This window comes from Eretmochelys imbricata, chromosome 7 (assembly GCF_965152235.1).
Source record: "Eretmochelys imbricata isolate rEreImb1 chromosome 7, rEreImb1.hap1, whole genome shotgun sequence".
NCBI classification, from domain to species: Eukaryota; Metazoa; Chordata; order Testudines; family Cheloniidae; genus Eretmochelys; species Eretmochelys imbricata.
The window spans coordinates 88,870,919-89,947,530 of NC_135578.1; the positions used below are offsets into that span (position 1 = coordinate 88,870,919).

At 39.8% G+C, this 1,076,612-nt stretch overlaps 3 protein-coding genes and 1 pseudogene across 5 annotated transcripts; 2 read left to right on the forward strand and 2 right to left on the reverse strand.

The window, feature by feature from the left end:
- Nucleotides 1-69,301: 69,301 nt before the first annotated feature.
- DKK1 (dickkopf Wnt signaling pathway inhibitor 1) lies at nucleotides 69,302-70,805 on the reverse strand. The gene is made up of 4 exons (XM_077822435.1): nucleotides 70,557-70,805; nucleotides 70,304-70,466; nucleotides 69,914-70,057; nucleotides 69,302-69,552 (listed from the first exon to the last, which is right to left on the reverse strand). Exons 1-4 carry the CDS (start codon nucleotides 70,803-70,805, stop codon nucleotides 69,302-69,304), a joined length of 807 nt encoding a protein of 268 aa, XP_077678561.1.
- Nucleotides 70,806-83,809: 13,004 nt separating this feature from the next.
- On the reverse strand, nucleotides 83,810-944,479 carry PRKG1 (protein kinase cGMP-dependent 1). Of its 2 annotated transcripts, none has more exons than XM_077821744.1 (18): nucleotides 944,214-944,479; nucleotides 818,384-818,550; nucleotides 607,264-607,377; nucleotides 403,926-404,031; nucleotides 349,043-349,106; nucleotides 278,521-278,598; nucleotides 273,814-273,908; nucleotides 205,825-205,890; nucleotides 197,171-197,245; nucleotides 132,362-132,458; nucleotides 109,705-109,844; nucleotides 101,563-101,652; nucleotides 97,978-98,119; nucleotides 93,965-94,128; nucleotides 88,578-88,700; nucleotides 88,419-88,481; nucleotides 87,116-87,182; nucleotides 83,810-83,908 (listed from the first exon to the last, which is right to left on the reverse strand). In XM_077821744.1, the coding sequence occupies exons 1-18, from the start codon at nucleotides 944,477-944,479 to the stop codon at nucleotides 83,810-83,812; spliced, it is 2,016 nt and encodes a 671-aa protein (XP_077677870.1). The 2 variants fall into 2 exon arrangements, with proteins under 2 accessions (XP_077677870.1, XP_077677869.1); XM_077821743.1 differs by lacking the exon at nucleotides 944,214-944,479 and adding an exon at nucleotides 863,801-864,111.
- Nucleotides 944,480-996,894: 52,415 nt separating this feature from the next.
- Nucleotides 996,895-997,143, forward strand: LOC144268266 (small nuclear ribonucleoprotein F pseudogene; annotated as a pseudogene).
- A 27,632-nt stretch (nucleotides 997,144-1,024,775) lies between these two features.
- Nucleotides 1,024,776-1,058,611, forward strand: A1CF (APOBEC1 complementation factor). 2 transcript variants are annotated; one of them, XM_077821793.1, is made up of 11 exons: nucleotides 1,024,776-1,024,874; nucleotides 1,028,474-1,028,608; nucleotides 1,030,255-1,030,385; nucleotides 1,031,601-1,031,839; nucleotides 1,035,661-1,035,825; nucleotides 1,042,267-1,042,364; nucleotides 1,044,309-1,044,582; nucleotides 1,047,424-1,047,632; nucleotides 1,052,306-1,052,442; nucleotides 1,055,459-1,055,592; nucleotides 1,058,460-1,058,611. In XM_077821793.1, the coding sequence occupies exons 1-11, from the start codon at nucleotides 1,024,776-1,024,778 to the stop codon at nucleotides 1,058,609-1,058,611; spliced, it is 1,773 nt and encodes a 590-aa protein (XP_077677919.1). The 2 variants fall into 2 exon arrangements, with proteins under 2 accessions (XP_077677919.1, XP_077677920.1); XM_077821794.1 differs by having other exon boundaries at nucleotides 1,047,448-1,047,632.
- The last annotated feature ends 18,001 nt before the right edge of the window (nucleotides 1,058,612-1,076,612 follow it).

The following is a 1,076,612-nucleotide window of genomic DNA, read 5'->3' on the forward strand; positions in this document are numbered from 1 at the left end:
CCCAGACTCTGCATAACAAAACAATTATATTTGTCAAGTGCCCAATATATTATTTTCAAAAGCTGACTCTTGCTTAGAGTCCTACCAGGATATTCAAATTCTCAATGAATGTTGTAAATTCCATTACGTCCTGATTCTCTAACATTTTTGTGGTGGCAGAGAATAGCTTCTGTGAAGGGGGCTGCTCCCTGCAGGCCCACAACTAGTGGTTAGTGAATGGCCATAAATTAAAGGCAGCAAAAGCTCAAGAACCACAAGTACTTCACTTTTTATTTATTTATTTATTTGGGTCTCTTACATCACTGTTTTTTTTTCTGCCAGGAGTGGAAGAGAACTAGGCATTTGATTTATGACTTCCAAATTACAATGGGCCAGCTCCTTGAATTTATTGTCAGGGAAGTCCCCTGTTCGGGGGGAGGGGGGGGGAGGAGGGGGGAATCCCAGCAGGCATTGACCCTGGGATGCTCCTGAAGGTGAGGTTCTACTGCAGTTTCTTCTCAGGAGTTGCAACAGACTGCATAAAACCAGTACCAAGGGCAGGAAGTGAGTGCTGCTCACCCCTTTCCAAGGGAAAGAAGAAAACTCAGTACCGTTTTCTTTCTGGAGTTTTCTTTGACATATATTTTGAGGGGTGGTGATTGCCCGCTGAAGAAGTGGGGTCTGACATCCTAGCTGCATGAATTTGCCTCTGCGCTACCTCTGTGGCTCCCAACTTTCCCTGAGTCCTGTCAGGCTCTGGTAGAGCAGCACTGACAGGGCTTCCCTGCAGGCATTGACCTCTGCCCCTGCCACGCTGCCGAAACGTGAGGTTCCATTGCAAAGGGAAGTTCTTCTCAGGAGTTACACGCTCAGGCCATATGAGCTTCTGAGAACATTCCACATGGGTTGGAATGAAAACAATGTATAACTCCTGAACCGTATACCCACCCCTCCCTCTGTGCTTATCCCAAACCACACGTTACTTACCATTAGGAAATCAAATGCTGGGCCAGAATTTTAAAAGGCTTGCTTTTATTTGCAAATGTTTCCAGTGACTTTACAAGAGTATTAATTATTCATACCTACTAGCACTTTATTTCTCACATTGGAAAGATTGTCAGGTCACCTCTTTCTCTAATGACGAAGCTCTTTATAGTTATGTAATAAGGAGAACACTCAGGCTCCAAGAAGTATTATTTAGAGGTAGAAATTAGAGACATTGGCATCATCAGTGCCTATTGAAATCATTTGACACTATGATAGTGGGGTTGGGGGGGAAATAAAGGCACTCCGTGGATGGCACTCTCTGTGCTTACCTCTTAAATCGGGATAAGGTACTATAACAAATAGAAGTGGGTAAAGTATGAATTTTAATTTATTTTTTTAAACAGCTCAATTTAAAAGTTTGAAGAAAAGGAGTACTTGTGGCACCTTAGAGACTAACCAATTTATTTGAGCATCAGCTTTCGTGAGCTACAGCTCACTTCATCGGATGCATCCGATGAAGTGAGCTGTAGCTCACGAAAGCTCATGCTCAAATAAATTGGTTAGTCTCTAAGGTGCCACAAGTACTCCTTTTCTTTTTGCGAATACAGACTAACACGGCTGTTACTCTGAAACCTTAAAAGTTTGAGAAACCATTAATTGCTCTTCTATAGACTAAGTAAATATCAAGGATTAACTGGAAATGCAAGGTATTGTACAAAAAAATCCTAATTCAGGGACTGGGGGGGTCTCTTAAAAGTACAATTATCATTTCTGTGTTTTAAAATTCACAATATTGAAAGCTAATGAGAAGTTTTCAGATATTCTGGATTTAATCAGTGAGAAACCAGTTCAAATCCCTTCGATGTCCAATGTGTATTCTGATCTAGTCTTTGTATTTGTTCCCTTCTTTGAAAACTAAAAGCCTTTCCAAAATGTCTCTGTCATACGTTCGAGTAATAAATTAGCCAGGCCATGCATCAGCCTTACTTTGTCTACAACCTATATTAATCTACATCAAAATATTGTACTCGGCAAGCCTCAATGCATGTTAGTTAAAGAATAAAGTGCTCAGTTGGGGATAGATTGGACCACTTTTACTTACGCAGAGTACCTTAGCTCCTGGACTAGAGCCTTACTCATATTGACTAATACCTCCACAAGAGTGAGGATGGCAGAACCTATCCCTTCATTAGCACTCCACTGCCTAATCTAGCCTAGACATTTTACTATGTAAGATTTTAGACTTCAGCAAATGTGCACTGTTTTAAGTACTCCTTTTCTGTTTTCAAAGTGAATTTAATATACGTTACCTCTACACGACAATATAAAGTTTATATGAGGGAGGGGGAGACAGATTAGAGGGAAAGTTTGCCTGTGGAAGCCCAAACTATAACAGTAGATATTTTTTTTCCCTGTAAAACAATCCTCGATCCTTTATCTCCTACCCAATGCTGTGTTTGTATAAACAGCAGGTAACAAAGCGTCAAACTTTTTGTAGTTTTAAATCCACACATTTCTTTCTATTGCCTTCTAAAATATTGTTCCTTTTAAAATGTCCAAGATGAAAGTTACAAATCATTAAAAAAAACCAACAACCCCACACAACTGAATTAAATCCAGTTAAAAAATAGTGGATGTGAAAGCTTTGTGTTTGCTAAGTGGACTAGCCTTTCATCTTCCAGCTGCAGTCTTGCTACTCATTGTTTGTTGCTACCAGAGCAGTAAATGTTGTTTGTCCTCAGTGGAAAACCTAGGGCTGTGAATCTTTGAAGTGTTTTCTGTTACTTATTGTCACCTACTGTTCCTGTCAGCAAACTGAGATAAACCTGATTGACTCAAGGTGTCTGGTCTAATTCCTTTATTGACACATAGTCTTGTCTTCAAACACTTGTGTAAATGAATAAGTGTCGAGATAGTAATGTGTCAGTAATAGCCTGCCAGATAAGTGCCATTGTTTATGTACTGATCTTTGCTTCCTAAGTTCCTAACAACCCCAAAATCTTACAAATTAGCACCTCACTGAGATCAAAGATTTTTTCTTTCTGCAATTACTTACTTGTACGGCTGAGCAAATGAGACTCCTTTAAACTGTGTCTTCCCAGCTCAAATCTTACTGTTGCATAGAACAAATGGTGAAATTATGTCTACTATTTAGGAAGAAGTGATACCAAAGGATAACTTTTTTTTTCTGTAATTAGCTATGCAAGTTGGGTTCAAAACAAAAGGGACCTCTCAAATGTCAGTTTTCCTCCCCTCCTTCTATTTTAAGCAAGGCGGAAAGAAAAGTTCTGTAATTGCTCTTAATAATGAACCTCTGTGATCCTTGAAAATAACAGTGGTATTGCTATATATGGAGACAGACTTCCAAACCCTTCAATTTCCTATAGTATTCCTAGCTCAACAGATTTAGTCGATAAACACTCTTATCTAAGGTTTCAGAGTAGCAGCCATGTTAGTCTGTATTCACAAAAAGAAAAGGAGTACTTGTGGCACCTTAGAGACTAAGGTCTCTAAGGTGCCACAAGTACTCCTTTTCTTTTTACTATTATCTAACTTCAGCTTGTCCTGCCCAAAATTCTTTATTCTTGCACACATCCCCTCTTTTTTTTTTCCTGTGTGTTCCAAAAGCCCTATGAGACCATAAACTATCAGAATTCCTAAATATTTGGTGGGGGGGGGGGAAGTTTTGTCCTAAGGATGGATCTAACATACTATCATGCAATACTGTTCAATTTGCTCCTTGCCCACATAAGCTTATGATGAAAGAGGTAAATAACTGCTCGAGCCTTAAGACTACAAATATATTAGTCAATTACAATTTTAAAAGCTCATAGTCACTAAAGTGCATTATTAGCACGAATGAGGGAATTTGCTTAGCATTCCCATAGGTTTCAGAGTAACAGCCGTGTTAGTCTGTATTCGCAAAAAGAAATGGAGTACTTGTGGCACCTTAGAGACTAACCAATTTATTTGAGCATGAGCTTTCGTGAGCTACAGCTCACTTCATCAGATGCATACTGTGGAAACTGCAGCAGACTTTATATATACACAGAGAATATGAAACAATACCTCCTCCCACCCCACATTATCATGCACATTGTGTAAAGAGTTGTCACTTTGGATGGGCTATCACCAGCAGGAGAGTGAATTTGTGTGGGGGGGTGGAGGGTGAGAAAACCTGGATTTGTGCTGGAAATGGCCTAACCTGACGATTACTTTAGATAAGCTATTACCAGCAGGACAGTGGGGTGGGAGGAGGTATTGTTTTATATTCTCTGTGTATATATAAAGTCTGCTGCAGTTTCCACAGTATGCATCTGATGAAGTGAGCTGTAGCTCACGAAAGCTCATGCTCAAATAAATTGGTTAGTCTCTAAGGTGCCACAAGTACTCCATTCCCATAGGGACATTCTGAAATGCTAATGACTGATTGTGTGCAAGACAACGTGCCAAAACCGAAATAGGAACAGTTAAAGTAACTATTACCATTCCCCCGTAAAACGTGACTTGTCTGGAATGGTATACACATACGTAAAAGCATCTTTCAACTTGTCAGTATCTCTTTGCTTGATCCATATATTTTACACATTAGAGGATATTTATGATCTTTCTTCTATCTTTTGGGTTCAGTTGTGTGCAAAACAAATTTAGTCAACCCAATAAAATTGAAGGAAAAATCAATTCACTACATTGGAAGTGTGTGTGATATGCAAAGGATATGTGCTAGAACTGAAATATCCAATTCACTCACTGAATTCACTACCTGAATACCATTGGGCCCTGTGGTGCAATCCAAACTACTAGTACTTGAAAAAAATCTCAAATTTGGTATTTTATTGCCTGAAGAAAAGAGCTGAAAAATACATCATCTTGAGCTGCAACATTCACACCTCTGTCATAGTAGCACATACACATACACACCCACACCCACACACCAGGGCAATGAGAAGAATGTCTTTATTTTGTGGAGCAGAAGGAATTAAAAACAGTGATGATAACCTATTCCTTTATTATTCAAAATTTCTTTATATCTGTTTTCGGTAATACTGTAATAGTGCTAATAATTTTTCAGTATATTAGTTTGTAGGAGTTACAATGGAGCATGGATAAGCCAGCAAGTTAAAGAAGTATGGGCTGGATGAATGGATTATAAGGTGGATAGAAAGCTGGCTAGATTGTCGGGCTCAACGGGTAGTGATCCATGGCTCCATGTCTAGTTGGCAGCTGGTATCAAGCGGAGTGCCCCAAGGGTCAGTCCTGGGGCCAGTTTTGTTCAATGTCTTCATTAATGATCTGGAGGATGGCATGGATTGCACCCTCAGCAAGTTTGCAGATGACACTAAACTGGGAAGAGAGGTAGATACGCTGGAGGGTAGGGATAGGATCAGAGAGACCTAGACAAATTCGAGGTTTGGGCCAAAAGAAATCTGATGAGGTTCAACAAGGACAAGTGCAGAGTCCAGCACTTAGGACAGAAGAATCCCATGCACCGCTACAGACTAGGGACCGACTGGCTAGGCAGCAGTTCTGCAGAAAAGGATCTAGGGGTTACAGTGGACGAGACGCTGGATATGAGTCAACAGTGTGCCCTTGTTGCCAAGAAGGCCAATGGCATTTTGGGATGTATAAGCAGGGACATTGACAGCAGATCAAGGGAACGTGATCCTTCCCCTCTATTCGACATTGGTGAGGCCTCACCTGGAGTACTGTGTCCAGTTTTGGGCCCCACACTAAAAGAAGGATGTGAAAAAATTGGAAAGCGTCCAGTGGAGGGCAACAAAAACGATTAGGTGACTGGAACATATGACTTATGAGGAGAGGCTGAGGGAACTGGGATTGTTTAGTCTGCAGAAGAGAAGAATGAGGGGGGATTTGATAGCTGTTTTCGACTACCTGAAAGGGGGTTCCAAAGAGGATGGATCTGGACTGTTCTCAGTGGCAACAGATGACAGAATGAGGAGTAATGGTCTCAAGTTGCAGTGGGGGAGGTTTAGGTTGGATATTAGGAAAAACCTTTTCACTAAGAGGGTGGTGAAGCACTGGAATGCGTTACCTAGGGAGGTGGTGGAATCTCCTTCCTTTGACGTTTTTAAGATCAGGCTTGACAAAGCCCTGGCTGGGATGATTTAGTTGGGGATTGGTCCTGCTTTGAGCAGGGGGTTGGACTAGATGACCTCGTGAGGTCCCTTCCAACCCTGATATTCTATGATTCTATAAGTATGCAGAATGTGTTATGTGACTATATACTGTTGTAGCTATGTTGGTCCCAGGATGTTAGAAAACAAGGTGGGTGAGTTAATATCTTTGATTGGACCAACTTCTGTTGGTGAGAGAGACAGGCTTTCATGCTTACACAGAGTTCTTCTTCAGGTCACTTATGTGACTATAAGCATTGCTAATATACAAAGCATTATGGCCAAACTGAAGTTAGCATAATTTCCTTGGGAGCTGTTCTTGAAAGTGCTGTGAACATTTGCATTCTAAATAATTCCTTTCATATCCTACTATAGCTAAGGAAACTGGCATACAGCATAGCTGTAGTGTATAAATAGCACATGTACAGTTCTATTGGCACAAGTGTTTCAATGTCAGTACCTTCTTATTAGTTGGTCAGCTAGAAACCCACATCCACGTTTCTTTAGAAAAATCACTCCGCTATTTCACGGACAAAGAGAGAAAGTGACAGAGGCTTTATCCACGAGCACTAATGATAATCTCTTCCACCATAGGTATTCCCATTTTTTCACTCCTTCCCCACTCTGGCTTTTAATCACGTCTTGCCTTCAAAGTATGCAATATAAGCTATAGCACAAGCTCTGACGTATCTTTCTGTCTATGTACCTACCTGGTTCCATTACCTAGAAAACTGTCCTGATAGCTAAAGATGAAATTGGAAAGATTTGTCATCACCAAATACACATGGCTTTCCATAAGCACTGGATTATTTTTGTGTGATTTTTTTCCCCCAATGTATTTACTTTCCCCTTTCAGAAGATCATACAATATATTTTTTCTCAGCCTATTTTCCTGTTCAGATTTTAGGATTCATCAGCAGGAAGTAACAGGGTCAGTAGAGTAAGATCTTGCAAATCCCAAGTAAGAGAAAGATCTTGCAAATCTCATCACTTTAGTAGAAAATCCCATAAGACTCACAAGATCTTGTTCTGGCATCTACGGCATCTTGCTGGATTTTGAGTGGCCAGCATAAGCTATACTAGTAGTGTGGCTCTGTAGGACTCTGTTAACAGGTATAGCAAACACAGCAACACTTTTTCTGAGACTAAACATAATTTTTTTTCTAAAACCTGCTTTTATTTATTGTGTGCTTAAGATGTCTCTATGATAACTTTGCTCTCATTGCAAATTGTGCAGTAGCCATGAAACAGAATTATTGCCAAATGTGGCTACAATATCTCAAATATATCCTGCATTCTTCTTTCACTATGAATATGTAAACTGCAGTCAATGTGGTTTGTGTTGTTGTAAAATGATTAAAATGAAATCTGTGTCCAATGTGCCTAACTTCCAAAGCAACACCACCAAATATTTCTTCTTTTTTTCATTTTAAGGTTATGAAATTACTTCAGGGAATCACTGTAGCAAATTGTGAATGATGATGCATGAAATGAAAACCTCCTGCCCAGTGGAAATAGACTATTGTAAAGATTGTGTTGTACTCCTTTCTGCATGTTATATAAACAAACATACTTAAAAGATTAAGCTCAGGTCTAGTAGACAGCTATACATCTCAGGACCAAAATGCAAAGAAAATATTTTTGGGGATTTGCACTATTTTCCCTCATGTTCCTTTTTAGGTGCAAATAAATAGGTGGCCTATGGGGAAAAGAGTAATTTACCTCATCTCTCTCTCCCCCCCCCCTTCTATTATTGTTAAAAATAACACTTAGATCTTGATAAATGTCTTAAACGATGTTTTCATTTCTTTTAAATAAGAAGATCTTTTCCCCTTGATCCATAGAAGCAGTATTGTCTGCCTCACTTTCTCATACCCATTGAAATGGCTGCTTACCATATAAGGAAATCAGATTTAGCTGGAGAGGATCTGAAAAAAGGGGATGCCTTTAACTAAGGGCTTGTCTACATGGTAATGCACACTACCAGGCTGGGATGTCTGTAGCACACTAACGGATTATGCATTGATTGAGTCAAGTAGGTCAGACTATTGTGCACTAAAGGTTAAAGCACACTACTAGGGAATCTTTAGTGTGCACCATCAGGGCCTACATAAATTAACTATTCTACAGCATGTTAGTGAGCTTTAGACATCACACCCCACATAGCATGAATGCATTACCCCACCAAGCACTAAGTTAATTGCCATCAAGATTAATACAGATAACTGCAGGCAAGTCATGGTTATTTTTTTTGAACATGCACCTGATGCTTATGCCAATCTCTATTAGTGATTAGCATGAGACATTCAGTGGGAGGAGATTATCCCATGTCTACCTTTTCTGGCCTTTTGCAACTTCCTCTAAAGCATTTGGTACTGGTTGCGGTAGGACACAGAATATTGGACTAGATGAACCCTGGGTCTGATCCCATATGGCAATTCCTGTGTTGTATGTACCCTATTTTTCTACCTGGAATATAAGAACAGAGGCCCTGATCTCCAAAAATATTTAGGTGCCTAATTCCCACTGATTTCAATGGGAGTTAGGCATTTAAATACCTTTGAAGATCTAGGCTATAGTCTCCCACCATGATTTCCTCTGAGAACTTTTCTCAACGTGATACGCTCCTAAAATTAATTATGGACATCTTTTTACTCAGATACATATCCTTTCACCCCAACAGTGAAAACCTTAGCACTGATGAACTAGCTAGTATATCATCTGTCCATTTCTGATATACAAATCACCATGCTATCTAGAAATTATATAGCTAGTTAAGGAAAACAACATTTACCATTAATTGATATTTATACAGTACCATGAGTGTGGATGGTACTAAAAAAAAAAAAAAAGTAAAGACAGTTTCTGTGAGAGCATCATATTGCTCCACCCATCCTTTGTTTGCCCCACTTTCTTAAATGGGAATATTTGTCTGTCTCATAAATATATTTCTGGGTAACATTCTGCAGCCACCTTTATTAAGAGAAGGCTCTTGCAAAGAGACAGGTCACATATTAAACTCTACATGACAAGGTTCAGGCACACTAATCTTTGTTGTCAGGCAGTTTCACAATGGAGTGTCTTCCATTGAATACACACTGTCCCCAGCTGCTGAGAGCTCATCACTGAGCCATAGATTTCTCAGTAAATGCAATTTTTATGGTGGCCTCTGGAAGAGCTGGGATCTAATTAAAGATTAGAACCAGGACTATGGCGTTCTAGGGCACTGTGCTTTTGTCAATTTGTCTTATCGAAGTGGAGGGCTGCTGCATGTTGAACGCACTGGAGCTTCCATGTGGCATTAACCTCAGAGACCCAGTGTAAATGGGCTGAAAATTTTTATATAGTACCAAACAGTAAGACTGCATTTGTGGAGCTTCACCGGTTAATGTTTCATAAATAGACAAAAGTTAGCAAACTTTTCTATACTACATACATTAGCCCCACTTTTAAAGTGAAATCCATGAGAATGCACTTTTGTATGAAAAACTGAAAATCAGTTCAGGGCAAATTCTGCTTCATTGGATGCAAGACAAAAGAGTGATTTCTCCTTTGAACTTAGTCCCTAAGAAACAATTGATTGAAAATGGTTTAAATGATTAAGTAAAATGATTAAGTATTCATATTTTGTCACTGTTGCATTCTGCAGTGTCTAGCATGTATAGATGATCTCAGAACAATCCATTATCTGATTTCAGGCCACAGTAATCAGCAAGTAGAACACCAGATGTGAGATTTTTCTATTTAATGTCCTGCTTCTTTTGAAGTGTGAGATTAATGACCATCTCAGATTGTTGACTTTACAGAGGCTTTCGTCAGAGCTAATGTCATTGTGAGATACTTTGATACCAGGAGGACGATACTCATGTCTGATAAAATCTACCAATACACAAAGATAGATTGAACATACTTCTGTGTTATTAATCTGTACAAACAATAAGAAAATGTTTACTCAGCAGGTTATAGTTTTACTTTAGCTTACAGCTTGTTGGAGTAACTGAATTAACCTACTTAACACAGTTACAGATATCTCAGAAGAACACTGCAAGGGCAAATAAGAAATGTTTGGTGTATTGAACTGTTAGCAAAAAAATCAGCTATGAAATTTGTTTTCTCTCATATATGCAAACAATGGTACAAAGGTAGAATAGGCTCTTTTTCTAAAGTGAATTTAATGCCCCTGAAAGTTGCTCCATTAGAAAATAAAGTGTTCTGTTTATCCATCGAACAGGCACGACATGTATTAGTACTTCTGTAGTGTTTTTCATCTTCAAAGCACTTTACAAACAGTAACTCATTAATACTCAAGTGAGAAAGGTAAGCAACTGGCACATGAATACTGACAGGTGAGCTTATCCACACTGCCCTGACAGTGAGCTGTAGCTCACAAAAGCTTATGCTTTAATAAATTTGTTAGTCTCTAAGGTGACACAAGTACTCCTTTTCTTTTTACGGATACAGACTAACACGGCTGCTACTCTGAAACCTGCCCTGACAATGTTTCTTAACCATGATCTGGAGAGGGGTAAAGGTGGTATTTTTATGTTTTATTCCAAATGGGTTAATAAGCAGGTGTGGGGAAAAGGAACAGAAAACAAAAACCAAAGTTTGAGAGTTGTTGAAACTGCCAGTCTTAGTGATTGGACTTTTCTGTTATCCTAATATAACTTTAATTGCATGTATTGCATTTCTCCTTATGAGACTGGTAACCTGGATTTTAAATGGGGAGGAAAACAAACTTTTAACTGATCAAGTAATAGTTCGACACCTTGCATATGAACTACTAGTAAGAGAGAGCTCTGGCCACTGTGGAGTCCTTACCCCCCAGCCTCTATGCCAAGATTGCTCACAAAGGGCCTTAATCTAGCAAAACACTTGACAACATGCTTAACTTTATGGTCATGATTATTCCCTGTGACTTTGATGGGACTATTTACCTGCTGAAAACTAAGAACACTCTTAAGCACTTTGTTGGATGGGCCCCTTCATCTGCTACCAGAGTCCCTAAGCACCACTGAATATGTCAAGGATATTCCCAGGGGTGTGGAGAATAAAGTCACCACTCTGTCCCCAGTGTGCCTGGTGCCGCTGCCAAATCTCTGACATCCGTGGGATGACTTAAAACTTTTCCCTCATATTTATATTTTCTTCATAGTGAAGGCCTTCGCTCATATGGGCTTATTAAGTCCTTTGTGGAGCTATAATTGTATGCGCTGGACTTTCATCAACATAAGGGTTTTATTTTGTTTGTTTGGTACAGAGTATTTACATTTGTTCAGTTAACTGCTTCATGCTTTTATATCAAAACTGATGTCTGTATAAATGTGCATGGGGCATATACACAGACACATCGGTAATGATATAAGTGTGTGTGTGTCACACACACACAGACACACAGATAACTTAATAGTTTTGTAAATTAGATTCCAGTGGTTTAGCAGGCCACCTTGTGGTTCATAATGTGGGTGGATTTGGGGGAGGGGGGGTTGGTCTTGAAAATATATTCGACGTTATTTTCTTACTGGCTTAAGGAGATACTTTCCTCATTTTTAGAAATCTCTATTATGCTTTCAAAGCACAGGCAAAAATGACAATTTTAAGAATACTTTTTTGCTGGAAATTCCCATGGAAAAATGGTACAAGAAGAGCAACCTCTGTACTTCAGTCTTACCATTATACTCTGTCTACTATGGCTCTACAAGTAGTTTGAATAACAGATGAGATTCCAGTGACTATGGAGCCAGTCTTATCAGAAATTATGGCCAGATCCTGGACTGTGCTTGCTGCAGCTTGGGGCACGAAGGTGAAATGAGGGGCAAAACCACCTTTGCACACCCAGATATAGGGGTGACCAGCACTGATCTAGTCCCTAAGAATGACTCAGCTTTACATTGGTAGCCAAGTAATCATTGTTCCTGTAAGAGCTAAAGTATGGAATCCATAGCACTATGGACTTCATCCTACTCCTTCTGACCTAGTAGCAAAACTCCCAGGTGAAATCCTGGACACACTGAAGTCAGTGCCAAAATTACCATTGATTTTCAATCTGTCCAGGATTTCACCCCCAGGAGCTGAACCCACATACTGAATTTTACCTGAATACTGTGGTTTACAGCAGAATGTACAGACTGTCTTTCCCTCTTCAATATTGCTTTTAGAAGATATCAGAACATTTTCTGGTCTAATACAATTCCAGTGGAATAAAGCCAAAGCATAATATGAAAAAATTAGGAGTTCTGTGACAACCTGAGGTTAGACTAGCCAATTTTTCTAAGACTCCCTCATAACATAATTTAAAAAAATATTAGTATCAGTATTTGGTACATGATATTAAAAAAAAATATCTAACCCCCACCCCCCTCCAGTGAGGTTGCATAGAGGTAAATGAGAACAATTTGGCCAATTATTTAATTTTATTTCATAAATAAGAAAGTTTTTTACAAATGTATCTGTGGCTCAAAAAAATACTTTCATTCCTCATTCCAAGGGGATTAGTATTATCCCCAAAATTCTTAAAAGGAACTTACAATAAGAAGATGGGAAAGGGGAACAGATAAAAGATAAGAGGGCACAGAGAGTTGTTGGGAAGGCAGGTTTCTAAATGGATAAAAGTAATACACCATGTAAAAGGCATATGATTACTTATCTCTGTACCACAGTCTTCAGCTTTATAAAAACTGGAGGTCATAGGTGCCGACGCTGTGGGTACTCCGGAGCTGGAGCACCCACGGGGCAAAAAATAGGGTGTGCTCAGCACCCAATGGTAGCCCTGCAGATCAGTGCCTCTCCTTCCAGCCCCATCACCTCCCGTCAGTGGCCCTGCTGATCAGCTCCTCCCCTTCCCTCCCAGCGCCTCCCACCCACCGTGATCAGCTGTTCAGCAGCCTGCAGAAGGCACTGGGAAGAGGAGGAGGAGCGGGGGTGGGAAGAGGTGGGGCAAAGCTGGGGGAGAAGAGGCAAGGCTGGGGTGGGGGTTTGGGGGAAAGGTGAAGTGGGAGCAGGGATCAAGCTGAGGAAGTTGGTGCCTATGGAGCTGATCCTCATTTACACTAAGGCCATTCTATCACTCTAACAGGTGAAGTGGCCTTCAAGTGGGTGTAAATTGCATTTCAAATACCATGTCAAAAAAGCATCATATTGACAATGTACAGCATTAAAACCATTCCAATTTTGCCTTTGTAATTGGATAACATTACTTCAATATTACCCACACTTTTCTTTTTACATTTATATCCACTTCAAGGTCCCATTACATTGCCAGATCAGCCTAAAGGGAACTTAATGTGGTGTATCCAGCCCTGTATGTGCACCATTGTGGTGTACTAAGAAGAAAGAAGTGTATATAATATAAGTGCTACATTTTGACATGTCATTTTCACTTCTTTAAATTATAGCTTCATAGTAATCAATCACCTGCTAAGGGGCACTCTCTTTCACACTCCTGCATCTTCCTGTCTGTTGGTCATGTCAGAAGGTCACAACGCAGGAGCATGGAGATTTCTGAGGTTTTATGTAGCACACGAAAACTCTGAATAAGTTTGAACAGTCCAGCTGGGACATTTCATTCCATGGACAGTATGAGGGAGAGGATGCAAGCATGTGATTCAGTTGCCTTTATAGCAATTGCTGAACTGAAAAACACTGTAGGCTACATAATTGTGATCTCTGTGATGGATGATAAATTAAAGTTCTGTGTGGGGCAGTAACTTAGGGATATTTGTTTAAAGAAACCCTAGGAAAAAATCAGCCTATTCATATGCTAGGTAAATTTCATGTGCCAGATAACTAACTGCCTTTCATTTAAAGGGAGAGTGTGTGAGCTAATGCCTTTATAGAAAAATGTGCCTAATGGATATACTTCTGAGATGACAGCCTGAGAAACTATATACTTCATAACATGCCATTAGGCTTTCACTTTGAGTATTGCCTTTGCAGTTACTTGTGTCCTTATCCTATTCCACCTGTAATCATTGGGAGTTTAGCCACTAGTTCAGTGGAAATGGTGTTGGGCTCACAGCCCTATAGATTCAACTCTGCTATCTTTACTCATATGGATAGCCCTCACTCAAATGAGATATCCCATTTAAATCAATTAATGTGACTTACAAGTGTGCGAAAGGGTTATTGGAGTAGGCCTTATGATTTTAGACCTCATCTTCCCAGTTTACTGGGGCTGCATGAGGTCTCATTGAAATAATGCAGTGACTTGCAAAATCAGGGCCTCTAAGACAAGTCAAATAAAGGTAAATAAAAACACTGCAGCTTTTATTTTCATACAGTTTGAATGTAAATTCACTCTTTAAAGGCAGGCTTAGATTCAATTAGAAAATATACTGTAATATTTCCTATTAAAAATTTGGATGGAATGCCAAGTTAAAAAGTGCCAAATACTTCACTTTGCTACTGCTCTGTATTTATATATCTGTTGATCTTCTATGGTTTACAGAGACTAAACTATCTAAACTACTACATGCCACAAGGGGCCACAACAGTGGTTCCCTTAACCCACCCACCAATATTGTTAATCTATCCAGCTATACTCTTAGGACAGATTCTTCTGCTGGGCTATCTCGGGGCCTCTCCTTCTGCCCCTCCGCTCCCACGAACATGATACAGGTCTGTGGTGACCTAGAATCCTATTTTCGACGTCTCCAACTCAAGGAATATTTCCAACACACCTCTGAACAACATACTAATCCACAGAGACCTTGCTACCAAGACGACAAACAGAGGATGCTGGGTGGACTCCTCCTGAAGGTCGAAACAACAGACTGGTGCTTCCACCGACGTGCACGGGCTGAAATTGTGAAAAAGCAGCACCACTTGCCCCATAACCTCAGCCGTGCAGAACACAATGCCATCCACAGCCTCAGAAACAACTCTGACATCATAATCAAAAAGGCTGACAAAGGAGGTGCTGTCGTCATCATGAATAGGTCAGAATATGAACAAGAGGCTGCTAGGCAGCTCTTCAACACCTCTTTCTACAAGCCATTACCCTCTGATCCCACTGAGGGTTACCAAAAGAAACTACAGCATTTGCTCAAGAAACTCCCTGAAAAAGAACAAGAACAAATCCGCACACACACACACCCCTGGAACCCCGACCAGGGGTATTCTATCTGCTACCCAAGATCCATAAACCTGGAACTCCTGGACACCCCATCATCTCAGGCATTGGCACCCTGACAGCAGGATTGTCTGGCTATGTAGACTCCCTCCTCAGGCCCTACACTCCCAGCACTCCCAGCTACCTTCGAGACACCACTGACTTCCTGAGGAAACTACAGTCCATTGGTGATCTTCCTGAAAACACCATCCTAGCCACTATGGATGTAGAAGCCCTCTACACCAACATTCCACACAAAGATGGACTACAAGCCGTCAAGAACACTATCCCTGATAATGTCACGGCTAACCTGGTGGCTGAACTTTGTGACTTTGTCCTTACCCATAACTATTTTACATTTGGGGACAATGTATACCTTCAGATCAGCGGCACTGCTATGGGTACCCGCATGGCCCCACAGTATGCCAACATTTTTATGGCTGATTTAGAACAACGCTTCCTCAGCTCTCATCCCCTAATGCCCCTACTCTACTTGCGCTACACTGATGACATCTTCATCATCTGGACCCATGGAAAAGAAGCCCTTGAGGAATTCCACCATGTTTTCAACAATTTCCATCCCATCATCAACCTCAGCCTGGTCCAGTCCACACAAGAGATCCACTTCCTGGACACTACAGTGCTAATAAACGATGGTCACATAAACACCACCCTATACCGGAAACCTACTGACCGCTATTCCTACCTACATGCCTCCAGCTTTCACCCTGACCACACCACACGATCCATTGTCTACAGCCAAGCTCTACGATATAACCACTTTTGCTCCAACCCCTCAGACAGAGATAAACACCTACAAAATCTCTATCAAGCATTCTTACAACTACAATACCCACCTGCAGAAATGAAGAAACAGATTGACGGAGCCAGAAGAGTACCCAGAAGTCACCTACTACAGGATAGGCCCAACAAAGAAAATAACAGAACGCCACTAGCTGTCACCTTCAGCCCCCAACTAAAACCTCTCCAACGCATCGTCAAGGATCTACAACCTATCCTGAAGGACGACCCATCACTCTCACAGATCTTGGGAGACAGGCCAGTCCTTGCTTACAGACAGCCCCACAACCTGAAGCAAATACTCACCAGCAACCACACACCATACAACAGAACCACTAACCCAGGAAGTTATCCTTGCAACAAAGCCCGTTCCCAACTGTGTCCACATATCTATTCAGGGGACACCATCCTAGGGCCTAATCACATCAGCCATACTATCAGAGGCTCGTTCACCGCTACATCTACCAATGTGATATATGCCATCATGTGCCAGCAATGCCCCTCTGCCATGTACATTGGTCAAACTGGACAGTCTCTATGTAAAGGAATCAATGGACACAAATTAGACGTCAAGGAATTATAACATTCAAAAACCAGTCGGAGAACACTTCAATCTCTTTGGTCACTCGATTACAGACCTAAAAGTTGCAATTCTTCAATAAAAAAACTTCAAAAACAGACTCCAACAAGAGACTGCTGAATTGGAATTAATTTGCAAACTGGATACAATTAACCTAGGCTTCAATGAAGACTGGGAGTGGATGGGTCATTTACACAAAGTAAAACTATTTCCCCATGTTTGTTCCTCGCCTCCCCCACCCCCCACTGTTCCTCAGACATTCTTGTCAACTGCTGGAAATGGCCCACCTTGATTTATCACTACAAAAGGTCCCCCGCCTCCCTGCTGGTAATAGCTCACCTTACCTGATCGCTCTCGTTACAGTGTATATGGTAACACCCATTGTTTCATGTTCTCTTGTGTATATGAATCTCCCTACTGTATTTTCCACTGAATGCATCTGATGAAGAGAGCTGTAGCTCACAAAAGCTTATGCTCAAATAAATTTGTTAGTCTGTAAGGTGCCACAAGTCCTCCTGTTCTTTTTGCAGAGACTGCCTTAGTATCACACTACGCAGGCATGTTCATGCTAAGTGTCTGATAACCAGGCTGGGCTATTTAAAGAAGAGCATGCCTATACTTTTCTAACTGTCACTTTTTCTTAAGTAGTAAAGAGCGAAGAATTTTGGAGAAAGGCTTTCTCCCTGGAATGTGGTCTGTTGAAGGGGATTAAATGTTACTTTCTCCAGGTTTCAATTAAAAGATTTTAGGCTTTTTTATTTTGTTTGTATTTGCATATTCTTATGATGTATAGTTTGTAAAGTTCCATTCTTAGATAATGATTTTTCTCAAGATTGTTTGAAGCACAAAATCTTCTACTGCAGGAAGTGTCAAAAAGACTTTTTTGGTGCACAGTTAAAATTATTTGTATTATACAAAGCATAAGTGTGCAGTAAATTCCATAAACCTACATTCAAATGATACATTGTTCAGCATCCAATACAGTGGAACCCTGACCGTGTCAGCTTCCAGACACTACCACAATGCAAATGTTAAATAATAATAATAATTAATAATTTGGTACTGTGAACAAGGAAATAGCTGGAGCCAGGCTGTCCCCTGATGAAGCAAAGTCAATTCAGAAGAATATGAACTTTTATATTAGTACCTTATATGAAGTCCTTAGTAATGGATGAATGACTGACTATCATTTTAAGAGGTCGACTTTTCCTAACAATCGGATAGTGCCTCAGTTGTTAAAGTGGCTGATGTGTAAGGTGTCCGTGGCTACTCACCTCATTTCCCTTCTTCCTCTCCTGGGCCCTAGAAGATGACTTTGGAGAAACAGTGCTCAAACCTATTTTCTCCCCGAGGTGGGGCAATTTTCACCTAGCTCACTAACAAGCAACCAGGGGCAATATTAAAGGGCTAATGCAACATATAAAACAAAATCCTGGTGAAAACCCTGAAATAGAATTGTCAGCCAGGAGAGGAGCTATTAAACTGAAAACTCTCCCTGCAGGGCAGTTGCACTGGTATCTTTTCAATGTTTCATGGAATGAAACATTCCCATTGACTTCAGTGGCATTGGATCAAGTCCTTATTGAACAGTGACCACATGAAGGGGGAGTGTGGAATTGGGAGTTTCTTTCACAGTCAGAAACATCACATGCAGAACCAGATAGCAGACAGAAAAGGAATTGGCTGCCCATCTACGTAAGAGATTCACAGACAATTACAAAAGCTGGCCACAAATCTACTTGACAGGAGGATTTTATTCTTTTTAGCATGGACCCATGGGATTTTCAGGGCTTCAGACAGCTTGCAGAATGCAGAAACAGACATTCTTTTTTCTGAATTGAGTAACCTAGTAAATTAGAACATCTGAGCTGTTATGGGACTGAGAGTTCAATAAAGGCTTTAAAAAAACACCATTCCTTGGGGAATGAGGGAAAAACAAGCCCTATGGTCTTGAAATTCAAAGTGTCGTCCTATATTAAAACAGGAAGTATGATAACAGTAGCCATTCTTGCACTAGTTCATAGCAGTGTTTGGATACAGTTAAAGGAAAAGTTTGCGAGAGCCTTCCACGGCAAATCAAAATGTTCCAAAGAAATGAAAAGCTTTGAAGGGACCACCTACCATAAACACTATTCCCAAAGACTGCACCATCCAAAGAGTAAATGATAAACAGATGAATTTGCAAACTGATATTTTTACAGCACAGTGCTGTAACTTTAACTTTCTTCATGTGTTGAAGAAATATGCTTTCTAAAATATCTTTGGAGCTGTTTAGGACTAACAATCAGTACATTTGTTTATATAAAACCCAATGCAATTTTGATCCTATGATCAGATACTTAGTGGTCATTAATTTGCTGCTAACCCAATCTTCTGTTTACCACATTATAACTGGTTTTATGTTTACTGACCACTGGTTTTTGCTTATATTAACATTGCCAGAGTACACACACGATTTTTCACAACTTTTGAAGATCTGTACAACATAGACTGAAAAATGAGCTTTCGAGTCATATTAAAAAAATTAGTAGAGAAATAAAAACATCAATAATATAAGTTTCAGTATAACTGAAATTCAGGCTCAAAGTTCATACTATGCTTTAAGGAAAGGAAGCATATTGAGAAACATTTCATCAGTCTTGTATAAACCATTTCTACCTCCTTTCCCTGCATCTTTCTTCCCCCAGGAGCCCCACTCACCATTGCTGGCTTCTGGTATGAAGGTCTCATAGGTAGCAAGCACACTGTGGTTTCTGGGATTTGTAGTTCTGTTGAGCATGAGATATCACAGGTCAGGGAGCTTCATCTTAAAGAGCAGTGACTGGACGTAGTCATAGGAAAAGCAATAGTATTTAAGAGAGAGAGAGTTGTTGTGATGTTGCACTCTCTATGATTTTCTGAAAATATGCTAATGAGTGAATATAATGTAACTGGAATATGCTTCATTCAAAAGGTCTCTTGTAAAGTATCATTACAAAGCTTATAATCTACTGAATGTGGTCATCCTATTTGTATAAATATATAACTCTTGTAGCTGAAACTAGAAATACAAAATATAACTCTGAGGTCCTATTGTAGTTATGCAAAGTATGGGCCATTAATAGTGGTTTGGAATCTTGATGGCTCCAATTAACTGGGACAACTGTCTGTAGATGGCTCTGTTTTACTTGTAAGTCTTCCTGTTTACATGTATGCTGGCAAGTGGGTAATGAAGTCTTATAGTGACATGTCATCATGTCACCTGAACTGGAATCCATCTTTATTTAACCTGGTGCTTCCCCATTTTTAGAAGGAGGGTTGGGAACCCAGAGAGGGACAAAGGATTCTCCCGCCTTATGCAAAAGCTATATAAGTGAGTGGAGCAGAAGAGGGGGCAATCATGAGAAATCCCCTTGCTACCACCTGAGCTGGAAAAAGGGCTGTACCAGAGGAAAGGATTGTGCCCAGACTAGGAAGGCGTCCAGTCTGTGAAAGAAATTTATTGAAACATCTCTGAGGGTGAGGTTTTATCTGTATTCAGTTTTCTTACTGTATTAGGCATAGACTTGCATGTTCTATTTTATTTTGTGTGGTAAGTCACTTTCTTCTGTCTGTTACTATTTGGAACTACTTAAATCCTACTTTCTGTATTTAATATAATCACTTTTTACTTATTAATTAACCTAGAGTATGTATTAATACCTGGGGAGGGGGGCAAACAGCCGTGCATATCTCTCATCAGTGTTACAGAGGGCGAACAATTTATGAGTTTACCCTGCATAAGCTTTATACAGGGTAAAACAGATTTATTTGGGGTTTGGACCCCATTGGGAGTTGAGCATCTGAGTGTTAAAGAAAGGAACACTTCTTAAGCTGTTATCAATTAAGCCTATAGCTGTTAGGGGACGTGGTTCAGACCTCGGTCTGGGTTTGCAGCAGGCTAGTGGGTCTGGCTCAAACCAGGCAGGGCACTGAAGTCCCAAGCTGCCAGGGCAGGAAAGCAGGGGCAGTAGTAGTCTTGGCATATCAGTTGGCAGCCCCAAGCGGGTTTCTGTGATCCAACCCGTCACAGTTGTAATTTAGGCTTACCAGAAACAAACATGGGCAAAACACCCAGTTACAGATTTAAATAAGAAACACAAGGAAGCTGTGCAAGCTGGAGCTTGTCTGCTCTTAGGCCAAACTCCGGCTTTACATGCACATGAAGTACACATTTATTATGGAACTCGCATACTAAAGTGATATGTAGTATCTGAGTTTGTGTTCCATATACACAATACTTAGGGATTTTATTACATTAGGTGTGTGCACAGAGGGACCCACTATTCACCGTTTAATGCGATAACTATAAAAATAATGACAGGTTTCAGAGTAGCAGCCATGTTAGTCTGTATCCGCAAAAAGAAAAGGAGTACTTGTGACACCTTAGAGACTAACAAATTTATTTGAGCATAAGCTTTTGTGAGCTACAGCTCACTTCACTGGATGCATCGGAAGGTTGAGGACGTGGATCACTGCATAAGGTGATCCTGGTTTGGGATCCAATTAGATCTAAATCCTGGAAAACAGCCTTCTAGGTTTTGGAGGTGCAAGTGCAGCCTACTTTGCATGCATCCGATGAAGTGAGCTGTAGCTCACGAAAGCTTATGCTCAAATAAATTTGTTAGTCTCTAAGGTGCCACAAGTACTCCTTTTCTTTTTATAAAAATAATGTTTATTAGAGGGTTGATTAAACAAACCCAGTTAACTTAGTCCTCATTTGTAAATTTAGAGCTGCCTACCACATATTATGTTCAGCACTAGTGGGGGAAGGCAAAACTAGTGGCTCCCCCTTCTCTCTGTGTGAGCATGACGTGGGGAGAAGGTCAGTGTTCCTGAAAAGGCCCCTGTTGAGGATGAAGCCTGAGGTGGCAGCCCACTGAAAAAGCAGTGGGGAGAGGAGTCAGCAGTTGTGCTCCCCCTCCTTAACAAAAAAGGGGCCGGGGAGGAAGGTGAGACCTGTATTCGCAGAATACAGAAACTGTTTGTGGGGGACCTGGGGAATAAGGAGAAGGGTACGTGTATTGAACTCTTGGCAAAGTAGGCTGCATTTGCACCTCCAAAACCTAGAAGGCTGTTTTCCAGGATTTAGATCTAATTGGATCCCAAACCATGACCACCTTATACAGTGATCCACATCCTCAACCTTCTCTCCTCTGCTGCTCCCTCTTCTTCTCCCCCCTACACCACATAAAAAGGTTAGTTGGTAGCTGCAATTCAAGAGCAGGCCTAATTCTAACTCCCATCTATCGCATCTATCTATACAAGGTCAAATTTAATGAGGAATCTGGAGAGCTGCTTTGAAAATGCCAGCAATAAAACTTTGCACACTAATCATTTCAATATCCCATTAAAATATCAAAGTAATATACAGAGAAATGTTATAGCTAAACTGGAAAACAAATACAATTTGAATGAATTTTACAAGCTCTCAGATCTTTGCATGAATGCTAGAGCCAGCTAAAAAAACAAGATATGGATCATGTCACAGCCCAAAAAAAGACACCCCAAGACCATTTTGAGAAATAACAAGCTTAGCAAGAAAACTACTTGTAATGCACAAGAGACTGATGTGCCGAAGGGCTGAAATGAAGGAAAGTTGGGGCTGAGTTCCCTGCCTTTGCTGGAGTTCACGCCCTTTCTGGATACTGCTAAATCATCCCTTGGGATCATAAATATGCTTCTGAAGAGTAAACATTTGCCTTTGATTGCACAGAGTGCCACATTATTTGGAAAAAAAAAAAAGGCTCAGAGAAGCGTCCCCCAAGACACACCCAACCAGGATCAAATTACACAAGGTCAGTATCGTCACTGGCAAAAAGCATTTTTTGTTTAAATGGGAATATAAATTAGTAGAAACTGCAGTCTCTCACTTCTTCAACCTGCAGAACACATAGTTCTGGAACTGGACTTATTCTATGTAGCCTTGGTTTAGCACAAGCTAAGGCAAAAAATTTGGTGTGAACCTTTATTAAAACAATGGCAGCACATCACTAGAAATTTAAATAAAATCATCCCATCAAGCTAGAATCATGCTGTACTATAGCTAGAAGATGTTTGCCTGTCACTTTGCCATAGGGTGTTATTGATCCTTCCTGCATGTAGGTGGGCTTTGTTCAGGGCACTAAGAACCAGAATCTTCAAAGGTATTTAGGTGGCCAATTTCAGTGGAAGTTAGGAACCTTAATATCTTTGATGATCTGGACTTAAAACCCAGTGTATGGGCAGGCTACAGGACTATAATGCAGATCCTCTGCAGCTCTTACTTAGCCCATTTGCTGAGACAGGGCCACTGTCATTCCAGACTCCATAGCATGAGTGAGTGTGAGTGTATGTGTGTGTGTGGGGGGGGGGGGGGGAGGGGTTGGGCCACAAGATTCCAGTGTCTCTCTTTTGGGCCACCTGCAACCTCAGTGAGCCTCTTCTGGGCTTCCATAGATTTCCAGAGCAAAGCTTCCTCTGATCTGACATACAGTCCCACAATTGCTCTTAAATGCTGCAGAGGGCTTTGTACTGGATCTCTCTACTTTGGTTGAAGCTCAGATACTGAATCAATAATATCTGCGTACATACCTATCTTATAACAACTCTTCATCCAAATACACCTGTACCTACTTGTATATCAAAATGCCACAGCTACTTGTGGAGTAACCCTGAATAACAATACTGTCCCCCAAAATCTCTATATTTGTCTCTATTAGTCTTGCGTCAACATTCATACAAAAAGTGCCCATAGGTCTTACTTATGAATATCCAAACCACACCTAAAACCTGCATGCCTACCTGTGTATTTTACATGTGTATATACTTATACTTGCCTATAAAAATCCCTGTACAAACCAAAGATGATAAAAGCTTTTCAAAATATATATTAATTCTTTTCCAGCAATACATTTATAACGCGATTAGTTTTACCAGTTTTCTAAAGCTGGCATCTGAGAACACATTTCACATAGCCAAGTTAGGAAAAAGAACAAGTTCAGCCATATCATGTGGGATTGCATCTATACCATTAACTATATTTGGAATTGGTTACTTGTTTAAATAATCAAATTAAGTTATGACACAATTAGTGCTAACTTGATCTGTTCTTCACCAATCAACTAGAGTTCATAAAACCATTCATGGCAGCTCTAAATTGACTGATGAGGACCAGATTAACTGGGTTTGTATAACTTGACCATTTAAACAAGCTACCCTTTAGTAAACATTATTATAGTTATCACATTAAACAGTGAACCTCTATGCACACACCTATTGTAATAAAAACCATAAATAAAAAAGTATTATGTGTATGGAATACACTGCTAAACTGTTCTTTAATTTATGAAAGGTCTTAGATCCAGCTACAGATTAAAAAATAAACCTGTAAACCTTATAACATGGCAAGGAAATAACATTTTTTTTTTCTGCTGTGAGACCACACCTGTGCAGTTACCTAATCCCAAAGGCCTATATCAGAGGTTCCCAACTTTTCTTACTGTGTACCCCCTTCCAGATCTACCAGCTGCTTGCATACCCTACCTTTCTCATCACTGATATTCTGTGTGGTGTACTTAACACTACCTGTCATTAGCCATCTATCCAAATTTCACCATTATGTACAGATATAGTTATGATGTGATGTATACAACTGGAAAGCAAACCTGACTAAGGTCTGAGCTCAGCTAGACTGGACATTTGCTGGGCAGTGTTACATTGAACTTGTGTTATACAGTGATTGGAGGCGAGGGCTCTGTACATCAGTGTATCTGGATTCTCACTGATACATCTTGAAGTAAATTAACTACTGTATTTTATATAACAAATTCCCACAGAGTTTTAAAGGTCTGAGTCACCTATTATGAAAATTCAATACCAATAAAATAAAATAAAATAAAATAAAAAAACCCACAATTTCTCCCACATACCCACCCCAAAGATGTCTCGTGCGTCCCCCAGGTATGCATGCTACAGTTTGGGAACCCCTGGCCTATACCATGGTGAATTCTGAGGATTTGAGCAAATGATAGTATTGCTTTAACTGATATCTGACATACAATCTAATATTGTATATCTATATACTTTGTGAGGCTACAAATACAAGACAGGTGCACTTCATTATACTAAGAAAATGGGTTGTACACAATGTGTCTCTGTCTTGTAAGTTTACAGGTCATCATAACCCTTTCTATCATGTTAGCGTTTAAAATAAATACAGTATGATGCTTTTATTATTTTTAGTAACCTAGAAGCCTCTAGAGAACCCACTCAGGAATGAGGGCCCCTTTGTGCTAGGCACTGTAAACACATATCATGAAAAGACAGCTCTTTGGGGGCAGGGACTAACAATCTCAGGTTTGATCCTACAACACAGAGCACCCAGGCAGCCTGCTGAAGTCAGCAGGGCTCCATGTGGGAGTAGCATGCTGCCTAAACACTGCAGGATCAGCACCTCTGAATGCTGACTGTTCTGAGATGGTTTTCAGGTCTTGCTGCTGACTTGCAGAACTCACTTTTTCTAGACTAAGTCCATTACTGTTCCTACTATAAATCATACAGAAAGTTCTGAAAGTCATTGTAGGCTGTAACTCTGGTATTGAAGCATCAATCTTATGTGTAGCCCTTGACCTGCTTTTATACAGAACCAGTTGGTATTCTGCAAAGAAATCCCCAACTTTAATAGTTAGGGTTGTCTGAGTCCTTTTGAAAAAAAAGGCATGTAGTGCATGAACCTGCCCAGTGAAGTAGTCTTCATGACGGTTTTCTTTCTTTCCCAGCAGATGTTACGTGGCGTGGTACCAATTTTGTGCTGTATCACATCATAGGCATAATATATATATTTTAAGGGTGTTGCATAGTATATTTTCCCCCTTTGATCCCTGCAGATTAGCCACTTTGATCTCAGAACAGGATATGCAAGGTTAACTAATCAATGCTTTCTCTTTTGTTGTTTTTTTAGAGTGTTATTCTTCAGATACACCCATAGTTCTACTCCTCTTTTGTGTTTATATTAAATGCATCCATTTTAAGAATTTTTTGTTTTTCTATTAATTAAGAATATCTGTGGGTGTCACTTTTACATAGTGTATACACTTGGTTATGGAGGGTGGGGGGAATGGACTTTAATTCAAGCCCTGTCCACACAAGGGCTTTTACAATGTTGGCTACCACTGTGTTCACATACAAATGTCAAGAACTGTTTTGCCAGAACCTTATTTGTTTTGAAGGTGAGAAAAGAAAGCAATACTGTCACTTTTCTGTTTTTACACCATATCACTGAATCCCTTCCTACTGCTAGACAACTGAACCGTCTCATGAATTAACTATACTTCAGAGAGCTTGAGAAAAGTGCCAGTTTTTGAAATTGAAGTCCACTATTGCAGAATAGGAACAAGCAAATAATAAGCAAAAGCAATGGCAATACACCTTTATCTTGCTCAGTGTGATATTCAGTCAACATAGACAGTCACATCTCAGTCCTATACAGGAACATGGTACCTCCCATGCTGGGTCAGAACAATGGGCCAGCTCCTAACAGTGATCACTGACTGTGGCCTATGCCTGATACTTTAAAAAGAAGGCATTAAAACTTTCATAAGCAATGATTATCAACAAGATGCCCATTTGTAAACCTTTCTTCCAGGCCCTACACAGCTATAATTGCTGTTTATCTGACCTTAGAAATAAGAGGTAAAAAAGCACAGTCATCTACACTGCTCTCACTGACCCAAAGCAAGTTTTTATGGTTCACATACTGTTATATTGCATACATACAATATAGTTTCTTCCCGTTATGAAGCTTTTTTTTGGAGATTCCAAAACAACATCACCGCTGGAGGATAAAAGTGCAACCTGTATATTCAGGAAATTATTCTGTGCTATCTTCCTTCATTAGCTTCTAGTTTTCTGTGCCAAATGTAAATAGTCAGTTTCTTTTATTATGGGAATTTATGCTGCTTTAAATGGTCAGATAAATATATATTTTGCCTATTCCATTCCTTTTTTTCCTTTCTCTTTGAAAACCAGCTGCTTTTTGAGAAGTTTAAATATCCCTTCAAGCCAGCAGGATGCAGAAGAGGCTAAGAGGAAAGAATGACATGGTTAAGTACTTATTTTTGTAACTAAAAGAAAATGATCTTTTTTCTAATCATCTTAATTTTAGAACTGTCAGCTATAGGTGACAGCCTGACTTGTTTAGTTCAGCGTTTTCTTTTTTTACCAGAAGAGACTGATAATCCTCATGAAGGGGTTCATTAAACACAAGACAGATTTTTTATTTTTTTTTAATTTTACAAACCGAGCTTCATGTTCAAACAGCAGATGTAACATCCCAGGCTTTCATCCTTGGAGACAGTCTAGGAGACAGATGGAAAAGTTGTAAGTAGGCTTGTAAAATGCTTAGAAGGAGGCAAAATTGCTTTGAAGATTTCAATGCTTCATAATGGCTAGCGTAGCAGGTATAGCAAGTTAGTGGCATACAATCATTTACTTCAGAGAAAAATGACTTTACCAAAGAAACCTCAGTCGTGACCCATGAATCTGAAGAAGATGAAGCATTTGGTTTTGATAAAACCTCCAAAAATTCAGATTTCCCCCCCCAAACTTACTCAAATGCATAGAATTCTTCTGCCTCTACCCACATCCCATTGTCTCTCTTCCTTGCTTTCCATGCTCAGTCTGATCCTTTTCAGTTCACACAACTGCATTTCTAAATTCTTCTAGCTTCCATAAATCTTACCTTACACTGCATCTGCCTCTCGAGCTGATCTTCCCACTCACCCGACCCTTCAGCCACTCCCTTTCTCTTCTTCTCATCCTTTGACCTCCCAGCTCCTACTGCACTTGTGGCAGGACCTCAGCAAGCCTGGCAGTTTATGCTAGGCTGGCTATTTTGTCAAGAATTCTTGCTTCCCTGGTCCAGAAGTATACACAGGCATATGTAGAATATAAAATAATGACCCCCCCCAATTATGCCATGAAATAAAAAAGCTACTTAACTGTACTTCTATAGGTCAGTTCCGTAATTCAGCAAATTTCCTGGTATCTGTGACATCACAGAATAATGCATTCTGGGCAACACAGCACTAGCTATTGAGCTAGCTATTGTGACATTCAGGAACTTAAATAAAAAATAATGCTAACTGTAGAGTACACGCTCCCTGTTGGAACTGAATTAAGCCAAGATCTTCACAGGTATTGAGGCATCAAACTACCATGGATTTCAATGGGAGTAAGGTGCCTAAATACCTTTGAGGTTTGGGTTCTATTAGAATCTTTCAATTAGTCTTTGTTGATGTCCATTGGAGGCCCAGTTGACCAGGAAGCTAATAGATGTGCTGAGCCAAAAACTATTTGCCAAGTGGAACAGTTAACCGGTGGGAATCAGTTAGAATTTCCAGTTGGGGAATTTGGCAAATATCAACTTCTAAGGCTTTGTCTACAGTAGCACTTTTATCAGTAAAACTTTTGCAGGTCAGGGGTGTGAAAAAGCACACCCCGACCGTGAAAAGTCCCAGTATGGACAGTGCTGTGGTGGTGGGAGACACTCTCCCGTCAACTTAGCTACCACCACTTGTTAGGGGTGGTTTAATTACCCCAGCCGGAGAGCTCTTTCCCGCCAGCATAGTGCGGCTACGAGGGAGACCTGACAGCGGCACAGCTGCCATGATACAGCTGTGCCACTGTAAGGTGTGTCATGTAGACTCTGTGTGTGTGTGTGTGGGTGTGTGTGTGCACGCGCAGAGGACAGAAGCTTTGGTGGTCAGTTCTGATTATTTTCATCTTGTTTTGTGCTGGTGATCCTCAACGTTCAGTGGTCAGTTGAGCTAAGTCCCTCAACATTTGTGTGTGTCTCTAAATCATCTCATTTCCTCCCTCCCTTCGTCACTTCCCAACCTTCTTCCGAGCTAACCAGATCCGTCTCTCTGTCCCTATCCTTCACTTCCCCTGTTCCCAACATCACATGAGACACAACTTTTTCTTTTTGATTTTCATAAAGTTATCTGCCTTTAGCAATATTGCAGTATTTAACCAGGAGCTCTCATGAGTGTTGCCCTCTGCTTTGATCTGTCTACTCCAGGGATGGGCAAACTTTTTGGCCTAAGGGCCAAATCGGGGAACAGAAATTGTATGGCAGGCCATGAATGCTCACAAAATTGGGGTTGGGGTGTAGGAGGGGATGCAGGCTCTGGAGGCACAGCCAGGCAGTTCTGGACATTGCCTGTTCACAGGCACCGTCCCTGCAGCTCCCACTGGAGCATGTAGGAGCAGAAGCGGGGCCATGCTGCGGCTTCCAGGAGCCGCGTGGTGCGGCCCACGACCCAGCGCCCTGGCCAGAGTGGGGCTGAGCCGCATGGTGCGGCTCACGGGCCGGCTTAAAATGGCTCACAGACTGGTTGCGGCCCGCTAGCCGTAGTTTCCCCTCCCCGGTCTACTCTGTTCAAATTTCATGGTTTAGGGCTATCCTGGGTCAGATTGACCTGATATTTCTCCTTGAAAGAACAGGGATTTAGAAACAGCAGCCAGTTCAGATTATCATACCTTCAGAGGGGGAATTCAACAAAAGTAGGATGCCTGTGAAGGATTGGGGAGATGAATAATGTGGATTCAATATAGCTTAACCCAAGACACAAGAATGGCCATACTGGGTCAGACCAAAGGCCCATCTAACCCAGTATCCTGGCTTCCGACAGTAGCCAATGCTAGGGGCCTGTAATCATCAAGTGATCCATCCCCTGTCGCCCATTCCCAGTTCCTGGCAAAAAGAGGCTAGGGACACCATCCCTGCCCATCCTGGCTACTAGCCATTGATGGGCCTATTGTCCATTAATTTATCTAGTTCTTTTTTGAACCCTGTTATAGTCTTGGCCTTTAGAGTTCCACAGGTTGACTGTGTGTTGTGTGAAGAAATATTTCCTTTTGTTTGTTTTAAACCTGCTTCCTTTAATTTCATTTGGTGACGCCTAGTTCTTGTGTTATAAGAAGTAAATAACACTTCCTTATTTACTTTCTCCACACCAGTCATGATTTTATAGACCTCAATCATATCCCCCCTTAGTCGACTCTTTTCCAAGCTGAAAAGTCCCAGTCTTTTTAATCTCTCCTCATACAGAAGCTATTCCATACCCATAATCATTTTTGTAGCCCTTTTCTGAACCTTTTCCAATTCCAATGTAAATTTTTTTGAGATGGGGCGACCACATCTGCATGCAGTATTCAAGATGTGGGCGTATCATGTATTTATATAGCAGCAATATGATATTTTCTGTCTTATTAGTTATCGTTTTCTTAATGATTCCCAACATTCTGCTCGCTTTTTTGACTGCCGCTGCAGTTGAGTGGATGTTTTCAGAGACCTATCCATAATGACTCCAAGATCTTGCTCTTGAATGAAACGAATAGGCAGCAGGTTTAAAACAAAAGGAAGTACTTCTTCACACGACACACAGTCAACCTGTGGAACTCTTTGCCAGAGGATGTTGTGAAGACCAAGACTATAACAGAGTTCAAAAAAGAACTAGATAAATTCATGGAGGATAGGTCCATCAATGGCTATTAGCCAGGATAGTCAGGGATGGTATCCCTAGCTTCTGTTTGCCAGAAGCTGGGAATGAGCAACAGGGAATGAATCACTTGATGATTACCTGTTCTGTTCATTCCCTCTGGGGCACCTGGCATTGGCCACTGTCGGAAGACAGGATACTGGGCTAGATGAACTTTTGGTCTGACTCAGTATGGTCGTTCTTATGTTGCGTGGTAACAGCTAATTTAGACACCATGATTTTATATGTATAGTTGGGATTATGTTTTCCAATGTGCATCACTTTGCATTTAGCAACATTGAATTTCATCTGCCATTTTGTTGCCCAGTTTTGTGTGATCCCTTTGTAGCTCTTTACAGTTTGCTTTAGCCTTAACTATCTTGAGTAGTTAAGTATTGGACAGTGTATTGTTTCTTGCCCAAGTTCATATTTCTCTGACTTTTGCTGAGCAAAAGTGACGCAAACAATTCTTGAGGCTTTTTGTTTCTAATGTGGAAAAAACGAGGGTCCCTTTGTTGAGAATTTAGCCTAAAAATGATCTCCTATCATAACTGCTCAGCTGTGTGAGAGTTAATGAACTCTCTAGCTGGATTTCTAAAGACAATGAGACTGTTAATACCTCAACTAACATTATTATCTGTGACCAAAATACAAAGATAGTGACTACTAAGAACAGAGAAAATAAAAGTTAAGTTTCTGCATTGCATTTGAAGGGTCCAAGAGACCATACTGGATACTCTGACACACTGTCACAGTAGTAGCCCGAAGGTCACCTTACATTTTGGGAGCCCTGCTGAAGTAGTTTGGGAACCATTTACTTGATGTCCCCAAGGAGCTGTTGATGGAGCCTAGTTCAAATGTGTTCATCTCTAGAGTTTATGAAAGGATACCAAGTACTTAATTGGCTTGCTCACATGTATTAATCTCTACTGTCTCATTTAAATGTATTCTCAAATATTCTGTGTGTGCTTTGGGGAACCAGTAATCTCCTATCAAGGGACTGATACTGCAAGTCTTATGAGGTGCTGAACATCTTTAATTTGTACAGAGTCATGGGTGCTTATAAACTCACAGGAGATGCTCAGCACAATGCTTTATCAGGGAGAGTTATGTTGTTATTCCAAGTTCCATAAACTTCCCAAACCAACTTTTACCCTATGTTGTTTTCATTATGCTATGTTTAACTCCAGATCAGTTTTTAGTAAACTGGACCAGAAAATTATTCAAGTAGGTTAGAATTTTGCTGACAGCTGGCAAACCTTGGGTAGCTATTTCCTGTTCCTGTTGTTTAGTTACTTTTCCATTTGTCATAGCTAATCTGGTAGGTTTCCAGCAGCTGGCATCTCATGTTCTATTTAAGTTAGGAGATCCATAAGAGAGAATAATGCTACCCTTCTCTGAATTGTGGCCATCAGACCTTTTGCTAATTGAAACCATGAAAGGAGGGATGGTTTTGTGATTAAGGATTCAGCTGGGACTTAGGAGCTCTGGGTTTAATTCCTGTCTCTGCCACGGTCCTCTTATGTGACCTTGGGCAAGTCACTTAAACTTTGTATCAGTTCCCCATGTATAAAATGCAGATAATTAGCACCTTTTCTTGGTCCTGTCTATTTAGATTATAAACTTCTTGAGGCAGGAATGGCATCATACTATGAATTTGTGCAAAACTAGCACAATGGGGCTCTGACACTGGGTGACACCTCTCAATTGTACTGTAATATAATAATATCACTGAGACATTATTTAAGAAGATTAGAACGGCCATACTAGGTAAGACCAAAGGTCCATCTAGCCCAGTATCCTGTCTTCCAACAATATATTGTAATATAATACCCATATTTATAAACTAGCTCAAAGATAGTGACAACTAAGAACAGAGAAAATGAAAGTTAGGTTTCTGTAACGTTTCGAGTCCCTCGTACTCATTAGAGAAAACAGGTAAAAATTGTTTGTTCTTGCTGTTTTTGAAAAGCTAGCCTAATTTCTATGCCAGTGAGTTGAACGGTATGGTCTACATGCCCTTGCCCTGTCAGTTGAACAACACAGATAAATCATACTGTACGAAGACAGAACTTTCACTGGAGATTAAATTCATAGTAACAGCTTGAATTACTTAAATGTCTACTTTTGTCATGCAGAGCTATCACCTGGTGTTATCTGTACTATGTACAAATATCCAAGGACCATTGTCTCACAATTGTGACTTGTACCTTACAATAGCTTAGTCATTACTTAATGTGTGAATTATTAGCAATTGAGACACTTGCCTTCACCTTTTGTTAACCACTATGACTCATTGCATACTTTTTACTTTCAGTATAAGAATATGGGCCCAAGAAACAAAGATCACATCATTATTTTTCTACTGTGTATGACATGATTGGTTGTCCATACAGCTTTAGAAATGAGTCAGATAATTATAGGATTAATATATATTGAATAATGAAACATTCAGAATACAATGGCTTTTGTGGGACTTCTTATTTGAGTAAGCACTCCTTACATAAGTAAGGCTTGGCTCTAAGATCTTGCCCTTACGTGGTTTCAAGCAGAGGGCTTGAACTGAATTTCATCCAACCTAGACCAAGTCTTGTTCTATTGTGTTTTTTCCCTTAACATGAGGGAATAAACATTTTCATGTCATTGCACCCAGTGCCACCTTTATCTTTGTGAAAGTGCTCAGATTTTCAGGACCACACTTTTTGAAGTATGTTGGACACTTAAGCAGTGCAGTTTACAAGCAAGTGATTTAATTGTATGCAGAGGCTGGTTGAAAATAAAGCCAGAACTCTGTGTGGGTAAAGTCTGGGTGTGTACACTGATTTCAGTCTCACACACAAGGGGCTTCTTTGTGCTATCCAGCTTTAAAGTCCACTGCTTCCCTACACCTCAGAAATGCCACAGATCAGAATGGTACTTTATCATTTTTGCTTCCACTGCAAGGATTACTGGAATGGGATTCAGGCAATATAACCTAGACACTGGTGGAAGAAAACCATATTCTGTTAAAGGCAATTTAGGTTATATGATGGGGTGTCCACCCCACAAGATTTGAAGGGGTTAAGAATGCCGGGAGGAGGGGAGGGATAATAACTACCTGGGCTGCACCTGGAGAAGGAGCCAGGGATTATTTAGATGAGGCTCAGCTGGATGGGAACAGGAGGGGCCTGTAGAAAGCCCAGAAGCTGAGAGCAGCTAGGGGCTGCAGAGAAGTGGTCTGCAGTCATTCCTTTGGATAAGGGAGGTTGTCTGGGACTATAGAGGGAAGTAGCCTACAGTCACTCCTTGGGAGGAAGAAGTTGGGATGTCAAACCAGGGTTGGGGGAGAGCTGGAAAGGTAGGAAAGGCTCAGGGGAAAAGCAGAAAGGTATGGGATAGACCTGGGCTGCTGATGAGAGGGCCCCTGAGCTGGAATCCAAAGTAGAGGGTGAGTCCAGGTTCCCACACCAGCCACAGAGGAAGTGGCACAGCAGTGAAGAGTGGACTGCCTGGGACAGATTACTCCGGAAGCGGAAAACATGCATAGTGACCTGGCTGGAGGGCCAAGTTGTGAGGAAGAAGCACCTGAAGTTGCAGAGATACTTTGGGAGACTGCCAGAGGATGGCGCAGCATCTGGAAGTTGCTAATCCCCCGAGCAGCCAGAAGGAAGCACCCGAGTGGTGAGTGGACCCTGTGACAACTGGGTAATGAGAAGGAGTTATATCGGCTAGCTGGGCCATTCTCCTCCCTCAATTTTTCCTGAATTCTTAAAATTTCCTCTGGATAAGACTCCTCATTGGTAAACAATGTGGCAAAGTCACAGCACAAGGGAGCCTGTCAAAATACAGCAAATAGGATTTTTGGTTATTTTAATAGGATTGTTGTGGGCATGGGGAGGCTGGTATGGAGATCAGTCCCAGGAAAGGTCTTACATGGACTATTCCTCATTCCACGCAAATGATGAAACCATTCTGGAGGCCAGCTGCCAAATGTTGTAGGGCTGAATGTTCTGTGCTTGGCACATGAGCTGCCCTGCAATACCTCCAGGTGTCCAGAAAATTCAGACTGGCATGCTTTTCTTTTTTAAACAAATAGTACCTGTGATTACAGATATAGAACAGATGCTTCAGTTACAATGGCCACGGCACAGTTCCGTTACTTTCTACTCCTAGCACAGCGTGAGAGTCCACTGGGGAGTGCTCTGCCATCCTGACAAAATCCAATCACAGCAAAATGAAAGCTAAAATAAACCTTTGCATGTGCTAGAAGCACCACTGTCATAAATATAAAGGGAAGGGTAAACTCTTTTGAAATCTCTCCTGGCCAGGGGAAAGCTCCTCTCACCTGTAAAGGGTTAAGAAGCTAAAGGTAACCTCGCTGGCACCTGACCAAAATGACCAATGAGGAGACAAGATACTTTCAAAAGCTGGGAGGAGGGAGAGAAACAAAGGGTCTGTGGGTCTGTCTATATTCTGTCTTTGTCGGGGATAGACCAGGAATGGAGTCTTAGAACTTTTAGTAAGTAATCTAGCTAGGTACGTGTTAGATTATGATTTCTTTAAATGGCTGAGAAAAGAACTGTGCTGAATAGAATAACTATTTCTGTCTGTGCATCTTTTTTGTAACTTAAGGTTTTGCCTAGAGGGGTTCTCTATGTTTTTGAATCTAATTACCCTGTAAGATATCTACCATCCTGATTTTACAGGGGGGATTTCTTTTTTTCTATTTACTTCTATTTTTATTAAAAGTCTTCTTGTAAGAAAACTGAATGCTTTTTCATTGTTCTCAGATCCAAGGGTTTGGGTCTGTGGTCACCTATGCAAATTGGTGAGGCTTTTTATCCAACATTTCCCAGGAAAGGGGGGTGCAAGTGTTGGGAGGATTGTTCATTGTTCTTAAGATCCAAGGGTCTGGGTCTGTAGTCACCTAGGCAAATTGGTGAGGCTTTTTACCAAACCTTGTCCAGGAAGTGGGGTGCAAGGTTTTGGGAAGTATTTTGGGGGGAAAGACGCGTCCAAACAGCTCTTCCCCAGTAACCAGTATTAGTTTGGTGGTGGTAGCGGCCAATCCAAGGACAACGGGTGGAATATTTTGTACCTTGGGGAAGTTTTGACCTAAGCTGGTAAAGATAAGCTTAGGAGGTTTTTCATGCAGGTCCCCACATCTGTACCCGAGAGTTCAGAGTGGGGGAGGAACCTTGACATAAGCCTTTTTAAATATTGTGTCAGTTGACCTCTAAGCTAGTTGCAGATAAGAAAAATCCACTGGATGGTTTGTTATAAGGAATCCTAATTGAGTATGGCCAATTGAAAGAAAGCTGAAACAAGGTAGGGACATGCCAGTAGTTCCTAGAATGCCATTCTAGAACTATATCTCTGCAGAATTATATCTGAGGAACCACATTACTGCATTTTAGTTATACCTTGGCTTTCTATTTTGCAGAGACATCCGGATGTGACCATTTCAATATGGAAAATTTTAAAAAAGAATTTATAAACATCTCTTCCAAACACTCAGTTACATCCTTTATGACAAGAGGGAGACACTTGAAAATAATTGGAAATAAGAGCTAAACAACCACTGGAACAATTTACGAAGAGTCATGGTAGATTCTCCAAAACTCACAATTTTTAAATCAAGATTGGATGTTTTCCTAAAATACATGCTCTATCAGTTATTTTGGGAATGCTCTGTGGCTTGTGTTATACAAGAAGTGAGACTAGATGATCACCATGGTCCCTTTTAGTCTTAGTATCTATGAAAAATGTCCTAAACAGTATTCCAAATAAGGTTATCTTTCTCCAAATGAGACTTCATACACTTGTACAGTATGTGATGAACACATTTAAAATCATCTGAGATAAACAGGAAGGAGCAGGTTTGATTTTGCTAAGATGTGTGGAACATCATGTTGAATTTTGCTGATTTTCAGGTTCTTAGGTTTTTTTAAGGATGTCAAGGTTCCTCCCCCACTCTGAACTCTAGGGTACAGATGTGGGGACCTGCATGAAAAACCTCCTAAGCTTATCTTTACCAGCTTAGGTCAAAACTTCCCCAAGGTACAAAGTATTCCACCCGTGGTCCTTGGAATGGCCGCTACCACCACCAAATACTGGTTACTGGGGAAGAGCTGTTTGGACGCGTCTTTCCCCCCAAAATACTTCCCAAAACCCTGCACCCCACTTCCTGGACAAGGTTTGGTAAAAAGCCTCACCAATTTGCCTAGGTGACTACAGACCCAGACCCTTGGATCTTAAGAACAATGAACAATCCTCCCAACACTTGCACCCCCCCCCTTTCCTGGGAAATGTTGGATAAAAAGCCTCACCAATTTGCATAGGTGACCACAGACCCAAACCCTTGGATCTGAGAACAATGAAAAAACATTCAGTTTTTTACAAGAAGACTTTTAATAGAAAATAGAAGTAAATAGAAATGAAGAAATCCCCCCTGTAAAATCAGGATGGTAGATATCTTACAGGGTAATTAGATTCAAAAACATAGAGAACCCCTCTAGGCAAAACCTTAAGTTACAAAAAAGATACACAGACAGAAATAGTTATTCTATTCAGCACAATTCTTTTCTCAGCCATTTAAAGAAATCATAGTCTAACACATACCTAGCTAGATTACTTACTAAAAGTTCTAAGACTCCATTCCTGGTCTATCCCTGGCCAAGCACAGCATACAGACAGACACAGACCCTTTGTTTCTCTCCCTCCTCCCAGCTTTTGAAAGTATCTTGTCCCCTCATTGGTCATTTTGGTCAGGTGCCAGCGAGGTTACCTTTAGCTTCTTAACCCTTTACAGGTGAGAGGAGCTTTCCCCTGGCCAGGAGGGATTTCAAAGGGGTTTACCCTTCCCTTTATATTTATGACATGTGTGGAACATCATGTTGAATTTTGCTGATTTTCAGGTTCTTAGGTTTTTTTAAGGAAACAGATGCTCACTCAGAACGTGACCATAACAAACCTTCTAAAGAAGTGACTCTCTCATTCCATCTTGAAGATTTTTTAATATACAAACATTATCCTTTACCATCTTCATCCTTATCATTCCTCGAATGAAGACGATTGATGTGGTATTTGAGTAGATCTGCAGCTATGACTGTAACCTCTGTCTAGAAAGCTTCTTAAATCTCTTAAACTATCTCCTTCGTCATTAGGTCTGCTTTTTATCTCGAGGAATGTACTAAAAATCATACAAAGTCATCAGGCAATTTGTCTTTGGGTTTTTTTGTTTTTATTATTATTACAATACAAAACTAAAATTGTTGTTGAACCATATCAAAATGAGCTTGCGACAGCATGATCTCTTTCTAAAGTGGAAATTTTTTCTTGGTGTATGGACAACAAGCCTAATAGTGGATGGCGTGACTGCACTAGAGTCACAAACAGCAAGGGAGAGAGATGCATATTTCAGTGACATTCAGAGGGCAGATATTGGATTGGAGAGGGTCTGGTAAAAAAGTGAAGGAGAGGAACTCCAGATAGTTGTTCTCAGCAAAGTCACTAATGACAGTTCCAAAGCTCAGAATTGGTATTCCATCTTCCTTGACCGGTCGCTGCCTTCAACATGGTAAGCCATGCTCTTAGTCTCAAAATCGTGTCCTCCCTCAGCTTTCGTGACTTTCCTTTCCTGGTTGTCTTTCTATCACATTGTCACCATTTCCTCATCCCTACACCAACTTTCTGTGAGGGTCCCTCATGGCTTTGTCCATGTCCCCCTGCTCTTCTCCCTATACGGCCTGTTTCTGAGTGATCTCATTCATAAAAAACTTCAACTATCACCTGCATGCTGATGATTCTCAGATCTCTCTCCACTCTTGACATGTTTCCTTCTGTCCAAACTAAAATCTCAGCCTGTCTGATGTCTTCTTGTGGATGTCCAGTTATCAGATTAATCGTGATGTGGCTAAAACAGAGTTCTTAATCTCATCCCCTAGACCTCCTTATCGTTGTGAACATCACCAGCCTTCCTGTCACTCAGGACCTGTGACTTGCATATTGTTTTTTAACTAGCCCTCTCTTGACTCATTCCTTTGTTCAGGCTATATCTAAATCTTCCTGCTTTTTTGCACATCATGTCTTAAGATCTGGCTTTTCCTCTCTGTCCACATAGTTAATCCTTTCATAAACACATTTCTTGACTACTGCAACCTTCTCTCTGGCCTTGACATATCCCACTTACATCTATTCAAAATGCTGCTGCAAATATCATTTTTCTGACTTGTCCTTTTGTCAACATCGCCCTCCTCTTTGCATTCCTTCACTAACTCCCCTTTTTCCACCATATCAAACACAAACAATTCATCTTCACTTGAAGAGCCATCATGGCCTACCCATATTCTCTCTCTGCCACCTGAGATGATCTCCACCTCTACTCCTCTAATGATGCCACTCAACTGCCTAGTTTTCAAGTTTTCAAAGATGCATCTTGGTGCTTTCTCCCATACAGCATTTTATACATAGAAGGAACTTCCCATTAAAATCCACTTCATTGTCTTCCTTTATATTTTTCCTTAAAACACTCCTCTAACATGAATGCATTACAAAACAAACAGACAAACAAAAATACCTTGACAATGGTTAGGCAACTGGTGTGCTGTGACTGCTGCTTAGTATGCTGACCAGTATCTTCTCATCTATTGTTCTGTGCTCCCCTTACCCCATCTGTTTGGTGCAGCCACCTGTTGTCTCTCTTACCCTTAAATGGTAAGCTCTTCAGGGCAGGAACCATCTATTTGTTATACGTTTGTACATTGCTTAATGCAGTCGGGCTGGGCTCTCTAGTTACCAACACAATGGAAATAAATAATGATGCAAATGTTTTGTGTTTCTAAAAAGTTTCAGAGAAAGGGGGAAGTCCAAAAGCAACTTGTTAAAGCATGCACTTAAATGATTAAGATGGGAAGGACGCATGCTTATTACAACTTAAATCATTTGCATAAACCAGAGATAACCAGACTTCTAGAGCTGAACCAAAACACTCAGTGTTCCAGCCATCTATGTATATTTGTTAAAAGCAACCTTGCCCGTTAGCTTTTGTTTCACTGAAGCACATGTTGCTCCTTAATAAACAATACCCTATGTGGAACTGCAGTTTGGTTCAAACACTAAAAATAAAAACAGTTAACATGTAGATATTTAATCAGATGCATGCTGCTCAAAAATTTAACTTCTAATTGGCTTGCAGCTATTCTATAACAAAGAACTGACCCTGTTGAGTTTAAAAGAGATTGACCATCTATGAAAACGGGCATCTGAAACTATTTTTTTGTGACAACATTCTGATCTTTAGTCAAATGACAAAAAAATGTGTATTTTACATAAAAATCTCACACGGACTCTATGTTTGCCTGCTATTTACCTTTCTCTTGGTGCTGTTTCATGGCTATTTTGAGCACGTTGATATTTGTGGGTAAGATTCAGCTCTGTAACTCTTATTCATCAAGGCCAGTTTCTATGGTCTCTCTTTGCTTTCCTCATTTAATTTGGGGTCTGGATGAACTGAACTGGTTGAGGCTCAGTCCATGCAACACTAAAGTGGTGCTAACTGGCTGGCAAAAGCATCTAGCTCTCTGTTGAAGAAGAGTGTCCATCCTGCTATGGTTTGAAGTCTCAGGCTCTCTTCTCAGCGATCAGCAGTGGATTCCTTTCCCAGCTATCATTTATTTAGTTTGACTTTATTTTAATACACTGCTTCTTCCTTGCTGGATGCACAATATAAACACTTTAAAATGTTCCAAATAAACTAGTAACAAATTAGTAGTTTACGCTGTGTCCTCCAGCTGCAGATAAGGGCGGGGCTAAAAGGGTACAGGGTTGGACTTGGGTGGAGCATGAGGGCTGGGATTCCTGGTTGCTGCAATAACTGTCACTGTGTAAGGGGAACTGTAGGCCATAGAAGCCTTCTCTTATTTGCTACAGCATCAGACTTAGTGTTGCCAACAAAATGGGGCTTATGGCCATACAAGTTAGGTCATGTATCATAAGAGAGAAAAGGACATTTAAGTCAAAACCAAATTTGTTTATTGTGTAGCAGTAGCTGTCTTTCAAGCCCCACTGACCATTGCCACATTGCTTCTTGGCAGAATTAGCTAGATACAACCATTGGAGGGGACGAATAAGAAGGGGCAGTGGACAGTGGTTGTCAAGGTTCCTCCCCCACTCTGAACTCTAGGGTACAGATGTGGGGACCTGCATGAAAAACCTCCTAAGCTTATCTTTACCAGCTTAGGTCAAAATTTCCCCAAGGTACAAAATATTCCATCCGTTGTCCTTGGATTGGCCGCTACCACCACCAAACTAATACTGGTTACTGGGAAAGAGCTGTTTGGACGCGTCTTTCCCCCCAAAATACTTCCCAAAACCTTGCACCCCACTTCCTGGACAAGGTTTGGTAAAAAGCCTCACCAATTTGCCTAGGTGACTACAGACCCAGACCCTTGGATCTTAAGAACAATGAACAATCCTCCCAACACTTGCACCCCCCCTTTCCTGGGAAATGTTGGATAAAAAGCCTCACCAATTTGCATAGGTGACCACAGACCCAAACCCTTGGATCTGAGAACAATGAAAAAGCATTCAGTTTTCTTACAAGAAGACTTTTAATAAAAATAGAAGTAAATAGAAATGAAGAAATCCCCCCTGTAAAATCAGGATGGTAGATATCTTACAGGGTAATTAGATTCAAAAACATAGAGAACCCCTCTAGGCAAAACCTTAAGTTACAAAAAAGATGCACAGACAGAAATAGTTATTCTATTCAGCACAATTCTTTTCTCAGCCATTTAAAGAAATCATAATCTAACACATACCTAGCTAGATTACTTACTAAAAGTTCTAAGACTCCATTCCTGGTCTATCCCCGACAAAGACAGACTATAGACAGACCCACAGACCCTTTGTTTCTCTCCCTCCTCCCAGCTTTTGAAAGTATCTTGTCTCCTCATTGGTCATTTTGGTCAGGTGCCAGCGAGGTTACCTTTAGCTTCTTAACCCTTTACAGGTGAGAGGAGCTTTCCCCTGTCCAGGAGGGATTTCAAAGGGGTTTACCCTTCCCTTTATATTTATGACAGCTTAACAAACCCAAATAAGTACACTAGTATTTAAGATAAAAAATATTACATGGAATAAAAATGACACATACTGGAGAACAACAATATTGAAAAAATATATTCTCCTTCACTCCCCTGCTGAGACACTAGTTTAGAGATGTATTGGTTCTCTTTTAGCCAATGACCTGACAACCCTATTCCAGCTGCCAAATTCTCCTCCATCATGACATTTTTTACTCCCACAACCCGGAGTGACAAGCATCCAACTGACTCTACCAGCCATTTAACGATCCCACAAAACCCCTTACGAGAAGCACTCACCCAATCCCCTTTGTAATTGCCAAATGTACTCAGCCTTCTTCCACAAATCCCTATACCCTCCCTGCCCCAGTGACATATAACACACTAGTAGGCTGTGTGATCCCATCCTCTAGTTGCAAACGCCAGCAAAGATAAGAGTTAACAGCTAATGGGGCTGGCTCCAACAATTTAGAAACCTGGGATGAAGGCTTGCTAACAATTTGTGATGAAGGTCATGACACTTGTGGTGCTTTCATTCCTGGGAGTTCTGTGGATTCCATCAGCACCTATGTCTTTTAGTGAATTGGAACAGAGTAGAGAATATCTTTAATAGTAAAATGGTGTATGACTCAGTGGGGCCCACTGCAAAGTGACGCAAAAGAAACACAATGGCTGAGTAGAAAAAATGAATGAGAAAAAAACAGCAGCTTAAGAAAGTCATTTGGCCAATATGAAATTAGGTTTCAAAAGATGCTAAAAATAGAATGGACTAAGTTAGCAAAATGTTTGCCAGATGTTTTAGCTTCTTTTCACTCTATGGCTCCTGCAAGTATCCCAGCTGTCCCTACTATTCATCAGTGTTTTTTCTGCCTCCCACCACTAGTCCCCTTATCCCTGGCAATGTGCCATCTACGCCATTAGCTTCCTACCCCTGCCATTCCTGCCAATGCACTGTCTGTCCCTGCCAACTCTTCCTCCAGTACTTCTGTCTTGTACCATCTGCCTCTGACTTTCTCTGCCTTTAAACAATGTTTTAGAAGGGGAGTGGGAGCTGCCACTGATAGAAGGTTTATTCCTCCCAGCCCTGGTTCCTCTCCCTCTTTGGCATTTTTAATTTTGTGAGCTCCTCACAGCCTCCTTTTCTAACTCATTTCCAAAATGTAAAAGTTAAAATGGAAAAATTAAAAAAAAAAATCAATCCTTTCAATATACAAATCTAGGGGAAACAATTAAACTGGGCAGAATTAGTTTTGATGGTGACTACTAAAATAAGCAGAAGTGTGCAAAGACCCTGTTCCTGCACAGCAATTGGGATTAACACTTCTATACTATAGACATGGGTATGGTGTAAAGAGAAACGTATCTCACTGTGTAAAGTGAATTGTGCTCAGTTTGGGCACAGCGACACAAGAAGAGTGAAGAGGGCACCAAGAGTTTTCTCCATTCACTTTGTGCAGGAGTCAGACACAATCCCCCTCCTTGTGTTTGTGGAGCTAAGGGGTCTGGGCACTTCAGTAAAACGGACAGCACCAGAAAACCCGAATGGGAGGGGTGAGCCATGACCCCACTAACATCTGCACTCTTGCATCAAAAAGCAGAATTAAACTGGCCCCTAATGGAAGGGGAACTCTAAAATGAAGGGAGCAGTGTAGAGGGCATGCTGGATGTAGGGAGGGGAAGGAGGCCTGGCCACAGCATCGTTGTGCTTAAAGCATTGCAATGGGCACCTGAGATAGGGGAGAGGTAGCTGAATGGCTTTTTTTTCCCACCTGAGGGCCTGTGCTAAGCACAGTGTGCAGAACCTGAGGGTTGGGCCCTGTGTCCTTTACAGTCACCTACAAAAATTTACAAGCACACAAATGTGCCTTTCCCTAGATTTAGTACCACTATTTAATTAAACAGATGGAGTTTTAAAAGGTAGAGAACAAGGTTCAAGACAATAACAGTTATACCACAGAAGTGAAATATGTACAGTTGCTCTTTTGCAGAATATTCAGGAACTAGCAAGCAACTTTAAAATGTTTGAAGCATTTTATACCAATTTTAGAAACATTTAGTTTCTGAATTTTAATAAAGAAATTCAAATACCTATCAAGACTGCGGCATACAATCAAAAGTTCAAAGTTATCACTAAATACATTTAAACCATTGGGATGTAGAACATTTGCAACACAGAAAGTCAGTGTTTTTCTGATAGACTTGCTGATGCATTTACAAAACAGTTGTCTTGTAAACAGTTGTACAGTACTAACACCTGTTTGGTAACAGGCAATCATAATACAACTGAGAGCAATAAACTTGCCTTGCTGAAAGACAAGATTTGATTAGATAATAAAGACCACAGTTGACTGGCAGTTTCTTTTACAAGCATTTTATGCCACAACACTCCTTTATCTCACGTTGTCTAGAAAAATCTGCCAGCCTAAAAACAAGATCCAAACAAGGTTTAGCAGGTTAGACAATATCTAAGCTTCTTTTTTAAATTTCATATAGCACTTCAGGAATTACTAATGATGGAATCATATTTTAGGAACCTACCATATAGCTAAGAACAACTGATTCAAGTGGTATCAGCTATTTGCACTCTGGAAAGAGAATCTCATATCAAAGCAAATTCACTAGATACAGAGAGACTTTTTAAACTGACAACTCATTGGGTACTTAAATACTGTAAAGGAACGCTTACTAGCTAGCATCGGAACTAGCGCAGCTTGGTACTGTACAGGGTTCTCCACACATCTCTGCTAATGCACCTGTTCTGGACTTCTGGAAATTCATACTTCATTATTTGGGGATGTATGTGTGTGTGTGAGGCAGAAGGAAGGCTGGCAAAATTAAATTACTGCTATTGCTTTCTCAAGAAGCCTACTCTTGACCCCAACATGTTTAACAACTTCTGTCCTACAACCAACTCTTGCACAATGATCTTCAATAATTAACCTCCTAGACTTCAGTGAAAGAGTTGATATTACTGAAAACAAAAACCTTGAAAACGATGCTGGTGTGTATATTATAGCTCTCTCCTCACCTATTATTACTCTTGTAATATAAATAAATTTATTCTAAAAGAGTAATTAAAATCTCTTTAACTGCTCTTTCTTGGTCTCTAAGGATGGAGTAAAGCTAGCTGAGGCCTTAATCCGTTCTGATGCTGCAACACTTGCAAACCGCCCTTGCAGACTTTTCCTTCCCAGCCCAGCAGCTTCCCTGACCACATTCCTCCTGCCTCCCTAACTTGGCTTCCCACCTTCAGAAAGTGTACCCCCCTGAATAGCTCAGCAGGTTAACCCTCAACACCAATCACAGCAGGTTCTTAATCCATTTTTCCTGAAAACTGTCTTTTTGAATTGAGTATCCAACTCCTCCTGAGTGCCCCTACTCCTCTCCAGCATTGGGGCCTGTCCAATGATGGAATAATATTCAACTAATAAAAATTATGTTTTATAGCAGCCCTCCTATACAGCTAGCGAACACACTCCCTTTCTTTCCTCCCCCGTCCCAAGTATCAGGCTTCTCCATGACCATGTCTTGGATTGACTACTCATCAGCCTTACCCTCATTAGAGCATTTCCCTGCAGCCCCATCCTTCCCTTCCGTCAGGTCACTCTTAGTTAGGACAGCGTCATGATGTGACCTGGGAAAATATCTCTGGGTCTCCTCTGGCAACCCTTCATGCTTCTGCTTGCCAACTGTCCCTACCTTAGTGCAATATTTTCATCGTAACTTGTAACTGCTGTGCATTCTGAGATACTTGCATGTAGAAAACATTATCACGTGAAACTGTACTCTGTTTTCATTTAGACAGGTTTCAGAGTAACAGACGTGTTAGTCTGTATTCGCAAAAAGAAAAGGAGTACTTGTGGCACCTTAGAGACTAACCAATTTATTTGAGCATTAGCTTTCGTGAGCTACAGCTCACTTCATCGGATGCATACTGTGGAAAGCGTAGATGATCTTTTTATACACACAAAGCATGAAAAAATACCTCCCCGCACCACACTCTCCTGCTGGTAATAGCTTATCTAAAGTGATCACTCTCCTTACAGTGTGTATGATAATCAAGGTGGGCCATTTCCAGCACAAATCCAGGGTTTAACAAGAACGTCTGGGGCGGGAAGGGGGAGAAAACAAGGGGAAATAGGTTACCTTGCATAATGACTTAGGCTTGAATAGAGACTGGGAGTGGCTAAGTTAATTGTATCCAATTTGTAAATGAATTCCAATTCAACAGTCTCTCGCTGGAGTCTGGATTTGAAGTTTTTTTGTTGTAATATCGCAACTTTCATGTCTGTAATCGTGTGACCAGAGAGATTGAAGTGTTCTTCGACTGGTTTATGAATGTTCTAATTCTTGACATCTGATTTGTGTCCATTTATTCTTTTACGTAGAGACTGTCCAGTATGACCAATGTACATGGCAGAGGGGCATTGCTGGCACATGATGGCATATATCACATCGGTGGATGTGCAGGTGAACGAGCCTCTGATAGTGTGGCTGATGTGATTAGGCCCTGTGATGGTGTCCCCTGAATAGATATGTGGGCACAGTTGGCAACGGGCTTTGTTGCAAGGATAGGTTCCTGGGTTAGTGGTTCTGTTGTGTGGTATGTGGTTGCTGGTGAGTATTTGCTTCAGGTTGGGGGGCTGTCTGTAGGCAAGGACTGGCCTGTCTCTCAAGATTTGTGAGAGTGTTGGGTCATCCTTCAGGATAGGTTGTAGATCCTTAATAATGCGTTGGAGGGGTTTTAGTTGGGGGCTGAAGGTGACGGCTAGTGGCGTTCTGTTATTTTCTTTGTTAGGCCTGTCCTGTAGTAGGTGACTTCTGGGAACTCTTCTGGCTTTGTCAATCTGTTTCTTCACTTCAGCAGGTGGGTACTGTAGTTGTAAGAATGCTTGATAGAGATCTTGTAGGTGTTTGTCTCTGTCTGAGGGGTTGGAGCAAATGCGGTTGTATCTCAGAGCTTGGCTGTAGACAATGGATCGTGTGGTGTGGTCAGGGTGAAAGCTGGAGGCATGTAGGTAGGAATAGCGGTCAGTAGGTTTCCGGTATAGGGTGGTGTTTATGTGACCATTGTTTATTAGCACTGTAGTGTCCAGGAAGTGGATCTCTTGTGTGGACTGGACCAGGCTGAGGTTGATGATGGGTTGGAAATTGTTGAAAACATGGTGGAATTCCTCAAGGGCTTCTTTTCCATGGGTCCAGATGATGAAGATGTCATCAATGTAGCGCAAGTAGAGTAGGGGCGTTAGGGGACGAGAGCTGAGGAAGCGTTGTTCTAAGTCAGCCATAAAAATGTTGGCATACTGTGGGGCCATGCGGGTAACCATAGGAGTGCCGCTGATTTGAAGGTATACGTTGTCCCCAAATGTAAAATAGTTATGGGTAAGGACAAAGTCACAAAGTTCAGCCACCAGGTTAGCCTTGACATTATCGGGGATAGTGTTTTTGACGGCTTGTAGTCCATCTTTGTGTGGAATGTTGGTGTAGAGGGCTTCTACATCCACAGTGGCCAGGATGGTGTTATCAGGAAGATCACCGATGGATTGTAGTTTCCTCAGGAAGTCAGTGGTGTCTCGAAGGTAGCTGGGAGTGCTGGTAGCGTAGGGCCTGAGGAGGGAATCTACATAGCCAGACAATCCTGCTGTCAGGGTGCCAATGCCTGAGATGATGGGGCATCCAGGATTTCCAGGTTTATGGATCTTGGGTAGTAGATAGAATATCCCAGGTCGGGGTTCCAGGGGTGTGTCTGTGCGGATTTGATCTTGTGCTTTTTCAGGGAGTTTCTTGAGCAAATGTTGTAGTTTCTTTTGGTAACTCTCAGTGGGATCAGAGGGTAATGGCTTGTAGAAAGTGGTGTTGGAGAGTTGCCGAGCAGCCTCTTGTTCATATTCCGACCTATTCATGATGACAACAGCACCTCCTTTGTCAGCCTTTTCAATTATGATGTCAGAGTTGTTTCTGAGGCTGTGGATGGCATTGTGTTCTGCATGGCTGAGGTTATGGGGCAAGTGATGCTGCTTTTCCACAATTTCAGCCCGTGCACGTCGGCGGAAGCACTCTATGTAGAAGTCCAGTCTGCTGTCTCGACCTTCAGGAGGAGCCACCTAGAATCCTTCTTTTTGTAGTGTTGGTAGGGAGGTCTCTGTGGATTAGTATGTTGTTCAGAGGTATGTTGGAAATAGAATTATAACATTCATAAACCAGTCGGAGAACACTTCAATCTCTCTGGTCACGCGATTACAGACATGAAAGTTGAGCTATTACAACAAAAAAACTTCAAATCCAGACTCCAGTGAGAGACTGTTGAATTGGAATTCATTTACAAATTGGATACAATTAACTTAAGTTACCTTGCATAATGACTTAGCCACTCCCAGTCTCTATTCAAGCCTATTTCCCCTTGTTTTTTCCTCCTCCCCCAGACGTTCTTGTTAAACCCTGGATCTGTGCTGCAAATGGCCCACCTTGATTATCATACACATTGTAAGGAGAGTGATCACTTTAGATAAGCTATTACCAGCAGGAGAGTGGGGTAGGGGGAGGTATTTTTTCATTCTTTGTGTGTATAAAAAGATCTTCTACAGTTTCCACAGATGAAGTGAACTGTAGTTCACGAAAGCTTATGCTCAAATAAATTGGTTAGTCTCTAAGGTGCCACAAGTACTCCTTTTCTGTTTTCATTTATGCGCTACATAAAGCCATAGCCCAAACCCATGTTTCCAGAGATGAAAGACCAACTAACCCACTATGCCACCACAGTCCCACTGGAGCTATGAGAAAATCCATATTTTTACTACTCACAGATACTGTGTTTTATTTCCATGGAAGCTTGTAGAAACAAAAATATTTTCTTTTGCTGTTGCCGTCACCGAGGATTTTTTTCACAGTACCTTACTAGTGCCACAACAGTGTTAACCTGTGTTTATTATAGAATATGTACAATACAAAATTCATGACACTCCCCTTCCACTTGGCAATCAACCACAGAATGTTCTCCAGGCCCATCATCCTCATTATTGTATTTTTTACTAATAATGTTGATTTAATTTTCCTTCTATTTATCCAATAACATTAAAGCAAAAGGCAAAGAGACAGATGTGTTTCACTGAGAAAAAGAATGGCTTTACCATTTATTGTGTTGGATTGTTATCAGTTTAAAATGCAGTCCAGGCACCAGCAGAGTGATTGTAAAGTTACATAACAGAAAGATTGCCATATCTGTACTAATAGTGTATTAATATCAGTGAAATATAAAATACTTAAAAAACCTACACAGCACACGCTTCTTATTGATAGTGAAACACTTGCTTTTTTCTGATGCGTTGTTGTTCCTGTTGCTTGTTCACTAATTCTTACCATTTCTAACCTCTTCTCCTCCAATGTAACTCCTTAGATGATAGCACATACTTGAGTTACATAACATATAAAGACTCTTACATTCCATAATTAATTTTCCATGGAGTTGGCATCTTTTAACTAATTGTCGGTCTGGAGTATTAAACACTGCACACTGAACAATGAAAAATGTAAAAATGCAGCTGCCATGAAGGTAAACTGGGTCAAATAAACTGCCCTGCCATAAGAATTCCTGCAGGGGTGTGATGTTGTAGGATAGATTAACATTTCAGATTTCATAATTCAATTACTAATAAAACAAACAACAATGAAACACATATTTAATATGGACTGAGGATTCCAATCCAGATCAGATATAAGTTTCAGGTTTTCATTTCAAATTTGAATCAGGGTGAAGGTTTGAAATAGGATTCAAAAGCACCATTATATTTCAAGAGTTCTGCTGTAGTGAATGGTGGAAATCTTGCACAATCCATTTTTCTTGTGAGATTTCCACCATCTTGAGGTCTTGTGATTTTTTTTTTAAAAAACAAGATCCAACTCAAAACTGAAAAATAGGTCTTTTCCCCTTTTGGATCTGACTTGAGTTGTTCAGATCCTGGACTTGAAACTGGTACACTTATCACCCCCAAAATTTACAGAGTTTTAAATTTTCAGATTCTGGTTTTGTTCATATTTCACTGATGGCTCTTTCATAGTTTATGCCAGACTGTGCGGCATGCTGATGGATGTATTATTTACTTGAACTGCCTGCTAATGGATTCACAACACACAAGGATTTACTAACCTCAGTGATGGACTGGTACATCTTAATATTTTTTCATACCAGTGTCCTTAGCATTCAAACATTAACATGTGTACACCTTCTTTCCCTGCTTTTGACATTCATTTTCTTCCACTTTTATGTCTAGTCAGGAGGCCACATGATAATTAGGCATGCTGCAATTCTCCAGAAAGGGCCATATTTTTGGAGTTTGATGTATCCACTCAACTCAAACATGGTGGGTATCGTTTGAAGGATTATTTTATGTATATTTATATGAGGTATGATATGAAGCTGTCGAGTGGTGCCATATAGATGTAGGCAAGGTCAAACAATGGAACTCAAAATAAGTGCGTATCAGTTTTTGCACAGTTCCAGAAACACTGTAAATATGAAACAGAACTATGACTACAGCTTTTACTGTTTTAAATGAATTTCAACACCTTAATGTGGTCTTTATTGGTCAAAACTACTAAATGACAATGTATTATAAGATTTTCGTTGGTTTTACATGGTCAAGTATCTTTTTTTCCCCAGAAAAAAATGAAGCTGTTTAGCATGTGGCAAAAATTATGAATATCAACATTTTGCAATATACTAACATGAAATATTCCCCATCGCATATTCTTAATTATCAGAGTATCTCACAGGTGATTATAGTAGTCTTCTATATTTTCAGATGAAGTTTGCTGACCAGATCAGTCTCACACTGAAGGCTGTGCACTAGTAGCAGTAGACTGCATGCCCACAGTTTGTACTACATAGTGGGTAGATATAAATATATGTGAATTCCCAAATAATGCTTTTCCATTTGTAGGCTTTTGTACCTACAACGTAGCATCTAGTTTGCCTGGTAGAAGGTTTTTATTTGTAATTGTCTGTGCATGTATTATTAGCCTTTAACATATTCTAGAAACTAGCTTTTTATTTCAGACACACTTATCCACAGAAGCGGCAAAGAGTCCTGCGGCACCTTATAGACTAACAGACGTATAGGAGCATAACCTTTCGTGGGTGAATACCCACTTCGTCAGATGCATGTAGTGGAAATTTCCAGAGGTAGGGATAAATATGCAAGCACGAATCCGGCTAGGGATAATGAGGTTAGTTCAATCAGGGAGGATGAGGCCCTCTTCTAGCAGTTGAGGTGTGAACACCAAGGGAGGAGAAACTGCTTTTGTAGTTGGCTAGCCATTCACAGTCTTTGTTTAATCCTGAGCTGATGGTGTCAAATTTGCAAATGAACTGAAGCTTAGCAGTTTCTCTTTGAAGTCCGCTCCTGAAGTTTTTTTGCTGCAGGATGGTTACCTTTAAATCTGCTAAAGTCTGTGACTTTATCCTCACGCACAATTATTTCAAATTTGGTGACAATATATACCTCCAGACCAGTGGCACCGCTATGGGCACCCACATGGCCCCACAATATGCCAACATTGTCTGTGGGCGAGGACTGGCCTGCCTCCCAAGGCCTGTGAAAGTGAGGGATCATTGTCCAAGATGGGTTGTAGATCACTGATGATGCATTGGAGAGGTTTTAGCTGAGGACTGTATGTGATGGCCACTGGAGTTCTGTTGGTTTCTTTCTTGGGTTTGTCTCACAGCAGGAGGCTTCTGGGTACACATCTGGCTCTGTTGATCTGTTTCCTTATTTCCTCATGCGGGTATCGTAGTTTTGAGAATGCTTGGTGAAGATCTTGTAGGGGTTGGTCTCTATCTGAGGGGTTGGAGCAAATGAAGTTGTACCTCAGCGCTTGGCTGTAGACAATGGATCGTGTGGTGTGTCTGGAATGGAAGCTGGAGGCATGAAGGTAGGCATAGCAGTCGGTGGGTTTTCGGTATAGGGTGGTGTTAACGTGACCGTCACTTATTTGCACCGTGGTGTCTAGGAAGTGGACTTCCCATGTAGACTGGTCCAGGCTGAGGTTGATGGAGGGGTGGAAGCTGTTGAAATCATGGTGGAATTCTTCCAGGATGTCCTTCCCATGGGTCCAGAAGAAGAAGATGTCATCAATATAGGTTGCGTAGGTAGAGAAAGGGCGTAAGTGGACGAGAGCTGAGGAAGCGTTGTTCCAGGTCAGCCATAAAAATGTTGGCATATTGTGGGGCCATGCAGGTGCCCATAGTGGTGCCACTGGTCTGGAGGTATATATTGTCACCAAATTTGAAATAATTGTGCATGAGGATAAAGTCACAGACTTTAGCAGATTTAAAGGTAACCATCCTGCAGCAAAAAAAACTTCAGGACCAGACTTCAAAGAGAGACTGCTGAGCTTCAGTTCATTTGCAAATTTGACACCATCAGCTCAGGATTAAACAAAGACTGTGAATGGCTAGCCAACTACAAAAGCAGTTTCTCCTCCCTTGGTGTTCACACCTCAACTGCTAGAAGAGGGCCTCATCCTCCCTGATACTTGCTTGAATATTTATACCTGCCTCTGGAAATTTCCACTACATGCATCTGACGAAATGGGTATTCACCCACGAAAGCTTAGGCTCCTATACGTCTGTTAGTCTATAAGGTGCCACAGGACTCTTGGCCGCTTTTACAGATCCAGACTAACACGGCTACCCCTCTGATACTTGACTTATCCACAGGTCACTATTAATGTTAGAGATGAGACTACACTGGCTCATATTGGGCTTCAATCAAAGTGCTCATTAAACAAATATGGCTCTCTTAACACTCAAATATATATCTAATTTAGCACATCTGTATACTTGTACAGATGAAAAGTGGTGGTATGCTAACAATATACTTTGGAAATTTTATCTCTACAGGAAAGTTACAGTATATGAAGACATGGACAATACACACCCCTTAAAACTTACATCAGAGAGAAAAAGACTCTTCACAAACTTTGAAAAATGTGTTTTGTCAAGAAAATAAAAAAATACAAAACTGTCAAGTCACCAGTGCGGTACAGAATTCCGTGATGCTAGCAGGAGAATCCAGGAGAGATGAATTATACTGGCAGCTACTGGATCAGTTTTCTAGTTTAGGTGTTGTGCCACCAGTACTCTCAGAAATAAACAACAAAGTCAAATTTGACATATGTCTGAGCTGTATTGAGCCCAGAACAGAAAAAAAACTGAGTCTGATCAGATAACATAATGTTCACCTGCTTCCATAGCCACCAGAGCAATTGGTCCTGTAGCATTAGTTGCTTGAGAAAATACACAAAGACAAAAAACTTCATAAAATAGAAATATTTGAGGGAGGAACCAACCTAAGGAGGCAGCTCCAAGGATGAGATGATGACATGTTGTGCAGAATATCTGTATAAAGCGTGACAGGGTCGGGCCAGATGGCAATAGGAGAGTAATTTTTCTGAAGCAGAAAAAAATTTTATTTGTGTAACACTTACAAAAAATCACCAAAGAGGATAAAGCAAAACTATGCAACAAAACAAGAGCAAACAGAAGGTATAACACAGCAGCCTTCAGGAGGGAGAAGTGTTCAGGCTAGCCTGGGCCCAGAGCCGGGGGGCTTCCTCGATACTCGTGGTCTTCCACCCTCCTGAGTTACCTGGTGGCCTAGAGCAGGGGGGCTTCCTCGACACTCGTGGTCTTCCACCCCCTCGAGTTACCTAGTGCCACGCCCCGTGTCACCGATTATTCCTCTCCTGAGAGTGCCCAACAAGATGGGTACGGCTGCGGGGTGGGCGGTTTGGGGGTGGGGGTGGGTTGTACACCTGCATGTTATAGGACCCGTCCTAGGTGACAGTGATGATGGTATCTACAGCGGCAACGGCTGGGGCTGGGGTCTCTCGCTCTTCCCCTCAATCAAAGGGTCAGACGGAGGGAACCGGACGGGGTCACCGAGCAGAGAACCTCGGACCGCACCCACCGCTCCTCGAAGGCGTCAAGGGAGTCAGTGGACGCTGCCCAGAGGAACTCCATCCAGATACGTGAATGTACTGAGGATCGGAAAACGGCCCTACAATCGCAGGACGCTTCATTAGCCACCTCCCCTCTCTGGTTTTTATAAATGTCTGTTTTAGCTAGGGCTAGGAGGAGGTTAACCAGGATATCTCGCAATTTTGTGGGGCCATGGATGGGGAGTGTGTAAATAAAAAGGTGAGAGGAAAAGTGGAGCCAAAAGCGTAATAAAGTATTCGTGAGGAGCCGAAAAAGGGGCTGCAGCCTGGCACACTCTAAATATACATGTGCCAGGGTTTCCCTCACGTTGCAAAAAGGGCAAGTATCCGGGATGGGGGTGAACTGTGTCAAAAACACGCCCGTGCTCACAGCTCCGTGAAGGAGCCGCCAACTAATGTCCCCGACGGGCCTCGGGACCAAGGTGGAATACAGGCTGGCCCACCAGGGTTGCTCACCCTCCAAAGGTGGCAGGAGGTCCCGCCACTTTGTATCGGGGTGGGACACCAGGGTGTGGGCGTGAAGGGTGTGAAGCGTGAGTGTGTATAAATATTTCCGTGGCGCGATTTGGAAGCTGACCGGCTGCAGTTCATGCAGCCGGCTCGCAGTGAAAGGGTGAGGGGTTTGTTGGGATCTACAGGGTAGGGGCCCAATTGAAAGGTCCGGCGGGCCTACGGTAGAGGGTGGGCGAGGCGCGCCCTCGAGCAGGACCCGGTTGAGATAAGCCCGAGCAGCGGGCGTCAAGGTGGCCTGCACCTCCTGAAGTACGCGCCGGGGGGTACGAGGGCTGGAGAGCCCCATGCGCCGAGCGAGCGTCAGGGGATCCAGCCAGTCTCCCCGGTCGTAGTCCAGGAGGTCTCCAACTCTCGTGACTTCCGCCAGGACCAACTCTGGCGCACTAAGCGGGACTCCGCCACCTGCACATGGAGCTGGGGGTTGTGTAGCAGCGGCTCCGCGAGGAGATCTGCTCCCACGGTGACCACCACGGACCTGGTTGTTGAAAACAGTTTCCAGGTCCGGAGGAGGTCTTGCGGAAAACCTCTTGGACAGAGATAAAAGAGCTGCCGGTCGTATCGGAGCCCTTGGAGGCGGCGCAGGAAGGCGTGCACCAGTATGCTCCAGGGGGCACCCCTGCCGCACTCCTCGCCCGAAGCTGACCGGTTCGGTCAGGATCCAGTTGAGCTTGACCAGACACTCCACGGAGGCGTACAGCACCTGGAGAAAACTCACAAACTGAGGTCCGAATCCAAACGCCTGCAGAGTGCTCAGGAGGTACCCATGGTCCACTCTATCGAATGCCTTCTCCTGATCAAGTGACAGGAGGGCGAACGACAGGCCGTCTCTAAGCCCGAGTTCCAAAAGGTATTGGACTAGAAATAAGTTGTCAAAAATGCTGCGACCCGGGACAGTATAGGTCTGGTCTGGGTGGATCATGTCTGCCATCTCGGACCCTAGCCGCAGCGAGATTGCTTTTGCTACGATTTTGTAGTCTGTGCTAAGGAGCGAGACGGGACGCCAATTTTGTAAATCGCGGAGGTCCCCCTTCTTCGGCAACAAAGTGAGCACCGCTCGCCTGCACGAAAGAGGGAGGACCCCGCCCTGCAAAGACTCGGCCCAGACAGTGGCTAGGTCTGAGTCAAGGATGTCCCAGAACGCGCGGTAAAACTCCACGGTCAGCCCGTCCATGCCTGGAGATTTATTGGTGGGCGTGCAACGGAGGGCTTCCGAGAACTCGGCCAGGGTGAGAGGCAGCTCTAGTCGGTCTTGGTCGCCCACGTTGACCGTGGGGAGTTCCACCCAGAGCACCCTGCAAGCGCCAGGATCGGTCGGATCCGGGGAGAAAAGGCTTGTGTAGAAGTCACGGGCCCTCCCACACATCTCCACCGGATCCGTGAGGGGGGTGCCGTCTTCTGCTAGAAGGCAGGTGACGTGTTTCTTGGCCCCCCTCGTTTTCTCCAGGGCATAGAAGAAACGGGAGCCGCGGTCCATCTCCCGAAGGAGGCGGATGCGGGATCGAACAAAGGCACCTTGGGCCCGATGGTCCTCGAGGGCCTGGAGCCCCTCCCGCTTCTCCCGGCACGCTCCGCAGAGGAGCGGGTCCTCGGGGCTAGCGGCCAGACGCCTCTCCATCTCTATGACCTCCCGTTCCAAATGCTCTATTGCCACATTTCTCCGTCGGCTGGTGCCCCGAGTGTAGTCACGGCAGAAGAGCTTGGCGCGCACCTTCCCTAGATCCCACCATCGTCGTGCCGAGGGAAAGGCACGCCACTGCTCTCGCCAGGCCAGCCAAAACTCCCGGAAGGACGTCACGAAGCCCTCATCCTCCAACAGGCTGTTGTTAATATGCCAGTAGGCCGGCCCCGGCCTCGCTGCACGGAAGGAGGCTGTTATGGTGGCTAGATGATGGTCAGAGAATGGGGCCGGCCGAATGTTGGAGGAGTAGGCTTGTGAAAGATGGAAACGGGATAAGTAAATACGGTCCAACCAAGAGTGGTGTGACCAATGGGCCTCCACCCGGACAAAAGTGAACGTGGAAATGTCATCTGGATGATGGTCATGCCAGACGTCCACTAGGGAGTGATGTTTGACTATTCCTCAGAGAATGTTTGCGGCGGCCGGGTTCAGCTCGGCCCCTGAGCGGTCCTGTTCCTCGAGGGTGGTGTTAAAGTCCCCACCCAGGACTAGGCACTCGTGAGAATCTAGGGTGCTGAGGAAGTCGGACACCCGCTGATAGAATTGTGGCCGCTTCGGGTTCGTTGTCGGGGCATAGATATTAACAAAGTTGACCATGAGCCCCTCCACACAGACTCGGAGATGCAGCAGGTGGCCCGGCATGGCCTCAGTGACCCCTAGCACCTCGGGCCATAGGTTGGGGGAGAACAGGGTCGCCACTCCAGCTTGCCGAATCGTGAAGTGGCTAAAGTAGACCCCGTCCCACACTCCAGCCGCCAGCTGTCCTCGGCGGTCGGATCCGTATGGGTCTCCTGCAGGAAAACTACAGAGTACCCCCCCTTCCCGAAGGTAAGAGAGCACCTGGGACCTGCGAAGAGCCATCCTACAGCCCCTGGTGTTCAAAGTTGCGATAATGAGAGGCGTCATGCGGAGGGCTGGGGGGGTGGGGGTTCCTTATTGGCGGGGGTGTTCGCGGCCCCCGGCGGGTCGTGCAGCAATCCGTGACCCATCCCGTAAGTGAGTAAATCATTACAGAAGCCGCGGGCCTGCCCGTAGGCCGCAGCACGGTGCCTTCCTTGCCCTCTACCCGCCTTTATAAGGGCCCTTATGGCCTGGAGGATTTGATCAAAGTCCCCCCATAGCTGGAGAGCCAGCTGTACCCTGTTGCGGGAGCCACAGATGTTTTCTAAAAACTTCTACAATGCATTTCGCAGCTCATGGGGGGGTGGGGTTGCGATTTCTGGGTTATTCCCTGGTGGGGCTCTTGGTGCAGCCTTGTGGTCCGCTGAGGTGGGCAGGCAGGGTGCGGACCACCGACGGGGCGTCTGACAGGCTAAAGTTATTAGGTCCATCTTACACCTTGGGGTAGAAGGGGATGGCAGAGGGACAATTGTAGCTCCTAATGGGTCGTGGCAGGAAAATGCAAAGGCTGCTCCCTGGGGGGAATCCGCAAAAAACGGGAAAGAAATAACCCCAGGGGTGGCAATAGCATTGCAGGAGGAGGTGAATTGGGCAGGGACAGGGGTGGGGGCGGGGGCAGAGGCAAGGCTCTGGGCTTCGGGAGGCAAGCAGCTAAGATGTGGTGCCTCCTGAGCACCAGGAGGGTTCGAGGGTTGAGGGGTGAGGGAGCGGGCTCCCACTGATGCTAGGCACAGGCTCTGTGGTGGATTTGGCGGCCATGGCATCAGGTGGTGGACCACCTTCTGTAGGGTGCCCACCCGGGAAGGCGGTTAGGGGGAGGGAGCATGGGGAAAGGGGGACTGGGGTGAGGTTGCCCAGATCAAGGCCAGCCGGCAGTAGATCATCCTCTCCCTGGGTGACCGGGGTCAAACCTAGGGCCTCAATCTCCTCATACATGGAGGAGAGGTCGTCTTCTGCTACCCCGGGGGCCTCTCCTCTGGGGCCCGCCTCGATGGTCGCTTCGGGGTTCGCGGGGTGGGGTTCGGGTGGTATCCGGGTAGAAGGGGCTTCCTCAGGGGTCTCGGAGGGGAGGGTCTCCCGTGGAGGGGAGATTCTACCTTCCAATGCCATTCTGTCTTCCCCTCCCGACACCGGCGGATGGATCTCACTTGTGGGCATAGTGGAAGGCTCAGTATCAGTGCCTCCCTTCCTGGTCTTCTGGGTGGCCTCCGCATCGGATGGGTGCAGCAGAGCTCAAGCCTTCCGCTTGCCTCGCTTCCCCTGGACTAGGGTCCAACCCTCCATAGCGTCGTCTGGGGGTTGGTTAGCAGGGGTCGTGTCGGGGGGCGGAGGCGATGGTTCAGTGGTTCGGGGGGGGGGTAACGGTGAGGCAGCATGAGAGGCGGGGGGTTCTCCTTGGGGCGGGCCCCTCCTATACCCGGTAATATCTTTGCTGCACCCTCCTCCATAGGCTCTGCTGGATTGTTAATAGCAAGGGTGGGACTCCCTTGCTCATCTGGGCGTTGCGGGGGAGGTGTCTCTTGGGCCTGGACGGGAGCAGCAGTGGATCGAGCAGGAGGGGAGGTGGTTTCAGGTGCCGGGTAGCCAGGGGCGTCGGCAACGACGGAGCCGATGTCCTGCCAGGTCTTGGGGGTCTCGGGTGCCCCTCCCCGCTGGGTCAAAGGGCAGTCTCTTCGGACATGCCCCGCTGAGCGGCAGAGGTAGCACCGGGCCTCTCCCGTGGAGTAAAAGACCCGATAGTGGGCTCCCTGGTAGGGGACTAGGAAGGACCCCTCGAGCGCCTCTCCGTCACGCAGCGGCGGTAGAAGCTGCACTTGCTGGCGGAACGAGAGGACGTGACGGAAGGTGGGGTCCTTGCAGCCCAATGGGAGAGGGCTGATGACAGAAACAAGTTTCCCCAGGGTGGAGAGAGCGGGTAACAGGGCGGCATTGGGTAGAAAGGGAGGGACGGAGGTGAGGACTAGGCGAATGCGCAGGTCCTCTAGCGGCTCCAGGGGGACAAACACCCCCCCACCGTCAGGCCCTTCTCCACTGCTTCCTGGGTGGCAGCCTCCGATGCTAAGAAAAAGACGACCTTCCTGTACATTTTGGAGGCCACCACAATAGCCATGGGTCCTACCACCCTCGCCAACGCCTGCACGTATGTCTCCACGTGGGACGAGGCGGACACCAGGAGGCAACGGACGCCATGCTTCCTGGTCATGGTGGGAAAGGGGCCCCGGCCACTATTGATTGTAGCGGAGGCGGTGGGTGGGCGAGATGACAAGGCAGCAGGCGTGCGGGGGGCTGCCACCGCCCGGGCATACGTCCTGGGGGCCGGGGAAAGGACACTCGCAGAGCAGGTGGAGGGAACAGCGGGGAGGGACGCCATGGTCGATGACGAGGCCACAGCGGCGGGGGCAACCCCTGCCATGGAGGGCCTGCGGGTTTTAGCGGGGCCCTTTCCTTTCTTCACACCCTGGCCTTTCCGGCCAACTGGGGGGGGGGTTTCCTAGAATCTGGGGGGGGGCGGTGGGCGTAGCAGCGACAGTAATCGCCCCGGTGCCTCCTGCTGCCGATGCCCCAGCGGGGGCGGTGGCAGGTGTTTAGGCAGCAGTGGGTGGGGGCTTGGGCAGGGGGGTAGGTGGGGGAGGGGCAACTGAGGTTGTTAGAGGGGTCTCACCCCTCTCATTCCCCACCATTGTGAGCAGAGAGAGACGGGGAGATACCAGAAGGAGGAGGGCGAAGCAGATTAACCACTCCTCCCTGCTGGGCTGCAGGCGGGGAAAGAGGGGGGTGCCAAATGGGTCAGACTGGACGGGGGAGGAAAACAGGAATTGGGGTCCGGTAATAGGGGCAAACTGTGGGGTAAACAGTCCGGGGGGGGCGGGGACGTGGACCCACGCGCTTTTGTCCAAAGAGTCTTGTTTGGTCGGCTGTTGTGTCTGGTCCGAAATGGCAAAATTCAAAGCAAACAGCTGAATCCAAAGGCAGATGGCAAGTTGCCAGCAGGGATGGACGGCGGGGGGGGCCGTGATGGTTGTAATTGTGTTGGGGGGGGGCACCGATGGATCGGGGAGGGCAGCTCCGTGCTACACCCCCTGTGCCCCTACAAATGCAATTAGGACACAGTCAAACGCCCCCCACACGAGAGTATAGTTCAAAAATTACTCAGTCTTACGGCCCCCTCCACGATGGTTAGTAGCTTCCCTTGGTGATTTTTCCTGTCGGCTGTGTCATAAATATAAAGGGAAGGGTAAACCCCTTTGAAATCCCTCCTGGACAGGGTTAAGAAGCTAAAGGTAACCTCACTGGCACCTGACCAAAATGACCAATGAGGAGACAAGATACTTTCAAAAGCTGGGAGGAGGGAGAGAAACAAAGGGTCTGTGGGTCTGTCTTATACTGGTTTCTGCCGGGGATAGACCAGAAATGGAGTCTTAGAACTTTTAGTAAGTAATCTAGCTAGGCATGTGTTAGATTATGATTTCTTTAAATGGCTGAGAAAAGAATTGTGCTGAATAGAATAACTATTTCTGTCTGTGTATCTCTTTTGTAACTTAAGGTTTTGCCTAGAGGGGTTCTCTATGTTTTTGAATCTAATTACCCTGTAAGATATCTACCATCCTGATTTTACAGGGGGGACTTCTTTATTTCTATTTACTTCTATTTTTATTAAAAGTCTTCTTGTAAGAAAACTGAATGCTTTTTCATTGTTCTTAAGATCCAAGGGTCTGGGTCTGTAGTCACCTAGGCAAATTGGTGAGGCTTTTTACCAAACCTTGTCCAGGAAGTGGGGTGCAAGGTTCTGGGAAGTATTTTGGGGGGAAAGACGCGTCCAAACAGCTCTTCCCCAGTAACCAGTATTAGTTTGGTGGTGGTAGCGGCCAATCCAAGGACAAGGGGTGGAATATTTTGTACCTTGGGGAAGTTTTGACCTAAGCTGGTAAAGATAAGCTTAGGAGGTTTTTCATGCAGGTCCCCACATCTGTACCCTAGAGTTCAGAGTGGGGGAGGAACCTTGACAGGCTGTCTTCTCTTCCAGCTTTATAATAAGGCTTTCAGCAGGCCAAAAATGTTGCAGAGATAAGAAGATTCCTCTCGCCCATAAACATACAGCAGAACGGCTGGGTCTGGGGGCTTCCACTCCCCTCCTCTGGGTAGCGGGTTGGCAGTCCTCCCCCCCCCACGGGGGGTTTCAGCTGGAGCAAATAGCAGTGTCCGAGAGCAGGCGTTGGGGGGGGGGCTGGCAGCAAGCTGGCAACCGACCAGCACTCGAACGGCAGCAAAAAAAAACAGCAAAACAAAAACAAAAACAAAAACAAAAAAAGCGTCTGGCCCGGTTGGCGGGGGAACTAAAGCAGGGTCAAAAAGTAAGAAAAATCCAGGCCTGGGGGCTTTAGGAGAGTAATAGAAGGCAGATATATTAGCCCCAGGCTAAGTAGGTCCCTTTTCCCTGGGTAAGGTAACAGGGAAGGTTCCAGAACAATCAGGAACCTTCTGGAGACAATTAAGACAGGCTGATTAGAACACCTGCAGTCAATCAAAAAGCTGCTAGAATCAATTAAGGCAGGCTAATCAGGGCACCTGGGTTTTAAAAAGGAGCTCACTTCAGTTTGTGGTGTGTGTGATGAGGAGCTGGGAGCAAGAGGCACTAGGAGCTGAGAGTGAGCATGCGGACTGTTGGAGGACTGAGGTGTACAAGCATTATCAGACACCAGGAGGAAGGTCCTATGGTGAGGATAAAGAAGGTGTTGGGAGGAGGCCATGGGAAAGTAGCCCAGGGAGTTGTAGCTGTCGCACAGCTGTTCCAGGAGGCACTCTAGACAGCTGCATTCCACAGGGCCCTGGGCTGGAACCCGGAGTAGAGGGCAGGCCCGGGTTCCCCCCAAATCCTCCCAACTCCTGGTCAGACACAGGAGGAGTCGACCAGGACTGTGAGTTCAGAAAAACGGCCAAGCTGAGGGCTGCCATGAAGCTCCAAGGCGAGCAAATCTGCCAATAAGCGCCAGACCCACCAAGGTAGAGCAGGAGCTTTGTCACAAAAGCTTGATTGCAAAGGATGCGGTTTCACTCAATATGCCTTTATTCCTACTTGAGTAAAACTAATATTAAAGCAAAACCATCTAGTTACACTGCAACAATTAGTCACCTTATGACACTACATATTATCAACTGATTGAAGAGACAGATCTTATGTAGAACAAGAATGCTGCTGCAGAGATCTAAAGCTCTATTTCCTCCTGATGTAGAAATGACAAGCAATTCCAGTAGACAACCAAAGGCAAATACTATAGTTGTGCAATTTCATTCCATGCATGGCATGGACAAGGCAATTCTACCATTTTTCCATGCAGTGCAATAATGTTAGGTGATGTTGCACAAGCTGCTAGTAATCTGAAGCAAGAACTTACCGGTAAGTCATCCAAATGTTTTGTGGATGTTTTTCCGGCAAGTGAGCCTGATGAACAGCTTTCAAATAAACAAGTGATTTTATATGAAGGAGCTTAAATCTTTTGGTCTGAAATTGCCAAAATAAAAGCCTCAGAACATTATTCAAACCCAGGTGATTGTAGTTTAGAGAGGTCAGCTACTTTTGTGCCTGTTGGTGCAGCAGTTTGATAGATAAAGAAGCCTATAACTCAGCCAACAAGAAGTTTCAAAAAGAAGACATTTAAAGAAGGCGTTTTTCAATTATGGAGTGTATGGTATTTAATAGTTCCGAAATTATCACACCACTACACATTAGCCTTGGTGCACATTTACATCATGAGTTTGGGTCAACAATGATGCTGACATACTACAGCTTCATGGATTCTGTATCAATTATGAGCTGAGGTGGTTCATCACTAATGCTGCAAACACTGAAGTGGAAAGACTCCAGGAAGGTTTGTTCAATCCAAATGGAATTGTTCCACTTCCTGCAGGTGGAAATCACATCCGTGAAGGAGATGATAATATAGACATCAGTGTAGAGCCCACTGATGGAAAGAATACCTTCCATTCAATGACTAGAGTCATATTTCAAGAACAGTCTGCATATACTCCAGCTTCACATGAAATAAGTTTGGGAAAGAAAAGTCTCTTATTTTCCCTGGGCAATCAGTCTCTCATGCTGTGTACAGCATTTGAAAAACCTAGAACACATCCAGAATCAAGTTGCCATGAAAAATACTTGAGAAAATAAATTCTTGTCACCTACAAATGAATGCTCTTTGGGTCTCTCCTGGTATCGGAAGACTACTACACCATGCTGTCCTACCATTGCCAAATGACATTGATATTGTTCACACAAAGGAAGCTTCTGATATCTTGACAAATTGGGAGAGTATGACAGACAAGCCACAATTTCTGCAGCAAGGAAGTTGGCACAGAGACTGGAATTACTTGTGCCTCCATCTACTCATCAAAAAAAGACAAGTTACTAGCCAACTACCACCATTTACATAGGTAAACCAGATATTAGATCATTATTGCAACATGAATGGAAAAATGTGGATGATGAACTACTTCCTGTATTCAAGGGATTTTTTGCTGCATTTCTCAGGACACTAACACCTAGTGTTACATCTTTACCATTTTGGAGACGCTCTTTTTGGTGATAAAAACATAAAGGTCATTGTTCTGACTACAGACAATTGATTGCACAATCTTCCCTGTACAAAACTGTGTGTGTGCCAAGGCAATGAAGACAGAAATCATAAATGAACAAGACAATGATAATGTTGACTAGAAATATCACCAGCACTATTATATTTAAATAATACCTGCACAAATCTATTAGGTTTTGTTTAACCCTTTCAATTGTTTTTGTGATGCTTGGAGGTCATAAAGAAACAAGTCATTAAACGAACAGAAAAAAATGCAAATACTTCAAAATGGTCATTTGTAATCTGTTGACTGACAGTGACATATCAGTTTCTATGGTAAAAGCACCGCTTAAAAGCTCCACATCAGACATCTTAAAGTAGTCATAAGCTTTCAAATGATGTATGTGTAGAGAGGTCAAATTCAGGTGACAAATTGGTAGTGTCCACCACTTGCCTAAATGTAGTGGAGTCCTGTCAGCATAGGTCCCCATGTAAGGCATTTTTTTGAGACTCAAGGCCACTGCCAGCCTAAAACCCGGACCCAAACTTATCCTCAAATGCAGGTATAGCCCACACAGTAAGCCACACAGCTCAACTAACAGAAGTATGAATAGATGAACTAGCTGAGGAAAGAGAAACCGATAAAGGATTGATGTAAACTTTTATAAAAACAATAGGCCTGATACTCCTTTCTGGTTCACGAATTGTGCGCTATTAAAGTGGCAGGTGTGTACTTAGTGGAGCACAACCTATACTGTCACAACTCTGTTGTATTCCCTAATTTTGTATAACTTTTAATACTTAAGGAAACAACTTGTACTCTCAACAATTGCTTATCTTTAATAAAATGTTAGTAACTAAAAGAGAAACAAATCACAAAGTCTGTGAAACAGAAGATCAAAGATCAGAAGAGCTGCTGCCTAGAACTGCCTTCCATTTCAGTTTCTCAGTTACCCTCAAGCACAATTAAAAGCTTTAATTAGGGACACAAATCAGACACAGATAAAGAACAAGTACAAGAAACAGTACAAGGTAAAAGGAACCATAAACATCACTTTGGATTACCAGAGATGTAGCTATTTTGTTTAAAGAAGAAATGTGACTTACTGCAAAACATAAAGAAAACAACATTTATACTTTTACACCTGTGCCTTTCATTATGAATGAAATAATTAGATGTTAAGCCACCTGTATGGATTTTTCCCAACTCAAATGACATCAGGGCTCAATTATAGAGAGACCTGAATCCAACAAATTAGAAGAGAGTAAAAACAGCTTAAGCAGGTGGTTTAGGGTAAATGTTTTTGTAGTTAACAGCTTTTCTATATAGCCTTACTTCCATTAAGCTTTTCACCTGCTCTCTGAGTGCAGTGCTTTCATGTTTTTGAAATACTTGCATGCTGCGATCTCTGTTGGATCAACAAATGATTTCTATAAAAATAAAAAACTTTTCTCAATATTGTTTTCTGAAATCTCTGAGGGTGGGTCTGCATCAGAAGCAAAAGTATACAACACGTATTACTGTTTCTTGCACCACAGAAGTATAGTGGAAGTTTTATTCATTATGTTGGACAATTGTGTTTTTTTAATTGCATGCCACACTGCTTGTGATACTAATAGACATTACTATTGATGCTAGTGCTCCTGATACACTGCCCTCAAGCAAAATAAATTTATCTATTAAAGGAGTCACTGGTGTCTAGTGACTAGACTTGTAGATTGGGAGCCTGAACTTGAGGAGGCCTGGCCTAATTAATCACTTTATGTTCGATGCAGTCCCAAATCAGGATACACCTAAGCACCTTCTTAAACTCACACTTAAAGTTAAGTCCCACTGAAGTCAATGGAAATTAAGCACATACTTAAATGTTTTCTTGAGCAAGGATGCATCTCTATATTGGGCCTACGATAAATCAGAAATAATGTTTAGAAGTATAAAAATGGGAGTTGAATCTAAAGAATAAGATGTTTACCCTGAGGATGAACCAATCAATAATCAGACATAGGGAAAACTGCAGTAGTACAGTCCTCTTCATTTCACCATATGCCAGTAAGATTGGCATAACTTTGTGTAAATAATGATATCATCATCTCAAATGTAAGAACATGTTACTGAACAAAGAATGTCTCTTTTATGAAGGGATTTTATTACTGACCTATTTGAAACATTTGCTTATACAAGCAGAGATTTGTCTGGAAAGTAAACGATTATAACATTTCAAAAATACATTCCAGCAGGAAACAAAAGGGTAAAAAAAAGCATCAGAAAAATGTTTAGGAGAATGTTATTAAAATTATAACAACTTTTCATTTTATAACTTCTACTTTGTCATGAATAGTGGAGGCAGTCTGTGTAGCTGTTAAACCACAAGACTGGGAATCAGGAATCTTGGGGTTTGAGTGTTGGCCCCTGCAAATGATGCAGTAGCAGTGAAATTCTCTTCTGTGCTAAGAATTGCGATTTGAAGTGGGCCTTAAATGGCTCATGGAGCTTCTGATAGCCCTCTGGACAGGGGAGAATTTCACCCTGTGTGACTTCAGGACAATTGTGTGTATCTGTTTACATAAGTAATTAATGTCTGGAAAGTGCTTTTCATTTATATAGCATATTTTTTCAGATCTCAAAGTTATTATTATAGCTTTCTTTAATGTTTCTTCATTATTTTGTCAGAGTACTCTTTGAAAGATAAAAGGTAAACAAAAGTAAACTAGGGTTGAAAACACAGACACGCACAATATCCCTTCCCCTTCCCCGAAAGCACTGTGTTTTTAGCACCCCCCTCAAAAATCTCCAACATGGAAAAGAAAAAACACTAGGTGTTAGTATCCTGAGAAATGGAGCAAACAAAAACCCTGAATGAAAAAAATGGCCCAAATTCATCACTGGCATAAGTCAGCAATGACCCTGCTTTGGAATTAGGCATCTAAGGAGTTTTTTTGTAAGAAGCCAGGGTTGTGGAGAGGGAGGAGGAGGAGGACCTCCCTCATAACTTTTTGTCAGGGATCTGCCACTCCCACATAAAGAGTCACTGGGTGCAGAGAGAGAGAGGGAAAACATGTTAGCATCAGAATGACTCTATAGCCTAGTGGTAAGAGTATTGTCTCAGGATATTGGAGATGCAAGAGTCCAGCCCCTCTGCTCCAATGTGGAACAGCTTCCACAGGAGCAACTGAGGGTGCCCTACGTCAGACTATCCAATAACCCAGAGGTTAGGGTTTCACCTGAGAGTTGACAGATCCCTTCCCCTCTTGTGGACAGGTAATGTGACACACTGAATAACCTAATCACTGGGATAAAAGTTGTGGGAGGGTCTCCTCTTCCTCATTCCCCAGCTGTTCTGTGTGAACCTCTGAGCATGCTGATTAGATAGGATCCCAAACACATATTAGGCAGCCAAAGCCTATCTTCCTGAGTTTGTGAATTGCTCTGGGGCTCAGGCAGGAGACAGGCATCTGGATACCTAGCGTAAGGCACCACTGTGCATACCCTGAGGCAGAAACATAGGCACCCAGGAAACTTTTTACTACAAAAACGTAGGTGCTGAGTGAGTTCAGGTGCCTTCAGGCTTCAGCAGGATTTTCATGAATTGGAGCCTAAAACTGGGATTTAAATGCCTAACCCCAGAGTTTGGTACCTAAGTACCTTTGTGAATCTAGACCTCTGATACTATAATGATCGGTGCCCCTATAAAACAATAGCATCAAACAGATGCCAAAACCAGGGGATACCTTGGAAGGAGGACTATAGAAGAAAGGTACAAGAGTATGCATGGTAAAGTATGCGGTCCCACTGCAAATCCACACCCAATTAGTTTACACTTGTGCTTTCCTCAAAGTTATTCATTTTTTAACACCAACCAAATGCCAAAAACCACTGAGTTACTTTACCACTTTCTGAACATACTGTCTGAACATGCAATTTACACTACAATTACCATCACTGCTCAACTGAGCCCAATATGCATTGACTTTTGTACTCTCACCAAGTTATCTTGAGGGCTCAGATGCCACTTATGTGCATTAAAAAAAACTAGCAACATAGTCCAATTATGTTAAGTTCTTGACCAGAAAAGCTGAGTTGCTTATTGAGGCGTTTCAGATACTTGGCTCACTGCAACAAAAGTAAAAACTTATTTTGCACTGGTATCTTGCATGCTTTTGGTGCTAATAAAAATAAGATATAAAATGAAATGCTGCCAGCATGATGCTGCAGAAATGTGTTTCCCTGGGTTATGATTTAATCCATAACTGTAGTAACGTAGATCACAATTGGCTCATTTCTCATCATAAAGAACCCTGGATTATTCAGAGGCTGCTATGAATGGCCTTAATGGGGGGAGGGATAGCTCAGTGGTTTGAGCATTGGCCTGCTACACCCAGGGTTGTGACTTCAATCCTTGAGGGGGCCATTTAGGGATCTGGGGCAAAAATTGGGGATTGGCCCTGCTTTGAGCAGGGGGTTGGACTAGATGACCTCCTGAGGTCCCTTCCAACCCTGATATTCTATTCTATGATTCTATAAAACCAAGTGGGTGGAAACAGTTCCATTTATTACTTGGTAAAACATCAAGATCCTTGCCCTCCTATGTGAAAACCCCCTTACCATTTTCCAGGTGAAACTGAAATCCAGTCCTAAGGGTGAAGTGGTTTGAAGAAGGATAACTTAAGTGCACTTCCCCCTTCAAGACTTGGCTGCTGCTTCCTCTGAGTCAGAAGGATCCTCTTTCTTCACTTTGCAGCAAGTGGTTTCCTGTTTCCTCCCCTCTAGTGTGTCTTCCTGAGACCTGACCTTAGATCAGTGGGAACTGTATCTTCCTGATGCTTAAATCTCTGCAAGGGGAAAGAGCGTTTCAATCTCAGAGGTGAAATTTACCACTAAAAGGCAGTGTCACAACATGCCAATTTCCTGTGCTTTGATATGGCCCCATTGGTCACTGAATTAAGCAAGCCCCAATGCTACAGACATTATTGGCTGAAGCCCCTTGAGATGAAATTGAACTCACTTCAGTAACATTAAAGCAATGTAGGGAAAAGGCTGCATTTCTATGTGAGTGCATTTCACAGGACGTTAAAGCTGCCTTCACATTTAATAAAGTGCTGCTTCCACACATCCTAGGAGAGGCAATCACAGTGATTTGGGTTCAGCAGGCAAACAAAGTAAAACAGTGATTTGGAGGGGAAAAAGATTTCTCCTGCAACACTTGCAGGCAGCCCAGACTCCAACTCTAGGCCAGCCTGTGAGAGGGGCTCAGAAGTTCACAAAGACAAGACACTGGAAGAAAAGTGACTTGTCACAACAATTGTGTGCATGTTTGGAGGGATTAAAAAGTACCAGTGGAGCCAATGGCAACTCACACCAGCTGAAGCTCTACCACTTGGATACATGAGTCTAGGAGATGCATCCAGTTTCTTTGGTTTAATGGCTGAGATGCAAGCTCCTGAAAAAGACACTGGGAGCTAAAGCTAGCCAGCAGAAACAACTTTCACACATTAAACCTCTAATGAATGGAGAGAGTGATAGCAACCACCTTCGTCTCTCAGGAAGGAGTAGGGGTTAGCCTTCTCCTACTCAGGCCGTCCTGAATGCTCTCTTCAAGTAGTGTGATGATATCTGATCCCCACATATGCTTCCCCTCTATCAAATGCATTTTGTCTGTGGCAAGAGGACTCGTTTATGGTTATTTATACATAGAACACACACACAGGTAGTGAAAGCAAATGCACACATTTGGGGATAAGATGATTCTTTCCTCCCCATTAAGAGCATCCACAATTTAGGATTTATGGTTTCCAGGGCAATTGACCTATTCTGAGGGAAAGGAAACAGACCACCTCCATTTACCAAGCCTCCCCCCTCATATTTAACCAACTATGCACCTCTTCCTATGCAGATCCTTAAGAAAAGGAGACATATCAGTTTATATGCATATAATTTTTTTATGACAAGTGTACATCCGTTTGGGACATCACATTGTAGAGTTAACAAGTTGTGTTATTTAAGCTCAACTTCAGATGGTTCTTCATTTAGAGCAGAGGTAGGGAGAAATTTATCAGTAAATGCCAGGTGTATTTTTTTTTTTAAGTTATTTATTTCACTTCCAGATGGACAATTCATAGACTTAGGAAGATATAAAACCAGTGTGTACAAAATGTGTCACAATAGCAGACTAGAGATCATGCAGCACCTTTAGAAAAATTAAAATTCTGGAATATGTACAGTTAAGTGCCACACTGAATATTTACAACACAGTAATTTACTGCAATTAGTCACTGAAAGTTTCTTAAAAGAAACAAACTTCATATTCCAGCTGTAGGAAGGGGAAATAGCAGAGTACTTAGTGTAACTTCCAAATCTGTACATCCTTAGAGATGAACTGCCAAAAAAACAAACAAAACAATGCACTGCCCAGAAGCCTCCTCCAAAGTCCATCATATGTAGTGAGGAGTGGTGTTCAATGTCTTTGACAAGTATGCAGTCTGGAAGAGTTGGTGGTTGCATAATCTCTTTGTAGCCGACAGGACAGACCTTCTCCACAGTAGCATCGCTGGAAAATCTCCAGGCCATGAGAGCCTTTCCTTCGGTGTTTGGTGCATACTTGGCCTTCCTTAAGGACAGGTTTACAGATCTTGGACCAGAAGTGACGTGCACAGCACAATCCAGTAGCACAGTCGGAAGAGCGGAGGCAGGTGGTACTTTCCTGACCTTTGAAAGGAGAAAGTGATTAAAAGCCTGTGGTAAATTGGCTGGATTGCAGGAGAGTCTAACAGCAAAGCCTTGAACAAGCAATTGCAGTATAGGAGGCAGACTTTGTCTAGGGCTTGTCAGAAAGCAGTTGAGGGGGAGGGAGCCAGGGAGAAGCAGCTGGATGGCTGCATTTAGCCTCACTGCTTCCTCAGGTGGTATTTCTGGCAGAAACCCCAGTTGCGCTGTGCCTCAGTTAAAATGCCTTTTACACAAGGCTTTAGTATACTGCAGGAATAAGGGGAAGCCTAAGCAAGGTTTGCAGCTAACCCACCCCCACCTAGTTACACTTGCTAGTGGAAGAGCCACCAGGCCCCCTTACCTTTCAGGTGGTGCAGCTGGGATGGGGATGTGGTCCTTTTGGGATGCAAGTCTGGGATTCCATGGTCAGGACTGAAGCTCTCGATGATAGTCTCCTCCATCTCCCCGGGGAGAAAGTGACCTTGCTCAGATGGCACACACATCCCTGAGCGGGGAAACAGGGCAGGAGTCAGCACAGCCTGGGTAACACACCGAGGCTGCCACGCCAGCAGGGTACCCCGCAGGTGCGCAGCTATCGGGTAGGCGGGCGCTCCCCGCAGTAGCGCAGACACACGGCCCTTGGGACCCATCCGAGTCTAGCTATTGCACCTGCAGCCGGGCCAGGGCCAGGGCCAGCCTCCCCGCCCCTTCAACAGCGCGGCAGCGCCGCGCACCCCACCCCGCCGCTCACCGTTATTGCAGTAGTTGCCAGGGCAGCACATGGCATGGCGCAGGCAGCGCTTCCGGCGTTTCCTGCAGGCGAGGCAGAGCGGGACTGCGGAGCCGGCCCCACGCGGGGCGCCGGAGCAGAACTCGTCCGGGGCGCAGTCCTCGTCCTCTGAGCACGTGAAAGGCTGCAAGGGAGACACAGCGCCAGTGAGCGGGCTCACCGCGCGGGGGGGCAGAGGAGCCCCTGGCGCCCCGCTCACCGGCCGCTCACGTACCTGGTGGGTCTCGACGGCCTGGTGCTTGTTGCCCGCCTCGAGCAGGACCGAGTCTGCGGGCGCGGCGCTGGCGAAGGAGCCCCCCTGCCCGGCGGCGCCGCCTGGGAGCAGGTTCTTGATGGCGTTGGAGTTGAGGAGGCTGGAGCCGAACCCGGCACTCGACGCCGACGCTGCCCAGGGGTAGCGGCAGCACAAAGCGGCCGCCAGCGCCACACATAGGCGGGCCGCGCCCTCCGCGCACAGCAGCATCTTCCAAGCGGCAGCGAGCTGAAGCCTGGGGGGCGGGGGGTCAGATCCGGCCCGCACGAGGTAAGGGACCCGCGCGGTAGCTGTACGCTGGGTGGGCTGGGGCGCCGCTGCCGAGCGCAAGCCCGCGGTGGCGCAGAGAGATGTTCCGCACAGCTGCCCGCCACTGGCAGTTACCTGCCTGCCGGTTGCTGCCTTTATACTCCCGGGGGCTGGCTCGTGGTCCCGCCCCTACGGGGTGAAGGGGGAGGGCGCCACAGGCAAAGATGAGATTTCAAAGCGAGCCTGGGGGTTGCGCTGCTGCCACCCCCCAAAGGCTTCCTCATTGGCCGAGTCCCAAGAGGGGAATTTCGCAATCGCCGCCGTGAAAATTATCAGCGACTTCCCAGGCAGCTGGTGCTGCCACAAGGCTCTTCGCGGCCGGGAGCCCCGACCTGAGCTGCGGGCACCGGGGGCTGCCTGTTTTGTGGGAATCGCGTACACTTTGTGACCTAAATCCCTCCTTTTAAAACATGTTGTCACACGGCGCCGAACCCCCACCCTCCGTCGGGGCCGCTGGGTGTCGCCTGTGCTCAGGATCAGCTGCCCAACCACGTTACCAGTCCCCCCAGTGTGGACTTTTGTGTATTCAGGGGGGAAGCCGAACATTACTCGCCTCTGTTACGTGTGAGGGGAGCATTTAACGAGGCGCAATCGTTTTCCCGGAGGGTGCTGTTTGAGCTGGCGTTTTTCACTGTATATAATCTTCTTTGAACAAAACAAAACACACCTAATTTCCACATCAAACGCTGCGTAAGAATGGAGGCCACGCTTTCTAATTATCCTTTGATGGGATATTTAGAGGGAGCCTGGCATCTGTTAGTTGCAAATTAGTTCAAGGATGGTTTGTCCTGTACAAATGTAGGAAGGCGAGGTAGAGTCCGAAGCTGTCAAGTCAAGTCCCCATTTCAAGAGGTGTGTTTTAACTTTATTCAAATGCTTTCCTCAACTGGCAGCATTTGCCCCCTCAGTGTAATGGGAGACGCTGGTTAAACATACAACGGAGATCAAAGGCTGGTGCAGCGCCAAGCTGCCGAAAACAGTGTGCCAAATTAATTATCTGGTCGAAGCCTCCTAAAACAAACCTAGGTTGATTAGCACGTAGGGATAAGGCGCCGCTGCCGGTCCTTTTAACTGTCTTTTAGGCACTGGGAAGCACTAATAGTTCATAACTTTGTGACACATAAGTTAAAGGGGTATTCTGACTCGGGAGTGCAAAGGGACCAAGTTACAAAATAAGCCTTTGCTGTAAAGAGGCGACTTAGCATCCCGGCCTGGGGACGGGGCGACTTGACTATTCGCGCTCCCCACGCTCTAGCCGGATGTCAAACAGCCGCAGCAGCAAGTGGTTGTATATTGTTCCTACGGTTTGGCCAGGATTTCATAACAATGGCTCTTGAGCGAGCCTGCCTCGCCCCCTCTGGTTTTGGGGGGGCGTTGCGCATTTTAGAGGCCTGGATTGTGAGGTTTTCACCTGCCAGACAGGTTTTGAGCTACCAAAGCAGCCCCTTTCTGCTCTTAATGGATAGTAGCGCTGTTTGGTGCTTTAAAAACACATTGCATCATCCCACTGCGGCATATGCAAGCGGTGGTCTGGATTTGTAGCCTTTACTCGCACATTGACTTCAAAGGGACTGTTCAGTGATCTAGGGTTACTACTGTAATTAGAGGCAGGATCGGGCCTTTTAGTGTGAGGTTAAACTTTCCAGGCAAGCTTATCTCGGCTAATAGGAAATAAACAAAGGCTTGGCATAGCTCATTAGGGCTTTGCCATGAGGAATAAAATCTGTTTGAACAGGAGGGCCATGTCTGACGACCACTTTTTTGCAAATGTTGTTGTAGCTGTGTGGGTCCCTGGCTATGAGCGAGACAAGGTGGGTGAGGGAGTATCTTCTATTGGACCAAGAAGGTAGGTGCAAGAGACAAGTTTTGGCGTATACACACATATTACACAGAGCCCGTCTTCAGCTCTGGGTTTTGGTGTCTAACTGCCTGTGCTGCAGGTTATGTATTGTTTTAGAATGGCGCACCTAGGGAAACCATGGTGCTGAGGTCTGGAAAGATGTGACTCACCTCTGTACGGGTTAGGTGGGCTCCCACTGCAGGACGCAGTTAATGTGGACTATTAGCTGCTGTATTAGTCAACATAGTTAGCTGAGCCCTTTAGGAACCTTTAAGGCCTCAAACAGTAAAATCAGTTCCCAAGAAAACACAGAGTTATCACTTTATTCCCAGCATCATTTATGCCCGGCCCTGGCTGCGCGCTCTCACCCATTAAAAGGCGGGTATTCCCGCCTCTCTGCTCTCATTTAGCGCAGTATTTCCCTGGGGCAGCCTGCCGCACTTCCCATAAGACTCCCAGCCCTGTGCCTCCGCAGGGCTGTAACAGCTGGCTCCAAATCAAGCCAGTCAGCCCCTCGGTTACCTAAAAGCAGAGCGAGCCGCTCGGGCTGCCCAGCACGTGCTCCAGAAGAGGCGCGCTGGGTACCTCGGAGCGCTGGAAGCGAGCGGGCTGCGCTGCACAGGCTCCGGCCATGGGCTTGAACGTCAGTAACGTGCCCGGCTAATCCTCCCCCACTCGCGCGTCCTTAATACGGAACTGTGCCAGCCTCCACGTTGCGCAGCGCTGCAGGGTCGGCGCCGTGCCAGCCTGCACGTTACACACAGCCTAGAGCAGCCCCCCCACCCTCCGCATGGCGCCGTGTCCGCTGCGATTGGGCACGGGCCAGTGCCCCTCCGCCCCCAGGCCCCGTGTGTCTCCTCCCGCCCTGAGGGTGGGGCTGGTTCGCAGCCCTCTGGGCCCCGCGGGCTGGGGCTGCGGGGGGACCCGGCTTGCCGGGCTCCCCGCACCACGCCGCGTCCGGCTCACTGGCTCGGCAGCTGACAGGGCTCAGCGCCGTCCCTGGGGCCGGGGCTGTGTTTGCTCAGCGTGTCAAGCGAAGCTTGCTGAGCGCTCGCTTTGATAAGCGGAGATCAAAGGCGCCGGGGATCCCAGGTCTTAATCAGCCGTGAGCCTCGATGGCGAGGCCCCAAACAGTCCGTTCGCTGGGGTTTTGCGCAGCCACTGTGCTCAGCAGCACAGCCTGGGGCAGCGTCTGCCTGGCCGCAAATCCATTCCCACGACAGTGCGCGCTGGTGGCTTGCAGTGCGAGTCTCCGGCCGGCCGGCCGGCCAAAGAGCCCCACGGCCCTCTGCCTGCATGAGACGGGAAGAGGAGGATTGGCTTGAAGCGTTTCCTGGGGACTTGCGGGGCCTTGTCTGGCAGGGGACAGTGAAAAGTAACGCGCTCAGCGCCCTCCTGTGGTCGCTCAGGGTCAGTTTGCAAAGCACCTACAAAAGGCTGGGCCGGGCCGGATTAACCTTTTGGGGGCCCGGCGCCAAACATCCTTGTGGGCTCCCATATAGTGAGCCCGACGGCACCACTGGTGTCATAGGACTGCTGGGGTGGGGATGAAAACATTTATTCGAAAACAAAGTAAGATATTTGAAGCTATGGTTGATTGAAACCTCCACCCAGCCCACAGAGAACAAAGTGGGCAATTATCAGTGTACCCAGAATATTCTTGATTTTGGTTTACTTGTGTCAGCGGGCTTTTGTCTTTTTAGTTTAACTGCTCAGGGCCTGCTTGGGGACCTGAACACAAGTCTTCACTTAGCACAGTTATGAGCCATATAAAGCCTGGATGTAGCAGTCAGTGGAGTTGCACCTGCATCTCCCCACCACTTCCTCTACCTACAGTTATGTTTCGCAAATACATTTTTTGAAAGCTGGATTTTCTACTTTGATGCAGTAATGTTTAAATATTAAAAAAAATAGTTTCTTTAGTCTATTTCTCCCTTTGCCTCACCATCCCTCATGACTTTAAACAGAAAAGTTACTGTGCTGGAGTGTGAGGAGGAAAATTGTTGGTGCCTGTCTTTTGCAGGGAGAAAGGGTCAGACAGACAGACAGGTACACACACACTTACAATTTACCAACACAATCCAGCCTTAAGCCCCTACCCCAACTTTCACACCTGGGCTCTCCCCATGCCTCCTACTGTCCTCCCACACACAATTAACCCCCACCTTCAAACAAGGGCTCTCCTTAATCACCCTGCTATTGTCAACCCCCCACTTTCACCCCAGGGCTGTCTCCCTCTCTTCTACTGCCTCCCATGCCCTGAGCCAACCCCACCTTCAACCCAGACTCCCCTCCCTCCCTCTGCTCCCACATACAGCCCCAACCCCCACCTTCATCTCAGACTCCTCTCCCTCTGCCCCTCCACACCCAACCCTGATCTTCACACCCTGCTTCTCCTACCCCCTTCCCAAGGAGTCACCGCTGGCTCTCCCGTCGCACTTGGACTTGCCCCACAACTGCCCCTTGCCCCCAAACTGCGCTCTATCCCTCCCCGGAGTGCAGGGGAGAAGTTTCTGGGCCTTCTCAGTGGCAGGGGGTGGTGGCAGCCAGCCCCACTGTCACCATCCCTTGGCTCTGAGGGACACAGAGAACCAGCCTCCCCCACACTGCCCCCCAATGGCAGCTGAGGAGACACACACACCTGGGCTGAAGCTGCAGGGTCAAGACGGTGCCCAGGAGCCCACAGCTGGGCATCAGGGTTGCTGGGGGCCACATGCTGGGAGTCACAGCACTGCTGCTGCTACCCCGGAGAGCAGGGGAGACTCGGAGGTGGGGGGGGGGTGAGGCGCTCGTGCCCCATGGGGAGGGCGGTGTGGTAGGATCAGCACCCCAGCACCGGGAACCCTCTCCCTGCACTATTTCTTTTTTTGGTCCATTCCTGCCACTCACTTCAACTGGGGCAGCTCACAGGATGGTGCTGGGCTTTATGGGACTACTAGTGTTGCTGGCAGAGCAGGTCCAAGGGCCCCGGTGGAAGGCAGCTTCACGCGAACTACAGCTCCGAGCACACCTTGCAGCACATTGCTTGGCTTGGCCAGGGCTGGATTAACCCTTTGTGGGCCTCCAAATAGTCATTATGGGCCCCTTCCAAATGTGGGCCTGGTGCCATTGTAAACCCGGTACAGACACTGGGGGCATCTCCACTCTAAAATTTGAGTATTACCTCACTAAACAACAATACACCTTGAAAGCATTTGAAACAATAGGAGGAATGATTTTAAATTGTTAATCAGGCATTTCCACCCAATAGAGGGAGGAATGAGGAAAAAATAATGTAGCTAAATCTGATAATTTTGTAGGGGAAGCCTGGCAGACAGTTATAACAAACTAGTCAGCTGAAACTATCATCAGCATGACAATGGTTTTGAAAGTAAAATGAGGCCAAAAAATACTGCAGCTGGTTACCTGGGACCCTCTTTGTGTGGCTCTTGTCCAGTTGCTGGAGGTTAGGCATTCTCTAATGAGTTGGGATTGAGAGTTCCTAAGTAACAAGGAGACTTTATTACCATAATTCATTCCATTGGCAGAGAAGGAGAAAGAATCCAATATAGAACTTGAGAACCACAAGGGCTGGGGAAATTAGGGATTTAAATACTTACTGTTTTATGCTATAATCCATAAACTCTGTCTTGAAGATAGCAGCAATAATGTTATGGATCTAGTAATTGTGGGTTCCATTCCTCAGAACAGTACTGCACATGGTTTCTCCTGACACTAATGTACAGTGATTTGGGGATAGTACCTAACTTTCCAGAGTATCTCCAGAGATGTGAAGGCTCTGAACCTTTGGTGCACAGGAGGTTTTTCATAAGCTTCATATAATGACAACTTTCCTAAGGGGGAAAAAAGAGGAGCTAGGTAGTGAAAAACCACTTTCTATAACTATTCCTCATGGGATAGTTGTCTCCTCTATCCAGAGTGAATTTCGATCTGAGATCCCTTTTCCCCCCTATCAGTGGGCAGATTGTAGAAGAGTAGAAAAGTGCTTGCATTTGGGTGATTAACTGATGGCATTTAATTTGTGTGAATATAAGAGAATAGATTTTTTTACTGAGAATTTATTTTGCTTCTGAAACTTGAACTTGGAAAACCATGCAATAACATTGCTCAAGAGTGGCATTGTTGCTATAATGTAAGTCTCTTAGGGCCTGACTCCACTCCTATTCAAGTCAACTGCAAAATTCCTCTTGATTTCATCTGAAGCTGGATGGGGCTTTATTATGGGAATTACTCCAAGCTATAAAGAGGAGCGACATCTTTAATGTGATGCAGGCAGATGTTTGTTAAAACAGAATGATATATCACAATGGTGGTGGCATAAAATGCATTAGTGGCTGTGGGTGGGAGGCTCCAGCAGGTATTTATTTTCCTTCCACCTGGCCAATTTACTTAATTCATTCTCATTCCTTTGAACAGACTTTCTCTATTTACAGGGAGTGCAGTTTTATTCATTTTATTCATTTCCTTTACTAAGGTTAGATAAAAATATCATTAAACTATCATCAGCATGAAAATGGTATTAAAAGATTGTTTTGAAAGTAAAATGAGGTTAAAAAATACTGCAACTATACCATCTTCATCAAAGCTTTGCAGATCATAAATGCTAATTCCCTTAAGGCTTGGGTGTTTACTTCAGAAGATACAACCCTTTAATTAGAACTACAGTATTGACCACCCACATACAGTGTTATTGATACTCTTGTTACCTTGTGCTAGGGTATTGTCAGATCTTGTAAGCAAAGTAGGATCAGGCCAGGTCAGTAATTGGATGGGCATCCTTCAAAGAACACATCAGGTGTTGCAGGAAGTGGTGTAGGCAAGACACTTCTCTTTGAATCAGTGATGAAACATTGTTGGAGCATGGTGTTTTAGGTATTGTGCCGCTGTTTCTCAGATGAGATGTGAAACCATGATCTTTACATTTGTATAGTCATTAGAGAACCCATGACTTCATGTTATTTTTAGCATAGAATAGCTAACATCACCTCTGGCCAAAATCTGATTCTGGTAATTATGTGATGACACTAAATTATCTTTGTAATTTTCAACTGAATTCATCTTTACATTTCCTAAACTGTTGCTGTAAAGCAGCTGTTGCATTCTATGTCAGATGTGGCTGCATGTCAGTAGTGCATGAAGTGATCCCTGTGTACAGTATCTCTTTTCTAGCCTATAGGACTGTTGGGGTACTTCATTAATTTTGTAAATTACTTGAGCTATTTAGATCCATTCAAATAGGGCCATTTTTATCTGTCTACAAACTGCAACATTTGCAATAACCAGATCCTGAAAACAGTTATGATATTTTCTCAGTATCTCCCCATATATCAAGTTTCAAGGGGGGCTTTCCTTACTGGGGGGCTGAAGGATAGTTTCTCTTACTTGGATCTTTATTTCACTTCCTTCAGTATTTGCTGCAAAGCATTTAAGCATCTGCTTGACTTCCATTTCAGTGGGATTTACACAGATGCTTAAATGAGTTGCTCAATAGGGAAGGGCAGCTATTGTACACATTGAGCTTTTAGCACACAAACTCAGGCCCTAATCTTGCTATTTTGCAAGATCCACATTTACTACTGAGATGATGAGATCAGGCAGTAACTCCTCATATCCTGAGCACGGTGGCATTGGAACAGTTTATATAGTGAGGGTGCTGAAAGCCATTGAACAAAACTGTAAATCCTGTATAAGATGGAAACAACTTCAAGACAGGGGGTGCTGCTGTTCAAGCACCCCTGACTCAGCATTGCAGAACTCATGTGGCTTTCTAATTACAAAGCTGAGACCTACATTACAGCGTTGTCTGTGGGTAGGCTTGAAGTAATCCACATTTTCCTGGCATATTGTCCACGGTTGGTCAGTCACTATCTCTAGACATGACAGGGATAAGGGACAGCCATGACAGACTACTTTTTGTTTTATCGCCATCCATCTGTTTTCATTTTCGTAGCACATGTACTATTTATGGTCAAACAGTATTCTTCGGGATTCAGTTTACTTTTTTTGGAAGTATATTTGTTTTCAGTACGCATGTTACATATATATTTATGTAAACAGAGAAACACAGATATAACAGTAGAGGTACATAATTCTTTTACAACCTCTAATAATTGTACACACACATAAATAGATGGTACCATAAATACATTCAAGTATGCCATCTAACATATCTGTGATATTCAAATGAAACATCACACTTCAGTCACCATGGAAATCTCGCCTCTTCAGTATGGTCACCTTGTGTCTGTTTTAGATAAGGACATGACTGCATTAATGCTTTAAGAGTACTCAGTCTAGAAGTACTTTCTAACAATTGTTAGATCATGTGTCAGCATGTATCATCATAAAATATAATAAAATATGATTAGATTCTGATTTGAAGTACAACTTGTACAAAACTAGAAATCTGACATCGCAGAGCACATCAAAACAATGTTCAAAAGTAATTATTTTTATTTCAACTCTATAAAGTATACAACAGGCACTCAGCAATTACAGCTGCAGGGAAAATACAGAGCAAAACAAAAGCAGTTAAGTTTACAAAAAAAAAGTTCTTAAATCTACATCAAAAGAGTGCAACTGGTCAATGACCATTTGATGACAGACATTGTATTTTGACAAACAAAAAACTCTTTCATGTAGAATCCATTGTAAGAAGAAAACCAAAGAATTATAGCCATAAGAATACAAAAGAAACAACCAGTGTAAAAACAGCATACATTGGAATAAGTATGGTAGGCAACTCTGAATGAAATTTCCCTTTGCTAGTAAAGCCTGAAACATTTGAGAAATTGTCAAAGTCTCAGTACTATGTCTGTTTATGTAGTAGACAGTTATGGAAGAAGAGAACTAATAACATACTTTCAATATTTAGCTTTCTAGGTGTGTTGAGAGCTTGCCTCAGAAATGATTTGCATATACAAGAGCTCATATAAAGCACTGATCCTGTTTTGTTGAGTGGTGCAACAAGATATTTCTTTTGTAGTCATTGGTTTCACGTTGAGATGTGATTTTGTTTGGTGTAAATTACAGTTAATTGCTAATCATTTGTCTGTGTGGAACATTTGTAATGGAGTGTATAAAATACGATATGTTAGAACTTTACTGCACTATAGTTTTTTAAATCTGCACAGCTTAGCAAAACAGGAATACCTGTATACAGACTGATAGTATGTCATATATTAATTTGACCTGCACGTACATTTATACATTTCACAGAAATGACGCTGTATCTCATTAACAGATTCACAGCTCTGGTACATTTAACAGAAATAAGAGAACAACTTCATCATTTCTGTAATTCTTCAATATTATATAATAAAGGCTTATAAATTGTTAGCAGAAAGAACTGTAAAACGCAGCAAGCTAAGAAAGGACAACATTTTGAGGTGTGTTTGTCTTTGTCATGCAGCATAACACCAAATTTGTATTTTTATAGGATGCCATGAATTTAAGGCACTTGCAACAATGCCAAATAGCTAGGTCATGTTCTAAACTATGGAACAGATGAATAAGAGTACAGTTGACAAAGTTCAATAATACTGACAATTATGACATTAATTCAAGTTTACTTTGATCTAAAACATTACATTACAAATAAGAAAAATGAAGTAATAATGCCATGGAACTCCAAATAAAAAGTTATATGAGTACCACAAAATATCAACACGAAGAATATCTATTTACATAAATATTTGCTTATGGTCCTATTGTTAAATAAGAGGGGTTTTTTTATGAATAATGCAGCAGTGTAATGAGCTACAGATCATCTGTATCTTATGAACCCAGTGCTAACACACTTGTTTTAAATATGGTAGCTGATTTCTCCTTATGTAAATACATCATCTTTCCATACATGATAAAGGAGGCAAAAAGAAAAAAGGCAAGTGGAAATACTGAGGCCATCAATTTATGTGAATGTATATATGTAAATCAAATATATTAATTATAAATGAAGGGGTTATTCATATACATATGATAATTTAAGTTATTTAAAATATACTTGGTAAAGAAGATGAAAGTTGAGTGAAGATTTATATCAAAATAAATTTGTATTAATACACAGCATGCCATAGGATTTGGATATTATTGTATGTGGCACAAGGACAAAACTGATAGGAACAAACAAAAGTAATTGATAACAAGCTCATTTTGAAACATTCTTCCTGTATTGTTTTCAGTTCACCCAAAAAATATTGTGACACTCTTTTCTCTTGGCAATTCTTCAGTTCATTGTAACTGATAGTTGAATCCCAAGTACTCATACCATAATGACTATTTAGAATTGAGAGAGATGATAAACTCTTGTTCTTCATGTCCTTATGTATAACAAGAAAGTCAATTAACAAATTAAACAAGTTTCACTGTCCAATATGGCCACATCACTCCATGTCAGACAATGGGGGTGAAGGGATCCAGTTTTAATGCAGAAATAAGGTGAATACACTTTTTTTTTTTTTACTAAGATGACTATGAGACTGTTTTAGCCCTAGTATCTGCTTTCGGACAGTATTTTAAATCCCTAAGTTAAATGTTTAAAATTAAGTATATGGTATACTTGTTGTATACAAGTAGTTCCTCGTAGATGTAATTATTATTATTTTTATGATTGCTTCAGAGTGTACAAACCTTAATGCAATGCCACACATGATTAATGAATAGCAGAAGTAATTTGCAGTTATGTTGTGCTGCTGATATTGCCTCATCCTACTATATGTAACTGTAAAAATAAATTAAATAGGTTAGTTAAAGGAAACTGCGGTAAGTGAGGCTTTCTAGTCTGCTGGCAAATTGTAGACATGATGTTGGTATATTCATTATTCTACTTTGACAATGTTATCCTTAAAATGCTTTATTAAGCCAATGTATGTCCTTATGAATATGAAAACCTGCTAAAATGTATTCATGGTAGGCATTCTATTATTGATAAATCCCCTACTATTTGCTTCTCCTGTATTTAAAGGTAAAGACAAAAATGCCACAAAATCTTCACAGGGGCCTGCTCCTGTTGAAGTCAGTAGTGAAACTTCTATTGATTTCAGTGGGATAAGATCAGATCCTAAATTTCCATGCTTTGAAAAATCATGTATGCTATTAATATGCTGATGTATTAAGACACGTACAGTGGTCACCACAAAAAACTAACATCTGCTAACTGTTACCGCACAGTGTTATTTGGGATTACCATAGTCTTCCCATAAATTTAGAACAGGAGATATCCATAATAACTGTGTGGTACCAAATGTGGGAAATGTTGATCTTTTAACGGCTTCAATACATATATAATGTGTTGGAGCACAATAAATTAAGTCACATATTTTGACTCTATAACATGGTATAATCAGATGTGGCATCATATGCTGCTCCAATGAATATAATGGGGCCCTGGTAAAATCTATTGCAAATTCTGAAAACTAATGCCTCTTATAAATGTGAGGGGGTAAACTTACATTCAATCTAACACATCTCTGATTAGTTGGCAAATAAGGTTTGATTTTTTTCTCATATCATTGTAGATCAGGATTGACTCCACTGATGTCCTGGAGTTACAGTGATGTAAAAGCAGTTGAAGTGAGAAAAGAATTCAGGCCTGTAGTATCCTTTTCCCTTGTCTTTTTTATAGCAGTTTGTGGTGGCTTAATTCTATAGCCATTGCAGCATCTCAGTATAATCAATGAAGTGTCTGTGTACTGCAGATATACATGCCAGCAGATCTCTCACAAATACAGTAGACCTGTGTTGCTCTCACATTAGTTTTCCACTTATGTGGTCTGCCATCAGAATGCCATCCATTACTCCAGGCAGAGTATTAGGATTCATTGTTATAATACTATGTTGTAACTGAAAACGTTGGTTTAGTTACATTTTGAAATATAGTGCTAAAAATATAGCGCTAAAAATATAGCCAGGTCATCTGCAAACTGCCCTCGGTATTGATATATTGTTAAAGAAGCAGGAAAAGTAAGAATACTATGATGGCTCCCAAATACTGCAGAGTAAAAGCAGAGAAGATGCAAATGTGGAGACTTAAAGGATTCTCTGTTTTTAGAGCATCACTAAAGATGATGTCTCTTGCTACATATCTCTGAAATGCTTATTGACTGTTGAACATTTATATTCACAGATGAAAGACGTACATAGCACCTATACAGTATGTTACGGGTCTTAGATTTTCTTCCTTGGGCTCTAAAAGCTAAGGGTTATTTTAAGATCAGTCTTTATTTCTAATAATTAATAAGACCAGTCGGTTGTTGTCATTCTATTTCTAGGACCGTTATTTAAGCACAGTTTTTTAATATGTAGAATGAATAATAATGATTTTTTCATGCAAATATTTATTGTACCAAAAGGAAAAAAAAAGTTTGTTACATCATGTTCTCAGTTGTATGCGAAAACCGACCCATACCTGCCTTAACAGTTCTCAACAGAATCTGTAGCAGTTGTGCTTTTGTTGTATCAGTTTAAAAAATCTGTCAGAAAGAGAAAGGAAAGGTAACATTCAGTCTTGTCATGAACACTGCTTGAAAAAAGGACAACTTTTAGCACTGCTTTGACATGAACTCATTGACCAATTGTTTTGTGGTCCTCCTTTGTATTCACAGTGGCCTGCAGTAAAAGACCCTACAAACTCACTCTGAAGTGTGGGAGTACCCCACATTCTGTACCATAGATAACTATAGTACATAATAAGTTACTATTTGATCCTACTGATAATTCTAGCTGTAAAATACTGGCTTTAAGTGTATCTTACACTATTATCTTTCAAATTATAATTAGAGCATAGCAAGATAATTGCAGTGATAGAAAACATATTTCTTTACTGGTGAAAAGGCTTGCTTCAGGACCACCATGTCAACTGCTATTTTAAGTTCAAACATAAAACATGTGAAGAGCACTATTGTCATCTAAGCAATAAGTCCTAATGCCACTGTAGTTACTGTAGCAGCATCAATCAAGGCATCATGGTGACCCCGAGCACTAATCCTCCCCAATTCCTTCAGTTTTGCTGGCAGCCGTGTCTCAGGAAGCTGTCTTCAGCAAGGCAGAAGCAGGTAAGAGAAATACATTAAAAGTCTATATCCCATCCTGAGTTGTCATCAGGTGGCGGTTCATCATTGTCCTCAGGGAAACTGTCGAAATTGCTTGTGTCCGTCGGAGATGCAACCTATCAAATGAACAGTTAATGTGTTTACATCAGTTGCTTTTGATTTTAACAAAATCTTTGTTTAGGGACCTTTAGGAAGACCATTTTCCTATCTCAAAACAATGCTCTTTCAACATCATTCACTAAACTAACACATTTTATCTGTGGAAAAGCTCACTAGTTAAATATGACTAGTAAAAGCTCTCAAAGAAAAGGGAGAGCAAATACATTTGTACCTTGGCAATATTGTCATCTAAAAGCTACCACTGCTAGGGTATTTATTTAGGTTTTTTTAGAAATGTATAACAAAAATTAAAAAGTGACTATGCTGGTATCTGGTTTCAGAGTAACAGCCGTGTTAGTCTGTGTTCGCAAAAAGAAAAGGAGGACTTGTGGCACCTTAGAGACTAACCAATTTATTTGAGCATAAGCTTTCGTGAGCTACAACTCACTTCATCGGATGCTTATGCTCAAATAAATTGGTTAGTCTCTAAGGTGCCACAAGTACTCCTTTTCTTTATGCTGATGTCTATGTGCATTTGATGTAATTAAAAAACTATGGTGGTGCAAAAAAATCCAGTGGTTTCCTCAGATGAAGAAAATAACCAAAGATGTAAGATCAAATAAGACCCCCAGAGTACTCCACACCCATAAAAACAAAGCATATCAACAGTGTCCAACCACTCCCACAAATACCAGTTATTATCATTCTCCTCCCATACAAAAAATCTAGTGTAAAAAGATGGACCTTGCAGCATGCTCTGTATGCCAACAGACAGGCCAATTTTAAACCACAGAGGGGGTGAATTATAAAGGTCAGGGCCCACCAAAGAAGTTCACAATGACAGCTCCCCTTCTTTTATAGGAAAGGAGAGCCATTTTAACTAGCTCAACTGATGCAGTTGAGGTGGTATGGCATAGGGAGAGGGGTTGTCTCTCAATAGGGCAGGTTCCAAGCTATTTCTAAAGCAAAGCCAATACTTGTACGCTGCTTGGAAAATAAGAGGTAGCCAATACAGATCCCAAGGCACTGTGCTCCCAAAAGATTGCGTGCTAAGCAGACTACCACATTTTGCACCAACATCAATTTCCAGGTTGATTTAAAGTTAGGGTTGCCAGCCCTCCAGGATTGGCCTGGAGTTTCCAGGAATTAAAGATTAATTTTTAATTAAAGATTATCTCATGCGAAGAAATCTCCAGGAATACGTAGCATCTGGAGGGTGCATTGCCACAATCTAACGGCTACAACATAAGGGATATAATTGAGTTCTGGATGGCATAATGTCCTCTTGAAGGAGGCTGTTATTGGATGGCACACAGACATCTTAACTGGATGAAAGGGTTCAACCCAAAATTAATAAGTGCCCCTCATTTGCATCAATACTTATTAGCTCCTTAATATATTTTGGAAGGAATTATGATCCTTAAAAAATATATGTCTGACTCTTCTGAAAAATATGTGAACAGTTTAATTGAAGACTGTGGAATGCATTGTTTTACAGTACGGTAAAATTTTTTGTTAGCAACAATCTTTCATAGGGGACTGCCTGCAATAAGTGATGAACGCAACAAGCCCCGTCATCGAGCATCATATCGACAGTGAGCTCCCTTGCAGTGCAACTAGTAACTGTTAAAGACACATTGTCAAGTCAGATTTAGCACAAATATATATGTACATTTTATATAAGCAAATATTTACAAAACTGTAGAAATGTTTCTATTAAATTAAAAATCCAATAGAAACATTTTTAAACACAAACACTTCCTGGTGTTTCCACCTAAACTTTGCAGCATTCTGCTAGTAGTGCACATAAGCCCAAATATGAAATAAATAGATATTGACAAACAAGTGAAATTGACCAGTTTGTTTTCATTGGCCATACTGAGAGAAAGTTAACAAACAGAATGAACAGCAGATTTTTTAAAAAAGAAGAATCAGTTTTAATATCTGTTACTGTCTTTAAGAAGTAAATAAATAGAATACAGGCTTTAACAGAGCTCAAAAAAGAACTAGATAAATTCATGGAGGATAGGTCCATCAGTGGCTGTTAGCCAGGATGGGCAGGGATGGTGTCCCTAGCCTCTGTTTGCCAGAAGCTGGGAATGGGCAACAGGACATGGATCTCTTGATGATTACCTGTTCTGTTCATTCCCTCTGGGCACCTGGCATTGGCCATGTCGGAAGACAGGATACTGGGCGAGATGGACCTTTGGTCTGACCCAGTATGGCCGTTCTTATGTTCACAAATATTATTTTAAACATTACTGGCAGTGCCCCTTACTCTGAACCTTTTTTGGGGGGTACAGACTCCTTTCAGTCACTGAGTGACTGCATCTTCCCCATCTCATGCAGAGAGGGGAGGGCACAGGATTCTTCTGCTCTGTCACAGTTAAGAGAAGGAACAACTTGGCACTGAAGTAGGGTCATACAGCCTTGTACAATGATCATGACATCTGCTGATGTATCTGTGCTGCCCATCTCTGTGGGTGAAGTGAGTAGCAAAGTGCAATTAAATAAGATTGTTAAATTTCACTCTGATGCTGATGTTGCTGAAGATGGAGAATGGGAAAAGGATTAAATTGACTATTCAGTTTCCCTTCAGGCTCTGTGGATAAAGAGCTCCCAGAAAGACATCAGCCTAAGAGCTCTGCTGTAAAACAAAACTAACTTGTATTGTAGCCTGTTTTCTCTCGAGTCCTTTCCCAGTTAACTGTAACTGACTTGTCTACAAGTTCTTTACATAGTATATGATGGCTGAAAAAAGGAGAAGAGGCACAAAGAGGGATGGAAGGGGAAATAGTGCATAGAGGAAAGCCCAAAAGAAGAGAAGAGCAAAAAGAAAGAAAAAAAGACAGAACAGAGAGAAAAAAGATAGGAAATACTGAGAGATCAAAAACCCTGTGGTGCAGAAGGAGAAGAGGCAAAGAGAAAGAAGAACTCATTTAGTGACAGGCTCACCCCACTTCAGCTGCTGGAAAGAACATTTAATCACAGGGCCTCCCGATGAAGACTCAGCCACAAGACAAAATGTATTTGACATTAATAAAAGAAAACCTGTCATAAGTGATCTATTTTTTACTGGTCTTTGGTAAGTATCTTCAGACAAGTTTCGCTGCGTGCTACTATTACCTTTACTAAGGTATAGGTATACTGGAACTTTACACAAATGACACAGAGGAAACCACTCCTGATTGACTGGCAAGGACAAAAGTAAGAAGTGTACTTACACTTGGTACTATAGGAGGTGTCAATGTACCTTTTCTTAACCCTTCCCAGTTAAAGCCCTCAAACCATCTAGAAAGGGGATAATGTTAGGACAAATCAAGATGTTAGATATACAGCTCAAATATCACTGTAACACACATAACATGATTCAAATAGCTTAAAACAGATTTTTAATTCCGACATGCAGTTTCTTCAGATCATCTGATTTATAGTCATCATAATTTTTCTGTTGATTTTATGAAATACATTTTTGAAGTTTTTCTTTATGCAAACCAAAATATGCACAGAAATCTCATGGTGATGTAAAGGGTGGCGTAAGTTACACATGATTTGAAAAGTGCACTAGGTGACATCCTCCTGACTGCTAAGGGTGTGACCTAGCCATTCTTCACTACAGGTGTCCTGACAGCTTCTTCTTACCTCCTGCAGGGTCTTTGTGGGTCCCACACTCCCAAAGTTCTTTATTCAGATCCTCTGAGCCAGACTGTAGCTCAGGCTGCAGGCCTGCACAGATTATAAGGGAAAGTAGCACAGCACTGTCCCCATGCCTTTGTGTTCCCTCCACAGACCTTAGATCAGGTTGCATAGGAGTAAGGGGTTGCTCAAACAGTTAAGCAGAGAGTGGGTAGAGTCATGGCTCCACCACCCAAAATAGTGGCCAGCACAGCTAAACTGATTGGGGATGAGGTGGGGGAGAACTGTCTACGGGGCTACCCTCTTGGAGCAAGGAGGAAGCAGTGAAGGACTCATACCACTTTCACAGGGCAGAGTGGAAAGGCAAATTTTTTCCTTCCAATAGATGCTGGCACTCCATGCTCTGTTTTACCTGCTATTGATATGTCAAGCAGAGTGGAGACTGCGCCCATGACTGAACTACTGAGACCAAGAAGAGCAAGTGAAATATCAGTCAGAGGCTCTATACTATCAGTGCCAATGGAATAGGATCAACAGGAACTATAGGCTTAACCACAGGGGCATAGGCACAGTTTAAAAGCAAAAGATGACTTTGGAAACTGGTGGCATATACAAGGGGGTTAAAAATAAATTGATGGTGACTTAATTTTCCATATTGCAAAATGCCATTTGGATGCAAATTTAAGGAAAAAAGCTCATTCACTTAACATACTACCCTATTTGCCATGTAAGGAAGGCTAGAATAGACTCCAAAATATGAAAAGACTGCTGACATAATGTAAAATAACCTAACATCCAAAGAACCAGTTAGAAGAGAAATGTTTTCAGAAGTGTTTTGTGTCAATTTTTCCATATGAAAGCAATTAATTGATAGTTGTGAAACACACTTACTTGTGCTTTTGGATATCTTTTACTCCATTTTTCAAGTTCCCTAACCTTTCTGATGGATTGTCCCTATAAAGAGAGTGACAAAGTTGTTTAATAATGTTTTTTCAGAAAGACATATTTCTTTACTCATAAGATAAAGGTTATTGTATTTAAAATATTTACCTGCATAGTTTTTTAATTAAATTAGCAGCATTTTTGGCAATCTTCTTTGGAAATTCAATCATGTCAATCCCCCTTAATATGATGTTATAGGTCTTCATGGGATCTGGGCCTGAGAAAGGTGGACTTTAGGAAGTGGGAGGAGGGTGGAAAGTGAAAGTTAAAGGTCTGTCTTTAAATCTCATACCATCCTATTATACAACAAATCAGAGGAGATAAATTACAAAAGTAATAATATTTCTTATCCTGTGCTCTCAGGAATATTGAAAGGCTGGACCATTAACATTTTATTTTATATCCTTTAGGAAGTTCTCCAGGATGTTCCCTTTCATCTCCAAAGTCCATGCCATGGTAATCCCTTCTACGGCCAAAGAGTTCTGGGTGTGGTTTTGTCTGGACTTCATCAACGTTGCTCCAAGGGTTGGCGGGAGAGGGAATTAAAGAGCAATTAAAGGCAGTCCTTCTTCCATATGGGCTAAACATCCTGTTTCAGCCGTGATCCCATGTCCTGCCAGCCTAAGAAGCAAGGGGCTGGACTCAGTCCTGATCTCAGGTCCCCTGTTTCCTGACTTACTTTTGTACTACACTTATTATATAATCGCTTTTCAAATGGCACTGGATAGAGGATGGAATAAATACTCTCATTTAAAAGCACAAAGACATGTCAGAGTACAGTGATAGGTGAACAAAATGCCCTTAAATATGGATGGTATAGGTTGTTCACTTTGGGCTAGATTGTGACTTGGACTACAAACCCATAAAAGAGAGTAAGAAATCCCCTCTTACACCTTAAGGCAGGTTACCCAGGTCTTGGGGTCAGATGCATAGGAGTAAGTGGGATTAACTCACTTGCTTTCTCCCTACCAGAAGCAAGTGGAGAAGGGGTGAGAAAAAGTTAGACGCCTTGCTCAATGGCCAGAATAGCTGAGCCAGAACAGAGTGAGGAGTAATTTACTGCTGGCTTATTACCCCCAAGAACAAGAAAGAGGCAAGGAAAGAGCTGTGACTCCATGCTGTGTTTCTCTGAGTGACAATATTTTCCAAGGTTAGTGTAGTTTACGTACCACGTAGGGCTATGCCTAAAGTCACAATCTAGCCCTGTCTCATGGGGGAAATTCATCCAACACCAGTGGCAGATTCAGACCCATCTTGACAGTTAAATTTTCACTATCCTACAGAAAAAAAGCATTTTGTAGAGCTAGCAAACTGAAGTGTTGTACAATCTAAATTCTCAAAGAGTCTTTTCTAACTTATTTGCACATCTTTAGACCATGAGGTCCTCTATGCACGATAAATTTGGACAAGTAGCAATATAACAAACAATATCCATCCTCTTTGGGAACGTTATGAAGAAAAGGGCATAATGAAGCTGTTGTGTATTTTTGATAAATGTAACAAAGCTATGCTGGGGACAGTCCAGGGCCCTATGATCCTTGGTGTCTTTCTCTGTAGCTGGGGAGGCTGGGTGTACGGCCAGTGTGTTTGTCACTGTGTGGATCCACTGGATAAAATCATTGCATAGGAGGTGCACCTGGGCAGCAGATAGTACTACAGCTCCTGAGGATGAGAAGATGCTGCTCCTTCCAGTTAATTTTGAAGTTACATTAAACAGCCTTCAAAGAAATATATGGGACTAGTATTTTCAGTAGCAAGACCTTGAATAATGAGACATTGTACAGAAGTTTCTGTACCTTCAGCAAGAGTATTTTATAAGACTAAATGCATGTATTCCTCTGATGCACAGTCATCTAGGGATATTTAAAATACTTAAAATATTTAAAAATTGTTTGTAAACATGTAATACTGTGAAATACTATGTTGTTCTGCATAGATTTTTAAGTTATTGTATATTTAAGATGTAAGTATTTTTTATAAGATATGTGTAATGTAAGAAAATATCAATTTAAAAATGCATATGTTCTGTACAGAAGTTCAATGGCCAAAAGTAAGATTCAAATTTGTTATATTTCTTTGAATTTAAAGTTTTACAAGAGTATTGAAAAAAGAAACGTGGATAGTCTCAATTTGGAGTGAGGAGGAATAAGGGTAGACCTGATAGATATATTCCCAATAACGGATGGTCTAGTTAAGATGAAACAGTCACTAGCTGCTTCTTGTCTGTAATGCTACATCTAGAGCATTGAAAAATGACAGGTAACAAAATTTAGAACTGACACAGAAATATATGTTTACATAAAGTATATGTGAAATTCAGTTTCAAAATTGGTTCAAATTTTAAAGGGATCTACACTGGTGGACAAATAACGGGAACATTGTTATCCTTTAGCATAGTTATCTGTGTTAAAGGGTACCCTTAATGTGTGTGTAAGAACACTATATAGGCTAGTGGGGATTTAACACACAGGCTGAGGGTGGTATGTCTTTCTAAGATACTATATTAGTTCAAAACTGGTGCCATGGGAAAGTGATCTTCATGCTTCCTGCGTATCAGGAGTATTTTCCAACCCCATTGGCCATGTATAAGGCTAAAATTTTGTCACGGAAGTCACAGAATCTGTGACTTCCAAAGATCTCCATAACTTCAGCCTGCGGCAGCTGGGAACTGCAGGGTCCTGGTGCCCTCTCTGACTTCAGCCAGAGGCAGCGGAGGCTCCCCGAGCTGCCGCGGGCAATGGGAGAACCCCACAGCTCCCAGCCACCACAGGCGACGGGGACCCCATAATTTCCAGCTGTCGTGGGCAGCAGGAGGACCCCCCGCAGCTCCCGGCTGCCACGGGCGGTAAAGGGTACCCTGCAGCTCCCAGCTGTCTTGGGTGGCGGGGGCGCTCCGAGCCGCTGCGGGGGGATTCTGCAGCTCCTGGCTTGGCCCCCTTGCAGGTCCCAGCCACTGCAAGTGGTGCTCTGAGCCCCCATGGGTGGGGGCCCGAGAAGAGCTCCCAGCCAGCCCCACAGCTACCCAGCAGCTCCCCATTTTGTCATGGATATTTTTAGTAAAAGTCAGGAACAGGTCAAGGGCAATCAAGAAAAATTTACGGAAGCCCATGACCTGTCCCTGACTTTTACTAAAAATATCCATGACAAAATCTTAGCCTTAGCCATGTACAACTTTGTTTTTACCTCCTGCTGAAGCCAAATGATATAAGCCACTACCAGGAAATCAGAGTTAATGGATCATTATGACAAATGCTATGTGCCTGCAGTATGTGCATTAAATGAATTTAAACATACAGATGATGCCGTTTTTATACTATGATAATAAAATCCACATGATATTTGTGGGTTTTTGACAAAATCTATGTATAATTATTAACAGCATATACAACATTTAACAGAGAATTTGATTAAATTATAAATAGGCTTGGAAGGATTCAAATTTTATTGATAAATACAGGTAAACTTCGATTTCACTATGCACACATAAGACAATGAAAAATATTTCCATTGATAATCTAAATGTGTAGATAGGCAAAGCAAGAAAAATGCTGCTTGAGAACTTAGTTTGAGTTAAGAAATTTACTGTTGTCTATTTTGACATTTGATGTTGACCATTTGTATTTTAACTGTTATAAAGCTTTAACTTTTTGAATCTCAAAATCAATTGTCATTTAATAATTACTGCTGATTCTCCTATTATCTGACCCCCATTACTTCCCGCAACTGTGAAAATTTAAATGGATAAAAATAGAAAACATTCTTAAAATAAATATTGATATTATCAATGGAAATTTTTAAAAAAGAACTGAATTATAGGTAACTGGACTATGTTTTATGGTAACATTGAAAAATAAATTATTCAATAGGATGTTTGCTCTGCAGAGTTTGTTCTGATTGTATAATTTATTTCCGACATCCATTCACAGATCTCTGAAAAGATGCAGGGTTTTTTTTTAGCAACAAGTGCTGATGGGGTGTATTTTCACTTCTGAGTGCCCATAGGGATTAGAAATTGAACTGTTTAAAGTGGAGTCTGGGTATGCCTTTTTAATTATTTATAGCTTTTAATGAAAACTTAAATTTGACCTTTTGTCATAGTTCAGGGACTTTACTATGCAGAATCTGTGATAGTAATACTGACTTTGTACCTAGCTTGTTGAGTCTGTTCTGCATCTTCTATCCCAAATGTGATTCATTGCTGGTGTTTTTAATAAGTTCCTTTAGGGAACTCTATGTAAATGGAAACATTCTAATAAATTTCTGAATCATGGAAATAGTAGTAAACTTTTATGTATAAAACAGATACTAAAGTAAACATTTTAAAAATTGTTCAAACGATTCTGTAGAATACACTAGATAACTATAACTGGGCTACTTACCTGCTTGAGACTCTCATTTGAAAAAGCTGCATTATTTCAATGTTAATGGCTCAACTCTCCCCTTATTCAATATGTGTAACTCCTATTGACAGTGGTAGGCAAAGGAGGAGGAGTTTATGACCCCACACAATATGAAATATTATAGCTTGTGTATTATAACTTTTCTGGACGTTGCTGTCCTTCATGCCACCAATGAGCTGTTCTCAGCGAGGAATGGAAGTAACATTAGCTGTTGACTTAGAATAGCTAAGAAACACAAATTGATGGGCATGCCTGTGTCCTGGCCCACAGGAGGAAGTTAACTTTAAGGGATGGGATGAGACAGGGTCATGTTCCTGTTCCCCTTCTGCAGAGCTGGCAGGATGCCTATTGGAGAGCTTGGTGTATTCTCCCTTGTCTGCCACTGGCATATATCTCGAACCTCATCCTGAACAACTAAGGAGCATCGCTGAACCATAGATTGCTCTTGATGATTTGATGCCTCAGTGCGAACACACTCAGTTCCCTTGACATTGCTGCCTTGTGTGCTGGAGAGCTGAGAGCTGAGGCAGCAGTGCCAGGGAAGCCCTTCAAGCACTGATGCCTTGAGAAATGCTTAATGAGTACAGGCAAGAGCAGCGTCTAAGGGTCATGAGGTGATAGCATTCATGTGTCATTTTGTTGTAAATTTTTGGCTATAATAGGAAAAAACTGAAGATGCTGTACCACATTATGTTTGCCTACTCTTTCAGATGCTGCTAGCTTCCACTGCCCTAATGTCTCACTGGCTGAATTGCAAACCTCTCTCCTCAGTCCCCCACCCACCAGCAAATTCAGCTCCACCTTTTTCATTAGGAATTCTCAGGGAAAATGAGGGTAGAGTATAGCCATGATTTTGGTATCATTTTACATGTGTTTCATAATAAAGTTGTAAACTGCCTAGTGACAAAATTCCTTGTAATTTGAGAGCTCTTAATAATGATTAGGTTTAACAGTATAGTTTTCAGATTGTTGTAGGTCATCATCACAGATGCCAGCTCTGAGTCTTCCACTGTCCTAATCAAAGTGACAAAGGCAGAAATATTCTGTAATTTGCTGATCTATTTTTATCAGCAGTTCCAGTTCCAATGCCCATACCTGCCAGTCAAGAGTTCATACATTAAAATTCCCAGTGACCAGTAGTCTGCTGAAATGTCATGACCTTTGTTCAGGATGATCTCTGGGGCTACATACTCTGGAGTTCCACAAAAAGTCCATGTTTTTTTTCCAAATCCTATTTTCTTTGCAAAGCCAAAATCAACCTGTGAAAGGAAAGGAATTCCATCAATGCAGAAAAATAAAGGACGTTTCAGTGATGTGTTCTGTTCTTCTTAGAGTGAAGCAAAGCAGAAATAAAGGTTTCCTCATGGGAATATTATCATAAACCAGAGCTTGCTAGGTTGTTAAAAAATAAAATACAACCACCGTGTGACATTTTTCCTGAGTTAGCATTCATAGTGTAAACTCAAGTGCTTTTTTTGAGGTAAGAAGAGAGAGTGACAATGAACCAAACATCTCTTGGTAGTTAGTGGTTACTAGATCTGTTCTAATAAATTCATGCATCAATGTCTGCCCTGTTCAAGTGATGTTGGACATTTGCACATGGCTCACATTTTTTTCCTCTTTTAATACCAAACTCCTGTCTGAGTAATGAACTATTCATGTCAGTTTATTAGGGCCAGATCAAAGGATAGACACCAGTTCAGAGCAGCATGAACAGGCCTGGACCTGCAGGCTGTGCTTGCTCTCCTCTTCCTATGGTAACTCATGCCATCTGAACAGTTCCCAAGAACTACAATTTAGGCAGAGCAAACAATGACAAAAAATAATCTCAGTTGGCCACATTTTTTCCCCTTGATTAGCACATGGAACCACATCAATTGGGATTTGATCAGGGGCTGCCAGTGGAACAAAGTTCTATGCTTTGAAAATGACAGTATCCGGGGAGACCCTCAGGTTTCACTTTCACTTAATAGAAAGAGTGGTACAGTAAAACAATTTGTCACCCAGCTAAGGAGATGGCACTGTACTTCAGTTATTCTGGGTTTTTAATAACAACCCACAGAGTGTCACTGCAGCAGAGCATAAATGCTAGAGAGCAGCCCCAGCAACTGTTATAATTTAGACCAGGGACCAAAATGGCATACAGCCACCTGTTGCATCCCAAATTCTGCCAAGCTAAACTCAGAATTGGGCCTTTGTGCTTTTAACTGCTTCTCAGCACCTAGAGAATTTTGATAGGTACAGCTGGAGATAAATCTAAATAAATTAACAAATAGAAGCAGACTAGAATCCATCCTTTCGTATTACTGGGTTGAATGATGGGTGCTAAGCAACAACTGCCTATGGAGAGCTCCATTTATAGCTATGAGGTTTTCTCTGTAAATCTGTCTTTTGTGAGCATCTTTCTGTACACATCTATTCCACCCCCTGACACAACCCATTTAACTCTTAGCTACACCTCTGGCACGCTATCTGTGGCATGGAGATACAGCATTGGGAGAATGGCTCTGCACCACTGGGGAATATCCCTAATTTATGCTGGAATCCTCAGAAGGGAATTTTCCAGCTTAATGCCAGAGCTGGTTTATGGAGGCCATGGTGAAACTCAGAATCAGGGCCACAACATTTAACCGAAAACACACCAAAAGACAGTAAAAACAATCCCATAACACCATAGCTCTTAAATTTTCTGGTACACTCAGAACAAGCTCCACTTAATAAATCCCCTTCCCTGGAAAAAGCCCAGGAAAATAGGTGAGACTTGCAGTGTATTAAGAAGATCACCAAGTCCAGACACAGTTGGATGAAGGACATTAATTTCTAATTTAAGGACCCCATCTGAGGGTCTGCCATCTGTCCCTTCCTATTTACACGAGGGTGTTCAAGCAACTCCAGTGATTGCTACTGCCACGGTATCAGATTGGGAGTCAGATGCTCTCTCAGGTTGTCAGGACAAAATTATTTATGGTTCTAGCTGAAAACTAACATGTTAAATTTCACCAGAAAAATCATTCTGTAGCCCATGTGGATGGTGAAGTGTAAGTACAATGTACTCTTACAAAGTAGGTTGCTGCTTTCTGCCCTGACTGCAATGTCTGAATATTTTGAAGCTATAGCTCCATGTTGAGAGCTCTGGATAATCCAGTAATGTAGTGACAAAGGCATGGATGGTAAAGAAATAAAAGAATGCCACCTTCTTATTGACCATATATAGAAATATAGACATATTTTCTGGAGATTTCTAGTGGAAAGTGTTTGCTTCACAATTTGAAAAAGTGGCTGACAATATGATATAAAGCTTGAAACCACAAACGGAGGGCATGACTGCAAGCTAGAGATCACTTTTCAATAAACTAAAAGCTCCATTTATACTGCATTTTAAAATCGTTGTCAAAAGATGTGGAACTTTAGCTGCCAACTACTGAAACTTCTCTGTTTGAACTCATGAGGTCCTATGACTCGCTGAGCCAACAGGAGAGCTCTAGCAGTAATTCAACAAATATCTTGGATAAACAAGTGAAAAATCTCCTCCTCCCCAGTTGCCTTCCCTCAAAGTCACTTTAAAATTTAGCGTTCACAAAATGTTTCTGGACAAGAGTGTGGGGATGGAAAGCCCAAGGTTAAGTGAATTGCCTATGTCTAGTTTTGCAAACATTTTGTGTTCCTGGATGATGTTTGCTTGGTTGGCCTACAACCTGAACCTACCCTTATTTTAATAGATTCAGGGTGAATATTTTAGTCATGCTACTATGCAGGTGTTTGCATATTGTGTTTTTGCTTCAAATCAATAATTTCTGACTACAAGAAAAGACTTTTAAAGTACCGTACATATAAATACTCTCTGCAGCATTTTATTCTTACACTTTGCCTGGGTAGGGATTAAGGTGTGTGTGTGTGTGTGGTGGGGTGGAGAAGCATAAATGAGGAAGGAAAGGTTTTCTGGACCCTCATTCTTCTAGCAAGTTGTCCATGAAGGGACATAATTCAGTCCTTAATATTTAGTAGTCATGTGCACATGTCTAATGGCAGATACTTTTCAGAGAGCCAGTCAGACCTTTACAGCCCCAGCTTCCGCTTTTGCAGGGGCAAATAATGATATTTGACTATTTAATTTCCTGGTTTGCAGGTGAAATCAGGTAATTAAAATGTCTAAATGGCTATTATTTATGCCCACTAACTAAAAAGTGAGCACAAATCTGGGTTACCTTTCCCCTGCCTGTTAGTTGCCCAACATTGTTAAGAAAATCTAAATGAAACCTAATATACATTGCTACATTTTGACTACCTAGAATTTCTCTAATGTCCAATATAAAGATTTCAAAAAGGGAGTAACAAGATCAGGTAACACAGATATGTAAAAACTCTGGCAGCAGTGATCTTGTTTTACCTGTCTCTCAGATTACTTAGGGCCTGATCCTGCAATCACTTTTAAACATGCTTAACATTAGGCATGTGAGTGGCTATACGAAATTCAAAACAACAGTCGAAGGGTATTACTTGAAATCAAGTGAATACTCCTGTGCCTCAAGCTAAGCGCATGCATAAGTGCTTGTAGGATTGAGGCCTTCATCTAGAAGTTTAGGCTTAAAAAATAACTAAATAGAAAAAGCCTCTTAATACAGCAACATTCTGTATTAGCTACACTTTAGCAGGACAAGCCTGAGGATTTAAAACAATTAATGAGAGTAATCATTTCTTGAAATAACAAAATGTGATTAATATGTCCATAAAACAAATAATTATTTTTTTTAAACAAGCAAAGCAACTGGTTCACATCAGGATTTGGCACCAGTAGGCTGTAAAGCGATTCATGAGTGTCAGCCAAATAAAATATTGAAACATCTATTGTAAACTTCTATTTTTGCCCCTGTATGCATCAAAATGGTTAGAAGGATTTTTCCTAGTTCTCTTCTCTAAATAATTTGCTCTGGGACTGCAACTCTGAATGCTAAGTTTCAGCCAGAAGTACTATTTTGTGGGTGAGTTATAAACTCCTTAGAGTAGGAGTTTCTGATGGAAAAGGCGATGGAGACTTAACTCTAGTGTAGTAAACATGGCACTGTAGTATTTTTTTGCTGCACAGAAAAAAAGACATTGTAAGCACTCACCAGTTTGGCATAACCTCGGTGATCTAGAATAAGGTTTTCTGGCTTGAGGTCCCTATAAATTATTCCTTTGGAATGCAGATAGGCAAAAGCTTCCACCACACATGCTGTATAAAATCTGGTCGTAGAATCTTCAAATGAACCTCTATATAAAAGACAATGGGAAAAGATCTGGTGGCCATTCAAAATATTTGCATTTAATGTTGCATATTTGGTTGTACCATTACTGCATGTCACTATGATTACAGCAATGAAATAAAGTTTAACAAGAATTAATCTCTGCTATGCATGTAGGGAAGCAAGACCACGTAGATTTACTACTCTAGATTTTAAGGCCTCGACCTTGCAAGATGCTAAGTGTTCTGGCCCATTCCAACAAAGTTCTTAAACAGATGCATAGTCCCACTTACTTCACCTTGAAGGATCAAGCCCTAAAACATAATTATAGTTCAAAACAATTTCGCTATGAAACCATATTTTTCAAAAAGTTTTGTCTGTAACTACGTCAAGGATTTGTGGCATCAAGACAGTACGTTTCACATATTTTATGATCTTAGTCTAGCCACTCCTTAGCTGCCAGAAGGAAACATACTGTGAAATAGCTGTATAGATATGATACAATCATGTTTCTCTGTTTGTCTATCTAATTTGTTGAAAGGCAAGTTTATAGCTTTGAGATTAATAAGGAAAGCTTCTTAGTTCAAGTTGCGCTTATGTTTTATTCAGGTGGGAAAGAGAAGATACTGGTATCTCAAATTGATCAGAGGAATAGCTACTATCCAGTTATAGGTTAGCTATTTACTATTTAGCTGCCAAACTAGTCTTCTATATTTATAATTAGGGAGACTAGGGTTGCCAACCCTCCAGGATTGGCCTGCAGTCTCCCGGAAGTGGCATTGATCTCCCGGTGACTATTGAAAGCAACCCAGGAGATTTTAATAGGATATTTTAAGAAAATGACATTATGTCACCTTGGGGAAAAAAAATCTCCCAGAATAACTTAAGTCAGAGTTAGCAACCCTAAGGGAGACCCACTTACTTCCTCCTACTAATGGACTCTTCAATAGCCAGTCCGATCTACTCACTTTCCTTGATGTAATCAATACAATATATACACAGTTTGGAAGCCCTCTGTTAATTGGAAAATAGCCATTAGCAAACTCATTTCTGTTTGGTTTCCACTCATGAGGTTAGCATTTTACTCACTAGTTGAATTCACATGAAGCATTGTTTTAAACCAAAGTTCCAAACTTAACAAAATATTAAGTTACATTAGACACAATTATGAAATAAATATGAAGTCATAACAAAAAAGAAGAATATGTAATTCAAAGAAAAATTTGTATCATACATCTTTCATATGTACATAATATATAAGTTTTGAACTAGAACTATTAAAATGGATCAAAGAGTAATGTTAGATACTGTTCATGACTGAGACAAAAATAAAAAGCTATTACTTGGAATTTGAAGTGTTAATTTCAAATTTAGCATAAAATGCATTAGCAGTCTTATTTTATTACCAGTTTGGAAACTATTTAAAGAAGTGAATCACTTCCCAATCTTTCGGAATTAATTTATAGTTACTTGAAATCATAATTAGTTTTTGACAGCAGAATTGTTTGAGTTCTACTAACTGAAACTAAAATAAATGTGCTTCTAAGCTAGATGGCAGTAGAAACCACAATTCAAAGAGCAAAAGAATGAAAGAATGTATCAGACTTTTGAAAAAAATTAAAAAAGAATAAATCCAGACACCTTTTAGCTTTGGAGTTGTAATGCTTTTTAAATATATTGAAGGCAAGCAGATTTTTAAAAGAAGAAGAATATATAAAAAAATAAAAGTAACGTCTTAGAGATAATTAAAATATCACTTTTATATTTGTTTTCAGCTCCATTTTCCTTTAATGTTTGAATTGCCTGTTTACTCTGAGAACAACATTCAATTTACAAATGTAATCATATCTATTACATTTCTAATTGTGTACATATATTTATAGAGTGTTTGTGTTCAGTTTATCACATGGTTATCTCCCCTCATATGAACGTAATATATATATTACACCCAAAAAGCTAAGATAAAAGAATGTTATTAAGGTTACAAAGTCAAGCAACCAAAAGTTGGGAAATGCCAGAATTAAAGTTGCCTGAGCACCTTGTGTTCTCCTCATTGTTCATTGGCCCATGTCTTACTGGCTACACAGTATTCAAATTCTGATCTGATGACAGAATTATTAATTCCCCCATGGGCTTTTCAATGGCACTCATCACTATGTGTCTGAGGTGCTTCAAAAATATTTAGGAATTTATCTTTTTAAAACCCCTGTGGAGTAAGGGGCTATTATCCCCATTCTATTTAATATCCCCATATTATCCCCAGATGAGGAACTGAGACACAGACGGAGGGAGCCACAAAGGCTATATCTACACGTCAGTTAAACTCCTGCAGCTGGCCCTTGTAAGCTGACTTGGGCTCGCGGGGCTTTGACCACGGAGCTGTAAAATTGTGGTGTAGATGTTCGCTTGAGCTGGAGTCTGGGCTCTGGGACCCTCTGACAGGGTCCCAGAGCTCAGGCTCCAGCCCAATCCCAAACACCTACACTTCAGTTAAATAGCCCTTTAGCCCAAACCCCATGAGCCCGAGTCAGCTGGCACAGGCCAGCCACAAGTTTTTAATTGCAGTGTACACATATCCCTAAAGGGAGGCAGCAACACACGTCATCAGAGGCTGAAATACAGGCGGCACATAGGGAACTTTTACTCTGAAAACTTAGGTGCTGAGTGAGTTTAGGTGACTATGGGGTTCAGCAGGAGTTTTGTGAATCACGGTGGAGCCAAAACTGGGACTTAGGTACCTCAACCCGACTAAGTCTCAGGTTTAGGTGCCTAAGTAGCTTTGTGAATTTGGGCCAGACACACTAATGTTAAAAGTATCCAATAACTTTGATTAGGGAAGTCATCTGTAAGGTGAGAGATCCAATTTCAAATTCCAGCTTCACATCAGGGAAGGGAAATTGAACCCAGGTCTCCCCTAGGTAAGTGCGCTCACTGTTGGGCTAGTCTAAAGTTTATAAGGGAGGCTACTGCCTCCTCTTGCTTGCTTCTTCCCTCTGTCTCCCTTACTCACTCCCCCTCCCAAAATATTTTGGGTGAAAGTTCTGCATACACTCTTTGCAATTTAGGACACTATAAATCAGATCCTCTCCCCTGGCTCTGTTTCCTTTTTATGGTTCCTAAGAGACTCAGGCTAAGTGGAAGGGTCTGGAGGGGGGCATGGTAAGGTGGTAGAGGACAATCCTCAGCTGGTGGAGTGATCACTGTCCTAGTTAGTGTAATTTAGAGCAACCCTTAGGTTACTCCAAGTTATGACAGGCCACTTTAGTCACTGGTCATATCAAGGATGGGGTGGAGAGGGAAACAAGACTTTCTCCACGTTTTGTGTCCTGTGCCAAGCACAGCTTGGTGAGATTTAGCGATCTTGCCTTTAATGTATGTTAGAGATTGTCTGCTAGGAATAAAGATATACAATATTACAGTTCATACTGACATATAATTTTCCTTTCCAGATAGGTTTCTAAAATTTCTTACCTGTCCCTGAGAATTGTCCAAAGCTCTCCACCTAGACAGGCTTCCATCAACATATATAAATACTTGCTGTCCTTGAATGTCCTGTATAGCCTATTATTTGCAAACAAGAAAATGCGATAAAAGTTAAAAGTCTTTTTGTTAAAATATATTCCTGTGATACTTCACACTCCTTATTAACCATGATTATCATTTACTGTCTTAATTCTGTTGTATCATACTTGAAATGTTTCAGCAGAACAGATACAGTATTTTAGTGTTGAAGTGTATTATAAGAGGATGATGTTGCTACCCTGGGAACTAAATTTAGGGCATGATATTTCTAACTACTTAGCCTGATGTTGCTGCTTTCCAAGATCACTTGAAAGAGAAGCAAGACAATATGTACACCATTTCTTATAACGAGTATATCATTTATCCTTCAAAGTAAGGAGTCAATCTATAGATCTGAAGCCTTCCTTTCATTTAATAATTTCAAAAGAATGTCTCTTAATTTTGGTTCATGTAAGAATTTAACACAATTTGCTAATACATTTCATAGACCTTATAAAAATATCAAAAGATGCTTGTTTCATCATCCAGGATGATTGAATATGTGGGAAAATCTGCCTAATGAGATAGTTGGGGCAAGTAACATGTATTCAGCATGTACTGTATGTCAGGCTTGACCAAAATTCTATGGGAAAACATTCCCTACTACACATTTCTGCAACGTTCTTGTGAAGCAGACTGGAAGTTGTGTACCAGCTTCAGATAAATTAAATACATTGAGTTTGTTTATTTAATTAAAGATGAAAATAATACAAAGAATTCTACATTGTTACATTATCTCATTTGATATTAAACTCAATTAATTTTACTCTGCCCATATATTTTTCATTTTAAAGGTGCTGAAGATCTTCGTACTGACAACATGAAGCTGCATTGCAGAAACTTTCTGGGAGGAAGCTGTACATTTTGGCAGATGGGTAGAGGACCGTTGGAGTTTTTGGCTCCTTGGAAGTTAAGGTCTGGGAGACAGTTTGGGTTTGTTGTATAAGTACGTTAGCTCCCAGTGTTGACATTTAAATCACTATCATTAGATTTCAGAGTTACCACAGCACTGAGGCGAACTATTCTCAGAGCTATTGTTATGTCTGTGAGAGTTATCATTTCAGGCTCTCTGAAAAAAGACGCATACTATGCTATGTCTGTTTAGACTCAGATCTCACATTTGGAAGGTTTTCTTTGCAACCACATCATATAGAACATTATTTTAAAAAATCTCAAAAGGTTAGATTCTGGAGCAAAATTCTTCAGCAATGAGTGGATTCTGTAGTATATTCTGTAATTGTGCAATTACACCTGTCAGGGTTCCCTCTCCACTGTCAGGGTTCCCTCCCCATTCTGAATTCTAGGGTATAGACGTGGGGACCCACATGAGAGACCCCCTAAGCTTATTTCTACCAGCTTAGGTTAAAAACCCCCCAAGGCACAAATTCTCCCTTGTACCTTGGATTAGGTAATGCTGCCACCACCAAGTGATGTAGACAAACTCAGGGAAAGGACCACTTGGAGTTCCTACTCCCCCCTAATATCCCCCCAAGCCCCCCCACCCCCTTTCCTGGGGAGGCTTGAGAATAAACAAGATGAGCACAGACCAACCTTGGCGTTTTTTAGGACACTAAAAAAACCCAATCAGATTCTAAAAGAAACAGAACTTTATTATAAAGAAAAAAGGTAAAAGAAGCACCTCTAAAATTAGAATGGAAGATAATCTTACAGGGCAATCAGATTCAAAAACAGAGGATTTCCCTCTGGGCCAAACTTTAACGTTACAAAAAGAAAACCAGGAATACACCTTCCTCTCAGCACAGAGAAAATCACAAGCCAAAACAAAAATAAGCTAATGCATTCCCTTGCTAGTACTTACTAATTCTAATGGAGCTGGATTGCTTGCTTCCTTGATCTGTGTCTGGCAAGCACACAGAACAGACAGACCAACCCCTCCCTCCCCCCGATTTGAAAGTATCTTGTCCCCTTATTGGTCCTTTTGGTCAGGTGCCAGCCAGGTTACCTGAACTTCTTAACCCTTTACAGGTAAAAGGATTTTGTGCTCTGGCCAGGAGGGATTTTATAGTATTGTATACAGGAAGGTTGTTACCCTTCCCTTTATATTTATGACAACACCCATGCACAGGGCTCTGTTTGTGTTAAGCATTATGGGCCTGATAATCTCAAGTGACTATGGGGCCAAAGCAATGGTTCCCTCAACCCACCTAGCAATATTGTTAACCTATCCAACTATACTCTCTGCCCAGCAGAAGCAGCTGTTCTATCTCGGGGCCTCTCCTTCTGCCCCTCCACCCCCACGAACATGATACAGTTCTGTGGTGACCTAGAATCCTATTTTCGATGTCTCCGACTCAAGGAATATTTCCAAAATTCCTCTGAACAACATACTAATCCACAGAGGTCTCCCTACCAACACTACAGAAAGAGGGATTCTAGGTGGACTTCTCCTGAAGGTCGAAACAGCAGACTGGACTTCTACATAGAGTGCTTCCGCCGACGTGCACGGGCTGAAATTGTGGAAAAGCAGCATCACTTGCCCCATAACCTCAGCCATGCGGAACGCAATGCCATCCACAGCCTCAGAAACAACTCTGACATCATAATCAAAAAGGCTGACAAAGGAGGTGCTGTTGTCATCATGAATAGGTCGGAATATGAACAAGAGGCTGCTCGGCAGCTCTCCAACATGAGTTTCTACAAGCCATTACCCTATGATCCCACTGAGAGTTACCAAAAGCAACTACAGCATTTGCTCAAGAAACTTCCTGAAAAAGCACAAGATCAAATCCGCACAGACACACCCCTGGAACCCCGACCTGGGATATTCTATCTACTACCCAAGATCCATAAACCTGGAAATCCTGGGCGCCCCATCATCTCAGGCATTGGCACCCTGACAGCAGGATTGTCTGGCTATGTAGACTCCCTCCTCAGGCCCTACGCTACCAGCACTCCCAGCTACCTTCGAGACACCACTGACTTCCTGAGGAAACTTCAATCCATCGGTGATCTTCCTGATAACACCATCCTGGCCACTATGGATGTAGAAGCCCTCTACACCAACATTCCACACAAAGATGGACTACAAGCCGTCAAGAACACTATCCCCGATAATGTCACGGCTAACCTGGTGGCTGAACTTTGTGACTTTGTCCTTACCCATAACTATTTTACATTTGGGGACAATGTATACCTTCAGATCAGCGGCACTGCTATGGGTACCCGCATGGCCCCACAGTATGCCAACATTTTTATGGCTGATTTAGAACAACGCTTCCTCAGCTCTCGTCCCCTAAAGCCCCTACTCTACTTGCGCTATATTGATGACATCTTCATCATCTGGACCCATGGAAAAGAAGCCCTTGAGGAATTCCACCATGATTTCAACAATTTCCATCCCACCATCAACCTCAGCCTGGTCCAGTCCACACAAGAGATCCACTTCCTGGACACTACAGTGCTAATAAGCGATGGTCACATAAACACCACCCTATACCGGAAACCTACTGACCGCTATTCCTACCTGCATGCCTCCAGCTTTCACCCTGACCGCACCACACGATCCATCGTCTACAGCCAAGCTCTGCGATACAACCGCATTTACTCCAACCCCTCAGACAGAGACAAACACCTACAAGATCTCTGTCAAGCTTTCTTATAACTACAATACCCACCTGCGGAAGTAAAGAAACAGATTGATACAGCCAGAAGAGTTCCCAGAAGTTACCTACTACAGGACAGGCCTAACAAAGAAAATAACAGAACGCCACTAGCCATCACCTTCAGCCCCCAACTAAAACCCCTCCAACGCATTATTAAGGATCTACAACCTATCCTAAAGGATGACCCAACACTCTCACAAATCTTGGGAGATAGGCCAGTCCTTGCCTACAGACAGCCCCGCAACCTGAAGCAAATACTCACCAACAACCACATACCACACAACAGAACCACTAACCCAGGAACTTATCCTTGCAACAAAGCCCGTTGCCAACTGTGTCCACATATCTATTCAGGGGACACCATCACAGGGCCTAATAACATCAGCCACACTATCAGAGGCTCGTTCACCTGCACATCCACCAATGTGATATATGCCATCATGTGCCAGCAATGCCCCTCTGCCATTTACATTGGTCAAACTGGACAGTCTCTACGTAAAAGAATAAATGGACACAAATCAGATGTCAAGAATTAGAACATTCATAAACCAGTCGGAGAACACTTCAATCTCTCTGGTCACGCAATCACAGACATGAAGGTCGCTATCTTAAAACAAAAAAACTTCAAATCCAGACTCCAGCGAGAAACTGCTGAATTGGAATTCATTTGCAAATTGGATACTATTAATTTAGGCTTAAATAGAGACTGGGAGTGGCTAAGTCATTATGCAAGGTAACCTATTTCCCCTTGTTTTTTCCTACCCCCCCCCTCCCAGATGTTCTGGTTTAACTTGGATTTAAACTTGGAGTGTGGTCAGTTTGCATGAGCTATTACCAGCAGGAGAGTGAGTTTGTGTGTGTATGGGGGTGTGGGGGGGGGTGAGAAAACCTGGATTTGTGCTGGAAATGGCCCACCTTGATTATCATGCACATTGTAGGGAGAGTGGTCACTTTGGATGAGCTATTACCAGCAGGATAGTGAGTTTGTGTGTGTGGTTTTTGGGAGGGGGGTGAGGGGGGTGAGGGGGGTGAGGGGGTGAGAGAACCTGGATTTGTGCAGGAAATGGCCCAACTTGATTATCATGCACATTGTGTAGAGAGTTGTCACTTTGGATGGGCTATCACCAGCAGGAGAGTGAATTTGTGTGGGGGGGTGGAGGGTGAGAAAACCTGGATTTGTGCTGGAAATGGCCCAACTTGATGATCACTTTAGATAAGCTATTACCAGCAGGACAGTGGGGTGGGAGGAGGTATTGTTTCATATTCTCTGTGTGTATATAAAGTCTGTTGCAGTTTCCACGGTATGCATCCGATGAAGTGAGCTGTAGCTCACGAAAGCTCATGCTCAAATAAATTGGTTAGTCTCTAAGGTGCCACAAGTACTCCTTTTCTTTTTATAATGAAAACAGAAGGTGTTGCAAAATCGAGCTGTTCAAAGTAAAAAGCATACTTTGTTATACCTCTCAAGGAGCTGTTGTTTGACATATGCCATGAGGCAAGGACAGACTAGCGGGATGCTTGATTGATCAAGATGCAGTTGTTTAATGCATTAATCTTTTATTTTTGGAGGTATTTGGTTAAATACTAGCTGAGGTAACATGAAACACATAGTCCCTATTGGACATTACATTACAAAATTGGGCAGAGTTTGTCTTTGGTCTCTGTTTGTAGAGCACACCGCACATGGTCACTTAGGGTAATAATGATAACAACAATAGTAATAAAAAAACTATCACACATTTTGGCATAACTATTCATCTTTTCACCTCTACTGGAAAAGTCTAAGGCTTAGGATCCAGGTCAGGACTGAGGAGCACTTGCTGACCTGTGTTAGGAAGCTGGCAAAGTTTGAGTCAATGTTACTTGTCTCTTGCTTTCAAGAGTGTCAATAGCCACAGAAAAAAACAGTTAAAAACAGTAAATGCTCCTCTACTTGTGAAACATTAGTCTTGATTCACCGTAGCTAAAAAGTACCATATGTGGTCACAAAAGATTAAAGGAAAGAAAAATGAACCCATCTTTTAGATCCTCACTTAAATACTGGTAAATTTTGCACCTTATTTTGACACTTATTAGGCTTCAGTACAAACTTGTATAGTTAGTCAAAATTAGAGTAATTTAATTAACTACTTATTATGGTTAAGATCTTGGAAAGGATCCAGCAACAGGACAATATATTGCTAAAAATAGCAATGTAGATGGGAGGCATGACTTGGGGAAGTAGAAAGCCATGGAGGGCATGTACTTGGGCATCTCTTTACTCTTCTCACCAGCTACTCTGATATTTATACCCATGCTGGGGAAGTGGGGCTACTGAGTATATACTCTACATGCCACCATAAGTATGTAGCATAAACCTATCTAAACAGTTTCTGATCAATTTTAACATCTTTAGGTTTATCCATCCTTATAGCAGTCTTGCAAATGGTTCATTACATGAGCAACCTTATTTTAGTGCTTTCTTTTCCAGTATTCTTCATAGACCTTAAGATAAGATACTGGAAAGTATTTCTGTTTATCTTACATAAGCATTACTTACACACAAAAAGAAGGGAAAAAGTTGATTAGTATATATTTCATCAGCTATTGAGGTCAATGGTACTAGTCATGTAAAAGTTTGCAGGATCAGGCTCCTCATCTTAAGAATATGTTCTCTTTCAATTATGTTAAAATATCCTTTATGTTTTTAGTGGACATATTCTGTAGCTCTGTTATATAATGGCACCTTTCATTACATTAGTATATTGATTCAGACAGTGGCACATTAAAAACTTTAGAAAATAATTTGTATGCTGTAATAGTCTATAAGGAGTACTTGCAATTTCAGTGCTATCTCAAATCTAGATAACTATGGCATTTTTATGGATCAGATATAAAAGAAAAGCAAAGTGTAAGATAATTGAAGCATTACATAGTGCCACTCTGTTTACTTAATACAGCAATTGTTGTGGCAAATGAATCAGGCATGAGGTTGAAATAAACATATTACAAAGGCTATAACAGATGGTGCTTTAATCCCTAATAAAATATATATATATACAATTTTCATTTCAAGCCTGTGTAATTTAATGCTCATGTAAGATAAGACACTAGAAAACATTTCTCTTTGTCTGATGTCTAATGTAGAGTACAGGAAAATAAACCACTACTCATCAGAAATATACAGGTAACTCCCTGGCAAAGTTATTGTTCCATTTCATCTCAATACTAGGAGACAGTATTTGTTACTTTTATAGGTCTAGATCCAGGCACAGAGAAATCTTTTGTGTGGAGCTCTCCTTCCTCCAGAGTGAAAGTAAGACTTAGCAGCCTCCTGTTCCCTCTTCTTTTAAACCTCACAGAGGCCCCTCTGCCATCCAAGGTCTGCACAGAGGTAGAAAATGAGATTAGACAACCAGGGGAGAAGTGAGTATGTTAGGGACACATCATCTCTGCTCCAGCTCTGTGGAGTTTACCTGGGTAAACAATAAAGCCCCATGCTATATTATCTTTTCTGCTGAGCCCCCATCTCCAGTGGAATTCAGCTGCAAAGGAGTGAGGGTTCTGCCAAAGGCCAGAGCTGGTGCAAAGGCACATGAATCAGGGTATCTGCCAGGTTTCGGTAGGGTGTTGTGGCATGTGTGTGTGTGTGGGGGGGGGATCTCTGTAAGGGTGTCCTCCTGGAGAGTTCATCCCCCACAGACCTGTGTATGGATTTTACCACAGAGAGAATGATTTGGGTGATAGTTTTATTAATTTACCTAATTTGTTAAAGAATATTGCCAATACTTTGGCAATATTTATTGAATGTCAGATTTTTCAACTGTCCAAGGCTCTTACAATAATCTTGAATACATAAGGGAGCATCTCACCATCCTGTTTTCCCCCCAAATATTCACAATTTTAAGGGATACTCCGTGTCAGATAACATAAGTGTGATTATGGTCAGAAAAGTGACTATGGCCTCTTATTACATATTCAGAGTCACATCTGCTTATCTTTCTGATCAACATTTGGTGTTACTGCTTTTTGCTCTTGGAGAGCCAATAAGGCTAAGGGATAATTTTCTGTTACAGCTAGATTCTGTTTTGGCACGTGCATAATCAAAAGACTTGCTGAATATTGTTGACTCTCTACTACTGCTGTTGCTGCATGATCCAGAAAGAGTACAGCTTGACTTCCAGAATCTAGGTTGAGTTTGCAGGGCTGAGAGTTAAAAATACCGAGCAGACTTGTCAACTCATTGAGAGACAATAAACATGGAACACTATGGTGCCATATTTGCAGAGTTCCTTGACAGAGACAAACTACAATCAAAAGGTGTTTTACCTATAGTGCTGGTGGGACAATTCAAGACCAATTCCATAACACACTACAATTTTATAAGAAACAATAGCAAGATTGGAACATTCTCAACGTGAAATGAGTTTATAAGGTATAGTGACAGTACCTCACAATGAAGTCTGAGTGAGCCCCCTGCATTATCTGCTTCTCTGAGCGTATGTGCTCCTGCTGTCTTGTGTCCACTATGTGACGTTTCTTCAGTATCTTCATTGCAAATGTTTTGGATTCTTCACTTTTCAACTGGACCTTAAATAAAAGTGGCAAATATATTAGTTAGAAGCAGTGCCCGTAACTCCCTAATGATCTGGACTCCCTAACAATCTGGAATTTTAGATGGGCTCCTTCCAAAAATATTAGATCTTCTGGAGAATAGAAAGTTTGTTTCATAGGGGGATATAAACATAATTAAACAAACTGAAATAAAAATGAACCTAATTCTTAGAGCACTAAAGATGTACTAAAGATTTTTTTTCTTGTCTTCAGTATTCTGCAATCTCAGAGGGACTGACAAATTGACTTTCCTTCAGTTCCTCCACCCACCACAAATATGCTGTCTCCTTCTCCTACCTTTTTAACAATTTCCAACCTCATGACTGCACACTAGAACACCCCTTCTTCAATGGAACAGCAGTCTCATACTCCTGGAATGCTTACTCTCCTCAACTGACCCATCCTCCCCGCACAGAGCAACTCTGAATTTCATGATCGATTTTTCCTGTTCCTAGCATGACACCCCAGTGCAACCTATCTCCCACTCCTGATTTCTAGGCCAAGAGAAGGATTTGGCAGAATGGGTAGATGGGTCACATTAAGAGGCCAGGCCAGGCCAGAGGAAGGACAGGAGGAGACTTTGTAGCAGCAATAATTTATTCCGGCATAAGTTATGATCCATTTCAGCTCCCAAGAGCTAGGAACCCTCCCTTCTTTCTAGCACAGTGTTCCTAGCTTCTCTCTTCGGAAATTAACTGCCCCTCCAGGGAATAACCATTTGGAAATTACCCAGTTTCTTATGCCTTAATAAAACACAAGTTTCAACTCACTGGATTTGTTCACTGGAAACCAGATTTCTAAACATGTGGCATATTGCTACACCCTGTCCACTGATACATTTGCTAGTACTGTATGCCATTGAATTGAAAAGCCACTTACAACAACTTTCTGTGTTGTGGGGAAAAACAGCCACACCAGCATTATATATTTCTTTCAGTTATACTCACAGCATAAAGGTGCTGGTTCTAATAAGTGTACAACTTTAATAAAAATCTTTTCTATAACTATCACATTTCCACTGACTCTGACAAGGAACTGTAGTCCTTGAAAGATTTAAATGGATTAGCAAAGCTAGCTTTCCAATGGTGCTGCTCTGGCATGTCTTTACTTTTAACCTTGACCGTCAACTAATCTATTTTTCTTGTTAAGAAAACAGATTTCTGTAAAGTTTAAGCTTTTTTTTTCTTTTTTTTTTTTTGCTTAGCCTAAGCACAGGAATCACTTAAGATCCCTCACAAGTCAGAATATCTCCCTATGTGCAGTGGGCCAAATTCTGCATTGACTTACATCCTGTGAATTGACATCAGTATCCATTTGCAGATAATGGAGTTGAACAGTGTTTAAGTCAACAGAGAATTTGGCCTGATATATTAATCTGCTTTCACAGACAAGAATTTACTGGTATGGCATCTGAGGGGCTTTCAAGAATGCAGAACTAACAGAAGAGATCTGTCCTGTCTCCTCCCTTCTCCACAAATTAGTAAAATTTCTTAGAGTTGGCTAAGTGATATCTTATAGTCTAGCCACCCAAGACCACAAACAAACAAAAACCTCCCATGCTGAACAAATGGAATATAATTGCAAATTGGTAGACAAGCGGACATGCACTTAATAATCTTAGGATTATTGGGAGTGATTCACATGATCTTTTATGCAGTAGAAAAGGAAAATTGACCTCCAACCAGTCTCCTTGTAGCTATCACCAAATGACAGAATAAATTGATAATTCGCCCAACTGACCTACTACTTTGCTAAATTCCTCCTCTTGTTACAGTAAACCAGTCATATCACATCATGTTGTCACATTGTGAAGAGTGCACATAGCTAATTCAATTTTTTCCATATAGCGCAGTGTATTATACAAATGCTATTTGGCAATTTTTAAAAAAACGCAGAGACGAAGTCAGCTTTCCTTTTCAGGTTACATTTTACAACCTCTCTATTAATGTACCCAGGATTTTGAAATGCAGGCCAGATCAGAACTCTAGTTTGTTTCTGAGGAAGGGACAATGTGGATGCAACATAGCCTAATTTAAAAAAAAATCATTTTTATTAAAAAAATGACAACCATATTTTCTTAAGAGAAAAGAAAAAAAAATCTAGGTTGGTCGAAGAAAAGTCACCTTCACAAATTTTCCTAGCCTGTCTTTGAAAACTATAATCTTTAAATCCTTCCACTTTCCCATCAATCCTTGCTGAGTGGCTATGAAGACACTTCAAATGATTCAGTTCATGCCAACTGTGTAACAACAGAGTGGAAAGATCTGTAGATTGATTTGCTCAGAATCAGAGCTTTTACTGGAAATTAAACTGACATAACAGCTGTCCTCTCTAAACCCAGGGTAACACATATGGATATACTAAATTTAAACCAAGGGGTAGATCCTCAGCTGGTATAAATGTACACCAGATAGCACTACATAAAGAGCAACACTTGCCCATGTGATTCAGCAACAATGTTTAATAAATGTCAATCCATTTTTACACATATAACATTTTTATCATAAACTCTTTGATTTTTTAATTCTACTTCAGAAGTTTTATCTATAATGTCCATTTTTCTGGCATGGTTGACTGCTTTAGGTAAATTGTGAAGACCAAGGGCATGCTCGGACTCTGGTTTGGACTCACAGCCAATCTGTTCAAGATTGTCCCATACTATAGTGTTATGTTTAGCACCTGTGATTTCTGCAAGCGGGTCTGTCTCTACAGAAATGGTTATATTATAGTTCTTCACATTTGTCATAGACATATCACATTTGCTTGCTGCCTCATGGAAAAAGGCTACAGAATCTCATGACAAGTAGTTTGTCTGACACAGTGTGAGACTGATGAATTCTAATAAGATTAAGTTTCAGAGTAACAGCCGTGTTAGTCTGTATTCACAAAAAGAAAAGGAGGACTTGTGGCACCTTAGAGACTAACCAATTTATTTGAGCATAAGCTTTCGTGAGCTACAGCTCACTTCATCGGATGCATACTGTGGAAAATACAGAAGATGTTTGTAGGTTTATCACTACAAAAAAGGTTTTGTAGTGATAAACACCCATTTTTTCATGATTTGTGTGTATAAAAACAAACGTCTTCTGTATTTTCCACAGTATGCATCTGATGAAGTGAGCTGTAGCTCACGAAAGCTTATGCTCAAATAAATTGGTTAGTCTCTAAGGTGCCACAAGTACTCCTTTTCTTTTTGCGAATACAGACTAACACGGCTGTTACTCTAAAACAATTGAGCCTGTTGGGTTAACACAGTTGGGAAACTGGGGGTCTGTAGCACAGAGATTCAATCTAAGAGAGGTAGGATTGCAGGGTTGTACCCAGAAAGGGGTAAAGGTAGTAAAACCTGTCCCCCCAAGAGTGCACTGAAGAGAGACTAAACATAGTTTTCTTTGTAACAGTGACATTGCAAAATCTAGTTTGCTCTGTCAGGTACCCAAATTTCTCAGTCTTCTATCAGAATTATGCATTCAATAAAGAGAAAACAGCTGCCAACATTAATAATTTCAAACAAAAGCCTGTACACCATCCATGGTAGTACTGCGGGCATTACAAACAGGACTTGTTTTCTTTTGTCATTTATTTTTTATAGATAAATAGTTCAGAGAAAAACAACGAATATATAAACAATGGAATCAACAGAAAATCATTAGAAGATTGAACATAAAAGCTAAAGTACTAGCAACCAGTCTCAGCCTAATCTGTATCACAGAATTTTTTAAATTATATTTAGTGTTCCATTTTTTATATGTGAATTTTATTTATAGGGCATTACTACTGCCTACCTTTATTTTTAACGTTGACATATAATAAACATTTGTAATGATCTGAGTGATTTTCAGATCAATAACTTTTAAAATTTTATGATGACTGGTAATAACAATAAATCATACTTCCTCTTCCCTTTCTAGTAGGTCATTCTAAGAGCATGGATTTTTGCTAAGGGTTATGTCATTTATATCAAAGACCTTTTTTTTTTTAATGACTGGCTTTAGTGATGCAAGTAACTTACTGAAGGTTCCAAGGAAGCTTCAAATAAATAAATAGTGCAAAAGTAGTTACTTTTTGGACAGAAAAAAACTCAGCAGTTTTCTTATTATCTAATAACAGTTCTACCCTCAGCTCCATACAGAACAGACAAAAAGCAACAACTAACCAATGCAAGGCATTGACCTACAGCCACAAGAAAATTCAGTCAAATTTTCCACTCACATTCCTAACTTACTTTACATCACATAGGTATTACAAGAGTTGGAGATCAGTGTGGGATTAATTTGTATTGTATCTTCTTGAGACACCAAACAAACCCAGGGAGTTTCAGACCCAGAGGCTTAAATTTGGATCTCCTTCCTTCCTATGGGTTTTGCCAGACCTTTTGGAAGTGAACTTAATGCTGATTTTACAGCCTGGAAATGGAAATCCTGCATTTGATTACAGGTAAAGTACAGGTGTTGCCACTGTAAACTTCCCCACCCTCTTCAGGGAGCCTCAAATCTCGTAAGTCTCCATGCCCAATCCATCTTTGGTGTTTCTGCTGAGATTGCCAAATAGTGCTAATTGTGCTGGTTGAGGTTATGATGTAAACTCCTGGATTCAGCCCACCAACTCATTTCTGTTAATCCACTGAACAGTCACCATCTCGTTATGATTTTCAGTAACTATTGACCTTTCTTAAGCCCAATGATTTAGATGGGAAAAGATTCATCTTTCGTTAACAACCCTCTGAATGATGTGGTCTCCTAATTAAGTCATACACTTAATAGGACTTTCATTTTTTTTAATTACAATTTTTAAAATGAAAAAAAAAAAAAGCTTAAACTTTCCATATAATGATCATTATTGACCAAATGAGACAAGGGCAGCCAAGAACATTTGGCCACAGTTTTGACAAGAAAATGCCACACAAGGACACAGAAGCCAAAAATGTTTGTGTATCCCAACTCATCAAAAGGCTGACATGTTCAGTAGAAAGTTAGTTCAGCCTTCTGGGAAATCCACCACAAAAATTTGCCAAATATTCTTGCCGGGAATGTATGAAGCAAAATTATTGGGGAATTTTGCAAATGAGCCATCCTTTTGGAATTTTAAAAACCTGCCTTTACCAACACAGCAAATTTCAAAGGCCCTAGAATAATTGCAGGTTCAGAGGGAGTCCTGCTGGACAGAACCACATCAATCACACCAATCACCTGCTCCTGAGGCCAGAATAGTAGCTGCGAGGGTCTACATAGTAGCTACTGGCTGACCTTTTTCCCTATCAGTTCTTTACAGGCTGGAAAACATACTGGTCATTTATCCTTCCTTCCACCCCTCTACAGTCTTCTTTTCAGTCTTCTCAGCTTTCAGAGCAGCATAGATCTGAACAAAGGACTTGTCTCCAGAAGTGGATGCCAACTCTCACTACCCATGTGAAGAGCCTTTTAAATATTATGGTTTTTTAAATCGGTGAAGGGGTAGAGACTGTGTAAGGAAAAAGTGTAGAGAAGTTGGAACCAGCTAAGCAATGACAATATTCAGAACTTATATTCATGGAAGGGCGCAGGATTCCAGCGACAGTGTGTGTGTGTATCCAATCCAAGCAGCACTTCACGCCTCCCACTGTGTTCAAAGATCTTCATGTTGCTCTGATATCTGGTCCACTACTTCAGTGCTCCCTCTAATCTGCACAGACTGAGTAGTGGAATGCAAAACAGACTGAACACTGAACCTGGTATTAGAGCAGTCTAGAGAGCTCTCAGTATACTGAGGAGTGTATGTCCCTATTTTTATGTCTTGGGCAAGGTCCCTTTTGCATTGAGCTTGTTAAAAACACAAAGCCTAAAAGTTATTGCTGAGCATGGCTCCTCTTTCTTTGATCTGTTTGTTGCAAATGAAATTATGAAGCAGAATTTCTGTTTCTCTTTCCACACTCTTTTCAGTAAACACAGTTGCAAACTGAAGTAACACTGGTGCATTCTAACTGAAATGCAAAGGAAAAGGAATAAGGCAGAGAGTGGAGACAGAACTTATGCTCAGATTCCATGCTGAAGGGTGATGTATAAAAATCTAGGTTGAAAGATAAAATTAGATTAGATGAATTAGATTAGACAGCTCTGAAGGACTCTTTTGTTTGCAAATGAACTGCATCCCAATGACAGAGAGCGAGGCGAAACCTTGTTTAAACGTAAATCAGTCTGCAATGGTAACAACAGAAATGCTATGGGAAAAATTGTTTCCATTTATTGGCCCAGAGAGAATAGGACACACAGTATAGAGATTTGGTAAAGTTGTGTCTGCAACTTTAATTAGCATAAATTAAAGTAACAGTACTAGGGGAAAACAGACAGCTGTCTCCTCCCCACACAAGCTACCCATTAGATTAAGTTCAGAACAATTCCCAAACAAACAAAAGTAAATTCTTAACATGAGACTATCCCTCGCCTGTTCATGCAAAATCTAACTCATGATCAGTACCAAGCAAGCGCCATATCCTCATGTGTGGAATGTGGGTTTAAGGGAGGGGAGTCTCTTTCTGCACCAGGCAGTGTAGCCCTCACCTTTCCAGGCAATGTGCAGCAAGAATCCAGCTCGATATCACCCTGATATTGCCTTGGACTGCAGCAGCAAATCTGGCCCTCCTGCTACCTCAATGAACTTGCACTGGGCACCTGCTACAGTTGCAATAAATAACTATCAATCTCCCTAGCCAAACCTCCTGTGTACTTCCAGGAAGGTAATTCCTCTCCCCCTCCCTCATTGCAATGAGGGAAGAGCTTTAAAAGGGAGGTGGCTGAAATTCAGAGCATAATGGGAAATCTAGCAGTAAAAACCAGGAAAGGGAAACACAGAACAATACCAGGGAAGGGGAGGTGGGGCAAAGCAAACAGATGCAAATGGTTGTGTATGCCTGGGATGCACAATATAAGTGGGCCAGGGAGGTGTCCTCAAAATCCATGAATGGGTCAGTGGTATGGAAACTACGAGCCCCTGCCCATACACAAAGCTGACACCACTACCACTCCACATGACAGTCCAGTCATGCCATGTTTCATTGTGATGAACCAACTCACATTATCATTTGTTTATTACAGTATTTTGAGTCATTAATATTAAAGTTCAACAGGTTTCTTTTAAGCAAACCTGAACAGATTCTGAAAATCCATTAATATGACAAGCTTCTTCAAAGAAAACATGAGGACATTTAATTGAAATGGGCATCACTTTGCTGCCAACAGTTATGAATTCACATGACAGCTTCTACCCTCTTTGCTTTGAGAAAATATTACTGTTCAAAATGTCTTTAACAGCTCAAGGGTTTTCTGCTCTCTGGCTGTTGGGATGTTTAAAAATAACTGTTCAGATTAGAGGATTAGAGCCAGATCCTTGTAAAGAAATGTTTTAAAAATCCATTCAGAAAGAGGTGAAGAGCTTTCAATAATTAGAGTAATATCCATACAAAATTAGTTAGGCCAAGTTGCTAACATCTGGGAGAACAGAAGAAAACAGATTGACCTCTCTCACTCTTCTGAATTCTTATTTCAATAGACCTCAGTTGGCTTTTGCGTGGCTCGCTCAGTTTAACGAGAAATGTTTCTCTGCTGGAACTACTCCAAAGTTGCTGCTCTGCTTATGATGTGTAAAATGCTTTAGCTTCCAACACACACAATGCATGCAAAGACTGTTTTTTTTAATGAAGTTATATTTCACAGACAAATAGGCATTTTAACCCTGAAAACATTTTCCAGACTTCCAGCCAAATGAATGGTTAGCATGGGGGAAAAGAAAAGGCCTTCATGGGAAAATAGTCAAAGACACTCCATGAAGTATTAGCAATGTGTATGTAGTTTCAATTAGAGTTGTATTGATAAATTGTTAGTCATCCTTCTGATTAATTAACCCTTAACAAATATTTACTAGAATGTGAAATAATTTTCCAAAGGAAGGATTTTTTAGTGAATATTACTGAGGAGGTTGTGATTAGTTAAAGCAGGCCCTGGAGTCCTCATGATGATCTTGACCCCTGTCATAATCTGGGTTTACAGTATGGTACAGAGACTGCACTGGTCCTCTTGTGATGAATGGAAGTCAGATAACCGTGCAATTTGTTTTGACTATTATACCTTTGATATTATTGAAATGCCTGTGGACCATGGCAGGGATGCACAAAGTTGTTCTTGAATAGCTCTGTTCTTTCTTTCCGAGGGTTACTATAGATTATATTCTGTTACTCCTGTTTCCTGTCCAGAGTATCAGTTGAGGTGATATGGACTATGGTGCCTTTAGTACACTGATAAGGCTCAGCTATATTTCTATTTCATTACCCTGATGGTGAAGTTGCTCATCTCTTCCAGCATCAAGCTGAGATTCAGGCATGGCTGAGACCTGGCAGCCCAAGCCCCAGAAGACAAGACAAAGGGTAATGTTGCTTAGCTAGGTGAAATAAAGAGAAACAATAGTGGAAGTTATATCCAAAGTCCTTGAAAAAGGGAATTTGCTTGTCTTTTTATATTTCTGGTTCACAGCTTGAGGTTCTAGCTAGCTAGAGAATCAGTTGAGGATATCTAGATAGCACCAGTGCTTTTTGCTTTTTCCAATCTGCATTGGTTAAATGGCTCTGACATTTCCTGTTGAATGTGGAGTTGGATCTCACTAAAATGATCTATGCCTCTGACACCTCCAGATTGGTGCAGGAGCATGTGCTGATGGCTGAACTGCCACTCCTAGTAATTTGACAGCTTTATTAATAATGATACTTTTAGTATTCATAGTCTTGTCTGCTGATATGGGATTTGCAATTTCAGTGGTTTTAAAAATTTAAATTTAAAAAGCTCCAAGCTGTTTTTGATGTATGTAAAAGTATTTGCAAATTAAATTTCTAACTGTTTTTGCTCATCTGCAACTTTTTAGAAGCTACTCTCAGTAAGAAACCACCCAAGCTTACTATCTGCACATCTCCTCCTAGTTTACTAGCTACAAATCCTGGAAGAAAGAAATTATGTATAATAGCTGTCCTGGCTTCGAGGTAAGTGAAGATACACAGTAAATTGAATTTGTTTAAGTAAAAAGTACAGATTTCTCTAGGCCCTTTTTTTAAACATTAGATCAAAGTGATTTTTTGTGGATGTATAGAAACCTCAGTTATAGTGTTGCATACATTAACTCTAAATGAGCTAGTTGCTACTACTTTAATGTATAGTTTCAGCGTGGTAGCTGTGTTAGTCTGTATCAGCAAAAACAATGAGGAGTATCTGTGGCACCTTAGAGACTAACAGGTTTATTTGGGCATAAGCTTTCGTGGGCTAAAACCCACTTCATCAGATGCATGGAGTAGAAAAAAACAGTAGGCCGGTATATATACTCAGTACATGAACAGATGGGAGTTGCCTTACCAAGTGGGGGGTCAGTGCTAAAGAGACAATTCAATTAAAGTGGAAGTGGGTTATTCTCAACAGTAGAATACCAAGGGAGGAAAAAATACTTTTGTAGTGGTAATGCGGCCAATGTAAACGGGGTGGCCCATTTCAAACAACTGACAAAAAGGCATGAGTACAGTAGGGGAAAATTAGTATGGGGAAATTAGTTTTCGTAGTGACCCATCCACTCCCAGTCTTTATTCAGGCCTAATTTGATGGTGTCCAGTTTGCAAATTAATACCAGTTCTGCAGTTTCTCATTGGAGTAAGTTTTAGAAGTTTTTTTGTTGAAGAATTGCCACTTTTAAGTCTGTTATTGAGTGTCCAGGGAGATTGAAGTTTCTCCGACCGGTTTTTGAATGTTATAATTCTTGATGTCTGATTTGTGTCCATTTATTCTTTTGCGTAGAGATTGCCGGATTGGCCATTGTACATGGCAGAGGGGCATTGCTGGCACATATCACATTGTTGGATGTGCAGGTGAACGAGCCCCTGATTGTGTGTCTGATGTGATTAGGTCCTATGATGGTGTCCCTTGAATAGATATGCAGACAGAGTTGGCAACGGAGTTTGTTGCAGGGATAGGTTCCTGGGTTAGTGTTTTTGTTGTGTGGTGTGTAGTTACTGGTGAGTATTTGCTTCAGGTTGTGGGGCTGTCTGGAAGCAAGGACTGGCCTGTCTCCCAAGGTCTGTGAGAGTGAGGGATCATCCTTCCGGATAGGTTGTAGATCCTTAATAATGCGTTGGAGGGGTTTTAGTTGGGGGCTGAAGGTGACGGCTAGTGGCATTCTGTTACTTTCTTTGTTGGGCCTGTCCGGTAGTAGGTGACTTCTGGGTACCTTTCTGGCTCTGTCAATCTGTTTCTTCACTTCAGCAGGTGGGTATTGTAGTTTTAAGAATGCTTGATAGAGATCCTGAAGGTGTTTGTCTCTGTCTGAGGAATTGGAGCAAATGCAGTTGTATCGTAGAGCTTGGCTGTAGACAATGGATTGTGTGATGTGGTCTGCATGAAAGATGGAGGCATGTAGGTAAGTATAGCGGTCAGTAGGTTTCTGGTATAGGGTGGTGTTTATACGACCATTGCTTATTTGCACTGTAGTGTCCAGGAAGTGGATCTTTTGTATGGACTGGTCCAGGCTGAGGTTGACGGTGGGATGGAAATTGTTTAAATCCTGGTGGAATTCCTCAAGGGCCTCTTTCCCATGGGTCCAGATGATGAAGATGTCATCAATGTAGTGCAAGTAGAGTAAGGGCGTTAGGGGATTAGAGCTGAGGAAGCATTGTTCTAAGTCAGACATAAAAATGTTGGCAGACTGTGGGGCCATGCAGGTACCCATAGCAGTGCAGCTGACTTAAAGGTATAAATTGTCCCCAAATCTGAAATAGTTGTGGGTGAGGACAAAGTCACAAAGTTCAGCCACCAGGTTTGCCGTGACATTATCGTGGATACTGTTTCTGACAACTTGTAGTCCATCTTTATGTGGAATGTTGGTGTAGAGAGCCTCTACATCCATAGTGGCCAGGATGGTGTTATCAGGAAGATCACCGATGGATTGTAGTTTCCTCAGGAAGTCAGTGGTGTCTCGAAGATAGCTGGGAGTGCTGGAAGCGTAGGGCCTGAGGAGAGAGTCTACATAGCCAGACAATCCTGCTGTCAGGGTGCCAATGCCTGAGATGATGGGGCATCCAGGATTTCCAGGTTTATGGATCTTGGGTAGCAGATAGAATACCCCTGGTCGGGGTCTAAGGGTGTGTCTGTGTAGATTTGTTCCTGTGTGTCTTCAGAGAGTTTCTTGAGTAGATGGTGTAGTTTCTTTTGGTAACCCTCAGTGGGATCAGAGAGTAATGGCCTGTAGAATGTGGTGTCAGAGAGTTGCCTAGCAGCTTCTCGTTCATATTCTGACCTATTCATGACAACGGCACCTCCTTTGTCAGCCTTTTTGATTATGATGTCAGAGTTGTTTCTGAGGCTGTGGATGGCGTTGTGTTCTGCATGAGGTTATGGGGCAAGTGATGCTGCTTTTCCACAATTTCAGTCTGTCCACGTCAGCAGAAGCACTCTATGTAGAAGTCCAGTCTGTTGTTTCGACCTTCAGGAGGAGTCCACACAGAATCCTTCTTTTTTTTTTTTCGGTAGCGTTGGTAGGAAAGTTTCTGTGGGTTAGTACGCTGTTCAGTGGTGTGTTGGAAATATTCCCTGAGTCAGAGACGTCAAAAGTAGGATTCTAGGTCACTGCAAACTGTATCGTGATTGTGTGGGCGGTGGGGCAGAAAGTCAGGCCCCGAGATAGGACAGACTCTTCTGCCAGGCTAAGAGTATAGCTTGATAGATTAACAATATTGTTGGGTGAGTTAAGGGAACCACTGTTGTGGCCCCTTGGGGCATGTAGGAGTTTAGATAGTTTAGTGTCCTTTTTCCTCTGTAGAGAAGCAAAGTGTGGGTTGTAAATGGCTAGCACAGGTGATACCTCTTAACAAAAGAGGATCATCTGGATCATCTGACACTTTTGAAATTGTCTGCAAATACCCTGTAATACAGTTAATAGAGATATCTTGACATAACAAAACTCAGAAAACTATGATTGCTATGGACAGGAACAGATTAAATCTACATGCTCATCCTACTATCTCTTTATCGTGATAGTAATAACTCACTCAAAAACTCTATCCACCAATTAAAATACAAGTGCCTTTTTTCTCCTGCCATCTACAAGGTTTCCTGCTTTCTCTGGTCTCCAAAATATGTATGTTTGACCAACTAAAATAGCAGCAGCTGTCACTGAGCATAGCATTTAGAGTACAGATAGGCTAAAGAGAATGCAAGCTGAGTTATCTTAATCCTAACAGCTGAACTCCTGCATGAACAGGAGTAGCAAATATTTTTTTCCAAGTAAAAGAGTACATATTTTTAATTCCAAAAGTATTCATGTTGTCCCAACATGAAATTGTTTTCTCTATTAATAGTACTCTTTTGCTTTACAAATTGTGCTCGCAAAAAATTTGTTGGAAGATATCTGCCTCCAAGTATTTTTCTGCATTCAATATTTCCGATTTGTTGGTACAGTGAATGTTTTGAATGCACTGTACCCATTTATTCAAGGCCTGATTCTGCATCCTTACTAAAATTGGCCCTGATATAGGATGCACTTAAGTATATTCTTAACTATAAATACATAAGTAATCCCACTGGAGTCAATGGGACTACTTATGTGATTAAAGTTAAAAATGCGGCTTAAATCTGCTCGATCAGGGTCATTGTGCAGCACATTATCTCATGAGTAGCCCACTTAAAGTTATTAAGATATTACTTAGTGTGAGTAAGGGGTGGCAGATTCTGGAACTTAGAGTTTCTGGCTTTGTTTTAATTGTGATGCTTGAAATTAAAAAACAAAGTTAGAATTGAGTTTGTGGTGGATAGCAGCGTAAATCCAGGACTTGCAAATGGCTTTATTTCCTTGTTATTGAAAAAGATTAGATTTAATTAAATGACAAACCTCTGTTGTGGAGAGCACTAAATGTCGTATTGTTATGCAAGACAATTTAATTTTGAATGCTATGGAACATGGGAGGAAATCACCTGTAAAATTATACATTGTACAGAGATGTGTTCATAAACATGCACGCTAATGATCCTATTAAAATTAATTTGCCTATTTAATTAATCATACCCACTTAATCAAATATTGCACTTTGCTAACAATCTTTAACAATGTATTTTGGTTCCACTACTAAGAATTTATATTCAGGCTTTTGACAACATATGTGCAAATATGCTTTTACCAGAGAGTACTTATTTAACTTTTTGTCCCAGTATAAACCTTAAAGGCAAGTCTTATAGTCAAAGACGTTGGAGAGAACAGAAGAAAACATGTGAGTAATGCATACCATTCTATGCATAAAATCATCCCAATAAAAGTTAAGTACTAGAATAAGTGTTATTTAGGTAATATATATTAAATGAAATATAAATCACATTACTGTGTTTCTTGAAAATAATATTCAGTTCTACAATCATTCACATGCTCACTTTTATTTCCCATTTTAATTAAGAAATCTAGATTTAAAACAAATCCTCTTTCTATACATTGTTGTCAGAGCAAGCTGTATAACACATTGGCTTCTTTGAGGTCAATTAGAGTTTTGTAACTGATGCCAATGGAGCCAGGATTTCACTCATTATTTACATTTATTGGATTTATTACTCTCAAATAGATTGTAAGTTGCAAAGTTTTCAAATCATTTCATTCACTAATCTTAAAAAAAAAAAATTCAACCTACCAAGGCCAATTGGCAAAAACAAAAAACAAATACAACAGCAATCAAACTCTTTCTTCCTTATTCATTTTTCCCTTTTCATATCCACCTAGCCACTACAGTCAAGAAAATTAAGCATAAATGATAGATTTGATTGATGTGCCACAGACAATATCTCATCATTTTTGGAACTCCATGTCAGTCGTTCTGGGTAAGTTTCCATATACAAAGTAACACTCAAAAAGTATTTTAATACAACGCTTTCAATAAATATTAAAAATCAGAGAAAGACAAATAAAGAAAATTCACTCTTTCTGTAGTATTCAAGCCAAGTATAACATTGTCACTCAAAGCCTTCAAAAATAATTATCCAGTCTTGTGTGTGTGTGTGCTTTCTAAACAACATTTTTTTCAGCCTCAGCTAAGGTGGTGGGCTTTCCGTGTCACTTTTATGTGGAGTTCTTAGTCAGATCTCTAATCTTCAAGTTCCTTCACAGAACGTAATTTTCCTTGCCAATTACAGCATTCAGAATTCCCATTCTTTTTAAGGAAGGGATTCAGAACCTTCCAGGATAAGGCCCCTAGTTGTTTCCTTGTGTGCATATGTGCGCACGTGCACACACACACACACACACAAAACTTGCTTTCTTTAAACCTTGTATTATTCTTTGCAAACTAAAAAAGAGGGAGGAAGAAAAGCCTGCTTATATAAAAACAGAGAATTTCTATGCACGTGGAAATATACCCAAATAAGTGCCAGAATCTCACTTCTGTCATCCTGTTGGAATAAAATTAGATTTTCCCAAGTCAGCTAATTAATCAAGCAGGGCTTCTGGAAGCCATAAAAAGGATTATTTACAAGAATGCCTAGAGGCTGCAGCAAATTTAATAGTGCTCTAGGAATAATTCCATGGCCAGCTATCTCTTAAAATGTAAATTAGCATGAAAAATGCCCATACTGTCTGTTTAAAACCTGTTTTGTACAGGCCCAATGAAGCAAAATTCTTAAACATATGCATAACTTTAACCATATGCCTAAGTCCATCCCATCTCAGCAGAGAAGTTAAGCACGTTCTTGACAGTAATGGAACATTAGTACATGCACAGTGTTAAACACATCATTATGTGCTTTGCTGAACTGAGATCTAAAAGACCAGACTAATTTACCCAGTTCTTTATCATTTAGTTTTCACAATCTCTTTGTCCACATGTCACCAATAACAGGATCCTGCCCTTTGGCAGTGCTTTATATTTGAATATTAGGTATATCAACTGCTCACTATCAACTTATATATCCATGAAGACAGTGGGAAAGATGAGCTTTTCATAGTCAATAGTTTTGATTGACATACAGGACCTAAAGAGTTGACTATAGTTTCAGATATGATATCAAATTGGACAATGGTTTCACTCATGTCTATGATTAGGTGTGGAGTAGTGGTACTAATTTTGCAATTTTATAAACACAGCTTTAGAAATTTAAAACCTTCTCTTTGCCATTCATCTGGCAAGGTCTCTGAGTGATAGTCATGCATCTCTGAGATGATAACTGCATAAGTCAATTTACTAAAGAAATGTGCTCAACAAAGGAACTGATTTTTACTCTACTTGTGCTCAGAGCCCCTTCACTTGACTCAGTTTTCTTGCAGCTTTGAATTTAGATTTATGTCTCTAGATCAGCTGATATACTTCTTCCAATGCTGGCAAGAATAACCTGCATTTAAGTCTAAAATATATGGAGTTTGGGGCAGATAGTTCTAAAAAAGGATTGAAAGTAGGAGGAAAGCAGAGAGCAATAATAACAGTAATAAATAAATTAGAAGATATGACCTGCTGTTGGGGGGCAGGTGAACATGTGGTAAACCTTAATGGAAAATGACATTCTGTGGGTAATAACATTCATTTAAATTTTAGGTCACCCAAAAAGAATGAAAATGTGCAGGATATTTTTCAGAAATTAAGACAATTGGATTATTTTTCAGGAAAAAAAACACTAAAAGACATTTTTATTTTACATAATGTTTCTTTACATTCCATATCAATTTAATGTTCAGTAACTTGACTTCATACACCATATGAGCAGACTGTCACCTCAATGGAAGATGCTTAGATATAACAATGATGAATGCCATGTGTCATAAATATAAAGGGAAGGGTAAACCCCTTTGAAATCCCTCCTGGCCAGGGGTAAGCTCCTCTCACCTGTAAAGGGTTAAGAAGCTAAAGGTAACCTCGCTGGCACCTGACCAAAATGACCAATGAGGAGACAAGATACTTTCAAAAGCTGGGAGGAGGGAGAGAAACAAAGGGTCTCTGTCTGTCTATATGCTTTTTCTGCCAGGGATAGACCAGGAATGAGTCTTAGACTGTTAGTAAGTAATCTAGCTAGGTATGTGTTAGATTATGATTTCTTTAAATGGCTGAGAAAAGAATTGTGCTGAATAGAATAACTATTTCTGTCTGTGTATCTTTTTTGTAACTTAAGGTTTTGCCTAGAGGGGTTCTCTATGTTTTGAATCTAATTACCCTGTAAGGTATCTACCATCCTGATTTTACAGAGGTGATTTCTATTGACTTCTATTTCTATTAAAAGTCTTCTTGTAAGAAAACTGAATGCTTTTTCATTGTTCTCAGATCCAAGGGTTTGGGTCTGTGGTCACCTATGCAAATTGGTGAGGCTTTTTATCCAACATTTCCCAGGAAAGGGGGGCTGCAAGTGTTGGGAGGATTGTTCATTGTTCTTAAGATCCAAGGGTCTGGGTCTGTAGTCACCTAGGCAAATAGGTGAGGCTTTTTACCAAACCTTGTCCAGGAAGTGGGGTGCAAGGTTTTGAGAAGTATTTTGGGGGGAAAGACGTTTCCAAACAGCTCTTCCCCAGTAACCAGTATTTGTTTGGTGGTGGTAGCGGCCAATCCAAGGACAAAGGGTGGAATATTTTGTACCTTGGGAAAGTTTTGACCTAAGCTGGTAAAGATAAGCTTAGGAGGTTTTTCATGCAGGTCCCCACATCTGTACCCTAGAGTTCAGAGTGGGGGAGGAACCTTGACACCATGTAAGTAAATGAGTCAACAGTGAGATAGAGAGACAGATAGCATTGAGGGATTTGCCTTTGTAGACTACAGCTGGGCTTGGTCAAAAAGCTCCTTCTTTTCCCCCACAATGATGTCCTAGGAGAATCAGCATCATTGTGTGAATGTTTTGGGCTTTTTTTCTGTTAGGTTATGTAATTAAAAACAGAATACCTAGATAGCTTGTTTTACTTCCTTTTCTCACATCCTTGGACAACTGTCCAAGGGCCTGGATACCAAGCTTCGGAAGATATTTCCTGGAGTAGTTTCTACCTACTTGGCAGACATTAGCAATGTATGAGGGTAGCTCTGGGAATGCTACAAGGTCTAATACATGTGTAGATTGTGGGCTGTCTGAACAGTTCTGTTTATCTTTGACATATTTTGGACTAGGAATACTAGACACAATTTCAACTCTTTGTAAATAAGAACCCTTAGCTTACTTTGTCTATATTATGGTGAGATTTTATGGTTGTTCTATAAACTTGCCTCCAGGGCTATACAGTCTGTACATTCCACCAGGTATCACATTTTTGTTGTGAATTCGTGTTAGCATGTAGTTATGTGCGTCTTATGTCTCTATTTGCCATATGAAAAACCCTGCTATTATTTGCATGTTTATATGTTAGTATTGTTCTTCGCCATGCTTACTCCAGCCAAGTGCACTACAATGTAAACACTGAATGGAATTTAATGACAATTAGCTTTGTAAGCAGTGCATGCTGATACAAAGTAAGTTTGAATGAATGTATCTATTAAGTATTTTTCAGGGATGAATGCTCTGGTTATAGTTTCCATCGGTCATGACAACCAGAAACATTGGATTCTGTTGTCCCAGCTACATAGAATTAAACGCTTCCATGTTCACTTGCAGCTCAAAGTGAAGCTCCAGCTTTTTTTCTACCTCAGTGACGTCCTCGTGGTATCAACATCAGACATCTATTAATTCAATAGCTGTTTTTTGTCTTAGGTAAAATGAGTACTAGTTTGATCATAAGTGTATTGCACCATATTTTGGATGTACATATCAGGCAGGGTGATGGGGAAGGGAGGACGGAGTTGCTAAGTGAATGGCTAAGTGAGTCAAAGAACATAGAAGCCAACACACTGCCAGCAGAAGGAGAGTGAGAAAATTGGAATTCATGGACAGTCCCTTTTACCAGGAGCCAAGAGTTCTTTTATGGTTCTATGTGGAAGGAAAGAATTGGCATATGGTGTGTGCTTGATAGAAAAGCATAAGCTAGTTTGGTTTTTGCTTAATTGAAATGTGCCATTATTTTTATAACTAACAAGACTGTTAACAGCTGGAATAGCAGTAACAACTTTGGAGCCTCTTCTGGTCTCTCCTTCCAGTAAAAGACTTTGATAGATGCTTACTACAGAGGAAGTCTGTTGGGGGCAAAGGACAAAAACGGCACCCATGATGATAAGAGTAATATGGAACAGAGGTCAGATATCTAACAAAAACTGTGCAAACTCCATGTATAGCAATACAAGCCTACTGGAAATCTCTATTAACTTATACAGACAACAAAATTACACAGGAAAGACCACATCACCACATTTGACAGCTAAGATTTTTCATTACAGATGATTTTATATGATTGCTACATTTCAACTTTTTGCTACAAAAATACCAACCAATTCCATTCTAATCTCCATAGAATTGACAATTAAACAACTGACTGTCTCGCCAAGAGACATGTACCTGCATCTAAATTGAGTCAAGGGATGAACTCTCAAAACAGTCTAGCATTCACAGAAGTGTCTGGAGTATCATCCTTATATTATACAAACCATATCTGAAAGTTAAACTACAGTCCAATAGTAACATTCTTGCTATTTAGCCAGGATTTGAATCCCAGACATTCCAATTTCTAACCTCATCACTGGGTACACTATTGAAGGGCTTAAAGTCATACCTTGGGGATGGGAAAGCTATCACTGCAAAAGTTGAGATTAAACTATAAACATTGTTCTTTCCAATATAGTGCATTTTACTTGATCACAGTTTTTCTGGAGAAGCACAATAATTATAACATTTTTGAGCAACAAATTTCACCCCTGCTACATGATGACAAGCTTGTATAACATTTTTATTATGCTTATGTAATAAAAGCTGGAAATAGATTTCCTTGGTACATATAGCATCAACACTTTATAGGTTCATATTGTAAAATGTCATATCACACTTTTTTTTAGGCAAGATAGATTTCTCTCTGAAACAGGTGGCAATGCAAGATAATGTGATATGCTTGGTCTTTATGTGAAGGTGAATTAGTCATCCTTTTATAGCCAGCTCTCCTACCAGTATATGGAACAGTGATGACAACTTTTGAAAAGTGTTTAAAAGTTCAAAAAACTAAATTAAGTCAAGAAAAAATGTTTTACATATCTTCTAGTGTGATGAAGAATGATTAAATCATAAGCTACCCTGGTACTTATTTTAAAAGTACTAATGTCTGTGACAATTATATAGTAATTTGATATGCAAAGTGCTAATCATCTATCATAAACAATCATGGTCATTTGAGTGGTAATATATCATAACTATTCAATTATATGCAACACTTTTTTAGGCCAGCTTTTTCAGAATTGGATACCTAAAGTTAGGCATCTAGATCTCTATTTAGAAGCTTATATGATCACAACCCTGCACTTAAGCAGGGAGGAGTTTGTCTGGCTGGCCGGGAGAAGAAGGCAATATTTTCTGGCTTGGGGGAGAAGGGAAGACATAGATCTGCTGGAAAAAGCAGTCCGTGTGGTAAAAGACTCACCACATAGGAATGTGCGGTTTAAAAGGTCAGTTGGGCTTGGCCCCTCCCTCTTGACTCAGCACAGGCCGGGCAGCACCCATCCTCCCTCCCTAATTAGATCACAAATAGGCCGGGCGTTTAGCTATATCTGATGTGGGCATTAAGCTAGCCGCCCCACTAAGGGGGGCTGGGAAGGAATTTTTCCCTTACCAGCATATTGGCCAGGTGCAGTGGGGGTTTTTTCGCCTTCCTCACAGCAGATTCAGGTAGGCTCGGTTCATGCATAGCATGACAGGCGGTAGGCCATATGTCACAACTTTTTATTTAAGTGTATAGCGGATGTTTCAGTGCAGGTACTCCATAAATTAAGGCACAAAAGAATGAAAAAATGGCTTGGAAAAGGAATTAAGGAGAGGTGCTTGGTAATTGAGCAAGCCGTGGGCAGTTGGGGATTCCTATGACTGGTACAGCAGGGATCCAACCCCACATCATTATAGTCCACCTTAACCCCCTCCTGCGCAGGGGCATGGTCAGTAAGTTCCCAGCAAGGGAATTGCTGGAGGGACCTGGACGAAAAGGGCAAGGGCGGGGAGCTAGTGAGAGCCGCCCCCCGGAGCTGACTGGAAGTGATAAGGTCCTGGCAAGGGAATTGCTGGAAGAACACAGATAAATAGATAAATTCCACCCCTGGAATTAGTACGGTCCCGGCAGTAAATCTGCTGGAGGAACATAAATTTTGCACCTGGATTGTACACATTTTTATCAGCCGGGTTAGTCCCAGACATCTGTCAATAATAAAGTTGTGGCCTGATTAAACCCATATCTAATGTCTCCTGTCATTCTTTCGGCATAGCCAGACAAATGTGTCCTGACTGCAGTTTTGAACCACTGTGTGTGCATTTTTGTTAGGACCAGGTCTGTGGCTGTGACTAAAGTCCCTTAGTATATGAAGGCTGAAAGCTTTTAAATTTTCACATACGTTTTCTGTATTTCCTGTCTAATTATTGTTGATTATCAAGATACTTTTGGGAGAGAAAAACATCTCTTTTCCAATCAACCTCCTTCTACTGGTTGGTTCATTAATGACTAGTACAACAATGAATGTAACTGTAATTATAGTGTCAATAATTCTGATGTCACAAACACAAAAATTTGTCATCAGTGACTGAATCAAGAACAAGGGGCAGGTTGACTAGAAAATATAAACCTTGTTGTATAATTAAGCAACACACTTGGAATTTATTCAGAAACAACATTATCTTAAATGTTTTGTTGGTTAAGGTTAAATTCCCCTCTGAAGAGGATCCCAATAAGGCCATTTGAACACTGAGCTTTCATTCAAGCCTTTAGCTAGAGGGGTTTTGCCCTTTGTACTGGATAGTATTTCATCATCAGTGTATGAAGTCCTAATATCAAATTTGTGGATCTTTTTTCGGTGTTAAATTTAATAGGTTTCCTATATTACATAGACACTGAGGTTATAGAACCAATGTTGCTGTGTCTGTTCTTGTTTCTCAACCAAGTCCTGTTTTGCATACTATAATCGGTATTGACTTAGGTCCTGCCCACATGATATGACTTCTGACTAATGTTATAACCAGTTGGAGGCACAGACATCATAACTGGCTATGAATAACACAGTTCAAGTTATGTCCTAAGTCCAGAAATCTTTTACAGGATTAGGATCCTAGAAACAACAATGCTAAAAGATACACCTATTACAAACTCCCATGAAGGATCATCTTTGGTTAAATTTTAATAAAAACAAAAGTCCAAAAACAAAATAAAAACAAACCAAATAAAACCCTCTCAAAAATAAAATCAAACAAATGAAACGTATGTCATTCAATATTACAAAATGTTGAGACAAAGTTAAGATTCCTAACCTAACAGAGGTCAGGAGAGTCAAAGTTCTGTACTCCGACTTGACATAACATATGTGCTATAATCACAAGGCACAGCTAAATGATGTAAATCAGAGGGTCACAGTTTTAACATAGAATTTACTGGCTTTTAGCAACTTTCACAAACATCCAGTGTTATTTTTACAATATTTCAGAAGTAATAATACAAATGCTGATTGATGGCTATATGTTTCACTGCTTTTTGGTGATTGTCAAGATCTCAGCACTAAGGCGTAAATGTAAAAATAGTGTGTTATCCTTATACTTTTATGGAACGGGGGTTCCCCTTCATTTTTGAGATGGCATCAGTAACTCTGTTTACTGCACTGTACATAACTTATAGGAGTTCCTAACATACTGAACTGGTGTCATATATCAAGGACTCTTTGGTCAGCACAGTAATATAAACTAACCTTCAGTTATTAACATAAGTTTCTTATTCACTTGATATTTCAAATGGGTCATTCAACTGATAGCATCTCATGTTTTTCCCTGCTTAATCTTTGCTTTTGATAAACAAACTATCCATACATACCAAAATGCCCAGGTAGATTTTGCATCATTTATATTTCTTCCTTGCAAATTTTGCAAGCAAAGAACATTCTTCTGTGAATTTCTGTTATTACAATTAAACCACATATTACAAAATAGCTACAGAATCCAGTTTTCTTGTTAATCAATGGCATTATTTGTCTCTGCTTCTGAATTGTTTTTTAAATTATCACTAAATAAGATTTTAGATTTCTGCTTACATTTTATCTTTAACATTTCTGTGTTCATCCATATCATATTTTTTTTTATAAAATGTAAGCTATGTTCATAGGTAGTACTGTTTAAACATAAGACTACACTGGAGGATGAAGACATAATGAATGAAGCCCTTAGTGACGGGATTTCCTTAAAGTTAACTGCTTGAGTTCATTCATTTCTATTCACTGTAAAACGTAATGCAGCTTTCCTCAGCTACTGGAAACTTTAGAATCCTGGATGTAGTTAATTTACAGTAAATCAAGTCCTATAATGAGGAACGACTAAAAGAGGGGAAAGCCGCATTTGTTCCAGAACAATACAATTATATAGAGGTCAAAGTTATTTAAAAAACAAAGAAAGGTTACCTACCAGTTCAACTCGTCCAAAACCTCCAACTCCAAGAGTGTCAATGATGTTGAAATCAGACAGTTTCAGGTTGGCGAAGAAGGCAGCTTCGGCTTCATATCTGGATTTTTTTATGTGAAAAAATGGAAATTTCTTAGAGGTGCAAACCTGGGTATTGCGTAAGATTGTACCTGAATGGCATGAGTGTGGAACAGGATTTACCTGTTTAACTTCCATCTTGTCTCAAAGTCTGTGTTTGTTCACACTCATAGTTTTGTTGGTCCCAATTGTAAAGTATAACATGTATTTGCACTTTCCCCCCAAAGTAGGAAAATCAAAGTTCCTACTGCATGTCTATAAAACAATTTTTTTGTACTGTAATTCAATTCCAGTTATCAGTTGAATGCTACATTTTGACACTTCCTATTAATCTTCTGCTGTGGACTGTTTTGCTTTTTAGTATTTTTGGAAGATAAAGTCTCTCATATGAGTTTCCCTTATCCACAGGCTGGCAGTAGTTTCTATAAATGTTTATTGAAAGTAGCAAGATCATTAAGGTCCCTGGAGAACAATCACAGCCAAGTTACATGAAATTAGATCCAATAAGCTGAGGGCTGGTGTGCAAATGTCTGAAATGAATGACTTCAGACACATATTAACATTCCTAAAAATGCATCTTCACTTCTTTTACATTTATAAGCCTACTTGGAGCAGAAATTCCCAACTAGTATCCCTCAGACCTGAAGCTCTCTCTTTAGCCTGTGTACAAGTGGCTTGCAATAAAAGTTCACAAAGCACTAACTATGCAAGCATGCAAATCTGACACATGCAAGCCTGCCAAAATAAGCTTCCCACAAATATACTTGTGAATATGAATCCCTTAAAATATCTCCTTGCTGAGGATTATGGTATTTTTAGAAGGCTCAGAAGGCAGATGGATGAACAGGATCCACCCACTTAATAAACTTTGGACAAGGAGGCATTCAGCTGCCAAAAAAAGTCTCCAGTGCATGTGCATAGTCAAATACTACCTTTGACCTTCAGGAACACAGAATTGTATGTGAAAGTAATGTTGACAGGATTATGAACACAAGCATGCAGGGTAGGAATTGTTTAGTGAGTTTTCCAATATATAATATTTAATTTTATGCCCATATTTTGCATTTAGAGGATCCAAATAGCCTACAAACTGCTATTTCATGATAACATAACAAGCAAGCATGGCTCACTACAGATAAGGTTTTAATATTTTCTCATAATAATACAATCATGATAAAATATTATAGATGATCATATACACCTATCCATCCACCTATCTTTTTAATGTAGCGTATCTATCTATCTAAACTGTTAGGGCTGTCACTGAATAATCTAATCTAATTCAATAATGGAATGTAACTAATTTACTCCCACTTTATTCCCCTCAAACCAACATTCTTTATTCTTTTTAAAAGTGAAAGGACATTGTGAGGGCAGGGAAAGCAGCAGTTGACCTGTTCCAAGGTAACAAAGGAGCAGAACAAAAAGGGATAGGGGATGGGCGCAGGGAAGGAGCTTGGAGTGGCCAAATATAACAAAGACCAAATTAAAATGTAATCTAAGGCAATCCTATCTTGTAGTTTCTGATGACAAAATAGTTGAGTTCTGCTTTATTATTTATAATGTCGTCAGATTCTCTCAATAACCTTGAGCCTATGGCCAGAGCAGTCTGACTGCATCTGATATTGAAAGCTAATCAGTGCTGAGTCTATTTAGTACTTGGAATAACCTTGCATGACATGGCTGCTTACAGATCATTTTATACTAGCCATGATGTGCATATTAAACTGGCAACATAAAAACTAAGTGTTGTCGGTAAATAAAAGGTCTACTTATAAATCTCCTTATTTCTAAATAACAAAGAACAAATTATATTAGCAGTTGCAATCCAGTCAGGAAAGATGTTACTTCAGTCTGGCTGCCTGGACCGATTTAAAGTATAAATATATACAGTTTGTGACTTCTGATATTTTAGCCCTTTTGGCTGATTTGCTACATTTAATAGTTTCTAGGGTTTAGATGTAATGGTAGAGCTGAGATCCTGTCAAGGATTTGCACCCCAGTGTTGAACCAACTGATGGAATGCTTCTCATTTCCAAGTCACAAAGCACCACATTAGCCATCCTGATTCTGGCCTGTACCTGTGGAAACTCATTTTGTAATGGTGTGGCGGGAAGGAGCAAGACAATGTGGTGACTGGGTTTATCAGATGAGGAGTTTTATATGCACTAAACCAAGTCATTTATTCCACAACATAGCACATGTGATATGCACTTGGGGAGTGCCATCCTGGCCAACCCATGATGTCAGGGAGGCATAGGATCCGGCAGTCCAGTCCTGGGAAACTTGATTGGATTTCCCCAATGCTGAGGAAGCAGGGGATCTGACATGCTAAGTGCATGTTTTCAAATGTTGTTAAGGCCTCCGTGATCAGTTTTTACATAGGAAAGACATGGAATAAATTGTTTTCATTTCTATAATGCCTTTTATGCTGAAAGACTGCAGAGTGCTGCATAAATTATGTACAGTTCATACAATTCCACTTGAGAGGAGAAAGCCTGCCCCAACATCCCAAAATAGAGTACAGAAGAACAGGTGCTCTTTCTGATTCATGGGTATTCCACGAACCCTCTTTGAAACCCCAGTACAAGAGCATTTTGCAGCGAGCATATATTCTTCATCTTTCTGTGTAGAGTCACAAAAATTGATGCTCTACTGACAGCTTTTAAATTGGGTTTTCTGTCTTAATAAAAAAAGTTAATTAAAAGAAAACATTTTTAAGCTTCTACAATGCACTATTTATTTTTTCTTCTGTTTGGCTAATTTTTTTTGGTAGATAGGCTGGTCTTCGGTCAGTTCAATGAAGACTGCAGAGCAAATTTTGTACAGTGTCCCAGATACTTTGTCATGGGCATTATAGAAAAGAAAGAAATGAATTATATATATTCTGAAACAAAAATATATGTAAAAGAAAGCGTACAGACCAGACAACAATCCTATTTTGTCTAAAAATGATAATTACACCCTAATTCTGTTTCATTCCTAAAAGTAAAGGTCAAACTCTAATCCCATTCAACCTCCTATAAAAGTAGGAGACTCACATCCTATCCTCATCTTACGGAAAATTATTTAGGGCCAAATTCTGCCCTTATATATGTGCATGTAAATCCTTGAAAAAATTGAAGTCAGTCTGGAGTAACTTCACTGAAGTCAGTTACTTCCGATTTCCTGGGTGTCAATTAAAAGATTGGCCCACAGGCCATGGAAAGCTTTCTGTACATATCTAAGGAGAAAATTTAGCCCCTACCTCTAAGAGTCAAAGGTTTGGATTGGGTTTTAGCTGTAGAGCTAACTTTAACAGGTGTCATATAACTCAACACTGGGAAAACCTAGCAGTAAATCTATAATATAATTTAAAGAAAATATCAGAGTGAGAACATGCCTGTTCATGCCATAAATTAGGAATCAACCCTTTATCCTAGTTGCCCTTAAAAGGATATGACTTCAAGCTACTTTCTTCTTATCCATTAATTTGATTGTGTGCTGCTTTCTAAACCAAAAACTGAGAGATACTGGAGTGTGCAGTCTCTCAGAATCAGTTTCAGTCACACTACTAATGACAGACAATGGGCAAATACAGTACATTCAAATCATTCTGTCTACAACATTGAAATAAGAATTCTCAATTTCATGTAAAAGAGAAGCTGTATCTTATAATTTTACCAACTACACGTTACATGAGTTATTCTATAGTGAATTTGCTTAATTCCAAAAATATTCTCCAAAGTGCATTTAGTCATAAAGGAATAGGAGGGCAGTTCAATGAAATACAGATACACATGAAAGTTAAATAATGTATATACACAGGCATGTCTTGTTTTGGGCAGTTCAAAGAAGCAGCTGCTGCCAGAGACATTCAGGTCCTTGGGAACCCACCCCAGCAGGGACAGGATGAAATGCTAGTGGGATGTTTATTACTCATGCTCTAGTGATAACTGGGGTGTTGTACAATCTGAAATAACTTGAATCCCCTTGGAAAAATATACACACAAGTTCTGGTCATATTTCTTAATGATTTCCATGACAGAGATTCTAAAACCTTTCTCCAGCTGGCATGGCAGAAGTGTTTGAGGTAGGTTAGAGGAGAAGGTTATATACTAGATATCTGGCCTCATAAATCGGGTCTCCAGGTTTGTTTGAACTAGCCATGATCCTTTTTGACCTCTGGAAGGGTTGGTGACAGCCATAAAAATAATATTTAGTTATATAATTTAATAAAGTAATTAATGTATAGAGGTACAATGAGCAGCCACAGAGAGGTTCTGAAGTGTGGTTCAGTATGCAAAGGTCCAAATACTTCTCTGGACCATATTCAAATGCTCAGAAATTCTTGGATCTGGATAGCAGCTCAGTGAATTTGAAAGAAATTGGCTATACTGAGATTTCTGGTACTTCTTTCCTTACTTGGGTGAAGAAATATTTCAAGAACAACCTTTCTCAAGATATTTATACATTTCCACTTGTGGTCCTAGAACCACCAGGCTGAGGGCCAGGAAAATGACAAGTGAGAATACAAAGGAAAAAAGGTGGATTGAACTTTTTCAAACAAAAAAAAGTTGATGTGTCAAAGGTGTAAGGGGGAGTTAGTTTATTCTTAGCGAACATGGATTCTCACCGAAGTATTCAGCTGATAGGAGGAAAAAAACCAAACATGCCTTATAACCCAAGTTATCCATGCAAAGCAACCAAACTTCTTTAAGCTGCTTTCAAGAATTTAGGCAGCGATTTTCAGAGGAGATGAAGGGAGTTAGGCAATCAACACCTACTGAATTCCAATGGGAACTGTCTGCCTAACTCCTTCAAGATCTTTTTTTCCTTAGATAAAGAAATACCTCACTCTTTTAATGGGAGAGATTCCCCTTGTTTTAGCAAACATTTAGGTGTCTAATCTCCTTGCCTTGGATGTTTAATGTCTATTTATGTTAGAAATGGACAGAAAAGGAGGTATTCAGATCCAAATAAAACATAAGCTATAGTTCAGTTTTGACGGTGACAAAATCTCATGAGCTGTTCTACTAAAATTTTTGGCAAATCTGCATAGAAGCAATTTTGCCACCTTATTTTTCTGAAATCTCATGAAAATGGTTATCCTTTTGATATCTCAGAAAACAAAACAAATACTAGAAATCAGGCTTCTTTTGGTTCTTGTTTTGGCAGGTTTTGGTCTGGGGGCTTGTTAGGGTGACCAGATGACAAGAACAAAATATTGGGACATATGAAGGGGGGGGGGAGCCACAGGCTCACCCCCCACACCAGGGCTGGCTCTAGGTTTTTTGCCGCCCTAAGCCAAAAAAAAAAAAAAAAAAAAAAGCCAGAGTGCCGCTAAAGCAAAATATCAGGACAAATGGCGTCCCGACCATACACCAGTCGGGACGCGGGACAAACAACTAAATATCGGGACGTCTGATCACCCTAGGGCTTGTATCCAAACCACCTCCTTCCCAAAATTCAAAGAGTTCCAGTCAGTGTCCTGATTTTATACCATATTTAGTATTAACTGAAGTTATATATTAAAAAAAAAATTTTAAGAGGCCCCAACCTGTTGCTGGTCACTGTGCAGAAATCCCATTGCACAGAATTTCCCATTAGTTTCAAACAGCAGTCACTGAATCAAGCTTTAGTATTTGTATAACACATGTTATGCTGGGAGGTTGTGGTGAGGAAAGCTTTTGGCCATTTGCATAGTATATTGGAATGTCCACTTTCCAACTATTTAACGAACAGATTGCTGCATAAAACTACAAAGAATTACTTTGAAATAAATTTTAAATAGGGCTTGAAATGTATCAAGAATCACCACAATCTTAATCACTCAGGCACTCAAAAAAGAATGAGAAAATGACACAAGAACAGAAATTTGTAATTACCCTATTATTTAGTTTTACTGAGCTAGCTAATAAATGAACTTAATGTGTTGGGAAACATTAGACATCTGTTACTAAGCAGTCATCTCCAATACAAAACTTGGCTTAATTCTATGTACACTGCCAACTAGATGTAAATTGTAACCAATTGGGAGCCAACAATAAACTCACTGAAACTAATAAAATGACTTTAAAGAAAAAAGAATTTCTGTGTCTTTTTCAATGATATCTGTTTATTCAATGGCTAATTTCTTGGGTTTTACATTCCATTTTATTGGCCAGCTGAATTGTTTCCATATTCTAGCTATTTTGCCATACTCAGCGCAATTTTGCAGAAGAGATTTTTGGACTCTTTGTAGAATGTTAGATAAACTAGCTTTCTAGCATCTGGACGACTCTGTTCAAGTCTCGCCTACAGTAGGCCACATATGTTGTGTAATATGTAATAAGCTTTATAATCTCAACCTATTTAATTGGCACAGGACAATGCAGCAAAAGCAAATCTTATTTCCAAACAATGAATATTGCTTGCTCAGTAAGAGTCTGCAATAAATTGGATCCGGAGTGGGCACATTTGTAGGACTAGTGCAGAAGGCTGCACAGTGCTAACTAGTACTTGTTCTAGCTCCAGGAATCAACCTGTATTTTAATCAGAAAAACATTCAATAACACAATCTAAATTAAAAAAATATTCGTCGTCTAGCTCCCTTCTTCCTAATAGTCAAAAAGAATATTTTAGCTCTCTGTGAGCACTCTGCTTAAAGAATGTAATTTAAATAATCTATGAAGAAGTAAAACAAAAGTGTCTTTATTCTATGCATTGTGACCTTAACTATCTCAATTTCAATATCATTGAACTGACCTTTATTTTGTTGTGGTTTATCATTGCCTACTGATTTTCTTGTGCTTCAAACAAAAGCTTTGTAAAGTGGCATACCTGCCATCTTTGATATTCGTTTTCTGCCACTGGAATACTTATATATGTGTTGTGCAGAATTAGACGTACACTAGTGGGATGTGTTTGGTCTAAACGGGAACTGATGCAAAATCATTATGATTTGTTTCAGAAAGCAAGTTACACCTAATCTCCTCCCTGGGTGAAATCTTGGCCTCACTGAAATTAATAGCAAAACTTTTATTGACTTAATTGAGGTCAGGATTTCATCCCTATAGAATCTTGTGTTTGTGTTACACAGAGAGCAGAAGGAAAGCCATTGCAACTTAGGGTCATCTCTAAGGCCTCAAGATACTTTAACATATGTAGCTGTAAATATGTGAATGGATTCCATTGAATACATTAGGATTTATGTGCTTAAACTTACACAGGTGCTTATGTAGCTGGGGATATTTTGTAATATGACAAGAACTTCTAAAATTGTTGGGTTTGATTATATTAAATAACACAGGCAATCAACTGCTGCACCAGAACAGTTTTAGGAGGAACTGTTACCCTGAACTGTGTATTGAAAATTTGTGAGCAAGCAACAGATTCTTCAGTGATGGTAATGAATCTGCTTTTTAGGATAAGCAAATTGAAGGTGATAAGCTGGTTTAAATTACTGAAAGAATGAATTTCACCTAATGAAACTGCAACTTTGAACACTTAAGAACAAAGTTTATGAAAAAGAATTGATCATTTCGATAATAAAGTATTTTTCTCACTTCTTTTCTCTATAATCTAGTATACTCACACTGTACCTTGTAAAATATACAAACTGCTGCCCTCCCATGGCTTCTGATGGCTATACAGATAACTTCCTACCCCAGTTCTAGGTACATTTTCTGGATTAGATTTGTGTACACCAGTTGGTAAATAGAAGTGCAATTCTAGGCACTGGTGGATTAAATTCAAGCAAAGAGTATTCATATTTGTTAGTAATGTAAACAAGAGGTAAATGGTATTATTGTTTCCATTCCCACTGTATTATTGACTGTCCAATTTTTTGTAATGTAGATTAGGATATTTATTTAAAGGTCAAATTTGAAATATTTTATTTCTACTATATGTGATTTACCCTTGGAGAATATGGAATTTATGAACGAACACATGGGCAAAAGCAAAAAATAAACTTCTCATGTCAGTTTTGCATGAGATCCTTACCTTCAACTATGCCCTGTTTGTGTGGGGCACAGACGATAAATCAACTTGCCACATTCAGGCAACAGAGAGAAGTACGGAAGATGGACAGAATATATTACAAGCAGCATGATCCAGAGCCTGGAAATGCCTGTAAGCAGATTCTTGAGAGGCATTTTGTGTTTCTTTATAAGGCTGAACAGCTGCAGAGGTGTTGTCAGTCATCCTCTCAGAGCTCCCACCCTATGTGTGGGCACCAGTGATCTTCTATCGTATGCTCAGTGTGTTGGTCATCTTCAATATTACACACAGCTGGTGGAGATGTCCCTTAATGGACCATTGTAGTACAAAGAATTATGAAGATGATATTGCTCTTTCAGGATTCAATCCTGCAAGGTGCTGAGCATCCCCAGCTCCCACTGGCTTCAATGGAAGCTGAAGGACCTCAGCACCTCCAAGGATTGACCCCCAAGTTATCATTAGGTGCAGTGATGGCTGAGATGTCCAAGTCTGAGTACAAGAGGCAACAGCAGTAGACTGAATTTTCCTGAGTGGAAAAAAACACTTGTATAGGTAATGCCTATGTTTTGTATCTCCTACCTCCAGGTACCCGTTAACTGATTTTTAGATGCTCTTTCATGGCACAAAAATGCCCTTTCATACAGACCCTTTTTGAATGAACACTGCCATTGGTAAGATAAAAATGTCAAGAAAGAGGCCTTTTTTTCAATTATTTTACTGACAAATATATAGTAGTTATATAGTAGTACAGAAAACTGTATTCATTTTTATGGCCCATCAAATCATACTAGTAATGTCCCATTACATCAGATTAGTTTATTAGTTCATTTATTAATACAGTATCACAAAATCATATTGGGACTTCTCCATTTATAGGAAAAGACAAAATGATTCGAAAAAGACACTGCACTGTTAGATAAAAATAATGACACAACAAGACTTTGACATCCTCTTATTGCAGGATTGTCATTTTTGTCCACTACAGCTCACCAGAAGGGGCTGGCCTGTTATTGCTATGATTCTGAACAGGACCTTTTGCCCTTTCCACATGTATATGGAACAGGAGGCATTCTAGTATGTCCATACAGTCCATTTTCTGCACTTATTTGCTGTCCTCATGGTAGACCATATCTACAGGGGACAGACATAATCAACACTTGGAATAAAAACAGATCTTTACTCATTTAAACAGTAACAGACAGGTATTTGCTGCACTCCCCCTAAGAGCACCAAAGAGTAACAAGGACGAAACCATCACATTAATCTTTCACCCTAATCTTACTTTTTCATAAATATTAAAAGAAAGGGAGAAAGAAATATATATTAGCAGGAAAAATATTCTAAAAGAAGAGTGTAATAAAACCTTTCTTTAGTTCAGGTCTCCTTCTTCCAGACCAAGATCCTTCTGAGGTCAGCAGTGCAGTGGCTTTAATTCCTGGTTTAGCTGCTACCACTTCATTTTACCCTTTTTACTTTCTACTGAAAATCCAAATCAGAGAGATTATATTTGGATTTTTAAAAGCAATGAATAGTGAGCTCGTTGTGCTCGTGGCAACTATGCAATTGAAAGTTACAGCTTCACAGACAATTGCATTAAAAAGAAAGGTTTTCTTTCTTTTCAAGCTAATGTTGCTAAAGCTATGCATTTTGGATTAACCTACCACCACTTTAATTTACAGTGTACTTGCCTTTAATGAATTCCAAATCAGGAGAAATAGCATACCTCCTAGTTTAGATTTTCTAACAGAAAGTGAATTGAGTTGCAGCTAAAAGAGACATTAAAGCTATGGCATCACTAACTTCCTCTGGAAGGGGAAGGAGATCTGAAATTAAAAACATAAAGTTAAAACTAACAGAGAAGTGATTTTTCACTAGAAAAATATTTTTATTTATTTTCAAACTACATTACTTAAGAAATAGAATTATTAAGTAATATGCATGTAGTATCTAAGTTCACAACTGGTTCATAATAATTTTAATGTTTTTGAACTATTTTAATACTCAGACAAATAAGTCCGAATTCAAGGACACTGCAGAGTAGGTATTGTAATGGGTCCAGTATTACACAGAACTGCCATTGAATGCACTCAGATTTATCTTAGATACAATAAATGAGAATGCTCTTCTCCTATTATACATGTGCAAAGTCATATCTTATTTCCAAGCTGATACAGTTGTATTTCTAAATGAAAAAAATAAATAAAATAATAGCAGCTACTTAGTAAAAGGCTTATGCCTAAAGGTACTTTACACATGTTATGACTAGAAGTTAGTAGGATTATATCAAGAGCACCTTCCTTCTCTGGATAAATAATGTGTGGAGAGTACTTGATCAGCCTTAATTGAAAAATAAACCTGATAACCCTGCAAATAAAGTGAGAAAGATTGCCAGAAATGGCTCATCTCACGGTATGGTTTGCTAAGTCGATAACCTGCTCTCTTCTGAAGTGAAAAAATACATTATTCTTTTCAAAAAGTGTCACTGTTTTTGCTTTTGTCTGAGTCCAAATTCAACCTGTTGGCAGGAAAAAATGTGTATTATGACTCCGAAACTTCTCATTGCAACAAGATGTGTTTAGGTGGCTCACACATTGTTTACTGCCATCTTACAAAATTCTATCTGCCCATTTGTCAGGAATAAATAATTTTTTTGATGGGAGAGTAAAATGTTTTTTCATTATCATCCTAACTGTAAAGTTTGGGAAGTAGATTTTGTGTCTGACCAATTTGCATGACAATTTTGCAATTAGATTAAAAAACTACTGAGCAATTCACTGGGTCAGTCTTATTGTAAGGACAGACAAAGAAAATCCAAAGCAAATCTTTGGTCACAGTATTAATGAGTTTACTTGCAGTCCTCAAATAAAATTGGTAACTTCCTTAAAATGTTAAATTGTACATTTGATATGTCTGAGAACAACAGAAATTTTAATGTAATCAATTCAGACACCAAATATATTTGACGTAAGAAAATTCTTAACATGAAACACAATTAAAGCTCTACTCTAGGCTCAGATTTATTGTGCCAACTGAACAAGAGTTCACAAAAGATATTTCACACCAATTCCTCCTGCTTTTATAAATTCTATAGCTATTCGTATGGAATGCTATTGACAGAGGATGGGATTTTCAAAATGCCTTAAGGGAGTTAGGCATCCAATTTCTATTGAAAACCAATGGGAACTTGATGCCTAACTCCCTTAGGTGCTTTTGAAAATGCCACCCAGAAATAGTTATATCATGTACTTACAGTATTCAATGCCGAATTCTGCCCTGCTACTCACATAGGCTGAAAAGCCCACCTTCTTTCTTGGGCATTTGGTGGAGATGGATTGCTGGGATGGGAGGTAGTGGGACTGCTGATAGGTGTTGATGTTAAGGAGGGTAGGTTTTATTTCCCCTTGTGCAGTTCATTGAACCTACTGAGATGACTTAACATGGGGAATCATCTCTGCACTGATGCTGAGTCCAGTGAAGAGCTGAAGGGGAGGGTATCAGTCCCTGATCTAAGGACTGCCAGGGCCAATTTAGTCCAAGACAAAGTCCTGACTAATCTAATTGCCTTCTATGACGAGATAACTGGTTCTGTGGATGAAGAGAAAGCAGTGGACGTGTTGTTCCTTGACTTTATCAAAGCTTTTGACACAGTCTCCCACAGTATTCTTGCCAGCAAGTTAAAGAAGTATGGGCTGGATGAATGGACTATAAGGTGGATAGAAAGCTGGCTAGATTGTCGGGCTCAACAGGTAGTGATCAATGGCTCCATGTCTAGTTGGCAGCCGGTATCAAGTGGAGTGCCCCAAGGGTCGGTCCTGGGCCCGTTTTGTTCAATATATTCATAAATGATCTGGAGGATGGTGTGGATTGCACCCTCAGCAAGTTTGCAGATGACACTAAACTGGGAGGAGAGGTAGATACGCTGGAGGGTAGGGACAGGATACAGAGGGACCTAGACAAATTGGAGGATTGGGCCAAAAGAAATCTGATGAGGTTTAACAAGGACAAGTGCAGGGTCCTGCACTTAGGACGGAAGAATCCAATGCACCGCTACACACTAGGGACCGAATGGCTAGGCAGCAGTTCTGCAGAAAAGGACCTAGGGGTTACAGTGGACGAGAAGCTGGATATGAGTCAACAGTGTGCCCTTGTTGCCAAGAAGGCCAATGGCATTTTGGGATGTATAAGTAGGGGCATTGCCAGCAGATCGAGGGACGTGATCATTCCCCTCTATTCGACACTGGTGAGGCCTCATCTGGAGTACTGTGTCCAGTTTTGGGCCTCACACTACAAGAAGGATGTGGAAAAATTGGAAAAAGTCCAGCGGAGGGCAACAAAAATGATTAGGGGACTGGAACACATGAGTTATGAGGAGAGGCTGAGGGAACTGGGGATGTTTAGTCTACAGAAGAGAAGAATGACGCGGGATTTGATAACGGCTTTCAACTACCTGAAAAGGGGTTCCAAAGAGGATGGCTTTAGACTGTTCTCAGTGGTAGCAGATGACAGAACAAGGAGTAATGGTCTCAAGTTGCAGTGGGGGAGATTTAGGTTGGATATTAGGAAAAACTTTTTCACTAGGAGGGTGGTGAAACACTGGAATGTGTTATCTAGGGAGGTGATGGAATCTCCTTCCTTAGAAGTTTTTAAGGTCAGGCTTGACAAAGCCCTGTCTGGGATGATTTAATTGGGGATCGGTCCTGCTTTGAGCAGGGTTTTGGACTAGATGACCTCCTGAGGTCCTTTTCAACCCTGATATTCTATGATTCTATGAAATGTTAGGGCAGACTCAGGGGCTGTGTCCTGGCTATAACCAAACCTATGGGTACCACTGGAAATAGCCTGTGCTTAGAATAAACTCAAGGGTCCTGTATGGTGTGGTGTAGAGCTGACTATGCTGATCATTTGGGGAAACCCTTACACCAGGGATATTTTCCAAGGGGCAGTGAGCATACAGTGGCATTGTTGAGCTTTCACAGTGGTGAAGTCTGCATACAAGGGCTGCAAGTGCCTACATGAATTCCCCATAGTGTGTCATGAAATATTATTTGTGGTTTAATAAAGTGGTTAGTGTTTAGAATGGGTACTCAAATAATTCAAGTAAATGAAATATGAAATTCCATTGGGTTCAATGGAACTTTATCTATCTAACTGAAAGAATACTCAATAATGTTCCATATATATGTGACTGATTAAATAGGCATCATCTTTCCTTTTATTTTGTACTTTTATTTTCTTTAGAACAATTAAACAGAACACTGTTGTTGACACTGCAACCAATTCATCCATCCAACAGTTGCTTTATCACTTTCAGTATAACCCCTACTTCCAGCAATTTAAAACTCAGCCATAAACATGTGATGCCAGCTGGAGTTTGTCAGGCAGGGTTCGGCCCTGGAGCCAATTATTTATTGCATGTGCAAAATTTTTTGAAAACATCATATTGATTTTTAAGAGTGCCGAGGCCTGGTCTGAGACTTTTGCCACTGACTTCATTAAAAACTAGACTAGACCCAGATAATTTAAAACAAAACAAAACAAGAAGCTTATAACGGTTTCCAACATACTTTTGCACTTCTCATACAGCACAATTTTAGCCCTTACTAGGAACAAGGGATTTTAATTATTTTAATTAAAATAGATGAGTTAAAATTTGAACATCACTGGTAACAAGACTTTTTTTATTACTTAATTTTAATAAAGACATTTTTCTTAACACTGTATCTTTCCATAATATGAAACAAGGCCCATAATGGCTACAGAGCATCTGATACACTTTACTGTGTCAAGTTTATATACATACCTGAATATATGAACATATAAAAACTCAGTTTTTGGATTGTAAGGGAGTAAGGATGCCTCTGAGAGTTCCTCCCTCTGGTAGAGTTCATTTCCCTTACTTGTACTGCTAAAGCATCCCTGCAAAAAATATTTTTGACTCTGTCTCTGGCTAGCTCAAAGGGCCTGGTTCAAAGCCCACTGAAGTCAATGGGAAGATTCCCACTGATTTTGGATCAGAGTCCATTCTGGTGGAGTGCAGGTGTGGGTTGATAGAACAGCCTTTCACAAGGCTGCTGAGATTGGTGCTTTGAGTCGCAGGGTGAGGGCTGGCTGGGAGCCAGATTTTTTGTTTCTCAGGATTTTGAAAAAAATTCTGTTCAGAAATGGAACTAAACTAAACATTTTTGAAACTTCCTGTGAAATAAAATTCTGAAAAAATTCTGTTTGGGATCAACTGAAATTTTTGTTTAAATAAGATCAATAAGTTTCATTATGATTTTGACTTTCTTCATTTTATATTGTAAAATTAAAAAAAAACAAACTGAAAGAAACACCATTTTTTAATGGAAAACCGTAACACATATTTTCAGTTTTGTCAAAATGAACACATTTCCATGAAACATTTTGCGTTCAAGGAATCATCAACATTTCTTTCCTGCTTTACTCATGATACAGGAAATACGTTGAGAGGAGCAGGGCCTGCAAACTGGCAAGGACACTGTGCCCAGCAGGCATCACCAGCAGCTGGCTGGGAGAGATGCTGTTTTATTAGAAACCTCAAACACTGTGCCAACGGCTGGTCCTCAAAGCTGCCCCTGCTATCACTTTCTTCTCAATGCTGGTGTTAAGCACTCTCAAGCGAGCCATTAGTCCTGTTTGGCAGAAGTTAAAAAATGGCCACTATACACATAATTTATTTTCACTGGATTATATTTAAGCCTCTATGCCCTGGCCATACCTAGTCTCTACTCCCTGTAGAGATGTTTTCCTTTTCCTCAGCCATCCTTGTTTCAACAGGGGTATAGTGTTAGACTAATACTGCAGAGAAATGTGTGCAGGGCTCAGTGATATGCTAAGCCTGTCTGCACAGAAGATGAGCATAAACTGTGAGTGCAGTGCTACTGCTTTGGCTTTATGAACTTTTTAACACTGCACAGTGACCTGCAGTGTCCATATTGATTGCAACAGAGCTGACACAGCTGGCAGTGGCAGTATCACCGTAGGTGCTAGCTCTCCTAGTACGTGGTGCAGAACGTTGTTTGCAATTACTGAATCCATTTCCATCCCACAGGTTAAATTCCTTTTTTTTTTTAATCTCGTCCCTTCTTCATGCTGAAGCAATTTCCTTTGGGAAGAGGAATCCAGGCCGTTTAGGCAGGCAGATATGGAGGAGGGAAAGATAGCAAGAGATTGACGTAAACTGCATTGGCTAAGGCTTGGCCACTGGGCATCTTCGTTAGTATTCAGTGAGAGGCATGATTTTAGAGTCCAGGTATTACTGCAGAATCTAGCACGAAAACTCTAATTTTCAAATGATCAGAATGAAGTAGTACATTAAGTCTCACATTCTAAGTATTGGGCTCACTAGTTTTACCTGCTCCCACCTGTCCTCAAAATCTCAGGACTGGGAGGTAATTCACTAAATTCCTTTTACTACTCACCACCCATTCATCAATTTTGTCTTTTCTATAATTGAGCGTGCATATGAAAAACATGTTTGGAAGATAAGGCTTCAAGTTTTCCTCCCACCCTCCCATTTGATTTCTATAGAAAAAATCCTTAGGGAACAGGACTGAAAGAATTTAACATCATTTAGATGAATAAAGAAATATCTGAAGACCACTCTTTTTTGCCATAGGAATGCACCAAATGGCATCTCTATTTAAAAGAAAATACCAGGGAAAAGTACGAGAATCCTCTACATAGACAAATGCAAATTAAACATATTTAACATTGTTACAAACATTGAGACACCTCCACCCATCCTGAACTGTTGAGGAAAAACTAATCTCTTTCTATCTCATCAGTCCTTGTCTTGTGGTTAAATATATTCTACCAACCAGCAGGGATTGGGGAAAGGGGAAGAGGACCGACCAAAAAAGTGATCTATGAAGACACTGCTGTGTAGAACGCCTATCCCCACATCTGACTCCTTTGGATGGCCATGCCACCTAAGCCAATAAAATTCTAACCAGTGTTTGTGCAGATGAGTTTCTCTCTCTCCCTCTGTCAGTTCTGGACCCACTGCAACAGAATTTCTGCCTACTCTGAGATCCTCCTTGCTGCACAACAGAAGGGACAATATAGCCTCTAATCTATAAAAATTGGTTATCTGCTATTTCCTCCCATAGCAAGTTTATCTCCCGAGGACATCTTATTCAAAATTGCTTGAACATTTTGTTAAACATTTAATCTAATTCACCTGGTATAAATTTCTGTTTCTTTCTGAATGTGCTGAGAACCTGTTTGATTCTTGAAATTAATCCCTGAATACTATATGCCATGTATAATTCTGTCCTTACCCCATATATTATTCTCAGAAGGAGATGGTTGTATACACAGGTGACAGAATTGTGTACTTTGACTTTAGACATGAGGTACTTACTTTGATTATGACAAGTACTGTGCTCTTTAATGGCGAATCTATCACCTCAAGAATAACTAAGATCAATAAATAGACTTAATGCGAGTGCCTGACACCATACTTGTAAGAAGAGCAGAATACTTATTCAAACGCAATTTGCAGCATTTGGCAAGGAAGAGGTGCACTGGTGTTAGAACATTAGCTAACACCTCCTCCATAAGTAGCATGTAGTCTCAAGGAAAAAGCAGTACAATTACAGCTTCCAATTGGTCAAATCACAGTCATTTTGTTCAGTTAATTCTGTTCTTTTTTGTACCGCTTTACAAAATCTCAGGAGTTTATAAATGTATTGCATACTGCTAATTAGAGCCTGTGAATTTACAATCTGCTCATCTAAGCACGTAAACACTTGATGACCCCCTTGTTTCTAGGCTGAACGTAAAAAGACTGCACTGCTTGCATAAGTAAATGTTCACCATGGCAACAGCAATGCTCTGATGAAGAACTTGATTGCTTTTTAAAGAAAAAATAAAAAAAGGAAAGAGAAGAAAAGATCAGGAGCCCTCAGCCTTGTTTTCATGACCTCTTGATATTATACATAGATATATGTGCAACTTACCATGTTCTTTATTAATTACTTATTGATTGAAGTCACACAGGTATCAAGTAATACTGCATGATTGGATTTCTGCTCTGGGAGTGTTGTGTGAAACAGCCATATTAACCTGTTCATCATTTAAAGGTTTTCCTTTACAGGCAAAGACTTACTTGCTAAAGATTGATTCAATACTTAGTAATCAACTGCCAACCCATGGTCTCACCTATCAAGGGGTGCTCAGAGACATTTTCATGTACTATGGGCTGCGTAATCTACTGTAAATTCCTAAGGAGACCTGGATTTATCGTAAGAGTGTTACAATTTTGCTTTAGCAGGTATGAAAATATGGATGGGAGTCTGTGGTTCCTGACAAGCTTCAGCAGCTCATAAGAATTTCCAGAAGGCACCAATGACAATTATTTGTTGTATTAGGGTTTCAGAAGTTTCCAAAATTTTATTTAATATGTTTAAGTCTTTCATTCAGTCCACAGATTAAGCAGTATTTCAGTCACTCTAGCCTTGCTGCTGAAGGCTCCAATGGCTGAAACATCAGTAAATACCTGGAAAAAATTATATGTGTTTTAAATTTTGGAAACATTTTAAAACCCTCAGGGACAGAGTAAATCTCTCTCTAGTGAACTTCTGCGACATCTTCTGAGATGATTAGGAAAACATTGGTTTTCTAAAAGAGCTACTAGTAGTGTTCTTCCACTGCAACCTATATCAAACAGTGAAGCAGTTTTAAAAGTTATTTGCTGAAGAACTGCAACTATTCAAAATATGACAAAAAGTTTGTATTATATAAATATTTTGGACAGACTTGAAATATCCTTTCTGAAAGGTGAGGTAGGATATTTGCTGAAGGCATAATCAGAGTCAAACTCTTACTGATCAGTAGTAAGTTCACATGAATATTCTTTTAACTCAACAATAGCCTACTGTATCACAGTATAACATAATGAAATTCATATGATGGCACACAGAAATCACATACCATCACTAAAACATTTTGCAAACAAAACACAACAAATCCAAAATGTATTGTGATCCTCGTCTGTATCATTTCAATAGTTTCCATTTTTGTGTTCCTTTTGGCAGCAACAAAATAACTGAGTAGTAAAGGGTAGATTGTGCCTATGGGATACAGCTCTGAATCTGAGGTCATGTGGCACTTCACTCCCTCCAGGGATGCTCATGGTGGGATTGTGCTTAAAAAAGAAAAATTCATCTTTGAACGTCCTTGGAAGGGGAATGTGCTCATGGCACCCTCCAGCTTGCTTCCCATGATGGGCCCAGTCTGTTAGTAGGCAGCATGCCCAGGGGGGCATGACATCTATTCCTCTACATGCTCTTCTCTTGGGAGAGGGGAGGTGGAAATTATTTCTGAAGTGCGGAGGACATGCCTGACCTCTCTTCCAGAGACATCAAAAAACAAAAAAATTGCTCATAGGGTGGTGTGTGAGTTCTCCTAAATGTGCTTTGTCATAAATATAAAGGGAAGGGTAAACCCCTTTAAAATCCCTCCTGGCCAGAGGAAAAATCCTCTCACCTGTAAAGGGTTAAGAATCATAGAATCATAGAATAACAGAGTTGGAAGGGACCTCTGGAGGCCATCTAGTCCAACCCCCTGCCCAGAGCAGGATCAATCCCAACTAAATCATACAAGCCAGGGCTTTGTCAAGCCTGACCTTAAAAACTTCTAAGGAAGGGGATTCCACCACCTCCCTAGGTAACGCATTCCAGTGTTTCACCACCCTCCTAGTGAAAAAGTTTTTCCTAATATCCAACCTAAATCTCCCCCACTGCAACTTGAGACCATTGCTCCTTGTCCTGTCATCTGCTATCACTGAGAATAGTCTAGATCCATCCTCTTTGGATCCACCTTTCAGGTAGTTAAAAGCAGCTATCAAATCCCCCCTCATTGTTCTCTTCCGTAGACTAAACAATCCCAGTTCCCTCAGCCTCTCCTCATAACTCATGTGTTCCAGTCCCCTAATCATTTTTGTTGCCCTTCGCTGGACTCTCTCCAATTTCTCCACATCCTTCTTGTAGTGTGGGGCCAAACTGGACACAGTACTCCAGATGAGGCCTCACCAATGTCGAATAGAGGGGAACGATCACGTCCCTCAATCTGCTGACAATGCCCCTACTTATACACCCCAAAATACCATTGGCCTTCTTGGCAACAAGGGCACACTGTTGACTCAGGAGAAGCTAAAGGTAGCCTCGCTGGCACCTGACCAAAATGACCAATGAGGAGACAAGATACTTTCAAAAGCTGGGAGGAGGGAGAAAAAACAAAGGGTCTGTGTCTGTCTGTATGCTGCTTTTGCCAGGGATAGAACAGGAATGGAGTCTTAGAACTTTTAGTAAGTAATCTAGCTAGGTATGTGTTAGATTATGATTTCTTTAAATGGCTGAGAAAAGAACAGTGCTGAATAGAATGACTATTCCTGTCTGTGTGTCTTTTTTGTAACTTAAGGTTTTGCCTAGAGGGATTCTCTGTGTTTTGAATCTAATTACCCTGTAAGGTATCTACCATCCTGATTTTACAGAGGTGATTCCTTTACTTCTATTAAAAGTCTTCTTGTAAGAAAACTGAATGCTTTTTCATTGTTCTAAGATCCAAGGGTTTGGGTCTGTGGTCAACTATGCAAGTTGGTGAGGATTTTTACCAAACCTTCCCCAGGAAGTGGGGTGCAAGGGTTGGGAGGATTTTTTGGGGAAAGACGTGTCCAAACTACGTTTCCCAGTAAACCCAGTTAAAGTTTGGTGGTGGCAGTGGAAATTCCAAGGGCAAAGGGTAAAATTAATTTGTACCTTGGGGAAGTTTTAACCTAAGCTGGTAAAAGTAAGCTTAGGAGGTTTTCATGCAGGTCCCCACATCTGTACCCTAGAGTTCAGAGTGGGGAAGGAACCTTGACATGCTTGGAAAAATATTTTTTTTCCAGATCTTTCAGAAGTACATTCTGGAAGGGTGGGAACTGGGAAGAAGTAGATTTATGTATATGGATGTACTAAAATATAAAATAGGTATAGGAGGGAAGGGGGTTTTGTTGATTTTGATGGGGAGATAAAGTTGTGGGATGCATTAAGCATTATTAGGTTCATATATAAAAGGAGTACTTGTGGCACCCTAGAGACTAACCAATTTATTTGAGCATAAGCTTTCGTGAGCTACAGCTCACTTCATCAGATGCATACTGTGGAAAGTGTAGAAGATCTTTTTATATACACACAAAGCATGAAAAAATACCTCCTCCCACCCCACTCTCCTGCTGGTAATAGCTTATCTAAAGTGATCACTCTCCTTACAATGTGTATGATAATCAAGTTGGGCCATTTCCAGCACAAATCCAGGTTTTCTCACCACCACCCCCACCACACACACACACACAAACCCACTCTCCTGCTGGTAACAGCATATTCATATATTTAGCCCTATTATTGCTGCTATTGTGCTAAATCCTCTCAAGTTTATAAAATGCTATAAAGATTTGAATACTTACTGTGTCACTATGTTTGTCAACCAACAACATTTAGTTTAGAAAACTAGTATGATTCATTGTGTCTATGGAGTAGAAAATCAGCATCTCTGTTTTAGTTTTCCTTAGGAGTTACTCACCACTAAATGAGATCACTAAGAGAGTTTTATTTCTGTGTATCAGAGGCCTAGCCTGGCTGTCTCATGTTTTACTCACATCTGAGGATTAAAATCGAAGACTCAAACTCAGGCCTTCACTCTAGACCATGTCTTCACTAGGAAAAAAATAGTATTTTGTTTTTTTTTAACCACATATTATCTGACATATGGTAACTAATATGTAGTAAAATGTTAGTGGGACAAGACAACTGTAGTTTTTGCAAATGTTAGCTGGTTAAGGTAAGCCTAGGGATCCCCCCACCGCTGCCCATTCTCCCCTGTGTACTTACTAAATCTGCTAACATGGGAAAACTGCATACTTCCCTGGTAGCTATGATGAGATTACATTCTAGTGTAGACAAGACAGTCTGTAGTTTTCACGTTCGCAGGTCTAGGAAAGCACTAGGGAGGAGCCCAGGGTTTACTTCAACTAGATAACATATGTGAAAACTACAACTGCCTTGTCAACACTAGAATGTTACAAATGTTAGTTAACATGTAAAACTCCTCACGTTTTCCTCTAGCACTGACACATCCTTAGGCTGAGAAGGCATGCGAGTGTAACAGAAACAAGTGTGTTCATCCTGGAAAGCAACAAGAGTGGATAACACAATGCCTTGTGTTATTTTAGAGACAACTGGCTGGTTTGGGAACTGCTTTGATAATTTCCAAAGTTCAATCTTCCTCAGATGATGGTTGAGTAAAGGAAGGCTGTGAGGGTATGTTTTTGAGAGTAGATGGGGTGAACTAAAAAAAAGGTAAGGGGATCTTCTGAGAAGCACTAAGATTTACAGTAATCAGTTTAATAATAGCTCATTATTGTTTTGTGATGCCTCTTTGCTGGTTCCCATTCATCAGTTTTCCAGCACTCAATAAAAGCTTCTGTCACTTTCTCATACCTCCAGTAGAGGGCATAAGTGTATTAGGTTTTCCCAAGCAAAATATAAGCTCACCTCTACATATTTGTTTGTTTTAAATACTTTAGTCTACTTCTTGCCTCTGGCAGATGTTCTTATATATGATGCGAGCTTTATTTTTGTGTTCTACATTTGCTAACAATTCAATTTTTGTAAACTATAGTAGCATTGGCCTTCTAAAGGCATTTTTGTTCCCAACTCACTACTTTGACATTTTCAAGATTAACACAACATACTAAAACATTATTTTATCACAAAAAGAGATTATTCTTTTGAAAATACCTGCATTCATAGACATTGTTTAGGAACATAATGAATTTCTTCTTCTTTAAAGAAATATTTTCCAAATTTAAGTACATATGAATATAGATGATGATACACATAGTGTATTTTCAGAATTTATGTACAATTTATTGAGAAAAATAAATTCCACTCCTTTTGTAGTTACAAGTTTTAAATCTTGAGTTTTTAAGACTATTTCTTTCACAGTCAAGCAGGTTTGGGAGGTTTTTTTAACACCAAATTTTCAAAAATTCTACATTTGCCAGAATGTATCAGTTTACCAATACTTTTTGCGGGTAAAATTGATTTTTCACTCCTTTGACAAAAATTATCTCCCTCAACTACAGCGAGCAGCAACAAGGAGATCTGTGGTGTTAAATTGCTTAGAGTTCTAAACTGAGAGGCAGCAGATAAGGTTCTATTTCTAATTGTGCCACAGACTTCCTCTGTGACCTTGGACACAACCTCTCTGTATTTCAGTTTTTTCATTTGTAAAATAAAGAAACCACTTACCATATAGGGGTATTATAAAGCTTAATTCATTAATATCTGCAAACCATTTTGAGACAGTGCTATAGAAGGGAAAATTATTATTAAATTATACACTATATTTAGGGGAACCTTATATCCTGCTGGGGTTCTGCCACCTTTCTGCACCTGCCTGACTTCCCTGAAGATCACAGAGGGCTGATGATGGTGAATGTGAAGCTGTTTGCTCGACTGAACCTCAAATTTTACAAGGTCAAGCTGTTCCACAGACCATGATGATCCTGGGAAGTGTAGTGCAGGAGAAGATGCCTGTTGTAACTGACCAGGATGGCACAAAGGGCATAACTAGGCTTGGAAGGATTAGATTTTTATCAGTCAATGTTGGTAAATGTTGATTTCACCTGTGAGAAATATTTCCATCGATACTAACTGAATTTACAGATAGGCAAACTAAGAAAAATGTTGCTTGAGAATTATAGCTTGTTTTAATGAGTATATTTTGTACATTTTGACATGTGATGTTGACAGTTTGTGTTCTAATGGTTGGAAACTTTAACTTTTTGAATCGCAACATCTACTGTCATTAAATAATTGTTGTCTGAGTCTCTCGCCCCGTCCTAATTTCCTACAACTGTGAAAATGTAAATCAATAAAAATCAAAAGATTAAAAATAAACATCAATATTATTTGTCAAACTTATACAAAACTAAAAATTGAATTCTGCTAACCCTAATCATAACAGACAAGCTCAGCCAGTTACTGAGGTAGAACATGAGAAGTTAAAGGGGCCAGCCAAGAGAGATAAAACTGGATGCTTTTTGATACATTTTTAATGTAGACAGGCTGTCCTGTAAATCCTGAAATTCTAGTGTAGAAGAAGCAGGATACTTTTCAAAGAAATCAGTTTTGCTTGTGATACTCTTCCTCCTGGTTGGGCAATATTGTCAATTGGCCAAACTATACATAGCAGATGAAGTAGAGGGGCTGGACTGTCAGCTGCCAATTACTGCACTCTAATTTGCTGCCTCACAGGTTTGCACATCCCAGGGGATGCTCTAAACTATGCTAGCTGACTATGGTCCTCTGCCATATGGGGATTGCCAGAATGCTTGATGTTCTGGCCATTGTGCCTGCCCTCACAACACATATTTCTTGTCCCATAAATCCTATGCACTGGTGGTTGTGGATAGGAAGTGTAGAAGATGGATCCATTCTTGCTAGGGACTTCTCCCTACAAGAGGTATCCCCAGCAAGAGACTTGTGGTAAGTTACCCTCTGCTTGTAGCTCTTCAGTGCTGCAAAGAGACCAGGGTCGAGAATCTACCCACCACATTTAGATATTCTGGTGGTTATTATTTCTTTGATCATTTTCTCTAAAGTCCTTCTAATATGTCTATATTTTTCTGGTAATGAAGTACCCAGGACTGGTTTTGCAAGAGTAGCCTGACCAGTCATAGATAAAGAGAGTGTCTTCCCTCCTTATTCATGATGTGATATTTCAGTATATGAAGACCCAAATCACAAGTCTTTTTTTGCTCCAATATTTCATTGTAAACTCCTGCCTAACATACTGTCCAATACCATCTTTAAGTCATTTTCAGCATTATTGTAAAAATACATTAAAAATATTTTAAAGTTGGCTCCACTGCTGCTTAAAAAGAAGAACACACACACGCACACATGCGTATGCATGCACACACACACACCATCACAGAGAAAATAACATATAATAACTAATCACATCAGCCACACTATCAGAGGCTCGTTCACCTGCACATCCACCAATGTGATATATGCCATCATGTGCCAGCAATGCCCCTCTGCATGTACATTGGTCATACTGGACAGTCTCTACGTAAAAGAATAAATGGACACAAATCAGATGTCAAGAATTATAACATTCATAAACCAGTCAGAGAACACTTCAATCTCTCTGGTCACGCAATCACAGACATGAAGGTCGCTATCTTACAACAAAAAAACTTCAAATCCAGACTCCAGCGAGAAACTGCTGAATTGGAATTCATTTGCAAATTGGATACTATTAATTTAGGCTTAAATAGAGACTGGGAGTGGCTAAGTCATTATGCAAGGTAGCCTATTTCCCCTTGTTTTTTTCTACCCCCCCCCCCCCGATGTTCTGGTTAAACTTGGATTTATGCTGGAAATGGCCCACCTTGATTATCATGCACATTGTAAGGAGAGTGGTCAGTTTGGATGAGCTATTGCCAGCAGGAGAGTGAGTTTGTGTGTGGGGGGGGGGTGAGAAAACCTGGATTTGTGCTGGAAATGGCCCACCTTGATTATCATGCACATTGTAGGGAGAGTGGTCGCTTTGGATAAGCTATTACCAGCAGGAGAGTGAGTTTTTGTGTGTGTGTTTTTTTGAAAAAAGGGGGTGGGAGGGGTGAGAAAACCTGTATTTGTGCTGGAAATGGCCCACCTTGATTTTCATACACATTGTGAGGAGAGTGGTCACTTTGGATAAGCTATTACCAGCAGGAGAGTGAGTTTGTGTGTGTGGTTTTTGGAGGGGCGTGGGGGGGTGAGAAAACCTGGATTTGTGCTGGAAATGGCCCATCTTGATTATCATACACATTTTAAAGAGAGTGGTCACTTTGGATGGGCTATTACCAGCAGGAGAGTGAGTTTGTGTGGGCGGGGGGCGGAGGGTGAGAAAACCTGGATTTGTGCTGGAAATGGCCCAACTTGATGATCACTTTAGATAAGCTATTACCAGCAGGAGAGTGGGGTGGGAGGAGGTATTGTTTCATGGTCTCTGTGTATATAATGTCTTCTGCAGTTTCCACAGTACGCATCCGATGAAGTGAGCTGTAGCTCACGAAAGCTCATGCTCAAATAAATTGGTTAGTCTCTAAGGTGCCACAAGAACTCCTTTTCTTTTTGCGAATACAGACTAACACGGCTGTTACTCTGAAACCAGAGAAAATAATGTGCATCCATTGATAAGTAAGGAACTTTTTTCTTAATATTGTCTTCAGTAAAACTACAAAAATATACTAGGTCATTTTTCTACAATTTCTTCCAAGGGCATGAAGAGACCTGATATACAGCAACATTTATTCTATAGTGGAACAAAAACACTCATCAGCCAAATGGAAAAAACAAATGACTTTTGGGAAAGAACTATTTAGCCTTACACCTGCTTTTCTTCTGAAGATCATCTTTCTACATTTCCTCTCCATTAATGGGCACATCGTCACTTGAAACTCCCAGAAGAACTTTAATGGCTTCTACATTTCCTGGTATTAGCAACAGTGGTTTCAAATTAGCTCCTATTGCTGCAAGGCAGAATTGAAAATGAATACAAGAAGGGCTGAACTCAGCTACATGTTGAACAAGTATAATTGTAGAATTTTACTGTAAAACATTTTACGGTAAAACACAGCTGACTCCTGATTAATAATAACGAATTCAATCATGTTGTAAAAGGAGCTACAGGCAAGTTCAGATATAATTTTTAAGTTACGCAAGGGAATTATAATGATACGGAATGTCTGCACTTACCAAAGCTAAAAAGCACTTACTTTCTAAATAGATATTAATGTATTAGCCAACATTAGTATAAAATATATATTTTTCCTCATAGCACAGAATATATCCCTTTGAAGAGGACCCACATAAAACTCTGGTCCCAGGGTTCCTATAATAGCCCTGTGTAGGAAGGGTTTGCTGGCATAGTGACCAGGAAAGGGACCTCAACAATCTTTGAATTGAGCCACCAGATCCAGTGGCCAGGAATCTCTGCATAAGGGTACACAGAGGGACCAGAGAATGCTATTGCACTCCAATCCAAAGGCTGGGATGCATCCCCAGGCCTGCCCAAGACCTTTTTCTCCCATACCTTTGGCTTAGTTTGCAGCACAAATTGCATTTACTTATGCTTTGTGTAGGTAGGAATGGAGGTGAATTTCACCCATAATGAATAACTAGAGTTAAGTGCTATTAAGCAGGCAGGGGTTCTCATTCATTTCTGCTGCACTACTCCTACTAAACACACTTTTTTCTCTTTCCTTTTATTATGTTTCTCTTCTCTCGTATGCTGTTTGTCTCTGCTCAGCTGATATATTGTTCTGCATTATTTCTATTGCTTTCTCAATGTGTCTGGCTAGTATACAATTATTATTTGTTTTTCTTTAGAATTGGAGTGTAATGTTGTCACAAAGCATTTTTTCTTTGTTTTTTCTTGATACTGGCTGTCTAGAAGATGAAGTTCTTAGACAGTGTAAATACACGTTCCTCCAAATAACAGACTATTAAGTATTGTCATTATACATCCCCACTGATATAAGCACCGAATTTGGAACCACCTAGAAAGCAGTGAATGTTGGGATCACAGATGCTCCTTTATGGTACTGAACATTTGGACCCGAGGTGATGTACTGTAGTTGTTCCAGAGTAGCAGCCATGTTAGTCTGTATCCGTAAAAAAGAACAGGAGTACTTGTGGCACCTTAGAGACTAACAAATTTATTAGAGCATAAGCTTTCAAGGGCTACAGCTCACTTTATCAGATGCATACAGTGGAAAATATAGTGGGGAGATTTTATATACACAGAGAACATGAAACAATGGGTGTTACCATACAGACTGTAACAAAAATGATCAGGAAAGATGAGCTATTACCAGCAGGAGAGCAGGGGCGGGGGCTGGGGGGGGGAGGGGGAAGAACTTTTTGTAGTGATAATCAAGGTGGGCCATTTCCAGCACTTTACAAAGAACAGTAGGCGGGGAAATAAACAAGGGGAAATAGTTTTACTTTGTGTAATGACACATCCAATCCCAGTCTTTATTCAAGCCTAAGTTAATTGTATCCAGTTTGCAAATTAATTCCAATTCAGCAGTCTCGTTGGAGTCTGTTTTTGAAGTGTTTTTGTTGAAGAATTGCCACCTTTAGGTCTGTAATCGAGTGACCAAAGAGATTGAAGTGTTCTCCAACTGGTTTTTCAATGTTATAATTCTTGATGTCTGATTTGTGTCCATTTATTCTTTTATGTAGAGACTGTCCAGTTTGCCCAGTGTACATGGCAGAGGGGCATTGCTGTCACATGCTGGCATATATCACATTGGTAGATGCGCAGGTGAATGAGCCCCTGATGGTGTGGCTGATGTTATTAGGCCCTATGATGGTGTCTCCTGAATAGATATGTGGACACAGTTGGCAATGGACTTTGTTGCAAGGATAGGTTCCTGGGTTAGTGTTTTTGTTGTGTGGTTGCTGGTGAGTATTTGCTTCAGGTTGGCGGGCTGTCTGTAAGCAAGGACTGGCCTGTCTCCCAAGATCTGTGAGGGTGATGGGTAATCCTTCAGGATAGGTTGTAGATCCTTGATGATGTGCTGGAGAGGTTTTAGTTGGGGGATGAAGGTGATGGCTAGTGGCGTTCTGTTATTTTCTGTACTACAGGACACACCCAACAAAGAAATTAACAGAACGCCACTAGCCATCACCTTCAACCCCCAACTAAAACCTCTCCAACGCATCATCTGGTCAATCTGAATCCAAGTGCCAATAGGTTTCCAGATTATGGGTTTTTAAGACTGTCCAGTCTCCTTCTTCCAACTGTTCCTTTTTATGCCTGAACAGAGATCCCTCACCTATTATTTTATTTGAGGTTACAGGTAGGGGTCTGCAAGCTCGATGGCATCTGAATCCAAGGTACATTTCAGGAGTTCTTAGATCCATGTAGCTACCACAGCTTGGGTTGGTTCCTATGCTTTGTGACTCCAGATTTACAGAAAGCCCCTTCTTGGGACAGTGATATATATAGTTGGTGCTTTAAAAGGGGCCAATTTCACAAAGCTGAAAATAATGATGAGCCAAATCAGCTGGGAGGAAGAATTTAATCAGAAAAAGGTGAATGATAATTGGGAATTGTGTAAGAACACTTTACTAGATGTCCCCAAAGCCACAATCCCAGAATCTAGAAAAAGGCCATATCAGTTGTTAAAATGACCTGATTGAGAGGGAAATGAATGACACTAAGCTGTGGGGAGAAGTAGATAGGAATAGGGTCCAGAGTGACCTAGACAAATTGGAGGATTGGGCCAAAAGAAATCTGATGAGGTTCAATAAGGACAAGTGCAGAGTCCTGCACTTAGGAAGGAAGAATCCCATGCACCGCTACAGGCTGGGGACCACTGGCTAAGCAGCAGTTCTGCAGAAAAGGACGTAGGGATTACAGTGGACAAGAAGCTGGATATAAGTCAACAGTGTGCTCTTGTTGACAAGGAGGTCAACGGCATACTGGGCTGTATTAGTAGGAGCACTGCCAGCAGATAGAGGAAAGTGATTATTCCCCTCTATTCAGCACTGGTGAGGCCACACCTGGAGTATTTCGTCCAGTTTTGGTCCCCCCCACTACAGAAGGGATGTGGACAAATCAGAGAAAAGCGGAGGGCAGTGAAAATGATTAGGGGGCTGAGGCACATGACTTACGAGGAGAGGCTGAGGGAACTGGGGTTATTTAGTCTGCAGAAGAGAAGAGTGAGGGGGGATTTGATAGCAGCCTTCAACTACCTGAAGGGGTTTCCAAAGAGGATGGAGTTAGGGTGTTCTCAGTGGTGGCAGATGACAGAACAAGAAGCAACGGTCTCAAGTTGCAGTGGGGGATGTCTAGGTTGGATATTCGGAAACACTATTTCACTAGGAGGGTGGAATGGGTTACCTAGGGAGGTGGTGGAATCTCCATCCTTAGAGGTTTTTAAGGCCTGGCTTGACAAAGCCCTGGCTGGGATGATTTAGTTGGTGTTGGTCCTGCATTGAGCAGTGGATTGGACTAGTGGATTGACCTCCTGAGGTCTCATCCAACCCTAATATTCTATGATTCTATGAAGGAAGCTAAAAAAAGATATATAACAAATGGAAGAAGGGAGAAGTTGGTTGCAATTAATATAAATCAGATGCTAGGAATTACATAAAATTAATAAGGGAAACAAAGGGACATAAGGAAAAATCTAAAGCCAGCAGAATTAAGGAGAATAAGAAGGAGTTTCTTAAGTATGTTAGGAACAATGGTATTGGTCCATTACTAGATGCGAATGATGGGGAATTGTCAAAAATAATGCAGAAATGGCACAAATGATCAATACATTTTTCTGTTCTGAATTTGGGGAAAAACAAACAGATGATGTAGTCATGTCATATGATAACACTCTTTCCATTCCACCAGTATCTCAGGAGGATTTTAAACAGAAGCTACTTAAGTTAGACATTTTTAAATCAGCAGGTCCAGATAACTTACATACAAGAATTTTTAAAAAGCTGGCTGAGGAGCTGGATCACTAATAATGATTTTCAGTGAATTTTGGAACACTGGGGACATTCCAGAAGCCTGGAAGAAAGCTAAGATTGTTCCAATATTTAAAAAGGGTAAACAGAATGACCCACCTAATATTAGGCCTCTCAGTCTGATATTGATCCTGGGCAAGATAATAGAGCAGCTGATATGGTATTCAATTAATAAGAATTTTAAAAAGGTAATTAATTAATGACAATGGATTTCTGGAAAATAGATCCTGTCAAACTAACTAGGTATCTTTTTTTATGACATTACATGTTTGTTTGATAAAGGTAACACTGTTTATGTAATATACTTAGACTTTTGTAAAGCGTTTGAATTGTTACTGCACAACATTTTAATTAAAAAACTAGAACAATATAAAATTAGCATAGCACACATTACATTGAATAAAAACTGGCTAACTGATAGGTCTCAGAATGTAATTATAAAGAAGAATCGTCATCAAGCAGGTGTGTTTCTAGGAGGGTCCTGCAGGGATCAGTTCTTGGCCCTATGCTATTTAGCGTCTTTATTAATGACCGATCCTAGAATAAAAGATATAATCCTCACTGAAAGTTTGCAGATGACACAAAAATTGTGGGAATGATAAATAATGAAGAGGACAGGTCACTAATAGTGAGTGATCTGGATTGCTCGGTAAACTGGGCACAAGCAAACAATATAAGTTTTAATATGGCTAAACATAAATGTATATATCGAGGAACAAAGTACGCAGCCCATATTATAGGAGTGGAACTCTATCCTGGGAAGCAAGTGACACTGAAAAAGATTTTGGGGTGGGCGTAGATAATCAGCTGAACATGATACTCCTGGGGGAATTCTGCACCACTGCACACATGCATAATTAATGAGCCATGCATATTTTTAATTTTTTGCACAGAAAAAAGCTTCTGCTGAAAAATTGCTGCAGTTTTTGTCCACCAGAGGGCAAGGTCACACCCAGGTTCACACTCAGGCTCTTTCCAGCAATTATTTCCCTCTCCCTCAGCTCCTCCGTTACTCCTGACTCCCCCCAGCCTTTGCACTTCTGCTGGGGGGGTGCAGTAAATACTGTTCTGTATTGTAGTTTAAATAAATTATTTCCCAAAGTTCTGTATTAATATGCCTAGTAAGGAATCTATTTGTCGAAAAAACATTTTCTGAATCTTTTTTGTTATCTGTATTACAGACATACTTGCTGACAGATATTTTGAAACAAATGACCAAAAATAATTGAAACTGGTGTGATTATATTTGTTATTTTCACAAATAAAATATGCAGAATTTTGCAAAATTTGCAAATACTGTGTGCAGAATTTTTAATTTTTTGTTGCAGAATTCCGCCAAGGAGTAACATGAGCTCCGAATATGATGCTGTGGCCAAAAGGGCTATTGCGACTTTTGGATGTATAAATTGGGGAATCTCCAGTAGGAGTAGAGAAGTTATTTGACCTCTGTATTTGGCACTGGTGCGACTGTACTGCTGAAATATTGAGTCAAGTTCTGGCGTCCATACTTCAAGAAGGTTGTTGACAAATTGGAGAGGGTTCAGAGAAGAGCTATGAGAATGATGAAAGGATAGGAAAACATGCCTTGTGAGCTCAATCTATGTATCTTAACAAAAAAAGAAGATTAAGGGGTGAATTGATCACAATCTATAAGTGGGGAACAAGCTTCTTTCCATTCCTAATACCCTCAGACTGGCTTTGACTTCTTCCTCAAATATCGCTAACTAAATTCCCTAGTAGCACCTACAGCTCAGTGAGAAGGCTGGTTCAGACATAACCCACAAATCTGCTCAAGCAAAGTAAAACAGGAGATTAGATACTGGGAGGGAAGTCATACTCCTCTGAAACCTTGCAGACCGAAAATTATGAAACTTTCTTAGCTCCATATGACTTTTTCTTGTGGCACAAGACATATGAATTTCTTCTAAACCCCCTAAATTCCTAAGTCATCAGGAAGACAGAACAGACCTGAAGTTTTACTGATAGCCTCAAACTGATCTCATCTGGTATTCAGACCTCCTAAACCCGACAGAGAAGTTTCTTTCCTGCTCCTAGTTCTTCGAGATCTCTTCTCTAAAAGATGGTCAAATTCTCCTTTTAAATTTCAAATCCCTAGAACTGGCTGCCTAGAACATAAAACCCTGGCAGAGTGGAACTGTGAGTATTCTTTCAAGGTGCAGAAAATCATATTAGAAAGTCACAAATAATATCTATCTACTATGCTGAAAAATGGAAATGATTTTCTATCTGGGCACTTCAGAGACATCTTACTACAGCCTTTCCTTCAATATCTGTTATTTTGGACTATTTGTTATCATTAAATAAATCTTTTTAAATACTGTATATAGTCAAAGTTCATCTAGCAATCACATCAGCCTAATTTATTTCATGGATCTTCTGCATTCAGACATCCAGAAGTTACAAAATTTCTAAAATGACTGATTCACACTTAACATTTATGACTATCATATCTGAGCACGAACCATCTTCTTGGGATCTACATCTACTGCTCAACAAGTTGATAGAATCTCCACTGGAAATTTTGTGATAGTATTTACTGCATGATATGTCCCTGAAGACTACATTCTTCATAACAATAACATCAGAAAGAAAAGTCAGTGTGGTGCAGGCCCTTATTAAAGAACCTCCATATAAAGCATTCTAGAAGAATGAGATGTTTCTACACCCAGCCCTGAATTCTTATCTAAAGTAGTCAAAGTAGCACCAAATCAGTTTAACTGTTTTCCCCCCTAAATACGATACTCAATAAAATCTAAAAAAACCATACAGCATTTCTGTCTTCTCCTGCATTCCACATGTGATATCCAGTTCAGGAGAGTAGTACTGCAATGTTTATCTAACTAGTTCTCCTTAGACTTGGAAGTTAGGGCATTACTGCACACGAATGACAATACTTGAAGAGAACACATTGCTTACTGGTAATCTTTTCCCTCTTCTTCCCCAAAACAAAATATACATAAAGCTTTTAGCCATACTATATATATATAGTATATACAGTTTTCACACACACACACATTTATACTGACTCATAATAATCTGAACGTATTCTTGTTCTTGGATCATGAAATGTACCAAATTGAGATCACTGGAAACGATAATCCTTTGTTTAACCACAAGCAGGTCCATACAGAAAATGACAGAGACAGTCCGTGTCATTAGGATACCTCAACCAGAACAAGAATTTTTTACAAAAGTATTTTCTTCATCTGGCCAGTCGCCATGCAACCCACTAAACTTTGCAATAGAAACTTAGCACACCAGCTCATTTAATAAAGATCACTAACTGGCTGTAACATAACTTTCAATTACTATTGATCCAGGCTAGAACAATGATGTAAATGTGAAACACTTTGTATCTTTATGCAAGACCCCTGAGTTATCCAGTCCCAAGTCAGCTCAATTTAATACAATTGCATTTACTGTAAAATGTGAAATATTTTCTTTTATCCAAGAGAACAAAGATTTTCTTATCTAGATAATATGTACTCATATATATTTATGAAACAAATTCAGCTTTGATACAAACTAGCATGACTTTCACTGATTTCAGTAAGAGCTGTGCTTGTATATGCTATATGTGAATTTGTTCCTTAAATATTAACTCCCCCTCTGATTTGATTTTGCCTATCTAATCATTCTAATATGACTTCATTGCATTATTTTTGAACTAATTTATATACCCAGCACTGGAACAAAAGATGCCTTTTAACAGTATATAGTACACAGATACATATTTATATATTATATTAAAAACAATCAAGTCAGGAAATGAAAACGTTATAGTTAAATATGCCATCTTAACTTAGTTTTCCTGCATGAATGAATCATGACACAATCTTCTATTTTGTGATCACATACTACAATAATAATGCTTAGCTCTTATCATCAATATATCTCAAAGTGCTTTATAAAGGAGGTCAGTAGAATAACCCCATTTTACAGATGGGGGAACTGAGGCACAGGGAAGTGAAATGACTTACCCAAGATCACCCAGCAGGTTAGTGGCAGAACCCAGTTCTCCTGAATCCCAAGCCAGTGTTCTATCTACTAGGTAACACTGCCTCACTTCAAACAATACGGTATGATATAGTAAACATTCTACAAAGATCTCTCTCTCTAACATAATTTATGACTATAGATGAAATTCATAGACAATTCAGATTCAGAGGTATAACAGAGAACAGTTAAGGTTACACAGTCAAACCTAAATATAACATTTTCTGATTTTTGAGGGCTTTTTTGTAAAACATTAGTTGTTTTTTTTTTTTTTTCAGGGAGAATTTTTAAAGGGGAATAAAAGAGTTCTTTTTTAAACGGAAAAAGAAAAGGAAAAAGCCAGAGTGAAAGATGGCCATCTATCCAGGCTACCATTTGTAAACTGCGCTCTAGTAGATATAGAACCAAATGTTGTTGCTCACCTTACTTCTTGCTCTTCTTAACTCACTGAAGTTAATGGGAATTTTACATAAGTAAGGTGAGGAGGATTTGCTCTTTAACATGCACCATTCAGCAAAAGGCTGACTATCTTGTTTTATAATTGCACACAACAGAGGGGCAGAGGGTGGGAAGCACCTGTGGTTTTCTTAAACTTTACAGTTATCTGAGCATATATGAGGACAAGTACGAAAATGCATATTCAGGGTTTGTCCACGTGGCATGGCAATGTACACTACAGGGTTCTGAATTGTAAAGCACACCAATGTGTTGTTCACTAACTGGTCTGTTATGCAGACCCTGCTGCTGTGCATTAAAAGTTTCCTAGTGTGTGTTCATGTAGTGCTGTTTGAAACAGGAAATCCCACCCCACAAACCCTGCTACAAGGGTCCCACTCCAGTCAGCAGAGCTCTGTCTTCTTATTAGGCCCACTTGCTGCCTCCGCAGAATTTAGCTTTGAGAAATGTAAATCTAGCCATATTAAGCAAATTGATTCTTTTGTTTTAATTTCATTTTCTGTTTTAGTGGATGTTTTTATTGCTGTTAAGATTACTAGTGGATGGGTAATTCCATGCAGATGTTCCTGAGAAGAAAGAGAATCCACAGCCTAAAGTGTTTTTGGAACGGACCCACCCTCTTAGTCTTGGTCAAGGGGGCATGGGCAACTATATCCTTTATCATCAGAATGTGAAGAATGGAAGAAGCAGAAAGACCTCGGAGGAGATGAGAGTTGGGAATGGTGTTGGCCACAATCACAAATATGATTAAAAACCTATAAAAAATAGCCATCTTAAAAATCTGTTATTTTCTGTTTAAGATAATAGGAAAAAGACAGAGCTGATGAGTTGTTAAAGTAGAAGCAGCTAACAGAGCTGTGCAGAGCAAGAAATCTCTATTTTAACATCTTAACAAAGAGCAGCTCTGCTATATGCTGTATCAGTGGGACCATGACTAGAGTGGTCACCCAGGGCCAAATAAAGGCTCAGAAGTTGAAGAGATTGGAGATACCTCAAGTCAGGGTAAACAGGAACAAACGGTGCCAAGAACCAGTCCAGACAGCAGAGGCTCAGGGAGGGTGAACTGGAGCAGGCTAACCCTGAGAATTCAAGTCAGAGGAAGAATCATGAACTAAAAGATTTTAAGTCAGAAGGGACCATCATGATCATCTAGTCTGACCTCCTGTACATTGCAAATGCGAGTGCAGAGGAAGACTGCATCATCTGTGAAGATGAAAGGTGTGTCTACCCCAACAGGAGAAACACTAGATCATCATCCAGGCTGAGTGCCCTGGATAAGTTCAGGTTATATTGGGAGAGACTGCAGCTGGGGGAAAGAAGTTCAGACAGTGGGGAAGGGGATGCCAGCATGAACTAGAATGATTGCAAATGGAGACAAAAACCACACATCTAATTGCACAGACCACAGGGATAATACATGAATATAAAGAGGGGGATAGTATAGATGTTCATTTAAAGGGGGTGCACATTTAACCAGTGTGACTGGCATTAATGAGATGTGGTTTCTAGCTCCTTTGTTGAATGGTAAGGCACTCTCCACTCATTCACCTACGAGTATTGTTTGGAATATAATAAGTTTAAAATCACTTTGCTACAAACATTTGAACTAACCCTTGAAGAATATGGAAAGAAATTTCAGTGAGCTCAGAAAAAGAGTTTTGAGATTTATTCTGAATTTGCAACTTATTTGGGAGAGTATATAAGGGAATAGATGTATGGGAAAGGGGTTTCCATGCCAGAAGAGGCTGTTGAGGTGATGGGAATAAAGCAGTTCTGTAAACTGTATTCTCATGAGTTAAGAGCAGGCCTTATTGAATGTAACTCCAAAACACTATCCATGGCAGGCAAACAAGCAGATATATATATATATATATATATATATATATATATATATGAAGTGCTGGCCTGGGGTAGATAAAGAGTTAACAAAGGATTGGCACAAAACAGGTTCAAAAGGTGGGGTTATGGAGGATCCTTCACCCAGTGGGAAATCTGCTCTCTCTAAGCCAGCTAGGGCATGACCACTCCAAATCAACTCTCTTAAGGATATCTGCCAAAAAATGGTCATCTCACATATAATTGCCCCATGAATGCACAGAAGTTAGGAGAAGTCCGAGCAAGAAATAAGCTGTGCTATGCCTTCTCTGGGGAGGAGGAGCAAAGAAATCAGATGCCCGCCAAAGAGAACAGACAGTCCTGTAACACTGGCATATATATATATCGTGTTGCACGTTGACAAGCACAGAGGCACAACATCCCCGGCCGGCGCGAGAGGTACAGATTAATATGAAACTGTTGGAGGGCTGTTGTGATACTCAGAAACATATTTTTTAAAAAGTATTAATGGAAGTTAATACAGACAAGAGAAGTCTTGTATGTCACATTGTAATCTAGAAGAACTTTGTATGATTTGAGTCATTACACCGTGCAAAATACGCTTTATAAATGGAAGTGCTGAAACAGACTTGAATTTGTCTATAAAATAATGATAATAAGACCTAACATTCTGTAGGCTGTTTTATTTTCAAAGTGTTGTACACACCACAATTAATTCTCAAAGAAATACCTAAAGAATTTCTAACTATTTAGGGACACAGATGAGAAACAGTGACCTTGATGCATGTGGACATTAAAAGCAAAACTAAATAGTACACTGAAATGTTTCAGGGGCAGCTTTATGAAACTTGCCAGTAATTGCGTCATCAGAGAATAGTCATCAGCATCATTAAATCCTTCTGCATACATCCTTTTGAGAAGCACTCCAGAAGACATGCTATTGTAAATCCAGACCTGCTGAGTGGTGTCATACTCCTCTTGTACATCATAAGCTCCTAAGAGTACCACTTTATTTGAAATATGGTAGAGCTGATATACTCAAATTGTTAAATTCACACTTATCCCAAAGTCCCTTTCAAATTTAAGTGACCCAGAGATTTATTTATATAGCACAGAATGTAAAAAGTGCTTTTAGGAGGTCTTTCTAGTTATTTCATACACATGGCAGATACGGTAGCAACAGACACTAAATAATATAATTGGATTTTTTCCTTACAAATTTAATGTGTCCTTAACTGGATATAATGTATTTTCAAGTCATAAGATATTAATAGCTATATAAAATAGGCAGAGACATGATTATTTAAGCCTGTTTGGTGCACTGGAATTCCTTCTAATTAAATAGCAATAAAATCTGAAATTGATGATTGGTTTCTATGTTCCTCATATATTTCCTCATCACACAACTATTCTAACATTTAGGTAAACATTATCAAAAGCTGGCCAATCACAAATTAAGCTTTACACTTTATACTTATTGCACTTTCAGTTAATTTGCATGTATTTTTCTTTTCACAACATATACAGCTCACGTGCTCATACTTAGATTGTTTCTGGCTGCTATATAATCCTGGGAACTCTGCACTGAGATCATTTATATTTTTGAAGAACTGTCTTCATTTCTTATTCTCTATTGTCATACCAATTTGGGTTTCCATAGAAACTGGGACTAAAGAGTGAAATCGTAAAATACAAATGAACAGGTCTAAACTGACAATGTTATGTTTCATTAGACATATAAATGCAAACAGTAGGTACTATGTATGCACTGCATTCTAATAAGTAAGCCAAATAACGCTATATCTTATAAAATAAATTAGATACACATTTTCAAGTCTGAAATCAGTTCATGATTACTATTAGCAAAGTGAAAAGGAGTACTTGTGGCACCTTAGAGATTAACACATTTATTTGAGCATAAGATTTTGTGAGCTATAGCTCACTTCATCGGATGCATTCAGTGGAAAATACAGTGGGGAGATTTATATACATAGAGAACATGAAACAATGGGTGTTACCATACACACTGTAACGAGACTGATCACTTAAGGTGACCTATTATCAGCAGGAGAGCGGGGTGGGGTGCGGGGACCTTTTGCAGTGATAATCAAGGTGGGCCATTTCCAGCAGTTGACAAGAACCTGTGAGGAACAGTGCGGGGTGGAAGGGGGGGGAAATAAACATGGGGAAATAATTTTACTTTGTGTAATGACCCATCCACTCCCAGGCTCTATTCAAGTCTAAGTTAATTGTATCCAGTTTGCAAATTAATTCCAATTCAGCACTCTCTCGTTGGAGTCTGTTTTTGAAGTTTTTTTGTTGAAGAATTGCAACTTTTAGGTTTGTAATCGAGTGACCAAAGAGATTAAAGTGTTCTCCGACTGGTTTTTGAATGTTCTGTTGTGTGGTGTGTGGTTGCTGGTGAGTATTTGCTTCAGGCTGGGAGGCTGTCTGTAAGCAAGGACTGGCCTGTCTCCCAAGATCTGTGAGAGTGATGGGTCATCCTTCAGGATAGGTTGTAGATCCTTGATGATGCGTTGGAGAGGTTTTAGTTGGGGGCTGAAGGTGATGGCTAGTGGCGTTCTGTTATTTTCTTTGTTGGGCCTGTCCTGTAGTAGATTGACAGAGCCAGAAGAGTATCTAGAAGTCACCCACTGTTCCTCAGACGTTTTTGTCAACTGCTGGAAATGGCCCACCTCGATTATCACTACAAAAGGTCCCCCCTTACCCCACTGCTCTCCTGCTGGTAATAGCTCACCTTATGTTATCACTCTGGTTACAGTGTATGGTAACACCCATTGTTTCATGTTCTCTATGTATATAAATCTCCCCACTGTATTTTCCACTGAATGCATCCGATGAAGTGAGCTGTAGCTCACGAAAGCTTATGCTCAAATAAATGTGTTAGTCTCTAAGGTGCTACAAGTACTCCTTTTCTTTTTGCGAATACAGCTTAATACGGCTGCTACTCTGAAACCTGTTATTAGCAAAGTGATACTGTTTTTTATAGAATAAAAATTAGACATTTTTATTACTAAAACTTGCTTTCACAAGTGAGGGACAGATCCTGCATTCCTTGTGCACCCCAAATTCCCACTGACTACAGTTTATTACAATTGGAGTTTTGGGTGTGCAGGATTGTAGCAATATATTATATTTTAAGATTTAATCTAGTCTTAGAGCCAGATTGTGATCTTGTGCTAGTGTAAAGGGTAACACTATTAAAGCCACTAGAGTTGACTTCAGCAGAGTTGCTCTGGTTTACCCCAGTCTAAATGAAATCAGAATCCTGGCCCTTAAAGAGAGATTCTACTCTGGAAAAAATGTGTATACATATATCATTGTTTGTTCCCTTTTTACTGTCTCTCAATGTCTTCTATATCAAATAGGCTCAGTTCACAATTAACTCAAGTCCTGCAAAATTATTCTAGGATCTGAAAGTCAAGCCATGCTCTTTCTGGCTTGTTTATAATCATCGATAATGAAGATTCTGAACATGTTCAACCTCATTGTCCGTAAACTCAGCCTTTGGAATACCTGTGTAATCCCATTATCTACAACTGGCTTGTACCAGCGTAACTGAGGGCCAAATTTGACATGAAACTAGAACCTAAGCTTTGACGATGTATATTTTCACTAAAAATCTGTAGAATTGGCCCTTAGTTCTGCTCATGATGCACAATCCAGAAAATAATCCATTTCACTCTTTCATAGCTGTCTTGGTTTGGCCATCCTAATAGAAGTGGAAAAATAAATCAGTCGATCCTCAACTGCCTCGCGTTTAGGCTGGATTCAGGAGGGGACTATGCACCCAAGATCAGGTTCTCTGTCTGACTCAAGGTATAGGAAATGCATTTGAGTCAGGAAAGAAAGTTGGTGCAGTTCTTATTGATCTCATGGCAGCCTATGGCATGTTTGTGGCATGTTAGACTGACTGCCAAGCTGCTGCACGTTGTTCCTTGTAAATTGATGGTGTGGTTCATTCAAGAAATGATTAGCAATCAAAGCTTTATTCTGCATGTTGAGGAGAAAATCAGTCACCTTAAACATCTCCCCAATGGCCTTCCTCAAGGGTCAGTTTTGGTGTCCCTTTTGTTCAATATATACATGTGAGCTTCCTGAAACATAGGTCAAAAAGTATGTGTATGCTGATGACATCTGTATTACTGACACCAGAAATGACTTCCATAGGATTGAAGGGAATCTGAACCAAGATATGGAGTACTTGTGGCACGTTAGAGACTAACAAATTTATTTGAGTATAAGCTTTCATGAGCTACAGCTCACTTCATCAGATGCACGTAGTGGAAAATACAGTGGGGAGATTTTATATACACAGAGAACATGAAACAATGGGTGTTACCATACACACCGTAATTAGAGTGATCAGGTAAAGTGAGCTATTACAAACAAACAAACAAACAAACAAACAAAAAACCTTTTGTAGTGATAATCAAGGTGGGCCATTTCCAGCAGTTGACAAGAACGTGTGAGGAACAGTGGGGGGGGGGGAAATAAACATGGGGAAATAGTTTTACTTTGTGTAATGACACTTCCACTCCCAGTCTTTATTCAAGCCTAATTTAATGGTGTCCAGTTTGCAAATTAATTCCAATTCAGCGGCTGTCTGTAAGCAAGGACTGGCCTGTCTCCCAAGATCTGTGAGCGTGATGGGTCATCCTTCAGATTAGGTTGTAGATCCTTGCTGATGCGTTGGAGAGGTTTTAGTTGGGGGCTGAAGGTGATGGCTAGTGCCGTTCTATTATTTTCTGTGTTGGGCCTGTCCTGTAGTAGGTGACTTCTGGGTACTCTTCTGGCTCTGTCAATCTGTTTCTTCACTTCAGCAGGTGGGTACTGTAGTTGTAAGAATGCTTGATAGAGATCTTGTAGGGGTTTGTCTCTGTCTGAGGGGTTGGAGCAAATGCGGTTGTATCGTAGAGCTTGGCTGTAGACAATGGATCATGTGGTGTGGTCTGGATGAAAGCTGGAGGCATGTAGGTAAGCATAGCGGTCAGTAGGTTTCCGGTATAAGGTGGTGTTTATGTGACCATCGCTTATTAGCACTGTAGTGTCCAGGAAGTGGATCTCTTGTGTGGACTGGACCAGGCTGAGGTTGATGGTAGGATGGAAATTGTTGAAATCATGGTGGAATTCCTCAAGGGAATTCAAGATATGAATACTTTGACAACTTACTTCCAGCACTGTAGACTAATTCTCAATGAAAGCAAGACAGTGATACTACTTTCTGTCTAACTAAACATTTTGTCAACCACCCTGTCTCACTCCATGTCCGAGAACAGCTACTGCCATTACATCCAGATGTCATACGTTTGTGAGTAAAACTCAACTGTAGCCTAACAAAGTGGCCTCACCTGGAACACATGAAAATGAAGATCTCTTCCTATACTGCCTTGATATTAAAACTATCGGGGAGCAGACCTTTGGTCCTTCATGCCTCTGTATGGATCCTGGAGTTTGGTCCAGCTGAATATTGCACTGCAGTCTGTGGTGCCGCCAGCACGCTCAGCTTGTAGTGATGGACGTGAATTCATCCACTCTTATTATGGCTGCTTGAATTATAAACCAATCTCTACTCTGTATGTGCTAGTGGATATAGTTCCGCCAGACCTTTGACGAGATGTCATTTCTGTTAAGTTTGCCTGGGGATTTGCAACAGATGAAATTAACTTATTATATCTCCAGGTGACTGATGCCCTATTCTTAGACAGGAAACAATATGTAGTGCCAACTTAAAGGTCTGCTTATATTCCAGGGAGGAATTCCACTCTTGTGAACCAGGGTGTGACACCATGGCTGATCTCGCAAAATGCCTTTGCTATAGCAGCTTGTGCACTCTTGGACTAGAATGCTACCTTCCCCTTACCACGTATGGATGACCAGCACTGCCAGGGAGCTGAAAACTACATCCTTACAGACTGAAATCTTCGGTGGGAAAGAGTGTCTAACACACTAAGTAAATTCACGAGCCCATTGCTACATCTGCATCCTTGTCCACTTGATCACAGATCCTAGGCAAGGTTTCACAGGCTATTCTCTGGCTCATCCTGGAGTTGCTGCAAGTATGCACCAGCATGCTGTGACTGTGGGGTAGCGTTGCAGACAATATGTCATGTGGTGGAAGAGTGCCTGCCTTTACATCTGGGGGATGGTTTACAATGACTAGCCTTCCTTGATATAGATGCCATCATTATGGAACCTGGACATAGAGCTCTGCTGTCTGCATATGAGGGAAGAAGAATAGAAGCAATCATAGGTTGGCTGGCTTTAAAGGTGGCTGTGCTCAGCCACACCTGTGCTAGATTAGCCACCCTCACACACATCTGGCCTTATCAGTTGGGTGATTCTTTAAAAGGATTGAACTTTCTGTTTGAGAGTGGAACCACACAGAGTAGACAAGCTCCTGTGAAGAGTCATGAGTGACGGTCTTCAGAAGACAGTGAGGAGGCTCCAGGGAAGGAGTGAGGGAGGCAGAGAGACTGAGAGGTAACCCAGAAGGGAGTGGGAACTGAACCCAAAGAGTGTGCTGAAGAGGAACCCAAGTAGGACAAAACCTATTGGGAAAGCATCCAGACGCCAGTTGAAAGAATAACCACTTCATAAAGATTTTAAGAGTAAGCAGAGAGCCTAAAGGGAATCAAAAAGAGATTGATTAGTAAAGGTATATCTTGGAGGTTAGAAAATGTAGCAGTAAAGTGAGAAACGCTAGAGGTCAAGCTGAATTAGATCTTGCCAAGGAAATAAAATAAATAAGAAGTTTTTTAGCTATATAAATACAAAAAGAATAAGGAAGGATGAGGTCAGACCAAAATGCAGTATGGAAGGAGAGGAGATTAAAGATAATCTAGGTACAGACTGGAAACTAAATGAATATTTTGCCTCAGTTTTCAGTCAGAATGAAAATATGGAATTTCAACATGAAGGCAGGATGACTGATGGAAATGAGTGTATAGAAATGGGAATTACTACATCTGAAGTGGAAGCAAAACTCAAATAGCTTAATGTTCTCAACTCTGGGGGACTGGATAATTTCCATCCCTGTATACGGAAAGAACTGGCACATGAGATTGCTAGTCTGATAGCACAGGTTTTTAATACATCTATCTCTTTGTGCGTAGCACTGTATGACTGGGGAATAGCTAACATAGGATCTATATTTTAAAAAAGGGGGAAACAGTTATCTAGGCAATTACAGACTTGTTAGGGTAACTTCAGTAGTTTGCAAGACTTTGGACATATTGTGATGGAAAGAATAATTACATTCTTAGCAGTAAATGGAAAAGGGGATATAATGCAAAATGGGTTTAACAAAAATAGATTATGCCAGATTAACCTGATTCCTTCTTTGAGAAAATAACTGTTTTTTTAGATAAAAGAAATGCAGTAAATCTAATATATTTGGACTTCAACTAAAGCATTTGATATAGTAACACATGGGAAATTATTAAATTAGAGAAGATGGGGATTGGTAAAAGAATTATAAAGTGGATAAGGAACTGGCTAAATGAGAGAAGACAAGAGGTTATTCTGAAAGGTGAATTATCTGACTGGAGGAAGGTTACTAGGGGGAGTTCTTGAAGGACCATTCTTAGTCAATATCTTTATTAATGATGTTGGAACAAAAAGTAGGAGTGTTGCAACAAAATTTGCTGATGAGAGGCATTGTCAATACAGAGGAGGATCAGAATAGTATTCAGGAAGATCTGGATGGCACTGGAGTGACAGAAATGGGATGAAATAGGATCTGTGGGGGCAAACAACTTAATTAGTTTTGAGAGAAAGATGGACAAATTTATGAGTGGAATTTTAGAATAGGGTTACTTGTGATGGTAGGAGGCAGAGTTCAGCAGCCCTGGGGAGGTCCCTTCCAATTTATGTTTTATGTTCCTAAAGCTCCTGTTTTGTTACCCTGAATGGAGGCTGATATCAGAGTGACTCAGCCAGAGAGCTGACACACCTAAATCCCGGGGGGAGACAGAAAATATTGGGGAGGAGGATACTGAGGCAAGGAGTGCCTACAGAGCCACACTCTGCCAACAGGGAGCACTACATGGCAGGCACGTCCTTTGTTAGAAGCAATAAAGAAGTAAAAGGGGAAATTAGCAAACTTACCTGTGATATTTATTTCTTATAATGGAGGGAATTCACTGGTCAGGAGACTACTCATAGATTAGAGTAGTAACATGGGATAAGGTTTCTATTCCCTTCCCCATTCTTCTTTGAACTAATGTATCCCTCAGCTAAATTGCAGCTGCACCACCCTCTGACTCTATGCAAGGACTTACAAAACTGAAAAAAACAGTAGAATTACAACTATAGGCCATGATTATTTGGTGGATTAGAGCACATTTGTGCTTTTTCCCTGGCACAAAGCAGCACTAATCCCAGTGGATCTGCTATTAGAGATTCTCCTCTGCGTATGGGGATCCTTGGGTGGTGCAAGGACACCAGAGGCACTGCCCTCCTTGTGACCAGGGCAGGGTGGTAGTCACAGCAGCCAGAACCTGGGCAACACTGGAAGCTAGTGCAGATTGTATGAGGATTGAAGGAGACCAAAGATGGCATAAAGCTCTCCTTGGGAGCCATGCAAATCTCTTTTTTCATAGCACAGGGCACAATCATACTCTGAGGTAACTGAGGCATAATCCCATATGGAAGCCCCTCGTGAGAAACTGAAGGCTGTCTTAGAAGAAATTTGGAGCAGATTTAGGCTGAGGTCTTATGAACCATGTGAGCAAGTCAATCACTTTATATATGCTGGTCCTGGAAAGAGTCTTAGATTTTCATAGGAAGTTATTCAGCTGCTAGGAGCATCCTTTCTAGAAGGGAGGACATTCCTGTGGCTAAGGTGCTGGAGTGGAACTCAGGAGAACTAGGCATAATTCCTGCCTCTGCTCCAACTTTCTGTGTGAAACCAATAATTAAGTTTCATGTTGATGAAGTGCACTGAAGCTATTGGCGTCAAAATTGACAACCCCAACTAGAGTGTGGAGCACGGTTGATGCACAATTTCCTTTTACAGCCACTACTTCAGCTTATATACTAGAATAGCATTGCTTATCCATCCAACCTGGATGCATGGGGTGTTAGGGCCATTGAATATATGTAATTGCAGATTCCATGCACAATTCTCTAGCCTCCAACCAACACACCGCTAATGCCACTCTTCATGCCAGCCTATGTGGTGACACTGCCATAGCACACAGAGGATGCAGAAATTCCATGTGTGGCCACTTAGCCTCCTTGTATTGCCTTAGCACTGGGGTTATGTGGAATGGAGGAGTCTAGTTCAGGGCCTTCACCCTTCATTATTAGCACTCAGAGTGTTTGATGTTCTTCTGTTAAAAACTAGTAGGAAATAAAATAGATATTTATGCAGGTCAAGTGAGTTTAGAATCAGTCTTTTTGTTAAAGTCAAAACTTGACATCCAATGGCATCAAGGAAAGAATTAATTATTGGTAGTTTCTATTGCCTTCTGGACTGTTATGGCCCCTGGCATGACCAAAACTATGCCTTTTAATGTTAGGTTTTCTGTTAAATGGCTCAGCCATTGCTGCAGGTCAAACAAACATTTGAATACGTTTTTTCAAGTTCACAATACTGCAAAATGCTGGAAGACATTCAAAAGGAGACAGTAACTTCTCCAGCTAACAGCTTGAAGACATATTTTATGTTTTCTTAGAGAGAAAGTTCCCTTAACATTGCTTCTTTATCTAATAAATTGGAAGTCAGTTGTGCAGTTATGGTTAATTTTGGACCAGACTCTGTAAGATGCTGAGCATGGTCAACTCCCATGGAATGTGAATCAAGTTCATGGAGTTCAGCACCTCACAAATAGTCCTTACCTTGCAGAATCTGGCCCTTCATGGTCTAATCGGAGGCTTAGTCAAGGATGGACCGATAAAACGATTTAAACTTTTTTTTTCAAATGTCAAACTTAATTTCTAACAAGGGAGCATTTGAAACAGCATGAATTTACATGCAAGTCTTTCTTTTTCCTGAGACATGAACTTCAGAGCTTTATTTTCTTGCTGACAACACATGATGGAAAATAATGAAGAGTGAGCCTACCGAACATTGTTTCAGTGACTAAATGGTCACTGAAAACTAAACCCAAATATACTGCATTTCAATTTGTACATAAATATTAAAAATAATGTGTAGGCATCATAGGCTATTAGAATATCATAAAACATCTTTCAGTTTTCAAATCCTGAAATGATGGACTTGAGCCATTCATCTCCCATAGGTGCATGCAATTAGAATACAAGCTATGAAGATACTGAATTTTAAGCAGCTGACAAAGAGTCCCAGAAGTCAGGTGTTTCCCCACCCCACAGCAATAGCATCCATGGGGGCCGAGTCAAGACATTAAAACATGGACTACTCCTCACTTTCTTAAATGTAAAAGTAGACACAGTCAGCTTACCTGGAATATTGCCAACATATTTCTACTTATTGGTTCCTAAATGAATTCAAAATACTTGATGAAGCACACAAGCAACCATCAAAGCTGAATGATATTCCCTACATGCACACAAATTTTCTAAATGAAATAAAGAAGAGTTATCCATTAAGATAATGTGTGCAAGAAATGCACCTTTATTATAAGGAGTACTTGTGGCACCTTAGAAACTAACACATTTATTTAAGCATAAGCTTTCGTGAGCTACAGCTCACTTCACTGGATGCATGTAGTGGAAAATACAGTGGGGAGATTTATACACACCGAGAATATGAAACAATGGGTGTTACCATACAAACTGACCATACCATACTATAACAAGACTGATCAGGTAAGGTGAGCTATTACTGGCAGGAAAGTGGGGGGAAGGGAAGGGAGAGGGAACCTTTTGTAGTGATAATCAAGGTGGGCCATTTCCAGCAGTTGACAAGAACGTGTGAGGAACAGTGTGGGGGGGTGGATAAAGATGGGGAAATAGTTTTTGGGGACAATGTACACCTTCAAATCAGCAGCACTGCTATGGGTACCCGCATGGCCTCACAGTATGCCAACATTTTTATGGCTGACTTAGAACAACACTGTCTCAGCTCTTGTCACCTAATGCCCCTACTCTACTTGCGCTACATCGATGACATCTTCATCATCTGGACCCATGGAAAAGAAGCCCTTGAGGAATTCCACCATGATTTTAACAATTTCATCCCACCATCAACCTCAGCCTGGACCAGTCCATAGAAGAGATCCACTTCCTGGACACTACAGTGCTAATAAGCGATGGTCACATAAACACCACCCTATACCGGAAACCTACTGACCGTTATGCTTACCTACATGCCTTCAGCTTTCATCCAGACCACACCACATGATCCATTGTCTACAGCCAAGCTCTATGATATAACCGCATTTGCTCCAACCCCTCAGACAGAGACAAACACCTACAAGATCTCTATCAAGCGTTCTTACAACTACAATACCCACCTGCTGAAGTGAAGAAACAGATTGACAGAGCCAGAAGAGTACCCAGAAGTTACCTACTACAGGACAGGCCCAACAAAGAAAATAACAGAAAGCCACTAGCCATCACTTTTAGCCCCCAACTAAAACCCCTCCAACGCATCATCAAGGATCTACAACCTAATCTGAAGGACAACCCATCACTCTCACAGATTGTGGGAGATAGGCCAGTCCTTGCTTACAGACAGCCTCCCAACCTGAAGCAAATACCAGCAACCACACACCACACAACAAAAACACTAACCCAGTAACCTATCCCTGCAACAAAGCCCGTTGCCAACTGTGTCCACATATCTATTCAGGGGACACCATCATAGGACCTAATCACATCAGCCACACTATCAGAGGCTCGTTCACCTGTGCATCTACCAATGTGATGTATGCCATCATGTGCCAGCAATGTACGTAAAAGAATAAATGGACACAAATCAGAAGTCAAGAATTATATCATTCAAAAACCAGTTGGAGAACACTTCAATCTCTTTGGTCACTCGCTTACAGACCTAAAAGTGGCAATTCTTCAACAAAAAAACTTCAAAAACAGACTCCAACGAGCGACTGCTGAATTGGAATTAATTTGCAAAGTGGACACCATTAAATTAGGCTTGAATAAAGACTGGGAGTGGATGTGTCATTACACAAAGTAAAACTATTTCCCCAGGTTTATTTCCCCCACCCACACTGTTGCTCCGACGTTCCTGTTAACTGCTGGAAATGGCCCACCTTGATTATCACTACAAAAGGTTCCACCCCCGCACCCCCGCTCTCCTGCTGGTAATAGCTCACCTTACCTTATCACTCTCGTTACGGTGTGTATGGTAACACCCATTGTTTCATGTTCTCTGTGTATATAAAATCTCTCCACTGTATTTTCCACTACATGCATCCGATGAAGTGAGCTGTAGCTCACAAAAGCTTATGCTCAAATAAATTTGTTAGTCTCTAAGGTGCCACAAGTCCTCCTTTTCTTTTTGCAGATACAGAGTAACATGGCTGCTACTCTGTAACCTTTATTATAAATCATCTTCTTAAAACAGAAAGGATTAGGAAATCTACAAAATCTTGTGATTTAATTTAAACTGAGATAGTTAAACATTTTAAAATGCATCTGCGGTTTTGATTAATTTGGTTGAAGGTGTTACTTCACAACACAGTGATTAGTAGTAGGGAATCAAAATTCAGTGAATCAATTTCTTCCCTGGGGTACACAAGTGAAATTGGTGTTGCACTTATAGATACAGTATGTGGTTTAACATTATTTTAATAGGCTAAATAGATAATTATTTTTGGTAGCAATAAAATACATTACCTTTATATATTTATGAAAGCAAAGATTTTTGGTATTGTGTGTTGACCCCAGGAAATGTAATTTGAAAAAGGATTCATGGAGTGGAAACACAAGTTAAAAACCGAAAGGTTAGAGTGTATATGTGTGTGGGTATGAGAGAGAGAGAACTGATTAACTCCCATTACTAAAGCAAAAATGTATTTGAAATACAATTGTGGACAAATTCTCTTGTCTTTTAATTTAGCTATGATTAATAAATCTATTAAAATTCCAGAGAATTTTATGTTAACAGCCAAGCAGATAGGGCAGATTTTATGTTGACAGATTTACTATAAATTCTCATAAGTTTGTTAGTCTCTAAGGTGCCACAAATGCTCCTGTTCTTTTTACATAAGTTTGGTTTTCCTACAAGCTCAAATTTCATTTTATCACATTTTTTTAAAGTTCTAATCTCAGTCTAAATACAAAAATTAAAAGTGTGATTAATTAAATTGTGAGCTCACTTTATTATCCTTTCAACAGCAGATGATGAGGAATTGCCAGAAGGAAAGTGAGAAACGGATGAATAATGAATATATTTTCACAACACCCCTGTGAAATGAGCATGTATTATCTCCACTTTACAGAAAGGGAACTGAGACATGGAGAGATTAAGGTAAAAAAGTATCCACTAAGATAACTAGAACCTGATTTTTCAGAGTATTGAGCATTCTATAATACTTCATATTGTCTTCAGATGCAGCTGAGAGTGCTCAACATTTGATTAGGCCCCACAGTCTGAAGTTAGGTACCCAGAAAATGAGGGACACACTATTAGTGACCACCTGTGACTAGTGTGCAATCTTGATAATTTTCTTTTAGTATAGTTGTTTTGTTGTAAATTGCTAGGTTTTTAAAAAAGCAAATTGAAAAAAGGCATTATATTGACATGCATATAGGTCAGCAGCAGAGTTGGAAACTTTAGATCCACTGCACAAACCTTTGCCACTTGAGCTAAGTAATGAGGACCAGCAGTAGAGGGGCACGGGGTATTTGCCAGTGGGTTTCGCAGAAAATTTGCTGACAGACGAGGACTTGTGCAACCAGGAACATGGGTTCCATTCTAGACTCTGGAGATGAGTGTGCTCTTCGAGGCACACTCTTCTGCCAATCCTTCCCAAGCTTCACAACTTCTGCCCTGTCCCCTCCAACCTGTCCATGTCCCAGCCCTGCCTCTTTCCCACATTTGGCTCCTTCTCCCAGTCCATGCTGCTCTACTAGCCAGTCTCAGTCTTTGCTCCCCAGGCTTCTCATCCCAGTCCCAATCTCCTCACCCACAAGTGCTAGTCTCACCTCCTGGACTCCCTGTCCTAGGTCCATCCTCATATTCATTCACCTTTGAAATTTGGTCCTAACACACTCCTTTCCCCTTTTCCTCCAGCTAAACAGCCACAGACATCACAAACTTAAACACACACACAAATATAACTAACACACCAGAGCCACAGACCTTTCTGAAAATTTTCCAGTTAAACAAAGTTATTTCTTTATGTGCTCTAACCTTTTTCACATGCATTAGGAAAAGCCAATGGATGTGTCAATATCTACCATGTACTTCGCCCTCTGATGCTGCCCAATCTGCCTCTCCAGCTTTGCTCCTCACACACAGCCCCAGCACCCCTGAATGAAAGGAGGATGTCTGGGTAACAATGAATCCTGTTCTATGCCTATCTGAATTTTGCCTTCTTGGCCCTGCTCACTAATTCTCCCCAGCTGAGAGTTCCATTTCTTTGGCTGACTATTCTGATTTCAGACTATTAACATAGAAAGACTGACAAGTATCCCTAACTACAGTGTTCTTTCTCACCTCTCTCAGCATTCTCCTAAATGTCGCCTTACACAGTTTTTGGTTCCAAATTTGGGGCCTGATCTATCTCCCACTGGTTTTAATAACAGCTGCATTCTTTATAAGGGAAATAGCAAATGATCCTAGGAATATTTCTAGCACCCTAACTCCTAAAATGTAACTTGGAAGCATCAGTGAAGAGTTTTAATGATAATGTATTGACAGTTATCAGTATTTGACATTTGCAGCACTATAGGTGTGCATAGGGTTTCCAACCCTCCAGGATTGTCCCGGAGTCTCTAGGAATTAAAGATTAATCTTTAATTAAAAATTATGTCATGTGATAAAATCTCCCGGAAAATGTCCAAACAAAATTGGCAACCTTAGGTGTGCATGGCATTCTATAGAGAAAATAAGTGGAACAGGCCATATCCTGGCCTCTAGAGAGAGGCTGCTTTATGTCCCCTGTACTGCAAATTAAGTCCTAGTAATGAGAGGGAGTAAAGTTAGAGTACCCAGCACCTGGTGATCCCTGATAGTGTAAAACCACCATAGGGTTGATTACAAACTGGTGCAATTTAGAAGAGCGTTGAGACTGCTCTAAATTGTTCTGGGGGACAAATATACAGCCCCAGAGTTTGAGTGAATGAAAAGGTGGCTTAAAGCCTTCCCCAGAATTGCTGAGCTGAGTTCTGGTACAGAAGAGATCTGTGCTGAAGGTCCCCTACTTTGAGCTACTGTTTCCTCCCATGACTGTTATGCAAAACTGTAAGGACCTTAACAGGATCAGTAAAATATTCTTGGCATTAACCCATGGAAAAATTGTTCCAGAAAAAAATAAGGTAATTTAGACAAATGTTCAAAGTAATGGTCATATGTTTCTGACTACTTTATATAAACAAATATACATAACAGTGGACCTGTTGTAGGATACATATGCATCAGTAACACTCTTCAAGTCTCCATTTTATAGAAATATTTTCTATTTTCTCCAGAATGTTATTCATGATCTTCACAAGCCCTTGTGCTGAAGATTCATTTCTTCATCTCTAAACTAGTATGGGCCTTGTGATGCATCAATATTGATGCAAAAATGATATTTTACAAGCTTCTCTGGGCCTTTACTGAATATTAGCTACAAGTATGAATGGCAAGAAAAATACCTCCATACATTTAAATTAGTTATGCTATAAAATATTCAGAAGAAATCACAAAAGGCTTCTGCTTTCTGGCATCCCAAAGGCAAGCGAATGTCAGGAAGATAACACCTCCTTGGTTGTAATACTGTTTATGAACACCAGAGTGTGTTTATATAAACTTTAAAAGGCAGCTTTTCTAACTTTACTTTGCTTCAACTTCTATCCTATTTTATTTTGTGCTATGTTTAAAAGATGGATAGGTTACTAAATTTTTGCTTTGCACAAAATATTTAATAGAAGTTTAATTGCTATAAAAACAAATTGTAACTCTAAAGACCTTGGGTAAAGAGATAAACAAAGAGATTGTCACCTAGATCAGGACACCTCCCTCTTGAACAAGATACCAGTCTGGTATAGCTATAATCCTTCATCTGAAGAAAACAAACTTTGTAAAGGAAAATGTTTTAGGAAAGACCTGGTCCTGCATGATAGGGCAGATAGGCTCCACACTGGCAATGAGGAGGTTAATAAGAGCTCATGGACCCAACTGGCTCTGTCCTGCAACACCCTGCAAATATCAGACGTGGAGATGGGAGTTAAAAGAAAGACACCTAGACTAGTTCAGGGCTGACCAGGAAGGAGAGCAGAGTTCTGCTTCTCTTGAATGGAGAGAAGCCTTGTTGATGCCCAGAGATTAGGTTAGACTGCTGGATGAATGAGCCTCAGCTAGATGGGACAATCAGACCCTGTGGGATAGGTGGAAGCATGGACTGTTTAGAAGCAAGCCTGGAATAGAAGTGGGGTTCCCAATGAAGGTTTGTCAGATGACCCTGTTTTGAGTTGTGCTTATTTTGTGTTCCAGATTTCCTTTGGACCTTAACATCCCTGAAGGGGCAGGAGTGAAATGTACCTTGGCTGGAGGGCTAAAGCACTATCTTGGACCTCACAGAGACAGTGTCCTACTGACAGAGTGAGTTCTACCTTGATGAGCCACAAGGGGTCGTAGCAAAGGCAACCTGGTTACATCCTGTAAAAGAATGTGAGAATTTTCTTTATGTACTAAATTGCAAAATGGCTATTGAGATGTATTATCAGAGCAACGAAACCTCAGGGTAAAGTGGGCCTCTACCAACCCCACTTTCAAGCAAAAGCTCTGATTGTGTCCTTAAAACTTTAGGAAATATATGTGTAGCTGGAAATATTTTAAAACTTTTGTTTATTTCTTAAATATTGAAATGGCAAATACCTTTGTGAAATGCGTACTTGCAAATATGTTAGTTCCTAATATAATTTCCTAACAACATTGCTATGTAAATGATAAAATGCTTTATGTATTCACCTGGAATCTAATGACCTTACTAATCTGATTACTAATACAAGAAGGCATGTAAGTATAGAACATGTATACTAATACAGAATTAAATGATCACTGACAGTGTTCAAGTGACTACCTCACCCAGCTCAGGAAAACAAGAATTATCATCTCTCCAAAAGTTGTTATAGCGAATCAACAACGTCTTTACCAACAATTTAAACTAAAGACTCAAAGAAATATTTAATTTTAAATGAGTATTGGTGAATTTAAACCCTTTATATGAAGAACAGGAGTGTTTGGACTTGTTAAAAATAATTTCAATACCTGTTAAACACTAATGAAACTGAAGAAATGTGTCAGAAAATTGACTGAATAAAAAGAGTTAAAACTCTAATTTTAAAGATTTATCTGAGAATCTCCCACCACAAGATATATTATGTCTTCTTCCCTCCTATTCATTGTCTGGCTATACCGAAAAAGGACAGGAGACATTTGACATGGGTTTCATTAGGAGGCAACTTTATTATTAGATGTCTGTGTCTACACGGCAGATAAAAGTGTACAGTGCAGGTAATCCCATGTTTATTCTGTAATTGCCTAGAGGTGAGGGGGCTTTTACAAGTTCCCCCTCTTTTTCCATCCAAGTCCCTTCAGCAAATTTATTGCTGGGACCTTATCACACTTGGCTCACACCAGCTCCCCCTCTTTTTCCATCCAGGTTCCCCCCGGCAAATCCACTGCTGGGGTATCACCATCCACCCCCCTTGTAGGAGGGTTAAGGTGGGCTGTAAAAATGGGGGGTTGGCTGCCTGCCGTACCAATCATAGGAATCCCCAACAGCCCCCTGTTCGTTCCTTTCATGAACACCTCTTTTAAAGTCCTTTTCCAAGCCATTTATCCAGTCATTGTATAGCTTTCCTATGGAGTACCTGCACTGGACATCTGCCCTACACTTAAATAATGAGTTGCGACATATAGCCTACCGCCCTTCAGGCCATGCATGAATAGAGCCCTTCTTGAACCTACTCTAGGGAAGGCAAAAAACCCCAACTGCATCCAAGCCAATATGGTGGTAAGGGAAAAATTCCTTCCCAGCCTTCTCCCCCACCCCCCGGCAAAAAAGGGTAGCTAGCGTAATGCTCACAGCAGGTGTTGACCAAACCTGGTATTTTACCACATAAAGGGGAGGCAGGGTGAGTCCTGCTTCAGACTGCTCCATGTAAAAGGGAGCTTCAGGCACAGGGCTTCCCCTTTTAAACCCTGCATTCCTAGGGGATGAGTCAGCACCCATGCTGTCCGCTTTTGCAACAGTTTTCATCTCCCTGCCACCGCTAGCCATAAAGCACTTGTGACAAGATGGCTGATGTTAGTCTGGTGGCTCCTGTGCTTTTCTTGGCGGGGAGCTAAGATGACATTCTTTGCCCTTGCTCTTGGGTGCCCAGGGCCCCGCTACAAGCCCGGGAAGGTGCTAGAGGAGGGAAGTGGGGGAGGGGTCTGGGTTTGCTCCTCGCTCTGAGTCCCAGCCGCTCTCAACCCCTGAGGGTTTCTTACCCTCGTCCCCCTTAGGTGGGGTTACCCTCGGTCCTTAGGTGCTGGGGGGGAATGGAGTCTTCCTGTCCTGCTGGGGCAGGGTCTCCCTTACTTCACTACTCAGGTCTTCCAAATCTTTCAACACATTTCCAAGTCCAGTCCTCTCTCCTTCCTCCTCCTCCCCTGTCTGCCTGAAACAGGGGGTTTTATTAGGTTCCTAATAGGGCCTTGATTGACTGCAGGTGCTCCAATTAACCTGCAGCCACCTTCCCTAGTCTACAGGGGACCTCGCCTTAATTAGCCTTGAGTTTATATATTTCCCCTCTAGCACTCTCCCACTGCTCCCTGGCCCTCCTGAATCACACACTGTTCCCTTCATTCGGCCAGCCGCCCAACTCCCCCTTCCCCCCCACTTAAAGGTGCAGGGCAGTCATTACGTCAGTAGCCCCATCAAAAAAGAAATGAGGTTGGTTTGTCATTTCTTCTTGACAAATCCATGTTGGCTACTACTTATTAGCCTATTATCACTTAATAATTTGTTCCAGTGTCTTTCCAGGTATGTAAGATATAACAACTGGTCTACAGTTCCCCAGGTCTGCTTTGTTCCCCATTTTAAAGGTACTATGTTTGCTTTTCCTCCAGTCCTCTGGGACCTCACCTGTTCTCCCTGAGTTCTGAAAAATAATTGCTAATGGTTCAAAGGTTGCTTCTGCTAGTTCCTTAAGTACTCTAGGATGAATTTCATCAGGACGTGCCGACTTGAATACATCTAACCTATCTTTAACCCGTTCTTTCCCTCTTTTGGTTTTCATTCTTTCTCCTTTGTTGTTAACATTAATTGCCTTAAGTATGTGGTCATGAATTGCCTTTTTAATGAAACTGAAGAAAAATCAACATTAAAATACCTCAGCTCACTTGTTATTGGCTCTCCTTCTCCACTAATAGTGGGCCTACACTTACCTTCATCTTTGTCTTTCTCCTAATTATTTATAGAACTTATCACCTTTTATATCCCTTGCAAGGTGTAATTCATTTTGTGCTTTAGCCTCTCTGATTTTGTCCCTACATGCTTGTGCTATTCTTTTATACTTATCCTTCACAAGTTTTCCATGTTTCCACTTTTTGTTAGGGTCCTTTTGATTTTCAGGTCATTAAAGAGCTCCTGATGGAGCCATACTGGATTCTTACTATTCTTCCTAACTTTTCTTTGCATCGGAATAGTTTGCTGTTGCGCCTTTATATGACGCACAATATAATTGGTGTAAGTCTTTTCAGGAATAACAATATGCAATGTCTTCTGATTTAAAAAGGAAACACTTTATTTTGCAACCCTCATTACATACAGTCAAGAATGACTATACTGCAATATATTGTGATGTGGTCTTAGAATCATAGAATCATAGAATATCAGGGTTGGAAGGGACCCCTGAAGGTCATCTAGTCCAACCCCCTGCTCGAAGCAGGACCAATTCCCAGTTAAATCATCCCAGCCAGGGCTTTGTCAAGCCTGACCTTAAAAACCTCTAAGGAAGGAGATTCTACCACCTCCCTAGGTAACGCATTCCAGTGTTTCACCACCCTCTTAGTGAAAAAGTTTTTCCTAATATCCAATCTAAACCTCCCCCACTGCAACTTGTCTTATCTTTTAAAATAATTTGACAATTCCATTCCTTGTTTCTCTGTCTCCACATATGTGCCTATTGATTACATCAATTTTAACAAGAAATCCTACTGATATACTAGGATAAAAACTACAATTAACAGTGGGCTGCAACATAAAAGCCACAAATAATTGAGATCCAGATCATCCTGTTACACTCTAAGCTCTCTAATTAAAAGAAAAAATCCCTCAATTTGTCAAATACTTTAAAATCTATCATTTACAACACTGTGTTCGATATGCATTTCACAGTGTTAATATATTTAAAACTGTTGTACAATTTTAGTTAATAAAATGTCTGTAGTGCACTTTTTTTTAACTGCTGAGGCCAAACAAGCTTTCTTCTCCACTACACTAACTGATTAGGAGAGTCACTTTCATTATTTGCATGACCTGAAAGAGGAAACTGGAAATCCTGCTTTGATAGCATTAGCACTCTTTTTGAATTTGTAGGCTACACTTGTGTGTGTGTATATCCTGGCACTGCCTTCAGCCAAGTTGAAAAAATGGTTTCCACATGCTCAAACTGTCTAAATATTTGCACTGCCATGAGCCAGAAAATAATTTTTATAATAGAGAAACCCCTGATCCCATGAGTAAGTCTATTATTTGAGAAAATATTTGAGGCTCAGCAAAAACATAAGACCCTAATTAAATTATTCTCTTTAATTGGCACATAGTTCCTATTTTTGAACTTGATTCTAAAATGTTGATTTTCAGCATGGCTAAAAATGTTCCCAGGCTTATGTTTCTAAGAAACATAAACAAAAACAAAGCCCTTTCTAATACATATACATACGGATAACGTTGATAATGTTCCGTTAACATACCGTAGTTGATAACATTCTGCTAATATTCACTACAAAATCCATGGACTGCTATCACTTTATATTAAAGGGCCATCTTTTCATATGGTTTGCAAAAATGCACTTGGAAATACAGTTTGCATATGCAGACCCTTCCCATTTGCACAAACAAACGAGGCACTTGAACTGACAATTGCCCATTTGGGGTTAGATTTTGCCCTACGTGACCTCATATGAATTGATGGTGAGCTGATGGGCCACACAGCAGCTGGAGTCCCCAGAAAGAATCCTGGCTCACTTAACTGGAATTATTCTTAGGGGCTACCAGTCACTCACTCTGGCAGGCCCATTGCACCCCACTACCTTCATCTGAGCAAGAAGGTGGAGGCAGATTCCAACCTTTACCCATGTGTATAGGGAGTCACCAGAATGTGCACCTTTGAATTCACAAATTCATTTGTGTACACAAATAGATACGCCAGATCATTTATGAAGGCCCTTTGAAAATTTGTCCCTAAATGTCCCCAAGTACAATGCATTAAAGCTTAAATTTTTAAAGACAGTTCCAAATTTTAAGTTTCCTGAGGATCCCCAGACTGTAAGCCTTAACCTTGAAATACAGCCATTAGTTTCTGTTAATGGCTTGCCATTATTTAGGTTTAGTTAAATAGTAATTGCCTTTTTTGGTTATGTGTTTCACTGAATGCAGCCATTGCTCTCCCTTCCCCTGTGACTCCAGCAAGTCACTATAATGCAAACCTAATAAAATACCTTCTTTTTATCCTTCAAACATACATTAACAAATGAGGGAGGTCGAATAAAAAACAAAAGGAAAGAAAAGATTGCAAAGGAAGGTAATAAATATAGATAATAAATAAATAATAAAAACAAAAAAGCAACACTGAAGAAAAAAGCAACACTTCTATTTTTTAAAAACAAGAAAAATGAGACGGATTTCAGGAGACAGTGAGTTCCATATTAGAAAACTCACACAACAAGAGTGACTTCAGACAATGGGTGTGTGGGGAGGTGGGGGAGAATCCTTAAAAAGCGGATGGCATCCAAAGACAAGATACCTGTCAGGACTAGGAATAAGTTTCAATTCAGCTAAGCACACACTTAACTTTAAGCACATGAATGGATTAAGTAATTACATGCTTTGCTGAAGTGGGGCCTCAAAAACCCATAGTGCTAACTTAATGACAACCTGCTACTCTATAGGCAGCCAATGAAAAGAATGCAGGACAGGCAAAGTAAACTCATGTTTGCTCAAGTCATAGAACTATATTTTAAATAGCAATGCCAGTATAAATATTATTATTAAAGCCTAAGGGAAAGAGAAAATATAGAACACCAGGGAGAGAATTTAATTCTGACTAGTAAAATGTAAATATATCAGCAAAAATAATAATAAAAAAACCTCACTGAAACAAGTCAATAAGCTGCATGAAAAATGAGATTTTGCTAGGAGTGATGAAAGAGAAGTGGTGAACTGACAGTTACTCCTTTGATCAGTTAAAGAAAAACATTGATAGGTTTGGATGCAGCTCATCTAAGCCCCCTTAGAAAAAAAAGGACAGTGACTGTAAATACAGGTCTTAAAGCACAGCTAAGATAACGATGAGGAAAGCTATTAGTCAGGGCCAGATTAAGACATAGGCCCCTGACTTGGGCCACAGCTCCTAGTATCAGGTAACGAGGGCAGAATCTTAGTTTTAATTTTAAAAAAGTAAGCCCTCAGGGTTATAAAAATCAAAAACTTTTTAAAATGGAATCTGAGCATAACCAAAACAACATCTGCTTGATTCTGCGGATGGTCTGGAACAATCGCTCTGAGAGATAGGTGAACTGCTGCATGTATCTCAACAGGGTGTTAATTTCATGACACACTGCCTGGGGATTCTATGTGGCAGGAGGAGAAGCTTGCAGGGGATTTAGCCCACTAAGCATGTATGCCCTGGTTACTGGGGAAAATACTGGGTGGCGTACACTTCTGCCAGCCTGCCTATATATGGGGAGAGGGGACTGCTCCTGTTGCTGCTTCTAGGTGACCCCGTGCTGCTGACCCATCGCTCTAGCTTGGGATGTGTCCCCCCTTGCCATTGCCACCCCAGGGAGGGACAAGGCCAAATTGCAGAGGGTCTCATATTGTGGTGTGCAAAGGGACCCAGATTGCCTTGATCTGGCCCTGGTAGTGGTTAAAGTGGTGTAGAATGTGAAGAACTTCAGGAATCTATGGAACATGGAAAAATCCCAGTAGAAGTGATGGGGAGAAAAGCATCAGACTCTCTCTAAGAGTATGTGAAATTCATAGAGTTCTAAGAACTCTGTCACCCCATGTGATTTCAATAACTGCATTAGAAGCCACCTGTTTCTTATTGGATTTGTTAGAGCTTCAGCAGTGGCTCCACCTGGAATTAATTTAAGAAAACAGGTGCTCTCTTTTTAGGAATTTTCTTTATATATAATGAATAATAATTCAACTTATTATGTAATGTTTGCTGAACGGGATCCTGCCACTGGTATGCATTGTGGTTCTTCTGCGATTACTGTTATTCTTGGGAACAAGAATCATGTTAAATTTATGCTTCTCTTTGTGACCCAGCAACCTCTTTGTGCCAACTGGCAGAGTGCACAGTGGGTTCATAGGATTTTACAGGACTCCTCGGGGTCAGATATATATGTAATAGTTCACCAAAGGGTGACATGTGAGATCTCTACTGAGAGCCAGTAGCTCATTGGTCATCATAATCATTCCTAAATGTAAGGATGGATAATATTTAAGAAGTTATTTGTCTATACTGAAAATTAGGTTCTTAAGGTCCTGGAGTCAAGAAAGGTCACCAGGAAGTGATGTCACTTGGACATGTTCCTTCCAGGCAGGAGGTAACAGACACCCACCTCCCTATTTCATCATATGTGTATTGTCTGCCACACAATGAAGATCTATTTGTATACCAAGCCAGGTGCCAGTCAAGAAATTGTGAAATCTACAAGAAACAGAAAATTTGCAAGAAGAAACAAAAACAAGAGGGGGGAGGGTATCCTGTTTATAAATGAAAACAAAGGATAGAACTTGTATATCTTGGAAGGCAAAGGAACACACTGGATCCTTCACCAGGGAAGCAAGCTGACAGCATACTTGTCTCATGAAAGGAGGATCACAGCCAAGTCTGGTTAAAAAGTACTGCAAGGAATTTGAATGAGCCAAACTCAACAAGACATAGAGTATGTTGGTAATTAAGTCTAGGCTCTAGAATGTGTGTTATAATTTTGTTTTCGAAGTAACCATTTGTTCCCAATATTTTCATTACTTGAATCTCCATGCTTTGCTAAATAAACTTATGAACTTTGAATTCACTATACACATATCTAAGTGCTGTGTGTTAAGTGGAACAGTGATTGGAGGTAGAACTGGTAAACTGTACTGTTTCTTTGGAAGTAGTGAATCTGAATACCGTGAGTGTCCAGTGAACCAGGAGCTGGACACTCCAAGGAGACACTCAGAGGGCTTGAGGATTGGAGTGTGCTTATGGTAAGTAAAATGTGTTACTGTGTTACCAGCCTATTTATAACACATCAGAAACAATATTTATACTTTTCACATTTTCTATTCCTCTTGGCTTAATAAATATGTGTTAATTACATGAGGACATAGTATGCATTGAAATAATAAAACACCATGGTTAAAATATTAAAAACTGTTGGCTTTCTGAGCTGCTAAAATCCATCATACTTTTATAGCAAGTAATGGCAGACATCAATATGATATAATGTTCAGTTGAACTGACGTTGAGGGTGGTCAACACCTCTTAGAATGAGGTCCTTACTATTTATAGTTTCCAATGATGCTTGCTAAATTTCTGATCTTTTTAGTGAACCTGATGTAAGGTTATGTAGTAATCCTTATTCATTCAAAGAACGGTTTATGATATACCATAAACAGTGGAAAATGTGATGCTTGCTACTACTAAGTGACAAAATACTATTATGCAATTTTCAGTTATTGCAAATCACAGCACTTTGCTAAAGCACAATTGTGTCTCATGCTTTCTATGCCAAACTCTTTCACTTCATAGTCTTAAATTTTGAAAAGATAAACCCTTAAAGAGCAATTAGCTGAAGTTAATTAAGAGCCGTTTGAAAAATAATCCAGGTTAAAGTTTCTGCCAAGTAGATTTTCTCCAAGAGGAATTTTATCTTGTCAGACATAGATATAACAACTGTTGAGTGATGAAGCAGGTTCCAAATTTTCTCCTTTTACTCACAGCTTTTCAGTCATTTCTACTGTTCTATTCATGCCTTTTCCAGGCAATTGCTTTCAAGAAGTCAAGCAAACCCAAATGTGGTATTTAACTAATAAAGGCCATATCTTTTGAAAGAACATTTCCTTTATAACCTTTGTAAAGGTAGACAGCACTGATGACTTCTGCTTTTTTAAAGTCAAAATGTCACTATGTGGGGGGCAATGGCATGATTGCTGACTCTGGCACCTTGGGATTGTATGCAAGGGCTAACCCTTGACTTGTAAAACTGCAGGTAAGGACCTAGAAGGTGCCATAACAGCTTGTCTGTTCTTCTTACTGTGAAACTGTCCACCTAATTAAGGTCTCTCTAACATTAGGAATCTTCTGCCTCATCTTTCTCGTTGTGTGAAATATTGAGCACTAGAAAACAAACAAGGAAAAGCACAAGATAAAAGTACAGCAGAATGTTAAGCTATCTACTGACATTCTAGCTTCTAAAAAAATGGATTGCTCCACAAGAGATCCAATTCTGCAGGCTTTCTCAAGCAAAATATCTACTAAAGTCAATGGGAGTTTTACTAGGATTTGGGCTAAATGAGCCAAGTGATCATAAGGCCTTAAAAGTGGTCAATGGACATTGAAAATACTTTCTTGCATGATATTTATGTTGACGTGCATATCAATGTAATTTAATCTGTTTAGGTTTTTAGACCACAACCACCCACCTACCTCACCTCGGTATCTGAGGAGCACATACTGCATATCAAAAACATGGCTTAAAATGACATAAACCTGAGAGGATTTTCTATGAAATGATGAAGAGAGTGCATTACTTTTTTTCATCTTATATTAGCTGCTAATGAATTAGAAAGTGAAGGTCTAACAAAGGCTGTGTATGCAATAATTGAGTTATATTACTCGGCAAATCCCCACACCTACTACCAAATTTTCTCCCCACATTATCCCCCTGGAAATCTAAATAGTAGCACTGACATGGCATATTTGTAACTCTCTCTCTCTGCAAAGCAATGTTTAGTTGACTGTGGTTAGTTTACTGGACTACAGTAACTTCATAAAATTGGTCTTTGTATAAGCTGCTACTGACCATTAAAATAAAATTAGGAGGTCTGCCTAGTTATCTGCTGCAAGATCATCACTTCAAGTCTGATTCAGCATTCCTTCTGTACCCCAAATTCCCACTGAAATCAATGAGAGTTTTATTTATTTAAGGAATCAAGGATGAAGTCCTATATATTTTGTTACGGGGCCATAATTCTGCACAATGAGGAGAAAAGTAACTTAGTAGAGAGGTGCAATAGGTTAAAAAAGGTGTTCGGAGTGATAAACAGAAAATGTCTCTTTATTCTGTTGGCACACTCCAGCATTACCAAAATTAATGCAAGACACTGAAAATGGGACACAGACTTATTATATGACAGAAGAATTTTGAGTTTAAATTCTTATAAAACTAATAATATTTAGTTCCTTTCCATTTCTCTCTACAATAAAACCGTACATTCTTCACACAGACTTCCTTAAGCCCACAAAGACTAATGTGAAACTACTATGTATATTTTAGTAGTAAGCTTTAATTTAGGCCAACAGAACTGAAAGACTATGATAGTCACACTTTTCAACTGTTTGATTCTGAGAAGAACCCTAATATCTAATCTTTTGCCTTCCTTAAAGTGGTAATGGTAAAGAGATCTGCAAAAGAGAAAACATCAGATTTTTATACAATAGCTTCAGTTTCTCTTTAAATTATTCTTGACTTAGAGCCACTTGTGTTTAAAGTCACTATTAACCTTTATCTGAGCAAATCTTGATTTTATTCATTTATTCTGAAGTGTTAAGAAGGATATTCCAGGCCTACCTGGAAAAGCTAAAGGTTTAGGGTGAAATTCACAAAGCTCATTAGGTGCCTAAATCCCCTACTGCAAGCCACAGAACTCCTGCTGAACCCTGTAATTCACAAAGCTCATTTGGTGCCTAAGTTTTTTCCTCTGGGCATATGCATTGCTGCCTAATTTTAGGCACCTGGACACCTATCTCCTGCTAAACCCCAAAACGATTCATGAGCCAGGGAAGACAGTCGTTCATTCACCTAACTTGCTCCAGGGGCTGGATCTCGTTAGCGCCCTTTGGGCACACCAGCTGAATTGGGCCCCATTCAAAGGCTGTCCAGAAGAGGAGTAGGAGATGATTGTGGTGCTGCCACCCACCTTATGACCTTTAGACTAGTGGTTAGAGTGCTCACCTGGGATGTGTGAAACTTGGTGGGTGTCCTAACAACTGGACTACAGAGTCATTCCCACTCTCTCCCCGCAATCACGCTTTCATGATTTAACCAGAGTGCTTCAACAGGAGAGACTGAGGGAGCCCCAGATCAGAACATCCCATAGTTCAGTAGTCAAAGCATTCTCCTGAGAGGTTGGACTTCCCTGTTCAAATCTTTTCTCCCCTTCTGCCAGGAAGGGGGGGAATTGAATATGGGTATCACACATCCCAAGTGAGTGTTCTAACCAGAGGGCCAAAAGTTATAAAGTTGGACATAACCACCACCTCCTCCTCTATGCTGACACCTAAATTATTCTTGCAAGAAACTATGTAGGCACCTAAGCCAGGAAAGAAATTCCTTTTCGTGGGTCTGTAGCAGAGCTAAGTGCCTCACTGTAGCCTGGACTTAGGAGCTTTTCTCTGAGAAAGGGCCACTCTTTAGCACATTGTCATCTTCCATTGGCTAGCATAGGCAGGGAGCCACCTAGCATGCTGGCTTTTGTGGATCACATTCAAAGATGCCTTTCTCTCCCCATTAGGGAGAGGTTCACTAGGCTTTGTGAATCAGACTTGTTCCTGTGAATTTCTAGGCACCCAAGGTGCTCAGCATTGCAACACCTAAGTCCCTTCATGGATTCCATCCCTAGAGTCTAAACATATAGAAGTCTTTCTGTTAAGCAGAAGATATTGACCAAGTGGGAATTGTTGCAGCTCTTGTTTCTGTTTGTTAGCACTTTTATTATTTAAAACATTTTGAAGTGATTAAACACTAGTATTAACTTCTAGAAGGAATACTTTAAGCCAGTATTTTGGATGAAAATATTATTCCATAGCAAAGTAACTGTATCATTCAAAAACTACTCGGCTTTCCCCTCTTCAACCTTCTTTTACAGAACATATTTTATTTGCTAAGGTTTGAAAAACTCAGGACTGTTTGAAAATAGCCCAAAATATGTCAATAATTTCTACTGAGGCAATGTCTTTGTCATCTTGAGGTTTTTTTATCAGTTTAGAATTGACATACATTAATTCCTACCTTAAAATATTTCATGACAACTATTTGCCAACCACTTTTAAAATTAAACTCTTTAGATTAACAAAGCATTATACTATATTTCTTTTATTTCCTATCAGACATTTCACTTCCTATGTTATAGCATCATGTAATAAAAAGTGTATGTTTTTAAAAATTTCTTGATTTGATTTCAATTAAAACACAGGGTATAGACAGTACATTGAGATTAATTCGTTAAAGCCAAAATCATTAGTTGCCACTTACTTTGCTTTTGCTTCTGCATCTTCATAGGCCTTATTGGAAACATCATCCAGACCTCCAATCAAATGTTTGAAAGAGCTGTAAGAATAAAGTGAAATTTCTAAGATATATGACTTTTCTAATATGGAATTAAAACAAGAAAAATATGTTTATTCAACAGCATGTCATCATCTTGACCTTGATCTATCAATAAGGACAGATATGATCAACAGAAGCTGGGAATGGACACAAAGAGAAAGAAGTAGAGAACTAATATGCTCACCTCACATTTCATTTTCAAAACACTTTCATAAATGTTTAATAAGAAATAATAACACATACATAAATTAAAAGTAAGGCCCAATCTTATTCCTCAAGCTAATTTAGGGACTGATCAAATTGAACTTGGTGGCAAAACTCCGACTGACTGCAATGGCCATATTTTGCTTATAATTTTTATAAAATGTTAGGCAAAAAAGTCGTAATAATGAGGGTCATTTATAACTGTGTATATAGTGCAATAACCATCAGCTTACCTTTAGACATGGCCTTTTACGTAATAATAATCATGGTTATGACTGAAATATCACATAAACATACACACAACACAACTCTTTAGTTTTGCCACTTTGTTGAAGTCAGAATTTTTGAAATTATATGACATACACTACCATTTACACACAACTTAGTAAAAGCAACAGGAAACACATTAACTAAAAACTGAAATGAAAGACTATCTTTGAGCTTCCATGAAAATTATGTCCTTTTAAGAATTTTACCATGGTTAAGGGCTATAATTTTAACTCTTAAGATGTGTTCGTGATTAAGCTAAGACCTCTTTTCACAAAGGAGCTGATTACTCAGTAGTGTTTCAAAAATATGTATAAATTTGTACCATGGTTTCAGGGTTGTCTTTGGCAAAGAAACCTGGCCATGTGCGTGGCTGCAAACTCTTATCTGGATAACAGTGAAATCAAAACATACATACGCAAAATATGTTCATTGACAAACATCTTATTAAATCTTTGGGCTCTGAATCTAGATTTCATGGGCGATTTGTACAGTATTTTCACTTCTATAAAGATTTGAATGTAAGGTAGTCAAAGGACAAAAAGCTAAAGCTACAGCAGACAAAACTTATCCATAATATAACCCTGTTGCATACACATAGGCAACTCCTGACCCATCAGCATTACTGCTAGTGAAGCCTGCCAATCAGCCAGATGTCTCTGCAAGAATACCTTTCACAGCTTGGCATCTGTGTCTTGTGAGTGCCAACTATATGCCATTTGGGGTTATGAGTACTGGCCAAATCCGTGAAAGATGACAAGGTGAAAGAAGAGATGATTTTATGTATATTATTGTTTGCTTGCACCACCTACAAATATGTGAGCAAGAAGGAGGTGCTGTTGTAATGCCCCTGGTATTTTGTAATGCCCCATATATTTTGTAATGCCCCTGGTATTTTGCCAACTGCCAGAGGAGTAAAATGATAGCTTAGATATGCTTGAATGTAGTTATGAAAATTATTTTTTGCAATGTTCATGAATAAGTGTTTCCACAGTGAAACAGCATGTAATAGAATAATAAGAAAATTTAGAAGTACTACAAAAATTAGTCTATTATTATTAATATTCTATTTAAATATTCAAACAATGCATGCTTAGGATACAGCTGGATCCTAAGGTCCATAGGAATAATCTCTTTTTCTTCCATTCCAACCTTCCACCACCGCATCAAGCTGACTTTCCCCAGGATTTCAGCAGTGTACCAGGATACTTATAGCATTTTACATCTTCTTCTTCTATCCAACTGTCTCCATGAACAAATCTTACCCCAGCCTTAGGTCTCCTGAAAGCTGTGAGAGGAATGGGCTTGAAAGGACCTTGTGGAATATCATTACTTATTAATAAAACAAACCTCAAAAGAATGTTTAATCCTAAACCACAGCCTGTATAAGATCAGTGGTGCTAGGATAGAATGAAATCTGTTTTACTTTCCATCAAGCTTCAGCTGTGTGTCAAACAACTCATCATATAGAGAGATGACACAGCCACCCTTGCTGAAATCCCCAAATTCACAGCCATTTCATCAGAAGTTAAAACAAGGGCTTTAGAGTAAGGAGATATCTGTAACAACAACAACAACAACAAAAAAACAACACAGCACCACCTCCCCATTCCTCTAAGCATTTCCATGCAGAAAGTAGCACATTTGGGCTCAGTTGTTGCATTGCTAAAAGAGCTGGGGAGAGGACAGCATCATCATCATGTGCTCCTGAATGCACTGTGTCTTAGTTGGGAAGTGTGAATGAGGCACTTAGTGGGGCTGGCAGGCTGCAGGCTGGCAGGAAGGGAAGGTCATAAGCTCACCCCTTTGTAGGATATGTAGCACCAGCCGCTCATTCCCAAAACAGGGGCACAAGGGTAGCAGGATGCTTTCTGTACGCTCTCCTTCCTCACAGACAATGGTGTTTACTTTTTTTTTTTTTGCAACAATATTCTGTAATCCCACTGCTGATGATATTTGTGTTTTAATATGAACTTTCAATCCAGGACACAGCAGGAGAAACAGAAGAGACATATAAACGTGTTTATGATATCAAAGTTTCAACAAAAATGGTTGAGATCATGCAAATGACTTTATAGCAGAATCTACTAAAGAAAAAGATGGTCAGTGGAGGAGACACCTCCTGTTTAAATACAAATATGTCATGACACTGTATCTACGTGTGTTAGGAAATCAAGTAAAATAGATTTATGCTTAAATTTGATACCATATGTTTGAGAGTTTTCTCATTGTCACAATCTTCTTCTTTTTGAAGAAAACAGTTCACAACTCAAAATTTCAGTAACAGTGGCTCTCTTTGCCTAGAAGTTCAGCTTTGTTCTTAACAGATTTTGTTGTTTGATTTTCACAGGTATGTGTATGCATTTGATTGTGATGGGAGTTCCAATATTTGAGCTGCTGAATTATTAAAATCCCAAAAGAAAGGGAATACTATTAGCTCAAAACAGGGTCATGCGACAAGTCTTTGACAGGACTCCTACTTTCTACACAGAGTTTGTCTTCATGCAGTCAATCCTTTTGGTAAGTCTCCTTGGTTCTGGTCATCCCATTCACCAGGAGGCACATCCAGGCAGCAAGCTATCTCAAGCTCTTGGCTGAGAACTCTGCTGTCCTTCCTGGTCAGCCTTAAATTGAGCGGGGCTTCCTTTATATAATTCTCCTCTGCACATCTGATATCTTCTACAGGTGTAGCAGAGTGAATCCAATTGGGCTCATTGGTCTTCATTAATCCCTTCCTTGCCAGAGTGGTGGCCTGTTTGCCCCCCAGGGTCTCACTGGTAACAGCCTTTGAACTATTTAAGGTCTGTTTTGTTAAGACATTTTGCTGCAACTAACGTGTAATTGAAGAAGATAGTGAAGAGAAACTAAAAAATTTAACTATTCTCTTTGCTTCTTTCTTCTTCAGACTCAGAAGAGTAAAATCAATAGTTTAACATATATGTCAGCACACAAAGTATGTGAGCTAATACCTTTTATTGAACCAACTTCTGTTGGTGAGAGAGACAGCAGAAGTTGATTCAATAAGAGATATTACCTCACCCACCTTGTCTCTCTAATATCCTGGGACCGACATGGCTACAACTACACTGCATATATGTCACAACTGCTCTGTTATACTAGTCACTTGGTACCAGATTTGTAAAGGTATTTAGGCACATAAAGATCAGGTAGGAGACTAATGGGATTTCCAAAAGTGCCTTGGAGCCTAACGCCCATTTCTTTTTAAAATCCCACTACGCACCTATCTGTATCTTTAGGCACCCAAATACCTTTAAAAATCTGGCCCTCAGTCAGTCAAATGATTAAGCCTGTCAGTCATTTGGTTAAAGGGCTGACAACAAGGATGAAGCATTTGACAAAATGCCTAACATTGCTCAATGAATTAACCAACAAAAGGAATAACGATATTATATTTTATTGCATGCTGTCAAATGCAAGGGAGCACCTATCATTCTGTAACGGCAAATGCCATGTAGCATTGTATCATGAACAGGCTACTTTAGCAGTAGCTGTAGCTCAAGTTTTATTGGCTGTCATATTACAGCTTTGAAACATTTACACCTATTGATTTTGTACTTCTTTTACCCTGAACATTTATATTTAGTTCATCTTGGGATACCAGAAAAAGATCAATACAAATGTAAATGCAAATGTTACAAAAATGGCAAATATAAATAAAAGATGGGCCTCATCAGAACTTTCAAACACCCCTACATGCGGAAGAAACCTATGATTCATCCCCATCTCTATAAATATTTTTCGCTCAGCTTGTGGGGCAAATGCCAAAATTCCCTCTCAGTATACCCGCTTGCTGAAGATTTCCAAGCTCAGCATATAACTATGCCAGCTGAGCCTGTATTTCATTGATGACGGAAAGAACATTTCTCCTCCAGCAGACATTTTTGTCAGTTTTGTTAGATTAGCATGGATCTTTATGTTACCATTAGGTGGAAGCACTATGAACACTTCAGCACCCCAAGGAGTGGTTTTCCTTTATGCAGGCTGTTATCCTCATTTGCTCTGTCATCTCAAATTCTTATTCTACTTTCCCCATCAGGATAATGGAAAGGTTGCCATGGCCTAGTGAGAGATGAGCTCTCAGTCCTATTAAGAATACTCCAAATGGCCAGCCTAACACACACAGCCTCTGACAATTGAAGTCCTACCACTTCTCTTCTCATGGAGGTGGTCTTACAAATAAAAAAGAGGGGGTATGAAAAGTGAGTGTCTTATGCCTGCTCAGGCTGCTCAGGGGAGGTGGGGCCCTTTAGCTGCAGGCAGACAACTCACCCAGGAGAAGGAAAACTGAATTAAGTCCTCTGAAGACAGAACACATATTTTTAGGGTAGTGGGCAGCAGGAGTACTCTTATAGAGAGACAAATAGAAACAGCATACACACTCCTGAGAACCAACTGACTGGTGTAGTACCCTTGAAGGGAGAAGCAGCAGCCAACCTGTGGGTATTGTCAGGCCTCACCAGCCAGAGACCTAAACTGTGGCAGTAGGTGACATGCTGGATCTTTGTTCATTTTCACCTCGCACTTAAAGGATGGAAATAGTTATTGCCTTTAAGGGGTGGCTCATCCAGCCTACATATAACTCCACCAGGGACTCCCAAATGTTGGGAGGGCTGTTTTGGCCTACACTGGCAGTTTGCTTGCCTCAAACCTGGCAGCCCTGGACCAATAAGATCGCAAAACAAATGATTAACAAAAGTTTGTGAGTTGTTCATGGTGTCGTCCTTAACAGGCCGGTTAAAGTGCGAAGCTGGCCAAGATGATGGTCTGAAGAAACATTAATATACTGTGCATTCAGGAGATCAGGTGGTCAGGAAATGCAACCCGAGAAATGGGTCTGGGTATAAGTTGTACTATGTAGGTGGTAGTGACAGGAGAAATGGTGTAGGAGTGGTGACTCACAATGAATTTTGTAAAATCTCCATCTTCCCTATTTGCCTTTGACAGAAATAAAAAATGGAGACCTCCCTTAACATCAGGGGTACATTTTCAGAATTACATGTGTTTTCAGCTGCATGAACTCAAATGACTTTAATGGGATCTGAATAGCTAACACTTTGCACACTGTTCCCTTTCTCTGTGTTTCAGAATGTTAGTTTTCTAGTCTCTCGACTTGTAGATCAATAGATGTTGCTGGAGATATATTGTTCAAAAGCAAAGTTTACATAAACATGCAAGCTAATAATCACATCATGCTGACCAGGTTAGTTGTTTTGTTGCAGAGCATATGTTGCCACTTTTGACGCTGTGAGTACTTTATTACTTTACTAAAACAAAAGCTTCTTGAGATATGAAAGCAGGGAATGTATGGTAATTCAAGCACAGTACATGATACCATTTCGCCTACTTCATTCTATGTTCAATCCCTAACTGCCTAGCACATAGAGCTGTGTTTCACTTGGTGATCTCAGTTCACAGTGATTTCATGCAAACCTTCTTTCATACTTTGATTTCTTTAGGTTTGAAATAATGTTGAAATGAGCTTATCCAAAACATATTTGCTTTGGCCTGGGTTTGGACTTAAACCTTGCAAAACAAGACTTCTGAGTGATTTCCACCCAAACCCAAAAGTCTCACCAGCAGCTGAAACTTAACCCAGTTTCACTGTGAACTTGCGCCACATTCACAAACCTCACCAAAACGTTATTTGGAACATGGCCAGTGTGTAGGATTGGTAATGGAAACTGACACACTGCAAGTCTTCTCTAGTTTGGGGTCCATGAATCCAGCAGGGTTGGAAACTTCAAATTAACAGTAGACTTCAAATGTTTTAGCTAATGGAGTAACTGGTAGCAAGCCTAGGTTGTTATCCTCAATCTTACCACTAGAGGGGGATAAGATACATATTTTGTCAAATAGTGTCACAGTTATTTGCTAGACAATAGAGAACTAGTGACACTCAGGAATCTTGGGTTCTGTTACAGGGTTTGGAAGGGAATGTGTTCTACTGGTTTTGGACCCTTCTACTGCTACTGTCGCCCCACAGCTCTGTGTCCCCGTGCACTCTCCGCTGCTCTCTATTTCGCTCTAGTTGCTTCCTCCTCCTACTCAGGTTCCAGGAAGGGAGCATTCAGAGTACAGGAGAAACGATATCCTTGCTCTTAATTCTGGTAGCACAGCAGATCCTGGCAGTTGGGAGGAGCAGCTGCAGGGAAAGTTCTATTCAGCCCCTACAACCCAGGGCTGGAGCATGCTCAGTACAAGCAGAAACTTGAGAGGCCTATAATTTGGCCAAATTTGTGTGAATTTTTACAAGGCTACCAAAAGACATTTTTCATTTTTCTGAGTACAGAACCCTCCCTGCCAAATTTCTAGTCCCTGCTTCAAAGCAAGGAAGTGCTAGAGCTTCTAAATAAATCTGATATAAGAATTCAACATTGGCAAAACAATATATTTTTCCATTTCTTGTTTCTGGAGATGGCTAATCATTGTTGCTGGAACTTTCCATTACAATTCAGTTTGAGGCAGACGCATGCATCAAAAATATCAGCCCAAATGGTTAAAGTTTAGCAAAGTAATAAGCTACTGAAAACAGGGTCTTCTAATGGAAATTGTCAGACAAACTTATTTCTAGGCATCACTCCCAGCTCTGTCCATAATAGAGGGCACAGTATCAGCCACTGTAGGTGAAGTAGAGTCCTAATTTCCATTGACACCTCCCTTCCTGTTGCTCACATTTTCAAATTCCTTTCAGGCTTAATGTTTTAATGTTTAGTTCAGCCCAAAGGCAAATATTCTTGGAAAGTGGGAACAAAACTGGTGCCTAAGTTCAGAGTTACTTGAATGTGAACTCAGTAATTGCACAGTATTTCTCAACAATTATCAGACTGCAGCATGTGAAATATCCAAATAATTTCCTGTTCTACAGGTATAGATAAACGCAGGGTTACCATATATGCCACAGTATAGTAGTTGTTAGTAAATATTGACTTTTTAAATGGCTTTTTAAATTTTCTAATCAGAAATTCTGCAGGCAGATAACTCAAAAATGACTGAAATTAGAAAAATGCAAACTTAGAACAACACTGGTGACTTTGCAAGCAGAGGTAATAATATAGATAGTATAACAATATAATATAGACAACTATAATCCAGTGAAAAATGAAATATATGATGTGTCTTCTAAAATTAAAGTGCAGTTTGAATAATATATAAGATAAGACAAAATCCTCTAGGTATTAATGTAAACAGTTTTTTTTTACCAAGGCTTTAAATATGTACTTTGTATACTTCAAAATAGATTTTTCACTGTACTAAGATAAGCTTCTCCACTTACTATTGCATATATAAAATAATCAATTAAAAGCTGTAAAACAGACTCTCTAGGGCCACAGAACTGTTATGCTTGCCTTGAGCTATAAATAGTAGTTATGCAACTACTCTTCCCCTTAATTGCAGAACATTGCTAGGAATTGCCAGTATATACTGTGGATTAACTACTGTCTTAGAAGTTTAAATTTAAATGTGTGATTTCTTACTAGTACGGGAACATTTTTAATGGTGAAATGAAAACGTATGAGACTGGAAAATGACCAACTGGTAATATAACCCAATTAGGATTAATTTTTGAATGACTATATTTATTAATTGTACTTGTGATTAAGCTGCAAGACAAACAAAATGTCTGTACAGAATTGTTCAGATAAAATGTGATAGTTGGTCCATAGTTTTCTTATTGAATATTTGCTAAAATGAGTGGGCTAAGTAATTTCCCTTTATCGCCAGGGAATGATGACGCATACTGTCTATTTTATGTAACATATACCTGGCTTGTGAATGTGTTATGAAAGCTGCTTAGCTGACAGTCCTAACGTCCACTGTTTGTGTATATTGGCTAGAACCCCGGTGTTTTCTGAATTGTTCATAAATTAAATTGTATACAGGAAGGGTTTTTTTAAAAGCATTATTCAGTTGCAGTTTAATAATAGATAAAATCTTATAAATGTATCACCCAAAGTCATTAATCAAGTTTTTAAAATGAAAGTTAAACAACATCTCCCTGCAAAATGATCAGAGTCACTAGTTAAGAACTATAATGAGTATCAACTGAAGATATTCAGTATCGTATGATAAGAAAACAATATACTTACTCTCGGTCTATGACAAGACAAGTTACTGCTTCAGCAGCAATGACATTGGCTGTTCTGACATCTTCCCTAAAAGAAAAAAACATCTCTTAAGTAAGATATAACTTTCTGCTAACAATCTTAATAGTTTAGAGTCATTAAAGTATCTCATGGAAGAAATTTGTATGTTACACAGTTTTACATTTAATCGATCACTGAAAAGTGTCCATAATTCACACAAATTTTAAGCATGTTCAAGTTTTAAAAAAAATTTCATACAAATGAAATAACAGAAATATAACTGCCCTTTGTAGATAACATCAGATATTCAGTTAGGTAATGTGCCATGTTTTTCACTTTCCTAATGAGTGGTTTGTTCTTTGCTATATACTGTTTATATAAGCCAATACCAATCATAGTTGTCAGAAAATTAGACAGTCACATATTTTTTTAAAAATACATATATTCAGGGCTATAAGTCATGTCTTCCCCCAATAAACTACATTTCATCTGCTCCTTACTTCACCTTACAGTATCTCATTACAGAAATATAACTGAATCATTCTCAACAACTAATGACTTTTAGAGCTAAATAGTCACTGTTTTGTGCATAGTGTGGAAGGTAGGGATAGAAGGATTCCCAAAGCTTCCAGTCTCTTGGGTGTCCTGTACAAGGACTAGGAACAATCACAGGCCAGGCACTTAAGTGAGTCCAGGGATTATTTCTTTAGTGCACCTTGGATGCACTCACTCCCATCCACACAATGTTGCTCCTTGGGATGGGTGCAAAATACAGCAGGCTTCATCACATCCAAGGCATTGTTCAGTATGAACTCTCCACTCTGCACATTAGGGAGCTTGGGAAGGGATGGTGCCTTGTGGGAGGCTCAATTAGTGTGGGATTTTCAAAAGCCCTCAGCATTGGCCTAACTCTGGTCCCATTGGTATTAATCATAGAATCATAGAATATCAGGGTTGGAAGGGACCTCAGGAGGTCATCTAGTCCAACCCCCTGCTCAAAAGCAGGACCCATCCCCAATTAAATCATCCCAGCCAGGGCTTTGTCAAGCCTGACCTTAAAAACTTCTAAGGAAGGAGATTCCACCACCTTCCTAGGCAACGCATTCCAGTGTTTCACCACCCTCCTAGTGAAAAAGTATTTTCTAATATCCAACCTAAACCTCCCCCACTGCAACTTGAGACCATTACTCCTTGTCCTGTCCTCTTCCACCACTGAGAACAGTCTAGAACCATCCTCTCTGGAACCACCGCTCAGGTAGTTGAAAGCAGCTATCAAATCCCCCCTCATTCTTCTCTTCCACAGACTAAACAATCCCAGTTCCCTCAGCCTCTCCTCATAAGTCATGTGTTCCAGTCCCCTAATCATTTTTGTTGCCCTTCGCTGGACTCTTTCCAGTTTATCCACATCCTTCTTGTAGTGTGGGGCCCAAAACTGGACACAGTACTCCAGATGAGGCCTCACCAATGTCGAATAGAGGGGGACGATCACATCCCTCGATCTGCTGGCTATGCCCCTACTTATACATCCCAAAATGCCATTGGCCTTCTTGGCAACAAGGGCACACTGCTGACTCATATCCAGCTTCTCGTCCACTGTCACCCCTAGGTCCTTTTCCGCAGAACTGCTGCCTAGCCATTCGGTCCCTAGTCTGTAGCTGTGCATTGGGTTCTTCCGTCCTAAGTGCAGGACCCTGCACTTATCCTTATTGAACCTCATCAGATTTCTTTTGGCCCAATCCTCCAATTTGTCTAGGTCCCTCTGTATCCTATCCCTGCCCTCCAGCATATCTACCACTCCTCCCAGTTTAGTATCATCTGCAAATTTGCTGAGAGTGCAATCCACACCATCCTCCAGATCATTTATGAAGATATTGAACAAAACCGGCCCCAGGACCGACCCCTGGGGCACTTCACTTGACACCGGCTGCCAACTAGACATGGAGCCATTGATCACTACCCATTGAGCCCGACAATCTAGCCAACTTTCTACCCACCTTATAGTGCATTCATCCAGCCCGTACTTCTTTAACTTGCTGACAAGAACACTGTGGGAGACCGTGTCAAAAGCTTTGCTAAAGTCAAGATACAATACATCCACTGCTTTCCCTTCATCCACAGAACCAGTAATCTCATCATAGAAGGCAATTAGATTAGTCAGGCATGACCTTCCCTTGGTGAATCCATGCTGACTGTTCCTGATCACTTTCCTCTCATGTAAGTGCTTCAGGATTGATTCTTTGAGGACCTGCTCCATGATTTTTCTGGGGACTGAAGTGAGGCTTACTGGCCTGTAGTTCCCAGGATCCTCCTTCTTCCCTTTTTTAAAGATTGGCACTACATTAGCCTTTTTCCAGTCATCCGGGACTTCCCTGGTTCGCCACGAGTTTTCAAAGATAATGGCCAATGGCTCTGCAATCACAGCCGCCAGTTCCTTTAGCACTCTCGGATACAACTCGTCCGGCCCCATGGACTTGTGCACGTCCAGCTTTTCTAAATAGTCCCTAACCACCTCTTTCTCCACAGAGGGCTGGCCATCTATTCCCCATGTTGTGATGCCCAGCGCAGCAGTCTGGGAGCTGACCTTGTTCGTGAAGACAGAGGCAAAAAAAGCATTGAGTACATTAGCTTTTTCCACATCTTCTGTCACTAGGTTGCCTCCTTCATTCATTAAGGGGCCCACACTTTCCTTGGCTTTCTTCTTGTTGCCAACATACCTGAAGAAACCCTTCTTGTTACTCTTAACATCTCTCGCTAGCTGCAGCTCCAGGTGCGATTTGGCCCTCCTAATTTCATTCCTACATGCCAGAGCAATATTTTTATACTCTTCCCTGGTCATATGTCCAAACTTCCACTTCTTGTAAGCTTCTTTTTTATGCTTAAGATCCGCTAGGATTTCACCGTTAAGCCAAGCTGGTCGCCTGCCATATTTACTATTCTTTCGACACATTGGGATGGTTTGTCCCTGTAACCTCAACAGGGATTCCTTGAAATACAGCCAGCTCTCCTGGACTCCTTTCCCCTTCATGTTAGCCCCGCAGGGGATCCTACCCATCCGTTCCCTGAGGGAGTTGAAGTCTGCTTTCCTGAAGTCCAGGGTCCGTATCCTGCTGCTTACCTTTCTTCCCTGTGTCAGGATCCTGAACTCAACCAACTCATGGTCACTGCCTCCCAGATTCCCATCCGCTTTTGCTTCCCCTACTAATTCTTCCCGGTTTGTGAGCAGCAGGTCAAGAAAAGCTCCCCCCCTAGTTGGCTCCTCTAGCACTTGCACCAGGAAATTGTCCCCTATGCTTTCCAAAAACTTCCTGGATTGTCTATGCACCGCTGTATTGCTCTCCCAGCAGATATCAGGAAAATTAAAGTCACCCATGAGAACCAGGGCGTGCGATCTAGTAGCTTCCGCGAGCTGCCGGAAGAAAGCCTCATCCACCTCATCCCCCTGGTCCAGTGGTCTATAGCAGACTCCCACCACTACATCACTCCTGTTGCTCACACTTCTAAACTTAATCCAGAGACACTCAGGTTTTTCTGCAGTTTCGTACCGGAGTTCTGAGCAGTCATACTGCTCCCTTACATACAGTGCTACTCCCCCACCTTTTCTGCCCTGCCTGTCCTTCCTGAACAGTTTATAACCATCCATGACATCATGTGAGTTATCCCACCAAGTCTCTGTTATTCCAATCACGTCATAATTCCTTGACGTCACCAGGACCTCCAGTATTAATGGGAATTTTACTATAGATGTTAGTGGAAGCAGTTAGGCCATTTCTGAGCATGTTTGAAAATCCCACTCTCATTTTTAAGGAGTACTTGTGGCGCCTTAGAGACTAACCAATTTATTTGAGCATAAGCTTTCATGCGCTACAGCTCACTTCATCGGATGCATACTGTGGAAAATACAGAAGATGTTCTTATACATACAAACCATGAAAAAATGGGTGTTTACCACTACAAAAGGTTTTCTCTCCCCCCACCCCACTCTCCTGCTGGTAATAGCTTATCTAAAGTGATCACTCTCCTTACAATGTGTATGATAATCAAGTTGGGACATTTCCAGCACAAATCCAGGTTTTCTCCCCTTGTTAAACCCTGGATTTGTGCTGGAAATGGCCCACCTTGATTATCATACACATTGTAAGGAGAGTGATCACTTTAGATAAGCCATTACCAGCAGGAGAGTGGGGTGGGGGGAGAGAAAACCTTTTGTAGTGGTAAACACCCATTTTTTCATGGTTTGTATGTATAAGAACATCTTCTGTATTTTCCACAGTATGCATCCGATGAAGTGAGCTGTAGCTCACGAAAGCTTATGCTCAAATAAATTGGTTAGTCTCTAAGGTACCACAAGTACTCCTTTTCTTTTTGCAAATACAGACTAACACGGCTGTTACTCTGAAACTCTCATTTTTAAATCCTTCTTCAGGAACTAAAATGTGTCATTTCAAACCACACATTCACCTAGAAATACATTTAGTTTACTTTCTGAATCTTCATTAATGAATCCTTCAATCTCCTGTTCTAGATCATACTGCAATACATGGCTACAGATCATAACATTTGATTTCAGTCAAACAGGTCCGTGACTTGAGTTAAGCCCTTAGCTGTTCATTAGTCCTAACTGAAGCTTAGAATAAATGTCACCCTAGATGCCATTTTTTTCTTCATAAAAAGAGACTTTAACTGTATTGAAATTTAGAAATTATAAAGTGGTAAAAACAGAGATGGTTATGGTTTCAGTTTACATTGATTAACTAAGTCATTATTTTTACAGATGAAAATTCATTGGCAATTGAGCTGGATGCTCCTCATTCCTGTGCACCCTGGTTAGTCTTTCTAACCTGTGCAAAGTGGGTGTAAAAGTCTACAACTGGTACTCATCAGAGTCTTCTTTTTTAAGCACACTCTTCACATATGCATAAATGATGACAAAATAGTGGTGAATCAGGCCAAAACATGATATTCATAAGTTTGGAAAAACTCCGTGTATTGAACAAGGAGATTCATTTCTTGCCAATTTAAAAAAAAAAAACAAAAAAACACACATGAAATGCATTTACATGGTGCGTTCATATTGTAGCAGGAGCAGTGAAATTTATGCTGGTCTCTTTGTAATATTGTTTTGATATACAATTAGGAAAGCAAAACAATATTAACATTAGTTTATGAGGACCTAATTATGAAGCTGATTTTATGTTAAATTTAAAAGCCAAACAATTAAAATTCATGTAATTGGAGACTCTTGTATCATTGCCATACTATGAAGCTACAACATTAAATAACACCAGGGAAGTCCCCAGGCCATTGAACGATGCCATAACATTTTCATTATATGGGACTTCATGATGGAATAACTATTACTCTGAATCTATGGAGACACTGTTCAGCCAAAGGGGATGCTGCAGAAGAAAAGCAGGTACTCCCTTCCTGCAGAAACTGAGAAAACTGCCTCCACAACACTCAGCTTCTGCTGAAGAAGAGTCATTATTAGGTAAAAATGAAACAATATCCATTCAGTTGTCTATATGCTACTGTGGCACGACTATTTTTCAAAAAGGAAATCATGCCATTACTATTATGTTAAAAATCTTGAGGTTCGGACCACCCCACAACAGGAAGGAAATTATTGTTGCTGTCGTACCACTACCTGCATAATGTTCTGTTTCCTTACTGTAGCACATACGCCCTTTTATCGCGGATTCTCTTCGCTTGTATGCCATACAGTATGCACTGCCTTGAGCGAACAGATTTATTGAAACTGAACAGAGAGACAGGATAGCTCAGAATTTCCTTGCTTTTTTCAGCATTTCGTAAGAACCTTTGCATTACTATACTGTAAGTTTTGTGCTTAATCATTTTTAAAAGGATATCATACACTTGGCCAACTGCCACATTATGGAGTTTATTTAACTGGTGTTCGGCAATCCTGTTCTAGTTAAGATTAAATGCCTATTCAAACTTTCAAAAGCAGAAGAAAAAGACTATTTGTATTCTTAGCAGTACAGAAACATTAGTACAAGTACAGTATAATATGCATATCAACTTTAAAATACAGTACATATATTGTTCCACAACATATGTACACATTAATACCAATTCTCTTACTATTATACTAGTTAATGTTAAGGTTATAAAAATTGCATTCACAGCTACAAACATGCAACTGATTAATAAAACTTTAGACTTATGCTAAAATAAGTTTTTAGTCAAAAGTTTTTAAAAGTGTGCCACTTAAAGGTAGCCATTAGCTACAATGCAGAACAAGCAAACAATCCAACATGAAATATTTTTTAAGTATTGTTTTGTGAACACTGACTCTGATATTTTCTCAACTTCATCATTGGACTCTTCCTCACTACTTCCCGAGAAACAGCAGTCTTCATCGGAAGAGTCACTTTTACTGTCTGAATAATCCATAGGCGATGTTCGCATCCACCATTTGCCTTTATGAAAACTGCTGTTTCTTTCTGCCCAGCTCCTGCATCTTGTCCTCTGGACTAGCTCTGGAACTTAAAACTTCTAGGCTTGGAAAAGGTCACAGCTGCTGTGGGGATATCTACTGTGTATCACTGGGAACTGTAAGCAGAGTATATTGCTCAGCCACAAAGAAGCATATAGTTAATGCAAGAAGGCAGTATTCTCATCACTGGTACTCTCTCTTACAGCTCTGGTGCAATGTGCCTGCTGTCAACAGACGCAGTAGCAAATCCTTTCTGCCAGGACATACTTAAGCGGACACCTGTTAACCTGCACATAGGGACAAACTAATCTGAATGCCAAAACCTTTTATTATTTGTTTGAATCAAGCTCAGCAGTTTCATACAATGTGACAAACATTATGTCTCAAGTTACAGGGTCAGCAGGATTCTTCTTCAAATTAAGATACTTGATAAAATGAACAGAAAATTCTAAAAGGAAAAATATGATTCAAGTTTACTAGAACTTTTAAAAGTGTATTATATCACTTTAAATCAGGGTACTTCTACTGAAATACACGTTAAGGGTCATTTTAGAGGAGAATAGGTGTGCATACAGGTAGATTTCACCTTTTAGAGCTGGGTGATTAATTCGTTATGTATACTTCAGTGAATTTAATCATTTTTCTGCTGACAAATTGCCTACAAACAACCATTTTTAAACATAGTTGTGAATAGTTTCTGTGACTAATTCTTGGTCTTCCAATGAACGGCTCATGAATATAGTGAAATATTTCATATGTGAAATTTGCAGTTTTGATTGGAGACACAGATTACATGGTACATTTCTGTTGTCTGATTATATTCACTTAGGGCTTCTCTACACTGCCCTGCAGCTTGGACTATAGGGGTGTGAATAGGAGGATGCACCAAACCGCGGTGTGTAACTCCCCAGTGTAGCTGTTGAAGGTATGAATGAAAAGGTGTTTAGTCCTCATTAATGTAATCCGGTTTGAATAAGATTACATTAGTGTGAATTAGGAACCTTTTACCTTGTGCCAGCAGTATCCACACTGGTGAGTTACAGTGCAGTACTTTGGTGCACACTGTTATTCCCACCCCTGTACGCTGAACTGCAGGACAGTGCAGACACAGGCTTACAGCCGTGCCACTGTACCGCTCTTTGTTGGCGGGAGAGAACTCTCCTATTGGCATAATTAAAACACCCACAATGTGTGGGGTTTGCTATGTTGGCAGGAGAGTCTCTCCTGCTGACATAGGGCCGTCCACACCAGCACTTTGTCTGTGAAACTTACGTTGGTGAGGGGTGTGTTTTTTCACACCCCGACTGACAAAAGTGCTAGTGTAGACAAAGCCTTAATTTGTAAATTTTTGGGGGCAGAAACTGTCTTTTTGTTCTGTGTTTGTATAGCACCTAGCACAAAGGGGTCTTGGTCCATGACTTGGCTCTTAGGTGTTACCATAATACAAAATAATCAAATTAATGTAATCCTAAAAACAAATTGTACTGAAATAGACTATTTATTCAGTGAATAGTTTGCTTAAAATTTGCTGTTGTGTTAACAGTAAACTCAGTTCTAGAATATTTGTGGAAAGTGAACACAAAAAAATGGTGCAAACACAATTAAGCAATTCATTTAAAAATGTGAATAGCTCTTAAAATGTTTTACAGTATTCACCAGCACCAATAATGATCAGAGGATTCAAAATTCACTCTCCTTTCATAGAAAGTGAAAAGTGGTACATGGACCATAAAAAGACTGAGTCTTCAATAGATTGTTACACTAAGGGTATGTCTTCACTGCAGAGTTAACTCGTGTTATCCATGCTCCTCTTGAGTTAGCCTAACTTGAGTGGAACAACACTACAGCTAGGCAAAGTGATTAAAGCAAAGTGATTAGCAGCACAAAGTGACTGGATTAGCAACTGATGAATTGAGCTAACTCGAGGTATAGCCCGCAGCTCTATCCTCACTGCATTACTATCTCAAATGTCAGAAACACTCAGGCTGCAACCCATGCTCCGTAACAGGCCAACTATCTTGAGTTTAAAGCACTGCTTAACTGGAGATAGAGATTTTGGTATGTGGATGAGAAGTGGGTTAAGGGCAACACCTGAGTTATACTGCCAGATAAAACTGCAGTGAAGACAAGTCCTGTAAAAAGTTACCTACTAATTAGAGCTGGGCAGGAAATGTTTTTTCCCCCATCTTACAAGAGCTTGAGATTTTTTTTCTTGTCCTAAATTGGGACACAGTAGAAATATTGAACATTTTTGTGCATCAATATTTTTTTTCTAACTTCTACTTGCTTTAACTTATCTCAAATGACTCATTCTACAAACTTCAAATCAGGTATATTAAGAAAATATTGACAAGAACTAGTGCACAGGATCAGTGATGAAATAAAGAAAGGTATATTTGGGAAGTTATACATTAGCATCTTAGGTACATCAGAATGTTGTTCTTCCTGAAAAAGACTAAGAAGTTTCCCTATGACTGGTGAATACTGAAGCTTTATTTCCTTCTTTTTTTATTTAAAAATCAAGGGTAAAATTTTCAAAATCATCTAAATGACTTGGAGCCTAAGATCCATTTTCAAAAGTAACGTAGGTGCTTGAAAATTTTGACCTGGACCTTTTCTATGTAGCAAGAGCTTTCAAAATGTAAACCAATCATGTGAAGTAGTACCTTCCTCCAGGAACAGTCCTGCTATGGAAAGGGTATCAGATTCGGACCCTAAGATGGCCTGTCATTGTAATTTTTCTGAAAATAAAAGTGGAAAAATCACAGCTCACAAGCTGGGCACCTGCCATTAGCTACCAGAAATCAATTTACTGCTCCTGGCACCTTCTCTTTTTGCCATCCCAAACAAAGGAAGCATGGATCAGTGGAATTTTCATTCTTCATATGAGCTCCAGTTTCCTTCGGTTTTTGCTCTTAGCTTCAGCGTCTGTGCTAGCAGTGCCATCAGAAGAAAGTGTCATTGGCCCTTCCCCAGTACAAAAACCAATGTAGGTTGCCACCACATCTCTTTGGGGAAATGAAGTCGAATTACGAACGATATCTCCTGAAGGCATTGCTGCCTGAAGGTTGTTGAAGATCCTAAAAAGTGAGCCTTTGCTCCCAGGCCCATTCACCATGCCACATTTGGGAAGTAGGGGGAAGAAAGAGAGGAAACAGATCTAATTTACATAAAACCCCGTGAATATAATTTATGCCACATTTCCTAAAAACTTTTTTATTATTTGTTACTGAAATATGGTTAAGCATAGATCTTAACCAACTGAACTGTAATGAAGGGAATGTAACTATTCTTTTGGAAACCATCTGTGCATAACAAGCTACCATGCAATATTAGCAAAATTCAATTTGTATCCAACAAAGCAGAGCCACATTAAATCTCGTACAGCAGGCAATTACTGGTCACTAGTGTGTAATTCATAGTCCCCAAGGGACCTGTAGTTTAGGTGCTTCTGAAATGCCTCTACTACTATTTAGAGATATCCTCTCTTCTAACGCCAAAGAGATCTTTTAAGCTGATGCCCGCTGCAAGACTACTTCCCATATTATCCTGCAAATCAGGAGTACTTCAGTAGCTCCAAGTCAAATTCTTCTCTTGTTTTATGAGTTGCAAGAACTATGCTTTTTGTGACTGTTTACACTTTTAAAAAGATTTCCCCCTATAAACTGGGGATATGTTTCTAAATATTATAGTTTCCTATAGACATAAAATGTATTTTTATTCTTGCCTGAATTTATAAAATTAAACCATGGAAGACCATGTTCTTTCACAATGTTGAAAAGAAAAAACAATGTAACAATGTCTGCTGTAAAGTTATATCATCTGTCATGTATTCTCATAAAGTATATAGCAGTGCAGATGCTGGTAAGAAAACCTTGGGGATACATTCTCACCTTGATGGCAATGTCTGAGCATAACTCTGTTAGCCTAAATAATAGTTATAGACCTAAATCAGTGTGTAATCAAATATGGAAATAAATGTTCATCGAAAAGCTGTGAAATGTGCAACCTGAAAAAGCTTCCATTGTAATGAAGTATGATTCTTTTTTTATCTAAGATACAGAATTATTAAAATTGCTGCAGAAGTAATGCATTCAATGAAATTACAACTTTTTGGAAGAAATGCAATCCCAGAGAAACTTGGTTATGAAACAGTGCCAGACTGAAATAACATTAGAAGAAGCACTATGTACATTGCTATATAATTAGCTCATACAACAATTCACACCTGCTTTGGAAAAGAAAAACATTTCCTTCAGCCCACCATTTCACTTCAATCCAACAACAAAGTTTTACAGGCATTATTTATAGCTTCCTTTCCTCTACTCATTAAAATTAAGTTTTATGATTCACTGTATAGGCTGGAAAAAAATGTACCAACCGCTTACAGTAATTCATAGCTCTATTCCATCTGGTAGAATATAAATAGTACTTACTCTGGACTCCCGTATCAAATATTTAGCTGCATTCACAGTGGATTCCAACTGAAAAGATTTAGCCTCTGGGAGGATTTTATAGGAAAGAGAGATAGCTGTGTGTGCTCCTTCTGACTGTTGTTATTTTAACGCTTTTAAAGTTAAAGATTTGGGGGTCATATTGAAACAGTTTTTCCAGGAACCCAGCAAGATAACAGGTATTTCTATCCAAAAATTCTGCTCTTTCCCTTACTCTGCTGGAAGCTTCTAAAATCATGCTGAGATTCCAGACACTTACTGCTAATATCACAGTAAATTTTAATTAAAAAATCCTACTACAAAGGATGCTCTGAAATCCTGCCAAGATTGTATGTAAGACCTGTGAATTACCTTTTGTTTCATGACAATTATGGATATTATTTTATAAAGAATGGATCATAGGAAAATGCTAGGGTGCTTTTGATTCTTTTTTGTTTGGTGAATGATGCAAATTAATTCCAGTCTATTAGAAATGTCTTATTTTAAATATTTTATCCAAAAGCTCTAAAAGAAAAATATTATGACTTTGTAATGATTGTATTTATTTTTAACTATTCATATTTATTTGGAAGGCAGGGTGGCCTTCTTGACAGAGCCCTGGACTGGGATGCAGGAGGCCTGGGTCTATTCCCAGCACTGCCACTGGCGTGATGAGTGACCTTGGGCAAGTCACTTCACTGATTTTGCCTCCATTTCCCTGTCTATATAACAGGGATAATGTTACTTACCTCCTTGGGAAAGCCACTTGACATCTATGGATGAAAAGCCTTATAGAAGAGCTAGGTATTGTTATTATCCAACAGTAGATCTGAAATTATAGAGGACTGAATTATGTAACCAAAGCAATGATATTTTTTGAAATAGAGGGGTTTCATTTATTCTTATTGTCCCCATCATTACATATAAAGGGAGTTAATACAAACAAGCGTTGGCAGTAATTGGTACAAATTAAACTGACCGTAACTTCTACTACCTGGAATCAGTAATGGGATGTATACTCTTCCAAAACTCAGGCTTAAATTAAAAAAAAAAAAATGTCAACATGAACAATATGTGTTGCACTGATTCCCTAAAATTGTTAATCTTGGGCTGCGGTAAAGAGTAAGAGGGAGCAAATTTCAGTGCCAAGATTTTTCCACTAAAAATGGCCTGAAGCCATGCCCCAGGAGTTCAGCCATGGGGGACAGACAGCAAGACTTGTACAACATAATGTAACAGCCATAGCAGGGGAGAGTGGAAAAGGCAGTCTTTCAGATGCCTAGGATTCAGACTATTCAAGACTTTACAGATGATAACCAACAGCTTAATTTGTATCTAGTTGTAGGCCAAGTGCTAATGCAGAGTGCTATGCACTGACTCAGAACTTAGATGCTATGTATTAGAAACACCCAGCAGGCAGGAACATAGAAAGCTTCCCTGTCACCAAGACCTCATCCTTACTAGGAGAAAAGGTGTATTCTTAACATAAGTTAACTAAACACAGGGAAAAATTCTAGTGAAGACAAAGCAGTTTTGTAGTTTTCACATGACTTATCAGGTCAAGATAAACCCTGGGCTCCCCCACAGTTTTCAACTTAAGCTGCTAATATGGATGAAAACAAAAAACTGCCTGGTTTTCACTATGATTTTACTTTGTGTTAGTTAACTCAAGTTGGGAGCTTATCTTTTTCCAACTGAAGACAAAGCCTAAGAACTAGTTCAGCAGCTGTAATTCATGGGTCTGCTCCAGAAGGCATCACAATTATCACTAATACCTCTGAACAAAGGTAAGGTAAATGCAGCCTACACCCAAATAACATCTGTGAATTAAAAATAAAAATGCTTCTCATTTGCAATGCTACTTTCCACTTCTCTGGAGTGAAGCTTCACTACCTCTCCTCCTTCCCACAGCACATCAACAGCACAGTGCCCAGATGTGTCAACACCACTTGGTGTACTGTGGGAACTTTGCACAACTCCAAACCTTCACCAACAGCTCATCTTAACTCAGTCCCCTTGGAACTTGAGCACTCTTGCCTCTATATACATACCTATCTCACCACTCCCAATTGAGCCAACATCAATCTTGCATCCTTCCCCAACATAATTTGCAATAGGAAGAAATAAATAGAGGAAAATGCCAGCAAAAGCCTGAAAAGATTATCAGTAAAAGCTATATCCAAACTCAGTTCAATCAGTAATCATCACAGCCCCATGGGCCTGAGACAATCATGACCTGAGCCTCATGCTAATCATTGTAAGATCTGGAGTCAATAAGCTTGTCCAGCCTGCTAATTTTGTATCTTCTCTCTCCCCATATCTTCATTTTTTATGACAGGTAGGTGGGGTTCACACTGAAGATGCTTAGACACAGGCTTTTTTCTAATCTATTCCAGAAATGTATTCCACAGTTTAAGATCAGCCACCAAGAATATCTTGCCTCCAACTCCAGAAGATTTTCTTCCTAGGCTGTAACGATGCGGCCTCTGGTGGGACACAACTGAGAGTATCAATTCAGGACAAATTGCTTCGAGCAGGGCATTCACAGCTCAAGGCTCGGTGTCCTTTATTATTAAGGCACACCAAACCAACCAAACAGAGAGGACTTCGGTTTTACCCCAATGGCTAACTAGAAGTCATATAAGCAATTCCCTCAGATACTCCAGTTCCAGCACCACTCCTTATGGGGATGAATGGTTATGAAAACCAATACCCCAGTAAAAGAAAAAAGGTTTTCCCAATCCCAGAGGACCAAGCCCCAGACCCAGGTCAATATACAAGTCCGATCTTACCCACAAATCACGCTGTTGCCAATCCTTTAGAATCTAAAATCTAAAGGATTATTCATAAAAAGAAAGAAATATAGATGAGAGCTTCATTGTAGCAAAGTTCCTCCAGAGGTAAGAAGCAGGATTGAAGACAAAACGGAGAAGATGTAGCTGCCTTTTACATCCTCTGCCATGTGGAAGGATACCCTTTTGTTCTTACTGTGGAAAATCACGGCAGCAAGATGGACTTTGGAGTCCATCTTGGAGTCACATGGGCAAGTCACATGTCCATGCATAACTCAGTTCTTTACAGGTAGAGCAGCCATTGCTCCCATGCTATCTTGAACATTCCCAGGAAAGCTCCTCATATGTGGATTGGAGTCTCCCAAGGTCCATTGTCAGTTAAGTGTATCTTGATTGGGCACTTAATCTGAAGAACTCTTTCTCAAGAAGCTGACCAAATTCTTCACTAATGCTACTTAGAATCAAACACATTGAGATACAAATACATAGCCAATATTCATAACTTCAAATACAAAAATGATACACACATACAGCAGCATAATTATAACCAGCAAATTACAACATTTTCATAGACACCTTACTTTACCTCCTTTCTACAAGATTTGGTGCAATTATAGCACGTTGGTTGCAACAGTGATCTATACGGTCACAGTTCACGTCAATAACGTCACAGGCATTGATAGATACAGTTGTCTTGGCAAGTTACAAATGAAAAAAAAAAACAGCTGCAGATGTAACCTGGTGCCAAACTGTTAAGGATCCTGAAGATTGGGCTTGGAAGCCAATGGGAAACGGTGAATAAGAGGGAAGGTCTTCTTATGGATTGGTAACTGGTTAAAAGATAGGAAACAAAGGGTAGGAATAAATGGTCAGTTTTCAGAATGGAGAGAGGTAAATAGTGGTGTCCCATGGGGTCTGTACTGGGACCAGTCCTATTCAACATATTCATAAATGATCTGGAAAAAGTAAACAGTGGGGTGGCAAAATTTCCAGATGATACAAAACTACTCAAGATAGTTAAGTGCCAGGCAGACTGCAAAGAGCTACAAAAGGATCCTTCAAAACTGGATGACTGGGCAACAAAATGGCAGATGAGATTCAATGTTGATAAATGCATAGTCATGCACACTGGAAAACATAATTCCAACTATACATATAAAATGATGGGGTCTAAATTAGCTGTTACCACTGAAGAAAGAGATCTTGGAGTCAGCGTGGATAGTTCTCTGAAAACAACCACTCAATGTGCAGCAGCAGTCAAAAAAGCAAACAGAATGTTGGGAATCATTAAGAAAGGGATAGATAATAAGACAGAAAGTATCATATTGCTTCTATATAAATCCATGGTACACCCACATCTTCAATACTGTGTGCAGATGTGGTCGCCCCATCTCAAAAAAGATATATTAGATTTAGAAAAGGTTCAGAAACAGGCAACAAAAATGATTAGGGGATATGGAACAGCTTCCGTATGAGGAAATATTAATAAGACTGGGACTTTTCAGCTTGGAAAAGAGATATGATAGAGGTTTATAAAATCTGGTGTGGAGAAAGTAAATAAGTAAGTGTTATATACTCCTTCTTATAACACAAGAACTAGGAGTCACCAAATGAAATTAATAGGCAGCAGGTTTAAAACAAACAAAAGGAATATTTTTTTCACACAACACATATTCAGTCTGTGCAATTCTTTGCCAGAGGATGTTGTGAAGGCCAAGACTATAACAGGGTTCAAAAAAGAACTAGACAAGCTCATAGAGGATAGGTCCATCAATGGCTATTAGCCAGGATGGGCAGGGATGGTGTCCATAGCCTCTGTTTGGCAGGAGCTGAGAATGGGCAGCAGGATTTGGATAACTTGATGATTACCTGTTCTGTTCATTCCCTCTGGGGTACTTGGCACTCGGAAGACAGGATACTGGGCTAGATGGATCTTTGGTCAGACCCAGTATGGCTGTTCTTATGCTCTTAACAGTGGAGGGAAAGGGGCACAGGCATGATGTATTTAAAAGGCTTTTTTCTAAATTTGTACAAGCTAAAGTTTGCAACTGACTGTGAATGAAAGCCCTAGCTATCATACAGGGTATTACAGGCTTCAGACAACAAATGTGGGACCATGGATGCTAGATGCTATTAGAGTAATGGGCATAGACCCTTGGTGACGTGAAGGTAGACGATGATTGCCAGAAGCTGGGAATGGGTGGCAGGGCATGGATCACTTGATGATTACTTGTTCTGTTCATTCCCTCTGTGGCACTTGGCATTAGCCACTGTTGGAAGACAGGATACTGGGCTAGATGGACCTTTGGTCTGACCCAGTATGACTGTTCTTATGTTTATGTTCTTATGTGTCCAAGATGATACAGCCAGTAATTAGCTGAGCCAGAAATAGAACGGAGGGCTGCCAGCCCCTCTCTTTAACTATTATGTCATGCTACCTCAGCTGGGCCTAACTTACTCCTTACATAAAGCCACACGTAGAGGGGGGAACAAGTTATTCCTAATTGTGTCTTATTTATATTATTGTAACCATTTAAACACCAATGCTACAGGTGGTAACCCTTACACCAATACAGAAGATTCTTTAATAAAACTCCACCTAGTAAGTGCCTGTACTTGTGTGTCTACTATCTGCAAGAGCAGAGCAACACTTAACTCTTTTTTCTCAAAATATTTATATGGCTGATCTGTTATAATTTGGCTTTTTTACATGTCAGATGTTTTGGATCACATATTCTTTACTATGTCTAAGTGTCAAGCAGTGGTTCTGTCTATTAAAATAAACACCTTCATATACCAAAGCTAGCTGTATTCTTTGGAAATAATAAAATATTTTCCAATAAAGAACATTTTTGTAATTTTTTTTCTGAAATTAATTGATAGTTTTAAACTGAGATTATATTTTTAAAACAATATTTCTGCTCAAGTGCTAGTTAAGGTGCAAGGGTTGCAATGGGATATTGAAGTGTTATTTACAACTTCTCCTTTATGGATGTCAATTACAGGACAAGTTGTGCAACTATTTTTTTCTGCTGGTGACATCTGTCTCCTTGGCTCACACCAATAACAGCTCTAATGGAAGGTGTTTTTTGGGGAGGGGGAGGTGGGGCTTTGAGTCTCTTACTGAGATAGGCTGCTGATTACATTCTATACTTCAAGATTTTTCTTCTGATAACTTTAAACAATCATTTATTTGATTATCCTTGGAGGTTTTTTAATCATTAAGTAAATGAAGCCACTAGATCCTTGAGCGATAATAACTAGGCTGAGCTTCTTGCACATACTCTGGGCTCCTTGCATTCCTCCCTCCCCTCCTGCTCCTACAAAGGACTCTTGCACCAGCCAGAGTGACCATGGGTGATGGCATTGCACCAGGCATCATGTAGCACAGTTCCATTTCCTCCTCCTCTGCCCCACAACCTTCCTGTATGCCACCCCTCATTTCAGGGGCTGCCTGCAAATCCCCTCTTTTATGCCAGAGGTTCTGAGTGTCCCTCATGTCTCTTCCCTCATCCCATTGCTCCCCATTCTCTCTCCCTATACTAGGAGGAAGAGAGTGGATGACCTTGGCATTGGGAGAAAGAGAGGTATGAGGGAGCTTCTGGTATAGGAGATGCAGACATGAGAAGAATGGGGAAACACACAGAGCCCCTGCCAGGGTGGAGGAGAATGAGTAGGGACCTTGGTAAGGGGGAGACAGAAGGGAGGCACACAGCACTTCTGTGAGGGGGGAGATTGGGGAGAGATGCAGAGAGCTTCTGAAATAAAGGCGGATGGGAGAGTGGCACACAGGAAGTTTGTGGGGTGGAATGGAGAGGTGCAAGGAGCCCTGATGTGTGCAATAAGCTCAGCTGACAGAAGTTACAAAGTGTGCATGCCCTTAGTAGTTAAAGACCATTTAAAACCTGGAGCCTGCTGATGCAGTTGCACAGCAAATAGTGCAGGAATATAGATAGGAAAGGACTTGCTGCTGCCTTTCCTTCAGCGGTATTTTCCTTTCTCAGACTGCAGTTTTACTCAGACACATCTCAAACCAACTATGTAAGACCTGTGACTCACCCCACACACATCCCACATCCAATAAAGCACAAAATTCAATGGAGCCTTGAAACCTTCCCTCTGATAGGACCAGCACTAACAGAGTTTGTACTCTCTTAGCCTCCCGTGCAACTCAGGTTTTAATTTGGCAGCTCTTAAACCTTATAAGCATGGTCTAATCTAGATTTATTTTCCTAAAATGTCACATGCACACTGGAAAAAATAACCCCAAGTATACATACAATATGATGGGGGCTAATTTAGCTACAACTAATCAGGAAATGGAGGAAATCAGGAAAACAGGAAACATCTTGGAGTCATCGTGGATAGTTCTCTGAAAACAGTCATGCAGTGTGCAGCGGCAGTCAAAAAAGTGAATGGGATGTTAGGAATCATTTAAAAAGGGATAGAGAATAAGAAGGAGAATATCTTATTGCTTATATAAATCCATGGTACGCCCACATCTTGAATACTGCATACAGACGTGGTCTCCTCATCTCAAAAAAGATATACTGGCATTAGAAAAGGTTCAGAGAAGGACAACTAAAATGATTAGGGGGTTAACACGGGTCCCATATGAGGAGAGATTAAAGAGGCTAGGACTTTTCAGCTTGGAAAAGAGGAGACTAAGGGGGGATATGATAGAGGTATATAAAATCATGAGTGGTGTGAAGAAAGTGAATAAGGAAAAGTTATTTACTTGTTCCCATAATATAAGAACTAGGGGCCACCAAATGAAATTAATGGGCCGCAGGTTTAAAACAAATAAAAGGAAGTTCTTCACACAGCACACAGTCAACCTGTGAAATTCCTTGCCTGAAGAGGTTATGAAGGCTAGGACTATAACAGGGTTTAAAAAAGAACTGGATAAATTCATGGAGGTTAAGTCCATTAATGGTTATTAGCCAGGATGGGTAGGGAATGGTGTCCCTAGCCTCTGTTTGTCAGAGGGTAGAGATGGATGGCAGGAGAGAGATCACTTGATCATTACTTGTTAGGTTCACTCCCTCTGGGGCACCTGGCATTGGCCACTGTTGGCAGACAGGATACTGGGCTGGATGGACCTTTGGTCTGACCCAGTATGACCATTCTTATGTTTTTTTGTTCTTATGCTAATTTATTTATTTTAATGCTTACTTTCTATTTTTTCTATATGTAATCTATATTTTACTTTAAAGTGTGAATACCATGGCAGGTAAGCTCACAGACAACAAGACGTGTATGGAGTTCCTTACCTTTTCGTTTATTAGTTAAATCATACTTGGGGGGAGGTTATATTTTTATGAAATATTCAAGAAAACCACTGGACTGCCATCGTGATTCAAAGTCTAGATGTAACAATTACAAATCTATATATTTGAAAAATAATGTGAACAATCCCTTTAATGACTGAGAATACTATTTTCAGGACTTCTTTGAACTACTAATGCTTCAATTTCTTTGAGATACAATTGCACTTCAAAACACACCGGCTGTCAATGCAACAGTATTCTGGGATTGACCCAATTTCTATCTAATCATTAATGGTACAACTTTTACTTTCATTTAACAAACAAAGTGGATTCTCCTACAAAGCCTTGGCAACATCTTAACAGATTTGTGAAATGTAAGGAATACATTTAAAAAGAGTCAATCAGTTAATGAGTGCTGTTAAGTACTTAGTCTTCAGTTCTTCATCAATTGATAGCAGGATTTCATTAAACATTACTAGATGCCTAGTTTATATCTTTTCTTCTAATTCAATACAGAACATGATGGGGCAGATTTTATGGTCTGGCTAAGGAGGCTCTGCTGGTTTAATTGATGCTCAGCTGTGGCCAAGCCCTTCACCCCGACATGCCCGCTACCCCAGAGGTCTTACAGAAGGGGAATCCTCTATTAGATATTTAAGATGGTTTGAAGACTTCTTTGCAGTCTTCCCTGGCTTTGTTGGATGACCTCAGGGAGGTCTTAGGAATTTCTATTGTGAGTTCTGACTCTAACTTGAAGAGGTGAAGGTGCTGACTCTTTAACAGAGGCTTCCTTTATCCAAAAGACTCAAGCTAAATAGGCATTAGCAACAAATTAAAAATCAAAGCATTTGTGACTAAAAATCCCTCCCCCTTTCAATTGCTCAACTTTCACTCTCCTGGCTCTTACGATTCACCTTTTAACTAGTTCTCTCGTCATCCCAGAGTCTTCAAAACCAAGATTTGATAAGCAGGAGAGTGAGTCTGTGTGTGTGGTTTTTGGAGGGGGGGGGTGAGAAAACCTGGATTTGTGCTGGAAATGGCCCACCTTGATTATCATACACATTGTAAAGAGAGTGGTCACTTTGGATGGGCTATTACCAGCAGGAGAGTGAGTTGGGGGGGGGGGGGGGCGGGAGGGTGAGAAAACCTAGATTTGTGCTGGAAATGGCCCAACTTGATTATCATACACATTGTAAGGAGAGTGATCACTTTAGATTTTACCAGCTACTACCAGCAGGAGAGTGGGGTGGGAGGAGGTATTGTTTCATGGTCTCTGTGTATATAATGTCTTCTGCAGTTTCCACAGTATGCATCCGATGAAGTGAGCTGTAGCTCACGAAAGCTTATGCTCAAATAAATTGGTTAGTCTCTAAGGTGCCACAAGTACTCCTTTTCTTTTTGTGAATACAGACTAACACGGCTGTTACTCTAAAAGATGGGACCTGAATTTCTAACATAAACTACAAGCAGAAAAAGGCTTTTTAAAATAACAAAAAGCAATCTTTCCAGCTATTATATATCATAAAGAAGCAAAAGGGGGCAAAAGTTGTTTTTTTCCTTTGAGGGTCACCTCGAGAAGAAACATATTTTTGATTCACATTTTTTTGTAAAAGTATTTGTATCCTTATATGCACAATTTTACTAGTTAGAAAAGTAATGACATGGGTCCATTTTACACTAGGTGTTGCTATAAAAGACATGATTACTATACATATGCTCTGATGTTTACTGGGAAGAATGGTTATGTGCTATTTGGAGCACACTCTTAGGAAGTACAGAAAAACCTGGAAAAAAATCCATTTGCTGAAGACTGAAAAAAATACAAAATAAATTAGAAAAAAATGAAAGAACGAAAAGAGGTTTCTTATTTTATTTACATCAAAGCTAGAAAAGTAGAAGGAAGCGGTTTCTTGGCAGTACTTCCAGCCTTTAAGAACCACCAGCAAAATACATTAGAACACAAAATAAACCAGAAACTGCTGACTTCCGAGTCATTCTCTTATAGATCATCACCATGGTCTCAAACCAGACTAAACATTCCAGAGCTCAATTTATGGAGAAATGTAAAGCCAACCTGTACAGCAATTATTACACTCCTTCACATTCTCTTAATGAAAAAGCATATATACAGTAGATTGTAAAATCTCATGCAAATGAAAGATATATGTAGATAATACCACAGAGCTATATTTTAATAATCCACACATTAACATTTGTACAGTATATAGCATTATAGGTGTACATGGCACTTTATATAACAAGTGAATGAATTTACAATCTAAACTGATCATCATAGGGACTGGGGGCCGGGTGGGGGGTAGTGGGTTTTGAGGAGGGATCTGGGGGAGTTGAAAAGCTGCAAAGGATTGGGGGAGGTTAATTCAGGACAAAGAGAAGGCAGTGGGGCACTTGCACAAGGGGACATGGAGTGAAGCAGAATTGTCAGTGTGCAGGGTCTTAAGCAGAGTGGTGCATATCAAATGATGTGATGTAGGCAGAAGCAGAGCTGGAAAGAGCCTTGGAAGCAAGGACAAGGAATTTTAAAGTGAGGAGAAAGGGGTTTATGAAAGGGAGTAATGTAACACATGAAAATGACTCTGTTAGTATCATTTTAGATAAACTGGAAGAGAATAAAAGTGTCAGAAATGCGAAGAAGAATGAAGTTACAGTAGTCCAAATCCAGAGGTAGACAGGATTTTAGAAGTGTGGCTGGAAAGATACTTTGGGTTTTGAATATGTTGAGAAGGAAAAGGGTAATAAGACTATCATGGGTTGTGTCTGCTGAGCATGGCACTGAAGGTGCTCCCTGCCTCAATTTCCTTCACAGGGGTTTTCTGTCTTTCCTGGAGATTCACATGGCTGAGGCCTCCAATAGGTTCCATCCCCTTTTGAGGTAACAAAAGTCCAAACAAAACCAAAAGTTCCTTTGCTCCACTTGGGTTCCTCATCAGTCCGCCCTTTGGGTTTATTTCCCAGTCTTTTCTGGGCTAACTTTCAGTCTCTCTCTGGCTCTGAAATAGAGCCCTGATTCCCAGGTTCCTTCCCTGGAGTCTCCTCCCAGGGTCCTGAAGACCCTCACTCACAGTCTTCCACAGAAGCCTAACAGCTCTCTGTGGCCCCACTCCCAAACTGAGCTTTCTCAGCCCTTTTATATGGCTTAGGTATTTCAGGATGTCACCTGACTCCAATTAGTCTAGTCCCCTCAAACTGGGAAGGAGCTAATTAATTATGCCACAGATAGTGCTGATTGAACAGGGTTGGCTAGCCTCAGGATTCCTGGATCTTAAAGGCCAAATCACACTGTTACACAGACTGAGACCTGTCAGATTTATGCTTGGACAAGAGCACGTCAAGGAAGAATCTCAATGTTGCATGAAGTAGTTATGTTGATTCAACAAGAGGCACTCTTCTCTTTGAGTCACTCAGAATAAAATAGACTCCCTAGCAAGGTGTAAGGAATGCAGAATTAGGCCAGTGGTTACAGTCTGTAAGGAACTGAGTTTTGGTACAGACAATGTAGTTTCTTCTCTAAGAGTGAGATAGAGATGATCATATATCAGAAGAGGTTGCAAGATCATTCCCAGAATGAGAGTATTAAGTCTTAAAAGAAAGAATTTCAGGATATTGTAGAAACCTCTTCATTTTGGTTAGTAAAAAAGGCAGAGCTTCTAACAAGAGAATGAATGAAAGCTCCATTTCTCGAAGAGATTAGAGGCCCAGAAAACTAGTTTAACTCTGGTGGCTTGAGCTGGAATATCCTCAGGCATAAATTTTGCTGGTAGTTCTTAATTTACCTGTGACACCAAGAATATGGAGATGTGCGCCAGAGGCTATGACTTTACTGACAAAAAAGGTGTGTTTTTACCACAGGATAATGTTAGTGGAGACAAGGCACTAGAGTGAGGTCAACCATGGGCATGGGGTATAAACTGACCTCGCCTATCTAATTTACAGTAAAATCTATAGGTAGCTTGTCTCCATTTAGGATTTTTTAGAGAGAGAATTACTCTGCACTAGTTATCTAGCTATCCTGTTGTAAAAGCATAGTATCAACATGGCACTGTAGTGTTACCATAAGGTAAACTAAGCTAGGTCAACCATGAGCCTGGGGTGTATTGCTAATCTCACCTAGCTACCTCACAGTAAAAACTATAGGTGCACTTTCTCCATTTAGGATTTTACAGAAAAGTAATTATTATACTGTTTAAAAAAAAAGCCTTTTTCTTCCCTTTTAGAGGCAGTTGAAGTGCAAACCCTTTTATCTCTCTTTTCTTCATTACTTTGAAGTGAATGTGATTGTGAACCGCATGGGTTGAATGCTATCTTACTGGCTATTTACCATAATAGTGAAGGAAGTTACAAAAGCCCACAACAATCAGAGGTTTGCTTCCAAACTGACTTCAACAGACCTTCCTTTGAACTAAGGGACACTGCAGAATGAGCAGTAGCATACTAGGAATGGTGCTGTCTGAAGCAGAAACTGAGGTGAGATGTGGTTATGGAAGATTTGGAGTGATGGTGAAATATTCAAACAGGGAAAACATATGGGTGACAGAGCTGCCAGATACCTGAATGGCAAGTATCAAAGGTAGTTTACCACAATTTAAAGTGCCTTTCAGGGGTAAATCCTAAACTAGCTTCATATTGGTTTTGTTCATAGGTATGGATAATTATATTTTTCTTTATTATCACACGCCTATAAAATAAGCCACTCCTACACGTAGATTTCATAAACACATGCTTGGGATTACAGAGTGGCGCAGGGTCAAGACTTTTCTTGCGTGGCTATTTAGGTCAATTCTTTTTATGGCTGATCTGGTCTCTCTCTAATGTTTTTTTTTCACATTAGATGTTTTGGCTTAGATATTACCATTCTCTGCACGTTGTAGTCTTATAATGGAAAACTGCATTGCTGTCCAATAAAAGATCTTTCCAAAAATACACTCTTTGCATTTAATTTTGGAATCACTATGTATCTGTTTATTAGAATAATGGATGGTGATGTGAAAAGTCTCTTTTCATTATAGTCAAGAATAGTGCATGTATCCATTTTCCAATTGGCTCAATTAGTAAACAGTGTAGCCAAGCCTAGACCAGAACCTCAAACTCAGAACCCAAACCTATTTACATTTCAGGCTATGTGGATTTAACCCTCTGATTCCAGAATTTCCCCAACAGTTTTGGTTTAACATCTAATTTGAAGGTGGATGTGGACTATTTTCTGGTTCTGATTTGGATGCATCTGAAATCCCACAAGAACTAATTATAATATTTTTTCACCACTGGCTACAACCACTAGGACTAATTTGGTCTTAAACTTGAATCCTGAGCCCTAGCTTTAATCTAAACCAGATCTAAGCACAATGTTTAGTAAAAAATGCTTACTGGGCCTGATCCAAAGCCCGCTGAAGTAAATGAAAAAATTCCATTGATTAAAATGGGATTTGGATAAGGCTTATAATGGTTAAAAAACCTGCGCCTTTCAAAAAGCATTGCTAAATCCAGACGGATGTGGAATCCTTACATTAAAACCCACAAGTTTTCAGTCAAAAACATAAAAAGTATATTATTTATTATTTTAATTACCATAGTGCCTAGAAGTTCTAACTATGGACCAGGACCTCATTATGCTAGGCGCTGTACAAACAAAAAATAAAAATTTCTTGACTTTGCTATTCTTATTTGGGTAGAGTTATCTATCTATTAAAATACTAGAAAGAAAGCACAATATAGGTAACTAAAAAAGATGGAGGCTATTCCACTCTGTTGTCTCCAAATACTGTTGTCATTGCAGATACAAGAAAAGCCCAGTTTTTGATTAACAACATCCTTTAAAGATGAACAAAATACTTTATCTACATGATATTTACAACATGAGCCAAATGACAGAACATTTGAAACCTTGTGAGAAAGTACAACCCCACCCCCACCCCCCCGGCCCTATTCTCTGGTATTCAGATAAGCAGCATCTGTACTTTTGTAACCTTATCCAAACTGAATGGAAACTGTGAACATTTAGTGGCTCTGGTTCACCCATATTGACTTTGCTTTATTATAATGTGCACAATACTAGCTCAGAAGGACTGACTAGCCAACACTTAGTTATCCCAAAGTAATGAAAAGTACAAACTTGGAGGAAGAGGGTGCACATATAAGCAATTCTGGATGTTACAGCAGCAATCAGCCCTGGCCTCACAAACAGTGGGAGAGCAGGTAGCTGAATGTTTAGTTTCTAAATAAATGCTGCTCTGAATACCAGTGCTGTGCTTTTTAAAGAGTAAATGCAAGAAACGAGAGTGACAAGTAAAGAATCAAATCCAATAACATTACCAATATGTGCAGAACACACCCAACAGCCAAGCAAATAAAGGCATTTGATACACTACCAAAAATGTACTTTATTTTTCTTTTTTCAGCCATTGCAACATCCAGCCAGCAATGAATGGCTCCTGCTCTGAGGGGGTACCTCAGCACACACTGTTCTGTCATGTCACATACCACTCAGAAGTCTAGCTTAATGAAGGATTATAGAGACCTCATTTTTTAAATGTATTGCAATTTTTATTATACTCATAACAAAATTAATAATAATGAAGTATCATGGAATTAATATGCAATATGCAAAATATTTGACTCCCTATTTGCCTCTTACATACTCCAGCTGTACTCTGTAGTAGCTGCAGAAGAAAAAATGACAATGTACTGAATTAAACACACACTGTTGAATGGAATTGCCCCTTATGAATCTAAAAAATCTCAGTTGCAAGAATTATTTTTTGTTATTTTTTGATATATGAGTTTTTTAAATATCCTTAATATTTAATTAAATTTTACAACCAGTCCTTCTACAAGTATCATAAATACTGTATGTGAACAGCTTTGGTCTGTCATCTTAAAAATCCTATCCAGGTCACAGAACTGACTTAAAAAGAAATGAACTAATTTCTGGCTCCAATGGGGATGCCATTCATTTGACCTACAAGAAATTATGTTGCTGGGAGTATGATACAAGTGTTAAGAGGGCAATTAGGGTTGTCACCTGTCACCAAGAGGAATATGATGGATTTTCATTCTCGGCCCCATGTCTTACACATAATGTCTTGTTGATGAATATTATATTACTTTAACACTAATTTAAAGCAGGAACTTAAAGGATCTCTTCTCCATTCTTTCAATTCCAAGTTATAGGATTCCTTCAGTACCCCAATGTATGCAGATTTCCAACCACAGCTGACTTTTCTTCACCCCTTTACCTAATTTGTCCCATTTCCCAACTTCTTATGTGTGGAAACCTTTCCCAAGCAATTGTTTTGTAAAATTCTATTAAACTAGTCAAACAGTGTACCATTATATTGTATCTTTTTAATATATCGATTTGGGCATGCTGATAAACAGTTATTTCCCCTCTGAATTCATAGGCACTAGACTGAATTCTACCCCTGATAAGCGAGATTTTGTCGCTTCAGTCACTGGTTTTACAAGGCATGCACTGCTGAACACCCACATACCAGGATGCAGAATTCAGTGACTAGCATCACAGAACACACAGTAAAAACCCCATTGTAAGTAGCTATCGTATGTGCTACAGCTACGTTTTAAACCACAATATCACTTCAGAAACGTAGTCTCTCTTTTTCACATCTGTATCTTAAATGAGCCAAATAGGTCTTTTTCAAAATGCATTTTAAAACACTGTCTGATATATTTCAGCGTGATGTGAATTTAAAGTGTTGAGTACTGAAACTTTGGAAATAGGGAATTTATACTCAAAACACTCACATATCAATTACTATAAGAATGCTAAATGTTGGTGCAGTGATAAGGAGGTCATCCTTTTTGTGTAAAAAAACAGAGGAGTCCTTGTGGCACCTTAGAGACTAACAAATTTATTTGGGCATAAGCTTCCGTGGGCTAGAACCCACTTCATCAGATGTATGAAGTAAAAGATACAGGAGCAGGTATAAATACATGAAAGGATATGGGTTGCTTTACCAAGTGTGAGGTCAGTCTAACGAGATAAATCAATGTACAGCAAGATACCAAAGGAGGAGAAATAACTTTTGAAATGGTAAGAGAGTGGCCCATTACAGACAGTTAAAAAGAAGGTGTGAGTAACAGTAAGGAGAAATTAGTATTGGGGAAATTAAATTTAGGTTTTGTAATGACCCAACCACGCCCAGTCTTTATTCAGCCCTAATCTGATGGTATCTAGTTTGCAAATTAATTCCAGTTCTGCAGCTTCACTTCAGATGAGAAGATCTCACTCACTCCTCTCTCTGACTGTTCACCCATGGTTTCTCTTTCTGCCCCCTAACACCCCCTGTAGGTTTCAGTCATGTTTGTAAACCAATTTGAACTCTGGTTAAACCACAAATGAACCTGAAAAGAAATCATGAATCCAAATACCTGTGTACTTTGAGGAGCAAGAGACTCACACTCAGATCCAAATGCTCTGATTACAATCACTCTCTTTGATGGGCTGAATCAGAACTTCAAATAGGAATTAAACTTTAATTAAAAAATTAAGTTTTGAGAGATCTTGAAAATCCAGATTTTAGTTTGAAACTGGATCTGAAATGTGTGGATCAAGCCCATCTTTAGTTTAAAAGAGATTCCAGCTAACAGGTTTCAAAAATAGCTAGTTGATGGGTGTAGTTAGGGACAAGCCAGGGGTCTAGGCTTGAACAGTATTTCTGAAAATAATTTTAAAACAGGTTGGCCTCATTTACACTGGCCAGACCAAACATTTCTGAAAATGTTTTGTTGAAGTTATGTTTCACCTCCATGCTGAGGATGTGGCATCCAGAAGCAGCATTATATTTTGGCTAAGGTTTAGAGTTTGGGTCTAAATCCCATTAAAAACATTATTTGCCTAAAATACAAAATTCAGGGGGTTTTGTCTGAGGATATCTCTTTAAGAGAGCCATCCTTGGGAGCTGGCTCCATCTAGTCTGACTGAGCACAAGGAGGTGGGGAGACACAGAGACTCTTAGAGAATGGTCAGACTTTGCAAATGGTCCAGGTCTTACTTGTAATGAAGAACGATCTCTCTTAGCTCTATCTAAGTGAAATCTCCTTCATAAGATCCACATGAATATTTCATGGTAACAGGAATAGGGTGAAGAGGACAAAGACAGCAAATGGAGCAGCTCGGAGTTCAAACTCTTCACCAATGCAGCAGACAAACCGAGGAGTTTCAAGCAGCAGTTCATTCTCTACATGTTGGAAAGCAGAGCAACTGAGAAAGCAGATAAACAAAAAGTAGCTGTTTTCCTTAATATAGCTGAGCCTGATGCACTAGGTGTATATAAATATTTTATAGTTAAGCCAGGAAGAGCAGGCTAGTTATGAGACAGTGCTGCAAAAATTAAAGAAAAAATACCTCCCCCGCCCCCAAAAGAATGAGTCTTTTGAAAGATACAATTTTCACATAAGGGGGAGAAACTTTTGAAGAATTTATGACTGTTCTCAGACTGCTGAGTCAATCATGTAATTATGGAGACTCACATATTTCCTAATTAGAGACCAGATTGTTATTGGGATCGGAGACATAAAGCTCAGAAAGAGACTGATGGAAGATCCCAATTTGAATTTAAAAAAGGCAATCAGAATTTGTCAGGCATCTGAGGTTACAGAGGCCAGATGGAAGCAATTGGAGACAAACGGATACACTGAACCATTAGACAGGATTACCACTCCTCTAAGCTATAGAAAACTAGCTACAGAGACCAAATAGATTTTAGAAATCTAAGGAGAAATCTGAATAATAACCCAAAACAGTCAGAATGAATTTCCAAAAGGAAATACAAAGAGCTATACCCCTTGTGATGGCAGACATATACCTCAGCAATGTGGAAAATGCTGCAGCTGCAAAAAACGTAACCACTTTGCAAGAGTTTGCAGGTAGGAACAACATGTGCTCGAACAGAAAGGAAGTGTACACACCCTGTACCACAAAGAGAACAGCACAAGAACCAGTGAAGAAGAATTCTTCAAAGGAACTGTACATGAAACAGCAGCACCAAGTGACTGGACTATTACTTTAGAAACAAATGGAACTTTTGTGACTTTTTAAGTTGGACACTGGTGCACAAGTAAATGTGGTGCCAGAATCTATTACACAGGCTTAAAGAAGGGAGGTGAGGGTGGGGAGGAGGGGAAGGTGGAAATAAAGATATTGGAAAAAAACAAGCAAAGCTCAGGATTTAGCGTGGGGAGCTGATTCCATCTGTTGGCATATATAAGCTTGAAATAAAGGTAAAAGACAATGCAGAAAGGATAATGTTTGTAATTGTGCAAGGTAAAAGTATACCAACACTAGGGTTGAAACCATGTCAGACCCTGGGCCCTATACCAAATGTATTCTTTGGAGGAGTGTCGCATACATTAAGGACCAGTTCCAAAATGTCTTCAAGGGGATTGGAAAGCTGTCAACAGAATATGAGTTAGAGTTGAGTGAGGCCAAGAGTCCCACATCTCTCTCCCCATCTTTCTTTACAAATACCAGTCTTATCAAACTTGACTAAGATATCGATTAAAAAAATTATTCTTACTTTCCATGTGAAGAGAATTTTTAGCAGGTTAATATTACTGTACCTGTGACATCTTATTAAAAATACTTGACTTGAATCAGTCAGTGCAATTTTATCATGTTAATTAGGAACATAAATCTTTACTAAATTCATTAAAAAAGCTAAAGACTAACAATGCCTTGTTAACAGTACAGGACAAATATATTGAAAAGTAACTTGTTTTTATTTACTTTATGAAAAATACCTTGTTTTTATTGTGAACATTCATTTGATCAAATTTCATCTCAGTCTTTATAATCCCCCATATTTCCCTCAATGATTTATATTTCAACGACTGATGTAGAATTAAAGTCCAATATTCAAAAGTAGATTTCACAGTTTTCAAGCACCAGTACCTGTGTGCGCACATTTGGAGCACTTACATATGTGTGTGTGTGTGTGTGTGTAAATTCCATCACCTGTGCACACGACTGACAGAATCTATCATTCATTCATTCATTCACATAAGTGTTAATGCTCAGTAGTGCATGTTCAGATCTTAGCCTTGGTCTACACTAGGAGTTGAGGTCGAATTTAGCAGCATTAAATCGATTTAATCCTGCACTCCTCCACACGACAAAGCCCTTTTTTTCGACTTAAAGGGCTCTTAAAATCGATTTCCTTACTCCACCCCTGACAAGGGAATTAGCACTGAAATCGGCCTTGCCGGGTTGAATCTGGGATACCGTGGATACAATTAGATGGTATTGGCCTCCGGAAGCTATCCCAGCTCCATTGTGACCGCTCTGGACAGCGCTCTCAACTCTGATGCACTGGCCAGGTAGACAGGAAAAGGCCTGCAAACTTTTGAATTTCAATTTCCTGTTTGGCCAGCGTGGCAAGCTGCAGGTGACCATGCAGAGCTCATCAGCAGAGGTGACCATGATGGAGTCCCAGAATCGCAAAAGAGCTCCAGCATGGACCGAACTGGAGGTACGGGATCCGATTGCTGTATGGGGAGAGGAATCCGTGCTATCAGAACTACATTGCAGTTTTCGAAATGCCAAAACATTTGTCAAAATTTCCCAGGGCATGAAGGACAGAGGCCATAACAGGGACAGAGGCCATAACAGGGAAGTGAAACTTAAGGAGCTGAGGCAAGCCTATCAGAAAACCAGAGAGGCGAACTGCCGCTCTGGGTCAGAGCCCCAAACATGCCGCTTCTATGATGAGCTGCATGCCATTTTAGGGGGTTCAGCCACCACTACCGCAGCCATGTTGTTTGACTCCTTCAATGGAGATGGAGGCAACAAGGAAGCAGGTTTTCGGGATGAGGAAGATGATGATGATGAGGCTGTAGATAGCTCACAGCAAACAAGCGGAGAAACCGGTTTTCCCGACAGCCAGGAACAGTTTCTCACCCTGGACCTGGAGCCAGTACCCCCCGAACCCACCCAAGGCTGCCTCCCAGACCTGCCAGGTGGAGAAGGGACCTCTGGTGAGCGTACCTTTTAAAATACTACACATGGTTTAAAAGCAAGCATGTTTAACAACTAATTTACTCTGGCATTCATGGCTCTCCTGGATGTACTCCCAAAGCCTTTGCAAAAGGTTTCTGGGGAGGTCAGCCTTATTCCATCCACCATGGTAGGACACTTTACCACTCCACGCCAATAGCACGTACTCGGGAATCATTGTAGAACAAAGCATTGCAGTGTATGTTTGCTGGTGTTCAAACAACATCCGTTCTTTATCTCTCTGTGTTATCCCCAGGAGAGTGATATCATTCATGGTCACCTGGTTGAAATAGGGTGCTTTTCTTAAGGGTGGAGGAGCTAGCCACGTGCTGGGGGGAGGCAAAATGTGACCTTGGAATGAAAGCACATGTGCTATGTGTGTAATGTTAACAACAAGGTTTACCGTGAACGAATGTACCCATTGTTCTATAAAATGTGTCTTTTTAAATACCACTGTCCCTTTTTTTTCCTCCACCAGCTGCATGTGTTTCAAGGATCACAGGATCTTCTCCTTCCCAGAGGCTAGTGAAGATTAGAAGGCGAAAAAAACGCACTCGCGATGAAATGTTCTCTGAGCTCATGCTGTCCTCCTACACTGACAGAGCACAGATGAATGCGTGGAGGCAGACAATGTCAGAGTGCAGGAAAGCACAAAATGATCGGGAGGAGAGGTGGCGGGCTGAAGAGAGGGCTGAAGCTGAAAGGTGGCGGCAGCATGATGAGAGGAGGCAGGATTCAATGCTGAGGCTGCTGGAGGATCAAACTAATATGCTCCAGTGTATGGTTGAGCTGCAGGAAAGGCAGCAGGAGCACAGACCGCCGCTACAGCCCCTGTGTAACCACCCGCCCTCCTCCCCCAGTTCCATAGCCTCCTCACCCAGACGGCCAAGAACGCGGTGGGGGGGCCTCTGGCCACCCAGCCACTCCACCCCAGAGGATTGCCCAAGCAACAGAAGGCTGGCATTCCCGACTCCACCACCTCTCCTGGTGCTTCTCTCCTCCACCACCCCACCTGGGCTACCTTGGTAGTTATCCCCCTATTTGTGTGATGAATTAATTATTATTAATTATTAATAATTAATATTAATATTATAAAAATAATTATAACAATATAATAAAAATAAAATATTAATAATTATTAATTATTGCCTCTGCAAGCGGTGATCGAAGGGAGGAGGGGAGGGTGGTTAGTTTACAGGGAAGTAGAGTGAACCAAGGGGCGGGGGGGTTTCATCAAGGAGAAACAAACAGAACTTTCACACGGTAGCCTGGCCAGTCATGAAACTGGTTTTCAAAGCTTCTCTGATGCGCACTGCGCCCTCCTGTGCTCTTCTAACCGCCCTGGTGTCTGGCTGTGCGTAACCAGCAGCCAGGCGATTTGCCTCAACCTCCCACCCCACCATAAACCTCTCCCCCTTACTCTCATAGATATTTTGGAGCGCACAGCAAGCAGTAATAACAGTGGGAATATTGGTTTTACTGAGGTTTAACCGAGTCAGTAAACTGCGCCAGTGTGCTTTTAAACGTCCAAATGCACATTCTACCACAATTCTGCACTTGCTCAGCCTGTAGTTGAACAGCTCCTGACTACTGTCCAGGCTGCCTGTGTATGGTTTCATGAGCCATGGCATTAAGGGGTAGGCTGGGTCCCCAAGGATAACTATAGGTATTTCAACATCCCCAACGGTTATTTTCTGGTCTGGAAATAAAGTCCCTTCCTGCAGCTTTTGAAACAGACCAGAGTTCCTGAAGATGCGAGCATCATGTACCTTTCCCGGCCATCCCACGTTGATGTCGGTGAAACGTCCCTTGTGATCCACCAGTGCTTGTAGCACTATTGAAAAGTACCCCTTGCGGTTTATGTACTTGCCAGCTTGGTGCTCTGGTGCCAAGATAGGGATATGGGTTCCGTCTATGGTCCCACCACAGTTAGGGAATCCCATTGCAGCAAAGCCATCCACTATGACCTGCACATTGACCATCCACTATGACCTGCACATTGATATCAGCATATCTTTGATTGTGTTGGCTACTTGCATCACAGCAGCCCCCACAGTAGATTTGCCCACTCCAAATTGATTCCCAACTGACCGGTAGCTGTCTGGCGTTGCAAGCTTCCACAGGGCTATTGCCACTCACTTCTCAACTGAGAGGGCTGCTCTCATCTTGGTATTATTGTGCCTCAGGGCAGGGGAAAGCAAGTCACAAAGTTCCATGAAAGTGCCCTTACGAATGTGAAAGTTTCACAGCCACTGGGAATCGTCCCAGACCTGCAACACTATGAGGTCCCACCAGTCTGTGCTTGTTTCCCGAGCCCAGAATCGGCGTTCCACCGCATGAACCTGCTCTATTAGCACCATGAAGCCCACATTGCCAGGGCCTGTGCTTTGAAAGAAGTCTGTGTCTATGTCCTCATCACTCTCATCACCGTGTTGACATCGCCTACTCGCCTGGTTTCGTTTTGTCAGGTTCTGGTGTTGCATATACTGCTGGATAACGCGTGTGGTGTTTAATGTGCTCCTAATCGCCAAAGTGATCTAAGCGGGCTCCATGCTTGCCATGGTATGGTGTCTGCACAGAAAAAAGGCGAGGAACGATTGTCTGCCGTTGCCGTGATGGAGGGAGGGGCGACTGACAACATGGCTTACAGGGTTGGCTTACAGGGAATTAAAATCAACAAAGGGGGTGGCTTTGCAAGAAACAGAATGTCCCCCTCAAGGATAGAACTCAAAACCTCAAGGATAGAACTCAATACTGGGTTTAGCAGGCTGTTGATTTCACGGAGGGAGGGATGAGAAAATGAATACAAAACAAATCTGGTCTATTTCTTGTTTTGAGCCACTTCATCTATCTTTATACCTCTTGCTGGCAGCAGACTGTGCAGTACGACCGCTAGCCATCGTCATCTCCTGGGTGCTCGGCAGAAGACGGTGCAGTATGACTACTGGCCATCATCTTCTGCTGGCTGCTGATTAAAAGACAGTGCACTGCCGGTAGGACTGAACTGCCATGAGACGAAACTTAAAAGGGAAATGACCTGGATGAGTCACTCCCATGTTTGCCCAGGCGCCTCTGACCTCATCAAGGTCAGTTAAAAGAGCACCCAGGACTACGTCGACAACGGCTACCAGTCATACTGCACTGTCTGCTGCCAAAAGGCAATAAACTGCTGCTGTGTATCAATGCAGTACCGTGTCTGCCAGCACCCAGGAGACATACGGTGGCAGTTAGCTGAGTGGGCTCCATGTTTGCTGTGGTATGGCGTCTGCACACGTAACTCAAGAAAAAAGGCGCAAAACGATTGTCTGCCCTTGCTTTCACGGAAGGAGGGAGGGAAGGGGGCCTGACGATATGTACCCAGAACCACCCACAACAATGTTTTAGCCCCATCAGGAACTGGGATTTCTACCCAAAATTCAGATGGGCGGTGGAGACTGCAGGAACTGTGGGATAGCTACCCACAGTGCAACGCTCCAGAAGTCGACGGTTGCCTCAGTACTGTGGACACACTCCGTTGACTACATGCACTTAGAGCATTTGTGTGGGGACACACACAATCAACTATATAAAAACGCTTTCTACAAAACCGACTTCTATAAATTCGACCTAATTTCGTCGTGTAGACATAGTAGGTGCAAAGCTGCATTTGAAAAACACAAACACACACACCAAATTGAGGCCTCTCTGAAAATTATCCCTTTTCTTAATGCTTATAATATACCCTCTTTGGATAAACATATTAACTGTTTTCTGATGTGTGTATGGAATCAGATGTGTTGAGAGTTGAGTGCTGGGCTTCGGGGAATTTTCTAAAGATTAAATCACTCAAGACTCTTGTCTGAAGTGGTTCTTCTCTGCCCTGTTATAAGCAATATTCTTCAACCCAACAAGTGCTCCTCACATGACCTCTGTCTACCTTCTTTCATTCTTAGAAGATTTATAAGGTCAGGAAGGAATGGCCCCCAGAGGTAGATCAGTGAGGAGCACATATCTAAGGATCAGAGAATGAGTACTGTGGTCCTCAGTGCAAGTCACTGCTACCACACAGTCTTTCAAGGGTGAAAAAGCTTGCAGATAAATATCTTCTTTATTCTTTGCTATTAACTCATGCATAGCAAGAAGTTATCTGTTGTAAAATGCTGTAATTGCAAAGATCTCGCCATGGTTCTAGTCTCTTGCATCACCCTGAAGATTCTTCAGTAGATGCCTGTGACAACCACTTTATTAATTCAGCATCAGGCGTAAATCACATATAATTCACAATCAGGTAGTACTGGGAGAGGGTCTATTGTCTGTGTTATGCAAGAGATCATTATGATAATCTTGGAAGAGGTGGATGTCAAAACTTAATTTCATTTCTTTGTAGTGAATTTAGTTTCACTCAACAGCAGTTTTAGAATCCAATTAATTTACTCCTATTTTTAACAGAGATTTCCCAGAAGAAAAGAGTTCTTTAATAATAGCAGTTCCATGATGATTCTGTACATTCCCTCGTGCTCTCATGTGTTAGCCTTACGACTCCCTCCTCTTTCTGCCCCATTACATTCCTTGGAATGAAGAGAGAGCTCCAGTGTTTGTTTTTTAAGACCTTATAATGTTCAACATTATTTTTCACTATCTCAAACCTATTTACTATCCTGAAATTCAATTCAATTGTTGGAAAATATGTACTCATTAGGAAAGAATTTATTTTTGGTTTAGGTGCATTTGCCACAAGTCATGTGTCAGAAACATTACCCATATTAAGACAAAGATTCTAGTATTTGCTACATCTTAAACTTTTAAAATCTTTTCATCTTGTTTGTTTTCTGTGTGCCTGAATATTTGAATTCAAGTTTGTGTATCAAACCCCATTTCATATATTAATAGCTGGCATGTAGATTTCTTCCCCTTTCTCTTTCCCAGGACAATTAAAAACAAAATACTGAGTCTCAAGAAGATTTCACTATCTGCATCATCATTCTACATCAGGTTTGGCAATGGAGGGATGGTAATTGCTTAAAATCATGGAATAAAAACTGTGTGAAGGACCATAAATTAGAGTAATGGTAAATGTATTGAGCTCTGGAGAGATGCCTCATGTCAGGGTCACATGGGTTGGTATTAGGTCCAGCACCGCTTAACATCTTTATTAATCAGCTGTACAAGGAAGATTCAGAATAAGTGAATAAAGGGCCAGATTGTCATCTCCATCCTTGTGGAAGGAGAGGATGAAGCTGCCCATTGATCCAGTTGGGGGGCTTGGAAAAGTATGTGTGTGCATGTGTGTGGGAGGGTGGAATGTAAGCTCAATGAAATTGTTTTCCCTTGTCCAGGACCCCTTGATGGGTTCTTTGGTAGACTTTCCACAGGGCTAGGGCACTGCAGGATGTTGGGTGTGAGAAAAAGTGCAGCAGAGGACCATCTGCACTTTGCAACATCATCTCTTGTTGACACCATGAAGTTATAACTAGAAATCTGAAGAATGGATGGCGTAAAGATTGGACCATAAGCAAGAAGTCCCCAATGGTTCTGCAGGGTATTATAGCTTTGCAATAGCTCTTTTGTGCAGGCCTTTGCACAAATTGCACAATTTAGACTTTTATGTAGTTTAAGTACATTTTCATAGGCATCAGCAACTACAAGAGAGGTCATAGAAACCAAACTCATCAACACAAAGTTCAGTCTTTGAGACAGCTGTCTTGGCTCAAACCTCAGTGTAGCAAAACAGGATTTTTTTAAAATTATTAAACTTTACAATTTATAACTGGGGGCAGGTTTTACTTCTTTGGGTGTGACAAACCAGAGGGGAAAAGTCTAGTGTGAATTCTTGACTAGAAATAAGGTGCCTTTATCAGTAAAATGTCAAATCTCCCACAAAGAAACACATTGGGATTAGTATAAAACCTAAACATTTTGCAATTGCTTTGTAGCAGGAGGGCAATAAACCAACTGTACAAAAGAGTCAGATTGTCTCAGTGCTCAAAGTGTTTTTAAGTCTCTTAGGTAGAATTTTCTCTTGCAAAATGCCAAATGATTAATGTCTTTCTCAGAGACTCTTAGAACCTCAAGCTGTCCAAAAGAGGGCACTTGGTGTATCTTTTAGGCCACAATTCTTTATTGTGATTCAGGTGAATTAACCCCTTTGCCCTCAGTGAAGTCAATGGGACTCCGTATATGTGCAGGGGTACACTGCTGCACATCACAGTGAAAGATTGTTTTAAACCTGCTGCCCATTAATTTCATTTGGTGGCCCCTAGTTCTTATATTATGGGAACAAGTAAATAACTTTTCCTTATTCACTTTCTCTACACCACTCAGGATTTTATATACCTCTATCATATCCCCCCTTAGTCGCCTCTTTTCTAAGATGAAAAGTCCTAGCCTCTTTAATCTCTCCTCATATGAGACCCGTGCCAACCCCCTAATCATTTTAGTTGCTCTTCTCTGAACCTTTTCTAATGCCAGTATATCTTTTCTGAGATGAGGAGATCACATCTGTATGCAGTATTCAAGATATGGGCATGGATTTATATAAAGGCAATAAGATATTCTCTATCCCTTTTTTAATGATTCCTAACATCCCATTCACTTTTTTCACTGCCGCTGCACACTGCGTGGATGTCTTCAGAGAACTATCCACGATGACTCCAAGATGTCTTTCCTGATTTGTTGTAGCCGAATTAGCCCCCATCATATTGTATGTATAGCTGGAGTTATTTTTTCCAATGTGCATTACTTTACATTTATCCACATTAAATTTCATTTGCCATTTTGTTGCCCAATCACTTAGTTTTGTGAGATCTTTTTGAAGTTCTTCACAGTTGGCACAAGGGAGATCAGGGGATGGGATGAGAATCACTGAAGGGGTTACAGGAGGAAAGCAGATGAGAAACTTCCATGCTTGTGACAGGAGAGAAGGAGAGAGCTGAAGGAGTAAGAGAAAGTCTATTGTAATAATTGGGCTTAGAAATTTACCCTAATTGTAAACTCAATTTTGAAAAGTGAATAAAAGTTAATAAAGTGTCACAATAACCAATAATAATAAATGTTGATGGGAAAAGATGCAAAAGAGAGACAGAATTAGTCCATACTAAAAGGCCAACTGATATAACTCAGGGATCACACCTGGTAAACAGGAAAAGTGTAATACCAGAAATTAATGGACCAAAATTGGCTTGTTGAAAATCAAGCCTAATTGGTGGACAAAATAATGAAGGGATAGGCTATTCCACCCACCACTCTGCTTTCTAAGTCCTCAAAAAGAGAGTTTTTGAGGGGGCAGGGGTGGAAAATGAGGGAAAGGGAACGAACAAGTGTCTCCATGATGGCTGCCACCCTCACCATCTCCTTTGCCCTAATCCTGAGAGATGTTCTTACCGAATAGGGCCAGAGAGAGGAATACAGATGACACTGCCACCTTCACCAGCTCTAGCTAAATCCTGAACTCTATCTGGGATGTGAAACTTTGTCTCTTCTTCCCCCATGTGTCCTTTTCCTGCTCTACCTATTTATTTTCCTCCCTTCCTTCCTTCTGTCTAATAAGAGTCTGGGCTTAGCCAATCAAGATGGTCTTTTTTGCAACACTGCTGTAAACCTGTGACCAGAAGACAACTAAAAGCAATGCCCCAAACAGCCTCAGGCTAGTACAACTGGCTAATAAGACCATGTCCTATCCTTATGTTTTTCCAGCAGCAAGGTTGCAAGTAAGACTGTCAACACCAGAAACAGAATCTTCATTTTCAATCTTTGCTATTGTTATCTCTTCCTTTTTATGTGTGTTTGTCCAGTTTTGTCTTCTAGAAAATGGGATTGGACTTCAGCAACGACAGCTCCAGCCCTTCTCAACTAACTTCTTCACTTTCTCCCACAAGAATAGTTATATACCATCTTTAATGCCGTTTAAGAGACTGTCAGAGAAGGGTTTTTATTTTTCTTCTAAAAACTTTTTCCAGCTAAAGAGAAGGGAACAAGGGATGCTGTTAAAATAAAAGTCTCTCTTAATACTTTACATTTCAAATACTTTAACACTTTCCCCTTCTTTTCTGTATCTTTAATAAAAGACAAAAGGAATTTTAATAGTGTGTATGCCATGGTTCTAAGCAGCTTGAGATCTCTGTGTACCAAACCCTGAACCTTGTTTAAAACTGTTTAATTTTGGACAGTGGCAAGGTCATGTTAATACCTTTTACTTTTGGGGCCCATAACTTCCTTCTACATTAATATAAAAGGTCACATCATATTTTGGCAAATTTCTCTTGGAATAAATCAGTGAGATTGTGTGCAAATGGAGGAGGCAGGAAGAGAGGAGGGTCTGAGGAGTGAGTCAGAGGTGGTGAAAAGGCAGGTCGGTTTTCAGGTGTGGGATTCAATGCAATTGGAGCAGTATTGTTGTTTAGCTAAGAAGATGGCAGAATTGAAGGAGAAGAGAACAAATCTGTAGTGGAAGAAGTTATGGGATTTTCACTAGAGATACTCAGCAGCTCAGTTGAAGCAGATGTTGCGATTGAGCCAGGGCTTGGGTTTGGCAAGGCAGGTCTTGAGATGGGAGAGAGGAGCAAACAAGCTAAGGGTGGAATAGAGTGAAGAATGGAGAAAATTAACCACCATGCAATGCAAAAAGGGAAGAAAGCAGAGTGAGGAGAGAGAGCTGATAGCAGATGAGGAGTCATCAACACTGATGGACTGGAAATCATAGAAAAGCTGAATGAAAGATTGGAAAGGAGCGGGGCTGATGAGTGATACTGAAAGAGACCAGGAGACAGTTGGAGGCGGGGGAACTCAGCAACAGAGATCAGAGAGAGAAGTGCTTGATGAAGACTAAGTCAAGTCTTTTGGACAGTGGGAACCAGGGCTGCAGGTTGAATGATGTGAGAACAAGGAAAAGTGCAGCTAATGAGTCGGATGGGTCATCACTAGGATGAATGTGGGAGATTGTAAGAAGAGGAAGAGAGAACCAGGAGTTGAAATCAGAGAGAAAGATTGATGGGGAGGATTTGACTGGATGGTAGATTACAGCAACACTGAGGAGAGGAGAGGAGAGGAGAGGAGAGGAGAGTCAGATGCAGTGGTGTTCAAATGAATGGGAAGGGAGAAAAGGGAGGGTTTGGAACAGCAGGAATGAAAGAGAAGAAGCCTAACTCCCATAGATGCTAAAATGAGATGCCTGAAGTAGTAACAACCCCAAATACATGGCTTCCACCTTCAGCACCCCCATTATAAAAATTGTTCCAGCACCACTGCCAACACCCCCATCACAGTTTGATCATGGGTGGGGAGTGTGAGAGGCCTCCATAAGAGAGGGTATCTGCAGAAGCAGTGTCAGAGAAAGGAATCCAGGTCTCTGTGAGAGCCAGGAACTGGGGGGAGCAAGATATGAAGAGGTCATGGATGGTTATGATGTCTTGAGATCATAATGAATAGGAAAAATATGATTAAATGGTTCAGAGTTGTACGAAGAATGTAAAAATGTCAGCAGAGGTGAGGAGAATGTGGAATCTAGATTTCTGTTGGCACAGAAAGGGGAGACTGGGGTGGAGAAAGGAATAGATGTACGTAGAAGGGTGGGAACTGTAGAAGAGTGAGTATATCCAGGAAGGAGAGATGGAGCCGGTGATGGGGAAGGGAGAGGAATACAAATGATATGGTGCAGATGAGGGGTGTGGTGACAGCCATGGGTGAGTGGCACTGTTTTTTAGCTGGCAGAATATGGATTTAGGTGTCTTCTTTTTTATACACTCATTTGAAAATGTTGATTAACGTCTCTCAGATTCCACATTTTCAGCCACAGGTGGGTTGTGACAATTAAACAGTTAGTGTTTATAAAATTCTCTATACGTTCTACAACTCACCAAATGCACACAACCCTCCCACCTAGGACATTTCCTTGCTTTTAAAAAATAAATTATTCCTAAATCTTTATTTCAACAAAAGCAACACATTTAGCATGCATATTGGACTAATTACTCTTCCTGTGACTTTTAGATATCTTCTTTTTTGTTCTGTGGGAATCCTAGAACTGAATAACCCAGAATAAATAACAAATTATTTCTTTTTACATTCTTCTATAACTCAAAACCATTGCATGATATTTTTCCTATGAATTAAAATACTTATTAGACACGTTTCAGCTCAGAAAGTATTTTCCCAACAAGTTACAAATTTCTCATAATAAAGAACTACAAAAGAAAGCCTGAAAGTCCCTGGTCTGCAGTGGCGCTACTGAACAACACTATAATAAATATCTTTTTAGTTCATGTTACCAAGTTCTCCCACAATTTAAGCTATGAAGGTTACAGCTGAACTTGGCAGTACAGCTTCCATTCCACAGACTGACTGATTTACAAAGTGTTCCAGATGATCTACGTAAATCCCACTCTAGTAAACAACAATAGATCTTAAAAGAGCAAAGGTAAATTGGACTTTAAAATGGAAACAAAAAGAATGATTTGTGTGAGTATTTCGAGTAATCATTGCCTTCCCATCATATGTTAATGGATTGTCAAGCATATACAATCATGGAATATTCCTAAATATTTGCAGGGTTTACCTATTTAGGTCTTTTGTGTTAATAAACATTTGTGGGAGGATTTAAATGATTATACCCAGGATATTTTTGTCAGAAAATCACTAGAAAAAATCAGTTGGAAAACATTATTAATTACATTAATCAGAATAAAGGTGACATGGCCTATGCACACTGAGTTCTGTCGCTGTAATAAGGCCACTAGAGCACATTTGGAAGGGCATGCTCAGATTTATTGATTGCTTAAAATAAAGGCAGGGTTTGTATATTGATAATGCAGTCTATTTATTTTTTAAATAGCAAAACACTAAAGAAGACATTTCCAACCAGTCTCAAATTGATTTCTAAGGTCTGAAGTGGTTCCAAAGAAGGCAGCCTGCCCCCATCCTTGTAGAGTCCCACTGAAGTTAATGGGGTGTCAGCTGTAGGAGTGCACACACATCTATTTATGTTCACTTATTGGACAGAAGGAGGCTTATATACCTCTGTATATAAATATTTGATGTGACTTTTTCACATTTAAAGGTTGTAACTGAAAATGTAGCCCTTTACTTTTTTATGGACAAATGCCTCCGACTATCACTGACACAAACAAGCATTATGCAAAGTGAAGGAGAGACAAATAGATCAGTTTTAGAGTCCTAAAAAGGTTATGGTAATGACAAGAATTCTTGGAAAATTACATTTTAATATGCTATTGATTGTCAAGATATAGGGTGATCCATATTTGATACAGGAAATGTGTGAGGGGGTATGAAGGTAGCCTTAAAACCTACCTTAAAAAAAAAAGTGTAGTACTCATGAAAGTTGCTTGTGTGACAGTCCTTCAGCTCTTGCTCCACATCCCCCAATTAATATGCCTCAATCCTGAGGAGGAAAGGCCACTTTTAGGGATCAGAGGCTCTAAACCTGTTCAGTTCTTGGCTTCTCTATTGACACAGCAACAAAAAAGTACCACAACAGGTGATGGTTTTTGTGACATGAACACACTTGCCCACTAGAAATTAGTCTGACATCACTAGCTTATTTCAGACAGATCACCAAGCACTCTTTAAATAGTTTGTGCCAGTCATTTGCAATCTGGGCTGGATCAAACCACTGATTTAGCGGTGAAAAGCTCCCTATACTATTACCAATCATTTGCACAATCACCTGCAAAATGGATATGAACCCATGAAAATCTGAAAGTCATTTATACTAAAAAGAAGACTAAACATAGGTGTGAGAAAACATTTATTTATTCCATGTTAATTGCCTTAATTATACTTACTGTTTCAAAATGCTTTAGTAATGATATTTCCTATGTATTTGTTGTACTCTCTCAGTCACAGACATACTCCAGTCTTCTAAGATAATTCTTTCTAAGACTAAAGGAAAATGACTTTGTTTCTTCAGTTTATAAGTCTCCTTTCTGGCATATGGATTCTGATGGCACAAACAATGAATTACATGTTGGGTAATCAGTGTAGCCTCTCTATCATACAAACATCATCTGGAGACATGAAGCACATCCATCCACCGCCAAGATGATAAAGAAGGCAGTGCAAAACCAGATGACACACTGTTCTTGAGCTCCACAGGGGACAGGACAGGGAGCTCAAGAAGCCCCAATGATAAAGATGCAAGTTAAACTGCCCATGATCACAACGTATCCTGTAACGTAGAAGGATCTTTTGAGTCAAATAGTTGTTCTGAAGAGAGTGCGAGAACTAATCCAGAGAGACTAGGGGATGGAGAGTTGAATAGTCTATCACCCAAGCAATGTGCCATGATCAATCCAAAATGTAGTCCTGTATCACTTTTTGATGCTGTTCCTTAGAAAGTTTGTGCCTGATGTGCAGTTGAAGAGGCTCAACTGTTTCAGAAAAGGGGCTCTTGATTTTAACCAGTGTTTTTGATGTGGCTTTAAGATGAAATTGTGATGTAAGCTATCTTGGCAGTTGACTGGACACAATAATGTGGCCAGGGCCCTTCCATCACACCTAATTGCCAGAAGAGCAATGCCAGCCCAGGGATGGGAGGTTGGAGACTGAAGTTGTCTGGGTTGCACCAGTGATGATACGAAGGACAGAGTTGATCACTGAGTTCAGCTTGACACAGTGATGACTGGAGCTCCTTACTGCCACACAGCATTCGTCAAGTGCAATCATTAGGGCATTGTTTATAGATAAGATTGATTCATATGGACCAAATCCTTCTCTTTCTCTAGGACCCATAACTAACATAATCACAAACTGTGTTTTCCACAGGGCCATTTCAACTGTTTACATACCATTACTCTGCATAATTAATTATGGTAAGTGTGCCCAACCCTAGAAAAAATGTCGTTAGAACATCAGATGAACAAACAGCTGATGTCAAACATATTCTATGTAAAACACCCACCTCTTTAATTAAATAAAAATGAGGATTTGTTGTCTTATTTTTTGATAAACATTTTTATCCTTTAGCACAATGTAACATGTAGCCTTTACATCCCACGTCAATAGATTTGTTTCCCCGGTTTCCTTAGAAAGTAATCTTATGTTTGTTTTCTCGGAGCTATAAAGCTTCCCTACTTGCTTGCAGTGGCCCAATACACCCCAGGCAGCTTTGACTTCCTTTCATATTGCCAGTTGCAAAACCTTTTGGGGTGCAGGCACTGGATGAAAAATAAACAGGTTCAAGAGCTCTATGGATATTAGTGATGCCATTGACAGGAATGGAACAGAATATAAATACAGCTGAACAGCAGGAAACAAATATTTTATTTTGCTCCATTAAGTTTTGCTCTAAAAGTACAGGGGCAAATTCAAGTCAAGAGAGTAATTAGCATCCCCTGTTCTGAGTGAAACCATGAAGACATTTCTGATGAAGGTCATATTGCCCAAAATGTGGCTGTGTTTTCTTGGCAGATTAAGGAAGGGAACTGGCAAAACAGATTCTAGGGGACAGATTCAGATTAGTGACATCAAGTGGTACCTCACTCTACAAGTAGTTCTATTAGCTTCAGTGGCATTACTTGTTGTATACGGTACAATTCACTGTAAGGATATCGGAATCTGACCCAAAATGTTTTGGGTACAGAATATACTGTTTATATAGCATATAGGACAAACCGTGACCCCATTGTATTATGGGACCCGTATGGAGTACCACTAACTTCAAGAGTAAGGCAAAACAACTTGCAGGACCAGAAGCTAAAGAAGGAATTGCTATTTATGCAACTAAGTTTTACATGCTTGCATTAAGGTTTATTTAGGCATCTATATTCCTATTTCACTGGATGTGATCCTGCGAGAGATTGCTGAATCTTAAGCTCAACATCAAGAATGTCCTGAAAACTTTACCAACCCAATGCCAACCAAATCCTTTAAAAAAGGACTATTTGGGAGAAGTTCTATGGCCTGTGTTATAAAGGAGGTCAGAGGAGATGACCACAATCATACTTTGAATCTATGAATCTGTTTATTAAGTATTTAAGGCAGAAGCAAATTCTTAAATTAAGTGTTGTCAAAGGGGATTGTTATGTGTAGGAGGTTTCATTACCATTTAAAATAAGTATTTCTTGAAAGCGGTGATCTTAAATTATCTTTTTATTTAGAGAGATCCTGGAATGAGCATTCAAATAGGGATCAGTTCTGTTTATATTAATGTTCCAATCCTACAAACACTTTCATGTTTAACATTAAACATGTGATTTTAGGCATGTCTCATTGAAGTCAACCATTGACCCTGCTATTTAGACAGAAGCCATTTTTTCTGAGAGAGAGAGAGAAAGCGCACGAGAGAGAGAGAGAGCGCGCAAGAGAGAGAATGAGCATGTCTGTGCCTGGACCTGATAAAATTCTAGAAAAAAATGATATTTGTCATTAGGCCCCATGACTTACTTAATAATTTTATTATCCAATAGAAAATAAAGCCAATGCCCCCAACATAATGAGATCTGATCTCATCCTTTTCCATTAAAAGGCATGTAATATTCTTAGTATTACAGAATTATAAAAAATGAATACCAATTTTCTTTAGCATTAGTTTATTTGGTTTTATCCTTTCTGAAATTATTTCTTTATATACTAATAATCTGGTACTCAAAATAAAGACATTTGGATTGCAGAATATTGTATTTAGAATGTAATCTGAAGCTAATGTCTGATGCTGCACATTCCAGGGCTGTGATCTTGACCTAGATGATAGCAGTTTAAAAAGGGAACTAGGTTGTTCAGGGACAACATGTACTCACAGTGGTGTTACAGAAACTTATACTTAAAAATATCAAGTCTACAATAGTATTAACTCCTCTTCTCTGCAGAGTGACCTGGGCAAAATCTAAACTTTATTAAAATTACAAATGTTTCTTTAAAAGTTGGATTTTTCTAAAAACCTGTAAAGTTTGTTTTCATGTTCAGTATCTTTTAGTAATAGTAATGAGCCTCATAGAAATATGGAGAAAGAGAAAAAAATCGATAACAAAGGAAGAAAATGCTCCAAGTCTAAATTGCTTTGCTTTCTTCCCACAGGAGACCAACTACACACAAGCCCAGAGAATCCAGAAGTCCATAATGGCAGCAGTACAATATGTTGCTGTCCTATCTCATAAACAGACACTCTTAAATTGTCCTAAAGATATTCTATTTATTTACTTTTGTAAACTACAAAGTTTTAGAAAGACAGCCCTCCAGTGCTGATTATTTCAATGATATTGATAGGAATGGAGGGTGAAATTCTGGCCTCATTAAAGTCAGTGGGAGATCTGTGAATTCAATGGGACCAGGATTTCAGCTGCAGGAGTTGCAGAACATTCAGAATAGGTTTGGTCTCCCAGCTCCCTGTTGTGCTTCCACTTTGATGTTGCTGTGGGATTGTAGAACAGACTAGAACAGAATATTGGGGATAATATTTTTCTTTTTGTAGCCAACCAGCACTATTTCTCCTTCCACATATTATACGTGCACTGGTGTCCTCGTCTAAACATAATGGCTCAGATGATCAGGTGCTGTAAAGGATGTAGCTTCACTGAAATCAAGGAACATAGCTGATTTGCACCAGCTAAGGATCTTACTCTGAATTGTTAAGTAATCTTACAGAATTACTATATATTCATCCGCAAAAGTCAGTTCACCCACTTAACATCCAAGAACGATCAGGCATTCAAGACCAATGGCTTGATTATAATGGGACTTTTTAAAAAGAGCTGCTATAGAACAATAAGTATATCACATGTTGCGTTAGGTTTCACATGCTCTGGGGTTTTGTGAAGTATCATTCAGAAAGAAAGAGCTGGCTGACATTTTAAACCCCAACATTTTCCCAGGGAAACATGAGGTTTCGACAACACAGACATTTTTCATGGGAAATTTTTTATTGCAACTACAATTTCAGAAATTTTTCAGTTGGAAAATTCTAAATGAAACATTTGATTTCAAATTGGCATTTCAGCATTCTGAAATGTCTAAAATCTCAAAACTGCATATGTTCTTCATATATTTTGACTTTGTCCCATTTCAGGTTCAAAACAAATACCAAAATAGTGGATTTTTCTGCAGGATATAAAATCCATTTTCCAAACATCTCTACTTCAGAATGCAAGAGATTTAAAATAGACATCCCCAAAAACCCAGCAGAAAGGCCTCAGCTGGGCCCCTTCTGACGCCATTTGAAAGGCAAAAGGGAGCAGTTATGAGGACGCACACAGCACTGGCAAAAGACCAGCATGTCTGGTGAAATCTCCTCAGCTATGCACTGCCGGGTTGTCAGTTTCATATTCTGTATACTGTGAAAGGCAAACTGCAATCTGGGATGTACGTTCTCAGAGCACATGAAATTTAAAATTGACTATGTGATCTAATGATTGCGCATTTAAATAACCACACTATTTTGTTTATTTATACACACGAAAGCAGCCAGATATGGTCCCCCTAACAACAGACTGTCCTCACCTTATAGAGTTTCACATCCCAGGAAAGAACCTATGACTCACTCCCAGCTGCCATACATTGCAATATTACATCCAGTACAACAGCAGTCACCATTTAAAACTTATCAGATGCCTCAGATAACTAAACAACAGTACCTCAGAATCTGCAATATTACCTGGGTATTGATTAGATTAGGGATGGGGTATATTGCAAATTCTGAAATAACATTAACAAAGGCAAAATAAAGACCTCCCACACAACAGTAAAGTTGGTAAGCGCAATCACCATACAGTATATATGCAAATATAACAGCATATTCATAATAATAAAATAATAGTAATATCTGATGACCCAATTCTGCAGTCTTTACTTTGGCAAAATCTCAGTGCCCAGTATTACGTGTTGCTACTCCAACTAAAGTCAGTATCAGTTTTCCTTGAGTAAAGACTGTATGATTGTGCCTTTTGGGTATAACAATATATAATACCTTCTTAAGTATCGTAAATTTTTAGTTCATGGGGTTTGATTCTGTTCAATCATACATTCAATTAATATCCCGCCTTCTTATATTCTTGTAAGATTCAAAATGACATGATTATTTGTTAGTTTCACTTGATTTATACTGTTTTTGAACATTACTTTATTGTAGAAATTAAATGTGTTTTTGTATCAAGCCGAGAGGCAACTTTACTACTCTCCTTTTAACAAACGTATATAAACCAACTATCCAGGCATTTTAGATAGACTGGTAACTGTCTTCTAATGGACTCCTGTCAAAAGGAAATTTTATATTTGATGGAATAAATTAAAAATCTGTGATTTTTGTTTCAGCACACAGAAAATACTTTATTTGCAGATGTTTTATTAACAATGTTTTAGAGTAGCAGCTGTGTTAGTCTGTATCCGCAAAAAGAAAAGGAGGACTTGTGGCACCTTAGAGACTAACCAATTTATTTGAGCATAAGCTTTCGTAGCTCACGAAAGCTTATGCTCAAATAAATTTGTTAGTCTCTAAGGTGCCACAAGTCCTCCTTTTCTTTTTATTAACATGATTCTCTATTTTCCATCAGTATCAAATTATTTTCATTATTATGTATTTTATGTAAACATGTTTTTGAAATGCAAAATGGTTATTTGAAATTCAGCACAGAAGGCAGACGACTGATAAGACACAAAAGACTCCAGTTTTAGTGCTCACTGATCTTCTAGCTCCAGTTTATATTCATTTGTTCCTAACTCTTAGTGCAGTATTTATTAACGTTGTTGGATTGGAACACTTTGTTTTTATTCAGCTTTATTATAAAATATATCTACATCTAATTTCCTAGGCAATTTCACATCAATCCCAGAGTCTTGAGGCAAGACATCTGGGGAAGGTATATGAGGCAGCTGAAAAACAATCTCCTGCTTTATACCCACATTCGATAAATCTAATAGCTACTTGAGTCATTTTAGGTGCCCATCAAAACAAAGCCATTGAATGGAGCTCATTCAAATGATCATTTTCAACTTATATTTACAATTTTTCCACTTGAAAGCATGGAGAAAGAAGGAAGCATGAAAAAAATCCATTGCAGCATCGTTAACTAGAGAAGTCATCCTCAAGAAAATTTCAATCAGTGAGATGTGCCAAATGGTGGTCTGACTGAAATCTAGGTGACTAAAAGCTCTCACCCTAAACAACTTATCCAACACACTAAAAGAAACATGAAAAGGCAAGAGCATTTTGTAACTGCTTTAAAGCTATCTCTGCCTGGGCAAACTAATCAGCTTAATATCATGTAGTGAGTCACTTTTACAAAGCAGGCTACATTTAAAAAGTGGTTCCTAAAGCCAAAAGGAAGAAACCAAAAAGATTATAAGAGAAGATGTGAACTAGGATAACGGATTGTATGTGTTATTCTGATACTTGTAACTCATCTACATCTCATTGTTTTTCAAGTGCTGTACTTGCCATATGCTTTTGTCCTGAGGAAACCTTTGGCATGTTTAGACCTGGAAGAGAAACTACTCTGTTCTTTGCCAGCTGGCTCAAATCTAAAAACTTGTACAGCTTTCAGACAGAAATATGAAAGTCAACATCATCAGCAAACACAGCTGCATATTATCTTCATATATCACCAACATATGGATTAGCAAAACACAGATCATTGGTCAAACAATTATCTGTCAACAACAGTGATACTGAAATCGATTGTTGCTATTTCCAGAACACCTTTATAGAAAGGGTACTCCATGACAATCAGAAGTTCATGGAAAAATGAGATCCCAGTTTGGCAAATTTCACTAAATCATTTAAGATGAGCACCAAATGAGGGGAAAATATTACTTTATATCTCTTACAAAAACAAACATTAAATAAGTTTGAATTGAAATAGATATTATCACATTTGTAGTATCACATGACATGACTTCAGCTGCCTGACTACTTAAGAGTAAATAATGTATTTGAGAGAGAATGTGTTCTTGAATTTCCATTATCCTTTAAATGTGAACTACATCCCCATAATAATAAGTTGATCACTAGAAGGATAATCTTAAAAATCAAGCAATACATCCTGTGACCCCTTTCTTTTCATACTCCGTTCACTGTTTAAGTAACCATTATTAATTTTCAATAATGAAAAAATACAAAATTCAAAGGTTACAAGGTTACAAGAAGATTCCCTGATTGGAACAAGAATGAATCATTGGACAACACAAGCAAAACTTTCTGATATACAGTACAACTACCCATCATCTTGGTATTGGTGGACGATTTATATATATGCTTCTTAGGTCATTCAGCTTGGAGTCCAGGAGTGGGACACACAAATGGTAGAACACAGTTACTCTGCAAAGACCAGTACTTGTAGAAACCGTTGATCATCGATTACATATAAACATTCTGAAAATTGGATCTTTGTAATTTTATACTGTACATGCATTAGTTTATCTTAAGTGGAGAATGTAATAAGAAAAAAAGTCCATGTAAAGTCCAGTAAAAGATATGGTAGATGGTGTAATGTTTAGTATAAAAGTAAAGAGTAGTTGATAGGCCAAATTCCTTTTTATCAGTGTTTACAGGTCATGTGCCAGAGAGATGTATCTATTGAGTTATCCTCACTACATAATAAGTGCTGCACATAGGAAAGAAAGCTAAATCATTATGAATTGCAATTATGTGAAAAAAATCATTATTCAGTTTCTTTGGCGCGAAGAAGATAAAAAAATATTTCCCCAAGTTTTACACCCTGTAAAACAAAAGCTGAAAGTCCTTACATGTTTATACCTCATTTTGTTTAGTATTGCTTGTCCAGTTTTGCAGGCCTTATTTCACTGAGGGTTTTCTAAACAAGCATTGTAGCCTCAAACCCTGTGTTTCATCTCTGTTAGATATTTTTGTACTATATTTTCCGCCTTTTAGAAGCCTGAGGTGAGAATTCAAGGAGCCCTGTATTGATGGAAATGAGTCCCTTGGACCAAGCTCTGCAACACAACCAGTTTCCCTGACAGCATGAATCCATTTCTGATGGATCAGGTGGGAGAGAGAAGTACAGGAAAGGTTCTGAAGATTTATTTGGAGTAGGGGATGCAGTTATAGTGCCTGTTTATTGAGGTATGTTGGCTGATCTAGCTAAAAATGTTGCAAGGTTAATAAAAAGATGAATATATTTTAAAATGTTTGCATAGCTCAGACGTGCTGTTTTGCCAAAACCCAACCACCATCCAAAAACCTGCTGCTGCTGTAGATTTTGTTTTTGTTAAAACTGTAGTTTTAACATTCCTCCTTCAGAGATTAAAGCACCTAGGTAAATGTTCCAGCTCCTATTGGGCATGAAGAAGGCAATGGGATGATGGCTTGTTACGAACACAATCCATTTGTTGTAGGGGTGGTGTCCTCCAATATTTTCATAATTTGGATCCGCTCTTTATAGATTAATTGTGCCATGGATACCTTCTTTCCTCTACAGGATTGCTCAGATCACCTTCCTTCCCATTTTTAATCGAGAGGACTCCTTACAGTCTCACAGCGTGGCCCACTCCCTTTCCCATTCATGATAATGACACCCTTGTGGCAACTGCAGCAATTGCTCACATAGAAAAGCAAAATTATGAAAGTTTAATGTATTTTTAGCTGTCTTTTAATACAATTTAGCAGCTGGGAAGAAAGAGAGCCAGTACAAAGTAACCGGCCAGCTCTTCACAGGCCAGAGTCTGAGAACTACTGCCATAGATGGTAGGACTCTTGTGATTGCCAAACGTGGCTCAGGAAGAAAGGGAACCAGTCCCATAAATGAACTCAACAATATGAGAGCACCCCAATACAGTGAGTTCTTAGTGTTACAGCTACATAATACAAATTAATCCTGCCAGTGATACAGTCAGTAATGCAGGAAAGAGATGTATTCCAGCATATAATCTGTTCTGTTCAGGGGCTAGGATTCACAGTATCCCTCCCCCTCCCCCCCGACCCCCAGTAATATCTCCATGGGACAATAGGTAATTTTAAATCTCCACTGTGATCAAATTCCTCACTGTTGGTCAGTCGAAAGCGTCCCACACCTTTCCAATAGTCTAAATTCATAACAGACACTGACGGAAGAAAATGTTTTCATTAAAAATGACAGCAGGTAAGGACAATACTAGCACCAGTCAAAGCATAGCACTGAATGAGCCAGTGGAGAGAACCAGCATGCTGTACAGCACACCTTGTTGAAAAAACAGGGAGGCTAGTTCTTTGCTTTCCAGAACCAGAACCCAACTATACTGTCAAATAACCCGGTCTGAGCTCAGACTAGTGCTGGCCACATACACACCTGATTGATCACTACTTCCTAGCTACTAGTACATGTCAGATTAGAATAAAACATTCCAGCAGCAACATCAAAAATATACAAAACCTAAATTAATCAGGTTAACAAGTCAACTGTTGCTAAGATTTTAATGGAAGGCACAGTGCTGTGCAATCAAAATGTCCAACTAACATGATACACCATACTGATATTCAATGATAAGTTTAGTCAAGGACATTCAAAAGACTTTACAACATACAACTGTTCAGGCAAAACAGGGGCTGAGAGAAATGGCAATAAATTTAGTAAATTAAAACTTGTATTCTCTGTCCCTACAGGAGATTTGTAATAAGCTCCCAACTTCTGTGTGTTAAATGAAGGGGAAAATAAGAAATATTTGATAAGTAACTGAGAGAGATAACAGTTGTTTCCTATTGTTAGATAGGAGATAGATCTCAATAGGATATTGAATTTTATTATTATTTTTTAAAAAGAGACCCATTACCCTTCTGCATTTTGTCTTTCTAGGACATGTTCAGGTCACAGGGGAGGTGTTAAATTCACTAAGTGGGGAGTTTTGTAAATTAGAAGAGGGAAATGAACAATATAACATGCAACTCAGTTTCACTGTGCAAATTACCTCTTTTCTAAACATTAAGAAATCAAAAATAGTCAATCCCAGATTAGACAGTTAATTAAACCAAATCAAATAACCCTTGAAGGGCTACATAGGATATTAGCTCAGGCAGATATGTAAGGGCTTTGGGAAAGGAAAGACTTAGGGGAAAGGGATTCCAGGATAAGAGGAGTCTCGCTGAAGAGTGGTACAGGAAGGAGGTGAGATGATGAAGATCAGGTAGCTAGGGTGGAAAAGGTTATCTTAGGAGAAGGATCTGGTTGGCTTTGAAGATGGAAAGCAGGTTTCAAAACGTTCAAATACATTTAAGTTTTGGATGGACATCCAAATATTTTGGGTCTTATCTGAACCAAACTGTCTTACTTTTTGAGGATTTCCTGTCTGTGTAAGGAATATGAAAAAGGCAGAAAATAAACAATATTAGAATTATAGTAGGACTAAGCTCAGTTGGTTCTAGAAATATCCCCAGCAACATACATGAGGTGTGGGGCAGACAAAATGAAAGTAACCGCTATTCTGGAAACTGACTCGTAATATTGTCTACAGCAGGAGCAAACAAAAACATTACATTAAAAAGGAGGATACAAAAAATCAATAGTGCTGTCAATGTTCTAATATCTTATTGATGTTTCACATATTGATTTTGGTCATAGGCCTTTCAGCTATTAGATGTTCAGAAAACTTTTTAGGGAATATATGTGGTTCGTTCATGAATCCAGAAAAACACCTTAAAGTTTTGATACTCTATAGACTGCCTTCGAGATCTAAAGAAGCATTAACATTTCAACATACATTATTTCTAACTTCCCAAAGCAAATTCTTACTCCAACATGGCTACATGTTTTATTTCCTCCTCTTTTTATACACAGGTTCCTATATCTATAAAGATGAATAGAACTAAATTCTGATCACCATGATTTAAGAAAATTAAATTGAGGGTAGAAATTTGGCCTAAAAAGTTTCTGGGCAGTCACAGAGGAGATTTACCACTCCTACATACATAAAAATACTCTTAACATTAATGTGAATTGCTTATGTGTACTGATGCATAATACACTACAGAGATGTTTGAGGTTACAGAAGGTAGAAGTTACAGCACAAATAATAACAAATGTAAGAACATAAGAATGGCCATACTGGGTCAGACCAAAGGTCCATCTAGCCCAGTATCCTGTCTTCTGACAGTGGCCAATGCCAGGTGCCCCAGAGGGAATGAACAGAACAGGTAATCATCAAGTGATCCATGCCCTGTCACTCATTCCCAGCTTCTGGCAAACAGAGGCTAGGGACACCATTCCTGCCCATCCTGGCTAATAGCCATTGATGGACCTATCCTCCATGAATTTATCTAGTTCTTTTTTGAACCCTGTTATAGTCTTGGCCTTCACAACATCTTCTGGAAAAGAGTCGCACAGGTTGATTGTGTGTTGTGTGAAGAAATACTTCCTTTTTTTTGTTTTAAACCTGCTGCCTATTAATTTCATTTGGTGACCCCTAGTTCTTGTGTTATGAGAAGAAGTAAATAGCACTTCCTTATTTACTTTGTCCACACCAGTCATTATTTTATAGACATCTATCATATCTCCCCTTAGTCATCTCTTTTCCAAGCTGAAAAGGTCCAGTCATATTCATCTCTCCTCATATGGAAGCCATTCCATACCCCTAATAATTTTTGTTGCCCTTTTCTGAATCTTTTCCAATTCCAATATATATTTTTCAAGATGGGGTGACCACATCTGCAAGCAGTATTCAAGATGTGGGCGTATCATGGAATTAGATAGAGGCAATATGATATTTTCTGTCTTATCTGTACCTTATGTTTTCCATTGTGCATTACTTTGCATTTATCAACATTGAATTTCATCTGCCATTTTGTTGCCCAGTCACCTAGTTTTGAGAGATACTTTTGTAGCTCTTCTCAGTCTGCCTGGGACTTAACTATGTTGAGTAGTTTTGTATCAGCTGCAAATTTTGCCACCTCACTGTTTACCCCTTTTTCCAGATCATTTATGAATATGTTGAATAGGACTGGCCCCAGTACAGACCCGTGGGGGACACCACTATTTACCTCTCTCTATTCTGAAAACTGACCATTTATTCTTACCCTTTGTTTCTTATCTTTTAACCAGTTACCAATCCATGAGAAGACCTTCCCTCTTATCCCATGACTGTTTACTTTGCTTAAGACCCTTTAGTGAGGGACCTTGTTGAAGGCTTTCTGAAAATCGAAGTACACTATATCTACTGGATCCCCCTTGTCCACATGCTTGTTGACCCCCTCAAAGAATTCGAGTAGATTGGTGAGGCATGATTTCTCTTTACAAAAACCATGTTGACTGTTCCCCAACAAATTATGTTCATATATGTGACTGACAATTTTGTTCTTTACTACAGTTTCAAACAGTTTGCCCGGTACTGAAGTCAGGCTTGCTGGCCTATAATTGCCGGGATCAGCTCTGGAGCCCTTTTTAAAATTGGCATCACATTAGTTATCCTCCTGTCATTTGGTACAGAAGCTGATTTAAATGATAGGTTACAGACCACGGTTAGTAGTTCTGCAATTTCACATTTGAGTTCCTTCAGAACTCTTGGGTGAATACCATCTGGTCCTGGTGACTTCTTATTGTTTATCAATTTGTTTCAAAACCTCCTCTAATGACACCTCTATCGGGGACATTTTCTCAGATTTGTCTCCTAAAAAGAATGGCTCAGATTTGGGAATCTCCCTCACATCCTCAGCCATGAAGACCGATGCAAAGAATTAATTTAGTTTCTGCACAATGGCCTTATCATCCCTGAGTGCTCCTTTAGCATCTCGATTGTCCAGTGGCCCCACTGGTTGTTTAGCAGGCTTCTTGCTTCTGATGTACTTAAATTTTTTTTTTTGCTATTACTTTTTGAGTCTTTGGCTAGCTGTTCTTCAAATTCTTTTTTGGCTTTCCTAATTATATTTTTCCACTTCATATGCCAGAGTTTATGCTCCTTTCTATTTTCCTCACTAGGATTTAATTTTTACTTTTTAAAGGATGTTTTTTGTCTCTCACTGCTTCTTTTGCATCGTTGTTTAGCCATGGTGGCATTTTTTTGGCTCTCTTACTACGTTTTTTAATTTGGGGTATACATTTAAGTTGAACCTCTATTATAGTGTCTTAAAAAAGTTTCCATGCAGCTTGCAGTGATTTCACTTTTTGGTGTTGTACCTTTTAATTTCTGTTTCACTAACTTCCTCATTTTTCTGTAGTCCCCCTTTCTGAAATTAAGTGCTACAGTGTTGGGCTGCTATGGTGTTTTCCCTGCCACAAGGATGTTAAATTTAATTATATTATGGTCACTATTATCAAGCGGTCCAGCTATATTCACCTCTTGGACCAGATCCTGTGCTCTACTTAGGACTAAATCAAGAATTGTCTCTCCTCTTGTGGGTTCCAAGAAGCAGTCATTTAAGGTGTCAAGAAACTTTCTCTCTGCATTCCATCCTGAGGTGACATGAACCAGTCAATATGGGGATAGTTGAAATACCCCATAATTACTTTGTTTATTTTAATAGCCCCTCTAATCTCCCTGAGTATTTCACAGTCACTGTCACCATCCTGGTTAGGTGGTTGGTAATATACCCCTACTGCTATAGTGTTATCATTAGAGCATGGAATTACTATCCATAAAGATTCTGTGGTACAGTTTGGTTCATTTAAGATTTTTACTTCATTTGATTCTATTCTTTTTTTCACATATAGTGCTACTCCCCCACCAGCACAATGTGTTCTGTCCTTCTGATATATTTTATACCCTGGTATTACTGTGTCCCATTGATTATCCTCATTCCACCAAGAACCTTAATACTCTTAATCTTAAAATTCGTAGCAGAATAACTAAGCAGGAGGTTAGGAGATAGACATGGAAATCAGTAAGAGTTCTCTTGAAAATGGAAGATACCCCTATAAGATACATCTTACAAAAGACAGAACCAACACATTCACTATTCAAATGGTCTGTGGGATGGTAGAGTAAGTCAACTTATTCAATTAACAAAATAAAATATTCTTTCACAAAATGACCTTTTCCACCACACACATCAAAATGTCATACAACTAAAGAAAGTTCCCTGGCCCAGCCCCTTCCTTCAAAAAGACAAAAGCAAATCCAGGATACAAAAAAATATACATCAAAACCCAGTTTAACTGATCTAGAATGGTAAAGAAGTGTTAATTATCATTATTATTATTTATATTATGGTAATATCTACAAACATCAACCAAGATAGAGACTTCATTGTGCTAGGCTCCATAAAAACACTTAGTAAGAGATAGTCATTGCTCTATTTGGACTGTAAACTCTTCAGACAAGCCAGACAAGATTTAGGAGAAAGACAGAGAACGGAGGGAAAGATTAAGTACAAGACCACACATGACGCTTGTGGAGAGCCAGGAACTGAACCCAGATCCGCTGCGTCCCAGTTCATTGTATTAACTACAAATCTAGCATGCATGAGTTTGTGCGTCTCTCTGCATGCATGCATGTTTTGTTTTCCTAAATCTGGATTTAGAAAATACATATTTTGCTCTTTGTGGAAGGGAAAACACATCAGAGAGGATACTATTTTCACAGAGTTCCCTGCCTTAACCTTGAGCTTCCAGCTGGTGCAGAGATGAGCAGATATGGTTTATCACCCAACCCTTTACATATGTACAAGACTTGTGCAGGGAGCCTTCCACGTGGTTTTTCAATATGGACTGTCTTAAAGTAATTCACAAGATTTGCAAACTAGTCTCCTCAAATGGGACATCATTGTACTATATTATGTTTGCAAAAAGAAAAGGAGTACTTGTGGCACCTTAGAGACTAACCAATTTATTTGAGCATGAGCTTTCGTGAGCTACAGCTCACTTCATCGGATGCATACCGTGGAAACTGCAGCAGACTTTATATATACACAGAGAATATGAAACAATACCTCCTCCCACCCCACTGTCCTGCTGGTATTAGCTTATCTAAAGTGATCATCAGGTTAGGCCATTTCCAGCACAAATCCAGGTTTTCTCACCCTCCACCCCCCCACACAAATTCACTCTCACATTTGGGGACAATGTATACCTTCAGATCAGCGGCACTGCTATGGGTACCCGCATGGCCCCACAGTATGCCAACATTTTTATGGCTGATTTAGAACGCTTCCTCAGCTCTCGTCCCCTAAAGCCCCTACTCTACTTGCGCTATATTGATGACATCTTCATCATCTGGACCCATGGAAAAGAAGCCCTTGAGGAATTCCACCATGATTTCAACAATTTCCATCCCACCACCAACCTCAGCCTGGTCCAGTCCACACAAGAGATCCACTTCCTGGACACTACAGTGCTAATAAACAATGGTCACATAAACACCACCCTATACCGGAAACCTACTGACCGCTATTCCTACCTGCATGCCTCCAGCTTTCACCCTGACCACACCACACGATCCATCGTCTACAGCCAAGCTCTGCGATACAACCGCATTTGCTCCAACCCCTCAGACAGAGACAAACACCTACAAGATCTCTGTCAAGGTTTCTTACAACTACAATACCCACCTGCAGAAGTAAAGAAACAGATTGATAGAGCCAGAAGAGTTCCCAGAAGTTACCTACTACAGGACAGGCCTAACAAAGAAAATAACAGAACGCCACTAGCCGTCACCTTCAGCCCCCAACTAAAACCCCTCCAACGCATTATTAAGGATCTACAACCTATCCTAAAGGATGACCCAACACTCTCACAAATCTTGGGAGACAGGCCAGTCCTTGCCTACAGACAGCCCCGCAACCTGAAGCAAATACTCACCAACAACCACATACCACACAACAGAACCACTAACCCAGGAACTTATCCTTGCAACAAAGCCCGTTGCCAATTGTGCCCACATATCTATTCAGGGGACACCATCACAGGGCCTAATAACATCAGCCACACTATCAGAGGCTCGTTCACCTGCACATCCACCAATGTGATATATGCCATCATGTGCCAGCAATGCCCCTCTGCCATGTACATTGGTCAAACTGGACAGTCTCTACGTAAAAGAATAAATGGACACAAATCAGATGTCAAGAATTATAACATTCATAAACCAGTCGGAGAACACTTCAATCTCTCTAGTCACGCAATCACAGACATGAAGGTCGCTATCTTAAAACAAAAAAACTTCAAATCCAGACTCCAGCGAGAAACTGCTGAATTGGAATTCATTTGCAAATTGGATACTATTAATTTAGGCTTAAATAGAGACTGGGAGTGGCTAAGTCATTATGCAAGGTAGCCTATTTCCTCTTGTTTTTTCCTACCCCCCCCCGCCCCAGATGTTCTGGTTTAACTTGGATTTAAACTTGGAGAGTGGTCAGTTTGGATGAGCTATTACCAGCAGGAGAGTGAGTTTGTGTGTGTATGGGGGTGGGTTTTTGGAGGGGGTGAGGGAGTGAGAGAACCTGGATTTGTGCAGGAAATGGCCTAACTTGATTATCATGCACATTGTGTAAAGAGTTGTCACTTTGGATGGGCTATCACCAGCAGGAGAGTGAATTTGTGTGGGGGTGTGGAGGGTGAGAAAACCTGGATTTGTGCTGGAAATGGCCTAACCTGATGATCACTTTAGATAAGCTATTACCAGCAGGACAGTGGGGTGGGAGGAGGTATTGTTTCATATTCTCTGTGTATATATAAAGTCTGCTGCAGTTTCCACGGTATGCATCCAATGAAGTGAGCTGTAGCTCACGAAAGCTCATGCTCAAATAAATTGGTTAGTCTCTAAGGTGCCACAAGTACTCCTTTTCTTTTTGCGAATACAGACTAACACGGCTGTTACTCTGAAACCTATATTATGTTTGTAATCCACTAAATTTAAAAAATGCATTTCATTGTAATTTAACTAAACCACAAAAATTATTTGCAGAAAAATATATATTTGAATGGATTGAACACCAACATAATTGAAGAAGATAAAGCTGTAATGGAAACACAGAAGTGAAAACCAGATACATTAATTTCAAAGAAATATTAGATGGACAAATGAACAAACTATGTTTCTTCATGAGTAACATTTTGTTTCAGTAAACTTGTTTGTTTTTTCCCCACATCAGCAATATATACCTCAGTCACACAGAACTAGCTACCTCTTGGGGTAACAGCATAAAATATACTCTATTCAAAGACAATCCACTGAACATATATTGATGGAAACATCAGAACAAGCTACAATTTTCATCTTACTATCTCAAAGATATAGTTGAAAACATTGCGCCTGTTTTTAAAAGCTACATCCATATACACTATTTATAGTGTGAAGGGGTTATTCAAGTAATTGGGAGTACTTAACTAACAGTGGACTTTGGGAGACACCAATCCACATCTGAGCTTCCTGGGAATGTTCAAACTAACATGTGAACAAAAAGCTGAAACATTCATAGACATATGACTTGCTCAGGGACTAGAGACCCCATCTTGTGGCTGTAATGTTGCACAAGAGAAAGACTATATAAGGCCCTGGAAACCCCTCCATTTTGTCTTGAAAGAAACTGGAACAAAGGACAGTAACTACGGGGGTATGAGTGATTGCTGGACCCAGATTAGGAAGGAGTCTAGTCTGTCAAAGAAGCTTATTGGAACATCTCTGAGGGTGAGATTTTACCTGCATTTAGTTTCCTACTGTATTAGGCTTAGACTTGCATATTTTATTTTATTTTGCTTGGTAACTTACTTTATTCTGTCTGTTATTACTTGGAACCACTTAAATTATATTTAATAAAAACACTTTTTACTTATTAATTAACCCAGAGTAAGTAATTAATTCCTGGGGGAGCAAACAGCTGTGCATATCTCTCTATCAGTGTTATAGAGGACGAACAATTTATGAATTTACCCTGTATAAGATTTATACAGAGTAAAACGGATTTATTTGGGGTTTGGATCCCATTGGGAACTGGGTATCTGGGTGCTGGAGACAGGAGCACTTCTTAAGCTGTTTTCAGTTAATCCTGCAGCTTTTGGGGGAAGTGTTTCAGACCTGGGTCTGTGTTTGTAGCAGGCTAGCGTATCTGGCACAAGAAGGCAGGGTACTGAAGTCCCAAACTGCCAGAGAAAACAGACTCAGAGGTAGTCCCAGCACATCAGGTGGCAGTCCCAAGGGGGTTTCTGTGATGCAACCCGTCACAGTTAAGAGTCCTGTTTTTGGTTTAGAGCACCAGTATTATTTTCCTATTCCTAGAAACATTTGCTTATTGTTGTGAATTTGAGAATAAATGCAACTACTTTGGATTGGGGATAACAGTTAATACTGAAATAGCAACTGTAGTGAAAAATGCCATAATCTTTTTATTTATTTTTTTAAATAAGAAATAGCATCACAACCAGAAATATCAACACCAGCAAAGAGGATGGATCTAGACTGTTCTTGTGGTACCAGATGACAGAATGAGGAGTAATGGTCTCAAGTTGCTGTGGGGGAGGTTTAGGTTGGATATTAGGAAAAACTTTTTCACTAGGAGGGTGGTGAAGCACTGGAATGGGTTACCTAGGGAGGTGGTGGAATCTCATTGGTTAGAGGTTTTTAAGGTCAGGCTTGACAAAGCCCTGGCTGGGATGATTTAGTTGGGGATTGGTCCTGCTTTAAGCAAGGAGTTGGACTAGATGATCTCCTGAGGTCCCTTCCAACCCTGATATTCTATGAAATAAACAAAACACACAACCACACTAATGACTACCATAACATACGTATTCAGTGTTTCTAGTATGAAGAAACACAAAGGACACTCTGTAATATAATGCTCAGTGTATTGGATAGCAAAAATTGAAGCTGTGTATGTATGGCCTGCTTTTGAGAAATATTGAGTGCCCCAAACTCCTCATGAATCAACGGGATATGCAGATGCTCAGCACCTCTGAGTATCAGGTTTCTAATTCTTTATTTAATGGTGTTCCAATGTATTCTAGAACATCTTCAGAAAGGTTCAGAAAGTGAGTTTTCCCCATCAGTGATAAACTGTATTTGGTAGAAAGCAGTAGTTTGAGATAATGTGTCTGCTTTTAAACCTCAGTAGGATTTTGCCATTGACTTTAGGATTTGGCCTGTTACATTTAACACAAATACACAAAGAACATACTTAAAAAAATTAGATCCAAAAAGATATGGTTTCAACATGAGCACATGTATTACAGTAAGAACCTGCTCTGAGAGGCCTAAATGCAAGCCCTACATAACACAAACTTCAGCAGTTTGCTGGAGCAGCCTCACTTTCACCTGTAAAGGTTTAAATGGATATGGCATCCATCCTTCCAAGGGTAAACTGTGGCTTCAGTTCCATTGCAGAAATGGGAATTGGTGGCCATTTTGGAGAAGGGCAAAGCTTTATGAGATTAAAGGTAGAAATCAGAAATTAATGAGAATTAAAAACTTTGCCTTTCACTAGGACCTCTCGCTAGGTCCTGACATCCAGGCTAAATCTTGCCAATTCTTTCTGCATAAGATCTCTGAGATATGGCCTTTCTTATCCATCTACACAGCTAAAACTCTCATTTAAGCACTCATTAGCCTGTGTCTCAATTACTGCAACCTCCTGCTCTCTGGCCTTGACAAATGCAATTTCCTCCCACTCATATCCACTTAGAATGTTGCTGCAAAGATCATTTTCCTATCCTGTTACTTTGACGATATCACACCCATGGACGGCAGGTATAATATGCCAGTGAAGGCTAAGCCTTCCCTGGTGCAGCTGCCACCGACATGCTGCCGGACATCAGATCCGCAGTGGCCATGCCCCTGTCCCTTCCCCAAGGCCCCCATCGTCTGCTGCTGCTGCTTCTGCCTGCCTGCCACTGCTTGCCGGGTCCCTCCTCTGCGGGGGCAGGGGAGTGAGGGGGGAACATGGTGAGCCAGCGGTGGGCGGGAGGGACTGGCGAGGGAGTGAGGTGGCTCCGTGTGCTGGGGCTGGCTAGGAGCAGCCCGGCCCAGTGCTTGGTGGGACTGGGGGCTCAGCCTGGTCAGCAGCTCAGGGAGGGGGGCGGCATGGCCAGGGCTGGCCTGGCAGCTCAGCCTGATGTGGCTGGGGTGGGGGGCAGCAGCTCAGCCCAGCATGGCCAGCGGCTTAGCCCAGTGTGGCCGGAGGCCAGGCGGCGATGGCTCAGCCTGGCGCTCAGCATGGCCGACGGCTCAGGGGCCTGGCGTGGCCCCGGCTGGCCCAGTGGCTCAGCCTAGCATTGCCGGCCTGGCAGGGTTGTGGTGGCTCAGCCCAGTGTGGCTAAGACCAGACCGGTGCTTTGGGAGGGGGGACGGCCCAGTCTGGCTGGGGTAGGCAGGCCGGGACTCTTACAGTTGCAGGGGGGGGCCCTCAGGGCTCCTTCTGTTATGGGGGGTTTGGGGCTCCAGCATGCAGGGGATGGGGCCTCAGGGGGATGGGGCATGTCCAGTGGGCTTGCCTCCCCAAAGCGGGGGTTCACCCACTGTCTGTGATTACACTCTTGTTTCAATCCCTCCACTGGCTCACCCTTCTCGATCACATCAAACTTTAGATGCTTGTTTGACTTTCAAGGCTTTTCAAAGTCAATCCCTACCCTATCTATCATCTCTCATTCCCTATCAAGATTTTTATGTCCACCTCCATTTAACCCATGATGCCAGTCTCCACTGCCTACTTGTTAAATTTTCAAACAACCAACTTTGTGCTTTCTCCCAGGCTGCCCAACACAGTTGGGAGGCACTCCCCATATGCAAAGTTACCTCATCGTCTATCTTGAAATCCCTCTTTAACACGCTCCTTTACTGTGATGCGTACAAAAGCTTAACAACGTTTAGTCTGGTTGGTGTGCAGAGATCACTGCCTATCACGTTGACCAATAGTATTACGGTGTTTACTTGTACACCTCCATCTGTTGTCTCTGGTCTTATACTTGTTAGCAACTTGAGGCAGAGGCTGTCTTTTTGTTCTGCCTTTTTTTCCTGTCTTTGTACAACACCTAGCATGATCCAACACCTGGTCCATGACTAGGCCTCCTTGGCACTACAGTAATACAAATAAATAGATAAATAATAGAAACATTCAGATGTTGTGAGACTTACATTAAAAATAATGCAAGTTGGCAATACTGAAACTTTAACTAAAATTCACAACATAGGAAATTTCAGGAATGGGGAAAGTCTGTCAGGCTCAAAATGCCTGGCTAAACAAATCAAGTACCACGTCCTTCCTCATCTACCCAGAAGAAGGGCAGCTCCTCACAATTCTCCCTCCATCCACATGAAAGATTTAAATGGAAAAAATACTTCTTTTTACATGATTTCACTGGAGTGTTAAAATTAAGGAAAGTTTTCTTTCCTTCACTGTTACTCTATCCTTCCATTGACTGCCAACCCCTTTAAAAAAAAAATACGTGGAAAATTAAAGGATGAAGCTGTATATTTTAAGGGGCATTATTTGGCAAGTTCCAAAGAAAAGCAGCATAAAAATATGCTAATAATGTCAAAAGTGGTTGAAAATCCCTAATTTAGGAGCCACAGTTAATTTACAGAAACAACAGAGCAGCAAAAAGAAAGAGTACATTTGATTCACAGGTGTTAATTGTAATAGGCTGTTACACTGTACTCATATAGCTTCTGGAATAATGATATTTGTTCAATCTGTTGAGAATTATAAAAATGTACTGCCAAGGTTCTGTAGCAGTTATCAATGGTTATTAATGACCTGGCAGGCTTTACATTGCCATATGGCATATGAGAGTCTGGAAGTGACTGTTGGGATCCTTAGTCAATAAGAGCTGAGAGCTTCAGTGAGATAACATTTTGAAGCTTTCAGGAGGAAAGGAAAGAGGGGGAACAAGGAAGATGGGTTTAATGAACACCATATTCTAGAAACACTGACACTGGATTTCTGAAAGGGGTACAATAGTGCAGAGGTTCTCAACCAGAGGGTTGGGTCCCAAAATTGGGTCACCAGAATGTTTCAAAGGGTCACAGGTGGCTCCTGTCCCAAAGGCCTGGCTGGGCTTGCCTCCCTGCAACCTCCAGGGTCCCAGCACCACTCAGGTTTGGAGTCTGGTTAGGCCAAATTTGAGTGAGTGGCACTGCAACCTCATGAGTCAGGTCACAACTCCACTTACACAAATTTGGTTCAGCAAGGAAGGCAGGGGTGAATGGCGCTGCAACCCTGGAGTTTGCAATGCCCGGAGTGGAGAGCCAAGCCCAGCCAGCCTCACAGCACAAGAGCTTGGGTGGCTCAGGCAGGTGATGCTAGGAGGTGGGGCTTGGTAGGGGAGCACCACCTCCACCCTCTGATGAACCTCAGCAGGCCACCCAGGCTGTCTTGGTTGGAGGGGTGGGACAACTAAAAAATTGGGGGCCCCTCCCCCCATGTCACCTCTGGTGGCGGGCACAAAATATGATTGCTCACCCCCGGAGCTAAAATGCCTAGTTACAGTTCTGCCCCATGGCCTCCACCCCAAGACTATTTACTGAGTTGTGACGGGCCATAAACATTTACAAATGGGTCCTGAGCCCCAGAAGGTTGAGAACCACTGCATTAGTGTATCTACACTACAGATTAGAATCCCTTGTATCTCACATTTTTGGAAAATGCTAGAATTCAGCAGCTGATGTTATTCTCCATTGGTATGGTACAGAAAGAGCACAACAGAATGGATAAGCTACTATAGGGCTGTTTAGGTGCAATAGATGTTTACATTACATTATTTTCATGCTCCCTGCTGGACTATGTAGATGAGTCCTGCCACCTGCCTGTTGCTAGAAATAATCAATATTAAAAAATTGTCAAAAATTAATTTAACTATGAAATACAGCAAAAAATAATGTACAGTGACTATTTCTAGTCCTACAGTATATATTGTCATCTCAGACTGAATTAGACAGGAAACTGAAAGGCAAATGTGTTGGGAAGTTTAACTATTACTGTAAAAAATATGGCTGTGATAATTTTGTGACTTGTTTTGTTTCTGTTATTGTGACTGGGATAGTGTAAAATGAAATGTGTGGTGTACTGGCTAGAAAAATAGGATAATGCATGTTATCACAGGACTTGTACGTCAGCGTAAGTATTTCCAACGTATCATGCAAAATACTTGTTATCCAAATTCCTTCTGTGCAGCAGTATGCATAATGAAGACTGCAACTATTCAGCATTGCTGAAACAGTAAAATACTCCCTATTGCTATTAATTGTAACTGGATAAAATGCATATGAAATTACACATGAAGCTCAGTTTTTATTTTTAACACATTATCACTGTGGGGTAAATTTTCACAGCATTGGATGAAGTTATTGTTGAACAATTCCAATTGAAGTCAATGGGTGTCACATGACTAAAAATTCCAAAGAAAGCTTTGAAAAATTATCTTTAGCTGTTAACTAGGTACAAAGAAAATATCAAAAGAAAACATGTACCGCTTGTCTATATATATCTATATTAAACTCATATTCACAAACATTTAATAGAAGCATATAGACACATCCTGCATTGTAAACAACAGTGACGTCTAAACATTTATCATATATATATATATACATACATTTGTCAGTTATTTATCTAGCTGCAGATATACTTCCAAACTATCAAATTTAAGTCTACCTACAGCATTACTGAGTTTACTAGTAAACTGAGCCTGCAGTATCTCAGATATGTACACTTTCATTCAAAAAGCATCTGGGTATTATCCTACCTCTATACATTGAAAATACAATACCAATTATAGCAAGATTTCAGGTTAATTTCAGAAGATAAAAGCCATTTTATATTGAATATTTTAAAATATACAAATTGTTTAAATACCTATTGTGAATTAATTCATTTTAGTCTAAGGCAGCTAACAAACACAACTGTATTTGAATTTTTTTTTAAAAATTCGTTATTAAAAAATAAGAACCTAAACTCTGGAGTAGTTGTATTATTAAAAGTTGTTTGAGAAGGTGCGTTATGAGCCTTCTTCTATTTCTCAGACCTGTTTATTTCCAGACTTATTTGGCCGGGAGTTGCCAACTCTCAAAACTTTCTTGCAAGTTTTATGATATTTGGTGTTTTTCTTGAAACCCAAGCTCCTGGAGTCATGTGGTTTTCTGAGAATTTCAGTTTTCATTAAAAAAAAAAAAAGTTTCTAGCTCTCATGGCTACAGAGAAAAGCTTGGATATATTGCTCAAGTATACCGTAAAGGTTAGAAAATCAGAAGGCAAATTAAAATAACCTCAAATTTATTATTTAAAAAAGCTCATGGTTTTTAAGTTTATCTTGTGGTTTTGGTGGGCCTGCCTCTGACTCATGAGTTTTGGACACTTGAGATGGGTAATAATGTTGGCCAGTTCTCTCTAGATGTCAGAAGTGCCACAAAATTTGGCTGAAAGGGTTCTTGGGCTCTTTTGACGAAGACTGGTTTGTAAATGACTGAATGTGGAGGTTACACTATGAGAAAGAAAAGGAAAGGTTGCCATAGAGCTTATAGGCAGAGGTAAATTTTAAGAATGGGAGATTTAACTGTATGGTGCCCACTAACATTAATAGGAGTCATGCAACTATATCCCTGAATGTTCTACTATACATCTAAACCTATAAAAAGTCTCTACATTGCCTTCCCTATGTACCTTTAGTACACCATTGAAGAAATGGAGTATTACACTTCTATACTCCTATTTAATATTAACATAGAATCATAGGACTGGAAAGGACCTCAAGAGGTCATCTAGTCCAGTCCCCTATACTCATGACAGGACTAAGTATTATATGGTGGACATATAACATGTATGGTGGACTGTTATTTACATCTTTAAGTTCCCTCCAAGCATAGTTATAACTCCCAAACAAAACACTTCATTAAAAACAGTCTAAGTTGCTCAAGTGTGCACACCACCACTTTACATGCAATCATGCTCACCCAACACATGAAACATACCACAAGGTGGAAAAATTTAAAAATAAGAAAAGCTTATCAGACCCAAATTGAGGTCTACATTCAGACATTTAAGTACAAAACAGGGATTTTAATACCAAGTTAAGGCCAAATTCCAATGCAACAAACCTTCACTACAGACTGGTTATCAGTGCCTCCAGGACGATGACTCAGCAAGATTGCTTAGAATTCTGTTCTATCTTCTAGCTGCAAGACCCCAATAAGCTATTCCAGAATCCCTATCTGCAGTGAATCACAGCTGAACAGCTATATAATTTGTAGTACTTACCCCTGAAGTGCTTTTTCTCCAAACCAATCTCCTTTCCCTAAAGTGCGGAGAAAGATTGGCTCTTCACTGGGTGAATCTTCACGAGTAACATTTACCTGTGGAAAAGAAAAAAACCAAAATGTTTTATTAATAAAACCTACTCATTTGGGAATGTATGAGTCATCTGATGGCATTTTCAATTAATAACCGATTCAGGTTCCTATCTGGTTAACTTGATAATTCCTGTATCCTGAACTTCCTTAGAGCCTTGCCAATCACCATTTTAGATCTATGTAATCAAGCGTACTACTATGGCCAGTTCCCCAAACAAGCCTCTTAGGCCATTCATGGAAATGTATAATTACTTTTTATTGGGGTATGTATTATTCTTGAAAATACTAATATGAATCGTGCCCTCTCATTTATTTTTGCGTTTGAGGCCCCAATCTGGCAATTGACTGTGTGAGCACAGGGGTCTGTTTGTATGGAGTCAGCTCTAGAACTGGAGGTCCAAATCTTTTATATTACAAGATGGACTTATTATATGGGCTTCTTTTTACAGAGTTCTAGGTTATTCTGTTCTGCACCATTCACTAATCAGGAAACCAGTCTACAAGCTGAAATGAAGAGAGAACATTACAGAATGAAAACCCTTCCTCTTTGAATCATTGAATGCAATGAAAGGACACAGTCATGGACCCCAAATGCTAGCTGGAGCAGAAATAAAGAACTTCCATGTATTTTTGATTTAAAAAATGAAGATAAAAAGCAATATAATAAAATTAAAAATTGCAAATGTGGCTTAACAGCCTTTAACCACCTTTGCCAATTTAATGAATGAAAAGTGGCAGTCTGCAGCTGTGCCTTGACATTTTTTTGCTGTGAAAAAGAAAAGCAGGTTTTGCAGATGAAAAGTTGATTTCCAGCCCAACTGAAAAATGATGCATAGTGTGAGCCTGATGTAGGCACAGATTAAAAATATATATATGGGCAATACACAATGGTTGGAGGTCTTCACAGCCATAGGAGATGGAGTTCCAGCACTGGAGGTGCTAATTCTTTTTAATTTTTCTTCTAATATCTTCTAATTGCTCTTCTGAAGACCATTCTACTTTGCATTAAGATAGTAAGAAACCCTGATTTCCTTGTAGCTTGTTGTGTCTCCATGACAAATTGGTAAACTCCTAGCAACCACTGCAAGGCAAATCCTTTCTGGATATACCACTAGTATTAAGGATGATACAGCACACTCCATTAGTCCACCAAAGATTCAGAAACCCCTTGAAAAAGTGATAGGTAGATCTGGGATGTATATGACCCTCATATGAGAGGCAATTCTTTTCTTTGAACCTAGACTTAACTAGGGTGAACTCTGAATGTTTTAAAATGGTCAGATTGAGAGAGGATGCTGGGCCAGGTGCAACATCCAGTGCAATATATTTAGTGGGCAGAGGACAATGGCAACATTTCACCCTTAGATCAAATTTGCAAATCCCACTTGCATTTTGTGAAAATCTCAGGTTCTGCATATGCAAATTCACAAAGCATTTTGGGATTTCAAGCAGTTTAATTTAGCTCTGATATGGGGGATATGGAAAGCTTTCTAGTTTAATTTTGTTGTGAAAACCTAAAAAAAACCCATTTCCTCCACCGTCTACTGTCTCTTGTTATGGGTGCTCAACATAGTGGTTTTGAGTCATTAATGAGCACTCAGCCTACAATAAAGTTTTGCAGAGAGTTATCAAAGATCAGATGAGGGTAGGGAAAGCGTAACAGATTGGATAAAACTGTTTGTAGCAGATGGAAAAAAACTAAGTAAAGAAAGACTTAATACATTTTAATCTGTTTCTCTGTGATCCTCTGTGTGTCCTAGAAAAGAAATGCCAAGGGATCACAGTTTAAAGTGATGATACACATTAATCACCAGATAATATGGCACCAATAATGCACCTATTACATTTGTGACATTGATTTTTACAGGAAAAATGGCATGCTACAGCACAGCATGGCACATGATTTCACTCTACTGACTGAGCACTGAACGGTGCCAGACTATCAGCATGTGGTGAGCAGAAGAGTGCAAACTATTGATAGTAAACAATTTATTCACCTTGCAGGATCCCAGCAGCAGGGCTTCAGCCTGAGCCTAGACATCTACATTGCAATTAAGCAGCCCCTTATCCCAAGCCCAGCAAACCAGAGTCCGCTAGCATGGGCCGGTCGCAGGTTTCTAATTGCAGTGTAGATATACCTTGGGAGACCAAAGGAGTAATTTGTGAGAGGAGCTACGCTGCCAGGATTAAGGAATTTTTAGGACCTTTCTTGTTCAGTTCTGTCAGGTTTTGCCCAAGATATCACTGCTGGACACACTGAGCTATATGAATATCAGAAATTGGAAACAGCTTTATAACTAATGGTCTTCTAAATATTCAAACCAATTAATTGCATGCAGCATGTACATGCCCAGGCACGTGGGCTGCAGTCAGATCCTTGTTTGATTTATTTAACTGTCTGACCCAGGGTTCAGTTTGGGATGTTGGGTGGCCATGTCTGTGCAAGGTATGGTCATATACTATAATCCATCTTATTTAACTGTTTGAGTGCCAGGGCTCTGGCGGTGAGTCCTGGGAACTCAGGCCTGTGCTGTGTTGTTGTCATGGCACCATTCCCATATAAAGCAGAGATTTCATATACTTGCCAAAGGCATTTATTAAATTTACTGATCTCCAGTTTCGCCATCCATCACCTTTCACCACAGTCCTCTCTGGAAATCTGTAGTAGTGAGGTGGATGTGCACACTAATAGTTAAATAGGGCACAGTGGGAATCCCTGTAACAGCCTCCATCTCAAGTCTCTGGTCAAGGGCCTGAGGCAAATTTCAGCAAGCACTGTTTTATTTCAACTGCCTTGGCTGCCCATCAGCTCTCACAGTCAACATGGGAATAAGCAATAAAGGGAAAAGGGAGTCTGCCAAAAAAACATTTAGACCCCATGTAGATATCCACCATAACATTGTGGCATTGCTGTTAGTGGCAGACCATGACAATTGGGTGCACAGAAATATTAGTCTATTTTGCACACTGACTGGTAAATCTGCCAATCAGGGATCTGGGGACTCTTCTGAGTACAGAGGATAGGGTGCAACCTGTTTCGAGTAGAGGAGGATACAGATTAGGCCAGTGTTTCTGGAAAGGAATGTTCATGTGGGGATCATTTGTGTCATGGTTTTCCTTCTTCAGAGAGGTAAGGAAAAGATTATGATGGGATCAGTTACTCCTGATCAGAAGAAGCTGGAAAAGCTTGAGAGTATTATGAAAGATACAGGGATGGGGTGGGAAGGGGGAGGAGTACAGGAGAAGGAGGGGGAGGATAACATAAAGGAACTTTCTGAGGCTTCATAATAAATGCACACCCCATAATGTACTCCATTTAGAAAACCTGCCAATGATTGACTTATTCACATGGAAAATACACACAGCTTTTTTTCCCTCTAGTGAACATTTGACTTCAGCTGTTTGATAAATATGGGTTATAGAGACAGAGAGAATGTGAGCAAGACAGAGTATTAGCTTCAGTACTTGTGAGCTGGCAATGTCACACGCTCTCTCAGAAGACATCCCTGTACGTGTGGCAGTCATGTCAGAACTAACTAAACTACTCTCTCTTTTCTTCCCCAATATCTGGGCTTTTTTGTTGCCTTTCATAATAAATTGCCTGTATTAACCTGTGACTTTGTGCAAATATAAGAACGGTAAAAAGAAGGTTGGGATTGACCCCACCAATTTATCTGTCCCCTTTTGTTTAGTTTTATCTGTGTTTCAGTATGTATTCTCTGCAGCGGGAAATTGCAGTGCCTTCCCTTGAACATCTGCATCCTGCTGTGGTAAGGAGCAATGTGTTTGCCAAGCTTAACACCAAATAAAATGGAATTTGCAACTGTCAAAAAAGGATTGTCTAAAGCTACCAAGATTGTGAAAGAAAACTAAGAGGTTTAAAGCATTTCCCCCCTTGTAACTTGCTGAGTAGAGGCTAAGGCATCAAAGAAGGCACCAAATTTTAGAAATTTCAATAGAAATATGGTACAATATATTTTATTTTAGTTCAGAAAGACAGCTTAGCAGTTCTGTGGGTCCCCATGATTTAAATCTTAACAAAAAAATAAGTGTTCAGTCAGTGTTTACTTGTTCTATCCATCTATGGTATATACATATAGGTGCTACAGCAATACAAATAATAAATTATTATTATTATATTTAGAGCAAGGGATTAAAATATGTATTTATGGATCACATCTAGCCCAACTTTGCACTGACTAAATGAAACTCAATAGTAGTTGTTATGTCTCATTCCTAGAAGGCATATATCCATGTTACAAGACCTACCAACATAACTGGCACCCATGTTGGCAGTCTTAGATGATGTCTATACTAGAAATGCTGTAAATAAAGTCTTGATATTGCTAGTCATGCAACCAAGGTGGCTTAACAACTTTTTTCATGAACCAAAAAGTGTTCATTGTGAGTACGTGTAAAACAGTGTGTGAGATCTGCCTCTGGGGTGTGTGTGGATTTTTTCTCCCCAACTGACACTGTGCCAAGAAGTTTAATTAAATGTGAAATGTTCTAACATTTGTGGCCCTGCAAGAAAAGGATTGATTGACACTGCATTCCCAGAGTTACACCATCATTGTACGTGACATTTGCTTTGAAAGGGGTGACAACAACTTACCTTTCCTTTGCTGATTATAAAGAAAGTGTCCCCTCGAGCCCCTTGCCTGATAATGTACTCTCCATTTTCATAATGCGTCTGTGGAAAAATTAACAAGAACAAAAGGAATCAGGCTGTCACTCAGTTTGTAGTCCAGCAGTTTCACAAGATAACTCTTAGGGAGGCAGTAAGCCTGAATGAGTTTTATCCAAGCCTGTCATCTGTCACGAGTTAAGAATTACCCTATGTCAAGAAATATAACAGTGAAAAATAAATCATTTTGTCTTGTCCATTTTTCTTATTATTTTGTTAGTGCCAGCTTTTGTCTGGATGCCTTATCCTCAGTCCTCAATCCATGTATCCTAATGGAACAAGACATAGGAATTTTTCTGAAGAGCATCCAGTACAAACCAAAACTATGGTAATAAACTGCTTGTAACAGTGGTCCTTTTCCAAATATTTTCATTTATGTTTGTGGTGTTCATCTTATTTTATACTCTTGTTATCAGTGGCTTTATTTAGGAGTTATTTTTACTTAAAATAAGTTTTATTATTAATCTTGATTTGTTCCCCTGGTTTATATTAAAATTAACTGATAATATTCTGTCCTATCCAGTCAGAGTGAGTGTCGAAAAATGGGCTAGATGAAATTCCTTGTATTACACCAATCAATGTAATTTTGGTGAATTTAGACAAAAAAAATAAAATGTTCCAAGCTAAGTCCTTAAATCCATATTTAGGCTTCTAAATAACTGGTATGATTTTCAAAGGTGTTGGGTGTCAGCAGATCAATAACAGGCAAATGCAGAGGTAAGTCAACTTAAAGCATCCCACCTAAAATTTTGACCTAGATTTCCCACAGGTTAAATAAATGGTGGTGGCCTTATCAGGCTTTTGTGGTGAATGAGCCTAGGACTTTTCAGCTTGGAAAAGAGGAGACTAAGGGGGGATATGATAGAGGTATATAAAATCATGAAAAGAAAAGGAGTACTTGTGGCACCTTAGAGACTAACCAATTTATTTGAGCATAAGCTTTCGTGAGCTACAGCTCCGATGAAGTGAGCTGTAGCTCACAAAAGCTTATGTTCAAATAAATTGGTTGGTCTCTAAGGTGCCACAAGTACTCCTTTTCTTTTTGCGAATACAGACTAACACGGCTGCTACTCTGAAACCTGTCATAAAATCATGACAGGTGTGAAGAAAGTGAATAAGGAAAAGTTATTTACTTGTTCCCATAACATAAGAACTAGGGGCCACCAAATGAAAGTAATGGGCAGCAGGTTTAAAACAAATAAAAGGAAGTTCTTCTTCACACAGCGCCCGTCAACCTGTGGAATTCCTTGCCTGAGGAGGTTGTGAAGTCTAGGACTATAACAGGATTTAAAAGAGAACTAGATAAATTCATGGAGGTTAAGTCCATTAATGGTTATTAGCCAGGATGGGTAAGGAATGGTGTCCCTAGCCTCTGTTTGTCAGAGGGTGGAGATGGATGGCAGGGGAGAGATCACTTGATCATTACCTGTTAGGTTCATGCCCTTTGGGGCATCTGGCATTGGCCACTGTCGGCAGACTGGATACTGGGCTGGATGGACCTTTGGTCTGACCCAGTGTGGCCATTCTTATGTTCTTAATGCAGTACTGATTACTGTATTCAGACCTCTTGTGCTCCCCCAGATAGCAATATGAACCTTTGAAACACTAAGTTCTAGTGAACGTGTTATTTGAAGACTGCAGCAAGGCCCAGCAAAGACTGACAAATCTGCTGTGTTCTCAAAGTAGTATATCAGCAGAAGGATAGGTGGAAAAGACCTTGACTCAAAATGAAGGAATTTATTTGAACTAATCTGAACCTTCAAAATGAGCTGAGGTTTGGAACTATGCTTATTTTTTCCAAATCAGTTTGTTGATCTATCATTTTCACTCTCAGTCTTTTTGGTCTCCCTTGAACTCAGGTAACAACACTCTACAATGAAAAGATATTTTAGGATTCATGTAAAATACTGAATATAGCTAAAAAAAATCTTTGTTGTGGAAGCACTTGATTTAGGAGCAAATAAATATAAAGTAAAATAGCTCTGTGGTAGGAGAGGCAAGTATTCATGTCTAATTAAACAATAATTCAATTGACAAAGATATTTTATTCCTAAAAAGCAATTAGTTTGAGTCTACAGAGGTTTGTACAATGTTTGCATTGATTGATCATGACAAAAATGTTAGAGAAAACTGAAAATGTTAGCATCAGAAGGTAACTCTAGTTTCTGAATATCCGTTACAATCTAAAGAAAAAATATAATCAAAGAGACATTAATTTATGGTGAGTCACCAATGCTGAATAATTCTCATGACTCTTCAGGAAGGGAAACTCCATGGAAATATTACTCTGGCTGCTGTGCAGAAGGCCCTGACTTCTGGTGAGTCTCTCATGAGCCTCTGGATTTGGGAGCAGAACTCCCTTCTTGCCCCCCATGTGGCAAAGTTGGAAGAGCCACAATGTTCAAGTGGAATCCCTGAAACTCTGCAAGAACAAACTTAGGAGCTTCCGGTCCCTGACACAGCTTGATGATAGGGATTTTGAGTTCATAAAGTTTTGCGTGAACAACCTGAAACCCTTGAAGGGGCCAATTTTATAAAGTGCTGAGCATTATTCTCTGAAAATCTAACCCTTTCATGGTGCCTCAAGAGAGGCACCCAAAAATTGAGGAATATCACTAGTCACTGAAAATGCTCGGCAGAAAGTTTCCAGAACTTCTGGATGGGAAGTTAATCTTCACAATGCAACTGGTGCACTGGATCCCTGTTAAAATCTGTGGACAGAAAGACAAACAAAAGTACCAAGAGAGATGTGATATTTCCTCAGCCTTTGAAAGGTGGTGGTGAAAGGTGACTGAGATAAATAATCACAGGACATCTAAACATGTAAGCAAATTGATTTTTTCTAAAAGAGACTTTTACCTGCCTCAAAGAAATATCTCTCTGCTAAGCAATGCTTAGGTGACATTCTCGTACCACAGAGGGTACTAAACAATTGCATTTAATCCTAATGTTTCCTATTTATTGTGATCTTCCTATCTGCCTCCAATCCTTCAGCTGTCTATTGATCATATACCTTCAAACTCCTATCCCCCCTTGCTCCCTCTCTTATCCCCTCATTGTCAACAAATCTCACTGTTTCTATGCTCTCTGTCATTTGTCCAATATTTTCTTGCCATTCTGAGTGCATCATATTCATTTTAGAAGTCTGACAAACATCTTAAACTCAATATGACAAAAGCTAAACTTAAACTTTCCTCCCAAGCTCTTTTGTTTCACTCCTTTTTAATAAACAAAATAAATAACATAACAACAACAACCACCTCTGAAAAATGTTTTCATCCATAGATTTCAAAATGCTCTAGAAAAGAGGTCAATATCATTATCCCCATTTTACAGATGGGGAAACTGAAGCACAAGGCAGTGACGTGAATTGTCCAGGGTCACCCAGCAGGCCAGTGGCAGAGCTGGACATAGATCCCAGAACTTTTGAGTCCTAATCCTGTGCTCTATTCACCAGGACACACTGCCTCTGCATCAACCTCCCCATTATCAAGACTCACAAGCTAGTTGTCATATTTGACTCCTCCCTATTAATTACCCCCCACATTCAGGCTTTCTCCAAATCCTGTCTCTTCAGGCTCTCTAAAATCTCCCTTACTCTCCCTCTCATCTGCTGAAACATAACTGTCTCTTGCCTTCTTTACTATATCATCTTTTTTTTGCAACCTTCGAAGCACTTCAGTCTCTAGGGCATCCAAAACACTGTAGCTCTCTTTGCATCCTGATCATTGACTCCTCACTGAATTCCATCATTCACTGGCCTCCTATATCTTTCCAAATCAGTTTCAGTCTTGTTGTTTACAACCTTAGGCTTCTACATAGCATTCATGCTGCTTAATCTCATCCTTTTTTTCTCTCTCTCCAGACATATGCTCTCCCTATAATTTCTTTAGTCTTCTCCTCTCACGCTTGACTCCATGTCTTTTTCACACTACACTACCCAAGAATCCGCTAACTCTTTCTCAGAATTTCCCACTTCCTATCATTAATCAACTCTGCTCATTCTCATGCTTCATCTTTTTAATTTTACTGTTTCCATTTATTTCGACTATATGCTCCTTGGTGCAAGAATCTGTGCAAAGTGCCATGCTCCCCATAATGCTATATAAAAGAATAGAACTAATAACAATCTTCCTCGCCTTTCTTGTTTGTCAGGCAAGTTAAAGATGGTAATATTTGCTCAACACGTATATGGGAGTATTATTCAACATGACTTGAATTAACCAACAAAACACTTTTTATAGCTGGTTCATATGTGAAAAACCAACCCACAGACAGTATAGAAACAATATTCTGAATGAAAGAGTACGAAAATAAAGTTCTGAAAGTTTTAATGGTAACAGATGTAGAAGCAATGAAGTCTGAATTAAAAAAACTGAAATAAAAAAGAGGAAGGCGAACAAGCAGGTTTAATGAGGTTGTTATGTCCTAGTCACGAGCTAAGCAGATAAGAGACATAGCCAACTTACATTTCTGCTGGGATTGTTATTTGTCTACACTTGCACTAAAGGACCTAATTTTTAACGGGTCTTCTCTAGTAAAAATTTTAGAGAGTCTATTTGGAAAGGGGGCCTTTAAAAATAAACAAACATTCAGCATTTATAGAATTCTTTCTTATCTTCAAAGCCCATTACACACATTAAGTAAAAATCCCAAAACACCAGTATGAGGTATGTAAATAAGTATTAATATCCACATTTTATGGTTGGAAAATTGAAGCATAATGGTTATCTGACTTGTCCAAGACCACAAATAGAGTCATCACCAGTCAGGATTAGAATTCCGAAGTGTTCGACTTCCAGACCCTGCCTGACTCCAGAAAAGAGTACTCTGCACTTTCACAAGAAAATTGGATCACACAGTAGCAGTATATCCATGATTGTATTTTTCAGAGGGCGCCACCCAGGGTGAAGAGAGCTAATTCACCCTCTTGTGTATATTTTTATGAAACCTGAGTGTTACTTAGGTGATTAAGGTATATCTCCTAGGAGGGAGAAGACTCCAAGACACACATTGATCAGAAAATGAATTTTAAAATGTTATTCAAGCAGGACTTAGAAAGTAAATACATAAAAACTGTTTTTTAACAACATGGGCCAATTTCTGCAAATAACCTTTATTCCTGAAGTAGTCCCAGTGACAAATGGAACTACCTGTGAGATCAAGCATTATTTGTTTGACTAAAGGTTTGGAGGATCAAGTTCAGGATTTAGGTATTTTCCCACATTATCTCTGTGAGGCCAAACTAGAGAGAGCATATGCATTCACGCAACACTTCTCCCACGCAATGTGTGAACACTCAGTCTCTACCTCCAGCCTACTATGTGCCTGTCGCTTCCTAACTCTAGGGAATCCAGTGCCACGGAGTGCTCTACAGAGAGTCTAGGAGAAAGAGGCCATAGTGCTCTGGAGGCAGATGATGTCCCTTCTTTCCACACAGAGAAAGTTAATTGGATTACACTGTATACTTGACGCACTACTTCCGGGAGCTAGATAGGAGGGAGTCAGCGCTGGAGTCCAGTTTAGCCAAGGAGCAGGAGAAAATAGAAATGTAGTCTGTTAAGGTTGGTTCTCTGGAGAACAGTACAGCAGCCAAGGCCCAAATAGCTGGGGAGATGAGCCACCGAAGTTAGCTACAAGCTTCCCCTTCCCTAGCTGGGCAGCCTAGACAACCATGTGGTGGCTGAGGCCCATGGAGGCAAGTCATCTGAAGAAAACAGCAAAAAGTTGAAATTAGTCATTGCTGAAATAATAATTGACTAATTTTACATACCAAGAACCACGAATGTGTGTTTTTGTAAGCATGGGACAATAGGGATGAAGGTTATCTCATGGAAATAGAATAAATTAGCACTGCTACATAACTTAGTGTGTTTTGCCACAGAAATTGGTCTGACAGTTCAGTGTAATACCAGGGGCTGGCAGTACACGGATGGCAGAATTTAGCCCAACACAGAAGAAGTTAAAGCAGAAGTGTGATTATCCCAGAGGACACTAGAAGGGTTCTAGTAAAGTAACTGTGGCTCTTAAAGATGTTGTGCACATGTAGACCCTGCTTTTTGAGCTCCTGCATCCCATGCACAGGAAATCAGAGTCTTTTAATCAACGGTGTCCACTGAGGCCATTACATACCCCCATACTAGCAGTCCCGAGGGTATAAAAGGTAGAGCGACCTCAACTGCCAGTAAGTTCCTTCAACAACCAGAATCCTTGTCTGAAGCCTCTGAAATAAGTGAAGTTTTGAAGAAGGAACAGGAGCTTCTTCCCTTAAGACAGGGGTTCTCAAACTGGGGTTTGGGACCCCTCAGGGGGTCACGAGGTTATTACATGGGGGGGGGTCGCGAGCTGTCAGCCTCCACCGCAAACAACGCTTTGCCTCCAGCATTTGTAATGGTGTTAAATATATAAAAACGTGTTTTTAATTTATAAGGGGGGGGAGGCGCACTCAGAGGCTTGCTATGTGAAAGGGGTCACCAGTACAAAAGTTTGAGAATCACTGCCTTAGGAGAACTTCCGAGTCAGATGCTCCTCTCGCAGGCTTTTCCATCAGGAACAGTTTTAAACATGTCTTGCTGGCTTTCTGTGTGTGTTTTGAAAAATATTTACAAACTGTACACATGGGGTGGGGTGGGGGATATGACCCTCCCCTAGGCAAAAAAATACACCCCACGTGTCCATCATTCAAGGGGATAGCCATGTCACACAATGCACACGTTTTAAAACCTGGACATTTTGATTCACTCCCTCGGGTTGATTGCCCCAGTACTGGGGCAGCTAGCTAACAGAAGCCTAACACTACCTTTATTTATTTGTGTGTGGGTGTTTGGGTGCGTTCGCGTGGCATGCATGTGCAGCAAAAGGCTAGAACAAAAATATAAGAAATAAAAGAAAGTAAGTACAGTAACTACACTAACAACTATATAATGAGAGTCTACAGTAGCTTAGAGGACACTGACACTGTCCCATCTCACTGTCCCGGGTGGTAAAAAGGAACTGAATGGTGACAGTTAGGGTTACTCTGCCCTTTATGCCATTGGAAGGGGTAGCATGAGTCATGCAAAATGCAAACTTAATCCTAATGGACACTGCTAGTTAAAAGGTTCTGATCTCCTGAGCATGGGATGCATGCATACCAAGAATAAGATGCATGTGTACAAATATGTAAAGAAGAAGACACAGAAACATTAGACAATATGTTTCTTCCTAATAAAGTGACCAATAAGTTTTTTCATTGTTTGATTTTTTTTTAGTTTCCCTTTACGTTCAATGAAAAAGGTTATGCAAAAAACCCAGTTTTTGAAGCTATGCCCTGAAGAGACGGCCTTTAACTGGTGAATAGCTGTTCCTGAAGACTGGAGCTCAAGGGTCCAAGTTATATAAAGAAACAGCTGAACTGGACAGTCGAGGTTCTTGTTCCTGTTCTGAAAACTGACACGGACTTGTAACCAAGTGGGCAAGCCCAGTTGTGGGATTTGAAAGACTCAAATCTACTAGAGCCCTAGGTTGGAGTTGCGGTGAATTCTGGCAAGCTTTTAGCATGTGTATAAGTTATTTCATTTTTTAATAAATGTTTTCTCTGTAATGCTTTTATCTTAAGGATGAATGCAATTTACTTTGTGAAGGCTGGCGGGTAAATGGTGTATATTGTTACAGTCCCTGGAGAGAGGTTAATCACAGGTGCTGGACCCCTGTCAGACCGGCTGAGGAAACCAAAGTGAGGTGCAGAGGGACTGAAAGCCTAAACTCTTGTTCTGGAGGGTGAGAGACATGGATCTCTGCCCAAGAGAATTGACAGGTGGCAGCCAGGAATCTTAAAAGGGTGTCCCAGAGGAAAACTGGGGGGCGGGGGAGCAGGGCTTGAGGGAGAGGGTCAAAGGTGCAGTTGACCCTGAAGCTGTGATACTTGTAAGCACATAACTAATATTTTTCATAGTCACAAGAGGGAGAGAGAGAGAGAGAGAGAAGCTATGAACACTCAGCTTTGACTTTCAAGGTCCCCAAGTCTCAAACCTAAAAGTGATTGAGTAAATTAGAGAATGACATTTACAAAAAGAAACAGGTCAGAAAGAAAAAAATACATTAATAACGTTTCTCAATGATTGAACATTTTTTAGAAAAGTTCCACATTCAAAGCATATTTTTATGGGACAAATGAACAAAAATATTCATCTGAATATAATAAATATTATGAATATATTAGAAAAACCTCAGATTCCCATTCATCAGGGACCCTTTCCAAAGCCCACTGAAGTCAATGGAAAGATTTCAGTTGACTTTAGCAGGCTTTGAATCAAGCCTCTTAGGAGGAACTGTAAAATGAGAATGTTAATCCAATCCAATTATTAGCTGTTTTAAAGTCTCTTGACCAGTTTCTCAACTGTAGTAAGTCAGCATAGCTCCATCAATTTACACCATCTGAGAATCGGATGCTCTATCTTCGTTTCTCTCTTCCTTTCAAATTCCATATCAGATAAATTAGTTAGTACTTTAATTCTTACTATTTGTCTCAGTTAACTATTATCCACATAAACCTCATGGCCCTGATCCTGCAAACACTAATAGATAACTATAGCTACTGCTTTATATAAGTATTTTCAAGATCAGTGTCCAACAGTTCACTTTCATCATTTTTTATCAATATATGGAAACTCTTGGAAACATTTTACATTGGAATGAGCACAAGACATTTCTGCTTAAATCTTAATGGGTGATGACACAATAGCTTCATTTTAAGTAAATGAACATTTCTGCAAATGGCTTGTTAGAAATAATTGGCTTGTTAAAAATAACTACACAGCATGCTAGAAAACATTCCCAAAGACCAGTGAGGTCTATCTAATGTCACATGTATTTTCATAGATTCATAGATACTAAGGTCAGAAGGGACCATTATGATCATCTAGTCCGACCTGCACAACACAGGCCACAGAATCTCACCCACCACTCCTGCGAAAAACCTCTCACCTATGTCTGAGCTATTGAAGTCTCAAATCGTGATTTAAAGACTTCAAGGAGCAGAGAATCCTCCAGCAAGTGACCCATGCCCCATGCTACAGAGGAAGGCGAAAAACCTCCAGGGCCTCTTCCAATCTGCCCTGGAGGAAAATTCCTTCCCGACCCCAAATATGGCAATCAGCTAAACCCTGAGCATATGGGCAAGATTCATCAGCCAGATACTACAGAAAATTCTTTCCTGGGTGACTCAGATCCCACCCCATCTAACATCCCATCACAAGCCATTAGGCCTATTTACCATGAATATTTAATGATCAATTAATTGCCAAAATCATGTTATCCCATCATACCATCTCCTCCATAAACTTATCGAGTTCAAGCCAGATAGATCTTTTGCCCCCACTGCTTCCCTTGGAAGGCTATTCCAAAACTTCACTCCTCTGATGGTTAGAAACCTTTGTCTAATTTCAAGTCTAAACTTCCCAATGACCAGTTTATATCCATTTGTTCTTGTGTCCACATTGGTACTGAGCTTAAATAATTCCTCTTGCTCTCTGGTATTTATCCCTCTGATATATTTATAGAGAGCAATCATATCTCCCCTCAACCTTCTTTTAGTTAGGCTAAACAAGCCAAGCTCCTTGAGTCTCCTTTCATAAGACAAGTTTTCCATTCCTCAGATCATCCTAGTAGCCCTTCTCTGTACCTGTTCCAGTTTGAATACATCCTTCTTAAACATGGGAGACCAGAACTGCACACAGTATTCCAGACGAGGTCTCACCAGTGCCTTGTATAATGGTACTAAAACCTCCTTATCTCTACTGGAAATACATTGCCTGATGCATCCCAAGACCGCATTAGCATTTTTCATGGCCATATCACATTGGTGGCTCATAGTCATCCTATGATGAACCAATACTCCTAGGTCCTTCTCCTCCTCCGTTACTTCTAATTGATGCATCCCCAGCTTATAACTAAAATTCTTGTTATTAATCCCTAAATGCATAACCTTACACTTCTCACTATTAAATTTCATCCTATTACTATTACTCCAGTTTACAAGGTCATCCAGATCCTCCTGTATGATATCCCGGTCCTTCTTTACATTGGCAATACCTCCCAGCTTTGTATCATCTGCAAACTTTATTAGCACACTCCCACTTTTTATGCCGAGGTCAGTAATAAAAAGATTAAATAAGATTGGTCCCAAAACTGATCCCTGAGAAATTCCACTGGTAACCTCCCTCCAGCCTGACAGTTCATCTTTCAGTAGGACCCGCTGTAGTCTCCCTGTTAACCAATTCCTTATCCACCTTTCAATTTTCATATTGATCCCCATCTTTTCCAATTTAACTAATAATTTCCCATGTGGCACGGTATCAAATGCCTTACTGAAATCTAGGTAAATTAGATCCACTGCGTTTCCTTTATCTAAAAAATCTGTTACTTTCTCAAAGGAGGAGATCAGGTTGGTTTGGCACAATCTATCTTTTGTAAAACCATGTTGTATTTTGTCCCATTTACCATTGACTTCATTGACTTCAATGTCCTTAACTACTTTCTCCTTCAAAAAAGATGTTAATCTAATGATATTTAGCAGTAACACTTTACTTGCACAATTTTAAAAGCGTCTTTTACTTTTTAAGAAAAAGACAATGGATAAGAAAATACTTAAAGAAAATGACAGTTCTATATCTCATAAAGTTGGTTTGTGCAGCTGCATTACATTTCTTAATGCTTTTAACAATGTATCTGCCCCTGCAAAACTGAGGGCTAGGTTGTATCATGCAGCCATATGTTGGTGGTTGTGATGAGTCATATTGTACCAAAGGGAACACTGGGAGGCAATCTACAAAATGTCTCCCAAAGCTCCTGGATGGAAAGAGCTTGCCCCAGTTTGTCTGTGCAGCCAACCACCTCTCCTGGCTGAAACATACGGTGTGTGAATCAGGAGAGGGGTGTCTTGAATCCCTAGAGACCATTCCACTGACCCACAATGACCAGAATTATGGTGCTGTCCAGCTATGCCTGCTTCCACCTCCAACATGTTTCCTATATTGGTATGACAGGCAAGAACAGGTGTCATAGAGCTAGAGGAACCCCCAGCCAGCTAATTAATCCAGTTTTCTAACATCTTTTGCACTGCTGGAGTAGCACAAACAGGATGAAGTGGTGTTCAGGATCTGGCCCTAAAACTGAAAAACACTGCCGCACATAAATGCTATTTTGAGTGTTGCTATAAAGAAGTTACTCGTACTAATAAAAAGAAAAGGAGTACTTGTGGCACCTTAGAGATTAACAAATTTATTTGAGCATAAGCTTTCGTGAGCTACAGCTCACTTCATCGGATGCATCCGATGAAGTGAGCTGTAGCTCACGAAAGCTTATGCTCAAATAAATTGGTTAGTCTCTAAGGTGCCACAAGACTCCTTTTCTTTTTGCGAATACAGGCTAACACGGCTGCTACTCTGAAACTCTTACTAATGGGGCTAACCAAATCACTGCTTTAAAATTAATCCTCTCAGAAATTAAAACTACTTTTCTTTTTATATAAACTAACACATATATATGACCGGATTTTTAACAAGGCTCCATCCTGGATTCCAATCTCATAGACACAATTTGGCATCTGTAATAAAATGCAGACATATAATTATGTATCCGCACAATCTTTTGAACCTGCAGCTGCACCCATTAAGAAGGCTAATTATTTGTCTGTCTGAATAAATGGGTATAGTCATTTAGTGGTTTGAACATTGGCCTGCTAAACCCAGGGTTGTGAGTTCAATCCTTGAGGGGGCCATTTAGGGATCTGGGGCAAAAATTGGGGATTGGTCCTGCTTTGAGCAGGGGGTTGGACTAGATGACCTCTTGAGGTCCCTTCCAACCCTGATATTCTATGATAATGGTCAGCGTCAGCAGCTGGTACAATTAACTGAATCTGTAATTCTATACCTACAACTAATTCTGGGGATAAAATTATGGAGTAGTAAATTAGTAAAATAACTAATAATTAGTAAATTAGTAAAATAACTATGGAGGCTCATCACAAAATGTAGCCCATTAGTCAGGAGTACATAATTCAGAAGATGTATCAAACTACTGATTTGAACACCCTGATTTTAGGAGAGAAGGATGGTTTCAAAATCTGAACTAGGATCCAGATCTGAATTTTGTGGTATTGATTCATTCTTTACTTCTCAAATTTTTCATTAATATAATCGCTCTAAGTGTTCAGCATTCAGGGTGAAATCCTAGATGCATTGAAGACAGTGGAAAATGTGCCACTGATTTCAACAGACCCAGGATTTCAATCTTAGTTTTGTGCAGCTCACATGCACATATCTACTTCTCTAAACTTTACCACCAAGTTCTGAGAAATAGCTTAGAGCTAGTCTGCACCAGAATCGCTACAGCAACGCAGCTGTACTGACGTGCTATGGAAACGGGAAAGAACTCTCCTGTCAGCATAATTACTCCACCTCCCTGAGTGGCAGTAGCTTTGTTGGCGGGAGAAGCTTCTCACCGACATACCACTTCCACACTGGCACTTAAGTCGGTGTAACTTATGTCACTCGGGGGATGGCTTTTCCACATCCCAGTGACTTAAGTTGTATCGAAATAAGTGCTAGTGTAGACTTGCCCTTAGTCTTTTCTCTTTTTCCTGAGCCAGCATATCTATTATAAGCTGTTCTATTTACAATAAATAGTTGTGAAAGTTACAGTATTTTCAAATATCTGTTTGCCTATAGTGATATAAAATACAATAAATGGACTTGCACACCAAAATGCTTCCTTATTAAACTGAGTTCTGAGCTAGAAGATATCAGAGGCCAAGAGTTACAGCATAGTGCCAGGTACTTATGAGCACTGTCAAAGAAAACTGTTTTGAAGGGTCCTGGATACTCATCCCAATGATTATGTTTGTGTTCTGAGGGAGGTTAGGTTTGATTAACTATTCAAGCCATTGGATGGCTTGTCCTTAGAAAACCTCAATAATTGGTAACCCTGATTTAGATTAACCATATCTAAAATAATTTTCATTTTTTCCAAAGAACAGCATAAGGACATGAGAGGTCAGAACACTTGTAAACTCAAAACAATACAAGCAAAACCAGTCCAATGTTAATGCAGTGTTAACATTGCAGAATTAAAGTAACAATATTAGAAAATGCAAAAGGTAAGTTCACAATAGCAACTCTACTGCAACTCCATTGCATATCCTACCCTATCCTATACACTACAGATTTTCTTACATAAAAATCAATATATTAAGCTAAATATTTTACAGGAATAAACAGGAAAAGAAAATACTGTGTCTGAGGAATATAATCAAAGGCTTGTCTATATGGTGGGGTAATGTGCTCCACCAGCGTATGACTACTAAAGCGCACTAACGTCTTGTCTATTAATTGGTCGATCTAGATCCTGCTAGTACATTTTAACATAGTACTGTTTCAAACAGCACTATATTAAAGTGCACCAGCAAGGTCTACAGGGATGAATTAATCAGTAACATATTAATACCACTGTAGAATGCATTACCAAACCCATGTAGATAAAACCCAAGTTAATCTTGCTATTGGAAACAATGTTTTTCTTGTCTTTTTGTGGTTTTTAACTGTACAGCCTTAATATTGCATAAGAACTATTTTTATCCTTTTTGTATTTAATTTTACAGGGAAAAAAAGAAAATTGCTTATACTTAATGTCATTTAAATGGATGCTTTCAATTTCAGACTTTACAGTGGCTGCTTGACTGGAAATATCCTTCTGCAATCATTTTGCTAACAGGACCATTGCAGACTGTTTACTGTGATGGCTCTGTCTGCACAACAGAAAAATATAGCAAGTTAAGCTGAGAGTTTGCAAAATAATGCAGAATACAGCAGAAGTCCAGAGACACCTTAAACGTACAAGATGAATACTTTTTTTCTCTTCATCTGCAACTAGCTATCTCCTACGGATATTTTTTGGATTTTCCTGTGTTTATTTTAATGACACAATTACAATAATCCTCATGCAAATTGTCCCAGAAAAAGCCCCTGTACCTCCTACTTTAGACAAAGTGAATGTGCAGTGACTTCACAAAGGGAAAGGTGGAAGGAGATTGGGCTTTTTCAAACTCTGCTAAAATCTTGATATGTTCAAGGAGTAGGCTCAGAAGTGATTTTTCAGTTGCTTTTAATTGTTTTCTCCATATCTCAAATAAATGCATTTCTTATATATAAAATTATGTGTACCCAGTTTCAAACATCAGCCATTTTTAATGCTAAAAAAGTTCACACTTGGGGGGGAGGGGTTAAGTGTATATTTTACTCTTCCGAACACTCCAAAATCTGAAAGGATACATTAAAATAAAATGAAATAAAATAAAATAGTAAATGAATGCATCTTTGTTCAAAGACAAAGCATAGTACTATCAACACAAAAGGTTCACAACTTGGCAGGCATAAGTATATGAAAAGGGGAATTATAGTTGTGACTTCAAAACATTTTCCATTATAAGTGGCCAGATCAATATTAAGCCTTTGCAACCTAGAAGAAACATCAGCATAATTTACACGTAGGTCATTACAAAATGATCCTTGGACCCAGCCTGTCTGTCCTAAGGTTTTCTATAGTGCCCATCACTGTAATGTTTAAGTACGTCTCTCCACAAAAGACCCAGTTTACTTTAGGATGTTGCACACATTTACAAAAGAAATATTTTATACTCATTGGTCTGGATCTTGTGAGATACAGACTAGCTCCTCTGAGATGCTCAACCCACTCCACAGGGGTGTATGGTGCTGCATTCCTCATAGGAACAGCTTCACATTTCACAGAATGGAGTCCATTTTTTGTGCTAAAAATTTACTGTAGTATATTTTGAAAAAGTAATGAAATTTTAGTATGAGACTCCACTAAAGCACTCTGGGTGAAATGCATCCGTGTGCAGAGTGCCAGCATATAGCCTATGATGCAAGGGTGAATTCCATCCTCGGTGATTAAATCTTTTCTAAGAAGTAGTTGGATTTTTGCAAGAATTATCAATTTGCAGACTGACACAGTCAGAAATGGTAAGGTTCTCCTGTGTCATCTAGAGTATTAGTAGCAAACTGCACCAAAGTTTGACAATAACTATTTTATTGAACCCTATATTAGCTTTTTGTTATCTCTGAACCAAAGCTGCAAGTCCTTAGACAGGGAAAACTCCAAACAAAACCTAATGAGGTGAAATAAAATGGGTTATAAAAAGTTGTATACAATACTTTGGCTTATGATGTCTAAGCACATCCAAGATTCTCAGTGAGTATGCATTACAGCACCCATGAGGGAAGGTAAAAGTTGGCACAATTTATTTCCTACATTAAAAGAGAAATAAAATGTGACCTCACACTGAACTTCCTTTAACCTTACTCTTTTTTTTTCTTGCAGGGGGAGGAGGGGGCTGCAAAAGTAAGGTGGTGGCTGGGACTGGGCACAGAGATCAACACACTTTTATTAAGATCAGAGTATGAGGTCCAGATTTCTACTCTTGATAAATATTATAGCAGCTACTCACTGTGACTCCATGTTTCCAAAAGGGTTTTCATTATAATCCCCCTTTGCACACATTCATACCTTACACTTAATGGGATTTTTTCTGAGTAAGGACAGCAGTATGAGGCCAGGTGAAGGACAATCCCATTTCCCTCTCATTAGGAAGACTTTAAGCCTGCTTTTTTTCTAGCTCTGAACACCCACTCTAGAGTGTATGGGAGGTGCAGGGAGCAGCTTTTTGTCCATTATGATTATCTGAGCCTATTTTGTCATTCAGCAGCCTCAATCAAAGTTTCTGTTGCAGTGCACTGTATCAAAAACTGAGAAGCTTTTAGTACTATGTCAATGCTCAGTCAAGCCTAAAACAGAAGCCTTCACTCCTTAGACCGTCTGCATGGTTAAACTTAAAAAATACCTTGTTTTTCTCCAGCTGGATTCTTCTTACTTTTGCATTTATATTCAGAACATTTTAAAAAGATGAAAAATAGGCTTTATGTTTAAAATTCAGTGTAGGACACGTCAGCTGCATAGTGGTTGGGCCAAAACATGTTGAAAGGTCAAATAAGGGGAACAAAACTACAAGGCTAGTTTTGAAGTTATTGGCTTCACATACTGCAGCTAACTGCTCTGCTAATAAGCCACAGGTTTGCACCACATGCACAGGTGATGGTAATGTGGTTGTGATGACAGTTCTGAATATATAATCCATTTATACCAAGATATGTTGTTGTTTTTTTTGTATGTTTAAATGTGTTATGTTACTGGCGGGTTAAGAAATATTTAAAAGCACACTGACAGGGCTCCAAATGTAAGCAATTTTCAAAATATTTGGTTTCTGTTATGTATATCTCATCTTAAATAATTTATTAACTCTTCAAAATGACAACTGCAGTACTGATAAAGCATTGAACTTTCTTTTCTTGAAGACTCCTCAAAAACAAGCTCAGATTACTGAGTGTCCTCACAGTTATATTCTTGAGGGATCACATTGCAAACATTCACTGTCAGCTTTGACTGTGTTTCACTTTTGTGAGCCAAAGGGGTAGCAAAATATACCGCAATCTTGCACTCAAGCATTGGAAGGGCAAAATTATTATAATATTTCATTGCTCTGCTAGCTCACCCTACAAACCAAATTGCAGTTGGGGGAGGAGGGTATTTTTGGCCTTACAGACTCGAGTGTCCCTTCGAACATCAACTAAGTTTACCCCTCCCCTCCACACAAAAAAAGAGAAGAATAGAAAAGTTAAATATAGGCAGGGGATAGATGGTATTTGGACAAATGTGGGCTCAAACATAGTCTTTAAAATACCGCATAAGGGGGCAATACAAAGCCTATGGCTGCAGAGAGAACTGTGAGTGAGAAAACTCTCCTTAACACACAGGAGGAGCATGCCGGCTATTATATTTCTTGAGGGGTTGGGAGGGGTAGTGCAGCATACAACCTCCTCATACCTGAGCAGCTTAATTGGCCATTCTGCAGGGGTTACGGCTCCTCAGCCTACTCCCTCAGTTGTGCCCCAAGAGATTTAGGTAGATGGCAATCCCTGCATTCTCAGGAGTACAGTGACTGCCTTAAAACTATACAGGAGACAAAGTGGGTGGCTTCTTGAACCCCCTGCCCCATGCACCCAAGTAGCAGGCTGGCACAGTCTGGCCCATGATAAGACTGGTCACTATGATTTGTATGAGGCATAAATATTAGACTCAATCCTGCCACTTCAAGCTCTCATTAACTTCAGTGGGAATTCCAGTGCATGGAACAGCAGCAATTTAGGGCCACAATCTCTCTCCCTCTCACAGTTGGCACTTATTATTCTCCAATAACTTTACTGTTCTCTTAAAGGATTATAAATCCACTGATCTGCCTTAAAAATAAGATTGGTAGCTCCACTAAGGAGAGCCTATGTGCACATTAAGATCAAAAATTATTTTATATTAAATTTTAGAGTACTCATTTTTGTGAAGCTTCTGAAGTAAACATTTTATTTTCATAGTGCTTATTTACTGTGGCTTTCTCATGCCCTAGAGTAAAACAATGGAGCTAAAAATAATACACATATTCAACATTCCCACATCAAATCACATTAAAATCTCAGCATTCACCACCTCTAGTACCTTTAGTAACTGGGTGTCTTCCTTGATTCAGGCCCCAATTCTGCACACATTTACGTTAGTACGATATCTCTTGAATATCAGTAGTTCCACTGTATTTAATAGGACTATCATAAGATAGCATAAGAGCTTTAGAAGATATTGTAGTAATGCAAATCACTGCAGGGTGGGAAATATTGAGTTTTTACTCATCGACGCTGCAGTTGTTTTAGCATCTTTCCAAAGTGTGAGTCTGTAGTTTAGGAAAAGCTTATGTGATTCACTGAATAAAATAGTAAATGAGCACTGCAAAAATCACTAACTGTAGTTCAAACAGTAAGTGGTAAAACGTTACTCTAGCAAATAACTATTTTATCGGAACAAAAGGTGTTGAATGCTCACATCCTTCCACTTGAGAAATAGCATGCTTCTCAAAATTTGATTATATCAGTTTCTCCAATTAGACTAACAAATAGAATGGCATAACTTCTTAATCTTTTTCTTTTCTATAGGTTTTAATGTGCAGCCCAAGAAACATCGGATCTGAAAGGTATGTCCAAATATTACTAATTTAAAATGAATTCTGTGCAAAATAAGTCCACTAGATTCCAAACAAATAAAGCCACAAAAATCCCATCACCTCTAATATTTAAAATCTAAGAAATGTTCCCAATTTTATGTTCTCAGATTAAACACTCCTTTAATTGCATATTTACATCTTTTGGGGGTTGGCATGGTAGTTCTATAATTCAAGATTCTAACATGGCAAGAAGACCCCGTTGGGTGCTTGGCAGCGAGGAGAGTATGCTACGCAGTGCTTGTTGGTGCCCTTTATGAGTGGTGGAGCTGAGGTTGGTGTGACCCTAAGAGCACCCGAATGTCAGATGGCACACTGCAGTCATGATATTACCCAAAAGGTGGCATGCAATAATATCATTGGAACACTAAAAAATTCACTGATCATTAATATTCTTCTGTGGCATATGTATGGTTCACTCACAAAGAACTTTACAGATGTGCTGGAAATATGTGACTAAAATGTGTTTAAACCAGGCATGTCAGGGGGGTTGATAAACAGGTTTTCACCACACAAAGGAAAGAGGCCAACACGTCAAATAAGGTGTGGCCAAATTCAGTGGGATATTCATTTGTATCAGAGATTGCAAGAAGACATCATTTAACTGTAAAAATCACCAGCTGGGGAAGAACCAGCATGGAGTCTACACCAGACAGCATGGCCACTATACCAAGCAGAGCAAAGGATCTTTATCTGGGGAAACGCTTCAGAAGAATACATGTCAAAGGTTTTCTGGACTATAAAGAGAGGAGACCAAACCCCAAGTTATCCATCTCTTGAGGAAACAAAGAACCCAGCACTTTGATTCTGTAAGGATGGCTCCTGGCTAGGACAGCCAGACATGCTTTAGAAGTTGCTGTAAGTAGGGAAACCATCTTGAACAACAACTATAGCTGATTAAGTGTTAGTCTCAGAAGCAAGTTTTACTTTTGTTTCTTTGTAACCATGTTTATCTTTATTCTTTCTACTTGGTACCACTTAAACCTAAACCCTTTTGTTAATAAACTTGTTTTACTTTTACCATAAATCATCTCAGTGCTTTGTCTGAAGTGGAGGGTTTGTCAATCCCAGTTAAGTTAATAAACTGCTGTATGCGGTCTCTTTAAAGGAGCAGTGAATTTGATAAGTTTTGAGAGTGCTACAGATAGAGGAGCTGAGGAACTCAGGCAGAAAGACATCTCTGAGGAACTCAGGAATTGGGGTTAACTGATTGTTACCTGCTAGGCAAAGTTTGGACAGGCAAAGTCCTGAAGTGTTTGCTGGTAAGGCAGACAGGCTGGTGTGTCAAGGAGCTAATACATAGCTTAGCAACAGCAAAGCTCTCATTTGCTGAGGCTGAGAGAGGTAATAGCATGGCCCACGGTTCTAGGAGCTCCAGCTGGTTGTCACAGTGGCAATTTGATATTTCCCTTTGTCCTCTCCCTTCTTGACTATTATTTCTGATGTCTGTCCTCTTCCTCTCCCCACAACAGTTGTTTCTGATCTCTCAAATAAAAAACAACCAATTCTTCCCCCTTCCCCGATCAATAAAAACTGTTCCTGAACAGCTCCTCTGCAGCAATTCCTACCACTGCTCCCCAGCTCCTGAAAAAGAACAAGTAGCCCTCCTCTGTTCCACTTCCTGTCTCCTCCCTACCCCCTTTGATGCCCCCATGCTTCACTTTGCCCTTGCCAGATCACAGGCTCCCCTGTTTCTTCTTTCACACTCCATCCTCTTGGGTCACAGGGACCTGTTCCCTGTCCACTGGTCACAAGTCCCTACTGAGTGCCTCCTTGAAATATGAGCAGGCTGGGTGATTCCTCACTCCCTCTGATCCAGCTTGGCATGGCACGGGCCTAGGATCCTGGCATGGGTCCTTGGTACTGCTCTAGAGGTGGGGATAGAGTTCCGCACTGAATCTGCTCAGACTTCTGGGGAAAACCTTACTTGGTTCCAAATAGGACTAAGAAGGGAGTCTCGGAGCATGTCCTGATCTCAGCCAGGCTTTCAGTGGAGGGAAGAGCATTCTTAGCAGCTTGCAGACCCCCATGCTTATCACTCCCTGACTGCAATCAATGGGGTTGCTGAACTGAAGAGATTGCAGTGTCAGCATTTCACTCCCTGGATTGTATTCTATGGTGCTGAATTGAAGGAGACTAGAATCTGCCAGACCCTTCCACTTCCCACCCATCCCCTGATGCTCCCTCTATTGTGATGAAGGAGAGAAGGGAGTAAAGAAAGGCATGAAGTTCACGCTCAAATGAATCTGGCTTTCGCACATTCAATTCTTGTTGCAAACTACAGGCAAGTTTTGCATCTGATAGATTGCATGCATTTTCCTGGGTTCCTGGTTCACTGGAAACAGAACTGAGGCTAGCAGTGATATTAGAAAATGTGACTGGCCTCATCTGATCTATTCCAATTAATCTGAGCTGAACTCAAAATACAGCATGAATAACAACTTTGAAAAGACTGTAGATGTTTAAGAAGGGTAAAAAAAACCCCTTAAAACTAAAAGAGCTGTTGGACAGTAATGGATACACGCAATGTTCCAATGTCCTGCTGCCTCACAAATATAGGTCAGATTTTCACCAAGGCTGATTTCAAGTCTAAAGCTTTGCACAGTTCTAGTGTAATTATTATAATACATTTGCGGTAATCTAGGTGCTTCTTAATTGTCACTGATAAGACCATTTGGAATGTCATGGTGCCAGTAGGAACAGAACTCAAGTCTTCCCCTTCAAACACAGATGCCCCACCACTTGAGCAAAAAGAGAACATGTGTAAGTCTGTTAGTATCAGGGCCTATTAAGCACATCTGCGCAGTCCTGAGTCCATCTATCTAGAAGTCATTGGTATACAAACAAAAACAATGAGGAGTCCAGTCTCACCTTAAAGACTAACAGACTTATTTGGGCATAAGCTTTTGTGGGTAAAAACCCCACTTCTTCAGATGCATGGAGTGGGTTTTTTACCCACGAAAGCTTATGCCCAAATAAATCTGTTAGGCTTTAAGGTGCCACCGGACTCCTCGTTGGTTTTGTGGATACAGACTAACATGGCTACCCCTCTGATATTTGGTATACAAACAGAGCAGTAAAAACATTACACTATCTTTGTGTCTATATACCGTGGAGATATAGGAGTATTTTTCACAGTATGTTGTGTAAAACCTAATAGCAATAGGTTCTGGGGAGAAATAGGCATATATTATTGAACAAGTACACTAAGCCAAATAATATTGAGCAAAAGAATGATTGCATTAAGTGTGTGTACACTTCAATCACACGGTCTTCTCACTATCCTTAAAAACACCAAAGCTGTCTTTTGTTGCTTTTTCCTCATATTTCTTTCTAGATTCAATTGGGGTCTATTCATCACTCATAAAATGCAATTTTATGAGGTATGTAAACCCCAGGAGACCATGTAAGATAACCTATTTGGTGAAGGTTGGTTCAGGATCCATGGGGAAAAAGGTCAGAGGTGTGTCATGGGAAAAATATGTAAAAGGACTTTCCACTCCTGATTCTAAACTCACCTTCTCATCCCCCATCCCATCCCATCCCATCGCCACTCAGGAAGTGGAAGTTATTACAACCCTGGTGAGGGAAAAGAGGGGTCTCTTGCCCCTCATGCCTCTTTCAAATAAATTACATGTAGATGGGATTTTTTCCCCTATCCTCTGACCTGCATGAGATCATTGGTGGGTCTCCTTCAATTAAGAGAGACCTCCCTTCCCCCCACCCCCAGACTATTTTGTCTCCTTTTTCTGTTATCTCTTTGGTTGACATTTCTGATCCCACAGTCAATTTTTCAGGCAGGAGACATGTCTTCAGATTACATGGCCTCTAAGATTGTCTCCCAGAAGACTTTCAGACAGGCAGTGAAAAGTCTGGCCCGTATCAAGGCACTGAGGCTCAGAGCAATAATGAGCATGTTTAGGGACATCCCAAAGCCATAGGGTTGGTTGAACTATAGACTGTCTTGGGCAAATGAGGATTTGTGCATAAATGCTACCTCCAAGAGGAAAGACCCTCAGAATACCAAATAAACTGTGGAACATCAGCAGACTTTGCAGATATAGTGTTTTGGGCTGGATGGGCCCATTAAGACTTATCTTTATCTATGCAGTTGAATTTACAGATACTTTCATATCTTAATGCAGCTTGTATCCTTGCAGGAGGAGAAGGAGGAAAGAAAATATTTATTTAAAAAATAGTGTATCTCCAATAAAGAGGTTCCATACCCAAATAAACACAAAGCATTGCAAACAATGCTTTTAACTTTAGTTACAGCCATACTATAGCTATAAGTAGAATGAAAGACTATTTTAGAATGCAGTTTCTCTAAACTGTGAATAGCCTTAGTGACAGCTACTGCTACTCACTGGTGCTGAGGTATATATATATTCTTTACTTCCAACTGGGATTTTGATCAACTCTTCAACATTTATTACAACTACCACAGGAGCTGGTCTTTATCATACTCCATCCCTGGTGTCCAGATTGCTACCATGGTTTTATGATTAGTGCTGAGAGTTGAAACCAGTGGGTCACAGGCTACAGAGAAATGACAGAGGAGCCGGAACATCTTTTGTACAGAAAATGTATACACATCTACAGAAGGGTAATGATTGAGGCTAAGAAATATTACTTATCAGCCATAAGCATAGGAAGCAGATGTCTAACTGAGCAAATAAGTAGTGAGCACGAAGTTTAGAGAAGGGGAGGAGAAGAGGAGGAAGAACCAAAGACACAATAGTAGATGGTGGAAGATTAGAGGTAGGGTAGAAGACAGCAACATGGGTGCAGAGAGAAGAAAATAATTGGATGGAAAGATGTTCAAATCAGTACGAGTGAGAAGTGGAAGCAAGAAAAGGTGGGAAGCAGCAGGAACAGGAGAGAAGCTCAACACCTCCACCACACATTCATTTGAGGATGGCTAAAGAGAGACCACAATAAGAATCAGCTGCAGTACAGTCACGGAGAGATCCAAGTTTCTGTGAATGCAAGGAAACAGAGGGAAACAGATATAGAGAGGTCATGGATGGAATGATGTTTTCTGAGATGCAACAGCCATTCCAGAGGGAGCAGAGAGTAGGAAAGAGAACGATGATGGTCTGAGGTTTGAAGGGAAGTATCTAAAGACAGAGATGATGATGAAGATGGAGATAGGTGTAGGAAGAGAAAGACTGGAGATAAAGGGAGGGCATGGGTCAGGACAGATGGCCATAAAGACAAGGGATGAGCCACAGGGAGAGAGTATAGAGATTGTAAAGCCTATGGGAGCTGTAGATGGAATGGGCAAAAGGAAAAGGGAGGTGGAGATAGGGTAGGAGAAAGTGGAGGGTTATGAGGGAGAAGGAGACGATGACACCGCAGAAGGGTATGATATAAAGAAAGGGTGAGGTAATGGCTAGCATGGCTAGTGACAGCAATTTAATTGGGGAATACGGTGATAGTGGAATTAGGAAATCAAGTAATCAATTAATTGGGATGGAATAATTAAATTATTGACGTTAGCAGACAGTAAGTGTTTGGGGTACAGATAGGTGGAGAGTCATCTGAGTGATTAAACTAATTAAGTGTAGAATACACAAGCAGCATACTATAATTAATCAGTTAACCTGATTTTAAAAATAGCTGAGGATTAAACCAATAAGCAATCAATTAAGCAGGTGAAAATTTATTAAATGAGACAGTTGGCACTGAGTGAATAAATTGCTTTGGTTGATACTTGTGATCACTGTTGGAACAATGACAAGTCAAGAAAGGCAATGAAGCTTCCACTTGGGATTCAGAACAGTTACCAAAAGAAGAAAGTGGTTAACTTTATGCATGTGAGTAGTCACAATGGTTTATATTCTTATAATTAAGTATGTGCATAAACCTTTGTAGGATTGAGACCTATTCCTGTACATCCACTGTCCCATATCCTCATCTTAACCAATCAGTTTACCCATTTTAGTCTATTTCCAAATATTCATACACATGACTCAGGACTACGATTGATTAAATTGCTTCTTTTTTATACTTATTTTTCCTATCTGAGCTCCTTGCTTTGTTAAAGTGCTCTACAGTTATACTTAACTGTTGAGAAAGGAAATTTTGTATTACATTGTTTATACTGTCCAAAAATATTCCTAGTCTACATTACAGTATATGGAGTCTAGTTTCCATTTTGATTTGTGATAGAACATCTTTGTTTTGAAGACCTACAATCTGAACCCAGACGGCTCATATTTTGCTAGTACCACAGCACTGTAAAATATCCATAGTAGATTTTACACACCTTTTAAGAAATGTTTATCTTGCTTTATTTTTAACTGAAATACAGTAAAAATGCAAGGCTTTTTTTTCTGTAAAAAAACAGGACTTTTCTTCAAGTGGTGCTTTCCTTCCCTGTTTCCTTAATTTCTCTCATTTGTGTTTCCTTTTATAATGGAAGAATGAGAATGGTGAAGCACTAATTTTCCATCCAGAAATCCATAGATCAGTTCCACAAGAATTAAATTGGCAGTTTCTTGCAAAGATGAAATTTGTAGTAAACCATGTAAATCAACATATTTTATTGCACATATTTTCCTTAATTTGTAACAAATTTCTTATGCTTATTCAGACAAACTAGCTGCATTGCCATGAGGAACAAACCTAATTTTCCAGTTTATTACAGTGAATAAAAAAACATCTTAATTGGAGATATTCAGAAACTTTTTCAATGACCTGCCAAGAAACATTTTCTTCTAAAGGTAGGAATCAAGGAATGTACTCCCCTCTCCATATGCAAATAAAACTCCCTAAAATGTCAATGGGAGTTGACCCTACAAATTGGCAGCTGCAGAGATACTGGAAGGTTTATCTATTCTGAATCAGGTTTTACCTCAACCACTTAATCCTCCCTAACTAAACAATAAGCAAATCAGTTTGTTTTAGTTTTGCAATCCCTTTAGTTTTTCTAGATGTAAAAACTGTTAGGACTTAATACCTGAAGAATAGGAAATCAGTAAACTTAACACTAGTTATTACAACATATAGGTCTCTCTATGCATCTATGGATTCTATCAACTGATATAAAATAACATTTTAATTACAAATATGTTCTCTCAAAAAGTGTACAGTGAATAAACTGTGATGTTTATCAGCCTGCACACATTCTGTACTGAGGTTCAAATTTTGCTTAAGTTAAACCAGTGTAAATGTAGAGTAGCTATTAATATCAATGGAGTTACATTGGTGTATCCAAGAGCAGACTTTGGCCCAGAGTGTATAAATTTAATCTATTACCACTGAGTTGTTTTGGCACCTGATTTGGAAAAAACAAAATGATTTTCATTACATTTCTGATAGAAATTAAAATCAGATCGGGTATCTAAGAAACAGCAACTTTTCTAAATGGAATAAGATACCTAAGGTTGTGTTACAACAGTCTTACCAATGACAAAACTTGGAAAATTAATCTAAAAATTACATTACCAGAGATGTGTGAAAATGAAAAACATTCTTGATTCTGCTCTCAAAAAAATTACTAAAGAAATGATAATTTTCAATAGTATCAAATTGTCATTGTGCCGTGAGAATAATTTGCTTTGAAAGTCTGCCTGGGATAAATGTATGATTGTGCCTCCTCGGGAGAATTTCAGTTTTACTGTACAAAAAATAAAATACAAAAAACACCACCACATCCGAAAAGAGCCCAACCTATATTCACTGACAAATGAATGTCAGTCTTGGATTAAGTTAATGAATACTGACAAGTTTCCAGTTTTCAAATACAAAATACCACATGAATCAATTTATACAGTTTTAGACATGTCTTTCAGGAAGTGGCCAACATCTTACTTCAGAGAAAATTAAACTAAACCAGTCCTCTGAAAAAACCTATTTCAGCTTTGTAGCCAACTGGCAATGAAGCATGAAACTAAAATAAAACAGTATTATGAATTAAGAACCCTATTCAGATTACTAAAATAGATTTATAAGTAGAAAACTCCAGCTATGCTGTCATCATTAATTGCCCCAATTGTCTCTTTTCTGATCTGTTAAAACAGTTACATGACTACATAATTAATTAGCCCAACTATATTGTTTAAAATTACTTTTTAAGTACATATCCATATCATACTTGAACAGAAAACAGAATAATAGCATGATATATATTCTGGACCCAATCTTGGGCCAAAGTACAACTTCAGTGACACAAAGGGGCCATAAAGCTACTTTTAACAGGCCACTAAAGATTTTTGTGGCATGAAGAACTCCAAGACTGATATAGAATTCATTTAGCTGCCTCCTGGCTTTCTAGCCATAGAAAGTAATATTCTTTGTCATGCCGTACATAAATATCTTTCAGAGTAGCAGCCGTGTTAGTCTGTATTCGCAAAAAGAAAAGGAGTACTTGTGGCACCTTAGAGACTAACCAATTTATTTGAGTATAAGCTTTTGTGAGCAACAGCTCACTTCATCGGATGCATTCAGTGGAAAATACAGTGGGGAGATTTATATACATAGAGAACATGAAACAATGGGTGTTACCATACACACTGTAACCTATTCCGCATCTAGGCATGCATGCAGCCTTAACCCTCCTTGCCCCAAGAGCCCGCACCGAATAACTTCCTTCCCAAAATAAACTGGACACAATTAACTTAGGCTTCAATAGAGACTGGGAGTGGATGAGTCATTACAGAAAGTAAAACTATTTCCCCATATTTATCCTCCCCCACCCCCCACTGTTCCTCAGACGTTCTTGTCAACCGCTGGAAATGGCCCACCTCGATTATCACTACAAAAGGTTCCCCCCACCACTCTCCTGCTGGTAATAGCTCACCTTACGTGATCACTCTGGTTACAGTGTGTATGGTAACACCCATTGTTTCATGTTCTCTGTGTATATAAAATCTCCCCACTGTATTTTCCACTACATGCAAACACCAGAGGAGGTTCCCGATAAGCGGCTTTTATTTTGGGAAGGAAGTTATTCGGTGCAGGCTCTTGCAGTGAGGAGGGTTAGGGCTGTATGCATGCCTAGATGTGGAATAGGGCGTTGATGTGCTCTCTAACATCATGGTGATCGGCCTCAGTGATCTCTTCAAAGGTCTCATCCAGAACTTGGGCAATGCGCTTCCGCAGGTTTCTTGGGAGAGCCACTGTGGTCCTTTTCCCAGTAAGGCTAACTTGTTCGCGCCACTGTCCTGTGAGGGGCGGGGGGACCATTGCTGCATACGGGCAAGCTGCATATGGGCCAGGGAGGAAGCTGCATTGCAGTAGAAGACCCTCCCTTGCTTCCCAGGTCACCCTCAGCAGCAAGATATCTTCCAGGATTAACTTCCGTGGAAAATGTGGGGACAGTGTTCAGTATAGGGGCCCCCTGCCACTGTTGGTTCTCCCCAAGGCACAGAAACCCAGAGGACATTACAGCTGTGAAACAATCAGTCACGCTTGAGCCTGTGCTTACTCACCATTTTGAGCCTGTGCTTATTCCCGTGGGTTATATGCGCTCGCTTTGGGACTGGCAAATTATGCTATTGTGTAGACTGTGCTTGCCCTCAAGTATGGGGGAATCATTACTCTGTCTGGTGTGAACAATGCTGCCTTTGTTAAGAAGGTTGCATCTGTAAAAGCAAAATGCAACAGAGATCTCAGCCATCCATGTTATCACCGGCTGAAAGACTCCAAAGAATCAGAAAGAGGCCACGTAGAGGCAAGGAAGACATGTTGCATGAAGTAATGCAGCATTCAAGTAATGAAAATCAAAAAGTGCAGGAGTGGCAGGACAGTGAAAGGAGGGTCTGGCAGCAGAATGAGGAGTGCTGGCACAAAAGCAGTGCTCTGGCAGCAAAGCACGGATTGGCTGATAAGCATAACGGAGCACCAAGCAGACTTGATCCATGGGGCTTGTAGCCATGCAGGCGGAACATTACCATGCCCGACCCCCACTGCAGCCCTTGTCCTAAAACTTTTTCCCTTGTGCCCCCATGTCTCCTCCAACCCACTTTCCCCAACATCCAGGTTCTTACCGCCACCAGCTGCCTCCAACACCTGTAGCTTCACCACCCAGCCCTGAAAACTATGACCCTTACCCTCTGCATTCAGCCTCCATCGCCATGCAGTATAGCCATCCTGAACTGCAGCACTCATTGAACAGCACTCCAAACAGGAAGGCTGAGTATGATAACAGAACATATGCAAATCTGTGATTGTACCATTCCCCACCCCACCCCCTTGTCCTTTCTGTTTCCCAAGCAGTTGTGTTTCTTTTCAATAAATGAATTTTCTTTTCAATAAATGGATTTTTTGGCTTTGAAAACATTCTTTTTTATTGCATAAAGTAAAAGATACCTTAGCCTAGGAAAGAAACAGGCACTGCAAGTCAGCGTAGCAAACACAAATTCCTAAGAACATTGGAACTACTGCACTTCACTCCCATGCAGGGCACTACCCATTACTGGTGGCTTTCAGCCTCAAATTTCTCCCTCAAGGCATCCCTAATCCTTGCAGCCCCACGTTGGGCTCATCTAATAGCCCTGCTCGCTGGCTGTTCAAATTCAATTTCCAGGTGTTGAACCTCCGAGTTCTGTGCCTGAGTGAATCGTTCACCCTTCCCTTCACAAATGGTATGGAGGATACAGCACATGGATATAACTGTGGGGATGCTGTCATCGGCCAGGTCCAGCTTCCCATACCGAGAGCACCAGTGGCCCTTTAAACGGCCAAAAGCACACTCCACAGTCATTCTGCACCGGCTCAGCCTGTTGTTGAACCGCTCCTTGCTGCTGTCAAGGCTTTCTGTGTAGGGTTTCATAAGCCACGGCATTAAAGGGTAAGTGGGGTCTCCAAGGATCACAATGAGCATTTTGACTTCCCCTACGGTGATCTTTTGGTCTGGGAAAAAAGTCCTGGCTTGCAGCTTCCTGAATAGGCCAGTGTTCTGAAAGATGCGTGCATCATGCACCTTTCCGGGCTAGCCTGAGTTAATGTCAATGAAATGCCCATGATGATCCACAAGTGCCTGGAGAACCATAGAAAAATACCCTTTCCAATTAACGTACTCGGAGGCTAGGTGGGCTGGTGCCAGAATTGGAATTTATGTGCCATCTATTGCTCCTCCGCAGTTAGGGAAACCCATTCGTGCAAAGCCATCCACAATGTCATGCACATTATCCAGAGTCACGGTTCTACTGAGCAGGATGCGATTAATGGCCCTGCAAACTTGCATCAACACGATTCCAACGGTCGACTTTCCCACTCCAAACTGGTTAGCGACTGATCGGTAGCTGTCTGGAGTTGCCAGTTTCCAGACTGCAATAGCCACTCGCTTCTCCACCGTCAGGGCAGCTCTCAATCTCGTGTCCTTGCGCCGCAGGGTGGGGGCGAGCTCCTCACACAGTTCCATGAAAGTGGCTTTTCTCATCCGAAAGTTCTGCAGCCGCTGCTCGTCATCCCAGCCTTTCACGACGATGTGATCCTACCACTCAGTGCTTGTTTCCTGAGCCCAAAAGCAGCGTTCCACGGTGGTGAGCATGTCCGTGAATGCCACAAGCAAACTCATGTTACATGCATTACTTGAGTCAATATCATCGTCGGAACCCTCACTGTCACTTTGGATCATAAGGAATAACTCGACTGCCAAACGTGATGTGCTGGCGAGATTCGTCAGCATACTTCTCAGCAGTTCGGGCTCCATTCCTGCAGACTGAAAGGGAAGACAGAGCGCGCAGTACAAAAATCATTGAAAGATGGCGCCAAATGTGGACGGAAGCACAGGGATGCAAACCGATGTATCACGGGGCGTTGGGACAGGACCCAGAATGCTCCGCCCCCCCCCGCCTCCTTCCCACAAGCCACAGCTCCAGAATGGGAAGAGGTGCTCTGTGGGATAGCTGCCCATAATGCATCGCTCCCAATGTCGCTGCAAGTGCTGCAAATGTGGCCACGCCAGTGCACTTGTTCCTGCCAGTGTAGACAGACTTCAGCGCTTTCCCTACTGCACTCTCCAAAGGCGGGTTTAACTCAAAGCACTCTACACCTGCAAATGTAGCCATGCGCAAAGATTACCTTTGATTTGTTCCTGCAGCGTTTCTCCCACAAATACTTCCTTTGTTATTGGTAGCCCTGGCAGTGGGTTGATTCAATTACATATTGAAAAATAATATCAAGCATTATTATGGGATTTTAAAGCATAAACGGGCAGATATGTACCTCCTAGGATATATTTCTGAATACTAGATAAAATGAACCTTGAGTTCTCCTCAAACTCACATCACATCTAAATTGTTTTTGAGCTTCAATATCATTTGTGTATTTTTTCTAGATGATTCTGCAATCAGGACCAAAGGCTGAAATACCAAATCATGGTCCTATTTCCCGACCCATGAAGTTAGATAAACATCCAGACAGCTATAGTTTTCAGTTGTTAATACAGAAGTCTCTTAGTACAAATTGATGGTTACTATCTGAACCAAATCACAAGTTCTACCTATCTTAAGTACTTATATGTTCCTCATTACTGCAGTAATGGGGGCTTTTAAAAGGTATTTAGGCATTGGTGACCTCAGTACTGTAATGTCTAATTGTTTTAGGAGACTAAGTCTAATTTTTAAAAATGATTTAAGCACTTACTTAGGAGCCAAAATCCCATTGACAGGCAGTAGTCTGTAGCAGAGCATGGATTATAACCCCAGTGTCCTAAATCTGATGTGAGTCCCTAGCCACTGAACAATCCTTCCTCTCTAGTTATTACAACAATCTTGAGTCACTTAACTGGCTAACAATATTTTAATTAGGTCAGATTTTACTTGCTAAACTATTTATTTGCAAAATTAAAACTCAATCAGAGGTGACAGCTTTTATTTAACTTTACTGGAAAATGTTCTTTAATTTTTTCACCTTCTTTTTAAAGAAATGGTCAGTAATACATCCTACAGTACCTTTACAGACTTCCCAAGTAGATCACTCTACAAGTGACCAAAACCATGTCAGCCAACTGTGCCTATTCAAGATAGAAGAATTTTCTAACTTTCCCCTTCCTAGAGGTACAGATGCACTGTTAGCGGCATTGAGATCAAGAGCCTTCCTGATACTACAACTGTCAATTCTGACCTAACTGTGGGAAATGTGAATATGAAAAATGAAGCAGACCGTAGATGTTATAGCCCCCAAGCATATGGAGTCAACATGCCAGCTAATATTTCATTTCTAATGCTAGACATCTGTTATCAAAGCTTCATGCTGATGATGAAGAATCTAATAACTGAAGTCAGGGGATCAAAGTTCTCTTTACTGTGTACAATAAGAGGCCACAGAAAGAGGCTGAACATGATTCATTCTGTTCTGACCTTTGCCCTTCCATCTGGTGTATAACATGTAAAAATGACTAAGGTTTTTACACTGCACAGCTAGATTTTCTTGTTGTTGTCAAATACTAACCTTTTAAGTATGACTGAAATAAGGTACTAAGAACATTATCTGTAGAAAAAAAATCCCTTCTCATTTTCCGTTTTGCTTTCAAAATGCTCTCCATTTTTATGAGAGCACTTTATATTAGTATTTCCTTCTGCCACCAACAATTTTGTGCCTAGAATTTTCATCCCAGCTTCCATTTGGTAGAGATTATTACAGGAATGACCTCAAGTCAGCTCATAGTTACAAAAGTCATGGAGCATCCTGGGATAATTTCAGATTGCAATTGGGTATCAGCATTTCTCATTTGAGGTCTGACCCTCATTCTTTCTATACCAAAAATTTTCATTGGACTCTGTCGGTGGTTTAGGTGAGCAAGGCTGCAGAGCTGGCTATTTAGTTAGCTTCTCCCTCTCCAGATCCTCTGCCATCTAGCAACACAAAGCAGTTGGAAACAAAATGACAGCTGGGACTATTCTACATCACGCCCAACCCTCAGTGCCCCATCGTTCTTGATCATGGCAGGGATGTGGCTGGAGCACTGCTGTGATTTTGCTGAGGCAGTACTAAATTGTATTGGGGTCACCAACCAAAAATCAGTTCCAGGACTGGGGGCGGGGAAGATAAAAATATTTGGCTCTTTAAAATGTCATGGCTTTTCAGTATTTAACTGAATATAAAACATCCCACCTTAATTATCACATGTATTTATTTAGCAAGGGTAATGTTTCAGCAGGAAAGGTAAATTCCATTTATGCACCACTGGGAAAAAGTAGGAAAGGAATTTTATAATCTCCTTATTCAAAAGCATATTGCCATTTCCTCAGGGTGATTGCTTCATAAAGCAAACTAACCTTGCTCACTTAGGGCAAATACTAGTTTGCTTTATTTTTTTTAAATTTTGGTTCACATTTTGTAGTGCCCAGGAACTGTTTATGCCTACAGCAGTCATAAAGGATACAAAGTGGAATAAGAAATGCTTTATTACTGGGAACACCCCTTATGGAAACCTCCTGTACAATTTAATGAGAATTACAACTTTTGAATAGAGGTTTTAAACCAATCATAGGCTGATAGGCCAAGGAAGGTGTCATAAATATAAAGGGAAGGGTAAACCCCTTTGAAATCCCTCCTGGCCAGGGGAAAGCTCCTCTCACCTGTGAAGGGTTAAGAAGCTAAAGGTAACCTCGCTGGCACCTGACCAAAATGACCAATGAGGAGACAAGATACTTTCAAAAGCTGGGAGGAGGGAGAGAAACAAAGGTCTGTGTGTCTGTCTATAGTCTGTCTATATGCTGGTTTCTGCCGGGGATAGACCAGGAATGGAGTCTTAGAACTTTTAGTAAGTAATCTAGCTAGGTATGTGTTAGATTATGATTTCTTTAAATGGCTGAGAAAAGAATTGTGCTGAATAGAATAACTATTTCTGTCTGTGTATCTTTTTTGTAACTTAAGGTTTTGCCTAGAGGGGTTCTCTATGTTTTTGAATCTAATTACCCTGTAAGATATCTACCATCCTGATTTTACAGGGGGGATTTCTATTTTTATTAAAAGTCTTCTTGTAAGAAACTGAATGCTTTTTCATTGTTCTCAGATCCAAGGGTTTGGGTCTGTGGTCACCTATGCAAATTGGTGAGGCTTTTTATCCAACATTTCCCAGGAAAGGGGGGGGTGCAAGTGTTGGGAGGATTGTTCATTGTTCTTAAGATCCAAGGGTCTGGGTCTTTAGTCACCTAGGCAAATTGGTGAGGCTTTTTACCAAACCTTGTCCAGGAAGTGGGGTGCAAGGTTTTGGGAAGTATTTTGGGGGGAAGGACGCGTCCAAACAGCTCTTCCCCAGTAACCAGTATCAGTTTGGTGGTGGTAGCGGCCAGTCCAAGGACAACGGGTGGAATATTTTGTACCTTGGGGAAGTTTTGACCTAAGCTGGTAAAGATAAGCTTAGGAGGTTTTTCATGCAGGTCCCCACATTTGTACCCTAGAGTTCAGAGTGGGGGAGGAACCTTGACAGAAGGGATAGAAAGCTTGACACATGAGTTTTTTTAAGGCTCTCTCCTTTATTGTCCACAAAACAAAAAAAGCCAAATCAACTGGAAAACACTGGGCAACAATTTCCATAGGTTTTCCCTGCTTTAACCAACCAGGAGGGGAGAGGGGACATCCTACTCCTTAGTTCCCCTTTGACCCAGCTTCCTCTTCCTTTTATATCCTTTCCTAAGCATCCACCTGACAGACAGGGACCTGTTAATCTTTTACAGACCATAATGCCCTTATCTTGCCACATGAATCAACAACACAGAAGCATATAGCAAAGCTATAAATCTCTATTCAATGTATAGGTTGGTTTAAAAGTTCTATAGAAAAGGTATAATTTTCTATTACATTTTGCATGTTTAAAGAGTAATTTTATACAATCATATTCTAATTGTATATGATGTTTTCATATGAGACAGATCAGATTCACCTGAGGCCAAAAATGGAGGCAAGCAATTGTTTCCAGCTTTGATACACCAAGTGATGAAAGAAGATGTCTGACTAAAGCAAGCACATTAGGATTTGTATTTCATTCTGCATGCCTGTGAACGTTATTAATGCAAAGCATCCACATAATGACTGGAATTTAAATAATAAAAATACAATTTGCTAAAGTTGCTAATGCCAAGTGCAACAGAATAAGTGGAACACCAGCAGGCAAAGACTTCTAGCTTTTTTTTGGATGTATATATTGTCAGTATTTATTACAGTTTGTGAAAAACAATAGTTTTAGCTCCTGTTAATTAAAACTACAATCAACTGCTATATACACACAAGTTGGGCAAAATAATTCTGCCTTTAAAAAAAAAACCAATAGTAAATGCAGTCAAATTACAGTAGAATGAAGAATGGTATGTATATCAGCCATGGTGTAGAAAATAAGAGAAATTAGGAAAAACCTGTGAAGAATTCCCACAAAAATCATATCTGAATCTATTAGCATGTCAATGCAACTTCTTGGAGATTTCTCTTGTTTTTAATAAGACAATTTATATCAGGTGACAGTTTGGTTTTATGTCCAATAAAGTAACATGAAGGTTTCATTCAAGCAATTGAACAAGTCAGATTCTCAATATTACTTTATAATTATGTACTTTAAATACATACAATAAAGCATCACAGGAAGCTTAGTTGAGGAATGCAAACAAGGCTGCAGTATGTGGGTATTTCTACATATGCCACTCCCTTTTTAACAATGATTGCTATTCAGCAATGTATGAATAATCCAGTACATATGAACTGGAAATAAACATCCGCTGAGACAGCAACAGGCTTTATCCCAGCACATCCTGAATAGCTGTTGTTCTAGAAGCTAGAATAAATAGTGTACTTTGCAATATGTCTTTCTAATTCAGTTTTAACACAATCTAGGTAGAATTAAAATAAACAGTTATCTACAACACAAAGTACATGAACAGGAAACTGATCTGACAATCAGACATACAAACAGAACATATTGTGTGGACCCTGCAAAGGTATTTTGCAATTTTTTTATTTTCCATTAGTCCGACTCTTTTTTTCCCTTAAAAAAGTTTTTAATTTGTAAAGTGGAAATAAAGATAAAAACTATTATATTTAATATTATATAAGATAATGTAAAGCCAACAATATACAGTTGCAAATATAAATGTATTGTAAAATTCATCCAATCCTAACACACACATGTAATGAACATGCAAACTTTTAGTTGCAGTAACTGATGCTGTAACATATGGTCAAATTTTGATTTTCTGTCAGTATATATACTTTGTTCATGTTTTTGGTATATGAGTGCTTTACAAAAATGCATGTGTATTCCAATCAGTGTGGATCTTTTGTTCTTTTCCCTGATCTTCCTTTTGATGAGAAGGATGTGTAATATATATAAATATTTTAAGGAAGTTACACCCAAAAGATGAATCTTATATTTTGTCCCATAGGTGATAAATTTCATGGTCACTCTAATTTACTGTAGATTAAAGTCATGCACCAAAACATATCTGTCTACTACATTCACAAGCCTAAATTCATGAAGCTAAAACTTCCATTATCCCCCAAGATCATAACTCTCATAGAAGTTCATGATCTGGATGTGAACGGCACAACCTGATGCAGCCTGGGCTCAACCCTCTGAAGATTTTGTAGATTAGTATCATATTCCTTCATTTCGTAGATTTTTAAAGGCCAGAAGGAACCACCATCATCATCTAGTCTGATCTCCTTGGTAACACAAGCCACAGATTTCATACACTGATTTCCGCATCTAACCCAGTGGTTGAGCTAGAGCTTATTGTTTTTAGAAAGATATCCATTCTTGTTCCAGGGGTTGAGTAGCCTCACTGTTAAACATTTGTGTGCCTTATTTACAGTTTGAACCTTGCTTAATTTAACTTCTAGCTGTGGTATCTTATTATGCATTTATCTGCTTGATTAAAGAGCTAACTGGTATTAGATAACTTCTTCCTAAGATTCTAAACCTTCCCTCTTTAAACTAAATAGATTGAGCTCCTTTAGTCTCTGCCAGAAAGGAATGTTTTCCAGCTCATTCATATAACTCCTGTCTGAACCTTCTCTGACTTGACACATCTCAGGGCTGTTCTAAATTGCACCTGGCTGCAAAAGAACCCCCAGAACCATTCTGGTAAATGGAGATTGCCAGAGAACTTCTGTGCTCCAGACGCACTTCTCTTTTCCTCTCAATTGTGGCTCCATACACTCCTTCCCTATCTTGAAGGTTGCAAGAAAGGATGGCATCCCAGGTATTTGATGAGAAAAGACAAGTAAACAGGCTTGCACATAGGAAATACATAGGGATTAGGGAAAAAAATCTTCCCCCCATCTGGGACCATGACATGAAGAACTGATACAGTCAGGTGGCAGCCACTACTACATATGCATTTTGGCCAGTGGACTGACATCATTGCAGACCCACCCCAACACTTTTGCATGCTATCCCACTTTTGCATGCGTTGTCATAGAGAGCTGATCCACAATACACAAAGAATGTGAAGCCCTCCTTTATGGCTTCTTCCCATCCTGGGCAATGGAACTATACTGAATCTGATGTTTTCTGTATTTGTGTCCCGGTCACAAATTGGGGCTACGGGTCAGGATTTGGCCCATAGAGAAGTGGGAAAGTCATTTCAGATAGAGTTTCACTAAAGTCCTATAGTAGCAAAAAAAAAACAACAACCCCACCTGAACAAATGAAATCTATCTCAAATACCCTTATGTTGCATGCTGTGAAATATGGAAATAGGAAGATTTCAATTTTTGCAACATCACTGACTCCATTTCTAATGCCTTTTCTCCTTCAGCTGCTTAGTCAGGTGGCTATCTATTAAGATGTCCAGTGCCAGTATTTCAAGGATTAAGGGTGAAAGTTATTTCTGCTATCATAAAAGCATTTTTAAGTCACCACCGTTATTAAAACTGACATATCAAAAACACTGGATAAGTGCTAGAAAATAAGATTCTATAACTTATACATTCTTAAGAATTTAACTGAATGTTTAATATATATGCAGGCATTGGTGGTGAACAAATGGAAAGTTACTCAAATGAGAGCAAGTAAAGGTACTCATTTCCCAAGGCAAAAATAAACTCTAAGCAGTAACACCCACCTGCCAGCTGCTATATTTTACCTGCACCACCTAATTCTCCACAGCTGAATATCTAGCCATTTTAAAAACTCAAGCTTTTGCTTGGCACAGAGCTGAGGCTTGGACACATTGCTCTTAAGATCTTGTTTAATTGCCCCAGTAAGTGTTACAGATGGGCATCCTAGCACACAGTGTATAACATCTTTCTCACTTTTGGTGTGGCAGTTGACAGCCATTCCTTGGATGGCTGCTTTTGTCTCCATGAAGAAAGGAAAATCAAGGGGACAGTAACTAATTGTCTCACTGCACAAATGGTATATTATGGTAAAGTCTGGTTTTCTTAAAGGTACCAGTAGGTGTCACTGTGGGCAATGGTATTGGATGAACTCTCTAAGAGAAATAGAAGACTGGGATAGAACAAAAAACATACATTACAAATTAATTATTCCTTGTTTCTAATATAGTCACTAATTGTATTTTTCATATTAATGCTGTATTATACTCATAGAGCATCAGGATGGTAACTTGCAGTAGGACAAATTTTCCACATAAATATTACATTTTGTTTCTAACAGCTTTGCAAAAGAAGGAATCAGGCAAGCTGATTACAAAAAATAGCCTCGTTTTATATTCCAGGACATGTGAACAATAGATATTTACAAACTGCTATTCAAACGAAGCAGGTGGAAGAGCATTCTCTGAACAGAACAGGAACAGAGAAGGTGCATTTCACATTTGTTTTCATCTTTGGCATTCACAGATTGAAAATATGCATCAGAGCTCAAAGTAACAATCTATTCTCACAGGGACAAGATGAAAAGACCTATAGGATGGAAACTACTTAGTAAACTTTACTCTCAAAATAAACCAGAAAAAGTCTCTATGAAGAAATAAGGGTCAGATAATAAATCAGAATAAGTCCAAATGCCATTGCCTAGTACTATATAAATGTTTCTAACATAAGATACAAACTGGAGACGGAGTGTCATGTAGAGTTTACTGCAGAGAACTGGACACCAACATTCTTGGATTTGATCCTGACTGTCTCTGGCATACTGTTATGCAAATTACATATTGAGGGAACCTGTAAGGTGCTGAGCAACACTCTGTGAGGTCCCAAATACCCTCAAACTCTCACTGACTGCATCAAGATTTGAGGGCAGTCAGCACCTTATAGGGTCAAGTTCTTAATCTCATTACATTTCATTTTACCTAATGTAAAATGAGTATAAATAATTACCTGGGGTAAAATTAATGTATGTTAAGCACTTTGAGCTCATTGGATATAACTATGTATATCACAGAGTGTATATTACAAAAGATCTTGTATTTTTGAAAAAAATCTGAAATCTGAAAAAAATCATATTGGCATAATTTAACCAGGGACATTTACTTGCATTATTAGGCTAAAGTTATCTTCCTCAAAAGCTCTCAGACACCTCACTGAATCAAGTTTTAACTTTTCAAGTGCACCTTTGAGGCCTCGTACCCTAGCTCACCTCAGTCTACATCTCAGATCTCATTTCTTACTGTGGCCCATAGACCCCTTTACTCGTCCCACATGAACAAAGAAAATTCATTAAAAAAGAGTAAGAGTACCTGGGTCTGAGGTACACGTCTGCTAGTCACGTAGAAGAAAGTCTGCAAAATTCTTCTTGAGTTTACTGCTGACATTACCAGAAAAACTTATTTTAGGAGACTTTTTGCTATCTTATTTTGGATATCAGATGTTCTTTGGTGCAAGTAAAAGTGTATAAAGCCTTAGGGCCAAAACCTTGGCTCTAGTACAAAAGCAGCTAGAATTCTGCCCTAACAAGGCAGCTGGGGACTCTCCTTGTGTAGGTGACTTACTACGTAAAGGCATTTATGTCAGCTGCTTCTGTTTCAGCGTAGTGGGAATTCTGGGGCCATGCCAGGACTGGGAAGGGGCAGGGAGGCTAAATGGCTAGCTTGTGCTGTCCTCTTATGATCCTGGGTGAACATAATGGCCCATCATGAGTTGTTTATCTTGTGCTGGAAGCTCAAGTTGAGTCCAGGCTGCTCCTAGACTTAGAGTTGGGGAGAAAGATGGCAGAAAGCCAGCTGACCCTGATGACTTTCCCTTTAAGTTGTGCTTATCTGGTAGCTGTGACTTCATCCTTTCCCAGTCAGAGACAGATACCATCCCACCAGCAAATGCTTCTTTTTCTCTCTAATGACACTTTTGTCAGGTCCTTTGAAGGGTCAGTGAAAGGAAAATTAGCAATTGGAGTAGGATGACAAAGTGAGTGTATCCATCAAACACTGATGAAAGACTATATGGTAGCAATTAGGGCTGTACAAAACTTTTAGGACAAAATCTGAAACCAAGTTAATTTCTTGAACTAGAATTGGTTTTCCTTTAATATGGAGCACTTTGGGATGTCTTGGCTTGAGAATAAATTAAAAGGCCAGTTAAGAGGTAGCTGTGGGACTGCAGTGCCTTTCATGGTATTCCACACTGATGCAGAAAGGGGAAGTAGCCCCCCCCCGGCTTGAGGAGGCAATAGTACTATACCTGGGATTTAGAGGTCAGTGGGCCACCTGCCCATTCACTGAAGACACCTGAAGTCAGAGTGGGATGGAGTTTAATGTAAAGGGAGGGCAAACTTGATTTTCCAAATAAAGCTTAGGAGTTATGTATCCCTGCACTCCCAGTTTTTCTCTGCCAAAATGAAATGATCCAGTACCTGACATTTTTGCAAAGATTAAGAATAACAGCCCCAGATGACCGGTGTCTGGAAGCAACAAGAAAACTAAACTCCTTTGGCAAGCAATTAAGAAACAATTCATTCAGCCTGCATGTTAGATGTTTGGTATTTTTATGATACTTTAGGAAGTATCTGAAAACATTTTTTATTAAACTTAATTTGCTCCTGTTGCTATGTTTACCTACAGCATCTAAAGCTTAAACCTTCATTTGTGACATTATACAGTCAACTGTCCCAGTCAACTACAATATCACAATAGAGGATTATAATTTTAGTTTTGGAAAAAGCTTTCAGAGAAAAACTCAAACAACAACAATCCTGGGCCCAGTTCTTGGGCTCTTAAATCTGCTTTGTGCATGTAAAGTGGCCCCAGTGTGGAGGAATCCTACAGCGGTATATACATGCCATAGTAGCTCCTGTGCTAGCCACACTCTCCTCAATAGGTGCAAGGACAGCCCGAGAGAAAGCGTGTGATGGTGCAACCCTGCATCCAGCTGATGCCTGGATGGCTGAATGGTGTTAGGGACTGTTGGCAATTCAAGTAAAACAAGGCACTTTCTGCTGTATTTTACATCAGGGACCAAAAGGTACCTGTTAGCCCTTACTATCACTTAGGCCCACCCCCATTTGGTCTTGCACCAAACTCAGTCAAGCTGCACCATAAAACCTGCACTCTTTTTTCATACCAATGTACAGTCTGTAAACAGCAACAAAGCTACAGAAATTTCAAAAATGCTATAAGCAGAATTGATTCTAGGCAGAATGTATTTCACATTTCCCTGTGAGCCATTCTTGAGGGCCATCTTCCAGGACCTATTTTTCCTCTGTTTGGAAGTCATCAGCTGTATGTTACAGCCTGATGGTTTAAGGCTGTAAAGGATTTTTGAAATTACAGGGCTATCAGATGGGCTCTGCCACTCTCAGTTCCCCACCTGAGGGAGCTGCAAGTGCTCAGCACTTCTCAGGATTAGGCCAAGCAGGAGTTGAGGGTTCTTTGCATATTGCAGAATCAGGCCCCTGTGGCAGGTAAATCTGAAACCAAATTCTGATTAAATATGACTGGACTGCCTTTGAATAGTTTTGGGTTTGTTTTTTTATTTTATTTCCCACTGTTTTCCCCTTCCTCACACCATTTGCTTTCTTGTCGCTTCTCTTCACTTGAAAAACAGATTTGCTTAATGCTTCATACCAGCTAATGGGGTGCCTGCTTGGTCATTAATGTTCATTAGCTGTTGGATTTTGTTTCAGCCTGCAAAGAGCTGATACTATCAAAAGTAGCACTTCTTTTCAGTGCCTGGGAGGAAAGTCTGCCTACGATGGGATTGTCAGAAAACAGGAACAAACAGGCAGGTCAACAGTAGAAATAAAGGACAGTTCTAGCCAGACAAATTTTGAACTGTCTGCAGAAAAATGAGGCAAATGTATTTACAACAAGGTATAATTCTTTATATATTTTGCCTAAATAGAACAAAGAGCTGCAAAATTAACCACATTTAAAGAAATTTTAAATCAAAATTAAAATTCCATTTCCACCCAAAGCACAGTTTTTGAGTAGCATGCCCCAGTTCGGTCAAAACGTGTGGTCATGCTCTAAATGTATGTTGTTTGTCATAGAGCTGCCAACTTTTGAATTAGCAGAAAGGTCTTAACCTATATAAAATAATTATTATGAATAGCTAATAAAAATCCTTTAATGTTCACTTCAAGGAGATAATTGGCTGATACACAGTGTACAATGTTCTGTTCCCCGCCCCCCCCCGCCACACACACCAGGGATTCTTGAATGCCAGACCTGTGGGAGATTAGAGAAATTTCAGATGATAAAACTGCAAATAATTAGCTAACCCAAGTACGGGGAAATAAAGTGCAAAGCCTGCTCACTGGGGACATATTTACTTAGAGCATATGATCTACCACATGATTATCTGTGACCTTCCTGTTCTGTATTCACTGAAAAGTTCACATTCATCTTGCAAATTTGTGAAGAAATACCAGTCTGCAAGTGTAAACACTAAGTTACAGATTTACATAACTCCTTCCTTCATATTTGCGAATCCTTAGGAACACATCTGAGAATGGTCATAAAAAATAGCAACTTTGAAGATTTTTTTTAATAGCTGGGATAGATGACCTGGGAAAGATGTTTAAGTGAAACAACCAGACCACATTATATAGTAATATATTCCATGGATAGCCACAGCTTGCTGAAATCCATCCCATCAAATGACAAACACGTATGCTTATAAAGTTGCTTAAACTGGACCCTGTGATCTTAATGTGGGAATTTTACAAATTAGTATCTTATCACTGAAAGATAACAGAAGGGATTTAAAATACGTTGATTTAATTTTTAATTAGTGCGTGTACACAATCCTATTGTAAATATATTAATGAAAACTGGAATACTGTAACTCCAACCACCATTGCATTCATCTTTTTTTGTGCCATGGAAACTACAGCTGTGTCACTGCTGTAGCCTACTCCCTGATGGTCAGCACAAAAAAAGTCTAATGAGTGCCTCCTTTTACCAGCTGAGCTGGGTGTAAGGAGATTATTAATGGGGGAAGGGTTATCTGTATACATCTAATGTAGCAGGGTGCTAAAATAAATTGGTCAAGAGAGTGTACACAGAATGGAGCATTTGAGGAATAGGATATGCTAATATACTTACAGATGATGCAAGAAATATTAAATAATAAAATTAAATACCGTATCTGTGGATTCAGAAAGGAATTTGGTATATTACTAAGGCTGCAGTTTCACTAGCAGAGTGGGGAGAAGGAGCAAAAGGATACTCTTGAGATGTCATGTCTCTGGAAGCCAGAAGCAGGCATAATGACTCCAGGGTTGCTGAATGAATTTACCTGTGAATTTATTGTTACATGTGCTTCTCCAGTGCTGTTCTATATGCTTGGCCCCACAACTTAGCAATGCTGCCCAGCCTCCTATCTTGAGCTCCCTCACACTTTGCAATGAAACTATGGCTACCTGTTGCACAGGTATGCTGTGGATAAGGGGCTCCTTGAGCCCTCATCTCCTCTACTACAGCCAAACCAAAGCAGCTAATATTTAACACGATTGGATTTTACTGGTAAACATAATATTGTTGTACACATACCTTAAGTTAGTTGGCTATTCTAGCTCCATTTTATATATTGCAACTTCCTGCAAGAATGGTCAGACTTTTAGTGTGTATTCTGAAGCAACACAGTGAGATATTGTATTGCACCAACTGTGTTTGAGTAATCTCAGTTCAAAAATCCACAGTGTGCCAGCCTTCTGAAAGAGCATCTGTATTTGGGCAGGGGAGAAGGGAGAGGGCTTGGATTTAAGATATTTCTTGATAAACTTCAAATGGCAATGGCATGTGGAATTCTCTTTCTGAGTTCCCCTGGAACTTTATGATCCTACTTCAATGGAGTTTACAGTTTGTGTTCAATACTGGGGGAATTCTACACCACTGTGCATGCACAGAATTCATGTCCCTGCACAGACGTTTTTTTTTCTCTGCAGAATATAGATTCTGCTGGAGAGGCACTGAAGTTACACCTTTTGCCCACCAGGGCTGCTGTGGCACCAGAAGAGAGGGCAGCCAGTGGGCAGAGAGGGATAGGGAGAGACTGCATTCTTCATAGCAGGGCCTGGTGAAGAGGCACAGGATGGACAGAGTGGGGAACATGGGGCTACTATGCGGGGGTCAAAGACAGGGGTCTGAAGAGCTAGTGGGAGGACAGACTGGGGCATGGGCTCAGGAGCTAGTGGGGTGACAGCATTGAGGCCGGGGCTGAATGGGAGGAGGGCTGCAGGGCCACAGGGGGTAAGAGGTGCAGGTACACAGGGGGCAGGGGCAGATGTGCCTGACTGAATAGGAGAGGCTATGGGTCAGCCAGGGTCTGCATGGGAAAGCCCCCAACTCCCTAAAATTCCCCCCTTAAAAAAAAAAAAACCGCTATTCCATACTTTCCCCACCCACACCCAATAATCCTTCAGGTTCACTCCCTGGCTCTTTCCCTATCCCTCAGCTCCCCTGTGACCACTGACTCCCCCAAGCCTTTGCACTGCTTCTGAGGGGTGCAGGAAATACATTTCTGTATTGTAGTTTAAATGAATTACTCAAAGTTCTGCATTACCATGCCTAGTAAGGAATCTATTTGCCAGAAAAACATTTCCCGAATCACTTTTTGTCTGTACTGTTACAGACATGCTTGCTGCCAGGTATTTTGAAATAAATCACCAAAATAAATGAAACTGGCATGATTATATTATGTTATTTTGACAAATAAAATATGCAGAATTTTAAAATATTGTGAGTAGAATTTTTTATTTTTCGGTGCAGAATTCCCCCAGGACAAATGAAACAAGCTTTTTATCAACTGAAATAAGAAAAAAACTCATTTGCTATGTAGCGGAATCTATCTGCCCCCTAGAAAGCCTCCTGAAGAGTCCTATCTGGAGCTTTCAATCTAAGACAATCTGATTCTTGAGAAATTTTAAAATTCACTCCCTAAAAGTAAAGGATGTTATCTCTTCATGGTAGCATTTTTTAAAATCAGCAGAGCCCTCTGATTTTAATGTATATTTGGAAGAAGTCTTTCATGATCACAGGTTTGTAGCTCGCTTAACATTCACATCCAGTGCAGACACTTAGCTGAGGTTGACTTCATACAAAAAAGCATTTAATATTACAAGGAGTAATGAAGCTGTTGAAAAAATATACAGGGGAAAGAAAAGTCAAGTTTATATGTGATCAAGGTTATTTAGCTTAGACATTTTAAATTGAGAAGTTACTTTCAGTAAGTGGAGTGGTCACATTTATGATCATTACAATAGCTGTAACATAGAAAAAGAAGAGTCATTAATATTTAACTACCTAAAAACAGAGAAGGGGAGAAGCAAATATACTGGAAACTTTACAGAGAAGGAGCAAAATAAAAGCCCAACTAACATAGTCAGCAGATGAAGATGTACTAGCATTACCTAAAGAAGACAAACCCAGTCTCACTAAAATGGCAAAGGATAACTGTCAAGGTGATAAAAAACTGTCAATGTACTGCATATATTGTGATGAAATTAAAATAATAGCTGTTATAAATGGAAAACAAATTGAGATAGGAACAGATACAGCAACATTTGTGACACTTGTCTTAGCATGTCTTAAATGCAAGAGGTATCTTGAGCTGCAATACGGCTCAAAATGTACACTGGGGAGATTCAAAATTTGGTCACACTGTGGCTCAAGCCCAGTTTGGGGATTTTAAAAGCTGACTTGTCTCTTTTTATTGCTGAAGAAAGGGAGCTTCCAGCATTATTCCCAAGAGATATGAACAGATTGTAAAGAATTTAACATAAAATTAACTCTAACTATAGATTACTTGAAAAAACTGACAACATTAAGAGACTTCTAAAGAAGGCACTGGTGTAATAAATTAATTTCAAGCTAAACCAGAGTCTGTCCTTGACCTACTGTTCCAAGGTTTTATAAGTCATGTATTGATGCACATGATCTGTGTGAAAAATGTACTGATGGAATGTCTGGAACAATCAGAGATCATTAAAAAGCAAACAATCGAGTGGTTAGCAGTAACAGTACCAATAATGGAGAATGATAAATGTTCGGACTAGAAAGATCACAATAAACTCAGATATTCTTAGATATATACACATACCTCCCTCTGATCAAGACTAAAAACTCCTAACAACTTTAAATGTGGGAGTATGTTTGTAAAATATCAATCACAAGCATTTTTGCAAATGCTTTGAATATGGACTCAAGGAAATATACGACTGTTAATGCCCATAGAGCATTATGGGTCAAATTCAGTCACCTCGCTCAAATAAATAGTCGTAATGAATTAGAAAAATATGAAAATTAACAGAAATAGCAACAAAATAAACTGCTAGGGCAGTGTCCTAATACAAGGCAAAGTAAATCCATAAAGTATTCGATTCAGTATAGTCTGGAGATGAAAATTTAGGGCAACATAATACCACTTGTGATGTATTAAGTTCAGTGGAACTGGATCAGAGGGCTCATGTGCCCTGAAGGGACTGTTATTGAAGGGACACCAGGGGAACAGGGAATGTGGGGAGTTAGGCTGGATACTACACAGGCACATGGACAGAACTGTGCACAGGGTTTAATGAAATTCCACTTGTTAATCTTAACCGGCATTCCGCTTTGCTCTTTGTTAATGAAACATGGTGGCAGTATCAGAGCTGTGCATTTTCTTACATGCAGCAGTTGGCAGTGAGAGTCATGGAACTCTGTCTGAAGCCCCCCAGAGTTCTGGATTTTGCAAACACAAACTTAGCTCCATGTTGGACCTGGTGGAAGGAGGAGTTCGAGCTGTACACTTAGCTGGCCATTCAGGAGGATGACAACAGTTGGGAAGCAATACTGTTATTTTACTTTATTGGGGAACAAGATAGAGAGGTTTGCACCACTTTGAATCTCACCACTGCTGGAAGCCTCATAGCAGTCCTAGGAGCCCTGGAGAACTATTGCTCCCGAAAGCACAGAAAAACTGTGGAGCAACACAGGTTTTTCATTAGAGACCAATCTGAAGGGGAGGGGATAGTTACTGCCTTAGATGCACTGGCGTCTTTCGGCAATTTTTGACAGACTCCCTGAATCAGGACAGGGTAGTCTGTGACACTGGGGATCACTATCTGTGAGAGCAGTCACTCCAGGAAGGGGAAGGTGATCTTACAGTAGACAGATGCTTAGACATGGGTTGTGCAGAGGAAGCCTCTAGTCAAAGGATAAAAAGTCTAGGAAGCATAACACCCGAGAAATACATGCAGTGTGAGACAATAGAAAAGAGAGTAGGTGATTAGGGGTCCATACATAAGAACAACCATACTGGGTCAGACCAAAGGTCCATCTAGCCCAGTATCCTGTCTAGCCCAGTATCCAGTGGCTAATGCCACCTGGCCCAGAGGGAATGAACAGAAAAGGTAATCATCAAGTTATCCATCCCTGGTTACCCATTCCCAGCTTCTGGCAAACAGAGGCTAGGGAAACCATCCCTGCACATCCTGACTAATAGCCATTGATGGACCTATCCTCCATGAACTCATCTAGTTCTTTTTTGAACCCTGTTACAGTCTTGGCCTTCACAACATCCTCTGGCAAAGAGTTTAACAGACTGTGCATTATGTGAAAAAATACTTCCTTTTGTTTGTTTTAAACGTGCTGTCTATTAATTTCATTTGGTGACCCCTAGTTCTTGTGTTATGAGAAGGAGTAAATAACACTTTCTTATTTACTTTCTCCACACCAGTCATGATTTTATAGATCTCAATCATATTGCCCCTTAGTTGTCTCCTTTCCAAGCTGAAAAGTCCCAGTTTTATTAATCTCTCCTCATTCAGAAGCCGTTCCATACCCCTAATCATTTTTGTTGCCCTTTTCTGGACCTTTTCCAATTCCAGTATATTCTGTTTTGAGATGGGGTGACCACATCTGCACACAGTATTCAAGATGTGAGCATACCATTTATATAGAGGCAATATGATATTTTCTGTCTTATGATCTATCCCTTTCTTAATGATTCCCAACATTGTGTTTGCTTTTTTGACTGCCGCTGCATATTGAGTGGATGTTTTCAGAAAACTATCCACAATGACTCCAAGATCTCTTTCTTGAGTGGTAACAGCCAATAGACCCCATCATTTTATATGTGTAGTTGGTATTATATTTTCCAATGTGCATTACTATGCATTTATCAACAATGAATTTGATAAATTGAATGCGTTTGGTAAATTGAATTTGATTAATTGAATACACATAATCACAGAAATTTATGGCGCGAGACAGCATGAGTGGGTGAAGGAGAAGTGCCCTGCACTGGGACAGCATTGTAAAGCATGGCAAATTGAACCATTTTAGCAGTGTGTGCAAGAGCAGAAGAAGGTCTAGGAAGATTCAGTTAGACCTGTGTAAGAGGAAGATGGCACATCAGACAGCGGGGATGACCTCATGAGTCTCTCCTTGAGTCTGAGAGTATATCAGGTTCAGGATGTCAGGAGATGAAAACAACAAGAGACAATACCAACCTCCTAGCATGCAACAATGTTAATAGGGAAACACTCTGTGAGATTGCAGCTTGATAGCGAAGCCTCTTGTAATGTGATTCCTCAGGATGAATGGGAAATGAACACACCCATTACAGAAAGCAGCCATGATCAAACATTGTAAAAGGAGAGTGTAATGCAGCCTGTAGGGAAATTTAAACTCATAGTAACTACCCTGAAAAATAACAGATGGTACCAACTGAAGTTTGTGGTGGTGGATGGTAAGCACCACAGACCCCTCTTGAGGAATATAGCCATACAAGTGATGGATCTGATTTGGGTGCAGCATCAGAATTTATAGCTTCAGTACACGAAGGAAAATTAGGCATCCCACACACAACAGAGAATTTTAAAAGTACAAGGGGATGTTTTCAAAGGAGACAGGTGCCTTGAAGGCAAGCTGTGACTGGAAGTAGACTCCACAATGAAACCTTCATGCTTATCATAAATTAAAATTGTAGTGGCACTATGTAGTCCACTAAGCAAGGACATCAGAAGTCTGAGAGCAGGGGTATTATAGTACCTGTAGACCAGTACAGTCTGGATAGGCAGCATGGTGGTGGTGGTAAAGAAGCCATCAGGTAAATTATGAATCGGTATAGACCCAAAGCCACTGAATTAGGCATTGATAAGATGCCACTATCCACTGCCCACAATTGTTTACATTCTGCCAGAACTCTCCAAAGCCTGAATCTCTACTGTCTGTGATGTGAAGAATGGGTTTTGGCACATAAGCCTGGATAAAGAGTCCAGCTTGCTGACAACTTTGCAACAACATTTGGTCACTACAGAGGTTGCACATGATGATGGATGCAAGCCCAACACCTGAGGTGTTCCAGAAAAGATTTCCAGGTGCTGGAAGGACTTTCTGGGGTGAAAATAAGTGCAGATTATATCCACATTGTGCTGAAGTGAACAATGATACAAAAGAAGCTGAATGAGACCATGATATACAACTACAAGCTTGTCTATAGTGATGCAGGGACAAGAACATAAAGCACACCCCAGAAAAAATGTAACTCAAACAGGGTGAGGTGACATTGGACATCTGCTCACAGCAGAGGGGCTGAAAGCAGATGCCAACAAGATCAAGGCAGTCAGAGACATGCCAGCTCCAGTGGATGTGAAAGGGATATAGCGTTTCATAGGAAAGATAATTGTTCTGTCCACATTCTGTTTACACCTGGCTGCAGTAGCACAAACCATACATCAGCTCACAAGGTAGGATGTCGAGTGAGACCAGGCAGGTCCCCAACAGCAAACATTTGACCCACTGAAACAAAGGATAATGGATGTCCCTGTCCTGAAGTACTACCAGCCAGGACATTCACTGATACTGGAGAAAAGACTGTGTGTGGCTCTATTTGCAGAAGCAGCTGGTTGCTTACACTATGGAGCCCTGTCAGAGACTGAACAGGGCTATGCCCAAATAGAAAAAGAGCTTCTGGCTATGGTATTTGGAATGGAACAACTCCATAAGTACCTATGGCCACACAGTAATAGTGCAATCAGAACCCAAACACCTATAGACAATTATGGGAAAACTCTTTAGTGATTCAAAGGAATTGCAGCGCATGTTGATATGCATCCAGCGCTACCAGGCAGAGATCAGATATTGTCCAGGATGATTACTGGGGTGAGCCGACATCCTGAGAAGGACAGGTACACCCAATATCAAAGAGTTGGGGGAAGGGGGATCAGGGCACTCAATCCACTAACATGCTGCACTATCTCCCAATTTCATCAGTGAAGCTGGTGGAAATAAAAGAGGCTACAGAAAATGACATCCAACTGCAGACAGTCAAGAAAGTGATACTAGCAGTGTAGCCAGAAGACAAAAGCCAAGTACCAGTAGGAGCAGAATCATATTTTGTCCTGGAATGATATTTCCAGGACAAAGAGCTGTTGTCCCTGCTTCACTACATAAGGATGTCATGCAAAAAATACATGCTTCACGCCTGGGCATTGACAGGTGCCTTAGGCTTAAGAGCATGTTTACTGGTGGGGAATGAGTACACAGCTCTGCTCCTTGATAAAAAAAGCTGTGTTTACTGCCAGTTGTACAGTAAACACCAGGAAAAAGAGACACTGTTACTACATGAGCTGTCCACCCAACGATGGGAAAAGGTGGGCGTGGACTTATTTACCTTTAAGGGACAGCAGTAATTGATTACAGTGGTCTAATATTCAAATTTTTGGGAGGTAGATGACCTGCCTGATAGAATAAACAACAGCTAGGGTGTTTCTTCTGGTTCAGAACTCTTGTTAGCATTTTTAAAAGGGTGCCAGAACAGTACAGTGCAGGCACTGATGGGACAAAGGACCAAAATCCTGCTATCAGTGAGGTGAGACCTGCTGCAGCCAGAAGAATGAAGATACCAAGAGGATATTGCCAACTATCAGAGAAAGCAGACACTAGAATATGACAGGCCAGCCAAAGACCTACTGGCCTGGAGACAGGCTCTCCTCTGAGGATCCAGCCATTAGAGATGTTTCAGAGTAACAGCCGTGTTAGTCTGTATTCGCAAAAAGAAAAGGAGTACTTGTGGCACCTTAGAGACTAACCAATTTATTTGAGCATGAGCTTTCGTGAGCTACAGCTCACTTCATCAGATGCATACCGTGGAAACTGCAGCAGACTTTATATATACACAGAGAATATGAAACAATACCTCCTCCCACCCCACTGTCCTGCTGGTAATAGCTTATCTAAAGTAATCATCAGGTTAGGCCATTTCCAGCACAAATCCAGGTTTTCTCACCCTCCACCCCCCCCACACAAATTCACTCTCCTGCTGGTGATAGCCCATCCAAAGTGACAACTCTTTACACAATGTGCATGATAATCAAGTTAGGCCATTTCCTGCACAAATCCAGGTTCTCTCACTCCCTCACTCCCCTCCAAAAACCCACCCCCATACACACACAAACTCACTCTCCTGCTGGTAATAGCTCATCCAAACTGACCACTCTCCAAGTTTAAATCCAAGTTAAACCAGAACATCTGGGGGGGGGGGTAGGAAAAAAAAAGAGGAAATAGGCTACCTTGCATAATGACTTAGCCACTCCCAGTCTCTATTTAAGCCTAAATTAATAGTATCCAATTTGCAAATGAATTCCAATTCAGCAGTTTCTCGCTGGAGTCTGGATTTGAAGTTTTTTTGTTTTAAGATAGCGACCTTCATGTCTGTGATTGCGTGACCAGAGAGATTGAAGTGTTCTCCGACTGGTTTATGAATGTTCTAATTCTTGACATCTGATTTGTGTCCATTTATTCTTTTACGTAGAGACTGTCCAGTTTGACCAATGTACATGGCAGAGGGGCATTGCTGGCACATGATGGCATAAATCACATTGGTGGATGTGCAGGTGAACGAGCCTCTGATAGTGTGGCTGATGTTATTAGGCCCTGTGATGGTGTCCCCTGAATAGATATGTGGGCACAATTGGCAACGGGCTTTGTTGCAAGGATAAGTTCCTGGGTTAGTGGTTCTGTTGTGTGGTATGTGGTTGTTGGTGAGTATTTGCTTCAGGTTGCGGGGCTGTCTGTAGGCAAGGACTGGCCTGTCTCCCAAGATTTGTGAGAGACGTACAAGGAGTGGACTAAAAGAGTTAGAAGGGATGCAGTGGTACCCAGGTCATATGAGGTGACTATGCAAGAGGAAAAAGTGATCCGAAGAACAAGAGGCACTTACGAGCCAGCAAACACAACAGCCAGAGAGGATCCTACAGAAATCATCATGGAATTGAGAAACAGAATCATCCAGAGGCCAACCTACAGGGAGAGAGGAGACTCCACAGAGAGATAATTTGCTAGACAAAGAGACAGGTGACAGAAAGACAGAGCTAGGTCACTTGTTGTATGGTCACCTGTTGACAAGACCAAACTATTTAAAAGATGATGTAACCAGCTGAATCTATAGTAAAGATGAGACTCCAACTCAGCTGTGTGCTAACAACCTCTGGCAAAGGGACATGGGCTGGGGGCCTGTGTGTCAATTATTAATATTATTTTTATTGTTAATATTAAAATCTTTGAAAAACAGGAAAGATTTATCATGATCGGTGGAACCGGAGTAAATGGGCCCACATTTCCTGGGAGGGAATGTTATTGTTATTGACAGGGCACCAGCCGAACAGGGAATATGGGTAGCTAGGTGGAAGCAATTGAGCCATGTGGACAGAGTGGTGCACAGGGTTTAATAAAGTTGCACTTGTTCAACTTGGCCCGCATTCAGCTTCAGTGTTTGTGAACAAAACAGATGAGTGGCATTACAATAAATGATAACAAGGACATTATGCTTTCAATCAATCTCATCATGTGTCCCTTAGAATTACCAGATGACAAGAAATAGTATATTTAAATGAGGTGACAGAATATCAAGATGGAAAGAACTGTGGCAGGGTTGTTATTTCACATGTTCAGTATTTGTATTCAAGTCTCAAAGCTTTGCCCATTTAATCTTACAAAATCTCAGCTGCAATGCTACAGTGCCCCACAGAAAACAAGTAGGCTTTATAAAGAGAAGACAGTTTTACAGGGTACAAAACAGCTATTTTTTTTCTCACTAAATTCATGACAATGTATTATGACCTGGCCCCATACACCACTTTCAAGCCAACTGGGTCTGGATAGAGTCTAATCACCATTTTTAGCTCTGGGACTGTAGGGCTCCCAGATTTTTTGTCTGATATCCTTTTTTAGCACATGGAGTGCCACTGACCAGCTGCCCAAAGTCAGCATCAGGCTTCCCGAGACCCCCAGTCACTTACTCTCCCAGAGTGCCACAGAAACAATGGGCATTCCAAGTGTTTAACCCGTTCAGAACAACATGGAAGGCAATCAAGGAATAAAGGGTTAACCAAGGCACTTCCTCACCACAGAAACTTTACTCTGAGAACATTTGAGAATTACAGATCTTTAAAAATAATAGAGAACACCCTCTCCTGGTCTGGTCTCACCCCTTCTTGTGAGTCTGAGGTTTGTCAGCATTTCAAGCTAGAATGAATCCTGCCTCCACTCTCCTGGAAGTCCACCTTACATGTGATGATGGTGGACTCCCCGCTATCAAGTAGAGTCTCTGTCTCTTCCATGTCCTCCACTGGGATACTCCAGCCCCTCTCCTCCAGTCATGCATGCCCCATGTGAGGGCCCTTGTGTAGAATAAATACCAGCCATCGAGAGTCATTCAAAATTGATGGCACTAGTCTGAAGTCTTGATAGCAAGGCTTAGTCCTTCAAAAGGTGCCTAGCCCCTTTCCTGGGCAGGGCACTATCTCAAAAGCAATGCAGTAAGATGACCTCAGGTAAGTTAAGACATGTGCTCAACATATAACAAAAACTGGAGTTCATAATTCAGTACAGACTTATCCCACCTATCACATCCTGAAGCTAAAGCTTCTTTTTTAAGTCTGAATGTTTGAGTTTAAATCTGTGAAAAAAGGACTATGACATTTCCTCTACTGGGATTATACTCCTCTGAAAATCCTACCCTTATTTCGTAGATCAAAGATTTTGCAGCTATTGGTTCACCCATTTATAGTTCCCTCACTGCTGTTTCCCTACAGAAATCTATATGCTTTGCTGAGACAGATCATCCTCAATTTGTAGCTGCAGAATGTGATATTCACTCTTTCAAAAAAAAGCAATAAGGTTGTCCCCCTTTTCTCCATCAGTAGTCCAGAAATAAGACATAACTTGACTTTCCAGCACCTCTATTGTAAATGGCAGTACTCTACCTTATTGTTCTTCACCATGCTATTGAATAAGTTAAAATAAGCATTCACCCTTATTTGTCTTGGGTTTTCAGATCAGTTTCTGTGTGTGAGACATGCTGCTCCATTATCTCAAACTCTCCATCCAAATTATTCACGCAAGACATTACCTGGTTGAATTCTGTTTCTGTTTCTAGAGCAGTTAGTAATGCTTGGGGCAAATCAGACTTTTCACTCAGTTCTCACAGAACAAAACAAGTATATCTGGGTACAGTTTAGGTGACCAATCCCTGAATCAATAACTCAATTACGCACTCAGATTCTCTGTTTTTCATTTCCTCCGTGCTACGGCGGGCATAGTAATCCCAAAAATAATAAGTTACTTTTTAAAAAGGAGCTAACAAGTCAAATCCCACAGTAAGCTTCCCATAGTATTCTTGTCAGCAAGTTAAAGAAGTATGGGCTGGATGGATGCACTACAAGGTGGGTAGAAAGTTGGCTAGATTGTCAGGCTCAACAGGTAGTGATCAATGGCTCCATGTCTAGTTGGCAGCCGATATCTAGCGGAGGGCCCCACGGGACGGTCCTGGGGCCGGTTTTGTTCAATATCTTCATTAATGATCTGGAGGATGGTGTGGATTGCACCCTCAGCAAGTTTGCGGATGACACTAAACTGGGAGGAGTGGTAGATACACTGGAGGGTAGGGATAGGATACAGAGGGACCTAGACAAATTGGAGGATTGGGCCAAAAGAAATCTGATGAGGTTCAACAAGGACAAGTGCAGAGTCCTGCACTTAGGACAGAAGAATCCAATGCATCGCTACAGACTAGGGACCGAATGGCTAGGCAGCAGTTCTGCAGAGAAGGACCTAGGGGTGACAGTGGACGAGAAGCTAGATATGAGTCAACAGTGTGCCCTTGTTGCCAAGAAGGCCAATGGCATTTTGGGGTATATTAGTAGGGGCATTGCCAGCAGATTGAGTGATGTGATAGTTCCCCTCTATTCGACATTGGTGAGGCCTCATCTGGAGTACTGTGTCCAGTTTTGGGCCCCACACTATAAGAAGGATGTGGAGAAATTGGAGAGAGTCCAGCGAAGGGCAACAAAAATGATTAGGGGACTGGAACACATGACTTATGAGGAGAGGCTGAGGGAACTGGGATTGTTTAGTCTACGGAAGAGAAGAATGAGGGGGGATTTGATAGCTGCTTTTAACTACCTGAAAGGTGGATCCAAAGAGGATGGCTCTAGACTATTCTCAGTGATAGCAGATGACAGGACAAGGAGTAATGGTCTCAAGTTGCAGTGGGGGAGATTTAGGTTGGATATTAGGAAAAACTTTTTCACTAGGAGAGTGGTGAAACACTGGAATGTGTTACCTAGGGAGGTGGTGGAATGCCCTTCCTTAGAAGTTTTTAAGGTCAGGCTTGACAAAGCCCTGGCTGGGATGATTTAGTTGGGATTGGTCCTGCTCTGGGCAGGGGGTTGGACTAGATGGCCTCCAGAGGTCCCTTCCAACTCTGTTATTCTATGAAATCCCATAATCAACTTGTTAATGAATTTTCACTGTAGCAGTGTGCCTTCAATGTTGGTTTTAATTAACAAAGTTTGCTAAATTAAAATAAAAGGGGATTATGCTATAATTATAGCTGAAACTGAATAGTTGAACCATTTTTCTGATGAAATTCTGTTTTACTTTGCAAATTGTTTGTGAACAAACTTGGATTTTTCACCTTACAAGTATATTATTGGATTGTTGATCTCCAAATTTCTGTTACCACTCACCATGGTAACAAAATAAAACAAAACATTAGTTGTGGGGTAGACATTCATGAGCAGATCCCCACAAGTGTCTGCATATCAGTGCTGTAGCTGTGGCCCAGGGGAAATTTAAAGAAATCTGTCCCTCTGCTGTGCTAAGTAAGAATGGTTCTATTTCTTTAATAGTCATCATTACTCACAGTGGGAGAAGAGAACTGAGGGGAGGAAAGGGTGTGCCAAATTATCCTTTTTAGTCCAATACAGGCACCAGGGTAAGTTCTAAAATGGGCATCACCAGCACAGTTAAATCACCACACCATGGCACTTCTGCTAGCAGCAGACCACAGTGATCTGCTGCAGAGAAAATATCTGTTTTTCCTTTCTCCCCCAAATGTCTTTGTTTTTTTGTATTCAATGTAGTTGTAGCTTTGTTGGTGTCTCTCTCTGTTTTTTGTGACATATAAGTACATGAGAGTTGAATTCACCTGCACGTTCATATATATGTAAGAACGGAAAATGCCTGAGAGAAGTGGCCCTATTAAGTTATCCCCTTTTTTCTTATATATTTGGCATGGGGAAATTGCAGTGAATTTCATTAACATTTGCATTCTGCTGTGGAAAAGGAAGCATAATATGCCTAACTTCAAATCAGGTCAGATCAGAACACACTGGGACTGATGCTAATGAGGAGTAAGCTCCCGAAGAAACAGGATGTTGTGAGATCTTCTACAGAGTCAATTATTCTCAAGTTTTAAGACCAGAAGGGACCGATATCATCATATAGTCTGACCTCCTGCATAATACAGACTGCAGAAATTCATCCAGTAATTTCTTGTATACAGCCCAGTAACCGGTGGTGAACTAGAATATCTCTCTTTATATACTTCCATGCAGGGGCGGCCCATCCATATAGGTGAACTAGGTGGTCGCGTAGGGTGCCAAGTTAAATTGGGAACCAAATTAGAGGAAAAAAATCAAATTGAAAAAAATGAAATGAAAAAAAGAGAAAGATGAAAAAATACAAATAAAATAATGAAGATGTCACTATTCAATTTCCCTGTGTGTACGGAGGGAATATGAATTATAATTCATATCTCTACATTTCTGAGTATTTATTAATATGTCAAATCTTTTATTTATTGCAAAAATAAATAATATTTTAGCGAAATTGTTTTTTAATTTGTGGCGTAGGGTCAAGATGACCCACTCTGTAATTTTGATAAGCAATAACTCAGTCACAATTAAACACATCTGCCAGCAGCAAGAGCTGCAATGCTAGTGACACCTAACTCGAATATACGTCAAGGTTGCATAGCCAGAAATTCATGTAGAGCGGAGATATTGCGAGTTGATATATGTCAAACTGTCATTTTAACACGTCTCAGGTAGATGGTTAAGAATCGAGTGAATACTTTGGAAAATTGTGTTTCTTGGTGCCAAAGAATAAAGAATAATGTCCTTCAGCATTATAAATCCAAAATGTGAGTATCTTTAACCATTATTAAACCTTAGCGTTATTATTGGGCTGTATAATTATGAACTTTTCTTTGTTATAACTGGTTCACATGTAATAAATAAGGTCCATTAAAGAAAAGTGACAGTGTTAACGCTTAATAAACTATGAAAGTGATGACGTCACACTCCAAGCAGGTAACCATGAGGAAGGGGATTACTTTCCAAACAACTGGTGTAAGGTTATTACGTCAAAAAAGGTCATTTTGTTTCCATGTAAATGCTGTAACTAACTGTTTTAATAGGTAAGTGAGTGTATGTTACTACTCACTGAACCTTTAAGCAGTGAAAAGACATGTTGGGATGGCTGCAATGTGGTTTAAATCGTCAACCCTGAGGTGGGTGCGTCAGCCATCCTTAACGCTATAATGCTTGCAGTCAGGAGCATAATACATAACAATATTCAAATGTCCCATGGCAGAAAGAGGAAAAAGAAAACCCTCAGGAGCTGAGTATCGTAAATGAAAGGCTGAAAAGGAAAAGGACCAAGCAAAACAGCAGGGATCCTTCCTGAAATATCTTCTCTTTAATCCAAATAAAGATAGAAGCAGTTCACAGCATCCAGATGGAAGAATTTTACTTGGAGAGGAGGTTAGCTCACATCCGCATGGAAGCAGTTTGGAATATCAAGATGAAGGTACATTACTTTGAGATGAGGGTAGCTCACATCCACAAAAACTCAATTTGGAAACTCAAGATGATGGAAACTTACTTCTAGATGAAGGCAGCTCACAGCATCAGACTGATATGGAAGTGGAGAAAATTTATTCATCTTCAGAGACACATGCGGTAATTGAAGTAAATGAAGTAGAAGGAAGAAAGGCTGAGGAAGTTACAAACAAGTTACAGTATGAGGACCCAGCTTCATGGCCCAGATGTGATGACAGTGTGCAGCAAATTCTCATGTAACATGGACCTGAACAAGTTCATGAATTTCCCTTCCCTAAGGATGGAAATAAAAGAAAATTCTCTGCTCAGCATACAAGAGGAAACTTATTAATGTGGAAGAAATTCATTGAAACTGGTTACAATATTCAGTGTTGAAGGATTCTGTGTTTTGCTTTTGCTGCAAGTTGTTTAGAAATCAAGCAGTTGGTACATCACTTACTGAAAATGGTTCGAAGGACTGGAAAAACATATCTTCAATTCTCTCTTTACATGAAAGTAGTACAGAACATTTGGAATGTTTTCAAAATTGGAAAGAACTTGAATTACAATTGAAAAAAGGAAAAACTATTGATGAAGAAAATTTACGTGTGATCAAGGAAAAAGAAGAATATTGGCAGCAAATATTAGAGCATCTGATTGCTTTAGTGAGAGTTTGGTGGGCAAAATTTAGCATTCCGCGGCCACGGTAGAAATGAAAAATTATACACTCCAGGTAACGGAAACTTTTTAAAATTTGTTGAATACCTAGCTATGTTGATCCAGTCATGAAGGAGCATCTACATAAAATAACTGATCATGAAACACAGGTTCATTACTTAGGAAAAAATATGCAGAATGAACTGATTCAAATCTAGCAAATGCCATTAAAAAGAAAATTGTAGAAACTGCCCATTCTGCAAAATACTTTTCAATAATACTGGACTGTACACCAGATGTGAGTCATATTGAACAAATGACTACGATCATTCGTTTTGTGCATATGGAAAGGTCTGCAGATGAAGATAATGTTGAAGTGCTCATAAAGGAACATTTTTGGGGTTTTGTTCCACTGAAGGAGACGACTGGAGCATTTATGACTGAAACTATTCTACAAGAGCTTGAAATAATGTCATTATCTGTTGAAAACTTACGTGGCCAGGGCTATGATAATTGGGAGTAATATGAAGGGTACAGACAATGGTGTGCAAAGGAGAATGATGGAAATCAATCCTAGGGCCTTTTTAGCTCCTTGCAGTGTGCATTCTCTGAATTTGGTTGTCAATGATGCTGCTAGATGCTGTTTGGAGGCAAGCAGTCTCTTTGACCTGGTGCAACATGTTTATGTGTTTTTCTCAGGCTCAACACAACGTTGGGAGATTCTGACTCATAGAATCATAGAATATCAGGGTTGGAAGGGACCTCAGGAGGTCATCTAGTCCAACCCCCTGCTTAAAAGCAGGACCCATACCCAATTAAATCATCCCAGCCAGGGCTTTGTCAAGCCTGACCTTAAAAACTTCTAAGGAAGGAGATTCCACCACCTCCCTAGGCAACGCATTCCAGTGTTTCACCACCCTCCTAGTGAAAAAGTTTTTCCTAATATCCAACCTGAACCTCCCCCACTGCAACTTGAGACCATTACTCCTTTTCCTGTCCTCTTCCACCACTGAGAATAGTCTAGAACCATCCTCTCTGGAACTACCTCTCAGGTAGTTGAAAGCAGCTATCAAATCCCCCCTCATTCTTCTCTTCCGCAGACTAAACAATCCCAGTTCCCTCAGCCTCTCCTCATAACTCATGTGTTCCAGACCCCTAATCATTTTTGTTGCCCTTCGCTAGACTCTCTCCAATTTATCCACATCCTTCTTGTAGTGTGGGGCCCAAAACTGGACACAGTACTCCAGATGAGGCCTCACCAATGTCGAATAGAGGGGGACGATCACGTCCCTCGATCTGCTCACTATGCCCCTACTTATACATCCCAAAATGCCATTGGCCTTCTTGGCAACAAGGGCACACTGCTGGCTCATATCCAGCTTCTCGTCCACTGTCACCCCTAGGTCCTTTTCCGCAGAACTGCTGCCTAGCCATTCGGTCCCTAGTCTGTAGCTGTGCATTGGGTTCTTCCGTCCTAAGTGCAGGACCCTGCACTTATCCTTATTGAACCTCATCAGATTTCTTTTGGCCCAATCCTCCAATTTGTCTAGGTCCCTCTGTATCCTATCCCTCCCCTCCAGCGTATCTACCACTCCTCCCAGTTTAGTATCATCCGCAAATTTGCTGAGAGTGCAATCCACACCATCCTCCAGATCATTTATGAAGATATTGAACAAAACCGGCCCCAGGACCGACCCCTGGGGCACTCCACTTGACACCGGCTGCCAACTAGACATGGAGCCATTGATCACTACCCATTGAGCCCGACAATCTAGCCAACTTTCTACCCACCTTATAGTGCATTCATCCAGCCCATACTTCCTTAACTTGTTGACAAGAATACTGTGGGAGACCGTGTCAAAAGCTTTGCTAAAGTCAAGATACAATACATCCACTGCTTTCCCTTCATCCACAGAACCAGTAATCTCATCATAGAAGGCGATTAGATTAGTCAGGCATGACCTTCCCTTGGTGAATCCATGCTGACTGTTCCTGATCACTTTCCTCTCATGTAAGTGCTTCAGGATTGATTCTTTGAGGACCTGCTCCATGATTTTTCCGGGGACTGAGGTGAGGCTTACTGGCCTGTAGTTCCCAGGATCCTCCTTCTTCCCTTTTTTAAAGATTGGCACTACATTAGCCTTTTTCCAGTCATCCCCCGTTCGCCACGAGTTTTCAAAGATAATGGCCAATGGCTCTGCAATCACAGCCGCCAGTTCCTTTAGCACTCTCGGATGCAACTCATCCGGCCCCATGGACTTGTGCACGTCCAGTTTTTCTAAATAGTCCCTAACCACCTCTTTCTCCACAGAGGGCTGGCCATCTATTCCCCATGTTGTGATGCCCAGCACAGCAGTCTGGGAGCTGACCTTGTTCGTGAAGACAGAGGCAAAAAAAGCATTGAGTACATTAGCTTTTTCCACATCCTCCGTCACTAGGTTGCCTCCCTCATTCATTAAGGGGCCCACACTTTCCTTGGCTTTCTTCTTGTTGCCAACACACCTGAAGAAACCCTTCTTGTTACTCTTAACATCTCTTGCTAGCTGCAGCTCCAGGTGCGATTTGGCCCTCCTAATTTCATTCCTACATGCCCGAGCAATATTCAGACTCACCATCTGAATTCTCTAACTGTGAAACCACTTAGTCAGACAAGATGGGGGAGCTGCATTGATGCTCTGAAGCTTCTTCACGATGAACTTGGAAACGTTTATGATGCCCTAATTGGAATTTCTGATGATACTACTTTTACTGGATCATCTGGCAATACGGCATGTTCAGATGCAGAAGCTCTTGCAAATGGCCTTTCTAAGTTAAAATTTGTGACTTCACTCATTTTAATATCCTTTTCGAGATTAACATCACTAGTAAGCAGCTTCAGAAAAAGAACTTGAACATACATTCTGCTATTCAAAAACTGCAGCAAACTAAAAATATTCTGGAGGAATTCAGAAGTGATGAACGGTTCAAAAGAACACTGGTAGATTCTCTCGAGCTTGCTGAAGAAATAGACTTTCCAACAGAATTTGAACCAGAGTCAGTTCGCATTCGGCAAAAGAAACAGCATTTTCATATGAAGGACGAGACACACCCATTCATAACCCAAAACAAAGGTTGAAAGTGAATTTCTACTTCACAGTCCTTGATACTGCTATTCACTCTGTTGACGAAAGTTTTCAACAGATGCAACAGCTAGAGTTAGTATTTCGATTTCTATATGATATCCAAAGCTTGCAAAAGAAAACAGCAAAACGGATAAGAGAATTTTGTGTAAAACTGGAGTCGGCATTGACTCATAAAAATTCAAAAGACATTGATGCTACAGATTTGTGTAGTAAGGTTCAGACTTTTTTTCAAGACAACTTAAGAAACATTCCACTCTTGAAGAAGTACTGAAGTTTGTTTGTGAAAATAAATTCACAGACAGTTTTCCAAACATTTTTATAGGTCTACGTATTCTTTTAACTTTGCAGTTTCCATAGCTAATGGGGAACGTAGCGTCTCAAAGTTAGACTTGATAAAAATATATCTGCATTCAACAATGGTGCAAGAAAGACTTCTTGGACTTGCCACAATGTCAATAGAGCATGAAATAGCTGGAAAACTGGATCTAAAAGAACTAGTGACTGAATTTTCAAAACTTAAAGCAAGAAAAGTCATGTTTTAAGAGCACAGAGTGTATTTTATTCGGAGCGTTTCGTAAAAACATGTTAAAGTTCATTGAAGAGTTTTCTTATTTCTTTCTATATTGGATGTGCTGGTAATGGCAGTTAAAGCAGGATAGCATAATGGATGATTGTGGATTTGTAATAATAAAAATTATAATTAACATTTTTAATGCATTTTATTTGAAATTGGATTGAAATATCATCTAGCTGTCGTGTACAAATCTATTCTGAAAATTTTGTGTCTCTCTTTTATCAGAGCTCAGAAACACTGGTTGGATAGACGGACGGACAAACCGAATAATTAAGCCTCTGTTTAAAAAAAAAAGAGCTTAAAAAACATTAAAAGGAAAAAAAGGGGCAAAATGTTTCCCACTTTACCAAAAACCTCAGCCTAGATCTTTGGGGGTGGAGGTGCCGATTGCATGGTTTGCCTAGGGCACCAGTTGCTGGCAGCGAGCCTAGGGCTGCCCCTGCTTCCATGTGCAATGAGGTGGGTGGCTGCTGCTCTGCTACATGGTGCTAATATTTAATTTAGAAGTTTTACCTTAGATGGCTAATAAACTATTTGCACTACCACTTACTACGATATTTTGATTAGTCATAAAAAATTTGGATTGGGACCAAAATGTGTTTTTCCTTGCCCATTTGTACAAACAAAACTTAATTTGGAGCCACGTTCATGAAAAGCTATTAACAAAGGAATGCAAACATGGAGAATTGAAATATATTTCCATAATCTGACAAAACGTTTAGAAATAATCTTTCCCACGAATAGCCCAGCTCTAACTATAATCCACAGCCTTCTTTGGCAACAACAATGCCCATAAACTACAGTAACTTCGTTTGAGCAAATGCCATATTTTATCTTTTAGAATTAAAATGGAAAAAGCAGCTTTGCTGCTGCTGCTTCCAGAAAGACACTCTCCCCTTATTTATTTGAAATTTCTCTCACATCCATTTTCCCCCTAAGGTTATTATTTAAATATGCTTAAGGCATCATCTTCTGTGCCATGCAGCAATATCAATGGGTTCTAAACTTAGAAGGTAATTGTGACATGATGCATTGAAGAGCAGAGAATTACAGATACCTGATTGCCTGATACCTGAGATTTGACCCTTAGCATTTACCACGAAAGAGATCGCAGGGAGAGAGAGCACTAAATATTTGCAAAACCAGGAAATGCTAAGCACAAGCACTATGTATCTTTCTTGTTCTAATCTGTGTTTGTCATAAGTATAAAGGGAAGGGTAAACCCCTTTGAAATCCCTCCTGGCCAGAGGAAAACTCCTCTCACCTGTAAAGGGTTAAGAAGCTAAAGGTAACCTCGCTGGCACCTGACCAAAATGACCAATGAGGAGACAAGATACTTTCAAAAGCTGGGAGGAGGGAGAGAAACAAAGGGTCTGTGTCTGTCTATATGCTGCTTTTGCTGGGGATAGACCAGGAATGGAGTCTTAGAACTTTTAGTAAGTAATCTAGCTAGGTATGTGTTAGATTATGATTTCTTTAAATGGCTGAGAAAGGAACTGTGCTGAATAGAATGACTATTTCTGTCTGTGTGTCTTTTTTGTAACTTAAGGTTTTGCCTAGAGGGATTCTCTATGTTTTGAATCTAATTACCCTGTAAGGTATCTACCATCCTGATTTTACAGACGTGATTCCTTTACTTCTATTTACTTCTATTTTTATTAAAAGTCTTCTTGTAAGAAAACTGAATGCTGTTTCATTATTCTCAGATCCAAGGGTTTGGGTCTGTGGTCACCTGTGCAAATTGGTGAGGATTTTTACCAAACCTTTCCCAGGAAGTGGGGTGCAAGGGTTGGGAGGAAAGACGTGTCCAAACTACGTTTCCCAGTAAACCCAGTTAAAGTTTGGTGGTGGCAGTGGATATTCCAAGGACAAAGGATAAAATTAATTTATACCTTGGGGAAGTTTTAACCTAAGCTGGTAAAAGTAAGCTTAGGAAGTTTTCATGCAGGTCCCCACATCTGTACCCTAGAGTTCAGAGTGGGGGAGGAACCTTGACAGTGTTCATGTATAACTTTGCCCAGGAAGCGGGGGGGAACTATATTCAGAATTTTATGTTTCAGTTAAACACTGTAATCATGAGAATTTGTGCTATGTATTAATGTTACATTGTAGAAGTGGGGGGAGACGGGGAGGAAGAAAGGCTTGATACAAAGTGTGTTGAAGTCAATGGAAAGTCTCATGTTTCCTTGGATCAGGCTTCTAATCCGGAAAAGCTAGGTGAGAACGTTGAGCAATTGACAGAAATATCATTAAACTGAATGATGTAGTTTTTTTTTTTAACATTACAGCAAACTATGTCAGTAATTCAGAAGCACGGTCCATCTTTAATAAACACAGCTCACTGTGTTTGTTTGATCATTTTCAGATCTTGTCCTGTGTTACTCAGTTCTATCAGCTTTTTGTTTAAAAAGAAGTATTAACCAAAAAACAATCACCAAAAAGATGAAGATTTTAAATGAAGCAACTAAAGATAACTATTGTGATCCATGCCTTCAGCACCTTGAGATTAGACTAGTGTGATGTTGTGTACATCGTAAGAACATAAGAATGGCTATATTGGGTCAAACCAATGGTTTATCTAACCAAGGATCCTATCTTCCAACAGTCGCCAGAACAGGGCAATTCATCAAGTGATAATTCCCAACATTCTGTTCACTTTTTTGACTGCCGCTGCTCATTGAGTGGACATTTTCAGGGAACTATCCACAATGATTCCAAGATCTCATTCTTGTGTGGCACAAGCTAATTTGGACCCCATCATTTTGTATATATAGTTGGGATTATGTATTATGTTGCACTTATCAACACTGAATTTCATTGCCATTTTCTTGGCCAGTCACACAGTTTAATGAGATCCCTTTGTAATTCTTAGTAGTCGGTTTTGAACTTAACTATCTTGAGTAATTTTGTATCATCTGCAAATCTTGCCACATCACTGTTTACCCCTTTTTCCAGATCATTTATGAATATGTGGAACAGCACAAGTCTAGTACAACTCTTTGGGGGAACTACTAAGGATTATGTTTCTCTGGGTTGCGCCACAGCTCAGCCAGGAAGTAAAGTAGTATTTGCTGAGTCAAAGTTTCCCCCTGCTCTTCCCACCAAAACACGAGTATATAAGGCTAAAATTTTCACTGTCTTCAAGATTGAAGCCCTCCAGAAAATAGGCCTCTACTGAGAGGCTATACAGACTGTTATGGTACTAGGACTTCCGGTAACTTGGGTAGGCTTCAGCATGAGGTATATGGGTGTATGTGGGAGCAAGGGGGTGGAAAGAAGGGAAACAGAGATAAGATACTGAGTGGTGGTACGAAGTTGGCCTGCTCCACAAACCAAGAGACCAGAGATAACTTCTGGTAGATTGTTTTACAGGTATAACTAACGAAGAAAGTGAGATCAGTTTTCAAAAACATTTTCCCAGTTTACCATAATATGAGGGATGTTTTAATACCTTAAATATTTTGTGAATAGAATTCAAAATGTTGATAGTAGGCAACTCATTTGCAGTTCATCACAGAGTCATTTTTTGTTTGCAGATCACACCAATTGCAGTAAATTGCTATGCATATTACACGGCTCTTCAAAGTACTTTCTAACATTTTCAATAGAGCTGATTTAGAGCTCATCACAGATTCCTTTTCTGTTTCCAAATCACATACATGGTAAAGAATTGCTAGAAGACAAGCACTGGTTATGCATATTTTTAAAAAGGAACTGTTTATTACATTTTCTTTTAAAGTTTCCTAAATAGGAAAAATCATCTGTCTTCTTCATAAATTAATTTAAGTGAGTTACTAACTGGATGATGAGGGAAAACTAAGTGATGCAAATTTGTAATATGCTAAGGGAAATAGAAACTGTTAAAACAGAGACTTCCTATAAAAACATGTAAATATACTGGAACTCCCGCAACAAAAGGGTGGGTGGGTGGGTGGGGTGGGGTGGTTCCAGTATATTTACATGAGGTGTTTCAGCTTTATATATTGAAGGACTTTTAAATGTCTGTCCGATCTATAGAACTATTGTGAACCACTTCATTTTTCACTGAATTTCCCTCTTTTTGTACATAATTTTTATAGTCAATGAATATTTATAGCAATTGAATATTTATAGCAATTGAATATTTATAGTTTCCTTCGGTGAAACACAGTTTATTTGGACAGTAGATTTTACATTGGTAGCAGGCAAACACAAGACTATATAGCTGATGTAGATATGTAGGCAGACAACCATGGAGAATCTTTATCTATTCTCCTTCCCGCTCCTGTCCAGGCTCTTGACAATCCTGTCACCACTTTTTTTTTTTTTTTACATCTCTTTAATCTGCCCATTCAGGTCTATTCCTACTGCTAAAATCTTGGTCAATTTGGAGTGGAGACGGGTAGGAAGAAGTCATGGGCTGGCATGCCCATTGAAGCAGAGTTTATATTGTGGTGTATTGTTTGTACAGTAGTTCTGGTAGAGTTCATAAGCCAGTCTTTGGGTGCCAGTTTGTCGTCATAGATCTTGCTGGACATACGTGAAATTTGAGTGAAAGATTAAACTGTAAACAAAGGTGGACAGGCCATACGATTTTGAGTGAATCTGTAAACAAGGGTGTGACAGACCATTTGCTGGAGACAATATCTCCAGGGCAAGTTGAGATAAGTGGGATAACTGATAAACTTAAAATGCAGATAAGGGAAGGACATAAAGAACTGGTTCCTACATAATCCATACAATGTCCAAACCAATTAGATTCAAGAAATTCAGATTTTAGTAGTTAGGAAAAATGTATATAAACTGTGTGATGTGTAACATGAATTGGAATTGTGATATCACTATGTACCTAAACCCCTTACATCTGATCCTTGCCTAAAGTAACCTGAGTGATGAGCTGGAATTGAACTAAGTTTTTTGGACTCCCAGAGAACTAGATGAAATGTACTCCCAGAACTGGATGAGATGTTCTGGATAAGCCAAATGGAAAATCCCAACATGATTCAGACTCACAATACACTTATGCATCCTATTTGACATTTACTGGTCATGTTAAAAAGTCAGCCATATGTCTTTTTGATAATATGTACAGCATTTTTCATATAGAAAATATCTATATATTTTATTATTATAGATAAACAACCACCAACTAGAAGATGATATGCACAGCCACAATGCACAAAAGAAAAAATCAGTCTCATATAAGCCACAGAAACATCTTACTTATTGACAGAGTTAGCATGTTTGGCAAGCCCAAGGATAAATAACCCAATAAAGTCAGAGACCAGAAAGATCTGCTTCAACACAGACAACTGTGACTTAGTTTAAAACAACATAAATCAAACCCTGAAAACATAAAGGTTCTCAGGTTTTGAAATAAATGAAAAAAAAATTCAGCTGTGACCAAACACTTTGAAAAATGGTAATAAAAATTTCAGTCTCATACATTTTCAAAAAATATATGAATATAATCATTTTAATAAAAAAAAAAAACCAGAACAGTTCCTTTGCTCTGTTCTAGCCACTTTTCATCACCCTAGCATCAGAAAAGGGCAGAAAGTTGGTATGAATCAGCTAGCTAAAATTCTGGTTCTCTGCCTCTTTAAGGAGATGCCAAAGGTGTGTCTAGAATGCAGTGTTCTCTGGTGATCCCCAGTTGTTATAATTGCCCTTGGGGGCCACTACCAGTTGGTGCAGTTTGAAGCTTTGAGACTGCTCTAAACTATGTTGGGTTAGTAACAGAGCAGAATTGATTTCAAGTACACGGGTTACACCCAACATTTGTAGTCAAATTCTATCTGTACAGGTAAAGATAAAATTTACCTAGTTAATATGAATAAATTAGATGACAAAACTACAACACAATTATTAATTGGGGCTCAAATCTGCTCACATTCAAGTCAATGGGCCTGGTTCTGCTTTCACTCTGGTATAAATCATGAGCGACTGCAGTGATGTTACATTAGTGTGAAACCACTAGAAGACAGAGGAGAATTGCACTCATGTTTTGTTAATTCACATTCAATTTATCTCTGCTAAATAAGTAATTTTAATTTTTCTATCAACTTTAAAGGTGTGGTCATGTTATCATACATGGTCATTTTCTCACTGTCTTCCTAACATTTCCACAATTGCTTTGGATAACAAATACAGGTCTTTAGTTTCTGGGTTTTAGCTAACAGCTCTTTTAGAAGGTATTGGAAAAATATAGTGCACCTGTGCTGCGTTATTCACAGAGTTTCTTAAGAAGAAACAGTGTATTAAATTGTGACATTAAGAGTGAGATTATTCCCTGCCTCACACTGTACCAAGTCAGTCACTTTCATTAAATTTTTGTTAGAGTAAAAGCTAAGATAAAAATACAATTACTTTGTTAAATCATTTACATATGTTTGATTTTGTAAAACATTAAATATACAGCCTTGCAGTAAGTACTACAGGTAATTCTATAGTTTATGAAGAATTTGTTACATGAAAACAAAGAATAACACAGTGAAAAGCAAACTTAGGCCACTTAGGAAATATAAAAATGGCTGTTGGAAAGTCCTCTAATGGATCATCTAGTACAGACTAGATGCAATTAACCAGTTATCTTGACAGAGGAGTGTACAGTCTAGCATTAAATAATTGGCTCCATACAGGTATTGGTTACACAGGGCAAACCACTTTAAAAAGAAAAAGATATATTCTCCTACCAAAGCACTAACATCATTTCCATTAATGTTATGCAATGTGTGTCTCTTATTTTTTCCAGTTAGGATTTAGCTTGTTTCTATACTTCACCCTTTTTCTTGATAGCTATTTTCTTATAACTCAAGAGATCAACATAAAACGAAAGAGTCAAATCTTGCTAGTTTTACTCATATATGTAAAATTAACAGAAGTAATGCTACATAAGTGTTCCCAGGAATACTTACTTTTATATTTTTGTGTCTCATTTGTTCATCATGTTTTTTTTTTTCCCTGACAGCTAATGTGTAGCTAGAAAAGTATTTTATTGACTTTACATATTTTCATTTAAAACTGATGTATAGAGTTTAATATTGTTAACATGATCCAAATAAATTAAACTATTTCCAGTTAAGCATGTATTTTTGATATACACAGATTTAATTTGGCACAGGTTTATTTACAGCATTCTGAATTATTATGGCTATTTTTCAAAATACCACAAACATTTCTCTGGCAGCAACACTGGAAATAAAAATGCCCCATGATTACTTTATTGTGCCTGACAAATGTATGTTTTGCTTAGATTTCTAATAAAAACAGAGGTTGCAAAATTTTCTCACATATTAAACAAAAGAAAGCAAAGGAAAAGTAACAGCATATTAATAGAGGTTGCAGAACTAAAAGGAAGTTAAAAAATCAGCTTTTTTCTTGACTATTTAAGTATTATGCCTTCATTCTTTTGCTACATGGCTATACTATTGGTTTTGTTGGTCAAGTTGTGAAAAAAAAATCAAACATTTAAAGCATACAAGTTAAATTTGTAATGGTCTCATTAATTGTGCCTGTAATATACAGAAGTGTGTAATTCTGATGTGCAAAATGGGCAGTTAAGTAGGCAAATACAAACTATGCTATATGCAATGTAACTATTTTAAATTAATTTTATGAGAGCAAACAGGAACCCCAAAATGCTGCAAGTCCTGTTAAGGACTCATTAAAAGCATGTCACTAAATATATAAAATGTCTTATTGCTAGATTTTATACAAAGACTAAATCAAAATATATTTTGTGTGGCACATGTACAAAGCAGAAGGAAAGTGAAAACAAATTCATAAGCCAAGAGAGTATTGAAATGGCCAGATTCCTAGAATGTACTAACCGCTTTGGGAGTTGAAAACACTCAACAACTTGCAGGCTAAAGCCCTAAATTAGCAAAGAAACTTCCAAGATAAGTTTCCTAAATGATCACTGATCTCCCTTTCAGACTAAATGAGCCAAATCTGTATGCTGAGCCTGATTTAGGCTACTGACCCCATGGTGGAAAGTCTGCCAGAGGATGGGAGCAGTGGAGCAGGCTGGCCACAATCCCCACTCCACTTGGGAGGGCCAGAGTCAGCGAGCATAGACCAGAAAGATGTGAAGGGGGCAGCAGTAAAATCCTGGCTTCACTGAAGTTAGTAGCAAAAATCCTATTGACTTCAGCAGAGTCAGGATTTCATCTAGGAAAAAAATTAATTTGGTATAGCTCTTGGGCAGACCCTTCCAGCAGGGCATCTGTTATATCTGGACACGTCTGCCCTACCCTGCTGTAATCTCAACGGGAGGGCAATAGACGTACGGTTACCACCCTCCTCCAAGACTGATATTGTCCTCCAGTGAATGTAGAAAGATGCAAGTTTCACTATCTGCACCTTCAGGGTTTAACCAAACTCATTATGTCTAAATAATGGAACAGATAACCATGATCTGGAACAAAACTGTGAACATGTGAATTCTGAAGAGAGCCTAGAAGATTTTCCTACAAGAGGGCCTACAGGCCATGGACCTCATACTATCCTCAAGAATTAAAATCACTTACCTCTTCTAGGACATCTGCAAGCTTACTGAGTATCTCTTCAGGAAGACTCTGGAATGTTGGAACACTGTAATATAAAATGGAAAAGAACTATTGTTTAATTAATAAAGTTAGTTTATTTCATAAAGTCAGTTAATCAACAAGGTTCCACGAGAGCCAATCAACTTTATTATTTATAATCAATATGGACTCAATCTTGTACTGTAGTTCTTAACTACCAATTTTAGCTTAATAAGCATAACTCTTCAGGATTGATCATCATAAAAGTAGCATACACAGTGAATTCTTATTTCTCTATGTCTCCTTGGGTATAATTGAGACATTCAATGGTTACAGAACAGGAAGCTACACGGAATAAACATTTTGAAGCTACACCTTTCCTGTATAAGGTGAAATGTGAATATCTTCTCAAAAATTCATATTGGGAATCAGCTAAATGAAACTATGCTACAAACTCTTCCGAGTGGCTTGTCTTCTTGGCTGCCCCTGCTCTCACTTTCTTCTAAGTGCAGCTTCTATGCACACTTGAGTGGGCCACAATCCCTGGGCCAAAGTTTTCAAGCACAAAAATTAAATGTAGGCTCCTAAATCTAAATTTTGGATTCTAAATAATTAGGTTGATTTTCAAAATTGCTTATTGCCCAGCAGCTCCCAATTCACCTCAATGAGAGCTACTAGATGCTCCAAACTCTTGAAAATTAGCCCATTTATTTAGGAGCCAAAGTCAGGATATAGGAGACTAATCTTAGGGTCTTATTTATGAAAATCTTGGTTCTGATTGCCAAGCAGCAGTAAACAAAAACATTAAAAAGGTAGCTTATACCCACTACCATTTGTAATCCCTGGGTCCCTGGTCATGACCCAGGTCCCTCGTCTCTGCTCCCATCAGGCTATTTTTCCTTCATGTGAATCATGTTCATTTCAGAGTGAATCATCAGAGTGATTCATGTGAATCATGTTCATTTCAGCACAGAGATGTGTTCACATTGGATTATGTTTTAAATTATCTTTTAAACCACTCGAAATAAATTTCATCTGATTTTTTTAAAGTGTTACAGTTTAAACCCTCCCCCACCCCACTCTTCATTAACTTTGATTAACATTTCCAATCCTATTTTAGATTTAAATGTTAACACCATTGTAAAACTTCTCTGATAAATACATTATTCTTCTAATTAAATGCCAATTTAAAATATTTTTATAACCATACTAAGTGACATATTAGGCTTCTATGTTCTCTTCATTTTAACAATACTTGTATGAGAGAGGGCTAGTAGATGTAGCAAATTATGGATGAAATTCATCCTGTGCAAAGGGCCAGCCCAAGGCCAATCATTTACATTCCACTTTAGCTGTCAGAACAGAATGTATGTGGGAGATGAGTGGTGTATAGGCTTTGGGTGGGCCCTCTATACAGGATAAAGTGTACCCTAAATGAATCAGTCATTTTTGCCTGGGTAGATGTGGGTTCAGGCTTTTTTTAGATCACTGAAATAGAATCCTCCCATAGCGTAGAGAGCCAACAGAAGGCTCTCTGCATCGCAGAAACCTTCCACAAGGACTGTGCTGGGGGTTTGCTGGCAGGACAGCCACACATGGGTGTGCACACACTCACATGAGGCACAGATCGTTCTTGGCAGCCCCATATAGTCCAGTGTGGAAAGCCAAGGGGTAACCCAGAAACGGTCCAGGGAGGGACCAAAGATCCCAAAGTCCCAGACCCCAATTATACTTGTTTTGAGTACCATGGCCACAGATTGTGGCCCATATTAGCAACCTAATGCTAGGGTAGGGGTGAAAGAGGCAGTGCTGCAGTCCTGGACTCTGCACCTGAGCTGGATTTCACCTCGCTAAGTGGTCAATATTCCAGCCATATAAAGTCTGGTTCTATGCAGGTGGAGTAAATCCAGTCTTGAGAGGTACTGACTGTTCTTGTTGCACATCAAAGTAGTTAAACGTACTCAGCACCTCACAGAATTGGGCTCCTGTGAGTCCTCAGTCCTGCAAGGGAGTGAAGCATCTGTAATTCCCATTGCTGTTTATGGCAGTTGTGGCTGCTAAATACTCCTAGGATAAATCCCCAAATTAACAGAACATTAACACTATTTATGGTAGTTTATAATATGCTCCATACCAAATAGCAACAGTATCGTATTTGGGGCCAAATCTCCTTCTCATGTGAAACTCCCAGTGAACATTTTTGAGCATGTGTTTACCAGAATTTGTCCCTATATGAGCTTAAAATTACTGTGTTCTGTGACATGGTTTATAGTAAGTTCTTAAAGTAGACAGAATCAGTCATCATTTATTAAATATTAATGAAATATGTATAAATAAACTGTGTATTATTAATTACTAATTGAGGCACAACTGGCCACTTATTAAATCATGAGATAAATAACATATACAATTAGTACTTGTTACAAAGCCTACTGAAATCAATGAGACCCTTTCCATTGAATTCAATGGGCTTTGGATCACTTAGATACTGACAGTAATTTTCAAAGGCTTTAGCAAACATCTAAATATATGAATCCCATCCAATCTATAAAAATAATGATGCAGAAGCGTTCAGAGTAATTAAGTGCTTGCTGTTCCAGTAATAAATACATTTTGGCAAATGTAAGGGTTTTTAAAATGTAAGCGCAAGCTTCTGTCATTCACAGTATTTTTTCTGCAAAACACTGTTTCTAATGGAGGTACACTGCTGCTACTATACTGTGGACCAAAGTAAAAAGATGGGACAGAAATTATTGCTTTGATATCCATGTATTACAGACATTCATTATTCCAGCTTTACCATTCTTACAAGAAGAATCAGAAAGAATGAACTGATAGAGTATTATTTCCTACAAAAGATAGCTGTCCAAAATTTTGCACTGTGAAATTTCACCGAAATCAGAATTAGGACAGAATTTAGCACACCACATTTTTAATGAAAGTATTTTCTCTTTTAGAACACAGAATCTTCTGCAAAAACTTTGCTACAATGAAGGTAATAGATCCATTACAGTCTAAGTTGTAGAAAAAAAACCTTTATGAAGCCTGTTTCTTAAGCAGATAAGAGAAATGGCTTTGTGTATGTTGTATCAGACAAACAATCTCAATGAACTAAATAGTCCTACTGTCAAAAGCTTAGGGTATTTAAACAAAATGAAGTTCACAACATAAAAGGGTGAAGGAAGGAAGAAATGTCTAAAGCTTTTTCACTGCAATGGAGCAGAAAATTAGACAATGAGAAATGTTGATAAAGCACAAGTCCCAAACAAATTATATCCCAGAATTACAAAATTAAATATCTTAGTAAACAGAAAGCCTTTAGAAAGGATTTATGATAGCTCAGAAAGGACCAGGGTGCTTCTAAATGACTGGAGGGTGGTAATACAGTTAGCTTGTATTTACATTGTGGAAGATGCTCAGATACCACAGTGATGGACAAGTTTATAAAAATGTAGAAAGAATATATTTATGAAACGGGATAGAAAAAACAATTATTGATCTGTGAGCCTCATTTTATGAGGATTTTGAGATGTGAGATGATGATGATACACTGATAAGGAACAAGATTATGAAGATGGATAAGATTATGAAATGTGCAACATTATAAATGTATAACTCAAATGTATTGGATAATTAACTTGATATATAAAAAATCATGAATAACTCTTCTATTGATATTATCAAATTGATAGATGAGGAAAAAACAATAGACTTAGTTGGATTTCAGGAAAATTTTTGATATTATATTATACAACACATTTACTTACAAAGACCAATATTTTCAAGTATGAGCATCCTCAATTAGGCACCTGAACCCATATTCAGTCAACCATGTTTGAAAATTTTGGCTAAATTCAAAAAGAATAACATAGGCAAGGACTACAGCATTAGCAAAGAGATAAGAAAAAAGTGGTCATGAAGAAAAAGATATGTAGTAGAAAGATAATAACTGGGGTGATACAAGGCTTAATATTTTTCTAACTTTTTACATACAATGTTTTCAGAAGGCTGCAAGTAGAAAAAAACCTTATTTTTGTTGATTGCTTAAAAGTGGAGAAGGCAAAGTCTGAAAATATGTAAAACAGAATAAACGTTATTCTGGATGTAATGTTAATTTATAAAGAAAAATCTGTTATCTTCAGAAAAAGAAAGATTAGAATGCAAGCTCATAAAGTAAGATCTTAAATGGAAAGGCATCAGTTCATGCTAACTACGGGAGTGACACCGTCAAGGTCACAAAATTCAACCCACTTGCTGGAGAACCTAATCCCAACCTCTTTCACTTCCCTGTTTTCTGTAGATATTCTCCCCAAAGAGCAGGAGAAATTGGATATCCCTCTCTTTCCCCCCTTCCCTCCAGTGTCTGAGGAGCTTTTGAAGGCCAGGGATCTTCTGGAACTGCTATCTAGAAACAAATGGTACCGATTCTCCTTGGACTTTAGAGATGGGTTTCTGAACCACAAGGTTCTTCTTGGCCAGACATGTAAAAGCAAATGGACTCTCGCCTCCCACCTCATGGACTCCTCTAGCAGGCTGTCTCATCATTATAGCAGACTGGCAATGCCCATTCAGGCACATTCATGTTTTCTCCTGAACTATTTACAGTGAACACTATTTTTTCCAGTTGCCTTAGATAATATCACATTTTGTCAACATCTATGTTATTGCCTAGGTATTTCTCATAGGAAACACTGCAGGTATTGAGATGGTGCTACATAAGGCAAAGCTGGAATGCTCTTAGATGTACTCACTCTATCTGTCCCTAATGAATGCTAATACTTAATTACTTGCATACCCCAAAATTCAACTGAAATTATTGTTCAGAGAACGGAGATGGGACCCCTGCATAGTAACTAATTTTCAGACTAGTGGTTAAGAACTGAAGGAGTGAAGTTGTACATAACCAGTTCAGATGGGATTTCAAAAGGTATGCAGCAAACTAATAAAGACAGCAAGAGAAGTCCCTAGTGTTTATCAATTCAAACATATCTATAGCAAAGTTTGTAAGAGGCTATGGATCAGAGCTACTAATTCCATTTTTATGTTAAGATCATCAGTTTTCATTTTCTGGATTTTAAATTAAAACTGAGCTGGCTTGCATTGTTTTTACTTATTCCTCAATTATTATATGCCAAGTCCTGTAGTCAAAGATATTTATAGAAAGTATTTTATACATCTTGTAGAGGGTTTTTGGATAAGAGACTTTGTTCAATCCCAGATCCAGATTCTCAGATGCTGAGCACCCAACAGCTTCCTTTGGCATCAGTTGTAGAAGTGAGAGCACAGCACTGTTGAAAATCCATCCCCTAGTGTCTGCTCTTCATGACATCAGGTTACAACGTACATGACCATTTTAGGCAGCAATAATTGGGTATGGATATTGTTGCAGAGCTCACACTAGCTGACCTGGTCGACTGCTGACACTTGAATATAAAATTCTGCTTGGGTACTTCAGTTCTGAACCATGGTAGGAAACCATAGCATGCAACATAAATGACCTTCCTGAAAAACTTCACACCAATTCCAATTAATAGATGCCTTTAAGCTAAACATTTAAAGGTAATGGTAGTGAGTGATTAAGAGTTACATTTACAGAATGACAGCTGAGGCTGGGAAGCTTGAGCAGGAGGAGCTGCAGCTTTTTACTCAGAAATGTCAGCATATGAAATGTTGGGACTGACAAGATGTTACACCTCTTCTGTATGGATTTCTATCTGGTTAGTTTTTTCATCATTCAAGACAGTGTAAGGAAATTGAATTTTAACAAAATGGGCCAATAAACCTTGGTCTTTTACCAATTGGCATGCTAAGCTTTGTCAAAATGATGACTGAAGTAATAGAATAGATAGCAAATTGTTGCCATTATTGAAGCCACGATGAACACCATATTTGAATTCCTTTAGTCTCCTTGACCAAGTGATTTTAGGTTTTAAGTCTGGGTATGGCACAGAGAACAGAATTAGTTGTGTTGGCTGATAATTTCCTCCTAGTGGTGAATGAAGTTCAAATGTCTATGAAGACTTTTTGGTCCATCTGCTGTCTTCAGAACCATTAACCACAACATGTTCTTTGATTGTCAATACACACTGCAGGATAGATGGTTTCTCCATTAGCTGATCCTTTCTTTTTGAAAGATATCAGGAGTAATACTGTGTTACTACTCATCAGCTCTGAGGGTTCTTTTATATGGCATTCAAAGGGTTTCTATTCCTTGGCCCACCTGTTCAACACATCTGTACAACGAAGTCTTGGATTAGTGCTGAGACACAACACAGGGAGGCATGAGGACATGCTTGTAGGTTGAGGAACAAAGAAGAAGAAACAGAGAAGGCTGTTTTGGATCCCTTGTTTGTGACCTGGGTTCATGTGGCTATCAAACTCCTTCTGGATGTTCTGGTATCAGATACCTAAGATTACTATTTTTTCCTTTTGGGTTAGTGCTATGTGCTCTGCATGGAAATGAAGAATATAGAAAGCTGCTTGCTTTGCAGAGCCTATTACAGAAATCATACCACACCTTGCTCAGAGGCTGGCAATGGATTCCAATTCATTCTGGGTGTAATTCAAAGTGCTGTTTTTGATCTATAAAGCATTTAAATTGTTTAGATTCCAAGAGGTCACCTATCTCCTTGTGTGGTGAGATCAGCTAATGCAGTCACTGTATGGTTTAAACTGGAGTAGGCTCTGCATGGTTTAAACTGGAGTAGGCTGGAAATAGGGTGTTCTTAGTAAGATGCCCTTGACTAACTTCCCTTCTCAATTCAAGAAAGAAAACATCTGTTGACTTTCAAGAACATGCTGCAAAACCTGCAAAAACTTTTTTTTGCTAAGCTTTTGAAAGGAGGGTATGTATAGCATTAGTGTGTATTACAGATAGTCCTAGTCGGTTACTTACAAGAGGAACACTTCACAATTTCCCATTGATTTATATTGTAATACATGCAATTGTTACAATAGTTTCACCTAAGCCATAGTTACATGCATTTTAAAACTCAAAATAAATCAATACAAGGAAATAAAATTGCAGTCTGTGCCCATTTCCTGAAACTAATTTTTGTATCAACATAGTGGAATGAGGATCAAAGTATCTTACGATGCTTATCCTTTCTTCACAGCAAGTGCCTTCCCCACTATTGCCAAAAGGACATTGCCTTTCTGAGCTCAAAGACTTCAAGATAAATACTGCCGAGTAGAATCTAACACTTGATTTAGGTTACTGGCAAAAAACTACATTCTGAAGAACTTGAGCTAGAAATGCCATCCAACGGGCAGCTGTCCAGTTGTCTGCAAGTAGTGTCAAGGAATTAATTGCTGGCGCAGTCATCCTCATGATAAATCATGACCTTAAAATGAGAAGGAAATAACTTGAGCTGAACCTTATCCACTGAAGTCTGAAAACATACATTTACTGCGATATCCTTGGTCTTGTGTTTGCGTTCTGGAACTAGTGTATCAAAGCAGCACACCACACACAGTCCAGCTGGTGTCTGCACAGATCTAAAACTACCTTCTCCATTATTATCTCTATTCTTTTTAGATTTACTTTTGCTTACCTGATCTGCTTGTACAAAATACTTCTGAAAAATAATCAAGGAAGTTATCTGTAGAATATTGGCACCGCTTTCCATGGAAAATAGCCTCGTAGAGACTTAGCTTCTACTTTTACCTTGAGGGCCAGATTTTGTCACCTTTACATATATTGTCTGGTATGTGTAACACAATCCAGCAGAAATAAGTGGGACTGCTTGTGGAGTAAAGTACAACCCAATGCAAGAAAGGCCCTTATTTCCAGAGCTGCCAAATTCTGTGCTCTTCCACGTGGGACATTTCGTGTAAACATTTAAAGAGCAATGTACATATTTGTAAGAAATTTGCATATAACTATACACTTCAGATTATGATCAATATACCCCAGTTTGGGGTAGGATATGGAAATGTACAAATCATTGCAGCTATGGTGGATAGGACGCTGGGTGGGTGCATCTGTGCTGGAGGATGTTTGGAACTTCTAAGTAGTTGGTTGCATGCTGAGAAGTGTCTGGGGGATGCTAGAATGTCTGGAGGTTGTACCTAGCTGCTGGGGATGAGCAGGAAGCCTTTTGGGGAGGAAGCCAGCTGGGGATGGCTAGAGGGAGCCTGGTGGGAATATCTAGGGAGGGGAAGCTGGGGTTTGACCAGGGACTGTGTGGAGGTGCCTGGGAGGAGAATTTGGAAGGGTGGGGGAAATGAGGGCTCTTAGATCCAGGCCTAGTCACCTTACCTTCTGTCACCACTCATGCTTGCTTTTGATGCTCCTGCTGCCTCCACTTCTGGCTGCTCCTTCCCTGCTCTAATCTAGTAGGTGGAGCAGCAGCCTCTGGTAGCTGGCAGTAGCAATTACAGGCCATCCCTACTGCCCTGCTTATAGGTCAATATCTCAGCCTAGTTGTGGGAATGTGTGAAAGGGCTGTCAAGTGTGTGATATCACATGAGATATTTGACTCATGGCAGCCCTGTGTTGTCAAATGTCACACTGAAATACACCGTGAAAACAATGACAGGTTTCAGAGTAACAGCCGTGTTAGTCTGTATTCGCAAAAAGAAAAGGAGTACTTGTGGCACCTTAGAGACTAACCAATTTATTTGAGCATGAGCTTTCGTGAGCTACAGCTCACTTCATCGGATGCATACCGTGGAAACTGCAGCAGACTTTATATACACAGAGAATATGAAACAATACCTCCTCCCACCCCACTGTCCTGCTGGTAATAGCTTATCTAAAGTAATCATCAGGTTAGGCCATTTCCAGCACAAATCCAGGTTTTCTCACCCTCCACCCCCACACACAAATTCACTCTCCTGCTGGTGATAGCCCATCCAAAGTGACAACTCTTTACACAATGTGCATGATAATCAAGTTAGGCCATTTCCTGCACAAATCCAGGTTCTCTCACTCCCTCACCCCCCTCCAAAAACCCACCCCCATACACACACAAACTCACTCTCCTGCTCGTAATAGCTCATCCAAACTGACCACTCTCCAAGAACCTGGATTTGTGCAGGAAATGGCCTAACTTGATTATCATGCACATTGTGTAAAGAGTTGTCACTTTGGATGGGCTATCACCAGCAGGAGAGTGAATTTGTGTCGGGGGCTGGAGGGTGAGAAAACCTGGATTTGTGCTGGAAATGGCCTAAGCTGATGATTACTTTAGATAAGCTATTACCAGCAGGACAGTGGGGTGGGAGGAGGTATTGTTTCATATTCTCTGTGTATATAAAGTCTGCTGCAGTTTCCACGGTATGCATCCGATGAAGTGAGCTGTAGCTCACGAAAGCTCATGCTCAAATAAATTGGTTAGTCTCTAAGGTGCCACAAGTACTCCTTTTCTTTTTTCGTGAAAACAATGAAACACCACTCCTCCTTTCTGTCAGTGTCACAGATATTCTTGGAGGGGTGGAAGAGGGGAGGTAGTAAATGGGCACGGAATGGCAAAAACAACCCCACAAAAAGATGAATTAAGATTTGATCTGAGCTCTCCAAAGACTCCATATATACTCTATCACAATTATGACCGATAAGACAAATCTAGTCTTCCTGCAGCAATTCACAGTATATTTTACTTTGCTTACAAAAAAGCATAGAAAAAAGACAAAGAAATGTGGGGCTCCTAAACTCACACTTTAATTACAGTTGCATCTGGTTTGGGGGAAATCAGCTCAATACCACCACTTTTAGGAAAGGAGAATTTATTTGCTCTGTGATTGTCACAGATGACCTGCCTGCTGTGCTAAAGCTAAAATGGCTCTAAAATCATTCACACTCATTCATCTTGAAGAGAATGAAAATGAAAAGGCTACAAAGCCTTTTCAGCTCTGCCAACCATAACATAGTCATTACTCTGGTAAATAAACTACTTCCATTACTGAAAATGGCTCATACTAAGATTTCTCTCCAAAAACAATTACCTATGTATCTACTAAAGACTGTAACATGTAGAAAAGTGTGAAGGATGCAATAATTAGATGACCTGCTGCACTGATTTTTATTTCAGTAAGAGACTGATGAAAGGAAATGAGAGTGAAAGACTATGTTCTTCTTCTTAGAACTCTTAACAACTTCTACACCCTGTGGTGAAAAGATAATACCTAGATTGACAGATGGATTACACTGGCCAATAGACAATGTGTGGAACAAATCTTGATCATTTACAGCACACATATTTTATTATGAAACCAGTGTGCATTGACTATGAAACAAACATTGTTCCCCTTTCCACAGGGGAAAAGGACCCTGACAGCAGTAGAACCAATGTGGTTTAATCGTATGCATGTCTGTATGGACCAGATATGAGGAGCTCATACAGAGTCATTGAAGCATTTAATTATTGTGGAAGAGAGTTCCACAGTATTAGAATACACCATATTATTTTGACTGCATTGAGAGTGAGGCAGGCGAGTGGAAAGGTCAGTGGATTCACAGCTATGTCAATCTGATGGTCATTTCACTACAGAGAAGGGACATGCGGTAATCACAGGGCAGACATTGTAATTCTAGACTCTACTTTTCAAAGCACTAGTTAATGTGATTGTCAAGGTTCTGTAGCATTCATGCAAGGTTCATGCACTTGGCAACATTCAGGGCACACCTGGAGTGTTGTGTAGGAGCAGTGCACACACGGCTCCTCTCAAGGGCATGAACCTTGGAATCTCACCCAGAACCGTGGGAAGCCTCCCAGGACTGGGCTCAAGGCCCAAGAGCAAGGAATGCGGTAGATAGATATTGGTAAATAAGAATATTAAACAAAGCCAGTGTATTCCTTTTATCTGTTGGAGTATGTAATGCGTGGGGGGAGAGAAAGAATAAAAGAGAGGGTGGAAAGCTGACAAGAGACCAGCCCGTCGGCAGACCAGCCTGCTTGCTTGCTTAAAGCCTTGTTCTGTCTTGTATTTGAACCGCAACAAGGTTCCTTTCCCACTCTGAACTCTAGGATACAGATGTGGGGACATGCATGAAAGGCCCCCTAAGCTTATTCTTACCAGCTTAGGTTAAAAACTTCCCCAAGGTACAAACTTTGCCTTGTCCTTGAACCGTATGCTGCCATCACCAAGCATTTTAAACAAAGCACAGGGAAAGAGCCCACTTGGAGATGTCTTCCCCCAAAATATCCCCCCAAGCCCTATACCCCCTTTCCTGGGGAAGGCTTGATAAGAATCCTCACCAAATCTTAAGAACAATGAAAAATCAATCAGGTTCTTAAAAGAAGAGTTTTAATTAAAGAAAAGGTAAAAGAATCACCTCTGTAAAATCAGGATGGCAAATACCTTACAGGGTAATCAGATTCAAAACATAGAGAATCCCTCTAGGCAAAACCTTAAGTTACAAAAAGACACAAAAACAGGAATATACATTCCATCCAGCACAGCTTATTTTACCAGCTATTAAACAAAAGGAAATTAACACATTTCTAGCTAGATTACTTAGTAATTTAACAGGAGTTGTAAGTCTGCATTCCTGATCTGTTCGTGGCAAAAGCATCACACAGACAGACCAATCCTTTGTTCCCCCACCTCCAGATTTGAAAGTATCTTGTCCTCTCATTGGTCATTTTGGGTCAGGTGCCAGCTAGGTTACCTTAGCTTCTTAACCCTTTACAGGTGAAAGAGTTTGCCTCTGGCCAGGAGGGATTTTATAGCACTGTATACAGAAAGGTGATTACCCTTCCCTTTATATTTATGACAGTGATTAATCACCCTATTTTGGTCAATAGAGTTCTAATTTTTAATAGGCTTCTCAGGTATTCTCTTTTGTCGGAAGTTAATTTAGTTTTTCTTCCTAAGTCTGTTTTTCTCTCACCCTGTCTCCATCTGACAATGGCTCATTATGAAAGACAGCCCTCTCTCTACATCTCATTTTGAAATCCTGAGGAAGTATTGCAATTTTTTTAAAAACAGCCGCTGTCATGTCCAAAGGGGGGAATAATAGGCAGATATATATATAAACCCATTAATCCATTTTTCATGTGTTTCATCTCTAATAATCAAGAAAGACTATTTCTGAGTAACAGTTAGAAATTCCCAGGAGTGGTCTCATTAGTGAAAGGACAGCATTTTTCAAAAGTATCCCACAATTTTCAGTACATCAATTTTTGGATGCCCAATTTAAGACACCTTGGGGGTCTCATTATATTGCATGCCTTTCATTTCCATGATCCCCAAATTTCGGAAGTCAGTCATAAACCATTTTTTTCTGTGGCCCAGTACAATTAGCTGCTACTGTATCAAGCTGAGTTTATCTTTTAAATGCTCCATAAATAATCAAGGATAAGTAAAATATGGACCATAGGTAAAATGGTTTTAAAAGATCATAAAGGAATTAGGTGCTGAAATCTCACTGAGATCTAATGTGACTTGGACACCTAACTCTCTTCGGCACCTTTGAAAATCCTGGCACAAAAAATGTTAAAATGAGGATGCAAAATTGTATTAGATTAACCAGAATTCCTTCTTATGACACTGCAGTGAACTAAAACAAAACCACTTCTTTGTAGCAATAGATTAGCTAATGTCTTGATGTGCTTTGATTTATCTCCTTAGTGTCAGTGGATGCTAAAACTAGGATTTTCCCTGGATCATTTCTACATTTTTTACTTAAAAAGTCATTAAAGACTGGTTAGTATTTTGGAGGCACAGTGCATGTAAGTAAGTTATATGTACTTGTGGACCATTTGTTATGTTTCCCAAAACTAGATGCTCAGTTTAAATTGGTTTAAGATATTGTCAACATCTAATCTCAGTGTAATGGATTTATCTACTACACTTGACAGTAAATTGCCATAATAACGTTGGTTTTGTGAAGACAGTGACAATATTATTTCCACAGTGCACAGAGAAGCTATTTGTCATGCTATTTTCACTGCTCTAATACGATCCCCATGTTATATTTTGCTTTTCCAATGTCGCTGAAGGGATATTTTCTACCAGTTCACCATGCATTTTTTTCCCAGAATTATATAAAGGAGCAATGTGTTGAAAAATGTAAAAAAAAAAAAAAAATTACAAATTCACAGTTGTGGAGTCAGAGTCAAAAGTACTGCAAAGCCGTTGAAACCAAGTTGAGTCCCAAAGGGATCTGCAGTTTGGTTCAACACTTCATAGGATCAGACTCTTCATTTGAAAAAACAGTTATTTCTCTGGGAAGCTCTGGAATATCGACTGATTATATTATTGGTAAAGCAAATGTGAGAAAAAATGTGTGTCTATATTTTCAAAATGACTCCAAGAACGGTCAGAACAGCATGTTGTAACAATGAATAATGAGAAAATGATACTCGTAAAATGCTTTGCACAGTTGTAACTATTCCGGTTAGGGAACAACACAGAGCTTGTATGGGTTACCCTCAGTTTACCAATTGTATCACATGCTGAATTGCCGGAGAACTAGTTTCACGAATGACCTTGAGTTTCTCACGCACTGAAACAGAGCATCTTATGCTAATTAAATGCCATGGGTAGGGTGACAATAAAAACTCTCATACAAATACAAGCACTTTTGATCTATGTAACATCATTGGTAATGGCCTTAGAGGAAGCTATTTAGTACACTCCTCACCAATAGTTGGTTTTATATAGTTATGAAGAAAAGAGGGGTAAAGAACCAAGACATTCCTTGTTCCTTTCCATTGCACTATGATAAAGCAACCAGATTTCTGTAGACTCATCCAAAAAAGAGCAGATGTTAATATACACGTTTGTTCTGTATCTCTAGAAAGCCTAACAGATGTGTTCAGAGACCCTTCTGTCCACACACTGTCTTTGTGAAAGCAATGAATATTTCAACAAGTGTTGCAAGATATCCAAAAAGTCATTGCTAGAAATAATTACTATGACACTTACCTATCAGCAGAAATCAAAAACATCCTCTTAAATTTCTAACCTGCACCATCACAAGGACATCTTAAACAGTGTGCTTTAATAATTGATCCTTGCTTTGAGATACGGAAGGGATGCTGACTTCAAGATTTGCCAGAGGCAATAATATACTAACAGCAAGTCCCTGACTATTTGAAGAATAGTGTCAATGTCTTTGCTGTGTGCTCATTTGCTGGTTTAGAGGTAGTTATGGAAAAGACATTACTGACCTTTAGGTTGTAATTCAGGACATTTACCTTGTGTGAATTTTTTAAAACTAACAAATGGTGTGTCTTCTTAATTCACTGCTTATAGATGCTTTTATTAGTATTATTATTGGGACAGATCTACAGACCCTAATCTTTACACAGACAAAACTCCACTTGAAGGTAAGCAGATTTTTGCCTGGATGAAGATCGAGTAAAGACTGTTGATGTAGTCCAATTTAAAAATTAATTTATGGTATATAGCACCTTTTATAAGATTTGCAGCACTTTACAGAATTATAAGCTCTCACACAAATCATTGTCTCCTATAGAAGGAGGAAAATTATTGGGGAAACCAATTTATTCTGCCTGCAGAGAGAGGTTTGTAAGATGGGCCTATAGTGTGTGGCCCTTCAATTACATCCTTTCTATGTTATTCCCCAGGAACTGCTGCAAAATAGATAACCAAAGAGCAGTACTGTCACTGGCATGCTACCCATGGGAGAGTTCTGACATGTTGCCAAACGGTTCAGGAGTTAATGATGAAATTGTAGACATTAAATCACACTGAGCTATCAAATAGAAATTCTGTAGCTGATGCTGTTTAGGGAGGTTGATCCTCAGCTGGATGGACACCACCTCCCAAATGCCATGGAGCCCCAGTAATGCAGTGTTTTGGGGCACTTGAGGGATGGGAGGGAATTAGAGATAGGTGGGAAATTATTTTCCCATGTGGTGAAAATGGCTTGTGATTTTGAAAATTTTCCAGTTCTGCATCAGGGCAAAACTGAGATCTTTTGAAGTTTTTCATCAAAAATGAGAGAGACAAAGACCAGCCCCCGCAATCCAAAATAGCCAGTGCTATGGCAATTAGGACACTCAGCTGGGATGTAGGAGACCCAGGGTCAAATCACCGCTTTGTGAAGTCAGACCAAGGACTTGAACCTGGATCGCCCTCATTCCAGCTGAGTACTCTAATACCAGGCTACTCAGTGGCAGGTGGTCAGCCTGGACCTGAGAACCATTCAATGAAAGTTTTGTCAAATCTGGCACATTCCTGCAAAAAGTTTCAGTTTGAACAGAACAGCATTTTCTGACAAAAAACCTGTTTTGCTGAAAACACCTGACCAGATCTAGTGTGAATGCTGCTGCTTCAGCTGCACTCCCCCAATCCTCTTGTGTACAAGGTCAACTTGGCCAGTATCTGTTCTACCGTAATCTCTTTTATGCCTTAAAGTTGTGGGTATATTATGGTCCTGTCAACACATCAAAGTCACCTCATTTCATAGAATCAGCACTGATCGAGGCACTCAGGAAGTCCACTGAAATGTGGTGCCAAGGACACTGGCCAGAAAAGGAGCAGCTTAGATGTATCAGGGTTCTGCTGCTAAGAGAACCATGGACGGCTTGGGAACGTGAGACAGTTCAGAGACACACTTCCTCCGCGTACATCTATTCCAGAGGATACCCTCAGTTTGGGGAAAACAGTAGGAAGTCTCTCCAACTCTCTTCTCCCTTTTTTTCTTTTGTATATAATTGGCATGATCCCATATTGCAGTGATTCTCAAACTTTTGTAGTGGTGACCCCTTTCACACAGCAAGCCTCTGAGTGCAACCCCATCTTATAAATTAAAAATACTTTTTTATATTTAACACCATTATAAATGCTGGAGGCGAAGCAGGGTTTGGGGTGGAGGCTGACACTCACAACCCCCCAGGTAATAACCTCACGACCCTTTGAGGGGTCACAACCCCCAGTTTGAGAACCCCTGCCATATGGTTTATATTCCTGTAGAATACATTTCATCTCTTCCACTGAGTTAAAGAAAATAGAAGAACAATTTGCTTCTCTGCTGCCTGTAATTACAATTTTTTTTATCCTGCCAGTATAATCCTTACTCCTCAGGTGTCTAACATTATCAGTGGACAGTATGCCTCCATTGTGTTACATTATATTTCCAGTATAAGAAGTTTAAAAAACAACAACAACACAGAAATAACATCCAGCTTTTTTTAGATTAGATCATAGTTTCTATTAAAGAAATAATTGGATAAGCTTAGGGTATTCAAAATAAAGTTTGTAAATTCAATTGCTTTGAAAACACAATTTAAACACAGCTACAATATATTATAAATAAATTCAAAGCAAAGAAATTGTTAACTGGAAAAATATATGTAAGAATGCCTGAAATGCAATTTAAGTTATGAAATTAAACTCTCCATTCATCTAGCATCAATTACTTTCCCAAATATTTACTTATTCATTGCTTTCAAAATGGATAATTTATTTAAAGGACACAAAGAACATCAGATCTCACTTCGGTGCACTGCATCCATTTTGCCTAGACCAAGTCTGCCATCCCGCCTTTGAAAGGAAAACATGTATAGTTTGAAATTCTACCCAGTGCGTGTTATTTTTTCCTATACCTCCCCGACCTCAGCAACACAGATCTTACATTGTTTTTATTACACAGTTCTGATATTAACACATCAAAACCAAGCAATTGCATACTAGATATAACTGACTATGACAATTATTAGAGAAGCTTTTAAATCAAGCAATTCTATTTAGAGTTAATGGATTATTAGCCTACAGGTTACAAAACACAAGTGTATTTCATAAATACCTCTCAGCATATGCAACTACTATTTCAATCAATTTCTTTCTGGCTGAGCAGACTAAGAGAAGACTCTTTGATGTCCATTTATATTGCTTTTTCTTGGTTGAACCTGTAAAGTTTTCCCCTTTTTTGTTTGTTTTTGTTTCCAAAGAGTGGTACAACCTAATTTGAGTTCTGGAATTTTTAATAGGTATTTCTTCAGTATGAATCAAGAAGGCGGATATTTACATAGGGAGACAATACACATAGTAGGTAGCAGTTTTAAAAAAAAGCCTTGTGTTGCAGATAGGATGTAAGCAAATGCAAATCTGATTCTGAAATTAGCCTCCAAGTGCTTTCAACACTGAATTTCTGACTTTGCATGGGTGCATGGGTGCTTAGTGGTCTAATTTCTAAATATCCCTCCAGGGCTATTCACCAGGCTTTTTTATATACTGGTATTTAATTTGGAAAAAAATGTATCATGTTATATACTATATACATAACATAGCAAGAAAAATGTTATGGTGCCTAAAAGTCAGACAGCCATTCTGTTAGACATGAATATTACTACAATTTCTTTACATGGCATGGGAAAATGTGCTAAGACCCTTTTCAGAATTAAACAAACAAACCAAAACCCCACAGTCCCTGCCCCAAAGAGAGTATTACCTAATTGTGAAGATACAAGGCTTTTTTCTTATTCAGATTTACACATTAAAGGAGTGCATTTTTTTTTCATCCCACTCTTCATCTTCCTGGACCCTGGGCTGAATTCTGAAATCCCTCTTTGGACAGCAGTTTAAGAACATATAATGATTTTGAGCTACTCTCAGCTTGTACCATGGAATATTGTTAACTGTTGCATCTGCTTGTACCTGTTTATAGCGTAAGCTTTTGGGGGCAGGGATTCTATTAGTTGTTTGACACATTGTACTTACTTTAAAGGAGTGTGTACATATATATATATGCGACTAATGTTAATGTCATGATAAATGGCATGTAATCAAAATATTAACTTCTTTCATAACAAATTCTCATTATGGTAATAATATCTGAAAATGGCCACACAGTTGACACATTTCCTAATTATAGTTCTAAATAAATTGGGCTCACCTGTGCCTTTAAGCCACTGGCTTTTGGTATGGGTAGATTTCCAGGGGACATTGCCTCAGGGAATCAAAATGTCTCCTGAAATTGCCAGACATACAGGGAAAGCCCAAGTGAGGTTATATGCCTCTGGAGCCTTCTCTCTTCCCAATTCCCTTTGAGATGCTAGTGTAAGGGGACTGTTGCCCCCTTACTAACATTCAGTGAGGGTGTTTAGTTGCTAGCTCCCAGTACTAAAAGGGGGAAGGGTCGATGAGGAATCAAGACCCTGAGACTGACAGCCTCCAGGAACAATGGGGAGAGGCCAATGCTCCAGGTCAGCCTGAATGACAGGGCAGGCAGGCTAATCAGGGAGTCAGGAGGCCAGGGAGGTCCCGTCCTCCGTGTGTGAGCTGGAATTGCCTGGGTCAGACAGAGTGGGGCTGAGCTAAGGAGAAAGCAGGGGCCCAAGCTGAGCTGGGGAGCAGAGCTGTGCCAGATCCAGAGAGAGCAGACCCTGTCCTGGGAACAGAGCTGCAGCCCCAAAGCCAGAGGCACAGCCCAGAGAGAGCAGACTTGCCCTGGGAGCAGAGCTGCAGCAACCAGAGCCAGAGGGGCCCGAAAAGCAGCCCAGGAAGCAGGTCAGTGCTGGGAGCAGAGTCACAGAAGCAGCCTGCAGAGCAGACCTGTCCTGGGTGCAGAGCTGTAGCAACCAGAGGCAGAGAGGCCAAAGAAGCAGCCCAGGGAGCTAGAGGCAGAGCAGCAGCAGTGCAGAGACAGAGTGGTGGAGCTGGGGCTGGAACTGTCCGGAGCTGGGTGCAGTTAGCAGCTGGAGAGAGCGAGGGGGACCCTGGGCAGTGGGCCCAGGACAGGGAGACGCCTCACCCAAGAGGCTCTGCAGGCCAGGCTTGGATTGTAACCCCGCCAGGTCGGGGCGACACTGGGAAGAAGGGTTCTACCACTTACAGCCTGAGAGCGTGTGGCCAGCACCAGAGCAAGTGTCCAACCCACAGCATCCCTGCAGCACAGCCAGGGTCTGAGAAGGAGGCCTGGGACTTACAAGGAACAGACTGTGAACTACCCTTATATTCCAGAGACACTGTTTATGAATGTTCCCTGCCACAGAGCGGGTTGATGGGTTTCCTTTAACCTTTCCCATTTTTCCTTATTCTTTTTAATTGTTGATTAAATAACGTGCATTTGCTTTCACTTGTATGTAATGGTCAGTGGGTCAGAGAAGTGCCCAGTGTAGAGAGAGTACCCTGGAGTGGGGACACCCTAGCCCCTGTCCTAGGTGACCACAGCAGGGTTGGGGGTCGAGCCCCCCATGAATCCTGGGCCCAGCCTTGTTGGGGTTACGAGGACTCTGCCAGACAGGAGAGCGGAAGGGGAGTCCTCAAGGGCAGGGAGGCCCTGGGTAAAGGAAGTGAGAGCGAGGACTCAGATCCTTTCGCTAGCCCACTTCACCGGGGTAGTGCAGAAGCCAGGAAAATTCCCCACAATAGCGGGACTATTCCCCCGCTTACACTAGCAATACTAGACAGTAGCAATTCTTACACACGGGGAGCAAAAAGACTTCAGTTATGGCTCTTACGATCTTTCATCCTTGCACATACTGCGTGGGTGAGAACAGCTGGGCTGTAGGTGGTGGAGGGTATGTCTGTTCCTTCCAAACCTCTGTGTGCACTTGTCTTATGTCCTGAGAAAGGACTCTGATTTTTCAAGGGGTTTATTTAACTCTAGTTTACAGAGCTGCAAATGTTATGCTCCTAAAAATTATGCTGGCAAATGCTCAGACCTTTCAAAAACCCTGCTTAATTATTTCTCTCAATAACCTTTTCTGTCATTCCATTCCTGTGCCAGTGTTACAAAAAGTATGCATTTCCATTTGTTAATTTTAAATATTCTATATAAATGTTCAGTATCTCAGTTTTTGTATTAAGAAAGGAAGTATCTTATTGATTTGTTCTATACCTCAGCCAATAAGTTGTTAGCCATCTCTTTACTAGGCAAAATAATTTCATTCTTTGCAGTCACTTGTAATATGCAAAACCACTTAACCTTTAGCCACTTTCATTTCCTTTCTCTGGGTATTTTAATCTCACCTAGATTTTTCTTGATACAACCTAATTCAACAGCACTCCAGATAAGGCTGTGTTGTAGCATTGTTTTTAATACAAAAAAAGATAGAAAATTATATAATTTTCTATACCTTCTTAAATGCAAACAACCATCCTGATTACTTTTTGAACTGCTGAGGCACATTATGTAAGCTATGAGGCACATTCATGGAGCTATGAGAATTTCTTGTTCTTTTTACGGAGAGAATTCTGCTGGCTAGGAGCTCATCATCATCAGTCTATATAAGGAGTTCAAATTATTTTCCCAATATGCACTACCTTGTATTTTTCTATTCTAATACCTTGTATCACATGCTACCTGATCTGCCAGTTTCATTAAGTCCTTCTGAAGTTTTTTACCATCCTTTGTAGTTTTCAGTTATTTATGGGATTTCCAGTTGTTAGTAATATCAAGAAACTGATTTTCCAAATACAGTATTGTACTCAGTATGTAAGGCATGCACAAAAGGCGTGCACAGTAACGCAAAAGGGAGTGCACAGTGGTTGAACTTTTTGGACAACACTCCATGCTCCATGCTAGTGTTCCCCAGAGGAGGTAATTTTTGGACATCCTGCTTTGCTGGCTGAGGTTAAGAATATAAGAATGGCCATATTGGGTCAAACCAATGGTCCATCTATCCCAGTATCCTCTCTTCCAATGGTGGCCAGACCAGATGCTTCAGAGGGAGTGAACAAAATAGGGCAACTTATTGAGTGAGTGAACAACGGAGCTAACAACGGCTAACAGAGGGAGTTTGCCTGGAAGTTCGCCTGGGGAGAGCCCACTGAGGCTTTCATCTTGCAGGCTTCTCTGAGTAGTTACTACAACACCTGAGGAAGCTCTTAGATGGGAGGTAATATGGATGGTGAGCGTTTAGCTGTTGTTACCTGCACAGGATGTGCCATGTTTGTCTTTCTTCCACAGGACAGAAGTGACTTTGTCTGTACAAAGTGCAAGCTGGTCTCCATATTGGAAGAGAAAGTTCAAGGTCTGGAGAAACAAGTATCAACCCTGTGTTGCATAAGAGAAACTGAAGATTTCCTGGACAGATGTCAGGATATGCTTCTACGGGCACAACATTCTGAAGATTCAGAGCAGGCTGCGCAGCGGGGACAGAAGGACGGTGAAGAAATTTGTCAGCATGTGACCTCCAGAAGAAGAAAGGGGAGCGCCCATGTACCAGCAATGCAGATACAGGTAAGCAACTGTTTTCATGTTCTCTCCACAGGTACGAATGCGGAGAGTGGACTAGATGATACATCTGAGGGAAGGGAGCAGAAGGAGACTCCGCTGATTAGAAGGCATGAGATGCACTGTCAAAGGGAAGGGAGTTCCACGACCACTGCTCCCAAGAGAAGGAGGCAGGTGGTGGTGGTGATTGCGGACTCCCTCCTCAGGGGGACTGAGTCATCTATCTGCCACCCCGACCAGGAAAACCGAGAAGTCTGCTGCTTGTCTGGAGCTAGTATTCACGATGTGACGGAGATGTATTAGTTGAAATCTTTAAAAATAGCTAAATACTTTTAATGACACATTCTGGTGTCAGACAGGTTCTATGGGGAGATAATTTGCATGACACCACTTTGCTGCTTCATAATTTAAGTCTTAGGCAACTATTTTCTAAAGGTTCCAACACCAGTAAGGACTTTACCTTACTAATGCCATGGCATGCCAGTATAATGCCATCTCCCAGTGTTTCTCTACAAATTACCCTAGTTCTCTGCATGAACGCAGCATCTTCCTCATAGCTGTGAATGGCAATATCCGTTTTTTCCGTACAGCAGTACCTCAGAGCCAACTACCAGATCACAAGAGATGGTGCTGGCTGCATTCCTTCACCTAAGTTATATTACTACTAGCTGTCCCCTGTCCTGCTGGAAAGAGTCCAAAGGGAACTCCCAGGGTCTTCTATACTGAAGCACATTCCATTACTGTTTTATCTCTGTGACTTTTGAACTCTTTGATACTCCTTCTTCAGTGGTCTTTGTATGAGTACATTAATGGATTCAGTACATCCAAGGATGTTTTATACTTTGTACAAAAAATGGAAGATCAACATGTTATTGCTGTGCTAAAAATCAAACACATAGAACATTCTTTGGACTCAAAGAAACAATGCCAGAGGCAAGCGCATTAACTCAAATTCATTTTGGGGTCAGCTTCTCCCTCAAATGCTACAGTTTCATGGAAAAAAACATGCACTTCTTCCATAACATTGAAGATAAATGTATGCACTTTCTAAATATGTATTTGAGATGGGGAAATGGAATTCATCCTATTCCTGATTTGAGGGAGGATAAAAGGGCACAGATAATGATCACACATATTTAAGATATGAGTTCATGATTTCATATTAGAAAATGTTCCAAAAAGCTATATGTACAGTAGGGCAAGTTATATCAACCACCCAGCAGATTTACATTATACAGGTATTTATCCTAAAAGTTTACTAACAGCTACTGGTCACCTCAACATTTTGGGTAAAGCCCAGAAAATTTACTTCCAGGAAAATACAGGACAAAAATTAGATCTGCCATTCACAACCATACTGACATCTCCAAAGATAATATTATTTATGAGAACTGTAAGAGCAATGCAGACATCAGATCAGAGGACTCTGAAGCTAAATGTTTTGATTTACGAGATGGAAAGAAACATTTAAGCCAAAATATTTAGATGCTAAATCAACCACATTCATGGTCGACCATCTTACGTACTTCGTGTTGGTTGGCAACCTTCTCTGAAATCTCACTGATAATCACCATATCTGAGTGACATTCCCTGATAACATTACGGTGAATTTTAACCTTATTTACAAAACAACTAGCAGTATCAAGCAAAAACTCACATAGGAGAAATCTGGACTATATCTTTCCTTTCTGGATACATCAGTATTTCTCAGTAATTCAGAGGTTTTTTTGTAGAAAAAGCCCAGAACAAGGCTGCCGCTTGCCATCTTTATGCCTTAACTTCTCTGCAGATAGGCTAAAGTGTACATTCAATTATATTAGATTCTGTTCTTTTGCTTACTGTTACAGATCTAGTCAAGTGCCCACGCTTGGCCTCTCAGATTGCTGTAAGGGGATCCAACCTCGGGATCCCATGTGCTGTAAGCCTCCAGAGTCCGAACAGAGTCCATGCACTCTCCTTAGCTTGGAATGACTAGGAAAACTCCTGGTGCACATTGTCCATCTAGCACTCCTTCCTGAGACATGAAATCTCACAGCCCAAATGTCCAGCCTCTGGGATAAGTACTCTTCCTGTAGCTTAAACACACCATCACCCAGAACTCAAGCTGTACGCTTTTTCTGGGGTGTAACACAAAACACAGAGACTTTGCATAGGATTCTAAACCATGAGAAACACAGTGATCTATACAGAAATAAACCCTGAACACATTTCCCCTCCTCACTTTCCTTACCACCCTAGAACATTCCTTGCTGGGATCCGAGTCCTGTGGGGCCATCCAGCTTGTATTGTCAATCATGGAACCTCTATCTCTCCTAATCAGCTTGCTTTGAGCTTGGTTGGTCCTGCAGCTAAAGTAGGTCTCCCCTCCTATGAAAGTCTGCCTGTGTTTTCCCCTCACTCATGCTCAAAGCTTCCTGCATGACTCTGAATCCCTCAACTTTATATGTCCTGCCACCATTATCTGGTTCCCTTGTCCTGGTAATTTTCCACTCTCCAAACTACAGCTGTCATGGTTGGGCTGTGGATGGCTGGTGTGCCCTGGTCAGCTGCTAAGTTGTGATCAGGAGATGAGTAGCAGGGTCACGAGTGAGCTGGGTCAGAAGTCAGGGTTGGGCACCAAGTTGCAGGCAGATAGCACGGTCAGAGTCAAGCCAGATGTCAGGGACAATGGGTCTTTAACCCTAGTCTATAGGGCTCTTCAGAGCTAGTAAGTTCCAGTATGCCACCCAGTGATCTGCAAACTGTTACCAGAATAGAAGCTAAACTCTGCCATAAGACCCCAGTCCTGGGTTCTCCCTGCTTAAGACTGCTTCACCTGCAATCCCTGTTCTGGCTGCTACACTCTTTATAACCTGTCTCTGCCTGCCTCCTGACACCTGACTCTCAGTTTTGCCCTCTTGCCTGCCTCAGACTCTGACCACCTGATATTTGACCCAGCCTGACTCCCAACCCCTGCTCCGACTAGTAGGTCATACCAACCACGTTTCAGTTGTGACACTGGATCAGAATACCAGGAATCTGGGGACAGGCACCAAGGTAGCAGATGAATAGCAGAGTTGTGGTAGAGCTGGGTCAGAATATTAGGAAGCTGGGGCTGGGCACCAGGTTATAGACAGCAATCGAATAGCAATGTCGAGACCTACGCAAGGTCAGATGCCAGAACCTAGAGTCTACTGCAAGCAGGGTCTGGAGCAGAAGCAGGAAGCCAGTCTGTGTTGTTGCTCAGACAGCTCTTCAGGCTCGCTTCCTGATTTAAATACTAGTATCAGCCAATCAGTAGGCTCTGAGAGGGTGCCACTCAGGCCCTTTTGAGCAGTGCTTCCTGTCAAGCCTAGCTTCGTGAGTCTTCCAGTAAATGCCCAGTCTAAGCCTCCAGTGGCTATGTAAAAGCATCAGTGGCCCAGAATCCCCAGGGTTGCACGTTCTTACATAGCCCCCTACAGACCAGTTAGAGGAAGTGGCTTCTCCCAGGTCCAGCCAACCTCCTTAGTGCACAGTTGTTAAAGTTAATGACTCTCCATTGGCTTTCATCTTGGAGATGAGCATTTACAGTCTTGTCAGCAGTGGAGGCTATATAGAGAGAGATTCCATGCCACAGCAATTTTCATAAGAACAGCTTCACAATCTCAAGCAGAATTTTACAAGTTGTACAGACAGATCCTCCGAATTGTCACACCTACCAAATCACCCATCACATAAGGCCTACCAAACCGTAGGCAGAACCATTTTCCATCCACATCAGCAAGAACGAACAAACAAACAAGACAAACAGTGACAACAATGCTTAGAGGACTTAATACTGGAACTTTATTTTACAACTACAGTACATTAAAATAGTCTTTGTTCTCAACCTATATGCCTAAAAATGTGAAAAGTTTTTATTATTATTATTATACAACATAGTATTTGTATGATCATGGCAATGAAACATTGTCGCAGTATTTCACTAAACCCAGGTAAATACACCAAAAACTAACTGCTCTTTCTCCAAAGACTAAATCTCTAATGCAAAGTGCATTAAATCTGACTGTAGCTACAGCATCTTTATGTAATGTGGAAAAGAGAATTACACACAATATTCCTTGCTGAAATGTTTCAAAGAATTGTCTAATTGCCTACTTACTAACAGATAACCAAATTTAAAGCTTAACTTGTAATGAAAGCAACAGTTCTGCATTCGGCCCTTAAACTTTAATACAGTTCAGCATGCAATACATATACAAGAAATCTGGTGGCTTTTGCTTTACTCCCAGGTGCCTTTCAAAGAGCTTATCTTCAGTCTCAATATGTTTTTATTTTTTAACATTATTTCTTTGCAATCAACAATTATCTCCTTCAGATCTTCTATACAGATTAAAAAAAATCCTCTCAGAATAAAACTATCTAAATTGAATATGTTTGATTTCAATTTCCAGATGAAGTCACAATTAGTTACACTGTAGTCATAGCTTCTTAGTGCTTTTACTATTTTACTTTTGTTTGAAAGAAAGTAAATTGAGACATGAACTCATCCTTATAGGGTCTCCATTACGGAAGCCACATTTTTTTGTGTCATAACATCATCTTAAGTGTTTTCTGCTTATTAACAATTGTTAATAGTTGAAGTAATCTGATCTTTTAATACCTTACTTATTATTTCATGTTTAACTGAATTTTAGCAGAGGTTTATTAAATGGCCTGGGAACAAGAATGGCCCTTGAGAGACAAAGAATTCATCAATTATCATTTTTGCATTAGAATGTTTCCTCTCTATGTGGGCTATTAGGAATTAATTTCTTCAAGTTTATTAATGAGAATACTGAGCTGTAAAATGATTAATCTATGATGAGTGATGTGATGTGATGTGAATAATCTATGATGAGTGATGAAAAAAGGACAAACACTTCCGTATGCAAGCTCACAAAGAATAGCAATAGTTCACTCCTCATCACCACAGTTCCTCTCCCAAAAATGTTATACAGTCTCTCAGCAGAAAAGAGAGAGTGATCAAGTGGCTTCCATACAAACAATTTGAACACACTTAAATTATAGTTGTTAGTATTCTTTCATTTGTGAATCCAGATATCCCTTTACACACTGTAATTCATCATGCTCATACATAACTATATAGAAGAAAATATATTACATCAGTTGGGAAGTTATTCATTAATCCTCAGAAATGTAATTTAGATCACTATTTCCTTTGGTTTTCCTTTCTTTTCAAAGTAAACGACTTTCATCTTGATTGTATTAACAACCTTTCATATTCACAGCTGGTGGCTAGTAGAGATTACAGATATCATTAGTATCTCAATTATTTAGATCTCAAATCACAAACTAACTCAAAACCTGCAAATTGTACTGCGTTACTCTAAGGAACCACTAAAAAGTCAGCTGTGACCAAGTACTTAACACTATTAATATTAAAAAGGGGGAAGGAATGCAAGCCAAAATAGGGAAAGATGGGTTACAGGATATTTAGATAAAGTAGATGTATTCAAGTTAGCAGGACCTGATGAAATTCACCTAGAGTAGTTAAGGAACCAGCTGAAGGAATTTCTGAACTGTTAGTGGTTATCTCTGAGAACTCCTGGAGGACAGGTGAGGTCCAGATGACTGGGGAAAGGGCAAACATAGTATCTATCTTTTAAAAGGGGAACAAAGAGGATCCAGGGAATTTAGAGACCAGTCAGTCTAACTTTGATACCAGGAATGAGACTGGAACAAGTTATTATACAATCAGTGTGTAAAGCACCTGGGGGATAATAGCGTTATCAGAAATACCCAGCATGGATTTGTCAAGAACATTCATGAACCTAATTTCATTCTTTGCCAAGGGTTACTGGCTTAGTGGGTAAGAGGGAAACTGTAGATGTGATATATCTGGACTTTGCTAAGGCTTTGACACAATCCCACATGACAGTCTCATAAGGAAACTAGGGAAATGAGATCACAATGAAATGACCATAAAGTGGGTGCAAAACTGGTTGAAAGACTGTACTCAGAGAGCAGTTATCAGTGGTTTGCTGTCAAATTGGGAGGATGTATCAAGGGCAGACATTCGAAACCCATGAAAAAACCCCAGAAATTGGGCTTGTTTTTGGCTTAATTGGCTTGTGAGTTGCTTGTTGGCTAATTTTTGGCTTGTAGTTCGTTGCTTCTTCTGTTTTTTTTCATCAGTTCCTGGCAAGGAGGGGCAAGGAGGGGAAACGGGGCGGGGAGAGTGTTAGGGGTGCACATCGGGCCCACCACAATCCCAGACTGCACGCCAGGATGATCTAGTTACACAGAGTGTTGGGGTTCTTAGGGATTGGCTTGTTTGGGCCTTGTTTGAAATGGGATTAGCTTGATTTTTGGCTTATTTTGAAAGTCAGGGTGCGTATTTATCACGTGAAAGTTGGTAACTGTGATCTAGGGTCTGTCCTGGGTTTGGTACTATTCAATATTTTCATTAATGACTTGGATAATGGAGTGGAAATTATGCTTACAAAATTTGTGGATGATGGCAAGATGGGAGGGGTTGCTGGCACTTTGGAGGACAGGATTAGAATTCAAATGATCTTGAGAAACTGGAAAATTATCTGAAATCAACAAGCTGAAATTCAATAAAGGCAAGTGAAAATACTACATTTAGGAAGGAAAAAATAAATGCATAATTACAAAATGGGGACTAATTGTCTAGGTGGCAGTACTGCTGAAAAGGATGTGGGGTTAGAGTGGATTACAAATTGAATATGAAACACAGTAATGCACTTATGAAAAGGCTAATATAATTCTGGGGTGTATTAACAGGAGTGTTGTATGTAAGACATGGAAGTTGTTGTCCTGCTCTACGTGGCACTGGTAAGGGCTCAACTGGAGTACTATGTCCAGTTCTGGGGACCACACTTTAAGGAAGATGTAGACAAATTGGAGAAAAATTTTGAAAATCTTTGAGAAAAGGTTGAAAAAACTGGACATATTTAATCTTGAGAATAGACAACTGAAAAGGGACCTGATAACGGCTTTCAAATATGTTAAGGCAGGGGTTCTCAAACTTCATTGCACCACGACCCCCTTTTGACAACAAAAATTACTATATGACCCCAGGAGGAGGGACCAAAGCCTGAGCCCACTGAAGCCCCGCTGCCCTGGGAGGCTGAACAAAGCCTAAGCCCGAACCCTGCCACACCAGGCGGGAGGGTGGAGCCTAAATTCAAACCCACCATCCCAGGGGCGAGAGGGAGGCAAAGTCAAAGCCAGAGGGGCTTCAGCCCCGGGCGGGGGGCCCGTAGCGTGAGCCCCACTATCAGGGGTGAAGGGCTTGGGCTCTGGGCCCTGGCAGTGGGACTCAGACTTTGGCTTCAGCCCTCAGCAGTGGGGCTCGGGCTATGGCTTTGGCCCTAGACCCTAGCAAGTCTAACACCAGCCCTGGCAACCCCATTAAAACAGGGTCACGACCCACAGTTTGATAACAGCTGTGTTAAGAGCTGTTATAATGAGGATGGGTGGTCCTGCTTCAGCACAGTGGAGTGGACTAGATGATCTCTCAAGGTTACTTCCAACCCTACATTTCTATGATTCTATGCTCCTATCACTGTTACCCCATCCTCCCTCCTCTACTCATTAGTGTGTCACACCCACCTGTTCTGGCTTGTTTTAAATTTTAAACTCTTCAGGTAGGGAATGTCACTTATGATCTGTTTATGCAGCTTCCAACACAATAGGACCCCAATCCTGATGTGTTTTCTGGGTTGTACTACACCACAACTACTAACAACAACACTGCTAAAACAAACAGGTTGATACAGACTTTATTTAGAGCAACCAACTTAAATAGCAACAAACTAGGCCTTCCACGCTGCAAAAGTGTTCACTAAAAAATTCTTAGCTTTTGTAGCAAGTTGAAACAAACATTTGTTGTACAAATGTAACTCTCAAAATAAAGAGATGTTAATATTTTATTGCCCTTATGAGCTCTGTATTACATATTGCAAAAGGCTGACATCTCAGTCAATCATCCCAGAGTCCAAAGTCTTCGTTCAGACTTTCTGCAGGTGTTTTTTGGCCAGTACAATGCAATCTTCAGACATAAAAGAGACAGTGGCCATGTCTCATGGCCTATTAAATCTTTACATTTACTACTTACCCTTTACCTTATAATACCTTTTAATCAAACTTCAATATTATTGCATCCCCTCCTAATTCTCAACTCTCAATTCTTTTTTTCCCCCAGACCTTTCTTGATGCTGAGGACTAGCTGCTGTATCAGATTCTATTAGAAGAGCAAACACCATACCATACCTCCTTAAAAAATCTTGCATCGATCAGCTCAATGTGTAACAGATCAATTAAGAACATTACTACAGATTTCTCTCTCTTATAATGTATATGGAAGTTCCACATAAAGGCTCTCTCTGCAGTTTTCTCAAAAACACTTGGCTAATTTTGAAAAATAAGAGATTTCCTGTGGTAACTGTAAACAGCTCAAAATCTCTGACAGAGCTCTCCCACAAAGATATACTACAGTTTAAGAATCTTATTTCAGAGTGGTAGCCATGTTAGTCTGTATCATCAAAAACAATGAGGAGTACTTGTGGCACCTTAGAGACAAACAAATTTATTTGGGCATAAGCTTTCGTGGGCCAAAACCCACTTAATCAGATGCATGGAGTGGAAAATACAGTAGGCAGGTATAAATACACAGTACATGAAAAGATGGGAGTTGTCTTACCAAGTGAGGGGGTCAGTGCTAACGAGACAATTCAATTAAGGTGGAAGTGGGCTATTCTCAACAGTAGAATACTTTGTAGTGGTAATGAGACCAATGTAATGAGGGTGACCCATTTCAAAAGCTGACAAGAAGGTGTGAGTAATAGTAGGGGGAAATTAGTTTTTGTAGTGACCCATCCACTCCCAGTCTTTAGTCAGGCCTAATTTGATGGTGTCCAGTTTGCAAATTAATTCCAGTTCTGCAGTTTCTCACTGGAGTCTGTTTTTGAAGTTTTTTTGTTGAAGAACTGCCACTTTTAAATCTGTTATCGAGCGTCCAGGGAGATTGAAGTGTTCTCTGACTGGTTTTTGAATGTTATAATTCTTGACGTCTGATTTGTATCCATTTATTCTTTTGCGTAGAGACTGTCCGGTTTGGCCAATGTACATGGCAGAGGGGCATTGCTGGCACATGATGGCATATATCACATTGGTAGATGTGCAGGTGAACGAGCCTCTGATAGTGTGGCTGATGTGATTAGGTCCTATGATGGTGTCCCTTGAATAGATATGTGGACAGAGTTGGCAACGGGGTTTGTTGCAGGGTTAGGCTCCTGGGTTAGTGTTTTTGTTGTGTGATGTGTAGTTGCTGGTGAGTATTTGCTTCAGGTTGGGGGCTGTCTGTAAGTGAGGACTGGCCTGTCTTCCAAGGTCTGTGAGAGTGAGCGATCACCCTTCAGGATAGGTTGTAGATCCCTGATGATGCGCTGGAGAGGTTTTAGTTGGGGGCTGAAGGTGACGGCTAGTGGTGTTTATCAGTGGGTATAGACTGGGAGTGGATGAGTCACTACAAAAACTAATTTCCCCAAACTAATTTCCCCCTACTGTTACTCACACCTTCTTGGCAACTGTTTGATATGGGCCATCCTGATTACATTGGCCTCATTACCACTACAAGGTATTCTACTGTTGGGAATAGCCCATTTCCACCTTAATTGAATTGTCTCATTAACACTGAGTGATTCCCCGCTTTGTAAGGGAACACCCATCTTTTCACATACTGTGTATTTATACCTGCCTACTGCATTTTCCACTCCAAGAACCTTATGTGTCCTTTCAGTTGTAGGTTCTGCAAATAGAAGGATAAAAAGTCAACAAATGCGTTCTGTTCCTACTATGACTATTCCAGGGAGTTCTGCTTCTTTGTTCACCCTTCTAGGGTGTACTTTTTAAATGTGAGATGGTTTTATGAGTCTGAAGTTAGCACAGTATTATAAAAAATAAGTCAGATTCACAAATTAGTGAAGATACAGACATAGTTCACGATTTCCCTAAGGCTATGACAATTTCACCACTGCTGACAGGAGAAAATCCCCCAGCCCCCAGACACAAAAAGATCATTCAAACTCAATCATATCCTTTGGTGTAGGAAACTCTAAAAAGAGAATGAGAATGATATCAAACTACAAAAGGAGGATTAGAGAAGTGGGCTACTATTAATTACAATATTGATTCCTACCAGGTCTTCACAAAAATAAACTGTTTGATTTAAAACCCAATGTTGGATTGTACATCTAATGTAAAAAACCCTAGCACTTATGCAGTAAGTCATCCACATCCCTCTTTCAACTGGATACTAAATAGTCACCATGGCAACAAAGCTGCTGTGGCTTGACCTATTTTTGTTACTTGTGGTGGGCATCAAATGCAGTATTACTTCCCACTGTGGCATTTTGCATGAATGGCTATGTGATCTTGAAAGGTAAGATCATGTTTTTAATTGCTCCAGTGTAAAGAAATGCACTGTTTCAAATCAAAGCATCAGACTGAAAAATTGTGGCTACATTTAATAAAACAATTTTAAAAATTTTGTTTACATTTTAAAAAGTCATTTAAATTTAGAATCACAATAACCAAAACATAATATTTTGGCATCAGTGGGAGTTGTGAGTGCTCAAGACCCTGGAAAATCAAGCTTGCAAGTGTTAGCACAGACACTGTGTGTGACATTAAAATATAAAACAGACGATAAGCCTCGTCTAAGTTAAATGAGTTTATGATTTTTATTACATAGGGCTATGTAAGGAACCTTAACTAACTTTAATTCTTTAACTCCCAATCTATTTTTTTAGGAATGAAGGAGAAGTCGATTAGTTGCTGCTATTGGTGGTGTGGAGAACCTGAGAAGTTCCTCTCCTACCGTAGGATTTTGATATTCCACAAAATTTTTATTAAGATCTTTAGTTTGTTTGGTTTCAGAGGCAAAGTATTTGGTTTGTAAATACTGGGACAAGGAAATCCCAGCACATGGGAAACTTTTCCAGATGTTCTCAAAAGATAGACATTTACTATTGACAAGGAGGTGGCTCACTAGCAAGCGCTCCCTCTAGTTCCAGTTGTTATAACCACGAGATTCACATACTAGCAGAAAGGACCTAAAGATCTGATGATATCATCAGAGAGTGGATAGTTTTGAATCAAAACATTTAAGTTATTTTTATCCCATTTATCTAGAGTATGTTTAGCAAGGGGAGTGCAGTAAAACTGTTTGATTCTTTCTGCTTTGGCCATTCAGGTGGCATTGCCATTTGGAAAATGACAGATATAGCTTTGCTCAGAATCCACCTGGCATGGAGTACACAAACCCCACAGTGGAAAAGAAGGGAGCCGCTCTGGGCCCAGATGGTTCGACCCTGCAGCATGTGCAAAGCCCGCACAAGCTGCAGGCAGAGCTTAAAAAGGGAAGCAGAGCAGCTCAGGAGGGAGGCAGGCAGTGGAAGGGGGCAGACGTGTGACCTTGGGAAGGAGTGTCCCAGGAACTCTTGCTGCCTGATGCTTGGAGATACTGATCCAACCAAGCCTGAAAAGGAGAGATTGGTGACACTTGAAGGTGAGAAACTTAAATTTTGTGTTCAGAACTTTACTTTACCCTGGGAGAAGAGGAGACATTGGTGGGAGTGCCTTCGGGGAGGCCGCTGCACAGCTCCTCAAAATACAGGGCTTAGCTACCTGCCATTGGGCCACTGGCTCAGAGCCTGGTGAAGAGTGTGGGCCCAGGCTCCCCTACCAACTTCTAAAGAGGGAACAATGACAGAAGTCTGAAGCCCTTGCTGATTTCTAAAGACTTACGCATTTATGGAAAGGGTGGACTTGAATGTGTGGAGGGCTGAGCTGGAGGGCTGAGTTGCTAAAAGGACAGTACCCCATACAGTGGCACTATTGTGAAAAAAGATACACCTGAGACAACCTGGCATACCTCACCCTGACCAGTAGGAATCACTGCCACTGTGTACCTCCCACTGCCCTTCACAACACCCAAAGTTTATGCACTGGGCTCCAAATATTATACCCTCTGTTCCTGAGCTGAGTGGTGCACAGCTGGAAGTGATTAACTGACTTTGCACATTTTATTTTGTTGGGTTATTTTAAGATTTTACAATTAAAAATTATGTTATTTTGCTCAGAAATAACAGAGCAATCCTATAAAACTGAGAACGTAGAAGAGATATTACAACATAACCATAGGAAAATAACATTCACACAGGTATATGGCAAAAAGAACAAGAAGAGAAGACATCACAGATTAAAAGAGGTCCACATGTGTGATAGGAGAAGACCACACCTATGTTACAATAACCCAGCTGCTCCAGTGCTTATTTTACTATCGCTGCAAGACCAAAACAGAAGCAAATTATGCATTGATAATTGATATAGAATTTCTTGATTCAAAATTCATGACAAATAATTAATTTTAAAAAATCCAGAGTTAAAATAAAGCAGTTTTCCACATCTGTTGTTTCAATGGGTGAAGGTTGGTTCACTATTCTATTTGGTACCGTTTAAGCATCTATTTAGTTGTCTGACATATGTAGCTTTTTGACATCAGCAAATGTGAATAAAATCTGTCATCTGTTGCACTGGAATATTATTTTTATGAGGTGTTTATCATAATTAATCAGAATAATGTTAAATAAAGTTTGTACCAGAAAAACCAATAAAACTACAAATCTCTAGAATAGTCTCCTGACATGTGAAAAATATTTCTAGGCACAATTCTTCTAATAAACTAAGGGCTTGAGTGTCATCAGAGTGGTTTGTACACATTCTGGCAAAGTTTAGTTATTTACTTCTTAAAATGGGGGAGGAAAAGAAAAATAGAGGAAAAATAAGCTAAATTCACCAGGATACACACTATACCCTTAAGCATCCCCCAGGCTCCCATTTTACTTGGAAAAAAGACATTCTGTGACATAGAATCTCTGTCAATAATTGATAATTAACATAGAAAATAATGCTGTGAAAACTGGCTTTTGAAAGTCCATGAGCAACATTTCTAAGAATAGACAAAGGAATGTGGAATGGATATCACTTAGCAGGCCAAGAGCTATCTGTCCAGAAAATAAAGCTTTTAAAAGCAGACAATCCAGCATCTCTCCTCTGGATGATCTCCTCGATGAGGGAATGCAAATATTTTCAGACATTTATTATGAATATCTACTTTCAAAGGATGACTTAGGCATAACAAGAGATATAATGGTGGGGCCTGTTGGGTGTGGTAATACACCACTGGGTAAATAGCTGTTGCAAGAGATTGTCAGTGCTTTTGTTGCCACCATGCTGGTCACAGCATATGAGAGAGACAAGGTAGGTGAGGAAATATCTTTTATTGGACCAACTTCTGGTCAGACTACCCCACTGAAATTTGAAGAACATTCTGATGTGAAACTGCTTCTTTGTTTTAATATGATTTTCTCCCTGTTTTTCATTCGGTTTTAACAAGACTATATGATTCACGGATTAAAGCACGGATCATTTTATGCAGGCCACCCCTGAAGAGATCAAAGTCTTTGAACTCCACAGAGTAGCAGAAAAGGGAGTGTCCGCAGAGTTAACACCATGCAGATGTCTTTGTAAAAGGCATGGTCTCAAAAGGTGCGCCATGGGTGAATCTGTGGAATCACCTATGGGCCAAGAAAGAGATACAAGTTGGAGGTGGTGCCAGTGACACAATCCCTGTAAAATTTCAGTTCCCACTACTTTTCCATTGTTGTCCCTTCTCCCCCATGGCTCACTTCTGTATACCTCTTTCCCATGGCTCTGACTTCAGCCCACTCTTTCAGTCCATGCTCCTTCTGCTGTTCCTCTTCTGCCTGTTTGTAGATAGCACAGGCTCCTCATCCATTTTCAGCTCTCTGTTTCAGGTGAGAGGTGGCTGCAGCAAATGGGGCTGGATGCTTGCAAGCTATCGGTGGGAAAGGCATTTGGCAGAGGAGCCACTTGTCTGCCAGCATAGAAACTGCCAGGCTCAGAGCACAGCTGCACTACAACCACTTCCTTGCTACTGGTGTTGTGGGTCATTATTTTGGACTCACGCCAGTGTAACTGAGTACAGAATTTGGCCTTGAGTGATTTCAAACAAGGATCAAAAAGAATTTGATAGAAAAAAAATCAGTCCTTACCATACTCTTCTGCGGAAAGTTAGCAAATAGTATCAGCTGCATTTTACACATTGAGAAGATGGCATTGTCAATGAGCGCAGTCAATGCCAGAGTGAAGTCTCCTCTATGCCAGTTTCTCTAACATTAATATTAAATTGCCTATCTTAGGGGTGTGATGAGAGGATAAGAGAACTGATATTAGTTTACTGAAGTCATTGAGACTTTTCTGACTAAAGGCTTTACACTGAGGCCCAGCGAACATAATTAAATTTGCTGTGTGGCCTTGGCTAATGATAGGCAGAGCCAGGACTAAAACTCAGGAATTCCTAGCTATCTGTCCCAGAACCTGTTCACTAGCTCATGCTACCTCTGCAGTCTATCATTTTTTTGGTCATAATATACTCATCAGTTAACACTGCCTCATTGTAATAGATTTACAGAATATTAAAATTCTCTTCAAACATAATAAGTTTGTATGTGAATTCATGCTTTCATCTTTCTAGTTAAAAAAGCAAACTCCAAAACCTCTACTAAATGTTAGTTAACAATTGAAAAGACAATCTCCCTGCTATATGCAACAGATGTCCACATAACATTGTCAAAATGTCACTACAGTATCAGCTTCTTTAGTACAATTACTAGAAATACAGTCTAACTCTTTATCACATTTGCACGTATGTCTGATGTTTTGTGGCTAGCTATGATTAGGTTTAATTTTTTATTTACTAGCATTGTCAGCAGTGTATGTCTGTAAGTACTCCATAAGCCTGGGTTCTTTTGCAGCTCAGACAGTGGTCTGTTCACTGAAACAGTAGCTAGTACTGAGAAAATCAAGACAGTATCTTTTTTTGACAAAAATTCTTGACAGCAGTTTTCCTTCTCTAGACAGCGGAGATGTCAGTCATGTAACCATTAGCGATGGGCTTGAAGAGCCATTGAAATACAGCCATGGGGCCGGACTCTGTTCTCATTTACATGAGCATGAGTCTAGAGTAATACCAGGATGCCAAAGGATGCTTATGCTACTGGAAAAGTGAAAATGTTGATATTCAGCAAGGGAAAAAGCCATAACTAATGAGAAATATAAAGATGGCATTGGGTTGGAAAAATGTGAATGTGAGGTGGGGACAAAAATAAAAAAAATAACTTCTTATAAAGGCTCATGGCCCCACATCTAAAAGAAGCCAAAAGCCTTAGTTAATCCCCAGATCTACTGCAGTCAAAGCCCCAGTCTCATCTTTCTTGGATACAGAATGAATCAGGTTATGTGACTGCTCACAGCAATTGTTGTGTTTTTACAGATACTCCAGAAGTACCAATATTCAAAGTTTTAGCTTTAGTCTATGGCCTTAAAATCCTCTGTGCAAAACAACCATCACCAGTGCTAACACCACAAGAAAGAATATACGGATATTTTACCACATGGAACTACTTTGATTTGGTGAAAGTTCTGTCTTAATTTTGAGCCTACTTTAGCTGGTTGCTAGCCAGACATGTTCCATTGTGCACCTCCATTGAACAGTCTGGCATGTTTTTTTCCTTATTTCCTCAAAGGCTGCTCGCTTCCGTTTATCTTCATATAATTCTACAAAAGTGTAGTTTTCCTTACATTTATTTCTATAAACACTTTATGGTATATGTTAACATTTATTGTGGGACACTGTCTTGCCTTTAGTCGTTGATAACTAATGAATGGAAAGATGGACCAAAGCAAACACAAATCAAGACAAAGAAGGGAACAGTCTTACAGAAGAAAGGGACATCAATAGGCGAACAAACTACTGCTCTGATCTGAACTGCACCGGACAAATGGAGATCCTAGTGTCTTAGACAGCCTAGATTCAGCACAGGTGGATGATTTTCCAATACTACATGAAGAAGTGGAGACAGCTGTGAAATCACTCAAGAACAGAAAGGCTACAGGTATTGACAACATCCCAGCTGAACTGATGAAATTCGGAGAAGAAATAGTAATAGGTGTACTCACCAAGATCTGCAACAAGATCTGGCAGACCGATGATTGGCCCTCCACGTGGACACAGTCATTAATCATCACTCTGCCAAAGAAAGGCATTCTGCAATTGTGTCAAAATTACTGGACCATAAGCTTTATTAGCCAACCCAGCAAAGTGATATTGAAAGTCATATTGAACATTTTGAAGCCACAAGCAGATATCATCATTGCTGAAGAACAAGCTGTCTTTCATGCTGGAAGAAGTACCACAGAAGCAATTTTCAACCTTCGTGTTCTATGTGAGAAGTACTTACAACACCAGCAGGACATCTACCATGTCTTTGTTGACTTCAAGAAGGCATTTGACAGAGTATGGCATGAAGTTCTCTAGGCAACCATAAAGAAGTACAACGTTGGTCGTAAGCTTATTCTTATCATTAAACAACTGTATGCCAAGGCCAGCAGTGCCGTTCTCGTTGATGGAACAATAGGAGAATGGTTTCGCACCACTACCGGAGTCTGGTAGTTTTTTTCACCCATGCTGTTCAACATCTACTTGGAGTGCAAAATGACCAATGGCCTAGCAGATCACACATGCACAGTAAGCACTGGGGGGCGAACAATCTCAAATCTTCTGTTTGCTGATGACATTGATGGCCTGGCAGGCAGCGAAGATGAACTTGCCAACCTTGTGAAATGATTGGATGAAACTTCCTCAAAATGTGGCATGGAAATCAGTGCAGAGAAAACCAAGCTGATGACGAACAAATATGATACCACTGTCAGTGGACAAGAGCTGGAGACAGTGAAACAGTTCAAGTATTTGGGGGCAATCATCACTGATGAAGGATCCAAGGCAGAAATTCGGGCAAGAACTGCACAAACAAAAGCCAATTTGGAGGAATAAGAACATCTCCCTGGAATCCAAACTGAAACTGCTGCACACATTGGTCATCTCCATTTTTCTGTATGCATGTGAGACATGGACCCTTATGGCAGAACTTGAATGGAAAATACAGGTAGTAGAGATGAGATGCTTCCATAAAATCCTGGGCATCTCCTACTTGGACTACGTCATAATGAAGAGGTCTGCAACATCACCACCTAATGCATTGGGTCATATGAAGACCTCCTGATGACCATGAAGAAGTGCAAGCTGAAGTGGTACGGCCATGTGACAAGATCATCTGGCCTATCCAAGATCATCCTCCAAGGGACAGTACAGGGGAAGAGAAGAAGAGGTAGACAGAAGAACAGATGGATTGACAACATAAAAGAGTGGACAGGAATGGACTTCACGGACACTCAAGCACTGACACACAATCATCAGGGGTGGAGACAATTGGTTGATTGCTCATCAGTGATGGTGCCCCAACAACCAATGTGGTTATGGGAGTGATGATGATGATGATGAATGGTTAGCACCAATGTGCAACATCTGTATTATTTATTGCAATGCGCTCATTTGAGGATTTGTTGATGCTTCCAATACATCCTGATTACACTGAATAATGAAATCCATTTAATTCTCATAACATTCTTTTTAGAATATATTTTGAATTTATCATACAGGATCAATATTCCAGAACACAGTTTCTATTTTCCACCGTTATATGACGACATCTTTTACAATACAGTCCATCTTGCCTTCTTATGTATGAAATGTTACAAAGCTATATTCTGATTATATTTGATCTTATGCAGTAATGTCAGTCTGACTAAAGATCAAACTTAGTATTTTCACGTTCCATACAAATTGGCCCATAAAATCTTCATAGTCATACACACACGTACCATTTTAAAATCCATTTTATGACACACCTGTCTGCATTGACTTGTAACCTGTAAAATAAGACAATCTAAAATAGGATATAAGTGAGTTCATACAAAACAGAATATTGTGTCTAGCTGGACCACGTTCTTTGAGCTTTTTCATATCAGCTGCTACAGTAACTTTGGTGGGGAAAAAGTACTTGCATGGTAAAAAGAAAAGGTTCTTGGTTTGTTTTCCTTTGAAATGTGAAGATGTTGTGTCTTGTAATAGAACAATCCCCCTAGCAAATTAGATCTTATCTCAGTGAGAAAACTCATGGCTGAAGAGAAAGAACAGTAAAAAAAAAAAAAAAAAAGTCAAATACTTCAAAATCCTTAAGATCCACAGATGCCTTATTACCAGCTACCACCTGTGGCCTTTGTTGTACAGGCTGTAGCTTCCATTTATATACTCTGCAGTTCTATAACAAGGTGTTTCCTACCAGACATATCTATTCATCATTTTAGCAAATCCCAAATTGCCCCACAGATGGACACTAGGGAGAAAATTAACCATCTACCACCTTCTTTTTGTAAATTATGAACTACTTAATTATTTACTGCTTAATTGCAGATCAGAATTTTAAATGACATTGTCCGAGGTGTGTGTAATGCAGCAGGGTCCCGGTGCTTTACTGTACACTTGCTAAGAGGCAATGAGTACATATGGAAATATAAAAAAAACCCTAAATGTTGAATCCTTTTACTGACAGCAGACTAAATGTATGCAGAGCAATATGAAAATAAGAAAGTCAATCCATGTTAATGGTATTCTTAACAACAGATGTAGAATCTATAATCAGGCAACAGCAGTAAACACTCAATTACATTGGTGTACAAGCAATTTGATTTTGTCAACCAACAGCAGTGATAAAAAGTGGAATCACAGGACACCTCATCTAGATTCTGAGATCTAAATATTCAGGGATTCATGCATGTAACTGCCAGTAACATTTAAGGTTAGTGATTCACAGAAGTCTCTCCACATTAGGATGAGAATATAGATCCACCCAAGTCTGTATTAATCAGTCTGTTAAATACAATGCATACCTAATTCAAAATCAGACTCCCACCTCTAGGTAGGCCTGTGATGTGTTACATAAATCCCTGCAGATTTAACAGATTTTTTAAACTTTATTTTTATATAAAGTATAAACACATAATGAAACAAAACATACATCGATACATGCACAAGATGGATATACCATACAAAAACTAAATTCAGTGTTCATTACTTGTAAAACCCAGAAGAAAAAAACCAAACCAAACCAACCCAACCCCTGAAGCCATAGAGGTCATCAATTATTAAAGTGACTAAATAGATAAATAAGTGAGTGAGACCATAACCTAGGTGTACTGGGGACTAATATATACTAATCTGAAAAAGTATGCAATAGTTTCATGAGTGACCAGATAGACTCATATTTTTCCAAGCATCTATATTAGAGTCATTTTTTTCCATTAATGCGGTAGTAGAGAGCTCACTAAGCCAGCCTCTATATGGGGAAGGAATTGCAGATTTCCATTTGCTCAGTTGTTTTGGCAACTAAAATAGTTACTACAATCAATTTCTTTATGTTAACTGGTAATATAAACTCCTCAAGCACCCTGAAAAAACACAGGCTTGGAGAAGGAAAGATAGCAATGCTTAAAGTTTTTGAGAGAGCACTGAATGTGGTGTTCCAGCACACATGCATTTTTGATAGGTACACAGATGTGCGTAAAAGGTTGGCATGTGGCTGTTTGCATCTCCAACCACTGTGTATTGCCAGTCTAGCCTTAAACAAATGTTCTGGAGCCCAGTCGTACTGTTTAATATCTTGTTCTGGAAGAATCACAAGGTTATAGAATGAGAATCTTTCACTTTAAGCCAGAAACTGTCTCTGTTTCTGTTGTGATAGTAAAACTAGGTTGTTTTTCACATTTTTCTTTGAGGCTGAGATTGAGAGCATATGCAAAGTATTAAGCCACCTATAAGTAATTCCTTCAAAGTTACTTTTGTGTCCATATTTCTTAACATGTTCTTCTAGAGGTAAGAGAGTTGAAACAGACCAATTGTCCCCTATTCTTCCATTGATCCTGGAACATAGCCACTGAAAGGAAGAAGTGTGAGACAGCAGTAGCTGATATTTGTTACACATCTAATTGAAGGAGTTACAGTTACATGCCTGAATCTAGATGAGGTGTCTTGTGATTCCACTTTTATCACTGCTGTTGGTTGACAAAATCAAATTGTTTGTTCATCAATATAACTGTGTGTTTACTGCTGTTGCCTGATTACAGAGTCTACATCTGTTACTATCATCATGTATTATATGTCTAATTTTTGTTAATCCTTTTTCCATCCGAATTGCCTTAAGCATGGAGTTGGCCTTGATCCTGAGGCACAGGTTATCCCAAAGTGGTATGAGAAGAGAATTAGTCAGACTGGATGCTGTAGTCATCTTAACGCATTTCAGGATGCCCCATGCAGATCCAGTAAAGACTGGATTTTTCCTTAAGCACATGGGTAGCCTTTCAAGGTATATAAAAGAAGAGAGGGAACCAAAGGCACAGCTAAGCTTTTTCTTATTTCAACCCAGGCTGGTGTGTATTCTGACCTATTGGAGGGGAACCACCTTACAACAGGATGTGTTTGGAATGCAGGTTAATATAGATTCAAATCTGGCTACCTCCAGTTGCCCAGGATTTTTTAAGGGTCCTGTGTGACAAGCAAGGTTGTTTTTTATCCTATTATAGATTGTATGATAAGCCTTTTTATTTAAGCAAAGAGCAAGGGAGCAACCTTGAAAGGCAACAGGCTAACGACATAAGTCATTCTTGGGCAGATATTCATTTTGGCTATTTCTGTTCTTCCCAGTAGGGAAAGAAGGAAGACAGATTAAGACTTGTTAGGAAAATCTGTTACCACCTTTTATTCAAATTTCCATGTATGAGAAATTAGGTATCCAATTTTTTTTATGCAATGGGAACATAGAATCTTTTCCCTTCTCCTCACCTCCTCCCACTTTTGCTGGTGAGATATGGGCACCACTGGAATCTTCCATTCGATTAAATGTCAGAAACATGCTCAGTTAGTGTTAACCTTCCACACTTAAAAAAAAAGACACCAACTACTCTACATCCTCTTTAAATACTAACTTATGATTCATATAATTGGATTATGGCTAGAAGAGTTGCTCACTATAAGCACAATTAAGAAATTCTTTACCTGACCCACAAGGGAAAAAGGAAACAGAAAAAATATTCTTTAAAAGGGCAGTATGAAATTGACAGTTTGATACTTCAGCACATCATTTCAGTTCTGCTCCACTGGCTGCGTGTGCTCTCTGGTTTAGTGAAAACCACCTTATTACATTCAGCTGCTTGCAAACATAAACTTCCTTCAAAATATCCTCATGTGTTCTGACTGCAAACTAAATATAAAGGAACACAGTAAAAAAAAGTACAGAACAGTCAGGCAGGATTTTGTGTGTTCTCTATTTCAGAAATACTTCCCTTTCCACACTTAGGCTATGTATACACTACTGCGGTAGTCGACCTATGCTATGCGACTCCAGCTACATGAATAACGTAGCTGGAGTCGACATATCTTCGGTCAAGTTACCGCCAGGTCTACACCGCCGGGGGTCAACGGGAGATTTTCTCCCGTCGACTTACCTTACTCTTCTCGTCGGGGTAGAGTACAGGGGTCGACTGGAGAGCAATCTACAGTCGATTTGGCAGATCTTTATGAGACCCACTAAACTGACCGCCGGTGGAGCGATCTCTGAGCGTCAATCCCTGCTGTAGTGTAGGCCTGTCCTTAGGCCCCTAGCTTACATACCAAAAAACTCACATCACAATCTCTTTTCAAGCTATTCTATAAGGACCTGAACAGGCAAGATGCTCAGCACTTCCTGAGAGGTTTTGTGGGCTCGTGGGGAGTGGAGGACGCTCAGCACCTCACAGAATCAGGCCTTTAAACTAAACATAGGTATAGTCACAAACATCCCCTACAGAGGTCTCCTTCACACAAATCCTACTCCCAGATTCCCATTTTCCAGCACAGCCTTCTCCCTCCCTCCAACCATTATCCCAACTCTTGTACTCTTTTCTAACAGATATCCAAATAATTCTCAGTCCCTACTCCTTCCACCGCCCCCCCCCCAAATTATAACTCATTAACATCATTCCCTTTGAACATACACCTCAGTCAGTTTCCTACTTCACTCTCACTGCTGCTCCCTTCTCTTACCTTTAAAGACTGGGACTCAGCAGATGAACCTCTTAGCTGAACCTCCTCAGCACACTCATTGCTTATTTGCTGTTTGAATTTCAGGCCCAGAGGCCATCTGGCATGTATACCTTGTACAAAATAGTTTGTAGGGCTGCTACTAGCAGGTCAGGTGTCTGTACCAGATATGGAATGGCTACAGAGATTCCTTCCCAGCCAGATACACAGGATATATTCACTATGAGAGCCTTTAAGGCACTGCCAGGAATGACTGTTGTGAGCTTAAACTATGCTACACTTGGCACCAGCTAATGGCTGAACAGTATAATACAGTTTAGCATTCCATTACTTCCTCCACTTCCAATGGTAGTTTTAAATACCTACCATTTCCAAAATTTACTCTATCACGCTATCTTTAAAATTCAGTATAGATCAGTCTGTTAAATGTCTCTGAATCATACTGGTTTTCTAATTACACAACCCGAATATGTAACAACTGATCTGGCTGTCCATTAGTTGCAACAACTGGCTGTGGTTAGTTTGGAAATTTTGAGTCCTTTTCCTGTTCTGCATCTGCCATCATAGAGTTTCTTCACTTGATTGTTCTGAGAAGCAAACTGTAGAGATTGACAGTTTCTGCTGAAAACTCTACTGTCAGCCTCAGTCACGTATGATCTGGGCATAATCTATAATAATTCTTTTTCTTTATGATAGCTTGAGTTCTTCATCTAGTTTGACACAAACACTGTCACCAGGTTCTAGACCTGGCAGCTCTCTGAGTGACATCTGTTATAAAAGTGTTTGTAAGGTCTTTTTGCCTTTTTATCTGATTTTGCCACTCTGGAGATTGGAAAAGAACTTATGTCAGAAGAGTAATTCTGAGTTGTCTTCCCTTAGGAGTTGTGCTGGACTATATCTAGTAGGTGTTACAGGTATTGATCTGTAACTCAGAAGAGCAAGGGATGGATCGTCTTGCTCTAAGATTTTTTTGACTGTTTGTACAGCTTGTGGGTAATGTGGGCTGCTAGTAATATCATCAAAATATTATTTCATTTGGAATAACAAATTCTGATGCAGTAAACTGTGGTTCATTGTCCATCACTAATTGTTCTGGAATAGCATAGTAAGCAAAAGTGCACTTCAATTTCTCAATAACACTGCAACATGTTAAGTGAAAAACAGTCCATTACAATCAAATAATAATATGCTCTGAATTTGCATAAATCTGCAGCTAATCTCTTCCAAGATATGTCTGGTAGAGGTGTTTGTATCCTGTATGGTTCACCATTGTCTCTTAATTTTATTTGTCGTGGATCTCCTTTCAGAAATCCCATATCATCAAATACTCTGTTAAATTCTTCCAGCTTTCTCACTCACACCTTCATGGCTACCACACCGTAGCTGAGAAAGTCATTGGTCTTTGATCACATTCACGCTGAATGGAGAGCTTTTGTCTTTGTAAGCTGTTTCTATGAAGAACCGGCCTATGCAGTTCAGAATACCTCCAAGACTAACTAATCAAGGCTGTGTCTGTTGATTTTAGCTCTGGTAGGGTGGAAGGTGATTGTAAATCCCTTCTGAGATGACAATCAGGTCTGCTCCTAAGTCAGTTTTAAAGTTAGTAGTCTTATCATGAATATTAAGTTTCGCTCTCCAGGCAGGCTCTGTGTCACCACATGATAGACCCCAGAAACAATGGCTCTTGATTGTCTATGATATTAGTCCATTTTCTGACAGCTTTCGTATGGCAAACACCTGTAAAATGACCATATTTTGTACATTTATTACATCTTGTGCTTTTGGCTAACCATACACCTGTTGGGCTATATATTTTTCCATGTCTGGTACATTTATTTTGAAAGGCTTTGTAACTTGTCTGGAATTTCTTTATAGCCTCACGGCTTTGATGGTAACTTTTAGCACTCATGCAATGTCAGTTTATAGATTCTAAACTAATTTCACGTTTTTCAAGTTGCTCCTGCCTTTTGTTCTGCTGTTTCACAAGTTCAGACTGCTTTGCTATTTGGATTGCTATGGGTAGGGTTAGATCACTCTTCAACTGGAGTTGTTGCAAAAAGGTTCTTGTCTGTTAACCCAATAGCCAGCCTGTCTCTGACATTTTCAAGTTTTGCTGTCCCAAAATCACACTGTTCTGACAATGCATGCAAAGCTCTTACAAAAGGTTTAGCATTTTCCTTTGTTTCTTGAATTTTCTGGTGAAAACAAGCTCTTTAATAACCCACATTTATCTGAGGTATGCAGTATACATCAAACATAGTCAGAAACCTTTCATAATCATCTTTGTAACTGTCTTCTTTAAAGTCAAAGGATTTAAAGTTATACTCTGCCTGCTTCTCCATAGCATACATTAAAGATACCTGAATATTTCCAATTTCCTGGCGGTGTTCTGTAGCAATGCAAAATCTTGCAAAATACTGCTTTCATGCTGTCCATGCTAAAGCTCTGTGGTACACTGAGGAATAGCATATTGATAAGATCCTGCAACCTTTGTTGCTTCCCCCCACCCTTCTGTCTGCAACTTTTGTTGCTGTTTTTCTCATGTTTCTGTTCAACTCTGGCATTCGTTTACTTCTGCCATCATATCATGTTCAGCTTGTCATACAGATTGCAGGACCACTACTAGCACATCAGACTTCTGTACCAGAGCTTCCTTCACAGTGAGATAAACCAGACACATTCACTATAAGATCCTTTCATGCACTGCCAGGAATGCTTATTTGTTATGAGTTTAAGATATGTTACACACATAGTGGCTGAACAGTATAATACAGTTAAGCATTCCATTACACAATCCCACGCAGACTTGTAGTACCAGTAAAAAGCTAATTTGAGAACTACAAAACCAAAATGGGTGCTTCTTCCCCTGTAACATGCCTATTTTCAGTAACAGTAGCTGAAATATATGAATTATCTAAAAGAAAAATTAAGGACTAAGGTCTGCAAAGATGTATGTATATGTTTACCTTTACACCCTATGAGGAACCCCAGTGAAGTTCCTGGGATTCCTCTCTGTGTGAAAAGTTTAGCACATGCTTAAGTCTTTGCAGCATCAGTGCTTACATCATATTTTTACTTTACCTAAGTAAAATAACCTTTAGGTATAATTGATATAGAAGAAACCATTGATATGTTGAAATATTTGGTCACACACTTGAAACTGATACCTAGGTTTGCTGTATATGAATCACTAACTTTTTCTTCTGAGGTTTGTTGAAGGATTTTATTGTGGGGCTACAAATTCAAGCTATGAAAAATTCTAGTGGATTTCTCCCTTTATTTAATAGTCCCTCTGACCCAAATCTTCTCTCATTTCGGGTCACCATTTCCTTTTTATAATTTACAGGCACTTTAGTCAATATTTTATGTTTATTTTACATGATTAGGCATTGTGTGTGTGTGTGTGTGTGTGTACACAGTTTTAATTAAAATAATTAGACACAGAACACACCTCATAGTTTCACTGGCAATACTTGTTTTTCATTTATGGTGAAAATAAGCAACAGCACCAGCAGACATTTGCTTTATTTTACTTTCCCAAAAGTCTGGAGAAAAGGCAATTCTTCTTCCAATTTATATGCAGAATTTTTCCTACTGTAGCCATTATTAATTTGGCTAAGATACTTCTGATTTAAATTGGCTTAGTTAGGTTGGTATGTATAGTAAGTGAACATACTTTAATTGCCAGTACCTCAATGACTATGTAGATTTCTATGCAGTGTTGTTGTAGCCATGTTGGTCCCAGGATTAGAGACACAAGGTGAGTGAGGTAATAACTTGTATTGGACCAACATCTGTCGATGAAACAGATAAACTTTTGAGCTACACAGAGCTCTTCTGCAGGTCTGGGAAAGATACTCAGAGTGTCTCAGCTAAATACAAGGTGGAACAGATTGTTTAGCATAAATAATTAACAAATAATATAAGAGACCATTCAAGGTGAAGTGGCTCTCTAACACCTCTGCAGTCAAAGGACAAAAAAGGGAGGTTAATGGGTATCAGATTGTTGTAATAAGCCATAAATCCAATGTCTTTATTAAGACCATGATTTTTAGCATCTAGCAAAATTATGAATTTAAGCTCCCAGTCTGACCTTTTGAACGTGTTGTGTAGATTTCCTTTGAGGATGAGGACAGAGGTCAGATACAGAGTGATCATTTTGTGAAAAAAGTATTCACCCACCCAGAAGTGATTAGATGTTTTTGCCTTTCATTATTTTTCTGTGTGAGTTCATTTGAAAGTGTAATGATTATATGGTTTCACCCATGTAGTTGTTATTGGGGCATTTAGTGTACAGGATGAGGTACACCACATGTTGTGACAGTATGTGTAGGCCCCATGGATCAGCATCTTTCATTGACTAGCTTAGATGGATCCCTGCCTAGCATGCTGGTTGTTGTGGATCACATTCTTACGCACCTATCTTTCCCCATTCATTGTATAGGGAGCGTAGGTGCCTAACTCAGATCAGGTTTCAGAGTAACAGCCGTGTTAGTCTGTATTCACAAAAAGAAAAGGAGTACTTATGGCACCGTAGAGACTAACCAATTTATTTGAGCATAAGCTTTCGTTTGCTCCAACCCCTCAGACAGAGACAAACACCTACAAGATCTCTATCAAGCATTCTTACAACTACAATACCCACCTGCGGAAGTGAAGAAACAGATTGATAGAGCCAGAAGAGTTCCCAGAAGTCACCTACTACAAGACAGGCCTAACAAAGAAAATAACAGAACGCCACTAGCCGTCACCTTCAGCCCCCAACTAAAACCCCTCCAACGCATTATTAAGGATCTACAACCTATCCTGAAGGATGACCCAACACTCTCACAAATCTTGGGAGACAGGCCAGTCCTTGCCTACAGACAGCCCCCCAACCTGAAGCAAATACTCACCAGCAACCACATACCACACAACAGAACCACTAACCCAGGGACCTATCGTTGCAACAAAGCCCGTTGCCAACTGTGCCCACATATCTATTCAGGGGACACCATCACAGCGCCTAATCACATCAGCCACACTATCAGAGGCTCGTTCACCTGCACATCCCCCAATGTGATATATGCCATCATGTGCCAGCAATGCCCCTCTGCCACGTACATTGGTCAAACTGGACAGTCTCTACGTAAAAGAATAAATGGACACAATCAGATGTCAAGAATTATAACATTCATAAACCAGTCGGAGAACACTTCAATCTCTCTGGTCATGCGATTACAGACATGAAAGTTGCAATTCTTCAACAAAAAAACTTCAAATCCAGACTCCAGCGAGAAACTGTTGAATTGGAATTCATTTGCAAATTGGATACAATAAACTTAGGCTTGAATAGAGACTGGGAGTGGCTAAGTCATTAAGCAAGGTAACCAATTTCCCCTTGTTTTTTCCTAACCCCCTCCCCACCTCCTCAGAAGTTCTTGTTAAACCCTGGATTTGTGCTGGAAATGGCCCAGCTTGATTATCATACACATTGTAAGGAGAGTGATCACTTTAGATAAGCTATTGCCAGCAGGAGAGTAGGGTGGGAGGAGGTATTTTTTCATGCTTTGTGTGTATAAAAGATCTTCTACACTTTCCACAGTATGCATCCGATGACGTGAGCTGTAGCTCACGAAAGCTTATGCTCAAATAAATTGGTTAGTCTCTATGGTGCCACAAGTATTCCTCAACTCAGATCAGATTTTGTGGATTGTGTTATTACTGTCCCTGTGATTTTTCTAAAAGTTACGTATTGCAATATTCAGTGTTGCAATGCCCGAATCCCTTTGTAGATCTGGGCTTAAATAAATATTTCCTTGTTTCTTGCATAAAATCAGCTCAATCCTGCAGTTATTTCTCAGATCAAGCTTCCAGTTGAAGCCAATTTGGCCTGAGAAAGGACTTCAGGATTGGGATAATATCAAGAAAGAGTGCTAGAACAGAGTACTAAATATCAAAAACACATTGCTTTAGTAACATTACAATGGTGACATTAATGTTGCAAAGCCAGAACATGAAAACTTCTGAATGACACGACACTACTGATTTTCATTTTCTTTTTTATTCTCTGTTAGCATTATACCCTGGGGCTTATTTATAAGAAATCAAGGGTTTTGAGTATAACTTCCTTTAACTTTCCTATCCTAAAGTCAGATTCCTTCCTCTAAAGGTTACAAAGAACATGTTCAGTTTATTCTTAGGATCTGTTCCAGACTCTTGGATGACTCAGTGTTTACACAATGGATCGGAACATTTAGGCATCTTTCATGGAACATTTAGACAGTTTTTATAGAAGTACAATATTTACACTTCTGAGACATTCTAGTCTATTGGGAAGTAGATATTTGTGCTACTCCTTAAAACTTTTATAATTTGACTTCTAGCTACTGTATATTTTTATAAAAGAAGTTGTGTATTCCTGCTATAGTTTAAATTTCCATTGTAATCTTCTGTTTTCACCCCCCAAAAAAATAATTCAGATATATTTACCTTTTGAACGGATGTGTCCTATTCTTGTTTCCTGCCTAAAAATGAGTTTTTCTTACAAGCTTGAAAAAAATCCATACAGCTGTTTGTAAGATTTGAGATAGTGGAGAAATACATTTTTACCTGTTAAACAGATCCATAAAAAGATTAAGTTTTAAACTTGATTTTGGTATAGATGTAGTCCTCATTGAGGATCATTATGTTAACCTAGTTGGTGTGGAATGACATAACTAGAAATAAAATACACTGCAAATAATTTACTAAACTATGCAAATTAATTATGAAAAAATAAAATCCTTAGCAGAAGAACTTTGACATAAGTAATTGCTGCATATGCAGAACTGATAAAGTCAAAATGAACCATTTTTGCTTTATAAATTTTAAACATTATTTAGATTTTTGTTATGAACTTTGGCCCTGACCCTATTATGAGTTCAGGCGGGTTAAGCCTAGAGTCTGCACAGAACTCTGACATCGCACAGAACAAGCTGCAAAATCAGGGCCAATGGGGAAGACCTTTAGTTGGTATATAGTTATAGCTCTATTGAAGTCAAGCTGAGAACCTGCCCCTTAGTTTTGAAAATCCCTTCCTTGAGCATGTATTTATAGACATACCATGAACTGCTGGAAACCTATGTTTATAAATGAATAACTGGTGTAACTTTTACTCTTGCATACATACAGATATGTAATTATAGGCCTGAAAAGGCCTCAAAGAGCAAGGCCTGCAGGATCAAGCCATCTTACTTACACTGAAATGAACTCCAAACCTCCCCCATTGACTTCAGAGGGATCAAAATGATTCACATAAATAGCCATCATACTATGCGCTACATACCTGGTTTCACTCAGTAACTCAAAAAGGTACTATCACTAAAATTTCTGAGTCATTAGTGTTTTTGTGTCTCATCTTTGTGAAAACCAGTAACAAACCACCGAAAAAAGAAAAAGAAAAATCTTCCCACCAACATCACCTCAAAAAGATAAGTAACATTTATGTGCATGCTGATTTTTCCCATTTTATTTGGCAATCATTTACTTTCCACTTCCTTTCTGGTGATATAGAAACCGGCATGGGTTCATTTTATCTCCTTCTATGATGCACACAATTTAGGGAAACAGCATGTGTTAATTACCACAGATTAGAAGGATAAAAGTCACAAATGGGCACAAAAATCTTTCTGTATGTCCTATAAAATATTTGCTATTTTAATAAGTTATCAGCTGAATAGCATATTATTGTTATACTTGGAGATGTTAATGGTTGCCATCAATCAAAAAGCTGGTTAAAGCTGATGGGTGGTACTACGCACCTTTCATTCAGGCTAAATGGAAGAAGAAATAAAATGCCCTATTGTGTGGTGACAGTTGAAACTATAAAAGCCACCACCCAAGGCCTCAGCAGCATGACAAGGCCTGAGTAGAAGCTAAACCACACGGTCTGAGGTGTTTTCCTGGGGACTGATTGCAAATCCAATACAAGGGCTGGTGGATTGATTGGTTGCAGCTATGTGCACGAGGGGCAGAAAGCAACTAGAAAGCCAAGGGGAAGTGAGAAGAAAGCAAGAAAAGCAGTAAGTGTGGCCTTGGGAGAAAGTCAAGAGAAAGGGATTCCTTTGGGCATAATACTTTCTGGAAAGGCAGGCTTGGATTTCTGAACAAGGAAACTGCCCCCTTTTGTTTGTTCTTATGGAATTCAGGAAAACAGGACTTTGTGTTCATTCGTTGTAAATAAACAGAACTGCACCAGAAAAATACCTGGCTTATATCATCAACTTCTCCTAATGGAAACAACCCAGCCAGACTCCAAATATTGACCAACCACTTGAGGCAATTGTGGTATAAAAGGGGAAACATTATTTAAAGAAAAAGTCTGGAACACAGTGGATTTCAGGTAGGTCAAATTGTGAGTATAATACTTTAATTTATTCACCAAAAGCATAATTTCTATTACATTTTTCTGCTAAGTAAAACTATGTTAATTAAGATGAACACTGTCATATTTCATGACTGTAATGTCACAGCAATGAACTGTAACTTTTTGATAACACGAAACCATAAAATAATACTTTATTATTACTGAATTCATGTGAACAAGATTCCACTTGAAAATTTGTGTCAGAAGAATTGCCATTGTGTTTTTTAACAAGAGTTTTTTACAATTAACTTAGTAACAAAAGCTATACAAATGAAATCTTCATACCTTCATCTTGGGGATTTAAAGTAAAGTTTCCTTCATTAAAAAAATGAGGATTGATATAGCTTAAAACACAATGTTCTGTATGTTTCATTAAAAATAAAAAAACTGAAAAACTTTAATTTTACTTGTGTTGAGCTTGAGATAAAAGTGGGAAATGAATTTGATAACATTTGCGCCAATATCTTGTCTCATGCTATAAATGATGAACAGACAGAAACAGCTGTAAGAATGCTAAATATCAGCTTTTAAGGAAAAATATATTTGCCTGCTTTTAAATATCATCCCCAATAAGAATGAATACACAGTGCACCACACTGTAATGGGCTGCAAGAAAAAAACCCTCAGAAATAGTATGAGAAAGCTCTTCTCAATTTCTGTCTCATACTGCTTGCCTTCGAATTAAAGCTGGGCAGGCTCTATAAAACATGCATCCAAATTAATCTTGACAATCTTCTTGAAAAGCTCTATTAAAGCTTAAAGCTTAAGAGCTTAACAAGTATATAGCTTATGCTTTGAAAAAGAATCAAAAAGCCTTAACTTCAAAACTGATCTTACATTCATCTACTTTTGTAATCCACTGGAATACATAAGGGCAACATTTAACATCTGGGTTCATGGTTTTAGAAAAATCTTCAATATGGTGACAAAAAGTTAGAGATTTTGTTCTCTCTCTCAAGAAAACTTTTGTAAAGATGGTAACATTCCTTATGAAGGAGATAAAGCCTCATGGGGCATGATGAAACAAAGAAATGAATGATACAATGTTCGTAGAAAGAAAAGACAGAAATATAAGAAGTGAAAACATTGAGAGACATTGTAAATGTTTATACAATAGAAAGACTTAAAAAGCAGAGAGTTAATTCCCAAAACTAGTGAATTATTGAGAAATTAGAGGATTGGTAGGTAGAGCTACCCACCCACTAAATCAGAAAGAGAACCAAGAATGGGGGAATGAAACAACCTACTGGCTAGGCTTGCAAGTAGTTCTTAGGAAGCTGGCAATTCCCAGTGTACTCTCAATTCCCTCTTGCTACATATTTTGTCCTACTTGGAAGTTGTTCAGGCCAGTTAATTGTTTTTTGATTCCCAGTTGAAGATATCTATGGGGGAGATTTTCAAAGGCACATACAGCAGCTAGGTACCTAGCTGCCATTTATGTCTCTGAAAATCTTTCCCCCCACCACTCCTGCCATGAGTTTAATTACAATATTAATCTCTCAGCTATGTCACTCCCTGTCCTTTGTGGAACTATTCCACCTCACATTTATTGTGAAACTGAGGCATTCTGAACAGACTGTCAAATTCCTACACCTTCCCACTGTGACAACTTTCCCTGTTTGTCTAAAGTCATGCTGAACTATTTCTGCTCCAGTTATGGATCTTTGTCATTGTCTGTGCCACCTTAATTTGCCTGCCTCTCCCCCCTCCCCCATTATAATACAGTCTTTAACTATAATTACATACTATTTTTCCCCCACAGGATCCCTTCTTCTTCCAGAGTCCTCATTTGAATTTTCCAGAGTCAGTTCAGCTTACCTCTACATACATTATATTTTTGAAAGAAAGGGTAAATGTATTTTATATGGTTTTATAATCGTACACTTTAAAAAAAAGAAAATGTGTGAAAAGTAAGTCAGAAACAAAGTAAATTAACCACATGAAACTGTATAATATAAAATATTTGTGATCTCAATGTTAGCAGCCCCACTATGTTACAGTATCAAGAAGTACATATCTTGGTAAATATATGTTTCATCTTAGAACAAAAGAAAACAAAAGTAGAGCAGAAAGGATAATTTGTCAATAAAATGTCTATTCATCAGAGACATTGTTCAGTATTTATTGCACTAATTTTTACTGTTTGCAATACTTCTGTATCATATAGTGCATTTAATTAAAAGGGTCTGGTTTGGAAATACCTTGTAAATAAATTTAATCATAAAATTACTGAAATAGTCATGATTATTTCTGAAAGCAAACTGAAAAACAATCAAAAACAGCAATTAAATAAAATTCATTTCTTTTTGGAAGAGGCCAAATCTGAGAATCCCTGCTCACCCAAAACTTTATGAGGAGGAGAGAAGTGGTGATTCCACCATGTATTTATTCAGCAACTCAGTCATAGCATCCAGTCTCTCACCAATTCCTTGTATGTGACACACAGTGACAAGGACGAGCACTGGAATGGAAATGATTCAGTAGCACTAAAGTCTATGGGAAAGGTTGTTGTCTAGGAAAAAACATGTGATGAAGTATTTAGTGATTAAGTTGCTACCTGTAATCTCACCCTGACCTCAAGTGGTAAATTTCCAGAAAAAGAACTGCAGGGTTTGGCCTTTTAAAACTTATTTCATCAACATAAAACTGACTTCATTCTTTATTGCCATAATATACTTAGTTATTAAAGTAAGGCAGATTTATGATGCTTTGAGATGGCTGCAGAAACTGAATCAAATTTGTAAGATTAAATTCAGGTTTGAAGAAGAAGACATCACTTTATGACTTCTTTATATTAGTCCACTGACCCATTCCCCATAGAAGCCTACACAACAAAACTTGGTTTCACTTGCCTTTGTATCTGTTTGACAGAGGAACAAAAATGCACTTTAAAATGAATGATTTCCTAAACAGCATATAAACTAGATTTTTTTTCTACTGGGAATTCATGTATATATTATAATTATAATTCATTTCTTTGATATGTGTTTTCTTTAATGAAGTAGTTTTGAATGACTCTCATAAGTGTTCAGTTTTAAAATGCAAACTGTGTTTTGGTGCAATCTGATGTGGTCCTCTTTGCAAATGATGATGCAAACCAATAACTTACAATTAGAAGATGAACAGTGATGAGACTACTATCTCCAGTGTTCCTCCTTTTTTCTGTATGATATGGCATATAGGTGGTTTAACAACACATTAGAAGAGGAGACAATCAATACACTGCACTCACCAAAAGCCATAAGTGAGGACAGGAGTTTTAATGTATTTTTCAAAAAGTAAACATGTGCCATACCTTTTTAAAAATTCCATATACTCAGTATGCTTGATGAGGCCTGTCCTCATCATTATTGTTTGAAAACATTGCCGATCAATAGCCCAAAGTTTCACATTTACGAGAGCTGGAAAAAACAAGACAAGGGGAAAATTTAATTAGCAAATCTGAAATGTGAAAAACCTTTTGTGAACTGCAGAGGAAATTAATTATTCATGAGAACACGGAAATTACTAGCTTTTACAAACTTAAACTATTAACATAAAATTAATCTACTGGGCAATGGACTGAACATGCACAATCCAAAAACAGATCTAATTTTACTCAAAGATCTCATCATGGTATGTGGGTTTTTCGGAAAATGCCTTAGGAAGAACTGTGTCATCTGAAAGTGTTGGAGTAAATACACATAGGAAGTTTTTACAGTGTATGGTGAAGGAAAGGAAAAAAGGGGCTCTATTAATCACTACAATAAGTTATGTCATATACACTATTACTGATACCACATGATTTGAGAATTGATTTAGACTTATCCATGATTTAGAGGGAGCAAAGTTAAGTAGGATTTGATCCTACTGCCATCAAAGTAAATGGTAAAATTTCCACCGGCGTCAAAGGGTTTTTCAAGAACCCTGTCCTACTATATCTTGATGTTAGAATACTTTTAAAGGGGATGGGGAAACCTGCTTTAATGAGGATTTATCCCCCAAACTTTGGTTTCAGTGTCTATGACAAATTCCAGTGTTTCTCAATCATGGATTATTAAAACACATCATATGCTTTATAGCAGAAGTCCCCAACTAGAGAATGAGGAACACTTGTGGTCCACAAAGCACTTTCATTCATCCACACAGAGCTGGCTGATCTCATGGTGCTGACTCTCTTTCCTATTTTCATCTGTCAAATTGCATTATGAGACAGCTAAAAGTGAATTAAATATTTTTCTTCAGAGGCAAATGCTGTAGTTGCCACAGGGATGTCTCACAATCATAAATGAGAGGGGAGAAGGTCTACACAACAGGAGCTGAGGTGGCTGTACAGTGGCCATGAGACCAACCTCTGTATTAAGAAGCACCTGTACTATGATATTTCTAAAATTCCTGCTGTAGACAGATTAAATAATCATTTGTAGAAATTATTTGTGAAAGTTTAACAGTGACTTCAGAAAATGTACACTACAATTAAAAGTATTACTGTTGTTGCATGTTCAGACAACTGTACTGTCTTATGGAATAGGAGTGCTCAATGTGAGAGAGGAAAATAATTCATATTAAAGTTGTATTCTCACTTGAAGTGAAAGCACAGATGCAGGCTCCAAAATGGTCCTCTGAGAGTATCACCTCTGACTTGGTTTAGATAATAAATTCAAATTTCATTTTACATACATTAACTTAGAAATTTGGTTATACAAAAATTTCTAATGGGGCTGCGCTTAAATAAGAATACGTAGAGAATCAGAATTCCTCTTTAAAGAGCACCACACTTCTACTTTTGCTTTTGGGAAGTAAATCAAGCAAACTTCATATCCAGTAGAGGGAAACTATGGGAAATGGAATTAGGCATAAAGAATTCACAAATATTCTTGTGAATAAAAGCCATAAAATCACTTAGCTGATATTCACATCTCCTCTAATTCACAAATATTCATATTTGTGAGTTTTATCAACTATAACATTTGCAGAAAGCAAAAGCATCACAAATCCCGGCTCAAATATTTATGAGAAAATACACACCTGCAGTGCTGTAGTGGCCATGTTGAAAATTTTTATTATTTTCACATTAGACTAGTATATAGGGACTAAATTAGAAAAGCCAACGCACAAAATGAGATTAAACTAGCTAGAGACATAAAAGGGTAATAAAAAAACATTCTACAAATACATTAGAAACAAGAGGAAGACCAAGGGTAGGCCTGTTACTCAGTGAAGGGGTGGGGGGAGAGACACAATACCAGAAAATGTGGAAATGGTAGAAGTGCTAACAGGCTTTTTTGTTTCAGTTTTCACCAAAAAGGTTAGGAGTGACTGGACATCTAACATAGTGAATGCCAGTGAAAATGAGGCTAAAATATGGAAAGAATAAGTTAAAAATTACTTTGACAAGTTAGATGTCTTCAAGTCACCAATGCCTGATGAAATGCATCCTAGAATACTCAAGGAGCTGACTGAGGAGATATCTGAACCATTAGTGATTATCTTCGAGAAGTCACGGAAGACAGGAGAGATTTCAGAGGACTGGAAAAGGGCAAATGTAGTGCCAATCTATAAAAAGGGAAATAAGGACAACCTGGGGAATTACAGGACAGTGAGCTTAACTTCAGTACCCGGAAAGATAACAGAGGAAATAATTAAGCAATCAATTTGCAAACACTTAGAAGATAATAAGGTAATAAGTAAGAGTCAGCATGGATTTGTTAAGAAAAAATCATGTCAAATCAACCTAATAGCTTTCTTTGACAGGGTAACAAGACTTGTGAATGGGAGGAAGTGGTGGATATGGTATATATTGACTTTAGTAAGGCTTTTGATGCTGTCTCACATGACCTTCTCATAAACAAACTAGAGAAGTACAATCTAGATGGTGCTACTATAAAATGGGTGCATAACTGGTTAGAAAATCATTCACAGAGAGTAGTTATCAGTGGTTTCCCAGTCAAGCTGGAAGGGCATATCGAGTGGGGTCCTGCATGGATCAGTTCTGGCTCCGGTTCTGTTCAATATATTCATCAATGATTTAGATAATGGCATAGAGAGTACACTTATAAAGTTTTCAGAAATACCAAGATGGGAGGGGATGAAAGTGCTTTGGAGGCTAGGATTAAAATTCAAAATGATCTGGACAAACTGGAGAAATAGTCTGAAATAAATAGGATGGAATTCAATAAGGACAAATGCAAAGTACTCCACTTAGGAAGGAACAATCGGTCGCACATATACAAAATGGGAAAGGACTACCTGGAAAAGAGTATTGCAGAAAAGGATATGGGGGTCATAGTGGATCATAAGCTAAATATGAGTGAACAGTGTAACACCGTTCACAAAAAAAACCAAGCGTCATTCTGGGATGTATTAGCAGAAGTGTTGTGAGCAAGACACAAGAAGTAATTCTTCCACTCTACTCTGCGGTGATTAGGACTCAAATGGAGTATTGTGTCCAGTTCTGGGTGCTAAATTTCAGGAAAGATGTGAACAAAATAGAGGAAGTCCAGAGAGGAGCAAAACAATGATTAAAGGTTTAGAAAGCATGAGCTATGAGGGAAGATTGAAAAAATTGTGTTTGTTTAGTCTGGAGAAGAGAAGACTAAGGAGGGACATGATAATGGTTTTCAAGTACATTAGAGGCTGTTACAAGGAGGAGGGAGGTAAACTGTTCTTGTTAACCTCTGAGGATAGGACAAGAAGCAATGGGCTTAAATTGCAGCAAGGGCGGTTTAGGTTGGACATTAGGAAAAACTTCCTAATTGTCAGAGTGGTTAAGCACTGGAATAAATTGCCTAGGGCAGTTGTGGAATGTCCGTCTTTGTCTAACCTGCTTTTAAAAATCTCCAAACACCTGTTAGGGATGGTCTAGATAATGCTTAGTCCTGCCATGAGTGCAGGGGACTGGACTAGATGAGGTCCCTTCCAGTCCTACAATTCTATGATTCTAGATTAATTCAACAAGTATGGAGGTGTGCAGGTAATCTGTGATCAGAAAAAGGGGCTCAAGATTTCTTATAAAGGATAGGTCATCTAAACATCATGAGGCAGAAAACATTGAATGTGTCTTCAAAAATCAATTGCATCTAATCTGGCACCACAAACTATATGCCTTCATCATAATTATATGGTTATTGCATGATGTCACTACAGAGCAAAGTTAAGGTTGTTTGGGTGCCTTAATTGTGCACTTCCATATTTTAATATTTTGGATTTCTTTTAAGTTTAAGCTTAACTCTGAATTTCCTTGGTTAATAATGCTTGGATTTTGAGATAATTATAATATCTCTAATATATTTTATGTACTCTCAACCATAATTCCACTTTTATTTATTTTTTGTCTGGGAGTTCTCAAAATAAGTTCCTATGTACTCCAAATTCCCAATTCTAGTCAAATGTAATTGAAAATGTGATTTGCCTTTCTGCTAGGCATTGTTTCTCTTCCTAAACAAAACACATTGCTCTCATTCAAATGCAGAATTGTCAGCCATCAATAAGAATATAAAGAGACAGTAAAGAATTATAGTGAACTGCAAATAGAGAAATTCTGAAGGCCATAGATATTGCCAAAGCCATATGAGTCAGCGTCCAAGAATGAAAATAAAATATTAATGTGAACAAGAAGAGAGTATGCTCACTCATGATTTTGTAGTGCATAGTTCTGTGGATCTCATCTTCAGAGGTGCAGAGCATCCACAATTCCTATGACTTGAAAATAAGACCCTGTATGTTTATGTGACCAAATGTCCCTGAACGCCAGTAATGCTCCAAGATTACACATTAAAATGCTTTAGATATGTGCAAAATAAAACAATTAAAGTTTCATGTAGACAAGGAAGCAATTGCTTTATCTGATAATAGTTATTAACAAATACAATAAAATTCCTGGGTAATTGCCATTTGCATTCACACAGTCTGAATTAATCCAACCCAGATATAGGTCTTTATACCAGCCTATATTTTATATATGTGTACCCTACATCATGTCAACAGTAGTGGCTGACTCATCACATTGTGTGTCCAAAAGGAAGAGAAAATGGAAACTGCTGGTAACAAATGAAATTGCTGGGACTTCGGGTTTGTCTGTCTGTCAGAGCATATAGATTGCGGACAGTTGGGGGTTGAATCAAAGCACACTAATGAACTGTCAGTGTGCATCAGCAAGTTCCACAGGGACAGTCACATCTCAGCTTCATGTGATCAAAATGTTCACATAGACTAGCCCTTAATTCTTGGCAGATATGAGCTAGTGTTACAATTTCTGGAAGAGAGCTGATTTTCAACAACATACAGTTTTTTTAAAATATCATCACTCTTTTTGAATGAGAAGTACATTTGTGCATCATTTTATTATTTAGACCCTGAAATTCCCTTATATATTAATAAGCAATGCATATTTAAATCTTCAATTAATCTATAGTGATGAGAGCTCTTCGACATACAGATACAACCAATAGTTTAAAAATACAATTGAATATACTGCTTTTAGGGAACTTCCATTTTTATTTTGTTAAAATGAAATGTCTGTTATGTTAGTAGTGTGTCCATTAGCAGTAACTCTGTTATTTATTTTTTATGATGTCCTAATCAATAGGAATGACATTCACTTGCTACAATGGTTAATTAAGAATTCTGTTATCCCTATAATGAAACCACCAAAAGCAGCGTTTACAAGTTTTAGACTCTCCAAATTATGTTGTGGAAGTACGTTCTTGGACTAGATCTGAAGTCTTTTTACTTCAAAGACAGACATTCAAGAGCTACATTTTAATATTTAGCTTTTTGTTGTCAAATGTATATGAACAGTCTGCTGGGTGATGTTGGACAAGTAATTTCCCCTCTCTGTGCCTTAGTTTCTCCATCTGTAAAATGGGATACTGATATTGATCTCTTGTGTAAAGAGCTTTCATATCTACTGATGACAAGTGCAATATAAAACATTGGTATTACTTATTTTTTATAGTTACCAAGATAGTTCAGTAAAAATAGTGCCGTACAGGCCAAGTAAAAAAAGAAAACTAATATGAAATTGGCATCTATTTGCTGGGTGTTCGATTCTCTCTGATAAAAGATACAAGTAATATAACTCATTTTTATAGAGGTTACTTGCCTCCAAAGGGGAGGGAATAATTCACAGGTTGTTTAGCAAATCAACAGGAAAAGTCTGAAGAATGCCTCCCTATTCTCCATTCTTTGCTGATTATTTTAGTCACTTTGTTTCATCCTCCATGTTCAGCAAAATCCTGCTGGGTAAACTCATTAGAAGCAGGAAAAGATGTCCTTCTAAAACAGTCACTTTCTTTTGGAAATGAAAAAGCAGAAAGTCAAAAATTTAAGTTATCTCCTCTGTCTGCCAATTTCAAAATTGTTTGTATTTGGCACATTGTATGGCTGTCATTTATCTTTCATGCTTAGATTTTCAATGCATCATTGAATGTATGGAGACTGGTATGATGCTGAATAGCAAAAATAGTGATGGAGTGAATATGGAATTAGAGGATAGACTGTGCTTGAATATGTTTTACATTGGATTAAGAAGTGACTTCAAATTTTGCATTGAGCTTTCCATATTTTGTATTGTAGAGTTAAAAACATTCACCCAATTACCTGTTTCTTAGAAACAATAAGAATTCTTATAAGTATGTGAAGCTATTTTAAGGTGTAAATCTAATGCTATTTAAATAAAATCAAAATTTTCTGCTATGATAAAGTCATTTGCTGTCAAACTCTTCAAAAAAAACCCTATTTCATTTTCTTAGCAGCTTGCTATTCACTTTAAAAGTCAATATAGGTTTGCCCTTACAGCATTGAACTATACAAGTGAAGCTTTCTTTTCACAACGGAGATACTGTAACCTCTCCATGGTTATAGTTTAATCATGTGTTCCATTATAAACCTGACTTTAGCTCAGGAGGAACACAGTAAAACAATCCAGTATAAATTTTGTATTTATGTTTGTATATCAGGGTGAACTTTTTCTGGAAAGTATAGGCAAATTGGACTAGGCTTTTCATAAGATATGAATGTACAAACATTTTAGTTCCTTCACCTTTGGAAATTTTACTAATGTTTTTGTGGCTTGTAGTACCTTAAGAACAACTTAACTAGAAACTCAAAACATGTTTCAATTTTTTGGCTTTAGTAAGAATTTATAGCCTTTGGATAATTTGAGGAGATTGGAAGTTATTTTTAAATGTTCCATGGAGTTCCTAAAAGGTGCATAACAGCCACAACTATTTATATCATCAAAAGTAATTTTTAAATGGATATTTAATGTTTTTAACCTTGTACATGCATCATGTTTAGCAAAGAATCCGTAAAAAAAGATTAGCATAACATACCATCTTTCATCAGTTTTCTTGATGTCCAAACAACAGCACACTTTCAGAGAGCAATGTAACCATCTGTGACATCTATACATATGTTCAGGGACATTAGTTTTGTGAATCAAAGAGTTAAAATGTAAGCCAAAGATCCTGTGCCAATAAGCATGCAGGTGGACCTCTGCACCTGTGTAAATAGGTCCATCCTCATGGTTCTCAGTGCAAGATCAGGGCCTTATGCCATATCGCATTATTGTGAGACATGCAGGATGAAATCCCTGTCCAATTGCAATCAATGGGAATTTTGCCATTGACAGCAATGGAGCCAGGATTTCACCCACAGCCTTAAGTTAAAAGAAGGTAATACTATTTTACAGGCTTTTGGGTCTTAGTCAGTTTAGTTCTGATTTTTCTAGGTCTCTTCATCCTCCAGTGTAATCGACTCAGGAAGCCTTTGCATCTAAATGGAGCCTCTACAGATCCTCTCTCACACATCACAATGTCGGGGAAAACAATGACAGCCTGATGTAGGACAAAAAGACGTGTGGGAAGAGGGATACGAGGTTGACAGTAATAGTCCATAAGGTTGATTTTCCCCTTCTTATTCTTGTATGAAAGACTAGAGTTAGAACTCAACTTTCTTTTATGTATCTTTGTCTTCCAAATGAATACACAGCATTTAAAAGATATAGTTGTGGGACAACTATTATTTGATAGTTACTGTGCTACTGTTAATTAAACAATACTATTCTGATATCAGTATGTATATAAAATGTATTTCTGCAGAGATTACATAAACATTTCAGAGAAATTCGGTGTTAAAATATGAATGAATTAATTTAATATTGACATTTAACTAATGAGGTGAGCCACCTTTTTGGCCAGATGTGGCACTGCAGGTGAGCTCTACCTTACCTTCCCCCAACTGGGTGTCAACCAATCTAGTTGCACAGATCAGGAAAATGAAAAGCCAAAACAAACTAGTCAAAAGAAATATGTCTCCTTTAATGCAGCCCCAGGCAAGGAGCACACGTAATAACAAATCAAAGGCCCTTACCTCAGGACCCAGGTTCAGGTCTCCCAAAGTAAAAGTCTAAAACAAAGTCTCTGTGCCTGGTCAGGTTAACCTTCCAGAGCTGGAAAGAAATCACCACCCAGCTCTAGCAGACATATTTCGTCTAGCTATGATTGAATTGGTGCACTAAGAATAGAACGTGGCTGTAGGATGTGGGATTGACTGACCACCCCAGAATGTGCCTGTCAAAGACCCTAGGCACATATTCAAGGTGGCTAGCCCATCCTGCTGCTTGAACTGTTGCAGCTATAGTCTATTTTAAGCATGCTAGTTTGATCAAAGGTCGCTTCTATCTCCTTGAAGTAGGAATCACACCCCCAGCTCAAAATGTAGACATACCCTAAGTGTCACAAAAGTAAATGCAAAGAAAGAAGATAAAATGGTGGAATTAACTGAAAAGATTAAGTGATAACGTGCTATGTTAATGTCCATCTAAATTAATTTATAACCTGATAAACTTCCTTTATTCAAACACCTCATATGAAGAGAAATGTGATTTTTATATTTTCTGATGAAATTTTCTTTAACAGTGTATTTTTCTGCCAATCGAAGTCAAATCTCAGAGGGCTCAGTGGATAGAGAATCACAAGATTTAGGACTTGGCTACATGGGGAAACAGCCCAGAATAGCTCTTGGTATGCTCTAAACCACAAAAAAAAAATGGTTAGAAGATGTCTGTGCTGTAGCTGGAAGTGTGCTTCCCAGCTTGGGTAGATAGATGTGAGCTAGCTCTGCTTGAGCTAGTACACTAAAAATAGCAGTGTGGCCGGGGTAGCACAGGCAGCTGCTCGGGCTAGCTGCTAAGTACATAGCCAAGGATGGGTGGGGAATCAGGTTTGTACTCAGATGGCTAGCCCAAGTCACCACCAGTGCTACCCTTGGCTACACTGTTATTTTTAGTGTGCTAGCTTGAGCAGAGTGAATGCATATCTGTCCATCTGAACTGGGAAGCACACTTTAAAGTACTTTAAATTCACACCCTAGTTTATTTTGCAATAGCTTCACCATACAGACAAACCCCTACGGATAAAACACTAAACAGCTGTAGTATTTTAAAAGAAGCTAAATTCTTGAGGCTGCTCATACAATTTCTTATCTATTCCAGTTTTCATTTGCTTAGTGAAACCTTTTAATTTTTTCCAAGGATCACTGAGTGACTCAATCACAAATAAATTACAACACTAGCTGAATATTTTATTGGAATTGAAAAGTTCTCATTGCCTGGGATAGTATATTGAGTTCATGTTCTCAGTGTAGTTTTTAGCCTACTGTAACACACAGGCCCATTTGTGGATCACCATTCTGTCAGCAGCTCTGGTCACGCCTGACACACTCACTGCTCCTAACACAATGTTGTCATAATCTGCACTAAAAGGTGGCATGTCATTGGAACACTAATAACTCACTGATCATTAATATTCTTCTGTGATGTATGCACAGGATATGTGCAAAAAGTTATGAATATGTGCTAGAATTTAGTTTTTAAAATGTGTTTGGCAAGCAACGCATAAGCCAGTCTACCCTTGCAAAGGAACATGTATTTGTTTGTTTGTCCAGCCTGCTCATCGGGAAGACACAATGAAGGTTGATTTATGTATAAGATAAACAAAATTATTCCACGGGGGATTAGACAGCATGGCATCTATACCCCAGCAGCAGGGAGAAATTTTACCTGGACTATAGAAACCGGGGGACTGAACATCAAATGGTAAGTCATTTAATCAACTGCTTGTGTACAATATTACTGTATTATAAAAGGGTACCAAGCAAGGTCTTTTCTGAAAACTACTGACACACTGGTGATGAATATGATTGTGAAAGATATGCATGTATTAACACTATATGAGGAAATATGGATACTTAATGATATTATGCTTTAAAGTTGGTGACCAAAAACAATGGAAGCCCTATTTACATACAAATCAGCTGGAGGATGGGAAGTCCACAGGAAGGGAAGAACAGCGTGATGATATCCCGAGTCTGGGAATAAAACAGTAAGTTTGGGAAGATATAAAATGGGAGAGGAGAAGCCATCTTGGTATCCATCACTGGACATACACAAGGGGCTAGAGCTCTTGCAAGCTGAGAAAGATGGGTCCTTCAACCATGGGGGTTGAAGTCTCTGGGCACAGAAGATTTGTAAGGACCTTGAACAAAGACTGTAGCTTCTTAAGTTAGGTCTTAACCATTAGAAATCATAGTTTTACTTTTGTTAGTTTGTAACCCTTTCTAACTTTATTCCTTCTACTTGGTATCACTTAAGCTATGTCCTTTTGTTAATAAACTTGTTTACAACAAAGGGTATATTTACTCTAGTTAAGTTAATAAGCTGTGATATGCTTTTGTCTCTCTAAAAGTAGCGAACAAACCATATTATTATTCCTCTGAGTATTCCAGGAAAAGGCTGGACACTTCAGGGCAGACAGCACAGGGAATACTCGGGACTGGGAGCATGTCGGTGTCTCCCCTGCATGTAGTAACTGGGTTATAGAGACTAAAGTGGGGACATTGTGATGTAGGCAGGCTGCTGGGGTCAGAGCACTGAACTAGGGCCAAAAAGGACACAGACACTCAAAGTACTGCATGCTTGTATGCTGGGCTGGAAGCATCCTGACAAAAGAACCACAGCAACAGAGCATTTTGAGGTGCTGACACCACCCCTCACTGGTCTGGACTATGCCCATGAACGTAACACCTTCTATATCCAAAGAGTTGTTCAAATGATCTGTGAGTACCGTAATGAAGCGTATATATGTAAACAACAGGTACAATAAATATTAGCATCTTCAGGTCTTTGGGGTTGTTTTGGAAGGAGCAAGTTGTAAAACTTTCCAACAGAAATTTAAGCAATTTCCTTTTTTTTATCATAAGTTTCTGAGGAATTATTGTAAAATTACTTTGATCTAGGAGACCTTGGTTTTCAGCTACTCATGTTATATAGTTTATATCGTATAAAATAATGATGAAAAGCATATGCCCATCTAACTAAATAGAAGCACCACATTAAATTATTTTACCCTTCCAGATACCTCATGAATGAACTACCAGCAGACTCCAAGTATGGATATTACAGAAAGTGCTATGGAGAGAACGTACTTAGTTGGAGCAGAATAAAAAGATAAGTGACGGCACTCTAAAACACTTTTGTTCCAATTTCTAATACTGGTGAGTAAGAATATGAGTTTATTCTAATACTAATGTCTTCTCACTGCTTCCCCTAACTGAAATCTATAGTAGTAAATTGTCATCCAATATTCTGCAAAAGGTATAATAATTTTATATTTGAATGACTAAAGATAAAGCTATGCTGCAGAGACCCAGGAAAACATTAATGCATTTTTTTTTCAGTCAGACAGAGACTACAGTTGTTCTTCAACAAAATAAACCAAGAATCTGCTTTTTTTCATTTTCTGGTATTAGGAAAAATTGTCAGTAACCAAAACTGATAAAATGCACAGAAAGCTATGAAAACAGTTCACTTATCGCATTCCAGGGACTGAACTTCACCTCCTAGAGCACATCTACACTTCAGCTGGGAATGTGCTTTTCAGTATGAATAGATAGACATGCTAGCTCTATTCGACCTCGAGTGCTAAAAACAGATGTATAGTTGTCCAAGTACAGACCCAGAGTGTCCGGGGGGGGTTGTACTTAGGTAACTAACCCAAGCTGTCACCTGTCCTGATCCCAGATATGCTCCCAGTTGTAGTGTAGATGTACCCTTACATGTCCAAACCTCTCTAAGCAAAGAAGGGATAAGAGGAAAGGAAAAGGGGAGAGAATCAGAACACCACCGAAGTTACAGTGTGTACGAAAGCCATTCTGCCAAGGAGCATCTCACTGAATGATGCACCTCCATAGCTCCTAAAAGGAGCTATTGTTCATGTCAGGCTAGTGTGTGTTGTAATACTTAATACAGAATCATAGAATAGTAGGACTGGAAGGGACCTCAAGAGGTCATCTAGCCCAGTACCCTGCACTCATGGCAGGACTAAGTATTATGTAGACCGGGGTGGGCAAACTACTGCACGCGGGCTGGATCTGGCCCTTCAGAGCTTTGGATCTGGCCCACGGGATTGCCACCCCATGGTGCTGTGGGCCCCACACTGCTCCGGGAAGCGGCCAGCACCATGTCCCTGCGGCCCCTGGAGGGGTGGGGGAGGCAGACTGCTCCATGCGCTTCACTTGCCTGTGAGTACCCCACACCCATCCACAAAACTCCCATTGGCCTGCACCTCCTAGAGCACATCTACACTTCAGTGGAGAGCCATGACCAATGGGAGCTTCGGGGGAGGTACCGTCAGGCAAGTGCAACATGGGGAGCTCTCTGCTCCCCATCCCCCAGGGGCCACAGGGATGTGTGCCAGCCGCTTCCTGGAGCGGCGTGGGGCTGGGGCCACCCTGAAGGTGCTCCAGGTAAGTGGCGACGGGCAAGAGACCAAACCTCTCCTGCACCCCGCAGCCCAAGTTCCTGCCCTGAGCCCCCTTCATGCACCCCAACCCCCTCCTACATTCTGCACCCCTCCTACACCCCAACCCTCTGCCCTGAGCCCCCTCCTGCAGTCTGCACCCCTCCCTGCACCCCAACCTGCTCCCTCACTTTGCACCCCCTCCTGCACCCCAACCCCCTTCCCTGAGCCTCCTTGTATATCCCACACCCTCCTCTGCCCCAGGCCCTTGCCCTGAGCCCCTTCCTGCACACTGCAACCCCTCCCACACCCCGCACTCCCTCCCGCATGCCACCCATTGCCCCAGCCCTACATTCATGGCCCTGGAAGCAATTTTCCTACCCAGATGTGGCTCTCGGGCCAAAAGGTTTGCCCACCCCTGATCTAGACCATCCCTGACAGGTGTTTGTCTAACCTCTTAAAAATTTCCAGTGATGGATGTATGTGTGCTGGGTATATGACTATGGTTCCTAACCAGCAGATACCCTGTCTAATTGTGGCAATTGAATCCCACTGGGATTTTTAGCTCTAACTACAGCTGTGTTGGAATTCTATCCCACTTTTGCATGTGTGCACTGAGGGCAGGTGTCAACACCCATTACTATTGTGCAGCAAAGGACAGGATTTACCTTGTAATTATAAACACTTCACAATAATCGTCCTCAAGTGAAGTAAGATGTAAACTTTTACAAGCCTTCTGAAATGATTTAAGCTTAAGCAGATAATAAAGGCCTATGTTAGGTTGATCTGTGTTAGCTTATGCCATTTACCCTAGCTTTCCATTTCCTACCTTGACATTTTAATCCTTTTTGTTTAGTTCTATGAGATAAATGTTATCTCCAGGGAGCTGAGTTCAAATATGTCAGAAATGTACACATATGTGCATTACAAAACCATGATACACTCTGAATGGGAATATCAAAACACCAACATAGCTCACTTGGAGCAGCGATGGCAATTGCTGTTCAAAAGTAAGCCAAATGTTTGAATATCTGGAGTGTTTACAGGCCATATATGAGATATTGTCTAATTTGATTTGTATACTTTTTCAATAAAAAATGAAAGCCTCTCTTTTCCTGTAGGCACTGCACTGATAGATGCACTCAGAGCTGTGCAGTGAGGCCTGCACTCTGTCTGCCTCTGTTATGGCTTTGCTCTTGGTAGTGCTCATGGGCTAATTTTCTTAAGGTCTAACTATATCACCCAGTCCACTTACAAAGGGGAAAATAACATCCATTTTTTAAAAAGCAATTGTGTTTGTCTAATATCTTACTCGTACAAGAAGCTGCCCCCTCCAAAACATTAAGAATAAAAGGGGGAAAAATGAGAAGGGGAAAAGATCCTAAGGCCTCAGCAGTAGCTTGGAAAACCCCACAAAGGGGCAAAAAAGTGAGTCCCAACATTGGACTCTAATCCCCCTTTCACTTGTGGCAGCATATTATGCTACATTCAAGCACATATTTTTACACATCTATGTTACAAACTGCTTTAGAGTTTTTTAAGTGATGACAGGAGCATTAGCATGTGCTATATATTAACGCATCATATTACCTTCTAAGACTCAGTTTTGCCCCTTTTTTTAACCAAAAAACCCATATAGGTAAACCAGGTGCTATTCTGCACTCTGTAGGAGGCTCAAATTACTGTCCTTTGTGTCTTGGCAAATTAGTTTGTGTTAATGTGACTGTGGGCAGGGTTTCCATATGATTATTTTGTGTTACTGAGATCAGTATTTAACTCATATATTCACTCATCTAGGAGTAGTTATTTTCAGGGTCAGTTTGGTTGTATTTACTAAGTACATGGGGGCAGATCCTCAGCTGGTATAAGTTGTCATAGCTCCACTGATGTGAGAATTTATATGTTGAGAGCCTGCCCTTTGTCTGCTGGCAATGTTGAGAAGGAGCAGAAATCAGCCACACTGGGATACAGAGAGGTAAGCAATGGGGTGGGTTTGGGGAGGATATGGGGGAAAGCTGGGTGGAAGGAACTAAAGGATGGGGAAGGACACGGACAGGAGCAGGGAGGGATAGAAATAGAGGGGGAGAGGGACATAGTAGTGGTTGGAGATGTTGGAGAGAAGGCCGTTGGAGGACAGAAGCCAGTGGAAAGTGGGGGGAATAGGAATTAGGAGACAGCGTGTAATTCCATGAGCACAAACTACTTTTTCCACTTCAGTAGAAAATATTATGACAGCCTGATTTGGCCTATCTCCAGTTAATGTCAGTGGACATTTCTCCTGCATAGGAACAGCAGAATCAGGACCTGTAACAACATGGTTAATATTATCTTAGAAACAATGGGTGGAATACTAACTCCATTGATGTCGAAGGCAAAACTGCCATTGACTTCAGTGGAGCCGGAACATCACTCAATAAATTTGGAATGTCTTGACTTTTCTATGCTTGATCTCACAAACTTAATATTGTGATGATACATTTTTTCCCATAAAATGTCCCAGTTTTAAAACATAAGTAAATAAAAGCTAAGATAAAAATAAAATAAAAATAACACCGAAGAAAATCAAGGGTTTTTTTAACTCAGAATGTCTCAACTGAAGGAGTCTTTTATAAATGTTTACTTAATTGAAGTATTATTGTATTTAAGTCTCCTTAATAAGTGTTTCATTTAAAGTATTTTTATCATACCTGTCTTTAACACAGGTAGCTTTATGTGACTGGGTAGTCTGCCCCGTAAGGGTAGTAGTGGCTAGTGGACAGTTACATTAATTTCTTAAGAAAGTTTTCCTTATCACTATTTATGCTAGAATCACCATGCTTGCTAACAGTGCTGACACCACATTTAATTTAGATGGGATGGGAACAGATCAGACAGGACATGTGGTAACAAACACTGTTTTAGATATCGTGTTTTCTCTGAGATAAAATGCAGAGGTCCCAAGGTCTTGGATGCACAACTATATGAGCAAACTAAGAATGGATTAATCCAATCTGACTGCCAAAATGATAAATTGATAAAAATAAATATTAATAACAGACTAAAATACAACATTTTATATAAGCAGGTTTAACCCAAAACAGCTTTCTACTGGAACTTCTTTGGTCAAATGGAAAGGATATGACTGAAGGAAGTGTACTAAATAAAAGATTTGTGACATAACAGGAAGAATGCACAGAAGGCACAAAATCCTCTTCGCAAGGTTTTAACAAATCCAGTGGAAATATTTTTTTTTTGGTACAGTGTCAAATGTACAATTCTGTATAAGCACTTTTTGTCTGATTACCTAACATTAACTCTAGCCCACATCTGCCTATATACTTTTTTCACCACCAATTTCCTAGGATAAAATTATTTATAGTTTTTTTTAAAAAATCCATTTCAGTTCTGTGGTCTTATCATTAGCTACAGAGACATCGTAAAGCTCGGGAAAGACAGAGAGGTCTGTAATGAAGTATTGGAGGTGTCTGCAGAAATGACTCAGGGTCCAAATTAAGATCAGAATTTCAAAAAAAGAACAGGAGTACTTGTGGCACCTTAGAGACTAACAAATTTATTTGAGCATAAGCTTTCGTGAGCTAGAGCTCATTTCATCGGATGCATCTCTAAGGTGCCACAAGTACTCCTGTTCTTTTTGCGAATACAGACTAACACGGCTGCTATTCTGAAACCTGTCAATGTTGTATTGTGCACTCTTATTTTTGACTCAGAGGGAAGAGGTCCAGCTAGTGAATCACAACTTTCTGCAGCACCAAGATGTTCAGTGAATGTCACCCAACTATGAGCTGACCAGACTTGATTCCCCTTTGCTTCTGAGAATTCTTGATATCACAAGAAAAGGTGGAATACCTGCAGAGAGGATGTAAGTCAAGTGCAACTGACTGATGGAAACACTGTAGCTGCCCCAGTGAAGTCAAGGCAAAATTCCCGTTGACTTCAGCAAGGCTGGATTTCATCTGCAGTGTGCAGATCAGTATTTAAAAGATAATTTATGAGAACAATTTTGGATCAGTTAACTTCTATACTGTCAGTATTCCGTATAGTTTTTTGCTACATATTACAGAGGATCATAGAATTTGCATTGCCAGATCAAATCACTGATCCATGTAACTAGCATCCTAACACCAACAATAGCCAGTACCAAATGCTTCAAAGAATGGTTCAAGAAATTTCATAATGGGTGGTTATGGAATAATCTGGCCACAGGAAAATTTCTATTTTTTAATTTATTCTTATTTTATATACCATCAGCATGTCACCTCATGCATCTCCTCTGCAAAATATATAGCGTTAATCTTTTTTATTTACCTCACATGGAAGTCTTTCCATGTTTTTAATTAAACTTTCTTTAAACTGAAAAATATTTAAGAAATTGTATTTAGTATAGTACTGTATGTGTTTGTAAACGATAAACTGAAATAATAACAGTGTAATTAACTAATTAGTAAAGGATCTGCAAAACCTCTATATTCTACTTTTTGACTAGTCAAAGTAGTTTAAAACCACAATGAGTATCATAAATATGGGTATGATATGAGTATCATAAATAAATGATGCAATTTTAAGCTGATGGGAAACTGGTATGGATGGTACCAGAGATACATTAGTAAATGAGAACTCTGCCTCCAGCTTTCTCTAACAACAAACATTGTGTAATGCTACCGTGGATATATGCTGTGTGCATAGTTGTTTTTTCAAACTTCAGGCTGCACAAATCATCTGTGCTAGTGCTGCTGAAAGAGTAGATTTTATACTTTAATACTTCATATTTGAAAATTATGCAAAACTTGTACTTCAGGAAATGATCTCTGGAGACAGTACAGTAGGTTAGCTAGTAAAACAGTAAAAAAACCCAAGCCTAGTACAGTGGATGAACATGATCTTTAGTCTCTTTGTTTCATAACCTAATGAGTCACTGCTGCCAAGGACTGAGAAAAATAGAAGTGGGTTGAATATATATTTGATACCATTAAAATTTTGACATACTTTAGTTAAATTTTCCACAGTATTTGAGGTATTACTCATTTAAAGTATAGGAAATACCCCAATTCTGAGGTATTTTTCAGCATGGTAAAAAGCAAGGCTGAATTCCTGGCCCCATTGATGTAAACCACTGACTTCAATGGGCCAAGATTTCACCCAAAAACTTTAAAAGCACTCAGTGTAGCTGAATAATTTTGAAAATTCTTTAAGTGGTGATGCTTTTGAGTGGGGATGGATATAATGTTAAACTGTTGACTGTTTCTTTGTTTCCTCTCCTCCCTGCTTCCCAGAAACTCAAAAACATAGCTGCTGGAATTGGGAGTGCTGGGGATGCTGCCAGACCCCTTGGCTTGAAGTGTTTTCCATCATATACACGGTTTACAGTTTGGTTCAATGGCTCTCAGTACCCCCACTGTACACATAGTTCCAGCACCCCTGCTCAAAAAAGTCTGGATCAACCAAGACAGTGTAAGTCATTTTACAAAAAAGAAAAATTCTTTCAAAATGCAAACAAAAGATGACTCAGTATCAGATGTGACTTTTTAAATAAGTAGCAAGACAGTAAAGGATGGCATAGAACTTGGAATGAATTTTCAAGAGATCATTGCACAGACTCAGAACTAGTTTATTTCATAGTAGAGCGAAATTAATTTTTTAAAACACTGCAGAAAAGTATAGCTCTTTCTCTAAAAGTAACTGTTACCCTTGAAACACATAATAGTGTTGAAAATTAAAAAGAATGATTAGAAAGTCTGGGAAGCACACTTTTGGAAGAAAGACCATTTTACTCTGTATTGGATCTAAGATAGGAGGAATCAGTCTACTAACCAGATCATGGCTACTATTCTACTAATACATTTCACACAGAAGCCTTTCCTCTAAGGCTGTTTAAGTAATTTATAAACATTAATTATGCCTCACAATAAAAGTATCATACCCATTCACAGAAGGGGAAATAAGCACAGAAATCTTCAGTGTCGTGCTTATCATCATATGGGACGCTATGAACAGAACTCAAGTTTCCCTCCTCTTCGTTCCCTGTTCCATCAACTAGACATGCTCCCTTTCTCATATCAACAAGATGTTCCACCTCATTTAATGTATGCTGTTTTGTAACTCCCATATCATATAAAATAACACTGCTACTTAGAAATGTGTTTGGTGGCAATTATCCCTTCCCTTTCTTCCTCAGAATAATCACCAGAATTGAATATAGTTTCTGCAGAATGGGCATGAAATAGCTTTTATAGTTAGTAATCAGGGGTTATATCTGGCTGTCATTATGTTGGTCCTATTTCAGCATACTTAAGCATATGTGTAGACTCTCTAACTTCAGTGGGACTTCTTGTGTGCTTAAAGGTAAGCATATGCTGAAGAACTGTTATGAACTGGGATCTTTGTGAAGTTCTGAATATCCTCAATACTAAGTCGAGAGTGCTGGGCAGACCTCAGTCCTTACTCAGACAAATCTCTCATTGACAGCTTTATGTCTCAGGCAGGACTAAATATAGAATTCACCTCTGAATAAGTACCGAGATGACTTTGCTTTGGGATTTGGTTAGTGAAGGGGAACCAAGAACACACATGACTAGGAAATTCATTTTCCATTTATAATCACCAAAAATGGCTATAAAAAGATCTGGAGCATAAAAATAATTATTCACAGTTTAACAAAATAGGAAAAAGGAAAATTAATTATATTAACATTCATCAAAACATCATTTTACTGCCCTTTTCTGTTCCAAAGGCACTATTTCTGGGATATTTCACCATTGGTTGAGCACTTATTACAATGAATGGCTAATATGGCTAAATGGCTTCCTAAAAAGCTTATTGAAGCAACTAGACCAGCATGAAGCCATGTGGAAATCCATTTACACAGTTAGACACTTTCTCTTACAATTCTACACTGCTGGATACTTTAATTCATGAATAATAATAACAACAAAAAAGCCCAAAACAAAGGTCTGGTGTGACTTCAATATGTATGAGAAACTGACAACTGGCACATTCTGACAAAACAATCTCTATTGTTACAACAGCTCTTAAAAAACCTCCATTCTAATTAGAGCTGCAAAGGTGTATGAAATCAGGAAAAGAAAGAAAAACTCATTTATTATACACGCTGACAAGCAGCAAAACGTCATTTCAGTACCTCTCTCAGTTATGGTATTCATGAAAACACTTGACATTACCAGTATATAGAATTTCCTACAGGAACTAAAGGGTTCCCCAGATTCCCCTTCATATTTCAAGTACTTTCCCCTCTAAAATTGTTGATCTTGATGTTACAACATAGTTAAGATCTGCAAGTGTAATAGATGTGTTGAGCTTCATAGCCTTCTAGAAATTTGATACTGGCACCAGTCTGAGAAATCACTAACTGCAAAATTTAAGAAAGGCCTCTGTCCTATAGACTTGTTTTCCTAAGTTGTGGAATACTGCAGATTTAAAAAAATATTTTTCTGAGTAAATACTGTCTACTATTAAGATGGAGTATACACTAGGACATGTTTACATACAATGATAATCTTTATATACAAATACAAAAATATCAGAGAAAACATTAACTTGATTGTCCACTTCATGGAGGAAGATTTTCTAGCACTTCAACAAAGTTTAATCAATTTGATGTTAAAGGTAAAGAAATCTTTTTCTGCAAAGCAAAATGACAAGCATAAAAATTAGGGATGAAGTCTTGGCCTGGATCTTAAATGTTGAAGGATTCTATGATATTAGGCAATTTGATGGGATAACTCTCTCAAGATTATTCATAACTTCTGTGTAATTTAAAAACAACCATGATATTAAAAATACAGGCAATGTTTGACATTCTAACGAGATCATTTTTGATCATGCTACACCCTTAAGGTGTTTCCCAAACCACGGAACAGCTGGAGTGGGACTTTGAGAAAAAACAATGAAGGTTATTACAGACCTCTTTTAGGACAAAACAACTAGGATGGAAAGGATCCCTGCTTACACTGAGGTAGGGAAAGGAGAACTGATCAGAGGTGATGGAGGTGGGAAAACAAACGTGGCTTCATGATTCTGGGGCCAGCGGTAGACTGGTTTAGTCGCGAGAATAAGTTACAGCATACTCAGGGTCATTCTGGTAACCAGGAATAGCTGGGGCATGGATATCTCATATGCCAGTGACTGAAAAGAAGAAGAAGGTGTTGAGCTACTATGCCACTTAGACACCACTCCTACATAGGAAATTGGCACCTGTCCATATGCATAAAGTTTCTGGCCCTTTTGCACCAGTGGAGTAGTGTGAAGAGTGCTCAACACAGTGAACAATCATACACAAGATGTTGTGGTTGGCCAGAGAGTGGATTTAGTAAAGCAGGTTTTAAAAATAGATGAAAGAAGAGTGACACTTCTGAGTCTGCTGGATTAAAGCTGACAGTTTGGGAAGAACAGAGTTTTAAGGAGGCATTTTGTGGTGGTGTTTACATGTTGCTTGTAATTACTAGAATTGGGAGCACTGGCTGTTGGGAGTGTGAAAGGACAGGAAACAGGAAGGAGGGGGAGGAGTTGAAAGGCTGGGAGAAAGCTACAGAGGGTGCAGCCGCAGCTTGGTAAAGAGGTTTCCACTTTGAAAATGAAGTCCTGTTGAAGCTTGTTAGTACCTTGCCTGGCTGATACAACACATTTGAAAGGAGTGAGGGAGGAAGTCTGGTGCTAAAAGCATCTGCTTTTATTTTGTACAGGGTGGCTATTTTAAATCCCACTTCCAACAGCTCAAATAGTTCCAACTGTGTGTCCAAGCAAGTCCTGGAGGAGTTCCATGTCTATTTGTTCCAGAATAAATTTATTTGAGATTGAACTCTTTGTTCAAGATGAATAGGTATCATATGAAAGGTATCATACTTTTATTAACTGCCCCAGAAGCCAATCAATCTAAGACTGCTCAGGCTTCTGGAAACACATACGTCTCTCTGCCCATGCTCAGAGATTTATTAATACAGACACTTCTATGCTAACATTAAATGATACCTATCCATATACTAACTGCAGATTTTGGAATCCCATTTAACTGGCTATGTTTGCATTGTCTCAGGGCCTTTCACAGTGGGTGACTTTTTGATACAGAGAGGGAGGTGCAATGTATTTGTTCCCTAAAGGATTAATCCTGTAAAGTGCTGACACTGCAGAGCACTCTAGACCTGATCCAATGAAGCACTTCAGCATATGTTAACTTTAAGAGTGGAAATAGTTCCATTCATTTCAATAGTACTATGTACATGCTTAAAGTAAAGCATGCGCTCACATGCTTCACTGGATTGAGAACTACCACTAAAGTCCCTGGTAGTTTTGCCAAAAGGATCAGGTCTTGCACAGGGAGGAAAGGGAACGTTTTTAATCTGTGTGTTTTAAAATGCAGCCAGAGACTACGGTGAAGAGACATTAATAATTAACAACGTTTATGAGCTACCCCAAAGTTGTTCCTTAACATCTCATTTACTTATTACAATAAAAGGGCTAAATCCTAGCCTGTATTTCACTGCTGAGTCTTCATTATGTTGGTCAGAGAGAATTTAATCCCTAATATCTATTTGTATTGTTTTCTGATAAAGTAATTTTGGTTGCTGCTTGGTAGCACAATTTGCAAGTGTATTTAGGATGATTTACTATATATATTAAAATGGGGAGTTGGAGTACGTATGATGGGGTGCACTTACCCCACATTGGTATTGCGAGGATTAACTCTATTCTCTGGGCCGAGGGACCATGCCCCCGCGGTCCTGCTGACACGCTCTGGCTGGAGACTAGATATAAAAGGGAGCAGATCGGCTCATTCAGGGCTGACTACCAAAGAGGGAAGACACACGCTGCGAGCTCCAGCCTGGGAACCATGGAAGCCCCAGATAGCGGACACCCAAGCAGTGTCAGAGCTGCTGGGAACCAACTGACAGAGGAGTCTGGGGATGCCGGAAACACTGCATCAGGAAGAGGGTAGGAAGTAACTCAGGGGGACTAGTTATTGTGCCACATGGGGTCATCATGTTTTGGGCAGATTCACCGTTGACCCAGTGGCAGGCATACTTGCCACTGACAGGGCCCTGAGCTGGGACCCAGTGGAGCAGAGAATGCCTGGATCCCCCTATCCAGCCACCACAACACCCCCCACCCCAAGTGATGGCCCACTCTCCCAACTGGCTGCCAGAATAAACAGCCCTACTGAAGAGGGCCATTATACTGACTCTGGACATTGGGCCACACAGCCCCGCTGAACTGCGCTGCCCTTTTTGCTCTGGCCACTAGGCCACACAGCCCTGAGATAGGGCAGCCATGTTGACTTTTGCCCCTAGGCGAAGCTATCCCTAGACAAGGGATGGTTGTATATACTCAGCCATGAGACTATCAATACCTCCACCCCATCCCAAGAAGGGACAGGGTGCACTTGATCCGCAACAGTATCTGTGCATTTATCATGATAACACATTACATTTAAATGGTAGAAAGATCTACAGTTTATCCAAAGGCTAAGTGTCTTGAGTAGCTTCATTCAATTTATATCATACTTTTTTTCAATTTCTCTTCTATTTTCCAGGTAAAAAAATCCTTTAAGCGCATTCTCTGATTGACAGCAAACAACGTAGGTTACTGAAATCCAATGCAAATATTTTATGAATAAGCAAGAGCCCTGAGTAGTTCCTACTGGGGAAAAAGATACAGCAAATGTCTACACATTTCATTACTCTAGGCTCTCAATTTACTTGTTTTCTGCAATTACGCTATTGCAAAAAGCTAAAAACAAACTGTTCTGGACACAACTTGCTTGTCTTGTTATTCCAGAGAGCTGTTCTTATTTATCTATAAACTGTAGAGCATATTAAACATCAGTGACAGTGGCCTTAGCAGTTTAATTTTTACCTTTTCACTTTATAGTTGTCCAGATTCCACAATATTTATATTTCCTTGAAAAAGCAAATATAATTGAGATGTAGACTCCTGATATGTTTTACTAGATTTCACATCTATGTATCACATGGAATTAAGAGATGATGCATTTTTATTTCTGCCTTCAAACAATACATTACGATAGTCATCTCACTGTCCAAAGCAACAGTCATTTTACAATAGGTCATGTACAGCCTTCAGCCTACCAAACTCTGGGCCCAATCTTGCAGGCATTCCACACACAGAACATGTGCAGAATTGGGCCATGTCTCACTGATTAATGTCAAACTAGTTAATTGAAAGAGGCATACTATCTATACATGTGTATATTTTCACAGGAAACATCCACAAACGTTAGTAATAAAAAACTGTGGTGACATGGAGAGATGCTTGCTTTTTGTTCAGAAAGGGCAATCAATTTGACAGAAGAGAGAAGAATCTATAAGACATTGAATGGAACAAAAATATTTCACTGAGCTACTCTCAAGAATAAATCACATGCAAATCAATAGGTATGACCACAGTTTTATATTTTAAAGCCCAAACATTATTTGAACCGTGAAAAGATGGAGACTAACAGAAAGCATATCCTTCCTATTACGTAAGTACAGTACAGCTAATACCCCTCCATATATTTCAGTGGGGAAGATTCAGCGGGTTTTCAAAATCACTTTAACATGGCATGAGCATTTTTTCTCTGCTGCAAATAAAGTCCACACAATACTGTAAAATGTCAAACTTACACCGTCCTCCCTGAGGTCTGACTTTACTGGTAACTTGAATCAGGTTCCCCACTCACCCCAACCTGGCTTTTTCTAGGGGCCTCTCCCTATCTCTGTTCCTAGCTCGTGGGACAAAGGGAAGCCACACCACACTTTTTATCCTGGAGAAATTAACAACTGTACCTGCAACAATGTGCCACACAGAAGTATGCAACAGCTTTACACAAGGGTGTCTCTGCTGCTGACAGGGTAGGTCAACAGAAGAGCCTGGCAATCCCTTTGTGGGAAATCTTAAATCCTGTCACACCGTTACAAAATGTTTAAAGCTAAGACAATGCAGGAAAAATCCTGCATTAGCTAAATGATGCACTAGATGACATCTCTCTACCTTCTGATTCTGGTATATGCCTAATCATGATCAGTGTGTCATATAGATCATTTAAGACCAGCATGGAAAGAACATTTTCAGCAGTCTGTTTTCACTTCTGCTTCCTAAAAATTGACTACCTTCTCACCTCCTGGGCTGTTGGCATCACCAAACACATTTTAGGCAATGAGGTAAGAGGGATATATTCTGAATCTTTCCCTGGCAAAAAGAGAAAATCTATTTCCTGCCAACAAAGACAGAATCAACTGTAAAAATATCAACAATTTCCCATTTGTAAAGCCTAAAAAGACTTTCCAAAACAAGACACGTTTGGAACAAAGTCTTTTATTGCAGGATTCTCAGGACGTTGCATGTGGCCTGGGGGACTCAAAGAAATACAGATTTAAGTTGAAAGAATAATTTTCTTTACATTACTCAGTGTTCTTATTTAATATTTATTCTATGGCAACAGAGGGTCTGAGCAGCGTAGGGACAACATTGCATGAGCCACAACTGCAATGAAGTCAGTGAAGCTCTCAGTGGGCGCAGAGGTCCTTCCGTGTGAAGTCTGTTAGAGATTTAGTGTCATACAAGCAGGGACTATGCTTGCCTTTGAAGAGCTTACAGTCTAAGAATAAATGTAATAAATGTTTGATTATGAGCAAAACTAGTAGCAAATAAATATACAAGACCAAATTCTACTCTTACTGTAAACCAGTGGAAATCCAGAGTACCGCAATTGTTCTCAGTGGAGCTACTCCAGATTTGTTCTAGTGTAACCAAGGGCAGAATTTGGTCCACTGTATGATGTGAAATGATATACATGTTCTAGATATTCAGTGTTGATTAACTATTTCTTAAAACCTTGTTAGTGAGTTCAGGCCTTATTGAGGTAAATGGCAAAACTCCCACTGGCTTAAATGGGACAAGATTACAGTCTGTAGCTCTAATTGAAGTATTTATTTATTTTCTTCTCAGTTATTTTCCCGTAACAATTTATTTACACAGAAGGGACTCTTGAACTTCAGACTAACCATTGTAGTGCCACACAAAATATGACTTTAGAACTGTCTCTAATGGCAGCACTATTATTTTCATTGGCATAATAGATGCTGTAGGATGTACAGCGGTGAGGTGTGTTATTTTGTTTGGCTTATGCTGTACACAATGTTCAAAATACATTTTGGCTAATTTACTGCAAATCAAAGATATTCGTGAAAGCCACTTTATTTTAAATGTCCCCATGCAGTCCAGCTTCTTATTTCTTATAAAACATGTATGGGTCCCTGCTGTCAGGTAGCAGATAATGCTTTCTTCAAATGAAGTTAATATTGTACTCCTCCCAGGCAGAGTGTAAAACTGGTGTTAAATTGTGTATGCCAGAATTTCTTTTAATAGAGGATGCTGTCATTTCCATGCTGCTTTCCTTATTTCACTTCATGTTAGACTTGACCCATACAGCTACTCCCTTATCTTCAGAATTGTTCATTCTTACAGTGCCCGTCTGGAAAGTATGGGGCACTGTGCAGCAAGGGAACCAGCATCCTCATTACTTTCAATGTCAGACACTCACTCTAGAAACCTGTTATTTAAACTTGAATTGTGCCTATCAAATTACAACCAATTCAACTATATTTTAAAGTCAATTGCAATTCATAGATTCTTAGCATTGAATGCCAGTAGGGACCATTAGATCATCTAGTTTGACCTCGAACTAGTATATCACAGGCCATGAAATTTCACTCAGTTACCCCTGTATTGAGCCTATAATTTGTGTTTGACTGAACAATAACTTGTGTTTCGCTAAAGGATATTTTCCCAAAGGGCATCCAGTCGTGATCTGAAGACATCAAGAGTGGGACACTACTATTTTCCTTGGTAGTTTGTTCCAATTGTTAATCATCCTCACAGTTAAAAAACGGTGCCCATAATTTTTAATTTGAATTAGCTGGTTTCCAGCCATTGGTTCTTGTAATGCCTTTCTCTGTTAGATTAAAGAACTCTTTAGTACACAGTATTTTCTCCCTGTGAAGTTACCTACACACTGTAATCAAGTCATATCTCAGTGGTGTTGTTGTTTTAAATAAACTAAATAGATTGAGCTCCTTAAATCTTTTATTGTAAGGCATTTTCTCCAGCCCCAGAGTCATTTTTGTGGCTCTCTTCTTCGTTCTCTCCTATTTTTCAACATCCTTTTCAAAATGTGGATACCAGAACTAGAAACAGAAGTCTCACCACTGCCATATACAGAGGTAAAATCACCTCCCTACTGCTACTCACTACATTCCAGGATCACATTAGCCCTTTTTGCCACAGAGTTGCACTGGGAGCCTATATTCAGTTGCTTGTCTACTATGACCCCTAAATACCTTTATGGGTTAATACATAGCTGATTCTGCCTTCCTATTGCCTTGTGCACACCCAAGCGAAGAGGTCTTGTGCTCAAAATCCCACTTGGCATAGAATCACTTGAATTCTGCTGCAATATACTGTGGCCCATTGTCTGAGCAGTGTGTCAGGTATGCTATACCTTGCAAGATGCTCCTTTGGTTACTAATCCACCCTCCTGAAATTGGAATAGTAATCTACTGTGACCATATAGTTCCTTGTAGTGTTGTTGTAGCCATGTTGGTCCCAGGATGAGAGAAAGAAAGAGAAAGAATGTATTTATTGGACCAACTTCTGTTGGTGGAAGGGACAAGCTTTCAAACTTCACAGAGCTCTTCAGGTCCGGGGAAGGTAACCAATGTGTCTGAGCTAAATACAAATTGGGACAAATTATTCAGCAACAGAAGTTCACACATGCTGTAGGAGACCATTTAAACTGAAGTGGGCAATTAAGGGTTAGCAGACAATGGGGTATGTTGCAAATTGTTGTAATGAACCATAAAACCAGAGTCTCTATTTAATCTATGGTTTTTAGTGGCCAGCAGAGTTATGAATTTAAGTTTCCAGGCTCGTCTTTTGAAAGTGTTGTGCAGGTTTCCTTTGAGGACAAGGACTGAGAGGTCAGATATGGAGTGTCACTTAAAGAAAACTGTTCACCCATGGGTGACAGGGTGTTTTTCTGTTTTATTATTTTTCTGTGAGAATTCATTTAAGAACATAGTGATTTTCTGGTTTCACTCACATAGTTGCTGTGGCATTTGATGCACTGAATGAGGTAAACCACATGTTGTGATAGGCATGTGTAGGACCCAGGGATCTTGAAAGGTGTGTTGTACGGGGGTCGGGGGGGGGGGAGTGCTAATCATTGTAGCAATGGAGATATGTCTGCAGGTTTTGCATCTGTTGTTCTGTCATGGTCCGATGCTGCTTTCAGTTGGTGTGTCCTGGACTGTTGTGAGCTTGCTTCAGATGATCAGGGGGGTTGTTCTAAGGCCAGAAGAGAGGATTCAGGAAAGATTTCTTTCAGTACAGTTGTCCCCATCAAGTATCATTTGTAATTATTTGATGAGACCCATGTGGGTTTCAGTGTAGGGTGGTAGGGACAACTACATGTCAGTGTTGTGTTTTTTGTATTGAAGCAGGTTGTCTTGGGGTATTTTTATGGCCCATTCCATGATGCAAACAAGTACTCTGGTGGAGTGTCCTTTTTTAGTGTGTTTAGGTGTCTATCTAAGACTTTTTCTTTGGAGCAAATACTGTGGTATCTGAGTGCCTTGCTGTAGATAACAGATTTCTTGGTGTGTCTGGGGTGATTACTGGATCTGTGGTGGTAAGTGTAGTGATCCCTGGGTTTCTTATATATAGTCATTTGTAGGGTTCAATTATTGAATCAGATCCTGGTATCCAAGAAGTTGATGCTAGTATGGGAGCATTCTAGAGAGAATTTGATGGATGCATGGTGGTTGATGAAGTTGTGATGGAAATCTGAGGGAATTTATATCATCTGTCCAGAGGATGAAAATATTACCTCTGTATCTCAGAATTTACAGAAATTCTTCCTCAAGGAAGCCCATGAAGAGGTTGGCATATTGGTCAGCCATTATAGTACCCATGGCTGTTCCCATGATTTGGACAAAGTGTTTGTTGTGGGTGAGGATGAAATGGATGAATTTGGCAAAATGTTTGTATTTGAGGCAGGCAGCGATGCCATTATGGTGAGGTATGTTGGTGTATAGGGAGATGACATCCCTGGAGAGGTTCGGGGCTGGGGAGCTGTTGATGTTGAGTTTCTGGTGGATATGTAAGGGCCCCTGGGTCCCAGGCAGCCCTCACACCCTGTTCACTACTGGGCTGCTCATTCAGACCTGCTGGAAGTGAGGGGCTAACAGAATTTTGACTACTTCCAGAGGCACCGCCCATGAGGATCTTGTTTGGGGAACAACAATCAGCCTCACCCACTGGCTGACCCACACTATTTAAGCCAGAAAGAGGCATAGGAAATTGTCTGACAACTGAGAGACTTCCTGACTGGCTGATGCACTGAACCTGGTGCTTGTTTCTGGTTTCTGATTCCAGCTCTGACCCCATGGCTTGGACTCTGGCTCTGATTGCTAGGCTTTACCACCCTGATCTAACCACTAGATTAGATGGCCCATGTCGTGGTCCTGACAGCAAATCAGTAGTGTCTTGGAATGTCTAACTGCCTGATAACCCTTAATTGCCATTTCATTTTAAATGATCCCTGTAACATGTGTGAACCCCTCATGCTTAGCAATCTGTCCCAACTTATATATACTCAGACACTCGTTACCTTCCCCGGATCTGAAGAGGAGCTCTGAGAAGCTTGAATGCTTGTCCATGCCACCAACAGAACTTGGTCCAATAAAAGAGATTACCTCACCTACCTCATGTAGTCCCTCTCTTTAGAAGTGAACATGCTTGTTCCCACTTTTTCTGAGGTTAGGGCTGGGATTTCATGAGCCTGTAGAGCTCTTTCTGTTGTTAATCACTAAAAACTCTTTGCACTCTTCACACTGTTTCATGTACACTCTCAATTGGACATTCATGACTGTCCAATAGCTACATGGCCTGGCTTGTCTTAGGCAAGCATCTATACACAGGAGTGAGGCACGTATCCCTCCTCTTGATAACAACTCTTAAATCTGCTGGGGATTAGTGCTTAATATTATTTAAGCAAAATCCCATTTTGCACACACAGCTCATCCCTCAACTGTTAGTAAAGGGCACTTGCTCCTTGCAATCTGGCCAACCTTGGAGAGTGAATCATTTCCCTGCCTGTAGCATCCCATCCTGTTTGGTTGCCAGGAGCCTCACATCAGTTGAAAGGGTATTGTACTCTAGACGGTATGCTCTGCTCAGTGTGTCTGCCACCAGAAGTGATTTTCCTGGGCAATACTTTATCCTCAAGTCATCACACTGGGGTCTCAATGTCGTGTGGCAGTTGCTTGGGTGCAGTCAGCAGAGGCTTCAGGAACGGCTTGTGATCAGACGGCACAACCAGCTTGTGCCCAAAGCGAACCAATTAACTGTTCCATTCCAAAAAGCACAGGCAATAGTCCCTTTTCTAACAGGGGCATATCCCCTTTCTGTCCGCGCCATGGTTCTACCAGCAAATGCTATGGGCTTCTGGCTTTGTATCAGTGCTACTTCTTCAAAGGACCGATGCTTTGCGTATGATTTTATTTACTCTTTTAAATCCCTGTTCTTGGGGCTCTGACCATTACTCGGCTGCATCATTGTGCTTTAACTGTTTCAAGGGTTCACAAGCTTGTGATAGGTGTGTACAGGATTTGGAAAGACAGTTGGCCATCCCTATAAATCACTGGACTCCCTTCACATCCTTTGGTTTGGACATTTCCTTAATAGTTCAGTTTCTTTGGGTCCAGTTAGAATCTCACAGAAGTCAACACATGTCCAATGTGGGGAACCTCAGTTCTCCTCAGCTTCAGCTTGTTTGCATTAAGCCTAATATTTTATTCCCAGCACCTGTTTAAGAGTTGTTGCAGCTTGGTACTCTGTTCTTGGATTGCCTCTTCCTTTACATTTCCTTCTACTACATTAAGAATCTCATTCACTACAATCTTGATGCCTGGGAGTCTCTGGTTCAGTTTACATTGGAACACCTCTGCCTCTGGGTTAGTGTCCATAGGCCTTTGTACCCAGCAATACCTGCCAAAGAGTATGACAAAAGTTGTTAGGTTGATGGATGGCTTATCTAGACCAATATTCCAGAATCTATTCTTGATATCACAAATAGTGAACACTTTTGACCTGGATAGATGAGGTAGTATGTCCTCAGTCACAAGTAATGAAGTAGTTACTTCTTTTCAGTTCTCTGTTCAGTGATTTTGAATCAGTACTGATCTTCAGTTTACTTGACAGTTTTCTCCATTCTAACATTGCTGCTTTTCAGTATTGCTAGGATTGTGGAGCCAGGTGCAATGTAATCCTAGTAACGCTGATAAGCAACAATATTAGAATGGAGAAATGTGACCAAATGCTGGTGACAGTCAATAAAATATGCTGTGGCCAAGTGCTGACTGAGGACATAGAGACTTTGAATGAAGAGGAAGATGTTTGCAGAGTGATTTGAATAGATTCAAATACAGAAAGCTGCTAGCCAATTGCTCATTGATCTAATAGTAAAGATACAAATATGGCAGCTGAATGGCTGGCAGCTTTCTTCTGCAGCTTATTTTGAGAGTCTTTGGCTCTATTAAAGTTACACTGCAAGACATCTTTCTCTTGATCTGAAGTCTCTACATCCTCAGTTATTTCATGTACTGCTACATTTTTCTTCGAAGGGTAGCTGCAACATAAAGGGTTCTGTTTCCCATTCCCCTTGCACCATCAGTCTCAGGCTGGATTTTCCTTCTGCCTTTCATGGTGCTTCATTCTCAGTTGTTTTGTCTCTGTCCTGTCTTCTGGATTCCTTCAGTATGACCCAGTGTACGTGTTCTGCACTAGTGGTGGCATTGTTTTGATCCTTTCCCTGGACAGTTCAGTTGACCATGCTATTTGGAGGCATTTTTCTAGGGTTAGCTCTATTTCTCTCAACAATCTGTCCTGTAAACTGGAATCAAATGTCTCACAAATGATCCTGTCTCTAATTAGTGAGTCTTTTATGTCTCCAAAGTTGCACGTTAATACCAGAGTTCACAGCTCCGTAACATATCTATCCCTTCTTCTGTTTCTTGATTTCAGGTTAAAAATGCTTCCTCTGTACAGCCTCTTTCTTTCTGGGATCACAGTACTTACCAGACACCTTTATCATTTGTTCAAGTGTTTCTGCCATTATTCATGGCAACAGTGTCTCATTCATTTTTTGTCCTTTTTCATCAATGATATAATTAAAAAAGTTTTATCTTCATTTTTTCATGTTTGCCTCCCATGGTCCGTGCTGTATACAAAATCATTTTTTGTTTCCCTGCTTCTGCAAAATTCTTTGTCTTGAAATACAGCTTTCCCGGCAGTCTGAATGCCTCCATGCTGCCTGTTTGCTCTGTTTATAGGTGCTGCTTTGTTTGCCTGTAAATCACACTCTCTTCCTTGCTGCGGATCTCACTAGATTGACATCTGACTCCATGTTTCCTAAAATCAAAGGACTTCATACTTGTAAAGAGCTAAACTGGCTCTTTATTAAGAGAACTATTTATAGAGGTGTTGCAACTGCAGCTAGCATTCAAGCTATGTGCATACAGACTAATTTCCTTGTGCCTCCTCCAAACACTTCCCTCCTGCAACCTGTCTTTCTCCCTCGAAGTTTCATGCAGGGTGCTACACAGATCATTCTAAATGACTGCCATGTCCTCATCATTATTTACTACTCTGTGAATCTTTGTATCCACAAATTTTATCATTATATATTTATGATTATATACTTACTACCAGATCATTGGTGAAAATATTGACCAGTGGTGGGACTAGTGCCCTTTCCTGTGAAACCCCTCGAGAAACCCCCTCATTTGATCATGATCCCCATTTACAGTTGCAATTTTGAGATCAGTTAGCCTGTTCTTAATGCATTATATAGTGCTAATTTTATCAGAATGTAATGCGGTAGTCAGATACCTTACAGTATATAACATCTGCACAGTTACCTTTATCATACAAACTTGTAATTTTATCAAAGAATAAAATCACGTTAGTTTGAGAAGGTCTATTTGCCATAAAACCATAATGACTGGCATTAATTATACTCCTATCCTTGAATTCTCTATCAACTGAATCCTGAATTAGCTTATCCATTATTTTGTCAGTGATTGTCAGGCTAACTAGCCTACACTTATCCAGGTAATACTATTTGCTCTTTTTGAATATAGACAAAACATCATCTGTCTTCCAGTCTTCTGGAATTTCACTGGTATTTCAAGATTTATTAAAAATTAACACCAGCAGGCCAGAGACGGCCTTAGTCAACTCTCTTAGGACTCTTTGGTATAAGTTATCTGGGCCCATTAATTTAAAAATGTTTATCCTTGTAGATGTTGTTTAACATTATCCTTAATTCCCAGTAATTTTTCAGCTCCAAGTAGGTTAATCTCTGTGAAGAGATGTCTAAAATGAATCAATTGCTTGCTTTTACTGCAAGTAGAAAATATTGAGCTCAGTGGCTGTGAAAATCAGCATGGCAGTTATCTTCCACTACCAAGTTTTTCTCATTATATTTTCAATGTTTGTTGAAGGTAAAAATGTCAATATGCAGCACCAATCAAACAAGTCAGCTGAACATCAATGCAGAAATTTCAAACCAAAATTAAAATAGTGGAATTTGAACTATTTTGAAAAGAGCACTATTTAATTAGAGGTGCCACGGTTCACACAATCACATCTGCAGTGACGACAGATTCAAAAATATCAGCACTGACTGTTGGCAGCTCCACAATTTCTCAAGCAATCATATCTGCTTTTGGATGAGTTTAGTATTGATTTGTTTGCAGCAACTTACTCCAGTAATGTAAATATCTTTATTTAAGAAGACTTTTGTTGCAAATTCTTTATAAATCACTGCAGATGTTATCCTTTGGATTCTCAGACTCTTTTCAAGCCCAATTACTTTATCCTTCTTCAGTGTAACTTATTCTATGATTATAATCATCATTAATGATTAGAGAAGTTCTATTTGTCCCTAAATGCAGTATAATCAAAATATTTTGTGTCAATACTATATATAAACTCATGCAAAATATGTAACAGGAAGAAACAGATCATAACACTTCAATTCATACTGTTCACAAGTATGAGAAAGGTTCCTAAACGTATAGTGGGAAAAGCCTCAAACGCGTTGTGCACACACACAAGGTTCCTTTTCAGTGTGATAGAAATTATAATTATTGTATTAATAATCATACCTTCCATATCAGGTTCTACCATTGCCCTCTTTCTCTATTTATTTAATACCGATTGCTTTTTAGTTGCACTGATCAGGTTCTCTCAACACATTACACCCATTCGAAATACAAATTTTAAACACCATGAGCATAGCAAGGCGCATGTTACAAATCTTAGTCCCAAAGTAGACCTTTGGCTCCTACTGGAAAAGCTTAGGAAAACAGGTGAATCTTGCAGGTTGCCAAATTTGGTTTCTGATCAACCAAAGCAAACCAAAGAGAGATAAATTTGAGAGAGAATATCCTGTCACAAGCCTTTCTAATTAAATCAGAGGGTTGTTAACTCAAGCACTTTTGACAATTGCAGCTGCTGCCATGTCACACAATTAAGGTTCAAACCATAAAAACTTTATAGGTCAAAACCAACACCACTGAATTTCACCCTGGATTCATTTGGTATCCAGTTTAGCTCAAGGAGCTAAAGGAGGATAGAGGTTTGACAGATAGAACCATACAAAGCTCTTTGTCCCAGACGTGAGGGAAGAAAGAGAGGATGCAAGTCATGTAGTTTAATTAGACTGCAACTCTATTAATTTAAGTCATCTGGCAATAAGTGGCACAATGCCATCATTCCTTCCTTAATCCTTCATTCATTTTCACCTGGTGTAAGGTTGCCATCAGTCCCTCAACCCCTCCACAATTGATCTCAGACCACTTCTGGGACTCCACCACTCTTCCCTCAAATGAGAGTTAAGGTACTGGGGAGAAGGGGTTGTCTCTTCACTATACCAAACATTAGGAGCCCCAGCCTTATTCCCCAGCTTTTTAGAGCATACCTTCCCCTTAAACTGATATTAGAAGTGGACTTATCAGGGAACAGGTCCCCCCGTGGAATGAGTATCTGCACTGGATACCTGCCACCTCCTAACCCCCCAACCCTGCCCAACCGCCCAGGTCCCTGAGCTCAAGACATGGGAAGGGGGCTCAGACTGGAGTGATAGGGTGTGTATACCCTCTCCCAGGTGTGCTGGGGCCAATGACTTTCCTGAACCCCATTGGCTCACTCACCCACTCAGGTGATTCCTCCCCAACTCCTGCCTGCCAGCCACCCACCCTCCCAAACTCCAAGGGAACCTTAAAGGAGCCGCTATGCTTCCTCTCCCCCCACCCCCAACACGTTTGAGGCTGTATGCACATGACATCCGATGGAGTGAGCTGTAGCTCACGAAAGCTTATGCTCAAATAAATTTGTTAGTCTCTAAGGTGCCACAAGTACTCCTTTTCTTTTTGCGGATACAGACTAACATGGCTGCTACTCTGAAACCTGTCATTCTGATAATATAATCTGGAGAAGACTGATTGGCAGCTGTGATTGCAGAGCCATTGGCCATTATCTTTGAAAACTCGTGGCGAACCAGGGAAGTCCCGGATGACTGGAAAAAGGCTAATGCAGTGCCAATCTTTAAAAAAGGGAAGAAAGAGGATCCTGGGAACTACAGGCCAGTCAGCCTCACCTCAGTCCCTGGAAAAATCATGGAGCAGGTCCTCAAAGAATCAATCCTGAAGCACTTGCATGAGAGGAAAGTGATCAGGAACAGCCAGCATGGATTCACCAAGGGAAGGTCATGCCTGACTAATCTAATCGCCTTTTATGATGAGATTACTGGTTCTGTGGATGAAGGGAAAGCAGTGGATGTATTGTTTCTTGACTTTAGCAAAGCTTTTGACATGGTCTCCCACAGTATTCTTGTCAGCAAGTTAAGGAAGTATGGGCTGGATGAATGCACTATAAGGTGGGTAGAAAGCTGGCTAGATTGTCGGGCTCAACGGGTAGTGATCAATGGCTCCATGTCTAGTTGGCAGCCGGTATCAAGTGGAGTGCCCCAAGGGTCGGTCCTGGGGCCGGTTTTGTTCAATATCTTCATAAATGATCTGGAGGATGGTGTGGATTGCACTCTCAGCAAATTTGCGGATGATACTAAACTGGGAGGAGTGGTAGATATGCTGGAGGGGAGGGATAGGATACAGAAGGACCTAGACAAATTGGAGGATTGGGCCAAAAGAAATCTGATGAGGTTCAATAAGGATAAGTGCAACGTCCTGCACTTAGGATGGAAGAATCCAATGCACCACTACAGACTAGGGACTGAATGGCTAGGCAGCAGTTCTGCGAAAAAGGACCTAGGGGTGACAATGGACAAGAAGCTGGATATGAGTCAGCAGTGTGCCCTTGTTGCCAAGAAGGCCAATGGCATTTTGGGATGTATAAGTAGGGGCATAGCGAGCAGATCGAGGGATGTGATCGTTCCCCTCTATTCGACATTGGTGAGGCCTCATCTGGAGTACTGTGTCCAGTTTTGGGCCCCACACTACAAGAAGGATGTGGATAAATTGGAGAGAGTCCAGCAAAGGGCAACAAAAATGATTAGGGGTCTAGAACACATGACTTATGAGGAGAGGCTGAGGGAGCTGGGATTGTTTAGCCTGCAGAAGAGGAGAATGAGGGGGGGGATTTGATAGCTGCTTTCAACTACCTGAAAGGGGGTTCCAAAGAGGATGGCTCTAGACTGTTCTCAATGGTAGCAGATGACAGAACGAGGAGTAATGGTCTCAAGTTGCAGTGGGGGAGGTTTAGACTGGATATTAGGAAAAACTTTTTCACTAAGAGGGTGGTGAAACACTGGAATGCGTTACCTAGTTGAGGTGGTAGAATCTCCTTCCTTAGAGGTTTTTAAGGTCAGGCTTGACAACGCCCTGGCTGGGATGATTTAACTGGGAATTGGTCCTGCTTCGAGCAGGGGGTTGGACTAGATGACCTTCTGGGGTCCCTTCCAACCCTGATATTCTATGATTCTATGATTCTATGATACCAGGATAACCAGGTGGAGGTCCACACCTGCAAGAAAAAGGATGCAGCCTCTTGCAAATTGCAGATGGTAAGAAATGCTCTTCACAACTAGCCAACAAGACCCTTGATTTTAAATTTTAAAACAAGCAGTAGACAAAGTCCATTAATCAAAGGTAGTGTTACATTTATTTATATGTTTCGATATAATACCTGCCATTTTTAAAAAATATAACATCTTCCACCTGTGGGAATAGGGAAGTTATTGATAAAATGTTTGCCAATATAGTGTAGCCGTGACAGTCCCAGGATATTAGAGAGACAAGGTGGGTGAGGTAATATCTTTAATTGGACCAGCTTCTGTTGGTGAAAGAGAGAGGCTTTCGAGCCACACAGAACTCCCCTTCAGGTCTGGGAAAGTTACTCCGAGCATCGCAGCCAAGTGCAAGATGGAAGAGATTGTTTAGCATCTTGCATTTATCTGTGGTGCTAAGAGAACCTTTCCCAAACCTGAAGAGCAGCTTCTCTCTTACCAACAGAGGTTGGTCGAATAAAAGATATTACCTCACCCACCTGGTCTCTGGATTAATGAAGTAATTAACAGGTCTGCCTGTTAGGATTTTGCAGGTGATATGACAGAGAAACTTATATCCACCTCCTGCATCCACCTCCTGAAACTATAAGTTTCAAAACCTTTTTCTGCCAAAATTGATCCAATTCAGAGCAAGAATTCCACCACTGCTGTTCTAGCTGTCCCTTCCCCCCAATTCAATTAGTAACAGATCCGCTGAATATTATAGTCACATTTTAGGACAAAGCTGTTTGTGATACAATGTGACAATGATAAAGGAGAACAAATGATTATATTGTCTAACCAAAGATTGGGCAGTCTATTTCGATGATTGTATTTCCATTGTAAGCCACCAGTTTTGTAGGAAGATCATTTCTGTTAAATGCACTATTTTCAATGGACCAGCAGGGGGTTTTGGATGTGTATTTTTGTCAAAATGACCACTGGATATAATGAGCTGTTAGAGCTCTTCTGAGATAATGCTCTGCAGCAAATCTTGCAACGGGTTGGGCTGCATTGCTCCCCCTCCCCCTTTCAGATTTCTCCTCCTATACTATTTTCTCTAACAGACCATGATGCAACCTGCTGTGTGCAATATTATTTTGGCTGTACATAAGTTGCCTAAAGAAAGGGCTACAGAATGTAATTGTATCGACGATATTATAAGATGTATTTTCAGAACTGTGGGCAGAGTTTTTAGTTTTGGTCAGTGATTAATTTAGATCAACAATTTTTAAAAAAATGTTTTAATTGCCTTTTTCTTACTGCTGTTAGTTTTAAATGTTTATCTTTGTTTTAACATTTTTAGTGTCTTAATGTATAGTACAATAAATTGTGCATGTAAATTGTTAGGAAGCGTTCTAACCAGAGAACAAAATTTGACCATAAAGATTCATCGCATAGAAATCCATTCTATGAATAATTTAATTTCATTATTTGCACTGAAATTGTGCCATTGTAATATACAATGATACCATGGAAAAAACAATACACAGAAAACACCACACGTACATTTTGTCTGCATACTATAAAAAGGATATGCACCCTAGAGAAATTTCCCCTTGTCAAAACACAAATGTCTACAAAGCTAAACATGTATGGGTGATCATTTGAAGCTTTGTATCTGAGTAGATTAAAATGCAGAGGAGATCAAATTGTTGTCTTTTACATTTACAACTTCCACCAACACATGAGTACAAAGTTGAAACTTTTGGTCTAAGAATACTTTCTTCTTTCAAGAAGCAAAAAAAATAGTGCATACAGAAACAGAAATAAAACTTCTCATTAGCCTCTAATGCAGTGTTTCTTAACCTTTACTGCAGCCTGCACCCCTCTGGTTCTCAAAATATGTTCTCACACCCCTTATCAAAAATCGATGCAGTAGGTCAGTTTTTTAAACCTAGATATATTTTTGTTGGTATATTACAGATTACAGTAATCATTAAAAAAATTATAATGTTAATACATACATAGGTTTGATGAAACAAAGTAGTTGTACTTACATGCCTATGCTTAATTTGTGTTTTCAATGATTTACCTTCTAAAAAAATCTGGCATGTCTCGCATTGTACCCCCTGGGGGTGCACACACCCCAGGTTAAGAACCACTGCTCTAACGGTACGTCTACAACACAATAAAACACCTGTGGCTGGCCCATGTCAGCTGTCTTGAGTTCACAGGTCTCAGGCAGCAGGGCTATAAAATTGGAGTGTAGACATTCAGACTTGGGCTAGAGCCTGGGCTGTGGGACCAGCCGTAGGTATTTTATTACCGTGTCCTGTACCTATACCTGAGGTGTCCTGTACAGTAATAGATCATCCTACAGAGAGGTCTCATTGTCTTTAAGTGAAATATGAGAAGGTTTTGATAAAAGGCGTAATAATGCAGATTTGAACCTAAGCTCTTACTGGGAAAGAGAATGGTAGTGTTGCTCTTCTTGTTTTTAAAACCTTTTAGTAGAAAGTTATGCATGTGCATAAGTACTAAAAAGATTTGAATTTTTCTATGCTTTTAATTAAGGAGACCTGATATGTTCATGTGCACAGTGTAGTGTACAGTATGAGGTGCACTATTCCATAGAATCATAGAATCATAGAATATCAGGGTTGGAAGGGACCCCAGAAGGTCATCTAGTCCAACCCCCTGCTCGAAGCAGGACCAATTCCCAGTTAAATCATCCCAGCCAGGGCTTTGTCAAGCCTGACCTTAAAAACTTCCAAGGAAGGAGATTCCACCACCTCCCTAGGCAACGCATTCCAGTGTTTCACCACCCTCTTAGTGAAAAAGTTTTTCCTAATATCCAATCTAAACCTCCCCCACTGCAACTTGAGACCATTACTCCTCGTTCTGTCATCTGCTACCATTGAGAACAGTCTAGAGCCATCCTCTTTGGAACCCCCTTTCAGGTAGTTGAAAGCAGCTATCAAATCCCCCCTCATTCTTCTCTTCTGCAGACTAAACAATCCCAGCTCCCTCAGCCTCTCCTCATAAGTCATGTGTTCTAGACCCCTAATCATTTTTGTTGCCCTTTGCTGGACTCTCTCCAATTTATCCACATCCTTCTTGTAGTGTGGGGCCCAAAACTGGACACAGTACTCCAGATGAGGCCTCACCAATGTTGAATAGAGGGGGACGATCACGTCCCTCGATCTGCTCGCTATGCCCCTACTTATACATAGCACTTATACAATAGCACCAACTCAGTAACTACATAGTCATTTAACTGTAAATTCTGGCTATTTCATGGGATATCATGTTACTGCCACCTCACAAATCTCCTTTTGAAAACTGTGATACAGTTAAGTCGTATCACTAATGCATGTAAAGATCAGTACATTTGGGGTGAAGAAACTATCAGCAAAAAGGAGTAGTCCGCAAGTCAAAATGGCAGAGCATGATTTTTAGTACATCTTAGAATTGTTATACCCACCTCCAATGTTCAGTGAGGAAAAAAAAACATAAATGTATATTCAATATTCTTATTCTAAAACTATAGTATTATTTACTAATGGATTTCCTACTGGAATATACAACTTACCTGCAAACGTTTTACTTTTTTCTATATTAACATACCTTCCACAGAATCAAGTTTTCCTAACAACCTACTAGCTGAAATCCTGGCCCCATTGATGTTAATGGCAAAAACCCTATTGATTCCAGTGGGCCCAGGATTTCACACATTAAAAGCAACTTTCATTTTGTTTGCTACCTTTCTTCCCTCTCTGTAAAAGCAGCTATGGTGCAATCTATTTTCACATTTCACCTGCTTAGAAATATTTGGCATAAGCATGTGCCACAATAGGGTTTCCACACTAACCACACTAAATTACTTCATATATTATTGCATTTCTAATTTTAAAATGTATTTGTGGCTTGCATTTTTTGGCAAAGCTCCCCAAATTGCTGGCAGCATTTTTTAGCAATTCTGTTTGGTAACAAATTAAGCCTTTGTAGGAATATGTCAGCAATTATTCATGTGGCCACCGATGCTGGAGTTTCTTGCTGTCAGTTACGTGCTGCTTCTCTTCAGAGAATTGTCAAGGAACCAGGCAGAAATGACAAGGAAAGGCAGAAAAATACACCTGCCAATTAAATCATTCAACAGTCTTGAAATGAAACATTTTCATGGCTGCAGCTGGAAGAGACATGATTCAGGGGGGTTTTCTAATGTTTTCAAGGTCTAACGAATAATGAGAGTCATTCTGGGTGCAGTTTTGTATTGTCAAATGAAGAAAGAAGCTAAGCAGCTGCACATTGTTCCAGATATACATTAAAGCAAAAGTTAAATCAGGGAAATTCCATTCTCCAAAACATGATCAGATACAACTGTAGAATGCTAGTATGGGTGTTAGCAGGCTTAGGTGCACGAGAGGAAGAAGCTGACTCCTTGAGCATGTGATACAGGGATAACTTGTCGACAGTAAGGTAGGCACTGATGGCCACTCCCCAAACCCAGAATATTTCAGGGTGAAACATTAATGTAGCATATAGTGGAGCACAAGATGTATGCTCAGAAAACACTAATAATGCATTGAAAATATCAAGGTACTGGTTGGCTGATTTGCATATATCGAACCAATATTTTTGCAGACTTTCTCCTCTATTGCTGGACATACAAGGGCAGCTAGTAGAAAGTTACAATGGCTGTCATTAAAATGTCAGAACTGCCCACAGTACTGGTAAGTAAGAAATCAGTTTTCCTCTATAAAACTCAGAAGTAATTGTGGTCTCTTAGATACTATAATATAGTATCCATTGTTTAATGTTTAACTTGTAAATACCTTTATTCTATTAAAGACAAACTGAATTGCTAAAGGGTACTGTGACAGGCTGTGCATACCACGCACTGGACAAGAGAAGTTAACCCCACACTATGGGCAGCGGAAGTCCCGCCCCCTCAGACCATGTTGGGCATGCTCCAACTGCTACCTCAGTATAAAAAGAAGCGGCCCAGCTCATTCTTGGCTGACCGCTGGAGGGGAAGACCCTTTGGGGGAGGCTCCTGCTGAGGAGCCATCCCAGCCCTTGCATGTGGGAGCCAGAGATTCCGAGAGTCGGACAGGAGGTATGTGGCCAACGGAGCCCCAGGATATCACCCGCACTGAGGAGCCCAGAGACTCCAATGCCATATGGACTATAGCTTCAGGAAGTACCCCAGGGAAGGAGAACAAGTGACCTCACTCGGGTTGGAGGTACCAGTGTGTTTCAGTGGAATTCCCTGCTGACACAGTGGCAGAACGCTCCACCGCTGTTAGGACCCTGGGTCGGGGCCCGGTGCGTGGAGTCAGGTGGGCCTGGGCCCCCCTACATGGGCTGCCATGCCCCCACCCAGGCAGTGCACCCCCCCCCCAAGTACTGGCTGCACTGCCCTGTGTTTGAGGGCTGTTGTATTGACTCTAGCTGCTAGGCCTCACAGCCCTGAATGCAAAGGCCACTGTATTGACACTGGCCATTGGGCTGCACTGTCCTGATCCCTTAATGCATTGGGTCTCTGGACCGTGCCACTTTCAGCCTAAAGACTGTCTGGTAGACTGTAACCATGGTGGTATCACAACCCTGCCATGCCCCAAAGGAAGACAGGGTGTGCATACCACGCTATAGGTACAAATTATTTTCTTGCATAAAGTATAAAAGAGAGGGCGTCAGGTGTACAATATAAGAATATACAACATTGCCAAAGAAGTCCATGTCCTGGGTTACAGAGATAACACATATTGGTGTTGCAGAAGTTATAATAATGTTTATTTTTAGTTTGTCCTATTTGGTCCATCCTTAACCCAAAGCTGGCAGTACATCTTTCAATTTCTCTCAATTGTCCTATAAGTGAGGTCATCCAGGAGCACCTGTTGCTTTCCTCTGCGCAGTTCAGTCTGAGGTCGTGTCTGGGATAAAGTCGTCACGCATAAACAAGTAACTACCATATGATGTCTGAGATCCCAGAGTTCTTTGCTTTTCTAAGCACATAAAATAACTACAGTATACTGGATGCTGTGAAATGGTAATTGTGGATGTTAACACTTCAGTAGGCTGTTCTATAAGCTATTTGTGATGGAAAGCATTTCCCTGTACCTTGCTCTTTTGCTCTTCAGCTGTTGGGGACAGCACGTTAGTGTGCATAAAATTGTCTTTGAAGTAGTCATGACCATCCAACAAGCAGGACTGATGACAAAGTGTCCTACACACAGTGCCTATTGCTCCAGTACTTTAGTAAAAAGAGTCACTATTTACTTTACATATATTGCCCAGTGCATATCACACACAGACAACAAAGTATGGGGAGTAATGGAGAGGGAGCCAGACTTGCTCAGCCCACACTCTCATCTCCGCTGTGTAGCTGAAACTACTTCCTCCAGCCTGTGTACTCTATAAGGGTATGAGTAGCAAGGAAATGACCGTGAAATGTTTTTTTTCTTCGGCACAGAATTGCATGTTTCAAGCAGAAGAACTGCATAGTAGCCCTGCTCTGGGACACCTTCACTGTCGTTGCTGAACATCTCACTGTCAAATTGGATTCTACATCATCATCATAGTGCTTAACACCCATATGTTTAAGTCGCAAGTTTTATTACTTTTAATGACTGTAGTCGAGTCAAACAAAATGATTTAACCTTCAATAGTTTGTATTTTCACATGAAAAAGCTGAAAAGTCCTTAAAAAAATACATTTGCAGCTCAGGGGCCTTCATGGCCCCGAGGCAACCCTGTGTTTCCTGGTTATAGTAAACAGAGTGAACCTACTTCAGTCAGTTGCCTGTCAAGTTGCTAAACAAAGTAACTGATAAAGGTGCTAAACATTCCCTTGGGGTTATGCCTCAGAGCATATTTTTGTCTTCAGTCCAAACAAAAAACACTGTCTAAACCTAAAAACTTTTCTGAACTCTACTCTTTTCTGACATCTTATTCCTTCTCCTGTAAGAGCCATTGGGAAAGGCATGAAAAAATGTATTGAAGAAATTATTCTCTTTAATGAGCAACAAGGTGACCCTGTCTTACAGCCATTTTATTATTCAACCACAAAACCCATGATTATTATATGGAAACTGTAACCTTTCGTTAGACATGCAATGTGCCTCTGGATTATAGTTTCCTTGAAACCTGTAATGAATGAATCCATTTTGTGTTTCTCTGTAGCGTGGCTAAGTTCATTCTTAGAAAGAAACAGTATCTTGTAATCATGCATGCATTCTAACAGTATTGTGAGGTCTGGGAAGGCTTATACTTTTTCCAAACTGATATAGTTCACCAATCATCTTAACCTATTCAACGATTACTAAGGATCTAAATCCAGAAGTGAAATGGAGCAAATGAGATCTCAAGTGCTATCCTGGAGTACTGTGTGTATACATATATTTACAATCTAATGTGTTGTACATATTTAATAATTAGGCAAACCTTAGCTATTCTACTATGCAAGCCAAACTATGACTGCCAGTCTGGCTACTCATCTGAAATGAAATGGCAAAATGACATGGTATAGCATCTACCAACTGTTGAAAAGAAATTAACTCCTTACTTTATTAAGTGATGGAAAAATAGTTTACAAATATTTCATGAATTTTCACATTAAGACAACTTTTAAAAATATATAAATGATCTGGTATGGAAACTACGGAAAAGTAGAGTCCAATAAAAGTTGTTGGAAGTAATTTCTCACTTTAAAAAAGTCTGCTAATTTTAAACTAAAGTTTAAAAGTTTAGTGTTTGTGAAAAGTGGCAGGTGGTAGTGCTGGGCACTGAAGTTCTGTGTTTCTCCAATTTCTGCACATGTAGCAGGATTGCCCTGCTTCTCTTAGATTCAGACTTCAGGTATGTCTACAATGCAATAAAGCTGGGTGAGCAGATAGCAACTGAAAAAATGGGACAGGGGATGGGGGATAATAGGCACCTATATAAGAAAAAGTCCCCAAAAACAGGACTGTCCCTTTAAAAAGGGGACATCTGGTCACTCTAAATAAAGCACCTGTGTCTAGCCTGTGTCAGCTGACTCAGGCTCATGAGGCTATGAACTGCAGTATAGACATTGCGTCTCGGGCTGGAGCCTGGGCTCTGGGACCTGCAAGGGGGAAGTGCCCCCGAGCCTGGGCTCCAGCCCAAACCTGAACAGTCTACACTGGAATTTTATAGCCCTGCAGTCTGAGCCCTGTGAGCCTGAGTCTGTTGATGTGGCCAGCTGAAGGTGTTTTACTGTGGTGTACACAAGTCCATAAAGGCCAGAAGGGTCATCTAGTCTGACAACTTGCACATTGTAGGTGATAGAACCTTACCCATATGCTCCTGCAGTAGGCCCATAACCTCTGGCTGTATTACTGAAGTCTTCTCTTTTCTCCAGAAGGTTATTACCACCTTTAATACCACTCAAAAGACTGTCAAACAAGGTGTTTTCTCCTTTTAAAAACTTTCTCCAGCTAAAGGGAGCAAGGGATCTTGTTAAAATGAAATCCTTACTTCTAATCTGGAGGAACCAGCTATGTGGTTGAAAATATAGTTCTCTTTCAAAACACATTCACTCTTTTTTACTTCTCTGCTGAGAACTAACAAGGGTACAAATTAATGCTAAAGTGTGGTGGTATGCTGTGTGAAATAGAGATTTATCCAAAAGGAACGTAGCAGAGATATAACAATATCATTTAATTTCTTTGGATCTTTAAAGCAGCAACATAATGGGGTCCACAGAGCTGCTTTGGTATAAATGGTGTAGCATCTATTAGTCTTCAACAACTGATGCTTCCTGCTGAGAGAGTTTTAGGGATCTCAATATTTTTTGACAAAGTAAGCTAAAAGTGTAAGCACAGCTTTGTTAGATAGTAATAACTGAAGATGGGTCAAGATGGGGTCTAAATTAGCTGTTACCATTCAAGAAAGAAATCTTGGAGTCATTGTGGCTAGTTCTCTGAAAACATCCACTCAATGTGCAGTAGGAGTCAAAAAAGCGAACAGAATGCTGGGAATAATTAAGAAAGGGATAGATAATAGGACAGAAAATATCATGTTGCCTCTATATAAATCCCTGGTACGCCCACATCCTGAATACTGTGTGCAGATGTGGTTGCCCTATCCCAAAAAAGATATATTGGAATTGAAAAAGGTTCAGAAAAAATTATTAGGGGTATGGAACGGCTTCCATATGAAGAGAGATGAATAAAACTGGGACTTTTCAGCTTGGAAAAGAGATAGCTAAGGGGAGATATGATTGAGGTCTATAAAATCATGATTGGTGTAGAGAAAGTAGATAAGGAAGTGTTGTTTACTACTTCTCATAGCACATGAACTAGGGGTCACCAAATGAAATTAATAGGCAGCAGGTTTAAAACAAAAGGAATATTTCTTCACACAATGCACAGTCAACCTGTGGAACTCCTTGCCAGAGGATGTTGTGAAGGACAAGACCATAACAGGGATCAAAAAAGAACTAGATAAATTCATGGAGGATAGGTCCATCAATGGCTATTTGCCAAGATGGGCAGGAATGGTGTCCCTAGCCTCTGTTTGCCAAAAGCTGGGAATGAGTGACATGGGATGGATCACCTGATTAACTGTTCTGTTCATTTCCTCTGAGGCACCTGGCACTGGCCACAGTTGGAAGACAGGATACTGGGCTAGATGGACCTTTGGTCCGACCCAGTAAGGCCATTCTTACGTTCTTATGTCAAGAAGCCTGTGCTCAGATCTGGATTAGGTTTAGATTAAACTTCAGTTTTAAAGCTGAACCAGGGCTACAGTTTGGGTTAAAGTTTGAATTCAGTGATGCTAAAATCTAATGAGGTTTTCTTATGAGAAGAAGGCCCTAGGTGACAGAATCCTTGCTTACACATATATTATGTGAGATTTCTGCCAACTTGTGGTGAAATCTCATGAGAACAGCTGCATCTGAATCAGAACTGGAAACTAATCTATTACACATCCCTAAAACCAGATTTGAATCCCAACTCCTCTGAAATTCAAAGTGATTTTGATTAGAGGTTTTGTAACTCAACCATAAATTATGGTCTTGACACAGGAATCACTTGATAAAGTTATATGGCCTTGGTCATACAGGAAATCAGATTAGATCATTTTAATCGTCATTCTGCCCCTAAAAATCTGACTATGTGGTCTTTCAAACACTACAGCTAGGGTTGTCAACTCTGACTGAAGCTATTCCAGGAGATTTTTTTCCCCAACACGACACAAAGTCATTTTCTTAAAATATCCTATTAAAATCTCCCGGATTCCTTTCAATAGTCACTGAGAGATAGATGCCAATTCTGGGAGACTCCAGGCCAATCCTGGAGGGTTGGCAGCCCTAACTACAATTTAACATGGAACTTCACATTGTTCTTGATTTATAGGCTGTCACAGTTTTCTGATTTGTAAACTTGTATTTCTCCTAATGGAAAATATCAGACATTTTACAACAGGGATGCACAGATTAGACTTGAAAGGTCAGATCCTGAGATATATATCCTACAGGACTACACTGAAGCCAAAGGGGCTCTGACGATTTGTAGAATGTCTATGTACAATATATGAATTCTGAGATAATGAATTTTCTCTCTCAAGCCAGAGACAGTGCCTGGACTGTGCTCGTTTCAAGAAGCTTAAAAGCCCATTGTGTGGGGCCCAATCACAGAGACACCTGTGAGTGTCCAGCACGGGGGAGCTTTACCAGGGCTGTGATAGTGACTTTGGCGATTTACAGCAGCTCAGGATCTGGGCCTCAGTCTCAGAAGTTGTAAGTGAGTTTTCAGCCTTCTACTGAAAACTAGTATCTTTCATTATAAAGTAGAGAGTTAGCTGTTATGTTGCCCCCAAGGTAATCAGTGTATTACCTTACACGTGGAAAAAAGAAAAGAAAATCCAAAAGCTAGTCATTGGATAATTTAATGAATACAATTGTGAGATCAAAACTACAAGAAGTTGAATCATTCAATGTATATTTGTTTTGCAAAAGCATTTTACCTTTGAGTCGCAGTTTTATCATCTTTCATCAGAGTTGTACAACCTGTTTTCTTCCATGCATTAGTGTTACTTACTGATTACATAAGACACTCCTTATCTTTTTGGATATAGCTATTGCAATGGTAATTCTTTTTGTTTATATGCATGATAGCTGTAATTAATATTTATACCAAAACTTAGCTTGATTACTTTGAAGTTAGTGTAGCAATATCAAATTTTCACTACAGAATTCCAAGTTTAAAGAGTTAGATCCTGAGAAATTTAGCCATAACTACCTATGTACATTGGCACAAATTTAACAAACAGCTTGCTTAGCATGCCAACTGTCTATCTCATAACTATTTTTTATTTAATACACTGAATAGAACTGCTACTTGAGCTTTGCTTTTGTATATCTGATTGAATGCTTAATAAGCCATTATGCTTATTAATTATATAATTAGTGTGGTGAAACAAGGAGATTTTCCTGATAAGGGGGAAAAATGAGAAGATTCACCTGAATTTTAGGTGTTTCAGTTTAGCACTCTCTCTACCATTGGTCTGAATACAGTAAGCACAACTTACAGCTTCATAAGTAGAAGTGAAATTGGCTGAAACTTCAGTTCACACTGTAGCTAGGGGGACCTGGGAGACGCATTGCCAGGGCCCACCTTTCTGCAGCTATACTCTCATATTTAATATTTGCATCTTCTTTCCTGCTTTATCATTATTTAGCATAATTCTGCATTAATTTATAATATATTTAATTCTACGTCCTGACTGACCATTTGAACGTGTCCTCATAATCACAGCACTTTTTACCTTAATCTGTAGTGCTATAAGATAAACAGAATGCCATTAATGTCAGTATTTTTATATTACAAATTAACTGTGGTACACTGGAGATATATATTTTTGTGAACAAACACTGGTAATAATAAAATACTGCATAAAACTTTGGATATTTTGGCAAGTATTAGGTTACAATGTTTTGATATCATGAACTGTTTTATTTGATTGGGTGGGTATAACATATAAGCAACAGCAATGCCTAAGAAGTAAATCAGTCACAGAAAAGAAAAATTACTGGATAATTAATTCAGCATCTAAAACAAATTTCATCATGAAGGACAGCTAACTGCTATATGTTGAAATGCTGTTAGTTAGCAAGAATTCCATTCATCATTGTGATTTCTAATAATTTCACAAAGTTTGGTTCATGCACACTGTAGCTACTTAATTCTTTGTCTCTTCCATGCTCAACTGATATTTTCCATATTCAGTTGCTGTGTACCTACAATAATTTCTGTTCAGTTATGTTGTCATATTAACAACATGCCCTGATTGAGATTAATGGGAGCAAGATACGCCTAATGGTTAAACTCCTATTGACTTCTGAGAGAGTCCCTTGAGGAGTTAAATGTATTTTAGTCAATTTAAGTCACAGAACAGAATTCAAGGGCTGAAAAACTCCAGGGAAACTACTAAATACCTCTTTTGAATTTTTCTTTGTTTTTAATACGTTAGTTTAGCTAGAAACCATTGACAAAACATTAAGTATTCAGTATACGTGTGAATATACAATAATAATAATAAATCAGCCTCACGGTTTGAATGATAATCATTTTGGCCTGTTAGAATGCATCAGCGCAGCCCTTACATCAAATTCCAGCCTCTCAGAAATACCTCTTGTGGAAAAGTCGTATAGAATTTAATTGTGAACAACAACACTGATATAATTGTAAATCAGCCTGTAGAATGCTATTGAAAGGATGTAATTCTCTATGCAATTCTAAGAGTAATTTCTATTTGTTTTCTATCATTTCTGGATTCTCATCCATTAGATATCGAATACAGAGCTAGATAGTGGAGCTACAGACTGGGTGGAGACAATTGCAATTGTGAGGAAATGCAACTGAGAGGATGGCGAGAGGGTGCATCTAGAGGGAGGAGCTTCTAGCATACTATCACTGGGTCAGGTTAGGCAAATGTGCTGTTTGACATAGCCAGCAGCTGCCATTTTAAAGTATCCAATACCGGTGAGTCACTGCTTAGTTTTGTTCCTGTGTTCACCATCACTACTCCATTGTTTAGTTGCCTCTTGTTTGCACTATACATGCCTTCACTGCTCTGTTAATAGTTTAATACAAGGCCCAAAGAAGTCAAGACAAAAAGAATTCAAGCACATGTTTAACTTTAAACATGAGTAAATTCCACTGAAGTCAATAGGACTGCTTGTGCTTAACTGCTTTGCTGGATTAGAGCCAGAAAGCTCAGCACCTAGCAATAGTGAATCCTAAATGTCAGAATAAGACTTGCATAAAGATGAATTGGGTATAATTGCTTGATTCACAGACAACTCAAATACAGTTATTTGTATTAGCAAGACAACTCACAGCACTTGAGTATACATGCTATATATCCAACATATATATCCAGGTAAAGCCATTGTTCTAACCCTGACACAGAAGGCAGAGAAATGCATCCTGCTAAAAATATTTACAAAATTTCAGGCATCCCCTTGCACTAAATACACTGATGAAAAAAAAGAAATCTTTTACCATACAATCTTCAGCTGCACTGTCTACCCTGCCTGTTCCCATTAGACAGTAGATGAATAACATAGCAATAATTCCACCCCAAGATCACTAATGACGAGTGGAGATACAGTACAAGAGACCAGCGTGAAACAAAAATATTAATTATAATGTCCCTCCTGAGTCCCAAACTCCCTTACCCAAGAAGGAACACATCCACAGCACACCAATGATCAGGCAACTTTAATTACTACAGCTGGTATTAATAAATCCCCTCCTCCAGCTCTTAACCTAGTGACCAGGAGTAGAGAGCCTTCCGCACTTTGGGGGTGATATTTGTGCTATCAAGGTTATAGATGCCTTACAAATACCACAGATCTGAGGAAGGATAGATTAAATAACTAGCTAGGTAAAGACAGCTCACACAAGCTAAATTTGATTTAGTCAACAGTGGGGGCCCAATCCTGAAAACCTTATTTACTTATATGAATACCTGAGTCTGCTCACATAAGGACAACTCATGTGAGCAAGGGATTGCAGAATTAGGGCCTGAATATGATTAATGGGAGCATCAATCATAGGATAACCCAACTTGTACGGTGAATAAAGACCTCCGATATTCTACCCTTTCTTTAGAAAGTGAATGAAAATGTGTACCTTTTTGTTCATTGTGACTGGAACTCCAAGAGCCTGATCCAAAGCCCACCATAATCAGTAGGAGACTTTTCATTGACTTAATGGATCACGGATCAGAAATCCAACGCTGTTTGAATTGTCAAACAGGAATTTAGCCAGGACACATGGAGTTGCACAACACTCTTGTGTAAAGTGTTATGAAAAAAAAAGTATATTAGGCTTTACACATATGAAAGTGTGTAAACTCTTTGGTTATGGTCTTGATTTTTGAATACAAATATGAATCTTAAGAATGGAAAATGAAAAAAGTCATTTTCCCCAAACAAAAATTAATAGGTGGTGATTATTTCCATTTGATATTTTAAGCAGTCAAGACGTGTAGTACTCAAATAACTTTGCTGATGAGATAGTTACTTAAGTACTGATCTTGATTACTTAAACAGCACAGAAAAGACTTTCTTCATGTAGCCAAAACGCAATTACTGTTGACAGATTATTAAAGTCTAAAAACAAACCTGTGAAACGCATAGAATTTTCTTCGATGGATTCTATGTAAGACAGTTTAAAGATTTTTATTCAGTGAAATCTCTCTAACCAGGAATGAGTATTTAGATTAATTCTAATAAAGGAGACAAGCACACAAAAATTGGCTTCTTAGAATTACAATTTCACACAGGCAGATCACAGAAATCTTCCCTGATTGCCTGCCATGTGTGAAAACAGTGGATAACTGTGCATTCCACATGCCAGATGCTATGTTCTCTCACTGCTTGGCAACAATTGTTTTCACTTAACAGTAAGGCGAAGAACAATGCTTAAAGAACGGGAAGATGAGACAAGAAAAAAAAGATAAGGCAATGGGCGAGAAAGGTAGGAGAGACTTGTTCCAAAACTCAAATCTTCTGAGTTACAACCCCCAACACTATTTATAAGTTACTGGGTCAGCTTGCAAATCAGATCTTAATTGAAAAGATTTAACAGTAAAGCTGTGATATTGTCCCCCCACACTTCACAGAACATCAAAGGCCCTTAAGGAACTCTTAACAGTTATCCTATTTAAACACAAAATAGACAAAAATGTAATATCTCAAACATGATGAACCAAACTGTATGGAAAAGGACCTGCTTTGTGCTAGCTCTTAAAGCCCCTTTTCAGTAGAGTTATTGAAAACTATATCTAGATAACACAGCTATTTGTTTCTTTGTATGCCATCTTTGGCCTTTCTTATAAACAATATTGCAAATTAGTCAAATCAACATATTACTTTCCTAATTAGACAAATATTAAAGTACTTTTCTTACAAAATGTTGTGGCAATTTAATAGAAAAATAAAGAGACTTTCAATTGGTTTCATCAAGGTAGGACTGTATTTACAACAGTAAATAATGTATTGAAATACACACACTTGCCATTTGAGCATATAGTCTCTGCATCAGTCTTTTATGGTCCTAATTAGGCTTTGGTATTTTTGTTTCGTTAGAAAAGAGAGTAAATTTGCATAATTGGAATCTTTTATGGTTGGCTGTGGGATGATTTGAGATCCACTGAATTTTCATCATAAACAAAGATGTGTATTTTTTCCCCTTCTCTGTGGTTTTACATCAAAATAAGCTCAGTCACATTTACCAAAGTCTCACATTATCAAGAGTCCAACACCACACCTCTGAAGAAAACAGGAGTTTTACCACTGGCTTAAAGAGCAGGAGTAGGCCCAAGGGTGAAAGTAACATAAAAGACTTACCAGTACGGAGTCCTGGCTCTGGGCCCCCAGAAGGAGTGGTGCCTCAGGTGGAAGGGGCAGGACTGGGGTGAGCCTCCCCCAGTCAGCCCTTCCATGCTGTCCGGCCCACACTGCCTGGGGTCCCACTGGTGATTTAAAGGGCCCAGGGCTCCAGCTGCGGCTGTGGTAGTGGCCGGGAGCCCTGGGCCCTTTCAAATTGCCGGACCCTGAGGCAGCTGCCCCTTTTGCCCCCGCCACCCCCCCCCACCATCGGTGGCCTGGGGGGGGAAGGGGCAGTGACATTAAAGTGCTGCCACAGCAGCGCTTTAACATCGGCTGTGTACGCGCTGGTACTGGCAGCCACTTCTTAGTGGTACGCCGTACCGGCCCACTTTCACCTTTGAGTAGGCCCCAAATAATGTAGGAGTCTGGACCCACTTTTGCAACCCCTATTCAGGCAAAACTAACTTTGAAATCAATAGAATTTCCTGTACAGTAGCTGCTGAATCAAGTCCTTAGAGGAAGACATATCTGGGCTTTAGGGATTCAAAGACAATTAATTACCATACAGATTTCTTTAACCACTTTATAAACCAACATACCTTGGATGAAGTTAAAAAAAAAATCTTGGCATGTTAAACCTGTTTTCTATATAGCCATCCAAAACCAAAAAGGCACATTATTCTGAGAAAACCAACAGGCAGTTGAGAATGTCTATTTCCTCTACTGTTTAAAGGATGGTTCAAAAGAATTATGCTTTGGGGTGAGAGGGAGTGAGCTACTACATGGCACCATAACTAGGCCTTAATCTGGAAATGGACTCCACAAAGGCAAAAACCTGCACCCACACAGAGCCTAGGGGCACAAGGTGTCTGTTGTGAGATGACAATCTTATGTAGGACACCATTGAAAATAAGCTCAATAGCGTAGGGCCGGATTTCCAATTAGGCACAGTAGGCACGTGCCTAGGGGCACCAGCATTCTAGGAACACCTTACTTCTCTAAAACTGTGTGCAACACAGAGGTCAGCTGTAGGTGGCGGGGGGGCACGCTGAAGATACTGTGCCTAGGGGCACATAAGGTGTCGCTCTGGACTGCAAGATAAGGGGTACTGTAAAGTCAAGACTAAGATGGGTAGCACTAGTTCAGTCTGAAGAAACTGTCTCAGCACCTGCCCCCACTAATTTTTTATTCTAGCCGGTGTTACTTGTCCCTCCCTTTGATGAGCACCAAAATTCAAAAGCACTAAATAAATAAAAAGAGGTTTTGATTTGAGAAACAAGCAGTTTAACAGTTTCTGAAAAAAGCAGAATGAAATCTGAAAGAGATCTGCATCCGATGAAGTGAGCTGTAGCTCACGAAAGCTTATGCTCAAATAAATTGGTTAGTCTCTAAGGTGCCACAAGTACTCCTTTTCTTTTTGGGGTATATTTATTGTGTGTTAAATTATCAAACATGGTGAAAGCCAGATAAATACATTTATAGAAAACAACTTTTGCTTTGGGGGCGGGGGTTTGCCAAATTTCATTTAATTATTAACAGAGTAAATAAAATAACCTAATTATTATATATGTTTAATTACATTCAGCTACTGGCGAAGCTGGCAATGACATTGGCAAGTTTAGAAATAAATCAATGCCAGCTAACTGCACTGAGATTTTTAACCTTCAATTCTTATACGGCAGGAAATGCGTCCTTCCTTGAAATTGAATCATCCAAGATACTGTGACATTAACATCACTATTAAAGAACTGAACTCATTAGACTTTATGCACCACAGAATAGAGTAATGTCATATTTTCCTCTCTTTAAATAAAAGAAGTTGCTGTTTTCTTCTCAGAGACAATAGTTGCATTCAGATATTTACGTAAGTGCTATATTGACTACACTGAAGCAGCATGCCGATGTAGTAATAAAGTAATTCCCCAGTTTACTAGACTGAAAGTATCCATTTTCACAAGAGGGCATTTGGCCAGTGTGCCAGAAAAGAAGAAAATCTAAGGCATTATGTCCTACTGAAGAAAGAAAGGTTAAATTTTTCATAGCAGAAAGAAAAAATATTGAATACACAAATTGAAAAGCTATTTTTTTAAGACCTAAATACTCACTGATTCTATATGGGAACCACTGAGTGCACAAAACATGTATAATGAGTCTGTTCATTTGAAGAAGTGTACAAATTCAGAAATATAATGGAAGGCTTAGAATGCCTATTTGCAGGTCAATTCTCAGAATGTACTTTAGGTTTATATAATTTTATGCATATCTGCAGTCTGGGAATCAACTATAAGATTAAAGTGCTCCTTGTTGAAACACTACATATTATTCTGTGTACTCTGCAAATCAGAATTATAGAAAGATTTTTCTACCTTTGCCTTCTGGACAGTATTGTGTTTCAGCAGCAACTCTAGGTTAAAACTTAGCTGTGGCATCACATACCACATCACGGACTCCCATACACTCATTATTTAAGATCACTTTCAAAAGTGTCTTCATTCCTCAGTGTGGGCTGCCTTCCAAAGAGAAGTACAAGAAACACTCTGAAGTCCTACTATTCGTACTTTTTAGTTTTTGTTGTACAGTCTGGGATATTGGAACAGATGCCCTTGAATGAAGTTTCCATAACAACATTTTGAAATGCAGTATTGTTAAAGTAATAACTGTACTCTGGTCTCTTGGTTGAACAATGGTCTTATCAGGTAATGAATATTCTGTGTAATATCTATAGACAAAAAGCTAATTAATAGCAGTACTATATTAAGTAAGCATTACAGACGAAATCTATGTATTTGGTACAGAGGAGAGTTTTAAAAGTGAGGGGTGGTGGTGGAACGGTTATGACTTCTAGCTTTGCGAAACTAAGGAATTCAGTGAGGCAAGGAGGTCTTGTGTTCTGGAGAGTGGGCTTTGACAATTTAATCTGAAAAGTGAATTTTTATTTTTATTTTTTTTTAGTTTAGAAAGTTTACTCATTTTTGATAGCACATAAAGAGGGTCTGAAATGCTCCTTTGTGGCCATGTGTGGTACTGACACCCCACCTGGGTGTCAGTAAATCTGTTTTAATAGATCAGGACAAAGAGAAGCTCCCCTCCATTCTCCCTCCCTCCCCCACCAAAAAAAAAACAAACCACACTTAAATCAAAATAAAGTATGTTTTCATTATTGAAGCCCATGGAGGAGAACTTTGAACAACAATTTAAAGGCCCTTATCTCAGGACCTTGGTTCAGAGTTCCCCAATTTAGTCTCTGTGCCTAGTGAGGCTAGCCATCCAGAGCTGGAGAGAGATCACCTCTCCTTACAAGCTAGACAGCTTCTAGTCTCTTCTCCCCTGCTCAGCTTCCTGCTTAAATAGGTCAGATCTAGGGCAGAGCAGAGAATTACTTGGATTATACCTAGGCTGTTCTGATCATGAACACTTGGCTGCCTCTTAAAGGGGTACTACATTCATTCACATTCCTTCCTCCCTTGAGTGGACCAGTTGGTGCACTTATCAAATATCTCAGTGTTTTTATTTGTTCATGAGAAGAAGTCCACATGCTAATGGTCCTTTCCAAGATAGTGTTCCACTTGGAACTAAAAGAGTTGTAAGGCTAAGTTTCATCGGGTGATACAGGCATTTGAGTCCTTCATTGTCTGTAGCTACCACAGAGCAGCATTGCTGGTGACCAGGACAAATTGTGCATCAGGTAGTACTTCATCACCTTCACTGCCAAGTGTATAGCTAAATATTCTTTTTCAAGGACCAAATGCCATCTCTCTCAGTCCAGGAACTTTCTACTCATATAGAGGATGAAGTGCTCATGGCCTTGGAATGTTGACACAGGACTGCATCTACAGCTTAATGTGAGGTGTTTATCTTCAGAATAAATTATCACAAGAAATCAGGGATGTGGAAAATGGGATTACTATGTAGGTGCTTAATTTCTTGAAATGCCTGATCATACTCGGGTGACCATGTGACCTGTTGGGGCTGACTTCTTGACAAGGTACATGAGGGGCAGTCAGTGAGGCACAATCTAGCACAAACTATCTGTAGTATCCACCTAGGCCCAGGAAAGATCATACTTGTTCATAGTTCTTGGGTCTGAGTGTTAGATAGTGCTTCAACCTTATTCACCCAAGAAGTCAGTCTCCTGTTTTCTTGGGTTTGCTATGAGACTGGCCTCTCTCAGCCTGCAGGGCCACAGCCAGATTCCAGAGATGGGTGAACTAGTCCCAACTGTAGACCACATTATCATCAAAATAGGCTGATGTGTAGTAATGAGGAGGGTGTGACAATCAATCTCTGCAAGGTAGCTGGGGCACTTTGTAACCCAAAGGGCATCGTGACAATGTGGAATAGGAACACTAGGGTAGCAACCAGGAGTAAGGGGAAAGGGGAATTTGCCTATAGCCCTTGGACAAATTCAAGGTTGTAATATATTGAGCTTGGCCAAGATGGTCCAGCAGGTCCTCAGCCCAGGGCACTGGGTACACATTAAAGCTGGAGATGGTGTTTACCTGTTTGAAATCAATGCAGAATCGGACAGTCCCATCAGGTTTTGGCACAAGGACCACCAGACTACACCAGGGATTATGGAAGTCCTCCATATCCTCCACCTTTAACATCGCTTTGATTTCCATAGAGCTGGGGCCAAATATCAGAAATCCTAGCTGGGTCTGGTATTGGGGAGAACACATCCTCATAGGCTCTCAGAAGATTATTCATTTGCCCTCTGTTTGCTAGTTAACCACTCCCCAGTGGCACTTCCTCCACACCTGAAGTCTTCTTTCTTCTCCTTCTTCTGGGTGAAAGAAGAGGTCTTCCTGTATCCTCCAATGTTTTAACAGATTTACATGTCTTTGTTTCCATTTGCCTAGGCAACGAATCTCGTAATGTATGGGTCCCACCTGACAGAACACTTTGTACAGATCTTGTCTCTTAGTCAGGAGCTTGCTCTTTGAGCTGGGAAGTAGTAGGAGCACCAGATCTCGTGAGTGAAATTTTGTAGCTTTAGACCCTTTATTGTAGTGCTGCACCTATTTGGCCTGAGAGAGGTTATTTGTGGCCAAGTTGACTAAGGGCAGTGGCTCTGGAACACTTTTTATAGTGGGGGTGCTGAAAGCCAGCTAAGGAAACTAAAACGGGTGTTCAAAAGCCATGTGTAAAAGCGCAATTACCACTCACACCACATGGGTACAGCACAGCTCCAGGAATCTCAAGAATCATGAAATAATGCTAGTTCTATTCTGATAGCGTGTGCAAACTTTTCACAGTGAAACATGGGATCTTCCTGTATCAGGTACTGCCACACCCCTAGTTCCCATGCCTATGCCTAGGTGCTCTAACCTCTCCCTTATCTGGATGACATATTGCAGGATATTGGTTGTGCGCACAGGTTGGGCTTCCCAGGATTCTTTAACCAAATCTATGGTACATTGGGCCTGCCTCCCATAAAGGTGCTTGAAGGGAAAAACCGGTGGAGGCCTGCGGCACCATGCACATCACAAATGAAACATAGGGGAGCAGCTCGTCCAAGTCTGGAGCCTCCATCCCCACAAACTTCTTTAACATAGATTTAAGGCTTTCCTCTGGTCTGAGTGTGGTGGATGGTGGTATGAAGAAGTTTTATTTTCAACAGTGTCCCCGACCTGCTGGAGCACATTGGACACAAAATTCTTCTGTGATGACTTCTGAAGGAAGGCCAAGCCAGGAAAATACTTGTTATAGTTCCTGCACAATCATGGAAACTATGTTATTTCATAAGGGAAACACCACAAGACGCTGTGTGGCAAGTCCATGAGTATCAGAATGAACTTGTGTTTTTGGGCGCTCTTTTCTAGGGGGCCTGTTATATCAATTCCAACCGTCTTTGAGGTGTTGAAATGAGGTGTATGGAGATTAAAGGGGCTTGACACAGCCTTTTGGGGCTACCCTCTGATAGTCAGGACAAGAGAGGCAGAAATCTGCTGCCTCTTTATATATGCCTGGAGAAAGAAGAACCCAAAGAACTGATTCAACAATGTTTCCTGGTTTTAAGCCTACCTAGGTGCCCAGCTGTGGTTGTAGAAACTCCCACTGTGCAGGTTTAGGAACTAGAAGCTGGTATCAGAGTTCCTTGGTATGAGGGTGTCTCTTCACCCAGTACAGTATGTTCCTCCATAACTCAAAGTGGGGAAACTGGTGGTAAATCAATCATCATGAACACTCCACTGAGAGCTGCCACTTGGGTAAGACATTCCTGGAGTATCTGGTCATTATGTTGGGCTGCTACAGTGTCAAAATTTTCACTCAAGGCACTGTAGTGTCCCTTCCCTGAGTATTAGAAATCTGATCTGTTGAGAAGTCCCCTTTTCAGGATCTACCCTCTGGGGAGGGTCATCCTCAGGTTCCTGGGAGTCACCTTCAGCACAGGTCCAGACTTGCCCAACCTTCCCAGCCTTCTGCTGCTTTCGCAAGCTCCAAGACTTTAGGAAAATTTCAAAATGGTCCCATTAGGTGATGGGGAACAGATTCTAGCCATCCTCTGAGTGGGAACCTTCCTGCTTCTGCAGGGGGTTTGGGAAAAGGGGACAGATTCTCCTTCCAAGAGTGCTGGGAGATGTTTCTAGTCACATCCCAGGATTACTGGCCAATGTAGGCAATCTGCCTCTCCTACTTGGAGACAGCCTAGCTGGTTCATCAATTGCAAGATTATGTAGTTCAACTCTCCCAGTAGATGCACAAAATTTGGATCAGGTTGTTCTGGATTTAAGGACTTGGGTGAAACCAGGTCTCGTTGAAGCAAGGTTAGCTCACAGCCCGAGTCATCAGCCCTTCCACCATTTTTTACTTGGATTACATACAAGTCCCATGGTTGACTGTAGAAGTTGGCCATGTGCTTCTCCAGACTGACAAAAGTAGGACCCTAGAGAGTCAAATTCCATTGGTCACATTCATGTTGGATGTGCCCTGGTTGCCTGAAATAATAGCATACCACCAGTCCTTCAAAGGCAGGAACTAGCAGTTCCCTGAAGGTTCGGGTCTTTAGGGTGCTAGTACCTCAAGCTGGGGCTGTTGTCATGGACAGGCCCTGGTCTAGAATTTTCTCTGCTTGGAGAGGACCAACTATGCAACATTTTATGGGGTCTTGTGGGGGTGTCTCCCACCATCATTTCTGGTTGGGCTGTCCCATTGTGGGGCTTGGCTTTCCAGCTGTAAGAGCTTCAGCCTCCAGGAAACTCTGTCATTCTACAGCCTCTCCTGTAGATGCCAGCCAAAAACACTGAACTCAGGCTTGTACCAAGACTGGGAAGATGTGCAAATACTGCTCCAGGATGATATTGTCCATTAGTTTCTCCACAGTCTTGGTCTCTAGACTCAGCCATCAGGTAATTGGTTCTCAGGGTCATTTGCCATTGGCATGTGCACCTGCCCCAATGGAGAGGAGTTCAGCCTGAAACAACTTCTGATATAGCTCTAGGAAAAGGCCGATCCGATCCATTATGGCCCTCTTCATAGCTTTGCCCACACTCAGCACACAATAGACTGCTTGTGCCTTCCTGATAAGCTAGGAAACCAGTTGCACTGCCCAAGAACTTCTTTCCTACCTGACCATGGTAGCGACCCACTCCAAAGTTGTTGGGTCATCAATGCTTGGCTCAGTAAAAGCAAGGCTCAGGTTAACCCCAGGGCAGGTCTCTCCCTTAGGTTCCCTTTTCTTCCAGTCTGCTGCTGGTTACACTCATGCTGTGCCAGGTGTGTTTCCTGCAGACATTGCTAGGTGGCCAGCAGTGCCTCCTGGAGCTAGCACTTCCTGTCACACTTTGCCTGTTGCTTTTTCACAAGTAACCAGAGGACCTCCTCCATGAGCCTTCTTGAAGGAAGGGAGCTCCCAAAAGGCCATGTTCAGGAGCCATGTGTGAACGGCTAGGCCACCTTACATGCCCCCTTGTGGAAAGATGTGGCACTGCGGGTGAACCCCGTTTTACTTTCCCCCAACGAGGCATCAATAAATCTGCTTGCACAAAGCAGGACAAAGAGAAGCCAAAACAAACTGGTCAATAGAAGTGTGCCTCCTTTGAAGTCCTATGGAAGGAGGATGTGAAATGACACTTCAAAGGCCCTTACCTCAGGATCCTGGTTCAGAGCTACCAAACTTAAAATCCAAAACAATGTCTCTCTGATTGGCCAGGCTAGCCTTCCAGAATTCTTGTCTCTTTCCCCCTGCTCAGTTTCCTATTTCTGTTTAAATAGATCCATCCTAGAGCAAAGCAGGGAGTCTCCTTGATTATCCCCAGGCTATTCTGATTGTGAACTCTATGCTCCGTTGACTCCTTCACATAGAGTACCCTTCTACTTCAGCCTAGTTAATTCATCTTGTCCTCTTTGCCAGTCTGGAAACTGTAGACCCTGTCAAGTTGCTAATCCAGATGCTAGTGCTAGTTTTCTGCAGTTCACAAAGCTCTGTGTATGATACTACTTGAGAACTACCAGTATCAGTTTCCTTTTAATTTCCCAGTGGATTGCTGTGTACTGAAGCTAAGCCTCAGGATCACTGATAACAATAAAAACAAAGAAAACAGGCAAAAAAACAAATAATCATAGCTGTGATTTTTAGTGGCACTACAGAACATTCTGAACCTGACATATTTTCCTCCAGCAGTACCTGTTGTATGTGAAACGGAGGATAAAACCTTTAGGGTAAAAAGTCCTTAAGAATTTTCTTGTCAAATGTATGTATCAGCAATCCTGCAGGTAATTTAATGTAGAAACCCAGCATTAAAAAACACTTTGAAACATCACATTTATTTGCTTTAAGAGCACTTGGATTCAATAACCTCTTATTGTCTGGCTACTCGCTCATAGCAATCAAAGCTCCTTGGTAATGTAATACTGTTGAAGTAAATAGTGTTTAAACAATGACATAAAGCACTTATAAAAATGTATGTTCTTATGTTCCTGGTTCTTCCATTATTTTGATGTTTGTGGCTCAAATTAATGAGTAAATTAATATAATGTAGTAATAAAAAAATGAGGGATGTGAAATAAATATTGTTATAGCAAAGGTGGAAGTGAATGTGTATTACAGAATTTTTGGAAAATGGACACTGGATATGAACTCCATAATTAGATAGTAACTCCATAAAAAGGGCTAAACCTAAGTGAGACTTGTCAAAATACCTGAAAGCATTTGACTGGGCAAAGCCAGGCTGGCTACTGCTGATAAAAGGTGACCTGCACTGGAAAAAGCTCTCTGAAACTTTGCTATTGTTTTGCCTTCTTTACTCAATGTAAATAGGTCTTTTGAATAAAATAAATTAAAGGAAAATATCCTGAGTCTGTGTCATCAGTTTCTCTACCAGCAAGGAGATGATGCATTCTAAACACCCAACACTGCTTATCTCTTGGCAGAAGGGACAAAATACAGTAACAGGACACACACAATGGAGATCACTGTAACCAGCCAGAAACAAAGTGGAGAGTTTGCAGACAAAACAATATTCTCTCAGAAATGAGAAGGTTCCACATAAAATATCTGCTAATTTGTAATAGAAAGACATTTTGAACTGATACATTCTCTGTCCTATGCCTGAATATTGAGACATAGAAGGGAAGTATGGAATTTTTCACTTCAGGTAGTGCCTACTTACAGGTGTTGGAAATGTCATAAGCATTGGTCAAGTATAGTGAAGGAATTTCAATGGTCCACATAATATTTATACTAGGCTAGCCGGCTTCAGCCTAATCTTTGCTTGACATGATGTTGCTTTACTAAATTCTCCTTACATGAACTTGCTTAATAATGCTTATAGTTGTTGAACAGGACAATGTTGATGTTTTGTTTATGGAACATACTGCGTTGAAGGACACAGATCAGAGGAAAGTAATTAGTACAACAAATACATAAAGTGTTCTGCCAAAAAGCCCCTTATTAGGGGAAAAAACAAAAACAAAAACAAGAAAGTCCCTAAACTGAGCAAGTTGATATTATCAGTGTGTGGTCAATGGAAATAAGGAATTGGAAAACGGACATGACATGAAAATAGCAAAGTTTATGTAAACTGAAGCCTGCACATGTGCATTGTACAGATTATGTGAGACACAATGCTTAATGTTGATTGGATGGTCATATAATATGGAATGATATATAAATGCTAGAGTGTAAGCGGATAGGTGGAACCTCATAGGAGAAGTTCATTGTGACTTGTCTATGCTCCAGGAAAAAATAATTGATGTATACATTTTTCTGAGTCTGCCATTAATTGCTTTTATGGTAATTATAAGTGTAAGACCATGCTTTTGGATCAAATAAAGTTTGAATTAATAAACCTGAATTTCTCGGCTCTGACTGTATGGTATTCCTCACCCAATAGGGAAAACTCAACTGCAGAGAGTGACGGAAGTGACAATAAAATTACTGTGACAAAAATCATTTCCAAGAAAAAACTTGGCCAAATGTGTAAATGGGTATGGCTCCATTGAAGTTAATGGAACTATCCTATTTTACACCAGCAAACAAAAAACGTCATAATAGTTCAATTAATCTTCCATTTGTTGACATAAGTTAAAATCTACAAAGAGTCGACACAGCTTGAGCTAAGGGATTTAGCTAATCAAAGTTCTTGTTAAAGACATGCTTGCACAAATAGCACTTCACAGGTTATTAAACATATACCCACATGACCCAGATCTTCTTGGTGTTCTCTACTCTTTATCCCTAAGTATATGGGCCTGATTCTCCACTGCTTTGTATCTTGTGCAGTCATTTCCATCTGGGGAGAAGAGCGCAAAATGCTACCACTATGATTTGGTTTATGATTACACACTTACTTTGCACTCACTTTATACAGGAAAAAATGACCATATAAGGTGTAAGACAGAAGACAATCAGGTCCAATGACTTTAAGGTCACAATTCAATGGCTCCTGTATTTTTCATTTCTAGAATTCAAGATATTGGCCTCAATTTAGCAAAACATTTAAGCATCTACTTAAGTCCAACCCTATTTAGCAAAATATTTAGGACTTGGTCTTCCATCAGTGAACCAATGACTTTTGACTCCAACTGGAGCTGGATCAGACCCTTAAGCACATATTTTGTCCTAATGCTTTTCTGAATAGTTATGGATTTAAGCAGGTACTTACTTTTAAGTATGTGCTTAAGAGCTTTACAGAATTTGGAGGTTATTGCCTTTATTTAAACACAACCATTGGGAATATGGCAAAAATGTGTTATTTAAAGCACACATACACTTATAAAAATTATCATTCTTATAGCATTACTAGTTTTGAACCAGACAGAACATTCCCAATTGTTAACTCCAGTCATTTGTAAAAAATTAGAACCTAGAGACAGCAACTTCATTTCTTTTAGGAGTTACCATAAATCAGAAGTAGGTTTGGTTTGGAATACCAGACATAGCTAAGTTTTAGTAGCTCTAATGTAAATTCGATATAGTATATAGAATTTTTAATAAACATCAATGACATAAGTGCAGTTATAAAGTGGGAAATTAAATGGATATTGATGGGTATTGAAAAGTATAGGTGTATGTGGGAGGAAAATTTTATTTAAGAATACATGACTTAGTCCCTAAAAACTTCTTAATTAATATCCCCACACAAATATATTTGATGATAGCTGATTCATTTAACAGCAAATCTTTTAAACTAGGGATTCTGGATTTTTAAAAAAAACATTGTTTTAATATATTTGTGTGAAAACACAAATGTCATTCCAGCTGAGTAAACTGCTGTGACCAATATGGCAGTTTCCTGCAATATCCTTGAAAAAAAATAGTGAATTATGTTTCTTTGGCGTCCATTGTATTAAATACAAAAGTTATGTATTATTGTGGGCCTGGATGATCAAAGGACTATCTTGAACAATATGGCAGACAAGAATGGTCTTTTGAGACAACACATGTGAAATGGATTTCCTGGGAAATATCTAGGGGGAGCTGAATGCAAATTTCCCACCCACGGTTATGCAAAAAAAGCTACACCCTGCAGGAAGGGCCTTCGTCTGATGATCACCTATTACAGATCACCTACACCAAGATCAAAGGCCCAAGCTGTATAAAGGAAAGAATGAACTTTTCATGGTTGTTCTCATTCTGAGCTAAGGCCATTATAAACTTGTAACCACAGAAAGACCATTTTGTGGGATTGGAAGGACTGACTCCTACTAGAGCCCTTGTGGAAGTTGTGGGGGTGATCTCTGGAAAGCTTATTAGTATGTGTGAAAATTCTTTTATTGCTTTTAATATATTTTCTCTGTCATGCTTTCACCTGAAGAATAAAGGTGCTGGCTTAGAAAGCAGCGTATGGTAAATTAACTGTGGGAAATGATGTCGTTAACCTCTGCAGAGAAGTGCAAAGTGCAGAGGCTGGCCTGTTTAGGCCACTTGGCTTGCTGGGAATATCGCAGTGTAGGCAGGAAACTGTGCAGCCTGGGGAAAATCATGGTCAGAGGGAAGAGAGATTCAGATCTCCACCCTAGAAAACTGATTACTGAGGAGCTGGGAGCCTAGAATGGGTGCCCTTGAGGGACCATGGAAGAGGAATAAGGCAGTTTCCCAGAGATGTGACAGCTGTCCCTGAGATACCGTTTATTCAAATCCACCAAAGCAAGTTTATTCTTCAGTCAGCAAGCAAAAAGTAATTGGTTAGACCAAATGAGGGGGAAAGTCTGTTCCAGTTATAGTTATTATCACTGGGATGACACTGTTCAGACTTTAGTTTTGTTTACTGAAAATTTTTTGTTTTTGCATGTTCATTTATACATACAAATTAAAAATGAGGACCACTTGGAGAATTCCACACACTGTGTTTTGCTCCTCCATACCAACTTCAGGTTGCAGTGCCTGTCTCTTTTCTCCAAGAAATATCCTTACAGGGATGTAAGTACCATATTTACTGCTGCTGCTGCGATAGAGGTAATAGTGAAGGAGTTGTTGGTCATAGGTATTACAGAATGGGGTTAAGAATGAAAGTGTGAACAAGACTCTGTGTACCCTCAACTGAACACAATAGCTGGACACAATTGCTCCATTGAAGTCATAACAAACCTTCAATTGATTTCAGTGGTGTCAGGACTTCATCCAATGGCCTCATCTCCCTGGCACAGCTCTGTTGACAAAGGTTGATGGATAAAAGGAAGTACATCTTGAATCCCAGGGGCCCTATTGCCTCAAATAAACAAACTCCTAAATCTTACATTTTTAAAATTTACCTCGAGGAATGCATTGACTATAATCCAACAAGGAAGTGTTTACAAAAATTGGAGGCTTGGGTTTCCTGAGTTATTATTCTTGCAGCCAAGCAACATTAACGTTTCGGTTACTAAATCATAGCAAAACCATATGCTGACAGATGTATAAGGAAAAAAATTTTTTTTAGACAAGATTGTCATAAAGTCACACAAGCATAAATGTTAGCTTAAAACTCAAGGATTCTGAAACACAAGCAATGTGGTTTCCTTTTATTTTACACTCTGAGGAAGCAAGATGCAACAACTGGAAATCAGTTGTACAGACTTTTCTGTTTCAGAGTAGTAGCCATGTTAGTCTGTATCCGCAAAACAAAAAGGAGGACTTGTGGCACCTTAGAGACTAATAAATTTATTTGATGAAGTGAGCTGTAGCTCACGAAAGCTTATGCTTAAATAAATTTGTTAGTCTCTAAGGTGCCAAGTCCTCCTTTTCTTTTTGCAGACTTCTTTGTGACAGTATTGCTATATTACAATTTTCTTTCCACTAGAACTGGATCAGTATCTATAAAGATATTTTCATCAAAGTATCACCTGCAAGGACTCACTTGTCAGCTGTGATATCTAAATTCCAATGGAATATATACTAGCCTTAACAAGATATACTGTTTATATAAAGCTAGACTCAGTGCCACTGGATATGCAAAGCCTACTGAAAATAGATAGGATTTTGACTCTAGACCACCAAGTTTGGATTTTAAAGAATCTAATTCAGGACCAATTCCAGGGAATCCACCAAAATCACTCAATAGCTGCAAGGTTTCTAATTTCTTATTCCTCACCAAAATTAAGCCCCTTTTGTGGATTTAAATCAGTTGAACCCTGCCAATTTTAATTTAGTCTGAAATTTGAAAAGCCTACAGTATTTAACCTCAACACATGAAAAAATATATTTTGTGACAGTTTTAGTAAAATGTATACCTCATTTGCATAGTTTCTATTGAAACCCTGAAGCTTATAATATTCTGAATGGTCTTGAATACTAGCTATGAATATGAATCTGAGAACAAGACAAAGATTAGAAACATTTCAGAGTAGAAATATTTTGCTATGTATAAAATTCCACTTTATTATTCATTGATCAAAGTTAAGAATATTAATTCTGCTTTCATCAAAGCATGCAATACATATGACATGTTAATCCTTGCAACCGTCCCATTAAAATATAACATTAGCTCATGACAGAGGGAGCACTATCTGTGCATAAATGGAAATGGTTTTGGTTCTAAATTATATAATTAAAGTTTTCATACATTCTTGATTTTCTTATTAGACCATAAACACAGTTCAAAAACCACCTAATAGTAGATAAAGTCTTTAACCTACATGTCCCTGCAATATCACAGTAAAAATGTAATGTGAAGTTTGAAAAACCTGCTTATTCTGGCCTTACCATGAGGTGAACTGAGGCGGGTGCCTCAGGTGCCAGATTGTGTCGGGGCGCCACTAGGACCCAGAGTGTAGAAAATTATGTCTGCTGCTGGTGCATATGTGTTCTCTCTGCTCTAAATGCACAGAGAGGGTGGAGTGCTGTGCTGGAGGAAGGAGGGCACAAGAGACATAACAGGTAGGCAGGAGAAAAGGTGAGAGGGAATAACAGAAAGTAGCAGGAGCTGCAGGGAGAGAGAGGAGGAGGAGTCTCTTATGTACCTCTCTAGCACCCCCAGGATCCTGGAGTGATTAACACCAGCTTCTCAGGGAGCTTCCTGTTTTCTGCGGCTTCCTGAACCCACTTGAGGAGAACAAGCAGTCAACTGAAGGAGTAGGAGCCAGTTAGGCCCTTAAGATGCTGATATCTTCCCTCACTCAGGCCTTGCTACCAGCCTGCTTATTTGTCCCCTTCAACTGAGTGTTGAGAGCCACTATAGCTGGCACAGAACAGCAGTCATAAGTGAAAGAAGAAAACACCCCTTTGGGGAAGCATTCAGAAAAAGAAAGAAAGCAAAGGAAGCTTTTCTATCTAAGCAGGAAGGCGCTCTCCTGAGACACAGACACAAATGTTCACGGTGAGCCTTCCGGTCCCACTGAGGATGCGAGTGGTCAGGAGATGCCTGATCTTCCAGTTAGTCAGCATGCAGGTGACCTGGCAGCTACTGCAGCATCCATATCTCCATCTCAAATGTATGTAAGCATGCACATTCCTGAAGAAAAGTGTAGATCAGAGAAGAGTGTGGTGGAGGTGCAAGAAACAGCTGCTGCTGAGTTTAGTTCCTTAAGTCTAGATGATCCAGGATTGTGGACCCACTTGAGCAGTAGCCTGAGGGACTTCCTTGTACTGCATGGGCCACAGCAAGTGAAAAACTTCATGTTCCCCAAAGACAATGAAAATAGAAGTTTCCATCCAACACATTACTGGCATGAAATCCCCAATGGTGACAAAGTGGAGGGGCCATGACTTATGTACTCAAAAACCCAGAATGCTGCATACTGGTTTTGTTGCAAACTCTTCCAATCTAATGTTCCAGCCACATTGGGTTCTACAGGAACAAAGGACTGGAAAATCTGGCATGAAATCTGGCATGCCATGAGAAGGCAGAAAATCACCAGAGAGCATTCCAAAGGTGGAAAGAGCTTGAGACTAAGGTTAAAGGCCACCATAGAGGATCAGCATCAAGAGAAGATTGCATCAGAGTCTCTTTACTGGCAAAATGTTCTGAAAAGGCTCATTGCCATTGTGAGAATACTTGCTAACTAAAACCTAGCACTGCGTGGCACTTCAGATCAGCTGTATGTGCCAAACAATGGAAACTTCCATAAAATTGTGGAGCTGATGGCTGAGTTTGATGCTGTACTCCAGGAGCATCTCAGAAGAGTCACCATCCAAGAAATGTACACATACCACTACCTTGGAAATACAATTCAAAATGAAATCATACAGTTAGAATAATAGAATCATAGAATATCAGGGTTGGAAGGGACTTCAGGAGGTCATCTAGTTCAACCCCCTGCTCAAAGCATGACCAATCCCCAACTAAATCAGTTACCAGTTACAGGCAACAAAAGTCAAACAGAAGATTGTGGCAGATCAGAAGTCAGCAAGATATTACTCTGTTATTCTGGACTGCACACCTGACATCAGCCATATGGAACAAATGACTTTAATGGTGCATTTTGTAACAACAGAACCTAGTGAAAATGTCCCTGCAATCATGACTGTTGAGCATTTTCTAGAATTTATTGACATTGATGATACTACAGGAGCTGGTATGACAAATGTGCTTCTTAAAAAGCTGAAAGATACGGGAATTGCGATAGCTGACATGAGAGGTCAAGCCTAAGATAATGGTGCCAACATGAGAGGAAAGAACAGAGGAGTGCAGACACGGATCCAAGAGTTAAACTCTTGAACTTTTTTTGTCCCATACAGTTCTCATTCATTGAGTTTGGTGGTCAGTGATGCAACATCAGCTTCTAGTGAGGCAGCTGAACTTTTTAATGTAATTCAAAACATCTATGTATTTTTCTCTGCATCAACTCATTGATGGCAAATTTTGAACCAACATCTGGGAACATCCTCTCTGACACGGAAACCACTGAGTGCTACATGATGGGGAAGTCGAGTGGAGGCCATAAACCCTATCAAACACCAAATTGGGAAGATATGTGATGCCATAGTTGCCATTATGGAGGATAATGCTATGACAGGAACAGTTCATGGGAGAACAGTGACAGAGGGAAATGGAATCACCAGAAACATACGCAACTTCAAATTTCTATGTGGCTTAGTGTTGTGGCATGACATACTGTTTGAAATAACTGTTGTAAGCAAGAGACTCCAAGGTGTTGACCTTGATATATCTGGAGCAATGGAACAACTGGTCAGAGCAAAGTCATACCTACAGTCTCACCGGTCAGATGAGGGATTTCAAAACGTTCTGAAGAGTGCACAGAAGTTGGCAGAGGAACTTCACGCTCAAGATATTTTCCCACCCACTCAAGAATACAAGAGTCACCGAAGAAAACATTTTGATTACGAGGCATGGGATAATCCCATAAGAGACCCCAAACAACAATTCAAAGTTGAATTCTTTAACCAGGTGCTAAAATGTGCAATACAGTCAGTTGAAAATTTCATGCAGCTCAAGGAACACAGCAGTATATTTGGAATGCTGTATGATATTCCAAAACTCCTCATTGTACCTGAAGAAGACTGACACCAGCAATGCAGGGCACTAGAGACAGTATTGACACATGATAACATGCGCGATATTGATGCGAGTGATTTAGGTGATAAACTGAAAGCCCTTTCAAGATACATTTCAGCAGAATCAAATCCAAAGGCTGTTCTGAATATATGTGCACAAATAAGATGACCACCCTCTTTCCAAATGCTTTTGTTGCTCTGCGCATACTTCTAACACTTCCTGTAACAGTTGCCAGTGGAGAACGCAGCTTCTCCAAGCTAAAGTTAATAAAAACCCATCTACGCTCCACAATGACACAGGAGAAGCTGGTTGGCCTTGCAACCATCTCAATAGAGCATGAGCTAGCCCAGACTGTGGACCTTCAGGAAGCAGTTCAAATCTTTGCAACCAAGAAGGCACGGAAAGCACCACTTTGATTATTCAAACAGATAAAAATGCCAGGGTTTACTATGCAGACAAGAAAAGTTACATTTGCTGTTCACGCATTTGAAAGTTAAGTGTTACTTAAAATTTTTGAACAAGGCATTTTAAGTTGTTAGTTCTCCTTTATTGGGGTAGCAGAGCAGCACCATGAGAACAGGAAGAAGTCAGAATTGAGACCTTTCAAAGTTTTGGCCCAAGCGAGGGGACATGGGGGAGTCATTTGAGCTCCCCGCCACAGGTGCCAAAATGTTGTGGGCCGGCCCTGCTTATTTATTGTGAAAACCCTCCATCATCCCCTTCAAGAGGTTTATTGATAACTACCTACTTTGTTTTCAATTTCAAACCTACATTGTTTAACAATTATACATCACAATGTCTCAAATGCTAAATTTTCTTAAGTTCTGTGGTTTTCCTTTTCTTTCTGAATATTTCATGGTAACCTATGGGTTTTATACATTGCCGTAAGATATGCTAAGAACTTCCAGCTAAGAACAACAATATTCATATAATAGCACCTTTCAGGCATTTACATACTATGAATTGTATTCCATACAAAAAACATATTAAGTTTACAAACAGCTATATCGTCACTTGGACTACATGCCTATGCAGGTAAAGGAAAATGAGAGCACCCACACCCTTTCATGTTGGTATGGTCTACTATTCCTTGGGAAAAGGCACGCAAGGGCATAAGGTGCTGCATGCCTGCTCACTCCCCATCAGAGATGAAAGGCAATGAAGAGCAGGGAGGGTGGGACATACATCCCAGCATGGCAGTACGTCATGGGAAATGTCATAATCTGCTGTTGGTACAGACCAGAAGAAAATCAACTCCTTCCTCTTCAGAACAACTGAGGAAAAATAAGCTCCATAATCATCTTGCCATTCAGGACTGCTCGTGGGATAGCACAGTTAACACATTGGGCATGGCCTTGAGCAAGGGCCAAAGGCACAATGTAACTCAAAGAGAAGCCTTCAAAAGTGTGGAAATAAAATAGTCAAAGTTATCTGTGCAACTTGCAGTGTAAAGTTTATGATAGACTTTATATATATAATCACATAGCATTTTAACTACACAAGAATAGTCTTTCATTCACTGCTTAGGATGAATAATGCTCAGTGAATACAACAGCTACTCAATAATTTTATCCATATCTTTCAAACACACCTTATACTTTAATTCACAGCACACTATACAGCCCTGCTACAAAGCCCATTGAAGGCAACAGTGGGCAGACCCTGAATGAGGCATTGGTCTCAGTAAAACAAGCCCATTCACTGCACTAGTGTGATTCATTCACTGGCAAACAACTTCTCTGGTACTTTCAGTCTGTAATATATTTTTTTTTAATTTCCCCTGAAATAGACCTAGATTGAAAAGGAAATACCCTTTCAAGTAAGTCTCCACAAAGGTAAAACTAATGGAAAATTATTATTATTAAACTATGCACATTTAACTATTCAATAAAAGTCATCTTTCAGCAGTCTGATGAAAACAGGATTAACATATTTCTATCTGTTCAACACTGGAATATAATTACATACTGTCACTTTGTCCACAGATGAAGAAACTACAATGGCATAAGGGAAAAAAAAAACCCTATTTCTCAAAAGTTCCACTAAATTGTATTTGAAAAGCGATAAAACATTTTTTTAAAAATATTTTGTATAGACATCATAAGATGCCTGGCTGAGAAAACAACTAAGCCAATTTCCCTTTGAAGACACATCTGCTTCCGGGGTTTAATCCTGTGATATGCTTAGCCTTCCTCAATGCATATTGAAGTCAACAGGAGTTCACGATGCTCATCACTACTCAGAAGGGGCTCAGTGGGTCACACATCCTGGGATCTTTAATGTGTGGGTGAATTAGTATACAAACTATTGTCCTTAAAAGCATTGACTTAAGAACTATTTGACTTCTAGTCTAGATATGCATTACAAGTAAATTATTGCAATGTAGTTCACTTCACAAAAAAATCAAGATGAACTATCCTTAAAGAATCTGCTGAGCAAGTTAATCGTAGTGGAAAGAAAAAGGCCACATTTGTACATCAAATTCAATCAAACTAGAGTATTCGCTCTCTGCAGGATCCTCAAATCAAAAAAGAATAGAATTATAATTCATAGACAAATGTGACACCTTCTTCCCTCCTCCCCATCTGTCTCTATAAATAAAGAAGTCTGCAACTTGGTCCCACTAATGATTTATGCTATCTAGTGTTCAAAAGTATTTGAGTTTCTTGCTATCAATTTTATCTTAGTTTCTGAATTTCTCTTTTAAATTTCCCCATTCCTAAACCAGTTAAACAGTTTCTTGGAGATCCTGGCCTTAATCAACATAGCCGATAACAGCTATCCCTGGACTAGCCAGATCCATAACCCGTTCACTTTGTTGGCTCCCAGTTTTGTATGAAAGGAATATTATTAGGGGCATAAGCCAAAACTCTCCTAAGCCTTTCAAAAAGCCTGCCACATACTATATCAAAGGACAGGAGTAGTCAATATAAATCATGTTCTCTATTGGTAAACTGCCAGCGCATAAAATTCAGTTACGATTAATAGTATTAATAGTTTGATAATTAAAAAGTTATATAAACCCAGAGACACTCCTAAAATTCTCAGTTACATACAAATATATGACTTTGTACTGTTTATAGTTTTTATGATAGAAGCCCAAAAGATTTTGAAACTCACAAAGTAAACTGTTTTAGGTTTATCTTTAAAAGATTAGAACTCAAACGAACTAACATTACTTGAAAATCTTCATCAAATTTAAGGTGTACTCAGATTATAAGCTGAAAATTTAGAGTAGATACACTCTGATCTTCATATAAAAAACAGAAGCTGGATTCCCATGTTCAGTGCAAAACAGAACCCAGCGTTAAGTATGGTACTGCCAGAATAGAGTGGTCACCATTACAACATTTGTGTGTCGAATTACCACACAATAGTATCTGTGATATTACTTTTTTTAAAAAAAACTATATTTAGAAGTTCACTGTAAGCTAATATTTCACAAGTGAATAAATGCTCACTTCTTAATAGCGAGGTTTGTTGGGGAGATAGAGAGAGAGAGAGAAAGAGAAAGAGAGAGAGAGAGAGTGTGTGTGTGTGTGTGTGTATGTGTATCTGGCTATACACACGCACTCTGTTTCAATTGTCCTGTTCGAAGTCACACAGCACATTAGCGGCCCAGCTGGGGGAAAAAAAACCCAAAACATCTCGTGACTTCCTGTCCAACATCCCATTCACTGGGCCACTCTTTATATGCCTCCCTAGTCAATTTTAATGGTTTCTAAGTGATAGCTACAACATGCTGTGATTAAAATTATATCTGCATTGATTAAATTAGCTTTTGTTGAAGATCATTTGGTAAAATCCTTGCATTTCCCCCTCCATGATACTGTACTAAACTGGTAACTTTAAACCAATAGAAAAAAAAATAAACCTCTCACTTATATGGATGTAATTCTCTATTCTAGTATAGATTTTTTAAGTTAGATGATTACTTAAACTAAGACTCAATGACTACAAGAGTTTCATCATGCATACAGTTACCTGATGTTAACCTCTCTAGAAGGTTTTGCACATCACATAAATGTTGAATTCTAGTGCCACTGAAGCTGATTTTACAAATTATTTTAATTTATTCAATTAGTTTCATGCTTTGGACCTTAAAAGGGAAACAAGTCAAACGTACAACAATACAGGCTTCTATTTTCCTATGATTTTCCTTATAATAAATTTAAAACATTATTATTGAAATCAATCATGTCTATGAATACCACATATTCAAGCCAATTTGAGTCTAAGCAAAACCCCCTAATTTACGCAAAACGTTTCCCAGAAGTATTGGCTCATGTAAGCTTGAGGAGCTTATTCATATATGGTACTAGAGAGCCCCTGTTGGGGTGATGCTGGTTCCATCTGGGCTGCTTACTATCAGCTCAGTAACAAGGGTCCCACCATTGACATAACAGTTGTCCTCCTGATGGCTTGTCTTTACCTACCTGATCATTGAATACCTCAGCAGGAAACAGGATCTTGCTGGTATTTTTTTCATTTAAGGGTTGGGCACTACAATTGGGATGGACTCATATAAAATGTGATCCTCCTTCCACCAGAAAAAATCAGTCCACTAGTGTCTATTTATAAAGGCATAAACAGTAGCTGAAGCTTATTCTGGAATTACTACAGACTAGCATATCAGTACTATCAATTTTTATGGATCTCAAATTAATGTTTCTAAATCCATATCTTGAAATATTTGAAATTAAAGCAGGGCTCTGTTTGAGCTGATAAGAATTACAGAAACATAGAAAGCAACATCAGGAAGTACCAAACTTCCACAACGTCTGTGTTTCTTCTAACACAGGACACGGTTCATTGGCCTGATCCTGCACTCCTTGAACATCATGAGCTCCACAGTGATGTGGATGCACAAAGAATACAGAAATTGGGCCCCATCTGAGTGAAGCTAACCTGGTCCTATCAAATGGTATCCATTCATTACTCCCAGTGAAAAGGCAAAGTCTCCCTAAGGGCCTCATTGAATATGTCCAGCAGGAAAATTCAGAGTGTATACAGAGGATTAGATTGCTAAATTTGGGGCCAGACTAAAATCACTGAATCCTAACTATAGCTAAATATCCTCTGGCATCCAAATAACTGTCCATTTTTCTTTTGAATGCCATTAAGGGGGAAGCTGATATCAAAAACACTTTAGGATATCATCACTTGTGACATTACATTATTTGAATAAAATGGGCTCCATTCTCTCCCAACTCAATGTTAGGCAAATTCTTCTTTAATGCATATGTAAGGCATACTCAAAAGGGAGCACCCAGTGGCTGAAATTCTGGACAAACCCCACTGTGTTCTACCGAGGTGGTAATTCCTAAGCACTCCTTATTCTTGCTTACTGGAGGGCAGAAATTTTAATTTGAGCCCCGTTTCATACACACTTCTGAGTCTCTCGTCACTCTGTGCTACAGGTATGTTTGTACTAAGTGAAATAAAGAATCCGGTGCTGTCAAATACCAGAACCTGTGTTCAGAAGTGTGTTACATATACAGTAAATAGAAACAGCTAATTTACCCAAATCCAAAGGCCTGATTCTCTTCTTACTGTCACCAGTTTTACACCTGTGTAACAAAGTTTCAATGGAGTTGATCCTGATTTATGCCATTGTAAGTGAAAGAAACTGGTAGGAATTTTAGAAATAGCTTTCTCCAGTTGTAGTGTGTACATAGCATATCATGTTGTGATACCCACAAATGCTAGCAACTAAGTGTCTTACATTCATAGATCCATAGATATTTAGGTCAGAAAGGACCATTATGATCATTTAGTCTGACCTCCTGCACAACGCAGGCCACAGAATTTCACCCACCACTCCTGCAAAAAACCTCTCACCTATGTCTGAGCTATTGAAGTCCTCAAATCATGGTTTAAAGACTTCAAGGAGCAGAGAATCCTCCAGCAAGTGACCCGTGCCCCATGCTACAGAAGAAGGTGAAAAACCTCTAGGGCCTCTTCCAATCTGCCCTGGAGGAAAATTCCTTCCCAACCCCAAATATAGCGATCAGCTAAACCCTGAGCATATGGGCAAGATTCACTAGCCAGATACTACAAAAAATTCTTTCCTGGGAAACTCAGATCCCCCCGCCCCCATCTAATATCCTATCACAGGCCATTGGGCCTATTTACCATGAATATTTAATTACCAAAACCATGTTATTGCATCATACCATCTCCTCCATAAACTTATCGAGTTTAATCTTAAAGCCAGATAGATCTTTTGCCCCCACTGCTTCCCTTGGAAGGCTATTCCAAAACTTCACTCCTCTGATGGTTAGAAACCTTCGTCTAATTTCAAGTCTAAACTTCCTGGTGGTCAGTTTATATCCATTTGTTCTTGTGTCCACATTGGTACTGAGCTTAAATAATTCCTCTTGCTCTCTGGTATTTATCCCTCTGATATATTTACAGAGAGCAATCATATCTCCCCTCAACCTTCTTTTAGTTAGGCTAAACAAGCCAAGCTCCTTGAGTCTCCTTTCATAAGACAAGTTTTCCATTCCTCGGATCATCCTAGTAGCCCTTCTCTGTACCTGTTCCAGTCTGAATTCATCCTTCTTAAACATGGGAGACCAGAACTGCACACAGTATTCCACGTGAGGTCTCACCAGTGCCTTGTATAACGGTACTAAACCTTAGTATGGATTATTTTTCATATCTCTTTCCTTTCCCATATTTACTGTAGTGTTTGTAATATTCAATTCTCTTGCTTTGGAATACACTCCAAAGTTTCCACATTCCCTACCAATTCTCTGAGTTAAAAAAACTTATGTAAACAGGAAAGCTTTAGTGGACAGCACCAGATCAGTAGAAGCAGCAAAGAGGATTGTGAGTTTCATCCTGCTATGCCTGGCATGTGGACCAATCATCACTATTCAAATACTACTAGAAATAAGTAGAGCCCTGCGTGGATACAAAAGTGTGGATCTGCATCCCCCAGGAAAAACCTGTGATCTGACCTGTGATCTGCTAGACATCTTTTCCTGTATCCGCAGCAGCAAGCCAACTCACAAAGGCTAGCAATGGTGGGGGGGCCGAGCAAGTGAGTGGGGATGGGGTCTTGTAGGGAAGAGGCAGTGCGAGGGTGGGGTCTCGAGGAGAAGGGGTAGCATAGAAGGGAGGGGTGGGGGGAAAGGGCGTCACATTGCATATTGCTCCCGGGGGCTCGCTAGCGATGGCAAGCAGCAGCAGTGTGAATGGCATCACGGGGGGGCACCAGGGCCCTGCCTGTTCCAATCCCCATGGCCGGGGGCAGGCCCTGGTGCCCAGGATCCAGCGGGCTGGGCCCAGTACTGGGAGCACAACTAGTGCTGCCAGGCCGGGACATGGTGGGTACACTGGCGCTCCCTGAGGGCCCTGAGTTGCTGGACAGGAAGCGGCACAGTGAGCGGGTGCTGGACAGGCCCAACTCTGATGTACCACCCAGCCCCAGGCACTGGCCGCCAGCCCTGAGCAAGCTGGGCCCCCCGGGCTGCCTGAGCCAGATGCCGCGGGCCAGGTGCTACCAGTGAGTAGAGCCCAGAGTGGTTGTATTTGCATCCAATCCATTATCCGCAAAAACAGTCTGCGGTTATCCATGGATATGAAGCAGATATCCGTGGATTTTCAGAGCTCCAGAAATAAGGCTTCAAAAGTAGCTTGCCCTATATTTCCATATGTACAATATGAGGCTTCAGGGTCATACAATCTTTGGCCCTTGGCAGCCTTTGGTCCCTGTACTGGCACATTTTAAAAACAAAATAAAAGGAAAACATAGAAATTGAAACAAACAAATGATCCTAAAAAGCCATGCCCACTAAAGTATATCCTCCCGCATATTTCAAGAAATGACAGGACTTTTAATAAATTCATGTCAGTAACAGAAAGCCCTGCCTAGAGCTTTGCTTCTGAAAGGCAAGAACACCCTGAAATGCTTTTCAGGTAGTTCAATATGACTTTTTAACCACACCTTTCTCCAAAACACCTAGCAGATTACTTTGTCCTCTCAGACTGAACCTCTCTGGTGACTGAATCAGTTGAAATACCAAGAACAAATAAAGACTGCGACAAGTCACTCCGTCTCCCTCCCTTCCCTTTTGTCTAGTCAGTCATCTGTTGCATACTGTCTAAATCCTAGACTGAGAGCGCTCTGGAGCAGGGACTGTCTTTTTGTGATTTGTACAATACCTAGTACAATGCCTTTATCCTGATGTTGCTGTCACTGTAGAAATAGTTCATAATGAATATAAAGAAATAGGATTTTCACCTGTTTTCCGCAAAAGGAGACTTCACCTACAAAATCATCTTAATGCCACGATGACTGTTTTTGACCTGTGTACCTTGTTTTAGATGCAGAAGAATAAAAGAAATAGTCCTGCAGCAGGGTTGCCCTCTCATAATCGGGGTCATTCTGTGGCATCCTGCTAACAATTCCTCCACTCTTCATATCACTCTCCTATTCTATTCACATCAAAAAAATAAAGGCTCACAGGCCCTTCTGGCCAGGCTTTTATTCCATTTTCATTTTCCCAACACAGCAAACCAAAATTGAAAACAGCATAACAATTACCCTGCTGGTCCTGAGTTCTGTCCTCAGAGGTAACTCTTCCCTCATGTACTGCCTCTGGCATTCTTAGCAACTCGCACAACACCACAGCAAGGCAAGACACCGCACCTCTCTCTCTAGCTTCTTCCTCATTGCAGCATCCCACTGTTCTTGCAGTTGAACCACCTGATTCAACCCAGGTGTATTCAGGGTTGGCTGGGCCAAGGCCCTTCAGAGCAAGCCACCCTGTTACAAGCCCCACGGTAATTTTTAAAACTTTTAAACATATCTAATGTAGCTTTTGTTGTATCATATAATGGTATGGTTTTGTGAAAAAGTTTAATTGGCACTTAGGACATATGTATGAGAATAAATAGAGAGTACATGAAGAGATAATGTGATGTGGTATAAAGGCTTTATCTACATGGATTTTTGATTGATGGATTATTCTAATGCTGGGTGCTTTATTTACCTTTAGTGCAAATATACAGGTCACAATATAAGCAGTAGAGTCCTCTAAAATGACCCAAATTAGCTTTTCTATGCATATAAATATCATGATTTCACATTTCTATATCTCAAGATCTTCTAGGGTTAGAAGGCAGATGATGACTTGGTCATGTTGATCCACTTCTTTGTGATCTCCAGAGTGGATTACCACTTCTCACTATAAAAATATATAGAACACACATACAGACAGACTATATGAAAAATTAAAAATATTTATCCTACATTCAAAAAAAGTTTTGTCTCATATAAACAATATATGTTTCACAAACAACGTTTGGGATGTAATAGTGATATGACTGAAAGCACACTGCAGAAGAAGGCCAAAATTATCTGTCTCCAGTTATGCTCTGCTAAAACCAGATATCTCAATTTTGCTGTCCCTATGTCTGTAGGACATCATACCAACTTGACATTTCTTAATCTGAGCCTGTTTTCCAGGTCAACAATTCAATTTCTTAAATCTTTAGTTTAGCAGTCTCAGTTAGATTAGTGTCTTGTTCATTGATTATTACCAGCATGTCTTCAATTTTCAGTCAAAGCCTTCAAACTTACTGTATTATCTTCTGTAAAGATTGTACCCTAAATCACATCGAAACTTTCACAGTGTTCTTAAGTAACACAATTTAACAAGTCAAATCTCAACAAAGAGCCATCAGAATTGTCTTCTGGCTAGTTGAAGAGGCAGAATAAAGCAACAAAATGTAGCAGACAGTGGTCTAGACAATAAGTTCACTCTATATTCCTAATAGCAAATATCATAAAAAATTGTCAAAGTCTACCTTTTCCCAACTGTAAGAGCATGCAGGGAATCCTGTTCCCTGAATTCTCCAGTTTCTTGTGTGTACCAGCTCTGCGCTGCCTCCATTTCACCTCACCATCCTCCAAAGTTGTAAATCTGCCTGCTGCAGATCCCCAGGGATCTGAGACATTTGAAGACCTATCCATTGATCATTCTTCCCCTCCAGCAGAACAATCTGGTGAAAACTTCATGAAAGAATTGTCATGGAGTCTTCCTACCCTAAACTGTCTCATTCTGAGAGTTTTCCTGCAAGAAGGGACAATTCAACTGTAAGCACTTCAAAGCCTACCAGGTAGCGCAAAGAATCTCATGCAAAGTTCATTTGAAGTCTACAGGAGTCCTTCCTTTGACTTCCATGGCCTTTGGATAAGGCCCTATGCTACTTTGAGGAGTTTACGATGTTTCTCACCATTATCTTTTTCCACAACACTCTTTGCAAATAATGTTTCTGCTTTTTTTCATGAGTAACTTTCTCTTTTCCTTTAAATGGGGTTTTTTGGTCCTCTTAGATGTGTGACTGGAAAATGCCCTCCCAAACCCCACCGCCTCTCCACAAAACATCAAATATTTCAATTCAGAAATGCCTCCGAAGTGGGAGTTTTCACTTGCGGGCCTTATGCTCCCATTCTCTTTACATGCTGAGCTCTTTTCTTGGTGAGGCAAGTAGTGCATTATGGGAGTCCCAGGGCCACAGTGCATTTTAACAGACAATAAGGAGCTCATAGAAGAAAACAGGGACAAAAAGCATTTAAAACTGTAACCCTAATGAGGCACCATGACAGCATTTCCAAATTCAAATCTTCCATTTTTTAACAAAAAGTCAACATTTTCTATAGAAAGCAGACAGCCTTTTTTATGAAAAAATGTGGCTTAGTCATACTCCATTTTCTGTCAAAAACAGTTTTGATGGAGAATTTTTGACCAGCCCTAATTATAAATCGTCTTAACAGAACTGAACAAAAATCAGAAAACACCAAAGTATTTGGGAACATTATTTTCAATTTCTATGGGCTTACTCACAATGAACGCCACATTACTCCACCTGGTCAGTGGGACTACTTGTGGAGTAAGGTACTATACAACATGAGTAATGTTATCTGAATCTGGCTCTATGCATTTACAGTCTACCTGCCTAACTCAGGATTCATGATCATTTTCTTTTACTACACACTTACCTAAATATTTAGTAATTAATTTAGTCCCTAAGTTTATTTAGTTTCTTACAAAAATCAGATTAAAGCTAATTACTATTGGAGAAACATATCATGTAAGCATAACCTCCTTTATATTTTTTTATTTCTATTCCTCAAGATGCTTTCTTTTTTTCTGAGAATTCTTCTTTTAAGACAAAGATTATTTTAGTGTATGAACATTTTTGTTTTATATCATTTAATGAAATGTCTTATTACTCTGAAGTGATAAATATGTTTTTAAAAAATCGAGCATCTTTATAAGAACTGTACAAACAATGCACAACTAATACAAATACCATGGTTTTCCCCATTTTGCTGTGAGTTCAAAAATAGGCCACTTTTTTAAAGCATTAATGACACAATTTTTGAGAGAAATCAGTTTTACATCAAAATCATGCAGATATTTTAACTTCATATATTCTGATGCAAAACACATATTTAGCTGTCATTTCACATTAAGCAAAATTTGTGGAGAAACTACATAACATAAAAAGCCAAAATACTTCATGTGAAATTAGGATGTTCCAGTTGTTATAGCCCTAGCTTTGTATGTGGTAGGCCCAGGTTTAATTCCTGCTCTGCCACAAACATCCTGTGTGATGCTAGTCAAATCGCTTAATCTTTTTATGCCTCAGTTCCCCATCTATAATAAGTGGGATTAATAGTACCTTCTCATCTCAGAAGGATATTGGGAGGATAAATACATTAAAGACTTTGAGTTGCTCAGATACTACCAAGATGGGAGCCATATAAGTACATAAGAGTGATAGAAATTCTACAAAACAAAAACTTTGAATTATGCATGGTTCTAATATATATGAAGTTGAAGGATATTTATATCCCAGCTAAGTAACAGAACCCCAAAACATGGAATATTTTAAAAGAATTTTATTTTGTGCAGTCTGTTTCAAACTCTTAAAGAGAATGGTGATTGGCTTATGCTCAAATTCTGACAGTAGAATTTGTTGTCTTATGATTTGTGGTCATCTAAATTATGAGATTCCCAGTCCCAGAAGTTAAATGTAATGTAGTTTTGCGGACATATGCTGCTACTTGTTTATAAATTTAAAAAAAAAACAAAAAAACCAAAACAAAACCAGATTGCATTATAACATGCTCACTTTGTGGTACAAAGTAATTAGACTGGTTTAGAATGACCATTCCCAGGCATAGTGAACAACTGGCCCATAACACTGCAAGCAATATTGGCTAAAGGGAAATTAATGGGGCCATACATTGGCAGCTTATTTTCTTCAACAAATAAAGCTGAGTAAAACGGTAAAATCTATCTAGCCAGGGGTTTTTATTAGCTGCATTTTATAGGTAATTGCTTAGACACAGCTTTGTACAGTGTGTTACTTCACTGTGACATAGTTAGTATAATTTATTATTTGTCTAAATACACCTTGATTAGAATAATTTTTTTAATTTACTGGGATGACGACATTCCTGGGAACAGGGAAAACATAGATCTTTTCCTGTGAGGAACTAAAGAATATGGTTATAAGCAAATATATACTCATCACATTATGTATGTATGTGAGAATACGGCCTAAAAGGGGGTTGTATGTTCTTGCTGATAAAAATCTCAGACGGGTTTTTTTAAATAGGGATTTAGATGAACTATCACAGGGAAATACTTACGTAATCTGCTGAGGGTTTCCCAACTCTTGGATGTCCAGTCTAAGACTCTAAGGCCCTCCCTAAAGGTCTACAATTAAGATGGTGACCAAAGTCCTATGATCCCATTCCCAACATGCTTGGAGTCAGGGTGGGGACAGAATAAATTAGAAACCCCTGATGGAGCCAATTAGAGAGGTTTCTGCATGGACTGCTCTGGATGAACTTTCCACTGGCCCAGTGACAAGACAGGGCTGAACAGCCCCCAGCAAGCTCACAAGGGAAGTGTCCGCTTGACAGAAAAAAAAGGGGCTGGGGGTAAGTTTGGAAGCGGGAAGAGCAACAAGGCTCAGGCTAAACTGCCACTCCTCCTGAAGAGTTGCATTGCTCAGGGTCCAGCTGCAGGGATCAGGTGACTCCAGAACTGCCATGACCAGCATCCAGAGAGAGGGAGATGTGAGACCTGGTACCGGCTACCAAGAGCCATTTGAGATCACAGAAGGTTTCCAGACTAGGGAAAGCAGTGGGCCCAACTAGAGTTGGGAGAGGCCTCTGCCCCACCCAGAGGTAAACAAAAAGGTAACTTTTATTTAAGCTGGTCAACACTGCAGTGCTACAATATGTCACTCAGGCCATGCAACTTCAGCTATGCCATCTGTCTCTGGAAAGTGCCAGGAAGAGACATGGGGTTCGAGGCATTTGGGAGTGTTAGGAGATGAAGAGTCAGCTTATTTATAACTGTTGGTTAATTATTAATTAACTTTAACCCCTTCTTTCCCCAGATCCTATTTTCCCATTCTATTAAAGATCACAACTCTTTTATACTATTATTTTTAATAGGTCATTTTTTTGCTGGCACTTATTTTATTTACTTTATTGTCCCCTGTGTACTGGGCTTTACATTCTTTGCCAGCTACGAGTATTATCACTGATTTGTCAAGGGATGACTCTTCTAGATATATGGCACAATGAGGAGTCACTCTGAATGGAGGCACCAAAAAAAAAAAAAAGGCCTGAACTTTCACAAGGAGAGGGGAGAAGCTGCTCCAAATACTGGTGATACCATCCCCTGGAAGAGAAGAAGAGGCTTAAGCTACAGCTCTGGGGAATATTTACACCTAGGTGTCATATTGTTCAGTATAACAGATGAACTTTTAACCCAAAAATAAGAGTGGTTTCAATCTTTGGAGGCCTTAGGGTAAATTATTATTATTCCAGTCACCCAATAAATGTTTTATAGAATATAAAAAATCTCTCATTGCAATTGCAACTTGTGATGCCTCCAATAAATACAAAGTCACACAAAACTGGATTGAAAGGCCACTGAATACAACTTTAACTTGTAATTAAATATACAGTAAACTGGTATCTCTGGTCTCCACAGTATTCCTCATCTCCATAGAGGACACACTATGTGTCCAAAGCCTCAGTCCTATCAAAGGAGTTGTTGTAATTCATAATTCAATCCTGAAAACAAACATAACTGCCAAAAGATTACATTTGCCCTGATGTCTGAGCCAGAACCTAAGATCCAGTCCCCCACGTCTGTCCTCTCTTTTCCTATATCTTAAGCCACTGCCCAACATCTAGGGAAAAGGGGTAAATCAAAGCAACCTCATTCCAAAGAGTCCTGCTGAGTCGCACCAAAGAAATAACACTAAAACACGAGCTGATTCCCCAACTGAAATAATCCAGACCTTAACATGAGTTAACAAGTCAGATATTTACCTAAACAACTCCATAAGGGAATTCTAAAAGTCAAACTTGCTGTTTAACTTCTAAATCAACACTCTTATGGTGTGTACAGATAGGTGTTTTGTTATTAGCATTGGATTGGCTATGGAAGGTGGATTATATGATTTTAAAAAGGCAGCGATTATGCTAATGCAAATGTTAATCTTCCAAGTATGCTCAGTATTGACTAGAAGTTTCCAGAAGTCTGGGCAGAGTAGTGCAGTAAACAAAAGTATGGTGTCTTCTCTCCAATTTGCTTGTGTCCTTATGTAAATCTCAGAGGTATAAGGCTTAGAGGATTTAAACTCTCTACTTTACCCTGTGAGAAAGGAGTAGCTCTGGAAAGCTCAATTTACATATTATCCATTTCATATCCCCAAGTGTATTTTTGCTGAGTGTTTCGTGTTGTTGTGGCAGAGTCGGGTATGTCTGTATCAAATTGTGAATTCCAATTTGTATTTCAAACCTCCATTTTGGATTCTAATCTTCATTTCATAGCGTAACTTCTAATGGGGTTTAGAGCACCTATTTTGTAGTAGCAGCTTGGTACCTAGCTGAATGACTATGGCTGAAAAGCCATCTTAGAGCAATCTAGAACCATCAACTTTGATTGGCTCTCAGTTGCAGGCCCATCACCTTAAGACAGTGGAAGAAGCCTGACTGGCAAAGGATATGGCATATTCTAGATGGCATATATGGGCAAAAATGTGTAGGAGAGGGCTTCTTCTCTGAGCAAGGCTGGCTATCTACTACCACTACCTACTATCTACTACTACCAGAAGACTGGGCTTAACAGAGACAAGGCAGAAAGGACTTTGCCTTTCATGAAGGACAGACCAGATCTCAGATTCACAGAATGAGTGAAATCAGACAGTCTCTCCCTGGACTATTATTTTGCACAGATCTGTAAACTCTCTAGTGCTTCATAGTAAAAGTGACTATGTTTAAAAACTTCATGGCTTGCCTGCCATGTTGTCCCTAAAAGGGTTGATTGAGAAACTCAGATCGCTCATAGCAAGGTGCAACACTGAGGAAGCACGGAGTGTGCCTTACAGACACAGTGACCTGGTTCTACCCAGAGCCGAGGGCTTAGAGGCAATGAGATCCAATGACTCTCCAGAGACAGGGACTGTGCCAGGTTGTGAGTGTTGTGTTGCTTGAAACTTAATTGTGTTCTGTTTGTGGAAATTATATGAAATTTTTGTCCTTTATCTAATGTCCCTTTTTTCATTCTTTAAGCCAGTTTTCAGTCAGTCAGTCTTCCTGTCCAGGCTAATTTGAACCAAGCGATTAATTAAGACTACGTGCGAAACAGGATCAACTTCTTTACTAAACACCAAATATACTGCATCTGCTTTCTTTCTTTCATCCATTAAATTAATAATTCTATTAAATAAGCCTCTGTCTTCTTATTCTTATTATAGCAATACAGTTTATTGCTAACAGATCCATTAACCTCTAGATGTTTAGAGCTAAATTGAGGCTGGAACTTCATGGATGCAGTACAGTTAGCAGAAGGCACAAAGCCTTCTAGCACACTTATACAAGGAAAAACATACAATTTGACTGTCAATATTGGGAAACCGAAGGGTGGAGGACTAGCTGCCAGCGTTAGCCCAGATAGAAAGTGCCTAGGCAATGTGAGTGGTCTCGCAATCCTCACAAGCAGGTGTGAGAAGGGGATAATAGGATGCCAACAGTGTACTCCTCTACTTCAGGTGTAACAAGTCTGTTGCTCAACACGCTACCCTGGTCCTCCTGGAAAAAATATGGCCCTGATTCTAGGGCAGGCTCAAAATTTTCCATTGAAATTTTTGTGTGTGTGGAAATTGTCTAAATTTTCCATGGAAAGCAGATTTTCTTCTTTCTTTCTTTCATGAAAAACTCCCTGAACCAAAAACTTTGATGACTGAAAAATGAAAACCTTTTGGTTTTTTACTCAAAAATTTTCAAAAAGGCTTAAGCACCTTGCTGAGCTGGGGCTTATGACTTCCACAGTAATAATGCTGCCTTCTGTTACTGCTAGGGTACATAACGCCACTCCTACAGAATTCAAAGCAATAGTCTAGGCGCTAGTAATTTTCCTTCCAAAAATGCTGTTCCTTCTTTTAGTTGAGGGAGAAGTTAGCTTATGAAGCAATCATTCCTATGGTCACTCTTCTTTGCTTTTATGAAAATTATTCCATAATTTTTCAAAGAAAATTGAAGGTGATACAGTAAACCCATTAGCTAATTCCCTTCATATCATAGCATGTGAATAATTTTGACTGGCTGATTTGTATAAATTCATAATTTCTAAAGATTCCCTTACCTGACGGTTATCAAAAGTGATTTTTTAACATCATTTTTTGTAGTTATCCAAACTTCTCTTCTTTGTATTTCATGTTAAATACAGATTTTAATCTTTTTCATCTTCCTTATACTTTAATAATGACCTACTCTATTCTCACTCTAGTGTCTCTGTTTTCCCTCATAACATTATAAAATCCCTTATTTTCTTTAACTCCTTTGGATAACATTAATTCATTCTGAATTTTTTTTTGTTTTAAGCATTTCCCTTATCTTTCCCCTGCAAGCCTTTTGTGCCTCTGTATTATTGTTTAGTAGCTTCTGCCACTGATAAATATTCTCCCTTCATACCCTGAGCTGTAGGATTCTGAGCAGTTTAATAGTTACATAAACAAAACTGCTAGAAATGTAATTCTTTTTGTGGATCTCACTTTGCCAGAAGAATGAGTTTTCAGTGGGCTGGGAGAGATCAATGCTTGTGATTCCAAAGGGGATTTACTACTTTGCTGTGATGTTGGCTGTTGCTACACAGGTTCATGCACGTTGCAGGCATTGATTTTTTAATTGAAAAGTTTAAAGGACAGCATTTAATACAATCAATTTCAAAGCAGAAACACTTTTGCTAAGGGAATTAGAATAAATTATCAAACTATTTATGCTTTTCTGTAGTGGTCAATTTCATAATAATTTGTATTAATATTTTATTGGACTATAAATCACAAAATACTATATTAGCTACAAATATGCTCAGGGCTTCTAAGAATTTTCTCATGGGATTTGGGGAAATGCTGCTATTTGGAGAGAAGCAACAGGGCTTTAAAAAACTTGTTTAATGCACCGATGCACAATATATTTCCCAATGTGCAGGATCCTTTTACCGGCTGGGCTTCATTTCAGATGTGCACAAAGATATCCTCTTGGTCTTGCTCTTACACCACACTGCACCAATTTTATTCCAAAATCTTTGAAACCTGCTGTAACTTGGCCTTGCACTTACCATTTGAAATATGCAAGGCTTGTCTTGCTTTTACTCAAAGCAATGCAACTGAATTATTTAAACAAACATATAAAAAACCAAAAACATTGTGCCTTGATGCATATTGTCTACTTAATCTTAACTTCTTGGTTCCAAAGTGTCACTTCACTGACATAATGAAATCTCTTCTTGGTTCCAAAGTGTCACTTCACTGACATAATGAAACCTCTCTTGGAGTAAAAGATTTGCCGTGCTTTTGGAGTGTTGAAACATTTAGATGATGATGTGGCAGGTGGGGGAGAAAAATCTGAGAACCAGATCGTGATTAGTAACTCCCTGGCCTGGCAGGATCATCATCATCTAAATGTTTCAACACTCTCTTCTTCTACTCCTGGCTTGCTCTGTTTCACCCCACACTGGCTGCACACTTCTACCACATTGTGTCTTTTCCTTATGCTGCTCTTTTTCCTGCATTGCTCAGGAACACAACCTGTCTCACCGCCCACCGAATCTCCAAGCAATTGCCATCACAGACTATGATTTCATGTCCCCATTCTCTCTCTCTCTCTCTCTCACCACTCCCCCCCCCATGATTCCATATCCCCATTTTCTCTCTCTTTCTCTTTCCCGTGTTCCTGAATTTTCTGGGGGGGAGAGGAGAAATATGTGGAAGGAGGGAGTCAACATCTGAAATTAACAAATGAAAAGGCACTGAAGAGATGAGAAAAATTGCAGTTAGAGACACAAGATGGGTGAGACCAACTTCTGCTGATGAGAAAGACAAGCTTTTGCGCTTACACAGAGCTCTTCTTCGGGTCTCGGAAATGTACTCAGAGTGTCACAGCTAAATACGAGGTGGAACAAATTGGTTAGTTAACACATATTTCAAGGGACTAATCAAGGAGAAGTGGCCAGTTAATACTTCTCCAGTCACAGGGGAGAAAGGAGGGGAAAATAAGCTTGGGTCGGGGGGTCAGTGTTAGTGGTTTATAGATTATTTCAATTGATTATCACCAACTGCTATTCTTATGAAATATGAATTCAGCTGATTTTAAGGCCTTCATAGAAAAGAAGGACAATTTTTTGCACCAATACAAAGGTGTCATCCTGTTGAATATTTTATTGTATGTTTATGGCAACTTTAATAAGCTAAGAAATCTTTATATTGCCTTTTATGTTCCATGAACTTTCTTGTGGGCTGAATGTCAAGGCTCTAAGAAATGCACTGAATATAATAAAACTTGTGAAAAAAATTCAAAGAATTGGAATACAGGAAGTATAATATGAAAAAATGCATAATATCAGTCACCTATGTTCGAAACCACTGTAACAACACACACTATTACACACCATGGTCCAGACGCTGAGTTCATTCTTTTACTCCAGTTATGCCAGCATAAATGAGAACAGAAACTGTCTCCTATATCTTTCAGGTCCATTAAAAACACTGAATGTTACTAATTGTAAAGAGAAAATTTAAAGATGTCATGACATTTTAAAAAAAATTAAATGAAAGCACCTCTTTTAATCATTTATACTTCTCCCTGCAGTATTTGTAGCCTAAACTGCCATTGCTAATGCATCAGAACCGGAAAATGAAACTGATTAGGAACAGTGAAAATGACCAGCTGAGAGCAAAGTACACAAAGAGCATAAATGATTAATGTAAAGTAGATGTATTAAATCATTTCATTTTGCCTAATCTAAGGTATTAGTAACAAAGGGATATAGGTTAATTTTAATACACAATTTTAAACTTGAAAACAAACTATTAATGTACCCTATCAGCCCTCCAAAGATGTTGTGATATTATGATTGTAAAGCTAATGAACATAAATCCATATCTTAATGTTTTGTCAACTACATAGGAATTATAATTATTGTAAATAACTCTCTCTCTAGAGATAAGGTATTTTTATGATGCTCCCCATCCCATATTTTCTGCGCACATCTCCATCTTTAATATATTTACCTTCACAATACCTCAAAAGGCAGAACAGTACTATTATCCCCATTTTACAGATGGGGAACTGAGGCACAGAGAAGCTAAGTGATTGCCCATGGTCACAAAGGAAATCCATTGTGGGTTAGTTAAGAATTAAACACATGTCTCTCAAGTCCTAGATTAGTGTCATTCCCTTACTTTGTGTTTGAGGTTTCTCTCCCTGGTCTTGTTAAGAACATGTTGTTCTTTTGTGCCCATAAGAAATATAATGCTCTCCCAGACCCAGCTTCAAAGGTTGGTATACTTTGTCCCTTGGGAGTGGGGGAACAAAAAGCCTTGGTCCCTTTAAGGATTGCAACTCTCCTCCCATCCTTGTGGGCACTCAACCTCTTTATGGCCTCTGAAGCTGATTGATTGGTTTGAAGGGTGCAGAGTAAACTTATTGGCTCCCGCACACCCATGGGGAGGGCTTAGATAGCTCTTCCTCTTGTCTGGGACACCATTGTGCTTTGGGATTTAAACCTCTCTTCGCACCTGCTCACTTCGGGATTAGATTAGGATTCAGTTTTGGGGCTTTGCTGTAGGCATCATGCTTGTTGCCTTTTTAGATCCGGGAAGAAATTTTTCACCACATTACCAGAAAGGCCTGGGAAGTGTTGGTTTTATTTTGCCTTCCACTCAGCAGCTCACGGTCCCAGTGGGTAGGTGTAAAATTCATTTAGTCACAACTCGGCAGATGCCCAGAGCTGGTACTCAGTCAACATGAGTGAACCAGAACCAGAAACAGATTAAGAGAAGGCATTTAAAGAAGGTGAGGAATTGGGGTGGGTTTCCTAATGTCTGGTACAGTAAGGAGACAATCCCTCTTCTTCACCCACTTAACAATTGTATGAGGAAAGATTTTTGGATCAGAAGCAGTCCTTTTAACAGCACTTGTAGCTCTAAACAGATCCTCCAAATAATCAGTATTTAGATTATGATGAATTGTCATTTTTTCAACAGAAAAATATTCTAGCCAAAATTTTTGACTAGCTCTAATCAGTATCAAGCATCATTCCAACATTCTTATATAAAAACCACCAAAGTAGATGCTTATCTCCCATTGAACTAACTTATTAAAACATTGTATAACAGACTATTTTTCAAACAGTATAACCAACAGTCACTGTGGTGGTAAGGAATTATAGAATACTGTTATGGCAATTTTACTTTCAGAATTTATTTTAGATAGTTTAATATTAAAAAGCAAATTTAAAGCTCCAATTTTGTATTGTTTGCATTTATATATACACCACTGTGAAAAAAAAACTAAGCTTCTGCCACACAACAGCTAGTGGAAATTTTGGATATGTGACACACATGCAAAATAATAAATCAAGTGGCTATACAACACAGTTGAATAACGTGCTGTAATATTCCCCAGTCTATCTCATTTCCTCTCTTTGCAGCACATTCACCCTGGGGAGACAGTTCAACACAGACTAAAGGGGAAGACTTTTGTGGAAGCTCAGTGTTAAAATATTTGCAACATATCCCAGTTTAACACCATTAACAAGTTACTCCTCCTGATACACTTGCTCAGATGTGCTGACGAGCGTGTTGGGGGAGAGCTGTTTAGCCACAATTCTGCCAACTCCTTGCCCTTGCTCATGCTGACCCACTAATGGGAGAGAGGAAGCATCAGCCCTGTGGCAGTTGATCTCCCTGCTATGCTGCTACCCACAATGCACCTAGCTCAAGCAGGGGCACAAAGCGGCTCCTTTACCCATCTGCCTCAGAAGAGAGTCAAGGTCACAAAGTGGCCCTAAATCATAAGTTAACCTTAAAACAACATTATGCATAACTTTCTTAAAACTAGAAGTAACTTTAATCCCTTTTATAACTGATTTTTTAAAAATAAAATGATGCAAAAGTCAATACTAGCAACATTTGAGAGAACAAATCTTAGCTCTGGGAATCTGGGAGAATCAGATTAATCAGTTTGTTTATTTTGGGTCACTTTTGCAAGTGGTTGGTTCTTTTCATATCAAAATATGGAAAAAAAGATTTCCATCCCCCTGGGGAAAGCTGCAAAGTGGTACTTTTTAGAATGGCTCCCAGGCTGCTGTAATCTGTGCTGGGTCCGGGCATCATAGAATTTGAAACACTATATCTACATAAAACTTTAATCTACTGGATTTACTGGTATTGCTGTTTCTTATGTTTTGTATTAAACTGAGTGTAAAAAAATATCAGATATTTTAACATCTATTGCTTCCAGTTGAGCTATAAGTATACATTAAAAACAAAACAAAACAAAAAAAAAAAGCCCCAAAAATTCTACTAAAGGCAGTGGCCTCCATTTCTGAAAACATTTGCATAAGAAAGGATGATTTAATGATAATGAAAGCACAACTGTGAAATATTCTCTTTTCCCACATTTTGGATGTCAACAATAGGGCCATGTTATATACATACTATTATAACTATAATGTGTTGTGGAAGCATTAAGCATTTTATGCTTATTTTCACTTCCCAGTCTGGATATATTACTTGTTGCTAAGAATGGTATTGTTTGGATTTTTCCACTATGATGAAACACTGTAATGCAGTACCATGCCAATTGTTTTCAGCTATGATTTCTGTGGTTTAAAGCAGAAAAGACTTCCATGCCTTCAGAGACAAAAAGAAGTGGGTTTTTGCTTGTCTTTGTATATTAATTTTAAAATAGTGGTACAGAATGAAACCTTAAACCCTATACAACTGGAACTTTTAGGCAGTCATAAAAATAACATTACCAGACCATCAGTAAGATAATTCAGTCACATTGTATCTTCACTTTAGATGACTGTAATGTAAAGTGGAAAGCTGTTCTAGGAACACTTATTGAAAAAAATATAAAACAGTGATTGACATCTCAGAACATTAGCGGAGTTATGATCCAGTGCCTCAGTCTAAATGTTTTATACATCCACAAAATGTTTCTCAACCTGTCATCCTACTGGGCTATAGTTTCTCCTGATATCAAAATACAAGCAAAGGAAAAAGCATTTTCCATTTCCAGCTATCAATGAAGGAAATATCAGGCCAAGTTAGCAAAACATCAATATAGTTTAGAGACTGTATTTCATTCGAAATGATCTTTACTCACTTGTGTTGTTACTTATGAAATTCTCTCTTATGTTGTTTAACTATTTATGTGTTTTTATGTCAATAAATGTCATTTGTGCACAATATGAATCTCATGTTAAATTTCTGTTAATGTTTCATGGTCAACCACAGCAATCAGTGCTCTATTAGTATCAGGTTTATAAATCCTGACACATGGAAAAGGGGGAGATTTTTTCCTATAGTGTTTGATCTTTGAAGAAATGAACCAAACTAGAAAAATAGTTTCCCCGGCCGGGCACTGACAGGGAATGCAACGTGAACACTGATCCATACCCCCTGACATTATATTGAACTACTTTTACTGAAGACTGATTCTGTATTTCACTTGACAATGAGAAGTAATGTAAATATCAAAATGAAACGACGGACAGCGAATGCCCTTCTTCGCTTATGCATTGTTGATCATCTGGCTCATTGGGACATTCCTAAATTAACTAAACCCATTAAGTGCTCAGATATTCTGATGAGGTAGTCAGATGCCATAGGAATGGGTGTGGCACAAAAGCCTAGATGAAAATAGGACAGCATTACTCTAATGTTTTCTACAACTTGATTAGAGGGAATATGCAAAGTGATTTTCCTCCTCCATGCTCAGAAGTGACACATCTTGTCACATCTAGGATGTTAATGTAATCATTTTAAAAAAACAACAACACAAATTGCCTTAATAACTTCTTTGCATAAGGTCTCCCAGGATGTTAGAGAGGCCAAATACATTAGCTAATGCTCTCCACACCATCCATCCTTGGGGATCACAAGAATGGAGGTGACAGGGAGCCAAGCAAGGAACAGTGTGACACACATACTCTTTTACAATTGCAATCCTGTGTCTTGTGTCAGCTGCTGGGTCACTCAGCTTATGAGTAAGGATATTAATGCTATTATTGGCTTCATTCTGGAAGTCCATATTTTCCACTCTCAAGGGAACATTTTTAAAAAATTCTGTGTTTTCAGGACTGGTCTATTTGGGGGCCCATGATTCATTAACATATTCCTTTCACATAAAAGTTAGATTGACATATATATATATATGTCAAGGAATATGATTGCAAAGGAACTAATATTTCCATTTAGGGTTAAACTTGTCAGATACATATTAAGCTAATATGTCTACAAAGGCCAAAGTAGATCAGCGGAACATTTAGAAGACCATCAAGAAAATGACAGAGACAAATACAGGTTCATGATCATTATGCAGAGCACAAGCACTGCCTTGCACCATCAGAAGAATCAAAATACACTGAACTCGTAAGGGGAAAGGGCAACAATAAGAGTCAACAGAATTGATAGTGAGGAACAAACTTTTCTAGACAACAGATATATTTGTGATCCAGCTGAGGTACATGCAACTAGAAATTGATATTTGTATCCCTCCCATTGTACTGACTGCGTTAAAAGAAATATGTGCTGCCTAATAGTGAGCAAAAGTGTTCAGAATACATGGTAAAAACATTATTTTCATAAGTGAAAAAAATAGAGCAATTGAATAGCATAAGTTCAAATAGTGTGAAATCCAGTCTATAAATTATAAGGGAAAGGAAAGGTTAAAAAACTAGGCATGCTTATTCCTGAGAAAATAAGAAGGGATGTTATAAAAGGTACTGTGTACTATGAAACGTGAAGGAGATACAGAGGGTTGAAGGCCTCTGTGGATTCTATAGGAGATTTGTAAAAAAATTCACAGAGCAGACAGCAGCACCATTTTACCAGCTAACTGAGAACAACTTGGTCTGGACTGATGAACACCAAAAACATTTGAGTCACTGAAGGAAGGACTTTTAAATCATCCTGTGCTTGAATTCCCAGATCCATCCCATCCGTTCATGGTAACCTGTGATACCTCAAAAGATCAGTGTTGGATTTGCACTGGAAAAATTGATGAGCTCAGTAGGCAGAGACTGGTGGCTTTTGGAGGTTGCGAGTTAAAAGAGGAAAACCAAGTATTCAGTTACAGCACTTGCATGTCTGACTCTTCCGGAGGCCCTCATATGTACAGAATTCACAGTGTACACAGACCACAGTCCAGTGGCTCCTTACCAAGCATAGCCCAGAAGGACACCTGTGGAGACTGATTCACAAACCATCTGAATATATGTTCACAGTTCATCATAAATCTGGAAAGCAAAATGTGGTGGCTGATGTACTAACCTAGGTCAGGGCAATGAAAATGGACCCAGATTGGTTTTGTGAAGATATCTGGCAAGAATAGTCTATGGACCCCAATGCACCAACAGATCTACTGAAGGAGACCCAGAGCAGGGAGTTTCAGTGCAGTTCATGAGCTATTATTCACTGATCTTGCTATCAACTTGCTGATGTCTGAAGGTAACAGGATTGTTTTGGCAATATGCTTACACTGAATGGTATTGGAGCTTCTTAATGATTATGAAGCAGTAGGCTGTCTGGAGTATGAAAATACAATAAGCCAAGTATTGGACACATTTTTTTGGCTGGGCAAGTTGCAGATGTTAAGGATTGAGTACTTTCCTGTCTTAATTGTTAAGATAGGAAAGCACCAACAAGATGAAGCAGAACTCCTTTAGGGGAAATGCTGCACCCTAGTAAGGACTAGAAGGCCATACGGATTTACATGAAAGGTCCATAATAGGAACACCAGCTGGAAATCATTATTTGCTGGTAGTTTGTGACACCTTTTAAAAATATGTGATGGTACAACCCTCGAAGGATAAGAGGACTGAGACAGTTACTGATGCATTGATGAAATATGTAGTGTTGCAGTTCGGCCCACTGAGGTGCATCTGCAATGATCAGGGAAGGAATTTGAATCACAGTTGTGACATGATGTTTTCTGATAACTCCAGATAACCAAGGTGAGGACCAGTGTTGCCCACTCTGTGAGTAATAGGGGAGTGGAGAGAGTAAACTGCACCATTGGTTCTATATTTAAAGTCTTAGCCAGTGAAGACCAATGAGACTGGGATATGAAGTCATCTTTTGTCATCTTTGCATGTAACAACAGCTGGCACTTAACGATCCATTACCCTCTTCATGAAGTTATTTTTGGACACTGCAAATCCATGCTTCCCTGTGACTTGATATTCAGGAAGCAAGAATTAGCAAGGCAACCTGCACCTACACAGGTGAATAACAGGGAAGAATGTTACATCAATGACTAGAGGATAGCATTCCAGAAGGTGGAGGAACAGATCAGCCAGACGTGAGTATGCCAGGCACAAGATTCCATGAAAATGAAAAGTTATGTACCCATCCAGGAAGGAGAGGAGGAGTGGCTGTACAACTGGAAAAAATCGCCAGGAAAAAAAAAAAACCCAAATTTACTCATTGTTGGTGGGGACCTTACACAGTGATTACAAAACTAGGCAACTTTTTCCTTTCTGATACAAAAAGAAAGAGCTTGTTCCGTTTGTAGTGCACAGAGAACTGACGCACAACTTCACTGAAAGTAAGGGGAGGGCTCAACAACCATACCAGAGGAATGCAGGAAAGTATATGGAGGTATCCCAGTAGGTAATGGAAGACTGGCTGTGGAGCAGGAATTGCTGGGGTAGTCTCAAGACCTCAGGACACTGTCTTCAACAATCAGCCTGTTCAGAACAGATAGGTGTGACTTAGAGGATAAATCCTGCATTTCTGATCATTTAGATTCAACTATGAGTGACTCTGGCCTTGACAAATGCAATCTTGTTCTGCTCATTATCCATTCAGAATGTTACTGAAAAAAACATTTTTTTGGTTCACCATTTTGATCATATCACCCCTTTCTTTCAATCCCTTCACTGGCTTCCCCTTCTCTCTCATATCAAACAACCTACTTGTCTTCTCTTTCAAGACCCTACACATTATATCCTCTGTCATTCACGACTGAAATGTTGACTCCCACCAGCTAGTTATAGCAGTCTTCCTCACCCACTTGTTACATTTTCCCTCATGTTGCTCCTCATACTTGGGAAGAACTCTTTGTAAACATATCTCATTATCCTCTTATGAGCCTTGTGGTCTCAAGTGCTAGAAAGTTGGGAGCTCACTATTGCATCTGTTGGTGAATAGAGAATAACGGGCCGGAGCTGCTTGAGAACTTCAGATGGGCTGGGTCTCTATTAAGGAGGAAGTTCTCTGCTATCATCTGTTGCATGAATGGTCCAGGCCTCAGGTACATTATAGTTATGTTGAAATTTGGGGCATTTTGTTAAAATACAGTTAAGTTTTAAGTTTAAGTTAAGTTTAGTATGCATCCGATGAAGTGAGCTGTAGCTCACGAAAGCTTATGCTCAAATAAATTGGTTAGTCTCTAAGGTGCCACAAGTACTCCTTTTCTTTTTAGCTAAGTTTTGAGTTTACTATTCACCATATTGAGAAGTGAAGGGACAAGAGAGCGACACCAAGTCTGACAGGGGTCACCTTGCCCAAGACCATAGTCAAGACACAGTTGGGTGAGGGAACCTAGACAGGGTTAAAAAAGAAGGAGTGCCTTTCTTGTGGTCAGGACTCTGTTAAGAGTCCTAGTACCACTGCTTCTTCTTTAAGGAGCTTAACTGAGATAGCACAAAACAGTGGACAATGCAGAGCTGAGGCAAGTTCTGACAATGGCAGGTGCGGAGCTGAGGCAAATTTGAGGTGACAGATGGTGCAGAGCTGAGGCACCTTGGGCTGAGGCTGCAAAGAGTGCAACAGCTTACCTAAGGGACTCTGATACAGCTCTCCATATCCAGTATCTGAAATCACTTCAGCTGGGTCAGGTGGTAGAGACCCTTGAGTAGCCCAAGCAGCACTGACTTCTCAGAATCCTTGGATTCCCAATCCAAGAAATCAAACTGAGTGGGCAAGCTGGGGAGGTCAGAAGTGATGAGTATGCATTAGCCACTCATAACTCTCAGAGGAGGACTGAGGTTGGGACTATTGTTGGGGAGGAGGGAAGTATTACTTCATATAAGTTATTAATTTATTAATTGCTGAGATTTCCCAAGTTTATTTTGTTTTTCCCCTCGTCCCAATAATAAAACTCTCTTTGTTTTAAACCCCTGGACTCAGTGTTTGTGATTGGGGAACGTATCGTCCATTCTGGGGTGCCCAGGGCTGTGTATATAGTTTCTCAGGTTCCTGGGTGGGGGAATAAAGCCAGTGTTACATAAGTCTTTAGAAGTGTAATAGAGCAGGATCATCAATTGCCCTGGGATTCCTCAGGGGTCGATTGTCAACACCTCTGAGTTTTTTAAATTTATGTTACCTCCACCAAGATACCATCATAATCCCCCTGCAGCAATTCCACCAACAGGGTCCTTCGATCATCAGCCCTTTCTTCAGGAAGAGGAACCGATCTCACTAGTTTCAGAAAGATGATTTCAAGCTGAAACAGGTTCAGAGAAGGGCTACTACTGGGATGATCGGAGGAATGGAGAACTCACCTTACGAGAGAAGATTTAATGAGCTTAGCTTGCAGGTTTAAACTAGTGTAAATTGTGGCGTCTCTGTAACATGAAGTCTTTAAATCAGGAGGGGGCTCTTTAAATCATGATTTCGGGACTTCTGTAACTCAGCCAGAGGTGAGGGGTCGAGGTGAGTGGCTGGGTGAGGTTCTGTGGCCTGCGGTGTGCAGGAGGTCAGACTAGATGATCATGATGGTCCCTTCTGTCCTTAAAGTCTATGAGACTCTATGAGCTGGAGACCTGGCTTTCCCTGGGCTCTGCTAGCCTTCTCTCCTCCCTTATGCATTTTTCCTGTGCTTTTTAACTATCTTTTCAGATGATGGGACAATTAGCCCTTTAGCTCATCAACCCATAGTCTGATTACATAACTAAGTCTTACAGCCCTCAATCAGGGCGTCTCTGGGGAAACTAGTTAAAGCCTAAGTGACCAGAGTGCTGGGTCAGCTAATAGCTCTCAGCACTCTGTCACAAGAAGGAATCCCCTAGAAAATTGAATCACATAACAAATCCTGCATCTTGGCAGGGGTTTACATTAGATGACCCTCACGGTTCCTTCTAAACCTATGATTCTGCGATTGTAAGAACCAAGGCCTTTTTTCTGCCACCACTGGTAGAAAGGGTTACACACCTTGAATTCCCTCCTTAACATTCTTCTTTGCCATAATGCCTACAAAAATACCCACCTTTAACAACGGTTTCCCAGTTAAGCTGTGTTAACCTTCAATTTACATTATTTCCCCAACTGATACTTAGAGGAGGCAAAATAAGCCTCCCTGATGAATTCTTCAAGCAGGCTTTCCTATGAAATATGTCTCTTCAAATTCTATTGCAAGCCTCTTGCACTAGGCCATTGGGACCCATGGAACATGCTTTCTTCCCACCACCTTATACTTGTGATGAAAGCCTGCTCCTCATTAACTAAAATGACCAGGTAATGAAAATTTTCCTCTTTCTGTCACACAGTAGTGATCTAAACAGTCACTTGAGGTCTTGAATCAAAAATATCTGACCAGATCTAATAATCTGATTACATGCAGCCCCCAGCTCTGGACCAAGAAAGTATAGTATATTTTAAATGCACATCATTCTCTAGATTAAAGTTTATCTGAATAGTATTTTTAGTTAGTGTGTTTTGAATTATGGGATGAGGTAGAAATTAACCCTTGGATTTTGGAAATATTTGTTATGGATCTTATCTAGACCTGAACTGCATTTATACAACAATACTCTGTGGGCAAGACTGGGCTTGACCCTTTTTCAGACATGGAATGGCAGGAAGGAACTTAAATGGCTTAATACGTGGGAGGTTAAAGTGCAAGGCAAAACTATAATCCTTCTTTACAGCAAGTGAGAAACACAGTATCCCAATAAAGTAGGCAGGAATGACAAGGGAGGAGCTCAGCTATTTTCTGCCCTCTTACTATACTGCCTCAGCAGAACAGTGCAGTGGAGGGAATAAACTGCATCTTCTGAAGGAGGTAGAAATAAGCAAGCTGGTAAATTCCAAGAAGAATTCCTGTTCTCTGAAGCAGAATTTCTCCCCATGGTACCATAAGGATGATGTAATATTCACCACTCTCTATGAATGGCTATGCCAAAATGGCACAATTGTGTCCTACATTAATACAGTTACAGCAGAAATAAAATATTATTTTCATTTACTCTACCTTTAAAAGAAGATCCCTTTTTATCATGAAAACTGTAAAAAAGTTCCCAACTTCCAGTAAGTTAAGTCAGTCATCTAGCCAGTGATTACTTTCAAGTATCCGTTGTTTAAGTTCACGAATTAGAATGACTCTGAAATTAGCTGAAATTCCAAAACAAGACAGAACACCGATACTATCCACAACTCAGAAAAAGATATTCAGTCTGAATGATCGTTCTATGCCTCTTTCTACTTCTAAAATAGTAATAATGGAAAATAACAGTCAGTAAAAAAAAAAGCACAAACTTCCTTCTTCGTACATGTGACAACAATCACACTGCATACTTTGATTTAGCATCTTGAAAATGAGACATGGCAGAGAGGGGAAGGAGTGACTGATGTGATAAGAAAATCTAGACAAGTCAATGATGTGGTAGGAACATCACATTGCACAGTTAAACCAAAACAACTTAAATGAATGATTTACCTTGTTTTATTTATTTACTGTGTTTCTTTGGATAATGTTGAAACGGCTGTAAAAGCAATGTTACAGAGTAATACTACATGTATCAGAGTAACAGCCGTGTTAGTCTGTATTCGCAAAAAGAAAAGGAGTACTTGTGGCACCTTAGAGACTAACCAATTTATTTGAGCATAAGCTTTCGTGAGCTACAGCTTATGCTCAAATAAATTGGTTAGTCTCTAAGGTGCCATAAGTACTACAGTTCTTTTCGCGGATACTACATGTAGTTAGTCTGCAATGTTATGAAATGATGTTTTCCATATTTACAGTGTGCTGTTACTTTTTTCTGGTTTTCAAATAATATGTCTTTGTCTCTAATTTTAAAAATAGAGAAAAATATATAGGAAAATATAACTTTTAAAAAATGTAATATTTACTAATTTGAGATCCTACTATTGAAAAAATGTTGTACTGGCTATTCCAGCTATGATTGATTGCAATAATTCTTTAGAAAGTTATATAACTTAGATTTAGATCACTTCAAAATTGGAGTTCACAGAAAATATGAACCCTGACATCCATAGAACCAACAGATAACAGCAATATAAAAATGATTTTGTCAATACAGAAACAGCTCTTGTGGTGTAATAAAATGTATAGTAATAAAAATTAGTTATGTAAAATAGTATTACTTTTTCATATTATTGGTGTGAGACCAAATTGTGTATGTTGAAAAAAACTGAAGAAGGCATAAAGAAAATCTAATAAAAAAAGATGAAGAACGTGTCATTGTACAGTTATTTCTCTTTGAACTCAAAGTGGCCCAAACTGAACATTTACCACTTCTCATAGTTAATGCAATATTGTTAGTATTTCCCATTCCAACTAAAGAAATGCACTGTGATAATAGTAAATACTGCAGTGTGTTACATTCTCCAATTTTATGTAATCCACTCTATTGTTCTCCAGCCTTTAAAATTCACTTCACTGCAAAGTATTTCTGGTCCTACAGATTGAAAACCATTGAGTATCTCTAAAAATTACTCATTATCTGAAAGAGAAGTGGTTTTAAGATTCTAGAAAGATATATTTACTGTAACACTGTTCATTACTGTAAATAGCCATGTTAAAAATTTAAAGAAAAGCATATAGCTAAGTGTATTAATTGCTATTTATTCCACTGGAGCATCTGAACATTAACCACATTGTACTGTGTGCCTCTAGGCATGTGGGGTTTTGTGCTTTTTTAAAGAAACCCAGCTTGCTTCTGAAAGCCAACAATATTGGTTACCAAAAATTTAAAAAAAAACATTCTGTTGTTATGGCAACTTAACTTTTTAAAAACATTATGGGAAACTCATCAAGATCTGCATCTTGTTGTTATAGCAACTACAATTTTTAAAGTAATTGCATTTAAAGATTTTTCTCTCTTCTCCTCAAGTTTTGCAAAACACTAATACAATAATGGGCTCTAACTAAAATGACTGAATATTTTTTGCTTCGGACTATTAAAAGTATACAAAATTAGGTCCCCACTGCATGACTGTTGGAGAACATTTATAATCCATATGTACAGTATGTTAATGAAGCAATTATTTCTGATATTTAAGTCTTGCACTATACAGTTAATTATTCACTGATGGAGGAGTAAAGGCTTGATATACCAGTAACCAGTTCTTAACTGGTGCTATAACAATCAGCAATGAGTAGCTAAGCAAATTACTGGAATCCTGAGGTCGGGGCATTGGAATACAAAGGATTAGATACATGGAAGAAATGTTTAGTGTACACTAGGGATGCAACAAGGGGATGGCCCAGATCTCCCCTTTGACCAGAGATGCTACCACAAATTCACTGTCTTGCTTGGTCTCTCTGGTAGGAGGGTCAGGGAGGAGAAAAGAGGTCCTGCCAGTCTCTCTCCAGGGCTGGTTGCAGGAGATGGAAAGAAGCTATGATTTGAAGTTGTCAGAGACTAGCTAGCTTGAAGCTGCAGCTCCTCCTACCCTCAGGATCTCCCAGACCCAGTTCTCTGCTTCCCAGAACCCTGGGCTCCCATCTCTTCATGCTGCTTTCTTCACTTCTGCTTCCAGACCTACTCCAGAAGGAGAGATAGGAGCCTGGTGAGGACCTGGCAGGTAACATTGGCTCATTGCTTAGGAAAATGCTGGTTGTGCCTCTGGTATAGACTCAATTTGCTATAATAATTACCTTGTTTTAATTATATAGAGTTTCTCCTGAAGGATCCTACAGTGAAGTTTATAAAATATAACTTCACTAAATTGCACTAAATGCTGAGACACAGATCAGGATTTGCTGGATTTTTCAAATTAGCAAATAAGTGAACAAATAAAAAAACCAAGAATATGGACCACATAATGTACTTTGTCCTTTTATGTTGTTTAATTTTAATTATTAACATTAACAAACTACTTTAAGGACAGTGCTACCAAGGTTTATTGTATTATACTTTGTAAAAATAACCACAGATTTTTAGAAATGTAGAGCAGGAAGGGACCTAGAGAGGTAATCTAGACCATCCCCCCACATTGAGACAGGATTAAGTATATTTAGATCATCCTTGACATGTGTTTGTCTAACCTGTTCTTAAAAACCTCTAATGGTGGGGATACCACAACCTCCCTAGGTAACCTGTTTCCGTGCTTAACATTTTCCTAACATCTAACCTGGATCTCCCCTGCTACAAACTAAACAGGTTACTTTTTCTCCTTGCCTCAGTATCACTATCCTCTTTATATCAACCTTTTATATCGTTAAAGACTTACGTCCCCTCTCAGTCTTCTCTTCTCCAGTATAAACACGCTTAATACTTCCTCACAGGTCATGTTTTCTAAACCTTTTATCATTTTTGTTACTCACCCTCTGGACTCGTTCCATTTTAGTCACATCTTTCTTAAAGCATGGTGACCAAAACTGGACACAGTACTCCAGCTGAGGCCTCACCAGTGCCAAGCAGAGCAGAACAATTGTTTCCCATGTCTTACATACAACAATCCTGTTACTACACCCCAGAATGACATTTGCCTTTTTGCCACAACATCACACTGTTTACTCATATTCCATTTGTGATCCACGATAGCCCCCACATCCTTTTCTGCAGTACTGCTGCCTGGCCAGTTTTTCCCCATTTTGGATTTGTGCATTTGATTTTTCCTTCCTAAACACAGTACTCCGCCCTTGTCTTCATTACTTTCATCATGTTGATTTCAGACCAATTCTTCAATTTATCAAGATCACTCTGAATTCTGGTCCTGTCCTCCAAAGTGCTTGCAACCCTTCCCAACTTGTTATCCACAAGTTTTATAAGATACTCTCCACTTCTCCACTCCATTATCCAAGTAATTAATAAAAAACATATTGACTAGTACCAATCCAAAAAGAGACCCCTGATAAACTACGCTGATTACTGTCTGCCAACCAGTTGTGCATCCTCCTTAGAGTAATTTCATCTAGACCATATTTCCCTTGTTTGTCTATGAGAATGTCATGTGGGACAGTGTCAAAAGCCTTACTAAAGTCCAGATATACCATGTCTACTATTTCTCCCGCTATTCACTAGGACAGTCACTCTGCCAAAGAAGGAAGTCCTAGCAACAGAAAACTTTTCAACAAAGAAATAATAGCAAAATGTTATAGCTAAGTGGGAAGACAGCACCATTATTTGGTAATTATAAAAAAAATGTGCAGATTAGTGTGGTTCTATGGAGTTATATCTCTATAGGCTATTGCACAAGAATAGTTATATTGTCCTTTGACCAGGAAAAGAAACCAACTCAAAACAAAACAATCTCTCCAAAAAGTAGTATACAAATCATTGGCACTAAAACAAATTATAATGCCTGGAGAATGCCACAAGTTCCAGTTAAAAACCAAACCAAACCTTACAGTGTGGAAAAACAACAGTATGCAAATACACTCACAAATGCTTATATGTAGCTGTACAATACCTTATATACTAACATCTGTATTAGTTGTCAAATAACGCTTAATACAAGACAAAGTAGAAATGTCAGAGACACAAACAGGTATATCTATAGCTGATATTAAGAGGTAATAAAGCACAACATGAGAGTTTTATCACTGGAACTGCATATTTCTTCTACCTAGAGATTTGATGCAGTACTATCAAAGAGACTCCTAATGATTCTTGGCCATAAACCAACATCAAAACTTCTTGAGTATCTTTAAGAAAATACTTTTCTACTTCCCTCAACTTGAACTGTTGATGGTGCACATTCACTTCAACAATTAAAGCAGGGTATTTTCAGCAACTAAATTATCACAATTTCAGATCCCATCATGTTGCAAATGGGGGAAGAACTCCCAATTTTCCATATTATCAAGTTAGTTTTTAACTTTTCTCTTAGAGCAAATGTAACTTTTCTTTGTGGATGGATCACAGCAGTCACAGATTTGTTTGTCATAAGGCAATATTCTCCTTCCAGACATGTTAGGCCTTGGAAGACATCTGAAAATTCTCCAACTGTACTGTCTGTTCTCCCTGTTTGTGATTGTCTGGCTATGCCAAAAGAATGACAGGAGACATTAGATATGGGATTAATCAGGCCGCAACTTTATTATTAGATGTCTGGGACTCACCCAGCGGATAAAATGTGCAGTGCAGGTGAAAACCCCCACAATTCACTGGGGGGGGGAGGGAGTGCTTTTTTCAGCACCCCCCCCACCACCTTTCTGTTCATGTCCCTCCAGCAGATCCACTGCCGGGAACCTCCAATTCCAGCCAATTTGGGGGGGGGGGGCTGGGGCTTCCACCAGCTCCCCCCCTTTTCATCCAGGTCCTGCCAGCAATTCCCTTGCCGGGACCTTACCAACCACCCCCGCTCATAGGAGGAGTTAAGGCGGACTATAATGATGGGGGGTTGGCTCCCTGCTGTACCAATCAGAGGAGTCCCCAACTGTCCCCAGCTCGCTCAATTACCAAGCACCTCTCCTTAATTCCTTTTCCAAGCCATTTATCCATTCTTTTGTGTCTTAATTTATGGAGTACCTGCACTGAACATCCGCTATACACTTAAATAAAGAGTTGCAACATATGGCCTACCGCATACTGAAAAGTTGAAAAAAATATCCTTACTAGTTACCTTTTCAACATGAGAGAAGTTAACTATATTTTTAGATTTTTCATTACTAGTTCTCTTTAAGTAACTGATGAAGGGATGCCAAGTGCAAGTTGTAATACTTAATGATCATTGTATTAGTATCTTTTTTTCCTCACTATGAAACAGAGTTTGATTTAGATTTCTGTACAGTTCCTCTCGCTACTATATTATGTGTTTTCCTTGGAATAACATAGGTTGTGCTCCAGTTTAAAGGACATGACTCTGCCACTAATAAGGGGCCAAATTTGCCTGATGTAGTTTGCTATGGAGTTACTTTAACTACAAATGAATCTATGTCAATATCTGGCTGCTCTACAGGCACATACACCGCTTGGACTTTAACTGGTTGACCTATCTTTGAATAAAAATAATTTTTCATTTCATTTATGGCATATTTGGTCACATACTGGACAGTGGGAAAGAGGGTGGTGCAAAGAGCCTGCCCCTTCTGGGGCTGCTTGGGTAGAACTCAGGTGCAATTGCAGTATGTGTGCTTCCTGCTAGCACCCCGTGGAGGAAGGAAGAGGAAATAGGCCAGGCCATTGTCCACTCACTCAGTGCTGGCTGGATTGCTGGCTGGCCATGGAATAGAGCATATGCTGCATGGCCCTACTTGTGGAACAATGTCATTCCTTGAACAGAAGGTATATTCTCTACAGCCCAATGGTGAAGAGAAATATTTCAAACACTTGCTTACACTGGCTTTTCTCTTGGAAGATTTTCTAGGCAAATCTAGTGGACTTGGAGGAAGTGCTTTCTCAGTCTTTGGTTTGATATAATTTCTGACATCATGGAGCATTTAGTAAATACTGAGGAGTCACATTTTTCAATGAAGAAGGCACAACATTTTTTAAAAACTGCATAAACATTCAATTCAGTTTGCTTAGGCTTCTTGAAACATCAAGTTCATGCTGTGTATGTTCAGATGCTTACATAGGTATTAGCCTACTTACTCCAATATTAACATTACATCATCTCATTTGCATCACTCCCATCCTAGTAACTTGTGATCTACCTTTTCAGCCACTATCCTTACTTTCCTGCAGTCCTCTGATGGCTGATAGCAATTTTGAACAATAAATGTATTTAAAAAACCCTCTTCTTTCTTCTCTATCAAACTCCATTAAAAAACTACTCCCTAACTTGTACATTTAACCTTCTCAAGTTCTTATACATTAATTTCATATGCTATAAACACTGGCAGAATGCACTGACATTTAACTTTATAGTCCTGAAAGAAATGGACTTCACTGACTAGAAAAGTAGCAAAGCCCTTCTGATGATTTACTAATATTTTTAGTCTTTAAATTGATTTTCTATCTACTCAAAATTATCTTGGAAACAATTTATTTCATTCTTTTTCTTAATGTTAATCTCTTGGGAAGTTTAAGGACATTCAGCTTTAGTAGCCAAAAATTCTCTGCTTGCTTACTTAAAGATTCAGGCATTCATCTTTTTTTCTTTATAAAGGTTGAGAACAGTATCTTCTTGGTTTCCCATGTTATTAGAAAAGGAAACTGCTTCTGTTGTTTGTTTAAAAATATCAGTTTTGTAAAGTAATTAAGCAAATATGCCACAGATATGCAAAGCTGTGTTATGTAGGGAAATAATGCTATTAACTATAGCGTTCTTTTTCTGTCACACAGTATCATTCAATACAAGCACTCAGTAGCATTTTGGGCCAAATCCAGGGCAGTTCTGAGTGCCTGCAATTCCTAGTGAAGTCAACGGGAATGCAGGGCCCTCAAGCATTCTGCCTTAGGTGCTTCTTGAACCCCTATGCTTTCTACTTGTATCTTGGGTAGAGGAACAACTGCTGGACTGCTACTCCACCTCCTGCATGGGAGACTAGGGAGTGGACAAGCAAGGGCAAGAAGTGGATGGAGCCTTGACTTTGCTTTCCCATCCCCAACTAATGTGCTAGCCAGTGCAGGTAAGATAGCATATTGCGGGAAGTAAACTGAGTCAGAAAAATGCTGAAATAGGGTTCACACGCCATGGAGCAAGGGAGTGATAAGGACCAAATTGTGACTGAATCACAGTTCCTGTGGCAGTACAGCTATAGGATGCCTCAGACTAAGGTAATATTACAGTTTAGCCTGACATATTTGTGATGCTATTCAAGTACCCGACTATTTGAAGATAAGAGTATTTCATATTGGGTGAGCTTAGCGGACAACATTGTAGAAATATTGTTCTAAAATACTAAAGAGAATATATTAAATGTCACTATTTCACCAATTAGGAAATTAAGGATAATTTCTAAATACCGTGGTGGCCTAGATAGATACAGCACATGGCTTTTCTTCTCTTTTTTACATTGTGTGACATGTGGCCAGAAAGGGTTAAGCCTCCTGCAGGATAAATGACCCAAATTCAAACTGTAGGGACATCGATAGATAATATTTATGTTTTTGCGTGTTTACATACATATTGTTCAAGGGTAGCAATGTAAACTGACAGTTCCTATCTATGCTGTATTCTGTTAATTCAGAGATCCAAAGGAGATCTTAATATTTAAATGAACTGTAAATATATTGATATCACTGTATTGAAATATACAGCACATCACCTGTGAATGGTGGAAAACAGGCAATTGCGTTATATAAATCTGTGTAGCTAATCACCAGTGATGATTAGGAAATAGGTTTACTTCAAAGTCTCAATGATTGCCTATTGTTCCCCTAAGGACTCCGAGCTGTCAAGAGACAGCCTGGAAATATATAAAAACCCTCAGATCTGCTTGATGCTTTATGCAGGGGAAGCTTGAGTTGTAAGACTGAGATCTCCAGTCCCACCTGGATCACCCTGGATATGACCATTGGACTATATCCTATGAACTAATTCTGAAAGAACTCTTTGCAACTACAAAGCTCACCATCTCTACTATGACAGGTTTCAGAGTAGCAGCCGCGTTAGTCTGTATCCGCAAAAAGAAAAGAAGTACTTGTGGCACATTAGAGACTAACAAATTTATTTAAGCATAAGCTTTCGTGAGCTGTAGCTCACGAAAGCTTATGTTCAAATAAATTCGTCAGTCTCTAAGGTGCCACAAGTACTCCATCTCTACTATGAAACTGATTTCTATAAACTATACTTGTATCTTTTAACCAATACACACACACTTTTCTTTTTTATAAATTTCAGTTAACTTAATAAGAATTGGGTATAAACATGTATTTGGGTAAGATCTGAAATATTCATTAACCTGGGAGGTAATGTGTCCAATCCTTTGGGATTGGTAGAACTTTCTTATATGATGAATAAGATTTTTAGTAACCCTCATCATATTTGACTTGGGTGTCTGGGTGGAAGCCCAAGGCTGGGTTGCTATAAGGGAACTGTGTTTCGGCTTCTGTGCAACCAGTAAGGTATTGTAGAAGCTGTTTTGTGCTGGTTTGGTAAATTTAAGTATTGGAATATCCATCAATTTGGGGATTAGCTGCCCCTTTCTTTGCAGTTTGCCCTAATCGAGTAATTTCAGTGTGCCCCCTCCGCCCCGGGACCCCGGTTACATTGTTGTATTTCTTATTCACCCATATTCTAAAGGTCTGCTTGAGTCTTAAGCAAAGATCAAAATATATACCAGACAGGGTAAACAATACATATATTGTTTTTTTCTTTTACCAGACCACAATAAACCCAATAAAAATGTTTGGTTTAAGGAGGAGTGTGTAAAACAAGAAAAGAAACCATAGATACACAATCTCCCTGAGATCATATAAGTCAGCAACACGTTAGCCAGCCTATATAAGACATTATTTTCTTTTCTTAAAGGCTTTATGAAGCCCAAGCTACATAGTGTGTTGGAGAATCATGGGGGATAAGGTGTGCTTGCAGACAAACACTTCATTCATCTCCACACATTGTTATTCCTTCTTTAACAGATTTTAAATTATCCCCTTATGTACTGGAAGCATTGCATAAAGGAGGTATTTTTAAAAGATATGCTCTAACTCAACAAAAATGTATGGGCTTGATGCAGGAATTACTGGATGAAATTCTATGGCCTGTGCTGTACAGGAGGTCCAAGTAGTTAATCATAATGATCCCTTCAAGCCTTAAAATCTATGAATCCATAACTGGTTATGAACATTACTGAGGGAAGGGGCTCTCCTTCCTATGAAATCTCAAATAGCAGCCATTGCCCAGGGCAGGGTAGAAAAAAATCATGTACAAATACATCTAGATATTATAAGAAGAATTCATTATTATGGCCTATTGAAGCATGGAATATTCTATTTGTCCACTGGCCATATAGTTTTCAGGGATGCAGGCAAAATAATAGCATTAAAATGTATGGTGAAAATGTCCTCATTTTAGGAGGATGGTAGCTCTCCATTCTACTTTTGTTGCTGTTCTTCATTTTATATATATACACAGTATACTGTTTCTTTAAGTGTCATCCTGGCTAATCCCTAAAAGCAGTCATGGACCTGATTACAAAGTCATGGACAGACTAGACACACAAAGAAATAGAGACTAGAAATTATTTTTAAAAACCTATCTTAAGTGTAGATTACTGGAGTCTTTTTTCTTATACTCCTCCTCCTTTTACAAGACATCCCTTATTATCATTATGGCATTTAGGAGAGAAGGAATCACATATCCCAGCGGCTTGAGCCAAGTCTGATTTAACTGGGGTTGTGTGGGCTGCAAGTAAGATCAGAATTTGCCTCCTTGAGTCCCGACTCACCCTTTGGAGTTTTATACAGGCTCTTCTTGAATCCACAGTTCTAACCACATAGGAAGTTAAGTGCTGATGATCACAAGAACACTTCCCACACTCCGTTATACATGCAAAACTGAATGGAGAGCACTACAGAAATTGACTGAATTTGTCAGGCTTTCCTCTGTCTTTGCCAGCAAACAGAAAGGGTGTGGTAAAAAGAGAAAATATGTCCATTGGAATAGCAGAGAGACACAAAATAATAGCAGTCCTGACACTGTTCTGAAATGTTTTAATTCTTTCTTTGAGTAATGATGACAATTTAATCAATTCAATGTCAGAATGTTGGTCATGATTATTTTATGGTTTTCTGAAGCTCCATTCAGTGACTAATTGGAAGTTCAACTGTTCAAGGTTGAATAACACTGGTCTAAATGCCCAAACAATTGCATATATTATAGGCAATATAATATGAGGGTTTTTTAAGTACATGCAAATAGCACATGCTGATCATTAACATTATGACATTTACACCACAAACTCTGTCTTGCAAGGAGTTCTTCCTACTCTGTTTCATCCAAACAATATATTCTAAAAAGAAAATTTTAAAAATCAGTAGCAAGCAAAAGTCAGATTTTACTCATGACCAGCCTAAACTGTTTAACTAACAGAGATTGGAAAAAAAAAAGAAAGATGTCCTTTTCTATGAATTCCCTTTTAACTGTTCAAAAAAGCTGGGTAAGATTTTCAGCCAGATTTGAATATTTTTTCTAAATGTTCATACTCAAATTTTGCATGTATGCTTAAGCAACTGCACATCAAATAAACTGATTTGTGCACACAAATGGATGCTGCCACAATAACACAGAACAGCAAGAGGACACTTAAAGCCAAATTGTGTCTGCCCTTGCATTGAGGTGATGGGAGAAGGGCAAAAGAGCCATGTCCCCTCCCCCCCTCCCCGGCACACATCCATACAGATAGAGCTGGTCAGGAACGATCTGTCCAAATGATTTTTCAATGCAGTATCTAATAAACAAAATGACTTGATTTGGTTCAACACAACAAAATGAAAAGATTCAATTTGGGAATGTCAAGATGTTTTGTTTTAATAGAAACATTTTGACATTTCTGAATCAAAATTTTTCTCAACTATTTTTCACCAAAAATTTCAATATCTGACTTTTTCCTACTTTGAGATGAAAACAAATGGCAATATATCAGAATTTCCAAATGGGACAGAAATTCTGATTTTCAGTCAGGTCTGCATATAGGACATAGCCTAAACACTGCAGCTTGTGCTCTCCGAACAAGACAGAAGGGCTGAAGCACATGTCCAGAAATACTTTACATGCCAAAGATGATGTTAATAGCTGAGTTGGTGCCGTGGCTATGTCCACATCCCCCAGTCCACATGGACCAGCTACCACCTAGAGGTTATGCTAGTTGTGACAGATTGTCCACCCTCTGGAGTGCTATTTGATGTACTGGGGTACCACTGAGCCAGCCTGTTCCATCAGGCTGGGCTCCCTTACACTGTCTTGCTGAGCCAGGCCCTCAAGCCTCCTCCAGCACACACACAGCTGCAGAAAGACACAGACACTGAAATCAGTACTGCGTGGGAAGACTTCAGCTAGAGAGTTTCCCTCCGGAGTGTAAACCCAAAATTGTATCGTCTTGTGCTGCACAGAGAACTATACAGCGTAAGCTCATGAAATCCACCCCTTCCCTCAATGTGGAAGAAGATATGCACAGCTTTTTGCCCCCCAGTTATGAATTCCACAAACTGATTTTAGATAAAACAAAAAGAAGTTTATTAACTCCAATAGATAGATTTTAAGTGACTATAAGTGATAGCAAACAGATCAAAGCAGATTACTTTAGTAAATAAAAAAAACTGCAAACTGAGCTTAACACACTAGATAGGTAGGATATAATTAGCAAATTCTCACCCCTGAGTGATACTTAGGCTGGCAGATTCTTAAGGCACAAGTTGTCTTGGCTTTCCCAGGTTTTCATACATAGGCTAAAGATCCTTTTAGCCCGGGACCATCACTTCCCTCAGTTCACTCTTTGCCCCTCGGGTGTTTCCAGATATGTTGTTGCAGGGCGAGTGAGGTCCCCTCATGATGTCATTGTCCCCCTTGTATATCTTCTTCCTACTTGCTGGAAAGCTCTTTTCCTGTGACCTGGGTTAAAACAGTTCCTATTGTGTAGTGCAATCTCTGAGAGGTTTCTATTGTACACAGTTCCTGGGGTAATCCTTGTGATTGTGTGCATTTCCTCAATAAGCTACTAACATTGCTTGGCCTTTTTATTGCTGTACCTGAAAGGCTGCTTTCAACCTCACGTTTCATGTAACACATACACAGCCAAACTTCATAACTTCACGTACAAGGATAACACATGCAATCCAATGAGATATTAATGTCTAGCAGATCAAGACTTTTAGAATGATACCTCACAGGACATACTTTATACAAAACATATGCTAATTACATGGCAGTGGGGAATATCGGGGTGTCACACTAGTGACAGTTCATACTGCACATTTAGAACATGCACAAAATTCTACTTCTAAACACATTCCACTGAGGTCTCACTGAAGCACTCTTGCTCTGCAATTTTCAGACCAAATGCCTCCACCAATCACTGATAAATCACAACACTTATGTACCCATTACATGCACATACACCGTGTACCTTGGACTGAAAAGACTAAAAAACTTAGCCATAAGTTTGATACAGTCAGAACCTATTGAAAAAGCTAATGGTTTTGCTCCCTATTTTAATCTGCTCAGCTACTTTTAAAAATGTTTATAACTGGCTAAACTAATTTTCCTGAAATTTGGTGAAACAAAATGTCTCTTGTAGGAGATTTTATATGACAAAATTTAGTCCTCGGTTAATTTTGATGATCAAGTTTTAAGCCTCTAAAATATGAATACTCCAATTACATACCCAGCAAAATAGACACAGGAAAATAAATATTTAGATATTTGGTTGCCATTTATTCAATACTCAGGCAAAGTACATTGAACTGCAAAAATAACCCAGCACACCTGTTGAGTGGTGGTGTTGTTGATATTTTTATATATTTTAACATTTAATAGACCTGTCATATTTGATAAATAGATGTAATAAGAAGGTTCACTTAACTTAACAAAATGACCAGAAACATCATGGCTTGCATAGTGGAGAAAGGTTTACTGTGTAAAATGGTAACATCCTGCTAAATAGAGAGATCTGATGATTTTATTACAAAACATTGTTTCTCTAAACAAAAGCTTACTGTTGTAATGATTATCATTTTGTCTCTGATATTTATATGGCAATGATTTTCACATCTGTTTAACCTTCCTAAATAAATAAATAGATTTAAAAAAAGGGTGATGCTGAGATGCACATCAATAATAAGAAGCCTGAATATCACCACAGTGATATGAACTTTGTTCAGACTTCCTGCATGAGAAACAACACAGAGTTCTTATAATGAGCAACGAGTACACCTCAGGTTTAGCTCTGGAAAGTAAAAGAGCTCACTTTCCTTGGTGCCAAAACAATTTTCTCCCCAAAAGAGGAAATGTTGTTTTTAGAAATCTATGTTCACAGGGAAGATATAATGCATAGAAGTTACCTTTTATGTAGTATCTTAACATAAGAACTTATCTGCTTTTTTCCCCCCATGCAGCATCCCTTTTGTTATTTCTACACCAACGTTTTCAGAATTTTATTTTTAACAAATGGCTGGCAAGTGATTAGGAAAGAATTCCAGCTTTTGCTGGCTAGATATTTAAAAAAGAGAGAAAAAACCCCGCGCTATCATTCTAAGTAATCCCAGTTATACTCCTGGCATATCTCAGGCACCACACCTCTACCATTTCTGTATCGCAGAACTCTCAGCCTTTTATGTGACCTTTAAAGCTTCTCTGCTAAATGGAGACTACTCAGCTAGCTCCTTTCCCTCAACACAAACATCCTTTCTGCATTATGCCTGGTTTACAGTCACCCAGGAAGCTAAAGTTTCATGGCAGCCCCCAAGCCCCGGTTTCTCACACAACAGCTCAAAATGGTATCCTTTGTGCCAGTGACCAAGCCAGGATTAATATTTTTGCATAACAAGGCCACTTCACTGGGTAGTGATCTTATTTCTCTATAAACATACCAACAGACTGATAATATAAATATCTTTTTATTGGAGAATGTTGCATTAGATTCTTAACATGTAAGGAAGGTGTAGAAAAAAATATGTATGAGTTATAAAGCAAAAAGGACTACATCCACTCCAGGGGGCAAGCTTTAGATAAAACATTTTATGCAGGAATAAGAAAGTATTTTCCAGCATTTATTATATTAGCACAATTTCTTCAGAGAAACTGCATGGTGAGGTTTTGGGTTTTTTTTATAATACATCAAAGGAACTGCTCCTTAACCATTCCACTGCACTGAGTATCAAACACTATTCTGACATACTGTTATTTCTTTTCATGATGCATCTGAGGTGAGGAAGATACTTATTCAAATAGTTTTCTGAAAACAATTTTGGCATGATGGCTAACTAATGAAACATGAACTTGCACCTCTAGCTCACTGCTTTAAAACGAACTCACATGAGTATGACAGAAGCAGCGCTGTCAAACGGTCTGAGCATGAAGCTGAGATCATGGAGCTCTTGAATTCTAATCATGGCTCTGCCACTGAGTTGGCAAGTCACTTAGCTTCTCTGTCTCTCGTCTTCCTCATGTGAAACAGGAATATCAACGTTTACCAACCTCACCTGTGAGCATTAATTAGGTACTGTTTGTACTGGACTGCACCAAAAATGAAAGCATCAAACAAATGACAGATATGATTAAATCAGAAGTAGGGAAGGGCAAAACTGATAGAATAAAAGAACCACCAACTCAAAGTTTAACTAAACCTTTGGAGTTTGAAAAAAATGTATTAAAATTATTACATTTTGATTATGATTATGACTATTGCATGTTGCTTATTGCTACTCTCCCTATTCCATGTAAGCCCAGAACTCTATATGTGGCAATTCATTTAAATTGTTCTCAAAGCATTTCTAGCCAGACAAGAACATAAGTGAAATCTTAGAAGAAACCCTGTCCTCATCAGATTTCCAGCCTAATTTTTCAGTTTGAGGAATTTCAGATAAAGAATCTAGACTGAGTGTTTACTAAAATTGAATCTATAAAGTTGTTGTGGTTTACCACTTGTAATTATTGAGACCATCTGATTGCAGTTTGGTAACTCATGTGAAATAGATTAATTCTTTAATTCCAGTTCTTAGAGGACAGGTACATATATTATAAACAATTCCATCACAACTGAAACTTAGTTTTATCATTGTTGGTGGTCTCAGAAGACAGACCAGTATGTGCGTGGAGAGTTGTCTTCATGCAGAAAACAGATCTCTGGTACTTTGGCATAACAATGTGAAGAATTTTGCATTTCCACTACTCATCAGAGTGGGTTTATAGATAAATAGAGAACACTCACATTAGGAGTTGAGGAAAATGGAAAATAGCTGCTGTAGGAGGTTCCTAACAGTCACTGCTAACCAGTCACTTAAGTGGTGATCGATCAATCACAGGTCTGTCCAAAGCTACTTTTTATACTTCAACTGAACTGAAAACTTGAAGAGCATTGACATTCTGTATAATTTTGAATGTAAATGATGTTCTAATGCAACAAAAACACACAGTTATGATGCTCTTTCAGAAGCATAATTTATTTCTAAATGTGTTGTCATTTAGATCAGGTTGATTGCATTCACACATTAAGTCAACTCACTTGACAGATAGTCTAATCTTTGTTATTCCACAATGACAAACACTTCCTCTTGGTAATTTGTTTACACTGCAAAAGTTCATACAGAGAAAGGAAACAATGATGCAATAATTCAAACAACACTTGAATGTGATATACAACCAATGATTTTATGTAAAGTGTGAAAAACGATCAAAACCCAGAGAAGAGTTTTAACATAAATGAGACAAGTGGATCATCTATTTCCCCAACATTTTGTAAGTATTCCATGGTAAGTACCAAGAATATATTCCGGGTGCAGCTTTCTTATGTTATATTTATGGGATTCAAAGAAATAACTTAATATAAAAGTAAATAGGAGAATTTCTCCTAGATGTGTTACAGATTTCTTGATATAAATAGTGGTTGTCTACATAAGGGATGCTTCTGAACTACTGTAGCGATTTCTGGAAAAAATTCTGTGCTATTAGAAACAGTATTCAAACAATGGAAATACTACAGTTTAATGCTAAAACAAGAAATATGCCTTATCAAGTATCTGAAAATAGTTTACAGAATTCCTCACATGGTTGTCTAGCTTATGAATAAGTGCTTGATCTTTCTCCAGCGCATCATCTATTCAAGGGACACCATCATAGTACCTAACCATATCACCCACTCTATCAGGGGCTCGTTCACCTGCACATCTACAAATGTGATATATGCCATAATGTGCCAGCAATGCCCCTCTGCCATGTACATTGGCCAAATGGGACAGTCTCTATGCAAAAGAATAAATGGACACAAATCAGATGTCAAGAATTATAACATGCAAAAACCAGTCAGAGAACACTTCAATCTCCCTGTACACTCGATAACAGACTTAGAAGTGGCGATTCTTCAACAAAAAAACTTCCAAAAAAGACTCCAATGAGAAACTGCAGAACTGGAATTAATTTGCAAACTGAACACCATCAAATTAGGCCTGAATAAAAACTGGGAGTGGATGGGTCACTACAAAAACTAATTTCCCCCTACTGTTACTTGCACCTTATTGTCAACTGTTTGAAATGGGCCACCTGATTACATTGGCCTCATTACCACTACAAAAGTGATTTTTCCTCCCTTGGTATTTTACTGTTGATAATAGCCCACTTTAATTGAATTGTCTCATTTGCACTGACCTCACACTTGGTAAGGCAACTCCCATCTTTTCATGTACTGTGTATATATACCTGCCTACTGTATTTTCCACTCCATGCATCTGATGAAGTGGATTTTAGCTCATGAAAGCTTATGCCCAGATAAATGTGTTAGTCTCTAAGGTGCCACAAGTACTCCTCATTCTGAGAGCAGGAGTTCAGACCAAAGGAGAGGAGTAAACTTAGCGACATCAGAAGTGTATTCCTCACTGTAAACACAGAAACAAAAAGTGAACAAAAACAACTATTGCAGTAATTGGGAGAGAAAGAGCTGCTGCCACACATTCTCAGAGGATAAGAGTTGAAGAAGAGAAGAGTACTGTGAGAAAAGATACAGTATAGGGTCCCTATCCCACCTATGGGACTATAGTGAAACCTGTGCTAGCCTTCTCAGATACCCTTCGATGGGCAAGGATTAGAGGTGAGTTAATAACTAGGTTTTTTTCCCCCAATGGCCACTGTGAATAAATAAAATAATAATAGTAATAAAATGTTCTGGTCAACCCAAAACTGAAATTTTTCAAAATTTTTGGTGAACCAAAACGTCAAAAATATTTTGCGTAAAACAAAATCTTTTGTTCAACCCAAAAGTGTTTAATTTAGTTTTTAATTTTTTTAATGTTTTTAATTTTTTAAATGAAATTGACATATATTTTGAAATGAAAAGTCACTTAAAAAAATCAAAATGTTTAATTTAGAAAGTGTAAAAATGGAGTTTTTCAACCTTTTTGATTTTTGCCCCTATCCAAAACAATTTGGCGAATTCAACATGAATTCACAAAATTTTTCAGTCAACTTTAATCTACTTTTTTTTCTGGAGGAGAAAAATTTAGGGCAAAAAATTTCACTGAGTTCTTGCATGGATCTCCTCAGAAAATAATCTCATTGCTGTATATGGTAGGGGTGAGAGGACAGAGAAGCCACGTGAGTGGTCTGGTTGCTAGAATCAGAGAAGATGGGGAAGAGGGCTCAGCAGTAAGGAGATAGTTGTGACATGTGAAGAAAGTGGGGCATGAGGATATGTTAGGGATGACGATTTAACTTTAAGCCACCACCACAACCCTCCTCCCCCACCCACCAACCAGGTCAGTTCCCCACTGTAACTACTGCTCAGACCTCAGTATAGCATTTTACTATACCATAATTTCAAGATGGCTGATATCAGCCTCTGTCTGGGAACCGGGATTAGAGAAGGGAGGAAATGATTTGTAGATGGAAAACAGTTTGATGGCTTCAGTTAATAAACTACACTGAGCACTTAGAAATAGTAAGTTTTGCTAAATCCCATGAAGATACTAAAACAGCGAATAAACCAGCTTATTTTTGTAATGCTACATGAAAAGGTAAAGTTTTCACTGGAGCATGCAAGCTGCTTCCTCCACTTTGATATAAACGCAAGGTAATCTTTTGTATTTAAGAGCCAATATTGATTTTGTCTTCTGTAATCCAAAACAATAATTTAATTTTCAGTTCATACTGCTTGTATTCAGACAGCATTAATAATTTATCAAGTAATCTTCTGAAATTAAAAACCTTTCAAGACCTGCTAATTAGTTGTCTAGCTACAGCCTCTCAGAAAAAGCTAATGGTAAAATATAAATATGTAGTTTCTGCTCTTCTAATCTGTACACAAACAAACATTAATGACTGACAACATCATAGCAGTATGATGCCGGTGGATTAGTGCTTTTAAAAATGTTCATCTTTGAATGAATTTATAGGCTTTTGTATTAATGTTATCAATTAGATAGGACACGAGGAACCTCAGCTGATCTTCATTCATTTCCTCATCGGAAAAAAAAGATTAAACTTTAGTCCTGTAAACTGCTCTGTTTGGGGTTGGTAGGAGTTAATTCTCTCATCAACATGCATATATTTTCCATTGATATGCCCAGATATCAAGGGGAGAATAGAATCCCTCCCAATTTATTAGTTAGCAAGATTTTGCCTTTGAGAGAAAGGTTTAACAAGGCAAACTTCCAACCCAATACTTTTGGGAACTTAAGCATGACCCAGAAGCTTTGAGGGGTAAGCTCCCACAAGTCTGAAGACAGAGATTCTATTTCCTTATGCAAAAAAAGCTGTGCTGATGTATTCATTATGCAAATCACAATTATAGCATTTCTTTACAAAAAAGTTTGTTAAAATAATGTTATCAATCTGGTATAAATTGACAAAAGTCATACATATATCCAACACTTAGAACTCTTGCCTTACTGTATAACCTCATACTTTGAAGCCATAAGATCTCACGAGTTAAATAGGATCAGGCAAAATTAATTCTTGGATGGCAGCTCCCTAAAGAATGCTGAGATAATGCAGGAAGAATTTTCGGTGATTTAACAGGTAGCATTCTTTCTTCTGAGTAACTAGTCAAACAATTCCCCAATAGGAATTAGGGGGAAGAGTGTTATTCTATTTCTAATGAGACAGACAGGTGAAGTCCTGGCAACATATGGTCATTACAGTTTCAATGGTACTCTTTGCAAGAGTACAAATTTAGCTGTGGTATTCTCACAAAATTCCAATGGAGGTAGCTAAATTCTGCCTACATAAAATTCCCTAGTATTCCCAGCTGGATGCAATATTCGCTTCCTATCTTAAAATTCTTTTGTAGGATTGCTGTGCACTGTTAAACATATGTTACATTTCACCTTAGATTTGACTGAATGGCAGTGGTGATGAAGCAATGCCTGTGTATAATTTGAAGATGCTCTTTTAAAATATTTTGAGTTCTTTTGGTATTAAAGTTTGTATGTATTCAGTAAATGCAATATCAATATTACAAAATTCCAGATTTCACTGAATTAATGTGAAAGCTGAATGAAACATCTGCAGTCTCCACAAGGGTTAGCTATCCATTTGTGCCCAAGTTTCTCTTCTGAAATGTAAATGGGATTTTTTTGTCTTCACTGCAACAAAAAGGTGCCCCAACCAATAGCATGCTTTTGTTTGTCCCAAAGTCAAATGAATTTAAATTAGCTACATTTCAGTTTGAAACAGAACTTTACAAACCAGCTACAAAACTCTGAAAATAGTAATTAATAATCAAAATGCTGACAGACGTTTAATTATAGACCAGACTCCATCAGCACTAGCTAGCATCCCCTCATTTTGATTATGCATTCAAAGAATTAACTTTTGTCACTGTTGTGTGTACCTCTTTTCTCCAGATGAATACTAATAGAGACATCAAAACTACGTAAAATTTTACAATCAGCAGTGCAATTAAGGAATACTTAATGTCCAGTGAGCACACAAGGTTTCCCTGAAACAAAGAAGACTCCTGTTTAATTGACTTGCAAGAGAATTCAAAATTCTGAAATGTAGCATTATACATTAATTTTCTATAAATAGCAAAATATTTGGTTCAGATAAACATTTAAAATTTCAGATGACTATCAAAAGCTTATCTTGACCTCTTCATCTTAGAAATTAGCTTAGAAGTCTCATGAGAATAGACTTTTTGAAGAGATTACAGATAGTTTCTGGCCAGCTCAATTTTACTGTGAGAATATCCTTCAGGCCCTGACTAAATGGAAAAAGTGAACAGGCATATGAAAATGACAATAAAAATAAATTAAAAAGAACAAGAAAGTTAAAATCTTCTGCCTCATCTTAAGTTTTTGGGGAGGGCTTGAGTCAGTTGTTTTACCAGAACCAGTTCCCCCACCACTAGAAGGAATAGAGTTTGGTTAAATTTTTCAGCAAAAAAACAGATAAAAATGCTTTTTCACTTTTTTTTTTATGGAACATTTTTTGACTTTTTGGTTCACAATCTCCTTTAATTTTATTTTAAAAATCAAAACTTAATTTTGCTTCATCACCACTGCCATTCAGACAAATCTAAGGTGAAATGTAACATATGACCCACCACCCCACTGCAGGGCGGCAGGAGCCCTGAACTCTCCTCCCCTCCCCACCCCCAGTCTTGTAGGCCAAGAATTGGGAGAGGTGTGGGGGGCTCCAGGAGCAGCATTTTAACTGTAAAAGAGCCACATGCAACTCGTGAGCCGTGGTTTGGCCACCCAGGCCTATATTTTTGAATAGAGATTCTTTCACCTACTTGATGTGTTTTTGCAGGGAACTTTATGTCTGAATGAGGGCCCTATATACGCAAACATTCTTTCCCCCTCTGTTGCCAAATAAAGGAATGCAGGATTTTATTTATTTATGAGAAATGGAAGGATGTGAGGAATTAGGAGGACTCTGTCAAATACTTCACATCATTGTAAAGTCAAACTTCTAAGCTCACTAACTCAGTCACTGACCTTTTTAACTACAATAACTAGATGGCCTTTAAAAAAAAAAATCCCAAACAAAAAATTTTTTGGACTATATTGTAGAGTAATTGCTTGCCAATTTTTAATTTCATTCAATACTTTTTGGCAGGTCTGACTTTAAACAGAATAAATATTTTTCAAAACTAGTAAACAAATCTGCTCTATGCTGAGATTTGACATGCTATAATTTCAGCCCAGAGATATTGTCTGGGGGAGGAATGGATTCTTAAAGCTTGATCTTTCACTGCAATAGGCAGATGCACATCATAACTTATCTAGAAAATAAGATAAAGTAAGCAAGCATAATAGATGATTTTTTAAAAAAAATATTAAGTGATGCATCCCCTATATATCTGGTGGTTGGATGAAGCTTACAAAATATATTTCTGATGGAAATTCTAATGGAATTAACTACATCATCATGAAAGTGACATTAATATAAAGGACAAGTAATCATCTATTCCACTGAGATACTTTTTGGCATTGTGAAATAAGGGAGACTTATTATAAAAGATTCTTTTTTAAAAAAAATTAACACCTACATTGTTTGCCACAGGCCTTTGAAATTCAACAAGGATAAAACCCTTAGCTTAAAGAAATGCCTTAATCTTGTCTCCGATGTCTCTGAATTATAAACTCTTAAAATTGCCATTACATTTCTCTTGCTTGCATTTGTTGGCAAAATGTTGGCATCCAGCCAAAATAATTGAATCCAGCTAAGGTACATATATGTTCCTGATCACTGTAATACGTGAGTGCCTCACTACATGTAACATGTTCTCCCATGAGGTAATACAGGGCTACTATCCCCATTTTATAAATGTGCAGCTGAAATGCAGATATACTAAGTGACTTGTCCAGCATCACTCAGGAACCTTGTGAATTGAACCCACATATTTCAAGTACTAAGCTAGTGCCCCAACCACTAGATCATTGTGTCTCTTAAAAAAAACAAACAAACAAACAAAAACCAGGCTCATGCTCCTGCCAAAGCAGCAGTGCCGCATTGGGGCACCACATGGGACAGGAGCTCCCCCAACTACCAGAGTGGGGGAAAGAGAGAAGCTGGGTTCAGCCAACCCTGGACCCAGCACGTAGAGCCACCTGCCTATACTTGGAGGTGGTAACAGCCTTCCCCTGGTGCCAACTAATGTAGTTAGTCCTGGAGCTTAAGTGGCAGCAGTCTGTGCTGCACTGCTGAAGGTTCAGGGCCCAAATCTTGCTGACAATACATGAGGAGTGCTGGGGAGGATTTATTATAGCTCTAGAGAATATAATTTTTCCTTTTTTATTTCAAAAGTACAAAATTTCACACATAAAAAGTTAGTTATTTAGGCACAAAGACAAACACTCAAAAGTAAATCACGCAATCACAGACATGAAGGTCGCTATCTTAAAACAAAAAAACTTCAAATCCAGACTCCAGCGAGAAACTGCTGAATTGGAATTCATTTGCAAATTGGATACTATTAATTTAGGCTTAAATAGAGACTGGGAGTGGCTAAGTCATTATGCAAGGTAGCCTATTTCCTCTTGTTTTTTCCTACCCCCCCCACCAGATGTTCTGGTTTAACTTGGATTTAAACTTGGAGAGTGGTCAGTTTGGATGAGCTATTACCAGCAGGAGAGTGAGTTTGTGTGTGTATGGGGGTGGGTTTTTGGAGGGGGTGAGGGAGTGAGAGAACCTGGATTTGTGCAGGAAATGGCCTAACTTGATTATCATGCACACTGTGTAAAGAGTTGTCACTTTGGATGGGCTATCACCAGCAGGAGAGTGAGTTTGTGTGGGGGGGTGGAGGGTGAGAAAACCTGGATTTGTGCTGGAAATGGCCTAACCTGATGATCACTTTAGATAAGCTATTACCAGCAGGACAGTGGGGTGGGAGGAGGTATTGTTTCATATTCTCTGTGTATATATAAAGTCTGCTGCAGTTTCCACGGTATGCATCCGATGAAGTGAGCTGTAGCTCACGAAAGCTCATGCTCAAATAAATTGGTTAGTCTCTAAGGTGCCACAAGTACTCCTTTTCTTTTTGCGAATACAGACTAACACGGCTGTTACTCTGAAACCACTCAAAAGTAAGGAAATGTCAGGTTCCATAGTTTACCCATACAACATTAATTTTCCCCCCCTTGCACCCTTTGTCTGTATGCATTATGATAACAGTCTTTAATTACATCAGCGCATACTACATTTTCCACAGATACCTGCTTCATTTATTGCACAAACTGGATGCAGAAAAAGGTAGAATTAAGATAGCACAGCCAACCACAAGTCTGGCACTGTTTGCGTGCATGATTTGACAATCTAAATTATTTTCTTTTAATATAGTTTTTTGGGTGAATATTATTTTTAAAACTGGTAACATGAATTGCTCAGTGCAAGTTTACAATGACCTATAAATAAGTGATGATAATCTAGAAATTTAAAGCTACAAAGCAATTGTAATTTGATTCTTTTTTAAAAAAAATCACTTGGCACTTCCAGACATCTTAATACTTAATAATTCCGGATTATTCCCACTGTATTTCTATTTTGAGAATTAAAAAAGAATCACCAGAAATGACTAAAAATGGATACTAACATTAAATCCAAAACCACTGAACGCTGTCAAAGGGTTATGTAAACAACTTCTACTGATTTAAAGAATGCTAAAAGTATTCATCATGGATCATGGTTCATTTAACAAGTGGTTCATTTTCAGTAAGCAAAATGATTTTGCCTTATGATTGACCAATGATTCTCAAAACTAGCTTTAGAAAAAGGTTCCTTAAGTCCACTGAACAAGTATTTGTGAAACACCAATACCTGATCAATTTGCAGAAGGAAGTGCTATTTATATCTATTTTATGAGAAAATTTTAATGAATATAACTAAGTGCTATTTATATCTATTTTATGAGAAAATTTTAATGAATATAACTAAGTCAATCATCAAGATAATTTACATGCACCGCAAAGTTCAAAAGCAGCAATCCTCTTCCAGTTATTAAATACCGTACACAATGTATTAATTCTTAGTTTTTCTATAGTCAGAATCCTAAGACATCATTTAATTTTCAGTGCAATCTTTGTGGATGACTCTATGGGTATGTGAGCTCTTAATAGGTGAGAGTATTTTTTGTGGAGGGGTGAGGGCGTAAGGCTGTGAAACAAGTTGGAAGCTTTCTGAAAAAAATCTCTCCAATAAAGGTTTTACTTTAAAGAAAGAATTTCATATAATAAAAATCAAATAATAATACTAAATGATACTTACAATTTATATACGGCGTGACCCAAAACCAAACAAGCTCAATGGGAGTCTTTCCATAGTGCCTTCTATACATGGATTTCAAAGCAGTTACTGAAAGAAGCTCTGATCTTGCAAAGAGACACACTTTATGCCCTTATAAATTCTAATTGATTTACTGGGATTCTGAACAGCTGTAAGTGTCCCTATGTGCATCTCTTCACAGGATTAAGATTAGAGCAGACTTTTCTATTACTATTACCCTCATTTTAAAATTAATTGATTGTGTTCAGACCTTTTCTCTTCACAGTCCATGAATACTTTAGTGAACAAGTTTACTGACAGGAATGTTTGCAAAAACAGTGAATTTTAAATGAAAATTGTGAATGTTTCCTAAAATCAAGTTTCAAATTCATAATCATGAGTATTTGCAACTTATATCAGAGTCTAAGAGTTACTCTCACCCAAGCAAGGAACAAAAAAACACAATGTAAGCCACTTGGTATCCCCAGTAAAGAACTCAAATTTTGAATAGTGAAGAGTTGCAGCAAACTTCTTGTGAACAGGTTACAGCCCAGGAATCAGATTCTCGGCTGGTGAACATCAGTTTAGCTCCACTAAAGTCTAAGGAGCTATGTCAAGTTACACCAGCTGAGGATCGGCCTCAGAAATCATTCAGAGAAATTATTCTGAGTATAAATTGAAATAAATAAATTTGTAATCTGCAAACAGGCATCTTGTGAACAGAAAATGAAGCAAAAATTTGTCATTTATTTGTTACAAATTACTCACTAAGCTCCACTCAACATCCTTTTGAAGAAAGTAAACAATGACAAGTGAAATAATTCAGGGGAAAAATCCTGTTTGTTACTCATGTCTCTTTTTTCATAGGGAATCCTTATCAGCAATGAACAGCAGTTAACACATTACAATAAAGTTTCCCATTCAGGGCTACTAATGCAGCCTTGGAACCGTGGGTCCAGGCTTCTCTGAAGATTGTCTACCTTTGTAAACTGATATATATCATATTTATGATTGAATTACCCATACCACATATATTTTGCATGCATTAAGCATAAATAGAAGTTACATAGCCTAAATTAGCGTATTATTTTTATATAACCCTGCTCACGTATGCTAAATATTCCATGATCCCTTGCATTCATGCAAATAAGTTTGGGCTTGAGCAAATAGGGACGTTGTCAAGATCAGGAGAGATGAGTGCTTTACCATAGCAACAGAAAGGGAGTTACTCTCACAGGTCTGTACTGGAATATCCCAAAGGAAGAGGGCAAGACATATGATTGATCTACCCTAGTACAAATCTAGGAGGTGACTTCACATCTTTTAGTGTCTGAAATGCACATTGTCAGAGCAAAAAGATAAGGGGTACACCATGGTACCAGAAAAAAAAAGGTAGAAAGATTAAACCTAGTTTTAGATCACTTACCTTTTTACTTGTGAGCAGGTAGGGTATAAAAAGATGGTTTTAGGGGTATAACTTTGGGAGCACATCTTCTACATAAAGTAGATGTAACATCATGGCATGAGATGGCTTCTCAGAGACTGATACCATATAGAACCCTTTTCCTATACTATATTGGGTTAGAGCAATAAATCTGATATTAGTTATTTAGCCTCTTAAGTAGACTTCATAATGAACCCAAGTGTTGTCAGGCAATTGACTATACAATTTATCAATACCCTCCTGTTCCTGGAGAAGGTGCTTTTACAGACCCTGCTTGGAGCAGCTATATATGTATAAATTGTTGTTAGCCTCGGGTTTACAAGGACAGGGCAAAGCATGTGCACTGTAAGTAAGAATGGTAATGGTCTTCATTTTACGGAGGGGTAACCAAGTAATAGAGCTGTCATAAATATAAAGGGAAGGGTTTAAAACCCCTTTAAAATCCCTCCTGGCCAGAGGAAAAATCCTCTCACCTGTAAAGGGTTAAGAAGCTAAAGGTAACCTCGCTGGCACCTGACCAAAATGACCAATGAGGAGACAAGATACTTTCAAAAGCTGGGAGGAGGGAGAAAAACAAAGGGTTGTGTCTGTCTGTGTGATGCTTTTGCCGGAGACAGAACAGGAATGGAGTCTTAGAATTTAGTAAGTAATCTAGCTAGGTATGTGTTAGATTATGATTTCTTTAAATGGCTGAGAAAATATCTGTGCTAAATAGAATGTATATTCCTGTCTGAGTGTCTTTTTTGTAACTTAAGGTTTTGCCTAGAGGGATTCTCTATGTTTTGAATCTAATTACCCTGTAAGATATCTACCATTCTGATTTTACAGAGGTGATTCTTTTCTACTTATATTAAAAGTCTTCTTGTAAGAAAACTGAATGCTTTTTCATTGTTCTAAGATCCAAGAGTTTGGGTCTGTGGTCATCTATGCAAATTGGTGAGGATTTTTACCAAACCTTCCCGAGGAAGTGGGGTGCAAGGGTTGGGAGAATTTTGGGGAGAAAGACGTGTCCAAACTACGTTTTTTCAGGAACCCAGATAAAGTTTGGTGGTGGCAGTGGAAGTCCAAGGGTAAAATAGTTTGTACCTTGGGGAAGTTTTAACCTAAGCTGGTAAAAGTAAGCTTAGGAGGTTTTCATGCAGGTCCCCACATCTGTACCCTAGAGTTCAGAGTGGGGAAGGAACCTTGACAAGAACCAAATGCTCTGTTTGTCTAGAACAAAGATTATTGTGATGTGGATACAGGAAAACTGATCTTAGCAAATTCTGTAGCTTTCTGTGGAAAAAAGAATGTGTAATTAAAGACTGCCTCATAATTAGAGATAGATGGGCAATTTTTTTTTTCAGACAAAACCCTTTTTTCCTATCAACACACACAGATTCGGATTCACAGGAACAGTTAACGAATTCACGTCAAATTTGACGAATTGTTTCAATAAATACATATTTCTCAAAAAGTCAAAAATTTCATTTGGACACTTTCTAAATAAAAAAGCTTCAACTTATTGCTTCAAAACAACTTAATTTAGAATTTGACTTCATTTTTATTTTCTAAAACGTAAAACTCAAAACCAAACCAAAATATTTTATTTTGGGCAAACAAAGCATTTTGTTCAACATGACTCCCTCAAGTTTTTTTATATTTTTCAGTTTACCAAAAAATATTTGTTTTGGGTTGGCATGAAATGATTCTATTTTTCAAACTGCTCTAATCATAATGCATGCACACAAGGAACTCAAATGAAGGTTGCACAGACTACCTTAATTCTGGCATTTCCTAATTTTTGTGTGCTTGATTTTGCATCCTTAATAATGGTCTTTTACCAAAGATTTGTGTGTGTAATATATATTATCTTTAAAGCTTGCTATTCCCAGTTGTTACATATTTGTCTTAATACTGCAGTTAGACGTTCATGCTTCTATTTCTCACCCTGCAAAAGGGAGAGGGGGGAGATTCAGAGAAAGGACCAGGCTGGCTACAACATCACCCTATTGCCTGAAGAGGAAGCAAAGTGTTTTTAGGAATACAAAATATATATTTCTCAAGGAAACCCTAAAAGGAAGACAACAACAACAAAAAAAAGGCCAGACTATAGGAAAGAAAACACAGTGAAAATGTAAGTGTTGTACTAATTGAAAGAACTGTGCATTTCTTTTTAGGGATTTAGATTATCAGTGGTTATTTTGCAGAATATCTTTTGCCCTTGAGGAATGTCATGTACTTTACATTTATCAAAGAGTTGAAATTAGATATTATACTTTTTGTTGTTAATACAATGTTTTTGTGACCAGGTGAAAGTTGTTTCAAATCAGAAAGAACAAAGAAGGGAGGGTGGGAGGTGGAGTGGATGAAAGAGGGAAAGTTTCTCTCCAAGTACTACAAAGAGAATGATATTAAAGGGAAAAAAGTAATTTCACATCTTGAAGTAACTGTTCACTATCAATTATCAAAACAAGCTGAAGTTACTCATAGCATTCTTATGGGGAAAAAAACCAGTACTTGCAATTAAGTAATTCTTAATGTAAACTCATAGTTCTACAGAATTTAGGAAGTATGACAAAATCTTGTACAAATATTAAATAACGAACTAATCTTTACTACACCCATGGAGTGTAGGCAAATGTTTACTCTGTTTTGCGAAAGCCAATACATATAGAAATTAAATAGTTTGCCCTAGCCACACTGTGATCATCTGGCAGACACCCATGATTAGAACTTAGGAGTTCCTGAATTTAAACTTCTTTATTCAGTGTATTAGATTATACTGTGCTTCTAGTATTAAGTAACCCACACCTGCACTTCGTATACTGTTAACAACTAGACTGAAAATCATAAAACTTGCTTATCTGGTTTCAGCTGTTGTTTTAAACTTGGAACTCACACCATATAAACGGAGAGACATTCTAAAGATTGTTGGCTTTTCGGACACAATCTGGACTGAATGTGACCTGATATGCGGTTTTGCACCAAAATCATAAAACGGTCAAAACTATCACATTTCTCTTGCATTTCAGTATGAGATTTAGGATTTTTCAAACAAAACTTGTGGGGTATGAAACCTAATGAACTAAACCCAAAGAAAGGATTCACGCAACCAGTCTGAAAAGGAACACTTGAGTTTTAGACAGCTCTGTAACTTACAAGCAAGGTAACTGCTTGGATATGAAGTCTGTATTACATTATTTTGTTTCTGATTTGAGTTACAGTAATATAAATTTCAAATGTGGCTTTTGTGGACACATCAAACCTCCAGCAGGAGCCCCAATAATGTATCTACAATTGTATTTCAGCAATGAATTGCTGGCACAGGACTAAGTCAAAGTCTTTTCTTCTTGATGGTTTCTGATATATACATGTCAGCCAGAGGTCACAGAACTACAACATATTAGGGTAATACAATTGTCTATATTAGAAGAAAGGGTGGTCATAATGCTGAACACCACTAATCTGAGGGATACCACTTCCAGATTAGTGTACCTGGTCCACCAGAGTTTTCTCTTTCTGAAATCTATATCTCAGAAAAAAGTGGCACAGGGTACCAAGGGAGAGATGGGGAAGATGCACGTTGAAAAGCAAAATATTCCACCATCAAAATCTGGATTTTGACTTTTTAATGCCCTTCAAAGTTGACTTGAAGCAGACATTGAGCAGGCAAAAGGATTCACAATAGAAGAAAGCAGACAAAAGAGGATAATCAGCAAGAGCTAAAAGGTAAACTTTCAAAAAACAATGATAGAACAAGTAACACGGAGGAAAAGCCAGAACACACCAGGATCTTCCTAGACATGGTAACAGTTGGTCAGGTAAGAAGCTAATACACCTGATTGAGTAAGGTTTGGTGTTTCTCTTTTGGACAATGGTATACATGTGGCTTAATTTAATCTCAATCTACAAATTAAATTTGTGTTAGAGACGCAGAGTATGGAAGGGTTAATGGTTCTGCTGGTGGCACTGGGGCCTCGCCAGCAGCAAAAGGTTGTGAAAAGTCCTATCTTTAAATTTTGGAGAACTCAGTTTAGTGCCAAGGAAACTGTCATTTCAGAGTATGGTTTGCAATCAAAGACAACGAATAACAATGTTGTGAAATGCTGCAGATCCTAAACACCACAAACTGGCATTAGATTCCAGACATGACAATCAAGCTGAGAAAAAAATTACAGTAATCAGAACTGAGTTTTGGGATTATAACATTCTAAAGAAGATAAACACTTTCCCTGGTACTTATCCTCTTGTTTATCTCCTCCCCGACTCCAACCAAAGGACAGAAAAGTAGAGAGGAAGAAAAAAGTAAAAATAATATTATCAGGTCAGCATACACCTATATGTACCATCTGTAAACTTCACTGGAGAATCACATTAAGGAGGTCAGTGGAACTGAAGTTCTGAAACTACGCTACTGAAAGAATAAAATTCAGGATTTTGCTCTCTAATAGCACATAAATTTGGATACCATTTCTACATCTCAGGTACATTATAAATAACCTTGCAGAATAGCTCCTCTTGAGAAGAATGAAAAATCCTGACATAATCAAAGCTTATTAGGATTTTTGACTTTTATAAACCTATAGCACCGAGCCACGACCACATTATTCCTTTGATAAAACTGCCAACTACTGAATATAACACTGCTTTAACAATGAACAAAATTTATTGAAGTGACGACTCTTAACTATGAATCTCACTTGGCAAGCTAATGCAAAGATGACAAAATTTTCAATCCCAGTAATTAGGATTATATATCAAATACTGAAATCAAGTAGATTTCAAGTGTGAAGAGATATGTTAAATTTTATACCTGAATCAGTACTTCAGTTGCTACTAATGGGCAACCCTTGATTCCTGCAAAAGTGGGCTTGTTTGCATCCTCCACTCTACCTGCTGCTTGAAAATAAGCAATTGTCTTATTTATATCCTACAGAGGATCAAAAGCCTTAGCAGTTGCAAAGCTATGGTTCAGGAAATATGATATAGAAGCCAAACCGTGAAAAATTTGACATGAAAATTGCTACAGCAATTTCTCAACCTCTTTAATATATTTTTTTCTTTTTAAACTTTCATTATGTTACTTTGTTAATAATGCAGAACATATAGCTCCTCAGACTGATTTCTATTTCAATGGAATTTGATACATGAGATATAATTGGCCCAGTGTCATAATTTTCCAGGTTAGCTACTGTTATGGACTAAAAGTAAATATTTCAAAAGCACAGTGTCCTTTATAATGATTCAATATTCAATTTAAATAAAGAAGTCTTTTCCCTAGTTTTGCTGAAAAAATATTATATTGCTAGGTATTGGAACTGGTCAGAACATTATCAATAAATTATGCTATTTGGTTGAAGCTGAAACATTTTGCAAAAATATACTGGCTTCCCCAACATTTTCATCGGAAAGGTTTTTGGGTCCCTTGTTTCTCTGGTCAATCATGAATGGTTAGGGGAAGAAAGGTGAGAATGAATCTCATACTCTACAGCCCAGCCCAGCGGATTAGGGCACTAGTCTTGGATATGGGAGACTCAGATTCAAGACCCTACTATGCCTCATGTAGGTGGGCCTGGCATGACATGGGTAATTAAACACATGGAGAGAAGGGGTCATTCTTTAGAAGACAGGATTAGGGAGGTAAATTAATCATCACGCTTAAAAGAGAATGTTTGTGCTAAATACAATAAGTAAATGGGTCAATAAGCTAAAACACAGAATGTCTGAGCCAGTTCAGATAATTTTGGAACTTATATGAAGTCTGTAATGCACTCATAATGCCTTGTAGACATTGACCTATGTAGGTGACATCAATATACTAAAACCAAAATCAGTTTCAGTGCAACCTGCTGAATGCATTTTTAACACCCTCTTGTGCATTAGCCATGAACACGGGGAGTTGGAGGGGATGGAAATCAAGGAAGCTTACTTGCCCCTGTTCTATGACATGACTTTATAACAATTATGAAATAATGAACAAATATAAGTTCACCCTTTACAATTTGAGACCTGAATTTGGTTAAACATTATTTATATCTTCATTAAGTCTCAAATATGAAGTTTAGGATGACAGGAGTTAAACTCAGCCATTTTTTCTGTCATAGACATTAGTTAACCTTTGGAATTTAAAACTTCAGTAAAATTATTTTCACTGTTATTCCACATGAACAACTCTCAAGCTTTCACTGTTGTTATTGTGGGTTCTACACACAGAATGAATGTGAAATGTGCAACAAAAAGCCATATTGTATGTAAAGATCCATGGTGCACTGGAATTTTGCCCATGTTTTTGACTTACATAGATCATCAAAACAGTTATAAAATCAAGAAAATACATGCTAAAATAGAACGCTAGAATAGTAGAATAAATAGAATGCTAAAGTATGCTCTATGCAGCTTTCTTCCCTTTGCCGGGCACTGGAAACTCAATTTGGACTTGAAGCTTTGGGCCCTCCATTCATTGTAATGAGGCACATGCAGTGGCTCGATACCGGAGTACAATTCTTCCCAACCCCTGCATTCCACAACACTATTTTTTGTGTGCTAGGTCGAGCTACACTGGAACATCTGTCTACTTGCGATGGCAAAACACTTGCCAATTTGCTGTTTGGACACATACCTTAAAAAGGTATAATGCACAAAAACAACTACAAAGTTACATTCACCATGCAGGAAGTAAAAAAAAAAACTTACCAGATCAATTCCTAAACTATTTCCGATCACAGTATTGCCAACTCCCATAATCTGATCAGGAGTCTCATAATATTTAGTGTTTTTCTTAAAGCCCCAATTCCTGGAGTTTTGTGATTATACGAGCATCTCACCTTTCATTTTTCAAAAAAATGAAGTTTCTAGCCGTTGTGATTGGGAAGAAAATCTTGAAAACATTAATCCTAAATGCATAAAAAATAGAAGGCAAATAAAAGGAAGCAATTTTTTTTTAATCCCATGATTTTGGGTGCCTTACTCATTTTTTAAAATGCTTAGGATTGGCAATACTGCAGTCAAAAGCCCAATATTGTACTTTTTACTCAGGCAAAACCATCTTTAAAGTCAATGAGAGTTTTGCCTGTGAAAGAAATCCTGAATAGGGCTCTAAAAATAAAATGACTGTAGTTATTTCTGCTACTATTTAAAGAAAGAAAATATTATGTGAAAAGTATCAGATTTCAGAGTAGCAGCCACGTTAGTCTGTATCTGCAAAAAGAAAAGGAGGACTTGTGGCACCTTAGAGACTAACAAATTTATTTGAGTAAAAGCTAATTATTTACCGGTGACATATTACAGCGTCTAAATGTATTTTCTACCTGGAAAATGTTCTTGTCACTGTCTTGGTATGGGAATATTCCGTGATATACCCTCCACATTTGAAATCTTGGAAATCACAAAGCATAAAATGAAACATGACAAAAACTCACCTATTTCTATCGCAACTTAACAATCATGGGAGCACCCCCAAAAAACTAAGAACAATTTACTTCAGGGAGTATTCCTACCACCATTCACACTTTGAAAAAAACTTCACAGCATTACTATCATATGCATTGCACATATGTAAATGGCTATTATGAGTAGAGATTGTTTTTCCAGAAATGTTGCCCTTAAATTTATAAAATTCCAATTAACAGTCTGAATTGAGGTGTTCTGCAATAAAATGGATCCAGAGCATATGGATATTTAAACTAGATTATTTTCATATACATGTACATAAATGGAGCAATTAAGTTTACCTTAAAGGTTATGCTGCTGCATACTGTCACTTCAGTCAAAGGAATTAACATAGAAATTAAGTTACTCTTTATCTTCATTAAGTGTCACACAGTTTATATAATCCATTATTTCTTTTGCTCCTTATAAAGTCAAACAAATAATGAATTAAACTCACAATACATAATAAATGAGGTTCTTGCCAAAAGATTTTAGATGTCAAAACTTGGTGCCATTAAATGACCAACTTCAAACAAAGAGCAGACAGCTGAATGCTAAATAATCTTTCCTGCATTACATGAAGAAAATGTGCCTTTAATGAAAATGATAAGATTAAATAATAAAATTTAGACATCAGTGACATAATTTTTACTTTTACTGCTGTATTATTCATTGTGGTTTTAATATGCACTCTTATTCCATGACTGCTTACTTTGCTTCAGAGCCTTCAGTGAAGGATTTTGTCAAAGGCTTTCTGAACATCGAAGTACACTATATCCACTGAAGAACTCTTGTCCACATGCTTGTTGACTCCCCTCAAAGAATTCTAATAGATTGGTGAGGCATGGCATATTACAAAATATTACAAAATCTGTGTTGACTGTTTCCCAACAAACTGTGTCCATCTATGTGTCTGATAATTAAGGCTCCGTGTCTGTCGTGGAAATCATGGATTCCGTGACTTTCCATGACTGCTGTGACTTCTGTAGCAGCCCGTGCAGTTGGCCCAGGAGCTGCCTGAGCAGTCACATCATCCCCGCCCTCCAGCAGCAGGAGTTTGGGTGTGGGGGCCTCAGGGCTGGGGATTGGGGTGCGGGGTGGTGCTTATCTGAGGGGGAGGGGCTCCCCGGAAGGGCAACAGGAACTCCCCTCCCTCTGCTCCAAGCTCCACATGCTGCCTCCACCTGCAGGCACCACCCCTGCAGTTCCCATTGGCCATGGTTCCCAGCCAATGGAAGCTGCAGAACCAGGGGTTGGGGGGGAGCGGAGGTAGTATGCGGAGCTAGGAGCTGGAGGTCACCACTTCCCAGGAGCCAGGTAAGGAACCTGCCCCAGCCCCACCAGCCCCCACCTAAGACCCACCATGCCCCCCAGGCACCCATGGCACCCCCCTGCCCGAGTACCCATGGCTCTTGCCAGGCTACGCCCTCCTGAGCATCCACAGTGACCCCCCCCAGCACCTGTGGCACCCCCCCAACACCCGCAGCACCCCCTGGGCCACTCCCCCAAGATTTAATCAGGGCTATATAGTAAAAGTCATGGACAGGTCACGGGCCGTGAATTTTTGTTTACAGCCCATGACTTGTCCATGACTTTTACTAAAAGTACCTGTGACTAAAACGTAGCCTTACTGATAATTCTATTGTTTACAAATGGTTCCACTAATTTAACTAGTATTGAAGTTAGGCTTACCAGCCTGTTATTGCCAGGATTTCCTCTGGATCAGTTTTAACAACCGGTGTTACATTACCTACCTTCCAGTCCCCTGGTACAGAGTTACGTACTACAGTTAAAAGAAAAGGAGTACTTGTGGCCACCTTAGAGATTAACAAATTTATTTGAGCATAAGCTTTCGTGAGCTACAGCTCACTTCATCGGATGCATCCACTGCAATTTCATATTTGAGTACTTTCAGAATTCTTGAGTGAATGCCATGTGGTCCTGGTGACTTATTACTATTTAATTTATCAATTTGTTACAAAACCTCCTCTACTGACACCTCAGTCTAGGACATCTCCTCAGATTTATCACCTAAAAAGAATGGCTCAGGAGTGTGAGTCTCACTCACACCCTCTGTAGCAAAGACCAATGCAAATAATTCATTTAGCTTCCTTCAGTGACCAGTTACTGAGTGGTTCAGCCATATTTACACATCTTGTACCAGTTCCTGGGGCTCCATTTAGTACTAAATCAAGAATTGCCTCTTTCCTTGTGGGTTCCAGGACTAGCTACTCCAAGAAGCTACTCCAAGTTTATGGTCTCTAGAAATTTTATCTCTGAATCACATCCTGAGGTGACATATACCCAGTCAATATGAAATCATCCATTATTATTGCACCTTCTGTGTTTGTAGCCTCTCTTACCTCCCTTAACATTTCACAAGCACTATCATCATTCTGGTCAGGTGGTTGGTAGTATCATCTGATTGCTATATTCCTTTTATTGAAACATAGAATTTCTATCCATAGAGATTCTATTGTACATTTTTTCCATTTAATACTTTTACCTTATTTGACTATGCTTTGTTTTATATATAATGATGTTCCCTCCCCGGCCTGACCTACTCTGTCATTCCTATATATTTTATACCTTGTTATTACCGTTTACCATTGATTATCCTTATTCCACCTAGTTTCCATGTTGCCTATTATATCAATATCCTCACTGAATTATATGCACTCTAGTTCACCCATCTTAGTATTTAGATTTCTATCATTTGTATATAGCCACTTGTACATTTTATCACTACTCAGTTGCTTGCGTTCAGGTGTAATTAGTGAGGTACAACTGAAATATGGAGAATGAGGCCCAAGGAAAAATAAATCAGAGCCAAAATTAACTCCACTAGTGTTATAGTGTAAAAATAAGTGATTGTTACAATAAACTACTACACCAAGAATTTGCTACTGTTTACCTGATTATGTTTAATTTTGAATTTCAAAAACACTGAAGAGCATTATTTTAAATTAACACATTTCAGGTAAATGTCCTACTTAGATAATCTGTGTTTAATTTTTCAGGTAAATTGACTATTTTGTTTTAAAACACTGAAAAATACCGTTTTATTCAGCTACACTGCTTATTTAAAAAGCTTTTCACAGTGACTGCAGAGCTTTTGAAACATGATATTTACTGGATGTTGGCTTTTTCTTGCATCTTGTCTTTTTTGTGGTTACTTCTAAAAATATTATTTCAAACCATTATATTGATTTGCTGTGGTTATGATTAAGGATAAAATATGCTTACCTATATTTCTTAATTGTATTTCTTAATCTTTATCTTTTCAGATATTGTGTCCACTAGTTCTACATCTGTCACAGTCTAATGGAAAAATAGTCAGTGAAAGCAAACAACCACCCATGTGTAATAGCAATGGAATACAATGAACAGCTAAAAAATATAACCCAATGTAATGAAAATAAAAGATATAAACAATCCAACACTGTAATACAATTGTATGAGAGAACACCTATGGAACAAGTATTTTTTTAAAAAATACTTATTTCTCCTCTGTAATTCATTGTGTAATCTTTCTCAATTAAATTTCACAGCCACACACCTCCACTGACAAACTACACTCGCTAGGATTTGTGAATACATTTGGCCTAATGCTACCCCTACACCCATCTCATCTTCCTTTTCCTTAGGCAGATTGTGTCCACTTACAATATAATGGAAATCATGTTACCAGTCTTAAAATTATTCCAAGTGGACAAGAGTCTCTCTCTTCATTGATATTTCCAGTTCTTGCTGGTTTCCCATCTTCCTCACATTTGTGCATAGACTATATTACGGGTTCTCAACACTGTGCTCGCGGGCGCAATGGCACCCGCCGGAGCAGTTGTGTGCACCTGCAGGACACACTGAAAGAGCTCATCAGAATGCATGGAGGCAAACAATGTCAGAGTCCAGGAAAGCAGAAAATGAAAGCGAGGACAGGGGGGACGAGTGAGATGAGAGGTGGCGGCAGCAAGATGAGAGGAGACAGGACGCAATGCTGAGGCTACTGGAGGATCAAATTGACATGCTCTGGTGTCTGGTGGAGCTGCAGGAAAGGGAGCAGGAACACAGACACCGCTGCAGCCCCTGTGTAACCGCCCACCCTCCTCCCCAAGTTCCATAGCCTCCTCACCCAGATGCCCAAGAACCCGGGGTGGGGGGTGCGCGCCTCTGGGCACCCAACCACTCCACCCCAGAGGACTGCCCAAGTAACAGAAGGCTGGCATTCAATAAGTTTTGAAGTGCAGTGTGGCCTTGTCCTTCCCTCCTCCCCTCATCCACCACCCCACCTGGTGCTTCCCTCTTCCCCCACCCGTTCCGGGCTACCTTGGCAGTTATCCCCCTATTTGTGTGATGAATTAATAAGGAATGCATGATTTTGAAGCAACAATGACTTTATTGCCTCTGCAAGCAGTGATCCAAGGGGGGAGGGTGGTTGGCTTACAGGGAAGTAGAGTGAACCAAGGGGGTGGGTTTTCATCAAGGAGAAACAAACAGAACTGTCACACCGTAGCGTGGCCAGTCATGAAACTGGTTTTCAAAGCTTCTCTGATGCACAGCGTGCCCTGCTGTGCTCTTCTAATCGACTTGGTGTCTGGCTGCATGTAATCAGTGGCCAGGCGATTTGCCTCAACCTCCCACCCCACCATAAACATCTCCCCCTTACTCAGATATTGTGGAGCACACAGCAAGCAGCAATAATAATGAGAACATTGTTTTTACTGAGGTCTAACCGAGTCAGTAAACTGCACCAGCATGCTTTTAAACGTCCAAATGCACATTCTACCACCATTCTGCACTTGCTCAGCCTGTAGTTGAACAGCTCCTGACTACTGTCCAGGCTGCCTGCGTACGGCTTCATGAGTCATGGCATTAAAGGGTAGGCTGGGTCCCCAGGGATAACTATAGCATTTCAACATCCCCAAAAGTTATTTTCTGGTCTGGGAAGTAAGTCCCTTCCTGCAGCTGTTCAAACAGACCAGAGTTCCTGAAGATGCGAGCGTCATGTAGCTTTCCCGGCCATCCCACGTTGATGTCAGTGAAATGTCCCTTGTGATCCACCAGTGCTTGCAGCACCTTTGAAAAGTATCCCTTGCGGTTTATGTACTGGCTGCCAAGGTGGTCCGGTCCCACTCCCGCCACAGTTAGGGAATCCCATTGCAGCAAAGCCATTCACTGTGACCTGCACATTTCCCAGTCACTACCCTTGATAGCAGCAGGTCAGTGATTGCATTGGCTACTTGGACCACAGCAGCCCCCAGAGTAGATTTGCCCACTCCAAATTGATTCCCAAGTGACTGGTAGCTGTTTGGTGTTGCAAGCTTCCAGAAGGCTATCGCCACTCGCTTCTGAACTGTGACGGCTGCTCTCATCTTGGTATTCTTGTGCTTCAGGGCAGGGGAAAACACGTCACAAAGTTCCATGAAAGTGCTCTTACACATGCGAAAGTTTTGCAGCCACTGGGAATCATCCCAGACCTGCAACACTATGTGGTCCCACCAGTCTGTGCTTGTTTCCCAGGCCCAGAATCAATGTTCCATGGCATGTGCCTGCCCCATTGCCACCAGGATGTCCAAATTGCCAAATAACCCCCTTCCCCTCCTCCCCAATTAGCACTGACTAGTTTTATGTTCTATTGTGTGTTTTTGTAGAGTGAGAGGGCTGGGGATGTCATGGAGATAGAATATGTTAACATTGCTACAGGGATGCTTGCCACAGAATTGAAGGGTTCATTTCAAGGAATTTACATTATGCTGTAGACAACCAGGGGGCCTGATTATAGCATCTCTTTCATTGATGTTATTGTGGATGTGTGGACAATAATCAGTGAGAATTTCACTGCATTCTTCATGATATCTGAAATTCTTATTGTGGTGGTTTTTTCTAGCATCCAGAAAATAAGACAGCATGCTGTTTATTAGGGTCAAGATGTCCTTAGCTGCATTTCTTTACTATCAAGCATATTGTCTCATCTTCGTGCTAGCATTTCTTTCTTGGGTCTTGTATCTTGGTCACTGTTCAAGCTAGTGATCTCTTCTCACTCTGTCTTAACAAGAGCTGAATACCTACTGCAGGTATCAACGTTAAAATGATCCATACAGCTTCCCCCTCTGCTTTGTTACAGTTTATTACTCTGCCTTGATTACATATTCCTCCATCTGTCTTCACTTTCCATTCCAGTGTCATAACTAGGTATTGGAGGCCTAATCCTGGTAATAGCAAAAATCCCACTGACTTTGATAAAACCAGGTTCTGGCCCTACGATTTCAGACATAAAACTGCATTGAGAGTTAATACAATAATAATACTTGGCATTTACATAGTGCCTTGCATTTCTTTCTTCTTTTCCTGTGAGATATTAATGCCTCACTGCAGTTTGACTGGGAGTATATCCAACAGTATAACACAAACCTCCCCAATTTTCTGATGCGGGTGAAAAAAGGAGCCAAATATAATTAACTGACCTCCCACTTCTAGCAATTATATACAATTCTAAGGTATTCCATATTATTGTTTTGACTGCTGAACAGAATCAGACTGAGCTTGAGGAAACACGCAGACACACCACAACTCTCAGCTACCGTCCACACATTCCTTGACCAAAAAAGCCTTTGTTTTAAAAAAATCCCACAGCCTAGGAGCATTCTTGATTTGAACTTTCAGCGCCTTCCATAAGGAGCTATGATAGTAAACCACTGTAGTGTACTTTTGCTGTGAAAGTGGAGAGTGAATCCATAGGAGCAGCATACTCATGAGCCAATCATTCTTGATTTAGAAATGTTTTGTGTGCTAAAAAAATGACATGTCAGACAGTTTAGAATTTTGACTCACTAGCAGGAATAGGCCAGTAATAGTGAAAGCTGATCTTAAGATACAGTTTGTCATTGTAAAAGTTGCTAAATGACAATTTAAGTTAGAAAAGTGTAACGATATCAGACAGGTAGAGCTGATTTCCCTGACATCCACCATCTATCTTATGCTCTCAGAATCCGTTTGCCAGTTTAAAGCAAAATGACTTTTGCATTCACTTCACATTTGTGTTCACACTTGTCAAACATATGATGTATTAACACTGTCTTTTTTCATACACCCTACCAATTAATTTAATTATATGGGTTTAAACATTTGGAAATGGACCCAGAATGCATTTAATGTTCATAGAAGATAGTAAATAGTCAAAAAGATGGCTTCGCCCCTGTCATAAATATAAAGGGAAGGGTAAACCCCTTTAAAATCCCTCCTGGCCAGAGGAAAAATCCTCTCACCTGTAAAGGGTTAAGAAGCTAAAGGTAACCTCGCTGGCACCTGACCAAAATGACCAATGAGGAGACAAGATACTTTCAAAAGCTGGGAGGAGGGAGAAAAACAAAGGGTCTGTGTCCGTCTGTATGCTGCTTTTGCCAGGGATAGAACAGGAATGGAGTCTTAGAACTTTTAGTAAGTAATCTAGCTAGGTATGTGTTAGATTATGATTTCTTTAAATGGCTGAGAAAATAGCTGTGCTGAATAGAATGTATATTCCTGTCTGTGTGTCTTTTTTGTAACTGAAGGTTTTGCCTAGAGGGATTCTCTATGTTTTGAATCTAATTACCCTGTAAGGTATTTACCATCCTGATTTTACAGAGATGATTCTTTTTACTTCTATTAAAAGTCTTCTTGCAAGGAAAATGAATGCTTTTTCATTGTTCTAAGATCCAAGGGTTTGGGTCTATGGTCACCTATGCAAATTGGTGAGGATTTTTACCAAACCTTCCCCAGGAAGTGGGGTGCAAGGGTTGGGAGGATTTGGGGGGGGAAAGACGTGTCCAAACTACGTTTTTTCAGGAACCCAGATAAAGTTTGGTGGTGGCAGTGGAAGTCCAAGGGTAAAATTAGTTTGTACCTTGGGGAAGTTTTAACCTAAGCTGGTAAAAGTAAGCTTAGGAGGTTTTCATGCAGGTCCCCACATCTGTACCCTAGAGTTCAGAGTGGGGAAGGAACCTTGACAGCCCCCCAAAATATTAACCTGTTCATGTGAATTTTAATAAACAAAAGCCAACTTGTGAAGTATTACCACCATTAAGGTGTAATGAAACTATCACTTAATGTGATACATTAATTAAGGCTAAGACAAAAACCGAGACTCAAGAAATAAAACAAATTCAGTATTGAGAGTTATTTATGACTCAGTAGTTTTGGGAAATGCCCAGTTAACTCGTTCCCTCTAATTACCTCTTTCTGGTGGCCCACTACTATTGCTTCCACACTTTGGGTATTATTAAACAGTCCCTACACTCCAGAAAGCATAATACTCCTCTGAAGCATCAGATTCTACACCCAGGAGGGCTTCTGCAGGAAGCACACAAAGCTCTATCCCCCTCCTCACAAAAGCCAACATAATTCTCATAGGAAGAAAGATGGTATGAGGGAGCAGAAAGAAAGAGCCCAGAAGCTCAGGGTGGCTTGCATCTTCCCCTCCAGCCCAACCTGAGTGTAACAGGATGGCTCGTCTGCTCCTCCTGTCTCTCTCCCTGCAACACCCATCTTGGGATAGGTGAAAAAGGTCAAAGGAAATGCAGTAGGTCTAATTTATAAGGATTTCAGTAAGGCATTTGATACTTTCACATGGGAAATTATCAGTTAAATTGGAGAAGATGGGGATTAATATAAGAATTAAAAGGTGGATAAGGAACTGTTAAAGGGGAGACTACATTTAGTCATACTGAAAGGTGAATGGTCAAGCTGGAGGGAGGTTACTAATGGAGTTCCTCAGAGATTGGTCTTGGGCCCAATCTTATTTAACATTTTTATTAATGACCTTGGCATAAAAAGTGTGAGTGTGTTCATAAAATTTGCAGAAAAGACAAAGTTGGGAGGTATTGCCAATACAGAGGAGGACCAGAATATCATATAAGAAGATCTGAATGACCTTGAAAACTGGAGTAAGAGAAACGGCATGAAATTTAATAGTGCAAAGGGCAAGGTCATGCACTTAGAAACTAACAACAAGAATTTTAGCTATAAGCTGGAGACTTACCAGTTGAACGTGATAGAGGAGGAGAAAGATGTGGGTGTACTGGTTGATCACAGGATGATTCTGAGTTGCCAAGGTGATGTGGCTGTGAAAAGGCTAATGCAGTCCTACGATGCATCAGGCAAGGTATTCCAGTAGCAATAGGGAAGTGTTAGTACTGTTATAGAAGGCACTGATGAGACCTCATCTGGAATGCAGTGTGCAGTTCTGGTCATGTTTAAGAACGGTGAATTCAAACTGGAACAGGTGCAGAGAAGGGTGACTAGGATGATCTGAGAAATGGAAAACCTATCTTGAGAGGAGACTCAAAGAGCTTGGCTTGTTTACCCTAACCAAAAGAAGGCTGAGGAGAGAGGGATAAATATCAGGGAGAAGAGGAGTTATTGAAATTAAGTGCCAAGGTAGGCACAAGAACAGATGGCTATAAACTGGCTATCAACTAGTTTAGGCTTGAAATTAGATGAAGGTTTCTAACCATCAGAAGAGTGAAATTCTGGAACAGCCTTCCAAGGGGAGCAGTGCGGGGCAAAAAACCTAACTGGCCTCACAACTGAGCTTGAAAAGTTTATGGAGGGAATGGTATGATAAGACTGCCTACAATGGCATGTAGCCAATCCACAACTGCTAGCAGCAAATATCTTCAGTGGCTGGTGATGGGACTCTAGATGCGGAATGCTTGGAGTTAAATAAAGAATTCTTTAGCAGGTGTCTGGCTGTTGGGTCTTGTCCACCACATTTGGGGTAGAGAAGGAATTTTCCCCTTGGTCAGATTGGCAGAGAACCTGGGAGTTTTTCACCTTCCTTTGCAACATGGGGCACGGGTCACTTGCAGGTTTAAACAAATGTAAATGGTAGATTCTCTGTAACTTGAAGTCTTTTACATGATTTGAGAACTTCAGTAACTCAGCCAGAGGTTATGGGTCTATTACAGGAGTGGTTGGGTGAGGTTATGTGACCTGTGATATGCAGGAGGTCAGACTAAATTATCATGATGGTCCCTGCTGACCTTAAATCTATGAAAAAGGGACCCTGCAGCAGTCCTGGGAGGCAAGTAAAGACTCCCTGGAGCTGCAGAGATGCGATCTTTGGGGACAGAACGAACGAACGAACGAAGAGGCAGAATTGATGTGGGTGGGAAGAACTGATGTGGAGGCTGAGGGGCAGAATAAATTGCTGGACAGTGGGTGGGCACATGTAGGAGTGAGAGTTCCTGTTTTGGAGGCCAAAATCACCTGACCCCAAAAACATTAGTTGTCACATGCACACACGGGGATAGGCAGAGGGAGTTCAACAAAATCAAGCAACAGTCCAAAAAACAAAATATAATCTTAAAAAATAATTCCATGATTTGGGGGCAATTTCATGTTTTTATAGTGACTGTCTCATGGTTTTTGAACCTTTGGGTTTGGCTATATTGCACACACAATATGGATGGTTCTAGGAGGAGAGCTGGAGGGGGGTGAGGGAGAGACTGCAGAGTCTTCTCCCCTAAAAAGATTGTTGAGTAAGGTCATAAATCTGCAAGAGGAATCCTGCAGGTGTGTAGAGCTCAGCTATAAATCAACATGAAATTCAACATACCTCATTCATTCCCTTAGTAATATGTTCCTTTTCATTTGGAAAAGTACACATAACAAATTAGGATATTAATTGTTATCATCATAAGTAGTCATTGAAGTAGATTGAAAAATGAAAGGGGGCTTTTACTATACCAGCCAAAGTGGAAGTGTTGGTCCCTCACACCAGGGAGAGGAGGAAGAGTCTCTCATAGATTCTTTCTGCTTTTTAATAGAAGAGGGGAGGCCATACTTCTCCTCCCCTGCTGAACTTTACTTATTTTATCCCCAATAACAAACAAGACACATTGATTTTTCTTTCATGTTGGATCACATTCCAAGTAAGTTTGTCCTTTTAACACTTTAACCATCAAAAAAGGGAATCCATATACCCTCAGAGGACATGGGAGACCTGGAGTCATGTTCCTGCTCTGCCACAGACTTCCTCTGTTACTTTGGGCAAGTCACTTAGCCTCTCTGTGCCTCATTTGCTCATCTGTAAAATGGTCCTAGACTTGAGATGGATGGCATGTTAGGTACTTACTTAGGTCAAAAAAACCCAACAGAAGTCAATTCTACCCAACCTTGGCATTGGAAATAGGAGATAGTGATGATCATATATACTGTTAGTTATATTGTTCTTAAACATTCAGCTTATTCATTTCAGCTCAAATCACCCTTGCCACTGTTACAGACAGAAATCCCAGTGCATTTCCGCACGTGAAGAGTGTCTTCCAAGAGACGTTGCTGCTCACTTACATATTGATCTCCTTTCTCTGCCCCGTATTGGTTTACAAGTACAATGTCCTCTGGGATGGATCAGGACATTTGTATTTGTAATCTTTTTAAAATGATCTTGTATCTCCTATCAGTATGTGGTCACACTAGGGCATGACTACATTACATGAATTAGTGTTCCAAAAGATTTAACTCTCACTAATGTTTGTCAGAGAAAAAAATAGAGAGTTTAGCTGTCTTAAGTGGAATCAAGTGTGCTCCCAGAAAAGACTTCAGCCAACCTTTACTGAACTGAAATAATTGAAGCAGCAGATCAAAATTTTACAGACTACGTTACACCATACTCTTTGCTCCAGTTTACTAACAAGCCTTCCCTTCCAGGCTGTCATAAAAGGTACTTATTCAAATATAGTAGGAAATATTACTGTTTTGTAAATTGATCCTAATAAACCACTCATTAAAATGCAATCCAGAACTAACTGCTCCGCAAAGTAGTTTGTTAGGTCAATCCTTGCCAAGTTAGAACATGGAAAATAAGGAGTGCAATTACAGAATCGACACCTGGGGAAAGGCAGTGTAAACAAGTTGTTAATAAACTGGAGAAAGAGAGAGAGAGAAACAGAAACGTGTCAAACTGTTTCATTACAACACAAACAAGAGACACTTAAATCTAGAAAAGAAAAGAAAAATGTTTTAAAAAGTACTAAATAGCAGTTGCCTTAATAATTTTTAAGAATAAAATAAAATAGAATATTTCAACTATTGTCATTACGATATCAGTAGTAATACTAACAAGAAAATGTAAATGTATATAAAAATAATATTTGAAACAATTTCAGAATTTCCTGATATAACATTTTTCCCAATTTTTGTATTTCAAAATATTTTTTCCTGTGGGAATATTTGTCAAAATATAAACTTTTCCCCAAACATTTCCATTTTGACAAAAAGCATTTTCCACTGAAAGAACATTTTGATGAAAAAATTACAAACAGTTCTACTAGTAATACCTAATATTAGCAAAACTGCTTATAAGACAATAAAGTTTTCCCACAACTTTTCCTCTTTATTTACTTTCCACATTTGACACTCTCTCATGTATAGTCAGCTTCATTGTTTGTTCAAGCTATTTTTGTTGTTGTCCATGCCACTTTCTATATTTGTACATTTTCTATCTAGACTGTAAGGTCTTTGGATAGGGATCTTAGCTGAAATCCTGTCTCTCCTAAACACAATGAGAGTTTTGCCATTGAATATAATGAAACCAGGATTTATTCCCTTATCTTTATACTGGTCTGTAACATGCTTAGCACACAGTTTGTGCTATACAGATAAATCATCTCAGCTTCTAAACTGATTAGTTGGGAAAGTTTAATGCCAAAATTCAAGTTACTTCATAAAATATGGTATTTTGGTTAAAATTTTGCATGAATGACTAGAAAATGTATTTTAAATTTGTTCTTTCACTTTGAGGCACATCTATCTTGATTCATTAGTCCTTCAGTTCAAAACAAATATTAGATCAATAGAACAGCAGCAAAACAAATGTATATTTAAGTAATTTGTGAGGCATATTTATATGTAGCAATTATTTGTTTCTTTAAAACAAAGTCCAGCCATTTTGCCATTGAGAAAAATGACATTTCTTTTGAAGATGGCAAAGGTAGTGTCCTAATGGCAATATTTTTTCCTCCTTTATTTTAAAGTAAGTCTTGGACAAAATGGGCTGACAACTGCTATAATACAGGGCATTTTAAATGAATGACAGTAGCTATTTGAGTAGCACTGAAACAACGTAAATGTATATTTTCCCATTGTGTTTCTTTTACAGGTGGTTAATAGAGAAAACAGACTAGTGTATTATGGGATAAGGGTTTTATTGGCATGGGTTTGGGTTTGTTATATTGCCTGATGTTGGTGAAGCCAGGAATGATACGCAGGTCACACCAAATAAATGTCAGTAAAACCTTTATACAACACCGCACCATTGTATGTGCTTTACAGGCCATATTTCAAACATCAAAAGCATTTATTTAAAAAGTTTTAAAATTTTAGGCCACTTTTTGTATCCCTCCATCAGTAAAGCCAAAGTCTTAGTGTCATGTATTAAATTGTTAAGGGAACAGAAAACCGTAATTAATTTTAAAAACCTCTACAAACTTTCTGAGGTAGTTTTATTCATAAATAAGTGGCATAAGAAAACGTTGGGTTCCATGGGAAGCTGAGAATCTCCCTGTTCCAAAAACATAAATGTGACAAGATATTAGATGTTGAATCGGTCAATGAGGCAGCGGTGAATATTATCAGTAACAGGCCTCAGTCCAGTATTATTTTAAATTTGGGGAAAAGTGAGAAATATTTTTGTAGTAGGCTTTTTGTGTGTTTGCATTTGCTTCAAGATCTGAGATGTTAGAAATAGTCCGGAGGGAAATGGATCATTGGACAGGGTGGAGTCGTACTCATCAAGAGTATGTGAATAAATGCATCACATGGCTGTCATCACCATATATGTAGTTTGTTTGTTCGTTCCATTAAAAAAAAAAAAAAAAGCTAAGAACAGTAAAATTGAAAAGCAAAGACCTCAAAAGTTTGGAAATCCCAGAATTAAGGTTGCTTTTACACCCATAATTCTTCCCCTTGTGCATATACATTATGGTATAATCTTCACATGACCACATGCTCTTTTTTCCACAGGACCTCATTCAGGTGCACACCATTAGGTCTAGTCTAGATTGGGGAAAAAGTGGTGTGTTTGAAAAGTTGTGTTAGCTAGGGCCTTAGTAGTGACATCTGATTGATCTCCCTTTCCCTCTCCCCTGCCTGCTTTTAGTTTTGGTATGAGGCAGAAAATACATTTGTTGCATTTCTGTTGTCTTCAACTACATAAATACTTTAATATATTAACTACATTACCCTGTCTTGCAAATTATTATTTGTTGTTCGCCAGAACAGGATAGAATATGTATCACTTCACTTTCTATTGTCGGAAACATTGGCATGATTATAAACTTTACAAGTGAGATTTTCAAAGCCACATAAGGGATTTGGATGTCCAATTCCCACTAAAATTTAATTCATTTGCAAATCTTTAGCTTAGGAGTGAGTTTAACTTTCCAAGAACAAATATTAAAGAAGTCTGTATGGTTCAACCAATCACAGTCTATTTTTTCCAAAGCATGAAAAAGTAGGAAGTTCTCTTTTAGCTTGCCCCTCATAACAGGGAGACTGTCCATTTCAATGAGCAACAAATTGAACTGATGGCTGGCATGGATATTGATTTACAAGAATCTTCCATTTATGGTACAGCTATAAAACATTAAGAAGTCAGTTGTATCATGATTATCAACTGTCTGTATTGGAAATAGCACAATTTGTAATTTATTTCCCCTATATTTTCCAGATCAAAGGTGAACTGCACCACTGATTTGTAAAATGGCAGGCAACAAGTTATTTGCTTGGTTCTGCTCCTAATGGAAATATTTTTCTTTAGTTTCTATCTTGTATGGGTGAATATATGATATGATATTGTAGTGGCATTCAGCAGTGCTACTAACAGTGACAATTTTGTCTGGATTTCATTTTCATTATGCATCCTACTTGCAGTGGTTTATAATTTTGGCATCAAGACTCCCCCTGGACTTAGGTTTTCCATATGAATGTTCAGCCCAAGAAAGATTAGTTCTGTAATTGCAAAACCCCCATGTTTACTGATTAACATAAATGTTATAATTTCAGAAACATTTTTGTACTTGTAGCATTTTTAGTAATAATAACAATCAAATGTGTTGAGGGGATTAGTGACTTTTGTGCATTAAAATCAGAAGAGGTTTTAAAACAACCTAAGAAAAGAATATACACCATTCAGTTTGGATAAGTTGTTTCTATTTCTGTTAGGTGATATATATATACGCACATCAAACCCATGGCCATGCTTAACACATTTATGCAAGTAAAAACTACTAAGAATGTATGGTTTTCTTTAGTTCACTTATAGACTCTGTTTTTCAGGAAATACTATATGCTTATGTGACTTTTACCACCATAATATCTTGTAGCTTCACAATTAATAATGAGAGGGATCCTCAAGTGGTAAAGAGCAAAGTTAATGGGGCTACACTGCTTTACATTAACTGAGGATCTGCCCTCACAAACCCCTTTAAATATAGGGAAGTATCATTATCCCCATTTTACAGATGGGGAACTGAGGTGCAGAGATTAAGTGACCTGAAATGCTCATATAGGAATTTAGTGGCATAGTTGGACCATTTTCAGATCTCTCTTACATTTACATTATGAATAACTCTCTCTATGGAGCAGGGATACATTGTGGAAGGACTATCAGTATAGTGTTCTGAACTGATCTAATCTATTGAAGTGTTTTTACTAAATGTCCTCTTATGCTTCCCCCCCGCCCCAAACTGCCACAAAAAAAACCCCAAACAATTTTAAAAGGTAAGCACTTAATTGTAAGCATGCACATCCTTGGACTTTCTATTGGGAAATCTTATTCTGTAGAGCAATATTTTTAATCACTGGACTAATAATGGGATTTTCTAGTCTAACTATGAATCCTAGAAATACAATATAACCCTATTAGGCTCACCTTGATTATCATACACATTGTAAGGAGAGTGATCACTTTAGATAAGCTATTACCAACAGGAGAGTGGGTTTGGTTTGGTTTGGGGGGGGGGAGGAAGAAAACCTGGATTTGTGCTGGAAATGGCCCACCTTGATTATCGTACACATTGTAAGGAGAGTGATCACTTTAGATAAGCTATTATCAGCAGGAGAGTGGGTGGGGGGAGAGAAAACCTTTTGTAGTGATAAACACCCATTTTTTCATGGTCTGTGTGTATAAAAACATCTTCTGTATTTTCCACAGTATGCATCCGATGAAGTGAGCTGTAGCTCACGAAAGTTTCTGCTCAAATAAATTGGTTAGTCTCTAAGGTGCCACAAGTACTCCTTTTCTTTTTGCGAATACAGACTAACACAGCTGTTACTCTGAAACCTATTAGGATGCTAACAGAATTTATCCATCAACAGGTGGTTTGCGAACAGCAATTAAGAGAAATTGAGTCATCTTTCTTTTGTAGTATGGATTATGTGAAGGAATCAATAAACTTGATAAATTATTTGATAAACTGTATTAGGGACATGGAAAGGTTAAAAATGCAGCATCTGTCAAAAATTCAGGCAAAATAAGGAGATACCAGGGATCTACTATATGGGAACATGAATACTCTATACACAGGCCGTTTTTATAGGCTGAAATGAGGACGTGTGCGCTGGTAAAGCAAGCCATTGCTTTTTTGATAGGTGATAAGCCAGACCTATGGGTGGATTAACCAGATCAGGAAAAAAAAAAAAGTATGACTCTCTGACACACTGTGAACTTTGGGGGAGGAGTGTCTTGATTTACAAGATCCACAATCAATTAACGTTGCTACTTTGACTTAAATGGATTTTGTCAGCGTATGATTAGAATCGTGCCTAATGGCTCAGTCAAACTTCCAGAAACTCTCAAAGCTGGTTTCCAGGGAAGCACCAATTATTATTATTAATAATAATTTGTTAAGCACTGACTAAGTGCTTAACAGCATTTAAGAAAAACAAAAACAGTAATTTCTCTGGAGACCTTATAATGTAAGGGCTACATCTTCCCAATTCATCACCCAGATGCACTTCAGTAGGGTTCCATACAGGGATCCATGCAGATGTATCCATCTGTAGGCTATAAATCTAAAAGGCAAAGATTAGGCAACAATACACCGGGTGGCCCAGAGGACAGTAGCAGCAGAATGTTGTCAACATTTTAAAAACATTTATATTAGGGAGGGGACATCTGTGTTGGCATTTATAATGGTAATGCTGATGTGGGTTAGCCTTTTTGAGCCTCTCAGAAAACATGTTTTCCAGAGGGATTTAAATATAAAGAGGAGGAAGCCCAGAACATTGGGAGCAAGCGGTTATTCCAGGTATATGGAGCAAAGGAGAAGGAAATGATGGGAATGATGAAGCTGAAATCCCTGGCACAGTGGATTAAGGGAACTTGATTTAGTAAATGAATGGATAAATTTGTAGATAGGAGCTACATGGTCCAAGCAGAACATGAAGAGGATAATATCAGTTCAACACAAGCAGAAAATTCCGGTCTGAGATTTACCTCTGACGGTCACAAATGAAGTGCACTAATAGAGTCTGCAGTGGTCACACAGGAAAAAGGACTTATTGCAGCCAGCCATTTCCTTGCAAGAATTCATTAGGGTGTGTGTCCCCCACTGGAAATGTAACAGTCACAATAATATTAACAATGTGAGTTTGTCTACTATGGCCTGGTCTACCCTACAAAGTTAGGTTGACATAAAGATGAATTATTTACCTTGTGCCAACCTAGTTGTGCATGTGTCTACAATCAAATGTGTCTTTCACCGATGTAATCTCCCCATTACAGTGGGGCAAAAACACCACCTCGCCAAAGAGCTTTGAGCCATGTCCGACCTATTGTGGTCAACACAATATGAGTGTAGACCAACCATGACTGTATGTCAACCCTAACACTCTTCCAATAGCTGTCCCGCAATGCCAGACACTGTCCACTCTGGTCACAAATGTTAGGATATAGATATTCAGGCCTGTCTGCAAAGGCCTGTACTTTAAAAATTTAGGTGTATTCTTATCACTTGGCTAGTTAGAGGTATAAAAGAAAGAATCAAAATCACTGTCTGCCAGTGTAAGGTCCTTCTCTTACTGTGACAGTCTGAGGCCCTGTTCTTAGGCTAAGGCCTTTGGCTAAGCGACAGAGGCAGCCATAAGCTGGGAAGCGACCGGTCACATTCTCACATTCCAAACTAGTCACATTGAAAGAAGGTGCTATTGGGCTGTTAGGAATACAATCCTGTCCTGATAGTGCCTCTAGCCTCCAGAGAAAGGGAAGTGCCTAGAAGATGTAAAAGGAAATTTAGGTTGATAGTTTTCTGTCTGGTAAGAACTCACTTATCAACAGACACAGCTGGGAAACTCTTATGTCTTTATAGATGTAGTTGTGAAATCCTCACATCTGTATTGTTTTGTCATTATAGTTCCCACTTTGCTATTGTTTATTGCCATGGTCTCTGTCTGGTTCTGTGATTGTTTCTGTCTGCTGTATAATTAATTTTGCTGGGTGTAAACTAATTAAGGTGGTGGGATATAATTGGTTAGCTAATCATGTTACAATATGTTAGGATTGGTTAGTTAAATTTCAGTAGAATGATTGGTTAAGGTATAGCTAAGAATATTACTATATAAATTAGGGGCAAACAGGAAGTAAGTTGGGATTCGAAAATAAGGAAAAGGAACTTGTATTTAAGCTTGCTGGAAGTTCACCCCAATAAACATCGAATTGTTTGCACCTTCGGACTTCGGGTATTGTTGCTCTCTGTTCATGCGAGAAGGACCAGGGAAGTGGGAGAGTGAAGGAATAAGCTCTCTAACAACAAATATGAACATTGCCCAGGAATCATTGAGACTGGAAGCCACGCCACCTTTAAAAACTCTGCATATTTGTGAAATGTCTTTTCCTGATTGCACATCCTGCAAGCACACCCTTGTTGTGTGCAACCCAACCAACCATGGCAACTGCACACTCCAGATGGGCTCTTGCTTGGAACAGACAGGAGATATTGGATCTCTTGGACCTGTGGGAAGAAGAGGTTCTGCAGACACAGCTATGAAGCAGTCATGGCAATGCAGACCGCACAAAGGATCCAGGTGAAGAGGTATGTTAGGGATCAGAAGTAGCACTTCTTGAAAGCACAGGAACTGTGGCAGGCATACCAGAAGGCCAGGTAAGCTAACAGTCAATCTGGGGCCGAGCCACAGAACTGCCGCTCTTACAACAAGCTACACATCATACTTGGCAAAGACCCTACCCTGCACAGCACCACGGATACCCAAGGAGCATGACATGAACAGCAAAGAGGAAGAAGATAGGAGCCAGGCGACCAAGAGCTCCAGCTGTGCCGCAAGCCAGGATCTGTTTGAGACTCCACCACAGTCTAGCCAGCTGAGCATGGGCAACCCCAATGCAGCAGAAGGAACCTCGGGTAAGTTTATGAAAGCATTTCCCATTTCATTGTTTAAATGTTCAGATGGTTCCTGACCCCAACATAGCAGGACACAGATATTAACTTTTCATTAATTTACTTGTACTAGAAGAGGTAGTAGTACAACAGAGATAGAATTGTCATTTGCTTTTCATTCCCCTGTAGAATTATGGGGGGAGGAGGCATGCAAAGTAATTTATCTACACAGGGAAGTCCCTTGAATCCTGAGAGATCTCTATGAAACTGTCATGGAGGTACTCTGCAATCCTCTCTGAAGGTTTCTAGGGATGGCTGCATTACTTCTTCCTCTATGGCAGGACACGTTTCCTATGCCAGTCTGCGATGACTTTGACAGGCATCATTGCAGTGAACAGGCTAGCAGCATATAGGCTCAGCCAGCTTCGGAACACCAGCAGCTGCTGCGCTCTGTGCCATTTTTACCTTCAGGAGCAAGATATCAGCTAAAATCACCACTGCCTATGGAAAACAGCGCCAGTGCCCAGAGCCATTGCCCTGCATGGAAATAGGGACTGAAATTGCATTGTTTCACACAACTGAACAATTCCCTCCTTGTCCTCTCCCCCCATCCCTGGGTGCCTCTGCTGTGCCATACTCACCATGCTTGGGGGTGGAGACCAGTGCTGCACACAAGCGCTCCAAGGGTTGAAGTGTCAATCAACATGCCTTGCTTAAAACTTTAGGAGAGCAAGAGAATGGAGGTCTGAAACTTACATTTTGCTTTCTGTTGTGACTATACATACAATACCTTTGTGTTTTACTTACTGCCACAGTGGCCTTGAACGGTCCCCCTCCACACCCATCAAATGCCTGACCCCAGTGAAGAGAAAGAAGAGGATATGGGAGCATTCAGAGACATCCTGCAAGCCAGTGCAGCATTGGACTGGGAACAGAGGGCCTGGAGGGTTAATACTGTAGACAGTATGGAGAGGGAAATAGCAGACAGGAGAAAGACCCAGGAGTCAGAGAGGAAGATGCACCAGGACATAATGTGGCTTTTCCGGCAGCAAACACAAATGACTGCAGATTCTTGTTGAAGTGCAGATTCAACAATCATCTGTTTGCAGTCAGTGGAGAATTCCATTTTAGCACTTCCCAAACCCCCAATATTCCACATGGCATTGGGGCTGCATTCCTACCCCTACCACTGAAAGAGACAGTAGAAGTCTTTTCCCTTTTTAAGTTCTGTTCCGTTAATTTGTTTTAGAAATTTTTATTGTATTTATTTTAATTGCAGATTGGATTTTGCACTGATTTTAGTATGCAATAAACATTTACTTTTTTTTTCATCTTTATTCCTACGCAACATATGCAGCAGAATGCCTAGCACTACTGAAAGCACACACTATTTGTTATTGTTCAGGATGGTGGAACGCATAGGATCAGTGACAAACACAGCATAAGTTTAAATGTACAGAAAGCATCACAGAAATAACTGGGGCATTAACAGACCGGGTTATATTCATAAATGTACTCCAAGCTCTTAATAGCCCCGCAAACTTCAGGACCAGGTAGAGTACATTATGCCATACCACATTACTGTGGCTGACTATTAAAGTGCTCTTTCAAGGCCTCCTTCAGCCACATAGCTTCATGTAGAGCTCCTCGAATACTCCTTATGACTGGCTGTTGGAACCCAGCAGACAGCCATTCCACCTACCCCCTGGCAGCAACTTTTCTGCCTTTGCCTCACAGACATTATGCGGAACACAACAGGCAGCTATAACTAGGGGGATCTTTTTCTCACCCAGATCTAGTCTTGTGAGTAAACAATGCCGGTGTCCCTTTAATCTATCAAAAGGGCATTCAACAGTCATTCTGCATCCGCTGAGCTAAAAAATGAGTCTTTCCTTGGTGCTGTTGAGGTGGCCAGTGTACTGCTTCATGAGCTGGGGCAGCAGTAGTTGGCTGGGTCCCGCAGGATCACTATTGGTATTTTGACATTGCCAGTGGTAATCTGCTGGTTGGGAAAGAAATGTCCCTGATTGCAGCTTCCTGAACAGTCCTGCGTTCTTAAAGATGTGAGCATCATGGAGCTTCCCTGACCAGCCAACACTGAATCAGCAAAGAATCCCTGGTGATCCACCAATGGTTTCATACCCATAGAAAAATAGCCCTGTCTTTTGAAGTTCTCTGTGGCAAGGCAGGCTGGTGACAAAATAGGGATATGTATACTGTCTATCACCCCATTGTTGCAAATCCATCCAATATGTCCTGCACATTACCATGAGTCACAGTCCTGTGTGGCAAGAGTCAAATAATGGCCCTGAACACTGGCATGACAATGACCCCGACAGTGGATTTTCCAATGCCAAAATGATTTCCCTCTGACTGGTAGCAATCCTGTGCTGTAAGCTTCCATAGAGTGATCACCATTTGTTTCTCCACTGTCAGTGAAGTTTTCATTCTAGTGTCCCTGTGCTGGAAGACTAGGGCAAACTTGGCACACAGATCTTAGGACTGTGGCCTTCTGCATCTAAAAGTTTTGCAGCCACTGTTCATGGTCCCAAAGCTGCAGTACAATGTGATCCCACCAGTCAGTGCTGATATCTCAGGCCCAGAAGTGACTCTCCACTGTCTGCAGCTGCTCCATGAATGCCACCACCCTTGACTTGGTTTTTACTAAGACCCACAGCAATGTGTCCATCGCAACATCATCATGTCCCCTACTGCTGCAGTTCTTTCTGTGACTCTGCTTGTTCATCCTGCATTTGCAATGTTCATAATACTGCAGAGGTATACAGGCTCCATGCTTCTGTCAGAAATGGCCAGCAGCAAGAAGTTTTGCGGTATTTTTTAAAAAGGCACAAAAATTAATGGATACGGATGGCATTAGGGGATGGAGAAAATTACACAATGAGAACTTGGCCCATTGCTCCTAATCACACCTGTGCCACTCATTTCTGCTCCACACATATTGCTAAAATTTCCCAAGTGCATTGGATGATGGAAAATTGCACACTGGGATATCTATCCATGGTGCACCACACTGTGCATTGACAAGCACTCCTGGTGAGTACACGCAGCACTGACACAAGGAGTATATGCATGAGCGATATACTAACTGCAATGGCTTTATGCCAACAACTTATGTCAACCAAAGTTTGAAATACAAATATAGCATATGCAATGAAAAGGGTCTAATTATTCTCCATCTCTTTTGCATGATAACTTCAGCTAAAAGCAAGACATTTAAAAGTAATGATGGAGCTCAGGAAGATTTCAGTTTCCACAGATTGTCCACACTGCACCTGAAGTGTGTGTAGGGGAGGGGAGAACATTGTCTGGGCTTGCCAGAGGAAGTGCTTTATGGGTGGAGGGGAAGAGGTCAGAAACTGCGGCAAAACGAGCGGGTGGGGGATCAGCTTGGTGATGATGGCTCATCCCCTGGGAACGTATGGTGGAAGGTTTAAAAGGCACAAGCCTGGGCATTAGAAGTCCTTTATCCGGGCAGCAGGCAAGGCAGCACTTGCCCTCCCTTCTGTCGAGTTGGTGAATATCATGTTTGGTTAGGATCTGCTGCAGGCATTGTGCTAGTCACTACTTTTAGGGGTTCTGGGATGAAATTTTTCCCTCACACCCATTTGGCCTAGGTGGAGTGGGAGGTTTTCACCTTCTCCACCGCAGGTGTCAGTGAAGACCTATTACGGTGAAGAGGAAAGGAGTTTAGGCCATATGTCGCAACTCATTTTGTAAGCGTGGGGCAGATGTCCAAAGCAGGTACTCTATAAGGAATGCATTCAGTGACCAAATAAATAGTCTGGTAAAGAACTTAAAAAGGAGGTACTGGATAAAGAAATGGAACCGAGGCGGGGTTGGGGCTCCTATGATTGGTATGGCAGGGAGCCAACCTCCCTTTCTTATAACCCAGCTTAACCCTCCTATGAGGGGCGATGGATGGTAAGGTCCAACCCATGGGTTGCTGGGAGACCTGGATGGAAAGTGGGCTGGTGGAAGCCCTGGGTAATTATTTGAATGAACATGGAGTTGCCTGCACTGCCAGCTAGCCTCAGACATCTAATAATAAAGTTGCAGCCTTATTAAATCCATACGAAGTGTCTCCTGTCCTTTCAGTATAGGTGGATAAGCAATTTTGTTTGGTTTTTAAAGAAGCTGTTTTCACAGTTTTGAAATCTTAAAATCCTGGTTCATGGTTTGATCAAGCTATATCTTTTTTAATGAAAAGGTACTCATTTCATTAAAACTGTATTTCCCCTAGAGTCAAGTCACTTTCAAAAACACATACAGTCAAAGCTGCTGATGCTGCTAATATACAAATAGCAGCTGCACATTAGGACTAACCATAAGATTGTTTGCAACAAAAGAAACGCTTCCCACCTTGTTTTAGTCTATCATATTGGTGACAGCCTGTCTCCTGAGCACCCCAGCCACATGAGCTAGAAACACATTTCTATCTAACTTAATTGAACATTCCAGTATGGAAAAAGCAACAACCCGACCTTCAGATCCTGGAGGCTGTTAAATGATATGCTAAAATAGATGGAAAATTAAAAAAGAAAAAGGAGAGAACGAGAAAAGAGAAGAATATCTTGAACTGTGGTTACATTATGAAAAATGTCAGTTAAAATGACACCATCACCTCTCATTGATTCAATATAATGTTTTATCTATTTACAAGTAAAATCACAGACTATAGTAAAAACTGATCAAGCCTTCATTTGACCCTTACTACACATATATGAACTAAGAGACAGCTGATGAATTTAAAGGGCAAGAAAAGCAGATATGGAAAAATTCTCAGCTTTTAGAGCGATCACCTGCAGGAGACGGAAGCTTCCCCACACCTCCTATATAGCACTGGGCAACTGGTTAGGTCAAGAGTTTCTAATTTTTTTCACAGCAAGAACCACATCTTAATAAACAAAGCCAGTTGGATGGACCTTTTCCCTTCTCCATTTGTGGATGTAGAGATCACTTTCCTTCTCACAGGTAAATTATTTTATTGCCAATGTCAACTACAGTGACTTATTGACTCACTACATGGAATGTTAGGTTTCAGAGTAACAGCCGTATTAGTCTGTATTCACAAAAAGAAAAGGAGTACTTGTGGCACCTTAGAGACTAACCAATTTATTTGAGCATAAGCTTTCGTGAGCTACAGCTCACTTCATGAAGTGCAAGTGAGCTGTACCTCACGAAAGCTTTTGCTCAAATAAATTGGTTAGTCTCTAAGGTGCCACAAGTACTCCTTTTTCTTTTTACATGGAATGTGTGGAGACTAAGGGAAACATCTGTCTTTTTTTTTTCCAATTTCATGTGCATCACAGTTTATCTGTGTGACTGACTGCATAGCACTAAATCAAAGGAGGACACTATGACAAAGATATGGTACTATGATAGAGAATGCCAAGGCTCCTTGCAGAAACAATGGGGAAAGATATTAATTGGGGAATACCTGCAGCCTGGCTCCAACTAGCCTGGTGACGTTTACTCTTCCCAGGCCAAACCTGGATCTAAAGAGATACTAAAACCTTAAAGAAGGCAGGCAGAAAGGTAGGGTTAGGTAGTTTGGCAGCAGCTGCTGCATGTGGCTTTCTAACAGAGAGATGAAGAAAATGCTGCTGCAATACAGTCTGCTTCTCCCACCCCAGAGGTGGAGGAACTTCTCAAAACTTGCAAAGAAAGATTATGGTTTAGACAAGAGGAAATAGGAGTATAGGGTTTTATTGTTTTAACAGTTTTCTCTGCATGCTATATGCCTTTGAGTGTATTAATGATGTTTTATTTTGAGGAAGCTGTTTTTGAGTCACTTTAATCAGCTACTGGTCACAGGTTCCCAAAGGTAAGGGTTTACAGGTCCCAAACATTTTGAGCTTGTCGTGCCAACACAGTTAGGAAACAGGGTGGCTGCAACTCAGAGATCCAGTCTAAGAGTTGTTGGACCGCACAGGTTTACCTTTGAGAAAAGTGCAGGAAGCCAGGACTGTCACCTGAGTGGGTCTGAAAGGGGTCTAAAATGCAGCTCACCCTGTAACCATGACAGAAAGTAAATATTTTAGCTGTCTTTTACAGAAATTAAGCAGGTAGGAAAAAAGGGATGACAAGTCAGTACCATGCGATCAGCCACCTCACCACAGACCACCAGCAAGCACTCCATATAGACACCAGTTTGCGAGCTACTGAATTAGGCGCATTATGGAAGTTTTTCACCATCCTCTAGAAGGAAGACACTAAGTTAAATGGAAAAATGGTATGGTAAAAGTGTGGGATTTCTAATAAAACCTAGCATGGTGACAGGTTTCAGCGTAGTAGCTGTGTTAGTCTGTATCAGTAAAAACAACAAGGAGCCCTTGTGGCACTTTAGAGATTAACAAATTTATTTGGGTATAAGCTTTCATGGGCTAAAACCCACTTCATCAGACGCATCGAGTGAAAAATACAGTAAGCAGTATATATATGAAAAGATGGGAGTTGCCTTACCTGCTTACTGTATTTTTCACTCCATGCATCTGATGAAGTGGGTTTTAGCCCACGAAAGCTTATATCCAAATAAATTTGTTAGTCTCTAAGGTGCCTCATTGTTTTTAATAAAACCTAGTTAAGTTAAATATATGTATGCTAATTAGTAAGATCAGCTTTTTCTTTTTTAAGCAATGAAAAATAAAATACAACACATTTTAAAATATTTTTATTGCTGTAGAATGGAAATATGAGCAAAAGAATAATATAATTAATATGCATGGTATTTGTTATGAAGTAGTTAGTTATTATCCCTCTTTTGCCCTTCTGCACACAAACTTTTACCAGGATATATTTTTCCCCAACAGCAGTAGCTGTGAATGTTTGGTATATTAGTTGGTTGTGCTAAGAAAGGGTGGTTTGGTAAAGGTTTTTGTGCAGAAGGGTGGTTAAATAGAGTGGATAGAAAATTAGAATCCCTCAAGTTAAGGCTGGAGTGAGCAGTCTGTGCTGTATGCTAATGGCTGTGGTGATGGTAAGACTTGTGTCTGTGTGTGGAGAGGAAGAGTGTATGTAACCTTAGGTGGCTGAACTTTCAATTTCCTTACTTGTATGTTTTTCTGTCAGATATATATTGTGTGTAGCAACCCTTATGGCTTCCAACCAAGGCTTTTCATTTACTAATTTCCTTTGTTTTTTTAATGCTTGGTAATAGCTGTTAAAGAAGAAGATGGACTGAGAGAGGGGTGTAAAAAAGTGGCTGATGGAAAATAATTTACCCAAGAGTAGCTGCACATCACCCTCATATGCGAGAAACTGTGTAAAGGCTTCTGTTATCAAATAAAATTTGACAGAACAGTGTAGCACCTGATAGAAATGGTTGCGTGCACTCTGAGACCCATCAATCTGGCTTGCGTGCATTCAGCCTCCATAAACATCAATCAGACTTACGTGCACCTGATCCCTGTCCATCAGACTAATGCGCTCCTGGCTTCCATGGGGAATGGGGGAGGTGTGCACTGTTATAACACTAAGGACAACTGAAAATGACCCTAAATCCAACAAAAACCTATCCATTGCATGAGTTCTACTGAGGATCCACCTCTACCAATTTTTGTGTTGACGATGTTTGTCAAGAGGTATCAGTTGATAACAGAAAGTACGACTGCCAAAGAAAAACTTCAGCCAGAGTCCAAATTCAAAGATTCTCTATTAAAAATTTTGAAAAGAAACAGAACAAAAAAGGTAAAGGGTATAAACATTCACTCTGTATGAAACTTCACACCAATTGGACACCTACCTGTAGAGGAAAAACAGGATTTTTAGAACTTAACTATATCTCTGGAGTTTCCATCAGGCATCTCCATAATTTCATTGCAAATATAAAAAGTTGGCTTCATGAATAAATCTGGTATAAAAACAGAAAAAAAGTATGTTGTCCTTCTTAAAACAGATACATTCAGTATATATTCACCGGCATGAAAATGCACAGGGTAAAACAAAAAAGTATTTGCTTAAATCCCCAAACTGTATATTGGAAAAAATGTCACAAAAGTTGTTCGTTTGCTAAAAAAAAAAAATCCATTATTAGTGAATTCAGATATGCTGTAGCTAAACTCTGTCTAAAGTAGAATAAAAGTCCTGGATGTTTCTATACATTACAAGGCGCAAACTGCAATTCCACTTACAGTGGAATCTCTGCTTTTACAGTGAAGTGCTTCTCTGACAAAAATGACTTCACTATAAAAACGTTTCCTTTAAAATGCTGTTTAAGAGATCATGTTGACTAAAATGATAGGTGTGCTATTTTGTAAGTGATAGAAAATTAGAGTATTAATATATTACCTTCTCTCATCAAGTGCTTTCAGAACAATTCTTACTTAAGTAATGTTCTTCCTCATGCTTATCACAATCAGTATTCTTTGTTGTCTATATCAGTTTCTCTCATTTTTTATCTCTGATCTTTCATGTTAAGACTTAGATTAGTTTTCACATGTAGCACATTAATCTTTCTACCTTTATATGTTGGCAGTACAACTAAAAACTCCTTAAATTAAGCTTAAACCTAATAAAATTATGATAATTGGGACCTAAGTATGTTCTCTTAATATGTTAGAATGTAATTACTGTAGCCAGACATGCTGCCCCCTGCCCCCCTCCATTTGCTCTTTCAAACGCAATCTGTATAGTTTCCAGGAGAGCTCTCTGTCAGCATAAAGTGTCTTCACCAGACGCACTGAGGTAGCGCTTCTAGTGTACACCAGCCCTTGGTAATTAAAGCACTCACCTGGAAGATAGGAGATGTGGATTCACAGGTGAGTGCCTTTTAATACCAGACTATAGAGACATTCTCATGCTCTCTTTTTGCCCAATGAATATTTAAGTAGTTATACAAAGTGGAACAGCATCAATGGGAGAGATTGAGAGAGATCCTCCCTAGAGGATAGCCTGGTGGTTAGGATACTCACCTAGGATAGGGTGAGATCAAAGTTTAAGTCCCCACTCCAGAGTGGGGATTCAAACCTGGGTCTCTCACATTCCAGGCAAGTGCCCTAAACATTGGGCTTATGGTTACAGAAGAGAACACACATGCACACACAGTTTGCTGGTCTGAAATGGACTTTTCAAATTTGCTTACACACACACACGCGGTTTGCTGGTCTGAAATTGACTTTTCAAATTAGCTTACAAGTTCTGAACATTTTTGGAGCTGAACTGAAAATTTTCCCTGATTTTTGGTGTACTAGGTAAACCAAAAAAAATCAATTATTCATCCATCTCTAATGCTGATACTAAGCCATTAATAGACTGATGACTCAGTGTAACAGATCCTTGGATTTAGCATGATGAAGAAAAACTGTCAAAGTAACGTAGTTTAAGAACAAATAAAGAAGGAATCATCCTCCTCTTCTGAGGGAACACGTAAACATGAATGACATTTTATAACCCCAATTTCAGTTTTATTTATATATTCTATGGGACGATAAAACCTGTGGCAACTACAAAAGAGTAATCAACTGTCATAACCAAAATTGGAGCCAAGGAGACTTGTGGGACTCTAGAGGGGCTCCCAGAACAAGGAAAGTGGATAGAATGTCAGTACTTGAAGATGCTTTCAAAGAGAAAAAAGTTGGCTAAATGATTGATCTAATCCCTAGTTTCAGGAAGTTTGCAAATCCAGTTAGTATAGTCTTTGTGTGTTCCAAGGTAGTTACTAGATTCAAGAGTCCTTTACCTGCCTAACAAACATGCAGACCTCCAACTGTCACCTTTTAACAACTATTGCGCTACTATAAATTAACAACTCAATTTTTATACCAAACTACAAGGAACTTTGTTTCTCTCCCTCAGCACTCCTCTGATTACACAGGCACTTGTCAATTTACACTAATGTTACTATTCAAGAAACATTCTGTGGTGTTTCCTTAGGGAGTTGTTCTTTACTAAACAAAATTGTTAATTTTATAGTACAAAACTTTCCTGTGGGGTTTCTACTCAACCCTCTGTTACTGGCACTTCACTCCTCTTTGCCAACTTGCCAGATTTAAAAAACTGATTACAGAAAACAGATTCTGGTTTTCTCAAGGGGATAAAGACAACCTTTCATTTGCTTGTGTTTACCTAATCCTTTAAATCCATGTCAGCTAGGGAGAACTCACTTCCATTTATACTTTCTTAAGTCAATGGAAAACCCTGGCTAAGATTGATGCATGTGATTCAGTGATAGTTGTGGATTTCCAGAGCCATATTCTGAAATTATACATAAGCGGTATAAGTTAGACCACTTTACATTCAATAAGAATCCCTTTCACATACTTAGCCCCATGCTACCCACATATAAGGAAACAGAAGGGCATGTCTATACAGGGACATTCAGGAAAGTTAAGACAAGTTAACTAAAACTCTCGATTAAGCAACAGTGAACTAAGGCCCCTAACTAGCAAATGAGTGCTTCCACATAAGGGTTTAATAGGCTTTCACCAATGTGCTTTTATTTCACACTTAAATTAACTCATCTTAACTTTCCACAAGGTCCCCATGTAGACATGTTTGAACTGATGTAAGCGGGTATAAATAAAAGCTGCCTTCAAAACTACTTTAACCTCCGCTTTCTTCCATTTCCTTGGCACATAAATTAGATCCAATTAGACTCCCATACATATGGTACAGCAAGTAGATCTAGTGGTGTCTGAGTGAGCAGAAAGTATACTTAGTGTGAGAAGCATCAATCCTGAACGTGTATCACTATCTACTACTTTTTTTGGGGGGGGGGGCACATGGGAAAAGCAATACATGATTAAAGGCTTAATTCCTGACAGGGAACTTTTATTCCTTGGCTCTGATTTGACCTAGAGAACACTTGTGCTAGGCACAAGAGTCGTTAGGTCTTCCAAACTGAAAACACCAAAATGACAGTGTCCAAGGGTTGGAACTTTTTAGATTCCGTTATCACTTTCAGTTCCAGATAAGGATTTCTAACACACCACAATTTGGAGTACCCAGATGTGGGTTTTTGAACTGGGACAACCTCTGCTAAAAAACTGTTAGTGACATACTGAATTCTTCCATATATAGTACACACACACACTCCCCATATAGAATATAAAATGATTGCTAAAAATTGCCAGTTTCAAATTGTGCTAATATTTAAGAAGAACCTTCATTATTTGCAGAACCTGTTTCACAAAAAGCATAAAGATGAACTGTGGTAATGACATGAAGAAATATAAGTGTGGTCACGGTTTCTAATTATAATTAATTTTTCATAGAAAATATATTTCTTAAATTCAAATCAGACTATAATATATTAATACTCTAATTGCAAACATTTGAATGTGAAGTAAAACTGAACAAAAGCATTTAGCAGTGATGGAGCAGATCCGCAGCTGCTGTAAACGATCCAACAGTGGAGCTAAGCTGTTTTACAACAGCTGAGGCTCTGGCCCCGCATCGATTAAAGTACTAATGGTTATATTGTCAGGGTGTTAAGAGACATGATATACTAGAGTATTAATCGCTGTTGGATTTTATTACTGTAGAAGGTAAGGGACAAGGACTTTTAGTCCAAAAAACTCCAACCTTGGAACAAAACAAACTTCATTCTTCCCACAGTGTCTCACAGCAATAAGACTATTCTAGGATTCTTACAATGATAGGGAAGTGGAGGGGCGGGGAATAATAATAATAAATCACACAGATCAGGTGGAAAGGATTAAAAAAACCATTAAAATGCCTAGGCTAAAAAAACCTCAGACACCAGATTTAAAATAAAAGAAAATCTTCAAAAGCAACTGAAGAGATTTACATGAAGAATAAATTTAAGTATTGGCTGATTTAACTGGAAGTTGTTGACACCTTTCCAAGGGCAAAATGTGTTTTACTGGACAGGGCATAATCCAGGAAGTTGGGAGATCAACATTCTCTTGCTATCTCTGCCACTGATTGACTGAGTAACCTTTGGCCAGGAGCCTCAGCCCCTCTAATATAGGGATGATAATGCCTACTCATCTTTGTAAGACACTGATATCTGTGGATGACATGTTTGATTAATCTCTGTGTTACACTAGTGGCCACACCCACACGCCCCCATGCTGTCTAATTTTTTGGAGACAGTGGCAGGTTCTAGGCCTGCACCACCACAGCAGGGTTAGTGGGAGGTCTTTTCATTGGGGGTAGGAAGGAGAACTGTACTCTGTGCGTGTAGTTGTGAGTAAGGTATGCTGATTTACCAAGTACCCCAGGCAGCCTTTACTAGTAGAATTCCAGCCACAAGTTAATTCTTTCTTTCCATAGTACTTTGTAAAGGTGAGTTAAATATGAACCATTCAGAGCAGGCTGCACAGAGGGGACATAAAGACTGAAGAAAATTGGTAGCATGTGACCTCCAGAAGAAGAAAGAGGAGCATCCATGTACCAGCAACGCAGATACAGGTGAGCAACCGTTTTCATGTTCTCTCCACAGGTACTAATGCAGAGAGTGGACTAGATGATACATCTGAGGGAAGGGAGAAGAAGGAGACTCCACCAACTGGAAGGCATGAGATGCACTGTTCTAGGGATGGGGGTTCCATGACCGCCAGTCCCAAGAGAAGGAGGCGGGTGGTGGTGGTCGGGGATTCCCTCCTAAGGGGGACTGAGTCATCTATCTGCTGTCCTGACCAGGAAAGCCGAGAAGCGTGCTGCTTGCCAGGAGCTAGTATTCACAGTGTGACAGGGAGACTGCCGAGACTCATCAAGCCCGCGGATCGCTACCCCTTCCTGCTTCTCTATGTGGGCACCAGTGGTACTGCCAAGAATGACCTTGAGCGGATCACTGCAGACTACAGGACTCTGGGAAGAAGGATAAAGGAGTTTGAGGTGCAAGAGGTGTTCTTGTCCATCCTCCCTGTGGAAGGAAAAGGCCTGGGTAGAGACCGTCGAATCGTGGAAGTCAACAAATGTCTAAGCAAGTGGCGTCAGAGAGAAGGCTTTGGATTCTTTGACCATGGGATGGTGTTCCAAGAAGGAGGAGTGCTAGGCAGAGATGGGCTCCACCTAACGAAGAGAGGGAAGAGCATCTTCGCAAGCAGGCTCGCTAACCTAATGAGGAGGGCTTTAAACTAGGTTCACTGGGGGAAGGAGTCCAAAGCCCTGAGATAAGTGGGGAAGTGGGATACCAGGAGGAAGCACGAGCAGGAAAGCGCAAGAGGGGAGGACTTCTGCCTCATACTGAGAAAGCAGGACGATCAGCGAGTTATCTTAAGTGCCTATACACAAATGCAAGAAGCCTGGGAAACAAGCAGGGAGAACTGGAAGTCCTGGCACAGTCAAGAAATTATGATGTGGTTGGAACAACAGAGACTTGGTGGGATAACTCACATGACTGGAATACTGTCATGGATGCATATAAACTATTCAGGAAGGACAGGCAGGGCAGAAAAGGTGTGGGAGTTGCATTGTACGTAAGAAAGCAGTATGGCTGCTCAGAGCTCCGGTATGAAACTGCAGAAAAACCTGAGAGTCTCTGGATTAAGTTTAGAAGCGTGAGCAACAAGGGTGATGTTGTGGTGGGAGTCTGCTATAGACCACCAGACCAGGGGGATGAGGTGGACGAAGCTTTCTTCCAGTAACTAACAGAAGTTACTAGATCGCAGGCCCTGGTTCTCACTGGGGACTTAAATCATCCCGATGTCTGCTGGGAGAGCAGTACAGCAGTGCACAGACAATCCAGGAAGTTTCTGGAAAGTGTAGGGGACAATTTCCTGGTGCAAGTGCTGGAGGAACCAACTAGGGGTAGAGCTCTTCTTGACCTGCTGCTCACAAACAGGGAAGAATTAGTAGGGGAAGCAAAAGTGGATGGGAACCTGGGAGGCAGTGACCATGAGATGATCGAGTTCAGGATCCTGACACAAGGAAGAAAGGAGAGCAGCAGCAAACAGACCCTGGACTTCAGAAGAGCAGACTTTGACTCCCTCCGGGAACTGATGGGCAGGATACCCTGGGAGAACAACATGAAGGGGAAAGGAATCCAGGAGAGCTGGCTGTATTTTAAAGAATCCTTACTGAGGTTGCAGGAACAAACCATCCCGATGTGTAGAAAGAATAGTAAATATGGCAGGCGACCAGCTTGGCTTAACAGTGAAATGCTTGCTGATCTTAAACACACACAAAAAGAAGCTTACAAGAAGTGGAAGATTGGACAAATGACCAGGGAGGAGTATAAAAATATTGCTCAGGCATACAGGAGTGAAATCTGGAAGGCCAAATCACACTTGGAATTGCAACTAGCAAGGGATGGTAAGAGTAACAAGAAGGGTTTCTTTAGATATGTTAGCAACAAGAAGGTCAAGGAAAGTGTGGGCCCCCTACTGAATGAGGGAGGCAACCTAGTGACAGAGGATGTGGAAAAAGCTAATGTACTCAATGCTTTTTTTGCCTCTGTCTTCACGAACAAGGTCAGCTCCCAGACTACTGCGCTGGGCATCACAACATGGGGAGGTGGTGACCAGCCCTCTGTGGAGAAAGAAGTGGTTCAGGACTATTTAGAAAAGCTGGACGAGCACAAGTCCATGGGGCCGGATGAGCTGCATCCGACGGTGCTAAAGGAGTTGGCTGATGTGATTGCAGAGCCATTGGCCATTATCTTTGAAAACTCATGGCGATTGGGGGAGGTCTCGGATGACTGGAAAAAGATTAACGTAGTGCCCATCTTTAAAAAAGGGAAGGAGGAGGATCCTGGGAACGACAGGCCAGTCAGCCTCACCTCACTCCCTGGAAAAATCATGGAGCAGGTCCTCAAGGAATCAATTCTGAAGCACTTAGAGGAGAGGAAAGTAATCAGGAACAGTCAGTATGGATTCACCAAGGGCAAGTCATGCCTGACTAACCTAAATGCCTTCTATGATGAGATAACTGGCTCTGTGGATGAAGGGAAAGCAGTGGACATGTTATTCCTTGACTTTAGCAAAGCTTTTGACACTGTCTCCCACAGTATTCTTGCCAGCAAGTTAAAGAAGTATGGGCTGGATGAATGCACTATAAGGTGGATAGAAAGCTGGCTAGATCATCGGGCTCAATGGGTAGTGACCAATGGTTCCATGTCTAGTTGGCAGCTGGTATCAAGCAGTGTGCCCCGAGGGTCGGTCCTGGGGTCAGTTTTGTTCAATACCTTCATTAATGATCTGGAGGATGGCGTGGAGTGCACCCTCAGCAAGTTTGCAGATGATACTAAACTGGGAGGAGAGGTAGATACGCTGGAAGGTAGGGATAAGATACAGAGGGACCTAGAGGGACCTAGACAAATTAGAGGATTGGGCGAAAAGAAATCTGATGAGCTTCAACAAGGACAAGTGCAGAGTCCTGCACTTAGGATGGAAGAATCCCATGCACTGCTACAGACTAGGGACCGAGCGGCTTGGCAGCAGTTCTGCAGAAAAGGACCTAGGGGTTACAGTGGGCGAGAAGCTGGATATGAGTCAACAGTGTGCCCTTGTTGCCAAGAACACTAACGGCATTTTGGGCTGTATAAGTAGGAGCATTGCCAGCAGATCGAGGGATGTGATCGTTCCCTCTATTCGGCATTGGTGAGGCCTCATCTGGAGTACTGTGTCCAGTTTAGGGCCCCACACTATAAGAAGGATGTGGAAAAATTGGAAAAAGAGTCCAGCGAAGGGCAACAAAAATGATTAGGAGGCTGGAGCGCATGACTTATGAGGGGAGGCTGAGGGAACTGGGATAAGAGAAGAACTGGGAACTGCAGAAGAGAAGAATGAGGGGTGATTTGATAGCTGCTTTCAACTACCTGAAAGGGGGTTCCAAAGAGGATGGATCTAAACTGTTCTCAGTGGTACCAGATGACAGAATGAGAAGTAATGGTCTCAAGTTGCAGTGGGGGAGGTTTAGGTTGGATATTAGGAAAATCTTTTTCACTAGGAGGGTGGAGAAGCACTGGAATGGGTTACCTAGGGAGGTGGTGAAATCGCCTTCCTTAGAGGTTTTTAAGGTCAGGTTTGACAAAGCCCTGGCTGGGATGATTTAGTTGGGGATTGGTCCTGCTTTGAGCATGGGGTTGGATTAGATGACCTCCTGAGGTCCCTTCCAACCCTGATATTCTATGCTTCTATGATAATATTATTAGGCTCATAGTGTTGGTCACTTATGTTGCATTATCATTTGATTTTGGTTAACAGGATTTACTTTTTTGTTGGGGGGAGTATGCAAGATAACCATGTACCACTTAAGCTCAAATAGGATTTGATAGAATAGAAACTATTACAAGTGGTAGATACACCAAGCTGGTAGCAACATTTCAATAGAGAGAATGCTGTTCTCCTGAAAAATTTCCAAGGAATACTGATACAAATCACTGCATTATTGGAGTAACTCACTGGTACTCAAATGATTTAAATAGGAGCACTTGTAGTACTTTTAATGATTTGGTTTCATAAATGTAATTTTCATTCCACACATCAGGGAAATAATTTCTAGACAGCTTCAACCAAAAGATCTCTCTTTAAGGAAATAAAAACCATCATTGAGTTTCTCAATGCACACTCTACTGCACTCTAAGTACTCCAGCTTGATTCTCTGCCATGCCAGGAATCACTCAGCATCAATTTCTATAAATCCCCACATGCCAACTTGTTTAACACAGATATCAAGCCATGAAGTGGTTACTTCCCCCTCCCTCTTCCATTTAAGAGAAATTAAATTTAAAAAAAATAGAGGATCTGAATGGGTCTGTTATGGATTTTTCTTTGAACATGAACATAGATAAGCTAGATATAAGAACAGAACACTGGGAAACACAATATAGAAAAAATGGTATTACTCTCTCAATAGGTAATTTCTATGAGAAGTATGAACTACTAATTGAATTACTGAATTGACTTCAGACATTTGAGTTTAATCCAAATTTCCATGAAAAACAACAGCAATTTGAAATACTTATTATGGGTCATATAAAAGGTAGGAGACACATGTTTACATTTCTAGTGCACTCCCCACCACTGTGCCAATTGCACTTTATGTTGTTGTCAGATACACAGATTGCAAACAATATTGAGAAAACGAGATAATTATCAAAGCATGTGTTTGACGCTCCCTCTTGACTCTATCTGCCTTCTCTTTTCATGATTATAATGACAATGTTTTATTATCTCATTCTACTTGAAATTGTGGAGCGGCTACAGAGATTAAAACTGTTAAACACATTTCAAACCATGATTACATTTCAACTCAAAAGCAAAGGTCTCTGCAAATACCACCATGAAGTAAATATAGTTGTCAAAGTCTGTTGTCTTGGTGGTTTCTAGTGCTGTCTTAGAACAAATAAAATGTTCCCACTCTAATTATATTCAGAGAGAAATGTAAGTTTCACTCTTTTAATACTCTGAGCTCATATTTTATTAAAAATTCTGTGATTAATTTATCCTTGTCACAGCCCTGACACCATGCCATGCCTCAGTCTCCCCTTTTTGTCATATAAATCAGTCTCAACTCAGGCTTTGCCTCTATCACTCCTGTATCCGGGGCAGATTTTATCTAGCAACATCCACTAAACCAACAAAGAAACTTTCCAAGGCTTCTGTTTCTTCCTTACCACAGTCTTATTCTTCTCCTTACCCCTTCTTATCAGTAAATTGCCAGCAATCCCTCTTACCTCTCACACTGGGATTCAGTCTCTGGATCATGTACTACTTGTTGGAGAACTAACTTCTCAGTTACTTGCCCCACTCTAGGGGGTCTCTCTCACTTTACAGAATGTGCTTCAGCTTTCCATCTCTCTACTCTGGAGGCAGACTCAGACCGTAGGCCTCTCTGCTGTACCGTCAGACATCAGCCCCTGCTTCCTGGAGCTTACTGACAGGATCGCCCTTCCCCCAGGGACTCTGATGATTCTCTAGGAGCTCTTATTGTTGACCCTAACCTTCCTTCATGACATGTTTCCCGCAATTCCTGTGGGTTCCTGCAGCAACCGCAGAGTTTGCCTGCAAAGCATTCCCTTTTCCCTAGGGCACCTTCCTCTTTATACTATTCTAGCAGCCTCCTAATTCAGCTGCTCCAGTTCTAATGAGCTAGAGGGGCACCACCTGGAACACCTGATTTCCCCCAGGTGTAGTCCACACCGTCCTCATGGGCCAATTAAGACCTAATTCTCCTGGAGGGCCATTGGCCCCATGACAACGCTGTATCCAAGAGATTTCAAAGATTGGTGGTTAAAGAATTTTAAATCCAATCTTGCCAGGAATGTTTTTAGAATCTAAGTGAAAAGAAATTACAGATATTAGCCTATTTACAGAGCGACATTATTCAAATACTAATAGCTAAATACCACATCTGTGGCATCCAACTATATTAGAAACCTATACATTTTTTCCTTTACTACAAATCAATTGTTGATTATTGGTTTATAGTTAGAATATTATTCTAATGAAGATTTTAGCTCCTTCTCATGCAATGTCTGGGTTCATGCATGTGTGTGTATATACATATATATACACATATGCACACAAAGTGAAATAAGCATAACAAATAATTTTTAATGCAAATGCTGCCTACTACTACCAGAAAATCTCTCTTTAGCGACTGCAACTGGGATAAATCACTAGTTATTCTTTCTAAACTGATATATCACTGCAGCAACACAATGGCATCTCAAAAGAAGGTTTGCTAACATACACTCACTACTTTTTCCCAACCACTTCTCTCTAACTTAAAAAACACTTCTCTGAAATACTTTGTATATAAAAGAATCATCCAAAATGGACTTTGTGAAACAAAAATCAAATGAACAGTTCATTCCTGGTGGAAATGTAATCAGTATAAATGGAATTATATTAAGGATGAAGCTGGCCCAATGAGTATTAAATAAAGCACAGACACATTTCTGTTTGAATTAAGAGCAAAATTTTCAAAAGCATCTAAATAACTTAGGAGTCAAAGTTCAATTTTCAAAGGTGACTTAGGGCTTGATCCTGCTTCATTGAAATCAATGGGAGTTTCACAATGACTTCTTTGGGATCAAGTCCTGAGACTCTTAAATCACTTAGGTGCTTTTGGAAAAGTTACCCAGAATTTATAGATCTTCAGGAAATACAGCTATGTGAGTCTGAGATTAACCATAGCTTTTATTTGTGGAAATGTAGATTGAATTCTGCAAAATCTGAAAAATTAGCTTTCGAACAGGAGAAGAAAAAGCCTCCTTTTCCTATTCAGATTTTTTCACAACTTCATACACTATTGAGAACATTAATTCCTAGCAGTTAGAGAGATTGGTCCATATTCATGAAGGTCTGTTTTAAAAATTAACTTCTCCTGTCTTCGCAGACTGATTCTCTGGACAGGTTAGTATAGTTACGTACGCTGCTGCCACTGCTATCATTCCATTTAATTGAAGAAACAAACGGTTACCAATCTCTTCAAGACAGTATGAAATGCAGAGAGCCCACATAATCTCTCCATAAAGCATATACCATCTAAGCACTGTGGAAGGTGTAACAACATATTAAGAGCTTTTAGGGGCAGTTGTTTCAGTTCCGTGTCTATAGTCCAGACCTCTGAATAGGTTGTTCTCATCTACATTCAGTGATGGCTTGGTATTTTATTATTGGAGGAAAACTTGACAGTGTGTTCATTCTGGCTCTGTGTGGGAAAGGTTAATATTATGTTACAACTTGTCCATAATAAACCCATTCTACCTTTTGGCCATTTGCACAGAAGAATTAAGCTTTTCTTATTGTGCTCCTGCTCTGGTGGACTGCTGTCTCGCTTTGCTCAAGGTGATTTAGTATTTTATCAAAATCTTAAAAGGAAAATGAAAAACTAGCAACTGTTTTCATCTGCTCAAAAGTGCTAGATGAGGAATTTGATTGTATGTGATATACATTTCCTGTATTGCAGCAGATTGCAAATGATTTGTATGCTACAGGTCAGTCGTGTTCTTTGGGAGAAGGAGGAAAGTAATACTGTTTTAGTTTAACACTAGGTCCCCAGATGTGCAAGTCAATATACAAGCGTATAGGAAGACAAAGTGTGCAGGTTTGGGGTTCAACCCACACCAGTAAGGGGTGTGTCACCGGCTGGCCTGCAGCTCAGGTGCCTTAAATGCTATAATGCTGTGACTCTCAGTCCTGACACCAACAGCCAGAATACAAGCATGCAGTCACTCCCAGATACCTCCGCCCAGTTACTTTTCGCAACCTCAGGGCCTCCCAGTCCTGAATTTCCCCAAAATTTCCTGCCCATATGACAATTTGCTGAGGTTCCCAGAATTTTAAGTTACCATGTTACCACCCCCACCCCAGCCTCGGGAAGTGAAAGTTTTGCTACTACTAAACTGTGACACAGCTCTCTGATACACCAGCTTGTCTGCCCAGACAGCAAACTCTTCAGGACTCTGCCAATCCAAACCTTGCTTTGAAGGTAACAAACAATGGTCCCCAGACAAGTCTCCTTGCAGTGTCCAGCCCTCTCCGAGAATACTCACAGAAATTATTAAATTCATTGCTCCTTTAAAGAAACAATACACTCCAGCTCATTAATTTAACCAGGGTTAGACAAACACTTTGATTTCAATCACAGCACTGAATTTGTTCACTGTAAAAGTAAAACAAGATTATTTATCAAAAGGACATAGGATTAAGTGATACCAAATATAAGGTATAAAGAAAAGTCATAATATGCTTCGATGATTAAAACAATGTCAGCAAGTTACAAGCTTTGCCTAAGCAAGTTTCTCATCTATATTCAGTTTCCAATGCCCTTGTGAGGTTTGGATGCAGTTCACTGTGATCCATATTTTATATGTCATGGTGAAGGCAGGTGGTTGGTCTGTAATCAGGTCTTGATTCTTGAGTCTGCTATTTTCTCATAGCCTCCATATTTGTCTTTTGGTGTCAATCATGAGGTTTTAATAGTTTTGGTTTTAATAGTTTTGGTCACTAATCAGAAGAGATTAGTGACCACTAACCCAGGAACCTATCCTTGCAACAAAGCCAGTTGCCAACTGTGCCCACATATCTATTCAGGGGACATCATCACAGGGCCTAATAACATCAGCCACACTATCAGAGGCTCGTTCACCTGCACATCCACCAATGTGATATATGCCATCATGTGCCAGCAATGCCCCTCTGCCATGTACATTGGTCAAACTGGACAGTCTCTACATAAAAGAATAAATGGACACAAATCAGATGTCAAGAATTATAACATTCATAAACCAGTCGGAGAACACTTCAATCTCTCTGGTCATGCGATTACAGACATGAAAGTTGCGATATTACAACAAAAAAACTTCAAATCCGGACTCCAGCAAGAGACTGTTGAATTGGAATTCATTTGCAGATTGGATACAATTAACTTAGGCTTGAATAGAGACTGGGAGTGACTAAGTCATTATGCAAGGTAACCTATTTCTCCTTGTTTTTTCCTACCCTCCCTCCCCAGACGTTCTTGTTAAACCCTGGATTTGTGCTGGAAATGGCCCACCTTGATTATCATACACATTGTAAGGAGAGTGATCACTTTAGATAAGCTATTACCAGCAGGAGAGTGGGGTGGGGGGAGGTATTTTTTCATGCTTTGTGTGTATAAAAAGATCTTCTACACTTTCCACAGTATGCATCCAATGAAGTGAGGTGTAGCTCACGAAAGCTAATGCTCAAATAAATTGGTTAGTCTCTAAGGTGCCACAAGTACTCCTTTTCTTTTTGCAAATACAGACTAACATGGCTGTTACTCTGAAACCTGTAAAAAGACTGTGTGAATGAGGAATGTATGCATCAGGAAAAGATAAGGTGTGAAGGCCATTGTTATAGCCAGATGGTCAAGGAAAAAGGAGTAAAGAGACTTGACACCACCAGAAAATCATCAACCCACATCCATAATGAAGGAAGGGCAAATTGACAACCCTGAGGTGAAGGCTGGCACCCCTAAAGACAGGACAATTGATTAAATCGGAACCAGGACAGGATAACCCCCTCAGAGGTGTTTTGGAATGTTTACATCAAAAGATACACCAATTAAGGAGTAACCTGTCACAGACACAGCAAAATCCATAGACTTCAACAGAGAAAAGGAACTATAAGAATAGGGTGCTTTGCCATGGGATTTAGGGTTTGTCTTGCCACTACTCCAGGAGCATCGGATTGCGACCGACAAAGCCCAGCTCCCCTCTGCGACCATTCTGGCTGGCCACTAGATTGATCCAGCCTCCAGACTGGTAAGTATAAAAACATCAACTGGCAGGACTTTGTGCATGATGTGTATGTGTGTGTGACTGAAAAGCATATGCTAACTGTTGTATTTTCAATAAATATGGTGTATTTGCCTTCTCTCTTATAAACGATCCCATGTGCTTTGTATAGCATAACAATTTGAATTAAGGAAACATTAACCTGAGTGATGCAAGGGGATGTTTAAGAAGAGAATACTTCCTGCCATAATTTACAGCATGAATATTTTCTCCCTTTCATCCCACAGCCGTTTTGCAAACACAGAGAGCAGTACAGCATTGAAATTAACTCTTGTCCCTGGCTTGTTCCTCCATTAAGCCCAACTTGGTCATGTTCCTACATTCAACGTCCTACCATTTGGTTGGTGATCAGCTTCTAGATTGGACTGACCTTGGTTGTGTTTGTATTGTTTTCTTTTGCCTTCATCATCTGTTTGCGTTTTGCAGTGTCCCCACTATCATAATTTTTTGACTGCAGCCAATTCCATACCCAGATTTCACATCCTACCCTCCTAACTTCATTTGCCTGAATTTTTTCCCACTTTTACACTTCATATCTTCCAAACAACTCATCTCTACTTCCTCCAGAGTTCTTATATCTATTCAATTAAAGCAGCTGCTTTGAGGCCACAAAGAGTAATACTGTTAGTACACTGCTTTCATAAATGTTCACTTTGGCACCAAAGGTAATGTTTAATCAGTCCATAACTTTGTCAATTTCTGTGCAGCACTTGTGGCTAAGGCACATCTCCTTTTAATCTCAGCCTTGATGGAACCATCAGCACTGATCAAGCTTTCTAGTTACACATAAGATTCTACTTGTTATACAACTTCAGAGTTGCTGCATTTCAACATTTTATCTATTGTCCCCGATCCAAGATTCAACCAGTTTGTCTTCTTGGCATTTATTTTAAATCCAAGCCGACTACACTAATTTTCCAAGGTTGCGAAGAGTATCATCATTCATTCAAACATCTTCCAGCTGTACATCATCTGCAAAAGCTAAGGAGTTTAACCCTAGATCATCTAATGTCACACACTCCAACTCATCTAAATTCTTAATGTCCAGGTTAAGAACATGATGAAAAGTGACAGTGATTTCATAACCCCTTTCTTTCCACCAAACTTTGTGGGAAATTAAATAACTGGTTTGAGTCAAATTCTTATGTGCACTGCAGGAGTCTTCGTACATAGCTTTTATAATTGCATTTATCTTATCTGGAACTCCATATGATTTTGCAGTTTTCTATAATGCCTCTCTCAAAACCTCATCAAATGCCTTTATGAAGTCAATGAAAATAGCAAACATTTTTAGTCCCAGTTATCACTTTTTTCCATCAATTATTAGAGCATGAATATCTGATCAATGTAGCTGTAGCCTGGTCTGAAGCTGCACTATTCCTTGCCTACTGCTTCCTCTAAATTGGCCTTAATCTATAGATAATTATTTCCTCATGATTTTTCCTGGTACTGACAATAAGCTTATACATCTATAGTTATGCAGATTGTCAGGAACTCCTTTCTTCAGAAATGTCTAAAGGCAACAGTGGTACCAATCATCTGGTATTTCCTTCCAGGTGTCACCCTGTATGTCACCCTCACAGAGCTAACCTTTAACTTATCAAGATCAGATTTGGCTCCAGTTGCACTTGCGCCCATCTTTTGCTTGGACTGGAACTTAACCTTTCCCATTAGTAGTTTTTTATCACTGACATACCCAGCACTTCTATAGACTAAGGCCTGCTGTACACTAGAGAGTTAGGTAAACATAAACTGCTTTATGTGAACATAACTATGTAAGTGTCTACACTACAATGGTGCTCCCGCCAATGTAAGTCACCCACTACATCGACCTAATAATTCCAACTCTGCAAGAGGCATAGTGCTTACGTCAATGTAATTAAGGTGATGCAGTGTCTGTGTACACACTGTTACTTACATTGCCTGTTGGCTGACAGCCTGGAGCCTGGCCACCGCCTCCCACTGATGGATGCGGAGAAAGAGAGCCTGCCCGGCTGCCACCCAGGCTCCGGGTCTCCTCCCTCACACTCAATCCCTTACTAGGAGGAGGCAGCAGGACTCCAGGTTGTTACCTCTGGCAGTGGGACTCACAGCAGCAACACTCCCACCCCAGCCCAGGGTGCACAGCCTGAGCGGTCTGGTGTGGAGCTCACAGTGGGAGCCCTCCTCTCCTCACCTCAGGGCTGACAGCCCAAGCTGTGAGCCCTGCACTGGGCTCAGTTTTACAGCAGGGAGTCTACCAGAAGTGAAATTGATATTCTTGTCAGTTTTGTGTCTGCTGTTGTTTTACATTTGGTCTCTGGCTCCAGCTGTGAGCCCCGCATTGTGCTAATAGTTCAGGCTGTCAGCCCAGGGGTGGGGTCGAGAGACTCCAGCTGTGAGCCCCATTAGGGCTGACAGCCAGAGCTGGAGAAGAAATGTGAAATAGCAGCCATGAAACTGGAAAAAAAAAGTCAATTTCACCACTGGTAGGCTCCTTGCTGTGACATTGAGACCCACTCCTGGCTCACATCTCGGGCTGTAGGCCTTGGGGTGAGGGGAGGGGGAGGTCCAGCTGTGAGCCCACATAGTGGTCAGTGCCCCACACTCTGGCTTCTTGATGCCCCACAATGCCTCACTTCAGTCAGTGCAAGCGCTCCTGGTGCGGACCACTGGCAGAATGAGGGTAGCATGGACCCAACAGCTGATTTACTTACTACAGTGACTGTAGGTTGGCTTAATTTAAGTCAACCTAATTTTCTAGTGTAGACGAGCCCTAACATCTAACAGTGACCATCTAATGTCTTTTACTGATAACAACATGGTCAAACTGGTTTTTGTTTTGACCATCTGGCGAGTTCCATATAACCTTGTGCACATTTTTGTGAGGAAAACCAGTACCTGTCAATAATCAGATTGTGCTTCTTACAGCAAACTCTTAATCTTTCCTCATTATTGTTTGCTGTCTTGATGCAATGTTGTCCAACACTATTCATTTGCTTACCATGTCTGCTATCAACCTGTGCATTCATATCTCCCACTATCAGAATCATAACAGGAAACTCATCTGCAACGTGAGCCAGCTGTTCATAAAATCAGCTTCCTGTTCCACTGCTTCTGTTGGTGCATAATCACAGGCTACTGTTATGCAACATTTATTCTAGGCAGTAGTAAACCTTGCTATGACAATCCAGTCAGACACTGGTTTCCCAGCTGTTGACTGAAGCAACCCCATCTGTAAGCTTTGCTTGTGCATTTGAATGTCCATAGTAAAGGAAAGTGTAGTTTTTGACTGTCAACTTTACTATACCCAGCCTACGTGTCTTCAGTATGGACAGCAAGGGAAACTTGTAACTTCCTTAACATCATGAATATCTTGATTTTTTGTTATTGCACTACATAATTTGGATTTTGCACAATCAGTGCTTCTCTCATAGGTAAACTGGAGTATCTGTTTAGATTGCACTGAATTACACTTCCTGTCTCTTCTTCCCCCTTATAAAGCATGATATAATGCAACAAACTATGGCAATCTGTCAATGAAAACGCTTTTGACATCTTGTATGTGCTCTTTAAATGGTTTTATAGATCTAGTGATGCCCTTTAACCAGTGCTGAGAAAAGAATACAAGTGTTCATGTGTTGCATACTAATTTTGCTTTAAGGAGAGATTACCACTTGAAGGAGAACATTCTACAAAAGGGGAAGAACCACCTCACCTCAAGATTTAAAATAATTACAGAATGAGTGAGTAAAAAGAGCAAGGGGATTGAGGAAGAAAGACTTGCTGAAGAGATTTTTTTAAATGAGCATGAAAGTAGGTTTCAAGCTAATTTCAAGCTAATTGTTTATGGTTTCAAAGTGGTTCACTGAACCAAAGGACGAAAGAATGGTTCATTTGCAGAACATAAGTTTACTATTATCTAAACAGCAACTTCTGTAAATTAGACAAGGCTTCTCCTTGCATTGGTCCTAGAGCTGCTGATGCACTGGACCATGTTGTTTAAAATTTCTAAACACGATGAATTTTAAAAGTCAGCTCTACTTACACTTTTCTTGATTTAAGACTCGTGTGTGTTTTAGCAAGCTCCATTTCAACCATGTTCCACACTGTCACTTCAAATACTGCAGTAATTCCTTAAACTTTAAATATTAAATGTGTACTAAACGTTGAGACTGACATTGCTACAATTACTCTGCATGTGCTAAATGTTAGTAAGGTTGACTTTTTAATGGATATCATAGTTATAGGGTCTCAGAGACCTTGTTTTTACATTTGCTCAATTAATGTTCTATGTGGTCATGATCTTGTTCCTTCAAAGAAATTTGGAACTTTGCCATTGACATCGGTGGGAGCAGGATGAGGACATAAGTGAAGTAGAAGGAATAGTTTTAATAAAAAAATTAACAAGTCAATGTATGTAACTGCAAATTATTGATTTTCTATTTGTTAAGTGATGACTGTTCTTTCAGGTCAGAAGGAATGAAAAATCTTGCCAATTTGCCTTGTGTAATATTTTATAATTCAGAATTGTGATAGCACAATCATGACATTTCTTAAAAATGAATTGTTGCTAAAACACAGTTAAACACTAGTGAACTGATGGCAATATAAATTTTAAAAAGAAGGAAACGTTACATTGTAACATCGTGTGAAATTCTGAGCCCAGTAAGGTTCAGAATACATTGAGAGTACTTATAATTTTTTGAGGTCAGTTTTGAGACTGCTATGTGGGCAAGCAAAGAGTTTGTTAAGTACAATTAACCCAGTCAAGTCATTGGTATGAGCTACTTCCCCAGATGTCCTTTACATTTAATAGAACTGGTTAAAGTTTTCAACAAGTAATTATATAAGAATATTAAATTTATGAAATCAGAGCAGATAAGCTAAGAGCTCAAGACTTCTTTTGGACACATGGCTGCATTGACCTGTATATTACAAAAATCAATTATTTAGCATGTATGTGCAAGCACAGTTGCTAATGTTACTGGATACATTCTCTTCAGCACCAGCATATTTGAGAGGAGGCTCAAGCCTTAAAAAGTGAAAACACTGCCAAACTTCCCCAAACCTCTAATATCTAACAATTTACTACAGGGTCCACTGGTGCAGTCCTCAGTCAAGCACTACTCTAATTTACTTCAACAGCAAAAGAATTGTGGGATTGGACTCATGCTCTTAAATAATTAAAAAGTGACTCTCTTTAAACATGTTTATACTTTTTGAAATTGACACATTATATACCTGGGCATAAAACTGCTCAAGTTGGAGGTACAGGTGTCGTCGGGATGCCCGATAGACATTCAGTAATACAAGAGCCTCACAAAAGTATACTTATTGTAATACAAGAGCCTGGGCCTTCAACTATTACTATGCTCAGACATTTGTTATTATTTGGTTGTCCAGGTGAGCAATGATCCTTTCTTATGAGCAGCATAACAACACGGAGATATACAGTACTGTGCTCTGGTATTGAAGGTGATATTTACTGCATACATATTTCTTTTGACTAATTAAGTGTCCAATCTTATTCCAGTAAAGGCCATTGTTAGGTGCGTTTTCTTTGTTTGTTTACTCGCTTTAATGGGAGTTGGACTGGTAGGTCGGTATTTCACGGAGAAAAGTGTAGTTCCCATAATGAAGAAATGTAGATTTAAAAATACGTCTGCTATCAGCCAAATGAAACCTGATTTCAGATAATTTAGGATAAAAATACCGATAAAAATAATCTATTTTTCTGTGGGTGTTTGGTAATACAGTGTGTGCTAATTTCATTTGATCAGACTCTTCTCAAGTGGCTCTGGATGGAGAAATAGACTTGGAAAGGTTTCTCTTGTTCCAAAAATAGGTTGATCATTTCTATTGGTCTTTTTCTGCTATCTTAACATTGATTAGTCCCTTAATCCACAGTTAGCATCAATGATTTCAACAGGCACACTAGCAGTTTAAGACACTACTTCATGTTAGTGTGGCAGAATTGAGCCCATATAATCATAAAAGCTCATTTGTCTATATTTTAGTCTGAAAGGAAAACAATGTGTTGATGAGAATGTAAGTGAATGTGCAGTGAAAATCATATTATTGCGTTTTCTTGTGTGTCAAATCCTGCTCAAAGCAAAGGTTTTATATCATTAGCAAAGTTCAATCATCTCATTTATCAAAACTATTCTAGCCTTATCATTTCATGCATCAATAATGTTTTAGAGGCATGACTAAAAGGATGAAAATGAAGCTCTTGAGGAGTAATTATTTTACAGCTGCTCTTAATATTCACCACTTCTTCATGGGTTGAATGAGAAAGGTCATAATCTATTTCTAAATACGTTTAACTGTATAAATTTCCCAGATTATCTAAGACCACAATTCAAAAAATTACATTTTCAGAAGTATTTAAATATCTATTGAAATGCTTAAATTCCCTTAAATGGCAATGATACCTTCCCGATATCAGACGTGATGAATTTTGCTCTAATTTGGAGATAGCTAAAGAGAGGAGTCAGTATTGTTCTTTAACCTGGATTTACATTGAAAGTTTCCAGTATTCTTTCTTTATTTAGGGGAAAGATAACAATTTCATACCTTTCAAATAAGAGGGAGTAAAATTATTTTAAATAATATAATTGAAGAGAAAAAGGTTTCTCTTCTGCCATAGGACATCGGACTATAGGTTACATGTTTACTACACAGGAGAGAATTTATAAAAACATACATTAATTCCAAATCTTCAGATACACATTCCACAGTAACTACCTTTACAGGAAAAGTTTGGTTTATGCTCTTCAAGAAATTTAATGGTCTGAATTTTTTTGCAGTGCTATATTTTCCTAGGTGCTTTAAAATCATTACAAGATAAAATTAGTAAGGAAGCATGTCCAGTTCCTCAATGATCCATCTTAAAATGCTAACCATAACAAACATAGGTAGTATTAATTATAACTGTTGCTCTTTATTTAAACTATCAGAGAGTTTTAAAGGTACTTTCATTATAATACCTCTTTAAGGCCTAAAGGTAGATACTGAAGGAAAGCTGCAGACAATTAATAATACAGGACCAAAAAAACCCAACCAACCCCTCTTCAAGAAATAACAACTAACGAGAAAACAATTAACATATATTGAAAAGTAACATAGGCACTAAATCAAATAGGATCCCCAACCTATTGCTGGGCTATTGCTCCATTATTAAATAATTTTGTAACTAGTAGGAGTACTACATGAAGTAAATGAAGTTATTCCTCATTATCATGAGCATAAGGGAAGGGAGAATCAGGCCTGATATATTCATGGATGCAAAGTAACTATAACATGAAGAGCTATTTAAGCAGACACAAAGCTATAATAAATACCATGCTGCAATAAAGCAGAGAAAGGAGGTCACAGAAACCACGACCAGTGAAGACTTGGAGGTCACAGAAACCCACTGAAACCTCTCACAGAAATTTTTACAGAGGGTTGCTTCTGCTGTTCTGTTTCACCTTTTCAGATTCTTTTCCCATGGAGGATAAGTTATAAAGACAGACATTTTTATTAGGGTCCTCTTCATGGTAAAAACAATTTTTTCAGCAAAGAATAGATGCCCTCTTCAAATAACAGGAAATATTCCCATAAGACTGCAGCCCTAAGCTAGACTGCATCACAATCCATTTAAACCATTACTGCAGTGTACAGAGGACATTCAGCTGCCAGATCCCCCATCTCATAAGGATCTCCCTTGGCACAGTGGTGTTCCCAAGGCACCAGAGGACCAGCATAACAGGTCAGGGAGTATGTTAGAGGAGATATGTGGAGTGTTGGATGTGGCCAAATTGATCTGCCTTTCTGCTATCCCAGGCTGCCTGACAGTCTCTGGGAACCACTGCAATCCAGACGACACTGTTCTGGATTACAGTGGGAGCCAAATCAGACCCTAGCATAACATACAAAGGTGGAATAAAGCCCCTCTTCTGATCCCCTAGGCTATCTCTCCAGGTACACACATCTCTTGAGAGATGCAGCTCAGAACTGGGGTAAGTCAGGCTTTGCCACTTCACTGCAGAAACAATATCGGAAGTGGAGGCAAAAACCAGAACGGTAGCATGCATACTGAAAACAAACATGTGCATCTTTAATATAACAGCCATAATTTTGATTAACTTATGTAATCAAATATCTGCTGGGTGATGAGATGATCAAAAAAGACTGCCAGAAACTATGGGCATGTGGTTACTGCTGTGCTTATTTTTACTTCCTCATGTAGTTTTACTAAGCCAATGGAACTACACAGTGACACATATTGTGAAATACTCTTGGTAGTAAAGGTCTGCAGGCCAAATTTTGTCAATAGGAAATGTACCAATTAATCTTGTTGATGTCCTTAGTTATAAAATTCATCCCAGCAGATGATTGGTTGATAAAGCTAGAAGAAGGCTATTGGGGTGGAGGGTAAGACACCTAGCTGAACTGACTCCTAAGTTCTATAGTGCAGTAGACAATAGAGAAAACATAAGAGATATAATAAATATATACCAGTACAGAAATTTCTGTGAATGCTAACTATTAACCTATGGTGGTGGAACTTCTTAGCAAATGATCCTGAAAAAATTAAAGTACCAAAATATATTGGTAAATAAAATATTGTTAACTCAAAACAGTAATTTTGCTTAGTAAGGGTGGAAGAAAACAATGTGTGTTTTAATATGGCTAAATATAAATGTACACATCTAGGAACAAAGTTTGTAGGCCACACTTACAGGATGGGGACACTATCCTGGGAAGAAGGATTTTGATAATTTGGAGGGTTCAGAGAAAAGCCATAAGAATTAAAAGGATTAGAAACCACTGCTTATAGTGATAGCATTCCTTGAGTCTATCTATTTAGCTTAATAAAGAGAAGGTGGAGGGATGAAGTGATCACATTCTGTCTACCTGGGGAACAAACATTTAATAATGGGCTCTTCATTCTGTCAAAGAAATATATAAACATAATCCTATGGCTGGAAGGTGATGCTAAACAAATTCATATTGGAAATAAGGCATAAATGTTTACCAGTGGGAGTAATTAACCACTGGAACAACTTACCAAAGGTCATGGTGGATTCTCCATCATTGACATTTTTCAAATCAAGATTAGTTTTTTTTTTCTAAAAGATACGCTCTAGGTTTTTATATTGGGGGAGGGGGGTTGGTGGGGAGGGGGGAGTTCTATGGTCTGGTATACAAGAGATCAAACTAGATGATCACAGTGGTCCCGTCTGGCCTTGGAATCTATGATTTTTTTAAATACAGAACTCCAAGAATATTTAGAACAAACTGGAGTGAAACTGCAAAAGTTATCAGGCAAACAGCACACAACAAAACTCACCAAAGCCCCCAATTTACAAGGTATTTATGCATGTATCTAAGTTTAACTGTGAATTGTTCCATTGATTTCAACAAGATTCATATGCTTAAGTACCTTACTGAATCAGGACCTAATACTCCGATTCTCTGCTGCAGAACGTTTTCTGAATTTTGCAAGCAACTTTAATTGCACCATAAATTCCCTGTAAGCCAGACAAAAACACCCACAGGCGTCTTCCTTGAAGTAAGATCTTAATATCTTCACTCAAACAGCTCATCCAGCTCCAAAAACAATCACCACTTCCTCCTCCAGTCTAATGAGCACTGCTAATAGAGAACACATGCATAACAACTCCCACTCCAAAGTATACATAGTAATCTAATAAAGGTAATAACAGTATTAACACACATCATGAACTAGAAGGGCCAAGGGGAAAACTTTGAGCAGCATGTACAAAGCAGGTAATCAGTGTAAAAACATAATCCAGAAGAAGTTTAATGGTAGTGAGAGGAAGACAAACAATTCAGACAAAAACAAACAATGAAGGTAAAATGAGCTGTGTAAAGGGAAATAATAAAATCAAACCATAAAACTCCCAGCATCAAGATAAAAGCTAGAAAAAGCAGGCGGGGGGGAGGGGAGAGGAAGCCAGCTGCAGGTCAACATAATAAACGATAGCATTAAAAATTGAAGAATAACAAATAAATAAAAGTTTTTAAATAAATTTAAAATAATCAAAAGATCTAGGGACTTAAGTTAAACAAATGAAAACCAGAATTTTGCTAAGCAAAAAGATACTCAGAGATACCTTAGTTGCAAAATTGTTTAAGGAGAAAAATTAGTCTTAGGGATTTTTAAAAAAAATCAAACTAAACATCAAACCACCAAAAAAATCTACAGTGAAAACTACTGGAGGCAGTAACAGTGCTTCAACACAGCAGCATTACATCATGAGCAGCCAACTCACCACATGCTTCCATTTACCTAAATCTACACAAGTTCATAAACTTGTGAATAAAGTGCCTTTTCTTTGCACTACCTGTGAAGTTACATGATCAATGTCAGTAGAAGTCAGGAAGGCCATATACTATTGAAGAAAGTGCCAAATACAATGTTGCCAACTCTCACATTTTTATTGTGAATCATGTGATAACTAGTTTTTTTCTTAAAGCACTGCCTGTTGAATTCAAGCCAACACATGAGTGTGGGCTTTCTTTTGTAAAAAGTAAGTTTCTAGCCCTTACATGATGTGAAGGCAGTGCAAAGAAATAAGAACTCCCTCAAAATTTATTTTTAATTTCATGAGTTTTATGCCAATCTCTTGATTTTGGGGAAACTGACTCATTTTTTAACTTGTGTGGATGGTAAGAATGAAAAAAACCAAAACACTCTCCCTCCCCCCCCACCGTTCCTATTTCACCCTGTTCCTTCCCTCGCCCACCCATCTCCCGCACTTTATCGCAAAACCATGCATGCATGCACAGAGATACATTTTAATAAAGAAATGTATTCAGGAGTGAACACAATAGACAAACATACACTTTTGGGAGGAGTAATGAGTATTTTAGCAGCATAAACCTCAAAAGGAGAAAATTAGTGGGTAATAAAAAGCAACTAATTCCTACTATATTACTAATTTGCTATTAAAAGGAAACAGATGCTTTCTGCCAAATCTGACTATTTACCAGAAGTTAGTTGTACTTAGCATAATAAAAACACTGATAAGAGTCTTTAGAGCTGAAACATCAGAGGTGAAAGGATGAGCAGCTCTTCCACTTTTCTTGAAGATAAATGGATAATTTTCTTCAAACTACAATGAAGTGATGAAAATCCAACCCTTCTGCTCAGATAATCCTGTAGTAGTATACAAAAGGCAATATGCTAAATTACTGTATACAGTTAGAAAAGACATATGCTATATTTTAATATAATTGCAAAGCAGCTACAGACTCCTACAAGTGCTAAGGGAGGACATGGAGTACATAAAACATAGCTCCACAAATCCATGAGTTTATCATCCAAAGAAGCACAGTGCTGTTGTGTTTTTTTTTTTTTAAATCTCATCTAAGTGTCCTTTTATCTAATCCTCCCCAGGCTCATCACTCAGTTATGGTGCCTCCCGCTCTTCAGCTTCCTCAATTGTTCAGCTATGCCAGAGAAAAGACAGGATACACTGGATGTAGTTTTAATTAGGTGGCAACTTTATTCTTAAATGTTTGGGAGTAACTTGCAAATAAAATTATACAGAGCAGCTAATTCTTTAATCTTTTCCATATACTCAGGGGGTTGTCATCAGCCCTCTCCTTTACCCACCCCCGTCCCAACCAACCCCTCCTTATACAAAGGATAAAGAAGCTATAAAGGATTGCAGGAGTTGACTCCCCACCACACCAGTTGTAGGAACCCTGAACCCCGTCTTCACTTCTTCAAAGAATATGGCCTTTAAATCCTTTACAAATCCTTTTATCTGATCATTGAATCTATTCCCCATCGAGTACTTCCACTGGACATCTGCTACCAGAAGGTGTAAGCAGCTAACTTGGCTGCCTCCTCCCCATACCTTGCTGAGTTTCCACACGTTTGCTGAAACCTTTTTTAATGTTGACCAAAAATGTATCAGCTCCCCAGTCAGGACCACTCTGGTGCCCCGTAAACTATGCCCACATGATAAATTACCAATACCCCCTTGACTACATATGGATTTGGCCACCTCTCTGTTCACACAGCTCCTAGCCTTGTCGACCCACAGGGGCTTCACAGATCCTTACTTAGCCCTGCGTTGCAACATCAGACCAAATAAGTTTTACTCCTGGAAAAAGTAGGATACATCCCAAATCTGTCTTGGCTCTGAGCATCAATTCAACACCTTCACACCTCCCCAGATCATTTCTCCTCAACGTGAACCACAATCACATTCAGTGCTTGCTCCTGGGTCACCACAGAAAATATAAGGGGCTTCAGCTGGTCCCTTAGCTTGCCCTTCCTGCCGTGCCATCTCAGGATTGCTTTACCACTGAGGCCCAGCTGTGAACAAACAACCCAGAAGCCTGCCTATGTGCAGAGTAAACAATACACTGCCTGCAGAGCCACACCATCATGTGCCTGGTGCACCTGCAATTGTCTGAAACAGAAACGCCAGAAAAATCATCTCTGATTTCCAGCCTGAGATCTAAGATGGGTCTTGCATGCACTAGAATGCCAACTCCCAATTGCCTGAATTGCCCCAGCCCATAGCCCCCGTTGCGCTGCTATTAAGTCAAAAACAGACTCCAACGAGAGACTGCTGAATTGGAATTAATTTGCAAACTGGATACAATTAACTTAGGCTTGAACAGAGCCTGGGAGTGGATGTGTCATTACACAAAGTAAAATTATTTCCCCAGGTTTATTTCTCCCAACCCCACTGCTCCTCCGACGTTCCTGTTAACTGCTGGAAATGGCCCACCTTGATTATCACTACAAAAGGTTTTCTCCCCCCCCGTCCCCCGCTCTCCTGCTGGTAATAGCTCATCTTAAGTGATCACTCTCCTTACAGTGTATATGATAACACCCATTTTTTCATGTTCTGTGTGTATATAAATCTCCTCACTGTATTTTCCACTGAATGCATCCGATGAAGTGAGCTGTAGCTCACGAGAGCTTATGCTCAAATAAATTGGTTCGTCTCTAAGGTGCCACAAGTACTCCTTTTCTTTTTGCGAATACAGACTAACACGGCTGCTACTCTGAAACCTGGAGAAAAAGTGTTATTTACCATTCACATAACACAAGATCCAGGGGTCACCCAATGAAATTAATAAGCAGCTATGTTTAAAACAAACATAGGGAAGTACTTTATCACACAACACATAGTCAACCTATTGAACTCATTGCCAAGGGATGTTGTAAAGGCCAAAAGCATAAATGGGTTAAAAAGAGAATTAGGTAAGTTCATGGAGGGTAAGTCCATCAATAGCTATTAGCTAAGATAGTCAGGGATGCAACCCCATGCTCTGAATGTCCCTAAGCCTCGCACTACCAGATGCTGGGACTGGACGACAGGGGATGAATCACTCAGCAATTGCACTGTTGTGTTCATTCCCCATGAAGCATCTGACACTGGCCACTATTGGAAGACAGGAGACTGAGCTAGATGGACCTTTGATCTGACCGAGTATGGCTATTCTTATGTTCTCTATGTAAGATCCAATAGGTGAGTGGAAATGGTCAATGATGCCAGCCCCGCGGTTGCCAGTGACACCACGTACTGACACACCTGTTTTTTCAGGATCAGACACATCATGGCCCTCTCCTGAAATGGCACAAAACCATTAAAACTTCTCTCATAGTTCCTAAATGTCCATGGGATCCACTGATTGCTGCACTACACTGAAAGCCATCATTTGCCAACATTCCAGATTTCTAGCAACATCTGTTTAGGTTCCTTGCTGGTTCCTGGTGCCAGCTCCTGAAATCTGTCCATCTGAAAACAAGACAATGCATCAGCTATGCCATTACTGTGGGCATGTTTTTCCAAAATAAACATTTGGATTACAAATACCCAGACCAACTTCAAAACCCTGAGTGATCCAGAGGACTGGCAATTGATAACATGTACAACTATCATGTTGTCACACCAGAAACACATCCTTTTGTTAGAAAACTGTTCCCCAAATCATCACTGACACCTAGAATGGGAAAATATTCCAGGAATGTTGTATCCTTTACTTTCCCTTTTTGTATGCCATTGGAGGGACATTTCTGAACATACCACCTGCCTTGGTAAAATACCCCTGAACCCACTCCACTTGAAGCATTTTAAACTTCACAAGAGGTACCCCCAATTTATCAGACAGAGCCTGGAAGGTATCGATCAAGTTAGCACACTTGTCTGAATCCACTCTGCCCACAAACAAAAAGTCATCTCTGTAGTGCACTTCCTACTATAAACCAGATTCCCACACTGCTGCCCAGTGGAGCATTTTTCTCAATTTTTTAAATGCCACATAAGATAGTGAACATCTCATGGACTTAGATTTATTCCAAACAATGCAATCCTTTGGAAAACATACTCATAAAGGTGAAATTCGGAAGGATACACTAGCAGCAATTGAAAAGCAGACTTGACAACACACTACACCATCAATGCCCCTCAGCACACGACCTAATCATGCACACAGCCTCATCAGTGGAGGAATAGTAAATGGAAAATTCAGCCAGGGTCTATTCCATTGTTAACTGAGCTGCCCTGTGGGTATGGAGGTGATGCATCAAGCAATATTTGCCTGGGGCTTTCTTAGGGACCAAGCCTAGGGGAAAACCTCACAACTTCTTTATAGGTAAATGACTGAATGGCCTTCCCACTCTAATAGCCTCTAATTCTTGTGCAATCTTTTTCATTACAATATGACCTAGCCCCACTGAGAACTTATTTTGGACATTACATGGCTTCTTTTCCCCCATTCAGGGGATCCTAACCCCTGGAGTAAATCTGGCCCATAAATATGCCCCATCTATTTTGTCAGGAGAACCCTTAACACTCCCAGTTTAATCAGAGATGGAGCTTTTGTCCAGCGCCCCACTTTCAGCTCGCCCTCTCCTCAACCCAACTTCCCCCCATCCTGTTACCATACTGCGCCCCCCCTCGACTCCTATAGCAATGTCAAGCTGTATTGCCCCCAAGGCACATTTGTCTAAATATGCAGATGTTCTGAAAACACTCACCTTTGTCAAATGCTGACCAGATGTCATTATGTGCCTCAAGCATCACCTGGCTTCCTGTAGAATGAACAGGCCAGTGCTAGAGTGACCACCATGCCCTCATGGTGTCATTCACTCTAACCACAGTGTATGATACGATATGTCCCACCAAATCCAGTTTGTGTTGCAGCCCTCAACCCTTCATCATAATTAAACCAAGCCATGCCCCTAAATGTATCATATCACTGCTTGATTACTGCTGGGCCTACCCTAGTTATTACAGACCCAGCACCTAGAACACCAGTTCCCTCCATTAGCCTAATGGCTGTTACCCTGCTTGCTTCATTGTCCCCTGCCCTGTAAGGAGGGGATAAATGGCTATTATTCCCTCTCCCATTTAGTTCCCCCATGTGGAGCAGTGAGTAAGGGCCCTGAGTCCCACCACAGTCCCCCACACCATTACGAGTTGCCACACTGTCACAATCACATGGACAGTGCAAGCTCCTGCACCAATTTGCTTTCTCCCCTGCCCCATAATTATCCCTGGGATGCAAATCCATTCTTCCCCCCACCATGCACAATCCACCTCTCCCGCTTGAGCCCTGCTGTCCTGCAACCACGCCCAATCTGATCACAGACACCTGTCAGTAGTGCCTCTCACACTGTTCCTCCCGTCCTGATGGTAGCTCATTCACCTCCTGACTTTGTGCGACCCACAAACCTTGTAATGCTGCTGATACAACCTCTGAAGCAACAGCAGGCACAACTTGAATCAATTCTTGGATGCACTCCCCTCCCCGCACCACAACCTCTAATATAGTTAGTTCAGCAGTAGGACAGTTTTCCTCTTGAGTACCCAAGCTACTTCCCAAGAGAGTGGCATCCTCCTGGTAGGGAGACAGACCATGCTGTGACCTGTTATCGCTGGCACTGAGCCTTGCCCCTTGTCCATGCAGAGAGGATTCCAGGGCTCCCAAGCCCCCACCCCTGGGGTTCCTAGAACACCTCTTTGTCCATCTCATGCTAGGTTTGGGAATTTCTCCCCCTTCCCATATCTTCTAACCCCTCGGTCGCAGCAGAGGGATTAGAAGAAGAGGGAAGGGGGAACAGACCCAGTGGCCGGTCTGTTTTGAATTCCATATGGAGCCATGTAGATGACATGCTGCAGTTGCTGAGTTGCTCATAATTTGAGAACATCTCTTTCCCCCCTTTTTATACACTGACATTTCTTTTCCCTCTGCTGTTATTTATATCTGTATTTGCAGCAGTTAACTCTGATTCAGTCCATGGGCTGGAGACTAGCTCCAGCTTAAAAGTTTGAAAACTGTGGTGAAAATAAAGAAAACTTGAGATGAACAAGAACTGTACAGTGTGTTTAGGAATGCAACCATCTGTAGTAAAAATCTGGAAATGCTAGAGTTGCACTGAGATCATGTCATGATGCATTGCCCTGATACTCTATTCACTGATTTGAATGCTGAAATCCAAGGCTACAAATTGACATCATGCTTACAAAATGTTTTAACCATGTTGAAAGGATACAAGTTTAAACAAAGGCCAACATTTCTGAGAGGCTTAATCACAATCAGAACCAAATCCAAATATTTTCACGGTCATTCCATTCTGTGTTTTTATCTCCATTTCCAAATAAATAACAAAATAATAATAAAAAGATTAGGCAAGTGCTTATATTCTTGATTGGTTTCCACAACTTTAAGTTAATGTTGTATTAGGAGCAACATATTAAACTATTGTAGAACTTAAAATTTTGTCACATTTTATGTAAGAGAGAAAAATGAAAACCTCTAGAAGAGTTTTATGTATGTGCGTGCAACGCTCATGGACTGACAGCCCCGGAGACTGAAGTTATCACTTGTCCCCAGAATTGTTTCTGCACATCAACAGCACGAGGGCAAGTTTATTCCTTCAAATATTTTAAAATGCTTTAACCTTGCTAATTAGTTCCACTTATTAACGTGATTTTTAAAATTTACTTATAAACTAAGTATTGTATTCTCACTTGCCCATCACGAAGCATGTAGAGGGCCACTCATCCTTTTATAATGCAAAATGCATTGAGGCCTGATCTTCATTGAAGGCTTTGCAATGTTTTATTCTTTGACAAATATAAGTAATACTCGATAGACTTTAACCAAGTATCTGAATACCTAGAATGTATTGCTACCTCTCTTACAGCAATTTGATTGTTTCAATGAGCACTGAATAAACTTTCCACAGTAGGTTTATATAACAAACACAGTAAAAGACAACTTTCTATTACTAAGGCTTTAAAATGGTTCTTACCCTGAGTAGCTTTATTTGTTTTCATAGACAACTGAAAGTCTGTTGTCTTAGTTTTCTCAGCAAATTATCTTTGTCAATGTAATGCCATTCTCTGTAAATGTAGCTGGCTATTATGCTGGAGATGGATATCCAGAGGGCTTAATAAAGAGTAGTTCCAACTTATCCTGGCTTGCAGCAAAACAGAAAAATTACTCCCCTAGCTCTGCAATATAGAGGTGATTTTTGTACAATTAGTATTGCTGATAGGCATAAAAACTGGAGTAATTATTATTCTTCTGTTTGCGGAGAAGCAACTTTAGTTCTAACAAAGATACTTGCATAACTTATAATTTAATGTCTTTAGTTTATGATTCTCTAGTTTATTCATATTTAAAGTTCTTAAACATATGGATCTCAGTTCAGGCTAAGCGTAGCCCCCTCTGAATTCAGTACAGTTACATCTGCAGGTTTGTAGTTCATGAAGGGGCAATGGATATATATATTTATTATATATATATATATTTAAAGAATTATGCCTACTCCAAAAAGTGTAATTTGGCCACAGAGGACATCTCTTAAACACACAAAACATCTTTCTTTTGTGCATTGATAATCTATTCCATTCTTAACGCTATTTTGTTCTCAAATTTTACTTGAGTGTTAGAGCTATTGGGATTATTCTTTAAGAGTCATAACAACTATTGCATATTGTTCATGTGAAACAAATTTGCATTGGCTAAACAAGTCTACTCCTTTATCAAATATTGATTTTTTTAAAAAGCTTGATTATACATACAAGTTGACTTTTTCACTTTGACTCACTACCTGCTACTGCTTCATTGTTAATGTTTCCTCATAAATAGAGTCACTTTCAATTTTTACATTATCTATCTTGGTCTCTCGCTCTCTTTCTGATTCTTCCAGTGGTAAATAAGGCTCTGCTTTCAGAGGAATAAGCAGAACAAAGTTTTCCTTTACTTAGTTCCCTAACAGGATGTAGAGAAAGTTCCTAATTAGCAAGGTTTTATCTATTAACCTCATTTTTTCTCCAGGGTGGTGGAAGAAGTATGACAGTGCAGGATCACTCTTCCTCATTACACCTAGAGATGATAACTGCATTTATAATTAATTGTTTTCTCTGTCAGTCGCCTGGAATGCATGCTGTTTCAGTTTCTTATTTAGAAGCATCTATATCATAAAATATTACGCTTGTGTAATCTGTGAATTAGTATGCTGCATTAGAAGTAAAATATCTGCTCTGACCTCTCCTTTTATCCCTACCTAATAGTATTTTTCTAAGATTTTTAGGTTTCTCACTTTTTGAACTGAGTTCTCATTCAGCAACTAGATTTTAATTTTTCACTTTCACAAAATATTTGTTACTGTTAAGTTTTGTGTTAGCAAAATGTTATACATCACAGCAGATTTGTTTGTAGGTCTTATAGGTCATGATCCAAATAACAAATAAAAAGTATAGTCTGGAGAATTGACAAAGGGGGAAGTCAGTGTCTTTCTTACATACACTCCATCCCCCTCAAGGACACTATCTTGCTTGTATCCAAGGTTCATGACTCTGTAATAGGGGAGTTGATTGTTCTATGTTGTCCTTCCAACTGGTTTTCTGGGTGGCTTTGAATTATGTAGCTCAGCATGTGACTGAGTTGAGAGCGACTGGGCTGTGTGCAGCCAAGGTGTGTCTATACCAGGAGTCTTTCCACATGACTTTCCCTGAATCCCTTTCATTCAAACCACATTCTTCTGCTCAGGCCCAGATTAACCAATGTGTACTTGCAAAAAGAAAAGGAGTACTTGTGGCACCTTAGAGACTAACCAATTTATTTGAGCATGAGCTTTCGTGAGCTACAGCTCACTTCATCGGATGCCTACCGTGGAAACTGCAGCAGACATTATATACACACAGAGATCATGAAACAATTCCTCCTCCCACCCCACTGTCCTGCTGGTTATAGCTTATCTAAAGTGATCATCAAGTTGGGCCATTTCCAGCACAAATCCAGGTTTTCTCACCCTCCGCCCCCCCCCCCCCAAACTAACTCTCTTCTGGTAATAGCCCATCCAAAGTGACCACTCTCTTCACAATGTGTATGATAATCAAGGTGGGCCATTTCCTGCACAAATCCAGGTTCTCTCACCCCCCCCCCCTCCAAAAACCACACACACAAACTCACTCTCCTGCTGGTAATAGCTTATCCAAAGTGACCACTCTCCCTGCATGATAATCAAGGTGGGCCATTTCCAGTACAAATCCAGGTTTTCTCACCCCCTCCACCCCCATACACACACAAACTGTACTTGGTGTTCTTACACAGTGCCCCTATCTCAGGAGGCCCCAGTGACTTGTGGGGAGGGAAGACAACTAAACAAAACAAAAGCTAATGAAAAAACTGATTGGCTCTGTGACACCATGTGTCACACAACCACTTACTCAAATTTGGCTTAGTCTCACTGGCCCTCTCCCTATCATCATCATGATGGAGGAGCAGCCAGGCCAAACCACTGTGTTGGGTTGCAACACTGCTCACTCAAGTTTGGGCCAGCCACTCCTCCAGCATGATGGAGGCAGCCATGCCAAACCCGAGTGGCTTGGGGCCATGTGAGTGCAGGATTGGTGCTGGGAGAAAGTGGAGCCACCCTAGCCTAGGGAAGGAGTGGAGCTCTGAGCAAAGTAGGTGGGGATGAATGGGGATGAGTCAGTGGGGGGCTGAGAATGAGTTGTTCATGGGCTATGGGGTGAATGGGGAGTGTTGGAGGGTTGCAGGGTGAAGTCTGGTGAGCAGGGTGTATGTCAGGGCAGCTGAGATGTGCATGTGGGCTGTCAGGATAAGTGGGGGCTGGTGCAGGGTTGTAGGGGTATTTGGTGCTCAAAGGTGCCATATGTGTGGGGAAAGGATGCTTTGCTTTCTAGTTTATGTAAAGTATGCATAAGGTTCATTTCCATAATGCACTAGACCCCAAAATTATTTAATCCTGGCCTGCTTCTGCTAATAGCTGCATATGTTGCTGGTATTGGAAGAGCAATGGAATTCCTCTCTAAACAACAACTGAATTTTGACTTCTGGCTTTGTTCCAACACTCAGCTGATGAACAGTGTTCAGAGATGCTTAAATGTACAACCACTTAGTAGCTCTTCGCCTCATACAACAACTTAACTTATAAGGTTAGGTGCAAAGGGAAGCCACTACGTATTGTTCAGGAGTAGGCAGAAATAGCTTGGAGGAAGTGGGGCTATAAAAGGATGTGAAGAAAACAGTATTGTAAAGGTCTCTGGTCCAGTCAGAAATCCAAAGTCATGAAGCAAGTACAACATGGACAGTGCAAGCTACTGCACCAATTTGCTTTCTCATGATTTGGCAAGCTACTTTTGGAGATGAGTAGGCTTATTCATACCAACCAATAATATACCCAGTCTTCGTCCTCTGTTGGATCTGCCAGCAAGATTGCTGATTAGCGTCAGTTGCAATGGTGTTTTTGTGGTGCAGACACTTGTCTACCTGCTCATTTTGAACAGTCTCTAGGGGACAAGACCTCTTAGTCACCATCTCAATCTGTCAAATTTGAGCCGGTGATTCTGGAGTGAAATATTAAGAATCCTATTGCTATCTTGCTCCTTAGAATACATTTATTTGGCATAAGTATTGTAGCTACAAATAAAACAAACAAAAAAATCCACATTTGCTATGCAGAATACTAATAAAATACTAAAATGCTCTTTTTAGAATTAATCCTGCAAACAATGTGGTCTCTGAGTGACCTGAAACTACAGTTTTAACTGTTACCGTTTTAAGAAGTTAAAGTAGTTTCCCATGTAGATGATGCAATAATAATGTAGGATATATAGGTGATCAGAAGTCTATCTGTGACAAACGTTGCTCCATGCAGCGGGTTAAAGTGACTACCAAATATAGAGCGATGCATATCTGCAGAAATTAAAAACCGAGGCTGTTTTCCCTTTATTCTGGCATACTACTAGGATCAGGTTGGTAATTTCAACATGAGTTCTCATGATTTCAAGGAACAAGGGAAGAAGGCAAACACTGTTGAAGTTCAGTCCTTTCTGCTATGTTTCTACTTTCAGCTGTCTGCAGCTTCAAGTTTTGTATTTTGGCCTTGAAAGAACTTTGAGTGAAACACAATTCAAGAAGAGTAGTTAGTTTTGCTTTAGAGGTATTTGTGGTGAAAGTGAAATCATGGGCCAGCAAAGTACTTGAGAAAAACCATGATAATGACACACTTGGAGACATATAAAGGGGACTCTCCACATCCTCTTTTTGCTCTAGTATTTGCAAACCAAAAGAAAAATTTCAAAATTATGACGCTAAAATTAGGCTTCCAAAATCATATTTAGGTATCTAAATAAATGGCCAGATTTTCAAAAATGCCAAGCACTCAGCAGTACCCATTGAGGTCAATAGGAGCTGTTGGGTATCAAAACTTCAATCTGCACACTAATACTTTAGGCACTTAAGTATGGATATAGGAGCTTGTTCACATTCCTATTTTAAAATTTTTGGCATAATTTCCTTTTCTTTAGGAAGAGTTTATGGTATCATTGCTTCCTCACCTAATTTCTAACTTAAATTTTGCACCTTAGGTTGTGAGAACGAATGATTTTTTTTCCCAATAAAATGGTCTAATTTGGCCAACATCTCCTCTGAAGTCAAAATGATCTTGGTACATTGAATTCAATAGGCCAGATCCTCTGTATAGAACATAAGTCTTAGGGTGATGGTCAAAAATAGCTTAAGTCTCTCCTTTGCACTCCCTGGATTCTGATGGTGCTCTGTGCCGGCCATTACTCCTTCATCATTTTTGAGCTATTCTACGATGCTGTAAGTTACGTTTGGCTACAACAGCTACAAGGGACCAATATTGCATCTGAGGCTTAGAATAGCACGGGATATCTTGATTAAACTCCCTTTTCTCTGCTTCACTGGAAACATGGATATTGAGTTTTGTAAGAGCCCCTGTTCTAGCTCTGTGCCACCAAAAGGCAGTTCACCCTTACATTGGTTAAATTACCACTACAGCCAGCTTATGCTGGTGGAGTGCAAAAGACCCTATTTCTTCTCTCATCCTTAAGACTAAAACCTACCCTCCTTTAAACTTTCACAATATTGTGCTAAATATTAATTGAATAAAGAAATATCTGTAGTAGTTCCCTTAGATTAGATTTCCCAATATGTTGGTTGCGACTAAAATGTGTAGGGTAAGTAGTGTCCCAGATTGCCTGCAAAAAAATATAAATTCAATGCATCTTAAGCTATTTTTAAAGAGATATATAAGCTCTGTAATGGTTTACCCCTTTAAGGCCATTATATTGTAAACTGAGAATCCTCGCTAATGGATCAGTGTAGACTAACACAGAATGTAGCCCCATTAATAACATTATTATGGACAAAATCAAAGTGGAAGTATCCATACAAAGAAACATGACGAGATTGTTCACATTTTGTGACATATCAACACATGAGGCCCCAAGGTGCTGTTGAGCATTATATGACTGCATTGCATATGCAATTGAATATTTGTTGGAACTTTATTCTCATTCAAAGAAGGTAGGACATTTTGTGAAAAGGACAGTGGCAACTTGTCCCAATGCCAGCTCAAAGGAAAAAAAAGAAAAATGTTGAAATATAATGAAAACTGATTATACAACAATTGATTTGAAACCATAGTGTGTTCTGAACTGCTGGATGCCAAGAGTAGGAAACCTTCAAAGATATTGTGATATTTAGAGACCAAACATCAGTCATGGAAAACATTGGAGAAAAAAAAAAGACTAGATTTCTCAAATTGGAAATGTCAATATTCATATATATTTCAGACAACTGAGCCGGTATCTCTACAAATAGCTTGCAACGTAAGGTGTACACCTCTCAAAAGCTCTTATCCTTTCCTGCACAATAGATATGACTTTAAAAGCTATCGGAGGCATAAAATATCTACCAAACTGAAAACACTTACGTTGCTGATTATACTTTCATGTCTTATTAATAAGATGACCAAGGATGTCTAAGAACAACAGCTTTCAATTCTCAGGAAAAGTGACTTTTCAGCAAATTATCTTGATAAGTCAGTCAACTGAAGGCTCTGGTGCTAAGCCTGCCCTTATAAGGTATATTTCTGGTGTTTCTACTGAAGACAATATCCTCTTTTATGCTAGGACACACAACAGGTGAATGCAGATTCAGGACATTTCATGGAGTAGTCAAAGATTCTCACTTTCAGCCGGAGTGATGTGGTGCAGTGCCCATGCATGGTGCCAATGCAACAAGTAAGAACAAAATCCTTATTACACAGATCTCAAACATTGTACCTATGTCTCATAGTTTCACTGTTTCATAGACCATCAGGCTTGTGCTTCTAAGAAAGTGTTTAAAAATGTGTGCTACTAGTGAGCTTCAATAAAGGTCATCCAATGAATTCTGGACAGTTTAAATTGCTCTGCAATGGCATGAGTTTCCTGCAGCTGCAACTCCTGTAATACTAATGTGAGGTGGCACTTATTAGATGAAGTACCAGTTTGACACTCTGAATTCAGAGTACACGTGCTGGTTTCTCTGAATGATCAGCTACCAACCCTTTCTAAAACCTTCAATAATTTATCTTGGGTGGCATGCTTAGCTTACCTTGATGACATCTAACGAGTGGAGCTGTTCTCTCAGGACAGAATATGAATGATCGGTTCATGCATAATGGGGTAGAAGCATTCATCAGACAGCTTGGAAATTGGTAATACTGAGCACAAGGAAGAAAGGGATTAATTTCTTCTTGCTTCAGACTTCATGAGGGAACTGAATAACCAGGCAGGAATGATCAGGAAATCTCATCAGCACCCCAGGGAACTTCAAACCCTGCTTAGGACTATTTTCCCAGTGAATCACACCTTCATTCAATCTGATGTTTACTTAGCAGCACTGATTAGGTGTTTCTAGCAGTGTCATACAGGGACTGGTTCTTAGCCTTATGTTATTTAATATTTTTATTAATGAACTGGAAGAAAACAAAACCATTTATGATAAATGTTGCAGATGGCACAAAGATTGCAGGAATAGTAAATAATAAAGAGGATAGGTCTCTGATATAGGGCTTTCCAGGTTGCTCAGTAACCTGGATGCAAGGAAACAATGTGTGTTTTTATATGGTTAAATAAAGTCATATCTAAGAACAAACAAACAATGTAGGTTTGCAGGATGGTGGAACTCTGTCACGGAAAACAGTGGCTCTGAAAAGGACTTGGGGCTCTTGGTGGATAATCAGTTGAACATGTACTCCCAGTGCAAATCCATAGCCAAAAGAGCTAATGCAATCCTTGGATGTATAAATAGAAGAATCTTGATTACGAAGGTTATATTACCTCTGTATTTGGCACTGGCATGGCCATCAATGGAATACTGTGTCCAGTTCTGGTGCTCATAATTCAAGAAGGATGCTGACAAATTGGAGAGGTTTCAAAGAAGAGCCACGAGAATTATTAAAGGAATAGAAAATATACATTATTGTTATAAACAAGTTGAGCTGCTTGAGTCTATCTAAACAAAGAGAAGGTTAAGGGGTGGCTTGATCACAGACCTACATAAAGAACAAAAATATCTGAGCATAGATGACCCTTCATTCCACCACACTTAAGTATAACAAGTTCCAGTGGCTGAAAATTGAAGCTAGACAAATTCAGACTAAAAGTAAAGAGTAAATTTTTAACAATGAGGATAGCTAACCATTGGAATAGCTTACCAAGCATTGTGATAAACGTATCCAGTAATGGAGAATCTAAATGGCTGTTTTTTTTTCCCAAAAGATATGCTGTAGTACAAACAAATTCATTCTGGGAAGTCCTATCACCCGTGGTATACAGAAGGTCAGACTAGATGATCATAGTAGTCTCATCTGTCTTTATAATTTAAGCCTGGGCCATGGCAAGACAAAATGACAGGCCTCTTCTGTGAGAGCTCCCTGCAATTCTCTATCTAGCTAGGAAATCAGCAGATTTTGGTTGTTGCTGAAGGATTTCCTATATTTAGTTGTCAGAGCCTTGAACATTTTCATCACAATTTCTTTCTTTTATATCGCATGTCAAGTTACTTTTAATTGGAAGTGATGAAAAAAAGAATTGCATTCACCAGTTGATCACAAGAGACTTAAATCTGTTTATTTCCCTATTTTAACCAGCTGCGGAACACCTTTCATCAGTAAGACAGGTTCATTCATCACATTCATGTGTGAGTGTATTTAAAGTGTTGTACCTTTTATTAAAATTTGCTTTTACAAACTTTATAAGTAGTTATTTCTGGTATGGTTGGGATTGCCAAATTTAATCTGCTCATGGTTAAGTTTGAGGTCCTGAATAGGAGGAGGGAGAGGCATGGGGACAGTGGTTTACAACAGAAAGTTTTTCTTTTAACTTTTTTTCATAAAAGACAAAATATGTCCCTTGGTATATTTTATAATCACCATCAGTAAAATCAGATGAATGTTTACTTTCATCACAGTTATTCAGTCAACCTACTTCCTCAAATAAAGGATTAGCAACTTACTCTCCAAGGTACTTGTTTCAGCTGAATCATTCCCCTCAGACTTATCATTTTTACTAGCACTTAACTTTCTAGAGTTTTAACAAGTATGTTTTCTTATTGTTTAAACACAGAAAAAATAAAAAACCCACAGATATTTTAATAAGATTGTCAGTGGTTATTGTTATAATTTAACTTTATTAGTCAATAATGTCTCCTAAACTGTTCCATGCACCTAAAAATCGTGGATATATACATGTAGGTCTAGCCAAAATGGCTCCAAAAAAGTCAAATGGTGACCTCACATGTCACTAGACTTGAAAGGATATAGAGCTGATTATAGTCATGACTGCTACTCACTTACTAGTGCAATAATGAGAGAGAGAAATTGCATTAAAGTCACTTGTTAGCATTCTAAATGAGATTACATTCACAACAGCTGCCTACAGAAGAAGGTGCATAATTACTACCATTTTAATATGCCAGTGGGAAAGCAAGAGAATGCTTAATAATAATGCTTCCTACTTCTTTCTTAAGGAAAAGGTCTTTCAGGGTGGCAATAGGACCGACTTTACTAGTGCCCCTAATTTAATAAGCAAAGAAAGATGCAGTTACAAGTAGGCACCAATCAACAATTTAGAAGAAGGCTAATGAAAAAGGACAGAGTGAGAAATAATAAGTATAATAAAACGAACAATGACTAGCAATACAGTTACTGTTTTTTTGTCTGTTCATTTGCTGGCTGGAAATGAACAGCATACAAAAGTCAACATTAATGATAACAAACAAACAACTATCTCCTTATTTTCTATTTTAGAAATTCATTGTCTTCTTCTCATTCCCATTCTCTTGCAATGACATATCACTGATTACTTGGGCCACACTGTCTGTGACTGTGAAGAGCTTTGGTTTTCCAGGACATTTAACTACCTTTACCTTTCTGTTATTTCTGCCATAATTCTGCTTTTTTTTTTTAGGCTGGGGATTTTCAATTTTTTTTCTTCCACATAGAGTCTGACATGTCTCATTGGTTTCTATATTACCTTTTTCTTCCATACTCTTCCAATTACCTATCTACCACCACTGCCTTAAGATAGTCTTTAAAACAAAAGTATTCTTTATTTGTTATCTCTTATAGAAACCTTGTGAGTCTATATTTCACAGGTCATCACCATCCTCTTATTTTCAAGATCAGAAAGGGCTGTCAGTGTATTTTACCATCCCTGGTTCTGAATGTGTGAACACAAGTCTGAATGACCTCTTGTAATCTCATTTTACATGACACATTTTTTTAAAAAAGTTCTCATGTATGAGGTAAAAATTTCCCTCACACCTCTCAACACATTTTTGCACAGCATGTTCATAGAACACATTGTTTTACAGAGGAACAATGGAAAATGGCAACTGAATTTAACATGGGGATGAGCACCATCCAGTTGCTTGTCAGCTTGTGTTGCGAAAAAAGGACTTTTAGAATCAGGGGCATTCCAATATACATTAACTAGCTATTTCATAGAGTTGAAATTGACCTGTCCAGAAAAATACGTATCTCCAATTCTTATAGAATTCTTTCTGAAGGCTAAACCTGTAAGCTACTGGACATTTTCTTATCTGGTGCAACCACATTTGAAGTTCCAGCATCCTCATCATATAATACGTCGCCATGGAGTGGGGAAAATAAAGACAGGAACGTGCCATTCTGTGTCCATATCAATACCAAAGCCACGTTTGGCTCCACACTGTGGTGTGTTGGCTGAGAATGTGTCTTGGAGTGCAATGGGAGGTCTGGAGTGCAATGGGAGACTACGGAGATACTAAATCCTATGGTAACCTTAGAAAGAGAACTACCCACGTTTTCAAGACCTGAAGTCATATGGTATGATTATCTCAGTCTTTGCCCTCCTAGCCAGACTCTTCATTATCAAACTTCTGATCCTTGGGGCCCCTGCTTAACCCTCAGAATGTAGCAAGAAAAGGCACTGAATTAGCCACAGGCTGCACTTTTGTATGAGCTAACGTAAGTCACAATACAAATGTGGGATGTTTCTACTAGAACAAAGTCGGAGCTGAATGTCATGCACAAGTGAGACATTTTCTTCCTTTCTTCTTCAAACTCATAGTGCACTCAATAATCATCATAAAAAGACTTAAATTAATGCATAAAATAAGCAGCTTCATCAGGGGGTTCAAACCAAACAAATGAAATCACTGTCAGTGAAGCTCGTTGTTGGACTTTCCTAGCAGAAGTAGAAAGTGAAACAATGGAATGATAAAGTGGACGATGCCAAAACAGTTTATATCTATTAGCTGCCATCAGCCTCTCCAACATACAGAAGAGGGAGAGTTCATTATACTTCGGTGACAACTTGGTTACTGAAGTTCCTTTTGTTTCCTATGGGAAAATATTCTTTCATTTTCATGAGTTTAAAGAGCTTGAGTGGAGGAAAATGTATTGCAGATACAACACAACTTAAGAAGTTAGAAACTTGGCTTTTCTTTTTTATAAAGTCCTTCCAGCAAAGAAAACCTCAACTCTGCTGAAATGCAAAGAATGAAACACATACCAGGGTACAACATATTCATGCTACAATATCCAAAATTTGGAGAAAGGGGACTGAATTAATAAAACTGAAATATTTTAATAATGTTTTTCAGTCAAGAACCCCCTATGAAACTGATAACTGATCTAAGCGTACTCAAGTCAAACATTAATAGCTGTGTAAATATTCAGAAGCTTTTAAATTCTAAAATTGTCTTACTTTTGACGGTTGCTGTCCGGGTGCAATTGTAAAGGATGGCTAGCTCCCCAAATACTTTGCCAGGTCCCATGGTACACAGTTTCACGCCTTCTTTTGTCACTTCAACCTTTCCATCTGTGGGGGAAAAAATACCATTTTAAGTTGCAAGCTTCTTTCTCAGCTATGTTCTGAAAATTTGTTCTAGATAAAATGTAATCCAGAATCCTTTAATTCTAAAACTAATTTAAAAGTATGTTACAGAAAGGGAATTATATCATAATCCTTAGAAACAATTATTTTATAAATAAAGCTTATAAAGAGGTATTGATTATTGAAGTTTCTTAATGGAGACAAAAGCTTAATGGCATACTAGAACAACATGTAGTTTATTTTACGTAAGCCTTTCAAGTGAAATTCTCTCAGATGTTTTGTATTAAAAATCAGGAGATTCACGTTTAACATCATACATGAAAAACATATTGACTAATTTTGCTCTATTTTAACAGAAAAAGTAATCCTTGGAAACATTCATCCATGAATAAGGCAGCTATCATCAAAAGGAAAATTACTTTGACTCATGGTCATTATTTAATTCACATTTTAGAGTATCTTTTCTTTCTCGGACAAGTCTGCTTTATCTGCTTACCAACAGTACTCATATAGTAGGACTATACGGAGTATTTAAAAGAAAGGGCTGCGGAGAAAGAAAGGAGGTCAGTGCCCAATTTATATTCTTCGAATAATTACTGAGAAAAGACTGCCAGAGGAGGAAAACTGAAAGAAAACAGCCACATCACCTACTATATGCATACTGGTTTAAAAATAGTGTTGAAGTACGATTCATAAGGGACAACATGAAAAGTAAGTATAGTAAAATGTGGGGGGAATGCATGGGTTATTATGCCCAGTGTTGCCATTTATAGTGAGACAAAAGCTCACAAGAAAGGGAAACAAGACAGCAGTGAATAATGAAGAAAAAAAGACGCAACCAACCAAAAACCCCAACAACACCTACACACTCACGCATGCACATGCATGCACACACACACACCCCCCCCTTAACTATTGCTCTCTTTCTGGAGTAGGGTTCTACAAATGTAGCTTTCTTCCCCCAATTCCACAGGCAAAAACCTTTCTACAGAATGTCTGCTGGCAAGAATTAGTGAAATTTCATATGCATCATGAAAATTCTGGTGCAACAGGCATGAGTGGCATCATGAACTATAATTTATATGAGAAGTTACATCCCATTCCCCCCACCCGGTCATTAAAACACAGTTAAGGTTGAACGTGAATTTTATGGGAATCAATATATAGTACCCTTGCAAAAATATTATACAGTTTACAAAACTTCTAAACCTTTAAAAAATAATGAGGAAATTATTATTGCCCAGCTTATCTGGGTAGTTCACTTAATCATCTCCCTGCCTTTGTGGGGGCCTCAGGCATTGGTGCACCTTGCTCCCTCCCATTCTCTGCCTGTGACACATAATAGTCTACTCTTCTATAGGTCATAATACTTTGGTCTAATTTTGGTTGTTGGGTTAAGTGCTCAGATGCTGGGTGGTGGTGGTGGCCTGCGATATATATAGGAGGTCAGTCTAGATGATCTAGTGGTCCCTGCGGGCGTTAAACTCTATGAATGAATAGACAATTCCATATTGCCATTCAACTCTTCATCACTCATGAACTACTGAATAAAATAATCTGGTCTGTGTTTTGCAGAAGGTCAGACCAGATGATCTTAATGGTCTCTTTTCACAAAAGCTACACTGCCCATCTTTGAGAACCACTTCCACTTGGCTGAATAGGCTGCTGTGATCGAGAGCTGCCATGCCAAAAGGGGGCTCGGATACACTCAATGAAGCCACACCAGATGTAAGTATAACCGGTTTTATTGCCAAAATACAATAAGCTACCCAGCCTTCACACGTTACTAAATACATGCTTTCCAGCACGCAAGCAGGCAAGCAAGAATCAATGCTTATGCCCCTTCTGCTACAGACAATCCTGGACCCTCCAGCTTGTCCTTGAGGGCTCATAGCAGGCACTGCTCCAGCATGGGGAGTTCCTGGGCACCTACATGGCCAAGGTCCGCAGGTGAGACTGTTCGTCTAAAGCAATTCTCATAGCCATTTTTATCATCACCTCTTTCTCGGGGGCATACACATCCACAAGCAGGCTCTGGCAGGAAACACTATTGCTTTCTATTCCCACACTTAACACTCTTGGGCCTTGCTTATCTCTTCACTTCTTTATCCAGTTGGAGTGGCTGCAAGCCAGCCCGGCCAGTCAAAGACAGCTCACTACTAGCTCCACCCGGACTATTCTGTAATAACAGGCCAAGGTAACTTGCGATCAGGCCCAATAAGAGCACCCTATTATTAAGCAAGATTTGCCAGATAGGAATGATGTTCAGAAGCTCTTCCTCATCAAACCATGCAGCTTCCACATTGTGAGATTGCAGAGAGCTGAATGCAAAACCTGACTGGGACAGTGAATTGGGAAGTTGGGGTAAAAGAGGAAGGGATACAGGAGCTTAACTGATAACATGAGGAACTGGAGAACCAACATTGCCTGAGCCATGATGGAGCAATGAGAAAGAGCAAGTTCAACTTGAGAAATGCCTGTGGGATGATCAGAATGGGAGGGGAAACCATACAGTAGTGCTGATTCTCAGCTCAAGCGAAAAGCATCAGTCAAGGAGCTTGGACTGAGAACTCTTCAGGAGCAAAACAACAGCCTTTCTTGTCATCTCTCATGGGGAACAGGTCAATCATCAGGATTCCCCAAACTGAAAAATGGTCTGCAGGACACGGGGCTTCAGAGACCACTAGTGATTCAGGTGGAAATTTCTGCTGAGGTGAACCTCCAGGTGATTCTGATTCCCCAGTAAATGATTAGCCAAGAGATAATATTTTCCCTGAAACAAGAAAGGAAGTCCTGATTGCTTCTTGTTGCAGCACACTGGCGTCTATTCCCCCTGGTCTGTTCACATAACACACTACAGTGGTATTGTCGGAGAGTATGAAAACTAAGTTCCTGCTGTGATCATCAAAGATCTAACAAGCATTCTAGATGGCATGAAGCTCAAAGATCTGTTCTGACCACAGGCCTTGAACTGTCAGAGATCCCAGATTCTGTCCCTCACCTAGTAAGGAGCCATCGGTGACCATAGTCCTGGCTGGTGGGAACTGACTGAAAGGAATGCCCTCGCATACATTGTAAATTGTCTGTCACAGTAGGGAGTCCAGGACTGGCGGGGAAGTTGGACCTGTGCAAGGGATGACGAATCAGATGATAGACTGACTTTAGCCACATCTGAAGAGGATGCAGGCACAGCCTGGCATATTGGACTACTTGTGTTCACACAATCATATGGCCTACCCAGCTGTGGTTTAGGGTTAAGACTGCAGCTCCAGACACAGGTGGCAAATTGACTGGAATTGCTCAGCCAGTAGAAATGCTCTTGAGCTTAAGTTTAGCATGGTCACAATTAACTCAATTCTTTGAGTTGGAACCAGTGCTGACTTCCCACTGTTTAGGCCTAGATGATCAAGTAGGCATAGCGTGAAGTTGAACATGACAGAGGACTTCTTCTCTGGACTTTTCCCTCATCCAGATGCAGGAAGATATGAATTCCCCTCTTCCTGAGGTATGCTGTTATCATAATCATACACTTGATAAAATCCAGGAGGTGCAAGACAGACTGAAAGGCTGCAAAGTGTCCTGCTAGTGCTGGCCAGCCATGACGAGCATGAGTAACTGCCTGAAACTAAGAAGGATTGCTACGTGGAAATAAGCATCCTGAAGGTCCAGGGCAGCAAACCAGTCGCCATGATTTAAAGCTAAGGAGGATAGTTGTTAGGGTGATGTATCTGATGTATTTGTTGAAATCACGGAGATCAAGGATAGTTCTTATCCCTCCCCTGGGCTTTGGGATCAGGAAATACCAGGAGTAGAACTCCCATCCCCAATGCTGAAGGTGGACCTTCTCTACATCCCCCAATGTCACTGGAGACTGAACCTGCTTGAGAAGCAGAATCTTGTAAGAGGGGTCCCCGAAGAGGAATGGGGTATGGGGGGGTAGAGAGGATGGATGGAGAGGAACTGTATGGCATAACCCAATCTGGCGGTGCTTAGAATCCAGGTTGTTCATGGTAATTGAGTCCCAAGCAAAAATGAGCCAGCCAGTCCCCCAAGAAGGGACAGAGAAGGAGAGGTCACCACTCCTGTCCAGGACACGAGTCAAAATGGGCCCTTCCTGAATGCCAGTGGATGGGGTGTGGGGGGGATGGGGGAGGCCAGCTGGTTAAACCCAGAACCAGAGGACATTCTCCTCTGGGATCTGTGGCCATTCCTGGAGTAGCCCCACTGCCTTACAGGAAGGGAGGACTGTCCAAAGAAATTCTGCAAGCGGTATTGCTGTGGTTGCTCCTATTCGTGGCGTTTCTTCACAGCTGGGGTATATACTCCCACAGAACACAAAGTAGCTCAGGAGTCTCTAAAAGAGTGCAGTGTTTCATCTTTTTTTTCTGAAAACAAAACTCGTCCATCAAAAAGTAAATCTTCAGTTGTCTGCTGCACTTTGGGAGCAATGCCTAAATACTACAGCAATGAGGCCCTCCTCATTGTCACAACCAATTCTTAATTCTGGATGAGGCATCCGCCACATCCAGAACCCATGCAATGAGGTCTTGGCTATCATATAAGCCTTGTAAAATTAATTCCCTAAACTCTTCGCTGAGGCTTCTGGCAACTTATCCACAAGTTTAGATATGGCCACCCAATTAACAAAGTTCTATGTAGAATGAAATACCTGCTGGTTCACAAAGCACATCTGCAGGGAAGAAGAGGTATAAATCTTTCTTGTCATCAAGTCCATCATCTTGGACTTTTTGTCATTAAGTGTGGATTTATACCAGGGGTCTCAAACTCAAATGACCATGAGGGCCACATGAGGACTAGTACATTGGCCCGAGAGCCACACCACTGACTGTCCCCGCCCACACTCCACCCCTTCCGTGAGGCCCCGCCCCTGCCGCACCTCTTCCCACCCCTTCTCAGCCCCCATTCCAACCCCTTTCCTGAATAGGAGTCAGCGGGGTCAGGATAGCAGGAGGTCAGAGTCAGGAGACAAACTGGAGGGTCAGAACCAAAAATCAGATGCCAGGAAATCAAGACAGGAGAGCAGAACAGGGCACAGAGTCCAGAACAGAGTGGAGTCAATTTGTTCAGACAGCTACCTTTTCCTGCTACTGGCTTAAGGAGGGCCAGCAGGCCAATCAGCTGCTCTGGGACTGGCAAAAAGGATTTCAGCTGCAGACCCTCAAACTGGGGCTGAGCTTCACAGGTCTCAGGTAAGCAAGCATCAGAAGGATGTCAGATGGAGGGTTGAAGCGTGGCTGCACCTATAAACCCTGCAGGCTCAGATTGAAGGCAGGTCTGATGCCTCCTGGTATGCTGTCAATGTGGAAATAATTGGCACTGGCATCATCAGTACCAGACTCAATGGACACCTCCTGGCTGGTAATGGAGTTGAGAGTACAGGCACAATACTAGGAAGTGGTTGGACAGATCTGCTCCATCCTATGTGCCAGATGGTGTACTATGCCAACCAGCGCTCCTCTTAGTAAATGAGGAGGAGTCTTCCTGAGCCCTGAAATGGTCCCAATTTTGTTTTATGGGACTTCTTTCTTGCCATCTTCTTTGGGGAAAACACCATAGCCTAAATGTAGAGCAATATCACTTGCTGGATTTGAAGTCAACTGCAGATCAGGCAAAGGCCTTGGTGCCAAAGGAGGTCTCATAGCCTGCTCAAGAAGGTGCTGCTTCAGCCACAAGTATCTCACAAGTCCTCTTTGTGAACGACTTGCAGATGGCGCACAGGTCTTTAATGCATCCTTCACTGAGACAAGAAGCACCTCATTGTGATGCCCTCATTGCGTCCCCCACTCCCAACTCACAATGAGGGTATCGCACAGGGCAGTCAATTACTCTAATACTATATTAAACACAAAGTTTTACATAAGGTACTAAGTACTATATACATGAAAAAAAATTATCAGAAAACGACCAAAAGCGTGAGGTGAAAACACCACACAGAGTATGAACTCTCACCATGGGTGGTGAGAAAGAAATGAGTGAGTCTGGGCAGTACTGCCCTTATAGGGATGCTGTTAGGCAACTCCCGTGTGCTCTGTGCACCGGCACATAAATGGAATACATGGCTGCATCTACTTCAAGAATACAAAATCTACATACATTTACATAAACCTAAGCCACCCTATAAACACACACATTTCAGAACAAGCAGAACAATCATTCCAATACTATCCATATTATTATTCTGTTCTATCAACATCTCACACTACGAGAAAACATATAGAACTCTGACATAACTTAATGTACCATTTCCTTTTTAGATAGTTATCAAATAATTCAACACTAAACATCAACCAAATATTTCTATTATGGAATAAAATGTGTGCATGGAGTGGTTGATGTTCAATTGGGGTGGACAGTATAAATTGAATGAGGTTTATAGTGAGTAATGAAGGGGGAATCTGTTCTTTTTCAGACTTTAATGTTTGGGTGATTTTTAAAGGTGTACAATTTTTCTACCAAAAGTGTTATTTTGGATAATTGGTGTATGAGTTGGATTCCAATTAAATGTAATTTCAACCCTATCTTTTTAAAGCAAACTTTTTATGTGAGAATAAATGCTATTTTATTTCTATTATTTCAGATTATTTTTGTATTACGTACAGTACATGGACATTTTCCAAGGCACTGATACAGTAAGGTGCTTAGCCCATGCCTAACTTAAATCATGAGAGTAATCTCATTAACATCAATGGAGCTACTCACATGTTTAAAGTTAGGCACTCGCTTAAGTACCCTACTGAATTGTTTTGTTTTTTGTTGCACCTAAGTTTGGTATTTAGAATTCATGTTTGATTGTTCTCAAACAATAACAATAAACAAACAAATGAGATGTAATCAGCTGATCACCTCTGCCAATTTTGACTTTACATGAATGTAACACTTTTTTGCTTACATTAAATCAGTGGCCTCCACTGAGTCATGCATGAGTCAAATGGCCATCTCAAACAAGCATATTCACACTCGTGTGTGCACAGATTTGTGCACCACACACACACACACACACACCCCTTGAATATATCAACTTCTGGTCCACAGTTGAATACAGTGGAGGCTGTGTTTAATGAAGAACCAACATGCCCTTCATGATACTCTGAAAAATTCAAGAAAAACTGTGTAAAAAACAAATCTATTCCTAAAGTGTTAGAGCGTAGGATAGGCACACATAGCTTCTTTGTGTATATCACTCCTGTGCATGCATACTGGCTGCTTACATGTGTGTATTTATGTAATAAATCCTCAAACTACGAATCAGTCTTGTGGTTTCACTGCTGTGCAATTGATAAGGTGGAACTCATATCAAAATCTCAGAGTGTATTTACTTCTGTGCTATTCAAATAAACTACACGACGTAAAACGACGTAAAACTAAAACAAATATTGCAAGAAATGGCTTATCTCCATGATCTGTTTGAAATGGCAATATGCCAAAGTGAACTACAAAACTTCTAATGCATGGTAGCAGGGTACATGCAGGCAGTTACTGTGCAGCAAAAGCTAGAGTACTGTACGGTTATTCCTTGGCTTGCCATGCACTAACAGACAGCGTAAACAAGCCCAAAGAAAAATTCAGCTTCATATTTGAGAAAAAGTATAGAAACAATCACCTTAAAAATCACAGTTTGGGTCAAGTTATTCATTTAATCATGTATTTTACATGCTTTGTGTAGGTTGTATTAACAATGAGATACCAGCATTGAGTGTGTACATTAAATAGGCGGGAAAAGATAAACTGTTACAGGTAGCTTTTGTTATTAGAGTCATCTGAATTAAGAAAAACAAAACAACGGTTGCATATCATTGTTTCTTGACAACAGAAATTACGTAAAGGTGCAGCAGCCCCGAGGCTTGGCTTTGCTTCTAATGCACTACTGACAGACTCCTGAAGGCAGCTGTTCTCTGTAGGGAAGTACAAAAAGAAAAAAAAAGAATAATGAATAATGGCATGGTGCCAGATTATGTATCTAGGATTATGTAGAATGAAGGAAATTAAAGATCCAAACCGAGGCCAAGACAGAAAAAGTTTATACATGCTGTTCACATTTACCACATATTTTGTTTCTAGGAAAGCAATGAATTGACAAAAGCAGACCTTTCTTGTGATAACTCCTCCATGTATTGTACAGTAAATACCACAGAGAGCAGCATCAGCACCTAATCCACATTTTATTTGTTGCAGTTTCTCAAACAAATTGTTATGTGTCTTCCCTTTAGATTATAAAAACAGTTAAATCTAATTTCACTTAAGTTTGCTATCATGCACTGAAGCCAGGCTGCCATTGCAGAGAAGAGCGGTTGCAGAGCAGAGCTTTAGAAGATTAGAAACAACCTGCCCAAAAGAGAAAAACAATCTCTTCTATGTCCCTTTTGTAGAAAAGTAGCTTAATACTAGAAGAACTACTACGGATAGACTCACATTTTCTTCAAAAGCTGCCTCAATCCCACACGTGTAAATAATCCTGGGTAGTAGAATAAACCTGCAATACTGAGACCAAATCTTTCACCATCACCACAAAAGAAACCCCAATCTATAATCAGCAACAGTCTCAAGCATCATCACCCATGTTATTAGCACACAACACAGTTTCAGCCGCCTAGGAGGGCTCTATGGAATTCTCTTGGGAAGCTGTTTTCCAGTTACTGTGGATCAGTACAGCATCGGGTGCACAATTTTGCAGGTCCTAACATAATAGCAGGAAATAAATTGTATGTCAATGCTGTAAATGTGAAAGGGGAAATGAAAGTCTAAAGATACTGTGTTACTCAAACCAGATATTAATACTTGCCACCGATTATGCCCTGTAAATCATCCACTGCCAAATACCCAATAAACAATGTGTTCATCAACATACATAATAAAGAGGGATGAGTGGAAATGTTAGAATGTATAGTAGAACACAGCAGAATGCATAGAAGACCAATGGTGAAGTCCCAGGCTAACTGAAATGTGTGGATTTTGCCACTGATTTCAAATGGGCCAGAATTTCACTCCTGGTATTCATGGTCAATGCCTTAGGCACACAGTTTTTGGAAATTTTTCATTTAATAACTGCATTAAAATCTTTATTTCCAAGATGTATTTTATTCTAGTCTGTTGGAGTGGTTTGAGACCATGTACAGTAAAAGCTTTGTTATCCGGCATGTTGGGAGAATGGGGGGATGCTGGGTAGTCAAAAATTCCAGTTAACTAAGAGTAATACTTACCAATGGAGGGAGTGAGTTTGAATGCGGGATGGGGATCAGGGCTGGGGCACAGTCTCTGGGAGGGAGTTTGGTTGCGAGAGGAGGCTTGGGGTGCCGGATCCGGGAGGCACTCACCTTGGACGGCTCCCTGCAATTGGAGACATGTGTCTGCTACTCCAAGGCAGAGACGCGGCCAGGCAGCTCTGCACACTGCCTCCACCCACAGCCAGCGCTTGGGGCAGGTGGAGGCAGCGCAAGGAGCCCCCATGGCTGTTCCACCACCTAGGAGTAGCAGGGACATGTCGCCACTTCCGGGAAGCCACACAGAGCCAGGCAGGGAGCCTGCCAGCCCCGTGCCAACCAGACTTCTAATGGATATCTGAAATGCTGGTTTCTAGAGCTTTCTGGGTGGTAAAGTGCCAGATAACACAGCTTTTACTGTACTGTTATTCCACCTGATCAGTTAATAGATGTCACAATTTCCAGTGCTTCTCCAAAAAAATTCAGAATGTGAAAGTACATACTTGGTACAGCCTTGCAGAGTTTTGCAGGATTATTAGAGGATTTTGCAGAGTTTCTGCAGAGCTACAGCATGGATATTTCCACAGAGTGCTCTGCAGAAAGGATAATGACAAATATTTACAAAGTGAATGACTTTGCCTGACTGTTTACAGCTCATAAATGGTTTCAGAGAAAATAAAGCCACCAATTTTTTTCCGTAATGGTTAAAGAGATTACATTGTTTGAAAGCACTATGAATTCTGTCATACTGTCCAAGATGTGATCTCTTGCTTCAGAAAGCAGATTATGTTTATAATCAATGTCAAATCCCATTTTTTTATACTTAGGAATATACATCCAGAGTCTGATCTTGGTAGCAGTGGTGTACCAAGAGATTTAGAACTTAACCTTCTCCTTATTTTATATTTTAAAATTCTGTATGTATTCCACTTCTCTCTTCCCATTTGAAAACTATGAGTTCAATTCTAACTTACAGATATGTTTCTCCATATTATTAAAGGGGGAGCAGCAGAAGCTAGGGTTTGCTTGCCTAACAATTTCATCAAAAATAGCTTTTTTGAAAAGCTTGAAGTTTCTGTGACTTGCAAAGGCCCTTGAAGTCTGGCAGGAAGATACTCCTGGGATCAAGACTTCATAGGTGCCAGTTCAGATTTGGACAAGTTACAAGCTATTGAAAACCGGTAACTCTGTTTTGTTGTATCCATGGAACGGTTTGTTTAGGGCATATTCCCAACACCCTCCATCATTACAGAACATAGCATATGCATCACCATTGTTCCAACATTCTACACAGAGTTCAAGCTCTGAATGGGACTTTACTAGAGTCAGCATAACCCACTGAATCATCTGTCTGCACCTCAGTTTCCAGTCCAACTCTCCAAACAACTCCCACAGACCCAGGAGTTTTGATCAACATGCCTCTTCTTGTAGTGAGACATTTGGTTCCACCACAAACAGCTCTGTTAGCCATTCAAGTCACAGATAGTCTTCACATGTTCCTTTCAGCACACATTCCCATTCTATTTTTCTACATCAAGTTTAGCTGGACAAGGTTACAGGTTCCATCCCCATTCCCGCTGTCACCTGGCTCTTCTCTGAACCCAGTAACCCTCAGACACCTCTTTTGGCCCAACCATGTATCATGGCTCCACCTGAGTGCTCACTGGTCCACTATGCTTCTCAGCTCTTTCTGCTCTCTGCTGCTCTCATTCCACCAGGATCGTTTGAGTCCTGGCAAGCCATCACTCTAGCCCTACTTCAAGAAAACCATCCTCTTCCCTCCGAGTCTCATCTCTGTGTAAACAGGCAGCCCATCTCATAAGAGGCTCCACCTTCTTGATGCAGCCATATGACCCTGGGTCACCTAACTCAAGCACAAGCTGGAGTTTGGGGCCTTAACTCCTTTGCAACCTTAATATTTTTACAGTTTTCTCTTTTTGTATGTTGTGTATTCTCCAGGAAGGATATACTGTAATAATTATATAAGGTAAAAATATGACAGTTAGTCATAAGCCACAACACTATTCCCAGCTCTGCCACAGAGTTCCCTTGTGACCTTGGCCACTTAACCTTTTATAACTCAGTTTCCACATCTGCAAAGTAGAGGTACTGCTGTTCTACCTCAGGGTAATGTGAGGACTACTAGATAACTGTTGCAAAGTACTTTGAAATCTTTAGTTGGACGGCACTACTGACTGAAAAACTAAATGGTTCAATAGGGTCCCAGTTGATCTGGGGGAATCCCACAACCATCTTCATGATTCTGTTATCGAATTAGCCTTTTCTATCAATATGCAAGTTGGAGAGTTGCCTTTTAGGGGCTGATTTTTTAAACCAAAATGGATAATGGAGGAGGTAATGAATGAATAATTGCCTTATGCATTAGAATTCAGAAACAGAGTCAAGATAAATTCACCAATTTCACTTCATGGGTGATGAGAATGACAGAAATTAGCACTATTATTTTGTTTTGTATGTGTTTGTACCAACTACATTCCACTCTGAGTTTTAAGTAGAAATTGCAGAGTTCAGCATAAAATCAAAGGCTTCCTGAAATCTCTGGGAAGGCAGGAACTTGCTCAAAACAGGTTCAGGTCCATTACAAAATAAAAAGCCAGTGACTTAAAAAAATTTCACTCAGCTCTATTCAAAAGTGAAAAAACAACAAATGAGAATTTTAACAATAGAAAACTGGCCTCGAGTTTTCTATTCACTGAAAGACTGACACTGATCTTGTAATATAACCAGCAGATACATAGATACAGAATTTAAAAGGTGAGGTGGCTGTAAGAAGCGGCATATTTGAGGGACGAAATCCAGGTTTTTGTATGTGCCCATGGGAACCGCTAATCAATCGCCAGTGTTTTGAATGTTCTCAGACAAGTTTTGTGGTTCTCTAACAGGTTACAATTTTAATTTGTTAAAAAACCCACCAACTCAAACAATATTTAAATCATCAAGTTATCCATCCAGCGTCTCCCTTTCCCAGTTTCTGACAAACAGAGGCAAGGGACATTTCAGAACATGGTTTTGATTCCCTGCCCATTTGGATCACTTTATGATTACTTGTTCTGTTCATTCCCTCTGATGCACCTGGAATTGGCCACTGTTGGAAGACAGCGTATTGGGCTAGATGGACCCTGCATGGCTGTTCTTATGTTCGTAAATGCAAACTAAAATTGTTGGTTTTATTAACAATGAAAAATGACCATAGGACATATTCCATCTAAGGAATGAATCCAAAATGCTGACTAGCAAGAAGTTGTGGAGGACTTCTTGTGATACAAAAACCAGAAGGATATTTGCATCTCCCAAATTTACATGTGACAGTTATCTTTAAAGTGTTTGTTTTCTATAAATATATTAAAATTTGTTGTTTGAATTGTAACAAGTGAGAATCCCATCTGTTCATTAGTTCACACAAAGTTTTCTACCCATTATCATTTTTATGAAACTGACCTTTGGGTTTCGGTGTTTTTATATTTAATTTTACATGATATTAACACACACAGTTTTTGTCTGTCACCTATTATTACAAAAATGTCTCACACTTTCCCTGGAAATATAGTAGAACCTCAAAGATACAAACACCAGAGTTACGGACTGACAGATCAACCGGATACCATGTGGAACCAGAAGTAAACAATCAGGCAGCGGTGGAGACCAAGAAAAAAAAAAAAAACCACCCAAACACCTCCCGCCCCACCAGCAAATACTGTACTGTGCCTATATTGCATCTTAAAGGTAGGCACATCTGGGCTGCCTGTTTCCACCCCTAACTCGCCACATGGGGGGGCAGCCATTTAGAGGTAGGAGGTGAAGACACGGAGTTTCACAGACACAGCTGTGAGCCCCCCAGCAGGCACAGCAGGAGTAATGCTGGGGTCTGAAGCTGTCCTGTAAGCCACAGGTGCAATTCCCTTCTCTCCCTGGGAAAGAAACTTCCTGAGCTCCTGCTGGAATCTGGTCTGGAGTATTTGCTGCTGGAGCTGGCTCCCAAGCTCCTGCCTGTACACTGTGCTCTGGAGGAGCAGCTCAGTTTTAAAGGCCCACAGCCTGCACCGCATGACCTCTGACACTGCGATGACCAAGGGTGCCTCACGCATCACCCTTGTAGCCAAGGGCTAGAACCAACTGTGCACACCCCCACTTCCAGGCAGGAGGTGAAGATGCTGAAGCTTGCAGGCACAGATGTGAGCCCCTGCTCCAAGTAGTCCTCCTTGAGGAGCATCCCATAATGTCTTGTTCAGAGTTACAAACATTTCAGAGTTACGTACAATCTCCATTCCTGAGGCGTCTGTAGCTCTGAGGTTCTACTGTAACCACAATTTTTTGGTTCCTCACAAGCTCAATTCATAATCAATTAACACCACAACCTTATTTTTCACTGCCACTAATATGAGCTTGATTTTAGAGGTGCTGAGCCAGCCTCCTGAGCATCTAACAAAATGGATGGAGCAGGAAGAATTTAGCAGGACTAGGCTCTTTAAAAGGAATAAGTTAGAAGGAATCCTGGCAGTACACTATCCATGTAATAACATGGGTTCAACCACTGAAACCAACAGCCAAACTTCCATTAACTTGAATAGAAGAATGGGCTCTGTGTTAGGAAAGAAGACTTTGTACAGTTTAATTTACACAATCTACACATACACAGCTACAGTATGGAATAATGAGAAAGGACAAACTAGCAAATTTGTCATTTGCAACAACGGTATTTAAGACATTTTAGAGATTTTGCCTTTCTGAACTCAGCATTTTCATTTCAGATGCTTTCATTTATTTCTGGGAACTACAATTTCACTAGTGAATATTAACACCTTTGTGAACTGTTAATGATATAAGTAATATTCTGTGTTTTGATAGCACCTTTACCTCAGAGTCTTCAAGAGCTTTACAAACATTAGTCTTCACAGACCTATTGAGTAGGGTGATGCTAGCCTCTCCATTTACAATAGGTGAGAAAATGAAAGCACACAGATGTTAATTTAATGTCCAAAGTCACACAAGCTACTAGCAGAGCCAGCACTAATTCTCCAGCCCTTTGTTGGCAATTCTGTGTTCTAACCACTCAACACTCCTTCCCTCAATTATGACCTGGGTTCCCCCCAAAGTATTTTAGAGGACAGGACAGGAGAAAGGCCAGATTTTATCACAAGCCTTTGCCCAGGAAAAACTAGATCCCAGGCTATGATAGGGAAGAGGTCAAAAACAACATAAAGCTTAATAAAAGTACTGATTCAGAAGGGATCCACAACTCCAACTTAAAAAAACAACAACAACAACAACACTTAAGTGGAAAGCAAATGTACAAACATAATATAATCCAAAACATGAGAAGATACAGTAAATCATCTTCTTATACTTGGGTCATCACAAACATTATACACTTCAAAATACTATGTGGTATCAAAACTAACCAGGGCAACTCTGCCACTAAAATTCCAGCATTACCACTTATTGAGGACCTAATTACTATCACTACAATGGGTTTTTGATTTTTTAACTTAAAAATAAATCCTGTCCATGAGTCCAGTGTCAACAGTCACCTTAACCATTATCCTGTTCCAATACTTGGACGTTGCACTTCACTGCTTCTGTTCTCCCCTTTATTTATACCCCTTGCACATAATATGAGAGAAATTCTGCTCTTGCTGCTCTGTTATATGTGATCTGATGATACTGAATGTGCCATATCCTCAACATTGCTCGATTGGATCTGGCCCCATGCATGTAGTACCTGTAAGATGAATTGTCTTTTTCACATATATTCTCAACAAAAGAGAACATTGATAAGTCAAGTACCAGCATTTTTGTCAGTATGGCATTAAACAAAAAGAACAAAGTGAGAATGATTGAATTTAGGCAAAGCAGGAAGGGCACAGAGATCAAGAGCATCACACTGCATCAAACACTACCAGCAGCAGGATCAAAAGAGCAGGCATCGTTTAGACAAAAAGGTACTGTATATGTACATGCATATGGAGCCGAGTTGCTGCAGTAACATCATGTGGAACACTATCATTGTCCCAAAGAGCAGAATTCCTCTGGTATTAATCTAAGCAGCATTGAATTTGATCTATACACTACATTCAGTTACAGGACTACAAACTATCATGTTTTGTCTTTCCATACTGCTCCCAATTAGCATGCCTACCTCAATTTTAGTAATATTTCTCACTTTAGTCCCAAAGTTACCTGCACTCCACCCAGATTTGGTGTCTCCTCATTTATACTGTTGAAAATTTACAAAAGAAATAAAGAATCCTGAAATTAAGACTATAAAAAAAAAACAATCAGTAATGCTAATGAAATGAATCCCCACGTCATTTTAAGTTTCCTGCACGAATAAAATATTTGTGTCCTTCATTCTGGGTCTGTCACACATTGCATTCCACATTTGGATGTTTTCAGGTGGAGCGGTATGCCAGTTAGCATCACAACACTTCTGAAGACATAGTAAATGTAAAAGTAAGAACAACATTTCAGTGTATATCTTACTGCTGGAGCTGCTGCTCTGCTTCCTGAAAACTAGAGATGCTGTCACTGGCAGTGCACTGGGATAAGGTGGATTGACCTCCATCTGTAGCTATCTCTTAGCAATTAATATTGGTTTTCCAATCCTCAGTAGCCTCCTGCTGTTCCTCATGGATTCCATGGCAGCATGTTCATCTATTTCCAGATGAACCGACACAAGAAGAATCCTCCTTTCCAAATTTAACAGCAACAGCAGACACCGCCTCCCTCCACCTCATTTTCCTCCTGGGCAACCTGAACCCTGGTCGATCTCTGGAAAGTGCTTCCTTGACAAAAGGGATCTCCTTGTTGGGTTTAGGAAATTGGACCTAGATTTTGGGGTATCAACTCCCACAGATCTAGAGGCAGAATTGTCTGGTTTGAGAGAAGCCAGTGCTCAAGAAGCTATTTAAGTAGCTTCCAAGCTTGGTCCTCAGTTTCCCAGTACAATTCTTTTCTAGTGTATCTTTTTGGAGAAGAGGCTGATTTTGTGAATGTAGGACCCACTCTGCTGTGGCACCTCCTGAGCCTTTTCATTTTGTCAGGAATGCCTCTGGTTCAGAACAGAATTCCAATTCTTTTCTGGGGCATGTGTTCCCTTACAGAGCAATACACTAATAAACATGAGGCTTAATGCCAATAGTGCAAAGAATTTGTTCCCAGAGTGCGTAAGTGAAGGATAGAAAGGATAATAGCCTACAGGAGGGCAGGAATCAATAAAACAGACGAACATACTAGTGCTCTGATACCACAGCAAATAAAGAAATTTGCAGGGGTTGTTCCACTTGTAATATGATACAAGAAATGTATAGTTTAATTAGAATTTCATATACTGGAAAAAGTACTCAGTTCCCAACCTGTATAGTTAAATCATTTTAAATGTTAAATGTTAGAGAAACAGAAAATAGACCAAATTCATCTCCTAAAAAGTAAATGGAGCAGTACAGGTATAAATAACAGAATTAATTTGATCCACTTGTGATTCTTTTTTTTCTGGTTGGCACTATCTTCCACTGAGAAGAATATATTCTGAACATATGGAGTGGATCCAGCCAATCAGAAAACTGGAAGAAATACCAAGAGATTCTGTGACCAAATAATGAAGTCAATCAATCCAGCTTGAAATTTGAAAATCTGAAGTGTAATTTCCACTCACATCTGGGTAATGCAAAACAATGAACAAAGCAAGTGACATTTTAATTGAGACAAAAAAGACTGAAGAACACTGCATTTTTGCAGACATATTGCTAACTTGAAAATGGGTTGAATTTCAAGCTAACATGGGTAACACCCATTGTTTCATGTTCTCTGTGTATATAGAATCGTCCTACTGTATTTTCCACTGCATGCATCCAATGAAGTGGGCTGTAGCCCACAAAAGCTTATGCTCAAATAAATTTGTTAGTCTCTAAGGTGCCACAAGTACTCCTGGATTATCTAGGCCATTTTTAAATGGGACTTTCTCTCATATAGCTGCAGTGGGGTCAAACTTTGATGTTTGTTATATTGATGTAAATTTACCATAACCATTACAAGCAGTTTACAAAGTGCTTAACCAATGAATCACATCTATACTACAGCTATGGCTTTGCTCCTATGCTGCTGTAGTCTCACAGTGCAGATGCTTCCTATATTGATGGAAGGGTTTTTTTCATCAGTGTAGTTAATCCACCTTTCTGAAAGGCAGTAGCTAGGTTAAATGGAAAAAGTTTTCCATTGACCTAGAATCATCTATACCGAGGGTTAGGTAGACTAACTACATTACACAGGATGCAAAATTCTTTACAGCCTGAGTGACATAGCTAGAAGGATCTAATTTTTAAGTGAAGAAAAAGTAAAAAAGTAAAACTTTCTTATATAGAGTTAATTGCTTTCATTAAAAAAAATATTCAAATGTATCATATTAATCCTTTTTATTTTTTTTGCCTGTACACTTACAGGCATGTTGCTAAGAGAGGATATTTTATATGCTATATTTATTGCATACGTAGATCCATAAATTTGCATGGTGCTGTAAAAACCACTAAACACAAATATATTCAGATGTTTATCCAGAGATTACTTGTGAGATCCAGCTCTCTAAGAAAATGTCCAATGGTTCCTGGCCTTTGTGGGTCATGTTTCTCTCAGTGTACTTTAGCATTTTCACTTCTTGCCTTTGCCCAGGACATGCAAAATAGTGAAATGCTACTAAGACAGTTTATGCAGTGTTGGTGCTACTGTGTTGGTCCCACGTTTTTAAAGAGACAAGATGGGTGGAGTAATATCTTTTTTGGACCAACTTCTGTTGGAGAGAGAGACAAGTTTTAGCGCTTTTTCAGGTCTGGGAAACATACTTGGCATGTCACAGCAAAATATGGAACAGATTGTTTAGCATAAGTAGTTAACACAAATGTCAAGTTTCAGAGTACCAGCCGTGTTAGTCTGTATTCGCAAAAAGAAAAGGAGTACTTGTGGCACCTTAGAGACTAACCAATTTATTTGAGCATGAGCTTTCGTGAGCTACAGCTACAGCTATGAGCTACGAAAGCTCATGCTCAAATAAATTGGTTAGTCTCTAAGGTGCCACAAGTACTCCTTTTCTTTTTACAAATGTCAAGGGATCATTCAAAGTAAAGTGACCTATTAACATCCCTTCAGTTATACAGGGGAAAGGAAAATGGAAAAGGCAGCTGGCGGGAGGTTGGGGGAGGAAAGAATAGTAGGTTATAAATTGTTGTAATAAGCCCTAAATCCAGTGTCTTTATTCAGCGCATAATTTCTTAGTGTCTAGCAAAGACACTAAGAGTTCAAGTTGTCTGACCAGAGAATGAAAATATCATTGAAGTATCCTAGGTATATCATCCATTTGGTGGTGCATTTGTCCAGAAATTCTTCATATAGAAGGCTCATGAAGAGATTGGCCTTCTGGGGAGCCATTCAAGTACCCCTGGCTGTTCCCATAGTTTTGACATGTTCATTGTTGAATGTAAAATTGTTATGGGTGAGGATGAAATGAATGAGTTTGGTGATGTCTTAGGGGTGAATATTGAGGGTTGTCCATTCTCTTATTAGTAGTTGAGGCAGGCAGCTATGCAGTCATTAGGAGGGATGTTGGTGTATAGGGAAGTGACATCCATGGTGGCAAGGGTGGTGTTCTGGGGGAGGTCATTAATATTGTGGAATTTGTGGAGGAATCATAGAATCATAGAATATCAGGGTTGGAAGGGACCCCTGAAGGTCATCTAGTCCAACCCCCTGCTCGAAGCAGGACCAATTCCCAGTTAAATCATCCCAGCCAGGGCTTTGTCAAGCCTGACCTTAAAAACTTCCAAGGAAGGAGATTCCACCACCTCCCTAGGCAACGCATTCCAGTGTTTCACCACCCTCTTAGTGAAAAAGTTTTTCCTAATATCCAATCTAAACCTCCCCCACTGCAACTTGAGACCATTACTCCTCGTTCTGTCATCTGCTACCATTGAGAACAGTCTAGAGCCATCCTCTTTGGAACCCCCTTTCAGGTAGTTGAAAGCAGCTATCAAATCCCCCCTCATTCTTCTCTTCTGCAGGCTAAACAATCCCAGCTCCCTCAGCCTCTCCTCATAAGTCATGTGTTCTAGACCCCTAATCATTTTTGTTGCCCTTCGCTGGACTCTCTCCAATTTATCCACATCCTTCTTGTAATTTATCCACATCCTTCTTGTACTGGCAGGAAGTTGGTTGTGTCCTGAAGAAAGCTGGCCCTTTGTGTGATGAGATGATGGTTTTTATGAGTCCCAATATTCCTTCAGTAAGAGTGCAATGGCCAGATATGATGGGTCTGCCCGGGTCTCTTGTTTATGTATTTTGGGGAACATGTAGATGGTCACTGAGAGTGGGTTCATGGGGGATGAATTTGTAGAGTTTCTCATGGAGTTTTTGGAGGAAGGATTTGAGGATATCCTTAAATTACTGGGCAAATTATGATGTGGGGTCTTATATGAATTCTATACAATAGGTGGTATCAGAGTTGTCTTCATTAATGTAGTCATCATGGTGGAGGACTTCTTCCTTCCCCCCTTTTCTTTCCCTCTTATGACTGGAAGGATGTTAATAGACCACTTCACCTTGAATGGTTCCTTGAAATGTGTTAATTACATATGCTAAACAATCTGTTCCAACTTTTATTTAGCTGTGACCTTCTGAGTATGTTTCCCAGACCTGAAGAAGAGCTCTGTGTAAGCTCGAAAGTGTATTTATCACCAACAGAAGTTGATCGAATAAAAGATATTACCTCACCCATCTCGCCTTACTAACAGGCTATAGATATTTTCAATTGTCTAAAAGGAGTTGTCCTCAACAGGATTTTAAATCTTGGATGAAGATTTGAGCACAGGCCATTGAGGTAATTTATCAGGAAGGCATATTTTAGCCTTCAACCAGTGCTTGGGCCTTACCCATAGTTCTGGGTAAGAAAATGGATAGTAGCATCAGATTCTATGTAGACTATCGCTAACCAAATGAAGTCACTTTAAAGGACTTTTATCCATTATTGCAAATAGATGATACCCTGGGTGCTGTGGCAGGTTAAATATTGTTTTCCACACTGGATCTTATAAGTGGGTACTGGCAGGTGGAAATTAATCTGAAAGAGGGGGAAAAACTGCTTTCATAGGAGGGCTGGGCCTGTGGCAATTTAAAGTGATGGCTTTTGGCTTGTGTAATACGCCAGCCATATTTGAGAGGCTAACAGAGAGTATTACATGTCATGCCCCTCTTAGCCTACTTATTATTACACCTAGATCTTATCTTGGTGCATGCTAAAACATTTGACCATACATCTACAAATGGTCTGTGATAAATGGAAGGCTGCCAATTTGAAACTGAACACAAAGAATTGGGAGTTTTTCCAAAAGGAATTAATTTACCTTGGGCACACAATTAGCAAGAAGGGAATTTCCACCAACAAAAAGAAAATTGAGGCTCTGAAGAATTGCGAGTGCTGGGGAGCTGGCCAGATGTGCAGTTTTATAGGGTTGTGCACCTGTTACAGAAAGATCATTTTTAGGTTTACCAATAATCCAAAACCACTGCATAGGTTGGATGAGAAAGGGAAACCAGCAGAGTGTGATGTACCATTTTCAGAGTTGAAAAAGTCTCTAGGCAAGTGCTCCTGTCTTGGCCTATCCATGTTTCAGACCCTTTTTCTTATTGGATACAGTGCTAGATCTTCATGGTTTAGCAGTACTGGCAGGAGAATACAAGTGACTTGAGAGGGTAGGTAGTTTATTATAGCAAAAATCTAAGTTCAAGAGAAATTATTGCACCACCTGAAAGGAACTCCTAGCCAGGTTTAAATCTATAGAACATTTTCATCACTATTTGTAGAGGAAATTTATGGTCAGGACAGACCATGCTTCCCTACAATGGCTTTTTAGAGTCAGGAAACCTGAGGGACAGCATGCCAGGTGATTTAAGAGACTGCAGTGCTATGATTTCACAATTACCCATGGGCCTGGTAGCTATAAAGCATGTTTATACAGATGCTTTGTCCAGATGGCCTTGTTGGAAGGCTAATGGCAAACATTGCCCTAAGCAGGAGAGCAAGGAATTAGTTGCTTAAGGAAATGGGGGAGCCTCTCTTCCTCTAATTCACAGAAGTACCCATGTTCCTGTTTCATACGATCGGGATATGGTTATAGGAACAGATCCCAGAGCAATTAAATTTCCTAAAGAAAGGATCCTGATATCAGGATAGAAGTGTGATTGGAAAATCAACTGGAAATACAGCTACCCTGGAATATAGCAACCTCTCACAATACCACAGTAAAATTTTCTGGTCACAGTGGGAAAGCTTGGAATTTAAAGACGAAATATTGCAGAGGAGATGGATACAGGTACTAACTGAAAAAGGAGGTTCTGAGATTATGTCAATCTTGAACTGTCGGACATTTTAGGGTTGCAAAAACCTTAGCCATGCTAAGGGATAATTTCCATTAGGTAAAATGCAGACTGGATGTAGAAAACTGGTGCAGGAAATGTCATGCATTGCAGAGCACACTCCCCCTAAAACAGGGTGAACTCTTCTGTGGTAATATCTCAGGGGGCCATCAATAGAGTGCTTTGCAGTTGATGTGCTTAGGCCCTGGCCTGAGACAGAGACTGGACATCAATGCTTGCTGGTAGCTATGGACTATTTCATAAAACAGTTTGAGGCTTGTCCAATAAGAAATCAAGAGGCTGTGACAGTAGCACAGATCCTAGTGAATGAATTCTTCACCATATTTGGGATCCTGGGTGAGCTGCATACAGATCAAGGTAGAAACTTTGAATCCAAAAGGTTAACAGCTTTGAGTGATTCTAGGCATCCACAAAACACACACAATCACAGCACATACACAATTGAATGGGATGGTGAAAAGTTTCAATAGGACTTTGGGGGTTCTGGTGGCTAGGGACTGAAACCCGCACATTCCATTCTTTTTGATGGCTCATGGAACAGTAGTCAATGAGTACAAAGTGTGCCCCATCACTCCCCATTTTTCAGCATGAGCTAAGGACCCCAGCAAACCTCTGGTATTGAGTTCCTGAAGAGGAACAAAATGATGTGACCTATTTGGACTATGTAGAAACCCTACAATCCAAGAAGTTGACCCCTTTGCTAGGAAAAAGTTGACAATAGCTTCTGACAAAATGGAGACTCTATTTAAGTACATATGGGGAAACTTTTAAGAGAGGAGACCTGCTCAAGTTCCACAATCCTATGAGAAAGAATGACAGGAGCTGTAAGCTGGATAAACCTTGGGAGGTAGCCTATACACTTCTGACCCAGATAAATGAAGTGGGGTATAGAATATAGCTAGGTCCCAGGACTAAACCCAGAGGTTTATAGGAACCATCTAAAAAATATCAGAGATACTAGATTTCAACATAGCTGCCACCCAGAACTGAGAACATAACTGTGGAAGCTGAGGCTGGGCAAGTCATGACAGTAATGACTCCCCCACTTGGACAGAATGGGCAGGGACTGTCACAGCCAGCAAGTTCCACAAAAACAACAGACACTTCAAAGAGTATGATGAAAGGAAACTCAGAGAAGGGGAAATCCTCAGAGAGATTTGGGTTGAAATAAAATTCTTGTGTGATGATATGAAAATAGCTAGACAATGAACACATGTAAATTGTTAACCTCATACCATTTTAGGTTTGTTAAATTATTTCTTTTCTTTCTGTTTGGAGTGTATACTTGAGGCAAGTCTACTCTACACAACTAAGTCGGCCAATGTTAGATCAACTTACAGCTACCACAGTAATTATGGCTGTTTTTCATGTCCATGCTACCTTCTTTCTGTCAGTGGTGCGCATCTTCACCAGGAACGCGTGTAACAATTTAAGAGGAGCAGTGTGGGGGGGCTGAGAGCCTGGGCTCTCAGCTCCCTGCGGAGCTCCCAGCTGGGAGCTCAGCTGCCGCTGGACTCTCAGCTCCCAGCTGGAGCCTGGCTGCTATCCAGACTCTCAGCTCTCCACTCCCATGGAGCACCATTAAAATCTTAATATTTACTGCCTCACAATATGTTCCCATACTACTGCTTATAGACTATTCCCCACGCTGTAAATAGGGAATATGGTAAACACAAGGGTAAATTTAACCAAGCTGGCTGAAACCAGAAATCCCAAACTTATTTTGTTTCAGAAACACTGACACATGGTGTTTCTGAAACAAAATAGGCTCCCCAGGCCTCAGACAGCTGCTGAGTGAAATTGACATTCTTGCTATTAGCAACCCTGGAACTGACAAGAATGTCAATTTCACTCAGCAGCTGCTTGGGCTCCCTGGGTCTTTGGCTGCTTGGCAGTCCCACCACATGCACTGCCCTGTACTGGGGATCCTATGGCTTCTAGAAAGCAGGGAGCCCTGGAAACTCTGGAATGGCTCTCTCCTCATAACCAGAGATCCTGAAAGACTAGGGTCCCTGCCTCAGGGCAGTCCACATGGCATGGCTATCCTCAAGCTGTCTGGTGAGCAGGAAGGAAACGAGGCAGAAACACTGCCTTTGATTCACCACAAATTCATCCAATCTGAGATGCTTCCACAAAATGTTTCAGGTTCTAGGAACTAGCATTTTCCAACGAAACAGAGCTTTGTTGGAAAATTTCTGATAGGCTAAGGACTCCAAAAAATAAATAAATAAAAGTTTTTAGCAGAGCCCATTCTACTATACTCCAGTTCCAAAACAGAAGAAGCTAAGTTATAGTTGAGATTGCCAAGTACAATTCAAAAGAAAACATAGCATTGAAGACAACAATTTAAACAAAAAGCTCTTAAAATTATGGAAATCACAAACTGAAATTATGTGGACAACCTGGCACCAGTATTCACACCCAATTCACATCTGTCAGTTGCTGTAGACAGGTCCATGAAAGTTTGTAGCCTCCTATACCACTGCTATTAACTTTGTTAATCATGGCAAAGAGTCTTGTGGCACCTTATAGACTAACAGACGTATTGGAGCATAAACTTTTGTGGGTGAATACCCACTTCGTCGGACGCATGTAGACAATGTTAATGATGATAATTTGTTAATGATGTTTATTAGTTTATGATCGCTCCTAGGGACCAACCAAGAGTGGGGTCCCAATTTGTTAGATACTGTAAAAAAAAGAGAGTAGCAGACAGTCCCTGCCTTAAAGTGTTTATGCACTGAACAAAAATTATTCTACTTCCTCCTCACGCTGTTTCCTACCCGCCTTCCGTGCTGCACTGGAATTTTGGTGGTGTTTTAGAGACAGTCCACTATGTCTATGTGGGCAGCTACAAACTATGACACACATTGTTGAGGACTGAAAAATGACTCAATTTCCTGCAGGTCTTCATGCCTTGAACACTGTTGATAAGAACATTGTGGCTTAGCATGACTGCCAAATAAATTTGCATAGGCCAAATAAATAACTCCCCTCCCCAACCCTGTTCCATGAGACACCTAGTTTTGCTTCCCAAATCATTGGTAATGCTGGACTGCAGTTAAGCATTTGTAACTTAAAACTGTAAGTGCAAATTGCTTTGTAATGAAAAATTTAATTTCTAGGCAATTAAAACTCTAATTGCATTATGGCTGGCCAAAATCAAGTCTAGTCTGATTAAGATTGTTAATATTTTGTTTGTTTGTTTGTTTCAAAAGCAGAATTACAATAGCCTATATTATGCACTGGAGTGTGCCAAAATCTATCAAACGCATCTCTTAATTGCGGTGTTTATTGTACAGTTAGAAGAATTAAAGTAAAATCATAACTTTATATTCATTTCTCAAATGGGCTCATGTTTGAATACTTTCCACTGGAAAAATTTTTATCCTACTCTTTTGAAGCCCTCTGTAGTCAAATGTAAAGAAGCAGTGCATACAGAGGAGGCCATGAGATACATATTTCTTAGCCAGAACTCTTGACAATTATTGAGGGTCTGCCTAAGAAGGAATAAGGTTTGGGAAACATCCAAGGGAAGCCTTGGTTATGGCAGAGTCCAGATAGCATTGAAAAAAGGCTATTTTCTGGGTACATTTCAGAAAAAATTTGTTCCAGTTTGTCCATAGTCATATGGTCTCCAAGTAGGGCACACATTACTATCAGTGATTCCTCCAGGTTTTCTGTGTGTGGACCTGAACCACCCAGTTACTAGGATTGGGCACACATGGATGCTGATGGGGGTAAACCTCAATATTGATGCAAAGATGTTTATTAAAAATATTCATTCTTATATTTTAGGTTATTACAATCTTTGCTTCACCTTTACTGACTCTTAGGAGATAAGTAAACTTATTTTCACACACATGATGATTGGAGACTATGATAGCTCGCATGCTTATGTTTGTGGTTGGTTACTTACTTAGATGAACTGTTCACACTAACTGAGGAAGTTCTCAGGAATGCTCTGCTTTCTGTCAACCAGGTGTCAAGGGAATGACATCTCCTAAGCCATAAAATCATATTTATTACCTCCAAGTGTTCACACTGATTTTGGGATGCAGCTTAATCACTTATTTTGCTTTAATGTTTTATCCTCTCTTATACTAGATTTTGAAGGATGTATATAAATTATAGTTATTGTGAATTGTGCCTCATACAGAATTTGATGTGTGCCCAACTGCAAATTGTAAATGTACTACAAACAGTATATTGTAAAGCTAAGAATTATTTGGTTAAAAAGTTGAACAAGAACATCTTCTCAAAGAACAGGAGACCTCTCCCCTTCTACACTATAGAAGACATTCCGACATGATCTTGAGATTTAAAAACTTGGTAATATATTCATGTTTAGAAAAAGGCCTGATTGTGTAAAAGATTGTGACAATGTTCTTTATTTAACATATGCCAAAAGAAGTGATGGTTAGGATGTCTTATCACAGCTATATACAAGTCAGAAAAGTGTTTTTTTAGGCTACCTCTTTGCAAAGAGAAAAGCCTTTTTTTAAAGCCAAAGGATTCTAGAAATGTCTTTAGTGTTTAATAAAATAGATCCTCTTCAATAAAGTTTGCAATCTTCAGATGTTAAAGAGAACACTTGTGGTTGAGAAATGTATTAAAGATGATATTGGTTACGTCCAACTCATGTTTCCACCTAAAGGTGAAAAACCTTTGCTGTGTCTCAACTGCTCAAGATGGTATAAGCTTCTTTCGACATGTATATTTTCAAATATTTTGTTTCTAAATGTAAACATTCTTCTAACAGTAAATGGCTGTGAGTAGTTAGATACTTTACGTACAAATATAGCAAGGTCATTTGATGCTATAACTAGTTACTAATGTAAGAAGCAATCTGAGTAAAAATATTTATATTAATTGGGAAATTAATTATCTGGGAAATTATAATTCTCTGGCAATGCTTATGCAACTCCTTACCAAACTCAGAAAAACAAGAACTTCTCCAAGGATGCTAAGAAAATACAGTATCTGTTTTGATGACCAATTACATTTAAAGACTCTCTTTAGGGATCATTTAAGTTTAAAAAGAGCCATTTTAGAAGCTAGCAGATTTTTATACAGGAAATAGAGTGTTTAGATTAATTTGAAACAGAATTTTAATGACTATTACACCTTGATGGAATTAAAGGGATATCTCAAAATATTAACTGAATAAAAGAAAGAGTTAATACTCCAACCTTAAAGGTGTTCTGAGAATTTCTAACCAGAAAAAGACAAAAACAATATAACCATAAAGTTGAAGAAATACAACCCTGCTGCATATGCATTGCAGATAGCATCCTCAGCTCATGAATATGCTATCAACATCATCTAATGAAGGTGCAGAGCCAGTGAAAGACGAAAGCAGCTACTATTTGAAGCCAGTTAAGTCCCTGAAAGAGAAGGTGTCTCTTCCACCTTCAGAGAGACTACGGAAAGAGAAGAATATAAATTCCTATGAATTAAGACATGTACTTTTATGCTCTTGCTTTTCTTTAGCCTAATGCACTCCTACACATGCCTATTCTCTTATACCCATAGGTCTTGTATCTCACCTGAGCCTTTTAACTCATCGCTATAAGCAAACAGCAATAAGACAGCTAAGAACAACAAAAAGCCACCAGGCAACATCAGGAGGCAACTTTCCAGCCCAGCACTGCTTCTGCAATATGACCACCGTGATGCTGGCAAACGAGGTGCCAGCTTTTGCCAAGGCTTTAGGCCTCAGCCGATCACTGACAAATTCATTGCTGGAAACCAGTCCATTTCACCTGTGTGTTAGTGTTGTTAAAATGGGTGTTGAACATAATATGCTCAGTGTTTATACCTCATGAAATGCTTGTGAATTGCTGAATGCATTAATCTCTCTTATAATATCTTTATAACTTGCTATAAAGGTAATATTTAACTTTTTGCTTTCTAACTGTAAAAATGTTTGCTCTGGAGCTGTCAACCTATCCGAAGAGATCATCTCCTGCTCATTAAGGCGGCTACCAAAATTAAATGGGCCAACACAATACAAAGACTTTGTTAATTGCCCCTCCACGCCCATGAAGAGGTTACATGCAAAAAGGCCCTTCCCATCAGCTTGAACTCTGGAAGAAGGAAATAAAGGTAGTGAACAAGAAATTTTTTCATCTCTTCTGCTGCTTGTACTCTTGCAGGGCTGGAGCTATGAAACAGAAGCAGAGATCCCCAGGGTCAACATGGGTTAGCCCTAAAAGACATTTAGTGCGGACACATTACTATTGCTCTGTCACCTTTTAGAACAATAGACTGACTTATTTGTGTATATGTTTGCCTGGTTTAACTTATAAATAACTATTTTTTTCTCTTAATTAATAAATCCTTAGTAAATTTACTATACAATTGGCTACAAGCATTGTCTTTGCTATGAGGTCTAAGGTACAAATTGACTGGGGTTAAGTGACAGGTCTCTTGGGACTGGAAGCAATCTGAATCCTTTACGATCTTTGATGTATAGCAACCAACTATCACTAGAGTCCAGCTTGCCTGGGTGGCAAGATAGACCTGGAATGCCCAAGGGGACTGTCTCATGGCAAGATCGTTGTTGTATTCAGGAATTCACATTTGTTACTGGGTTGGTGAAATCTAATTACAGAATATACAGCCAGTTTGGGGTCTCTGCCTTCTTTTTGACAGTCTGCCCTGAGGTGGGCACTCATGGTCATAAATCACTCCAGACAGTGTGACAATGACATCACTCAGATCTCAGTATCATTGATAAAATGGAGTTAGCAAGAACACTGCAAGGGATTAAATGTTTCTTGTAATATTTACAATGGGCTATTGAAACTCTATTGTAATTTAAGATACAACTTCTCCTGTCAAATATCAGATTCTTTATACTAGGTGTTCCTGGAAAGACAAAGAAATAGTGGGATTTAATTTGAATTTAAAATGCTTAATAATCATTAATTTGCCTGTCTCAACACCACTCCTTGAATAGCTTCTTTTAAATAAGTGAGTTAAAAAAATTCTTTGGTTTCAAAGGTCTTAGATAAGAGTACTTGCCTTTGTCCATTTCTAAACTGTTCAGGTTATACAAAAAGGACCCTTAAGTGAAATCCCTTTGCCCATCTATAGACATCTATCATCCATGGTACACTCATATAGGACTTACTCTGATTTTGGGAATAATATATTTAAGTTTCAGTTTAACTAGAACAGAGTGTCCACAGCAGGGTAGACCCACTCCCAAAATGTGTAATCTTTATTGAAAGCTCTCCACAGAGAGACTAACTGAAGCAACTGAATTGTACCTGAAGAAATTATTCTTTATTTTTTGTGTTCTATTTTGTTTTGGTTTCCTTTTTTCCTTTCTTCAATAATAAAATACTCAAGTTAATAATCAGGATTATTTTGCTTGTCTTTAATTGTGGTGTCCCTTAAATCATGGTGAGAACCACCCCCAAGTGACAACAATAAATCAAAGTCATGTTCCTTAACTAGCATTAAGACAGACAACTATTAAGATTTGGCCTATCATTTCTTCTTTCTGTAGTCTATACATTTCAAGTAAATTTTTGGATAAAAATTACTTGGTGTTCGACACCTTAAAACACCACTTTCTGCCCATCAGTGCTCTGACACTCAAGGCATGGTTCAGTAACCGCCTAGCACTATACTCAGCTACTGCCTATGAGCTTGGTGCTAAGCAACGTCAAAGGGTAGGAATTGTACTAGTAATGATTGTTGTCTACACAAAAGTAAAGGTACTTTTGATGAGTCAGTCTGATTCCAATATAAAGAGAGGCATTCACCATGACCGTACCGGTCCTTTATGAATCTTTTCTTGGTGACAATGAAAGTTTTTAGCATTGATGGATTTCTAGAATTGAGCAAACTCCTCTCTGGCACTGTTTTTTTTCTCATTACCAGTCGTCAACTGTAGAGAGATGAACAGAGACAGTCTTATCTCCACCCAAGAAGCCTGCAGCCTCAGAGGGCCCTGGGTGGGGAGGAAGTGAAGGCAAAAGGGACTTAACTGGCTGAGAGAAGAGTGGTGGGAGTCTCAGACACCAACCATGCTCACCCTACCTGCCATCCAGAATGTGGAGAACCCAATGGGCAGGGTAGGGAGCAGGCCAGAAAAAGAGAGCCTGGAAGGCAAGGCAAGACTGGTCTCCCATGACCAGGGGAAAGATGAGAACAAATTCCCTTACTGCCATCCTTCAGAATTTAGGGAAACGTTGAGGTGGAAAGCAATGAGGCAGGAGCATAGAGAAACAGAAACAGAGATGGGGTAGATGTAGGAAAGGAAATAAAAGACACCTGTAGACTCAGTTGCATGTTCTTTATTTCTGTGCTAACCTGTTGTATACTGTTGTTGTGAGCTGTTAACCAATTACTACAGTTCAACTCAAAAGTTGCATTTCAGTGGTAGATGAAGTGATCCATGGCAATATTTTAAGTCTGGAAGACACTTTGAAATTCTGTAGGATGAAAGACTATACATGAACCATCATCAAAATCATCATAATCAAGTAAGTGATTGACAGGATTAGGGAGAAATATGGGAGGGATGAGACAGTTGTGGACAAGTCTGGATAAATTTTGAGTAAATATCCAAATGTTTGAGTCCTGATGAAACTGGACCAAATCTTGATCTTATCAGATTGACCCCATTATTAGTTATATATTGACACACACATGTGTATTCATACATAAAATACTACTTTTGCATAAAGTTTGACACAATACTTGCTGGGAAATTTTCCATCTTAGAAAATCCTGTTTTACTATGGACAAGTACATTCTCTTGTCCTCTAAAATAAAATAATAATAAAAACAAGCTAAAGACTTTTTTTGGATTATGATGGGAACATTTGGTACTTTAGCATACCAAGTCCACCCAATTAAAAATTAAACAGCATCCTTAGCTGAATTGCATTCAAGTTTCTCAAATAAATAAGACTATAAACTAAATAGGCCTAATGTGACTCTCTCAATTCGTAAGATAATTTTTTCTTCTGATAATTAAATGGTCATTTTCTATTTCCTGTGCAGAAGAAAACAGATTAACTTGACGTCAAGAATTTGTCTGCGTGCATGTAATTCATATAATAGCCAATAATCTAGTGGTATATTATTGGCTTTCACTTTTCCTCCTAACAATTTAAAGAAGTGCATCAAAAACTACCTGAGGCTATTTTAATTCAAAGAACATCTTCAACAATTTACCAGCAGACAACAGACTCTCACCCTAACTCTTTTTGCTTTTAGACAGCCTCTAAGATATTCCTTTTGTTTCAGAAGTGTGCTTTTGTACCAGTATGATGTTTGTTGCTATACTGTCATAATATTCTTCTATCTTACTGTAAAACCATTAATGTCAGGAAAAAATGATATTTTTAGCTTGTTTTTTCTCCTGCAGGATCAAAATATAAGGTGACTGAGGGGTTTGAATCTTTTTTTGATATTCAGTTTTTTATTTTGAGAAAGCATATAATAGAGAATATCTATCAGCATTGTTAGTATTCACATTACTATTCACCTTTTAGATCTTTCACCTTTTCAGACAATGATGAGTTTTTCCAAGAAGTGGGACTGATCCATTATTGCCTATTACACACAAAAAGCATTAAAAACTTCATTTAGGCTGCAAAGGTTTCCTGTACAACTTTAATTTGGTCTCCTTGTGCATATGCATTATGAAACAGTCTTTAGTTACATGATCACAGGCTATTTTTCCAACAGTCTCCCTGCCTCATTCTGTCCACAAGATGAACTGTGCTCACTGAGTAAGCATCGATTCAATTTGTTGTTTTCTCCTCATTGTTCATTGGCCCATGCCTTATTTACTGAACACTATTCAAACCCTTCTGTTAAGACAGAATTATTAGTTTTTCGTGGATTCTTTTATGTTGGTCATCACTATAGCCTGAGTGTGTTACAAACATTAATATGTATTTTCACAACACCCCCGTCAGGCAAATGGGTGGCATTACACAATTAGTGACGACCTATGTGAAGAAAATCAGCTTTAAGCTATTTGCCCAGAATCACAGAGGAACACTGACAAAGACAAGAAGAGAATTTAATTCTCCAAGGCAACAATTAAAGTGCCTTAACACTGAAACTAGTCTCTCTCTGTCTGCAACCCCATCTTATTCACTATACAACTTCCAGCTTCTGCAAGAAATGGAAGTGGGGTCCTACAGACAGCTTCCTGCTTACAGCCCTGATCATCTCCTGAGTAGATTCATCCTGTGCACTGAATGAACCAGGGGTCCTGTGGAAAAAGTAGTATGTGACTATGTAATTACACAGACTGGATCATAATGCATCTGCACAAGAGGCCAAATTAAATTTGCACAGAAACCTTACATTCAGGTATTTCCTAACTTTTGAGTGTTTGACTTTGCAACCTAAATATTGTTTTAATATAGCTTTTTGTGTATAATTTTCTAAGTTCTAAAAAAGCAAACTGAAAAAAACCAAACACATGGCAGACATTGCAACACGCATCATCATCTTAACAACAACATGGGTCATCAGCAAGGTTGGAATCTTTCGATATACCACACAGCTCTGCCATTTGAATAACAAAGTAAGCATTAGTAGGTTGTCATGCTCTGTGTGATCCATCACTAGAGGGCAGATGGGATACTTTTCCTATTGGTTCACAGATATTTTCTGACGGCAGAGGAATGGTGAGACTTGGGAATCTTGTGGTCCATTCCAGGCACTAGAAGAACTGCTTTCTGGTGGTCATGGACTCTTCTGCCCCACACCCCCCGCCCCAGCCATGACCCCTTCAGCCCTGTCCCTTCTAACCTATCCATGTCGCAGTGACAACTCTTCCCCATCCCTGGCATTTTGTTCCAGTACCATTCTAGAAATTCCCAATCTCCACTCCTCAGATTTCTGATCCCTTTTCCTTCCGAATTCCCCATTCCATTCTCCCATCATTCCCTGTCTCTTTGCTCGACCAATCCCAGTTTCCTCCCTCTGACCAGTGCCCAGTCAGACTCCCCCACAGCAATTCCCACTTTTACTATACCTCTACATCCTGCCAGCCGCCAGTCCCAGGCTCCACTCCTCCAGCTCCCTGTCACAATCTAATCCCCTCCCCTGGCAGGTCTGGCTATTATGCCCTCTGCATTAGAACCAGGAAGCTTCCTCCCCCATGCTGCCTGGGTCTAGGTGTGTGTTTGGATTGGGGAGAGAAGGGGAGGGGGGGGGGGGAAGGTGGAAATCATTCAAAGCACAGTAGATGCAGGCTCCCTGCTGTCAGTTCCAGATTCTGCACTCAGACTTGGCAGTATCCAGATCTGCAGTTGCAGGGAAAGTCCTGTTCAGCTCCAGGGTGGATCATGTCCAGCACAACTGGAATCTTTATGCAATTTAGCGGCTAAAACCTAAGAATTCTCGATTGGGCACATGCAAACTGATTTTTTAAAAGTGTATAACTAATTCAGATCTGGGTGGGTTTTCACAGGGATGGCAAAAGGTACATCCTGACACAAAGGTTACCCCCTGACAAAATTCAAGTCCCTGTTCCAAAGCATGGGGGCATTAGAGCTTCTCAAATAAAAGGTTGCCAAAGTTTTTAACATTAGCAAAACAATGCATTTTTCCTAGCCTCATTCATAGAAATGGTTGAACCATTTTGACTGTAATCCGCACCCCCCCCCCCAAAAAAAGAAAAAGTCAGCCTGGGGAGGACATCTGGCATGGAAATTTCAGCCCCCAAAACAGTTAAAGTTTGGTAAAGTTACAAGCAGTTGAAAACAAGGTCTTAGGGAAATATTGAACAACTTTAATAATAGGCAATTCTATCAGACTTATCTATAATATTTAAAAGAAAAAATTTTACATAAAATTAAATCTGATACCTGTTAGCAGGACCAAAAGATAATAAAGCCCATTTCTTCAGCAGATTCTCTCATGTGCAATATTACACAATTTGTCAGGTGGGTTGACTTATTTTATCCTTTTATTTGTCACTGCTAGAGGCAGGATAGCAAATTTTATGGACCAGTGGTGAGATCCAATATGGTAAAATTCTATGTTCCAATGGAAATCTTAGGCACATTTTAAGAAAGGATACTCCAAAAGGAAAGTTTGAAACATCTACAGGGATATCTATGCAGAGTTGCTGCATCACCTCGGTTTGTTGTTTAAAACTTACTAGCAACGTAGAGTTGCCTCCATTTAGGGTTTATCTACATACAGTTACTGTGCTGCAAGCCAAAGTGTGAACCTACAGTTCACACTAACTTGTCACCCAGTAACATACATGTGGGCACTGCTACAGTGCATTAAAAGTGTTTTGTAGTGCACTTTGTCATGCTACCGTTTCAAACAGCAATATGTCAAAATGCACTACAGAACTTTTAGTGCAATGTAGCAGTGCCCGCATGGGATGTTACGATGCCAAAATCTGGTGCGCTGTAGCTTCACAACCTGACTTGCCATGCAGTAACATTTCATGCAAACAAGCCCTTACTATTTGCTTGAGTTTCAGTCTTTCAGGAGTGATAACTTTTAAAAAGGGGAGGGAAGGAGGGGGAAAATAATTTATTTCAGAATAATGTAAATGAAAATATTTTCCATCTTTTTATAGTGAACGAATATTTGGCAAGTTTCATGAGGTCTAAAGCACACAATTCAGTAATATGTAGCACTTGAACATTTTCATGCACTGTTGACTGCTGTGGTCTTTTGGCATTGAATGAGTTGACTTTTGAAATAGACACGTAGAGTCTATTAACATGTAGAATCTCTGAGGCCTGAAACATTTTAAGAAAATAATTCTTAGATTTCAACCAAGAATTACTCTCAAGAAAAGGATTTCCTACGATTGGAACAGATCGGATCCTAAGTTTCTATGAACACAGAATGGGTTTGCAGTGCAAAAGAAAAGGAAGACAGAAACAAATAAGATAAGTAACGTTATTTCAGAAGAAATGGGTTAATCGTGTGGATTAAAACTTGAAGCACTAATAATATCTATATTGACTATTGAATGTAAAAGTACCTTAGACAACATTACTTTACAGAATGAGTTATAAAATAGCACAAACAAGACTGTGGGCCATAGAAACTGCGTGAAAGCCTGAGTTACAAAAATTAAAAATCCACTTGAACTCGTTCAGGGTCAGATTCTGATTTCAGCTACACCATTCGTTGTAAATCCAGAGAATAACTCCATTGACTTCACTGGACTTTGGATAGATACTGGTTTAACTGTGATAGACTATGGTCCACACCTTCTATAATCTCTTTCCTCCAATTAAATTGCCTGTAAATGTTATCATTGAACCTACTATGATATTTCTACCCAAAACAAACTACTTGTAAAGCACTTATGCTGTCGCCCCCAAATTTGACAATATTGCAGTCAGCCACTTTGTATGTTTAACCACTGACAGCTGAAACCCAAACATCAAATAGCTAGGGATAATCTTAGGACTTGAGAGGCAAAGCCATAAAGCTGCACTTTTGCAGCTCTGCTGATCAGAATGGGAGGTTGGGACAGGGAGTTAAGGTTCTGTGAAAACAGAAGGAACGTTTGGACAGACAACTTTGGTTTTAGGCACCTCTGACATGTAAGTTGTATTATTATTATGATTAGAAGTGCTTTGCTGATAATGAGAATAATGAATTGTTATTTTGCTATTCCTAGGGAAATTGTTAGTTTATTAGGGGCTATTATAAGTTATGTGCTTTGTTTGGAGAAAATTTATAAAAAGTATAATTAGAAAGCGTGCTTTGGAGCTGTCCAAGGAAGTTTTCTTTGGGCAAGGATTTGGCATCTAAGCTCTCCATCAGTCAGATGGAAGGAAGGGCCACCTGAAGCCTGGCCACTGATTCCTTGAAACCATCTCTTAACTTTAAGTGAATATAAATGTTTTGAGATGCTTTAAACTACTCTGACAGCACATGTGTGTGTGTTTGCTTGAGATCTAATAAAAAAGTAGTTTTAGGTGAAAGCACTCTTGTTTGTAGCAATTATTTATCGGATGGATGAGCTCTGTTCCCTAGATTTATTCCTGACACTTCCTGGAGAGAAACAATAAAGTTACCAGTGCTTTGGGTTCTGAAAATCTTGGGTAACAATGCTATTTAGGGGGAGTGCTAGCGTTCCCTTATTAAAAGGACAAGCAATTTAACTGTGATTATCATGGATGAACACAATTTGCTAATGAATTATTTCAGGAGAATAAACAGCCTGAAGGAGTTCTCTACCTGTGTCAGTGCAGTGCATAAGAAATAATTAGCGACAGTAAAAAGTAGTCACAAGTAAATCCTGAACTAGAGTCTCTGTCTTAAATTATATTAAATCTAAATTATAATATTTTATGTTTCTAGACAGCCCTGGTACAGTCTGAAGGATCCAAAAATTATTATTCATAAACATTTAAACTTATGGTAGCACCCAGAGGTCCTAGTCAGGATTGGGGGCCATTATGCAGAGGTACTGTACAAACACAGATAAACAGACAGCACTTGCTCCAGAATCTAAAAGTCTTACAAACTGAACATACAATAATCTACTTTGCTACAAAATTCAATTCCCAGAAGGAACACTCTTCACATTTTGCAATGTTGCCATCAGCACCAATACTCATATATTGAGCTAGTTTGTAATACAAGTGTAGCACAAGGTTAAAATCAATAGGACAATGCTCTGAGAATAAAGCCACTGGAGGTGTGCATCTTGAAACAGAGTATTAATTGGGGAATAAGAGAACGTAAAGAGCAAGTACAAAAATGAGATGTTCCTAACCTTCCTAATAAAACCATTTGAAATGCATCTATTAGGTTTATTGCTGCAGTCTTTTACACAATATTCCTGGACACCGTCCAGCAGGTTAAAAAAAAAGTCTTCTTTGAAGAACAAGGGAGTAGCTAGAAACCATTTAGCACAGAAAAGAAATTCCAAGACACATTTGTGACAGTAATAAGTGAGAAATCCCAATGAAGTGTACACTAATGTCATAAGTGATTTGTGAGGACCTCAACCTCTTCACTTTTTTGACATAATTCATTAACAAATACTTTTCATCTGTGACAGCACAGTTGAAGCTGAGAATGAATTTCTTGCCTATGCTACATGGATTCTAGTTACTCCTTTGGTTGCTTAGGGAATCTAATGAAGAATAAAGACAGGGGACCAATTCTTTCTCCTCAAACATGGATTAAAAAGAAATCTTTAAAAAATTATGTGCGTTTACAAGACACCATCAACTTAATACTTATCTTCCCATCTTCAAATTTTGAACCTACTATTGTTTCAGATTACCCCTGAAATTATTGTAAGTGACATGAGATTTTACTTTGTGCATTTGACAGGACTTTATGACAGCCAGTTCTGCTATTTTGTTGGTGGTGCACCTATAAGATTTTGTTTATGGACAACAGCAACTGCAGAGCTGACAGTGAAACTTTTGGGGCAGGAGGATTTTGTGTTCTGTTCTGTTGTGTTTTTTTTTTTTTTTCATTGAGATTGAAACTTAGTATTTCTCTAGATAAGAGACAGTAAAATGAAAAAAAAACAAAACAAAAAACCCCCCAAAAAACAAAAACAAAAAACAGAGCTGACAGGAACCTGCCACCTGCTTCAGGCAGGTGTGGGCAAGGAGACAAGAGGGAAGGAGGAGAATTGGTGGGCTTGAGGCATGTTTGGTGTTCTTGCTCTTAGGCCTGCCCTATTTTCCTTTTAAAAGATAAAAAAGAAACAAAATCTGCTTTTCTGGGAATGTTTTCCTAAATGTGCTAAAATAATTACACTAAATAAGGCAAACTCATAGAAGTAACTAAGATCAAACATTAAAATTCTCATCGTTGATAATCCTTCAGCCTTTTATTATGGATGACTTAAAGTGTGCTAAGATAAAGTTCAATTTAAATTTACACTCAGACAATCTCAGAACGTATTCGTTAATATTTCTCAGTTTTGGGAATCTCAAACAGGTAAGATTAAATCCAAGAAAAGTAATTATTTTCCTAAAATCAATGAGTGAGGTGAAGGATATAAACAGATTTATTGTCAGCTCATCCTCATCCATCTATTATATTGGTGTTGAGCCTTCTATGGGGAAATGAAGAAGATTGTATAATGGAAATGAAGAATACTACATACACCTTTCATAGATAATGCGTTCACTACTCATCTGAATATTTGCAAAGTTTTTTTTTTCCATTTTAGTATTTCTCTAGATAAGAGACAGTAAATTTCAATCTCAATGAAAAAAAATAACAGAATATAAAATCCTCCTCCCCCAAAAGAGCAGGTGGGTTTGCTGCAACAGACATTCCTCCCTAGCTAGCTTCTGTATTCATTTAAAATTCAGGTTTTGGTTGAGTGATCCTTAAACTGGAATCATTTACACTCTCTCTGCTGACTGGTACCAGATACCTTAAGTCAGTGCCAGCAAGTGCTCTTCCTAACAGGTACAGTTTGCCCTTTTTTAATATTGAGTTATTGGACTTTTATGAGCCTGACACATCATTACATACATCTGTTGATTGATCACTATGAACAGGACTTCACTATGGTATTTAACATGTGTTGGACTTGGACAGAACTGTTAACACACACACCAAAATGGCTAATTTACCGCTTTCACTTGCAGTGTACTGGTGCAGTGCAGGAAAGAACTCTGGAAGTCAACATTTTTCAGATTTTTTCTAGTGCTTTTACACCAGTATCATCAAAAGACAATGTCACCTAAATTGATGCTTTAACTGCAGTATACCTTGGATGTTTTTATATGTAACTTTGTGTCTCCAAAGTTAAACTGTGCATCGTCTAATCTAGGGACCAATTCAACCATCCACTCAAGTGGAGTTCAGTATAGGAACTGATGAAGGAGCCACTGAACTAAAAGAAAAAAAAATCAAATGCACAAATAAAAAATGGGGAATAATTGGGTCGCCTGCAGTATTGTAGAAAAGGAGATGGGTTTTATAATGCATAAGTTGAATATGAATCAGTGTGATGCTGTTGCAAAGACAAATGTCATTCTGAGATATATTAATGGGACTTCTGTATGTAAGACATGGGAAGTAATTGTTCTGCTCTACTTGGCATGGCTGAGGCCTCAGCTGGAATACTGTGTCCAGTACCGGGCACAACATTTTAAGAAAGATATGAACAAACTGGAGCACAATAAAAATGACAAAAGATTTGGAAAACATGACCTATGAGGAAAGGTTGAAAGAAATGGGCCTGGGTAGCCTAGAGAACAGAAGTCTGGGGCGGGGGCTGGGAGTTATGTGATAACAGTCTTTAAATATGTCAAAGATTGTTAAGAGGACAGTGATCAATTGTTCCTCTGAGGGTAGAACAAAAAGTAATCTGCCTAGTTTGCAGCAAGGGAGACTGAGGTTAGATATTATAATTAGCAAGTTTTTCCTAAAAATAGTTTAGCACTGGGACAGGCTATCTGGGGAGGTTGTGGAATCCCCATCACTGGGGTTTTTTAAGAACAGGGTAAACAAACAGTTGTCAGTGATGGTCTAGGCATACTTAATCCTGCCTCAGTGCCAGGGAGCTGGACTAGATGATGTCTTGGGGTCACTTCCGGCCTTACATTATTATTACTTGGCGGGGGGAGGGGGGAGAGAGACAGCAGCACATAACAAGATTTAGATTATGCACCAGTCTTAATTCTTCACAAAATAATGCAGTTGATATGTTGTCGTTACAGTTTCTGGGTTTCAGTAAATGAACTCTTTGGGTTACTAAAGAATGTTTAAACACTAACATATCCTGGCTTCTTTCATATCCTTCCAGAACCTTTGTGCCACTTGGGTGATCTGATATATTTCACAACACTATGGTTTTTTCTGACATTCACTAGGGCACAAGATGCATTTTTGTTCATCTGCCTTAAACAGATGTTGGACTATGCTACTCAAATGGATTTTTTAGCCACAATGCTCCTCCCCTATTCTTCAGCATTCTGTTTTTCATTTCCTGGCTTTTGAAAATATTTTAGAAGTATTTTAGGATCTTATCTAAAATCAAACATTAGAAACTATAATGCTGTGAAATATTGGAACTGACCAGGTAGGGAAATTTTAATTAATTTTTTGTTAAAATGAAAAACATTTGGTATGTACTACACTAAATAGTAAAGAAAAGCACACATTGCAATGTCTCATTATTGCAGACATTGAAACATGACCAGAGATTGAGTGTTCTGCTTTTCAAAGGGCTAACCTCAGCCTCTCTTTCATTCATGATCCACCATTATCTATTAATTACACGTAAGTGGGCAGATACCGTCCCTCACAACAAAAAGCAAGCCTTGGCTGTGGAAAAATGCATGCTGGCTATAGTAGATACATATTTGTCCACCCAGCTTTTGTAATGAATTTTATATAAATAACCTCTTACTACACAGAGAGGCACAATATAAAATACTAATAGCTTCACAAAACTAAGAAACAAAAACCCAAAATGAATGTGAGAGAGAAAGTATCCATGTAGTATTAAAATTGTTTGTACATGTAGGTGTACACACACAATTTGATTACTATACATATGTCAAATTCATCCCATACATAACTCAATTGACTTCTTGTGAAATGCATCTGTTATCAGAGACCATGACTGCAGAGGAAAAGAGTTGTCTCAGATAGCTAGACGACATAGGTAACATGTTACCTCAAATGGCGTAGAGGATGTTGAATATCAGGATAGATATCTTGAATTGGTCTCTGCTAAGTAGAGGTCAGCTCAGAGATGACAAAGTAGCCATAAACCCAGGAGCTCTAGCCTCCTGAATCAGAGTTCAAGGCCAAAAGGGAACACCAGATTATCTAGTCTGACCTCCTGTAGTATGTCACAGGCCACCAAAACCATCCACACCAAAAATCAACAACCAGAATTAGATCAAAGTATTAGAACCCTCAGAAGACTAAGTTATTGTGTTCCACAGGCAGAGAAAAGGAAGCAACTCCTACATAGGGGAATCCATGGATAGAATACAGCTATTCAGCAACTCATACTAAACTCCTCCTTGTCCAGCACTTGGTACTGGCAACATAACTAAGGGATAGCATACATGGCTCGTACATCTTTCCACTCTACTGTGTCTTGGCTTTTGGAATGGCCCATTTTTCTCAACAACAACTGGGCAAAAATCAGAGATCACTTATGCCAGAAAGTATTCTGGCCTGAGAATTGGAAGAGCACAAGAAGTGGCTGAAACTCACCTTTGCCTCCATCTTCTGATCTTTTGCCATGGAAGACATGGATCAACAAATTGTAATACTTAAGCCTAGAGGTCATGAATCTATGGATTATAGTAACCAGATCTGGTGTCTTATAAAATAAGATATCTTTTGGCCAGCTGCAGATGGAAGTGGAAACTGAGCAGTCAAAAGGGATGCCAAAGCTGTGAACTGACTTAACAATCTGAAGGCAGATACCCTTGATGTTGGGGGATGACCTGCAGAAGGCAAGTTCTTCAAAGAACTTCTCTTTCTAGACACATCACTCCAGTATTTTCTGGATTCAGTTTTATCCAGCTCAACTATATCCAGGCTCAGAGAGTTGGGAAATGGTGCTGGTTATGTTTCCAAAAAGAATATGTAAAATTAGGTGCCTCCTGCATACTGCTGGCACTTCAGCCCATGTAGCCTCACTAGGTCTCTCATTAGTTTTATATAGATGTGAATTAATATGGGGGATGGAGCCCTGGGTTTGGTCAGAGAGAAAAGACTGGAGCCATTTCTTGGTGTTTCCATGTGTCAGGTTTGTTTCGTGATCATTAGTATCAAAGTACCCGAGAGAACTTCAGCCTGAGGAGTACAGATATATTCCCTTATCTATTGAAAGGAGATGGTTATCCCACCAGAACAACAGATGTTGTCTCTGTGCCAGAAAAGCCTCTATATATCTTTTAAGTAATGATTTTAGTTTGAAGGTATATCATTGATATTCTTGGTATTCTTGATATTTACACTATTATAATATTTGGAACATGGTTGATGGAACATTACCATACACCACTGGAAAGCCAGGTAATAGAAACTAAACAAAACATTACAACATCAAGTGTTTAAAACAAAAGTTCTCTTTGTAAAATTTGGAAACAACATAGTCCTCCTTAAATACTAACAAACCAGTTATATGTCCTTAGATTTCTGTGCTGAAGTCCTATCAGTATTTCTCCTCTTCCTCTTATCTCCATTTTAAGTCAGTCAAACCTCTTGGATAAAAAAGTGTCTTACAGAATATTTAAACTCTTAGAGTAAGGGGCCAGTGCTGTTCTCTCAGATAAGGAGAGCAGGGAGAAATCATTGTCTACCTGGCTAGTTGCCAGTATCTACTGAGAGCATCAGATGGTTATCATCTCCACCTACATTTTTCTTGTGGAAATAAAATAGGCTGACTTCAGTGAGAGTCATAAATGTGAAGGGATTTGGGTTCTTAATCTTTAGTTATTTGTAAAGTAAATCTCATCCAGTTCTTTTGCACTATTTCTCTTCACTTTCTCTTCAGTAATGTTATTAGCAGTGGCAAGCTCGTCAGAGAAAAGACTGTCTTCGATTATGTGTTTGGTGTTCCTGGCACATTTTCAGTGCTTTATTAATAAATAATTAATACGTTAACAAGTTAAACTAAACTAATCAAGCTTACACAGATCTCTTGGGTCTCAGAATTAGGCTGGAAAATAGGGGCTCGATCCTGAACCCATTCAGGTCAATGGCAAAGCTTCCATTAATTTCAAATGGTGCAGAATAAGGCCTCATGTAAACTAGATTTTCTGTTGAGATTCGGAGTGTGCCCAGCTTTCTGGTGAGTTACAGTGAGTGGTATTTATGTATTTCCAACTCCAATTTCCATTCCAATTCCGATTTTGCATGTTTAATGCAATATTTAATCAATATTTTAATGTTTAAAATCGAGCTTGTCAGGAAAATATTTCTTCCCCTTGTGAAAAATTTCAGTAACAAAAAATGTTTTTGTCAAAAAATTTTCTTTGAATTTTTTCACTTTAAATGACAACCCGAAAACATTTCAATGAAACCAGATGTTTTTCCATTTAACTGAAAAAAAAAAATTCAACTGAAAAAAAAAATGGTGGAAAATTTCCAACCCGCTCTAACTTGTAACAAAAAAACATAACTAAACTTTTCCCTGTTTTCAGAAAGGTTTTGGTTGGCTCAGTTTGGTCATTTATTATTTTAGCTAGTTCACTTCTTCCTAATAATCAGGTGTACATTCATGCAATATAAAAATGGGAAAACATCCTGCTTTGCAGTAAAACTCTTGAAGAAAGTTGGATTAGTGGTTAGCATAATAGACTATTAGACTTCGTTTTCATTTACCAGACTAGAAAACTAGACTGCTATCATTGCAATGTATTCCTGTCAAGGCAAATATATCCTTCAAGGTAACCACAGAGGTTTCCCCCTTATTATGCCCCATTAGTGCTAGCCTCCACCTGAAGCAAACACCATAGAAATTTTGCTCTCCTCAAACTGTTAATATGTGTAATCTGAGCTGGATTCTTCTCTACCATCCAAGTGACCAAACACAGTAATGAATAAGAGTGTGTGTGGAACTGTTTTAAATCTTGGGAGGTGAAAATATCATGATTGTACTTCAGGCTGGTTTCCATTGCTACACAGAAAGTGTGAAGTGATCTATGAACTCCCTATTGATCTGAGGCAGAAACATCTGCTAAAGACAAAATAAATGTTAGGTACTAAATACAGCACAGGGGAGGTTGCAGTTAATCAGCATTGCTACACCTACGCAACAGAACAGTTAGCATCATTAACAAAATGCAGGGAAATCTGTAACAGCAGAAAAATCACACAGAGACAACATAGAGAAGCTTCCCTGGAAAATGAGCACATCATAGAACTATAACTAGGGGAAAAATTAACAGCAAGGCTACAGAGATGCTACATTTATACCGTCAGTATTATTTATTTCCAAACTGAAAGAGGAAAACCAAAAAGCAGGCTCTCTTTTCAGGATGTTATTACTCTACTGCTTTTACTTTACTGCTTGCAATGACTACCAAGCTTGTCTAAACACCTATGAGCATTCTGCAGATGAAGGAAGGACAGTTTGCAACTCTGCCAGCCGGTGAGAGACTGTGAAAAGCAGCATGCCTCTTTGGGTACAGTTTTTTATATTGGATGTCAGGTATGTCAAAACCCATCCAGAAACAATCAAGGTAAGAACCAAGAATATGAAACAGCTGTCAACAGCAGCCAAATATGTGAATCCTCATATTAGTCCACGTACAGGATAAGCAGAGGGTGCACAGCTTACGACTCATTTGTTTAACCAAATTTGTTTATGTATCTTTCCAGCAATATTTTCCAAAAATTTACCCCCACATAGCAAATGGTCATAACTCCCAAACATCCAAAACAGTTTGGATGAGACAAAGCTAGCAATCAGCTCTTTTGTCCACTACACAAGTATAATTTAAAAAAATAAAGTAACTGATTAATGAGAAAATGATACAAGATGAATCAGATTTAATAGAGATTTTCTTATTGTGCTCAGTCTGAAAAAGACAAACTAAGGACAGAAAAGCAAGGAAACTCAGCTGTAATTTCTAAAACATGTTAAGATTCTTCAATTGGTATCTCCTTCCCTCCTCCCAACAAAGCTCTAGCCCCTTTTCTGAAGGATGCCAGGTGGACAATAAATATCCCAGGAAAGCTGCAGAGAAAGGAGACATGGACAGAAAATATATGTATAGAATTCCAGAAAAATTAGAGTCAGTATACCAACTGCAGTGTCTTTCCCATCCAGAACCAAAGTCCACCAATATTTTCATACTGCAAAACATCTAAATCTCACATTTTACTGACACTGCATAGTAGTATGTGATGAATATGGAGTTATTTACTAATTAACATACTTGACTCTGTGGCAACTTGGAGTTATGTGACATACTAGATGTATGTCCTGCTCCAGGGAGTAGCTGGGTTCTTTGAGTCAGAACTGAAGAGCAGGAGGGATGTGGCTCTTTTTTTAAAGACAGGTTTCAGAGTAACAGCCGTGTTAGTCTGTATTCACAAAAAGAAAAGGAGTACTTGTGGCACCTTAGAGACTAACCAATTTATTTGAGCATAAGCTTTCCTGAGCTACAGCTCACTTCATCAGATACATAAAAGTGGCATCCGATGAAGTGAGCTGTAGCTCATGAAAGCTTATGCTCAAATAAATTGGTTAGTCTCTAAGGTGCCACAAGTATTCCTTTTCTTTTCTTAAAGAGGCATCCAATAGTTTCTGCTTACAGGTCATTATCTAGTACCTGATGCCATCAGCTTTAATGGCTCGGAAAACAACAGAACAAAAACAAATTTTGTCCATGTGGCAAGGCCCCTAAGCAGGAAGAACAGGGAGCATAGGTAAGGGGAGTAAGGATATGAAATATGGCAATGAACACCTGTGGCAAAGGCAAGGGTGGATACTTAATGCAGGATCTCATTTGCTTAGGGCATGTCTACTCAAGAAAGTTAAATGCAAATCAACTAAAGGTGTGAAATCAACATGCGTAAGTTATAGCTCATTAACTACCCAACCCCACGACATCCTGTGGATTCTTTCATTCAGGAGTGAAATGGCCTTTACTCACAGTAACTTAATCTTCCTCAGAGCCTGCCCACTTTCCATCAAGATGTTTGATGGAATCAACACATTCCCACAGAACATTTTGATTCAGTCAAATCAGCATGTTCTGATAGAAAACTTTCATTGGTAAGTTTTCTACCCCCCTTGTTTTGGTCTGGAAGAGTTAGACTGCTGAATCCACCCCATGAATGGAAGGGCTGTGAGGAAAAGAAAAAACAGATGCTGCAGGTGGCCTGACTTGTAAAACCAAGAGCAAGAAATCAGCAATAGTATTTTTATGCACAGTGGGAGATGTTGGTGTGGGAGGGGCTTTGCTGCCAGGAATGCTGGGATAGTGAGGGTTAGGGATGCAAGGAGTATGATATAGGAGTGGAAGGGGTTGCTTGTGCTGAGTGGGAGGGCTAGGTTTGGGGCTGGAGGAATAATGCCATGAGAGAATGCTGGTTCTGGATTCAGAGCTTCTGGGTTGCTGGCTTCTGAACAGGAGTTTGTGGGCTATTGGGTGTGCTGAGTGGACTTGTGCTTGTATGGGTAGGGATGGTGCTTGCAGGTTGTTTGATACAAGCTGCTGGGTGCCCTTCCATTCTATCACCTCTACCCATCCCACATGGACCTGAGGAGAGAGCATGATGTTGTAGTTGGGTTTCAGGGTGAAATGAGTTCCAAAGTTTTTCACAGATGTATGAATTTTAAGAACTGTCTACTTTACAGATCAGCGTCTCTGTCATGCTTCTGCAGTGAAGTCCTAACCCTGGCATCACAGTCTATTGTCATAGATACAAAGTTATAAGTTGACCATTTTAACTTTGTTTCAGTATACATCAGAGCTGTAAATAAAATCCATGTATTCATTTCTGAATATTGGTGACATCTTGGCAGATATTTCAGAAGCCTTCTCGATCCACCTCTAACTTCAAATAGTCAACAGCTGAAATCCCAGAGATCTGTGGCACACCATCTATCCATTTCCTTACTGGTCATCTCCTACTGTGATAACCTGCCAACCTTGAGAAATTTATGGAAGGAATGTGATCAAAGTACATAAGTTTGATCACCTGATGTGATCAAAGTACATAAGCTTGTGTCTGAATGAATGGAGTGGTTGCTCAAAATCTTTACAGAGTTACTGTGATGCTCTCTTTACATGGTATAGTCAACACATAAGGAACAGTGGGTGAAATTCATTCCTGGGAAGAGGGCCAGCACACAGCTGTACAATCCATTGTAAACAGAGGTAACATTCTTTAGTTATAAAATTAATTTCAAGAGTGGTCTGGGTAAACACTGTAGGAGAAGATAGGCTGGACTGGAGAAGCCCTTGTTTAAAAAACAGATTTGATAAATAGAAAGAGGCATTTTTTAAAAAATGAGAAATATATATTGTGTAAATACATGTCACTTTTCAGTCAGATGTACTTGAAAAGTCGCTCCTTGAAAGAGCAAACTGACTTTTAATAATTTGTGTGCATCAAGTATACACTGGGCAACTTTCAGTAAGCAACCCATTATGTCAATAAAGCTATAATTTGCAATATTGCAGGGTAAGCCAATATCTTAGACCTTTAATATCTAAAATGTGTACTTTCATTAGATGTTACTTGGTGTTTACCAATAAGAATGTTGACTCAGTTCAGTCACACATGATTTATTACTCTTTGTGCACATCATACAAAGGCAAAAAATCAGTGCACTGACATTAAGCGATGGAAGTAATATAGATTGGTAAATCACATTTTGGTTCTGTATTATCAAGTCAAGCTCCTGACCCTGGGAAAAAAATCTGATAGCATACAGTAAAAAATAACTTTCAGAAAACACAGGTGATGATCTTCATACAATCAACTGTTCCAGCTCACAATAAATCACTTTATGCTAAGTAATGCTATAAAACAGTATCTTCTTCAGAGAGTCAAAAGAAAGTTTAATTATTCATGTTTGAATTCGATAGACTGCAATAAAATATATGAGGATTTGAAAGCCAAACATTTTAAATACTGGCACACAGGTAAACATATGCATGTTGAAATTCAGACTAGCTGGTAGCAACTGGAAACCAAAAAAGGTTTGGTTATTTTCAATTGTCCATAGGGGTGAGGATTCGCCTTCATTCAGTCTACATTCCAAAGCTATTTACAATAGCTGATATGTATTTAAAACAGAGGGAGGTGTTAAAAGGGTTGCTATTAATCTAGATTCCATTGGAATGAAATACATAAGATATACAGAAGTCCCAAAATAGGGTGGCAGCTGCTGCTGAGCCATAGCAATTCACACTTCTCCCTTTGGCCAACATCCTGGCCATTGTGCATTCTGACCCTTTTCTTTTTCTCACCCACACACCTCTCCTTTCACTCTTGAGGGCCCTTCCTGTCACCTGTATATTTTTCTTTGGATGTGTTTCCTCCTTAAACTCTGAGCAACAAAGAGTCATTTTGAATAATTTTCCTTTGTTACTGCAAAAATACTCATCTGAGATGTATCTCTTTCTCTGCAGAAATGCCAGTGAATGCAGTGATTACTACTACATATAGTTTAGGGGCATAAATGGCAGAATTGATATAATCTTCATCTGGATGAATTTCAGGTTTGCAACCTCTGAGTCCCTGTTGGATTCTCAGATGCTTCTGGGTGAACAGTTAATAGCCATGACCAAAAGTTATTTTTATCATTTGCACTTAGCCAGAAGGTAGCAAACTTTTTCTTTCAGATGTGGATTTCATTGCTGTGATCCAGGCTTCTGTCCCTCAATTACTGTATTGAATCCTGCATGGAGCTAAACTTTAAGACTAGGGCTGTCAAGCATTTTAAAAAAATCGCAATTAATCACGCTATTAAACAATAAAAGAATACCACTTATTTAAATAGTTTTAGATGTTTTCTACATTTTCAAATATATTGATTTCAATTACAACACAGAACACAAAATGTAGAGTGCTCACTTTATTTTTATTTACAAATATTTAGATTGTAAGAAACAAAACATAGTATTTTTCATTTCACCTAATACAAGTACTATAGTGCAATCTATTTATCATGAAAGTTGAACTTACAAATGTAGAATTATGTACAAAAAATCCCCTGAATTCAAAAATAAAACAATATAAAATGTTAGCACCTACAAGTCCAATCAGTCCTGCTTCTTGTTTAGCCAATTGCTCAGACAAACAAGTCTGTTTACTTTTGCAGAAGATAATGTTGCCTTCTTGTTTACAATGTCACCTGAAAGTGAGAACAGGTATTCTCACTGTATGTAGCCAGCATCACAGGATATTTGTGCGCCAGATGCGGTAAAGATTCATACTTCAACCACCATTCCAGAGGACATCCATCCATGCTCGTGACGGGTTCTGCTCGATAACGATCCAAAGTAGTGCGGACCGACACTTGTTCATTTTCATTATGTGAGTCAGATGCCACCAACAGAAGGTTGATTTCCTTTTTTGGTGGTTTGGTTCTGTAGTTTCCACATCAGAGTGCTTCTTTTTTTAAGACTTCTGACAGCATGCTCCACACCTTATTCCTCTCAGATTTTGGAAGGCACTTCAGATTCTTAAATCTTGGGTCAAGTGCTGTAGCTATCTTTAGAAATTTCACATTGGTATCTTTGCATTTTGTCAAATTTGCAGTGAAAGAGTTCTTCAAATGAACAACATGTGCTGGGTTATCATCTGAGACTGCTAGGACAGGAAATATATGGCAGAATGTGGGTAAAACAGAGTAGGAGATCTACAATTCTCCCCCCATGGAGTTCCGTCAGAAATTTAATTAACACATTATAATTTTAACGAGTGTCATCAGCATGGATGCATGTCCTCTGGAATCATGGGTGAAGCATGAAGTGGCATATGAATCTTTAGCACATCTGGCACATAAATATCTTGCAATGCCAGCTAGAAAAGTGCCATGTAAAAGCCTGTTCTCACTTTCTGGTGACATTATAATTAATAAGTGGGCAGTATTATCTCCTGTAAATGTAAACAAACCTGTTTCTCTGAGCAATTGGCTGAACAAGAATTAGGACTGAGTGGACTTATCGGCTCTAAAGTTTTACATTGTTATGTTTTTGAGTGCAGTTATGTAACAAAAACCCTAAATTTGTAAGTTGCACTTTCATGATAAAGAGATTGCACTACAGTACTTGTATGAGGTCAATTGAAAGATACTATTTCTTTTATCATTTTTACAGTGCAAATATTTGTAATAAAAATAATGTAAAGTGAGCACTGTACATTTTTGTATTCTGTGTTGTAATTGAAATGGATATATATTTGAAAATGTACAAAATCATCTAAAAATATTTAATAACTTTCAATTAGTATTCCATTGTTTAGCAGTGCAATTAATTTTAGCTGGGTCTGAATGCAGTGGTCCATTTGTTAGAAGCAGTGTCTTTCAGGGAGCATATTCCATAATATACATGAAACTGCCTATGTATCCATTTCCAGGTGCAATTTAAGGTGTTGGTTTTAATTTAGAAAGCTCTGAATGGGATGGTTTCTGGTTACCTCAAACAGCTTCTATCCTCATCCCTTGACAAAGTTGCTAAAGTGCCTGAGGCTGAGCATTTCCTCTTCCTCCTGGGTTTGCCAAAGCCCATAACTGTTTACCAGCAACTCAGGCTGCAAGGCTCTTTTGTTCTTCTTGGCTTTTTGTCTGGGGGACTAGGGAAGAATGAATTAATGAATGGAGTAATAAAAGATTTGGGCATGGAGATGTAGGAGACTTGGAAGAATCAAGTTCTAATTACTATTTTATAGTCATTGTACATGTGACAAAAGCTCTGTGTGAGCAGATATTTATAAACTGAAATAAATCAGCTCTCCAACACCACATTTTACAACCCATTACCCTCTGATCCCACTGAGGGTTACCAAAAGAAACTACACCATCTGCTCAAGAAACTCCCTGAAAAAGCATAAGAACAAATCCGTACAGACACTCCCCTAGAACCCTGAGCAGGAGTAGTCTATCTGCCACCCAAGATCCATAAACCTGGAAATCCTGGACGCCCCATCATCTCAGGCATTGGCACCCTGACAGCAGGATGATCTGGCTATATAGACTCCTTCCTCAGGCACTACACTCCCAGCACTCCCAGCTATCTTCGAGACACCACTGACTTCCTGAGGAAACTACAATCCATCAGTGATCTTCCTGAAAACACCATCCTGGCCACTATGCGTGTAGAAGCCCTCTACACCAACATTCCACACAAAGATGGACTGCAAGCCATCAGGAACACAATCCCTGATAATGTATCGGCAAATCTGGTGGCTGAATTTTGTGACTTTGTCCTCACCCACAACTATTTCAGATTTGGGGACAGTGTATACCTTCAAATCAGCGGCACTGCTATGGGTACCCGCATGGCCCCACAATATGCCAACATTTTTATGGCTGACTTAGAACAACGCTACCTCAGCTCTTGTCCCCTAATGACCCTACTCTACTTGCGCTACATTGATGACATCTTCATCATCTGGACCCATGGAAAAGAAGCCCTTGAGGAATTCCACCATGATTTCAACAATTTCCATCCCACCACCAGCCTCAGCCTGGACCAGTCCACACAAGAGATCCACTTCCTGGACACTACAGTGTTAATAAGCGATGGTCACATAAACACCACCCTATACTGGAAGCCTACTGACCACTATACTTACCTACATGCCTCCAGCTTTCATCCAGACCACCCACATGATCCATTGTCTACAGCCAAGCTCTACGACACAACCGCATTTGCTCCAACCCCTCAGACAGAGACAAACACCTACAAGATCTCTATCAAGCATTCTTACAACTACAATAGGTTGCTGAAGTGAAGAAACAGATTGACAGAGCCAGAAGAGTACCCAGAAGTTACCTACTACAGGAAGGCCCAACAAAGAAAATAACAGAACGCCACTAGCCATCACCTTCAGCCCCCAACTAAAACCTCTCCAATGCATCATCAAGGATCTACAACCTATCCTGAAGGACGACCCATGACCCATCACTCTCACAGATCTTGGGAGACAGGCCAGTCCTTGCTTACAGACAGCCCCCCAACCTGAAGCAAATACTCACCAGCAACCACACACCACACAACAAAAACACTAACCCAGGAACCTATCCTTGCAACAAAGCCCGTTGCCAACTGTGTCCACATATCTGTTCAGGGGACACCATCATAGGACCTAATCACATCAGCCACACTATCAGAGGCTCGTTCACCTGCACATCTACCAATGTGATATATGCCATCATGTGCCAGCAATGCCCCTCTGCCATGTACATTGGCCAAACCAGACAGTCTCTACGTAAAAGAATAAATGGACACCAATCTGACATCAAGAATTATAACATTCAAAAACCAGTCAGAGAACACTTCAATCTATCTGGTCACTCGATTATAGATCTAAAAGTCACAATATTACAAAAAAAAACCCCTTCAAAAACAGACTCCAATGAGAGGCTGCTGAATTGGAATTAATTTGCAAACTGGACACATTAAATTAGGCTTGACTAAAGACTGGGAGTGGATGTGTCATTACACAAAGTAAATGTATTTCCCCATGTTTATTCTTCCCGCTTACTGCTCCTCACACGTTCTTGTCAACTGCTGGAAATGGCCCACCTTGATTATCACTACAAAAGGTTTTTTTTTCTTTCCTGCTGGTAATAGCTCACCTTACCTGATCACTCTTGTTACAGTGTGTATGGTAACACCCATTGTTTCATGTTCTCTGTGTATATAAATCTCCCCCCTGTATTTTCCACTGAATGCATCCGATGAAGTGAGCTGCAGCTCACGAAAGCTTATGCTCAGATAAATTTGTTAATCTCTAAGGTGCCACAAGTACTCCCTTTTCTTTTTGCGAATACAAACTAACATTGCTGCTATTCTGAAACCTGAAATAAATCAGTGTACCAATGTTAGGTGTACAGACTAAAGTTTAGTCCCTAGAAGTGGATATTACCTAAAGAAGAACACAAAAATAGAAGATTGATGGAGGTGAGAGGGGCTTAGAAGAAGCAAAGTGGAGTGGGTTACCATCCACAAAAAAATATTTTCTCAGACTTTATATTTTATTTATAGCCTTTATTGGGAGGGGAGCAGCAGTCAATGATTGGACTTAAATAAGGATCCTTTCGTGATGGATGCTATATAAATACATTTGAAGTAAGAATAAATTTCATTTACATGGCTTTCTTCTGATTTTTCAAGATGCTACATTCATTCCACACAGTTTCTCTAGGTGATTTGAATAAAGCCTATTTCTACCACTTGTATGAATGGTTGCCTTTCCCCTCGGTTGCACAACTGATCTTTAGCGTTTCCCAATATTTTACTCATCAGTAGAGAATACTGTAATCTCTACTACAGCACAGATATATTATATCCTGTGCTTCCTAGTAAGATCCCTGAACAGCAATACCTCTGTCCCATAAAAAGAGTAGCTGATTGTATGTGGTGACCTAATGAACCAAAACTTTAGTCTCTTGTACTGAAATGATTTTCCCTCCTGAAACATAAGGCCCAAGACTGTGCTCCTTAAATATTCATCCATCTTTGAGGTTTAGTGACCATGAAATGCATTGTAAAGAATGCTGGTTGCCCTTAAGAGGCTGAAGCTGAGGAACCTTCTCTTTGATGAGATAGTGTAGATAAAGCTGTAATTAGATATTAAGGCCCTAGTCCCTTTCTGGGGTAAAGGGTACATATCTGTAAAGCAGATACTCCTTGATTCTGGTGGATAAACCAGTTAATCAGGGGAGCAATCCCTGTTACATATCCCACACCAGTTGCATACCATTCGGCACACCAATAGTAAGCTCCTATGCATACATTACCTGCTACAGACTGCTTACATCCCAAATGTCTGTGTTAGGGGACAGAATAGAATAGGGCTGGTATATCAAGGCAGTAGAGTACTCTACATCTCTTTTCACCTGTCATAAATATAAAGAGAAGGGTAAACCCCTTTAAAATCCCTCCTGGCCAGAGGAAAAATCCTTTCACCTGTAAAGGGTTGAGAAGCTAAAGGTAACCTCGCTGGCACCTGACCAAAATGACCATTAAGGAGACAAAAAGAAAAGGCACCTTAGAGACTAACCAATTTATTTGAGCATAAGCTTTTGTGAGCTACAGCTCACTTCATCGGATGCAAATTTTGGGAATGCATCCGATGAAGTGAGCTGTAGCTCACAAAAGCTTATGCTCAAATAAATTGGTTAGTCTCTAAGGTGCCACAAGTACTCCTTTCTTTTTGCGAATACAGACTAACACGGCTGTTACTCTGAAATGAGGAGACAAGATACTTTCAAAAGCTGGGAGGAGGGAGAAAAAACAAAGGGTCTGTGTCTGTCTATATGCTGCTTTTGCCGGGGATAGAACAGGAATGGAGTCTTAGAACTTTTAGTAAGTAATCTAGCTAGGTATGTGTTAGATTATGATTTCTTTAAATGGCTGAGAAGAGTTGTGCTGAATAGAATGACTATTATTGTCTGTGTGTCTTTTCTGTAACTGAAGGTTTTGCCTAGAGGGATTCTCTATGTTTTGAATCTAATTACCCTGTAAGGTATCTACCATCCTGATTTTACAGAGGTGATTCCTTTACTTCTATTAAAAGTCTTCTTGTAAGAAAACTGAATGCTTTTTCATTGTTCTAAGACCCAAGGGTTTGGGTCTGTGGTCACCTATGCAAATTGGTGAGGATGTTTACCAAACCTTCCCCAGGAAGTGGAGTGCAAGGGTTGGGAGGATTTTGGGGGGAAAGACGTGTCCAAACTATGTTTCCCAGTAAACCCAGTTAAAGTTTGGTGGTGGCAGTGGAAATTCCAAGGGCAAAGGGTAAAATTAATTTGTACCTTGGGGAAGTTTTAACCAAAGCTGGTAAAAGTAAGCTTAGGAGGTTTTCATGCAGGTCCCCACATCTGTACCCTAGAGTTCAGAGTGGGGAAGGAACCTTGAAATCAGCACTAAAGGCTACAGGGGAGAAAGAGATCGTTTCGTAAGAGGCAGTCAAACACTAGGACTAAAGTAGGTCCTTTCATACACACGTACCTCAAAGTAAGAGTTATCACAGAGGAAGATCACCTGAGCATAAAATCAGATCAAGCCATTCCATATGGTCAGAAGCAATCTCAGCTCACCACACACAGCACAGGGTACCGGGCCATTTATGTTCAACAATGGACCTGGCACACTCATGCTGGCATCCAGATACAGAAAGCACCCACTGTCAGAAAAGGATGGCACAAATGTGCATTTGCAATAGCCAGACAATGTTACAGACAGCGGACAAGGCTGCACAGCCTCAATATCCACAGACAGGACATGCCTTGGAATAAGAAAAACTGTGCAAAAACCAAATATCAGAACCAAAGCCAGAAAAGGTGCTCACAGAAGACTGTAGGCCAGTCCAGCAGCAGAGCGACTTGCCCAATCTCCCCCGTCCCCCAAAACAAGAGGCCTGAAAAACTGAGCAGTGTGTGTGTGGAAAGAGAAAGCAAAAAATAAAACCAGGAGCTGCACTCACCCTCAGGAAGCTGCAAAGGGCAGCAAGAGAGACAGAGAGATCCCAAGGCAAAAGGTTCTGTTCTCACACAACTATGCAGAAAACCTGACCTTCATACACAGTGAAACGAAGAAAATTGTCACTATGTTTGTGAGAACTACATATACAACACTGCTTTCTGCAGAGCAGGTTCTGTGTGGTTGAGGTCGAACATTACGTATGGGAAGCTGTGGCTGGCCTCCAGGTGCTAGTCTCTGCCACAGCCAGCTCCAAGGACTCAGACACGTCTGTGGGAGGGGATGAGGTGAATAGGATGCTTTTAATTTCTTGCACAATGTAAGCAGTACACAAGGGAGTAAGTCAATGACTCTGCATACAGTGCAGGATTTGAGCCCAGATGGGTATTAATCACCCTTTCCGGCTGTAAGTAAGAAAGGGACTGCTGCCAACTGAATTGCAGGGAATAGTTCATTGTGCTGCCAACTAAAACGTGAGGTTGGGAACTGAGTAAGAGATGTCACATGCAGTCATTAATAGAGACAGAGAGCTGGCTGCCTAAAGCAAAGTTACTCTCATCAGCCCTTTGAGGACGCCACCCACTGTTAACAGCAGCAGGGCTATGAATCTGAGCCACCACACCAACATGGCTTTGGCTAGCCTGTTTCCCCTTTGGGCATGAATGGTTCATAAGATTAGGAAGGGTTTCAGGTGGGAAATTTTCCATTTAGGTTGGTCTCAGGATGTTTATGAGATTGCTGGGATTAAGATTACCTGTTGGGTACAGGATGTCGTTTGACTTGTTTTCACAAATCCAACTAAAGAACACAAATTAAATGTTGCTCAGAGAGACAAACAGAGTTACAGATTAAGGGATAAGAGGGTTTTATATACTAAGAACTTCACCATTTCCAACATACCATCCAGTGGTGCTGGAACAAATTTTATAGTGGAGGTGCTGAGAGCCATTAAACCAAACTGTAAACCCTGGATATAATGGAAACTACTTTAAGCCAAGGGGTGTGGCTGCGTGCACACACACACCCCGCCCACACACACACTCCTACTTCCTGCACCTATGATATCATCAATGTCAAAATAAAACAGAACATTTTCTTTTAATACTTCCGACTTCTGTCAAAGTGCTCTGCTGAAGAAGGTTAACAAAAAAAGGATATATTCTAATGAAAGCTTTTCTGACAGTGTAAGGACCAGGATTCAAAAGGGAACAAGTACGCAAAGGAAAAATCAAGTACATAAATCTGTACAAATGACCCATCTAGTAGGTCTCAGTAGGACAAGTGTTATTAAAAATATATTAAGGGAAATGTTAATCTCTGCACCTTGTCACCGTAAATGTCATCTAACAATTTCCTCATTCAGATACAATTTTATTGTAGTACTTTGTAACAAGGTTTGCTAGGTTGTTTCAGCCAAGCAAAAAAGAGTGGGTTGCCTCAGCCTTGCTTTGTTTTGGCCTGGACGGTTTATTTTCGCAATCCAAAGAGGCATTCACCATAGGCTATAGATAAAACAGCGATGAAATAATTTTTTTTTTGGCCAGGGAAACTTTTAGCAGTACAAATAACCCTTCTGAATTTCACCTCCAAGATCAAAGGGAGGATGTTCTTATAAATATTTCAGTATTAAAAGACAAACAGTATATTCCATACCGTTCTACAGACATTTCCTGTTAGTGCTGGCACAGGTGATGGAACTAGGGGTGCTGCCTCACCCCCTGCTTGAAGTGGTTTCCATCATATACAGAGTTTACAGTTTGGTTCAATGGCTTGCAGCACCCCCACTATACAAATTGTTCCAGCACCTGAGTGCTGCTCCTAGGAACAGCACTATGTGTTGTTATACAACATCCCTTGAACTTGCTGTGGACTGAATACAGGAAGTAGATTAAGCCTGCAGCAGCATTACTGCAACTCATTCCTGCAGCCTGCATTGTTACCAGAGACCTGTTTGAGCACAAGGACTCTGAGCAGAAACCACCAAATGTGGTGGGCCCTTCAAAAGTCAGATGATTCCCTCTCCCTCACTGTAGGTCCTTGTTGCTTGCTCCCTTCTTGCCACAGAAGGGAGGGAGTAGAGAACATACTCCTAAGACACCCCACTCACCTCTGCAAGTGAGAAACACTCCCAACTTGCCTTTCCTTGCTCTTCAGGAGAAGAATCGGGAAGGAGAGCGTCCACCCATTTATTCCCCTAACCCAAGAGACGGGAGAGAAGCTACAGCTCCTCTGCCTACTTTCATCTTTCCAAGGAAGAAAGAGATGTTGAAGAATGTGGCACCTAGTGGCTCATTATCTCTATAGAAGAATGAGAGTGAAGTGGGAGTGAGCTAATGGTTTGAGGCTAGGACAGTGGTTCTCAAACTTTTGTACTGGTGACCCCTTTCACACAGCCAGCCTCTGAGCTTGCCCCCCCCCCTCCGGTTATGAATTTAAAACACTTTTTTATATATTTAGCACCATTATAAATGCTGGAGGCAAATTGGGGTTTGGGGTGGAAGCTGACAGCTCATGACCCCCCATATAATAACCTCGTGACCCCCCTGAGGGGTCCCAACCCCCAGTTTGAGAAACATAAGGAGCAGCAGCAGTAAACAGTTTTTTGTGGAGGGGCTTCTTAAAGATAGAGAGACTTAGGAAGATTTAATTTCAGCTTGAACCTAGGTTCCTGGGGGACAGTGGAAACAGCAGTGAGGGCATTAATTTGGACCAAGAGAACAGGACATGGAAGAGGACTGACCGTACAAACTTAAGGACTGTTTTATATTTAGAAAATAGTCAATTGATTCACACTGTTAAAAATTATATGGTCAGTTCTGTTGAAACAGTATGGGCTGAATTCTGCCCTCCGTTCCACACATGAAATCCCATTTACATAAGAGCAAAACTTGGCCTTTTGATTACAGTTGATTGTGTACCACAGACTGATTCATTAACTCTTGGCTTCTGATGAGCTGAAGGAGTTGAATGTCAAGGAGAGTTGAAATGACATCATATAGCCATGAATGAATGCCTAGATTCTAGACTGTAATGTCCAATGAATCTGGGTTATGGCCAGCCACACTAAATTGCTTAGACTCTGGTTATGTTGTCTAACAGAGAAAGTAAGATGTTAATACTGTTCAAATATCCAATAAAAGTGAATAAAATATGACCTGATCTTTGTGAAACAGAATAAAAAAAAAGGGGGGGAGGAGGGCTCAAAATTTTAGTATGAGAACAATCTACCCAATACTTGGATCAAGAATTCACTTTCACCATTTGTGCACTAAAGCCTGGATTTGGTGACCCATAAATCACACTGTAAGATGCACTAGGTTTCCTTTACTTTCCTCAAGTATAGGAAGAACTAATTGGTGGCCAGAAAGGGTTGATGGGAGAGATTTCACTCTTAGTGCTTGAACCATTTTTTTCCCCTCAACAGATCTATTTTTCTACAGTTAATTTGTTATCTTCTACATTTCACATTTTAAATATTTGTGATGTGCCTTGAGCATTAGACAGATACAACTGGAAAAAAGACGGAATAAATAGATAAGTAAATAAATATAGTAAATTGCAGGAAATAGAGAAATTGAAGTCTTTTATACGGTCAAATTATAAACCTGATAGGGTTACAAAAACAACTATGAACAGCTGTGATTACTGCACACTTAAATTGAAAAAAAATCAATTACTATCTGAAAACAATTTTCGTCAACCCATGTACTAAGGTTGAGATTATATTCTCTAGTGTATTAAAGCATATTAATGAAAGGTGAAACCACTTAATGTTTGTTATGTAAGCTCGTCACTGCAACAAGTTCAATTCAAGAACTATGTAAAATGCTGATGTAAACATTTATATCAAGTTCAATTTAGTGGAGAAAAAATTCAGGAAAGAAAAACTACTTTACTGCCTTTATCTAAAAGATTTTAAAAACAACATATTAAAATGTAGATACTGCCATAAAACCCTGAAAGATTTTCATATTAACCCCTTTCCTTTTTGCTCTTATTCTGGATCATTTTTGAACTGAAAGGAAGTCATGGAAGATTTACGGCTCTTTCTTCATCGGCTCTTATCTTCCCCCCACACTCGCACAGCAAAAGCACTGTGCTGCAATTCAGCAGATAATTAAAATGGAAGTACAAAACAGAGCTACAACTGCATGCACGGCTTCAAGACATGTACCCCATTGATCGTGAAACACTGCATCCATCCTCGTATTACTAAGTGAGTTTTCAATACAGTTTATTTCTCTTGGCTTTAAAACATCTCTCTTACATTCATAATACTTTCGTGGGAAATATTAGTAGAACAATATGAATTTAAAAAGAGAACATTGTATGTTGCAGTTGTACATCCCCATCTCACTAACTCTCTCTGGGCATATTCTGCAATCTTTACTCACAATGAACAGCGCTCACTTGTTTAGGCCTTGCTGGAGCTTTAGGCATAAATAACAGTAAGAACCAAAGTCTGTGAACCAGAGTAGGGCTGGTCTTGGCAGAATAGCAACACACTAGGTATTAGTCAACTGAGTAAGCACATTCCTGACCTAAGAGGATGGTTGTAGCCCTAAAGATTAATCTGCTTGTTTGCATAGATATATCTTTTCTTATACGTTTAAGTATTTGATGTATTGTAATAGGTTTATAGATTTATATTAAAAATAAGTTTGGCTGTAATGCAAGAGACCTACAGGCCAAAAACCTGTATGCTAAACTAAGGCAAAGTTAGCATACCTATATTGGGACCTTTTACCCAGAAAAGTAAAGTTGACCTTCATCTTGTTACCCAAATAGATAAAGCACCCACACCTATGTCTAAGACCTTTACCTAGACGAACAGACAATGAAGGATGGCATGGGGGGGGGGGTTTCAAAGTTGTACCCACAGACTTAACAAGTACACCACAAGTGCATACATACCTGTCATCAACACGTACGTACATATTAGCCTATGGGATAAGTGTACCCTAACATTTCTGGGGGGGGGAGGAATGAAATTTGGGCATAAGAGGAAGGATTTCCGGCACTGGTGCCCTATAAAAAGAGGTGATCCACCTCGATATTTTAGATTCTTATCTCCAAGATTCATTCATCTAATCTATTCTCGATCTTCATCTTCAACTACATATCGATGATATACATCTATGACGGCTATTAACTATAAATAGGTCATACTTATTTTCTTTTCAAACTTTAAGTTCTAAAGGGACTAGGTGAAGCTTGGGTTCCCTAAACGTTTATTCTTAGTTTGTGTATTAGGTTTTATTTAAGTTAGAGAGTAAATTCTAAAGCAGCTTTGACAGCTCTTCACATTAGTTTCCTCTGCACACTTCTGCAAGAGGTGAGAAACGGGAACTGCTAGAGAAGAGGTCCTGTGTCTTTCAATACCAGGTTATCAAAACAGGGTGTGAGTTTTACAGTACATAATATTGTATTACCATATGTATCACTTGAATAACCGTAATACAATTGTAATTTTGTAACTTTGACTATTTTACCATTTGCTTACTATTTAATTGATTTTAATAAAAAAGTCTTTATGACTATATGTGTCCAAGTGTGAGCTTCCCGTCATACCCCCGAGAGTCCCTTATAAATTCTGAGGACCCTGATTCGGGACAAGAACTTTATCTTCTGATCAAACCTATTGGTGAGCCTAAACCCATAATAATAATAATTAATATTAGTAATTAAAATTAATTAAAATTAAATTAAGTTGATAAATTAAATCAACAATACTTACACACCCCAGATCAGGCTATATGGTACAGAAACACCCAGAGTTTTCAAGTAACTGCATAAACACATTCCTAGCAGATGGTAGAGGGACTCTCAGAGTCTTTGTAAGACGAGGAGGGAAGGACAGTATAATGGATAAGGATGTTTTGTGTGAACTAGCAGGTAGAATGTACAGAATAATAATGGAAAGCATATGGCATGTGATATGTAATTTGTGATATGTATATATCAATGTATAAAAGGAGAAGTCATAGGAGGGGCATCTTCATATCGAACAAGGCGACAGCATCCCATTATCTTCACGGAGCTTTTACCTTGACACGGGTGTACATGTGTTAGCATCCCTGTGACCCATTGGACAGGCCTCTAGTACTCTGCTTCGCCGGCCTGGCTGAGCACGTTCACCACTGAACCAAGCCTGTGGTCTTCTTTATGAACAACACTGAGGTCTGCTGAACGAGAAGCTACACTCTCGGCTAGTGCAGCTAACTCTGGAGCTCCAAGAACAGCAGCAGTAGCCTCATTAACAGCTCTGCAGCACCAGCAACTCTCCTCAGCACTTACAACTCCCATTGATCAGAGACAATAATTCACAGTGAATAATTTACTCAATGAATGAGAGTCAATGATTCCTTCACATTTTTTGATGAATTTCTTTAGTCAGGCTGCTTATGAATCGTTTGCTGGGATACTGGATACTTGGAACAGCAGCAGTGTTAGCTAGCTGGCAAAACAAAACGAAAAAGATCTTAAGGCATAAGTCTATTTTAACTGAGCATTTCCAAGTAGTTAGGCTTTTAGATTTCATCTCAAAAAGTGCTTTATGATGAACTTCAATTTAATAAAAGCAGTAGAATATACCTTGCCAACAAGTTTCTCAACAAGAATATAATTCATTTTATACTTTATTTTCTTTCATCATAAATTAAAAATAAATGAATTATCTTACCACAGTGACATATGACTTGCATTTGTTTATATTAAAATATTTTATTTCTTTTTAATTTTAAGACTTGCACTTTAGTTCTAAGTATCTAGGAGCTTGTATGGTCCTCTAGCATGTGAAGCGACACAAGTGACATGTTGTTGTTTCTTCTCTCTGCTTGGATAAATGAAATTCTGGAAAGGATCAGTCCAACTAACAAGTCCACAGGAGTTTTACATTAACTTCCACGGGGGGGTGGATTGAAACTGTACTGGACAGGAGCATTTGAAGAATCCACTTGGGCTTTGAAATCAGGAAGAGGCAGCAGATAACCAGGATTAGGAAATTTTAGAAGGTGCTCACAGTTTTCCTTGCCTGCCCCAGCAACTCTTAGTAATACTTGTCTACTGTAAGCCTCTCTCATGGTACAAATTTTCTCTCCTTACTATTACAAAGCAATTGTGTGATGTGCATGGTCATCACTGCAAGGAGTAGCTAGATTTTGTATAGCCTCCTTTTGCCTCTGCATCAGTTCTCTCTGGCTAGGATTTTTGGGAAACCTCTCTCTCTGCTGCATCGAGCATATTATAGATGGAGCTGGTAACACTGCCTATAATTAAAGTTGCACAGGTCACCCTAATTCTGGTATTTCTTAATTTGAGCACTTGACTTTGCAACCCAAATAATGTTCTTTCAGCAATTTGTGTATTTATATCAAATATGCCAATTCCAGTGAGGTTTGTGGATTTAATATTTGCTTTTCACAGACATTTGTGAGAATAAAACTCAAATCACAGAAAGTGAATTCAAAAGGTGTAGAAGCATGACCAGTGAAATCAAATTTAAACAAAGCAAATACAAATGAAACATTTTTTGCAATAACTGCATATAGTTTCTTAAATCGAAAAACCACAGTGAGAGCAGTGAGAGAGAAAACCTGATTATGTAGTGTTGTATAAGGATTTTACTGCCATGTGCTTGGCATGGCCACATCATTCACAAGTGGTGATACTATGACTGAGTTAGTTAGGTCATCCCAAACTTATCAAGTGATTACATGATCTTTTGCTTAGTGATAATTGAAACAATAGAAGCCACCACCCAAGGCACAGGACAGCATGGGAAGGCCAGAGTAGAAGCTGAGCCAGGTGGACTGAGGGGCTTCCTTGTAGACTGACTGCAGATAAAGGGGCTGGATCATTGATTTGGTTGCAGGTTATAAATGCATGCATGCATGCATACGTGCAGCCGAGTGTGAGTGAAAGAGAGAGAGAGAAAAAACCAGAAAGCCAGAGAGTAGTGAGTGTGTGCCTCGGAGAGAAAGCCAGAGTACAGAGTACAGCTGCAAAGGAAGGCTTGGAAATTGTGATCCAGAAAACTGCCTCCTGTTGTTGATGTTTGCTGTACTCAGAAAAACGGGACCTAGTAAATAAACAGGATTTTACTAAATGGAAAACCTGACTATCAATTTCTCCTTCTAATGGAAAAAAACAGGCAAAAGCAACAATAGTTTGCTTCAGGGTAGTGTTGACTAATAAGAGAGGCACACTGAAAATCAAACTGGTGATTCCTGGGTGGCAGGAGAAAGGAGTGGAGGAAGAGAAGTGGAATGGTGAGAGAAGATTTTAGACACAGTAAACATGTGTGATTGTTTTAAAATGGCCCAGAACATTCAGCCCCACTCATGGATGGAGTTAGGCCCCAGGCAAAGAAGCTCTGAGTCTGAAGCTGCAGGGAAAGAGGCAGGCAATATTTATATGCAGTACTACCCAAAGACCTAGTTGCTCCATTGTGATAGGCTCTATACAACTATACAAGATGACGTTGTCCCCACACAGGGATTTAACTGTGTATTTTTAAATGAGACACATCAAGTGAGAACAAACAATAAGTAAGGGAGAATGAAGTGAACAGTTATAGAATCACATCGTTACATACCTACATGCTCCATCGGATGGATGCAAAGAGTTGGAAGCCATAATGTTAATACAGTGCTCTTTACAAGGCTACCTCTGAGCTAGTTCCTGGTTATCGGTATCATGTAATTATTAATACACCAGATTCCCTAATCTGACATCACTTTACTGACACTGTTTGCAAAGCAATTTGTCCTGAATAGACCATCACATCACAGGCCTTTAAAACTTATTGAAAGGAAACTACAAACACTGTTTGCGGTCAGTAAAAAAATTAACGGGGGCGGGAGGGTGACATTCCCACAGCAATTTTTGACTCCTTGTGCAGTATAGTATTTTGAAAACAGTTGCTCTGTTACTGAAAAAAAAAAAACTCCTTTCCCCTTTCATATTCAAGGAATTCCACTAAAATAAAGTTTATCTTGAAGATCAAGCTTTGTACATTTATAATATTCGTAAACATCTACAACAAATTGGAAATTCAAGGAGTTTTTAGCAAGACAGCAAAAGGGAAGGAAAGCCTAGGCTCTCAAGTAAAATATGCTGCAGACTGCTTCTTGATAATCTTGAGTTGCTGTCCAGAGTCCAGACACAGAGCATAATTTCTTCAGAAGAGAATTTTAGCATTAAGCAGATCTATCTGTTTTAGCCTTCAAAATGTATTAAATATCTTCAAATATAAGATGCACCTTTAAGAAATGCATATCCTCTTGGTGTCTTACACTGACAAAATTAGAAACCAAGATTCTCTGCCAGAGAGAGGTGAAGGAGCAGCAGCAGGGAAAAGCTCATTGTTCCCATCCACCAATTCACTGAGGCATCTACAGGTAAATTAATACATCCTAAGTCTATAAGAACTATCCTGAGTCACTCCAGGCTGAGGAACTCCCCCATTGAAGGGGTAGTTAATTAGCTGTAGACTGAGGCAGTACAACATCAGGGAGCTGAAAAGGAGCAAGCAGTGATGTAGCAACATAAGGCTCTATGTCTCCTTATGTTGAGATCTAGAACATCTAGAAGATCTGGAAAACATGCAGAGTTTGGGTCTCAACGTTTAGTTCTTCTTAAGGAAAAAGTCTCTGGCTCCACTCCAGCCATTAGAAAAATTTGGAAGAGATTCTATGAGAGATCCTAGCAGATTTTTCATGTGGACTTTTCAGCAGGGAGGAGGTGATCTGGTCCCTTGTTCTGCCTACGGAATGAGAGTGAAGAGCATCCCTTACCCTTTTCCACTATTACAGCACTTACAGAAAGCAGGGTTTTGCCCTACATGTTATAGGTATAAAAGCCTTTGCTTGTGCTTACATGAGACTGATCTGTGAAACACAGGACATGAGATCACGATCCAGAGTAGCTAGTTCTCCTTTTTCTCTTCTCTGAACAACAGTAAAAATAAAAATGCTTAACTTTCAAAGAGAATTCACTTAGTAGCTGTATTGATGTTTTGATCAAACAGAATATGTCCTTTTAGTGAAGCTTTTTAAAAGCACTGTTCCTCATTGATAATTCTTCATTTTATTATTAGTGTATGTATGAACAAACATCAAAAGGAGATTATGATTATTGATAATGATATCATTAATACATTTCTAAGGCACTCATCAACCATAGCTTCTAGACACCACAACTAGCTAATTCTTGCTCAGTCTGTTTTAATTGTAATAATAGAAAAAGGATATCAGTAAGGATGACCAAACAAAGGCAAAATTTCAGCAACACAAAAATATACTATGTCCAGCTGATCTGTTAATACCAAAAGAACAGTCATAGTTACATGGTTTTATATACCTGGAGCTCTCACTTGCCATAATAAAGTCAAGGTGAACTCAAACAGTTAAACATTTTTCAATACAAAGTAAGTAACCTTGTAGTGTATATTGCCCTTTCCTTGCATTTACATTGCTCAAATGACAAGCCATTGAAATTCAACCCAAACACTATTACTATCTCTGATAAGCCCTATTAATATAGATTCAGAACATTTTCCTTCATATCTGTAAATATCAGCCTGGCATGATTTATTATAATTTAACTGATGTATTATTAATTATGCAGTGCCCAGTGTGAAAGACGGTCAAGTGTGGTATGGATGCTTCTATACAATCGAGGCCAGCCCGGCCCAGCGCAGTGATTCCAAGCTTTGGGAAAGTGAAGAGTAAGTTACGTGGCAGCTACCTTATCATATTTAGATAGGATAAACAACAGCCAAACAATTTACCCCAAACCCTTGTGAGACCACACTTCGGGATCCAGGACAAACTACAGTGCAAACTCAAGTGGGATGCAAAAAGTTCAAGTTTCAGACAATTCCCCACACCCACCTCTCAGCAGGGGTTCCCTGCAACAGTGTCATTAGGTCTTTCCCAGTCAGGACAGACAGCCCTATAGTCCCTTTATAATAAGTCAAAGAAAGAGTCCAATGAAGAAAACGAACCAATAGCCCGTGCCAGGCTTCCTCCAAAAGGCAGAGGCAGTCAGTATGAAGCAAGGAGCAGGAGGCCAGTTCCCAGTCAGCCAACTACAGAGTAATCCTCTTCTCTTTTCAAGGGCCTCTTCATTACTTGATAGCAAGTGCAGGCGTAGTGCGGTGGGGATGTGTAGTAGGCCCACATAAATTTGTTAATCTTTGCAGGCTCAGTGTGGGGTTGGTATACCCCATCACACCCTGCCGGACAGTCCACGATGCTCTAGACAAAGCTGCGCACACTACCCTCAAAGCTGCCTCAATAGTGGGTAGTAAAATCAGGGGAAAAGGAAATTAAAAAATTCTTCACATTATCTCTACGTTTCTCATTTTCCATCTGATCAGAAGGTTGCTTGAATGCTGCTTTTATTACTGGAAGTACAAACACTAACTCTGTTCAGGATTTCCAGCATATGATAATACTCAAACCTGGAGCACCTGAATAATCAAAAAATCTTTTAAAATTTTTAAGCAACCTCCACATACTCACACACAAAAAACGCCACCTCTATATTACTGTGTTGGAGGCATTTTTCCTATGCAAATTAAGGCTGATTAGATGCCAAAGCGTTTTCATTTTTTGCATTATTCAAACAAAACAAAAATGTTTTCAGTGCTTTTATTCAATGTTTATTATTTTTGAGATCCTTTCCACTGCACGTGAATAAGCACTAGAAAGGCTGATTTACTGCAAAAATCGTCTAGAGATCAAGGTCATGAACTAAAAGTCAGCTCTCTGGATTCAGAAAGGAAAGAAACAGAAGAAAATGAGTTTTGCTGCTATCCTCTGAACTAGTAACGAGTAAAATGAAGTCAGCAAATTAACTCACCACTTTAAAACCAAATTTCACTGTCACTGCTCCAGTAAAAGCTGCTGTTACACCAGATGCCATTTCCATGTGACAGCTTTTCTGGGCAAAGACAACAGCCTCTTTCTACTAACCATCCCAAACAATTTGCAAAAGGGAAACTGATATTCCGCCACGTAACAGAGTGCAATGTTCCTGAAGGGCTTTGAAAATGTAAAGCACCCTGTAAATATTAAACATAATGAATAAAATAAAAATAAAATAAAATAATAAAAGACATGCACAGACCTGAGACCCACGGTTTGGGGGTGTTCGTCAAGTGATTTTGATTCAACTCTATCTCTAATAATAAATAATTACAGTGTTACTTCTTTTGATCCGAGAGATTAGCCAATAGCTGGAGTCTTGCTGGTTATTTCTATTGGGGGAGAAATGGAGGACGAGTCAGGTATTTCTTTGATGCAGGGGACAATTCCTTTGTTTACAGCTCCAAGCCCGGTTCAAGCTAGAACTCTACCCAAAAAGCACTTGTGCCCTCAGCTTTTTCTCAGGATCATGCTACAAGTGCTTCTCTGGCTGTCTCTGTCAGCTTCTCCTGTGCTTACTCTGTTGCTTCTTCTCACACACAACCAGCTCCAACCAAACAATATCCAGCCTCTTGAATTTGCATCTAGCCCCCAATGACACCCTTCTGCCCACATAGATCAGAATTGTAACCAGCTTTGCATGAGCCCCCTGTTTTGTATAGCGGGCTCTATTTTTTCAGCTATCTTATTCCCTAAAGGAACTTAAATGCCATCTTACATCTAGCCTGAATGAAGACTGGCTGTTATGCCCATGAGCTTCAGTGAGATTTCACCCAATCCCCAACATAACAGTAAACATGAAACCTGACACCCATTCCTCTAGCCCTAGAATTTGTTCATCTGCTGTTGAACCATTTGTGAACGCCCAAGGAAGTTGCAGAACATTAACTTTCATGTCGATGTATGACTTTATTTTTATTTATTATTAGGGCTCCTATCCTCCTCTTCCTATTTAATACTTATTCAGGCAGACCTCACATTTAAATCAACAAAAGTTGATTAAGAATAAAGAGTAAGGACTTCAGGTAAATCTCTTATTGAGAGGGGTTGGTTGGCATTGTACTGAGATACCTATACCCTATTATCTATCTAAATTAGATTTTTAATGAGTACTGGCAGTGTATTCAGATCTGTACAGATGTGGAGGAAGCCATAGGCCATGCTCCAAGGAGCTTACAATCTAAATCTAAATCTAAAAGACAGACATTACAGTACAGACAAAGAGATAGGAACTAAGAGGGTCATTCAAGCGCCAACGTCTTCTCTTCTATAATAGTTTTCATTCTGTATCTGAGGGCAAGATGGAAAGTTCTGTATAATTTTGAATAGGACTTACAAATCAGTTCTAATAGTTCCCCAATGTTATAGTTTTACAGTGCAACTCTTTTAGTGTTAAATATGCCATATCCAATATGTTTAAAGCTACTGCAAATAAAGAAACTTGAAAGAAAAATAGGTGAATTTCTCCAGGGTATATGGAATAAATCATCAAAGCATTCCTTGCTAAATGCATGCATGTATCCTATATTCACAGGATTTAGTGTTATGTGCAACTCCTACTTGTTTTTAACCTCAAGTTGGGCCTGAACCAGCGTCTCAAGTAAAAAACTTTTGATTTGGCAAGGTTGCGGGTGAGTGTGTTTAGATTCAAATCCCAAAGCCAAGTTTCCCCTGCAGTTTTGGTTTTGGGTCACATTTAAAACCAAAAGGACCCTATTTTCCCAGATTCAACACTACCTCCTCATCTTATCTCTACTTTAAAAATATAATCCAAAAATAGAAGAAGGAAAAAGGCACTTTAAGGTCCTATGGACATGTGGCATGTAGAATTGTACTCCATTTAGTACCCTACAACCACCTTTAAATGGGCATTCCTGAGAGAAGATAAAGATTGACAATTAAAAGGTTGAAAATTAAAGAGTTTACGTTACCTATTGCTAATTGACGTATGTACTGTGTTTGCTGGTATGGCACTACATAGAGCAGAGCTCATGTTCTAGGAGATCAAGCTTCATGCTCTTTCCTGGTAGTGATTTGCGTGATTATTCATCCTTACAAATGATAATGTGGCTAACTGCACCACAAATATTCTACAGTTTGTAATAATAGTAAATAGGAGGTGAAAAATTGCCCACTGTTTCAAACTAACCACTTAGAATCATAGAATCATAGAATATCAGGGTTGGAAGGGACCTCAGGAGGTCATCTAGTCCAACCCCCTGCTCAAAGCAGGACCAATCCCCAATTAAATCATCCCAGCCAGGGCTTTGTCAAGCCTGACCTTGAAAACTTCTAAGGAAGGAGATTCTACCACCTCCCTACGTAACACATTCCAGTGTTTCACCACCCTCATAGTGAAAAAGTTTTTCCTAATATCCAACCTAAACCTTCCCCACTGCAACTTGAGACCATTACTCCTTGTCCCGTCCTCTTCTACCACTGAGAATAGTCTAGAACCATCCTCTCTGGAACCACCTCTCAGGTAGTTGAAAGCAGCTATCAAATCCCCCCTCATTCTTCTCTTCTGCAGACTAAACAATCCCAGTTCCCTCAGCCTCTCCTCATAAGTCATGTGTTCTAGACCCCTAATCATTTTTGTTGCCCTTCGCTGGACTCTCTTCAATTTATCCACATCCTTCTTGTAGTGTGGGGCCCAAAACTGGACACAGTACTCCAGATGAGGCTTCACCAATGTCGAATAGAGGGGGACGATCACGTCCCTCGATCTGCTCGCTATGCCCCTACTTATACATCCCAAAATGCCATTGGCCTTCTTGGCAACAAGGGCACACTGCTGACTCATATCCAGCTTCTCGTCCACTGTCACCCCTAGGTCCTTTTCCGCAGAACTGCTGCCTAGCCATTCGGTCCCTAGTCTGTAGCGGTGCATTGGATTCTTCCGTCCTAAGTGCAGGACCCTGCACTTATCCTTATTGAACCTCATCAGATTTCTTTTGGCCCAATCCTCCAATTTGTCTAGGTCCCTCTGTATCCTATCCCTGCCCTCCAGCGTATCTACCACTCCTCCCAGTTTAGTATCATCCGCAAATTTGCTGAGAGTGCAATCCACACCATCCTCCAGATCATTTATGAAGATATTGAACAAAACCGGCCCCAGGACCGACCCCTGGGGCACTCCACTTGACACCGGCTGCCAACTAGACATGGAGCCATTGATCACTACCCGTTGAGCCCGACAATCTAGCCAACTTTCTACCCACCTTATAGTCCATTCATCCAGCCCATACTTCTTTAACTTGCTGACAAGAATACTGTGGGAGACAGTGTCAAAAGCTTTGCTAAAGTCAAGAAACAATACATCCACTGCTTTCCCTTCATCCACAGAACCAGTAATCTCATCATAGAAGGCGATTAGATTAGTCAGGCATGACCTTCCCTTGGTGAATCCATGCTGACTGTTCCTGATCACTTTCCTCTCATGTAAGTGCTTCAGGATTGATTCTTTGAGGACCTGCTCCATGATTTTTCCGGGGACTGAGGTGAGGCTGACTGGCCTGTAGTTCCCAGGATCCTCCTTCTTCCCTTTTTTAAAGATTGACACTTCTCACTCTTAAATTGGAAAGAATCCAGAGAGCCTTGATGTTGCTTACAGCAGAAATCTCTTTTCAGCTGAGCTGTGACAGCTGGCATCTTACATGCTCCGATACACTACAGGATCCTTCACACCTATATATGCAGGCTTTAAAAGAAGGTGCCACATGTTACAAAGTGTTTGGTGTTCTGAAGAATAGTCTTCAGCAGCTGCTGTATGACAACAGATGAGGAGGTAAAAGAACAGGTGAGGCAAAAGAACAGAAGAAAGTGGGAAAGGAAGGAGTAGGAATTATTGACAGGGCAGGCAAATACAGTGCTTAAAAATTACAATTCTTTACACATTTGAACTTATTACGCTGGAAGTCTCTATTCTTAATATAGCAGAGGGAATACTGTGAATTCCATTATAAGGTTAATTACTTGCCAAATAGCCATTGTAATGATTTTACTCACAATCCTATTATTTACCTAGAAATTGATGTTAGTGGTGTTCACCAAGCACCATGGTTCTTTACATTTATTAAAAAAAAAGCACACACACACAAAAGAGCACAAAAGCCAATCTTTCAGCTTACAGAACACCACTAAATACCAATACTACTATTAAATCAAATCAAGTCTCTCTCAAAGACTTGATCAAACAAGGATAATACCGTGCTCTGAACTGAGTTAAACTAAGCTCTGGAAAAACACTGGCATGGCCCTTTCAATGAGAACCTCTTGCCACGAGCTGATACATAAACGTAGCAATAGACAGTAACAGCCCAGTGAATTGTAACGTCTATGACAGGGCAAAGGGAGGATGACAAAATCTCAGAAAATTGGATCCAAGACCCAAGAAACCTTTATAAAATACAACCAACACCTTGAGTTGAAATGGTACATAAGCAAGTGGACAGTGAAGAGTGTAAAGCACCGGTATTATTTGCTCACAGCATTTCATCCCATTCAAGTGGACAACTATATTAACTTTAGCTTTCATTTAGACTTGGGCTTGTAAGTGCCTTAAGGTCCTGAGTTACTTAAGTGCTTTTGAAAATTTTGCCCCTAAACATTATGTGGATATTGATGACGGTGAGAGCCAAAACATTTCAGTACCTTCCACAGTGAACTCCATCAAAAAAAAGGCAGTTCGTTTATAAAAACACACTTAACAGGGAGCAGTGGCTGGCACAGCTTGCACTTCCTCATCCCCTTCTCTTTGCATAAAAAGAATAAAATCACATAGGAGCCTTGCCATCCAATCCTGCAGGATTCCCCAAAAGAGTAAATAATATCACATGGTCAATGGAACTGAAGACTGCTGATAGAGCTAACAAATCAGCAGAGACACTTTATGAGAGTCCATCTTCAGAACCAGTTTGTATACCATAGATAACAGAACTATCTCTGTGATATACACATGCCAGAAGCCAGACTGATGAGAACTAAGCCCCCCCCCAGGAGGTCATGATGTAAGTAAATATGGCTCCAATACCACTTTCACATATCTTCCTTTTAATGGTAAGTCAGAGAGTGAAAAACAAATAATAATAATGTTTTAATGATGTGATGACTACTTGAGCAGTTGCTTTACCACCTGTTTAAAGGTGACTGGCTCCACAAAGGGAAGCATTAACAAGCCCCAAACCTCCACACTGGTCTTCATTAATGGTGAGGGTAAAGTCCCATCTCATACACATCTAGCTGCATCTGCTAAAACTACACCAAAAACGCAGTTCATTTATAACCTCTGCTGTTATACTCCTTACAGAAGGCTGGCCAGACCTCTCTGAATCTAATCAGTCTTTTCCTCAAAGCAAACAGAGTTCACAATGAGAAAGACTGACCCTAACAGTGCTAAAGACAAGTTAGATTTCACTAGACTGCCCATCACTCTGTGCTGTTCTACTGGCTGTAACATAACATGAGTAAACAACAACTTGTTTTCTCTGTCACACTCACAGCACTGGAATGTAAAAACTCTCTATGCTGCAATCAATCTGACTTGAAGTTCATTTTCCACGATCATCAGACTAGCCTCCCTCCTTATCACTTCATTAGCTGCATGAACACCTTTGAAAATCATGCAAAAGTAAGGATCATGTAGGTTTCAGGCTGTCAGCATTTATGGATAAATGACTGATATGATATTTCACTAACAGAGAAGTTCAGTGACATGAAGCAGTATGAAGCAAACATGCTAAACCTTAAATAGATTCACCAGCCTCTTTAGACAGAACAAGAAACGTCTTCCACCTTGACAGAGAATGAACACACCCTGATTCTGACCTGCAGGATTTGACCTGCCAAATGCAAAAAGTACTTCCAGAATCATATAAACACCGTGAAAATAAGATCAAAAGTGCATACCCTGATAAGAGTTGAGTCTGAACCCACTTGGAATTATTTCACTTTTTTTAATGGAGGGAATGAGATAATGAATGAATGTACTAAAGTCATTGCCACTGAACACTTAAATAGCCCAGAATAGTAAGTCTTGAAAATTCAAGTACCAGCTCCAAAGAGGTTTCAGAGTAACAGCCGTGTTAGTCTGTATTCGCAAAAAGAAAAGGAGTACTTGTGGCACCTTAGAGACTAACCAATTTATTTGAGCATGAGCTTTTCGTGATGCATCCGATGAAGTGAGCTGTAGCTCACGAAAGCTCATGCTCAAATAAATTGGTTAGTCTCTAAGGTGCCACAAGTACTCCTTTTCTTTTAGCTCCAAAGAGAACTCTGTCTACATGGAGAGGGATATAGGGATAGAAGTATGCTGTAGGTTTCAGTTACACAAGAGAAATGTTGGGCATCTCATTTGAAATTGTGGATGGTAAAGTTATTTACAAATGCACTGTGAAGTTTTGGGTGCTGTATGAATGTGGATGGTAAAGTTATTTGCAATGCACTGAAGAACACAAGCTGTTGGCAAGGGCTTCTATTAACCATTGCTCCAGAACCATGAAATAGGCCCTCAGGTAAGACCAGATAAATGGCTACAGTCTGCTGTGCCCCTAACTATTAGGATTTACAACACTTGTTTTTCCTTGCATTAAACAGGCATATTGCTATAGCACTTAGAGAACATGGTGATAAACATCTTCAAAATTGTTAGTTAGATATACCTGTCATGACAAATTTGGAGTTTCCCATTTCGTGAATGAGTCTTCTAAATACCACCTATCCTCTGAACAAACAGTAAATGGATGTGTGACGGGTTTGGTCACAGAGACCCCCTTGGGACTGTCACGTGATGTGCTGAAACTACCTCTGAGCCAGTTTTCTTTGCCAGCTTGGGACTCCAGAACCCTGCCTTGTTGAGCCAGACATGCTAGACGGCTGTAACACAGACCCAGGGTCTGAACCATGCCCCCAAAGTGCAAACTTAACTGAAAACAGTTCAGCAAGTACTCCTGTCTCAGAATCCAGACACCCAGTTCCCAATGGGATCCAAACCCCAAATAAATCCATTTTACTCTGTATAACGCTTATACAGGGTAAACTCATAAATTGTCCGCCCTCTTTTACACTGATAGAGAGATATGCCTAGCTGTTTGCTCCCCCAGGTATTAATCACTTACTCTGTTTACTAATAAACAAAAGTGGAAGTGGTTTCAAGTAATAACAGACAGAACAAAGTTTCAGAGTGGTAGCCGTGTTAGTCTGTATCAGCAAAAACAACAAGGAGTCCTTGTGGCACCTTAGAGACTAACAAATGTATTTGAACAAAGTAAGTTACCAAGCAAAATAAAACAAAACATGCAAGTCTAAGCTTAATATGTTTAAGAAACTGAATACAGGTAAATCTTACACTCAGAGATGTTCCAATAAGCTTCTTTCACAGACTAGACTCCTTTTTAGTCTGGGCCAAATCCTTTCCCCTGGTACAGACCTTCTTAGTTCCAGCTCAGGTGGTAACTAGGGGATTTCTCATGACTGGCAGCCCCCTTTGTTCTGTTCCATCCCCTTTTCTAGCTTTGGCCCAAGGTGGGACTCTTGTCTCTCTAGGTCCCCACCCCTCCTTCTAAATGGAAAAGCATCAGGTTTAAGATGGATTCTAGTATCATGTGACATGGTCACATGTCACTGTAAGACCTCATTACCTATGTCACCTACACAGGAAGGCTTGTAGGTAAATAGACCTAATTGTTCTAGTCAATGGGAGCCATCAAGATTCCAAACCACCATTAATGGCCCACACTTTGCATAATTGCAATAGGACTTTAAAGTAACACTTCATATTTCTAGCTTCAGATACAAGAATGATACATTCATACAAATAGATTGAACACACTCAGTAGATTATAAGCTTTGTAATGATACCTTACAAGAGACCTTTTGCATAAAGCATATTCCAGTTACATTATATTTACACTCATAACCATATTTCCATAAACATATGGAGTGCAACATCACAGGATGTTAGTGGTACAATATTCTTCTCCTCACTGGTGTATGAGTCATAGAACCATCCCGTACCACTAAAGATAACAATCCTACTTCCATCTGTTTTGTAAATTTATATTATAATTTTCACATACTTTATAATATTTTAGCATTTCAAATAGGAAACGATGCAAGTATTTTAAATTCTTTCTGTAGCTGTGTTGGTTACCTAGGAAACAACTGTAGGATGGAATTTGATTGGCTGTGTTCTCAAATAGTTTGCCAGAGTTTTGAGAGGTTGAGATATATGTTTATGCGTAAGAGAGAAATTCCCTCAAACACAGTCTAGACAATTAAAGGATTTTTATTTGGAAGTGACAAAACCCAGAACATGTTTAACTTTTCGTGTTCCCACTCTTAAGAATTATGTTCACCCAATCAGGCAACAGAGAATATTATTTCACCAATCACAAATAGGCAGCATGGCTCGAATTTCAAATATTGAGCATCAGGTACTCTTTGAACTGAGCATAAACATATATGGCCAAAACATTAATTGAGTAAATTTGAATAATGAACTAATTGTGATGTGCTCAGAGACATTCTGCAAACAGAAAAAGGCTAAATTCATGAAGTTAATTGTTTGCTTCTCATAAACAGTACAGTTACATGCGTCACCCTGAACTCTCACGACTAGAAAGACACCAGCACTCCCATTACAGTCTCCAACTGGTGCAGGAATCATGCATTCCCACTTTCTTCCCGTTGTCACCCTCCTGTCTCCAGCCAGCCCCACACCCCCTGCCTCCAGCTAGCCCTGCCCCATGCCCCTGTCAGCAGCTGGCCCCACATCCACTGGTGCCCTGCAGTTCCCAGGGCCGTAACTCTGCACACCTTCTTCAATGAGGGGGGCAGGGAGCAGCTGGGACCCACACGTGTGCACACACTACGGTGACCAGACAGCAAGTGTGAAAAATCAGGGCGGGGGTAGGGGGTAATAGGAGCCTATATAAGAAAAAGACCCCAAAATCGGGACTGTCCCTATAAAATCAGGACATCCGGTCACCCTAGCACACCCCCAGGGAGTGGTGGGGACCCACACACGTGAAACGGAGCTCATTTCTAGTTCAGGCCCATCTTTTTAAAAAAGAACCTCAGGTAGGGTTAACATACATCTGTGTTTTCCCGGACATGTCATGCTTTTTGTTTTTTTTAATCGTCGTCCGGGAGGAATTTTTAAATTTTATAAATTTTAAATTTTAAAAATTCCTCCTGGGAAAATACGGACATATGGTAACCCTATTGGTACAAAAAATACATACTGTGGCACATCCCTTAAATCAGAACTTTTTATAGGGAACAGGTTGTTAAGATTTTGGCAGCTCATCACTGCTCTCAGGGCCATATGCCTTGATTGTCCAGGTTGTATTTGGGGCTTCCTTTATCTGTTTCTTTCTAGGTGCTTCTTTGCTAGTCCCTACCCTATTCAAACACCACCCAGAAAAGCCTGTCCCCACCCACATACTTCAAATGCTCTAATGGCTTTGGATGTGCGTTTGTTTTAAACAGCGTTGGCTGTTATTTCATTAAGGAGCTTAACTTTCTACTATCTTAAACAGAGGGCAGCAAGTACACCCACAAGCTTCAGGGAGGCTTAACTCAACCTATCACAAAACTATTGCATCTCAACCAAATGACTCAGAACCTAGCCTTGACTTTAGGCAGGCAACCCAATATTATTTAAGCTCCACTTGCTAACTGCTAGTCTTACTAAAATACTGGATCGAGAGCCTAATTTATGAAAACCACACAATAATCCAAAACAGTCCACTCAGTTCAAGGTTACTTAAACACAAACTGTTTCCTTTGAAAAGAAAATCTAAAAACAATATACATTTTTGTGAGGTTATATTTATATTTAGTTATATTTTCATACCAATACTGACAAATTTCTCAAGCAAAATTCCAAATACAAAATAGCTTCCATATGCAGAATGTACATTTGCTTATGTACAGTAGATACCAAAAGGGAAAAGACTGTGCACAATGTGTTTTCTGTATGCTGAACTTTTACATATCTAGCACTCTCCTGTGAAAAGTTCAGCAATCTTTTTGTCCTCAGTAATCAGTACACACAGCCAGGGGAAACAAAGACCTCATGCTCTCACATGGAGACCTTGCTTCAATTCTTCCTTGTTTAGTTTTTCCTCTTGATATCAAAGAAAGCTTATTATGCTGAAGGTATCAGTTTGCTCTCTGAGTATGAAAAATAATTAACTACATTACCAGTTGTTTTGTTTGCAAGTGTCAATCCAAAGCTTTAAAGTTTAATGCATTGCAGTGAGTAAGTATTTTAGTTTGGATCAAGTGAGAGCTATTACACACAAAAAGTAAGAGAGTACCTTTGATAGCAAAATTTCAACACCTAAAAAAAAGAATATAAAATCTTAAGTTTTCTCAATAGGTCACTCTCTAAGCATGTGCAAGACCACCAAGAACAAATTCGTTTTCAGTACAGGTTGGAAAAATAAAATCTTGATTGTTTTGCCATGGCCAAGAAAAGCAAAATTGCAATGAAGACAGACAGAAAGTAACAGGGAGAGAAGGTAGAATGATAATATACATGGCATCTCCCAGAGCACCTGTTCCAAAATTAATTCATTTTTGTTTATATTTCTCCTGATGTTAAACAGCAGTGCTGGCTGACTCAAAGACAAAAATAGCTATGCTCAAGAGAGGAAGAAAAAGTTAGAGCAGCATGACAATATTTAATCAAAAAGTTTATTAATAAAAAGGCCATTTCAACACAACCAAAACTATTCAAACATTTTCATCTGAATAAAAAATATGAAATGGTTTCAAATGAAAAATCAAAATGCTTTGTTTCACAATGTCAAATGAACCATAGAGTTTTTTAAAAAAAAGTTTCAAAATTTAACTAGACTTGTTTAAAAACTTTAAGAAATCTAAGACATCTGCAAATGTAACAAGGTGAATAAAATAGTTTCAGATCAAACAAAATATTTAGTTTGACCTGAAACAAAATTATTTGTTGGACTTGACCACCAAACCGAAAAAAATCCATTATTAGCTCAGCTCTACTAAAGAAATCTAAAATACGTATTTTTGAGGGAGAAAAGTACAGTCACCACTCTCGTACTTTTATGGCAGATTTCAGACATGTAGACAGCCGGATTATGATAACAACTGAATAAAACATTCAGCAAGAATTTATGTTGGCAGCAGACAGCTGGTCTGCAGAAACTTTCAGGGTCAAATAAAAGTGCTGCTGGAAAGACAGAAAATTAAAACAAAAAAAACAAGTAACCAAGTGTTTGCCAAGCAACACCAATATGCAGGAGCACTACAAGGCACACTGAAGATTTACGTTTTGCCATAATATCAAATTACTAGGTTGACCTCCTGTATAGCACAGGTCATAAAATTTCCCCCAAAATAATCCATGGAGCAATTATTTTAGAAAAACATTTAATCTTGATTTTAAAATGGTCAATAATGGAGAATCCACCATGACCCCTGTGAATTGTTCTAATGGTTAATTACTATCACTGTTAAAAATGTATTTCTAGTCTGAATTTGTCTAGCTTCAACTTCCAGCGACTAGATTGTGCATACATTTCTGTGCTAGATACAAGAGCCCATTATTAAATATTTGTTCCCCATGCTGGTACTTATAGAATGTGATCAAGTAACCCTTTATTAGAATCAAAGAGCTTAATCTATGTATCTTGTCACCGTAAGACATGTTTTCTATTCCTTTAATCATTTTCACAGTTCTTCTCTGAACCCTCTCCAATTTGTCAACATCCTTCTTGAGTTGTGGGCACCAGAATTCAACATCATATTCTAGCAGCTCTCACACCAGTGCTAAATACAGAGGTAAAACAACCTCTACTCCTACTCGAGAGTCTCCTGTTTATACATTCCAGGATCACATTAGCTCTTCTGGCCACAGCGTCATATTTTGAACTCATGTTCAGCTCACTGTTCACCATAAGTCCCAAATCTTTCTCACGGTCACTGCTTCCCAAGATAAGGTACCCCATCAATGTGGCCCACATTGTTTGTTCCCAGATGTATACATTTAGCCATATTCAAACTTCTATTGTTTGTTTGTGCCCAGTTCACCAAGTGACCTAAATTACTCCAAATCAGATACCCGTCTTCTTCATTATTTGCCACTCCACCAATTTGTGTCATCTGCAACCTTTATCAGTGATGATTTTAAGTTTTCTTTCAAGTAAAGATGTTAAATAGCATAGGACCAAGAACTGATCCTTGTGGGACTCTCCTGGAAACAAAACCACTCAATGAGGATTTTCTATTTACAGTTATATTTTGAAACCAAATCAGTTAGCCAGCTTTTAATCCATGTAATTGTGCCATATTCATTTTCGATTGTTCAAGATTGTTTGTTTCACTTTTTTTTACTCAAAATATTGTGCGGTACCTAGTCAAATACCTTACAATGATAGAACTGGAAAGGACCTCAAGAGGTCATCTAGTCCAATGGTTTTCAAACTTTTTTTCTGGTGACCCAGTTGAAGAAAATTGTTGATGCCAGCGACTGAACAGAGCTGGGGATGAGGGGTCTGGGGTGTGGAAGGGACTCAGGGCTGGGGCACAGGGTTGGGGTGCAGGGGTGTGGGCTGTGGGGTGGGGCTGGGAATGAGAGGTTCAGGGTGTGGGAGAGGGCTCTGGGTTGGGGTGCAGGAGGGGCTCTGGGTTTGAGGGGGGCTCAGGGCTGGGGCAGGGGGTTGGAGTGCAGGAGGGGGGCAGGGCTCTGGGCTGGGACTGCAGGATCTGGGGTGGGGCCAGAGATGAGCGGTTTGGGGTGCGGGAAGGGGTTCTGGGTTTGGGGGGGGGATTAGTGCTGGGGGGGGGATTGGCCCTTTATGTTCTCCCCCTCTCACTGTCCTCTCCCCGGTTTGCCCTTTCACCCGCCCAGCTCTGCTGCTCCTCCACATCCCCCCTCCCTGCCCTGGCGGGGCACATCCTGCTCCCCAGCACTGTGCAGAAAACCAGCCCCCAGTCGGAGCAACAGCCTGACTGGCAGGCTCCTTCCTTCCCCCACTGCCTCTGGCTGGGCCAGTGCCGCAGGAAAGCCGAAGACCCTCCGGCCTGCGGCGCTGTCCAGGAGGATCCAAGCTCTGCGGTGCCAAAGTCCCACACAGCTCTGGCATGGGAAAGCCTCTCCACCCCTCAGCTAAGCTCTGGAGTGGCAGGGGGGAAGCAATTTCCAGCCTGTTCGCACCCCAACCCTGCAGGCTCCACAGCAGCCCCCCGGGCAGGGACTTGGGGGGCACAAAGAGTGTGCTTACCTCTTTGGGTCCTACCCCCAGGGAGTGTGGGGCTGCTCCATCCCCGGCACCCCCTCTTGCTGAGCCACCTCTCTGGCAGGGTTCACTGAAGCCCCTTTAGTCAGGTACCCTAGGCCCTGATGCACTCTAGGCCCTGATGCATCCTTAGGGCTTAACCCCTTCCTGCCCGCACTGTAGTCAGAGGACAGGAGGCAGCTGGGTTATGTCAGTGGCCAGCAGGAGCCTGGAGGTGTTAGCTGCCTTTTGACACTGTGCAGGCAGGAAGGTACAAGCTGCTTCCAACAAGCGGGGGTGGGGGAAGAGATGATCTCTGCAAAGACACAGGCCAGGTCATCCCTTCCCCGCACTCCCCTGTGGCTGGAAGCAGCTCCCGTTCCTTCCCTCCCGCACAGCGCCAAAAGACTGCTACTGGCCACATTCTGGTGCGAACCCTGGCAGAAATCTGGGGTGAGGTGGCATATGACTTTGTGCGTTTCCCCTCCACACACACACACACACACACACGTTGCCTTGAGAAAATGGCGCCAGATACTAGGAGAGGCGGGTCTGTCCCGGGGGTCCAGTCAGGCATGGAGAGCACTGGGCAGGGAGGGTTGGGTTGGTCAGTCACTGTGTGTGTGTGTGTGTGTGTGTGCGCGCATGTGTGAGGGGGGGGCGGGTGTGTGTGCGAGAGAGAGATTCAGACAGTCAGCTCTCCCCATGTGAAACCTAAAGCCTTAAAGATAAAAAGGTAAATAAAAAGAATCCAACTATGCAGTATTTATTTTTAACAGGGGCTCAGTCAACTTGATGTTAATTTGAACATTTGCACTTCATAGTTCTGACTGATTGCCGCTGAACTCGCTTGAATACAAGTAATTTTACCAGGTGTCCCGTATTCAGCATAGGGAAATATGGTCACCCTAACTGTACTGAATATAAGGAAACAGACTCTTAGAAAGTGTCACATGCAGCTTGGACTGTATTTTTGCAAAATTTTGGCTCTTCACAGTTTTATGTGGCACTATAAATTTATGCTTACAGCCTAGTGCATGGGAGGATGTGATCATGGGAATGATGAGTGCAGAATAATGCTAATACATAAAAAACCACTATCTGCTAATCGAACGCATTTACAAAAAAATGATTTAAAACTTGCTTTCACTAACTATTCTTTTTAGCAGAGCATTTATTGGTGAAATCTGCATTTTTATAAGTGGTTTAGTGTTCTTTTCCTGTAGGGCTTTGTAGCAGATCTCATACAGAGCTCTGAAGTTGCATCTTAAGAAGTTTGTATTATTTAGACAAGATGTTCATACTCTATTGAAAATGGGGGGAAATATCCTAAGATTTAGCATTACCACTATATAAAGAAGTTCTAATATTAACACTGATATATCTTTTGAGCCCTCTCTATCATGCACTGCTCTTGTTCTTTCTGAAAATGCAGGCAAGAGGAAAATCCTATTTCCAATTACTGTGATCACTGCATCTGCTCATAAAGCAACTCTATTATCATCATTACCATGTAGTGAAAAGAACGGCCACTCGCAAAAAGCGTACTGTAGATATCACCATATGAAATTCTTTATGCTTCTTTAGCTAATTCTGTGTTTCCCTAAGTCCATGCTTTAAGTATTATTCTTTTTTCTGCCGAGGCTGAGTCAGTAACACAATAAAGAAAACATTCCACAGGATTTGTTAGAAATGGAATTGTACAAAATGTCTGCTAACAATACACTGCCTTGAACTTTCTATTTTTAAATAAATCAGTAACAATTTATCTTCTTGTTCTGGAGTTCCCTCTCCCTCACCAACCCGGTCTATTTCAGCATCACCCATCAGCAAGTCCCCATCATGCCCTGTCATTCAATCTTTCTGTGACTTCCAAACCATAAAAGTGTTGATACCACCCTGTCTGCTATGAGGCCCCTTCTCTCTATTTTTTTCCCCATTGATGTGGTTGTTGACTCTCTCCATGCTTCACTCTTGCCTCGCTCTTTTACTGCAAGATCTACCTACTGATCTCCAGCCTGGCTCATCCCCGCTCTCATGCTGTAGGTGTCTGGTGAAAATCTCATGACCAGGCTGACTTCCTCCTTACAAATTCATTCTCTCTTCCTTTCTGTCTGCCATTTTGCTAGCTAAACAATTCTACTTCTTCAACCCAATTGAACCCCATGCTTATAATCCCAGCCACCTTTTCACCACCTCTGACTCACTCTTCAAACCCTCTGCACCTCCTGACTCCACTTCTCTCTCTGCATATGATCCTGCTGATTTCTTCCAAGAGAAAACTGACAATAGAATGACCTTCCCCCTTCCCTTCAGCTTGCCATTCCTTCCCCTTCCTACAACCCAATCTTCCTTCTCCCCTGTCAAAGATTAAGGAATTTCTCATCGAATCTCCTCCTCTATTCCCTCCACTTGCCCCAATGACCCCATCTTTCCCTGATCTCCCTTGTGTCCACTTTCATCCCCTCTTCACTCTTCTCCTTAACCTCTCACTGTCCTCTGGTCCTTTCCCCTCACAATACAAACATGGGTTAGTCTCTTAAAAAACCCACCTTTTACCTCACTTGCCTCTCTAACTACCTCCCATTCTCACTTTCATCTCTAGGCTAATTGAATGCACTGTCTACAATCACTGTCTGCAGTTTCTCTCCTTCATCCTTCAGCCTCTCCAATCTGGCTTTCAACCTTTGCACTACACTAAAACTAGTCTCAAAGTTTCTAATGATCTCTTCATAGCTAAAGCTCAGTACCAGTACTCTACCCTCATGCTCCTTAACTTGTCAGATGCCTTTGACAGGCTTGACATGGTTTTCATGATCTTCTTCCACTGGCTCCCCTTTCTCTATTGCATCAAATATAAATAGCTTGTATTCTCTTTCAAGGATCTTCATGGCCAATCCCCACCCTATCATCTCTCATTTGCTATCAAGCTGTCAGTGCTCATCTCTAATCAGCCCATGATGCCAGTCTCCACTGTCTACTTGCCCATTTTTCTTCCATGCTGCTGCATACATTCAGCAGGTGCTTCTCATAAACATCTGAAAAGTTACTTCCTTATGCTCCTTCAAATACCTTCTCAAAAATCTCTCCTTCGCTGTGATACCTACAAAAAAACTTTACGTTGGTGTACAGAGACCACTGCCTATCATGCTGATCAATATTGTCATTATTTCTTTGTAGCCTCCTGTCGGCATCCATTTGTTGTCTTTTGCCTCATACCTAGATCGCAAGTTCTTTGGGGCAAGGACTCTCTTTTTGTTCTGTGTTTGCACAGCACCAAGCACAGTGAGGTCCTGGTCCATGACTAGGGAGCCTAAGCACTATGATAATACTAATAGATGTTCATTTTACAATGGAATGACTGACTTAAAATTAATATTAAGATTGGCACTGATTCCCTAGAAATCCGTCCTCAGAAAAAGTAACAGGACTCTGCTCATTCAGCAACCTGGAACTTATTATATTCAAGAGTTAGAGCCATTGTACTATTCTGCAACATAAAAACCATAAGGACAGATCCTCAGCACTGCTGCTTCCCTTTGTACCACAGGTTTCTGGGCCTCCCTCGTCCAGCAAAACCCAATAAACCCAAATGAAATCAAAATGTAATTTAAGCCATTTCTGTCTATCCCAAGCTTGAGTTTTATGCTCCCTGTTCCTTTCCCGGAACAGTAGCCACTATTTCAGGGACCCCCAGGCTAGCTGTGCTCCAGTAGTTTTGACATGATTCCTTTCCCAGAGAGAGGAAACCTTAGACTTCTTCTCTCCTAAAGCCTGGTCTAGGACTACAGAGTTAGGTCAACATAAGGCAGCTTACATCAACCTAACTCTAAGTGTCTACACTAAAATGCAGCTCCCACTGATGTAACTCACCCACTACACCAAATTAATAACTCCACCACTGTGAGAGGCATAGCTCTTAGATTGATGTAGTTAGGTCAATGCAGTGTCAGTGTAGACACTGCCTTGCTTACATCACCTGTTGCTGCTTTTCAGATATCATTCCACAATGCCCCACACTGACAGTTACATCGGTGCAAGTGCTCCTGGTGAGGATGTGTAGTGTGGACATGTAAAAGCGACACAATTACTGTGGTGGCTAACATTGATGTAACTTAGGTCGACTTAATTTTATAGTGTACACTTGCCTTAAGTCTCCACCCTCCTGGATCTCGTCCTCTGAGCAAATTTATTTATGAAGAAGGCCTAACTTGTGGATCTGATAACAAATTGAGGTGTGTAATCAGATGAACTAACTGAGCCCACAGGCTCACATTAACCCTTTGACTACCACTGTGGAACTTACATACCACACCATATGTACATACTATACTCCAACACCTACAGAGTAGCAGCAGTCTCTATTTACAAGTCATTCAAGTCTTCTCCAAACAGGTTTGTAATAACAACACAAGAGGAACAACAGAATCCAAAGCTTTCGTTGACTTTTTCTGAATCCAGGTTTGATCTATATTAGACTGTGACACGTATTTTGCTGCACCACTGAAAATCTGTACACAGATAGCCTCAGATCATTTTCAGATCTCATGTTCTCTAATGTCCTCGATGAGAAGTTTGACTAAAAAGAAAATGGGGTACTTTTGTTTAATTTTTGGAGCTCAGTGACCAGAACAAATAAAGCATTTAAAATAAAACTCCCTGTGTTCTTCAGCACACTTAATATTATAGGCAGCGCTAGTACTGAGATTTGACTTTCAGCACCACTGGTTGAGTTAAGAACTATGAGCCTGATTTCACTTCCACCAGCATAAATCAGAAGCAATTCTACTGAAGTCAAAGGACTAAAGAGTGGCATGAAACCAGCAAGAGATCATGCCCTATAAGTTAAAGTTTAGAGAATAATTTACAGTTTTTGCTCTGCCAGTGAACTAACAACTACTATTTGCATCTATAAGAAGACAGGAGGCATTTAGAATCAGACGGATCATGCAGTGTTCTGGTAGGTATCATGCAGTCCCAGAAGCAGCTGGTATGTATAGTATTACTACTTACTATATTGTAATACCTTCACGAAAAAAAAAATGTTCCATGAATATTGTTCAAAAAAGTAAATATGAAGAGAAGCTGAGAAGAATATTCAATTTAAGTTAACATGTCTCTGAAGAGCATTAGGACGAGTCTAGAAAAGATGTTTCTTAGCCTTTGTTTTGAAAGCAAAGAACCACAGTTTGGTATGATCTTATTAAAGTATTGCTTTCACAGAGGAAAGGAAAGGCTCTTAATTGGATACCAATAAGAGACTTTGAAAACCCATTCTATTCCCATTGATGCATTGAGCAAGATCAGGCCTTTGTGTATTTATAAGCCTTGTGCTAATAAATTCCATATCTATCTACTGCTAAAGAACACAAATTAAAGACAAGTATATGATTTCTGATAGAAGAAATGTGTGTTTTGGCAGACAGTTACATTTTTGAGGTAAGAGACAGGAAAAAACAGCAGAGAGAAATTCACAGCATTCCTTAAAGGTTTCTGTCTTGACAAGAGCGACAGCCAGACATGAAATGAAATGGAAAATGTTTCATTGTATATAAAAAAAACAAACAAACAAGGCAGATCTGCCCCAGTAGTCGGTTGCACTCATCTAAAATAGTTTAAGAAAACTAGCCAAACGGAATATTTTAATTTGATGTATTTTATTTCTGTCTTCATCAAAGACCTTTTAGCTACTGAAAGTCTGCTGCTACAAGTGAAAAATGAACTTTGAAAGAAAAAGACATTGCTAGTCTAGGTTGTCCACAGAAAATTATAAGTTGCATTAAAAACCAACTGTCATGAACCAGGGCAAATGACAGATCATTGTCAATGAGATACTGACAAGACACATTTCCAGACTGCTAACTGCTCTACAGTATTTGCTGAACCTAGGGAAGGTAGCTGAGTAAGAAATAAAGGAAGAGAATCATAAACAAGAACAATCATATTTGAGCTGCAATACACACAAAGGATTTTGATTTCCAATAAATTTCTAGACGCCTCAGCTGAAGAAAAAAGGAATAGAATAAAAGTTAGCAAAATGTGTTGCTTCTACCATATTAAAAAAAAGAGAGAGACAAAATACATTCTTTTTGTTAGTGGTCATGGCAAGTATTGCACTAGAAATAGATAATAATCCCACCATATTCCATTATAAACCAGAGTTCCCTTATACAAAATCTAAGATAAAGAATAGTTTAGTCATCCAGGGAAATATGAAATAAGAATATTTTCTGCAACTGTTCTGGCCAGGAATTCTTCATTAAGGAATGTTATTGTGAAACTAAAGAGCAGATTTGAAATTGAGCTCTATTTGATCATGGTGTGCTATGGATTCATTTAGGATTTGTTGCAGTGTTATTAAAAGGAACCATGTCATACATAGCTAACTGTTTAAAGCACATTTATATTTTATTACTCTAGTTTACTTTAAAAGTATAAAGATTCACTGTAATTTAAAGTTCAAGCTACTGCACAAAAACATACAGTGTCTAATTCAAACAGAACTACCAATGAGTGTGGTAGTATAATGTACAGTTATCAAGATGCCAGGATGAATACAAAACAGTACCTTAAAATTTACTTTACTTGCCTCTCAGGTGTTTTTATGTTCAGAATACGTGAACATACTATGTTCCAGCAAAAATTATTTCAGAGCAAAGTACAGAAATGTAAAACAAATAAGCTTAACCAGTAGGATTCTGATGCCAGTGATTTAAACAAACAAAAATCCCAGGAAAGGTCATTATAACAACAGTGTTCTTAATTGATTCTGCAATTATTTTCAGAGATACCAATTTAGTCTGCTACTCGCATTGAAAAAACATGTATATAGGAGAATTGATAGTGTTTCCATTTTTAAAGGAAATAATTTTGCCTTATTTGATAAAGAAATATATTTCAAATAAGGCAAAATTATGCCCTTTAAAAAATAAGAACTAACAATTCTTACAGTCAGACCTGATCTGGATATTATAATGATGCCCCCTGAGAAACTTTTACATTCAAGCCTATAATATTAAAATAAATTTACCAAAGACAAATTTTGCACTGACCACTAGCTTCCAGGTTTTTAATTCATATGTTCTACAAACTTAACTTTAGGCATCATGTAATACAAGAATTTACACTGATGAATTAATATCACTAAACATGGTTACAGTCACTAAACCATCATATTTTAAATAGAATATAACTGAAAACAATTAATCAAAAAAGCAATTGGTAAGACAAAACTGCCTTGGACACTCATTAGGATCAGAGTAAGATGCAGAACTCAAATACTGTACCATTATTATTTAGGATTACATTTAATTTGCTAATTAATATCCCAGAGAGAGAGCCTCAACACTTTCTCCATACTAAACAAGACCTGCAATTTTCCAGATTATGGTGAATTCCACAGAAATGTATACATTCTGTATCTTCATCTGTATCTTATAAAACATAGAAATACTATGCATTTCAGTGGCTAGTTTGTCACCCTAAAGTATTCTATTTTCCCATCCTTCTAAGATGTATTAATTGTCCAGCTATATCAGGAGGAGGCCAGGAATCACTGGATATGGTTTAATTAGGCTATAACTTTATCATCAACAGTCTGGGAGTACCCGGAAAATAAAAGTGTAGAGTGTAGTTAAATTCATGACCATTTCAATGTCTATCCTGGGGGCCTCCATCAGCCCCCAACCCTTTTTCATCCTGGTCCCCAACCAACCCATTGCTAGGACCTTACCACCCTTCCCCTCAAATGTGGGTTAAGGTGGCCTATAAAGAAGGAGGTGGGTTGGGTCACTGTTTTGCCAGTCATGGGAGCCCCTGTTTCTGCTCCTTGAACAAACTCCTCCTTTAAAGTCCACCTTAAGCCTCATTTGATTTATCTGATCACTCCTTATGAAGTACCTGCCCTGGACATCCATCCAATGCTTACATAATGAGTTGCAACATCATAACCTAACTTCTGTTCCATGCTTGTCCTAACTACACCCCCTGAACCTGCTGTGAGGAAGGTGCAACAAACTCCACTGTGCCTTGGCCAATCAGGCAGTGAAGGAAAAATTCTTTCAGGCTCCCCTCCCCCACCCAGAGAAAGGCGCAGTGAGCGCAGTGCCCATAGTGGATCCTGACCAAACTGGTATTTCGCCACTTCCGAGGGTGGGAGGGAGGGTGCTGCTCCGCTTGGTCTGGGTGCGGGCTTTTCTCACCCTGCTTACTGCTATATATTCTCCGCTCCTTTCTAGACAGGTAATGGGGTGGGGGTGGGGAAATGAGTCAGCATCCACATGCTGACCTGCTTTGTGGCTGCACCAGAGTCCATGCCTGTCTACTTCTTAAAGAGGTATATTCCTTCCCCCCAGCAAGTCAGACAATGTCCCCACTCCCACCACTTAAAGTACGGTGCAGTCACTCAATTTAGAAAGCTATTTTGTTGGCACCTAGTGCATCTTATTTTACCCATATAATAATGCACAAGTATCTTGTCCCCAAAATACACTGTGTGACTGCTGACAGGTAAACTTGTCTATAAATTTATCACCCCAGAAATGCTGATCTGACCCACTCAACAAGATCCATGACTTCTCCCACCTCTCACATACCAGAACCCTTTTGAAATCTCACTGACACACAACCCAAGGAGGTGTGGGATGATGGAGAGGCTACAGCACTGGGATATAGGAGACCTGAATTCTATTTCTGGTTCTGCTGTTGAATGACCTTGAAAAGTTATTTCACCTCTCTGTGTCTCTGTCAGGCAGGTGGGGGTCATCAGCCATGGCAGGCAGTCCACCTCAGAGAAGGAAAACTCTGATTTCAAACTAAGTGTTGGGCCTGGCCAGCTGGTTTGTAATAGTTATGCCAATCATACATGCTCTTACATGTCTGCACTGCTGAACACAGCTAATGGTGCAAAGTATTAGTGTATTTAGTAAAGAAGATAGACCGATCAAACAAAATTTTACACAGAGCTGGTCAGAAACCACAATTTCCATTACGCAGGAAATCCCAACATTTTGAAAAAAGCAATTATTCCAAATCAGAAGTGAAAGTGGAAATTTATCATGAAATTAAAATGAAAAAAAAATCAAAAAAGAGAAAGTAGGTGAGGTAATGTCTTTTTATTGGACCAACTTCTGTTACTGGAAGGCACAAGCTTCTGACTTTCACAGAGCTCTTCTTTAGGTCCGGTCTGGGGAAGGTAACTAGTGTCCAAGCTAAATACAAGGTTGGACAGATTGTTAAGCATTAAGGGGTCACACATATTGTAGGAGACCACTTAAATGAAGTGGTAATTATAACAATTTGTAAACACATCCTGGTGCCTGATAACCCTCCATTATCCTATGACTGTAGAAGTGTTAAAGAGCCATAAAAGCAAGGTCTCTGTTAAGGCCATGGTTTTTAGTATTCAGCAGATTTTATGAATTTGAGTTCCAAGGCTTGTCTTTTGAAAGTGTTATGCATATTTCCTTTGAGGATGAGAACTGAGAGGTCAGATATGGAGTCATCACTTTGGAAAAAGTGTTCACCCACAAGCAATAGCGTGTTATTGTCTTTGTGAATCTTTTCCAAACCCCTTCTTCTGCCTTCAAACAACCCCCTAACATGGCCAAGCTCATCAGCAGAAGGACGCTCCCCATAGATCAGGCCCCACCAACTCAAAGCAGCACCGGACACTGCCAGAACAGATGCAAAACTTGCAAACACTTCTCCACTGCTACGATGACCAATACCCCCACAACACACCTTTCAAAATCCAAGGGTCCCACACATCCTTGTCACAATATATACTCATCCACTGCATCAAATGCCTCAATGATGTGGGTGAAACCAGACAGACAATCTCTATGCTCTCAAATTAACTCACACAGAAAAATAAGACAAAAATACTATCACCTATGGGCAAACATTTTTTCACAAAGTGATGACTCCATACAGGACTAGTCAGTTCTCATCCTCAAAGGAAACCTGCACAACATCTTCAAAAGACTAAATAAGTACTTGGGCAGCTAGCCTGGGCCACCACCCATGCTGCCGTGACTATCTACATTTAGCATGCTGGCTTGATCAAAGCAAGAGCAGGTACATCTACCCAAGATGGAAACTACATCTTCAACTGCACTATAGATATACACAAAAAGCAAGAAATTCAAAGTTAGCATTGCATGGGCAATGATTTCACAAAAGCATATCCGTGACCTGCAGCATCTGGGCACTTTTACATCAAGGGTTAGAAAGTGCTTGCTCTAGCAACATTAAAGGGATACAGCCAATTAGTTTAGGCTCATCATCATTTGAGAGTTTCCTGTAATTAAAACCAACCAACCAAATGACCAATGAAAGCAGTCAGGAATGGTAAGGATTCTTGCAGGGCTAGTGGAATTTCAACCGAAGTCTATAAAACATAGTAAGAGTGCCATAATGATTCAATGACAAAGAAAGTATGACATATGCGACAAGATATTTAAAATTGCATTGATATACACTGATCCACAGTGTACACCCATCCATCCTTAAATCATACTTTGAACACTGCTGAAAGGATCTAAAAGCTTTGGTTCAAAATTGCATAGTAACCCATTATTTTCAGTTCATTGACAACAGACAGTAATGGCTCCAATATATTGGGAGTGTCTAATTAACACAGTCAGACATTGTGAAGGAACAATGCATACAGCCTTTCTAGGAAAAGGTGCAGATGCATTAAATTAAAAGTAAATGTTACACAGTCATGCTATTCACCTAGGAATATTAACTATAGTACTGCTAGCAGGTATCTCAGTAAACAATTATCTCTAACACCATATTTATTCTTTTGCTCAATATATATTGTGATATCTCACTACTTCCTGCAAAATAATCGCATTTTCACTTCATGTTATTGTAGATTTCATATTTCTTTATTTTTATTTGGTGTTTCATTGTGGAATGAACAGTTCCTCTTGTTTTTGTCACTAGAACCTATGTGATATCTTATAACTAAAATCTTGCCTTTTATTTAGTTTATGCTCAAGCACCAACTAAAGTCCCGTTACAAGTTAAACAGCATTTTCTAAGAGGCTATTTCATTTAGGTCCCAATCCTGCTCATACTTACATGTTTAACTATTCTGCCATGAGTATTTGTACTGCTCATAGGAGTACAGTTAAAATACATGTGTAAGGGTTTGCAGGATCAGGGCATTAAAGCACAATGATTCCATATACCATTTTTACTAGAAAAATATTAATAGCACTTTTAATTTATTTTAATTTTTATCAGAAAGTTAAAACTTGATACACTTTACTAGGACCATATGCCCAACGGAATTTGTCAACCAACTTTTATATAAAATATTGAGACTTTACAGGATTCAGCAAATTCTAAAAATGCTCTGGAGAATTCATTAATATTTAGGGCTTAAACCGGTTGTTGGAATTAGTTCAATTCACTCCAGACTATCATCTTTTCATGGTTTTATTCTCAATTATGTTTTACTTATGATAGTTTATCAACTTATTTAAAATTAAAAATAGATACACTATACCAGAACACATGACAATTTTCCAGTGAAAGACATGGATGGCATCCTGGACTAGCCAAAGAGTTTTTACTTTTTGTAGTTTCAGTAGTCTATACCCTGAAGTTTACATACTGAATTCTATTATTTAGATGATACTGTTACTAAGATCAAGCTTTTTCCTGATTCTGTCTAAACGGAAAGCATTCAAGCTGAGTTTTACACGATGTTACTCATCTGCGGACATGAACTGTTCATGAGAAGATCATACCATAGTTTAGCTTTCACAGGGTTTTAAAGACATAGCAGATGAAAAGTCAAGTTTTTCCACTAAAAATCTAAAGATATCTATTCTGTGAAATGGAAGAAACATATCTCACTGAATTCATTTGTCCAGATTAAACACTGCCCACGGCAACTGCTCCTGCAGAAATAAGAGGATGATTCACAGATTTCAGTCAGTAGAGAATGCCATATATTTTCCTCTATGGATTGTTGCTTGAGGCATCCTTTCTTTTGCATGCACCAAAAACCCAAAAAACTGCATAACAAAACATTATAATTCAATGCTATAGTTAACTTGTAAAAATACACATGCTATTTTCATCTGGGTCATATATAATTAAATGGCAAAAAACTTCATAAGCACAGAGTTAATGTTTCCCATTGTGCCTTTCTACAATGAACATACCCAGGTAAGCTTAACTCTTCCCTCTTGGAGCTAGCCATTGGCAATTATCTGCATGCACTCCAGCTGTATTCACAGTGTTAGCTGTAACTGTTTTGAATGGTGAAGGCAGTCAGTGGGAAAGTGGTAGAGGCGTGCATGTGACTTGAGGAGATGGGACTAGTTTGAGGAGCGTCACAAAACTGTGGTTGTGTAATAAAAAAATCAAGGTTTGCACCCACCCCATGTGTGCAAGTGAAGGAAAGGGGATCATGTGCACCTTGAGGAGCTACTGCAGAATTGTGTAGGTTGTTGCTGTAGCAAAGGGGGGAGAAAGGTGGCCTTGCCAAGGGAATTGTCAATAATGAGGTGGAATATGACAGTCTGTGAGTTTAACAATAGGTAAGGGAAAGAACAGGTTTAGATGGTATCCTGTGAGTAAATGTGAAGTGGTTGTTAAATTTCACAAGTGTATTATTCTGGCAGGAGAGTAGGCTAAGGGCTTATCTATGCTTAAAAAGCTTCAGTGGTCCAGCTTTGCCACCGTAGTACTTCAGTGATGACACTACCTACACCGATGGGAGAGCCTCTCCCATTGGCCTAGGTAATCCACTTCCTGAGAAGCGGTAGCTAGAACAAGGGGAGAATTCTCCCACCAAGCTCGCACTTTGCACACCGGGGCTTAGATCAGTTTAACAGTTGGTCAGGAGTGTGACTCATGTGAAGGGGGTTGTCAGACCCTCCAGATTTTAGCAAACACAAAGAGGCAAAGAGCAAGGCACAAGCACACCTCAATGTGCAGGGACCCCCAAATCCTAGCTCACATGACAGGGGCAGGGAGAGAGAGGCATCCTTCCCCCCCACCTCCCAATCCTGGCACACATGAAGGCAAGAAGTGAAACTCAAACTCCCCCCAGAGTGGGGACCCAGCCAGATCCCAGCTCATGTGGATGTAGGGCTCAGACCCTCCCGCATCCTGGCATGCACACACAGAAGGAGATAATATGTGGCTGACAGGGTCCCCATCCTTTATTCTTCTCCAGTCTCCCGGCCACTCACACCCATACCCTCTTCTGAGTGTCCCTCCAACTCCTCATAGACTTTAAGGTCAGAAGGGACCACCATGATTGTCTCGTCTGACCTCCTGCAAAATGCAGGCCACAGAATCTCACCCACCTACTCCTGTAATAAACTCTGAACCTATGTCTGAGCTATTGAAGTCCTCAAATCGTGGTTTAAAGACTTCAAGGTGCAGAGAATCCTCCAGCAGGTGACCTGTGCCCCTTGCTGCAGAGGAAGGTGAAAAACCTCCTGGGCCTCTGCCAATCTGCCCTGAAGGAAAATTCCTTCCTGACGCCAAACATGGCGATCAGCTAAACCCGGAGCATGTGGGCAAGACTCACCAGACAGACACCCAGGAAAGAATTCTCTGTAGTAACTCAGATCCCATCCCATCTAACATCCCATTATAGGCCATTGGACATATTTACCGCTAATAGTCAAAGATCAATTAATAGCCAAAATTAGGCTATCCCACCATACCATCCCCTCAATAAACTTATCAAGCTTAGTCTTGAAGCCAGATACGTTTTTTGCCCCCACTACTCCCCTTGGAAGGCTGTTCCAGAACTTCACTCCTCTGAAAGAAACCTTCATCTAATTTCAAGTCTAAACTTCCTGATGGCCAGTTTATATCCATTTGTTACAGTGTCCACATTGGTACTGAGCTTAAATAATTCCTCTCCCTCCCTGGTATTTATCCCTTTGATATATTTATAGAGAGCAATCATATCTCCCCTCAGCCTTCTTTTGGTTAGGCTAAACAAGCCAAGCTCTTTGAGTCTCCTTTCATGAGGCAGGTTTTCCATTCCTCAGATCATCCTAGTCGCCCTTCTCTGTGCCTGTTTCAGTTTTAATTCATCCTTCTTAAACAAAGGAGACCAGACAGAATGGACACAGTATTCCAGATGAGGTCTCACCAGTGCCTTGTATAACAGTACTAATACCTCCTTATCTCTACTGGAAATACCTTGCCTGATGCATCCAAAGACCGCATTAGTTTTTTTTCACAGCCATATCACATTGGCAGCTCATAGTTATCCTGTAATCAACCAATACTCCGAGGTCCTTCTCCTCCTCTGTTACTTCCAACTGATGAGTCCCCAGCTTATAACAAAAATTCTTGTTATTAATCCCTAAATGCATGACCTTGCACTTTTCACTATTAAATTTCATTCTATTGCTATTACTCCAGTTTACAAGGTCATCCAGATCTTGATGTATGATATCCCGGTCCTTCTCTGTATTGGCAATACCTCCCAGCTTTGTGTCATCTGCAAACTTTATTAGCACACTACCACTTTTTGTGCCAAGGTCAGTAATAAAAAGATTAAATAAGATTGGTCCCAAAACCAATCCCTGAGGAACTCTACTAGTAACCTCCTTCCAGCCTGACAGTTCACCTTTCAGTATGACCTATTGTAGTCTCTCCTTTAACCAATTCCTTATCCACCTTTCAATTTCCATATTGATCCCCATCTTTTACAATTTAACTAATAATTCCCCATGTGGCATTGTATCAGATGCCTTACTGAAATACAGGTAAATTAGATACACTGCGTTTCCTTTGTCTAAAAAATCTGTTACCTTCTCAAAGAAGGAAATCAGGTTGGTTTGGCAGATCTACCTTTTGTAAAACCACGTTGTATTTTGTTCCAATTACCAGTGACCTCAATGTTCTTAACTACTTTCTCCTTCAAATTTTTTTCCAAGACCTTGCACTCCTCTACCACCCAGCCCCTCTTATCACTGTCCCCTTGATGCAGCCCCAAAATCCTCTCACCCCTATTTTCCCACCCACAAAACTGTCCCTCCCTTTACAAGTCTTGTTTTTGTTGAGGAAAAAAAAAACTCACTTCATTCCCCCCAAATAAATTCAGTAAAACCTTCCAAAAGCGACCACTCCTGGGGGTGAGCAAAAGTGGTCTCTTGTAAGAGGTGGTCTTTCTCCAAAGGTCTGCACACTAGAGAGAGTGGTGGTGTTCCATGGCCTCTGCAAGTAATCACTTGTGACAGGTGGTCTCTTCAGAAGTGGTCACTAAGGCAGGTTTTACTGTTAATAAAAGCCTTACAGAATCAAGATTTCTGCAATATGCCTTTGAAACTTTGCCAAATTTCTACCCAAGGAGGGACAAAGACTTCCTGCATGGGTCTGGTCAAAAGGACTACAGTGTAACCACTTCACAGAACCAGTTGATATGGAACTTCAAAGACTAAAAACCTTGTTAACTCCTCTGTCCACACATGTTCAGAGTAATTCATTAGGCATCTAAAAAGGTCCCCAAACCCCATGTTGCCTCACTGTCAAAGCAAACTCCTTTTCAAAGAACATTTAAATTTGATTTCCCTCAAAGGAATAGTGGGTACCATGCATTCTGTTGGGCTAATCCCTGAGCTCTGAGATGGTGGGGCAACAATCTGAGCCCTGTTCTGGTCTGTATGCATCTGGGCGCAAAGAAGCATTGCCAGAATGTGTCAGCTTTAAGAAAACCTGATTTCTCTCCCAGGGGGCTGTATCTCAGGACCCTCTTGGTAAAATGACGGTACCTTTGGATAATTGACTGTACTTTGCTTCCCCATGGAAAAGAAATCACTTTTAGGCAGAGACCAAGGCTACAGAATTTCAGCCTAACAGGTGCAGGTTTTAAAAAAATAGTTATGAACATTGAAAACAGAAGATTATAAACCAGTATAATCCTAGATTGTAGCAGGAATGGCAGCAATTATCACATATGTATATTCATGACAACAACACTATGCAAAAAGAAACATTGTTACACTATGTTACAGCAAAACTGCTTTAAGGAAGTAATCTTGAACCCATGTGTGGGTGTGCAAGTCCTGAAATGCAGTGGTTACCATGAGTGAAACCCTGGTCCCACTGAAGTCAGTCTCAAAAGTCCCAATGAGTTAAATGGGTCTAATATTTCACCTTTATCAGGAAGAAGGACAGAGCATAGAGGAAAAAAATGCTATCTCCTGCATAATATAGAGGACTTCCAGGACATTGCTTTGCCGATGACATCATTGAAGGGCATAAGGGACTGTCAGTGGGCCAGTGGAGAAAAGATTTTGGTAATATGACATGGGACAGAGGAATAAAGAGATGAATCTTCTAGGATAGTCTTAATTCAGCTACTCCCATCAGCAAATGAAAAGGGAGCCAATGCAGTCTTGCTGTACCTGGTCTCAGTGGAGAATGAAGAGGAACATGAACACACACATGCCCCTTCCAGCCTCTTCTGAAACTGCAGGGGATCAGGAGAGTGGTATCATCACCAATGCAGAGGTGAAGGAAAGGGAACATTTTGTCACAGGTCTTTTTCCGTTGAAACTTTTTAATAATTAAACTTTTTAGAGGACAAAAGACTTCACAAGAAGTGAATTCCACTGAATTTATATTCAGGAAGAAGGATGACCTCTCCAGTCCTGAGTGGCATAGTTATGAGTAGATAATGATGACATCCCATCAAGTGAAGATAAAGTCGAAATACTCAGTATAGCTATTACACCCAATGTATATAAATATGTAGTTTTGCAACTGTCCTTTGATTTTATATACCCTCAGAGAGGTAGCCAAAGATTTAAGCTGGAGCCACATGAGCTGACCCTTCAAAAACAATGTGGCCTGACAATGAGTAGAAGAGAAGAATAAATGAAAATGGGAAATAGAAAAGGGAGGGGATAGAATCTGACAAAAACATGACAAGAATTTTTTCTTAACCAACATAAAAGGTACCAAGAAACCCAACTACCAATTAAGTGTACCACATTATCTATCTTGTGCCCTTATTCTCAAGGACTAGTATGGCTGCAAACATTTTCTGCATACAAATTGAAAAGGGAACTCTCAAGTCTGATAGGACAAAATGCATGTGGTGTGTTTTGTTTGTTTTACAGCAGAGAAGGAGTAAATCCCCTTAGAACCCATTTAATTTTAGAGGACAATTAACTGAGGCCTGATTGGGGACTGCAAGCCCAATCAGGAATTCAGAGGGTGTTCAATAAATATGATAAAGACACTGGTTTCATAGTGAAGACATTGGAGATAGCAACTGGGTGTGACTCTATAGGGAATGTCAGAGTGAAGTATTTTCTCTTCTCTCCTCTAAAGTTTCTTATGCTGCACCTGTCCCACTGATTACCAACTTCTTCCTCATTGTATTTTCTTCTAGCCTGGACTATCTTTGGACAGCGGTGTTCACATGTATACATTTTAAACATTCATGATATAAACTGACGTGTTGCAGCTGCCAGGTGGAGTAAAAGAAATAAATAAAAGGGAAGAGACAGATGGGAAACATAGGAGACAATGGATATGTGGAGGGGTAGGAATGTAGGAAGACAATGGACCAGAAGGAACACAGAACAGCACAAGGGCTGGACAGGTTTAGGAGAGGTGGCATGAAGCCATGCTTTCTAGTCCTAAAAAGGGGGAGACCCAAGCCCCTCCCTTCAGCTCCAAACCAACAGTTTGCTAGAGACAAGAACCAGAAACTTACTTCTCTTCTTCTTCATTGTAATCATGTGACCTTTCTCCATAGAAGAAAAAAGTAAACAACTTCTGGGACTCATACATTTGTTTCTGCTACTCTTTCAGGGAGAAGTGAGGAGAAAACTAAATTTTTTAAAGAGAATACTTGACAGTTGTGCTGGCTGGTCATTACACAGAAACCCTTTAGCCACATCTGCCTCCTCCCCAACCCCCCCCCCGCCCCGCCCCAAACATTAGGGCCAGGTTTTTTGAAGATATTTAGGTGTTCAAAGATGCAATGGAATTTTAAAAAGCATCTAGGGTTCCAGTGAGAGTTAGCACCTAGGTCCTTTTGAAACTTGCACGAGAAGCCTATTTGCATCTTTAAATATCTAAATGCCTTTGAAAATCTGACCCTTAGTTTGCCTGAATGAAGTTTTGCTACATGGCAGCAGCTCAATGCAACAGCATGTTGTTTTAGAACATTGCTAGTAAATACTGTTCAAAACATCCAATTCTATTTATTTTCTAAGCAAATAAGATTTTTATTTGGATAATTAGGTACATTATATTTAAAATGAACCTATCTCACACTAAGCTTTTTCAAAAGCACATGTTTATCGTCATTTTATGATCAACTGCATAAATAATTCAAATGAACAGAGAGTGCATAATAATAGGGAATGGAAAATTTGCCCTCTGACATAGATTTGAAGGGAAAGCAAGGTCAGCTAATTACACATGAAAGATGGAGCTATTTCATGAGCTGCACAGTAGATGAGAATTGAACAAAGGTACAAAGATATGGTTTGAAAAAAAGCCATGTGACTTTCAGCATGCAAAGCAACAAGACTGGATCATCAGTTCTTATTCAAACCACATGTTCTTGCTCAAGAATTTGGCAAAGATCCTATTGTTTTTATTCAAACATATAAGAAATACATAATAGCAGCTTTTTAAGTCCTCTGGCTTAAACTATTTTGTGCCAGAATAAGATCATAATTTTGAAGTCTTCTTTGGATTCCTTGGTTTATTCACTGTAACAGCCACTTCACCTAATTCATAGGAAGAGCTTAATTTTTTTTTATCTGCCTCAAGCATGCATCACTGTGGGTATTGCCTGGCACAACTTAGGCAAACAAAATTGCTGAAGTAATATCCTTCTGTATTCACTGAACATTTGATTACAATAGAAATAGGAAATTTGATTACTTTCACATTGAGGTTGCTTTGTACATTTAGAAGCTGTTCAAAAGTCATGATTTTTTAAATTCACTCATATATTAAAGAAATAAACATCAAGAGAATGGACAAAAATAGTCTATAGCCAAGGAGTTATGTAACTACTAATGAAGCCCATGGTGGGAACTAGCCTTAATGTAAGCAAACAGGAAAGTAAGAGGGGTTAAAGCCCCCCTCCACGCTCTTGCCAACTCTATGCGTGCCTGAATTAGGGCAATCCAGGTCCGGGGTAGGTCCTCTGAAGAACACAGAAGGTGTGTTCCAAATGTTTTCCCCAAGGAAAGGAAAGATGGAGAATGAGTTCCACCCACACCTCTCCAGCAAAGTTAGCTGGAGGCCAATGGGAATCAGTCAACTGCACTCCCTTTCATGGAAATCTGAGGTATAGAGGCTTGTGGGAGCAACCTCACCAGAATTTTCTCATTAACCTTATCCAGAAAGGAAAATTGCACTCAATGTTTACAAGAGCTTTCCTTGATTTTCCAAACAGAAACTTAAGATGCTTGATGTTTTTGGTGGTTCTTGTGCCACTAGTAAAAATACCTATCTGATTCTTTACGAGCCTACTGATAATGAATCAATGCTTCCCTTATGTGCTCAGTGGGAGGTGTGTTTGGATAAGCACTGCAGTCTCTTGTCTTAATGTGAGCAAATCAAATGTATTTCCTAGCCTCAAGTCATTGCTTTTCAAATCACAGATAGCCCCCCCCCCCCCTTCCAGGATGTCACAATAGGTCTCCAGAAGGGGGGTGAAGAAATCTTAGCAAAAGTGAGAACTTATTGTAAAAATTCCTGAAGGTAGATGTAGTCTATCTGAACTCTTGCAATTTTAACTGATTGCAAACAGGCAAGTTTTGCAACCAAATGCTAGTAGGAACCTACTAGCAATGATTTTCCTTGATGTCACTGATGACTAGAACTGCAGGGAAAAAATCATTAATTCTGTCATTTCACATAAGGATACTTTCTTCTATTTAACCATAATTTTGAAGGTACAATTGCTGAGTTTCAGTGTGCATTCCTTCCACATGCTGAGAACAGTACAGTCTCATAACTGTACATTAACTGTGCACTGTAACTGTCTGAAAGCCATAATCAAGTGTGCATCAGTACGGTTATTTGATTTGCTAATAACTACTGACATTTTCATAAGTATCATGAGTGCTAGTTAAACAACATATATGGATTCTCTAGCCTTTAAAAGTGGATGATAGTGCTGCTTGAGAAGCAATGTTATCAGCTGATCCAGTATTCACAACTCTTTTAGTGATATCCGATGAATGCCCTCATAGTTTCATCATTTTGCTAAAATGTTTTTCAAATGATATCATAATATGACCACTAACCAATTGTTTAAAAATTAATTACAAGTATACTAGATATATCTGGTGACCAAAGCTTTCAAATTAAGCAGAAATTTCAGCGAGGTAACAGGAAAAAAATTCTAAGTAGAAAAGAAAATTATGGGCTAAGTTAATTTATTAATGCACAAAACAGGTGTATTTTGTGAATTAGTCATAGCCAAAGATGGATGCAAAAACAGAATTAAGAATCTGAAATGTACAAAGAATGAAACAAGAAATACATCGTTCGGGGTATAGTGTAAAAGGGCACCCAGAACATTATGCCTGACAAGGCCACCTTTTCAGTTACATGTCAAAGAGATGAAAGGTAAAGCGTTCCAGAGTGGCAATTACAGTCCATTTGCTTCATGCTTCACTGGCACAAGTTAAAATGCTTTGCCTCTTATAACTATTTTTTAATGCCTTGCACCCAACTGCTAATTTACTCCATTATAAAGCAATACAACTTTTTTTGCCCAGTGTGTCTAAACAAAGGATTATGATCATTCTTCTGTGCCCAGTGTGGGTGGGGAGGACAGTCCGGGGGAGGGAGAGGAGGCAGTAGAGCAATATAGAGGTATATAGGACTGGCTAAAGGCATGAGCCTGATTCGTTTCTCTTATGCACTTAGCCTACAAAAATAAAATGCAAACATGAATTTTACATAAAGAGCATTTACCACAACATTATCCAGTGAATCAAATCCACTACCATAGAAGTTCACGAAATTAAAAAGATTTCACAGACAAGTTAAAAACATGTCTTCTGGCTAAACTGTTCCTTTTTCCAATTGCTGAGCATGAATCTTGCATAATGTGTGCAAAACTAGTTTTCTCCTTCACGGTAAGGCAACAATAAAGAAGAATGACAGAATAGACTGAGTGATGACAGATTAGATCAACTTCTTCATCTTGCCATAGAGGTTCCAATAAAATGCAGTTAAAAGTGTATTAGAAAACTGTTAACAGATGGTGACTTAACAATCAGAACAAGTGGTATCAAAATTAGACACCAGACCAGAATCAAACACGTCATGTTACCAGCACAAGGAAAATAGTTCTGTTGAACAGAGAATGAGAGGAGAAGACAAAGTGATAGAGAAAAGGAATAATGATAGGGGATAAAGAAAGAAGAGGAGAAAAAAATGTAGTGAGTAGATTATATAAATGAAAAGAATTTAAAATGCTCTGTTTAACAAACAATGAAAGATGTTACAAGTAAGGAGCAAAGAATCACTGGGAGGAACTGCACGGCCCTTGCGGGATAGCCTCAGAAACTTGGGGACTGATGAGGAGGATTTTATTGGGAAAAATTACTTTTTTTCTCATTGTTCAAAGAGAATGAGGAAAACACACCAGAAAGTGAGCCTGGCTATGGGAGTGTAACATTTTAAAGAGCACCAAAAATGCAGCTGTAAATGCAAAATAAATGTATTTGAGAGGGTAAGAGTTTCAAACACACAAGGGTATCAATTTGAAAAGGAATAGGGATCTTTGAAAAGCTTTATACCAAAGGAAATTAATGTGTTCTATGTATACATCAAGGCACCAATAAAAGCTGTAACCATTAACGCAAGAACTTAGAGTAAACATGGAGGGTGTAAATATTAGACAAAGCTTGAGGGGCCATGTGTCCTCATTTCAGCTTGAATGTTATTACTATTTCCTCTACTTGACTCTTCTCTCCTCTTCTGGGTATTCTAGCATTGAATATTTTCCACTGTCTACAGAAATACTAACAACATTAAAGTCACTAAGTTATCTCTTGTTTAAGTCTAACCCTAAAACATTTCACTTCGATGCATTTTATCTGATTTTTAACAAATTAATTTTAACCTAACTTTAATTTCAAAGCTGTCGTGAAGAGCTTTGTGATACTTCAGCAACTTAAGATGATATAAAGGTTTATGTGGCTGTTCCAAATGTTTCATTCTAAAACTGAACATACATCTCCTAATCTGTTCTGTTTCTTAGCTCTATCTATATGCCAGAAGGCAGCTAGTCAGGAATAAAACACATTCTAAATTGATATGGCGTATTATCAAATCCACACAAAATATAAACAATATTTTATGAGGGATTTTTTTCCTTCTACCTATTTGGAAGACTTTTTCAGAGGATATCCCTTATCTTATTTAATAATGGGAAAAGCTGATGTTTATAGGTTTGTATTTATCATTTCAAAATGATATAAATGTATTTCAGAAGAGCCTTATAAAGGTGGCTCTTCTGAAATAAAAAAACTGATACTATGCATGAGCAAATAATACTTGGATGTCAGTCATTACCACACACAAGGAAACATAGGTGATTGTATACCCATACTTAAATGCATAACTGTACCTTGGAATCTCAACCTCAACCAACATGCAAAATCACATGTACCCAATTTGCTCTGCATAACAATAAAATTGTTGGCATCCAATCCACAACAATGAAAATATCCTGAGACACAAACATTTTAATAGGGAAAGGGCCGAACTGAGTCCTTGAATCATCATCATTGCAGCTTAGATATTGATTCTTCCACCTCCTACTCATATCAGTAAAAGTAGCGCCCTTTTTCTCCACATTCCAACCCTGTGTTTTAAGCAGCACAGATCATTAGTGAGACAATGAGATACGGAAAACTCGCTTCTACAAAAAGAATTACTATTATTAGCTGTATTTCATCTTGGATCTTATCTACTTGTATTGTAACTGAAAAGCTGTCAAGCTGCTCCCCTTGAACAGAACACAAATCATCATTTTCATTGTTTAAACTGACAATACCGCACTCTTCTTTTCAGTTTTAGTGTTTCCTACCAAGGAAAATCATCTAGATCTGAGAGTTGTAATTTGCTGTTTAAAATCCTGAATAAAATTTTACATAAAATTATCACAGCCACTCATGGAAATTAGACTTTTTTTAAACAGAAATAGCTGGCTTTCAATTTATAGGCTTGTTAAAATTCTTTTTTATAGTATAACACAATTATGTATGGTAATTAACCTAACATTTCTGCTCAGTATAACTTTTTAAATTAGCTAAATGACAAAGAGCATATACATACTCTACAATATGTTCCTGATGGTTCTATCCTACACCTTATTTTAAATTTAGCATGCTGTTCTAAAACTATCAAATGTACACAGCTATTGTACAATACAATAGAAAAGGCACTTGTATTTATTAAGTACTGCTGTATTTTATAGATTAGAAACTACTGATCTGCAGATTAGTAAATTAGAAATACCTTTATCTTTGTGCAAAAATCCAGAACCACTATCATATAATCAGGCAAAGTGGATAGCGATAAATTACCATTGCCGTTGGAAAATAATCTTTTGTGCAATGTTTGGGAGAAAAAAACAACCCCTTTTTCTGCCTTGAAGTTTCTAAATGACACTTTGGCCCATGACTCTATAAACTTCCACAAATACTTCATTACCTGTGTATAGTAACATCTGAGTGAATACTTAAACTTTCACACTCAAATTTTGGAAACTATTTTACAGCCTTCTACATTTTACTACTATTTTAAGAAACTATTGTTCTTACTGAATATATTAATACAAGATTTCTCCAGAACTTCTTAACCTACTTACCAAAACACGCACAAAGCCCTGCTTGAATGATTTCTTTCACTATATTACAAAAAATAAAAAATTCTTTCACTATATTACTCCCATCAGTGTTGTACATGAACGCACAACATGTCACAGATATCTTTCCAATTACTACCACCCAGAACAACAGAAGTATTGTCACAGGATATCCATGAATTTCAATGCTATATAGGAAGGAGTCTAAACCAACAACCAAAATATGGATACTCCTGAACTTTAGGGTGTTTGAAATCAAGGGCTGAATGTTGTGTCTTTAGTCCATCTCTGAAGATTTGGGCTATACAGTTACTTGCGTGTCTATGTTTTTGCAGGACCAGGACCTAAGAATTTCCCAGACACAGATTTTGGAAAGATTTTGATAGTGTCTTTAATAGAGTTTCCAGTTTTGGTTGGACATATTCCTGGAGGTTTCATCACATGACAATCTTTAATTAAAGATTAATCTTCAATTCCTGGAGTCTCCAGGACAACCCTCTAGGATAGTCAACTCCAACCTTTAAGGTTTTACTAAAATAAAGTTGCTAGCCATCTGGTTGCAAAGATCTCCACAGTTTAAAAAGATGCACTAGTTTTTTAGTTTTTCCTCAGGGAGGGGACGTGAGACACATGTGGGATGGACAGCTGCTTTAGTGGTGTTCATGGGAGAGAGTGGGGAGTTTGAGTTTGCAGCCGAAACATGTTAAACAATAACATTAAAAGACTTGTGCTCTCCTCAGTCACTTTAATGAGGTGTTAACTTTGCAGTCTGTTTTAATTAATGCTGCTGACACAAATGTTTGTGTTTGTCCATGGGACATAGCTCGTAGGAATAAGGTTGCTAGCTGTGAATAACAAAGTCAAATGTTCTTTGGAGTATTCAGATAATTGCTAGGCTTGCTACTGTCCTTATAATTGGTGTTTACAATGCTAGACTCCTACAGTGCAGTGTGTTAAATTATAAAACTGGACGCAACACCAGCAGCCAGAGTAATTTAATTTAATAAGCCAAGATATTTTAGCTACTGTTCCAACAGGCACATTTGGGAACTAGAGGTTGGATTCTATTACTGGAGAGGACTAGGCTGTGAAACTTGCTCCTTCTATCTATTCGCCTACTGACTTGGACTGTGATTGCTCACCAATTTATAAAGGGGTGGTTCAGGGAGTTACAGGGCGGGGAGCTGTCCACTGTAGGCAGTTGAATTTAGATGTTATACTGAATTTATACAATGCACTGAGTGCATTAAGAGAATCAGTACATAAAACTAACGATAAAAACAACAAAATGTTTGTGAATTAGCCTTCTTGTACAAATGATAGAGGGTTGTAAAATATGGGAAATAGAAAATACAGAAACCCATTGCAAAGCTTTGTCTAATTGTGGAGACAATCTCCTTATCAGCAAAAACAGGAATATATAAGAAAAGGAAAGGTAGGAAGGAAGCCCTTTATGCCAGAATGTTTAAAAAACACCTAAGGTATTCTGCATACATTTGAATGTTTGCTGATTTTGTGCTGTGGGTTGACTGATCATATTTAATTATATCTGGCCATATTTGATATTTATTTACATTTAAGTGCCAGTGTCATAAAAATAAAGGGAAGAGTAATCACCTTTCTGTATACAGTGCTATAAAATCCCTCCTGGCCAGAGGCAAAGTTCTCTTACCTGTAAAGGGTTAAGAACCTCCAGTAACCTGGCTCGCAACTGACTAAAATGACAAATAAGGGGACAAGATACTTTCAAATCTGGGAGGTGGGGGCGGGGGAAGGCTTTGTCTGTCTCTGTGATGTCTCTGCCAGGGACAGATCAAGAAAGCAAGCAATCCAACTCCTATAGAGTTAGTAAGTAATCTAGCTAGAAAATGCATTATATTTTCTTTTGTTTTTGGCTTGTGACATTTGCTGTCCTGGAGGGAATGTGTATTCCTGTTCTTGTTTCTTTTTGTAACTTAAGGTTTTGCCTAGAGGGATCTCTATGTTTTGAATCTGACTGCCTGTGAGATTATCTTCCATTCTAATTCTGCAGAGTTGTTCTTTTATCTTTGTTTTATTCTTCTAATAAAGTTCTATTTTTTTAAGAATCTGATTGGGTTTTTAGGCTCCTAAAAACCCAAGGCTGGTCTGTGCTCATCTTGTTTATTCTCAAGCCTCCCCAGGAAAGGGGGTGTAAGGCTTGGGGGGATATTTTGGGGGAAGACGTCTCCAAGTGGACTCTTCCCTAATTCATTGTTCAATCCCTTGACAGTGGCAGCGAACCCTCCAAGGGCAAAAAGATTTTGCCTTGGGGAAGTTTTACTGTAAGCTGGTAGAAATAAGTTTAGGGGGTCTTTCATGTGAGTCCCCACAACTGTACCCTAGAGTTCAGAGTGGGGAGGGAACCCTGACAGCCAGATATATGTGAGCAGTAAGAAAATAAAAACATGAAATATTGGCTCTTTGTAAACACTTTAATAAGTAATTGGTGTACTATTCCAATCTCAAAACAACATGGAAACAGAACTTGTGCAGATTTGTCACCTCACATTACTTGATAGTGATTCTCACTATCACAGATTCACAACCTAACAAGTTTATGAGGAACTCACCTTTTTTCACTGCTGCCTGCCTGCACTATCATAATCAAAAGTAATCCACCCTGTTGATCACTCTTGTTGAAAATAAGAGTTTGAAAAGATAAACTTCAAAAGGTAACAGACCAAATACAAAACAGGTGCAGTGCTGTCTGCATCAATTTCAGTGCCTCTACTGCTGCTCAGAGCTCTACTAAGCAGAATGCAGAGTGAAATCGATAAGACTCTTGTCTATTTCCTTTATTTTTCATATACTATCTATCCTGTGGGCAGCACTTAAACTGTCACAAACCATGTTAATCAACCAACTCTATCTACTTCAGCTTCATTAGTCCTAATAATAATAACAACAACAACAAACACTAGCAAGTTCAGAATTAGAAAGGAACACTCAAAAATTAGGGTGGTTCAGATGCAGGAATTTGGTTTGTACTCATCTCTACTTTAGTCTTCAAAGCACTTTACAATGAGTATTTAATTACACAGCAATTTGACTCTAGGAATACTGTATGACCATGCATAAATTAGAGCATTGGATTCACACCATCACCAAATTGTATTATTGCTTGGTCAGTAGACAAAATCCTGCTTATCTGGACTGCATATAGAATGACCCCAACACCTTGTTTGCATTACTTTCATAGTAAGTGTGGATGAGCTTTCAAGTTGTCATATTCTTTACTAATGATATCTCATCTCTAACCAATTGTTGAGCTTTGCCTTGCTGGCAGAATAAGCCCTAGAAATGCCCAAAGAATAAAAGAAATTCTCCATCAAGTCCATTTTACTGTGTCACCTTGTTAATTATGCTGTCATGCCTTGTTCTCAGAATGGATAAACAAATCACATTAAGAGTTTGTGTCAGGCTCCCGTGCTCTCCAGACCACCACCATTGACTTTCAGATCAGAGGATCTGGGCCCAAATCCAACAGAATTCCAGGTTTCACCCATAGCTTTGCCATCCTCTCAGACAAATACTTTCAGTCATCTAAGAATCTTGAAGAACCAACATATTGTAGGCTGTGTTCATTATAACGGCTTATGAGAGTCAATCCCTCCTAAAATTCAGTGGGATTTAGGCACCTATCTCCCTTAAGGCTCCTTTAAAAAAAATCACATCCATAATCTAATAACCTAGAGGAAATCATCATAAAGAAAAAAAAACGGAAAACCACATTACCACCAAATGATCATTACCAATCTATCAGAAGACAGATACCCATATTGAAAGGTACAGGGGTGTGGGGGGGGAGGAATCTCCATTTGAAAGGGAAAAATGGGAATATGAGAACAAACTCATGAAAGTGCCTCCAGTGAACATGTCAAAATCTCCCCAGTTCGTGTGTTAGTACATTTGGCCCAAACTCCGCTTCAGTTACATTCCCGAATATCATTGGCTTCAATGGGTTTGCAAGGTTGTAGTGTAAGGGGAGACTCTGGCAAACCAGTAAAGTGCCTGAAACCACTATGGCTTACTGCTAAAAGCAGCCAAGTCAGCAGGCTGTAAATTGGCCATTCAGCAGTCTCAGTTTAACCAAGGCGGGGCGGGGGAGGGGGGTTGGGTGCCACAGACAGGGCAACTTGACCCCACGTCCTTCCTGTTAAGAATTGTGTTGAAGTTGCTGATACATGCATCTTAGAAGAGCAGGATGTGCCCCAGGAATGTCTATTGGGGCCTCAAGTCTGCAAACTCTGGAAAAACCCACACCTGGTTAATCGATAATCAGAAGGAACCTCTTGCTTGACCATTGAAACTGCTTACTTAACAAGTTTGCTTTAAGGAACATGTCATTCTATTACTAATGTATAAGTTTGAGGTAGGGGGACTCTTCAGGACTGGACTGCCCCTCTGGATGCATCTTGTGTTCCCCACTAGCAGACAGGCTGCCGCTGTGCCACTCGAGAGCCACACTCAGCTTTGCTAATTATCAAGGGTTGGGGTGTTTTACTAACCTGTTGCAGACATGTGTATAAGTGCTTGAGACTAAGTAAAGTTTAGCTTTAAGTGAAAGCACTCGTGTTGTCCTGTTTGTGCCAGCCATCTATCGGTCAGACGGCCGTGTCTCCCCTGATTTATTTCCTGACACCACCTCGCACAGAGTAAAAGTTACCAAGAGCTTTGGGTTGAAAGAACCCCAGGTAACAGTAGGGATGGTCAGAATATAACTCAATGAGTAAGATTTGTACATTTGTTTTCATAGTGTAGATTAATATTCAAGATCTAACAACAACATTTCAAATTGCTACATCCCAAAGCTGTAAGGAATTGAAATGTTAAAAATAAAAGCTTGTACAGATGCAAAGAAAACATTTTCCCCAGTTGTTTCCCCCAAAAAAACGAAACAAAACACCCAAAATTTTTTAAAAAATTAAAAAAAAAAAAAAATATATATATATATATATTTTAAAAAAGGCATGTGCTGCGCCAGACGTTGGTTGAGCCTTGCTCAGCGAGATGAGATTTGGCAGGTCTGACAACAGATGTGTGCCTGGGGAGTTCACTTTGCGATGTAAATTGTCACCTGGTTTCAGAAATTACATTCAATATTGTTCATAACGGACACCACATTTGTCTGTTCTTTATTTCAAAATTTAAGTATCTTTCAACTTTGATTCTAGCAGGAAAGGAAAATACATGGTAAGGAAGAGGAGATTCACATTTACAATGCTGCTAGCATTTCACATCGAGGATTAAACCTAGCTCTTGTTGGTAAAGAAATAGAGATTCTGCAGCATATGCTGGCTCTATTTTGGTTTTAGAATTTTCTAAGCCCTAGTACCACCAAAGCTTTTAAGAATTACTCTTGCATGCTCCATGCTTTTGGACGTGAGTGAAATCTGATGATCACTTATCTGAGTATGGATCACAAGATTAAAATGACAAATTCAAAAGCAAATGGGGAAAATACACGCTTACTAACAATCTCAAAATGCTTTGTATATTTGTTTATTAAAACCCTTATCTTGCAGTCCAAAATAAAAATGCCTCATCTATTCTCTTGAAAAAGTTGTCAGCAATTTTCCAATCACTTGAAAACTGTTCTCAGAGGAACATTCACAACATCTTAAAGGTTTGGTTATATGCTGGTTACAATAAACTCATATTGTGAGCTTCATGTTGTAAAGAAGAATATAGTCCTTATCTCGTAACACAGAGGATAATAGGCTCTTTTCTTACACACAATAGCAGTTTTTAAAATCACTTCTCTTAATAGCCTTAGTCATAATGATAGGAAATTAACCTCATTATGGCTACACCTTACCTTAAAACTTCACAACACAACACACACACAGAAAGACAGTAAGAATCACCCACAATTGTTTAGGGGGAAAAGGAGCAAATTATATTGAAGCAGCCCTGGTAACTGGTGCTAATCCTCAGAATATTTTTATTAATTGCTAAATTAAGCTCTAATGCTGTATATGGAGTAGAGACTATTAAAAAAGCAAAATTCCCTCCAGAGTTGGATTTTGCAGGGAATTAGGGCAATCTGAATTTCAATACACTATGTCTGACAGAGTGCAAGTGAGCGCACGATTAGGAAGAGAACACAATACATTTCTGAACTATCATCACTGTGTAGCATATGCCTGTGCGTATAAATACAGATGTTAATGCAGATGTGACTAAATATACATTTTGCAGACTATTCTGCACACAACACAGGTTATACTCCATCGCAGAGTTATTTTCTTCTAATAAACAGCAAAATGAGTTGACAAATTCAAATGGGCTGCTTGTGCAACAGAAGGTTTTTTTATGGGCTTGGTTCACCTCATGCAAGCAAAATTACCAGAATACTGTATGTATGATTATTTTATTTTGGTTAAATTTTATGCAAGTAAAAAATATATATATTGATTGCCATGAAGAATCCCACACCAAACTGCAAAGATCTGGATATAATAGTGCCATGAACTAGTCCTCTTAGTCGTGTGATTAGCTGATTCAGTCTGATCATTGCAAATTAAAATAATTTGATTCCCTGCACCATCATAAGCCAGAGAAAGAGTAATGTTGTAGCTCTGTATAGCTGTTCCAAGAAGCTACCTTTCACAGTAGAAATTTGGTGTCACCTGAAGGAAAAGAAAAAGTATTTGTCTTTATAATATCTTAAGATTGCACTACCCTGACAACATAATACACCTCAAGGCTGTGTTAGTCTCACAGCCAGAGCAGCTACAGGACTCCAAGTGATGTCAGCAGCACCTGAAGAGGCTACTACTGCAATTAGCATTTTCTAGGGGCTTTCCAAGATGATCTGATGTGCCTCTAACTTTACAAGACTAGTAATGTTGCAAGATATGGAAACAAAGCCCTCTGGTACAACGTATCTAGGTAAGGTCTCAAGAGATCATCAGAAAGTTGTCCTGTGGAGTTGTGTGGGTGATGGCCTGAGACAATCTGAAGTGGAAAGTGCTCCAGAGTTAGATAACGACTGAAAACATAATCACCAGCTACTGATAGGATTTGTGGTATCTTGCTTAGTACATACCTGAGAGAAGCAACATTTCCCCCACCCCAAAATCCCCAGCAGTAACACTGACATCTCATAATTCTCTCTTGGCGAAACCATCTAATTTCTGCCTCTGCAAAAGGAACATTGTGACCAGACTCTGTGCATGCCTAAAGGAGTAGCACAGAGACAAAGACACATTACAAACATAACAAGAACGGGCAATGGAGGTGCACTGGTCCTACTATCTATGCAGCTACCTAACCTGTTTTGCCTAGTAGGCCAATATGTGAATAAATTCTATTAAAAATTACTCAAAGTTCCATACCGCATGGCCAGAATAGCACAATGCAAGTAACTCAAGCAAAAAGACAGACCATGGCCTATGGAGAACCACAAGTATAAGCTTTCTAAGTGGAATTCATGATATCCATCACACAAGACACTAACTGAGCAAAACCACAAGAAAAAAGCAGAACTGAAATATTTACTCATGGGACAATTTTGCCCATTGCAAGTTACAGGAGCCAAAGAAAGAATAGATCCTTAAAATGTATAATATATATTTGTTCTAAAAATAGTGCACCTCCATTGCCCATTCTTCATTATTCTACTTGTAGCGTTTATGAATTTTTCACGATTGTTAATTTGGTAACTTTTCCATTTATTTACTTATTTTTTGGTCTACAGAAAAATAATCAATTGGCCTCTTTGCATCTATCTAAAAATGATTTTGCATATAAATCCCTCATCCAGAGATGCTCACATTGTTGTATCTGAACTGGATATAACCCCACCCCCTTTCCCATAGGAACCACCCCCCAGTGAATTAAACAATGATTTATAATCTCCTCACTCCTATATGCAGCTCTCATTTTTGTCCTGTTAAAGAGTACATATACCAGAAATATCAAAAATAAGATTTATGGCTGGTCCTTCTGTCTACACCAAGAAGAAAGGCATTCTAGAGAGGAACCACAAGGAGTTACTGTGGCAATCTAGCTGGCTTTGTTAATAACCTACAAAGTAGACTTCCCATGGCCCTGTCTTAATGGATAAAAAGTGTGTGTTCAATCATGTTAGCTTAACATGACTGAAAGGCCCCATGATTGAAGCGCCATCTTAGAAGCCATGTTGAGGCTATGTTCTCCCCAGGCTAAAACTTGGCCAGCTAATAGAACTTTAAAACATATTTACTTGCATCATAACAAGGACTGAGAGCTTTTCAGTCATGTTAAGATCATTCAACTGAGCAAACATAAATAAACTCACCGTCCATCCAGCACCATATTTTTGCCCGTCGAGAGAAGGGACACACGTTTTCCATGCAATAATGGCAGAGGAGAATTCCAGAGTGACATTTACAGATAAAGAGCATTGTCTTTAAAAGTACACCTACTAGATCTACTCCCAGTGCAAATTACTTCTGCAAATGGCACCAATAATTTGTATGACACTGAATGAAAGTTGCGCTTAGTTGCACAGTAGGCCAAAATATGAATGTTTACAAATGCTGCATTTGTAGCATCAATTTACATTCATACTGAGAATGACAACAAAGCCTGAATTCAGAATCTCTAGGGGAGAGATATTTGAAAATATCTGAGGAGTATAAGAGCACAAGTCCTACTTATTTCCATGGGAATTGTTCTCCAAACTGCATTTTGTTGGAGTATTGTTAGGAGTGTACATGCATATCACATTTGAAAGAAGATACTACTTAAGAAAGCACATTTCAAATATTGTCCTAAAGATGTTTGCAATTTAATGAATATCTGAAAATTCAAATATTTTTCTCCAAGTTTTTTAAAAAGTTTCAAAATAAGGGTTATTTTCATTTCCTTTGTTAGTTCCCCTCTTTTGTATGTCAATCAGCAGACCAGGACACAATACAGAAATGTTTTAACTTCAGTAGTTCAATATCTTCTCATGGCAATTAGGAAGGTGAGAGGTCCTTCCTAATTCTGCAATATCTTCAGCATCTGCAACACCATGAAATAATGTTAACTCAATAGTGAGACCCTGAAGAGATGGATGGAATGTCATAAGAATGGTTCTATGCATTGCTGTATGACAGATACCAAAGGGTGTTGATGGGTGATGGTTCCTCTTCCCTTGGAGCTTCCCTTGCTTAGGACTCAAACATTTTACCTCTCCAAGGTATATACAAAGTCACAGGAGAAGTTTAGGGGGCAACATGAGCTGGATAACTACTATCACTATCTATTTTGTTGAAGGTGCTCAGCTACTATAGTGATGGACAGTAGTATAAAACCCCCTAAGATGGATAAATATGCTGATGAAATTTGCTTTTGACTCCTTTTTATTGGATTAGATGAGCATAGAGAAAGAGAGCTGGATGAAAATTGATTGGTTTAAGTTCAGTCCAGAAAAGAGAAAGGATACCAACTGGTAGGGAGAATACAACAATGTAGGATGAAAGCGCACCCATTGTTAGCATATTATGCAGTCTCAGGGCCTTACTAAATGCACTTAGATTCACAAATTACAACTATAGCCAGAAATATTTTTTCCGCCTTCATCTGGCTAGAAGATTTCATCCTTCTCCCATCCAGGGTAAAATTTCAAAAGGCTTCAATGTCATTTACGTACTAAGTCTCATTGAAAGTCAACATCAAGCCTATGCCACTTTTAAAAGTTGGCCTTAGCCTCCAAACTCATCTAGGTGCTCTGGAAATTTTTACCCCCAGTCCTCTCCTTGGACATGCATAGTTTGTTACTTCTAGGCACAAATCTAAACTGCCAACTGGACTTCAGCTAATTGGGAGAGAGGCAAACTAGCTAGAATATCTATTTATCTCTGTTCCACACTACACTGGCTACCAGTGAATTCTTGTGTGAAATTCAGGGTACCAGTTATGATCTTTAAATTCCTTAGTGGTTTAAGATTCACTCCCCTCAAGCATCACTTCCAAGATCTGTAAGTAATAAAAGGGAAAGTGAGAGCATGTGTGTGTGTTTGTTTCATTTGCACCATTTCAGGTCTCTGTTCAGACAAAAGGTGCATGGTTGTAGAGCCTAGAGCCTGCCCAATCCTCCTCAGCTCTTCCATTTAATATTTGGAGGGATTCGTTTCCCTTGAGGGCAGCTGAACAACTCATTGTATGACTACCGTAGTTCCCTCCTCCCCAGTTGGAGAGTGAAATTGAAGTTATGGAGAGATCTGAGCACCTTTAAAAATGGAAGAATAGATGACTTTCTCCTGCTTTTGGAAATTACTTTATATGTAGCTTCATAATTACACATGGAACATGATAAACCCCAAAATAAGGAAAGAGGTTCACAATCTAATCCAAGATTTAAACTACAATTGAATAGAGGGTTTTTTATGATGGATTCAAGGGCCAAAGTTGACAAGTCTGGAGGAACTGGTACTGCTTGCCAGGGAGAAAAAAAAAAAGATCAGAGGAGGCCCCTTAACAAGTAAAAGATGTGTTTCTCTCCACCAGCATAGAGCCCATTAGGTAGGGTAGATGTAGCCCACCTTTCTGAAGACACTATCGCTTATCTGTAATAATTGTGCTAGCTAGATATATTGAGGATGTTGACTTTTGGGACAGGCTTTTGTGTGGCCTATAGCTTGCTTATGCTTGTGTCATGCTGAAAAGAGAAAAATACTAATCTGCTAAGAATCACCAGAAAGACGTAATCTTTACTAGTATTGTTAAGAAGGGTTTGGGTTTCTTTGTTTTTTTTACTGATGTCATAACAAACAAGTACAAACACTTAAGTCAGCAAAAATCTGATTCATCAGATAGATAAACAGACATCTAAATATATTGGAAATATATGGATAAAAATAAGTTGTTTGTCAGAGGAAGAGGAAATAAGTGAAGGTAAAACTATATGCAACCATATTACTGTACCAGATTGCAAGCTAACTTCAGAATTGATCCAAACAACAGTGCAAGCTGCTCGGCATCTTGTTGCAACAGGGATTTATGGACTGTGATATGTCTGTGCCTTTCTATTATGCATTAGTACCACCTAATAATAAATTAATCAAGCTGGCTCTGAGGTCTCTCTGATTACTAATAAAACCCTTGTTGGTAACAAAGGCAAAAGAAAACTTGAGCGTAAATTACTGGGATCTACAATTACTATAGTTTCTTGTTGCCCTATGGAATATATATGAAAATTATTTGTAGTGCCTCACGTATCAAAATGCATTAAACTATCTCTAACACTTGATATCATACATTTACAATGACTAAAGAAATTCAAAATGCTGAACTGTTTACAATACAGGGAGCATGCCTCTATTCTTGGAGAATAATAAGTACAAGCAGTGGTTTTAAATGTTTTTAAGTTAATGTGAGCGATACAATTTTTTTCTCTTGCCCAGCTCTGCCTTCTTCCAGGCTTCAACGAATAGCGTACAAATAAAAAAGGAAACTGTGCATGTAATTAGTTTATAGCAATTGTACAGGGGAAAGAGACAGAAAAAAGAAAGTAGGAATTCTCTGTGTAGCTTGAAAGCTCATACCCTCCACCAATTGAAATTGGTCCAATAAAAAAATATTACCTTACCTACCTCATCTCTGTTTTAGTGCAAGTCATTTTTATGCCCATGGTTTTAATAGTAGAGTTTGTACATTTTTTGAAAAATAGAGAGACATATAAGTAAAGTATAGGGGGTTATTTTAGTTACAACAATAAACATTTCCTGTCAACTGTTTTCAAAATCTCATTTTTGTTCATTTTTGTTCAGATAAGCATTGAAAAGTTCAAGTGCATATCAAGACTCCTTTGATGTAGTAACCAGGCTAGAAAAATCTCAGAAGAACAGACTCTCTTGAAAGATTTCCTGTACTCCTAACTTTTTGCAAGGGTGGAAATTGCTTCAAAAAGGGAATTTAGCTATTCAGTGCTTCTGCTTCCAGCCCCATGGCAAATAACCTGGAAACAAGAGACCTGGGGTGATAAATTGAGTGACTAACCCTGCAAAAAGATCTGCTTGTGCCTCACTGAAGTTGATGGGATCCCGCACAAAAAAATCTTTTTGAAGGAGAGGTCCCTATGTAAACTTCTTCAGTGTGTAAAATAGACTTGAGCTCAGTTCAAGTGTTGGGCGGAAGTCAAGTCTGTTTTTTTTTTAACTTGAACAGGAATATCTAGCTCACCCGTAAGCCTTTTTTAAAGTCAACAGAGAGCAGCCAAAAGTGTCATCCCTCTCACTAATTATATGATAGTGTTAGAATATTAGAAGTATTGTTTCATTCCAAATATTATCCCTCTCTTTGGAATCAGCAGAGCTGCCTGGCAGCTTCAGTAGCGGTGATTCCTGGCTTCCCACATAGTGAATTGTTAAGGCTGAGTTTGTGAAAACTATTTGGATGCACTGCATCCTTTTTCTCCCAGCTCCAGGATGTGGCAGACCTGGGCCACCATTTGGGAAGCAGTGGCAGCAGCTGCTGGCACAGGAGCAGACTCAGCTGTGGAGAGCAAGCAGAGACTGACTTGGAGGAGGAAGAAGAGACGGTTTCCAGTGAGAGTGATCCCGGAAGGGATCTGTATTGGTTGGGTCTGTCCTTGGTAGGGAACTGTATCCAGCAGACTAACCCCAGAAGTGATTGTTATCACTAGCTATCAAAGCCAAAATGTCTGGCCATGTGGCTCCCTGGATACTGCGCTGGAGTCTGTGGCCTGGATTTCCAATGTTGCCCAAAGCAAGATTAGAGTCTTTATAATCCCACATACTATTGGTGAACGGTGGGAGATGAGGAGGGGAAGCTGCAAAGGTACATACCATCTCCCCAATTTAAAGTTTTACAGGTTCTTATACACCAATTTCAACTCAGTTACTTTTAGGCAAAGTTCTTATGGAAAATATTATCTGATGAACTTTGTGATTCACCAGTGCTACTATCATACTCTTGTCTCAGCCCCAGTCTGAGTTTTCTGGTTGAGTGTTTGGCTCCCAGTAATGAACATGCTCAGGTAATGCTTCAATAACATTCAGTAACTTCTCTTTTATATTTACCGTGAGAATGCTTGCTCCCCGAGTTGTTCACGTGGAAATAGTAATGCCCCACCTTTAGGCTTTATCAACAGAGCCAATACTTTGGGATTGCTGTTTGACGATACAGAAATTAATGGAAGTGATTTTTAAAGACATTTCAGGTACTCAGAGAAACTTTTCTTTAACTTCAAGGCTATGTTGCGGAGATTGTGGCAGATTTGGCAAGAGTCCAAAAATCTTAAGCGTTATTACCCTGACACCCCACATTGGTAACTGCTACTCCAATAGGGTATTTGGCATTCCCTTTGATTTGGAACAGCTGAACCATGTTTGGGGGGAGGTATAGCTCAGTGGTTTGAGCATTGGCCTGCTCAATCCTTGAGGGGGCCATTTAGGAATCTGGGGCTAAAATTGGGGATTGGTCCTGCTTTGAGCAGGGGGTTGGACTAGATGACCTCCTGAGGTCCCTTCCAACCCTGATACTCTGTGATTCTAACCTGTTCCAGGCCTAGTCAGACAGAGTTGAGTATGTGTCAGAAGGGTAATGCCAACATCCAAACAATTCTCTCATACTTCTGACAGAGAGCCGTACTATGGTCCTTTGTGAGGTATTCCAACCTCTCAACCTTGTTCAACTGAAAATATTTCAGATTTAAGACTGAGCCCTGGTCTACACTAGGACTTTAGGTCGAATTTAGCAGCATTAAATTGATGTAAACCTGCACCCGTCCACACGATGAAGCCCTTTATTTCGACTTAAAGGGCTCTTAAAGTCGATTTCCTTACTCCACCCCTGACAAGTGGATTAGCGCTTAAATTGGCCTTGCCGGGTCGAATTTGGAGTACTGTGGACACAATTTGACGGTATTGGCCTCCGGGAGCTATCCCAGAATGCTCCATTGTGACCGCTCTGGAAAGCACTCTGAACTCGATGCACTGGCCAGGTAGACAGGAAAAGAACCATGAACTTTTGAATCTCATTTCCTGTTTGGCCAGTGTGGCAAGCTGCAGGTGACCATGCAGTGCTCATCAGCAGAGGTGACCATGATGGAGTCCCAGAATCGCAAAAGAGCTCCAGCATGGACTGAACGGGAGGTACTGGATCTGATCGCTGTATGGGGAGAGGAATCCGTGCTATCCGAACTCCGTTCCAGTTTTCGAAATGCCAAAACCTTTGTCAAAATCTCCCAGGGCATGAAGGACAGAGGCCATAACAGGGACCCAAAGCAGTGCAGCGTGAAACTTAAGGAGCTGAGGCAAGCCTACCAGAAAACCAGAGAGGCGAACGGCCGCTCCGGGTCAGAGCCCCAAACATGCCGCTTCTATGATGAGCTGCATGCCATTTTAGGGGGTTCAGCCACCACTACCCCAGTCGTGTTGTTTGACTCCTTCAATGGAGATGGAGGCAACACGGAAGCAGGTTTTGGGGACGAAGAAGATGATGATGAGGACGAGGTTGTAGATAGCTCACAGCAAGCAAGCGGAGAAACCGGTTTTCCCGACAGCCAGGAACTGTTTCTCACCCTGGACCTGGAGCCAGTTCCCCCCAAACCCACCCAAGGTTGCCTCCTGGACCCAGCAGGCGGAGAAGGGACCTCCGGTGAGTGTACCTTTTAAAATACTATACATGGTTTAAAAGCAATCATGTGAAAGGATTAATTTGCCCTGGCATTCGTGGCTCTCCTGGATGTACTCCCAAAGCCTTTGCAAAAGGTTTCTGGGGAGGGCAGCCTTATTGCGTCCTCCATGGTAGGACACTTTACCACTCCAGGCCAGTAACACGTACTCGGGAATCATTGTACAACAAAGCATTGCAGTGTATGTTTGCTGGCGTTCAAACAACATCCGTTCTTTATCTCTCTGTGTTATCCTCAGGAGAGTGAGATATCATTCATGGTCACCTGGTTGAAATAAGGTGCTTTTCTTCAGGGGACACTCATAGGAGCCTGTTCCTGCTGGGCTGTTTGCCTGTGGCTGAACAGAAATGTTCCCCGCTGTTAGCCACGGGGAGGGGGTAGCCACACGGTGGGGGGAGGCAAAATGCGACCTTGTAACGAAAGCACATGTGCTATGTATGTAATGTTAACAGCAAGCTTTACCCTGAAAGAGTGTAGACACTGTTTCATAAAATGTGTCTTTTTAAATACCATTGTCCCTTTTTTTTCCTCCACCAGCTGCATGTGTTTCAATGATCACAGGATCTTCTCCTTCCCAGAGGCTAGTGAAGATTAGAAAGAAAAAAAAAAACGCACTCGTGATGAAATGTTCTCTGAGCTCATGCTGTCCTCCCACACTGACAGAGCACAGAGGAATGTGTGGAGCCAAATAATATCAGAGTGCAGAAAAGCACAAAATGACCGGGAGGAGAGGTGGCGGGCTGAAGAGAGTAAGTGGCAGGCTGAAGAGAGTAAGTGGCAACAGCGTGATGAGAGGAGGCAGGATTCAATGTTGAGGCTGCTGGAGGATCAAACCAGTATGCTCCAGTGTATGGTTGAGCTGCAGCAAAGGCAGCTGGAGCACAGACTGCCACTACAGCCCCTGTGTAACCAACCGCTCTCCTCCCCAAGTTCCATAGCCTCCACACCCAGACACCCAAGAATGCGGTGGGGGGCCTCCAGCCAACCAGCCACTCCACCACAGAGGATTGCCCAAAAAACAGAAGCCTGGCATTCCATACATTTTAAAGTTGTAAACTTTTGAAGTGCTGTGTGGCATTTTCCTTCCCTCCTCCACCACCCCTCCTGGGCTACCTTGGTAGTCATCCCCCTATTTGTGTGATGAATGAATAAAGAATGCATGAATGTGAAGCAACAATGACTTTATTGCCTCTGCAAGCGGTGACTGAAGGGAGGAGGGGAGGGTGGTTAGCTAACAGGGAAGTAGAGTGAACCAAGGGGTGGGGGGTTTCATCAAGGAGAAACAAACAGAACTTTCACACCGTAGCCTGGCCAGTCATGAAACTGGTTTTCAAAGCTTCTCTGATGCGTACCGCGCCCTCCTGTGCTCTTTGAACCGACCTGGTGTCTGGCTGCGCATAACCAGCAGCCAGGTGATTTGCCTCAACCTCCCACCCCACCATAAACGTCTCCCCCTTACTCTCACAGATATTGTGGAGCGCACAGCAAGCAGTAATAACAGTGGGAATATTGGTTTCGCTGAGGTCTAAGCGAGTCAGTAAACTGCGCCAGCGCGCCTTTAAACATCCAAATGCACATTCTACCACCATTCAACACTTGCTCAGCCTGTAGTTGAACAGCTCCTGACTACTGTCCAGGCTGCCTGTGTACAGCTTCATGAGCCATGGCATTAAGGGGTAGGCTGGGTCCCCAAGGATAACTATAGGCATTTCAACATCCCCAACAGTTATTTTCTGGTCTGGGAATAAAGTCCCTTCCTGCAGCTTTTGAAACAGACCAGAGTTCCTGAAGATACAAGCGTCATGTTCCTTTCCCGGCCATCCCATGTTGATGTTGGTGAAACGTCCCTTGTGATCCACCAGAGCTTGCAGCACTATTGAAAAGTACCCCTTGCGGTTTATGTACTCTCCGGCTTGGTGCTCTGGTGCCAAGATAGGGATATGGGTTCCGTCTATGACCCCACCACAGTTAGGGAATCCCATTGCAGCAAAGCCATCCACTATGACCTGCACATTTCCCAGGGTCACTACCCTTGATATCAGCAGATCTTTGATTGCATGGGTTACTTGCATCACAGCAGTCCCCACAGTAGATTTGCCCACTTCAAATTGATTCCCAACTGACCGGTAGCTGTCTGGCGTTGCAAGCTTCCACACGGCTAGCACAGGTAACTCAGGAAAAAAGGCGCGAAACGATTGTCTGCCCTTGCTTTCACGGAGGGAGGGAGGGAACGGGGGCGTGACGATATGTACCCAGAACCACCCGTGACAATGTTTTAGCCCCATCAGGCATTGGGATCTCAACCCAGAATTCCAATGGGCAGCGGAGACTGCGGGAACTGTGGGATAGCTACCCACAGTGCAACACTCCAGAAGTTGACTCTAGCTTCGGTACTGTGGAAGCGCTCCGCCGAGTTAATGCACTTAATGCACTTAGAGCATTTTCTGTGGGGACACACACACTCGAATATATAAAACCGATTTCTAAAAAAACGACTTCTACAAATTCGACCTAATTTCGTAGTGTAGACATACCCTAAGAAATCCTAGGTATAAGTGGCTGTGGTTCAGTTTTTAATAATGTTTCTAGAGGAAAAGGTAAGCCAGAGAGGCCTGACTGCAGCACCATATATACATAGTCTTAGAGAGAGCAGTGTTTTATTCTTTTCCCAGAAATCAAATTCAAAAGATAGAAAGTGTTTCCAACACAGGATTACAAGAGTGGAGGCAGAATTTAAAGACTGGGGGGCTATTAAGAAAATCTGGAGTATGAGAGCTCTCTTTAGCTACAAAGGCTATTCAGTAGAAAAGGTTAAAGGGAAACAATTTTAAAGAATTCAGAGAGAATTTCTGCTCTACATAACAAATTACCAGTCATTCTTGTAAATCCTGTCAGTCTATGGCCTATTTGGCTGAAACCAAATGGCCAAGAGTTAGGCTTATTGCTCAAAACCCACGAGTCAATCATGGGGTTACAGATCATCATTCTGGGAGAAACAGACCTAACTGTACAGACAATGCAACAGTGTACAAAGACAATCTCTCAGTAAAGACCCTAGAGATGGAAGTGGAATGATCAGATGGGCCTGACTGAGATTGTATAAAATCTTGCATCAAGATGGTCTCATGGCATATTGCTGGCCTTGAAAGTAAACTTCAGAATTTAGATTGTAAGAATTATTTATCCACATCTGATTTAGACTCCCTCCAAGGGGCTTTGGATCCTTTTTAGAAAGGTTATTAAGCAAGATAAGAGAGGTAGACTAGCATGTGGTCTGGCCTTCTTCATCCCCACTAGATTAAATGTCATAACTATCAATTAACATCAGGTAATCGCTATTTACCTTTTCAAGATAAATCTGTCTCTATTGTTCCTAAATGTTTATTTTCTCCTCTTGGACTCTCTTTTTGTGTGTGTTTCTCTGTGTGGAATTTGAAACTCTCAATGACTCGCTTACAGAAAGTATCCATTATCCAACTTTATTGTTCTGGGTGATTTTAAATTTATGACTTGGTTGTGGGATAGGGAAATTCTTCATCTGTCTTCTCACTTAGTGAAAGGAGCTTTTCTTTTAATTGCCCCTAAATCTCTGAACCAGGTGAAAAATACCCCACGTTGTAATTTTCAGTACTTTAAAATTAATTTTGGTTGGAGGTGCTGAATGGTGATGAGGTGGAGAGCCACTTTGCCTTCACTTCATCTAGAGGGACCAGTGTTACAGATTATATTGCAGTCCCGATTTTAAATTGGACCTGTTTTTCTAATGACTTTTAAAACAGATAGTGGTCACCAATCTCTTTCAGGTAAATTTTTGCTCATCTGCCACATTTTTATGGGGGGAGATGGGAAGGGTAATGGAGAATATGGGTTCAGGCACATTTTGCCCCATTCCTGACATTATAAGTTTGAGAGGAATTGAATGGAATCCTTTAGGTAAACTCAAAATCAAAGACATGTGCATCCAGTGATCTGTGTGATCTGTTAGTTTTGAAGAACCAACTATCAGACCTTGAGGAGGTATTCCATATCTGTATAGTAGTCACCGCCCTTATTAAGAAAAACCTTCAGGATGATTTTGCTATCAAGAAGGATGGTTTAATCTTTTACAGGATGAAACTATCTGGTATGATTTGGAAAACGCTTCAGTTATAGGAAACTGCTTCAGACTGTTGGAAAGCAAGAGCTTTTAGAAATAATGGTTAACTGGATTCTATTAGAAAATTAATTATTTTTAGATGGGAATATTAAAATTTGTGAAATAAGAAAAATATCAAATGGCCCTTTGGAAGGAATTTGAACTTGCTGCCAAGAAAAATTCATTTATTTTATTTTGGAAGTTATGGCTATATAGATTCAAAAAATATTTGGAAATTTTAATAAGATAAAAAGGACCTTTATGGTTTTACAGATCTTAATTGATTTTACCCCTGTGAGTCAGGCCAGGCTTGAGAGTTGCCACATTACATACTGGAGACTTATTAGCCATTTTATTTGTCAAATGGCTATCTCCAATCTTGGCTCAGAAGACTTTCCTGATTAGTTCAAAAACTGGAACATTTGTTATGCAGCAATGTTTCAGTTACATAGATGGGCAGTTGCCTTTTTTGCCTGGTTGATTGCAAAAAGAAGAAAAAAATTGTGTGAAATTAATGCTCTTTTCAAGTTGAAGTGGATCAATTTGTTCCTAATGTTTGTAATTTTATTTTGGTATAATATTCTAGGCATGATTTCAAAAAATGTAAATGGACTGTAGGAGCATCTTTGCTTTTATTTTTGCCATGTGAGGATATTAACTTTTGTATGTATTTTGTTGAGCATTATGACTAAGATGATTATGATTAAGATACTGGGTTAATAAATTTGATTTGAATAATGGAAGAGAATGAATAAGAAACTGTAAGAAGAAAGTGCACAGTTCAATTAGTTTAGTAGCATTATGTTGCAACTAGAACTGTGCATAAAACTTTTTAGTTTACAGAGGATTCTGTGAACTTTATTCAGTTTTTAACATTGGGTTCACACTAACTCAAGTTTCCTTTGAGTTTTAGGCTCAAATGAATAAAAGAAAATTGAATTGAAGCCAACCTAGACAGTCATTTTCAGCATCAGAGCTCTGGCTGCAGAAGGGAAGCGAGTTGAACAGAAGCTGGGAACTCTGTAGGGGCAGCATGTTCAGCCACCTATGGAAAGGAGCATCTACCGTCACTCTCCCATAAATGTGAAAATCCTGATAGTCCCCAATCAAACGCAAAAAGGGCTTTGTTTCCACCTAAATAAGAGGTGTGTGCATTTTCAACCCCACTCTTAGCTTACGCAATTTCTTGTGCATAGTTATTTGCTTTAAATTAATTCAGCAAAATATTATCAGCTGCTTGTTTAGCAGCTTGCTTTAACAAATAAGTTAGCTTTGTTTATCGTACAGTACAAATGAAAGAAATCTCACTCTCCCAAGATGCAATCCACTAAAAATAACCATGGCAACACATTAACTTCAGAGCTGATCTCTGTATTTCTAGTTTATAGGATTCTGCTGGCCTTTATTAGATTATATTTAACTTGAAGCCGTGTCTAATTTGTCCATTTTCAATGAAAATTACAGACTTTGTCCATTTTGGATTTAATTCAATAAAATCATAATTTTGATTTATAGTTGTTTACTAGTGTGAAAGTACTTGATCATTAGTGGATTAAATGTGACTCAGTATTGACCATCAACAATTAACTGACATTTCTGATCAGTCCCTTGACCAATAATATTTCTTCACATAAAATAGGGAGCTTTGCTTTCAAATTTTCACCTTTAAGATATTTAATTTAACTGTGATCTTTTCTACCGTGGTTAGAATTTTATTGTTTTTGTCCATAATCCACTAAAGCCAGAGGAGCTCTGTCTGAGATTTGGAGACACATACAGCATGCATTTTTAGGAAAACTGACATTCAATCTACCAAAGCCAACTGTTCACCTTTCTAATAGCTTTATTAGACTCTCTTCTGGCATCAAGACAGGTTTCAGAGTAGCAGCCGTGTTAGTCTGTATTTGCAAAAAGAAAAAGGAGTACTTATGGCTCCTTAGAGACTAACAAATTTATTTGAGCATAAGCTTTCGTGAGCTACAGCTCACTTCATCGGATGCATTCAGTGGAAAATACAGTGGGAAGATTTATATACATAGAGAACATGAAACAATGGGTGTTACCATACACACTGTAAGGAGAGTGATCACTTAAGGTGAGCTATTACTAGCAGGAGAGTGGGGGAGGAACCTTTTGTAGGGATAATCAAGGTGGGCCATTTCCAGCAGTTGACAAGAACGTCTGAGGAATAGTGGGGGGGTTGAGGGGGGGAATAGTTTTACTTTGTGTAATGACCCATCCGCTCCCAGTCTCTATTCAAGCCTAAGTTAATTGTATCCAGTTTGCAAATTAATTAAGGAATTGGAATTAATTTGCAAACTGGATACAATTAACTTAGGCTTGAATAGAGACTGGGAGTGGATGGGTCATTACACAAAGTAAAACTATTTCCCCTTGTTAATTCTCCCCCTCCAGGGTTCCTCAGATGTTCTTGTCAACTGCTGGAAATGGCCCACCTTGATTATCACTACAAAAGTCCCTCTCCCCTGCTATTCTAAGGCTATTTCTATCACTTTCTGAATATCTTTGCACTCGGTGTAAACAGCTGTAACTCTGTCCAGTTCAAGAGGGTTAATTCTTTCCTTCCCAGCCTAGGGAAGGGGTTTGCACACCCTGTCACATACCATACCCTACAAGAGTGGATGTCAGTAGATTAGGCAGAAGCCCGGCTCCCTGCCACCCCAGGGACAGGGTCTGTGCTCCCTGTCACAGAATCTTTTCTGCACGATATTTTGGGATCACCCTGGGAGTGGGGTTTGAAGCACTTCTGCCTTTACACCCACAGATGCCCATGGACTTGAAGGAGGGTGGGGCCATCTGCATAGCATGACTTGTGGCTGTCTAGCATCCTGCTTTACCCTCTCCCCTGTCCTATGGAGCTGCTCTATCAAGGAAGTCTCCATCATAGAAATACTAGCAAATAAATAGTTCTTCCCATGTGAACTATAGAAACAATGAAACTTTTGTGCAGAGGGCCAAACGTCATTAACCTTCAAAGCTCCTCCTTAAATAGCTTGTCTCACCACAAGGATAAAACCTGAACATGGATGTGTGGTGTCTATGCACTCTCCCAACAATGAAGCCCTGTTTTATACAGCACAAACAAATAAGTGCATTTCCCATGATTTGCCTGATCAAGCCTCATCTTGTGAAGTTGTTGTAGTGAGCCCAGGGTCTGGGAGATGAACAACCTGCTTCAACCTGCTGTCTTGGGAGACCGAAAGAGAAAATATATAGATGCATCTCCAAAGACCTTATATGACCACCCAACCAAGGTATAAACACACCCTAATTAAGCTGCATGAAAAAATGGAATATAAAAACCAGTTATATTTAAATGTCCTTGTGATATAACTTTAATCTGAAAGAACAAGTCCAGATAATTCAATGCTACCTCTGACTGACTCATGATATGGGGCATGTTTGGATTCCTGACAGTCCACCAAACCAAACCATGATGCTGTGTGGAGAGGAGGTGGTTCAGCTCAAGAAGACAAAGACCAAGACAATGAGGAAGAAGAAGAAAAAAGATCCTGGGAAGCATGCCACTTTATAGTTCCAATCAGAGAGGGATCACAAAAAGACTACCAAGCAGAAATGAGTGTCAGGATAATCGTTAACAGCTCAAGCCTGGGGCTTGCTATTAGCTGGGCTGTAGGAGGCAGTCACCTCCCACTTTGTTTTTCAGTCCACTGTCAGCAGCATAGACCAATCAGGGTCTGATCTCCCTGGACTAGCCTACAGCAATCTGCAATCAGCCGGACCAGCAGTACAGCTGGAAACCAGCTATCAGTGCAGTGTACGACACAGAAAGCTACGTTATACTCCACTTGAAGCCATCATTCACATTCATTGCCAAAGCAGACTTAATGGTGAGGTTAAAACAACAATGGAGCTTGTCAAGGGTAGGCACACTCTTAATAAAGACTCTGTTCATTCAAACATGCAGACACTGAAATGTCACCTGTGCAATAAGTAGGCTTTTTTTAAGAGTAAAAAAATTCTCCTTAATTCATTGTCAGAAAATATTCTGAAATTTGAAAACTACAGTAAATCATTTGCATCACAAAACCTCTGCTGAAAACCACATCACCTGTATTTCAAACAATATTTAGAGTTCTGAACTTCACTTAGCTAATTAATTCATATGAATCAGTATATGTGAACTTTGATCATTTTTTTAAAACAGAGAAACTGACCTATTATTCCTACAGCAAAGTAGTTAATTGCCTCAAAAATACTGATCGGTGTTCAGGAACAGTTCGATTTTTTTTTTTCCAACTGCAATGAAAGCCATCTGTTCCAGAAAATTCATGAAGTCTGCCATGTGGTTCATTTCTATATTGAAATGGAGATTTTAATGAGGAAAAATGTGGTAAAGTGCTGAAAGCTTCATTAAAGCACACTATTTTTGCTTGCAGGCAGAAAAATAGACATCTGACAGTGAAGTAAAGTCTGACCAGATTTACTGCGCTGTTTATCTGTATTGTTATCTTTCTAGGTATTAGAAGATTCATGTAGTAACCAAACTCATATTCTGTATATGCTAATTATGTGTTGAATCTGAATTATTTTTATTCTAATAAAAATAGCATTTGCAAACTGATTAAATCTCCCAAGTCTGACTGCAAAAAGGCACAGCAGTATTTTGTGTTAACTTTCAATGCACAGTTACTACTAATGCCAAAGAGTACTGTACATTTGAAACGGGAATAAAACACACAGCTTCTGGTTTATTCTAAAAAACAAAAACAAAAAACCCAAACATGTTTTTGTAAACCAGACTGTATTTAAAAAAGTATAATTTACTGCCAACATATGGAACTGATGGGGAACTAGCAGACTTAAAAAAAAATAAAATGCTCACTACTATCAGTCTAATAAATGTTGAATGTTTTTCCATTTTCTATACCTGCCAATTAACTTTTTTTACTTTATTAAATCAAGTGTTTGCCCAGGCTTAGAAAAACTAAAACAAACGTATAAGCACGGCTTGCTTTTGTGCTCACGCAGTTTATTAAGCCAAGATGACATTCCTGCACTGCATGAAATTGAAAGAAATGGGACTTAAGTCAAAAGAGAGAAATTGTATGAGAATTTGGAAGAGAACAACAAGAATCTCCAAATCCATCAAATATAATGAACTGAACTTGCCAGTGGTTGGGAGTTGCCATTTCCTACTGAATTACAGACAAGACTTTCAAAAGTAATTATTGATCTTGAATGGGTCAGTTTCTGCATTTTCAAATTAAGACACCTTAGCATGATTTTCAGAGGGTGGGTGCTGAGCCCTTTCTAAAAATTAGGTGCCTTCAAGGTGTCTAAAAAGGCACACAAAGATCACTAGACAGTGACACTTCTGAAATTGTGGCTTCACTTTATGTACTTTAAATAGGCCTTATTTAATTGTAATGACCTTGACCCAGTATAAAACAGATCTAGCATGTAACATTAGACCAGGCCAGCTCAAAGTGGATTACTTTTGGACATAACCCTGCAAAGCAATTTGAAGAAGGTAATCAGCACATGTAGATCCTTCAACTGAAGAGTTCCAAAGGACCAATTCAGGATGTCTCCCCCGCTTAAGCTACCTTAACTTCCAAATGGGGATAAAGGAGTCAAACATTTGATCACATGTACTCTCCAACTGTGACAGCAAGTCTTACTTTGGTTATCCCTGATTACTGGGAGAAACTCTTAGAGCCCTGGGTCTTCTCTCATTTAGATCAAGCACTGCATTATTTTCTGACTGGCCCTATAAAGGTAGCTTAAAACAATCTTTACTTCCCTCCTTTGATCTTGTGCATACACACCACAGCCAGACAAGAGGATCCAACATATGGTCAAAACAAAAAATAACATAAAACATTTTCTTCTTAATATACTGAAGTTCAGATGTGTGACCCTCACAAGCATTAATAAAAACTGCTTATTTGTGCAAAAAGTTGAGAATATTCTACAATTCTAAATTCTGGTACATTTGGTGTAGTCATATTAGGGAACAGGGGCAGCCGTTCCATATAGGCAAACTAGGCGGTCACCTAGGGTGCCAAGTTAAATGGGGCGCCAAATTTGAGGAAAATATCTAATTAAAAAAAATGAAAATAAAAAATACATATAAAACAAAGATATCATTATTTAAATTCCTGTGCATTTACGGATGGAATATGAATTAATTCACTTCTCTACATTTCTGAGAATTTATTAATGTCAAATCTTTAATTTACTGCAACTAATAAATATTTTAGCAAAATTGTTTTTTAATTTGTGACGTAGGGTCAAGATGACCCACTCTGTAATTTTGTAATAAGCAGTAACTCAGCCACAATGAAACACATCCACCGGCGGTAAGAGCTGCAATGCTAGTGACACCTAACTCGAATATACATCAAGGTCGCATAGCCAGAAATTCACGTAGAGTGGAGATATTGTGAGTTGATACATGTCAAACGGTCATTTTAATACACATTGCGGGTAGGTGGTTAAGAATCGAGTGAATACTGTGGAAAATTGTGTTTCTTGGTGTCAAAGAATAAAGAATAACATCTTTCAGCAATGTAAATGCAAAATGTGAGTATCTTTAAGCGTTATTAAACCTTAGCATTATTATTGGGTTGTATAATTATGAACTTTTCTTTGTTATAACTGGTTCACATGTAATAAATAAAAGAAAAGGAACAGCATTAACACTTAATAGACTATGAAAGTGATGATATCACACTCCAAGCGGGTAACCATGAGAAAGGGGATCACTTTCCAAACCACCAGTGTCGGGTTATAATGTCGAAAAAGGTCATTTTGTTTCCATGTAAATGCTGTAACTAACTGTTTTAATAGGTAAGTGAGTGTATGTTACTAATCATTGAACCTTTAAGCAGTGAAAAGACATGTTGGGATGGCTGCAATATGGTTCAAAATCGCCAACCATGTGGTGGGTGTGTCAACCATCCTTAACGCTATAATGCTTGCGGTCAGGAGCACAGTACACAACAATATTCAAATGCCCCATGACAGAAAAAGAAAAAAGAAAACCCTCAGGAGCTGAGTATTGTAAATGAAAGGCTGAGAAGGAAAAGGACCAAGGAAAACAGAAAGGATCCTTCTTGAAATATCTTCTCTTTAATCCAAATAAAGATGGAAACAGTTCATAGCATCCAGATGGAGGAATTTTATTTGGAGAGGAGGTTAGCTCACATCTGCATGGAAGCGGTTTGGAACATCAAGATGATGGAAATTTACTTCTAGATGGAGGCAGCTCACAGCATCAGACTGATATGGAAGCGGAGAAAATTTATTCATCTTCAGAGACACATGCAGTAATTGAAGTAAATGAAGTAGAAGGAAAGAAGAGGATGAGAATGTTACAAACAAGTTACAGTATGGGGGCCCAGCTTCATGGCCCAGATGTGATGACAGTGTGCAGCAAATTCTTGTAGAACATGGACCTGAACAAGTTCATGAATTTCCCTTCCCTAAGGATGGAAATAAAAGAAAATTATCTGCTCAGCATTACAAGAGGAAACTCAGTTGCTGCAGCTCGTCAAGGGCCGCCCCTGCTTGGGAAACTTTAAAAAAATGGCAAAGCATATAGAAATGCCATGAAGCACCAACACTGTTTAAATTACTTAACCAAGCAAGGGAAATATACTATTATAGTAGAACCTCAGCATTATGAGCACCAGAGTTATGAACTGACCAGTCAACTACACACCTCATTTGGAACCAGGAGTATGCAATCAGGAAGCAGCACACATATACAGCAAATACAGTACAGTATTAAACGTAAACTATTAAAAAATAGAAATAAAAATAAAATAAAAAGAAATCAGCATTTTTCTTCTGCACGGTACAGTTTCAAAGCTTTATTAAGTCAATGTTCAGTTGTAAATTTTTGAAAGAACCATAATGTTTTGTTCAGAGTTACAAACAACTCCCAACGTGTTCGTAACTCTGAGGTTCAACTGTACATGATGCACACAATGCAGAGAAAGTACACTAGCAAGAAAACTTGATCTAAAAAAGATGAGACCATAATAAAAATGGAACTAAAAGGAATATTTCAATCTGAATTTCTCTATACACTGTGTGAACAAAGGATCGAAGATGTGTTGGGGAGGAAGTGGTATATAGTAACTAGGGCTGTCGATTCATCACAGTTAAGTCATGTGATTAACTCAAATGAATCACGATTAAAAAATTAATCACAATTAAATGTGTGATTAATCGCGCTGTTAAACACTAGAATACCAATTGAAATGTATTAAACATTTTTGGATGTTTTTCTACATTTTCAAATATATATCCATTTCAATTACAACACAGAATACAAAGTGTACAGTACTCACTTTATATTACTTTTGATTACAAAAATTTGCACTGTAAAAATGAAATAGTATTTTTCAATTCACCTCACACAGGTACTGTATCATGAATGTGCAACTTACAAATGTAGATTTTTTTTAGTACATAAACTGCACTCCATAACAAAACAAAACTTTAGAGCCTACAAGTCCACTCAGTCCTACTTCTCGTTCAGACAATTGCTAAGAGAAACAAGTTTGTTTACATTTACAGGAGATAATACTGCCCCCTACTTATTTACAGTGTCACCTGAAAGTGAGACCAGACATTCACATGGCACTTTTGTAGCTGGCATTGCAAGGTATTTATGTTCCAGATATGCTAAACGTTCATATGCCTCTTCATGCTTCGATCACTATTCCAGAAGACATGCTTCCATGCGGATGCTTCTTTTAAGTAAGTAAGTGTTAATAAAATTTGTGACTGAACTCCTTGGAGAATTGTATGTCTCCTTCCTTCCATGGTTTTACCAACATTCTGCCATATATTTTGTGTTATGGTAGTCTCAGATGACGACCCATCATATGTTGTTTGATATAAGAACACTTTCATTACGGATCCAACAAAACATAAAGCAGGTTCCAATATCAGATTTCTAAAGATAGCTATAGCACTTGACCCAAGGTTTAAGAATCTGAAGCGCCTTCCAAAATTTGAGAAGGACGAGGTGTAGAGCATGCTTTCAGAAGTTTTGAAAGATCAACACTCAGATGTAGAAACTATAGAACCACCAAAAAAGAAAATCAACCTTCTGCTGGTGGCATCTGACTCAGTTGATGAAAATGAACATGCATCAGTCCACACTGCTTTGGATCCTTATCGAGCAGAATCCATCATCAGCGTGGATGTGTGTCCTCTGGAATGGTGGTCAAAGCATGAATGGACATATGAATCTTTTGCACATCTGTCACGTAAATATTTTGCTATGCCGGCTACAACAATGTCATGCATGTGCCTATTCTCACTTTCAGGTGACACTAAACAAGCAGCTTTATTTCCTGCAAATGTAAAAAAAACTGTTTGTCTGAGCAAGTAGCTGAACAAGAAGTAGAACTGAAGTAGGCCTTAATGTTTTACATTTTTTATTTTTGTACATAATTTTTTTGTACATAATTTTACCTCTGTAAGTTCAACTTTCATGATAAAGAGATTGCACTACAATATTTGTACTAGGTGAATTGAAAAATACTATTTCTTTTGTTTACAGAGCAAATACCTGTAATCAAAAATATAAAGTGAGCACTGTACACTTTGTATTCTGTGTTGTAACTGAAATCAATATAATTGAAAACATCCAAAGATATTTAAATAAATGGTATTCAATTATTTTTTTCATCACACAATTACTTTTTTTAATTGCCCGACAGCTCTACTAGTAAACAGAAGAGACTTTGTGACCAATGTAAAATTAAATCCATTTAAAGTAGCAATGCTTTGCTCCCTTACAGCCTGCCTTTTCTTCATAATTAATTTACACTGAAATCCTAGTATTGCATTAGTGACATCAAAATCATTCCCATGGCAATTTTTTGAGGCATATGTGTAGGACAAAATAGAAATGGGGTGCCTCTTTCTAGCTCATTTTTCTCTTATCTCCTCCCATCTAGTTAATCCCAGCTATAAAAATTTCCATTAATTGTGTGTTGTCTAACTGCCACTGTTAATAGTCTTGGATGGTGCCATGCTTTCCTGAGCTGGTCATTGCTGTCGACAGTTAGGCCTGACTACAGAAGGCCAATACAGCATACAAGGAGATGCAAGGGGGTACAACATTCAATGAATTTTAAATAAAAGGGAAAGAAAAGAGCCCAGTTTTAAAGGGCCATGTCAACTTAATCATATTTCTGTCTGAAAATGTTGTTCCTACTATAGTTACGAGAAAGCATCCAAGAATATGAGAAATGAATGAACATAGATGGAAAAAAAAATTTCTATTACCATCAGTTTATGTATTTTGTGCATTTGACAGCACATTCTGGTAGTCAAATTTCACCATCCCCCATAATCAGTAAATTTTCCACTTGCCAAGATGAGGAACCTCATAAATGTCAAGAGCAGATATATATATTCAATTTTTAAGAGTTTTTTTTTTTTAAATATATATATATATCTATATCTCCTGGTATTTATTTAAAAGCAAAAATTGGGACTTTAACTTTAAAAGATGCAAACTGACAGTGTCTCTTTACAAGTAGAAACTAAATCAATATTACTTTTACCACTTCCCCCCTCTGGTTCAACCTCTGGAAAGTCTGATGGTGTCATCTTTGCAACTAATAAGCCAAAAAAAAAAACCCCACAAAAAGCATTTACTTTAAACATACTATTTACCATGAGCACAAAGGGAAGGTATAGATCATGTTGATAGATCATGAGTATTGAAAGTCCTTGCATCACTATGAAAAATATTATAAGGGTATAGGTTATTGCCAAAGGCAATGAACAATATGCCATCTGATTATTGTGAGCTGAGCAGTCTGGCGCCTTGGAGCTAGTTTTGGCACCAATGTAAAACATACTTCTGTTGGTTCAAGGAACCAGTGGCAAAAGTGTAAATGTAACTTTTGAACAGAAATAGAAGTACTTTTTGGAAAAGTATCTGTGTAGTATTAATAGTCCTCTGTGCCAGCTAAGCAATAGATAGTTCTCTAGATGATCTTGGGAATATATACTTTCTGCATAAAAATAATAATGTAGTATATCAATCATTTATAAAAAGAGTCTGTGTTTAGCTTGGATCAAGTCCTTAAAACTATTATTAGTTCTAAAATAGTTTAAAAAGTAAGATTTGGAGCAGAACTGGGTACAATCTTTTTTTTAAGAAGTTCTATATATAGCACCCATTTCGACTGGAGATAGAGATGAGTAGGGAAAGTTCTTGTGTGTATATAAGATGAGAGAGAAGCTAAGACTCAGAAGCAGTTCTGCTACCCAATAGCTGGAAGAAAACAAGAGGAAATTCTAAGAAATGAGTGTGAAGGGGCAAGTACAAGAAATCTCACAGATCCCAGAAAGCACTGAATTACAGAAGAAGTAACAAAGGACTTAGAAAGGAAGATACATGTCTGCACATAACTTACAACTACCCATATTTTAGCACAGAAATTTCATTTATTTATTTCAAGTTGCTGAAGCATCTATCTGTACCTCTAAGCACCTTCAAGGCTTTAAATAGAGACATTTAAATCAATCAACGTCTTAAAAAAAAGAACTTAAAAAAATCTTCCACCATATTAAAAATAAATTTCTCCCCCACTGAGGCCCCAACTCAACCGACCCTCATAGGTCAAGCCTGGGAAAATACTGTATAGGCCTTGTAGATGACCAGATGATAGAAGGGTATGCAAGTTCCAGAGTCACAGGCCCCATCTGAGTTAACACTGCTATTTAAAACCTGAGGTCCATAAACTTGAGCAGCAGAGTTGGTCATAACTGCTGTGGGATCACAGAGATGAAAGAGGAAGCCTAAGATAACAAGTTTCAGAGTGGTAGCTGTGTTAGTCTGTATCAGCAAAAAAAACAACGAGGCACAGGAATTCCTCATTTACAGCTTTATAAGTCAAACCTGACACTTTCAACAAAGACTTCTTGGACATCCAGTAGTAGTCAAAAGCCCAAAATGACATCAAAGTTGAAAGTCTTTTCCCCTCAAAAGAGGGAGTAAATTTGTTCTCAACTGTACTGAGCTTTGATTTAAAGATCAGTTGTGAAATGACTATCAAGCGTTTTGGGAAATCTAACACCCAGAAAGTCCCCTTGCTGAGTTTAGAAGTCAAAAGTTGCTCTGTGCTGAAGGATCTTTTTGTTAAGGCTGGAGGCAGCTGAACCACTGACAAATAATATGGGACCATCACCCCCCAAAAAGTGATACTCAAGATGACAGTTTTCTAAATAGCTGTGGTGGACATCTCTCTACATGAAGGAAAGTGATGCATGAAATCATTTACAGGACTGCTAGCCATTTCTAAATAAATCTTCTCCTTTTGGTGGTCTGCTAGGCTAATCCAACCACAAGAATTCTTATTAAATGCGAAAATCTGGCATTTTTCATATTTCTGAATCAGAATTCAGTTTGATTGGGAAGCTCTGTTGTAACAAAGACTGATCATAGCTTACTGCTCTTGCACGGCAACAATATTTCTCTCCACCTTTACACTGTAACATAATAATTTGAGAACATAATGGTGGGCAGAATGACCACTGGGGAACACAAGGGAAGCTGCAGAATTCTGAACCAATTGCAGCAAAGTTCTAATCACCCCAGGACCAGATTACTAAAGGTAATTAGGCACCTAAAATGCACACAGGCACTTTCCAAAGCACTTAGGAGTTCAGCTCTCATTTATTTAAAAACATCTCAGTGCCTAAAGTCCCACTAGGTTCCTTTCTGCATATTCAGGTAAATAAACATCTATAAAAATCCCACTGTTCTGGCATTATGCTTGATTAACTGGTAAGGCTAGGAAACCTTCAGTCTGGAATAGTAAATGAAAATTCACAGGACTTCAGTTTTCACCTTGTTAATTCACAAGCAACATTGTTTAAAACAACCTGATCATAAAAACAACAAGGAATCTGGTAGCACCTTAAAGATTAACAGATTTATTTGGACAAAAGCAATTTTCCCTCTCTTGGTATTGACATCTCCTCATCAGTTATAAGGAGTCCACCCTGACTGAATTGGCCTTGTCATCACTGGTTCTCCACTTATAAGGTAAACTCCCTTCTCTTCATGTGCCAGTATATTTATGCCTATATCTGTAATTTTTGCTCCATGCATCTGAATAAGTGGTTTTTTACTCACAAAAGCTTATGTGCAAATAAATCTGTTAGTCTTTGAGGTGCCACCAGACTCCTTGTTGTTTTTGTGGATACAGACTAACACATCTACCCCTCTAATCTAATCAAAGTTATCTGAAATAATTATGATGGACTCTGATTATTCTAGATGTCACAGGATTTACTCACCACTGGGGTGCCTCCTTGGGACTGTATCTGGGGATTAGCTCCACTGAGGCCTGAGGTCCCTTGCTCACCTTGTGGCCTTGCTTGGTTCTTTTTCTGGGCCTCAGAGTGCTCCTACTTCTTCATGACTTGGCCCTTTGGCAAAGTCATTATAGTCCTCCCCTTCTGGGGTATCCCATTCTCACTGGATCAACTGTCCTCATACTCTCCAATCCATGCCAAGACCCTGTAACATTTTCCCAGCCACTTGTAGGGGAATCTGGGCCTGCCCACTAGTCCAGGTTTCAGGCCAGGGACCCTATATCCACTAACTATGATCTCATTGCTCCCAGACCCTATTGCTATTTCCCTGAACTCCTTCCTATTTCTCTACTCTATCTTCTAGTCTCCTTATCCTCTGGGTTTTCCAGCTCAAACTCCCTCATCACAGCAAGTACCTACAGACTACTTAGCTCTACAGCCCTAAACACATCTTCCTTCTCCCAGAGAGTAACTGCAGGTTACTTCTCCTGCAGTACCCTGCTGTTTTCAGTTGGCTGGCTTTTTACAAGCTCAATTTACCCTTGCCCAGCTGATCTTCATTATCATTTAGCCTTTCAAGCCCTGGCTTTCCCCCAGGTGCAGCCTATCAGGTGAATTAAACTAATCCAATCTGCTCTGCCTTGTGTGGGATGGACACAGCAACATAGCAGATAATACTTTTTTTCAAATGCTTTACATGAAACAGATTCTATAGAAGTTGCATAGTGAAAAAAATCATAGATCAGTAAGGTATCATTCTGTTCTAAACTGATAAGAACTTATCCTTTCAGCTTGCGTGATTTTAGGTTTATATAAAAGTGAAAGTTTCCACTAAGATTTTTTATTATAAAAATAAATAGTTGTACAGTGAATCTGAGACTTCAAAATGTTTCCATCATAGAGGAAAAAAAAGAAGTGTGATAATGTATGCGGACGGGCACTGTCCCACTACATGGGCTGCCAGTGGAAGCCTTGTTTTACATTAACTCTGAAAATAGAAAAAGATAACATTGGTGTTTTGACTAGGAGGACTTCACCAAAAACATTTCTTGCATTCAGTGATGAAAACAGAAAGAGCATATAAACTTTGCAACAAGGGATTACTCTTCAGGTACTGTCAAAATATTGCTACAGTTTTATATTAGCATGAATTTAATAGAAACGCATTGCTCCACTTCCTCATAAGTTGTGTGTAAAACAAGAACATATTTACTTAGAGAGACTTGATATATGTACATAATATTACTAAGTCATAAATAATATAAGGTGGTGTATAAAGTATTCAGAAACAGTGTATGTAAATAATTTCTAATAAATACAATGCACACGGTCAGATTCTAATACTATTGGCACTAGGTATGCTGAGTGGCACTTTACTCTGAAAGTAGCTTCACTGAACTCAGTGTGAGAATTACCAGGGTCTACACATCATGAATAAGGCATCAAACTGGCCCACAGAATCAAGGGCAATGCCACATCTTTTCACCTGTCCTAAGGAAAAAAATGAAATTAAGGTGTACACTCTTACCCACATCTATATATACATATATAGATATATAACAGAGGAAGAAGTAGGTGTCCAAATAATTCTATGTAACTTCATTATCCATTGGTTTTGAAACCTATTTCTATAGTCACTTCTCCCACAAATGGTACTTTTTTGAACTCTTGTGTGTATGTCTGTTAATGATCTGTTTTGGGTGAGTGGGGTTTGATATTGTCTGTTCTAATTTCTATTACTATTTGTTATTCCACTGGCTGACTGACTTTCTAAGTGGCTTAGGTCTGCTGCGTTTTTTCCTTTAAAATTCCCTTATTTATTTTTAGTGTTGTCTTTGTAATGATTGATTAGTTTCAGAATAAGCCTTTTTTGTGTGTGTGTAAAGGTGGTAGGGAAAGTGGAGCTACTTTTCCATTTAGAGATTGTGTTCTAAGTGCAAATCTTTAGGATTTTTTTTCTGACTGGTTTGTATTTAAAACCTTCGGGTGACCATACTCATTCAAACACCTTCTAAAGCATGTTTATTAAAATAACCGCTCTTATGTTTAACTCTTATTTTCACAGGTTTGTGACAAGAAAAATTTTTTTAAAACAATGATCTTGAGTGACCTCAGGCATGAACACACTTGTTTGTATTCTTGCAATGAAGGCATGTCCCTTTGGGATTTGCCATGATGATGATGATGATGGTAAACTATTCACCATCCTCCCAAGAATCTTCCCCTCTCCCCTTTCCAATAATTCTGTGAAGAAAAGTCTCTCTAAAGTAATATTAGCGTTATTGGTGAAAGCAAGGGTTGAGTGAGGGCTGGCGGCCTGTGAATTAGGAAGAAATAAGTCAGCTCAGTTCTCTGCTTCAAAGAGAGCTATGTAGTTGTTGTGTGGTATTTTAATCTAAGTCAGAGAATATTTTGTTGTTCTGCAATACCTTATTGACTTTTCCCCCTCAATCCCATCTTTTTTGAACTGTTAGTAATTTTTTTGAAGATAGGAATATGAATGACAAAAATAAAATTTATGTAGGGAAGGGACTTTGCAGATTGACACTTACAAGAGGGTCTATCTGGTTGCAAGAACTTCCAAAGCTTTTCAGGTCTGTCCTCCCCATGAGTGAGTGCTAGTGAAGGTGTTGAAAAGAGTCTTCTCTCATTCAAGGTAGCGGTGAGGCCTGGATTCAGAGGTCCAATAGGCAGGACCTGGAGATGAATTTTGATATTTTGTGCAGCTTATGATGGGGCTACTTTTCCTTCTGTGCTTAGCTAACTTATGCCTCCTGATTTCTGAATACATATTGGGATTGAAAGGAAAGAAGCTGGTGAAGTGAAGTTCTCCTCAATAACAGAGTTTGGGATCCTTGTCCTTTCTTCTCATGCATAAAGTGGATAGGCCATGAATAGATGGATAAGTTAAAAGTCAGATATCTTCAGACTGTTCTGCTGGCTTTTCACACCATAAAGATCGGTCCCACAGCTGGCTTCAAGGGAAAACCATACATCTGGGCATTTCTGAGGCTGGACTCCATCATAGAGCTGCCATGATTGATGTCTGGTAAGGTACAGGAGACAAGTGTGCTGAGCTAAAATGAAAAGGAAGGAAAATCTCTGTCCACTGATTGGCTGTTCTGGTATGAGGAGCAACCCACAAGATTTTAATCGTTATCCAAAACTATTAAACTTTCTCTCATTTGTCCTTTGAAACTGCAGTATTTTTTTCAAGATAGGAATTGCTTGTACATTCATCCTTATGGATTGCTACGACCCCTATTCCAGTGCTAATAAATGTCATTATAAAATAGGGTGACCAGACAGCAAGTGTGAAAAATCAGGACATGGAGTGGGGAATAACAGGAGCCTATATAAGAAAAAGACCCAAAAATCAGGACTGTCCCTATAAAATCAGAATATCTGGTCATCCTATTATAAAATAGCAAACCACTGTCATATTCATCTTATTAACACACTTAATATAGTCTACTGCATCATGTGTCACTATTTCAGACAGCAATATTACATACCTAGTAAACAGCTGTTTTATAAGAAATTAGTTATCATTCTCTATTAGACAAGAAGGCTGTTCACAACCAGTTCTGCTGTGCTATTTATTTCTGAATTTGTTAATGTGACTCATTATGAGGCCATATGTTGGATTTTGTCTGTAAGGCCAGTTTAGAGGTTCAACTGAAGTATGTTGTCACTAGTAAATCACAACATTTCACCTTCTGAGGATTGTTCATTTGGACACTGCTTCTACATTTTCCTCACAGACCTGACTGATATGCACACCTGTCCTTGAAAATTGTTCCCTTGTATTCATGACTGTCAATTGCAACCCTGTTTCTGTATCATTCGGGTGCCAAGCAAAAACTATTCAATCAAAATTACTTGTCAGCATTTGGCAGCTGGAAAGACAGTTTGTGGAAATATGTAGGAGTATAACTGGATTACAGCTATTCATTTACTTTCCAGAACAGAAGCAGCAAAAATAAGATTCATGCAGAGAGTAACCCAGTCAACCAGACATTCATTGCTGACTATGTAGTTACACTAATTAAGGAGACCAACCATTTAATTTTCTTAAAAGGATGATGATGACTTTCCTAAGCTACGTGTATTCAATCAACCCTGCAAAAAGTTACCAGAAAAAGAAATAAAATTTTAAGAATCCAATCAGGGATAGGTTTCAGCATGTTGAATGACCCCATATTCACAGTCTGAACTGGGGCTAACTAAATAGACTAATATTACCAAAGTCTGAATAAAGTGCCCTACTGATGGTGGCTGAATGTCATTGTGGAAACTTCACCTTCGTTATGAACACTTGTTTAAAATCGCTGATGCTTGAGTTCACTGACCTATTTGCAAGTATTCCTCTATTTATGGTTTTGAAATGAAATTTCTTACATTAAAGCAGGGGTTCTCAAACTAGGGGTCAGGACCCCTCAGGGGGTCATGAGGTTATTACATGGGGGGTCGCGAGGTGTCAGCCTCCACCCAACCCCGCTTTGCATCCAGTAATTATAATGGCGTTTTATATATATAATATACAAAAAGTGTTTTTAATTTATAAGGGGGGGTCGCACTCAGAAGCTTGCTATGTGAAAGAGGTCACTAGTACAAAAGTTTGAGAACCACTGCATTAAAGGGTCCTGTGAACCATCCAAATAATCTGCAAGAAGGCTATTCAAACACCTCTCCATCTTCCCTAGTTTCAAGTATACAAGGTCATTTGGAACAAATCCGCTTAAATTACAGTTACCTAATCTTTGTACATATAAGTTTGGAAAATGTCAGAAATTATCAGAATAACCTCAGGATTCAGGGGGGGAAAAGTGAGACTAGAGATCTGATGTTTTTCTGAAATAATTTAGCAGGAGATAGTGACTTCTGTTTAAACCTTCCGAAGAAAAAGTAGTTTTCAAACAAAGACAATTTACCAGTTTAATTAAAATGCTATTGAGAGGATTATTAAATGTCTAAATCAAGGAAAGATTCCAGAGGAATACACAATCTAGACTTCTATTTATCTAAGCAAAACTCCAGTTACAAAAGTAGATATATAAACATATTAATTGGGTCCAGATCCTGCATTTCTTCTGCACCCAAAACACCCACTTGAAGAAGTTTGTGTGTGTAAACAAAACATGAGGCCACCCTTAACGTTACATTTTTCTGTTCTTTTAAAAAATCTATATACTGCTTCCTCACATTCATCTGGAGAGAATCCATGAAAGGATCATTTCATGCACCATTGAAATTCTATATTTTGTCCTATTCCTACCTTCCAAACCTACATTGTCTGCCTCTTCTTCTACTTTTATTTTAGAGTTATAATAGAAATGAAATTTTGAACTTCCTACCTAGGGCCTGCTCCTGTGAAATGCTGAACATTCTCAACTCTCACTGAAGTCAACAGAGGGTGAGGACAAGCAGCCCCTCACCCTTATTTTTCAGACCTATTCTTAAATCAAATATCAATGTCTATTTATATTAATGTTCTAGCATGCTTCACAGATCAAGTAAAACACAAATCCATTTAAAGTATGCACAATATGCCATAAATTTTAAGCTTATATTTACTGACTCGGGGATTCCAAAAGTCTAAAATATGAATGGTGGGAAGATGCAAATGAGCAAAGGTCCAAGGACAAAACAAAACAATAGACTGTATAAGCCAATTATATTACAAAGGTAAGAACAAGCAAGTCAATGTAAGGATACGTACACAAGATAAACTTGGAGTTAATTTACTGCTTGACTGCAAACCAGAGAATGGAATTTTCTGGACTAAAAATATTGCTTTTTCTAGATTTCCACACAAAGGGGGCAGAAAATGATTTCTCATATTACTATTGCTGGCAGAAATGTAATACTGTCTGCCTTCTACCTGAGTAAATGCATTACCCAATGCATTAACACAATATGTCTGCTATTTTTCTATATGAGAACCAGGACATCATGCTTGTGCTTTAGTGACCTTTCCTGAAATGCAGATAATTCACTTCCATGGTTATTAATAAACAAAGGATAATTAAAAAATAAATATGAAAGTTTCAGAGTGGACCAAACTAAGTGCACTGCTTCAGCTAGTAAATTGAGGCAGATTGAAAAAAAAAAATCAACCAAGGAACACATTTTTATTATACACTTAAATAAATCATTTCAATGTATCAAGGTGGTAACTGAGATCATGTGCAAGAACCCTCAGAGCTTTCTTCTGTTGCTAACAAATGTTTAGGCTTTTTGTCATCTAGCACACTGTGTATGGAAAGTACAACCAAATGTTACAAAAACAAATGATAAAACAGTGATAAATGAAGGAGAAAATAGAAATTGCCTGATTAAGATAGCACTGCAGTTTTCACCAATAATGATACAATGTAAACAAACACTTGGTACTAAATAAAAATCAAACTGAAGTTTTGAGTCATACTTTTGCTTTGTTTCAATTAAATATTCCTTTACTTCAGTATTTTTTTTAAAGTTTAATGTGATGTTTCCTTCATAAGTCTCTATCCTTTGCATATGTGATGTCATAGTGGTACATTGACAGCATATTCAAGTCAAACACCTCTGCCTTCCTCAAATTAAGGCGTATGGATAATCTGAAGTGGGTTAGCATAGTTGCTGTATTAAATGGATGCATGTTTTAAGTTAAATACATTTGTTAAATTATTTTAAAATGGCAAATAGATGTAGAGTCATAATTATACACCTAATTAGACAATTGGTCCACAATGCCTTTTTATTTTTCCTTTTTAAAAAAGCTATTGACTTGATTTTAGTTATTATTCACTAATAATATAAAGAAATGCCTGGTTTAATGACAGGTTTCAGAGTAGAAGCCGTGTTAGTCTATATCCGCAAAAAGAAGGTTGGGGGGCTGAAGGTGACAGAATGTGGCCCTCTACACAAACATTCCACACAAAGATGGACTACAAGCTATCAGGAACAGTATCCCCGATAATGTCACGGCAAACCTGGTGACTGACCTTTGTGACTTTGTCCTCACCCACAACTATTTCACATTTGGGGACAATATATACCTTCAAGTCAGCGGCACTGCTATGGGTACCCGCATGGCCCCACAGTATGCCAACATTCTTATGGCTGACTTAGAATAACGCTTCCTCAGCTCTCGTCCCCTAATGCCCCTACTCTACTTGCACTACATTGGTGACAACTTCATCATCTGGACCCATGGAAAATAAGCCCTTGAGGAATTCCACCATGATTTCAACAATTTCCATCCCACCATCAATCTCAGCCTGGACCAGTCCACACAAGCGGTCCATTTTCTGGACACTACTGTGCTAATAAGTGATGGTCACATAACCACCACCCTATACCAGAAACCTACTGACCACTATACTTACCTACATGCCTCCAGCTTCCATCCAGGACACACCACACGATCCATTGTCTACAGCCAAGCTCTACGATACAACTGCATTTGCTCCAATCCGTCAGACAGAGACGAACACCTACAAGATCTCTATCAAGCATTCTTAAAACTACAATACCACCTGCTGAAGTGAAAAAACAGATTGATAGAGCCAGAAGAGTACCCAGAAGTCACCTACTACAGGACAGGCCCAACAAAGAAAATAACAGAATGTCACCAGCTGTCACCTTCAGCCCCCAACTAAAACCTCTCCAGCGCATCATCAAAGATTTACAACCTATCCTGAAAAATGATCCCTCACTCTCACAGATCTTGGGAGACAGACCAGTCCTCGCTTACAGACAGCCCCCCAACCTGAAGCAAATACTCATCAGCAACCACACAACAGAACCACTAACCCGGGAACCTATTTTTGCAACAAAGCCCGATGCCAACTCTGTCCACAAATTTATTCAAGTGACACCATCATAGGACCTAATCACGTTAGCCATGCCATCAGGGGCTCGTTCACCTGCACATCTACCAATGTGATATATGCCATCATGTGCCAGCAATGCCCCTCTGCCATGTATATTAGCCAAACTGGACAGTCTCTACACAAAAGAATAAATGGACACAAATCTGACATCAGGAATCATAACATTCAAAAACTGGTAGGAGAACACTTCAACCTCTCTGGCCACTCAGTAAAAGACTTAAGGGTGGCAATTTTGCAACAGAAAAACTTCAAAAACAGACTCCAAGGAGAAACTGATGAGTTTGAATTAATATGCAAACTAGATACCATTAACTTGGGTTTGAATAGAAACTGGGAGTGGCTGGGTCATTACACGTATTGAATCTATTTCCTTAAGTTAAGTATCCTCATACCACCTTGTCAACTGTCTAAATGGGCCATCTTGATTATCACTACAAAAGTTTTTTTCTCCTGCTGATAATAGCTCATTTTAACTAGTTAGCCTCTCACAGTTTGTATGGTAACTTCCAACTTATCTGTATCTTACTATATGTTCCATTCTATGTGGCACCTTAGAGACTAACCAATTTATTTCAGCATAAGCTTTCATGAGCTACAGCTCACTTCATCGGATGCATACAGTATCCGATGAAGTGAGCTGTAGCTCACGAAAGCTTATGCTCAAATAAATTGTTTAGTCTCTAAGGTGCCACAAGTACTCCTTTTCTTTTTGTGAATACAGACTAACACGGCTGTTACTCTGAAACCGTTCCATTCTATGCATCTGCTGAAGTGGGTTGTAGCCCATGAAAGCTTATGCTCTAATAAATTTGCTAGTCTCTAAGGTGCCACAAGTATTCCTGTTCTTTCTTGGTTTAATCTAACTCAGGGTAAATTCAAAGCATGACAAATACAGGACGGAGGGATTTACTTATAGTAAATGTTTTCAACTACAAAAACATATTGATGTGATATATATCACTAAAGATTAAAATGCATTAGAGCTGAAACTAAATATTGATTTCTATCAAAAGCTGCCAGTCCTAGTAACTCATATTCCTTTGAATGAAAATCTATATTTTTCCATGAACATATTTATTCTGAAAGTGTAAACAAATATTCTAGTTAATTTTTTGACAAAATATTAGATTCAGTGAGATTATTCTCTTCACTTTGGGCTGGATCCTAATGTAGTGTAAATTGGAGTAGCTCAGTTGAAGTAAATGAAGCAAGAGTTTGGCCCTACATTTCAGTGTGTTTCAGGGAAAACACATTAATTAAAAATCTTTTGTGGAGACTCATTGCATATTTTCACAAGCTCAAATAATGGTGTAATCAGACCATGGTATAGTCAAACACCATTCCAGATATATTTAGCTACCATAAACTTCTCGCAAGTAGTTGAAAATGTATGGTAATGATGTCTTATAAAAGAATGGGGTTAAACTGGTTCTAAATTATATAAATTGTATTTTAAGGAAAACATTCATTTTTAAAATATTTAAAATCCTAAGTAAATATTTTTATCTTGTTATTTCCCCCCACATTCATCAGCATGACAAGGACATGAGCAATATATTGAAAGACGTGGTTGTATATTTTACTATAATTAGATTTGGGGCGGGGGGGATAGGGGGGATGACAACTGGGTTGATATCACGTATACAAACAAGAATTTTAGTCCTCAGCTCTACTTTGACTTTCTCATAAAACTTAGAACACTATTAACTACAGACTAGTTCATCTGTGGATACAATAAGTAAGTAAGTAAATCTATTTGTTCATGTCTGAATATCAGTGACATCATAGCAGAATTTTCAGAAGCTTTCAGGACCCATCCCTAACTGAGCACTCAGCTGCTGACCCTCCAGTGATCAGTGCACACCATCCATCACCTCTCTGGTGATTCCCCTCCCCCCCCCGCCCTGCCCACTAGGATGACCCTTGACCTTTCCTTCCATAATAACTTTCCCAAGATTTATTTCCATCTCTGTGTCTAATGTGATACACTTTCTACAAGCCATTACCCTCTGATCCCACTGAGAGTTACCAAAAGAAACTACAGCATTTGCTCAAGAAACTCCCTGAAAAAGCACAAGATCAAATCCGCACAGACACACCCCTGGAAACCCGACCTGGGATATTCTATCTACTACCCAAGATCCATAAACCTGGAAATCCTATCATCTCAGGCATTGGCACCCTGACAGCAGGATTGTCTGGCTATGTAGACTCCCTCCTCAGGCCCTACGCTACCAGCGCTCCCAGCTACCTTCGAGACACCACTGACTTCTTGAGGAAACTACAATCCATCGGTGATCTTCCTGATAACACCATCCTGGCCACTATGGATGTAGAAGCCCTCTATACCAACATTCCACACAAAGATGGACTACAAGCCGTCAAGAACACTATCCCCGATAATGTCACGGCTAACCTGGTGGCTGAACTTCGTGACTTTGTCCTTACCCATAACTATTTTACATTTGGGGACAATGTATACCTTCAAATCAGCGGCACTGCTATGGGTATCCGCATGGCCCCACAGTATGCCAACATTTTTATGGCTGACTTAGAACAACGCTTCCTCAGCTCTCGTCCCCTAACGCCCCTACTCTACTTGCGCTATATTGATGACATCTTCATCATCTGGACCCATGGAAAAGAAGCCCTTGAGGAATTCCACCATGATTTCAACAATTTCCATCCCACCATCAACCTCAGCCTGGTCCAGTCCACACAAGAGATCCACTTCCTGGACACTACAGTGCTAATAAACGATGGTCACATAAACACCACCCTATACCGGAACCCTACTGACCGCTATTCCTACCTACATGCCTCCAGCTTTCACCCTGACCACACCACACGATCCATTGTCTACAGCCAAGCTTTGCGATACAACCGCATTTGGTCCAACCCCTCAGACAGAGACAAACACCTACAAGATCTCGATCAAGCATTCTGACAACTACAATACCCACCTACAGAAGTGAAGAAACAGATTGATAGAGCCAGAAGAATTCCCAGAAGTCACCTACTACAGGACAGGCCCAACAAAGAAAACAACAGAACGCCACTAGCCGTCACCTTCAGCCCCCAACTAAAACCCCTCCAACGCATTATTAAGGATCTACAACCTATCCTGAGGGATGACCCAACACTCTCACAAATCTTGGGAGACAGGCCAGTCCTTGCCTACAGACAGCCCCCCAACCTGAAGCAAATACTCACCAGCAACCACATACCACACAACAGAACCACTAACCCAGGAACCTATCCTTGCAACAAAGCCCGTTGCCAACTGTGCCCACATATCTATTCAGGGGACACCATCACAGGGCCTAATCACATCAGCCACACTATCAGAGGCTCGTTCACCTGCACATCCACCAATGTTATATATGCCATCATGTGCCAGCAATGCCCCTCTGCCATGTACATTGGTCAAACTGGACAGTCTCTACATAAAAGAATAAATGGACACAAATCAGATGTCAAGAATTATAACATGCATAAACCAGTCGGACAACACTTCAATCTCTCTGGTCACACGATTACAGACATGAAAGTTGCGATATTACAACAAAAAAACTTCAAATCCAGACTCCAGCGAGAGACTGCTGAATTGGAATTCATTGGCAAATTGGATACAATTAACTTAGGCTTGAATAGAGACTGGGAGTGGCTAAGTCATTATGCAAGGTAACCTATGTCCCCTTGTTTTTTCCTACCCCCCACCCTCCTCCTCAGATGTTCTTGTTAAACCCTGGATTTGTGCTGGAAATGGCCCACCTTGATTATCATACACATTGTAAGGAGAGTGATCACTTCAGATAAGCTATTACCAGCAGGAGAGTGGGGTGGGGGGAGGTATTTTTTCATGCTTTGTGTGTATAAAAAGATATACACTTTCCACAGTATGCATCCGATGAAGTGAGCTGTAGCTCACGAAAGTTTATGCTCAAATAAATTGGTTAGTCTCTGAGGTGCCACAAGTACTCCTTTTCTTTTTGCGAATACAGACTAACACGGCTGTTACTTTGAAACAAGTACATATGTTTGCATCTGTTGGTTTCTGACATCAGGGTTTGTTTCCCTCCAATATTTCTAAACAGTCATTCCTTTTTTATTCCCCATCCAGGAGATACTCAAGAGTCTTTACCAGCACCACATTTTAACAATTTGTTTATTTTTTCTTGTGAGCAGCATTAATTTCCCACGATTCACATTCATAAATCGCTATGGGAAAAAATTAGACTTTTCACCAGTCGCACTTTCATATATCTTGAGATGCCAGATTTTCTTAAGCTGAGCAAGCAATTCCTTATCTTCTCATTTCTTTGGAGCAGCTCCTTGATTGGATATATATGATCTCAGAAACTGCAATTCATCTACAGCTTGTCCATTAATAAAGATGTCCACTTACATCCTGTTTTTGTCAAATTCAGAAATAGTTCATATTCCTCACTAACTGTTTTTATAAACTCCATCATTTGTTGCATTGTACAGGTGGTTATAGCACATACAATACAATGCAATGACAGTCATCACATACATTTTGGAGCTTTTAATGCATAGTAAAAGCTGTTCTCTATCCTGGGAGTTCCCACTGTTTTCAGAATGTTTTGTCCTATTCATTTATGTTCCATTTTGCTGGGAACTCCATTTTCTAGAATAAACAATTGCAGAGAAAAACACTACAGATGTAGGGTTCTGGGGTAAATCCTTTATTTACCTGCTAGATATTGCACTGTAGTGAGTTAAGCCTCCTTTGAAAATATCAGTTTAGACTTTGCCGAAGAATTAATTAAAAATGTTTAGCAACTAATTAGGATACTGTTTTTGACTAGGGGGTGCTATAAGCAATACTTTAACCAGATGCTTTACAATTTAAAATAGACACCCTCTTGGCATAAGGACTGCAAAATGTTAGAAGCGGATAAATTTCCTGTTGGACTTGAGTGACTTTTTTTCATTGTTGAGCTTTCCAGAGTTTTCACATTTTATCAACTTCAAGCTTTAAACTTGATCCTTTGGTAAAAGAAAAGATACTAGGATTATGCAATTTTTATCACTATATCTTCTGAACTGATCCGTCAGGGATCCAGGTATTTAAAAACAAACGAACAAGAAAATTGAAAATATAAACCTTCTACTATTTTTGGATGGAACTTTCATGAAAGATTTGGGTTGCATTTGAATCGGTCTAGGGAAGCGTATGCTGGAAGTGAGGGGATGGAATGATTAAGGAATGTACAATATGGTCCCGATTATCCAGGCAGCCTGGGGGACACAGATTTTATTCAGATAATCAGGAGTTGGGATAACTGAGAAGGCAGGAGCAGCAGCGCAGGGACCTCTCTGCAGCATTGCTGTCATGGCCGGCTCGCTCACTCCCATGACACTGTGAGGCTACGAAGGATACCTCGGCCAGGACTCTGCTCTGCCCCACCCCACCAGGGCCACAACCCTCCCTGCACCTTGTGCCTGCAGGGAGAGGGGATCACCAGCGCTGTAGCAGCACAGGAAGCCCTCTGCAGCTCCACACATCCCCGCTCACTCTCTGCTGTAACAGAGGGGCTGCAGAGGGCTCCCTGCCCTGCTGAGGAGCTGTTCAGCCAGAAGGGGGCCTCTCCCACAGCTAGAGGTCTCTGCACATTTCCTGCACCAAAAAGCTTAAAATCTAAATATGAACAAGACACAACAGGGGGGTAAAAACAAAACAGAGGGTGGCAGTAAGAGATACACAAGACAACACATTATTGAGGTAGTAAGGGGTGGGGGGCTTTTTTTGTTTTTTAAATGAGATGAGTGAACAAGAGTTAATACTGAATCAATAAACAGGCTAGCTATCTGGATATTATCTGGACACCATCATTAGGTAGTTCACTATGAAGGTCACAGTAGTAGTGGGTCTTAAGAAGGGATCTGAAGGAAAACAGAGTAGTGGCTGTGAAAACTGATTTGGGGCTAGAATTTTTATGCATGGAGGAAGGTGCCTGTGGGAAGCTGCCATTATTGTCAGAGCCAAGGGGTGGGTCACAAAGCAGTGATGTAAGAGATTAGAAAAATAAGAATGAACTAAATTGTGGAGGGACTTGAAGGCAAGGACCAGCAGTTTATGTTTAAGGCAATTGAGAGGGGGTATGTGTGACATGATAAGAGGGATGGACTGGGAAGGTGATTTTATCAATGGCCTTTCTAAAGAACTTGAGTGGGGGAGGTGGCACGGGTCCGGGGTAAGGAGGAAAATTACAGTCATCGATTTGCAAGAGAACCAGGACCTGAATGAAAAAGTGACTCATGTTACTTAAGAGAACTGATCTTATGTTCACAAATAGGCATTATATAGTTTTATATAAATATAGAGTCAATGCAATCTTAACTATGTAGCCATAACCAGCAACTCCAGAATGATATATCTCCCACCTGCTGACTGCTTTCCAAAAACAGCTAAAATATTATTCAAGGACCAGGAAGAGCAAGCCTGTTCCACACCACCTTGGTATCAGTAGGAGATTCTATGAATGACTAATTCCCTTTGTGCCACCCCTGAGCCTTTTCTGAGATCTAGAGGCCTCCAAACCCTAGAGTTTGCAAAGTAGTAGCCAACCCAAATCACTAAAATTAAAGAGCAAAATAAGGTATTTATTTTGTTGGTGGATGGGGGAGGGGAGAAAACCAAGATCTTTATGTCTTCCAGGAATTTCACGCCATTTTGCCCTTATTTTCTACCTTGCATCTAATATTTTTGTACAACCCCCATTTCACTCTCATCACATAGTAAGTATTTCAAGCTAAGTATCATTCAAGGCCAAAACATGTCATAACTTGTCAGGCAACAGCACAGTAATACACATCTACATACTCAAGCCAGGTTTGACAGTGCAAGCACCCTGCTGTGTGCCCTAAAGAGAATTGGTAAATGTGATGAAACACGAAAAGGAGTACTTGTGGCAGCTTTCGTGAGCTACAGCTCAGAAGTGAGCTGTAGCTCATGAAAGCTTATGCTCAAATAAATTGGTTAGTCTCTAAGGTGCCACAAGTACTCCTTTTCTTTTTGCGAATACAGACTAACACGGCTGTTACTCTGAAACCTGTGGTGAAATACGTGCTGGCTCTTCCATTCCTCACTTCCCTTGTCTGTATTGTCACCAGAGGCATATGGATTTTTTATGTAGATAACATATGGTTTCATACAGTTAGGAAACCATGTCATATTGATCTGAAATCTTATTACATATGGTTTAAAATACTGAATTCAAGTAGATTTCATGACCCTAAAACATGTTCCCACCAAAGCATCCCACTATTTGATTTTGAAAATATGATGACCATAGTATACATGTATCAAAATTACTATTAGCTTGTGTGAGGTCCCTGGAGCAGATGTTTTAGAAAAAAAGATTCATAAAGTTTATATTTAGTAATAATTTTGAATAATTTTAATATATTGTTTATAATATTTGTACATATTTTTGTTAATAGAGATAAATATAATGAGAAATGGGATATGCCCCTTTAAGAACAGCCTGGAGACACATTGAATGAGCTACCATAGAGGCTAGAGTATTCAATGTATATGAACAAGGCTAGCGTGTAGCTGGGCGTAAAGGAGGTCTCTATCTGCAAGAAGCTCCTAAAGCAAAAGGTTTGAATTCCCAGAATAAACAATGTTCTCTTTGAAAAGATGCGTCTTGTGATTAAGGGTGTAACAAATTTGGAGGCCCCACTGAGATTATTTTTTTCTGGGCCCATTTGAAGGAGTGCAGTTGAATAGGATACAAAATAGTGGTGACTAACAACTTGTTGCTTGAGACTGAGAGGTGCCTGTGGCTCCTAGCCGAGCAAAATCCCCTGAGTGTAACTGAATGGCTGCAAATCGCAGAGGATGATCAAACAAACATAAGGCTCAAAAGCCACAGAGGTTTGACCAACTATATTCTCCAGCATTTAGAGAGTGAATCTGTTAACTCAATGGAGGCGGAAGGAATGTCCATCTTACTCCATCTGAACGATCACTTTTAGGATTGGACTCAAAATGGGAAAGACAAATCAGAGCCAGAAAAGGCAAAACAAGAAAGCCCCTCTCAGGAGTGGAAAGAAGCTTTGGGAGTTTGTCAGAACATGGAACAGGTAGTGCTGCAGCATCAAAAGACAATAGAGCAATTTAGAGCTAAGAGGATGAGAAATGAATCAGTACAGCCTCCTGAAAATGACAGTAATAAGGAAACAACCTCAGATCCATCAAAATCTGCTATTAGTACTTAGAAAGGTTTCAGAATTACAGGTCAGATTGATTATTCCACACAACAGGACAAGTTAAATATAGTAGTCTGGAATGCCAAACTGAAAAGGGATTAAAGAAAGGTTTATCCAGAAATTATAGAAAGTGCAATTTGTGCAGTCAGAGCAGAATTAAAACTCTGGAGGGCAAGAGTTACCTCACATTGCTCAAACTAAGTCAGAGCCTACAAACACATTATTCTGAAGAAAATGCCACAGAACTCTATTATTTTGAAGTAGTTAATTGAAGCAGTTCAAGAACCTAAAGAGACTCCACTGGATTTCATGGTATGTGCAATAGATCTTCATCAAAAAATTATCTTTGCATCAGAGAAGACAGAATCTATACTAAAGTATCAGCCTTAGTGCAAAGTCAGTTTCTACAGTCTATTCTGTCTAGGTTACATAATGAGAACATTACAGCTGATCTGTAAATACGTACAGTTTTTAAATGTATCTGATGAACTTTTGTTGGAAAAAAATGAATACTGCTTGAAGCATTGAAATGGAGCACCAGCAAAAACTAAGCATCAGGGCAACTGAAGCTATTACAAATAAATGCTAAAAGAAAAGGAGTACTTGTGGCACCTTAGAGACTAACCAATTTATTGAGCATAAGTTTTCGTGAGCTACAGCTCACTTCATCAGATGCATTCAGTGGAAAATACAGTGGGGAGATTTATATACATAGAGAACATGAAACAATGGGTGTTACCATACACTGTAATGAGAAAAGGAGTACTTGTGGCACCTTAAAGACTAACCAATTTATTTGAGCATAAGCTTTCGTGAGCTACAGCTCACTTCATCGGATGCATACTGTGGAAACTGCAGAAGACATTATATACACAGAGACCGTGAAACAATACCTCCTCCCACCCCATTCTTCTGCTGGTAATAGCTTATCCAAAGTGACCACTCTCCCTACAATGTGCATGATAATCAAGGTGGGCCATTTCCAGCACAAATCCAGGTTTTCTCACTCTCCCCCCCAAAAATACACACACACAAACTCACTCTCCTACTGGCAATAGCTCATCCAAACTGACCACTCTCCTTACAATGTGTATGATAATCAAGGTGGACCATTTCCAGCACAAATCCAAGTTTAACCAGAACTAGTCTGGCGGGGGGGTAGGAAAAAACAAGGGGAAATAGGCTACCTTGCATAATGACTTAGCCACTCCCAGTCTCTATTTAAGCCTAAATTAATAGTATCCAATTTGCAAATGAATTCCAATTCAGCAGTTTCTCGCTGGAGTCTGGATTTGAAGTTTTTTTGTTTTAAGATAGCGACCTTCATGTCTGCAATTGCGTGACCAGAGAGATTGAAGTGTTGTCCGACTGGTTTATGAATGTTCTAATTCTTGACATCTGATTTGTGTCCATTTATTCTTTTACGTAGAGACTGTCCAGTTTAACCAATGTACATGGCAGAGGGGCATTGCTGGCACATGATGGCATATATAACATTGGTGGATGTGCAGGTGAACGAGCCTCTGATAGTGTGGCTGATGTTATTAGGCCCTGTGATGGTGTCCCCTGAATAATAAATAAATAAATGCTATGCACTCTGTTTTGAAAGAAGGAGAAACTAAAGATCTCATTACTTTCAAAGAACAACTGCCAAAGCCAAATTCATTAGCTACTCAGATGGAACAGAACAATGAAGCAATCAAAAACGTCAAAGACCATGAGTGCAGGCAAGACCTATAAAATTCCCCATATTATGCTATCCAGAAAGGACAAATGCCGAAGAGTTACCAGGGACACTGTCAAAATTGCCCATGAAGGAAGTCAATTGAAAGGTGCAGTCATGGCTACAAGTGTGCTGGCAGTACACAATGGACAAGAGAATGTTGGGTATGAGGTCAATACTAGCAATTGGGAAATGAGAGAGTCACAATCATTTTGCCAATAAAAAGGAGACAAAGGACAATTTAGGCAGTGTTCAACGGGTCTTCAGGAAGGTATTGTTCAAGGAATTGTCACCTAGCACTACAGAAAACAAAACTATCTGCCAAGCACAGCAAAGCTCTGGAGAGAACAGTAATAAATTACCTAATCCTGTGGTTCAAAGTTTTAAATGTAAATACTTCTAGATAGCAAGGAGAAGTTGCCAAGTGAGTTGGAATAAAGTGTTTAGTGTGGTATAATGTCAATGATAGGAAAGTAAAAGCATCATGGGACATAGGTGCCCAGATATCAATTATTGACAATGGAAGGATGACCATCTTCCAGAGCTGGAACTAAGATCCACTGAAGAATTGTTAGACATTGAAGAAAGACTAGACATAAAAACAGACAATGGCACTAAAATTCCTTTTGAACGTTGGGTTAAATAGAATTCTGCTTATCACTACCTACTGCCAATCATACTATTAAGTCGTGTGTCCCTATCTCCTCACAACTCACTAGCATAAAGCAACCTGTAATAGGCTTCAACATCATTAAAGAAATTATTAGAATGATTCAAAGAACAGCTAATGCTCCTTTTTTAAGCACAGCACTTCACAGAGGTAAATCGAGCAAAGATAATTAATTTAATTAATTTTATACAGCAGAAGAACAAAAGGACAGAGGATATTTAAACAGTCAATATAGAAACAAGAGAGATTACTATTCCAAGAGGACAACCCATTAAAGTGACGTGTGTAGCAGGAAACAGTTCCACAGAGGGAGACATACGGTTTATTCCAAATGAAACCACATCATGGCCTGAAGGTCTGGATATTACAGAACCCTTAATAGTCTCCCAAAAGGAAAATCTCATCAGATTGTAGTAAATGTCAAGAATGTCACTGAACACAATGTCACCTTGTTTATAGCTTGTTGAGACCATCTATCCTCACAATTACTACAGAAGCCAGGAAGTGGAATTGAAAGGAAATGAGCATTACAATAACCAATCAATATTGCTTGGCACTTCACAACCTCTAACAAAATATGGGACCCTTCTACAACACTTCAGAGGAAGAACAGGAAGTCAGAGGAATGCTGAGCAAAGAATGCAACACCTTTTCAAGAGATGATTCAGATGTAGAGTGTTTTGAAAATAGATATTAACCTAGCTGACAAGACTCCTTTCCATGAAACATATAATGCTATCTCCGACATTGTATAAAGAAGTGAAGAGCTATATAAAACATCATCTTGCCAAAAGTTGGATAAAAAAATGTAAGTCAACGTAATCTTCACCCATGGTTTGTGTCAGAAAGAAAGACGGCATGTTACGACTAAGTATGGACTACAAAAGCAACATCAACAACAATAAAAATTATTCCAGATAGAAATCCTATGCACAGAATTCGAGAGATTCCACTTGGGTGGAAATTTATAGTATTCTATCCTTGATCAAGGTAAAGCTTATCGCGGTTTATAAGTGAGGGAAGTACACATCTGACTGCCTGCATTACAGCCCGGAGATGTCAATGGGTTTGCATTCCTTTTGGACTTACTGATGCCTCTGTAGCCATAACACTGCTGCATGGAAGCAGGCATGAAATATTTGACAGGTGAAATTTCTACACTCTGCCTTCATGATGTGCTTATCTACAACAAAGATTTCAGGGACTGTATGGAAGACGTTAGGAAAATTTTCAAAAGACTGCAGAAAAGTGGTAGCAAATGGCAACCAAATAAATGAGATTTGTTCAAGGAGGGGATACGTTACTGTGGAAGGATATTGTCAGCTGAGGGATCCAAAAGACATAGCTGCTGCACAGGTTTTGAAAGGAAAGATTCCTTCCATGGTGAGGGAAGGAAAAAAATCTGATTGGGTTCCTTAGCTATTACAGAGGGTTTATAAAGGATTTTTCATGGGTGGCGAAACCACTGCACAATCTCCTTTCTAGTACCGAACATCCTGGCTTCCAAAAGAAAAAGACAAACATGTGAAAGGAACTGGACAGCTACCTGCCAACCAACTGGTGGTATGGACAGAACCACATCAAGGAGTTTAGAACAACTGATTCATGCTCTGCCCACTCCTCCAGTCATGGCCTACCCAGATTTCCAGAACCCAATCACCTTGCATACTAATAACTCAAATGAGGACTTGAGGGCTGTCCTGTTCCAGTTTAAGAAGGAAAATTCTAGGTGATTTTTGGGCCTGTAGATCCAGAACTCTGACACCTACAAAGAAGAACTACCACTTGCATTCTGGGAAACTGAAGTTTCTAGTTCTAAAGTGGGTTAGAAGCAGAAGAGGTAATCTCCAAACCTTTCTAATCACCTTCACTTACAGTCTGTAGTGATAATAACCATCTAACGTATGTGATGACATTGCCTGAATTAAATGCTTCTAATCATAGCTCTGGTCTGGCTTCATTTGTTTCCTATCAAGTTGGTTGACACAAAGCTACACTCAACACTACATAGCATAAGTGGGATAATTCAACCCACACCAGTACTGTGGCTTCCTGAGTTAAGCAACTTAACTCCTCCACACATCTGTTGTGAGGATGATACACCCTAAATGGCTGAGAGAATTAGGGCAAACTCAAGCCTAGCACTATGCACAGACCTCTTTGACCACCAAAAGTGTGCTTGTTGTCAAGGTACCTATTGTGGGCCCACTTGCCCTGCCCAGATTTCTCTGTGATGTTGATGTGGTGGGAAGAATGATCTGCAGCTGACATCAGAAACCAGTCTCTTATAACTGACCCAACAATGTGTGTATCCACCTTTGATTTACCATGCCACTCGTGGAGCTTTCTGAGCCAATTTCAAACTGGCCAAGACCAACGTACAGCCAACCTTCACATCTGGAGCCAAGGAAAGGATCCGACATGCAGCTGTGGCCAAAGAGAGACAGACAAGGTCACACATCATTGATGAGTGCCCTGTAATCAGATTTGATGATGGTGTGAGGCTCTACACTTCACTGGTGAGGCTGCTGCAAATTGGCTTGGCAAGCTCCACATCCAATAAGGTAGGAAAGATCCTGGTGACTGTGCATAATATCATAAAATTTATTCATGCATACCCTACAAAAAGCAGAACTACTGCTGAGAAAATTGTCAATGACTTTATAATGAAATTTATATTTCCTTCAAAAATATACCATGACCAAGGAAAGGAATTTGAGAACCAGCTGTTTAAAAAACTCCAAGAATGCACACGTATCCAAAATTCTAAAAACAACTCCTTACCATTTTCAAGTAAATCCAGCTGAGTGTTTTACCTGAACTTTACTCTCCATGCTCAAAACTCTTGAGAAAGATAAGAAATCAAACTGGAAGGAGTATCAGCACAAAGTGGTGCATGCCTATAATTGCACAATTAGTAAAGTAATAGGTTGATCAAGGGTGAAGAAGAGACTTCCCTTTTGAATGGGAAACACCCAAAGCTACCTAAAGTCTTATTACTTGGACTGAGTCCAAATCCAGAAAGTGACACTGATGAGTGATATGCTGAGCACTGGAAGAGGCAGATGAAAGAAGCTTACTATATTGCACAAAACAATATTCAGAAATCAGTTACTAAGAGAAAGAATACTATGACAGAAAAGTGCAAGAACTTGAGCTTCAGCCTGGTTGGCTGCATGTTGGTGAGGAATCTGTCAGAGAAGGGAGAATCAGGAAAACGTTGAGCATTTTGAGAGGATCAGATTCATATAGTCACTACGAGACAAAGAAAAGACAGCCTTATGTGTGTGAGGTTAAAACAGAAAGTGGAGTGGGGAGAAGTAGCATCATTAATCACAACCTGCTCGTGCCCAGTGACTGCATTATTTCTGAACAGGAAAGTCAAGAGCCATCCAACAGGAAAGTTGTTTCCAAATTAAGGGAGCATCTTTGCAGAATGACTGAAGGAATCACAGACTGTTCTAGAAGACTCTGAAAGCTCAGTAAGAGAAGATTTTTGGAACTGAACCAGTTTCAATAGTTGACCCAGCTTATCTTATCTTCCTGCTACAAGACAAAAACCATTCTGCACAGAGAAGCAAGCAAATTCATTAACAGCTCCAGCCATATACAGCCATCTCCAGAGGGATTGGGACCTACTGATCTTGAACTGCATGCTGATGACTCCATTTCAGAACATTTGGAAGAATACATAACTCAGCTACAGTCATTAGGAAATGAGACTATATCAGTACAAGAGGAGGTACCACTATCTGTAGGAAAACCTCAGAGACAATCAGATAGACTACAACAGCCAAAAGATATAATGACATATGATCATTTGACATATGATCAGCTTTTTCAAGTCTACAGTTTGGTGGACATGGTCAGCCACCAAAACTAAGCTGCATTTTAGGGGGAGCGGGAAATAGAAATATATGTAATAGTAATTGCTGAATACTGGAACACACTGAGAAAGTTACTGTAGGGGACAGAATGTCAGGGAGCGTGCTGCTGCTAAAGGCTGGCCTGTAGCTGACACTGAGGAGGTCTCTATCTGCAAGAAGCTCCTAAAGCAAAACTATTGAATTCCCAAAACAAACAAAATAATGTTCTCTTTGAAAACCTGAGTCCTGTGATTAGGCGTGTAAAATATGCAGTTTAGCATTGAAATTTTAGGTGCTCTGTTTCAATACCCAGCCATCCTACAATACTACATCCTACAGGTGGTTAGAAAAACATGTTTTTCTGGAAAGACAATCTCTTTTTACTTTCAAGATCATTAAGAATGCTAATTTAAGACACTCATAAGTGTCACTGTAATTGCTTCCACTTTATTATAGACAGCAGACTGATCCATGAACACAAAGAAAGCACTCTGTCACACAAGGAAAAGAAAACTTCTGAGGTGCTTGGGGCAGGATCCAATTTTTCTGAAATAGCATCTTAACAGTTTGTATTGTTTTATGGCCACAGAGTAGTCTATTCAGACAATTACAGTTTGGAACATGCAAAATATATTTTGTAAATACTCTCAAACAAAGTTCAAGGTATAAAAAATGCACAATTTTAGAGAGTCATTTTTTCTAGATATGTCACGTAAACTGAAAACCAATAATATTTTGAACTACTAAGATGAATTACTTATAGAATATCAGGGATGGAAGGGACCTCAGGAGGTCATCTAGTCCAACCCCCTGCTCAAAGCAGGACCAATCCCCAATTTTTGCCCCAGATCCCTAAATGGCCCCCTCAAGGATTGAACTCACAACCCTGGGATTAGCAGGCCAGTGCTCAAACCACTGAGCTATCCTTCCCTCCCCAACTTCTGGTAGTACAATATAATGCTCCTCAGACAGGAAAAAAAATATGCAAATACCAGGTCTGTTTTCACCTTCTATTTACCACTAATAAAATAGGAGCAAGACAGGGTAAGTGGGCAGTTTACATTTTCATGGCTTCTATTCTGTTCCCTGAAAAGGGTTCTGCTCACATATTAAAGAATAATAGAACACTAAGTCACTATGAAGGAAATTCCTAAGCAAAACACCACATATAAACCCCAGAACTCTTGTGCACTATTATCTTCATGGGTGGACTACAACGAAAATAAAATGGAAATCTGCATTTGCTGCACTCTAGATACAATAAGGACCTGACTTGCAACAATTATTTAATATGCTTGAAATTCCTGACGTTTCTTTAGACAGTGAGCAAACTAAAACCTGTGGGGTTTTTTAATATGAGAACTGGCTTAGTTTTCCATCATTAGGCAGAAGTGCTGCATCTATTAACAATATATTATCCATATGGATAATATCTTAGGTAATAAAAAAGAATCAGATTCTGGTCTATGACAAATGTTGCAAATATTAAACTATATCAGGGTTCAGTTCTAAAGATTCTGGTTGCTTGAAGAGGTGTGAGAAACCTATAACATCAGATTCTCCTGTCATTTCTTTTTCTGTATAAACCAATATATTTCTTGCAAAAGACATGATTCGGAACTCCTTGTGGTATTTTGCTTGAATGAGGACTCCCAGTTCTAGCCCAAAATAAATATTTCTTGTGTGAACAAATAAATTGTGAGGGCCAGTGTAGTACTTCCTCATGGAAGTAGGAAGTTTGACCTTCTAGTCCCATGGATCACAGGAAAGGAAACTCAAGTTTTATGAACTGCCCATCTGATTTGCACTGCTGCGGTGTCCCCTTTCCAGTGACTGCCTGCCCGCCCCATGCAAAAAACACACCTTCCTGAGAGGGAAGCAGACCTAAAGCCTCAACTGATGCTGTGCCTAGTACCATTAGCGTAAATGAGGATCAATGCTTAACTATCTGCCACCACTGGAGGAAAGCATGTAATGGAGATCAGCATCTCCCCAGCTCTACTCTTTCCCAACCTTACTATCCAAAACCCCACAGAGATCCAGTACAGGGACTCACTCTATAATGAGAGTCAGTTTTGCAATTTGATTGTTTTATGCCTTTTGTGATATGTACACAGATGTGATTACCTTACACTAGATGGAATACATCAGATCTGATACAGACCTGCCAAAATGCCGACTTCAGACAGGTCCATAATGCAAGTAACTCCTTTCTCCTATCCACCATGTCTCCTATATACCACTATTAGAAGCATCTCCCCAGGACTTGTTCTCTAGTTGTCTCTCTTCCTAGCCTTCCCCCTTCTCCAATATAGCTTTTTTATTTTGTTGGCATCCCTACAGAAATGTATTGTCTTGAACAAGTTTCACTTTTCTTATCATACAGCATCATTCCTTGCCCCTTATCTGAACACAATGAAACATCCCAAACTAGCTACATTTCACTTTTAAGTCTATTAGGTACAAGCACAAATTAAAGGACCTTGTGCTGTAGCGCAGAGAGGAAAGTCAATGGGTAGGGAGAGTGGGGAAAGCAGAATATGAAACAGAGAAGAGGCAGGAGATGCTGCTTCAAATAGTTAAAAAGCAAACAAGGAAACAGGGAGAAGTAATGTTTCATAAAAATAGGAGACGGGAAAATGACCCTCTCAGCAGATGCCCCTGGTTCTGAGACAGAACAGCACTCTGCCAATCTGTTCTTCTCACTCATTTACTCCAGTAGGCAGTTCAGCATTGACTAGATAAATGCTCCTCTGCTTGATGCTCAGCACCTTTCTTTGTTCCAATCTTTCAGACACAGGTGGGGAAGCAGATATAGGAAATGAGGGGGGGAAGCATATTTTGTGTTTGCAGTTGGCTCACAAACATGGGATCTGTATAGTCATCATAGTATGGATTATCACAGTGCATAATTTAGATTTTGCTTATGACTTACTCATAGTGATGGCAGAGTCATGTCTGTGAATCTGCCAGGTGATTGGAACCTTGCACATGCTATCAGGGAGCAGAGCATTTCATTAGCCAGAAAACAGCTTCTTGGACACCAACATTGGCCAAATCATCATCTCTCTTTCCTGGAAATATGTACCTCAGAATGTATATAAACATATGAAACCTCTCTTATGCAACAAGCAGACTAAATCAATTGCTAAATGAAGTAGTCTCTTTGCAGAATTATACGTTCGGCAGCACTATTAAGTGGACTCTTAAGACTCTTAAAGTTGTCTAATACAATGGCCTATTGTTTCACTGTATGCATGTAACAGTGTCAGAACAAGAATCTCAATTTTCACTGCTGGAAGGAAGGATTTTTGATGATTCTACAGGTAGTTTGCATATTTCCACCCCTGCTACACTATACCCACAATAGGGTGTATTTTCCTCAAAAGTCAACAGTTAGGAAGCACTGCATGAGGGAGAGAGCAGTTTTTGTGGGCACAACAGGACAGCTGGACTAGCCCTGCCAAGATATAATAGAAGAAAGCAAATATATCTTTTAAAAATCAGTTTTCTCTGTGCTTTGACATGACTGCATTGAGAGGATCAAATCAGATCAGAAAGGGAGCTATAGCTGACCTCACACACATACACACACACACAAGCATGAAACAAAGACAAAACAGTTTTTTCTCATAATTACTGTATGATTTTTTTTATTTTTTGGATGGGGGGTGGAATGCCTATTTGAAGGAAACAAGAATGCAAACAATTACATGGTATACAGGAATATTGAGGTTGCTGAAAATGTGGCTTCAGGGCTATTCAATAGCACTTATCTTCTCTTGCTTTGATTTACTGGTTGCTTGAGTCAATTTGCTACCAGAATGAGAGCTAAAAGCTGCTGGATGGTCATAATTGTGTTATTGCTACTTTTAATTAATTGTTAGGGCACCTGGTGCAATTTGTATGGGAATTTTTTTGTGTTTTAAACCCCAAAAATAAAAATAAATAAAAAGATTGCTCATGTTCTAGCTAAGTTCTTCCTACTTGCACTCTCCCTCCCTGCCAACTCCATACTAGGAGATCGACATTTCTCATTTTTTTCAGTTAAAAAACATCAGGAACAGATTGATTTACAGGAGAGAGAATTTAAGCAGCTTCCTCGTTCATGTAAGTTACCATGAAAATGAACCCTCCACTACTGAGCTCTACTGTAACGAACATTTCTCAAGTGGCTCAAATACTGGTAAATGGATTGTATTTGCTTTTTCCTTGAACAATGATGCCTAGATTGCTGCCATTTTTCTGATGAGGAAATATGTTATTAAGTAAACCTAAGACAATATACATGTATAATGACAGGGAATGGTGTATTATCATTTAATCCTGTTGTGTCAATACACTGTAAATACATGGCTTATCTGCCATGTTTGCAATCTAACAAAGTGATTCAACTAAACGATTATAATAGCTCTCTGCCAAAATGTTAAAGCACTACTCACATATTTTTGGCTTGGGATATTGCTACCAATTTATAAAAAGGCTTTTGAAGCAGGGGGGAAAAAACAGCAGCAAAGTGGAATGCAGCAAACAGAGGTCTGTGAACTTTTCCCTACTGTTCCCCAGCCAGACACAAACATGAACTGTAGGTGACTGGAATGTTTCTGGTTTATACCCTGAAGGATGTCTGACAGTTGTATGCTATTCTTGTTCTGTTGCAATAAAAAGCATTAACTGAATCCACTGTCCTCTCTGTAAGGTTCTCTGTTATAATATTAACTCCAATATACAGCTACTGCTCTTTGGCTACCCTGCATACTGATGAGTAATATCAACATCTGTTTGGTTCAATTTCAGTATAATTGGGTGCATTTCATCTGTCCTTCCTACAGGCATGAAGAGGGAGATATATACGGATAGTCAGAAACCACACATTTTCAATACACTGTTTAACTATTATAAAAAAAGCAACCTTGCCCTTTTTTATGAGATCTACTTTTTGACCCTTCTGACAAAGTAAAAGGCACAACAGGTGAAAAAGAAGAATGGATGAGTGTCTGTTTCTATACTTTGTTTCTTTTTTAAAATTGGGAAATTTAAAACATGGTTATTAGCTTTTTTCTCAGATAGAATACTTTGAAGAATGTTTCATCAGCAATGAAGACATATGCAAAGTAAATTGATAAGGAGATGTTTTAATTGGTTAAACTATATAGCTTCCTTCCCTTTTATTAGGGATTTGGGGTAGGTCTACACTGCAGTTAAAAATCCAGAGCTAGCCTGCGTCAGCTGAGTTGGGCACCAGGGCTGTTTAATTGTGGTGTAGATGCTTGGGTTTGTGAAGTGGGGAGGGTCCCAGAGCCCTGGCTCCAGCCCAAGCCCTAACATCTACAGCACAAATAAACAGCCCTGTAGCTCGAGCCCCATAAATCTGAGATGTTTAATTACAGCATAGAGATACCATTTAGACCATAACCTATTTTACTTTTATTGTTATACTTGAAGAAATTCACGTTTTCATGAATGACCTCAGTTTCAGGCCCAAAGAGGAATTAATCATAGCTGATTGGGAAATGTTTTTTGTCCTCACGGAATATTTAGATTAAAACTACAAAGTTTTCATTTTATTTGACTTTTTTCTTCTGAAGTTCTAAGGTTTTAATCAAAAGTCTGAAAACTAAAAATTGTTTGGCCATTAGGATTTTTTAGGTTTTTGATGGAAAAACTTAAAATGCTGTCAAAACCAGACATTTCCATCATAAATTTGTTTTGACAAAAACTAAAGTATTTTTAACTAAAAAGAGTTGGAAGGAAAAGTTCTGACCTGCTGTAGAATCAAAGGTGACCAATATATGGTTCAAGGTTTCCCCACATTAACGTTCATATTATCACAAATATTAATTTCCACATTAAATATGTTCAATAGTTTGTAATCTACATTTTAAAACTGGTATATGGAGTTTTAGTCAACCAATTTCTACTGATTTTAATTTATTGCTGGAGGGCAAGCTGAGATATAATAGCTCACCCCTGCAAACCCAAGTGATTACGGAACTTGAATCCTGAGACAAGCTAGAGCTAAAAATTAAACTGTGTCCTTTGTAAAACAAGAAAGGTTTAGGAATACAAGTACCATATTTATATTGTAATTCTCTAGTTTTCAGCTACCTGTGTAGTGGAAATTTGCAATGTTGTTGGCCCCAGAATATTAGAGAGAGAAAGTGGTGAGGTAATATCTTTTATTGGACCAACTTCTGCTGGTGAAAGAGACAAGGATTTGAGCTACAGAGTTTTCTTCAGATCTGAGAAAGGTACTGGGAAGGGAAAGTGCCCCAGCTAAACACAAGGTGGAACAGATAGTTCAGCATAAGTAGTTAACACATATTGTAAAGATGCAGTGTTGTTGTCGCTGTGTCAGTCCCAGGATATTAAAGAGACGAGCTGGGTGAGGTAATCTCTCTTTTTTTCTTTTTTTGGACCAACTTCGGTTGGTGAGAAAGACGCTCTTTCGAGCTACACAGAGCTCTTTTTCTTCTGTGTAACTTAAAAGCGTTTCTCTCTCGCCAACAGAAGTTGGTCCCAGAAAAAGATATTACCTCACCCATCTTGTCTCTCACATATTGTAGTGCCCATTCATGCATGGGTGGCAGGTGAAGCTTCCTCTGTGGGAGGCTAGCACCCTGTCCCACCTCTTCCGCCCGCAGCCCCGCCTCTTCTGCCCCTGGCCCCACCCACACTCCGCCTCTGCTATGCCCTAGACCTGCTCCTTCCCCCATTTGTCCCCCTCCCTGCTCGGCCCCCCACCACCACCTCCCTCCCCTGCATTGACCGGGGTGGGGAGGGGAGATGAGAAGGGGCGTGGAAAGCGTCAGGCAGGAGAGTCTCATGGAGGCGGGGATGGAGGAGAGGAGTGATGCATCAGGCGGGGGGGTTCTCATGGAGGAGGAGGGGTGAGGAGGGACTTGGTGAGCAGGAGATCTCACGGGGAGGGGTAATGAGGAGGACGCGATGACTGGCGGGTAGGTCTTGCAGGGAGGAAGGCATGTGGTGAGTAGTGGGGACCTCCAGTGGTGGGGGTGGAGTGGAGGAGAGGAGTGAGAAGGGACTCACCAGGCAGCGGCAGGCAATGGGGGACTCAGAGAAGGGTTGGAGCAAGGGGGAGTGCAGGCAGGGCCACCATGGCCCAGGTGTGTGGCAGCGGGTCGGCTTAGTCTCCCGACTTAGTGTGGGAGTATTCTAGAGAGTGTTATCTGCAATTACCATTAAACTTCCTTGACATCACAATCAGATTCAACAATGGAACCCCACACACAACTATATACAAGAAACCCATGGATCACCACACTTACCTTATCAGATCCAGTAACCAACCCACACACAGCAAGAAATCTATTATCTGCAGCCAGGGACTCAGATATCACAGAATATGCTCCAAGGAGAAAGTCTAGGATACAAACATTAACATACTTAAACTGCCTTCACCAGACAATGACAGAGAAGTAGATTTCATCGTGGAATGGGCCACCCAAATCCCCCAGAGAATCTGCTTCAATATGAAAAAAAATTCCTTCTCCAACCACACACCCCTAATTCTCACCTACCAGCCCAACTGGAACCCATATCGGCTATCATTAAACAATGAACCTGAAAGACACCTTTCCTTAACCCCCTCTTCGGGCCTTCAAACAAGTCCCCAACCTCATCATTAGAAGCAAGCTTCCTACCAGCCAGGACCCACCAACTCAAAGTGGCCCCAGACCCAGCCAGAACAGATACAAAACCTTCAGACATATCTCCACCATGCAATAATCAATACCCCCCACAACACACCTTTTAAGGTTCATGGGTCCTACACATGCCTATCACAATGGGTGATGTACCTCATCCAACACACTAAATCCTCCAATAACCATGTAGATGAAACTAGACTATTACTACAAATATTACTCTCAAATAAATTTACACAGGAAAATGATAAAAGACAAAAACTCCTCATCACCTGTGGGTGAATACTTTTCACAAAACGATCAATCCACAGCTGACCTCTCAGTCAAGGAAATGATGAACCTGGGAGCTTAAATTCATAACTTCACTAGACAGTAAAAATCATGGTCTGAATAATGACACTGGGTTTATGGTTTATTACAACAATCTATAACCCACTAAATTCACCCCCCACTTTTTGTCCTATGACTGCAGAGGTATTGACCACTTCGTCTTGAATGGTCCCTTGAAATGTGTGTTAATTACTTACACTCAATAATCTGTTCCATCTTGTGTTAACTGTGACACTCTGAGCAACTTTTCCAGACCTGAAGAAGAACTCTGTATAACTCAAGAGCTTGTGTCTTTCACCAACAGAAGTCGGTCCAATAAAAGATATTACCTCACCCATTTTTTTCTCTGTGTCATGGAAACGCATTCTGACCCCCCAGAAGTTTTTAATAACCAGGTTAGATGAATAGGCTGCATTTAATTCAAGTTTTGTATTGGTCTGTAGCTTTGAATCTCTGATTCACTTCATGTGATTCCTTAAGAGGCCACACAACTTCTTGTAGCTCCTAACAAACAAAGCTATGCACATGCTTTATGATAGCTCTTATTGTACACAAGGACAGATTTAATAATGTCTAGGATCTACAAGAAACTAGGTTTTTGAAGGGAAAAAAAAGGCTTATTGGTGCAGTAACCAATTTTTAAAGACAAAAGTAATGTAGAGGAAATCCAGAGGCTAAGGCTATAGCTTTACAAAATTTATAATAGCCTCAGTCAGCGTACACTGCATACATATCTGACTGCACTCATTCTTTCACTGACTTGTCTTACAACCAACCGAGTTGTGTACTGAAAGTGAATGAAGAGGAGTAAAAAAGAGAAGAAGGTGGCTGGGGATATCACCTCTGGTGTCATTTAATAATGAGCTGTGCTGTTCACTATGCACTGTCGTATTTTATTCTTTAATTAGGAAATGTCACCTTGAAAGAATGAAGGGTTAGAAGAATACATAACCCTGCATAACCTCTGAAATGATCAGCTTAACAAGAATAAGCCTGTGACAAATGCACATATAATTCTATTTTCTAGGAAAGAGGGATTTGCATAGGAAGTTATTTGATCAATACACATTTGTTCAGAAAAAACAAGTAGCAAGTCATTTTGAATAATGGAAAATTCACACAAAGTAATGAAAACATTTAGAAAAAATGTATCAATAAAACTATGTCCTGCCTGTGCTGTTTTGGGGGTTTGCCCAGATCAGTAAGGGGCTTGTGATACTGTCTGCCCTGTAACCCTGGGTGCTTCTGTGCTGTGCAGCTTTGGCTTACAGCCTGGACACCAGCAGTACAGTGACCTCACCCTGGCTTTCTTAAGCCTAGTTACTCCTTGGCAGGGTGATACCAAAGGCCTTCCACTCCTGAATCTCCCCAAAACCATCTCCTCTGCTGTGCTCAGCCCCTCTCACTCACAAAACCTTACTAAGTTTGCTGCTCCTTTAAAGAGACAGAACACAGCATCCGACTGATAGTTTGGCTGAGAATTTTACTCTTCAGTTTGAAACGCTGCACTGAGATAGTTATATAGTAAACCAAGATTAAGTTTATTAACAAAAATAGATACTTAAGTGATACCAAGGAGAAAAAATTGGGAAAGAAATGGTTAAAAAGAAACAGCAAAAATATGTTTCTAAGACTAAAACTAAAGTTAACAAACTAGAGCCTTTTGTTCAAAATAGCTTTCTCACCACAGTCATTCTTCCAACATGGTTGGCCAGTCTTTAGCCATAATCCAAACAGAGCCCAAAGTGCTTGGTTTCTTTGTCTCCTCCAGTGAAGGATGCCAAAAATAGCTCACTCTCTCTGCTTATATTTTCAAAGTTTATCTTTGGTTTCAAAGTCAGGAAGCCCTTCTGGGGGCTCAGCTTGTTATGTCCACTAGGGAGCTGAGAGCATGTTAATTTTTGCAGTCTCCTCTCCCTGTCGTGATGGTTAAGTGACTATTCCCCCCTATAGTTTGATGGCTTTGTTTACATTTTATGTAAATATACTTCCATGGTCTCTTCTTGGACAATTTACACTGGAGCCACATTCAAGCAGGTGAAACTACATTCCTTTGTCTAGGTTGGGGTGCCTTATACTGTACCTGCCACACACATTTTCAGAACATATTTCCAGTACATATTTATAATTTTCCATATATTAACTGTACATACATCACACAAGATAATGATCAATGTGTTACTAGTTTTCCAATGATATATTTGTGATACTGTACCCCATGTGACACCCTGTACCTCATGTTCACCACTTGTACAGTAACTCATCGCTTAACGTTGTAGTTATGTTCCTGAAAAATGCTACTTTAAGCAAAAAGATGTTAAGCAAATCCAGTTTCCCCATGAGAATTAATGTAAGTAGCAGGGGTTAGGTTCCAGGGAAATTTTTGTTGCCAGACACAAGACATTTTATTTATACATACACACAAGTTAATACTGTACACAGCAATGATGATTGTGAAGCTTGGTTGAGGTGGTGGCGTCAGAGGGTGGAAGAGGGTGGGATATTTCCCAGGAAAAGCCTTGCTGCTAAATGATGAACTAGCACTCGGCTGAGCCCTCAAGGGTTAACACGTTATTAATGTAGCCTCACATTCTACAAGGCAGCATCAATGGAGGGAGGAGACACAATAGATGCATGGCAGTGGCTGCAAACATTCCCTGTGGAAACTGATGATGATCCCACTGGAGCACACAACTCCCTCCACTTTTCAAAGTGCCGGGAGGTGCATGTGTGTGTGAGAGAGACGGACACGGATTGCCCCTTTAAGTACGCTGACCCCACTCTAAGTACACTGCCTCTTTCAGTAGAAAAGTTGAGACAACAGCTGCTGCCAGCTAGCCCCTCCATCCTGAGCCCTGTCTTCCCCCCCTCCCCAACCTCCCCTCCACTCTCTGGAGATGGGGTACAGGAGTGGAGGGAGGGAAACACCCTGACATCAGCACCCCTCTCCCCCCCCCCCCCGCACAGCAAGCAGGAGCTCCCAGGAACAGCTCCAAGGCAGAGGGCAGGAGCAGCACATGGCAGTGGGGGGGAGGGACAGCTGAACTGCCTGGCAATTGATAACCTTCTGGGCAGCTGCTGCACAGGGAACTTAGGGGAGCTGATAGGGGAAAGAGGGTGGGCCTGCAGCCCCAAGCCCCCACCCGCTAGCTCCACTGGGCTGCTTTTCCTGCAAACAGCGGACAAAGCAGGCGGCTGCCAAACAACCTTATAAGGAAGCACTGCGCAACTTTAAAAGAGCATGTTCTCTAATAGATCAGCAATGTATGAATGAAACAACATTTCCCGGGACAAGGTTAAGTGAGGAGTTACTGTATATGGTTATGACATATTTTGTACAAAGTATACCTTGTGAGGTATCATTTGAAAAGATGATCTACTAAACTTCACTGACCTGTTAAAATGTGTGTATCAACATTGTATATGAATCTATGGAGATCTTACTTCTGATTGTTACTGAAATACAGTGTCGTTCTGGGTAACGCCTTCAGACCATTTTCTCAAAGGCACACTGGCACGCCAGCTAGGCACCTTCATTGGAGTGTCACTAGCAGGGGAATTAAAAACAATTCACCTGAAGGGCAGCTTGCAGAGCACGTTTGCAATGGAACTACTGACCCCACGACCCAGCAAATACTTTTCCAGTATAAAGGATCAGAACATAAGAAGGGTGGGGGAAAAACCTTGGGCCACCTTGCCTCTCTGCCTCCGCTGACATCAATGAATACCTAAAGAATACTAAACTAAAGGGAGTGCTCCTAGACTGGAAAGAGAAGCAGCCTGTGCATTGTATTGCAGCTAATGGTGAGACAACCTATTTTGCTTTTAGAACTATTAGCTATTAGATTGAGGCTTTATCTTTTTACTTCTTTTGTAACCAATTCTGACTTTTATGCCTTATCACTTGTAAATCACTTAAAATTGATCTCTCTCTAGTTAATAAACTTGTTTTATCTAAATTAGTGTGTTTGATTGAAGTATTTGGGAAGCCTCCGCTTGAGACAACAAGTATGTATTTGTTACCCTTTGTTCGAATGATGGACTAATTTATGAGCTTGTATGCTCCAGTGTTCTACTGAATGGTACAAGATGCACACTTCTGTGGGGAATGGGGGGCAAGCCTGGGACTGAAGGATGGGTGTTGCCTTGTATTCATGGATGACTGGGCATAGCATTCATGTACTCAGCTGGGAGTGACTTTGAATCCTGGTGGCTGAGAGTGAACAGAGCCCAGAGTGGTTTGCTGTCCACTACAGCAAGCAATGTAAAAGGCATCCCAGGCTGGAGAACTAAGGGGACACAGCAGTTCAGGTTGCATCCTGTAGAATGTCACAATATTACAAGACACCTTTTAAATAAATATCATGACAACAGCATGTGGGATACACTCAGCTGATCAGGCCAGCTCAGATTAATTGCTAAATACCAGGTAACCCCCTAGCCTCCGGGGTACTCTTATAGTCACACTACCTCCGTAATGATGGCCATGCTGGTTGTTACAGACTGGATTACCATTGGATTAGTGTATTGAATTGACTTTTACTGTCATGTTAAGCTACTTCCCTATGAGCTCATTGACAGGGCCACAAACACTGACAGTGCTTAACCAATAAAATACATAATAATGGGAATAAATACCATATTCTGGTGCATTTTATTATTTTTAGCATTCAAATTGTAAGCTAGACAGCCACTTATAATCCTATTTTCTTGTTAAGGAAACAGGTCTTGTGTGTGTAATCAAGTTATGTTTTTCTTTCATCCATGTACTGAATCAATAGCTGAGTGTTACTGTGGGCTGCCACATATACTTGTATTAGGGGCTGTCTGATTTTGCTTCACTTTATTCTCAAGATTCAATATCAATATAGAAGAAAGTTCATGTCATCCAAACATTTTAAAATGTACTGAAAAATTGAAGTGATTTCAGACTCTTATGATGCAAGCAAATTATCATCTTCATTTACTTCTCTTGTGATTCAACCTAGAGACCCCAATCTGGATCAGGGTCCATAATATTAGGCACTATACGTACATAGCCAGGCTGGAAAATGGTCTTTACCCACTAAAGAGCTTACAGTCTAGCTAATGCCCCCCCACCGCTCCACCCCCCCACACGCCCCCGCTCTCCTAATGACTAGCCTCTCCCCTTGACTAGCCTCTCCCCTGCCTTCTACCTTCTGATCTGAGTACGAATGCCACAGACCAAGCAAAAGTACACTATCCTTTATGGGACTTCAGGACCTAACTGGAACGGGACAAACAAGGAAACACTAAGACAGCAAGCCTTACTCCTGAACTGTACAAAAGTGACACTTGTAACTATAGGAACAGAGCCAGCAAAATTTCATCTTCAATTTATTTGATTAATTTGAACTGCAAAAGAATTGAGAAATTGAAAATTAAAGTTTAGACTGACTCAGGAAAGCAATTCAAATGCAAATACCAGCAGCTTGCCTCAGGGGCAGTTGGAATACAACTCACTGATACTTAGTTACAGTACAAAATGACTAAAATGTGTCAAAATTGGCAAATGGCATATTTATCACAATGTAGATTAAGATTAAGCTACACAACTTTAGCAGTAATTTTAATAAACTTTTTTTTAAATTGTCAGAAACTAAATATTTGGTATGAAATGTCATCACATACCATATATGAAGATGAACCTTAAAAACACAGTTTCTATCTTGGAGCTTATTTGAATTAGAAAGTACCATCAAGAATCGTCTTTCCCTTCCTTTGGTGGGATCTGTCATGCATCTGCACACGTCTCCTATCAGTGGTGTTCTGGGCATCCATCAATGCAAATTACCCTATTCATATCTAAGAGAAGTCTGCATCAGTGAGAGTTACTACAGTATAGTGCATGTATGGATATATCCCCACTTCCAAGGTAACTAAATACATGTAAATAAGTCTTCTCCTAGCTGTCCCTCGCTGCAGAAATGACCTGTCTGGTTGATATTCTATAGTGAATTGCTTTGAGGTTATCTTAGTAGTGGTGACATTTGTGAACTATTTTCAAAGTGAGCAAATTCCATTTTTTCAGTACCAACATTTTCTTTGTTCACAATGCCTCATTCATCTGCCGCAGCGGTGAGAAGGTCATTGTCCTCATTGCTCTGTGAAGTGAGGAACACATCCAGACACAGCTAAGATTGCAGCACTGGAATGCTAATGTCTAGAGCATCTAATTGAATGAACTGGACTATATCCAAAATAAAAATCAGTGTAAATAGCTTCCATATCTCTTGTCATAAATATAAAGGGAAGGGTAAACCTCTTTAAAATCCCTCCTGGCCAGAGGAAAAATCCTCTCACCTGTAAAGGGTTAAGAAGTTAAAGGTAACCTCGCTGGCACCTGACCAAAATGACCAATGAGGAGACAGGATACTTTCAAAAGCTGGGAGGAGGGAGAGAAACAAAGGGTCTCTCCCTGTCGGTATGCTGCTTTCCCGGGGATAGAAGAGGAATGGAGTCTTAGAACTTTAGTAAGTAATCTAGCTAGGTATGCGTTAGATTATGATTTCTTTAAATGGCTGAGAAAAAAATTGTGCTGAATAGAATGACTATTTCTGTCTGTGTGTCTTTTTTGTAACTTAAGGTTTTGCCTAGAGGGATTCTCTATGTTCTGAATCTAATTACCCTGTAAGGTACCTACCATCCTGATTTTACAGGGGTGATTCCTTTACTCCTATTTACTTCTATTTCTATTAAAAGTCTTCTTGTAAGAAAACTGAATGCTTTTTCATTGTTCTCAGATCCAAGGGTTTGGGTCTGTGGTCACCTATGCAAATTGGTGAGGATTTTTACCAAACCTTTCTCAGGAAGTGGGGTGCAAGGGTTGGGAGGATTTTGGGGGGAAAGATGTGTCCAAACTACGTTTCCCAGTAAACCCAGTTAGAGTTTGGTGGTGGCAGTGGTTATTCCAAGGACAAAGGATAAAATTAATTTGTACCTTGGGGAAGTTTTAACCTAAGCTGGTAAAAGTAAGCTTAGGAGGTTTTCATGCCGGTCCCCACATCTGTACCCTAGAGTTCAGAGTGGGGGAGGAACCTTGACATCTCTTATCCCCAGTCATCAGCAAATACTTCCTCTTTGTGGCTCCACAAATGTTGTTAAAAATACAACAGTTAATATGTGGGACAGTTGATCCACAGCACAGTCAAAGTAATCAGAAACCTCCACCAGCTTACCAAAAGCACACCCCACAGGCATCCTACAGTAACTCTGGTTGATGTTAGTAGTTCCACGCCCTGGTTAAGATTTCCAGTAACCCAGGGAGATAGATTTACAGAGTTGGTACATTCACCCTATTAATATCTATGGTACAGGAAAAGAAGAGAGAGTTCCTTGTTTCATTCTTGTTAATAGAATTTAATTTCTGTATATCTTGGCATAGGGAACTTTTTCCAACCAGCCAACATTAAAGGTGGTGAACTGGTGCTAATCATCCCAGGTCTCCAGAACTCTCTGGTCTCATTGGCCTGAACCAAAAGCACAGTTCCACTGAGGGAAAGTCATCAGAAAGTAAATCAGAGAAATTCACCTGGGATTTGATCAGACTGAGAATTCAATTTCCACTATCTCCACTTGAATGAATGCAAAATCTCCCATTGCCTCCTGATTGCTGCCACAGACATCACAATGCAGGCTCTCAAATACACCATAATTTGCTTTTCTAACTCAGTAATGGATAGGATACCTCTGGGCCTCCTCCATGATGACAGATTAATTTGGGAATGCCACTGGCACAGGTGAGCTCTGGGATACAGAGAGGAAATAATAGGAGTTATGCCCAAACTCCCCATGGCCTCTAGGAAGTATCCCACAATCTGGTGTGAAAACTGACCAAAATGGGAGTAGACCTGGGAATAGTCCCAAGAACTCCAGAATAGCGACCAATATGACTAGGCACTACAACTGCACGGTGTAGACACAAGGCTCAATTGCACAGTTTAACACAACAAAATAAACACAAAATCTGAGTATGACATAGCAGTTTAACTGATGTACGTTATAACAGTGAAAATGTTAAACTCAGACAAATGTAGTGCTCCATCACTGTAGCATGAGTGTCCTCCACATGAAGATGACCACCAGCAGCAAAGTGCTTAGAAGACTCCATGCAATCTCTGTCTCTTCTCCCTAGAAATCACTACTTGGGGTAGATTTCCTCCCCCCCCCCTTTTTTTTCCCCATTTTCTTGTGTATTAAGTAGCAAATTATTTACTGAAAACTATTGTTTGAAAGTCTTGTCTATTTAATATCAATACACAGTACACTTATTCTAATCATTGCATTAGGTATCATACATTAGCTCAGGTTTCAGCTTATTGCACTGTTACTAATTCACTGCAGTTCTCTAGTTTTCCAAAGAATTCCCCACCCAAAATACGGAAGAGCTGATAGTGCTGTAACATGCAAAAAAAGGAAAAAAAAGTGTATTTTTTTAAATATCTGTATAAGATAGTCTTTAAAAAGCAGCAATAAAGGGCACAAATAATGTTTCCATAATTTGTAACATGAAAAAGTAAATCATACATTTCCTGCTTGATAATATTCAGTATACTTCATACAGCATATTTTAGAAATATACACCTGTCAAGGTTCCTTCCCCACTCTGAACTCTAGGGTACAGATGTGGGGACCTGCATGAAAACCCCCCTAAGTTTATTTTTACCAACTTCAGTTAACACTTCCCCAAGGTACAAACTATTTTACCTTTTGTCCCTGGACTTTATTGCTGCAACTACCAAGCATTTAACAAATATAACAGGGAAAGAGCCCACCTGGAAACGTCTTTCCCCCCAAAATCTCCCCAATCCCTACACCCCCTTTCCTGGGGAAAGCTTGATAAAAATCCTCACCAATTTGCATAAGTGAACACAGACCCAAACCCTTGGATCTTAAGAACAATGAAAAAGCAATCAGGTTCTTAAAAGAAGAATTTTAATTAAAGAAGAAGTAAAAGAATCACCTCTGTAAAATCAGGATGGTAAATACGTTACAGGGTAATCAGATTCAAAACATAGAGAATCCCTCTAGGCTAAACCTTAAGTTGCAAAAAGACACAAAAACAGGAATATACATTCCATTCAGCCATTTAAACAAAACAGAATCTAATGCGTATCTAACTAGATTGCTTACTGACTTTTTACAGGAGTTCTGACCTGCATTCCTGCTCTGGTCCCGGCAAAAACAACACACAGACAGAGAGAACCCTTTGTTTCCCCCCACCCCCTCCAGCTTTAAAAGTATCTTGTCTCCTCATTGGTCATTTTGATCAGGTGCCAGCGAGGTTGTCTTAGCTTCTTAACCCTTTACAGGTGAAAGGGTTTTTCCTCTGGCCAGGAGGGATTTAAAGGTGTTTACCTTCCCTTTATATTTATGACAGCACCAATAAATATAAGGTTTCAGTTTGCTATTAGATTACTCAAAACCCACTCTTTCTTGCGGGGGAGGGGAACCACAATCCAAGCAATTCCACAGACACTGGAAAATATATTATGTATCATAATAGTGACATTATTGTTTTGCTTGAGGAGACACAATCATTATTAGCCTCCATTATCAAGTATCTGGTACAGTGACAGACTGTTACATCATAGATAAAGAAAAACTAGCTATTTTTTTTAAGTTATAAAAAAATGTGGGAAAAGATGTTTTTCCATATCTAAAGTTTTTTGGGTGTTTTTGTAATTAAGTAACAAACTGCTTTGTTTTTAAATGAGAGACACAAGGTGAGCAAGGTACCATCTTTTACTGGACTAACTCTGTTGGTAAAAGAGACAAGCAAAGAAGAAGAGCTCTGTGGAGCTCATCTCTTTCCCCAACAGAAGTCGGTCCATTAAAAGCTAATACCTCACCTACCATGTTTCACCCATATCCTGGGACCCAACATGGTACAACAACTCCTCAAACAATGGAAGATATTGAATTTTGTCTTTAAATCTCAATCATGTAAATCCTCTATGAAAAATGCATGTTTTGTCCTATTTTGTAAATGTAATTAGACAATAAGAAACCAAGAATAATTCTCAACCTTATCTAGTGTTTCTTCAAAATGTTGTGATAATGTTAACTAACTAATCCTCAGAACATCACTATAGAGGTAAGTATTATTTTCACCATTTAGGTGCAAGTAGGTAACCCAAGACGACGAATTGTCTTGCTCAGTCACTCAGGAGTCAGTAATATAGTGAGAATATATCTCTCAATCTTATCACAAATCTCACAATAATTGTTTTTTTTTAAAGTTCTGGCTTCTACAGTTATGTGATTACTTAAGAATCTTAGTTCTCATTTTTTAAAAGTAAGTTTCTAGCCCTAATGGTCACAGAGAAAAGCTTGAAAACCTATCCGCTAAAGGCTCAAATACCAGAAGGCAAATAAAAAGAACCCCTAATTTATTAATTTTTTTAAAAAGTGTAATTTTAAGCTAATTTCAAAATTTCTGGAGCTGATTCATGATTTTTAGTATTGAGACTGGGTAATATTGGATTCACCATAGTACATAACTTCCCTTAGCATAAGGTAATAGAGCATATGTTGACAGCAATTTTAAGAAGTATGCCCCACTGACTGTAGGCATATTATCATATTGGGTATGATCTGACCCAATATTAGTACAATATTATGACAGAAAATTTAAATGGACCAAATTCAGTAAATCCAAAGAGATGTTTCCTACAGCCACTGTAACTTATCCCCATTTTTCTTAAGGTAACAGTATATTGAGTAATACAGTCTACTGTGTACAGTGTTAATGAGTTTCACTTGTTTTGAGAACTATAGCTTTATTTATTACATAACTATATTTCTTGTCTTTGTACATTTAAATTTTCAAACAAAACATTGCCTTAATATTATATTTTATATTTAGCATGAAGCTATTCGTGAACCAATGGCTATTCTGAATTACCCATGTAGAATTCTGAGAATTTTTATTTGAATAAAAGAAGTGTTTCCCATCTATCCTCTTCATTGATACCATGAAAATGTCTTCCATTTTTCCCCCAAACCCTTTCAGTGGTGCTATTTTATACAGTATTGCATGTGAACCAAAACACGTTCTTGTTTGAATTAGGATTCCCTGTTGAATAGGCCTATTGGGTTTTTAAAAAGCTTTCCTGAAGAAAAATCTGAGATTCAAAAATAGAGATGATCCTGGTGAAGACAAAGAAAAACTATATTTAAAAATCTTAGCTAGTAAACAGGCATATCTCAAAAGACTCAGATCAGTTTAGATAAGCAAACAGTAGAGTGGAGGATTATCTGAACCTACCAAATTTGCAAGACTTGGTTGCAAATCTCTTGAGAACAGCTTTTTGGAGGAGGGAGAGAGAGAAAGGAAACTTGCAGCTTATTTACACGCAACTCTTCATATTCCACCTGCAAAGCAGGTGTGGATTTATGCAATATCATACTCTGACCTGGAGTACAGCTGATTTACTTAGTCAGATGGGTTTATGAGTTCCTTACTGTAACATAAACCAGGCTCAAGACATAGCCTGTAATGCATAAAAGCTTATTAGGATAATGGACTAGAATTTTAAAACACAGGTGAAAAGTAAAAAGAGCTCTGAAAAATTAAAATAAAATATTCAGCCTTTGAAGCCTTAGGTAGAACTCTGCAAATAATTCATTACAAGTAAATTGAACAATTTCACCTTTCTATTATGTTTGTGAACTATTGGTGAATAGATTATCAAATTGTCTACTATATTTGTTATTTGGAATTATTCACAATTTTCTCCACTGAAAGAAAAGGAATACTTGTGGCACCTTAGAGACTAACAAATTTATTTGAGCATAAGCTTTCGTGAGCTACAGCTCACTTCATCGGATGCATTCAGTGGACTGTATGATGTCCATCTGTTTGCATTTGGAAAGGAAGATGATGTCTGTCTGTATCTGGTACGAGTTTTTTCATGAAGTTGGTAGATTTCCACTCCATATGGCTAAATTCAGTGCCTTGCATAATGACAGGTTTCGGAGTAGCAGCCGTGTTAGTCTGTATTCGCAAAAAGAAAAGGAGTACTTGTGGCACCTTAGAGACTAACCAATTTATTTGAGCATAAGCTTTCGTGGGCTACAGCTCACTTCATCGGATGCATTCAGTGGAGCAACTTTTGCCTGAAGATCATTCAGGAGCATTTTGTTTAGAACACTCATACTCTATAATGTATTCATTCAACTACATGTGGTATCTTCTCTGTTCCATACATGTATGTCTTCTTTAAACATATCCACACAGTGCAAACTGTGATTTTTGCAAACAAATATAAAGGTTTCTGATTATGTGAGAGGGCATTGTGCTCTCTGGGCACACTTGTTTTATTGATGCTCATATACTTTCTCACTCACTTTAGCTTACTCATCACTCAGCTCTGTCACTTTATGGCATACTTTCTCACTCACTTTAGCTTACTCATCACTCAGCTGTGTCACTTCTTAATCAGTCTTCTGAATGGTCACTAGGGTTTACTCAATTTGTCAATTCAGGTTAACTCACACCACTGTTAGCCATTCATCCTACTTATTGTTTGCTCACTCCTTATGGATTTGTTAGCTTGCATGTTCATTTATTTAGACTTTCTTATTCACTCAGTATCTGTTACTAAGAGATGTTAAGCAGCAGCAGCTCCCCTTTAAGTCAATGCTGCAGGTGCTCAGTGCCTCTAACCATCAGGCCATCATTTGGGGCCAATACTGCAGCTCTTCCTGGCACGTAATTCCCATTATAGTCAGTCATTGTGAGAGATGTGTGTGCAGGAACTGGTCCTGATTAACTTTCTTCATTTAGGTTTCAGAGTAACAGTCAAATAAATTGGTTAGTCTAAGGTGCCACAAGTACTCCTTTTCTTTCTTCATTCACTTATTCTTTCCATCACAGCACCCAGTCACACCATTTTTCCCCCTCTTAATTGCCATTTTCTCAGTGGACCTCCTCTGTTTACTAACTCTTTTTTCCATTCACTTAGAGGACATGAAGTAGCAGAATTTTACTTCTCTCTATACACTCATAGATCAATAACATGTTTTGAAAGAAGCTAGAGATGCTTTTTTGTCACAAGCTATGTAGGAATTCATTATACTTTATTTCAAACCTTCAACACACTAGCTGCAAGTCAAAATCATTTATCAGAGTTACTGACTTGTGATATGGTGCGGATGGAAAGATTTTGCAATCTTTGTAAAATGGATTCCTTTAGTTCACATAATTGTCTAAATTATTGCTTACTGACATTATGAATAACTTGTCTGTGGTAAGAAGAACAGGAGTACATGTGGCACCTTAGAGGCTAACAAATTTATTTGAGCATAAGCGATGAAGTGAGCTGTAGCTCACGAAAGCTTATGCTCAAATAAATGTATTAGTCTCTAAGTTGCCACAAGTACTCCTTTTTCTTTTTGCGGATACAGACTAACACGGCTGCTACTATGAAACTTGTCCGTGGTAGACGGTTTTAGATTCATGCCAGTTTTAGGATATAGTATGCTATATACTGGTGCTGTTCTTTCATTTAAATAGTTTCAGAAATAGAAAACTGACCTGAAATAGAAAGCTGCCTTAAGAATATGTAACAGCTATGTGATGAAGAAACTGAGAAGGGGATATAACAGGTGAATTATTTCTTAGACATTGACAATATCATCATCTAGCAACTTTAATGTTTCAAGAAATATGCTTTATCTTGGTAAGCAGCATGGAAAAGGGGATATAGAAACCAGAATGGGTTTGATAATCAAAAAGGCCTTTTTAATCTTTATGATCCTATACACACCTTTTTTGGGTCTTCCTTAAGTGTGCCTGATTAAATGGCAACTTTATCGAAGGATACAGTTATGTCTAGAGGTCTTCTGTAATGATGCTAGAGACAATGGACAATCATGCATTAGTGCCAAAACAAAGTTACCTAGTGACAGCTACAATTTGAAAACAACTTTTAATATTATATTAAATGGAACCCTTTTTCTGCCCAATTCCTCCACTCTCTCTCTCTCTTGTTATATAGAATCATAGAAATGGAAGGGACCTTGAGCAGTCATCAAGTACAGGCCCTTGCACTGTGGTAGGACCAAGTAAATCTAGACCATCCCTGACAAGTGTTTCTCCAACCTGTTTTTAAAAACCTTCCATAACCTCACTTGGAAGCCTAGTCCAAAGCCTAACTACCCTTATAGTTAGAAAGGGTTTTTCTAATATCTAATCTAAATATCCCTTGCTGCAAATTAAACCCATTACTTCTTGTCCTACCTTCAGTGGTCATGCAAAACAATTGATCATCATCCTCTTTCTAAACAGCCCTTAATATATTTGAAGATGACTATCAGGTCTCCCTCTCGGTCTTCTTTCTCAAGACCATACATGCCCCCCCCCCCCTCTTTTTTTAACCTGTCCTCATAGGTCAGGTTTTCAAAACCTTTCATAATTTTTGTTGCTATCCTCTCCAATTTCTCCACAACTTTTCAAAAGTGTGGTGCCTAGGACGCCATACTCCAGCTGAAGCCTCACAAATACCAACTAGAGCAGGACAATTACCTCCCATATCTTACATATGACTTTTGTTAATACACTGCAGAAGGATATTAGCCTTTATTGCAGCTGCATCACATGTACAGTTTGTGATCCACTATAACCCTCAGATCCTTTTCAGTAATAATACCATTGAGCTAGTTATTCCCCATTTTGTGGTTGTGAATTTGATGTTTCCTCCTAACTGAAGTACTTTACCCTTATCTTTATTGAATTTCATCTTGTTCGGTTCAGACCAATTCTCCAATTCATCAAGGTGCTTTTGAATTCTAATCCTGTCCTCCAAAGTGCTTGGTGTCATCTGCAAATTTTATAAGCATATTCTCCATTCCATTATCCAAGTCATTAATGAAAACCTAGGTACTGGACCTAGGACTGACCCCTGTGAGACCCCACTAGATACACCCTCCTAGTTTCACAGAGAACCAATGATAAATACTCTGAGTAGAGTCACTCAACCAGCTGCTTATCCATCTTACAATAAATTTCATCTAAATCACATTTCCCTAGTTTGCCTATGTGCCACTGTGTCAAAAGCTGTACAGATATCACATCTGGCACTTCCATCCTACCCCCTAGGCCAGTAATCCTGTCAAGAAGCAAGTTAGGTTAGTTTGATGTGATTTCTTCAAGACAAATCCATGCTGGCTATTCTTTATAACCTTATTATCCTCAGAGTATTTAAACTGATTGTTTCATAATTTGTTCCAGTATGTTTCCACATAAAAAAAAAAGTTATGTTGATTAGTCTAGAATTCCCTGGATCTTCTTTGTTCTCCTTTTTAAGGACAGGTGCTATGTTTGGCCTTCTCGTGTCTCCTGGGAACTCACGTCCTACAGGAGTTCTCAGAGGTAATTGCTAACAGCTCTAAGATGGCTTCAGCTAGTTCCTTAAGTACCCTAGGATGAATTTTATCAGGCCCTGCAGACTTGAACACATCTAACTTTTTAAAATATTCTTTAACCTGATGTTTCCCTATTTTGGCTTGCATTCCTTCATCCTTGCTGTTAACCTTTATTGTGTTGAATATCTGGTCACCATTACACTTTTTAATGAAGAATGAAGCAAAATAGGCATTAAACACCTCAGCTTTCTTGATGTCATCAGTTATATATTAGTACATCATACCAAACAGTCAAAAATCAATTATTAGTTATTTGCACTGTGTTACCAACCAAAGGCCTCTATCAGGATCAGGTACATACTACATGTTGTACTAATATACAGGTAGAAATGGTCTCTGTCAAACAATGAGTTTACAATTTAAGAGTTTGTTTATAGACTCAGATCAAAATTTTCAAACCTCTTAAATCCATACCTTGTAGGAGGGTTTAGGTGGGCTATAAGAAAGGGGGGTTCCCTGCTGTACCAATCATAGGAGCCCTGAATTCCCTTCTCCCCCATTCTGTTCCTTTATACAGCATCTCCTTTTTAATCCTTTACCAGGCCATTTATCTGGTCACTGGATGCGTTCCCTATGGAGTACTTGAACTGGACATCCTCCCCACACTTACAAAATGAGTTGAGACACATGGCCTAACCCACTTTCCTCATCATCATCATAGATGCTTCCTACACATTTCTAGGAGTATTAGCCCAGAGGATACTGTAATGTAATCTATTGGGACATCAGTCTAGTATCTGCTTAGAACAGGTGTATGTCTGCAGCACCTGAAGGGCTGCTTTTTATTTCATAATGTTTTACGTCAGAGTAATTTGTATCAGAAGTTTATCAACATTTCTCTGCACCCACAGGACAAATATTACCTGTTACAGAAATCACAACAGCAAAACTAATTCTCTTCCCCCGCCCCCGTTTTTTTATTAATATACTGTAGTCAGTATAAAAGTTCCCATTGCATTCATGAAACTGAGTGCGCATTGTCTGAGGGCAGAGGCTCAGTCCTACCAGTTTAGTAGGTTTATTTTAGAATTTCTGTTCCTATTTTCCTATAAAATAGATTTATTCTTACCAGTTTCTTAGGGTCCAAATCCATTCATACTCCACAAAGACCAAGTAAATGGGCTTTGAATAAGGGAAATTCATAGAAATACAGGGAATTAAATCCTTCCCCCAGACAGAAGAACAATAATGCAGGTGCTCCACATTTGCCATTACAGCCAATAGGCTATAGTAATGTCCGCTGTACTGCACAGACAGTGAGTTTTACCATTGATGACTCATTGGTCTTTCAACATAAATGCCCACTCAGAGGCACAGTGTAAACTCCCGCAGAGAAGTGTTTCACAGTGCACTGGAATGTAAGCTCTTGAGTTCTGCTCTTCATGGTCTAACCCTGTTTTATGTTGCACTGATTTTGTTGCCTTTGTGACCCTATGAGTGAAATATGGGCCCCATTTAAGTCAATGGCAAAATTACTATGGTCTTCGGTGGGGCCAGAATTTTATGCTATGAGCCCACTTGTGTGAGCAAGATTTTGTCCTAGTGAAAAACAAAGAAGGTAACACATGAAAATATTTCACATTTATTGCATATAGAAAGTTAAGCTTATATACACAGACGATATCAAGATAAACAGCAACATTAACTGCACATTAGGCAGAGAGTTCCTGGTTACGCTCTGAAAAGTGATAACACACTGCCAGATTTATTCTCAGCGACTTACATATAGTAAATTTGCTCAGTTTACACATAAGATTATTTTTCTAACTGCCATAACTACCTACAAATTCAACCTGGGATCTGGAGGAAAAAAAAAAATCAAGCTCTCTGGCTTTCACATCATCTCCAGTAATAAAGGTTCTGCAATTAGAATTCAGTTGATAGCTTAGTTGATGCTGCAAAGGGTGAAATAGAACCAGCTCATTCTCTGCTTATATTAGCTCAGTTGATGCTGCAAAGGGTGAAATAGGAACCAGCTCATTCTCTGCTTATATTAGCTCAGCTATTCTAACAGGGGAAATCTTACTTTTGTCAGGGAAGTAAGCAAATGACCCAAAGACACACAGGGAGCAAATATTAAGTAAAAGCTGTCATTTATACTTTGAAACCTACATCATCCATCTATTAAACTGTTCTTACATTAAAACATTGACTTGCTTCTCTCCCCAGTTATGAGTCCTATGTATTTATGAATCCTAAAGATAAGGAACAAGTTAGCTGTAGCTATGCCTATTTTAACCTGAATCTGGTTTAAATAATTATTTCCTTTCTAATACTGTCATTTTTAATCACCAACACAGCTTTAAATAATAGAAATGTTCTTTTAACTTGGTTATTTGTAAATGTGATATGTTTTTGATTAGATTATGTAACTCCTGCAAATACATTCATTAGTAGATGGGGAATTGAAGTGCACCAATTATTTTCACTATTTAAACAACAACAAAAGCAGAAGCATGATGATGATTCCGGTCACTAGAACTTCAGTGTGTGCCCAAGCAGAATGGTATTCACCTGGGAAGACACCGTTAAACTGAAAGAAATTATAGCTGTTGACATAGCACAGGTGTGGGAGTGACATCTATGTACTTCAGATGGCAGAACACCACCTCTTTCCTCTTTCATATCTCTGGCTAATACATGCTGTTACTTAAAAGATAGATTAACATAAGAATAGTAATTTGCTAACTAAGTAAAACTGTGGGTGAATTTCCATATATACAGTTGTGCACCTTTAAAATAGTTATATTTGAAAGACAAGGTATGGGTCTCTCACAGCAAGGCTACAAATATTCAACATTTTACTAGAAGCAACTTCCTGTGAAAGACATAAAGCAAGTATTTAATATTTACTTTTTACAACCCTCTGTAGTATGGTAGTGCGCACCATGGATTTGTGGTAATACTCTCACATTTTCCTTCATGGCAGATAACTTAAGTCTTTAATCTTTATATCACCTTTTCAAGAGGTCTATTTCAATTGTTCCAATTAAACTTTCTGCTCTCTGATGTATGAACATATTAGTATTTATCTTGACCATTTCAACTATTGTAAAATGCACTAATTTGTCAACATATTAAGTGATGGTCCCCATGAATCAGAGGTCAGAAATTAGATTAGTTTTGCATTTCCGGATATATTTTTTAGTGCAGTGAATGTGGGCTTCTTAATGATTATGGAAGTGATGGGACTGTTTGCATGAAAGCTTCTGAATTCAAGTAGATTTATTCTCAGGGAAACAAAGTTTGCAAAGCATGCAGCAATCAATCAAGACAAAGACGAGAACATATCAGGTCAGTGCTTCAAAGTCTTCCAATACAGTTCTGAGCCCAACTGAAAGTCTGTTTAAAAATAGGAGGTATTTCAGGGACTGTTTCTCCCTCTGTGCCCAAAGCACCAGCAGAGTGAGCTGGGGCAGTGTAGTGTATGAAGTGCAGAATACATTTTTCAGGAACCAAGGATCAAGCTGTCTTGCTTGAGGACCTGTTGCTGTGGAACAAGCTCCTGCTGGAACTTAGGCAGAGCCAAAATCTTACCACTTTCAAGGAACGGTGCAATTTTCACATCTTTGTGCGGTCATTTTGTTAATTAACTGTGGATCCATCCTCATACTAAACAGCTCTGTAATAAGAGGGGGTGATGAAGGAAACCCTTCTTTGTACAAGACAAACAGATGTAGGGCCACCTGGATATTTCATTGATAGGCACTTTAGAAAAAACACTAATATTAATAATGGCCAGAACTGCAAAACAAAAACTAAATTATTGTTTAAGGATACTTTTTACTTGAAACTTTATTTGGTGATTCCATCCAATTCTTTTGGAATTTTAAATAAAACACACTTTTCTTCAACACAAAAATACCATCTGATACCTGACTGGTTTCTATCCTCAAACCAACATATTCCTAAAAAACTCAGTTCTCATGTCACAGCCATAGTTTGACAGACAATTAGCAAATTATATAACATTGTCATAACAAATAAAAAGTCAGAAATAACTTATCTGTAGCAGAGCTCATATTCACAAATATTTATGGGAAAGGCACAGTAGAAGCCAGTACTAAATTAAAGGTGTGAAAAAATTTGAATACTTGTAAGAACATCACTGGCATTTCCTCAGGGTTAATGATGGTCTGAGAGAGTTTCTATCCATTAACCCCATCCAGTCATTAATTACATATGAAATGCCATGGGCCTCAAATGTTATTGCTTAATTTAATATCTTGTTTCTGCTTCACAGTGATTGTGTCAGATTTTATATTGAAAAATTGCTTACCTGTCCCCACATATGTATACTGTTTCTCAATTCCCATTCTCCCCAACACTATCTGTGCCCAGTGACTATCCTCTGCTTGTCTGGGTGGATTTTTTTCCTTTTTAACTTTTTCCCCATTGACAGTATACAATGTAAATAAGTTTAATGTAACTATCTTCTTGCTATGATAAATAATGCAGTTTTAAGAGCAAATGTAAAATGCAGAGGGCCAGGTCCTAACCCAACATAAATGAGTGTAGCTACCTTTATTTCATTGGAACGGTGACGATTTACACTACCTGAGGATGTCGCTCATCATATTTATCCCCAACAAGGGTTTGACCACTGAGAAGACTAATTAAAGGTCAATAGTAAAGAAATGTGGGAAATCTGATCAATTCTCCATGTGACATTGTTATGGTTAGCCTTAGGAATATTGGAAAGACCTCCAAGATGGTGGTTTGGTCCCATGCCTGCAGAATGTACTCATTGTACGGTTTGGAGATAATCATGAATATAAGAATGTTTGAAAAATTGTCAGACTCTTCCAGAGAGGAGTTTATATTTTGAAGGTTTGGTGCAAAAGTCTTCCTGTGATATATCAGCATTTGTTGGGGGGAGGGGGAAGACACCTCTTTTCTCCTCATTCCCACTACACTTGTACATGAGTTATGCAGAATGTTGATCTAGCACTAGTCCATGATCCAAGTGGCACCTCATGACCCCAAAAGGGCTGTGGGCCAATCAATTTCAAGTCAGTCAGGGCCTTGAATGGTTTCCCTTAGCCCACTGGATACCTCCTGCCATGCAGAATCAGACCCCAGGAAGAATGCACACTTTCTCTTCAGTACCAGTAATGACCACTAAGTCCAAAACCCTGCTAGACCTGTCCTGCTAGGGAAAAGTGGCTCCTAAACCCTGCACTTGACTACTGCAGCTCCACAGCCTCATCCCTCCACAGTCTAACTCACAGCATGGTAAGACAATTCAGTTTTATCTTTGCAATGAAATAGGTTATACATTTACTTTACAAACTAAAGATGGAAAGTAAGCTGAAATTGACATTAACATTTAATAAGGCCAAAAATTCAGAAAATCTATGGGCATCACAGGCCTCTATAACCCCCAAGTCCTGAATACTGCCACTCAGGAAAATCCTAGCCAACAAAAAGTGAGTCTAATAAATAACAAAGGCCATGGGTGGAGTTTAACTGTGAGCCTGGTCAGTTTTGCAATGTTGTTATCTGTTTGCAGCTAGGTGGGTGCTGTGAAGATAACTGCAGAGAGGCTCATATTGTGAGGAAAGAAAGTATTTAAGATTACTTTAGCTGGTAAATGACAATGACCAGAAACAGGCTATAATCAAGGATTAAATTTTGGTAATTTAACCAAGTGAGGAATTTGGTTCTTGAATTTCTTAGGCCCAGTTGTTCCCTTTAAATGATCAACACACATGGGACCCTTCATGCTTTCTACTATCCTGTACCGATCAGGCACAGTCACGTACCTGGGCAGAAACATTCCTCTTCCACCAATTTAGAACTGAATTCCCTGTTAATACAGTCCAAAGCTGCCTTGACTTCTGCATGAAAAACTCCTGTTTAAAGAAGATCTCTGGCATTAGTTACCATCTTGCAATTCTGTCAGCATACTTCCCATAAAAATAAACACACACACACTCCCCGGGGGGGGGGGAAGAGAGAGAGAGAGAGAATGAACAGGAGAGGGCAGGGGGCCTGACAGCAATTTTAGCAGCCTCCATACAAACAACCCTTGATTTCAGTATATCATCAAATCAATAAGGTTTAGGGGCAGAAAGGTTGCTTTGGGTATTTTTCCAGGAGAGGCTCTGCATGAACTGCTGTAGAATAATCGAGTCCATGGTGGACTCTGTCTTGCACTTATACATAGCTCTGGCTCACATCCCACAGCTCAACCTTTAAGCTCCCTATTCCTCCCAGTTAATGAGTGAATTACCTCATTAGCCCAGCAATTACCACTCAGGTGTCAGTAACCCCACCCACCCCAACAGAAACTGGTTAATTGCTTCCACATTAAGCTTTGTCTGTGCTGCAGCAACCTCGGTGACCAGGGTGCTATAGCTAGCCCCCTGTCACATGACCATATTGTATTCAGTGTATGAATGGGTTAATCATCACTGTGGGTTGGTGATTGCATACAATTCAGTGCAGGTGAAGTAGGGTTACCACAACTCCAAGAAACAAAAAACAGTGTGGTGGGGGGGGGGTAGTTAAGGTTGTAAGGTGTGTTACTTAGGTTGTAAACACCAAAGAGGTACCACCACCATATGCTCATTTAAACTGGTTTGCCAGAGATGAGCAAAGAAAGAGCTTTTGGCATAAAGATCTGAACTGACTCAAGGCCCTCTTCCTTGAACAAGGATGTGCTGGAATGAAGTAACCCAGGGACCTCTTTATGCCCTCTGCCAATTGGCACATCAAATTCTGATCACCAAATAGGAATTTTGTTTAATCTGAGGTATGTTTTTTCAATTGTTAAATTAACCGTCCTTGTTTAATTCAGATAGGCAGGAAACTATAATCTGTCTGAGAGAATGACTTTAAGAGCTGAGAAATCACATCAGAAACAGGACCTAAAAAACTATGGTGGGATAGATTACACATATGCAATGTGTCATGCATAAGAAGCAGCACAGAGATGCTCCACTTCAGCAGCAGCATGGGGAAGGAGGACAATTCCTTCCCTCCTACCCCCTTGCTCCAGTGGGGTAGTAATCTCCTACAGGCCTTCACCAGTAGAAAATTACTAGAGCTCCCCCCTGGCAGATCAGTTGTTTTGTCTAGTGCATTGTCTAGACACGTCACCCAATACCCAGCCACTTGCTCACAGAGGGGAAGTAGTGTTCTCATGGCACTGGCTTAATCTTCCCCTGTGCATGCAGGCTTCAGTCTGCCGACATCACAAATGGGCAAAAAGAGGAAGACTTAAATCCACTTGATGCCCATGTGCAGACACAGAAGCCACGTGGTCCTTTTACCATTAAATTAGAGAGAATATGCACATTATTAGCTTCCAAAGCCCCTAGATAGTGTGTCACATAGTGTTAAAACTACATTATTAAGAATTAGAAACACAAAAATAACCTCTCTTTGCTTACAGAACTGGAAAATTTTACCCTCTGAAATCTAGCAATGTATTCATTCTGTATGCAATGTATTAATGACCTATTTGAAATTTGTTAACAAAATAGCTGTGACTTGTCATTCCATCAGATGCATATGGTTTTATGCTATTGAAATCAATAGAGCTTTGCCACTGATTCTCTTTAGTTCCCATTATAGAGAATATGCACCAATTTATAAGTCTTACAGTAAATCTTGTGTCATATTTTCAGATGGTTATAAAAGACCTTCCGAACAAAGACCACACAGAAAAGTAGAGTTATATTTTGTTTTAAACACCTTGAGCATGGCCCTTGAATTAAAACAAAACAACAATATCCACAAACAAAATAAAAAAAAAACGCAGAACTCAAATGCTCAGAAAGAATCTACTCAAAAAAATATGTACTGAATTTTGGGGAGAAGTTTCTAAGTTATTTTACCTAATCCTAAACAAACCTCCTTTTTATGTTACTGGAAATCTCCACTGTCCCTAGAGAATAACAATAGAATTATAAAAACATTCCATATAGTTGTGTTGCAAGAGATAGCATAAAATATGGCTAAACTGAAAGCTGCTTTTTCTTAAGGCTCTCAATGTGTTTTTTAATTAAAGACAAGATAGATGTGAGAAATGTGAAGTTATTACAAAGTTTTTCATTATTTTAAAGAGTGGTTTTCCTTTTTCCTCCCTCTTCTCCAGGATAAAAAGAGTTTATTTCATTTAGGCTGTGAAAAAAAAGGAGTCCCTTACGGATCAGGATTGGAAGGATGTGGCTTATAACTATAACAGGCTTACATACTGCCTTTTCAAAATCTGCACCATCGAGAACATCTACTGCCGCCTTATTTTTAATATTAGAATATATTCCCAATGATATTTCATGAAATTGCTCTCCTAAACCAAGGCCAGAAAGGTATTTTCCTTAATACGAATCTTTAGCAACAGGATTACAAACTTCTTAATATGTCTTTAGTTTCTAAATCATAATTTCCACAAGTTTAGTTTCAAATATTTTACACCAGAATTAGAAATCATAATATGGAAGATACTCCAAAAGGTATTGCCAGTCATTAAAAAGTTCAACTGGTGGATAACTTTCAGATTTTTAATGATACAGAATTAAATAGGCTCCTAATAATTATCTAGAGCTGAATTTTAAAGAGCTGTACTGATATTTTGTACTTTTCATCCGTTATTGGGAAAATGCAGTGCAAATATAGATAACACATTTTGATATTTATGAAGTATTTGTTTCCTGGGACCATCATTCAAATTCCTCTCAGAGGCTCACTCATGCAGTGAAGCCTACAAGAATTGACTATACCAAACAAAAACCAAAATAAAAGGGGGGGCGGGGGAGAATGCTCACTAAGCAATGTATAGAAATGAATCTATGTATGATTGTATTCACATCCCTGTCCAACCCACTATATTACCTCTTGTTTATGCTCACTATCCATTTATGTCGTGCCTAAATTCTAGAGTGTAAGGATTTGATCCTCTCTCATTCAGGTCCATGAGTGTTGATTTGAATGGGAGATGGATCTACCCCTAAATTCCTTGGGGAAGGGACCTGTTAACTGTATTCTGTGGCACACCTAGCTCACCTCTGGGTGTGTTACAAATAAAAAAACAGCAACAAAAATGAAAGGTTTGAGGGAGTATGTATAAGCACTAAAAGTTCTAGCCACTGTGCCCTTTCCCTGTGTTTAGCCTCTGTTCCTCTATTCAGTGCAGCACAAAGCAGTGATGGTCATAAATTATCACTAAAACTAAATCCAGACCAACTAGCAATCACCTAAGATCCAAGAGTAGGGTATGTGCACATATACTGTTAAACTCTGATTTTAAAAAAGTGGTGTTAGATCTTCGGCGATCACTAGCACATGTGGTTCTCAGTTTTTTACTTCTTACTTATGAGGGACTGAACCAGCACACCACTGTCCCAGAAGCAGAGGAACACAGAGATGGCTTAAAGTCCCAACTCACTGCCCATTCCTACTAACTTGTGCTCTGCACTCCTCAGCCACTGCCAAAGCTTGGAGTCCACAGAGTTTTAAACAACATGACTAAAAATCCCTTGCCTTCTCATTTGGTCAGTTTTCATTCTCTCATCCTTTTACTAACTCTCCAGTCATAAGAGAGTCTTCCAAAATACACAGGACCTGAGCTTTCATTGTATAGAACAGGCAGAAAAAGAACAAACAAAAACAAAAACACAAACAAAACAAAAACATTTAAAGTCTTCTTTATGCATTTTAAAGCAGCAAAGAATGGGCAAAAGACCCAATTATTTTTGGAGGTCACCTTTGAGAATCACCACAAAAAACTACACAACAAATATAAAAATCATAAAAGGAAAGATTTACATTTAACATTCCTTGAATAATGGCTTCGGATTCTAACATTGTATTCTTTCCATTGACATACATACACTTTAATGGGAAGAATTAAAGGTCAAGACTCCGAGCATGTTTATGTATAGTATTACAATAAAAATTCCTTTTATTTTAATTTTCAGTTGTGGGAGTTTTAAATTAAATAGGAGTCATGCAATTGTGGGGTGCGGGAGTGACAGTAAGCAAAGGAGAAAGACGTATTCTTTTCCCCTTTTTCATCTACCACTAAAATGAATGTGATCTTTATTTAAACAATTCATTTTGTAAAAGAAACCATTCAAGACCAAAAGAGTATTTTGCATAACTGCTGAAAAACAAAACTAAAATGGCACAGAATGTCAGTCATGCCCCTATTTAAAGGGGGAGAAAAAACATTTATTCTGTTTCCCATAAAGAAAAGGAGTACTTGTGGACCTTAGAGACTAACCAATTTATTTGAGCATAAGCTTTCGTGAGCTACAGCTCACTTCATCGGATGCATACTGTGGAAACTGCAGAAGACATTATATACACAGAGACCATGAAACAATACCTCCTCCCACCCCACTCTCCTGCTGGTATTCTTTTTGCGTATACAGACTAACATGGCTGTTACTCTGAAATCTGTTTCCCATAGTTACTTATGGCTGACACTAACATTTGTGAGGATCAGAACTCCTTTAGGAGGAAGCCATAGCTATGCATGTTCTTCGCTAGAAAGGTAGAATACTGGGGAAATGAATACTTGGCTACTGGGAAACCAAGTGCATGAATACCTCTACAAAAGGATATATTCTACTTGATATATTCAAAGTATTCATCCCTATCAATCCAAGCTTTTGATTTGATTGAATTTAGTCCTGCTTTGCTTTCTTCATATCACATCTAAGTGTGACCTCTCAGAGGAAAGAAACAAGTAACATATTTCCAAGAACCCTGAGACATGGTTGGCAAAAATGTTAAGAATAATCAAATAAATGTGAATATGAATAAGCCCTAGAGGAAACCACACATCATTTGTAAAATATTTGTACTTTCCCAGAATTTTCAGGTCATAGAATCACAGGAATGTAGGGCTGGGAAGGAACTCAAAGACCTTCACTGATAGGTACTTGTCCAACCTGTTTTTAAAACCTCCAATGATGGGGATTCCACAACCTCCCTTAGAAAGTATAGAGACTAATCTAGAGATTAACTACTCTTATAGTTAGAAAGATTTTCCCAATATCTAACCTAAATCTCCCCTGCTGCAGATTAAGCTCATTTCCTATCCTACTTCCAGCAAACATGAGAGCAATTGATCACAGTTCTCTTTATAACAGCCCTTAACATATTTGAAGACTTAGCAGGTCCCCCCAGTCTTCTTTACTGAAAACAAAACTCACGCCCAGATTTTTTAAACCCTTTCATCATAGGTCAGGTTTTCTAAACCTTTTATCATTTTAGTTGCTTTCCTCTGGACTCACTCCAATTTCTTCAGGTATTTCCTAAAGTGTGGCACCCAGAATTGGATCATGACTCCAGCTGAGGCCCCACTGGTGCCAAGTTGAATGGGATAATCATCTCCCATCTATTGCATATAACAGTCTTTTTAATAACCCCCAGGAAGATATTAACCTTTTCCTCAGTCACATCAGAGAGGTTGTGGAATCTCCATTATTGGAGATTAAGAGCACATTAGACAAACACCTGTCAGGGATGGTCTAGATAATACTTAGTCCGGCTGTGAGTGCAGGGGACTGGACTAGATGACCTCTCGAGGTCCCTTTCAGTCCTATGATTCTAGGATTCTGTAATCACACTGTTGATTCATAATCAATTTGTGATTCCCTATAAACCCCAGATCCTTTTTAGCAATCTACCACCCATCCACTTATTCCCCATTTTGCAGTTGTGCATTTGATTTTTCCTTTTAAGTGAAATACTTTGCCCCTACCTTTATTGAATTTCATCTTCTTGAATTCAGACCAATTCTCCAATTTGTCAAGGTCCTTTTGAATTCTAATCTTGTCATCCAAAATGGTTAGCGTCATCCACAAATTTTATAACCATATTCTCCATTCCATTATCAAAGTCATTAATGTTAATATTGAATGGTACCAGACCCCTTTGGGACCCCACTAGATATGCCTTCCCAGTTTGACAGCAAAGCATTGATAACTACTCCAAGTATGGTCATTCAACCAGTTGTGCATCCACTTTATAGTAATTTCTTCTAGACCCTATTTCCCTAGTTTGCTTATGAGAAAGTCATATGGGATTGTGTCAAAGGCCTTACTAAAAATCAAGATATCACATCTATTGCTTACCGACTATACACAAGGCCAATAATGGGATCAAAGAAGGAAGTTAGGTTAATTTGGCATGATTTGTTCTAGACAAATCCATGCTGTTTTATAATCCTATTATTCTTTACATGCTTATAAATTAATTGTTTACAGTATTTGTTTCAGTATTCCAACTATCTAAGTTAGGCTGGCTGGTCTATAATTCCCTGGATCCTCTTCCACCTCCCCCCCCCGCCCCTTTTTGTAAAGATAGGTTTTATGTTTGTTTTTCTCCAATCTTCTGGGACTTCATCTGTCCTCCATGAGTTCACAAAAATAATTGCTAATGGTTCGGAGACGGCTTAAGCTAGTTCCTTATGAATTTCATCAGGCCCTGCCAACTTGAATATATCTAACATTTAAATGTTCTTTAACCTGTTCTTTCCCTATTTTGGCTTGTGTGCCTTTCCCCTTTGTTGTTAATATTACCTGTGTTGAGTATCTGGCCACCATTAAACCTTTTTAGCGAAGGCTGAAGCAAAACAGGCGTTAAACACCTCAGATTTCTTGATGTCATTATTAGCACTCCTTGTCTGCTAAATAGAAGGCCTACACTTTCCTTCTTCTTTCTTTTGCTCCTAATTATTTAAAGAACTTCTTACTGCCTTCTATTCTAACCTCTTGTTGTCCCTTGCTAGGTGTAACTCACACTGTCCCTTTGCCTTTCTGATTTTACTCCTACATGCTTGTGCTATTTTCTTGTACTCCTCCTTAGCAATTCATCCATATTTACACTTTGTAGGATTCCTTTTTGATTTTCTGGTCATTAAAGAGCTTCTGATGGAGCCATATTGGCCTCTAACTATTCTTCCAATCTTTCCTTTGCATCCAGATAATTTGCAGTTGTGCCTTTAACATTGTCTCCTTGAAAAACTGCCAGCTCCTCTGAATGCCTTTATCCCTTAGATTTTCTTCCCACAAGACATTACCTACCAGTTCTCAATTTGTTCAATACTTCTGCTTTTTTGAAGTCTGTTGTCCTCATTCTGCTGCTCTCACTCCTTCCTTTCCTTAGAATCATGAAAATCTGCCATTTCATGATCACTTTCACCCAAATTGCCTTCCACCTTCAGTTTTAGAACAAATTCTTCATTGTAGTATGAGAATAAAAAAAGATTTTATGAAAAACTGACCATTTAAATTTGCATGCCAACCCAATGGGTAAGCTCTATATATCACAATTCAACCCTGTGAACAGATGAGATACTTCACTATTCAGTACCCAATAGATACATAAAAGCACTATCTATATTTCATTCTTCTATTGTTTATACATTTGTGAGTTTGTCTTGATGTTTAGTTAATGTAGAAATTGTTTTATTAATAATTAAATGTGGTTACACGGAAGTACTTTGTAATATCAGATTCATTAGCCTATGTTTGGATTGTTTTTTTTCCCAGTATTGAACTGTTGAGCTTTACACTGGCCACACTACGTTCACTGAAACATATATAAATCTGATCAGACTGGATTAGCTATCAAACAGAGGTGGTCCTCAAGATTTAACAAAAAACAAACAAACAAACAAACAAAAAAAAAAAACCCCAAAAACCACACATATCCTTCTTGCCATTACTTAAAATGTAAAGTCTAAGCCCTGAATTTAAACCACAGTATTATCATAAATGAATACACATGTTTATTGGCTCATTTTTACTGAAGTGTTAAAATTACTATATTCCCCGATTGCTCTGCCAGAAGATTGGGGGTGGGGGAGTTAGCCGGCTCAGCAGCCTGTTCCAAAGAGGAAACACCATCCGTCCTGCCTAAACAATTCAGGAGAAAACTCAAGGAAAATCTCATTGAATTTTCCACTCCCTCAGTCCCTCCCACAGATTCTCTCATTGGAAGGTGCAAAGGGCCCATTACTTAATTTAAATATTGCTGTGGTTAAATGAATTATTAAACACAAGACCAAATGAGAAAGTAACTAATACTCTGCCCACATTAGAATTTTAATGTTATAAAGTTAGTGAACATTCTTAAATGCTAAAGTTCTTTTTTCCCTCCTGATTATTAAACTGGTACAGAGGAACACAGGATACCTCTCTGTACAGCCAATAACCCATGTTGCCCAGTATCATGTCCTAACACTGGCTGGTGCTAGATACATAAATGAAGATGCTCAAAAAAAACAAAACAAACCACCACCACAGACCGCTACAATGACAATTATGGAATAACCTGCCCATTATGGAAGTTTCTTCTTACTCCCCTCCCACTAGTTAGTAATTAATGTCCTGAAGCATATGGGTTTTGTACTTTTTGTTTTTAATCCTTTCTAATATAATTGTGGATGTTTTCATTATCTGCATAAATGTCTAACAATTTTTTCTAATTCTGCTAAGTTTGATTAAGCTCTCTTATAGCAGCAAACTTACACAGTTAAATGGAAATACATTTTCATAACACATTAATCAGTTTTAAATATGCTGTTTTACAGATTCATTGGATTTTTTCTCATCTATTATGAGAAAGGGTAAATTGAAACACCCAATATAACATCTCTGCACAGTATTCTTCATTATTTTGTACATCTATAAACACATCCTCTCTTATCTGTTATTTAAAGTGCTAAGCATTATTGTGTAAGTTTTAGAAAAATATCAAGAAAAAAATTTTTTGCTATACAGAAAAAGTAAAACAAATGTATTTGACCTGTAACTCAGACTGGCCAGGAAACAAAATTCCAGTTCACAAAAACATTGAGGTTTTGGAATTTTCATTCCACTTCACTCTGCCCCAATTAATATTTATTTCTACAAAGTGGAATAGCTGCAACAGAAGAGACTGAAAGAGAGAGACCGATAAACTGGTGTTTATGGGATGGTGTTACTGGTGTTACATGGGATTAGCAGGCTCAAGTCCCTGTTCTGAATCAGGCATCTCCTACACTAAACACTGGGCTACTGGATATTTTTGGATGTGGGATTTTTCTCCCTCACTCTCTGATAAGTAATTCCTTCTTGGACGTTAGAAACTTTTCGAACAAGAGTTTAAATAGATATGTTTCTGCAGAAAGTTTGATGAATTGATATTTTCCACCAAAAAATGTTTCATTGACAACTTCCAGACCAGCTATACCTGTAACTACTATCATTCTGTATATATGTGTATACTCATTACATAAGGCACCCAAACACCGCCAATAACAAAATACAATTTTTTATTAGTCGCGTTATTCAAATATGACCATGTAATTTACAAATTAATATCCACAGGAAGCAGAATAATCTCTCTCTAGAATTAGAGAATAAAAAATTATTTTCAAGAAGCATAACTGTTAAGATAGTTTGAATTTTGAAAGAAAGGTTACACTAAGTAGATATGCAGTTATGGAGGACTTTGATTTTTACTGTGCTAAATATAAAAATGACAGTACATAAACACAACAGAAAAACTTTTTTCCTAAGAGTTTGACCATCTTCAACAGATGCTCTCTAATATTACTTTGATATGGAAAAAAATAAGCAGAGTAATTGAACATTCAACAACACTCTTGTTAAATCTTGAAGATTGCTAGAAGTAGGTTGACAATTATTGGTTCAAAAGCATTTGTTCCCACATCTTTTTAATAATGTTCACATATACCTTGTTTTTAATAGTCTGAAACAAATACATTTTAATATAGGCTTATACAGTAAATGCATGAAAAAGACTGCACAGATTATTAATGTAAAGGTATTTAGTAATAACTTCTTGTTATTTTGAAAAAAGCATCCAAGTGTCATGACTTCCAATTGTAGTAATGCTAAATTTAAACAATTTTAACAATTTCAGATTTTTTTCCCCCAATAATATTTAAGAAGTCTTCACCTACAAAAGCGAGCTACAGGCTCCTTCTCTATCTGTACACTGATGGATTTTGCATTTTTAAAATTCACAAAAAGCTATTTAGATGCATAAGGCCGTCAATTAAATGTCAAAATAGGTTGCCCAAGCCACATCTGAGACTGCTGCAGGAATTGTATAGCTTTTTTGAATCAATGTATAATTTATGGTGATTTTCTTGTGTTGCAAGCTTTTTCACACTGCATTAATAAAAAGCCTACAGTTTCTAGTTTGTGGAAGAAGTCTTCTTAAAAAAAAATTGTGCTTGTGTTGTCAACTTATAATGGGATTTAAGAAATACTAACCAAATTATGTTTTATTTCTCTCCACGTATACAAATTAGTCATATGCATTTTAATGTATACGAATATATGCACAATGCAGCCCACTCTCCCCAGGTGCCCATTCAGGGTCATTGGTATCTGGTCAATTCACCAAACAAACACTGAGGCTGTAGAATTATGGGTAAACAACACAAAAGTACCATTACGAAACAGTTACAGAAACAGCAGAACTGTTTACCTGAAATGAACATTCTTTGAGAAATGTGTTCTTGGTAACTTAAATCTAAGAACAACAAAATATAACACATCTGATGCAGCAGTCAAGACTAGGGATGGATCTGATATTAGATTTCAATCTGAACATCTTCAAAGTTTGAGGTATGGATGGAGACTGAGTGCTCAGAATCTCTATTCTGTGTCAGAGTTATGAAAAGCATTGACTGTGCAGAGTAATATACAGTATCCATCACTACTGTGATAGAAAATTAAAAATGAAAAAATGGTAAAAATTCAGATATGAATATCTTCAGGTATGGGAACAAGTAACATTTTTTTCCCAGTTAAATACACTTTTTCTTCCATGCTTTATGAATCAGCAGCATGAACAAACTTCTTTTTAGACGTATTAAAAGTTTTTTTAAATGCCAAAACATTTGTTTAGAATGGCATATTTGAGGTTCATATGAGAGCCTATAAGATGAACATTATCAGTAGGTTTATCTATTATACTTGCTGACTGTGACAGTCTATACTATTATGGTTATCGCTTTTACAAGACTATGATACATTTTGTGAGGTATCATTTGAAAAGTCATTGTCCTGGTAAAATATGTGTACCAATATTCAGAGTAACAGCCATGTTAGTCTGTATTCGCAAAAAGAAAAGGAGTACTTGTGGCACCTTAGAGACTAACCAATTTATCTGAGCATAAGCTTTCGTGAGCTAGAGCTCACTTCATCGGATGCATACTGTGGAAACTGCAGAAGACATCCTTACATGTAAGGAGAGTGATCACTTTAGATAAGCTATTACCAGCAGGAGAGTGGGGTGGGAGGAGGTATTGTTTCATGGTCTCTGTGTATATATTGTCTTCTGCAGTTTCCACAGTATGCATCCGATGAAGTGAGCTGTAGCTCACGAAAGCTTATGCTCAAATAAATTGGTTAGTCTCTAAGGTGCCACAAGTACTCCTTTTCTTTGTACCAATATTGTATGTAAAGTTATAAGTTTCTACTCTATAACATTGCTGTAACATGTTCCAAAGTTAGAAAGGCAGACTCAAACAAGTTCTTCAAATCCAAAGATATCCTGCTGCCCCCAGCCAATTATCAGCATAATCACCTAGTTAAACAGCTACTCCTTGGCAGGAAGAAAGGCGTGAATAAGAAATTTACATTGCGTCACAGGAACTTTTCAAGCCTCATGACCGCAATAGAATACTTGTGACCTGAACCCCAGTTGGGGGGTAATCCTCAAAGAGGGGAGGGCGGTATCAGAGAGAGACTGTGGCCTCCATTTTACTTCTCCTCCTTCCTTTTCAACATCAACGATTCTCAAAGAGCAAAACTAATGGGGAGTGGTCCCAAGCTCGAAGGAGGCTTAGCCTGTGAAATTTACAACAAAGCATGGTGAGACAAAATCTTTGCTTTTAAGTTTACTTAGCATGTTAAATTAGAGTAATACACAAGCTAATACCTTTTATTTTCTTTTTTTAAGCAATCCTGACTTTTATGCATCAATACTTGTAATCACTTACAATCTATCTTTCTGTAGTTAATAAGATTACTTTATTGTTTAATCTTAACCAGTGTTTTTGGATTAAGTTGTGTGGGAAACTCCATTTGGGATAAACTAGGCTGGTGAACATATTTTCCTTTGATGAAATGACGGCCTTTCTACGGTACTTGCATTGTTCAATAGCGAGCTGGATAGTATAATATGCACATTTCTGGGGGAACAAGGCTAGGACTAGAGAGCACGTGGGTGTTGCCCTGTGTGTAATTCATGAGTGACTGGTCAGAGTGCTCATGTGTTCAGCTGGGAGTGAATTTACATGATGAAGGCTGTGTGAGCAGGCTAGGGATGGCTGTTCTGACTGTAAAAGGCATCCCAGGTGAGAGAGTTAAGGGGACACCTCCGTTCAACAGTCCAGAGTGTACCATGGGTAATGTCACACTGACCACCTTTTCTTTTGTAATCCAACCATCAGATAGAACACACTGATATAGATAAATTCCAGAGAAGGAGCACAAGAGGAAACATTTGGTTTTAGACATGGCGTATATCACACCATATCATTAGTGAGAAGTAACTTCCACACACAAGTCAAAACTGTTAACACAAAGCAGAGCTGGATGTATGAAAATGCTGCACATTCTTTACACATGTACCTTTTCCAATTTTTACAACATGTTTAAAATTGCTAAGTTCCAGCAATATTTTGCCTAAAGAGAGGGTACAAGACAACAAATAACTTCACTGGGCCTCCCCCTATATCTGACCCTGAACTGTTGGTTTTTTTCATTTAGGACTTGTCTACACTGCCACTTTACAGTGCTGCAACTTTCTCACTCAGGAGTGTGAAAAAACACACACACCCCTGAGCGCTGCAAGTTTCAGCGCTGTAACGTGGCAGTGTAGACAGTGCTATAGGCCTGGGAGCCCCCCTCCCAGTGCTGGGAGCTACTTCCCCTCATGGAGCTGGGTTTTACAGCACTGGGAGAGCTCTCCCCACTGCTGGTGCTGCCACTACACACCCACGTTGCTAGTGAGGACATGCCCTTAGATTAAGTTAAAGGTGGTGGGGACACTTAGGGAAATATCAGGGCAGAAAGTGACTGTCTGATTGAGACTACCACTTCTTAGGCTTTGAGGGAAACCACGGCTCTCAAGCAGGAAACAAAGAACCAATTCAACTGCACATAGAAGTAAAACATATACCCCATATGATTTTAAAAACCAAAACACTAACATAAAATGTCTGCTAAATTTATTTAATTCTCAAATTATTCTCTGCTGGGGCAAACTGGCTTGATTCCAGGCAAAGATGTTATCTTACATGTACAGGTAACAGCAGATTTTTATTGTTTGTGCAAGAGACAAGTCTCCACCTGGTCATTGAAAATTTCATCATTCCAGTGGAACATGCCTGTTGTAGGTGATCTGGAGAATTCTCTCTCTAGTGGATATTTGTTCACATGATAAAAATCAATTTCTTCACCACAGCATGCTTTCTAAGGAACCTCCAAGGTGTTGGTAGGGATTGTGGGATGTCTCTGCAGCTAATTCAGATTATACACAAATGGGAGGGTAGTCCACTCTCTGTACTTGCTCTATAGTGCAGATTATTCTAGTCCAAGGTCTGTCTTGATATGCAGAACTCTCCAAGGGACTGGCCCAAACTGCCTAAGATATCACTTCTCCCTCCAGGACTACAATCTCTCATGACAACTACATTACACTAGAACACACTGTCAAAGAAGCAGAGGTTCATGAGTGTCAGAGACAGAACTTTCATGGGCACTAGACTGTAGAGCTCACTCCCACAAAAGAGAGAAGGATAATTACTTTCTAATCAAAAAGCAAAATTCATTTCTTCAACTTAGCTTTCCCGGAAAAGGTCTTCTCTCTCTCTTTCTCCTCCCCGATCCCGCTCCACACACAGACACACGATGGGAAACAGGGAGAGTTGCTGTTATTTCTATTTTTTCACTACTTAGATAAGTGATGAGGACTACATAACTAAAACACAGGCAGAGAAATACTGAAAATGGTGAGAAGGACTGGGCAAATAGCATGAGCCCATACTCGTTCCCAAGCCTGGACTAAGGTTTAAAAGTGTCATAGAACCTCATTTTGATTGGGCTCTGGTTTCAGTGTGAACTTTCCATACAGTCTTAGCACTATCCACTACTTCCTTGACTTACACAATTCATTCTGGCCTCCTTGCCTTGTCTCCCAACCTTCAACCTCTAAACGTATGACACAAGGCATGTGACAAAGTGGCCAGATAGTGGGACACCTGTATTTTGTTAAGCATCATGCCAGAGTTGACAGATTATATTGGTTTCAACTACAAAACTTGTTTTAAAAAGGATATTTTTTCAGTTTTAAAGAAAGAAAACTGGAGAAATTCCATTCCACCAGCCATAAAGACTACTCCCCCAATGGACTGTCAGCAGAAATTGAACCTGGACTTTCAGATCTCTAGAACAGACCTTTATCACTTCAGCTAAAGCAGTAGTTCTCAACCAGGGGTCTGGGAGCCCCTAGGGTGCCTTGATCAGGTTTCGGAGGGACCTCCAAGCAGGGCCAGCATTATACTCGCTGGGGCCCAGGACAGAAAGCCGAAACCCACTGTATGGGGCTGAAGCCCAGGTCCCTGAGCCCTGCTGCCTGGGGCTAAAGCTGAAGCCTGAGCAATGTAGCTTCATAGGGGCCCCTGTGGCATGGGGACTCAGACAGTTGCCCTGCTTGCTGCACCCTAATGCCAGCCCCGGCTATGATATGAAGAAAACCATTTATTGTGGCACAGGTGGGCTGTTGGGTTTTTAATAGCATGTTGAAGGGCCTCAAAAAGAAAAAGGTTGAGAACCTCTGTGCTAAAGGAATAACTGTTATCCTCTCTGTGGACCTAGGTGGGGAAAATGACATAAGCTCTCTCAGCAGGTCATAACCACTTGCAAGACAACAGCAGAAAGTTGTGTTCTATTCCTGACAGGAGAGTGTAGTCAAGTGCTTACAGACAGGACAGCCAAAAGCACATTGGAACGTTCACTCTGAAAAGCTGAGCAGATGTGACTTGAGAATGCCATTTTAGAGACCTGGATTCTATTTCCTCTCTGACAGTCTAATTTATGCAAAACTTATGATTTCTGGTTGATGTTATGAAATTGCTGTATCCTTCAGTGCCTCAGGGTGTACTAAATAAGCCATTTGCTAATGAGCTGTGTCACCTGGGCTAGGGAGATCTGACAGGAACAATTAAGAGTCATTAATCTAAATAATTTTCCATTCAGATGGAAGCACCCTTGAAAAAGGAGATGGCTGCAGCCTAATGAAATCGGTTCTTCCCCACATTGTCTGCAGAGGGTGGGGTTGGAGCAGTGGAAAATCCCCAACAGACATGAAGAAACAAAGATGAAAAAAAGTGTTAGGAGTTACTGTTTAAAAAAAAAAAAAAGAAAGAAGAAGAAGAATCTTGTTCACTAAGTGGGGAACTTAGTAATTGTCTGTCATGAACAATGGAAGGAAGGCTGCTGCAGGACTCTGAGAAGTCTTCATGGCCATGAAGACAAACCTGAGATGGAGGAGTCCAGAATTGGAGCCTTGGGACCCCTGAAGATAGTGAACAAAATCCAAAGAACACTCAAAAGTGGCAAGGAATACAAGGGAATGAATTGCACACACGTGGTTATTATATTGCCCAGAGATCCATGCACAGGAGTGGAGGACACACCCTAAAACTGGGGGAGGGGGGCACAGCTGCCTGAACTGTGGATCTACTCCCCCATGCAGCCTTTTCCCCCTAGACCCTGCCCACACACCACCCATTCTCCCCAAGACCCTGCCCCACCACTTCCCCTGAGGCCCTGCTCCTGTGCTGCCTTTCTCCCCACCCCTAAGACCTAGCTCCCTCCTCTCCACCACCCCCCTCCCTCCATTGCTCGCCATGACCCCATCACCCCTTATTCTGGCACCACAGCCATGCACCTTTTTCGATTTGTCTATGAGTAAAGTGTGATTGGATTAGAAATTCCTCTGCAAAGTCTGTACATTACTTGCTTCAACTACCATGTGTCCCTGAAGGGACAAACTATAAATCAAAGTACCCATGAAGGCACGGTTAAGGGAAGGGAGTGCTTGAATAATTATGGGGTCTTGGGGGTGCTCAAAATTGATTTGGGGGACCCAGGGCAGCAGGATTTGGGGTACCATTTCCTAGAGGTAGTACCAGACAGTCTGTACCCAGCAATGTTCTCATGTACTTAAGTATTTTGAGGTATTTTTCACACTTGTACTTAGTACTTTAAATATTCTGTACTTAGGACTTACATTTAGGTACTTTTTAAAAAGGTACTTAAAAAGCATAAATAACTTTTTGAAATCTAAGTACTTTTAAAAACAATTTTTTTAAACAATCACAGCTATTCTGCATTCTGGCTGGCCCCCACTGCCCACTGTATTGGCTTGGGTGCTCAGGCCCTGAGTTCCATTTGACAGTTGTTTTTTTTCATTGGCCCTGCTGCTACAGCAGCAGGATGATGCCCCACTCCCTTCTCTTCTGTAATGCTGGACAAATAGGGTTGCCAATTTTGGTTGGATGTATTCCTGGAGGTTTCATCACATGACAATGTTTAATTAAAGCTTAATCTTTAATTCCTGGAGACTCTGGGACAATCCTGGAGAGTTGCCTACCCTATGGACAAATCCTTTTGCCAAAAAGGAACTGTCTTCAGGATGACATGTTTGAAATTATGCTGGTACTGAAGAAAAATGCCCACACACATGCACAAACAAAATGAAAAGGAAATTTATAAATTTATTTACATTTGAAAGATTTTTTCATGGTATTCAATGCTTACTTGTATATATGAATAAAATCCTGTTGCTCTTTTTATTTCTCTTCCACACTGTGCTTATATTACTTAGGTTGTTGTCATCCATATATTAGACAGACAATTGCAGGGAATACAGGTGTTGAAAGTACTTGTACTTATATACACATAAGTACTATTTCCACAGCATACTTGTACTTATAAATACTTCTTTAATGGTATACTTGGCATTTATATGCAAGTCCTTTTTATCAGTACTTACAGAAATACTGGCACTCAGGAGGTATGTCCGAGAAGCCAGAGACTGTGGCTGGTGCCTGCCCAGGCGAGTTTAGAAGCACACAGATCCAGATCATGGATCCAAATTCAGCTAACTGGTATTCATCAAAGAGAGGGAGCTCAGCCAAGACTGTAAACACCCTCCATGCCCTGAGGTGACTTTGTGCAACCCCTCAGTAAACTTATTTGTAAAATGGGAATGATACTTGTGTATCTTCTAGGGGAGATGGATGAGGCTTTGTTCAATAATAAATGCATAGAAATATAAACAGCAATCAGTAGAGGTCACACATGGACTCCCAGATGAGTGAACCTTTCCCTAGGCTAAAAAGTATTTGGATGGGGATCTCTCTCATTCTGACTTTGTGGGACCATTGAACAGAAAGTCTAATTAAATCAAAATGCTGAATTCCCACAAAATATGGCATACTTAAAAGTCCTGCTTCCTACTTCTCAAATTTTTTCAGTTATCCGAAATGTTGTAGCTAAAATTTTCCTCACATCACTGTGAACATGTCACCCACTTCTCATTTCCCTTCTGCAGCTTCTATACTTTTTCCACATTAAGACCAAACTACTTGCCCTCATGTTCAAACCGCTGTACACTTCTGAACCTGTCTAAACCTCTTCTTGTTCTTATTCTCTTGCATCCTATGCTTCACCTTCTTTTCTCCTATTATTGCTGGATATATTGCATATATCTTGTCTCTTTCCCCTATTTACAATTATATGCCTTTTATCATACCATCTGACACATGTAGAAAAAGACAAGACTGCCTTCTTCTTGCGTTCCAAGTAACCTCAATCTTTCCTCAAATCTCACTTCATCTATCTTCTCGTCATTGGTCTCCATTCTGGCCCTACCCACTGCAGCTCTACTTCTTGATGATGAAAGAAACAGAAAGCATAAGAACAAAGAGTGAGAGAAAAAAAAGTGAAATGAGATAAAGAACAAAAACTTCGCATAATCCTGAGCAAACAGCCCTTTCTGCTGGCACCATTCCCTTTTCATTGCTTGCTGTTCTCTCCTAGCCCTTTACTACCATCTGGCCATCATGCCATATTGTCATTACTTGTTCTGATATATTATTTAGATTATGAGATCAAAGAAGGGATTGTGTCTTCTTATAGGTCTATAAAACACGATGAAAACCAGTTATAAAAATAGTTCCACCACCTAGCCCCTTTGCCTTGAAGACTGACTAAATTAAGTTTAGTTAGCTTTTACACTATGTTAATAATGCTGAAATAACTTATGGGGCACAGACTGAATACATATTTTAATTTCTTTTCTGAAGAAAATTAAGTAAATGACAAATAAATATGCACTTGGATGTTAGAAACTAGAGACAGTGGAGCTGATTCTCCTGTCACTTTACATCAGTGTCATTCCATTGGCTTCAGCAGAGTTATAGAGTAATAGAGTAAGCTTACCATGTGGACTTTACATGACAATGGTCACAGAGAGACACTTACTTACATAAGGCCAAAGTTCTTCAGAGTATTAATATACGATGTTCTCATGTTAAATTTACTCAAGACCTCATTCACATGAAAATGGGTATGATACCCTTATGCTCTTAGGAAATGTTGAACATTAATGAATATGGGTAGGAATATCATTGATGCACAAATAGAACATGAAATCCCCTATTTCATTATCTATTTTTATTTCATCTATTTTCATGAGGGAATCATTGTTAAATGACAAAACCATTGAGTTATCAGCAGTGCTGTATCAACCCTTTTAAGGTGCTCATATGGCCCTCATTACCACAGTATCTGACCACCTCACAAGCTTTAATTTGTTTTTCCTCATAACACCCCTGGAAGTATAAGGAAGTGTAACCCATTTTACAGCTTGGGAACTGAGGCACAGACACTCTAAGTGACTTCCCCAAGATTACCCAGGAAGTCTTTAGAAGAGGAGGGACCCAAACCTATGTCTCCCAAGTCCTAGGCTAAAGCCATAGTCAATAGACCATTCTTCGGGAAAGGAATAAAAATCAGTACTTGCATAACAGAAAGATGGGTGGAGGAGTGAGTAATGAGGGAAACAAAAGAACTGTAAGAGCTATAGACTTGGGATTAAGTAAAGTAGAACTCATTTAACTGAAAAAAATTCTCATAATAGGAGCTGTTTAATTCTAGATCAAGTGAACGAAGATGCATGGCACCTTTAAAAAATATTATACATAAATATATATAAAAAGATGGGGGAAGGGAGCAAAGGAATAAAAACAAGAAAATAACCTCTTTGAAACTAAATACCTCTAATTTCAGAGGTAATTCAATCACAACCTGACATGAAGTCAGAGAAAGATCCGTGTCCTTGTGTAATGCCTTCATTCTCCACTTCAGCTGAAACCAAGAAGAAAGATTGGCAAAAAAAAGGCATACAGAGAGAATGTCATAATTCTATGTGTAGAATTTATAGACAAAATTTATCTGAGAGTTAAAAGTGTAAATAATTACACTAGTTAGTAAAAAAAAAATCAAAAAACAGTTTGAAAGGATGTACAGTCAAGGGTCCTGATTGAGCATAGTGTTACTGTATTTTTGTACTAGTGATGAGGGGTTACACTGAAGACAGTATGGTAGAGAGTGATGTGGAAGTAGTAACATTATTTTAGGAGCCTTAAGTGTGATTTTTCACTTTAAATATTTAACTTTTTAATAATGTTCTAATGATGTGTGCTCAATGTATAATTATTTACAACTTGAATTGCCTTAATCAAAGCTGTTCCATAAGAATTGCCTCAATTTTTATATAGACATTTAAAAATTATTTCTTGAATGGTACTACAAGATGTAGCTCTATAGAGATCACTCAGTAGCCCTTATAAGGCAAGGCTGTCTATTGCTCTATGCATCTGTGCAATGGAGAAGGGAGGCATAGAAAGCCCCCATATTCCCCAGCATATGCTACCCACATCACTGGTCAGGGCTTGAGCAGTGGGGAGTGCGTCATAGTCAGTGGAACTGGAGTCAGAGGACCCATATTTGTAGCTGAGGGTGGGGAACGGACAGACTGACTCCCAGTATACCGGCTATCACAGATGGAAAAGTAATCTGATATTGATATAGGGCAATAGCAGATTACTTCCCTGCTGGAGCTAGTGCAGAACCAAGGAGGGAATTGTAACTCAGTCATAAATCCTTCCCTGGGCTGTTCTTGGCAGGTAAAACCACAGAATCTAGGCTAAGGAATTTAGCAGATCTGGAATTACCTTTACAAAGTGTAGAAAACCCCTCGTGGTCAAGCCAGAGTTTAGGAGCTTTATACTCTATCAAGATTCTCAGATCTACAGCGTTCACTCTGGAATTCTGCAAACATACATAGGTTTTTTTTTTTTTTTTAATGTTCATGGAAAGGGAACTGAAGAAAAATTAGGAACTCATACTATGGAGTACAGGGACTTTAACTGTCAAAACTCCACTAGATCCAGTGGAACTAGCATGTTTTATACACCACGGGGCTGGGGATGCCTATGGGCATAGTTTGGGGGGCATTCCCCCCCAGAGGCAACATGTAAGGGGCATGCAGGGTCACATGCCACTGCCTCTCCCCCTCATCCCCATTTCTGCAAGTGCAGAGCTGTCCAGGTGAGGGAGAGAGCCCTTTCAGTTTGCTGACTCTGCAGCTGGAGGCCACCTCCTGGGTCCTAGTGCCAGTCATCCTCCCTTCTATGTGCGCTTGGTATCCTATATGGCCACCATCCTGTTTTCCGTACAACGGTGAGTGCCAGCAGTGGGGCAGGGGTAGTAGAGAAGAGGAGGGAATAGAGGCGTGTGTGGGGTGGTAAATCAGAAACCCAGCATGTGTCCCCCTCAATGGTGGCAGCAGTGGCAGCTGGAGCTCCCCCATCAAGCAGGCTCATCAAACGCACACCCCGACAAGTCCCACTCCCCTGCTCCTGGACCACCCCAACAAGCCTCCCGCACCCAAGTCCCCACCTGACTGAGCCCCACTCAGAGCACCCAGATCCCCCCTGCCAAGCCCAATCCCCCCACAGCCAGACACCCCCCATGAGCCCCAACCATCTTCACCTGGATCCCCCCTGCAGAGTCCCATTGCCCCTGCACCCAGAACCCTCCCCCAACAAGCTCCTGTACGTCCAAATTCCTCACTGAGCTGCCTGCACCCAGATTGCCCCACACCTGGATCCCCCAACATTAAGCTCCTCCACACTTGGATCCTGCTGGGCTGAGCGTGCCTGCCCACACCTGGCACAGAGGGGCAGGACCCCAGGATGTGTCTGGGGCAAGCCTGGCCTTGCCCTGTGTTAGGGAAGGGTGCAGCCTCACCACCAAAGTCTCTGTCCCGGGTGCAGGATCTCCCTTCTCCATTCAGCCAGTGGTCTGTGCTCCCCACTGCCATGGTGAAGACTCCACAGTTAATTTATCAACAAATAGAATTTGCAGAATTTTAAAATATTTTGTGCAGAATTTATTTTTTTGGTGCAGAATTCCCTCACGAGTAAAGAATAGAATCCATGAAAAGAATGTTTTCAATGTGATTTGAGAAAATAGTGTTGATAGTAAACTAATGAAAGATTTTTCCAGTGAAACTAACACTAAAGTCTATAGAAATTCTATAACTCTCATGGAGTAATGTAAGCCCAGGTCTTCCAATGAAGAGTCAAATCCTCTTTAGTACTCCCCAACCAGATTCTAGTGACAAAATGGCAGCCTGAGGAACCCTTTCTTCGCATTCGTCCCTGTAGCTTGGCCCAAAATTCCTCTCCAAGGCACGCAACAGGAACCAACAGAGTCAACATTGGGTCTGTAGTTATTTCCTCTCAGATTTACCAAGGGACGATGCTGCAAAGAATGGCTGTCACCAGCCATGCTCCTTGCATATATTAGCGTTAGCACAGGTTTGGATTTTGAGCATTTTGGAAATCTTTTGTATTGAGAGATGGCATTGAACAATGCATGCAGAAGTCTATGAACCTTAACTTACCACATTACTAAATAAAAAAATAAAAAAAACCCCACATTTGAAACAAGTGTTCTGTTTCAACGTGGTACATTTTAAAGTTAAGTAAAAATGATTATTTCTGACATTTCATACAATCAAACTGATTTTTTTTAAATTACTTGCCTTTTCATATAATATGGGAAAAACTTGTCTAGCGAGCTGGTTTTTTTACTCTCCCATTTACTAATTCACAGTGCAGAATATTGTTCTAATGCATAAAATATATAAATATCAAAAGCTGAAGAAATCAAATCTGTGCCTTGAGAAAGGAGTTGGCCTTAAAAGGATGGAAAAATGAAAGCTGTTTTAGGAAACTGCTGAAGAATTTTGCAACTGGAGAGCATTATTAAGAGTTTGGCAAGAAATTTTGTTTAAAAGCATGGCTTACTGCCTTAAGCATCCTTTTGTTTAAATGAACAATCTAAGTATAGGAAATGAATTCATAGATACATGTTTTCCAGTACATTGTTCAGAGACTTGAACCAGTATGGTACGTACAGTTCAAAACTACGTTCTTCTTCAGTGTTTACCTGGTGTAACAAACTAACATAACTATAAGAGATGTTTCTGACAAGGAATAGGAAAATTATTGTTTCAATGTATATTTATTTTGCTATACCAGCCCGATAGACCATAGTCCAGCTAGTACAGCAACCTGTTTCTGACAGTGGCCAATGCCAGGGGCACCTCTCTCTGAAGCCTCTGGTACTAGCCAGTCTCAGAAACAAGATGCTCCAGGAGGTGGGGAAGTAATAGATTATCACCATTTTACAGTCAGCTCTTCTGAGCCCCAGTCCTGTGCCTTAACTACAAGACCACCCTTCTTTCTTTATGCTCTGAGCTTACATCAAGATCTACCAGCATAAACTCAAACTCAAAGAACTTTACGCAGGTTCAGGTCAGTGCTAGTGGACCTCAATGTAGGGTCAGGGCCTTAGCTCACAATGAATTCTAGTACTAACATTTCAAAAACGAATAGTCCATACAATCAGTCAGTAATCATATCTAAGTCGTATTTCACCTCTTTTTCAAAACACACACACACACACACGCTTTCCCTACAGATAAAAATAGATCTGTGTCAGGAAATATACTTTCAGTCTCGGTGCAGGCTGATAAGATGAAAAGGAAAAATTGAAATGGTCAAAGTGTCAGGGTTACAAACCATACCTTCCATGACATACACCAGTGAACCCACATCTCCTTCTTTGATGATGCAACTGTCTTTGCCATATTCCACTGGATACATACAATCCACAATCTCCTGGATCTGAGATAGTTCTAGATTCTTCATGAAGTCATTGTCAAGGATTGCCTCCTTTATTAGATCCTTGGACCTATGGCAAGAAAGGCAAGATTTATCCACTTGTCTGACAATTTAGTTAATTAACAGTATGTGAAGTTTAGCACATTCACACAGTGTCCTGGTGCGCTGATGGATGTATTTGCTTGTAAAGATTCCAATACTTTCCCAAAAAATCTGAAAGCAAAGTCCATCTGTGAAGAAATGAAAAATACAAAGGGGTACGTGTGCACGTGTTTGTTAACTTGTGAATGCTTATCATAAATAGTACATTAGACATATCAAGTTTTGAAGAGAAGTAGAGTTCGATACTTATAATTTTGTCATCTCTTTTACCTACAGGTTTCATGTTTATACTGATGTCATGAGAATAACGTAACTACTCCAGTATTTATTCTCAATGTACACAAAACAAAAGAGAAATTTAAGATTTTGTGACTTGTAGTTTATTTATATTTGTATAATAATGACAAAAAATAGAGAATACAAAAAGTTGCAATAATGTACATGTTGGGCATTCCTTCTGTAGTATTAAGGATATTCCAAAAGTTCATTAAACACAACATAGAAAACATTATTACAGAAATAAGAATTAATTTATTTGATTATACATTAGTGGTGTCTTTAAGGAATTATTTTATTAGCATGTGCAAAAAATATACAATCGTTCGGGTTTTTTGCACGCAATTGCTTTAGAAGTAGAAGTCAGAGGTTCCCAGCTTAAGTAGCAACTTTTGATAGTGTTAGCAGGAAAGCAGTTTATTGTCAACATAGAGAATATAAAAAGGTATAAATTGTTAACCAGTTATTTTAACATCCTTATTCTTAGAATATTCTGGAATGTATAGCTGAATGTACAGTTTAACCTGTTTTTTCAGAAGTACTTCAGTATCTCTGCCATCACAGAATATATATTTTCTATGACCAACAGAATCGTTTCTAAATATTTTAGAAAGTTTTTACTGAGGTATCATCAACTCCTACTATGTGAAAGATCGTCTCCTATATTGAGTCCTCAGGTGTAACTGTTAAATAGTGTACTATTATTCATGCTCAACATATTTCCCTCAGATTGTCTATCATGTCCATCTTAAGCCATCTGTTAGTACAGAGTAATAAGATCACTACACAATTTAAAAAAAACCTTCTTAAAGGATTTTGTACAAATGAATACCTGAGGACGGTATGTGTACAAACTAGGAATTAACAAAGATAATTTAAAATTAAGGATCATTTGGAAGCAATATCTCTGTTTGATACCTTTGTCTTTAGCATTTGTGGGATCACACACATATACACTTTTACTCTACATGTTGGCTTTATATAAACATTTGATTAGAGTGCAAATGATTTTTACTTTTTAGAGAGTAGACACTAACAAAAACAAAACGGCTACTACATTTACAACAAGCTGGGATTTTAAAAGAGGGAGTATTAATGTTCAGTAAGTCAATCACCACCTGGTATTAGGAAGAGTTATTTTCCCCCAAACCCGCTCCTTATACTAGATTACAAAATATGCCAGGTCTGTGGGGTGAGGAGCGTCCTTTTGTGGACTCAAATAGTGGACCAAATGATCTATTGGCCTGTTCCAGGATAATATAGCTCGTAAGAATTTGAATTTTAAAAATTCACTTCAAAGTCTATCTATCTATAATAAAGAAGATGTAAAAGGTATCTTATTGTATTGAAGCACTTTGACTTGATTAATTTGATTAGTGACTCCTTGGGTCTACTTCTGATTTCATTTACACCAGATGATTACTTGATTTAAATGACAGGTTTCAGAGTAGCAGCCGTGTTAGTCTGTATTCGCAAAAAGAAAAGGAGTACTTGTGGCACCTTAGAGACAAACCAATTTATTTGAGCATAAGCTTTCGTGAGCTACACCTCACTTTTATGCATCCGCTGAAGTGAGCTGTAGCTCACGAAAGCTTACGCTCAAATAAATTGGTTAGTCTCTAAGGTGCCACAAGTACTCCTTTTGATTTAAATGAAGTCTCATGATTTCCCCCAGTGAAACTGACATCAAAATCAGGCCCCACATCTAAAAGGCTTAGATGGTTCATGTCCTGGGTAGTCAGTTTACTTATACAGTACATTACCAGATAGTCTGTCACTACTATATTCGACGTTCAGACAGAAGAGCATATTTTCTGTCAGTGTAAATTGTTATCGTTATACTGAAGTCAATATACTTCAGTGGAGCAATGACAATTGAAACCTGCCAAATGATCTGCCATTCTCAGTTAAATTCATTCTAGTGCTGCAGACCCTCACAAAACTGTATGCAACACTTAAGCTCCACATAAAGTGGAAGCAAGATATGCGGGGAACATGCAGGAATCACACACCCTTGGCATGATGTTAATTTTAACTTCTCAGCAGCTGTTTGTACACCAACATGCTGGTAGTAGCTACAAGAGGATGCTTCGCTGCCACCCAGCTCCTCCCATCCATTCCAACACTGGAATGCGTTACCTAGGGAGGTGGTAGAATCTCCTTCCTTAGAGGTTTTTAAGGTCAGGCTTGACAAAGCCCTGGCTGGGATGATTTAACTGGGAATTGGTCCTGCTTCGAGCAGGGGGTTGGGTCCCTTCCAACCCTGATATTCTATGATTCTATGATCCTCCCTGTTCATGAGGTGGCTGCTTGGTCCTAACGGAGCAGTGTTGTTTCCACCTTTTCCTCCTGCACATTTCCTCAGTGCCTAGTCCGACTATTAAGAGTAGATGTTGTGCGTTTGATCTGGGGAAAGGAGTTTAAGTGGTAGGTAGGACCATGTGTAGAGTCTAAGCACTGGGATGAAGTTTACTATATGAAAGTATAATCTAGCAATATAAAACAAGTTTATTTCAAGACACAACCACATTTTCTTGAACAGGAGCCCAGGTTGTGGCTCTAGAAGTTTAAAACAAAAATGAAATCTAGAAAATACGTACTTAAAAATACACTTGTTTTTCTTGCATTATAGAAATTGTCTTTCAAAATAAGTCTTGTGGATATTACTCCATATAGCATGTGTGTTTCAGGTGTATTGGGAAAACACAGATCAACCTTATGTTAGGCATAGAATTTATTCTTTAATGTCAAATATGGCTTTCAATCTTCTATTTCATTGAAATATTCTAAACAAAATGCTTTACATCAAACACAAACAGCACTGACCTAATTGATGTGTCTAGAGCACAGAAGCCTTTTCAGTATGACTTAGAAAAACAGCTAGACTAGCTTTGTGGAAAACTTTTTACTTTCATGATATCTAATTAAAGTTAAAATGTCATCATTATGATTACTAGGGCAAGCAAATAAAAACAACCCAAACCACACCTATTCTTTTATTGCTTTTGTTCTTGGTAATGAAAGACTATGGAAATTTATAAGGATGAAGAAATGGATATTCAGCTTCCTCCCTCATTGGCTTCTCTATGCTACTACAAGACTGAGCCTTTGTCATGCTCTCAGAAGTACTGTTTTAATACTGTGATTTGCCTAAGTGCTTTCTTGGTGCTTCCTACCCTTCAAAAAAAAAAAAACAACAACACAGATGATGCTCACCACACCAAAGAGTGTTCATTATTTACATTCACAGAGTGCCAACAAGTATAACAGAAACCTCCACGTTAATCGTATCAACTAACATTACATTTACAGACATTTATTTCAGTTTTAATTGTCAAAACAAGACTCTTCTTGATAAAATAAGGTCCAATTCTTTCAAATAGAGAGTGTTCATAATAAATAAGAATAAGAATATCCATCAAGTGACTGTAGGGAATTCAGACACAGAGTGAAAGCCAAATCTGATCAGTTAGGGAGGCAACAGAAAATTATATAAATTATTGCAGACTATGAAAAGTAAAGGTAGGGGGAACACAACTCAGGGGCTCCAGAAGGGGCCTCAGAAAGTCTGAATGATAAAGCAGGCAAAAGGAGCAGAAAAACCATTAGGAATTCTCTTTCGGGGAACAGAAGCCACAGAGCAAGTATGATACAAGTAAACTACAGGAATTGGTAACATTTTCACACAGACTTCCTATCGCCATGTAAGGAAAGCTCAGACATAGTATGTTTACAGCGTATGAAGGTCCTACAAAGGAGCACATGAAGAAGGATTGCAGAAATTAAGGCTACGACCCACTAAATCACTGAGACCGTTTCTCTACCAGTACAGGACACTCTGACCAGACAAAAGATATGCCAAATATTATACTGATAATACTTCATCTGAGCCAAAAGTGAAAAATCATACAAATAAATGTCTCCACAGACTATTGTGGATAATCTTGATTTCAATCACATTTACCCATCAACATATCATTAAAAATGGTCATTTTTAGAAGTAGTCAGCCTTAGACAGACATTTTTAGTAGAAGACAACAACCACAGTGATGAGCACTATTTCAATGTCTGTAAACAGTCTTCCTCTTCATACAGAGAAACCACATATGAATGAATGAATGAATCCCCGAGTGTTTACACAGGTAAGCTTATGCCAGTGTTCACATCCTATCACCACCTTCAAAAAAAATTGCTTGAGCAACGTGAATTCCTTTAATCAATGATTTTTTGCATCCATTTTATAAAATAATGCTCAACTTGAACTAATCCAAAATTAAGTGCAAATATATGGTCATGATTACAGTAAGACTTATTCTGTTGTGCCAAGGGGTGGATATTTGTCAGCCTGGTAATATGCAGAATTACTTGTGTAAGTCCAGTACCATTCCTAGATACTTAACTTTCTCTAGCTTGTCTAATAAACACAGTTTTCATACAATAAAATTAATTTTGGAAGTATTTCAGATTTAAAAAATGTATTTTATATAGGATATTTATCCAAGCATGTGAAATTAATTCATACACAGCATAATGAAACTTATATTTTATCACCCATTATTCCTTAATTTTTAGTTTTATAAAATTGCATCAATCCCTGAACTAAGAAAAGTATGCATCTAAACTTTTTGACGGAGAAGGATAAACAGCCCCAAAGTATGTTCTTTTCAATCAAGAGTAAGTGGTTTAATAATGGACAGTTACTGCATTCTCTTTTTATGTTTGAAGGAGACTCACTATTTCATTTGTATTTTCTGATTCGCTATCCCAATGGAGGCCATCTGTAAGTAAAATAAACCTACAATATTTTTAATGGAGCAGGCTATCTCCAGATGACCCCATTTGAAGAAGAGTTCCCTTTCATGAATATTTATTTAGTATGGAGTTTAATTTTTACGGGACACTCAGACTAGAAAGTAGCACTTATTCATTTTCTTATTACTCTCTAAAGGAAGATACAAGAATAGTTAGGAACCCTGGCAATAAGCAGTCATTGTGTTCTGAGGAAGTTAATGATTAATTATAATGGAGAAACTATCAGGAATAAGAGGGGAAATAATGGCACTCAACAACTCCATGGACTTCAATCTTTTCCAAGTCAATTTTAATACCATCAAGATAATCAATAAGGCAATAGGACAGCCACCAAACTAATTATATTGGGACTGATAGAATTTGAAAAAGAGTATCTTAAACATTTATTTAAATAATTGTGCTATATAAAGGCCCAGATCTTCAGCTGTGACCTCCTCTCAAGAGAAGATTCAACAGTGACTTTAAACCACCTTTCAAGTTACCAATCCTGAGCTGGCTGTGTAACAGTTCTGTACTCAAGTGTGTATGTTTGAGTATCTCTAACTTGTGTTGCTGCCAACAGCTCCAAGGAGCCAATATGGCAGTTGAAGACTGCCAGAACAGACAGAAGATACAGCTACACACCCTACACCAGCAAGTGGAAGACTTGGCTCAGAAGCCACTCCACTAGCTATATGCCAACAGAGCCTCTCTCTACACTGGAGTGATCCACCTATGCCAGGTGTAGAGCTGCTTTTTGGAAGTGGGCACACTTCAGTGCAGAATTTGGCCCAATTAGCGAACAAGCTGTTGATAACACCTGCATAAAATGTGAGAAGTTTCACTAAAATAGGAAGATTTACTATAGTGGGCAATTCAAAATAACATGAAGTACTACACAACCTTAGATTACAAGAGAAATTAATGCTACAGTAATTAGTAATGTACACAGTAATGCACCAAAACCTCATGTGACAGACTGGAGTTAATCTGTCAGTAATTCACATTTTAGAGAAACCAGAATTCATGTTAAGAATATGATCCCAGTCTCTTGAAACACTGGGCTAAAAGCAGGCAATTAGCTGTCTGCTAGAACAACAATTTCAGTGACATACAATAAATACGAGAACAAAGTTTAATTAACATCCCAAAAGGATTTTTCAACATCCGACGATCACTCAAAGGAGAGGAAAGAGAAAATGCAAATGTGGATGGAAAGACCCAGGTCCTGCATAACATCAGGAAAATGTGCATTGGTATAGCTGAACCCACCCCTAGCCCTAATGTGGATGTGCTGCATGGCATGAACTGGAGCATGCTTAATGGAATTTACTCTCTACTTTTTGGTGAAGATTGCACCAGTGAAGTTTACACTGGTGCCAATTTCCCTGATTTAGACAGGCTGCCATTTGTGTGGTTTGTACCTTCAAAAGGGACATTTAGAGAAACAAAGGTGGACCAAGTATATGGGAAGGGAAACAGCACTCTACGCAAGCCAGAACAAATTTAGGAACAGAGATCAGGAACATAACTTGGGGCATCCAGTATAAACATACCAGCTACACCAGAAACACCTGAAGGGAAGCAGCTAGGGGCAAAACTAGAAGGAAATATATCAGGCAGACTGGCTGGCTAAGACGACTAGAGAAAATAAAGTGCCTTTTCAGAAGGTAACATATTTTGTCTTCAGTTCCCCTTAGGTGTAATTGAAGTATCTGATAGAGTTTTTCCAGAGAACCAGAATAGTTTTGTACAAAAGTGATGTTTTAAACTGAACCTCTCTATATACTTAATAAATCTTATTTTTAACTAACTGCTTGACTCTTCAATATGGAAATTTCATGCAGATCATCACAGATGGGAAACAAACTTGCCTGGAGCCTACCCATACAAAAATTCTCAGTTAGTGGCTCCTAGACTAAGTACCACATATAATAGGGAAGGACTTGCAGGGCTTTGGGTTATGAGATACACAATAAATGCTTACTGAGGAGAATGGAGTTCAAGAAGGTAAAAAATAAAATCTTAATGTTGGTGAGGTCTATCTCTTGCAAACTGACCCCTTAGAACCATCAAAAGTATGTCTTTCTTGTGTTATTACATCACTGTGATGGGGGGAAAAAAAACTCCTATGAGCCAAATACAGTTCATTTTATTACATGCAAATAAATCCATTCGGTTTGTTTAAATTTAGGGTTAAATTCTGCCTTTTTGGAATGGTCTCTGAATACCTCCAGATCAGCAGCTAGGACTGCAGTCCTTTCTCACTTGGAGTTCAACAGACTACTGTAAAAGAGACATGCTGTAGGATCAGGCCCTTTTAGAGTGTAAGTCCTGCAGGACTCCAGACTACCACCACAGCATTCTCCTATTTAAATCCATCACACATGATGTTTTAAAATGAGGACATTTTGCTACAAAATTAAAACATGGCAACAGAGATACACATTTCCTATTTACAGTCTGGGAGCAAGTACCAGGAAATGTTGTCTAATCTAGCTTTCCATTAGCTATTCAATGGGACCCAAACTGTCTGTAAAAGTCTCAAAGGCAATTTATGAGAAGTAGAGAAACTTAATTCAAATGATACTTTGAGTTACTTCCTTTTTATAAGGCATTATCCATGCCACGGGCTAATAAACTCCAAGGGAAAAAGCTGGAAAGCGTATTAATTCAGGATGTGATTATTACCAAATTTACAGAGTATTTTCAAGTTACTGTTATAACGCTTGCCTACCTGTGATCCTTTGATTTAAGTCATTCATGACATCTACAAAGCTTTCATCTATCAACCCTTTCCCCATTAAAGTCCTGATTCAGGAAAGCTTTTAACACACATGCTTAAGTCCTTCTCTGTTCAGTACAGTACATTATGTTAAATTTATACTTGCTGTCCTGAAGCAGGGCATACCTACAGAAGAGGATGATTTCTGGTGGTAACTGGCCAAATAGTTTAAAAAAAGTCTTTAAAAAAGTCTTTAAAAATAGTCTTTAAAGAAAAAAAAAAAAAAAACACCACGAACAAAAAGAACCTAAGAATTATCCATTATGTTAAACGAATGCAAAGTTAATTTACCAAAAGGGGAGAAAGAAATAATCAGGAAATATTAAGGTTTTACATGTACAGTACAAAAAGAAAGATGTTTAGAAGGTTCTGGATGCAGAAGTAGCCATTAGGACATAAAAGTAACTTGTTCTTTCATGGGAAGAGTACAGAAGAATCAGATTACCAAACTGATATTCAATCCAGAGAGGGTTGTTGTATACCAGATTACTCATGCATATTGATTCACATATGGTATCTTCTTTTTTGGTTTGTAAATTATATGTTTGCTTATGCAACTAAATTGTGAAAGCTGTAAACTGCTACTCACTCCGAGCAATCAAAGATGCAGAAGTTATGGAGGGATCTACAGTGAAAATGTCTCAATCCATTAACCATATCAAAGTGACCACCACCAGAACAGCAAAAAGTTGAGGGAAACCTGTTTACACACACACACACTTCTGGTGGTTGTACCTAGATCTCGCATGTGTGGTTTGAATCTTCCTATATAAAAGATGCAGGCAGAAGCTTAGACTCCATATGCTTGAGAAGATAGCCTAAAAATCAGAGATCAAACTTATTCCCTTTTTCAGATGTAGTTTTGTACTTGCGGCAATTTTGTTACAGGACATATTATTTGTGGGAGGTTAAATAAAAATATGTTTTCACTATGGGAATTTTGCATTAAGGAGTGGATTAAGGTATATGTGTAGCATATGAGTATTATGGCTTTTTGTTGTACAGGAGCAAAGTGGTTGAAGATTTTAAATCTTTTGGATAGGGAATTCTAGGAAATGTCCTTCTATAAAAAAATCTTAGAGGTAAAATGGAGCAGGCAGAAATCTAGGCCTAGCAATAATCTTTAAATTTTGTTTGTGCTGCTGTATCTCCTTACACGAGGTGGTTGTATTTTATTTGTCTATTTTGGCAATATTTTTCTTGTGTTTTTTCTTAAGAGAATTTTAAATATAATCATTCCTAGGTTTGACAGATATTCTAACCTCATGGATTGGAAACAGAATAAAAGTCGAGTCCAAAGTTGAAGGAAAAATAGACCCCTTTTCCTTTAACATGCATGCATAACACCTGTGAACAACTGATTTTCCATCAAGTGCAGTACAAAACCTGTTTTGTGTTCCTCCCAGCATCTTAACTAAAAAAGAAAATAGAAGCATTGCTCAACAGGAGAATTTGTAAGCCTCATGATCATGTGATTAGAGTGAATTTTTAGAAGTGTTCACTTATGCAAAGTACAACAGTTCACTGGCAAGAAGGGTATTCGACAACACGAAGGGACCACCACTTTTGGACTAGTACACAACTTTTGAAATGGAGTGTTTGGAACTGAAAAAACCTAGACCCTAGAGAAATTAAATGTGGTTTTTGACCTAAATTTTTTTAAAAATGAAACATTTGGTCTTTAAAAAAAAAAACCCACCACACGCACACCACAAACACACCACACCATGAAGAGTATTTGTCACACTTGTTTCTAAAGTTTTATTGTTTACTTCCTTATGAGAAAGAGTTTCCAAATTATAAGCTGTGTTGACTGTGCACCCCAGTGTGAATATCTAAATATGCCATTAATATATTTTACTGCTATTGGCTGAAATTATCTTCTTCATTTAAATTTTTTAAAAAAATATGCAATTCACCTGCAGTTTTGCTCACTATATCATGTTTTAGCTTTCCTCATTAAAGTGCAAGCAAAAATTACATGGAAGAATGTCAATACAATGTCCCAATCACCCAAGCTAAAGTGTACCTTTAGTCTAAAATTTAGTAATGTCTTTCAAAGCCTATCTGTCTAGGCAATAGAAAACCATATTCTTTGTAATTATTTCACTGTAACTATAGGGACATCACACTCACCGACACAAGACTAGAACATGCCTCGCTCTCAAAGATTTGGGGGTCTCTGGGGCAGTGAGTTTCATTTTGAGGAGCAACTCCCAGTGCCTCTGTAATGTCATGAACATGGCACTCCAGTAAATCTTTGTTTAGCTAAAGCAAATAGCTCCACAAAGTAATAGATGCCCAAAGAGTATTTATCATAGGAAAAGACTATAAAAAAATCGGTTATGAAAATAACTTGGTTCAGATGGTTAACTAGGAAACTTGCAAAGTGATTCTGACAGAGGAATGGGTAGCTATCCATAGCTTATATTTCTTTTCGAGGAGGAGGACAAACATTGCTAATAGAGATTTATAATAAAATACACACACCCACACACACACCCCTTCATCCCATTAAGATACAGTGAGTGTGACACCTGTGAGAGACAGTTAACACCTGTGTTTACACACAATTAAATATTTGAAAAATAAATTAGCATCTCTAAAGATCTTCCCGAGTGAGAGGGGAAATTCATTTTTAAAAACACTTATTGTATGTGCACATCTGCCTTCAAAAGGGCTATTTCAGGATAAAATGGAATAGGAAGTCTAGTAATGAATACAACCCTGAATGGATTTGGGGACCACCATTTTAGGGATAATCAACCAGAACAGCTGAGTAAATACCTTTTGTGAAAGATGCCAGATATGATGGTGAATTCTGTAAACTTAAATATCAAATTATCTCTCTTGTCAAGATTTAATCAGGGGAAAGAAGAGCAAGTGCAACAAGATAATGGGCCACAATAACGAAGGTGTGCGTTGATACAAGATCAGTCTCCGAGTTAGAAAAGAAATGAATTGCTGACTGCAATTCTCTGACCAAAGCAGAGCTAAGAAAAGGATGCTGCTTTAGCAAATATATTTTCCTTTATATTCACTTTAATTACGTTTAGTGTACCTATTTTGCTGAGTTTTGCAAAGTATCCAGATTAAGTATGTAAGACTTCTTTTTTTTGTTGGAATTTGATGTTTTCTCTCTACTCTAAGAGAGACAGGCTGTCTCCAAAACAGAAAACAGTCCTCAGGACACCGGGGGGTTGAAGGCCCATCTCAGTGGTCTTAGTCAAAAAGTGCCCCACACTGGGCAACACAGGGCTAATAAATTACTATGGGCTCAGCCAGCCTTAACCCCCCATCCCGGCCAACTTCTGAGAGATGTCAGACCTGGAGAGAGGACCTTAAAACAGCAGTTTGTGTCAGACAAAAAGAGAGAAGACCTTGAATCTTCCTCTCCTAGAAAGAGGGCTGGCTTTAGGCAAGAGCTCCTCAGATGACCACTGTGTGATGGTCCCTCCCTGAAAGAAGGGCAGACTAATACTGACTGATCTTCGAGAAGATTATTTCTTCACAGAAGCCTGTGAGCCTTGTTGGGGCCACAGCTGAAGGCTCTCTGAAAGAGAATTTGTTTTTGCATTTGTTGACAACTATGGAAGGGATTGACTGTGTGGGGCTCACCCTTTTATGACTTTAGTGGAATACCCAGACATTGCAGACCAGAAGCCCATGTGAGTGCAGGGGCCTGCCCCAGAGCCTAGGTGGTGCCCTGGGGAACTAAAAGGAAACACAGCATATCAATGAAAATGCACAGAAATACCTTCCAGATCAACTCACTGTTGGAGGCTAGAACTGGCTTCAGTGAATGAAGTCACAATATGGGGAAAATTCCTTAGCTGGCTATGGCCAGGAAGTTAAATGTTCAAGAACTGGGGCTCTAAAGCAGCTACGTGCAGAATGAGATTCACCTGCTAGTACCTCAAGGGACTAGTGAATGTTTGAGAGCAGAGTTCTATACTGTCTTGTGCTAGGGAACCAACATCAAATAGGAATGCAGTCTATGCAGTCTAATTAGAGACTGGCCTATTCTCCTCTCAATACACATGTATCTTTTACAATGTCAACGGGAGCAATGCACGCATAGCAAGAGGTGACTAGACCAGAGCTGTCCAATTGTCCTACCCCTCTGAGTGCGTTTTCTGAAGACTGACTATATCTGAAACAGAGCTAGGAAATAGAACCGTTTCCAGATTCAGCTCTGACCAAAAAAAAAAGAAAAAAAGAAAATATCAGAGGTGGGGATGTTCAGATCCACCACTGATAGTCTGAATAGCCTCTCTCACCAAAACTGGAAGATATTCTAGATAGAGAGGTTCTGGACTCTTTCTAAATATGATCTAACTATCATGGAGCTTCTGTTGTATAAATTACTCGTAGTTCCTGCTGCTTTATTTAGTAAAAGAAAGCACTCTTGTTAAACAGGAATTTAGGTTTGTTATATTGGCTGAAGACTTTGTAAAATAATCAATGCTCATTAGCTCACAGCTAGACAGATAAATTAATATTGAATGTGTAACTGTTCTGTGTGTGTGTTAGGCTTTTTAAAGACTTGCGGTTTGCCATTTAATAAACTATAAAATCTAACTTCCAATCACCAAGTTCTTAACTGCAATTGCTCAGTAGGTATAATATAGTTTCAATTATTAAAAAATTAGGACTTTTCAAAAACCTAATAATCTGCCTTGAAAACCAGATGCATTAAATTAAGGTCTGTATAACCTACTGTAAATATAGATTGAACCAACTCTTCTGGTCAGCATCCAGTTAATCTCAGATAGCACACTGGATGCCCCATGCTTACTGTCTTTTTTTCTAATTTCACAAATTAGTTAAAATGTATTAACATTAGCCTGCCATAGGAAAGGAATAATGAGGCAGATTGAATAAAATATTTCTTACGATTTACAGGTGACCAAAGTTCAGTATTAAATTATTCTGTCGTTACAGAACACTTTTCTTCCAGTGTGCAGATTAAAACAAGTCTTTTTTTTTAAATGACCCCCTACTCCTACACCTGTTTTGGCAGAAGTTTAAACATACTTTTCTCCTTTTAGGAAGGAACGAACAGTATTTTGCACTTGTAATTGGAAGGAGCTAAAACAGATAACACCTAGTGCCAGCACTACTGTAACAGAAATAAATTGGTGAAAGAACAAATTCATGAGTTTTTGTTCATGAATAAAAACTTTTTTGGGAGAAAAAAAAGCCACACACAGCAAAAGGCTAATTATTGCCATCATTTTGGGACTTTCTGTAGCAGAAATTATGAGGGGTGTCTGTGCATCACAGAAAGAAGAACTTGTAGACTTGGCTTCTCAATACAGCCTAGCTACTCAGTTAAAAGTTTTGCTATGCCATACATCATTTTGACTAAGATTTTAGGTTCTGTGGATGCATTATAACAATTTGCTTGTGTCCTTACTAAATATGATTTTTCAGAGCCAATACTTGCCTTAAATGGCCATGAAAGCTATTTTAAGCTTTACTGTACACATCCCGATTTCAGCTAGAGTGCTAGTAATAACATATGCTCTTAGTCAACCTTATATGAGGAAGCTCTGAACAGACTGCTGCTTTGTCATGCTTGGATGTGAATCAAGCCTCTAACAATGAAAATAAATGTACATAGTGTACTGCTTTTCTCTAACACCTACAGTCAAATCTAGATATTCATTTAATAATTTTGACCGAAGGGATATTATTCTAGACAGATGATAGTAAAAGATAGCATTCAGAACACAAGTGCTGTCTTCTACAGAAGTCTGTTCAGTTAGCAAGCAAGACTAATTGAGTCAGCATCTTGAAATCCTTGAATAAAAAGCACTATGTAGCTGAAACATATTTTTTTCTTCGTTAAATGTGACTAATCAATGGACACTTGTGGGGGTAGGGAGCATGATCCAGGGATCTTTTGGTGCCAACTGGCAGATGGGTGCATAAAGGCTGCAAGACCCAGTGTATCTACATAGTAATTCACCAAAGAGAGTCATGCAAGGTCTCTGCTGATAGCTTGTATCACAGTGGTCTTCATAATTATTGTGAAACGTACGCACAGATAATATGCGAGGAGTTACGTCCATATACACCTAACATTATGTTCTTAATGTCTGGACTTGGAGCTGGTCACCTAATGTGAGAAAAAAAGGCTTCTTTCAAGCAGAAGATATTTGTTTAATCGCTCTGTCTACATGTAAATTGAGTATCATACTTCACAATGTACACCTATTTCCAATCTGAGCAAAATCCTAATCCAGTAATTGCAAAGACTCTGGGGAGATCCTAGAAAGGAAAACACAAGCAGCAGGGCTTATCCTGTTTGCAAGTGAAGACAATGGATTTGTGGACTATACCCATAGAGAAACAAGGTAGAGGAGGTAATATCTTTCATTGGATCAGAACTTCTCTTCATGGAGCTAACACAGCATTCTCCTTCATGTCATAGAATCATAGAATCATAGAATATCAGGGTTGGAAGGGACCCCTGAAGGTCATCTAGTCCAACCCCCTGCTCGAAGCAGGACCAATTCCCAGTTAAATCATCCCAGCCAGGGCTTTGTCAAGCCTGACCTTAAAAACTTCCAAGGAAGGAGATTCCACCACCTCCCTAGGCAACGCATTCCAGTGTTTCACCACCCTCTTAGTGAAAAAGTTTTTCCTAATATCCAATCTAAACCTCCCCCACTGCAACTTGAGGCCATTACTCCTCGTTCTGTCATCTGCTACCATTGAGAACAGTCTAGAGCCATCCTCTTTGGAACCCCCTTTCAGGTAGTTGAAAGCAGCTATCAAATCCCCCCTCATTCTTCTCTTCTGCAGGCTAAACAATCCCAGCTCCCTCAGCCTCTCCTCATAAGTCATGTGTTCTAGACCCCTAATCATTTTTGTTGCCCTTCGCTGGACTCTCTCCAATTTATCCACATCCTTCTTGTAGTGTGGGGCCCAAAACTGGACACAGTACTCCAGATGAGGCCTCACCAATGTCGAATAGAGGGGGATGATCACGTCCCTCGATCTGCTCGCTATGCCCCTACGTATACATCCCAAAATGCCATTGGCCTTCTTGGCAACAAGGGCACACTGCTGACTCATATCCAGCTTCTCGTCCACTGTCACCCCTAGGTCCTTTTCCGCAGAACTGCTGCCTAGCCATTCGGTCCCTAGTCTGTAGCGGTGCATTGGATTCTTCCGTCCTAAGTGCAGGACCCTGCACTTATCCTTGTTGAACCTCATCAGATTTCTTTTGGCCCAATCCTCCAATTTGTCTAGGTCCTTCTGTATCCTATCCCTCCCCTCCAGCGTATCTACCACTCCTCCCAGTTTAGTATCGTCCGCAAATTTGCTGAGAGTGCAATCCACACCATCCTCCAGATCATTTATGAAGATATTGAACAAAACCGGCCCCAGGACCGACCCCTGGGGCACTCCACTTGACACCGGCTGCCAACTAGACATGGAGCCATTGATCACTACCCGTTGAGCCCGACAATCTAGCCAGCTTTCTACCCACCCTATAGTGCATTCATCCAGCCCATACTTCCTTAACTTGCTGACAAGAATACTGTGGGAGACCGTGTCAAAAGCTTTGCTAAAGTCAAGAAACAATACATCCACTGCTTTCCCTTCATCCACAGAACCAGTCCAAGGAAGGAAGCAGAGACAGAGCTGAAGAAAAGCTCTGTGTAGCTTGAGAGCTTGTACCTTCCACTGACAGAAGCTGGGCCAATAAAAGATATTACGTCACCCCACCTTCTCTCTTTCATATCATAGGACCAACACAGCTACAACACCACTGTATATAAACTATAGAGACAGACAAATGTTGGATCCTTCCACTGAGGAGTCAAGAAGACAGCATGCTTGCCTCATGACTGGAAGATCACAGCCAAGCCAAACTGCAATATGGTGGAAGGATTTTGGATGAGCTTTTTCTCTACACAGATATTTTCTGAATATCTTGTCAGTTAAGTTTCGACTCTAGTATGCACATTATGATTTTACTTTGTATGTAACCCGGGATCGGCAACCTTTGGCACGTGACCCACCAGGGTAAGCCCCCTGGTGGGCTGGGCCAGTTTGTTTACCTGCCACGTCCGCTGGTTCGGCTGATCGCGGCTCCCACTGGCCGCGGTTCGCCGCTCCAGGCCAATGGGGGGCTGCGGGAAGCAGTGCAGGCCGAGGGATGTGCTGGCCACCGCTTTCTGCAGCCCCCATTGGCCTGGAGCGGCAAACCGCAGCCAGTGGGAGCCGCGATTGGCCAAACCTGTGGACATGGCAGGTAAACAAACCGGCCCAGCCCACTGAGGGCTTACCCTGGCGGGCTGCATGCCAAAGGTTTCTGATCCCTAATGTAACCCTTTGTTTCCAATATTTCAGCTTGCTATCATTTGAATCTCTGTTTTGTTAAATTTATACTTTATTTTTCTGTAAGTAAATCTAAGTAGTGTGTGTTCAGCAGAGCTGTATTCTACTGTGTAACTGGTAAGCTGTGGTGTACTGTTCCTTTGAGAATAGAGGCTCTGGAAATTCTGTGAGTGTCCAGTGGATTGGGGACTGAGCACTCCAGGGAGACACTTAGAGGACTTGGGGTTTGAACTGTACTTATCATTAACGTATAAAGAGAGAGAAGAGCCCACAGAGGCCTAGAAGGCAGTGCTTGTGGTACCAGAGGCTGGCGGTGTTGGGGAATTGACTCACAGCAGGCACAGACATGCTTCCTAAGGGGAGGTGGAAGTGAGGCACCTCACAACCCAAGGGACTCCTAGGCAGCATCACAGAGAGGGACCCTCTTCCCCTGCCCCACATACACCCCTGTTTTCTCCATTCAGAAATATTTCTATTTTTTTTTACACATGAGAAAGGGAATGTTATATACGCAGCTTGCTAAATGGAGACAATGAATGTCATGCTTTTTTCTACTAATCACCCAAATTAAAAATTAATCCTCAAACTGTAGAAGTTTCACAATCCAGATATGAAGCTTCATTACCCTCAGGGTATGCTTTATCTTTTGAGAAATGTGCAGGAAGTAGTTATGCAACCAGACAACTGATTTAACCTCCAGGAATTGCTTTGGAGAAGCTCTACGTTGGCTTCTCCAATGATACCTACTGACAAAACACAAACACCCTTTTAGGATCCTGCAATTTTATCAAGCCTACTAAGCGAGAGACAAGATACTTACGGCACAGGAGATACAGTTATATAAAACAAAAAAGGGCATACAAGAGAAAAAAAGTGCCTTTTTGCTAATGGCCCCACCCCTTTTAAAAATATGAAACATTGTCAATATTTTTACATTGATTTGCTGAGGTAGCAACTCTTATCCTCTATATGGGCACTGCTTAAAAGTGCCATTGATTCTAGAAAGTGATCCTCAAAAAAGGGTCAAGGAGCTCAATATTTATCGTCTCTCGGCGACCCCTGTATTACCTTTACCAATAAAGAGCTATATGGGCAGATTCTCTGGTCTCCTAAAAAACTTAAGCAGTGCAGAGTGGCCTTAAAACGCCCCGAGATTCCCAGCAGATAGTTCTACCTGTGTAAGTAGAACCTCCAATGGCACCAAACAGGCGGAAGCAATGGAGATAAGCCAGAGGCTGGGAGGTTAAGGGGGATGAGGGCACGTCACAGTAAGGATTTGGCAAAGCTGAGCAATGCTACCTCGGAGCCTTTCCTAGCATAAGGGACATTACACCAGCTTTCTCAGAAGTGGAAGAAGAGGGTAGACCCCCTCCTGGAACAAAGTGTCCCTGAATTAGGGAGCCACATCCAGATCCCTGTGATCAGCACTGTCAGCTACGTCTGACTGGAGAATCAGGACAACACGTTTCTAACGTGCTGCACAGTGACTAGCCTGGGAACTTGAAATCAAGTTAGTTTCTGGCTTGCGTTGTACCACCAGTTTCTATGATACTTCAACTAGAACTTATTAAATGACTCTACTGAATACATGCTGTTCTGAAAAGAATGCAGCTTACTCAATAGTAGCTGTATGAGCTCCACAGTGCTAACAAAAAGGTAAAAATAATGTCACTAAAGTAAGCTCAGTAAACTCAGATTCAGAATACATACAGAGAACAAGATTACAAAACTACCATATTTCGTAAATTTGACCATAGCATAATCAAAGCATTAAAAATTTAGATCTTTAAGGCTGTTTCTAGACCTATTTACACCAATTTTTTTGAAGATTCTCTCCTTCCTTAGGAATTACTGCCTCTGCAGGTCCTACCTGGTTCTCTCAGTCATGTCTGGAGACCTGTGTACTGCTGCAATTCACAAGTCAGCCAGTTCTCCATCCACTGTACATGTGCTACCAGTTTCCACACACTCCAAATGCCATAGGTTAGTAGATTTATGAAAATATTCATTTTGTAAAGCTTTTCCTCAAACAAAAATGGTTTATCCATTTGCACCATTTTGTGACAATGTTACCACTACAACCTTGTCTTGAAATTTTATGTTCAGCAAGTACTATTACTTACTACCAAATGCAATTATACAATCTTCTTCAGACCACTTTGTCTTATGGCAAAAGAAATTCTCACTACTTGCAGATTCTTTTCCATAGCATAGAATTTTTTTCAAAGGTGTTACAATAAATTGATCTAGTTCTTAATTACAATTGCCTATTACTGTGATGCTCTGTATCCCTGTATTCACCCTTTGCACCCTTATGATAATCTTTGTACAATTACAGCTTGTGAGGTATCATTTGAAACTCAACTTGCTGGTCGATACTGTCCTAATAAACTGTGTGGACACGTTGTATGTGACGTTATAAGATTCCACTGTATGGTGTTACTAAAACATATTCCAAGTCTGGGGAGCAGCCAAATCAGTTACTCAGAGACAAAAGACAAGCAGACACCTCAGCCAGGTGTAAACAGGTGAAATGGGCCATCACCTGCTTAAGTGCCTATTAGTTGGCAGGAAAAGGGACACACATGAAAAATTTACATCTTAAAAAGAAACATCATGGGATTTTGTCTCCTGAACCTCAGCTGGAGATGCTTCTCAAAGACGGGAAGGAACTTTAAGAAAAGTAGGGCAGACCCCAAATCCTTCCTCCCTTTCTCTCTGCCCACAGCACTTGAACAAAAGAAGCAGCATTGGACTGGGGAAGGGATCCAGACGTAAACAAATTCAGCCAGCAGGACTGCTGAAATGTGGTGAGAAACCTTTGCTTTCTGAATTCACTCTAGTTTAAGTTAGGCGTTAGTTGCGTTTTACTTTTCTTTTTCTCGTAACCAATTCTGACTTTCATGCCTCATTACTTTTATTCACTAAAATCTATCCTTTTGGAGTGGATAAACTTGTTTTATTGTTGAATATAAACCAGTGTGTTTGAGTTGAAGTGTTTGGGAAATTCCATTTGGGATAACAGAGTTTATGCATGTAATTTTCTATTAATAAATTGGACTTTATACGAAATTGTACTGTCCAGCTCTCTCCTGGACAATACAGGACATACACTTCTGGGGAAAGTCTGTGACTGGGAATTTGCTGGTGTCACTCTGCAATGAAATCAAGAGAGTGGCTGGCTACAGCACTCAGACAATATAACGGAGTAATTTACAGGCTGGAGGCTGTGTGTAAGCAGACCAGGAGGAGTGGTAGCTCTCACAGTGAAGCAGTGTAAAAGGCACCTCAGGTTAGAGACCTGAGGGGACAACTGTTCACCAGCTCAGATTGTACCCTGGGTATCTCACAATTACGCTGAGTGATTTCACAAAATATTTTGCTACATGAACACTTCCTGATATGCTATGCATGTGGTATCACACCAAGGCTGATGGTTTAGAGATAAATCACACAAGTATAATTTAAATTCATGATAGGCGTTTTAGACTTGCTTTACTTTTGCCACTTATGTGGTTGGTGATTTGAGGAATCATGCCTTTGTGTCACACACTAGAGTGACTGAAACTTTGAGAAAAGATTGCAGAATGGTTTTGGCTTTGATGACTAAATGATCATCTGTTCTTGGTGTTAGACAACAGATGTTTGTGAAGTACCTGCCAGGATGGTTGATGGGAAGATAATGATACTTGTAAAAGCAGAAGGTGTAACAGATGTTCTTGCATAATTGGAGCAGAGGTCTGGCATGATGAAGAATCAAAGCTAGTTTTCCCCCCAGTGCCTGGTATCAAACAAACAATGGCACTTAAACCTGGTTTGTGATTATTGGCTATAATACTATGGAATTCAGACCTGCCATATTTCCAAAGACTCTTCCATACTCCATATCCCACCCCTTCCTGCAAGCAGATTAATAAATCTACAAAATATATGGAGAAAAGCGACAGATGTAGCATTCCTCTTTGCTGTAGGACAATAGAAACCATGCAAGGGAATATTATGCTGTCTCCAAAGAAGACACATGATCTGACCCTGCCAATGCAATCTGTGAGTATGAATGCCACATCAGAGCAGTTAACAAGTAACAAAAAGTTGCACCACCTGCACTCCCCAAAATATGGAAGTCAATAAAAGAGTAATTATATTCCCAAGTAACAAGCCTATCTCCAAGCGCCAACACAGTCTGTGCTTTTCATTCTTGAAAGGCAAGCAGTGGTCTGAACCAAGGCAAGATCAAATAAAATAGAATCTTCTCTATTTAAATTCTTACATCACACACATCATTATGATTTACAAGTGCCTTATCCAGAGTTGCTCCATAAATAAGAGCAACTTGACACACCTGCTCTGGATATATTATTTGTAGAAAAAGTGATTGCGTATCTGCTCTGCATTTCTTCCCATCATTTGTCTAGACTTCCATTATGGAAAGTGAATCAAATATCTGATTAATATGGAGTCTGTTCTTCTCTCAATGCATGCCACTCCACTCGTATTAATGGGATTTCAGTGTGCACAGTACCATGGGGAAAATAGAGGCAATGGGCTTTAATTCAGCAAGTTTTTAATAAGTGCATAACTTAAAGCACCATTCATCTGCTAAAAGTTGGACACATGCTTATGTACCTTGAGGTATGTGCGAAGTTAGACAGTGCCTACTTCTCTATGTTTATATAGTGCCTACGACAATGGGGCCCCCCGTCTTGGTGGTTCTTAGACACCACTGTAATAAACAGGTTTCAGAGTAGCAGCCGTGTTAGTCTGTATTTACAAAAAGAAAAGGAGTACTTGTGGCACCTCAGAAACTAACAAATGTATTTGAGCATAAGCTTTCGTGAGCTACAGCTCACTTCATCGGATGCATTCAGTGGAAAATAAACAAGATTCATAATACTGGAGCTGTGGTTTGCATCCTTGAAGAGCTTTTATTATCAAATGGAGTCACAGAGAAACATCAAATAATCATAGCTTGACATTCTGTCATTGGATTGTTTGAATCATGATGCTTTGTTGATATAACTCAATGTCATCATGAATTAATGCAATGTTACAAGGCAAACTGTCCTGTCTCGTTTTGTGTCCTTTACATCGTAAGTTTGTTATGGCAGAGTATGGGTATTATCTGCTTTTTGGCCAAGCAAAGTAAGATCTAACAGTTTGATGGCATTTCTCTGTTTGTCCGTAATGTGATAACTTTGGAATGCATAGCCAATCAATTCCAAGCCTATTGATTTTGGTGCAAAACAAACATCAGGAAAGCCATTTCCCAAGACTGCCTGGTGCTGCAGGCAGAGGGAGGGTGCACAGAGCCCCTAGCATGAGGGTAGAAAATGCAGGACCCTGGTATTGGGGGAGGGGGGGTGAAATGGGGACACAGAGTCTTTGCCAGGGAAGTGGGGAGGAAGAAATGGGGAGCCATGGGGCGGGACGATGGTATAAGGGAGGAACATGGGGGACACACCCCTGGAATCTGGCAGAGGGGGAAATGGGGGACTTGCAAAAAGTCCCTGAAATAGAGGAGGGTGAGAGGATGACACACAAGGAGCTTGTGAGGAGGAATGCAAGGAGCCCTTGGTGGGTGGAATGTACTCAGCCTTCAGCAGCTGTGCAGTGTGTGACCACTTAGGCTTTGCATTGTCAGAAGGGAAAAACTGTTAGCCTGTGGTGCTGTGACTATTTTGCGGATCTCTGCATAAAATGAATCTCATTACATCCTCCCCACCCCACTTCATCTCCTTGTTCCCAAATACTGATAGGGTTTGTTAGACTCCTCTCCGCCTCACTTGCTGTTGCACAGAGAAGTAAATGGTATTTTTCTTTTCTCCCCCACCTCCTTACCACCAACTCCTTTTTGCTGCAAAGGACAGCCCACCTGCCTAGCAAACTTCTGCAGCCTTAAGTGTCAGTTCATCAAATTGACACTTTGCTCAGTCTAGTCAAGACCAAGCAAAGCAAGAAGAGCTGTAATCAGACATGGGTTTCCACAAGAGATATACTGAGCTTCAATGCCACAATTTGGGTATCATTGGTTTAAATAATTTTTACACCACTCCAAAACATGAAAAAGGACCCTCTCAGAGCAATTTAAAAAAAAAAAAAAAAGTTATTCATCTCGAATTTCTGGTTGAGTATCAACTACCCACCAGAAAATTCAGATTGATACACATTCCCTTTCAAAATTGAGCATGTGCTAATCACTGATCTAAACAATAATGAAATTAAGAACAATCACCACAAATGTAAATGCACTTTACAGTACAAAAAATAAATAATAAAAGAGGAAGGTGCAAATATTTGATGATAGAAATATTCTTTAGTTTCCATTTAGTGAAGGGATTTTTCAAGATGTTAAAAGTTCAGCATTTTCAAAACATCTCCACAGCTATTCTGATTGTCAGTGTTGTGAACCCACTTAACAGCTTAAATGCATTCTTTCGTGTGTGACACACTGTGATTAAATAAAGCAAATCACCAATTCAATTGAGAATATAAGTTTAAATCATGCTATTACTGGCTGATCTTGAACCTCTGCTGTCTGAGCCACAGAATTCATCAGAAAGGGTGTCCATCTCATGAAATTCGTTTTTTTCCATTTATATTTGGGCCACACGGACACTAACGAATCCTTCTCCCCTTGTGAATTTGGTGCAAAAATCCACATCAGACAGATGGTTAAATAGTCATAAGCCTTGGCCAGTCCGAGGAAATGTGTTATGGGGGTGGGGCAAAGGGAAGGAATAGGATGAGATGAAAAGTCTAAAGCCAGTGTTCCATGTCTGAAATTATTTTTAAACTATTGAATCAGAATTAGGCTGTGGCTGCCAAGCTGCAGAAACCAATGGAGATTCTGAACTCGCAAAGCTTAGTTTTTTTGGACAGAATCATATATATACACACACACACACACACACTCTATTTAATATTGGAATCTACTGATTATGTATGTTAAAAATCAACAACTGTGCCATTTTAAAAGTCAGTATAAATATTAGTGTGCCTGTGTAAAATTAGTTACATATTTTTCTTGTACCTAAAATACAAATATTTTTATATCTAAAATATGCTATTTGTTGTCCAAGATCCAGGTTTCAGGTTTGAGCAACAGACAGATGTTAGTTCTCTCTCCTATTTGTTAAGATTTTCATTCAGCTCGCAGAAAATTAAATATTTGAACAAAATGAACTGCTCTGACAGTGAAATCTTCAAATCTATTTCTTATAATGTACCCGGATCTGGTCTGAGACTCATATGTCACAACAGTTTTGTGGATTCTAAAGACAGGCATCTCTAAGACATATGCTTATAAACCTAATCACAGATAGATTTCAGGGCAGGGGGGGAAGGGGGGAAATGCAACCACAGACAGAAAAAAACCCCACAATTACTACAGTCTGGCTCGACCACAGTTTTAGCGAGCAATATTTTATTTCAAGATTTTTGCTAACATAAACAAGGCTTACACAGTGTCCAATCATGTGAATCCTAATTTCTCCGTTTTAAAAAGTCTGAGATTATTTTCTATTGATATACTTTAAAACCAACCACCAACGCTAAAGTTTTACCATATGTGTTCAGATACTAGTTTCCTAGGAAACCAGTGACTGCACGAACACTATAAAATGTAGTTTCTTGTGCTTGCTGTTGTACCACAAGTATGCTGTTATTTCCATGACACAAACCCTACTGTGGAGGTTAGGTATGCAGTCTACCATTGTAGCTAATAGACTTTAATGCAATTGCAGAGACTTTAGTAAACACCCTACGGAGTATACATGCGCCTATCTTTTACACTCATTTTATAACCAATCCATCTGATTTGCTGCTATAGAGGACAGTGAACCATCACTGCTGTTAGAGGAAGAAAAAGGGGAAAAATAATAGTAATAAGCTTCATTGTACTAAAGGTCTTCCTCATTCCACCAACTTTTCACAAAATATAAAAAACAAGGTAGTGGTATGGATTTCTCTGCATACATATATACCCTAGGTTGATTTCTTCCAAATGATGTCTTTTTTTTTTTTTCCTCCAAAAAAACCCTACATATTCAGACACTTCCAGCCAATGTTTCTCTTTTAAACCGTAAAAATTTTAGGAATTTTTAATAGGTCTTATGCAGAACGAAAGCCAGTGGACTAGAAGTAGCAATGACATAGGGCATTGAGGGTGTCCAATGACATTAAATGGAGTGGTAACAATGGATCTAGCATCAGAACTACCAACAGCCACAATTTAACGAAAAAAGATTTCAGTATCTCCATTACCCTTAACATAGTTGGATAAGGCATGGTATGTGACTGTGCTTCTGGACTACTAGAATCATACAATATCTGTACCAAAGAGCACAAGCAGTCAAAGAAGAAGCGACATATCACGTCAGTGTGTCCTTTGCAGTATTCTCTAAAAATACATAAAATTCTTCATCAATATATGATTCAGAACAAATTTTCCTTTGACTCATGAAATCACCTCTGAGGCAGAGAACATTATGTTTTGTGCAGTGGGCATGTATGTGTTTTGCCTTCCTCTTAAGCATTCAGTGTAGATTACTGCTAGAAGTTAGATATGCCATTGCTCTGTTCTGGTATAGTAATTCACCTGTAATATTAGGACATTAGCTCATTTTTCTGAGTAATTACCCAACCTGTAAGGTGCACAATGCTTTCAGGAATACAAGCTGCTAGAACTTAATTGTACTTTCACAATGAGTCTGGAGAGTTGGTCACAACAAAATACTCACTTTGGGGAACAAACTGAAGACTGTTCAATTTAACTTACTTAAATATCATAGGAAAAGCTTCTTCCCATAAAATCTTCAAACAGTCTAGGCACTATCTTAAGCTTTGGCAGAGCACAGGTCAGAGTACATGTGAAAAGGTGGTTTTAAATATCACCATTGCACTCCATGCACAGGGTCCTGTCCTGCACAGAGCTCAAAGTAAGAGTATCCTAAGGATTGCTCTAATTTATGGCTAATACAAACAGCCTCAAGGAGCTAAAAAGCAGTTGGGGAATCATTGTGGCATAGGCTCAACCTGGTCATGCCTATACTATCCTTGGCCATCCCAGCAGCAGACAGACTGGGGGCACAAAACCCTGTTTGTCATCACTATGCCACTGAGGGATCATGCTTACACAGCAGTGATCCTCTCTTGTCCAATTACACCAACTTTAGGGTCATTTTGCTCTGGCTACACCACACCAGAGAATGTGGTGCCTTTATTCCCAAGCATCATAGAAATGTAAGGCATGGGTGGCAGGTGTCGTAGGCATGAGTAGGCTGTGCTTTCCCAAACATCTTAGCATGGCCCTGCCCACACTCTGCCCCCAGGCCAGGCCAGGCCAGGCCAGGTCCGGTCCCCTCCTGCAGTTCCCAGAGTGCTCTGCCTTGACAGGGGTTGGCTGGCCTGCCTCCCACAGGGAGTCAGGGCAGCTAGTGCTGGGGCCATGCCGCCTGGCACACCTGGGCTGGCCGCACTACCTGGCCGCCCGGAACACCGTGGCTGGGAGCGCTGCTGCCCGGAATACTGGGGCTAGCTGTGCCGCCCAGACTGGGGCAGGGGCTTTGCCCCATGGCCACCCGGTGCTGGGGGCTGCGGTGGTGATGCAGATAGGGAGGGGCAGGGCCTTGGACACAAGAGGAGGAGCTGGGAGCTAGCCTCCCCCGATGGCCGGGTCACTGGCCCTCCATGATGTAGTGCTAGAAAGGACCTTGAGAAGTCATCAAATCCAGCCCCCTGAGCTGTAAATCTAAACCATCCCTGACTGGTGTTTACCCAACCTGTTTTTAAACAGCCTCCAATGATAGGGATTCCACAACCTCCCTGGAAGCCTACTCCAGAGTTTAACTGCCCCCTATACTTAGAAAGCTTTTCTTGGTATTTAACCTAAATCCCCCTTGCTGCAGATTGACTCTATTACTTTTAGTTCTATCTTTAGTGGACATGGAGAATAATCGATCACTATCCTCCAACAGTCTTTAGCATATTTGAAGACTGATAAGGTCCACACTCGGTCTTGTTTCTCTCAAAACTAAACGTGACCAGATTTTTTAAAAGCCTTCGGCATAGGTCAGATTTTCAAAACCTTCTATCATTTTTGTTGCTCTCCTCTAGACTTACTCCAATTTTTCCACATCTTTCTTAAAGTGTGGTACCCAGAAATGGACACAATACCCCAGCTGAGTCCCTACCAGTGCTAAATAGAGGACAATTACCTCCCATGTCTTACATTCAACATTCCCATTAATACACCCAGAATACTAGCCTTTTTCTCAGCAGCATCACAGTGTTGACTCATTCAATTTGTGATTTACTATAACCCCCAGATCCTTTTCAGCAGGGCTACCACCTCTTCAGTTACTCCCCATTTTACAGTTGGGCCTTTGATTTTTCCTTCCTAAGTGAAGTACTTTGCACTTGTCTTTGGTCTGAATTCAGCAAGGTGAAATTCAATAATTTCTCAAGGTCATTGTGCATTCTAATTCTTTCCTACAAAGTGCTAGCAACTCCTCCGAGCTTGGGGTCATCTACGAATTATGTAAGTCATTAATCACAATATTAATTAGTACCGGACCCAGGACAGACCCGTTAGGGACCTCACTAGATATACCCTTCCAGTTTGACAGCAAACTTTTGATAACTACTCTGAGTACAGTTGTGCACCCACCTTATACTGTAGTAACTTCATCGAGATCCCATTTCCCTAGTTTGCTTATGAGAAAGTCATGTGGAACTCTCTCAAAAGCCTTTCTAAAATTAAGATATCACATCTACTGCTTCTCCCCCTATCCACAAAGTCTGTAAACCTGTCAAAGAAGGAAGTTAGATTGGTTTGAAATTATTTGGTTCTTGACAAAGCCGTGCTGGCTATTTCTTATAACCCGATTAACCTCCAGGTACTTACAGATTGTTTTATTATTTGCTTCAGGATCTTTAAAAGTTTTAAGTTACGCTGACTGGTCTGTAATTACCATGGTCCTCTTTGCTCCCACTTCTTAAAGATAAGTACTACCTTTGCTCTTCTCCAGTCTTCTGGGACCTCACCCATCCTCCAGGCGTTCTCAAAGATAATTGCTAATGGTTCCAGTATTACTTTGGCTAGTTCCTTAAGTATCCTATGATGAATTTCATCAGGCCTGTTAACTTGAATATATGTAACTTACCTAAATATTCTTTAGCCTGATCTTTCCCTATGTTGGCTTGCCTTCCTTCCCCCTTGTTGTTCATATTAATTGTTTTGAGTATCTGGCCATCTTTAACCTTTTTAAATGAAGGCTGAACCAAAATAGGCATCAACACTTCAGCTTTCTGAAATCCATGAGCTAATAGCTCTCCCCCTAACCCCCCCCCCCCGCCCACTGCTACACTACACTTGCCCTTTTTCTTCTTGTTCCTAATGTATTTAAAGAACCAGTTATTGACCTTTATGTCCCTTGCTAAGCGTAAGTCATTCTGTGCCTCCGCCTTTCTGATTTTGTTCCTACATGCTTGTGCTATTCTTCTGTACTAGTTAGCAATTTGTCCACATTTCCACTTTTTGTAGGCTTCCTTTTTGATTTTCAGATCATTAAAGAGCTCCTGGTGAAGCCACATTGGCATCTTATTCTTCATATCATTCCTTCACATCAGGATAGCGGAGGGACATTCTCAGCTAGCACCAGATACCAGCCATTTTATACAGCCTGAGTGGTACAGAATGATCACAACAGCAGGAGAGAATCTGACCTGGGATCTTTAACTTCCCACTGGACAGCCACAAAGACAGGCAGAAAGGACTTCTGTTCAGCATCACATCTGAAAGCTGACATTTCTAATAGTGCATCATTGCACTGATACTACATCACAATGTCAGCATTTGATTAAAACCCCAGGGAGTGGAACTCACAACCTTTTGCTACCAGCAGAAACTTACCGACATTAGTGAATTTCCCTGTTTAATTGAGAATTAACAGATTTCCCTGTGTACATAAATTGTTTGTTTTGGTTTTTTTAAACCAAGATAAACCACATTCAGTCAGTTTAACATTGTATCACTGTTCCATTGTGGTTACTTTTAAATGTTAATTACGGTCAAAAGAATGATAAATAGGATCACATGAAAAATGCATTTATCTTGTATTACTTGGATATATGCCAAATTAAATTAGTTTATGACTTCAGTTCTCATTATTACCCCATCAGGTGATATGATGCCTGTAACCTACTATAATGCTGTCCCCCTACTATGTGCTAAAATGACTGACCACCATTTTCAATTACAACATTGTTCTTGAGATGTCATTTTCTGCAGTGAAACACTGAAGCCATAATGTAAAGTAACTAAGTAATGTATAGATGCTGGTATTACTTGTAAGCTTTGACTGCTTTTTTCTCCCTCCATTTTAGATAGTAATAATTTAAGCTGTATTTTGGGGGTTGTGTAGTTCTCAAATGAGAGCTCCCTAATGAATTTTAGTTTCTAATGATTTAGTCATGGCTTTTACTGACCTCATTTTAAAAACAGAATATATGGGTTTCAAGCACCTGTATTTTGTGAATTTAGTTAATGTAAAGCTCCCAGTTACTGCAGCATGGACTGTTGTGATAATTGGGCCTATACACTTAACCCACTTGTGAGCCTAGCTATGGGAAAGTTGATGAAAGTTCATAAAATAATTACAACAACCTATAATAAATGTTGATGGAAAAGAGGTATAAAAAATAGACAGGCTGAATTAGTCTAGACAAAAAGGCCTACTTTAATAATTCATGGAGTGTGTTCAGATCATGCCTAGTAAACAAGAAAAGTATGTCAGGAACACAGCTGGCTCAGGGTGAGGTCGCCTGGCAACCCCACAAGCTTGAGTAAGCCCAATGAGCTCTCACTAAGAGACTGTGCTCCCTGCTTGGACCAAAAAGTCAGCAGATCATCATTTAAGCCTTGTAGCAACAGTAATTCAGCAGCTGCTCAATGTGTTCTCCACCCACAGCTGTGCCACGGATGCTTCCTGTAGCTCCGACCTGCACTTGTTCCTGCTCCAAACCCCATCTCTGGCCACTGACCAGTCTCCTGACCACAACTCTGGTTCTGTTCTGACTCGGGATTCCGACCATTGGCTTGTCTTGCCTTGTGACCAGGACTCTGGTTCTGCCTTCTAGCTGTGTTGTTACCACTAGGCCTGACTCCTGCTTTGACTGCTTGGTTGCACCACCTACACCACAGTGTGTGACAAAGTGTGGGACCAGAAACCAATGAACCAAAATTGGTGTGTTGGAAATCAGGCCTAATTGGTTACTAAAGTAATGAGGAGATGGGTGGAACCCTTTTGGTGTCCTTAAAAGGAAAGACTTTGGGGGAGAGGAGTGAATGCAATGATTAATTAGTCACTGAAAGATAAGGAAGGAGTGAGCTTTACCATCATGACTGCTACCCCTGCTGTCTCATGGACCCCAGGAATCTACCATAACACCGTCAGACCTTCTTCATCCTGATCCTGAGTGAAGTCCTGCCCAAACTGAGGGACCCAGATGACATCACCTCCTCCATTGGCTCTGGCTACACACATCTGGGCTGGGAGACTCTGGCCTGGTCTACACTAAAAAATTAGGTCGACCTAACTACACTACCCTAGGGTGTAAACAAAATCCACACTCTTGAGCAACACAGTTAAGCTGACCTAAGTTTCAATGTAGACAGTTCTAGGTCAACAGAAGAATTCTTCCATCAGCCTAACTATTGCCTCTCAGGGACGTAGATAAGCCTTCCCACTAGCATAGGTAGAATCTACACTGAAGTGCTAAAGCTGGGTCACGTCCTCCCACCCCCCTCGTGCATACTTTTCCCTTCACACCTCATTTTCTTTTTCCTATTGCTCTTATTTTGCATTCTGTCTACTAAGAGTCTGCCTATGCTGCTGTAAGTGTGACCAGCAGCTGGTAAAATTAATGCCCAAAACAGCCCATGCTGCTGGTACATGTTTGTCAGCTCGTAAGACCATGTGCTAGGGCTGTGTGTTTCCAAACAGTCAGGTTGCAAATGAGAGCCAAAGGCAGAGACAGAAGTTGCATTTTCTTTCTTTTTGTGTGCATGTGTCTTTTTTGTCTTCTAGGAAACAACCACTGCTCCAGACCATCTCATCTAACTTCTTCTCTGTTCCCCTAAAAAGGACAGTCATTTCCATCTTTAATACCATTTTAGAAACTGTTGAGTATGGGAGGTCACCTTCTAACAACTCCACAGCTAAAGGGAAAGGGAACGGGAATAAAATATGTTATAATGAGAGAGTTATATAATATTTCACACTTCAAATGCTTTAACTGTTTTTTCTTCTTTTTCAGTACCTTTATTAAAATATTTTAAAGGATTTTTAATAGTGGTTGCCATGATACTAAGCAGGCTAAGATCTCTGTATACCAAACCTTGTTTCAAGTTAGACAGTTACAGGGACATAGACACCTTTGACTCTTTGGGCCCTTATGTTCCATCTAAACTGAGACAAATGTACCATTTATAAATTAGTATATTACTTTATGCAAACACACTGAACTAGAAAGAGCACCTCAGTATAAATATTTCTGGTTTACTTTATTGCTATTATAATCACTTGAAAATATGCCTCTGGTCCACAAAAGATGTATGCATATGTCTTCAAAGAACCAAGTTAGCTTTCTAAGGGATTCAACTAAATCTCTTGTATATATTTTGTACTTTCCCCAAGGCTATACAACCAATTTTTTTAAATCATAACTCTTGTAGATATAAATGACTTGTAGAATTTCCTCTTTGTAGAAAATGAATTTGTGGGATTTTGGCAGATTTCCCAATTTTATATTCACAGCATTTTTAAAAGTTTGGTAACTGATAAAAAAATAAGTCTTCTTCTTACTAGATTGTATGGAAGAGTGCTGTGTAATTTACAGAAATAACTTACATAAGAAAAATGTGTTTTTATTAGGGCTGTCAAAGGATTAAAAAAATCAATTATGAATAATCACACGGATAAACAATGTAAAGCTTTAGAGCCTATAAGTCCACTCAGTCCAACTTCTTGTTTGGCCAATCACGCAGACAAACAAGTTTGTTTACATTTGCAGGAGATAATGCTGCCTGCTTATTATTTATGTCAGGTCACCTGAAAGTAAGAAAAGGCATTCCCACAGCACCGTTGTAGCCGGCGTCACAAGACAGTTACGTGCCAGATGTACTAAAGATTCATATGTCCATTCAGGCTTCAACTACCATTCCAGAGGACATGCGTCCATGCTAATGATGGGTTCTGCTCGATAACAATCCAAAGCGGTGCGAACCGACACATGTTCATTTTCATTATCTGAGTCAGATGCCACCAGCAGGAGGTTGATTTTCTTTTTTGGTGGTTCGGGTTCTATAGTTTCCACATCAGAGTGTTGCTCTTTTAAGACTTCTGAAAGCATGCTCCACACCTCCTCCCTCTGAGATTTTGGAAGGCACTTCAGATACTTAAAACTTGGGTCGAGTGCTGTAGCTATCTTTAGAAATCTCACAACGGTACCTTCTTTGTGTTTTGTCGAATCCGCAGGGAAAGTGTTCTTAAAATGAACTACATGTGCTGAGTCGTCATCTGAGACTGCTATACCATGAAATATACCAGAACGTGGGTAAAACGGAGCAGGAGACACGCAAGTCTCCCCTCAAGAAGTTCAAAGTTAATTAACGCTTTTTTTAAAACAAGCATCACCACATGTCCTCTGGAACGGTGGCCGAAGCAGAAAGGGGCCTACGAATGTTTAGCATATCTGGCATGTAAATACCTTACAATGCCGGCTACAAAAGAGCCATGTGAATGCCTGTTCTCACTTTCAGGTGACATTGCAAATAATAAGCAGGCAGCATTATCTCCTGTAAATGTAAACAAACTTGTTTGTCTGCGTGATTGGCTGAACAAGAAGTCGGACTGAGTGGATTTATAGGCTCCAAAGTTTTACATTGCACTCAAAAACAAAACAGTTAAGTAACAAACAAACAAAAATCTTCATGATAAAGAGATTGCACTACAGTACTTGTATGAGGTGAATACTATTTTTTGTTTATAATTTTTACAGTGAAAATATGGTAATCAAAAATATAAAGTGAACCCTGTACACTTTGTATTCTGTGTTGTAACTGAAATCAATATATTTGAAAAGTGTAGAAAAACATCCAAAAATATTTAATACATTTAAATTGGTATTCTTTTCTTTAACAGTGTGATTAATCATGATTAATATTTTTAATTGCGGTTAATTTGTATGAGTTAATTGCGTGAGTTAACAGTGATTAATCAGCCACCCTAGTTTTTATGGTCCCAACCCTATTCTCACGGAAGACAATGGCAAAATGCCCATTATCTTTGATGGGAATAAGATTAGGCTCAATATACACTGTACACCCATTAGCTGTTTACTTTTTGTAAAACTAAGTTTGTATTCCCAGCATAATTTTATTATTTCCACAGGGACAAACTGTACAGCCTTCAGAAAGTGTTGGATCATATCAAAAAAGTTCTGTAATAAAATCACAAATGAGTTTGATTCCCCATAGTTTAAATTCCAGGGTATTACTAATTAAGAGGTCTCTTGGTTTTTGGTACTGTTTCTCTCTCTCTCTATGTGTGAAACTTGCAAGCTGCTAATTGCGTTAGTACATTCTAAGACAGAATCTGTTCTCAAAGCAATTCACACAGAGAGAGACTCAAAGCAATACTCTGTAACAACAGAAACAGCACCCAGAGACTCCCCGCCCTTTCGTTGTATTAACAATTGTGATTAAAATAGAGATAGAGGATGTATGTGGATGGATGTTTGGTGTGGATAATAACTGAATGATCAGGGAGGTGCCAGCCTAAGAATCCAGTGTCCATCAGCTGAAGGCGGCGTCAAGTGGAAATAACCAGAGGACCCACGGAGGGCAGACTGGAATCCACCCAACAGCCTCAAGAATGGGAGAACCAAAGAACAAGATAACATCTAGCAGCACGGAGCCGTCAGGAATGTGCCATCTGCTGATTGATTCAGCAACAGCATGATGAAGCAATTCCCATAGACTGGCATAGGAAGAAATGCCTATAAAAATGGACTCTAGAAAGTGAGAACTTTGGGGTCTGATTCTGCAAACCAACTTCCAGGAGCATCAGATGAGCAACTGACAAGGCCCTGCTCCTTCCTCATGTCCAGGCCACCTGGCCAGTGGCTTGGCATGAGCAACTCTAAGGCTGGTAACTATGATAACAACCTTGCAGAACCTGTGTGTGTGTGTGTGTGTGTTTGTATGAATAAATATGAGATTGAATGGAATGTTATAGCTATAACTAACTGCTTACTATGATTCTTTCTGGATTCACAATAAATGTGGTATTTTGCCTTTTTCCCTTTAATAAGATCCTGCTGGTTTTTATTTTATTGGTATAACAAAAGCATAAATCTGCTTTTGTTTCTGACAATTTTTTTAAAATCATTTTTGTTTTTACTATGGGAAAATAGCCAGTATAAAGTTTAACCGTTGTTAAAAAAGCATTCTTAGTCATATTCCCTGATTTGATTCCAATCAAATCATATCACAGAGAAGTTCATAGCATCTTTAATCATAAAAGCGGAGTGAATTGTTCGGCCATAGCTGAGTGAAGTAAGGTCCAACACTCAACTCAACGGCACTTCTCTGTAACCCAATAACTTTGGAGTGCCATATCTAATCAATTGAAAATTTCAGGGAATGTTCTAGGCATCAAGGGGCACAAGCCCGTTGATTTTGGTGCAAATTTGAACTGCATGAAAGCCTGATTCTTGGGGAAAATTAGGACTCCCAGACTCCCTAATTGTGGGCAACCCTATTGGTCTTAGATTTAAATATTTTAAAAAAAAAAATCTCAATTTTGGTCCAAATTCAGTCTAACATAATCCCTTTAATGCCTGATGCTATTTTGTATATCAACATGCGGGAGATCAAATTGGAGGCAATGAAAAACAGAGACAACTTTCACAGATAGGAAAATAAGACTTGTTATAGGATTTCCTGACCAGTTTTCCATAGTAGAAAGCTAGTCAGCTATCCCAAAATCTTTGCCAATTATTCAAACTTCTTTTAAGCTATTCAGTTATAAGAAAATTTTCGGCTGGCATTACTTTTAATTATAAATCTTTGTGTTTAGCAAACCTATGGCCATATTCTGTTCACTGTTCTCATGCAAGTAGTCCCATTGAAATTAAAATCACTATTTGTCTGACTAAAGCAATCAAAATTTGGCTCTCGATCGATTACCTAGCCCTTGTGATCCAGCTATGGGATAAAGAGCCAGGAACGACTGGGTTTTAATCCCAGCTCTAGCCTCTGATAGACTTGCTGTGTGACCTTGGGCAAGCTATTTAACTTCTCTGTGACTCAACTTTTCCATCTGCAGAAAATCCTCAGAGGGTTGCTGCAGTTTGTTATTGTACACAGCTTTTCATATGCAACATTGTATGTGTTCAGTATTACTACTAGCCCCCAAAATCTGGACTTCATGAGTTTAGAATTATAATAGGACCAAATCCTGCCAATCTTACTCACATAAGTAGTCTCAGTCATGTGAATAATATTAGACCAAGGGTCTTCTCATACACAAAAAGTCTACTTTACGGCTTCATTCCAGTACTATTCATCCATACAACTAACTGCATAGTGCCTTCTAAAATGTCTAGGATCACTTTTCCTAGTCCCTATGATGCACTTCCAGGACCCAGATTAATTAACTGTTATTGATTTGATTAGTCCTTATTCATGTTAGCAGGGCCAGATCCTGTAAAGGTGTATTAACCAGTCATCTGAAGATGTCTGCTGCTTCACTTTCAAGTCACAGTACACCAGATGTATAGCTGGGAAAGTGGACATGGCCAAATAGTTCTGCATTCCAGTGACCTTCAAAGCTCCTCTAAATTGCAGGTTTGATCCCATTGTGTCAATGGAATTACTTGCAATAAGGCCCTCATCGTGCCTTGCCCATGTGCATGTTACTGGTTGTGATGCATATTCCGGGTTATTTTCTGTTCTGTATCCAGCTTCCCCTGCTGCCATAATTGTTTCACAGAACATCACAAGCTAGTCCAAGGTTTGCCTGTCTGCTAGTTTGACTTTAATTATATAAGCAAAAAGACATGTTTTCCTGCCAAACCCACGTAAACCCAATGAAGATATCTTCTTTGCATGTAAATATGTACGTGAAACTTGTAGTTCAGTCATTATGGATTTCAATAAACTAAGTCTAAAAATGACAAGAGTATCAGTTGTATCAGCTTCCTCATACAGTACATTATCTAGGCACATGCACAACTGGCAGAGTGTGACTAATACATGTTATATTCTATAATAAACAATAACTCCAGAGGGGCAAAACTCACTGTTCTCATTTTTCTTCTTTGGCATGACAGTACTCTCTCCCTCTCTTTCCCTCCCCTAGTTCTGAGGCTCAAGTTAGAAATGCTATCAAAGCCATAATTTACAGATTTGACTGGACAGTTAGGATGATGAACAGTATATCTCCAGAAGACTTCACACATTACCTGAAAAGGTATTACCCTTAGGCACAAGGCTTCATGCCACTGTGTCATGACTGTTCAAGAAAAATACCTGATATTTTCTTGAGCAAAGCATATTTATCACCTGCAAAATTGTGGCCAATTAACATGGAAATCACCCTCTCTCACTGTAATAGTTACATTGTAAAATATTTTAATTTAGAATAAAAGCATTATTTAAGGTAACTGTATAGAACTTTAATATTAAATGCATAACATAATGCATTAGACTACAATCATAGAATATCAGGGTTGGAAGGCATCTCAGGAGGTCATCTAGTCCAACCCCCTGCTCAGAGTAGGACCAATCCCCAACTAAATCATCCCAGCCAAGGCTTTGTCAAGCCTGACCTTCAAAACCTCAAAGGAAGGAGATTTCACCACCACCACCTCCCTAGATAACACATTCCAGTGCTTCACTGCCCTCCTAGTGAAAAAGTTTTTCCTAATATCCAACCTAAGCCTCCCCCACTGCAACTTGAGACCATTACTCTTCGTTCTGTCATCTGATACCACTGAAAACAGTCTAGATCCAGCCTCTTTGGAACCCCCTTTCAGGTAGTTGAAAGCAGCTATCAAATCCCCCCTCATTCTTCTCTTCCGCAGACTAAACAATCCCAGTTCCCTCAGCCTCTCCTCATAAGTCATGTGTTCCAGTCCCCTAATCATTTTTGTTGCCCTCCGCTGGATGCTTTCCAGTTTTTCCACATCCTTCTTGTAGTGTGGGGCCCCAAACTGGACACAGTACTCCAAATGAGGCCTCACCAATGCCCACGTCCCTCGATCTGCTGGCAATACCCCTACTTATACAGCCCAAAATGCTGTTAGCCTTCTTGGCAACAAGGGACACTGTTGACTCATATCCAGCTTCTCGTCCACTGTAATCCCTAGGTCCTTTTCTGCAGAACTGCTGCCTACTCGTTCGGCCCCTAGTCTGTCGCGGTGCAAGGGATTTCTCTGTCCTAAGTGCAGGACTCTGCATTTGCCCTTGTTGAACCTCATCAGATTTCTTTTGGCCCAAGCCTCTAATTTGTCTAGGTCGCTCTGGACCCTATCCCTACCTTCCAGCGTATCTACCACTCCTCCCAGTTTAGTGTCATCTGCAAACTTGCTGAGGGTGCAATCCACGCCATCCTCCAGATCATTAATGAAGATATTGAACAAAACCGGCCCCAGGATTGACCCTTGGGGCACTCCGCTTGATACCAGCTGCCAACTACACATGGAGCCGGTCATAAATATAAAGGGAAGGGTAACAACCTTCCTGTATACAGTACTATAAAAATCCCTCCTGGCCAGAGCACAAAATCCTTTTACCTGTAAAGGGTTAAGAAGCTCAGGTAATCCAGCTGGCACCTGACCAAAAGGATCAATAAGGGGACAAGATACTTTCAAATCGGGGGGTGATGGGGGGGGGGAGGTTTTGGTCTGTCTGTTCTGTGTGCTTGCTGGACACAGATCAAGGAAGCAAGCAATCCAATTCCATTAGAATTAGCAAGTACTAGCAAGGGAATGAGTTAGCTTATTTTTGTTTTGGCTTGTGATTTTCTCTGTGCTGGGCGGAAGGTGTATTCCTAGTTTTCTTTTTGTAACTTTAAAGTTTGGCCCAGAGGGAAATCCTCTGTGTTTTTGAATCTGATTGCCCTGTAAGATTATCTTCCATTCTAATTTTAGAGAGGTGTTTCTTTTACCTTTTTTTCTTTCTAATAAAGTTCTGTTTCTTTTAGAATCCGATTGGGGTTTTTTCAGGACACTAAAAAAAAAACAACACAAGGTTGGTCTGTGCTCATCTTGTTTATTCTCAAGCCTCCCCAAGAAAGGGGGTGTGGGGGCTTGGGGGGATATTACGGGGGAGTAGGAACTCCAAGTGGTCTTTTCCCTGAGTTTGTCTAAATCACTTGGTGGTGGCAGCGTTACCTAATCCAAGGTACAAGAGAGAATTTGTGCCTTGGGAGTTTTTAACCTAAATGGTAGAAATAAGCTTAGTGGGTCTCTCATGTGAGTCCCCATGTCTGTACACTAGAGTTTAGAGTGGGGAGGGAACCCTGACAGAGCCATTGATTACTACCCATTGAGCCCGACAATCTAGCCAGCTTTCTATCCACCTTATCGTCCATTATCACCAACATGTACAGAAAAAAACAAACCAGTGATCCATGGGATGAGGAAGTAAGCTTGAATTATTAGAAACACTAGATATATTAAAACTTTGCCAGGTTCTCTATATTTTACGATACCCTGCACAAATTCAGAACTTGTTTTGCTTCAAGTCAAATCACTTCCACAAGCTTTACAGTCAATTTATTGACCACACAGTTTAATGTGATAAATCCTAAATCTGGTAATATTATCTGAAAATCACAAGGCAGGGTCCTGTGGGTTTTCTAGTGCTTTGACAGTCATTCAGATTCCTTCACACCAAATTGCTGGAGAATAAAATGTTAAATTAGAAACTAAGATTACCTATCCAAATTCATGTGATTTTATCCATGACATTTAGGTACAACAAATGTGTGACAAACATTTATTCCTAATAAATTTATTTTTCCTTAGGATTAACGTCCCTCTGTAATTAACGCCTCTGGTACTCCAGACATCCTTATTACATCTACTGTGCTTTACGTGCTATATAGCTGCTGAATACATTTTCATATGCTAAGACAGAGAGGAAAATAATACTTTGCTACTGACATTGATTAGATTAAGCTTATTTTCATCAGAGGTATTTGCAATTATATTAAACATGCATCTCGCATATAAAGCCTTTCCTTTTGCCATTCTTAGCCCTAAGAAATTATTAAATTACACGTTTAAAGGGGCCCTATCAGAAACAATTAGAAGTGTCTAACCATTTATCAAAGAATTTACAGTAAGAGGGAGAGATAAGCTACCAGTACCCTCCATCAGCCTGAATCCAGAAATGAAGAGGGCTGGTGAGGTGGCGGCAACTGGGCCAGAGCTTCAATGGAAGTTCAGAGATATACAGCCTTGGGGGTGAGAGGAGGGAGTAAAAGATGTATATACCTGGATTCTGCCAGTTTCGGGCCTCACTTTCCCAAATTCTATGGGATCGAAAACAAGAGTCACTCCTACTCTCCCAGAAAAATAGGGACCTCGGTGTGTTGGGGGCACAAGAGTGCGGCCAAAAATGCCTATCCAGAACCTGGATATGAGCAATTTCTTTTTGCCCTAACCCCCAAACTATGCAAGCTAAATAGTAAACAAGTGTAGCTGCTCTTACTTCACTGTAGAACTGGGAGCCACAGCCAGCTTTTAGCCTGTGTGCCAGGGTCAAAAACATGTTTTTCATGTGGTAGGAATGGTTACACAGGTTTTCTAAACACCAGAATTTGAAGCAAAAGTTTGCGTAGCTCCAGCTTGGATTAGGTGCTGGACCCATTTTTTGGTGGGGGAGTGGGTGGAGGTGGGAAGGGGGCTGTATTGAGCAGAGCTGTGGCAAGGTCCAGATTTCCCCCTCCCGCCCCCCTTCTGTGCAGTAGGACTGGGGCAGCAAGACTTGTTCCCTGTATTTTTATTGTACAATTTGAAGGGGGGGGGGGGAGAGGGAGGAGAAAATTGACACTACAATATCGGACTAGACCCAGGTAGTTAGTCTCTTCCCAGGTGTCGCCACCTCCCCTAGTCACTGCTGCTCGTTCGTTTCCGTCGCGCCTCGCAGAGCGGTGAGATCGACTAACAATATGAACCCGGATGTTTGTAATTAACCAGACAAGGGCGGGTGGGGGGCGGACTGGGCTTGAGGGCGGGGGGGTGTCTCTCTCTTTTCTGCTTGTCTCTCTACTGGAGCCGTCTGTTTCAATTCGAGATCCACTGTTGAGCTCCGGCTATTTGCCTTAAAAGGAAAAATATCTATGGAAAAACTTCAGCTGGCTGGGAAGACGATGGCCGGGGGGGGGGGGGGGGGGGGAGAGAAGGCTGTTACAGTCTGGAGCTGCGAGGGGTGGACGTCTTCCTACGATGCAACCTAGTAGTCACCATCGCAAATACCCAGGAGCTGCGTCGTAGGGGAAACGCTGCCCCCCCCCACCCAGCAAAGAGGGGAATTAGCCGCTGCAGGATACTGATGACTTGCAAATACAGTACAAGCGGGGCAGGTCTGAAGGGAGCTTTGAATGTGTGCAACCTTCTCCCCAAACTTCCCCACAAAACAGGCCAGGTCTCCTGTACTTCCCCGCCCACGACCATACCTTTAGGTAACCCAGGTGTCCAAGCTGAGGTGGGGGTGGAAATACCAGTATCCCCTCTCTCGCTCTGCTCCCCATCCTCAGCGCCTCCCTCTTCCCATTCTACACACACACAGTTCAGGTCGACTCAGCAGGAGAGTCTGGGACCTGCCGACCCCTTCAAACACTTCCACAAATGCTAGTTTCCGGTCTTAAAGAGCTATTCTATTGCAGAGAGACAAAGGGAAGCCTTCCTGGGACTGTCTCACCTGCTACTGCTCCCCCCCATCACACGTTAGCTGTGGGAGGGGTTGTGAAATCTACCGAGAACATTCCCAGGCACTGTCCTTCAGACTGAATAGTTGAAATATCTTGCAGGCAGCCGAGCCCCCAGCATACCGGATACTAACAGGAGAGAGCAGGGGGAGGCAGCAGCAGCTGCTAACCAATTCAGACTGGAATTTCAAGCACCAAAGCTAGGATTGCATAACTGGCTCGCCCTCGAAGCCTGGGGTGCCGCTTTCGCTGCGGGCTTGTTGCCTATAAGCTGTAAAGCGGCGTTCCGCTGCCAGCGCGCGCGGCTGGGCTGACGGGCGAACACAGCCAATTCATGGGCCTGGGCAGGCACCTAGAGGAGAGATGGCGAAGAGACCCGCAGGCGAGCGTTAGACACTGGTTGCTAGGATACTGTGGAGATCCTCCATTGCTAGGCCGACAAGGAAAAAAAAAAAAAAAAAGTGCCAGGCCTTCGCAGCCAACAGCAACAATAGAAACAGAGTCTGCTTCCCTCTGACCCCCTCCCCTCCACCCCCATCAGGAAACCAAATCCTAGTCTTCAGCGAAACAAGGAACACAAGCCTGGAAATGGGGCCCCAGCAGCCAGAGTAAACTGCCATTTGTATTCTAGTGGCAGCAGCTAGTGCCTCTGTATTAAAGGATCTGTTAGTGTTTCCATTATAAACCCCCTTTTCTGGGGTACAGAATTTGGCTGCCCCTCAAACTATCCCGCTACCTCCTCTCAAAAGAGCCTATTGATGTCTTCATTGTCCTAGTGTCCATGGAAGAACTGAAAGGAGTTGGAGGATTTTCTCCTAAATGGCTATTAATGAATAAGTAAATTAAACACATAACTACACTTCTACCTAGAACTGCAGGGAAACGCAATAACTGCTGCAAACCTTGAGCCAAACAGTGCGAAATATAGAAGGCATGCTGCCCTTCACCTCATGTTAATGATTCCTGTCTTTTATTAAAGCCATGTGATCTCTACTAATTGTAAGAGGGTTATGGACATGCTGCAAGGGTTATACAGCACTGAAACAATTAATAGGATGAGATGTGTAAGGTTTCACAATGGAATTAGTACTCTGTGGAATGATGTATTTTAAAATACAATCCCTTTTCCTCCTGAAGAGATGCAACAATCTTCTCAGTCAAACGTTACAGTCACTCAAAAGTACACATTATAGTTACATTCTTAAACTATTGAAAAAATTCAACCAAACTACAGCAGGAAATCACTCCCTTACCTAAAGAGGCCAGAGAGAATTAGAAGTGCACTCTTGCGAATTAGTTTCCTAAATAAAAGGATGCCAGCAAAGTACCTTATTTTGGTATGATTTCATGACACACACACCCTCCCCCCGTCAATATTTGGATAACACAGTGAATTACATATCTTATTTCTGACTCTCACAACTGGATCTGAATTGCCCTTAACCTTGAAGGGAAAGTGGTTCTTATGCAAGATAATATTTCTGTAAACTCTGAATGGCGCTTTCTAAACCACCTTTTTCTTTAAAAAAAGAAGAAAAATAAGCCACAATTACTAAACTTGACCTGGTTGTACACAGGGCCTGCAGACTTGGAATTAACTTTTTAAAAGTGATATGACTGGTGTGTTGGTTTATTAGATTTAGACAAAGGTGCTGTATATACACTACACAGATATTTAAAAATATCTCCACACAAGATGTGCTCACATTCACTTGCTTAAAAGGTGGTCATTTAAACCTATGTATATAAAACAATCTGGATATTCATAATCAATAACCCAATTATTTAAGGTTTCAGAGTAGCAGCCCTGTTAGTCTGTAGCCGCAAAAAGAAAAAAAGAGTACTTGTGGCACCTTAGAGACTAACTAATTTATCTGAGCATAAACTTTCCTGATCTTGTATTACCTATCAGAGTTATTGCATTATGTCACTTTCCAAGAACCACTTCAGTGAATGTATAGCTCACTTTCAAACTTCCAGATCTGTTAGCCACTTTGTTTTTCACTTCAGCCAGACTGAGGGACAGCGCAGACCTATATTATTCCTTGCTTATTATGCTTCACTGACACAAATAAAAAGAGAGTCTTCAAAGGCTTTTCTATGGGAAATCCGATACAGACTGGAATGAATACAAGGGCCACGTGTCAAACTGCTGGAGTGCCCTGCTTCATACTTCCCACATCGGAAAAAGTAGTACAAGAATGGCCTAAACAACCCATAAGCCATGTTGTTGTGAGAAATCCCCCCACCACCACCACCACCACCTTCCTTTCACTAACCGCTCATACCGTAAGGAAAATGTCAGCTACAAACATCAGACAGATATGACTTAATGAGGCCCCTCTCCCCTTCCAGCCTTTGACTAGCTTTAGTGGGGGGGGGGGGGGGGGGGAGAGACTTCCCAGAAGCAGGGATTCTGAGTTTTAACTCTTAATGAGACACATTTGATGGTTACAGACCAGACAAATACATTTGGACACGTCAAATAATAAAACAAAACATTAGGCAAGCAGTGAACTGAATCTAACAGAAAGAGGCTAGCCTATTGTAATGTGTACAAGAGACTCAATGCTAGCTTTTAGTATTGGGTATATATTTTACTTAGGAGATATTTCCTCTAGCAGATTTGCTTCACCCACACAAATTCCTACTCACCTTATGGTCTAGGAGAATGTTCTAAGTTAAGATATTGAACTGCAAACCTTTTTTATATATCAAAAATGAAAAATTTCCAAAATGACTTAAAAATAATCGTGCTGATAACACATTAAACTGCATGTGGTGTTCTGATATAAGACATGAATTAAAGAGTATACAAGCTTTTTCGTGATTATGAGACCAAAACACATCAACATTTATTGGGGAGTGAAAAAGATATTAAGCACTGTATGGAGGATAGTGTCTCTCTTCCATACGTGCTCAGTTTTCTCACTTAAACCAATTTGCATAGTCTGTGACGGCAAGTGTAAAACAAGGATAGATGATCTCCCAATTTTATTTAAAGCTTGAAAGAGATTTATTGCAACTGTCCCTTCATCTAGTGTGTTGACAACCAAAACAGCACAGTGGCGAAAGTCACAGGAGTAGCTTTCTCCCCTCCTGAAAAAGCTCGCAAGCGCGGGGAGGAGTAATATCAAGAAAGGCAGGGCGTTACTCAGAACGTGAGTCTGATGGAAACCTGCGCATTGTTTTCAACCTTAGGCTCTTCCCCATTTGTCCTGTAGTTGGGCAGGTAAGGAACTCCCCACACCTGTCACTCACCCACCAACTTCACCTCACCTCTCACTCTACATTACACCGTCAGCAGAGCTTTGATCGGCTATATTTTTCGTTGACAAGAGGTCTCTTATTGGTGTTGATCGTTGTTCACCCCAAACTAATTATCTCTCATTTTATCTTTTAACAAATTTAATTGCTTGATATTTATTACTCCAAAGCCCTCCATAAAATGCCACAGAACTATCCAGGGAACTGTTAGGCACATTTGGCTAAGAAGAAGGTGATAAACTAAGTAGACAAGGCCACATGCCTCATTAGATACACAGGTATGTCTGCCAATACCTTACAAGACTAAGTTAGAAGTGGGGTGAGAACTTGTGTCGCCAAGTAAGCGTTATTAGCTGAGCTACAAAAACTGCTCTTGGAGCTCAAATATCAGCAGACACTCCCTTCTAAACAGCATCCGCAAATACCTACAGTCCCTGCCCCGTCAAACTATGAACACCTTCTCTCACTCCAGACTGAAGGGGAGATGCTGCATGAGGAGCACCAGTGAAAACACTTTACACACCCGAACCAAGGACGACTGCCAAGTTTTCAGCAGTCAAGTTACAGCTAGAGCAGTCTAGTTACAAAATGATGTAGACAAAGACTATTGCGGATGGAAATAAAACCAAAAAAGCAAGGAAACAAAAACTCTTCCCCTCAGCCCTTCACTCCTGTTGCGCATAGACAGTGTAGGAGTTTCCCAGTGCCGCATGACAACATCTGCTCCAATACTTAGCCATAATTGGCTCAGTGTATACATGCAACGCAACTTTTAACCTCGGAATTTCCTTGGTTGAGACACTTGTATCACAACCTCGGTGATGACTGAAATGCAGTATAGCGACTCTTGCGTGTCGGATTTATATTTTAAATCTCCTCTAGTAGTTCGGTAGGCTTGGCTGCTAAGCTGCAGCCAGGAGCCAATTTTTATATCCAAGTTCTGCGTCCCGGAGGATGATGTTTAAACCTAAAAATGTGCAAACTTAGCTACCTGACAACAGCGCCAGCAGCCACAGCTCAGATACAGCCTTGACCCCAGGAAACATGCAAAGCAGTTGTGCAGAGCGCTATGAAACCAGTAACACTAAGGATCTGCGTCAGATAAGACCTTTACAAACCCCACACTTGTCAGATGCAATACCAAATTAAAAAAAGAAAGAAAGAAATCACGAGACTGGATTTGCCTGTCAAATTCTGGGTGCTAACTATAGCAGCTCAGGAATTAGCAACACCTTTCTTAGAGGGGAAAAATAATCAGGAGAGTCAATTCTGTTTTGCTTCATAGAGTTGAAACGCCAACCATTCAGCAATGCGGACAAATTCAGGGCAGAAGCCATGAGCACAAAAACAGACATAAAAACGTACCACATTGGAAAAGACAGTCTGATGAAGCAGGCGTTAGCGGGGTTTTTTTTTTTTTTTTTTTGGAAGGGCAATTTCACCCCAGTAATAGGGAGAATGCGCTTTCCCCCTTCACGGTCTAGGAACTCTGCTCACAGTGGGTTCGGGAATACCTGGACCTCTGACAAAGACACCACGGAATAGGGATGCGAGCAGTTACCGTGGCTGAAGAAATGTGGGCAGCCCAAGAGAAGCGTTAGGAGGAATATTTCTGAGAATGAGAACAGAAATGGAAAGCAGAAGGTGCAGGACTCGTCTAAACAAGTGGATGGACAGACAATACAGAGACCATTCAACTACCAAAGACAGGATGTACACAACGCTTAAACCCTGCTTACTGTGGGCTCTTGGGGTAGAAGGGAAGGGTGACATGGCTGAGATCCTGGATGTCAAATGCGGTGGGCTCGGCTGAAATTGCCTGCCTCTTGGTCCTGTGTTCCCCCTGCAGGGTGCTGGAGGTTTGCTGCTGCGCCTGCTGGGTGGCGGGCCGGATCACCGAGCGGTACTTGTCCAGCTCGTTTTGTAGTTTCTGGATCAGTTCGTCCTTCTGATCCAACTCCAGCTCCAGCTCGTCTATGAGAGCATCCCGCTGCCTCAGCTCCTCGATTTTCTCCTGCAGCGCGTACTGTAAATCCCGCAAAGTGCCCATACTCCTCCTCGGGCCAGGGGCGCCTTCCTCCGCAGCCGGTCTCTCCCCCGCTCCCAGCAACTTTCCCCGAAGTAGCCGCAGCTTCCCACTTCAGCCAACTTTGCCGATCGCTCCCGCTCGACCTGCCGCCGGCAGATTCCGCTCGCCCTTTAAACACGCCTCCAGCCTGCGCCGGCTGGCTGGGCGATTTGGCAGCGAGCCGCGCTTGAGCTACGGAAGGAGGATTAGAGACATAATCTTAAACGGAACCCCACCGGCACCACTCTACCGGAGGCTGGGTTGTTAAGGGTGATTTCGATCTGCCTGCGTCAGGCTAGACTGGAGAGAGCCAGAGCCAGAGCCAGAGCCAGAGCGGGGCGGGGGAGACCGAGAGAAAGGGGCGTCTGCAGGGTGCCGCTGCACATGCACGGCCCCTAGGACTGTGGCACTGGTAGGGCTGCTTGAAGGCTAGCGAGGTTTCCGAGCCTCTGCCCCGACACTGTTTTGGAAGCGGGGGCATCAGAAGGTGATTTTGCATTCCAGCCGCTTAATGCTCAATGCCACGTTTTCGGGGCACGTCCGGCAGCCGACAGGGCTGCAGTTCGCTACACTCTTGAGGTTCCACCCGTTACACTTCCTCAAATAAAGAAATACATCATCAGGCTGCTAAATCTACTCCAACTGCAGAAAAAAAATCTTCGCGACTTGATCTGTTTCTACCCAGTACAGTTACAGTGTAGGATCTCTTTGCTTCCCCCTTTCCTAGGCATTCAGATTTTACAGCCATCACTTTGTTCATTAATTCACTGTCGTTACAACTATTAGAAATAAGCAACTACGGTTAATGTTTCACAGTCCAGTAACTCGGTTTTAAATTTAGAAGAAACTTAAACTCTCATTTAGCCTGAAACAGACTGCTAAGCAGAAGATCCGCTCATAGTGTTACTGAGGGTGCCTATTAGATCTTGCAGGGGTTTGGCCCACATCCCAAATTGCACAGCATGAATAGGGAACAGGTATAACCACTCCTACTGCATCCCCCACCCCCCCCAAAAAAAAAGTGTGTACGCTGGTGCATGGATGCTTCAAAAAAAAAAAAATTGACATCACTTGAATCTTGGTGGATTCTGCTGGTGCTGGGCACCAATCCCCAAAATACCACTACATGAATAGAGAACAAGCCACTTGGTACATAAAAGTTTCTGGACTCTGATGCATTCCAAGAGAATAAGGGTATAAAAATGTTCCAGTAGCTGTATCCAGGCAGTTTTTATCCCTCATCTCCCAAATTCCACCGCATCCGTAGAGAATGAGTGTTATTCTACTGCATTTAAAAAAAAAAAAAAAAAAAGCCAGACCAAACCAAATTCCAACTGAACAACAGTGCAAAGAACCTGGCATCTTGGTCCTGCCAATTTTTGACAACAACCACCCCATTTCCACTGTCCAGTAAAGTCACAAAATCCTTTGGCCCTAAATCCCCATACTGTAAGTCAAAAAAAAACTTGGCTATACCCTGCTGGATCTAGGTGTCTATTTGGATTTTTCACATGTTCATGTGCCAGGATGTATCAGATGATATTTTTATAATGGAATCCGAGCAGACACACTTGGCTTCTACATGTGCAATAGAACTTTCTCCAGATCTAGCAAAACCCAGGCACAAAATGTGTGTTTTAGCTTTGTCTTGCAAATGATGTGCTGGAGCATAGATTTTCTTGTCTAGTAGAGCAATGATATAGGTTTGGACAGTACAACTTGGGGGTTGGTGCCAAAAATGGCAGGATCCAGCAGGGCTCCATGCACAGGCAGCACTTGTGCTCTATGGCAATTATACAATTTCAGGGTTTAGGGACAGAAGTTGCCGAGATCCAGGTACTGGATGTGAGTTTTTGCAGCCCTCATGTACCAAGATGTGGTATGGTTCAGTTTTTGTCAGTGCAGTAGAAGTGGCTACATCTGTTCTCCTTTTAGGCATTAGAATTTTGGGGCAAGGCTCCAAAATTAGTAGAATATAGCAGGGGTAGGGTGCCACAAATGGATGTTTGAGCCCTGACATCTTACCGCATGAGTGCTGCAAACTTTTTGTGTGTGGTAGGAGTGGCTAGACTTGTTCCCTCTTTTGAAAGTATAATTCAGGGCACATGATTGAAAATATACAAGATACAACAAACTGCAGATGGATCCAGTTTTTAATCTTTTTCTGTTGTTGATTACAGTCATTTGACTGACTCCACGGTCCCAGCTTTCCACCTGCTGATGGTCTCTATAATATTAAGAAGAATGAAGAGCTGGGGGGGGAGGAGGGGGGAAATACTTCAGAAATCCTGTATGCAAGCTATTGTTTTAAAGGGCTGGACACTTACCATAAATATTTTGTGAGCCTCTGTGCTGCTTGAATATATTTGGTCCCCTCTATAATTTTCAAGGAACAACTTTGGGTTACACGTAATGTTCAAATACCATTTCAAATAAATATACAGCAGTTTAAATCTTTTGACTGCATTTGTGTTAAACCCAAAAGTGATGCAATTTAATTTGTCTTTGCAAAATATGGACATTTTCTAAAGTGCTTTAACTTCAGAACCAATTGTGCTGCATATTTTACCCCACTTAAATAAAACCTGCACAATTTACTAAGATTCACAACACCCAATACTATCACAATATTTCAATTTTAAAGTTAAGCAGATATACTCTGTTTACAAACTAGAAACCAATGTTAAAATGGATGTAGTATGTGTTTATTTTTCATTTTCTTCTCTATCAAATTGGACACGGACACCTAGATAATGGATTAAGGCTGTTGACTCAAGCCAAGACTTCAAAACAATTGTTACACAAAATGAAAATTGTTCTATATAACTTTTGAGTAATAATAACAAAGCTACATAAAATTATTTTATTTAGATTTCATTAACAGTGCATAACCTACAATCTAGATATCTGTATTTTACTTGTAAGAGAAAAGACATCCATGAAATTACACTAGATCAATAATGCTGGCAAAGGTGTAGAAGGTCAGGACTGATGTGTTTTATGAAGCATCATACGCACCATGCTCTGAAATAAGTTGACAGCAATGGTTATAAAAGTGCACACATCTTCTGCTTACTCTGTTGCTTAAGCCATTGCTATTGGCTTCTCATTTTTATGAGCAATAAAATTGGTTACTTTGAATTATTTCTAAAATAAAAAACATGATTATGCATAAAGGACAGGCTCTTGTGGTAGCCAAGGAAACCATGAGATCCAAAGACAGTCTGAGTGACACATTGCAGCAAACAAATAATGTAACAAATAAACGTAAGGATAATATTATCCCAAAGAATCCCAATGCACTTTACCAACTATCAGCCAAATCTTCCCAGGTGATCAGCTCTGAAGACTGTTGACATTAGCTTAATAGCATTTGTTTTCTAATGTCCTAAGGATACCAAAGGGCAATTGTGAAATCAGCATGTATCTCCTTTTTTGAATCTCCGGGGCAGCTTATGGGTTAGTGATCTCGTTTGTGTTCTCAGTGACAGTTGTCTTTGGGGGACCTGGAGGGCTGTCCCACTCAAAAATAATTTTTAAAAAATTCTACAAAAAAATGTGCTTGTCATGAGGCAGCCCCACCTAGAGCACCCTCCATGGCAGGCTGCACCATGACAGACACATGGAACTCAGTTTTCCTGTATCATAGACCCCACAAATAGTTTAAAGTGTTTTTCTGAGTATAAAGAGCCCTTGGAGAGTTAATTTATCAGAAGAGAAAACCCTGTGTATATGAAGTCCCAGCACTATAATCTAGGCAATAGATCTAATACAACCTCAACATCCCTGATCACACCTGGCTCTCTGACACAGCCACAGCAGCACTCACCGTGCCCGGGCTGTTCATTGTAGTCTTCTCCAATCCTTCTACCAGGGAAGCCACTCCAGCCCTTCCAATTGGAGTACAAGCCTGCTCTTCCTACAGGAACCCCCACAGCCTCTTGGCTAGGAGTATCCCTCACTCACCCTGGCTTTCTGGTGGTTCCTCTGGGTCCAGCTCTCCAGCCCTGGAAATGTAAGTGGGTAAGTTCCTTCACTGCTCCCCACCTTCAGCCCTCAAAAGCTGTTAGCTCCAGCTTAAAGCCATCATCCCTTGTTTATTTTCAGGCTTCAGTCCTTTCCAGCCTTTGCTCTCTGTGGCTCAGGAAGGACAGCAAACTGCCCCTTCACTGGTTTCTTAGGCCCTAGCCCTTTTCAGCCTTCTCCCATTGGCTTTAGCCCTTAAAAGTCAGCCAGCTGGCCCCTCCACTGTCTTCCCACTCATTCCTTTTTTTCGAGACAGCTTTTCTGCTCTCTGCAGTTTTCCACACAGACTTCCTTGATTCTCCTGATTTTTCTTGGCTGACTCACTAGAATTCTCACTCACTGGGTCACTCCCTAATCTTTTATAGCCTCCAGTTGCTGCCCCATCTTCTTAATTGGCCAGACAGGGAGCACCTGTTCCAGTACAGGGGTGCCAGACCTGCTTCATTTACAGGGGCCAGCCACCTTATCACAGTGCTTTAATCCCAATTCTCTGTGCATTTCGTAAGTATTAATTGAATAATTTAATGCTTCTATTTTCCAGTTGAGGAATCCTTGTGAGGCACCTACCTTAGAGCTCCATAGTGTAGAGCAAACCACAGTAGAAGAATGAGGCACACAAACAAAAGGGCCTACAGTTAATGAGTTTATGTGCAGCTACGTACCCCAAGGTAAAATTCTGATTTTAGAGTGGCCAATTAGTTTCCCTTAAGTATCTGCTCTAGATGCTGCACACATTAAATGCTGCCATACTCTCATAGGTAAGGCAATGATCAAATGAATGAAAACAAAAAGGCAATTTATACACAAGAAGGCTGCAACTTCTTTGAGGAACAGAACCAATTCTAGCTGTAATCTATCTATCTTTGGCAGTGTAAATCTTTGTAAGAGTAAGTGTTCTTGTGGATCCCCCAAGTCTATTTCAGATCACATAGCTGTAATTTCATGTCCAAAAGGGCTAGCACCCAGAAACATACCCATTATCTAACAAGACTTCCAATCTTTGGCCCGAAAGAATGAGCCCACCTCTGTTCCTGAAAGTAGGGATTATACATCCCTTTAAAGTTGGATGGTCCTTATTTTCCTAGCTCCTGCACCAGGATTCAGAATAGTCGTTATATTCCTAGCTCCTCTGTTTTAAATGGCATTGCTACTAATCCTTCTGCAAAGATCATCTGTCAACAGCCGCAGCTAGCACTTCCACTTAACGGCCATCCTCCAGATTGAAGACAGATATTTTAAAACCCTTCAATCAAAATGAAAATATGCACCTCTCAATGATCAGATTTGACACCATCAGGCTGGAACAAGCCAGAGTAGCTGAGAGGTACCCCCAGGAGCCAGAGCTGCATGGAGCTGCACGGTTTATGCATGTCTAAATATCCTCCTCCAGCTGGGGATATTTTTTCTGGTTTAATCCACTGCAGTCCTGTTACTGGCTCCTCTCCAAACTATTTGTAGGAGGAGATCAGACTACAGTTTTAAGTAGGAAGCAGGGTTTATGAGATCTGAACTGCTGGGAGTTTATAGGACATTTTCCCACAAGCAGTAGAAATACGGATACACAATGCCAGAGTTCTGTAAATAAATATCACATGTATCTCTAACTACCAATAGAACAGAACCACTTATGAAATGGAATACATTACTATTTAACAGTGTACAGCAACACCACATTACAGTTTAAGTCAAGAACTGAAGAGCAAGCCCTATTAAAACTACTGGTGGAAATTCAGATAAGTAGTGTGTAAGTAAACTGGAATTTGATTCACACTGGAATTCTAGCAATCAAAAGTGCTATATGATCTTTGGTGACAAGTGGTCATTAGTTTTACATTTCATCAGAAAAGATGCATTCTGTCCCATCTGAGAGATGATACCTTCAGCTTCACACTGCTCCCTTATATCATTATTCTGGGGTATTGACTCAGAGGAAAGAGTGCCACCTACTGAAACACCAACACCATTCCCCTGCATATGAGTTTTTCCTGAAGTCTCCAAGGAGGGGCTAACCAAACCTGACCTGGTTTGGTTTAGGTAATGTGAGAAGATCACAGTCCAAGATGTTATGTCTGCAAATTATCATTACATCCTTAAATTAATAAAGTCTACAAAGGTTAGATTCAGGATACCAACAGGACTAAAAAAAACAAGTAGGAGAAAGAAAGCATGGAACCTGACCCTCAGTCTCTCCCTCTAGTGCACCTACACAGAGGGTATCCAGAATGTCTGTGTTTTCTCTCCTCCAGCACAAATGGGGTATGGGGGGAGGGGTCAGCAAGGTCATGGGCACTCCACACCCTAGAGGAGGCATGGTCAGGTGGGTTTGGCTCTGGCTCTGTTCCCTGTGCACATTTTCTTGTAAATGGAGGATAGTACTGGGGGGTGGGGGGGAGAAGCACACATTATGCCTTATAAAACAGTGTAGCATTGTCATTTCTGAGCATATTCCCCAGTGCTCTCAGAAGCATTCTGTCTGCTTGTGTCCTTCACAGAATGCCTCCAGCAACTCCCATTCAGGCTCTACATCCCCCCCCCCCCGCTCCGCTGCTACAGCACAGCACAGCCTCTCAAAGGTATAAGAGAGCCATACAATATGAATCAAATTAATGAACTAGGAATCAATTCAACTCTAGGAGTTAATAGTGGGGCTTCTGTAGTTACTGGTTCATAGAAGTCTACTTTACTAAGACTAAGTTACAATAACTCTCACCCTTTTTAATGATGGCAGGCAGTGTATTTTTCCTTTTTCTCTCCTAAATAAACATCAGTAGTTCATGATATTTATGATTGAGGAAGTTTCTGGACTTTTTTCCTTTTCCCAGTAAGCGCTATTAAATGAATATATGGCCAATACAAAAACTAAAGTCCACTCCCTCCTCCACTTGGAGGAACAAGAAAGAGAGAACACAGCTGTCCAGAAAAGCTAGAATCTTTTGCACTGAACAGTGCACCTTAAACACCAATGATTCTTATGTGCTTGAAATCATGTCAGTGTCTCATGATTGAATGTTATCTTATGGTTGTAGGGGGATTCAAGGTCCTTTTTTAGTATGTGAATTCTTTCAAAAAGAAAAGGAGTACTTGTGGCACCTTCGAGTTTATTTATTTATTTATTTGAGCATAAGCTTTCATGAGCTACAGCTCACTTCATTGGATGCATGCACTGGAAAATACAGTGGGGAGATTTTATATACACAGAGAACATGAAACAATGGGTGGTACCATACACACTGTAACAAGAGTGATCAGGTAAGGTGAGCTATTACCAGCAGGAGAGAAAAAAAAACCTTTTGTAGTGATAATCAAGGTGGGCCATTTCCAGCACTTTACAAAGAACAGTAGGAGGGGAAATAAACAAGGGGAAATAGTTTTACTTTTGTAATGACAGATCCACTCCCAGTCTTTATTCAAGCCTAAATTAATTGTATCCAGTTTGCAAATTAATTCCAATTCAGCAGTCTCTAGTTGGAGTCTGTTTTTGAAGTTTTTTTGTTGAAGAATTGCAACTTTTATGTCTGTAATCAAGTGACCAAAGAGATTGAAGTGTTCTCCGACTGGTTTTTGAATGTTATAATTCTTGACGTCTGATTTGTGTCCATATATTCTTTTACTTAGAGACTGTCCAGTTTGGACAATGTACATGGCAGAGGGGCATTGTTGGCACATGATGGCATATATCACATTGGTAGATGCGCAGGTGAACGAGCCTCTGATAGTGTGGCTGATGTGATTAGGCCCTATGATGGTGTCCCCGAATAGATATGTGGACAGAGTTGGCAACGGGCTTTGTTGCAAGGGTAGGTTCCTGGGTTAGTGTTTTTGTTGTGTGGTTGCTGGTGAGTATTTGCTTCAGGTTGGGGGGCTGTCTGTAAGCAAGGACTGGTCTGTCTCCCAAGATCTGTGAGAGTGAGGGATCATTTTTCAGGATAGGTTGTAAATCTTTGATGATGCACTGGAGAGGTTTTAGTTGAGGGCTGAAGGTGACGGCTAGTGGCATTCTGTTATTTTCATTGTTGGGCCTGTCCTGTAGTAGGTGATTTCTGGGTACTCTTCTGGCTCTGTCAATCTGTTTCTTCACTTCAGCAGGTGGGTATTGTAGTTATAAGAACGCTTGATAGCCATTTTGTAGGTGTTTGTCTCTGTCTGAGGGGTTGGAGCAAATGCAGTTGTATCGTAGAGCTTGGCTGTAGACAATGGATCATGTGGTGTGGTCTGGATGAAAGCTGGAGGCATGTAGGCAAGCATAGCGGTCAGTTGGTTTCCGGCATAGGGTGGTGTTTATGTGACCATCGCTTATTAGCATTGTAGTGTCCAGGAAGTGGATCTCTTGTGTGGACTGGTCCAGGCTGAGGTTGATGGTGGGATGGAAATTGTTGAAATCATGGCGGAATTCCTCAAGGGCTTCTTTTCCTTGGGTCCCGATGATGAAGATGTCATCAACGTAGCGCAAGTAGAGTAGGGGCATTAGGGGACGAGAGCTGAGGAAGCGTTATTCTAAGTTAGCCATAAAAATGTTGGCATACTGTGGGGCCATGCGGGTACCTATAGCAGTGCCGCTAATTTGATGGTATACATTGTCCCCAAATGTGAAATAGTTATGGGTGAGGACAAAGTCACAAAGTTCAGCCACCAGGTTTGCAATGACATTATCGGGGATACTGTTCCTGATAGCGTGTAGTCCATCTTTGTGTGGAATGTTGGTGTAGAGGGCTTCTACACCCACAGTGGCCAGGATGGTGTTTTCAGGAAGATCACCAATGGATTGTAGTTTCCTCAGGAAGTCAGTGGTGTCTCGAAGGTAGCTGGGAGTGCTGCTAGTGTAGGGCCTGAGGAGGGAGTCTACATAGCCAGACAATCCTGCTGTCAGGGTGCTGTTCCTCACACGTTCTTGTCAACAGCTGGAAATGGCCCACCTTGATTATCACTACAAAAGGTCACCACCCCAGCTCCTGCTGGTAATAGCTCACCTTACCTGATCACTCTCGTGACAATGTGTATGGTAACACCCATTGTTTCATGTCCTCTGTGTATATAAAATCTCTCCATTGTGTTTTCCACTGCATGCATCCGATGAAGTGAGCTGTAGCTCATGAAAGCTTATGCTCAAATAAAGTGGTTAGTCTCTAAGGTGCCACAAGTCCTCCTGTTCTTTTCGCGGACACAGACTAACAGGGCTGCTACTCTGAAACCTGGATTCTTTCAGTTATCAAAAAGGAACAATTAGAGTCAGCACTTGTAAAGAACATGCAACTTTTCCAGTCTGCCAGCCCAGGAAAGTCACCCTGGTGCAAGGATCATTTTGAACAGATAAAACCAGACAATATGTGAGAAAAAAACCTCAAGATCTATTAAATTTAAAAAGAAAACCTGAACAAAAAAGCTTGCTGCAAAGAAAAAAGGAAAATAATAGTGCACTATATTATAACTAGTAATATACTTAGCTGTTGATATCATGTTACAGACATAACAGCAAAAATGAATGCCCATATCATGTAAGTGAAAAGATTTTACTACTTCATAATAGCACAAAATCATCTACGTAATAAATGGATTCTGCTTCTCTCACCTCACCCTATTCTGCAACAACAACAAAAAATCAGATTTAGATTTCTTGTATTCTTTTATGGACCTTTGAACCATAGAAGTTAGACACATGAATGACAGAAAGGATCCAAGAGGAAATTACTGCATTGGTGAGATTTTCTAAAAAGATTAAATACCCCCTTCAGCCTTTCTGGAGGTGAGCCTGCACCTGCAAATCCTGGTTTGGGGGCCGGAAGAACAGGAAACCGGGAACACTAAAAATACTGAAAGAATGAGGAGTACTTATGGCACGTTAGAGACTAACAAATTTATTTGAGTATAAACTTTCGTGGGCTAATTCCCACTTCATAAGATGCATGCAGTGGAAAATACAGTAGGAAGATTGATTACATATATATATACACACAAAGAACATGAAAAAATGGGGGTTGCCATACCAACTCTTAACAAGACCAATCGATTAAAGTGGGCTATTATCAGCAGGAGAAAAAAGCTTTTGTAGTGATAATCAGGATGGCCCTTTTCAAACAGTTGACAAGAAGGTGTGAGCAACAGTGGGGGGAAAATTAGCATGGGGAAATAGTTTTTAGATAGTGTAATGACTCATCCACTCCCAGTCTTTATTCAAGCCTAATTTAATGGTGTCCAATTTGCAGATTAATTCCAGTTCTGCTGTTTCTCTTTGGAGTCTGTTTTTGAAGTTTTTTTGTTGAAGAATTGCAACTTTTATGTCTGTAATCAAGTGACCAAAGAGATTGAAGTGTTCTCCGACTGGTTTTTGAATGTTATAATTCTTGACATCTGATTTGTGTCCATTTATTCTTTTGCATAGAGACAGTCCGGTTTGGTCAATGTACATGGTAGAGGGGCATTGCTGGCACATGATGGCATATATCACATTGGTAGATGCGCAGGTGAATGAGCCTCTGATAGTGTGATGTGATTAGGTCCTATGATGGTGTCACTTGAAGAGATATGTGGACAGAGTTGGCAATGGTTTTTGTTGCAAGGATAGGTTCCTGCGTTAGTGTTTTTGTTGTGTGGTGTGTGGTTGCTGGTGAGTATTTGCTTCAGGCCTGGGGGCTGTCTGTAAGCGAGGACTGGCCTATCTCCCAAGATCATTCTTTCTGCTGATACAGACTAACATGGCTACCACTCTGAAAACTAAAAATCCTGAGGCAAAACTGGCAAATTTCCTGAAGATGCATAAAATTTTAAAGTTGAGATATTTTAAACATGATATTAAAATATTTAAAATATTTTGTGAAGTGCCTGATGAAGCATTTTTATACACATTGAAGGATCCTATTATCCAGTCCTTCCCACAGAGCACCATAATTTTCCCCTCTGGGTTTTTTCTCTGACTAAGAAAAAGGCCCTAATCTGCCTTTGTGACTACAGAAGGCACAGATCCTCTGCAATCCACTTTGCCTCTGCAGTCACACAAGCTGTTTGCTTCTCCAGTGGCTCCTTCCACTTGAGAAATACTCATGTAATACCACCAAAGCACTTTTCTACCAGGGTCCCATAATCTTTCCCCCGTTCACCAGGGGCATTGTCTCTTTCTCTGCACCCATAAAACACTAACAAGGAAACGTTCAAGGTGCTCTGTGCGTGTTCAATGTCCCATGATGAGTAAGTAGGTTCCTCCCTGACTGGCAGGCTGTCAGGAAGATTGCTAAAGGACCAATCTGCCTAAAACACTCTACCAACTAACCCCTCTGTTAACAGGCTAGACATATCATCTAGGAACAGAAAAGGAGACACTCTTTTATTGGAAGATTTTTTTATAGTGCCACACTAACACTGAGGTTAAGACAAGCAGGGGGAAAAGAGAGTCCCCTTTAATTGGGAGAGTCTGTCAGAGACTAATGGGTCCGCCGCCTCCTCATCTGAGTGGAATTAGAAGCTTCCATTCTGTCCCCTATAGTTGGCAGATGAGTAGGATACCTCATCCAGATGTTTGCTGCTGTTGTTTAATGTCCTAAACGGACAACACCTAGTCTTTCTCCATTCTTTTGGGGCTGTGAAGCATTTGGAAGAGAATAATTCCCATTCCCTGCACAGCTACCTCATGGAGGCACAGGATAAAATGAACATAGAGAAGATTGTCAGCCCTTTCAGGGCCAGGAGATTCCACAGCCATCCAGCCTTGTTCTATAATCAGACCCAGCATGGAAGGGATCAGGTGATCCCTGTAAAGTCTTGGCAGAGGTACACTGCTGTATGAGAGAGATGGGCTGCTGAGATAGGCACTGAAGCAGGGTGATTGAAGGGAAGAGTGTGTCCTCTTTTCATCATAGAGAGAGGCAAGGGGAAATGATTCTGGGAGATATAGCCAATGATGAGCAGAAGAACAGCTCTGTTTTGATGTTTTGCTTAAGTTTGATGTTTGAAGAATAAAACTGTGCCCTGAAGGAAAGGACCGAAGAGACTCTGAGTGTGGGTCCCTTCCTGGGACCTGGAGGTAGGCCAGCAGCCTATACTTCCTAATAGAACAGGAGCACAACTGAATGAATTCCTTGATACTGAGCAACTGTATTCCTGCACCCCTGAGCTGAAGTTTTATTTACTTCCCCCCATAGGCGGTGGGTATGATAGGCTGGGGGAGACTGAGCCTCCCCAAACAGCCAAGTGTGGCTTTGCCCACACTCTACCCCCCAATTCCCATCCTGCTTCCCAATCTGTGGGTGGCTCTTCCCCTGTGCCATGGCCCCAGCTGGGGCCTGTACTGGGGCCATGCTGCCTGGCCTCCTGGCGCTCTGGGACTGCGCATGCTAGCCTGGGGCAGGGGCCAGTGGCCACAGTGGGGGGGAGGGAAGACCTCTGGGCTCCAGAGTGCAGGGGGCATGGAAGGGGCAGGGCCTAGGGCAGAAGGAGGAGGTCTGGAGGCTAGCCTCCCCGAGCCAGCATTTCACCCGATGCCCATGCTTCCGCCCTTCCCTCCGCCCCCAAGCACATAAGGCTGACTATGTGAATAAGTCAGTCCAGTGTAGAGCAGAGGTACATGGTGGTGTAAGATGGATCAGGTCACAGGCATCTTCAAAATGAGTGGGGAATTAGATACCTTAAATAATCTTTTGGGGGACATGTTAAGCATTCTGAATGCTACCAAAACAAGTTCTTACTGCTGTTTTCCACTTACTGCAGTCAGACATTGACTACATCCCTGCACAGATAAGCTCTTCTCAGTCCCAGGGCACAAACTGCTTACAGCAAAAGCACCACTTATAAATAAGGAAAACCCTGTAAGTGCCGCTTCCTTTTCCTTCCAGCTAAAGCTACTGACATATGAACCTAAGGACTGATGAAGTTAAATATAAGCCAAGTATATGTCACACTCTGATCGTCACGTACAGTCCTTTACAAGGGGTGAGGAGGGTATATGGGAGGCTGCAAAATGTGGAGGGCACTTGAAGGTGCAGGATCTGTGATAAGGGTAGGGAAGCCGGGCCTGCTCCTTGAAATTGGTTGTCCTGCCTCATTCAAGCCCCAATCAGACTCTCACATTCCATTTACCTTAATTCAGTCATCAGTGTGCAGGATGGATGGTGCTCAGATAATTTTTTATCTTGAGTAGTCAGTGTATGATCCTCTTCCTCATTCACTGTAATCATGCAGCCCCCCTCTCCCAAGGAACTCGGTAGGGGTTCCCCATAACTCAGTCCTTACAATCCTGCCTCATTTACTATCCATTCTGTACACAATAGCACAGAGATCTTGAGAAAAAATATTATGTGATCATGTAACTAAGTTGTGACCATAATGGCCTACAGAGCTCTGTGTCATTTAATGTGCATGTTACATCATATAGAATGAGGCATTTAGTAGAGCAGAGATTCCCTTGGAGCATTGCCTCATTCCATACTCACCTTTACAGTGTATGGAACAAGGCCTCCGACTGCTGGTCAGTGTTCAGAGAGCAGCACCCTGGGTAGACCTCCACCCATCTACTCTTTAGAGCATGGAGTACCCCATGTCATCCTAGATGATCCATTCCTTGCACTTAGCGAACACAAACACTGCCATTCTAGCAGCTCCCATCCAACTCAGGATGGGGAAGGCTTCCTGTACCTTCTCCCCCTCCTTCGCATTTCCGTACTAAAGCAACTCAATTCTTAGTCCTTTATATTTTTTTCATCAGGATGAAAACTGGATGATTAGTAACTCTACAGTTTGCATTTTAAATGAGAAATGTGAAAGATAAAAATCAGCACACAGTAGGTGGGGCAAGTATAAGTGAAAGCTTCATGCAGATCGCAAATTTTCCTTTGTAGAGATGAAAGAATCCTTACAGACAGGTAATGGCTTTGGCACAGGAGATAATTAAGTTAAACGATAAAGCTTATACAGCCAGTCATCTTTTCACATGCTAAAAGAGCATATTTCAAAATATTTTTATTAGGTTGTTCAGTGAAAAGGTTTGGCAATTATTGTACATGGACCATATGAGAGGACACCAGACTAGGACATATTCTCTTCTCTTTTCTGTCACTGTCCTGTATCTATGCCTCTGTTTCCCCTCCCACCCTTTGTCTGGCTTGTCTATTTAGATTGTAAGCTCTTCAGGACAGGGATTGTTTCCTAGGCTTTGTCTACACTACAGACTTTATGGTGGAACAGCTGTACCGCTGCAGCTGCGCTGCTGTAAGGTCTCCTGTGTCGCCACTTTATGCCAGCGAGAGAACGCTCTTCTGCCAGCATAATTAAACCACCCTTAACAAGCGGCAGTAGAGATATTGGCGGGAGAGCATCTCCCACCAACATAGTGCTGTCCACACCAGCGCTTTTGTCAGTGAAACTTTTGTCAATCCAGGGTGTGTTTTTTTCACACCACTGACTGACAAAAGTTTTACCGACAAAAGTGCGAGTGTAGACAAAGCCTTACTCTGTATAAAGCCTAACAGATGTGGGTCCTCCAGACACTACTGTAATACAACTAAATAAGTTTTTGATACATCTATGAATGGTGATTTGTTGCACCAGTAGTCCGTGTTATATTGACAAAAATCAGTATATAGAATATACTGGTTTGAGTGAAAATATCAACTTTGTTTATTTTACAAGTTAATCTAAAATGTACTATAGTGGCATTCTACTTCTAAAACATTATTTGGTATCTCAGCTAAACTCTCAAACATCTATGTTCAGTTCCACTTAAATCTCAATGTTCTAGTGGTGCCATCCTTCATCTACCGAAGCCTCTATCAACCTTCCCAATATGCTTTTTTATTGTAGTTCTCAGACAGCAAAATAGTTGATAGCAACAGAATGTTTTCAGAAAGGCACATCAGGAAATAGTGAGATGTTTATTGTTTTTATCCAAGTCATTTTTTTCCATAACATTTTTCTTTTTTCTAGATTTTTTTTAGATTCAGCTCTATTGTCAGTTCCTGGTGTCTAGTCCTGGACTTTCCCCCTGATGGCCCTTTGTCTTACCTCCTTTTGTTAGTAATGTACCACTTAACTATCATGCTTATGTCTGTTGTATTGATCTAGCCAATCTTCAAAATATCTCAAATAATATTTGAAATTGGATGAGTAATACAGGTCTATTACTCTACCAGTATTAAAATGCCCTCTAATTTTTAAAAGTTAAAAGAAAAGGAGTACTTGTGGCACTTTAGAGACTAACCAATTTATTTGAGCATAAGCTTTCATGAGCTACAGCTTACTTCATCGGATGCATATTGTGGAAAGTGTAGAAGATCATTTTATATACACACAAAGCATGAAAAAATACCTCCCCCCACCCCACTCTCCTGCTGGTAATAGCTTATCTAAAGTGATCACTCTCCTTACAATGTGTATGATAATCAAGTTGGGCCATTTCCAGCACAAATCCAGGTTTTCTCACCCCCCCCCCACCCCCACCACACACACAAACCCACTCTCCTGCTGGTAATAGCTTATCTAAAGTGACCACTCTCCTTACAATGTGTATGATAATCAAGATGGGCCATTTCCAGCACAAATCCAGGGTTTAACAAGAACGTCTGAGGGGGGGGGGGGGGGAGGAAAAAACAAGGGGAAATAGGTTACCTTGCATAATGACGAAGCCACTCTCAGTCTCTATTCAAGCCTAAGTTAATTGTATCAAAATTTGAAAATGAATTCCAATTCAACAGTTTCTCGCTGGAGTCTGGATTTTAAGTTTTTTTGTTGTAATATCACAACTTTCATGTCTGTAATCGCATGACAAGAGAGATTGAAGTGTTCTCCGACTGGTTTATGAATGTTATAATTCTTATAATTCTTGGTAATTATACCAATATATTATTAATTATAATTCTTATAATTCTTGACATCTGATTTGTGTCCATTTTTTCTTTTACGTAGAGACTGTCCAGCTTGACCAATGTACACGGCAGAGGGGCATTGCTGGCACATGATGGCATATATCACATTGGTGGATGTGCAGATGAACTGTGTGGCTGATGTTATTAGGCCCTGTGATGGTGTCCCCTGAATAGATATGTGGGCACAGTTGGCAACGGGCTTTGTGGCAAGGATAGGTTCCTGGGTTAGTGGTTCTGTTGTGTGTTATGTTTATGAATGGGTGCACCATAAGCAAATATATAGCCTAAGTGATCAAATTTACATGGAATACTTATTAAATTTATTCCATATCCACTGTGAGTATACATACATATAAAATATTTGTTTCTATTGTATGTATTTGCACTATTTGTAAGGAGATACATGTTCTTCTTGCAGATCAGTTTCAGTGCAATTTACATTTTTCTTCCTTTTTAGAGACTGAGTTGACTAATTTCAGAGTAGCAGCCACGTTAGTCTGTATCCGCAAAAAGAAAAGGAGTACTTGTGGCACCCTAGAGACTAACAAATTTATCTGAGCATAAGCTTTCGTGAGCTCCAGCTCTCTTCATCAGATGCAAGCAGTGGAAAATACAGTGGGGAGATTTTATATACACAGAGAACATGAAACAATGGGGAGGGTGTTACCATACACACTGTAACAAGAGTATTTTCCACTGCATGCATCAGATGAAGTGAGCTGTAGCTCACGAAAGCTTATGCTCAAATAAATTTGTTAGTCTCTAAGGTGTCACAAGTACTCCTTTTCTTTTTGATTTGACTAAATGAGACTAAAATGAAAGAATTTAATCTGAAGCTTTTTTTATAATATCTATGTGTCCAATGCAACTATAAAAGTTTCACTTAGGTAGGGAATCTCAATAGGCTTTAGAAATCCATGAAGTTTTCCATGAAGATTTTATATCCAGAATATTAACAGGTTTCCATTAATGATAAGCCTCTCTTTCAGGAGGCAACTCCAATGTGGGCGTAACTTTAAAAAAGCTGGTTTCCATCATCATATGCTGCTTTCTCACACTGAAGTCACAACTGTTTCATAGCCTAGTGTTTTTTATGCTAAGAATACTGATGTAGTCTCCAGGGATTATCCAAGCTAAATCTAAAGGTCAAGGACCAAACTCTGATCTCACAGATTTTACATTGCTGTAACTCCACTGATTTAAATTGAATTATTTCTGATTTACATGGAGTAAGATAAATCAGCATCAATCCCTGGAGTGTGCAGAAATGTTTAGGTTAATACAAAAATTCTTTATATAAAAAAAGCACTCTTCTCTTTGTTAATATTTTTAGTAAGTAACTGCTGCATTCATCAAAACATAATAGATCAACTTTTGTCAGATTTTGCACTAAGCAACCCTGAATTTTTTTATTTATTTTAAATCTTGACTGTCCTGGAATTGTATTGTAATTCAGGACATGAACGGTGCTCTTGCTCACACCTTCACAAAACACCAACACCAAATTTCTGAAACAAAGTTCTTCTATGTGCATACATGAAGGATGACCCACCCTGGGTTTGGGAACTAGGGTTGAATTTCATCCCCATCAACAGGCTATTATGTGGCCACTACTCTATTCTAGGAGCTGAAATTATGACCACAGTTTGCTTATACAGGAATTTGTAGCAAGCAGATCTACGCAATCACTGGTCCAGTGACCACCCCCTGAGCCTACCTCCACAATCACTGCTAGCTTCAAATTTCCTGATCCAACATGGAATCCTCTCTGTAGTATGCAGACAGGGTACATATCCTGCTGCATGACAGCTTCACCTATGCCCCTTCACCTTCATATCTGTTCTGCCGTGTGGGGTGAGATGAATTTAATCCCAAGAGATCAATGATATTAACTCATACAAACTTTCTCAATAAACAATAAAAATACCTTTTCAAATGGTCATTCAAAAGGGAAAAACAAAAGACCCTTGGTTCTGCTGGTCTGTGCTTTGGTAACAAATCTTTTCAGTCTCAAACCTATGATGGTCACAACCTTTCATGGTTAATCTGTGTCTATGAAAGAGCAGATTTTGGCTAAGACTAGTGCTTTATCTTCCGTGCTCTTATTTGAACCTTGCCCCAAACAATCATGATAACTTTTCATACAGAATCCATCCATGTGAAGTCCAACATCCGTCTCAAATTAAAAGCATTAGACACCTTGTTAATGGATTACTGCTGGTATAATATAAATGATTAATATTATCCATCATTGCCAAAATGCAGGTGTTCAATAATGGAAAATAGAAAGTAAATTTATTGTGTGTCCTCTATTGAGAGCCAGGATTATTAATTCAAGACAATTTTGTAAATTGTCACTGTTCTTTTATTATAAAATACATGATTGTTTACATAAAGGATAGGTATCTAGTAATTGGATTGTTTTAAACTCTTTCATTTGGCATAACGTAATTTCAACCTTCATTTTCCCTGTCACCTTTCTATGGGTATTCAGTCTTCAATATGTTCCCTTAAATGGTATATAGCTTTATAGGTATTACATTCTTCAGATTTTTTCCCTTGTTATTTAATGCTAATTTTTGTAAAGACCAGACAAAACTTAAGGTACAATTGCACCCTCTAGTGTCCAGCTTCTTTAATTCGATGACAACCAGAACCACTCTCTAGACCCTTTTTATTACTGAAAATGAAACAAATATCAATATGAAAACAAAAATTTGAAAGTGAAAATCCAAATACATGCAGTTACATTAAGAAACACAATCCAAACTCAAGCTGTAGTACATCAGTATGATAATATTCAGCAACATTGTTACTTTTGTAACTAAAAGGGTATTTTATAATTGGTTCTTTGTCTTATTATTAGAATTTAGAACAAGTTAACATAACATTTTTAAAGAATCATATTTGCATTTAGAATAATACATTTTATTTAAGCAAGCAGGGTAACATCTCATCCTGCAATGACAGCTTTTCTTCTTAGCAAACATTTGGACCTGAATTAAAGCATTTTTGACTATGTCTGGCAGGAATGTAACAATATTCAGAAAAGACGCCAAACAAATGTAAAATGCCCCCACACAAAACTTTGTTGTACCCCATCATTTCCATACCCTGAATCTTGTTTGGGGCTGGGGGGCGGGAGGGGGGGCAATATGCTTAACCTTTGCCCTGCTCTGACTCCAAGATATGTAGGGTGGTAAGAAATCAGTGTGAATGAAGCACTTGCAGATTGTGTGCATTTATTTCTCCTCGCCAAACCCATCCACCATAATCTTTGTACTCAAGTTGGACTTTGGGATAATACTTAGCATTCTTAAATGTTTCAAAATGCTGTACAAATATTAACTAATGAATTCTCCCAAGAACTCTCTCTGACAGAGGAATATCTCCATTTTACAGAACGGGAATTAATCCCATTATGGAAGGGTTCTATGTAATTTAATAGAGAATTGTAACTTTTCTATAGGTTGTTTTAAGATTTCTGTAGAATCTTATAGCAGGGATATAATTCTGTGCAATATCCTACAAAAATTCCCATGGGGGCAGGCAAAGAGATGAAGTGTTTTATTTAAATCACTAACAGAACCAAGACTAGTGAGTCACAGGAAGAAGCCTGATTAGAACTAAGGAATTCCTGGCTTCCAGCCCTAAAAATAATGTATTAGACCACTATTGCCTTTATAATAATGGACAGATAACTTAGAAGGCTTTCATACAAATTCAAGGGCACAAAAACCTAATATTGTAGTTTCTATTTATGAACATTAATAGACAAATCTAATTCTTAAACATTACCAATCTGAACAAAAATACTTAAAAACTGAAGGATTGCTGTTCAGTAAAAATATATTCAATCTTCTCTGTTGTGGGGGGTTTTTAATACCAAAATATAGAAATATTTTTGATTATCTTACTAAAATCACTTTGTAATCATTGTTTTCCCAGTGCTCATCAAACTCAACTAGTTTAAAGCCGATTTAATATTTTAGACCATTAAAATGGCAACTTTATCCATCATCTCAAAAAATTCCATAGCTCTTTAAATATAGAAATGTTAAATTTTACAAAGTACATTAAAAATGTAATTTTCAGAAGAAATTTTATATTGATTGAGAGAGAGAGACTAACAGGTCTGTGGTAGTTGGCCATAATCCTGAGGGAGGGGAGAAAATCAATATATGATCACTGCAGGAAAGTAATATTTTATACATGCAAGTGTACTGTTATTTAAAATTTTAAAAAAAGAAAAGGAGTACTTGTGGCACCTTAGAGACTAACCAATTTATTTGAGCATGAGCTTTCGTGAGCTACAGCTCACTTCATCGGATGCATACCATGGAAACTACAGCAGACTTTATATATACACAGAGAATATGAAACAATACCTCCTCCCACCCCACTGTCCTGCTGGTAATAGCTTATCTAAAGTGATCATCAGGTTAGGCCATTTCCAGCACAAATCCAGGTTTTCTCACCCTCCACCCCCCCACACAAATTCACTCTCCTGCTGGTGATAGCCCATCCAAAGTGACATTGTGTAAAGAGTTGTCACTTTGGATGGGCTATCACCAGCAGGAGAGTGAATTTGTGTGGGGGGGTGGAGGGTGAGAAAACCTGGATTTGTGCTGGAAATGGCCTAACCTGATGATCACTTTAGATAAGCTATTACCAGCAGGACAGTGGGGTGGGAGGAGGTATTGTTTCATATTCTCTGTGTATATATAAAGTCTGCTGTAGTTTCCATGGTATGCATCCGATGAAGTGAGCTGTAGCTCACGAAAGCTCATGCTCAAATAAATTGGTTAGTCTCTAAGGTGCCACAAGTACTCCTTTTCTTTTTGCGACTACAGACTAACACGGCTGTTACTCTGAAACCTTAAAATTTTGAGTATTTCAATTTGAGAAATTTACGAGGAGGCAGAAGAACTAAAAAAAGCCAAACACTAAGAAAAACCTTAGACTAAATTAAGACATTAACAGGGACAAATTTCATCCCTAGTTTAATGGCATTGAATGCAATGCCATTACACCAAAGGTTACTAGTTGCTATGCATGAATTGCTAGCCCGATTGAAGTCAATAGGAGTTTTGCCATATATTTCAATGAGACCAAGTCTTCAGCTCCACATTTCTTATTCACAAACAAAAACCTTTGTATTCCTATTTTTCTTCTGCTTTAGTTGATTGGTGAAAGCAATCTTAACTAACATTAAACAAAGTTAACAATTAAAATATTTCAAAGTCAAGCACTCAAGTTAGGAAATGCCAGAATGAACACTACCCATACAACCTTAGATCAGCCCTGTAACAGGTTGTGGCTCCTCTCCTATCTTCTTCCCTGCAGAACTGCACCAACTCTACCAGGTGTACACTCAGTGACTTTTTATTTCAAGTTACCTCCACCAAAATCATTACAGACTCCGTGCAACAATTTATTCACTATATCTACAGTGCTTTTTCAGGACCTGAGGGGAACAGGGGTCTCCTTTCTCTGAGGCCTCTGTATGACTGGCCTCAGCTAGCCCTATTCCCCTCCTCTCTCAATCTATTTTCCCTCCTCCTCTGGGCACTTTATTTCTGTGTCTCTATCAGACTTGGGCTGATAGACTAATTGAATTTTTACCCCACCCAGCCCCACCAACCTGATCAGATAATTACCACAACTAGCTTCCTCTGGGAAACTAATTAGCATAAGTGATCAACGTGCAAGCTCACCTGTTCACTCCCTGCACACTGTCCCTCTTGTGCATATACATTATGAGATTATTTTTAATTACCTGATCCCATATTTCCTGTAGGATTCCTGCCTTATTTATTGCAGAAGTCAGAAGGTTTATAATGAATGAGACAGGGGGCTGTAGGAAGGGGGAGAAAAATAGTCTAATGGTTGGGGAAGTTGAATGCTATCCTGGAGACTTGGATTCTATTCCTGCCTCTCCCTTTGATTTCCTATGTGATGATGGGCAAGTCACACCAAACTTTTCACATGAAGTCACTTCTGCATGTAATTAAAGGAGGTATCATACATACTTACACATAAAGGGAAACAAAATATGAGTGCATGGAGAATATTCATTCAGGCATTTCCTAACTTGACAGTGCTTGAATTTGCAATTTTATAATCCTTATTAATCCTTAATTTTGTTTTTCTTAGTTTTTCATAGTTTATTTTATTGATTACCTTAATTCCTATGAAAGGAAGTTTTGTTTTTGTGAATTTCCTTTGCTTTTTTCTTTTTTTAAAAAAAAGCACTTACACATTTGTTGTCTCAATGTATAGTTTTATTGCCATTGTTATTTTTGTGAAGGTCCATATTTCACCACTCAGCATCATGCTAACCAATATATTGTAAGTAATTAACTTGAACTTTATACAAACAAAACAATTTTAACACAACTTCAGTTTTATTGCAACTTCTAAGTGACTTTTTTTTAATTATTTGACAGAAAACTAAGTAGGAACTCAGCTATAATCCCCCCCCACCCCCCATTTTTTAAAAAGGTAAATATTCAGAAAGTCATAGCTCCCAACCAGAAAATTCTGATGCAATTGTAATTACGGTCTTGCAGCTGTGAGACCATAATTACACACAAAAACTATGTAAAAAGATCATTATTAGGGTTACATAGTCAAGCACTAAGGTTGCCTGTACAACCTGAATTCAATCTGATGAAGTGAGCTGTAGCTCACGAAAGCTTATGCTCTAATAAAATTGTTAGTCTCTAAGGTGTTACAAGTACTGCTGTTCTTTTTATGGATACAGACTAACACGGCTGCTACTCTGAAACCTTAATTCAGTACTCTTGTTCACATGCACTATAATACAGTCTTTAATTACACAATCACATTATTTTTCCACAAGACCGCCACTTCATTCAGTGCACAGCCTGGACATCTCTAAGGAGTAACTGGGGTTATGTAGTAAAGAAGACTATTGTCTGTAGGACACTACCTGGTTTGTTGCAGAAGTTGGAAGGTGTGCAATTAAAACTGTGGTTCCAGACTGAGTGGACTTGTAGGTGCTAAAGTTTTACATTGTTTTGTTTTTGAGTACAGTAATGTAAAAAAAAAAAAAAGTTGATGGAACCGGGAAAAGGGATGGTCTCATGATTAAGGCAGTTAAATGCTGTGCAGGAAGAATGTTTTCTACCTCTGTCTAAGCCACAGAGGTCCTAATCCAAACTTCTCACTGGCGGTAATTAATTTGTGTTCTTCATTTTCTAGGTGCCCAGCTTGAGACCCTGGGGCCTGATTTGCAGAAGTGCTGAGAATTCACAGCTGCACCTGAAGTCAATGGAAACTGGACTTGAATGTGTAAAGTTCTATACATTGCTAAGTACTCTGAAAAATAAGGTTCTAGTCTTCTCAAATTGGACACCCAAAATTAGTGGATATATTTATTAGGGCTGTTCAATGATTCAAAAAATAATCACAGTTGATCATGAGATTAATTGATAGTCGCCATTAATCACAGTTTTAATCGCACTGTTAAGCAGTAATAGAATACCAATTTAAATTCAGCATAGAAGCATGTCCTCTGGAATGGTGGTCGAAGCAGGAAGGGGCATATGAATACTTTGCATATCTGGCACATAAATACCCCAACGCAGGCTACAACAGTGTAATGTGAACACCTGTTCTCACTTTCAGGTGACATTGTAAATAAGAAGCAGGCAGCAATATCTCCCGCAAATGTAAACATTTTTTATTATTCTATTATTGTTTAACAGTGCGATTAAAACTGCAATTAATCATGGCTATTTTTAAACATACTTAATTTGTTTTGCAGTAATTGCTTGAGTTAACTGCAATTGACAGCCCTAATATTTTTCATTTATTTCTATGCCTCAGCACCCTATCTGCAAAATGGAGAGAATACCACTCTCACCTCACAGGAGCTTTGAAGATAAATTCATTAATGTTTGTGAAGCACGCACATACTAGAATGATAAGCACCACTGAAATGCCCATAAGGAAACAAATAATTCTGTCTTCCTGGCAAGATTTGAATAGTGTGCAATAAATAAGTCCTCGGGTCACTGTGCCACACATTAAACAGTGAGTTATAAAACAAAATATGGAATAGCTGCTCATTAAGTGAGCACCATGCACCCTGTGCACTGAATGAGACACTGAATGATCTGTGCACTACATGATCCTGTGTAAAAAAAAAAAAAGTGATCATGTAATTAAAGATTGTATTCTAACACATACAAAGGGGCCAAATTAAAGTTGTACACCTTAATTCTGGCATTTCTTAAATTCTCCGTGCTTGACTTTGCAACCTTAACAATGTTCTTTTAATGTATCTTTATGTATGACTGTTACCCTAACAGCATCCCAATGCAAGAGAGTAAGGCGCTCACTGATATCTGGTAGTACGTTTCAACTAGTGTGACCAGTTCAGTGTATCCCAGCTCAATAATAAAATAAACTGTGTCTAGAAGGTGTCATCTAAAATATCAATAGAAAACTAATCACATACTGATCAATAATATTATTATGTGGTGTATGTCTGGATAACAAATCCAAAATTACAAACATATTAGGGATAATCCAAGTATGTCTGCCAGGCAGGGCTAAAGTTACCCCATCATAGACAAAAGAATGTGGTTCAGCTACCTTGAAGGTACTTCCAAGTTACACTAAAACAATGGGAGTGCAATTTACAAATGAAGGTAAACAGGACCATCAAGCCAACAAGGGGAGATCTCCCTCTGCTCTGATGCTGAGTGGTTGAGATTGCAGGAAACAGATGAATTTTCACGAAACTTCCTTTACCAGAAGACTCCATGTCACCTTTCTCACAGCACGAATGAACTTTACTTTGGATAGTAACCTTCAGAAGAATCTATTTTAGTGAACTACACAAGAGGACAAAGACCCCAAGTTATCTTTCACTTAAGATGACAACTAAATGGAGCATGTGGGCTGTGAAGGAGATCCTGAACAGAGGGGCAGTCAGCACCTTGCTTGAAGGTAGATTGGTAAGGAAACTATATTGAACAAAGGCCATAGAGCTTGTTCTGTTAAGACAGCGCTAGAAAGTGTTTTTTACCTTTATTTGCTTATAACCATTTCTAACGCTATCCTTTATACTAAAACTCACTTAAAATCTCATCCCTTCCTGTTAATAAACTTTTTATTTTTAATCTAAACCACCCCAGTGCTGTGGCTGATTTAAAGTGAATGCTAACACCAGTCTGTGAGGTAAACTGCTGGTTATTATGTCTTTAGAGAAACAAATGAACCTTGATTTCTCTCTGAATGGTCCCAGGGAGGGCTGGACAATGAAGAACACATGGTTTTGGAAAAATTCAGGACTGGGGGTCATTGGGTCATCTTGCCAGGTGTAACCAGCATGTAGTGGGACATAACAAGTGGGCTGCTGGAATTAGAATGGCTGAGTCAGAGCTCTTTAACACAGATGCTCAGTGCCGGATGGTATGCTGGCTGGGACAGTGCAGAAAAGGGCACTACAGCAGCAGAGCATTCTGAGGAACCCAGGATTACAAGGCAGGAAGTGACAACCCATCACTGGTCTGGGTTGCACCCAAGAATATGACCGTTATTTCCTAAGATTTCAAAAGAAAACAAAAACAAAAACGCCCTCCATTACTTGGCATCATATTGACACTCACATGGCCATCACCAGGACTGGAACCTATAGACCCACCACACAGACCTCTGTTACTTGAGCCAATGGAGTAACTGATAGCAACACTAGGTTGTCATGCTCTGTGTGGACCAGCACTAGGGGGGGATGAGAGATTTTGCCAGTGGGTTTTAAAGGTATTTGCTGACAGCAGAGAAACAATGAGACTCAGGAATCTTGGGTTCCATTCTAGTCCCAATCTCCTTGTCCAGCCAGTCCCAGTCTTGCCCTTCCTCCCAGCTCTTTGTCCAGTTTCAGTATTCCCCTTTCGCCAACTAAGTTCCAGTCTCTCCCATGGACCTCAGTCCCAGTCTCCTTGCCCAGCCGATCCCAGTCTCTCCATCCAAATCCCAATCAGTTTCTGCCCCGTTGCCATCCAGCCCCAGTTTCACCAGACTCCTTGTTCCAGTCTACTCCTCTTTGTCATGCTGTTATCCCCCTCTAGATTTGAAGCAGGCTGCTTCCTCCTCCATGCTGCATGCAGGTACATCGCTGAAGAGTGAGGGAGACAGTCTTCTTGCTGTCAGCTCTAGTGGCTGGCCCCTCCCTGGCCTGGAGCAGCAATTTGAAGGAAACTTTGGCTTTTGCCCTGCTGCCCAGGGCAGGAGAATGATCAGTTACTATGTGGGGATGGCACATGCACAACCTGGTCCCTAAATGCTATGAAGCTCAACCATTCTTAGCAAGGATGGAATCTTCTTCAATTTTAGCAGCTAAAATTGAAGAAGTTTCTATTGAGCATATGTGAACTGCAATTTTTCAAAGGTTTATAACATGGCCAAATTTAGGCAGATTTTCACAAGGATGGCAAAAGGCAGACTCTTGACACAAAAGACATCCCCTTGCCAAATTTCAAGTTCCTGATCCAAAGCATGTGGGCACTATAATTTTTCTGAAAAGAAGGTCACCAGAATTTTTTTTAACATGAGCAGAACATATTTTCCCCAAACCCTTTTCTCAGAAATGGCTATAGTATTTTGGCTGCAATTTTCCAAAAATATGCAACCTCAGGCAGATACTGGTCATGGAAAATGTCAGCCCAAACAGTTAACGTCTGGCAAAGTTATAAGCAATTAAAAACAGTGTCTTATAATGCAAAGTGACATGCAACCTTAACAGGTGATGCTACCAGCCCCACCTATAATTAAATCTTGGTTTATTCATGAAGCGCAGAGACCTGAGTATTGAATGTGTTTTACTACTAGAATTTGATGTAACTGAGCTTTGCTCACACAGGTTCTGTTCACTTTTTTCTAACTAGCTCTTTTTTAAGCTGGATACCTGCAAGTTCAATTTTTAATATTGAACTAAACATTAAACTAGTGAGGGTTTAGGTTTGAGTAGTACAATGTTCCCTCTGACGACCCATAGGACACCTTTTAAATAGCCTTCTTATTCACTTGCAAATCATACTTTGACATAAATGGGAATTATTTTTTATGAAAGGCTGTGCTTCTGGTAATAATAGCATTAGCTAGTAAGTACAAACTAAAGAACAGTAATGTAATATAATTCACGGGAGTGGCATTTTTGAAGACAGTGAGACAGAACCTCAGCAGATGAAAACTGTCATAGCTCCACGGATGTCAATAGAGCTGTGGCAATTTACACCATCTGAGGATCTGCCTCAGCATTTCTAAGGGCTCGTCAATACTTGAAATGCTACTGCCGCTGCACCACAGTAGTGATTCAGAGTAGACACTACCAACGCTCATGGGAGGGGTTCTTCCATTGATGAAGATAATCCCCCTCCCCATGAGGCAGTAGTTAGGTCAACATAACAATTATTCCGTAAACTAGCACTGTCTACACTGGGGGTTAGGTCAGCTTAACTATGCCAATCCAGGATATGGATTTTTCACATCCTGAGCAACACGCTGGGTTGACCTAACTTTTTAGTGTAGACCAGGCCTAAAAATAATGTCATTAAAGGTGGCAACAGCCACCTTTTATATTGGATATTCAAATTGCCGAATACATTTACAAGCTTCCAAAATGTACTAGTCCATATGATGCCCCTCTGTTTTAAGTAACAAAAATGTAATGTTGAACTAGTAGCTTAAGTCTTGACAGAGTGCATGCCGAAATCAGCACATAAGATGTCAAAGCAGTGGCATAAAAATGAGCAATTCTGCAAATCGGGGGGAGGAATAGCTCAGTGGTTTGAGCATTGGCCTGCTAAACCCAGGATTGTGAGTTCAATCCTTAAGGGGGCCATTTAGGGATCTGGGGCAAAAATTGGGAATTGGTCCTGCTTTGAGCAGCGGGTTGGACTAGATGACCTCCTGAGGTCCCTTCCAACCCTGATATTCTATGATTCTATGAAATTTGTGTCCCTGTGAAAGGGGAGTCAATTCTGGCCATAGACATTTATGTCCTAACAATATTATTCTAAAATAGCCCTATAATAACCTTAAGACTAGATCTGAAATATCTGGAAGCATTTATAACAGTTTCATGAACTTGCACACATACATGAAAATGTGCTCTGTGCGAATCATCTCTAGTGAATTGGTGTCTGATTTTTTAAAAAATTATAAATTTGGAACTGTTGACTTTTCTTAGCCCCTCACATTTATTGATAAATGATATTCCTATTATTTGGTATTAACCAAAAAACAAATTACATCTGTATATTGATACTTGTCATCAAGATTCCAAAAGAGTGGAAAAGGCAAAATATAATGCCAGTCTCTAAAGGGGAAATAAGGACAACACAGGGAATTACATACCAGTCAGCTTAATTTATGTACCCGGAAAGATAATGGAGCAAATAATTAAGCAATCAATTTGCAAACATCTAGATGATACTAAAGTGATAAGTAACAGTCAGCATGGATTTGTCAACAACAAATCCTGTCAAACCATCCTGATAGCTTTCTTTGACAGGGTAACAAGCCTTGTGGATGGGGGTGGGGGGAGGGAAGAAGCGGTAGACATGGTATATCTTGACTTTAGTAAAGCTTTCGATACTGTCTTGCACGACCTTCTCATAAACAAACTAGGGAAATGCAACCTAGATGGATCTACTATAAGGTGGGTGCAAAATTGGTTGGAAAACTATTCCCAGAGAATAGTTATCAGTGGTTCACAGTCATGCTGGAAGGGCATATTGAGTGGGGTCTCACAGGGATCAGTTCTGGGTCCAGTTCTGTTCTGTTCAATATCTTCATCAAGTATTTAGATAATGACATGGAGAGTACATTAATAAAGTTTGTGGACGATACCAAGCTGGGAGGGATTGCAAGTGCTTTGGAGGATAGGATTTCAAAATGATCTGGACAAATCTGGAGAAATGGTCTGAAGTAAACAGGATGAAATTCAATAAGGACAAATGCAAAGAACTCCACTTAGGAAGGAACAATCAGTTGCACACATACAAAATGGAAAATGACTGCCTAGGAAGGAGTACTGCGAAAAGGGATCTGGGGATCAGTGTGGACCACAAGTTAAATATGCGCCAACAGTGTAACAGTGTTGCAAAAAAAGCGAACATCTTTTTGGGATGTATTAGCAGGAGTGTTGTAAGCAAGACACAAGAAGTAATTCTTCCACGCTATTCCATGTTGATTAGGCCTCAACTGGAGTATTGTGTCCAGTTCTGGGCGCCACATTTCAGGAAAGATGTGGACAAATTGGAGAAAGTCCAGAGAAGAGCAACAAAAATGATTAAAGGTCTAGAAAACAAGACCTATGAGGAAAGATTGAAAAAAATTGGGTTTGTTTAGTCTGGAAAAGAGAAGACTGAGAGGGGACATGATAAATGTTTTCAAGTATATAAAAGGTTGTTACGGGGAGAAGGGAGAAGAATTGTTCTTAATCTGAGGCTAGGACTAGAAGGAATGGGCTTAAATGCAGCAAGGGAGGTTTAGGTTGGACATGAGGAAAAACTTCCTATCAGAGTGGTTTAGCACTGGAATAAATTGCCTAGGGAGGTTGTGGAATCTCCATCACTGGAGATTTTTAAGAGCAGGTTAGACAAACACCTATCAGGAATGGTCTAGATAATACTTAGTCCTGCCACGAGTGCAGGGGACTGGACTAGATGAGCTCTCGAGGTCCCTTCCAGTCCTATGATTCTATGAAAATCTGTCACCAAAAATACTCAAGCCTTGGTCTTGAGATTCTAAGCTAAGAACTCCCTTCTCTTTACACCACCAGAGACCTAGAAAATGTAAAACAACCCTTTGCAATAAAGCCTTTCAGCAGTGCTTTAAACAATCATCCTGCAAAAGCCAGCAATATAATACTGGATCTCTCAGCCCTACCAGTTCTTCAATGAACACATTTACCTGTCAGTTAAAACTTATGGAGGTACATAGAGGAAGGGAAAACAATTCCATAGATTTTCCACTTCACTGCAGAAAACTAAAAAAGTAGTGATATATCAGTTAAAACTCAAGAATAAATGAAAATTACCTTTATAAGAAAAATCAACATATATTAATATTTAACTGAGCAGGAGCAGAGAATACACTTAGAATTAAAGTGATATATTTTCAAAATCCAATATAAACTTCTTGAGATATCCTGCCTAAGACTCTGATTTTGCAAAAATTTAAGCATGTACACTACTTTATTCACAATAGTAGTGTCATTAAAATCAATGTGTCTACTCATGTAAGAAGTTCTACATATGCTTAAATTTGCAGGATGAGGCCCTTAGTCTATGCACACAGAAAATGCCAAAGTGGGAGGGGAGAAGAAAAAAAAAGATCAATGTGCATCTGTTTATATATTTAAGTAGGGAGAGTCATCATGGGTATACTTCCACAGGAAACACTATATACAGTTCTATAAAATCATCATTCATACATTAATACACACCAATTCATATGGTTTGAAAAAAATTCTCTGCTTTCATGAAAAGCCTCAGATTATTTGTCTGCAGCGAGGTATGATGCAGATAAAATACTGAAGATTTGGTCACAGACCATTAGTAAACTCTAAAACCTCAATTAATATTAATCAATGAGTTCTAAGATGACAAATTAATTTTATGGTTTTGCTTTTTATTAAGCTATGTTATGCATTCTACTGGAGAAGCCTTGTACAGTGCTTTCAGATCTTAATTAAATTCACAACTCCGAAAAAATAACTTGGGCCTTATTCTTCAAACACTTACCCACGTGAGTAAATTTATACAAGTAGTTCTATTGAACTCAGTGGGACTACTTCATAGTTTAAAATTACTCACATAAGTGTTTGAAGAACTAGGGCTCGGTTTTGTATATTATTTATTTCTATTGTGGAACTGGGGCTTTACTTACAAAAGTAAGTATCTTTATGTTCATTTTAGCTTTCCTATCCCCTTAGGATACATTATATTAGGGTGGAGAACACTATTCAATTATTTTAGTTAGTTGTTCGTGAACTTTGTGGAAGGAGTGAGTCTTTAGGAGGGATTTGAAGTAGTAGGAAGAAAAGGGAACACGAGAGACAGTTATCCAGAAGATAGCTTTCCCCTTCCTTCTTCCATCACAATGCTAGCAAAATTTTGAAACAGTGTCAAGTTTTTAAAGCTACCAGGGACTATGACTTTTAAAAAACATTACAAAGAAAATAAATTGCAAAATAGAAAAAAAAATCTGTTAGATATTTCATTTTGGATACAATCATATTGGAATAAAGTTTGCTTTTTCATAATTTAACCTTAAAATTCAACCCATATTTTTAAATCTAGTTTTTGTTTTCTACAGTATGTGGCTTATCTCAATGCCTAAGAATGCAAATCATAAAAGTGAACTTACTGAAAGATCCCACTAATTGATTAATTATTTTATTAACCCATAAAACACATTCCTATCAAGTTCAGTTTGCTAAATTAACGTACCATATTTCATCTTGAATTATTTAACAGGTATTAATTATTTATACTTTAGATTTCTTTTCAAAGTTATTAGGAGCCAGCTCCAATTATTAGACTTGGCAGATGGAGCAAAGTGCTGCCCCTGGGGGGCAAATTCAACACTCAGAATTACCTTATCTACTGAAACTACCACTGAGATTACAGGAGGGAAGCGGGAGGCAATGCTTTTAGCCATCAAATGCCATCAGTGCATTATTTCTTTCTACCCTCTAGTGGTTGATTTATGGAGGACACAGATAAGTTCAAAGGAAACAGAAGAACAGATTTCTCTGTTACACAGCAAGTGGTTTGTAGTCTTTCTATTATATATTAAGGTGACAAGACTTCAGTGCAGAAATCTCTATTGCCAGTTACTGTCTCTATTGAGCTGTCTGCCCATGCATCCCATAATCCCCAGCGTACGAACCAAGAAACTAACAGAGTTCCCTAACAATCATGCACTGTGCAATATGGAGTACCTTAGCTAGCATTCTTAGGATTATGAGGAATCTCTGCTGACAGCTCAGTAGAATCAATATTTTCTTGACTTTAACTTATTTCCTATCTTTGCCCCCTGGAGTGAGCTGGCTCAGCAAGAGCAAAACCGGGCTCAGTCAGAGGAGGGCAGTATAAGATAGGTCCCAATTCTTTACAAATACCAAGAAATTGTGGAATATCTATACTGATCAATAAATTATATTGCGAGACTTTATGTACATTTTGCTTGTAACAGTAGGGAATAAATATCAGAAACAGGGACCTTTCTATATAGTTCCTTACATCTAAGGATCATATAATTATTTCCTGGACATACTGTTAAGTGTAGATTCTGCAGTGAGACAACTATTAGGATTATGAGAGGAAGAGACAATCACAATTGCTATGTTTATTTACTGTATATTAAGTAACCAAATGGCTAGGAATATTGGATGGTCAGAAAAAAGCACATAATACTATACTGTAAATAGACACCAATATATAAGCATAAACTTGGGTTAGACACCAACCATATTTGCCAGAAACATGGCTCTGGAAACCTTGCTCATAGCGAGGTCTACATATAAAAAGATTTGCTGAAAGAAAAGGATGTAAAAGTTCCGTTGCCATTTAGGTACTGGTGTGGCTAATATAGGAAGTCCAAAATGCATGAAGAACCAAGACATCTTTAATACATTTATTTTATGAAATTTGCCTCCAGTTGCTCCAAATCATCACATTATAAGCCTGCCCTGGTCACTCAGACAAAAATAGTCAAAAATAAAAAAAACACAGCTTAAAGGTTGATACCATCCAAATCTCTGCCGTCTTACTTCTGACAGTCATCCCCATGTAACCTTCAGCTATAGGTAACAGAACTCCTCCCCTTCCTCTGCAAAGAAAACTCAAGATCAGAGCCCATAAACTGCAAACTCACACATTAGAGAGCAAATGCTAGTCACAGCCTTTTCCTCATGGTACATCCCACAGTATCCCAGATATTAGCTGCACATGTAGTTCTCACAGGACTCTGCCTCCTTCACAGGGGCAGACTGCAGTCTGTAATGGCCACTCATCACTGGCAAGGGATTAGGACCTGCTGCCTCTTCCTGTCTCCAGGCTACACCTCTGCAGCCCCAGTACCTCTGTAGGCCTTCACCAAGGCCTGCTGCCTGGGGGGTTTACCAGGCTAGAGCTCCCCCCTTCCTTTTGCCCTTCCCCAGCACTGCTCTGCTCTGCTCTGCTTCAGGTTCCTTGCTCTCAAGCAGCTAGCCCTTCCTACCCCAGGGATAGAGTGAGACTCTTACAACTTTTGGCCCACAGCCCTCTTATAATGGCGAGCTGTGGCCTGACTGGGGCATGGCCCCAGCTGTGGCTGCTTCCCCCAATCAGCCTAGCTGTTCCCCGCCACAGCCCTCTCCAGGGCTGCTTTAACACCTTCAGGGCCGGAGTGAGGTGACAACCCCGCTATACTAACCTAAATCGTCCTTGTTCCAAAGTAAGCCTATTACTACTTGTCTTACACTCAGTGAATATGGAGAACTGATCACCAGCCTCTTTATAATGACTGTTTACATATTTGAAGACTTATGTCACCCCTCAACTTTCTCTTCTCTAGACTATACATGACCAATTCTTTCAACTTTTCCTCATACCTCACATTTTCTAAGCCTCTTATTTTTGTTGCTGTCTTCTGGATTCTCTCCAATTTGTTCACATCTTTCATAAAGTGTGGTGCCTAGAACAGGACATACTACTCCAGCTGAGGCCTCACTAGTGCCACGTAGAGAAGAACAATTACCTCCCATGTTTTATGTACTACATGCTTGTTAATACATCCCAGAACATCATTAGCCTTTTTTGCTACAGCACCACACTGACTCATACTCAGTTTGTGATTCACTATTACCACCAGATCTTTTTCAGCATCTTCTTTATTCCCCATGTTGTAGTTGTGCATTTGGTTTTTCCTTCTTAAGTGTAGTACTTCACCCTTGTCTTTACTTAATTTCATCTGGTTGACTTCAGACCATTTCTCCAATTTGTCACAGTCATTTAGAATTCTAATCCTGTTCTCCAAAGTGCTAGCAACCCTCCCAGCTTGGTGTCCTCTGCAAATTTTATAAGCACACTCTCCATTCGACCAACCAAGTCGTTAATCAAAATATTGAATAGCACTAGACCAAATATAAACTCTACAGGACACCACTTGATACCTCCTCCCAGTTTGACAGCATACCATTAATAACTACTCTGAGTTTGGTTTTTCAACCGGTTTTGCATCCACCTCACAGGAATTTCATCTGGACCATATTTTCCTAGTTTGCCCATGAGAATGCCATGTGGTACTGTGTCAAAAGCCTTACTAAAATCAAAATATATCACATCTACTGCTCCTCTCCACCCCCCACTAGGCCAGAAACCCTGTCAAAAAAAATTGGTTTGGCATGATTTTTGTTGACAAATCCCTGTTGGCTATTACTTATCACATTACTATCCTCCAAATTTGAACAAATTGATTGTTTAATAATTTGTTCCAGTATCTTTCTGGATATTGAAGTTAGACTGAAGTCTATAAGCCCCAGGGTCCTCCTTTTCACACCATAGATAGGTACTATGTTTCCCCTTCTCCAGTTCTCTAGGACCTCACCTGTCCTCCATGAGTTTTCAAAGATAATTGCTGAAGGTACGGAGATTACTTTGCCTAGTTTCAGTCCTCTACGATGAACTTCCTCAGGCCCTGCTGACTTGAATACATCTATCTTAGATAAGTATTTTTAACCTGTTTTCCCTATTCTGGCCTAAGATCCTTTTGCCTTGTTAATATTAATTGTGTTAATCATCTGGTCACAATTAGCTTTTTTACTGATGACAAATAAAAACCCCTTTAAATATTTCAGTCTTTTTGTCTGGTATTTGCTCTCCTTTCCAGTTAAGTAATGGACCTACACTTTCTTTTGTCGTTCTCTTACTTCTTTTAGAACTTCTTCTTATTATTGTCTTTTATGTCCCTTTATTGTTTTATCTCATTTTGTGCTTTAGCATTTCTGATTTTGTTCCTACATCCTTGTGCTATTCCATTAATATTCGTTCTTAGAAATATTTCCTCGTTTCCTTTTTGTAGGCTTCCTATTTTGATTTTCTTGTAATTAAAGAGCCCTTGATGGAGCCATATTGGTCTCTTACTATTCTTCCTATCTTTTCTCTGCATCAAGATAGTTTGCTGTTGTGCTTTCAATGTCTCTGAGAAACTGCCAGCTCTCCATTTCCATTAGATAACCCTCCACCTAGGACCACACCAATTCCATGAATTTGCTGGAGTTTGCTGAAGTCTGCACTTTGCTGCTTGGACTCCTTCCTTTCTTTAGGATCATGACTTACTATTATTTCATGGTCACTTTCATCCGAGTTGCTTTCCACTTTCAGATTTTCAGCCAGTTCCCTCTGATTTGTCAGAACAGATTCTAAAATAGCAACTCCACAGGAACATTCTTCACTTCTGAAACAAAATCTTATCTCCAATACATAGTAAGAACTTGTTCAATACCTGTATCCTGCCATATTGTTTTTCCCACTGCCATCAGGATAATTAAAGTCCCCCATTATAACATCCTGTGATTTGGCTACCTCTAATTTGTTGTAGAAATGCCTCATCCATTTCCTCCTCTTGATTTGGTGGCCGGTAGGAGACCCCTACCATGGACATCACCCTTGTTTTCCACCCCAGGTCTCCTTTATATCTTCACCCAGAGACCTAACACGTGATACACAGGCAGTCAAACTAGATGATCAAATAATCCCTTCTGGCTTTAAACTCCACGAATCTATAATCGGGCAAAAACACACTCTTGAGATATAAGTCAGAGATCAGCATTTTATATATTTGCCTTGAATACAGGGGCCCACACACCCTAGCAAGAAAGGTCCAAGAACATCAGTGCCAGGGTGGAAGCAGGGGTTAATATAATGAAGGTATGGTGAGTCTATCTCATGCTCCCCTGCTAACAGCAGAAAGAGGACTCTCCTTCCTCCTTGGCTGGTGGCTCTAGTGAGAGCTCCTCTTCCTTTTTTAGTCTACTTTTACCATTGCTTGGAAAGGAAGTCATAACTTACAATCACTGCATTGCAAAAGATCACAAGATTGTCAAACACCGCATACACAAAAGGACAGACAAATTGCTTTCAGTAACCATTAGTAGCATTCTTTTCTATATTAGGTGGGGTTTTTTTCCCTGTAGAGCTCATTATTGTGGTAGCCATGTGCTGCATTCTGCCACCAGTGGAACCTGTATGGTAAGTAAAGGTAAGGAGTGCAGAGCTGGCATCAGAACCCTCATTATTTCCTGACTTTTTGATACTTAGCTGTTTAACTATCCTTATAGCTTTTGAGTTTCCAGACTTTCAAACACTGGGATTATTATAAAAAAAACCCCCACTAGTAGATAATTTACAAACTTCGCTCTATGTGAAGATTTTTTGTTTGTGAACGTTCCAGTCACCTAAATGGACCCTCCATTTATAGTTACTGCTAATAGTCATCTTCTTCCTGACAGCAGTGAAAATATTTAATATGGCCAAATTTTGTGTGCTAGCAAACCACACAGGCTTCACCCTGCCTAATGTTTGTTTGTTTTGTTTTGTTTTTTCAGATAAAAATACCAGTGACTGAACACTGAAGCTTTTCAATTTTCGTGGGTCTCCCTGGGCCAAATTCTGCCCTCAGATCTGTGTAAGCCCACTCAAGCCAATGAGGTTTCATGGATGTAACTGAGGGCAGAGTTTGGCCCACTGTTTATGTACTGTACCTTGCTCAAACCATCTATTTAAAGAATTATGTCTTTCAGGAAATTCTAAGACTCCTTTCTTTCGAAGCATAAGGTAAGGACCTAAATTTAAAAGTATTTTTCATGCACTCGAAAGATTTGGCTCTGTGCAAACCTTCAACAAATATAAAACTTTTCCTCCCAACACTGCCTTCTCTTTCATTCACTGGCAAATAAGATTTTTTTATATAATTTTTTTCAACACAGCGTCCTAATAGCATGCCAATTGCCATCTTCTGGATTTCACTTCCCTCATCAGGTTTCGTATCTGCTCTTTCAAGAGGTGTGTTACTTGAACTCCAAGTTGCTAGGCATGGAACTTCCAGCACCTTCTTCCATAAACCATTTTATTTCTCTGAAAAAATATGAAAGAAGTAGTCACTTCATTTTACTCTTTGTCAATAAACACTAATTTTGGAGAAAAATAGTCTGACATTATTACACATTCTCAAATTATTTTGCAGTAGGTGTAGAAAGGATCTCAAAATATTTTGTATCTATCATTCCTTTCTTTCTCTCCTCCCCCACAAAGTCTTCCTCCCCTAGTACATAAACACTTAGAGAAATCTTGAAGTCTCAGCACTGACTTCAATATCTTTTTCATTCATATGGCCAGATTTTCCCTCCTCTTACTCTGCTGTCAATAGGTGTAACTGCACTGAAGTTAATGTTAAACCAATGTAAGTGAGAAGAGAATCAGGACCACAGTATTTTAGTACAATGATTAGATTTTAGTATTTGCTTACCAGATTTATGATTATGATGATGAGATGTTATCATTTAATTTATGACTTGGTGTGATAGAAGGACACTCACCCCTCATCTCCAGCACAAGATAAAGTAGCTTTCAGGCTGTTCCAACTTACACTGCCTGCTGATAGACCAAAGGGCCATTCCAGTAACTCAAGATTGCTGACACATAGGGATCCTGCCCATACACCGGCAGTCAGGAGACAAGTTGGTATAGTAACTAGTATAGCAGTTCTATGCCACCCAAAGATTACCCTAGGTAGAGGAAATCTTCAAATGGCTTAAACGAATATTTTTATCCTGACTTAATTGGTCTCAGATTCTTCTACTAATGGTACCAGAATCTTTTTCTTCCCCTTCAGAACACTAACTAAAACATTCTGTCAAAGTCACTGAAGCTAAAAGACTCTGCCAAAGGAAAGAAAAGGCAACTTCGCTTTGCCATACTTTTACCATCAGCACTTGAAAACCCAAGCCAAAATAATTCTTTTTAATTTTCAGTGCTCCAACCCCACATTTGTACTTAGTAAAGTGTGATATTCTGGGGTGCCTGCCTTGCAAATCTGGGTGCTTTATATTCTATGCTGCTGTGACTCACAAAACTGACACCAACAGCCAGCATAGGAGCATCCAGGTCACACCCTGTTTTACACCGCCCAGTTACCTTTGCAGGGTAACACCCACCCCCAAGCCCAAATTTCTCAAAAACCATCTGTCCCCTCTCACTGAACACTTACAGAAGTTATTAAGTTCACTGCTCCCTTAAAGAGACAGTACTCAGCAGCCTACTACCTTAACTGTGGTTAACACACTATTTTAATCACGGCACTGAACTGAATTATAGTAAAAGTAAAACAAATTTATTAAACAAAAGGTTATAGGTTTAAGTGATACCAGCATACAGCATAAAGATAGAGAGGGTTACAAGCAAGCAAAGTAAAACTATGCTTCTAGACTAAAACTTAATTTCAGCAAGTTACAATCTTTGCCTAACCAGGTTTCTCACCTATAGTTAGTTTCCAGAAACTTCAACCCCCTTGTTTGAAGGATCCAACACTTGGAGATTTCAAGAGCTCTGACCCCTTTAGTCCCTCAAGTGATGGATGCCAAAATGGCTCTCTCACTCATATCTTCCCAGAGTTCACTGACCCTGCTTTAAGAGGCAGCAAGGCTTCCTGGAAGTGCAGTCTCCATCCCTGGTCAAGATTGTTCAATAGTCACCTTTCCCCACTTGTTCTCCTGATGGCTTTGTTTACCAGGCATGTAAATGTGTTTTTCTTTGTCTTTGGTCACACTTGGCTTAGTTTACATTGGAGACACATTCAAGCAGGTGGAACCACATTCCTTTGTATGAAACAGAAATGGCTTAGGCAATACTTGCCAAATATGTTTTAAGAACATATTTGCAGCCCATATCTATAAAGTCCTTTGTGGGTTTACTGGACATACATCACACAAGAATATTAATGAACCATGAAAAGTTAGTTTTCTAATGATATAGTACATGCCCTCTTTTAGGTATATAACATGACAACAGTGTGTCAACTGTGCTTTTAGAGTCACAGAAATATATCCCAACATCACACAACTCTGTACATGCTCTGAACACATGGAAAAGATTAACTACATTACTTAATTTCTTGTTCTCTCTCCCCTCTAACCCATATCCAGGCTCATCCCTGTTCTCAATCTGTCATCTGATCTTAATTATTGTCATGTGTGAAGCATATTTCAGTTTTGTCATTTAGTTGCAAAACAGCCAAATCATTACACTAGACCATATTTCAGAAAGTATCCAATTAGTAAACTCCCACTTATACAATGTTTTGAGATCAGACATTTTACTTGCAAAAACAGAAAGGCATTTTTAAAGCCCTTAAATGAACTCTAATTATCATGCGTTTTCACTCCTGTCCAAAAGGTACCTACATTATATTTAGTTTCTTTTTGCCCTCTAAACTCTCTCTACAATTAGTAGTTCCAATGCCATAGCCTGCCAAAGGTATTTTAATTTACTTCATACTGAAGAATAGTAGTTTAAAATTCATGGGCATATCAGTGATGTTTACAGCTATAAAAGTCATTTAATTACCAATTTTAAAAAAAATTTACTTTATACAACTTTCATTAGCTGCCAATAAACTGTTTTAATATGGGTAATTCTGACTGATGCATTTTGGAGAAGATATGGAGCCACAGGCCATTTAAACCAGACAGTATGTGACAGTTTTACCATACTATCAAGCTTTTCTGGAATCAATGCTCTTATTGCTATTTGGGAAAGGGTCTTGCCACCACTCTTGCATGACTAGCATTTGGTGAACAAATTGAAGAAAGTCACTCAAGCTTTTCTCCAGCTACTGTAACTTGCCACTAAGATGATCAGAGCAGCCGAATGGAAGATTCAGCATGGTCTGCTAACTGGTAATTGGCTTCTGAACATGCAGGATTCCTTAGGAATGAAAAATCCTCACCGTAGGAAATAAACTATCTAGCTACACGGTTTCATTCCGTGTGATGGTTCCTTAATACTAGCATTAAAAAAGCCTAATAATTTATATAAGCCCAAGCCTTGAATAACTTTTCTCCTTGTTGAATTGTCTTCTGCTTATATCTGTATACTTAATTTTGTAACATTATCTGCACACAACTGTGGACCTTAAATTCTGCACATTTGTCATCACCTGCAGTAATCTATCTCCTTTAATTTAAAAATATATTTATATGTACGTGCAGCTCTAAAATAAAGCTTCCCCCACCCAATGTTTTGACCCCTTTATTCCAGATGGAGAAGCCAGTTAATATTCAAGGAAATTCATGGTTCCTCTTCCCTCCCCACCCCCCACCACACACACACACACACACACACACACACACACACACCTCTCAGTTATTGTCTCCTAAGGGCCACATGCTGCATTTCTTGTGCCTGCAAAAATCCCCTGGATTTGAATGAGAGTCTTGCCTCTTTAAAAATAGTGGAATTTAGCCTTAACCAGAAGCTGTGCCAGGGGCTGCAGGGAGGGCCATATAAGAGCTGACTTTGCTAGATGTGTGCCCACTGGAACTTCATCCATGTCACAGGAGCCCCAGGTTAGGGGAATATGGCCAATCTTTGCTCCCTTTGAACCACCTCGGTAGTACAGGGTGAATGGGATGGGCCAGAGAATCTAGCTCTTAACTTTTTGCTTTGGAGCTTTTCCAGAAGGTGAATCTGTTTTCATTTATATCTATTTATCTTGTTTTCATTGTTATTACAGTGGTGTAACTCACAAAAGAATCTGATCCAGTATGTTTTGTTTAAATTTTTTACCGTGATTTGGTTCTCTTTTATTTGAAAGAAAGTTCTAAAATCTGCTTTCAATCCTTTATACGATGAAATAATGGTTTTGCTTTTAAAATAATGTTACAAGTGCTATTTATTTTCATGCTGTGCCAGGAATCTCTTCGGACACATTGCTTTACTGATGAACAGCGCTGATCTCATTATTTTATTTCATCTTAATGTATAAGCCTTAAATGGATATTTGAGTACATGGCTTTTTAAACAAAAAATGGGGAAGGACATAAGGATTTTAAATTGAAACCAGTATTAAAAATACTTTTCAGAACCTATCTATAATGGGAACAATGTCTAAAATCATATAATGGAGTCTTAATGATTCTATCATTATATGGGACTGATGACTATGAAAATCAAAGATCAAAAAGTGAAATAGACAAAAGGTGCTAAAACTTGAGGTCTGAGAGGATCTAAAACTTGGGGGGAGGGAAGACAAAAATAACCATTAATCTGAGGTTCTGATTAAACCAGTCCTACTGTTCCAAATACCCTTTCCATCGCCTATTTTGTCCATCAGACACATATATCTAAAACTGTTAGACAGCCCCCATGTCAGCCGTGATTCACCACTGGATTGCTCCAGTTTTACACTGATCTATCTCCATTAATCGTGACCAACAATAGATGCATCATGTTCTCTTTCCTGCTGGAAGCCAGAAGGGATTTCTATAGGAAGTACAAGCTGGTGACTATGCTGGAAGAAGAGATTTGTGAAAAGTATAGACACTACGAGAGCACCACAGAGGGTGAGGAGTTCTTAGACAAGCAAATCTGGGACCCCTTCCTTTCACAGATTCAAGAAAGAAGGAAGCAGACCATGGAAACCAGAGAGGAAGCTTGTCAGTACATAACCATTACAGACAAGAGGAGCAGGCAGCATTCCACAGAGCTGGTGGAGGTACAAGAGGATAGGCAGGTTGTGACCACCAGAGAGAAGAGGACCAAATAGCTAGAGGTACCCAGTCATTATGTTCTCAGCTTGGAAACTGCAGAAAATATCTGATAATTGAGCTCATCAAATGGAATGGAGAGCTGTACATGACATAATGTGTGGATAGCTGCTCAGCCAAATCTGAAAGACACTAAAACATGCCCACAAGGAGATATCCAAGGAAGACAGATGATCCTTGTCAAAGCTTCTATGCTAAGAAGTATAGAAAAAATGTTCTGCCTGGAGACAAGACACATAACATGACTAAGACTGGATAGGCTTCTGAAGGCAGTGGGCCAAGATCCATTAGTGATGGTGCACACTGGCACTAATAGCATTGCTTCATGGAATACCTCACAGATAATAGATGACTTCAAGGAATTTAAAAAGGTGCTGTAGGAGAAAAATATACAAGTGATCTTCTCAGAGATCTTTCCTGCCCTGCAAGTGAAGGAAGATAGAAGATAGATGTTTCTGTAAATGAACAACTCGTTAGGTAAGTGGTACAAGGCAAAGGTTTTGGTTTTTTGGAACATTAGTCCACCTTCGGTGAGGAAAGGGCATGGTCCAGTTTGGATGGCCTCCAAGCTAGAAATATCCAATCATAAGGTTCTCCAGGTTGTCAAATTCTCACTTACACTAAGGCCACTATACAGTTATGTTTGCACCTTCTTTAAAGCCCCTTTACACTGCCAGAGGGATGAAAAGTAGCCTTAGTGTAAATAAAAGTTAGTCACCAGTTTCCAAAAAAGTTTTAGATCCAATGTACCGGAAATAATATTGATCTCTTCCTCCATCAATTGACAGGAATATGTGTAGATCTGGTATTAAAATAAATGAGAGTTATGCCTGTGAATGTGAAAATAAACTTTTATTGGGAGTAGGGATGTTAAACAATTAAAAAAAATAATCACAATTAATTGTGAGATTAAAACAACCGCCATGATTAATAGCAGATTAATTGCTCTGTTAAACAATAATAGAATACCAATTTAAATGTATTATGAGTATTTTTGGATGTTTTTATACATTTTCAAATATATTGATTTCAATTATAACACAGAATGCAAAGTGAAAGGTGCTCACTTTTTATTATTTTTATTATAAATATTTGCACTGTTAAAAAAATAAACAAAATGGTATGCTCCTAGCATTGGTATATAAGCAATTAAATTTCTTCTCTTTGTGTCCTTTATTTTCTTGATTTTGTTCTCAGCATCTTGATTTAGTGTTAACTGAGTGCTCGTATTTTCGCTCTTTTTACCCTCATCTTTTGCAATGAGTTTAATGCTCTCCTGACAATTCTACAGCCGTACGTCCCTATAGAAGGTGGACCAACATGCCAGAAAACTGAAACTCTCCACCCCATACCACTTACTTAGCGAGCGGTTCACTTTCATAATCTACTGCCTTCTTTCTTCACCCCTGGGACACAAATGAACTCAAAGGAGTTTGGTATCAATTTGAAATTTCTAGCAGCGTGGAATTCCTCCTGCTTCTCTTCTCTCTGGTGGACATAGCCTAAGTATCCTCATCTGTCTCCAGTCATGCAGAATATCACAGTGACCTCTTGCCTTTAGTGGTTACAAACATCTGACCTCCTCTGAGTCCCCGCTAACCCCCTCTCTGATTCCTGTATGGCTAGCTCCATTCTTCCTTGAAGCTGAGGTATTTATGTTTCCTGAACATAGATTATATTGTCAAGAAGGATGCCAATTAACGATAGGGTTACTTTGTTTTCTGAATGGCTTTTCTGAGTGCACACACAGTAACTGATATGAGATCACCAATTCACTTGTATTGACCAATGAAGGAGCTGTGGCCTTTTGGACACAGCCAACTCATAAGAGGATTAATAAAAGATAAACATGGAGATGAAATGCTCTCTAGACCAGGCCCTATCCAATCTCCTCCTCTGAACATGACTTTTGACCTGTTATTTCTATATTGGTATAATTATTTAGGGTCACCAGTTTGCATATCACTTTGCAGATGTATTCTTAAGGGGCATTTATTTTTGCAACCTAAATCCTATGAAACAGACACTTAGCACACCATCTACATCTTACAAAAAACCAAAATAGACAAAAGTTTTACAGCACTGGGACTGAGTGAGCTGCTCTCAACAGCTACTATTAATTTATTCATTGTAAATAAATAGAGTTAGTTGAAGAGAGTCTTTTCAAATCTTGCATATTTTGGAACTCATGTTTTCTTGTGGCACCTTTACAATTTCAATATATTAGTAAATCAAGAAAGAATCAAATTATGTACATTGTTTCTTATTATTATTCAAGTAAATTCATCTCAAGGGCCTCTGATTCCTTCTGAAAATTTGCAGGCATATAATTATGGCAGAGAACTGGCATAATAAAACAGCATTAACTGGTTTGGATTCTCCCCCATAATTATAGTTGCTGACTTGAAATCAGCACCAGCTGAGTGTATTCCGTTCTCTAGGACAGCACTAAGCTAATATACTGTTTCAGACACTGTTTTATTGTGCCTAATCAGAAGAGATTAAACAGACAGCAAAATTACTATGAAATCATTCTTCATTGGTCCTTGATATGGTTTCTTTTCCCTTCTCCCCTTCCTGCTTCTCCACCAACCTCTCTTATCCCTCAATAAAACACTTCCTTGTAACTACACACCCCAACCAGTGTCCTCGTTTTTCATTTTGATAATTATAAACCAATTTCTGTAGGCACCAGCCACCACTGCTGAAATAGACCCATACATGCCTGCCAACCAGTTGCAGGACTAAAAATAAGCATGGCTCACCTGCTCTTCCTCCTTGCTTCTGGGAACTGGGAAGCAGTCTGATCATTATGGATCAAAATAGAGCATAAATATGAAAAACAATATTCTCTCATCTGAATAACAGCCTTCATATTCTAACCAGAAAAAAATAAATCTCTTAAATTATTATTTTACTGTGACTTAATCTGCCAATATTGCAAAGATGAAGAATACATGTTTTTGTACCATGTTGTGATGCCAACTAGAGGTGGCTAAGTGTTACAGGGAACCCCTGGGCCTGGTACTACTACCCGCTACTTACAGTCTAGTTCACTAAGGATCATCATGTAAGGTCTCCACAGAAGACACTGAAAGCCTGTGTCACCTAAAACATCATAATCATTGCAAACTGTATGTGTGGATAATACATAAGGAGATATATATGTATATTGGAAAATATGTTCCTGTGGCCTTGTAGTTAAAGGCAGGACACCCAGAGGTACTGTGCGTTAAGTCAGGTTCCAGAAAGTCGAAGATGGAAAGCATCTCCCTGGTTGACCATTGTGTGTCTTACATTAGATGTCTATTAGCATACAGAGTCAAATACTAATGAAGTATGAGAGGACTTCAGAAGGAAAATTAACAGAAAAAGGTCATCAGCAAAGGGGTGGAATGGACCCTGTTTTCAGGTGAAGATCAAAGGCCTGAGCTCATACATCTAGAGGTGAAGAAAGACACCCAAGCATCCTTCACTAGGGGAAGGATGAAAACTTGGCCTCCAAAAAAAGTCTCAGTCGCCCAGGCTGAAAAATGCTGTGAGACAACTTCTCATTTGTTAGTTGTGAGACAACTAATAAGAGTTAATCTTGCTAATTGAGTTTAGGCTAGAGAATGCATGTTATAATTTTGTTTTATATGTAAACCTGTGTTTCCAGTATTTCAGCTTGCTATCATTTGAAGCTCTGTTCTTTGTTAAATAAACATACTTCCTTTCTCTATAAACAAATCTAAGTGTTGTGTGTTAAGCGGAGCTGTGATTTGAGGTGTAACTAGTAAGCTGCAGTATACTCTTCCTTTGGAAAGATCAGGTTTGGCAATTCTGTAAATGTTCAGTGGAGAAGGCACTGGTTACAACAGAGGGATGCTCAAAGGACTGGGAGGCCGGGGGGGGGGGGCGGTGAAGTGTGCCTATCACTAGCCGACATGGGCTGAGAGGGAAGTGCTTGTGTAGCCTGTGGCTGGGAGAGTTAAAGGGGCTGACCCCTGCAGTCATGGTCTGACAAGGCTCCCTCACACTAAGGGCTGGTGGTAACGAGGTATCTCACAGTCCTGGGTACCCTTGGGAAGCGTGTAGCTACACATGTAGCTAACTCAGTTTCGCACACACACTGAAGCCATGCTTATAACAATTTAGCTTCATCCAGTACATTTATTAAATTTAACTAAAGCAGTTTAAGCATGGTTTAAACCAGTGGTTCTCAACCAGTGGTACACATATCCCTGGGGGTATGCAGAGGTCTTCCAAGGTGTACATTAACTCATTTTGATATGTGCCTAGTTTTACAACAGGCTACATAAAAAACACAAGCAAAGTCAGTACAAACTAAAATTTCATACAGCCAATGACTTGTTTATACTGCTCTAGATACTATACACTGAAATGCAAGAATATTTATATTCCAATTGATTTTATAATTATATGGTAAAAATGAGAAAGTAAGCAATTTTTCAGTAACAGTGTGCTTTTGTATTTTTAGGTCTGATTTTGTAAGCAAGTAGTTTTTAAGGGACACGTAACTTGGCAGTATGCAAGACAAATCAGACTCCTGAAAGAGGTACAGTAGTCTGGAAAGGTTGAGAGCCACTGGTTTAAACTGCATTAAGTGCCTCTACCATAGGTTTGTACCATTGTAACTAAATTGATTCTGAATCTATCTAGGTCCACTCATGCAAGTTTTCTAAAAATATAGACAGGCCCTAAGAAATACCCCATAAGGTATCTTTACCAGCATAAAAATAACCAATGATAATTCTCCAAAGTAAAAAAAAATCATCCCTTTTGAAATTACACCTTATAGCCTACTGGTATATTGTGAGTGAAATTCTAGTTCTATTGACATGTATGTCGAAATTCCTACTGACTCATATGGAGCCAGGATTTCTGATTCTTACCACTGAGCTAACCACAGGCCAATCATCTGCCCCATACAACCTCCCGCTGTGGAATCCCAGATCACAGAAGGCCCTCCTGAAAGTCGGGGGGGGGGGGGGGAAGCTGTCATGGAGGAGGCAGATTTTCCATTCCAGCTGCTTAGAATGGAAGGTCCCAACCATATATGGATCAGGGTCCCAATAATGAGGCATTCAGGCCTAACAAACATATGCTTTATTACTAAAGCATTAGGTTAATGCACCAGCCAAATACGGTTTGAAAGCTTATGCAATAAAAGGAAATATATAGATTTCATCCATTAGCCTACGACAGACATATTTGTTTTCTTAATGTAGCATGAAAATCAATAGAAAAACCTTTCATGCTACTTTGGTATTCTTTTTTAAAATATTCATTAGCTTCTCCTGAGCTATAAAGCCAGCCAAGTTCAGAGAAAAGAGCGCTAAGAACTTTGATCATGAATGACATGTGACTCATCCTTTTTTTTAAAAAAAACACCATGTTTCATTTAATTTTGTATGTCATCTGCTGATTCTTTGAAGAGATGACTCCTTGACTGCTAGCTGCACAGTAGTGATCACACAGCTATCTTTGGAGCTCCTTCTTTCAGAGAGACCCACGCAAGAATTAAAAACAAACAAGTGTTTTGCACTCTGGATATACACGTCACTTCCTGGAAGTTAAATACTGGATCAGAAACTGTCATTTGTATAAAAGCAGTGAATCACAGCAGATATTTACAATGCATCTCATGCAACAGATTTTAACCAGACACTCTAGAACAAAAAAGTAAGATAGCACAGCATTAGTAATTACTTGGATATATTTAAAACAGATGGCGATTGTAAGGTTATTTAAAGTTCATAGACATATTCCACTTGCCCTGGTGGAAAATAGTAATTCATGGTCATAAAGACTGCTGTGTTGTCTTATAATCATAATGTAGAGACAACATTCTGAGGGGAAAAAATAGACCATTTGGGAATGAAAGTTGAAAGTCTAGACTTTCCCTGCTCCCCCCCGCCATAAATTTCTCACCGGTGCTATCATCAATGCAACTTTGCTAGTAGTGACAGTGGGAGCACTTGCATAGACATGCCACTGTCAGCATTTTGCTCAGTCTTGTAATGCTGCTCAGAGCAAGGTTAGATGACACGGGTTGAAACGCTGGTAATCACTCAACATTAGCACTCTCATAATTGTCACCACTAGTGGAGCAGTACCAATGATAGCAGCAGTGGGAAATCTCTTGGGGGAAAAAGGTCTAATGCAGACAAATTTAAGGAATTTTGTGCAACTCCTGACTCTTGGCAAGGTTAGAAACAGTACAGAAATAGTGCACTTCACCCTATGACAAAGATCCTCTAAACATTCCATTGAATTTTACTTAGATTTCAGTTCAATCACATGCCATGAACATTTGTGCTAGGTAGGTTTTGTTCACATGAAGGGGAAGCTCATATTCACATAAATGCATGCATTTGCAAGTGCATTCATAGTGGAAGCACTCACAGGGCCATCTGAGATCATTTGTTCATTTGGTGTGAGCACTTTAGGAAGGAGAAAGGAGAAAACAACAAAGCTTTAAGTATATAACTGATCGTTATGTACAGGAGTGAGGAATTGAGATGTCTAGGGGGTATTCCATCTGGAAACTTGACTCTAAATCCCTGCACATTTCAGCAAGATTAGGATTCAAATTCACAGGACTGACCCCCTCCCACTCCAGTACCTTTGGCTCCAGATTGGATCCAAAACTGAGAAGCAGCTTGTTTTTCCTGTTCTGGTTTGGATGCCCCTGAAATGTCATGAGACCGGCTCTTCTCATGAGATTTCTGCCTATGAAGTAACTAGGGCACTGGATGGGGACTCAGAAGAGCTGGGTTCTATTCTCAGCTCTGCTCCTATCCTGCTCATGACCTTGGGCAAGTCACTTCCCTTTTTTACCTCAGTTTTTCCATCTGAGGTAAATGGGGATAATGATACTGACCTTCTTTGTAAAGCGTTTTGTGATCTACAGATGAAAAACACTGTACAAGTGCTGGATATTTATTATTCTAAGAGCAACTGACCTTGCTGGTTTTCCACTGTACAAGCTGATCTTAGGAAAACTTAATAATTCTGGGCTCAAATCTCATGAGAACCATTTGCAAGATTTGTTGACACTATGAAGTCTAAACCATAGCCTGACTTTGCCTTAGACCCAAGCCCCCAGTCTAACCACAATCCAGAACTGAACACCATTTTCTCAGCCATCTCTAGTATTTGCAAGTAAAAACAGATTTTATCTGAAACTTGTTTTAATTCACTCTGATGCATCATCAGAGGTCTTTCATTTGTCCTTATATACCAATTTTATACATTTTATTCTACTTTCTGCTGTGAAGTTGACATTAATGTATTATTCTTAAGCTAGTAATAATTTAATTCATCAAATGTAATTAACAAAACAGTGATCAACCAACCACTGACAGTGTTTAAATAATAAACTTTGTCTTAATTAAATCAATCATAATAAATATATATATTCGTTACCTTGTTAAAAGTTAATTCATGTGATTCATAGCTATTGATGTTTAAGCATGAACAGCATATTTCCACCTTTGCATATATCAAATATCGCCAGGTCCTTGCTACTGAATTAAGAAATTACTCTAAGCTTGTACTCATTTGGTCTCTCAATTAAGCTTTGATTTACTACTTGGACTGATTTTGAAACACACAGTATATCTCTATGGACTTATCTTGCTGGCTTGCTTCACCTTGACCATTAGCTGCAGTCAGTGGTGCAAGCCATACAGCATGTGTGATTGGCACAACTTCTGCAAACCGGCTGGCCAGACTGACATGCTTGGTTTGAAATCAGTGTTGTCTTTCTCCTAGATGGACTGCCTGCGCTGGCTGATAAGCCTCTCCTGCTCAGAGGCACAGAGAGGTTAAATGTCTTGCCCATGGTCACCCTCTCCATCATACCAAGCTGTCTCCCATCCATGGGCTCATCTACATGAGGAAATTGACTGGCATAGCTATAGTGGAATAATTATATTGTGGCTGTATTCTGAAATAAAAGTCTCTTTATTCCAGTATAATTACTCTGCTTCCAAAGCGGATGCACCTGTGTGAGTGTAAAAACGTGTGTACTATTTAATTTAATTTGATGTTTTAAGTCACAAGAACAGCCCCAATGTGTGCATTAAACGAGTGGTTCTCAAAGCCGGTCTGCTGCTTGTTCAGAGAAAGCCTCTGGTGAGCCGGACCAGTTTGTTTACCTGCCGTGTCCGCAGGTTTGGCCGATCGCAGCTCCCACTGGCCATGGTTCACCGCTCCAGGCCAATGGGTGCTGCAGGAAGCGGTGCGGACTAAGCGACGTGCTGGCCACCCTTCCTGCAGCCCCCATTGGCCTGGATCAGTGCACCGCTGCCAGTGGGAGCTACGATCGGCCGAACCTGCAGACACAGCAGGTAAACAATCCGGGCCGGCTCACCAGGGGCTTTCCCTGAACAAGTGGCGGACTGGCTTTGAGAACCACTGTATTAAACTGCATCACATTGCAAAATAAAGTCTCAAGGATTTCAGGTAAACATGAGGAGTCACAGTACCCACCCTTTATGAGAACACCAGTAAGATATTTCTTTCAACCTGCACTATTCCACTGGAATTTATTTAAAAGCCTAGTTATGACTAGTATCTTAATATGGCTGTTCACAAGTCCAACTTAAGGTTACAAAAGCTGGTACAGCAAAATGAGCAAAGAAGAACACAGAACCATGACACTGCTATCTCAGAGCTCTCCGAGATGATAGTTTTGAGTTCTGTTCCTTGTTATGATGGAGAGGGGGAGATGTTTACAGAAGCGTTCATGTAAATGGTACACGGCTAAGTAAACATAATTTACCTCAAACCGATAAAGCACTTATTGCTTCTAGTTCTATTTTCTCTAGATCTATAGTACTCACTGCTTCTTCTATTCTAAATCAAACCTTACTTAGGTTAACCAGTTGCAGTGTGTTGTAGTCTGCAAGCCTAGACCTACTTCTTTGCATGCTCTCTGTATCCTGGCTGTATTAACACCTCAGCTAGACTCCTAAAACAGCACTGAATTCATTTCCAAGATTCCAAAGTTTCAGTAGTTGATTGTAGAATACACAAGGTTCTGTGCATTATTATTCCAGTGATGAAGATGCCAAATGACCCCTTCTCTGTCTCCTCAGTGATTACTCAAAGATCATGTTTAGGGCAGCTCCTACTTGAGGGGTTCTCCTGTGGCAGATTGAGGCAGATTGTGGCAGAACAGGCATGCTCACCTCAGTTTCCCTCCTTCAGAGCCCCCAGTAACCCTACACAAGCCTTTTTGGGGCTGGTTTGAAACAAAAACTTGGTGCAAACACTCCATTTATTACCCCAGTGCATGAAATCCTTAAAATCTCACATCATCTCGTCTGTCAGGGTAGCACATACCACACTCTGGCATCTTCCACCACACTTGGGCTCTTCTCTGGTCCTTATCCTTTTTCCAGGACAGCCATCCCAGCTCCTCCAGCAGGAGAGCAACCCCACTCTTTCCAGCAGGAGCCCCCACAGCATCTCTGCTAGGAGATCATCCTCACCAGGGGAACATCCCTCACTTCCCCTAGTCCTCAGCCCTCTCTCGCCCTTTTGGCTCCAGCTTACCATCCTGGATGTATTAGTGGGTAAGACCCTCTGCTGTTCTCCCTCCTACCTTCATCCCTCCAGATTTGAAGTCAGCAGGCAGCTCCCTCTGCTGTTCTCTGGCCTTCTACTCTCTCCTAGCCCTGGCTCTCCCGCTTGGGGCAGCCATCTGGCAAACCATTGTTCCTGCTCTTTGGTCTTCAACTTTCTCCTAGGAACCAGCTACAGTTCCCTTGGGGATCTCTCACAGTCTGCTGATCTCTAGCCTCTTTCTTCTTAATGGGCCGGTGCCACCATGTGACATCACTTAGTTCACACAGTCTTTGAGAAAATGGGAAACAACAGCAAATATAGCCAAAGGCATAATCCTCAGACATAATCCTCAGAACAATAAAATCCTATGCAATGATTGAATTCTACAATGGAAACTGCACAAAAAGAGAAACTCAAATAAAGGCTACAAGACCAGAGTGAGATGTACCGTACAGGCCCAAGTCTGACCGAGATAGTGGCAGTTCATGGTGGCACTGCTCAGAAGGGAGCTCCAGAAGCATTGCTGTGTCATAAGGACATGGTGGCTACCAGCTGATCCCTTTATTTCCTGTTTGTTTCTCTTCTCTCCTGCTCTCCCCTTCTCTCTTAGCATGTAAGCCCTTTAGGACAAGGGACTGTGCTTTTGTATTTGTACAACACTTAGCATAAGGAGGACATAGGATTTGTTGGGAAACAAATAATAAAAGAGTAAGAACAGTAACAACTGTGCAACATGAATTCACAATGCTTCCTGAGCTTCCTCGTGGCAGCAACTGTGCCTGTCCCACCGCTCCTTCGGAGGGGACAATATTCGCTTCCTCTGTGACTATCCAGCTCTGATGAATGGCCATGGAAGGTAACTGGTCCCATGGCTATGACTTCTCCCCACCATTCTCTGTCCTTTTTGGGGTGGCTAGTGCCCTAGGGAGCTATTCCTGCAGTCAGGAAAGCACAGGGACTGCAAATGTACATGACCCTTGCACAAAAAAAATACCTCCCTAAACTTGCTTATTTAATTATTGAAATTCAATATAGTACCAGGCGAAGCTCTGGGTGCTGCACACAACTCAGATAAGACTCTACAGAGGCAGCAGTCAGGCCCCAGTGCAACATCCTTTATAAAATATGGTCTACCATGAAGACTAAGACCCCAGAACCAATCATCCCACATCCCTCATCAGCTCTATCTACAAAAGCCTGGAACCTAAAAGGTGACAGAGAAAAAGGGAACTAGGACCCTATCCTCCTGAAGGAAGTAGTTGATAAGGCCCATCTCAGTACTTCCCTGCTGCCTTCACCAGCCATAAAGTACATGGAACCACCTCAGAGTTCATAACAAAGCTTTCCCAGCACTGCCAGGACCTCAGCAAGTGACACCACCCACAACTTAAGCAAAGAACATGTAGCATTTGTCCCCTGCAGCTGTTGCTTTGTCATGATAGCAGCAGACAGCTTAGTTTTGATACCTTGTGCCAGCCCTCTATATGTAATATTTAACATGCAATCATTAAAACATAGACATGTAAATGTCATGTTCTCTTCAGGAAACTATAGAAAATACCAGCAGTATGTATAGACTTGTGAATTCATATGTACCCAAGAATTTCATCAAAACAACTTATATTTTAAAGGACAGGTATTACCATAACAGCTCATGTTAAAAATGTATAAAAGCTCAGAGAAAAAAATAAAAATAAACATTTTAACATTGTAGATTACAGTAGATCATTGATTAGTACAGTTGCAACCTGCAGATTCCAAGGTAACAATTTCTAGTCCACACTAGAAATAAAGATAATTTTTTCCTGAGTCAGTGATTTTTGCAACAAAATTTACTCCTAAGCTTTTTTATAGCACACGTGAGTGATGTGTTTGCTATCTAAAGCACAGCCACATTCTACACTAGCTTAGGTTTTGGAATGGCCTTAATAAGGTAATTCATCAGGTGCACAAAGAAAGTGCTCTTCTTACAGCCGCTGACTTAGCATCTATGAGCAGCCCAACAATCTAGTAAGGCTGCTAAATGGTAAATCTGTGTTCAGACTGTGACTATATTTGCCACCTCTTCTGTTGCTTCCCCCATTACCTCAGTCTTGTGCGAGCTGAGCCTCAGCCAGCTAGCTGTTGTGCAAGCTTCAGTCTCATTCAGTTACAAGGTTACTTGTTTCACTGCATCAGTTGGGTGCAAGACATGGAGATGTAGAGAGGATTCAAAGAACTAAAGATGCTTGAACTCATGGCTTCTTACTAATCCCTACCAACCTTCCTATACAGATGCTGAGATGGAAAGGTGAAGAGCTAGAACTTTCTGTACTTAGCCTACACGCAGAGCACTTCCCCAAAATTACCCTCTGGGATCTCCCACGAAGAAAATAACAAAGTGATTCAAGAAGGATTCTATTAGCTCTTGCTATGAATCACAAATGTCCCAACACCTCACAGCCAATGGTTTTAAAGTCAGGCGCTAACAAAGTAAGATGGGTACTTCATGCCCATCGATAACTGCAAGGAGTAGATAATTGAATGTACCCATAAATCCTAAACCAAGTCCTGCACCCTAAGTTGCCAAGTTAAAGGATTTCTCAGGCCTCAGCTACTTCTAGAATTATTCCCCTTTCTCAATTGCCTTTCCAAGAAAATCAATACTAGATACAATTGTTAGCAGGATGTTCAAAGTCAAGATCAGTTAACATTATACAGTTAACAGAACAAAAGGCTTTTTCCCCAAGATTTTCACCAAATATAAAGTAAATACAAAAGTCTATAAAAAGAGAATCCCTACTGTTGGAATTCAGTTTAATTTTATAATATGAAAGAGTAAGAATTGTACCGAGAACACTGGGCCAAGTGCATAGGAAATCCACACCTCACAAATAAGCCCTGCTGAGAGCTGGCTATTCCTTACTCTCAGTTTAGGCAATCTGGAATGAAATTCCTTAATTGGACAATCTCACCTACTGATCTTGACAACTATTTATTCTTCCAAATATCACACTTCTACGGAGTGTTCCCCTTTTGTAATTATAACATACTTTTCTTGTTAGTAGATAAATGCCTTTTCTTTGCCTTGGCATTTATCTAAGATAAACATTGAGGCCAAGCTGAGACACTTATTTTTAAAGTGGGAGATATTTATCTCGTGTAGCAGCTATGCCAAACTGCTTTATTTCTACTACACCTACTGATTAAAGTATAACAGACTTTTATGCACTTTGGTGTAGCAAAGACATTGTTCCACTATTAAAAAGCTGCATTCTGGTCAATGCAAAGAATGGGCCTTTCAAAAACGCGGAAACAAACTTGTTTGTAAAACTTATTTTTTAAGCATAAGATGTGCTTTTTGGTATTATTTTAAAAGAAAATAGAAATAAAATCTCCAGACCTGTCAAAAGTTTCAAAATTAACTTGCATTTGAAGTTTTTTTTTTAATTAATATAGTCAGTTTTAAAAATACAAAACTTATCAGCTGAAACTGCCATTTTCCTGCTAGCAAGCAGCAAGTAACAGAAATTAGAGTGGGATGTAAGATATACTGCATTCACATCAATTGGAAAGCACTGGATTTTGAATGCCTGTCTTATGTGATTATGCATATTTTTAAATGTTTTCGGTTAGGTGTAATTTGGTTTATTTTATTGCCAGACAGCGTCCATGGACAAAAATAAATTACATCCCTCCCAAGAAAAATGGTGTACCCTCTATCTCCATCCTTTCTCTCTATCTCAAACAGACAGACTAGTCCATTCACCCACACAGTCCTTTCTCCTAGAACGTACTGACTTCACATGTATGGGTGGGTGGGTATATGTGTATATATATACACACACACACACATCCACAATTTTGCCTTTGATGGCTGGCCCACATATATATATACACACACACACACACACACACCCCATATATATATATATATACACACACAATTTTGTCTTTGACGGCGGGCCCACAACAAATACAAATATTGCCATCTAAGGACAATCTCTTTTAGCTCATGTTGTAGAGGCCTATCTGCCTACTTTCAGAGCTGATGTTTGAGTCCCTGCTCCACAGTGTGTTGTGTGATTTATCTAGGAACTTCAGAATTGCTGCCTACCCTGCAGTCCAATGTAAGACAGATAGGAAGGGGTTGATTCAAACAAAGAATAGAGGTACAATATTTCCAACTCTGTCACTGACCTTTTATATGCCCTTGGACAAGTCACTTCACTCTCTGTACCTCAGTTGCCCTGCTCACCCTTTTCTGTCTTGTCTATTTAGATTGTAAACTCTTTGAGGCAGAAGCTGTCACTGTGTGTTTGTACAGAGCCTGGCACAATGGGGACCCAATCTTGGTTGGGCAGTAGTACTGTAATACAAATTAGATGTAACCCTAAATATATAGAACACAATTTTCAAACTTATTTGCCCAGTGCGAGGTGCCCAAATCCATTAACGATTTTAGCCATGACTTATTGAGATATCCTTTGATTTGCTTAATGTACAATTGAATGTTACACAATAACCTGAAAAACAAGGTGGGACTGCAGGATAGCTGTTGAATGTAGTGCAGAAAATCTCCAGGAGCCAAAAGCAAACACTTATTGAGGAAGCTGACATTCTAGTTAGACGGAATTCTTTTTTCTGTATAAAGAAATAGCTGGAAAAGAAAGCTATATAATTTTGCAGCACTACAGAAATATCAAGGGTGAAGCTGTTTATCTCACCCATTCCCTGGAGATTTAAACAAGACTCATGCCCCCTTGTTAACCCTTAAAGCAGCAATTGTTGATGCTAGTGGTATCAGCTAACTAATCCTTTCAATCCATCTGTTTACTGATGACTCTTCTGAAGGTGAAACAGATTTTTAAAGCCACAGTAGCCTATGAAGTTGATATGCTAGTCTTCTCAATGCCTGCACTCTTGTTCTAAACTAATTGCAATTAAGGCTGCTATAGTGGAATGTAGATAATATATCTTATTCATCTTGTCATCCTTCTTGCTATTCTGCGACTTTGGCAAAGCTGCATTTATTTACAGACAAGACATTGTGATCTAGTAACTCTTCAGAGGTCAAGTACATTTGAATAGTCTTAGAACAAAATAGGAAAGCAACAAGACATGGATAAGTAAGGGGAAATTTTCCTGAAAAACAGCAGTAACGTGTCACAGAATTTAGCAACACCAAAGCTTTCCACACTTTTTTCCCTGGCTTTTTTTCTGCCCTTCCTCCAGAACAGATACTGCAAGTAAAAAGGAGACAGTCGTAGTTCAAGTTCCTGAGCTATGTACTTGTGGTTAGTTCAAGGTATTTCAATTGCACTGAAAGACTTTGGGGGAAAATACCAAGCTTTCCTGCAGTTGGAAATGTCCTGGTGAAGGAAAGGTACTCTACTGTCTGTATTAAATGAGTTGCGGCTAGGTAATCCTTAATTGCACAATCTCCAAAGTAAAAAATCTCCAACTACATATTTACCAGATGAAAGAAGGTCTCTGTACACATGGATTGTGCTGAATGTTTGGGACAGTATAATGCAGAGTAGCATTTTCTTACTGTATTAAAATGAATTAATTCATGTTCACAATGTAAAGATCTGTTTCTTAGGTGGAAAATGATTCTGGAAATCTTGGCCTTGGCTTCCTCCTCCTCTGTGTTGGTCTTTTCTAGCCACACAAGGGAATGAAGAAGGCACTGTCTGCCTGCACTGAGACAGCAACCAATTCTGACTTTTATGTCTCATTACTTGTAATCATTTACAATCTATCCTTCTGGAGTTAATAAACTTGTTTATTGTTTTATCTAAACCAGTGTTCTTGAATTGAAGTGTTTGGGAAACTTTATTTGAGATAACAGGATTTGTGCATATCATTTTCTAATAAAATGACAGACTTTATATGAGCTTGTGGTGCTTGCGCTGACCTGGAGAGGGCTGGGCAGCACAAGACGCACATTTCTGGGGGGAAATCTGGGACTTGGAAATGCTGGTGTTCGGCTGCAGTGTAATTTAAAAGTGGTTGGCCTTAGCACTCCTATAGTATAGCTGGGAGTAATATACAGGCTGAAGGCTGTGTGAGCTGACAAGGAGTGATTATGCTCACAGCAAAGCAGTGTAAAAGGAATCCCAGGCTGGAGAATTGAAGGGACACAGCTGTTCAACTGTCCAGACTGTACCCTGGGTAATGTCATACTCCCTTTCTGCAGATTAATCCCATTACTACTTGTCTTACTTTCAGTGGACATGGAAAACAACTGGTCACAGCCCATAAAATATTTAAGAACTATTATAAGTCCCCCTGGGTCTTTTGTTCTCAAGACTAAACATACCCACTTTTAACCTTTCCTCATAGATCAGATTTTCTAACACTTTTATCATTCTTGTTGCTCTCCACTGGACTCTCTCTAATTTGTCCACATCTTTCCTAAAGTATAGTGCCCAGAATTGGACACAGTACTCCAGCTAAGGCCTCGCAAGTGCCAAGTAGAGAAGGACAATTACCTCCCATGTCTTACATATGACATTCCTGTTAATACACCCCAGACTATTAGCCTTTTTTCTCAACTGCACCACTCTACCACCCAGATCCTTTTCAGCAGTACTACCACTTGCCAGTTATTCCCCATTTTGTAGTTGTGCCTTTGATTTTGCCTTCATAAGTGTAATACTTTCCACTTGTCTTGATTGAATTTCATCTTGCTGAAACCAAACCAATTCTCCAGTTCATCAAGGTCCTTCTGAATTCTTCTCCTGTTCTCCAGAGTGCTAGCAATTGCTCTCAGCTTAATGTCATCTGCAAATTTTATAAGCGTATTGAATAGTAGTGGACCCAGGGACTGACATTTGTAGGATCCCACTGGATATTCCCTCCCAGTATGAAAATGAACCATTGACAACTTCTCTTAGTACAGTCTTTCAACAAGTTGTGCACCCACCCTTATACTAATTTCATCTAGATCACATTTCCCTAGTTTGCTTATGAGAATGTCATGAGGGACTATATCAAAAGCCTTACTAAAAATCATACAAAAATTATCATATGTTATGGACTTGTGTACAGGAAGACTCCCCAAGGAGGACAGGGGCAAGAAATGTGTTCAAACATGCCTCAGGAACATGGACTGGAAGTAATACGGCAGGAGTTTGACTATATAAAAGACTAGTTTGACTATCTAGAGGAGTTTCTTCCTGAAAGAGGGGGAGAAAACAGACTATTAGGAAGCTAAGAAAAAAGAGCTCATCAGCTGGTCGTAAATGGTGGGGTGTGGGAGGGAAGAGAGAGAGAGGGAGAGAGAGGATGGGAAGGGAAAGGTACAGACCTGAGAGCAAATTCTCTGCTGGCATAACTCCATTGAAGTCAGAATTATGCTAGCAGAGAATTTGTTCAAAAAATTTAAACATGTAAACTACCTTCCTTTAACCTCTTTAATAAGAATGTCTACTTGATCCACTGAGGTTCTGTGCAATCCTTGCACAGGAAAGAACAGAACAATGCTTTTCTTTATGTCTGAGGATTTTTTCTGCTTCCTTTCTTACTTAAATAAATAGTAACTATAATTTGTATTTGGCTGTCCATACTGAGGGACCAAATGCTGATTGTCCATTTTGGAAGATAAGAAAAGCTCTCCTCTTGGATGATGTAAAACAAACAGGTAGAATCCACTGACCCAGCACTGCCAAAGTCACAAAAAAAGAGGCTCAAGAGTGATTATAGTCTGAACCCTGAGAAATGAGAAAGCTAGGGGTTCATGCTAGCAGAGAGGGAGCCTCGGGACCTCAAGGTTACAGAGGTAGAATGAAAAACTGTTTAAAGATTTTATGGAAACACTGTCTCTTGCTTCAGTTTGCTTCTTTCTTGTTGTTCTTCCAATAATAGTCATCCTTATCCCCAGATCAGAATCCAGACTTCACATATTTCACAAAAAGGTATGGTCTTACATTGTTGAACTGTACCAACTAATACAATAACCAACACACACCTGGGTGTGCAGAAATAGACATACTCCTATGGAGGTTAAATAAATCCATCCTCTAATTACAATACAACAATTTTATATTGTAAAATGAACGTGTATTCAGAATTTAGACGCATCCATTTTTTGAAAGTTTGCTAATAGCTTAATTCACTTTTCAGGTGTACTTAAAATCTCGTTTCTTTGTGCTAAAAATTATCAGTAAATATGCTATATTCCTCCCTGCACAAAGTTTTTTAAAAAAAAAATTTACATATTTTTTCAATCTTCCTAGAGTATTTCATAAAGCCAGTAATTCCAACACCACCTGTTACGTCCACTGAAGTGTAAAACCTGAAGATGAAAAATGTCCGCATGTTTCTATACTTTGTAGCAGAATTCTAAACTAACGGCCCAATCCAGCAATTCTCACGCAAGCCAAACGCCAGGATCTGGCTCCATAGTTGTTAAAATGCCCCCATTTCCATTATCTAATTCTGTACTATTTTCGCTTCAGGGGATTCTTCAAAGCAATACAAAAATATCCAAACTGGAAACCTTCCTTTAGGACACATTTAATAAGTGTAATTTCTTATGGGGCCTGTCATTCTCACAGCCACTGATTGATTCCAATTACCATAATTGCACTTCTGCATTATAATTAGTCTTGTTTAATGGCATATGCTATATATGTCAAAATTCTGCATGAATTCCAGGTCATTCAGAAAACTTTGGGAAATCCACCTGGGATCTTTGAATATTACACACTCAATTTTTGTTCCTTCCAGTAATCAAGACAATGGATACATCAGAGGATAAATAACACATGGTAGGAAGAGAACTAAATATTCATATTTTACCAATACTATGCAAAGCACCAAAAAAAAGTTTTTAAAAAAATCAATTTTGGACATGGGGCACCACGTAAGCATATAAATGATAAAATAAGAAGATGAGACTGGATGACTGGGGATGGATCACTTGATAATTGCCCTCTTCTGTTCCTTCCCTCTGAAGCTTCTGACACTGCCTACTGTCAAGACAGGATACTGGGCTACATGGTCCAGTCAGACCCAGTACAGTCATTCTTATGTTCTTAAAACAAGAATTTGGTTGAGTCATATAAATTATATTAAAGGGAAAAAAAACTATTTTAAGTAGAAATGTATTGATTTCTCAATTAAAATGAAATGATCCTTGCAATAATCTTTGATTATTGATTGATACAGCAGCTTCAGAATGGCAGAAAAAATAATAAAACTCTCACAACACCTTCCAACACAATTTGCAATTGTTCTCAATTTTCTATATGTGCAAAATCTAAGGGTGTTTTATTTTTACTGTGTACTGTAAATTAAAAAAAAAACAAAATTTTTAAATTGTTACATTGGCATCATTTCCTCTCAGCATACAATTTTTTAGCTTTGGGGTTAAACGTTTCAATGTTTGGGGCATTCTGTTTTCTAGACATATGCATGGAGAGAGAATCAAAATCAAAATCCTCAACTTTACCTTCACGGTTCTACATATCTCCATCCCTGCCTCTCTCTGACTGCTAAAACCCTATGTTTTGCCACTTCTCCTTCCTTTCACACACACTTTGTATCCTTCTTCCATAACCATTTCTGTGCCTTCTCATACAGATTTCTCAAATACAGCTGGAATGATCTCCTAGGTGTTATATGCCATACTACCTCCATTCTTGGCTCCAAATACCTCCTCAAACTCCACCTCTTTCAAATGCCTTGTCAAAGGAAACCCATACTCCCATGCCAAACTAACTACAATAAATAAATCTTTATTAAAAAAATACAGAAATCAACAAACCTGATGGCCTTATACTGAATACATCTTAAAACTGAATGAACTATTCATAATTTGTCTGCAGATTTTATTTTTTTTAAAAATCAGAGCATATCATGGTATGTAACACTGTCATTCATTAGCTGAATTTATTAAACAATTTAAAGCAATCTATCTTCATTTTAAAGATTGTGACAAGTTCATTCAGAGCATTCAATACTTTGTAGATTAAACATCTTACCTGTGCTGAGTTGTAACTGGTCAGCTAAGTCAAGTAGTATTGATTCTCTTGCAAGCACCCTGGCACAAATAGTTCCATGTGCAGATTCTGGGAAAATGTGCATTAGTATATACTGATAACCCAAGAACGCAAATGCAAAAGTGGTGCAAGCATATACCGAGCCAATTCATTTAAAAATTGAAGCAAGTAGTCAGACTTTCTTTGTAGTATTAGCCCACCTTTAGTAAGGTGTTCTCTCTCATTTTGCGTCTTACCTATTTCAAATCACGATTTCCTTAGGGTAGGGAAAATGTCTTTTCATTATGAAGTGCAATGAACATCTGGTGCTGTATTAGTAAATACTGTTGCTAATGCAGTTGTTTTAGCAAGTTAAAGATTGAAGAAAGGCTCCAATTTGTATGTTCAAATTATATGTTTTTGAACTTGCATTCTTTAATTACTTTGATTTTCTAATTTTAAATGTTTATATATAATAATATATTATATTTGTATTGGACAATTCGCATGACTTCTCACTGAAGTCTTTCAGGCATCTGGCCTTATGAAATGCCTCAGCAGATAGCACAGATATGCTACATCAGGGGTCGGCAACCTATGGCACGTGTGCCAAAGACGGCATGCGAGCTGATTTTTAACGGCACAATGCTGCCTGCCAGGTCCCAGCCACCAGCCCCGCTCAGCCCACTGCGGAACCCAGGCCAGGACCCGGGCAGGCAGCAGCCATTAAAAATCCTGCCTGCCCCGGCCCGCTCTTCTCCGCCCCTCCCCCGACAGGGTGAAGAAGCTTGGTCCTGCCCACTGCTGCTGCAGAGCAGGCAAGTTTCCCCTCCCCCGCCTCTTCCCCCGGCGTGCTGGGTTCCTGCCCCTCCTCCTCTGGCTCCCTGCTGCCAATCAGCGGATGGCCCATGCGAGGGAGGGGGAGAAGCGGAGCTACAGCGTGCTGGCTGCTCTGGGGAGGAGGCGGAGAAGAGGTGGGGATGGGGACGGAATCAGGGCATATCCACTCTAGGCCCCCGCCGTGTGTTGCTCAGAGCAGGGGGCTGGGAGCACCCCCACGACCCCAGCCCACACCCCCAGCCCTCTGCCCTGATCCCTGCACCCCCCTCACACACACCCAGCCCTCTGCCCTGACCCCTGCATCCCCCCTCACACACCCAGCCCTCTGCCCTGACCCCTGCACCCCACGCACACCCCAGCCTCCTGCCTTGACCCCAACCCTGACTCCAGCACCCCCCACACATACCCAGCCCCCACACAGCTCTTGCCCTGACTCCTGCACCCCTTCACATGCCCCCAGCCCCCTGCCCTGACTTCTGCACCCTCCCCACACACCCTCAGCCCCCTGCCCTGACTACTGCATCCCCCCACACACATACCCAGTCTCCCCACACCCCATGTCCTGACTCTTGCACCCCCTACATTCCCACCCCCACCCCTCGCACCAAATGGAAGCTGCCCAGGAAAGCACTCCACCCCCAAAACCTCCTGCCCTAACCCTGAGCCCCCTCCCTCATTCTAGCTCCTGGCTAGACCCTACACCCCAACCCCCAGCCCTGTGCTCAGTGCACTCCCACCCTCAGCTCAGTGCAGAGAGAGAGGAAGAGAATGGGCTAGAACAAGGAAGAAGGTAGGTACCCACTCTATGTGGGCAGCGCCGGGATCCCAGACCGGCAGCGGGCTGAGCAGGGCCGGCAGCCGGGATGCTGGCTGGCAGGAGCTGGCGGACGGAACCCCAGACTGGCAGCAGGCTGAGTGGCAGCGGGCTGAGCCACTCAGCCCACTGCCAGTCTGGGGTTCTGGCTGCCGGCCCCTTGCCAGCCAGAGCCCCGCTCAGCCTTCTGCCAGACTAGGTGAATGGAACCCCAGGCCGACAGCAGGCTGAGTGGGCCGGCAGCATAAGATCAGCATTTTAATTTAATTTTAAATGAAGCTTCTTAAACATTTTGAAAACCTAGTTTACTTTACATACGACAATAGTTTTGCTATATAATATATAGACTTATAGAGAGAGACCGTCTAAAAAACGTTAAAATGTATTACTGGCACGCAAAACCTTAAAGTGAATAAATGAAGACCCGGCACACCACTTCTGAAAGGTTGCCGACCCCTGTGCTACATCAACAATGAATTTAAAAAAAAAAAAATCTTACATGTCCCTCAAAGCGCCTTCTTAAAAAATGGTGTAAAGGGACTTAAAATATATATATTTCCTATTCAAGTTCAAATTTTGATTATGAGAAACAACGTTAGTTAATTCGTTTGTAAGTGAATGAATCAGATTGCACTGTGAAATCTAAAGGTAACTAATAGGCCCATTTACTGTAAAGCCAGGCCTAATAAAAAGGAAATTATTTATTCAATTAAAAAACTATTCATTTGGCCTGGTACTATTTGATGAGCTAATTTTAGTTACAAGAAAACCCATTACACCAGCCACAAGTCTGATTCACTTTATTCAAAGCCTTCTTTAGAAAACTATCCTCAGAATAGATGAGCCTCAAATGAACATCATGGATCAAAATCTGCATTGACTTGCATCCCATTCAAAATCAGTTACTTCAGAGGAACAGAAGAGTGAAAAAAATCAGTGCACAATTTTGCTCTGGGGATGTACACACATGCAAAAATGAACTTATTTTTCCTTATAAAGAACCAGTTTCTCAAACTACATAGTTCATGTTCCAAGATGTACATTCTAAAAGCACAGTTGCCTTCATAACAAAAAAATGGTTACTAACCTGCTCTGTCAGTGTATATTCCACTCAGGTTTGTTCATGCCAAGCACACTGCTGTTGGAGGGTTTTCCCTCCGCAACAGTACCAGTCAGGGGAGTGCACACACCCTACCCCCTCACAGTTCCTGAAGAGGCTATATATCCTGATCCCACCCTCAGTTGCTTCACCCCAGAACAGGTGGTTTAAAATTCCAATGGAGAAGGAATGGAGGGAAGACTGTGGAACACAAGTCTGCACCCACATCTCATAGAGCAACAGTTACAGAACAGGTTAGTAAGCTTTTTTCTTCTTTGAGTGTTTGCAGGTCTGTATTCCACTCAGATGACTCCCAAGCAGTACTGTTTGGGGGATGGGTTCGGAGTCTACTTGAACAATGATTGCAGTATCACTTTGCATCTGACCTACAGGCCATCGGGCGACAGGCAAAGTCAGTACAAAGGTCAGAAACCATTGTCGGTACTGGAAAAGCCTCTCGAAGTAGAGTTCTCCACCGAAGGGTCCAGTACCAGGAAATCTTCCATTGTCAGTGCCAAAGAGCATAACAGAGTTGGTGGGGGTACATAGGTGCCAAAGTGACAGACGCCGAAATAGGAGATGTAGACTGTGCCGGGATGAGGACCGTATTGGTACCAGCTCTACAGGCCTCTGCACCAAGGAAGGTGCTTGCTTTTTTGTCAGTACCAAAGCCATTCATTGTAGCAGCACTAGCCCTGAATCTGTAGAAGGAGAGGAGCCTGGACAGCCAGCAGTACCAATACTATGTCCTCCTCTTGAATTAGTGGGGAGGCAGAATAAGTCCATCACTGCCACATAGGCTTTTAGCGTCATTAGTATGGAAAGAAGTAGCACCACACTATCCATAGGTACTGGAATTGGCAGCTGTCTCCCAGACAGTATCAGAGTCAACAATACAGCACTGGAATTTTCTTGCCTTGATACCAGGGAGATGCAAGTTAATGGCACAGCTCTACCCGGGATGCCTGACTCTTGTGAACATTGTGCGACTGTTTTTGATGAAGAGGACAAATCTCTTGTTGACTTTGAACATCCCTGATTCCTTTTATGGGTCCTTTTCCGAGATACGTGAGAAGATGTGGATCAACCCACTTCCCTTTTTCAGGGAAGAATCAGAGCCCGGGAGTCCTTCCACTATCACCAACAAAGCGGAAGATGATTGAGGGCAGCCAGTCCCACTGGCTGAAGAAGGTTCCTGTGCCAATGAATGCCTCATAGCCTGTTCCAACAGGTGCTGCTTCAGGCAAAGGTCTCGTGAAATCTGCATTCTCTTTCTGAAGGAGCAGCAGATATTATACTTTCCCTTAAGGTGATCTTTGTCTACACATAGCAAGCAGCGAGCATAGGAGTCACTGCTGGGGATCAAGACCCCGCTCCCCCAACAGGCAACATTTGAAACCTGGAGAATGGTGCAAACCCTCCAGTTCTAAGCACAACAAATTAGTATAAAAAATAACTGAACTAAGAACTACAATAAACTACAAGTACTAACTATTTATAGGGTAAGACTCAATGACACAAGTGTGATGCAAAGAAAAACTGTAGAAGGCTCACACATGGGGAGTTCTGACTAAAGCCACTGGCAATAAGATGAACAAAGGGGGGGTTGGAGTGGTGCCAACCTCATAAAGCCTCAGGAGGGGCCACAAGGGGGTTTGAGGCAAGTCGTACCAACGGGTATTGCTGCAGGAAAGAAATCTCCAGCTCCAGCATACATGGCACAAATATGCTGAGCAGAATACACATCGAAGAACCAAGGAGTTTGCTGGGACCTCTACACCTTTTCTTCACCATCCTTTTTAAAAGGTTTTGGCCAGTTCATCAGATTAGAGAAAGAAGTGTGTCCTTGAAATAACCTACAAGCAACATTATTCCACAGTTATAGGTAAACAAATTACAGGTTTCAGGGACCAGTGCTGTACACTGCTTCATACGTTTAATTTTGCTCTCAATTACACCATCACAACTCTTAATGATGCCAATGCACATTGTGCCTGTGTATCTGGGGGCAGAATTGAGCCCACTGAATAACAACAAAGGAAACCACTAAAGAACAGCATCTAAAAAAAATATATATATACAATTAGAATCAGGCAAATTGCCTCTCCCAGCACCAGAAAGAGCCACTGCATCCCAACAGGAATTCATTGGGGTGGACAGCTTTAATCTGTCAGGAGCTCTATAGTAATCCTGTAAGTGGAACCTCACTGAAGACTCTACTGAATCAATACACCCTACTGCTGCCATGCCCAAACCCATTCCCAAATCATGACTGTCCAATTTTGTGTCAAGTGTGATCACTCCTGGTAGCAGGGAGGTTGTGGGGGGTTAGCCATCACAATCACCCTCCTAACAGGTTTTTCAACATCAGGGCTCCCCCCAGGCACTGCACCAGCAGAACTAAGATAATAGGAGGCTTGGAAATATAGATTAGATAGATGTTGGCACAGGAAGTGTCAGAGGTGCAAATTAATCTCAGGAATTCAAATTCTCTATTCTAGTACACAGACCATTATACCATGTCTCTCTTTCAATTGGATTTGAATTCAAGAGTCCTAGTGAGCAGTGAATAGTGGAAACAGTGAACTTAGTGGAAGATAGTCTTAGAATACATCAAAATTGTCATACCTACATATTGTGTATGAGTGGCCATGGCCTGCCCATGGCTTGAAGCAGTGAATTCCATACTCCCCTCAACAGCCCTGGTGTAGTATCATTCACAAAGCCTATTTGCTCAGGTTATATGTGGGGGGAGGGAGGGGAGGAGTTTACCCCAAAATAAAAAGGCAATATTGTGCTAATGAATCCTGCTGTTTACAAGCAATGATAACTGGTATTACAATATATTAGCTTCTTCTGCTAAAATGGACACTTTTGGATTTGATTAAGAATTTTCTTTTCATTTTATTTCCTTATTACTTTCACTAGTTATTCCTTTTCTACTGTCCACCTATTTTAATTACACTCATCTACAAATTGTTTAACACAAAGGGAACAAAGATGTTTAAAGAAATTCCATGAATGGAATATTAAAAAGCTAAATAATAAAATGTTGAAACAATCCTTTTTCTTTTGCAGCAACGAGGTCAACATGCATTACAACTTTCTCACAGAACTCGAGCTGTGCAAGATATTTTCCAGGAGCAGCATCTAACTCCAGGTACGACTGAACGGGTATCTTGGGAGGGCTTTTTTTCCTATGTCTGTCAGTTAGGCTGCAAAGAGGGCTTATTTTGTTATTTTATCCCTTTGAATATAATTTTCCTTTTCTACACTTTATCACCCTGAGGAATTTATTTTTATTCATATATTATATATTTTATACCATCTTTCAGATAACGTAGCCTAAAGTTCTTATGAAAACTACATTGTGTGTGACTAAAAAAAAAAAAAAAAAGGCCCACTGTAGTGGAGTAGCTTACAATGCCATATATGTCTAAATCTATGCACTGCTCTTAAAAATACAACAGCAAATGAGAGATTAACTTTTTCTCCTTTCCAAAGTCCACACATATAATTTCTATTATATCCAAATGTTATTTTGAAAGATAATATCCCCCACATAAAGAACTTTCCTTTTTTTATTTTTAAGATGAGATGAAAGATTTGAGAGACAGAAACAGTTTAAAATTATAGAGGTGGTTCCAGGCAATGCTATGATAAAGTTATATACAACACTTTTAGGTATTTATTAAAAAAAAAAACAGGAAAATTTTCTCCAGGCTAAAGTTGCATTATACTGTGATCTCTCAATTTCAGTGAAGTCTGCTTGATTATGGGTTAGTCTCCCCAGGGAAGCAGTGAAAGTCCTATCACTTACATAATTTAAAAGAGGACAGAACAAAGCATTCAAGAATACACTATTGGGGACAACTCTGTATTGGCAGGGGGAAAGACAGGATGATCTTTTTTTGTTTCTGAGCCCAATCCTGCAAGTATTACTCCACATGATGAGTCCCACTAAAGTGTTGTGTTGATAAGCAGGTATCTTGGGCCCAACCCAGGGATAAGATGTTAATAAAACCCTTGTTCACTGTTATATCATAGAACAGTTAAGTGTGGTCCAGAGTTTTATGTCAAGCTATTGCTGGCTTAGTCCCATTGGAACAAGCCTGATTAAATATCTTTTTAGCCTTTTACTAAAGACACAGAAAACAGTTAAAACATTAAGTAAGACTTTCATTTTAATGATATCCTTTATTCCTTTTTTCTGTAGCTGTATAGCCTTGCACAGGGAAAACCTCTGTTTGATAACCTTTTAGATGGAGATAAAGTAGTATTTACTGGGTTTTTGTTTTTTTGTTTTTGTGGAGAAAACGTTAGTTTAGAGAAAACAGCACCAAGTCAAACTTGTTCAAGGTCAATTCTGTTTCCTTCAAGGGAAAAAAAGACACAAACAAAAGGGAAGAGAAAATAATAGCAAAGATAGAAAATGCAACTTCTATCTCTACGGCTGACTCTCACTTGCCATCTCACTTCTGGATAAACAGACCCAGCACACAGTCTGATCAGCCACTCCAAGACTTAATAAAAGGCTGACAGGTGCTGGCAGAAGTAAAGGCTTTGCTTAGCTTGCCTTTCTGGTCACAGGGCCACAGCAGCACTGCAAAGGTGAAGTTGTCTCTGCTGGCTATGCCAGACTCTTAGTAGACAGAGACAGAAAGAGCAAGGTAGGAAGGAAGATGGGAAAGAGCAGAGTGACACGGGGGAGAAGGTGACAGCAAAAACCTCAGGCTCACATCTCAGGTGTTGTTCAGGATTTAGCTGAAGCTGCTGATCTCATCTGATTTCCACTCAATGGCCTGGTCCTCTTAACTGCCTTTCAGCATCAAGAAAACAAAACAGTTCATGGTGGCTCTCAGGAGAAGGTGGGGTTAGCAGACATGATAGCGAAGCTCACTCCTTGCAGTCCACCCATCCCACTATTCTTGTCAGTGCTCCTCACATAAAAGAATATCCTCATCCCATTAAAATCAACCACACCACATTTCAGTGATTTTAAACTATAAGCTTTTCCTCTCTTTTCTGGGATCTTTCAGCTTGTGGTTTTGACAACCCCTGATTGTACCTGGAATTCTTTTTACTTAAGTGATCCAGTTAGTAATTGGATACTTGTCTGCAGCTCTTGCTTACTTTTCTAAACACTTATGGAACGAGCTGAACTGAACTTTTGTTACCTTGGACAAGTTAAAGCCCAGACCTCTGCACAACAGAATTCTACAGGACAACTTGAACGAGAAAGGATTAATCAAGAAAGATAGATTTTTCAGGATCAGGCTTAGATTCAGCCATACTTTTCAGAATGTTCATATATATTTTAAGTTACAGTAGAATTCCGGTAACAGATTATCTTCTCTCAAGGCCTGCAAAATGCTCGGGCCTCTAACGAAATAATAAAAGTAGTTGCTTCAAGTACACGTTAGCTGCTTTTCAAAGGTAAGGACACTAATCACCTCGCAAGACCATGCTCTCTGCATTAGCAAAAGGGATTCTTTTTGCAGGAAGTGAGTCAAAAGTAGAGTTATGCTTCTGTATTTATTACTGAAATACAACTGCAAATGAATGATTTACCATTTAGAGGTAGCAGCTGCATGCACACAGCAGTTAGTTTGCATCAAAAATTTCATAAGGGCTTTTTATGCTGTGTTACTTTCTACGAAAGGATCTATGGAATAAAGGCTCCTTAAAATATATTGACATAATAGAGCCTAATGATTCTAATGAAGCCATTGTGATCTTTTGTGTCAATCAGCCATGGACTAAGTACTTAAAGTATGCCCTGTCGCAACACACTGAAGCCAGATGGCATCGTATCAGTAATCTGTAGGATGACTAACATGGAGATTTTCTTTTTAAACTATACCTTTAAAACAATTATACTTTCCCTGAATAGATTGTGGTGGCTAACCTAGACAGACAAAGAAGATATTCTTTGGTTATCTATCTTGTTGACTATTAACCACCTGTAACTGTTTTCTGCATATTGTAGTTACCTAGGAGCATGAGGAGGCTTGGCCTATTGTGACACACCCCAAAGCACCTTGGACAGAGTCTCAGACATAAAGGTCATAAAATATTTAACAAAGCCTTTACAACCTCAAAAGATGCTGCAGTAATTATATTGAAAATGGAGTTCCATATACATTTATAGTAATCTTTACACAATTCTGATTTTAGTAAAGATTTAAAGCCAAATGGAAATAACAAACACACCGAAAAATCATTCAAGACAGTTTAATAACTTTAACATGACCAAAAAAAAATCAAGAAAATACTGTTTTAGGGCAGCCACTCCATCTCTATCAGCAAGTGATCCAGAGTCCAAGAAACTCTATGCATAACATAGTGAAAGCCTGAGATCTGAATTCCCTTTCTTACATTAAAGATTTAACCTTAGCATCATTCAAGTTTTGCTTTCTATATGTATTAATACACTGTACTAAGTCTCCATCAAGGGTATAAAAAACACAAGCCATGGCACCAGAGTTATCACTTCATTTCCAGCCTCTTGGCTGTTCTTGTGAGTAGACACACAGGTAGAGCTGAATTACATAGGTTTCATACAAGAAGGCTGAATGGTATTTTCCAATGGTGCAGTGAATTAGACATGACCTCATATTAACTTATCCCCTACCATGGTACCTCAGCTATGGGGAATGGGTTCTTTCTCCTTTAACAGAGGATGCAAAAAAAAAAAAAAAATCATAGGACTAGATGCTGATGCAAATGCATAAGAAAGTAAAAAATGCCTTTAAGAAGGCTTCTGAGGCCTTGGATCCAGGCACATAGGAATAAGCGATGCTATTCACCTGCTTACTCCTTACCAAACCAAGTGGGATGGAGGAGAGCAGGGAATGGACGAAAGCTTGGCTACATGCCCACTCCTTGCCTATAGTATCCAAGCCAGCATGAGCAGTCATAATTTATGGCTAGTAATAAAGGTCAGCGGGTAACTAGCTTCTGGGAGCAAGAGGAATTTGACTCAATGGTGTGTTTCTCTGAGTCACAATACTTCCTGGGACTACCCCTAGAGTGGTGCAATTTATGCACCACCACTGTGTACTCAGGACTGTACCTAGTCAGATTCTAGACCTTACATGATATTTTTTATGATTAAATATTGCAAGAAAAATTTTTAGACACTTGTTTATTCCAAATGTTATTAAGATGGAGTTATGGGGAATTCATCAACAATGTTCCCTGAGATCATGTTGGAAGAGCCAAATCCTAGCATTATACTGGATCAATCATACAGGTGTATGTTGAAATCTAGCAGTATTGAAGAGAGAAAAGTTGTACAGTGTTCTCTTTACACATTCTTTTCCTATAGTTTGACGTATTAGACAATGTCAAAGACATAAAAATTAAGACGTGGTATGGTTTATTGATTCTGGAAAGCTGAATTATGTCTGCTTGTCAGGAGAACAAGTAGTTGCACAAAGAATAAAAATGGAATTTTTGACGGAAACCGAAACACACCCCAAAATTGTGTGTTAAACATTAAGTCCCACTGCCATCTTGTGGCAAACACTATAACTCTTCTTTCTGAACATAAAAGCAAAAACACCTTTGAATAGTTTGGGATAAACTCCTTGCAGCAAAATTACAGTGGACAGATCATTTCCATTTTGCTACTTTGTTGTGGAAACAGTAAAATAAGGGTGTATGAAAATCCCACTAAGAACATATCTGCATCTTTAGGCACCAAAACATGTTTAAAATTTGGCAGTGCTTTGTACATGAGAAGTGCTCAGTGCCCAAAAGTTTTGCTTAACAACTAGGAATACTATACTATCTCTCTCAGACATTACTGACATGCCCATAGTACCTAGTTACTAGCTATATAGCTGTTACTAAGCTATAAAAGAATAATTTAGGGGATTTTTTTCCATTTTAGGTTCAGATAACCAGCAACTAGAGGACAGACCTTTTAGACTTCATCTAGTAGTCTGTATCTATATACATAAGTATTTAAACACACCCATGGTATGTAAATATAAAAACAAATATAGAAGATTACATGCTATTACCGTTGAAGTGGTGTTAATGATTTTCTTCAATCACATCAATTTTTTCCCCCAGTCAACAAAATGCTAGGTCTATTTCAAACTCAAAAGGCAGCATGACCCCTTCCTCGAAATTTTTCTGTGAGATTTATAAACAAGCACATTTATTTCTTCAACATAATTACTTACACACAAACCCCTTTCAAAATCAGAAAGAATTGCATTTTTTAGAAGACTACACCCACGCACATAGAAAGCTACCTGCCGTCATTGATAGGATGACTATCTGTAAAGTTTGCAAGGTTTTAATTTATACCAGAATATTCACAAATCTATAGAAGTGTACGCAAGAATGCTTTTCTTTTCTCATTACAACTAAATTATATTATCCAATAGTTTGGAGTGATATAGTTTAAGAGTCTTTTCAGGATGTTTGCATATAACACTAATTCTGTTATGTGAAGACAAATTACTCCTCAATTAGTGACCTTTAAAAAAAACAGTATTGGTCTTATAGGTGCAAATCTTTAAGATTAAGGCGAAAAAGAGAAGTACTTGCATATAAAAAGGGAAAATATTAATGTATTTCTATTTTAATACAAATTTCTTCAGATCATAGTGAAACTTTAAAATGCTGACCCATTAAATTGTGAATGAAATAGAACAAAACAATAATATTAACATTCTGCCAAATACATTTCATATCTACAATTTACTCTATTTTCTGTGCTCAGTAAGATAATTGTTTTTCAAAATTTCTATCGTGTTTATTTAATGTTCTTTAGTATGAGGATTTCAGATTCATTTGTATATATTACAATAATATTTGTTATAAATATATAGAGTAATTATCAATGTTCTTTTGGCAAGCAAAGGGATATAAAGCCCACTGGCATCTAAAGGAAGGTTCCCATTGACATCTGTGGATCAGGCCCTACTGGGTTAAATTAAGAACAATTCAAAACTTAAGGATAGATTGATGTCAATATTGGTCTAAATTAGGGTTGTCAAGCAATTAAAAAAATTAATTGGGGTTAATCGCACTGTTAATAATAGAATACCATTTATTTGAATATTTTTGGATGTTTTCTACATTTTCAAATATATTTATTTCAGTTACAACACAGAATACAAAGTGTACAGTGCTCATTTTATATTTATTTTTGATTACAAGTATTTGCACTGTAGAAAAACAAAAGAAATAGTATTTTTCAATTCACCTAATATAAGTACTGTAGTCCAATCTGTTTATCATGAGAGTGGAATTTACAAATGTAGAATTATGTACAAAAAAACCTGCATTCAAAAATAAAACAATGTAAAACTTTAGAGCCTACAAGTCCACTCAGTCCTATTTGTTGTTCAGACAAACAAGTTTGTTTACATTTTCAGACAATAATGATGCCTGCTTCTTGTTCACAATGTCACCTGAAAATGAGAATAGGCATTCGCATGACACTGTTGCAGCCGGCGTTGCAAGATATTTACATGCCATATGCGCTAAAGATTCATATTTCCCTTCATGTTTCAACCACCATACCAGAGGACATGCGTCCATGCTTATGATGGATTCTGCTCGCTAACAAGCCAAAGCTGTGCGGACCGATGCATGTTCACTTTCAGTATCTGAGTCAGATGCCACCAGCAGAAGGTTGATTTTCTTTTTTGGTAGTTTGGGCTCTTTTGTTTCCACATCAGAGTGTTACTCTTTTAAGACTTCTGAAAGCATTCTCCACACCTCGTCCCTCTCAGATTCTGGAAAGCACTTCAAGTTCTTAGACTTTCGGTCAAGTGCTATAGCTATCTTTAGAAATCGCACATTGGTACCTTCTTTGCCTTTTGTGAAATCTGCAGTAAAAGTGTTTTTAAAATGAACATATGCTGGGTCATCATCCAAGAATACTATAACATGAAATATATGGCAGAATGTGGCTAAAACAGAGCAGGGGACATACAATTCTCCCTCAAGGAGTTCAATCACAAATTTAATTAACACATTATGTTTTTAACGAGCATCATCAGCATGGAAGCACGTCCTCTGGAATGGTGGCCGAAGCATAAAGGGGCATACGAACGTTTAGCATATGCCAACTACAAAAGTGCCATGCAAATGCCTGTTCTCACATTCTGGTGACATTGTAAATAAGAAGACGGCAGCATTATCTCCTGTAAATGTAAAGAAGTAGGACTGAGCGGACTTGTAGGCTCTGAAGTTTTACATCGTTTTGTTTTGGTGTGCAGTTAAGTAACAAAAAAAAAATCTACATTTGTAAATTGCACTTTCACAACAAAGAGATTGCACTACAGTACTTGTATGAGGTGAATTGAAAAATATTATTTCTTTTATCATTTTTACAATGCAAATATTTGTAATAAAAATAATATACACTTTGATTTTAATTACAACACGGAATACAATATACATGAAAATGTAGAAAAACATCCAAAATATTTAATAAATTTCAATTGGTATTCTATTGTTTAACAATGCGGTTAAAACTGCGATTAATTGCAATTAATTTTTTTAATCATGATTAATTTTTTTGAGTTAATCCCGTGCGTTAACTAGGATTAATCAACTAGTCTAAATATCTTATTGGCTTCTATTATATGGAAGTTGTCTCCAGATTTAGAAATGAGCCTCATCCTGTACTCTCCAAATCAATTTCAGCTCTAAAGAACTACAATAATAGTTGGTCAGTAGTTATTGCTAAAAAGCAGACAGAGGAATATTTGGAAAAATTAAATATACAATGGAAATCCTATATGAGATAAACACCCACATATATATATATATATATTATCATATCCTGGAGTCCCAAGGTGATTAGTTAATGAAGATACTGATCTATTAGCAATTTTAGGTGAAAAGTCAGAGAATCATCGAGATACCTAGACAAAAATGATACCACATCTACCTGGCAATTACTATCTAGAAACTCAAACTTTTAACCCTAGTAAAATACTGGAACAAAATTCCATGCAATTATTAAACATGTAGGAACATAATTACTAAGTACCATGTGTTTATAAGCATAATTCCACACAAATAAGATCTCATTTTCAGTCAACTGCAGGGTTTAGGCTTAATGGACAAATAAAACACAGTAGTTGGAGCCTTGCAATATACCTAGACTTCAGCAAATCATTTTAACATTTTGATACATTGTATATTTGAAAGATTGGATTTGATATAACCCATGCCCCCTGAAAACCCATGAAGCAAAAATAGTTAGGAATGATACACTAATTTTCAATACATTAGTTTGGGAGTAAATGGAGGAGAAGGAGGTTGGTTAGTGAATGCTGCAAGGATCATTACTGGGCCAAGTTTTGTTTAACTTCATTAATTATATGGGACAAGAACTCAAAGCCTTAAACAAACTCTCAGACACTAAATTGAAAAATGTTGCAACCAGCAGTAAGGGCATAATAAGGGCATAGGACTCATACAATTATTAACAATGGAAAAATTCTGCAGAATATATTACAAAGTTAGAAATATGTTCAAGAAATAGGTGTCTGATCCTGTGAAATACTGAGCACCTGCAACTCCTACAGAAGACAGAAGCATCTCTCAGGAATAAGACCAAAATGAGATTCACTCTGGAAAAATATAAACAAATACATGTGATAAAAACAGTCTGAAAACACAGATAATTAATGTGAGGGAGATATTTGGAAAGTAGAAATGCTGAAAGGGGTGACAGAGGATGTGAACTTGGAGTATGATGCAACAATATAAAAAGTCATTGAGATTTTTGGAATGTACATACAGAGGCATCATTGAACAAGAAAATCATCTCTCCGCTATGGCCTGGAGGAATGCACCTAGAACTATGTATCCCTTTTTGAGCACCTCAGTGGCAGAAAGATGTCAACAAACTGGAGAGAATTTTTAGAGGAGAAACAAAAATTGTTAAGGATATGCAAGTATTAACGCATTAACTGGCATTTTGCTGGTGGAAGAGAGAAAAGTTCCCACTGCAGTACTGCCTAAAGGCCTCAATCAGATTGGGCCCAATTGTGCTCGGCACTGTGTAAACACAACAAATGACAGTCCCTGTCCCAAAGAGCTCAGAGGCTAAAAGACAAAAAAGTAAAAGATGGATGGAACAAAAATCGGGCAGGAGGGGAGACAAAGCAACAAATATAATAGAATGTTTGATCCCTAGCCAGTCCCTAGTAGTGGTCACAGCTTGTCACCTCTCTGGCTGTTATCAGGTTGTAGTTTTCTATATGTATTACAAGACCAGAGAGGAGAAGGTTACAATAGTTAAGGCATGAGATGATCACAATTGGACAAGAGTTTTGACAACATGGGGAGACAGCAGAAGCTGAATCTTGGAATATTGCACAGGAAGAAGTGACAAGATTTCAATATGGTCTGGATGCATGAGTCAAAGGAGAAGGCCAAGCCAAAGATGACAGGTTCTGAGCCACAGGGACAATGGTGTTGTTCACCATTACAAGCACAGGGGAGGAGAGGGATGTAGGGAGAAAGATCGGGAGCTTGGTTTTGGCCATGTTAAGTTATATTTTATAACAATTTGTCCAATGCAGAGCAGTTTTCTGAAGTGACAACCAAAATAGCCTATGATCCAAGCTGATTTCTTTATGGATAATTTGGCCAAATTTTTAAAAATGCAGGTCTTCCGGTTTTTGCAGCTCACATATTGCAGATGCCTGGCTGTTGAAGAAAACATATTTAGTTTCAGAAACAGCACTTGTGAAAGAGTGAAGATGAGTTTGTTTTAATTTGAAGAAGAGGGTTCATTTCCAATGCCGATCTTAGCTTTTTATTTTTAATTTTTTTAATTGACAGCTGTCTCATCCACTGAATATCAGGTTGGGGGCAATTCATAGTATAGATTCAGATAATGCTGTACATTTCAGTCATCTGTTTGATGGATACTATGAATTTTGAAATGTCCACAGGCCTTATTCAATCAGTAGGATTTTTATATTTTCTCAATAATGTAATTATTTGCTTGAAATATGCTAAGAGCCCAGATCTCTTTTTCTCCCTGTTTTCACTGATGACATATGCATTTTGTGAAGATTATTTATGGAGGTCTTAATATATACACTCCACTAATGCAAGTAAATCTGGATAATGTATCATAAGGCATTTGAGTAGTGATTATAGTTTGTAGTTAGAGAAGTTTGTTTTAATTTTGTAGCAATAAATATTTCAATATCTATTTTTCTATTATTGTGTTCAATTTGAACACAATAATAGAAAAATAGATATTGAAATTCAAATATTTTGAACACAATTTCAGTAACAATCATATTCACATACATAGTTTTTATCGTGTCATTTTCAGGTTCTAAACGGGAACAAAATATTCATAGTACGTTTATTCTGCAGTTGATGAGAAATCTCAAAGTGGTCCTGCAATTAAAAAGAAGACCTTAAAGACTTTATAACTTTAACAGCTGTCACTGGCACAGTGCTTGAGGCTATGTTATTGTAGGGCCAGTCATTCTATAAAACTGTCTCTTTCAGCCCCAATAAACCTATCAACATTACTTCAACTTTTAGCAAGGGAACCCAGAACAAGACCAACATTTAAAAAATAAAGCGTTTAAAGTGGAATGTCAGAAATTTGAAGGGCACACCCTTATTTCTGAATAAAATATTGGGTCTGAATAAGCCAATCAGCCATATTTTTCTGACAAAGAAAAAAGGCATTGTTTGATATTGCTATTAACCATATACTGCTCCTTTAAATGTTCTGGTGCACCCACCACCCCCAATTTCAACCATTGCTATATCCATGTATTATACTTGTCATAACTCTTTACACTGTAGTGAGTCAGCCTGCTGAAAATAAACTTTATGGTTTCCATTTTAAAGCATGAGCCCAAATACTGAGTGGAAAAGTTTACCCACTGTCCTAGTGTAAACCAGAAAGAGGAGGAAGTGGGGACATACTTGCAAAGTATATTGCAAGAAAAATATGTGCTTTGACACATCTAATAGAATGAATAATCTGTCTGCAGCTAGAGGATCCCTCCACTAGGAGCTTTTCTCGACTTTGGACACAGCAGGAGGGGGCTGGTGGCTGCCACTTCCATACCAAATCTCTTTTTAAAGGCTTTTCCAGGGGGAATGTCACACACTTGACAATTATCACTTGGAATGCTATATTGCAAGCCCAAATGAATTTTAATTGTAGACCCACAGTGCCCTCTTTCAAGCTCTGGTGGAAACCCCTCCAGCCTGAAAAGCAGGACTGTCAGACTGAGAGGAATTTTAAAATAAACCCAGTCGTCAAGTAGCAATTAAAAAGCTTGGCGAAATGTAGCAAAGGAACCATTGAATGGGGGGGGGGGGGGAAATCAGGCTTACACCCAAATCAATCTTTGGGGAACTGAGTTTCTTAAAGAGGCAGACAGGTCGAAGTCTGGCTCTGCTAGAAAGGAGGGGAGTAAGTCACCCAAACCAGCTGGGAAATAGTCAAGGGAATCACATCAAACACACACACACACACACAGAGGCAGCAGTTGACGCTGTGACGAAGCCAACTTTTAATCACACCCTTCTGGCTCTTTCAAATGGTCTGTGTCTGTAGCACAGGCTCACAGACGTTTCTCACACAGGCCCACTGGGGAACTGTGCTGCCCTCGCACTAACAATTCTCCACTGTTCCCAGGCCACCCCCTCGCCGCCCCGCGGCCGCGCTCTGAACCCAGCGCTTCTCTCGGGAAGGCGGGGAGCGCGGCTCCCGGACAGGAGATTAGTAGGGGACGGGGAACAGAGTCTCTCGGGCAGCGGGGGGGGGGGGGGAGGAGGATAATGTCTCTTCTGCCCCTGTGGCTGTAGGCGGGGAAGGCTCAAAGTTTCCAGCCCCGGACGGAGAAGAGGAGCGGACATTTCTGCCAGCTTGGCCGGGCCCCGGAGCAGCGACCGCTGCCCTCTCCCTCCGCTTCCATCGCCACGGAAGCGGCAGGACAGGCCCCCACTTCGCCAGCACCCCCCCCCCGGGCCCAAAGCAGGGGGGCCCCCGGGCGGGCTCTGAGGGGGGGTGACCCCTGATGCAGCCGAGGCGCCACCGCCAAGCAACTTGTCACGCGCCTATTGCTTGAACCTCCCCCACCCCGGGTTCCCGGCAGCGTGACTGCACCGCTGCTCCCCGCCCAGCCCCGCACCCCCCGGGACAGAGCGGGCGGGGGACGCTCGGGTTAATGGGATATTCAATATCCTGCAGTGTGCACTGCGTGCTCTGCACTTCCCGCGCCTAAAAGCCCCTAATGCGCTCTGGGCTTCCTCCCGCGGCTGCCCACAGGGGCTTTCAGGCTGGAGCCGATCGATGGGGCTTCTCCGGTGTCCGGGAGTCTCGCAGCAGCAGCCGCCAGGCAGGAGGGGGCCGGGAGCCGGGTTTTGCCTCTCAGCCGCTCTCTCCCCCTCCGCTTTCCGCTGTCACGGTCTCCAGTCCTGAACCGCGCGCCCGCCCCAGTGCACATCAGACACCCGCTGCCCCCCCCTCCCCCCCGCCATTGGGTTGAGGGAGCAAGTTGTGGTGTCCGTCCGGCGGGGCCAAGGGTGGTTAGGGAGCATGCGCAGAGCGCTCAGGCACGCTCAACAACAGCCAGGGAGCACACGCTGATGGGGAGCGGGCTGTGACCCTGCCCGTCCCGGGACGTCCTGACCGCTGCCGGGAGGCTGGGGGGCGGCCCGGGAGGCGGGGGGCGCCAGGGAAGGCGGCTCGCCCGAGCCTGGGAGCCGGGGAGGGTTGGAGTCAGCCACGATTTATACAAGAGCCCAAAGAAACTTTATGAGGCTTCCCTGCCCCGGCTGCCCCGCAGGGGGGGATTCAGCCCCCGCCTCGCTCGGGGCTCTGACCCGTCCCCGGCCTGACAGCAGCCCGGGACGGGCAGAGACAACTCCTCTCATTCGGCTCGCTACCATCTGCCACCTGGTCTCCTAAACCGGAGGAGCGCGGAGCTCCGAGGAGACAGGATCTGTGCCCACCCCTCCCGAAACCTAACGCGATGCTGGCGGCGACCTGGGGCAGAGGGGGTCTGCCCATGTCCCCAGCGGCTGGTCCTACCTTTCCGATTTGGTGAATTTCCTAAAGGCCTGTCTGAGGTCGTGGAAAGACCTGTAGGTCTGGGGTTCCGCGGAGATGCCCTGTGCCCGGGTAGTGCGGGGTCCGATATGGGTGGTAGGCACTGGCAGCACTGACTGGCATTTGTGCAGTTTTCTTTTCAGTTCCTGGATCTCCTCTTCCTTCTCTGACAACCGCTTCTCCAACTCTTTAATTCTCTCTTCCTTCAGCTGCAAAATCTTGGCAAAGTCCCCTTCCAGCTCGCTCATTTTCCAACCTTTGCTAACTTTGTTAGCCTGCAGCAGCAGGGAAGGCGAGCGCTGAGTGAATGAAGCTTCTAAATAAGTGAGCAGGGAGATCTGCTGCCACTAATGGATGGTGAACAGCTTTCTTCGATCCACTTACTGCTGAATGGGCTGTAAACGGAGGCAGAGAAATCTGAAATCAGTGGAGAGGAGATGCTGAGTGCTAATCCGAACGCTCTGCTGGGAATAGGTGATTATCTTTCATTGAGAAACCAATTAGAGCTGTCCTTCCTCCCTTGATATCCGCCAAATTCACTCGGGGGGGGGGGGGGCAAGGGGGGAAGCATGCACAGTACACTGAGCTCCTAAACTGCGTTTGATCAGAACAGCAGCTCTCCCTCCATCATACGATAATCACTGTCCGACATTAAGTGGTACAAAAGAAGTGGGTGGGGGGCTTTGTGCCACTCTGCAAGACTTGATCCTTGAAATAGCAACAATTACCATGTGATCTAGAGGGTGACGCAGCTCCCTGTAACTGGATCCTAAGACTTTGGATTAAAAAAAAAGAGCACTTCATAAATATTAAAGCGTCTTCAGCTAATAACTACATGAATCCATTCTCTCTCTCTCTCTCTCTTTCTCCACCCCCCACCCTCCCATCTCTTGCCACTGCTCATCTGGGTTGCATGACAAGGCTTTTGTGGTCCAGTTTGTTGTATAAGAAGAGTGTATAATCACTTGTAATTAGATTTCGACACAAGAATCAGGACTTTTCCCACAAAAAAGCTTCAATATTTTTACTAAATCGTTAAGTGAGGCCACGACTGTACTGTTTTATGTTCATGAACTGAAAGGTAACAAAGAGTAAGTAGCTGTTGATGGCAAAGGACACCTAAAAATCTATGGGCATAGTTGTTTTGTCAGTCGTTTGAGTCTTTAGGTACCTAGAAGCTCAGCGTGCAGAATTATTCCTCTGTTTTAAATCTGATGACCTTCTACTCATACTCTACCAATTTATATGAGGAGCACTGATAGGGCACCATTTTCACTGTACTTTTAAAAAAAGTATTTGTTTGATAGTAGATACTAGTTATCTCCTGGAAAAGAGGACAAATGGGGCATCAGAACTGCTTTTCCCATCTTCAGAAAACACCGTAAAAATTCCAATCGCTGGTTGCTTAAAGCAGCTTAGTTTTACATTATCATAACCCCAGTAATTATATGGAAGGAATGTAATTTTAAAACCAAGCACCTTATGCACCCATGACACTAAATAAATTATAGCAACTTTTATTCTAAAAAATACCTTTGCTGATATTACAGTTTACTATTAGCATAGCCTCTTATCAAATTAATTTTTGCATCCCATCTGAAGTGCATTTTCAGTATTTCTTTATTATAGTACTAAATGTTCAACAATTCACTCTCTCACTTATAAACTATAAGGCTCTAACACCAGAGTACACTTCCAAGTACTTGCTTGTTACTCTTGTTGTAACAATGCCTCTTTATAATATTAAAAAATCATTCATACTCACCAAATGGTGGTAGAAAGAGCTTTCACTGCCTCTGAAAGTTAGAATTTTCATCCAATAAAATCTAAAATTTGTAGCAAGTTGACTGATAAGCAAAATAAAAAGTGTCATGCAAGTTAATAGGCCTCTACATGGTGCAGTTTTCGGGATGTGGGCCTCGGTGATTCACAGCACATGGAAATGCATTCTAAATTCTTACTTATTCTTCTTATTACTCCTTCATATAACCTAGGCCAGATCTGGTTCTCATATTATCTAGTTCCAGTGCTAAGCAACTATACTGATATCAGTGGGATTTCTTAGGATTTCCACTAGTGTAAATGAGATCAGAATCTGATCTATTACAGGTACAATAGGTGAGGTCAATGGAACATTTCATATGATACCAAACAGTGATGCCTCATATCAGGCCCCACTGAAGTCAAATGAGATTTTTGCCCTTGACATAAACTGGGCCAGGATATCACCCTTATGGTACTTATTAGGAATAGACTACCACACATGATTTTTATGGAAGCTTTAAAAAAAAAAAGACACCATTCAACTTTACTATCACATTTCTGTCTGAAAATTGTGTTATAGTAAGCCCCTCAGACTCAATGCCCCCATGGCTTAAAGAGATAAAAAGAAAAATATATTTCTCTCTTTTTAGTTTCTTACCTTTGTGCATTTGACAGCAGTATGAGCATTGTTAGGTTCACAGTTTCCTGAAGGGTGCTTCAAGCTGGAAGGTCCTTTCCTAGTAGCAATAACAGCAAGGATGAAACTCAAAGTCAAAAGACTGCATTCAGGCATTTGTGTGCGTGAAAAGAAAGGAGAAAGAGTGGGGCTAAGCATGTCTGGTGTCATGCTCTCAGGTCCCCGCAAAAAGTCCTTCTAAATGTGAACACAGAAGGAAGGGGGGTGAGAGGGAAAGCATTTCCTTTTCTTGAAAGAACACTTTAAAAAATAAGCTATATCAATTTAGAAAAGAAAGTCAAGTTGGCCACCTCCATTTAACTATTCTAAGTGATTTTTTTTAATTCTCTTGGGAAATTATTTCTGCTTTCTTGCCCCAATGAAGTCTCTCTAATTGAAATAAAAGTATTTAAACAGTTTGAAAAATCCTCAGCTACAGAATTTGTGAACCCACCACCATTATTTATTTTAAAAGCATTCATATAGAGGAAATATGTTTAATAAGGGAGTTCTTCAAAGAGTCTTATTTCAACACGTGTGAATCAGAAATGTGAATAACACCGTAAATCAGTGACAGATTGCTGAAACTTCGTTTTGTTGCACACTTCTCATTAAAAGGAAAACAGCGCCATCTTGTGTGCAAAAATGACTTGTAGAACAAAGGCAACACGCTTTTTACAAATAAATCACATTATTCAAGACTGAAAAAACAAGTCAGATACAAAGTTCAGCTGTGCTCTGATCTCAAATAGCTCATTTACCAGTTCGTTTTATGCTACATGGTCCTGATGACTGCTTCCAGGGTCAGTACCAGAACACTTTCGGGAATGATGGAAAGACACCCACAGATCACAAGTGATATGATTGCTATCCATACACTTGTTGAAAAGCCTAAAATTAAGAAAAAAATATTTAAATGCTTTAAAGGCAGTCCAGTCCTGTAGTACTTACATGGAATTTTGGATCAGGTATATAGAAATGGAGAATTCAATAAAATTTAGTATTTCAAAAAGCCTTATTTTCCCACTTCTGGATTTTTATTAAACATTTTCCGCCTTAAACTCTTGTTTTTTGAGGAAAAAATGATAAAAACATGTATTTTTAAATGGAAATCTGTGCTACTCAGATTCTTGTTTGATTCTTCTCCAGCTTGTAGGACTTCCAGGAAAATAAAACAGAAACACAAAAGAAAAAGATATGCAGGTTTTGCCAAAATCAAATCAAGTGTCTTAACTTTGTTTAGTTCTTTTCAAAAATCTGTTACTAATATTGCAGTGGCACCTGAAGGTCCCAATCTCCCATTGTTCTAGACACTTCACATACAGAGAAGCAGTTCCTGCCCTGAAGATCTTACAAAATAAGAGGCAAGACCAACAGATGCACACAAGCAATTTACATTTGGCAAAACAGGTTCTCCAATCCCTAGCTCACAGTTTTCTATAGTCGTATTACGAGGTTTAACACAGTGGTGTTAATTTCAAGATTAGGGAAAAATATTATTGTAGACAAATTGCTAGTGGTTAAGTCTAAAATTTACCAAGCTAACTACATGCAGCTTTCCCATACTATTTGTAAAAGAAGAACATCTGGTAGTTTGGGGTTTCCAATTTGAATCTCTGGTTTGAGAAGAAACAGTCTTCTCAAAAAAAGAGCCAACAATATAATTTTTCCAAGATTTCCAGAACATTGAAGTTCAAAGTTTCTGTTCAGCATTGCCATTCAAAGGAATTATGAGCTAAGCTTAGGAATACAATATTACTGTGTCCAAAAATCTATATTATACTAATATTAATTTACAGCATGCACCTGCTAGAGAACTCATTTGTCCATCAATTATTTGATTCTATTCTACTCCCACTGTAGTGAATGGGAGTTTTGCCAATGTCTTCAGTGGGAACAGGATCAAGCCCATTGTTATTTTGGGGCGCTCACAGTATAATATATCATTATAAATTGCCTCTGAAGCTCCACAGAGACTGGTGCTGTACAGTCTGCTAAATAATGCATGCTCACTTTAAATTTTATTTTTGAGGCTGGATAGTGTGTGTATAATTCCAATCTTATTAGGTCATATTAACCCCTGTGCCAAAATTGACCCAGCTTTCTTAATTTAAAATGTATTACACTCCACTCAGACTGGAAATTGAAAATAGATATGGAGTGGCCTGTTGTTCTCATTTAAATTATGTAAAGCATGAAGTCAAGAAAGGAAGGAAGGTTTCCTGATCCTAGAAACCCTTATTTACATGAGTGCTCCCAGCGAAGTAAATGAAACTTCTCACATGAGTAGAGACCCATGTAAGTACGGAATCATCCTGCAACTCCATTGTGTGTGGGACATCCACAGACTACATTGAACCATGAATGTATGCTTAAAGACAAATGTATGCTTAAATTGAGTAAAGTGTGACTACATTACTGTAATCCTTGGCCTTGCTTACCCCCTCTCTCTCCTACTGTTAATTATGCTCCTTGTGTCCACAAAACACATCTACAATTATATTGTAATCTTTTGGGGACAGACCAAGTCCTATCTTTTGTCTGTTTAGTAAAGCACCTAATGCAATTTGGCATTTTAAAAGAGACCAGCAACAAAAGATGTTCTGTGTATGGATCACGATTGGCCTCTTGTAATTTAAACTTCATTAGTACTTTGAATTTAAAGTATTATAAAAACAATTGATAGGTCATACTTTCTTTTAACAAGGTATGTGCAGTTTAATGATTAATATCTGCACATTTCTATATAAACCAATGGAATTAACTACAATAGAAGTTTTCAGATTAAGGCTCACAACCCTTAGAAGGGGAAAGTCAGAGGTCACAGCAAACCATATATTGTGTGGAGGCTGCTAGGAACCAGTGGCGTGAACCAAAGTCACTGAGCTGCAGGCTTTTACCTCTACCTTATTCCTCCTTCACCATTCTCCACTACAAGGTCTATTTAAGTATGGTGAGGAGCCAGTTGCTTTAACCCCTGCTCACAGTGCTGAGCCAGCTCTTTCCCACATCTATGCAGCACTTCACTAGGAGCCCAGGAGAACAATGTGTCCAGATAGAAGCTGAAACACCACCTTCTTGTAATCCCTGGTCTTTCAGCACCTCCACATGAGACCCCATAGTCTCCACTTCAATACAGAATTATTTGTGCATCTAAAGTGCCTGCTGGACTATTAATTAATACCTCCAAAATAACAAAGGTCAGCTGAGGAACAGAGGAAAACACAGTCATTGGACTACTTGGGACCTACATTAAGGGTTACAGTTATTTATTTATTTACACACACACACACACACACACACACACACACACACACACATGCACACACACACACCAAGTTTGTTAGCTCACTGACAGCTACTATAAATCATAGAAGGTGATTGGTGACAATTTTGTAACTGCTACAGCTTCAAAGTCAATTTCAGGAGAAGCCCAAATAAGAGTAGAAAGAAAAGGAGTACTTGTGGCACCAAATAAGAGTGGAATTTAATATGGTCTTCAGTGCTGAGATAGCAACTTATGAGGACCACTAAACTGCAGGCCTATCTGACATATGTCAGTCTCACTCCTGGAGTAATGTGCATGCACAAGTTATCCTCCAGTTCACAAAATATCTACATTTCCCCCAACCATGAACAATGCCATCATCTATCCAGGTTCAGCTTAAAGCAACCGTATCTCATCTAAGCATAAAAGCATCTGCCAGATAATCACAAAGACAGAAGACAGCCTACAATGTAGCAACAGTTAAAGGGACCAAAACATTATGTATATTCAGCCACTTCCAGTGACATGTAGGCTTATACGCTTTTGGGAGGACCAAGATAAAATCCTGCAGAACCCCAAATGGGAAATGTTTGAGCAATGACATCAAGTGCCCATCACCAGCTTTTGAGACCTCAGTTCCATTAAAGAGAAAGTTCAACCTAGCTAGCCATTCCATTGATCGACTGTGTCAAAAGTCACTCGCAGAACTATCATCATCAGCAAGGACATATATCCTTTGTACATTGCTAGGAGAATATGATCTACCAAATTGATTGGAGCTGCTTCTATGCAATGCAGACTTTATCATTCCACATTAAAAGAGGTCATAAAAGCTAGCCTGAACCAGAGGGCTGTGGCTAGGTAGCTTCAATCCCTTGTCAATAACCTCCCTCAAGAAGAGAGAACAAAATACATTCTCTCTTGTTATTAAGTTTGGAACACACTTTTACACCTTTATATATAAATGAGATTCTGCCTTCCCAGGGAGACTTTACATACTTCCACAAGCTGCAGGATCAGAACCTCCCCATTAGCCTTCAACTGTTGGAAAGAACGCAAGTCTCTTGAGGCCACCAAGCACCACTTGGATTTAGGAGAGCTCAAAGTCCGACAAATAGCCCGGACAAACTGGGTATTCTTTACCTCCTGCTTACCATAGTGATCATCAAGCTACTTCTAATGTGATTCATTTACTTGCCAATAAACAAAAACATTATCACAGGAAGAACCATTTGTGCCTATTTTAGGTTTCAGGCAGATCATGTTCATCATGCTACCAACACACCCGTAAACCCAGAAGAGTTCCATACAGATAGATAACTCCCTGTCCTTGCTACAGAAAAGCCTTAAAGAAAAGCTCTTCTAGCCTCCACTGTGACACATAATCAACAGAATACATGATAAAATTCCAAGGGTCTCATCTAACCTCTCATTAAAGATTTTGGTAATGTCATAGAAGCCATTATACTGATGGTGATAGCAAAGAGTTCCATTGCTAAAGTATACAAACAGTGTTTTATTCACTTTTTAACAAAAATGGTTGCCAATAAACATTCTACCTTTGCTAATAATTACTGCTAAGTTATATTTATTTCCCATGGTAAGTATAGCAAAAAAACCTGTAGTATCTCAGACACCTCTAAGTTGCAGCTTTTGACAAATGCTGACTTTGTAATGGCATCAGTGTCAGTGTTCTACAATTGCATTTTTATTTTAAGTTTCTATAATTTTGAGACCAATTTGTAATACCCAAAGCAATTATAAATAAGGCCCTACTTAATTTGTGATATTGGGGAAATTGCAGATCCTGCAATATTAGGCTTCCACTGCAATTTTGATTTTAATTAACTTACTTTGCACAGCCCACAATTCTGAATACATTTTGAGGTTTGCAACACACACCTTTTTCCCCCATTATTACAGGTGAATTCCATTTATCTGTGTGGCTGGGGCTCAGGCTGTCAGCCCCAGGCACGACGGGGCTCCCGCTGTCAGCCCCACACATTAATGACTAATATAGTTGCAGCAAAATGTCTGGTTATCAAAAAATTAGCAAGCATAACATAATACTTGAGTGTTTATATTGTTTCAGCAATTTAAAAAAAACCAGCAGCTTCTCTGGCTTTTCCAAATTACTTCAATTAATAAAGGTCCATTAATTACTTTTCTATGATTTTCCATGTCTTGTCTGCAACTCAGCCACAACTATTTGATAATCATCCCACAATTAAAATACGGCCTTAATTATAATGATCCACTATATCTGCAAAAAAGGATCTTGCATCAGACTTTAAGAATAGTATTTCTAGGAAATTGCCAATCCACACTAGATTCTCCACAAGTGATGTTTTGAATAAGCATGTTTCATGGTTTGAATCACTAAGTCCAAGTTACAGAGGAACAATCACAGTGACAGGGAGAGGTTATTCATCTTGTGCAGTAGTAACTGGAGTTCAAGACACATATTGCCTTGCACATGCACATGTTCTAGTCCTCCTTGCGACTGTACCAAAAATATATAAAGCTGCACAGGCAAACCATTCTCAGTTTCTTCTCCATGGCAAAGCCCCAAGATGGAGGACTCTGAAGCAGAAAAGAAGGGGACAGGGGTGAAGGTAGTGGAGCACCCTTAGGGGGACATATCTCACAAAATTCCAGCTACTGCACAAAAGTGAATAACCTTCAAGTAGTTTTCACATGGATGTTCCACTTCAGGTGTTCTGCGGACAAAGTTGACTTTTTGATGTTGAGCTGAAGACCTAACCTTTGGAACAGGCACATGGTTGTCTGAACTGGAGGAAGAACTTCCAATCATCAACACAGGGGAAGACTATTAGGAGAGTGGCTACTGCTACTATGATCTTTGAGATCACCCTTAGGATAGAAGAAAGCACTGAATTCTGGAAGTGATCCTGACAGAATGTAAAACAAAAGAAACCTCTTGTGAGACAGGGATAAATTACAACATGAAAATGCATCTCCAGAAAGTCAAAGGCCATGAACCAATCTGAGTCTAACGATTAGCCATCCTGAACTGCTGTGATTTTACAAATGCATTTAGAAGTCTAAAATTTAGTATCAGTCTCCATCCCCCATTCTTTTTTGGAACAAGAACATAGTCTGAATAGAAACCCTTCCCCATGCCCTGCACAAGAGATTTATCTGTGGACTCAGAAGAGCTTAAGTACATCAAAAGGAAGTTCTTCTGAACCTCCATAGAGAAATTTCACAATTGCAACCAAGATGCTTGACTATTTGCTCCTCAAAAGTCCCATTCATATGTTCAGGCTGTTGATGAGGGAGAATTGGAACAGAGAAATGTCTCCCTATACGTTCCCCACAGGAGAAACTAGAGCTCTTGAACTGTTGGTGATATAGAGCCAACGGATTCAAATAAGGCCACCAAGAGGGCCCAGAGGATAGGGAAGGAGGCATCCACTGTTGGTCATATCAGTGAGGTGGGACTTGAGATCATATTTCCCCTCAGAGTTTCTCTTTCAGTATAGGTCAGAGGAGAGTAGTGCCCTGTATGGTAGATAGGAGATCCCTGGACAGAAATCTGAAAATCAGAGGAATCCTTCTCAACATACTCCAAAGGTAGAACCGATAATTAAAATAGGGACTGTTTTCCCCAGAGTGTTTATCAGGGAAAAACAGTCTCAGTGACCCAGAAGATCTCATTATCAACTGACATTAGGTACCAGCTAGCCATGGGGACTCTGACGACTCAGAAACAAATAGATCTCTGGATTATCTGAACTCCCACAGTATTGGACATAGGTGAGCTGAAACTTGATAGGATTCACAGATGACCGATGTTTGTACCTGAGGACATCAGTGCCTGTCAAGATAGCATTGGTACTGAGGATGTTGAATGCTGTGGTGATGCATTTTTGCTGGACGAAGATGGTATTGTAGAAGCTGTCATCTTCTGGTGCACTGGTATAAGAGCCTGGGGCACCAGTTTGGGTACCAGGGTTAGTACAGGGAAGTCTGATGGTGTAGAACTTTTCTAAATATGATCTCTGCTGGAATGGCTATGTCTGGTCAATACCAGGAGAAGTTTCAATACAGACGCATGCTTGGTACCGTGGTTCCTGGAGAAGTTGAAGTCTTCAACAAATTTCCTATACTGGAACCACATGGAGCCTCAATAGTACTCACTTTGCAACCTGAAGTTTCTGAAAATGGTCCTTTTGTGTGGTGACAGATTTCTTTGAAGAAATCTCTTCTCTGGTGGGAGATTTAGAGCTTGTATTTGTGGACGTGTTATTGGTACTGCCATTCTTATACCACGAAGGCCTTGTGACAGGAACATAGAAGTTGGTGGTGGGGGGGCTAAGTGGGTTTTAAAGGTTGTTGCACAGCAGGATTATTGAAGCCTGGATTGGAGGCTGGTCTCAAGGCTTGCTCAACAAGGGGAGAGCTGGGATGGGGGGAGGGAGTGAAAGAAAAGCCCCAAGTAAAAGAATTATCAAATAATAAAATAATTAACTATGTAAACTCAAGTAAACTAAAGCTACAAACTACTGTATAGTGGGCAAATTAGATGCTCGGCTTTCAGGCTGAAGAGCATTTGAGAAGGAACTAAGGATAGTTCACCCCTGCAGCTTTATATATCCTCAGTAAGGGGCACGAGGAGGACTAGAGAGTGCATATTTGGGCAGAATGGGCACTGTTACTGAAAATCTCTGATCAAAAGCACATGGAGTGTATGTGCAACTGAAGTGGCGCACCAATAGGACACTACTTGTAGAAGAAGAATGTATGTTATTTATAAAAGGGGCAAATTTAATTTCCTGTAAGTAACTATTGGGCTGGGCTAGCATTTCCAAAGCATACTCCTGGTCCTAAACTGCATCACTGTTACTCAGCATTATAGAAAACAGATACACAGAACATGCCAGTTATTGAACCAGGAAGAGCCAGTGCCTCCGTTTTTCATTCACAACTCCCTCTAATAATAAGAGATCACTTTACAAAAGAAAAGCATGTAACCATTACTCAGACTGTGGCTGTAATTATCCCGTTAGAAACTATGCCAGTAAACCTTTAGTGTATAACAGATCAAAAGGTGTCAGGTCCCTACTATTTTTCTTTGAAATCCTCATGCACAAATTATGAGGCTGTATAAAAGAATTAAGGCCACAGATTTGACCTATGATTTTTAAGAAAAGTTTGGAGCTAGGTGGACTCAGTAAGTGCTTTGAGTCTGTCCACATATATCATTAAGACATAATTCAAGAGTGACAAAACTGTAGTCTTATTTTTTTTAATGTGAAGCTAAATTATTCTTTTATCCAAATGACATATGGTCAATTAGCAGTAAAGAAGAGGCCGAACAGCAAGAAAGAGCTTCCCCATTTTTATATTTACTTTAGCTGAAATTATAAAGCTATATTCCTTTGTGTTTGTGTGTGAAGTAAATACAGTGTTCAAGGCTGCAGGGTTGACACTTAGCAGTGGAAACTGAACTATTTTATCTTCTGTACCGGCACAGCATGGCCTCAAATTGCTTCCTTAAAGTTCCTCTACCCCCTTTTGGGTGGGCTCCTGTCTTTATGATTATTCATTCCTTGGCTTTCAGTGATTGCCAGTTGTGGAAGTGATTTTTGACAAACAGACAACTGATCAAGGGGAACTTGACCGAAGTCACCAACTCACTTTATACAGGCCAATGAGCAGTCATCACATGGCAGTGACTTGCGATCAGTGTTTACCTGGGCTATATTCAAACTGGTGAACTAGAGGTAAATTACTCTAGTGATGTATCTCATCACTAGTTGCCGAAGCCATCCAGATTTAGATTTAATCTACATTTTTCAAATATACTTTTTTCCTTCTTGGGAGAATCTCAGAAACAGAGTTCATTCTTTCATTAGAACAGTTAATTTCTCTATTTCAATTACACAATTTCTTATTTTAGGTTTTAGCTTTATTTGGTTGATGTGGTAATGGACATCTTGGGAATAGGTTCAATTCTAATAAATTACATTCAAAATTGTATGACATGACCAAAAATGCAGAAGTGTGTCTTCTTTATAATGTCTGCTACTGGCATTTTATTGATAAGCGCATTCTTTATTAATGTCATGGGCTTACAGAGTGTGAGAATGTTTCATGTATTAGCATCTGCATGTGGAATAAAGCAGATGTCATAATAAAACCCAAACAGCGATTAATCAGTACTGAAAACTGTTTGTGCCTGTGATACTAAGTACAAAACAACATGTAATTTAGCTATTGTTTGACTATGATGTTACTAGTTGGAATATCATAATAGAAAGAAGACATTGCATAGTATTCAGTGGGCAGTTTTAATAATATGATCTCTCTTAGTTTCATTTTTTTTTAGTTTCACATTGCTTCCCCATTATTTTATAGTATTCAAGATCATTTACAATGAGACTGGAGTTAGAACGAATTAATTTTGTGGCATGCCTATCCTAATTACTATCATTCTTAACAGAATCAGGACTGAATGTATAATATATTTCACATTATATTATGGAAATATAGTTTATAACCTTTTCAATATATAGTTCAAAACTAGTTAACTAGACTTCCTTTCCCCCACAGGTTAGTTTGTAAATATGTGAACAGAAAACTGGTCATCTTGGAAAGGCATAAGAAGCTTTTGTAAATCAAACTACAATGTGTATGTATTTTGCAGAGTATCTGACCAAAATCTTCCTTGAATGTTGCAACTTTTTTATTACACAGCAAAGCATTAATCAAGGCCCATTATAATTAAGGTTGCATAAGTCTATTTTAAGCCCCATTTCTGCTCAACTCATATATTTCTGAAACTTAATGTATTGCCTGAAACTTTCCATATATGGTACCTGCCTGCAAGTAAATTCAGTTTGAGCAAACATAGTTGAGTAGTTTTGAAATGAAGTGAGAATAATTTCCATATTGCCAAAAATATATTTCAATTTTGTTTTAAAAGTTCTACCACTAAAATTGCCCTAGAAAAAAAGTTTAAATTTGTGTGGCTTACACAATGCCAGAGTGCATTGGAGGCATGTAGTGCTTCAAAAGAGGTGCTTCCAAGGTGTTCCAGAGGAGCTCTTTCTTAATTCACTAGTATGACACAGAGGACCATTTACATCAGCTAGCAAAGGGTTCACTATTATATAACAGCAACTCCTATCAGACCTGACAAACTCACTACACATAGCACATTGCTTTTATAGTATTGATCTATGAAGACTGTCATGTGAGATCTTAAATGAAAGCCAGGATCACACTGGTCATTAGTGTCATGAAATGTATGTACGGACAATATTAAGACGCTGTGTGTACACACACAGATAAATAAGTTTTAAAGACTGAATCAAAACAGGGTTGACAAACTGTTTTCTGTTAGACACAGGATGTATATTCACCTGTCTGCCTCAGTTTTCATGTAAATCAAGCAGTGTAAGCCAACACAGCAGAAGCCCAATTTCCGTACGAAGTCAGCACACTGTAGGATAGACTCGGTGGACAGTGATGCATCTGATCCCGGGTACATATAATGGACTTTGGGGAGATAAGAGAAGACAAAAGGACACCTTTTTGTCCTTCACTGAGGAAGCAAAAAGGACAGTGCTTTTTGCATTCATTAAAGAGGGATCCCACTGAAGTTGGTTGGAGACACTGAGATTGCTTTAGGTGAGAAACTACTTTAGACAAGGGTTTAGCAAGTTAAAGTTTAGACTCTAGGAAGCATGTTATAATTTTGGTCTATATATAATCATTTGTTTCCATTACCCTCACTCACCCTCAGATCTGAGCCTCTGATAGTAAACTTGTGATTACTTTTACTATATCTCAGTGCTGTGATGTTACATAGGAGCTGACCCTCAGTTGAATCACAGAAACTAGTGTGTACACAGTCCCTTGGTGGGTAGCAAATGTGGTATTTCTGTGAGTAGCCAGTGACAGTGGTTGGATAACACAGGAGAATGCTTCAAAGGGGCTCAGGGATTGGAGTACACCTATTAACCTGCCAAGGATGGTGAGGGCTAGCATTGCATTGAAGACACTGTTTGGGTACCTAACTGATTGGAGGTGTCAAGGAGCTGACACCCAGCTAAGCACAAGCACTTCTTTAGCTGGGAGACAAGGTGACTGAGTCCTGAGCACCCTGAGAAAGCATCACAACTTGTAAATTGTGCAGCTATTAACTTGTGCAAAAGAAGGGCTCATTTCTGTGGATTATGTGAGGTATTCCATGATGTGCACAAAAAATGATTCTATTCCTCTTCTCTATTAGGGGGAAAACCCTAGAAAACTCCATTAAAATTATGTTAAAGGGACACCGAGGTTGCCTAGTTGTACAGTTAAAGTCAAGAAATTATAATAAAAGGTTCCATTCATAAAATTTACCTCTGCCCCATATGCTTGTGCATTGCAATACAGACTTTATTTATGTGACCACAAACTAGAATAAAATTCTGATCACCTATCCATGAACAGCTAAGATGTAGTAATTGGCTGAAAAGAAACTGTTGTCCCAGGTTTCAGTCTCCCTCTCTCAGGTAAATAGAGTTGCTGCTATGATTGCATTTCTTTGCATTATGCTTGTTCTAGTTTGGGCTGTTTTATTTTTTATTATTATTTAGTTATTTTTAAATTGAGTATGACTCATACTTGGTCCTATATGTTTAGTTTATCCTTGCTTTAACATAAAATTAAAATGGCATTGCCATCACAAGTCTGAGACAGAATTGGAGTGGACATCAATACATTTAAATTCAAGTAATTATAACAACTTAATACTATGATCATCTTCCAGGGCTATGACCTCCAGCATAACTTTTTCTAGCTCTAAAGCCTCAAACATGAAGAGATCCTCTCTTCAGAAAGTAAAAGTTGTCACAATGGTGATTAAATCCACCATGAAATAGTGTGCTACAAAATCTGCCTCTTAATTTCTTTTGGAATGCTCCTCATTCAGGCCACTTCATCCCTTGACTGTACTTCTGCAATAAAAATAATTTAGGTGACAACTTTTTATGACTGAGTTCAGTTCTCTGGCCTGACCAGTAACCTAGTACAGCACCAGATCTCACTGACTTTCAATAAAACTTGTGCTCCTAAGCCACTTTGAAAATTTCACCCTCTGTATGCGGGATGGATACCTCTGAAATAGCTCACAATTGTCTCAAAAGCTGAACCAGTAGCTTAGATCAAACTATAACAATAATCAAGGAATGAAAGACATTAGATAAGCAATTACAAAGTCTCTTCAGGAAGTATTCCAGCAATGCATATAGAAAAGTGGGTTTTATTACAGTGCTTGCTGGTGGAGCCATTGACAGTTCTCTAGTAAAGCAAGAGTCAGTTTATATCAAATAATATTTAGTATACTCTTTGCTGACACCGTATATTTGCACTCAGAGCTCATGGAATTAAGATAGCTTTAGAACTTATGTAGAATCAAGGGAGAAAATACAATCAGACTGCTTGATCTGAAGCTAGATGATGCAGCAGTGAATAAAGACTGTTCAAATGGGCATGTAGAGCAAGCTTAGAGAATATTTTCTTCAGAAATTATGAACTGCATCAGCCACAACTTTGAGGTTACTATTCTGGACTACAAAATCATCCCCATCTTTGAAAAATTTAAAGTATGTTGAAAGACGTTTTAAAACAAGTAGGTTTCAAAAGTCAAAAGGAACTTCAATGTTTCTTCTCCCCATCTTAAATAGAAAACAAAAATTAGTTACCATCGGACAAAGGGTTTCTATTTCTACCCTTACTACTGTCTAGTTGACAATGGGTGGAAGTCAGGTCATATTAAAATATTCTAGCTGTTATACTCTTTTTAAAATGTCTATACTGGAACACAAAATTTTCACCAATGGCAAATATTCATTATAAATTGTACTGAAAACCACTCACAGGAAAATTGGGGCAAATTAATTTCAACCGTCCTCTGTTATTTTTTCATTTTCTGCAAGATCTTTGGGTAAAAGACCAAGATTCAACAGGTATTTAACAACATATCTAACTTTGAACACTTCAGTGGTAAGACTTCTCACATGTTTAAAGTTAGGCTTGAGCTTAAGCACCTTGCTGGAAAAGGACTTAAACAAGCCAAGAAAATTGGAGATGTTATCAGAATTCTGACAGGGAAGGAAAACACCACATTTCAGAGTTCTGTTGTCAGTCTTACAATATAGACTGCTAATGGCATTTTAACCATGAAATAAGCTTACTGCACATAAATATTTGATCCAAAACATTAGTAACTATGGATCTCAATCATTAAAGGATGAGGTATTAGAATCTTGACACAAAGCTGAATGAGAAAGACTAACAAAGCTTAAATTCTTCATAAGGCAAATATTCCAATAGCCTAATGCGAAATGACAAACTGATAAAACCCTTTTCTTTCCCCTTGACCTAACTATGTATCTATCAGATGGGCACTTTTTGCTGTTTTCCATAGATTCATTCGGTGCAGGAGGTGGTGAAAGTTTGCTTTTAAGATTTTGCTTCTATGTTAACCATTTCACAAAGGAGATAACATCTCCAAATCTAATGAGACTGTTCAAAAAGACTACATATCCCATGTCTGACTTCATAGTCATTTAAAAGGTGGTTCCATAAGAAATTATGGCCAACAAAACATGCAGTTCTTACAGAAAAAGTAACAGGGTTAATAGATTAATTTAAAATTGTAGTTAGGGTTAACAACTCTCATGTATCAGGGATTAACAACTCAATGTAATATGTTACATATTTCTTTGGTACGAAATGTCAATGGCATTCACAAAACCTCTGTGCAGCATGATGTACAGGATGTATTAATAGGTCTCTTAAGGTTTGCTTTCATTTCCCAACGATTACCATAGAAGGATTCACTCATTAATTCCTTTTATTGATATGGACTATAAACAGACTAATGTCAAATTCTTAGATCCTTAGATTCCTCAGACAAAACCTCATAACTCAAACAAAAAATTATATCCATTGCCTAGATAAATTCATTTATTATTTCTTGTTTCTGGGTGCTGATGACCAAAATATTATCTGTTGATCCTTCTATATTTTCTATATTGTAGCATCACTTTCAATTATCTCATCTTGTAGATAATGACTGAAGAAAACACTTCTCCATGATGTAGAAGGTTTAAGGTTCTTTTCGGGGAGGCTGGCACAGACAAAGTTGAACACACAATTTCTTAAAAGGCCATCCCTTCTAAAGGGAAGAGCTAGCAGACAGCTCAGAAGTGATATCCTTCTACATTGCCAAAACTATAATTCTCAGGAAAGAGTGATGCTGAGTATGTTAACCAAAAGCCTAAGGGAATCATGGCCATCATCATGGAGTCTAGTGACCATCAAATGGACCCATAATAGGAAAGAACAGAAAACCCTTTTTTTGTTGTTACTCAGAACTAACCTGAGCACAAACATCAGATCCTAAAATTAGTTCTCCTGAACAGTTATTTGGTGGGGGGATTTTCCAAAGAGCCAAAGTGACTTTGGAACACAATTCCATTTAACTTTTGGTAGAACTTCTGCTCCCAAGTCATTTGGGAACTTTTGAAAATTCAACACCACGGCACCTAAATGAGTGGTCTGATTTTCAAAAAGTTCTGAGCACCCAGCAGCTCCCATTGTGGGAAGCAGATCTCAATAGGGGGTCAATGCTGACATAGATACATCCTAAAGGAGGGATTTAAGCCATAACTGGGGTTTTTCTTGCTTAAACTGCTTTGTGCAAAATAATATCGATTTTACATATACCTTCCTCCTTATGTTTTGTTATGCTGAATAATGTATGTGTTAGATTACAATTTCCAGCAACATCACACAGCTGTTAACCACCACCTGGCTAACCACAAATACATTAAGCTAGAGAAGCTCTATTTGGAGAATGAAATGTTTCTCTAAAAGGCTCACCATCTCATCTGTGACAAATCCGAAAGGCCTTCTACTCCTTATAATTAAGTTCAAGAGCCAAAATAAAACGAACATACTTAGTATGACAACTGAAGATTATCTTGGGAAAATGACACCAGGCATGGCTGAAATAGACTGTGAACACCAGTCAGTGTTTATATTTGATCAGTTTTGAAAGCACACTGCATTTTTAGCAACAGTATTTGTGGAAGTCTACTTAAAGGTATAATCCATCTTTTCCTAACTGAGATCAGTTAATCCACTGCATTTGAACACAGTACTAAATATACTGACCCAAAATGTACCAAGGAATAGGCAACTCTCACTTTAAGTATCAAATATAGCTCTTTAAAATTAGGCAGGTGACAGAACTGATGGAAAATAACCACAAACTCATTTGCCAAATAAGGAATGTTCAGCAGAGGCTGTATCAAAAACAACTTGACATGACGCCCAAAAAATGGGCTTGCAGGTTTGTGTAAATTTTAAAGAAATAACTACCTTAAAATCTAGTTTTGAATTTCCATATTTATTTTCCACTAATGTCTTTTGTATTGAGCCACTTTAATTTACAAAACAAAAACAAAGGCTTTCTTTTTATTAAGTGGTAACACTTAGCTCAGTATGTTATATCAAGTAGTCACAAAAATATCCACAAAATTTCTGGAATCTTAACTTAGCTAATAATTTTGCTTTTTTACTACTTCCAGGAGGCAAAATATTATTGACTAATACAGCTTTCTTTACAGTTTTTATAGTGGCAAATTTGTTTCCAGTCACTATACTTAGCAGATAAACAACAAGGAGTCTGGTGGCACCTTAAAGATTAACAGATATATTTGAGCATAAGCTTTCATGGGTAAAAACCCCACTTCTTCAGATGCATGGAGTGAAAGTTACAGATGCAGACATAAATATACTGACATATGAAGAGAAGGGAGTTACCTCACAAGTGGAGAACCAGTGTTGACAGGGCCAATTCGATCAGGGTGGATGTAGTCCACTCCCAACAATAGATGAGGAGGTGTCAATTCCAGGAGAGGCAAAGCTGCTTCTATAATGAGCCAGCCACTCCCAGCCCCTATTCAAGCCCAAATTAATGGTGTTAAATTTGCAAATGAATTTTAGTTCTGCTGTTTCTCTTTGAAGTCTGTTTCTGAAGTTTTTTTGTTCAAGTATAGCTACTTTCAAATCTGTTATAAAATATCCAGGAAGATTGAAGTGCTCTCCCACTGGCTTTTGTATGTTACCATTCCTGATGTCCGATTTGTGTCCATTTATTCTTTTACGTAGGAACTGTCCGGTTTGGCCAATGTACAAGGCAGAGGGGCACTGCTGGCACATATAACATTAGTAGACGTGCAGGTGAATGAGCCTCTGATAGTGTGGCTGATGTGGTTGGGTACTCTGATGGTGTCGCTAGAGTAGATCTGGGGACAGAGTAGGCAACGAGGTTTGCTACAGGGATTGGTTCCTGGGTTAGTGTTTTGTGGTGTGGTGTGTAGTTGCTGGTGAGTATTTGCTTCAGGTTGGGGGGCTGTCTGTTAGCAGATGTGACATGCTGCATCAATTATACACATTATTTACCAAATCACTTGATTATAAGTACATGTTAATACATAGCTACGAATTTAAATGTTATCTGAAACAGACTTGAGAGTGAGTACTTGTGGCACCTTAGAGACTAAACAATTTATTTGAGCATAAGCTTTCGTGAGCTACAGCTCACTTCATCAGAAGCTTATGCTCAAATAAATTGGTTAGTCTCTAAGGTGCCACAAGTACTCCTTTTCTTTTTGCGAATACAGACTAACACGGCTGCTACTCTGAAACCAGACTTGAGAATGAAACACTAGAAGATATACATACTTCATTTTGAAAAAAGGATTTGGCATTTATTTTTGTTTAAACACCTGCTGAAATTAATGTAACAGGTAGTTTGTTGCAAGCCATACAACCTTCCTTTTACAGCCATCGTAATTTAGTTGATGTGACTTTTTCTATCAGTTTAATTCAGGAAGAGTTTTCGATCCCTTGAGTGAGCAAAATTCTGAACAATGAAAAGAATGAACATTTAAGTGACATATACTGTTGAATTACTGTGTTTAGTCATTCTAAATATGGTCAGTTATCCATTTAATTTACAAGGAAAAACAATCGTGTATAGCCAAAAGGTGATGGCTGACACTTAGTAAGAAATTAAACTATTTCCACTTTGAAATCACTTGGCTTCTGATGAAGTAAAGCTCATTCACGAAATAGAAATGGATGATTCACTGAGTTCATTAATATTAATTTTGACTGCTAATTGATTCATTAATGATAGAACACTCAAACCCCTTAAATACCACGTATTTTCACATTATAAAGCGTTTGAGGGAAAGAAATAATTGGGCCTGGCTTTAATATAAAATGCCAATGCTCACTCTAACAAAGTATGTCTTCCCTAGTGGACCCTTAATTTATGTGCAATATGTAAATGTTTCAAAGAATTTTTTCAGTTCTGGAAACAACACTATTCCTATTTCAGCATCATGAATTAAATCCCCAAAAAAGTTAAGTTCTATGGACAGAATTCTCTTGGACTTCAACAGGATCAAGTTTTGGCCTGTAATCTCAAGTTAGGACATTCCTTAAAACCAAAACTCTCAAAAGTGCCTTCAGGCTCAAAATACTTTGGATTTAGCTTAATACTAGTTAAGAGTTGTTCATCCAGAGAGCAAGAAAGTAGAAAGAAAGACTTTTACAAGAAAAACTTTTAGCTGTTTCTCTAAGAAAAAATCTTCAAAATGTAACATTCATAAGGGAATGTAAAAGTTAATTTACCTGTGGACTGTCCCTTTAAGGATTTGGAGTACTGCTGAAGAGGTAAAGGGGAACAAAGTGTGGAAGCAAGGCATGGTGTTGTGTGTGTGTGTGTGTGTGTGTGTGTGTGTGTGTGTGTGTGTGTGACTAAACTGATGTAAGGTTTATGCAGGCTGCCTCAAGTATATTAAAGTTTCTAAAATCTCAGTTTTAAGCTCACTCCTGGAATGTAACAAAGACAAGATCCAGTGTGGTAGCTGTGTTAGTCTGTATCAGACTAACAAAAATAACGAGGAGTGCTTGTGGCACCTTAGAAACGAACACATTTATTTGGGCATAAGCTTTCCTGGGTTAGAACCCACTTCATCAGTGGAGTGGGTTCTAATCCACAAAAGCTTATGCCCAAATAAATGTTAGTCTCTAAGGTGCCACAAGGACTCCTCATTATTTTTTAAGACAGAATCCTCCACCAAACCTCTTTTCAGATCTCAACTTAATCTGGCTAATATGTCAGAATTTTGCTGTAGGTCCTGTAGTGCTCAAATTATCCTGATCATAGGAACTAGTATAAAAAAGTTTAATCAGTTCATTGGACTGGCTGGTCATTCCTGGCTCATCTGCTTGATAATCTGCACACATAGACTTTGTAAAACCATTCAGGTAATTATCACATTTCAAACCCAGCATAGTTTCAGCATGTTTTCCCATGAACAGCATAGAGAGAGATTCCTTGTAAAACACATTGTACCCAGTCAAGCAGTCTATAACTTACTTTTATTACAGATTCTCAGAAAAAACAAATCACTCTATGTTTTGGAAACCATGCTAGAACCATTCATAGGTTTCAACTAAATTTGAGTGCATGGCCACACAGACTCTCTCATCTTGTGGAACTGACTGCTCTTGGGTTGTTCTATTGTAACTATTGTCTGTTTTATTTTACAACGGCTAGAAAGCCTTCTTCCTTTTAATAGAAAAACTTTGTTTTATTTTGGTGCTTCACATTAAATGTATGAATCTCAAAGGATGCCCTGGAGTAGCATTTTAGGGTTTACTGTTCTCTGTCTGGGTTTCAACTGTAGTTTTCTTGCACATTCCTTTAAGTGAATTAATATAGCATCATAAGGAACTAACAAATGCAACACTGATTAAAATCAATGTATGTTTTCATTGTTGCAAAACCTCGTTGTGTTTTGAAATGTACAGAATGTATTTTTCCTTTAAGCACACTGTACTTAACACATTCTAATTTGATATTCTCAGGCACCCAAACCTCTGCTGTCCATTACAATTCAGTAAACTGCTGACCCAACAACTGTTTGGAGAATGAGGGCAATTATTTAGCTACCTACAAATACTTGCAACAATAGCTTGCATGTATAATTGAATGCTGCCAATTACAAAACTCTTCAGAATAAGTACCTCTCTGACTAAGGAATAACAATGACCATAGTACAGCACAGATGTTCTCACCCTTTTGGGGAGTTTTGCCTCAAAGGGAGTGTGGAGAAAATCTAATTTTCTGTCACAAAGTAATACACAAAGCCTATGGGCCCAATCCTGCTCCCACTAATGTTAATTCCAAAAGTCCAAGTGCTTCAGTGAGAATACATTGGACCCAATGTTTTAAGTAACTGCTTGTCTGATTAGGTTCAAATATATCAATATTTAAAGGTTAAGGTTTTGGAAGTGATGTATGTGGTATTTGGTACTTATTAGTGCCAGAGCACAGGGCTCTCCTTATGGGTGGGCAACCGCCCAGGGCGCTGTGGTCAAGAGGCTTCACAAGGGCTGTGCCCATCCAGGAGGAGAGGGGAGGGGAGAAATGGGGCTATGGGGCAGGACCAGATGTTCACATGAGTCCTCTCTTCACCGTCCCAGAAGCATGACACCTGCAGAGCCGCCAACGCTCCACCTGCTGCTGCTCTGTCTGCCACCCACTGCTCAGGGAGCAGTACTTAAAGGGGTGCCAAAGAAAGTTCACCCAGGGTGCCATTTTCCCTAAGCCTGGCCATGCCAGAGAGTGCCTAATAAGTGATAGCTCTGCTGTGGTGCAAGAAAGTAGAAACATATTTCACTGAGTTTTATCCCACTTTTAGTATTAGAAAACCAACTGTGCAGCACAGTCTACCTATGTGTCACATTTTTATGCTTTTTATTTAGGAAATATATTTACAACTCACAAAAGAATGTTATCAGTGTTAGACTCTGAAGGTTTCAGAGTAACAGCCGTGTTAGTCTGTATTCGCAAAAAGAAAAGGAGTACTTGTGGCACCTTAGAGACTAACTAATTTATTTGAGCATAAGCTTTCGTGAGCTACAGTTCACTTCATCAGATGCATACTGTGGAAAGTGTAGAAGATCTTTTTATACACACAAAGCATGAAAAAATACCTCCCCCACCCCACTCTCCTGCTGGTAATAGCTTATCTAAAGTGATCACTCTCCTTACAATGTGTATGATAATCAAGGTAGGCCATTTCCAGCACAAATCCAGGGTTTAACAAGAACGTCTGGGGGGGGGGTAGGAAAAAACAAGGAGAAATACGTTACCTTGCATAATGACTTAGCCACTCCCAGTCTCTATTCAAACCTAAGTTAATTGTATCCAATTTGCAAATGAATTCCAATTCAACAGTCTCTCGCTGGAGTCTGGATTTGAAGTTTTTTTGTTGTAATATCGCAACTTTCATGTCTGTAATTGCGTGACCAGAGAGATTGAAGTGTTCTCCGACTGGTTTATGAATGTTCTAATTCTTGATGTCTGATTTGTGTTCATTTATTCTTTTATGTAGAGACTGTCCAGTCTGACCAATGTACATGGCAGAGGGGCATTGCTGGCACATGATGGCATATATCACATTGGTGGATGTGCAGGTGAACGAGCCTCTGACAGTGTGGCTGATGTGATTAGGCCCTGTGATGGTGTCCCCTGAATAGATATGTGGGCACAGTTGGCAATGGGCTTTGTTGCAAGGATAGGTTCCTGGGTTAGTGGTTCTGTTGTGTGGTATGTGGTTGCTAGTGAGTATTTGCTTCAGGTTGGGGGGCTGTCTGTAGGCAAGGACTGGCCTGTCTCCCAAGATTTGTGAGAGTGTTGGGTCTCTCTTTTCTGTAATTTAAAGAGTTTGACAAGCTGTCTATTAATTTTTCACTCATAAGTCCAAGTCAGTATTTACCACCTCAACTTTACACCTTTTGTTGAAGATGCATAAATAAAAACCAGGGCCACGCTAGGTTCTGAACCATTTCTGTATGGAGACCAGTTCAATGAGGTGAACACACAGAGCATGCAGATGCCTTTTATAAACTAGCATCCTTCCTGTGGTAGTGTTTTTCTTTTCTTCAGAGATTTTGGATATCAGATAATTGCTAAATTAAAGGCTGAAAGTTGATAGACGTTCCAGGTGTGCCCCATAAAACTATTTTACTCAAAAACAGTTACTCATTTTTCAAATTGAAATGACAGAAAGGATTTAAGGATGGATTATTTGTGTCATATTCAGTGTTCACATCTCTAGATCCATTTGTTTCCGTCTATCAATGTTTTGATTCTTATGAATCTCTTTAGAAGTACAACACATTAGAAGGTTTTCATTAAGCAATCATTCTCTCTCAGCCAGGAAAAGTTCATGATATAATCTCATGTCATCTTTTATCCTCTCATTACAGCTGACAGACCAAATATTTAAAATGTAAGTGTGGTATTTCACATTTATTCTACAGAAATGCATGATGTAATCAGTGCCTTAGAATCATAGAATCATAGACTATCAGGGTTGGAAAGGACCTCAGGGGGTCATCTAGTCCAATCCCCTGCTCAAAGCAGGACCAATCCCCAACTAAATCATCCCAGCCAGGGCTTTGTCAAGCTTGACCTTAAAAACTTTGAAGGAGGGAGATTCTACCACCTCTCTAGGTAACGCATTCCAGTGCTTCATCACCCTCCTAGTGAAAAAGTTTTTCCTAATATCCAACCTAAACCTCCCCCACTGCAACTTGAGACCATTACTCCTCGTTCTGTCATCTGCTACCACTGAGAGCAGTCTAGATCCATCCTCCTTGGAATCCCCTTTCAGGTAGTTGAAAGCAGCTATCAAATCCCCCCTCATTCTTCTCTTCCGCAGACTAAACAATCCCAGTTCCCTCAGCCTCTCCTCATAAGTCACGTGTTCCAGTCCCCTAATCATTTTTGTTGCCCTCCGCTGGATGTTTTCCAATTTTTCCACATCCTTCTTGTAGTGTGCGGCCCAAAACTGGACACAGTACTCCAGATGAGGCCTCACCAGTATCGAATAGAGGGGAATGATCACGTCCCTCGATCTGCTGGCAATGACCCTACTTATACATCCCAAAATGCCATTGGCCTTCTTGGCAACAAGGGCACACTGTTGACTCATATCCAGCTTCTTGTCCACTGTAACCCCTAGGTCCTTTTCTGCAGAACTGCTGCCTAGCCTTTCAGTCCCTAGTCTGTAGCGGTGCATGGGATTCTTCCGTCCTAAATGCAGGACTCTGCATTTGTCCTTGTTGAACCTCATCAGATTTCTTTTGGCCCAAGCCTCTAATTTGTCGAGGGCCCTCTGTATCCTATCCCTACCCTCCAGCGTATCTACCTCTCCTCCCAGTTTAGTGTCATCTGCAAACTTGCTGAGGGTGCAATCCACACCATCCTCCAGATCATTTATGAAGATATTGAACAAAACCGGCCCGAGGACCGACCCTTGGGGCACTCCACTTGATACCGGCTGCCAACTAGACATGGAGCCATTGATCACTACCCGTTGAGCCCGACAATCTAGCCAGCTTTCTATCCACCTTATAGTCCATTCATCCCATCCATACTTCTTTAACTTGCTGACAAGAATACTGTGGGAGACTGTGTAAAAAGCTTTGCTAAAGTCAAAGAACAACACGTCCGCTGCTTTCCCCTCATCCACAGAGCCAGTTATCTCATCATAGAAGGAAAGTAGATTAGTCAGGCATGACTTGCCCTTGGTGAATCCATGCTGATTGTTCCTGATCACTTTCCTCTCCTCTAAGTGCTTCAGAATTGATTCCTTGAGGACCTGCTCCATGATTTTTCCAGGGATTGAGGTGAGGCTGACTGGCCTGTAGTTCCCAGGATCCTCCTCCTTCCCTTTTTTAAAGATGGGCACTACATTAGCCTTTTTCCAGTCGTCCGGGACCTCCCCCGATCGCCATGAGTTTTCAAAAATAATGGCCAATGGCTCTGCAATCACATCCGCCAACTCCTTTAGCACTCTCGGATGCAGCGCATCTGGCCCCATGGACTTGTGCTCGTCTAGCTTTTCTAAGTAGTCCCGAACCACTTCTTTCTCCACAGAGGCCTGGTCACCTCCTCCCCATGCTGTGCTGCCCAGTGCAGTAGTCTGGGAGCTGACCTTGTTCATGAAGACAGAGGCAAAAAAAGCATTAAGTACATTAGCTTTTTCCACATCCTCTGTCACTAGGTTGCCTCCCTCATTCAGAAAGGGGCCCACACTTTCCTTGACTTTCTTCTTGTTGCTAACATACCTGAAGAAACCCTTCTTGTTACTCTTAACATCTCTTGCTAGCTGTAACTCCAAGTGTGATTTGGCCTTCCTGATTTCACTCCTGCATGCCCAAGCAATATTTTTATACTCTTTCCTGGTCATTTGTCCAATCTTCCACTTGTTTAATAACAGTCACAATAAACAAATGAGAATTAAGTAAGATGGTTTGGGACATTTTGTCATTGAGAGGATATATGTAAATTTGCTAATTATGCAGCTGGAGGGTGTTATATCTGCCCCTCTGTCAGAGGTTTTGAGACCCAATTTTGTTAGATGAGTTTGCAATTTGGCAGTCAGACACCCAAATTCTGTTAGATGATCAGATAACAGCAGTACCAGGATGGGTATTTTTATATCTGTGTCTGTGTAGGAGGCTGAGACGTTTTCAACTGGATATAGACCTTGCTACCATCATCAATGCCCATGTAACCTCAAGATTAGGTTATTACAATGTGTTCTGTATAACTCTATACCTTAAATCAATATGAAAACTGCTGCCAGGAGGTCTCAAGTGCCAACAGTAATAATAGCATCTTTACATGACGTCTTGAAGAGGGTCTTTAAAATGGGGATATTAGCTCCCACGCTGTTGGGTATCCTCTTATAGCTGATTGTAGAAGACTGAGGGATGTGGGTGTCGCCAATGTTTTTTCTTACCATGGGACCTTTCAAAATGAGTAGTTCTCTTGTAACTGAATTTTGATAGCTCACATCATAATCTTGGAGTTATTCAATATTTGTATTTAGACTAGATTATATCAATATACTTTTTGAAAATATTAATATTTGCAATTCTTTAGTCTATAAAGGCTTAAAAGTAGCACCTTACCACACTGAAGTGATCTCCTTTGAAATAAATCTGTGCTGGAATTTGTCAGCTACTGTGTGAAATTCAAGATAAAAAAAAAGGGTAAAGAAAGTACACACACTTTTTAATCTGTTTCAGAGTAACAGCTGTGTTAGTCTGTATTTGCAAAAAGAAAAGGAGTACTTGTGGCACCTTAGAGACTAACCAATTTATTTGAGCATAAGGTTTCATGAGCTACAGCTCACTTCATCGGATGCATACTGTGGAAAATACAGAAGATGTTTTTATACACACAAATCATGAAAAAATGGGTGTTTTATCACTACAAAAGGTTTTCTCTCCCCCCACCCCACTCTCCTGCTTGTAATAGCTTATGTAAAGGGATCACTCTCCTTACAATGTGTATGATAATCAATTAAGTTAACAGTGTTGTTAGTTTTTCATGCTATCAAAACAAAATATACTAGTCCCTATGATATATGCCCAGGTAATAAGTCATGCTAAAGTTTTTACAAATAAATTGGTTAGTCTCTAAGGTGCCACAAGTACTTCTTTTCTTTTTTTAATCTGTGTATCACATTATACCTTGAGAGCAAAAATATTCCGGGAATCATTGCTGACCGCTCAAGAAAAGTTATAATCTCTGGCGTCAGCTACAAATCTGTTAATCCCTGCTTGAATTGTGAACTTTATAAGATTTGTGTGGACTACAAATACTGATTTACTGTGCAGAGCAAAATCATCCAAAAGTAACAAGTGAAATTCTCTCATTGACATCACATCCCGTCAATGATCAAAGTGACTCAGTATATATTTTTGAATCATGGAATAGCCAAGACACAAACTTTTGAAAAAAAAACAAAACACCACATTTTCATTGAACTTCACGTCAAACTGAGGGATTTTTTTTAGTACAGTAATGCATTAGCAGGATCAAACGATGTTATGGAAAAAAATGTCTTTCGGTAGTACAGACATGAATGACTTTGCAGAATAAAACTTTTGGTTTCTTTTGAACATACTTGGTATGTAATATCTGTATTATCAGGTGAGGGACTGACCAAGCTACAGCTAGTGCTTATTAAAGGAAAATAATGTGTATAGATGTTTAGTCTTTATGCTTTGAATGGTAATATTTTCAAACTAAGCATTAGTGAAGAAAAAAATTGTTTTAGTCATACTTGTCATTGTAATTAAAACTATAGTAGAGGTAAAAAATGAAAAAAATCTGGAATATGTGTTCCCTTAGTATAGGCAAGATACACTTTAAGTGTATTTACTTAGATTGAACATATTGAGGTCATTATAAAAATGTGACATCCATAAAACCATTCTGCATTAAAATTGGGTTAAAGTTCATTTTATCAGAATAATTTTCATGTTGACAACATGAAACTTGGGACGTATTTTATGAGACACTCTTTAGTCTTGATTCAACTACATTGCAATAAGCAACTCTGATACCAATTTTGGAATAGCATTTTAGTGTAGTAACTGATAAGCTGAAAATAGTGTCCTAAACATTACCTGCAGTTTGAGACACAGCTGATCAAAGTAGTAGTTATGTTGCAGCACCTCTATTCCCCTCTCAGCCTCACTCCTTCCCCTGCAGCAGCCCCCGCTGGGATGGAGTGGGAGCAGGCCCCCCCGGTCTCCCACACTTCACGGATGGCCCAGTGGCGCAGGTCCAGGATCTCAGCATGTCTAGTGGCTATGCAACAATAGTTTTTAAAATGAAAAATCAAGCACAGTTAATCCAAACTCAGGACTGCTTGTTTTCAGCTAGAGAGATGGGGAAGAAATAGCATATGGGTATAACATCATTGTCTTAGGGGATATATATACATACACACATTCTTCACACCTTTCATCCTGAAGAATCCCAAGCCATTCACAAACTACATAATTTATAAAAATTACTGGAATGCACCCCCTGTGGTGAAAAGTGAACTACAACAAGCCAAGTACTCTGCACAGTGGCTCTTTGAGGGACTGTTTCCATGACTACATGTTCCTCACAACAAAAACAGAGTGGTCAAAGCACTTTAAAAACATTCCCTTCAATATTTTGAAGGAAGTTTCCATTTTCTATCAAAATTTCTATATTTTGCGGATAATCCATGTGTTCTAGATCATTTACACAAATGTTAGATAAACAACACACACAGCTGGAGAACTGAGACTAGAATCTTAGTCCTTCCAATCAACAAAAAAATGATCTCTAATACCACTTGAGCTGAAAAAGATTTCCCTTAGTTGGTAGTAAAAGTAGCAAGTCCCTTATCCTGTCTGTGGAATAGCCACTAGAGGGCATTACTCACACCCACCCACCACACTGCCTTTATATTACAAAAACAAATATATCATGGAGCCTATTAAAAGATGCAAACTTCCCCTCAATATCTGGTAAAGTAGTTAGGCTCTCCTCAGATGATTTTAAAGTCATGAAGTCAGTCCTGACTCTTCCTTACTGGCCAGGATTTCACCATCTGGCTTTCTGTTTGGTATGCTGTTTGCTGTTTTCAGATGTCCTCAATCTTGTCTCCATATCCAGTTGTTTGAAAAGAATCTTACTATTCATGCAATTAAGTGAAAGTTTTAAAATTCAAATAATTGCCAATGTTACTGGCTTCTCAGAGAAGTCAGGGTACTGGTTTATGTGTCCTTAGTTGCACAGCAGATTAAGCCATAGTTTATGCTACAAATTTATGTTGGATAACTACATCGCTCAGGTGTGTGGAAAATGAGCACACCCATAAGCGAGGCAGTTTTACCGACTGAACTCCTGGTGTAGACAGTGTTCATCTTTGAAAAAATAAATTTTAAATGACAATTCTATAGAAATATGAAAAAGTAAGATGCTAATGTGAGTTTTGCCTGGGTAAGGGTCTGAGAATTTGGCTCTTATGTATCTATCTTATTAGGTGATTAAAAGAGCAAAAAAATCAGTCATTTGATCCTTGATGATGTGGTGGAGAGGTTTTAGTTGGGGGCTGTAGGTGACGGCTAGTGGCGTTCTGTTACTTTCTTTGTTGGGCCTGTCTTACAGTAGTACAACAAAGAAAGTAACAGAACCCCACTAGCCATCACCTTCAGCCCCCAACTAAAACCTCTCCAACGCATCATTAAGGATCTACAACCTATCCTGAAGGACGACCCATCACTCTCACAGACCTTGGGAGACAGGCCTGTCCTAGCTTACAGACAGCCCCCCAACCTGAAGCAAATACTCACCAGCAACTACACACCACACAACAAAAACACCAATCCAGAAACCAAACCCTGCTACAAACCCCGGTGCCAACTCTGTCCACATATCTATTCAAGTGACATCATCATAGGCCTAACCACATCAGCCATACCATCAAGGACTCATTCACCTGCACATCTACCAATGTGATATATGCCATCATGTGCCAGCAATGCCCCTCTGCCATGTAGATTGGCCAAACCGGACAGTCTCTAAACAAAAGAATAAATGGACACAAATCGAACATCAGGAATCATAACATTCAAAAACCAGTAGAAGAACACTTCAATCTATCTGGTTACTCAATAACAGACCTAAAAGTGGCAATTCTTCAAAAACAAAAACTTCAAAAATAGACCCCAACGTGAAGCTGCAGAACTGGAATTAATTTGCAAACTGGATACCATCAGATTAGGCCTGAATAGAGACTGGGAGTGGTTGGTCATTACAAAACCTAAACTTAATTTCCCCAATCCTAATTTCTCCCTACTGTTACTCATACCTTCTTGTCAACTGTCTGTAATGGGCCACTCTCTTACCACTCCAAAAGTTATTTTTCCTCCCTTGGTATCCTGCTGTTAATTGATTTATCTCATTAGACTAACCTCACACTTGGTAAAGCAACCCCCATCCTTTCTTGTATTTATATCTGCTCCTGTATTTTCACTCCATGCATCTGATGAAGTGGGTTCTAACCCACGAAAGCTTATGCCCAGATAAATTTGTTAGTCCCTAGGTGCCACAAGGACGCCTCGTTATTTATACACATAAATGCTTGCAGGATCAAGGCCAGAGTTTATGAGGCAAATGATAAAAGACAGGCATGGTTCTCCTTATCAGTTTGTTTAGTTCGGTAAGTGTGAAATTCATCCTCATACACAGAGCAAACAGATCCAAGCCTTAATGTAAGCTTTTATTGGGTCTTGTGTAGGCTTTTTGCATGGGAAAGAATTTCATCTTAACCAGTTTGTCATGAGGAAAAGAAGCCAACCCTCTGTCTCTAAAGCTCAAAATCAGTGTGCACTTACCACTATATCACTCACAAGGAGACACAGAGCTGTTTGCCGTAAAGATGGAAAGTAAACTCTGAAAGTCTACTGTATCAGAAAACCACCAAATACCTTATTCATTGTTTACCGATGTTAAACTATAGCTGTTTGGTTTTTCATAATCTGTCATAGCATTATCTAAATCCCTCACCACGTCACTGAGTTCATTTTATCTGAAGTGGTTTGCTAGAAGGCATTGTTGGTAAATAGATGGGTTTCAGTGCGGTGAAGATTTGAATTTTAAACTCAAAGCTTTGCAATAGTCTGTGTATAAAAATATTTATTTCATAATCTAAATCTGATAAAGAATGCAGGGGTTTAAAATATATATATATATATATATATATTTTGCAGGAATATTTTAAATTCAACTGATATCCTTTAGCAATCCAAATGCATTCTGGTGTTTTAGTTATAATTCAGGTGCATTTTCATAGCCCCTGATGCTTAATATGATCAAAGACTCTTAAAGCCATTCCTCAAAGTGATTTAGTTAGTTATAACCACTTACTCATATCACCTGTGGCTGTTATGAAATATGAGCAGTTAGGTCTCCCATAGTGCTTTGAGTGACCTTGCTGCACTTCAGTGGAACAATATGCAGTGAAAGTCTGCAATCTTAAAAGTTTTTAAAGAACTCCGATAGTAGCTAACTGATAAAATTGATGGTCCTGAAGATAATACAGCAATTCATATTTTTACAGGACTTTAGAACCTGGTGGTAACAACAGGGGAAAAAAGTCAGTATTCCCATCAAATAGTCAAATAATTTTTCCCTCTCTTTGTTATACCATCCTCAAATAAAACCCAGTTACCTCATTTAACTTCTCTTACCAAGTGAAGAAATGTCCAATAAAAAGCTCCCCTCCCAAGAAAGAACAAATGTAAATAGATTACTGTTCATAAGAAACATGTAACAAAATAAAGAACACTATGCTGTTATACTGGGGGGCTGGGTGAAACATCACTGAAAGTGGCAGGCGTAGCAACCATCATTCATTCAGGCTCAAAGTAAAGCAATTGAGCTCTTGTGAAATAGCCAGCTGAAACAGTCAGAGTCTCCACTCAAAAGAGAGGCCACATGCAAGGCTGGAGTAGGAGTTGAGCCATACGGCCTAAAGGGTTTCCCACAGATCTGATAAAGGTACGGGCAGACGACTGGGTAGATTGTGCACAATATGCAAGTGGGAAGAGTGAGGGGAGAAATAAACACCCTAGAAAACAGAGAAGGCAGCAGAAAGCCAAGTATAGCCAGAGAAGGCCTTTTAACATGACCCTTCAGAAAAGCTAAAAAAAAAAAAAAGAACTGTCTAGAAAGGGTCTTCGAACTGTGAGGAAAGAAACTGTCTCCTACTGTTTTATTCCTACTATGCTCAGGGAAATAGGAGTTTATGGTAATAAAACAGGATGCAGAGAACTACTTGACTCCATCATCATTAATTTCTCCTCCGAACGTAAACAACTCACAGGACCTCAACATTTTGCCTAATCAATCTGATCAAAAGGCGGTAACAACAGAATAGTATGAGGGGCCAGTTGGGACATAATTCAAATGCTAACAGTTCCAGTACTTTATAGCAAGTGATAGACAACTTACAGTATTTTGGTAGACTAGGACACTATCAGTACTTTAATAAGAATCATTTCTTTTACACACACACACAAAATTAGGAAATACTTGTGGAGCACCAGTGCAGTTACAGGGCACCTGAGCACTACAGAAAACAGGGAAATGACAACTTCCCAAAGACCTTAATATGAAGGCAGCAAAATGGAAGTCTCTTCAGCCAATACACTACACCTTGTTGCCAAGAGGTATCATCTCTAGAAAAGAGTGGTTCAGGCTCAGTGTTCATTCAGTTCTTGCTTCAATAAATAATTTTTTTAAAAATTGGGGGGAGGAAAGGAAGAAAAAACAAGGACCTGATCCAGAGCTTACTAGAAGGTCAATATGTATCTTTTCACTGACTCCAATTAGCTTTGGCACAGGCCCTAATCAGTGCCAATTCTTGTGGTCTTGTGATAAAATGACAACTAGATTTTGAAGTGAAATGACCAGAAGAAGCACACAGTTCAGACAGTCATCCCTTAGGGGAGGATTTATTAGAGGGGATACTCTAGACCAGTGGTTCCCAAACTTGTTCCACTCCTTGTGCAGGGAAAGCCCTGGTGGGCCGGGCCGGTTTGTTTACCTGCCGCATCTGTAGGTTCGGCCAATCACAGCTCCCAGTGGCCGCGGTTCGCTGCTCCAAGCCAATGGGAGCTGCTGGAAACGGCATGGGCCGAGGGATGTACTGGTATCGAGCAGAGGATATTATTATAATAGACATTGCAGAATCTTGGTGGTCATCCAATGAAATTAATAGGCAGCAGATTTAAAACATACATAAGGAAGTTCTTCTTCACCCAATGCACAGTCAGTCTCTGGAATTTGTTGCCAGGGATGTTGTGAAGGCCAAAAATGTAAATGGGTTTGTCAATAAATATAAAGGAAAGGGTAAACACCTTTCTGTATACAGTGCTATAAAATCCCTCCTGGCCAGAGGCAAAATCCTTTCACCTGAAAGGGTTAAGAAGCTAAGGTAACCCCACTGGCACCTGACCCAAAATGACCAATGAGGGGCCAAGATTCTTTCAAATCTGGAAAGGGGGGAACAAAGGGTTTGGGCTGTCTGTGTGACTCTTTTGCCAGGAACAGACCAGGAATGCAAGCCTTACAACTCCTGTAAAGTTAGTAAGTAATCTAGCTAGAAAATGCGTTCGATTTTCTTTTGTTTAATGGCTTGTAAAATAAGCTGTGCTGGAGGGAATGTGTATTCCTGTTTTGTGTCTTTTTGTAACTTAAGGTTTTGCCTAGAGGGATTCTTTATGTTTTGAACCTGATTACCCTGTAAGGTATTTACCATCCTGATTTTACAGAGGTGATTCTTTTACCTTTTCTTTCATTAAAATTCTTCTTTTAAGAACCTGATTGATTTTTCATTGTTCTTAAGATCCAAGGGTTTGGGTCTGTGTTCACCTATGTAAATTGGTGAGGATTATTATCAAGCCTTCCCCAGGAAAGGGGCTGAGGGCTTGTGGGGGATATTTTTGGGGAAGATGTCTCCAAGTGGGCTCTTTCCCTGTTCTTTGTTTAAAACGCTTGGTGGTGGCAGTATACTGTTCAAGGACAAGGCAAAGTTTGTACCTTGGGGAAGTTTTTAACCTAAGCTGGTAAGAATAAACTTAGGGGTCTTTCATGCAGGTCCCAACATCTGTACCCTAAAGTTCAGAGTGGGGAAGGAACCTTGACAGGGTTAAAAAAAGAATTAGATGAGTGTATGAAGGATAGGTCTATCAGTGGCTATTAGTCAAGATGATAAGGGACACAACCCCATGCTCTGGGTGACCCTAAGTCTCTGACTGTCAGATGCTGGACCTGGACAACAGGGAAAGGATCACTTGATAGATGCTCTGTTCTGTTCATTCCCCCTGAAGCATCTCGTCCAGCCACTGTCAGAAGACAGGATATTGGGCTAGATGGACCATTGGTCTGACCCATGATGCCCATTATGATGTTCTTGAACTGAGACCTCAAATGCATTTCACATACGCCACAAAACAGCTCTCCAAAGTTAACTTTCAGTTGCTGCAAATCTAAACTCAGAAACTACACATCTACATCCCATGACCACTCAGTCAAATCATATTGTTCCATATATATCCCATACTGCAGTCTACATAAAAGTGAATTACATTAAAAGAAAGTTAAGGTTGCGAAGTCAAGCACTCGAAAAGTTAGGAAAGGCCTGTGCAACCTAATTCTATTCCCTACTGCAAATGCAGGATGATACAATCTTTAATTACAGAATGGGAGGGTGGTTACTGTGGAGGGGAGGTTGCGATGGAGGGGCGGTCGCCATGTAGGAGCGGTTATAGAATCATAGAAGATTAGGGTGGAAGAGACCTCAGGAGGTCATCTAGTCCAACCCCCTGCTCAAAGCAGGACCAACCCCAACTAAATCATCCCAGCCAGGGCTTTTTCGAGCTGGGCCTTAAAATATCTAAGGATGGAGATTCCATAACCACCCTAGGTAACCCAATCTAGTGCTTCACCATCCTCCTAGTGAAATAGTTTTTCCTAATATCCAACCTAGACCTCCCCACTACAACTTGAGACCATTGTTCCTTGTTCTGTCATCTGCCACCACTGAGAACAGCCTAGCTCCATCCTTTTTGGAACCCCCCTTCAGATAGTTGAAGGCTGCTATCAAATCCCCCCTCACTCTTCTCTTCTGCAGACTATACAAGCCTAGTTCCCTCAGCCTCTGCTTGTAAGACATATGCCCCAACCCCCTATTCATTTTCATTGCCCTCCGCTGGACTCTCTCCAATTTGTCCACATCTCTTCTGTAGCGGGGGAGCCCAAAACTGGACACAATACTCCAGATGTGGCCTCACCAGTGCCAAATAGAGGGGAATAATCACTTCCCTCGATCTACTGGCAATGCTCCTACTAATGCAGCCCAATATGCCGTTAGTCTTCTTGGCAACAAGAGCATGCTGTTGACGCATATCCAGCTTCTCGTCCACTGTAATCCCTAGGTCCTTTTCTGTAGAACTGCTGCTTAGCCAGTCGATCCCCAGCCTGTAGCAGTGATTGGGATCTTCCTTCCTAAGTGCAGGACTCTGCACTTGTCCTTGTTGAACCTCCTCAGATTTCTTTTGGCCCAATCCTCCAATTTTTCTCGGTCACTCTGAACCCTATCCCTACCCTTCAGTGTATCTACCTCTCCCCCCAGCTTAGTGTCATCCGCGAACGTGCTGAGGGTGCAGTCCATCCCATTATCCAGATCATTAATGAAGATGTTGAACAAAACCGGCCCCGGAACCAACCCCTGGGGCACTCTGTTTGATATGAGTTGACAACTAGACATGGAGCCATTGATCACTACCCATTGAGCCTGATGATCTAGCCAGCTTTCTATCCATCTTATAGTCCATTCATCCAATTCATACTTTTTTAATTTGCTGGCAAGAATACTGTGGTAGACCAAATCAAAAGCTTTGCTAAAGTCAAGATATATCATGTCCACTGCTTTCCCCTCATCCACAGAGCCAGTTATCTCATCATAGAAGGCAATCAGCTTGGTCAGGCATAACTTGCCCTTTGTGAATCCATGTTGACTGTTCCTGATCACATAGTCCGGTATGTCTCACTCTCTCAGGGCTGGAGTTACAAAGCAGAGATCCCATGGGTCAACCTGGATTAGCCCTAAAACACATTCTGATCTGACAGATTAGAACTCTGTGACCTTTTAAAGCTATAGGCTGTACCTCATGTGTGTGTATAGGTTTGCATGCATTAACTTTGTACTAAGGCATTTCTTTTCCTAGTTAATAAATCCTAAAATAGTTTACTATAGAATTGGCTACAAGCACTATCTTTAATGAGAGATCTAAGGTACAAATTGACCTTGGGTAAGTGACTGGTCTCTTGGGACTGGAAGCAACCTGAATCTTTTGTGATCTTTGGCATATAGCAATGTTTCTCAACCTTTTTGATACCAGGGACCAGCTTGCTGCCTTCCTAATTGTGTCAGGAAGATATCAGGGAACAGCACTGGTCCACAGACCAGTTGTTGAGAAACACTGTATAGCAATGGTGTATAGCAATCAACTGTCACTAAATTTAGTTTGCTGGGCTTGCAAGATAGACTGGAGTGCCCAAGGAGACCATCTGTGATTCCACAGTAAGACTGTTTTAGGGCTTTAGGAGATCACATTTGTTACAAAGTTAGTGAAATCTAATTACAGAGCATACAACCAGTTTGGAGTCTTTGCCCTGCTTTTTGACAGTCTGCCCTGAGGTTGGTACTCACTGTTGTGAACCACTTTGGACTGCATGACAGACACTTTTAAAAAACAGTTATTTTCCAAGGTTATTTCTCTTTTAAAATACATGTAAGGAATTTTGCTGGGGCTTGAAAGCCATATTTTGGGTAAATTCGTTTGTCATTTCTTAGAATGCTGTCTATTTGTATCTGCCAAAAGTCATTTTCTAAAAGGCATGTCAAATTAATATTAGTATGGTTCAGTGCAGAATGGATGACATGCACATAGTTATAGATTTTATTAGTAAACTGCAGAGTTCCTCTACCCCTAAACAGCAAAACGCAGTCACATTATGGGATTTAATAAAGGTGACATTTGTCTGTGAATAATACACAGCTACATACTATATTTGTACATAAAGGCTTCTTCACACAGACATAGCTCTAGTTTTCTCAGATGCTCTTCTTTATCATACAAATACATACTAGTGTTTTACAATTTACCAGCCAATAGCAAGTAGCTATAAGTCACCTGAAACAGTGACATGGACCAGAATTCTTATGTGAATGAGAATCTGATCTTTGAAATAGCTCTTCAGCATGGGATTGCTGCAGAGCTCCCACTTAGCTAAAACAGCCTAAAGTCTCATATCAAATAAAAAATATAAGCTGATATTGAGTAATTGTAGTAAACTCATCCTACTTTTATATGGTGAGAACATTATTGTTAATATTGTGGTCTTAAATGAATCCACAGCTGAATAGAGCACTATTCAATCCTCTCCCCTTCCTGCCCCCATGGAGGACATGGAAAGCACCATTGAGCCCTGGCTAGAGCACCTTCCACTGAAAAATAAAGTTAGGGCTTCAGCAATTGCAGGATCTGAAATTTCTGTCTGCTGAAACAAAACTCCCTGGCCTCGATTCTGGGTGCTGCTAGCACACATGGGTTGGAAAACCCACCAAGCCACAGGAAATTCACCCAGCATAAGGAGGACTGACTGGTGCCATAGACCATATGTTGCCCCATTCATATCCTCCCAGAATTGAAGAAAGTGAAACAGAAAAGGATGTAGCCGGGGTGAGGTGGGCTTCAGTATTCTGGGCTTCAGGAGCGTGTTTTACCTATGTTGGGGGTTGAACCAATGCCAAGCTAGTCCCAGAATCAGGAAGTTGCAATGTGGTGTGTTGTCTCTTGACACAACAAAATAACATTTAGAAGCCACATAGGCATGGCAGAGCTCCAGAGAACAGCGTCGACCAACATACCCTATATGACTAGGCCTAGTCATATAGGGTATGCCTACACTGCACACTAAGCCCAGGCTCTGACTCAGGTTTGATCCAAGCTTCCCTTCTGTCCACACACAAATCAGTTTGACTAGGGTCAGAAAGCACTCAGGACCCAGGTCCTAGAATTGTGCTGGAGGATGGGTCAGAGCCTGAGTCCTTCTGTGGCTTGGATCCAAGCTCTATAATTCTGCAGTGTGGATGCAGAGACCTGAGTCAGAAGCTGCAAACCTGAGTCAGAAGGCTTGTGTAGTGCAGTATGGACTTATTAACATGGCAGTGAGAGCCAGGTCCAGCAGTTGTAAGCCCAGGTTTACAATTCTTTGTGGACACTCAAGCGTAGGCTTGGAAACACCAAATCCACAATCCTGAGTTCCACAAACCTTGGTATACACTGTAGTGTAGATACACACTACTGCTCTGGCTGGTTTCTGAAACCAGACAAGGTGAGCACCACTTGACAGTTCACAAACTATTTAACATGCTACTACCCAATTCCTATATACTACTTGGTGCCAATCCCCTCCAAACTGAGTGTCATCGCACCAGAGACTCAGAGCCCTAGACTTCAAGGAGGATTTGCTGAGGATTTACAATGCATTTCAAGGGAGGGGCAATAGCACACCTACAGGAGAGTTACTTCAAACAATTCTTTCATATTCTCGAAGGGAAACAGAACAAAATAGTAAATATATAACCTGGCATTACTGTTCTAAATGTGACATTTTGAAAAAGAATACCTGATTTACACAGCTCACAGAATGGGCCCATGTTTGGACTACAGTCTCCATGAGAATCTGAAATGTGAAAGGAGATTGCCTGGAGAAACTCCATGGCTGCATTACTGCCATCATCTTCCTCCCTCATCCCACCCATCCCAGTTTGGAACTGCAGCATACATGGCTTCTGTTTAGTCTCCTTTCCTATTCACTAGCTTTTAGTTCTGTACATAGGAATTTGTTGGACCAAAATAAGAGAAAACCAAAAATAGTGCACTTAAAGGATTTCAATACCTACAGGAAAGACTGCTCAGATTAAAATATAACATTGGTCCCTATTTGGGGAAGGTTGTGCTTAACAAGGAGTAACACTAGTACTTTGTTGTTGTGAGGCAAGGCTGGCCAAATCTCAACACTTATGACATCTGTGATATTTTGACTGGCTTCATGCATATCTGAATAAATCAACATCTAAACTTAACACTGATCTGTTTTCCATCATTAACAGTAAGCAGAGTAAAATTAAAGACTCCAAGAAAAAAGTATTTGTACATGATTCAAAATTTCCATGTTTTGCTTAATCATTGAGTAGCCAAGCATAATGTCAATGAACCTCAAACAAGTAATTTGAATATATGGCATTAGATGTCATTGAGAGATATTTCCATTTGTAAAGCTGAAGTCAACAGCATTACTCGCTAAGCATTGTGTAAAATAAAATTAAACAGTTACTACAATAGCTGTGAAAAAAAAATTGTCCGTAAGAAACAGTCAAGTTTGGTTCTGTGCTATTTTCCACAAAGGGGCAGAAAAGTGACACGATTTGTAAATCTTGTGACAAGCAAAATAAAGCAGTTTACCCAGTAAATATTGCCTTTAACAGAAATTGGAGGTTGAAGGTGGGGGAGAATGCATGCCACACAGAAGAAAGGCCAGGGCAAGGCAAGAGGGTAAATTCTGTTTCTTATACCATTCATTACTGAGTTTACTCAGGGTCTACAGTGCTCACACTTGCAATGGGCAGAGCTGTTAGGAGAAAAGAGGAAGGCAAAAATAAAGGGTGAGTTTTTTTTAAAAGGAGTCATGACATTGGGAAATATGACCTAAAATCAGGGGTTCTGAACATTCCTCCAACTACTTCAGGAGATAGTTTCTTAGCATAACAGCAGTCTCACAATTATGTTTGTCTCTTAATGGCAATGATTTTTTTAATGAGAAGTCTACACAGATTAGAATAGATTGACCTTTTATAAATCTAAATATAATCTAAACACAAAAGGAGCGAGGAGTAGGGAACAAATTTTCACTGAATATTCCTTTGAATTTGAAAGTGAATTTAAGTTCTGCCCTTTTCGTTAGATTTTCATGGTCATTTTCTGCAAACTAATGCAACTACTCAGGAAAAGCCAAGTTTTAGTTTCAAAATTGGCTAAAAATGAATGTCAGATTTGCAGATTCAGTTGTAATATTTGCAATTTGAAAATTGGAAAGCCCACTCCTTCCATCACAGGGGCAAATATTCTTTACCATTCCCCCTGACCCCCCAAGCTGCTTCCCCCAGTATCACTTAGCCACCATCTTAACAAGAATAGAGTTAGCTGGCTGAAGTTCAGTCCTGTCCAGGATTGGAAAAGCCAGATATACATTTGTCAACACCACACATATCTTGGCAAAATTTGACATGATTGGTATTCTCTGCTCAGCAGAGGCTTAAGACTGCATTAAGAAGAACATTTGGGGGTTAGGATTCAAATATGTTGTAATCAGAGCTGCTTAGAGAAATTTGCACCGCTCTTGCCTCAATCTCTCTGATCACCTCAGTTTCACTAACATAAGAAACCTATATATAAAAAAGTGTCATTAAACTGACATTCACGACTGTTACTTTGCCACAGTTCGGAAGGAAGAGTGGAAAAAGACTCCCCAGGAAGTGGGTTTTATTATTATTATTATTTAAACTAGCACCATTTTTCTAATCAGGAAAACTTTTAAGGTCTAAACTTGGCTCATTAGAAAATAAATGGTTTGTATAAACCAGTGCTTCAAAATGACTACATTTCCCACATATAATTATGCCAGGGCAACTTCACTGAGGGTGCTGGCAAAATACCAGTTACTGGAATTCAGAAGAGAAAAACCTTGATGTACCTAAGGCTAATATGTTTTCATATTTATTCAAAAAAGAAACATTAAAAAAAGAAAAAAATTAAGTTTCCTTTTAGAGCAGCAAATGACATAAGTCTGCCCAGACTAGTCAGAGCATTCCGTTTTCCAACCTAATATATTAAATACTTACTGATGTAGTGGTTTGTACACACACATCTAAAAATATGTGCCACTACCCTTGCATCACAAACAATTTTTTTGTTAGAGTTGGATCTAATCCAGAACATCAACCCAACCAAGCCACCCAGACTCTGGGAAAGTTTAGATTCGGATCTGAATAGTAACTTTGTGACTTGGGTTTCTCTAATAATAGACTAAACCTGAAAACCAAATCCCCAGGGAAGTTCACTTTTGGATGAGGCTCTGGATTCAAATTTAATCATTTTGACCCATCATTACTTTTCATATCTCCTTCTTGCTGACACGGCCGGCTCTAGGATTTTTGCTGCCCCAAGCAAAAAAAAATTTTGGCTGCCCCCTCTTTTTTTCGTGCCCCCTATGCCCCAACTCCACCCCTTCTGAACCCCTTCCCCAAATCCCGGGCCCCGCCTCTTCTGCATTTCCCCTCCCCCCATTGCTTCCTGCGACTCCACCCCCAACCCCTCGCCCTAGCTCACCTCCATTCTGCCTGCTCCCCTGAACATGCTGCCGCTCCGCTTCTCCCCCCTCCCTCTCAGGCGAGGGCGAGGCAGCACGTTCAGGGGAGCGGGCAGAGTGGAGGGGAGCAAAGGTGGGGGGAGAGCGCAGGAAGTAACGGGGGGGTAGAAGAACTGCTCCCCACCCCAGCTCACCTCTGCTTCACCCCCACTGCCTCCCCCGAGCGTGCCGCCATTCGGCTTCTCCTCCCTCCCTCCCAGGCTTGCCATGCGAAACAGCTGTTTGGCGCACGGCAAGCCTGGGAGGGAGGGAGGGAGCAGGGGAGAAGCGGAACAGCGGCGACGCGCTCAGGGGAGCAGGCGGAGGCGGAGTGGAGGTGAACTGGGGCAACGGGGGCACATTTCTAGAGGCGGCGTGGCCGGCGCCGGAATGCCGCCCCTATAAATGTGCCACCCCAAGCACCTGCTTGTTTTGCTGGTGTGTAGAGCTGGCCCTGCTTGCTGAGGTCAAGCTGGATCTCATACATCAGAACAAATATTCAGCTAATTTGTGTGACATTGTAGCTCATAACTCTCAGGCCCCAGACTTCTAGAGATCAACAAAATATCATAAGCTCAATGGAAAAAACAAAAGATGGTCAGGAGGAATAAGACTTCTTAGTAACCCTTGTGCCTGCCCTCAGCAATTTTTAAGAGACCTTAGCTATTTCACATTGTGAGCTAGCCTATATGCTTGCAGAGAGAGATAAGAGGTGTTAAGATGCCCCTATATTCTTCCACATAGGGTACCTGCATTGCAGGTCACATCAAGGTGTGGGGAGAGCAGCTAGTATTGGGCTGCAACTGCACTGACTGCAGAAGTTGTCAAGAAGTGGACAGGCAGAAGCAGGCAGTAAATGGAGCCTTGGTTCTACCCTTTTCCCACATGCCAGGCAACTGATTGTGGGAGTAAGTTGCACCAAAGGGATGAACAGCTTAATTCCCCATAGAGCAGGGAAAAAGTTAGGTCTGAGAAGTCTGCCCCTGGGTCAGTGCAGCCTCATACTGCCCCTTACTTGGGGCGGATCATAAGGTTCCAGTCTAACCCTGTAAAGATCCAAGTAGCTAGTAAGCTAAGCCCAGTAAAGTAAAGGGAGCATCTGCTTGACCTTGAAGTTAGCACAAGGGTGACGACACAAACCTGAGATAAAGAAAACGTAAAGGTTCCCACTTTATCTCCTTTTTCTCTCACTACATCTCGAATCTGTTTATACATTTTATACTTACTAAAATGTGCACTTGCATGAGGCAGGACCTGGCAGACCATTGAGCTGTGTTCCTACTAGAGAGAGTCTCATTAAGATAACTTCAAGGACTTACATTATTTGTTACAAAACTTTCTATTTGAACAGAGAAGTTGTCATCCATCCATGCTGTGCCTCTGAGAGAGACTAATTTTTGCAAGCATGTGACTTTTTTAAAGCTTAACATTTTAATCTTCTCTTATACTGTTTTGTTGCATTTTAAAAAAACCTAGCAAAGTATTCATGCCAATGTTTCTTCCAGCTCACGTCACTTCTCATATCTGCAGTGTAACTGAAATATTCCACTTCACTTCGCAGTACTTTCCCACCTAAAGCCATGCAAGGTGAGCTCCCAACACAGAATAAGAGCCAGTTCTTTGCTTATTCCAGTGGCAGTTCAGCCTGAGTAACAACTACAGAGTTTACACATATCCTCCCTGATATATTTTGCTCTGCATCTGTGAAATCAGTTGTGGGGGAAGATGGCAGCATGTAAAGTCCACCAGCCAGACAAGGGATCAAATGAAGAGAGAGTTACAAGAGGTCACACTGAGTCCAAAAATCATTACAAAATTATCACCCATTATTAAACTGTCATTAAACAACAGAATTACCAGTTACCCTGTAAATACTCTTCTCTAATAAGTAGATGTGTTGTAGTTATATGTACTGTGTTGGAACTTGCACTCTGTGAATGAGGACTTACCATTTTAAGGGGGACATTGGGAAGAAGTATGCAGTCATTTAATTCACAAGTTAGGTTTTAAAGCCCACCTTGATGCCCCAGCAGAGCAGCACTACCAGGGCAGGGCAGCCACATTCCATTTGCTCTTGTCTACACTGGATATTTGTTGTGGGTTAATTTGTGTTATTTTACCTCTAAGTGCCTTGAGTCCACACACATTTTTTTGGCAAATATCTGGCATTTTAACATGCACTGTTAAACACATTTTGAAAGCAAGATTGCTGAGATGCAGGATGAGTAGATGCATCCCCATCTCAAAACAAGTTCTTCTACGGGTATCTCACACTGCTTTGCTGACTACCTAGGTCATCAGTCTGTTTCCTTATGTGCCTGCTACTTCTTGAAGATCATACTGACCAGATATCACCTCCCTGTTTACGTGCTGACACTCAGCCAGGTTCTCTCTTCTTTGATTCCAACCTGCGTGCAGTTCCCAGAACTGAAACAACTCCCAATCATTGATCAGTCATGCTTCAGCATGGTCTCTTACAAAGATCCTGGACTTCATTGTTCGAGTGACCAGAGAGATTGAAGTGTTCTCCACCTGGTTTTTGAATGTTATAATTCTTGATGTCTGATTTGTGTCCATTTATTCTTCTACGTAAAGACTGTCCAGTTTGGCCAATGTACATGGCAGAGGGGCATTGCTGGCACATGATGGCATATTATCACATTGGTGGATGTGCAGGTGAACGAACCTCTGATAGTGTGGCTGATGTGATTAGGTCCTATGATGGTGTCCCCTGAATAGATATGTGGACACAGTTGGTAACGGGCTTTGTTGCAAGGATAGGTTCCTGGGTTAGTGGTTCTGTTGTTTGGTGTGTGGTTGCTGGTGAGTATTAGCTTCAGGTTGGGGGGCTGTCTGTCAGCAAGGACTCGCCTGTCTCCCAAGATCTGTCAGAGTGATGGGTCGTCCTTCAGGATAGGTTGTAGATCCTTGATGATGCGTTGGAGAGGTTTTAGTTGGGGGCTGAAGGTGATAGCTAGTGGCGTTCTGTTATTTTCTTTGTTGGGCCTGGGTACTCTTCTGGCCCTGTCAATCTGTTTCTTCACTTCAGCAGGTGGGTAGTGTAGTTTTAAGAATGCTTGATAGAGATCTTGTAGTTGTTTGTCTCTGTCTGAGGGATTGGAGCAAATGCGGTTGTATTGTAGAGCTTGGCTGTAGACAATGGATCTTGTGGTGTGGTCTGGATGAAAGCTGGAGGCATGTAGGTAGGAATAGCAGTCAGTAGGTTTCCAGTGTAGGGTGGTGTTTATGTGACCATCTCTTATTAGCACCATAGTGTCCAGGAAGTGGATCTCTTGTGTGGACTGGTCCAGGCTGAGGTTGATGGAAATTGTTGAAATCATGGTGGAATTCCTCAAGGGCTTCTGTTCCATGGGTCCAGATGATGAAGATGTCATCAGTGTAGCACAAGTAGAGTAGGGGCATTAGGGGACGAGAGCTGAGGAAGCATTGTTCTAAGTCAGCCATAAAAATGTTGGCATACTGTGAGGAATGAATCCTAAAGAACTATGTTTTGTCTTATGGCATCAGCAAGAATTCCCAGGGAATGAAAGTAAAGTTACAGGAATGGAAAGGGGGAAATTGTCTGTCTATAAACATAAGCCAGCTTCAGTCCTCTACCTTTTCAAGATTTTTATAACAAACCATATACCTGAATGATGACTTGGGTGGAAGAAAAATGTCTGAATTAAAAAGAATCTTGTCTTGTAACTGGATGAATTTTTTTGCTTATGTGCATGTTGATAGAATAAGGTCACTTGGCCTCCCCACTCAGCTATACCCTACTCAGCTCCATTGGCAATAGCATATAAATAAGGATGTACATAGGAAATGGCAGTGCTTTAAGAGAAGAGATGTAGAAATAAGCAAATTGTAAACTGAATGATGATTTTTGCACATCTGAGATGGTTAGATAGTTACTAATAAATAGTAAGAATATCTTGTTTAAAGAAAGATGGGAAGATGTAGCAATACATATTTAGATCTAGGTCTTTGGTTTGGGCCAATCCCTAATTAGATGAAAATTGTCTCTCAGGTGTAGCCAAATGAATAGTGTTCCCCAGCTTAACTTGTCCGCACCCACAGGCTATAAAGATATGTAATTAAGTTCAGAAGTTCTATCATTGCTCTGTTTTCAATAATTCTTCTACAATGTGTGTTTATTTCTCTGTGAACTTACTAAAGCAATGATATGCATTCCTTATGACACTGAAGGGTAAGAAAACTCTAAATTGTGAATTCATTGTAACACTTTCGGTAACAATTCTATATTGATTCCATAACATTACAGCAATTTTAGAACCTTTAAAAAACACATTTAATGAATTCTGAATTCATTACTTATGTTTTTTAAATCACATTGTAAGTTTTATTCATTCCGCTGTGCTAAGAACAGGAGTGTTACAGTTATGCATCCGAAGAAGTGAGCTGTAGCTCATGAAAGCTTATGCTCAAATAAATTTGTTAGTCTCTAAGGTGCCACAAGTACTCCTTTTCTTTTTACAGTTATACACAGTATGTCAGTAAGATCACATGTGAGAGTGTGCAATATAGTTTAATACTAAAAGACACAGGTATATTTTTCATGCACCTGAGAAGTGTTATTGTTTTATTATAGTATAATAATTCTTTAAATTCTGTAGCACATAGGGCCACTTACTCAGCCACTGGCAAAGCTGGGAACAAAATCCAGGAATTCTGATTAACATGCATGTCCTGGAATGCGTAATGGCTGTAACCAAACAAAAGTCATGTATGTTTTTAGGGGGTATGGAAGGAATTGGGATTTCTGTCTTTGCTTTAATTTTTGTTCTCATTGAGAGAAATTAGATTGCTGGACTTCGCTTACTCTTCTCCAAGAGCTGGAGTATCGGGGTCGAATGGAGAGTGCTCTGCCATTGATTTAATGGGTCTTCATTAGACCCACTAAATCGATCCCTGCTTCATCGATTGCAGAAGCGTCGATCTCCCCATTGTGGAGACCAGTCCAAAGGGATGTCAAATGGGTAGGTTGTCTCACAGTAAGAGAAAAACTATGAAAATTCAGCAACTTTGCTCTCAGGATTTCCTCAACATTGACTCATCACAGTGGATAGGCTGGGTTTCCTTCCTCTCTTCTCAATGGAATTAGTCAGGAGTCCTAAACCCACAGATCTCTGAAAACAGGAGAAGGCCCAGGAGCATCCTGTTTGATTTCATGCACATCCCTGTGGCTGCGACTTGCCTTCAACCCCCATGGCTGCATAGTCTCCCAGCATGGACACTGCCTCTGAATTGTTCCTCAAGAGGACTCCCAGTTGTGCAGTGGCCCACATCTATCAATGTAATGCTAACTTGGTTAATATTATCTTGTGCTGGATGCCCTGGGAAACTGGAGGGAAGAACAGTACATAGAGTGTCAGTATCATTGTCCTTGTCCCCAGCCAACTATTCCCCCTTCTCCACAAACAATCCTGATTCACATGCCCACATAGGGGTTTCCATGGGATTGGAGGAAGGTGCTGTTGAGCCACGGATCCCATCCTTCCACTCCCCATAGGATAATGTTCTGATATCCTATAACGTGTCCCTTCATAACCACTGTATAAATAATCCAAGAGCTCCATCATCACTGTTGTACTCCTATTGCAAGAGCTGTCAAGTGTGGAGTAGGAACAGAGCTCAAGCTGGAGCTCTGTAGATAAAGAGGATTAGCTCTGTACGTTTATTGAATTCCAGAAGACCATACAGTTGTCCTCTGCTTCTGGAAGCCCAGGTAAGGGCGAGGTGTGGTCAGGTTGACCCAGCTGGAGTTTATGGGCACCAAAAGCTTTAAGTTATTATTGCTTTGGAATATCCAGTTATAATCCCCAATGCAGACCTTACATAATTCTCAGCTCATGAAAGACAACTGGCAAAACTCAGCTCAAATGTACTGGGCTTATCATCAGAAAAACTTGATAAGTGAATCAGAAATCCAGCAGGTTTCAAAGGTCTTGTACAATGCCATTTGTCTTACCCAATGGAAGCATTAAGTATTCCTCTGATACAGTGGAAGTTTGATTACACTACAAACATCATAAAACGAGTGTTTGGAGATGTAGGAAACTTAGGAAAACCGCTATGAATTAGTTTTCCTCTTGCATTCTTTAGTTTGTTAGGTTGAATGGATCAAAACAGACCAAGAGACAGAAACATACCAAGGACATTTTAACAGAGGAGTTAAGTGAGACTTTCTTGGAGTCAAAATTACAATAATTATCTGACGAAAATGTCTCCAAAATAGAGTCCCTTTTCCCACCTCCAAAAGGCCGCAAAACCAAGAAAAAGCCCCAAGTTGTATGATAAATATGAAATTAAAGAATTAAAGTTAGCTGAAGTTTGGTTAAGGAAATGTGTGTGTTGTAAAGAAGGAACCTGACTAGCAAGTAGAAGGAAGGCCTTGAAAATAAGTTATAAGGCAGGAAGGAATGAAATATGGAGGACGCCTGGTTCAAAGAATCACTAATGAAATAAGGGAAAGTTTCTAAAAAGGCAGCCTCTGACTAGTAGGGGTGATTACAGATGGTTTTAAATAAGATAAATAATCTGTTTTACAATGAGCCAACATAGCCCTTTCCAACTCACCAGGGTTAACATACCAGTGTTAAAGCCTGTGTGAACCCAGGTGTAATGGGGAAAAAACTGATGGGCAGTCAGAAGGCAGAGAGGAAAGAACCTGGGAATGAAGAAGGCTGCAAATCTTACTTGGATTCATACTGGAAATAAGGGTGAACCCATTTGTAGGTACCCTGATCAAATGGTTAAATATTTTGTTACTGTTTGGATGTTGTAAATTGCTTATTATTTAGGCATGTTTAGAGAAATTGTGTAAATACCGTTTGGCCTTCAGAATAAAAAAAGGAATTTATGGTTAAATTAGTGTTTGGTGATATTAATCATTTCAAATATTAATAAATACATCCAAACCAAGTGCTTCACACTTCAGTTAATCTTCTCCCGAGCCTGTTCCCTAGTCTCTTACACCCAGCATTCTCTACTACTTTACCCAAAAGACAAGCTACTGTCCTGCTTCATAATGCCCTTCTCCCCCCACAGCTATGCCACTCAACTCCCTCTCTCACACAAGATCGTTTTACCCTAAATTACATATCTGCAATTCTGCTCTTTCACACTCACTATTTCCTACCCCCAGAAGGCGAAAGTTGTGCCATTAGGTTTGCCGCTCTCCAACTTCGCACCCCAAATATTCCTCCTTTAAGATGATCTCCCACTCATGTACCTTTATTCATTATACACTGAAATTTTGGGCTGATGTCAGTGCTGTTGCCTTCCTCAGCTCCATATTGGCTCCTGATGTCTTGGTTATTGTCCCTGAGGGCTGAAAATGTACTCACTAGATAGTATACGTGTACCAATGGCCAGGGGCGGCTTTACCACTTTTGCTGCCCCAAGCAGTCGCCACCAAATTGCCGACCCCGGAACAGCGGTGGAGCTGCTGCCGACCGGCCGCCAAACTGCCGTCGCGGGACACGGCCTGCCGCCCCATTCTGAATGCCGCCCCAAGAACCTGCTTAGAAAGCTGGTGCCTGGAGCTGGCCCTGCCAATGGCATAAAAGGGACGGAACAGCTGACAACTACAGAATTTATGAGACTGGTTTTCCTTTTTCTGCTCCAGCACCCCTGGGCTAATCAGCCCAATGATCAGCATGAATTTCAATGAAGTACCAGTACATCATTCCAGAACACATCTTTGACTATTAATGAAAAATAGTTTATTTACAAAAATAAATTTGTCACCCCATTCATGGCCTCAATCTCTAGCTAAGCTCCTGCCAAGATAAGAAAAAACAGAAGCTTATTCAAAATAACTTCTGATACAAGAACAGAATCAAAATGTCTGACCTATACGTACTAAGTCTCTTGCATCTACTAATGTTATCATTAAGAGGCTGGGCCAAACTTGAAAAATTCCACTATTTCAACAAGCATTGTTTCTCTCTTGGCAGTTTTCTGAAAAAAGTTTGATTTTGTTGTCTAATTTTATACTAGTACAAAAGGACGCAACATATTTAAAAATTAGCAATGAGATCTGAAAATGAGTTCACTGGCCACCATATTTTTAAAGTAGGTCAAAAGTCACTGACTATACAGCATATACAGAATAGACTGTTTGCAATGAAAAAAGGAATAAAAAACAAATAAAGCAGTTCTTAACAAGTCTCTGCATTCTGTTCTTTACTGTTTCATTTTTACTGTACACATTTTATAAGACTAATATCTAGCATTGGTCAGACTGTTTGTTACAAACAAACAATGTGTTTCTTCTATTCTGTTTAATTTTTTATGGCAATGAGGCCACTACATTCAAGTGCATTAAGTGATGCTATATGTTTGGGAAGATCACGTGCATCTTGCGTATGGAATGAAAAGTGGGAATGTTTGAGTTGGTTCTTCGATCCTGAAGGATTTTGTTCCACAGTCAAATTATTGGATTTAGTCTTGTTTATAAATTGTCTACAGAGAGGTCATGGTTTTTATGATTTTTTTAATTATTTTGCAATTGTTTGAATACCTTTTACAAACATCTGCACCTATGTTCTGGGGTCTCCTCCCCTCTGCCCCCAACTGAAATGCTCTCTCAAGTATTCAACATCTGGAGTTTGCCATTTGAAGCTGTCATGTGACATGGTTTTTGTTTCCTGTTTGAATGACCTAACCTTACCAATAGGAGGAGTGCCTAAAGAAATGATTGGGGCACTCTCAGGCCATGTTCACTACTGGCTAAATCGGCACAGCTGCGATCAATGCAGCAGTGTCAATTTAGCAGATCTGGTGAAGACACACTAAGTCGATGGGAGAGTGCTCTCCTGTCAATGTCTGTACTCCATCGCCACGAGAGGTGGAAGCTATGTCAATGGGAGAGCGTCTCCTGTTGACATACAGCAGTGTCCATACTGAGCTAAGTCAACCTAAGTTTTGTCAACTTCAGTTACATAAATGAACTAGGGTAACTTAGATCAACTTACAGCATTAGTGTAGACCAGCCCCTAGACATGCACATCACAGACTCTAAAGGAAACTTTCTGCCAGGTGGAGGTGGCAGCAACAAGGGCTGGGTTCAATATCTAAGGGTACAACTCAACAACACAAAACAGAACTGGCTTGAGCCCCACACCCAGTGATCTGGGAGAATTAACCTCTAACCCAGGCATCTCTAAGAGGCAATACTTCCCTCTCGTAAGCACTGAGTCTGTGTATAGCAAAGACAATGCAGGAAAAGGACCCCAGCATTAATTCATGAAAACACCACAATCATGATTTGAAAGCCTGTGACTGTGAGGTAACACTCACCCTGAAGTACGTTGGGCGGTATCTTTTGCCTCAGTTTCTCACCTTGTGGTGTCAAAGTCCAACAAACAAATATTCCTTTAACGTGCTCCTCCTCTCTCCCTCCACTACACCCACTTACAGTCGCTTGGTCAGCTAAGACCCAGAGTTCAGAGGTGTGCTCACATGAGTGCATGTGAATGGGGAGTGCAGGAGGGGAAGGTATCGAGCAACACCTCAGCTGCTGGAGTAGCCTCTGCAACTGGCTCACGGTTACTACTCTTCATTTTGCCTTCACTATCAGCTGCTGCTGCCACTCACTCTGCCACAGTGCCGTTGTTCACTCTGCCACCACAGGCCACTGCCACCACCCCTCTGCTGATGCTCTTTGCCACTGCTGGCTGCTGTGTTCTGAGGTTCCACCACTTACCCCAGCTCTCAGTGATTTCAGCAGGTAGTGGGGAACCTCACTCCTAGTGCAGGCTCCTTCACTGCAATATTGTCGCACCCCATGTCTAAGGCTCAGCACCCGGTTACCAGTGATTTCAGCTCTAGTGATCACTGAGCAAAACAAGGATTCTCTATTGAGTTTAATCAGCTTGGTCTTTCAACAGTGGAGAAAAGAGGGTCAAATTGTGCCTAAGACTTAGGCAGAGCCCACACCACCAGGTAGGAACACCTGTCCCCACCCTCTCTCTCTCTCCTTCACTGGAATTTGACATCCTTTCCCCCTGCTTAGTAACTGAGATTCAGTTTAAGGTGACCCCCACAGTCAAAGCAGGCTAAGTACAGTTCTGCTGCCCTTTACTCATACAGTCATGGTAACATTTCATTGTCCCTGCACTCAATACTAAATTGGTTTGTAACCAAGCACCAGCCAAAATTGAACACTTTGGCAAAGCAGCTCCACTTGTTGAATACCAAGGCAAAATAGGTGTGTTTATGCAATTACAGTCTGTTCCTGAATTCTTTCCCCCCCCACACTCCCGCCCCAGCTCATCACTAGACAGCACGGGAGAGCTCATTCAGATCTTGCTTATACATTAATAGTCATGTGTGGCAGAGCTCCTTCTCCACCACAGCGGGTTCTGCACCTCCTCTTAGCGGCTCGCTGGGGGATTCCTCTCTCCCTGGGAATTTCCCCACACCCCTGGATTTATTGCCCTCACATTGTCTGGGCAGCGGTTCCTCCCAGCCTCCCTGACAGGGGAGGGGAAGGGGAGCCTCTTAGTCTCTGGTAACTCCTCTGGGTGTAGTGGCGGCAGTCCAGGCACCCAGTTCAGTCTCTGCCCTCTGGCGGGGTCTCTTCTCCCCAAGCCTCTGGGGCCTGGAAGGGCTGTATGCCCTATTGGGCAAGATTTCCCCTGCGCTTCACCTCTGTACCTGTGAGGTCTGTCTCCAGCGTTTGTCAGTGTCTGTGCTGTCTGGCTCTCCAGTAGCACGCCTGCTCCCCACAGCTCCTATTGCGCACACCTATCTGACTGGAGGGGAGACTTTCAACGGGTTCTGGCAGGCCCTTGATTGGGCCCAGGTGTCCTAATTAACCTGGAGTAACCTGCTTAACCTGGGGCTAATATATCTGCCTGGGTGCATGTGCAGCCCGGCAAGTAATTTTTGTTTTTACCGCTGTCTTATGCCAGACTGCATTACCATGAGCTTCCCCCTGAACCCCTTCCTGAATGGGCTGATGGGGAAGCCAGTGATGGTGAAGCTGAAGTGGGGGATGGAGTACAAGGGCTACCTGGTGTCTGTCAACTGCTACATGAACATGCAGCTTGCAAACACAGAAGAATACATAGATGGTGCATTTTCAGGAAGAATTGGTGAAGTTTTGATAAGATGTAACAATGTCCTGTACATCAAAGGAGTAGAAGAAGAAGATGGAGAAATAAGAGAATAAGTTTGTATATTTCTGGAAAATCAAGATCAGTTTTTCACAAAAAATAAATTTAAAAAAATCACTCTCCTAAAGCTGTCTGGCCTCACCCCGCCACACAGGAAACAATGCAATTTGGTGATACTTCTAGGATCACATGGCCTTCCTCTCCTGTCAGAAAGGTACTTCAGGAAATAATAAACATAGAGTCTAAATATCATAAACCTCTACTACAGTATGTTGAATTAATGCAGTATTATACATCGAATTCCAGACCCAGAAGAATAAAATGACTCCTTCTCCATGTCACTGTTCTTACATTTATTACTTAATAATGAAAGACCTCTGTCGGTCAAATTCCTTATTAGCATAATTATGTGGCCTTCAATTTCAGCCATCAGAAAATTTTGCCCAATATTAAAACATCTCTTACTACTACATAAGAATAGCCATAGTGGGTCAGACCAATGGTCCATCTATCACAGTATCCTGCCTTCTGACCGCGGACAATGCCAGATGCTTCAGAGGGAACGAGGAGAACAGGTGATCATTAAGTGGTCCATTCCCAACTTCTGGCAATCAGAGGCTAGGGACACCCAGAGCATGTGGTTGCATCCCTGATCATCTTGGCTAACAGCCATTGATGAACCTATTCTCCATGAACCTATCTAGTTCTTTTGAACTCCATTATAGTTTTGGCCTTCACAACATCCCCTGGCAAGGAGTTCCGCAGGTGTACTGTGCCTTGTGTTAAGTAGTACTTCCTTTTGTTTGTTTTGAAACTACTGCCTATTCATTTCATTGGGTGTCCTTTGCGTCTTGTGTTATGTGAAGGAGTAAAGAACACTTCCTTATTCACTTTCTCCACCTCATTCTTGATTTTATAGACCTCTATCATATCCCCTCTTAGATATCTCTTTTCCAAGCAGAAAATTCCCAGTCCTTTTAAACCTCCTCATTTGAAAGCTGTTCCGTGCCCTTACTCAATGTTGTCATCTTTCTCTGAACCTTTTCCAATTCTAATACATTTTTTTTGAGATGGGGTGACCAGAATTGCATGCAGTTTTCAAGGTGTGGGCATACGATGGATTCATATAATGAAATTATGATCTTTTCTACACTATCTATCCATTTCCTAATTGTTCCTAACATGGTTAGCTTTATTGACTCCAAGACCTCTTTCTTGAGTGGTAACAGCTAATTTAGTATGTATACTTGGGATTATGTTTTCCAGTGTGCATTACTTTGCATTTATCAAAAATTGAATTTCATCTGCCATTTTGTTGTCCAGCCATGCAGTTTAGTAAAAATCTAGGGCTGTTGATTGATCGCAGCTAACTCACATGATTAATTTTATTGAGTTAATCGCAATTAATTGCAGTTTTAATTGCACTGTTAAACAATAGAATACCAATTGAAGTTTATTAAATATTTTTAGATGTTTTTCTACATTTTGAAATATATTGATTTCAACTACAACACAGAATACAAAGTAGACAGTGCTCACTTTGTATTGTTATTTTTATTACAAATATTTGCACTGTAAAATGGCAAATAAAAAAATAGTATTTTTCAGTTCACCTCATATAAGTACTGTAGTGCAACCTCTTTATGGTCGAAGTGCAACTTACAAATGTAGATTTTTTTTTGTTACATAACTGCACTCAAAAACAAAACAATGCAAAACTTTACAGCCTGCAAGTCCACTCAGTCCTACTTCTTGTTCAGCCAATCGCTAAGACAAACACATTTGTATACATTTACAGGAGATAATGCTGCCTGTTTCTTATTTACCAGGTCACCTGAAAGTAAGGACAAGCATCGCATGCCACTTTTGTAGCCAGCATTGCAAGGTATTTATGTGCCAGATGCACTAAAGATTCATATGCCCCTTCATGCTTCGGCCACCATTCCAGAGGATATGCTTCCATGCTGATGATGCTCATTAAAAAATTAATGCATTAATTACATTTGTGGCTGAACTCCTTGGGGGAGAATTGTATGTCTCCTACTCTGTTTTACCCACATTCTGCCATATATTTCACATTATAGTAGTCTCAGATGATGACACAGCACATGTTCATTTTAAGAAAACTTTCACTGCAAATTTGATAAAACTCAGAGACGGTACCAATGTGAGATTTCTAAAGATAGCTACATCACTCGACCCAAGGTTTAAGAATCTGAAGTGCCTTCCAAAATCTGAGAAAGATGAGGTGTGCAGCATGCTTTCAGACGTCTTAAAAGAGCAACATCCGATGCAGAAACTACAGACCCAAAACCACCAAAAAAGAAAATCAAACTTCTGCTGGTGGCATCTGACTCAGATGATGAAAATGAACATGCGTTGGTCTGCACTGCTTTGGGTTGTTATTGAGCAGAACATGTTATCCTCATGGACGCATGTCCCCTGGAATGGTTGTTGAAGCATGAAGGGACATATGAATCTTTAGCACATCTGGCACATACATTTCTTGCGATGTCGGCTACAACAGTGCCATGTGAATGCCTATTCTCACTTTCAGGTGATATTGTAAACAAGAAGTGGGCAGCATTATCTTCTACAAATGTAAACAAACTTGTTTGTCTGGGCAATTGGCTGAACAAGAAGTAGGACTGAGTGGACTTATACTCTCTAAAGTTTTACATTGTTTTATTTTTGAATGCAGTTATTTTTTGTACATAATTCTACATTTGTTGGTTCAACTTTCATGATAAAGAAATTGCACTACGGTACTTGTATTAGGTGAATTAAAAATACTATTTCTTTTGTTTTTTACAGTGCAAATATTTGTAATAAAAAATATGAAGTGAGCACTGTACACTTTGTATTCTGTGTTGTAAGTGAAATCAATATATTTGAAAATGTAGAAAATATTCCAAACTATTTAAATAAATGGTATATTATTATTGTTTAACAGTGCGATTGATCGCGTGATTGATTGCGATTACTTTTTTTAATCCCTTGACAGCCTTAGTAAAATCCTTTTGTAGCTCTTTGCAGTCTGCTTTTGACTTGACTATTTTGCATAATTTAGTAGTGTCTACAAGTTTTGCCCTTCAATGTTTACCTCTTTTTCCAAGATCATTTATGAATATGTTGAACAGCACTGGTCCGAGTACAGATTATTGAGGGACACCACTACCTACTTGTCTCCCCATTCTGAAAACTGACCATTTATTCTTACCCTGTCTCCCGTCTTTTCCTGTCAGTTACTGATCCCTCTTATCCCATGATTACTTATTTTTCTTAAGACTTTCTAAAAGTCCAGGTATGCTATATTGACTGTCTCACCCTTACCCACATGTTTGTTGACCCCCTTCAAAGAATTCTAATAGATTGGTAAGGCATGATTTCCCTTTACAAAAGCTACATTGACTCTTCCCCCAACAAATTGTATTCATCTATGTGTCTGAGAATTCTGTTCTTTAATATAGTTTCAATCAGTTTGCCTGGTACTAAAGTTAGACTTACAGGCCTTTAATTGCCAGAGTCGCCTCATGAGCCTTCTTTAAAAATCATCATCATATTAGCTATCCTCCAGTCATCTGATACAGAAGTGGACTTAAAATGATAGATTACACAGCACAGTTAGTTCTGCAGTTTCATATTTGAGTTCCTTCACAACTCTTGGTTGAATACTAGCTGGTGGTCCTAGTGACTTATTACTGTTTAATTTTTGTCCCCCTACAGCTTGCATTTGCTGTTTGGTAATATTTCCATTTGTTTCCCAAGAACTGTGATCAAAGAAAGTGATGAGCCATCCAACTTAATTTTGTATATTTAGTTGGAAGGAAAGAACTGACATTATACAATATTTTTCTCTGTTATAAAATGAGTATTTTTAGAAGTTTGTGTCAACAAAAAATTCTAAAATCTATAAAAGCTTCATTTTTTCACATAAAGAGTTCTTAAGTTTTTCCTTCATATTTTCATAAGATATTTCTATATAAATATGTTGCTTTTAACTCATTGCTTAGTCATATATTGAAGTTTTAATGCTATTTGTAATAGGATATATCATTATTCTTTTCTAAACCAGAATTTAGTGATATGAGAAATAAAAGCGTCCAGACATATATGATTGAGGAAAGGATGGCCAGCAGGTAAATTGGGAAATTATCTGAGTAAATAGAAAGAATTAGCATATAATTAGTTTCTCAGGAACTTGGTTCTATTGTCATACTCTGGAACATCAGTTAGAAGTTCACTCCCATCAGATACAGAACAACTCATTTTTAAAATTATATTATGGAGGCATACTCTCTATAGTAAAGGTTGCAGCCAGCTTCCATTATTAAGCCATATCTTCTTTTTTCACAATTCAGTTTTGACGTGGATTTTAGAAGCAAATATTTCATGAGACATCTAAAGTTACAAATTAATGCTTTATACTGCTTAACAGATGGCATTACCCTGTTTCAGGTGGCAGAAAACATTACCTCCTACTTCAGGCTATTTTCATGACAGTGACCATTAAAATAGTACAAGAATGTAAGTGGGAGCGGGAGGAAGTAAAATAGTAATCCAAATGACATCTTTAAAATCTGTTGTCTCATGATCCATCAGTGTCACTAACAAATGTCACATAGCTCTGGAGAGCTAAAAAATCATAAGTCTCTGATCATATCCAGTATTAGGTCATCAGTATGAAGGCTCATGAAAGATAACAGACTTTAAAAAACAACACAGCCCTCAGCACTGAACTAGGAACTGAATATAGAAAGTCTTAGTTATTGGAAAAGTAATTGCAATGCTTGAACATTGCTTACTATATTAACCACTCATTGCACAAAATATTATATGCTGAATATTTCTTATTAACATTGCCTTATCTTGTGTGTTTATTCAAATCTTATTTATTTTATTCCCTTTGCCAACAATTCTGTGTTTTTCAAGATAGTATACAGTGTTGTGCTGACAATTACTAATATCCATTACTCAACTACAGCTGATAAAAAAAAATCAATTAAACTACTTCCCTTTATCAAAAAAGGTCATTTTGTCTAAACCAAAACATTTCACAGAAACATAAAATGAGAGCAGGAATGCCAAGTGATCAGGGCCTTCACCAGAGAAATAGAAAACCCAAGTCCTAGTCCTGGCCCTGCCTGATTTGGAGCAGGAATTTAGTGCCCTGGAGTCAGTCTCTCGCCCCAGCCCTATGAATAATTAGTTATACAAAGCAGAACAGTGGTAACAAGAGACTGAAAGAGAAAGAGACAAGCACACACACACTGTGCACAAGTTTCTGCTCTGAATCAGGCAGAGCAGCAGAGACTTGAACCTAGGTCTCCCATATCCCAGGCAAGTGTTATTTTGGAGTGAGAGTCACTGATGATTCCCCCCCTCATAAAGCTTCTAAAGATCTCATATTGTCCTGCATTGTAATGAAATATTTCAAACCCGCCCCCCCAAAAAGAAATGTTTGTTAATCAGAATTTTTGTTTTCTGGTCAGCCCTACTCACCATTGCTATTCTTGTGTCCAAATTAGATGTGCCACTAATCTTGGTATCCACTCCCAATGTAAATGCTTTTAGGTCAGATATCCTCTGCTCTGGCCACTTCTTGGACTTTGAAATGTGAGAACTGCTTCTAAACCCCATTGGACATTTCAGTTTTATCTTTTGTGGTTGTACAATGGAATAATATGCCTGTTTTTGTCTTGGCATCTTTTGAGTGTGCAAATGTATAATTCATGGGAAAGACAGACAGTAAATAAATTAATAATATATAATTCTTGCTCCTTAAAACCAGGCTGCTTAGCAACACAGGTTGCCAAGAACATGAAGACATTTCCCTACCTAGTCTGTACTGGCTTTCCTTTGAATACAAAGTTCAGTTCAAGGCTTCTCTGTTGATGTTCAAAGCCCTTTGTGGATTGGCCACCTTTCCCTTCATGCTACAACAGCCACCACAGCAAGACTGTTGACTAGTAGAGAGAGGATTGCGAGTGCAGGGACAGGTCTCACATGAACTGAAGCTAGATTATGGTAATAACACTTTCAGAAATATAGAATTCATTTCCAATATTGCTAACCCCTGAAGGGTCAGAAGTCATGAGTGAGGCCCCCCAAAAGTTATGAGATGGTTTTAAAATCATGGGATAGTTTATTTCTATTGCAATTTTTTTATTTCATTTTTTTGTGTGCTATTTTTTTGTTATTTTTATTTCCCTCTGGATTTTGAGCCTATAGGATGCACTTGGGTTATATCAGTGTTTTCTTCTCAGACACTCACCTGCACCGGCAGCTCCCTGAACCTTAGGCCAGTTCTAAGATGGTGAGAATTATACCGAGAGCTGCTCTATTCTACCCTGGCTGTCCACTGACACCTACAATGGTCCTGCTACCATCTGGGAATTGCCAGGACATACTGCACACACTGGCCATGCTCCCTCTTATCCCCCAACAGACCCCCAGCATGGACAGTTGTGCGGGTGGTAGCACAGGAATTGGCTATGCTGGCTCTATGTCCATGCCAGAGGAATCCCTAACAGAGGAGATCTAGATGCTGTCTTCTCCCTTTATGCCACAAGAGCCTTGAATAGGGAACAGAGTGAGGCTCAGGAAAGAGCCCATTGTGTCCACCTGAGGCATAAGGCTTCTGGAAACTACTGTCAGGGCAGCACCCCTCCATTCTTCTGGCCTCCTCCCCCAATCTGAACAGCAGCTTAAAGTCACAGTCTACCCCTTAGCCAACAAAATAAGATGAAAAAAAGTACAATCTTGTTTACAATTAATATTCCCTATTGGCTATGAGACAAAAATCTCAAATGTTCACATTGCTATTTTGAGAAGATTTTTCTTCATTAGTTAAATAGAATATATAATACACAAGCCTTGACAGACATATAAGGGTTTTCTACGTATTTCCCACTATTGCTCAAAATGACATCACATACCACTGGTGATTCATTTGCTAGATAAAAAAGCATTAAAGGAATGTCTGTGTCTGTAAGTCTCACTTTCATTTCCCAGCCTCATTACTCCCAAACAGGAGGTGGTATTTCTCTTAGTGGAATATGTACTCTTGACATATTCAAGGCTTAAATTCCCAAAGCAGAGACTAATAGTGTGTGCCAAACTTGAAATGCAATGGATCAGATTTTCAGAAGTGCTGAGCACTTACAGTTCCAGCTCACTCAATGAGAGCTATGAATGACTCAGCACTGCTGAGCAATCAGATCTAATGTTTGAAGCCTGACCTCCAGAAATCACTGCCTACTTTGGAAGTGTAGGCCTGCACTCCCATGCTCCTTTAATTCACTCCCCAATATTAACAATTGTAATTTGCCTTTTTCTACCCAGTGTGCATGCTAAGCTCATTTTCAAAGGAGGGGGAGGGTGACTCAGGTGTGCAATAAGGTATTTTGAGTGCTTAGTTTTAGATGGTTTGGAAATCTGGGGCAGCTCCAAAAAGGAGCTGGACAGTGCTAAAGTTGTGAAGTTTTCAGCTCTGTCTGGGTGTCTGAGATGCCAGAGTGCTTTGACACTAGCTGTGTCTATAAGTCTATGAGATTTTCAGTAAGGCAGCTGTCATTAACTTTTGGTACCCAGCAACTGCTGTGAACATGAAGTACCAAATATTAAGAACTGTTCCTTCACTTTTCTTGGACCCTAGCACCCAGCAATAAGCCTTACAGAATGCAAGCAGTGACTACCAGATAATCTGAAAAAACAGCAACGCCAGAAAGCCTACAAAATCTCAAGCAGTTGCTGGGACAAGATACTGCAACCCTTCCCCTTTCCCCATCCTACGTAGACATAAGCGCAGACTGATCATCTCCCCCGCATCATCGCTGAGCTATCGGAACAGCTAGTTTTCCATTCCCCAGCCTCATTATCCTCTAATCTCACAAGATGATTGAACTTTTTGCTTTGCCCACAGGCACCACAATATTCTGAAAAAAACATTAGTCACATTTTCATGGGCAACATGAATAGTTTCACAACTATTCATTCAGCCTGCTGCCACCACAAAATTTTTTAGTGATCAGCGTACCCTAGTAGTCCCAGGAGTCAGTCCAGCTGGATGCTACTTGTAGGCCCAGCTCCACCAGCACTTCATGGATCTTGAGCCCCCTTGAGCCCAAACCTCAGCTTCCCTAGGTGGTTCCATTAATTCATGTGTATCTGTCTCCTCAGACATATTAACTTACTAATGTGCACATTGTAATGTGCCACCAGTCTGTTGCAGACACCTGAATCTTATTTTAGAAAAGTTATTTGGTTTTTCTATTACCATTCTAGTGGAACTGTGGGCAGCTATACCTATGCTCTGTCTTTGTGAAGGCTCATCAAGAGGTATTCTGTGCAAGAAGGAAGGAGACAGTACTAAACAATGAATTTTCTAATACAGTCGTATTTGTGATTGTTCTCTGCAACTCTGCATGGTATATATAATGTTTGCCATCCCCTATGCCAGCGCTGATAAAAGGTGACTCTCATAAAATCCCTGCATTATCTCCAGTTGTTTATTTTATCAGTGGGTGAAATTGCATATTGTGTTGTTTCACCATGGCCTTAAGAAAATCTTCCAAGTACTGGGATGCAGCTGATGCCAGCAATGTCCGCAGTGATCCTCTGGAATTATGCCAAAAGTGGTGTTGGTCATGGGTTGGATAGTAACTGCTGCCCTACCAGCCATCTTTTAGAGGGTCTGAAATTCTACGGCTCCTTCCCAGTCCATCCAATAGCCCCCTCAGCTTATTTGGATCCAGAATAGACTGGCCCATTGTAGCACAGAAAGCATGTGTCAAGTCCCATAGTATGACCACTCTGCTCACTTATGCCCTCTGCAGAGGTTAAGTAGTGTGGAGACACTAGCCTGATACCTCACTCATGGGTGAATTTCACTCCCTTACATTAAGAATGTAGGAAATAATTGTCTCTCTGCCTTTTCTCTTCAAATGTCAGTGTGCAGAAAATGTTTAGTCATTCCTGTGCACAAGTGTGCATGGATCAGGGAAAAAGAGATGGGTTTATTTTCTATTTCCATTAACAAGATACAAATTAAATGTCAAGTATTAAAAAAATGAATTTCACAAACTGGCAGCTTCAAGGACAGGTCCCTGTTTAAAAAAAATATGCAGATAGCATGAGTGTTTTGGGAGACAACACTAAAAGTACAGTGAGCCTTCTGTGGATCGTCTATAGAGATGTAGCCATATTCTTTGTATTTTGTAAGCAATCTGCCCCGTTTGGCTTTTATAGTGGATCCGAAAAAGTAGACCCCTCCCCCCACCCCACCACTTCAAAGAAGCCGAGTATTTTAATCCCCGTGAGAGAAAGAACAATTCTTCTATCCTTTTTTGCAATACAACACTTGGATACCTATTTCCAGATGTTTCACCAAGTAGGAAGAGCAAGCACCATGAAACCAACAAGCACCATATGACCAGCCAGCTCTGCACAGAATGTGTCATGGCAGTTTACTAACTGCTGACTAACACATAATGAAAACGGACAGAGAAATCAAAGATTTTGATTTTATGTGATTTTATTATTGTGCTATTTGGGGCTTTGTAATTAAACCCTTACACAATATTTTATACAGATGTTTTGAATCACTTAATTGGGAGGTTTGAGTTCTTCCTACCATCTTCATTATTCAGGTTTCAGAGTAACAGCCGTGTTAGTCTGTATTCGCAAAAAGAAAAGGAGTACTTGTGGCACCTTAGAGACTAACCAATTTATTTGAGCATAAGCTTTCGTGAGTTACAGCTCACTTCATCGGATGCATACTGTGGAAACTGCAGAAGACATTATATACACAGAGACCATGAAACAATACCTCCTCCCACCCCACTCTCCTGCTGGTAATAGCTTATCTAAAGTGACCACTCTCCTTACAATGTGTATGAAAATCAAGGTGGGCCATTTCCAGCACAAATCCAGGTTTTCTCACCCTCCGCCCCCCCCGCCCCACACAAACTCACTCTCCTGCTGGTAATAGCCCATCCAAAGTGACCACTCTCTTTACAATGTGTATGATAATCAAAGTGGGCCATTTCCAGCACAAATCCAGGTTTCCTCACCCTCCGCCCCCCCCCCCCCGCCCCCAAACTCACTCTCCTGCTGGTAATAGCTTATCCAAAGTGACCACTCTCCTTACAATGTGTATGAAAATCAAGGTGGGCCATTTCCAGCACAAATCCAGGTTTTCTCACCCTCCGCCCCCCCCCGCCCCACACAAACTCACTCTCCTGCTGGTAATAGCTCATCCAAAGTGACCACTCTCCCTACAATGTGCATGATAATCAAGGTGGGCCATTTCCAGCACAAATCCAGGTTTAACCAGAACTTCGTGGGGGGAGGATGGAAAGGAAAAAACAAGGGGAAATAGGCTACCTTGCATAATGACTTAGCCACTCCCAGTCTCTATTTAAGCCTAAATTAATAGTATCCAATTTGCAAATGAATTCCAATTCAGCAGTTTCTCGCTGGAGTCTGGATTTGAAGTTTTTTTGTTTTAAGATAGCGACCTTCATGTCTGTAATTGCGTGACCAGAGAGATTGAAGTGTTCTCCAACTGGTTTATGAATGTTATAATTCTTGACATCTGATTTGGGTCCATTTATTCTTTGACGTAGAGACTGTCCAGTTTGACCAATGTACATGGCAGAGGGGCATTGCTGGCACATGATGGCATATATCACATTGGTGGATGTGCAGGTGAACGAGTCTCTGATAGTGTGGCTGATGTTATTAGGCCCTGTGATGGTGTCCCCTGAATAGATATGTGGACACAGTTGGCAACGGGCTTTGTTGCAAGGATAGGTTCCTGGGTTAGTGGTTCTGTTGTGTGGTATGGGGTTGTTGGTGAGTATTTGCTTCAGGTTGGGGGCTGTCTGTAGGCAAGGACTGGCCTGTCTCCCAAGATTTGTGAGAGTGTTGGGTCATCCTTCAGGATAGGTTGTAGATCCTTAATAATGCGTTGGAGGGGTTTTAGTTGGGGGCTAAAGGTGACGGCTAGTGGCGTTCTGTTATTTTCTTTGTTAGGCCTGTCCTGTAGTAGGTGACTTCTGGGAACTCTTCTGGCTCTATCAATCTGTTTCTTCACTTCCGCAGGTGGGTATTGTAGTTGTAAGAATGCTTGATCGAGATCTTGTAGGTGTTTGTCTCTTTCTGAGGGGTTGGAGCAAATGCGGTTGTATTGCAGAGCTTGGCTGTAGATGATGGATCATGTGGTGTGGTCAGGGTGAAAGCTGGAGGCATGTAGGTAGGAATAGCGGTCAGTAGGTTTCCGGTATAGGGTGGTGTTTATGTGACCATTGTTTATTAGCACTGTAGTGTTCATTATTAGCACTGTAGTGTTCATAATCTTCATTATGCTTTTATGATTGCACAATGGCACACAACTAACAATTAAAATATAAAGGAGCTTGTTCGTTCAAATTAAATTAAAAAAAAAAGTTGTTTCTTGAGTTGGAAGCATTTTTACTCTATTTAGCCATCAGAAAAATGAAACATCAAGCAAGCGGCACAATTTTTACCAGTAATGGGGTTTTAAAAAATGAGTGATTACATTTTATTCCTAAACACGTCACTAAAAAACGAGAAGCAGGACAGCTCTTTAAAGAAGAGAGAAATACTTGCCAAAATATTCACAAGATGGGGAAAAGTCTGCAGAGAATCTGATATAGTCTCTCCTCTAAAAAGGTGGGGTTTGTGGCTGCACATATCTATTCAGGGGACACCATCCTAGGGCCTAATCACATCAGAGGCTCGTTCACCTGCACATCTACCAATGTGACATATGCCATCATGTGCCAGCAATGCCCCTCTGCCATGTACATTGGCCAAACCAGACAGTCTCTTCGTAAAAGAATAAATGGACACAAATCAGACGTCAAGAATTATAACATTCAAAAAGCAGTTGGAGAACACTTCAATCTCTTTGGTCACTCGATTACAGACCTAAAAGTGGCAATTCTTTAACAAAAAAACTTCAAAAACGGACTCCAACGAGAGACTGCTGAATTGGAATTAATTTGCAAACTGGATACAATTAACTTAGGCTTGAATAAAGACTGGGAGTGGATCTGTCATTACAAAAGTAAAACTATTTCCCCTTGTTTATTCCCCTGCTCCATCCCCCACTGTTCCTCAGACATTCTTGTCAACTGCTGAAAATGACCCACCTTGATTTGGCCCACTACAAAAAGTTTTTCCCCCCCGCTCTCCTACTGGTAATAGCTCACCTTACCTGATCATTCTCGTTACAGTGTGTATGGTAACACCCATTGTTTCATGTTGTCTGTGTATATAAATCTCCCCACTGTATTTTCCACTGAATGCATCCGATGAAGTGAGCTGTAGCTCACGAAAGCTTATGCTCAAATAAATTTGTTAGTCTCTAAGGTGCCACAAGTACTCCTTTTCTTTTTGCGAATATAGACTAACACAGCTGCTACTCTGAAACCTGTCAGGATGGGGACAAGGGCTCCTGGCCATCTGGCCCCAAAAGATTAAATATCTGCAGGAAGTCAGGTCTGAACCTCATGCGTTCATGTGACATCCTTGTGGCCCAGAAGCTCCTCCTGCTGTGCTGATGTTACTGTTCCCTCTCAAGAGGGCAGCCTTCACTTGAACCCATGATTATTTAGAAAGCCATTTAGCTTTATGACTGCATTCCTCTCGCAATGCTCGAAAACAAAACAGCCTGGGTTTAGGACTCTACAGTGTAAACTCTGTGTAGCATTTCAAGAGTTAAAAATAGGAATAACTTTTTGGGATACCATGGTTCACCATTGCTTTTGTTGTTAGAAAATGTGTTTTATCTTATATACAAGTTCTCCCTTCCAATGCACATGCAATCACCTCCCACCAACTTTAATACGCTCCCACAGGAGTGGTAAGAGGTTGCAAAAAGCATAAACACAGCATAAAGCATATTACAAGACTGTACGCTACCTGCACATGCCTGTAGTGTCTACTGATACTTATGCACCAGAAGATTCAATGGTCATTAAACAAATACTACAAACACCACCTGTACTGTTCTGGTTTCTTGGTCTGTGTGCCAAGGATTTTGTCCCTGCATTTTACTCTGAATTCTGAATTTCCTGGCTTTTTTCCAGTTATGCTTTTTTTAAAATAATTTTTGTATTGCCAACTTGTGCCACTGCAACACCATCAAATTGATAAATATAATGCAGTGCCAGTGAGATTTGTTTGGCTTATTAACATGACTCAGTTCCACTGTTTAACAAATAGATTCTGCTCGCTTTGGGTAAGCCCCTCTGTAATCTAGCCACATTGTGGAGTTTGGCTAGTTCCTTTAAAAACTAGACACACACTGATATGGCACTTTTCCAATTCTAAAGTATCAGCAAACTGTATAAATATTTGAAATTCCTGAAAACAAACCCTAAAAATTTTAGTTTAATACTAATTCAGTGCAATGGCACGATGGAAAACTCCCCAAAGTCCAGAACGCTTATTAGGGCCCAAACCCGCTACCGTTTGTATCAACTGGAATGTTACTACCCTGAGCAGTCGCACTGATGCAAGGCAAAATTCTGACAGCAGTAAACATGTGCAGGATTAGATCTTTAGCGTTATATATTTAAACTTTAATGAACATGGCGACCCACATTAGAGCACACTCTGTCAAGTCATTCAAATATATTAATTTCATTATTAAATTGTGCTGAAGAGATTTGAAATTGAAATAAAATATTTTCCATTATACAGGAACTTCATTCTTAATTTCAGGGAATCTAAGGGAAATTTTCCTTTACTGACTAATTCTTACTTAGAGATCTTTTATGCCAGTCTAGATGCCTGACATTAGATGGAAACAGTACCTGGAAACTTTTCTGTTAGACTTCACGATCAATCTCTTTCCACTCGCCTCCATCTCTGGCAAATTCATTCAAAAGCAGTGTGATGATTTTCCACTCTCCCAGAAATATTTACAATCTGCTCAACTGATCCAATGTACAGCCTGTTCCAGCTATGTGAAGAACAGATAGGGATGGTTAGGTTTTGTCTATACCAGTGGTTTTCAACATTTTTTCATTTGTGAATTTTGAATGGATGTGCAGACCCCTTTGGAAATCTTAGACATAGTCCATGGACCACAAGTTAAAAAACACTGGTCTATACCATGAGCAATTTGCTATCTTGGGCTATATTATTGTTGTCACCAGATTGTACTGTTATATATAGTCTTACAGGTTTTTTAAGCAGGAGAGCAAGTTTTTAGAAAATTGTAGGATGTTGCTTTTCTTACTGAGTTTCTTGGGGAAGCGTAGGTGCCAAGCAGCAAAGGAAGTTGTGCTCTTCCTTAATCTAACTAGAGTTAACTTTTAGGGTAGAGTTGCTCTTTTGGAACCAGGTGTTTGGATTTGAGCTGGGACCCCTGAAAGAGGGAATTTCCTGCATGCTGTTTGCAACTACCTCTGGTCCAGGACCTCTTAAATAGGACAAGTTGCATAAAGAATATATCCAGACTCTGCATCACTAATTTCTCCTCCATTAGGAAGTCATCATGAAAGTCTCCAAAATACGCTATTTCTCAAAGGGGCAATGTTTTTTTTCTTGCTGGTTTATATATGTGATGGTGTTTGCATTGTCTAACTATTCTCACTGACTTCATAGTGTGGAAGAATAAGTGACCACTTTCATCTAGAAGTGGTTGATCAATCACTTCCTGTTTTGTCTGTGACTCAGTATTCCTCCCATAGGGAGGATTTCATGGGGGCAGGTTGGTGGTGAGGCAAGAAGGGGGATGCTCATGCGAATTTCTAACTAGTTTTCATCTTTCTACTTTTATCAGAGGAAGTGTGGCAGACTGGGATACGGCTACTCATTTCTGGAAATCCTTGAAGAATGGCGTGCCACAAGTACTCCTTTTCTTTTTCCTACAAGAGGAAATCTTAAAAACAACTATTTAAAAATGCAGGCAATAAAACATTTCAAAACTATAGTCCCTGAAGTTCCCTCATCAGTGGATATTTTGTCATTGTTCCCCTGGTCCTGCTCATCGCTGTGGATTCCCGAGAGGGTCCTTATTACCTAAATACTTCCCATTGTGACAAAAGTAATGCAAGATGTTTTGGAATAGGATAGGTACTCGTATGAGGTTATAAGAAGAAGAGGATGGATTTGCTCCTGGAAGCAAAATTTTCTGATGGCATAGCAAGTTATAATTTGGGACTGAAGTGCACCAGATCCAAGAAGCAGCTGTGGCCTGTTTTTCTTACATTAAAGGAGCTTGTAACTGAAAAATTGTTTCAGCAGTTTTAAATTTGTGCAGGATTTGGGGTCTTTTTTTTAAAACCACCAGAACACAATGCAATTCCCACACCTAACAACCCCCTTATTTCTTGCTGGAAATATAGTCTTAAAAGGTTTAAATGTTGCATTTTAAAGGTATTGTGTATTTAGTTCATTTGCAACTGAGATTTTTCTTAGAGGAACAGGGGTAAAGAGAAATCATCTTTCAGCACCTACCAATGAAATTTTTGTATGTAAACTGAACACTACCTGTTAGAGCACTACCTGGGATTTTCAAAATGTGTTTCCATACATATTGGCTGTATGTTCATAAGTGTTATTCTGTGAAAGACATAATTAGCCTTGAGATTTCTTTGCAATGGGCAATGCGTTTTTGTCCTGTTTCCCACTGTAGCTATTATTCTGTTTATTTGGAGAACAAATAAGGTTATGTGATGCTCATCAATTTTCTAAGTTGTAAGACCCTATTCAGTTTATGGACTGAAAGCTTGTGTTATGTAATATGGACAAAGTTCTTACCTGACTTAAATATTGTACTTATAGCTAAATACCTGAACAAAAGTAGTATGTAAGACAGGGTAGGTACTGTATAGATGAGATAGGACACCCATATCTTCCCTCAAGAGCTACATTAGAACCCTGTTAAGAGAACAAAGTTAAAGAATCTGATCTTTAAAGTGAGGATGTGTGAACCAGGAAATTAGATTAAAAACTAAACGTAATCAATTTCAAAATGGTATTGCATTCCCAGCTTATATACTTCTATTCGAGTTAAATTCTGACTTAGTCTTTTGAATTTTGTAAACAAATGCAGTTCATGTAGATATTGTCTGAGCTGCAGTGACCCAATTAGCTGGTCAAAGGGCTGCATGGAACTGAGAGATAGGGTGAGTTAAAGTTTAACCTGCAGGGACTGTAAACCAAGCTGAGGCTGCTGAACCTTTGGAGTTTGATATGATGATTAGAGAATAACCAGAGTGACACGTCGCAAATTCCCCATAATCAAGGCGAACTTTTCCGGGTGGTGATCTCTGAAATTGCTCAGGTACAGTCCATGTTGTTTGGTTTTTCCATCTTAAGTCTCTAAAAAGAGGGAATATTGTTATCTAGCTAAAAGCAGCTTTCATCGCTATCTGCTTTACTAGGATTTGTAAGGAGTGTTTTAATTACAGCTTGCTTGCTTTCTAAAAGGAGCCACTGGAAAATTTTAATGCACATGTTAGAGAATATAGGAAGGACCCGCATTCACACTTTTCATGTGTTCTGCTTATTTCTTGCGTTAATTTCTCTAACTCAGAAGCAATGAGGACGTGAGCACTCTTGAAAGCTTACCACCACTGAACATCACAGGCTGTGCTAGATTGCTCATTGTTGTGTCAGACAGAAAAGTGCTGAAGCAGGCATAGTAGTGACAACAGCTAGAGACCGCACTTCTTGCTCTTGATCAGATTTCACATCAGCTTACAGTCTTTATGCCCCAGGCTCTTTAGCTAGTGCCCCCCCCCCCGCCAAAAGCTTTTGCAAGCCTCAGAAAGCAAGTGGGGCATTCAAAGAACTCCACCTGCCCAACGTTGCCATCATTTTTTTATGGATAGTGAAAAGGTGAAGGAAAGAGAAGGGGGATTTTACCCAAGATAATTCACTTTTGAGTTGTTAAATCACAACTTTCCATTGCTAATCATCAGGATATTGGATCATTTCACCAACAAGCTGGGTATATTTCCCAAGATCTATTTTTACAATATTTCTTCATCCTTTTATAAAATGTTATTCTCCATTTTGTAGGCAATCACTGCTCCAAAATACCTGAGTTCATATACACAACTTCATCAAAACAGGGAAAAAAAAGTATAATGTTTAATATATTAAGCTTCTCAAATAGTTTCTCCTTCCCCACTCCCGCAAGATATATATATAAGGCTTCAAAGATCACACATGTGGGTGTGAGGTCGACTTCTTTATTAAACGAATCAAAAGTCTTAGATTTTTTTGATGTTTAAAATAACAGGGGGAGTAGATTCAGTAACAAACGTCATCTTTAGAGGGAGTTTTTTGGCATGTTTATGGTTTTCTGAAATAGAGTTGTGTTGATTGTTTCTTTCACGTTCAAAAGCCCCAAACAATTGGTAATGAACAAATATTTAATTATGTGGTCTAAGATCTTTTTAAACTATATGCATAAGCCATTTTTCAAGAGTAAATAAGATATGTAAATGGAGTGTGCACAAGCTTTTAGTTTATATTAATATTAATCTTGTAAAGAACCTGTGGACTGTAATCACTACCCATCACATCTGTGGCTTTTTTGAATAGCCTAAATGTAGGTTAGCTTTCAGAGTTCCCATTTTGCTACCCCTATTGGCACTGAGTAGTAATAATTTTCATTATGACCACGTGAAGATAGATACTATATGTAAGGGTGTCAGAATTGAGCTCTGAGGTTGTACTGCTAATACAGGACCCGATTCTGCAAACGCAACCAACCAAAGTGCTTAATACCCTAAGTGTTTCTGGGGTAAAAGCCTGGGGGAAAGCAAAACGTTTCTTCTCTTTGGATTAATTGGAAAAAATAGTTTAAGAAAGAATACTTTGTTAATTAAGAATCTTAGTTGAGGGGGTGAAGAGTATCCTTAAAATTCCAGTTAAGAACTGAATAGTTTCTCAAGTAAATATGCATTTTTAGTTAGTGAATTCAGTAGCTGTTTTCAAAGAACGCTACTCTTCACAAGCAGTGGTACTGCTGTGAGTATGACAGCAAAATGGCCTTCATTAGATGTGTCTTTGAATGACTCAATATGTTCAAACAAGACACTATATTGATCTACACAGGATAAACACCATTTTGTTATCTTATTCATGGAAACAGTAACTAGGTTTCTCTAAAGAGCATTGCTAACATGAAAGACCTGAATGCAAAGAGTAGTATATTGGAAATGGAAATTTCCATCTGAGTAAGAAATTATTTCAAGGTATCAGCTGCTTTATGGTAGACTGATCTTTGTACAATGCATATTGAAGTGTCATAAGTACATAATTTGGGCATTGAGAACCTCTCTATCCAAAGCACATTCAATATTGTGAATTTATCCTTTCTCCTTGTTCAGTGCCACAGAGAACAGCCACATGACAAACTAATTGATTGATGCTGAGCAGTTGCACAGTAGTGGAGCCAGGTTTTGTAACTAAGAGGAGTTGGGGGAGGGGAGGAGGTAGGCTGAATAGTTGAAAAATGTGTTTGAAAAAGTACCATGCATATACCTAAAGGGCTCAGGGTGGGGGAAGGGAAACCATCCCCTTTGCCCCCCTGTTGGTTCTGCCACTGCAGCAGCTACTCTCACTGACTTGCATATGTTCAGCTCCTCTCAGGACTTGGCTCAAGATAATTTGATTTTTGAAATAGCAACATTTATGCAGTGCCTTTCATCCTGAAAGATCACAAAGTCTTTTACAAACTCTGCCTCTCTCACTCTCAAGATTCATCACTTCACATACCAAACTGCACTTATTTCTTTAGTAAAAAGAGCTACGCAACGTTTTAGGAAAGGAAGTAGAGAGTACTGCACCAATTGAAGTTGCAAGGGGATTTCAGTAGGCAGAACACAACTATTCATATTAGAATTCGGGGTGGTGAACAATCCCAGTCTAATAAGAAGATACCTCTGAAGACCATGAGTGATCAGAACCTCATTGTCACACTTAATCTGACAAATAGCTCTCATATTTTATATCACCACACCTATTCTCTCACTTTAAAATGAAGCATAATGTTCAGCAGAGCGTCCCCAAACCATCATCACACAGAAATTATACTCAAGGAGAAAGTGTTCCTGAATGCTTATTGCCTCAGGAAAACACAGTAGATGAAAGATTCATAGGTCATACACAGGTACTATAGACGACTAGAGTAAAATGACATAAGCAAAATAATACTATAATAAACTTGGATTTTTCTTATGTTGGGGATTTATTATGCCTATGTTCACATTTTCTTTTCAAAGTATTTTAACATAGAAAGGTGAAAGAAAATCATTTAGAAAAGAAAAAATATTAGAGCACTTGCCAAATGGGTGTAAGGGGTGGAATCAATCCGATATTCCTGGTTCTCAGCCAGTGATAACTTGGCAGTATATTTTCAACAGTGTGATGTCACAGATTTAACTACTTGAGTGATCACTGCTCATTAAGATGTATTTATAAACATACCCATTGATTTAAATGCAGTCATTAACAGCTTTTTAATGATGAGTACTGAAATTGGTTTTCCCCTGTTGCAATGTCCATTTCTTAACTGATTATTGGCTTCAGCAAGAAACAACAGAGAAAGTAATAATTATCCCCTCAACTTCTATGGCAGCAATTCTCCTTGCTGGTGTCATGTTACTCAAGGCTGTATTCCTAGTAGTGTAGAATATGATAATACTGCACTGTTGTAGCACCAGATACTAATCCTGGGTCATTGTAGGTCCAAATGCTTGTGGGAACATATTTTTATTTAATTTATAAATGCATTTAGTGGGAGTTATGGCTTGGAAAATGTCCCCAATATACATGAAATAGCAAGAGCTAGAGCAAGGTTTAGGGGAGGATGATTCACCCTTCACATAGCAGCTTGTAGAAGCACAAAGCAGAATATAGGTCGGAAGGGATGAATTAGGGTTGCCAACCCTCCAGGATTGTCCAGCAGGTTCCAGGAATAAAAGATTAATCTTTACTTAAAGATTAAATCATGTGATGAAACCTCCAGGAATATGTCCAACCAAAACTGGCAATCCTAGGATGAATACTCCCTTGTGTATGAGTGGACTCCTATGGTCTTTTGCACTGTTCAAAAGCTGGTATTAGTCTACTAAAAAACAGAAGCATCCATGAAGATATTGCAAATGAAAATCTGGTCCAGACATGCCAAGGTTTCCCTTCCCTCCTCCCCTCCGTTTCCTTCTAAGTAATTGTAATAATTGTGAAAGGGCCCAGATTTCGTGTAGCCTAAGTCATAAAACAATCTTCAGATGCTAAAGAACTCGCTACTATGGGGCTTTGAACCAGTAACTTCAAAGGTGAAAAAGCTATACAAGGAATTGACAATCTGCTGCTCCTCTTAGTCGCTTCTACTTTCTGAATTTTTAACCCTTCATTCAGCAGTCAAGTAATGTTTTCTGGTACATTACAAAACTGAATTACAAATCAATTTTCAAAAAAAGTGTATGTGAATTTAATTGGTTAAAAGTTAATCCACTATCAGCACACAGATGGATAGTTTCTACCTATTGAAAGACACTATTTTTTAAAAAAAATCTTAACAGCAGCAACAAACCAAATCTCTGGAACTATCAGAGTTTAAGAGGGCAAGAGCATAACTCAGAGGTACCTACGTCCTACTTTGTTTGCCATCCATTTTTAAAGGATTTTTATGGCTGTCAGTGAAAATGTTATGCTGTGTGTTAAGTTCAGAGATCATTATTTCTGCTTACCCCTCAGAAAGACTTTTAGGAAATGTTTTTGGAACATGATAGGCAAGGATTTCCACACAGGCTCCTTTAGAAAATAAATTAAAAATAGTCAACACCAGATTCCAGTGATTAATACCTTGTGTTATCCTGAAAGTACCTCACCTGTTAGTTCAAACAGCTTGCTGAAAGTAGGTTTTTCACTGGAGTTCATGAACAGGCTACTGACATACTGTGGTCTAAACAAATTGATCCAATCCAAGGATTTAAAAGAATAAAATCAATAAAAATAAGGGTAATCGTGATTTCACATATAATGAAAGCCATTTATTTCTTGCTAGTATACCACAGTGCAAAAGCTGCTGCCAGCATTGCACATACCTCTCAAATCTAAAGCAGGACTGAGTGTGTTGGATGGTGGTTATATGTTACAGTATATACCTATTATAAATTCTCCAATAGTCTTCAACATATCAGATCAGTATAAATACATATCCATTACATTTTAAGAACAGTCTGACATTCATTGCTCTGCAGACTGCCAGCATAATGCCCGTGCATTGCGTAAGTCACCAAAACACACAGTAATCTCTGCAGGAGTGTGACAATACCAAACAGTCATAAATCCATACTCTGTGCATTTTTTTACCAGGTAACATACAGTCAGAGTAAGGTCTTCCCACCAGACAAATGTTTCCAAAGAGAGGCTGAAATGACTGGACTTTAGTAAATCATTTACTTTCTGCTGCTGTAGTCACCAAAAAGCAAGTTACAACACCAGCTGGGTTGCTTTTGCTACCTTAGGAGAAATAGTAAATTTCAGTATTGGGTATCTTTGAGATCAGTTACTTTACAATTTTAATTGTAAATATAATTTTTAAATTGATAAGGTATACATTAATGTTCTCAGAGTATAGCACAAAAGATCACAACCAAGAAGCAAATGTCATGAAAAATGTATCATCTTTTATAGGTAAGAAACAAGCTACTTCTTAAGTCCTCCACTGTAAGACAAATTTTCCAGACCTCAAATGATTCTCGTAGCTCTTTTCCGAAACCTTTCCAAGTTGTCAGCTTCTTTTCAGAGCATTGCACTGAAAGCGCACATTTAGTTGGTTATCTACCATGACTCCTACATGAAATCATCATGTTAACCATTTTGCAGTTATGAGAAAATGGTGAAGAGAGTTCATACAGTAAAGTACTTATAGCATTTTGGATAAACTTGGATTCAATGTATTATTAAATTCATGCCTGAGCAAAAGGCTAATACAGACCTCTGCAGCATTCAAGTGGGCAAATCTGAATTCATTCATGGGAACCTACATGGGGTTTCAGAAATGTACAGATCAGGAACTGGGGCTACTTCATACCACATTAACTGAAAAAAAGGCTGTTACAATAGTTCTCTATCTAGGTCACTGCTGAGGACAGAGACAGCACGAAAGTAACAACCTGAAAAATTCAGCTGCTATGGAAACACACTTGTGCAAGTGACTCATTAGAATGCAATAATTCAGCTTGCCTCACTCACAGATTCCAGTAGGCCTACCAGTGTTAGTAAGGCAAATGGGGTTTGACCTGTGATCTTTCCATCTAGATAAATATATTTCCTAATAAGAAAAGGAGGACTTGTGGCACCAAAGAGACTAACAAATTTATTTGTTAGTCTCTAAGTTTCTACAAGTCCTCCTTTTCTTTTTGCAGATACAGATACGGCTGCTACTCTGAAACCTGTCATATTTCCTAATGTAGGCCCTGATACACAGCATAAAAAAATATGACTCAGATACTGACCCATAGCAGAGGAGCACATAGTGCGCCACGGTAGCCTTCGTTACACCTTCTGCTTGCTAATGGTCTCAAGAGGACCAATGTCCGATTAGAATCATCTGGGCATAAGAAATCCCTAGCCATATCCTTTACCTTGTCAGCAGGGATTGAGAGTAGGAAAGAATCTACTATATAACCTCTTTGCCACTTGCTGATTCCCCTACACAAATTTAAAAAAATCCTTCCTTAGATATCACTTGATTTATATGACAGCCTTTACAATAGTTTAGGGCAAAAATACTGAGCTATTTACCTCAGTGGACAGTAGAGGCCTGATCCTGGGAGATGTATCAATAGCATTTGATATTACAGCTAATGGGGTTTTGCTGTGTGATCACAGTTGGGTATGGATGGGAATGTTGCTCAATTGATTTTGGTCATACCCCATAATCTTCGACTGTGGAATTCTTCTTGGGCCATGTGGTTTCATCCCTGTTCCTCTTCAGTTTTTATATATTCCTTAATGGAAAAATTTGGGTTTAGGGCATTGTTGTTATACTAATCATAGAAATATAGGACTGGAAAGGGACCTCGAGAAGTCATCTAGTCCAGTCCCCTGCATGCATGGCAGGACTAAGTGTTATCTAATGGTACCTGCCTCCAGATTTTGAGTGGGACATCAGCTGTTATGACACCTGCATCATAGAAATCCATGATTTGATGGCTCAATTAGTTGTGTATGAATACCAACAAGATCAAAATTAGCTTGGTTGGACTGGGAAAGAACTGTAATGTGAGTATTGTTTCCCTTGCCAGCATTGCCTTTGAGAAATTATTTGTGTAGCCTGGACATAACTTCTGACCAGCAGCTGATGCAAGGCCATCTGATTTCAGGCATGACTAGGGCTCAGGTACATTTTTCGATACTTTGAAAATCAAACATTGTTGCTAGTTAGTGGAATCTGACTTAAAGTCTTTTAGCTAACATTAGAGTTTGTTTTGCAGCTTTGTTTTCTGTGCTATGCTAGTAAAATCTGTTTATTTACCATAAATGGAATTCAACCCAAACGAAGTTGAAACCAGTCACTCATGAGGCACCTCAGACATGAGCTGAAGTCAGACCAAGCTTATCAGAAGTGATTAAGAGTTGAAGAGCTGGTTCAGAGCAAAAGGGAGTTATGATTCCCATCTCCAAACCGCATCTGAAATGTGGTTATGGGAAGATCCCTGACTTGGGGGGAGGTGGGTCAGAGATTGTTATGGTAATGCCTAGATAAGGGAGATTGTTATGGTAATGCCTAGATAAGTTCTACTATTTCCCTGAATAGTTAGCAACTATAAAATAACTTTTAATGTACAGAATATATATAGGATATCCCAGTATATCATTGGCAAGGACCAGTCCCGTCAGGTGGTGCATATTTTCAACAAGAGTTGAAGGTCCTCAGAGTTTCAGGACATGAGGCCTTTAGCAGCTCATAGGTGTGTGGGTGTTTTCTAACAATACCACTTGTTGCCTTGTGAAAACAAAATGCAATAGTAAAACCACAGGAAGTGACAGGAGTACTCAACAGCAGTATCTGATTTTTTTAAATTGTATTCCTTTAAGTGGTCATTGATTAGCTGTTGACTTTTGAAACAAGAGAATATTACACACAACAGTTAGGTTCTTCATTTTTAGAAAAAAATCGTCAGAGCATCTCATTTATTTCTCCTTTTCATCTTTATCAATCAAAAAACTTCTATTCTTGTGACAGGTCTGAACCACGTATTGGTAAGTAAGGACAGGAATTTAAAGAGGCTTTGAGAGCTGGAGTTCTTGCATTACAAATTATATTTCATATGTGCTGTGGACATGTCCATAAAAGTAACATTTCTGATGAGTTCTATGATGGTTTTGTCATTGACTTCAGTAGAAACAGGATCAGGGCTTAGAGCAGTATAATAAAGTTGTGAAGTCAGGTCATGCATGGGTCATATTGGCAACTAATGAGTAGCCTTTGGGCCTCAGCTTTGAAATATATTACACATTTCCTTGTAGTTTTCACAAAAATATTTCATAGCAAGTTAATTGCAATTCAGATAACTATTTTTAAAAAATCAAAGCAATAAACATATACCAGCTTCTGTAACAATAATATGTGCCTATAAAACAAGCAATAATTAGGCTTTAGCTGATTTAAAAGAAGACATTCGCTCTGTAATTAGAGGTGGAAAAGACCTATTATATTGTCTAGTCCATCGCCCACCCAGTGCACATGAGTGGTAATTAAGACATTACAAGGAGTGAAAGACAAAAATGCAAAGAATCAGAATAGATATCCCAAGTGGCCCAACCCTATGTGATAAATAGTTCAAGTGTACAACATTACAGGGACTATCATCATTAAGTTGTATTGTAGATAATGAAAACTGTAAATAAATCTAACAACAGACCAAGAGCTACAAAACAATAAGATATGAAAATAAAGCTAACTGTACTGAATGTCAGTGAAGATTTTGGAGCCAGGTAGTTTTTATGCCTTTTTTCAAAACCTTAAAGAAGAGGAGTCCATTTACCTATACAATGAACACATAACAAAAACTGATCATGAGTTCTTTAGACCTCAGTTCAGTACAATTATGTGACCCAATTTCTGCTCAAAAATCCTCTAGGCCAAAATCTGCCTTTCATTCAATTATTCCAATAGGAATGTCACACATGCATTTGATAGCACAATTTGGCCAATAAACTTAAGAAGAGACACCTCAGAGTGATACAGTCACTGTACATTATGTAATTTCCTTTAGCTTCACAGTTAGAGAGTTAAGTAAAACTGAAAACAGCTCATTAATGTAACAACGTTCTGAGGCAGCTATCACTGGTTCCACTTTAAATCACAAGGACAATTTTAAACACATTAAAATTAAAGTCCATCCTAAAATCTTTACAGATCAACTCAACATGGCAGGAAAAAGGGGGAGCAGAAATTATAAATACAAAATGATCAAACTAAAGAGTGAGTGAAGAGAAATACCACTTTTGGAATAAAAAAAAGATTACTTTTAGTCAAATAGCTATATACATATATACATAGCCATAGTGACTACATTTTGCATGACATTAAGTTTCTCACTGAAGGACACACCCCTAAGGAAATAGCTAGCATGCTGCTAGGCAAAGGTCAAGTTACAGGATTGAGGCCTAAATTGGTATGTAAGGTCACATGCATGCATTTGACTTTATGCACTAAGAGATATCCTCTTGATTTCAGATCAAGCACATTCACTTGTCTTTGCATCTCCAGGCTCTCATCCTGTAATAGGGGGACCCTTATATTGCAGGTTGTATCCACGTACAGATATTTATCAAGCAGCAGCTCAAGGAAGAGATGTCAGCTGTAACCATTTACATCTCAAGTGGCTTTAAAAAAAAATTGAGAACTAGCTTAGAAGAAATACAATACTTCATAGTCCTTCGCTGTAAAGTGTGACACATAAGGCTCGTATTTTTAGGGTAACAAACTAGAGAGAACACATGCCATTGCACAGTGACTGGGACAACTGCAATGGCAAAGCACCAAGGCACTAATTCAGTCCTAGCATTACTGAATTTTTAATTCTCCCCTGCTGCTCTCTCTGAGGTCTGCTGTAGTCCCAGTCACCAACAAGTAGCCTAGCAGCATGCTAGCCATTTCCTGGTTCAAAAATGTGGTCCTTCTCAATGAACCCCAAAACAATACACATTACAGCAAGTGCAAATCAAATAATTTTGGCATTAGAGAGAAAATTAATGAAAATTAATAAAGGTTTATTTTTACGTATATAACACAATTTATTCTGCGTTATTTGTTTTTAACCCTACAAAAAGACTTCCTTTTTCTTTACCCCTCTCCCGCTGGGCTAATTTGGTGCATAAGACATGCGTATAATGAAATGCTTCGTACACAAACAATTCTGGTGTGCTGAGGGGAAGGACAGTAGAATTTTATGGGGCCCTCTAAAAATGGCATATTTCTAGCTATCATACAATTGTGCCTTTTACAATGTTTTGAGATTACATATTCTTAACTAAAATAAATTGACAAGGTGGTCTTTGCTTTTTGTTTTCTTCCTTCTTTCTATGGCAGGCAATATTCTTTTCTTCTCCCTTTTTCAATGCCTGTCTTTCCCCAGCCTGATTTCTCCTTTTCTTTCCCTTCCTCCATATTCTTTCATTCTGTTCCCTCCCTACCCCCTATGCTCATCACTCATATGGCCACTCAGGGGTAGTCACTGCACTCACTCACTCTCACGGGTGCCCCAATTTCTCATTCTAACACACTTACACAGGTTACCCAGTTTCACTCATTCTGGTGCTTCTTATCAGACAAATTTACTCACTTTAAAGCAACAGCAGGCTGGTTGGTCTCTGCTGCTCTTTCTGGTGTTTCTATTATACGGTATGCTGATGACAGCAGCAACTTGCAGCAGAATACGGGGCTTCTAAGAAAGAACAAGAGTTGGAGCAATGGGGCCCCCAAAATACCATACACAGTTTTTTAAAGACTAAAATTTGTCATTTATTCACCCTACCCCTTGCTTTCCTGAAAAGTGGGGTTAAAGCAATGATTTAAAAAAATATTAAGGAGTAAACAGATGATGAGTTATACAAAAGGAAGCTACTGTGTGACATTTTAGTGTTTATCTGGTAGATTGAAAGTAATACTAGAAATTATTTTAAGTGTGCAGGGTTGGGATATTTTACACTCCATGTGCTGTATTAGCGTTGCAGTAAACAATCCTGTTTGGTTGTCTTTTTGGACTTTGGTTCTGCATATATGTACTTAGATACTTTGTTTTCCAAAGTTGTCACAAGGACCCTAATCCTACAAACATTTCAAAAAATGCTCAACTTTAATTATGTGATTTCGTGTCATTTAGTTCAATGGGATTATTCACATACATAAATCTAAGTGATTGCAGGATCAACATAATGTGTCATGTCCCTACTCTGCATAAGGTAAAGGGGGAGGTCACTTTCCTTTTTGTCCTTTTGTTTTTCTGACAAAGTTATCTCAACTTACTTATTTAGGGAGAATGAATCATGTAAATATCCTCAGTAAAATGGACTTTCTCCTCCCAGAAAAATTAATTTACTTAATTTATCTTAAATTTGATTGCAGTGAGCACCCCTAATTAACCTGATTTTTTGCTGATAATCACTCACAATGGAATCAAATCAAAAATCGGGGGATGGTTTGACCGGCACACAGAAAGAAGCTGCTCTCCGTGCATTAATTCACCGCACAGGATATAGTTTGATCCAGGTAAGAACATGTGGTCACATGCTTGAGTGCTATTTTTTGCATAGCATCTAATTTTAGCTTTAATTAAGTAGTTGTGTCAAGGGCTTGAGTGGTAAATATTTAACAAGGAAACTTTCCTTCTTTGTTGGTTCTCTTCCCTTCTCTCTGTTGTGTATGTCTGAAAGATGCTTTATTTTAATAAGTAGGACTGAATTCTTACATTGATTTTTTTGTTACACTGTAACCAGTCATGATAAGCTAACCAAAAACCTAGAGCTGAATGTCTCTGAATCTCAGGGAAGTTTTGGATTGCAATCTGAACATCACAGCTGCACTTTATCTTTATAATATACCAAAGCAAACCCAATGTCCACGCTGTGGGGACTACAGTGGCGGAGCTGAGGTGTTGTAGCTATACTGGCTTAACCCTGTAGCCTACAGCAATTGAAGAGGTTATTCCATCATCATAGGAATACCCTTTCCTAAGCAATGGTAGTGAGTTCAACAGAAGCATGCTTCCATCAGCCTAGTTGCTTTTACACCAAGGGTTAGGTCGGCATAGCTACAGCGCTCGGAAGTGTAGATTTTTCACAATCCCTGAGCCCTGTAGCTATGTCAACCTCACATTTAAGTGTAAACCAGGCCTGAATTAGATACCCTTTGTACTTTAAATGTGTTTAGGCCCAGGGCTGAATTTGACATCCTGGGACCATTTTTAGTCTCTAAAGATTAAGTATTTAATTTATCTGACACAGGAGAGAGATTATTTATCAGCCTTAATAATCAGAGGTTTGTTTAAAGTCTGTTTGAGAAGGTCTCAAAATGGGAGCCATCTTTGTTTATTTTTACTAAATTTGTAGCAGGCAGGGGAGCCCTTCAAAAGTCAAATTATCCATCTGTTTACTGAATTTTGGACTCATCCTCAAAACAAACATGGCCTCAACATATTTCATTTTCAAATGCAATAGAAAATTAGGCAATACTATGAAATAATCTGGTAAACTCTAAGGGATTATAATTGCAAATGGTAATGAGAGTGAGTTTTATGGAGTTTACTAAGGCTCAGATCCTGTCAGTTGTTTAGGGACAGAAGTATGGGAAGCAGCACAGTAGCCCAAAGAGGCAGTTTTGGACTAAAAGGAACTTGGAGCTACCAAAACAACAGGGCAGACAATTAAAATAACAAAAAACAGTGTGTTTATATAGCATATAAAGCTGTGTGCACACATTATAGGTAAGCAAGCATTTGGGTTTGTTGCATTTTAACATTGTTATCTACTATACTTTACACAAAGTGAGATAAAAATAACATAAGTCTGCTGTATTTATATTCTGCATTAGTTTCTTTATCCCAGTCTTCTTTTCTCTTTCTTACCTTCATCTGTATTTTTCAATATTTGATTTACCTCCATTTTCAGTTACTGCATCTCTTCTTCCTTTGACACCTTTCTATTTCTCTTTGCTTCCCAGGTTCTTTGTCCCTCCCTGCCATTTTCAGAGTTTATCCTATTTCTCCTTTCACCCCATTCCTTTCCTCACATTCTCTGGTGTTTTATATCAAACTCATCACCACAGTACCCAAGTATCTGCTCTCTTAGCTTGCCCCTTATCCCACCCTCACTCTCCCCACTGCCCACTCACTCACCTGCAAAAAGGGAAGAGGATTTAAGAAAACAGTTCTTCCTCCTACCACCAAATCTGTGGAGAGCTGAGAATTGGGTTGGACTACTTTTTCCTTCTTTCAACCCGTGAGGTGAAGACCTTGCTGACTGAAATAGGGGTTTTTTTTCCTCTGCTAAGTCATCCCATTCACCTACAAATACATTAACACAATGACCTAATTAAAATAAAAGGTTTTGTTTTTCCAGTCCTTTGTTTTGCAGTGGCATAGTAAATCTTCTCAAACCTTTCTTATCTGAATCTACTTTGGGTCGGGGTTTTTTTTTAATTCCTTTTACTTAGCCTCTCTTGAATGGATCCTGCAGGATCCATAAGCATGCATTACATAGTAATCACAATTAAGAATGTGACAAAACTGAACAGATTTATCGCACCTTAGCTATACAAAATGAATCAATAGACGTTCATGCATCACTCAGCAGAATTACACCTTCAGGGAAATGGTATTTAACGTTGCCAGCTTCAATGTTTTAAAATTTGATACTGCAGGAATTCACTTCTGAAAGTACTGTAATGACTCTCCCATTATGATGAAAATGTTTACAGTAAGAATGAAAATGGATAATTTACTACTACATCTGTCCAAGTGGTAATCCATAGACAATAGGCTGGAAGAGACTTCTTGGTCCCTTATCACTTATATTCCTAATTAGTTTCCCTTCAAGATCCTAATCAGTTTCACTTTGCTGTGCTCTCTTACTATGTAAGGAGCTTGAAACAGTTTCCCTGTTTATTAAATAGTTTATGGTTGGAATGACTTCGGAGGGCAAATAACTAGAGAATTAGGGCTTGTCTATACAGCAAGCCAGGGTGTGACTCTACAGTGGACCAGCTTGTCATGCAGTAACTCATTGTGTGGACACTGCTGTAACTTAGTAAATGTCCCACCCTCTCCTCTTTCCCATACCTCCTAGAAACATAATTCTTCCAAGAACAGACATGTAAGCTCATCTCTTTGTTCTGTATAATAAGAAGCTCACCATTAACTACAAAAATCCAGTATACATGTAATAATTAATAAAATGTTTCCGAGCAGTAGGCGGATTGTTGAAAACTTGTACTTTTGTTGAATGTGTTACTAGGCTGGAACCAAAACTAACTGCTCAGTGCACATGTCATGTTGGGTTTAGAAAAGCCATTGGACATTGACTTTTTAAGCCAACTCAAACATTTGAAAAAATGTTGACCAAAATAACTGAAGTCAAGACACTCATCTCTCCAATACTCTAACGTATGTTGTTTGTGACCCTCAGAGAAACTCTCTAGTCTACAGTACAAACTGGTCTTCTCTCAAGTACATCAGGAAACTGTCATTAGCCACTGTAGAAAGCACACAGGAGCTGATCTTGTTCTTCTTGAAGTTGATGGGAGATTTTTTTTATTGACTTCAGTGGAGCTGGATTATGACATCTGGTTGCTTTCTGAAGCTCATTAAACACTAGTAAATTATAAACTTTGACTCTGTAAAAGGAGATTGATGCTAGGCAGGCAACGTTTTAGCCTATGGCAGGCTGGCATCCTTGTCCAATACATCATGTTATATTAAACACTACAGCATCAGAAAGGTAGTATTTGACTAGGGTCTATCCACATAGTTCAACTTTAAGTAAACAAAGATAGGTAACATTTTAGCAAATACTGAGTGACTTCATTGGGCATTGGATCACGTCTTAATGAGGAAGAGTTGCACAGAGACATTGTTTCAGATGGCAAGAGCTGAAAAGAAGGATGTTATTGAATCAGAATTTTATGAAGGGTCAGAGAGGATGCCAGTGTTAGATGAGCAGAGAGGCCAAGTGAAGGGGGAGGGGGCGGGAATAGAAAGAAAGGCACAGTTATGCAGATAAGTCCATGGAGAGTTATAGAAACAAATAAGGCAATTTTGAGATATTTCTGTTGATTCCATATATTTTAAACTACGTTTCTTTTCTTTGATGCAGGAAAATGGACAAAGAAAGTATGGAGGTCCACCGCCTGGTTGGGATGCCCCGCCACCAGAGAGGGGCTGTGAGATTTTCATTGGGAAATTACCCCGAGACCTTTTTGAAGATGAACTTATTCCATTATGTGAAAAAGTAATGTCTTACATTTAAGAGATTTTCCTCCTCTTGTACTATACACATGCTCCTGAAAAAACTGTATGCAGAAAGAAGGCTGCATTTTCAAAGGTCTGGTACATGAAATAACAAATGGAAAATTGAAATGCATATAATTCTAATACACAAACATTAGCGACTATTCTTTTGTGTGTGTACATTGCTCAGTGTATAACCCATAGTACTTCTGTGTTTGGTGAGGCTACTGTATAGTTTGCGCCTGTTACCTAAATCTGTTCTGAGTCTCACTTTCTATTACAGGACTAAGCTGTATTCTTATACTTGTCTGGAGCTACGGAAATGTGGGGGTATAGAGCAGAAGCGCTGAGCAGAGGTGCTCTGATGCATGCTATCTGCACAGGGCTGATACAAGCAGAATGCCTCCGGGAGCACTGGGCAGAGAAAGCGTGATATAGCATTCTTTCCGCCTGATTTTGAAAGGAGCAGCATGCTCCTTCAATGACTCCTTCCAGATCCTAGCAGGTGTGTAGGGCCCTTAATGTGCCCCATCCTGTCTAACGTCCCCTACTGGACCATGAAACACCACAGGTTATAACCAGCCTTCACTGATATGCACATGCAGCCACTGTCATTGGATGTGTGAACTGGCATGCAGTCACTCACATATTTTTGCACACACAAGACGGGAGTAGTTTAAAAGCATGAAAGTAGTAGCAGCAACATGATCATTTGATTAACCTAAGTCACCACATAATTACATTATTGTAACGCTTCTGCCTTCCCCCCTTAATTTTTTTTAACTCTACTCTTTGTTGCATGAGTTCCAAAATTAGATTGTATGCTCCCTGAAGCAGGGACAACATAGGTGAAATCCTGGCTCCAATGAAGTCAGTGGTAAAACTTGCATTGACTTCAGTGGGGCCAGGATTTCACTCTATGTCTTATTTTTTGTAAAGTGCTTAGCATACCTCAGGTACTTGATAATAATGGTTATATCAAGACATGCACATACTGTGCCCTCCCTATCACTAACGGTAATCACATTCCCAAATAAGGAAACTCCCAAAAGTTTATCCTCATCCTCCTGCAGCACTTCTAAATAGTCTTCACTGCCATTCTTAATTCTATACGGAAAGAGAAAAATCCCACCAATAGTGGCACAAAAAAAAGTTTGATTAACTGAGGTGCACATACTGACTTTGAGAATGAGGCTGATGCTATGTGACTTTGGAGCCTCCAGTCCTTTTCTTTCCTAGCACAGACTGAAATTAAATATTTAAAAACAAAGAGCAAATCAGTGCAAGAAATCATTACTGCGACAACTGCACAGTACGGTTCCTGAGGCACACATTGGAACTCTGGTACTGTGTTATCAGATGGTGTGAATAGAGGTCATTTACCTTGCAGTGCTAACTCAGCCCTAACTGTCACTTAAACATATGTTGCCTTTATTTATTCTGACTTCATTCATGGGTCAGAAAACAGCTCTCAAGTAATATAGGTTCTGGCTGATGGTCACATTGATGGAGATGTTCAAACAACTCTGAGGTGATATGCACACAAGACACAGTCAGGGAAATAACCAGCTTTGTGTAAATAGCTTCTGTGCTGTTGGTGAAAGTTTCCTTTCAGAATGGGTTATTGACTTTTCTTTTCATTTGCAGATTGGTAAAATCTATGAAATGAGAATGATGATGGACTTCAATGGAAACAATAGGGGATATGCCTTTGTAACATTCTCTAACAAACAGGAGGCTAAGAATGCAATCAAGCAACTTAATAATTATGAAATTAGGTAAGCATGACTGGTATGTTCATATAAAGTTGAAATCAAATGATGTATTAGTCTGTTTTATTATACATTATTTATTTTTCCTGCGACTTGAAAAATGAATGTGTAGTTATCTAAAGCTTAAAATCACACCATCCACCATTCCCTTGTACAATCAGTCAGTTTCCCATTGATGAAAATACACAAGTTTCCATTTTGGTAAATCTGCATTTTCTAACAAAAATGTGTTTTATCAAAAAATTCTGGATCAGCTTTTCTGACAACCCTATTTTGGCTCCTGGGGAGGCTGGAGGAGCTGCTGACTAGCCCCTTCTGAGCTTTGTGAGGAGTTGTGAACTGGGCGGGGAGCCTTCTTAAGTTCACAGAGTATGAGTGGGGCATCATGCAAAGGCCCATGAGGGATTGGACTTTCTGACGTATTATTTAAGGCTGTCTGGGGATGGAATTTGGAAGCTGTCTAGGCAATGAAGAGCCTTTTAAGGCTTGTGGGGAGGAAGCTGTAACTCCTCAAAAACCCTCCAGAGGGGCTGGGGAACAAGAGGAGGTAAAATGGGAACGAATGAAGGAGCCTTCACTCTCTGGGACTCTCCATAGAGCACAGAGAGAAGCACGAAGCACCCAGAGAGAACAGGAATTAGCACTCCCTATGGCCTGAATCATGCAGGCTGGAGAACAGTGAGAAGTTGTTTCCCCAGACCCCCCGTTGTGCTGATCCACAGGCTGACTATGATTTCCCAGTTAGCTGACACTTTGGTGAACATGATTTGTCCTCGTCTACAGTGACTGTAAATCACGGTCAGCATCATATTAGCTGAACACAATTCTTCACTGTTGTGTTCATCAATGGTAAAGTTCTGTGGTAAAGACAACGCTCAATGGCTAGTTGTGGAAATAAACACCTAGGAAGTTAAAGATTGAAATTTATTTCTCCCAAAGTCTCAAATTATTTCCAAGCAATATATTCTCAAAATACTGATAGCTGCCTGCAGCTCCAATTTCACCTTCAAGTTGTGGGTGTGTGAACATTCAAAATCAATTCTGAATATATTCCTTTTTGTCTGGCACAATTGCTGATTGTGTATTGGATGGAGTACACTGCTCAAAAGGACTGGTCTGATTGATAAGTTTTAAACTATGGTTTTTGGGAAGATGAGGCTTGTGATTTCTCAAAGAAATGAGCCTGATTCATTACAAACTGGAACTGTTGTTTGTATGCAGGAATGGACGACTCCTAGGGGTTTGTGCCAGTGTAGACAACTGCCGTTTGTTTGTAGGAGGAATCCCAAAAAACAAGAAGAGAGAAGAAATTTTAGCAGAGATGAGGAAAGTCACAGATGGGGTCATTGATGTCATTGTGTATCCCAGTGCAGCAGACAAAACAAAAAACCGTGGCTTTGCTTTTGTGGAATATGAAAGTCATCGAGCAGCAGCAATGGCAAGAAGAAAACTGCTACCAGGTTTGTCTGCAGTGTTGGTCATGCAGCTTCCTTCGCTATGGCGCTTCACGAGGTCATTTAGCATTAAAGAAACCAACAGCAAACACTGACATTTTTCAGCTTTCCTATTGTCTGCCCTGGAGAGCTGCTGGAGAGGCAGAAAGCCTAGCTACTGAACTTCTTCACTTCTCCCCAGCTCCAGAGCCAGCGAGGCAAAGAGATGGGATGCTTAGCCTTTACTGCCCTGGAGTGGCACGAGGGACGGGGGCTGAGTCTCCCAGCTGGCTGACTGTCCAGTCCCGGAACTTGGGGGAACACTGGGAGGCAGAGACAGGGAGCTCAGTCTTGGTAGCCCCCCCAGAAAGCTTTGTCAATTGGAAAGAGCCTTCCAAGGGGGCAGCTGGGAAGCCATCATTTTGATCAAGAGACTTTGGGGCAAAATTGAAATTTTCCCATGGAAAGTTTTGATTTTGGGAGAAGGGCATTTTCAATCGGAAAAATCATTCCAACAAAAATTTCCCAACCAGTTCTACTCTAATGCAAAGCCTAATGTGATCTTTGCCACCATCACATCACATAATACAAAGACACCCAACACATACACATGCATGTACTTTATTATATACATCAAAATCAGCTGCAAAAGACAATACTTTTGCAGTTAATACAGGTCAGATTAACCTCCATTTAGTGGAATTCAGTGGAATAAGCCCTGCTAGGCCATTTTCTTAGTTCAAAGAGATTTGCTAGGCTCAATCTCTGTTGAAATTAGAAATAAATCTCTGATAAACTCCATTTATCATTCTTTGTACTGATGCAGTCTAATATATTTGAGATAGTATAGCTGCTACAGATTTTGCAAGGATATAAAGTTGCATTAAAGAAAAAAACATGTTTTCTTCCCAGGAGGGTGTGGGAGATGGCAAGATTGCTGAATGTGGGAATATTTATGGGCCCTAATCCAGAAGTTTGGGGACTCCCATTAACTACAGTGGGAATCAATGATACTCAGAACCTTGCAGGATTTGGAGAATACAGTCTGAGGCACTTATTCAGGAAAATGGTTATGAACATAGTTAGCTTTAGGAATGTGCTTAAGCATTTTCCTGAACAGGGATGCTTTCCTAACTGGAGCCTAATGAAGAAATCTCTAATGAGGAATTGCATTTATGCCTAGACTTATATTACACAAGGATTATCTTTGAATAAGAATTTACTACATGCTACATTTGAAGACATGAGCAAAGTTTACTATTATTTAGCCATGAGATCTGATTAATTTTTAAGTAGGTTTGTACAGGTATTACCAAGGGGGTAATATGAATACAGTAGAGTTACATAGGTAGCTTATAATTGGCCTATAGAACCTCTAATACTTGTGATAATGATCAAGATGGAAAGAAACCAACTTGACTGTCAGTCCCCAAGATAAGTTTACACAACTGGCCTTTAAGAGATCCACTTCCATAATACACACATCATGTGAAAGTCACTATGCATTATTAATCATCAATATTTGATCTTCAAATTGTGTACAATGAAAGTCAGAAAAGAGAACTAGATCTTGGTACCATCACTCTTACAACACATCTAGTGTTACAAAAGTTCCATGTTTATACTGAACTTTACATATGGGCAGAAGTGTGGAATAGTGACAAAAGCAAGGAGATGGGGTTAAGAGTTCAAGATTCTCTAAGTAGCTCTGTCTCTCACAGTGTGACTTTGGCCAAGTCCTACTCCTTCAGTTTTCCCTATTTGCCAGATAGGAATAATACTTCACAGAGGTGCTTTGAGGGTCAAATAATTGTAAAATGTTCTTCCGCTTAAGTATGGTGCTAGATAGCCATTTTTGTTTGTTCTATATTTACCTTGGCATGTGAGCATAATTTAAGATCATATGCAGCTGGCCAACTTAATATCACTCAAAGCTTTTTAAATAAATTATACTGTGATATCACCACGTGATGCAGTGGGCAAAGTTTTAAGATATGTTTTGCTTTAAGGTAGATTTAAGCTCTCATTGAAAAGTAAAGCTTCCACTGTTCTATGGATATATAGAACTCAGGTAGTTGCAGAGCAAGCTACATCATACTATGAGCCTAACCACTGCTTGAGGGACTATTTCTAAGGGTAGTTCAGGGAATGAGGTAGAGGTGGTCAAAAATAGGAACACAATTTTTGAAAAAAACATTGTCTCTTCTCCTCCCTCCATGCAATTTTTTTATCAAGTTCTAGTATGAGGGAAGTTCAGCGTCCAAGCTTATTTATGCCTTGAAGAGACTACTAGCAAAACCAGCCAGTTATTTCTACCGATGATTTGAACATGACCACTGAGAACTGGACCAAAGCCATACATGTTACATAGGCTATCAATTAGCTATCAGATGACTACTTTTAGTCATTAACAGTTCAAGCCAAGTTTAGGCTAGCACTGAAAAGATATAGAGCTAGAGTTGGCCAAATTCACTTCAGATTTATTTAGAACAAAAAGTTTCTTGTTTTGAAAGGAAACATTTTTGTCTTCATAAATGTTCCAAGTTTTTCAACAAAAATAAGTTTTCAAATTCCTTCCCTCCTTATTTTCTTCCCCTTCCTCCCCCCACCCCCGTTCCCAAGGGAAAAGGGGGGAGAGTCCCTAAAATTTGTTTCTATTTTGTCAAATGTAAAAAAAAAATCATAGAAAGACAAGATAAGGGAAGGACTACACTGTTAACCTCCATTGTTAGGCTGGATATAAATGCATCATCTGGAGAAAACTGGTTTACTGAACTCATTCAAATTGCCAATGAAAAAACACTGACTTTGTCACAACATCTCTGATGTTATTGGGTGAATCCAGGACAAGACTGGGCAGGAAATAAGGTCCTGAGATTTTTGTGGCTGAGCTAAGCTTCAATTACTGTTGGAAGAGGAGAAATTCCCTACAGGATGTGCAGGAATGGAAGGAAAGCTGGGTGAAGCAGTTACTGTTGCCATCTGTAGGAGACAAGAGGTGCCTCTGCACAAGGCTGCTTGCCAGTGCTCATTAGCATCATTTGCATGACCTCAAGACCAGCTCTGTGGCTGCATGCAAAGCTATGCCAACACTCTTGATGAATTTAAAAGCAGTGGATTAATTAACCAAATGTAAATTATTACTATGGACATGAGATGCATGATGCTGCCATAGCACTGATTTTTTTAGCCATCTAATTTTTTCCCTTTAGAGTTCCCCAAATCAGTTACAATTTCTCCTTGGGGGGCTCATCCAATACACACCAAGTCAGTGACATTTCTTTCCCCCACATAAGGCCCTTCTTGTAATAATGTATTGCCTTGCATTCCCCTATCTTCGCTATTTCCATTGAAGCACTATGCTACAGGGACCAAACTACTGCACACAAATCAAATTTCTGAGAACATAAGTCTTACTTAAACTTCTTAGAATCACAGTGTTTATCATACTGTAGTCAGTGGAGTCTTTCCAGTCAGCTGCAGAAAGAAACATTTTGAAACCAAGCAGTGGAGGGAAGGAATTTTTGGAAGAGAAGCAGGTTCATTAAGAGATCTCTCTAAGTGGTTCATAGAATGAAAATGTTTGAGGACCGTACCATATTTTCTCTCCATCCTTGTTGGATTCTGCACATCTGCAGTGCTAGAAGAATAAAATCTGGACATCTGACTATCTGTTTCTGGAAACATATGGTATATGTGCCATTGCTTTGAGCATGAAATTTTAGACCTTCTGTATAATCATTCCATTCTACTACTTCTACTACCACAGCATAATGTTATATAAAACATCAATATGCCTAGAAACCAATTGAACAATGGTACTTTCAATTATTTATTATTTTTTGCAGGAAGAATACAGTTATGGGGACATCCTATTGCTGTAGACTGGGCAGAACCAGAAGTTGAAGTTGATGAAGATACAATGTCATCAGTTAAAATCCTGTATGTGCGAAACCTTATGCTATCAACCACCGAAGAGACGATTGAAAAAGAATTCAACAATATTAAACCAGGTAGGAAATGACATAAAGTAGGTTTTTAGCTGTTGCAGGTTTGAGTCCATTAAATTGGTAGATATTGTTCAGTTATAGTAAACTAACAGTAGTTGGTCTGTTTCTCTGAAATATTAAATTGGTGGAACACCAGCATAAAGGATAAAATAGCTGTTTTTTCCCCTGTAAAACCTTCAAGTGTTGAAACAATTTTCACCCAGTTTAAATTCCTAAAACAGCGACTGCTGGCATTAGATCATCCAGTAAGCGACTTGTTTTCTAATTGACAGGACAACTGACATTTTCAGGGTGGTTTGGCAAGTCAAATAGCTCTGCTGCAGTCCAAAATGGTGTATGAAAAGTCCTAAGGATTCTACGTTAGTAAAAATTACTTCTGTTGTGACATGATTTTTGTATATATGCTCTCCAGTAACTTGATTTCTGCAGAAAGGTTATTTTGATTTTTTTAAACATTAGCTTTGTTTCAGGCGTAGGTTTTACCTCCCAGGAGAGCGAGCCTATGTAAGTGGGATAGACTCTTTTCACTATTCTTCTTCTATGACAAAGGACAATGTTCAAAAGAGAGTGATTCAGTATGGCTGCTTCACTCCTCCCCGCAATGATTGACTGACTTTTGAAAATTCCATACGCTTTGTAAAGGTGGTTTTACATAATGAATATTGACATAAAACTTGCACACTGAAGAATCACAAAGCACTTGGATTTTTTAAACCCGTATTTAACTTGACCAGGACATGCAGGTGAATGAAGACAGGCACAGGGTGGGATTTAAGTGACAGACCACAAAGTTATTAACACTGAGGAGAGGGCAGTATGCCCCTCCTTCTCCATCTCTCAGTACCAGGCATCTGAGTGGGTTCAGTATGGGATTACAGGCTCCCAACCTATATCCCATAACTCAGGATAGACTCTCCTCAGCTTACGCATAGTACTCAGCTCACTCTTCTGAATCCTCTCACCTTCCCCACCTCCAGAAGTGGGACAGAAGGTATTAAAAAGATACCTCACTCTGTGAAGAATTCAGGCTGCTCTTGTCCCAGAGGCACAAGGTCCATCAGCAAAATCCCAGTAAATTACCTAGAGCTGCTGGCCCTTTTGGCTTTGTAACCGCACTGGACTCTGGTTGCAACTTTCCTGCAAATGACTAATAATTTCTACATTCTACTGCTATTTAAACCAAAATGTGCTTCCATGATGCTTCAAGAAAGGCAAAAAACCCTGCAGGCATCTGCCAATTTTGCCCCAAAGGGAAAAATTCCTTCCTGATACCAAAATAGGCAATTGGCCCACAACACTCAAAAAACACTGCTTCTATATTACAATGACAAAGAGGGAGAGTGGGGCCGCTAAGGAGCAGCTTTTTGGAGCTAGATACTCCAAAAAACCCCATGCAGTTGTTAAAATAACAAAGGGCTATAGGGGTGAGGGGCCACTCAGAGCTCATCTCCCTCTGGGTGGCCAATGGGAGGCAGGGGAAAACCTGCCCCGAGTTCCCAGGAATGTATTCCCCACCCCCTCCAGCTGCCTACCACACTGCAGGTCCATTCATGTTTCCCACCAAGTGAGATGGGTGGGTTGCTCTGGATTTAATTCACCTATGTTCTACATTCCAGAACTCGCATCGAATACAATGCTTGAAAATGTATAAGCTTAATTGCCCATCATAGAAATGAATAACATACAGAAACTTATATAAAAATACAAACCAATATTTATAATTTAATCCATAAATTATCCTAATATTATCCTTTCCACCTATGAGTATGTAGGGTGCAATTTTCAAAAGTGTCTACATGAGTTGAGCATAAGTTCCATTAATTTTCAATGGGAGTTTTGCTCCTAAATCATGTAGAAGCTTTTGAAAATCCAACTCTGTATAAAGAAGTGCATTTTGGAACTCCAAGAAATACAACAATCTCTGCACTACTTTCTTGTGCTCAGCACCAGAAAATCATTCATAATTTAACTCACTTCTATTAACTTTCTCCTTAAAGTTTAAAGCTGTATTACAGAGCATCTTAACTCTTCTGCTTTCTCTTTGCTACATAAATTTCTCTTTTCCACATTAGGCTGCAGCTGAAAGATATATTAGAAATTCCTTTATGGGTCATTCCTGTCTTCTTAATCCCTCAGTATAATACTTTTAGCAAACATGAAGTTGTTAGACAAATCATTTTACTTTCAGCTTCTTCCTCCATTATTAATCCCAATTTGCTCCAGAACACTTAACTTATTAGCACTCCCTAAAAAACACATTTATAGTCACCTAAAGTGTCTATAAAACTCCATCATTTTTTACTTAAACCAAATTTGCTCAAAGGAAATGGATTCCAAAACAGTTTATGGAAGTTTTTAAATTGCATTTGCTTTAATGATATGTTTTTGCAGTTTGATCATTTTGAAACTGGAAATTTCTCTGTCTCTCCCTCTTTTTTATTTTACTATTAATAATATTTATTATTATTATTATTTTAGATGGATTAAAATTCTGAAACAACTTGTTTTTGAGATTGTTGTATGTACTAAGAAACTGGTTATATAGTAGCAAATCTGAGCTTTGGGGAAATGAGCACAGCTCTAGGTTATAGTGAAATTATATTCAGAAATGTCAGCAACAGTCTGAAATGATTTTCCCCCTCCCCGAGCCTCTTGCACTGGACATAATGCTGAACTGCAACACCTTGGGACTGAATTGTACATTTGAGCCAGTGATCCTGTACTGGGAAAGCCTTTTGACAGTAACACAGCATCCAGTAACAATTTGTTCAGTTTAGAGGAGTTAAAATCTAGAGCTGCCACTATGGATCAGATTACCCAAAGAGTCTCTGAAACCCACATTTCCCATTAACTTTAGTGGCAATAGGTTTCACAGTAGCAGCAGTGTTAGTCTGTATCTGCAAAAAGAACAGGAGTACTCGTGGCACCTTAGAGACTAACAAATTTATTAGAGCATAAGCTTTTGTGGGCTACAGCCCACTTCATCGGATGCATAGAATGGAACATATAGTAAGAGGATATATATATACATACAGAGAAGGTGGAAGTTGCCATACAAACTGTAAGAGGCTAATTAATTAAGATGAGATATTATCAGCAGGAGAAAAAAACTTTTGTAGTCATAATCAAGATGGCCCATTTATACAGTTGACAAGAAGGTGTGAGGATACTTAACATGGGGAAATAGATTCAATATATGTATTGACCCAGCCACTCCCAGTTTCTATTCAAACCCAAGTTAATGGTATCTAGTTTGCATATTAATTCAAGCTCAGCAATTTCTTATTGGAGTCTGTTTTTGAAGCTTTTCTGTTGCAAAATTGCCACCCTTAAGTCTTTTACTGAGTGGCCAGAGAGGTTGAAGTGTTCTCCTACCGGTTTTTGAATGTTATGATTCCTGATGTCAGATTTGTGTCCATTTATTCTTTTGTGTAGAGACTGTCCAGTTTGGCCAATGTACATGGCAGAGGGGCATTGCTGGCACATGATGGCATATATCACATGGGTAGGTGTGCAGGTGAATGAGCCCCTGATGGTGTGGCTAATGTGATTAGGTCCTATGATGGTGTCACTTGAATAAATATGTGGACAGAGTGGCATCAGGCTTTGTTGCAAGGATAGGTTCCTGGGTTAGTGTTCTTGTGTTGTGTGGTGTGTGGTTGCTGGTGAGTATTTGCTTCAGGTTTGGGGGCTGTCTGTAAGCAAGGACTGGTCTGTCTCCCAAGATCTGTGAGAGTGAGGGATCATTTTTCAGGATAGGTTGTAAATCTTTGATGATGCACTGGAGAGGTTTTAGTTGAGGGCTGAAGGTGATGGCTAGTGACTGCTGTTATTTTCTTTGTTGGGCCTGTCCTGTAGTAGGTGACTTCTGGGTACTCTTCTGGCTCTGTCAATCTGTTTTTTCACTTCAGCAGGTAGGTATTGTAGTTTTAAGAATGCTTGATAGAGATCTTGTAGGTGTTTGTCTCTGTCTGAGGGATTGGAGCAAATGCGGTTGTATCTTAGAGCTTGGCTGTAGACAATGGATCTTGTGGTATGTCCTGGATGGAAGCTGAAGGCATGTAGGTAAGTATAGTGGTCAGTAGGTTTCCAGTATAGGGTGGTGTTTATGTGACCATCGCTTATTAGCACAGTAGTGTCCAGGAAATGGACTGCTTGTGTGGATTGGTCTAGGCTGAGGTTGATGGTGGGATGGAAATTGTTGAAATTATGGTGGAATTCCTCAGGGGCTTCTTTTCCATGGGTCCAGATGATGAAGATGTCACCAGTGTAGTGCAAGTAGAATAGGGGCATTAGGGGACGAGAGCTGAGGAAGCGTTGTTCTAAGTCAGCCATAAAAAATGTTGGCATACTGTGGGGCCATGCGGGTACCCATAGCAGTGTCACTCATTTGAAGGTATATATTGTCCCCAAATGTGAAATATTTGTGGGTGAGGACAAAGTCACAAAGGTCAGCCACCAGGTTTGCTGTGACATTATCGGGGATACTGTTCCTGATAGCTTGTAGTCCATCTTTGTGTGGAATGTTGGCATAGAGGGCTTCTACATCCATAGTGGCCAGGATGGTGTTTTCAGGAAGATCACCGATGGATTGTAGTTTCCTCAGGAAGTCAGTGGTGTCTCGAAGATAGCTGGGAGTGCTGGTAGCATAGGGCCTGAGGAGAGAGTCCACATAGCCAGACAATCTTGCTGTTAGGGTGCCAATGCCTGAGATGATGGAGCATCCAGGATTTTCAGGTTTATGAATCTTGGGAAGCAAATAGAATACCGCAGGTCGGGGTTCTAGGCATGTGTCTGCACAGATCTGTTCCTGTGCTTTTTCAGGGAGTTTCTTGAGCAGATGGTGTAGTTTCTTTTGGTAATCCTCAGTGGGATCAGAGGATAATGGCGTGTAGAATGTGGTATTAGAGAGCTGCCTAGCAGCCTCTTGTTCATATTCCAATTTATTCATGGTGACAACAGCACCTCCTTTGTCAGTCTTTTTGATTATGATGTCAGAGTTGTTCCTGAGGCTGTTGATGGCATTGTGTTCAGCACGGCTGAGGTTATGGGGCAGTAAGGCCTGTTGTATTGATTAAAAAATCCGACATTTTCACTGAAAATCTGTAAACTGATGCATATTCAATACACCATCAATTATAAACTCATTGGATTTAGAGTAATGTTTCTTCTCTGATCCTTGTTCCCCCCACTCCTGCTGTCTGGCTGATGTGTCTGTATATTCATGTGTTCTGCAAAATTGCTTGGCAATCAGGAGGTAGAACAAATATTCAGAAATCAGGACTGCCTTGAGTTCTTCAAGACAGATGACAAACCTGTTTGTTGACTTTATAATGGGTGCTGACACACACATCACATCTCATGTAGCCAGTGGAAACACAGGAAAAGGCTCTGATATAAAGTGAGAAAGAGGCAAATTTTTGTAAAAGGAAACTAGTACTTCTAAACTTGCTGGCTGCGCTGAGGCTGCCTGGATGTAAAAGTCAGGACAAGCTGCAAGAAATAAACAAAACCAAAGTGAATTTGTATCACATATGCCCAGAAGTAATCTGAATCCATCATGCAAGCATATGACACCAAATGACATTTTAAACAAACTGAATGTGAATGTTCTATGGAATCTGACATAATTCAAGAATATATTACATAACCAGCTGACAGTTGCATTCAGCCATTCTGGTGGAGACTACCAGACATAAAAATTCCTCAGAGTTGAAATGCACTCGAATGGACCTCCTCACTGTAATTTTTTTTTTTTAATTTTCATATATCTGGTTCTAGAATACTTAAGAGCTTCACTTAAAAGCTAAGATCATGGTTCTATTGCACTCTGTAAAGGTTATTGCTCTATTTCCATTTACTGCACATGGTTTCCTTCTCAGCCCTGATTTTTACCAAGTCTGATCTAGCTGACTTCATATATCTGAAAATAGGACTGCAAGGGTTGCCTTGACTTGTTAGGTAAAAGAGGGTTACTCTTATTTTAGTGTGTATTAACATCACATATATTTAAGTTTACTTTTTCTGTTCAATTAACTGTACTTTTCTGTAACCATAAATGAAAAACTAAACCAATGTAGTTTTAAAAAGTACTTGGCAATACCAGGTCTCTAGACTACTTAGTTAACTTAGTCTGTTTAAACTTTTAAACTCTGAGAAGTGTAACATTCTGAGTTGGGTAATCAGACCAAATTAAAACAATAGCATGACAGGTTCAGTAATTACTCATTTTGATCATGACCCTACAATTATTTATGCACAAGCTTAGCTTTACACACAAGTAATCTCACTGAGTTCAGTGAGATACTTATATGCACAAGCATCTGCAGATCAGAACTGTGCTTTGTAAAACTGAGAGTTAAAAACACAACCCAGAATGTTAATTTCGAATCTGTATTCCTTTGAAAAGACAGTTGCAGAACTAATATCCCAACATTTTTGTAGGTGCAGTTGAAAGAATAAAGAAAATCAGAGACTATGCATTTGTACACTTTAATAACAGAGACGATGCAATTGAAGCTATGAAAGCCTTAAACGGGAAGGTAATGCTGCACGAGTAGCATTCATAGTATATTGGTGTCATACAACTGTATTTGCTTTTTTGTGATTGTTTGCAATTTATGTAATCAAGTTTCGGCCTTTTGGGTGTTCACAAACTATTCATTTTGACTATTTAGTATTTATCTGCATAATGGGAAATTGGTCACCTAAATCATATAGTAGTGTTCTGTTCTGATTCGATGCAAGAAACAGAATAATGAACAAATGACTAATACTGAATAACAGGTCACAAAATCTCATGCTTGCCCTTTGAATACCTTTTCCTTATGTGTCAACAAAAAAACAAGGCAATGTGCAATAGTAAATGATGACTACAAACATGGTCAAACCAAAACAGCTGTTCAGAATTCAAACAAAGATCTGTCAAAACTGTTGTTGTTCTTCCAGAATTCAGCCAATTTTAATGTCATATACAATTTTTTGGCATTATAATGCAATAACCAGGTCTTAAGAGTTAACTATTTTATTATTTTCATATGTTGCAAATATTGTGTATAATATTATGTAACAGTATTACATACTTATCATGGGGTGTTACTCATCCCTCTTTTCTTCCTGCTTCTACTGAGGAATCACTTCAAATGTGCCAAATCCTTTCCAAACACATAGGAATAGCCCCTGCTCTGAAGAGTGTACAGTTCAAAAAAGTGTGTTAACATAACCCCAACTTAAATTAATAGGAGCTACACACATATTAAAAATATATTCCTGTGCTGAGAACATGACAGCAAGAGAGGAAATTCAGGGTCCATGAATTCAACGATATGGGATATTTTATTCACACCCTCCATAGACTCTGCATTGCAACTGAGTACATGCTTGCTAAGAAAATTAATCCATTTGTCTCTGGTAAAACAAACAATCATTGATCAGGTATCATACAGCTCAAAAACTCTCTTCACAGAGGCTATTTTTCTTGTAATTGCAGTGCTTTTCAATCTAGAAGCTGAATAAAGCCACCTTGTGCATGTACAAATGTACTCCACATGTTCTGAGATGTGCAATCACTATCTTGAACATCTATGTTGGGAAAATAGGTAATGCAGTCACTTTTCCATTGAAGGGTGCTGTACTACAGTACCTCATTGCGTCAAGCCCTTTGATACATATTTTGCATCACCTATTGGAATCAACACTGAAGTTGTGGTACTTACAATTAACATCACAATGAAAACCGGATTCCGTTTTCATATGCTTATTATTGTTTTCAGGTTAATATAAATGGTAAGGTTTGGGTTAGGAAAGGGGCAAACAGGTCTTACCTAATTTTGAACCTTCTCAGAAAGTGTAGTTTTAAAATGAGCGGTTGATTGAATCCACACATTACTGTGGGCAGAAGAGGAGTGTCTCTAAGGCTATGTCTAAACTTGGAGCTGGGGTTGTGATTCCCAGCTCTTATAAGCATACTTGTGCTAGCTCTCATAGAGATAAAAACAGTGGTGTAGCCATGGTAGCACAGGCCAGCATCTTGAGTACACACCCACGAGGTCCAGGAAGGTTTGTACCTGGGGCAGCTACCCCATGCTGACACTCACCACTTGCGTGAGCTACCACAGCTACACTACTAGTTTTAGCTCACTAGCTCCTTGAGCGCTAGCTTCCTGGGAGCAGGGAATCACACACTCTAGCTCCAAGCGTAGATATAGCCCAAGTTCCTCTAACCTCAGAGCAGCTGCAGGCAGAAGACGAGCAGACTGCCATGGTTCATGCATTTTGCAACAGCAGCCAGGGGCCTTTCTGCCCGTGGGAACATAACTTCACTGCAGAAGATTCTCAGACTCTTTCAGCCACCCCACCTAAGTAGCTGTGCTTAACAAAATGCAGAACTTCGCTGGCCTTATACAAAACAGTCATTATGATGTTGGATATTGTACTGCATTTGTGCTTCCCTTGCATTTTTCCATGCATTTCTCCTTGTTTTAAAGGTGCTGGATGGTTCCCCTATTGAAGTGACATTAGCAAAACCAGTAGACAAAGACAGTTACGTTAGACACACCAGAGGCACAGGGGGACGAGGTACCATGCTACAAGGAGAATATACTTACACATTTGGACATGTGTATGATCCCGCCACAGCCTACCTTGGAGCTCCAGTCTTCTATGCACCTCAGGCCTTCACGACTATTCCTAACCTTCATTTCCCTGCCACCAAGGGTGACCTCAGCAGTAGGGGCATTATCCGAACTCCATCCATTAGAGGTAACTCCAGCAGCTATGTCTATGGCAACCCAGAAATCTATCTTTGAAATAGCTTTGTAGCTAGAGTAGGAGGTAAATTTATGAAATCAAATATCCATGCACCACATTAAAGCTGGTTCCACTAAACAGTTTTAAAAACCTTAGGGCATCCACCAGTTTTAACTAAATGGAGAAATTAGCATAAACCACCTCGGATTATATGAGTTGAAGCATATCCCCATCACTCAGGCACTTCAGAGTCCTTCGGAGAGGACCATAATTTGGGGCTGCTCCTGAGTCTTTAATGATCTGAGGAGTGTCTCATGATCATTGTCCTATGGTTCCTCACTATGGAGGAACTCCAGCCCACCCGTTCTTAGGAGTTCCCATTGCTAGCACTGAAACATTCAATAAATCTTCCTGGAACACACAATCGTCTCCCAAATTTCCTGCTTTTCTCAGCTACTTCCTCTTCTTTACACCTACCACAATCTCCATTCACTGGGGCAGATCTATGCATATAGCCCAGCTTTCTATAATTCTGCATAGCCTCAGATCATGCATCCTTTTAAGAAAGAGACTAAAAGCCTTCATGCACTGCAAAATAGCCACAGTATTTGGAATCTCTCCTTTAAAAGGGGATGAGAACCTTCAGGCAGGCTAAGCAAACAAAAAATATATATATTCCCTCATCAGCCCAGGAGAAAGCCTAAAGTCTTTTAACAGTCTCTGAATTACTCTTGCTCCAAAGTAAACAGACCAAAAATCCTCCATTTTGTCCCAGGAGGGAAAAAAACAAACAAAACAAGAGTTTTCCACTCACAACAGAACTCCTTGCCCACAGCTGGCTGTTGATTCAATCCCAGAAGCCTAGCAGTTGACTTTTTCCTCCTTTTAGTGGCTCAAGGCTGGATTTCAGGAAAGCTAACTAGTCCCAGGAGCTTCAGTGCTCTGTGTATTGACTCTTTCCTCCCCACAACCAGAAAATTTTCTAGCAAGGCCATTACCCTAGTCATCCTGGGGCCCTAAGAAGCATTACAGCATCATTACAGGGAATGACAAATGAACCTCCAAAACAGAGATGAAAACAAGAAAGTGCTTCAGACTGTGCTACAAGAAGTGGCCATAAGCACTAATAGGTTACACTGTCGACATTAAGTATCTTTTCAAGTATGTCGACTACAGAAATCAAAACTGAGGATGGTTTTGTTGCACTATCTTGTTGGTTGGGTTTTAATTTTGAAACAATCAAATGATTGGTATTTCAGTGTGGGATCCTATTATATCTCACGCCACAGATTTGGAAATATAGTTCCAATTTTGCTCTATCACAGTGTAGACAAAACATTAACTATTTAACATGATAAAAGGTCATGCTTCTTAGCAGGGTTTTTGTTTTGTTTTGTGTTTTGTTTCCTGCAACAAAACAAAACAAAAACAACAGTCTATTGGAATGGATAGCATAAGAGATTGGTAAAGTTAAAGTTAATTTGTGAAAGACTAGAGAGAAACCTGAATGAAGCCTTCAGTCCTAAACATTCCCAAAACTAAGGTGTGAATGTTACACATGCCCACTTATTTTATAATGGTTTAATTAAATGCTGGGGTGTTCAAAAACCAAATCTTCTCACTCATGTCTAGTAGTGACTGAGATCATTAACAACTGACAGAAGATTGATGTCCTAAGTGAAATCAGATGGTGTTCTCAACCCATTTCCAGGTAGAAAGATGTCCTAAAGAAAACAGTTCTCAGTCTGAAGTACTCAGTAGAGTTGATGAGGACTGAATTAACTAACCTAATCTCTAACTCCCCTAGAAGTTATCCCTTCAGAGAAAGATTAAGATACATTGGCTGGATGGTATGGTTTGGGAAATTTGCACTGCTTCTGCCAGTACTTTAGCTTTACTGTGCATATATAAATCTAAAACCCATTAAAATTACATTTGGAAAATGTGTCAAAACTGCCAAATCACTCAGTTCACTTTTCCTTAGTATGCTCTCACTTGTTAATTTCCTAAATTCCCAAACAATCCTTCTGAAAGGAACCAGTTGTAATGTGAGAAAACAGTCATTAGTTCAAAGAAGGGGGGGAAATCTATGTATTCTAAATTCACTTAAAATCTTAAATTATACCAATGGGCAGTAATCAATCTAATTTTTAACTGTCCCTGTTACTCTTCAACTGTAAATCAGGTTAGAAACATGGCAAAAAATCAAAAGTAATCTGTGCATTAATTCAATGGAAAGTTAAGCCCTATGTTGACTGAACAGAACAGAGAAGATGGGAAAGTCAGTCAGAAACGACTAGGACATTCCTTCTAACTAAAATATCTCAAGGCACTTAGGAAAACAATTTAAAAGATATGGGGGTAGAGATCTGGTTTATATTGATTAAATTATTGATAATCCATAAGAGAAGTGATACCATAGGAATAAGGAAAATCTTAGTTATGTACTGTAATCAATTAGAATTTCCTGATTCACCATATCTTCTCATCTGCAGTGAATTTTCTAAGGAAACTATGCTGCTCATACTTTGCAGCCTGAAATTACAGGCACTAAACATAAATAAACCCCCCAAGAAGTATGATAAAAGCCAGAATGATACAATTGTGTAGGTATTAGCTCTATATTCATGGTATTATTGTATTTTCCTCCAAAGGTATTAAAGAAACTTCCCCTTGTGAGTTCTACTTCGTGGTGAATAGTGTGGTATGAATGTGCAGCAGTTCTCAGTCAGTCAGTGTTCCTACCCATCTTCTTATCAGAAATCAGTGAATGGGGCTAACTTTTCCATTACAGTAAGAATCAGGGTGATTTTCCGGTGATTTGATTCAGTTTAATGCTTCTTACATTCCTAGAAATTTACATGAATGTACCTGTAGGGGCTGCGGGAGTTAGAGGACTAGGAGGACGTGGATACTTGGCTTACACTGGCTTGGGTCGTGGATACCAGGTCAAAGGAGAAAAGAGGGGAGAAGACAAACTCTATGATCTTTTGCCTGGAATGGAGCTTACCCCAATGAACCATATTGCTTTAAAACCACATGGAATTAAACTTGCTCCTCAGGTAGGTACAATAAATTAGGAAAAATTTCTCTGGTCAGATCCATATTAGTCTTCGTTTTAATGCTTTCTGAGCAATACAATAGATTTAGACTCAGTTTGAATGGTTACTTGTTTTGAAAATGCTGATAGTTGATCATAAGTATGTTCACACAGTGATCTGCTCACCTTTGAAAGAGACATTACAGAGAATAACTACAAGTTACCATTGTTAGGCCTAAAGAAGGGTTTTGCTGTTTTAGGGCCTGTTCCAACTATTCTTGAAGACTACACAAGTTGGATTGAAGTTACTTTTACTATCACTTCAGCCCCAGCATATCCTTGGGAGGTGCACTAATAAAGAGATATCTGCTCAGAAATTATTACTGATATGTTTTATTTTTAAAAAACACATTTAGTTTAGGAAGCAATGAAAAACACTTATTAAAACAGAAAAACAAAGAATGGGGACATATTAAAAAAAAGTTTCTACTTTCCACAGCATATCACAATATTAACATTACATAGCTAGAGGCCTCAAACTATAATAATCATTCCAATATGGTAACAGAATAAAAAATTATTAACTTAAACATGCCCTCAGTTTTCACCATGTCAGCTCCCATTGACTTTCATAATTTCAATGAGAGTTACTTGCCAGATCCGAGGGCAGAACTTTATGCATACTGTGAAATCTAACATGCAAGACTACTGCTGAGAACCTGAATATTTTCTCAGCAAAGCCTCCTTTTAAAGTTAATGTACTGATCCAATCATTCAGTCCTTGACAAAAGCAGAACTCCTATGGAAGTCACAAAGTTATTTATAGGTAAAACATGCAGGACTGGGCTCAACACAGATAACAAACTTGTTGAAATTAGAGAAAGGCTCAAAACAGAATCCCAGATCAGAACAAAATTACCTGGAATTTTGAGGGTCTGGCCTTCATGATATGATGAGCCCTCTCTCTCTCTTTAATTGGGCAATGCAAAATTCTCAGTTCAGACCATCCTGAATTTTGGGAAAGTTCTGGATTAGATATAAACTTATTGTTATTAATACTTACCATCACAGTAGTACCTACAGGCTAAGGCCAGTCATAAATTTTCTGTCAAAACTATTTTTCAGTGGAGAATTGGGTTTTTGACTAAATGAGTTTTTTGCAAAAAGCTTCTGTTCTCCACAGAAAACTCTGATATTTCATCAAAATATGGAATACCTGAAAACCTAAACATTTCCATTTAATAATAGCACTGCAGGGCCTGACAGGAGGTGTAGTTCAGGTACCTCATGCTCTCATTCTCCTTTATAGACTAGGCTCCCTGGTTGGACGATATCTTCTATGATGCACCACTTAATTCCACATGGTAGGATTTATGCTTCTAAATCAATTAAATGTTTTGGAAAATGTTGCCCTTGATATTTAAAAGTGACACTGCTTATAATAAAAGAGGTCTGTTAATTAGCACAAGAAACATGTAGTAGAATGCATATTCCTGCTAAAATACAGTTGAAAATTTCTCTCTTTCTAATCACAAGTATGACTATGTGAGTCTCCTGAGAATCCTGTGTCCCAGTGCCCAGAGGCTGTTCTTTGATAGTTATAGATGAATTACCTCTAAAGATTTTAAGGATATACAAGAGATAACCTGAAATAGAACTGATACTGACATTTATTTAATATGAAAATCTTCTTGATAAAGTGGTTTCCTTAGGAACATACAAAATGTTGTCACAGTGACAAATTCTGAGGTGGGCTTAAGTGAATCTAAGCCTGGGACAAACTACTCTGGTGTAATTCATACTTTCTTCAGTATGTAAATTATAACAGTTGAGAAGCAGACTCACTGAGAGCACACTCATATCCAAACATACTACTTATAGCCCCTTTCACATTACTTCTGCATTTGGCCTACTGAATCTAAAAGAGTCTAGCTGACAGGCTAAGGAGTAAAAAAAAAATTGTTTAGGAGGAAAAACAACTAATACACAGATAGAAATTAAAGTACCAAACCCACACTCATGGTGGCAGGATAGAAGAATGTATAAATGACAGTAGTTTAGATTCACTTTTGAATCTGGTCAATATTATTCATTAATCTAGGTCCATTTCAGAAAGGCTTTAATGTCAGACCCTTCCAAATTCTGTTTCCTCTCCCCCGCTAAGTTGTTATATATATGTACATGTCTCACATAGGATTTCAATACTGATTGAACATCTTAAAATGGGCCTAACCAGCTGTTCATAAACTAGCTTTGGGCTATGGTGGCTAATATTTTAAAAGCAGCTTCTAAAATGTTGCCAGCAATTTTTCATATTTAAGATTCTGCATTTGCAATTTTTCATATATAAGTTCTTGCATACACAAACATTTGCCCTTTTGCACACAAGCTACATTTATACATGAGAATCAGGTAGATGCCTAACTACCCAATTTTTGAACTCCTGCCATTTGCAAACTCAAATCTGAGTTTGTTATTCAAATAAGAATTTAAAAATGAAATTGAACATATGTAAAATTTTAAATGTGAAAAATCACTAATGTGGTTTTGATGGATAGTTTGTGATGCCTTGAAAAACTTGTCCAAAGCAGTGCTATAAGAATGAATATGAGTATGAATAGCCTGCACACATTTATAAAACAAAGATAAGGTCTATCACATTAGAAGAGGGATAGTCTTGTGGATAAATCAGATAACAGAATCAAGAGACCTTCCTCTATGACATTTTGAAGTCTATTTACTGCCCTCTGCCTCAATTTCCCCATTTACAAAGAAGTAGAGTTAATACTTTCCCAGCTAAGAGGACAGCAGGGAGGTAAATTTACTAGTGTTTATAAAGCACTTTGAGCAAATTTAAGTGTAAATCATTACAACACTGAACAAACAGTTTAGAGGCGGCAGCCTTGATGAAAATTTAACTGGAAAACTCGTGATAGTCTTTTATGCCGTAGTGTGTTTCCATTTTAAGGTCACTGAACATGGTATATGGTAGAGCTACTTGATCAGGATATGCAAGTGAATGAGGACAGAGATAGCGATGATTTTTAGGCAGTAGGCTTCAACTTTGTTAGTGCTTTTCTCCAATGTTAATCTTTCACCAACCTTGTCCCACATCTCCCAATAACAGGCATATACGTGGGTTCAGTGAGACTTTTACATAGCTCCAATTATATAACCCATAACTCAGAGCAGACTCTCCACTGCCTACCCCAAGGATACAGTTTGCTTTGCTGAACCTTCTCATCTTCCCCCGCTTCCCCTACAAAGGGGACAGAGGGTACCAAAGAGGGTCTGCACAGATTTATGTACCACTGCCATTTGCAAACTCAAATCTAGTCTCCCTCTTGCCCATAGACCTGGGGTCCACCAGCGAAAGGCTTTCAGCTCGTCTGGTCACTGGCCCTTTGGCCTTCTGTCCACACCAGACACTGGCCTCAAGTTGCAATGAACTAACATTCATAAAGTTCCTCAAATGAAATTCCTAAATCCTATACCTATTTAACCTCAATATGCCTTCCCGATACTATGAGGAAGGCAAAAAACTCCATTAGGTCATAGCCAATTTGGCCCCAGTGGGAAAAATTCCTTCCTGAACTTTTAAACAAGTAATTAGTCAGTCCCAAAACAACATAAAAACACAGTTCCTATGTTATATAACTATCAGGAGGGAGGGTGGGTGAGTTTAGCTAAACATGGGGCAAGAGGCCTGATAAATCCTGTACAGGGGTTTAAGTACATGATTGTGGGAAGCAAGAACCAATCACCTTGCATCTCCTTTGTTGGCTGATGAGCAGCAGAGCACCCAAGGGGATATTAATTCCCCTTTAATTCTAAAGCCAGCCGGCACCTTGAGGATCCAGTCAAGATAAAACTTATCCATAAAACTGGTGGATGACATTGTCTGAACAAACAACTGGCTTGGACCTCATTAATAGAAAGCTATGTAGAAAGTGAGCCCTAGTAGGACTCTTAATTATCAGTATTAAGACTGATTTGGCACACTCTATATATTCAGTGATTTGGAAGACGGAATATAAAGTAGGGTGATAACATTTGAGTACAATGATTTATTTTGTGGAATAATCAATGCAAAGGAAGAGGGCAATACCATTTAGAATTTCTGTTACAGACCAGGAGCATCAGCAAGCAAGTAGCCTCTGCAGTAAACTGTGCAGAAATGTAACTTAAATAGGTTTTAGGCAAATAATTTGAAGAGGGATACACCCCCACTATTCATTCACTACACACAACTAAGCAGGAGAAGAAGCGGAGAAAAAGTGAAGGATAATACAGTCGCAATTCTTTAACAGACGTTAAAAATGCAGCATTCTGGAGTGCATAAATGGGTTAATGAATAGAAGTCAAAGGAAATTATTCCAATGCTGCATCAAAGTAAAACAGTTAATGGGCTAAACTGAAAATACATCAGATTCAGTGGTGTAACAATTATCTTCATGAAATAATTCATGGGTGAATGTTTAAGTTGCTTACACTATTCCTAGGTTTTATGACCCTTTAAACACACAAAACTTCTCTGTGTGTGTGTATATAGTTATATATATAGCTAAGAATTTGGAGCATATAATCTACAGATGAAAACTAATGGAAAGCAATGTATTTTTGCAGCAGGTAGTGCCGGAGATGGGCCAGAACATTAAAATGTGGTTGTAACTGGTATACATTTTTCTCGTATAGGTCTTAGAAGAAATCTGCCAGAAAAATAACTGGGGACAACCTGTTTATCAGCTTCATTCTGCAATTGGCCAGGACCAAAGACAACTATTCCTATATAAAATCACTATTCCTGCCCTTGCCAGCCAGAATCCTACTATGTATGTAACTATTCCATTTTGTATGGTTTTTAATCAGTTTTTAAAATTTTCTATTTATTCAGCATCATTGCTAGAAACAACTACATAGACCACTATTTATATTAATTTTAGATTTGGAGAGGAAGGATAAAGCTCTACATTGAACAAAACATTAGATAGCTACTCATTCAGTATGCACTATCCATCCTGTCTACTGAATGAGGCAAGAGTCCTGTGGAAAAAAATAGTATATGATCAGGTAATTAAAGGCTGTATCAGAGCATTTGTATAAGGGAGACAAATTAAAGTTGCACAGGCAACCTTAAAAATTAGAAAATGCCAGAATTAGGTGCTTGACTTTTCAACCTTAATAATGTTTTTTAAATAGTTTTTGCTGGGTAATTTCTGAGGATTTTTAAAAAGCAAACTGAATAAACAGACAAGCCATCAACTGGCATCATAGTGATACCCACATGGTTCATCAGCAGGTTTGGAACCTTTAGACCCACCTCACAGACTTCTGTCACCTGAGCTAATAGCAGTAGTGGGCTGTTATGCTCTACATGAACCAGCACTAGAGGAGGATTTATCACACACACTGCTAGTGGGTTTCACAGGTATTTGCTGACACCAGAGGAATGGTGAGACTCAGGAACCTTGGATTCTATTCCCCAGTCTGGAGGGGAATGTTCTGTAGAGGGCTCAAACTTTTCTGCCTATTCTTCTCAAGCTTGACTGTTTCTGCCTTATCCCCTCCAACTTGCCCCTGTCCAAGTTCAACTCTTCCCCACCCTAGCTATTCATCCCAGTCTCCTTATCTACCCAATCCCAGTCTCCACTCCCCAGGCTTCTCATACCAGTCCCAGGCCTCTTGCCCAGCTAGCTGTAGTCTTCCCCCTCCCAGGCTCAATCTCCCCCGAGTTCCTTTTCCCCAGACTTTTGTCCAGCCAATCTCAGTTCCCTCCCTCCTCACCCCCAGCTAATCTGTCTCTGTCGTCTCAGCCCCTGGTCTCCAGTCACCATCCTACCCTTATATATCTTGCTCATCCCCACTGTCTCACAGAACCCGAGTTCCTCGTCCAAACTCAGTGTCCACCCACCACCGACTGCTTGTCCCAGTCTGTTTGCCTAGTCAGTGCCAGTTCTCCCCCTGTATTCCAGCTCCTTGTCAGATCTGTCCTTCCCTGCCCACAACTCTCAGCATGCCTCTCTCCTTGATTTTTCACAGGGATGGCAAAAATCAGATCCTGATGCAAAGGCCACCATGACTCTCTGCCAAATTTCAAGCTCCTGCTCCAAAACATTGGCTCACTACAGCTTTTCAAAGACAAGATCTGCAGGATTTTTTAACAGTCAGCAAAAACAATATATTTTTCCATAGACTCAACTTTTAGAAATGGCTGAACCATTTTTTAATTTTCCAAATTAAAAAAATTAAAATCAGTCTGAGGCAGACAACTAGCTTGGAAAATTTCAGGCCAAACTGTTAAAATTTAGCAAAGTATAAACAAAATAAAGGGGTCTTACAATGGGACGTGTTGGGTAACCTTAATAATAGGCCGAGCCACTAACCCTGTCTATAATTATACCAGCTAGAAATCAAATACGGTACATTTTCACTGCTAACCCATAACAATGTTTTGGATTCATTTCAGCAGGTCACACCACATCATGTAAGCAAAAAGAATGGTTAATGAGTCATATTTAGCAAATATCAATTTTATATTTAAAAGATATTTTATATATCTATTTACACCTCCAGTTTGAGGAAGTTTGCAAAAATAAGCAGAAATATGCAAGTTTTCAAGATACATGTCTTTTTTTCCTGCATGAACAGTGAACTTCAGGCTGCTAACATTTGTGTACTAGTGCATACATTAATATTAAGTAAGTGTTTTTCTTTTATAGTAGTGTTTTTCTCAAATACGTATTCTCTCACAGAATATCAGTAATAGGACGCAGTTTTATTGTAGCCCTGTTGGTGCCAGAATATGCAAGAGACAAGATGGTTGAGGTAATATCTTACATTGGACTAGCTTCTGTTGGTGAGATAGACAAGCTTTTGAGCTTACTCAGAGCTGTTCTTCAGTGCTGGGAATTGTACTCTGAGGGTTTGTCTACACTGCCATTAAAAACCCGCAGCTGGCCTATGCCAGCTGACTCAGGCTCACTGGGCTCAAACTAAGGGGCTGTTTAATAGCAATGTAGACGTTCAGGCTCAGGCTGGAGCCTAGACTCTAGAGCCCTGCAAGGTGGGAGGGGCCCAGTGCTCAGACTCCAGCCTGAGCCCAAATGTCTGCATCAAAACTAAACAGCCCCATAAGCCTGTGTCAGCTGGCATGGACCAGCCACAGGTGTCTAATTGCGGTATAGACATACCCAGAGTGTCACAGCTAAATACATGGTAGAACAGACTAGCATTAGTGAGCTGTTAACACCCCTTCAGTCATCCGGGGGGAAAGAAAGAAGAGGGGAAACAAAGACATATGTGGGGGGAGGAGTGGTAAGAGTAAGTGGGTTATAGCTGGTTGTAATAAGCTATAAATCCCGTGTCTCTGTTCAGTCCATGATTTTTAGTTTTGCAAAGTTATGGATTTAGACTCCCAGGCTCATCTTTTGGAGATGTTGTGCCGGTTTCCTTTGAGGATAAAGACTGAGAGGTCAGATATGTAGTGATTATTTTGTGAAAAGTGTTCACCCATGGGTGATACAGTGTTTTTGTCTTTTATCATTTGAATTCATTTGAGAGCATAGTGCTTGTCTGGTTTCATCCACATAGTTGTTTTGAGGGGCGTATAGTGCATTGGATGAAATACATCACACATTGTGGTAGGCAGGTGTAGGGTTCATAGACCTTGAAAGGTGCATTGTGGGAGGTTTTGATCATTGTAGCAGAGGAGGTAGGTCTGCAGGTTTTGCATCTGTTGTTCTGGCAGGAGCTGGTGCCACTCTGAGTTGGTGTGTCCTGGTCTGTGAGGAGTTTGTGTCTGATCATTAGAATACAAAAAACAGCTAATGTTTTATTTCTGATTCATAGACATCCCTTCACACCTCCTAAGCTTAGTGCATATGTTGATGAAGCCAAGACCTATGCTGCAGAATATACTCTTCAGACCCTGGGCATTCCCACAGAGGGAGCAGAGACTCCTGCTACAGCTCCTGCTTTTCCAGGTATGTGAAGGTCTGTACTGAGATGCTCTTCTGAAGATATATTTTTGTTAGCTACTTAATTACATATAGCAGGATTGCAGGCGTGTTCAGATTCAAATCTACTGAATGGAAATGCACATATTGGCTATCTGTCTACATATCCGTGCATCCATTCCTGTCCCTTATTTGTGGAGAACACAATATAATACTCTGGGTTATGATAGTTTGCTGGCATAAGAATGCATGTTTTCAAATGATGTACTATGACTCCACTGTAGGATCAAGTGAGAGGGGATGGGAGGAGAAAACTTGTTTAAATAAGTATTGTAGATGGGCTTGAGCTATAAACTATAATCTACATCAGAACTTCCTCAAAGTTGGGAGTGTTTGGAGCTACAGTTTTGATTTGACCCACAAGAAAAATGAGGACAATCACTAAATTTAGGTATAATCCAAATTTTCCCAAAATTCAAAAGCATTAGGACTCATTATTCCAGTCTGGGGGCCCATCTCTGATAAATAGCTTTAATAACTAGCCAAAATGGCTCGGAAAATTGTGGAAAAAGTCAGACAGAAACACAAATCCAATTTATAGACACTGCATTTACACTGTTCTCCACTGAGATCTTGGGAATGCCTTGAGCCAAACTGCACACAAAGCATGCATTAATCATACTACTGAATTTTTTGCAGTGTCTTGAGGACAGATTCAATAATTTATACATATATGTATATATATATATATATATCCAGATTCCTGCCACAGAAGTCCACAAAAGCCACAGAAAAATCAATTTGTCTGGGTTTGTGAAGGCTTCCGCAGCATGTAAGCCAAATGGACTTTTTATTGAATCCAGTCCCCACTTACTGCTTAATTATAATATCTCCCTTTCTTTCACCCACCCTTTTTATTTGTCTTGGAAACTTGACAAATACACGTACATTAACTTTTCAGCCCGTAACACATTTGACTTGCCGTTATATTTCCATAATTTTCTGAATACTAAGTCAGGCATATGGGGATAAATCTTGCTTTCAAATGTGCGTGACTTCAGAGGAGCATGAAGTATCACTCGTGAACAAAGATTCTTAGTCAATGATGGCTGAAAGCCTGCAGATCCCAATCCACGTGCATTTATTTGCTTTACTTCTGGCATGGATATGGACTTCTCTTCTCATTCATGTGATTCAATTGTGTTCACAGTGAATGGAGTGGGAGTTGATACGGACATAATCAGTACACACATATATATTAAAGCGGAGCAAAAAACTGGAATTTCCGTCCCATTTTTTTCTGTCCTCAATTGGGTCAAAAGTTGAAAAATCAGCATTTTTTATTAAATAAAAACTTAGAAAAATTTCAGTTCAGAAATGAATGTTTGGGCAATTTTGATCAAAAACAAAAAATTTCAATGCTCTCAAATTTAAATAGTTCCTTTTGGTTTGTTGAACTGACCAAAAATACTTCATTTTGAACGAGTTCAAGATTAAATTGTATTTCCTTATTTTGGTACATTGCCTCATGGGAATTGTCGTTCTGATTGCCTGATCCTCTCCACTGTCCCCTATAGGCTAGGTTCCCTGGTGTGCCTACATTTTCCATGATACACCACACCCTTTGGTCAGAGGGGAGACAATGCTGCATCATGGGAGATTATGGACTGCAGTTTAATATTGGCTTAATTCTAAACAAAAGGTTTTGTGTCAGTTCAACAAATGAAAATATTTTGATTTCTGGTCTAACCAACCCAAAATGAAATATTATGGGGGTTCAGTTTTCTTGATAAAATATCAAAAAAATTCAGCAAACTCAAAAGTTTTACACAGAACATTTCAATTTTTGGAAACTGTATTTTCTGTTGAAAAATCATTCAGATGGAAAATTCTCTGTACCAGACCTCTCAATAGCCCTGGCTTTTGCAAGACTGTCCCACTTTGTCCCCCAAAACTGCTGTCCTGACTGAAGTAGCTACTGTCCTATGGGACTGGCTGGGCTCAGCTATCTGCTCCAGGCTTTGTAACCTGGCCCCTGGTGCATGGGGTTGCAACACTGTTCACATGGGGCCCAGCCCTCCCAATAGTCTTGCTGCTCTTGAACTCCGCCCCAGGGGCCACATGCAAGTCCTCTCCACAGCCTCCCACCTAACCCCAGGATCAGTACCTGAACCCCTCCCTGGAACCCCCCGTTTCTGGGACCACCCGCTTTAGCCCATCCCACTTGAGCCACCTGACATGCTGTGGAGGTGTGCTATATAGCCATATGAAGCGTAATTTCCACTATTTTCCCAAGTTTATGTATTGGAAATATCTCTCGTCTCTACACGATGTTACTTATACACACACACACATTTTGAGAGGAGACTATGGTAGAGAATAAGCATGATTGAATGGTAGTATGCAATTCCATCATTTATACAGATTTCTGCTCATGAAACCTGAGCGGGAACATTCTTGTGCTACAGATATCTGTCTTGTCCTCCATATGCCAAATGTGAAGTAGAGTATATAGGCCTATAGTAACATCCTTAGTTTAGAGATAACCAAATACTGGGGAAAAATCATTCAGTGAATAACAGGGTGGGGGAAAAGTTGGGAAATGATGTGTTTTACAGATGCTTTTTGAAAACTTTGCTAACTAGCTATACCAAAATTGTCACTGTCCAATATGACTACAAAGTAGAGAAAATGATCATTTATAATAACATCTGATAAACACAGACATCAGAACAAGTAAGTATATTTAATCTGACAAATATACTGTTACCATTGACAATGAAATCTTCACCTGTTTATGTAATCGTGTAGACAAAAGGATGGTTATCAGCTATATCATGCTCTGCAGGTACATTTGCATCAAAATGCATTTTTGTGTCTGTTTTTCATTGCAGGATACACCATTGCTAATCCAGCTGCTACTGTACCAGTTACACAACTAAAACAAGCAGTGACGCTGGGTCAAGATTTAGCACCTTACGCAACGTATGAAGCCTACCCTGCCTTTGCAGTAGCTACTCGTAGTGATGGTTATGGAACGTTTTGAGAGACTGTTTTGTTTTTTTTAAATCAATGTTTTCTTTTAATCAAGTGCGGCAAGAGGCTAGCTCAGTCTGATAATTATTGTGACCTCGTGATTTTAAACTAATCTATTATCCAAACTTAGATTTAGTGATAGTTTTATACTTCTAGATTGATAGTTTTACAATGGAACATATACCAAAACAAATTTTAAAAATCAATTTTTCGCACTGGAAAAAAAACAACAACAAATTACCTTGGCCCAGGAAAAAGTTCTTAAAGGTTCTCAGGTATATATTACTGTGTGTGTTTACAAACAACAATCCATGCTGAACACAGAAATATTCCCAATTATGTAGCGATTTTAGAGCTTGAAAAGCAGTTAGACATCTCAGATGAGCTAGCTATGTTATCATACCCATATTCGTGGTGCATAGCAAGACTTAAAAGCATAAATGGGGGCAGTTAGGCACCCAACTCCCACAATTTTTTTAAGTCTCCCCCTAATTCCTCAGGGGCACAAGTGGGCTATACACAGTGGGGAGAGGAGCAAAAAGGTGTTAGAACAGAATCCTCTTTGCAGGCTGCTGAGTTGTAGTGTTGCACCTCAACCACTACTGTATGACATGAATGGTTGGTGGGATCACTGTCCTTCCCCTTGAGAAACACAGAAAACTTCTCACCCCATTCTACAAAACAATTCACTTCCTCCGCATAACAAAGCTCCGATGCTATCCCCAGCCGAGCCTGTGTTCGCTGGCTACCACCCAGTCCAGTACCTAATTGCCTGGCTCTCTCCAACTAGCTACATTATGTCTCATTCTCTGTTTTCCTTTCTTCCTCTCAGCTGTGTGTATGGATAGGAGGGGCTTTTTGTGTCCTTGGATACCTCTTTTGTACTTGTACCTCATTCACATAAGCCAATGGGGAGTTGATTCTCTGCCTGCTCATCCATAATAAGCATAATGAGTTAGATGTGCCCTGACCATGCCTAACTTTCATGAGCCTATGTTGGCCCATGTGCACCTCCACCCACCTAGAAAATCCTCCTATATCCTAGGTCAAGCAAACAATGTGTGAAATTTAAGGCAACTCTGTGTGCACAGAGGTCCTACACACAGCTTTGCTTCCTTTGAAAATCATATATGAGCCTATCTTCCATATAAACACTAGATTAGAGACATTAAATGCTCGTTTAGGTATCTAAAATGTTTTGACAACTCTGGCCAATATATCAAAGGCCAGGTTGAAACTGACAGCAAAAGCTGGTTTTCACACATTTAGCAGAAAAATCTGATGTGCTTATTTATGTGCATTTCAGAGCTGATTTGATGTTTAATGTAGTGGATAGGTTTCAGTCACTGGAGTTTTCTCTATCTTCTTGTAGTGCTCAGGTCTATATAGAAGAAGGCAAAATCTCAACAAAACAATGTAGTATTTTCAGTTCCCATCCCTTTGCCCTAGAGAGTAAATAATTTAGAAAAGTGTCCCGTAACTACTTACGGTGAAATCCAAAAAAGGGCTTGTTTATCGTGGCTGATTTTCAGTTAAACCAGCCCATGAGAATTCAGAAGTGAGATTTAATCATCATGCTTGCTAAACCTCTCTGAAAGTCACTGTCCTTCTAGTGCAAGTCATCTCTTTGGGACAAATTCACCGCAGGTGTAAGCAAGTTCTTGGAATTACACCCTCTTACACTAGCAGTTAATTACCTATTGTCCCTGAGAGCATTGTCCTCTACTATAAAAATTATACTAAGAGAAATTTAAAGCCATGTAAAATGTAAGAAACTTTGGAGAAAGCTGTGTGTTCATCAACAGTTTAGCATGACACTGAAGCCATGTCAAAGTTGCATTATAAATTTAAACCAATAGAATTTTTTATGGCCTTTTGGCCAAAATCCAGTGAAGTATCAATTTAATAACTGAAATATCATCTGTTGCAGTCTATAGCCAGCCCTTGACTAATTAATTGAACAATATGTTTTCCCATTATATTTATTAGTCTTGTAACAAGTATGGCAAGGGTTTGTGCAGTGCCTGATCTTATTACAATTTCTGAGGGTTGCAAGTTGATGGTGATCTTTTGAACCTCCCAAAAGCCATTGTACATATGCCTTTTAAGTTTCTTAAAAATCAGCTGTTGAAACGATCTGATGTCTCCATTAGCCTGAGGAGCCAGAGTCTATAGGCTGTAAAATGACATTATATCATACAGGCAAGCTTTGGTGATATTAAAATTCCCCTTTGATTTACAGCATGGGAGAATCATCCTTTCATTGCAATATCAGTCACCTCAGACCTACCCAGGAATAACCATCTCCTCTCCAACAAGTGAAAAGACTGAGGTATAGCACACATCTTTTAATCACACCCAAATGTGGAGAGCTTCCAACTGTAAGATACTGCACGCCAATTCCTGAGGGGACAATATGGCAGACTGGTCTTTCTGAGCATCTCAGAAAGCTTGCATTCTCCTTTCACATGATCTTTCTATGGGATGTAGAGCCTATAATGCATACTGTAGCCACACAGACCCTCCTAGTTTGTATCCCACGGTACCCCTATGGTACTCACTTCACTTTAAGCTTAGTGAGTCAACACTAGTTATGAAATTGTGTACTCAGAAAGCTGCAACATTTCTGAGAAGATAAGCCCAAAGGAGTTTGCTGAATATGAGACTTGATCTTTTTACTACTGTAAATATGCAAACGTTATAGAAAATGTAGGGCTCTTTGGTTCCAGACATATCACGCAGAAGTGTACCTGAGGCACCAGATCTGGACCCACCTGTCCCAAAATTCAAGAGTGTCCATATATGAGGTTTTGGTTTGCGCCCATTTTTAGTTAATAAAACTTGAGCTAAGACTAAACTATACTAAATTACAGAAGTTGCACCTAATTAACATCAATAATTTGCAATGCTTGAAATGAAATGAAATGAAATAATCAGCAAGAAAACACACTGCAGATTGTTTGTAGGGTGAGGTGCAAGAACCAGACACAATACAGTTGTGCAGCTGCAGACAATAGCGATCACACTGTACAACACACACTTGCTTTTATAGACACAAAGTACTGCCTTGTAAGGTGCTCTGATGACAACTGACTTCACTCTAACAGGATGCTCTTGAGACAATGCTACAGTTTGCACATATAAGAGCAGAATAAGAAAGCTTATCCTATGGTCCTGGATTTCTAGGTTTTCCTTATTAGGTGAACTGTAAATGTTACTCTATGCATATGAAATCAAGAAAAATAAGTCCGCACCCAAATCTCTCTTCCTTGAAAAAATTATATATTTTATTGCACAATTAGGAGTATGAGGCAATTATAAGTTCAAAACTAGTAGAGTTCAAAATGCGGAGACAGACAGAGAGAGCGCAATAAGTTATTATTCAAAATAATTCAGTACTAGTCTTTTTTTAGTGACAAAATGTCATGCAAGTTAATAAATGGTTATTAAGGTCCCCATAGATAATAGTTTTAGTACAGAGAGAAAGGAAGCTTACAATATCTCAGTCTATATCTCAACGTTATCCACAAACCCCTTCCATTATTAATGGAGAGGATTTACACTGTCAGATTTTCATATTGTAGTCACCAATCATTTTTTTAATGCCACTATTTCAGCTACGCATCTTCTCCATCAAAGAGCAAAACAAGAACTTTCACCACCTTTCACCCTCTGACACACTGGTCACATGAGAGGCACTCAGTGCTAAAAAATTACCTAATCCTGCCTGCACCCAGTGTAGTTAAGAGTGTTGCCTTGATTTCAATGAGAAATGGATTAGGCCCCAAATTTGTAAACCAGTATATGTGAAACAACGACACTGTGAAAATTATTTTGCTTTTCTAAGTAGAGTTTTTAATATATATAAAGCTCTTCAAAGCACATTGGTATATGAAATACCGTTTACTAGACTAGTAACAGTTAAGTGTTTATATTTACTTTTTTCTCGTATTTTTGTTGACTTACTTGTAGTAGTAATGGAACAAATGTATAAATTGTATAGTCTCTAATGCTATTAGTCTACCTATTCCTGCAGTGTTTTGCAACTTTGTTATAGAGAGACAGGGATCACTCTTCTAAGCCCTAATCACTCTTTTAAATGTATATGCTCTATGGAATTTATATAGGAAACTTAAAGGGACACTGTCAAGATATTTGTAATCATTTTTAAAACTCTTGCTTTTTCTTTTTAGTTCATTATTCTCTGTAACCCACTGGAGGCTTGAGAGTAAACTATGTTTTTAACATTGGGCCTGCTACAGTGGCATTGAAACCCATTTGCCCTGGACTACAATGGGAGCAGAATCAGGCCTATTTCCTCTCCACCCATCACACCCATGCCCTGGTTTGGCATCATAAGATTGCTTATCCATGCTGTTTCCAGCTTCCAGGTTGTTTGTTCATTTTAAGGTTTAAAGCATTAGCTTTGGTAAGAAAAACAATAGTTTATATATATTTATGGTCTGATTCTGATTGCATTTGTACCAGATATACACCCATGTAGTTCCACTAAGTTCAATGGCATTATTCTTGATTTAGGCCAGCATGAAAGGAGAATCAAGCTCATTGGCTTTGCAAAGTTTGTAGGAAGGAGGACGGTTTTATCACTTAGAATGAGGAACCCTGCTTTTGGCAAGTCACTTAATGCCTTTGTGCTCACTTTCTTTATCTGTAAAACTTGCCTAATAAAACTGTCCTTTCCCCTTCTTCATAGATTAAATTCATTAATGTCTGTAAAGCACGTTAGTATCTTCAGATAGAGAGTGGTATCTAAGTGCAAAGTACTCATATATAAAAGGGGACATGAAATCATTTGGGGTTTACCCATCTTGGCAGTATCCCTTTAAGGATTTTTGGAAAACAAAAGGGAAATTACACTGTTTGTCAATTCTTTGGTGCCCCCTAGTCTCTAGAGTGTCATATTAATTTAGTTCATTGTTGTATTGTCAAAAGCTTATTCATATGTCAGAGTCACTGAAACGAATTGGGCCCCAGTCCTGCTCTTCTTAGGTGAGGTAAAACTCTCATTAACTTCAGCGGATGTTTTGCCTGAATAAAAAGTGCAAGATCTGGCCACATTTGTGAAAGTTCAGTTCTTCTGTAACTGCTGGAGCTAACGAGCTTATTTCTATTTATACACTTTAGACACTATCTCATTAACGTGATTTAAAAAAAAACCATGGCATTCTCCTCTGCAATTGCTACAGAACTGTTTGCTTGCAGAGAATGACAGCACTGCATGGAAACCATTTAAGCCCAGCCATTGTACTCAGAGGTTTAAATAATTAATAGTACTGTTGGTGTTTTAGCTCAATTTTCTCTTATACATATCCGTTTTAAATCATTTTTAGCAATGATACACTCGTGAAAATTGCCAGGAACTAATGTACCCATACATCTACTATTAGTGAAAAAGGCTACTGTCAGTAAAAAAATGTTTCTCCCTTTCATTTGTTAAATAACTATATACTTCTTTTTTTCCAGCTATTTATATAAGGTAAGTTATAACAGGTGCCAAAGCAAAGAGACAGGAACAGTATTAAAAAGTGTGTGCATAAAGCACTTATTTTTGTACTTTTAGTACAATATTTGTATAGAGTTCTATACTGTGAAATGTAATAAAAATCGTACCATCCATTTACTGGAAAGACAATCATCTGTTTTGAAAAAATAAAATAAAATAAAATTGCCATCTAAGAATCAGGAATTCAAGGGAAATTATAAATTGGATTAAATACTGTGAAGCAATTTTGTAATTCTAGGCTCATCACAGGGCATTAACTGGACTTTGAAATATTATTAAACTTTCTAAACTAACCTGAAAGTTTCTCTGTTGGAGTTTTTTTTGGGGGGGTTTTTTGGTCAGTTGGCCATAGCTTCATCTAAGGTCATTCTGTGTATAGTACGTAAAAACATCTCAATATGGAGTGATGTAAATATAGTGATGCCATACAATAAGTATGCAAATAAAAATGTATCATTATTAAACTGTATCTTAAATCCAAAAACACCCTTAATCTTTGATTTGATGTTCCATTTATAATAAATAAGTGATCAGTGAAATTAAATTTAACTGTGCCACCTAGTGGAAAAAATAAACAGTTACATTTGCTTTTTAAAATTGTTACAATAGGAATAGTTCTATATGTTATTTAACAATGCTGTGTCCCATCAGATCACTCTCACCAGACTCACAAAGAAGTACTGGTGATCTCTATAGGAGTGAGCTCTGCAACAGTAAGCCCTGAGCCCTTTGCTGACTCTCACTCAGGACTAGATATATAACATCTTCAATTTAAACGAGGATTTCAGAAGGACATTCCATAAGGATATAATGCAATCAAGATCCAAAGGCCCGGTTATTTTCCTGGAATGGGAACTAAATGGCTTATTTAATTTTAAGGAAAACATGCAACTTCTAAACTGAATAGTTGGGAGTCTAAGGGGTTTGGAATCCAAGGTGGGTTCATGTGTATAAAACAGGCAGAAGAGCCTAGGTATTATTCTAAAAGCAAGCCAAAATGTAGCCTGCAACTTGCAAAAACCTCAATATTAGTTTGGTTCCTCTCTCCTGCTTTGGGCTGAGCTAGAGCACACACAGCATAAGCAGTTCGGAGTTTACAGAGCTAACGCGTTTTCAAAGCAATCTGTCCCTCCTGTACAACTGCAGTCCATCAGGGTAGACAGTACTAAATTGTTTTGTACAGTCAAGGTCACTCCAATACTTCAGATAACAGCATTTGTTTGAAAGCTGGCCAGCCCTGAACGATTAGAAAAACAGCAATTTTTCAAAAGCTCACTGCTTTTCTTTCCTTCATGGAATGTCTCACAAATCCAAATTCCCAAGCTTCATATAAAAAAACAATCTGGTTTGGCACATACATGTAGGCCTTTGCTAAATGTAAAATCACAGATAAAATACAAGACAAATATTATAAATTCCATTAAATCTAAGAATTTGTAAATGGTATATATAAGATCTGAATCGGAGCTATAGGAAGGATGGGTTTGGGACTTTGGTTATATAAGCATTTAAAATTCTGGATTCTTCTCTGAATCTTTTCTAAACTATCTGTGCTTCTTAGGTCTGTAAAACTGAACAAGGAATCTTGCAAGAAGAAAATGTCTCATGATATTTCTAGTACTTTCAGAAAACCAGAATTTTATTCTTGTTCTCAATTGGATTACTGGACCTAGATTTAATAAAATTCCATGGAATGGATTAAGATAACTCAATATATGATATAAATATATTAAAAGGAACATATAGAAATACCACTAAGATATTACTCATAATGAAAGTAACCCTATAATTTATTATCAGTCTCTTGCCCTCCCTTTCACCCTATTTCAGCCAGGATTGAATCATTTCTTTAATTAGATTATAAACTCCTCAGTGCAAGGATCATCCATTTAATTTGTTTAGCAACGAGCCCAGCACTCTATGGGCATTGTCTAAAGAAAGGAGAGAGAGAGAGAGAGAGAAAAGGAATGTGCAGAAACTGAGAACAGAAAGAACACAGAGAGGCAAAGGAAAAAAGCGAGAAAGACAAGTTATAGCCAGTGTTCACAGTGACACCCTGGAAAAAAAGCTAGAGAAAGAGAGCACTGAGGTCTATTGGTTAAAAAGGATTGTATCTGTAAGCTAAGAAACTGCTCCTTTTGTTCGTGGTTCCTCCTGCTTTCAGAGAAGCAGGACTTTGTACATTCCTTGTAAATAAACAAGATTGCATCAAAGAAAATACCAGACTCCATCAATTTCTTCTCCCACCTGGAACATCCCAGGGCACCAAACTTTGACTAGCCACTCAAGTGAAGAAAAAAAAAAAGGGATATTAAGACAAACCTTCTCTGGGACTGCTACAGCAGATGTCAATTGAAATTGGATTTCTGGCAATAGTTATCAGACCAAATTCCCGTTGGTGTAAATGGGTATCCTCATTAAATTCAGTGGAGCTGCATTCCTTTATATCAACACACAATTTGGCCCATAGAACACAAATGTATTCACTAACATCTGAAAAGTTGCAGTTTATTGAAAATATATGTTTACAAAAGTTCCGGGTTTGTGTAATTTTCTTTTCTCCTGCTCACGCGGTGACTATCTCGAGTAAAATTATCCCAAATGTCAGTTACAGCGCTGACAAATGGAAACAGAGTCACTGTCTAAAGATACCACCAGGCTATAAATGCATTTGGATGCAGCATGCTTAACCTTGGCACAGGCCGTGATTTCTGTGGGCTATAACAACCAGCTCTCAAAGGGTCTGGCCTGTGCAGTGAATTTCCCCTCAGACTCCCAAGGGAACAAGGCATTTGCTGGGTTGTCTAGCCCCCCATGATAGACATAGGCATGACCGGTCTCAGCCCATTCACCATTAGCTTAGACCTGGCTCTGTCAGGGAATAAGGCACAAATGAAAAGTGCTAGCAGAGAAGTAAATGGAATGATCAGACATGACAAGAGGCAGCCTTTTGCTGGATAAGAGACTTCTGTAGGTTATACTTATTGAAGGAGACAAAGAAATATATTTGGATGGTGCATCAAATGGATGTTTTTTCCTTCTTGTTCTGCGAAGTGCAATCAGGCAGCATTGGTAGTGGTACCAACAAGGACAAGAAGAAAGCAAAATGTCAGAAAAATGCCACTATATTGGCCAACTGCACAGCGGCAGTTTCCCAAGCACTAACCTTCTACTGAAGAAACACCCAAATAGATGTGTTGTTATGTTCAGGTACCGTGTAATATGGAGGTATGTACAGCAACGAGAGGCCAGTCAGGATTCCTGAACAAGGAAGTGTAGCTCAGGGCAGATAAGGATACAAGATTCTGATTTGTGTCTAAGACATGACCCCACTCTCGTCCACAGTTTAAATCCCCATTCAACTGCAGAGCCCACAGGCTGAGAGACGAAAATAAAAGGTCAGTTGAGTGTTTAACAGGGGAAATGGTTTTGTTCCTGACATACATTCAAACATGAATCCCTGAAAGGTGTGGGGCTGCATAGACCACACGCGAGGTGAGGTAAGAGTATTCAAAGTAACAAGTGGGTGGTCAGCCAGAAGGGGGTGGTACAGGACCTCAGGCAGATGGTGAGGGGTCAGGAGTAAAAGGCCCCATCACCAGTTAGTTTAGATGCTGAGGTATTCCTTGGGACACCACTCCAATTTGCAAGCCCCAATTCCTTTCAAGAGGAAAAGACGAGGTGAAATGAGCAGTTTGGAGGAGACCATCTCATAGTTGCGTGGGAGGATATGGCCTATCTTCATAGCCAAAATTTGAATTGGTTGACTGGAAGGACAGGGTGAGTAGGTAGCCAGTTAACTCTTGCAGTAGATAAATTTAGTTCAATCAAGTTTTCAAAACAAAATTTTGGCCAAAACCTTTAGCCATCATACCGTGTCAGTGAGTTCATTTTGGGGCAGTGGAGAAGGGTACACAGAAGAGGTGACAGTCAGCAATGATGCTCTTATTGGCAACCTGCTAGAATTGCAAGCTCTGGGACTTGTGTGAGCAGAAGTTATAATGTAGTTTCCATTGAGCTTGTCTCAGAATAGAGACATGGAAATTATTCCTTAAAATGCCTGAATGTGTATATTTACATTTTTGCTGCTTTACATTAATTCTGAATTCTACCTGTTCCACTGAATTGGGCAGTAGTGTCCAGAGCTCCCCGTGCTAGAATAGGTAGCATTACAATTTGCTTTGTTCCAGCATTCTTCAATATCATTATTTATGGAAGTACTGAATCCTAATGATTAGAGGGAATTCAACATTCTGCTAACTATTTATATTATATAAAGCTCACTAGGAAGGTTCCCAAATCTGGGCAGATACTTAATCAGAAAAAAACAACAGCCTAGGAAGAACTGAAGAATAGCCTTAAATACCCAGAAGCAATTTCTGAAGAATTTTAAGGACGTCAGCTGTATTCTGAGCTTTACTCCGTCAAGAAGAATTTGTTCTGCCAGTTCTATTATTCTAGCTCATTTACTTTACTAATTTTCTGCTCTACCTCATTTAACTCCACTTATTTCCTGCTTTCATTTCTTTTTAAAATCATGGCAAACACAGAACTCAGTTTTTTTTTCTTCCTTCAGAAGGTTTCTTAGAGCTCTCAGAAACTGCCATTCACTTTGTTTTCTCACCTGACTAGATGATACATCAAGCAACAGTCAGATTTTCTTCATGAATACCAGTGACTGAAATTCAAAAACCCAAAGAAGACCAGAGAAATAATACTTTCCTAAATTAAAGCAATATGCTCATGTTGGATGGTAAGATGCAGCTGAAAATCATATTAGTTCTCTGAAATAGGACAAACATGGAGAATTGAAACCTTCAGAGAGAAGATTGAAGACCTGGAAAACCTGAAGATGGTCACACATACATCGGTTCATTGGACAGAAGGTGCCAAAGATTGGGACTATGTTGGGACTGTTCTCATCCTCTGGTGCTGTCAGAGCTTTCCTGGGAGGATCTGTGACACCTCTGAGGTAGTGAAGCAAAAACAAACCTTTCCTGTGGGATCCCATATCTGGAGCTAGGCAGATGTCGGGCAGGGAATAGAAATTTTCTATTTCACTAGGACATTGAAAATAAGTCAGATTACTTACTAAAATCTCCTTTAGAAGGAGCTCTGCCTCAACTATAGCATATTATATAGCACTTACAAAGACAGTTAGTTTCAGTGGAGTAATTGTGCCTACAAAGCTGGAAGGCAGGGACCAATTTCCTTCCCCTTTCCATAGGGCCACCAGGACTCACGTCCAGGAGGTCCCAGCAGTATAACTTCTGTCCCCCTAACTTCACATTCCCAGTATTGCCAGCAGGGAAATCCAGTCAACTTAGTAGTAATTCACAAAACAGCGAAGATATTGCTCAAGGACCTGGTTAATCCCCTCTGCTTTCCCATTATTGCACGGGTGATAAACAGACAAGAGTTGGGATCATGTGCCCAGAAGACTTAAAAACTGCTGCCAGAAATGGCAGATGAAGTGACAGCCTCTGTCTGACATGATGGCCATTGGCAATCGGTAGTAATGAAAAATGTCCCTCAGGAAAAGACAGGCAGTCTTTGGAGTCATAGGATGGTGGGACGTGGGATAAAGTGTACCATTTTGGCAAAAAGGTCCACCATCAATAAAATCATTGTATGCCCTTGAGAGCACAGCAGCTCCACAATAAAGTCCATAGATATGGTGGGCCACGGCTGAGGTGGAGTGGGCAGGGGCTGGAGAAGACCAAGAAGCCTTGAGCCTGGGCATTTGGTGCAGAGGTCACAGATTTTATACATTGCTTGACAGAGGTATGCAGGCCTGGCCACAAGAAGGTCCTTGAGACCAAGCTCCAATTCTTGAAATAACTGAAGTGGCCAGCAAGAGGGGTAACATGGCAGAGCTTGAGGACCTGAAGCCAGGACTGTCCGTCTGGGACACAGACATAGTCCTTGTAATAGAATGCCATCTTGTAGCCTGAACTCAACAACAGTTCCAGCATCACCCATGGTCTGGCAGGTTCGAGTGGCAAAGGAGAAAGGGGGTAACAGGGAATAGATGGAAGACATCAGGTTGTTCCCTACTGTCTCAGAAACAAAGTTGGACACCTTGTTGATCATGGAGGGAGTTTTCCTACCAGACTTATGGTATTCATCTTTTCAGAGCAGGGCATTGGCCTGTCCATTTCTGGCCCCCAGGTAACAGGTGACCACAAAAATCGAACCAGGCAAAGAAGAGGGACCAGTGGATCTGATGTTGATTAAGAGTCTCGCTGTCCAGAGGTATTCCAGGTTTTTGTGATCTATCAGACTCTGGAAGGAGTACCTATCTCCCTCCAGTAAATGACTCCATTCTTCAGATGACTCCAATACTGCTTTGATGACTAGCAGTTCTTTGACCCATATTTCATAGTTTTTCTCTTCCTTAGTTAGTTTACAGGAGTAGAAATCGCAGGGGTACAGCTGATCACAAGGGTCCACTGGTTGGGACAAAACCAGCCCTAGCACAAAGTTGGACGTGTCCGCCTCTACTGTAAATAGTTTTGTGGCATCTAGATGGATCAGGACATGTACCATGGTGAAAGTCTCTTTTTGTTGACTGAAGGCAGCTTGTGCCCCCGGGGGCCAGATGGACTGAGTTCCATTGCACAGAAGGGCAATCATAGGGGTAATTAAGCTAGAAAAGCCTTAATAAATTGCCTGTAAAAACTGGTGAACCCTAGGAATTGCTTTAACTCATGGACATCCTTAGGTGCAGCCCAGTCAGATATGGCAGCGACCTTGTACATCTCCATGGTCAGTCATCTGGGCAAGATAACATACCCAATGAATTAAATACCATCCTGGTTAAACTTGCACTTTTCTGGCTTTGCATAAAGATAGTGTTGATGGAGCCTCTCTTGGATACTGTGGACATGATATTCATGAAGGGTCTGTTTTCAGAAAAAAATGAAAATCCTCTCCAACAATTGCTTTTTTGTACTCACACTGACTTGCATACATATATGTATTTTTTTTCATCCCAACAGTCTGAGACAACAACCTTCAGATCCACAGCAGAGATTTCTTCCATTTCAGCTAGAGGAGTAACGGGTTCTTTCAGCGTAGGGAGTAGCTTTTAGGGGGAAAATGTGGCTGTTGTCCAGATTGATGAAAATCACCTTTCCCTTTATTGGTGGACTTCACCTCATGGTGCTACAACTGCACTCAGATCTCTAGACATTTCCTCCCTTTGTACACTACACTCCAAGAGCTAAAACAGCCCCCATCATACCAGCTCCTTCACCCACTCCCCTCCACCACTTCTTCCCCTGGCAGGGACTGCACTGGGAGAGAAGGGAACTAGCAGAAAATTGGTGTGGCGGGTACGGGGGGGGGTGGAGGGGGGCAGTTTAAGAAGACAAAAGAGGGAATGTGCTTGGTGGGCTTCACACCATTAGCCCCTCATGACTGCAGTAAATGCTTATCTCCACAAAGAGGCATGTATACATTTAACTTGCATTAACTCAGAAGTAAATTATGCATGTAAACTGCCAGATATGAAATAATAATGCATAAATGAATGAGAAGCAGCCACTTGCACAGAGGATTAGAGCACATTGCAGTGAATCACAGACATGTCCTTAATCAGGCAGAGCAACAGCATAGGAATTCGTCAGGCTAGTAATGATGTGTTTTGTTCATGTTAAGTACTAAAGTTCCTTCTTATTGCTGACATGTGACATGAAAATATTTTAACACTATACCAGACTATTACTAGGCAGATCTTTATCTGTACCTTTGCTAGCAACTATGAGTAAACTTTCCATTTACTTTCATAGGCTTTGGATCAGGCTCAAATGTATAGCATATCTTTATGGTAACTAACAAAGATTAATGATAACCCTAGAAAGATAAAGGTTGTTTAAGTTATGAATGCAAAACACATTACCAGCTAAAACTAGCACTTTTCTCCAAAATAATGTAACATTTCAGTGGACTCTTAAGCATAACAGGGGTCATATCAGGCTACAAGAGTATTTCTTTGACAGTTTCATTTTTAAAGATTGTAAAGATTTAAAGATTTTAAAGATTTCTAGGGCTGTCGATTAATCGCAGTTAATTCAAGCAATTAACTCAAAAAAATTAATCGCGATTAATCGCACTGTTAAACAATAGAATACTAATTGAAATGTATTAAATATTTTTAGATGTTTTTCTACATTTTCAAATATATTGATTTCTACTACAACACACAATACAAAGTGTACAATCCTCACTTTATATTATTATTTTTATTACAAATATTTGCACCGTAAAAATGATAAAAGAAATAGCATTTTTCAATTCACCTCATACAAGGACTGTAGTGCAATCTCTTTATTGTGAAAGTGCAACTTACAAATGTAGTTTTTTTGTTACATAACTGCACTCAAACAAAACAATGTAAAACTTTAGAGCCTACAAGTCCACTGGGTCCTACTTCTTGTTCAGCCAATTGCTTAGACAAACAAGTTTGTTTACATTTACGGGAGATATTGCTGCCTGCTTCTTATTTACAAGGCCATCTAACAGTGAGAACAGGTGGTCACATGGCACTTTTGTAGCTGGCATTGCAAGGTATTTACGTGCCAGATATGCTAAATATTCGTATGCCCCTTCATGGTTGGGCCACCATTCCAGAGGAAATGCTTCCATGCAGATGATGCTCATTAAAAAAATAATGCTTTAATAAAATTTGTGACTGAACTCCTTGGGGGAGAATGGTATATCTCTTGTTCGGTTTTCCCCCATTTTGCCATATATTTCATGTTATTGCAGTCTTGGATGATGACCCAGCACATAATCATTTCAAGAACATTTTCACTGCAGATTTTACAAAATGCAAAGAAGGTACCAATTTCTAAAAATAGCTACAGCACTCAACCCAAGATTTAAGAATCTGAAGTGACTTCCAAAATCTCAGAGGGAGGTGGTGTGGAGCATGCTTTCAGACGTCTTAAAAGAGCAACACTCAGATGTGAAAACTACAGAACCCGAACCACCAAAAAAGAAAATGAACCTTCTGCTGGCGGCATCTGACTCAGATGATGAAAATGAACATGTGTCGGTCCACTCTGCTTTGGATCGTTATTGAGCAGAACCCATCACCAACATGGACTCATGTCCTCTGGAATGGTGGTTGAAGCATGAAGAGACATATGAATCGTTAGAACATCTGGCACATAAATATCTTGTGACGCCGGCTACAACAGTGCCACATGAATGCCTGTTCTCACTTTCAGGTGACATTGTAAACAAGAAGTGGGCAGTGTTATCTCCTGCAAATTGTAACCAAACTTGTTTGTCTGAGCAATTGGCTGAAGTAGGACCGAGTGGACTTGTAGGCTCTAAAGTTGTAGATTGTTTTACTTTTGAATGCAGTTATTTTTTGTACATAATTCTACATTTGTAAGTTCAACTTTCATGATAAAGAGATTGTACTACAGTATTTATATGAGGTGAAGTGAAAAATACTATTTCTTTTGTTTTTTTACAGTACAAATATATGTAATCAAAAATAAAGTGAGCACTGTACACTTTGTATTCTATGTTGCAATTGAAATCAATATATTTGAAAATGTAGAAAACATCCAAAAATATTTAAATAAATAGTATTCTATTATTGTTTAACAGCACGATTAATCGCATGATTAATCACAATTAATTTTTTTAATCGCTTGAAAGCCCTAATTATTTCATGTCCTATAATGAAAAGTGGGACTCTAGATTGCTGACACAAATGTGTGCTTTTAAAAGACAGAAATTTTAGATGCAGTGTTGTAGCCATATTGCTCCCTGGATACTAGAAAGATAAGGTGGGTGAGGTAATATCTTTTTCCGGACCAACTTCTGTTGGTGAGGAAGATAAGCTTTCGAGCTTACACAGAGATCTTCTTCAGGTCAACTTTAGGGAAAGATAGAAGCATCTATAAACTAATAGTTCTATGTCTGAAGATCTGACACATTAGGTCACCATTCTCACTGAATTTTACGTACATCAATTTATTTAGTGACAGCCTTGTTTTTGTGTAGAACAACACTGTCACCCACTGGCTGGTGAAATTAATGACAGTTCAGTGTTTTGAATAGTCCCCATGATATCTCTCAAAGTCAATATTCTATTGAAGTTACTGTGCTAAAATGGATTTTAGAACCAAGTAATGTTAAGGCTACTTGACAATTTTTTGTTGGCATAGTTATGTCAGTCATGGGTATAATGAGGTAAGGTTTGTAACCAACAAACCCATGCTGACAAAAGCTCCTATCCAGATGCAGATATACCAGAAACTGTTTTTTGCTGGTATCGTTTATTTAGCTCAAGGAGGGCTGGAATAAGCTATACTGGCAAAACCACTGGGAGAACTTAAATGGTACAGTTATACCAGAAACACATTTCTGGTGTAGACCAGGCCTGACAGCCCATGCTCTCTTCTCTACTAAAAATCTTCATTCATTATTGAGACTTAGTAGGGGTTATAATTGATTTACTATGTGCTAATCACAGAGACATAACTCTTCATGCATAAACTATCATCCACAATGCAGTTCTTTTGCCACATGAGAACTGAGATCATAGAATCATAGAAGAATCAGAGAAGATTAGGGTTGGACGAGACCTCAGGAGGTCATCTGCTAAAACCAGGACCAACCCCAGCTAAATCATCGCAGCCAAGGATTTGTCAAGCCGGGCTTTAAAAACCTCTAAGGATGGAGATTCCACTACCTCCCTAGGTAACCCACCCTCCTACTAGCCAACCTAGACCTACCCACTGCAACTTGAGACCATTGCTCCTTGTTCTGTCATCTGCCACCACTGAGAACAGCCGAGCTCCATCCTCTTTGGAACCCCCCTCCAGGTAGTTGAAGGCTGCTATCAAATCCCCCCTCACTCTTCTCTTCTGCAGACTAAATAAGCCCAGTTCCCTCAGCCTCTCCTCATAAGTCATGTGCCCCAACCCCCTATTCATTTTCGTTGCCCTCCGCTGGACTCTTTCCAATTTGTCCACATCCTTTCTGTAGTGTGGGACCCAAAATTGGACGCAGTACTCCAGATGTGGCCTCGCCAGTGCCGAATAGAGGGGAATAATCACTTCCCTCGATCTGCTCACTATGCTCCTACTAATGCAGCCCAATATGCCGTTAGCCTTCTTGGCAGCAAGGTCACAGCTTCTCATTCATTGTAATCACCAGGCCCTTTTCCGCAGAACTGCTGCCTAGCCAGTCAGTCCCCAGCCTATAACGGTGCATGGGATTCTTCCATTGTAAGTGCAGGACTCTGCACTTGTCCTTGTTGAACCTCATCAGATTTCTTTTGGCCCAATCCTCCAATTTGTATAGGTCACTCAGGACCCTATCCCTACCCTCCAGTGTATCTACCTCTCCCCCCCCAGTTTAGTGTCATCCGCGAACTTGCTGAGAGTGCAATCCATCCCTTCATCCAGATCATTAATAAAGATGTTGAAAAAAACCTCACCTCAGGACCGACCCCTGGGGCACTCCACTTGATCCCGGCTGCCAATTAGACATGGAGCCATTGATCACTACCCATTGAGCCCAACAATCTAGCCAGCTTTCTATCCACCTTATAGTCCATTCATCCAATCCATTTTTCTTTAACTTTTTGGCAGGAATACTGTGGGAGACCGTATCAAAAAGCTTTGCTAAAGTCAAGATATATCACGTCCACCACTTTCCCCATATTCACAGAGCCAGTTCTCTCATCATAGAAGGCAATCAAGTTGTTCAGGCATGACTTGTCCTTGGTGAATCCCTGTTGACTGTTCCTGATCACCTTCCTCTCCTCCAAGTGTTTCAAAATGGATTTCTTGAAGACCTGCTCCATAATTTTTCCAGGGACTGAGGTGAGGCGGACTGGTCTCTAGTTCCCTGTGTTCTCCTTCTTCCCTTTTTTAAAGACGGGCACTATATTTGCCTTTTTCCAATCGTCCGAGACCTCCCCCGATTGCCACAAGTTTTCAAAGATAATGGCTCCGCAATCACACCAGCCAAATCCCTCAGCACCCTCAGATGCAGTGCATCTGGCCCCATGGACTTGTGCATGTCCAGCTTTTCTAAATAGTCCTTAACCTGTTCTTTCACCAATGAGGGCCGCTCACCTCCTCCCCATACTATGCTGGCCATTGCTGCAGTCTTGGAGCTGACTTTGTCTGTGAAGACTGAGGCAAAAAAAAGCATGAGTATTTCACCTTTTTTCCACATTATCTGTCACTAGGTTGCCTCCCCCATTCAGTAAGGATCCCACACTTTCCCGGACCGTCTTCTTGTTGCTAATATACCTGTAGAAACCCTTCACATAACTTGCTAGCTGCAACTCCAATTGTGCTTTGACCTTCCTGATTACACCCCTGCACACTCGAGCAATATTTTTATACTCCTCCCTCGTCATCTGTCCAAATCTCCACTTCTTGTAAGCTTCCTTTTTGTGTTTAAGCCCACTGAAGATTTCTCTGTTAAGCCAAGCTGGTCGCCTGCC

Bases quoted from the DNA above. Each gene is read 5' to 3' on its own strand.
- PRKG1 (XM_077821743.1), bottom strand. From the start codon at position 864,111: ATGGGCACTTTGCGGGATTTACAGTACGCGCTGCAGGAGAAAATCGAG. The intron at 349,107-403,925 runs GTATGGCACATG...TTTATATTACAG, and splicing joins TATATGGAATTTTTAAAAAG to TGTTCCAACATTCCAGAGTC. The intron at 88,482-88,577 runs GTAAATATTTTA...CTCTCTTTATAG, and splicing joins TTAATTAAAAAACTATGCAG to GGACAATCCATCAGAAAGGT.
- DKK1 (XM_077822435.1), bottom strand. From the start codon at position 70,805: ATGCTGCTGTGCGCGGAGGGCGCGGCCCGCCTATGTGTGGCGCTGGCG. The intron at 70,058-70,303 runs GTGAGCGGCGGG...TTCCCCGCTCAG, and splicing joins TGGCAACTACTGCAATAACG to GGATGTGTGTGCCATCTGAG. The intron at 69,553-69,913 runs GTAAGGGGGCCT...CTCCTTTCAAAG, and splicing joins CCAGCTGCACCACCTGAAAG to GTCAGGAAAGTACCACCTGC.
- A1CF (XM_077821793.1), top strand. From the start codon at position 1,024,776: ATGGAATCAAATCAAAAATCGGGGGATGGTTTGACCGGCACACAGAAA. The intron at 1,030,386-1,031,600 runs GTAAGCATGACT...GTTTGTATGCAG, and splicing joins CTTAATAATTATGAAATTAG to GAATGGACGACTCCTAGGGG. The intron at 1,052,443-1,055,458 runs GTATGTAACTAT...TCTGATTCATAG, and splicing joins GCCAGCCAGAATCCTACTAT to ACATCCCTTCACACCTCCTA.